General features: G+C 44.1%; 2 protein-coding genes and 1 pseudogene across 2 annotated transcripts; 2 read left to right on the forward strand and 1 right to left on the reverse strand.

Moving 5' to 3' along the window:
• Positions 1-159,477: 159,477 nt before the first annotated feature.
• On the forward strand, positions 159,478-860,979 carry TRABD2B (TraB domain containing 2B). Its single transcript, XM_054982029.1, has 7 exons — positions 159,478-159,691; positions 161,793-162,353; positions 597,583-597,729; positions 656,522-656,696; positions 778,906-778,996; positions 832,318-832,572; positions 860,763-860,979. The coding sequence occupies exons 1-7, from the start codon at positions 159,572-159,574 to the stop codon at positions 860,977-860,979; spliced, it is 1,566 nt and encodes a 521-aa protein (XP_054838004.1). The 5' UTR covers positions 159,478-159,571.
• LOC129331463 (40S ribosomal protein S11-like) lies at positions 696,492-697,005 on the reverse strand (annotated as a pseudogene).
• A 96,231-nt stretch (positions 860,980-957,210) lies between the features above and the next one.
• On the forward strand, positions 957,211-958,126 carry LOC129330891 (V-type proton ATPase subunit B-like). The gene is given in 2 exon segments (XM_054981160.1): positions 957,211-957,965; positions 957,967-958,126. Coding segments are annotated over 2 exon segments (900 nt in total). The 5' UTR covers positions 957,211-957,225.
• Positions 958,127-1,153,433: the final 195,307 nt, after the last annotated feature.

Here is a 1,153,433-nt window from a genome sequence, read left to right on the forward strand (position 1 = left end):
GCTTATCTGTGATGATAAAAGTCGTTTTCTCTGGGCATATGTGCTGACGCACAAATCAGACACGTTTCAAACAGTAGAATACTGGTGCAAAAGAGCTGAATTACAGCTGGGTGAAAAAGTATGTGCCATTCAAACTGACATGGGTGGAGAGTTCCAAACAAATGAATTCTCTAAATGGTTAAATAAAAAGGGCATTGTTCACAGAATGGCAAACCCAGGGGTCCCAAGTGAGAATGGTGTGGTGGAACGCAGTGGTGGAAAAATTCAAACAGCCATGAAAGCCATGCTGACAAATGCCAATTTGCCAGTGACTTATTGGGCTGAAGCTTTAGGGGCAGCCTGTTATGTCAGCAACAGGGTTTGGAGGAGGGCAATAAACAATATTCCCTACAAAGTGCTGTACAAGAAAGATCCAAAGCTCGGGTTTTTAAGAGTGTTTGGGGTTAAAGCATGGATAAATGTACCTCTCAAGCAAAGGAGAAAAGGATCTGCTAGAGCAGTTCAGCACATGTTTGTAGGTTATCAGTCTGGTATGAAATCCTACAGATTTGTTACGTCTGACCGGAAGGTTTGTTTTAGCAGGTCCGCTAGCTTTAATGAAAACAGCAGTTGGGCAAGACTCCATGGTTTGGAGGAGTACTCACAAGTGTTTTTGCCTCTAACAGAGCACAAAGAGGCTCAAAGTGGCACAAGTCAGCCACAGAGTGTGGTTTCTGAACAGGAGGTTAAAAAGGAGGTAAAGTCTCCTGGAACTCAGTCTCAGAGTCCTGGTGTTCAAGTTCCAAGGGTGTCAGAATGCTCCACGAAAGGAGTGCCTCCTATGAGATATGGCTTTGAGCCAAATCAGCCGCAAGTGAATTTTGTATAGGTGCCAGAGCCTGCCAACTTTCAAGAGGTTTTGCGGCTTGATGGGTCTGAGAGAGAGGCTTGGTTTGCTGCTATGCAACAGGAATATGAGTCTCTCACAAATCATAAAGTGTTTTCTCTATCTGAAATGTCAGAGGGGAAGAGCCCAGTGGGCTGCAAATGGTACAGTCCTAATGGAGAGTTTAAGCACAAGGCTCGCCTTGTGGCCAACGGATACTCTCAAATACAAGGGCAGGATTATGATCTGGTGTTTTCTCCAACCATGAGGGGGGAAACCTTTAGAGCAGCTCTTTGCAAAGCAAGTGCAGAGGGTTTGTCTGTCTTTCATTTCGACATTGAAACTGCCTTTCTGCATGCAGACTTGGAGGAAGAAGTCTACATGAAACAGATTCCAGGGTTTGAATCTAAGCAACAAAGTCTTGTATTAAAACTGCATAAGTCCATTTATGGGTTAAAACAGGCAGCATGGTGCTGGAATTTGTGTCTATCAAAAGCACTGGCTAGCCTTGGATTTAAGCAGGCAAAGGCTGATCCATGTTTATATACAAAGGAGAATGGTGGTAAACAGTGTTACCTGCTTTGCTATGTGGATGACCTCTGTTTTCTGTGTGGGTCACCTGAGGAATTGGCTGAATTCCAGCAAGCCATAACCAGAGTCTTTAAAACCAGGTTTTTGGGACCTATTTCAAACTACCTAGGTATGCAAATTACCAAAAACAGCTCAGGGTGTTTTGAGCTGAGTCAGAGCAATAAAGTGAAGCAATTGCTGAAGCAGTATGGGATGGCAGAGGCACGAGAAGTGCAAACCCCCATGTCTGCTGGATGTCTCAAGGAGCCAAGGAACACTCCTTTAGAAAACAAAACTAGGTACCAGTCTCTAGTTGGGTCACTGCTGTACTTGTCCTGCTGGAGCCGCCCTGATCTGGGCTATGTGGTGCAGTGGCTGTGTAGGCAGTGTACAGATCCCTGTGAAAGAGATTGGCAGGCAGCAAAAAGGGTGCTGCGCTATCTGAAGGGTACTTCAGACTATATGCTTGTGTTGGATACTACAAAAGGTACTGAAGTGTTAGCCTTTAGTGATGCAACCTGGGGAGATGATGAGGGGAGATCTACCTCTGGTTATCTTATTCAAGTTCTGGGAGCGCTGGTGTTCTGGAAGTCTCAGAGGCAAACGTTAGTCGCAACTAGTTCGTGTGAAGCCGAATATGCCTCTCTAAGCGACTGTGTATTACAACTGGAGTGGGTAATAAAGGTGTTGGAAGATCTTAATATGCAGTGTCCATTACCAGTGGAAATAAAATGCGACAGTTCTGCTGCAGGGCAATTGGCACAGTACCAAAGCATCCGTGCCAGGAGCAAACATATTGTGATCCGTTATCAAAATGTGCGTGATGCTATTCACAGAGGTATGATATGTTTGTCTCATTGTAAATCAAATGAGAATGTTGCAGATTTGTTAACCAAAAGACAAAGCCAGGAAATGTTGGTTAAATGCAGAGAAGTGTTGGGTATACATGCCTCTTGTTTCAAGGAGGAGTGTTGACATAGTGAGCCAAGAAGCATGTCCATGTCTTGCTGTTTGTATCTGTCATGTCACTACTGATGTAAAAGATCTATTTGACAGTTCCTTGGATGATGCAAGAGCAGAGAAACAACCTACGTCACCTCACCTGATGTGCTGTGATTGGACACTGGGGGGTGCTACTGGGGGATATAAGCCAGCAGTGTCGTATGCTGGTGTGGAGCTTGTTCCATTAGGTGCTTGGCGAAGCACTTTGACACTGAGAACAAGATTCTGTATATAAGTCACTGTAAATAAACTGTACATACCCTTGAATGCTATAAGTGTGTGGAAGCCTTATTTATAGCTCAGCTACAGTTCAAACCACGCTGCGCCAACAGAGCTGTCTTATCTCTATGTTTCCTCCTCTCAGCTGGCTCCAAATGCTCAGGTTTCGCTTTCGCCCTGGGGAAGTCTTTGTCTCTTACAGCCTCTGTGGAGGTTTCTGGCTGTTCCTCATCCCTGCCAGCCTCTGCAGAGGCTCCTGGCTGTTCTTGCTGAATTCCCTCTGGAGCAGCAGCAGTGGTTTCTGACTGCTCCTCCTCTCCAATAGCTTCTACAGGGGCTTCTGGCTCTAGAGGAGATCCTGCTGGCCCTTCCTGCTCATCTTCTGAGGAGGACTCTGGAGCAAGGGGTAAGGGGGCCAGCTGAGGTATTGTTGGTATTGTTCAGGATAACATTTCTATAAAGGGAATATAGCTATAGTAAAATGGAATTGTAGGGTTGTAGTCTATGGCAATGTTGATTGTATGTATTCTCTTCCTTTTAGTACTGTATTATTTTTTCTTCTGTAATCCAGTTGTTACATTTCTATTATGTCATGTCTTACATGTCTTTTTGTTTTCTACTTTTGTAATCCAGTATTATTACACTACTTATTTTATGTCATGTTCCTATTGCATTGTTTTAAATTTTGTAATCTGCTGAGTCACAGTGAGAAGACAGACTACAAATTTTTAAAAAAATTCTAACTTCAATAAAATTATTGTATGAATCTATTCCAATCACAGCTGTCACATCTTTCTTCCAGAGTACACAGGCACTTCTTTTAATGAAGATCTTTCATGACTTCCATATTTAAATTGCACAAATTTCTCCATTATAAGTGGGTTTAACATAATAAATCCCATGGGTTTCACCAAGAAGATATATATCATGATAATGTTTCCTCCTAAGACCTTTCAATAAACTGCTAAATCCAAATCTTTTGAATATACATGTAATAAATCTTACTACATCATATCTCTTAGCATCAGGAGGTAACAAATGTACTTTAAACGGACACTTCTAAAAATATCCCAGTATGTTTTAAAAATTTGTAATGAAATAACCTTTCATCTCTGTCCTATAAAGCATTCCAAAGATCTTTCTCCTGCTTCCTTACTTAATATTTCTTATGGGAATGAATGTAATGCTTCACTTTCTATGATAGAAAATGCTCTTTCAAAGTCCCTATGCATTTTAAAAGCAATGGATATTATATTAACTTTACAAGCAAGAAAGCCACACAAAAGTTTGATTTGGTAAAATGATTAATTTTCTTTTTAGTGTGCTTAAAAAGACCATGAGTCTGAGGAATTAATAGGGACTCAGGCAAACTTACCAATATGCTTCTATATCTGAATATGATATTTTAAGCACAGCTTTCAGAGGGCTGTCTTTAAATTTGTCTCTAATTTCTGATGTAGATGTTTATTCAATCACTGTCATTTGACTACTTTGTCATATGCTAAAATTAGAAGGACTGTTAAACTGCCTATTTTATTGTTGGATTCCAAAGTTAGATGGATTTTGTAGGGAAGTGAGTCCAGAAAGTTGAAATGTCAAGAACACTTTAAAGTAGATATATTTCCCTATGTCCAATTCTGAATATACAGCATGGCATTAAAAAAGACATAATTTGAAACCACAATTTTCAGAAAGATCTTTAGCCCTACCATGAACAAATACATTCAGGAGAAGAAAGAAAATGAAGACAACCTATGGGATGAGAATACATAAATCCATTTTGCTAACAGGGACAATTTCTTCCAGGATATGGAGCCTAAAGAGAAAAAGTGGTGTTCTTTTCTGTTGAAGAAAGATTCCTTGTACTTGAGACAAGTGCCACCATGATTATTTAGGTATATTTTATGTATGGATAAGCCGCATAGAACATGGGGGAGGGTGCTTTTCAAGAATAGAACATACAGAATTTCCCTGAAGAAAAACTTATTCCTAAATTGCATAAATGCAATAGAAAATCAAGTAATTAAGCAATGCTGAAGAAATTATATCACACACAAAAATTATTGATGTAACAGTTCTGTTGTTGATAGTACCACATTATGCTGATAATATTTGCTAATAACAAATTATTCAACAGCTCTCTGAAACAATCTGGAAGTTTATTTTCAATCTCAGCTGTTATTTTAGGTCATTGTTTATTTATTTTTGAAGATTTATGTTCTCATCTTTCTCTCAAAAACAAAGGCACACAAGCTGGCTCACAGCATAAAATCAAAACATTACTTGTTTAAAACAAGCTGAAACATTAGCCAGCAATAGAATAAGATGCAAAAATTTAAAACATTAAAAAGTAACAGAGAGAGGTGACTTCCTGTTTGGGGTGACTTCCTGTTTGGGATCCATGGAGGTCTAACACAGCTCTGGGAGCAGAGCTGACCGGGCTGCCGTTTTTAGTGACCAGCGGGGGCAAACAAGCCCGTGGTCCCCTGTTCTCAGGCGGAGAACAGGCTTTGAATGCTCAAGTACCTCAGGGCGCGTCGATCTCGGGCGAGGGGGGGTTCTGCGCAACGGATTCTCCCCCGTCCCTTGAGGTCCCACCCTAAGACAGGTCGGCCTATATCTCTGCGGCAGTTCTGGGGCCAGTGACGGCTGGCATAAGATCTACATGCCCAAGCATCAACAGGAGGAAAGAAGGTGAAAGAGAACCTGAGTTTGAAGCAGTGATTACAACCCAGAAAGACGTTTGAAAAGGTAAAGATCACTATCTCTTGAAACGGGATGAATTACTTAAAGTAAAGAAGCATTAAAGGGGACTTTTAAACTGCAACAGTTTGATTAAAAGTAGAGGAAGACTCGGCAAGAAACAGATTAGTAAAAGGACTAAGCTAAAAGAAGTAATTAGAGAAATTGGAGGATTGTTGTTCATACCTGTGGTTGTGAAGAGATAATAGACTGTGAGAAAGCTTCTACCATCGCGAGAGCTGCTGTGAGGAGACGGGAAACAGGAAGTACGTAATTGTGATAGAGCTGCTGGAGAGAGACGGCCCTAAGGCAGACAGGAAGAGGGCAATCGCCATCTTTGAAGAGGGAAGGGCACGGGCTTCAGCAGAAGAGGAAGTATGCCATATTGGATTACAAAAATATAGAAAAACCATAGAGAAAAGACGCCCGGCATTTTGGATTTTGTAAGTGCTTTTTTTTCCTTTTGAAACTGGGACATTTGAATTAAATTAAATTAAAGGGACACTTAGCCAAGCGCCACGGAGTTAAGGAAACGAGCAGATTCGTGGGAGGCAAGTCAAGCCCCACGATGTCGAAAAAAGAGTGGCAGACGGCTATGGAAAATTTAGACAAAAGATTTTCGGAAATGTTAAAGGTCCAGCAGGAGCTGGTGAAAGAGATCAAAGAAGTTAAAGAGACAGTTAAAAGTGAATTGGCAGAAATGAAAAAGGGAATGGAAGCAACACAGCAAAAAGTTAACGTGGTGGAGAAGGCGATGGAGAATCTCTCAGACACGCAACAGACAGATATGAGGACGATGAGGGGCAGAATGGCTATTGCGGAGAGCAAGTATATGGAAAAGCAGCTAAGGTTTCGCGGTTTGCCGGAGATGGAGGGAAAGACAGCTCAAGAGCAAGTTGCTGAAGTGTTAGCTGGATACCTGGGGAAGGAAGAAGAAATTGTGGCTATCCTAGATGTGGTGTATCGTATAAACTCAAGACTTGCGACCCAGAGGAAGTTACCAAGAGACGTGATTGTGCAATTTACAACCAGAAATATGAAAGAAATGATTGTGAGCAAGCAATTCCAAGACCCATTGGAGGTTGATGGCAAGACGGTGATTATTATGAAGGAGTTACCTAGATCGGTGTTGCTTGATCGGAAAAAATATAAAGCCTTAGTCCAAATTTTGAAGGACATGAAAATAAGGTATAGATGGGAATTACCGGAAGGACTGGCATTTGAGTTTGGAGGAGTGAAAAAGCGCATCAGATCTGAATCTGAAATGGAAAAGTTTATGAGGGACAATGAAAAGGACTTACCAGCAACAAGGCTATGAATATGGAATGTAAGGTTATATCTTGGAATGTAAATGGACTTAATTCACCCAATAAGAGAAAAAGTACTTTTCACTGGTTATTAAAACAGAAATGTGACATTGTTTGTTTACAAGAGACTCATATTAGAAAACAGGATGTAAAATATCTAAAATTGAGCAAATTGGGCACTTATTTTGCAGCGGCCACAAAAAAGAAAAAAAGGGGAGTGGTCTTGTATATTAGAGAGGAGCTGCAGCCAAAGTTAGTGTTTAAGGACCCAGAAGCCAGATTTTTAGCGGTGGAATGTACATGGAATTTAAAGAAAGTGCTGGTGATTGGAATCTATGCACCTAATGGAGCAAAAGAAAGCTTCTTTGAGGATTTGAGGAAGCAATTAGATGAACTTTCTTACGACCAGATAATTCTTGCAGGAGACTTCAATGGAGTTACAAATTTGGAGCAGGACAAGAAATCAGCAACTGCACAAAAGAAAAGAGGACTACTACCAAAAACTTTTTTTGCATTAATGCAGCAGGAAACTTTGGAAGATGTATGGAGAATACAGAATCCCAAGGGCAGACAATTCACATTTTTCTCCGCAAGACACTCTACTTTATCACGAATCGACATGATCTGGGCCTCAAAGGACTTAGTGTTATGGACTAAAGAGGTGGAAATAATGCCTATGGTAGGCTCAGATCACAATCCAATTATGTGGAAGTTTGGGAAAAGAACCAAGAGGAAAGGATGGAGAATAAATGAGGACATGTTGCAAGAGGGAGAAAACTTGGAGATGTTGAGAAGGGAAACTAAGTTCTTCATACAATACAACATGAATCAAGAAGTACCAACCAACAAGGTATGGGATACCTATAAGGCAGTAATTAGAGGCATACTAATGGACTTAAACGGAAGAGCCAGGAAAAAACAAGAGGAGAAGAGACAGGAGATTACAGAGAAAATAAAAGCCAAAGAAATACTACTAAAGAAAAGACCAGGGAAGAAGAAAGTTTACCAAGACATTAAAATTTTACAAGAACAGTTGACAGCAATGAATAATAAAGAACTGGAATGGAATCTGAAGAGAATGAATCAAAAGTCGTTTGAAGGAGCAAATAAACCTGGGAAATATTTGGCATGGCAATTGAAGAAGAGAAAGGAGAAGAAGACAATAAATAAAATATGTGAGGATAATAAAGTATATCTGGAACAGACTGCCATTAGTAGAGCCTTCTACAAATTTTACGCTAAATTGTATAATAAAAAAAAGGTGAATAAAGATTCAATAGCGACATATCTGGGGAAAATGAGGCTCCCAGTGATCTCGGAAGATTGGAGAAATAAATTGAATAGTGAAGTGACAGAGGAAGAGATAAGGAAGGCAGTACAGTCAACAAATCTGGGTAAGGCGCCAGGGCCTGATGGACTCACAGCTAAATTTTATAAGGTAATGGTCAATGAACTGGTGTCATTCCTAAAAGAAGTGATCAATGGTGTTATGAGAGACCAAAGAATTCCAGATACTTGGAGTGAAGCTAATATATCATTGATCCCTAAAGAAGGACAGGACTTGACTAACGTCAAAAATTACAGACCTATTTCCTTACTTAACAATGACTATAAGATCTTTGCGAAGATCTTAGCGGAAAGAGTAAAGTTATATCCGAAGTTATTGGGGAAGAACAAGCTGGTTTTTTACCGAATAGACAAATCAGAGACAATTTAAGGACAGTTATAAATGCTATTGAATATTATGATAGGCGTTGTGATAAGGCGGTTGGGTTCTTCTTTGTGGACCCTGAAAAAGCATTTGACAATTTGAACTGGGATTTTATGTTCGCCACTATGGAACAGCTACAGTTGGGAGAAAGATTTATCAGAGCAGTAAAAGAAATCTACAGAGACCAGAGTGCAGAAATTGTGGTGAATGACGAGGTGACTAAGAAATTGACTATAGGCAAAGGTACAAGACAAGGTTGCCCATTGTCTCCACTGTTGTTTATAATGGTTTTGGAAATTTTGATGATACAGATCCGAGAAGATAATGCAATCCTTGGAATAAAGATAAAAGACTTTTCCTATAAGGTCAGAGCATTTGCAGACGATATAATGTTAATTGTGGAAGATCCAATTGAAAACATGCCAAGGGTAATAGAAAAAATCACAGAATTTGGAGATTTGGCAGGTTTTTTTGTAAACAAAAAGAAGTCAAAGATACTGTGTAAAAATATGACTAAACAAAAACAACAGCAACTTATGGAAATAACAGACTGTGAAGTAACAAATAAGGTGAAATATTTGGGAATTGAACTGACTGCAAAGAATATAGATCTATTCAAGAACAATTATGAGAAATTGTGGACTCAAATAGAGCGAGACTTGATTAAATGGAATAGATTGAATTTGTCATGGTTGGGAAGAATTGCAGCAGTCAAGATGAATGTGCTGCCAAGAGTGATGTTTTTGTTACAGACAATACCAGTTATTCGGGATTCCAAGCAGTTTGAGAAATGGCAGAGAAAGATATCGGACTTTGTTTGGGCAGGCAAAAAGCCTCGAGTGAAAATGAAAGTGTTACAGGACGTGAAAGAGAGAGGCGGAATGCAACTGCCCAACCTAAGACTTTATTATGAGGCAATCTGCTTGGTTTGGCTGAAGGACTGGATGATGCTTAAAAATCGCAAATTGCTGGCCTTAGAGGGATACAAAAAAATATTTGGATGGCATGCATACTTATGGTATGATAAAGTAAAAGCGGACTCTATGTTTTTACACCATTACATTCGGAGAAGCCTCTTCACAATATAGAAAAAGTACAGAGATTACCTACAAGAAGGAATTCCCTCCTGGGTGGTTCCTTATGAAGCGATAGATCCGAGAACTGTTGATAATGAACAACAGTGTTTAACGTATAAGGAGATAACACGAATAGAATTTTCTAAATTAAGAATAAAGACGCAAGAAGAGTTGTCTCCAAACTATGACTGGTTTCAATATAGACAGCTCAGAGACCTTTATAAATCGGATTGTGCCAAGGGAGGGATAAGAATGGAGAACTCGGACTTGGAGGAAGTAATTTTACAAGAAGACAAAAAGGAAATTTCAAAGGTCTATAAAGTGTTGTTAAAATGGTATACTGAAGAAGAGGTAGTTAAGGTGCAAATGGTGAAGTGGGCTATAAATTTTAATAAAGAAATAACAATGGAGGCGTGGGAATATTTGTGGAAAAATACTTTGAAGATTACGACATGCACTAACATTAAAGAGAATGTCTATAAAATGATCTATCGTTGGTACCTGACACCAAAGAAAATTGCGCTAGGGAATGTGAACACGTCTAATAAATGCTGGAAATGTAAAAAGCATGAAGGATCTTTGTACCATATGTGGTGGACTTGTGAGGTAGTCAGGCAGTACTGGGGGGAAATAATAAGAGTAATAAGTGAGATTTTACAGTTTCAAGTTAATAAGAACCCAGAACTCCTGCTACTGAACTTGGGAATGGAAGATATTCCAGCACAACATAGGACATTGCTTTTTTACATGACAGCAGCGGCTAGACTTTTGTATGCGCAAAAGTGGAAAGTACAAGAAGTGCCAACTATCGAGGACTGGATTCACAAATTGCTGTACATGGCGGAGATGGATAAACTGACAAGAAAACTAAGAGACCTTGATCCAGGACAGTTTAACACAGATTGGGAGAAGCTGAAACAATATTTGGTGAAAAAATGGGAGGTGGGAGGAGAACTGTGGCAGTTTGAAAATTATTGAAGAAAAACAAAAGAAGAGAGAAGTGACTATACCGGGGGGAGGAGAGTTAAAGAAGAATTACTAAGCAATTATTCTATTTGATTATTCTATACAGTATTAAGTAATAGTTATTATGTGATATATAAGAATAGAAATTAATTAATTAATTATGTTGCTGGCAGATAGGGGTGTAATGGAGAATTAACAGAATTAAAATTCATGAATACAAGAAGGGGGAATGAGAAGTAGCATATAGAATATAGGTTAAATTGATTGACTTATGCTGAAGGTATTTTTGGTTATAGCGATATTTAGAAATGTGCAGAACATGGGTCAAATTGATTGACTTATGTCGAACGTATATTGTGTTTATAGGTATATTTAGAAATGTGTAGAATATGAGTCAAATTGATTGACTTTATGTTATAAAGATAAGAGATATAAGAGATATAAGAGGAAGTAAAGAGTAACATATAGAGTATAAGTTAAATTGGTTGACTTATAAATGTATTCATCACTTATGAGTACTCAAGTTATGTATAGGGAGGGATAAATTGTTTGTCCCATATTGATGACATTAGAATGAATAAGTTAGAGTACAGGATATTGAGAATATTACCAGTATTATTACTATTGAATAACATGCCAGGAATGTATTAGTTAGTTGATAAGTGAAGGGAAATTGACTTAGTACTGTGTTATAATAGACTAGCTTAGAAGAGTGTGAAAGTATATGTTTAATTGACAAAATAAGTTGAAATGCGTAGGGGAAGAATAGACAAAGGGTTGGGAAACTGTTGGAAGTCAACAAACGGGGGGGGGGGAAAGGGAGGGGGTTAGAACTGGAATATTAAAGTAATTTGATTGTTATAAATGACAAAATATTTCTAATTCCAATAAAAATTTATTATAAAAAAAAAAAGTAACAGAGAGAAAATTATTTTTTTTAAAATGGCGATCAGTCATAAAACCAGTAGTCAATAATGGTCTCTACAGAATAAAACTGCTTAGTTGAAGCAATTAAGGATTTGATGAACTTCAGGTTTGAATCCCCAATCTGTCTGCAATCCTAAAAACACTTTCTTGGGAGTAAGCCCCACTGAATAAAATGGGACTTTCTTATGAGTGTACTTGTTTAGGTTTGTTCCCTACACCTTGATAATTTAGTGGGTAACACACGCTTTCAGCCTAATATACATCATAGTTGTTATGAAGATTAAAATGGAGAAGAGACTGATGTAAGATGCTTTGGATCCCCTATTGAGGAGAAAGGCATGGTATAAATTAAATTAAATAAATAAGAATTGTGTGTATGTGTGTGTGTGTGTGGGGGGGTCTTTTCAAAAGTTTCTTGAAGGCCAAAAGGAAGGACATTTGATAGATCTCAAGGCCACATCTGATAAAGTCCTGTTCCAAATAATTCCCAGTCCCATAGGCACAAAAAACAAGAAACTAGTAGCCAATTTTAGCTCAAAGGCAGGTTTGAATGACCACAAGCAGTCCCTCAAGTATCCTAGTATTAAGCTATTTACAAAGCAATCCTACAGAATTCCACCGTTCTAAGCTCATTGATTTCAGAAACATATCCATATGTAGCATTTGGCTTCACTGTGTGATACCAGCACATTCCACTGGCATCCAAAGACATAGCAGTTTCCAATATCTTCTGACCTGTTCAGTTATAAAGTAAACCATCCCAGCATCACAGAACTTAATAGATGAACAAAGCATGCTTTGAATGCCGGGTAAATGCATATACATACCTCATCAGCAAGGAAATACACATACTTTACAAGAGAAATCTCACCTTGGATATTTTTATTTCCCTGTTCAAATCAACCAAAACCTTTAAGATAGGTTTCATAGAAACCTTGTTTGCATTTTGTTGAAGAAAAAAATCAAGATGAATATACAAACTGCTCCATTCAGTACTTGCATTGGCACAAACTCTGATACTGGAAAGCAACTGCTTAGCAACAGATGGAGATATGTTCAAGCCACAAAAATTTGGAACTTTTTCTCAGATGCCCCAAATACTTCCTGGTGTGTGTAAAGCTAGAAAGAGGCCAGTTTTATCTCTTTTGCAAGTAAAGTCCATATTTGCTAACTTACTGTTTCTAGAGTTAAGAAACTTGTTACAATAGCTTTATATTACAGACTCTGGTTTCTTGTTCTGAACCAACGTCACCATTAAATCAGTACCTTCAGAGGCAGAAGCCAAAAACCTTGTACTTTAGGTAGTTTTCTCAAGGCATGCAAAATGGCAGATTCTTTATAGTTTGCAGCTCCTTCAAGATTTGTACATAAATGTCCTGCTTCTTGGAAATAGCCACTCTGCTGACGATGTGCAAAACTTAATTCTCATCTCAATGTTGTCAGTTATAGATTTCACCCTCTGCCTTCTAACATCTTTTGTTTCAAAACAGATAGATGCTTCCAAGTGGAATTAAGAACATTCTTGGTACCATTCTGAGGTGTGTTTCCACCTCTTGGCTAGTCTCTTGTTAATATCTTTCTACAGGGCTTTTTTCTGGGAAAAGAAGTGGTGGAACTCTCTGTTACCACATGTGCACACGCAAAGCACATCACTTCCCGGAAGCGATGTCACTTTGCGTGTTGTTTCCCAGAAGTGAAGTCGCTTCATGCATCGCTTCCCGGAAACGATGTCGCTTCCCAGAAGTGACCTGGCTTCCCGGAACCCAGCACAATGCATTACAATGATATAAATGTTAGTAAGCTTGGGAAATTACACTGTTATGAGAAAGGTTTTTTTTCCTTTCTGTATCCTCTACAAAAAGTGAAATTGTCCGTTCCCTTTCCTAAACATTTCATGTCTTTGGAATCATATTTAAAATATGCAAGAAGAAGAGGCCTCTAAAAATCCAAAACCCATCTCACAAACCTACATTCTAACAGATTCCCTCTGCCAGCATAGGAAAAAAAATCATTTTTCCCCCTCAAAATTCCACAGAGTTTCTTTTTTTAATCCACTGATTTCCCATGTGACTTAGGGGTGTCTTAAATTTATTTTTGATGAAAATTGGGCTGAGATCTTAATTCTTTGCCTTACATTGTTAGCATCTGACAATGTTTTTAATTTTTTTAGACATCCTTGGCAGAAAAAAAAAAATTCCACAGAGTCTGAAATTCCTACTCTAATGAATATTGAATTTTGCTTTACTGGAGCAATTCAAAAGAAGATACTCAACATTAGCTGCATTACATTTATACTTAGTTTAAAATGGCATTTTGTTGCCTGCCAACTCTACCTTACCAATGGCTAAGCTGTTGTGACATTGTGAAATGCTCATAAATATTCCCACACAAACAATATTCATAAAAACTTCCTTAACACCCATATGTCCACTGCAATTTCAGTGATGTTAATCAGCTGAGGATGGGGAGAACCATTTGAGTTACATCTCTTAAGATAAAAACATCTATATGCTGATGAATATACTGATGAAAGCCTTCTGTGACTTGGACACAGCTATCCATTCCTAGCATAAAACTGGAATAACCATAACTGATATATTTAACTAACACAGAACCAATCTGTATTCAAAAGTTGTGGGAACCATAACAATGTCAACAAAAACAACAGTCAACAAAAGAATGAAAGCAACACACGCACACACATACATGCACAGCCCCATCCACCCCCTGAAAAAAAGCAGAATGAACTCAAAGCAGCACACATATACACAGCTCTCACCCCCCCATAAAAAGAAAGCAGAATAAATAAAGCAGCACACACATACACCTCCACTGCCATGAAAATCCGAATGATCTCAAAGCAGCACACGCACACACAGCCCCACCCCCTGAAAAGAAAGCAGAACAAACTCAAAGCAGCACACACAGACACACACACAGAGCCCCCTGAAAAGAAAGCAGAATGAACTCAAAGCAGCACACATACACACACAGCCCCACCCACCCACTCCCCCAATGAAAATAAAGCCGAATAAACTCAAAGCAGCACACGCGCACACAGCCCCACCCACCCACTCCCCAAATGAAAATAAAACAGAATGAACTTAAAGCAGCTTAACCTCCTCTGGAGAGCCAGCCCCAGCAGTTCTGCTTGCTCTCTCTCTCTCTCTCTCTCTCTCTCTCTCTCTCTCTCTCTCTCTCTCTCTCTCACTCACTCACTCATTCACTCACACACAGAGTAATGAAAGGAAAGCAGAATGAAATCAAAGCAGCTTAACCTCCTCTGCAGAGCCCGCACCAGGCCCCAGCTCCACCCCCCTCTCTCTCACTCACTCACTCACTCACAGAAGAATGAAAAGAAAACAGAATGAACACAAAGCAGCTTAACCTCCTCTGGAGAGCCAGCACAAGTAGTTCTGCTTGCGCTCTCTCTCTCTCTCTCGCTCTCTCTCTCTCACACACACACACTCACTCACTCACACACTCACTTTCCTTTCACTAATGAAAGGAAAGCAGAATGAACTCAAAGCAGCTTAACCTCCTCTGCAGAGCCCACACCAGGCCCCAGCTCCACCCCCCTCTCTCTCACTCACTCACTCACTCACTCACTCACTCACTCACTCACTCACTCACTCACTCACTCACTCACTCACTCACTCACTCACTCACAGAAGAATGAAAAGAAAACGGAATGAACACAAAGCAGCTTAACCTCCTCTGGAGAGCCAGCGCCAGTAGTTCTGCTTGCGCTCTCTCTCTCTCTCTCTCTCTCTCTCTCTCACACACACACACACACACACACACACACACACACACACACACACACACACACTCACTCACTCACTCACTCACACACACACACTCACTTTCCTTTCACTAATGAAAGGAAAGCAGAATGAACTCAAAAGCAGCTCTACAGAGCCCGCACCGGGCCCCAGCTCTCTCTCTCTCTCTCTCTCTCACTCACTCACTCACTCACTCACAGAGGAAAGAAAAGAAAGCAGAATGAACTCAAAGCAGCTTAACCTCTTCTGCAGAACCCGCATTGGGCCCCAGCTCTCTCTCTCTCTCTCTCTCTCTCTCTCTCTCTCTCTCTCTCACTCACTCATAGAAGAATGAAAAAAGAGCAGAGTGAACTCAAAGCAGCATAGGAGCTTAGCCTCCTCTGCAGAGCCCGCTCCCAAACAAAGCAGCATCTGTTTGCTCTCTCTCTCTTTATCTGTTTCTTTTAAACAACTGCCAAAACTTGTCAATGTTACTAAGGGACCTTCATTGACAAAAATCAACCAAGTATGTATGTATGTGCAACATTTGATGGAACTGTACTTTATGGTACAGTTCTGACCAAGTTTAACATTGCAGTCCTAAGCAGAGTTGCACTGTGGACACAACACTATTTTTCCGTCCATATATGGCTGTTTTCTAACAGTCCTGACTAGAGATGGGCACAAACTGCATTACGAACTTCAAAACACCACGAAAATGGCAATCATGCGATCGCAATCCAGCTGTTGGTTATCAGCCATGGCCAACGAACCAGCTTTCGGAAGAAGGTTAGTTCGGTGCATTCGGCCATGGTTTGAGAAGCCAGACATTGAGGCGCCAGCAATCAATTCCCCTGGCAACAGAGCCGGGGGAATGCCTGAACTCTGTCTGTGCTCCTTCTGTCACCCTGGAAACCCGAATGGAAGCCCAGTTTACCTTGATCAGCAGGTCTTCCTTCCAACCTCGGAGCTGCAAAGCGGTTACAAGTTGGGAGAAGACACCCAGGGGAGGGAGGGGGAAGGGGGTGTCCTGTAGCCACGGGCACTCCAATCTCATCCATGCATACCCTGATAGGCAGCTCTGACGGCCAAACATAGACCTCCTGCGTTGCTCAATGGGACCCATGCTTATAAATAGCCGTGGGCTCCCAGGCTGGGTTTCACTTTCAGTGAGCAGTGGAGTGGGACAGAGCTCTTGCTTGCCACTTGCTAGCCTTTGCGGAGAGAGACAGAGAGTACAATTCAGCTTGGCTTTGGGGGATAGGAATCTATCTCCTCTGGTTCCAGGGCTGCTTCCTGGCTCTGGGGCCAAGCTCAGTGGGTACCTCGGCTGAGGGCTCACATTGATTATTGATCAGTGCCTGATCGGGTCAGGTCTGTGGGAGTGGTGAGCTAGGGCTTTGGCCCCTCCCTCCCTCTGGTGCCTGGGCTGCTGCCAGGCCCTGTGGCCAAGCTCAGTGGGTACCTCAACTGAGGGCTCACATTAGTGCCTGATCTGTTCAGGTATGTGGGAGTGGTGAGCTAGGGCTTTGGTCCCTCCCTCCCTCTGGTGCCAGGGCTGCTGCCAGGCCCTGGGGCCAAGCTCAGTGTGCACCTCGGCTGAGGGCTCACATTATTAATCAGTGCCTGAACTGTTCAGGTCTGTGGGAGTGGTGGGCTAGGGCTTTGGTCCCTCCCTCACTCTCGTGCAAGGGCTGCTGCCAGGCCTTGGGGCCAAGCTCGGTGTGTCAGGTTCAGAATGCTGTCTTGTATGCTTTTGCTTAACCGACTCCATATTTAATCCTTTCAGTGTTTAAGTGCTCTCTCCCCAGGTGCCAAGATTCCCAGGCAGCTATCTCACAGAAGAGGATTGTTTTGGCTACCGATGTTCCACCAAGAATCGGCCTTGGGAACTTTCGCTATCCTGACTTCAAAGGGGTTGTTTTGAGAACTATGGGGGGAGGTTGGGCCTTCTGTGATCTGTTACTTTGTACCTCATGCTTTGCTAGTCATTGGTAACAATGCATATGTACCAACCTGAATATTGCATTCAGGCCAGTGGACTATAATGATCTTTTTCTTCATTAAATGCTTTTTGGAAACAATGGACTATTGTCTAATTGCAGAAGGCAGACTGGAGTAAGGATATTATCTAGCCACGGTTCTGACATTTTGTTACCAATCAACTTTTCCAATGCCTAAGCCGGATCAAACGGACTTCAAAGCTGTCCCAGTCAGGGATCCTTTGTTTGACCCGTATGCCTCTCCCGGCTCTCAAGGTTTGGAAGCCCAAGAACCTATACCGCGAGGAGACGGCTCCTCGGTTACAACGATCTATACCCTCGCTCCTAGCAACGCGGATACGCGTCCTAGAGCCACAGCCGCACCACTCTTCAACTTGCCCACCCCGACGCAGTGGGGTGCAAGGCCAAGGGAAACGAGAGAGCGGAGGGCCAGCACGATGTTTACACAGCTACAGCTGGATAGCCGGGGCAGTTTGGAATCCATACCCGAGCAAACCGGTGGTCGGCCGTGGCTGTTCTGGAACAGGACGACCGAACAAACGGAATGGGAAACGTCCCGCCGTGGCGCCCTGAGTTGGGATTATGCAGAAGTCACCCCGTGGTTGGGGCAACAAGAAGTGGAAGAACTCATACCTGGTCTACCGCGGCCACCTACTGAAAGTGTGCCCACTTCGCAAGCTACGTGTTATACGAAACAAGAGGAGGAAAATACGGATAGAGTACGGCTGTTGGAGAATAGACTCCTAAATATGGAAGAAAGTTTGGCAAATGCCGTCCACCTGCTTTCGGTGCTAGTGGCGGGAGACAGAGGTCGTGTTCTGCCAGCTGGTCATCAGCCAAAGTTTGGCTAACCTGCAAAATCAACTGTGGCCGCAACAGCCACCAGAGGCGGGAAACGAAATGGATCTGTCGTAAAGGGGCCCAAACGGCAGATCAGACCTTCGGGGGTTCCGGTTCCAATCCAACCCCATGGGTCCATACTCTTCATACCAGTAACGTTGGTGAATCCGGACCGGAAAATGCATATCCGCGTTCAAGCTCTAATTGATTCAGGCTGTTCCAGAGACATTATCGCGCCAGCCTTAGTTAATGGACTAGTGCTTCTGGTAAAAGATTTGGAAATACCGGTAATTTTCGAGCAAATGGATGGTTCCAACATGAATCCAGTCACTACTGAAACCACTCCAATCATAACCGGCATGGGACAACACTGGGAGGTAAGATCATTCGTCATTAGTGCCACAGCGAAATACCCCCTGATCCTGGGAAGCCGGTGGTTATGCGATCATAACCCCTATATCAACTGGGCGGAGGGAAGTATCACATTTACCCATGAATCCTGTAAACATCATCGTTGGGACCAAAACTGGGGCAATGACCCAACTATAAGTGAAGCTGCTCTCCTCACCCAAGAAGAAATCAACCAAATACCTAAGCAATACAGAGCATACACCCAAGCCTTCACCGAGGAAGAAGCTAATACTTTACCTCCTCACAGGAGGACGGACTGTGCCGTAGAAATAATACCGGGAGCCTCGCTGCCCAAGGGCCGTCTCTATCCCATGAGTCCCAACGAAAGAGAAGAGCTCCGCAAATTCATCGATCTCAATCTCCAAAGGGGATTCATTCGCCCTGCTAACAGTCCCCATGCCGCGCCAGTGCTTTTCGTCAAAAAGAAGGATGGGGGCTTAAGACTGTGCACCGACTTTCAGGGACTTAACGCCGTCTCCTCCAGCAACGCCTACCCCATCCCGCTCATCAGAGATCTACTCAACGTCGTGGCTCAAGGTAAGGTCTTTACAAAATTAGATTTAAAAGACGCTTACTTTCATGTCCGTATCCGAAAAGGGGATGAATGGAAAACCGCGTTCAATACACCCCTCGGCCAATATGAATATTTGGTTATGCCTTTTGGCCTGGCCGGGGCCCCATCGGTTTTCATGTCTAGGATCAATGAAGTACTGCATGAATTTTTATATAAAGGCGTTGTGGTGTACCTAAATGATGAGTTAATCTATTCGGAGACCGAAGAGGAACACGTGGACCTTGTAAAAAAGGTCTTAACCACTCTCATGAATAACAAACTGCCCATTAAGCTCTCTAAATGTGAGTTCCACAAAACAGAACTCACTTATTTAGGCTATTGTATTTCTCAAGAGGGCTTGAAAATGGATCCAGGCAAAATACAGGCCGTATTAAATTGGCAAACCCCCGCGACCCGCAAAGAACTGCAATCATTCTTAGGCTTTGCCAACTTCTATAGAGAATTCATTGCAAATTTCGCTCAAATCACACTCCCCCTAACTGAACTATTAAAAACCAAAGACAAGGGGGACCAGGCCAGAAAGCCGAGCGCAAAACTGTCGTGGACACCAGAATGCCAAACAGCGTTCAATCACCTTAAAACGCAGTTTGTCTCAGAGCCCGTTCTGCAACACCCCGATGAAAACCGCCCCTTCATAGTACAGGTCGATGCCAGTGACATGGCGATTGGGGGCGTACTGCTACAGCGGGGGGCGGATGGAAAGCTCAAACCCTGCGCCTTCCTTTCCAGAAAGTTTTCAGAGGCGGAAAGGAATTGGAATGTATGGGAAAAGGAGGCTTTTGCTGTAAAAGCAGCTCTCACTAACTGGAGACATTGGTTAGAAGGAGCCCGTCATCCGTTCGAAGTCTGGACGGACCATAAGAATCTAGAGGCCCTTCGCAGCCCTCGCAGGCTAAACGCCAAACAACTGAGATGGGTGGAATTTTTCTCCAAATTCGACTTCACATTAAACTTTCTTCCGGGCAAAACTAACTTTTTGGCCGACGCGCTATCACGCATGCCCCAACACAAAAGCAAAAGGGAGGAGACAATTGGCACAGTCTTTTCACCTACGCAATTAGGGGGCGTGGTGACCACTCGCAGCCGCACAAACCCCTCCCGTCAACCCGACCAGGGATGGAGAGAAAAGCTGAAAGCTGAAGTGGAAAAGGAGGGGGGGAATGTGCCCAAAGACAAACTGCAACAGTCCGCCCAAGGGGAATGGCTTTGGGGAGATCGCTTCTATGTACCCAAAAGTTTGCGGAAAGAAGTTTTACGCCGTTGTCATGATGCCCCCACGGCGGGGCACTACGGGTACTTAAAAACACTTCACTTAGTGCAACGCCAATTTTGGTGGCCGGGCATGCGCAAGGACATTTCCCAATATGTTGCGTCTTGCCCCATCTGCCTCAGCGCCAAATCCCGAAAGGGCAAACCCCCGGGACTCTTACAACCTTTAGAAATGCCCAATCGACCGTGGGAAATAATCTCTATGGACTTTATCACGGATTTACCCCCCTCAAAGGGGCATAATTGTATTTTAGTTGTGGTTGATTTGTTTTCCAAGCAAGCTCATTTCATACCGTGCACCACGATTCCTTCCGCTAGAAAACTGGCTGACATTTTTATCAAAAACATTGTAAAAATACATTCTTTTCCATCCAAGGTGATCTCGGATCGCGGCAGACAGTTTGTTGCCAACTTCTGGCGGGAGCTTTTACAACTACTGGGCATTGAACAAGGTCTCAGTTCAAGCCATCACCCAGAAACAGATGGACAATCGGAAAAAACTAATCAGATATTGGAGCAATTTCTACGTTGTTATATTAATTTCCAGCAAGATAATTGGTTTGACTTGCTACCCTTAGCAGAATTCTCATATAATAACAGCGTCCATGCCTCCACGGGAGAAACTCCCTTCAAAGTCGTCTATGGCTTCCACTTCAAACCATTTCCGTTTGAAGCGCTTCCCCTTCCTACTACAGCTTCCAAGGACGTCACCGAATGGTGGGGGGAAGCAGCTCAACAATGGACTCAAATCAAAAAACACCTCGACAAAGCCAAACAGGATTACAAAAAGTACGCCGACCGCCACCGTGCGGCAGAATGGGATTTACAACCAGGCGATCTTGTTTATCTTTCTACAAAGAATCTGAAAGTAACTCAAACCAGCCGCAAGCTAGCGTTAAAATTCTTAGGACCTTTTCCTGTTCGCAAAGTAATCAACAAAGTAACGGTTGCCTTAGATTTACCAAAAAATCTACGCCATGTGCATGATACTTTCCATGTTAGTCTATTGAAAAAAGCCCCCATTGATGAACAATGGCACACTCGGGCCCCTCCAATCCCCACTTTGATCGATGACCAGACCCACTATGAGGTGCAACAAATATTGGACTCTAAAATAAAAAGAAATCAGTTATTTTACCTCATTAGGTGGAAGGACTTTGACTCTGGGTTTGATGAATGGGTGAATTCTGTACATGTTCATGCTCCTAGACTTGTGAGAGCCTTTCACTCACGTTACCCACATAAACCTGGGGGAGAAGCATCTTAGAGGGGGCAGAATGTCAGGTTCAGAATGCTGTCTTGTATGCTTTTGCTTAACCGACTCCATATTTAATCCTTTCAGTGTTTAAGTGCTCTCTCCCCAGGTGCCAAGATTCCCAGGCAGCTATCTCACAGAAGAGGATTGTTTTGGCTACCGACGTTCCACCAAGAATCGGCCTTGGGAACTTTCGCTATCCTGACTTCAAAGGGGTTGTTTTGAGAACTATGGGGGGAGGTTGGGCCTTCTGTGATCTGTTACTTTGTACCTCATGCTTTGCTAGTCATTGGTAACAATGCATATGTACCAACCTGAATATTGCATTCAGGCCAGTGGACTATAATGATCTTTTTCTTCATTAAATGCTTTTTGGAAACAATGGACTATTGTCTAATTGCAGAAGGCAGACTGGAGTAAGGATATTATCTAGCCACGGTTCTGACACGGTGGGCACCTCGGCTGAGGGCTCACAGTGTCATCTCCTTTCTTCTCCGCAATTGTTCTTTGCTGGCACTATGAGGCTTCGGGTGGGGGACAAGTGTGGTCATGGTGGGAAGTGCAGAGATTGTCCTGGATGCAGCACAGGAAGCAGTGCTATGCAGGACCCTGGAGCAGCAGAGTCCCACTCCGCCAAAATCACCAGTTGCGGCTGTGGAGGAGGCCAAAGAGGTCTTGCCAGAGACAGAAGAGGAACTCTTCAAAATTTTTGTGGAGGAGGAGGCCGAGGGATCCTTGGAGGAATGGTTGGGGTTTGAGGAAACATCCAGCCCGTCCCCATCCCAAACTACCCGTGTGCTGTCCCTGCCTGCAGTCCATCCATCACTCCGTCTTCCATTGACAGCTTCATGGCACATCCAGCAGCTACCCTTCGTCCTCCCTCCCCAGGAACCGTTTGTGGGCCACAGTTCAACCTCAATGTTTGGAGGCACTTTCGGTCCCTTCCTACTGACCCCTGCATGGTGCGGTGCTGTGTGTGTGAGGGCCTGGTGTACAGGGGCAATGACCGAAAGCACTTGTCATCGACGGCCCTGAAGAGGCACCTGAAGAGGCACCACCGGAGCCTGTGGTCTCTGTCCTCGGCCAGCTTAACATCCATCGGGGGGAAACCGAGGGCTGCCAGCTCATCTGATCCAGGATCGATGGGAGGGTCTCTGGAATGCAACCTGAACAAGAAGCCTTGCCTCGAGGGTGCAGCTGGTGGGAGCAGAAGGGTCAGGCAGGCTGCCCTGGGGGAAGTTGTTCCATCGGGGTCGGGGGTGGTGCCACTGAAAAGGGTGAGGTCAAGGGCGTTCATGTGGTGGCTCAGACGATTGCCCTGCAAGGCTTCCCCCTATCGGTCATGGAGGGTGTGGGCTTCCAACTGCTGCTCCAGCACTTTGGCCCATAGTTCTCCATGCTGTGACAGCGCACTGTTGGGCATCGAGTTGTGCCCACCTTGTACGAGGCAGTGCAAGACATGGAGTGCAGAGACCTGTCGGCCACCCAAGGCAGAACAGTGCACTTCACTGCTGACCTGTGGAGCGGCTGCCATCACTGGTACCTTGCCATCACCACCCACTGGTGGCAACCAGAGGACCTCCGCCTCCCCAGGCCAAAATCTGTCAGCCATAAAAAGGTGCCCAGCTTGACACCGGGCTACAGGGCGGTTCTTCTTCAGGCTTGGGGGATGGACGAGGTCCACACCAGGTAGAACATCGCCGCCACCATCAAGGCGGATCTGAGCAAGTGGAAGTCCGAGGTGGAAGCGTCTGTCCGTGGTTTCATGGTCACGGACATGGGAGCCAACATGTTGGCAGCCCTGAAAGAGGCATCCCTCCTGGGCCTGGTGTGCATGGTGCACAAGCTGCACCTCATGATGCGGGACATGCTCGGGCTGGGGAGGAAGCTGAGTGACAGCTGGGACGAGGGAATCTTGTGGACACGCAATCTGCTTGACAGCTGCCTTTGCATCGCTTCCCACTTCTCCCGCAGCACAAACTCTTCCCACAAGCTGTTCCAGAGGCAGGGGGAGGCAGGGGACCCCGAGCACCAACTCTTCCAAGACCTGCCCACCTGCTGGAAATCAACCTATGACATGATATGTCGTCTGGTGGATCAGAAGGGCATGTTGGAAGACATCCTGTCCTCTTTGGTCGTGCTGAGGAGGGGACAGGAGTTGAGCCTCAGCTTCATGGACTGGAGAGTCCTTGCCCAGATGTCCCAGATCCTGAAACCCTTCAAGGATGTCACCAAGCTCTTGTGCTCCTACCAGGCCAGCCTGGGTCATGTCCTCCCTCTGATCCACGGCCTAGACCAGTTTTTGGCCCAGGAGCTCCAGCAAGGGCAAGAGCTGCTTCCCAGGATCCGGGATTTTGTCCGGAGTCTCCAGGCCTGCGTCGCTGAACGCCTGCATCCTCTATGCTGCGAGGCGCCGTACCAACTGGCCTCCCTCTGTGACCCCCGCATCAAGGGCAGCATTGCCACGCAGGTGGGTCAGATGCAGCACTGGAAAAAGGAGCTCCGCAGAGCGGTGCTCCATTTTCAGAGAAAGAGGGCAGGAAAGAAGGAACTTGGCAGCGGAGAGGGGCAGGCAGTGGAGGAGGAGGACGGGGAGGGGGAAGAGGTGGGAAGAGAGCCACGCCAGGGAAGAGCCACCACAATGGACACATTCGATCTCTGGGCCTCGTTGGTGGGCTGCGTGGTTGGCTGCTGCACTTCGGGCGCATCCCTCTCAGTGGAGGACTCGGCAGGGGCCATGGTGCGCGAGTACCTTTCGGAGCCCACCGAGTCCCCCCATGGCAACCTGTTGCAGTATTGGGCGAGGAAATCTGACTGATGGCCGAACCTGTCCATCGTGGCAACAAACATCCTGTCCTGCCCTCCCACCAGCATGCAGAGCGAGCGGGTGTTCTCCCACCTGGGAGACCTCCTCCATCCCTGCTGCACACGTCTGCACCTGGACCTGGGGGACATGTTGACGTTCATCATGGTGAACCTCAACCTACTGGGGCACCCTCCTGTGGACCTGGACCTACCTGGGCTCTGAGCCACCCTGGGGTTGTAGCCAGCCCAGCTCGTCCACAGAGGGCTCAAGTCTCCCTCAGTTTTCGGGGCTGGTTCCATGGTTGGTGACCCTTTGCCCTTCTCTCCCAGATAAGTTCCCATTCCCTCTTCACGCCTCTCCCTCTCTGGATCTGCTCAGATGCCTCCCAACCTCTTCTGTCTTTCCCATCCCGTCCTTTCCGCAAAGGCTGGAAGGTGTGGTGCTGCCAGCTGATGCCACTTTTCAGCACGAGGAACAGCTCTGCTGCTGTTGCCGATGTGAGAGTGGCACCATACGGTACCCCCCTTCCATGGCACATGGTGTCCCCTCTGAGCAGGGGGGAATGGGTCCCTCCCACCCTTTCCACAAAGGCAGGAAGTTGGGTGCGGTCTGTTGCCACCACTTTGGACCCCTGGGGCAGCTCAGAAGCTTTTGCTGAGCTTGACAGGTTTGAGCTGGTAGGAGCACAAGTTGCACGGTGTACCCCTATCCATGTGTACCTGTTGTCCTCTCTGTGCATGGGGGGAATGGGACCAACGACCTGTCCGGTGTCCTTTCCGCGAAGGCAGGAACGTGGTTGAGGTCTGCCGCTGCTGCTTTTGGGCACGAGGGGAAGCTCAAGAGGTGTTGCTGGTGTTAGTGTGGTGCCACATGGTACCCCCCTTTCCATGGGAACCTGCTTCCCCCTCTGAGCAGGGGGAATGGGTCCCTCGCCCTCACACCCTTTCTGTGAAGGCCGGATGGTGGGTGCTATATGATGCTTCAGCTTTGGGCCACGAGGGACAGATCAACTGCTGTTGCACATAAAATTGTACGTCACGGTGGCCCCTGCCAACAGCAGCAGCGGTCCCCTCTGGGCAGGGGTGAATGGGTAATGCCACCATGACCAGTCACGTCCTTTCTGTGAAGGCAGGAATGTGAGTGATGCTGTTGACAGCCTCCACTGTGACACAGGGGGAGCGGACAAGCCACAGCAGTCTGCGCACTCCTTCAGGGTGGATGTGGGATCCCTCCGTCCCAGTCCTGCTGTGCAATGCGGTCAGGAAGCCTTGGGCTCGGCCCTCCTCTCCCACACAAGTACACGGTCCCTCTTCTCACCTCACCCTCTGCAGAACACTGAGTCCCCTCCCAACAACCTCTCCGGTCCTGTCCTACTCCATCCTTTCCGCAAAGGCAAGAAGGTGGTTGATGCTGGCTGCCGCCGCATTGTTCCTCAGTGGGATCCTCAGAGGACGCCTTGTGGCTGTTAGGATCTTCCAACTTCACAGACCCTCTTTCGATCTATCCCTCTCTGGAGCACTCTGACCCCTCCAAACGACATCTCCTCTCCCTTCCGTCCTTCCATGGGGGGTGCCGCTGGCGAGCAGCCAGACCACCTGCTCCCTAAAGGGGAGGTGGCTCATTGATGCCTCCCCGTGGCCACCAGGCCTGGCAGCCACCATCATCACCCTTCTTCCGGCCTGCGCCGGGAATTCCAGCATGCTCCACTTTGGACTGGCGGTTGCAGGGGGATCTTCCCACTTACTCCCACATGACAGGTCCTCTCCCTCCCATCCTTTCTGGCAAGGCAGGAAGGTGGGTACTGTTGGCTGCTGCCACAGAGTAGCTCAGTGGGAGCTTTGGAGGAGGCCTCGCAGCTGTTGGTGGATCTTCCCACTTCCCCTCCAAATGACATCTCTTCTCCCTCCTGTCCTTTCTGGCAAGGCAGGAAGGTGGGTGCTGTTGGCTGCTGCCACACTGTTCCTCAGTGGGACCCTCGGGTGAGGACCCTCACTTGCTGGGGGATCAGGTCCCTGACAAATGACATGTCCTCTCCCACCCACGCTGGGAATACTTGTGTGCTCCTCTTTGGCCTGGCGGGCAGGCACATGGGGGGTGCTGCCGGCCAGCAGCCAGACCCCCCGCCCCCTGAAGTGTAGGTGTCTCGTTGCTGTGTCCCATGGCTGCCAGGCCCTGCAGCTGACATCAACACTCACCTTCTGTACACTGGGCCAACATCAACTGGTGGCTCTAATTGTGTCAAGTGGGAGTTTCCTGGGGAACTCCAAGATCCCTTTTGCAATCTTGTCCAAACTTGGGTGATGGCTGTAGGAGAGGCTGCAAAAGACTCCCCAGGAATATGGGAGCAAGGCTTTCATGAAGCTACTTTCAGGCAGGAAAAGGTAAAATTTTCATAGCTAGCAACCCAGCAACAGAGCTTAAGCAGAAACTGGACACTATATATTAAGTGCAGGTGAGCAACCTTTGCCTCAGTCTTTCTTCTGCTGTAAGAGTCTTATTGCTAAAGCCTCAGCAAGCAACTGAGTGTCTTTTTGAGGCCATGGCTTGTTTGCTGCATGTTTATCAATTATGATAAGGAATTGTTTAGGGAATCTTTGTATTGCTAAATGGGATTGAACTCACAGAGTACAGGGGAACTAGATTCTGAGTGCATTGTAATGGAAGTGTCTAGACTTCTGGCTGTAAAGGATCTAAATGGGCAGAAGTTAGAGGATGATATCTGGACACCAGGGTAGAATGGGGTTAGAAGGCATTTGAGTTCCCTGCAAAGTATTCTGAAGTTACAGACCAATCATGAGATGTTTGACATCTTGGAAACTGTCCTAAAATATATGATTTATTTTCTAAAGGGATAAGAATAATCCTCAAGACAGGAGAAAACAATCTTTACTTAACCTTATTGCCTCTTGGATACACCGCTTAATGTGGTGAGGGGGTCTGAGTGTATCAGTGAAGCTGAGAGCAACACTGTCAGGAGCACAGGCTTGGTCAAGAGTAGACATGGGCACAAACGGGGGGAAAACCTGAACACCCTGTTCATCATTCGTTGCCATCCATGAACAATGAACAACGAACATGGACGAACATGAACTGTTCCCGGACATGTTTGTTGTTCATGGGGGCCAGAACCACCCCCACCCCAACCACCTCCACTTAGCCCCCCTTCCCTCAAACCCACTTACCTGGTCCTTTAAAGATCCCTTAAAACTATCAGCTGGCAGACGGCAGGGTGGATTCCCCCCTGCCGCCTGCCAGCTGATAGTTTAAAAGGCCCTGTGCTAGCAAAAATGGCAGTGTCTGCTGGCAGCTAGTTTGAGGGGTTACAAAAGTGACCTTCCCAATGTTCAATACCAACCAAATTTGCAGTGAACATAGTCCTCACTGTCATCTGAAGACCCCCTAAGTTTCAGAGACATCACACCCTGGGGAAGGCATGATCCATAGGTCTCCCCGTTGGCTGTCATTTTCTCTTCATAGTGGCAAAAACGGGACTCTGCTGGAAATACTTTGAAGGGTTAAAGCCAGAAGGAAAGCCAGAAGGAGTTCAGAGAGAGTCCAGTCCCTCCCTGCTTCCAGTTGCCAAGGGGATTGATTGCAGGTGCCAGACTGCCTGGCTTGATGCAGGGCTGCCGAAGGCAATGAACAAGACTTGCAACGACCACCTGTTTGTTTAGGATGGGGCCTCATGAACAGCTTGTTCAAGAATAGCAGATTAGACTGTTTGTGGGTTTTTTTCTGTTCATAATGCTGTTTGTGCCCATGTCTAGTCAAGAGTCTAAATGCCTGGAAAATGGTAAAAAGTTTGGTAGCTTTAAGACTAACCAACTTTATTGGGGCATAAACTTTTCAGAACCACAGCTCTCTTCTTGGAAGCTTATGCCTCAATAAAGTTGGTTAGTCTTAAAGGTGCTACTGGACTTTTTACTATTTTGCAACTACTGACTAACATGGCTAACTCCTCTAGATCTAAACTCCTAGAAGAGTCATTCAAGAGAGAATGGTCAAAGCTGAGACACAAGACGAAGATGCAAAGATTCGCTTTGAAAGTGATTCCCTTTCAGTATTTATTTTGGGTTGCTTTGACAGGGGTTCAGTGTTCATTCACTTATAGTGAGGACAATGTTGATCCAGGAAATGTTGATCCAGAGACTTCAAATTAGCTCTTTTAGCCTTCAACAATATTGCAATGATTGTCAGAGATTGCCCATGTTTCTATGCCCAGAAAGATCCAGATAATTCAAAAAGTAGTGTTGAAACAGCAGTAGAGAATGGAAACAATGAGAATAAACAGGAATGAAAAAGGATGAACATTCAGTAAGTCTGGGTGCATTTTTAGTACTATTTTTAGTACTCCCCATATATTCCCCAGAGAACACTCCGATCAGGGGACAAACAGCTGTTGGTGGTCCCTGGCCCCAAGGAGGCCCGCCTAGCCTTGACTAGAGCCAGGGCCTTTTCGGTCCTGGCTCCCACCTGGTGGAACGCTGTGTCTGCTGAAATCAAGGCCCAGCAGGACTTACTATCTTTTTGCCGGGCCTGCAAGACAGAGTTGTTCCACCAGGCATATGGCTGAGGCTAGGCCTCCGCCGGCCTGGGGGGGGGGGGAAGGGGGGTGTATAAAACCCTCCCTGTGAAGACTGTCCACCATCTTGTTTTAAATATGTTGTTTTAATGAATATGAATTTTTAATTGTATTTTAATTGTATTTTTAATATGTTGGTATCCGCTCCAACCAGATTTGGTCCTTTTCGGCCCCAATCCTGGCCCAAAAGGCCCAAACTGGCCACTTTCACCCATTTGTGCCATTTTCTGCTGGGATTGGGGCCAGAAGTGCCTGGATCTGGTTGGTTCCAGGTGGGGAAACCCTCCCCTACCCAGTACTGATCTGGTCCAGGCTGTTTTGGCCATGATTGGGCCCAAATGGGGTTCAAACTGCCATTTTTGGCCCTTTTGGGCCATTTTTGGCCAGGATCAGGACCAAAAACTGCCAGGATTGAGTCAGTGCCTGTTGGGGGACCCCTCCCCTGCCCAACATTGACCCAATCTTGGCCATTTTGGTCCTGATCCAGGCCAAAATGTGCCCAAAATGGCCATTTTGAGCTATTTTAGGCCTGTTTTGGCCTGGATTGGGGGCAAAACAGCCCTGATTGGGCCACTGCCAGGTGGGGGAACACTCCCCCATGTGGCAGCAGCCAAATCCTGGCCATTTTGGCCTGATCAAGGGGTGTGGCATATGCTAATGAGTTATGCTAATGAGTTCCTGCAGTTCTTTTTCTACGAAATGACCCCTGGTATTTATTATCCTTTTAAAACACATTGTCATTCAGCTCATACTTTTAAACATTTGACAGACTTTTGCCATTTTTAAATCATGTTTCATGTTTTGATGAAGTAGGAAGTGCTCTGTAGACAAATCATAATAGTGAAGCATAGAAATCTTAAAACTTTAAAGACAAAATTCCCTTCTGAGCACTAGGATCCATAATTGCTGTTCAATCTTTAAACAAATCCAGGCTGAAAAGAGGGGAAGGGGAGTGCCCTTTGATAAGAAAGTCCCAAATATTAAATTTATACTTTTGTTAATGCTTCCAGTTCCTTGATTTTTTGCTCAGGAATTTATAGCTTCCCTGGCAACCCTGGGTCTCTCTCAAATTGTGACAGGCCCTACACATGAAAGAGGCCACACCTTAGACTTAATAATTTGCACTGAGCCTTTAAAGGAAAATCTTATTTCAATATTGAAGAGTAGGCCTGAACTGTGGTTTGCTGAAGGCAAAAGTGAATATAGCCGCAGCACCCCACAAAATGGGGGGGGGGTGTTCCTGTTAAAATGATTTACCCACAAAGGCTTATGGACCCTTCTAGATTCCAAAACACCTTGGGGGATTTTAGAATTCCAGACACATGCTCCACAGAAGCTGCTGTAGGAGCATGGAATGCGAAGCTCCTTGAAGCTATTGACTCCATTGCTCCTTGTTGACTGCTCTGGCCCTTGGGATGGAAGCCAGCCCCATGATTTACCACAGAGCTGGCTGACTTAAAGAGGGTTGGAAGATGTCTAGAAAGACTCTGGCGAAAAACTCACACAGAAGCAGATAGAGTATGCTAAAGAACCCACTGGAGGACCTATGAAGCGGAAATGAAAGCAGCAAAGAAGCGTTATTTTTCAGCAACCATTGCATCAGCTAGTTCACGACTATCCCAATTGCTTAAGATATCCAGACACCACCTAATCCCTAAATCTGAATCTTTACAGTACCAAGAACAGACAATTAGCTACAAGGCCTTTGCTAAGTTTTTTGCTGATAAAATAGCACGAATATGCTCTAATCTAGATGCTAACTGCAATGCAAACAAGATGGAAGAAATTATGAATACACCATCTATCTTACATTTGGACTGCCTTGAACCAATTACAACGACAGATCTTAACAGGATCCTGATGTCTATGAAAGCCACTACTTGTGCGCTCGATCCTTGCCCATCCTGGCTGTTAACATCAAGTAAGGACCAGATAAGTGAACCAGTGAGGTCTATTGTACATCAGTCACTCACTCAGGGCAGCTTTCCCTGGCAGCTCAAACAGGCTGATATCTGTCCGCTACTTAAAAAACCATCCCTAGACAAAAATGATGTGGCCAATTATCGCCCAGTCTCTAACCTGCCCTTTCTGGGAAAAGTAATTGAAAGAGCAGTAGCTGACCAACTCCAGACCTCGTTGGATAACTCTAGTGCTCTGGACTATAGATGGACACGAACAGAAAAAAAAATGAACATGATGTTCGTTGTTCTTTGCCATCCACGAACAGGGACTCACAAACAACCACGAACATGGCCCTGTTCACGAACATGTTCGTGGTTGGCTGTTTGTAGAGGCCAACAGGCTCTCCTCCAGTCATCATCCAAGTCAAGATCCCTACTGCACCACTCCCAGAAACCTGACCTGAGCAAGCACCAGGAAAGGTACCAATAATAAATAACAGCATGGCCCCAGTGCCTGGCAGCAGCCCTGGAACTTGAAGGGGTAGATCCCTACCGCACCACTCCCAGAAACCTTACCTGAGCAAGCAGCAGGAAAGGTACAATAATAAATAATAGCTTGGCCCAGAGCCTGGCAGCAGCCCTGGAACTTGAAGGGGTAGATCCCTATCTCACCACACACAAAGAAAATTCAAACTCCAATGCACTCTCTCTATCGACTGTCTCTCCCTCTCCACTGTCTGCAAAGCTAGAGCTGAGAGCCTCCCTCCCCTCTGGTCTTTGCTTCCTTGTAACAAATTTGGAGCTCCACGCTTGAAAGAAAGACATGCCTATCAAGCTAAATTGGGCTTAGATTGGGGTTTCCAGGGCAACAGCAGGAGTTCAGACAGAGTTCAGATAATCCCTGCCTAAGTTGCCAAGGGAATTGATTGCAGGTGCCAGACTGTTTGGGCCTGTTGAACAACAACGAACAGCAACGAATGAGGCTTGCAACGACCACCTGTTCATTTAGAATGGGGCCTCATGAACAGTTTCTTCACGAAAAGCAGATTGAGCTGTTTGTGGGGGTTTTTTTTTGTTCGTATTGCTGTTTGTGCCTATCTCTGTTCAGGATTCAAAACAGGGCATGGGACAGAAACAGCACTAGTAGCATTAATGCATGATCTCAGTCTGAATACAGACAAAGGGCATGCCTCCTTGTTGCTCCTCCTGGATTTATCTGCAGCCTTTGACACAGTAGACCATGCCATCCTGTTGAGGCATTTAGAAACAGAAGTGGGCATCAGAAGATGTGCCCTGGACTGGTTTAAATCGTTTCCCATGGAACGGACTCAAAAGATGGTTGTTGGAGATCAGCTATCTTGCGGGGTTCCGCAGGGTGCAATCTTATCTCCCATGTTATTCAACCTCTACATAAATCCTTTAGGACAACTCATTCACAGCTATGGAGTTGGTTGTCACCAATATGCAGATCACACCCAACTCTATATCTTGCTTTCCAGGTCCCCACAGGATGCAGTGGAAATCTTAGATCGCTGCCTGACAGCTGTGGTGAAATGGTTGAAAAACAACAAACTGAAATTGAACCCAGACTAGACTGAAGTAACGCTTGTTGAGAAGGCAGAGATCTTGAAGGATATTGTACTCTCCACTTTCGATTGAGTTTGTTTGACCCTCGCTGACTCGGTTAAGGGCCTGGGAGTTATAATGGATCCAGCACTACTACTAGAAAAACAATTTAAGGCAGCAGCAAAAAATGCTTTTTACAACCTCACTCTTGCTTAGAAGATGGCCTCTTATCTCAACACGGCCAACCTGGCCACCTGGATCCATGCTGTGGTAACATCAAAGCTTGACTATTGCAATACATTATACATAGGTCTCCCAACTAACTAGGAGGCTCCAATTAGTGCAAAATGCTACAGCTCAACTGTTATCAGGAGCGAGCAGGAGCAGGAGCATCACTCCCATCCTATAGTCACTCCATTGACTACTTATCAGTTACTTTGCTCAGTTCAAGGTATTGGTTATTACATACAAATATCTGTTACTTTAAATATGTACTCCTATGTACTACCTGTGCTTTATGTAGTCTAATGTCAATCCTAGAAGCGATTATGTTCTGTTCCAGTATTTTCTTCTACTTTGTATTGGATTCTTGCTAATGCTATGTCTTTTTAAACTTGTATCTATTTACCCTATGTCATTGTTTATGGAAATGTCCTTGACACTGTATGGAAATGTCCTTGACACTGTATGGAAATGTACTTGATACTGATTATACTAAGTCCTCCTTGAGTCTCAGTGAGAAAGGCAGACTATAAATGACATGAATAAATAAATAAATAAATAAATAAATGTAACTGTCTTCATCACAATTTGTTCTAAATTTTCCATGCAGTGATAAATCCAATATTTGTCAGTGCACATATCTGCATAAGTGATATAATTCTCTGTTTCTTATCTTCATTCCTTGTTACTTGGCCTCTAGGCCCAATTACACAATTGGACTGTTAAAAAGAATAGGATGTATGGCAGTGCTGATATCAAAATGGCAAAACGTAAAAGGAAGACCCCAGAAAAAGGTAGATTGTCCCACAAAACATATTCACTAAGTTTTGCATTTAAGTTAAGAATTTTACCCTGCTCTTATGCTTAAAAATTCCAAAACAGATTAATTAATATTACAATTATAGATGTAAAATATCTTGGAATTTGGAAGCCATGGGAAGAGAGAAGAAGGAATACTATTTTGGGGGGAAATGAAATTGTGGGGAAAATTTGAAATACATATACTTTGCTTATAAAATTGTACTCTGTGTGTGTGTGTGTGTGTGTGTGTGTGTGTGTGTGTGTGTGTGTGTGTGTGTGTGTGTGTGTGTTATGTGCCATCAAGTCACCTCTGACCTATGGCAACCCTATGAATAAAAAACCTCCAAAATGTCCTATCATTAACAGACTTGCTCAGATCCTGCAAACTGGAGGACATAGCTTCTTTTATTGAGTTAAGACTAGAGATGGGCACAAACAGCAATACAAACTAAAAAAAGCCACGAACCGCCCAATCTGATGTTTGAGAACAAGCTGTTCATGAGGCCCCATTCTAAACGAACAAGTGGTCATTGCAAGTCTCATTTGTTGCTGTTTGTTGCTGTTCATCAAGCCAGACAGTCTGGCATCTGCAATCAATTCCCTTGGCAACTTAGGCAGGGATTGTCTGAACTCTGCCTGAACTCCTGCTGTTACCCTGGAAACCCCAATCTAAGCCCAATTTAGCTTGATAGGCAGGTCTTCCTTCCAAGTGTGGACTGGAGCTCCAAATTTGATACAAGAGGAAATGACTGAGGGTGGTAGTGGCTCCCAGCTCTGGCTTTCAGGGAGAGACAGCTGCTGTTAGAGAGACAGGGTGAGTGCATTGGAGCTTGAATTTTCTTTGCATGTGGTGGGATAGGGATCTACCACTTCAGGTTCCAGGGCTGCTGCCAGGCTCTGGGGCCAAGCTATTATTTATTATTGGTACCTTTCCTGCTTCCTGCTCAGGTAAGGTTTCTGAGAGTGGTGCGGTAGGGATCTACCCCTTCAAGTTCCAGGGCTGCTGCCAGGCTCTGAAGCCAAGCTGTTATTGGTACATATCCTGCTCAGGTAGGGTTTCTGAGAGTGGTGTGGTAGGGATCTTGATGGCTGGAGGAGAGCCTGCTGGCCCCCACAAACAACAAACAATGAACATGTTCGTGAACAGGATCATGTTCGTCAATGTTCATTGTTCATTGTTTGTGGATGGCAGCAAACAACAAACACTATGTTCATTTTTTTTCCTGTTCATGCCCATGTCTAGTCAAGACATCTTATTTTGAGTATTCCTCTTGACCTATTTATGAAATTTTAAACTATAAATAGCTTAGTTTTCTACAAGCAAAATGGTAAACACACCCAGTATTAAAGAGAGAAAGAAAGCTGCAAACTTTTACATCCCATGCTGTCTTCTCACATGTGTCTTAAGAGGTAGGGAAAGCATAGAAGTTGAAACTAGAAAACACAAATGCAATGATTTTTTTTGTTTTCTTTTAAAACTTTTGCCTTTTCACCTTCAATTCAGCAGCTCCTTACATTACCTTAAAATTTTACCACAGGAAGTCTCTCGTCACAACCAACAACTTTTTTTTTCTCTGCACAGACAGAGCTTCAGGCTTTCTCTATTTTACCCAGGTTTATTTCTTGAGGATATCTGCCCTTTTTTGTTTTTATGACCTATGTATTGCTTCCTGCCTGACTCCTTCCAAAGGTTTTCACTGCCACCAAAGGCTTTTGCCTTAAACAACTTTGGTTTAACTGGTAATATAAGAAGGCTTTGTTGTAGATGGTAGTTTGACAGAATAGTCAGCACATGATGGTGGCTGTGAGGTAAAAAAAAGGTTCTTTTCTTAAACAAAAGTAGAATGTATTTTTAAGAACGTGTGACGGTTGCTGTGTTTTGATAAGTTTATTGGTTCCTAAGTATGGTAGTTTCAAAAATAATATTATCTTCTTTAAGGTATATTCACAGACTCAGCAACACAGACTAATTTTCCACACAGACCTTCACTAACAGAAAAAACTCCCTTCTCATCCATACAGACATAAAAGTTCACTCAGACCTTTCCCCACAGCTTGCCTGGCCTAGATAGAATAATCTCTGTCAGATATACACAAAGTAACCCAGGCACACACACAATTTAGCTGATTTAGTCAGAATTAGGCTGTCAGACTTCCATACAATTAGCCTGATTTAGTCTGTTTGAACACCAAATACTGACTGAAAACATCATCCCTCAGCTAAGTGATTGAAAACTGCAGTTCAACCCCTCAGGTACAGCTACAGGCCAATCTTATCACACTCCACTCACCCATCCAGCATTCTTTCCTCAGAGGCCCGCATTTAAACTCACAGTAACAATTATTTTAAAAACCCACATCAGCAAGCAGAAATAAAATCCAAATTAAATACATTACATGAAAAACATTACAATAAATTTTGTAATAAAGGAAACTGAATCTCACATTCATAATAGGACTAGTAGCATATGTAGATATTGAGTGAAACTTTCTCATTAAACTATTCAATTGAGTATTATCATAGAATATTAATTGTGAACACAGTCACAAATAAGGATCCCATTCCCCCAGTGGGGCAGGAGATTCCCCCGCTCCCACCTTTCCCCCCCCCCCACTTATGTGGCCACTTACTGGGGTGCCTTCTAGGCACGGTCCCAGAGACCAGCACAATTCGGCCAAACCTCCGTGCAGCATAGCTGTTTAGGGAGGTGGCCGTTCATTGCCCTCCTGGATGGAGGGAGAACAGACAGGCTTCCCGGGCATCCAGGGCTTAGCTGAGTGGGCGGAGCCAGCAGCCTCTTTAGATGGCTCCGCTCAGTCAGCCTCAGTTGCGGTCAACGCTCGGAGTGAAAGGACATGTTGCCTTCTCCTGAGCGTTGATTGCGCGGCGGGCCTTCGTCTGCAGCAGCGGGCCTTCTTCAGGTGGTGGCGGCGGCAGCAGTGGGCCTTTGGGAGCCATTGTCAGCAGCAGCAGGCACTTCGACGGTGGTAGTGCGGCCGTGGCAGGCGCTTCAGCGGCGGTGGCTCGGCAGCAGCAAGGCCTTTGGCGGCGGCAGCAGCAGCGGCGGGCCCTTTAGCAGTGGCAGCGACATTGGCAGGCCTCCACCGGCGGCGCAGTTGGTCACCCCCGAGTTTCGAGGCGGTGAGGCGCGGTTGTGCCGTATCCGTCCTTTGGGCCCTGTGGCACGGTTTGTGGGGCTGAGGCTCTGTGCAGCTTAGCTGAGGCGGCTGTGACAGGGCTTAGCTTTTGATGGAGGTGTTGTGGGTGGCACCTCTGCGGCTTGTTGGCGGGGCGGCTGCCTTCAGGGCCCTACATTACAGCGGGCCATTGGGAGCACCTTTTCTGCACTCCCCCCCCGGTTGCCTGCTGGTGGCTGTGGGGAGTTGGGGTGTGTGGTTTTTGTTCCTGGTGTGGGTGGTGGCTTTGTTAAATAAAGCCCCCCATTGGTTCCTTTTGAGGCCATAAGGGTCGGTTGGTGTAGTGATTAAGAGCCCAGGTCTCTTGTCTTAGGCTTGGGTTGATTCTGGTCACTCTCCCTGTGGGATATATGGTGGCCATTTTGAGTCTTCAAGTGGGTGTGGGTCACTTAACAGGACAGTGTGCAACCCTCCCCCCCATTTTTGGGTGAAAGTCCTGTGGTGGGAGCGTGGCCTGCACTATGCCCCCTAAAAAGGGTGGTGGCCCTAATAATGGCAAGCAGCCTGCTAAAAAAGCACCTGCTAAGCGTCCTGCTCCTGCACTCAGCTCTTCTGAAGAGGAGGGGGAGCTGATTAACCAGCAGGAGATTTTGGAGTGGATAGCAGCACTGGAGCGGAGTAGGGGCGTCCCTTTGGCAACTGCATCTGATAAGGGCAGGGCTCGGCCCATTAGAGGGGCCTCTAGGGACGCTACGAATAGGAAAATTCTTAGACGTCTCTCTGTTTTGGAAGATGTTGCAGGTTCCGTGCCGGGAAGTTCCAGCAGGACTCAGCCAACTGCAACATGTGCAGAGGTGGAAACGGAATTGGACCCTGAGCAAGATGTGGTTTTGGACCCTGCGCCCGTGGCAGTGGCAGTGGATCCTGTGGAGCCTGTGGTAAGGACCCTACACTTCAGCCTGGATCTTCTTGGCCATGGGGGCCTTTGAGTCATCATTCTACACAGAGCATTCCAGGGGTGGCCCTAGGGGTCCCTCAGCAGTTTCCTTCTGCTTGGCCTGCCCCTGGCCAGCACTCATGGCAGCCACAGGCTGTGGGGTTGGCTGGGGTCCAGCAGGCAGTGCCATCTCAACCTCCGTGGGTGGGTGTTGACAGTTCATGGGGACAGGGACAGGTCAGTATGTGGCCTGGCTATGTAGGTGGGCCGTGGGGTTGCTACCCCTACTCGGCCCTGGCTTATGGGCAGGTCCCCTTTAGTGCCCTCCCCTTTGGGGACACTGCGCTGCCACTTGGTGACCATTTGACTCAGGCCGCTTGTGACAAGATCCTTAAGGGCGAATATATTGATGTGTTTACCCTTCTTTTTTGTGAATTGGAAAAGAAGGATAAAGATGAACTTGATGATAGAGATAAGGAGTGTCTTAAGCGACGCCGGGTGGATAGGACCTGGGCTAATTGGTTGCCAGGTTTTTTTATATATGCAGGGGTGCTGGTCAGGGCACAGCCGCATAGGGCTGCGTCCTTGCTACAGTACCTAGACATTATTTATAAGGGTTACACTGGCTTCTTGGGTGTTGCTTGGATGCAGTACGATGAGGAGTTCAAGATGAGGGCTGCCCTTAACCCTAGTCTTCCTTGGGATCGTATTCACCAGCAGCTGTGGCTGCAGGTTATATCTCCAGCAAAGCCCAGTGTGGGTGACCGCTCCGACAGTGGTCACATTGTGCAGCGTTCTGCTCCAGCCTCTTCAACCAGCGCTACCCGCCCCGCGGCGGGGCAGCCGGTTCAACCCCGGCTGCTTTGCTGGGAGTTTGCGTTTAAGGGACAGTGCGCCCGAAAGCCCTGTAGGTTCAGGCATGAGTGCCCGTCGTGTGCCGGGTACCACACCTATAATGCCTGCCCCAAACTTAGACAGGGCAGTGGGGGCAGGAGGCCCGGAGGAGGGGGTGCCGGCAGTGTGCAACCTTCTGGTAAAGGGTCCCAGCCCGGTAAGGCTGAAGGTCCTTGAGCGGCTTCTGTGGAATTATCCGAGGAGACATGATTGCTCTCTTCCTTTTTCAAGGTTTTAGTTTGGGTTTTAGGATCCCAGTTCAGGGACCGCGTTCACCTTTTATGTCTAATAATTTGTGTTCCATCCAGGGTATGGAGGAGGTGGTTCGGTGTAAGATAACCAAGGAGTGCTCTGAGGGCCGGGTTTTGGGCTCTTTCGATTCACCCCCGGTTCCTAACCCATTGGGTGTAGTGCCCAAGAAGGCCACGGGTGAGTTCCGCCTGATTCACCATCTTTCCTTTCCCAAAGGAGAGTCGGTGAATGATGCTATTCCGGAGCATTTATGCTCGGTTAGGTATACTTCATTTGATCAGGCTGTTAAGGTGGTACGTCGCTGTGGACAGGGGGCGGAACTGGCGAAATGCAACATCAAGTCTGCGTTTCGTCTGCTCCCTGTCCATCCCGATGACTTTGAGCTCTTGGGGTTTGCATTCGAGGGGAAGTTTTATATGGACCGTGCTCTTCCCATGGGCTGCTCTATTTCTTGTGCAGCATTCGAATGTTTCAGCTCATTTTTAGAGTGGGAATTACAGCGCAGGGCGCGTGCTCACGACTCCGTGCATTATTTAGATGATTTTTGTTGTTGGGATGGCGGGGTCAGGGCAGTGTGCTCACCTACTTAATGTTTTTACCCATTTGGCTGATGAGCTGGGCGTCCCTTTGGTGCATGAGAAAACTGAGGGTCCCTCTCAGGTGTTGATGTTTCTGGGCATAGAGCTCGATATGGTCAAGCAGTGTTTTAGATTCCCCCCCCCCCCGAGAAAGTCACTGACCTTAAGAACAGGCTCTTGGAGTTCAAGTCTAAGAGGAAGGTGTCACTTCTAGGGGTGTGCGATTCGGCATTCAGAATGCCAAAAGAAAGCCGAAAGGAACCTCTTTCGGCTTCTTTCGGGGTATCCAAAATGTTTCGGGGAAAGCCAAAACGTTTCGGGTATCCGAAAGAAAACAAGCCGAAACGTTTCGGCTTTTTCGGCTTTCTTTCAGCAATCGAGAGAATCGCCATTTTCTTTTTGCTAGGCGTTTGCCTTAGCAAGCGTCTAGCAAAATCCTGCTGGAAGCTAAGGCTTCCTGCAGGCTCTAAGAAGAGGGGCGGGGGGAGAAGGAGTGAATCACTCACTCCTTCTGTCACCCCCCACCCCTCTTGCAAAGGAGGGAAGGGAATCCTCAATCCTGTGCTTTGCAAATGCAAGGTGCATTGCATTTGCTAGCATTGCACTTTGCATTTGCAAAGCAGTGGAAGCAGAGATTCCCACCAAAATTAACAGGTAGGGGAGGGGGAGCAGGAGGAGGGTGACTCTTGGAGTGTGGATGGGGAAAGGCAGGGGAGGGGGGACTTTAGGAGTCACCAATCCCACTGCTGCATTCTTATGCCAGCCAATAGATTTAAATCTTTGGCTGAGGCTGCAGCAGGGGATTTAAATTTGGAGCAAGACTGGTCTGGAACACTTCTGTTGCTTCTGCTGACCGAGAGAGGAGAAGAAGAGAGACTGCACCTGGAGGACATATGCCTGGAGGATCAACTGTGCTGGACATCCTGAGAGGACACCTGGTAGGCCTTTTTTAAATTTTTGTAAGTTTTTTGATGCTGCACTGTGCTGCTGTGGCCTGCCTCTGCAAAAGGGTGTTTCAGTTAAGTCTTGGCATGACCTGGGGGACAGGTTGGACAGACAATGTTTGGGGGTGGGGGTGGGGTTCAGCATTGGTTGTTGTGCTTGCCTTCTTTAATGTTTAATTTCTCATGCTTGAGTGTGGGGTGGGCTTGATCTACTGTTTCACAGGAATTTAAAAGGAGTGTGCCAGCTTTGGGCCTACACAGGCCAGAAGATCTGCTGGGTGTCTTTGGTGTCTGTCTTCTGGTTGGCTCTCACAGTTATGCTCCACAAATTGGGTTGGTGTGGAGTTGCTTAGCTGTGGCTGGTCCCCTTCTTCCAAGGCTTCCCACCAGGCTCTCAAACAAGTGTGCTAGCCTCTGGCCTACACACAGGCCTGATGCTCTGGCTTTGGGGCCTCTCTCTGCTAGCTGGCCTGGCTCTCACAGTTATGCTCCACAAATTGGGTTGGTGTGGGGTTTTTTTTCTGTGTTTGGTCCCCTGCTTCCAAGGCTTCCCACCAGGTTCTCAAACAAGTGTGCCAGCCTCTGGCCTACACACAGGCCTGATGCTCTGGCTTTGGGGCCGCTCTCTGCTAGCTGGCCTGGCTCTCACAGTTATGCACCACAAACTGGATTGGTGTGGGGTTTTTTTCCGATGTTTGGTCCCCTGCTTCCAAGGTTTTTTGAACTTATTGCTGCTGCTGTGGCAATCTGCTAGCATATGCTTTAGTTTGGTCTTTATGGCTTGGGCTAGGGGGGACATTTTATAGTTGGGCAAGAGGACATTGTTTGGGGGTTGGGGCACTTGGGGGGTTCAGTATTGATTGCTGTGCTTGCTTTCTTTGATGTTTCCTTTGTTATGCTTGAGTGTGGGGTGGGCTTGATCTACTGTTTCACAGGAATTTAAAAGGAGTGTGCCAGCTTTGGGCCTGCACACAGGCCCGCTCTGCAGGGTGGATGTGTTGTGTTTTACCACTGGTTGGCCCTAGCCTTTCGGGGGGGGGGGTGCCTTGACTTGACTTGTAGATCGGGGCCTTGACTTTTGGGGGTCACGTGTGCGGCGTGTGTTATTGACTCTGTTAACATTCCAACTTTCTTGACAGCATTGTGGAGGAGAGGAGGACCAGCTGCAAGACCGCCTGAACATCGCTGGACTGCAGGACTGGTGGTGGTGTGTGAGTCCAGGTTTATATTAGGGTGGGCTTAGGGGTGGGTTCTTGCTAGCTTGGGAGGGGGGAGGCTCATCTTCAGACCACCACATCCACACCCCACACCGACACACACCACAGAAACATTGTTCCCGCTAAATAGTGTCTTAGGTAGGTAGGCCAGTTGGTAGGTATTCAGTGGCTAATTGCCCTCAACTTAATCTTTAGGGAAACCAAGCCTAGTTTTTTAAAAAAAAACTAAATAGGGACTCAGCAGGAAAAGCATTAGTGAGTGAGCGTTAGGTTTGAATTCTATATATATATATAAATTTGGAATAGCTGTCAATAGGCTTCCCATTAGTGCCCCCATAACTAGGGTTCCACTGCCCATCTCTGGCACCCGTGCTGGTGCCAGGCCGGCCCGGGCATACTAGTGTGTGAGTGTCTAAGGCTGTCTGTCACCTACTGGGGTTTAGGGCCAGCTCAATTCCGGAGGAATTCAGCTGTTTGGCAGGTTCAGGTTCCCCAATATAAATAGAGTTGCTTAAAAGGACACTTGATTGTTCATCTCCAAGTCACAGAGCCACTAGAAGCACAGATTTAGAGCAGGTAAGTTAGGTCTCGAAAACAAAGTTGACCTTTGTTTTCCCAAGGTTTTCTGATTAGTTAGGGTAGATTTCGGGAGGGGAAAGCATGTCAGAGAGGAAAGAAGAGAGGGACCCTGGGGGAAAGGCTAAGGAGAAATCTAGATGGGAGGAGGGGAGGGGGAGGGGGACTGCTGCGGCAGCCCCCCCATCTGAGCGGAGGAGGCCCTCCCCTGCGCTGCTGCCGTTCACCAGCCTGGCTTCTGGTGACAGGAAGAGGGTTCGCAAGACTCTCTTTCCTGAGGCAGCTGCTGGAGGGCCACCCCCAACCCAGGTGTCTCAGGCAGGGGCTGGCACTGGGCAGGGCCTGCTGCTGAGGATCCTCCTCCTCCAGTGGTTGCGAGCCAGCTGCTGGAGGAGGGGCAGCATGTGGTGTCTCCTGGGATGGACGTGGGGCATGTGACTTTTCCATCCCTCACGATCACCCCAGGAACCCGGAGGATGTTGGAGGAACTGCCCGTGAGACCCCCCCTGGGGCGGTCCACCCCAGTTTCCTCTGAGGCCAGCAGCAGGCCTCTTGCGGCTGTGCAGGAGGGGAGGATGCAGGAGGAAGAGGCAGAGACTGTGGTGGAAGAGCCCACATCTCTGCCCCTTCAGCCTTGTCCATCCCCACCTGCCCGGCCGAGAGTGGGACACGGTGTGTCCGGCCAGAGCACCTCACAGGAGGTGCCTCAGAGTGGTCCTGAAAGCGCTTCTCCTAGGAAGCGTGGGATGCCCTTTTCCTCCGAAATCTGGAAGCACTTCCAGAGAACGGAGGATCCCCGAGCAGCCCAGTGCCTGCATTGTAGGCAGCACGTCAGCCATGGCAGAGATGTGCGGCATCTCTCCACGTCTGGGATGAGGTACCATATGAAGAGGCACCACCAGGCGGTGCTTCTTTGGGAGGAGGGTTCAAGTGGCGCTGCACGGCCGCCAGCTAGCCAGAAGGAGGCAGGCTCCTCTGGTGCTCTCCCCCTAAGGGTACCTGCAGGGACGGGACGCCAAGCCTCTCTCCCGGAGATGCTTGGTATGCAGGGCACTAGTGTGCCCAGAGAGGGGATCCGGAGGGCGAGCCGGCGCATCATGCGCCACATCGTCAACATGGTAGCGGTGGATGGGAGACCGTTCTCCGTAGTTGAAGACTTCGGCTTCTCAGGGCTGCTCTACGATTTCTTTCCCTGGTACGCCGTCCCTGCTCGCACGACGTTGAGCAGATCGGTGGTGCCCTTGTTTTACAGGGCTGCCAGGGACCATGTGAAGGCACAGCTGTCCCAGGTTGCCGGGAGAACTGTGCACTTCACATCCGACATGTGGACCTGCCCAAGTGTGCAGCAAGCATACCTCTCGCTTACTGCTCACTGGTGGGAACCTGAGGCGGTTGTGGGTGGGGGCCGGGGGGAGGTGCCTAGCACAGCTAGCCAGGGAAGGATGGGAGACCGCCGGGCCGGCTACTGCAAGGCCTTGCTTCACGCCGAGGTGCTCGACGTGTCCCACACGGCGGAGAACATCGCTGCCACCTTAAGGAGACAGTTGGAAGAGTGGGTAGGCCAGGGACCCACCACCGTGGGATGCATGGTGACGGACGGTGGCAGCAACATGAGGGCGGCAGCGCGTCTAGTGAGCCGAGAGTGTGTCTACTGTGCGGCTCACAAGCTTCACCTAGTGGTGAGAGACACGCTGGGGTTGGGCTCCTCGAAGGAACCCTTTGATACCCGGACCTGTGAACTCGAGTTACTGATCCAGAAATGTCGGAGGCTCACGGGTCACTTCTCACGCAGTGTGAAGGCCACGCACGAACTGCACCAGACACAGGTCAGGACAGGTGTGCCAGAGCACGCTCTGATCACTGACGTTAGCACTCGCTGGAACTCCACCTGCACCATGCTTGAGCGCTTGGTGGAGCAGCAGGCTGCACTCCACGTGTGGCTCTCCGAGAACCGCGGTGCGAGTCAGGTGGGTGAGTTCAGCCGGAAGGATTGGCTCACCGTCACCCAGACAGTGGAGGTCCTGAAGCCCTTCAAGGACTTCACTGTGGCGGTCTCGTCAGACACGGTGACCCTCGGTCTGGTCATTCCCCTGGTGCACACGCTCCAGAGGAATCTGGCCACCCTTGCAGACCAGGTCGCACCCCGTTCTGACCTTGTTCCAGCGGTGAGCGCATTAGTGAGAAGGCTGCAGCAGGGCATAGCTGCCAGGCTAACTCCTCTCACTAAGGAAGAGTCATACATGTTGGCGACCATGTGTGACCCGCGCATAAAGGGCACTTTCGCCGAGCGGGACGGGAACCTCACCAAAGCCAGAGATGGGCTCTGCTCTTGGGTGAGGCGCAGGCAGGCCAAGAGGGGACGCCTGTCGACAGGGGGGACGCAAGAGGGGCCCTGCCGTGCGGGTCCCTCTGACACCCCCTCTGCGCAGGCCTCCCCCCCGCGGCCACCACCGGAGTACCGATGGAGATGGAGATGCTCCGGTGGGCCCTCATCCCCTCTGGGGTCGTGAGGACCATGAGAGAGGATCCGGCGGAGGCAATGGTCAGGGACTACCTCGCAGAGCCCTGCGAGTCGCTCTCCACCGATCCGCTCAGCTACTGGGCCAGGAAGGAGTCGGTCTGGCCGGGCCTCTCCCTCGAGGCGCAGCGGCTGCTCTCATGCCCTCCGACGAGCATGGAGAGCGAGCGCGTCTTTTCACATGCGGGCGACATTGTCAGCCCACATCGCACTCGCCTTCTCCCATGGAGAGTTGAGCAGTTGACCTTCCTGAAGGTCAACTCTCGCCTCTTCGATTTCTCAGGACTGGACTTCCAGAGTGACTGAGGTGAGCCCAACTTGTGGCCTGCATCCTCTGCGAGTCCAATCCTTTGGAATCGCACTCTCCCCTGCATAAAACCCTGTAGATGCAGTTAAAACCGGCCAGTAGAGGAAGGGTGGTTAGGAACCAGTGGCAAAGGGAATCCCCCCAGCAATTTGAACCCCCCCCCCAAGGGAATTAAAAACCTCTCCCAGCACTGAGACAGACCCTGTGGGACCAAATTTATTCAGAAAAATAATGCCCCAGAAACATGGATTGCCACTGGAGGGAGAAATAGGTTAGATAGGTATTGCTTAGGTGGGGATTAGGGAGTGGGAAAAAATCAGATGTTTTTCACTGTTGAAATTTTTGTTAAAAAAAAAAAACCAAAAAAAAAATGTTGTGGTTATGTTTTTTCAAAGTTGATGAAATGTTCCTGTTTAAAAAAAAAAAAAAAAGTTGTTATTATGCTTTTTCAAAGTTGTTCATGTTTTAAAAAAAAAACCAAAAAAAATTTGTTAATGTTAATGTTTGGTTTGCTGGGGCGGGGGATGCGGGAAGAGTTGTGGATGGGCACCAGCCAATGATGATCTCTCGCAGATGTTTCCAGGTAAATGCTGAGGCTGGTGTGGGGGTGGGGGAAACCTCTGCAACACTGCTCCAGAAATACCAGTGTCCAGTGCCTTGGCAGTGCCCAGTCCAGCTTTTTGTGCCTGAACTGAAAGCATAGCCTCAGGAAATGACATAGGTTCTGCTGGACCCTGTTGCAGTGGTTTCCCCCCATCAAGTTGGGTTATGGAGGGAGAGTTGTATGAAGCTGGTAGTTATGATAATCTTGTCTAGTGTGGGCTTCTTTTTCCATGCCCAGTTGTGTCCTCCTACTATGTAACCTGAATCTGTTCTAAAATTTAGAGTTTGTCCTTTTCAAAAAAAAAAAATTTTTTTTTAAGATTCTCTGATGTGTAGTTAATTGTGTTGTCCTTTCGTGTGGGCGACAGTTATTGTGATATGTTGTGATTTGTTGACCTATATTGTACTTTGAAAGAGATAAAATAAAGTTTTTTTTAAACTTGAATCATTGTGTGTGTGTTCCCTTCTTTGATGTGAGGTTGGTTCCCATCATTGGGAACAATGGGGCAGGCTGGCCAGCCTTCTCTGTAGGTGGTGGTGGGGGGTCAGGGGGTGGTTGTCTGTGTGCCAGGTCAGGTGCTCTTTCCCAGGGACGAGTTGGCACTCAGGACAGGAGTGTGCCCACCATTGCGGCACCCCTGGGCTATGCAGATTTGCCCTGGGAACGAGAGTTAGGAACTTCCCAAAGGGGGAGGGCTGGCCAGCCTGTTCCTGGGGTTATGGGTGTGGGGGAGCTGGGGGTGGATTTGGGTCTGTGAGGGGCTACTGGGGAGATTTGGGTCTTTGTTTGGCAGATGGGGGGTGGAATTGGGTTTGTGTGGGGCTGTAAGGAGTGGACTTTGGGGGATGAGAGCACCTACTTGGGGACTTTATTCCCTGGTAGCCCTTTGTTCCCAATTAGGCCCTGGCTAATGTCTTGGTGAGGGCTTCCATGCCTCTATCAGTTGCTGGCCCTCCTTTGCCATCTTTATCAGAAATTGGCATAGGGCAGCCAAACTCCAGGTAGGGCAAAAGTTGACCATGGATTCTAGGGGAAATCCCTACTCAGATTTCCCTTTCCACAAGTCCCATCCCCAAATTGCCAGGAACTTCCAAGGCCAGAGTTTGCAACCCTACAGAGATCCCATTTCCACACTCATAGCCTTGGCACGGTAGGTGTAGCCCCCATGGAACACTTTCAGGTTCCTGATTCCAAGTTCAATGATGCCAATGTAAGTCAATCCAGACCATCATCAAAAATGGGTTTTAAACAGCAGTGGCATTGGGCTGTGTTTAACTCATTCACTTGTCTAGTTGTACCCAAACATTTTGCTTATGTTTTTAAAATCGAAGAATTTTAAGTGTGGCACTAAAGACATTTTTAAATGGTTTTTAAAATATCTTTTTATTTTGTAGTATTTAATGTGGCATTGCTCAAGGCCTATTGTCCAAATGAGCAGTTTCATTAAAGTAAAAGTTATACAAGGCTGACAGGAAGAAAATGCATTCAAACTGTAGTGTAGGAAGAAAGTTTTAATTTACATATACCATGGACTCCGAAAAAGACATGTAAGTGGCTTCCATCCAGACCAAATCAAGCCTGAATTCTCCCTTGAAGATAAAATGATTGTGCTTTGGTCACATCATGAGAAGACAAGACTCACTAGAAAAGACAATAATGCTAGGAAAAATTGAAGGCAGTAGGGAAAAGAAGAAGACCCTAAAGGTGGTGGATTGACTTCAGTTTGCAATACATGAACAAGGTTGTTGGGATATTTTGGAGCTCATTAATTCTTAAGTTCACCATAAGTGATTTGAATGCATAAAACATACACACATACACATAAAATATATATCTTAGTGCATATATAACCCCCCACCCATTTATTAGTTTATCTTATGCCCTGGTTTTCTCCCCCCTGGAAACCTATAGTGGTTTACACACTATTGTTCTCCCTTGCTTTGTTTTAACATCATCATAACAAACAGGATAACAATAGACAGCTGCTCCATGCCCCACATTGGGAGTGACTTCAGCCGCCGATGGCCTTCTTAGTAGTTGAAGGGGGTGGAGGGGAGGGGAGGGAGAAAACACACTCCAGCCTACTCTATCTGGGGCCTAGGTAACAAAATGGAAAATGGCGGCAGCAGGAGCTCCTGCCCACTCCACATAGGGCTAGGGCCACCCATTGCTTGGTCTTGGCAAGGAGCCAGTGGTGGGGCAGCACTGATTCTGGGGCCCCATCCTGAACGTTTGTCCAGGGCCCCAGAATCACTAAGACTGCCTCTGAAAAAAACAACTCTATGCGTTACATTGGCTGAGCCAAAAACATCCATCAAGCCTCCAAGGCACAGGATCAGAGTCTCCCAGATTCTAGTCCAACACTCTAGCCATTGCACTACACTGGATATCTTAAAATTGGTTATACCCCACCACCAACTTAACCATTCTTCTCCAAAAGGCACACAACTTGGCTGTGGCTCAAAAATGAGTATGATGCATGGGCCAGTCACTGCAAAATGGTTCTAAGGCTCAGGCCGGGGGGGGGGGGGAGGGGGCATTGTTCCAATGCTACCCTGGCTTTGGAAGGGTACAGCAAAATAGATGAAATAATCTAGGTTCAGTGCCTCCCTCCTTCTCTGTCTCTCTCTCTCTATAATGTGTGTGAAAACATTGTTAACATTACTACACCATCACTGGAGCCTAGAGGATACTTAGGGTCTGTTCACACATGCATGATCATTTCATGGCACTGCACTGGCATGATGATGTCTCTTCTAGGAAGTGATGTCATCATCACACAAGGCTGGGGAGCACACATACTTCACAGCAGGCTGATTTGGGCCACAAATGATCCTGCTCCGGCCTGTTTAGGGCCCAAATCAGCCTGCTGCAAAGCACAGGAATACTCTCAGGGCAGCCAGATGACATCAGTGACATTACTGCAGCAGCCCCATGAGCTTACCCCGAAGGCTCATTCCCTGACTTTCCCCCTTCAAGCCAGGTGAGCACTGACAGGGGGCGAAAGGTGGGAGTGGGGGATCCCCCACCAGGGGAAATGGATCCCTAATTGTGTCTGAGGATCAGTAGAATTCAAAGTGTGAATGGTTCATTAATTCCATAGTGCTTCAGTCTTTGAGGGACTGACATGCACGTGATAGTGGACTCCAGATTTCTTGATTGTTAAGGAATGCATGAGGTGGGGGGTGGGAGTAGAGGGAGTAGAGGTGGGAGAAGGGCCCCAGAGGGTAGGGGTGGCATTTTGCATGCAAAATGCCACCCCTGGCAAGACAAGCCTCCCCCAGCTGTAAGTAGTAGAGAGAAGAGCACCTACTTGGGGAGGCCATGAAATGCCCCCCCCAAGTTGGAGCAGGCTGAGCCTTGGTGGGAGTAGATGTGGGAGAAGGGTCCCAGAGGGTTGGGGGGCATTTTGTTGCAGTGGTTTCCCCCCATTAAGTTTGGTTGTGGAGGGAGGGTTGTGTGAAGCTGGTAGTTATGATAATCTTGTCTAGTGTGGGGTGGGCTTCTTTTTCCATGCTGTTGTGCCCTCCTACTATGTAACCTGAATATGTTCAAAAATTTAGAGTTTGTCCTTTTCAAAAAAAAAATTTTTTTTAAGATTCTCTGATGTGTAGTTAATTGTGTTGTCCTTTTGTGTGGGAGCAGTTATTGTGATATGTTGTGATTTGTTGACCTATATTGTACTTTGAAAGTGATAAAATAAAGTTTTTTTCTAACTTGAATCATTGTGTGTCTGTGTTCCATTCTTTGATGTGAGGTTGGTTCCCAGCATTGGGAACAATGGGGCAGGCTAGGCAGCCTTCTCTGTAGGTGGGGGGGGGGAGTGTCAGGGGGTGGTTGTGTGTCAGGTGCTCTTTCCCAGGGATAAGTTGGCACTCAGGAGTGTGCCCACCATTGTGGCACCCCTGGGCTGTGCGGAATTGCCCTGGGAAAGAGAGTTTAGGAGTTCCAAAAGGGGGAGGGCTGGCCAGCCTGTTCCTGGGGTTATGGTGGGTGTGGGGCAGCTGGGGGTGGATTTGGGTCTGTGAGGGGCTACTGGGGGGATTTGGGTCTGTGTTTGGCAGATGGGGGGGAATTGGGTTTGTATGGGGCAGTAGGGGGTGGACTTTGGGGGCTGAGAGCACCTACTTGGGGAGGCCATGAAATGCACCCCCCCAGGTGGGAGCAGGCTGAGCCTTGGTGGGGGGTGGGAGGAAGGGTGGGAGAAGGGCCCCAGAGGGTTGGGGGGCATTTTGCATGCAAAATGCCACCCCTGGCAAAGGAAGCCTGCCTCTTCATTTTTTCCCCATAGGAAATAATGAAGAAGAAGATGAGCAGCAGTGCTTCTTAATGAGAGGATAGGGGGACCTGGTTTGGGGGGCCATAACATGGCCCCCCAAAGTCCAATCGGTCTGAAAATTGGGGGGTTGTTAGAGAGGGGTTAGGGGAAGGTCCCCACCAATTTTGGCTTGATTCGGTGGGAAAATGCCTCCCCCAGGCTTCCGGGAAGACGCGGAGGCATTTTCCCATTGAAAAAAGCCGAAAGCCGAAAGCCGAAAGCCGAAACAAAGCCGAAAGCCGAAAGCCGAAACAGCTAGCCGTTTCGGCTTTCGGCTTTAGCCAAAAGAGAGTCTTGTTTCGGGTATCCTGAAACAAGAATAACGAAACAGGGTGCCTTTGCACACCCCTAGTCACTTCTAGAGCCACAGCAGCTAGTGGGTCACCTGAACTTTGCCTGTAAAGCAGTTGCCCTGGGTAGGGCCTTTTTACGGAGGTTTTGTGATGCCATGACATCACTTCGGGCTCCTCATCACCACCTTAAGGTTACCAGGGGGATGCGGGAGGATCTGGACGTATGGTCCGAATTCCTCAGTGATTTTAATTGAGTTACTTTTTGGAGGGATGACCTGCTGCTCGAGGCTGAGCTACAGGTTACATCTGATGCATCTGGCTCTTTGGGGTTTGGAGTCTATTTCCGAAGGCATTGGTGCGCAGATCAGTGGCTACCTGACTGGCATGCTTATGGGTTGGACAAGGATCTGACCTTTTTGGAGTTTTTTCCCATTCTCGTGGCTGTCCACCTGTGGGGAAAGGAGTTGGCTAACTATGTTGTCCACTTCTGGTGTGACAACCTGGCTGTGGTACATGTGGTCAACTCCTTGACTTCAAAATCTTGCCGGGTCATGAGGCTCGTTCGAGCCTTTACATTGTTGTGTCTCAAGTGGAACATTTTATTTAAGGCCAAGCACGTTCCTGGGGTGAGTAATGGTGTGGCAGACGCTTTGTCTCGCCAACAGATCAAGCGGTTTTGGCAGCTTGCTCCGGAGGCTGACAAGGTGCCAGCTCAGATGCCCCTGGAGTTATGGCAGCTTGGGAGGCTGAAGTATCCAGGGCCGTGAGGCTGGCGTTGGCTCCCAGTACTCAGCGCGCCTACGACAGAGCGTTAGGCCAATTTGGTGGGTTCAGGGAGGATAGGGGCCTGCATCAGCTATGGACCATTCCTGTTGAGCACTTGTTGCAATTTTGCATGCACCAGAAGGGTTGGGGGTTAGCGGTCAAGTCTATTCGGGGCCAGTTGGCGGCTTTGGCATTTATAAGCAAGGCACAGGGGGTTTTCTGAGGCCACGGGAGACTTCCGGGTTCGCAAAATGCTAGAGGGCTGGTCCTGTGAGACTGTGGTGTGTGCTGACCCTAGGGAGCCTATTTCTCCTACAGTTCTGAAGGGGCTTATCAAGACCTGGGGTGATATTTGCACCTCCGGTTTCGAGGCTAAGCTCTTTCATGCAGCAGCTTTAGTGGCATTTTTTGGTGCGCTGAGGGTTAGTGAACTGGTGGTCCAGTCGAAGATGGAGACATCCGGCCGGGCCTTGATGTCCGAGAATGTGAGGTTGGGGGATGCTGGAATTTCCCTCATGATTCGTAGATCCAAGACTGACCAGAAGCAGAAAGGGGTGGTTGTTAACCTGGGGACCTGTGCAGACCCTAGTTTTTGTCCAGTTAGGGCCCTTCATAAGTACCTTCGGGTGAGGGGTGACAATGGTGGGGTTTTGTTTCGGCACGAGGATGGTTTACCATTGACACGCTACCAGTTTTGGGCAGTGACCGAGAGGGCACTGGCCAAATTGGGATTGGCAGGTGTCAAATTCGGCCCCCATTCCTTCAGGATTGGGGCTGCCTCTACGGCAGCGGCCATGGGGTATTCGGCTCTGGCCATTCAATGTGTTGGCAGGTGGAAGTCATCTGCCTATCGATCATATGTTTGCCCTCTCAACCGGTTTTGAAGGTCTTACTAATGATGTTTTCTTAGGTGCTGTGTCCTGCATGGAGAAACATTGGATTTTGATCTGCGGGCACAGTATGGTGTTTTGGGCTGCTCATCAAGTTAGGAGGACGTGTGTCGGGTCCCAGCTTGGCTTGTCTGAATGGGCAATGGTGGAGTGGCAAGGTCGTCATGGCCTTCGGTGGCCCGGTTTGTTGCCACTCTTATTTAAGGAGCGGCGAGGCCCTGTACCCCATATAGTGGTCATTCATTTGGGTGGGAATGACCTGGGGCTTATTCATGGTAGAGCTCTCTCTCTGCAAGCAAAATGAGATTTGCAGGAGATTCTCCAACGTTGGCCTGGAGTGCTGGTCATGTGGTCTGCTATGTCGCCTCGGAGGGTTTGGCGTGAAGCAGAAAACCGCCAGGCTATTGAGCGGGCTCGCATGAAGGCCAATAGGGCCATTCAGAAATCTCTGGGATCAGGTTTGGGGGTATATCTACCACACCCCAGGATCAGGGCCAAATTTGCTGACCTCTATCGGGGTGACGGGGTGCACCTGTCGGAAACAGGCAATGAGATATTCCTCAGCGACTTGCAGCTAGGGCTTAGGTTGGTGCTAGGCCATTAGTGGGGCGCTCGGGCCTAAGCAGAGGCTTGGCTCTTGCGTTGGCGGGATGGAGTTTGGTTAGAAATAGCGGGCTGGTGAGCACCCTTGGCGTTTCCCTATTGGTAGGGAAGAGGGGTCTGCTAGGAGCGGCTGGTACTGCTTGTGACGGCTGCCAGCGCGTGTGGGCAGACTGCTTGGGGGAACCCCACGTGCAAGTCCTTACCTCACTGCTGTACGGCTGAGGCTTAGGAGCTTGAAAGGGGGGAACCCATTTGCCTGGCTGGCCGGGTCTCCTAGCCATCCACATGGAGGGCTCGCACCCGGGGCTTCAGGGCTTGCCCAGGCAGGTCAAGGCGGAGGTCTAGGTAGGACCCCGTGGCTTGGCCTGTGCTGCTTGAACCTAGCTGCAGTTTTGGTTATGTTGTCATTGAGGTTATTTAATAAAAGTGGCCCTTAGATCCAACACCTGTGTCTGTCTTTTCATTCCGACTGGGAGGGCAATTTGGCCAAGCCTCCGTGCAGCATAGCTGTTTAAGGAGGTGGCCGTTCATTGCCCTCCTGGATGGAGCGAGAACAGACAGGTTTCCCAGGTATCCGGGGCTTAGCTGAATGGGCAGAGCCAGCAGCCTCTTTAGGTGGCTCCGCTCACTCAGCCTCAGTTGCGGTCAACGCTCGGCCCACCCTCCTCACCCTGTTTTGGTGCAGGATTAGCCAGTTGCTGTTTTCAGAGCCAGGTAGGAATTTTTTCCTCTTATCCCCAATTGGACATGGGATGAGGGGTTTTTCGCCTACCTTGCACTGGGACTTGTGTGGTGGATATTGGCTGGTGGTGGTACCTGTTAGTGTTTTCACTGTCGGGATGGAGTTTGGTTAGAAATAGCGGGCCGGTGAGCACCCTTGGCGTTTCCCTATTGGTAGGGAAGAGGGGTCTGCTAGGAGCGGCTGGTACTGCTTGTGACGGCTGCCAGTGCGCATGGGCAGACTGCTTGGGGGAACCCCATGTGCAAGTCCTTACCTCACTGCTGTACGGCTGAGGCTTAGGAGCTTGAAAGGGGGGAACCCATTTGCCTGGCTGGCCGGGTCTCCTAGCCATCCACATGAAGGGCTCGCACCCGGGGATTCGGGGCTCGCCCAGGCAGGTCAAGGTGGAGGTCTAGGTAGGACCCCGTGGCTTGGCCTATACTGCTTGAACCTAGCTGCAGTTTTGGTTATGTTGTCATTGAGGTTATTTAATAAAAGTGGCCCTTAGATCCATCACCTGTGTCTGTCTCTTCATTCCGACTGGGAGGGCAATGATGTTACTGATGTCATTGCACCACCCTGAGAGTGCTCCCATGCTTTGCAGCAGGCCAATTTGGTTCCCAAAGTGAAGCATGTGCTTCCCAGAAGTAACATTATCCAGTGTGGGGCCACATGCACACTCAAAGAGCATCCAGAAGACCAGAAAGATAAGTGCTGTGGGAGGGTAAGGGACCTGGCAACCCTAGTCACATATAAACAATGAACATACCTTTTCAAGAATATTGTATATGTTCATGGTATACACAGTAATTATCTTTATCTCATACTGTATGCCAACATAAGATTATTTTGTGAACTTCATACTATATATTTTGCATAAGCAAAACCTTGTGTTGAAAAAATTTCACTCAATCCAAATGAGTAAATATTTCAAAGGAAGTTTTCACCAATATGTCCCAGAAGTTCCAACTTTTGTGCTGATGAAATTGAAAAAAACAATTGGAAAAAAATGTATTTTTCTGAACTTTTTGGTTATGGGGTTTTTTTATCCCTACAATGTGCAAAGAAATGTAGACAAACATGGTAGTCCATTTAAAAAGCTGCAAAAGGAACAGTAACATAACTTTTTTATTTAATACATTTCTAAACCACCTTTCCACCAAATTCAGGGTCCCCCAAAATCATTAAAATTATTAAGACAAACTGAAAAGCTTTCTCACTTCTTTATGGATTTCCAGTATTATAGTACTGTTGCCTTTAAGTTTTATGTAATGTATTATCTGAAGTATTTGTGATTTGGGGGGACAAGCTAGAGGCTGCCTTCTAGATTCTATCCAAATTACTTATATGTTTTTCTGCAAATTAACAAAAATAAGTTAAGTATGTGTTTAAAACACTCACAAACATAGCTTTCTTTTCTTCAGATACTGAGGAAGAACTTTGGGTTATAGTAATTGTATTTAATCTAATTTGTAGGCACTCAGAATTCAGAACACTTGAAGTTTTATAACCAAAGCTATTTCAAAATACCCAGTGGAAAAGCTATTCAGACTTGTCCTCTGATATTTTGCCAAGCTTTGTGCAATCATAGGAACTAATAGATTTGTCACAGTGAGCAAGAATGAATAATAGGCATCTGATGTTCTAATCTACCCACAAAATGAATCAGCTTCATAAAATATCTGTAAATAACTTATTTACTATCCATTGTATAACAGGCTGATTGGAAAATGAGGAATCAAATTCTGGGAAAAGTGTTGAGTAGGATGCAGATGAAACAGGCAGGGGGAAAAAAGGGAGTCCTCCTTCAGGGAGTTCTAACCAGATACCTTAACCTCAACTCTAAGCTGCTTTCCTTCTGTATTACAAAAGTCTTTGAAATAAGAAGAAAAGGAACACAAGTTGTGGAGCGAAGTGAGAAATTCCTGGGCAAAGTAATAAAACTATAAAATGAGTTACTTTTACTATGAACTGGTAAAGAGGGCAATGACCCCTTAATGATAGAGACTGTCTTTCATATAAACTATTTGATACATTTCATGGTAAATAATAGTCAAAAAGGAAAAAAATAAGCTAAAGGAAAAGGAGATACATTCATATTTGAAAAGCACAAACTTCAGGAGTGATGTCATCGTGCGGCTCCTGGGCAGGCCCATTTCCGGGCGCTGCGGAGCACTCCTGCACTCCACAGCACCGGAAATGGGCCATTCTGCCATGGATCAGGCCCATTTTTGAGGCATTGCAGAGCACAGGAGTGTTCCTGCGCTCCGCAGCATCTCAAAATTTGTGCCAAATCTGTGCCAAAATCTGTGCCAATGGGCTCGTTTTGAGCACTGTGGAGCGCAGGAGCATTCCTGTGCTCCACAGCACCTCAAAATGGGCCTGATCCATGGCAGAACGGGCCTGTTTTCAGCGCTGCAGAGTTCAGGAGCATTCCTGCACTCCGCAGCGCTTCAAAACAGGCCTGATCCTGCACTCTGCAGCTGCTGAAAATGGGCCCGGTTTGCTAGTGGATCAGGCCCATTTTGAGTGCGGCAGAGCGCCCATGCTCCACAGCAGTCCCAATCTGGGCCAAAATGGGCCTGATCCTGGCAGCTGCGGCGCACGGGGGAGTGCGCAAGGAAGGTGTGTGCCCACCGCTGCTCAGGTAAGTAGGTGTGGGGTGTGGGGAGTGGGGGCGGGGATCCCCTGACCCCACTGGGGGGTTTGGGTTCCCTAAATATCCTGCACCTGGTGAGTGAAGGGATATTGCCCCATAATGAGGATTGACTGGGATATTTATATATATCTCCCTAACACAAACTATGGGAAGAAAGATGTGAAAAAAGAATTTTGGCAGGGGAGACAATATAAGAGGAGGAAAAAAGTTGTTTCTGTCTACTGGACCAGGCATTAGGTCACCATCCAGCAGCTGTGAGCTTTTGTTTGCATTAGCAGTAGCATGACAGCTAGGAAAGCAGGAGGAGGACCAGGCCCGGCTTGTGAATGAAGGCACATCAATTTGATGAGGGAGAGGTCAGATAAGTAGAGAGCAAAGCTCACATACTGATTCTCAGGTGATCAGAGCCATTGTGGGTATCCTGTCCTCTTCTAAGAAAGTCTGTGTTTGGGGAAATTGGCAGAGGTTGTGTCCGGTAAAGCAAACACAGATCTGCCTCTCTTCTGTAAAGCTACCATATGATGGGAGTGTGTTTAACCATCTCTTGGCCTGTGCCTCCCCCCTCCCCCTGCAGCTGACATGGCAAACACATGCTTGGGAATCTTAGAAGGTGACAGGTTATAGGAGAAAGCAATGGGAAGGGTCGTGTTAGGCATGCATCCTCCACCTGCTTTTCCCACCTGCAAATCCTTACGTGCCACTGATCAAAAGCACTCACATCCCCTCAGCATAACATTTTTAGACTCCTTAATCATTATTGGTGGTGGTATTTCACTCATGGTTTAAACTCTTGAAACTACAGCTATTTATTTGTTAGACACAGAAAATGCCTACATTGAGCATTGGCATAACCAGAGCCAACTTTATTTTGTTTATTTGCCTTACGTTGGCCCTGAGACTTCAAGACCCCCCACACAGATATGTCTCAAATAGTGTGTATAAGAATACTGTGCACTCTCAACAGAAAACCCAGCAGATGCTACTATGAATGGTATAAATCCACAGATTTTTCTTGTAGTGATGTGAATCAAGAACCATTTCATTGAGATTATACTTTGTAAGTGAAATGAAATTAATCCATATAAATCCATATTGTGTGGTAGGCAAATCTGCTTACTTGAATGATTTTCCTGATAATTAATTGTAAAAAAAAGATTTTTCTTCCATGTCAATGCTGTAGTTCAGTATTGGATAGCCTTTGCATCACATATAATTTTTAAAAAAAATGTTCTTATTGTTTGCAGGGAGATCATAAAACTCCTTGGCAGGATTGAGTATTATCCTTTTAATACCTTAAGAAATCATCTGTGAGCTCAGAAAGAAACCTCTTGCAGTTGTATCTGCATGTGACGCAGGGTGCCTGTACCAGAACTTCTGCTTTCATGCCAACAGACTGACAGCAACTCATAAACTTAAAAGAAAAAAATCAGAGCACTACTTATCTCCATGGAATGAGAGAAAAGTTCTTCTGTGTGAGATATCTCTCTCAGATTAAGGGAGGCTGCTTTTTCTCTAGCTGGGTTAGAGAGCCAGATGGCTGCTCCCATTAATGGCCCTTTCCTACAGGCCGTTGTATTGGATTTCTTGTGTTAATCTAGGTGGAGCCTCCAAACTATGTTAGGATTTCTTCTATGTGACAATGAATTGGTTAGTGATAAGAAACAGGTTTATGGAAGCAGCTTACAGGTCTTGCTTGGCAGTCAGCTATTGCTTTTGCAACATGCTCTTGCTAGTTTCCCCTGTTCCAGCTCTATCTGTTATGTAATTAATAATGACTAACATATTAGGCATGTTAGAGATTGCCAGAGATTATAATAAGGAAACTTTTCTGTGTCCCAGAACAACTGCACCTTACCTGGGATTCAGTTTAGTACAAGTGGAAGAGGCTAACTAAAACTTGATTGGTGTGGCAACATTTTTCGTAGAGTTCTTCCGTCCTAGTAATGACCTTGACCATTTATAGCCATTTAGATTGTGTTTTTCCACAAAACACAATCCTAAATGCACTCTTGGAAGTAACTTGACAGATTTTGACAGAACTTGGTTCCAAGTGTGATTTGGATTTCAGATTTTAGTACAATTTTTGTTACATTACATTCACCCAAACAAAGAACATACATTCAATAGATGCCATTACAAGATTTCTCTTAAGGCTTTTAAAGAAAATCAGCTGTCTTCTTTTTTACTGAGTACTTCACTAATTTAAATTGGGATTGTGGCATGAACCACATAATATCATTGAACTTTTGAAAAACAAGCACATCAGGCTGTCAAGAAACTGGCCCCTCTTCATCTGTTCCTTGGCTTTTCAAATTTCTGGTTCAGACTTTTGAGCCTGCTTAGGCTACAGAAGGCCCATCTCTGGAAAACTGCAGTCCTGAGATGGATGAGGTATGCAGGTGCTGATGAGATCATGGGATCAGAGAGCTTCAAGGCCAGAGACCAGGAGGGATTTTTGCCCTTGTGTTCCATCTCATTAGTGCAAGGAACCCTGGGTGAGGATAAGTTGCTCTGATTGTGAATATGCTCCCGCTGCAGAGGAACATTGGTCACATGTCTTGGCAACGCCCACTTATTGGTCAAGCAGGATCAGGTCATGCTGTGGATAGCTTCTCATAAGACAAGGTTCTTCATTTTAGTTTGGGTCCTCGTCCTTGTTTTTTGTTCCTGTTGGTTCTTGTTGCTGCTAGTGGAATACTTGTTCCTTATATGCCATTCTGCAACCTGGACTTGACTACCAGGATAGTATGTCAGTCCAAGAGTCTTGTCTCTGGATTTTGGACACTGGAGTTCTACTTGGACTTTTATGCTTCTAGGTCTTTCTTGCACAGACAATTTTTACTGCTTTGGGCTCCATACCTCTTCAGGTTTTCTTCCAAATTCCAGATGTCTTCAGATTTCAATGAGATGTTTTCAAGATTTCTCTTTGGGATTTTTCTGTCTGTGCTTATTCTCTGATGTTTTTCTTGATGTAGTTTTGAGTTAGCCTTTTTGATCATGCATACTTTTCCATTTATTTTTTCCTCTTTGTCCTCTGTTTCACCCTTTCCTCTCCTCTGCAGGCTGCTTTTTGCTGATTGGTCTCTATATTCTCCTCTCAGGTCCTCCCTTCCCCCCTCTTCCTTCCCCTCATCCCCCTCCTTTCCCAAGACTTTTTTGGTAAGAAAACTTTATGATATTATAACATCGTAATGTTATTATCTCATTGTGTTGGTTTGCCCCCTTGTGCCAGCCTCTACCTCTCAGTTCTGAAAGGGGAATTTTTTTAAAAAAAACTATGCATAGTGACATTATAGTGTTGTAGCATCATGACATTATAATGTCATGATGCTTGTTTTTTTAAAAAATTCTCTGATAGAGGACAGTCATGCTCCAAATAGATATTTTTGTTTAGGATTTATGCCCCCCCCCTTCATTATCCAAACCAAAGAGCCCCACACAGGCTGACCCTGAACTGGGACACAGAGGCCGGCATCAGGGGACAAACCAACGCGATGAGATAATAATGTCCTTACGATGTTATAACATCATAAAGTTTTCTTCACACAAAAAAGAAGTACCTTATAGCAATATAATGACTGTTAGTGATTACATGGTTCTCTTTTAGGTTTCTATGCTTTTTGGTTTAAAAGTTCTATGTTGAGCTGACTGCACCAACACTGCAGCATGCCATGTTGAGTTTATTTTTGCTTTCATTTCTCTTTTGTTATTTTTTCTTACTGCTAATGTCTTAGTGCTGGGTACCTTTGGTACCCATCATAATGTACTGATATGATTGGGCATACATGAATTTTTTTTAAAAAACGGTGGTGGTGATATGTTGGCACTGTTATGCCAACAGTGACACCAATGATGACATTCACACCTTACCACATAACCTTATTTCATGGCAGTGTGGACAATTCACACCAGGATTAAAAACAGTTGCAGAAAGGCTGTTGCCAAAACAAATCTGATACTTAAGAACACTAAAAGAAAAAGAAAAAGAGGAGTAAATCATCCATGTAGAAAAGGCACTAGTCTGACAAGGTAATATCTGTGTCAAAGGACCAAATTGTATTTATTTATTTATTTAATTCGATTTTTATTCCACCCTCCCTGTACCAGCAGGCTCAGGGTGGATTCCAATTAATAGAATAATATAAAATACAATATCTTTAAAACCAATAAAACATCTTAAATATTTAAGAAAGAACACACACAACAAGCAATACAGCTTTGTGTATGGTATTGTAGAGTAGTTACTTAGTTTTATTATTTTATTTCCTGGCTTGCACAGTTTCTATATTTGCAATCTGTTGCATTTTTCTTAATAAATTTTATTAATCTTAATCCTATAATGTCATTTGGGTTTGGGGGGCTTCAGTCTAAATCCAGTACCTTTGCCTGTTTGGCTACAGCTTCCAAGTAATTATTTTGTGGAACTTGGCCTGCAGGTGTTTGCATTGCTGATGTTTTCATTAATGCCTGCTTGGGCTGCAGACTCCATTCCTCAGTCTATGCTTAGGGTTAATCAAGAGGGACTGCTGGTGGCTCCCATTACCCTGGGAGGTGAAGTCCCCCCCATCAGTGTTGAGTTTCTGCTCTTAATTTCCAGACCTTCCTTCGTGAGGATACAAGGGGCTGAAACACAAGCTGCTATTGGTCTTTCAGCCTCAGTATTGTTTGCTCTAAGTGGCAGCAGATTTTTATGGGATGGGTTCAGACAGAAAAGGTTCTTTCTCACCTCCTGCTAGGGTTAATCAAGAGGGACTGCTGGTGGCTCCCATTACCCTGGGAGGTGAAGTCCCCCCCACCAGTGTTGAGTTTATGCTCTTAACTTCCAGACCTGACTTCTTGAGGATACAAGGAACTGAAACACAAGCTGCTATTGGTCTTTCAGCCTCAGTATTGATTGCTCTGAGTGGCAGCAGTTTTTTATGGGATGGGTTCAGACAGAAAAGGCTCTTTCTCACCACCTGCTATTGGATCTTTTTTACTGGAGATGCTGGAGATTGTAGAATGTGTCTGGGACATTTCTGCAATCTATGTGATCTATCACTGAGCCTTTGCACCTTCCCAATATTCTAGGAGATGTTATGTGTGATACATATGCAAATTGCTTATAGTATTATGTTATAAAACTTTTGTAAATCTATTGGCTTGTGGCAATTTCTGCATTCAAAGAGAGAATGAGAGAGAAAGGGGTATTATATTTGTACTCTTCCCTTAATCTAAAGATCATAGAATGGATGCATGGAATTGCTGTGTGGTTTTCCATCAAGGTACCAGCCAGATCCAGAGCTGAGCTCTAGAGAGGTATCTCATCTAACTTTCAGAAAGGAAGAATCATTCTCTCACAGAAATGTGCAGAAGTATGCTCCATGAAGAAGAGCTATCTGAAAAATACTTGCGAGAAGCGATTAACACTGCTACCTACCTGCAAAACATATTGCCTACAAAAGGTGCAAGCAGCACGCCATTTGAACTATGGTACAATCACAAACTCAATATGTGTCATCTGAGAGTGTTTGGATCAAAAGTTGACACTTACATTCCAAAGGAGAAAAGGTCCAAGATGGATCTCAGAACAGAACAAGGCATATTTGTTGGATATGCACTGGGATGCAAAGGATACTGAATCCTCAACTCAGAAACAGAGATGGTGAAGATCTACAACATAGTCTTCATCGATGAAAGGGAAAAACTTTTTTTTGAACTTGTTCAGCAAGAACAGCTGGAAGATGTTTGGAGAAAAGAAAACCTGAAAAGCAGTGATTTTACATACTACTCCGGAAGGCATTTATCATTTTCACGTATCGATATGATTTGGGCGACAAAGGATTTAACTTTATTGACTAAAAAAGTGGAAATTTTACCAAGGGTGAGTGCAGACCATAATCCAATGTTATGGAAAATGATGGGGGGTCGAAGGAAATTTAGATGGAGAATAAATGAAGATTTACTACAAAATCAAGAAAATTTGAAATATTTGAAAGAAGAAACTAAGCAATTTTTTAAATAAATATTAATAATGAAGTTTCAATACAGACGGTATGGGATACCTATAAGGCAGTAATAAGAGGAAACTTAATTTCACTTAACAATAAGGACAAGAAAAAAACCCAGGAGAAATGGCAAGAAATACAAGAAAAAATATATAAAAAAGAACAACAATTAAAGAAAAGACCAGGGAAAAAGTCAATTAGACAGGAGATTAAAATACTGCAAGATCAAATAAGTGCTATTAGTAATAAAGAGCTAGAATGGAAATTAAAAACACTAAAGCAGAAGTCATTTGAAGGAGCAAACAAACCAGGGAATTACCTAGCCTTGCAGCTGAAAAAAAGAAAGGAAAAGAAAATTATTAATAAAATAATGGAGGAAGGTAAAGAATTGAAAGACCATCAATCAATTAAGAGAGTGTTCTTTAAATATTATGCCAAATTATTTCAAAAGAAACCTGTGAATTTGCAGGAGATAGATGGGTACTTAAAAATACCCATCTACCAATAATACCAGAAAGGATGAAACAGAGACTAAATGCTCCAATAACAGAAGAAGGTTAGGCAAGCAATGGATGCGGCTAAGACTGGGAAGGCACCCGGACCTGATGGGATCACAGCTAAATTTTATAAACTAATGAAGGAGGACCTAGTACCGATTTTAAAAAATATAATGAATATGTTCCAAGGAAAAGGCCTCCCAGATACGTGGAATGAAGCAAGTATTGCTCTGATCCCAAAAGAGAGTCAAGATTTGACAGATGTAAAAAATTATAGGCCTGTATCGCTTATAAACGACGATTACAAAATAATGGCAAGAATACTGGTGGATAGACTTAAAATATGGTTAATGGACTTTATAGAAGGAGATCAGACCGGATTTTTACCAAACAGACAGTTAAAAGACAATCTAAGAGTGGTCTTAAATGCTATAGAATATTATGACAAGCGACCTGATAAAGAAGTTGGCCTATTCTTTGCGGATGCAGAGAAGGCCTTCGATAATCTGAACTGGGACTTTATGTTCGCGACTATGGAGAAGATGGATCTAGGTAATGAATTTATTGAAGCAGTGAAAACAATTTATAATCTACAAAGTGCAGCAATTTGTGTCAATGATGACCTGACAGAAAAGTTTGAAATAAGGAAAGGTACTAGACAAGGATGTCCATTATCACCGCTTTTGTTTGTGATGGTCTTAGAAGTATTACTGAGGTGGATTAGAGAAGATGATCGTATAAAAAGAATAAAAATAAAAGGATCTTCATACAAGTTAAGAGCTTTTGAAGATGATGTGATGTTTATAGTGGAAGACCCTTTACAAACATTGCCAAGATTGTTGGACAAAATAAAGGAGTTTGGAGACTTGGCGGGTTTTTATATAAACAAAAAGAAGTCAAAAATAATAACCAAGAATATGGCCAAGAAGAAACAACAGGAATTAAGTGAATTAACAAATTGTGAAGTGGTACACAGGACCAAATATTTGGGGATAGAGCTAACAGCCAAGAATATAGATTTGTTTAAGAATAACTATGAAAAGCTCTGGACTCAAATTGAAAGAGATATGATAAAATGGAACAAATTAAACTTGTTGTGGTTAGGTCGGATTGCCACAATCAAAATGAATGTGTTGCCCAGAATGATGTTTTTAATGCAATCAATACCATTCGTGAAAGATAAGAAACAGTTTGAAAAATGGCAGAGGAAAATATCTGAGTTTGTCTGGGCAGGAAAGAAACCAAGAGTAAAGATGAAAGTCCTTTGTGATGCTAAGGAAAGAGGAGGAATGCAACTACCTGATTTAAGACTGTATCATGAAGCAATAAGTTTGGTCTGGTTAAAAGAATGGGTGTCTTTGACAAACCGTAAGTTATTAAAGTTGGAAGGATGAAGGTCTAACGCAGCTCTAAGAGCTGAGCTGTCCGGGCTGCTGTTTTGGAGGCTAGAGGGGCGAGGATTTGCCCGTAGCCAACTGTTCACAGGCGGAGAACAGGCGGAGAACGCTCAAGAACCTGAGGGCGCGTTGATCTCGGGCGAGGGGGGGTCCTACGCAACGGACTCTCTCCCGTCCCTTGAGGTCCCACCCGAAGAAAGGTTTTGCCAAGATCTCTACAGCAGTTTTGGAGCCAATTTGGTTGGCATAAGACCTGCATACCCAAGCTTCATACAGGGACAAGGGGACTTGAAGTGAATTGAATATAGAAACAGTGATTATAACCCGCGAAAACGACTAAGAAGGTAAAGATTACTATCTCTTGAAACGGGACAGATTGCTTTAAGAAATAAAGTACTAAAGGAAATTTAAAAACTGCCACAGATTGATTATAACGAGGGGAAGTTCCGGCAAGAATTTTTTTAAAAAAAGGACTATGTATAACGGAGTTAGTAGAGAAAGCTGATTATTGTTTACATACCTGTAGAGAGTAAGAGATAGTGGACTGTGAGAAAGTCTCAACATCGCGAGAACTGCTGTGTGTGGCAGAGGAACAGGAAATACGTCAGAACAATAGAGAAGCTGGAGAGAAGCGGCCTTTTCTATGTGACAGGAAGTAGAAGATTGCCATTTTGAAGAAGGGAAAGGTCATGGCTTCAGCGGAAGAGGAAGTAGGCCATCTTGGATTAGAAGTATAGTTGAAATAGCCATAGAGAAAGGACGCCCGACATTTTGGACTGTGTAAATGTGTTTTTTTTTTCTTAAAGGAATAGATCAAATTTGGGACTTTTAAAAGTAAAAGTATATAAAGTTAAACGCCATGGAGTTAAGAAAAAGAGCGGACTCGTGGGAGCGAGGCAAAGCTAGCCCCACGATGTCGAAAAAGGAGAGGCAAGCAGCAATTGAAAGTTTGGATAAAAAAGTTTCAGAAGGAAACAAAGAAGTTAAAGATATGATACAAGAGATGGCAAAAGAGTTTAAAGAGACCCTTAAGAAGGAATTGGCGGAACTGACGAAAGGTATGGAAAAAATACAAAACGACTTGCAAGCCACACAGCAAAGAGTTAATGTAGTAGAAAATGCAATGGACACTTTAGCAGACACGCAACGAACTGAGATCCAGAGGAGTTAGCCGTGTTAGTCTGTAGTAGCAAAATCAAAAAGAGTCCAGTAGCACCTTTAAGACTAACCAATTTTATTGTAGCATAAGCTTTCGAGAACTTGATTCTCGAAAGCTTATGCTACAATAAAATTGGTTAGTCTCAAAGGTGCTACTGGACTCTTTTTGATTTAACGAACTGAGATGAGGGCGATGAGAGGCAGAATGGCTGTAGCAGAAAGTAAACATATGGAGAAACAACTGAGATTTCGTGGTTTGCCAGAAAGTGAAGGAAAATCTGCCCAGGAACAGATTACAGAAGTTTTGGCTGGATACCTGGGGAAAGAGGAAGAAGAAATTGCGGCTTTCCTAGATGTGGTATACAGAATAAATTCAAGATTCGCGACCCAGAGGAAATTACCAAGAGACATGATTGTGCAATTCACGACTAGAAACACAAGAGAAATGATTGTGAGTAAACAATTCCAGGACCCATTGGAGGTCGACGGCAAGGTGGTGATTATTATGAAGGAATTGCCCAGATCGGTGCTGTTAGATCGCAAAAAATATAAAGATTTAGTCCAGATTTTGAAGGACATGAAGATAAGATATAGATGGGAAATACCAGAAGGACTGTCCTTCGAACTTGGAGGAGCTAAAAAGTGCATCAGATCTGAATTGGAGATGGAAAAGTTCATTAGGGACAATGAAAAGGACTTACCAACAACAAGATTATGATTATGGAGTGCAAAATAATATCTTGGAATGTAAATGGACTTAACTCGCCTAATACGAGGAAAAATATCTTCCACTGGCTATTAAAACAAAAATGTGACATTGTATGTTTGCAAGAAACCCATATTAAAAAGCAAGATATAAAGTATTTAAAGTTTGCAAAATTGGGAAGTGAATTTGTGGCTGCTTCAAAAAAAAAGAAAAAAGTGTGGTGTTGTATATAAAAGAAGAATTACAGCCGAAATTAGCAGTGAGCGATGTGGAAGCCAGATATTTAGCAGTGGAAATTATGTGGAATTTTAAAAAGGTGTTGGTGATTGGAATATATGCACCTAATGGAGCAAAAGAAAAAAATTTTGAGGACTTGGGAAAACAACTGGATGAACTATCTTATGATCAGATAATTTTAGCTGGAGACTTCAATGGAGTTACCAACTTGGATGAAGATAAGAAATCAGGAACTGCACAAAAGAAAAGAGGATTACTACCAAAGTCTTTTTTTGCAATAAAGGAACAAGAGACTTTAGAAGACGTGTGGAGGAGACAGAACCCCCAAACTAGACAATATACATTTTATTCTGCAAGACATTTTACTTTATCACGAATTGACATGATCTGGGCCTCTAAAGACTTAGCGTTATGGACTAAAGATGTGGAAATAATGCCTATGATAGGCTCAGATCACAACCCAATTATGTGGAGATTTGGGAAAAGAAATAAAAGAAAAGGATGGAGAATAAATGAAGATCTTTTGCAAGAAGAAGAAAACATTGAGTTGTTATGAAGAGAGACCAGATTCTTTATACAACATAATATGAATAAGGAAGTTTCGACTAATAAGGTATGGGACACTTATAAAGCAGTGACTAGAGGCATACTAATGGATTTAAATGCAAGAGCTAGAAGGAAAAAAGAGGAGAAGAGGTTAGAGATTATGGAGAAAATAAAAGCCAAAGAGATTCAACTTAAAAAGAGACCGGGAAAAAAGAAGATATATCAGGATATTAAAATCCTACAAGAACAATTGACGGCAATGAATAACAAGGAATTGGAATGGAATCTTAAGAGAATGAACCGGAAGTTCCTTTGAGGGTGCAAACAAGCCTGGGAAATATTTGGCGTGGCAACTGAAGAAAAGAAAAGAGAAGAGAATCATAAATAAAATTTGTGAGGAGAATAAGACATATTTGGAACAGGCAGCCATTAGTAGAGCTTTTTTTAAATTTTATGCAAAGCTGTACCAAAAAAAGGAAGTGAATAAAGACTCTATAACGAGGTATTTGGAAAAGATGAAGCTCCCTGCAATTTCTGAAAGCTGGAGAGAAAAATTGAATAGGGAAGTGACGGAGGAGGAAATAAAAGAGGCAATTCAGTCAACAAAATTAGGAAAGGCACCAGGTCCGGATGGACTAACAGCTAAATTCTATAAAGTAATGGCTAATGAACTGGCGCCTTTCCTGAAAGAAGTGATTAATGGAGTCATGAGAGATCAGAGGATCCCCGATACTTGGGGAGAAGCTAATATATCATTGATTCCTAAGGAGGGACAGGATTTGACCAATGTTAAAAATTATAGACCAATTTCGTTGCTGAACAATGATTACAAAATCTTTGCGAAGATTTTGGCTGAGAGAATAAAAGGAGAATAAAAGGATGGATGTCTGAATTTATTGCGGAGGAGCAAGCTGGATTTTTGCCAAATAGACAAATCAAAGACAACTTAAGGACAGTTGTATATGCTATTGAATACTATGACAAGCGTTGTGATAGAGAAGTTGGTTTCTTCTTTGTGGACGCTGAAAAAGCATTTGACAACTTGAACTGTGACTTTATGTTTGCCACTATGGAGAAGCTGCAAATGGGAGAAAAGTTCATACGAGCAGTGGAAAGAAATTTATAGGGACCAGAGTGCAGCAATTGTGGTGAATGATGATGTGACTAAAAAATTAACAATAGGTAAAGGTACAAGACAGGGTTGCCCTTTGTCACCATTGTTGTTTATTTTGGTTTTGGAAATATTGATGATTCAGATACGGGAAGATGATGCAATCCGAGGAATAAAAATAAAAGAGTTTTCCTACAAGGTCAGAGCATTTGCAGATAATATAATGTTAATTGTGGACGACCCAATTGAGAACATGCCAAAGGTAATGGAGAAAATAAAGGAATTTGGAGATTTGGCAGGATTTTATGTAAATAAAAGGAAGTCAAAGATACTATGTAAGAATATGACTAAACAGAAACAACAAGAACTAATGGAAATAACGGACTGTGAAGTAACAAATAAGGTGAAATATCTTGGTATTGAACTAACTGTGAAAAACATAGACTTATTTAAGAATAACTATGAGAAATTGTGGATACAAATAGAGCGAGACTTGATAAAATGGAATAAGTTGAATTTGTCATGGTTGGGAAGAATTGCAGCAGTAAAGATGAATGTATTGCCAAGAGTGATGTTCTTGTTACAAACAATTCCAATTATCCGAGACTCCAAACAATTCGAAAAATGGCAAAGGAAAATATCGGATTTTGTGTGGGCAGGCAAGAAACCTCGTGTGAAAAAATGAAAGTATTGCAGGGCGCTAAAGAGAGAGGTGGAATGCAGCTGCCCAATCTAAGACTATATCACGAAGCAATATGTTTGGCATGGATAAAAGAATGGATGACGTTGAAAAACCGCAAGTTTTTGCGGTTACAAAAAACATTTGGATGGCATGCATATTTGTGGTACGATAAAGTAAAAGCAGACTCTATGTTTATACACCACTATATCCGGAGAAGCCTCTTCACAATTTGGAAGAAGTATAAAAATTACCTACAAGATGGAATTCCTTCTTGGGTGGTTCCGTATGAAGTAATAGATCCGAGAGCTGTTTTTTTTTTTTTTTTTTTGAAAAATTTTTATTGGGTTAGAATCCATTATTTCCACATTTACATTCAATTTTCCCCAATTTTTTCATCTCTAACCCCCTCCCTTTCCCCCCCCTTTTTGTTGACTTCCAACAGCTTTCCAACCCTTTGTCCCCTTTCCCTTACTTTTATTAGCTTCCTCTATCTAAAACAAATATATATTCTCCATTATTCTAAGCAGTACATCCTTAACTATTTTTAACATTATATGCCCAAACTGTAAGTCTTTGTTTCCATCTTAGATAAACAATTTATCCCAATTTTTCAATTTCAGATATTTCTATATATCATAAACCATATAGATCATACATTCGTTTATATCAAACAATTTGACTTATTCTCTATATATATTACTCATTCTATCTTTTTATAATAGTTCTATATATCTCTCCTCACGTAGTCAATCAATTTGACCCATCTATATCTTCAGACATTCAGTTTGGTACAAAACTTATCAGAAAAAAAAGAAAATATTGTCAGTTAATCGCTCCTTATATTTAGTCCTTATAATTAATTATTTTCTCTATGTTCTGTTTGTTAACCTATATATATCTATATATATGTCAATCTATTAATCTGACTGCTTATTAATTCACATTTATCTCTTCTCCCCCCGGTAAAGTCTCCCCCCTCTACTTCAATACTTCAGTAGTTCTCAAACTGCCACAGTTTTCCTCCCACCTCCCATTTCTTCTCCAGGTATTGTTTCAGCTTCTCCCAGTCTGTGTTGAACTGCCCTGAGTCCAGATCTCTCAGTTTTCTTGTCATCTTGTCCATTTCAGCCATATACAGCAATTTGTAAGTCCAATCTTCAATAGTTGGCACTTCTTGTACTTTCCATTTTTGCGCATACAAAAGTCTAGCTGCTGCTGTCATATAAAATATCAACGTCCTGTGTTGGGCTGGAATTCCCTCCATTCCCAAGTTCAGTAGCAGGAGTTCTGGGTTCTTATTAATTTGAAATTGTAAAATTTCACTCATTTCTCTTATTATTTCCCCCCAGTACTGCCTGGCTACCTCACACGACCACCACATATGATAGAGGGAGCCCTCATGCTTCTTACATTTCCAGCATTTATTAGAAGTATTCAAATTCCCTAGCGCAATCTTCTTTGGTGTCATGTACCAACGATAGATCATTTTGTAAATGTTCTCTTTGATATTAATACATGTCGTTGTCTTCATTGTAGTTTTCCACAAGTATTCCCATGCCTCCATTGTTATTTCTTTATTAAAGTTTATAGCCCATTTCACCATTTGTGTTTTAACTATCTCATCCTTGGTATACCACTTCAACAGTACTTGGTATACCTTGGATATTCTTTTCTTATCTTCTTTAAGAAGGGTCTGCTCTAGTTCCGAATTCTCTATTCGTATACCTCCCTTTACAGAGTCCGAATTATATAAGTCTCTGATCTGTCTATACTGGAACCAATCGTAGTTAGGTGATAGTTCCTCTTGTGTCTTTATTCTAAGTTTGGATGCTTCAGTTTTAGTTATTTCTTTATACGTTAAACATTGTTGTTCATTATCAACAGCTCTCGGGTCTATCACCTCATATGGAACCACCCACAAAGGGGTTCCTTCTTGTAGATAAATTCTGTACTTCTTCCAGATTATGTATAGACTTCTCCGAACAAAGTGATGCAGGAACATCGAGTTGACCTTTACTTTGTCATGCCATAAATATGCGTGCCATCCAAATATTTTTTTATATCCCTCTAGGGCTAATAATTTCTTGTTCTTTAATGTCATCCATTCTTTCAACCAAACTAGGCAGATTGCATCATGATAAAGTCTCAGATTGGGCAGTTGCATTCCGCCTCTTTCCTTTGCATCTTGTAAAACTTTCACTTTCACTCGAGGCTTCTTGCCTGCCCAAACAAAATCTGATATTTTCCTCTGCCATTTTTCAAATTGTTTGGAGTCTCTGATGATTGGTATTGTCTGTAGCAAAAACATTACTCTTGGTAACACATTCATCTTAACTGCTGCAATCCTGCCCAACCATGACAAATTCAATCTATTCCATTTAATCAAGTCTCTCTCTATCTGAGTCCATAGTTTTTCATAATTGTTTTTGAATAGATCTATGTTCTTTGCAGTTAATTCGACTCCCAAATATTTCACTTTACTTGTTACTTCACAATCCGTTGTTTCCATTAACAATTGTTGTTTCTGCTTAGTCATATTTTTGCATAATATCTTTGACTTCTTTTTGTTAATGAAGAAACCTGCCAAGTCTCCAAACTCCTTGATCTTATCTATCACTCTTGGCATGTTCTCCAATGGGTCCTCTACAATTAACATTATGTCATCCGCAAATGCTCTGACCTTGTATGAATAGTCCTTTATTTTTATTCCACGAATTTCATCATCTTGACGTATTTGTATCATCAGAATCTCCAATACTAAAATGAACAACAATGGAGATAACGGGCAACCTTGTCTTGTTCCTTTACTTATCGTCAATTTCTTAGTCAATTCATCATTCACCACGATTGCTGCAGTCTGGTCTCTATAAATTTCCTTAATTGCTCTGATGAATCTTTCTCCCAATTGTAGCTTTTCCATAGTGGCAAACATAAAGTCCCAGTTTAAATTGTCAAACGCTTTTTCAGCGTCTACAAAGAAGAAACCAACCTCTTTGTCACAACGCTTGTCATAATATTCAATAGCATTGATCACTGTCCTTAAGTTGTCTCTTATTTGTCTGTCTGGCAAAAAGCCTGCTTGTTCCTCCTCTATGACTTCCGAGAGCCACCCCTTCAATCTCTCCGCCAATATCTTCGCAAAAATTTTATAGTCATTGTTGAGTAGCGATATAGGTCTATAATTTTTCACATTAGTCAGGTCTTGGCCCTCTTTTGGGATCAATGATATATTCGCTTCACTCCAAGTTTCTGGAATCCTTTGATCCCTTAAAACCCCATTTATCACCTCTTTTAGGAATGGTGCCAGTTCATTAGCCATTGTCTTATAGAATTTAGCCGTAAGTCCATCTGGCCCTGGCGCCTTTCCTAGATTTGCAGATTGTATTGCCTTACTTATTTCCTCGTCAGTTACTTCACTATTCAACTTATTTCTCCAAGCTTCCGAGATTTCTGGAAGTTTGGTTTTCTCCAAATATGACGCTATTGATTCTTTGTTTACTTCTTTTTTATTATACAGCTTAGCGTAAAATTTATAAAAGGCTCTACTAATGGTAGCCTGCTCCAAATACGTTTTGTTATCTTCGCAAATTTTATTTATTTTCTTTTATTTATCTTCTTTTCCCTTTTCTTCTTCAATTGCCATGCCAGGTACTTCCCAGGTTTATTAGCACCCTCAAACGCTTTTTGATTCAGTCTTTTGAAATTCCACTCCAATTCTTTATTGCTCATTGCTGTTAGCTGTTCTTGAAGTATTTTAATTTCCTGGTATACCTTCTTTTTCCTTGGTCTCTTTTTTAACTGTATTTCTTTGGCTTTTATTTTCTCCTCAATCTCTTGTCTTTTCTCCTCTTTCTTCTTTCTTGCTCTACCATTTAAGTCCATTAGTATGCCCCTTACAACCGCCTTGTAAGCATCCCAAACTTTATTGGTTGGTACTTCTTTATTCACGTTGTATTGTATAAAAAACTTTGTCTCTCTTCTCAATATTTCCATATTCTCTCTTTCCTGTAACAAGTCCTCATTTATTCTCCATGCTTTCCTTTTTCTCTTTTTTCCAAATTTCCACATAATTGGGTTGTGATCTGAGCCTACCATAGGCATTATTTCTACCTTCCTGTTTGGGATCCATGGAGGTCTAACGCAGCTCCACTTGCAGAGCTGACCGGACTGCCGTTTTAACCGGCCGGCGGGGTGAAAATAGCCCGCGGCCGACTGCTCTCAGGCGGGGAGCAGGCAAAGAACGCTCAAGACCCTAGGGTGAGCTAGATCTCGGACGAGGGGGGGCTCTACACAATGGGTCCCCTCCCGATCCTTGAGGTCCCACCTTGCGACGGGTCGGCTATAATCTCTGCGGCAGTTTTGGGGCCAATTCGGCTGGCATAAGACCTACATACCCAAGCTTCGATTGGGGGAAGAAGTTGAGAGGAGAACTTAAAATCGAAACAGCGATTACAACCCGAGAAAAGTGAAGAGAAGGTAAAGATCATTATCTTCTGAGACGGGACAGATTGATAAAAACAGAGAGGAAAAAAAGTAGATTTTTAAACTGCAACAGACTAGTGAAAAGGAGGGGAAGACTCGGCAGGAATTGAATTTAAAAAGAGACTAAGTTTAAAGAAGTTATTAAAGAAATGGGACTATTGTTTTGAATACCTGTGGCTTTGGAGCTGTGAGAAAAAGACACCATCGCGAGATCTGCTGTGGGAAGATGGGAGACAGGAAGTGCGTAATAACAATAGAGTGGCTGGAGAGAAGCGGCCCTTGCTGGAGGGCAGGAAGTAGGGAATCACCATTTTTGAAAGGGGAAGGGTCGCGGCTTCAGCGGAAGAGGAAGTAGGCCATCTTGGATTACAAAATCATAGAGAAACCATAGAGAAAAGACGCCCGACATTTTGGACTCTTTAAAATTTAATTTCTATAAGAAGACCGGGACATTTAAAATAGAAAAACGTTAAATTTTACGCCACGGAGTTAAGGAAGAGAGCGGATTCGTGGGAGCGAGCTAAAGCAAGCCCCACGATGTCAAAAAAAGAGTGGCAATCGGCAATAGAAAACCTGGATAAAAACCTGGACAAAAAACTTTTAGATATGATTAAAGAACTTAAGGACACGAAATTGGAGCTGATAAAAGAGGTTAAAGAGGTTACACAGACAGTAAAATCGGAGCTGTCAGAAGTGAAAAAAGGTATGGAAACAATACGAAGTGAATTACAAGGAACGCAGCAGAGAGTTAAAACAGTAGAAGACGCGATGGAGAATTTAGCAGACACGCAACAAACAGAGATGAGATTGGTGAAGGGGAGAATGTCAGTTGCAGAAACTAAACATATGGAGAAGCAGCTACGTTTTCGTGGCTTGCCAGAAGTGGAAGGAAAGTCAGCGCAAGAACAGATGACTGAGGTGTTGGCTGAGTACCTGGGGAAGGAGGAGGAGGAAGTTGTGGCTATCCTAGATGTGGCATACCGTGTGAATTCGAGAATAGCAACCCAGAGGAAACTACCAAGAGATGTGATTGTGCAGTTTATAACACGAAATATGAAAGAGAGGATTGTGACAAAACAGTTTCAAGATCCATTGGAGATTGATGGCAAGACGATTATTATAATGAAGGAACTGCCCAGATCAGTGTTACTGGACCGGAAAAAATATAAAGTGCTAATTCAGATTTTGAAGGACATGAAAATCAGGTACAGATGGGAGTTACCGGAAGGAGTGTCCTTTGAGTTTGGAGGGGCCAAAAAACGCATCAGATCTGAGCGAGAGATGGAGCGATTTATTAAGGACAATGAAAAAGACTTACCAACAAGATCATGAGTATGGAGTGTAAAGTATTATCTTGGAATGTAAATGGACTAAACTCACCGAATAAGAGGAAAAATACTTTTCACTGGCTACTAAAACAAAAATGTGACATTGTTTGTTTGCAAGAGACCCATATCAGAAAGCAGGATGTAAAATATTTAAAATCTGGAAAACTGGGCAAAGAATTTGTAGCGGCCTCCAAAAAGAGGAGTGGTGTTGTACATAAAAGAGGAGCTACAGCCAAAATTTGTTATGAGAGATGTGGAAGCTAGATTTGTAGCAGTGGAATGTATTTGGAATTTAAAGAGAGTGTTGGTAGTCGGACTTTATGCACCTAACGGTGCAAAAGAAAGCTTCTTTGAGGATTTAAGGAAGCATTTAGACGATCTTGCATATGACCAGATAATTCTTGCTGGAGACTTCAATGGAGTGACAGACTTGGAACTAGACAAAAAGACTACAACGGCACAAAAGAAAAGAGGACTATTACCAAAGCTTTTTTTTGAGTTGATTCAACAAGAGACTCTTGAAGATGTATGGAGGAGAGAATATCCTAAAAGCAGACAGTTTACTTTTTATTCTGCAAGGCATTCTACATTATCAAGAATTGATATGATCTGGGCCTCAAAAGACTTAGCATTATAGATCCGAGAGCTGTTGATAATGAGCAGCAATGTTTAACCTACAAGGAGATAACTCGAGTAGAATTTTCAAAATTGAGAATAAAAACAGAAGAAGAGCTGTCTCCATGTTATGGATGGTTTCAATATAGACAGATCAGAGATCTTTACAATTCGGACTGTTTGAAAGGAGGAATAAGAATGGAGAATTCAGAATTAGAAGATGTAATTTTTCAAGAAGGTAAAAAGGAAATTTCAAGGATTTATAAAGTACTTTTAAAATGGTTTACAGAGGATGAGACAGTAAAAGTTCAGATGGTGAAGTGGGCTATAAATTTTCACAAAGAAATAACAATGGAGGCGTGGGAATACCTGTGGAAAACGACTTTGAAGATTACAACATGTACAAGTATTAAAGAGAATGTCTACAAAATGATTTATCGTTGGTACTTGACACCAAAGAAAATTGTGCTAGGAAATATTAATATGTCGAATAAATGCTGGAAATGTAAAAAACATGAAGGATCATTATACCACATGTGGTGGACTTGTGAGGTAGCGAAGCAATACTGGGGAGATATAATTGAAGTAATTAATGAGGTTTTGCAAACCCAAATAAATAAGAACCCAGAATTGCTGCTACTGAACTTGGGAATGGAAGATGTTCCAATGCAGTATAGAACATTGTTATTTTACATGATTACAGCAGCAAGACTTTTATATGTGCAGAAATGGAAAGTACAAGAAATACCAACTACAGAAGATTGGATTTATAAATTGCTGTACATGGCTGAGATGGACAAAATGACAAGAAAACTTAAAGATCTTGATCCAGGACAATTTAATGCAGATTGGGAGAAATTGAAACAATATCTAGAAAAAAAATGGGACGTGAAAAGGGAACTGTGGCAGTTCAAGAATTATTGAAATGTAATAGAAGAAGAAGAGAGAAGTGACTTTACCGGGAAAGGGGGAATGTAATTATAGAAATCTAAGCTACTATTGGGGTTATGATAAAAGTAAAAATTATAGAGTATTAAATAATAGATGTTTTACTATGGATACATAAGATATATAAGATTAAGCTAGCTAGATATTATGTACAATATATAGTTTAAGTAAAGAGTATATAATAGATATTTGAGTATAACAGTTACCTTATAGACTTAAAATAAGCTCAGAACAAGAAAAAGTAAAAGATGGGTGTGTAATAGAATATTAGAGTTTAAGTTAATATTAGAATCAGGAGGATTGTGGAAAGTAAAGAGTTTAGATAATCGGAAAGTAAAATGGATGTAATGTTATATTTTTAATATCTTGATTGCTAATATATATGATTATGCTAGCATTATTTTAGGTAGAATATATGGTTTACCTGAGGTATTTAAAGGGAAACTTGTACCATAGAGATATAGAGATATTTTTAGTAGAGATTTAATAAGCTTAGAGAAAAGAGTATTAAGTGTGTGTTTAACAGGGTATATGAGATATTAAGTAATTAAGTAATAAAATAGACTAAGGGTTGGAAAACTGTTGGAAGTCAACTAAAAAGGGGGGAGGAAAGGGAGGGTGTTAGAAATAGAATTACAAGGGGGTAATGAATGTACTGAATGATATTATAATCTAATCCAATAAAAAAAAATTAAAAAAAGAAACTTAAATTAAATGAGGAGTTGCCATTCAAATATGGTTGGTTACAATATAGACAAATCAAAGACTTATATGATTCAGAGCAGAGAAAGACAGGTTTTAGAATTAAGAATTCAGAGTTTGAAGAACTATTGTTGGGAGATAATAGCAAAGCAATCTCTAAAATGTATAAATTGTTATTGAAGTGGTTCACAGAAGATGAAACAGTTAAGGTGCAAATGGTAAAGTGGGCTATAAACTGTAATAATGATATATCTATGGAAGCATGGGAGCAATTATGGAGGAATACCTTAAAAATATCAACTTGTACCAGCATTAGAGAGAACGGTTACAAAATGTTATATAGATGGTACGTAACACCTAAAAAATTAGCCATAGCTAACAAACAGTTATCGAATAAATGTTGGAAATGTAAGGAGCATGAAGGTTCTCTATTTCACATGTGGTGGACTTGTCAAAAGGCTAGAGACTTCTGGTCTAAAATATGTACTGAAATGTCTTTGATATTACAATATAATGTTGCTAAAAATCCAGGAATGCTGTTATTATCTTTACATTTAGAAAAAGCTAGTAGAAGTGATAAGATATTGTTATACTATATGTTAGCAGCAGCAAGAATTTTATATGCTCAATATTGGAAAAAAGAAGAAATACCGGAAATTGAAGAATGGACAAAGAAGCTGTTGTACATGGCCGAAATGGACAAACTGACTAGAAATTTGAAAAAGCAAGATCCAGAACATTTTTTGGAAGACTGGAAAAAGTTCAAGGAATATTTGGAAAAAAAATGGGATGTTAAAGGACAATTGTGGACTTCGGAAGGATTGTAAATTAAATTATAAGAATATAATGAAGGGAAAGACGGCCCTTACCCACCTGAAAGCACAGCGGCTAGGGTGGGGGCCGCTTTTGCCACGCGGAGGAAGGGAAGGCAGTTTCCCTCCTTTCCCCCGGCATACGGGCATTCAGGGAGGGCGGAGCTAAAGGCATATAAGCCTGCTCCGCACCCCCTCCCTTTGCAGAGGGACGCATGGAGCTCGGGAGAGTCAGACTGCTCAGCTTGCTTAGCTTGAGCTTCAGTCCGACTCCCGAGTAGCTGGGCAGCCTTCGATGCTCTCTCCGCTCAGGAGAGCAGACGTCTTTCCACGGCAGCGCAGTTTTTTCTTGCCGCGTCAGCCCAGCCCAGCGGAGCATTTTCCCCCATCACAGCTAGGCTTCTGGGGTTCTTGGGGGTGGGGGTTTCCCCTCAGTGGTGTGTTCTGCCCCTTCTGCAGCTGCGGCTGCCTTTCTGAGTCGGCGTCGGCAGCCTAATTAAAAAAAAAAACATAGATTAAAACAGCATGTCCCTCGTAGCGGCGCCGTTCTAACAGGCTCTTGGCTGGCCTGTTACTTTTGCTGCTGCCGTGGCTTTTCGCGCTGTCTGCACTGCGGCAGTGATTTCAAGCCCCTTGCAGGGCTTACAATTGTACATTGGCCTCTAGAAACATTGGTCTCTCCTGGCTGTTAAGAGCATTCAGGGCTCCATGCCAGTTCCTTAAATATTTTATTTCTTTTATCTGGGGGAGGTGTGGGATTGTTTTGACTGGCGCTTGGGTGCTTTGTGCAATTAATAATTGAATTAGTACATAACATAAAATTAAAATAATAATAATGATGATGATGATGATGATGATAGAATAAAGAAAAATTTGTAGGGAAGTAGTTTGGGGCAGCCATTTTAGGCAGCCACCCTTTCCCCTAGGAGGAGGCTGTTGGGGCAGCAGCCATTTTAAACAGCCGGACCTTTCCTTGGGAGGAGGTAATTGGAGCAGCCATTTTGTACAACCAGCCCTTTCCTTGGGAAGTGGCAGTTGGGAGCAGCCATTTTTGTTGCCGGGTTGCGGGGAGGCAGATTAGCAGCCATTTTGGTTGAGGCTTTAGGCCTACATTTCAGTGGGAATAACAACAACAACAACAACATCAACGGTAGTGATAATATAGGAGATCGCCAGGGCAGACTGAGCCCTATTTGTGTTGAGCCTCCTTATTGTACATCATGCCTAAAGGAAAGGGTAAATCTAAGGGAAAACAGCCTGCTAAGCAGGCGCCTCCTAAGAGGCCAGTGCCCGTGTTATCTTCATAGATGACGTCGATCTGGAAAGGCAGGAGATACTGGTGAGGCTTGCCACATTAGAGCAGGCGAGAGGTGACACTGCAGCGATAGGTAGTCGCTCAAAGCATGCCAGGCCCAATGCGGCACTGTCTATGGCTACTTTTCAAAGGGAAGTGCTTAACCATTTGTCTGCTTTGGAAGGTACTTCAAGGGAGCCGGTAGCAGAGCCAGTAGCAGACATACCCGGTGTGCAGGCTGGATGTGGTGCGCTTGGGCCCCAGGATGCGGCAGGACTGGGCTGGGCTGTGGAGCCAGCACCTATGGATCCACCCTCAGGGGATGGTAAGTCAGCATTGCCTACTCATACGAGCCCGTGGGCTTGGTGGCCTTGGTGTCAGCCAGCCAGTGTGTTGCCTGCAGCTACACCACATACACAAGACAATCTGGGCTATACAGGGCCACAAGCATCGGTTATTCATTCTGCCATGGGGCAGGGGCAGGGAGCATTTGGGCCGTGGACAACTTGGAATCAGCCTTCCCAGTATCTTGGGACTCCTTGGGCTGCTATGCCTTATGTTTCCCCTTATGGGTCAGTCCCATTCAGGGCACTTCCATTTGGAGACACAGCTATGCCTTTGGGAGATCACTTAACTCCCAATATGAAGGATAAAATACTGAAAAGGGAATATGTGGACGTTTTTGGTCTCATTTTTCGTGACTTGGAGAAAAAAGAAAAGGATGACCTTGATTATAGGGAAAAGGAATGTTTGAGGCGCAGGAGAGTTGATCGTACTTGGGCAAATTGGCTACCAGGTATGCTCATTTATGTAGGAGTGATCTCTAGGGTGCAGCCTTGGCGGGCTGCATCCTTAATACAGTATATTGAGATCATCTATAGGGGGTAGTTGGACTTCTCAGGTGCTGCATGGTTGCAGTATGATGAGGAGTTCCGGATGCGGGCCGCCCTCAATCCTGCCTTGCCTTGGGACCAGGTGCACCAGCAGCTTTGGCTGCAGGTCATGTCCCCGGCCAGGCCAAATATAGGAGATTGTTCTGACAGTGGCCATATAGTTCAGAGGCAGCAAGGGGGCCATATAGTCCAGCGGCAGCAAGCGCCTCAGATTCCTCCCCGCCCTCAGGCTGGGCAGTTGGTTCAACCCCACCTGCTTTGTTGGGAGGACAGTTCCAAGGGAACTTGCTCCAGAAAGGCCTGTGGTTTTAAACATCAATGCCTTATCTGTGGCGGCCCCCATCCTGTTGCCACTTGCCCACAACAACCGCGGAAATGGGGAAAGAGAGGAGGCGGGGCTGGAGGTTCTAACGTGTCTGGAAAAGGGTCCCAGCCCCATAAGGGTGAGGGTACTTAGCCATCTTTTAGCAAACTATCCAAATAGGCGAGACACTTGTTATTTGTTGGAGGGTTTTTCCCTTGGTTTTAGAATACCTTTTCAGGGCCCTAGAGCCCCCTTCATGTCGACCAATTTACATTCAGTTGTCAGCATGGAGGATGTTGTACGTTCTAAGATTGCCAAAGAGTGTAGGGAGGGGCGAGTTTTGGGGCCTTTTGCTGCCCCCCCCCGTTCCTAACCTTAGAGTTTCCCCCTTGGGTGTGGTGCTGAAGAAGGCCGCTGGGGAGTTCCGCCTTATCCACCACTTATCTTATCCCGGGGGAGGGGTCAGTGAATGACGGCATTCCCGACTATTTGTGTATGGTGCATTATACATCCTTTGACGAGGCAGTCAAAGTGGTTACAAGGTGTGGGGTGGGGGCAGAAATGGCCAAATGCGACATTAAGTCTGAGTTCCGGCTCTTGCCTGTTCATCCCGGGGATTTTGACCTCTTGGGATTTTCTTTTGAAGGCCAATATTACATGGATACGGCCCTCCCTATGGGATGTTCTATATCATGTGTGGCTTTTGAGCGTTTCAGCACCTTCCTGGAATGGGCTTTGCGGTCCCGGCTGGGGTGCCGGGACTCCGCCCATTATTTAGATGATTTTATTTTCGTGGGACCTATGGGCACCACCCAGTGTGCCCGCCTTTTATCTGGCTTCATTGACCTAGCCGAGGAACTTGGGGTTCCTTTAGCCCATGAGAAAACTGAGGGCCCCTCTATGGTACTTACCTTTTTGGGCATAGAATTGGACACCGTGCTCCAGATGTCCCAGTTGTCTCCCCAGAAACTGGAGGAGCTGCGGGCCCGGTTGGCCTATTTTTTGGGGAGAAACAAGGTTTCTCTGTTAGAACTCCAGCAATTAGTTGGTCACCTAAACTTTGCGTGTAGGGTGGTGGCACCTGGTCGGGCGTTTTTAAGACACCTTTGTGATGCAATGAGAGGCCTCAGATTATCTCATCACAGGCTGCGGATTAGCCAAGCTATGAGGCCGACCTGGTGGTCTGGCAGGAGTTTTTGACAGAATATAATGCGGTAACTTTTTGGAGGGAGTAGCTCCTGTTGGAGGCAGAGTTACAGGTGTCCTCTGACGCATCTTGGACCATCGGTTTTGGGGTGTTTTTCCGGGGCCACTGGTGTGCTGAGCAGTGGCCTGAGCAGTGGATACACCTTGGGCTCACTGCTGACCTGACCTTTTTGGAACTTGTTCCCATTTTAGTGGCGGTTTATTTGTGGGGGGACGACCTGGCAGACCATACTGTCCATTTTTGGTGTGATAACCAGGCAGTGGTTTTCGTACTGCATTCCCTCTCATCTAGATTTTCTCGGATTATGAGGCTGGTCAGAGCATTCATGCTTCAGTGTTTGAGGCTGAACATTTTGTTCTTGCCAAGACATGTTCCAGGTGTAAGTAACGGCGTGGCAGATGCTCTGTCTCGCTTGCAGATGGAACGATTTTGGCAGCTTGCCCCAGAGGCCGACTTGCAGCCGGCTCAGATGCCACAAGAGCTGTGGAGCCTTGGATGGTAGAGGCACAAAGGGCTATCCTATTGGCTATTGCACCTAGTACCCGGCGATCTTACTGCCGGACGGTGCATTAATTTTCAGGCTTTAGACGGGTGGCCAGACTGCCACAGGTATGGCCCATACCAGTGAAGCACCTTATGTGTTTTTGTGTCGAGCTGAGAGGTAAGGGGCTAGCAGTCAAGTCTATAAGAAGTCAGCTAGCTGCACTCGCTTTTGAGAGCAACGCTAGAGGTTTGGGGGACAACACTGGGGATTTCAGGTTAAGAAAGATGCTGGAGGGTTGGTTGCATGAACTGGGCTCAAGGGCCAATGTTAGGCAACATATTTCTCTTTCCATTCTCTGGGGCCTTGGTGGGGTGTGGGGGACGGTGTGACACTCAGATTTTGAGGTGGCATTGTTTCATGTGGCTGCTCTCATGGCATTTTTTGGGGCCCTGCGTGTCAGCGAATTGGTGGCACAATCCTTCAGGGATGAGTCAGGTAGTGCCCTTATGGCGCAAGACCTGGAATTCACTGTCAACACAGTGGCATTTAGGATTAGACGGTCCAAAACAGACCAGAGGGGTAAGGGGATGTTAGTTGAGCTAAGTGCCTGCTCTGAGCTGGGTTTATGTCCGGTGAGCGCACTTAAGCGCTATGTGGAGTTGAGAGGGGAAGGTGAGGGTTTACTTTTCCATCATGCGGACAGCACACCCCTCACTCGATATCAGTTTTGGGCGGTTACAGGCAAGGCTCTCGCCAAGCTAGGTTTGGCGGGTGTTAAATTTGGCACCCATTCCTTCAGAATTGGGGCTGCTTCAACAGCAGTGGCCATGGACTTTCCTGGGCCTGTTATTCAGAAGGTGGGGCGTTGGAGGTCTTCTGCGTACAAGGGTTATGTGCGACCCTTGTCATTCTTATAATTTGTTGGTTCTTCTTCTTCAGGTCCTGTGTCTCATGGCGAGAGGCTTCGGATCCTCATCTGCGGGCACAGTATGGTCTTTTGGGCAACCCACCAACCCAGAAGGACTCCGATCGGGTCTCAACTTGGCCTTAGTGAGTGGGCCACGGTCGAGTGGCAGGGACAAAGAGGCCTGCGTTGGCCAGGGTTGCTGCCACTCCTCTTTGAAGGGAGAACCGGCCCATCTCCTCACATCCTGGTCATTCATCTAGGTGGCAATGACCTAGGCTTGGTTAAGGGCAAAGCCCTGTCTTTGCAGGCCCATGAGGACTTCCTGTTGATAGGCAGGTCCTGGCCTGAGGTGCTAATCATTTGGTCAGCAATGCTTCCTCGCCGAGTTTGGAGGGAAGCGTTACATCCTGCGAGGATGGAGTGGGCTAGGCGCAAGGCCAACAGAGCCCTAGAGAAGGCACTAGCAAAAGGGCTCGGGATTTATTTGCCACACCCCTTGATTCAGTCTGATCTGGCAGATCTTTATAGGGGTGATGGGGTCCACCTCTCTGCGGTGGGGCAACAACATATTCCTGAACGATCTACGGCAAGGGCTCAGTTTGGCCATAAGTCACCTGTGGGGCGCAAAGGTCTAAGCAGAGGCTTGACCCTTGGCGTTGGCAGGATAGGATGGCAAATGAGCGGGCTGGTGACCCCCTTGGCACATCCTCATTGGTGAGGAATTGGGGTCTGTCTGGAGCAGCTGGTGGGCTGTACGGTAGCAAGGGGTGAGGGCAGACTGCCATGTGGCTCCCCTGTACAAGTAAGGCCCTCTTGCTGTACAGCGAGGTGCCGCAGACTTGGAAGGGTAACCATTTGCCTGGCCACCGGGTACAGCCATTTATAGGATGGCTCACTCCTGGGGCAGTGGGGGCTTGCCCAGACAGGTCAAGGCGGAGGTCCAAGGGACTCCAGCGCTTGACCTGTACCGCTAGTTAGCTAGATCCTTTGCCATAGTGACAAGTTATGTTGTAATCAATAAAGTGGCCCGATTTTAATCCCAAGCTTTGTGTCTGCCTTTCATTTCAACTGGGGGGGGGCAAAGACATTAAGATTTTTACCATGATTAAAGTAATAACAAGTATAGCAAATAATAACATATATAAATTAACGGGGGGTCGGAGTGTTGTTGGAAATCAACAGAGAAAAGGGGGAGGGGGGAGGGTGGGGTTCTATATTTAGAAGGATGTGATTTGGATAAGATGTATGTACTAAACAAAATACTATATTACCTCATCCAATAAAAAACTTTATAATAAAAAAGGGGAAAAACCAAAAGAGAAAATAGACATCAGAGAATCTACACCAAGAGAAACTGATGAAGCGCAGCAATTGGAAATGGTACAACTGTGTGGGATGACTGACACACAAGGGACACCTGCAGAACCTACAGAAAGAGAAGGCGAAGCAGAAGAAAAAGTTAGATACTCAGCCAGACCAAACAAAGGAATACAAAAGGCTCTCTGGTACTGATTTCTATTGGAATCTGTAGAATAATATAACATAACATATAAGTGCAGCCCTAAAAACAGTATATCAGTTCTTACAGAGTTTCAAGTCTTCTTGTTTCAAGTATCAAATTCTTACAGGTTACATTACAAGTAGTACTTTGGCTCCTGAGCATAGAAAAAGTGCAAAGCATGTAATACTGAAAAAGCATAGGTTTAGTATATAAAAATAAGTATATAAAAAACCTCCAAATCTATATCCATCACCACCAAGGAAATTTTCCTACCTGGCAACAACAGAAGCTGTACCAGAACATTCTAGCTGGGAAGACATAGAAGCAGGACTCATTTCGAGGGGGAACACACCAGAACCGCATTCCACCAGTTCCCCCAAGTCACGTGGCCCCGCCCACCAGACTTTAGGGCCGTTTAGGCCTCGATTGAGGACAAAATGGCCTGAATTCAGGCCAAAACGGAGGGGATCGGGTTGGTGCTGGGTGGGGGAACCCTCCCCCACATAGCACCAACCTGATCCCAACCATTTCGTCCCTGATCCGGGCTGAAACGGGCCCAAAATGGCCCTTTCCAGCCTTTTGGGCCTGTTTTGGCCTGGCCCAAAATGGCCCTGATTGGGGCGGAAATGGCCTGGATTGGGGTGGGGCTAGGAACCCTCTCCCATCTGGCACCAACCAGGTCCCAGACATTTTTGTAAGGATCCGTTAGTTAGGATAGTGAGGGCAGCACCTCTCTTGTCTCCTAAAGGTCATTTCCTTGTCCTGTCTCCTATTGGGTTAAACAGGGCAATGTCCTCCTTCCTCTCTCTCCTGAGCTTCTCTCTCTCTCTAAGATGTAGTTAGATAGACAGCATCTATCTCTATCTCTCCTCTTTACTCTCAGTACTGAGTGACTACAGCTGCTTTAATTGCTGCTCTGCCAACAGTGTATTGGTTGACCCTTTAAAGATTCTGAGAGGCTTGGGGACTGGGCCTGAGAGCCCCTGATGCTTCTTATCATACTTTATATCAATGCAATTTTCCTTTGTTGTAAAAAATAGATATGCATATAATATTTTAAAAACCAGAATTCAGTACAGTAGCATATTAAGATTTTGTCTCAAAACTAAATGAAAAAAAAATTGAGTGTACCAACAAAGTATAGAACCTCTTCAGCAAATGGGATTCTTTTACTTTTTATGTTTTTGGAAGTAGTGGGAGTTTTAAAAATAACAGAGGAAACACTGCCTATCAGCAACCTGAACTGAATGAGTGTTTGTTTCTGCTTTTGGCTGCCTATAATCAATGCCTACAGCAAGGCTATCAGCCAAACTCTTGTTGGGGGAAGGATAAGGAAAGGGTTAATGGGCTGTGCACTGATTAAATTTAGAGATCAGACAGAACGTTAAATAGGTATCCCTTCTATGAAGACAATGTCCCAGCAAATGAACCATGAAACAAGCTGCATCTAGTTTGAGAGAAAAGATAAATAAATACCCATGATTACTTGGGAGGAAAAGGTTTTCTTCAGTCTTCTTTTTATAGGAAATCTAGGGCAATATTCTCACTGCCATCTTTAAAAAGAAAGCCTAAGTACTGAACATCTGACGTTTTAGGAGGAACTGCTCAGGGAAGAATTGCACTAGCAAGCAGAATTGCTCATTGGTGTTGCCTCTCTTGTGAGGAACAGGTTGCTCCTGTAACTGCAAGACAATGCCTTTATGGCATAGGAGGATCATTTGGCTGAGAATTCAGCCAGTTTGCAGATGAGAGAGTTTTGGCACAGCTGATTGAATCTGGCATACCACTGTGTTGAGCCATTCATCTACATGCACCAAGGTCTGGGTCATTTGAAGTGGAATCAGATTAAGAGGATAATGTGCAATATGAAAAGCCTGTTAGATATGCCTCCGGGGCTCCTTTCCTTAAAGTCTTCAGAATCGAAACACTCCAGCTGATGTTTGTTTTAACAGCTGTTTGGGGCAATAGAACATGTGTTAGCCATGTGAAGCTAGTGACCCACTAGCAGATGAAAGGAAGATGGCGAATATTTCTAGCTGTGCATGTCTCAAATTCCACTGTAACCAACTGGATGGGGTGACAAAGCAAAAGAACGCCCTTCTTTGAAGAGATTTAGAAAATAAAATCTGCCCTCTTTCACCTTAGGAGAGCTGTTACTAAATCTTTTATAAATAAAAAGGATGCTGGAGGATTTTTTTAAAAAAGTCTATTTCATTCCATTTACGCTTATGAATGGGCAACTTTAGACATATATCTGGTTAATCCACAACACTGTAGTAAATTTTGAAAAGATAAGTGTAAAGTCAATAAGTAGTTGCTTTATTGAAAGGGGCTTTCTCTTTCCAGATCAGTTTGAGAAATGTTTATGATTTAAAGAATTAATGTGCTTTCCCCCAAATTTCTCATAATAATAGAATATTGCTTCCTTACCTCTCCTGCTAAAAAAATAATAATCTTTAAATGAGTGATGAATTGCTGTTAAAATAAGCATTCAATTGCACATTAAACTAATGTGGTTCCATTCAACTTAAAAAAAAATAATAATAAACTTTCAGTGCAATCCTAAGGGTGAGCAGGGAAAGTGAATAGGAACTGAACTAAGGCTTGCGGAACTGGTGGAACTGGCTCCAGATGGCGGAACTGACTCCTACGTGGGCGTAAACGGTCTTCCGTCAGTGGTGGCACAAGGCGCACTACCGCTGCTGGGCCAGCGCCAGTGCGAGGCGGCTGGGTGGAGGCGGAGAAGCAGCGTAGGGTGCCACATTAGTGCAGGAGGGGGTGGGTCGGAGGGCGGGGCTGGAGTTAGTTCACTCCCTAAGCCCTTCCAGAAGCGGGAACACCCACAGTGGCACAAAAGAGCTACGCCACGAAAAAACAAGGCGTAGCCCATAGGTGCCCATTGAACGGTGAAAACTTGGCCCCCTCTCCGAGCACCCAGCCCCACCCCCATGGCCCAAAGGAGCATAGGATGGGAACTATCATGGCGTGCGCTCCCGGCATGGATGAGCCCTTCTCCCTGCACCCAATCACCAGCAGATGCACTCTATAAAACATCCGGCCAGCGCTGCCCGCGCTCTCAGGTAAGTGAGCACATGGCTGGAAGCTCTGCCCATTTGCTGTGTGCCGTGGGCACTTTGAACACGAGGCAGGAGAGAGGGTGCCCACGGTGGCAGGCACTGAGTGCACTTTGGGGACTTTGTGAGAAAAGTAGGAGTACTGTGCACTCGCTGAAGGGAAGAAGGGCAAAGTCCAGAATGTCTGGCTAACTAACAACAGCCACTCCTGTTTCCTTATAGGTGTCCTGACTCTGAAGTTCCAACTCAGTAAGTAGCGAGGGAGCACTGACAGGTAAGGAGAAGATGGGGCAACAGCTAACCCATCTCGCTGATTAGTGCTAACTGCCCCATCATCTGAACTCACCTGACCACTAGCCTCTTCAGGTGAGGCTTGGCAGGGGAGGGGGCGATGGCAGCAGCCCCTGCCTGCCCCAGAGGCAGTTGCCCAGAAAACTACCCTTGACCAGGTGTTTGTAACTACCTGCCCGTTTCCTCCCTTAAAGGTAAAAGCACCCCAAGGCAGAGAGCATCCTCGCCAGACAGTCTTGCATCAGCTGGTCACTGCCGCTGCCACTGCTGCTCTCTACTATGTGCATCTTCTCAGATGTTGGAGTGTGGGCTTTGCCTCGGCTGTGGACCGAGGCAAAGCCCACATGTGTGTCTTTCTCTTGCAGGCACGTCCTGAGCATGTCCGCTTCTCCCGACCACCACCACCCGTAATCCTCTGCGAGTGACATTCAGATCCATCTCAATAAGTAAGATCTCATGGCAGTCCACATCTCAGCCTTGCCCCTGGGAGCAAGAAGGAGAGCTGTGCAAAATGCCTTGGCTCCCTTTCCAGCCTAGAAACAATGGCACTTTTCCCAGTTTAATAAAACGAGTTGAAAAACAACAAACTTCTGTGTTTGCATGCCTGACTGACTTTGTCCTTAGCCCCTCCCTCAACACCCTGTCACACATTTCCACTCACACATCCCCACAAATGTATCAAGCAGAACCCGTTCAGCCTCCCTGCCCCTCTCCCCCCCTCCAATGTAACATCAGGCAGAGGGGTGGGAATTGAACTGTGGCCCATGAATGTCTGCAGGGAGGGGAGAGACACTGAGGACTTTCATTCTCTGATAGGCTGGCTGAGTGATAAGCCAGGAAGACGGGGTGCAGGTGGAAAGCTGCTGCCAGGGGGTGGGGGTTGTGTTTGCGGAAGCAGGGATGGGCTTGGCATGGGGAGGGTCTTGTCAGTTCACTCTGGGGGGCATCTCCTCAGTACTGGGACATGGCTATCAAGGTCAGGCCCCCGCTCTCACTTTGTAGAGATGCAGTGATGTGTTTCCGTTGCTCGGCAGCAACTCTGAGCACGCTTTTCATTCCCCTCATTTCCAAATGGCCTCATGGCCTCCCATGTGGTTCCCAGTGGGCGTTCCTGTCACTCATTGCCGGCCCCGCCTCCCCCCCTGCTTCTCTGGAACCTGGGGACTAATTAGGGTTGCCAGTCTCCAGGTGGTAGCTGGAGATCTCCCAAAATTACAACTGCTTTCCAGGCAACAAAGATCAGCTCCCTACTGTCTGGCCTTACTTTTCAGGTGGGGAGGGGACCTTTTTCTTTTGGTGCTGGCAGCGGCAGCGGGTATGTGCAGGTGCACTTAGCTGCAGCCACCAGCCTGACCATCATTGGAAATGGGGGCTGGATGAGCGAGAAGGGTGTTCTATCTGGACCTTCACTGTCACCTCTGCTCCCCTCCCTGGCAGGGATGCCTGCCCTCTGACGGGGGCCTATTGCCGGCGGCGGGGATCACGGCCTCCCCATTGGCTGCGCCTCTGCTTTTCCCTTGCCTGGATGTGAGGTGAGGGGTGTGGCCATTGGCTGGTGTGAGTGGGGTTGTTGGGGGAATGGTGGGCGGGACCTCCCAGGGGGCGCTGCATTTCACCGTGCCATGCTCGGGCACCAGCGGAACTATCCTGCAAAAGTCAATAGGGTGCCGTCCAGTGCCGCCCCATTTACACTGGTGCATGAGCGATGCTGCTGCCTGGGGGGGTTAGGATTGCAGTTTATTATGTAAATAACAATAGTAAAAGGAAAGCAGAACAATAACCATAAAAACAAGAACATTGAGATACAACTAGAATGAAACATGGTGAAATCACTAAAACTATATACAAATGGTAGTAAAGGGATACAAACAAATAGAATAATAGCAAATTCAGTTAGGTTTACTTTCTCAGTTATTTATAAATCAGTAATGGCATATATATAAATAACGATAAGAGTATAACTTTGCACTCTCTCCCGTTTTAAAAAAGAATCAGGTTAAGTATCAAAAATAGATGGATACAATTGGGTAGGGGCTTGCAATTCTTTTTCTGTGCTATATTCGTAGAATGGTAGCCATTTTTCATAAAATTGCAAGCTATTGGAAGAATTGTTTATGTAAATTGCTGGTTATTTTTTCAATAATGACATAATCCGAAATTTTTAGATACCATTGCTTAATTGTTGGTAGTAATGGTTTATTCCAGTTTAATGCTATTAAGTTCTTTGCTGCGGTTAAAAATGTCAAAATTAGTTCTCTCATAAGTAGAGGAATTTCAATGTCTTGCCATTAATCTAAAAAGATTAGCTGAGGGATAAAAGAAATCTTACATTTAGTAATTAAAAGAATTTATTAAGATGTTTGGTAAGGATCGATGCAAAGATTTTATAGTCCTGGTTAAGCAGGGAAATTGGTCTATACGAGGCTGGTAAGTGTGGGGTTTTTCCCAGCTTAGGAATTATTATTGAGGCATTATTCCAAGATGGTGGTAGTATCCCTGTTTCCATAATTTTATTACACGTTTCTGTTAAAAGTTGTGTTATTTTAGTGTCAATTTTTTTATAGAATTCCGAAGGGAACCCATCCGGTCCTGTTGCTTTGTTTTTTTCAGATTATGAATGATTTCTTGGGTTTCTTCTAATGTAATTGGTGTGTCCAAAACATGACGATGTGGTTCCTCTATTCTCTTGAGATGTTCGTGGAATTTCAAAAAATCGAGTATTGTTTGTTCACTTGGGTTTTTAGAAGTGTATAATTTACTGTAAAATTGTTTAAATATATTGAGTATGTCCACTGTTTTTATGTGAACAGCCCTTTGAATCTTGTAACGTTGTAATTGTTTTAGATGTTTTCTTGGCTTTTACTCTCCATGATAGAATTTTAAGTTGTTTGGGTGAGTGATACCAATGTTTTTGCTTTAAAAATAATAGATTTTTTTGAATTTGATTTGTCTCAAAAGTATCGAGGAGTTTACGTTCAATTTGCAATTTCTGGAAAATATTTTTACTGCCCGATTTTTTGTGTTGCTGTTCTAAAGATCTTATTCTATCCAGTATTGCTTGTTTTTGTTCTTTTCTTTTTTTGTTTGTATAAGCAGATATTGAAATCAGATGCCCTCTCATTATGGCTTTGAAAGCGTCCCATTTTATTTGTGGGGAAATTTCAGGAGAGTCATTATCTTTCATATATTCCAAAATTCTTTTTTCTATATCTTGGCTTACAGATTCAGAGGATAGTAGATGTTTATTCAATGTCTAGCAGGATTCTGATGAAATTTGAGTAGGGGCTGACATTGAACAAGTAACCCACGCATGGTCTGACCAAGTTATAGTGCCAATATGAGAGTCAATAACACGATTCATTAGGTTAGTGGAAGTCAGGATAAAGTCAATTCTTGTATGAGTATTATGACGTGCTGAATAATAAGTGAAGTCTTTTTTCTGTGGATGCATTTGTCTCCATGTGTCATGGAGTTGTGCATTTTTAATTATTTTTACTAGTCTTGTGTTTTGTTTTTTTGCTGGTAATTTTGGGCAATTAAAGTGGGATTTATCCATCTTATAATTCATTATGTAATTTAGGTCAGCTCCTATAATTGTTTCCCCTTCCTGGAACTTACTGAGATCTTTTAGTGTGTCTTCGATAAATTCTGCTTGGTTTTCATTTGGTGCATAAATTGAAGCTAGTATAGTTAATTCATCTTCAATTGTTCCTTTAATGAAAATATACCTACCCTTAGGGCCCTTGCAAGTTGCTTTGTGCTAGAAGTTAGTATTTTTGGAAACAAGCATTGAAACACCCCTTGACTTAGAAGAGCCATGGATGTGGTACTGGCAACCTATTCAATTTGCTTTTAATTCCCTCGATTTGTTTGAGTGAAGGTGGGTTTCCTGGAGAAGTATAAAATTGGGTTTAAGTTGGCCTAAATTTGTTAACACTCTTTTTTGCTTGACAACATTGCCAAGTCCTTGCACATTATATGAGATTACTTTGATGTCTGTTTGCATTGTGGAGAAGTTGCAAGTGAAAATTAACAGAATCTATCTATCATCTATCTATCTATCTATCTATCTATCTATCTATCTATCTATCTATCTATCTATCTATCTATCTATCTATCTATCTATCTATCTATCTATCTATCTATCTATCTATATAATTTTTTTAAAATTATTTTTATTTATTTTGTTTTTTATTAATTTTGTATACTATTTATTTATTTGTTTGTTTGTTTTTTTAATTACTTTTGTTTTATATTACCTTTGTCCCTTTTTACCTCTACTTTCCCCTTTGCCTTCCCCTTTATTTCTATTTCTTCTTTTCTTTTCTTTTTCTTTCTTCAGTGCCCCTTTGTGGCCTCTTAAATATCAGTTTAAGGTTATAGAAAGCATAATACCCAATCAGATTAATACAAAGATAAATATCTTACTCAAAATTTAGTAGTGCTGAATACCTTTTTAGAATTATAGCATAAAAATAAAATATCAGAGTTCTCTGCTTTCTTTCCTGCTCTAAATTTTGTTCCTATTTCCCTTTATTATATAAAGTAATCGACAACCAGCAAAGTAGTAATACAAATGCCAGACAGTGATTAAATTTGACTAATTCAATATTGCAGTATTATATAAAAAAACCATTGAAAATAGCTATAAAGTAGATTTTAAATTTTTTTGTTTTTTTTAAGTGTATAACAAATGTTATAAATATCAAATGAATTATAAGCAGAATTATTTAAAACCAAATAGTAGGACATGGTTATATCTAAGCCTAAATAGGTCACTCTCACTCTCACTCTCTCACTCACACACACACACACACACACACACACACACACACACACACACACACACACAGAGGAATGAAAAGAAGGCAGAATGAACTCAAAACAGCCTATTCTCCTCTGCAGAACCCACAGGGCTGAAGGAGGAAGGAATCACATGGGTAGATTCCAGAGCTTCCAGAACGCTGTTCCAGGGCATCTCCCCCCCACCCAAAAGCTGTGAATTTGTCTCTATTGAGACTGGTAAACAAAGTCAGCCGTGGAGCTGGAGCTGAAAGGAGTAGCTTACCCAAGGCCACCTGCAGAGCTCATGTCCATAGTGGATGCTGAACCAGCAGAGTGCTGATTTGCAGTCCAACTGCTTACCCTCTATGCTACAGCAGCTCTCACTACAGTACACTAACTTTATACTATTTTAGATGTGATAAATCTGCAGGACCAGTGGGAGACCCCCAAGGACTTGCAGGTGGTCTCATTTTTCCTCCCTCCATCATGTCCTTGTTCTCTTCCCTCCCTCCCCATTGTCAGATCTGTGGCTAAATAATAGTTGTATCCAGACTACCTTCTGCAATCAGACAAGAGTCCGTTGTTTTCAAAAGATTTACTGAAAAAAGCAACCATTATAGTCCACTGGTCCAGATGCAATATCTGGACTGGTACACATGTATTGTTATGAATGAAAGGCAAAGAATACAGTACAAAGTATTAAGACTCAGTAGGCCCAGCCTCCCCCCATAGTTCTCAAAACAATCCCTTTGAAGCTGAGAAAGTGAAAGTTTCCCAGGACTGGAAAAGCTGTAGTCAAAACATTCCTCTTGAGAGAGATAGCTGCTAGGGAACATCTTGGCACCTGTGAAGAAAGCACTCAGAACACTAAAAGAATTAAAATGGAGTCTCTTTGGTTACAATATATAGGGAAGCATCCTGAACCTGACACCCATAGCCTCTTCCCCTTTTCCTATTTCCTTCTCTCCTTCCTACTCACCTTTGTCTTCCCTGTCTTTATCTTTCCCCCTCCCCTCCAGGTAGCCTCTCCCCTATGGCCCAGTTGCAAGGTGCTGGCTGAGCCAGGCCCAGTTGAATAGTGGGGAATGTACAAGGACTTGTGGGGGTAGTTTACTTTTCCTTATGTAACCCCCATGAGCTATTTTGGTCTAGCCCAGTGGGATGGAATTACTGGCTATTTTCAGATGTCTTAACCACTGTACAAAATTACACATAACTCATGGAACAATGGCGCCTTCATGGCACAATTTCCCATCATGATTCTGTTTTGTGGTGCAATTTCCAATGTCATCACACCACCAAATGGAGTCATGATGAGAAATTGCGCCATGAAGATGCCATCATTCTGTGGTTTTGCATGATTTTGTGTGGCAGTTAAGACATTTGAAAATGACCAGTATCTGAACCAGACAGTTGAAGAAGAGGCTGGTTGCTGGGAGTGTCATGGGCTGGGCTAGCCCAAGCAGGGTGGTTCAAGTCCAAACCTTAAGGCCAAAGTCAAAGGGGAGTTCCAAGATCGAAAGCCAAGTCAAACTGGTGGTCAGAGCACGAGATAAAGCCAGGAGTGAGTCCAGAGTCCAAGAGCAAGGTCAGGCACAGTCCAAAGTCAGTCACCGATAGCGTCAGGTCCAAAAGCAGGCACAGGCAAGGTTCACAGAACACGGAGTGGTTGCAGGCAATAGACACATTGCTTTTACGCCCGGCAGTTCCTCCAGACTGGCTCTTATAGCCAGGCGTGGTTTTCAGCCAGCTGCTGGGGCTCCATCCTGACACTACTCATCATCACTCTCCAGCAGCTGGCGTTGGCTCAAGAGGCGAGCACTGCGCCGTCTCTCCTGCAGTTCCAGTCTCTGGCGCTGCCTGTGGCGTTCCTTGGGCGTGGGTGAACCTGGCGGGGGGTGGAGGTTCTTGGCTGCACTGCACCTGTAGAAGTCCCTGGCTGAGCTTCCCCTGTGGTATTGGAGCTAGAGGGTGCTGGTGTCTCAGCTGCTGGCTGCAAGCTCTGATCAGCCAGCAGCTGTTGCTCCTGATTGCTGGCTTCTGCTGAATCAGGGCTATGGCTGGCTACACAGGGCTCTTCTTCTCCTGAGGAGTCCTGGCTGGCTACACGAGGCTCCTCTCCTCCAGAGGAGACCTCACTCTCAGACTGGGCCATGACAGGGAGCTTGATAACACTTTACATACTCTGATCACCTTGAATACAATAATCAGAAACATTTTATATGTGAATAGTAGTAACTAAAAGCAATGTATGTGTGTTATAAATAGTTGGTATTATTATTAGAATTATATTATTTTTGCAGGGCTGTAATTCCCAAGAAGAGCACAGAAACCTGGGTTCCAATTGCTTCAAATTGAAGGACTATGGCAAAGGACTCTATTATTTGTGGAATTTAACAAGTTGAACTGTTCACCTTGAGTAGTTTTTAAAGACATTGTTGGTTGAAAATGTCTGTATGTTTGCAGTTTTGAGTTTGTTTAAAGAAAGGAAAAATAGTTGTATTGTACTAATTGTTAATATTTTTTACTTACAGTTGTCTGAAAGTTTCTTTCCTAAGCCTCATAGAACCCATACAAAGAGAGGTAACACCTAGATCCCATTCCCCAAAATGTTTTCTCCTTCCCTCTTCCTGGTAGCCTCCATAAGCTCTCCTTTCCTGCATCCTTCTCTCAAACCCACTGAGCAATTTACCTTTTATCTGCTCCTCATCTCCATCTGTATTTATTAATTTACTTCAGTTACATACTGTCTGTAATTCCTGGTGGCAGCAATCTATAAAGATAGGGCAAGAATAAAAGGCCTAAAGACCAAATCTATGCAAGAGAAGGAAAGGGTCATAACAAGTGATAGCAGTGGAATATCAAACATCCTGAGGAGGAGAAAATATTTTAAGTGGGATAGAATATCTGGGGAGGAAGGAACATTCTGTGAGAAAAGCATTCTGAGAGGACAGACAGCCAAGGAGACAGAGTGTTCATTAAATTCTATCAGGAAAATAGAACTGGTAGAAAGGAAAGACACAGAAGAACTAGTAGGATTTATAAGAGAGAACATAATCTGGTGACATTTAGTAAAATTATAAAAGGAAATACAATTAAAAGAGAGAAAATGGCAGAGTTTCTGGGGATGAAAAAGAAAGGTCTTATCCAGAAATGCAGAGTTAAATATACCTCATGAGAGGAAAAGTGTAGAAGAACTGAGAGTTATACTGATACAAGGCAGTGTGGAGCCTAGTAGAACTGCAGAGGAGAGAAACCCTGAGGGAATGTATAACCCTAGTCCTGAATATTTAGAGTTTCTGAGGGAAAAGTTGAAAGTTGAAGTGGAACAAAAATAGTTTGGAAGGGAAACGTGGAATGAACAAAAACAGTTTGAAAGGGAAAAGTGGAAAGGGGAAGAGATGGAAAGACAAACTAGTTTGGAAGCAGAAAGATTACAATTAGAAAGAGAGAGAGAGACCCCCAAAAGATTTTATGATGTATGTGTCAGGAGAAGATCCACAAATTTTCCTGCCACTTTTGAAAGATCCACTCAGAACTGGGGAATACAGAGCCAATTCCCAGCTTAATTAGAGGGGAATTGGCTATGCTGTACAACACATTACCCTCAGATAAACCTGTTGTTTATGCTGAATACAAAGAGGCAGTATATGACAGATTTAGGCTAGGTGCTGATTACTTCAGAAAGTAGTTTAGAAGCCTAGTACCTCAGAAAGAGAAATCATTCGGATTCGGTTTCGTTTACCCGGCCATGTCGGAAGTTCCTCTCTGCAGGTCCGGGGGGAACTGTCTGAGCAGCCTGACCGGGCAGTTGACCCGCGAGGGTTAACCCCCAGGACTCCCAGTGAGGGAGCCTGGATCCGGGGCGCCGCGGGAAGAACCCCCTGGAAGTAATGCAGGGGGTAAATTGCCCGCTTGCTCCAACGGAGGCCGGCAGACTTGCGCAGCACCACGTGTGCTGCCGGGCCATGGAGAACGGCAATAAGCAGATTTAAGGTGAAGACCTGTAAGTAAGCGAATCCCTTCTGATTTTTAAGCGTATGCGAAAGATCGGTGGGAATTGAAGCTAAAAAGGCACAGACTTCTTCCCCTGCACCGAGTTTCGGAACTTAGTTGGCGCCCCCCCCCTAAGATGGCGACGAGAAAGCAGAGCCCAGCAATGAGTAAATCGGTGATGGCGACGTTACAGGGGAAGGGGGAAACTTTGGAAGAGTTGGTGAGACGAGCAGTTTTCAATGCTGTGCAGCCCTTTGTAGCGAAACTGAATGAAATGGGGCAAAAGGTTAATTCAGTGGAGAGCGAGGTGAAAGCCATTAAAGAAACAGCGACCAGAGCAGAGCAGTTGTCACGGGCTGGGCCAGCCCAAGCAGGGTGGTGCAGGTCCAAACCTTGATACCAAGTCCAGAGGGAGTTTCAGGAGCCAAAAGCCAAGTCAAAGCAGTGGTCAGAGCACAAGCTAATGCCAGAGTTGAGTCCAGAGTCCAAGAGCAAGGTCAGGCACAGTCCAAGGTCAGTTACCGGTAGTGTCAGGTCCAACAGTAGGCACGGGCAAGGTTCACGGAGCACGGAGTGGTTGCAGACAGTAGAGACGTTGCTTCCACGCCTGGCTGTTGCTCCTGACTGGCTTTTATAGCCAGGCATGGTTTTCAGCCAGCTGCTGGGGCTCCACCCTGAAGCTACTCATCATCACCCTCCAGCAGCTGGCGTTGGCTCAGGAGATGAGCACTGCGCCGTCTCTCCTGCAGCTCCAGTCTCTGGCGCTGTCTGCGGCATTCTCTGGGTGTGGGTGAACCTGGGGGGGTGGGTGCCTCTGGCTGGGCTTCCCCTGTGGTGCTGGCAGTCCCTGACTGAGCTTCCCCTGTGGAAGTCCCTGGCTGCACTTCCCCTGTGGTGCTGGGGCTGGAGAGTACTGATGGCTCTGCTTCAGCTGCTGGCTGTAGGGTCTGATTAGCCAACAGCTGTGGCTCCTGATTACCAGCCTCTGCTGAGTCAGGGCTGGCTGCATGGAGCTCCTCTTCTCCTGAGGAGTCCTGGCTGGCTACACGAAGCCCCTCTCCTCCTGAGGAGGAGTCCTCACTCTCACTGAGCCCAGGCTGGACCATGACAGCAGTCTGCGCACGAGAATGCAGTACTCATGAAAGCAACAAGTAAGGAAGTGAAGCTTTTGGAGAATCAAATAATAGGATTACAAGTGGACCGTGCCCAAACGGTATTGCGTCTTCAAAATGTAAAAGAAGAGCAAAGTGAAAATTTAAAAGATTTGGTGTCTGGACTTTTGGCGCCATTCGCAAAGGCAACTAAAGAAGAGATAAAAAACGATATTTTGGAAGTCCGGTGGACATCTTCAAAGTATGCAATGAAGCGGCAGCTGCCTCGCAAGATTATTATTGACTTTTCATCTAAGAAGACTCAGGACACCATCTTAGACAATTCGTATAATGTGGACTTGGATTATTTGGGCAATAAGGTTAAAATGTTGAAGGATGTTCCATTTTTGGCTCGTAAAAGAAGATTCAAGTATAAAGGACTTGCGGCTTTCTTGAGGAAATGTGATATAAAATATAAATGGCTGTTTCCAGAAGGCGTCTGGTTCAGATATAAAGATCAAACTTACAAGATCACATCGGACGCGCAGCTGACAGACTTTTTGTTCAACCATCAGGAGTTTCAGCAGGAAGAGAGTTCTAAGTCTGAAGGGGAAAGTGGGGGGGAGGAAAGAGCGGGCGCAGCTGCTCCAGCTGCGCAGAGAGAATTGAGACCGAGACGCAAGGGTGGGGGGAAGAAGTCCTGATCGTGAATATAATCTGTATTGTATAAGACATACCAATCTGATAGCATATTAGAAAGTTAACTTTTAAGAAAAATTGCAGCATGAAGGGAATACAAGACATGTAGTGTAGTGTTTGTTGTTTGTATGTTGATTTTCCCTTTTCCCAGTTCTCCCTTCCCTTTTTTTTCCCCCTCCCCTTTATACTTTTGTAGTCTTCTGTAGTTTTTTTTATGTTAGATATTAAAAAATAATTTAAAAACTTTTTTTAAAAAAAGAAAGAGAAATCATTCAAGTCTTTTAGCACTAAACTAACAGACTATTTTGATAAGTGGATTTCATATGCCAAAGCTAACTCTAAAGAGGGAATAAGGAATCTAATGATTTTGGATCAATTTTTATTTCAACTTCCCTCAGAGATCAGACTTCTGGTTAAAGATAAACTTCCAGAGAATATCAACCAAGCATCAGAATGGACCGATAGATTAACACTTAATAGAGGAGATTGGAATCGCCATGAAAAGAAAGACTATTCTTATAAACCAGAGTTTAAATCAAGAAGAGGACAAGAGGGAGAAAGGAAAGGAACATAGGAGAGAGCTGAGATTACAAAAAGTCAAGATAAAAATATAGAAAGAAACCAAGATGGATACTGGAAAGAGAGAAGATGTTTTGTATGTGGTTTGAAAGGACATTTAGCTTAAAAATGTCTAAAGAACCAACCCAAGCAAACAACACTTGAGCATGTATGGAGGGTCACTAGAACTAACTGAGGGCTAAGCTACAAGTGACAAATGACACTTGAACGGCAAGTGTATTTCTCCCTGTTCACTTGCGCTCCACTCGATCCACTTGCCGTTCAAGTGTCATTTGTCACTGGTAGCTTGGCCCTCAGAGAATGAGAGTGAACAGGCAAGTGACTCCAGCAGCTTGACAAATACAAATGAAAGATCCAGTAAAAATACTCCCTTACCCATAAATACTGAAGAAACAGCTTATTTGTGTAGGGTAAAGATAGATAAGGTTGTGCAGGATACTGAACTGAGAGAGGTGGTACAAATAAATGGGAGAGATACTTTAGCCATTTTAGACACAGGAGCATCAGTAACACTGGTCAGGTTAAATTTGGTTGACAAGGAAAACATGATACCAGGTAATCAAATATCCTTGTAAGGTGTGTGGGGAAATTCTAAAAGAGTGCCACTAGAACAGCTAAAAATTAACCGGAGATGAAAAGAAGAATATTCCCCTGCAGCAGTTATTAAAGAACAGAAAATACCAGTAATATTGGGAAGAAATGTAATGGGATTCAATATTCAATGGGATTCAAGAATTCAAATATGCACTGACTCAAAACAATTGCTACATGTTGAAGCCAGGGGAGCAGAAAACAGGCCCCTAGGTATTTTAGCAACAGACACAACTGATACATTGCAGGAGGGAAAAAGAGAGACACTAACTCCTGTCAGTACTGCTGAAATGTCCGAAGAAAAAGGAGGAAGCATAAATAAAAGCTCTGAGGAGTTTAAAAAAGAAATTATGACAGATCCTGAGTTAAAAGACATAAGAGAGAATGCTAGGCAGAATGAGACAAACACGGAAACTGACATTTTTGTGTGGGAAAATTAGATAATTTACAGGATTTGGAAGCCAAAGGGGACCAAGTCAGATTAGGAGCCTGAAAAATAGCTGGTTATTCCAAAAATATACAGACAATCCTTGATTGAACTGGCACATGACATTCCATGCACAGGTAATTTAGGAATTAGAAAAACCAAGAAGAGGTTAATGAAAGAATATTACTGGCCTAGAATTTCACAAAATGTGTACTACCAAAGGTTGCAGAAAGCCCTAGAAAACAGCAACAAAATGATTCAGCATTTAGAAATGGTGATTTATTTTGCCATTGTTGCCCTTTTAAATGTCTTTCTACTAATGAACAGGAGCTATCAGTAAGTTGGAAGTACACTTCGCTGGAAGAGAGAAACAACTTGCTAGTAAAGTTTCTGAACTGGTTGAAGACAAATGTAAGGTACTAGAAAAGCTCAGAGTGTGCAAAAAAGAGTATAAAGAGTTAGAAAACTCATTGAAGGATGCTAGCCTAAATGAGTCAACCAGTGCATTAAACATGAAGACAGTGTGTAAAGAACTGAGCAGCTCAAACTCTGTTCTCAAGAAGGAATTAGACAGTTTAGGAAAAGAACTGGAAGAAGAGAAGTCTAAACAATCACAACAAGATGACTTGATGGCTGAAAAGCAGAGAAGAATGGAGTCTTTAGAAAATGAAACAAAATCTATTTATCAGCAAATGGAAGCTAAAACCACATTAAAAGTATATGATATGAAATTGGAGAGGAACTACTCAGTGCAGAAAGAATGTTTAGGAATAGTATAGGTTTTAAACAAGTTGAGAAGTTACATATGGGGACGAGAATTCACTCTATAAATGGACCATCATTCTTTAACATGGCTTCAATCAATGAAAAATACCAATACACAGTTGCAAAGGTGGTTTTGGTACATTCAGGAATTTAATATTAACATCCAGTATATCAAAGGCAAAGATAACGTCATAGCCGATGCCTTATCCAGATGTGAAACCAGGCTGGAACAGAATATTGATAGAGAAATGTCCAGTAGAGGCAAACAATGTCCTAGTAAAGAAGCCCAAAGACGAGATGACCTCAGCCCAGCAGTGGAACATCCCAGAGAGGAAGATGACCTCAGCCCAGCAGTGGAACATCCCAGAGAGAAAGATGACCTCAGCCCAGCAGTGGAACATCCCAGAGAGGAAGATGACCTCAGCCCAGCAGTAGAACATCCCAGAGAGCAAGATGACACCCCAGCAGAGAAGGAACACGTTGAAGACATCAAAGACTAGAGATGGGCATGAACAGAAAAAAAAACCCAAACATGATGTTAGTTGTTCGCTGCCATCCACGAACAGGGACTCACGAACAACCACGAACATGGCCCGGTTCATGAACATGTTCATGGTTGGCTGTTCGTGGGGGCCAGCAGGCTCTCCTCTAGCCATCATCCAAGTTTGGTCAAGATTCCTACTGCACCTGTCATGGCCCAGTCTGAGAGTGAGTTCTCCTCTGGAGGAGAAGAGCCTCGTGTAGCCAGCCAGGAATCCTCAGGAGAAGAGGAGCCCTGTGTAGCCAGCCCTAGCCCTGATTCAGCAGAAGCCAGCAATCAGGAGCAACAGCTGCTGGCTGATCAGAGCTTGCAGCCAGCAGCTGAGACACCAGCACTCTCTAGCTCCTACACCACAGGGGAAGCTCAGCCAGGGACTTCTACAGGTGCAGCGCAGCCAAGAGCCTCCACCCCCCCAGGTTCACCCACGCCCAAGGAATGCCGCAGGCAGCGCCAGAGACTGGAACTGCAGGAGAGACGGCGCAGTGCTCGCCTCTTGAGCCAACGCCAGCTGCTGGAGAGTGATGATGAGTAGTGTCAGGATGGAGCTCCAGCAGCTGGCTGAAAACCACGCCTGGCTATAAGAGCCAGTCTGGAGGAACTTCCGGGCGTGGAAGCAACGTGTCTATTGCCTGCAACCACTCCGTGTTCTGTGAACCTTGCCCGTGCCTGTGCCTGCTTTTGGACCTGACACTACTGGTAAATGACCTTGGATTGTACCTGACCTTGCTCTTGGACTCTGGACTCACTCCTGGCGTTATCTCATGCTCTGACCACCAGTTTGACCTGGCTTTTGCTCTTGGAACTCCCCTCAGACTCTGCCATTAAGGTTTGGACTTGAACCACCCTGCTTGGGCTGGCCCAGCCCGTGACAGCACCACTCCCAGAAACCTGACCTGAGCAGGCACCAGGAAAGGTACCAATAATAAATAATAGCTTGGCCCAGAGCCTGGCAGCAGCCCTGGAACTTGAAGGGGAAGATCCCTGTTCCTCCACACACAAAGAAAATTCAAGCTCCAATGCACTCTATCAAAATGCCAACAGCAACTGTCTCTCCCTCTCCACTGTCTGCAAACTAAGCCAGAGCTGGAAGCCCCCCTCCCCCCTGCACTTTGCTCCCTTATAACTAATTTGGAGCTCCACACTTGAAAGGAAGACCTGCCTATCAAGTTAAATTGGACTTAGATTGGGATTTCCAGGGCAACAGCAGGAGTTCAGACAGAGTTCAGACAATCCCTGCCTAAGTTGCCAAGGAAATTGATTGGAGGTGCCAGACTGTCTGGCTTGACGAACAGCAATGAACGAGGCTTGCAACGACTACCTGTTTGTTTAGAATGGGGCCTCACGAACCACTTGTTCATGAACAGCAGATTAGGCTGTTCATGACTTTTTTTGTTCGTATTGCTGTTCATGCCCATCTCTACCAAGACTTTAAAATAAACCCACAGAAGAGAAAGAAAATGACTTAACAGGAACTGCAGAGACAATAAAACATTCCCTAGGTCAGAGGAAGCTGCACACAGCTCTTCTGAAAAAGAGATGTGTTCCACTTAAGGATGGGAGGGGGCAGGATTTGTAATGATTTTAAGTAAATGTGTGTATGTGTCTTGGTGTGGTACAGATGAAGTGTGGAGGTGAAAGAGAGGCATGAGAGAGTGATATGACTGGTTGATGACTGAGAGTGCAGGCAGTGTGAATGCAGTTCTAGACCTAGAGAGGAGAAAAAACATTCAGTCAGGGCAAGAGAGGCAAGTTGTGTGCAGCCTTAACATGTTTAAGCGTTTCTGAGAAAAGTATTGAGTCTGGTATTAGCAGGCAACCTTGTTTGTTGTCTGAGAGAAATATAACCTTTGTGGAAGCCTGAACTGTGTGTTTGTGAAAGAACATTCGGTCAGGAGAAAGCAGGCAAGCTGTGTGCAGCCTGAGCTTGTTTATGTTGTCTGAGAGAAATATAACCTTTGTGGAAGCCTGAACTGTGTGTTTGTGAAAGAACATTCAATCAGGAGAAAGCAGGCAAGCTGTGTGTGCACCTGAGAAAAGGTCTTATGTGTATTTGAGTGAGAAATTAATATCAAAAGCAGGCAAACTGTGTGTGAAGCCTGAGAGAAGATCTATGTGACTGGGTTTAAGTAAATTAACTTTAAGAATTGAGAACTACTCTTTTGAAACCATAAGTTTAAGAAATAATATGAAACCGATATGCTTCTTATAAAAATAAAAGTTTACTTTTTTAATATATATATATCCCAGAGTATCTGTCATCCCTATATCCTATTCCTATCCTCAGGGCCACATAGTACCACGAAGGAGCCTGATGCTTGGGCATGTTACTAAAAAGAGAAATTTAAGTTATTCTGGAATTTAATTCCTGGTGTCAGCAATCTACCAAGAGGGGCAAGAATAAAAGGCTTAAAGACTAAATCTACCCATAAGAAAGGAAAGGGTTGTAACTAGACATGGGCACGAACAGAAAGATGAACGAAAATAACCCACAAACAGCCCATTCATCTTTTTGGGAATGGGCTGTTCATGATTCCCCATTCCAAACGAACAAGTGGTCGTCTCAAGCCTCGTTCATTGCGTTCGGCCACTGATCAGAAAGCCAGACACTCAGGCGCCTTCAATCAGTTCCCTTGGCAACAGCAAGGACTGTCTGAACTCCTTCTGGCTTTCCTTCTGGCTTTAACCCTTCAGCTTCCAGCAGACAGTCCAGTTTTTGCCACTCAGAAGAGAAAAAGACAGCAAAGGGGGGACCCATGGATCATACCTTTCCCAGGCTTTAATCTCTCTGAAATTTGGGGGGTCTTCAGAGGACAGTGAGGACTATGTGCCCTGCAAATTTGGTGGGTATTGGACATTGGGAAGGTCAGTTTTTTAACCCGTCAAAGTAGCTTCCCACAGGCAGTACAGTTTTTGCCACTGTGAAGAGAAAATGACAGCAAAGGGGGCGGTGCTGGCAAGAGGGACGAAGAGAATCTCTCCATCCTGCTGGCACCGGGAAAGAGTAGCCCTGAGGCGCTGGTTATGCCCGCTATCAGAGGAACAAGGAGATTCTCCACGTCTCTCTGACAGCAGGCAGAAGTGGCCCCACAGCAGCACCGGCTCTGCACGCTGTTAGAGGGACCAGGGGAGTCTCTCCTTGTCCCTCTCACAGCGGGCAGAATCGGCCCCATGGCGGCACTGAATCTGCCCCCTGTCAGAGGGACCAGGGGAGTCTCTCCTTGTCCCTCTGACAGTGGGCAGAAGCCCCGCAGCAGTGCCGGCTCTGCCTGCTGTCAGAGGGACTGGGGAGTCTCTCCTAGTCCCTTTGACAGTGGGCAAAAGCGGCCCCACAGTGGTGCCAGCTCTGTCTGCTGGTGCCAGTGGTGCCAGCTCTGTCCGCTGTCAGAAGGACTGGGGAGTCTCTTCTAGTCCCTCTGACAGTTGGCAAAAGCGGCCCCGCAGCAGCAGCAGCTCTGCCCACTGTCAGAGGGATGAGGAGATTCTCCTCATCTCTCTGACAGAGGGCAGAAGCAGCCCCGCAGTGGCAACGGCTCTACCCGCTGTCAGGGGGACCAGAGGAGTCTCTCCTCGTCTCTCTGACAGCGGGCAGAAGCGGCTCCATGGCAGCACTGGCTCTGCTCGCTGTCAGAGGGATGAGGCAAGCCTCCTCATCCCTCTGACAGTGGGCAGAAGTGGCCTGTGGCACCAGCTCTGCCCGCTGTCAGAGGGATGGAGAGAATCTCTTTGTCCCTCTCGCACCCGGCAGCAGGAGCCCGGTGGTGCTGGGGTAGGGCAGGGGGTGGGGGCTGGAGTTTGTGGGGTGTTTAAAGGGCCCTGCCCCTTGCATGTGGCTGGAAAGGGCCCTTTAAACTATCAGTTGGCAGGCGGCAAGGGGGAATCCCCCCCTGCCACCTTCCAGCTCATAGTTTAAAGGGATCTTTAAAGGGCCACGAACACCGAACTTGTTCATTAAGGGGACATGTTCGGTTTGGTTCATTGTTCATTGTTCGTGGATGGAAACGAACAGGGTGTTCGGAATTTTTTTCCCATTCGTGCCCATGTCTAGTTGTAACACTCTCCTTCTGCACGATGGGGACCCAAAGCAGCTTGCATCATTCTTCTTGCCTCCATATTCTCACAACAACCCTGAGAGGTAGGTTAGGCTGAGAGTATATAACAGGATCAATGTCACCCAGTAAACTTCCACAGCAGAGTGATGATTCAAACATGAGCATCCCAGATACTACTCTAAAACTCTAACATCTACACTTCACTGTCTTTTTAGGGGGGGACATGAGTAAGCAGCAGGGCCTGGATGAGATATGCAAGTCATGTGGTATCAAGTCGCCCAGTGGTTGCTGCTAGGCCTGGCCCCAATGAGTCCTCTCTCAAAGGCCAAAACAGCCCTGGAAAGTGCCTTGCTCCCTCCCCTGCCTTTTTCTGATAGAAACTAAGCCCAGAATACTGGCTAATGGTTTCCTAGCTAATGGTTAAAGCTACAGCTACTACTTTTATCATTTGGGGTTTTCCCCCCCAGATTTTTCTGCAAACCTGAGGCATTTTTCAGTTATGTACAATGATCAGTCTTGTCCCTTCATGGCTCTGTTCTCTGAATTTAAGTATCCTCAGATCAGGGCCACTTGGTTATTAATATATAAGATTGTCCACATGAGAATGTACTTACTTAAATGACCAAATGTGTACTCTTAATTATATCTAATTGTATTTTTGAAGGTTTCTGCCCATCATGAAAGCAGCAAAACCAAGCTACGCATAAAAGAAGCAGTTTCACTGGGAGGCTCTCCAGATATGCCAAAAATATGACTGGATAAATTAACATAAAGAAAAAAAGATATTTTTAAAAGCTTGATGAGATTTGAGCATACTCCAAGAAATGCAGTATGTGAACTGAGAACAGTTAAGCAGGGGGAGGGAGCGACCACAGATGAAGATAAGGAAATTGGCCTGTTCAAGCCCCTAAGTGCTCATTGAATCCTGGAAGGGGGAAGTTGGATGTGTGGAGGATGGAAATTACTAAATCCTTTTCTTACAAGTGCACCTTTCCATTGGGACTTCAGATTCAGAAAGCACACTTGGTAATCTTGGCCCAGTTACTCCCTCTCAGTATAACTTCACAAAGAATCGTGAGGATAAAATAGAGATGGGGGAGAATAATGTATCCCACTCAGAGCTCCTTGGCGAAAGTCATCTCAAATGTAATTTATACCTTAATTCATAACCAGATTGCCTTTCCCAGACTGAAATCTTTGTCTGAAGAAAACAAATTGAAAGTTATAATTAATAATTGAATTAAAGAAATATGCATGCAAATTGTAAGTGTAAATTAATCGGTCCCTGGTGAAAATTTCATTTCATTCATGGACTCACAAAAATGATCTTTGGCTAGCTGATGTTCTTTCAGACTCATCCTGCCAATATGAGTAATAATACTAATTTTTGAAGTTTAATGATACAGGGAGCAATCCTAAACAGTTCTATTTGGAAGTAAGTCCTATATTATTCAGTGGGACTTATTCCCAGGGAAATGTCTTTATGATTGAGGGCACAATGTATTTGGAATGCTTTAAACAGTTACCATCCTAAGGAGAGTTATATGTCTTTTAATTTCCTTTGCTCCTATTTTTACCACATTATGAGGCTTCATACGTAATCCACATGTGGAAGCTATCAGATATTGACTTGAATATCTAAAGGCATAGAGTGTTTCATTATCTCCCCACCACCACTACATACACCATTTTGCACCATTCTTAGGTGCAAAAACAATGGGTATTTCAGACATTTTCATTTCAGCTTTTTTTTTCCAGTGGAAATTTCTCTGGAATTTTTTTCTAGATTGATTACATTCTTAGGTCATAAGTATAACACTTCATTTTTCTCTATGCTGCCTAGTAGACATGGGCACAGAACGGGGAAAAAATGAACCATGTGGTTCATGGTTCGTTCATTTTCACGGAACACGAACCACGAATTAGCCAAACTTGAGCCGGTTCCGAACCGAGCCCAGAACAGGCACCTTCATGCTCACAGCCAAATTAACAAGACTTTCCCAATGTCCAATACCCACCAAATTTGTAGGTGACCTAGTCCTCACTGTCCCCCTTTCCTGTCATTTTCTCCTCACCATAGTAAAAACTGGAGTGTCTTCTGGAAGCTACTTTGAGGGGCTACAAACTGACCTTCCCAATGTCCAATACCCACCAAATTTGCAGGGCACATCGTCCTCACTGTCCTCTAAAGACCCCCCCCCTCAAGTTTCAGAGAGATTGAACCCTGGGAAAAGCATGATCTATGGGTCCCCCCCTTTCCTGTCATTTTTTCTTTGCAGTAGCAAAAACTGGAGTGTCTGCTGGCAGCTACTTTGAGGGGCTGGTCCTTTTCCTGGCTGGATGGGCCAAAGTGGGAGCTCTCTAGTTTGCAGGGACAGCTGCCAATCAAGTTTGGAGGCCTCAGATTGAGGGCAACCAAAAGACTGCCACCGTTGCCTGGGTGATGGATTGAATGGTGCAAAGTGTCCGGCTTCCCGAATCAGCAACGGAATGGTAGGAAAAGTGTTCCATAAGAAACATGGGCCCACGGAATGCGTTTCTTTGAAAATGAACCAGCCGTTCCATTTGAAATTTTGTTCCATGGTTCATTTCATTCTCATCTCTACTGCCTAAGCTTCAGGGGGAAAAGTCTATTGGAACAGTTAAACATTTGGACTAACAGGACTAGTTTCATTATCTTATGTAATTAACATCATCTTCAAGGGCTGCCAAAGATGACTTTAATTTCATACTCTCTTGATTTATCTGATATTTTTTGTAAATAAATGGTCTGGTATTATTCCATATCATTATCAATCAAAATATATATTCAATTTGATACAACCAATGGAAATCCTTAGAGGAATGAGTTTGTTTCTTTCATTCCCCCTTGCCTGCATTGTTGGAAACTGGAACAGCATGGTTATTTGTTGGTTATCCAAACTGAAATACAGCGCAAATGTCTGCAGCATGAAGGGAATGGGAAACTATGAAATGTCTACTCTTAATGCATCTAGGAAAAGTAGGCCCTGGACAATTTTTCTAGAAGGATTTCAGAAACACAACAGGGTGTATATTATCCATATTATTGGCCTAATATTTCAAGCTGATTTTCTGCTTACAGTTCATGTCAGCACCTAAACTGTTATATTCAACCTCTTGAAAATGTCTCCAGGACATAAAACACTCACACAGATGCACATACGTGTGGGCATATTATAATCCTTCTAAAGTCAACTCCTTTGTGGTGATATTTATAGACAGTGATGGGTTTCAACTGTTTTGTTTAATTCAACTGGGTCGTTAGCAAGATGTTAACACAGAGAATAGACTGAACTGTTCTTAAGAGGAATTTGTGTATCTTTGGAAAATTCATTCACCATCAAGCAATTGGTATTTAGATCCTTGGAAATGTTTATCTCTAGTGTACATTAAGGAGATGGCTACCCATCTCTGCATCTTTTGGCAACTGTCCAAAGAAAGACAGATGTTATGCAACACTAATGTCTTCAATAATATCTTTCCTTTGCACGTAAAGGAATATTTTCACCCAACAATTTGCAGGCTACCAACATGTATGTATTCTTACCGATTAAAAATGTCAATTTTTCACCATAGATAAGGTCTTATTTTGTTTCTCAAGCAAGTTCTGGGGAGCATATAAATTTGGAAGTAGGCTAGGTTCATATTCAAAGTCACGATCGGTATTTTCATTCATTTCAACCCCTTTGATTCAACAGTATGAGATTTAAAATGAAAAAAAGCTTGATTCAGATTCTTGGTGTGCAGTTGAGTCACTGGGTGGTCTGCAACCATTCAAGGTTTTTTACACTTCTCTTCCCCATTTGTAAAAATGACACTGATCATCTCCTACCTCACAGGATTGTTCTGAGGATAAACACAATATATTTTACTCACAAGGTATGAGGAAAATTCACAGAGCAAGTAAAATAATACTTTCATTATGGACAATCCATGTTCACAATGTGGTGTGTTGACTTTTGAAAAACACAGAAGCTAGATCTTTTAGCTAGATTTTATTTCACCATCCTTGTAATTCCCCTACCACCACCACCCATACACCAGTATTTACCATGTTGGACTGAAAATGTTCTTTGCAGTTGGAACAATTGGTAGGAAGTCCCCACAGTGCTGTGCTGAACCAGAGTCTCTTGTCCATGAGTACACACTAGAATGAAGATCAAAAGCTCATGGCCCCCAATGCTGGAATTCTACATGCAACTCTATACCTGTAATTTTCTCTTGAAGAGCTAGTCTGGATTGAAGCCACAGTACTAATGAAGAGTTGGTTAATTTCCCACAGCATGCCATTTCCCTGACCCAAACTAGCCATTCAGGCTGATTTAAACCCCTCTAGGGTATAAAGGGCTTAACACAAGTACTGGCAAGATAAACAGCTCTTTAAGTGATGGTGAGATGATCAAATAACTCATAGATGTGTGCAGGGCTTTTTTTCTGGGAAAAGAGGTGGCGGAATTCAGTGGGTTGCCCTCGGAGAAAATGGTCACATGGCTGGTGTCCCCACCCCCTGATCTCCAGACAGAGGGGAGTTTAGAGGTTCCGGAACTCCGTTCCCCCACGTTCCCCCTGAAAAAAAGCCCTGGATGTGTGCATACTTAACATAATAGTTCCTTCAAAGAGGCAGGATCCAGTTTACAGTTCATAAATCTGACATGCAACATTTATGTACATAAATTATTTATACATTTGTGAATATATGCGGGAATAGAAATTATTCATAAAAGACTGCATACCTCTAGAAACATCCCTTCCATCTTTTCACTCAAATCCATGGATTATAATCCTGTTCAATTATTCCCAGAATCTCCCATTTGCTTCTAAATTTTGTTAAGGCTGCCAGAGAAATGGAAAAATGGTGCACTGGAAGGCAAACGATGTGCATCTCTGAAACTACTGTCATATGTTGGTTGAGCCTTTCTCTTTGCATCTTACATGACTTCAAAATATTTGCTGATAATTTGGCTGGTTTCACATTAACTTCATTTCATGAAGCAATTGATATCTCTCCAAGCCAAATTTTCCAATTTTCTTTCCCTCTGGAAAGAACTCCTGCCACAACAAACATTTCAGTAATGACACAACAACTGTCAAGACTACATGGTGATGTAAACCTAATAAAAAGCATGCATCAGTATGCAGAACATCCTCTGGAGACTTGTGAGAAACTTTCCCTTCATTATTTTTAATCAAAGGTTCTCCTTTTGCTGCTTAAGGTCACCCAGATCTTCTAATGCCATCAGGGGCCATTTCCAGACATTGTCAGTTAACTGAGCTAAAGAAGTCAACACAGCACACTGTGGCTATGAATACCAACTTCTGATGTGTCAAAAGTCTTCACATGGGAAAGGATTAGGGACTTCACAGGAAAAAAACCTAGCTGGCTGGACAGTTTTAGGATTTAGAACGATAAGTTATTTATCCCTGTGTTGCCTTAATTCCTCTCCTGGGTTGATGACAGAAAGTGTCAGTGACCCACAAATACCTTGTAAAATAAAAAAAAAATCCATGGGGAGTATAATGGAAAAAACTTAATGCCTGGAGCTTTGCTGGTAAGTTGCAAATGAAATTTGGCAGCATAAGAGAACTCACAAAAGCACCAAGTTTAAAGGTCCATTTACTTTGGAATCTCTTTCTTGCTAAGTAGACTTTCCTGGAGTTAGTAGTTTTAAAGGGATATGGTCAAAATAATAATTATACCTCAGGTTTTCAGAAGTTCCCAAAGTACTTAAGCATCACATTCCCACTGAAAGTACATGGAATGCCAAGGCTGTTTGTTTTAAAAAGTGCCTTTGTCATTACGAAGACATTAGCAAGGCACAAAGAATGAATGATGCTGCCATTCTGTTTCTCAGCGAATGTGAATTTAGTACTGAAAGCCTTCAAAATACTTGGAAGTGGCTGTTTTCAGAGCAGTTGCACTTGACAGTGCTTGCTTTTTTTGTGAAGACCTTTGGAGTACATATGGCCCAGAAACAGGTAGGCAGGAAATTGGTTTGTTAAAAACTTCATCAAATGTTGGCTATTTAACATAAATTGGAGATAGTAGTCAGACTGCTTCTTAACTATAATGCCTCAAGACTGAAAGCAGGTGGTGGGTGAGGCTGTACTACTTCAGAATGCAAGTGTCAAAGATGCAAAATCAAATATGTTAGTCTTTGCAGATAATTTGGTGTTAGTTTTGGAAGACCCTTTAAAGAGAATTGAATTATTAATGGCTAAATTGAAAGAATTTGGATCATTAGTGGATTTTAAAATTAATAAACAGAAAACAAAGATGTTAACAAAAAATATGAAAATACAAGAGCAAATAGAACTGATGAATAAAACTGGTTTTAAGGTTGAAAAGAAGGTTAAAAACTGGGTATTACATTGACAAACATGAATCGTGTGTTATTTCAAAATACTTATATTAAGACATGGAATGAAGTTTAAAAAGATACATTAAGATGGGACAAAGTACAACTATCTTTTGGGGGAGAATATATGTGATTAAAATGAATGTCTTACTTAGAATGTTATTTTTGTTTCAAACTATACCTGTTTTGACAACTGATATACCATTTAAACGATGTCAGAAAGATATATCTGAATTTGTACGGCTAGAGAAAAAACCACGAGTTGAATATAAGGTATTACAAGATGCAAAGGAAAGAGAAGGACTGGGGTTACTTGATTTGAAACTATTCTTTTCTGCTTGTTGTTTAGTTCAGATGAAAGAATGGGTGCTGCTGAGAACTTGGACCTCCTGGCTGGCAGGCAAAAGCTGCTGGGGCTGGGGACTGTATTTGCCACCCTAAAAGGAGAAAGCTTCTGCATGGGGGCAGAGCCAAGTGCCTTATAAGGTAACTCTGCCCCACAGGCCTTCAGTCGGCTCACCCAGTTTGCCGCAGCCCCCACCCATTCACATCCTGCTCCAGGAAGCTGAGAGGGGGTGGTAGGGGTGGGGTGGGGACAGTGGCTCCCAGCAGATTGCTAATAAAGGGACCCATCCCCATAAGGCCCCATAAGGCATATCCCAGGAGTCCTGACACCTTGTTTTTGTTGGAAGGTTTTCAATTTGGGTTTAGAATTCCGTTCCAGGGGCCTATATGCCAATTTGTGTTCAATCACCGGCATGGAGGGGGTGGTGAGTTAATTTGCTTGTATACTTCAGGAATTAGAATATTGCCTTGAATTTGTTCATGTGAAACAGGATCCAAGCTAGCAGCCTGTTGGGACATTTTTTGGGAGCATATTGCACCCCGTTCCATCCCTTTGGGAGTGACGATGACAGCAAAGTTAAGGAGTGGAGGCTTCACATGAACCTGGAATTAAAAAAAAAAAAATTAAAAGTATCATCATAGAAAAAATGAACTTGAATCTAGTTGCAACTAACATTGATACGTCCACCCACTTTGCAACAACGGTGTAGATCAATTACCATCCATTAACACTGTGGGAATAGATGGACTGAGGTTGCACATAACTATCTCTAAGGACCTGTCGCACAAGCCTTGTATACTAATTTTTAATGTGTATTGAATATTTTTTGGACCTTTGTTGGATATTGTTCTAGAAGTCTGTATTTATTGATAGATGTTATATTGTATTGTGATTTGAGTGATGTTACATTGTATAGTGATCTGAGAACCGGTGGCATCATTGTTATAGAGTTAACGGTAGTTGATATTAACACTGATATCATTGTGGTTTACTTTGCACTTTAAAGTTGATAAATTATATGAAATATTGATAATTTAACTGTTAATTCACAGGGACTTTGTCTAGATATTCTCTCTAGAGCATAGTAAAATAATCATAAGACCTATTTTGATGCCCTTGAAAAAGAATCTATCCAAAATGAGCTGAATATATTAGCTGGCTCTTTGTTGGGCTGGAGGCAGATGAGTCTTGTTCTCACACCCCCTAAGTCTTGATCCATTCTGAAAAAGAAAAATGCTCATTAGAACTGTGCAATCCTCGTCTGGGAATTTGTATTTGGATATTATTTACCAGTGTCCCGGACAGTGGCTGGAGTGTATCTCCATGATGGACCTGTGAAAATAGAAAGAGACATTGATATACAAACAGTATTTGAGACATCACAGCACAGGACTTACCTTCACGGCCAGCAACAATTGAATCAGGAAGCTGTTCATTTTATACACCTTTAAATGTGACTTTGTAGATCTTATACTGATGGATTTGGAATGGATTTTGTATGCATTTTATGACTGAATATTTTTATATGCACTAATCACTTTATATGCACTATATTTATTCCATATTTTAAAAATGTTTTAAAATTTTTATAATTGATTGGTTCCTTACAAAGTCTTCTCTTGAGTACTGTAGCTCTCTGTATCCCTGGTAGAGGGTTTCCCTTCTATTTATTGCATATTGGCTTATCCCAAGGTGCCTCTTAATTGTTAGCATAGGTTCACAGAGTCAGCATTGCTGTCAGATGGCCATCTAGCCTCTGCATGGCATATACACGACAACTGCGGATTGACTTATTTTTAGATTTTTAGAAACCTTTTATGGATGCTTATGAGTAGATTTCTCACTATTGTTGTCATAAGTTTATTTCTATTATGTATGAGGCTTATTTGTTATTGTTTATTTTTGAATAAAATTATTTTTTTTAAAAATAGCATGGCCCATCTAGGCCAGGGCAGATAGGAATACCAATTTAGACTTTAAAAATTCTGGTGCTAGGAGAGGATGGTGGGTGCAGCCAGAAACAGGATAACAGAGATAAGGATAAGAGAGAGACCCTGGTAGACTCCAGCAACAGTGAAACTAACTCAAACGTTTCTGTTTGTTCCTGTGACTACCACTGCCAGATATGGTATTTCTTATATTGCAGAGAGAAGGAACTGTGTAGGAAAATATAACAATATAACAACAGTTCCTATCATTGTTGCTGCTAGTGCTGCCACCAATACTATCAATGCAATCTTAAATAGAATTACTCCCATCTAAACCTATTAAAATTAGGATTATACTGTATGTCACCATTCACTGTCTCTGTCTCACTTCAAGAGCAAGGGGAGGTTATGACAGAAACACTGCAAGTGTCTTCCTCAGTCTCTCATTCATGTACATTGTGTAAGTCATGTTGTTGACTTTCCGTTAAAAAAATGTCTGGCTTTTACACAGAATGATTTGGTAACTGATCAGGCAGTTTTTCAAAAGGCCATCAATCAGGCTAGTTTTCTGTTCATTTGACAACCCTAGGCACAGTGCAAAGAAATTTTTTGTGTAATGTCATCACCTGCAATTTTTTCTCCTCACCATTATACTCTCAAAGATCTCCATGGATGTACAGTTCAGGAACAGATCTTCAGAGAATATATCATAGTGTTATACAAAATCTCTAACCTAATCAACAGTTACTTCTGCTTGTAGTTTTAGTACAGACACTCAACAGGTCCATGGTGGGAAGTGGCTCCCCAACACCCACTTTGAGGCCTCTCTGTTGACCAAACTTGAACCACAAGGTAAGTAGCTGGTTTCTTTGAATTTTTATGTGGTGATGAAGGGAAGCTGGTAGTATGTTCTCCGGCAGTTATTAATGCAGCGAGAGCAAAAAAAATATATTAGCAATGTATGAAATCTTAAAGACAAAGAGGCACATCATGATGTTCATGTAAAACTGTTAAGTAGATCATAGTTGCCAAATAAAATACTTTAGAAATAAGGAAAACTTGGTTTTGTGGTTCTTTTATTATTAAAAATAATATTATACAAAAATATAGACTTGAGATGGATTGATATTAAAAAATGAAAATAAGGAAATTGAAGGTGCAGCTCTTTTCTTAGGAGCTGCAGAATACCAAAATCTGGAATATTCATTTTCCCCCTATGGAATTAAGAAGAAAAGGCAATCCCTTTTTTAAAATAAGAGATGTTTGGTAAGATTCACCTTTGTTGTAATACAATTATTTGTTTAGATTTGAGCGTGAATTTAGGCCTGCAATTATGTTAGAAAGTAGATATATCCTAGGCCTGAGTGAGCTATATCACAAGAGCATATATTTTGTTTTTATCACTAACACGGTAATTAGCAATTACAGAGCAACACGGTAAATACTATTGGCAGAAAAGAGAAGTTTCCCGTGTATAAGTAATGTCTCCTCCCGATGATCTTACAATCAACAATATATTTATTAAAGATTTAACTTATTTCCTATTATATACCCAAGACCTATACCACATATTACAATGCAAAATAGCTTCAATTATACAGGCGTCATGTATACTCCAAACCAATCAATTAAAGTGTCCCGTGCTCCAAATCCTATAGTTATACTATTAAAGTGCAAATGCTTTCTGGCATCTCCTGACACAAATTATCATACATGGAGTCAATTTCGCCTTATATTTCAGTTCAATATGGGTACAGTCCAAAAGTAATCCCAGACACTGTGAAGGTCACAGAACACATGTAGACCTTGGTTGTATTCTTTTGGTGTACATTGATAGTTCTATGACCATAGTTTTCTCTAATGGACGGTCCAGATCCCCATAAGGTCCGATGTATTGTCGAAGGCTTTCACGGCCAGAGAACGATGGTTGTTGTGGGTTTTCCGGGCTGTATTGCCGTGGTCTTGGCATTGTAGTTCCTGACGTTTTGCCAGCAGCTGTGGCTGGCATCTTCAGAGGTGTAGCACCAAAAGACAGAGATCTCTCAGTGTCACAGTGTGGAAAAGATGTAGGTTATTTGTATCTACTCAGGAGGGGTGGGGTTGAGCTGAGTCATCCTGTAAGAGTTTCCCAGGGTGTGGAATGCTAATGGCAGGAGGCTTCACTGTATCCTGAGGAGGTTCTTTTGCATATGGATTGGTACTTGATGTGCTAATCTTCTCTGCAGGGCTATTGTCGGGGATAGAATGTTTTGTTAGCCTGGTGTTTTTCAGAACTGGAAACCATGCTCTGTTCATTCTTAAGGTTTCTTCTTTCCTGTTGAAGTTTTGCTTATGCTTGTGAATTTCAATGGCTTCCCTGTGCAGTCTGACAAAGTAGTTGGAAGTGTTGTCCCGTATTTTGGTGTCCTGGAATAAGATACTGTGCCCTGTTTGCGTTAGGCTATGTTCAGCCACTGCTGATTTTTCAGGTTGTCCAAGTCTGCAGTGTCTTTCATGTTCTTTTATTCTTGTCTGGATGCTACGCTTTGTGGTCCTGATGTAAACTTGTCCGCAGCTGCAGGGTATACGGTATACTCCTGCAGAGGTGAGGGGGTCTCTACTGTCTTTTGCTGATCGTAGCATCTGTTGTATTTTTCGGGTGGGTCTGAACACTGCTTGAAGGTTATGCTTTTTCATAAGCTTTCCCATCTGATCAGTAATTCCTTTGATATATGGCAAAAACACTTTTCCTGTAGGAGACTGTTTTTCCTTGGTTGTTTGATTCATCCTGGGTTTGATTGCTCTTCAGATTTCATTTCTGGAGCAGCCATTTGCCTGAAGTGCATGGTTTAGATGATTAATTTCCTCATTGAGAAAGTGCGGCTCACATATCCGTCTTGCACGATCCACTAATGTTTTCATTATGCCTCTTTTCTGTCATGGGGTGGTGGTTGGAGTTTTTGTGTAAGTACCGATCAGTGTGAGTTGGTTTCCTGTAGACCTTGTGACCTAACTGAAAGTTTGCTTTGCGGATGACTGGTTATTCCACCATTCCACCATTGTCTGACAACCAGTTACTTCCAATGGGACAACGAATTCTATGAACAGATGGATGGGGTGGCCATGGTGAGCCCACTCAGCCCAGTTGTAGCAAACTTCTACATGGAACATTTTGAAAAAACAGCTCTAGAATCAGCACCCCACAAACCTAGTGTATGGTTCCGGTTTGTGGATGATACATTTATCATTTGGAGCCATGGGGAGGAAGAATTGATGGGGTTTTTGAATCATCTCAACAACATCCACCTGAACATACAACTCACAATGGAGAAAGAAATCGAGGGAAAACTCCCATTCCTGGATACCTTGGTCATCTGCAAAGCAAACTTTCAGTTTGCTATAACTGGGCTGAGTGGGCTCACCATGGCCACCCCATCCATCTGTTCATAGAATTCGTTGTCCCATTGGAAGTAACTGGTTGTCAGACAATGGTGGAATGGTGGAATAACCAGTCATCCGCAAAGCAAACTTTCAGTTAGGTCACAAGGTCTACAGGAAACCAACTCACACTGATCGGTCCTTACACAAAAACTCCAACCACCACCCCCGACAGAAAAGAGGCATAATGAAAACATTAGTGGATCGTGCAAGACGAATATGTGAGCCGCACTTTCTCAATGAGGAAATTAATCATCTAAACCATGCACTTCAGGCAAATGGCTGCTCCAGAAATGAAATCTGAAGAGCAATCAAACCCAGGATGAATCAAACAACCAAGGAAAAACAGTCTCCTACAGGAAAAGTGTTTTTGCCATATATCAAAGGAATTACTGATCAGATGGGAAAGCTTATGAAAAAGCATAACCTTCAAGCAGTGTTCAGACCCACCCGAAAAATACAACAGATGCTACGATCAGCAAAAGACAGTAGAGACCCCCTCACCTCTGCAGGAGTATACCGTATACCCTGCAGCTGCGGACAAGTTTACATCAGGACCACAAAGCGTAGCATCCAGACAAGAATAAAAGAACATGAAAGACACTGCAGACTTGGACAACCTGAAAAATCAGCAGTGGCTGAACATAGCCTAACGCAAACAGGGCACAGTATCTTATTCCAGGACACCAAAATACGGGACAACACTTCCAACTACTTTGTCAGACTGCACAGGGAAGCCATTGAAATTCACAAGCATAAGCAAAACTTCAACAGGAAAGAAGAAACCTTAAGAATGAACAGAGCATGGTTTCCAGTTCTGAAAAACACCAGGCTAACAAAACATTCTATCCCCGACAATAGCCCTGCAGAGAAGATTAGCACATCAAGTACCAATCCATATGCAAAAGAACCTCCTCAGGATACAGTGAAGCCTCCTGCCATTAGCATTCCACACCCTGGGAAACTCTTACAGGATGACTCAGCTCAACCCCACCCCTCCTGAGTAGATACAAATAACCTACATCTTTTCTACACTGTGACACTGAGAGATCTCTGTCTTTTGGTGCTACACCTCTGAAGATGCCAGCCACAGCTGCTGGCAAAACGTCAGGAACTACAATGCCAAGACCACGGCAATACAGCCCGGAAAACCCACAACAACCATCGTTCTCTGGCCGTGAAAGCCTTCGACAATACATCGGACCTTATGGGGATCTGGACCGTCCATTAGAGAAAACTATGGTCATAGAACTATCAATGTACACCAAAAGAATACAGCCAAGGTCTACATGTGTTCTGTGACCTTCACAGTGTCTGGGATTACTTTTGGACTGTACCCATATTGAACTGAAATATAAGGCGAAATTGACTCCATGTATGATAATTTGTGTCAGGAGATGCCAGAAAGCATTTGCACTTTAATAGTATAACTATAGGATTTGGAGCACGGGACACTTTAATTGATTGGTTTGGAGTATACATGACGCCTGTATAATTGAAGCTATTTTGCATTGTAATATGTGGTATAGGTCTTGGGTATATAATAGGAAATAAGTTAAATCTTTAATAAATATATTGTTGATTGTAAGATCATCGGGAGGAGACATTACTTATACACGGGAAACTTCTCTTTTTTTATCACTAACACAGCAACATCAGGCAAGTAGCTAAATCTAAGGGAGCAGTCTCTTGTTTGGAATAATAAAAAAGCTGTGTTGTTCTTTCCCCCAGCCCCAGCTCCAAAGGTACACGGTGTGTATCTACTTTCCCCAAAATATTCAGATTACTACCAGACATGTATAATGTCCTTATTCTTTCCAAGCCTATTCTTATGTAGCCTGATAGGTATGGTGAATGTAAGGAAGAAAATTATTTACATCTCATCTTGTTCTTAAAAATAAATTTAGTTTCTGGTTTTGAGGTTAATTGAAACAACACAGTGTTTTGCAGATGAAACAACAACAATTGAGAGCTGTTTGGTAACAAAGGGTCCAAGAATAAACTATATATAAAATGTCCAAAAAAACCCCCAAAAGACAAAATCTAAGACCAACACAGCTATTCACCCTGAAGTTCATGATGTGATCTACCAAACATTTGGTGAAATGCTCTCAGGTTCCACTCCTCCTTAGTCCAAATGTATGTGCATAAGGGGAGAACAGGACATGATTGCTGCATGTTTAACAATTGCTTTGCGGCAACTTTGCAGCAATTAGTTATAATGTAAGTTTGCTGGGTAAGTTTCTTCAGGTTTGCATGTAAGGGAGTACCTAAGGCTGCCATACTTATGTGCATGTAAGCCTCCCTGAACATAACGGAGCTTACTTCTGAGTAAACATGTCTGAGCTCATGTTGGCCTCTTTTAATATTTTTCTCTTCTTATAGTAATAAGAAGGGAGCCAACAATGAAGGCCCACACCTCCTCAGTACTGCAGAAAAGCTATCTCTATACTCATAAAATTAAAGCTGCAATCCTGTGATTGCTTAGTTGGGACTAAATCCCACTGAAATGCTTCCAAATAAACAAGGATTAGATCAGGTTGCACAATGAGTTTGATTGCATTCATGAGCAAACTCATCTTATTATCCTCTGTGCTGTTTCCATCTAAAGTATTTATATAACCTGTTGTTTGGGAGCGGAAAAAAGCTACCATCAATAGTGCTAGAACAATAATGTTCCTTTCCTAAGTAGGTGTTAATAGTTCAACTGTACTGTATTATTACACTTCTAGACAGGAGCTGAGCAAAGCAGCAGGGGTTCATTTCATTAAAAAGTATATAGTGTTCTGGGGCTTATCACTGAGGAGGAGGAAAAGGGTGAGAAAATATTCACTTGGCTAAAATGAGAGTTCATATTTTCCTTTCTTTAAAAAGTAGAAAATGTTTCCACTGCACTTGGTTTTTGTGGATTTGTTCTTGTTCTTTTGGTATCTCTTTTGTGCCTAACCAACATATAGGGGGGGGGGTGCTGAGCACAGATGTGTTGATGTATGCATAATAGAGTTGCCAGTTGCTACATCTCCCCTAACCTCCTGCTGTACCTTTAACAGCAACCGGGCATACATAAATTTAGCCTTGATACTTTTTTCTGAAGCTGCAAGATGGGAAAGGCTTCACCAGCTAAATTTCTGTGTGTTGGATTGATCTTAAAGGCCCATATGCAGAGTTCACATAGGAGGTAGCAAGTTTAGCAAGTGAGGAAAAATGCTTTTTGATGGATGTTGGGAAGAAGCAAGCAGCTGTAATAAAAGCTGTAAGGAATAAGACAGTGAAATAGAAATCAAGTAGCACTTTAAAGACTAACACAGTATACCCCAGCATAAGTTTTCAGAGTTGGACCTGTCAGATACATATGAAGTGGATAATTATTTTACAGAGACATTTATAGCCAAGATGACAGAAGGGGGAGGAGGAGTACTAGAGATATAACCTCAATATATCTAATTCTCAGCATGTCCCTATATGTGAATGCTTAAATTAAATGATTGAGGTCATGGATAGACAAAACAGATCTTTCTACACATACACACACATGGAGGTGGGATTAAACCTTTTCTAAAATGATTAAATTAGCATCTGGAGCTTTAAGAAACAAACACTTTCATTGGCCATTGCTAATCAACCACATGGTATTGTCAGCCTTCAAACCTTAGGCTTGGAGTGAAGGGTGCAAAGATGAAAAAAGGCAGATGGCAATAAAAATATTCCTGGAAAGAGCCCTTTCACTGACTTTTACTGACAGAACCCGAATGTATGGACTGCATGTGGAACACTGTGAGCAAGCTCCAATTCTCCCAAGGCAAGGGCAGAACATGGTGGTGGGGTGGGGAGCAATTGCAGCAGTAGCAGCAACAAATTTGAAAGGAAGAAGCTTTACTCATAGCCTCCCACACCAATGATTCCTCCCCTTCCTAAAACAGCCCACAAAAGTGATATTGGGAGCAAAGGTTAGTTGGTTGGTTTGGTTAATGGGATGGAATAACCCTCTTTCTTTTCATTATTTTTTACTGGGCAGGTCACCCAGTCTCCTTTTCCAGCTAAAATGGTTAACCTAGAGTTGAAGGATGAAAGACAAGAAGTTAAACTGAAGCCAAATCCAAAGTGTCAATAAAAAACATGAAGGCAGCCCACTCTTAGCAGACTGGTGCTTCCACACGGAATACTGATCAGGATAGGAAAGACTTTGGTACAGCCCTGCTAGCTCAGCCCTCTATCTCTACTAATTTAACTCTAAGTTAATAGTTAATAGTTAATCAGAGCCCAGAAAAGACAAATCTTTTCTGGGCAAGATGAAGCATCCCCTTGTGCTCTTTGACCCATTATCATAGGTTGACTGCTGCCGTCACGAACAGCTTATGGTGGCACCTAACCAAAGGACAACAGCAGCAGAAGACCACTGAATGGGCAACTGGTCTACAGCACAAAAGCCTGGGTCCTCCTCAGCGTGGGTCTCCTTTAATAATGCTTTATTATTTCCAATTTTCATCCTAACCAACATAACATGGGCCTTTGTAGCAGCCTGGGATTGGGAGGCTAGAGGAGACTCCCTCCTTCCTCAAACCACCATGTGCATGCCCATATTGACATTGCATATCGGTTGCTGGCCAGCCTTTTCTTTCATTGTACACAGAAGCAAAGAGAAAGAGATTGGTGAGGGGGTGCCAATGGCTGCATACTACCTGCCTCTCCCCTCCCTTCTCCAGTGCAAAGCAAGAATGGATTGGATCCCATATTGAATTTCTGCTGATGAAAAAGGAGATCAACTTTCAACAGTTACCTCCTCCCACTATACACTCTATCATGCTGTTCTTGGAGGTCCTGTGTTCCCTGGAAGCAGTATTTTGGGCTGCAACAAGAGTGGGGAAGTCCTACTCTGTGGACAGAAATGCCTTGTCTTAGCAGACATCCAATTAATCTAACAAAGAGGCTTCTTAAAGGGAGAGTGTCTGAAGACTAGATAAGAACACTAGCTTTCTCAAATACAATGTACTGGAATACATCTTCAGTGTATTAAAGTGCTAAGTGCTATTTACAAATAGTCAAACAGGAATGATACAAAAATGATTACAACAAATACACTGTATCAACAATATCCCATACAAATAGTAAATGCAGTTATAATTGATTCAAACATCTGAGGTATGTCCGGAGTCCATATGTAGTACAGTCCATAAGAAATTCAATCAATCACTACTAATTGCACTTGCCCGTTAGGCTCCCATTATTTCAATGTGACTGGATAGCATTCCATAGCGTAAATAATTCAGTCGTCCAGCCAAGCAGTCTTTGTAGGGAGGTAACGGTTCTAAACTTGCCCGACAAACTGCTGGCTTGGTTTGTTTTGCACACAAGCTTTATCGGGGCAATCAGAACAATATCAGTGTCGTTGGACTTCCGGTTTGGGATCCATGAAGGTCTAATGCAGCTCTAAGTGCTGAGCTGGCCGGGCTGCTGTTTTGACGGCCGGCGGGGCAAAAAGAGCACGCGGCCAACTGTTCTCAGGCGGAGAACAGGCATAGAATGCTCAAGAACCTCAGGGCGCATTGATCTCGGGCAAGGGGGGGTCCTGCGCAATGGACTCCCTCCCGTCCCTTGAGGTCCCACCCGAAGACAGGTCAGCTAAAATCTCTGCGGCAGTTCTGGAGCCAATGCGGTTGGCATAAGACCTACATGCCCAAGCTTCAACAGGGACAAGAAGAACTGATGGGAATCCGAGATTGAAACAGCGATTACAACCCGCGAAAAGTGCTTGAGAAGGTAAAGATCACTATCTCTTGAAACAGGACAGATTACTTAAAGCAACGAAGCATTAAAGTAGACTTTTAAACTGCAACAGATTGATTGCAAGGAGGGGAGGATCCGGCAAGAACTATATTAGAAAAAGGACTAAGTTAAATGGAGTTATTAAAGAAATTGGACTATTGTTTTACATACCTGTGGTTACAAGGAGATATCAGGCTGTGAGAAAGCTTTACCATCGCGAGAACTGCTGTGGGAAGTCAGGAAACAGGAAGTACGTAATAGTGATAGAGTTGCTGGAGAGAAGCGGCCCTTTCTGGACGACAGGAAGAAGGGAATCGCCATTTTTGAAAGGGGAAGAGCTGCGGCTTCAGCGGAAGAGGAAGTAAGCCATATTGGATTACAAAAACCATAGAGGAACCATAGAGAAAAAACGCCCAATATTTTGGACTCTTTAAATGACTTTTTTGGAAAAAGACCGGGACATTTAAATTAAAAGGACACTAAGCCAAGCGCCATGGAGCTAAGGAAGCAAGCGGACTCGTGGGAGCAAGGTAAAGCAAGCCCCACGATGTCGAAAAAAGAGTGGCAAGCGGCGATAGAGAACTTGGATAAAAAACTTTCAGAAGGGATCAAGGAACTTAAGGATATGATACCTGAGCTGGCGAAAGAGTTTAAAGAGACACTTAAGAATGAACTGGCAGAAGTGAAGAAGGGCATGGAAACGATACAAAATGATCTGCAAACAACACAGCAAAGAGTCAATGTAGTAGAAAATGTGGTGGAGACCCTAGCAGACACGCAACGAACGGAGATGAGGGTGATGAGGGGAAGAATGGCAGTTGCGGAGAGCAAACATATGGAGAAGCAGCTGAGGTTTCGTGGCTTGCCGGAAGTGGAAGGAAAGACGGCCCAAGAACAGATCACGGAGGTGCTAGCTGAATACCTGGGGAAGGAGGAGGAGGAAACTGTGGCTATCCTAGATGTGGTGTACAGAATAAATTCAAGATTCGCAACCCAGAGGAAACTACCAAGAGACGTGATTGTGCAGTTCACGACCAGAAATATAAGAGAAATGATTGTGAGTAAGCAATTTCAAGATCCATTGGAGGTCGATGGCAAGATGGTTATTATCATGAAGGAGTTACCTAGATCGGTGTTGCTAGACCGGAAAAAATACAAAACTCTAGTCCAGATTCTGAAGGACATGAAAATAAGGTACAGATGGGAATTGCCTGAAGGAATGTCCTTTGAATTTGGGGGAGTGAAAAAGCGCATCAGATCTGAATTAGAAATGGAAAAGTTCATTAGGGACAATGAAAAGGACATACCAACAACAAGGCTATGAATATGGAGTGTAAACAAAAATGTGATATTGTGTGTTTACAAGAGACTCATATTAGAAAGCAGGATGTAAAATATCTTAAATTGAATAAATTGGGTAATGACTTTGTAGCGGCCTCAAAAAAGAAAAAAAGGGGAGTGTCATTGTATATAAAAGAGGAGCTACAGCCAAAACTAGTGGTGAGAGATGTGGAAGCCAGATTTTTAGCAGTGGAATGTACATGGAATTTAAAGAGAGTCTTGGTGATTGGAATTTATGCACCTAATGGAGCAAAAGAAAGATTCTTTGAGGATTTGAGGAAGCAATTAGACGAACTTTCTTATGACCAGATAATTCTTGCAGGAGATTTCAATGGAGTTACTAATTTGGAGCAGGATAAGAAATCAGCAACTGTGCAAAAGAAAAGGGGATTACTACCAAAGACTTTTTTTGCATTAATGCAACAGGAAACTTTAGAAGATGTTTGGAGAAGACAGAATCCTAAAAGCAGACAATACACGTTTTTCTCGGCGAGACATTCAATGTTGTCACGAATTGATATGATCTGGGCCTCAAAGGACTTAGTGCTTTGGACTAAGGAGGTGGAAATAATGCCTATGGTAGGCTCAGATCATAATCCAATTACGTGGAAGTTCGGGAAAAGAACTAAAAGGAGAGGATGGAGAATAAATGAGGACGTGTTACAAGAGGGAGAAAACATGGAGACGTGGAGAAGGGAGACTAAATTCTTCATACAGTACAATATGAACAGAGAAGTACCAACCAACAAGGTATGGGACACTTACAAGGCAGTAATTAGAGGCATTCTAATGGATCTAAGTGGAAGAGCCAGGAAGAAAAGAGAAGAGAAGCGAAAGGAGATTATGGAAAAAATAAAAGCCAAGGAGATACAATTAAAGAAAAGACCAGGGAAAAAGAAGATATATCAGGACATTAAAATCCTTCAAGAGCAGTTCATGGCAATGAACAATAAGGAATTGGAATGGAATCTTAAGAGAATGAATCAAAAGTCGTTTGAAGGGGCAAATAAACCTGGGAAATATTTGGCGTGGCAATTAAAGAAGAGAAAGGAGAAGCGGACAATAAATAAAATATGTGATGACAATAAAGTTTGCCTGGAACAGACCGCCATTAGCAGAGCCTTCTATAAATTTTATGCAAAGTTATATAATAAAAAAGAAGTGAACAAAGACTCAATAGCGAGTTACTTGGGTAAAATGAAGCTCCCAGTAATTTCGGAAAGATGGAGGAATAAACTGAACAGTGAAGTAACGGAAGAAGAGTTAAGGAATGCAATACAGTCAACAAATTTGGGAAAGGCGCCAGGCCCAGATGGACTTACAGCTAAATTTTACAAGGTAATGGCCAACGAACTGGTGCCATTTTTAAGGGAAGTGATCAACGGAGTATTGAAGGATCAAAGGACTCCAGATACTTGGAGCGAGGCCAACATATCATTGATCCCTAAAGAGGGACAGGACTTGACCAATGTTAAAAATTACAGACCTATTTCGTTATTAAACAATGACTATAAAAATTTTGTGACGATACTGGCGGAAAGAGTAAAAGGATGGTTGTCCGAAGTTATTGCGGAGGAACAAGCTGGTTTTTTACCAAATAGACAAATTAAAGACAATTTAAGGACAGTGATAAATGCTATTGAATATTATGACAAACGATGCGATAAGGAGGTTGGTTTCTTCTTCGTAGACGCTGAAAAAGCATTTGACAATTTGAACTAGGACTTTATGTTTGCCACCATGGAACAGCTACAAATGGGGGAAAGATTCATAAGAGCAGTGAAAGAAATTTACAAAGACCAGAGTGCAGCAATTGTGGTGAATGACGAGGTGACTAAGAAATTGAGTATAGGTAAAGGTACAAGACAAGGTTGCCCGTTGTCCCCACTGTTGTTTATTCTGGTTCTGGAAATATTGATGATACAGATTCGAGAAGACGATGCAATCCGTGGAATAAAAATAAAAGACTTTTCCTATAAGGTCAGAGCATTTGCGGATGATATAATGTTAATTGTAGAGGACCCAATTGAGAACATGCCAAAGGTAATAGAGAAAATTAAGGAATTTGGAGATTTGGCGGGATTTTATGTAAATAAAAAGAAGTCAAAGATATTATGTAAAAATATGACTAAACAAAAACAACAGCAATTAACGGAAATAACAGACTGTGAAGTAACAAATAAGGTGAAATATCTGGGAATTGAACTGACTGCAAAGAATATAGATCTGTTTAAGAATAACTATGAGAAATTGTGGACACAGATAGAGCAAGACTTGATTAAATGGAATAGATTGAATTTGTCATGGCTGGGAAGAATTGCAGTAGTTAAAATGAATGTGTTGCCGAGAGTGATGTTTCTGTTACAAACAATACCAATTATCCGGGATTCTAAGCAATTTGAAAAATGGCAGAGGAAAATATCGGATTTTGTCTGGGCAGGCAAGAAGCTTCGAGTGAAAATGAAAGTATTGCAGGACTCAAAAGAGAGAGGTGGAATGCAGCTGCCCAATTTAAGACTCTACCATGATGCAATTTGCCTGGTGTGGTTGAAAGATTGGATGATGTTGAAAAACCGCAAACTACTGGCCTTAGAAGGATACAAAAAATATTCGGATGGCACACATACTTGTGGTATGATAAAGTAAAAGCAGACTCTATGTTTTTGCACCATTACATTCGGAGAAGCCTCTTCACAATTTGGAAGAAGTACAGAAATTACCTACAGGACGGAATACCTGCCTGGGTGGTCCCATACGAAGTAATAGATCCGAGAACTGTCGATAATGAACAACAATGTTTAACGTATAAGGAGATAACAAGAATAGAATCTTCTAAATTAAGAATTAAAATGCAGGATGAGTTGTCTCCAAGTTATGATTGGTTTCAATATAGACAGAGTAGAGATCTTTATAACTCGGACTGCGTGAAGGGAGGGATAAGAATAGAGAATTTGGAATTAGAGGAGGTAATTTTGCGAGAGGATAAAAAGGAAATCTCTAAGACTTATAAAGTGTTGTTAAAATGGTGGACAGAAGATGAGATAGTTAAAGTTCAAATGGTGAAGTGGGCAATAAATTTTAACAAAGAAATAACAATGGGGGCGTGGGAGCACTTGTGGAAAAATACGATGAAGATCACGACATGCACCAATATTTAAGGAAAATGTTTATAAAATGATTTACCGTTGGTATTTGACACCAAAGAAAATTGCGCTAGGGAATTCTAATATGTCTAATAAATGCTGGAAATGTAAAAAGCATGAAGGATCGTTGTATCACATGTGGTGGACTTGTGAGGTAGCTAGGCAGTACTGGGGGGAAATAACAGAAGCAATAAGCGAGATTTTACCATTTCAAATTAATAAGAACCCAGAACTCCTGCTACTGAATTTGGGAATGGAGGATATTCCAGCACAATACAGGACATTGTTATTTTACATGACAGCAGCGGCTAGACTTTTGTATGCGCAAAAGTGGAAAGTACAAGAAGTGCCAACTATGGAGGACTGGATTTACAAATTGCTGTACATGGCGGAAATGGACAAAATGACAAGGAAACGGAGAGATCTCGATCCAGGACAGTTTAATATGGATTGGGAGAAGTTGAAGCAATATTTGGTGAAAAAATGGGAGGTGGGAGGAGAACTGTGGCAGTTTGAAAATTACTGAAATACAATAAAAGAAGAGAGAAGTGACTTTACCGGGGGGAGGGAAGTTAAAGAAGAAGTTCTAAGCAATTGTTTTATTAGATTATTATATACGGTATTAAACTATAGAGGTGTTATTTTATGACTTATAAGGGGATAAGTTAACTAAGTATGTTTCTGGCGGATAACTGTATAATAGGTAACTATATAATCAAAATAGAATGAATATAAGAAACGTGGAAGGAAGTAAATAGCAACATATAGAGTACAAGTTAAATTGATTGACTTATATTGAATGTATACAATGTTTATAGAAGTACTTAGAGTTATGCAGAACAGGGGACAAATTGATTGTCCCATATTGACGAGACTAGAATGAGTAAGACAGCGTATAGAGTACAAAAATCAGATAAAATGTTACATTATTAAAGAATATATGTCAGGAATGTAATACTTAGTTTGATAAGTTAAGTGGGAAAGGGAATAGAGATAGCACTGTGTTATAATAGATAAGCTTAGAAGAGAATGAAAGTATATGCTTAATAGAATAAAGTAAGTCTGAAATGAGTAAGGGAAAAAATGGACAAGGGGTTGGAAAACTGTTGGAAGTCAACAAAAGGGGGGGAAGGGAGGGGGTTAGAACTGGAATATTTAAAGGGAATTGATTGTAATGAGCATTATATTGATTTCTAATCCAATAAAAAATTTTATAAAAAAAAAAGAACAATATCAGTGTCCTCTCGAGCACCAGACGTACTCCTAGTCTTTTCCAACGGATGCTGTATCTGGCAAAATTCTGCTTTCTATGCAGCTCTTCATCCAATGAGCCCCCAGGACCAGCTTTTGATGGGATATTTAAGGCTGTAATGGGAAGGGAGAGGTGAGAAAGCAACTTGTACTCCTTGGGTGGAAATAGTTTCATCAGTAGAAACGCGCTAGCGGATCCAAGCCATTATTGTTGTTAAAAGAATTCTTTATTATTCTGGCATCTGGCTGCCTTACAAAGCTCAAAGAAGTGAGAAGCTGAGTTCAGGAGCACCAAAACTGACACCCAAGTTATCCTTTTCTCCCTCCTCCCTACGGTGTTACAGGAGCAGAGCTGCTGCTGGCTTAAAGAGGACTGAAAGAGGCACAAAACATCTCTCTCCCTCCCATCACTGTGTTTTCCAGCATCCTGAGCCATGCCTTCAACAGAACACCCTGAGACAACATTTCCAGCAAGCCCTGAGTTGTAGCATTTTGAGATCTTGAAAAAAATGGTCCAAGCCACAGCAGATGGGGGGAGAATCACTTCCTGTTTTGCTCAGCCAATCCCAACTTGAATCTATACACAGTGGAGAGGGGAGGAGTAGGGGTATTGAAAACACGGGCTGTATAAGTACATATAACAAAACCAAAGAGGGTGTTTTAAAAGAAAAAATAAACAAATGAACAAAAGATGCACATCTCTAAGACAGCACTGAATTAATGCAATTTATCTTAGAATAGAATTGTATAGGTATAATAAAAAGTTGGTGAGTATGTGTTAAAAAGTTGTTCAGAGAACACATTATGACATGAGATGATCAGGAAGATAGGCTGGAAATTAAGAGAGGATAGTGTATAGATGTTGATTAATTTACCACTGCAGAATGCAATGGGGAGGTAGGATTACTACTCTAGGCAAAGGGATTTCTTTCTCCTGTTGCTAGTGATTAATTGGTATCTCCGACACCATGTTTACAAGCCCCTAATTGCCTCGTTAATACCTCATCACTACTTTAGAAACAGTCCTTTCCTTCTTTCCTAAGCCCACTGATTTCCAGGAGCTCAGGTACACCTTGCTTTGCACAGGATCAAAACGCTGATAAATTTAGAGGCAGAAGGTAAACTTTGACTGTGTTGCTGCTAATTAAAGCAGATGACTTTTCCTGTAGCTCCTGGGTGACTGTAATCACTTTAGAAGTCATATATGTTTCAGTTTGAAATACTAACTCTCATGCATAACAGATAGTTTGGCGTATGTAGCAAGCCAAAGGCAAAATAATATATTATTTTCCAATGTGGAATGCCTAGATGAGTAGCAAGTTTGGGGAATATATGTGTGAAATCTGAAGACAATGTTTGAGGAAACTTGCCTGTTGACATTACTGTCTTGATATTTGGCCATCTATTCTTAGCTATGTGGTTAATCGCTGGTTTGTTTTTCAGCCTCAGCTCTGAATGATAACAATTACTGTATTTGTATGAATATATTTATACACAGAGTTTCTGCTAGGGATTTCTTCCAAGAAAGGTAGCTTGCAGTTGCGTTTGTGCGGGATGATTGAATTTTGCTTTGTTAGGGAATGTCTGGGGAGGGTGGGGGAGATCCATTGAGTACCCTAGTTGATGTAGGGAAGAAGCATGGGGGGGCTGCCTGTGTGGCTGAGTGGGAAAGTCCAGATGCTGGAACCAAATGATTCTACATAGAACCTGACTTGATCCTGTGTATTGTGCTAATTGTCACAGGTCGCTTATTTTAGAGGTCTGTCAATTCTATGAAGAAGTGGTCTTCTACACTACTATGTAGAAGAGATCTTGCCTTCTATGTAGGCAGGAAGCTTTTAAATACACAGAATTACTCACAGAATTCAACATTCATGTATGCATTGACAAGGTTTCTAGCACATTAAGATAGTTCAAGGCATACATACTGTTTAAAGCAATGTACAATAATATCCATGAAATACAAATAAAGTATTTTAGTTTTTACATTTAGGAAAGATAAAAACACAAAGGGAAGAAAAGACAGTTGTACCCCCAGTCGGAAGTAAGAGACAGACACAGGCTTGGATAAAAGGGCCGTTTATTAAATGACCATAACAATAACGTACAGCAAGGGCTAACTGAGCGGTACAGGTCAAGCCCTGGGGTCAGCACCTGACCACCGCCTTGCCTGTCTGGGTGAGCCCCCAATGCCCCGGGTGTAGGCCATCTCCTGAATGGCTGCAACCCGGCCAGCTAGGCCCTGGGATCCCACTCAAGCACCTGTTGCGCCCCAGCCGCCAAGCATGAGGTTAGGTCTTGTTCCCGGGGATCCCCTCAGGCGTCTGCCCTCCCTGACGGTAGCCGCCCATACATACCGCCCTAACAGCAGACCCTGTTCCCCAACCTTGGGGAATGCCACAGGGGCTCACCAGCCCGCACCCTATTCCCAAAAGCTCCTGCCAACGCAAGGGTCAAGCCTCTGCTTAGACCCTCGCGCCCCACAGGTGGCCTAGCGCCACCCGAAGCCCTTGCCGAAGGTCATCTAAAAATAACTCATTGCCCTCAGGTGACATATGGACACCATCTCCTCTGTAGAGGTGGGTTCGGCCCTAATCTTGGGGTGTGGCAGATAAATGCCCAAGCCTTCCCCCAATGCCTTCCTGATGTCATAGTTAGTCTTACGGCGGGCCCTCTCTATAGCCTTGGGATTCAAAGCCTCCCGCCAAACTCGACGTTGTAGCATCTCGGACCATATAACCAGCACACCAGGCCATTGGTCGTTTATGTATGCTAGGTCCACCGCTACTTGCACTGACAGGGCCTTACCCTGTACCATGCCAAGGTCATTCCCACCCAGGTGGATGACCACAATGTGTGGGGGCGGCTGCATCCGCCCCCTAAACAGGAGAGGCAAGAGGCCCGGCCACCTGAGGCCCCGCCGTCCCTGCCACTCCACTGTGGCCACAGCACTCAGCCCCAACTGGGTTCCAATCGGCGTGTTCTTGGCTTGATTGGCCGCCCAAAACACCATGCTGTGGCCACATATCAGGATCCTCCTCCTCTCATGGCCCGACACGGCACCTGGAGAAAGAGCAATTAGTTCGCCATTTAAAACTGCTGTAGGGGTCGGATATAAGACCTAAATGCTCTCGACCGCCACCTACCCACTTTCTGAATCGCCTTTGGGGGGTATCCCAAAACCGCTGCCGTGGAGGCCGCACCAATCCGAAAGGAATGAGTGCCGAATTTGACCCCCGACAAGCCTATTTTCTTAAGCGCCCTCTCAGTTACCGCCCAAAATTGATACTTAGTCAAAGGGGCATGGTCCTCATGTAAGAAAAACAACCCTTGGGCATCACCCCGAAGTGTGGTGTATTCCTTGAGGGCTTTAACAGGGCACAAGCCTGCCTCAGAACAAGGGCCCAAGTGGAAGGTGATTCCGCGCTGCTGCTGGTCCGTCTTAGACCTCCTGATGCAAATGGAGACTTTGTCTCCCACAAATTTAATATCCCTGGCCATCAAGGCCGTACCCGATAAATCAGAGCGCGATGAGGCAACCAACTCACTAACCCGCAGGGCCCCAAAAAATGCAGTTAATGCTGCTGCATGGAAGAGTTTATGCTCAAACCTGGATGAGCACACTTCAGCCCATGCCGCCCCCAGTCCCTGCAAGACCGAAGGAGAAATGGGTTGTCTAGGGTCAGGGGGCATCCTTTTTTCCCTAGACCATCCCTCCAGCACTTTCCTAATCCTAAAGGCCCCTGTAAATTCCGATAAGCCCCGTGACTTGCTGGCAAAAGCCAGAGCGGCCAGTTGGCCCCTAATAGATTTAACTGCCAGCCCCCTATCCCTCTGCACGACGCAAAAGTGCAGTAAGTGTTCCTGCGGAATGGGCCAAACATGCTGGAGGTTGGCTGACAACCTAAACTGATGAAACTGTCCTACCGCACGGTCGTAGGCCCGGCGTGTGCTAGGAGCAATGGACAGCTGGATTGCTCTATCTACTTCCGCCGTCCAAGCTCCCACAGCTCTCATGGCATCCTCGCAGGCTGCCTGTCGGCCCAAGGGGCAAGCTGCCAGAATCGTTCCATCTGTTGGCGAGACAAAGCATCTGCCACACCATTGCTAACGCCTGGAACGTGCCTGGCCCTAAAAAGTATGTTCAGCTGTAGGCATTTAAGTACAAAGGCCCTCACCAGCCGCATCACCCTGTGGGATCTGGAAGTCATGGTGTTGACCACGTGCACCACCGCCAAGTTGTCACACCAGAAGTGGACAGCATGGTTTGCCAACTGAGACCCCCACAGCCAAAGCGCCACTACCATGGGAAAAAACTCCAAAAACGTAAGGTCTTTGGACAATCCCTGGGCCACCCAATCAGAGGGCCATTGGTCAGCACACCAATGCCCCCTAAAAAAGACTCCGAAACCAGTGGAACCGGAGGCATCAGAGGTGACTTGGAGTTCAGCTTCTAGCAACAAATCCTCCCTCCAGAAAGTCACCCCGTTGAATGCGGCAAGGAACTCCCTCCAGACTAACAGGTCCTCCCGCATACCTTTATTAATTCGTAAGCGATGATGAGGTAGCCGTAAGCTCCCCATAGCATCGCACAGCCGTCTGAGAAAGGGCCTGCCGGGCGCAACAGCCTTGCAAGCAAAATTTAAATGGCCAACTAACTGCTGCAACTCAAGGAGGGACACCTTGTCCCTACCCAAGCAGTCCTCCAGTCTCGCTCTAAGGTCTACCACCTTCTCAAGTGGCAACCGCAGAGTTTGTTGCATGGTATCGAGCTCGATACCTAAAAACGTCAGGATCACCGCCGGTCCTTCAGTTTTTTCATGGGCCAAGGGGACCCCTAGCTCCTCAGCAAGCTCAATGAAGGCTGCCAATAGCCGGGCACACTGCCCTGAACCCGCAGGACCAGACACCATAAAATCATCTAAATAGTGACAGGTGTCCTTGCAGGCACAGCGGCGACGCAACTCCCATTCCAAAAAGGAACTGAAGCACTCAAATGCAGAGCAAGATATGGAGCACCCCATGGGTAGGGCCCTGTCCATATAAAACTTGCCCTCAAATGCAAAACCCAGGAGATCAAAGTCTCCCGGGTGAACGGGGAGCAGGCGAAAGGCAGACTTGATGTCGCACTTTGCCATCTCGGCTCCCACCCCGCAGCGTCGCACCACTTTGACTGCTTGGTCAAAGGAGGTGTAATGCACTGAACAGAGTTCCTCGGGTATGCCATCATTCACCGAGCCCCCTCTTGGGAAAGAGAGGTGATGAATGAGGCGGAACTCCCCCGGCGCCTTCTTCGGCACCACCCCTAAAGGAGAAACCCTGAGGGACGGGACAGGGGGGGCATCAAAAGGGCCCAATACCCTACCCTCAGCACATTCCTTTAATATCTTACCACGCACCACATCTTCCATGCCAGCCACTGATTTAAGGTTGGCTGCCATGAAAGGTGTCCTAAGGCCGTGAAACGGAATACGAAAGCCAAACTTAAAACCCGAAATTAAATATTCAGCGTCCCGACGCCGTGGGTAAACCTGAAGCCATTCCTCAAGTACCCTCAGCCTTACCGGGCTGGGACCCTTTGCCAGCACCAGGCTGCTGGCCGCCGCCGCCCCAAAATCGCTTTCCTCCCTGGCCACCCTGCCGTCCCTTGGGACAGGCAGAGTGGGCATGGGGTCCAGCACAAGTGGGGCACTCGTGCCGGAATTTACATGCTCGTTTAAAACAGACCCCTTTGGACATGAAGTCCCAGCAGAGCAGCCGTGATTGAACCAGCTGCCCCGCAGGGGTGCGGGGACCCAAACCTTGAACTGGCTTGATAATTAAATGACCGCTATCGGTCCTATCACCCACCGTGGACTTTGAAGGAGTCATAACCTGAACCCAAAGCTGGACCCAAATCTGGTCCCACGGCAAACTAGGGGTTAAGGCGGCCCGCATTCGAAATTCCTCATCGTAGCGCAGCCAGGCCCCACCCTCAAAATCAGTATAACCCCTGTAAATGATGTTCATGTATTGAAACAGGGGAAGGGCCCTATGCGGCTGCGCCCTGGCTAAAACACCAGCATATACTAAAAACCCCGGAAGCCAGTGGGCCCAGGTTCTATCGATCCGCCTCCGGCGGATCCGTTCCTTGTCCCTATCCTCAAGATCATCTTTATCCTTCTTCTCCAGTTCCCTGAAGAGAAGGGTAAAGACATCGACATATTCTCCCCACAAAATCTTCTCACGGGTGGCCTGCGTCAGGTGATCCCCCAACGGCAGTGCCGTATCCCCAGTAGGTAGGGCCCTATATGGAACCATACCGAATCCCTGTATCCCATAAGGGGGCAGGGCGGGCTGATTCCCACAACCACAGGGCCAGCCAGTGCTCGATGGATTATGCCCGTGGCCATCCCAGGCAGTGGCCCCACTCCCTGATGGCAACGGAGGCAACTGCTGGCACAAAGAACCACTGGCACAATTAGGCCAAATAGGCTGTCCCAATGGAGGCCAAATTTGTGCGTTATAACCGCCAGAGGTAGAAGGAAGCGACACCCCAGAAGGAGTGGACTGCCCTCCAGCCCCCCACGGCCAAACAGTGTTCTGGTGTGTGTGCAAGTGCGGCTGATATTCCGTACCGTCAGCCAGAGGAGATTCCACCGCCACAGCCACCTGTCCACAGTCCTCAGGCCCCGGCAGATAGCCCTCGCCCTCCGCTTCAGGCGCAGAAGGATGGCGATGACTGGAGCTGGGTTCACCTGTGTTCAGGGCTGTCATCTTCTCTAATGCCAACAGACGAGAGGCAAATTCTTTGTTAAATCCCACTTTTGCGACTCGCTTCGCAACCCTACGTGGCTGAGGTAAATCTCCACCCGCTGCCAAACCCACTGCCCTTTTTTCCAGAGCGGCCATGCGCTCCATCAACTCCTGCCTACTAGGGCCATCCTCCTCGTCCAATGAGGACAGAGTTGGAGGAGGTTTCTTGGGTGCAGGCCGTTTCACCGGCTGTTTGCCCTTAGAAGGGCCCCCTCCCTTTTTGGGTGGCATGGTTTAGCAGGCTTAAGGTACAAGAAAGAAAAGTATCACCAGAAGCCCTTGCTAGAGCAGTAACAGCTCTCTCCAATAGGCGTTGCCCAAATCTCCCCAGCAACAAGCCAAGGCTGCAGTGACCACACTCCCCCAAAGATGTCGCACAACTTTCCCCAGCAACAGGAGTACCTGCAGTGCGGCTAACACCCACCAGGTGGTATCATACACACACACACCCAGTCAAATGACCCCACCCCACAAGAAGCCAACGGCCGTCAGTAATGGGGGGGGGACAATGGGGGGAATAATAGCCCCGGGGGGGAGCCCCTAACGGGGCCGAAAAGCCCCCAACAGGCAAGGGTAGTGCCGTGGGCCAGGCCCACTAGGGCCAATTCACCAAAGCCCCTGGGCCCGCAAAGATCCGAGCCGCGCTTAGCCGCCGATACTGCGGCGGCGGCGCCCTACACCCTCCGCCGCCGTTACCACGGCGGCGGCTCGACAACTCAGGGCCGTGCGCGGCCCGCAGCAAGCCCAGCCTACATGCTCCGCCGCCGTTACCACGGCGGCGGCACGACAACTCAGGGCCGTGCGTGGCCCGCAGCAAGCCAGCCGGCCCGGCCAAGCTCCTCTGCTGTTCTGCCAAGCGCCGGAGCACGGAGCAAGTCCTCCGTCCCCTCCGAGCGCCTGGACGTTCTGACGCTGGGAAGGGGCAGAACACGCACAAAAGCGCTAAGCTCCGCCCCTTCCCAGAACCCGGATGGAGAGGGAGGGAGTCTGCCTCCTTCTCCGTCCGAGGGCTCCAACTGCCGGCTCCCAGCTTACGTGGCGAGCCGCGGCTGGGAGAGCCGAATTTCCTTTTGGGTCTCTAAGCATTTTTGCAGTCTGTCCTAAGCTTTCAGTAGTATCTCCTTCATACATCCCTACAGCCTGTAAGATGTATTGGATAGCTTGAATGAAAGAGACCTGGGCTTAAGTCCAATACAGTCATGAAACTCACTGCGTAAGAACACACAAGAGATATATGCTAAACATCTGATCTTAAGACATAAGTTCAGCTCCCAGCTGTAGTGGTTTGAGAGAAGCTTCTGCACCTCCCCAACTGAACATGTGGAGATTTCTTTAAAGGGTCATGCTGGGAGACTGGGCTCCCCACTGATCAAAGGGTGAGGAACAAGCAAACATTATGAACTTATTTCTCCCCAGTAATGCTGTTCAGAACTGCCCACCCATCCATCCCTGTATCTTGGTAAGGTGGGAATAGCTGGTTGCTTAGAGGCCAAGCAGGAACTTTTGGGACTTTTCCTGATTGGTTTTCAGCATTGTTTTGCCACTTTGTCAGGATTGTACTGTTTAGGCCCCACTACAGTTGGCTACATAGTGCAGGCTTTTGTTTACTAAGGGGGCTACTATGAGAACTGAAGCATCTTATGATGGGGGGGGGCGGCATCCTGAACTGGCCTCTCATGGTTTACTATTGGAGAGGTTGGCGAGGGGGGCCCTTTTGTGCTGGGGCTTCACTAGTTTGAACCATTGCATTCATCAGCCACTTTCAGTATATCTTGGTCTGCAGGCCAGAAAAAATTATTTGCAGGTTGAGGATGCCTCGTGCTTGGAGCTAGAGTGAGATTGCCAACTAACCCTGGGATGCCTCTGGAAGCCCAGCCCTCAGAATGCCTGCATGGAGGGTTGGATATTAATAAGGCTCAGACCATTTTATTATATAAATCCCAGCTGAACACATTTATTGTGTGGGGCATCTTTATTGGGGAGTAGTGGAGAAACTGTCATATCCTGTCATTTAATAACGGTTCTTATGTACAAGATACTTTGTTTTACTTCCAACAGCAAACTCACTACTGGTATCGTATAGAACCTTTCCCTTCTCTTTAGAAGTTACATCCTTTAACATGAATGATGCAGATAAATCTCAACAACAGCTTTTTAAAGAGAATATTAACACTAACAAATACAGCAAAGCAAATTTACTCCCAATCTAGTACAAGATCCCATGGGGATAGAAAATATGAGGACTTTATTTATATGGTCTGTGATTTATATCAGAACTAAATGCATATTAAAAGAAAATCCTTTAGATGGAGCCAACCATCCCTCTCATCAGCATCTGATGTTTGTCCGACTAGACATATTTAGCGCATCAGTTCAGATTTATTGTTCTTACGAAGTTTGAACAGCAACAGTTTGGAACTGATAAAACGCAAACAACTGAGAAGGCAGACTTTGTTAAAAAGAGGCTTCCTGGGATGGTCAAGCAAGATAGATCCACCAAAACCAAAAACATTATCTGGTGTTGGTTGATGAGGTCTGCAAGACACAACTTTGAAATTTTAGGGAAATTACAGTCAAACCTTTAATGTTTTCGTGGTCTCTCTGGAAAAAGTGTGGCTAGCTAACTTTGCTAAAGCTTTCTTAATTCTAATTTGTATTTTAATTGTTGACAACAGGGTAAATATCATTCTGGAGTTGTCAGTGGAACTTCCAAATGAGTAGGAAAAAAGCAACTAGGGAATGTCACATTTCTTGCTGGAAAACACTGTTCATGGGTATTTCTGACTATTTATAATGAGTGTTTTAGTTTCTATAAAATGAGGCTAGTCCTGTTGGGTCAAGCTGAAGTGACTTGAATTCTGCAGCATTTGTATGGTCCCCGCCTCCTCATGTTTTCTGCTGTAATGCTGGAGCCCTAGACCAGGACTTCCGCACCTTAACCAACTTTATTAATAGCTTTTCTCATTCCCCTTTTTTGTTTTGTTTTTAAATTATCTAATGACAATCTGAGCTCAATATATTTTTAGCCATTATAGTCTCCTTCTCCAATAGGGATATGCATATATGCATGAAGAAGAAGTATTTTTTTTTATTTGGGTATTAGCAATCTGATAAATATGTTTTCTGAATATTCACGTCCAAAACTACTGGTATAATATTCAGATGTAGATTTATATATTTGTCTCCATTATTTCCAAGAGGGGAATCTTTCTGAGGGGCTGGGGTCCATTTTCAGAGCAAACTCCACCAAAATTGCAGCAGACTGAAGCTTGGTTGTCCTTGCAAGATCCCTCCCCCCAAATTTCAAGAAGATTGGGTCAAGGGGTTCAATTCTGTGGGTTCCTATACAAGGTCCCCCAGCCACCCTCCATTGTTTCCTATGCGGGAATAGAGAAACCAATGCTTTATAAAGGGCAGGGCAGTCAAGCCAAACACACAAAAAACACCCAGCCTCCACAAAAGCCCCAGAGAACCAGAGAATCCCAGCAGAACCCACCTGGCAGCAGAATAAAGGCAAAGAAGCCACATACTCATTGGCAGGCATTTGCAGAACCCTTTTCCGTTTGGCTTTTTAGAGGCTTATGGAAAAAGAGGGAGGGAAGGGGAGATGACCCAATCTTGATAAATTCTTGATCAATTTCCCCTGTAAGTATTTTCTGGACTATTTTCAAACCAGGTATAAAGAACTGCACATCCCTAGTCTCCAATACCCAATTATGTACTAATGAAATCTATTTTCTTTGTTTTGGTGGTCTTTTTTCTTTGGGATTCCTCTTCTTTTACAGTTGTGTGCTATAATGATTAAAAATTAGACTGCCTCATGGGTCCCCAGTGTTGTTGAGCCTGTGAATTCTTTTGGAATGTTGTGAATGTAGAGTGGGCACCACCAAAAACTGGATGCTCTGGGGCACTGGGGCCAAAATGGTGGGAATTTGCAAGCCAATCATCTTCCTATGATGGAAGCAGTTGTTTCTGAATGGGTACTCCCTGCATGCTTTTATTGAAGCACCTCCTGCTTCACTGAGATGAAAGAAAACCAGGACCAGCCCTTTGCTTTGAGGAAAAGATGCTTTGTCAAAGAATATCAAATGAATTGTCAAATGAATATCAGCAAACCAGTTGCTGGGCAATATGGCACACATGGATGCTGTACAGTGGATTGTTGCACTATTTGTAAACAATACATTGTTTTTGTCTTCTTCTCCTTTGGCTTTTTTCAAAAAAATCCTAAGTGGGGGGAGGGCTGAAAGTGTAGTGGGAGCCAAATAGCCCCTACATCAACATATTTTGCCCTTACATTATCATAAGCCTGAGTTATGATGGTGCTCCTCCCCAGTGGCACCCTGCAAGGCTGGAGCGCTGGCAGTGGCCCATCACAGCCAGCCACTGGTAGGTCTCGGGAACAGGGCTTTTTTTCTGAGAAAAGAAGTGGCGGAACTCAGTGGTAGAACTCACGACCGCACAATGATGTCACTTTGGATCAGCTGGAACAAAGGAGGAGTTTTTAAATCACTCTTGGTGAAAACAGTCACATGGCCGGTGGCCCTGCCCCCTGATCTCCAGACAGAGGGGAGTTTAGATTGCCCTCCATGCTGAGTGGCATGGAGGGCAATCTAAACTCCCCTCTGTCTGGAGATCTGGGGGTGGGGCCACTAGCCATGTGACCGTTTTCAAGTTGGTGCCAGAACTCCGTTCCACCGCGTTCCAGCTGAAAAAAGCCCTGCTCAGGAGTAAATCCCTGTGCTAGCATGGGAATGAGCAGGCCGGGCCGGGAGTTAGTTGGCTTCTTAAGCTGCTCCAGTCTGGATAATGCTCCCAAACAATAGTGGACAGTTACACCATGAAAAAAGATTGAGTAGCCCATAGATGCTCATGCACAGGGGAAAGCCCTAACTTTATTAATTAACAATTAATTAATCTGAGTACACCTTTTTAGTATTCCCCCCTCCCACATCCTGTGAGCCATTCAACCACCCAGTCTTGCATGGCCCAGAGGAGCACAGGATGCTGACTACAGCCATATCTAATCCCCTCATGCTCCATTGGTGGCCAAGCCCCCTTCCCAGCACTGAATTTCAGCACCTTCCACCCTACATAAGCCCCATCCAGGATTCCTATGACCTCATAAAGTAGGAGGTGTGGCATGGGGCTTTGTCTCAGGGCTTTTTAACCTGCAGAAGGCACCTTGGTGGCAGGATGAGCACAAAGTGGGACCTTTGCAAAATCGGGCAAGCATATTGCACTTACATTCCTGGGGAAGAGCAAAAACAAGAATGTTTGGCTATCTTCTCTCATTGCAGACCCCTAATAGGAACCCTGTGTCCAGAGGCTTGGCTTGGGGAAAGATGGATGTAGCTCAGGGAAGGATATTTGCAAGTGGGTGGCTCTTTTGCTGCCAGTCTGGCCCTTGCCAGCAATGGGGTGGGCACCCTGTCTGCTGCTTGGGTGTGTGTTGGGGTGCCACAGTCATGGGGTCTTTCCACCCTGTCTGCTGTCTCTCTGAGGAGTGGAATTGAGAGGCAGCAGCATCAGAATGCAGCCAGAGATTGGCTCTGCCTGTAGCTGCCACTCACAGAGCTGTCAGCACAGCAGCAGCTGTGTGTGATTGGTGGATACTGTTGGAGTTTCTATGGAGTCAAGAGATCTTGCTATGCTATGCCTGTGCCTGGCTGGTTTTGTCTGTTGTGTATCTCCATGTGAAAGTTCTTTGGAAGCAGACTAACATGCAGGAGTTACAGCATCTGGCCAAAGCAGCCATGGTGCCCCTTAGGATTGTACTGTCAGTTGATTTCAGATAAAGAAGTTGTGGGGGGGAAACAAACCACACAAGCAGCATTTAACATTTCTTGTAGTTCTGATTCAATTACAACAGCTTGATTAATGTAATAGATTGATTTCTGGAGTATACTGTGATCGATGTATTGTCGAAGGCTTTCATGGCCGGAGAACAATGGTTGTTGTGGGTTTTCCGGGCTGTATTGCCATGGTCTTGGCATTGTACTTCCTGATGTTTCGCCAGCAGCTGTGGCTGGCATCTTCAGAGGTGTAGCACCAAAAGACCACACTGTGACACTGAGAGATCTCTGTCTTTTGGTGCTACACCTCTGAAGATGCCAGCCACAGCTGCTGGCAAAACGTCAGGAACTACAACGCCAAGACCATGGCAATACAACCCGGAAAACCCACAACAACCATTATACTGTGATCTTCAAGCCATTTTTCCCCAGGAAATTTCTTCAGTCACAAAGTCTCCCTAAGCTCTGAGCAGCATTTCAGTCTCAAAAAAACTTCATTGGTTAGGAAGAGAAAGTGTGATAGTCGATTTGTTTCACAGCTCTGCAGAGACTTTAATCTGATCCTACCACATCAAAATCAACTTCTGCTCACTAAAGCCTATTAACGTTAAACATTGTGTAATTTGTCCAGTTAAATTTGGATTAAAAATGTCTGCTGTGAAATCAAATTCATAGCCCCAATTTAGTAAAAAAAATGTATTTCTATGTCAATCAGCCATGTACCATATATTCATACTTTAATGTTGGAAGCAAAGGTTCCTTTTTTCTGCAATGTAAGGCCATTTTGTGTGAATGACCCAGTCCAGAGGAGTAGTCCTTGTATGAAAGACAGTTTCTCTCTCTGGATTACCCTTGCTGGACAGGACATAAGATGTGATCCTAGATGTATTTGGATTTATCTTCCATGGATATGAATGGAACTTTCCTTTGGGCACCCATCCATCACTTTTACATCAGTCAAAACTTTGTAAATAGCTAAGAAAAATGGGGAACTAATAATGAACAAACAAGGCCACCATAAAATGGAAGGTTCTGGATAGTGACTGGTAAAGCAGGAAAAGATCTATATATGGGAATATTTCTTTTAATTGGAAAAAAATTAAACTAAATTCCAAATCTTATTAACATTGGAAAAGGGGGAGAGGGGGAGAAAGAAACACACATAGATTCAATTTCTTGATTTGTATTGGCAAAATGCCCTTTTCGAGTTCTCAAAGGTTTATTATTGTTCCCTATGGATTTAATGCTTGATGTAAGTAGGAAAAATATTTTATTTTGGTTCCTTTGCAAGAGGATGAAAATGTATTTAAAACCAAGCAAAAGAATCTATCTGAGAAGGACTTGAGTCCTAATAAAGACAGATACTCAAGGTAGAATTTTTAATCTCCTGTCTGTATTACGTAGAAATGCACACATAATTCAATTTATCAAAGCACAATGTTTACACAGTGAACTAAGAATTAAACATCAACAGATTTGTTCAGTAAAACAGCTTAGGAATTTGGCGGAACAGTTTCTGAGGAGGAAAATAAACTTCACTTTAATTTTGTTATTGTAATACTTGCGTACTTGCATAGTAGTTTATCTTCAGAGGTGCTCAGCTTGATTTTATGTTGTGTCTTTGTATCAGGGGGGCACCATCATCTCTATAGGCCAAAACAGAGGAAATTGGAAACTGAGGGACAGTCAGAGTAGCTGATTTCTATGTGACAGCTACATTATCTAGTCTCCTAAACTCTGGTCATATGAATATCCTGCACTGATGATCACTTTACAAAAAATTGAATTGGTTATTTTGGTCACCTACTTTTGTGTTCTGAAACTTTGCTCACATTTCACACATTTCTCTGTGCTTACCTGAAAAGTCTTAATTCCCACACCAGAATTAACAGTTTCCACAAGCTTTCATGTACAGTGCTGCTAAGGACAGCTTTGGCCATGTATATTTACCATGGAAGAATTCAGAGTACATGGTTATCTGACTACAGACATTCACATAAATGTATTTAAATGTAACATTAAAAGCAGCTTCTTTTTAGTGGCATGTTAAATTTCAGCATGTTGCAAAGGAGTGTGCATTTGCATGTGTGGTGCCAAATACTACATATGCAAAGAGATGCAACTTTAGACTTGGTAAATGCATGTATGAAGTTGCCCTAAGAGGCAAATCATCTGATACTATGTTTTTCAGCAAACACAAACAGGACCTACATATATCAGCCACACCCCTTATATAGTACTGTGAAGACTTGTTTTCACAAGTCACTGTTCTTGTGATTATAAATGCAGATAAATTGAATGTGATTACTTTGCTCAGAATTTATTCTTACAGCCTTTCCTGAAGGACCTCATAGTCTGTCTTCATATCACTTCTGTATCGCATCTTTGTAGGGTTTTGATTAGCAGAGTAAATTACTGCACATTAGAATATAATAAGAACAGATTCCAGTGTTTAGCTCTAGTAAACACTTCACTACATATTGCAATAAAAGGTTACATTGGTGAGAAAATAAAGAATGGCTAATTAACTGGCTACTACATCTTGATGGTCAGACTAGAACAATATTAAGACAAAAAGTGACTAAGACAAAGAGGAATTAACCCTCAATTTAAGTTGCGAGTTAATTGCCCCCCCCCCCCCCCCCCCCCCACAAAAACTGGTTACCCAATAACGAATCCAAGATCTTCTTCATTAAGCATAAAGACTCTCCTTTCTATGGCAGGAAACTTAACTTGATAGCTAAGTGGTCCTATGCAAACTAGTTGACTAACTAAATAACCTAATAACAATTTAACTCGTTCGTGAGTCATGACTGAACATGAGACCCTTGCTAAAATCCCAACAACCCCTTCTTAAGCGTCAAAGCTGAAGTCATGAAGGTTCATTTTCACACGTAGATGTTCAAGCTTTGTCTTCATGAGCAGCTTGGTGAGTATTCAACAACCATTTCTTCTGAAGTGCAGTATTTGATGTCTATTATTCCTTGCTGCTGCATCTCCCTCACTTTAAGATGTTTGACAACGATATCCTTGCTTCTTCCCTTGATACTTTCACTCTTGGATAACGCTATGCAGGCTTGGTTGTCTTCAAATAGGGTTATTGGTTTAGGTTCATTTATTCCAAAGTCCTTCAGTAGACAGATGATCCACCCAAGTTCATCTCAGGCATGTGAAGCAGATATGTATTCAACTTTAGTAGTAGATAAGGCAACTAGAGTTTGTTTCTGGCTTGTTCAGTTGATCAGATGGTTTCCATAGAAAAATAGGTATCCACTGGTTGATTTGTAATCGTCCATCTGTTCAGCAAAATTAGCGTCCATGTAGCCAACCAGATTTGGGTTGTTGTCACAGGCTGAAAACTTTAGTTTTAGATCTGCTGCTCCCTTGAGATATCTGATTAGTCTTCTGACAGCATTCCAGTCATAGTTGATGGGTACACTTGTCTTTCTGCTTAGGATTCCAGTCATTGTGCATATGTCAGGTCTTTACATAATATGCAATTTTCTAGAGTTGCCAACTACCTGGAGAGAAAAAAAAGTCCTGTCCCTTTAACAGAGCCTAAATGGTATGTTAATTACGAGTTGATATTATTTACCCCCGTGCCATGAAAATATTTAGCTTTCCATTTCCATTCATAAAATATCTATTAAAAGACGGAGACATTTTTCTCCAGGCAGGCTGGCAACCCTATTCATAATTCCCCTTCTGTGTCATTAGAAGGACTGGGTCAGTACAAATACTTCTAAGGGAAAAATTATATTGGAATACTCTTATATGAGATGATTAAACATATTATTCATTAGTAAACATAATGAGTCATCCAATGCACTGATGGTTTGTAAAGTATCCTATATATTTTTACATTGCTAAACAAGAACATATCATTGTTCATCTTGAAGTTCTGTGTCACAGATCTAAGACCTATGATTTACCTATCAGTCAGATTAAGAAAAATTTAAAATTCAATACTTATTTAGAAATGTACAACTTTAGCCTTGACAATATTCCAGGGTAGAATTTTAATGTACAAGGGAAGTAATATATGTTATCTTTAACTAGAGTCTTGTTTATTTGATCAACAGCTGGAATATTTCTGATCTCACAATCCTGCAGTGGAATAGTGTTGGAAATATGGTTTATTGCTGACCAAGTATCTCAGATTGAAAGAGAGAATTTTAGTTAGTGCTTCCAAAATGCCAAGGAATCCTGACAGCTGGTGAGAGGGACTTGTCAAACATGTTAATTGTGACACTTTCCAAATGTGTTAATAAAATATTACCTATAGCCTTGGCCCAGCTAATGGACAGTTTTGACCATAGTTTGCACATGACTGTCTTTATTGTTATCAGGTTGGCTACATTATTTTACTTTCCTCTTAATTTTTTTTTTAATTTATGGATATAATTCACTAGCTACTACGGTTAGTTAGTAGGATAATAAGTAACTGGCTTAATGGATTATCAATTTTTTTAAACAAATCTTAGCTTTCCAGTAGCAAGTAGACAGTTACACATTTCTGAAAACCAGAATTATGTAGTTAAAGTGTTGGGGTTTTTTTGGGGGGGGGGGGTAAATATTAACATTAAACACTGATTATAACATTATCAAGGTTCACTCAGAGTTGCTAGGCAAAGTGCAGTGAGATATGGGACCAATCTGCATGCAGGCGGAATTAATATTACACCAAAGGAATTAATTTTCTTGCTGTTGCAGAAGAGAATTCTGTGTCAAACTCAACTATCTCAGGCCACTGCTCAAGTCCTAGATAAGATGTCATTGTGGGTGGCAGATGTACCGTGGTCTTCCATTTCCATTCTTGGGAATTTATGTGACATGTCTAGAAGCCATGATACTTGTGTGGCTCTCTCCATATATGGATTTATATTCTTCCTCCTTTTATGTTGCACAAAAATGCACCTACACAGGTACAACATAGCCATGATGAGACAAATGTAAACAACAAGGATCAAAGCTGTGATTGAATATGGATAGGTTGGTTGATTCCATCTTTCTGCTTATCTTTCTGCTGACAACTTTTCTTCCCAATCCCAGCATCCTTCATATAGTACTGTGCTGTTAGATGTGAAAATCACATCGAAAACTAAGAATATCCCATATTGAGTTGGTGTGGGACAGAATATAATGAATTACATACCCAATGTAGTTAGGTTTAATTTGAACTATGGCTCTCAGTCCTAATTTAGACATGGTATTTGAATTTAGCTCTAGAAGTACGAGAGTCCAGGCCTAGATTTATTTAAAGAAAAATATGTGAATTTATTAAAAATGTTTATACCCCATCTTATCTCCTCAGATTCACAAAGGTGACTAACAAAGCAGAAAGGGTGCAATGACATAAAGACATCATAACCACCCATCAACAAGATAAAAACAATGCCCAGTTAAAAATGTAGTCAAATTCCCAAACAGTTTACCCTTCACCAAATGTCCTCTTGATTGAAACAGTTTTGCATGCCTTCCTGAATGCTGCAAATGAAGGCACTGTCCCTGCTCACTGTAGGATAGAGGCCATTCCAGAGCCTGAACCTGTCATAGAAAAGCCTGTAACCCATGTCATATGTCACAAGAAAAAGGCTAAAGATGCAGATTTATAAGTATAGGGGCCCCAGAATACGAAGGACTTTAAAAGTGATAACCAGCACTTCAAATTGGGCCAAGAAACAAATTGGTCATCAGTACAGTTGATGCAGCACTAAAGGTACATATTCCAAGTGCTGCTGTATTTTGTGCCACACAAAGCATGTTATGTAGAGAGTAAATAAGCACATTGTTACTACTGAATAACTACAGTCTTTCCTTACACATGGGAAATTTACCATTCTCAAAGTTTCCAGGTGAATTGGCACTTTTCCTTTTTGTAAACCATTAGGTACACATAATGTACATGCAACTTATCAGTCTGAAATAGCTTTTCCTTAAGAAACTGATCGTGTCTACTTGCTCAACCCCAAAGAAGTATTCTATATTATTTTCAGAGTATTTGTTACTGCCAAAGATCAGTTGAGTGGCAACTATTTGATTTTGTATTGTTCAAATATTTGATAGTGCATAATTGTTTCTGGAATGTTATTTATTTTGCCAGATTTCTAATCATCTGAAAATATGAAGCTCAAGCTTTTAAGGACTGCCTGAAAAACTGGCATTTGTTGATGCAAAATATATGCTCATATTTGCTGCTAGTAGCCTTTCATTTAAATCTGTCACTGAGCCAAGAACATAGTGTGGCAATTGGGAGTATGCACTGAAAACATTCCCATTTCAGTTTTGGATCCAGAGATTCTGAAGTAATTATGAACGTTATTTGGCATTTTCCAGATGGGGTGTTACTAGCTCAGATCTAATCCATTTGGTTGTTTCGTTATCATAAGTTGTTGGCTCCTTTCTTTGCAATGAGGATGTCTATGCACTTTGGCACAGCTGTTTTTGAACTTAATGGCATCAAAATACAGTCTTCCCTCTAAACCATCATTTCACCAAATTTTTCCTCAGTTACACCACACACTGTCAAGAAACTCACTCTGTTTCTTGTTCAGATCAATCATTTTTTAATTAGGCCCTTTGGCCTGACTAGGATACACTTAAGGTTATGGCCTTCTTTCTTTTTGGGCCCCCTCTTTGATTTTGGATAGACACAGTTTTATTTTGAAGACTGGTGCTGCCAGACATTGCTAGGTCCCAGCCTGATACGATCCCACCTTTCTCTGGAGGTGTGACGTTTTCAAGGACAGAGCCTTGGAAGATGGACTCTGATGTTCCAGTTAACTAGTGTCCTGCACCTGTGAGGCCTGGTAATGGCAGTACAATCCTCATAGGCCTAGTCCATTTTAATTGGCTAATTTGATTTGGTTTACTTTGGGCAGCTTGCCTTCAAAAGGTATCTTTCTCAGTCTATTCTTTGTTTCTCTCTGGGTTCCTTCTTTGTTCTCTTTGGGGTCCCTTTGTCCTATTTCACTTTGGAGACCATGCTGTAAGTAGTCTCTTTCTCTTTTGTCTTTTTGGACTTGTCAGCTTGAGGTTTTAGAGACTTCTATCTACCTAAAGGTAACAACTGGAATAAGCTTAGGTATTCCTAGTGTATGCGAGTCAAGTTAATTAGTCTTTGTTGTATTCTTGTACAGATGCACTCTTCTAAAACATTTTGGTAATTGGCCTTTTACTCTTCTTTAATAAATGCTATTGGCTATATCTTGTGTGGTATCATTTCTGTTACTAATTCAATCAGAATCCAGTACCACCAATTAGCCATATGCTACCCAGTCAACTTGTTTTGGACTCAGTCTGCTGGGTGCCTACCTTGTAAGGTTGACTTCTGTTTCCTTAGAGCCCAGAGGGGTCGAGGCTTGCCCTTTGGCCTCAAGCTGTCAGCTTGTAAAAGTGGCTGGTAGTGTCTACTGCTGATAGACTTGGTAGCGCATCAACCACTAGTTGATACTGTGTAGCAGCAGTCACCCTGTGTAGCAATAGTTACAGTTAATCCTGATAGCAACCAGCTTTGCTTTGCAACATAGCTAACAGTAATATGTAGTAATAAGCAGCCTTGCTTTAGCGAATGGTTTATGATGGCAATAGACTTTGCAACAAGACATGACAAAATCCACAGGATGTACATGGGGTGGTATGCATTGCTGAAGGGGAAGTCACGAGTTTGGAGCATAATACCCAACCAAAGAGGACATGTATGCCTTGCTGTAGTAGCATTATAAAAGCTCTGAGTATTCTGACCCAAGTGAGAGCTTTTGAGAGTTCTGTTCCTCTCTTTTATTGCAATGAAGCTTTCATATTGTTCTGCCTACTCCTGTATCTATGTGGTGATTGGCAAACACACAGGGGAGCCGACTTCAGCACAACACTACTGTGGAAAATGAGGATTCACTTTCCACGTTGGTTTTCTTACTGTCGAGAATTAGGGCAGTCCTTCTGGGGAATCCCAGATGGGACAGCCCTCCTTCTCCTACACACCCACACCCACCTACAACAATGGACCCTGAAGTAGGCGGGTGTCATCAGGTGCACACTATAGCAGAAAACTGGCTGGCATAGGGGTAGTGGGGCAGGGGTGGCATTAAAAACAGTCATATTTTATGTTTACTTTTTACTTTTTCTACAGTACCAATAAATTATTACTTTTACATCCTGCTGTTGCCTGTTGGTGCCATGTTTCCTTCTGCTCTGCAGTTTTATTCCCATGATGAGGGGGCGTTCTTCCATTAATCACTGCCAATCTCCATCATCTAAGTGCAGGCAGCATGATTGTCTGAACCCCCCTCCCCGCCTAACCAGACCTGTGTTTTTTCAATAAGATTTCTTGTTTCTGTGGGCAGGCAGGATTGTTTTTGAAAGGGCAGAGTACTCAAATGGCTCGCAGGATGGAGGGGGGGGGAGAGGAATCCTAAACAGGTATACTTAGACATAATTAATTAAGTTAATTAAGAACTAAGGGCTCTCTCCTCTTGAGATATGATTGATGAATACCATTAAATAAAGCAATATGCTACTGTGTGGGCCCAGGGTCTGCCTGCTGCTGCCACCATTGCAAGACAAGAACCAAAGTGAAAAGCACAAACTTCTTGTTGGGTGAGTGTTGTTACTAGAGATGGGCACGAACCACAAAAAAACCGAACCATGAGGTTCGTGGTTTATGAGTTTTCACGAACCAGGAACCACGAACTGGGGCAAGTTTATGAACCAGTTCGTGGTTCGTGTGGTTTAAATGCCCCTCTCCGGCCACTTAGCAGTGGCAGGGAAAGGGGCATTTGACAGTTTAAAGGGCCCTTTCCTGCCTTGCAAGTGGTTATCAGCTGGCAGGCAGCAGGGGGGATTCCTCCTCACTGCCTGCCAGCTGATAGTTTATAGGGACCTGCCGCTTGCAAGTGGCAGGGTCCTTTAACTCCCCCAGCCCCAGCCCCAGCCCCAGCCCCAGCCCCACACTTAGCTTGCCCTGTGGGCCTGCGGCATCCTTCCCCTTCTCCCGTGAGGGGCGGGAAGGCCGTTTTTGGCCTCTTCCACCACAGCATGGACCCACAGGGCGGCAGAGGAAGCCAAAAACAGCCTTCCCGCCCCTCAAATGGCCGGCCGCAGCCATTTAATATGACCCAAACAAAACAGTAGGCTAGCTCATGGAAGTTCGTGAAAACGAGCTTCTACAAACCATTGGTTCGCGAACCATGAACCGGCCTGGTTCATACATTTTTTGGGTCATAATTCAATTTGTGCCCATCTCTACTTGTTACAATTTGGTTTCCCAGAGTCGGTTCACCATTCTGGAAGCTGCTTTAATGAATCAAAACAGCGATTTATGGGTGTATTTCCTATATGTTATGTTTTGCAGACCACTAGTGGCAATTGTCATAAATAATCAATTCATTTTAAAATTTAAAGAGATGTGCAAACTGCGCTTATAGATATATTTCTGTATTCAATTTTCTTTTTTTAAAAAAAACGTAACAAATAGGCCACAATAAATAGATATGATTTGAGCATTTAAAAAATGGCTAAATGGCATCTCTATCACTATGATGACCGAAACAAACAAACATTATGTTGCTGTAAATAGGATCCAGCTATGTAATTTTTATATCATTTAAGATGTCATGTTAATATGTATGCTTTGCTTCAGTTCTCTTTTCAGATTTCTGGTTGATTTCTGGTTTCCTACAATATGAATCCTGTTTCACTTTTTATTGGATGTCCAATCTTGTTGATTGTATTTACATACTCTGTGTAGTCTGCCTTCAATCCCAGTGAGAAAGGTGGACTATAAATAAAGGAGATGAATAACATTTAGGGAAATCTAGGTCCACTTCCCAGATTATCACATTCTTTTGGGCCTCTGTGATAATCATTTCCTCTGATTTAGGGATTCTGAAACACAGTTTAACTATTACAGTACTTAATGGCATCATCTGTAATGATAGAGGCTCACTTCCCACTTATCTGCCAATACAATATATAATCAACTGCTGGTAAGGTCCTTTGGTGTGTATACAATAGAACAGGTCAGTTTGTATGTGAAAGAATAGATACAAAAATGACATCAAAGATGATAAATGGAAGAATGTTCCAGTCCCCTTAGGACTAGGACTGCCAGGCAGCTGGAGGGTTGGGGCTGGGAACATGGGGTGGGGTGTTACTGGGAATGGGTCTCCTTGTGAGTAAGTGGGGGATTAGTGGCAAGGAAGATGGCTACACGAGAAGGATAACAACGGGATCTCCACAAGTAATTTACAAGGTCTGTTCCCAGGGATACAGATCAGACCGGTGATCTTAATTGAAGAGTATTTTTATTGAAAGGGAAAAATTCACACGCACACACAAGATGCCTAGGAAAAGCAGTGGTGAAAGTGGAATAAATTTGAGGGATAGCAGGGTGATAATCACCTGTCCAGAGAGGAGGGAAGTCCACAGGGAAGAACTTCAAATGCCGGCATTCTTGGCCAGGAAGAGAGAGAGACTTAGGGAAGGCACCCCTAGGGAACAGCGTTTCAAATCCAATAAGTGTGCTCAGTTTGAATGGGGCAGGGGTCCCTATTCTTATAGGGCAAACATGCCCTGAGGTGGGAGAACCCTCCCAGCCTTTGGAACAAAGATCCCAATGGTCAGTTCCTGCGAATAACAAAGACTTGATTACCTTGATTACTTGTTGCTGGGGTGTGTAAAAGAAAATGCAGTCTCTCCTGGAACTGCACAAAAGGGGCAGTTTGTTATTGGGTTCCACTGGAGCTGAGTTAATGAATTTAGTTGGGGAACGTACCTTTCCCAGGAATGAATTATAAGAACTTATGAGTGCTAACTGATTTCTTCTCAATCATGGGCTGGGGATCTTATCATGGAAGGAGGGGAAAGAAATGTGTTAAGTGAGATGACACTGCAAGACCTTTCTTGATCTGGCTCCACCTGGAGCTGAAGGACTGTAAACTAATCACTGCTGGTCACTCCACATTTACATTTGGCATTCCATTCATGCCTGGATCTCCCAGGCAGGACTCAGGATGAAATAGCTGAATCTGCATTAATTGGACCTTTATACTAACAATTGAGCTCAATTGTGACCGTATGTTCATACATTTCTGCTTTTGTGAATGATCACTGTGCTTGTTTTGTATACATTTGAGTTTCTACCTCTTGCAATTCATTACCTGTGTGTATCTCTGTGTGTGTGCCAGCTGAACACACACTTCATGTGCCTGTTGAAGGGGACTTCAGCATATGAACACTTAAACTGTAATAAATCTGTTAGTCTGTGAGGTTTAGGTGTGTTTTGTTTTACCTTGTAGACTGGCAATGCAATCCTAAGTCTCTGTTTTCCTCCATTGTGTGAATGCCCGTGAATTTCCAACACTGCTTGGTCTCTGTCAAACTACTTTTGTCAGTGCCCAATGCTGCTGTGGCAAGCCTGGCCAGCAGCGGCCAAGAGAGAATGCTCTGTAGTTGCCCAAGCAATGCTGACAGAATCCACCAATTGCAGGATGGCTGCAGTTGACAGTGCCGTGAGTAGCAGGAAGAAGTAGAGCCTCTCCACAGGCTGGAGTAACGGCCCTCAGGACCAGATAAACTGCTCTGGGGGCTGTCATCTCATCCCCAGAGGCAAGTCCACCTCTGCCTCCACAAACAGCAAAAGGGAGAGTGGTCTAGCCCTATGGGGGAGGAGTCCCAGAGATCCTGAGATGTCACTCCAACACCCCCCCCTTCACATCCCAGTATCAACCTCACCCCCCACATGCAGCAGTCTTCTGCTTCCATGGCTTGGCCGAGGAAGTCTGAATGGAGCCCTGCCATGGGCTGCAAGAAGCCTTCCCCGAAACAGCTGTGTCGAGCATGACTCCATGGGTGACTGCCTCTTTGGCGGGCATGGGCTGTGCTGGCTTGTTGGCAGGGGCCACCCCCCAGTAGAGGCCAGTGTTTGTGGGGTGGCACTGGTGAGGAGTGAGGGATGTCCAGTATGAATGATCATGCCAGGGCAGGAGGGGGTTCAGCTCTTTCTTACCTGTCGGTGCACCTCACCCCTCCGTGAGCCTGTAAGATAACTTGGGTGGTAGTTATTAGTCAGATATTCTGGACTTAGCTTTCTTCTCATGCGTGAGTGCAAGGTACACCCCAGTTTTTGCAAAGTTCCCCCTGTGCACTCTTGCCCTGCCACTGTGCGTAATCTCTCCCACCTGGCACTCTAAGTCCCCATGGCAGAGGGCTGTCATGCAGAGTCTCCGGCTGTGTTCCTACTTACAGGGTTCATGAGAACCCCAGTTAGAGATTATGTTGGATGGGTGGGGGCTGATTGGCCCCTGGGAAGGGGGCTCAGCCACCACTGGGGCATGGACAAATTGGTCACCATGGTAGTCAGCATCCTATGTTCCACTGGGCTGCTTGGGCAAGGCCAGGCACGGGGGGGGGGAGTGACTTTTCATCTATAATGGGTGTTTATGGGCTACAACGTATTTTTTTGTTGTTGTAACTTTCTGCCCCTGCAGGGGGTGTTCCCAAACCTGAAATGGCTTGGAGAGCAGACTAACATGCACCTTGCCCCGCCCCCCTGCCCCACTGGCACAAAGATTTACTCTGCAGATCCGCTTCCACCCGGCAGGCCCACAGTGAACCCAGGTGCGGTAGTGCCAGAGGGAACTACCAACATAAGCTGGCATAGTGGGTGGATACGCCAACATGAGGGAGGGGGTCATTGGCTTCTTAAACACTTTCAGGGGAATCCCATAGGATTGAGCTGTAAAAAACTATTGCTTGGGAATATTTTACAACTTAACTTTGTTCCTGCTGAGACTTTCTGGGGTTGTGCCTTGTGAACCTGAAGATATATTATCAACTATTTCCATTTAATTGTAACAAACATATTCCCTTCACCTTTTAAAAAAGAGTAACAGTCTTTAAAAAATGCTAAGTCTTCCATGACTTTATTGTGCAATATGCTGTGACTTTTTTCTACAACTTGCCATTTTAAACATCAAAAAACCCACAAAGCATAAAAATTGCAAATTACAATACAGAGTATTGCTGTCTCTTGCAAAGTAAGTGTTTAAAAAGGGGAGGGAGGGAAGAATTGCTGAACAATGTATCCAGCACCTCTGCTAGAAAAGCAAGTTAATGCAGCTGCAAAAAAATGCCTTCTATAGACTCAGGTTAGCATCAAAGATGGCCCCTTACCTTGATATGGCCAATCTAGCCTTCTGGATCCACAGCATAGTAGCATCAAGATTAGACTATGATAATTCACTCTATCAGTCTACCCTCAAAATCAGCTCAGAGATTCCAGTTGGTGCAGAATGCCACAGCTTTATTATTATCAAGAGCTATGCATATTATTCCGGCTCTGCAGTCACTCTATCTTATCAGTTACCAAGCATAATTTAACATATCTAAGGTACAAAGGGATAGGGACGATAAAATATACTACTGTATATTTTCTGTTGATGGAAGTAGGTCCTGCTGGATAGTTGCACATTATTTAATGTGTCATATCAGTCGGCTTATGGCTTTTTCAGCATTGTTTTTCAGGTCTGTATTAGATCTCTGCTTGTTTTTAAATTTCTGCTATGCTTACTTTATTGTATTGTTTACTGAATGTCCCAGCCATTGAACATATTGACTTATACGATTCGGTTTCATTTTCTCGGCCATGTCGGACGCTCCTCTCTGCAGGTCTGAGAGGAAGCGCCCGAGCAGCCTGACCGGGCGGCTGATCTGCGAAGATTAGCCCCCAGGACTCCCAGTGAGGGAGGCAGGGTCCGGGACGCGGCGGGAAGAGCCCCCTGAAATCGATGCGGGGGGTAAATTGCCCGTTTGTCCCTATGGAGGCCAGCAGACGTGCGCGGCACCTCGAGTACTGCCGGGCCATGGAAAACGGCAAAGAGCAGAACTAGGCGGAAGCCTGTAAGTAAGTGAATCCCTTCTGTTATTACAAGCGCACGCGAAGGAGTGGTGGGATCTGAAGCTAAGAAGGCTCGTTCTTCCCCCTCACTGAGTTTCAGAATTTGGTCGGCGGTCCCCCCCCCTAAAATGGCAGCGAAAAAGCAGAGTCCCGCTTTGGGCAAGTCAATCTCGGCTGCCCTGCAGGGGAAAGGAGAGTCGCTCGAGGACTTGGTGAAGAGGTCAGTGATCGAAGCCATAAAGCCCTTTGTTGACAAGCTGAATGAAACAGATCAAAGGGTGGGCTTAATTGAGAGCGAAGTGAAAACCATTAAGGAAGCAGCGGGGGGGGGGCAGAGAAGTCTGCTCGGGAAAATGCGTCACTCGTGAGGGCAACGAATAAAGAGTTAAAGCTGGTGGAGAACCAGCTGATCGGGCTACAAGTGGAACGAACACAGACAATTTTGCGCCTCCAGAATGTGAAAGAGGAGGAAAATGAGGATTTATGGGGTCTTGCCTCGGAACTATTTGCGACACCCGCGAGGGTAACTAAAGAAGAGGTAAAAAGCGCCATTTTGGAAGTCCATCGGACTTCTTCAAAATATGCAACGAAGCGTCAGCTGCCTCGCGAGATCATCATCGATTTTTCATCTAAGAGGATCCGAGACACTATCCTATACAACTCATATAATGCGGATCTGGACTTTCTGGGTAATAAAGTTAAGATACTGAAGGACGTCCCATTTTTAGTTCGGAAAAGAAGATTTAAGTATAAAAAATTCGCAGCTCTTCTGAGGGAACGTGGAATAAAGTATAAATGGTTATTTCCGGAAGGTATCTGGTTTAGTTACAAAGATCAAGCTTACAAGATAATATCAGAAGATCAACTAAGGGATTTTGAGGACAAAAATCAAGAATTTCAGCAAGACACCAAGCAAGAAGAAAAGGATTTGAAGTCTGAAGGGGGGGAGGGAACGAGCACTGCGGTTGCAGTTGCTCAGAGAGAACTGCGTCCAAGGCCCAGGGGGGGGAGGAAGACTTAATTTGGATTGTAATCTGTATTTTGCAAGGTCAACCACTCCATCAATATCTTACAAAGTTTTAATTTTTTAATAATGGCAGTATGAAGGGAAAGCATTATTTGTAGTGTAGTGTTGTTATATGTTGCTGTTTTTTTTTCTTTCCTTCCCCTGCCCCCCTTCTTTCCCTCTGTATTGTTAGTTAATGTAGGTAGGTAATAATAATAAAAAAGAACATATTGACTTATACTACGTAATCCACCTTGAGTCTCAGTGACAATGGCAGACTATAAATAAAGTAATGAATGAATGAATGAATGAATACGTATCTCCCTGCCATACTGGTAGAATAGCAGAAGGATTTATAAGTGCAGTTATTACAGTTCATCCTAAATGCGCACTGGCTGATGCGATACATCTAGCATCGCTGTATGCCTATAACATTCTTTTTAATCCTTATTTTATTCATCTGTCTGTTGCAATGGTCTGTATTGCTCTGGGAATGTAAAGGTTCCTAATGGAAGATATTACATAACTATGGAAAGATACTGTGTATGTTCTTCTCTGATCCAGTTCACACAAAAGATCTAACTAGAACCTCTACCTTGTCAGAAACCTCCAGGTGATAGTAGCTCTGACAGTTGCTATTGCCACCCATTAACCTCGTCCCCGAGCCAGCCAGTTCTTGGCCTCGGCCAAACCACTGGACCATGGCCTCATGCTCTGGCAGCACTCAGTTTGGGGATGGGACAGCCTCTTCCTGGATTACTGCAGCAGTTGATGAACTGATAGCAGAAGGCACTGTGTGTGTGTTCATGGGCTTAAACATCTTACTTCTCAAGTTTGATACTCTCTTTATACTACTGTTGATTTATTCATGTACTTGGAAACGATTTGCCTTTCAGTGCAACTTAGTCCCATGCAAATGCATGACTTGCAATCTTGTGCATGTCTGCTTAGAAATACGTCTCATTTTATTCAATGGGGTACCCTTCCAAGAAAGTGTGCATTGGATTGCAGAGCCACAGAGATTCAAATGAAAATAATATTAACACATAATATGTATTAACAGTGGCAACATTTAGATGTGATAGTAGACAGTGTTCCAGTGAGAAAGTGCTGAGTGATTATGAGCTAAAATCCAATTACTGACCTGACAGCTTCTGTGAAGATGAATAATTTATGGAGACATGCTATTAATCTTTAACCCATTACGAAAACACCTATTAATCATTAATAGAATTGTTTTAAAAACAATATAAACTCTAGTTGTGTGGCCAAATCTCCTGTGCATCATGCATGTCCTGTCCTGGAATCTGTCTGATAAGTCAATGGGTTTAATTTTTTTTCTTTATGCATTAAAACCTGATATTACGGATGCTGTTTTCATGACCAGAAGGCAGAAACAGAATCCAAGCAAAACAAATTGGATTTATTTTTAAAGCCAGCCTTTCATTCATTCATTCTGTGTAGTCACAGATGTTTAACTCTGTAACTACAGTAGCCAACACCTATTATGTAGCTTTTATTATATGCACTGGTTTTAAGGAAATCCCAGTCACTCTTTGCTCTATTTATTTTAATGGGACTACTCATCTCATATATAGCAGCTCATTGGACCCCAGGAAAAGCTCTAGTATGAACCCTGTTCCAGTTCACACATTAAACAATGGAAGTTGCATTATATTTTACTTATGAAATTACATTGACAAAGAGGATGTTTGAAAAGGGTGTCTAATTCAAAGCTAATTCAAAGCTTCAGTTTCCAATAAGAAGCCCTGCTGGGCAGAAGTCCTATTTGGCCTCACCCTCTTTCTAAAAACACTTGGCAGAAGCCAGGAAAAGTGTGTGTGGGTGCCGTGTTGGAGATCCCTGACACATAGTATTTAGGCTGTAATCCTGAAATTGCTCATTTGTAGGTAAGTCCCATTGTATTTGTTTCCAAATAAATTTATTTAGGACTGGGTTGTTAATCAAACTCAAATACCAACAACTTAGTCTGATTTTTTAAAATCAACATGCTTTTTTAGCTTATGTACCCATCTCTGTCAAGATGGGTAGCCATGTTAGTCCATCTGTAGCAGTAGAAAAGAGCAAGAAACCAGTAGCACCTATAAGATGAACAAAATTTATTGTAGGGTATGAGCTTTCATGAGACACAGTAAGCTGGGTCTCACGAAAGCTCATACCCTACAATAAATGTTGTTAGTCTTACAAGTACTACTGGTCTCTTGCTCATCTCTGTCAAGTATCTGTGAACCGGCAAGCCTCATTTTGGGATGCCGGTTGGGCAGGTGAAAAATGTCCTGCCCCTTTAATAGTGTCTTCATATATAAAAATGGATATTTGTTGAAGTGAAAGGGATATTGAAGGGGCAGCAACAGAGATAAATTAAAAAGTTGACAACCCCAGCCTCAGTTTAGATGTACTCAGCTTCTCCTGTTCTTTGAGCACCAAGACAGTAAAAGAGAATGGGGAAGAGCTGAAAACTCCCCTGTTATAGGACAGAAGGTTGTAGAAAGCTAGAGTAATAGCAGAGTTATTGCTGACATGCTAGCTTTCTCAGTGCAAGAAACATTTCTTGATGGAAAACTGTTCAAACATAGTAAAGAGTCCAGTAGCACCTTTAAGACTAACCAACTTTCTTGTAGCATAAGCTTTTGAGAACCACAGTTCTCTTTGTCAATTTCCCTTCTTTAAACATGATTTCAGTGACACATTGAGCCATAGTTTCATTAGAACTAGAGTGCCATTGGACCTTGGCTCACAAGCTTTTTTGTGGCTGTAGGTAGGGTTGGGAAAGATTTGCAGGAAGAGCCAAGGAAGGGCAGAGTCAGGAAACAGGAGAGAGCTCAGCAGGGATATGCTAGAGTCCACCCTCCAAAGCAGCCATTTTCTGCATTAGAAGGATTTAAGTCCAGTGACACCCTACAGACCAATAAATTTTTCAGGGTGTAAGCTTTCACTTATACCCTGAAAATCTTGCTGGGCATTACGTTGCCAGCATTAAGGTTGCCAACCTTCAGGTGGGGCCTGGAGATCTCCCAGAATTCTAGCTGTTCACCAAACAACAAAGATCATTTCCCCTGGAGAAAATGGCTGTTTCGGAGGAAGGACTCTATGGCATTGTACTCCGTTGAGATCCTACTTCTCTTCAAAACTCGTGCCCTCACGAGACTCCACCCTCAAATCTCCAGGAATTTACCGATCTAGAATTGGAAACAGTTACCTTCCAGAACTATTTTCTGCAGTGGAACTGATCTCTCTAGTCTACAGATTACTTTTAATTCTGGGAGAATTCCAGCCCCACCGGGAAGCTGGCAACTCTCGGTGTGAGCCGCCTCCTCGGACATAGTAAGGGCGCTGCCAATTGCTGGGCGCAGATTTCAGCCGAGTCCCAGAGTCACCACCAAGCGGTCACAAAGTGTTGCAGCAACTACTCACCACGGACAAGCTTTTTGCTATTAGGATAGAGAGAACGACACCTGATTTTCGAGATAACTTATTTCTGAGTGGTGCCCTGCCCTGGATATGCCCTATGTTCGCTGGAAGAGCATTTTTCTTCCTGCGAGCCCTCGTTTACCTTTAGCTGCTCCAAACATTGTTTATGAATCACGCGCCCTCTCGTGGTTGGAGTCGGTCGCTGCCGCGTATCCGCTGATTGAAAGTTGAAAGGCGGGATGGGAAGAAAAGTTGGGGAAAGTTTGGAAGTTGCTGTAAGTTTTTGCCTCCTGGCTTTTTCTCGCTGTGTGTGCAGCTGATATGATGACATCCACAGCAGTACCCGCCTTCATGTACTTGTTCAAATAGCATTCCCTAAAACTATCGCTATCCAAAAGCCGGGATCCACACCCCACCGCTCCCCCTTTTCAGGGGGAAAAACTTTCCCACCTCCTTCCTTAAACGCCGAAGTGTGTGTGTGTGGGTATGTGTGTGTGTAGGGGGGGCCCAACTCCTGGGCAGCGCTGAGAGCTACCGCTTTGAAGATTTCCTTTTGCTCCCGAAGCATGGCGGAGGCTCGGGATCAGAGCCGGGGGCCCGGGGATCACCCTTGCGGGGCTGTTTGAGCCCCCTTTCTCAGGCTACCAAGGGCTGCAGCTACCAACTCTTCGCTTTTCACACTTGTCAGATGCGGACCCGACTGCCCGATACTGAGGCCGGCCGGGATCGAGACACCCAAGGAGAGATCGGACGGAGAGTCACCTCCAAGCCAGCCGGCGAGGCGGGTCCCCCGGGAGGAACAGGATGCAGCCCCACCTGGCGCTGATGTGCTTTGTATTCGGGGGGGTTCTGCCGGCGTCGGCTCGCCCGGAGCCCAGGAGGCGGCAGCAGACGGACCTAGGGCGGTGTGAGCTGCCCCGAACGGTGAGCAGCAGTGGCGGCGGCGGGGGCGGGAGGCCGGTACTGAACGGAGGCTGAGCTGCTCTCGCTGAGGGGGCGATCGGCTTGGCGTTGTCCTGCTGACAAACTTCCTGGGACGCTGCCCAAAGACGGCACGTCGCCCGGAATTGCCACCGCCTGGGAATGCTGAAGCGAGGGGTGACGCTGCCGTTCCCACCTGCCCCCTGGGCTGGATCCTTCTCTAGGGATTGCTTGGGGAAAACCAGCCGGGGGTCAGTTGCATTTTTCACGCATTGCTCCTGGCGTTCCCAGACTAACATGACCCTGCCAGAAAGAGAGTCCTGCCAGGCGGAGGTTATGGGTGCGGGGGTGGGAGCTTTACCAATTGCCTCGAAAAGAACCTTATTATTTACTGTATTGCTACAACTGGCATCGTAAAGACTCGGGCCCATTGTTGGTGCTGATTATCTTTTAAACAGTAGTAATACCGCGTCTCTCTCCTTGGGTACCTCTTGGTGGGGAAAATCTTCGGAAGCCCACCTTGCCACTTTTATATATGGATGCGTCCTGTAAAAATCTTGTGTGGGAGAGTGAACAAGATCTTTTTAAACAATCACATAACTTACTCAAAGCGTATCACATGCTTCACCTATAATTCCTGCTGTTTAAAGGTCCTGATCACTTGGACAAAGTCTGTTGTACCTTTATCTCCCCTGTTTATATTAGATTTGCTTCCTCTTCCCTACACATAATTTCATATTCATGGCATTTTTTAACAGAGCCCTTGAGATAACTACTGGTTATTTCTGCCACTTCTGTAAATGTGCCTCATTTTTATTTATTTTCTGGAGGTGCATTTATTACTAGCAAGATCCACAGCCTAGTAATAATAGCCTCAATGGGATCGTGGGAGCAAGCCTAGGCAGGTCTACTCAGACATAAGTCCCATGTTGTTCTATGGGGCTTACTCCTAGGAAAATACCTTTAGGATATAACCCATGTGAAATTATTCAAGTTTCTGAAGGATGCATACTGGGTGTACCTTTTTCTGATAGATATTGTGGCTGTGGCTTGGGTGCTATTGAATCTGTAAGTCATGTTTTATTTGAATGTCCTTGGTACAACAAGGTGAGGCAGGAATTGATTGAACCCTTGATATTACAAAGGGCCGAGTCTACAGTAGACATTTTAATTCTGAAATTACCAGTAGATCCAAGAATAGAAAATTTACTTATTTTGGCTAAGTTTTTAGTCCAGGCAATGAACTGTGAGGCAACTCATAGGAAGTCAGCTTTTTTTTGTAGCTTGTGTTTTGACTCTTTCTGGCCTGAATTCTTCCTTTCTTCATATTCCCAGTTAAGACCTAAAGATCAGAGGAGTAGAGAGAGAGAAAAAAAGAATGGGGACTGTGGACTATACCACTGTGTATAATACTGTTGCCGTATATATTATCCTACTACATAATTTCTGCATCATTTTAACATGTAATGTTAATACTTATGGTATGTTTCAGCTTGGTTTCAGATTTCTGCAATCTAACACTGATTACATTGCTTATTGGATATTCCATCCTGTTAATTGTATTGATTTGCACAGTGTAGTCTGCCTTGAGTCTTACTGAGAAAGGCAGATTATAAATAATACAAAACATAAATAATTAGTAACATACAAACATTTATACTATTTTTCATTTTTTTCTAGGATGTGTGACTTCTACATTTTTTCTTACAGTCTCTGTAATACCGAGGATGCAATTCAGAAACCATTTACACAGAGGCATATTGGGGTTGTGTTTAGCAGAGTTATTCCAACATGGATGAAATTCTGGTTTCAGATTGATTGGCATACACACTTATACAATGTCCAGGGGCCCAGCCATCATAAATTGCTATCTCGACCCCACACATGCTGATGCTGATGTCAGTGGCATTTGCTTTCATTTCAGTGTAGTTAATATTTGCAGTGAAGTGAAAAACATTTTGAAAACTTACTCTGGAGTAAGTGGTTTGAGGACAGTCACACTGTGCATGAGTACATTGCTCCTTATTGTACAACAAGTTTGTCTGGGATTAATCTCACTTGTCTCACCACAATTTTAACTGACTTGATTCTTCTCCTCTCCTAGCAAGGACATCTGAATTCTTTCCTCTGGACAATCCGGAAGGATCCTCCTGCCTATCTTTTTGGCACCATTCATGTGCCTTACACACGTGTATGGGACTTCATCCCTGAGAATTCCAAGGCTGCTTTCCAGGCTAGCACCAATGTATATTTTGAACTGGACCTCACTGATCCCTACACAATCTCAGGCCTGGCCAGTTGTCAGCTGCTACCCCATGGGGAGAATTTACAAGATGTGCTTCCCCAGGATATTTACCACCGCCTTAAGCGCCACCTTGAGTATGTAAAGTTGATGTTGCCTCATTGGATGACCCCTGACCAACGGGGCAAAGGTCTCTATGCTGATTACCTCTTCAATGCCATTGCTGGAAACTGGGAACGTAAAAGACCCGTCTGGGTGATGCTGATGGTCAACTCCCTGACAGAGACGGACATTCGTTCCCGGGGAGTACCCGTACTGGACCTCTATTTGGCCCAGGAGGCTGAGAGACTAAAGAAAAGGACAGGAGCTGTGGAGAGGGTAGAAGAGCAATGTCATCCATTAAATGGGCTGAACTTCTCCCAGGTAAGAAGGAGTGGGCCCCACCCCACATCTTTTTAATTGTTCCTGTCATAAGATGAATTATTTCTCTTATTAAGAACCAGTCAAAGTCTCAAGACTACTGTGTAAACTAATGTGTATAGATCACTTGTGTTTATAAAATTGTTGGTAATAGTGTTTAAGGCAATTCTTTCCTTCAGACTGTGTTACAGTCACAGCTGCACATCAAGCATTGCACAATGTTCACCTGCAAGAAAGTAGTATGGTTTGCTTCTGATTAAATGATCAAGAACATTACAGAGACATTATGATAGGGGCAGCAAATGTAGTTTGAGTAGTATATTGTTCCATAATGTGCACATATAATATGCACACCACACTGTTTCATAAATTATATGGGTACAAAAATGCAGAGCAGACTTTTTCTGATGAAACGATGCCAGTGAAGTGGCATCTCAATCTCTCCTTCACATACACCAAGCATTGTGTATGATACTAGAGATTCAGAGGCAAGTAATATGCAATATTTGAATTTATGATGATATCTGCTGGGTCTCCCTTAAGTATATTCAAGAAACAAATTGCTGAATATTAAAATTTTTATTTTATCTTGCTTTTATCACCAAACAACACTGAAAACATTAAATGTGAAAGGACATCTCTGAATGTGAATATGACATAGCATTTTATACATACACTCTCATCTACATATATTTTCTTGGAGATTGTACCTGGGACACTTAGTCCAGGAAATCCATTGGTTCCCGACCTATTATGTGCCAGTCATAGCAATATTTTCTTTGAGCACTGTAGGATCAGCTAATTTCCTGAAATCTTGTCATTGCTTTTGTTGAAGTTCTGAAGAATGGAAATGTTTTCCTTTTCATGTATCAAACACAAAGAGAGAGTTTTTGGTATGTTGCTTGTCAAAGGAGGTAGCTTTGAACTTTCTTGGAAATCACTGCTTTCTGTAGAAATCATGTTCCAATAATAAATGAGTACTGAGTCCCACCCCCTTTTTTGTTAATGAGTGTGTTTTAGCAAGATAATCCATAATATATATTGTTTAAGGGATTCACAAGGTTTGTGGTCATGCCTTGAGTCTGCTGTCTGTAAAATTGTTTATTTTGAATTATTAGGGCCAAAAGTGCCTTGGAGTTGTTCTGATTAAATTGTTTTCTTTCAAAAAACACTTCTTAAATATGTATTTTAAAATTGGATCTGTCCCTCATCTAAGCAAAAAGGTTTCGGTGCTTGATGATAGTGCTATAAACAATCTGTGTATATCTCTTGTATTAAGTAATGGGCTTCAGATGCTCTTCAGAAGAATAAATTGTCTGTGCAATATGGACTAAGCAACTGTTTTTCATTAACAATCTTCAAAATATCACCTGTGAAAAAATGCAATTAGTTGATAGTGCTGCCAAAAATAGCTGGAATGGAATACAATGGGAAAAACATGCTAGAAGTCACAGCATTTACTGGGGTAGCAGATTCTGTTTTAAGTTTCCGTGGTTCTACAAAAGTTTTTATGCAGTCATCCAGTAAAAATGCAGACATTCTTGTATAAAACAAACAAACAAAACACTAGAAGGATCAGAGATATCTATTGGGAATTTTTATAATCACATAACACAACCTTTCCTCCTTCCAAGGGGATTTGGTCCCTACGTCATTACCACAGATGAATTCACTTCAGCGAATATCAGTGTCATCCTATTCAGGTCTACTCAAGTCTATTCTGTAGGGTTTACTTCCAGGATTGCACTGCTAATGTTCTTTATCCAGTCTGTTCAGGAGTCTTACTGTCCCTATCCCTGTCAACTAAATAGCTGTACTGTCCAATCCTAAACTTGCTGCATTGGCAGACATGATCTTAGAGATATGTTTACTAATCTGTTGCCCCAATTCATGAAGTATTATCTTAGTTTGATATTGCAAGTAGATATGTTGATTCAAAGCTTTGCAGGGGTAGAGATTCTATTCAGTCAGTAATTTTCCTTTTCTTGTAATCACTTCTATTGCTGAATGGACTGAACAATTGCAGCACAAGTGAGATTGGGGGCATTTTTTAAAGACTCCTAGTGAAGATGAAAATAAACTTTTGAAATAAACACTGAGCATAGTTCCAAAATTTTAAAATCCACTTTTAATAATAACACATAAATCCATTTATTGCACCAAAGGAATCAGTAAATATTTTCCATGCTACTTATTTACAAATGTAATTGAAGGTTTACAAATTTACTTCTCTGTAGTTTGAGCAAAATATATTGTACAGCTTCCTCTAAAAAGTTAATTTCCACTTTTCTGTATCAAGTATATTCTACTTGGAACAGAATTCAAAATAGTAGAAATGTAATGTACCTTTGGCACTGAAGTTTCATTAGGTCAAACAGTACTAAAAATAACTCCTACAAAAGCTCTTCATTACAAAATTCTGCCATGGGTAGCCTTTTAAATCTGAGTTGCGTTACATATTTTTTGGGTGACTAGAGAATTTAAAAAAAAATCTCTTGAGATGAAAACTTGTTGTTTCTTTATCTTCAAGTTTAGTGCTGAAACAGTTACTATCGTCTTATATTTATCAGCTGTTCTGCATAATGAAGAAAAAGCAATTTTATGGTGAAGATAGTCTTTGGTTCTATAATAGTAAATTGTGAACAAAATATTGTATGTATCCTACAAACATTGCATTGGTGGAAGCAGACCTTTCCTTCTGTAACTTCTTTGCCTCCCCCAGCATTGTCAGAAGCGCCTGCATACTGAAAGCAATGCAGGCCAGGAGTAGAATAAGGCGAGACTATTCTTCCTTCTGCTTATCTGTAGAACGTCCACATGATATAAGCATATGCTTTTAGGAAAACTGAATTTCCAATGATGGAAAGTTTTAGAAATCCAAAGTATGCTCTGTGTCTGTGATGATGGTACTATTGCATTGTGCATCATTAAACCAGAGATTGCTTCTGCAATACATGCACTAATTCCAGTCTGAAAACCACCCCAGTTTTTGCAAAATAAATGGAAGTCATGCAACAGAGATGAATCAAGACTAAAACTTGTAAGTTAGTTGTAAAATCATGACTAGCCAAACATCGTCTTCTAAGCCAATATGGGAAAAAATAACGTGCAGCCATTTGGTTCTTTTCTGCCTGTTTCAGAGCTGTCTCTGTCACCTGGCAAATTATTTAAAAGGAACAATTTGTTGTATGTAATATGCCTAGAAATCCCATTGCTCAGTGTATTATGACCTTAATTGAAAAGAGTGGGTTATGATGAACTACATTTCCTTTCTTAATTCTAAATCTTGGATTTTCTTTAAGAAACCTGTAATTAGTGGTATTAACAATGGAAATTAGAAATTGACTAGAGTTTGTATTCCAGTGAAAATCTAGGCTGATGGAAACATCTGTGATCATTTATAATTCTAAATCTGCTATGGGCATCAGTAGATTGCTTTTTGGCATGACTTTAATTGTAATATATAATCTGAAAAAATTGGAGTCTAAGACCTAGAAAGCACGCTGCATTGAAATCTCCAGACACAATTGTATTCAGGAAATATATCCAATCTTTAAACACTTACTAAGGAAAAGTAGTTTGCTTTCCATGAAAGCAGCTACATGCTGCTCAAAAGCATGTAAGTCAGGTTAATATGTGTTATCCATTTACCTGATGCTCATTTTCAGTGGTTTCTGGAGATGCAGTACAGAGGGGAAATTTCATCCATGGCATGCCTTTCTAAGAATCAATTACTACTTAATGTATGAGTGTAATCTATTCCTCTAAGATAGGTTGTATTGGATCATCTTTCTATATGTACATTTATTTATTTAGTTATCAGTGCATTTTTGTACAGATTCACTTGTTTGTAGCTCTTATTCATTTCAATGGAACTTGTATTTCAATGGACTTCCAGTACTGAACTGGATTTACTTCCACTTAAGGTTTTGAATGGGATGTTCTAGTATGAAAGTTTTTCCCTGGTTGCCTGTCATACATATATGAATGGCTAAACCACGCCATACCTTCTTTTCCGGGAGAGTGCATTCTTCACTTCTATAAACTGCGTTCTTTGACAAAGATCCTCCATACATTCAAAGCTCTATGCCTTTAACAGCATATGCTTAAACATGAATGGGCTTTTATATTCATGATCTATTTCTTAGCGTACCAAATAATGCATTTGGAGCGTGCACACTTTTAGGTGGATGCATATAAGCTACCCTTGCACACAGGACTCATATAACTACTACAACAACTGGTTTATATACTGCCCTTCAGGACAATTTAACACCCACTCAGAGCGGTTTGCAAAGTATGTTGTTATTATCCCTGCAACAAGTACCCTGTGAGGTGGGTGAGGCTGAGGGAGCTCTGGAAGAACTGTGGAGGTTGGGACCCAGGACCAGTAGGCTCAACCCCAGCCACGACTCCACCCTCTGCATAACTGAAGCCTTGTAGAGACACTGAATGAACGCATCCCTAGCTTGGAGCTGAGTTTGTTTGAACCTCAGATCTTATTTTAACATTAGAGAAGATACCTATTGGCTGGCTCATTCACAGACTAATATGCCTAGTGTTGGGGAATGCTTCTTCACAATTTTACTTCCTTCTCAAATTTACAGCAGGCAGCCTTAACTGTAGGAGAAAAGGGATACCTGTATGTCAAAAGTTTGGGCCAATTAACAGTATTACAACTTAGCAAATGTGTTTAAAATGTCTTCTGCTCTTCTCCGTTCTCTTACTTGATGTATTTGTTCCCTGTTTTCACTTTGCCTTTCTTTCATCTTCCATCACCAATTCTTTGTATGCATACTTAATCCGCCTGCAGTTGGAGGCTAAGCCTTTTAGCCTCTTACATTTTTTCAAAAGTTGCCTTGCTGTGGACTTGACATTAGCATCTTGATTTTTAAATCTGTCCATTGAATCTCTCTCCATAGGGAATAAGGGTTCTTTTCCTTCTATGGGAAATAATTCTGATTGACTGAATGAGAAGAAAATAGAGTCCTACCCTGATCTTTTTTTTAAATTTAGTCATGAATTTGATTATCTAGGTGGTATTATGTCAACCCATGATGCAGGAAATGTTGGCAAAATATCAAAGTTGAATTGATTAGATCAAGGGCAAAAAAAGTCTCCAAACTTTGCCACTCTTCACACTTAGCCACTCTCTCCTTCCTCTTCTTTTCTTGTGTATATAGACCAATAAACATTGTTGCTCTGCCTTTTGCTTACTTCTCTCAGCATTAAGTGGCAGAAGTGACTGTGTTAACCAAGTCAGTCTTCATTTCCAAGCTCCTGCTGGTGTATCAAGTCCTGAGACATGGCAGCTCTGATTACTCCATTGATAGAATTACAGACACTACAAGTGCTTCTTAATGAAAGGCTGATGGGTGGCCCATCAAGTTTGGCCCCTGACAGATACCTGCACTCTCTAAGCTAGTCTCTGCATAGCAGAGCAGCAGGAAACATTAATATACACACAGGACCATATTTTGATATGCCCTTTGGCTTCCTTTCCTTTCTTTGCCTTTCCTTTTCAAAAGAGTTTAGTAAGGGGGAAAAGATACATTAAATCTTTAGCTGGTGAAAAGTGACTGTTGAGTGAAACTGAGGCTGAAATACTAAGCACACTTATTTGGAAGGAATTGGTGGTCTTCATTCCAGTTAATTTAAATGTCTAGGTGTGAGGTGAAAGCCCATTTACAATTACCAGAGATTTGATGTGCAGTCCACATACCATTAAACTCAATCCATTTTAATGACCCTTGCAAGTAAATTACACTTAGTGGACTTTATTTTAATTCTTTTCCTCCAACATGTCCTTTCTGCAATATACATTATTAAATGAATTGGATCACTTTAGAGAAGAAATTAAATATATTTTAAAAGGCATTTTAAAAATTATTATTAATAGTCATACCTTTTGATCCAGCCAAAATTAAACAATTATTCCGTTATATTGATTTTAAGAGAATTTAGCATATGCATAAGCTAGTCCTGTTTTGTGGATCTTGTTTTAATTGGATTGTGTCTCTTTTTACCTTAATGTTTGATAATGTAAAGGGAAAATTGTTCCACTGAAACCTTCTATTATGATTTATGTGGAAATGAATAAAAAAAAAACAATTTACGCCATTCGTTTGATAAGTGTATCCAATAATTAGAAAACACAATTATTTCCCTCAAAATATCCCAAACACACGTACATCTCAGATTTTCATCATTGTGCCATTAAACAAACTATAAAAGTCCCAAGTCCTATTTTTGTAGCTTAAATGGAAAACATAGTTTGTTTGTATCCAAAGTTATTCATCATATATAAGTAATGCATATATTTATTTATATGACTGTCTTCAAATCAGGGGCCATTTCATAGAAAAAAACTGCAGGAACTCATTAGCATAATTCAGCATATCTCATTAGCATATGCCACACCCCTTGACATCACCAGAAGTGTGTCAGAAGGCAACACCCACCCCTCAGGCCCCTTTCCCCCCCAAATCTCCAGGTATTTCCTGAAAATAAAGTAGAATGAACTCAAAGAAGTTTACCCTCCTCTGGAGAGCCAGCCCCAGCAGCCCTGCTTGCAAGCATGCGCATGCACGCACGTGTGCAAGCACTAGTCATGAATGAAAATAAAGCAGCAGAATGAATTTAAAGCAGCTTACCCTCCTTTGGAGAGCCAGCCCCAGTAGCCCGGCTTTCACGCTTGTACGCACTCACGCACTCACTCACGAGACACGAATGAAAATAAAGCAGCAGAATGAATTTAAAGCAGCTTATACTCCTTTGGAGAGCCAGCCCCAGTAGCCCAGTTTGCAGTCCCTCCCTCCCTCATCATGAATGAAAATAAAGCAGCAGAATGAATTTAAAGCAGCTTACCCTCCTTTGGAGAGCCAGCCCCAGTAGCCTGGCTTGCACGCACTCACACACTCACTCACTCACGAGACATGAATGAAAATAAAGCAGCAGAATGAATTTAAAGGAGCTTACACTCCTTTGGAGAGCCAGACTCAGTAGCCCGAATTGCACTCACTCACTCACTCATGAGTCACGAATGAAAATAAGGCAGAATGAATTTAAAGCAGCTTACCCTCCTTTGGAGTGGAGGTAGCGGGGAGGAAAAGGAATCACATGGGTGGGGCCAAAACCCACGTGACCTCTTTTCAGATCTACAGAAATGCCTTTCCGTCATGTTCCCCCTCCAAATGAGCCCTACTTCAAATTATGTAACATTTTTAATCCTTTGGGCTGGAAGGTCGTTGCCTTCAAACCATCTTCTTTAGTACTCACTGTCATGGTATTTGAGAACTGTCACTTGTTTGAAGACCCTGCCCCCAATTGCTCCAGAGGGGTTGCAGCTGGCAACCATATGTCCTGAGTAGCTCCTGCAGCACTGGCTTGTAGTACCATGGTGTCATTCAGCTTGGCTTGCTCCAGGACCTTGCTCCCAGTCTGCTCCTGAAGAGATGGCATGCAAGGCTTTTGCTAGTCTGTATTTTGTCTATGTGCACAGTGCTACTTACTGCTCATTATGCCTGCAGTTTCCTTGCACAATAGAGACTCAACATTACTTGTGGGGCTTGGGTAGGTTTGCCAGTTCTCCTTACCATCCCAGCAGGAGGGAGGGACCCTATGCTTACCTTCTCGTTGCTCCTGGTGTGTGCTCGTCCCTGCACCTGCATAATGTCACTTCTGGAAAGTGATGTCATTGCAGAAGTGTGGGGGTGCTTGTGGGCTTCACAGCAGGCTGATTTCAGCCCCAAATGGGCCCAATTTGGCCTGTTTGGGGCCCAAATTGCCTGCAGTAAAGCATGGGAGTGCTCTCAGGGCAGCATGATGATGTCACTCCTGGGAAGTGACATCGTTGCGCTGCCCCAGGAGCATACTCAGGAGTTCCGTTCCTGACCTTCCCTCCTGCTAGCCAGGTAAGTGGTGGTGGGAGGCAGAGAATGGAAGTGGAGGATCCCATCCCCTGTCTCCACTGGGGGAATGGGATCTTTAGGCTGGGGTACACTGAACGAGCACATCAAATTCCTGATTATTGTTCTTACACATAGTGTCTATCTTGGATTGTTCATTCATGCATAAATTATTTCATCAAAATACAAAAACCCATAAATGTGACTTCAGGTGTCTGGTACTTCTTAAAAAGCCTGAGCCAAGTGGCCCTTGAGGTGCTGGCAGTCTATCTTGGTCCTGATTCTACCTGTTCATGACCACTGGTGGGTTTCTAGGGTAGTGGCCCACTTGGGAAATTTTCCCCTGTAAGTTACATGGCCATCTACTCCTGCATGCTTATTGGGAAGTTTCCCCATATTTACTGTTGTGTTCAGAAGTACCAAACCAAAGTAAAGGGATTTCCTGTGCAGATAAGTCAAAGAGCAAATTTCTTTTCTGAATTGCTTTTGATTACTGAAATGGACTTCTCTGGTTTAAAAGCTGGTCAGACCTATTTTTGGAAACCTTGCCTTTGGAAAATTGAAGCCGAGGATCAAGATTTACCAAAGGTATTACGGATACTCCCTTATCTAGGACCAACATTTTAATGCATCATTTTGGCATTATTTCTAGAATATTTTATTTCATTTTATAAATGGAAATTAATACATGTAGTTGTTTGTTTCCTGTTCTTATATCACAAAGGAGTGCTGCTGCTTCAGCATCCTCATGGTAGGAAGAGGTTTAGCTGGCCCAGTCTTTGTGCTCTGAGTAGCATGGTAACATTTACACCATAACTATCCCTCCAACCCAGAAAATATCACTCTGCTTGTTATAGTGCCACATTGTAGTTGTTATTCATGTATATGAATCATTAAGTCTTTGTCTTCTATCTGGCTGGCAGGGACAGAAAACTACCCTTCCTAGCCTCATAAGGAAGTTGTGACTAAAATGCACTGCAGCTTTTAAGGTTCTTAGATATCAAGGTAATGGAGCCTTTACAAGTGCCTATGATTGGTTTGGATCCATGGACATGATGTTAACTGTGATGAATTCCTCTTCCTTTTTCCTTTTAAGGTCTGCAAGAGAGGAGACTAGAATGACTATTATAGTTGAAAATGTTGCTTATCAGACCTTGTTAGTGTCTTCATACACTTGTCTCCATGTAGGAGAACTGAGAATTGTATCCTGGAATAAAAATGACAATAGGAACTCCTGGGGAAGTTGTTAATAACCCATAGTCTTTGATGTGAAACCATCTAAACCTCTCCTCTTTCACTGGGCTATTAAAAATACCAGTGTTGGTCTCTGTAATTAAAACTGAGCAGTGGTTGTTGCACTGAAGAGGTCAGCAATCTCATACAGAAATTGTGCCCTATTGTAAGGCTATTTCCATGACCCCATTGGTTTTATAGGTAGTATTGTGTGTGTGATCAGTAACAATATATTTAATTTATATTCCTTTGGATTTATAGGCATTAATATGAACTGTGGAATAGCACTGAAGAAGTATCATTTTAACATGTTTACTACCTGTGCTTTCCTTTTATTAATAACAGCATGTGGATCTTTTTAGTTACAAAGACTACAAAAGTAACATTTTCTAATGTATGCTAACATTTGCACCAAAATCTTCTTTTCACTGGTAGTTAACAATACTGATATACTGGCAGCACTTTAACAATTATCTGATGAGATATAGCTGAAAACTTCTATATTATAGAGATCCAATCTCCTGCAATACATAGATCATTCCTCATTAATCTTTTTTCTGCCAGTTTCTAGAAAGAATAGTAGATCTTTCAGGTCTCATTTATTTACTTTTCATATGGACACTTCTAGCAGGATGGAGTTCAGTCTCATATTTACAGCACAATCCTAACCGGAATCTATTTAAGACAGTAAGCTTATAAGGGTATAACTCTGCGTAGGCTAGCACTGTTAATCACTCTGGCCAAGAATCAAAAATTGGAAGTGTAACAGCAGTACTAATGCTAGTGGTAGGTAAAATATTTCTAAAAAGTTTTTTTTAAAGTATAACAGTGTGTGTGTGTGTGTGTGTGTGTGTTTGAGACAGAGAGGTAGACACGAGGATAGGGTCCTCCTGACTGCCTTGCTGAACAATGTTTGATCATTTTCCTGCCACTGCCTTGAAAAGCTAATATGTTGGTATTGCTTCAACAACTGCTTAATTACCAACATAGTCCTACTTAATATACTGCAAAGAAACTACTTTGTCCCTATCTTGCAAGCAAATTTAAAAACATATTATCCTCTTATCTTCAGAAGATACCAGTAGAAATGTTAACATTATGAAGATGAAGGAAGATTATTTAACACAAAACATAATTTGCTAGTAATAAAAACACCCAGCATCCCAACAGTATTTCCTGTGGAGATAGCCTGAAAGAATGCCTGTGTCTGTGTAAGCGTGTGCCTGTACAATTATACATGTATGAGAATGCAGACATATGGGTTTGGTTGCATCTCTGGTCTATACAAAAATCCAACCTCCATTCTATTATATACAAAAGACTCCCATGCATACACAAAAAAAGAAAACCTCTGTTGTGTGTTAATCTTTGTAAGGGAGTGACATTTAAAAATCCACATGCAATATTGTCACGAGTACATCATTTGTAGAATTTGTAAGGTTCCAGTTACTGGTTGAGTGCATTCAGTGATTTCATTTTGAAGCCATCAAACAAACCAACTTCTTTTTACAGCCATGAAGTCTAAACATCATTTGGAAAAATAGCACTTAATTACTGGGTGACTATTGTGGTACTCACCGAAAGCATGGTTGCCAGAGTTTGTTTTTACATTGTAGTTGTTTTCTAAGTTCATAAATACATTTTACAAACCTTGAATAAAAAGCAATTTTATTATTTTTGTTAGGCATAACCATTCAGAATTACAGACCTGGACATGATTGGGTGTGTCAGTCAGAAGGCTAGTACAGTATTTACAAAACATGAAATCAGACTGGCCTTGGGTATAGATAAGGTTAGGAAGCCAGGATATAACAGAAACAGGGGGAGGAGGAAGAGAGAAAGGTGGAATTATTTTGGGAGAAACCCTAGTATGCATTTGCTTGAGCAACCCCAATGGACATAGATAGTTCTTGGTTTGTTTTCTGCAACCAAGCACATTTTATTTGCCTTTGATTTTTTTCACAGACATTTGCCTTTATAGGTGGTAACATGAGAATAGCAACGGAATATTTATTTTACATTAGGCGCATATAATGGTCTTACTATGCAGAGAATGCAAAGTCAGCAAAGGGAATGAGGAAAGCGAGAAGGGAGAAACTGCAAATTTGCAGTTATTGAAGGGCTTTGTAGACCTGTCCTGCATTTAATGTACAATTTAACAAAATATCTGGAACAGTAATTTTAAAATTCCACCTAGGTAAGTATCAGTAGCAAGATCATCAGCATACTTAAACCATTCATATTTGACCACCTAAAAGATTCTATGCTAGTAAGTACAAATGAAAGATTTTATTCCATGACTAAAGTTTTAAAGATTAGGAATAAACACTGGAGTTACCATCTATATACTGTAAAGTTTACTTATTGTTCTCCCTCTGAGGTGGAGGACATCTTAATGGGTGATAACGAACCCTCCAATCAGGGAGGCAGGAACAAGTTCTTTCAGCTTCCCGTCTTCCTGGTGGGAATCGCCCTTCTGCTCAGTTTAGTTCCTACCTTGACAGTGAGAGCAGCTTCAGGGCTCAGCACTTGCAGGATTCTCCCCTCTCCTTCCTTTCCCACCTTTGTTTGGCCACGGTGGCCATTTTTTCTTGGAGCTCTTCTCTCTCTCCTTCTCTCTGGCACCGCTCCCCTTCTCAAATGGAGAACCAAGACAGCTTTTATGGTGAGGAGAATTAGCCACTCCACTTGATGCCGTGAAATGGCCAGCATGAACGAGGAAACTGCAATTGCACCCACTCTTATTGCCAAAAGCTGGAGGCCTCAAAGCATGCCAAGAAATGGCTCTACACCTTGCCCAGCAAAAGAAGTTTGGCAGCCATCTCTGGCCTAGCCAGGACAGCACCTGTAATGGAAACAGGTGGAGCACATGAAGTGATGCCTTCCTTATCTGGGCAGATAATCAAGAGGCCCAAGGCCAGTAAGGTCCAATTGACCCACTCTGGAGCATTCTGGGCCCACTCACTGGTGCAAACCACAGAGTCTGAAGAGGGACAAACCATGAGTAATATGTCTGAATTGGGGCCCCTGCCTGTTACACCAGAACTTCTGGATATCCTCAGGCAAATTATGAGGGAGGAAATCTCCAGCCTTTAATCCAAGATTGGAGAAGATGATGGACCCTCTCACCACCCAGCCTTCCAGGCGTCCTCCTGCTCCTCCCCACCCAGGAGAAACACAGAGGGTGCAGACCAGGGCTCCCCTCACTCCTGATGGCCTGATAAGACATATAGAGCAGAGACCACATCCAGGGCAGCAGAAAGAGATGCTTCCCCCCTGGAATTTCCTCTCCTATGCAGACAATGACTCCTGAGACAGAGAGGATGGAGAATTTTTGTTTGATGAAGAGGAGGACACCATAGAAGCCCCAGAGCAGTCCTCTAGGTTCTTTAAGGCCGAGGACTACCAGTCCCTCCTTTCTAAAACCATGTCAGTACTGGATCTGCAGGAGGAGAGGACTCAGTCTTCTCCTCTGCTGTGTCTAAATCTAGGCCCAAGGGAAATAGGGAATTCTTCCCAAGATCTGACTCACAGAAAAAGTATTCCCTTTCCCTAAGTTCTTTGATAAAGAACTAAGGGCAGAGTGGGCCAAACCTTGTCAGCCACATTTTCCCACCTACCATCCGAATCTTTTATATAGGAGATACCAAGGACTAGACTAGGGACCTTCTGCTTGTAAAACAGATGCTCTGCTACTGACTACAGAGCCATAGCATCATCCCAACAATTGTGATTGAGTGATTACGTTGATATAATTTGTTTGGCTTAAGTGGGACTATCAGTATAAAAAATTATTGAATAGGGCAGAACAGCTGAAAATTAAGCTCTTGTGCCAACAAGTTTCATCTCTCTTTATTTGCTAAATGACTAGATCAAGAATGCATTAAAGAAAATTTAAAAAAAAGTTTTCTTGAAAAAGATGTAGAACCTTCCTTTACAAAACATAGTTAGCAAAATTGTCTCCCATGTCAGATTTTTTTCCAGAATACTATGCGCCTCATACTGTGTCATGCATTTAGAGCAGTAACATTCTGCTGGCACATAGAAATGTGAGTTCCAGATATATTTTCTTCAGTAGCTTCAATTCCTCAGTAATGAAAACCACCCTTGAGTATTTTGATGCATTCCCAAGTATAGAGAGATTTGTTTGAACCTATTTATATATAAGCGACATCCTCTCTGCTCAACAAAACAGACATGGAAACAGCTGTCTGAACTTGTAACGAGAGCTGGATATTTCTTCTCCCCTCTTTTCTTGATCAAGGAAAATTGAGGTTCAATGTGAAATGATAGCAGGACCTTCTTTATTTGGTCTCCAATGTGGTGGTACCAAATGCATTCATTTACACAAGGTTTTGTTCTGGCACAACTACTTCTGGTTTGTTTAGTTCTGGGCAAAAAGATTGAAGTGAGTTGGAAGAGAGTCAACAACCCTTGGCAATATCAATAGCTGTTCACTCTCACCCATCTCCTATAACCCCCCCCCCAAGATTGTTATCTTTAGTAAACTGAGACAAGTTGAAGTCTGAGAGATAGGTAAATAACTTGAGAGTCAATATGACTGCATGGCTTGGAATGTTATGTCTTTGCAGACTGAAGTTCCCAGTTTTTGATTTAAAAAATACTTCCTGAGAAATGGGTGGAGTCAGGTGGAATCAGGTGAGTCATGGATGAGTCAGGGCAGAGCCTGAAAAGATCTTGTCATAAGCAAAGTCTGGTAGAAATAGTCAACATAGTGGTACCTAACAGTTATAGCACTGAAAACAATGTCAAAAAAATCTTTTCTGGGTGACTCTGATGCTAAATGGCTTTTCAGACCACAGTATTAGTTCCTTGCCAAAGTGTGGTTTTGCTAGCTGGACAATGTAATAATGGCTGGCTGGCAATGTTTGTTATAGATTTGAGCTGTTATTACAAGATGACAACCTCTAAATCAAAACAAGTCCTAAACTAGGTATGCAAAATTGTTTTAAGCTTCTAAATGTAGAGTGTCATAGAAATCTGTGTATTTCCTTAAGTAGTAGGGTGTATAATTAAGCAGGTTATAGGTTGAGGAATCATTGCAACTAATTCTTTTCTGAGAAAAGGATTGAAACGGTCCCAGAGAAGAGAACAGACTTGGATTTGTGATGCTGTCTGGATTTAGCATTTCATTTTTTGTGGTGGTGCTGACTGACTGTGTTGACTTTTTCCTTTTTTCCAGCTAATAGTGAGAGTCCAAAATGAGGTTTTTCTTTATTAAATCAAGTGACTTGGCTGTGAAAGGGACATATTGCATGGGATATAATTCAACCTCACTTTCAAAGGCATTCATTACGTTCTTACCAAAAGAGTTTAGCAGGGTGTCCAGAGAGACTGGAGACTTATATATGTGCAGCTGAAATTCTGCCTCAAGAAATTTAATAATTTTAATGGGCCTTCTCACCAGCTCACATCTTTGTAAAGGAACAGAACATGTTGCTTTTTCAAATGCTCTATTTATATCATAACATACAGCCCTTCTGAAAAATCAATGTACTACTTTGATTTCTTGCTAGTATACATTAATTTTGACTGGGTTTGAACATGCAGGGTCTGAAGAGAGTTATGGCCACTGAACGCATAAAAAAGAGGCTATAGGAAAACATAAAATGGGGATTCTGCAAATCTATTTCCAAAAGTTTCTAGGACATCTTTATGTGCTGCTAACTCTTTGTCCAATATTTGCACAGACTTTATACTGCTTGCAAAAATATGATTGTTCTGGAAGGGCGAAGTTTTATCTGCTTACAGCCTAAGGGCTAGTAGATTAGAAGCCACCTCTACCCATTTGCTCTGTATGGCAAAAGTGCAGCAGTCACTGTGCTGCCTGGCTGCTGAGGGGAGGGACACAATAGCCCTTTGGCATGTTTTTAAATTATGAACACTCTGAAAATACAGGACGTGGGTAGGATTGCCAGGCCACCTCGATCTCCCAGCGGGAGATTGGGGCCTGGCTCTTACCTGGAGGGGGGGGGGGTGCGCACGCACGGAGCACGCGCGCATGCTCCTGCAAGTGTGATGATGTCAGTGACGTCACCACGCAGCCTGTTTGGGCATGGATCGGGCCCGTTGTGGGCCCCTGTGGAGCACATGAGCGTTCCTGTGCTCCGCAGGGGCCCACAATGGGCCCGATCCGCGCCCATTTTGGCACAGATTGGGTCCGTTTTGGTGCGGATCGGGCCCATTGTGGGCCCCTGTGGAGCGCAGGAACGCTCCTGCGCTCTACAGGGGCCCCGATCCAGGCCAAAACAGGCCTGATCCTGGTGGTTGCTCTGCGCGGGGATGCGCAGCACTGTGGGGGGGGGGCGCATGGAAGGTGCGCATCCCCCCACCGGCCAGGTAGGGAGGGGTGGGGGTGGCAGGGTGGGGGCGGGGGATCCCCCACCCCCACCGGGGGTTTGGCAGCCCTAGACGTGGGGAAGGATTGCACCCTTTCCCTCCAGATATATCCCATTGGGGGACTGGCAAACCTATCTGAGATTATTAATGGGCACTTGTATAACAATAATCTCCATGGCCTCCTATATCTACATCTATTACACAATCCATTCCCAAACCTCCACGCTTGAAGTAACATCAATAGTGTCAGCTATCTGAGACTCATCTGCTGACAGAAGTAAGTAACATTCTGGAGTTAATATTATGTTTGCATGAGATAAAACAATGCATGCAGGAGGTAGCATAAAAACTGCACTGAGATCCAAATCTCAGACTAATGGCTCTCGGCCAAGCTACAAGTGACGAATGACACTTGAACAGCAAGTTTATTTCTCCCTGTTCACTTGCCCTCCACTCAATCCACTTGCCGTTCAAGTGTCATTCGTCACTTGTAGCTTGGCCCTCAGTTTGTTTCAGATAGATAAGACAGCAGAAAGAGAGGCAAACCTCAAACTTGGTGCCAGGATAATTTATTAGGTAATAAAGTTTAGGGCTTTCAGCTAGGGTTGCCTGGAATTCCCTCAGTATTGGCCCTACTACAGAGGCTACATACTAAAGTGATCAGTTGCCATGGAGGAAATGGCAGATTTGGAGGATGGACTGTGCGGAAATACCTCCCTCCCCAAACTCTGGCCTTTCCAGGTACCACATCCAAATCTCCAGAAATTTCCTAAGTTGGCAACCCTATGTATTGTCGAAGGCTTTCATGGCTGGAGAACGATGGTTGTTGTGGGTTTTCCGGGCTGTATTGCCGTGGTCTTGGCATTGTCATTCCTGACGTTTCACCAGCAGCTGTGGCTGGCATCTTCAGAGGTGTAGCACCAAAAGACAGAGATCTCTCAGTGTCAGTGGCAACCCTACTTCAGGCTTTCCAAATGAAGCCCTGCTGGACTCCCACATCCATAGATAGCATATATATTTTTCTTCATCTCCATACTTAGGTACTGAGCACCCTTATAAGCTCCTATAGCTAAACAAACTAGGGATATTTAATTTATTTTAAACATGTCTATGTTGCCTTTCCACCCTAATAGGGTCTCTACACAAGCAAAATGTTAAAACATTTCAACATAAATACAGATTTTTTAAAGAAAAATGTATAAAATAAACAATTCATTTAAAAACATATAAACATACCATAAGGGAAGAGGGTCAATATAAGTTACTGGTGATATCCTAACAAAACAAGACAGTCTTCACTCACTAGCAAAAGACAACAGATGAATCTCCCTGGGGAGAGAGTTACAAAGTTTTGGCACTGTGACTTAGAAGACCTGTTCTCAAGTTGCTACCTGTCTAACCTCAGATGGTGGGGGCTCCCTAAACAGGGCCTCCGAAGATGACCAGAGTAGACTAGTATGTTCCTGTGGGAGAAGGCAGGCCTTAAAGTATGCTGGCCTCAAGTCATATAGAGTTTTAAAAGTCAATGCCAGCAGCACCTTGAATTGGGGCCAGAAGCAAATTGGGAGCTAGTGGAGTGATATGGCCCCTTTGACTCCAGTCAACATTCTGGCCTCAATATTCTGTACCAACTGTAGCTTCCAGACAGTCTTCAAGGACAGCCTCTTGTAGAATGCATTGCAGCAATCTAATGTTACCAAGGCATGCACCTTACTGTCATGATCTTTCCTGAGAAACAACCTCAGCTGGCTTACCAGCTGAAGCTGATGAAAGGCACCCCGTCCACTACTTGGATTTATCCAGCAGGAGGCCTGGGTTCAACAACATCCCTAAGCTACAAACCTTCCCCTTTAGATGGAGAGCAAAGCCCCCCCCCCCCAACACAGGAGATTTCTCAGTTCCTGGGTCAAATATCATCCTCCCCCTACCCAATAGCACCTCTGTTTTGTCAGTATTAAGTTTCGGTTTCTTAGCCCTTCTCCATCCCCAAACTGCCACCTGGCACCTGTTCAGTTTCCAAAGGCTCCCTGGGATCTGCTGGAGGTGTGAGATAGAGTTGAATGTTTATTTGCATATTTTGGAAATGCTGCTCAAATCTCTGGATGACCTCTCCCAGGAACTTTACATACGTGTTGAAAAGCATGGTGAGCCTGCAGGACCCTATTGGCCACAGAACAAGGGGTGAAGTAGTGGTCCCACCCACTAGCACCATACTATGAAAACTGCATTTGAGGTAGGATTCAAATCACTCCAAAACATTGCTCCAACCTCGAAATGCAGTCCAGAAGGATACTATGATCGATGATATTAAAAGCTATGAGAATTCCAGGAAAACTGATGTGATTACACTTTCCTGTTGATCTCTCAGCTCAGGTCACCGATGAGGGCAATCAAGGCCATTTTAGTCTCATAACCAGGCCTGAAACTAGATTATGATCAAACAATCTGCTTCATTCAGGGATCCCTGAAGTTGCCCAGCTTCTGCTCATTCAATCCCCTTGCTTAAGAGTGATACATTTGGGACTGGATGGTTGTTTTTCAACTCTTCTGGTTCCACAGTAGATTTATTTAGGAGTGGATGCACCACTACCCACTTCATGAAAGGGGCAGCCATTTCCTCAAGAAGGTATTTACTGTCTCCTGGATCCAATCCACTGGTTCCATCCCCTCCCACCACCAGCAGATTTAAACAGCCAGGAAGGGCAAGGGTCATATAAGTCCTCCAAATGAACAAACTGAAAGACATCCTATATAATTGGACAAATTGGCACTCTATTTGATCCTGTCACTGCTAATATAGAATCCATGTTGGAACAGATGCATGAGATTTTATTCACAAAGTGAATTTTATTCACAAAATGATCATAGCAGGGTGCAGAGCAGTCCACCTCTTTCTGTAGGTACATGATCTTGAAAATTTTGTCACCTTTCTGGGTCTTCATTTTGTCCGATTCTCCAGAAAACTGAAAAAAGTCAAATTCTTAGAAACACAGCTTGGTCCAATAAGAAGTTGTGTGAAATATGCCTCTTTAAGGGGGATGGTATCGAATTTGCCTTCTTTAAAAAGATCTTCCTTAAAGTAGGATATATTGTAAAAACTCATTGAACACTGTACTTATAGCAATAACTGGGGACATTCCCTATACTCCTTTTGCAGTTGTCTATAGCCTCCTAATACAGCTGTAATTCCAATCAAAATTAATTTCTGTAAACTTGCCAACATTGGTTCTAGCTACAGAGTGAAAGAACTGTAGTCTACATTTCTTACTGTCATGCAATGTTTTTCTGTTGATACATGCTGCTCTGTAGCATCTGTTTGACTCCTTCCAATATCCTTGGTTTTCTAGATGTCAAAACAAATGTGTTAGCTGTCTTTCATTTGTTTATGTTGGAGTTGCTTGGCAAAAAGCATCAACATCACAGCATGAATTTTCAAAAAGGTTTAATAGGCTGTCTTGTAAACAGATTCAAATATTTGGATTAGTGACATTTATCGTCTAGCACATTGGGTTTCGTTCATTGCTTGCCTGTTATTCCTTCCCACATAAACACTAATGACGTTCATAAAGATAAATAGATTATCCTTTCCCTTCTTGCAAGTTTTAAGAGATGTGGCAACCAAAAGAGTAGACAACAGCCAATTTCAGTTATAATACTTTCCTGAATTGCTGTGATGACTTCAGGTTCAAATATGTTCATTTGAACTTATACTATTAACAGCAGAAATAAGGATGTAATTTTTGAAGTGCAGCAGATATCTTCAGTGGCTCTGGGGCTATTTTACAGTACACAGTACCATTCATAATTTTCTAATGTACAGGTAATGATCCTTCCCTTGATGTTGACAATTTTTTTAAAAAATGAAGCAGAAGAGACAAAAAGGTCTTATAAACCTTCTGTTGGTCCTGGATGTGTTTGTTGCTGGGGGGAAGGAGGAAAGCAAGGCAACTAATAGTGAAGTTTTGTTTGCTGTTTGCCCACCCTTGATAATTTGAGAAGTGGCAGGAAAAAATGGGGGGAGTATTGTTGTCAATGGTGATGCTCTAGGAATTTCTTGTTGTCTCTACGGTCTTTAGAGATTAGAGGAATTCTGATAGCGTCACCTAAAAGTACTGTCATACCCTCCTGAATTTTCACTGTCCCCAGGCACTACAACAAAAGTCTCCCTGCATTTACTAGCACAGGGCTTGGAACTCCAAATGCAGTCCTATGATTTCAGTGGGTTTATACTGGAGTAACTCTGCTTAGCGTTGCACTGTTAATTATAATATAGCTGCCACAACTGGTTCTGCACCACAAGTGGGGGGAGGTGAAGCCAAATGTTGTGTTGATTTCTTTGCAACATGTCTATTATTACCTAAAGTAAGCTTACCACATTTACCCTAAAAAAAACCCTTAAAGTTTTATCACAAGATGTCAGTTCCTGTGTGTTCTTTCCAAAGTTCAGTTCAACTACCAGATATTAATTACCAATAATTAATAATCAATTTGTACCAGCTGCTTCAAAAAATTTTAAGTCCAAAGTGATTTCACAACTGTTGTATGGTATTCTGATCTGGACCCTTTGATTGGGTCATCAAACGTGTTCAATCTAAATTTCTGCGAAAAATTCTGGGCCTACCAAAGTGTGTTTCATATGCAGTTATTTGCTTAGAAACTGGTTTAATTTTAGTGGAAATGAGGGCCTGGCTTATGATGTTTAAATACTGGCTATGGTTACATTATAATTGTGACCCTGGGAGCTTTGTATATCAAATGCTTTCAGAGTCCAATGTGTCAAATTGGTCAGCGTATATCATAGAAAAAATTAAAGGCATGGGTATATCTGTGGACTCACTGTCTATGTTAACATCAAACGCTGCATTTCAGCATATTAAGAGTAGGATGCTAGATATTGAGTGCCAGAAGTTATATAGCCTGGCTACTAAAGCCTGCTCTCCCCTGAGCTTTGAAATTCCTCTCACTGTAGGGAGGATGGCTCCATATTTATCTTCCCTGCAGGTGCCACAACTTCGTAGAGCATTTTCTTTGGCCAGGTGCAATGCTATGCCTTCGGCCATTCTATATGGCAGATTCAACAGGACAGCCTATTCAGCTAGATGCTGTTTATATGAACAAAAATGTGTTGAGTCAATTGCACATGTACTTTTGCATTGTCATTTGTACACTGGTATACGTCAAACATATTTAAAATCTGTTCTAGCTAGTATGATGGATTGCTCTGACTCGCTCGAAGTCTGTAGACTGTTGAACGATTCCTTTCCTGATGTCACCGAGAAGGTGGTTGAGTTTCTCCATTCTCCTTTGAAGCTGCATCAAAGGATATCACAGAAATAAGCTATAATTGTATTTATGTATTTGTAATATAGTATCCTTTTAACTTTGTTTTTCTTTTTTTGTAAGTGGATACCCGAATTGTTGATATATGCCAATAAAGGCTAACTTGAACTTGAACTATTAATTACCAGTTATGCAAATAGAATTTCATCATCTTCAGCTAAGTGGCACGCAGTCATACATGATGACATGTGAAGATTGGGATCCTATGGACGTTAACAAGCAAGAGGAGCTTTCCCTATTCTTAATAAACATTGGCTGAGGATGCTATATTTGGAAACTTCTCTGTGTATGTGTGTTTCCAGTACACCCTGTAACACTCATTACTGTAACATCTTGATGCACATTTGGGGAAGAAAAGCATGGACAAGTTGATCAGAAAGGTGTCTGTAATGTGTCCTTGTGAAGGTCTCAAGGTATTCCACTTACAGCTGGAGAAAATAAAGGGTCATTAAATACCTACTGTGTCAGGTAGTTTAATCAACAACATAAATTAAGATTGTTCTCACCTCTCGTTCCCAACATGATGGTGTTAATAAATATATGTTTGAAATAGTATAGTGGCTTGCAACATGAAACATATAACCTGAAATGTAATTTTTTTGATGGTTGTTGTGGATTTTCCGGGCTGTATAGCCGTGGTCTTGGCATTGTAGTTCCTGACGTTTCGTCAGCAGCTGTGACTGGCATCTTCAGAGGTGTAGCACCAAAAGACAGAGACCTCTCTGAGATAGAGCTGATGTTTCGCTGCTGGTGAAACATCAGGAACTACAATGCCAAGATCATGGCTATACAGCCCGGAAAATCCACAACAACCATCATTTTCCGGCCGTGAAAGCCTTTGACAATACATCGTAATTTTTTTGCTTTATTTATTGGATACTTATGAATGACTGAAACTGTTGCTCCTTCCTGGAAAAAAGGAAGCACATTTTTACTGCCTTTCGATGGGAACACACTGTTGGGATATGAAAGTAAATGCAGCATTATGCAAGTAGAGAGGTGGTGAAGCATGGACTGTGATTTGGCTCACCTTCCAGTAAGTGGCTGCAATAGTAATTTAAATATAGTACACCACAGTACACTCCATCAGTCTTCTGTCTTCATAACAGATTCGGTTTCGTTTTCTCAGCCATGTCGGACGCTCCTCTCGGCAGGTCCGAGAGGAAACGCCCGAGCACCCTGACCGGGCGGCTGATCTGCGAAGATTAGCCCCAAGACTCCCAGTGAGGGAGGCAGGGTCTGGGAAGCTGCGGGAAGAACCCCCCAAAATCAATGCGGGGGGTAAATTGTCCGTTTGTCCCTATGGAGGCCGGCAGACGTGCGCGGCGCCTCGAGTGCTGCCGGGCTATGGAAAACGGCAAAGAACAGAACTAGGCGGAAGCCTGCAAGTAAGCGAATCCCTTCTGTTATTACAAGCGTACGCGAAGGAGTGGTGGGATCTGAAGCTAAGAAGGCTCGTTCTTCCCCTTCGCTGAGTTTCAGAATTTGGGCTGGCGGTCCCCCCCCCTAAAATGGCAGCGAAAAAGCAAAGTCCCGCTCTGGGTAAGTCAATCTCGGCTACCCTGCAGAAGGGAGAGTCGCTTGAGGAACTGGTGCGCAGGGCGGTTGTTGAAGCCATAAAACCCTTTGTTGACAAGCTGAACGCAAAGGGTGGGCTTAATTGAAAGCGAAGTGAAAACCATTAAGGAAGAAGCGGGGGGGGGCAGAGAAGGCTGCCCGGGAAAGTGCGTCACTCGTGAAGGCTACGAAAAAAGAGTTAAAGCTGGTGGAGAACCAGCTGATCGGGCTACACGTGGAATGAACGCAGACAATTTTGCGCCTCCAGAACGTGAAAGAGGAGGAAAATGAGGATTTATGGGGTCTGGTCTCGGAACTACTGGCGACACCCGCGAGGACAACTAAAGAAGAGGTTAAAAGCGCCATTTTGGAAGTCCGCCGGGCTTCTTCAAAATATGCAACGAAGCGTCAGCTGCCTCGCGAGATCACCATCGATTTTTCATCTAAAAGGATCCGAGACACTATCCTATACAATTCATACAATGCGGATTTGGACTTTTTGGGTAACAAAGTTAAGATATTGAAGGACGTCCCATTTTTAGTTCGGAAAAGACGTTTTAAGTATAAAAAGCTCGCAGCTCTTCTGAGGGAACGTGGAATAAAGTACAAATGGTTATTTCCGGAAGGAATCTGGTTTAGCTACAAAGATCAAACCTATAAGATATTATCAGAAGATCAACTAAGGGATTTTGAGGATAAAAATCCGGAATTTCAGTGCACCAAGCAAGAAGAAAGGGAGAAGTCTGAGGAGGGGGGGGGAGGAAACGAGCACTGCGGCTGCAGTTGCTCAGAGAGAACTGCGTCCGGGACCCAGGAGGGGGAGGAAAATTTAATTTGAATTCGATTGTAATTTGTTTTCTGTATGATCAACCACTCCATCATTACCTTATTAAGCTATTTCTTTATTATGGCAGTATGAAGGGAAAGCATTGAAGTGTAGTGTTTAGTGTTTGTAGGTTACCTTCCCTTTTTTTTTTCCACCCCCCCTTCCCCTTTTCTTTTTTCTCCCTTCTTTTCCTTCCCTCGTGTTATTGTAATCTTTTGTAGTTACTGTTATTGTAGTTTGTATGTTAGGTATTGAAAAATAAAAAAACTTTCAAAAAAAAAAGTCTTCTGTCTTCATAACAGAAGGGTTAAATAACTCTCTACATATTGCTGGAGATTGTGGCTCTGAGAGTAGTTCCTGTAGGTGATCCTCAGCACAGGGCTGTGTGTAATCCACCCTCTATTTTGGCAGAAGAAATGATGTATTTACACTGTAGTGCAACTTGCCTCCCTTAAATGGCTTGCTGCTTCAGCTGCTTTAACCTCAACAATATACATTGTCTGGTCCAAGATTTCCCATATTTTGGCATGTAGTTTATGAAGAGCTGTAGAGGGAATCCCTATTTTGTATTGAAAGGCTATTCTTTTAGGGGAGTAATTCTTTTGGAGAAAAAGTGCTACTCAGAATGGCAGCTTTAGTCTCAGTCTCAAAAACAATGTTTTTCCTCTTTCCCATTTTATAGTTAAAGCAACCCTGTGAGGTAAGTTAGTCTGAGAGCTGTTAACTGACCCAAGGTCACCCAATTGAAAGAGTATTTGAACCCAGGTCTCTCCAGTCCTGAACCTGAGCCCTATAGCCATTCATTTAAGAATATCACCATCACTTTTTACACCATCTAACTCATTGTGTAATGGATCCTATCATAGGCAGTGTTACCAGATGTGTCAGTCTATGGAAGACAGGATATGTTGAAGGTGACTCCCCACCCTTGCAGCAAGAAATCCAAGCTCTCTTGAGTCAATGGGTTTTTATTGAGAGATCACAGGCTTCGCCATACACATGTCTATAGGTTACACAGAAGCAATTAAAGGCGTCTGGCTGTACACAGGTCTCTTGTTAAGAATGATGATACATTATATCAACCCTTCTCCATGTCCCCCACCCCTCCTCCCAGCCAAACATAATCAATAGCGGAATGGGAAGGAGTCGTCCCAAGGTCGCTGAGGCAAGCCATCCGAGATAAGGGCTCGACCATCCTGGAATTTGGAAAGCAGCCAGGGAACAGGTGCACGAGGCTATTGCAACATATCTTAAGCTGGGTAACAATATGGAGGGACAGTGGGCAACAATCCTGACAAGGTGCTAAACATTTAAAATCACCTATCATTCACTAATGGACTTATCCACCCCTTTGTCATCTGCCTGTGACATAATTTTTATTTAATATTTATTTACATTATTTATAATTTGCCATTCTTACTGAGACTCAAGTTAGATTACCGGGTGTAATTCAGTATGATCAACAGCTGGGACATTCAATAAACAACAATAGAGTATAGATTGCTGATAAAACATAAGCAATTTGGCATGGCATAATATATGATGTAGAAATGCATAGACATTGCTGCAGTGAATGACAATGTGAGGTGAAGAGGTTGGAAAAGTCTAACAAACTGCTCTATTTTTTATGAACTATTTTATTGAGAATAAAGAAAAAATTAAAACCCCAGAACTAGCCCAGATTGTAACTTAAAAGTTTTGGAACAACAAAACAAAAAAAGATGAAATATAATAATGACCAACATTATAAGAAAACAGAATGAAACAATTGATGTAGTGAATCCCTAAGGGATGAACCTCTTAGTGGGTCCATATAAGACTAAATATTAGTTATGGGGTGGAATTTTATTTTCAAAATATATATTCCTATTTGTCACATACCTGAAAATTCAATCAGAAGTCTTGTTTATGCATTTTGAATGGCAACCTGTTAAACCGAGTTAGACCAAACACAAAACAGTTTGATATGTGAGAAACAGAGAGGAATGTTAACTTGTCTATTAAGAATTACCTGAAGTGATTCCTTATGGGGAACTTCAGGTCTTCCTAGTCTTTGAAAGAACTGGGATGTATGTTGGTGTTAGCATGTCCGTTCCACAGGGTTTTATGGAGCATTGGCTGTCTCATAACTACTTTATCTAATACTGCCTCAAGCATTCCACATTAGCATTGATTCTCTGGTTTAAAAAGCCTCCCATTGTAAGACTATTTTTCCTAAGAATATTTGAGATTTTTGTCATCAAGATCCAGATGTTACTCATATTGTGTTGCCTTTGGCTAACTTTTATATTTTATGCTTCTTGTATTAGCTATAATATTTAATTTATAACTGTGGAAAAGAAACTATCTTTTACAATCTGGTAGCACAATTGCAGCCTAATTCTTTAAAAAGAATTAGGTACTACAATATCAGTTATTGACACACATAGGTTTAGATTTGCATACTTACAGAGAAACATCTATGAGATGTCCATGTGGCTCTAATTTAAGCAATTTTAGATGTGCTATTTCTGCTTTCAACTGTGCAGATATTCTAGCCACTGTAAGAGTGTAGGGGAAAGGATTGTGGTCATAGGGCACTGTCAGATAGTATCTAATTGATGTTTTTCTGGTGGCACAGTTGCAGACATGATAAACACAGTTTCCTGACCAGGATCTCTAACTACATAATGAAGAGAAAATGATGACATCACACCCTGCTCTTGCTACTTGTAAGAGAGATGTAACCACAAAGGGTTTGCCAACTCAAAACTAACCTACAATGAACTGTCTGTATAAGAAATTGACCTTTCCCAGAAGAATGACTATGTAACTGTGACCAGTTCTATCTTTCAAGTTGTTTTTAGGTTACTGCATGAGGTACTTCTCCAAAATTGGCAGGTCTTAGAGAGCAGTCCTAAACAGAACCACTCAAAAGCAAGCCCCATGTTATTCATTGGGGCTTACTGCCAGGAAAATGTTCTTAGGATTACAACCTCAAAGTCAATATTACTGGTGATATAAGACTTCAGCTCCAATTTGTTTATGGGCCCAATTCAAAAGAACTGGTTTTAATCTTCAAAGCCCTAAATGTTTTGGATCCCTGAAGGACTGCCTGATGTTACAAGATCATTTGACAAGAGCCTGCTCCATGTGCCTGAAGTTTGTTAGGTAGTCACACATGAAAGGGCCTTTTTGGTGGCAGCACCTGGATGGAACAGCCTTTCCAATGAGATATATTTGGCTCCAGCCCTACTTTCTTTCTGGAAGTGATGAAAAAAATAATCTTTATTTTTGAAAGCTTCTAAATCACCTTTCTCCCTGAAGGAAGTCAAGGCTATCTGATTAAACAATATATATACATAGAGATCACAGAAGCAAAATACAACCATAGCTGTCACATGAACAAACAATTCCGTTTGGCTTGTCTAACAACATTACTTACAACTCTTCCTAAACTTCAAGAGAGTATGGGGCAATGTGAACAGTCTTGAGTGCACTATTTCAGAGTGCTAGAGCTGCCAATGTAAATGTCTGAGATTGAATGGTGGCAGTCTGCACCATCCTAGTGGAGGAATGACCAGATGTTCCTATGATAGAAATGTAAAAAAGGTTATTATGCGGGGGGGGGGGAATGGGTGGGTGAGTGGAATCATGTGCAGTACTTTGGACTCCTTGTATAAAGCATGAGATAAAATGTGAATGATAGATGTTCTTTTCTTTTGGGCTTTTGGTTTATGTTAACCGTGAGTAGGATGTTGGATTGGTTTGCTGGTTCTGGATTCTTCTAGTTGTTGATGTGTTATAGAGATAAAGGCTGGTTCTTTGGTGGTAGGATAAGGATTTGTTTGTTTGAGCTTTATTTTATTCCTGTGCTCTGTTAGTTTTATTTTATTGTAGAGATAGTACAGAATTTTGTGGAAACTTTGGTTCAGTTTAAAAGTTTCATTTTCTTCCATGGCTTCTCCATATTTGGGACAAAACTGGTCATCCACCTTTCTGCTCATATTCATGAAATTCAATAGAATTATAGCTGTTAAAAGGGACCCTGTTTTTGTGTTGGTTTCATACAAATGGTATATAGCACATATAATATAAAAATGCCATAAAGGAAACAAAATGTGAAATTTGTCTAAGAAAATAGGAAATGCTAGAGTGTCTCCCTGAAGATGGATAAAAATTAAAAGGAAAAATAATTATTCTCAGAACTGTACTTTATTTTTTGCTTGTGAAATTCACATTTTCTTGCATATTGTTATTTTAATAGTTAATGCAGGTCCCTTTATGAGTACTTCAGTCAGAAAAAGATATAAATATTTTAATAAACAAGCAAAAAAAATACATGTGGACTAACTAAGTTTCATATGGCCAAGAGTATAGGAGAGTGTCTAAAATTCAGTCTTCTTCTTACAGAGTGGTTCAGTTCAAGAAAAGCAGTAATGATTGCTTCTACTTATTTATTTACTTCATTTATACCCCACATTCCTCCCCAATGGGGACATAAAATAGTTTGCATTCTTTTCCATGCATCCATTTTATCCTCACAACAACCCTGTGAGGTAGGTTAGGCTGAGACTGTGTGGTCCTCTCAGATCATGGATCTAACACTCTAACCACTGCACCACACTAGTATATTGAACATATAAGCCTGGCTTTGACCCTTTAATTCTTTTTTAAAAAATAGCTTTTTATTGGTTTTCTCATATAGGAATCGGGGGGACAGGGGGAAAGGTAGGGAGGGGATATCCAATATATATCATAGAGTCTGTTCAAGTTAGAATTCTACTTATCTATATCCTTTCATCATAACATTTCATCAAACATTTAACTGTGATTATTAATAATACATTACAGTAGTGTCTTCATATAGTTACTATATTCAAGTCACTATATTTGTTTTTTGCACCCCCATTTGGAATAAAGAGACGGACACAAGGCTTGGGTGAAAACAGGGCCATGTAATGACCGATTTATTTAAACTTAATAACCTATTAACTAATAACGGCAAGGGTGGAACTAGCGGTACAATTCGAGCGAGGGGTCAACCAGACCTGCTCCTCGACTTGCATGGGCGAGCACCCCCTGTCCCAGGTGTGAGCCATCCCTTGCATGGCTGTAACCCGGCCGACCAGGCGAGTGGTTCCCCCTTTTAAAGCACCATGCACCCCAGCCGTAAGGCCCAAGGGAAGGCCTTTTCCAGGGGGTCCCAGGGCAGCCTGCCCTCTCAGCTGGCAGCCGTACAGCCCGCCAGCCAATCCGAGACAGGCCCCCATTCCCCACCAATGGGGTTGTGCCACCGGGTGCTCACTGGCCCGCTCTGCCTACCCCAACTAACCTGCCACCGACAGGGCCAAGCCTCTGCTTAGGCCCTAACGCCCCACATCTCCTGCAGGAAAAGCCGCAACCCTTGCCATAAATCGGTCAAAAATATACCATTGCCCTTGGAGGACAAGTGAACGCCATCATCCCTGTAAAGGTCAGGAAACGTGTCACGAATTCGGGGGTGGGGCAAATAAATCCTCAGCCCTGCACCCAAAGCCTTAAACATGTCCTTATTGGCCTTACGCCTAGCACGCTCAACCGCATCATGATCCAAAGCCTCCCTCCAAACCCGCCGTGGTAGAATGGCGGACCAAATGATGAGGACACCGGGCCATTGCTCATTAATGAACTTTAGGTCAGCCTGAGCCTGCAAAGTAAGAGCCTTACCCTTGACCCATCCCAAATCATTTCCACCTAAATGGATAACTAAAAAATGAGGTGGAGGGGCGCTCCTGCCCTCAAACAGGAGTGGCAACAGGCCCGGCCAACGCAGGCCCCGGCGGCCCTGCCACTCGATCTGGGCCCATCTACTAAGGCCAAGCTGGGACCCCCACGACGTCCTCTTGGCCTGATGCGCAGCCCAAAAAACCATACTGTGTCCGCAAATGAGGATCCGACACCTCCCTCGGCGAACCACAGCACCTAAAGAAGAAAAACACAATTAACCACAGCTTATACCGGGGGCGGCAGAGGACGGACATACCCACGATAAGCCACCGATCGCCACCGCCCAACGCCTTGGATAGCTGCCTCGGGGTACCCCATTGCAGCTGCAGTCGAGGCAGCCCCAATTCTAAACGAATGAGAACAGAACTTACAACCAGACAGGCCAAGCTTTTGTAAAGCCCTTTGTGTGACGGACCAAAATTGGTACCGCGTCAAGGGAGTCCCGTCGCGGTGACAGAAAAGAACTCCCTCACAAGAGCCCCTCTTATCGATGTAATCCCGCAGCGCACGCACGGGGCACAGTTCGCCTTCAGCACATGGACCCAGGCGGACAACCACCCCTCTATGGCGCTGGTCCGTCTTGGAGCTCTGTAGGCGAATGGATACCCCTTCGCCTACAAACTGCAAATCGCCAAACTGAAGGGCTCTATCGGACCCGCCAGCCCGCGACTGCGCCACAAGCTCCCCAATCCTGAAAGCCCCAAAGAAGGCCACAAGGGAAGCTGCATGAAACAAAGTGGCTTCATACCGCGATGAGCATATTGAGCTCCAATTGTCGCTCAAACCCTTAAGGATGGAAGGGGAAATGGGTTGTCTGGAATCAAGCTGAGAACCGGCCTCCCTGGACCACCCCTCCAACATCTTCCTAATCCTAAAATCCCCCGTAACTTCCAAGAATCCCCGCGCCTTACTGACGAAGGCCAACGCAGCCAACATCCCATGTATGGACTTTACTGACAAACCAGCCTGCCTCCTGCCTACACAGAACTGGATAAGGTGTTCCGCAGGAATGGGCCAGCTCTGCTCCAATCCAGCCTCCAACCGGAAACTGGAAAAATGACGCACCGCGCGATCATACGACCTTCTGGTGCTAGGAGTGATGGCTAATCGAATAGCCCTGTTCGCTTCGACCTCCCAAGATTCCATAGCTCCACAGGGATCGGGACAGGCGAGGCGTCCGCATCTGGGGCCAATTGACGAAACCGTTCCATCTGCCGGCAAGACAAAGCGTCCGCCACCCCATTGTCAATACCCGGAACGTGCTTCGCCCTGAACAAAATGTTCAGCCGAAGGCACCGGAGCACAAATGGCCAGACCAGCTGCATGACCCTGGGCGACCGGGATGACAAAGAGTTGATGACCTGAACCACAGCCATGTCGTCACACCAAAAGTGGACAATATGGTTGGCCAGGTCATCACCCCACAGCCAAACGGCCACCACAATCGGAAAAAATTCCAAAAAGGTCAAATCCCGTACAATGTCGCCACCATGCCATGCAGCAGGCCAAGGCTCTGCACACCAGTGCCCACGGAAGTACACCCCAAACCCCACAGATCCGGAGGCATCAGAAGCTACACGCAACTCCGCTTCGAGCAAAAGCTCTTCGCGCCAAAAGGTAACCCCATTGAAGGATGACAAAAAGTCATCCCAAACTCCTAAATCGTCCTTGATCCCTTGGGACAGTCGGATCCTATGATGCGGCAACCGCAGGTCAGCCATAGCGTCGAACAATCGCCGCAAGAAGGGGCGCCCAGGTGCAATAGCCTTGCAGGCAAAGTTGAGGTGACCCACCAACTGCTGCAGTTCAAGTAAGGAGGCCTTCCGCTTGCCACGAAGCGCGGCTAGGCGCGCCCGAAGCTCCACCACTTTGGCCTCTGGGAGACGGAAGGACTGAAGCACGGTATTGATCTCAATACCCAGATACGTCAGAACTTGGGCAGGCCCCTCGGTTTTTTTGTGAGTGAGGGGCACCCCAAGTTCGTCCGCCAGCGCGATGAATCCCTCCAACAACCTTGCACATTGACCAGACCCCATAGGCCCACAAAAAATAAAGTCGTCAAGGTAGTGGGCGGAGTCACGGCACCCCTGCTGGCAACGCAAATCCCACTCCAAAAACGTACTAAATTTCTCAAATGCCGCGCATGAAACAGAACACCCCATCGGCAGTGCTCTGTCCATGTAATACTGGCCGTCAAAAGAGAAACCCAGCAGTTCGAAGTCGCATGGGTGGACAGGTAAAAGACGAAAGGCCGACTTAATGTCGCATTTCGCCATTTCCGCCCCAAACCCATTGCGCTTTACCATAGCCACTGCGTCGTCAAAAGATGTGTACCGAACAGTACACAAGTACTCAGGAATGGCGTCATTGACGGACCCACCCTTGGGAAAGGACAGATGATGTATCAGACGATACTCACCCGCCGCTTTCTTGGGGACTACTCCCAGTGGGGAGACCCTCAAGTTAGGCACCGATAGGGAAGGGAAGGGGCCCAAAACCCGCCCCTCATCACACTCCTTCCTAATTTTTGCCCTAACAACCTCCTCCATGCCAACCACGGAACGCAGGTTGGATGACATGAAGGGGGCCCGAGGGCCCTGAAAAGGTATTCTGAACCCAAAACAAAACCCCTCAAATAAAAACCGGGCCGCATCCCTGTCGGGATAACCCTGCAGTAATTTAGAGAGCACCCTCAGCTTTATGGGTGTTGGGCCCCTTTTCAGGTTGAGACCTACCCTGCCCACCCCCGGGCCGAGGACCCCCGCCACGAGGCCGGGGTCGGGGACAGGCTGAAAAAGCATGGGGACCCTTGCATCTGGGGCACTCGTGCTTAAATCCGCAACCCCTCCTGGAGCACACCCCTTGGTAAGCAAACTCCCAGCAAAGGCGCGGGAGGTGCGGAGGCGCGGAGGCGCGGGAACCAGGGGAGGCGGCAAGACGCTGTACCAAGTGACCACTATCAGACCTATCGCCCAGGTTGGGCTTGGCCGGAGCCATAAGCTGAAGCCACAGCTGTTGATGAATCCGATCCCAGGGTAGCGTTGGGTCCACGGCAGCTCGCATGCGGAATTCCTCGTCGTACTGCATCCAAGCAGCACCGGTGAACTCCGTGCGAGCCCTGTGCACTATATCAATGTACTGGAAAAGCGGGGCAGCCCTTTGGGGCTGCGCCCGAGCTATGACGCCGGCATATATCAACATGCCAGGCAGCCAATTCGCCCAGGTACGGTCAACCTTACGTCTTTTAAGGCGTTCTTTGTCGCGGTCATCCATATCCTCTTTATCCTTCTTTTCCAGGTCGCGGAAAAGGAGGGTAAAGACGTCCACAAATTCACCCCTTAAGATCTTATCCCTAGTGGTGGGAGTTAAATGATCCCCCAAGGGCAAAGCAGTGTCACCAAACGGCATAACCCGGTAAGGCATGGCCCCTAAGGCCGGATAGTAATGGCTACCGGGAAAAGGGGGCCACATGATTTGTGGGTAACCCGGTGGCTGGTAGCCAAGGGTAGAACCAGACGTGCCTGCCTGGACGATCCCCAGCGCCGGGGACCCGGGACCAGATTGCAGTGGAAGGGGCGAAGAGCCCCAACCCTGCCAGGTACTGGAGGCACTCTGCATCCCTTGGTAAGGATACCCCGGCCAGGGCTGGACGCCCCCTTGAGGGGCTACCTGGGGGCAAACCCCTTGAGCCGGCAAAACCCAGCTTGAGGTACCGGGTACCCCAACCGGGCCCCAGGGCCATTGGTGTGCAGCGTGTGTCGAGGGCAACTTACCATCAGACTCGGGCTGATCTACCACCACTGCCACAGGGGGCTCTTCCACCCCTTCCTGAGGCTCCTGAACATCCTGCTCCGCCATCACGCCAAGCCCACCGTCGCTTGACTGCCCAGCCACCACTCCAGCAACCCCCGTGGAACCTTCCAGCAAAGAAAGACGGGTTAAAACCTCCCTTTGAAAGGTTGCTACGGAGACCCTTTTGGAGACCCTATGCCCTCTGGCCCCAGCAGGCTGCCTGGGCCTGACACCTCTGCTTGTTTCCAAAGCAGTTAGCTTGGCCAAGATCTCTTCCCTGGCAGCCCCTCCCTCCTCATCATCGGAAGAGGAGACTGGCCGTGGACGGTCAGTCCTGGGTCTCTTGGCCGGCTGTTTCCCTTTGCTCGTACCCACACCTTTTCTAGGAGGCATGGCACCAGTCAAGTCAATGCCTAACCCAGCAGAAGCAAAAACAGGCCTCCCCAAGTATGCCTGTGCCCAATACAAGGGATCCCCCCTTGTTAAATGTCACCAAATGTACGTGGAATGAAGCCCCAACTGGACCCAGGGGCGGGGGGGGCAGCCAATACCCCGAGTGATAACTAACGGTCCCCCCTCCACTGGAACAACCTAAGAAAAAACCTACACCGGGTAGCACAGCCAACAGAATTCGACTCAGGGCCCCCTAATAAATGAGCAAGGCCCCGTCCCAGCCGCCTTGCTGGGGGGGGGCAGTCAAATCTGGGCTGGAAAGAACCCCGCTGGGAGCGTAGTGCAGCCAAAAGCCGCTCAGTCGCCCAGTCAATACCCCCCGAGCCCAGAGAACCTAAGTTTGTTGCGGGGGGGGTGCCGGGCTGGAGGGAAACCCCCCCACCCGGCGGGGGCTGCACCAACTAGGCCGCTCCCCCACCCGTCCTATACTCCCCCCTCCAGAAAATGCAAAAAAGGGAACGCGCTGGAGCACAGTGCCTAAATGAGCACTCGCCGCTGCGCCGACAAACACTGGGCCCCTCCGCTGCTGCCGGAGCCGCTATGAGAGAGCCGTCCAAGCCGCTGCCTCTTCCTGCGATGAAGCCCGGCTCTGCGCACGACGCAGCACCAAGAGGCCTGCCAGACCCGACCCGACTCCTGCAAGGAGCGCCGGAGGGAAGAGCTCCTACTCCCACGAGCTTGCAAGAGCAACTGCGCAAGTACCATCTATAAAACATCTTATACAGATTTTCTTTAAAAGCAATTTATTTAGTTATTTTAATATTAACTTTCCATATCTTATTCCATAGCATCAAATCCAAGTTATATCCTAAGTTTAGTGACCATTTCGTTTTATATTCTTCCATTCCCTCATTTTTTTCTCCAATTGCATTAAAAACACATACATCTTTTTATCAGTTTCTCATCAGAATTACACAGCAAAGTTCCAAGGGCATTTTGTTCTAAGTAAAAACCTCCCAGTTTTTTTATCTTTGTTGTATCTAGATTCAGTCTGAGCCCTTGCCCACCAATCTAAATTAAAACCTTGTCTTTGGAGTTCTTCTTTTGATTTTAATACTCCTTTATAGTCTAAAAGATCTCTGTATCTGATACTCTTATCTAGGGAAAACGTCTTTGGTTGCGAGAATGCTTCTAAAGGTGAAACCCATTGTGGAACCTTAGTGTAGATTTCCGGTACAATTTTTTCCCATACAGTCATAATGGATTTCCTAATCAAATGATTCTTGAAATATTTATGCCGTTTAGCTTTCCCATACCATAGAAAAGCATGCCAACGTAGTTGCAAATCATGTCCTTCTAGGGCAAGTAATCTTTGATTTTCTAGTAAAATCCAATCTCTCATCCACACCAGGCAACATGCTTTATAGTATATTTTCCAATCCGGTAGAGCAAAACCTGCATTATCTTTGAAATCTTGGAGTCTTTTCAGTTTAATCCTTGGTTTCTTCCCTTGCCATATAAATTTAGATATCTTATTTAGTTCTTCAAAGAAAGTCTTATTGATACAAATCGGGATAGTTTGATATAGGAAAATAATCCGTGGTAATATATTCATTTTAATATTTGCAATTCTTCCCAGTAACGAAAGCTGTAGTCCTTTCCATTTCTCTAAGTCATTTTTAATTTCTTGTAGCAGTTTCATATAATTATCTTTCATTAATGAACTACATTTAGCTGTTAAATAGACTCCTAAATGTTTAACCTTCATTGCAAGTTGAAATCCTGTCACTTCTGTAAATTCCATTTTTGGGGAATTGTCATGTTCTTCATTATCACATTAGTTTTCTGGTAATTAATTTTCATTCCTGCCATCTCACCATACTCTTTGAGGCAATCCTCAAAGATTGATTCTAGAGGTTGTTCTACTATAAATAGTAAATCATCTGCGAATGCCTGTACTTTATATTTATGCCCTTTGATGGATGCTCCCTTAATCGCCATATTGCTCCTTATGTTCCTCATCAGTACTTCCAGCATCAAAATAAATATTAATGGTGAAAGGGGGCAGCCTTGTCTCGTTCCTTTTTCAACCTCTATATTTTCAGTATAATTGTCATTTATAATTATTTTTGCCTTCTGCTTTTTATAAATGGCTTCAACCGCTTTTGTAAATTCCGTCCCAAATTCCATCTCCTTCATCTGTTCAATAAAAAAATTCCAATTAACGTTGTCGAAGGCTTTTTCAGCATCAAAAAATATGGCCATCTGCTTCTCTGGATGTTGTTCATATATTCCAACAGATTTAAGGCAATTCTAATGTTGTTTCTCAGTTGTCTTTCAGGAAGAAATCCCATCTGATCTTGATGTATTATATCTATTAGTACTTTTTTCAATCTTGTAGCTAAAATTGTGGCAAAGATTTTATAGTCACAATTAAGCAACTATATAGGACGATAGTTCTTAATTTCTCTCCTGTCTGTTCCTTCTTTATGTATTAATGAAATTGTTACTTCCATCCATGATTCCGGCAAGGATACCTCTTCTACCGCTGTACAGATCATATTTTTAAAGGGTAGGAGGATAGTATCTTCTAATGCTTTATAATATTCTGCTGGTACCCCATCTGGGCCTGGAATCTTCCCATTATTTTGTTTTTGTATAGCTTCCACTATTTCCATTGGCGTAATTGGATCATTCAACCACTTTCTTTTCTCTTCTGATAACTTTGGTAAATCTTGTTTTCCCAAATATTGTTTCTGCATTTCAGTTGGTATTTCCAGCTTACCATATAATTTCTTATAAAAAGTTTCCACAATTTTCCTTAACTCTTCTTTTTGTGTCTTTTCGTTTCTTTCTTCATCATATAAGGAATAAATAAATCTTTTCTCTTTTTCTTTTCTCAATTTATACGCCAACCACCTCTCTGATTTATTATCATGTTCAAAGTGGTTTTGTTTAGCAGACTTAATCTTTTGTGCCATCTCTTCAGTCAGTAATAAATTTATTTGATTTTGTAATGCCTTAATTTTACCTTTTAACATTACATTTGAGGGCTCTTTTTTTAGTTCTTTTTCGTTCTTCTCCAAGCTTTCTACAATGTCTTTGTATCGTTGTCTCTCTCTTTTCCGTTTAGCTGCGTATCTTATTGCCAGTGCTCTGAAATATGCTTTACTTGCATCCCTCACAATATTCATATGAGTTTCAGGTTTTATATTTTGTTGAAAGTAATGTTTCATTTCTTCTTTAACATCTTGTAAAAAAAATTATTCTTCCGTAACTGGACATTCAATCTCCATCTGAATTTTTTCAGCACTTCCGCAATTTTCACCATCAAAGGATTGTGATCAGCATAAGTCCTAGGCAGTATATCCACATCCTGAATCTCTTGCACAAGGGATACCGAAGTCCAACACATATCTATTCTGGACTAAGACTTGTGAGCATCTGAGTAAAACGTGTAATCCCTTGCTGATGGATTTCTTACTGTCCAAGCATCGATCAGTTTATATTCTTCTATCAATCTAAGGAAGGATCTTGGAAGCAGTCCTTTTGAGTTCTTGCTTTTCTTTGATATTTTCCTATCCAAATCATGGTCAAACACTGCATTAAAATCTCATATTAAGCACATATTCATATAATCATACTTTGCCAATATTTCATTTAAAGCCTGGTAGAATTTATCTTGGTGTTCATTTGGTGCATATATCATTACTAGCAGAAGATTCTTTTCTCCAATGGTAATCTCAATCATTAAGATTCTGCCGTCTTCCACTGAGTAAACTAATTTTGGTTTCAGGTCTTTTTTGACATATGCTATTATACCTCTTTTTTTCTTTTCCAACTCAGCAGCAGCAAACATAGTATCATTTTTTTTGCATGTCAAATAGTGTTGATCTCTTTTTCCTATATGTGTTTCCTGTAAACAAATAATATTCACATTTAATTTTTTTAGTTTTATTTCTTTTTTCTGGTGAATTTAGACCATTGATATTGGTTGAAAAGGTCCTTATGGGTTTCATCTCCATTATGGGTGTTCTTTGTTACTATCGTCTTTATTTTTTCTAGTAGTTCTCTGTGATTTAGCTTTGTAGCTTACAGTCTTGGAAACTGAGTGACCCTTTAATCCTTATGATCCTCATCATGAGGGATTGTGGCTGTTCCTTGGCTCCCTGGGGAGCCATCTGAGTTGCAGTAGGTACCATTGGACCAAAGCGAGCTACTCTAGGTTTTTAGAAGTCACTGTTTGTGGCTTACCTTCATTTAAAGATCAAGCGTGTATTTCTCCTTCAGTAGGCTTTTCAAATAGCTTCAGTAGTGCTCTTCCATTTGGCTCAGATATGCAACTAACTCAAAGGCCTGCCTTCTCCCTTTTAAAGGGCATGTTATGCAGAAACATCTTCAAGGTTCCCCAAACATTACAGGATTCAAAAAGCCACTGTGTTTATTTCTATGTTCCCATCTGAAATTGCTTTGACAGCCTGGTGCTTTTCTAGCTGGCTTTGTGAAATCTCAAGCCTGCCGTTGTGCTGGGATTGTGCTGGAAGAATGAAATGCCTGTTTCCTTTAAAATTCCACATATTGTGTTGCCTAGGCTTTTCATGTTACATAAACAAAAAGTTCTTCTTTTTCTGCACAGCTTTGATTTCTATAATTTTCTTGATGCAGAAAAACTTGGTGTTTATGTGGCCAAGTTAAGCTTCATTTTCTGCAATGAAAGTGTTACTTTCAGACACCCAATTTAAGACCATAAATAATTAATATAAACTAGATAATGTTACATTTCATTGAGAAAGATGAAGCAATTATTAGCAGTAGTCAGTGGGAAATCTTTCAAAATCAGTGAACGGGCAGGTATTTGGTCTTAACTGCTTTTTGCTTTTTATATTTCCAGTTAATGCAGACTTAATTTTTGAATAACTCCAAATATCAGTTTCCATTAAATGATCATAAGTAGACATGGGCACGAACAGAAAAAAAACGAACATGGTGTTCGTTGTTCCTTGCTATCCATGAATAACGAACAGCAAACACTGATGAACATGATCGTGTCACAAACATGTTAGTTGTTCGTGGGAGCCAGCAGGCTCTCCTCCAGCCATCAAGATCCCTACTGTGCCACTCCCCAAACCCTGACCTGAGCAGGCACCAGGAAAGGTACCAGTAATAAATAATAGCATGGCCCCAGAGCCTGGCAGCAGCCCTGGAGCTTGAAGGGATAGATCCCTACTGCACCACTACCAGAAACCTTACCTGAGCAGGCAGCAGGAAAGATACCAATAATAAATAATAGCTTGGCCTGGAGCCTGGCAGCAGCCCTGGAACTTGAAGGGGTAGATCCCCATCCCACCACACACAAAGAAAATTCAAGCTCCAATGCACTCACCCTGTCTCTCTAACAGCAGTTGTCTCTCTCTGAAAGCCAGAGCTGGGAGCTAGGAGTTCCCCTCCCCCCTAACTGAACATAGAGGGATCAGAGAATTTAGAGTGTTGGTATTAGAGGTTGTACAGGACCATCTTTCATTAGATCACACTAGGAAATTATTGCAACTAGAAGCAAAGTGGATTTTCCACCTGAACACCTTGTCTCCCTGCGGTCTCAATAATGAATTGGACCTCTCCTGTTACATTGGCTGTTAAAATTGTTGGAGGGAGTGGTCCCCTAGATCTTGATATAGGTTCCAACTCAGAACTGATGTCAATGGGGAAGGGTGCCTTTAAATTTAAAATCAGTGTTGTTAATTTAAGGACATGAGGTGGAGCCAGCCCCTATCCGTATCCTCAGGAGTGCAGTGAGTACATGGAGTAACAAGCACGCGAGTGGCCAGTGTGTGAGTACAGTGTATATTGTGTATTTAGCATTGGGAAAATGATATAAGGATTATATTTAGGCTTGTGACTATTCATCTCTTCAGTCCATCAGACAATTGCCCAGGAAGAAGACGCGAAACGGGAAGTGGAAATCTTGCCCCGCATCTACCCGTCGGCTTTGGCCCTTTGGCTTTTACACCCCATACGGGACTGGTGGTCACTTACCTGAGACATCTAGGTTCACCATAGCCATGCTTGCCTGTACTCCTTTTTCTGTGCACTTTGTTGAAATGTTGCTCATGTGAGCGTTTAAATTGTTGAATTATTATTGTGTATGGATTGCGGATCCGTCATATCTTCTGTATAAATCCTTGACGTATGGACTTTGCATATATTTATGAATTATTGTACATAAATTGACTTATTGCACTTTGCACTTTTGTATTACATAAATTATGCACTTTTTATAATGACCATTGAATTTCTGTGAATTTCTGTGACTGTACCTACCGGTTGGTGTTGTTGGTTTGGCATAGGTTTGCCGGTGTATTTCCCGTGTTTTTTGCATAGTCTCTCCCTGAAAGCCAGAGCTGGGAGCCCCCCTCCCCCCTGGTCTTTTCCTCTTGTAACAAATTAGGATCTCTAGTCCGCACTTGGAAGGAAGACCTGCCTATCAAGCTAAATTGGGCTTAGATTGGGGTTTCCAGAGCAACAGCAGGAGTTCAGACAGAGTTCAGACAATCCCTGCCTGAGTTGCCATGGGAATTGATTGCAGGTGCTGGACTGTCTGGCTTGATGAACAGTAAGGAACAGCAACGAACGAGGCATGCAATTACCACCTGTTTATTTAGAATGGGGCCTCACGAACAGCTTGTTCACGAACAGCTGAACAGGCTGTTTGTGGGCTTTTTTGCATTTGTAATGCTGTTCGTGTCCATCTCTAATCATGAGCTGGCATTTTCAAATGCTAAAATATCTTAACCAGTATATTTCATGTTTCAATCCTGAATAGTACCATTTTGTATCACAAAGTGATGAACAATCGTTCTCACCACTGTTATATCATTAGCTAGTTCCATGCTATAAATAATTCTCATGCATCATGAAGGCATTCCACGTTTTTCTTTTATCAGCAAGATCCACAGGATTCTTAATAGTGGTGTCTTAACATATTTCTTAGAAAACTGGTCCAATTGAGTCTTAAATGTTATTTATAGCACTAGCCTGAACTTATTTACTTGGAGGTAAACTATACTGAATTCAGTGCAATTAGTTTCTAATATGTTGTTTAGAATTGCAACCCAAGTTAAAGATGCAGAAACATCCAAAATATCATGTAATTAATCACAGCAAAAGTGGCTCTCTGGGTTATATGATCAAGGCACTGAAATCAGAAAGCCAGAAATGTAAAATATTTGGTTGTTTTATTACTATGCTTAATACAAACAAACACATATTAAAAACAACAAAATGGAACACTGAATTGGATTGTACCCTGTGAGAGAGATCTGAAAATGTACCATTGCTTTTTTCTTTTATTCTACAATTCCATCTTTGTATGCAGTGAACATCAACAATAACTTGCTAATTAATCATGTCTACTGATTTTTTCCAAACACTTTCAGATGGGATTTTTAAAAATCTGTTATACCTCTGCTGTTTAGAATGTAGCAACTCAGTTGGGGACTTACCATTTTTGTTCTGACCACTGTCCTTAATGTGTTCTGATACTTCTTTTGAATTAATTACATTGTTGCACTGGTAGGTGAAGTAAGCAGTGACGTCCCACAAGGATCAGTATTGGGGCCAGTCCTATTGGATTTGTTCATAAATGATCTGGAACTGCGGTTGAATAGTGTAGTTGTGAAGTTGGCAGATGACACAAAAGTATTCAGGATGGCAAAAATCAAGGCTGACTGTGAAGAGCTCCAGAAGGATCACCACAACTAGGGTAACAATGTGGCAAATGAAGTTTTTTGTAGGTAAGTGTGAGGTGATGAACAAAAAATCTCAACTTCAAATATATGTTAATATTGTCTGAACTTAGAATCATAGAATCATAGGGTTGGAAGGGACCTCTAGGGTCATCTAGTCCAATTCCCTGCATAATGCAGGAAATTCATAACAAGGGGTGTGCAAGGCCTGCCTGTTTCGTTAAACCTGATTTGGTGTTAACTGAATCAAGAAACCGTTTCGGTATTCAGGGAATACCGAAACAGCAAGCCGATTCGGTATTCGCATTTCGGCTTGATTCGGCCATTGTTTTCAATGAGAAAACGTTATCCTGGCTTTCCGGGAGTCTGGGGGGGCATTTTCTGTCCAAATCACACCACCCGTGGTGGAGACCTTCTCCTAACTCTCCTCTAACTACCCCTCAGGTTTCAGAAAGATTGGACTTTGGGGGGCCATGTTATGCCCCCCCAAACAAGGTGCCCCCATCCTCCTACACTCTCCATGGTTCTCTATGGGAAAAACAAGTCATCTTTCCAGGTGGCTTGGGGTGGCATTTTGCAAGCATATTTTGTGTAGTAGACTGCTTTCATGCCCTGTTGTGCCCTCCCACTGTGTAACCTAAAGCAGTTAAAGAAATAACACAACTCACATCACCGTTTTTGACAGCAATTGTGTTTGGGTGATTCTCTGATGTGAAGTGAGTTGTGTTATTTTTGTGTAGTAGACTGCTTTCATGCCCTGTTGTGCCCTCCTACTGTGTAACCTAAAGCAGTTAAAGAAATAAAGTGTTTTTCACAGCAATTGTTTTTTGGGTGATTCTTTAATGTGAAGTGAGTTGTGTTATTTTTGTGTAAGATACTGTTGGCACGCCCTTTGCCCCCCTGCTGCGTAACCTAAAGTTGTTCAAGAAATAAAGTGTTTTTGACAGGAATTGTGTTTTTGTGATTCTCTGATGTTAAGTGAGTTGTGTTATTTTTCTGTGTGGGGGACTGCTGGTGTAATGTGTCACAATGCTTTGCCTACTTGTACTTTGAAAGTGAGAAAATATTTTTTTTAAAAACTTTATTCAGTGTGTTTGGGTTTTATTCTTTGTTGTGCAGTTGGTTCCCATCATAGGGAACAATGGGGCTGGCCAGCCAGCCATCTCTGTAGATGGTGGGGGAATTTGGGGGAGTGTGTCTGTGGTTCAGGTGCTCTTTCACAGGGACAAGCTCGCACTCAGGAGTGTGCCCACCATTGTGGCACCCTTGGGCTGTGCATAATTGCCCTGGGAAAGAGAGTTTAAAAGTTCCCATCACAGGGAACAATGGGGGATGGCTGGCCAGCCTGCTCCTGGGGTAGTGGCCGGTGTGGGAATGTTGGGGAGGCTGTCTTTGTGTCAGTGTGGGGCTGTGGAGGGGTGGATTTTAAAGGGGGTCTGTTCCTGTGGCCATAGATGCCACATTCCGTAGGTTCCTGCTGTGGGAGATTTTCCCATAACAGGAATCAATAGAAAGTGGCTGACCACAGGACATGGGAGGTTAGGTTTTGGGGAGGGGTGTGGGGTATTTGGGAGTTTGGTTGCAGGTGGACTGTGGCTGTGGCCATTGGCAGCCCCAATCCCATGTGTTTCTGCGGTGTGGAAGTCTTCCCCACAGTAGAAAGACAAAGTGGTGTGGCAGGAGAACCACCTTTGGGGGGGGCATAAAATGGCCCCCCAAAGTGGGATCAGCTTGGGCCTTGGTAGAGGGTGGGAGGGCAGGTGGGAGATGGGCCCCTGAAGTTTGGGGGCATTTTGCATGCAAAATGCCACCCCTAGCCAGACAAGCCTTATTTCCCCCATAGGAAATAATGGAGAAAGGGGGGGGGGCTAAGAGCAGCATCTTTGGGAGGCCATAAAATGGCCCCCAAAGTGAGATCTGCTTGAGCCTTGGTGGAGGGAGGGAGGACAGGTAGGAGCAGGTCCTCTGAAGTTTGGGGACATTTTGCATGCAAAATGTCACCCCTATCCAGACAAGCCTCTCGTATTTCCCCCATAGGGAATAGTGGAGTGGAGGTGGATAGGGTCACCTTCTTTGGGAGGCTGTAAAATGGCCCCCCAAAGTGGAATCTGCCTGAAACTTGGTGGAGGGTGGGAGGACAGGTGGGAGCAGGTCCCCTGAAAGTTGGGTACATTTTGCTTGCAAAATGCCACCCCAAACCACCTGGAAAGATGACTTGTTTTTCCCCATAGAGAACCATGGAGAGTGTAGGAGGACGGGGGCACCTTATTTGGGGGGGCATAACATGGCCCACCCAAAGTCCAATCTTTCTGAAACTTGGGGGGGGGGTAGTTAGAGGAGAGTTAGGAGAAGGTTTCCACCAAGTTTGGTGTGATTTGGACAGAGAATGGCCACCCCAGACTCCAGGAAAGCCAGGAGAAGGTTTTCTCATTGAAAACAATGGCCGAATCGTTTCGGCAATCTCTGTTTCAGTATTACCGAAATTTTTCGGTATTCAGAAAAAGTTTCGGTAATACTGAAAAAAACCAAAACGACCCTGATTTGGTATTTTTAACCTGATCAGAATACCGAATTGCATACCCCTATTCATAACTACACCCCCCTGACTACCCCAGAGACCCCTGCTCCATGCCCAAAAGATGACAAAACACCTCCAAGATCCCTAATCAAACTGTCTTAAGGAAAATTGTCACCTGACCCCAAGGTGGTGATTGACATTACCCTGGACAAGTAAGAAGGCCACAAGAATTAAGCGCTGATGTAACTAATTCTGCCTTCCCTCTCATGATCTGCCCAGATTCATAGAGTCAGCATTGCTGTCAGATGGCCATCAAGCCTCTGTTTAAAAACCTCCAAAGAAGGAGAGCCCACCACCTCCCGAGGAAGCCTGTTCCACTGAAGTAAGTTCTTCCTAATGTTTAGCTGAAAACTCTCTTGATTTAATTAAAAGCTGTTGGTTCTGGTCTAACCTTCTGGGGCAGCAGAAAACAACTCTGCGCTATCCTCAATATGACAGCCCTTCAAGTACTTGAAGATGGTTATCATATCATCTCTCAGTTGTCTCCTCTCCAGGCTAAACATTCTGGGCTCCTTCAACCTTTTTTAGCTACCATATCACACTGTCTACTAAGACCCCTAGATCCTTTTTGCACATACTACTGCCAAGACAAGTCTTTCCCATCCTGTAATTATGCACTTGATTTTTTCTTCCTAAATGCAGAACTTTGCATTAATCTCTGTTGAAATTCATTTTATTTATTTTAGCCCAGTTTTCCAGCCTGTCAAGATCATCCTGTATCCTCTGTCTCTGACTGTATTTGCTACCCCTCCCAATTTAGTATCATCTGCAGATTTAATAAGCATTCCCAATATTACTTCATCCAAATCATTTATAAAAATGTTGAACAGAACAGGTCCCAGGACTGATCCCTGAGGAACTCCATTTGTCACTCTTCTCCAAGAGGATGAGGAACCATTAACTAGCACTCTTTGGGTGCGATCTGTCAACCAGTTACAGATCCACCTAATAGTAATAAGATCCAAATAGCATTTTACCAACTTGTCAACAAGGATATTATGTGGAACCTTATCAAAAGCCTTACTGAAATGTCTACAGCATTCCCCTGATCCATCAAGGTAGTAACTTTCTCAAAAAAAGAGATAAGGTTAGTCTGACATGACTTGTTCTTGAGAAACCCATGCTGGCTCTTAGTAATCACAGCCATCCTTTCTAAATGCTCAAAGACTGACTGATGATTTGTTCAAAACTTTTCCAGGTATAGATGTCAAGCTGATGGGTCAGTAGTTACCTGGATCCTCCTTTTTTCCCTTCTTGAAGATACAGACAACATTTGCCCGCATCCAGTCTTCTTCTCAAACTTGTTTAGACTGAGGAATTGAGAGACCTTGGGGTCAATGAAAGTATCAACCAAGTGTGCCACTGCAGTGAAAAAGACATGTTGGAAATAATTAGGAAAGGGTATGAAAATAAAAAGGCCAATATTATAATGTCTCTGTATGGCACAGCCTTATTTGGAATACTATGTGCAGTTCTGGTTAGGGTTAGGGATTAGGGTTAGGAAACTAAATTGTAACGGTTTCCTCCAACCAAAAAAGTTGGTGTATTTCATTTTGTTTCATACCTTCTAGCAGCAGGCACTGGGCTGACCTCGCAGGGTGGTAACTTGTTCTCCTGAACAGCATTCACCAATCAGATCCCAAGGGGAGGTCCTTACATTATTAATTAATTCTGTTGTCAGGAAGGGGAATGAAACCAATACGTGAGACTGCATCTCTCCACCCCCATCCCATTGCTACACATGGTTCTCTACTATCAGCTTAGAAAGGGTTTGGAAGGGAGACTTCAATCACAGACTGCAATTCAAAAAACACTGTCCTGGGAGTAAGCACTATTGAATAACATGGGACTTACATCTCATGGGACTTACATCTTAGTAGACCTGGTTAGCATCACTTCCATAGTCTTTCAGGGCTTTCTCTTTTTATGAGTCAAATGGCAAAAGTGTGCCTGCCTGAGTGCCTGCACTTGGGCAATGGAGAAGATTGGCAGCAAGAATACCCTGTTTTGCAGTAAAATGCTGAGCATCAAAAGGAAGGATTTGGATTCTCCCCTCGTTGTTGGAACAAAACCACAAAGCACAAGGAAACATAGCAGCAACAGGCAACTGCAGAGGTCATAAGTTATTTTGGCATTATAGAAAATGAAAAAAAAGTGAATATGAAGCAGGATTGTTTTTAATGTTGCTGCACTGCATTGGTTGGTGCTTGGAAGCACCCAGTCACTTCTGCCTGATCCCCAGACACTCAACTTCTATGGGTCCGTTGTGTGTGTGTTATAAGAAAAAAAAATCAGTAGTTCAGTGTTTTAAACTAGGAGAGGGACTAATGGTTGCTATGATTTTTCATAAAGTGTAAACACAACTGCCCCAGAGCCTTGTTTCCCCCCACCCCTTTAGAAAGAACAGCCTGCATTTGCACATGTGCAGCCAACACACATGCCATGGCCAGAAACCCATGAAAACAAAACAAACAAACTGGATCAGATTTGAGCCAGTGCCAGCCAACCCAGAACAAACTAGTAATGGAATGGAATCCCAAACTTTCAGCATTGAAACTGAAATTTTCTTGGTGCACACCCCTAGTTCTGGTCATTGTATCTTTAAAAAAGACATTGAAGAGCTGAAAAAAGTAAAGAAGAGGGCAACCAAAATGATTTAGGCGTTAGAACATCTTTCCTATGAGGAAAGCTAAAGAATCTGAGACTTCACATTTTAGAAAAGAGTTGACTAAGGGGGAGGGAGAATGATAGAGGTTTATAAAATTATGTATGGGAAGAGAGAGAGGACATATAGAACTTTTTCATCCTCTTCCAAAATACAAGAACTTTAGGGCATCCAATAAAGTTGATGGGCAGTAAATTTGGGACAGACTAAAGGAAATACTTCTTTACTCAAGGAGTGATTAAAATGTGGAATTCACTGCCAAAGAATGTAGTGATGGCCACCGGCATAGACAGCTTTAAAAGAGATGTGATAGATTCATGGAGGATAAGTCTATCAGTGGCTACTGGTCATGGTGACTAAAGGGAACCTCCACATTCAGAGGCAGTAAACCTTTAAATACCAATGACAAGAGGCAACATCAAGGGATGGCCTAGGATTCCCAGGTGCCTGCTGGTTTGCCCCATTGCTGGCCGATTGCTGGTGATTGACAGGCAGTTGCAAGCTGCCTGGCTATCACCTGTCATCAGCAGGCAACTCAGGCAAGTGCCTGGCAGGCAAGCTCCTGGCGGGGTGCAATGATGTTACTTCTGGAAGAGCTTTGTGCTGATGAGTACTGGGTCCCCCCCTGCTGGAAGCGTATGATGACCTGGCAACCCTAGGATCGATGCAGACTCTATGATCTGTTGTTGGCGCATCAGAGTAACTAAACATCCACTGTGTGAGATGGGATGCAGAACTAGATTAACCACTAGGCTGATCCAGCAGGGTGGTTCTTATGTCTGCACTGTGTAGGGTAGTGGAGCTGTTTTTGGTGGTCAAAGGCCTGTTGGGATCTGGCTTGCAGGAGGACTGCTGCATCTGGACTGCATCTGGACTGCTAGGTGGCCAGCTCTAACCATTTTCCTCAGCACTTTGCAGACTCATTCTCTCTCATCCATACCAATTTGGATTCTGCATTAGCAGAGGCAGGTGTATAGAAACTACATGGTCACAATTTTCAATAAATGATTTTGAATAATTTTTTTTGGTATTTATATTAATTCAAGATGCAACAGTGCTTAGTGCTATACAAATAATTCCTATAACATTTAATGAACAACTGTAGCCAAGTCCTCAAGCACAAAGATAGATGAGTCCATGAGAATTAATATTCAAGTATATTGCACAATGGCCCAAAGGTGGCCTCCAAATCCAGAAGACAACGTATGTGCTGGAGCCCAATAGATTCTGCAGCCTTCAGCTACGGGTTTTAGCCAGCAATTTTCAGTACCTGTTTCGTAAAGTGTTACTTCATCAGGCAATAATGTCTATCCGGACTGCAAAAGAGTATAATACATATGCAATAATAATGCATATCTAAAACCAAGTCAATTGTACAAACATTAAAACATTTCTTCAGTACATAATACTCACTGGTCACCATAATTCGTTTAAACACTCATGACTCCATCAAGCTATTCAGAGAACAATGTCATAAGGGAACCACAAGCCAATTACACACTTTATCTGTTTCAATTTAAAGTTACAGTGCATCAAAACCCTTAATTACAAATGTTAAAGACACAATCTGTAAAAATGTAACATAATGTACAAACATTGTTACAAACATACAGTGGCAGACAATGGAATTTCACTCCTCTACAGCAGCTAGTCAAGATAAATGTTTGTGGTAACAGTCAAACCAAAATATTTACAAATAACACGAGAGATCTACCTCATTATTCAAACCTTTAGGGTGTAAGCAATTAAGCCTGAAAATCCAATGCATTTCCAAACGCAAGAGCTCTTTATCATGGTCACATTGTTTAGATGTATCCACTACTCCTACTACAGATATTTTTAATTCCTTCAGGAGGCTATGTTTCTGCAAGATATGGTCTACCAAAGGGGCTTCCATTGTTTTGTTCCTTATGCGAGAGAAATGTTCTTGGACTCTTACTTTTAAGGGTCTAGTTGTAATTCCCATATAAGTCAACGGGCAACTACATTGTATAATATATACTACATATGAGGTCCTGCAAGTGGAAAAGGACTGAGAATGTAAGGGGGAGTTTAATCCAGAAAGAGTTTCTGGAAGTTTTACCATATACTGGCAAACATTACAGTCCCCACAGGGAAAGTGGCCATTAGGAGAGGATCTTAAGGGGATAGTGCTTTTAAATTTGGACTTTACTAAGAAGTCCTTTAAATTTTTTGGTCTCCGATAGCCAATAAATGGCATTGTTTCACATCCCTTAATACTGGACACTATGTGCGCAATGTTTGCGCAATGTTTGCGTTATGTTGCGCACCTAACTATAGCTGGAGCTAAGTTGGTATAATCTATTGCCCAATTCATTTTATACTCTGATGTCCGTTTCTTTGGTACCAATAATTGGCTCCGTTGGTAAGAGGCTGCTTTCTTTTTAGCCTCATCCAACAAGGACTGTGGATATCCTCTCTGGAGGAAGGACCGATCCAGAGCCCTACTCCCCAACATATAGTCCTCTGGATCCGTTGAGTTTCATTTAGTTCTTAAGTATTGACCCATAGGGATATTATTCTTTAGGTGCGTGGGGTGGAAGGAAGAAAAATGAAGGTAGGAGCAGCAGTCTGTCAATTTTTTAAAGGAGTGGACCCCTAAAGACAACTCCGTGCGTTTGTAAATGATGACATCAAGAAAGTTGACAAACCGCAAGCTACCTTGCCAAGTAAATTTAATATTATTGTCAATGCCATTGAGCCACTCAACGAGGGGTGCAGCCTGATCCCCCTTCAGAATAATTAGAGTATCGTCAATAAAACGCTTGTAAAAAATGATGGAATCTGCAAATGGGTTGACATCTATATTCAAAATGTGCTCCTCCTCCAATCGAGCCACAAAAAGGTTCGCGATACTAGGGGCAGCTGAACAACTCATCGCCACCCCTTTAACTTGATAGTAAAATTGGTTGTCAAATTTAAAGTAATTGCATTCCAAAATGATGTCCAACAGGCTCAAAAGGAAGGGGGTGGAGGGGCACTGAGAACTTCTACGATAAAGCGCTGCCTCAACCACCTCCCGGGCTCCCTGATGAGGAATGGAGGTATATAGGAAGCAAACATCTAAAGTCATCAGAAAAGATGCGCTGGGGACCGAAAGTGGTTCTATTAGATTAATCAAAGACATTGTATCTTTCAAATATGCAGGAGTGAGCTGTACAATAGGCTGCAGAAAAAAATTAAAAAAAATGGCTAAGGGCTCTAATACTGAATTCGTACCAGAGACAATCGGTCTACCCGGAGGAGGGTGACCTTCCTTGTGGATTTTTGGCAGTGTATAAAACACTGGCTTACGGGGCCATTTGTTTATAAGAGCCCGGTGGGTCTTGACATCAATTTCATGCGCTAACAATGCTTCATCTAACACAATTTTAATAATATTTTGAATCTGTGTTAGTGGATTAAAAGAAAATTGGTAAATAATCCGTACGGATATTAAGTTGTCGTACCACCTCCTGGGTGTACGAAACTGTATCCTGGACAACAATCCCCCCGCCCTTGTTGGCCGGTTTGATAACAATACTGGGGTCTCCTTTTAACCCATTGAGTGCCTGCCATTCCAACCGGGTCAGATTGTATCCCATCGGTCGAATGGATCTTTCTAATATTTCTACATCCCTATTTACAACTCTTTCCAAGGTTTCCTGGAGCCAGGCTGATTTGTCCAGCCATTTGGGATACTTTTCAGTGTATTCAATCTGAAGATGAAAAAAGATTCTTCCAGATTCAAGGCTTACCATCTTGTATGACCCCTTGCTTTTCCTGGCTACTTAAATCTGTTGGAAGAGGGTCCAATATTGATCCTTGAGAGAGGGGATGTTCACCTCAGCCTTGAAACATGCTGTTGTACAAAAAAATCTCCCTTACCTTGGACCCAGATTTCAATAACTATCAAACAGTTTCAAATGTTCCATTATTGAACAAGATGATTGAAATGGTGATGGCTGGAAAATATCAAGTATTCCTGGATGAAGCATATTGTTTGGATCCCTTCCAATCTGGTTTCAGACCTGGTTATGGAACTGAAACAACACTGGTCAATCTGGTTGATGACCTATGTCAGGAGATGGACAGAGGGACCTTGTAGTGGATATCAATACTATCTATCATGTTATCTTCAGGAACGCTTTTCTGGACTGGGACTGGGAGCATTTTGCTGGTCCTACATTGAGAGTAGGTTGCAGAAAAAGAAGAGTTGGTTTTGTGCCCCACCCTTCACTACTTGAAGGAGTCTTGAAGTGGCTTACAATCACCTTCCCTTCCTCTCCCCACAACAAACACCCTGTGAGGTAGGTGGGGCTGAGAGTGCTTTGAGAGACCTGTGACTGACCCAAGGTCACCCAGCTGGCTTCAAGTGGAGGAGTCGGGAATCAAACCTGGTTCTCCAGATGAGAGTTCTGCTGTTCTTAACCACTACATGAAACTGGTTCCCAAGGTGCTAGGAGACTATTTCTCAGCTTCTTGGCCTTTGGACTGTCAAGTCCTCCAGGGTTCCATCTTGTCCCTTATGCTTTTCAACATTTAGATAAACCCACTGGGTGAGATATCCAGAGGTTTGGGCTGGTTTGTCACTAGGGATCCCATTCCCCTGGTGCGGGCAGGGGATTCCCCACTCCCACTTTTTGCCTCCCCCCACTGCTTACATGGCAGGTATGGGGAAAGGTAGGGAAATAGACCTCCCGGGCACGCTCCTGGGGGCTGGCATGACGATATCACTGATGTCATCGTGCTGCCCCGAGAGCATTCCTATGTTTCACAGTGGGCCAATTTGGGCCCGAAACAGGCTGAATCAGGCCCAGGTCCCAGGTGCACATGCCCCAGCCTTGTGTGATGACATCACTTCCTGCACATGCATAAAGAGCACCCCAGAACATGCGTAAAGTGTACCCTAGAACACCAGGAAGGTAAGCACTGGGTCCCCACTCCCCTTCCACCAGGAGGGTAAAGGGGACCTGGCAGCCCTATTTGTCACCAATATGGAAATGACACTCAACACGTGCTTCTGGCCAATCCCAAGGAGTCTATAGAAACGCTGAACTTGTGCCTAGAAGCAGATTTGGAGTGGATGTGGGCTAATAAATTGAACCTTAATCTTGAATAATACTGGTGAGCTGAAGTTCTTACCTGGGACTTAAAGTGTCACCTATTTTGGATGAGAAGTAACAGGTCTGTAGTTTGGGGGTGATTGTGGCCCCAGGCCTACTGCTGAATAAACAAGTGGTAGCTGTGGTCAGAAATTCCTTTTACCAGCTTCAACTGGTTAGCCATTTATAGCCTTTCTTGGGAAGAAAAGGTCTGACCATGTGGTGCATGCCATGGTTACTTCTAGATTAGATTATTGCATGCCATGGTTGATTGGTTACATTTAGATTATATATCTGCTCTACATGAGGATGCACTTGATCAGTGTTTGGAAACATTAAATAGTGCAGAATGCTGTAAGCAGCATGTTGACTGGAGCTGGTCACAGGGATCATATTACTTCAGATTGGCCCAATTAGACTGGCTAAATTTGTTTCTGGGCAAAATTCAAGGTGCCGGTGTTGATCTTTAAAGCCCTATAAGGCTTGAGGCCAGTATACCTGAAGGACTCCCTTATGAACGTACCTAACCACAGTGGTCATATTTGATGGCCTTGCTTGTGGTGCTCCTTACCTTCTGAAATTAGATGGGTGGAAATTTTAGCGATCTTCTTGGTTGTGACTGCAAAACTCTGGAACTCTCTCCCAAGGAGACTCCTTTTCCCCCTTCTCTTGCTGTCTTCCACAGAAAACATAAATTTCTTTGTTTCATCTGGTGTTTACTCAGTGATCCATCCTTCCTGCCCTATTTTTTAATTGTTGTTTTTATATATTTGGATTTTAGCTCGGTTTTCTGTTTTAATCGTGCATTTTTGATTTTAATGGTTTTTAATAAAAACATATCTCATATATGTTTTTAATCTGTTAAATGCCTTGGTGACCCTCATCAAGGCAGAAAGGTGTGGTGTAAATTTTTAAATAAATTAAAATAATAACAAAACACTATTTAGCAATATTTGACAACCTCAGTTTAATACCAGTCTGAAAATCAAATGCCAGTACCAATAATGCACAGTGAGATATTAACCAGTTAACATAATAGGGAGCCATTATGACTGGATTTTAAATTTTATCTTCATAGCTGAGGCAATAAATCTTGCCCCCCTAACTGTAACAAATTTATCTCTACCTGCCAACAGAAACATTCATTTAACCTAATCTGGCTTCTTGAAGAGTTGTAATAAAATTGTCCCAAGATGTCTTTCTCATTCTAGTGCATATCTAGAAAGGCAAATTATCATGTGGGTCAAATCCTCAAGTTGTCTACAGTCACAAACACAGACACTTTTGTTATATCCAAATTGTCCTATCAAATTGGCCTTCCAATATTGCCAATACCTTGTCATTAGGCCCTTAAAAGACCCTTCCTCTTAGACCAATTAACCCTTTGAACTATGATGTATTTCTTTGCTCTATACTTATGATTTACTTTTCTCCACACTTCCACTTCCATTTGATAGGAATAACCCCTATTGAAATCAGGCTGTTTATTTCATTCGTCATACTAAAAAGATGTGTATTTAAGCAACAATGGTTGCTTAATGAATGGTTTCACAGGTTGAGCAATGCCTAGCAAATAATTTGTTGATATCCTGATTTTTTTTCATGAAAATTTATCAGGTCTAATGATTATGAGTGTGGTCCCTAGGGCTGCTAGCCACTTCCTGCAAGCCCACAAGAGAAGTTGGAGGCTGGGGACATTTTCTTTGGTTGTGCCGAGAGTAGTGCACCAGTTTGATGATGCCATTTCTGATTTTGTGCTGGAAGTGACTTGGTGAGATGCCAAAGAGTCCCACCCCATTCTTCCCACCAGCAAGTCAAGTAGGGAACAGGTAGCCTGGGTAGTCTCCCAGTGAGAGGTGGGGAACCGGGCACTTACCTCCCCACCTTTTTCCTCATGTGTGTGCTCCTAGCTCATGTGATGGATGTCACTTCTGGGAAGTGATGTCATCGCATGGGGTTCAGCCACCTCTGGAAGTGCTCCTGTGCTCTGCAGGGTGCTGAACTGAACTGGATGGGGCCTGAATCAGGCTGGATTTGGGCCGATTTAGCCCAGATCAGGCCGCTGCAGAGTGTAAAAGCACTGTAGGGCCCTGATCCAGCCTGAATCAGCCCAATTCAGGCCCAAATTGGCACGGATTGGGCTGCTGAGGAGTGCAAGAGTGCTACCGCACTCTGCAGCAGCCTGATCCAGCCCCAATCCAGCCTGATTTGGGCCCAAATCAGCCCAATTCAGGCCTGAATCTGGCAGCTGTGCAGCAGCCCAATTTGGGCTGGATTGGGCCTGCAGGAACGGATAGCACTGCCGAGGAGTGCATCCCTGGGAGGCACATTCCTCCCCCACTGGCCAGGTCAGCAGGGGCAGGGGGTGAAGAGTGGGAGTGGAGGATCCCCTGCCCCCAGTGGGGGATTGGCAACCCTAGGTCTGGGCCAGGAGGTCTCTCACTATCGCAGGAAACCTGCCCCCCCCCCATAGTCCAACTCCTTTAAAATAAATGGTTCATACCTGCAAACTTGGTTGGATGGTTCCTCATATGAATGCCATATTTGGATAAATGTCTTTAGTTAGATGACTTTGGCCCTTCAATATTTTATTACACATTAAAAATCAATCAGTTTTTAGACAAGACCTCCTGACTGCTTGCTCATCACTGGGAATAGAAAATAAACATGATGTTTTCTGTTCCTTCTTATGAAACATTTCCCAAAATTCCACACTTCTAAATTGGAAACTGCAGTATGCATTGTCGCTGAGCCATAAAAAATACAAAACACACTCCCTAAATATTTATAAATTACATATCAGCTGAATACCAATACTTATTTAATCTAAAAGTTACTGCTGTTAAACTGCTATTCTGCCCATATAAATTTGTGGGGAACCTGAGAGGTCTTGGGTTAATGTAATCTAATGCATCCTAATGGGTAGTGTAATTGTAATTGCCATTTCAACTGTCCCCAGTGTATTTAACTTATTTAAATGAAAAACACAGCATGGTAATTTACTGCTCAGTCTAAGACTGCACCATCTCCCTGTGTAATGCATTTTATTTAAGGAAACAAGTCACTGGTCATTTTCACACTCTTTATCGTTGCAGAAAACTCACAGAATGAGGGTGTCTTCGGACTTCCGGTTTGGGATCCATGGAGGTCTAACGCAGCTCTAAGTGCAGAGCTGACCGGGCTGCCGTTTCAGCGGCCGGCGGGGCACAACTAGCCCGCGGCCACCTGCTCTCAGGCGGAGAACAGGCAAAGAACGCTCAAGAACCTCAGGGCGCATCGATCTCGGGTGAGGGGGGGTTCTGCGCTAAGGACTGTCTCTCGTCCCTTGAGGTCCCACCCTAAGACAGGTCGGCTAAAATCTCTGCGGCAGAACCGGGGCCATTGCGGCTGGCATAAGACCTACATGCCCAAGCTTCAACAGGGGAAAAGAAGGTGGAAAAGAATTTGAGATCGAAGCAGTGATTACAACCCAGAAAGACGCTTGAAAAGGTAAAGATCACAATCTCTCGAATCGGGATGGATTGCTTAAAGTAACGAACTTGTAAAGTGAAATTTTAAACTGCAACAGACGGAATATAATGAGGGGAAGACTCGGCAAGAAATAGCTTAGAAAAAGGACTAAGTTAAACGAAGTTATTAAAGAAATTGGACAATTGTTTTTCATACCTGTGGTCAGAAAGTGATAGCAGGCTGTGAGAAAATTTCTATCATCGCGAGAGCTGCAGTGGAGAGACGGGAAACAGGAAGTGCGTCATAGTGATAGAGCTGCTGGAGAGAGACGGTCCTTATTGGAGGACAGGAAGAAGGGAATCGCCATTTTTGAAAAGGGAAGGACTTTGACTTCAACAGGAGAGGAAGTAGGACATCTTGGATTACAAAAAGACTATAGAAAAACCATAGAGAAAAGACACCCGACATTTTGGATTTTTTAAAATATTTTTTGCTCTTTTTAAGAATCGGGACATTTAAATTAATTTAAAGGGACATAAACTTAAACGCCACGGAGTTAAGGAAACGTGCAGACTCGTGGGAGCGAGGTAAATCAAGCCCCACGATGTCGAAAAAAGAGTGGCAAACGGCCATTGAGAACCTGGATAAAAAAATTCTGGAAATGTTAAAGGAGTTGAAGGAGACAAAACAGGAGTTGGTGAGGGAAGTTAAAGATGTCAAAGAGACAGTAAAAAATGAATTGGCAGAAGTAAAGAAGGGAATGGAAACAATACAAAATGACTTGCAAGCAGCGCAGCAAAAAGTTAATGTTGTTGAGAAGGCGGTGGAGAATTTTACAGAGACGCAACGAATGGATATGAGAGCGATGAGGGGAAGGATGGCAGTTGCGGAGAGCAAGTACATGGAGAAGCAGCTGAGGTTTCGAGGTTTGCCGGAAATAGATGGAAAGAATACCTGGGAAAGGAGGAGGAGGAGGTTGTGGCTATCCTTGATGTGGTGTATCGAATAAATTCCAGATTTGCGACCCAGAGGAAAGTACCAAGGGATGTGATTGTGCAATTTACGACAAGGAACTCAAGAGAAATGATAGTGAGTAAGCAGTTTCAAGATCCATTGATAGTTGATGGCAAGACGATTATCATCATGAAAGAGTTACCCAGATCGGTGCTGCTTGATCGGAAAAAATACAAAGTCTTAGTTCAGAATTTGAAGGACATGAAAGTAAGGTACAGATGGGAATTACCAGAAGGGATATCCTTTGAATTCGGAGGAGTGAAAAAGCGCATCAGATCTGAACTTGAGATGGAAAAGTTTATGAGGGACAATGAAAAAGACTTACCAACAACAGGGCTATGAATATGGAGTGTAAAGTATTATCTTGGAATGTAAATGGACTTAATTCACCTAATAAGAGAAAAAGTATTTTCCACTGGCTATTAAAACAAAAATGTGATATTGTGTGCTTGCAAGAGACCCATATTAGAAATCAGGATGTAAAATATCTTAAATTGGGTAAGTTGGGCAACGAGTTTGTAGCGGCCTCAAAAAAGAAAAAAAGGGGAGTGGTATTATACATAAGAGAGGAGCTACAGCCAAAGCTAATGATTAGAGATGTGGAAGCCAGATTTATAGCAGTGGAATGTACATGGAATTTAAAGAAAGTGTTGGTGATTGGAATTTATGCACCAAATGGAGCAAAAGAGAGCTTCTTTGAGGATTTAAGGAAGCAATTAGATGAACTTTCCTATGATCAGATAATCCTTGCAGGAGACTTCAATGGAGTTACAAATTTAGAACAAGATAAAAAATCAGTAACTGCACAAAAGAAAAGAGGACTATTACCAAAGACTTTTTTCGCATTAATGCAACAGGAAACTTTGGAAGATGTGTGGAGAATGCAGAATCCCACAGGTAGACAATATACATTTTTCTCCGCAAGGCATTCTACTCTATCACGAATTGACATGATCTGGGCCTCAAAGGACTTAGTGCTTTGGACTAAGGATGTAGAAATAATGCCTATGGTAGGCTCAGATCATAACCCAATAATGTGGAAGTTTGGAAAAAGAACTAAGAGGAAAGGATGGAGAATAAATGAGGACTTGTTACAAGAGGGAGAAAATATGGAGATGTTGAGAAGGGAAACCAAGTTCTTCATACAGTACAATATGAATCGAGAAGTACCAACCAATAAGGTATGGGATACATATAAAGCAGTAATCAGAGGCATACTAATGGACTTAAATGGAAGAGCTCGAAAGAAAAGAGAGGAGAAGAGACAGGAGATTATGGAAAAAATAAAAGCAAAAGAAATACAATTAAAGAAAAGACCAGGGAAAAAGAAAATCTATCAAGATATTAAAATCCTTCAAGAGCAGTTGACGGCAATGAATAATAAAGAATTGGAATGGAATCTTAAGAGAATGAATCAAAAGTCGTTTGAAGGTGCAAATAAACCTGGGAAATATTTGGCATGGCAACTGAAGAAGAGAAAGGAGAAAAAGACAATTAACAAAATATGTGAGGACAACAAAGTGCATCTGGAACAGACTGCTATTAGTAGACCTTTTTACAAATTTTATGCTAAACTGTATGATAAAAAAGAGGTGAATAAAGATTCAATAGCGACATATCTGGGGAAAATCAAGCTTCCAGTAATTTCGGATGATTGGAGAGCTAAATTAAACAGTGAAATAACAGAGGAAGAGATAAGGAAAGCAATACAGTCAACAAATTTGGGAAAAGCGCCGGGACCTGACGGACTTACAGCTAAATTTTACAAGGTAATGGTTAATGAGCTGGCATCATTTTTAAAAGAAGTGATCAATGGTGTTTTGAGAGATCAAAGAATTCCAGACACTTGGAGTGAAGCTAATATATCATTGATCCCTAAAGAAGGACAGGACTTGACTAATGTTAAAAACTATAGACCTATTTCCCTACTTAACAATGACTACAAGATCTTTGCGAAGATCTTGGCAGAGAGACTAAAGGGATGGTTATCCGAAGTTATTGGGGAAGAACAAGCAGGTTTTTTACCAAATAGACAAATCAGAGACAATCTAAGGACAGTTATAAATGCTATTGAATATTATGATAGGCGTTGTGATAAGGAGGTTGGCTTCTTCTTTGTGGATTCTGAAAAAGCATTTGACAATTTGAACTGGGACTTTATGTTTGCCACTATGGAACAGCTACAAATGGGAGAAAGATTCATAAGAGCAGTGAAAGAAATTTACAGAGACCAGAGTGCAGCAATTGTGGTGAATGACGAGTTGACCAAAAAACTGACTATTGGCAAAGGTACCAGACAAGGTTGCCCGTTGTCTCCACTGTTGTTTATTTTGGTCTTGGAAATTCTAATGATACAGATTCGAGAAGATAATGCAATCCGTGGAATAAAGATAAAAGACTTTTCCTACAAGGTCAGAGCATTTGCAGATGATATAATGTTAATTGTGGAAGATCCAATTGAAAACATGCCTAAGGTTATAGAAAAAATTAAAGAATTTGGAGATTTGGCAGGTTTTTATGTAAACAAAAAGAAATCAAAGATACTATGCAAAAATATGACTAAGTTAAAACAGCAACAATTGATGGAAGTAACAGACTGTGAAGTAACAAATAAGGTGAAATATTTGGGAATTGAACTGACTGCAAAAAATATAGATCTATTCAAGAATAACTATGAGAAACTATGGACTCAAATAGAGCATGATTTGATTAAATGGAATAGATTGAACTTGTCATGGCTGGGAAGAATTGCAGTAGTTAAGATGAATGTGTTGCCAAGAGTGATGTTTCTGTTACAGACAATACCAATTATTAGGGACTCTAAGCAGTTTGACAAATGGCAGAGGAAAATATTGGAGTTTGTGTGGGCAGGCAGGAAGCCTCGAGTGAAAATGAAAGTATTACAGGATGCAAAAGAAAGAGGTGGAATGCAGCTTCCCAACCTGAGACTTTATTATGATGCAATTTGTTTGGTATGGTTGAAAGATTGGATGACGCTGAAAAAACGCAAATTGCTGGCCTTAGAGGGATATAAAAAATTATTTGGATGGCATGCATACCTATGGTACGACAAAGTAAAAGCAGACTCTATGTTCTTGCACCACTACATTCGGAGAAGCCTCTTCACAATTTGGAAGAAGTACAAAGACTACCTACAAGAAGGAATTCCCTCCTGGGTGGTTCCATATGAAGTAATAGATCCGAGAACGGTTAACAATGAACAACAGTGCTTAACGTATAAGGAGATAACGCGAATAGAATCTTCTAAAATAAGAATAAAGACGCAGCAAGAACTGTCTCCAAATTATGACTGGTTTCAATATAGACAAGTTAGAGATCTTTACTACTCGGACTGTGTGAAGGGAGGGATAAGAATGGAGAATTCAGACTTAGAGAAAGTAATTCTACAAGAAGATAAAAAGGAAATCTCTAAGATTTACAAAGTGCTGTTAAAATGGTACACGGAAGATGAAGTAGTTAAAGTGCAAATGGTGAAGTGGGCTATAAACTTTAATAAAGAAATAACAATGGAGGCGTGGGAATATTTGTGGAAAAATACATTGAAGATTACGACATGCATCAAAGAGAATCTCTACAAAATGATTTACCGTTGGTATTTGACACCAAAGAAAATTGCTCTAGGGAATTTGAATACATCTAATAAATGCTGGAAATGTAAAAAGCATGAGGGATCTCTGTATCACATGTGGTGGACTTGTGAGGTAGCCAGGCAGTACTGGGGGGAAATAATAAGAGTAATGAGTGAGATTTTACAATTTCAAGTTAATAAGAACCCAGAACTCCTGCTACTGAACTTGGGAATGGAAGACATTCCAGCACAATACAGGACATTGTTATTTTACATGACAGCAGCAGCTAGACTTTTGTATGCGCAGAAATGGAAAGTACAAGAAGTGCCAACTATTGAGGACTGGATTTATAAGTTGCTGTACATGGCGGAGATGGATAAAATGACAAGAAAATTGAGAGACCTTGACCCAGGACAGTTTAACACGGACTGGGAGAAGCTGAAACGATATTTGGTGAAAAAATGGGAGGTGGGAGGACTGTGGCAGTTCGAAAATTACTGAAATATAACAAAAGGAGAGGGGAGTGACTATACCGGGGGGAGAGAGTTAAGCGAAAAAATTCTAAGCAATTATTTTATTTGATTAGTATGAATAGTTGGGTATTAATAGTGTTATTATCATAAGGATTACAAGGATAGAATTTAATTAATTTTTTACGCTAGTAGATAACTGTACAATGGAGAATGAATATACATTAGCATACAGAATGTGGGTCTAATTGATAGACTTATGCTGAACATGTACATGAATTGTCTATTTTTGTTGGATAGTTTTATAATGGAGAAATTAGTTAATTAAAATGGACAAGATATGTAAAAGAAAGTAAAGAGCAACATATAGAGTATAAGCCAAACCGATTGATTTATAATAAATGTATGCAATGTTTATAGAAGTATTTGAAGTTATGCATAAGGAGGGACAAATTGTTTGTCCCATTTTGAAGTAATTAGAAAGAGTATGATAGAGTACAGATTATCAAAATTATTATTATTATTATTATTATTATTATTATTATTATTAAGTTAAGAGTGTTATACTTTTACCCATTTGGGAAGGGAATTAGAGATAGCACTATGTTACAGATAGGCTTAGAAGAGTTTGAAAGTATATTATAATAAGCATAATAAGTTTGAAATGAGTAGAGGGAGAATAGATAAGGGGTTGGAAAACTGTTGGAAGTCAACAAAAGGGGGGGAAAGGGAGGGGGTTAGAATTGGAAAATTTAAGGGAATGTGATTGTAATAAATTTTATGTGTGTCTAATCCAATAACAATTTTTATAAAAAAAAAAAAGAATGAGGGTGTCTTCATGGCACGATTTCTGACATCACCCCCTCGATTCCGTTTTCGTGGTGTGATAACGTCAGAAATCATGCCATGAAGACACTCTCATTCTGTGAGTTTTGTGTGCGATGTTAAAGAGTGTGAAAATGGTCACTGTCTATGTACCAATGATATTGTTATTTAGCTCTTTCATTTGGTTATGCATTTGTCACCTCTCTGCTAGTGTAAAAAACAAACAAATGGGAGTTGTAAGTCTGCAATGCATAGAAAGTTCATTTACTTCAGGTCCTTCTGTTCAAAGCTGAAGGCCTTTGCTGTACTCTATAGATTTGGTATTATCTCCTCCCCAAACCATAGTTTACTTCAAGCAAAGCGTAGAAGTGAGCAAGTAAGAAAAGAACATAAGTATATCCTGTAGTCACACATTGGCCAACCAGTTGCCCTGGGGGGCCAAACAAACACGGGTAAAGGCCAAGGCCTTCTCTTGATGCTGACTCATAGCACGGGCATTCAGAGGTTTACTGACACTGTTTATGGAGGTTTTCTTTACACTCCACGGCTAGTAGCCATTCATGACGTCTCCTCTATATATCTGTCTAACTCCTTTTTATCTATGTTCATGGCCATTACTTCATCCACTGGCAGTGAATTCCATGGTGTATTTTTTTTTCTTTGCTGCCAAGTCACAGCCAATTTATTGTGACACTGTAGGGTTTTCAAGGCAAGAGATATTCATCCATTTGCCATTGCCTGCCTCTGCATAGCAACCCTAGACTTCCTTGGTGGTCTCCCATTCAATACTACCTGCTTAGCTTCCAAGATCTGACAAGATGAGGCTAGCCTGAGCTATCCAGGTATGGGCGATAGTGTGCCATCAAGCCACAGCCAACTCATGGCAACCCCATGAAGTTCTACCTCATGGAGTTTTCAAGGCAAGAGATGAGCAGAGGTAGCTTACCATTGCCTTCCTCTGCATAGTCTCAGTCTTCCTTGGTGGACTTCCTTCAAAGTATTGATGGTGGTCAACCCTGCTTAGCTTCCAAGCTCTGATGAGATCTGGGGTACAATGTAATTACTCACTGAGTAAGTAAGTATTTCCTTTTGGCTGGCTTGAACCTTCTCAACAACTTCTTTGAGTACCCCCCATTGTAGTATTACTGGAGATGGAGAAAAAGCTCTCTTTACATCCATTTTCTTTACCCTATGCATAATTTTATAAACTCCTATTTCATCGCTCTCTCTGTGCTGTCTTTTTTATAGACTGAAATGTTCCAGAATCTTCAGCCCTTCCATGAGATAAATGGATCAAGGTTGTGTGTGTGTGTGTGTAAGGGGGGGGGAGTACTGAATACAACCCTTTCAGATATTGTATACTGGCAGTTAATCCATGTGTAAATGGAGAGTGGCAGCAAGTTCCATCCCTGATCAATGTACATTCATTGGAGCAACTGCATGGAGTCTATGCATGAATATGTCAGTGTTTAAATTGCGGTGGGGAGGGTGGACAATTCCACTATCTCATGTCTTCCCCTGATGTGTGTTCCTTTTAACTACTTAGAAAGGCTGAAGAGCAATTCTAAGTAGGTCTACTCAGAATCCTGCTCTTATCCAATGGGAATTGCTCCAAGAAAAGTATTTTTAGGATTGCATGGTGAGTTCAACAACCGATCTCAAGACAGTTTTGGGTATTACAAAAAACAATAATAGCCTCAGATCTGTTTAAATGTTTTTCTTCCACTATAATTGTGGAGAAAAGGATGGGCTGTCCATAAGTCTGAAACTTCCTTCTCTGTGGGTAAGTGCACATGTTCCTCTGTTGGATGTTACAGGGAAGCGCACATAAGTCTTGGATTTTTTTTACTGTAGCATCCCTAGGACCAGCTGATCATCTGATTTCTCAGGGCGAGTTGCTATGAAACTAATCCTTTGATGGAAAAGTATTATAAATGTGAATGTTTTCAGAAATTGAAAAAAGTGTTGGGTTTTTTCCCAGCTCAACAAGAAGTCTGGATATTGACTGAAATTGTTAACATTTTAGACAGAAAATCATATGATCTTTGGGGTCTGGCAAAGCCTGCCAAGAAAGCATTCCTGCCCTTGCTAGTCCTGCTGACTAACTTTGCTTTAAATACAGTTGTTGGTCTGTTTCTCAGACCACTCAGCATAGGGGTCTATTCATCCTGGGCCAAATCTTAGCTCTTACACAAGTGTATTACTGTGGAAAAGCAACTTTATAAACACTTCTCTAGTCCTTTCCAGCCAGACCACAAAGCTATAGTAACAGTCTTAACATCTGCATCAGCAGGTTATTTAGTCTTTAAACCAAATAGACTCAACTGTGCCACCTAGGCATCATTGTTCTTGCAGTATCACATGGTCCCAAAGGGATTTTTCAGTGTATAAGCATTTTGTTTTCTCTCAAATCATCAATTTAGGAGCTAGTGAGTATGAAGAGGGCAGTTGTGTATATGTCTGCATTCACAGATTTAGATATTATGGTATTGTTACACTACAGCAGTTATTCACCTCCTGGATTACCTTATTCTCACAGTCAAATCCAGCTATGAATGATTGTTAATAGTGCAATGACAGCACAATATCTCAGGTTTAGATGCAACCCACATAATGTTTAACCTAAGATTGATGGCATGACACAAATATATTCTCCTTACCATTGAGATTCTGTGAAAGGGAAATTTTGCTTGTTAATCTTTTCCCTTTCCTGTTACACAGCTGGTAAAGGCATAGTGCCTGTTAAAAATAGTTGGAAGCTGTATTCACTTAAGGCATTTGTTCTTCCTCAGTATCAGTGCTAGCTCCAAGATTTGGGTGGACCTTCAGCAAAATATCCACATCAGGATCACCCCTTTATTTAGGCAGCAAAGGTCTATCTCTTGTGTGTGTGTAACATGCCATGAAGCCACATCCTCTTTATCACCAGAAGGAAGGGATGGAGGTTGAGGAAGACTTGTCCACCTCTGTTTAATTTTGTTTTCATGGGTTAAGCCATAAATTCTTACATGAAAAGAACAGGCCAGAGGGGGGCAGCTTCCTGTTGTGATTCTTGCTCCATCTGCCCATCTTCCTCCTTCAACATCCACCCTCTCTTTAAGCAGCAAGCTAAAGCAGCCACTGCTGGCTACCTACTTAACTTTCCTTTAAATTCTTTTTGTTTTCATGGATAAGTTCATGTCTTCCAGGAACTGTGATCCTTCTGTGAGAGGAAAAGTCTTAGAGAGTGGGCATTTGAGGGCAGATTACCAGCTGCTTGCTACTTGTATGCCACTCTACTGCCAAGGCATTTTTAAAGGCTCTATCCAGTCAGTGATGGGCCCCAGCAAATGCTTGCTCAAGCTAAGTATTAACACTGGGCCTGCCAAAGATGCTTTCCATATTTCTTGTATTGGAAGCATTGCAAGATCCCCTGGAGCCCAACCCAGGGGATGGGGAGGTTACGGGGAGAGGGGAGGAACTTACCCCTGTGTGTGCGCGCTCCAGAGCTCTTCCTTTTTGAGCCAGGGATAACATCATTCCTGATGTGACAAGGAAGAGCTCTGGAGTGTGCTCCCATGTGCTCCAGAGCTCCTGGGCTGATTCCCCATGCTGCCTCCCAGGCCACATTAGTAGTGGCAGGGTGGAGGCTGGAAGCAGGGGATTATCCACTCCCACTGGGGGACTGGTAACCCTGTGTAGTGGGGATACAATTCTGGGGCAGGTGTCAGTCTATGGATGACAGGCTGTGGCAGATAGACCCCTGTACCCTCACAGCAAGAAATCCACGATCTTGGTTGAATGGCTTTATTCAGGAATCAAATCAAATCCACAGATATGTCCATAGGATTGCTCAGAAGAAAAGCAAGCAGACAAGCAAGTTGACAGGAATACCTAAATATGTGAAAATCCTTCTTCTTATAGAGCACAATTACTCGTCCCCCCTCCCAACAGTAAAACATAACTTTTCACGTGAAGCAGACTTGAGTACTCCTCACATAGTTTACATATCAAGTCTAGACACAAGGAAGGCATAAGATTAAAACTGAGAGCGGGACCACAAGTGACGCCTGACACAGGTTGGACACTTGCCAGCTTCCCTCAAGTTTTGATGGGAAATGTAGGCAGCTTGGCGGAATGTTGGACAAGTGACAGTTGAAAAGTCCATTGGACAGCAGTCAGAGAGTCAAGCTGCAAGACCAGGATGCCTACATTTCCCATCAAAACTTGAGGGAAGCTGACTAGTATCCAACCTGTGTCAGGCGTCACTTGTGGTCCCGCTCTGAAACACAGTGATTCATGAGAACAAACAGTTTACAAGGTCAGAAGCCCTGGGAGCAGTTAGATAAGGCACCTGCAGTTAGATAAGGCACCTGCAGAGCAGTTAGATAAGGCACCTGCGGCTTCAGTAGGCTTGTGAAAGCAAGGCAATTTATGGCATTGGCAATATGACATAAAGGAACAGCATCAATAATGGTTCACAGTAACAGCAATGGCTCAGCTTAAAATAATGGCATGGATGAGGTGCAGACATGACAGCAGGAGTCTATTGAAGTCATTTGGGTGCCTGAGACAGAAAGTATAAATGGCTTCCCTTATAGTAGGAAAATTTATGACTGTCACCCCCTATGATCATCAGAAGCTAACTAGGGTTGGTCCCGGTCTGTATTTGAATGGGAGACTATGCAGAGGTGGGCAATGGGAAACCACCTCTGTTAATTTCTTGCCTTGAAAATGCCAGCAGAGTTCACTGTAAGTTGGCTGTGACTTTATGGCATATTACACCCCCCCAAGGTAGTGTTTTAGTAAATCTATTAATATCTTAGAAGAGGAATTCCTTCCTGTATACTAAAGGACAAGGAGTGCCTCTTTTTAGATGGTGCTTGCCTGCTATGGTATTCCTAAGTACTTTTATTAATCAATCTAACAAATTTGGTAATTAAATATGGCAACCCTAGGGGAAAAAATAACCATAAACTAAAGAATTACCCATCTTTTATGTTTAATATTTTCCCAAAATCTGCTGACTCAGCTTGCCCATCTTTTATGTTTAATGTTTTTCCAAAATCTGCTGACTCAGCTTGCCTCTGTCTTAAACATATATGTATTTACAGCATATCATACAGATTTTAATATTTTCATGAGCTGATCTATATTAGCAAAGTTGTTCTCTTGAACCATCCACTTGGCAATAATTTTGGGCTCTTGAGGAAGTCAGCATTCATGGCCATCACTAACCTTTCCCTACACAGTTACTTATCTGTGAAAGGGATGAATTGGTAAGATATTTCTTTTATTGTATCCTTTGGTGATACAGAGCCTAATATTTTGACAGAGCAGAGAATGCAATCCAGGAACAGTTACATTGGTAACTGGCATATTCCATGATAAACAAAGTAGTGACAACAAAGTAGTTTCAATAAGCATGACTGGAAGCAACAAATAATTTTTGAAAAATGTAAGCTTTTTGGAAGCTTTTGTTTGTTGCCAGTCTACAGGATACAGACAACTACTTTGCTTGGATTTAACTATAAACTAGATATATGGCCATGTTATACCTGCTTTTTAAAAAATACTCTTTTAATGATTAATATCCCTTACTTATAACCTGCCAAAGCATTTGTGTGTTTCTCCTAAAGGATCATCTCATTGTTCTGAACTTGTCAAATTCAAATTCTGCAGTCTCACATTGTAACCTGCCCTTGAAGTTTCTCTGCCTACTGATTGCGGGTGATCAGCTAGGGGAGGCAGACTGCCTGGTGCTCGCCCAACACAGGCAGACAGACCAGGCAAATGGGCATACACACTCCTGACTAGAGATGGGCACGAACAGCATTACAGACGCAAGAAAGCCCACAGCCTGTTCGGCAGTTCGTGAACAAGCTGTTCATGAGGCCCCATTCTAAATGAACAGGTGGTTGTTGCAAGCCTTGTCCATTGCTGTTTGTTGCTGTTCGTCAAGCCAGACAGTCTGGCACCTGCAATCAATTCCCATGGCAACTCAGGCAGGGATTTCTGAACTCTGTCTGAGCTCCTGCTGTTGCTCTGGAATCTAAGCCCAATTTAGCTTGATAGGCAGGTCTTCCTTCCAAGTGTGGACTGGAGCTCCAAATTTGTTACAAGAGGAAAAGACCAGGGGGAGGGGGGCTCCCAGCTCTGGCTTTCAGGGAGAGAAAGCTGCTGTTAGAGAGACAGGGTGAGTGCATTGGAGCTTGAATTTTCTTTGTGTGTGGTGGGATAGGGATCTACCCCTTCAGGTTCTAGGTTTGCTGCCAGGCTCTGGGGCCAAGCTATTATTTATTATTGGTATCTTTCCTGCTGCCTGCTCAGGTAAGGTTTCTGGGAGTGGTGCAGTAGTTCAAGTTCCTGGGCTGCTGCAAGGCTGGAGGAGAGCCTACTGGCCCCCACGAACAATGAACAACGAACATGTTCATGACAGGATCATGTTCGTCAGTGTTCGTTGTTCATGGATGGCACTGAACAACGAACACCATGTTCGTTTTTTTCTGTTCATGCTCATGTCTACTTCTGACCCCCACATAATAATTTCACTTGCAGAAGTTGAAGAATTAGCCCTTGCATGTAGCATATGCACACACCCCTGTGATGATGTCACTTTCAGAAGTGATGCTATCATGCGGATCATCTTGGTAAATCCTGACCTCCCTTGCCCTCTTGCTAGTGCTAAGGAGACCTTATGATTCTATGATCTTCAGGCATAGAATGTATACATAGACATGCATATGCATTGCAATGTTTATCCACTTTCCAAAGAAATTCATGGTTTCATCTTACATAAATGTGAATCTGTTATGTGTCATTAAGTCACTTCCAACTTATGGTGATCCTATGAATTAATGACCTCCAAAACATTCTATCATTAGCAGTCTTGCTCAGATGTTGCAAACTGAAGGCTGTGGTTTCCTTTATTAAGTCAATCAATCTCATGTTTCATCTTCCTGTTTTCCTACTGTCTCCATCTTTTCTTAGCATTATTGTCTTTTCCAGTGAGGTTTTTTTTTCATGATATGACTCAAGTATTATATCCTCAGTGTAGTCATTTTAACTTCTAGGGGAGAATTCAGGTTTCATTTGGTCTATAACCTACTTATTTGTCTTTTTGGTGGTCTGTGGTATCCATAAAACTGTCCTCCAGCACCACATTTCAAATGAATATTTTTTTTCATAAATGGGAAAATGCATTCACTTCCTAGGTAACTGACTTTGTTCCATGCAAAAAATGTGACCAACAGTGTTTCATTACAGGTATTATGCGTATGTTTGACCTTTAGCAGTATGTTCTTCACTAGTTTTTGTAATATGGACCCTCTTGTTAGCCATGCTTATAGAAGATGCTTTGTTCTTTTTTGTGAAAATACAGATGCTACTATGCCTTTATCATCAAATTTAGAACATAGTCCATTCAGGCTAGGGTTGCCAGGTCCCCCTGTCCTCCTTAACTGAGTTCTCAAGAGGCATTTTTTGCTAGGTTAGATCAGACCACAGGGTATTTCTCCTGTATATCCCCGCTCCCCCTCCATTTATGTGCTGCCTTTCCACCCAAATAGGATCCCCAAGGTGGCAAACAGCAAATTTTAGAACATTTAAAAGACTAAAACAGTAATTAAAATGTATGTGTAGTTTTATATATATATAAAATGATAAAAAACATACAGACAAACAGACACAACCAGGGAGAAGCACCAATGAGAGTTTCCAGTTGGTAGGACAAATGAAACCGAAAAGTCTCTTTACCTTTCTTTCTTCCTTCCCACTAACTGACCTACATTTTATTCCCTCCCTTTATTATTTTATTTTTATCCAATCTTTATGCATATTGAGGACCCAAAGCTGCTTATATCATTCTCCTGTTCTCCATTTTATCCTCACAACAGCTCTGTGAGATAGGTTGAGGGACAGGGCATCTGCAATGAAAAAGAATTCAGTAAGGGTTGTGCATAACCAAAAAACAAGCTGGGAATTCACCTGGAAATCACTGTTTCATTTGGTTAAAGCAGCTTCCAGAATGCTGAACCAAATCCAGGAAACGGAATTGTAATGAGTCCCACCCACCAAAAAATGTGTGTGTTTCATTTTGTACCTTGCAGCAGCAGGTAGACACTGGGCTTGCCTCACAGGGCAGCCTCTAGTTTTCCTGAACAGCATTCTTCAAGACCAAAGTCATAAACAGTGAGCCATCATCTGCTAAAAAGGAAATCAAAAGTTTACTGCCTGAGTTACAATGTGATTTTACTACAGCTGCCAAAAATTTAGCCACACACAAAGATACTTGTATATCTTTGTCTCTTAATAGTCAAGAAGATATAGCTTCAAGAGAAATATAATCCTGCTTAAATAGAGGAAGAATAAATTTAGCTCTCCAGTCTATAAATTTAGGACACTCCAAAAGAATATGAACTATAGTATCCATTTGGTTAGTACCTTGTCCACAGAGTCTGTTAGAGTATGGAATACCACAAAACTTTCCCAACAACACTGCCAATGGCAAGGTGTACAAACGTGCAAACAAAGTTCCCTTCTATACTTTGAGATTGTTAACTCAGACAAATAATTTGGTATTTTCATTGAAGGAGGGATATCAAATGAAGAGAAACTCTAACCAACATGCTATTATAATTAAGATCCCTCAAATGTCTTTTGATTAACTTTCTCAATTCACTACTACTCATAACAGCATTAACCAATTAAATCCTGTGGGGAGAGTGACCTTATTATCTTATTAATTAACTCTGTTGATGGGAAGGGAGAATGAGAGCATGCTATGACTGCATCTCTCTCCGTCAACCCCCAACCACATTGCTACATGGGAAATTGCATTGTCTCCCTTTCAATTGCGTCCTCATAAGGGGAGACTCTTCCTCTCCCTGTCATGCCTATCAGCTTTGGAAACATTGAGAAGGGAGACTTCAATCATAGGCTACAATGTGAAAAACTCTTCCCTGGGAGTAAGCATGATTGAATAACATGGGACTTACATCTGAGCAGACCTGATGGGTGCATCTTGGTTTGTTTTGCAGTGCTACCCAGGCACTCCCCCTCCCTATCAGGGATTGCTATGAGGAAAAGTGCCAGCAGGAATAAGGTCTGTTCAATCAGTCAAACTTGATAAAAGTCCTGGAAGACTCCAGTTGTAGGCTGCAATTCTAAAGACACATCCCTGAGAGTAAGCACAAGGAAACATGGCACTAAAGAAAGAAGTAAACATAAAGCAGGATTGTTTTTAATGTGGCCGCCTCTGTCCCCCTTTCCCTTAGCCAGCTAGTTTTTCACCATAGTATGCACCTGCTGACACTCACGTTCTTCAGGGCCCAGTGTTGTGTATGTGAGTGTGTAGTGTTACTGAGGGAAAATTCAGCAGGCTGATGGTTTAGAGGGAGGACTGTGTACTATGCGATTTTGGTGCTGGTCAGTGTGAAACAAGCTGTCCCAAAGAACCTGGAAGCCTGTATTGCAAAGAATGGGGCCGAAACGCAAGATCACACACACACAAACACAAACCAGATTAAATCAGAGTCGGCAACACCCCAGCTGAAAAAAGAAGGCATAGTAAACGTGTAGTTGGTTCAGAACCCCTGGATCCAAAACTGAAATGGAATTTTTTTTCAGTGCACACCCCTAATCTCAGGTACCTGATCTGAGAAATGGCCTGGAGAGGTGTTCTAGACTGCACAGGAGTGAATGATCCAGTAGTCTGATTCAATGTAAGGCAGATTCAAATGCCCTGTTTTTTTCTTTCAGTGAAGCTTCTTAATATCACTTTGCATAAGCCAGATATTCATATTACAACAATACTTCCTCTTGCTGCCCTTATTGATATAGTAGGAAATCAACATTACTTCTTCAGCTTTCTTGGCTGATGGGAACTGAAGTACTTTTGTACTTATCACTCAGAGGAAATCAGGAATGGATTTGTTGAAGACTCAAGAATCTGAATTTTTATTTTCATTAAAGGGCTGTTTCTGTTAAGAAAATAACTGATTTGGTTAACATGAGCTTACTATTTTTGTGCTTGTGCTGAAAGTCAAGATTTTGTTACATCTGGCCTTTTCTTAACAGGGGGAGGGGTTCAAAATAGCCATTTTGGATTGAGAAGATATGGCTGACTGGCAGAAAATATCACTTACTGATTTTCACAGAGGAAGTAAAGACACTTTTAAAAGTATTTTTGTTAGTTTCTGGCTAATTCTATCAGGACAAGAATTTAATCTAGTATTAGGTTGGCTAGAATAGAAGTTAGTACTGGCTACAGTAATATTATTGCAGTGGCTTAATACAAAATGCCATGGTTTTTAAAGTTTTAATGTTATTGTTTTTGTTATATTATTACAGTTATTTGGAATGTTGGAGAACAATAAAATATTCCTGCAGGGTTCAGTTGTTAGCTCTTTTTAATCACGACAAATCATTAGGGAATGTTTATATATAGGAAATATATTGTGTTTCAAGTTTTAAAGACTGGGTAGCAGAATTTCATACGCAGAAGTGGTGAACAAAATATGGACAGAAATAGCATCACTAATAAAAAGATCTCCATAGTTTTCCCATGTCAAATAAAAAGTGTGGTCATCTGGTTTCAAGGCTATTATAGCAAATAACTGATATGCTCTGGTGTCAAACCTGATGGACACATCCAGTGGTAAATCTGGGGAGCAGTACAGTGAGGGCAGGGGCGGCGCAAGGGTTTACCATGCTCGTGGCCGGCTGGCCGGGCGCCCCTGCGCACGTGCGCATGCGCGCACGCACCAGCCTGCATGATGATGTCACGCGTGACATCATCACGGGAGTGCACGCACCACCGCCGGCCCGATTGCTGCGGCAGGCAGCCTCTGAGCTCTCCCGTTCGGTTGCCTGCGCCGCCGCAGATGCCTGCCCGCGGTGGCTGCGCCTGGCCGGGGGCTTGTGCTGGTGGCGGCAGCAGCGCGGGGTGGGAGGGATAGGAGGCTGGTGCTTTGTGGCGCGCGCTCCCGCGCGCCGCACCTCCTCCGGCGCTCCCTCTGGTACCCCGCGCCTGCGGCCACCGCCTACCTGGCCTCAATAGGCCCGCCGCCCCTGAGTGAGGGCTTCAGACAACAAGAGAAAATGATAATACAGGAAGTGATAAGGGGAAACTGTGTGTTGTAATTCCAACAGCCCCAAAGAACCTTCACACTTAGACACCATGCAGCAGCAGCTTGGGTTTGAAGAGAAGTAGGCCCTCTGTCTATGCATGAGGAATATCTCTTCATGTTAAAGCAGCTGTGGTGGAGAAGAGGACCCAATTATGCAGAAGTCTGCCCATTCTTATATAAGATAGAGACCCTACAAAAGTGGAATATGCAGGCAAGGGTGAAGGTCCTGCTGCTTTAGCATTTCATCTCACTACACTGAACATTTAGCTCTTTGGAGCTTGGTAAAATAAGAATTATACTTGTCTCTAAAATGAGCATACTTTCACCTCTTGTGTCTGAAATTTGGATTGGATGATCCCTTGGACACAATCACTGAGAATTTTGTTTTTGATTTTTAAAAAATTCTTTTATTAACTTTTCAAACAATTATTTTATTAATTTTTCAAACAAAAAAAGGAGTGAAAAAACAAAAACAACCACCATCTAAATTACAAACATAGAAAACAAAATTACAGGAAAAGAACACGTTAAAAAAAAGGTCGTTCTTAAATTATTGACAGAGGGCTTAACATTCAACACGTTTTTCAAACTATCTTACAAGATACAGCTAAGAGTGGAAGTCATCAATGGCACATTAATGAGAATTTTATCCCATTTTGGTGGGAAACAAAAATAAAAGAATAGAATGTGTTCCCCACTGAAACCAATGTAAGCATCATCTCAACAAAACAAGTACTCAACACATAGCATAACAATGTTTTAAGAATCTAAAAAAAACTTTCAATGAAGAAAATTAGCTAGACATTAATAAAAATTATGTGCATATTACTAATGTAGATGGATTTAAGTAATAAAAAGTAATTAAGTTATAAATTGTGAAATATTATAGGTAGATTCCTTTCATCTAGCATCTTAACAGTGTGAAAGATCTCGGCATTGGATTACAGTATCCCCTTTTGGTATGTAGCAGCCTTTTATCAAAGGACTAGCGGCCCCTGAGGAAATAAGGACTGCTTTATGACAATAATAACTTCAGATTTTAGCAGATTAGTATTATGGTTTATTTGAAAACATTCTCTGATAAAAATCCAGTGAAAAGTTGACATCTGCTACTCGAGTCATCTCTGTGATGTCTGAATTCTTCATTTTGGGCATAATTTTGATGTGTATGTTTCAAATAAGTGCTGCCTGACATACATCAATGTGAGCAGGTATGAATGACCTGTTCTCAAAGAAAATCCTGCACCATGCTCTCTTATTAGAGCTTGGCTCTAAACATGAAGCATGAGAATTTATAGAAGGATTGACCATTATGGCCCTTCTAAATATTTCAGTCTCACAAAGAGAGATGTTGATTGCTGCCAGAGAGAGCTAAAGGGTCTTTGGCAGTCCTAGCCCTCTTCTCAGAGGGAGTCTGATGTTCAGGTCAGCCAAAATCATTGCCAGCCTTTCATATAAGTTCCAGTTGAATGTTCTGATAAAATAATGCACTCCATCTGAGTCTAGACATAGTTTTTCCTCACCAGCAGCTGGGCTGCCAGGTAGCATCTTCAGTGAGACAAGACACCTGTGTTGGTTGCTGATGAGCTCAGAGGCTGGATCGTTCTGATTTTTTTTCTTGCCAATAACAAATTAGTTTCCATACACCAGCACTTCTTCCCTGACATGGACCTGTAGCATTCGGATCACTATGCAAGATTCATTTTTAAGACTACTTTTTAAAAAATCTTTATTATAAACATTTAGAGAATGGATAACTCATATTCAATGGAGGAAAGAGGTGGGAGAACTGTGGCAGAAATTGTCAATGCAGTAAGAGTAAGCATATGACCTGTCTGCTGCTGATGAAACAGTAGGCTATGCTATCTTGTTGAGGCACTTGGAGGCAGAAGCGGGTATCAAGTGCCTTAGACTGGTTTAAATAGTTTCTCATGGAATGAACTCAAAGGGTGGCTGTTGGGGACTAGACATGGGCACGATCTGAATTACGATTTCAACCCCCCCCCCCTGATTTTGGCATTTGCACCATTGTGATTCAGCTAATCGGTTCCGTCCATGGCAACTGATCCAGCAGTCGGGGGTTTGCTTGTTCGGGACTTGATCAGATGTATCGGTTTCTGTTCGGAATTGCAGACACTCTTGCGCCAGTAATTTATTCCCGGGGTAATGGAGCCAGGGGAATGAGCTGTGTTTGCCCTCCTTCTGTCGCCCTCGAAATACGAATGAAAGCCCAGCTTTCCTTGATTAGCAGGCTTCCTTCCAACCACGGAGCAGCAACCCAGGGGAGGGAGGGGGAAGGGGGTGTTCTGAAGCCATGGGCACAAAGGAAAGGCAAAAGGCAGCGTGGGAGGCTGGGAGGCTGCCCACGCCATTCGTCTTTCCCCAGGACAAGGGGCGTGTGGGCAAGCCAGCCGCCCCTTGTCCTGGAGAAAGGCAAAAGGCAGCGTGGGAGGCTGGGAGGCCGCCTGTGCCGTTCGCCTTCCCCCAGGACAAGGGGCGTGTGGGCAAGCCAGCCGCCCCTTGTCTTGCGGGGCAGGTGAATGGCGTGGGCAGCCGCCGAGCCACTCGCGCTGCCGCCAGCTCCGCAGCGCACCAGGACAGCCAGCTTGCTGCGTGGGTGGAGGGGGTGACCCAGGAGCGCACGCGCGTGCGCATGCAAGAGCCTGACTACAGTTGCCCTGGGTGCTGGCAACCATAGATCCGGCCCAGGGAATGTCCCCTCCCTGAGGGGAGGCGGCTCGTTGCCGGGTTAAAAACTCCCCCCCCCTCTATTCTAAGTGTGTGTGTGTGTGTGAATGTTCCCTCCCTCCCTCCCCCCTGAAGCGGCCTGGCGGCTGCTGCCACCAACCACCATTCCTATATCGCTGGAAACAGCGGGGCGCCCTCCTGCTTTGGCCTTCCCGATTCCGGATTGGAAATGGGACTTGATCAGTTAGAATCGGTGGCCTGGGTTCGGCTGCGGCCCGGATCCACGAACGGCTTAATCGGTATTTTTTTTTTGGATCATGCCCATCTCTATTGGGGACCAACTTTCTGCAGAATTGGAATTATGCGGGGTTCCAGATGGTACAATATTATCCCCCATGTTATTCAACCTCTGTGTAAAGCCTTAGGAGAACTCATTCGTAGCTATGGAATTGGATGCCGTCAATATGCAGATGACACCCAGCTCTATTGGACACCACTGTACAAATTACCATGGGATGCAGTAGAGATCTTAGGTTGCTGTTTGACGGCTGTGGTCAAATGGCTGAAAGCAAACAAATTGAAAGTGAACCCCCCCCCCCGGCAAGATGGTAGTGATGCTGGTTGGGAAGGCAGAGATCTTGAAAGATATCATACTCCCCACTTTTGATGGAGATTGTCTGACCCTTGCAGACTGAGTTAAGAAGAGACTAGGGGTTATACTGGATTCAGCACTACTGCTAGAAATGAAAATTCAGGTGGCTGCAAAAAAGCTTTCCACAAACTCAGCTTAGCCTGGAAGATGGCCCCCTATCTCAATGCAGCCCACTTGGCCACCTGGATCCATGCTATGGTAACATCAAGGCTTATCTACTGTAATGCACTGTACATTGGTCTCCCTGCTAAGTTAACTTGGAGGCTCCAGTTGGTAGTAGAATGCTACAGCTCAGATATTATTAGAAGCTAGGAGAACCATGAATTTTACTCCCATTCTATAGTCACTCCATTGGCTTCCTATCAATTACCGAGCACAGTTCAAGTTATTGGCTATCACCTACAAAGCTCTTCTTGGCCTTAGTCCATCATATCTACAAGATTGCCTTTCTCCCTATATTCCATCATGGCAACTTTGCTCATCTGAACAGGGCTGTCTGAAGGTGCCATCCTGCACTTGGGCAAAATCAACAGCTGCCTGTCTACAGCATTCTCAGTGGTGTCCCCCACTTTATGGAATGCCCTACCTGAGGAGGTTAGGAAACCTCCCACTTCCCTGGACTTCCATAAACGATGCAAAACTGAATTGTTCAAGATGGCTTTTTCCTCAGATGGGAGGGCTGTACTATAAGGAAGTAGTCTCAAGAGATCCATCAGTGAAGGGATAAAGAACCCATCAGCAAAGGGATAAGGATGGACCACAGTCTTTACTATTATTGCTGTAAACAGTGAAGGACCATAGATTTCACTACTATTGCTATATGTATCATCCTACTGGGTAGTTCCTATATTGTTTAATATATCGGTAATGGGATTTGCTTATGCTGTGTTCCAAAATTGCTAAATGTTTAAATCTTTTTCTCTCTTTCTTTTTCTTTTAAATCTTATAAATTTACATGTATTTTAAAATGTCTTTGATATTGATGGTACTGACTCATACTGTGTAATCCACCTTAAGTCTCAGTGAGAAAGACAGACTATAAATGATGTAAATAAATAAATAAATAAATATTACTTCCACAACCTTGTTTTGGAACATACAGGTTTTCTTGCTTGCATAACTTATAACAAAAGTATCCATGAGTACAATTGGTATCTGAGTTCTATTCCGGTTTATGAACCATACACTCTTGAACACACTCTCTTGAATTTGAGTGTGTGATGTTGGTCCTTCCCTCCTAAAAATCAAATTCCTGACATACGGCTTTCAGAGAGCTATTTTTCTATCACCTTTCCTGGGCCACAGCAATATTAAAGAACAGGAAACCATCTAAGACTTATGGTTGTTGTGGGTTTTCCGGGCTGTATTGCCGTGGTCTCATTCTCCGGCCATGAAAGCCTTCGACAATACATCTAAGACTTGTTAGCACAGGACCACACAACACTCATGCTCACAATTTCATGTACCAGGAGGATAGGTATGATTAAACAAAAAATGGGAGGTTAACTAATTTCAGCATGTCTTCACAGACTTCCTACCTTCAAAATCATATGTACATGAGAGCTTTCTACAATCTCAGTTTTATATTTTATCATCCAATGTGAAGCAGTATCATATTAGATTATCAGTACATCTTTCAGGGAGGTTTATTTGGCCTCCATAAAGAGGACTACAGTTCTTTTTGTGGCAGTGGCTATCTTTTGTTTTTAATTATTATATTTGAATCCCCCATCAAAGACAATTCAAGATGGCTTCCAAAGCAAGAATTCACTAAAAAGGTAGGTACAGTGGGAGAAAAATTTTTGGGAGAAAAATTATCTGGGGATCATTTGTATAAGAAAAGCAGCAGGCTAAGCACTCCATGCTCTTGCCTGCCAACTCAGGTGACACCCAGCTCTATTGGACGCCACAACAAAAATGCATGGGTACTTGGGACTGTCACAGTAGAGCTCCAGAGATAACTACCAATTCTAAAAGCTACTTCTAAGAAATGGGGGTGGGAGTTCAAATACCCTTTATTGATCTCACTAAATAAGTTGAAGCTCACACAGTTGTGGTGATTCCTGTTTTTAAACTATATTCTACTTTTTCTGGCTTTGTTAGTGCCGAACTAAGATTTGTGTTAGACCCAACATCTCCCCAGTGACATATAAGACAGGAAGTGGGGGCACATAGTTTACCAATATATCATCTGGTCTCCTGAGGCAGTGCAGAGGAAGGAAATGACACTGTTGGACACTGTAGATATGAAGGAGAATCTTAGGTTCCAGGAAAGTTATGTCTCAGAGATAGAGTACACATCTTGCATGTAGATAGTCCGAGGCATCTCCAGTTAAACGTATCACGTAGTAGATGATAAGAAAAACCTCTTTCTGAGATCTTGGAGAGCTATTACCAGTCAGAGATGAGAATACCGAGCTTGATAGGTCAGTTATCTGATTCAGCATAAGGCAACTTCATTTCCTCATGTGACCATCACAGGTGTGGCTAGCTCTTTTGCTCTTTAAATTGGATCCCACACACACTTTCTTCATCATCCCACTTCTTGGTTTAAAAACATTGCTGCACTTCTATCTCAGCAAGGTCATCTTGCCATGTACAAAATTCTAGGGGCAATTGTGTTACCTGAATTGGGCTCCTTGTGAGTAAGAAATTGTGGGGGGAATTAGTAAGCAAGGAAGATGGCTAAGCGAAAGGTCGGTAACTATGGGATCTTTTCCACCAATTTTTATGGAGTCCCTTCCTAAAATAGCAAACGAGGCTGGTGTTTAAACTTCAAAGAGCAATATTTTATTGGAAGAGGAAAATGCATGCACATGCACATAGTGTTACACAGATACAGAGTCCTAGGAAGCTAGGCAGAAGTTGGAATAAAGTGAGGGAGGGCAAAGTATAGCTACCTATCCTGAAGAGTAGTCCAGTCCATAGGAGAAGAGAGTAGCTTAAAATGCCAGTTTTCTCAGCCAGGAAGGCAAGATGCTTGGGGAACAGCGCTTTGGATCCAGTAAGTGTGTACAGAGAGAGAGAGTCTTAGGGAAGAGACCCTAAGGGAACAGCCTGGAGGCATACATGATTTGAATGGGGCCAGGACACTACTCTTATAGAGTAAAACGTGCCCTGAGGTGGGAGATCCCACCTAGCTGTTGGAACGAAGTCTCCAATGGTCAGTTCCTGGGAGTAACAAAGGGCTTGATTACCTTGATTAGTAGCAGCCGTGGCGTGTGAAAGAAAATACAAAACTTGTCCTGACTCTGCACAATAGGGCGGTTTGTTAATGACATCAACCAGAGCTAAGCTGATGAATTTAGTTGGGGAATGTACCTTCCCAGGAATGAATTATAAATACTTATGAATGCTAGTTGATTTTCTCCTCAATCATGGACAGGAGATGTCATCCCAGGAGGATGAAAATGCGTTGAGTGGGAAGACACTACAAGACCTTTGTTGCTCTGGAATCCTTTAGGGGTTGGGGAGACTGCAAAACTAATCACCATTGGGGTCTCCGCATTTACATGTGGCATTCCATTCTGGGTCTCCTGGGTCTTCTGCGTCTCCTGGGCGGGACTCAGCAACTGTTAGCTGAAATTCCCCTGGCTGCAATTCAAACTGCCATTTTAAATCTGGGAGCCTGGTGACATTTAATATCACAGGCAGCCATAGTAAATGGCTATTAAAGATGGCAGAGGCCAGGCCGACTGCTTACAATTGTTGGTGTTTGGTTTTGTTTGTTTGGGAAGATCCCTGGCACAGTGGCATATGTTGAAAGAGTAATAATTTCTAGGCACAGTCTGACTATCTTCACATTTTAACTAAAGAAGTTATTAGTGTCTGTAAAATTTACATAAAATTGCCACTTTAAATCCATCTTAGACCAGGATTGATGATGGGTATCCACACTTGCTAGGATAATGAAGTTCAAAGAGACTTGCATTCCTCCCAGGAGAATCTAGCTTCTTTCATTTTAGCAGATAGAAGAGATCCAAATGAAGATGAAGTACAAATGCACTTGGTAAATCTATTATACACAGAGAAGATATACTCCATGTCTTTTTAAATTGTGTTATATTGTAGTATACAATGGGACAGTTCATCCCACATTGTTTTAGAACTTGTGAAAATATTTCCACATCCTGTTGCTTCACCTATCTGCCCAGTCTAAAGTCTTGCAAGTCTTGTTGAAATAAAGGGGCTTAAGCACTTAGATCTAATTGATGTTACTAAATAGTTAATAGATCTAATTGATGTTAATAGTTAGACTTATGTTTTGCTACTGCAGACAGCAGTTCACTCTGAGTGAGGGGGCAACAGCTAGATAGCTAAGGTAGTGCAGCAGCATGTTGGTGGCTGTTTGTGTCCCACACTTCTGCCAGGTGAGGATACAGCAGAGGGCTGTAAGTAGAGATGGGCATGATCTGCATTACGATCGAAAAGAACCCATGATAATGGCGATTGCGCGATCGTGACCCGGCAGATCGTTATCGTCCACGGCCAATGATCCAGTGATTGGGAGGGGCCTGGATCAGGGCGATTGGGCTCGGATCGGGGATCCAGATACTCAGGCACCAGCAATCAATTCCCCTGGCAACGGAGCCGGGGGAATGCCTGAACTCTGTCTGCCCTCCTTCTGTCACCCTGGAAACCCAAATGGAAGCCCAGCTTTCCTTGATCAGCAGGGCTTCCTTCCAACCACAGAGCAGCAAAGCAGTCACCAGTTGGGAGAAGACACCCAGGGGAGGGAGGGGGAAGGGGGTGTTCTGTAGCCATGGGCACTCCAATCTCATCCCTGCAAACCCTGATAGGCAGCTCTGACGGCCAAACACAGATGGCCAAACACAAACACAAACACAGATGCCGCCGGCATCACCCACTGTTCCTGTATCGCTGGGAACAGCGCGGCGCCCCTCCGCTTTTGCCTCCACGATCCACGATCCACCATCCATGATCCACGGATTGGGAACAGGAGATGCTCAGTGTGGGTCGTTAAATTGGGAGCGTCGCTGGCGCCGATCCACAATCAGCTTGATCGTTAATTTTTTTTGGATCGTGCCCATCTCTAGTTGTAAGACGGGTAAAGCTACAGGTAGGCCAGCTTTCTTAGGAGCACATGTGTAGCTACTCTCTCTATAAATGAACATGGCCCTAGGGAATGGCCTTAGTAAAAGGAGTAAGACTAGGGTCTTTCTCAACGCTGAGGATTCTGCACTGAGGATAAAAACAGCTGAATTGGTCCACAGCTGAACAACTAAACTCAAGCACAAATAAACAATTTGTGTTTGTACCTGTAGGACATGCACAGTTGTCATGACTTTGTAGGGTTGCCAACTCACTTTAGGAAATATCTGGAGATTTGGGAGTGGAGCCTTGGGGAGATTGATGAGGGACCAATGCCATAGAGCCCACCCTCCAAAGCAGCCATTTTCTTCAGGGAACCTGTTCTCTATCACCTGGATATCTGTTGTAATTTGGGAGATCTCCTGCCCCTACTTGAAGGCTGATTTGGAAAGATATCACAATTAGAGATGAGTGATATGACTGCAAATGGATTTTATATTTTCTGAAAATGGAATGTTTATGGGGCCAGAGATGGAGTTGGTTATTTTGATCTTTTATATTAAAGCTCAATAAAATAATTCCTAGGGAAAATACTAATGCTACTAGATTTTCTGAAAATGTCCTAGTTTTGCTTTTTTATTTATATTATTACACTCATAGTCACAGAGCTACAAAGCACCTTAAGAAATATCCAGTCCAGCTGCCTGCATAGAAGTAGGATTAATGAGACTTGAAACTATGTCTTCCAGATGCTTCTTAAAAATCCTCAAGGATGTGATTTTACAACTCACCTATTCCTTCTGCCAACTTCTTTTATTCCTTTCCCCTAAAACTCCATGCACTTTAAACCCATACTCTTTTTTTTTAGTTTAGTTTAGGATATATATTATCTAATGTTTTTTTTATTTATTTATCATCTTAATTGAATGTTACGTACCTACGTATGTTGAGGCTGTATGTGTTTGACTGAAATTTCATATAGGCTTTTTATTTAGGTTGAAGCATTTGAAAGCCTGAACATTTGCTTCAAAGAGATGTAGCTGAATAATCAAAAACCTAGTTTTACAAAGAAAATATTGGGGAGAGTGAGGAACTAAGCAGTAAACCATCGAGGACCTGTACTGGCATCAGACGCTATCTGAACTGTTCATAAATAGTCCAAGGGGCCTAGGGAAACAGAATTCCAGGGTCCAGGTCAGGTGCCAATTCTATCAAATGTTTTATGTGTGTTTTGAATATAAAGGTGTGGGATGGGGCAGCAAATTGAATTTTTGAGGCTCATGGAGGCTCTCAGAATTTCTGAATAAAGTCATAAATTAGCAGTGAAATAACTGTTGATGATGCTGTTGCTGATGATGATACCCGATGAAGTATATGGTGCTTTACAGAGTAACACAAATTAAAGGTCAAATTTCTGCCCTGGATGGCTCTCAATCTAATTCTTGGCAAAGTGGAAAAACAATAAAGGGGTGAAAAGAATATCAAAATGAATGTATGTAAGTAGGGATCCCAGTCTCCTGGTCAGGGCAGTAGATCCCCCACTCCCAGCCACTGCCCCACTCTGCCTTTTACTTAGCTGGTGGGGAGTGGTGGATGTACAGGGAATGGGAGCTCCAAAGCATGCTCCCATGTGCTCTGGAGCCTTCCTTGTTGCATTGGGAATGATGTAAGTTTCCCCTGTGTGCCCCCCATCCACTGGTTTGGGCTCCAGGGGATCTGGCAATCCTAAAGTATGATAAAGTGTACTTAGGCTTATGGTCAACCTTCATATAATTTGGGAAACCCATTATCTGATCTCCTGATATATTTTTAAACCTTAAAAAGAAGCTGGGGCAGAGCTACTTGCCAGAATCAGAGCCATGACAATGAAGTAGAGTTCTTAATCCTTTCCATACTATTTCCTCAGTAGATCGTTCTCTTATCTCTAAGCTGCTATTGGGTCGAGTAAGGGGAAATATCATTGTCCCTATTGTGTCTCTGTTTTCTCCTAACAATTCTAATAGCACCTTGGGTGGGGAGTTCTACTAAGAAACAGAGGAAAAGAGTTCTCTAAATCCAGTCACCTCTCCCCCCATGCCATTGCACCTATCCAATCACTCCCAATTGCTTTTTAAGTGTTAAAAATATATTGAGAGAGCTGGTCAATAATATTTCATACGAGGTGGGTTAAGACAGGGGGTGGACATTGCCATCTGCTCTGCTTCTATTACCAGCTGGGTTAAGGCGGGGGCTGGGCATTGCCACCTGCTCCACTTCTAATACCAACTGGGTGAAGGCAGGGGGCAGGCATTGTCAACTGCTCCACTCCTGGTCCCAACTGGTTCAAAGGGGGGCAGGCATTGCCATGTGCTCCACTGCTGATATCAGCTGGGTTAAGGTGGGGGTTAGACATTGCCATCTTCTCCGATCCTAATACTAGCTGGATTAAAGCAGAGAGAGGGCATCGCCACCTTCTCCACTCCTAATACCAACTGGGTTAAGACGGGGGGTGGGCATTGCCACCTGCTCTTCTCCTGATCCCAGCTGGTTGAAAGGGGGTGGGCATTGCCACCTGCTCCACTCCTAATACCGAACTGTGAACCAAAACAAGGCCAACCCCTGGAATACACAGCAAGAGAACAAGGAGGAACCACTCCCCAGGAGCACAATATTCACTTAAACCTTTTTAAACCTTTTTAAACCTGCCACCTTTTTAAACCTGCCACCTTTGGGGGAATTTAAGAACTGAGATGTTATTCTGATGGAACAAATGAATTTGACTTTGCTCCCCCTTGGCTCTCGATCCGTCCTGGCTCTTATGTACTTTTGAGGAACTAATTTTTGTATTGATCAGGTGTTACTCACATGTCCTGTATTTAAAGAATGTACTTTTGTGATTAGCTCCTCTGAATGTGATATGCGTGAATAATAATAAGCAGTTTAACACATCCTTGTAGAGTTTAATGAATACATAAGGTTTAGTATACAAAAAAAAGAAAAAAAGGTTTAAGTGAATATTGTGCTCCTGGGGAGTGGTTCCTCCTTGTTCTCTTGCCACTCCTAATACCAGCTGGGTTAAGGCAGGCAGTGGGCCTTGCCACCTGCTCTGCTCCTAATACCAGCTAGGTTAAAACAGGAGGTGGGCATTGCCATCTGCTCCACTCCTAATACCAGCTGGGTAAAGATGGGGGGCAGGCATTGCCAACTGCTCTGCTCCTGATCCTAACTTGTTCAAAGGGGGGTGGGCATTGCTATCTGCTCCGCTGCTGATACCAGCTGGGTAAAGGTGGGGGTTAGGCATTGCCCCCTGCTCCACTCCTAATACCAACTGGGTTAAGGCGGGAAGAGAGCATTACCACCTGCTCCATTCCTAATACCTACTAGGTTAAGGTGGGGGATGGGTATTGCCACCTGCTCCGCTCCTAATACCAATTGGGTTAAGGGGGGGCATTGTCACCTGCTCTGCTCCTAATACCAGCTGGGTGAAGGCAGAGGGTGAGCATTGCCACCTGCTCCACTCCTAATATCATCTGGGTTAAGTTGGGTGGTGGGCTTGCCACCTGTCTCACTCCTAATACCAGCTGGGTGAAAGTGGGAGGCGGGCATTGCCACCTGCTCCCAACCTGCTCCCGGCCTGGGCTTCCCACCATGGCACGTTTTCTGGAGGGACATGGTTCCTTGCCTAGGCTTCCGTCCATTGCAGTGCCCTCTGGTGATGCCCCAGGGTGTAAAGTGAGTTGTCTGAAATACGCTTACTCAATTATATAGTAAAGATACTCAATTATATAGTAAAGATAAAGTAACTTTGTCCTTAGTTTAAGTAGAGAACACAGACTGAGTACATATGTATGTGCTGTCAAGTTACAATGGACTTATGGCAATCCCAGCGGGGGACTTTCAAGGCCAGTGAGAAACAGAGTCTTCCTTTGTGGCCTTCCATCCAAGTACTGACTTTGCTTAGCTTCTATGATGGGCTACACCATGCTCCATTCCCTCCCAATACAGGCTAATGGACACCTCCCCCCTCCCCCCAAAAAGACTGCAACTGGCAGGTTTCCAAATGGAACCCTCCCAAAGCAAATTAGGCAGAGATCTGAAAGCATTCACTCCATCTATATAAAGCAAGTATAAAGTGATGTATATCTTTTTTAAAAATCCTCTCTTCTCATATGTAACAACGGCACCTAACTTGGTTGTTGTAATTACTCAGGAAAGAGATCTTGGGGTGCTAAAACTCACTAAAAAGTGGACAGAAAATACAACCAAAATGATCAAGTGGTTGGAGCTGAAAGTTATACAAATGACAACTGTAGGAAACATGACTTAAATACACCGTTTTATAGATCCAAAGAAGAGAAAATTCTTTTTCATGTTCAAATGAAATTGATTGGCAGATTATAGATTCTAGCACAGAAAAAGCAGCAATTCTTCACACAATGCAAGATTCATTTGTGGAGTTAATTACCACACATTTGCCAATGGCCAGCAGTTTAGATAATTTTCTAAAATAATATGATTCATGGTGAAGAAGTCAATCAGTGGACCTTAGACGTGCAGGTAGATGCAGTATACCTCTCATTACCAGATGTTGGGAGCTAGGTAAAAAGATCGCCATTTCTATCATGACATGTTTATGAATTTCCTGGTGTATTTGATTAGTCACTACTGAAATGCTGGACTAGCAAGGCATTTCTAATAGAAGAATGAAGCATGGCACAAGTCAATAGTCTCTGATAAGGGGCATTCTGGTGCATAGAATATAAAGATGCTGAGTAATGCTATCAGTATCATACACCAAAAAAATGCAAGTAGGAAATCAGCAGATGTTTCCTTCTTGACCAAGGATAGTTGTTGTTCCTTCTATTAACAATCTATTTAAGGGTCTGAAAGGGCGATGCTTTGAGAGTGTGCATACACACAAGTGTCAGTATTTGTTTTGGTTTCATATGTGTTCTTGCTGAATTTGTCTAGAATGACTAGCGGGAGGGTTGTTGAAAGGTTTTATTTTGATAGGCACAAGAAAGTGTGATGTCAATCTGCTTTTTATCCAGTTTATCTGGCGCTCTTGGCTCAAATGAATGAAACTAAATTTCATGGCAGGTTAAATTATTCTTCTGAGACTAGAAAGCTAGTTTACACAGGTGGCCTCCATGTAGACTCTCCCACTTTTCCACAACTTATAGAAGTTTGTATGGAGAAATGTATTGGATGAACCAAAAACTGTAGTACAGTTATGAAATCATAGTGGTTATGCCAGAGCACCAGTTCTTATAGAGTAAGTATACACATTTTTTCCCCTTACCCTCCCCTCCCTCCCTCCCCTCCCCTAATCTTCTTCTGTCATTGCTTCAGCCACGGGCACAAGGTCCAAAGTTTCCAGTTAATATCCTTCTTGGCTTCTTCCTCCATGATCCAGTCAAAATAAGGTGACCACTTCTTATTAATCGAACTCTTCTTTTCCTCCCAAGTCTTCTCTTCAGTAAATAAAGCCACAATATCTGATTGTACAAATTCAAAGAGATAATTGTTCCAATTCTCCATAGTCCATTTGTTCTCGTTTTTCCATCCCAATACTATCACAGCTTTCCCGGCTAATACCATAGCTTTGAGAACCTCTATTTACTCTCTATTTTCTCAGTCTTTAGGGTACCCAGTGTCATTAGATTGTTATCTATTGGTATTGATACCCGTCTTATCTTTTATCCTATCCAATACTTTCTTCCAAAATGTCTGCACTCTAGCGCATTCCCACCACATATGCGAATACTAGCCTTTAGCCTGGTTACAGTGCCAACAGTTCGAACTCATCCCCTGTACCATATTGGCTAATTGGGCTGGTGTCCTGTACCATTTCGTGAAATATTTCAGCTCAATTTCTCTAAACTTATCCATTTTAATCTTTTTCACCCCTGCCATTAATTTTTTTAAAGTTATTTCTGAGGTCAGCCCTTCTCTATGCCATTTCTCCTGAAGACTTTTAATTATTGAGTCCTCGTTGGTGGTCATTATTTTATATATCTTACCAACTAGCCCTTTACTTGTCTTCCTCTTCTCTTTATACAATACTTCTGCAATTTCCTCCAAGCACCTTCTCCCCTTTTGCTGTTGCTTTCTTATTACACTATATAATCCCGTCAGTTTCAACCAATATTGTTTTCCTATTGACTCTATTATCATTTGCAGGGGTTTACGTTGACCTCCTTCATCATACATGTCCCTTACTCTAGTAAAGCCTTTTTCTTTAAGTACTTCCCACCAATGCAGGTCATTAGCTTCCTCATATATACTTTCTATTGGTGCCCAATCGGAAGGTTTACTTAACCAAATCGGTTGCCATTTCTTCCAAACCTTCAGTACCGTTTTCGTAGTCCCCCTTGCTTTGACATATTCCTTGTTCACCTCTCTTGTAAAAATACCAAACCTCCCTACTCCCTAGTTTAGCTCATTTTCCAATCTAACCCATTTCAGGTCTACATCCTGTTCTATATCTATAAGTGCTTTAATATTGAAGGCTTCATAATAATTTATTATGTTAGGTATACCCCACCCCATTACGTTCTGCGGGTTATATATGAACTTCTGTTGAACTCTGGATTTTTTACTTCCAAAAATCCACTCTCTAATTGCCCCATTCCATTTTTCTAGCTGTTTTATATTCAATTCTATTGGGAGTGTTTGGAATAAGTACATCATTTTCAAGATTAAAAACATCTTAACCACTCTAATTTTATTTGAAATACTCAAGTTCTTATTGGCCCATCTTATCATGTCCTTACTAATCTTCTTCCAAACCTTTTTAAAGTTCCCTTCTCCTGTTTTACTCAAATTTTTCCAAATCTCGATCCCTAAATATTTTATTTTCTTTACTCCTAGCCCCATTCCTGTCATCCTTGCTATTTCTCTCCTCTCTGCCTTATCAACATTGAAGTACATAATTTCGGATTTATCCATATTCACCTTCAGTCCTGAATATGCTTCAAAGTCATCCAATATGGTTCTTATTTCTTTAATTACCTCTTTAGGGTTTGTCAGTGTTACCATTATGTCATCAGCGAACAGATTAATCTTTAGCTCCTCTTTTCCAATACAATATCCATCTATTCTACCATTGTTTCTTATTCTATCCGCTAGTATCTCCATACCCATTATAAAAAGATATGGGGAAAGGGGGCATCCCTGCCTTACTCCTCTCTGTATACTAAACTCCTTCGAATGCTCTCCATTCACTCTTACTACTGCCTTCCCTCCTTTATATACTTCTTGTATAACATACTTAAAGTTTTCACGAGTAAGTATACACATAATCGTTCTACTTATAGAAGTTAAAAGGAATCAGATAGAAACTTTTTAGTTGCATGAAAAGTGAGCATTATTTCCAGCATTATTTGCTGATGAATTGAGAATATTGGGTGATAAGAGATTCCAGCCTCCAGGTGGGGCCTGATGATCGTCTCAAAATATAACTGATCTCCAGACTGCAGAGATCAGTTCCTTATCCAAATGACTACGTGTCTGTCCTCTAGCCCTAAGAGGCATCTCTCTAAACATGTCTACAGTGCAGACTGTACCAAAAGAGTTAATTTGTAAACCAGGATCTATTCCTATGCATACCAGGATCCTGTGGGCAACACAAGCCAGCACTGAAATCTGAAGACAAGGAGAGCTGAATAAACGTTGGCGGGGGGCGGGGGGAGGAACAGGCAGGATGGACTACCTCTGGTATTCTACCATGGTTGTTGGGGAATTACAGCCTTGACATCTTAGTATGATAATACAGCCCTCCCAGCCAGCAGTTTCCACTGATAAGGCTGGGGGCTGCTCTTTGCCTCCCTGGAAGGAGGAGGAGACAGAGCATCTGCATGGTATCTGGGTCTCAGACCAGGGGGGTGGAGACAGGAGCCTTATGAGGCAGCTCCGCCCAGCTGGCTGGCAGTTGCTCTGCGTGCTTGGCCCCACCCACCTCACCCTGTAGTAGTGCAGGATTAGCCGGCTGCTGTTGACAGAGCCAGGTTGGAATTTTTTCCCTCTTTTCCCTAATTGGCATGGGGAAGAGATGGTTTTTTTGCCTACCTTGTACTGCTTGCAGAGGTTGAGGTAATTGACAAGGTGGAGCCACCTTAGGATGGTCACTGGCAGGATAGAGTTTGGGGATAGGGAGTGGGCTGGTGAGCACCCTTGGTGTTTCCCCATTGGTGGAGAAATGGGGGTCTGCCAGGAGCGGCTGGTACTGCTTGTGATGGCTGCCAGCTGCATAGGCGGACTGCCCTGGGGAATCCCGCGTGCAAGTCCTTCCCTCACTGCTGTACAGCTGAGGCATTAGGAGCTTGAAAGGGGGGACCCAGATTTGCCTGGCCAGCCAGGTCCCAGCCATACACATGGATGGCTCGCACCCAGGGCTTCGGGGCTCACCCAGACAGGTCAAGGCAGAGGTCCAGGGGTGACCCTGTGGCTTGACCTGTACTGCTAGTTGGCTCTTGCCATATTAATGGTTGATGTTATGTTTAATAAAGTGGCCCTTTAGTTCCAAGCCTTGTGTCTGTCTCATTATTCCAACTAAGGTGGCAATGGGGCTTTACTGCACCAAACAAACAAACAATGGAATCACTACAAAGGCACAAACTAAGAATACAGTGAAGAATGAATGACAAAACAAAGGGATAGTCACTTGTACATACTCCAAGGTTACAAATTATACACAGCATTAACTATAGGATGCTATAGATCTCCTGATTGATCTAGGTGTTCTAAATATGCTAGTGTATGTGTAAGTGTAGGTGCGATGATAAAGCATAACCTATCCTGAAGAGTAAAGGATCTGAGGTGGAATGGAACTCTGAAAAAAGTTGTCATGAGGGATCACTTTCCACTGCTCTCACAAACTGAAAAGGTGCCTGAGGTAAGGGCGCACAAAGTGCATAGGGCACTGTAGGAGTGTATTAAAAGTACACAAAAAGGATGCATTAAAAATACATATGGGATGATGAGCAAGAGAACAGCACCAACACCATTATACTATAGGGCAATAGTAATGTTTTGCATGTAAGGAAGTTTGGGCACTAGGAGAGAGTATTTTATTTCTGCTGGTTAATGTGGGCTTTTCATAAATGTTACTTTGGATTTAAATGCAGGCCTCTGAGGAAAGAAGGAGGGGGTTGGATGGGTGAATGGTGTGTGCTCTGATTGGATGGTAACTGTACTTAGGGGGTGGAGTTGAGTGCAGTTTTTAGTGAGTATGATGAGAGAAAGTGTTCATTCTAGTTAAGTCAGGCAAACTATGTGGAGCCTGAAAGAGGCTTAGTCTGTGTGTTTCTGAGTGAGAGTTAACCAGCAAGGTGATTCTGGCCAAATCAGGCAATATGTGTGGAGCCTGAACTGTCTGTGTGTATCTCAGAAAAAGTATTCTGTGTAAGTCAGGCAAACAGTGTGAAAGCCTGAAAGGGTCTCATTCTGTCTAGGGTCAGGCAAGCTGTGTGTAAAAGCCTGAGTGAATTTATGTCCGTGTGGATGAGAGAACTGTTTATTTTGTTAATGAAGATCTGTGAGGAAAATAACTCTTTGTTACCAGATCTGTGAATACATATAATATCTGTCTATCTATATATTCTATATAATAAGCCTTCCTGTAATACTAGTTAAACAGAGAAGGTTTAAGGTGAAAGCTTTTGGTGGCAGTGAAAACCTTTGAAGGAGTCAGTGAGGCAGCAATATATAGGTCACACAAAACACCAAAGGTGGTGTTAGTTGTGGGATCAAATCCCAAAGGGAAGGTGTTCTTGAGGTATAAGAAGAGCTCATGGCAAGAGTGAGATTCACACCAGAAAAGCACTGAACACTTGAAGTTCTGTGTGTATGGAGAAAAAAGGAGTGTTAGTTGTGACCAGAGCCCTCCTGAGATAAAAGTTCAAAGTAACATAAAGAGGAGCTGAATTAAAGGTCCAAAGGCAAGGTTTAAAAACAAAATCATTACAGGTATCTATACAAGGTGTAAATAAAGCTCACAAATATGGTACATCTTTTCATTCAGATAGGACAGTATGGTCTAATTTAGGCTACGATGGGAAGTTTCGATTCTTGAATATACAGCATGAAAACAAGGTGTGATTGACTGATTAGGTATTAGAGGTGAGAGGCGAAAGAAGTCCTCCTGATACCAGGAATTGGGGTTAGCAGAATCCCTTAATGTAGACAATTGATTGCTAGTGACAGGATTCTGCTAAACATATTATGGTTGGATATGGCATCATGAATGAGTTTTAAGAGAAGGAAGTCTATAACTTGGGAGGAGGAGAGAGTGAGACCGGTGGAATCCATTTGTTCTCAAGCCTCAGCACTTTTCCACGTGTATTTGGGGGTGAGGTGAGAGAGAAGCCCCAAGCCATGCTTCCAGAGTGCTGAATTCCTCCACAGCCCCACAATTCCAATGTCTTGGTCAGTGGACCCAGACTGCACTCAGCCCTCAGGAGGTGTGGTATCCCTAAACCCATGTTCATAAGAGACAAGGTTCCTTTGGGGGAACTTCCCTGGGGCAAATGCTTATTCCTAGCTGCAGTATACAAAGAAATGTCTTAGCATTGTATCAATATGACTGCTGTGCTATCACATCCTGTTCGAGGAAATGGCTGCTTTGGAAGGTGGACTGTATGGCTTATACCCTGCAGAGGTCCCTCCCCTCCTCAAACTCCACCCTCCCAAGGTTCTACCCTCAAATCTTCAAGAATTCCCTGAACCAGAGTTGGCAAACCTAGCCATATCTGGGCCTATGTTTTGAATCAAAGAAACAAAGTAAGAACATGTTTTACCTTCCTGACTATCTGGCTCATGCCCCCTCCCAGCCATCTACACAATGGTGTATCATTTAAAGGTTGCCAAATTTAATGCATATAAATTTACTGTACATGGTTGATTTTTGAATAAACGAGTCATTGAATCTTATAGTATTTATATGTTACAGTATTGTATGGATGTACTGGAAGTAGGGCAGGTATGCTTAGTGGTAGAGAAATAATGCATTCTCTTCTGGTGGAAAGTGCTGTCAAGTCATAGCAGTCTTATGGTGATTGCTGCTGGGGTTTTCAAGGCAAGAGACAAACAAAGCTGGTTGGCCATTGCCTGCCTTTGCAACCCTGGTCTTCGTTGGAGGTCTCTAATCCAATTACTAACCAAGGCTAACCCTGCTTAGCTTCTGAGATCTGGTCATGATGCATTCTCTTCTACTCCAATTCAATCCATAGTATACATATCCCTGTTTGATGCAGGCATTATTTGCCATATGAGAACAGAGAAATGGGCTTGGAAGAAGGACAGATTCCAGGCCCTGGAAGGAGGAGGAGGAGGAGGAGGAGAGAGAGAGAGAGAGAGAGAGAGAGAGAGAGAGAGAGAGAGAGAGAACTATATGAATTGTCTTGTGAAGCAGATTGAACACATTACTAAATACACGTCATAGTTCATAAGAAGAATACTTACTGTGAATACCTAACAAAAAGAATGATCTTATAAAGACCAATGTTCAACAGCACACCATTGTTCTCATAGATACTGGCAATAAGGCTTCAGTAGGCTCCAACATGAACAATGTTTGGCTAATCCTGAGTACTTTGGAGATTTGTGCTGTAATGTTTTTGGCCCATTTTCCAGACCAAAGAGGTACCGATACATTTGGCAAGGCATCAAAAAGATTGGTTATTCACTGCGACCAAGTGTTACTTTCAAACTATTTGAGTCTTGCCCGGCATCTTGAAGAGAAGTATTTGCCAAGCAAAACCATCTCACTGCAGATGTGAGATGTGTGATAAATTTTAGCTGTAAAGTGGTTGGCTGGATATTGTCCAGGCTTCTTCTGATTTAAGGCCAGGCCAAAACATTGTGTACAAGACCATGCACACACATATATTTTTGGTTTGGCTTAGTAAATCTGCATGACTGACAGGCTTATGGATGATAGCAAATCCAGACAGCATATTCTTTTTTTGGGGGGGGGGGGTTGTACTCAGCATACTCAAGATTGTAAGATATTAATTTTATCTTGTCCTGACTATTGAAGGAATTTTATTATACTGACAGATGCCAAAATAATAGTTATGTGCCTTTTTAAAATTGCAGATTTCAAACTTATGCATTATTTCATGGTGTGATGCTGAAAATGAGACCCCAAAGTTTTTTCCTATTGAAGTTAATGGGACTTTCAGATGTACCCTAAATTTACCACAAAGGATAAATCTGATGGAAATGCTCCATTATTGGATAAAGGGTATAATCTAGAATCTGCACTGCTGGAGGCTCAAAGAAGAAACAAGACCCCTTTGATACCATGTGACCAACAGGACCACTTCAACTTAGATTTGTCTGCTCCAGGCTGTGACATTTCTGGAGATTTAGGAAATGGACCCTAGTGAGGGTGGAGTTTGGAGGAACGGACCTCAGCAGGGTGTAATGCTCCAAAGCAGTCATTTTCTTCAAGAGAACTGATCTCTGTGGCCTGAAGATAGGGTTGCCAGATTGGTGGCAGATTGGCGGGCAAGGGGGCAACCCCCCAGGAATTTGCCCACAAGCGGCGGGCACCTAGGAACCCTACCTGAAGATCAGTTATAAAATTCCAGGAGATTTCCAGCTGCTACCTGGAGTTTGACAACCTGACTTGGATACCCTTTTGCTTGCAAGTTAGGAATGGAGTACTCACTCAGATTCCTGCTCCTACAGCAGAGACAGGAGTGTTCAAAACAGCATCCATTTATTAGCAAGGACATTCAGGGATGGGAGCAACTGGTTTCAGGAAAAGGGAGCTCATGCAGTTTACAGTTCTAACTAACAAACAAAATTAACAAGCAGAGACTCTATCTCAAGAGACTAAACCAACACACAAATATCAGAGAGGGGAACAGACTGCTCCATTTTAATGCATAGATACACCACATGTGCAAACAGGGTGAGATCAGTTACCTGAGGAGAAGATTCAGAAGATTAGAGAACAATCATGTATGCTGAAGAAATGCAGTATTTTATTTGCTTAGCACTTCTGTATAGCCAATTCATACATGCGTATCTTATTGGAATTTTTGCAACAGCACTGTAAGGTAGGACAATATTTGTATGACTTTATTGCAGATGGGAATTTGAGGCTGAGAGGGAGTGGCTTGGCTCAGGTCACCTGGTGAATTTGTGATAGAGGCAAGATTTGAACCAGACAGCTTCCAGATCACTCTCTTCTATGCTACACCAATCGTGGGTTTTTTGCACATGGCACAATGGGTTTTCCAGGTATTCAGCCCATGAGGATTGGATCGGCTTTCAGGTTCTATAATTCTGCACTTGAGAAAGTTAAGCCAGTGTCTGGTTTTTATTTCTGGATATTTTAAAAAAAATCCCCTATTTCTTCTGTGGGCTTTCTGAAGAAAAACAAATATCAGCAGTTTTGTCAGTATTGCTTTATTTATTTATTTGGACATTAAAGAGGTAAGTGGTTAACATCTACCTCACCCTGTTTGAGCTCCAAAGTTTCAAAGAAAATTCTGTGTTTTGATTGGCTGAGGTATTCTGGAGGGAAAGATTAAAATATTAAGTGGGCTTTGTTCTTTTTTTTTTAACAACAGTGTTGCAACATGGACCAAAAAACCCAAGAAACACAACACACACTCAATTTTGTGTTGGTAAAAGGGCAAATTTACTGCCTAGGTCACACAACACATAACAAACAATGACATTAATGCCAAGAGTGGGGGGGAGGGGGAGGGGTGCAGTTACCCATTGTTAATCAACCAATCAGGATGCGGGGGATAAAGGGGAGGGGAGATGAAAGGTGAAGAGCCGGGCCAAGGCTGACACTGGAAAAAATATTCTGCACTTTAATAAAAGCTATAATTTAACTTCAGTGTAAAAAAAAAATCATAGTATATGTGCAGGGAGAAAAACTGCAGGAAACCCAGGGGGAAACCAATTCTGCAACTGATGCAGCCTTTCACTGTGCAGAACACAAAAAAATTCAAGAAGGAGATTGGAAACCAAATCAGGGTATTTTGACCTTGCTGACAGAACTTGGAGGATACCTTGAAGCTGAATGAGGCCAGAATAAGAAAAAAAGTTCTGTATGGAAAAGGCCCTGGCCTAGGAGCCACTATGATTATGAAAATGATATGCGACTTCCGGTTTGGGATCCATGAAGGTCTAACGCAGCTCTAAGAGCTGAGCTGTCCGGGCTGATGTTTTGGAGGCTAGAGGGGCGAGGATTTGCCCGTAGCCAACTGTTCTCAGGCGGAGAACAGGCGTAGAATGCTCAAGAACCTGAGGGCGCATTGATCTCGGGCGACGGGGGGTCCTGCACAACGGACTCTCTCCCGTCCCTTGAGGTCCCACCCGAAGAAAGGTTTTGCCAAGATCTCTACAGCAGTTTTGGAGCCAATTTGGTTGGCATAAGACCTGCATGCCCAAGCTTCATACAGGGACAAGGGGACTTGAAGTGAATTGAATACAGAAACAGTGATTACAACCCGTGAAAATGACTAAGAAGGTAAAGATTACTATCTCTTGAAACGGGACAGATTACTTTAAGAAATAAAGTACTAATGCAAATTTAAAAACTGCCACAGATTGATTACAAGGAGGGGAAATTCCGGCAAGAATTTTTTTTAAAAAAGGACTATGCATAACGGAGTTAGTAGAGAAAGTTGATTATTGTTTACATACCTGTGGAGAGAAAGAGATAGTGGACTGTGGGAAAGTCTCAACATTGCGAGAATTGCTGTGTGTGGCAGAGGAACAGGAAGTACGTCAGAACGATAGAGAAGCTGGAGAGAAGCAGCCTTTTCTATGTGACAGGAAGTAGAAGAACGCCATTTTGAAGAAGGGAAAGGTCGTGGCTTCAGCGGAAGAGGAAGTAGGCCATCTTGGATTAGAAGTATAGTTGAAATAACCATAGAGAAAAGATGCCCGACATTTTGGACTGTGTAAACGTGTTTTTTTAAGAAATAAATTAAATTCGGGACTTTCAAAAGTAAAAGTATATAAAGTTAAATGCCACGGAGTTAAGAAAAAGAGCGGACTCATGGGAGCGAGGTAAAGCTAGCCCCACGATGTCGAAAAAGGAGTGGCAAGCAGCAATTGAAAGTTTGGATAAAAATGTTTCAGAAGGAAATAAAGAAGTTAAAGATATGATACAAGAGATGGCGAAAGAGTTTAAAGAGACACTTAAGAAGGAACTGGCGGAACTGACGAAAGGTATGGAAAAAATACAAAACGACTTGCAAGCCACACAGCAAATGGTTAATGTAGTAGAAAATGCAATGGATACCTTAGCAGACACGCAACGAACTGAGATGAGGGCGATGAGAGGCAGAATGGCTGTTGCAGAAAGTAAACATATGGAGAAACAACTGAGATTTCGTGGTTTGCCGGAAATTGAGGGAAAATCTGACCAAGAACAGATTACAGAAGTTTTGGCTGGATACCTGGGGAAAGAGGAAGATGAAATAGTGGCTTTCCTCGACGTGGTATACAGAATAAATTCAAGATTTGCGACCCAGAGGAAATTACCAAGAGATATGATTGTGCAATTCACGACTAGAAACACAAGAGAAATGATTGTGAGTAAACAATTTCAGGATCCATTAGAGGCCGACGGCAAGGCGGTGATTATTATGAAGGAATTGCCCAGATCGGTGCTGTTGGATCGCAAAAAATATAAAGATTTAGTCCAGATTTTGAAGGACATGAAGATAAGATACAGATGGGAAATACCAGAAGGACTGTCCTTTGAATTCGGAGGAGCTAAAAAGTGCATCAGATCTGAATTGGAGATGGAAAAGTTCATTAGGGACAATGAAAAGGACTTACCAACAACAAGATTATGATTATGGAGTGCAAAATAATATCTTGGAATGTAAATGGACTTAACTCGCCTAATAAGAGAAAAAATATCTTCCACTGGCTATTAAAACAAAAATGTGACATTGTATGTTTGCAAGAAACTCATATTAAAAAGCAAGATATAAAATACTTAAAGTTTGCAAAATTGGGAAGTGAATTTGTGGCTGCTTCAAAAAAAAAGAAAAAACGTGTGGTGGGTGGGAAGAATTACAGCCAAAATTAGTAGCGAGTGATGTGGAAGCTAGATATTTAGCAGTGGAAATTATGTGGAATTTAAAGAAGCTGTTGGTGATTGGAATATATGCACCTAATGGAGCAAAAGAAAATTTTTTTGAGGACTTGGGAAAACAACTGGATGACCTATCTTATGATCAGATAATTTTAGCTGGAGACTTCAATGGAATTACTAACTTGGATGAAGATAAGAAATCTGGAACTGCACAAAAGAAAAGAGGATTACTACCAAAGTCTTTTTTTGCAATAAAGGAACAAGAGACTCTAGAAGACGTGTGGAGGAGACAGAATCCCAAAACTAGACAATATACATTTTATTCTGCAAGACATTTCACTTTATCATGAATTGACATGATCTGGGCCTCCAAAGACTTAGCGTTATGGACTAAAGATGTGGAAATAATGCCTATGGTAGGCTCAGATCACAACCCAATCATGTGGAGATTTGGGAAAAGAAATAAAAGAAAAGGATGGAGAATAAATGAAGATCTTTTGCAAGAAGAAGAAAACATTGAATTGTTGCGAAGAGAGACCAGATTCTTCATACAACATAATATGAACAAGGAAGTTTTGACTAATAAGGTATGGGACACTTATAAAGCAGTGACTAGAGGCATACTAATGGATTTAAATGCAAGAGCTAGAAAGAAAAAAGAGGAGAAGAGGTTAGAGATTATGGAGAAAATAAAAGCCAAAGAGACACAACTTAAGAAGAGACCAGGAAAAAAGAAGATATATCAGGATATTAAAATCCTACAAGAACAATTGACGGCAATGAATAACAAAGAATTGGAATGGAATCTTAAGAGAATGAACCAGAAGTCATTTGAGGGTGCGAACAAGCCTGGGAAATATTTGGCATGGCAACTGAAGAAAAGAAAAGAGAAGAGAATCATAAATAAAATTTGTGAGGAGAATAAGACATATTTGGAGCAGGTAGCCATTAGTAGAGCTTTTTTTAAAATTTTATGCAAAGCTGTACCAAAAAAAGGAAGTGAATAAAGACTCTATAACGAGGTATTTGGAAAAGACGAAGCTCCCTGCAATTTCTGAAGGTTGGAGAGAAAAATTGAATAGGGAAGTGACGGAAGAGGAAATAAAAGAGGCAATTCAGTCAACAAAATTAGGAAAGGCACCAGGCCCGGATGGAGTAACAGCTAAATTTTATAAAGTAATGGCTAATGAACTGGCGCCTTTCCTGGGAGAAGTGATTAATGGAGTTATGTGAGATCAGAGGATCCCCGATACTTGGGGAGAAGCTAATATATCATTGATTCCTAAAGAGGGACAGGATTTGACTAATGTTAAAAATTATAGACCAATTTCGTTGCTGAACAATGATTACAAAATCTTTGTGAAGATTTTGGCTGAGAGAATAAAAGGATGGATGTCTGAATTTATTGCGGAGGAGCAAGCTGGATTTTTGCCAAATAGACAAATCAAAGATAACTTAAGGACAGTTATAAATGCTATTGAATACTACGACAAGCGTTGTGATAGAGAAGTTGGTTTCTTCTTCGTGGACGCTGAAAAAGCATTTGACAACTTGAACTGGGACTTTATGTTTGCCACTATGGAAAAGCTGCAAATGGGAGAAAAGTTCATACGAGCAGTGGAAAGAAATTTATAGGGACCAGAGTGCAGCAATTGTGGTGAATGACGATGTGACTAAAAAATTAACAATAGGTAAAGGTACAAGACAGGGTTGCCCTTTGTCACCATTGTTGTTCATTTTGGTTTTGGAAATACTGATGATTCAAATACGGGAAGACGATGCAATCCGAGGAATAAAAATAAAAGAGTTTTCCTACAAGGTCAGAGCGTTTGCGGATGATATAATGTTAATTGTAGATGATCCAATTGAGAATATGCCGAAGGTAATGGAGAAAATAAAGGAATTTGGAGACTTGGCTGGATTTTTTGTAAATAAGAGGAAGTCAAAGATACTATGTAAGAATATGTCCAAACAGAAACAACAAGAACTAATGGAAATAACGGACTGCAAAGTAACAAATAAGGTAAAATATCTTGGTATTGAACTGACTGTGAAAAATATAGATCTATTCAAGAATAATTATGAGAAATTGTGGATACAAATAGAGCGAGACTTGATAAAATGGAATAGGTTAAATTTGTCATGGTTGGGAAGAATTGCAGCAGTAAAGATGAATGTATTGCCGAGAGTGATGTTCCTGTTACAAACAATTCCAATTATCCGAGACTCCAAACAATTTGAAAAATGGCAAAGGAAAATATCGGATTTTGTGTGGGCAGGCAAGAAACCCCATGTGAAAATGAAAGTATTGCAGGGCGCTAAAGAGAGAGGTGGAATGCAGCTGCCCAATCTAAGACTATATCACGAAGCAATATGTTTGGCATGGATAAAAGAATGGATGACGTTGAAAAACCGCAAGTTATTGGCTTTGGAGGGTTACAAAAAAACATTTGGATGGCATGCATATTTGTGGTACGATAAAGTAAAAGCAGACTCTATGTTTATACACCACTATATCCGGAGAAGCCTCTTCACAATTTGGAAGAAGTATAAAAATTACCTACAAGACGGAATTCCTTCCTGGGTGGTTCCATATGAAGTAATAGATCCGAGAACTGTCGATAATGACCAGCAGCGTTTAACTTACAAGGAGATAACACGAGTAGAATTTTCAAAATTGAGAATAAAAACAGAGGAGGAGTTGTCTCCATGTTATGGATGGTTTCAATATAGACAGATCAGAGATCTTTACCATTCGGATTGTTTGAAAGGAGGAATAAGAATGGAGAACTCAGAATTAGAAGATGTAATTTTTCAAGAAGGTAAAAAGGAAATGTCAAGGATTTATAAAGTACTTTTAAAATGGTTTACAGAGGATGAGACAGTAAAAGTTCAGATGGTGAAGTGGGCTATAAATTTTCACAAAGAAATAACAATGGAGGCGTGGGAATACCTGTGGAAAACGACTTTGAAGATTACGACATGTACAAGTATTAAAGAGAATGTCTACAAAATGATTTATCGTTGGTACCTGACACCAAAGAAAATTGCGCTAGGAAATATTAATATGTCGAATAAATGCTGGAAATGTAAAAAACATGAAGGATCACTATACCACATGTGGTGGACTTGTGAGGTAGCGAAGCAATACTGGGGAGATATAATTGAAGTAATTAATGAGATTTTGCAAATCCAAATAAATAAGAACCCAGAATTGCTGCTACTGAACTTGGGAATGGAAGATGTTCCAATGCAGTATAGAACACTGTTATTTTACATGATTACAGCAGCAAGACTTTTATATGCGCAGAAATGGAAAGTACAAGAAATACCAACTACAGAAGATTGGATTTACAAATTGCTGTACATGGCTGAGATGGACAAAATGACAAGAAAACTTAAAGATCTTGATCCAGGACAATTTAATGCAGATTGGGAGAAATTGAAACAATATCTAGAAAAAAAATGGGACGTGAAAGGGGAACTGTGGCAGTTCGAGAATTACTGAAATGTAATAGAAGAAGAGAGAAGTGACTTTACCGGGAAAGGGGGAATTTAATTATTAAAATCTAAGCTACCATTGGAGTTATGATAAAATTAAAAATTATAGAGTATTAAATAATAGATGTTTTACTATGGATATATAAGATTAAGCTAGTTAGATATTATTTACAATATATAGTTTAAGAGTATATAATGGATATTTGAGTATAACAGTTACCTTATAGACTTAAAATAAGCTTAGAATAAGAAATAGTAAAAGATGGGTGTGTAATAGAATATCAGAGTCTAAGCCAATATCAGAATCAGGATGATTGTGGAAAGTAAAGAGTTTAAGTAAACGGAAAGTAAAATGGATATAATGTTATATTTTTAATATCTTGATTGCTAATATATATTATTATGCTAGCATTATCTTATGTAGAATATATGGTTTAACTGAGGTATTTAAAGGGAAACTTGTATTACAGAGATATTTTTAGTAGAGATTTAACAAGCTTAGAGAAAAGAGTATTAAGTGTGTGTGTAATAGAATATATGAAATACTAAGTAATTAAGTAATAAGATAGACTAAGGGTTGGAAAACTGTTGGAAGTCAACTAAAAAGGGGGGAGGAAAGGGAGGGGGTTAGAAATAGACTTACAAGGGGGTAATGTATGTGTTGAATGATATTATAATCTAATCCAATAAAAAAATTTATAAAAAAGAAAAGAAAAGAAAATGATATGCAAAAAAGCACTGTGCACAATTTTTCCAACTATTACTTTTCATTTTTCACGTTCAGGTGCTGTGATGATTTTCGCAGTCAGAGGTTTATAAGGCAGGCACTCAAGTTCCATCCTCTTCAGTATTAATCTCTCCTAGAGCCTAAGCTCTATTTTTTCCCATCCCACTTTTGTACACAAACATTCATATATGGCTTTCTGTTGTTCCTAGAGTCCTTCAAGCATATGGTAAATAGACTTTCAATGATCTGTAATGTATAACTTCAGAAAATGCTGCTGTTCTTTTATTTATTTATTTATTTTGGGCTATTTGCATATATTTTTCATGCCATCTCCATAGCAAACCCAATACTGTTGCTTCCTCATCTCCTGCAACCAACTTCTGTGTACAGTTGGACAGAAAGGACTCAAATTATCTCTAGTACTAGAGTTGCCAACTATAACCACCCAATGATAAATTGGCGATGGGTCTATAAGCAGCAACTAGGATTTGACCATCCAAAGTAGGCTTTTTCAATAGTGGTTTGATTACTGCCTGTTTCAATCACTTAGGGAAGACCCCCCTCAACTAATGAAGCATTCAGTCTTCTCCAAAGTGGGATACACACTGACTGCACACAAGATTTCTACACCAATGAGGGGAAAGGATCTAGAATACAAGTAGTAGCTTTCAGAACATGCAGAATCTGTTTGACATCATCCAGGCAGAGCAAACTCAAATTACCCACACAATTCAGACAAGACAATGCTGTACACACACACACACACCTACCACATGATCCGCTGATAAATTGTTGTTCTGGTCAAAGCAGGATCTGAGAGGTTCTGTTGGCAAAGAAACAGCAAAACATCACATCTGAAGGCCAAATCCCCTTGAGAATCACCTGAGACAACTGAGCTGGATGCAAGACAGCTAATCTAATGGCACTTCACAGGCTTTCACATGAACTCCATAATGATGTGGAAACAAATACTATAGTACAAGAATTGACATTAGGTCAGACAACACAGTGTAACAAACACACTCTTGTAGAGAAGAGCCGACTTAATTCAGACAATAATTTGCAACCAGGTAGTCATGAACTAAAATCGAAACAGCAGCAGTTCTGCATTTTGTCAAACCAAATTTTCCAGTGTGTCAGATACAACCACAGATAAGCTACAGAAAGGTTTCTTATTCAAACAGCCAAACTCAATATCCACATTTTTTTTTCTTCACCCAAACCAGCCACAATTGACCACCATTTTCTGTTTTCTCCAAATATTCCTGAAAAGATGGGCTGAAGAGATTTTGGTTATATAGCTGAAAGTACACTACCACATTCTAATCTAGCATATGCCAAGTGCTATATAATTATTTTATAAGTCATCTATCTGTGTGATGTCATGTGCAATCTGTTCTGATTAGGATTTGTTCCATGTTTAATCCAAGGGTTGCAATCTGACAGAACAGAACCCAAGAATTAAAGAAAGAGTGCTCCATTCCATTTTCCTGAGATCCATTTGGGTCACAGACAAGAAGTTTGTCTGTGTTTGGTGTGGTGGTTAAGAATGCAGTACTCTAAGCTGGAGAACCAGGTTTGATTCCCCACTCCTCAACTTGAAGCTAGCTGGGGGACCTTGGGCTAGTTACAGCTCTCTGGAGCTCTCTCAGCCCCACCCACCTCATACGGTGTTTGTTGTGGGGATAATAACGTATTGCCACCCCAGTCGGAATGAAGAGGCAGACACAGGAGTTGGAACTAAAGGGCCACTTTATTAATATAACATCAACCATTAAATACGGCAAGGGCAAACTAGCGGTACAGGTCAAGCCACGGGGTCACCCCTGGACCACCGCCTTGACCTGTCTGGGCGAGCCCCACAGCCCCAGGTAGGAGCCATCCATGTAATGGCTTTTCCCCAGCCAGCCAGGCAAAATGGTTCCCCCCTTCAAGCTCCTAAAGCCTCAGCCGTACAGCATGAGGGAAGGACTTACACATGGGGTTCACTGCAGGCAGTCTCCAGGTGGTGGTAGCCGTCACAAGCATACCATCCGCTCCTGGTAGACCCCATTTCCCCACCAATGGGGAATTGCCAAGGGGTGCTCACCAGCCCGCTCCCTATCCCCAAACTCTCTCCTGCCAGTGACTTACAACGATGCACCACCCTTGCCAATTACCTCAAACCTCTGCCTGCAGTGCAAGGTAGGCGAAAAACCACCTCTCCCACCTTGCCAATATGGGGAGAGGAGAAAAAATTCCTACCTGGCTCTGGGAACAGCAGCCAGCTAATCCTGCACTACTACAGGGTGAGGTGGGTGGGCCGAGCATGCAGAGCAACTGCCAGCAGGGAGGGCGGAGCCGTCTTCTGAAGGCTTTGTCTCCGCCCCCCCAGCTATATCCCCACATGTCTGGGAGATGTCTCTGCCTGCTTCTCCTTCCAAAGTGGCAAAGTACGGTCCCCAGCTCAAGCCACTGTGTGGCAGCCGGGAGTACCGCATTTTGTAAATAGCTCTGAGTGGGTGTTAAGTCGTCCTGATGGGCGGTATAGAAATCAAATGTTGTTGTTGGTGGTGTGTGTGTTAAGTTTAATAGATGTACATTTGTACAGTAACAAAAATCAAGGATCATGGGGAAAATGCAGTGACATGTTGCAACAAAATAACTAAAACCCCTTCAGAATTTGCCCTTTATGTTTAAAAACCTAAAAATACTTTAAAACTATGGTTTTAACACAGAGAAGGGCTCTTTCAAGTTTCCATTTTAGCCTGGTTTATATCTGTTGCTGCCCTGACTGTGTAAAGCAGTGTGGGGATGACAGTTTCAAACAGCATGTACATTCTTTTATGAAGCATATGTGAAGTGCTGTGTCCCTTTAAAGCCATGCTGCTTTTTCTGGTGCTAGAAATTGCCAAATACACACACACATACACAAAACTGGGGCCACCGGGATTTCTGCAATTTTTCTTTTTAAAAATAGACATTAGGATATCATTATAGCTATCTAGTGTTGCAATGATAGATGTAGCAGGTTCTCTCAATTCCCAGCTTTCATTTTAAAAAAGTAAGTTTCTAGCCCCTTCTATTGCCAAGATATGCTTTTTCCCTTATATATGTCCACAAGGAAAGGGACTGATTCACTTTTTAAAAAAAATGAAGGCAGGGAATTCAAAAAACCTGCAATACCTATCTTTACAACTGTATATTGGTATAGCAATGTGCTAGTGCTAATTTTTTTTTTAAAGTTGTATAAGTTGTGGTGGCCCAGGATAGGGGTGTGGCCACTTCTGGGGGATTGGGGCAAGAAAACTGGGGAAACTGGAAAAGAACACACTGTAAATGGGCAGAAAAATAAAAAGGTGGAGCTTTCAGAAGTACCACGAACATTTCAAACAGTACTCTGAAGGAAATCACAAATACACAGAACACCTGAAAAACAGGATAAAACAGGATAAAGGTGTTTTTTTTTAAATAAAGCCTGAACCCTGCACTGCAAAGAGGTCACAAACAACTTTGTGTTTTTTTTGTGAACTGTGTCCTCCTCTATATGAACAAACTTGAAACTTGAGCCTGTCCCCTCTGTCCCTCCCCCCCCTCCTGTGTATGAGAGGCAGGTTATTGCTGTTGGTGAAGACTGCCACCTTGGGACGACGCTCTGCAATTTTATGATTGTATGCCTTTAATGTTGATTTTTAACTGTATTTTATGCTTGATATAACCCACCCTGAGCCTGTCTGTGGGAAGGGTGGGATATAAATCGAATAAAACATAAACAAGGCCTACTGAGCTCCACTTGCAGCTGGGCTGCTATTCCACTATTGCCCATGCCTCTGCAAATCCACCAAGAGGCAACCAGCACACCAGGTGGACCTAAGAGATTGCTTAGTGCATCAGAGGGTGAGGTGTGCCAAAGGAACCAAAAGAGACTTGCCCTGATCAGTGCCTCTTGCCTGCTTTCCTCTGCTGCACACCCATCAAGTGGCTTGGGGAATGCCCAGCTGATGGTGGGGCAGGCCTGACTGGCTCAACAGCTTGGAGAAGCCCAGGATGCCTGGCATACCTTGGCCAGCTGTCTGTTTGAACAGGAGGTAAGCCAACTGGGTTGGGGGGCTAAGCTGCCAAAAGCCTTTGGGCCCTCTCTGAATCCACCTAGCTATTCTTAACTAGACATGGGCACAAACCGCATTACAAACCAAAAAAACCCATGAACCGCCTGATCGTCTGTTCGTGATCCGGTGGTTTGTGAGGGTCCATGGCCAATGAACCAGCGTCTGTTGGAAGCCCAGTTTGTTGCATTCACCCATGGTTCATGAAGCCAGACAGTCAGGCACCATCAATCAGTTCCCTTGGAAATGGCGCTGGTGGAATGCCTGAACTCTGTCTGCACTCCTGTCACCCTGGAAACCCAAATAGAAGCCCAGCTTACCTTGATCGGCAGGTTTTCCTTCCAACCGTGGAGCTGCAAATTGGTTACAATTGGTTACAAGGGAGAAGACACCCGGGGGGAGGGAGGGGAAGGGGGTGTTCTGTAGCCATGGGCACTCCAATCTCATCCCTGCAAACCCTGATAGGCAGTTCTGACGGCCAACCCCTTGTACACTGGGCCAACGTCAACTGGTGGCTCTAATTGTTTTGAGTGGGAGTTTCCTGGGGGCCTCAGATTGGAGAGGCTATAACTCCAAGATCCCTATTGCAATCTTGACCAAACTTGGTTGCTGGCTGGAGGAGAGCCTGCTAAACACTCCCTGTGAATATGGGCTCTCTAAGTGCAACGGGGGCCATTCCAATGCCCACAAACCACGAACCATGTTTGTTACGGTTCGTTTGTTTGGATTCGTCAGTGGCACCGAACCACGAACCACAGGTTTGTTAATTTTTTTGGGTTCATGCCCATGTCTATTCTTGACACACTGTGCACTCGTAAGCAAGTCTATCCAGAATTATATTCAAGTCAGTTCAAAGGGGCTTGCTCTCAGGAAAATGTTCTTAGGATTGCACGGTGAGAGACATATACAAATGTTACGTTCTATGGGCATGCTAGTAACAGATACTTTGAATGAATGAATTTATTTATTTTTCAGTTCACGACCAGCTTTAAACTTTGAGAAAGAGGGAAGCAATAACCAGTAGTCCCACAGTGGCTTGTGTCAGAAGCTGCCTATTGTAGATTCTCTTTTACTTTCGCTACGCTGAGGGCAGAAATATGTCTTCCCAATCTTGTGTTGCTCTTATTTATAAGGCTAACACACAAGTGAGAGGCATGTGCTGAGGAGAATTGGTAGACAACAAGGAATGCTTGTTTATTTAGAAAATTTCTATGCTGTAGAGAGAACCCACTGGTTCTGGTTCCATTACTGCCCTGAGTTCAGCAGGTGGCCTTGGGTAAGCCACATCTCTTAGCCCAAGCTCCCCAGCTGCATTGTGGATAATGGGATAATAATAACACTGACCTTTTTCACCACCCTGAGTAGAAAACTGTCTAGAAGAGTAGTATATAAGAACAGTTATTATGATGATGATAAAATCATATAGCAGCAGCATTAAAATCATAAGGAATAATAAAACATATTAAAAACTCAGCCAGAATATTTAAAAAAATAGCTGGCAGCCTCCCCCAGTCAGCTGGAGAAAGGCAGGGAGTTTAAATTGCACTGCTCTCTGCTCTCAAGAGGCACGGTGCCCAATTTAAACTTTAACCCCCCCTCCAGCTGACTGGCAGCCTCCAGCTAAGACACATGATCTCTCTGGAGAGGTGCTGGAACGCCATTCCAGGGTGTTCTGGTTGAAAAAAGCCCTGCAAGGGAGAATCAGAAATATATGCAGAGAAATATATGCAGAGAAATATAAGCACTCCTCCCTACCATCTGCTAATTCTTTACTTTTACTCTGCCTTGGCAAACCTAAATTAGGGAACATATATTTGCCAAGATAGTCCTTTATTTCACCTTAAGCAAATGTTTCTTGAAAATGTTATGTGGTGTTAAGAAGTTCCTGACCTACTGTTTTAAGAATAATAAGTTGACCATCTTGTTCCTTATCATTTGCCAAAACAACACCTTGTGGGTGATAGTCAAGACAAGATCTTTACATTGTTTTGCTTGTAGACAACACTAACAGAGGTAGGAATTGATAGTATAGTTCAGTCATCAGAAACTGTAAAACAGGTACTCAAAAATGTTCCGGAAATGAAGAGCAGGCACAATAAAACTGGAGCAGAAAGAAAGGATCCCTGGGGATAAGGCTATAATTGAATAAATAAGAATATGTCTACCTTGAATGCCTGCTAGAGACCAAATAGGAAGCAGATGGGAGATGTTTAAAAGAAAATCCAGGCCAACTGGGCTGTGTTCAGAGATAAAAGCCGTTGCTGAGAACAGTCTTTCACATAGTGTCGAAAGGAAGTCCTACAATTCAAGTGGACTGCAAGTGATGACACACGGGTTCGAGTAACCTGTTCCTCAGTGAAGAAAATGGGGCGCAGTCTTGTCATCACCACCCCCAAAAGAACATGCAGAAGGCTTACTCTGTTTAGCAAGATAAAAAGTAGAGGCAATTAATTTGATGGCTAATGATAAGATCACTTGTCAAACAAGTAAATGGCAGACAGTAGCATCTGCATAGAAAGTTGTACAAATCCTCAGAATGTTTGCCTAAAATTAACTGTCTTTCCTAAACTAAATGGGCAAGATTTCAGTTAGTATAAAACTGACAAATCATTTCAGACCTGGCTATTTAACTCAATGAGATGCAAAGGAAATACACTTGTATTGGTCCAAACACATAGTAGGCAAATTGTTATATTAAAAGCATCATGACTTCATAGGTCATTATGGATCTGTAGAGCTTCAATGATGCCAAAGTACTTGAAGGATCACCTCCTCCCATGTTGTCCAGCCATCCATTTAAGGATCGCCTTCTCCCATGTTGTCCAGACTCACAAGCCCTATTCTGGAAGCAGCTGAAATGAGATGCTGACTTCCAGGTAGTTTAACGCGTTGCCTCTTTTGACCCAGATTGTAAAGGAATCCTTACTTACAGTTGGAGCCAGTAAACAAGACATGGTTCAATCAGAAGCAAGATACATCTTTATTGGTCCAGATTCATTTGTAGCCAAGTGGTAAATTCATGATAGCTGTTGCATCCTTGCTTGAGGGGGTAAGATGCCGAACAAAGGGAGGAAGAGGACTATCAACTTTTAACACCTTCACAGGAAGCCTACAATAAACTTCTATGTTAGAGGGGGGGGGGGAAACTACAATTCCCATGAGTACCAATTGTTAAAGGGACAGCACGTAGTTCTGACTACACAGATAGCAGAAGCTTACTAAGCTGCAGTTGCAGTACACTCCCCGCCTGGGATCCTAGTGGAGTATCCTACCAAGTCTAAGCATATACGTCATACTACACTATTCTCACTACTAAGCAAATATAGACTAAGAATAAGTAACAGTATACTGCACTATATTCATAACTAGGCAAATAAGGGCTAAATATAGCATATAAGCAACAAAATGGCATGCAAAGCTTGAGCTTCAGTCTTCAAGATCAGTCTTCCGTACAAGCAGGACCACTTCGGTGACTGGTCTGTTGAAAATCTTGGGGCTGTCGTGTCTGGCTACATGAACGTCAGTCTTGCGGACCAACACGTCCGTTCTGGGCAGAACACGATCAATAAGTCCCATGGGCCATGAGTTCCTAGGAGCGTCCTTGTCTTTCAGGAGGACGACATCACCTTCTCGTAGCTTGGGCTCAGACTTCTCCCACTTGCGTCGGCATTGTAGAGTTGGGAGGTACTCTTGTTTCCATCGCTTCCAAAAGGTGTTAGCGAGGAGTTGAACTTGCCTCCATTGCTGCCTGAACATATCCTTAGAGATGAAGTCTCCTTGGGATGCGGGCCAAGCACCTGTCTTCTGTGTCAGCAAGGTGGCTGGTGTTAAGATGGTTGGGTTCTCAGGATCAGAGGATATTGGAACTAAAGGTCTGGCATTGATGATAGCGGACACTTCTGCCAGGAGGGTAGCCAAGGTCTCATGAGTGAGAGAAGGTTTTCCTGCTAGCATAGAGTCCAATATTCTGTGTGCAATGCCAATCATGCGTTCCCACACTCCTCCCATATGAGAGGCGTGGGGTGTATTGAAGATCCATTTACAATTCTGGTCACTCATGTAGCTGCTGATGGTTGGATCAAGGTCTGTGCTTCCATTGATTCCCAGCTCCTTGCAGGCGCCAACGAAGTTCGTGCCATGGTCAGACCTCAGTAGCTTGACAAGTCCCCGTATGGCAAGGAATCTTCTGAGGGCATTTATGAAGCTGGAGGCGCCCATGGACTCAATCACTTTGAGATGTATGGCTCGGATGCTCAGACATGTGAATAACACTGCCCATCTCTTTCTGTTGGCTTGTCCTCCCCTGGTCTTGCGTGTCACTACATTCCAGGGGCCAAATCCATCACATCCAACATTAGTGAAAGGGGGGTCAGTACTGAGTCGATCTGGTGGCAGGTCGGCCATCTTCTGCTGCTGATGGGGACCTTTGAGCTTCCGGCATTGTACGCAGGTCTGTAGGACTGCAGCAATGCATCTTTTCGCTCCCACAGTCCATAGACCCACTGCTTGGATGGCTCCTTCTGTGAAGTGACGTCCTTGATGATGAACCCACTCGTGGTGGTGTCGCACCAAGAGGACAGTCACGTGATGTCAGGCTGGGGGAGCACAGCAAAACAAACCAAGATGCACTCTGAGTGGGTCTACTCAGATGTAAGCCCTATGTTATTCAATAGTTACATCTAGAGAAGTGTCTTTTGAATTGCAGCCTATGATTGAATTCTCTCTTCAAAACATTTCCAAAGCTGAAAGGAGGGGAGGGTTCTCCCTTGCGAGGATCCAATTGCCAAGGAGGGAGACAAGCCATTTCCCAGGTAGCGATGGGGTAAGGGTGGGAGATGCACTTATACACATTGATCTCTTTCACCTTCCTGCCAACAGAGTTAATGAATAAAATAAAGTCTCTCTCCCCTTGGAATTTGATTGGTGAATGCTGTTCAGGAAAACAAGCTGACCTGTAAGGTGAGCCCAGTGCCTGCCTGCTGCTGCAAGGTACAAAATGAAACATAAACACTTTTGGGTAGGAGGGGCTTGTTGCAATTTATATTCCTGGATTTGGTTCAACATTCTGGAAGCTGCTTTAACAAAACAAATAACAATTTCTGAGTGTATTTTCAGCTTATTTTTCTGTTATGCATACTCCTACTCTCTACTTCCTTGAAGTTCCATATAGCGCCCAGCCTTGTAATGATGCTTGCCTTTTGGGATGGCATATATCTGTGTTTGCCTATTTCAGGAACTGACAACGTGCCATGCAAGTAAGAATTTTGCATATAAAAGTGATTGCTTTGTCCTATCTGCTTGAGCTTTTGCAGAAATGTTTCCTTGGGTAGGGAGAAGTATATGTTTGCTGAAAATTTCATTTCAGTTGGATGGAAAAACAAGAATATTACATCTTGAAACTTGGTTTAATAGCATGTAAAAATGGGATTCTTCCTCCATCTATCAGAAATTTAGCTGGCAGAGTCCATTGCCTAAGGGCTGCAGTTCCTGAAAAATGCATCTAAATTAGATAGAAAGTAAAAATGTTTCTCCCCAAAAGATGAAACAAATAGAAAAGAAACTGATGAAATGAAAATGAATGAATTGGAGGGGGGATGTTAAATGAAAACAAAAACATTTGCAATGGTAGTATGGGATCCCATGTGGTCATGTCCTCATCCTCTTCAAAGGGTGGATTGACCAATGAACTTACTGGGAAGGTTCCTGGTGGGCTGCTGCCATGGAATCTGGCCAAAGTGAACCCTGGTGGTACTGTCAGCATGGCAAGGGCTGCTCTGCTTGGACTCAGCCAGAAATGATGGTGGTGGGTGTAGGATTATTCATTGCCTCCTGTGCCACTGAGATCGAGGACTAGACATGGGCATGAAATGGAAAAAGCCCGAAACAAGAGTTTCGTGTTTCATCGTGATCTACGAATCATGAATCACAAAACTTCATGAAATTGACACATTTGCCAAAATGATTCATTAGTTTCATGATTTGTCAGAACGCAGGGCATTTAAATGACCCCCCCCTTCATACCCAGAGATGTCAAACTTGCAGGAAGACTTCAGCAGGCTCTCCTCCACCCATCCTCCCAGTCTGCAATACGTTGATCGGAATGGGTGGGAAGGGAAGTGTTGCCAGAGTGCATGACTGAAACGAGGACCAGGAGTTGCTGGATCAGAGGAGGATGAAGGACCAGCCATGGAGGAGCTGGGTGGGGAAGACAAAGTCAGGGTGGGATGGGATGGAGGAAAAAAGGCACCCTCACCCAAAGACCTTCCCACAGCAAGGCCAAGAACTGGAAATAAGAGGCTTCTTTCAGTCTCTTTAAAGCAGCAGGAGCCAAAAGCACGATCCCACATCCTTCCACACACTCTCCCATTCCAATCCCAGCAAAATGCTGACATAGCTCAGAAGAGGAGGTCTGTGGTTGGCTTACAAATCTGCCTAACAGGGTTTGGAGGGGTGAGATTGGTGTGCCCATGGCTACAGAAGGTCTGCCTCCTTGGTTGCCTAGGGGATTTACCCTCAGCTCTTGGCTGTATAGGGCAGAATGGAAGCTCTCTAGATGGCTAGGAAAGCTGCCAATCAAGGGTAAGTGGGCTATGATTAGGGTTTCCAATGGCAACAAAAGGTCTGGGCCCGTTGTAGCCTAGGGAATCAATGGAATCAATGGATTGGTGCCAGCCTGTCTGCAATTACGAATTGTTCACGAAGCTAATGAAACAGGCCAAGAAGTCATGAATTTCATGATAATTACGTGATAACTGTGGCCCCACAAAATGCTGTTTTGTGACACACGAAACAGCCTGTTTCATGATGACTAAATTTGCTTCATATTTCAATTCATGTCCATGTCTATCCAGGAGGAGGCAACAGGCAAGCTGTCATTCTTCACCACCACTACTGACTGTGCTCATCTTACCTACTTGCTCACTCCTCAGCTATATTTTCCACCCAAACTGCTTTTATTTCTCTTCTTGAACAAGAGACTGCATTTGGCACACAATTGTATGGAATTCTTCTAAGTGTGGAGAAATTTTCCCATTGTACCAAAGCATGAAAAGCCTAAGTATAGGAAGGTTGGGGGCCCTAGTCACAGTGGATGTGGAAATCATATTGCTGCAGTGATTTGCCTTAGTGATTCAGACCCTACGAAGAACATGGATCATGAATTCTGTTTTGACTCATCCAGATCTTCATGCCTTTATTCAAATCACCTTGAATTATAGAACTTTAAAGGTGACCTTTGTTAGGTAAGCAGTTTACTCTGTGCGTATCCCCATTTGAGCCCACTGGGTTAAGAATAGCTGATGTTGAGTGATGTGTCTTATAAAGGCACTGAGCAACTGTGGCATTTTGGAATTCGGCTCTGGAGAATTGCAGTCAAATAACTGCAATCTCATTTAACTCCTGGAGAACAGGAGAATCTTCACATCGATTTGACCTTTGCTTTATAAAGGGGCTGCTCGTTCTTCCTTTCCCCACAGACCTGTCAGAAATGCTAATCAGTCTCTCCTGATTTTTAAATTGGAGCAGTTTGTGTAAAAGCTTTCAATTTTCCCACTGCTGAAAAAAAAGTAGTAAGTGTTGGCGCTTATTAAAAAAAACTGTGTGTGTTACACATGTGTTTAATTCACATACTTTCTTTGAGAGTGGATGTGAAAGTGTAAGGGCAGAATTTGAAACAGAACAGTTTCCGGTTATAAAACTTTAGCTTGGCTCGGAAAAACCATGTGCAAGCGGCGGATTAATTGGCTTCTGCTGGCCATGATGGACCCCTTCCAGCCAGTCAGGCTGTATCGACAGGCTGTCACATCATCCTTCCAGGAATGGGGGCAAGAGACAGGCCAATTCCTCAGGAAATCTGCCCTTCATCACTTCAAAGGGCATCCTCTACAAATGAAAAGATCCTGTTGTGAGTCCTAGTGAGAAAGACCATCTACCTGCCTTTGGCCACCATCAATCTTGTTTAATTTGCAACTGTTGCATTATACAAGTTGTGGGGCAAACTAGATGAAATTATGAAGGTCTGTAAAACTGGGTCTTCCTTCTCATTTACTTCCTCTAAAAAGCAGCACCCCCCCCCCAGATTAGGGTGCATACTAGGCAAGTAGGTAGTTAATCCTGCTTCCTACATACATATCTTTTTAAATGTACTGTAGACTGGCATCCTTGTGGTTCTGCAGAGAAACTATAGAAAATGTATATTTTCTCCACTGGGGCAAATAGCACCAACAGCACGCTGATTAATATCGGTAAAGGAATTCAGAAAGGACTCAATCTCACCAAGTCTCACAGCCCTAATCCAAATATGGCTTCCTGTAGTTGGTATATAGAGAAGTTTAACAAGGCTGGATAGCAAATCATGGATCCTCAACAGTTCATCTCATTTGGTCCTGAGATTCATGAATCATATATTGTAATTCTCTTTTCTTCTCCTTCCCGTCAGTTGAATAAATGCTAGTACAAACTGATCGTAACCCTATGGTATATGAAAACCAATGTTGAAAATGTCATATTTATTTAAATTGCAGAGAAATGCAGCACAAAACCACATATTCCTTGATGTGCCAAACCATGCCAATTACTATAGCAGATTACTAAACAGGCAAACAGGCAAAATCAACAATTACTAAATGTTGGTTTTTCCTGTTTGAACCAAACTTATGTGTTATTTACAAGGGCAATATTTCTTAAAGTGTTAGTTTATATCCTAGCATAAACGTACATCATCCCCACTGAAGCTCCTGATCACCTTGCTCATTCATATGATGCCATCTATTGCTTATCAGTGTTCCCCTATGAAAGTGCTGGTTTGTCTATTATTGTGATAAAGCCATGCTTTTGCCTACTGTGTATCTTTTCCTATTTTACTCAGCACTGTGGACAATGAGAAAGTACAATAATTCTTCAAAAAATGTTACTAAATTTTACAAATATTTGATTTTTGATTTGGGTTTCAAAATGGTAGCATTCGACACATCTCTACCTGGTTACAGATATTTTTCTAATATTCTATGCTCCCCAACAACATTAGCAGCCTTTCTTTGGAGTTTTTAACATTCAAAAATATTGCATGGGAGCATGCAGGATGAAACAATGTTATTTCACAAACCATCGTATTTAGGCCATGTTTCTGGAGAATGTGGTTCTTGCAAAATTAATAGGAACATAATTTGACTAGTGTTCATCTACCCAGTAGGCAACCAGATTTTGAAGAGCAGGATTAGGAAGATTAGGAAAATTCATAAAAGGCATCTGGAGAATTGTGTTAGATTCCCCTTTTCCTGTTCCAAAAACCTCAGAGATTCTCATGAGAGGAAGAGAAAATAAACAGTGAAATGGTAATATGTAGGGTTACAAAATCAATGTCAGAGTCTTCTGACCTTCCTATTAATGTTTTATGGTCAGCAATGAATGACAGGCTGGTATTTTTATGACTTTAAGGGATGCTAGATATTGAATTATCAGGATATGGATAGTGGAGTCAGTGCTTTACATTTGGCAGGAGACATGGACTGTGATCCTAAAGATACCTTCATGGAAGCAGTGGCATAGCGTGGGTTGCCAATGCCTGGGGCAAGGCAAGTATTGCGCCCCCTAACTCATGGACCGTTAGCACTCCCTGGGTTCCTTTCACCAGTCCAGTATTGAACCCCTTACCCTCCCCCCCAAGCACATGTATTGTATTTTAAGAAAATAATGATGTAATTAAAATAAAATGAATTTAATGCTAGTATACTCAAATTTATTTTAAATCGCCTGGTTTTAATTTGTGCAGATTTTTCAATAACAGTATTGAAATCTACACTGAAATCTCTCTCAATTGACAGTATTGCTAGGTTACTCATTCTTTCTTGGCTCATTGGCTCTTGGCTTTCTTGGAAGTGATGATGGATAACTCAAGGAATCACCAGAAACTTTCTGAGGTTTCTTTCTGAGCAGTCACACACAGTTCCACATTAAATTATCAGTGTTGATTTTTTAAATTTCATTTACTAAAGGTCAGTGAAAATACACATCCCAGTGAAATACTGAATAATATGCAAAATGAATGATTGTATAGGGTGTAAAGGGTGTGCATGCAGAGTACACACAGGGGATTTTCCAACCCCACTGCTGCAGCCCAGAAAAACTACTCCTGAGGGTAAGAGACCCAGTGGAGGTATGCAGTGCAGTACTGGGGGGTCTAACTCTTGGGGGAAATTACATACACGTGCACACACACCTTTGCACTCATAAACGATGCAAAACTGAATTATTTTTACACAGATAGGAGGGCTGAATTGTAGGGAGATGATCTGAAACAGATGCTTCACTAATGAGTTAGAGACTAGACTTCACCACTATGTTGTCTTATGTCCTATCTGTTGCTTTAAATATGTGCTCCTATGGACTACCTGTTGCTTCAAAGTATGACACTATTCATAGTTCTATGTTGTCTAATGTCAGTCCTAGAATTGCTTATGTTCTGTTTCAACATTTTTTCACTTTTGTATTGGATCCTTGCTAATGTTACGTCATTGTAAACTTGCACTTATTTAACCTATGACATTGTTTATGGAAATGTCCTTGCTCTTGACTGTGCTAATCACACTCTATGTAATTCACCTTGGGTCTCAGTGAGAAAGGTGGACTATAGATGAAAAATTTTTTTTTTAAAAAACCCCATGCACTCTCCAGAACAGCCACAGAGGTTTGCGATAGCGGCTGATCTCTACATGAGGAAGTGACCTGCTCTTGGGTTCTGCCAACACACCAGGAAACCATTTTCCTCTTACCCTGCCCCCCCCAACACAGCTGCTTCCACTTTGTCTATTTAAGATTTATTTCCCTTTAGGGGCTGTTTTTGTGGCATCACACCTCATCTGTTTGGAGTAATTCCTAACTCTCGTGTTCTCTCCATCTCTCCTCCTCCTGATTTCCCTTACTTTGTGGCTGACACTGTAATGAATCTTTTGGGCTTGCCAGTTCTGAGCTAAGCATTTGGATTCCCATGTATATTTACATGGGAGTGAGCCCTGAGGCATATAGGCTCAAGGAAGGCCTAAGGCGGCTGGCAGGTCTGGCTGGCCTGGTCCTTCCTTTAGCTCCTGTGAGGAAGTGCGCTTCTGTGGGCACTCCCCTCAGAGGATTGAAGATGGCTTAGTTGGAAATGGCAACAGAAGTTGTGGGGCAGCCCCACTGAGAGGGACTCCATGCTCGTGAGGGGAAGGATGGCTGGAAAAAGGTTAGGCAGGTGGGGAAAAGCCTGGCACCACTGGGAAAGGGAAAGGGGAAGTGCCCCGTTTGCTTTCTGGCATGTAAGGGGAGCCCAAAGCTGGACCTGTTTGTGCCCTGGACATGCAAGGTGGTCTCAGTCTGGGGTGGGCGGCAGGAATCAGGAAGGCTGAGGTGGCTCCGGTTTCTCAGGCAGTGAATGAAGGCCAGCAGCAAAACCCAAGTGCAGCCTCCACAGCCAGAGCGCCTTCTCTCACTTTTGAAATTTTGCACCACTAAGAATTTTGCACCCAGGGAAACCTCTCCTGTGGCCCTGCCCATGCTACGCCACTGTATGGAAGTAAGCTCCAGTAACCAATGTGTAACTTTACTTTTGAATAGTCTTTCTTTGGATTGCTGACCTTGACTGGGGTGCTCAGCAAATGCTGTGTTTGATTTATTCTCTACCACTGTTAAATTTCTGCTACTATTTCCATTTAATATGCTGTCTGAAATCAAATTTAATTTAAAATGGCATGTGAATTTTGCAGAGTTCAACATATGTGTCATAACTTTTCACCTTGAGGGGAAAAGAATGCCAGTGACTGAAAAATGATGCTCACTTAACCTCCATTTGCACTACCTAGACATACCTTTTAATGCGCAAAAGAAAACACGTTTCCATTTGGGGCCACTAGTTGTTTGCAAATTGATCTGGGTGGGGACCATCATCTTTTGGTTCCTATTTATGTGTGCCATTGTTTTTCCTGTTTTAATTTCCCTAGAATCGTCTATAATAAAAAAGAAAATTTAATAAATAAAAATAAGGATCAAACTAGATGAGACACTGGAAGTTCTGTCTCTGGTGTTTGCTTTGTGATTAGTAATGTGGGCTCCTATAGACTGGGTCCACAGCATAGGGGAGGGAGGAACTTAATGCATTTTTCTGAACAAAATCTGCCCAGTAGAACTGCTGTTTACTTACTTACTTACTTACTTACAATCCCAATGATATTGCAAAGACCAACTTCAGCCACTTTGTTACCATTTTGCTTTGTTACCTGGATGCAAGTTCTCCTGTTTTTTAAATTTTATATTTTTATTAAAACAAAAGGGAAGTATAGGGGAAAAAAGAAAGGGAAGGGGACAGATAAGACAAATATAAAGCTACGTGCTACAAGAATTATTAAAATACAGAGTATAAAAATCATAGCCTTTGTTAATATCATGATAATAATAAAAATAACTATTAAGCCTTATTAGTGTATTTTTCCACATATACTACACATACAAAGTTCAAACTTATTTCTGCTCATTATTTTGATAATCAAAACTCATTATTTTGTTACTTTGACTTATTCTTTCAAGTTTTTTAATAATAACAATAACAATGTTTATTAATATAACTAATTGTCACAGCCTTTAAAAATATTGATATAAAATACTATTAAAGACTCTAACCTATTTCTAATCCTTATCTTAAAAGATGAGAAACAAAAACCTTATTTACCTTATGTTTATCATTACTTTTTACTTATACTAAGCTTAACTATAACAATATTAACTTTTCACCAAAATTTCAATATTATACAATCTATTCTACCAAATATCTTTATATAACTATTATCTTATAATCAAATTATAAAATGTGTCAATATGCAGTCATTTTCAGATTTACACGACAAAAACATGTTTTATCAATTATAAGCAAAATATTTTCCTTATTTCTCTTCAAATTCTTTAATAGGCCTTCTATTTATGTAATTCTTCAGTTTTGCCATCACCACATATTGATATTTTGTCCTCCCAAATTTCTCTGTTTGGGCTTTATCCTTCTTTACATTTGTTCGCCATTACCACTTTCTGCCGCCAACAAATACTGGAATAGTTCATGTAGTGTTCTATCAACATTATCTGGTATTATTTTCAACAACATAGTGTGAAGTTTCATAGCAAAATTAATTTTCAAAATCTTCTGAATCACCAAGTGTATGTCTTTCTATTTTTAAAAACTTTTTTTACATGTCCACCACATATGATAAAAGGAACCATCTACTTTCTTACACTTCCAATATAACTCTATGTATTTCTTATCCATTTTTCAATGTCTTTTGGTGTAATGTACCATCTAAAGAATATCTTGTACAAGTTTTCTCTTCATGTTTGACTTGCTGTAAGGTCTCCTATATTTTTATTCATTGTGTGGAAGAGGAAATGCCAATAACTGCTGCTTTTGTGTCTGTTGTATTTGGCAAGCTGTATCTGCCAAAATTCTTTTTTGCACAAACCATTGAAAGCAGGGATACATGATGACCCCCGTTGCCTCTAATCTGTGTTACTGGATGATCTGAAACAGTATATCTGATAACATATTATGGCTGAGCACATCTCCCTTATGTGATAAATTACTAATGCTTCGGAAAACAGTGCTAGTCAAGGTCCCCACGTACTGTTTGTAGTATGACATAATATTTGTTTTTTAAAAATGTATAGCCACAAAGTCTCCTGAGCAAGAGAACAAGTAATCAGATGTTGTGACAAGGAAGTATTTAATCAGCAGCATGTGTTATTAGTAAATATTTACAGGATGGGAAGTTTGCTGAATGATACATTGGATGCAGCCTTGTGTGATTCTCTTTAGCTCTGATGCGAGGTGTGTTATTAAGGTCCTGCTCATTGTTGTATAAATGGATCTCTGTGCTTTCAATTTAGTTTATTTTTAAGTATTTTTTTTCTATTTCCTGCAAAAGACATAATGAAAAACAGACTATCGGGAGCAGTTGTGATGAAAATACAATGAAACTGGCCCTAGAGAAGAGCCCTAACTGGTAATCTGTGTCTTAAACAACCACTTGAAAGCCTCCCCAAAGTCTTCTGGAGCAATTTAATTTGACCTTTCTTTAATGGTCACCTCTACTGGGCAATCAGTTTGGCAGGTCCCTTGGTGATCAAGAGTTCTGTTGTTTGTGAAATAGACCAGGCTGCCTGAAATAGTGTTCGGTTGCACTAATAAAAAGTCACATGGTCCTGATTCAGCAAATCAAGTAAACTAAGACTAAGGCTATCCCTTTTTATCAAAGCAGCTGAAAAGTTTAGATCCTATTGAAATCAGCTGTTACCCCACCACCCCTTCTGTGATTGTTTTATTGTAATGTGCTATTCCAGTTGCCTAAACAGAGCATCTTTTCACAAGGTAAAAATTAAACTGCATCAGCTTGTAACATTCCAAATCAGTCTTGTATGTTTAGTTGTCCTAATGTAGTTTTTGAGTTCAATAAATTAAAAATAGAAGAAACTGAGATCACAACAAGGATGCTAATATTTTCACATAGATGCATGCAAATATTAAAATCAGTTCAAAAATGCTAATATGTATTTACCTTGTCACGTACAGTGAATTGTTCATACTTCTCTTAGTTGTAAACAAATGATTTGTATAGTTGTATCGAGTAACAATGTTCTGAGTATTGTACTTGCTCCAATTTAAAGAAGATACTTTAGAGTCTTTTGAGTCAGCTTGGCTTGTAGAACACCTCTTTCCCAACTCTTCCTGCTTGTTTTATCCCTCTGGCTTTTGAACAGCTGCTCTTGAACAGTGGGGTATAATGCCAGAAGCCACTCTCAGAAGCTGTCATTTCCTCCAGGGGAACTGGAGACCAGTTGTGAGATCAGTTGTGATTTCAGGAGATCTCCAGGCCGCACCTGGAAGTTGACAAAAATAAGTGGACCAGTACTCTGTTTCACTATGTGAGAACTTCATATAGTAATCTCAGGAAATGATGTTTATTTTGCAAAGTTCAATATATAGTGAACATACTGTGAGCAAAATGAGTATTATGTGGAGATGGTGGATTAAACAGACAGAGCAAGGAATGAATTTCTGTAAACTTCAAGTGTATGTGTGTTTATTTAAGAATGTGTGTTTGTGTACACACACACACACACACACACACACTTATAAATTAGAAATAGTCAAGTCATTTCTATCCTTGAATAGAGGCAGAAAATTTGCACAAATTTCATTAGAGGTCTTGGAAAGCATGGGCAGCCCAATCCAAAGGCCCCATCCAGTGGCGGCGGCTGTGCATCTGTGTAAATGCAGCACCATTCGTCTACTCCCTAAGGACTTTCTTGGGAGATCTGGGCTAGCCAGCTGAACCCAACAAGGCCCATCCATGAGAGAATGTGCCATCATTGCCCAAGCAATGCTGCCAGGGTCCACCAATTGTAGGGCGGCTGCAGTTCACAGTGCTGTGAGTTGCAGGGGAAGGTGCAGCCAGTCCCAAGCTGCATTTCGCACCCCCAGATGCCACTGCCATGCCCTTGTCCTGCAGAGAGTGGGTGGACAGGGCAGAGAGGTCCCCACAATCAGGCTTTCCACACCCTAACAGAGGCACCTGCCTTGAGAGGAGCCTGACCTCGGGGGGGGGGCACTGACAGTGAGACAGGGTGCTCACCCACCCACTTGTCCAACCCCCATTCCTGATGGTAGCAGAAACATTGCTCACTTGCAAACTCCCCACCCCCCAACCCGCACTGCTCTAAGGAATATGACCTGCTCCTGGAAAAGTGAGCCCTGAAAGGCAGCAGGACTCAGAGAGGACTTGGAGCCTGCAGCACTCTGGATCAGCCCCCAGGTCCCAGAGAGGCAGCTGCTTAGAGGCAGGGGGCAGGTTCTGTAACGAGTGATAGGAATGTCCATTGGAAACCATGAGAGAAGCTGGAAGACCCATTGGATGTGATGGGAGCAACAAATGCCCACTGACTTGTGACGGCTCCACTTGAACACATCACTAAATCACAAAGATGTGATGAGAATTTGGGTTGGACCTCAAAAACCATGCTTCAGTCCTGGGATGACCCCCCTCCCCAGAGTGGAATGATGGCCTGCAGGAGCAGAGAAACTGCTCCAGGAGCTGCCGACTATCCCCTACGCCAAGTCCATCCCTAAGTCCATCCCTGTCTCCACAAACAGCAGAAGGTGTTCTGTCCTCGCAGGGGAGGAATACTGCAATAAAGTGCTAAATGCTTGTATGCAATAAATAACAATAAATAACAGTAAGAAAGTGACCAGAGCGTATAGATGTAAAGTGACAGTGCCTTGTGTTACAAAGTAGTCAAATAATCCCATTATGCCATATTCACAAAATTCATAAGGAAATGTTTATTCTATCCAAGAGGGGATATTATTCCAGATATGATGTGTAACTGCAATGGGTGTGCCAACATTCACATCCCATTTCTGATATTCTTCTTCCAGGAAATTATCAGAATGAAAGTTTACAATTCATAATGAGGGACATCCCCAGCATGTAACAGGCATACTCTTTAGGCAGCCTACTGTTGTGATCTTGTGACCTATATTGCTATTGTTTATTGATTGATTGTATGTGACGTCCTCTGAGTTCTGTATTTTTTTGGGCAGTCATTATGTATGTAAAATGAATATATGAACTTGAAGATACTGAGATGTCTTTAATTCATATTTATTAGATAGTATATTTGCTTCATTTAGTTAGTTGGTCATGGCGCATTGTGCTTTCTCCTCCTGTGACTGTGACTTTCTTCTCTTCCGTGACTCTCTCTTTTCTGCATAAATTAGACATAAACTGAAAAATCAGGGTATCAAGTTGGCTTGGACATTAAAATGAATATTCCTTACAATGATGTTTAAAATTTCTGATTATCTTTAAAAAGAGAGAGGAAAATATCTTATGTTCAAATCAAGCATGAAGGACATAAAATGTTATTCCCGAGATGTGACATCTTGATCTTGATTTGCTTTGTCCACAGTTCAAATCAGCAGAAACGGAGTTCTTGCTTGCAGACAGAGAGAAATTCTTAGCAAAAAACATGGCCTTAATTGCCCTTGTGGCAGTAAGACCAATACCGATTTATCTGAAAGCTATTTTAAGGATAGCGGAATCTATTTCTATTCATGAATTCTAGATATGTTTATTTGGTAATGAACTACAGTCAAGACTATTAATTGACAAATAATAGATCATAGTTAAGGCTGTTACTCATTTGTTGTATAGACACTTGCAAATGATACATTTGGCTCATCAGCTTACATAGGACTTTGTCCAAAACAGAATCTTTTTTAAAAATATTTTTTCTTTATCAAGTTAACTATTATTGTCACCTTATAAAAACCTTTCCAATGGGATCTTGTTTTAATGTACAAAAAACATTAATTTTGTTTCATAAATACAGTTTGTTCAGAAGGCCAAGGAAAAGTACATACAAAGGTTTGAATACTAAGAACTCTCTTCTGCTAACTGAAGAACCTTCCTCCAACTGAGCAAGTCTTCATCCAATGGAGCAAGTCTTTCTCTGCCACAGGAAGTCTGCTTCCAGTGAAGCATGAATCCTCATTTAGTGGAAGCAAGTCATTCTATCCAGCCTACATAAGGTTGCCAACTCTAAGAAATTCCTGGACATTTGAGAAGGAGTCTGGGGAGAGCAGGGTTTGGGGAGGGGAGAGACCTTAGTGAGGTATAATATCATAAAGTCCCCCCCAAGGCAGCCATTTTCTCCAGTGGAACTGTTCTTTATAGTCTGGAGAGAAACTATAATTCCAGGAGATTACCAGGCTTTACCTGGAGGTTGGCAACCCTAAGCCCACTAGGTACAGTTTCTGATAATATCTCTCAGTAAGCAAAGAGAGAAATGAGATCAAAACGACTATTTTCAGGTTGAAATTCATAGTCATTTACATATGGGGCGGGGGGGGGGGGAATTTTCACATCTTCTCATCAACCAGTACTGATGTATAAGAAAATTCAGTATTGACAGTCGCCTCATAAAATCACTTCATAGCTGGTGAAACCCACAAATCCAGAAGAGACAAGATACAAAGGCTGAATATACGATTTTTTCAATCAGCAACATACTGTGCATATAAACAGGGTTAGATAGATTCATGTAGCATAGATCCTTCATTGACGACTAGCTTTTTGAGTAAAGGAAACCTCCATATTTAGAGACAGTAAACCTCTGAAACTCAGTGCCAAGAGGCAACATCAGGGGAAGGCCTTGACTTGTTTGGTGCCCTGTTTTTTGACATTTCAGAGCAACTTGTTGGCTGCAGTGTGAAATATTATGCTGGACTATGAGGGCAGCCTCTTCTTAGTTTTTAAATACTTAAATATAAACTATACAACACACATGCACAATATCAACGAACGTTTAAAGTCAGCAGCAAAAAGCAGATAACCAGAATTATAAATAAATATAAAAAGAAATGAAACGGGGACCATTGCTCATCCATGTTGTAAAGTTTCCCAGATTCCAGACTGGGTTGTCAAGTGGCTCTGAGGTGAAGCTGTTTTCAGGAAGGCTTTAAGGATTGCTCTGCACATGCACAGCTCAGTGCAGTATCTTGGATTCCAGCAAATGTGTTTTTAATAAATATATACACATACACATACATAAATAATAAATAATATGATTCACTGTAATTACTTGGGGCACACACTGAGAAAATTTTCGTTTCAGTATCGAATCTGGGGCTTTTGAATGAAGAATTTACTGTTATTGGTGTTTTCTGGTTCAGCTCACATCTGTTTAGTTTCTTTCGTTATCATGAATTTCAGACCCATTCTTTGCAGTGAGACCTTTGATGTTTTTTGGGATAGCTGATTTTGCAATTAAAGACACCAAAATCTCACAGAACATAGTCCTCCCTCTAAACCATCGACCAAGCATGTTTGAGAGCACACACAACAAGGGGGCTTGTTGTGAGTGTTGTTATAACTTGGTTTCCTAGGTCTGGTTCACCATTCTGAAAGCTGCTTAAATGAAATTAAACAGTGATTTCTGGGTTTATTTCTGGTTCATTTGTTTCATTTTGTACACTACTAGTAATTACTAATATATATGTGCCCAACTGGATGATGACTCAGGCTCAAACACCATGGGATGCTTTGTGTGATCCTTCCAACCAGTGGTTTGGGATTTTTTAAATGCCATTGGCTGGTGGCTGTGTGAGGATGAGTATGAAACCGTATGTGTCCCTCTCTCTGTGTGAGAGAGCTGCTTAACTGTTTCCTTTGCAACTGTTTGTCTACTCAAAACCACCCTTCCTAGTTATTTTCTTCCACCCATAGGGGAAAAGATTTGAGGGGCTGTAATCTTTTCCCTCAGTTGGGAGAACAGCAACTTGAAAAGACAATCAACTGAAAGTAAAATGGTTAAGCTGTCCACGAAGTAACACATTGTATCTCCTCACCCTCATAACTTTCTGCAGTCGTTTTAAAGTTTTTTTAAGATGCGAAAGGAAAGAATCACATGAGTAAATGTTATGTTGTGCCTCAGGCCCAGTACAAATATTTCTCTCTCCATGTATGTATTAAGTGCCATCAAGTCCCTGCTGATTTATGGCAATCCTATAAATTAACAACATCCTAAACTTCCTATCATTGACCGTTAGGATTGCTGGGGGTGGGGGACCGCCCACTCCCACCCTCTGCCCCTGCCTCCACTTATGTGGCTGGGGGAACAGGCCTCCTAAGGCATGTTCCTGATGCGGTGCAACAATGTCACTTCCAGGAATGATGTCATTGTACAAGTCGCAGGAGTGCTCCTGCGCTTTTTGCCAGACCAGTTTGGACCCCAAACAGGTCCTGACTGTTTAAGAACTGTCCCGTTGTGAAGCGGGGAGCACTCCTGAAGCCTGCACAATGACATCACTCCTCATGCCATGCCAGGAATGCATGAGCACAAAGTATGCATGCAAAGACTTTCAAAAGGTGACTACCAGATTCCCTACCTCTCCTACCAGGAGGGAAATGAGACCTGGCAACCATATTGACAGGTCCTGCTCAGGAGTTGCAAACTAAAGGCTTCCTTTTTTTTGAGTTAATGCATCTCATATTGCGTCTTCCTTTTTTCCTATTGCCTTCAAATTTTCCTAGCATTATTTTATTTTCCAGTTAGTTTTTTTAATCACTATGTGACTAAAGTACAATAGACTCTATGTCACTAAGAGCAACACCATTTCTTTTGAGTCTGTCATTTCCGGAGTAAAATATCTTGTTATTCTCTGTCTGAAAATGTCCTAATCCAGTCCACTTTGGTTTATTCACATCCAGGATTGCAATATTTAAATATTCTATTTCTTGTTTTATGATGTATACTTCTCATATTCTACGTTCCTGTTGTATGGGTCATACATCTTTCCATTTCCTATTCACATCAGCAATTGAACGTAATTCAACTTTAATCTAGTTACATCATTAAAACAGCTTTATTTGTACTTGTCCTCTGTTCTTCCCAGTAGCTAATTGAGTGCCTTCCAACCTGGGGATCCTGTCTTCTAGCATACATGGTTGAAAAGATTCTTTCTCATGGTGTTGCCACATAGAAACAGCAACGTGATGAAGGCAGAGTGTGCAATATGCAGTGTAGCCAAGGCACTATTACAATAAGTTTTGCATCCGATGGGGATTGGGGTCAGAATGCTGAATCCCAGGTGAGAGAGAAGAGACATTCTGATCTGAAACCTACCCTACTCTGGAAATATCTGCTTTGTCCCAAACGGGATGCCCCAGAAGTCTCCTGGGTGGGTGGAGGTTAGAATAACCATCTCTGTTTCAACTGGGAGGGAGCTTTCTGCCCTCCTGCCTGCTATCATGAAGTGTAGCCGGGAGCTGTCAGAATCCAGGTGCCAACATGGGGCAGCCTGCTTAGTTCCGGTCAAAAGCCTTTGTTTGTTGTATATATTTTACTTCATTTATATCCTGCCTGGTTGAAAACTAATGTGCATGGACCGCAAGAATCTCTCATTAGCGACATACTCTAGCATTATTTATGTATCATCAGCTTCTTTGGGACCAATGAGTTTGCATGCAGTCTAACTAGCAAAATTGGAATCAGCTTATCAAATAAAAAACTGCTACTAGAGAGTCAATTCCTCCTGCCTTTACTGAGGATCTGTCATATGTTTAGTGAAACAGAATGGGAAACAGCCATTGTTTGGGCAGAAATTTAATTTAATTTAATTTAATTTAATTTATTATATTTATATTCGGCCCTCCCCGCTTTCGCAGGCTCAGGGTGGATAACAAATACAAACATCATTAAAAACATTTAAAAACATTAAATAATACATTTAAAAACATTTAAAAACATTAAATATTACAATTCATGCTGCATAGTGGTTCATACATGCCTCTGTGTTCGCATAGGGGTGATGGTTTAACCCCCCCTTCACGGGGGGCGGGCACTGCCCGGCGTCAGCCATATGCCTGGCGGAATAGCTCTGTCTTACAGGCCCGGCGAAATGCAAGCAAATCTTGCCGGGCCCTTGTCTCGCAAGACAGAGCATTCCACCAGGTCGGGGCCAGGACCGAAAAGGCCCTGGCACTGGTCGACACCAGGCGGGCCTCCCTAGGGCCAGGGACACTTAAAAGATGTTTTCCACCAGAGCGGAGAGTCCTCCAGGGCTCATATGGTGAGAGACGGTCCCTCAGATATGTTGGTCCCAGTCTGTGTAGGGCTTTGTAGGTTAACACCAAAACCTTGAGCCTGATTCGGTACTCCACTGGTAGCCAATGCAGCTAGCGTAGCACCGGTGTAATATGCTCCCACACCGGTGCTCCAGCAATGACCCGCACTGCTGCATTCTGTACTAGCTGTAACCGCCGGATCAGGCCCATGGGAAGCCCAGCGTAAAGCGTAGAAATAGGGAATTGCAACAATAGTAAGAAGACCACTCAGTGATCCGGGGAAGTCAGCATGGTTTTGTTCCTAACAGATCTTGCCAGACCAACCTGGTTTCCTTCTTTGATCGAGTGACCAGCTTACTGGATCGGGGGAACTCTGTTGACGTGATTTATCTGGATTTCAGTAAAGCTTTTGATAAGGTCCCCCATGACATTCTGATGGGCAAACTGGAAGACTGTGGAGTGGACTATAGGACAGTTCGGTGGATAGGGAACTGGTTGGAGGACCGCACTCAAAGAGTGGTGGTCAACTGTGTTTTATCAGATTGGAGGGAGGTGTCCAGTGGGGTGCCGCAGGGCTCTGTTTTGGGCCCAGTACTTTTCAATATTTTTATCAATGATCTGGATGAAGGAGTGGAAGGACTGCTCATTAAATTTGCTGATGATACCAAATTGGGAGCGGTAGCAAACACCCAAGAAGATAGAATTAAAATTCAACAAGACCTGAATACTCTGGAGAAGTGGGCAGCTGTGAATAGGATGCAATTCAACAAAGACAAGTGCACAGTATTACATCTGGGCCACAAAAATGGGAAGCACAAATACTGGATGGGGGATACAATTCTGGGCAGTATTATATGTGAAAGGGATCTTGGGGTAAGAGTGGACTGTAAACTGAATATGAGCAGTCAGTGTGATGCGGTGGCAAAAAAGGCTAATTCAATCCTGGGTTGTATCAAAGGGGCCATAGCGTCGAAATCGCAGGAGGTCATAGCCCCTCTCTATACTGCCTTGGTCAGGCCACACCTGGAGTATTGTGTGCAGTTCTGGAGGCCTCACTTCAAAAAGGATGTGGACAAAATCGAGAGGGTGCAGAGGAGAGCAATGAGAATCTCCTTAACACACCCTACCGATCTTCGCTTAACCATTCCCTCATTCCAGGCTATTGAGGGCTCTGATAGCCTCACCTATCCAGCCATCATGTGTCATCAATCATTATTGATCATTTTAGTTTTGCTCCGGAAGGCTTAATCAAACCTTCCCAGTTTTATTGTCTCACCCCAGAGACAGTGTCCCAGTTTATTGTCTCACTCTGGAGACAGCTTTCTAGTTCTTTGTCACACCTCAGAGATGACCCTTATTGTTTTTTAGGCAGAATATGTGATCCTGCCCCAGGTTACGTTCCACAGTATAATTGGACTGCTCCTCCACCATAGTTGTGTACATGCCCTTGAATCCAGCATCCACCCTTAGACTTCAGCCTGACCTATTCCTTCATTGAAGAGCTGGTTGCTCAACACTCTCTCTCACATATGCCCTCTTCTGGACTGGTCACTATCACCCCATCCCACAGCTCTCTTCATTTTTCCTCTCTGCTTTCTAGTTAGTTCTGTGTGTGTTTTTTGTGTGCAAATGATCTTTTGATTGAACACTGCTTCTTTATTGAAAGCGTTCTATAGAAGGGACAATCTTTGTATACATATTTATCTATCTCACAGTTACCTGCCTCTCTCTGCCTTTCCTTGCAATCTAATTCCTCCAACTCGCAAGGAGACCCCCCATTTGGGTAACAATAATGCCTGCCTGGTAGTATTTTAATTTTGCTTTCATATCAGTGGGGCTGGTTTGGGACAGTTCTACACAGTGGCTTGGATCCACTAGAGCATTTTCATAGCCAGAAGATTTTCTACAAACACCTTCTCCCCATTCCCAAGAAGCAGCATTTCAGGGGCTGCAGGACAGGGAGATACAATTATTCTTCATGGGTGAAAATTCTTCCACTCATGGAAACTATCTAGTAGATCCAAGCCAGAGTACTGGACAATGAACAATTAGCTCTTTCCATGAACATGAGCAAGTAACAGTAGTTAATTTCTTCATTACTAGAACAAGAGTTCTTGGATATTTTAAAATGATACCGTGACTCAGTCCTCAGAGAGACATGAGAATTGTTCACAGTGATGGAGATACAGCAACAACATTGTAAAAGCTCTTCTTGAATATATAAATTTTATCCAACTTTCTCAAGTATAGTGATTAGAGATGGGCACGAACCGCATTATGAACTTCAAAAATCCACGAATATGGTGATCGCGATCCGGCGGTTCGTGATTGTCCTCGTCCAGTGAACCTGCATTCGGAAGAAGGCTGGTTTGGTGCGTTTGGCCATGGTTCCGGAAGCCAGATACTCAGGCTCCAGCAATCAATTCCCCTGGCAATGGAGCCGGGGGAATGCCTGAACTCTGTCTGCGCTCCTTCTGTCACCCTGGAAACCTGAATGGAAGCCCAGCTTTCCTTGATCAGCAGGGCTTCCTTCCAACCACGGAGCTGCAAAGCAGTTACAAGTTGGGAGAAGACACCCAGGAGAGGGAGGGGGAAGGGGGTGTCCTGTAGCCATGGGCACTCCAATCTCATTCCTGCAAACCCTGATAGGCAGCTCTGACGGCCAAACAGACCTCCTGCGTTGCTCAATGGGACCTGTGCTTATAAATAGCCATGGGCTCCCAGGCTGGGTTTCACTTTCAGCAAGCAGTGGAGTGGGACAGACCTTTGGGGAGAGAGACTGAGAGTATAATTGAGCTTGGATTTTTGTGGGAGTTTCCTGGGGGCCTTGGATTGGAGAGCGTATAACTCCAAGATCCCTTTTGCAATCTTGTCCAAACTTGGGTGATGGCTGTAGGAGAGCCTGCAAAACACTCCCCAAGAATATGGGCTCTCTAAGTGCAACGGGGGCCGTTCTGAGCCCCACGAACTGCAAACTGGTTCAGCAACGGAAAATGTTCGTTGCGATTCGCGATCTTGGTATCGTCGTTGGCACCAAACCACAAACCACTGGTTCGTTAATTTTTTTGATTCGTGCCCATGTCTAATAGTGATTCACTATACTTTTCCTTTCACTCTAACAGCAGAGTTATCCCTGCTGAAAAAGAAACCTAGTTTTGTTGTTTAACTATGAAGCATTCAAACTGCACTGCCCATTTAATGTGTATTTCAGATGTCCCCTGGGTTTGACAGAGTTCATTCTCGTGTTGTGAGGTTCTAAAATGCACACTCAGAGGATCAAATAGAGGAAACTTGGCGGCTATGGCTGTCTTCTCTGGGTGGACAGAAAGCAGCTCCTTGCAAAATATCTCTTATTTTTCTTCTCCATCTTCTTCCAAAAGCCTACATTAGAGTGACCTGGAAAGAAGCTTTGAATTTTATTATATCCTGCTATCAAATTTGTTCATCTAGCTTGGTTCTCTGCTCCAAGACCACCCTGATGAATGTAGGCCACATTTTCACATTTTCTATACAATGTTCTAAAGTTTAAATATAGGAAGGAACATTTCAGAAGAACCTGGTAAAACAGCGGTATTCACTGAAATGTGTGCAAGTTGTCCAATGACTATTATTGAAATTTTAAAAAACCCAACAGCAGCATGGAATGGATATGATGCAGTGGAGGTTTAGATGACAGGAAAGACGGTGTTTGAATGAGAATCTTTTTGAAGAAAACAAAACCACACCAGTTTATCTCCAACATTATGAGAATAGCCACAGTATTGTGGGAAAGATTTAATCACAATCAAGCATTATGCTTGCTTCAATCCATTCATAAAGAAAATTTCACATGCGGTTAATGATTTCTCTGCAGCTTAAGTGCTTTCTTTAAAGGGCTTATTTACATTACTGAAGTTTTGAAGTTGGTATCTTAGAGTTATGCTATATAGAGAGTTTTGTATAAAGCATTTGTGGTTATCTACCCTACAGTTGTCGTGTATTTATTGTACGTTCACTTTCAGCCATTTGACCACAGCAATCAGGCAGTGACTCAAGATCCTCAAGATGCCCTTCATTTGATTTCAGGACTGGAGGACAAATTCACCAGAATAGCTTCTGTACACTAGTGTAGCTTCTGTGGTGGCCCTGGGGCAAAGAGCAAGCCCTTCTCAGAAGCACCACTTCATTTGAACTGCGAAACACAGCCAGCATGGGGTAGTTGTTTGAAAGTCAGACTAGGATCTGAGAGAGACCTCAGATCAAATCCTCCCTCTCTCATGAATCTTGCTGGATGATCTTGGGTCAGTCATTCTCTCTTTCTCACTCAGCCTAACCTACCTCACAAGGTTGTTGACAGGACAGAATGGAACATGAGATTCCTGAAGGAAGGGTGGGATACAAATGTACTAAACAAAATAAATCAAGCTGGAGATGAGATGGCTCAGGGGTGCTGCTGCCACACAGCTCTTCCTAAAGAATGGTGGCATGATGCTAGTTAGAATCACACAGGGGACTCAGTGAAATTGCCCCCCCCCTTCAGTGATGTCAGTGTTGATTTGTTTGTCTTTGCTAAGGCCAAGTAACACAGCAAATGCAACCTTTAGTTTACAGCGTTCTGGTCCACTCTTGCCAGACAGTCATTCTCGCAGACGTATTTGGTTGTGCTGGATACACCAGCCTTGTGGCCAAGATATTTATTGATCTAGGTTTGTGACTCAGATATAGCAAGTGTGCAGGATTATCATAGATTGATGCCTTAGAGTGTTGCCTTCTTCATATTTAGTGACAGCCTCTGATAATTGTTTTCAGATACTTCATCATCTGTCTTGCCATCATAATATGTTCTAGGACAGTGCATGAGTGAAGGGGATCATTAAAACCAGAATAAAACAGCATAGCAGTCATTCAGCATGAAGTGATGGAAATTTGTGGGTGAGGGAAGGGCTTGGTTTTTCAAGTTGGAGAAGATTTTTTCCACTGCTCATTGATGAGGATTAAAGTATGATGTGGTTCCAATAAAGCATGACATAAATAAAATGAAAAGGGATATATTTTGTCAATTTTCAGAGAGAGCCATGTATTGTAATCGGACTAATAATATAAAAGAAGCAGAGCCAAGAGAGCATTGCAGACAGTGATGTTGGTCTTGGCTCATACCTCAAGAATCAGAACTAGAAAATTGTTTAGCTGGTGGCTGAATTTGTTTTCAATCTTGTTGTCATATAGGAACAACCTCTGAAGTCCCCCTACTCGATTTTAGGAACAACCTCTGAAGTCCCCCTACTCGATTTTAACTGTTCACAGCCCAGAGCCCCTGGGGATGGGCGGTATATAAATTGAAATATACATTGAAATATAAATAAATAAAATAAAAAATACTCCTAGCTCTCACCACCTTTGCAATAATGCAGGTTGATGAGTAAAGATGGACAAGGGCTGCAATTCTGAGCACACATTAGGGAAATATTCTCATTGAAGTATGGAGTAGTCCCATATTTCTGAATATACATGTTTAAAGTTGCACTGAAGAGTCACAACATTTTATTTGTGAGGCTCAAGATATTAAAAGCTGAGCTCTCCTACTTGGGAATGCCTCACTGCTCCACATTCTAACACTCACCTGCTATGGGTTTGTGTGTGTGTTATTGTGCTTGAGGAAATGCTCAGTGGATCAGTGGTTTAAACTAGGAGGAGCCCCCATGGTTGATGCTGTTTTTGGTTAAACATGAAAACAGCTGCCCCAGAGCCTTGTTTCCCATCAACCCTTAGAAAGAACAGCGTGCATGTGCACATGTGCAGCCAATGTGTGCTCAACAAACAGAAACTCATGAAAATAAAAAACAAACAGATCAGTTCTGAACCTACACTGGCAGACCCAGAACAAACTAGTAATGGAATGGAATTATTCCAGAACCTCCCAGAACTGAAACTGAAATGGAATCTTTATTGGGGTGCAAGCCTAGTGCAGAATGCTTTCTTTGGTGTGAGGCCTGGCCTTGGCTCTGCCTTTTACTCTCCCCTTTATCCCCCTGCATCTTGATTGGTTGATCAGCAGTCATTCCATTTTTTCTTTTTAAAAAAATTAAACAACAACTTTTCAATGTTGCGATGTTGCATCGTTGGTACATTAAAAAAAAAAACCTTGCAAGTTTCCAAAGCCTATCAGTTGCTAAAAGAAATTTTAAGAAGGGACTAAAAACTGTATTGTCTGTGCACACCAACCTTGGCAATAAGAAATAAATCCCTTTTTTATTTTTTAAACAACAATGTTGAGTCTATCCTCAGCCAATCAACTGATGAAACTGACAAGAGCCAAGCCGAGCAATTGAGGAATCTGACTTGTCCTTAGCTGATTGCCATAAACCCACATCCAACTCAGGCTTAGGCTGACGTTCCCCTACCCTGAGATAAAACTTCTCCTCTTTAAGCCTATGAAGCTGTCTACTGGGCTGGGAAGCCTCTGGAAGCATAGCTGATGTTAAGCTTCAACTTTCCTTCTTGTCCCACCCTTAAGAAATATTAAAAATGGTTACCCAGCCAAGTCTTAGTAGGGGACAGATCAGGGGTTTGTGCTTCCCTTTAGCAGAAACTGGCACACAAGGCTTGGGGAGGTTCAAAACGCAACTGAAGGTTTATTTACAGTAGGGAAAGTCAGAAGGCAGGTAGGCAGGTGTTTGAACTGAAGAAACAGAAATGTTTTTGTACAGGAACTTCACTGGCATGAGGCACAAAACACTTGGTGCAACACTAGGTTCCTGGCTTCTTTCAGAGGTTGACACTGCTTCTCAGATGTTACACTTTATACACTCAAACACAAACACAGCATGACTTTCCCTCCTCTCCAGACCTTAAGGGTGCTCCACTGAGACAAACCCTTACTAGATGCTGGGCAAGCATTATAGTTATGAGCTATAACCCTGTTCCTGGCATTGAAGGGGAGACTCCTCTCTACCCACTTTCTTGGCCCTCTATAATTCCCAGATCTCTTTTGTCTAAGTAGGAGTTAGTGCTGGTTTTCCCCACTTCAGTCCAAGGACTAACAGTGCTTCACAAATATTTCTTCCTCACACAGAAGATTCTCTGGCTGACCCTCTCTGGTCAAAAGCCAGGCTCCAACTCCTTTTCACTCTCTTGTTTTCTTTCCAACTCCAACTGACAGCTTCCCCAACATTTCAGGCTAGCCCCATTGGGGCGGGTGAGGAGGAAACATGTCAATCATAGGTCACTGGAAATCTCAGCATCTGAAGCTGAGTCCATCACACTGATCAACTGACAAAACCAATGAGTGCCGACCAACTAACGAAACAGAAAGCCTGCAGCAGAAACAGGGCATTTTTCTAGCGCAGAAAAAATAGACACCACTTGGTTATACTCCCTTAAGTACAGAACTACAGAGGCCCAAAGTGGATCCGATCTTCGTGGATTGAATACCCAGAAAATTCTCTGTAAGTGTGCATGCGTAAGACACCCACATCTTCCCCCTTCTCCATCTCCCAAATTGTCAAGTATTCAACATTGTAGGCTACAACTAGGAATCCATCACCTTGTTCTAGATGTATGTCAGACTTGCTGTGTTTGGGGCTCTGCCACTGAACTTAAGTTGACATTTATGAACAAGTGAACAACCCATGTGTATGTTGGGTGCTTCTCTTCATATTTTCTGAAATCCTTTGCTCACTGGCACCCAAAAACTCCTGAAGTGCCTTTTCACACTAATGCACTTGTCAGGCTCAGGAGTGCCCCGCCCCTCACGTGTCTCTTTCTGCTGTGGTGGTGCTCACTCGCCACCTGCCTGACTTCTACTTCTTGGCCTTTGGGTCTACTCCACCACTGTTGGCCCACTATCCCGTCTTAGCTGCATGGATATTGTCTCCTGAAGGTCTCAGAAGCAGGGTGATTGGGCCCTGGGTACTTCCCAGGGGCACCTCTACAACCCTGAGTAGACTGACCTCCACTCAACAAACAAACAAACAAACAAACAAACAAACAAACAAACAAACAAGCAAGCAAGCAAGCAAGCAAGCAAGCAAGCAAGCAAGCAAGCAAGCAAGCAAACAAACAAACAAACAAACAAACAAACAAACAAACAAACAAACACAAACAAACAAACAAACAAACAAACCACCTACTCTCCACACTCCCTCCTCCACTTGTGGGTGGACCTCCCTTTTATCCCCTCACCATTCCCAGGCACCATCTCCTAGCCCCACCCCCAACAGCTTAGCTGCTGCCCTGGCTGCCTTAGGTAGCCACAGCTGTGTCTGTTTTGCCCCCAGCCTCTTCTGGCCCTTTTTCATCCCCTCTAGCCTGTTTGCTGGGTTGTTGGGCTGTAGTTCTTCCCGTGCCTGCCACTGGATTGGGGTGCGGCCCTGTGCCACCGGTGCTGCCCCTGATCTGCTGCCCGTGGTGGCATGGGCTGACTGTCTCTGCCCCCTGTGCCCTCTTCCTCCAGCTAGGCTGGGCTGCTCTAAGGGCTTGGCTGGGAAATGGGCAGTGGCTAGGACCCAGGAGCTGCCATCTAGCTTGCCTCCTGCCGATGAGAGCTTGTCAGCACCTGGGCCATCTAGCCTGCCTCCTGCTGACGAGGGCTTGTCAACACCTGGGCCCTCTTTGGCGTTCCAGTTCTCTGTTGGTGCCTTTGCTGCCTGTCTCCTCCTTGCTGCTGCTTGTTTCCTCCTTGTTGGGTGAGTGCCAAGGGTGGCAAGGCTGGACGGTGGGGCTGCCAGTCTAGGTTCTGGGTGTGGCTCTGGGAGGGTTCCCAAGTCCAGCCTGGTTGCTGGACAGCACTAAAAAAATCAGTATTGTTTGGATCCATATATCTAGAATATCATATATATTTGGCATTCCTCATATCCAGGTCTAAAAGTACTGGTATAATATATATTTGGCAGCGTTATTATTGATGGGGGAAACTATTTAGGGGGCTGGGAGGAGCATTTTTTTGTGTACACTCCACTAAAATGTCAGAGAACCTAGTCCTCCTATCCACTACAGAGTCCCCAAGTTTCAAGAAGATTGGGCCAAAGGGTCCAATTCTATGGGCCTCTGAACAAGGTGCTTCCAGCTAATCTCTGTTGTTTCCTATGGGAGAAAAAAATCCCAGGTCTTTCCAGTACAATGAAACCTTAATTAAACACACAGGGACAATCTCAAGACAAAAAGCCACTCCCAATGCAAGCTGAACCAACAAAGTCCAAAAGAACCAAAGCCAAACCAGAGAATCCCAGCAGAACCAATGTCAAACCAGAGAGTCTCAGAAGAACCAAACTGAAACAAGGGCCACTGTTGCAAGCCCAAAAGAACCAGTGTCACTCACAGAAGCTGGGCAGGGCCCATGGGCAATGTGGGTACCCAATGTAACCAAACCAAGTACCAATACCACAAACACACAACAGCAGAACTACATACCTGGCACAAGTGCAGCCAGTCAACTGGCAATGGCAAGCAGGAACACAGACTACTCCACAATTTTTTTCCAATTCCGCCTTCCCATTTTTAGGGGGGGGGGTTCAAACAGTCAACACCTAGAGCAGAACCACAAGTGACAAAAGGCACAGATTGCACACTTGTCTGCTTCCCTCAAGTTTTGATGGGAAATGTAGGCGCCCTGGTCTCGCAGCTTTGCTCTCTGACTGCTGTCCAATGGACTTTTCAACTGTCACTTGTCCAACATTCCGCCAAGCTGCCTACATTTCCCATCAAAACTTGAGGGAAGCAGACAAGTGTCCAATCTGTGCCTTTTGTCACTTGTGGTTCTGCTCCTAGACAAATACAAGATTTTTTTAAAAAGGGGGTTCTGCCTATTTACAATAAAAGCTAGCTAATAGTTGTGGGTCTAGAAGATAGAAATAGAAGTATGTTATCTTATTTAAAAGTCTTATTTAGGTTATATTATTATTCTAACTATGCTAGCAAATAAGCTTAATTCCTCATCGAGAATCAAGCAACTCACCTCTGGAAATTCAGAAACGAATACAGATCAGCCTATGGGTACAAACACTAGTTTTTAAAACCACCTGGTCTGGCTTCATTGATGCTAAAAGACTAAGAGCAAGGAGAACAATCTAAGGTGGTTTTTTTTTCTTACTATGGGCCTATTTATCTATTTGACAGCAGCATCTGCAGTCTTCTTTTTTTTAATTTTATTGAAACTGTATAACACGCAAAACATTACAAAACACAAAAAGTCAGAATTAGTAACAGATAACAATGAAGCAAATAACTTATTAAAATACAAAAAGTTATAACTAATTAATTACAGCTTATAAGGAGAGTATTCCTACAATATCTAACATAATGATAAACTCACATACTTGCATACTTATGAAAGAGTTTTAGACCAGGTAAAGAACTGTTACTTTCAAGATATTCAAAGAATGGAAACCATTTCTCTATAAAATCTGTAGTTTTTGGAAAGTGTTCTACTTGATAAATTTTATCATATATTTTTTTCTGAGATAAAGTGATCCCAAATTTTTGACCAGATGTCAATTGTAGAGCTGGATTTCAATTTCTGTAGAGTAGCTATTGCACTCTTAGCAGCTACTAGTAAAGTTGCTATCAAGTCTTTCCTTGGTATGTGCCCCATTGATCTAAGAGAAGAATTTCTGGAGACAGTGGGACTTTGTATCCTGTTATTTGTTGAATTTCTTTTAGGACAGTTTCCAAAACAGTTCTATGTGTTAGCATCTCCACCAACAATGAGCAAAATTCCCTTCCTCTCCACTGTTTTCCCAAGAGTTAGGTGAAGTTGAGGACGAGATCTGGGATAATTTGGGGGGGGGATATGTACCACCTGTTTACGAAAAGCCAGGAGAGTGGGGGCTCTTCTGACTTCCTCTGGTATGTCATTCCACAGAATAGGGGCTACCACAGAGAAAGCCCATGTACGGGCTGCTGCTGACTTCACCTGTGTGCAGCCTGGCACATGCAGCAGACCCTGTTCAGATGAGCAAAGCTGCCATGGAGGAACATAGGGAGGGAGGCAGTCCCATAAGTATGCCGGACAAAAGCCATGAAGAACTTTGTATGTAATAACTAATACCTTGAACTGAACATGGTAACTGATGGGCGACTGTAGGATGGGAGTGATGTTTATGCTCCTGCTCGCTCCTGATAACAGTCGAGCTGCAGCATTTTGCACTAATTGGAGCCTCCTAGTTAACTTAGATGGGAGACCTATGTATAGAGCATTACAATAGTCAAGCCTTAATGTTACCATAGCATGGATTCAAGTGGCCAGGTCAGCCATGTCAAGATAAGAAGCCATCTTCCAGGCTAGAGTGAGGTTGTAGTAAGCATTTTTTGCCACTGCCTTAACTTGTTTTTCTAGTAATAACACTGGATCCAGTATAACCACTAGGCTCTTAAGTGAGTCTGAAAGGGTCAGACAAACTCCATCGAAAGTGGGATTCTAATTCAGTATTAACTATTTTGATCTGGAATATCCAAATTTCACCAAATCAGCCAAAATTCAGTATTTTAATCTGAATACTGAACCAACCTGCACACCCCAGTGCCCCCCCACCCCAAAAACACCAGAGAAAAAATGTTCAAAAAAATTAAAGTTTTTTAAAAATTAAAGGGGAAAAAAGGCTACCCTAACCCTACGCAACCTAACATTAGACCACCACCAACCCAAAGCTAGGGGAAAAGCAACAATTTCTCAAAGCAGGCAGCAATTCCATAGGTGGTCCTCCCGGCAAGCAGAGTAGTCCAAAGGCAACAGAATCTGAAATGCAGATTCCCAGAGCAGCCAGAGGCTACGAGTAGTTATAACAGACCCCCCCCTTTCACTCTTCCCACTGTGAGGCAGATTTTCCCGCCAAAATTCAGTTTCCTTGCTTTGACTGAGCAGCCCCAAGTAGCATATTAATGTTTGTGGTTATCCCAACCTGACATGCAGATATAATTCTGGCTTTTATCCCAGCCCAGCAACTTGATGGGAAAAAGCAGGAGCCCTCTTCCTTTTTCTTGGAAATGGCACTAGAGACTGTATAACATTTTTTTAAAAGCTTTATTTAACAAGCAAGGACTGAGTAAGTGTAGTCAGGGGATGGAAATGTGGAGGGAAAATGATATTGGTATTACAGAATATACTTTTTGTAACAGGCAAAATAGTATCCTTGAAACTTATTTTCATGTATTCTTGGTTTTTAACAGTGAGAGGCATTTTACTTAGTAATTTAGTTACAACAATAATATTTCTTCAGAAAGTTTCCTACTACAGTTCAGGTTTTCTGGAGTTAGTCACTTTCTTTGTGCACCTAATCCACTCCTTTCTTGAAATTTCTATCTCCTGAGTAGTCTAAAACTGTTTTCCCTTCACAAAAGATTCGGGGTCCTCCTCAGAGCCAAACCCCCTTCAAAACTGGGTGGGAATCAATCTTCTCCTCAGAAGATATAACCCCTTTTTGGCTTGAAAGGGAGTCTTAACCAACTACCCAATCACTCTCACCAAAACACACTCCCAGTTCTCTGATGTCTGTGTAAAGCATACTTCAGCTTATGTTGCCACTTACAGAGCAATCCTAAACAGAGTTACATCAGTCTAAACCCACTGAAATCAGTGGGCTTAGATTGGCATAACTCTGTTTAGGATTGCACTGATAAACTTAGACTTTGACTTAGAATTTTTCCTCAGGACAGTAATACTACAGTTAAGGCAAAGGAGTCTTCATCCTTCTCTCTAAAGATGATCCATGTCAGACTCCCTGACTCCAAATCCTCAGAAACCAACTGACAGCTTTCAGTCTGGTTCTGACTGAAACTCCGGAATGGAATATAATTTAAAAACAAAACAAAACCATTCCTCAGCACTTGGTTGACCATATTGTTTGTTTGTTTTTCCAACTGGTGCTGACCAATCAGAGAAGAAAGGGCAGCCTGTCACTCAAGCTCTCCATTCTAAGGAATAGTTAACCATTCACCTCTCCGGTCTCTGATTTTGCTGCACTTTGGAAACCTGCTGTAAGTGCAGTCCATCACAGCAGTCAGCAGTACAGTTTCCAGAAATCTTACTCTAAAATGAAGTCCACTCTGAGAAAGATGTGCTTTTAAGTTTTTGACAAGAGTTAGAAAAAGCTCTCCTGTCAAAGAATCTCTATGATTATCCAGACAAGTGGAGCTTCTCCAACACCACATCCTATTGGTCATTCACTTGTTCCCCCTCCCCTTTGCTGCCTATGTGCTCTATGCAGGGCTTCCCTTGAGTCTGATCCAGCGGTTACAGCAGATTCAAAATGCAGCACTGCGTGTCATCACTGGAGTGCCTGGTAGTGCACATATAACACTAGTACTGTGCCAGCTGCATTGGTTACCAGTGGAGTACCAAATCAGATTCAAAGTAACCGATGCAGCTGGCACAGTACTAGTGTTATATGTGCACTACCAGGCACTCCAGTGATGACACGCAGTGCTGCATTTTGAATCTGCTGTAACCACTGGATCAGACTCAAGGGAAGCCCTGCATAGAGCACATTACAGTAGTCAAGTCTAGAGGTGACCATTGCCTGAATCACTGTAGTTATGTCGTGGGTTGACAGATAGGGGGCAAGCTGCCTGGCCTGTCGGAGATGGAAAAAAGACCTGGCAACCACAGCGACCTGAGCCTCCATCTTCAAGGAGGCATCTAGGATCACCCCCAGGCTCCTGACTCTTGGGGCCAGTGTAAGTGCCACCTCATCGAGGACAGGAAGCCAAGGTCCTGAATTTGTGCACCCGCAACTCAAGTACAGGATCTCCATCTTTGTGGGATTTAATTTCAGCCGACTCTTCTTCAACCATCCAGCCACAGCTTCGAAAGCGTGCTCCAGGACATCCGGGGCCGAACCAGGCCAGCTGTCCATCAACAGGTATAACTGGGTATCATCAGTGTACTGGTGACACTAAGGTTAAAAACATCGCACCAGCTGGGCAAGGAGGCGCATAGAAATTTTAAACAATAATGGGGAGAGAATTGCTCCCTGCAGCATACCACATACTAGCGGGTAGGGGTGTGCAAGGAAAAAACTTTCGGCTTTCTTGTTTCGGGATTACCCGAAACAAGATTCTCTACCGTTAAAGCCGAAAGCCGAAACAAGAATCTCTTTCGGGATTCGGGATTCGGGATTCTTTCGGCATTCTTTCGGCATTCTTTCGGGGTTTTTTTTTGGGAAAATGCCTCCGTCTTTCAGGACGCCTGGAGGAGGCATTTTCCCACCTAATAAGCCCAAAATTGGTGGGGACCTTCCTCTAACCCTTCTCTAACAACCACCCAAGTTTCAGACAGATTGGACTTTGGGGGGCCATGTTATGGCCCCCCAAAGCAGGTCCCCCCATCCTCCCCATAAGAAAGCAAAGGAGCAGCATATTGTTAGCATGCTGCTGCTAATCTTTCTTCATTATTTCCTATGGGGAAAAAATGAAGAGGCAGGCTTCCTTTGCCAGGGGTGGCATTTTGCATGCAAAATGCCCCCCTACCCTCAGGGGCCCTTCTCCCACCCCTCCTCCCACCCCCCACCAAGGCTCAGCCTGCTCCCACTTGGGGGGGGGCATTTCATGGCCTCCCCAAATAGGTGCTCTAATCTCTACCACTGACAGCTGGGGGAGGCTTGTGTTGCCAGGGGTGGCATTTTGCATGCAAAATGCCCCCCAACCCTCTGGGGCCCTTCTCTCACCCCTCCTCCCACCCCCCACCAAGGCTCAGCCTGCTCCCACTTGGGGGGGGGCATTTCATGGCCTCCCCAAGTAGGTGCTCTGCTCTCATCTCTACCACTGACAGCTGGGAGAGGCTTGTCTTGCCAGGGGTGGCATTTTGCATACAAAATGCCCCCCAGCCCTCTGGGGCCCTTCTCCCACCCTTCCTCCCACCCCCCACCAAGGCTCAGACTGCTCCCACTTGGGGGGGCCATTTCATGGCCTCCCCAAGTAGGTCCTCTCAGCCCCTAAAGTCCACCCCTTACAGCCCCACACAAACCCAATTCCCCCCCAGCTGCCACACACAGACCCAAATCCCCACATTAGCCCCTCACAGACCCAAATCCACCCCCACCTGCCCCACACCCATAACCCCAGGAACAGGCTGGCAAAGGCCAGCCCTCTCCCTTTGTTCCCTATGCTGGGAACTTCTAAACTCTCCTTCCCTGGGCAATTCTGCACAGCCCAGGGGTGCCACAATGGTGGGCACACTTCTGAGTGCCAGCTGGTCCCTGTGAAAGAGCACCTGAACCACAGACACCCTCCCTCAAATTCCCCCACCACCTACAGAGATGGCTGGCCAGCCAGCCCCATTGTTCCCTATGATGGGAACCAACTGCACAACAAAGAATAAAACAAGAACAACACAAAATAAAGTTTTAAAAAAATTATTTTCTCCCTTCCAAAGTACAAGTAGGCAAAGCATTATGACACATTACACCAGCAGTCCCCCACACAGAAAAATTAAAACAAAACTCACTTAACATCAGAGAATCACAAAACACGATTCCTGTCAAAAACACTTTATTTCTTGAACAGCTTTAGGTTACACAGCAGGGGGGAACACCAAAGGGCATGGCAGCACTATCTTACACAAAAATAACACAACTCACTTAACATCAGAGAATCACAAAACACGATTCCTGTCAAAAACACTTTATATCTTGAACAGCTTTAGGTTACACAGCAGGGGGGAACACCAAAGGGCATGGCAGCACTATCTTATACAAAAATAACACAACTCACTTAACATCAGAGAATCACAAAAGCACAATTCCTGTCAAAAACACTTTATTTCTTGAACAGCTTTAGGCTACACAGCAGGGGGGGAACACCAAAGGGCATGGAAGCAGTATCTTACACAAAAATAACACAACTCACTTCACATTAAAGAATCACCCCAAAAAATTGCTGTCAAAAGCACTTTATTTCTGTAACTGCTTTAGGTTACACAGTAGGAAGGCACCACAGAGCAGGAAAGCAGTGTACTACACAAAAATAACACAACTCACTTCACATCAGAGAATCACACAAACACAATTGCTGTCAAAAACGGTGAAGTGGGTTGTATCATTTTTTGTAGTACATTGCTATCATGCCCTGTTGTGCCCTCCTACTGTGTAACCTAAAGCTGTTCAAGAAATAAAGTGTTTTTGCCAGGAATTGTGTTTTTGTGATTCTCTGATGTTAAGTGAGTTGTGTTATTTTTGTGTAAGATAGTGCTGCCATGCCCTTTGGTGTTCCCCCCTGCTGTGTAACCTAAAGCTGTTCAAGAAATAAAGTGTTTTTGCCAGGAATTGTGTTTTTGTGATTCTCTGATGTTAAGTGAGTTGTGTTATTTTTGTGTAAGATAGTGCTGCCATGCCCTTTGGTGTTCCCCCCTGCTGTGTAACCTAAAGCTGTTCAAGAAATAAAGTGTTTTTGACAGGAATCATGCTTTGTGATTCTCTGATGTTAAGTGAGTTGTGTTATTTTTCTGTGTGGGGGACTGTTGGTGTAATGTGTCATAATGCTTTGCCTACTTGTACTTTGGAAGGGAGAAAAAAAAATTTAAAACTTTATTTTGTGTTGTTCTTGTTTTATTCTTTGTTGTGCAGTTGGTTCCCATCATAGGGAACAATGGGGCTGGCTGGCCAGCCATCTCTGTAGGTGGTGGGGGAATTTGAGGGAGGGTGTCTGTGGTTCAGGTGCTCTTTCACAGGGACCAGCTGGCACTCAGAAGTGTGCCCACCATTGTGGCACCCCTGGGCTGTGCAGAATTGCCCAGGGAAAGAGAGTTTAGAAGTTCCCAGCATAGGGAACAAAGGGAGAGGGCTGGCCTTTGCCAGCCTGTTCCTGGGGTTATGGGTGTGGGGCAGGTGGGGGTGGATTTGGGTCTGTGAGGGGCTAATGTGGGGATTTGGGTCTGTGTGTGGCAGCTGGGGGGGAATTGGGTTTGTGTGGGGCTGTAAGGGGTGGACTTTAGGGGCTGAGAGGACCTACTTGGGGAGGCCATGAAATGCCCCCCCCAAGTAGGAGCAGTCTGAGCCTTGGTGGGGGGTGGGAGGAAGGGTGAGAGAAGGGCCCCAGAGGGCTGGGGGGCATTTTGTATGCAAAATGCCACCCCTGGCAAGACAAGCCTTCCCCAGCTGTCAGTGGTAGAGAAAAGAGCACCTACTTGGGGAGGCCATGAAATGGCCCCCCCAAGTGGGAGCAGTCTGAGCCTTGGTGGGGGGTGGGGGGAAGGGTGGAAGAAGGGCCCCTGAGGGCTTGGGGGCATTTTGCATGCAAAATGCCACCCCTGGCAACACAAGCCTCCCCCAGCTGTCAGTGGTAGAGATTAGAGCACCTACTTGGGGAGGCCATGAAATGGCCCCCCCAAGTGGGAGCAGGCTGAGCCTTGGTGGGGGGTGGGAGGAGGGGTGGGAGAAGGGCCCCTGAGGGTGAGGGGGCATTTTGCATGCAAAATGCCACCCCTGGCAAAGGAAGCCTGCCTCTTCATTTTTTCCCCATAGGAAATAATGAAGAAAGATTAGCAGCAGCATGCTAACAATATGCTGCTCCTTCGCTTTCTTATGGGAGGATGGGGGGACCTGCTTTGGGGGGCCATAACATGGCCCCCCAAAGTCCAATCTGTCTGAAACTTGGGTGGTTGTTAGAGAAGGGTTAGAGGAAGGTCCCCACCAATTTTGGGCTTATTCGGTGGGAAAATGCCTCCCCCAGACGTCCGGGAAGACGGAGGCATTTTCCCATTGAAAAGCCGAAAGAAAGCCGAAAGAATCCCGAAACGTTTCGGCTTTTTTCTTTCGGCTACCCGAAACGTTTCGGCATTCCCCGAAACGTTTCGGCATTCCCCGAAAGAAGCCGAAACACTTTTATTTCGGCATTCTTTCGGCATTCTGAATGCCGAAACGCACATCCCTACTAGCGGGTGAAGGGATGGCAATTTCTCCCCAATCGCCACCCTCTGTCCCTGATCATGGAGAAAAGAGACAAGACACAGCAGTGCTGTCCCCTGTATCCTCACATCGGTGAGGCAATGGGTCAAAATATTGTAATCAACTGTATCGAATGCCGCTGAGAGATCTAATAATATCAGCAATGCCAATCCACCTCAGTCCAGGTGTCTGTGAAGATCATCTGTGAGGGCGACCAGCAGTGTCTCCACCCCGTGTCCTGGCAGAAACCCCAACTGGAAGGGATCTAGGGCTGAGGTATCCTTCAGGAAACTCTGCAGCTGTCACTCTGCCGCCCACTCAATCACCTTACCCAGAAATGGGAGGTTCAAAACTGGGCGGTAACTGACTGGGTTGGCAGGATCCAAAGATGGTTTCTTTAGGAGGGGCCTCACCACTGCCTCCTTTAATGCTCTGGGAAAAACCCTGGAGCCCAAAGACGAGTTGATGATAACCTCCAAGGAATCCCATAGCCCATCAACACTGGCTTTCACCAGCCACGATGGACACAGATCTGTTCCACACAATCTGTGGTTCGAATGTCCCTCAGCCAATCATAAGAAGAGACAGACACAGAGTTCTATGAATGAAGCAAGTCTATAATATTTATTAAACTTGGAGGAACTAAGGTTACACAGAGAGTAAAGGGTCCCTTGTGTCCAACGCTCATCAAAGCTACAATTGCTGTGCAAAGCATTTTATACCTTTTGATTAAGTATAATATTTGTTATTCTATTGGCTCAAGTACTACTGTGGTCCCCATTGGCTCAAGTGGGCTACCACCTCTAATGATACAATAGTCCAGGGGTATCCTTATTAGAAGAAATAACTTTGGTCAACAGCATAATTACAGTATTTCCCGATTGCCATTGCTTATCTTATCTACTTGTTTTATCATTATAAGGAACCTCTCTCTTCCTTTCCCACACATCTCTTTCATAGGCTTTTCATTTTGCCCCCTTCTCTAGCTTATATAACATTTTACCTAGGGCGCCCCGATGTCGCTTTTGGCAATGTTGTATGCTGGGTTCTGTGGGAGGGGAGCTCTCTCCCTTCCTGAGGAATGTGCTTGCAGTTGCATTTAGCATCCATTCCCCTTTCTCTGGGGCTTCTTCTCAGCCTTGAAAGGTCCTTCTAATATGATTGACTCACAGCTAGCTTCCTTCTTTCAGTAACACATTTTCTTTCCCCTATAGCTACAATTTGCATGAACAGTTTTGCTAAGAAGTTTCTGTATCAAGTCATAAGCAGGTGTACTGCAGGTGCAACTTCCTTATAGCAAGCTTCACAGTGGCTGGTCTTAGTCTTCACAGTGATTAACATTCATAACATATATTCTGCTTTGGTCATTTTGTTTCAAGTCACACTTTCTTGCAAGTTGCGTTACATATACATTAGCTCCTGAGAACAATAATGCATGGTAGTAATAAAGTAAAGGTAGTAATAAAGGCACATAAAGGTAAATAAAATATTCTTCATTAAATCTACTTCCCACAGGCCCAGGAGGCATGTGGTGGGCCTCACTAGGTGCAGGATCCTGTCCTCCTCGTCCCCCGAGAGTGGGCTGAAATGATTGAATATTGGCCCAGAAGATGGCCAAGAGGCCTCTAGTTCACGTACTGTATCAACTGTGGAGGGTAAATCATGGTGGAGAGACAAAATTTTATCAGCAAAAAAGCTCACAAAAGCCTCACAGCTAATGTTCGAATTCAAATTTTGGCAGTCTCCCTCCAATAGGGAGACTAGAGAACATACCACATTAAATAATTTTGCTGGGCATGAGCTAGCTGATTCAATGGAAGCTGCATAAAAATCCTTTTTACAGCCTTCACTGCCACCGCATAGGATTTCATAAGTGACCTATAAGATGTTCTAGCCTCCTCATCCCGAGATTGCTGCCACATGTGCTCAAGCCGTCTTAGCTCCCATTTCCTGTGCCTTAGCTCTTCCATATACCAAGGGTTAGGGTTAGGGTTAGGGTTTTGGGGGTGAAGAGGGCTATGGGGTGCAATTTCATCGATGGCTTCAGAGAGCTGGAGTTGCCAGTCCTCCACCAGCTCATCCAACAAACTGCCATGGAGCACTGGTTCCCACAGGGCATTTTGGAAGCCAATCAGATCCATAAGTTTCTGTGGGTGAGCATAAATTTGCTCGCTGCCCTTGCGGGGGGAAGGGGGAGGGTGGCATATCCAACCAAGCATTCAAAACCAAGTGGTCTGATCATGGTACCAGCTCATTCTTATCCAGAACCACATCCAACTCCGCCCCAAAGATCAAATCCAGCATGTGGCCTGCTTTATGTGTATGGGTCGATACAAATTGGGGGCTCAATCCATTTGGGGGACGTTCTGCTCTGTACAAGCCAGCTCAAAGGTCACAAAAAAATAATTGCACATCTTCCTGATCCAAGAATTGAGGCAGTTGCTTGAAATCCCCTTTTGCAATGCTAGCTAGACATCAGTACATTCCGCATGGTTTTCTCCTCACCCACCTGTCTGCAAAGCCAATTTATGCATGTTCTGGGCCTCATTCTCCTGCATCTGCAACTTAAGCATTTTTAGCTCCATCCTGCTAACTGGACTTCCTGACACTTGCATCTCTAAACTTAACCAATCCTGGCCAAAATATCCCTAACAAACTGTAGGCACACCTGAGGCTCGAGACCCTTCCCAATACTTGTGCTCTTACTTCCCACCACTGCCCCATACTACAATTGAGAGGGGGCTTCTCTCTCCTGGTCATTATTTTTTCTCCAATAGGCTGCCAGTAGGGATGTGTACCAAGAAAATTTCCATTTCAGTTTCGGTTCCGGGGGTTTGGAAATAATTCTGTTCCATTACTGGCTTGTTCCAGTTGAGCCAGTGCCGGCTTGATCTGATCTGTTAGGATTTTTGATCATTTTCATGAATTTGGCCTATTGTGCGCTCAAGGAAGGTACAGGCACACTGTTCTTTTTTGGGGGGTGAGATGGGGAAATGTAGATCTGTGGCAGCCATTTTTGCACATAACAGCACCAAAATCACACAGAACACAATCCTTCTGAATTTGTTCCATAGTGCTGGAAGCTGCTTTGACAAGCCAAATCAATGATTTTCAGCTTGCTTTTCCCATTATGCACACCCCTGGCTGCCATCATCAAAACTGAACAGGCTTAACCCTTCCAGTTGTTTGGGAAGCTGGTGAGCCTCTGAGCATGTACAGATTTCTAGTGAATGGCTCGAGAAGAAGGCTTGCAGGTGGGCATTGACACAACTTACGTGTAACTAATGAAAGTATTTTATTTGTTTATAGAAGAATATAAAATAAAAGACACAGAGAGAGCACAGAGTATGCAGGAAGTTACCAAAAGCTAATACAAAAAAAATAAAAGATAAGAGGCCAGCTGGCAACTTTAATTGAAAGGTTTCTAGCCTGAAGTGATCTAATTTAAATTAGAGCACTAAATGTAATAGAGGGGTGCTATGATAGCTAGATAGATAGATAGATAGATAGATAGATAGATAGATAGATAGATAGATAGATAGATAGATAGATAGATAGATAGATAGATAGATAGATAGATAGATAGATAGATAGATAGATAGATAGATAGTGGAAATGTCATGCAGATGTTGGTGACAAGTACTTAGGCCAAATGAGTTGTCTCTGGATTAGACATGGGCATGAACAGAAAAAAAAAACGGAACAGGCTGTTCGATATTCATTCCCAACGATGAACACGAACAGCTGACCGGACCCAAACATGTCCCGTTTCCGAACGTGTTTGGTGTTCAGAGTTTGTCGGTGCCAGGGTGGCCCCCTTAGCACTTAGAGAGCCCATATTCACAGGGAATATGCAGCAGGCTCTTCTCCAGCCACTACTCAAGTTTGGTCATGATTGCAGTATGGATCTCGGAGTTATACATTCCCAAATTCGATGCCCCCAGGAAACTCCCAATCAACAGAAATGGAGCCACCCTCCCCAGTTGACTTGTGCCCCATGCAGTGGTCCTGAAGGTGTGCCGCCTCCCCTCTCAGGGACAGGGGGTCTGGCCACTCGCTGTCGGCACCCCCCATGTGCCCGCCCGCCAGGCCTCCAGGTCGGAGGCAGACAACGCATCCACTCATGCAACAAGGTGGGCGAAGACTGTGGCCGCCAGGCCTGGCGGGCACAGGGAGGCAGTGGTGTGCCACCTCCCCTCAGGGGGTAGGGGGTCTGGCCACTCACCAGCAGCACCCCCATGTGCCCACCCACCAGGCCTCCATATTGGAGGTGGACAATGCATCCGCTTGTGCAGCAAGGTGGATCAAGACTGCAGCCGCTGGGCCTAGCGGGCACGGGGAGATGATGGCGTGCCACCTCCCCTCAGGGGGTGGGGGGTCTGGCCGCTCACCGGTGGCAACCCCCATGTGCCCACGCTCCAGGCCTCCAGGTTGGAGGCAGACAACACATCCACTTGTGCAGCAAGGTGGGTCAAGACTGCGGCCACTGGGCCTGGCAGGCATGGGGAGGCAGTGGCATGCTGCCTCCCCTTAGGGGGTGGGGGGTCTGGCCGATCGCCAGTGGCACCACCCATATGCCTGCCTGCCAGGCCTCTGTGTCAGAGGCAGACAATGCATCTGCTTGTGCAGCAAGGTGGGTCAAGACTGCGGCCGCTGGGTGGTCAGGGAGAGGAGCTGCATCTGGAAGATCCTGCAAGGGGGACGGGAAGACCCTGATCCATCAGTGGCTGCTGTCTTCACGCACCTCCCTGCCATCACGGAAATGAGGGGATGTGGTGCAAGTGTTGGGGAAGGGACCACCAGTGGCACCCATGTGCCCGCCCACCAGGCCTCTGGGTCAGAGGTGGACAACACATCTGCTTTTTCAGCAAGGTGGGCAAAAACTGCAGCTGCCGGGTGGTCAGGGAGAGGACGACCCAGGGGTTCTGGCCACAGTGATGAGCCATACCTGGAAGATCCTGCGAGGGGGATGGGAAGACCCCAATCCGTCAGCAGCTGCTGGCTTCACCCACCTCCCTGCCATCACGGAAATGAGACAGAGTGGTGCAAGTGTTGGGGAAGGGACTCATGGCAGTACCCGAGAGGGAGAGGAAGACAGAGGAAACATGAAGTGGTCAGGGTGGGAGAGGGGGACCCAGGGGTTCGGGCCACGGTGACAAGCCATACCTGGAAGATCCTGCGAGTGGGACAGGAAGACCCCGATCCGTCAGCGGCTGCTGGCATCACCCACCTCCCTGCCATCACAGAAATGAGGGGATGGGGCAGTGCAAGTGTTGGGGAAGGGACTTGTGGCAGTACCTGAGAGGGAGAGGAGGACAGAGGAAACATGAAGTGGTCAGGGTGGGAGAGGGGGACCCAGGGGTTCTGGCCACGGTGACAAGCCATACCTGGAAGATCCTGCGAGTGGGACGGGAAGACCCCAATCCATCAGCGGCTGCTGGCTTCACCCACCTCCCTGCCATCACAGAAATGAGGGGACGGGGCAGTGCAAGTGTTGGGGAAGGGACTTGTGGCAGTACCTGGGAGGGAGAGGTATGGATTGGGAACTGGAAAACACTCAAGCAAGAGGTAGTTGGGAGGGGATGGAGGGAGAGGAAGAGGAAGAAATAGGGCAGCAGCAGCAGCTGCCATCCCCCACCTTCCTGCCTTTGTGGAAAGGATGGGAGTCGCAGCCCGTGTCACGTTTGCCCCTGGCTCAAAGTGGTCCAGTCAGTCCTGTTGACAGGGGAGCTGGCATGCTGTGCAACTGACTGTATCCCTATATGGTACGATCAGCTGTGTGATCGCAACCTTGCCAAAAAACACAAATGAGCACTGATGCAGTGAACTAAATTCTTCACACAATGTTCACAAAAATAATTTAGTGAATTTGAGAGTAATATACAAGAGTGAATACAACATGTGAAATTCTAAAACATCATAATCACTATAATATCATCACAATCAATTACACACAGCAAGGTGTTACAACACCGAGTAGCATGTGTATCCTCAGAAAAGGGAAGAATCCCAAGAGTTCTCTTATGAGCTGTCTTCAGTCAGTACACTGAGGATTCCCGCTGAAGCCGCGGGGGCAGATGAAAAGTCCCTCCGGACAAAGTGGAAAGGAGCTGGAAGACTGGGAGGAGAATGGAATGTGCAGGTGGAGAACAGCAACCGGGAGCCCCCGAGGGGGACCTCCCCGCCCGACAAGCCTCCGGATATCTCAAGCTTGTTTCATGAGCACTTCTTCACGGAGCGTGGTTTCTCCTACCACGATGGTATTTCTCCGACTCTCCCACAAACTCTTTCACGTGCTGAAACTCTGCGCACTTCCAGGGACCGCAACCTAGCAGTCCCTCGTGACCAAGGAGGGAGCAGTAATAGGATAGTCCCTCGTGAAGTGGAGGCTGACATGACCCGCCGTACTGCCTTTGTGGAAAGAAGGGGATGGGCAGGACAGGAGAGGTCATTCGTAAGGGCTGGAGTGGTTGCACAGAGGGAGAGATAGAAAGAGGGACCAGCAGCCCTGAGAAATGATGGGGGCCAGAGCAGTTCCACACTGCTCCGAGACACCTTACCTGTGCAGGCAGTATGGGCACTATAACAGTTTGGGTGGAACCACCAGACACCAACCGCCTTCCTGCCTTCGCGGAAAGGAGGGGATGGACGGGACAGGAGACATTGCTTGGATTGGTCAGAGTGGTTCCAGAGAGGGAGAGATAGAAACAGGACAGCAGCAGCAGCAGCTGACATTGGCCACCTTCCTGCCTTTGTGGGAAGGACATGAGTCGAGGGACCCATTCCCCCCTGCTCAGAGGGCACAGCATTTGCAATGGATAGGGGCACCGTGCAGCTTAACTACATGTGCAACAGCTCCTGAGCTGTTGCGCAAGTGCCCAAAGAGGGCTGCCGCCAGCATCACCCACTTTCCTGCCTTTGCAGAAAGGAGGTGTCATGATGATCTGGCTGTGCCAGGAAGGCCTATCAAGGTCTCAGAAGACTGTTAGCAGTGGGAGTGGGCCTGGCTAAAGCTGACCCAAATGTGCCCGCCCTCATTCGAGATACCTGCAGGACTCAACGGGCAAGGGTGCACAGCGATGGCATGGAGAACCAGGAGGCGAAATATTTTAGTAGCCTGTGGAACCCCACGCACTCCAGAATGGATATGGGCAAGCCATGTAGGGCAATTGTCTCTGCCAAGACGCAAAGGCCTGCCTCTTGATCTCTCAACCTTGACGTTTTAAGCGGTGCTGTCCCAGACCCTGAGCGGACAACCTCCGTGAACGTGGCATGCCTGAGCGCTCTGCTCCCACCAGCATCACCCTCAGGGCAAGGTGACCCTCCCACTGATTCCCGCTCAGAAGAGCTGGTCTCCCCTTTCTCCCCGCAATGGATGTTTTGCTGGGCGAGGACAGAGACTGGCTCGGGTGGTGCGTCTTCAGGTGCTGAGTCAGGACCATCGAAGACAGGTGCTTCAGGTTTTTGCCGCTGCGCACCAGGACATCACAGGCACGGCACTGCACCACACGGGGGTCATTAGGAAGGGCCCGAAAGTGTCTCCATACGGAGGCGTTGAAATGTCGACCGCTAACTGTCCCAGGGGAAGGAGGACGAACGGTTACAGGCTGCGCTGCAGAGCTGGCCACGGATAATGGGGTGAGGGGTGGACTGCAGGCGGGGACACCACCGAGAGTTTTGGATGGGTATGGGAGGGATCTTTCATAAAACACAAACCATTCCTCCAGGGAACCGTCACCCACCCCCACCTGAAAATGTTGAGACAGATCCTCTCCCCCCAGTGGAAAGACCTCTTTGGCCTCTTCCACAGGTGAATTTGGGGGAGTGGGATTACTCTCTGCTGCCCCCGAGCCAAACCTAGTACTGCTTTCCACAAGTAAACCAGGAGGACTGCCTTTGCACTTCACCCCACAACCAACCTTGGTGGCCAACACAACAGGAAGACTCATTGTGCCACCAAACTAGAATTAAGGAGGACAGAAAAGGAGAGAACACTGTGAGTAGGGGTGTGCAGTCCGGGTTTTGGAAAACCCAAAAACCCGAATCACCCCGATTCTGGATGATTCGTAGAAACCCGAATCGATTTTGGAAAACCCGAATCGATTCGGGTTTTCCGAATCGCCATAACCCGAATCGATTCGGATTGATTCGGGTGATTCGGGTTAGCTTTTTCAATGGGAAAAAGCCTCCCCCAGGCTTCTCTGAAGCCTGGGGGAGGCATTTTCCCACCGAAGTGGGAGGCATTTTCCCAACTCCCTTCCCAAGTGAGTTGTGTTATTTTTGTGAGGTGGAATGCTGGAATGCCCTTTGGTGTGCCCCCCTGCTGTGTAACCTAAAGCTGTTCAAGAAATAAAGTGTTTTTGACAGGAATTGTGTTTTTGTGATTCTCTGATGTTAAGTGAGTTGTGTTATTTTTGTGAGGTGGAATGCTGGAATGCCCTTTGGTGTGCCCGCCTGCTGTGTAACCTAAAGCTGTTCAAGAAATAAAGTGTTTTTGACAGGAATTGTGCTTTTGTGATTCTTTGATGTTAAGTGAGTTGTGTTATTTTTCTGTGTGGGGGACTGCTGGTGTAATGTGTCATAATGCCTTGCCTACTTGTACTTTGAAAGGGAGAAAATAATTTTTTAAAAACTTTATTTTGTGTTGTTCGTGTTTTATTCTTTGTTGTGCAGTTGGTTTCCATCATAGGGAACAATGGGGCTGGCTGGCCATCCATCTCTGTAGGTGGTGGGGGAATTTGAGGGAGGGTGTCTGTGGTTCAGGTGCTCTTTCACAGGGACAAGCTGGCACTCAGAAGTGTGCCCACCATTGTGGCACCCCTGGGCTGTGCAGAATTGCCCAGGGAAAGAGTTTAGAAGTTCCCAGCATAGGGAACAAAGGGAGAGGGCTGGCCTTTGCCAGCCTGTTCCTGGGGTTATGGGTGTGGGGCTGCTGGGGGTGGATTTGGGTCTGTGAGGGGCTAATGTGGGGATTTGGGTCTGTGTGTGGCAGCTGGGGGGAATTGGGTTTGTGTGGGGCTGTAAGGGGTGGACTTTGGGGGCTGAGAGCACCTACTTGGGGAGGCCATGAAATGGCCCCCCCAAGTGGGAGCAGGCTGAGCCTTGGTGGGGGGTGGGAGGAAAGGTGGGAGAAGGGCCCCTGAGGGTAGGGGGGCATTTTGCATGCAAAATGCCACCCCTGGCAAAGGAAGCCTTCCTCTTCATTTTTTCCCCATAGGAAAAGCCTGGGGAGGCTTTTTCCCATTGAAAAAAACCCCGAATCATCCTGAATCAATCCGAATCGGTAAACCCGAATCGGCTGGGCGATTCGGGTTTCTGCTAAACCCAAATCGGCCTCTCGATTCGGGTTTAGCAGATTCAGAAAATACGAATCAGGGTGCCTTTGCACACCCCTAACTGTTGAGCCCTCAGCCGAGGTGCCCAGTGAGCTTGGCCCCAGGACCTGGCAGCAGCCCTGGAACCAGAGGGAGGGGGTAGATCCTTAGCCCAGCACTCCCAGAAGCCTGATCAAATCAGGCACTGATAGTAATGTGAGCCCTCAGCTGAGGTGCCCACTGAGCTTGGCCCCAGGGCCTGGCAGCAGCCCTGGAACCAGAGGGAGGGGGTAGAGCCCTAGCCCAACACTCCCAGAAACCTGACCAGACCAGGCAGTGATAATAATGTGAGCCCTCAGCCAAGGTGCCCACTGAGCTTGGCCCCAGGGCCTGGAAGCATCCCTGGAACCAAGAGGGGATAGCTCCCTAGCCCACCCACCGCACACAGAAAAAAGCCCAGCTCCAATGCACTCTCCCACTCTCTCCTCCCAAACGCTATTGAGAGCTGTCCCACTCCACTGCTTGCTGAAAGTGAAACCAGAAATGGGGATGCAGTGCCCTTTTCTAAGCTGAGGACTGATGTAGAAATGCAGGGGGGCTTTGGTTGGCAATCAGAACTGCCTAACAGGGTTTGCAGGGATGAGATTGGAGTTCCCATGGCCACAGAACAACCCCCTCCTCCCTCCCTCCCCCCTGGTGTCTGCTCCCACATTACCAATTGTTAGCAATTTGCATCTCCATGCTTGGAGGGAAGACCTGCCCATCAAGATAAGTTGGGCTTTGATTGGGGTGTCCGGGTGACAGAGGGAGTGCAGACAAAGTTCAGGCACTCCCCCTTCCATTGCCGAGGCAATTGATTGAAGGCGCCTGAGAGTCTAGCTTCCCGAAAGGCGGCCGAGCCCAACGAACAAGGCCTGCGCCCACCTCCTGTTCGGCTGGAGTGGCACGTCACAAACAGCCCGTATGTGAGCAGCCGAGTGGCCTGTTCGTGGGGTTTTTTTTCATTCGTAATGCTGTTCGTGCCCATGTCTACTCTGGATGACCTCTCCCACTGGCTTTACATTGATGCTAAAAAAGTATTGTTTTCCATTTGTTTCTCTCTTTCTTTTTATTCAAGTTTTCCTTGTGTTTTTTCAGACCAGTTTTGCAGTGGCCTGAAAAAAATGGAACCTTCCCCCACACACACACACATAAGGGAAAACAACAACCAGCAAATGATACTGCATGTAAGGGGGAAATGACTCAGTTAAAAAGCCAAGCTTCAGCAAAAACTTGTTGTAGAAAAGCCCATTATCATGACCTGAGAGTGCAGTCATGGATGGATTGGGGTGGGGAAGAAATTTTCCTGGGTAACACAGCCCCATCCCCCATTGTGCCCCAGTTCCTGCCCCCAAGGAAGGAAGGAGAACCTGCCTATCCTGCCAGAGCAAAAGTTACCCATCCAAGGTGAGTGGTCTGGCAGAGTGAGGCCGAGTGGGCCCATCCTATCCCTTGCCAGGAGAGTGCATCCCTTGCTGCAATGAGCCCTCCTTTCCTGCACCTCTGGTCATGCTTACCTTTCTCTTTGGGCTGGTGTAGCTTTAGACATGGGGTTGACTCCCGGGTTCTGGTAGCCCTGTGGGTGGGGGGTGTCCCCAGATGATCAGCCCTCCAGGACTCTTCCTGGTGGCCTTAATGGTCAATCTGTCCCTGAGTGTATTTGGTTTTATTGAGAGGAATAATCACTACACTCTGATTTACCCTGTTCAGGGTATCAGTGCTTCTTCCAAACTTGGCTTAGAACCCTTGTGTTAGGAACCTCTATCTCATAATCATTGCTTATGTTTTCCATTGTACATGCTGGATGTCCAGCTGGGTGTAAAACCTAAGCAGAATATTCTAGAAATGACAGCCAGAGGAAGAATGATTTTCTTCCTTATGCTCAGGCTATCCTAGTGTGATTAGAAAGGGGATCCCCTTCACTCAGATCCATGTCTAGATACTCCTGTCTCCTTCTGACCAGTGACCAGATATGGTAACAATCAGACAATCAAACCAAAGTGAGAGTATCTTGCAATTTGTCTTGAGTTCTGTTCTGTTGATTTAGTATAAGGGTTTATCCAGCCCTAGTCTCTTACTATGAAAATATCTGTGTCTTCCTTCAGTACAAAGCGGGGATGTAAAACCTATAAGAAAACATAAAATAAAACAGCAAATTAAAATATGCATAATATAACACCAAAACTACAGGGTATTTTCTAAGTCTATTTTATGCATTCTTTTAAAAAAAATCTTTGTTAGTATTCTACACTTCTGTGGTACTTCTGACTGACTTTTGCAGTGAGTTTACACATTGAGAAACGGAGCTCTTATACTCCTCTGCTGTATATAATATTCATATAGTAAGGCATATAAATCAAACAAGGTGTGTAGCATGGAGTGGAGGAGCTTCTGGCTACCTTCATAAATTTCAAAAAGTTTAAAAATCAGGTAGCAGCTCTTGGGGCCCAAGATTCTCGGGGCTCTCCTCCTCCTGTTTCCTCACATCAGCCTCTTATGAACTGCAAAACCAATATGATTATGACTTCCATTTCCCTGAAGTGTATTCAATTTCACTCTACTGTTGTTGTCATGCCCAATCCTGAACCACTTTTCATCTGCCCCCACCACTCATCATCTTTTCATGTACAGCCCATGATGCATTGCTTTCTTAAGAAGACTATTCCTTGGAGACTCTTATATCAAAATCTTCTTAACCTCTTGTGCCTTAGAGCTTATAAAGAAACTGGTGTGTATTAGCCGCTTTAAAGTAGCTCCATTCCAACAGAGGAATCTGCAAGAGTGAGCATGAGTACATTGCCTAGAATCTTGATTATACTTTTCATTTCAGTGGCTTTAGGTTTGTGTTTAGGCAGTGCCATTTTTCCAAGAGGAAGCATCTATTCCCGCAAGGCTCAGTTTGGAGAGTGTTTGCTCTGTGTCACTGAGGGATGTTTCTAAAATTCTCCTCATCCATATTTCTCCCAGGATTGTGAGAGTTTCAATTGTTTAGTGTTATTTCTGAAGTGGGGCTGGTGTAGTTGCCTGTATTCTGTTTTTTTTTCAGAAACAGGACTAAAATCAGCTGTAGGGGCCATTTCTAATGAAGAAAAATGGTGATAGGAAAACAACTCCCATTTCCCAAGAACTACAGCTCCCCATACATACTTCCCATCTTGTGCTTACTTGTTGTAGTTCAATTGTATATCTGGGAATCCAAACACAGATTCCCCATATACCCTGTGTAGTTTGGTGCTGTACATGAATAATTCAACACAGCTTCCATCCCTTTGGTTTGTTTATGACTTTCTCTCTCTTCTATATTACCTATGCAAATGTGTACATTGATAAAACCATGCAAAAGTAAGTTTTATTGTTATGCTACTTGTTTTTATCTTTATTATTTATTGATGTGATCCACTCTGAGCCTGTTCATGTTGAGAGCAGACTATAAATATAATTAAATAAATAAATAAATAATATCCTTTTTTGATCACACTGTGGTAATTCAATAAATTACTATACTCATGAGAGTTGCTGGACCTAACACTGCTTTATTCTCAGCAAACAAAGAAATAACTCAGAAAATAAAAGTAAATAAGAAACAGTCTAGGGGGTATAGTTTCCCTCCATCCCATAATAAGGTTCCAGTTAACTCTTTACTACCCATTTTACTACATCCCTCCCCTTTTAGGTTAGTTTTTCTCTTATTCGTTTGTTTGTTTGTTTGTTTTCCTTCTTTATAAATCCCCCAAATATAGGCCGTTTCCACACATCTTCTCCCCCTCCCAAAAAATGGTGCAAAACTTACAGAATGACGCACCTTCATGGTGCAATTTCCCAACATTGCTTCGTGGTGCGATGATGTCAGAAAATGTGCCATGAATCGAATTCATGATGGAAATTTGCGCTATGAAGGTGCGCTGTTCTGTAAGTTTTGCACCATTTTTCGGGAGGGAGGACATGTGGAAATGGCCACTATCTTTCAAATACCCAGGAAGTCTTCTTGCTTTCACTGGATAGTGATGAGGTTCTGCTACATCATTTTCCCTGAGTCTGGAAAGGTCAGTTTCTCAGGAAGCTTCCCTAATTGGTGACCTGGAAGGTGGCATCAGATTACAGAGGGAATCTGTCTCTGAAATGCCACTGGGACTCTGGTTTTCCAGGCATTTCTGTACTTTCCCTTCTTTTTCCAATTCTTTCACGTCAGTACTAGAGATAGGCACAAATAGCAATACGAACAAAAAAAAAAGCCACAAACAGCCCAATCTGCTGTTCACGAACAAGCTGTTTGTGAGGCCTCATTCTAAATGAACAGGTGGTTGTTGCAAGCCTCGTTTGTTGCTGTTCATTGCTGTTCATCAAGCCAGACAGTCTGGCACCTGTAATCGATTCCCTTGGCAACTTAGGCAGGGATTGTCTGAACTCTGTCTGAACTCCTGCCGTTTCCCTGGAAACCCCAATCTAAGCCCAATTTAGCTTGATAGGCAGGTCTTCCTTTCAAGTGTGGAGCTCCAAATTTGTTACAAGGGAGCAAAGACCAGGGGGGAGGGGAGCTCCCAGCTCTGGCTTAGTTTGCAGACAGTGGAGAGTTGCTGTTGACATTTTGATAGAGAGAGTGCATTGAAGCTTGAATTTTCTTTTGTGTGTGGTGGGATAGGGATCTACCCCTTCAAGTTCCAGGGCTGCTGCCAGGCTCTGGGCCAAGCTATTATTTATTATTGGTACCTTTCCAGCTGCCTGCTCAGGTAAGATTTCTGGGAGTGGTGTGGTAGGGATCTATCCCTTCAAGTTCCAGGTCTGCTTCCAGGCTCTGGGACCAAGCTATTATTTATTATTGGTACCTTTCCTGGTGCCTGCTCAGGTCAGGTTTTTAGGAGTGGTGCAGTAGTGATCTTGACTTGGATGATGGCTGGAGGAGAGCCTTCTGGCCCCCACGAACAGCCAACTACAAACATGTTCGTGAACAGGGCCATGTTCATGGTTTTTTGTGAGTCCCTGGTTGTGGATGGTAATGGCAAAAAGTGGCAGGGGAACAGTCCAAAAACCACAAAGGAAAAGGCAAGTCAAAAAAACGAGCCAAACAGACTGTGAAAGCTGCTACTCAAACAACTGTATTTGTACGTTCCAAATTAGGCTCATAGGGTATGAATAAATGATCGTGCCGTCAACAATTATCAAAGAAAAAGGAGCACCTATTGTATTCCAGCTGCTCCCGACGGGAGATTGGCAATGGGTCTGCCAGGCTAAAAGATCCCGTTTCACTATATTATTGCTTCTTCAAAGGCCGCTACAGTAAATCCTAGGAATATACAAAAGATTTTTTTTTTACAATAATCATATTTACACAAACCAAGGGGCATAGTAAACAATGAACACCAAGCATGCTCACATGAATAAATAAATAACATTTACCGTTTACTCAAGAATTGTTTCCTTCTTTCTAAATAAAATAAAAGTGTATTTCAGCTACAAGACAGGCTACAAGACAGGACACTGAGAGATCTCTGTCTTTTGGTGCTACACCTCTGAAGATGCCAGCCACAGCTGCTGGCGAAACGTCAGGAACTACAATGCCAAGACCACGGCAATACAGCCCGGAAAACCCACAACAACCAATGCATAAATGTATGAAACAGAAACAAAATATAGAAAAAATGTATTCAGAAAATGTATTATCCCAAATAGGGTGTAAAATCTATCTCCTGATTAAGTCCTGTTGGGGCCATAGTCCTGAGAGTAAAAATCCATTTAGCTTCCAGACGTAAAAGGACTTTACGATCAATGGAACCCCCTTTGCCACTCAATACCTGAAGAGTAGAGGTAGAGGCCCTGTCTGTGCTTGAATTCTACTTGGGATCCAGATGGGTTAGGAAGTATTAAAACTCTTCATATAGATATGATCTTGTACTTCAGTCTCTATCTTTAGCATGGTAATCATGGTTACCTTTTTGAATATGTTTCGTTTCCACTTCCTCTTTTATTTGGGGACAATTAAATCCAGGTGGATCCATACCCGCCTTCCCATTAATAACTGGGCATGATGGTCTGAGGGTGATTATATATTTCAAGAGAAATCAGCCTGGTCTCCAAGTCCCAGAAGTCATTTTTTTCATTCCTTCTTTGAAAGTTCTGATGGTTCTCTCTGCTAAGCCATTTGAAGCTGGATAATCGGGGGATGTTTGGATGTGTTTAATTCCATTCTTCCACAGGAACTGCTTAAATTCCTGGCTGGTAAAATATGGTCCATTATATGTGACCAGTACCACTGGAAGTTCATGACAAGTAAAAGTTTGTTGAAGTTTGTCATATGTCAGAGCTGAGGTTGTGGAGTTCATTGGGTGCACTTCCATCCACTGGGAATGGATGTCTACTATAATCAAGAACATCTTCCAAGAAAAGTCCTGCAAAATCTAAATGTGTCCCAAACTAATTTTTTCTGGGCTACTCTCATGGATGTAAAGGTGCTAGTGCTGGTGTCTGCTGATGTTGTTGACATTGGAAATGTTGCTTGTACTCCTGTTCTAAATCTTCATCTAGATGTGGCTACCAGATGTAGGTATGAGCTAAATCCTTCATGAGACAAATCCCAGGATGGGCTTCATGCAGTTTTTGTAGAACCTACTGTCTTTCTTTGGAGGAAAATCACAACCCTAATACCCCATAATACACACTCATTTCCCACAGTTCAGCCCTCCTACTCCAATAGGGACAAAGTGCTTCTCCTGGATTCTGTGGGGGCCAGACGTCCAGAATGAACTGCCACACAGACCCAGTCCTGCTTAGGACCAGCAGAACTGCTGTAGCACATATCTTCCCTGAGACCAAAACTTGATTGATTACCCACAACTAAGCCCTGGTACCCCACTTTTGAAGTGACCATGGATATGGTTTCATCAAGCCACCTTTTGGGTGCTATCAAGGATCACGTGTATATCAGTAAATTATCACATTAAAAAGAGTCTTGTTTTAACTTGACATGCAATCCTATCAGGTTTGCTCTTTTGTAGGTGTTTTATCAATGTGCATGAGTAACTAAAGAAGGAAAAAATGTAAAGGGATTGAAAGAACAAAAGGTGCAGCAAAATGCATGTACTCCAATTCCACAGTTAATTTTAGAAAATGTTCTTGCTGAACAAGAACTAAGGAGGATTGAATACAGCACAGAACAAACTTCTGGAACAATAAAAGAACAAAAATGGGGGAAATCTGCTAATCTCTCTTATTGGCTTCTGCAGTCCAACAGTTATTAGCTGGGTTTCACTCATGGAATGGCATTTCCCTTCCTTCGTATTCTTACTGCTAGCCTCCTGTGCCCCCTGAAGGTCTACACAGAGACTATTCTCTGGCTGTTTACACATGGATGCATTTGGAGCAGCAATATAAGTGACACAAAAAATTGCCTCCATGAGGAAGCACTTTTGTAAGGAAGCCAAGGTGGATCAAAACATCCATGCGGAAACAACCCAGACTTCAAAACAGGCTAAGTATATGCATCCTAATCTGGTTTTAAGGAAACATTAGGTAGCTGTTTGAAGCGTGGTGGAAAAGAGGAGATGTGCAGCTTAAGTCTAAGTGAATCCTGACAAAAGATAGGGGGATGGAATGGATTAGTCTTTAGATTTGTTCCAGCCTTATTATTCCATGATTTGATTTCTCTTGGAAATTCAGCCCACCCAAAGGAAGTTGCTAATAAATAGCAAGTTTAGAATTTAACTACCTTATAATATCGAGGAAAAATTGCAAATATTCTACTTTGCTCAGTGAAATTATAGATTGGCTAGTACTAGTTTTCAGTTACCTAACCTGGACCTTTCTGTTTGATCAAAGCTCTCAGGGGAAGTGAAAAAAGTTTTCTAAACTTGACTTATCTCTCCATACCACAAGCACTTCCTAAAACAAATGAGGCTCATACAGGGTTAGAACTTTGCTTGTAGATTTCCAGCCTTTTTTTTCATCCCACCTGTCAAGTTTTATAACATCCTAAAGTATTTGGTTTTACTTAAGAGTTTTTCCAGTCAGTAAAACCATTGGAAATATATTTTTTGGCATTCAGTAACTCTGAGCATTATGTTAATGTGGGATGGGCAAAGGAGCCTGGGGAAAATAACTCCACCATATATAAAGGTTTGAACTATGCACAAAGCCAATCTGATCCTCAGATGTCTGTAAAATATTGGTTAATTTCCCCCCTTTCTTTGCTCCACTCTCCCACAATCTAGTTCCTCAAGCAGTTACTTTTTATAGCTGCTTTTCTTCTGTTTTTGATTATCTGTATGTAAAAATCAAAAACAAGATCAGGGAGTACCTGTTTCTTGTGAATGGATGCACCTTATCAAGTATTATTCCCATCTGTTTATTATTAGATATTATTACTGGATTATTATGCGTGGTTACAGCTGACACATATAATTGCCCAGTTTCATGAGAATCTACCCAGATTCTTTTCTTAACATGATTATTTTTATATATTTCTATTTTTCCTCTCTGTCCCTATACCTCCCCCTTTCTCTATTCTGTTTCTTATTCCAACTACTATCACACTGAACAACTTATTATTGGCATTAAGCTACCGTTTGGTTAAATGGTGGGATATTTGATTGTTTTTATTTATGTAATTTAAAGACCACCTTTCTCACTGAGACTCAAGACAAATAAAATAATCTAAAAAATTCAATGATTGCCCTTGCATGGACTGATGCTTTTAGATAAGTGATGCTCAGTGATTTTGCAGGCAACAGGAGGGGGGTTATCTAAATGGAATTTGGTTGTATTAAGAGGTCCAGCACACACTTGAACAGTATGCGAAATCCATGATTAGATCTGTCACTTTTTAAAAAATAAAGAAAGCTTCTGGGAAAATTAGGCAAGGCTCACTGTGGGAGATTATTTTAACCCTGTCCTCCAGTGCTTTTTATAGCCCTCTCCCTTAAATTGCAATTTGCTTCGCCAGGGGAAAAAGACAAGAACAAGTGCTAATTGCAGTTTTGCCAGGACATTTCAATTGGGGAAAATCAACAGAGGGAAATTGTTTCTGCCAGATAAGAGTTACACCCTCCCCCGCAACCTTGTCTTCCTCTTAATCACAGATTCTTCTCATTATTATGATGCTGTTACCCTTTTGTTAAATTGAAAAATGCCCCCAAAAACCCAAGTTCAAGGAGCTCGGAACATAATAACTGTACTGTAGTCCATAGTCATACCACACACACACTAATCATGACCAGGTATACTAATGACACACTCCTGCTGGCCATATATGTAAACAGCCCCAAAATTAATGAGGGATGCTGACACATCTCCTTGAGGCCATCCTATTTCCACCCACTCAGATAACAGGATAAGAGAAGCAACAATAGCAACACATTTTATGGAGGACTGTTGTGTGTCCACTACAAACTGTGCCTAGCCACAATTCTTTTGAACCAAAGTAATTCACTTGTGAAGTCTACACAATCAGAGAATAGATCACACCAATATTATACAAAGTGAAATACTCAGGTATCATAAGAAGAAAGCACTTTGGCAGGAGATGTTCAAGGTATTAGAAAATGTTTTAAATTGGAAATTGTGCTAGCCTAGTATGCATGGATCAGTTTCACCAGTTCAGTTCCCATACTGCAGCATTTTTTTTCCTGACTGTCCTCACCAGATTTGCCACCATGAGTAATCTCTCTGGCCACTATGTGGCTTTCCCCCAGTTTTCCTGGGAGTGCTTATAATCCAACTTTTTTAAAAAATCTGCTTTGCAGTGGGCTGTTCCTCTGTGTATACTCTTTATTCAATTTTTGATGTTGCACGCTCTCTCTCTCTCTCCCCCCCTCCCCATGCCAGCCCACTGCATTGTGATTGGCTACTCTAATCTAACTAGCCATGCCCCCTCCCTATCATTCTTCCTTGCTCTCCTCTTTCCCCCCCTTTTTTTTTAAAGTTCAGTGAAGTATTGATAAATTGCTGGTTCCCTTTGCAGAGAGATGTACAACTGAAATTGACCCATCATCATCCATTTCACCTGCTAGCTAAGTTGAGAAGGCTGGTCAATTTCACCATTTTTCCATCCACACCTGTTCTGAATAGAAAGTTTTTTAAAAGCTACCTCTTTGTTGAGGGCAGGCAGGTTGTCATAATTGATGCCCCCTCCCCCACCACTCAGTTTTCAACCTGAGAACCAGCTGGAACAGAGCTATCTGGGCATGTGGACCAAACGTGAGAGGTGTGAACAGCCACATACAAGCTGATTCCATGCCTTTCAACTTGACTTCAGGGACAGTGAGGAGTTGTATCCCTGGTGCAGAAGGGGCTTGCTGTTTTAGGAATTCTGCTGAGGCTAGTGAAACCAAAGCAAAAAGGTTAATAAGAAATATATTAGTGGCTGCCAAAATGACATTAGCACAGTTTTAGGAACTGTATGATTACAGAAGGCCAAGTTTACCTTTTTAATGAATAAGATCCCAGATATTAAGAAGGTATGAGAGGCAGGTGGAATATGCAAGAAGAGTTTATAAAAATTAAGCAACCATTTATTAAATACTAAAATGCATATAAGCCAAAAGAAAATGTAAGAAAGGAAATTTTAGAACTTGTATGAGGTTAAGATGAGTTACCTGGAATGAACAGGCTTGTGCTGTGGTGGCTGCTTCTACCAAAACAATGTTTTTTAAAAAACCATCTGCACAGCCAGTCAAATCTCTGATGGCCAGTCAGAAGCCCTGATGAGCAAAAGCCCCACATGATCCTGCCCACTTTCTAAAAACACTTGGTGGGTGCCAGGAAAGGTGTCAGCAGGTGCCATTGTGCTCATTGGTGTTATGTATGGACCTGTTGTTTATAAGGTAAAATAAGTTATTATAAAATGAACGTAAGGAAAATGGTATACTATAGTTGCTGAAGTATGATTTTCTTTAAGTCCATTTGTATTATAATTACTATCAATAAAACAGAACAAATAAAAGATAAATTATGCTTAATGTATGCTTAGTTGGTAATTACCTTAATTATGAAATGAGAAAAAATGCTATGTGGAATGTCATTGGAATTTTCATTTTCACCTTCAATAGAGGCCATAAACTACAGCAAAACATATTTTATTGAAGTCCCATAGGGAGAGCCATTCCTTGCAATACAGATGCATCTTTTTTTGTACTAGTCAATATATGCTGAAAACTAGAAGAATGATCAGAGAGATTATTGAATATATTTGTTCAGAGAGTTGCTAAGTACTTTCAGCTTCTTCCTGCTCAAGAGCTTCTACAAGTCTAACACCCTGTTTTTGTGGAAATTGAACTAAAGAATAGATGCACAATTTTTTAAAAACTCACATAGATCAAAAGCAGATGCTCTCCAAAGACATTTTGGCAGAGATTTTAATGTCTGGGGACATTGTTATAGCAGGAGAAGACAATTTATCTTTAAAACATGAAAGCTTCTATTCAATAATAACCAGATGTATGTTGAAAATGAAGGGGGGGGGAGAATTAAGAAGAGTGTCAGTTGCTTGATTCATTTGTATTGTATTCACCTAATGTTTACTGTTATTCATACTTAGGGTGAGGTGCAGGGATTTTTTTTATGCCATTAAATAATATCACAACACAAAAATATTTCATGTTTTAAATCTTTAACGATTCTTTAAGAAAATGTTAATTATTTCTAAATCTGGGGTTCCCTCAATGAAGATAAGCATCATGATATTTGGAGGAGGGAGAATGAAGAATGGCAGTTTTCTCTTTCTATTTTGTTTCAGTTTGATGAAATCAAACTCAGTTACACTCTGTGATTATTTTGTCTAGCTACTTTTGTTTTTTTTGGATTATAGGTAAGGATGTGAAATGAAAAAAAAATCATTTCAGTTTTGAATCTGGGGCTTCCTAATCAACTAGTGATCATTATTGATGTTTTCCAGGTGTGGCATTGCCAGTTCAGATCTAATCAATTTGTTTTTTCCATTATCGAGAGTTTCAGCCCCATTCTTTGCAATGAAGCCTTTGAAGCTGTTTGGGACAGCTGTTTTTGCAGTTAACAGCACAAAGATGCAAATTCTGCTGTAGACAGATCTACTCAGACATATGTCCCATGTTATTCAATAGTGCTTACTCCCACGGGAGTGTCTTTAGGATTATGGTTGTTGTGGGTTTTCCGGGCTGTATTGCCGTGGTCTTGGCACTGTAGTTCCTGACGTTTCGCCAGCAGCTGTGGCTGGCATCTTCAGAGGTGTAGCACCAAAAGACAGAGATCTCTCAGTGACAGAGATCTCTGTCTTTTGGTGCTACACCTCTGAAGATGCCAGCCACAGCTGATGGCGAAACGTCAGGAACTACAATGCCAAGACCACGGCAATACAGCCCGGAAAACCCACAACAACCATCGTTCTCTGGCCGTGAAAGCTTTCGACAATACCTCTTTAGGATTGCTTCCTATGATTGAAGTCTTCCAGGGCTTTTAATGACCCAACCCAATGGGGTCTATCCAAGTGCTGTCATAGGGATCAGGACAACAGGTCAGAGCCTGGGTAGTTCTGCAAAAAAACTCTGAGATGCACATTCCTCCTTCCTTCCAACAGAGTTACACATTTCCAAAACCAACAGATGGAAAGGGATCTCCCCTTGCAAGGATCCAAATGCCAGGAAGAAAATGCCATCGCCTGGGTAGCACTAGAAAAAAAGATGCACATTCTCCCATTCTCACCAATGGAGTTAATTAGGGATCTGATTGGTGAATGCCTGCAAGGAAACCAAGATGCTGCTCTGCCAGCCCAGTACCTGCCTGCCTGCTGCTGCCACTACACAGTAAGAACTGAAACAAACCTATCAGTGAGAGGGTGCCACTATAACTTGTTTTCCTGGATTCCAGAAGCCACTTTAATGAAATAAAACAGGAAAATCCAGGTGTATGTTTGTTTCGTATTGCACATCCTTATTTGTAGGCATGTCTGAAATCTGCCATTATAAAATGTATGAACTGGCTCTATAAAATGTGGAGATATGGCCATTGCTCTCATTTCTCGATTCAAGGGTGTAACACTATGAACCACTATTTAAAAGTTCTCACTACTGGCATACTTTTTGATCTGTGTGATGTGCAAGAAAAGTGGCCAACCCACTTTTGATGGAGTTCATCTGACCCTTGCAGACTCAATGAAGTGTAGGGGCTATATTGGATCTAGCACTACTGCTAGAAATACAAGTTAAGGCAGATGCAAAACATGCTTTCTACAACCTCAATCTAGCCTGGAAGATGGTCCCCAACCTTAACATGGCTAATCTGGCCACTTGAATCGATGCCACGGTATCATGGAGATTGTACTACAGTAATGCACTCTAGGTAGACTCCCCCAATGTTAACTTGGAGATTCCAGTTGCTGCAGAACTCTGCAGCTTGTTTATTACTGGGAGCTAGGAGATTAATATTACTCCCATTCTGCAGTCACTGCACTGGCTACCTATCACTTACTGAGCGATCACATACTAAGTTCTTCATGGACTTGGTCTGGCATATCTGTCAGACTGCTTCTCTCCCTATATTCCACCACAGCAGTTTCCCTCATCTGAACAGGGCGTTCTGCAGATGCCACCTTGTACATGGACAAAATCAACAGCTGCCTGTACATGTACATTCTCTGTGGTAGCTGTCAGACTGTGGAATCCCAGTTATCTAGAGTTCGTCTCCCCCCTTCTGCAAGAAGCACAAGGTCTCTTGATTTCCAAAGGTTTATTGGAAGAATATGCTCAGGATACAGGGGTCCACGATCCAAGGACTTGAGGCCCTTGGCTGAACCAAAGCTTTGTTGAGAATGACACGTAAAACGAAAGTAACAACACTTCAAACACCCATTCCCAGCCTCCCCCCTTAGTCCTGTCTGGAGAGCCTGGGAAGACGAGGCCGTCAAGGTCGGCTGGAACTGGGTGATAAGAGAACTCTTTGCTCCCATGGATATAGGCGGCCTGGACAGCACCTGGGCCTGCGGGGAGAGAACTAAACAGCTACAGATTATAACATGAGAACATGGCGTAGCTATGGCTGGAGAACTGAACAGCAAACTGACACTCTGACAGTAGCCTTCACCTTATGGAATGGCCTAGCTGAAGAGGTCAGGAAAGCTTTCACTCTCCTGGCTTTCTGCAAACTATGCACAACTAAATTATTTAAGAAGAGTGCTTTTTAGGAGGGCTGTCCTGTAAGGAAGCAGTCTCAAAGAAATTTATTTATTACTATGTGTTGTCTGTTGCTCTAAGTATGATCCTACTGGGTAATTCTATGTTGCTTAATATATCAGTCTTAGAATTGCTTATTAGAGGTGTGCATAACAGAAAAAATAAGCTGAAATTATGCACAGAACATGGTGGCTCAACTTATTGAACCAAATCTGGGAAATGAGACTGTAACAAGTACAACTCCCTTTCACTGAAAAGTCTATGTATTTTGGGGGGGGGGGGTACGTATTGCACACAGGCCACACAGACAGGCCAGGCAGTCATGGCCTTCTGGAAGCATCTTGTTTTCCTTAACAGCAAGTTTGTCTGTACATGCAACCAGTTGACTTCAAAGGGGAGACAGCATTCGTGAATCGCATTAACTCTGTTGACAGGAAGAGGATCTACATAGTGTGTTTTAGTGCAGGTTTTTCCAGTGCTTCCTGGGCAATAAAAGGAGCAGTTTTGTGTACCTTGGTTCATTCAAATTTGGTGTGTTATTGTTTGAAGCAACATGTTAAGAAAGCAGCTTGGATCATGGCACTGAGAGGGGGCAAGGGATTATTTGGAGAAAAAGCAGACAATTGATCAGGTATCTGGTATTAAGCTTTGAGAACTTGATCAATAATTGACTCTACTATTTGGATTAGGACAAAAATAATATATACCACTCTTCTAGACAGATTAGTGCCCCAGTCCGAATGGTTAACAAAGTCATTGGATCTGCTGGGGAGTTGGGGCTGAGAGGAGTGGCTTATCTAAGGCCACCTACTGAACTCATGACAGTAGAGTGACTTGAACAGCAGAGTGCTGATTCACACAACCACTTAATCACTATGCTACAGCAGAGCTCTGGCACTGGTGAAAAAAGAGGTTTTCAAAAACCAAACAGACAACTTAGAATATTGGACTAATTATTCTACATATTTACTTTGCCAAATAATAAAGAGTTAATTTCTTTTCTGTGTGTGATAGAGGTGCAGAATAAACCTTGGAAACAGATTTTTAAAATCTTAAGTATTTAAAGGCAAATGGATATATTCATGAAATCCCTTATAAACATTTCTTTGATATGTTCTCACTGTTGTTTACATTAACTATAATTTGCATATATAAAATATTCAAGCGTGCCATACCTCTCCCCTGCTGAGTTCCCAACAGATTCATTATTAGATGGGCAGGACACAGCCAATAGTTTATTTTACTTTGCAAAAAAGCATGTTTGCATAGTTTTGTCATCAGCATGTCAAACAAGAATTTCAATATGGATTAGTTCTTTGACCCAATGTTTGACTTCATGAGCAAGCAGCCTGATCAAATGGGGCTACAACAGGGAAACACAGAACAGGTCCCTTCCTTTATATTTGCATGGTTAGCAAATTACTAATTCATCTAAAGGCTAAAACACTGTAAAAACAAAGAGAAAATCATATTAATTGTTATGTAGAAACAATAGTTCCTATAGTCTCTACGGGATATTTTTCTCTTATATGCTGAGCTGCTATTCATCACAACCAATACAATTTACATTGCCATGTGAGGTAATACTACAGCATTTCATTGCGCTTTCATAGGCGACAGCCAAGAGAAAGATTCCCCCCTTGTCAGATATGAGCTGGAGGACTATTAAAAACAACGGACAAATTTTGTAGAAAAGAATTGTGGAATGTTTTAGATATTGTATGTGGTGAAGCATGTCTTGTGATGAATCAATGATTAAATTTGACAGCTTTAATTTAACAAAATCTTCAATATTCAGCCAGGGATATGTCTTCAAAAGAAATTCTTCATTCTTCCAATTTACTACATGGAACTGATGGAGCGCTGGGAGATTTTATTATGGTCTTCAGGTTCATTTGCATAGGAAATATGTAACCCATCTAAATTATGTCTGAATAGTGTTGTCCAAGTTCTGGTTTTAAATAAGTTATCTTGCTGTTACCAGAGAATGTTTTGTTTGGAAGGATCACACCAAATCCTTTCCACAAACATGGAAATTATGAAGTGGCTCTGATGTCTGTTTTTTTAAATACCTCTATGCAATGTAATAAAAGAGCCATCATACAAATACACAGTTATACAATCTGGTTCAAGGATTGGGGAAAATATACTACTCCTAGTGTCCAGGCACGCTGAGTCACCTCTGTTCCAATATTATCAACTTTACTGTATACCCCAGCGGTTGCAGCAGCATTCCTTGGTCTTCCTCCTGAATAATTTATTTATTTTATTTTATTTTATTTTATTTTATTTTATTTTATTTTATTTCAAATTTGTATTCCGCCCTCCCCACGAGTGGGCTCAGGGTGGATAACAATATATTTAAAATACAATTAAAATACAATTAAAAATTCATGTTCATTAAAAACAACACATTCAAAACAGGATGGTGGACAGCCTTCACAGGGAGGGTTTTATACACCCCTTTTTTCCAGGCCGGCGGAAGCCCAGCCTCAGCCATATGCCTGGTGGAACAACTCTGTCTTGCAGGCCCGGTGAAAAGATAGTTAGTCCTGCTGGGCCCTGATTTCAGCAGACAGAGCATTCCACCAGGTGGAAGCCAGGACCGAAAAGGCCCTGGCTCTAGTTGAGTCTAGGCAGGCCTCCTTGGGGCCAGGGACCACTAACAGCTTTTTGTCCCCTGATTGGCATGTCCTCTGGGGAATATATGGAGAGAGACGGTCCCGTAGATACGCTGGTCCCAGGGCCAAGCTACACATGACAAATGACACTTGAATGGCAAGTGTATTTCTCCCTGTTCACTTGCCCTCCACTCAATCCACTTGCCGTTCAAGTGTCATTCGTCATGTGTAGCTTGGCCCCCAGTCTGCACAGGGCCTTATAGGTCAGTACCAGAACCTTGAATCATGTGCTAATTGTGCTTTGGCCCACAAGGGTGGGCCAAAGAGGACACAACTCCCCTTTTCTTTGTGCATCTGCAAGCATACCAGGCACATAGCCAGAATTTTTTTTTGCAAAGTGCACAAGTAAGTCTAGTGGAGGGATACTTGATCTTGCTACAATGTAAGGCAGGCATGTCCACACTTATAAATCAGTAAAATTATGTGATAGTCAGAAATGCTTCAGTTATTTCATAAATATGTACATATACAAATATAACTTTTCTTCCAAGGAGCATAGGACAAATTATGTGGTATTCCCCTTTTCCATTTTATCCTAACAGAAGCCTTGTGAGATGGGAGAGAGAGAAAGACTGACTCAAAGAGAACATCCAATGAACTATGATAGAGTGGGGCATCTGATCCGAAATTTTCTCAGTCCTAGGCCAGTATTACACCAAACAAACACAATGTTTTCACAGTGATAACATCCTTCTCTCATAGTTGAAAGACTAAATAATCAACAGAAATACAAAGAACCCTACTTTGATGTACCTTGCTCTCCCAAGGTAGGTGGGGCGGGGGGGGGGAGAACAAAGAATGAATACAGCCATCTCCTGGAATTAGTCAATTCGCTACTCAACTTCCCAATTCAAGTTGCTTAACATCCTATATAAATGCTAAAATCTCAGGTAACTGTGTGCAGTTCCCATAGAAAAAAATTCCCAAAGCAACAGTAGTGTATTTTATCAGGATCCTTTATTAGGTTAAATTAGGTTATACCATGCAAAATGAATTTTAGGCTGGACCTATGGCTACTGGTACAGATCAGCTAGCTATAACTTTTCTACCACTGAAAACATGACTCCCAGAAGCAATTTGGAGCTGCCTTTTATCTAGAGACTGGAGGAGGCATGTACCAAAGTCCCATCAATGGCTAGTAAAAGATTTGAATGTATTTGCTTCTACTTCTTATGCACCACCCAAAATACTATCACTATGCCATTTTTCTTTACTACTGTTTTGTTTTGCAAGAGGTTTGATATCTATTTAGCAGTATGTATATTTTTAAGGGTGAATGACCATTGCTTCTGTGTAGGGTTGCCAGGTCACCTAGAGCCCAAACCAGGGGACGAGGGAGTTGTGGGGGGCACAGGGGGAACTTACCTTGCACAAGCAATAGTTTACTTAAACAATTACCAACTGTAGGCTGAGGTTGTTCCATGTGGAGTGGCAAGAGTGTCCCCCTTTCCCTAGTTTAATATACCACTTAAGGTCCATGGACATTCATCCTTCAAACTGATACAGGACTCAAAATATTGTTTTTCATTCCCTCACCCCACCCAGCAGTCTTACGTAGGAGGATTACCAATCTTCCCATGGGACCTGAAGCGATTTTCTTCAGCAGAACCTGTGTGTGGAGTCTGGAGATCAGTTCTAATTTTGGGAAATTTCCAGGCCTCACCTGGAGGTTTGCACCCTATAGGCAAGTAAACATTGGAACCATTTCGACTCTACTGTAAAGAACTGTTAAGTTATTAATCTTGAGTGTATCAGAGTTAAATGTGTTTTTCATATTCTGTGACTATTCTATTTAAGTTAAAGCTGGTACAAGGAACAATCAAGCTGTTTTTGGAATCTGTGAGTTCTTTTCTCCTCTTAGTAGCTGAGAATCAGTGGGAATCTTTACTATTGGCAGATATAAGGAATATGACATATATTTAAAAAACCCATGTCTCCTGGAATGCTTCACTTTCATTCCAGGACATCCTACGAAATTACATTCAAGGTAGGATGTAGTCTTCTAAAATAGTCATGAGTAAAGAGTTCAGTAAGACTAACCAACTTTCCACATACCTTCCATGCATCTGACGAAAGCTTATGCTACAATAAAGTTGTTTAGTCTTAAAAGTGCTACTGGACTCTTTACTATTTTGCTTCTACAGACTAACATGGCTAACTCCTCTGGATATAAAATAGTCATGATTAGAGATGGGCATGAACAGCAATACGAACTAAAAAAACCCAAGAACAGCCCAATCTGCTGTTTGCGAACAAGCTGTTCGTGAGGCCCCATTCTAAACAAACAGGTGGTTGTTGCAACTTGTAAGCCTCATTCATTGCTGTTTATTGCTGTTTGTCAAGCCAGACAGTCTGGCACCTGCAATCAATTCTCATGGCAACTCAGGCAGGGATTGTCTGAACTCTGTCTGAACTCCTGCTGTTGCCCTGGAACTCCCATTCTAAACCCAATTTACCTTGATAGGTAGGTCTTCCTTCCAAGTGTGGACTGGAGCTCCAAATTTGTTACAAGAGGAAAAGACCAGGGGGGAGGAGGGCTCTCAGCTCTGGCTTTCAGGGAGAGACAGCTTCTGTTAGAGAGACAGGGTGAGTGCATTGGAGCTTGAATTTTCTTTGTGTGTAGTGGGATAGGGCTCTACCCCTTCAGGTTCCAGGGCTGCTGCCAGGCTCTGGGGCCAAGCTATTATTTATTATTGGCACCTTTCCTGCTGCCTGCTCAGGTAGGGTTTCTGGGAGTGGTGCAGTAGGGATCTTGATGGCTGGAGGAGAGCCTGCTGGCCCCCACAAACAACGAACAACAAACATGTTCGTGACAGGATCAGGTTCGTCAGTGTTCGTTGTTCATTGTTCATGGATAGCAATGGACAACAAACACCATGTTTGTTTGTTTTTTCTGTTGTCTAGTCATGATATGGTATATAACTGGATGCCAAAATTTTAGGCCACAATTTCATGAGTAAAGAATGAAAAGATAAAATATAATAGCATAGGAATGGCCAGGAATATCAATAGCAATCTCCTTCTTCTTTGTATATTTTTGTATAGATTTATACTGTGGTCTACTGTGCATAGTCTGGTCTCTGGAAAAGGTACTGAAAGTTGAAGATTCAGGAGAGAGAAGAGGAAATACTTCATACAACATGTGTTTAACTTACAGAATTAACAGCATGCAGCTCAGTAACAAAAGGCTTACTTTTGCAATAAATAATTTATTGGTGTGGTTTGTGCTCTTCTCCACAAACCAGGATTCCAAGATCTGGTGTAATTAGAAATAACCATTTGGTGTACTTAGAAATAATCATTTTAAATCTTAGTCACAGGAAGAAAATGATCTATGTCCCAAGTTAAGAAAATATCTTCGAAATAACCGTTTCAAAGCTTAGTCACAGGAAGATAAAGCATATTCTTGCATCTGACGAGGAGAACAGTTCTCGAAAGCTTATGCTACAGTAAAGTTGGTTAGTCTTAAAGGTGCTGCTGGACTCTTTCATATTCTAGATATGAAAGTACTACAGGCATCATTCAGAAGTAACAGCAAACCATGGTAATCAATTCTGTTTAAGTACCTAAACCATACTGAGCAAGTGATCCTGGAGAAATTTTTCAACACAAGCACTCACTTTTTGCATACAGGTGAACAATTAAAGACTTCTGCATCCAAATAATAACTTGTGATCTGTTGTCTCCAAACGGCAGAATTACATCGGTTAGACAGACCCAGGCAAAATGTATGCAAGAACTCTTCCTTTGATGCATCTATCCAAGTGTTGCACAAACACAGATCAGAAGTCCTGCACTAGACCTATGGGAAACCACAGAAGAGCACTACACCTTCTAAGTTATTTTGTTTTGTTTCCAAAAACTGTACAAAGGGTTGTACAGTAATGGGCAGGGAAGCAGCAACATTTTGTTGCCCTGATTGAAGTATACCAGTTTTGTGTAGTGGTTAAGAGTGTCAGGACTCTAATCTGGAGAACCAGATTTTGATTCTCCACTCCTCTGCTTGAAGCCAGTTGGGTGACCTTGGATCAGTCTCAGCTCTCTCAGAGCTTTCTCAGCCTCATCCACCTTACAGGGTGATTGTTGTGAGGATAATAACAACTCACTTTGTAAACTGTTCTGAGTGTGGGCAGTATATAAATCAAATGTTGTTATTACCATGTTCAGGATCCAGCAATTCCTCCCCATCCACCCCTTGTAGTAGCAATTGCAGAGGACTGAAAGAGTCATAAAAGTGATGTGGCAATCTAGAGGCAAACAGAGGGCATTTTCGACCTGGTGGGTAACAATCCTGCCATCCCGGCCAGTGGCAAAGCCAGTCAGACAGGTGGCAGCTTTTGCCTCCTCGGAAGGAGGAAGGCAGGAGGTGCACCCTGCATATAAGGCTCAGCTCTGGGGGTGGAGTTTAGTTGCCTTAGCTGGCTTCTCCGCCCCTGTGGCTTCAGTCGCACCTCGTGCTCAGCCCACCCACCTCACCCTATTTCAGTGCAGGATTAGCCGGTCACCTTTTTCGGGGCCAGGTAGGAATTTTTTTCTCTCCTTTTCCCTGATTGGCACTTGGGATTGGAGTTTTTTCGCCTACCTTGCACTGTGAGAAGATGGAGGTAATTGGCACGGTGGGTCTGAGGTAATTTCCCTTGTGGCAGGATTTCAGTTAGGGGAAATTTGAGTGGGCCGGTGAGCACCCTTGGCACCTCCCCATTGGTGGGGAATTGGGGTCTGTCAGGAGCAGCTGGCTGCTGTACAGCCCAGTTGCGAGGACAAACGCCCTGGGTGGGGAACCCCTGGAAAAGCCAGTCTCCCCCTGCTGCTGTACGGCCAGGTGGGGGATCTTTATAGGGGTGAACCACTTCGCCTGGCCAGGCCAGGTCCCAACCCTTCGATGGATGGCTTGCACCCGGGGCAGCAGGTGACTCGCCCAGACAGGTCGGGGCAGGGTCCAGGTAGTGACCCCAGGGCCCGACCTGTACCGCTAGTTAGGCCGTTGCCGTAGTTGATGTTTAACTGTTGATATGCTAATAAAGCGGCCCATTTTATAACCCAAATACTGTGTCTGCCTTTCATTCTGACTGGGGGGGCAAGGAGATGCCATTCCCCATTACTGAAGCACTGCCAGTGTCAAGATCTGAAAACATGAGCAGACTCACCCACACCACTAATCAAGATGCCCTGTCTACTGGGACTTGCAGATTTGAATCTCTCAGGCCTCCTTTTGACATTATCTTAGCATTACCTCCCATGTTGTTCCAGTGCATCCATTCTAATGCCATGAACTCCTTCCCTGATTTCTGATTCAGGCAAATGAATTTTTTTGCAATTGAGTGGTATATGGCATAAGAAATGTTGATGATTAAACATTAATTTATTTGATAATTGTATCTTCTTATCTGAGTTTATGTACTTTTTATGTTACTTAAATAGTTGCTGGAGGTTTTGCTGGAGATTTTATCATATAATTGAAAAATATAGTTATATAAAATTCAAAAATCTTGAAATCCAGTGACCAATAAATAATATTGAATTTTCCACAAATTTGTTTGAACGAGCCTTATTTATTTCCCTTTTATAAGAAGCTTGCTTTGTCACCAGTGCCATAGGCCATATGTTCTTATACCAATCCATAAACTAAGATTGGTATTTTATGGCAATCCTAAAAGGTCTGTGTAGAAGTAAAGCCTGTGGTGTTAGCTGGAGCTTACTCTCAGGAAAGTGTCATTAGAACAGGAACTTTAGAGAACAATCCTAAACAGGTTATAGTCCCCTGGTCTAAGTAGGGGCTCTCCCACCTCCATCTGACAGCAGGAGAAAAAAAAACCTCTGCAGTATCACATGCACTGTTACATAGCTTCTGGTAAAATCAGAAAATGACAGATGGTAGCTCTAGGAATTGCCAGAAGGTCTGTGGTGATTCAACATCCTATCCCTGCCCCACCCTTCCTGCTAGTTGTTTCACTTGGAAAGAAATATGTATGTTCTAGCTTTGATGGCTGCATAAGTTCCTAGCTACTGTTTCTGAGGGCCAAGCTACACATGACGAATGACACTTGAATGGCAAGTGTATTTCTCCCTGTTCACTTGCCCTCCACTCAATCCACTTGCCGTTCAAGTGTCATTCGTCATGTGTAGCTTGGCCCTCAGTTCCATTGTATACCCCCCCCCCCCCAGATCCTCCCCAGTATCCCATGAACCCACAATTCTCTTTTGTAGTAATCTAATTCCTGGTTTAAATATATGAATTCCTGAAAAAGAGGTGTGCATCCATTAATAAAATACAGTCAAATATATCTGATTTAAATGATTAATTCCAGTCACAGAATCTGATCATTTTAAACACAGAATTCTAATTTTTCGCACCTCTTTTCCTTTTTCTTTTTGCACGAAACCCCCCCACATCTGGTCTGTCTGCCCCCCATTATTCAATAACCTCAGATTTTCAGGATGAAAAAGAAGTGAAAAGAAGGAAATAGTTGTATTTGAAGAGATGGTCAGTGAATAATTCATGAATCCCCGTTCAAATCATGCCTTTTAAAATAATCCCCCTTTATAGACAGAACATATGGGCCAGCTGGCTAACAGATGACCAGAGATTTATGATATGCTACTTGGAAAAGATTTTAATTCAGATTTAATTTTTAAAATGTTCTTCTGGTTTTTAGTCTTTAAACCACACCTGGCATTCATCTGAATTATATAAAATAATAATAAATAGTAATCAGAATCATAATAGCATAGATATACTGAGCCTGATCAAAAACCAGCTGACATTGAAGACAAGGAAAATCTTTGCCTTATTGGAATTAATTAAAATTCTCCACAGTGGAACAAGATTGTCACCCAACAGGCATTCTTCTCTCATGGTGGTGTAAATGGATTTTTCACACCATAAAGTTTGAGCTTCTTCAAGTTGTTTGGGGAACATTTGTTACATTTTGTGGAAGAGAGCAAGGAAGCACATAAAATTCTAACCATTGTTTGGAATTTTAAAACTGAAAAACATCAACATGCTGAACACTTGTTTCTACATCTGTTTCATCACATCCTACAGAGGATGTGATGTGGCATTCTCACATTCATGGGATTTAGCCTGCATGTTATGGAATAGGGTTGCCTATTCCATAACCTATTGCCAGCAGGAGGGGGAGACTTGGAGGTGACTTCCTTATGCATGCACCACTAGGAGGTGCAATGACATCACTTCCAGAAATGATGTTATCATGCCTGGCAGGAACGTGCCCACTGCATGCTGGCCAGGGAGGAGTTTTGCCTCCTAGGCCTGTTCCCCAGGCCTTTCTCCCCACCAGCCAGGTGAGTGCTAGCAGAGGGCAGAGGCTAGGTGCGGGAGATCCCCTGCCTCCACTGAGGGACCTGGCAGTTCTATTATGGAATCTTATGTTATGTCTCATGATGGACAAAAAATGAGATATAAATAAAGAGTGGGTATCTCTCCTGCTTTAAGGATGCTTAATGGCTAGTTCTGGCCCAGAGATTTTTAATTTTTTTCTTTGAATGGATATCTCTGTTCTATATTACTGTTGGTAGCTTCCACATGTGAGCAGACTTGTTAGGTTTCCCTGTTGCCATTGCAGGTGCTGATACAGCACCCTGGCAACAGGACTTCTGAATGGGAGGTTTCCCTGTAGTTTCCTTGCCCCTGTCCTTCAGAAGTGGCCATCAACCTGCTACCTTTTGTATCGTTATAAATCAGAAGTTTCCCACACCTGTGGCAGCTATCCTAGCTTTACTGTGAACTTTCCCAAAACTTTCACAGCAAAGCAGGTTTGAGAAAGATCAGAGAAAAGACAGGGAAACCCCCTTCCCAGTTTCAGAAATGATTTGGTATAGGTATCCGTTGTTCAAGAAGCACATGTCTAAAGCTACCTTGGGCATGCAGAACTAGTTGCATGATTCATTGGATCCTGGCCCATATTTAGAATAACTCAGTTATTCCCCCCCCATCATTACTGGAATTATAACTAACACAATTTTTTACAGAATGCATATTCATGATTAAAGAAAATTTACCGATAGCTAGTCATCCTGCCAACCCATAGTGTCCAAAATGAATGTAATAACACAACCATGGTTTTATTTCTTTGGTAAAATGGATGGTTTCATCATTAAACTGTTTTCTGAAGAGCAAAAGGGTGTTCTGCATTTTTATTCAGCAATATGTTTTCAGCCTTGGAACAAATAAATCTAGACATGCAGAGTTTTTGCTCTAATATATTCTTCATACCCTCAAAACAGAGCATTGACTGAAAAGTGAATACTTGTATCTCCTCAGTGGGTTTTGGGTTATCCATTTAGCATCTTTTCTCAGCTCCGAAACAAGTTTGAATTCAGTTTTGGCAAAATAATTGGGAATATTAACTTGACAGGATTTTAGACTGGGGTGATATGGAGAGATTTGAAAGACAGTAAAACTTGAGGGAGCCAAGAGGCTTACAGTGCCATTGCCATACACAGAGTCACATCCTCCTAAGCCCATAAACTTCAATGAATTTAGAATGGTGTGGTGTGGATGCTCTGATGATAAGCAGGAAATTTAGGATTGTTGTCACCAAACTCTGCACATTTTACTGATGAAGAGCTGCTTATATTTGACAACCAAATTCCTAATCTGTTTATTAGAATTATACTCTACCCAGATTATTTTTATTCAGAAAATGTTCTTTTTTTTTTCTTAAAGCATTTGTTCATCTGCTTTTGCTGGGCAGAACCACATAACATCCCCAATAAATCAAAACTTAGGTTTCATGGATTGGATCCTACAACTCCCTTTCACTAAATATGGAATCATACCTCTGCTGAAGCAAGGCTCCTACCACAGTGTAAGAGAGTAACAGGATTTGCTCTATGTCTGTTTTTAATATTTGATATTTATTTGTTTTTATCATCATCATCATCATCATCCTTTTGTTCTCAGTAGTTCTGCTACCTACTCAAGAAGAGATATTTTTAAAACATTTTGTTTCATTTTATCTCTTCCTTTATCTTTTAATTTAAGATTTTTTTTACCGCTCCAAGATCTGTTGCAACATTCATCCAAAGAGCTGAGTACATTGGTCTCTCCATCTCTATTTAATCCTCACAACAACCCTGTGAGGTAGGTTAGGCTGGAAAAGTGTGAATGGCCTAAGGTCAGCCAACAAGCTTCATGACAGAGTGAGAATTTGAACCTGAGTCTCTCAGATCTTAGGCCAAGATTTACCACTATACCAAGCTGGTTTTCAGTAATCTGTTGTTTTATCTCAATACAAAGTTTAGTGATTATTCTTAAGAACTGGATCAGAAATATATGATGCTTCATGGTGTATTGTTTCTTTACTTTTTTACAGTGTCTGTGACGATAGTTCTTGTTATATATTTTTCATAGTATTTGGTAGTAGTTACAAATAATGAATAATGAAAAAACTTCAATTTTTGTCCCATCTCAGAAAACACAATTAGAGCTAGATGCAGGAAAGTTAACCAATCTGATCAAGGGTACATGTTCCCTACATGAGAGCCAGTTTGGTGTAGTGGTTAAGAGCAGTGGGATTCTAATCTGGAGAACCGGGTTTGATTCCTCATGCCTCCACTTGAAGCCAGCTGGATGACCTTGGGTCAGTCACAGCTTCTAGGAGCTCTCTCAGCCTCAGCCACCTTCACAGGGTGATGGTTGTTGTGAGGATAATAATAACATACTTTGTAAGCCGCTCAGAAGGGCAGTATATAAATCGAATGTTATTATTATTATTATTATTATTATTACAAATACTTACTTACTTACTTATGTCCTTACTTCACTTTGCTTTATTTAAACCCTCCTTTCTCCCCAATGAGGACCCAAAGTGGCTTACATCATTGTCCTCTCCTTAATTTTCCTCACAAGAACCCTGTGAGGTAGGTAACACTGAGAGAGTGTGACTGGCCCAAGGTCACCCATCAAGCTTTCATGGCAGTGTAGGGATTGAACCTGGGTCTCCCAGATCCTAGTCCAACATTTGAACCACTACTCCACACTATTGTAGGCTAAAGATTGGAAATGAATGGAGAAAGCAAATATAGATACATTTTTCTTTTGTCTCCTACAACTCTTGAACTGGAATCACCCAGATTAGCAGTACATTCGAAACATACAAAGAAAGAACTTTTTCATGCAATATTTAATTAATTTATGAAATCACAATCACAAGCTTGGATGGCTTTAAACAGGGATTATGTACATTCATAGATAGGTCTATTAGACACTGTAGCTAAACTGAACTTCTGTGTTCAAAGGTGGTAGCTGGGGACAAAGAACAAGAGAGGACTGAAAAACCTGAGTGGCCACAGTTGAAAACAGGATGTAGAAGTAAATGAAGTCTTAGTCTGATCTAGGAGGGCTCTTTTTACCTTAAGTATTAAATTGACCTATGTTTTAGCTGCTTCACAGATGAGGCTTCAACCCTTTTATTCCTGATAAGGCTTTCCTATAAAGAACTTCCTATATTTTACCAATTTCTGTTGATACCAATATGGGTTGAAATTGTTCATAATGCTTACATTTGTCAGAGAATCCTTTTTAAATCAGCCCTGATCACAGCACACCCTAGCTAGAGCTACACCTACTAAAGTAAATGGGCTTAGAAAGGTATAACGATGGCACTGGCAGTATCCCAAAGTAATTTTGTATTATTAATATTATTATTTCCATAGCCTTTTTCATTGTTCATAGTACTAATTCATTTGTAAATATTGAAGCTACTTCCCTTTGCCAGTCAGTGGATGATTCCAAGTCAAGAAAACTTGGTAGCGGCATAAAGATTTATGTGTGGATCTTGATGTAGGGGAGCAACAGGGTCAACTGTTCATCTATCTGACCTGTTGCCTTCTCAGTTGACCCACACAGGATGTGGTTATATTTTATTTATTTATTTAAAACATTTCTATGCTGCCTTTCCAAGAGAGTCCCCAAGGCAGTGAACAGCAGATATTAAGATATTTTAATCATTAATAGCATTTATATAAACAAACACACACAACCAGGGAAGAGATGAATAAGAGTTTACTGGAGATGGGTGAGGTACATCAAACAAGTATCATCATCATCATCTTTGCAGCACAAGAACAAGCATTGCAAATGAATGTTATGAAAGCCAAAATTCAGAAAATCAGTGAAAATCCAAAATGTCGACTTTGCCAGGAAAAAGATGAAACTGTATCACACTTTATCTCTGAATGCAGCAAAATTGCACAGATGGACTACAAAGCTAGACATGACAGGGTCACAAAGCTGATTCATTAGTCCTTGTGTAAAAAGTATAACTTGCCAGTATCAAAGAATTCATGGGAACATCAAATGGAAAAGGTGCTAGTAAATGAACAAGTCAAGATCTTGTGGGATTTCAGAATTCAAACTGATTGGCACCTTGAACGTAATTCACCAGACATAACAGTCATGGAAAATCGAAAAGTCTGGATAATTGACATTGCAATTCCTTGGGATGCCAGAGTCGAAGAAAAAGAACAAGAAAAAATGATTAAATATAGAGATCTGGCAATAGCAACCACCCAACTATGGAAGAAGAATGCAACATTAGTCCCCATTGTCATCAGAGCACTTGGAACCATCTCGAAAAACTTTGCAATTCATATGGAAAAACTGCAGCTTTCTGACATAACACCTACAGAACTGCAAAAGATGGTGCTACTTGGAACAGCATACATATTACACTGATATCTGGTTGATACTTAGGTTGATACTTAGGTCTCTGGCAGAAACCTGAATCAGTTTAGCAAGACCAATCAATAATAACATGTGACCTTTGCTTATTGTTGATTGTGTTTCGGATAATTCGAATCGTCATCAATTTATATACTGCCCTACAGGACAACCTAACACCCACTCAGAGCGGTTTACAAAGTATGTAATTATTATCCATACAACAATCATCCTGTGAGGTGGGTGGGGCTGAGAGAGCTCTGTAAGAGCTTTGACTGACCCAAGGTCACCCAGCTGGCTTCAAGTGGAGGAGTGGGGAATCAAAGCTGGCTCTCCAGATTAGAGTCCCGCTGCTCTAGATGTTAACAGGACATGGCCACATTGTCACGATCTTTCTTGTGCAGGAAAGACTGCAGTCGGCTCCCTAGCTAGAACTGGTAACAGGCTGGGTCCAGCAGCACCCTGGTCATCACACCACCTCTTTATCCAAAATAAAGCCTGGGTCCAGTAGCACCCGAAGTCTACAAACTTACCCCTTAGGAAGAGTGCAAACCCTTCCAAAACAGGAACTATCCCCATTCCTGGATCAAAACTTCCCCCCCACCTCTATTTTATCAGGCTTGAGCTTCAGCTAGTTAGTCCTCCTCCATCCCAAAACTACATTCAGGCACTTCTTCACAATTTCCAAAGCCTCCCTGGAATCAGCTGGAAGTGTGAGATAGAGGTGACATTCACATATTGGTGACAACTCAGCCCAGATCTCCAGATGACTTCTCTCAGCAGCTTTATATAGATGTTGAAAAGCATGGAGAAAAGATGCAACCTTGTGTAACCCCATATATGTTTCTTTCTCCAATGTGTATCATCTCAGACTTTGTATGTGTTATTGTTATATGTTTCTTTTAAAAGCTTTACAAAAAACTATTTGGGGAAGTTGGAGCAAGTACTGTGTGATCTGAGTTTACCAACATATTTGAATACTGTAAAGTGAATGGGCACCTTCAAGAATTCATTGACTCATAAGATGCTGCAGTCCTTCCTTCTATTGCAACATACATAATACTTGAGGATAGGGCTGCCAAGCCTCCTGCTATGGTGAGACAACTTCCATTGGCAGCTGTCGTTGCCTGTTACTGCTCTAAGTAGTAGCAGGAGAAAAATTAACAAGTCAGTATCCTGTATGCCACGATGTCACTTCCAGGGAAAACATGACATAGAGTAGGCTCTAGGAATTGCCAGACCCTCTAATAGAGACCTTTGAGAAATTAGTACATAAGGATTTAGAGAAACTGGAAGCGTCTAAGACAAACAGATGGAATAATTTAACACAAGCAGAATGCAAAGCCCTAGACATTCTAAGTAAAGATGACACGATTATTATAAAACCTTATTTCAGATCCTGAGACCAGTTTTTTTACCAAATCAAAGAGGTGGCTATGGGGTGCCCCGTGGCACCCAGTATAGCCAACCTTTATATGACACAATTGGAAAAAACGTCTTTTTTGAATTCCTCCTCTAACCCCTATTTTGATAATATCCTTTACTATGGGCGTTTCATTGATGACATCTTTATGATAATTGATAGGCAGGATTATGCAAATCAATTGATGAATTGGATGAATACTGTTGATATTAATATCAAATTGTCTGGAACTGCACATGAACATTGTGTCAATTTTTTGGACATGGTTGCGTACAAACGTTCTATCACACAGTTGGGAGTAAGACCTTTCCGCAAAAGTACCGATAATTCCTTTGGCACCCAACCACTTAAAGAGAACATACCCTATGGCCAATTTCTGCGCATCAAGAGAAATTCATCTAGGGAGATTGATTTCAGAAGGGAAGCAGAGAGAATGGAGGAAGCCTTCACATCCAGAGGCTACCCCAGACAGTTAAGTGAGAGGGCTAAAGCAAGATCCTTCAGCACAAAGAGGGAGGTGCTATTTGTTCAGTGCTCTAGAAATGAGGAATCGATGATCAAGTGGTCTATTGAATACACTCCCCTTGCACCACAGATAGTGCAGATTATAAAATGCAACTGGCATGTAATTCAGGGGATTCCGGAATGTGAATCTCTCCCCACAGTAGGTTATAGACGGACGTGTAGTATTAAGGACAAGCTAGTCCATTCAGATTTTAGGGAAAGGAAGAACAGAGATCCGTTGCCCAAAGGACCTTATGCTTGTGGGCACTGTAATGTGTGTTCTCTTACAGTTAACATCGATGCTATCACTAACCCAAAAACAGGAAAGCCACTATTCACAAAGTGCTTTTCCACTTGTTCCATGTCCAATGTGGTTTATATCATAGAATGCAAATGCGGACTACAATATGTAGGTAGCACAACATGTCCTGTAAAAACGCAGATCCAAGAGCATTTGTCAAAAATCAGAAACAAATCTCTTGAAGCTCCTTTGTCATTACATTTCAGTCAATTTCATGCTCACAAAAGAGAGCTCAGATTTTCAGTTTTATGTGTAGCAGACTCACCCACAAATGCAGATAAGTCAGAAATGGTTATTATGTATGGAAGCAGAATGGATCTTTAGATTGGACAGCTTGGCCCCCGCTGGTCTAAATAATGAGATCGATTTCATTGCATTTTTGTAAGTAATTTCATTATTGGCACCAGTCACTTTCAGCTATTGGGGCATATCCCTTTAAGCCATCTGTTCTTTAATTGGTATATAACCCAGTTGACCCTTGTGGTTACATGACTGTTAGGAAAAAACTAACCAATGCTGAGGTGTGAACTTATGTATTGAAGATGATGTGAGTAGACAAACATGTATTAACATTGTCCTTTTAACTTTTGTATTTATTAAAATGTAATTGATTGGTACAATGTTATCATATTAACATTACATTGTAGGCTGTAAATGAATGGCTTGATAAAGCAAGACGATGCAAAACGGGCTGTTATAATTGCTGGTGCACCCATTGCCAACTGCCCGGGAGACCTTCGTTCCCTCTGGCTCCCGTGGCGTCCATTCTGTCTTCTTCAGCCGATGGCGCTTGCCTGCAAAAAGAAGAAAAAAGATTAATTATTGGACTTTGAGATGAATATACTTGGTTATTACCTGTTCAGATGATGTAATTGTAGAAACTGAATTGTTAAGCATTGGTGTTGTATTTCTGCCTATATGTACGGAGCAGAACAAAATTTAGAATCCTTTTCTAATATATTGCACTATAGCACTTGTACTTTCATAGAAGTTTAAAAATAAAAAAAATATTTTTGCAATTGGTCTCTTTGGACCTATGGTCCTTGTTAGTTTATAGGTTGCTGAGACCTTCCCTCTATTTTGTTGGACCTCTAGGTTTCCCCTAGAAGTGACTCAGCAGTGTACGGGATATCAGGCCACTCATGTCCCCACCCCCAAACATCCTGCCAGTGGTCAGGCATGGCCTGACAACCCTACTTAGGAGGCACCAAACAGCCAAGTCCCAACACTCTGTCACCAGGCAGAGAGATGGAATCCTGAGATCAGCCCACATAATCCAAGGCACAGTACAAAACAGAAGCAATAAGATGTTCAGAAGAAGTATCTGCAGAACAAATAACTGTAGGTGGCTGAAATTAGTGATCCAAACCTGAAACTACAGTGGAATATGAAAAGGTCTCCAGATAATCAGAAGATATATTTTTCCTTAACTGAAGTTAATGAAAGGTTAGACCCTAACTGTGAACAAAATCATTCTGTTAAAACTCACAGAGGGGAGAAAAATCATCTTGGTGAAAGGCCATGCTTCCCAACATCCTGTCTAAATTGTAGCAGTCCCCATGCCAAAAAAACTTAGTCTTATCCAGACATGAATAGTTTCAATGTACACCCAGAGCTCAGCTTTTTAGCCTACTGAGTATTGTTTCATACTTTTGCTCTTTTGGCAAATCCTGTTTGCCGGTGCCATGTTGAGCCCACATAGCTACAAGTTCCAGGTCCAGTAGCACCTTAGAGACCAAATAAATTTCCAGGGTATGAGTTTTTAGACAGTCAAAGCTGCAGTTTCTCTTTTTGTTGCTTCAGTGATGAAAAATGTTTTGAAGGACAGCACAGCAAGTAGTAAATGCTGCCTATGACAGATAGAACAGGACTACTTAAAACAATGAAGTAATATTCCATATTCTTCACCTGGCGATGGGAAAAGATACAAAAATCTGTTCGCTTTATCAGCCTTGTATTATGCCCATGGCTATTTGCTTGCTAGGCTTAAATAATTTATGGCTTGTTTTGGTCCAGCACAGGAGATGGATGAGAGTAACATTTTTCATAAATCTGACCATACATTTGGAAACATCATTGCTGTATGAAAATGAGATTTCCATGAGACATTTCTGACAAAGCTGTAGCTATATGTCTTTATCATTCCCTAGGCTAGGGAAATATAGTCTGTATATGTTGCAGAAATTTACTACTATGACTATTTTTGATGGAAATCCTTGGAAATGTAATATCTCTTTTTCATCAGCTCTTTTCTTTGTGCTCATATGACATTAGGGTTGTCAGCTCTGTGTTTGGAAATTCCTGAACCCTGGAGTTTGGAGAGTGGAGTTTGGAGGGCAGCTCTCTCCAGGGTATAGTGCCAAGGAATCTATTCTCTAAAGCAGCCATTTCCCCCAGGATAACAAAAATCTGTAGTCAGGACATCAGTTGTAATTCATGGAGTTTTCTAGGCCTCATTAGGAGGCTGCAACTCTATATGACATTAATCATCTTCTAAGACTTTGAGTGGAGAGATCTGGGTTCAAATCAGTACTGAGCTTTGAAGCTTACTAGTAACCTTGGTACAGTCTTCTTTCTCAACCTAATAAACAGAGTATTAAACTTGGACCAGAGTGGCCTGGATTGAACCTTGAGCCAGCTCATGCACCTCGGTCATCAAGCCCACTGGAGTCACCTTTAACCAATTATTGTTTGTTTGTTTATATTATTTATAGTCCATGTTTCTCACTGAAACTCAAGATGGGTAACACAGTGTAAGTCAATATGACCAACAGGATGAGACATACAATAAACTAGGCAATAGGATTTGAACTGCAGAAATCTGAATTAGAGCTAAAACAATGCTGAAACAAAGCCTATATATGACACACTAAATGATGTAGAAATTACATAGTCATACTCACAGCAACAGGCAGTACACAGTAGTAGAGTCCACAGTCTTTCACTCTCTACTAAAGCATCTTTCTGAACCATTTCATTACTGTACACCTCTATTGTGTGTTATCTGCCATCAAGTCACTTCAACTTTATGGCAACCCTATGAATTAATGACCTCAAAAATGTCCTATCATTAACAGGCTTGCTCAGATCTTACAAACTGGAAGCTATGACTTCTTTTATTGAGTCAAGCCATCTCTTTTGGGGGTTTCCTTTTTTCCTATAGCCTTCCAGCTTTCCTAGAATTGTTGTCTTTTCCACTGAGTCCTGCTTTCTCAAGATGTGACCAAAGTATGATAGTCTCAGTTTTGTTATTTTAACTTTATGTAGGATTCAGGCTTGATTTGATCTAGAAGCTAGAAGTGTGCACCAAATTCTTTTTGGGAAATCCGGATTCTGTATTTGGGGGTCTCAAAATTCAGAATTCCCAGAATTTGGTACAGATTCTCTAATTCAGATTGGCTATATCAGGGAAATTTGGTTTAATTCTGCCATTATTTCCTATGGGTAAATCAATCCAGGGGATATCTGAGGGCTGGGTGGGGGTCATTTTTCAATGAAATGTCACCAAATGTACTGGTGACCTACTGTTAATTGTGCTATAAAGAACCACCAAGTTTCATGAAGATTGGACTTCAGGGGCCAATTCTATTGACCCCCAAACAAGGTGCCCCCAACTGCTCTCCATTATTTCCTATGGGGAAAGGCATCTGGGGGCTATCCGGGGGGGGGCAGGGGTGGTATTTTTCAAGGACACTCCACCAAATGTGCAGGAAACCTAATCCTGCCTGTCCAATAAATACATACCAAGCTTCAGGAAGACTGGACCACTGAGGCCAATTATATGGGCCCTTGAATAAGGTGCTCCGAGCCACTCCATTGTTTCCTATGGGGAAAAAATGTTAAGTCTGACTCTCACTGCATAAACACACTGAGGCAAAGGCTGCCCTGGCTAAGATGCACTCTGAAATGCAAGCTCATCCTAGAGAAAGCCCAACAGACGCAAACTAAAGCGTGGGAATGGAATCCCTCCCAGAACCAAACTGAAGCAAGGGGATCAACATCACACCAAAGAATCACACCCATTTCACCCAAACCAAAATGAAGCACGGGACACTGTTGTAATTTAGCCCAACAGAAGCAACCTGAAGCAAGGGAATGCCTTGTGGTTATGTCTGAGTACTGCTTGGTACTCTTCTGTGGTGTTCCCCTACTGGCTGAACCCAGTGCCTGGTTGCTGTGAATTACTCAGTGGAAGTCAGCTTTGACTTTTTTCCCTTAGGAAGCAATGGAGTGGCCAGGAGCACTTTGTTTAGAGGACAGCCAGGAGTAGGTTCCCTGCAAATCTGGTGGAGTCTCATTGAAAAATGCCACCGTCTAACCCCCTGGATAGCTCCTAGATAATTCCCCCCTCTAGGGAATAATGGAGAGTGGCTGGGGGCACCTTCTTTGGGGACCCATAGATTGGCCCGTGGTGTCCAATCTTCATGAATCTTGGAGTATATCTAGAGGATGTTCCTTGCAAATTTGGTGGAGTCTGGTTGAAAAATTCCCCCCACTCCCGCAAAAAAAGGCTGGAACTGCTTTTTCTTTACCGTTCCTTTGCAGAGAAACAGCAAAGGGACAGCTGAGTCTGGTTTCCTGAATTAAACCAAATTAATTTGGTGGCTTAAATTCAGAATACTGAATATTCTGTATTTTGATCCAAGAAAGTTAAATTTTTCTGAATCAGCAAAGATTCAGGGTGTACCCCCCCCCCCCCCAAATCCTGGACCCAGACTGCACACTACTGCTAGAAGACATTTATTTTTGCCATCCATGGTATCCATAAAACTCTTTTCCAGCATCACATTTCCAATGAATTAGCTGTCTTCCTGGTAGCTTTCTTCATTGTTCAGTTTTCACATACATACATAGTGATGGGGAATACCATAGTGTGGATTATCTTAATCTTGATATCCAGCAATACTTCCTTATCTTAAAGATTTTCTTTAATTCCTTTATGGCTTTCTTTCCAAGTCAAAATCTACTCCTGATTTCTTGGTTGCACTCTCCTTTTTGATTGATTGATCTAAGGAATAGAAGTCTTTAACAATTCATTGTTAAACCTTAAAATTGGGTAATTTTGCAGTAGTCATTCATTACTTTTGTCTTCTTGTCATTTCAAGTCTTCACTTCTGCCAGTAGTGTGGCATCATCAGCATATCTCAAATTGTTAATAGTCCTTCCACCAATTTTCATCTTCATCTAAATCTAATCCAGTTTTTCTTATGATACATTCTGCATACTGTTTGAATTGATAGGGTACATCCTTGTCTGAGACTTTGGCCAACTGGAAACCACTTTGTTTCCCCATATTCTGTCCTAAGAGTAGCCTCTCATCCATAGGATGTGCATCAAAACCATTGGATGTTGTGGCACACTTATTTCCTTTAATACTATTCAGAGCTTGAAATGTCTCTTTTAGTATCTCATCTACTCCCAGTGATTTGTTTCTCTCAATTGCTTTCAGTGCAGTTTTCACTTCACTTGCTAAAATTGTAGGTTCTTCATCAGAAGATTCTTCTTTGAAGTAATCTGCCCTCCTTTCATCTCTTTTGTATACTTCTTCAGTGTATTTTTTCATTGTTTTCTTTATTTTGTTCTGATTGGACAATTTCTATGTTGAGCTTTCAACATCCTTGACCATGTTTTGAATTTTCCTTTGATTTCCTGGATCTTGTGGAACAGATTTCTTGTTCTTTCTATCTTGTTCTCTTCTATTTCTTTACATTGATTATAATAATAGTTATCTTTGCCTCTGCAAGCAACCCACTGAAAAGTCCTATTACCTGTGTTAAAAAGCCCTCCTGAATAATTCAGGTTTCCACAGTTTGTGGAAAGACAGGAGAATGGGAACCTTCTTGAGCTCACCAGGCAGGCCATTACATAAAGTGTGTGTGTGTGGGGGGGGGGGGGCTTCTTAGCTTAACACTGACTTAGGATGAAAAAGGAAAAAATAGGATATTATATTTTCTGCCCAGACCTCTTCAGAAGCAAAGCAATATGAAATAAGAGGTATGTATGTAAGTAGTAGCTCAGCTTTATCAAACTGAAGGAAGGATGACACATTTGCGATCTTCAGTCTAGATCTGGCAGCCTCTAGAGATGCATCTTAGCACAGCTACTCACTGTAGCAATTTGCCTCTTTTGTGCTAAGGATGCCAGGTTTCTACTGAGGGTGGGGGATCTTTCATCTGCAGAGGGCCATCCCAGTACTGCTCAGCTGGTTGGTGGAATAAAAATGAGAAGGAAATGTATAGAGACGGCTTACTCTGCTGAAAACTGAATTTGTAACACATGCATTTTTAATGAATGAATCCTTCTATCTGTGCAGATTTTTGCAGAACCTATTGATTTTTACCAATAAAAAATTTTATTCACTTATTTAAGACATTTCTATGCCACCTTTCCACCCAAATAGGGTATCCAAGGTGGCAAACATCAATGTAATATTTCAACATTAAAACATCAATCAACACAAGTATGCACAAAGTTGTGAAGTTTTGTAGCATTACACTTTGACATGAAAATAATTGGTAGCAACATGCACACATTTCTTTAACTCTTTCCATTTCTACCAGTAAATAGTATTCTTCTTGGTTTATCAGCAACAGTTTTTCTTATATCTAACACCACAGCTTTCCTAAAGCCACATCTAACATAAATAACATACTAGGGGTGTACACTGAGAAAATTTCTTTTTCAGCTTGGGTTTCAGGGGTTCCAGAACAATTCAGTTCCATTACTAGTCCAGGTGGGCTGGTGCTGACGGGTCTAATCCATTTGATTTTTTTTCATTTTCTTGAGTTTTGGCCCATTGTGTATGAGCAAAGTGGGCATTGGCCACACATGAGCAGATGCATGTTGTTCTTTGCAGTGTGTGTGTGTATGTGTGTGTGTGTACATGGGATGCAGTGCCACCAAAATCACACAGAATACAGTCCACCCTCTAAATCAATAACCCACCAAGTTTGAGAGCATGCAGAAATGGGGTTCCATTTTTATAGGCCCCAAAGAATGCTTGTGGAAAGTGCATTTCAAGGTGCATGTTGGGCACACACACACGGTTCTTTTCAATGGGGGTGGGAAACGAGGCTTTATTTGAGCTTATTGAAAAAACACCTTGTCCAAAAATCCATCAATCCAATGAGTTTCTCTGCAAGCACATGAAAACACATGCAACAATGGACCTCAAAGAAGGTGGGTGTGGACAGGCACACACAATGATGGGAAACTTACTGCCAAAACAGTGGCACAGTGGGAGCTGGCTTGGTGCACAAGTGGGAAAGAACTCCATTGCCAACCAGCACAGCAGAGTGATTTTTTTAAAAAAAAATCCTGCGTTGTTATGATAGCGACAAAGCCAAGAAATTATTACACTTTAGTCCTGCTCTTATACCATGTTTCACTGTGCCATGTAGTTTTGTCTCCACAATGAGGGGTGAATTCCATTTTCACCCTGATCTGCATAGCCATGAGCCTTTGCAGCAGCCGGGGATTCAGGAGACCCCTCCCTGTAAACTCATATGGAAGATACTGCTGGTTGCTGGCCTGTCTTGCAAGGTGCACAGAAAGGGAGGTCTAGATGACAGTTTTTCCTTCATGGAGAGAGAAGTAGAGGGAGGAAGGGTGGTCAACTTTCCCTCCACTTTTTACTAGCAAAAGTCAGACACTGGACAGGTTTCCCGCTGCCAGTCTTCCTTTCCAACTAAAACCATTAACACAGAGTTGAATGAAAAAGGAAAAGACAAAGCCAAGGGCAGAGCTGAATGAGAGATCCTGTTGGTGTGGCTGAAAATGAAAAATCTGACCAGATCAGTCCTTCCACGTGGAATATTGATCTGGAAAGACTTTGGGGTGCATGCATGTGCAAGTGCACTCTACATGCCTGCTACTTCCCTGTCATTTAATGCTGGGTTAACAGTTTAATCAGAAAATCCCCATAAGCCAGAAGGCTTTCTGGACAAGATGAAATTCTTCTGGGTGTTCCTTGACTCACTATCTTTGGAGGACTTCTTAAGTCACAGTTAGTGGCCCTGGCCCCATGGCACCTTAGAGAAGGACAGCAGCAGCAGAAGGCCACTGAATGGACATGAACCAGCTCCACTTGCCTGGAACCTACTTAGTGCAACTTTGCTTTAAAATGGCCTTTTCTTTTCAATTTTCAACCTAATCTGCATAAAAGTAGCCTCTGCGGCAGCCGGGTACTCAGAGGCTGAAGGAGATCCTTCCCTCCTCAACCCCACATGTGCACACCTGCATGGTTGTTGTCAGCATTTCCTTGCATTGTGTGTATAAACATGAAGAAAGTAATGATGATGATGGTGCTTGTTTGATGGCACCGTGCCCTCTGCTGCTTCCCTGGTACAAAGCAAACCTTTTGCGATTTAATCCTATGAGCCATCCCTTTCGATTTCTCTCCTTTCCCCAAACTCCACCCTCCCCAGGGCCCATCCCCAAATCCCCAGCAACTTCATACAACCCTATGTTGAACCAATTTATTATGAAAGACCTGCCCTCTACCAATTTCAAAGTCAAGTGGGTGATACAGATGTTATTTGTATGGCCACCACAAAGTTCCCTAAATTACACATTATTGTCCAGAACTGTATTGCTAACTTAGCCAGAATAAGAGACAGACACAGGCTTGGAGATAAATGGTCGTTTATATAACAATAACATTGCATAACTATAACTACGGCAAGGGCCAACTATGCGGTACAGGTCAAGCCACAGGGTCACACCTGACCACTGTCTTGGCCTGTCTGGGCGAACATGAAGCCCCGGGTGTAGGCCATCCATAGAATGGCTGCAACCCGGCCAGCCAGGCTAACGGATCCCTCCATCAGGCTCCTAATGCCCCAGCCGTACAGCATGAGGGAAGGACTTGTTCCTGGGGATCCCCACAGGCCTCTGCCTGCGCTGTGGTAACCGTCACAAGCATACTGCACTGATGGCAGACCCTGTTCCCCCACGTATGGGGGAAATGCCAATGGGTGCTCACTGGCCCGCTCCCTATTCCCCAAGAATCTCCTGCCACCGACAGGGCCAAGCCTCTGCTTAGGCCCTGGCACCCCACAGGTGGCTTAAGGCCAACCTCAGCCCTTGCTCTAGGACATCCAGGAAAATCGAATTGCCCTCTGGCGATAAATGGGCCATCCCCCAACGGTTTCTTCAAGGCCCGGTTGGCCTTGTGTTGAGCCTCTTCTATAGCCCGCAGGTCAAAGGCCTCATGCCACACCCGGCGCTGTAATATTTTGGACCAAAATATAAGCACGCCCAGCTACCAGCTGCTTATTTCACATAGGTCCACAGTAGCCTGCAGTGACAGGGCCTTTCCCTGCACTAAACCAAGGTCATTTCCACCCAGGTGTATGACCAAGATATACGGGGGCAGACCCTTCTGCCCCCCAAACAGGAGTGGTAACAAGGCTGGCCACCGAAGGCCACACCGGCCTAGTCACTTGACCGTGGCCACAGCACTGAGCCCCAATTGGGATCCAATCAGAGTCCGTCTGGCTTGGTAGGCAGCCCAGAACACCATGCTGTGTCCACAAATCATGATCCTGTGCTTCACAGGGCCCGGCGCCGCAACTAAGAAAGAGCAGTTAGCAAGGGCTGTCGACAATGGGACAAAGGGTGGATATGAGATCGAAATGCACCCGACCGCCACCTGCCTAACCGTTGTATAGCCTGCTGGGGGTAACCCATTGCTGCGGCCGTAGCGGCTGCCCCAATCCAAAAGGAATGGGTGCCGAATTTGACCCCCAATAGCCCCAGCCTGCCAAGGGCCCTCTCTGTAACTGCCCAAAACTGATAATGGGTCAATGGAGCCCCATCAATATGTCGAAACAAGGCCCCTTGGACATCACCCCGCAGCTCAATATAATCCTTAAGGGCCTGCACTGGGCAGAGCTCCTGGTCAGAACAGGGGCTCAAAACCAAGGTGGCTCCTAGCTGCCTCTGGTCTGTTTTGGACCGCCGGATCTTAATGGACACCTTGTCCCCCACAAACGTAATGTCCTTGGCCAACAAGGCCCTGCCGGTTGTATCCTTACGAGACTGTAACACCAGCTCGCTAACACGCAATGCCCCGAAAAAGGCCACTAATGATGCTGCATGAAATAGCCTCTGCTCATAGGGCGAGGAACAGACTTCAGAACAAGTGGCCCCCAACCCCTTCAGAACAGAAGGGGAAATGGGCTGCTGCTGGTCCCTGGGTGCTCCTGCTTCCCTGGACCAGCCCTCAAGCATTTTACATACCCTAAAGTCCCCTGTGGCTTCAGTCAGGCCATGAGCCTTGCTGACAAAAGCCAGAGCTGCCAACTGACCCTTAATGGACTTGACAGAGAGGCCACATCCACACTGCACCACGCAGAAATGCATCAGGTGCTCTGGTGGAATAGGCCAAACTTCCTGGAGACCAACTGTCCTCCTAAACTCAATAAATTGCCCTACCGCATGGTCATACGCCCTCCGTGTACTAGGAGCTATGGCTGACTGGATCGCCCAGTTAGCTTCCACCTTCCAAGCCGCCAAAGCTCACTGGGCATCTGCGCTGGCAAACGATCAGCCTCTGGGGCAAGGAGCCAAAACTGTTGGTGAGACAAAGTGTCTGCCACACCGTTACTAATTCCTGGAACATGTCTGGCTCTAACCAAAATATTCATCTGTAAGCATTTGAGGGTAAAAGCCCTCATCAGCCGCATAACTCTGGGAGATTTTGAAGTCAAGGAGTTGACCACATGCACCACTGCCTGGTTATCGCACCAGAAGTGTACCGTGTGGTTTGCCAACTCCTCCCCGCAAAGCCAAACTGCCACCAGCAAGGAAAAAAATTCCAAAAACGTCAAGTCCCTGGACAATCCCTGCTCAGTCCAATCAGCCGGCCAGCGAGCCGCACACCAGTGCCCTCTAAAGTACACTCCGAAACCCAAGGCACCTGATGCATCAGAAATAACCTGAAGCTCAGCTTTGAGCAACAAATCCTCCTTCCAGAACGTTACCCCATTAAATGACCCCAAAAAATCCCTCCAAACCTGGAGGTCCTCATGCATACCCTTACGGAGGCACAACCAGTGATGGAGCAATCTCAAGGCCCCCATGACATCACATAAACGCCTCAAGAAGGCCCTACCTGGGGCAATTGCTTTGCAAGCAAAATTCAAGTGCCCCACAAGCTGCTGTAATTCAAGAAGGGAAACACTATTCTGCCCCCTAAATTCACCTAACCGCCTCCGAAGGTCCACAACCTTGTCCACAGGGAGTCTTAAGGACTGCTGAACGGTGTCCAACTCGATACCCAAAAAGGTCAACACTGTGGAGGGGCCCTCGGTCTTTTCATGAGCTAGAAGAACCCCAACCTCCTCTGCAAGGGAAATAAAGCTGGCCAACAACCTAGCACACTGCCCAGTGCCCTCAGGCCCCACAAACAAAAAGTCATCTAAATAATGACAAGTATCACGGAAGGCTGTGTGACGATGTAGCTCCCATTCCAAAAAGGAACTAGGCACTCAAAAGCTGCACATGATATGGTGCACCCCATGGGGAGGGCCCAATCCATATAAAACTTGCCCCCAATTGCAAATCCGAGGAGCTCAAAGTCCCCAGGGTGGACTGGGAGAAGGCGAAAGGCTGACTTAATGTCACACTTTGACATTTCAGCGCCCACTGCACAACGGTGCATGACTTTGACCGCCTGGTCAAAGGACGTATAACCCACCAAAGATGCTCAGGAATGGCATCATTCATGGATCCACCCCGGGGAAAGATAAGTGGTGGATAAGGCGGAATTCCCTGGCTGGCTTTTTTGGTACCACCCCGAGTGGGGAAACCCCCAGACAGGGAACAGGAGGGGCATCAAATGGGTCGAGAACACGGCCCTCAGCACACTCCTTTGCAATCTTAGCCCACACCACATCTTCCATGCCAGCCACAGACCAAAGGTTGGCTGCCATGAAAGGCGTGCGTTGGCCCTGAAAAGGAATACGAAAACCAAACTTAAACCCAGAAACTAAATAATCAGCATCAAGACAACAAGGGTAAAGAGACAACAGGTCCTCAAGTACCCTCAGATTTACTGGGCTGGGACCCTTTTCCAGGCCCTTGCTGATTACCACTGCTCCCGAACTGCTTACCCCCGCCACCCGGTTTGGCCTTGGGACAAGCTGCGTAGGGGTTGGGCCATGCGCAGGAAGGACACTCATGACGGTACTTGCAAGCCCTCCAGTTACACTGCCCCTTAGATGTGAAATCCCAGCAGAGCAGCAGGGGTTGAACCTGCTGCCCCGTGGGGGCACAGGCACCAGGTGTAGTTTGAGGACAATAAATCAAGTGGCCACTATCTGACCTATCTCCCGAATTTGGTTTGGCCGGGGACATCACCTGCAGCCATAGCTGCTGGTGAATCTGATCCCACGGGAGGTTCAGGTTCATGGCAGCACACATCCTGAACTTCTCGTCGTACTGCAGCCAGGCCGACCCAACAAAAACCATGTAGCCCTTATAAATTATATCCAAGTATTGAAAAAGAGAAATAGCCCGCCAGGGCTGTGCTCTTGTCAATACGCCCACATAGATCAAGAACCCAGCCAACCAATTTGACCAATTTCGGTCCACTTTACGCTGCCTGATTTTTTCCTTATCTCTGTCATCCAAATCGTCTTTGTTCTTCTTCTCCAGCCCCCTGAAGAGAAAGGTAAAGACGTCAACATACTCCCCCCTCACAATTTGGTCCTGTGTGGCTTGAGTCAAGTGGTCCCCAAGAGGTAAAGCAGTATCCCCAAATGGCAAGGCCCTATATGGCACAAAGCCGTAAGGAGAGGGCCCGTAAGGAGGGAACCCCCCCTGACCCCATAGCCATATGGCCAACCCGCGATTGGAAGCCCAGAAGATGAAGACAGGACCTGGGATTGTATCTGGCCTTGAGAAGTGCTAGCACCACCCTGCCAGCCGAGGGGAGCTGTCAGGGGCTACGCCAGTGCTGACTGTGGTGATGCCGGAGTGGGAGCTGGATTCCAAGCCGGAGCTGAGTGCGGCAGGGCCGGCGCAGTGTAGCTGGGAGGCGCTGAGGCAGCAGGCTGACCCCAGGGCCCCCATGGCCATGTGCATGGCTGCTGAGGCACAGCCGACTTACCCTCCTGCAGCACCAGTTCCACAGCTATGGCAACCTGCCCGCCATCAGCCGCAGCCTTCTGTTCAGCATCAGTCACAGGCAGCTCCTCAACCGGTTGTGAAGCTTCCTGGCTGACACTGGGTTCACCACACTCACAAGCTGAGGCCGCCTCCAGCACAGAAATGCGCTTCAGGATGTCCTTCTGAAAAACAGCAGGAGCAACTTTTTTAGTAGGCCGACGAACCCTAGCCCCAGTAACTTCCAGCTGGGTCCCTCCCCTTGCCTGCTCCAAAGCCGCCAAGTGGTCCAGTATCTCCCTCATACTGTCATCAGAAGAGGACAGTGTGGGAGGATGAGGCCTTTGGGTGGCCATCCTCTTCGCTGGCTGTTTGCCCTTGGATGGGCCACCCCCTTTTTCAGGAGGCATACTTAATGCTATACCAAATGTTAGGCCAAAATTGGGCAGCAAAACCTGCACACCTGCCCAGGCCCCAGCAAGGACTGAGACAATAAAATGGCCACCTCACCAAAACCCAAAATGGCAGCCAGTAAGGCTCCTATAAAATGGCTGCCCAGCTAATTTGATCCCAGCCAATGCCCCTCCAACAATCTTGCCTCTGCCAAGGGAGGGGGAATAGCCAAGCTTGTTTAGTCCAAAAATCAGGCTACAAAATTAAGCCCCCACACCCCAAGCTGAGGGGAGCCACACCACAGCACCAACGGTGTGCAGCAAACCCCCAGAGCCACCACATCCTTAATATGGGGGCAGGGCAATGCAGGCAAAACACGTGGCCGAATGGGGGGGAAGGGGCAGAAATCCTCTCCTCATGAAGCCGCCACAAGGCAAGTTGCCACAAGTGCTGCAGGGGCAAGCAGAGAGCTTCCCAGCAAGCGCTCCCCCAGCCGCCCGAAGCTGCGTCACCACCTCCAAAGCTCCACCGGGTGCAGTACACATGGCGAGCAGCCACCTCCTCAAGCGTCTCGAGGCTGCGCCGCCAAGCTGCGCCACCACGCTGCTGCTGCCTCAGCCTCCGCAGGCAAGCCGCTGCTGCCGCTCTCTCTCAGCCAGCAATGATCATCGCTGGCCCATCCTGCTCCTCACTGCCCTGCTGCTGTCCGCCGCCGTCTGCTGCCGTGGTAGGCCGCCTAAGACGCTCCGAGAGCTGGAACCTCATTCCCTCTCTGAGCAAAGGCAGCAACTGGTGGCTGGGAGAGCAGAGCCTCCTTCTAAGGCACCCCGACCAGATACTCGTATGCCTGGGAAAGGAGTCTGTCTCTCTCCCGAGCAAACTAGCAAAACATGCCCCCCCCCTCGGCTTATGCAGCGCTGCTGCAGCCGGGCATGCCAAATTATCACCACTGACCTTCAGCAGCAACACTGAGTGAAAATGGAACCTTTGTACTGTGTCATGTCATGTTGGTATCTTGTTCATACATATATATTTATATAGCTGGGCACTAGAGACAAAATCCATTTCCCACACTGAGATTTAATTGCTAGAGATTCTGGGGGTGAAGCAAAATTCTGAACAATGACCATAACTCTAATAAATCATAAATAAACTCTTAAGGTATCCTCAAGGGGAAAAACAAGAACAGACTATTATTTTAAGTAAGTACAGTTGAAAAAGCTATCAAGGTTAAACAATTCAGAATAAGCCACCCATATACTTCCTATTTTATCTGATTTATTTTTATAGCCTGAGCTTATCTTCATTTAGGATTGCCATCCTCCAGGTGGGGCCCAGAGATTACCTGGAATTACAATTGATCTGCAGGCAACAGTTCCTCTGAAGAAAATGTCTGTTTTGGAAAGTAGACTGTATGGCAAGGGTTCTCAACGTGATGCCAGTGGGCACAACTGTGCCTACTGACACCTTTTCTGATGCCCAACAAGTACTTTTAGAAAGTAAGTGTGGCCAGGTGGGACTTATACAAAGTATGGCAACTGATTGGCCATTGGAGTATTGATTTGCTGTGCAGGTTTTTAAAAAAATATTGCTTTGGCAGAAACTGCTTCCACAGCACAAGGATCTTCACTGTGTGACTGAAAGTAAGCTGTGGCAGCCATTTTGAGACTGGCTCAATCTCCTGTAGTGGCAGTTTTATGGCAGCCATATTGTTGCTGTGTCCACCACACTGTGTCAGAATTCTAAATGTGCTTGCAGGCTCAAAAAGGCTGTGGACCCCTGCTCTATGGCATTATACCTGCTGAGGTCCCTTTCTCCCCAGATTCCATCCTCTCCATGTTTCAACCCCAAATCTCTAGAGCTTTCCCAACTTGGAGTTCACAACCCTATCTTCATCCATTTGGAGTCATTTGGTGTACAACCCTTCTAAAGTGTTCATGGATTTGTAGCAGTATATTCTTTCCACTTTTTATTATTTACTTCAGCTGAACAATACTAACAGTGCAAATCTCAGTGAAGTTACACCCTTCTAATCCCATTGAAATCAACTCTCTTTAGGTGTAATATTATTTTGGATTGTACTGTAAATCTGCATCAATTTTTCACCAGGAGCAAAAATCAGTCAAATTCCCTTCTCAGACTGACTTGAAAATTACGGGTTTTCTGGAAACTATTAGACATATCAAAGAAGAATTACTTTAGAAAATCCCTGTATCAGGCTTTCTTTTTCCAATCTTTATCACCCACCTCCCTTGTTTTAGTGTCTTTCTTATGTAGACATGAAGGAGCTAGGAATCTTTTCCTAATAAAGGAAGTACTAAAAATATTAACTATGTTCCTATGTTTCAGCAATGTACACTATATTTCTTCCATCAAGGTAACTCCATTGGAGAATGTTTTGGCACCTTGAAAAAAGTTTGGATACCACAAAACAAAAGCTATAGTTTCCCCTTCCAAATGCATTATAACAACAAGTGCAAGCTGATTTGCTGTTCAGGAATTCTATGTCAAAGCTTTTTCAGAGAAAACAGATACCGGTTGGCTAAATTATTCTTAAAACATGTGAGTTATTACACATAATTCATTCCAAAATGGGGAGGAGAAACAAGGGCTTGAAGGCCAGTAACACCTTATCCAAACATGCTAAGATGTGACATTATCAATTTGAAAATTAATTGTTGAATGTTTTGCTAAAACCTACAGCAGCCTTATGCCAGGCTGAAACCCCTTGTGGCTCATGGCAGGTAGAGGGTACCTGCATCTTTGGAGGAGCTTCTTAGTAGGTACAGGTGCTGCTGTTATGGGCAGGGGGGAGGTATTGAAAAACTCAGAGAACATCTCACTCAGCACTTTGGATTCCAGCTAATCAATCTGATGCATCAGCCTTTAGCTGTTGCTGCTGCTTCAACATGAGGAAGCAAAATGATGGAAATTGAAGGAATGGATCAGAAGGAACCTATGCCAATATCTCTTCATACTTTTCCAGTCATGGCAGCAGCAATTCTTCTTTGTAGATACTACCCCAAACCCTGCTAATGCTTTAAATTCCCTGGGATGGTTGCAAAAGGATGGAAGGATCTTAAAAACAGGAAAATAAAACCTCTTATCTGGCCAACATCCACATAGTCTCCTCTTAAAACCTCCGGAGAAAAAATATCACACAACATAACTGGGCAGCTTGTTCCAATTTCCAGCAGTTTTAGTTACACATTTTGTCCAGATAATCTAAGTCTTCAGGGTAAAAATTTTTAAGCCATTATATTTTTTTCTGTTTCCCTCAATGACACTGGAAACATCATTGGAATCTTCTTTTTCTTCTTCCCTACAACTAGGCTTGCCAGCCCCCCAGTGGGACAGGGGATCCCCCATCGTGGTGTATGCTTCCTGCTGCTGCTCAGAGCAGCAATTAGAGAAAAATATTTTTTTAAATGACCATCAGGCCAATGTTTCAATGTCACTTCTAGGGAAACCATGGAAGTGATGTCCGTTCTCTCTAGGAATCACTGGAAATTCTATGGTAAAACTGGGTTTGTACGGAAGTGAAGTCACACTGTTGCTGCCAGATGCCCCCTGTGTCCTTCCCTCCTTTAGGTCTCCCACGGGTTGCCAGGCTGTGCCTGACAGCCCAACCTACAAGATCTTTGAGAGATTAGAAAACTAATATATCATCTTTCCTTTAACTTCCACCTTCCCCCAGCCAGGCAAAGCATCCCCATACCTGAGCCTTCTCTGTAGGTTTCGCTTCTGTACTTTGTTCAGAAATGACACACTACTTATGACTATGTCAGTCCATTTTCTTATTTTTAATCATTGGTGTAGAAAAACAGCTCTCTGTTTGAAGTGAACTCGCGGTTGTCTTGGACATAACAGTGCAATTATACATTTTTTCTTATTTGTCTATATTTCTGGTAGTTAACCAGCAATAACTAGAATGACATTGAAATACACAGTTTGTTGAATGGGGTGAAGGAGACTGTCTAGAAATATTATAGTAAATAAACTGACTTGAATGTCTGTATCTGTGTTTTTCAAAGATATTTAATCATTGTATGATTAAATTGGAACATGAGTACTGGTTTAAGAGACATAACAGAGGATCTTAGTTGGGATTTCAACAAGTGCCCTTTGCAGTGGTAGATGGTCACTATGAAGACATTCCATTTAATATGAGATTATACTCTTTTTTTTTTAAGCTTTTTATTAATATTAACAACAAGTCATAACAATATCAACTGTAGGAGAACATACCAGATAACAATATACAAAACTATTTTCATGGTATAACTGGGACATAAAAAACTATTTCCAGTATATATATTCTATCTAACATACATTACACAAACTGCGAAAGTACAGGAAAGGATATTAGTTGAACTACATCTCATGAGCAAGCTGACGTGACTACTCTTGTATCACAATGGCCCCCTGACCTCACACTTCTGGTTGTATGATTTCCTGAAAGGGCAGCTGCGATGCTAACAGCTCATTTCTGGCTAGATGATCTAAGAAAGGGAACCACTTGGCAGCAAAGTCAGAAGATTTCATCGGGTTTGTACTAAGTTGCACTCTGTCAGTTATTTTTTCCATTATAAGATGGTCCCACACCATCCTATACCACATATGTAGGCCCGGGGGGACAGGTGACTTCCATTTGATTGCGACTGCATTCTTGGCAGCGTTCAGGAGTGTACGTATTAAGTCTCTCCGTTGGCGTGGTATAGTGGAATCAGTCCAGATATCCAGAAAGACTAGTTCAGGGCTAGGTGGGATAACGTGGGAGGTGATAATTGCGATTTCATTGAAAACCGTGCGCCAAAATCCTTGAATGGACTGGCATCCCCACCATACGTGTATAAAGGTCCCCTGTTCACCGCAACCTTTCCAGCAAAGGGGGGACCGTCTGGGATATATTCTTGCCAGCTGATGCGGGGTAAGATACCACCTGTGGAGAATTTTGTAATTTTGCAGTTTGGTATTGATGACCGGGGTGCACAATAATTTGGAGGACCAGACCTGCTCCCAATCAGATTGTGAGATGTCCACCCCACAATCTAGTTGCCATTTATCTTTCAATGTCACATTCTGCTTAGTATGGGAGTTTATCAGCAAGTTGTAGATTTTGGACAGAAGTCCTTTGCGGGTGAGTGAGTTGGGTTCAAGAACCATCTCAAACTCCGTCCTAGATTTGGAAAAGACTTGCTTTATCTCCAGGCTTCGCACGAAGTAGGTTAGCTGAAAATAGAGGTACCACGGGACTTCCCTACCTAATTTGCAGGCTAGCTCTGCCCTGCTTAAGATGCCAGATTTAGATGCTATATCTATCAACCTTTTGTTCCTAAGGCTCTCCCAGGATGTTGAGACTGTGCTATTATCTCGGGGTGGTACCCCGTCATGCGAAGTCACTAGCGAGAATCTGGAGATTTTAGGGATCAGTTTAGATTTATGCTTGTCCCATACCTTCAAGAGCGCCTTGAGGAAGATGCCCCTGCTCGGCGAGGCGGGACGGTGGGTGGTATGAGTCCAGAACAGCTCACCAATTGTGTGGGTTTGATGTTGCGGATGCATCACATCCATCCAGTCAAAGTGTGTGTTGTGATGTAGGATTTGAGCTATATCCGTCAGCCTAGCTGCTGTGTAGTACATACCAATGTCAGGGAAGTTGAATCCCCCATTACAGCGTTTGGTCCTCAAGATCTTGAAAGCTATTCTGGGACGCTTATGATCCCAAAGAAACCTATTAAGAGCTGCTTGCCATTGTCCCAGTACATGATGGGGGATATCTATTGGGATCATTCGGAAAAGGAATATTAGTTTTGGCAGGATGAAGGATTTAATCAAATTGTACCTCTCAAACCAAGATAACGTTTGTTTGTTCCATTTGAATATTGCGCTCTTAATGTCTTTCATTATCAGTTGGTGATTCAGTCGGAGCAGGTGATCTGGGTTCTGGGGGATATTTATGCCTAAGTAATGTAGGTGAGATTGAGCCCAATGGTACGGGAAGAGCCGTCTGATCTCGCTGCTCAATAGATCTGGCAAATTTATGGGGAGTAAGCTCGACTTGTTCTTGTTAACCTTTAGCCCTGAGATTAGTTCAAATTGATCTAGTTCTGCGTGGAGGTGCTTTAGAGATTTCAAAGGATGAGAGAGAAACAGTAAGATGTCATCCGCAAAGAGACACAATTTAAGGGTGGTGTTATTGATTTTTATACCCTGGATGCGCTCATTGGCTCGTATAGCTTCAGCTAGGGGCTCGACCGCTAGAGCAAAGAGGATGGGGGATAGAGGACAGCCTTGGCGGGTGCCCCTGTAAAGGGTGAGCGAATGCGAGGAGACACCATTGGTTTTAATTTTTGCCCGGGGACAGTCGTAAATGGCTTGAATTACCTGTTGAAAGTCAGAACCAAAATTCATGTGGGATAGAAGCTCTGTTAGATAAGTGATCTCAAGAGAGTCAAATGCCTTTTCCACATCTAGGGATAGGAACAGTAGTTGTTGATTGTAATGTTTACTATGAGTCAAGATATTTAAGGCTTTATAAATGTTTTCTGAAATATCTCTATCGGGGATAAAGCCAATTTGATCTCTACTAATATATTGCCCTATAAAGGAGTTCAGCCTTTTTGCCAGAATTGAAGTAAAGATTTTGTAGTCTACGTTCAGAAGCGATATCGGTCGATATGAGCCAGGGTTTGAAAGATCTTTGCCCTCCTTGGGGATTAAGGTGATGTTTGCCTCTGACCACGTCCCGGGTAAGGTGCCTGACATAAAGATGTCATTACAAGCTAAAAGCAAGGGCTGATGCAATGTAGCCGCGAATTTCTGATAGAATTCTACTGGGAAGCCATCAGGCCCCGAGGCCTTATTACGTTTCAAGCTTTTGATGGCTGCGAGGAGCTCACCGTTGGAGACAGGACTGTCCATTATCACTTTGTGGGCTTCTGCTAATTTTTTAATGTTCTTATGTTTGGAGAGATAAAGTTTAATTTTCTCTTTGTCTGGCTTGGTTGACGCGTACAATTTGGCGTAAAAGTCTCTAAACACTTTTACAATTTCAGTAGGACTAGTGAGTACCCGATTACTAGAATCTTTGATAAGCCTGATATGCCTGTTAATCTGTTTGTCTTTTACTTTCCATGATAGGTATCTTAAAGATTTAGGAGAGTGGTACCAGTATTTTTGCTTTAAGTATAAAAGATTTTTCTGGATTTGCTGTGATTCTAGTGCCTCTAGTGATTTGCGCTCATGCAGTAGTTGTTTATAAATTCGTTTACTACCATTCTTTTTGTGTAGACATTCTAGAGTGCTAATTTTGTCCATCAGGGCTTGTTTCTGCTGTGTTTTAACCTTATAGAGAGACGCTGAAAGTGCTATCAATCTCCCTCGCAGCACAGCTTTGAGTGCATCCCATACCGTTTGAGCCGAAGTTTGTCCTGTTTGGTTCTCCTCTAGATATTGTTTAATATATTGTTCTATTGTTTCAGTGGTTTTGTTGCTAAGTAAGAGGTTTTTATTAAAGGTCCAGTACTTTTCTTTAGGATACTCTGAGGCTAGGTGCACCCTACAGTCCACCCAGGCGTGATCTGAGTACTCTATGCTACCTATCTCTGAGTGGCTCACCTTATCAATATGGTCTGTTGACATAAGAATGTAATCGATTCTCGTGTATACATCGTGTCGGGAGGAGTAATAGGTGTAATCCCTAAGCAATCCATTTTTCTCCCGCCAGACGTCAGTTAGGTGGAAGTGATTGAAGAGTGACAATAGCTTCGAGTCAGAAGACTCAGAGTAAAGCTTCTTTTCGGGCTTAGTAGTAGTGCGGTTAAAGGATGATTTATCCAATTTGTGGTTCACTATATAGTTTAGATCCCCACCTATTATCACTGGTCCCTCCTGGAAGTCCTGTAACTTCTGTAATGTGTCCGTTAAGAAATCTATCTGGGTTGCGTTAGGCGCATAAAGCGAGGCTAAGGTAACCATCCGTTCATTCAGCAAGCCTTTGATGAATATGTATCTTCCCCTTGGATCTTTTAGACTAGCCTTGTGCACAAACTGATTCTGTTTGGATAACAGTATTGCCACTCCTCGTGCCTTCGAGGAGCCCTTCGCATGAAACTGCATTTTAATCCAGGGGGCTTTGAGTTCGTCATCGTACAGCGCATGCAGATGAGTTTCTTGAATCATAACAACATCAGCATTAAGTTTTGCCAATTTTGATAGTACTCTTTTTCTTTTTACAAGATTATTGAGCCCTCTCAAATTTTGGGTGACCACATGTAGTCCGGTTTGCGCAGCCATTGCCAATTAGCTTAGGTACCCCGTCGGAGAAGTGTGAGGTTGTGTAGGCCAAAGTGATACTATCAGAGTATTGCAAGCTATTGGGTCGCGTGTATTGCCACAAGTAGCTTAATGTAGCAAAAGATGGGAAAGCTGTTAAAGCAATATGTTGCCAACACCAGTGTCGAACACCGTTGTGACAGTCAAGTTTCACTAACAAACTAAATTTAATGAGAAACTACTATATTTTAAGCTCTACCATATAGCATCATAACTTGAGAAAACAATAGTAGATCATTTCAGTTGTCAAGTAGCGCACCAAACAACTATTGTTAGACAAGCACCCTTTCAACCCTTTCACGCGATAGGAATCACAAAACAATTCGTAGTCAGCAGATTGTAAAGTAAACTTCCTCAATATAAGACAATCCCCCTCCCCCTCCCCTAAGTCAATCAGTATAATCAAAATTGATTTGAAATAAATATTGGATTAATTAATGCAACACCAAATTTCCTTTCCTGCACCTATATGGATAGCTGTATATTTCTTGTTGAATATTTAATCTGATATGGAATAGAAAGGTGATAGAAGAGCCCATGGGCGAATCCTTATTAGATTAAGTTAATACGTGTATATATGTATATAGTGCTTTCAATGATAATCAATAAGAGATGATCCCTCAGAAATTAATTAATATTAGTGCTCCTTTTCCCCCCCGAAACGTTCAAAGATAATACACAATGAGTTAACCCCGTTCAATAAAAGACACCCCTCCCCCCTCCCCTTATTCAATCAGGATAGTTAAAATTGATTGGAGATAAATACTAGAATACTTGATAAAACCCCAGCTTCCTTCCCTTTACTAATTTGAGAAGCCCTGCAAGTATCTAGAAGGCAATCAGTTACTTAATATATAATTAATCAATTGGAGATACTATTGGGTTTTTCCCTACAGGAACTATGAATACTTAACTATGTGTCTCTAGTGCCCCATATGTTCATTAATAAAAGTCAAACCCACAAAATTTAATTATTACTAAGAAGACTTCCTATGTTTCCCCCCCCTCCTCTATTGTGATATATTTTTAATAAGTCAATCAGATAGTTGATAGAAGCACAGGATTTTATATCAGAGTTAGTTAATATTGGAAGAGTGGGATTAATCAGTTAGGAAAGGGGAAATCTCAGCTAGGTTTGCAGTCACAGTGGAAGCTCCCCTCCCAGATGATCAATCACTATAAAACCAGCTGGGGTATTTATTTGATGGGGCAATTAAGGTAAAAGCTAATAGAACTTCACTAAAGAAGTAAAGGTTATCCCGTTGCTAGGCAGTCTTCAGAAGCTCAGAGCAAGTAGAGCTCTTCTGAGCCTCGGTTACAGACCAATAGAAAGGACTGCCTATATGGAGGAGCTGGAAAAAAAAAAACAAAAGGCAAAAAAACCCCTCATTCAATCCCACCCCACCCCCTTTTAGACGCGAGTGGTTATTAATCGCTTTAAACATTCCACTTCAAGCATAAATGACATTCAGAACATCTTCTTTTTCGGTCAGGCATCACGGGCAGCCATCTTGCTGGTCTTCTGTGGTGATAAGGGCATGCTACGCTTCCTCCGCTGTGTGCCCGCTTCAGTTTCCATGGCGATTTCAATTCCTAATTCCTGCATGAAGCGGCGACCCTCATCAGGTGTAGAGATGAAGCGAATCTGTCCGTTGGTACTGACTCGAAGCGTTGAGAAGCGGGTCCAGCTGTAATCAATTTGGGCAGCTCTGAAACCTTCCGTCACACTTTTGAATTGCCGTCTTTTCTCCAGTACTTCAGGGGGGAGATCTGTAAAGACATTGATCTTCGCTCCTTTGTAGGTCAGAAATCTTTTCACTCTGGCCTTTTCTAGGATTTGTTTCCTTATCTTCCAGTCAGCAAACATCGCCACCACATCCCTCGGCCCCTTCCGCCTCTCATTATTTTTGGCGCCAATTCTGTATGCTTTAGTAATGGCTATGGGTGAACCTTCCTGCAACTGAAGCTCATTTGCCAGCCAGTCAGAGAGAAAGGCAGAAAGATCCATGCCGTTTGTAAAATCCTCCTCCAGCCCCCTGAATTTCAAATTGGAGCTCCGTAGCTGAAATTCAATGTCAAGGATTTTATTTTGTACTTTGCTGTTCTCAGACTGGAGGAGCTTAACGTCGTCTTTTAAAGCTGCCGTCTGGGTCAGGGCTTGGTCCGTCCTCTGAGCTACAGTCTCCATTACCAGCTTGATTTCATTAATTTGTTTAGAGATTGGTTCCATCACAAGTGAGAGTTGATCAGCAAAGCTAGTTTCGACCTCTTTTAGCAACGCTTTCAGGGCTGGGTCATAAGATACGGTCGGTAACTTTCGCAACTCAGTGGAGCTTCCCACGGCCGCCATATTGGCCCTCACCCCCTCCGTTTCTCCCTCAGCACTCTCCGCCTGAGAGCTCGGGAAATAGTTTTGTAGGCTCTTAACTGCCTTGGTATTTTGTTTCTTGAATGTCTGGTCTTGCTTACCCTTCATGTCAATTTCAGCAGAACGAAGTAGAATGTGTTTTACTAGGGGTCTGGGGTGGAATCGATACGGAGCTTCAGCACAACGCGTCCATCCCGTTCAGAGCCAACGCCACGCCCCCCAGATTATACTCTTTTATGACAATGAAAGTTGCAGTAGCAAGTTGTATAGATTATCTATGTGTAGTCAAAAAGTGAAAGAAGAACTATGAAATGGCCTGCCTGAGGAGGTCAGTAAGGTCCCCCACTTCTGTCATTCTGTGAAAAGTGGAAATGTTCAGGAGGTCATTTTTATAAAGGAAAGAAGGCTGTAGTATGATGGAATAGTTCAGGAGAGGGCTATCATAAAGCAAACAGGACTATAATTGGAGTCTGTCTGTCTATCTATCTACGTGTTTCAGAATAACACACCAAAATAAGCTCTACTACTGCAGTGCTTGCAAAACCCCAAAATGCAGCTGAAACTGACAAAGGCTCAAAACTTGTAATCTAATCTTGGGATGCTCTAGCATGATGATTCAAACCAGCAAATGGCACTCACTTATAAGAGAAGCTGGAAGGTAACAGGACAGCTGATTTATCTATTTAAAAGTATATCCTGCTGAAAAAAATGAGCCATTCAGAGCCAAGCCACAAGTGACGCCTGACACAGGTTGGACACTTGTTAGCTTACCTCAAGTTTTGATGGGAAATGTAAGTGTCCTGGTTTTACAGCTTGGCTCTCCATTACAGCTGCAAGACCAGGATGCCTACATTTCCCATCAAAACTTGAGGGAAGCTGACAAGTGTCCAACCTGGGTCAGGCGTCACTTGTGGCTTGGCTCTAAGACACGTCACAAAAGCTAGAATAAGACAAAGCATTAAAGTACATGATTCAATACAGAGAGAGAAGCACTAATTAAACAAACTGGAGCACTAAAACCAAGATGGTTCCTAATGACACATTGTCATTGAAGAACATCAATCTAAAACTGGGAAGGTGCCATTAAGTATACCACCCAAGGAATATTTGCTGGAGAGGAAATAATATGACTTTAAAAACATAACTCATACATAAACTTCTCTCAGAGGTCCTTAAATGTTGCAAAGAGGACTCTACCTTACCTACAGAAACACAATATCCTGTCAGAAGACCATATCTCATGTCAGAAGGCAGTATGTACGTTGCATTACATATAATTTTATATGCAACTGTGTTTGTGTACACATGAATATGTAATGTAAGCCTGAGTACTTAGGACAATAGATTGAACCAGATGGTAGTATAATCCTGCAGGGAAGCATAATGCAGAACTTCTGGCATAAAATAGCTCAGCTCTAAGGGGAGGATAAATCTCTTACGTTTAAGCACAATGTCTAGGCATTAACTTTCCTTTCTGAAGTGAGTAGCCAGAGTAATATTTATTTTAGTTCAAGTTTCCATTATAAAATCTTGTCTTGATGCAATTATTAGCATTTTAGGCCCTTCATTTCCTTTCTTGGACATATCTACTACAGAGATTATCAATGAACCAGTAGTGGAATTCTCCCTGGACTCTATATTTTCACATCTCCATTCTGAAGTACTCACTTTGCAGTTAGTATTTTTTTACTACTGAACATTTATAGTTAGAAGCATGTATTGGTTACTTGTTAAACAACCCAGGGAATAGGCAGCAGTTCATTGTTATTCATAAGATGTTCCAAAACTTTAAGTGCTTGGAAGAACATAGTCTAAATCCATTAGCAGCATTCTACCAGTGCACTATGGTCAACAAATTGACAATACAATTCTAAATACACTGTTATAAATCCATGTAATTCAACTCTGTTTAGGACTGTACTTTAAAAGCTTACTTAGTAAAAAATAGGTCTTTCAAAATAAACCATCCAAGTCTTACTGGGTGACATTCATCATAACTGCCTATCTTTAGGAGACCTGTGATAAAGTTTTAGATCAAAAGAGGAAATCTGACAGATTTATTTAACAGTGAGAAAGCCTGTTTCGGCCGCAGTTCAGGACACCAGACAGACAGGCGCCAGCAATCAATTCCCCTGGCAATGGAGCCAGGGGAATGCCTGAACTCTGTCTGCACTCCTTTTGTCGCCCTGCAAACCCGAATGGAAGCCCAGCTTACCTTGATCGGCAGGTCTTCCTTCCAAAGACGGAGCTGCAAACCGGTTACAAGTTGGGAGAAGACACCCAGGGAAGGGAGGGGGAAGGGGGTGTCCTGTGGCCACGGGCACTCCAATCTCATCCCTGCAAACCCTGATAGGCAGCTCTGATGGCCAAACACGGACCTCCTGCATTGCTCAATGCGACCTGTGCTTATAAATAGCTGTGGGCTCCCAGACTGGGTTGCACTTTCAGCGAGCAGTGGAGTGGGACAGAGCTCTTGCTTGCCACTTGCTAGCCTTTGGGGAGAGAGACTGATTGAATTTGGGGGATAGGGATCTATCTCCTCTGGTTCCAGGGCTGCTGCCTGGCTCTGGGGCCAAGCTCAGTGGGCATCTCGGCTGAGGGCTCAAATTGATTATTGATCAGTGCCTGATCGGGTCAGGTCTGTGGGAGTGGTGGGCTAAGGCTCCAGTTCCTCCCTCCCTCTGGTGCCAGGGCTGCTGCCAGGCCCTGAGGCCAAGCTTGGTGGGCACCTTGGCTGAGGGCTCACATTAGTGCCTGATCTGTTCAGGTCTGTGGGAGTGGTGGGCTAGGGCTCTAGTCCCTCCCTCTCTCTGGTGCAAGAGCTGCTGCCAGGCCCTGGGGCCAAGCTCAGTGAGTACCTCATCTGAGGGCTCACATTAATGCCTGATCTGTTCAGGTCTGTGGGAGTGGTGGGCTAGGGCTCTAGTCCCTCCCTCCCTCTGGTGCCAGGGCTGCTGCCAGGCCCTAGGGCCAAGCTCTGTGGGCACCTCAGCTGAGGGTTCACAGTGTCATCTCCTTCTTCTCAATTGTTGTTTGCTGGCATAATGAGGCTTCGGGTGGGGGACAAGAGTGGTTGTTGGGGGAAGTGCAGAGACTGTCCCAGTTGCAGCACAGGAAACAGTGTTGTGCAGGACTCTGGAGCAGCAGAGACTCCCGCTCCCCCAAAATCACCAGTTGCAGCTGTGGAGGAGGCCGAAGAGGTCTTGCTGGTGGCAGAAGAGGAACTTTTGGGGGAGGAGGAGGCCGAGGGATCCTTGGAGGAATGGTTGGGGTTCGAGGAAACATCTAGCCCGTCCCCATCCCAAACTACCGATGGTGCTGTCCCTGCTTGCAGTCCACCCATCACTCCATCTTCCATTGCCAGCTCCGTGGCACATCCAGCAGCAACCCTTCGTCCTCCCTTCCCTGGAACCGTTAGTGGGCCACGGTTCAACCTCAATGTTTGGAGGCACTTTCAGTCCCTTCCTACTGACCCCAGCGTGTGCGGTGCTGTGTGTGTGAGGGCCTGGTGCACAGGGGCAGTGACCCGAAGCACCTGTCATCGACGGCCCTGACTCCGCACCTGAAGAAGCACCACCCAAGCCTGTGGTCTCCGTCCTTGGCCAGCGTAACATCTGTCGGGGGGAGACCGAGGGCCACCAGCTCGTCTGATCCGGGATCAGTGGGATGGTCTCTGGAATGCACCCCAAGCAAGAAGCTTTGCCTCGAGGGTGCAGCTGGTGGGAGTGGAAGGGTTAGGCAGGCCACCCTGTGGGAAGTTGTTCCATCGGGGTCGGGGGTGGCTCTGCTGAAAAGGGTGAGGTCAAGGGCTCGGGAGGTGGGCATTCGTGTGCTGTCTCAGATGATTGCCCTGCAAGGCTTCCTCCTATCGGTCATGGAGGGTGTGTGCTTCCAACTGCTGCTCCAGCACTTTGCCCCATGGTTCTCCATGACGTCACGGTGCATCGTTGGGATGCGAGTCGTGCCTGCCCTGTATGAGGCAGTGCAAGACATGGTGTGCAGAGACCTGTCAGCCACCCAAGGCAGAACAGTGCACTTCACGGCCAACCTGTGGAGTGGCTGCCATCATGGGTACCTTGCCATCATCACCCACTGGTGGCAACCAGAGGACCTCCGCCTCCCCAGGCAGGCTACAGGGCAGTTCTTCTTCAGGCCCGGGGGATGGATGAGGTCCACACCAGGAAGAACATCACCGCCATCGTCATGGCGGCTCTGAGGGAGTGGACATCAGAGGTGGAAGGGTTTGTTCGTGGCTTCATGGTCACAGACGTGGGAGCCAACATGTTGGCAGCCCTGAAAGTGGCATCCCTCCTGGGTCTGATGTGCATGGCGCACAAGCTGCATCTCGTGATGCGGGATGTGATCGGGCTGGGGAGCAAGCCGAGGGACAGCTGGGATGAGGGAACCTTGCGGACACGCATCTGCTGGACAGCTGCCGTTGCATCGCTTCCCACTTCTCCCGCAGCATAAACTCTTCTCACGAGCTGTTCCAGAGGCAAGAGGAGGCAGGGGACCCCAAGCACCAACTCTTCCAGGACCTGCCCACCTGCTGGAACTCCACCTACGACATGGTATGCTGTCTGGTGGAGCAGAAGGGCGCGTTGGAAGACATCCTGTCCTCTTCAGATGTGCTGAGGAGGGGAGAGGAGTTGAGCCTCAGCTCCATTGACTGGAGAGTCCTTGCCCAGATGTCCCGGATCCTGAAACCCTTCAAGGATGCCACTGAGCTCTTGTGCTCCTACCAAGCCAGCCTGGGTCAGGTCCTCTCTCTGATCCATGGCCTAGACCAGTTTCTGGCCCAGGAGCTCCAGCATGGGCAAGAGCTGCTTCCCAGGGTCTGGGACTTTGTCCAGAGGATCCAGGCCTGCGGAACTGAATGCCTGCATCCTCTATGCTGCGAGGCGCCATACCAACTGGCCTCCCTCTGTTACCCCCACATCAAGGGCAGCATTGCCACGCATGCAGGTCAGATGCAGCACTGGAAAAAGAAGCTCTGCAGAGCGGTGCTCCGTTTCCAGAGACAGAGGGCAGAAGAGAAGGAACTGGGCAGCGACAAGGGGCAGGCGGTGGAAGAGGAGGAGGGGGAGGGGGAGGAGGTGGGAAGAGAGCCACGCCAGGGAAGATCCACCCCAACAGACACATTCGATCTCTGGGCCTCGTCAGTAGGCTGCATGGTTGGCCGATGCACAGCAGGCGTGTCCCTCTCAGTGGAGGACTCGGCGGGGGCCATGGTGCACAAGTACCTTTCTGAGCCCACCGAGCCCCCCCATGCCAACCCGTTGTAGTATTGGGCAGGGAAATCAGACCGATGGCCAGACCTGTCCATCGTAGCAACAAGCATCCTGTCCTGCCCTCCCACCAGCATGCAGAGCGAGCGGGTGTTCTCCCACCTGGGCGACCTCCTCCGTCCCCGCCAGGCATGTCTGCACCTGGACCTGGTGGACATGTTGATGTTCATCAAGGTGAACCTCAACCTACTGGGGCACCCTCCCATGGACCTGGACCTACCTGGGCTCTGAGCCACCCTGGGGTTGTAGCCGGCCCAGCTCGTCCACAGCGGGCTCAAGCCTCCCTCAGTTCTTGGGGTTGCTTCCATGGCTGGTGACCCTTTCCCCTCCTCTGCCAGACAAGTTCCCATTCCCTCTTCACACGTCTCCCTCTCTGGATCTGCTCAGATGCCTCCCAACCTCTCCTGTCTTTCCCATCCCGTCCTTTCCACGAAGACTGGCTGTTGCAGGGGGATCTTCCTTCTTACCCCCATGTGACAGGTCCTCTTCCTCCCATCCTTTCTCACAAGGTAGGAAGGTGGGTACTGTCTGCTGCCACCACAGAGTAGCTCAGTGGGAGCTTCAGAGGAGGCTTTGCGGCTCTTGGTGGATCTTCCCACTTCCCCTCCAAATGACATCTCCTCTCCCTCCCATCCTTTCCGGCAAGGCAGGAAGGTGGGTGCTGTCGGCTGCTGCCGCACTGTTCCTCAGTGGGACCCTCGGGTGAGGACCCTCACTTGCTGAGGGATCAGGTCCCCATCCAAATGACATGTCCTCTCCCACCCACACTGGGAATACCAGCGTGCTCCTCTTTGGACTGGCGGGCGGGCAAATGGGGGGTGCTGCCGGCAAGCAGCCAGACCCCCCACCCCCTAAAGGGGAGGTGGCTCATTGCTGTGTCCCCCTGGCCGCCAGGCCCAGTGGCCACTGTCAACACCCACCTTCTGTACACTGGGCCAATGTCAACTGGTGGCTCTAATTGTGTTTAGTGAGAGTTTCCTGGCAGCCTTGGATTGGAGAGGGTATAACTCCAAGATCCCTTTTGCAATCTTGTCCAAACTTCGATGAAAATGGGCTCTGTAAGTGCCACGGGGGGCGTTCCGTGCCCAACGAACTGCGAACCGCGAACCGGTTTGTTAATGGGAAATTTTTGTTGCAGTTCGCGATCTCAGGTTCGTCGTCAGCACCGAACCGCGAACCGCTGGATCATTAATATTTTTTTGGTTTGGGCCATGTCTACTCACAAGTGATTGCATGCTTCTGATCCTGAACATGTGTTTACCCATTATGACCATATAGCATTTTAAAGGCTACTTGAAGACATAAAAATCCTTTTCTGTAATAACAATTACACCAGATAATATTAGATCATAATATACCTGAAAACATAAGAAGTATATTGTCTGTTAAAACTAGGAACTCCACTTCTCAGCATTAGACCCATCTCATAAAGCAAATTATGTGGTATTAAGACTGCATGAACTAGATGAATGCTTTTAGACAAGATGGAAGCTGTCCTAGTTACCCCCTAGACTTTCAGCAGCCAAAGGAACATTGAGGCTGCAGTGATTATGGAGATGTGGTTTGTCTGTGGCCTCTCCACTCCTCATTTTCTAAGTACCACAATGTTATTTTATTGTTTTTTTGTGATCTGTAGGCTTAAATTCAGCACTGATTAGATTGGACTCAATAAAAAGTTATAACCCACTAGACTTTTTAAGAATCCTGCTTGCTGTTCTCTGCAGAAAGCATTTGTGGTATATAGTGCTTAGAGGCATGGCTCCATATAGCCTTGTCTTTAAAGAGGTTAAACTTTAACTGTTAAAGCACTGGCAAAACTTCTGCAAGGTGTAGTTTATATATCTACTAGCTCAATACAGTGGATTAGATTATATAAACTTTGAGATACAGTCCAACTTTATAATTCTCTAGTGCATGATTATCCATATCCTCTCTTATTCATTAATTTTGGATCCCATGCATTTGTTGGCAAATGTTATGCATTTTCGAAGTGTTCAATATACAGTTGACACAACTGCCATTTCCAGTATGGTCTCCTTGCATTTTGTTTCATTGGCTTTGCCAGAGAGATGTCGATCTGATCTGATCCAAGCCACACAGTCACATCCGACCCTCGGCTACTCCGTAGGTCACCCCCCTCCAGGCCTTTCTGTCCTATAGCACGTTGAGAGAGATCCGCAGAGTCTCGCAGTGAAGTTTTTACATGGTAGTTCACCATTGCTTTCCCCAACCCAACACACTTAGCCGTACGACAGCCACGAATGGTAAGTCATATGTTGCCACCCCCTTGGCACTTTGAGCCGGTGTGGGATAAGGGGGCAGAGAGATGTAAATTAGCCTAAATTGTTGGGGTTTTAAAACATCAAATCCAGATTTAATACACTTCATGCCAAATTGGTTTAAATCTCATGTGACTTTTAAAAAACGTCCTCCATCATCAGTATTAACAGCCGTTGTAAACATTTAGTAACTTTTGATTTCTCCACTGAAACTTTCAAGCTAATAACTTCAAAGCAAATATTAACTATACTTTCATCCTCCAATTTAAAACGGAGATTTACTTTCTGAAAACCCACACCTTTTCCCAGTACCATATTCTAATATGTGGTTAGCAAACCAGATTTATCTAGAATTAAACCAGAGAAAGGAAAGTTTATAATATAGTCAGACTCAAAATATTTTTCTCCTCTGGTAAATATCACAGACAGTTTTCCTAGAACTGCCTGAAAAAAAATTCCAAGCACTTATTATAAACAAAGATGGAATTTATATTTTTAAATTGTTGGGAATGTTAATATATTTTCCAGTGGAGTGATTGATTTTACTATTCACATGCAAACAATTTAATGATGTGACTGCTATATACAACATATTCTCGTTCAACTACTAACACTACCCATAACGGACACAAAAAAAATCTGCATTGTTTGTCTGACCGTTGCTCTAGATTGTAGATGTAGCCACATTAGTCTGTTGTGGAAAGAAAAGAAAGAGGCTGCTCCTGTTCAAAACTGTATATAAAGAGAGAAGAGAGAGTCTCTTCTCTCTTTATATACATTAGTCTGTTGTAGCAAGTCCAGTGGCATCTTAAAGACTAACAACATTTATTTCAATATGAATTTTTGAGAGTCTCAGTTCACTTTGTCAGATACCTGTGAAAGGATTTCTTCTCATGGGGAAGATTAGAGCTTTCTTAGCAGCACTGAATAAATAAAGAAGTGTGAGTGGAAGAAGACTGATGTCAGAGTAGATGATGATGTCATACAATATAACACAGCTCAGAAGAAATGTACAAGAGTATCTGGGACCATAACAAGAATGTCACTAGATGAGTCAAAGGGTACATCTGTACCAGGATCTTGTTACCAACAGTGGCCAGTCATCTGCTTACAGGAAGTTCCAAAGTCTTCCGTGTAGATTCCCTCCCCCACAAAGCAATAGCATACTTCCTCTGAACATGGAGATTCTACTGAAAAAGCACAATTAATAGCCCTATCATCCATGAAATAGTCTAATTTCCCTTCATCACATCTTATGCCAGATTCTGTAAATTGTGATAAAATATTACCTTATAATTGTGCTGACTCTATTGCTAATCCACTTCATTATATGACCCAAGCAACTACTATGGTAGATAAATCAAATTTATTTTTGCCAAAAATATATAATTTAACAAAGAGCACAAATTCTATACAATACAGTAGAAAAGAGCGAAAGTCCAGTAGCACCTATAAGACTAACAAAATTTGTGATAGGGTATGAGTCACAGCTTGCTTCTTCATATACAGCTAAAATGAGAGTCCATCTGTACTTATCTTGAAGAGTGGAGTGATTACAGAAGCTGAATGATAATAGCCAGTGAATGACAATGGCAAGCTTGATTGAATAGTGTGGAGTATGCAGAGAGGTAGTGAGTGTGGAGAAATCAGCATTGGTAATGACTGAGACAGGAAGCCTATGTCTCAATTCAGTCCAGGTGGTTGCATTGTCTTGAGCTTTGTTATTAGTTGCAATTAAGCAGTATCTCTTTCTAATCTCCCTTTGAAATTATTCTGCCGGATAACTGCTACTTGTAGGTTAGCAACTGGAAGGTTAAAATGTACCCCCACTGGTTTTTTAATGTTTTGGTTTCTGATACCAGACTTATGTCCATTAATTCTTTGTTGAAGGGACTGGCCAGTTTCTCCAGTGTACTGTAGAGGGTGGAAGGGTATTGCTGACACGTGGTGGCATAAATTATATTAGCGGATGAGCAGGAGTAGAGATGGGCACTAAATGGAACATGAACCAAAAAGAACCACAAACCAGCCCGGTTCGTGATTCATGAACCAACAGTTTGTGGAAGCTCATTTCCACAAACTTCTGAACTGGTCTGCTGGTTCGTTTGGTTTGTTTTACCGCTGCAAAGCAGCACAGAAAGGGTCATTTAAACCCGTGGATCAGCTGCTTGTTGGGGAGATCCCTGACAAGCAGCTGATCATTTAAACAGCAGGGGGCTTGGCTGCCCAGCCAGGAGTTCCCACCCAGCCAGCCAAGCCCCACCTGCAGTTTAAATGGCCATTTCCCTGCAGCTCCGAGCGGCAGGGAAATGGCCATTTAAAGAGCAGGTGAGGCTTGGCTGGCCGGCCAGGAACTCCTGGCCAGGCAGCCAAGCCCCACTGTTTAAATGATCAGCCACTTGTCAGGGATCTCCCCAACAAGCAGCTGATCTGTGGGTTTAAATGCCCCTTTCCGTGCCACTGCGAAGCGGCACGGAAGGGCATTTAAACTCCACAAACTATGAACCACGAACCGGTTAGCCAACTTGTTGTTTGCCATCTTGAAGAACTAATTTTGGGTGGAAAGACGCATAGAAATTATTTAAATAAATGAATAAATAAGTAAATAAATAATCAATTTAATAAACAATATATATAGCAAAATGAAAGAAGATACATTTTCTAGGTGATAGAGAAGTCCTCATTTTGCAAACGTCATTAGAACCATTTGCCACCCCCAGAACCTGAGAAAAGTTTGCTCATAATGCTTTATTTTTATCCCATTATGGTATTGCCCACAGAACTTGGAATGAACTTACAAGACAAGAATATGGGTTAAACTAACTTCTATTAAAACACAGCTTAGCAGTAACATTAATAATCTAATTAAAATCTACTCCATTCCATACAATGTAAGTTAATTCTACTGGGCAGCCTATTATGATTACCTGCATATGAGCAGCCCCTCTGTGGCTCAAAGCTTGTTACAGCTAATGCTGCTGTGCCTTGCCTTTCATCTTATTTTTGTGCCCATACCTGCTAACCTAGATAGATTCTCAACAGTCCTACAACAAGGCTTATTTAATTAACCATCTCATATTGCAGGTATGTAGTAGCTTCATTCCTTCTCTCACTTGGGGACTGAAATTGTTCCTCGTTTTATCAGGGAAACGTTGGCCAAAAAAGGCCCCATATGTGCAGTGTGACTTCTGAGCTGTTCTACCCCATCTTTCTGGACAGCAGTCTTTTGCCCTAGAGGAAAAGTCACCCTTATTGGAGAGCTTCAGAGATAGTCTCAAACAGTACAATAAAGTGTTGCTTAAGGGTGGGGGAGGAAGGAAATCCTGTACTTAGAAACTGTTGTGAAATCCACTGGTTTTCTTTGGTCTGTATGTTTTGATTATTCTACTTCCAATCTATTGAACTGAATGCAATTTGCCAAAATTGTGGTTGCATCAACACTCTAGAAAATGTATTGGGATTGTGAATTAATCTAAGAAGCTCTGAAAAAAACAGCTTTTGAAAAAACAGCTTTTGAAAAAAACAGCTCTAGAATCAGCACCCCACAAACCTACAGTCTGGTTCCGGTTCGTAGATGATACATTTATCATTTGGAGCCACGGTGAGGAAGAATTGATGGAGTTTTTAAACCACCTCAACAATATCCTCCTGAACATACAATTTACCATGGAGAAAGAAATCGGGGGGAAACTTCCATTTCTAGATACCTTGGTCATCCGCAAAGCAAACTTTCAGTTAGGTCACAAGGTCTACAGGAAACCAACTCACATAGATCGGTACTTACACAAAAACTCCAATCACCACCCTCGACAGAAAAGAGGCATAATAAAAACATTAGTAGACCGCACTTTCTCAACAAGGAAACTAATCATCTAAACCATGCATTTCAAGCAAATGGCTACTCCAGAAATGAAATCAGAAGAGCAATTAAACCAAGGATAAATCAAACAACCAAGGAAAAACAGTCTCCCACAGGAAAAGTGTTTTTGCCATATATCAAAGGAATCACTGATCAGATGGGAAAGCTTATGAAAAAACAAAACCTTCAAGCAGTATTCAGACCCACCAGAAAAATACAACAGATGCTACGATCAGCAAAAGCCAGTAGAGACCCCCTCACCTCTGCAGGAGTATGCCGCATACCCTGCAGCTGTGGACAAGTTTACATCGGGACCACACAGCGTAGCATCCAGACAAGAATAAAAGAACATAAAAGACATTGCAGACTTGGCCATCCGGAAAAATCAGCAGTGGCTGAACATAGCCTAACTCAAACAGGACACAGTATCCTATTCCAGGACACTAAAATACTGGACAACACTTCCAACTACTTTGTCAGATTGCACAGGGAAGCTATTGAAATTCACAAGCATAAGCAAAACTTCAACAGGAAAGAAGAAACCTTAAGAATGAACAGAGCATGGTTTCCAGTCCTGAAAAACACCAGGCTAACAAAATACTCTATACCCAACAAGAGGCCTGCAGAGAGGATTAGCATATCAAGCACCAATCCATATGCAAAAGAACCTCCCCAGGATACAGTGAAGCCTCCCTCCATTAGCATTCCACACCCTGGGAAACTCCTACAGGATGACTCAGCCCAACCCTACCCTGAGTAGATATAAATTACCTGCCAACTTCTTTTCCACACTGTGACACTGAGAGATCTCTGTCTTTTGGTGCTACACCTCTGAAGATGCCAGCCACAGCTGCTGGCGAAACGTCAGGAACTACAGCGCCAAGACCACGGCTATACAGCCCGGAAAATCCACAACAACCTAAGAAGCTCTGAGTTCCTACAGAAGATAAAACCACTATTTGTTTATCATCTATTAAGTTTATTAAGCACTCGTGTGTGTGTGTGAATTCATTGTCTCCCATGAGAAAAGCAAAAAACATCACTGAAAAGAATTTCTCAGCTCTGTGGGTTAGAGTTTTACAAGTCAAGAAAAAAAGATAGAAAGAAGCAGCTGCTCAACGTACTGACTTTCCACTTAGAGATATCATTTAGGTGGTGGTGTACATATAAGGAGATGGGGAGATTAAAAGGTATGGGGTTTGTATAATGTTGCTTAGTAAGGTTGTCAGAAGTTTTTCTTGTCAATACTCAAACCCTGATTTCAGCAAATGGTTAACCACATCTATTCCAGTGATTTTTTAAATAACAAACCACAAGAGCCTCAACATTTTGCAGTGCAATAAATCTCTGTCATAGTAAAGGACTGCAATAATCAGAGCAGGGTGGGTGGGAGAAAAAAAAGGAATAAAATAAAACAACACACGCAAAAAAAACGCTGAGGAATTTTCACCACAATGCTGAAATAGCATGATTGTTGTCTTTGTTACAGCCCAAAACTGCTTTTGAGTTGAAACAAGGCCATCACTAACAAGATATTTGGCCAGGGAGAGAATTTCCCTAATGAGCAAAGTGAATGTAAGGCTTTTGATGCCGCATTTGATTCTGGGGAATGGTTCATGTAGCTAAAGAAACAGAAATACAACTCCCACACTGCCGCCAATGCACACAACATGCCACAGGACATGTCCAAATGCTGAAGCCTAACCACATGGCAGATATGTTTGAATAGAAACTGTATTCTTCTGTGGGCAGGAAAAAGATAAATTGGCAGATAAGAGAACTCAAACTGAGTGGCACGAACTATTTTGCACCATTTTTTTATTATTGTTGAGACATTTTTATTTGCTGAGAGATGAATTGATTACAGGTCCCCTCATTGGTTGGCACAAAGTATTTCAAATCCTAAATTAGCTCAGCATGTGGTTGATTTTAATAAAGTATGATTTAATTAACTAAGTTATCCTGTGAACATATGCAAACTTCATCAAGTTTTAAACATTCCTTTTTCTGGAGAAAGTTTTGACCTCTGTTCTTTCTTTATTTTTTTTATACCTTATGTTGGAGATAAAAAAGGCATTAAATATGTATAGGTGGAAAGCATGTAGTGGTGGTAAGATGTTACAGTTCCTGCTGGCCCTGCCCTCTGCCCTCTTGAGCACGTCATCTTAACTTTTGAAAAGAGCCTATGTGTGCAAAGTTCTTAGGTGACCATGCAACTAGGAACCTTGAATAAGGCTCTAATCATAAGATATGGAATGGCAGGACTAGCATAGACTATATACATGTAACATCAGCATAGGGTTAAGTTTCACAATTCGCCATGCTTATACAACACTGAGAGAAAGTATGGTGTAATAGTTGGAGTGTTAGACGTGGACAAGGAAGGCCTTGGTTCAAATTGCCACTTCACCCTGAAGTTCACTGACAGTGAATTCTATGGAGAGTTAATCCAGTCTACATCCAGTGACATCAGTGGGCTTAGACTGGAGTAATTTACCATAGGATTGCACTGAGTCACTTTCAGCCAGTCACACTGTCTGTGTCTAACCTACCTCACAGAATTTTTGAAAGGATAAAATGGAGGATAGCCATGAGTCCCTTAGTGGAAATATAGGAAAGCATGATACAGTTGTTGATTAAACTTCGATCAGGCATTGATGGGTGTTTGTTTCAGTTCTTAAGTTTTTTTATTAATTTAAGAAGGGATTGTTTCATTTCATGGGATTTTTTTCCAGTTACATTTTGATTATTAATTTGAAAGGAAATGTGAAAATATCGAGTCCAGTTAGGAGGCAGAGAGGAAAGAAGAGAGGAAGGCAAAAGCCCACCCAATATCCATCAAGATTGCAGTAGCTCAAACAAATGGGCCTGTTTCGGCCCTCTGTGGAGTGTAGGAGTGCTGTTGGGAGAGCCCTGGAGAGCTTCTGTGCTTCATAGCAGGCCAATTTAGGCCCCAAAGGGTCAGCATGATGCCCTGCATGATGACGTCACTTCCCAGAAGTGATGGCATCACGCAGTCCAGGAGCACATGCAGGAGCATCTAAACAAAGGTGAATCCCAGGTCTCCCAGGTCTCTTAAGAAAAATATCTTAAAATGGCATTCAAAAGTCAAGGGTCTGTGTTCCGTGTAATGTTAGTGGAAGGTGCTGGTGGAGTAGGGTTGCAGGGTCTGTGTTTGGGAAATTCCTGGTTGTTTGGGTGCAGAGCCTGAGAAGGGCAGGGTTTGGGGAGGGGATGGAGATAAGCAGAGTGCAATCCCATGGAGTCCATCTCTGAAGTAGTGGTCTACAGAGAAACTGTTCTCTATGTTGCCTGGAGCAGTGGTTCCCAACCTTTTCGATATGGTGACCTACAAGTTCAAATTTACTTTGCCCAGTAACCCATCTAGGGCTGGCCCAAGAGACTGAGGGCCAAGCTAGAAATGACGAATTACACTTGAATGGCAAGTGAATAGACTCACATGTATTCCTCCATGTTCACTTGCACTCCACTTGCGCTCCACGCAATTGCATGGAGCGCAAGTGAACAGGGAGGAATACATGTGAATCTGTTCATTTGCCATTCAAGTGTAATTTATCACTTCTAGCTTGGCCCTTTGGCTGTGCAGGAGGTGCACTGATTTGAGGAAATGCAGAAGAAGTGATGAAATGATGGGTAGCTTCAGGGTAGTATGTCTCCCATAGCAGGTAGAGGGCAATGCACCACTGCAGGGAGCTGAGCAAGAGGTTGGGCTGCTGAAGGAGCAGTGCCAAGACAGAGCCTACATTCACACATACCTCTTTCCCTCCTCCTCTCCTCCATGCACTGAAAAGCTCCCACCTACTCTTCAGTCTTCTTTCCCTTCCACCAACTATCATAAAGTTACTAGTTGCGAGACAACTTTCCTCACTCATTATTGTCACAAAAGGTGACGGCAAGGTGAGAATGTGAGAATCTGGCAAGGAAGAAGAAGAGAGAAAGAGAAGGGTGCAAAGGGCAGGAGTCACCATTAGGGATGGCTGGCCTGCAACCCACTTTCAGAAGCTTCACAACCAACTTTTGAGTTCCAGCCCACAGATTTGGAAACAGTGATCTGGAGATCAGTTGTGATTCTGGGAGATTTCCTGGCCCTACATAGAGGTTGGCGATGCAACAGTGGAGTCAGATTTTTCCTCTCTCACCTTCCAATGGCAGCCACTTGGGAGACTCAAAATAGTAATGTCAAGGGTTGGGGGAGAGGGACCCATGTGGATGAACACAGCCAGAGAGCCAGTTTGGTGTAGTGGTTAAAAGCGTGGGACTCTAATCTGGAGAACCGGGATTCTCCACTCCTCCACTTGAAGCCAGCTGGGTGACCTTGGGTCAGTCACAACTTCTAGGAGCTCTCTCAGCCCCACCCACCTCACAGGGTGATTGTCATGAGGATAATAACATACTTGTAATCCACTCTGAGTGGCCCTTAAGTTGTCCTGAAGGATGGTATATAAATCGAATGTTATTATTATTATTAACATGGGCTGCAATAGGCATGGGCATGACCCCCCCCCCCCAAAAAATAACTAACCAGCAGTTCACGGTTCGGTGCCGATGATGATTCTGAGATCACGAACTGCAACGAACATTTTCCGTTGTCGAACCAGTTCGCGGTTCACAGTTCGTTGGGCACGGAACGGCCCCCATGGCACTTAGAGAGCCCATATTCCCAGGGAGTGTTTTGCAAGCTCTCCTACAGCCATCACCCAAGTTTGCAGCAACAAAACACAATTTCCCGTGCAATAACAATGTCTTCCTATTTTATTTACAGTAGTTGCATAATTTAACAGAAAACTATACCACATGTAACCAGTCCTAGGAAAAATTATTTTGCAGGTGTCATATATGCTCCAAAGTCAATACATAAAGTGTCCAGTGCTTCAAGTGCTCTATTAATATTGCAACAGATATTAAAGTGCAAATGCTTCCTAGCACCATGTACACACTAATTCTTTCATTCAAGCTCGCCTTATGTTCCAACTGGAATTGGGTATAGTCCAAGATTTAGTTCCAATAAACTGTGTAGTTCACAGATTACAAGTAGACCTTTGCGTGTATTCTTTAGGTGTACATTGATAATTCTGTGACATCAGTATTCTCAGCCCATCCACGCTGAGAATTATGTTAAATTATGCAACTACTGTAAATAAAATAGGAAGACATTGTTATTGCACAGGAAATTGTGTTTTGTTGCTGCTATACTTACCGTGTTGCTCTATATTTTGTGCTAATCACCCAAGTTTGGACAAGATTGCAAAAGGGATCTTGGAGTTATACCCTCTCCAATCCAAGGCCCCCAGGAAACTCCCACAAAAATCCAAGCTCAATTATACTCTCAGTCTCTCTCCCCAAAGGCTAGCAAGTGGCAAGCAAGAGCTCTGTCCCACTCCACTACTCACTGAAAGTGAAACCCAGCCTGGGAGCCCACGGCTATTTATAAGCACAGGTCCCATTGAGCGACGCAGGAGGTCTGTGTTTGGCCATCAGAGTTGCCTATCAGGGTTTGCAGGGATGAGATTGGAGTGCCCGTGGCTACAGAACACCCCCTTCCCCCTCCCTCCCCTGGGTGTCTTCCCCCAACTTGTAACCGCTTTGCAGCTCCGTGGTTGGAAGGAAGACCTGCCGATCAAGGTAAGCTGACAATATAAAGGGAAACCCACGGGGGTTGTTAAGACTACTAGCACAGAATGCAAAAGCTTACTTTATACAGTAATCGTTTACTTGTAACTCAACATGCAAAATTCATAACATGAAAATTAATTTATACATATTCAATAAGAGTATACATAGAATGAACCTGCAAAGTAAATATAAGTTAACCAGTGTCCAACTCGTGTCTTCTTAAATATCACAAACTGCACCAACATAAATGATGTCTTCTCTGAACGCGAAGCAGCAAGGGGTTAAAGTGTCCATGTATATTCCACTTCACTGCAAGTCGCTCACTCGGAAGCAAGAGACACGCCCACTCTGGGGCCGGCTGAAGCTCAGATTTCGATAACGCCTCATCAGGGGCGTCAGTCTCAATATTATTTTACTCCCAGCTGTGTGCGTCTGAAAATAAAGATACCACCCAAAAATAAAGATACCAGAATCACCACCCGAAGGGAGTCTCTCTCATGATTGTGCTCTACATAGTGCTGCACCAAAGGTGCTTCCATGACCTTATTCCTAATTCGAGACAGATGCTCTAAGATACGTACTTTTAATGGTCTAATAGTGCAGCCTATATACACCAATTTGCACGGGCACTCAATCAAATAAACCACCCCTGCAGTGTAGCACGAAGCAAAATGATTAAACCTTACTCAACCTTGCCCAAGTAAGTGACAAACTGCTTTATAGTGAGTTTGATGATTTTTAGAAGACAGTTTGGTGGTTTATGGGTATCTTTATTTTGTGATATTTAAGAAGACACGAGTTGGACACTGGTTAACTTATATTTACTTTGCAGGTTCATTCTATGTATACTCTTATTGAATATGTATAAATTAATTTTCATGTTATGAATTTTGCATGTTGACTTACAAGTAAACGATTACTGTATAAAGTAAGCTTTTGCATTCTGTGCTAGTAGTCTTAACAACCCCCGTGGGTTTCCCTTTATATTGTTAGCTACAACGGGGGTGGCCCCTCCTTTTTTGTTGATCAAGGTAAGCTGAGCTTCCATTCGGGTTTCCAGGGTGACAGAAGGAGGGCAGACAGAGTTCAGGCATTCCCCCGGCTCCACTGCCAGGGGAATTGATTTCTGGCGCTTGACTGTCTGGCTTCCCGAACCGTGGCCAAACGCACTGAACCAGGCATCTCCTGAATGCTGGTTCGTTTGCCGTGGACAATCACGAACCGCTGGACCGCGATCGCCATTTTCGTGGGTTTTTGAAGTTCGTAATGCAGTTCGTGCCCATCTCTAGGCTGCAACACTAAAGAGTACAGGTGAATAAAATTGCACCCTAAGTCACTTCTGTCAGCGGACCACCCTTAAGCTGGCAAGATTGTTAATTTCTCAGTTTTTCTTCTTTATGCAGCTGCCAATACTGCATGGCTTTTCATCCATATGGATTCTCTCAGTATCACCTTTTTGAGGGAGGTTCAAGTCCAAAACATCTGTTCTCACTGAAAGTTGCATTGGATATGGCCCAGTATTAAGTCAACATTCTCAGTAGTGGTTGGACATTTATTAACTCATTCACATGAGATAATGGTTTTAACTGTTGTTTTAATATGAATTGCTGTTACCCACCTTGGGCTGATTGAAGAAAGGTAGTCTACAAATTTTATAAAATTTAGGGGGAAATCCAGTCTTCAAAACTGTCTCAATAATTAGGGTTTGGCTAAAAAGAATTTAGTTCTGATCACTCAAGTGCTGGGAAGCTAACAATAACTAAAACTATATCAACAGATGGTGCCTCTGCAGTGAATAACATAGCAGCATTTTTATATGGCCAGCACCTAGATCAAAGACTGGTTATTGCTGGCCACCAGTAGAGGTGGAGAAAAATAAGTGGAAATTGTATTCCTATAGTTATAATCACTGTTATAGATGTTTTCTGAATGTCATTTCAAGTTTAATGTATTTTACTGAATTTACCATTGACTTTTAACACCTTTCAGAAACTGCAGGGGAGTTACTACGTTACTTGAGGCTGCATTAGCAATTGCGCTTGACTGATAAAGCCACTGGGATTATCAAATCTTTTGCTCAGGATATAAACTGGTATCTATTCACCTTGATGCAGTAAAAAAAAAATCTCCCTATGTTTTTACAGGGTTTCTGTGGTATTGGCAACTTATGCAGTCCTGATCCTTATCTACTTTGAGTCCTAGAAAGACCATATTACAGGAAACATTTGTGCTGACTTGTTGTTTACCCTGACAGCAAGGCACAGAGCTACTTGAGAGGCTTTCCCACATTTTCACCAATTTTTTTGTCTTCAAAATTTCAAGCTAAACCAGAATTAAAACCAGAACTTTCAAGGTGCTCATTTGAATTTTATCTATGAGTTCTGAATGCAAACTAGAGTTCACCAAGTAAGGCATTTGAAGGCCTAAGGTAGGGAATCCAGATAGTATCCTCCTTCACTAACTGACACGAGGAAGCACTCATGTGCAAGCTGCACTGAAGTAATGGAAACTTTCAAGAGCACAGTAGCAGCAGAATATCCTGGGGGATTGTGCCTCAGGAATAAGATTGTTCTTTTTCCTCCTGTGCCATCTTAAAGAGCACACTCACACATTAGGGAGTATGCAGGTTGGGTATGGAGCCCCCATTCTGTGTTAGATGAAACCCAGACAGGTTGTCCTCAGTCCTTGCATGTGCTGTGCCCAATGTTGATTAGGACAGTGGTATGCATGGATAAGGGGCTTCATCCTCTCCCCACAAGCTATCTTTCTGTCCTGAAACATTCCAGGGAACAGTATTATTGGAAATTGTGTTCTCTGACATACACATGGCCAAATAATTTCCCCTGTAATATGTAGGACAAATAGTATCCCCAAGTATTTTTCAAGTTGGAAAAATGGCACAGGGGGAGGGGGGAAGGCTGAAGCCTATTCTCTATGCATGCTGTAGTCCTGATCCAAACTGGTCATGTAAAAGCAGTGTGATGAAGAGGTCAGAATGGCAGACTAGGATCTGGGAGAGCCAGGTTCAAATCCCTGCCCTGCCATGGATGCTTCTGGGTGACCTTATCCCAGTCACTCTCTCAGCCTAACCTACTACACAAGATTGTAGTGAGAATAAAATAGAAAAGAGGAAAATGATGTAAGCCACTTTTGGTCCCCATTGGGGAGCAAGACGGGGGGGGGGGGGGGAGAGGAAGGAGGGAGGGAGGGAGGGAGGAAGGAAGAAGGGGGAGAATTGGGGAGGACCTGCAACACATCCTCTGTATTATGTCTGACTCAGAGCCAAGCTACAAGTGACCAAGTGGAGCGTAAGTGAATGGCAAGTGAACAGGGAGGAATACACGTGAGCATAATTTGTCACTTGTAGCTTGGCTCTCATGGTGAAGACCCAAGATCCAACCTGTGTAATGTGAAATGTGTGAATTGGCTGTTTTAGGACTAAATCTGCCAGCTTGAGGCAGATGCCTCCCCTTGCCTCATGGTGAGTCTGTCCTGATTCAGATTGAAAGAAGTTTGGGATACTTTGATGCTGGCACAATACAGTATTAATATCTGAACACTAATTGCTTTAGCTTAAATACAAGGACTGTCAATGTTTAAACTAGGGGTGTGTGATTCAGATCTGGATATCGAGAATACTATAAATATTTGGTATTCCTGATATTTGGGTCAGATTCTCTATTTGAATTTGGTTTTATTAGAGAATACTGAATATATTCTGCCATTATTCCCTAGGGAATAACTCCCTAGGGAATAATTCCCTATTGGGGGAAGAGTCATTAGGGAGCATTTTTCCAGAAAAATCCACTAAATTTGCAGGAAACCTAGTCTTTCATGTCCACTAAAGACCTCCCAAGTTTCAGGAAGATTGGACCCTGGGGTCCAGTTCCGTGGGCCCCTGAAAAAGGTGCCCCCAGCCACTTTCCATTGTTTCCTATGAGAGAAAACATTTCAAGGTTTTCTAGGGCAAAGAAATCTTAAGCAAAAGCAATGTTTGGCCAAAACCCAGTCTCCCAATGCAAGTCCCAATGCAATGAATCAACAAAGTCCAACAGAACCAGACTAAAGCAAGGGAACCAACATCAAATCAAAGATAAAGCAGAACAGAGCCAAGGAGTCTATGACATTCATTTTTTCCCATTTAGATTAAATCTTAGTGTATATAGTAGGGGTGTGCAAAACAAAACAAATGAACTGGAAATATTCCCAGAAATTGGTGTTTCGTTTCATTAAAGCTGCTTTCAGAATGGGGAACCAAATCCATGAAACCAGATTATAACAACATGCACCCACCTAAAATGTCATATGTTTTGTTTTGGTTCAGTTCTTCTTCTTCTTCCTTTTCTTCCTCCTCTTCTTCTTCTTTATTTAATTTCAAGCCTGCCCTCCCCGTGAGCAGGTTCAGGGTGGGTTACAACAGTATGAATAAATATAAAAGAAGCATTTAAATACATTAAAATTAGAGTTATCAATAAACATGTATTCCAGATCCCAAGATTGAAGCCCCCTCCATTCTTTCCTGACAGCCATACACAGGGGGGAGAGGGGGGTACAAGTTGATATCAAATTGTGACTTCACATATGGGGGGCAGATGGGTATATAGCCCCCCCCCCATGGGAGACTGGTAGGGAGGCATTGCTAGATGGCTCTAAGACTGGCCTCAACCATATGCCTGGTGGAACATTTCTGTCTTGCAGGCCTGCTTAAAATGTACCCTCTGACAGAAAGTTCCACCAAGTTGAGACCAGGACCAAAAAAGCCCTGGCCCTGGTTGAGGCAAGGTGGGCCTTCCTGGGGTCAGGGACCACCAGTAGATGGTTACCTGCCGATATAAGTGTTCTCTGGGGTACATACTTTGCAGTGGTGGCAGCATTTTGTTTTCTTTAATTGCATTCATCATCTGATGAAGAGAACTGTGGTTCTCGAAAGCTTATGCTACAATTAAGTTGATTAGTCTTAAAAGTGCTACTGGACTCTACTATTTTGCTACTACAGATTAACACGGCTAACTCCTCTGGATCTATGATTCATCAACCAGATTCCTTATATTATTAATTAACTCTGTTGATGGGAAGGAGAAATGAGCACAGTGCACACAAGTGTGTCTCCCCCTCCCCCAGCACTATCTAGGAAATGGCATTGTCTTCCTGCCAATCAGGTCTTCACAAGGGAATGACCCCTCTCCACTCATTGGCTTTGGAAACATTTTGAAGGGGGAACGTGCAGACTTCAATCATAGGCTGCAATCCTAAAGACAGTTCCCTGGGAGTAAGCAGTACTGAATAACATGGTCATCTGAGTAAACCTGTTGGGTGGTGCATCTTGATTTGTTTTGCAGCACTACCTGAGCACTGGTCTGTCTCCCCCACCCCCATCAGGGCACTCGGACAGTCAGTCACTATGAGAAAATGTGCAGCTGCGGGGGGTGGGGGGATGGGGAGAAGTGGTTTGTTCAATCAGTCAAACTTGGGGCTTTTCCACATGGGACTTACATCTTAGTAGACCTACTTAGAATTGCTTCTCCACCATCCTATGAGCCATTTGAAAACTCTGTCCTTTCAAAAACAATCCTCTTTGCCCACAGTACAAAAAAAAAAGTATGGAAAAAAAACACAGATCTGTTTAGATATGTAATAGGCAGTATTCAGACAATAATTCTGCCTACTTGCCTGCCTCCCCGCACTTGGGAAATAGAGCTTATTGGCAACTAATGCAAGAACACCCCCTCATCACAGGAACAAAACTGCAAAGCACAAAGAAACATGGCACCAAGAGGAAACAACAGAATGCAAAGGAAATAATGTATTGGCACTATAGAAAAAGAAAAATGTGAACATAAAGCAGGATTGTTTCTAATGCTGCTACCATACTACCCCTTTGCCAGCCAGTTCCCTGCCATAGGGTGCACCCACCACCACATGCCTTCTTCAGGGTCTGTTGTTGTGTGTGTGTAGTGTAACACAAGAAACATTCAGTGGATCAGTGGTTTAGAGGGGGAGAAGTGTTCTGTGTGATTTTGGTGCCATTAGGAGCAAAAACAGCTGTCCCAAAGAGCCTGGAAGCCCTCAATGCAAATGATGGAGCTGAAACTCATGATAATGATAAAACTAAATGGATTAGCCAGTGACACCTCATCGGGGAAAAAACAAAAATGGTACATAGTTCCTTCAGAAACCCCAGATCCAAACCTAAAACAGAATTTTTTTAGTGCACACCTCTCATGTATACTACAGAACCAAAACGAAGCAGGGAAATCCCACCAGAGTAATGACAAACCAGAGAATTCCACCAGAACCAAAGCAAGGGAACCAACATCAAACCAGAGAATTCCACCAAAACTAAACTGAAGGAAGGGACACTGTAACAAGAAAATAATGGCAAGAACTGATTAATGACAAGAACTGCACAAGAAGCAACAAGTAAATAAGCACAACAACCCCCACCCCCACCCCACAATAACTTTTAATAATATATAAACACTAGCAAGTAGAAAAGCAAGCAACTTTTGTCTTTAAACTAGCATAACTAGAAAAAAAACATTCTTCTCAATGTACATCCATTGGCCACTCACTTCCCTGGAAAAAAAGTAACAATAACAGCTTGGATTTTATTTGGGATTCTCTAATTTGATTTCGTATACCTGAATAATGCCAATTTAACCATTATCTGTGTATATATTCGGTACATTAATACCACATCACACACCCTTAGTTTAAACATTAAACCTTGCTATCCAAAGTCTGTACACAGAAGACTAGAACAGTGTGTATTCTATAGCTCTCATTGAACACCCCCCCCCCCAATGTATGTTCTTATTTTCCCACACACACACCACCACATGTGGGATAACTAGTAACTTACATAAATATTTTTGAGTTGGAATTTAGAAACATTTTTAGGAAGAATAGTGGAAACAAGGCATCTTCAAAAACACTTTAGAGAAGGAATTTCATTCTTTTGGACACTTAATGTCACCCCTGTGTTCTTTTTCAAACTGTAGAGCCTGCACACTTTCTCTATTTAGGTTGCAATTGGAATCGCTATTACTTGGGACTAAGATGCATGGATACAAATTGAATTTATTTCTGAGTTATGAATTAGGAGAGTATTCAAAGAACTTGCATATATTCTATTCCATTAAATCCAATGAAACAGGATCAATGTAACTGGTATGTTACTTTTTTGCAATATACTCTATATTCATTGAAAAAATACATGACGTTAACATGAATTTGCCACTTGTGTTGCCTTTTCCCCTGGATGTTGTTATGAGAAATGCTTAAACAGAAAAACAAGAAAATACATTCTCCAGACCTTTTTCTTTCCCATCCACATCAGGCTTGCTTCAGGTCCAGAGGAATTATCCCCCACTGCAAAAGAAACTATTGTATGAGCCCCTTGTTAGCAGTATTGGCAGCTCACTTCATATTCCTTGCACTGCTGCCGGCAACATCTTAATGTTCTAGGGAGTTCTGCACAATGAGAAAAGGAAAAATGCAGTATAATATCTGAAATGTATTTAAAATAAGCATTCCATCTTATCCCAAAGGCTAATTGCTATACAGGCTGAATATGGAGAGTAAAATGAAAAGAAATGAAAAATCACATTGTACAACATTTAATGTCTTCAATTTAGAACGTAGATGAAGAGAAAAACTTACCCGTTCAAACCTGTTGAATGAGAGTTGTTGAAAATGCACAGAACTAGCCAGTCATTCTAACCTCCACTATTGGAGATAACAGACTTACATAATTCCAATGTTTAGACCTTTTGATCAAATGCTATTTTTAATTCCTCCCATCTTCCCAAGTATCTCCTATATTTCAGTATTTTCTTCTACTTTGTATTGGATTCTTGCTAATGCTATGTCTTTTTAAACATGTATCTATTTACCCTAGGGCATTGTTTATGGAAATGTCCTTGATTCTGTATGGAAATGTACTTGATAGGATTGTACTAATCTCATACTGTATAATCCGCCTTGAGGCTCAGTGAGAAAAGTGGACTATAAATGACATAAATACATACATAAAATAAATATTGTCCTTTATAATAATAACTACGCTATGCTCTTCTAGACAAATTAGTACCTCACCCAGAGCGGTGTACAAGTTAGTGTTATTATTATGCCTGCAATGCAGCTGGGGAGCTGGGGCTAAGAGGACTGGCTTACCCAAGGCTGCTGATTTGCAGCCGAACCACTTAACCCCTGTGCTACAGCATCAGGGGTTTTTGGAACTTTGGAAAACACTGTAACTGTTTTGTCCTATTTGCTTCTCTCTTTTGAGAATTCCTTGTTAAAATACATGCAGCATGCATTACTAGGGGTTGTCATTCTTTAGAGCATAGATCCCTTCCCATGATTTGAGTCTATAATGCACATGCATGAAAACACAACAGTGATGAGCACCCTGCCTTTTCACATCAGTAGTCTCACTTTGAACTGCTGAGAATAACAGACTGCAGTACAATCATGTTTTTCTTGTATATTTTATATGGAAAGAATACTTTCTGTACTTTTAAAACTGTGCAAGACTGGCTATTTCATACTAAAAGGATACAGCAATAGGGGTAAGCACTGAAAAAAAATTCTATTTCAGTTTTGCATCTGGAGTTTCTTAACCAACTATTTCTATTTTTATTTAATTTGATTTCTATTCTGCTCTCCCTGCAAATAGGCTCAAAGCAGATCACAACATTTTAAAATGTACAATAAATATAATAAATTTTTGCAGCAATATAAACATTAATAACACACAAATTATAAAACATCCACACACATTTTGCTCCACCACCTCAGCCTGTGGGGTGGGTGGCCAGTTACAGATGGTTACAGAACCTGAGGGGGGGGGCATATACTCCCCCCCATGGCAGGAGGCCGATACAATGCCCCACCTGCCTCAACTCCCATATGCCTGGTGGAACATCTTTGTCTTGCAGGCCCAACAGAAAGACAGTAAATCCAGCTGGGCCTGAGTTTCTACATCAGAGAGTTCCACCAGGTTGAGGCCAGGATGAAGAAAGCCCTGGCCCTGGTTGAGGCAAGGCCAACCTCCCTAAAGCCAGGGACCACCAGTAGATGTTTATCTGCTGAATAGAGCAGTCTCCAGGGAACATATACCGAGAGGTGGTCCCACAAGTATGCTGGTTCCAGTGCACTAAGGGGTTTAAAGGTTAAAACGCAAACCTTGAACCTGATCTGGAATTCCACTGGGAGCCAACGCAGCTGGCACAAAACTGGTGTTATATATGACTGTAACAGAGTCCCAGTCAGAATACGTGGTGCTGCATTCTGGACCAGTTGTAACTTCCAGAGCAGGCCCACAGGCAGGCCAGCGTAGATCCAGTTGCAGTAGTCCAACCTGGAGGTGACTGTTGCATGGATCACTGTAGCTAGGTCATGGGCTGAGAGGTAAGAAGCAAGTTCCTTAATCTGACAAAGATGGAAGAACGCAGATTTGACCACTGCCATGACCTGGGCCTCCATTGACAAGGATACATACAGGACCACACTCAAACTCCTGGTTTCCTTCTTTGATCGAGTGACCAGCTTACTGGATTGGGGGAACTCTGTTGACGTGATTTATCTGGATTTCAGTAAAGTTTTTGATAAGGTCCCCCATGACATTCTGATGGGCAAACTGGAAGACTGTGGAGTAGACTATAGGACAGTTTGGTGGATAGGGAACTGGTTGGAGGACCGCACTCAAAGAGTGGTGGTCAACGGTGCTTCATCAGATTGGAGGGAGGTGTCCAGTGGGGTGCCGCAGGGCTCGGGTTTGGGCCCGGTACTTTTCAATATTTTTATCAATGATCTGGATGAAGGAGTGGAAGGGCTGCTCATTAAATTTGCTGATGATACCAAATTGGGAGGGGTAGCAAACACCCAAGAAGATAGAATTAAAATTCAACAAGACCTGAATACTCTGGAGAAGTGGGCAGCTGTGAATAGGATGCAATTCAACAAAGACAAGTGCACAGTATTATATCTGGGCCACAAAAATGGGAAGCACAAATACTGGATGGGGGATACACTTCTGGGCAGTAGTATATGTGAAAGGGATCTTGGGGTAAGAGTGGACTGTAAACTGAATATGAGCAGTCAGTGTGATGCGGTGGCAAAAAAGGCTAATTCAATCCTGGGTTGTATCAAAGGGGCCATAGCATCGAAATCGCAGGAGGTCATAGCCCCTCTCTATACTGCCTTGGTCAGGCCATACCTGGAGTATTGTGTGCAGTTCTGGAGGCCTCACTTCAAAAAGGATGTGGACAAAATCGAGAGGGTGCAGAGGAGAGCGACGAGGATGATCAGGGGTCTGGAGACTGAGCCCTACGAGGAAAGGCTGAGGGCCTTGGGAATGTTTAGTTTGGAGAAGAGGAGGTTGAGGGGGGACATGATTGCTCTCTTTAAATATTTGAAAGGCTGTCATTTGGAGGAGGGCAAAGAGCTGTTCCAGTTGGCAGCAGAGGGTAGGACGCGAAGCAATGGGCTAAAACTACATGCACAAAGGTACCAGCTGGATATTAGGAAAAACTTTTTCACGGTCAGAGTAGTTCAAAAGTGGAATCAGCTGCCTAGGGAGGTGGTGAGCTCCCCTTCACTGGCAGTTTTCAAGAAGAGGCTGGATGAATACTTGTCAGAGATGCTTTAGGCTGATCCTGCACTGGGCAGGGGGTTGGACTAGATGGTCTGTATGGCCCCTTCCAACTCTATGATTCTATGATTCTATGATTCCTTGCCACTGGCATAAGTGTCAGCAGCATCCCAACAAGGGGTGGGACCTGGATCTCAGAACTTGTCAGCCCACAGCCCAGGTAAAGGACCTCTGTCTTCATGGGGTTCAATTTCAGTCTGCTCTGTTTCAACCAGCCAGTCACAGCCTCCAAATCCCTGAACAGATTTTCTGGCCCAGAGTTCAGCTGGCTGTCCATCAACAGCTAGAGTTGGGTGTCATCAGCATACTGATGACAGCCCAATCCAAAGCTCCACACCAACTGGCTGAGGGGATGCATGTAGATGTTAAATAACATTGGAGACAGTATCGCCCCCCTGAGGGATGCCACGCAGTAAGGGGTGGTGAGGCGATAACTGTTCCTCCAGTACAACCCTCTGTCCCCAACCATGGAGAAAAGAGATGAGCCACTGCAAGGCAGTCCTACAAATCCCCGCGTTGGCAAGGCAATGAGACAACAGATTGTAGCCAACTGCTGTGAGATCTAACAACACTAGCAGCACCAACTCACCTCGATCCAGATGTCTGCAGAGATCATCTGTGAGGGCAACCAATGCTGTCTCCATCCCATTGTCAGGGTGGAAGCTGGACTGAAATCGGTCCAGGACAGAGGAATCCTTCAGGAACACCTGCAGCTGTTTTGCTATTGCCCGTTGAATCACCTTACCCAGAAATGGGAGGTTTGAGACTGGGTGGTAACTAGATGGGTTGGCAGGGTCCAAAGATGGCTTTTTCAGAAGAGACAGCACCACTGCTTTCTTCAGTGCTCCTGGAAAAATGCCGGAGTTTAAGGACAGATTAACAATGGCCTCCAGAGGAACTTGAAACCCATTTGTGTTGGCTTTCACCAGCCATGATGGGCAAGGGTTCAAGGGGCAGGTGGTGGGCCTCACTGCCTGCAGGGTCCTGTCAACCTCATCCTGGGAGAGCAGACTAGTAACTTTGAACCTGAAAACGGCCAAGGGGCCTCCTGTTCCCTTACTGTATCGACCATGGGTGGCAGGTCACGGCAGAGAGAGAGAGGATTTTGCCTGCAAAATAGCTCCCAAAAGCCTCACAGCTAAGTTTGAATTAGCAATTTGATGGTCTCCCTGTGAGAGGGAGACCAAAGACCGAACAATTTTAAATAATTGTGCTGAGCATGAGCTCACAGACACAACGGAAGTGGTATAAAATTCCCTTTTTGTCGCCTTCACTGCCACTTCATAGGCTTTCATAAATGTTCTATAAGATGTTCTTGCCTCCTTGTCCCAACTCCGCCTCCACACTCGCTCAAGCCATCTCAGCTCCCGCTTCTTCTGTTGCAGCTCCTCGGTATGCCAAGGAGCCAACTTGGTGCAGGGGCAGAGAGGGCAATGGGGGATGATTGCATCTATGGATTTGGGAAGATGGACATGCCAACCCTCCAGCACATCTAGCAAACCACTAGGGGGCATTGGATCCAGCAAAACAGTCTGGACTCTACAGGTAAGCATCAATCAGCTTACCACCTACACAGAGGGGGAGCTGGTGCACCCAGACGAGCCTTCAGGACAAAGTGATCTGACCACGGCACTGCTTCAATCACATCCAGATCCACATATATCCCCATCCCAAATATCAGATCCGGCATGTGGCCTGCTTGATGTGTGGGAGCTGATACAAACAGAGAATCCCAGTGTTGCCATGATAGACACCAGGTGTGTAGCCTGTGTGGAGGCATAATCATCGGCATGGATGTTGAAATCCCCCCAAACCAGAAATATGGGGTACTCCAAGGCCCAGCCAGCCACTACCTCCAGCAGGCTCAACAGAGTAGCTACTGGTGCACTAGGCAGTTGGTACACTAGAAAGATAGCCAAACTCTCCTCAGCATCTCACACCAGACCTACAAACTCAATGCTGGCAATCTTTGGGGTGGGCAGTGGCCTGAAGGAGAAAGACTCTCGAATTAGCATCGCCACCCCTCCCCCTGGCCACTTGTCTGGGATGGATGAAGGACAAAGAAACCTGGGGGGGGGTCAATTCTTTCAAGGTGACGTCTCCATCCAGGTTTCAGTCATGCATACATGGTCCATATCATGCACAGTAAAATACTTATGCAGTGTTATGGTCTTATTATTAGTGGACCTAGCATTACACAACATCAGTGCTGGAGAGCGACTTACATTTCCTAACCCCACAACCAGCATACCTCAGGATGGGGTGCAGGTTGGAAGGACACCAAACAATGCCATATCTTTGTGTCCTTCCCCTTTAAGAACTTGCCCCACCACCATACCTTCCACATCCCTGGATTACTAGGATCCCCAGCTCCATACTGGCCTCCTCACTAATAACCACTAATGCCACCCTGCACCCCACAGTACAGACTCACCACAATTCCCATCAGCCACGCTATACGTTACAATGAGAGTATCCACCCTGCTTACACTTCCCTCCTCAGTCTATGTGTACATGAAAGAATTGGCCTTACTTCCTCCCAATAGGCCAATATAATCTGGCCACAACAATCACAATCAATAGTCAGTTGAGCAATTTAACAAATTAAACAGAACAACAGCAAGTTCATCCCATTCATCCATTATGTACTGGGGTTTTTTTTTCCTGGTGGGACATTGCTGCCTCAGATCTAATCCATTTGAGTTTTTTCATTATAATGAGTTTCTGCCCCATTCTTTGCTATGAGGGCTTCCAGACTCTTTTGGGCAGCTGAATCAAAGCATCCCTGTTTTCGTCTGCTAAATGATGGAAGGCAATCCCTTGGATTATTTCCTCAATTTCTTTTGGCATCAAATTTAATCAGTGGATAGCTAGTAACTAGTAGCTACCTTTGTCAGGTACTTGCTTACGGTGGGCAAGCTCCTGGCAATTCATGCCTCTGCCCACTGATTACCAGCTAATCAGCAGGAGGAGGCAGGCTGGAGAAATGGACATCCACATGATAACATCCCCAGTAGATGATCAGTGCAATCCTAAGAAGAGTTATGCCAGTCTAAGCAGATTGGAACCAATGGCCTTAGACTGGAGTAACTCTGTTTAGAATTGCACTGGATGTCTCTTTCAGCACAACCTGGAAGCAACATCAATGCACCAGGGCCATTCTTTATAGTTCCCAGCTCAAACCTATCCAATGTATCATTAAAAGCTGGTTCTCAAAAGCTTATGCTACAGTAAAGTTGGTTAGTCTTAAAGGTGCTATTGGACTCTTTTCTATTCTTTAACACACAGCTCAAAACATAGTGTTTTTGCTATGTTTGGGTCCAAATGTTAAAGAATCAGCCCTGGTGCGATGTCGTTGCTTCCAGGTCATGCCAGATCATTTATAGTATGTGGATTGGAATGTCACTCAGTTTTCTAAATGTCAGTTTTGTAAGGAATGTTTGCTTGCTATTAAGTCTGAGGATGTGGATGACTTTCATGATAATTAATTTTACTACAAGCATCTTTGTGTATCTGAAAGGTATAAGAAAACCTACTAGGCCTTTCATAGGTCCAAATCTTTCCCTCTCAGTGGTGTTTATTTCAGTACCCATTGAAGTTAATGTTTTATGAAAGATTACATCCACTCTGACTAAATATTGATGTTGCTGGACATACAAGTTAAATATTCAACAGCCAAGAAAATCTTTCTTTGAATTTTATTTAAAACTGACATTTTTGCTCATATTTTTAAAAAAGATGAAAACTTGAACCTGGTGAGGTATCCTAGAAACAGTGAACTCATTAGTAGATATTTGCACTTATTTGGACTAAAGAATTACAAACATGGCTCTTGTTCTGTTGTAAAGGTTATATAGAACATCTGGTGCTAGCGGCTGCAGAAAAGTAATTTGCCTGGTACCTCAGCACTACCACTCTTGTAAGGGAAGATTTCTCTTAAAACATAATGCACCAGATATGTACCTATGTAATCAGTGCAGAACTGGTTAGTCATTATGTACAATTTACAGACACAACTTGAATTTATCCTCAGTACCAGAGCTTCTATGCCAGCTGTGTCTGTTTGGATGGCACATGCTTTATCTCTCTCCTAGAAATGGATCTCATAACTTTGCTAACATGGTAGGCTTTTTTTAGAGGTAAAAGATAAAGGAAGTCCCCTGCGCAAGCTCTGAGTCATTGCTGACCTATGGGGGGACATCGCATCACAACATTTTCTTGGCAGATTTTTTTGTTACAGGGTTTGCCATTGCATTCCCCAGTCATCTACACTTTACCCCCAGGAAACCGGGTAGTCATTTTACCGACCTCAGAAGGATGGAAGGCTGAGTCAACCTTGAGCTGGCTACTTGAACCGAGCTTCCACCAGAACTCAGGTTGTGAGCAGAGCTTGGGCTGCAGTACTGCCACTTACCACTCTGCGCCGTGGGGCTCTTCAGGCTTTTTTAAAAAAGGCTTTAAAAAAATACTTAGCATATATCTGTCAATCAGTAAAATGAGTTTTAAATCACTCACTTTCTGGATACTTGTATCTATATTTGTCTAACCACCACCACCACCACGTCCTTTTCCATCAACACACCATTTTTAATTTAAAAGTTTCTTCCGAAATTCTTTGCAATTTAAGAACTATGGGTTAGATCCAGATTTTCCATGCCACTACCCAGGGAGCATTTTCTCAGTGAAAGGAGTCTTGTTTTGTCAAAAATGTTCCACTAGCAGAGGCTCACTGCATTGAAACAAGGCCCCACCATAAATAGAATTGAAACTTTGGATCCAACTAGGCTAACTCTACAAGAGAGTGAGATGAGGTGGTGATCTAAGGTGGCAAATTGTTGGGGGAGGGGTGCAGCTGCCACTGCTATACTGTTTGGTTTGCTAACCTCCAGGCAAGGCCTGGAGATATCCTGGATTTAAAACTGATTTCCAGACTTCAGAGATTATTATTATTACTATTCTTAATAAAAAATTTAGTCCACATTTCTGCCCACTCAGGACCAACAAGGCTGCTAACAAATTTAAAACATACAAATTAAAATACCATCTTAAAAGCCATTAAAGCCAACACATAAATGTATCAATAAAATAATTTAAAACCAGAATTTAAAATCAATACAAAAGATAAATACAACAGTTGAAAACATTGAGGATAGAGGTGGGATCCCTAAGGAAATGACAAATAAAACAAAAAAAGTCATTACTTGTTGGCAACAGAAGGGGATTGGTGAATCAAGAGAATGACAGACTTTTAGTGCCCCTACTGAGAAGGCTTTCTTCTGGGTTGTTAGCTGCCTAATCTCAGAAGGTGGGGGACCCCAAAGCAGGGCCCCCAAAGATGACCACAATGGGTCAGGTAGGTTCATAAGGGATAGACATCATCTTGCTGCAGCATTTTGCACCAATTGAAATTTCTGAACACTGTCTAAGGGCAGCCTTACTTAGAGTGCATAACAAGCCAAAGAGAGAATTGCGGTAACAAGTATGAGAAGGAAAAACCAACACCGTAATATGCTAACTGATGCAGTTAGATCAAATAAACAAAATAAACACCAATCAACAGAAATAACTCCCAAAAGAGCTTATATTAGCAATTCATTGAGATAAATAATAGTACATATATTCATATTAAACAACAATCTGACAATCCAATATATAAATAGTAATAATTAATCATGGATACAAAGTTGGTCTGTGAATGCTGAGAAAAGAACACATGGCATGCTCACTGTTTTGAGACACCTTTGACGGAGAATTGCTTTACAAACGGCACGTCCTTGAGAAAGAAGTTCCTTGAAACGAGGTGGTTATGGTGGCTCCTCGTCATATGGGGATATGGAAACTTTCATCTTCTGCAACAAGAGATAAAAAAAGCACTTGAGTCACTTTAATGTCTTATTGGACTTTTCTCATGCCATATATAATTAACTTGTAAGCTTTATGAATTGTATCTCTATGCACTTTACCTGCTTTATATTTGTATACATGACAATATATTACCAATTATATATTGAATTGCCAGATTTTTGTTTAATATGAATATATGTACTATTATTTATTTCAATGAATTGCTAATATAAGCTCTTTTGGGAGTTACTTACGTTGCAATGCATTCGTTAGCATATTACAATGCAAATTTTTCCTTCTCTTAATTGGAGTGCATTACAGTAATCTAATCTAGATATAACCAGGGCATGTACCATATAAAACACAGAAAATTTAAAACATCAAACTAGTAAAACTGCGAGTAAAAAACTTAATAAACTTTCCCAGCAGCAACCTCTAAAGACTAGATAGACTGCACATCAAAGCTCAGTGAACACAAGCCTCCATAACCTGTAGTGGCAACTAGACATGGGCACGATCTGAATTACGATTTCAAAAAAAACCCGATTTTGGCGTTTGCGCCATCGTGACTCAGCTAATCGGTTCCGTCCATGGCAACCGATCCAGCAGTTGGGGGTTTGCTTGTTCGGGACTTGATCGGATGTATTGGTTTCTGTTCGGAATTGCAGTCATTCTGGTGCCAGTAATTTATTCCCGGGGCAACGGAGCCAGGGGAATGAGCTGTGTTTGCCCTTCTTCTGTCGCCCTCAAAACATGAATGGAATCCTAGCTTTCCTTGATTAGCATGCTTCCTTCCAACCACGGAGCAGCAACCCAGGGGAGGGAGGGGGAAGGGGGTGTTCTGAAGCCATGGGCAAAAAGGAAAGGCAAAAGGCAGCGCGGGAGGCTGGGAGGCGGCCCACGCCATTCGTCTTTCCGCAGGACAAGGGGCGCACAGGCAAGCCAGCTGCCCCTCATCCTGGGGAAAGGCAAAAGGCAGCCCGGGAGGCTGGGAAGCCACCTGCGCCGTTCGCCTTTCCCCAGGACAAGGGGCGCGCGGGCAAGCCAGCCGCCACTTGTCTTGCAGGGCAGGTGAACGGCACGGGCAGCCGCCGAGCCACTCATGCTGCCGCCAGCTCCGCAGCGCACCGGGACAGCCAGCTGGCTGCGTGGGCGGGGGGGGCGACCCAGGAGCGCACGCGCACGCGCACGCGCACGCGCACACGCAAGAGCCTGACTACGGTTGCCCTGGGCGCTGGCAACCGTAGATCCGGCCCTGGGAATGTCCCCTCCCTGAGGGGAGGCAGCTCGTTGCCAGGTTACCCCCCCCTCTACTCTTAAGTGTGTGTGTGTGTGTGTGTGTGTGTGTGAATGTCCCCTCGCTCCCTGAAGGGAGGCAGCTCATCGCCACCTTTCCCTACCCACCGGGCCTGGCGGCCGCTGCCACCAACCACCAACCTATATCGCTGGAAACAGCGGGGCACCCTCCCGCTTTGGCCTTCCCAATTCCGGATCGTAAATGGGACTTGATTGGTTAGAATTGGTGGCCTGGGTTCAGCAGTGGCCCGGATCCACGAACGGCTTAATTGGTTTTTTTTTTTTGGATCATGCCCATCTCTAGTGGCAACCATCACTACGCCTTGGAAACGTGCATGGAAACGTGCATGGAAACGTGCACAATATGAATCTTACAGATTTTCCCTATCAATGACACCATATGCCATCCAGTCACTGATATTGATGTAGCAAGTAGTAATGAGTACCACCAGTTACTAATGATTGCCCCAGCTCTGTCATAATGTAAAAGTGTGGAGCAAGAATACCACAATACTGAGCAAAGCGTTTTCTCTCTGAAGAAACATCATAAATTAAATTGTATGTTAAGTCTATTTATGTTATCTCCAGCTGGTAGACATCATGCTGTTCTGTGATTTTTTAAAATTAAATTAATATTTTCATACAGTGTATCTTTCAAGTAATGTTTATTGTGTACAATCAGCCAATATATGTCTCCCTCTTAACTTCCTTGCCTCTTCAGTTTAGTATCTGTGGTTTGAATACTGCTAAATAAACACTGGACTAACTCTGGTGCTAGGTGACTTTGGTTCTGTCTTGACCTGTCAGTGTTAAGATCTATTTGGCGAAAGTCTACTGTGTGTTAACAGGTAGCTGTTCAAACACAGATGCTGCTTGTTTCAAGGAGGTTCTTTCTTTTCCCTCCTCTCTATCTGTGAGAGAACAGGCAAATATTGATCCTCTATTGAGCTTCAGGAGAAGAGTTTTACTAGCACAATGCCTTGCAGTGGAAATTAAACAGGGTCCCAGAGCTAGGAATTTAGGATACTAAAGGCCTCTTATTTGCTGATATCGCAGTGCTTGAATTGATGCTAATCCCTTTGGATGAGGTGGCCATGGAGCTTTCATTTTGGCTGATTTCTAATTAAAAGTGTTTACAGATAAAGACTTTTGTTTATCCAACATCAATTATAAAGGACTTTCTTCTCACAAGGAGCAAGACATTTTCTGTCATTCTTTCTCTTGCCTTTGCATTTTTTTTTCATGTTCAGGTATTGTTATTCCTGAGATTGACAAATTAAAGTGTCAAAAATAAGGGACACATACATGAAGACAGATGTCTGATTCCTCCCATGTATACACCCATCAAATCATGCATGCTTATGGAATCTCTGTCACACAATCACATGTGCTCATGTACTTGTATGCATTCACAAATACGTCACAACTCTTACCAACTCTCAGGCAGGCAGCTGTTACTAGACAGGAGTAATAGGAGACCTCCTGTTGCAAGCTGTTGACACCTGCTGTTGCTCAGTAGGCTGATCCATAAGCAATTGGTAAATAACTTTAAAGTTGATGTTATGATGATGGTATGACATTGTTTCCAGACTGAACCCAGAAGTGATGTCAATGCTTCTGTAGAACTCAGCAGAAACCATAGCGTCTCAACAAAAGCATTACAATATTTGTTGATTTATTCTTAATCCCTTTCCTAATAATTCCTAGCATGGGTTTTGCTTTTTTCACCACTACCATACACTGGGTTGACATTTTCATCGAGCTTTTCACTACAAATCCAAGAGCTCTTTGTCTCTCAGTCTCAGCATATTCAAACCTCATTAGCATATACTTAAAGATGAGATTTTTTTGTTCCAGTGTGCATCACCTTACGCTTACCTGTACTGAACTTCATTTGTCACATTGTTGCCCCCTTATTCAATTTAGAGAGCCTTCTGTAACTCTCCACAATCCACCTAGATTTTCACCATCCTGAATAATTTGGTATCATTTGCACACATGGGCAAATGATACTGCTAACCTCCAATTCCAAATGATTTATGAACAAATTAAATAGCATCGGTCCCAATATCAATCCAAGTGGGACCCACTGTTCACTTCCTTCCATTGCAAGAACTGTCTGTTTATATCTTCTTTTTGTTTCCTACCATTTAACCAACTTTTAATCCATAAAAGGACCCCATTCTCTTATCCCATGAGTGCTAAACTTACTCAGGAGTCTTTGGTGAGGTACCCTATCAAAAGCTGTTTGCAAATCCTAGGTATATAATCTAATCCTTGGTTTCTTCCCTTTCCATATGAAGTTATTTATTACTTTCTGCCACTTCTTGAGAACCTTTTGTTCTATATAAATTGGAATCATTTGAAATAAGAAGTTCAGTTTGGGTAAGATATTCATTTTAATAGCTGAGATTCTTCCTAGCCATGAGATACTACGTTTTTCCCATCTCTGCAAATCTTCGATAATTATTGTCCAAAGATAACTCTTTGATAATTATCTTTATAGATGGTTGTTGTGGGTTTTCCGGGCTGTATTGCCGTGGTCTTGGCATTGTAGTTCCTGACGTTTTGCCAGCAGCTGTGGCTGGCATCTTCAGAGGTGTAGCACCAAAAGACAGAGATCTTTCAGTGTCACAGTGTGGAAAAGATGTTGGCAGGTTATTTATATCTACTCAGGAGGGGTGGGGTTCACTGCAGCTGCTGGCGAAATGTCAGGAACTACAATGCCAAGACCACGGCAATACAGCCCGGAAAACCCACAACAACCATCGTTCTCTGGCCGTGAAAGCCTTCAACAATATATCTTTATAGAGATTTTCAAATTGTGATGATACATTTATCCCTAGATATTTTATCAGCTTTGTAGTGATGGCACAATCCGTTATCTTTCCGATCTTCTCTCATTCCTCTGCCATTGTCAAAAGTAACATTATCTTTGTTTTCTTTTTATTCAGCTTGTATCCAGAGTACTGTCCAAATCTTGATATTTGTTCCATTACATAAGTCAGGGAAATGGACGAATTTGTCACTGACATGACCACATCATCTGTGTAGCTTGTCATTTTGTCTCTTTCCCCTCCGTTATTCTGGCAATTCTGCTGTCTTGTCTAATTCTCACTGCCAAAATTTCCAGCACAATAATGAACAGTAATGGTGATATTGGACATCCCTGATGTGTTCCTATTGTTATTTAAATTTTCTTCATATATGAACCGCTCATTAAAATTGTGGCTTGTTGATTGGTGTAAATACTCTGAATCGAATTCAAAAACTAACAGTGCAATCCTATGGAGAGTTACTCCAGTCTAATCCCATTGACTTCAATAGGCTTAGACTGGAGTAACGGTCCATAGGATTGCACTGCTAGTCCCACAGTTAATTCTTTGCAATGGTTTCATAAGGAACTCCCAAGAAATGTTATCAAATGCTTTTTCAGCATCCAGAAACATAAATGCAGGTTTTTTGCTTTTTCTTCTTGAATATTCGATTGCATTAAGGAGATATCTGATATTATCTATATATATAAAGGCAAGTGTCCTGATTGACTCATCAATGCCCAGCCCAAACCCCTGGCCCTAGAAACGTAAAATTTGAGCAGGATGTTCGTTTTGTGATGTAGCGGCTCACTAAGAAGCGATTTTAAGAAATTCACCCCCTAAGGGGTTAAAAAGGTGTAAAATTTGTTTTCCCCTAGGGATTCAGCTTCCCTGTGTGACTGGCAAGGTCCTCCCCCCCACCAACTGCCACTCTTCCCTGAGGTCATTTGCATATGTGGCTTTGATTGGTCATCTCTCCAACATTCTAAAGAGTATATACTTGCTATTGGGAGTCACTGAATGTGTCCTGAGGTAAAAATACACCTCCCAGTCTAGGGTTGCCAATCTCCCTGTGGGGCCTGGCTTTCCTGTGTGGCTGGCAGACTGATGGCTCAGATGTGGAACTCTGTGTTCTGAGGTAAAAATTAGGCAAAGGAAATTGCAGACAGTTGAAGAAAGACAATACAAGACTCCTGAAAAGGGATTTTATATAAAAGTCAGTATGGCAACTGAGTTTTTAAATGTTCATGGGGAGATGGTGCACAACCTTTCTAGGGGCCATTTCAATGCAAACCTCTCACATGAACCTGCCGAAGTGTCCACCACACCATCCATCCTTCAGTCCAACTCCACCTCACACCTCTTGCAGCCATCATCTCTTACTGTTGTTCAAGATATACCAATACTAAAAGGAGGAAGCAACTTAGAGATGCAGCAAAGAAATATGCACATGGTACTCCTGTGGTGCACTGAGCAGCAGTGGCCAAGTACCAGCAAGTCCAGAGTCCAAGGAAAAGGTGACCATCCCTGCAGGCCTGGGCACAGTAGTGACGACCCTAGCAGACCTAACAGCCACAATATACCCTGATAACACCACTATCAGGGAGTAGTCCATGGACGGGCTGTGCAAGCATGCCATTCTGACCCCCAAGAACAACAAGGCTGCCATCATTAATGAAACACAACTTAACTCTCTCAAAGGGGCAGAAATAAAGTACAGATCTGTGGACTCAGTGGTGCAAATGGATGAGGCGGTTCTCTACCCTGTGGAGTTCCTCAACATGTTCAACCTTCCTGGCTTCTCAGCCCACAAGCTTCTCCTCAAAGTGGGGACTCCAGTGATGCTGTTCCAGAACTGCAGCTCACCCAAACTCTGCTATGGCACCAGACTATGAGTGAAAGCCCTCCACAGGAACATCATTGAGGCCACATTGTTCACTAGTAATGCTCAAGGGGGAGTTGGTATTCATACCATGCATACCATTCATACCATCAGATAACCTCTTCGAGTTCAAGAGACTGCAGTTCCCCCTCAAGGCCTGCTTTGCAGACCAAGTCCCAGGGGCAGATACTGAAGGTGGCAAGAATTGACTTGAGGGAGGACTGCTTCTCACATGGGCAGTTCCATGTGGCCTGCTCCAGAGTGTGCTCACCCAACAGCGTGGTGATCCTAGAACCTGAGGGGGAAACCACCCATGAGGTCTACAAAGAGGTCCTTCAGTTGCACTTCAATCTTTTCCTTTTAAAAATCTCTTCAATAAATGTTACATTTCGAAATTCACTTCATCAGTTTTAGGCATCAACATGCTTCACTTTATTCAAACACTTTTGTGAAGCTTGGGTACTATGCTATTATACTACAAAACCAACTCAAAAAACCAAAAAATGTTACATACTCATAAATATTATAACTGGATTTAAAGTAGTTAAATACCATAGTGAAGCACGGGCATCAAGCTAGTCTATATATATAAAGACAAGTGTCCTGACTGACTCATCAATGCCCAGCCCAAACCCCTGGACCTAGAAGCATGCAATTTGGGGAGGATGTTCCTTTTGTGGTGTAGAGGTTCACTAAGAAGGGATTTTAAGAAATTCGCCCCCTAAGGGGGTAAAAAGGAGTAAAATGTGTTTTCCCATAGGGATACAGCTTCCCTGTGTGGCTGGGAGGCTTCTCCTCCCCTGCCAACTGCCAACTCAGGCACTCTGCCCTGATTGGGCTAGCTTTCAAGGTCATTTTCATATGGGGCAACATTCTAAACAGTTGCTAAGGGAGTCAGTGAATGTGTCCTGAGGTAAAATGCACATCCCAATCTTCCTGTAAAAGTTCACGAGGGTTGCCAATCTCCCTGTGGCGTAGGGTTGCCAGCCTCCAGGTGGTGGCTGGAGATCTCCCAGAATTACAACTGATCTCCAGGTGACAGAGATCAGTTCCCCTGGCTGCTTTAGGCAGTGGAATCTATGGTATTATACCAATCTGAGGCCCCTCCCCAAACCCCACTCTATCCAACCTGGACATGGCAACCCTACTGTGAGGCCTGCCTGCTTACACCCCCCCCCCCTCTGATTGGTCAGCTGTGGAACTCTGTTCTGAAGTAAAAATAAGGTCAAGGACACTATAGACAGTTGAAGAAAGACAGTGCAAGACTCCTGAATAGAGATTTTATATAAAAGTCAGTAAGGCAACTGAGTTTGTAAATGTTCATGGGGAGATAATGCACAACCTTTCTAGGGGCCATTTCAATATGAACCTCTCACATGAACCTGCCAAAGTGCCCACCACACCACCCTTCCCTCAGTCAAACTCCAAGTCACACTTCTCATGGCCATCACCTCTTACTGCCACCAGGAAGCCTTCTGGCAGACGTCATACAAGATACACCAATGATAAAAGGAGGAAGCAACTTAGAGATGCAGCAAAGAAATATACGCATCATACTCCTGTGGTGCATTGAGCAGCAGTGGCTAACTACCAGCAAGTCTCACATCCAAGGGAAAAGTGGCCATTCCTACAGGCCTGGGCACAGTAGTGACGACCCTAGCAGACCTAACAGCCACGATATACCCTGATATCGTCACTATCATGAAGAAGTCCATGAACGGGCTGTGCAAGTGTGCCACTCTGACCCTCAAGAAAGACAAGACTGCCATCATTAATGAAACACAACTTAACTCCCTCGAAAGGGCAGAAATGGTGTACAGATCTGTGGACTCAGCAGTGCAAATGGATGGTGTGGTCCACTATCCTGTGGAGTTCCTCAACATGCTCAACCCTCCTGGCTTCCCAGCCCACAAGCTTCTCCTCAAAGTGGGGGCTCCAAAGTGGGGGGAACTACCAATGAGGTCTACAAAGAGGTCCTTCAGTAGAAAAATAAGGTTGTATGTAATTTTCATTTTATTTATTGCACTACAATCTTTTCCTTTTAAAAATCTCTTCAATAAATGTTACATTTCAAAATTCACTTCATCAGTTTTAGGCATCAACATGCTTCACTTTATTCAAACACTTTTGTGAAGCTCAGGTACTATGCTATTATACTACAAAACCAACTCAACCTGCCCCCCCCCCCCCGCCCAAATCAAAAATGTTACTTACCCATAAATATTATAACTAGATTTAAAGTAAATACCGTAGTGAAGCATGGGCATCAAGCTAGTCTTTCATATATCTCTTCGGGATGAAGTCTGTTTGATCTTCATGAATTACTTCTGAAATGCATCTTCTTAATCTTTCAGCCATAGTTGTTTTAAATATCTTATAATCCACATTCAATAAAGAGATAGGACTATATGATTGTGGTATAAATGGATCATTTCCCTCTTTATGTATTAAAGTTATGTTAGCTTCTTACCATGTCCAGGAGAAGATCTTGTTTTATATCTTGTTCATCATTTGTTGCAAAGGTATAGCCAATATATCCTTAAAAGATTTGTAACAAGTGGCCGAAAATCCATCTGGACCGCTTTTGCAGTCTTCAGCTTTTTGTTTGCAGAATTTATCTCTTGTATCATTATTGCTTGGTTTAAGATATTTCTGTGCTCAATTGTGAATTCTTTAATTGGTGTCTCTTGTAAATATTTCTCCATTTCTTCTTCTTTCATTGTTTCTTCTTTATAAAGATTGGAGAAGAAAGCTCTGATTTGATCTTTCATTTCTTGGTCTCTATAAATTATTTGATTGCCTTCCCTGATTCCTGGTATCCTTCTTTTCTCTCTCTCTTCTCTCTCTTTTCTCAGACAATACTCCAAATATCTTCCAGGTTTCTTTGCAGCTTCAAAATGTCTTTGTTTTAGATACTTTAGTTTCTTCTGAATCTTCTGCCTTTAATAAATCTAATTGGTTCTTTAGCAGCTTAATTTCTTCCCATTTCCCTTTATCCCTAAACTTGCCCTTATGCAATCTGTCATCATCTGGTTGATTGATTCTGTAATTGTCAAGCAGACCTGCAACCTGCCTGCCATACTTACGTGGTGTCTTTTACCTTCAGGAAGGAGAGGGGGGATAGATAATTTTGTAGTTCTGTTGCTATTTTCTCTGCTATTGCTATCCTGCACTCAGCTGTCTTATCTATTGGTGTGGGGGTGGATGGAGCTCGAGGCGCCTGAGAACCAGCCGAATGACCTTGGAGCCTTGGAGCTAGCATCTCTTCCCCCTTCCAGCTTTTCCCACATGCCAAGACTGCATGCCAAGAGTAGCGGACTTCTGCTCAAAAAAAGGGGAGGGGAGAGGAGGGTATAACTAGCTCACTGGGCCTTGCCCTGGTATTCCTGGCAATTGCTTTGTACGGTGCTCTAATGGTGGTAATCTCTTAATAAACACCCTTAACTCATCCAGCCTGGTCTGATGAAGTGAAATAGTCTAGGAGAATATCCTGGCAGAGCCTGGAAATAATGGAATATCATAATTCAGGTTACTGTACTTGGATATATGATTGCATATTATTGTTCAAACTGTGTAGATATATGAGCTTTTAACAATTGTGAATTTGCACACTTGATACTTGCACTTTAATAAAATATGAGTATGATGGGTAATTGTGTGTTGTTTCTGGAAGAGTTTCCTCGCATTTCTTTGCTTACGTAAGTCTGGGACTGCCTTGTTTGTTGTTTGTGGTATAACCAAAAACATCACCAACTATTAGTCCCTCTCCTAAAGTGCAATAACACACAACAACAACAACAACAACAACAATGGACCCATAGAAGGAAAGTGTTGATGGGTGGAGCAAGGGAGCATTCTCGAGTGGGAGAATGCTGCAACAAGTGCAAAAAACAATCCTGCTTCATGTTCACTTTTTTCTTTTTTTTATAGTCCCAACAACTTATTACCTTTGCATTCTGCTGTTGCCTTGTGCTTTACTCACACAATATGGAGCAAATCCCCATATTCTGCTGAAAAATGGGACATTCTCTCTGCCAACCTTCTCCATTGCTCAAGTGCAAGAAGGCAGTCAGTCAGAATGATTGACTGAGTTTTCTCCCTCCCCCCCACAACAGATCTAAGTTTTCCTTTTGCAGGGCTGTTTTTGAAAGGAAGGAATTACATGTTTTCCAACTGAAAAAGAGAGAGCCCTGAAAGACTACAGAAGCAGTACTAAACAGGTCTACTCAGATGTAAGTCCCATGTCATTCAATAGTGCTTACTCCCAGAGAAGTGTCTTTAGAATTGCGGCACATAATTAAAGTGTTCCAGGGCTTTTATCAAGTTTGTTTGATTGGCATAGACCTGCCCCCACACAGAACTTTTCCTCACTGAGATTCCAAGTGCCCTGAATGGAAGGGGTGGAGGAGACAGATTAGTGCCTGGATAATGATGCAAAACAAACCGAGGTGCACCCCAGCAGGTCTACTCAGATGTAAGTCCCATGTTATTCAATAGTGCCTACTCCCAGGGAAGTGTCTTTCAAATTACAACATATACCACAATTGTGTCAATTAATAAATAAGGTTTATATAAGTCTATTACAGAGTTCAAATTGCAGGTGAACATCTTTTACAATTTCAGCTGTAAATATTTTATACTCTGGCTGCAGATTTTATATAGTTGACTCTGTTTGGTACCATTTACTATGTCTCAAATTAAGAGTTTTTCTTTAAACATTACCTTTGCTGTGAATTTGCATTGAATTTTATTATAGCATCTTGCAGTTCTCACATGGTCCCTAGGTAGTAGCTTTGTTGTAGACCCTCTGCAATGAATATGACTCTGGAAAGCAGATCTATGCCAAATTATACATGTGGGAAATCTTTACATTAAGATTTTATATTATAAATTATTGAATGCTGCACAAAAATTGGCCATGCATTCCTTCTGAAAATACTTCTGTCATGCCCATAGGAAACATCAGATGGTTTATTTCAAGGGACCGGAGAGGTTAATTTCCATTAAAGATGTAATTTCCTTGAAAAAAATAATGCTAATAATAATTTAAATAGGGCAGTAAAAGCTTAGTTTTTTTTTTTAAAAAAAAGATATTTGCAGGAGCTAAAAGCCATGTGATATCAAAAAGTACACTTTAATATACTCTGAAGAATAACATGGGTGTTGGGGGGAGTCTGGCTCATTTGCTTCTAGGAAGCTCTTCCTATGTAATGCATGTGGCTTTTTTAATGTGTAAAAGAGGCATTTAACTATCAAGATAAAGCTGGTTTAACAGTAAGTTACTGCAATTAATGTTGGCTTGCATATTATTCTGACAGCACTTTTGTCTCTTCAAACCTTCTTGCCAACCATATTTTCTGAATAACAGTTGAATAACAATCAGAACCGATTGTTAAAATGCAGCTCTCTCTAGAGGAAGCTGAAAAATGTTTCTGGCATGTTGGTTGGCAGTTCCCTTATAATGTAACGTTGTTGCTTTTCTTTGTCCTTGTTACCCAAAGAGGGTCTCCTTGTGAGTTGGGTGAATTAGCATGCAAGGAGAAGCTGCAAGAGGAGGGGTATCTGGGATCTTCTCCACCAAAGTATACAAGCAAGATTCCTTCCCTCAGAATACTCTAAAAATGCCCAAGTGGGTGTATAAGAAAAATTATTTTTATTAAAGGGGTATCAAAAGAAATTAATCGTACAAGAACATACACCACACAGAGAGAGAGTTGCCTCAGAAAAGCAGAGAAGTGGTTGGATAGAGTTTCAGCATTGGGGGGTTATTGTTACCAGTCTAGAAGGGGAACACTTCAGCGTTCAGTGCCTTGCGGCAAGAAGGGAGACATGCAGTCTTGAGGGTGTGTGGATAGGTCCAGAACATATACACAATTATGGTGGAGGGTAGCCCAATTATACTGTGGAATGTACCCTGGGGCAGGATTGCATCTTTTGCCCCAAAGCAATCACTTAATGGCTGTCTCTGGGGTGAGACAAAGAACTGAGAAATCTTTGATTAAGATTTCCTGGGTGAAATTAAAGTTATCAGTGATGATTGATGACCCGCAATGGCTGGTTGGGTGAGGCTATCAGAGCCCTGAATAGCCCAGAATAGGAGAGCAGATAAGAAGAAGATCAGCAGGATATATTAAGGAGATTAATTCAGGAACTCTCTGCACATCTCTGGGTGTGTGGGGCTGAAAGCTAGTCTTGCCCAGTGACTCACTTGCCAGTAATTTTCTGCTCCCAGCCAGGAGTTGGAGGCCATTTCTTGCCTTGGTAAGCAGCATTTCTGTGTTTAAAACAGATTGGGAGAGGGACTTATGATATTGTCATATTCATAAGCCTACTATTAATGTCAGGGCAGGTCTGACTACTAATGTTAGCCATCAGGTATTAATTTTTATGAACAATTCACTTTTCAGGAGATATGGATGGAATGTTAGTGTTGCTATTCCTGGGTTGGGCAATTCCTGGAGCTTTGGGGGTAGAGCCTGGCTAGAGAAGAGTTTGGGGAGCAGAGGGAGCTGATCAGGGATGTGACGCCATTAAATCCATCCTCCAAAGCTGCCACTTTCTCCAGGAGAACTGATCTCTATGGCCTGGAGATCAGTTACAATTTAAGAGAACTCCAGGTCCCCCTGGAGGCTGACAACTTTTGTTTATATGAAGTAGGCTTATGAAGTTTAGTTTTATTGTTTTGAGATGTTTCACATTTTTAAAGGATATGTGTGTATTACCAGGGCCTGTACAGCTTTGTGTCTGAAAAACTGCTTTTGCTGCAGATAAACACTGCATTGTGATGTTATTTTGTCTGTAAAGTCTATGCCAAAAACTAAAAAGGAAAGGGAAAGGGGCTGTAATTACTACTTGTCCATTAGACAATGAAGTTTTTATCTCCATATTAGGTCATTCAAATGGTGTGACTAATTACTATTATATGTGTCTGTGGTAGTTGCCAGTTTCCCACCTGAGATGGGGGATTCCCCAATCTCTGTTCCCATTCTACAAACATGTCTAAAAATACAGGTAATCAAGTGTGCAGCTAGAAGAGATGGTAGTGTGACTGAGGTGAGGGGGCACAGTTTGAAAAAGATGGAACGTTAGCCCCATCCCCTAATCTGTGCTGTCCCTCTAAACTACTATTTGTTGTTGTTTTCCCTGGGTGTGGGTTACTTATGAACTGGACAAATTAGTTCTTAGAAAGTGCTTTTTTAAGGGCGGATCAACATGTATAGGGCAAATAATCTACTGTCCCAGTTCATGCACTGGGGTTGTCAGGTCCCCTTACCCACCCAGTAGGGATGGGAACCTGCCACTTACCTTTTCTTTCCTCCTTGCACATGTGCAAAGCGTGCACATCCTCCCAGGCCTGTGTGATGATGTCACTTCTGGGAGGGCCTGGGGGCACATGCGTGCTTCACAGTGGGCTGATTTGGAGCCTAAATTTGGGGCCCAAATTGGCCTGCTGCCAAGTGTGGGAGCATTCTTGGGGCAGTGTGACAATGTCACTCCCAAGAGTGACATCATTGCGCTGCCCCAAAAGTACACCCAGGTGGCCTGTTCTGCTGCCTTTCCCCCGAGCCAACCATGTGAGTGGCAGAAAATGGAGGGTGGGGGCAGGGGAATCCCTATCATCCCCACAGGATTCCAGGGGACCTGGAATCCCTATCATCTACCCATGCTATGCTTTAAAACTCTTCCTTCACACTTCATAGTGATTTGGTGGCACAGAGATAATTTTTACACTGCTGTCTTCCCATACCATGCTCTCTGTGCTCCTGCAGAGAGCACAGCAGAGCTTTCTCAGTTGCACCTCTGAAATTCCCTCCTTTAAATATCTGTTCAAATATCTTAAAATATGCTTTGTGTTAAGTAATTGTCCTTTCTGTGTTGCTACACATAGCTCTTCTGTCCATCAGAGAAAAGAAAATAATCAGTATAATAATAGAAGATGGGAAACAACTAAAAGAACAGCAACTAATCAAACAAGCCTTCTATAAATACTATGCAAAGTTGTTCCAAAGGAAGACAACAGATGTGAGGAATATTGACAACTATTTGCGGAAAGCAAATTTACCAACTATTTCAACTAATATGAAAAACAAGTTAAATGCTCCTATAACAATGGAAGGAATTAATCAAGCCATAGATGCAGCTAAGACTGGGAAGGCACCCAGTCCACATGGAATTTCAGCTAAATTCTATAAAGTAATGAAGGAAGACCTCGTGCCAATTTTACAAATAGTGATGAATGATATATTGGAAGGAAAAGGCTTACCAGACACATGGAATGAAGCTAATATTGTTTTGATACCAAAGAAGTCACAAGAATTAACGGATGTCAAAAATTACAGACCAATTTCTTTAATAAACACTGATTACAAAATATTTGCAAGAATTTTAGCAGATAGACTGAAAGTTTGGCTGATGGACTTTGTTGGAGAAGATCAGGCTGGATTTTTGCCTAATAGACAGCTAAAGGATAATGTGAGAGTAGTTTTAAATGCAATAGAGTACTATGACAAACGCCCGGACAAGGAAGTTGCTCTTTTTTTTGCGGATGCAGAAAAGGCATTTGATAATTTAAACTGGGAATTTATGTTTGCAACAATGGAAAAGATGGACTTTGGTAAAGAATTTATAGAGGCAGTAAGAACCATTTATAAAAATCAAAGAGTGGCAATATGTGTCAACGACGACCTGATGGAGAAATTTGAAATAAGAAAAGATACAAGACAAGGATGTCCACTTTCACCATTACTATTTGTTATGATAATAGAAGTACTATTAAGACAAATAAGAGAGGACGGTAATATTAAAGGAATAAAACAAAGGTTTTTCATATAAGCTGAGAGCATTTGCTGATGATGTGATGTTTATAGTGGAAGACCCAATCCAAGTTTTACCGAGATTATTAGTTAAGATTAAAGAATTTGGAGACCTGGCAGGCTTTTACATTAATAAAAATAAATCGAAAATAATAACCAAAAATATGACTAAGAAGAAGCAACAGGAGCTGATAGAAGTAACAGAATGTGAGGTGGTACAGAAAACAAAATACTTAGGAATAGAATTAACAGCCAAGAATATTGACTTGTTCAAAAGTAACTATGAAAAACTTTGGTCACAAATAGAAAAAGACATGTCGAAATGGAACAAATTGAATTTGTCATGGATGGGTCGGATTGCCACAATTAAAATGAATGTATTACCTAGAATAATGTTTTTGTTGCAAACGATACCAATAGTAAAAGACAAAAAAACAGTTTGACAAATGGCAGAGAATATCAGAATTTGTTTGGGCAGGAAAGAAACCAAGAGTAAAGATGAAAGTACTCTGTGACGCTAAAGAAAGGGGTGGTCTGCAAATACCGAACTTACAATTGTATCATGAAACAATATGTTTAGTATGGTTAAGAGATTGGGTGTCATTATCTAATCATAAATTGTTGACGTTGGAAGGCTATAACAAGCTTTTTGGATGGCATGCATATCTATGGTATGACAAACATAAAATGGATGCAATGTTCCAACACCATTATTTGAGACGAAACATATTTGCGACCTGGCTGAAATACAAGAAATTTATAAAGGAAGAAAAACCTATGTGGATAGTTCCAGCTGAGGTGGCAAATCCGGATTTGGAATATAAAGGAGATGAATGGATTACTTATAAAGACCTTTTAAAATCTGAAAAGAATGTATTTAAGATTAAAATGAATGAAGAATTTGCATTTAAATATGGATGGCTACAATACCGGCAAATTAAAGATATATTTGAATCCGACCAAAGAAAGACAGGACTAAAAATTCTGAACTAGAAGAACTTTTATTGGGGGAAGGGAACAAAATAATCTCTAGAATATATAAACTGTTGTTGAAATGGTATACAGAAGATGAGACAGTTAAGGTCCAAATGGTTAAATGGCAATAAATTGTAATAAAGAGATTACAATGGAGGCCTGGGAATATCTATGGAAGAACACTTTAAAAATTTCAACATGTACTAGTATTAGAGAAAATGGTTATAAAATGATATATAGATGGTATTTAACGCCGAAAAAACTAGCTATTGCCAATAACCAATTATCGAATAAGTGCTGGAAATGTAAAGAGCATGAAGGTTCTCTGTACCATATGTGGTGGACATGTGGAAAAGCTAGGGACTTTTGGTCTAAGATGTGTGCTGAAATGTCTTTAATACTCAAAAAGAGTCTTGTAAGAAATCCAGAAATGTTGTTGTTATCTCTGCATTTGGAGGATATAAACAGTAAAGATAGAGTGCTACTTTATTATATGATAACAGCAGCGAGAACTTTATATGCACAATATTGGAAAAAGAAGAAATTCCAGAAGTTGGAGAATGGATTCAGAAATTGTTGCATATGGTGTAAATGGACAAGTTAATGAGAAAATTGAGAGACAATGATCCAAAAGAATTTGTGGAGGACTGGGGGAAATTGAAAGATTATTTGGGAAAAAAATGGGATGTTAAAGGACACTTATGGTCTTTCGAGAATTACTAAATATAGGGTAAATCTTTACCTTTAAAATTAAAGTCAATACTAACAAATAAGAAGAAGAATTAGAATTAGAATTTTGGAAGATAAAAGGGGTTGCAGTGCTGTTGGAAGTCAATATAGAGAAAGGTGGGGGGAGGAGATGGGGAACATATGGAGAATTAAGGGGGTTATTAATGTTATGTAACAATATATATTGTATGTTAACCCATCTAATAAAAATCTTTTACACAGCATATTCCAGAGCCTTCAGTACAAGCAAACCAATTTTGGTAGGAGTCATGATCTCCAGCTCCACTGTTTTAAGGTTCATGTCTACCCTAAGAAATATTTTTATATCATTTTAGGCTGCTTTGAGAGGTGGTGATTGCTTTTTCATTTTGTAGTACTTTTTTTTTTTTAACTTTGCAAGCCATTTTACGTGGGTCCCTGGAGAGGTGGCATATACATTTCCTAAATAAACAAACTACATATGGGTCTGCTGCTGTTAGTCTAGTTTGTTCTAAAATCAGTATTCTATACTGGCTGCATTTAGCAAGAAACATTTAGCTTTTATTTGTCTGCAAAGATGTTCAGCCTTCACAAAGCTATCTCTGTGAGCCCACCTTATAAGAAGCTTCAGATGCCTGATTGTGCAATTCTAAACAGAGTTACGGGGTCACCATAAGTCAGAAATGACTTGATGGCACTCTTCACTACCAAACAGAGTTATATCCTTCTATGTCCATTGACATCAATGGGCATAGGAGGGTGTAACTCTACTTTGAATTGAATTTTAAACCCAGTATTCCTATGCAAGCTGAGACAGAACAGTGTATCGCATAGTACAGGTTATGCGGTTCACTTTTTAGTGGGTACTAGTTGCTAATGCACTACAAAACCATCTAAAAACTCTAGTGTGTGAGTTCTATTCCAAAATAAACAAAGGTTACTAGTGGGGGCAGATTATTCAATATTTACTGGGCAATAACTTCATTCTTGAAAAAGCAAATTACAGGTATGTAACTAAGTTGTAAAGTGGTTATGTAAAATGGATGTAAAATTTTTGATATAGTGGCAAAGTTGACATATGTAACAGCAAAATATGAGTGATCAAAGCAAAAGGCCTACAATGGAGAACACTTTGTTGGTGACATCCACAGGCAATTAAATCACAGTGAAGTATCTGTGATATTAATAAAGGAAAATTATGCTGTAGTATGTTAGTATGTATTTCACTTTTGACACAGTGTAATAATAACTCTTTCATATAAAGTTTTAAATGCACCATTTCCTGCATATTTTAGACAGCGGAACCAATTTATAATGTAATGATTTTTCCGTACGTAGTTTTCTTATTTTTTTATTACAACTTCCATAATGTGGCAAGTTTTTTAAAAAATAGAGTAGATCACAGCTGCATAAATCATAGAAAACAGAACTGCTTAAAGTATAACAAAAAGGGGGGGGAGGAAGAGTAGGCTCCAATCCAAAACAATTTGGTGTGTCATAAAGCTAATGAAATCAACTTTATGCTGATTGTGTCTCTAGTAGACATGGGTACGAACGGAAAAAACCCACGAACAGGCCGTTTGGCTGTTCGCGAACGGGCCATTCGTGAAGCGCCATTCCAGATGAACGGGTGGTTGTCACAAGCCTGGTTCGTTGCGTTCAGCTGCTGTTCAGGAAGCCAGACACTCAGGTGCCTTCAATCAATTGCCTCAGCATGGAGGGAGGGACTGCCTGAACTCTTGTCTGCACTCCCTCTGTTGCCCTGGACACCACAATCAAAGCCCAACTTTGCTTGATGGGCAGGTCTTCCGTCCAAGTGTGGAGCTGCAAATTGGTAACAATTGGTAACATGGGAGCAGACACCAGGGGGGAGGGAGGGAGGATGGGGTGTTCTGTGGCCATGGAAACTCCTATCTCATCCCTGCAAACCCTGTAAGGCAGTTCTGACTGCCAACAACAGATCTCCTGCTTTTCTCAATGTGACCTCAGTTTACAAAAAGGCACTGTGCTCTCAGCTCTGGTTTTCAGTTTCAGCAAACAGTGGAGTGGGACAGGTTGTTGCTAGAGACAGGGAGAGTGTATTGGAGCTGGGATTTTTTTGTGCGTGGTTAGATAGGAATCTATCTCTCCACTAGTTCCAGGGCTGCTGCCAGGCCCTGGGGCCAAGCTCAGTGGGCACCTCGGCTGAGGGCTCACATTATTATCAGTGCCTGATCTGGTCAGGTCTCTGGGAGTGCTGGGCTAGGGCTCTACCCCCTTCCTCTCATCCCAGGGCTGCTGCCAGGCCCTTCATGGAGGGTGTGGGCTTCCAAAGACTGCTTCAGCACTTTGCCCCATGGTTCTCCATGCCATCATGGTGCACCATTGAGTGTCGAGTCCTGCCTGCCCTCTACCAGTCTGTGCGAGACATTGTGCACTGTCGGCCACCAAAGGCCGCACTGTAGACTTCACAGCCAACCTCTAGAGTGGCTGCCATCACAGGTACCTTGCCATCACTGTCCACTGGTGGCAACCAGAGGACCTCCACTACCCCAGGCCAAGAACTGTTCCCCGGAAAAAGGCACCATGTTTGACACCGGGCTACAGGGTAGTTCTTCTCTAGGCCCGGGGGATGGACGAGGTCCATACTGGGAAGAACATCGCCACCACCATGAAGGTGGCTCTGAAGGAGTGGACAGCAGAGACAGAAGGGTGTGTCCGTGGCTTCATGGTGACGGACGTGGGAAGCAACATTTTGGCAGCCCTGAAAGAGGCATCCCTCCCGGGCCTGGTGTAAATGGCGCACAAGCTGCACCTAGTGATGAGGGATGTGCTCAGGCTGGGGAGCAAGCCAAGGGATAGCTGGGATGAGGGAACCTTGTGGACACGCAATCTGCTGGAGAGGTGCCGCCGCATCACTTCCCACTTCTCCTGCAGCATCAACTCTTCCCACGAGCTGTTCCAGAGGCAGGGGGAGAAGGTCCCCAAGCACCAGCTCTTTCAGGACCTGCCCACCCACTGGAACTCCACCTATGACATTATATGTTATCTGGTGGAGCAGAGGGGCCCGTTGCAGGACATCCTGTCATCCACAGACGTTCTGAGGAGGGGAGAAGAGCTGAGCCTCAGCTTCATGGAATGGAGAGTCCTTGGCCAGATGTCTCAGATGCTTGAAACCCTTTAAGGAGGCCACCAAGCTCCTGTGCTCCTATGAGGCCAGCCTGGGTCAGGTCATCCCCCTGATCCACAGGCTCAACAGTTCCTGGCCAAAGAGCTCGAGCATGAGAAAGAGCTACTCCCCAGGGTCCGGGACTTTGTGAGGAATATCCAGGCATGCGTGGCCGAGTGCTTGCATCCTCTGCGCCATGAGGTGCTGTACCAAATGGCCTCCCTCTGTGACCCCTGGATCAAGGGCAGCATCGTCATGCGGGCGGCTCAGATGCTGCACTGGAAAAAGGACCTCCGCAAAAGTGAAGGCCAGCCTGAGGGAACCAGGCAGGGGTGAGGGGTGGGCGGCAGAGAAGGAGCAGGAGGAGGAGGAGGGGGGAAGTTGGGAAGAAAGCCATGCCAGGAAAGACCTGCCCAAATGGCCCCATTTGATCTCTGGGCCTCATCAGTGGGCTGCGTGGTTGGACGCAGCACAGTGGGCGCTTCAGCAACCGCATCCACTGCAACACAGGAGGGGCGGTCAAGCCTATGCTGGAGCAGTCTGTGCAATCTGACATGGTGGATGTTGGGGTCCTCCTTGTCCTCCTCTCCTCATCAAGCTTCCCCCTGCCTCTATGAAACCGACCCAGGTGGGAGTTGCGAGCTCTCTCAGAACTGCAACTTATCTTCAGACAGAGATCAGTTCCCCTGCTGAAAATGGCTGTTTGAGGGTGAACTTTATGGCATTATACCCTACTGAGGACAATCCCCTCTCCAAATCCTACCCACCCCATGATCTACCCCCAAATCTCTAGGAATTTCCTAACCTGGAACTGGTAACCCTTGTTTTAACATGCTGAAGTGATTATGAAAAAAAAAACTCAGCAGGCTATTAGATAAACTGAGTCTTTAAGCTAGGCTGAATTGACAGAGTCTGAAGAGCTGCACCTAGTTACTATTCTAAAAATAAGCTCTCATTTTGGTGGGCCTAGCTAGCACTCCAGAACATAATGCAATACACTCATTGCTCATTAAGGAAAGCTTTGAGTTTTACTGGAAGCCTACGGCATGATCTATATAGTTGTTCTCCAGTATAAAGCAAAGAATGAGCATCAACTATAAAAACTGTGTCAAGACCAGCCATTACTTTGGGCCATTTTCTTTATTTATGGGCATCCTCTTCTGCCTTAGGAACTAAACAGAGCAATCCTAAGAACACTTTCCTGGGGAGGAGCCCCACTGAGTAGATTTCAGTAGAATTCTGATAGACCTGATTAGACTTGTAATATGTTATTTCAACACTGGCAATCTGTAGTAATCAGCAGCACTACAGAATTTAACTTCTACTTTGCCTGTTAGTAATTTCAGCTCCAAAAACTGCAGGCACAATATAGATTCCTTTTCTAACCGAAACTCTTTTCATTCATGTCATGCCTCCTGTGCATGTTTAGCTGTGCACTGAGATTTATGCACAGGAAATGGAGAATATGACATCTTGTTTGCGTGTTTATGCATATGTAATATCTTTTATATGGAACTCGTGGCCGCTTAATTCTAAAGGGCAAAGACCTTCATTCAGTGTATGTTGTGCACAATTTATGAGTCTATATTTTCCCAGACACATATCCCAGTCCTGGTGCAACACCCGGGTGACTAGCATTCCTTTTTAATTTAATTTCCTTTCCTAAATAGTTTCATTAAAGATCAGTTATTCAGGCTGAGAAAATATTAAGTGAATAGGGAATGTCGAAGAGTTTGTTCATGACTTGTGGTTTACTCTTGAGCAATGGAGTCCATCACTCAGTATTAGCTGAAGTGTGAACATGGCCACTTAGAGGCAATTGATATTTTAATCCTTAGAAATTTACACTTTAGAAATATGGCATTAAGTCATTCTTGCTACTCTACTGAGACAGGGAAGCTTGTGCTCCCTTTCTAGACCTGGGTAATAGAGATGCAAGTGGAAAGTCATTTTGTGCGTCTTGCCGAGTTCAGGGTAGACATGGGCATGATCTGAATTACGATTTCAAAAAAACCCCGATTTTGGTGTTTGCGCCATCGTGACTCAGCTAATCGGTTCCGTCCATGGCAACCGATCCAGCAGTTGGGAGTTTGCTTGTTCAGGACTTGATTGGATGTATCGGTTTCTGTTCGGAATTGCAGACACTCTTGCGCCAGTAATTTATTCCCGGGGCAACAGAGCCAGGGGACTGAGCTATGTTTGCCCTCCTTCTGTCACCCTCGAAACACAAATGGAAGTCCAGCTTTCCTTGATTAGAGGGCTTCCTTCCAGCCACGGAGCAGCAACCCAGGGGAGGGAGGGGGAAGGGGTGTTCTGAAGCCATGGGCACAAAGGAAAGGCAAAAGGCAGCATTGGAGGCTGAGAGGCTGCCCGCGCCATTCATCTTTCCCCAGGAAAAGGGGCACGCGGGCAAGACAGCCGCCCCTTGTCCTGGGGAAAGGCAAAAGGCAGCACGGGAGGCTGGGAGGCTGCATGCGCCATTCATCTTTCCCCAGGACAAGGGGCACATGGGCAAGCCAGCCGCCCCTTGTCCTGGGGAAAGGCAAAAGGCAGCGCAGGAGGCTGGGAGGCCACCTGCATCGCGTTCGCCTTTCCCCAGGACAAGGGGCGTGTGGGCAAGCCGGCCGCTCCTTGTCTTGCGGGGCAGGTGAACGGCACGGGCAGCCGCCGAGCCACTCGCACTGCCACCAGCTCTGCAGTGCATCGGGACAGCCAGCTTGCTGCGTGGGTGGGGGGGGACCCAAGAGCCTGACTACGGTTGCCCTGGGCGCTGGCAACCGTAGATCCGGCCCTGGGAATGTCCCCTCCATGAGGGGAGGTGGCTCGTTGCTGGGTTAACAACTCCCCCCCTACTCTTAAGTGTGTGTGTGTGTGTGTGAATGTCCCCTCCCTCCCTGAAGGGAGGCTGCCTCCCCCTGCCCGCCGGGCCTGGCGGCTGCTGCCACCAACCACTGTTCCTATATTGCTGGAAACAGCGGGGCGCCCTCCCGCCTTGGCCTTGCCGATTCCGGATCGGAAATGGGACTTGATCAGTTAGAATCGGTGGCCTGGGTTCGGCAGCGGCCCGGATCCACAAATGGCTTAATCCGTATTTTTTTTTTGATCGTGCCCATCTCTAGTTCAGAGCAGAAGACTGACATGGGCCTGTAGAAGTATAGATAGATTTGGACAATAGTAGTGAGTCCAAACAGTGATTAATGAGCTGGATGTAGCACAGAAAAAAATGCTGCGTTCACCTTCCCATGCCCTGTTCTGGGTGCTCACCTCTTTTGAGTTTAGGCAGATGAGTGACCAGAGACAGTGTCATCTCAGTTGTGAAATATCTTGTTCAGAAAAACTTACATAATACCAAGTTTCCTTTACTTTAGGAACTGGGTTAAATCATGTTTATTCCCCCAAGTATTTGATGTTGTAATTTTTAATGTTCCTTGATTATTTATTAGGGGTTTATATTATTATAAAGTTTAGGCTTTTGAATATTTTGTCCTCTATTAAATGTAAACTATCTTAAGGGCTTCTTAAAAGAAAAAGTTATCAGTTGTTATCATACCGTTTCAGATGGCAAGCAGAGATTACATGTTGGAATCCCCTCATGGGAGCCCCGGATAAGGGTTGGTGAATAAATGGTGGAGTAAACTGTCTAATTAGAGCACACAAAAATCTGCTCAGATGACTTTGGCTAACAACCTATACCACATTTGAAACTGTTTTTAAAGTACTTCCCTCTGCAAATGTCTTTTACATGCTAATTTTAAAAAGAATAGCAGTATACCCTCTGTGAGGAAAGAAAATATCTATAAAGATCTGAAATTAATTGTCTTTCTGGAGAGTGACATTTTTTCTTATCAGTGTTGTCCTAAACAACAGCTGCCTCCTCTCTCCAAAATGTGTATGTATTATATTTGATACTTATGGTGTGTGATGGCCTCAAGGTCTGGCTACTGTCTACTTTCAAATTGCTGCCCTCTGGAGATAGACAAGTGTTTCATTTTTTTAAAAAAAGCAAGTTATACCAAAGTTATACCAAACTCCATTGCAAACAAACTTGACAAGCAAACGTGTTTGACAGCCTAAATCATCCATGAGCTAAGCCTCAGATCTGCTTTCCTGTCTGCTGTCCACATCAAAGAGCTAGGGATGCCAGCCTCCCACTGAGGGCGGGGGATCCCCCGCTATCCCCCCTTGCTTACCTGGCCAGCAAGGGGAATTTGTTTCCGGGGGCCCGCTCCCAGGTGGCTCGGCTCTGCTATGCTCCACAGCGGCCCACTTCAACCCCCTGGGAAGTGTGGGAATGCTCCCAGGGTGGCCTGTTACCCATGCAATGGGAAGTGACATCATCACGCAAATCAGGAGTGTACCGGGCCCCAGATCTCCCACTGGGGAGATCGGGGGACCTCGACAACCCTCCAAATAGCTAATGAACAACTTTAGAGCTGTGCAATAGCTATGACTGAGTTTTCATTTATTTCTGTCTTAGAAGCTACTTTTATGCCCGTGCAGTAGGTGAAATCAATTCTTCCCCAGGATCATGGATAGTTGGATCCGGTAATTATCTGATGTGGGTGTAGGGTAGGCTTGCCAGTCCCCTAGTAGGTTGTAAAGTCCCCTGGTGGGACTAGGGGATACCCCACTTCCAGCCTCCTCTCCCTGCCACCACTCACCTGCATGGTGGGGGAAAAGGCACTGAAGCGACATCATCACGTTGCTCCGGGAGCATGCACTTTGCCCATGTAAGAGAATGTCCAAGAGATAAGGGCAAGGGGATCTGGCAACCCTAGTGTAGGGAGACCAGGTCTTTCTTGCCATTGCCTGTAGCCCTTCAGTGGGGCAGTAGAGGAAAAAATTACCAGAAAGCTGAAAGGATACTGTATTGACTTTTGTATGTATATTCATCTGATTGATTATATTTATTGATGAATTAGCACTTTGAATTTTGCCTTTGATTGAATTAAAATATTGTATTTGTAATTAACATTGAGGCACAGTGCACTTTAACAGCATAGACGATTGTAACTATTTTCTTCTGCCGAAGGTCGTTGATCTTTCTCTTTGCTTGTTTTTCCGCAGTGCCCTTTAATTAAGAGGCAAGCAAAGACAACAGGTCTCTGGGAAGAGGAGAGCTAAGTTGTGAGAACTAATGTGAATAAAACATTGATGATCTGTCTGCCCAATGAACCAGGATTAAACTGTTCATCATGAACAGCTGAACAATCTATATATATATAAAAAAAATGGATCCCCACTTATGACTGGTGTCTAGAATGTGAGCTGAACTGCTGAATGTTCAAGCATACATGCAAATCTCGTCTGTCCTGGGAAGGATGTCTAGATTTCTCCATCTAGATTTCTCCTTACCCTATAGGTATTAAATATAGAGAGATATTAATCACATACACAAACACACACTCAATAGTTGATTTGCCATCTGAAATGGTGGTAGTGCCGTTAAGTCATAACTGAGTTATGGTGACCCCTGCTGAGGTTTTCAAGGCAAAAGACTAACGAAGGTGGTTTACCATTGCCTGCCTCTGCAACCCTTGTCTTCTTTGGAGGACTCCCATTTATTTACTAACCAAGGCGAACACTGCTTAGATTCTGAGATCTGATGGGATCAGGCTTGCCTGGCCTATCCAGGTCAGGGTATCTGAAATAGTACACTGTAGCAATAGATACTTCACATTATAGTTTATGCTTTTAGAGTTGCAAATTTCCAGCACTCTGTTCTTTATTCACTTTTTAGTAACCTGACTTGAATTGACTCTGAAACAAGAAAAGCCACTTTAACTACAGTAATATGCAACTCTTATATGTACATGTGCATGAATATGTATCCAGTTGTTCTAAATTTCTGTTTCTTAATATGTCTCTTTCCTGACCTGGATAGCCCAAGCAAGCCCAGTCTCATCAGATCTCAGAAGCTAAGCAAGGTCAGCCTTGGTTAGAAATTGGTTGGGAGACCTTAGAAGACCAGGGTTATAGAAGCAGACACTGAACTACCTCTGTTAGTCTGTTACCTTGAAAGCCCCAGTAAAAAGGGGGGGGGGATCACCATAAGTGACTGGAGCCTAGTCTTTAACCAGACTGGTCAATATGAAATACTGATCTGAAAAGACTTCAGTGTTGTTATGTACTGGCCTTAGCTTGAATAAAAGTTAGGCTTCCCTGACTTGATTCTCATTGGAGAAGCAGTTGGCAAGCAGCCAATGGCCTGCCCTAAATAAAGGACAATCAACATTATTATAAATATAATATAATATGTTTATTGCTTTTCCGGCCGAAGCCATAAGCCATACAAACACCAACAAAATATGAACTGTACACTTGAACATACCCAATTCACACAGGCATAACTCGTCATTATCACTTTAAACTATCTAAGCTCATGAAGATTTTGTTTCTTTATCACCGTGGCTAAAAAGGAAGCCACTATAGCAGAGGTTTGATTGTCAGGAAAGTTATCAGACAATAACACTGAGATTGCCCAAGGAAGGAAGGGAAGCTTTTCTTTTAACATAATAGGAATAATAAATCTCTCTCTTTCCTTACTCCACTTAGGGCAAAATACTATTATATGATCCAAGGTCTCTAACTTTCCTTGTCCACAGTCACAAACTCGTTCAGAATAAGGGAGTCCAGAGAAACGACCAGAAAGCACTTTAGAGGGGAAGGAGTTAAGTCTGGCCAATGTGAAGGCTCTGCGTTGAGCTGGAATCTTTAAAGAATAGCAATAAGATGGAATAGCCTCTGGAGGTGAAAGTCCCAGGGATAAGCCCGAACATGTACGTCTGGCTCTCTGGAGAGTACTGCTGTAATCGAGATCCTTTAGTTTTATTTTTATAACTCTTAGGGCCTCATTTGTCTGTAAAGATGTTATATCAATATCCAGAATTTTTAGTTTCTGGTTAATTAAATTAGTTCGGCTACTCTTATAGGTATCCTGCGAGATCAAATGTGCAAAACCTACTTTCCCTGAATTGTCCTTGTAAATTTCCTTGTTCAAGAACAACTTAAAGGCTGTAATCCATGCTCTCTTCTCAATTGAGGGTTGGGCGAATTCCACCCTAAGTGCAGTACCTGCTACGCATCTCGGGACTGCCGCTATCTCCCTCAAAAATGTGTGTAGAGGGGTGTCAAGGTTGTCGGATACACCTTCAATCCACACTCCACACCCATAAAGTATCTGTGGGATAACCTTAGCATTAAAAATCCTAATGGCTGCTGGTATATGTTTTGCTCCTTTGGAGTAAAAGAATTTTTTAATTGCCATTGATGAAATGTTTGCGGCCTTCAGAGCAGCCTGGATATGTGGTTTCCATGATAGATTGTAGTTAAAAGTGATACCAAGATAACTAAAGGAGGGGACTCTCTCCAAAGCCCCTCCCAGTACTCTTATCGATTTGGAGCCGTTATGGAAGGACCTGGAAAATCTCAGGACTTTTGATTTAGCATAATTAACTTTAAGTTCCTCATTATTACAATATGTAATAAATGCGTTAATTAGTGATTTTAAACCTAGTTCTGTTTTGGAGATAAGGAGAGCATCGTCTGCGTATAAAAGAATCGAAATTGGAGTATTTGCTAGATAAGGGGGGTGTCTGGTATGTGATTTCACAAATGGAATCATGTCATTAATGAATAGATTAAATAAGGATGGAGCCAGCAAACAACCTTGTTTCACACCTTTATCGGTTTGAAAACTTGGAGTTAATTGACCCTGCCGGTTGTACCTAATTTGGGCGGAAGTGTCAGTATATAAGTTCGTTATTAAATATGAAAGTCTTTTATCTATTGTAGATTCTGACAATTTACGCCACAATCTACAACGATTAATAGAGTCAAATGCGGTCTTCAAATCCATGAAGGCCGCATAGAGTTTACCGCCGGGGGGTGCCAAATATTTGCTTGCTAGATGGTGTAAAACCAAACAATGATCCATAGTCGAGGCCCCTGTACGGAAGCCTGTTTGTTCAGGGTAGAGTACTGCTTCTTGATCCATCCAATCCGTTAACCTATCAAGAAGTTGTGCCGCAAAGATTTTCCCTGGAATAGAAAGTAGACTTATAGGACGATAGTTATGAGGGTCGGACCTATTACCTTTCTTATAAATTGGGATTATAATTGAACGCTTCCAGTCAGATGGCATGGAACCTGAACTATTTATTGATGAAAAGATGGGAGCTAAACAAGCCCCCCACCAATCAGGGTTCATTAGGAACAATTCAGGAGGGATAAAATCCGGTCCGGGTGCTTTGCCCCGTTTCAGACGTTTTATTATATTAGTTATTTGGTTTGGAGAGACCATTGGCCAAGTTCCAATGTTCTCATTTGAAAAGCAAGGTACTGTGATGGTGGTTTGTATAGGTTCTTTTGTACTCTGAAAAAGGGCACTAAAATGAGAAATCCACTGGTGTGTGGTAATATCTGAGTTATCATGTGAGTAAGTAGATGAATTTTTGACTAGCTTCCAGAAAAGCTTATGATCATTTTTTACTGTCGCTAGATGAAGGGATTCCCAGTCTTTCAAGGCTGCCAACTCTTTCTTCCTTTTAATGGTCTTCCTGTATTCTTGTTTAAGAAGTCTGATCTTTACAACTTCCTTCTGAAGACCTGTGATTTTAGCGACTCTAAACTGTGTTCTGATTAATCTCTTCAGCTTTCTACATTCCTCATCATACCAATTATTACCCCTTAAATTAGGTGCAACATTTCCTTGCTTAATAACCCTCTTATCTACAGAGAAGAAAGATGACAAACTCCTCATCAACGTTCTATAATATTCCAACCCTCCTTGTGTTTCATCTGAATGGCAGTGTTGTGTCCAGCATATATCAGGCTTTCCTTGATTAAGCAATTCGGCTATCTGGGACTTGATCTCATGGGACCATTTGATAGATTTCTTGAAAAGGGTCCGATCTTGGGGGGCCATAGTGATATAGGTGGACATATCCATCTGTTGAGGTGTGAATTCAAGAATCAAAGGGAGGTGATCTCCCCCAAGATATTCACCTACTTCCACATTGGTGGTTAAGGAATGTAAGCTTGGGGATGCCAATAAATGGTCAACTACGCTTAGACCATTAGAGGTAATGCAGGTGAAACAACCTGATCGCTTAGGGTTGACAGTACCATTCAAAAGCACCAGATTTAGCGTGACCGCCAGTGAGGCCAGATACTTGCCGGCTGAGTTAATTTTGCGATCTCTAGAACATCTGGAAAACCAGGGAGATGGAAGAACTAAATCAGATGAGCCCAGCACCTTTGAAAGCAAGGCCTCATCATTACCTCCTATTCGCGCGTTAAAGTCTCCTGACAATATCACCAACGCTTTAGGGTATTTGGTAAGTGAATGTCCCACTTGGTCAGTAAAATCTTCCCAGAGTGACTGGGCTTTAGAATCCCCTTCTACTGGTGGAATATACGCTGTGAGAATCAGGAGAGGCTCTACTAAGTAGTTAGTCCATATACAAACAGCTAACAACAAGGGTGAAACCATGATTATTTCGCTCTTAGTCAATTTCAGGTCCCTAGAAACAAGGCAAGCGAGGCCGGCTTTAGGTCGGCCTTTACCTCTGCTTTTTATTGCAGGGGCTGAGAAGGACCAGTAATTTGGCAAACTAATTTGATCGAGGACCCATGTCTCCTGTACAGTTATTATATGGAAATGACCTAACACTCTCAGGATGTGAGGGTCACTACACTTGCTTTTCCAACCATTTACGTTCCATGACAGGAGTCTAATAACATTAGAACTGACTAGTCAATTATGTCCAATATCCTGGGATCCCTCTGAAGTGGTATTTCTTGAAATGACTTCCTTAGCAGTCGAAGAGATGATCTCGATTTCCTCTGAGATCTGCTCCTCCAACACACATCCATTTTTCCGCATGTAGGCACTCCTTCCGGGGAGGGTTTCCACCCTTAATTGTCTATTTGGTGCAGGTTGTAAGATTGAAACTTGCTCGGCTGCATCAGCTAGTTCATCCGCTAGGGATTTTGAATCCATTAAAGACGCTGGGTTTTTATTAGAGTATATAGAATGCAGAAGTAAGGAGTCTAGCTCGTAATCAACCAGTGGTAATTCTGATGTTTCAGCTAACTCGTTCTTACTTTGACAAGTTTTTTCCAAACTGATTGGGACAGTCAAACGAGAAGCGTGTTTCTTGTTAGAATTTGCTGCCAGGGTTGGTAGCACCACTAGACTCTCTGGAGACTCTTCTACTGCCATAACACTGGAGGATTCATGAAGGGAACCGGCTGTTTGCAATTCTGTGGACTTATTCAGGCTAAGTTTAGATTGATCCTTTTCCTCCTGAGAACAGGGGGAGGTACTAGGCTGAGGGGAGCACATTAAGAGGGCATTTCCGCACCGTTCTTGCGTAATCTTGTTAGTATCGCTTCTACAGAGAGGCTTCGATCTTCCCCCTGTGTTATGCAGGGAAGCCTGTTTTATAGTCTTTAGGGGTGACAACTTAGTAGCAGATTTTATAGGTGTTTGAAGCTGAAAGCGACTGGCTAAATGTCCAGGATGTGCTGGTACAATATTTCCCGCGATTGGTAAACCATTGCTATTAGTTGAGTGGGGGTTCGTTCTTTTTTTGCACATTGAATGCAGCCTGTTATCTTTGAACACCCTTGTGACATAAATTTGAAACCTTTCGAGATGTTTACGGCTATCCAAAAGCCGAAAGTAGGTTTCTTTCTGTTTCAGCGTTACAATCACCCTCTTGTAGAATTGATTACTTGGAAGCCAGAAGCATTGACTCAAGTTCAGCTTTAAACAATCCCTTTGCAGTATCTGGTTAAGTGAGCTTTCAACTGCTCTCTTATTGCCCCAACGACCATAATTAATTCTTAGATGTCCTATGTAGAAAGCCAACTGATTGTTTTGCAGAATTCGGCTACTCATACCATGGGAAGAGAGAGGATGGGAGTCTTCTAGTTCCTTATTATCTGTGTTGTTTGTAGGGCTCACATAAGTTAACTTCGTAGAGGTGGAATGAGAACTCTCTCTCTGCGCCTGTAAGTTTTGCAGCTTCCCGGAGAAAAGTTCAACTGCTTCTTTCAGTTTGTTTACCTTAAGGTTAATCTCATCTATCTTAGTATACAGGCTTATCAGAGTATCAGCAATGAGGGCAGTTTGTTTAGAAAGAATGTTTCCCTTACTTGCCCTCTTCAGATGCTCAATTGTATTCAGCGGCTCCTGAGACGCCACGGGTGAGCTCTGTTGCTCTAAATCACTTTCCTGAGCGGAGGTGTTATGTTGCAAGGAGGCATATCTGTTTGAAGACAGTAGCTGGCTTAAATCCTTAGTTAAAATATTTTCTTCTTCTTTTTCCTTTATAAAATTGTCCATTCTCATTTGCTTACCAGCCTTGGAGGCAGAATGTTCCGGGGATGGTCGGCGTCTTCGCTTCTTAGCTGCCATGCTGAAGACTCCTTACTTTAATTAGTTTCTTAAAATACTCTCCGCTAGGGAGGTCAAGGTTAAAATACAAAGTCCACAGCTGTAAATTATAGATAAAAAGCTGCTACCAGTTAAAATAGCAATAAAATAAAGATAAAACGAGGAGCCTCCTGCGGCATGTCTTACTCCTCCGCCATCTTTTTTCAGTCCTTCCAAGGGTTAATCAGCATTGGCTCTCATCATAGATGATGTCATTTCTCCGCCACAACAAACAAACTTGTTATCTGCTATGGAAAGACTGGCAGAGGTTGTTTAAGTTATATAATTTTGATTAGAGGTTAATTAAATCTTGATGACGGATGAGTTCAGGAAATGTACAAATGAAGCTCAATGACACCATATTATAAATATGATATTTTGTATATAGTTCATGCAAACGATGGTATCCTGGAAGAGTCCTTATTATTGGTTGATGGTTAAGCCAGGGGCTGGGTTTGTATGTACATATTGAGGGGTTCTGTTCTGCTGAATGTCTGTCTGTTTTGGTTGGCAATAAAGCATGTTGTTGAGCTGGAATCATTCTGGAATCACACTTGCACTTTAATTACAAAGTATGTTAGTATACACCTGGCAGTGTATTTGGGTTTCTCAGGGTTTTTCCCTCCTTGTGCTTATGATATATTGGTTGGCAGTAAAGCATGTTGTTGAGCTGGAATCATTCTGGAATCACACTTGCACTTTAATTACAAAGTGTGTTAGTATACACCTGGCAGTGTATTTGGGTTTCTCAGGGTTTTCCCCTCCTTGTCAGAATGTCAGTTCTCAAGCCACAGCTACGCCATGTTCTCCTGTTATAATCTGTAGTTATTTAGTTCTCTCCCTCCAGGCCCAGGTGCTGCCCAGGCCGCCTATATCCATGGGAACGAAGAATTCTTATCAGCCCGGCTGACCTTGATGTCCTCGCCTTCCCAGGCCTTCTAGACAAGACTAAGGGGGGCGGCTGGGAAGGGGTGTTTGAAGTGTTGTTACTTTCATTTTATGTGTCATTCTCAACAAAGCCTTGCTTCAGCTAAGGGCCTCAAGTCCTTAGATCATGGACCCCTGTATCCTGAGCATAATCTTCCAATAAACCTTTTGAAACCAAGAGACCTTGTGCTTCTTGCAGAAGGGGGGAGATGAACTCTAGATAACTGGGATTCCATAGTCTGACATTTTGTTGAGAATCTCCTTTTTACTCCCCTGACCCCTCAACTGGGAGAGATGGATACTCGATTATCTCCAACAGACCCGTCTGATCCAGGCACAGAGGGTGAGGGGCCGTTTACACAGCCTGACGGTGGGATCAACCAGGCACGAGTGAGCAGGGAAGGAGCCAGGCCCCGGACCAGTGTGGGACGAGGTGTTACCCCTCAGACGTCCGGGCCTACACCCTTGCAGGGGGACCCATGGCCCCGGGATACCAGCGTGGGACGAGGATATACCCCTATAACATCGGTGCCTACACCCCGGCAGTGGGGCCCATGGCCCCGGAATACCAGGGAGAGAAGTGCCGGCACTATGTTTTCTCGCTCCTTGATGGACCTAGCTCCGGTGTCAGAGGACCTAGGAGCAACAGGTGGCCCAGTTTGGGAAACTGACAGGAGGTCCACTCTCTCCGCAAGAGAAACCCGGGCCAGTACTCGACCGTGGTATCGTTGGGATGAGGCAGCACAATGCCTGGTGGAAGTGAACCCGCCAGAAGCAACGACCAACCTCCCAGATTGGAGTACGCCACGCACGGAGCCTTTGAGCAGGTCTATGCGGGTGTTGGTTTGGTTGGAACTTGGGAGAGTGATGTGGAAGTTCCTGAAAGACAGGGGTGTTTGGCCGCTCTGCAAGGGCAGGCCCAAGTGCTACAGTACGGAGTACTAGCAGTGACTGGAATTGCAAAGGGTTGGGTGGCTAGCGCGACTGAGATGTTGGATCAAGTCCCTTTGGGGGCAACTGTGAAGTCTGGTCTGCAAGCCCAGTTGCAAGGAGCCCAAGCCACGGAGGAAGCGCTGGAGAGAGCCGACCGCCAGCAGAGAGCTTGGGAGGAGAGCTTGCTCCAGCAGCCCAGAGAGGAAGAGATGAGCCAGACCTCAACGTAGAGGAGGAGAACCGCTGCCAAGCCCTAGAAGCACAAATGGAGGCGATGCGAGCAGATTTAGCACAAGCCACCCATTTGATTGTGTTGCTAGTCCAAGGGGAGGAAGGTGCGGGACGCACCGGTGCCCATGCCCCAGCCGGACTACATCAGTTGCTTGAACTAGCAGCGGCCAGGGGCAACGCAAGACTGGCCACCCCGCCCGCACAAGGCCCACCACTCCCATTGCCACCGCCACCGGGAGGAGTCGCACCCAGCGCAAATGGTGCACAGGGAGGGGTAGCACCCCAGGGACCAGCAGCAGGAGTCCCTCCAGCGGGGGGCCACCCGGCTCCTACTGCCAGAGGAGTGGCTCCTACGGGATCAGGGCCTGCCATTCCTGCGGCAGCAGTACCTCAACCTCGAGGGCCGGCGCCACTGCCTCAACCGGGGCCAGCAGGGCCACCAGGGAGACTCCCTGTTCCACCTCTGCCTCAGCTGCGCCCGGTTGCTCCAGGAGCACTACCAAGACTTGCGCCGGTTCAGCTGCATCCCCAAGGTATACCTCCTGCGCCGTGACAACCACCTGCACAACCGGTTGACTTGGGAGGAGCCGGTGAGGGCGAACTACCAATGGGATGGATTAAGCTGTAAGCTACCTTCGATGGTGATCCTTGCAAATTGGGGTTCTTTGTTGTACAAGCCCTACAATTCTTCAATCAATGGGGTTACCTATTCCCCAATGAAGAAAGCCGAGTGATGCACTTCGTGGCCCGCCTGGAAGGCATAGCAGCTGAGTGGTATGTAACCCTCTACTATACGGGTGCCCCAGAGCTAGGAAGACTGCAAGCCTTTATTGCTGCGCTCAGAGCCCAATATGAAGACCCTCTAGAAGGGTAACAGGCCCACACGGAACTGCAACCCTTGCGGCAAGCGTCCCAGTCAGTGAGAGATTATACAGCCAAGTTCTGTCAGCTAGCTGCCAAGTGCCCACATCAAGAGGAAGGAACCAAAATTGTACTCTTTCGGAACGGGATGAACCCTAGGTTACTGGACAGGGCGCTAACGCAGGATGATCCACCAACGCTTCTGGGATGGATACAACTGGCTTGCAAAGTGGAGAATCGCACCCAAGTTGTTCGAATGGTGGAGCAACAACAGGCCACGGGGACCTGAAGAGCCCAGCCAAGCCAGCAGGGAGGACGGGGTGCTCCCGCTGCGAGAGGAGCCCGTGAGACAAGATGGAGACAAGGACTATGCCTCCAATGCGGAAACAGTGGGCATTTTGCAGCCCAATGCCCTCTTCGGAGGCAAGCGCTGGCACCCTCGGCGTGTCCCACTCCAGCCCCACGATCCAGCAGAGCCCGGGGTTTACCTAAGAAGGGGTGCACAGAAACCAGCTTGGAGGCAGAAGAAGCGTGCATGGAGTTGGAAGCACAGATCTCGGAGGCTGATGAGCTCAGCCCGCCGTCGGGAAACGAGATGGATCTGTCGTGAAGAGGCCCAAACGACAGATCGAGGAGAAGACCACCCCAGAGGAGGTGAGAGAAAGAGGGGTCATATTATTTGTTCCCGTTATGCTAGTAAATCCTAAGAGGGGGACCCACATTCGAGTCCAAGCTTTAATTGACTCAGGATGCTCCCAGGATATTATAACACCAGTGCTAGTAAACGGACTGGGTCTAGAAATGCATGAACTGAAAATCCCAATTGTCTTTGAACAAATGGACGGATCTAATATGAACCCAGCGGTTCTAGAAACAGAACAAGTGCCCACAGGCATGGGCAAACATTGGGAAGTGCGTCCATTTATTGTAAGCAAAGCAGCCAAATACCCACTCACCTTGGGCAGTAGGTGGTTGTGGTATCACAATCCCTACATGAACTGGGCCAAAGGAATGATAGTATTTGATCCGGAATATTGCCAAAAGCACCGTTGGAAAGCTGAATGGGGTGCAGTAGCCCCCACGAATTTAGAGGTCGTTCTGTTAACCACTGAAGAGCTAAATTTAATCCCTCCAGAGTATCAAGACCTGGCTCAAGCCTTTAGTGAGGAGGAAGCGGATAGCCTGCTGCCACACCAGAACTTGGACTGTGCTATTGAATTAACCCCAGGAGAGAAGCTCCCCAAAGGAAAGTTATATTCCATGAGTCTGGCAGAAAGACAAGAACTCAGAAAATTCATAGACAAGAATCTGGAGAGAGGCTTCATTCACCCGGCTAGCTCCCCACATACAGCTCCTGTGTTGTTCATGAAGAAAAAGGATGGGGGGCTCCGGCTATGTACAGACTTTCGAGGCATCAATGCTGTGTCTATGACCAACGTCTATCTGATACCATTGATCCGTGACCTAGTAAGTGAAGTGGCGCAGGGAAAGATCTTCTCAAAATTGGATCTCAAAGATGCATATTTTCATGTTAGAATAAGGGAGGGGGATGAATGGAAAACTGCGTTCAATACCCCCTTAGGACAATATGAATATTTGGTCATGCCATTTGGCTTATCTGGGGCCCCTTCGGTTTACATGTCAATGATAAATGAGGTCCTACATGAATTTTTGTACAAAGGAGTTGTTGTTTACCTTGATGACATGCTTATTTATTCAGAAAATAAAGAAGCACATGTAAAATTGGTCCGGAAAGTCCTTGCCACCCTGATGCGCTACAAGCTCCCAATCAAGCTGTCCAAATGTGAATTTCACAAAAAAGAATTGGACTATTTAGGCTACTGCATATCAGGACAAGGACTAAAAATGGACCCAGCAAAGGTCAAAGCAGTGCAAGAGTGGCAAGCGCCCACCACACGCAAACAATTACAATCGTTCCTGGGCTTTGCTAATTTTTACAGACAGTTCATTGAGGGCTTTGCCCAGATAGCTCTCCCCCTTACGGAATTACTCAAGACAAAAGGGAGGGGGGAGCAAACAGCCAAACCCACGGCCCGACTCCTTTGGATCCCAAGCTGTCAGCTAGTGTTTGAAATGCTGAAGGATCGGTTTACTACCAAGCCGGTTCTACAACACTCCGATGAGAATAAAACATTCATAGTAAAGGTGGATGCCAGTGACTCTGCCGTTGGAGCCGTCCTCATGCAAAAAGGGGAAAGTGGTCAGGTACAGCCCTGTGCATATTTGTCCAGAAAATTTACAGAAGCAGAAAGGAATTGGAGTGTGTGGGAAAAAGAAGCGTTTGCGGTTAAAATTGCCCTTGATTCTTGGCGCCATTGGTTGGAGGGGGCACGACATCCCTTTCAGGTCTGGACTGATCACAAAAACTTAGAAGCGCTCAGAATGCCCCAACGCCTTAATGCTAAGCAACTCCGCTGGGCGGAATTCTTTTCTAAGTTTGATTTCACTCTGAATTCCTTACCGGGAAAGTCGAACTTCCTGGCAGATGCCCTTTCACGCATGCCCCAACACCAGAGCAAGAAGGAGGAGGCTATTGACACAGTATTTTCCCCCACTCAATTAGGGGGAGTGGTTACTACTCGTAGCCAGGCAACCAAACAGTCCGACGACCAAAAGGGGTGGAGAACTAAAGTGAAAAGTGAAGTGGTGAAGGAGGGGGAACAAGCACCCACAGGAAAAATGACACAAATGGCGGCTGGAGAATGGTTTAAGGGAAATCGGCTATATATCCCTGCTAGTCTTAGAAGGCTAGTGCTACAACAATGTCATGATGCTTGGACCGCCGGCCACTTCGGATACCTAAAAATCTTACATTTAATACAAAGACAGTTTTGGTGGCCCAGTATCTGAAGGGATGTCTCTCAATATGTAGCTTCCTGCCCTACGTGTGTCATGGCAAAACCCAGAAGGGGGAAGCCCCCAGGACTACTACAATCCTTAGAGACCCCCAACAGACCCTGGGAAGTGCTTTCTATGGACTTTATTACTGATCTTCCCCCATCCAAGGGTTGCACCTGTATTCTAGTTGTGGTGGATCTGTTCTCCAAACAAGCCCACTTCATCCCATGCTCCAGTATTCCGTCAGCAAAAAAGTTGGCCAGTCTGTTTATGAAACATATTGTAAGACTGCATTCTTTTCCTTCCAAGGTAATATCGGATCGCAGAGTTCAATTTGTTGCCAACTTCTGGCGGGAGCTTTTACAAGTGGTGGGCATCGAACAAGGAATAAGCTCCGCCCACCATCCCCAGAGCAATGGGCAGTCCGAAAGAACTAATCAAGTACTAGAACAGTTCCTTTGATGCTATATTAATTTTCAATAAGATAATTGGACCCAACTCTTACATCTTGCCGAGTACGCGTATAACAATGCGGTACACAGTTCAACAGGAGAAACTCCCTTTAAAATAGTTCATGGCTACAATGGAGTAGCATTCCCCTTCAAAGAACAACCTCCCAGCAACCACTCAGGAAACTTGGGCGATTGGTGGATCACCCTGGCAAAACAATGGGCGGAAATCCAAAAAACTTTGAACAAAGCTAAAGCTGATTACAAAAAGTATGCAGATCGCCATCATGTGGCACAATGGAAATTACACCCAGGAGATAAGGTGTATGTCTCCACAAAAAACTTCAGAACAGAACAACCTAGTAAAAAGTTGGGCCTGAAATACTTGGGGACCCTTCCCAATAAAGAAAGTGATCAATGATGTGACTGTAGAACTAGATTTACCAAAAAATCTATGCCAGGTCCACCCAACTTTCCACATCAGCCTACTCAAGAAAGCACCACCTCCTGATGAATGGCATCCCAGCAAATTGGTGCCACACCCAACCATGAGAGACAACCAAGTTCACTATGAAGTTGTAGAAATCTTGGATTCCAAACGCAGATACAATAAGCTCTTTTACCTAATTAGGTGGAAAGACTTTGAGGAGGGGTATCGTGAGTGGGTGGAAGCTTCTCATGTAAATGCTCCTAGACTGGTTGCTAAGTTCCATAAAAAGTACCCAGAAAAAGCAGGGGCAGAAGGATGAGGGGAGGGGTCTTAAGGGAGGCAGAATGTCAGTTCTCTTTTTTTTTTTGAAAAAAAATTATTAGGTGCGAATATTAATACATACAACTTTCAAATAACATCTCAGTATTATTTTCTCCCACCCTTTCCCTCCCTTCTTTTTCAGGACTTCCAACAGCTTTCCAACCCTATATCTTAATCTATTCCTAATCTATCCCCTTTTTCTATAACTCATTATATCGTGTTTACATTCTGCTTTGTTAAACTAAGCTCTATCTGTTAGCTTCAGATCTATTATTATTAACTTAAAATCTGTTATCTATTACTATCTGTTAACTTCAGATATATTTAAATTTAAGCTAACAATTAAATAAAATATCTACTTTATTAATTTTACCAATACCTATTAACTCCAAATCCACTTAAATTTAAGCTAACAATTAGCTAATACTTCACTCCATATGGTAAAGATTCCATCTCTTCCAATAAAAAGAAACCCATTCTAATAATTTTCAAATTGCCATAGTTCCCCTTTCACATCCCACTTCTTTTCTAAATATGTTTTCAGTCTTCCCCAATCAGTAAAGAATTCTGCCAGATTCTGATCTCTCAGATTTCTTGTCATTTTATCCATTTCTGCCATGTACAGCAATTTATATATCCAGTCTTCAATAGTTGGTATTTCTTGCACCTTCCATTTCTGCGCATATAAAAGTCTTGCTGCCGTCGTCATGTAGAATAGTAATGTTCTGTATTGCATAGGAACATCTTCCATACTTAAATTCAGTAGCAATAGCTCTGGGTTCTTCTTTATTTGGGTCTGCAAAATCTCATTTATTACTTCTATAATATCTCCCCAGTACTGTCTAGCTACATCACATGTCCACCACATATGATACAATGATCCTTCATGCTTTTTACATTTCCAGCATTTATCTGACATATTTGCATTTCCAAGCGCAATTTTCTTAGGCGTTAAATACCATCTATAAATCATCTTATAGACATTCTCTTTAATACTGGTACAAGTTGACATCTTCAATGTAGTTTTCCATAAATATTCCCATGACTCCATTGTTATTTCTTTGTGACAGTTAATTGCCCACTTCACCATCTGTACTTTGACTGTCTCATCCTCTATATACCACTTCAAAGGTATTTTATAAATTTTAGATATCTTCTTTTTACTTTCTTGTAGTATAGTCTCTTCCAACTCTGAGTTTTTCCATTTGATTCCTCCTTTTGAACAATCCAAGTTGTAAAGGTCTCTAATCTGTCTATATTGGAACCATCCATAACAGGAGGATAACTCTTCCTCCGTTTTGATTCTTATCGTTTTTTGTTCCATAATCAATATCTCTTCTTATGGTAAACATTGTTCTTCATTATAGATAGCTCTCAGATCGATCACTTCAAACGGTACCACCCAAGAGTACCTTCACCCAGATATGTTTTATATTTTTTCCAGAATGTCAGTTCTCAAGCCACAGCTATGCCATGTTCTACTGTTATAATCTGTAGTTATTTAGTTCTCTCCCTCCAGGCCCAGGTGCTGCCCAGGCCGCCTATATCCATTGGAACGAAGAATTCTTATCAGCCCGGCCGACCTTGATGTCCTTGCCTTCCCAGGCCTTCTAGACAGGACTAAGGGGAGAGGCTGGGAAGGGGTGTTTGAAGTGTTGTTACTTTCATTTTATGTGTCATTCTCAACAAAGCCTTGCTTCAGCTAAGGGCCTCAAGTCCTTAGATCATGGACCCCTGTATCCTGAGCATAATCTTCCAATAAACCTTTTGAAACCAAGAGACCTTGTGCTTCTTGCAGAAGGGGGGAGATGAACGCTAGATAACTGGGATTCCATAGTCTGACACTTTTTGTACTTGTTAAAAAATGAGAAATACCAGTTCGGAATCCCACGTGTAGAGTTCCTCGGGTTCCTTATCAACACCGACGGCATCCACCCAACAGACAGTAAAGTGCAGGCCATCACTAAAGCACCACCTCCACGTTCAAAGAAGGAATTGCAAGCCTTCCTGGGGCTCCTCAATTTCTATCATGCTTTCCTGCCTCATAAGGCATCGATAGCTGAGCCTCTTCATTGTTTGCTGGAGAAGAACGTTCTCTGGGCTTGGGGCAAGAAGCACACTCTTGCATTCGCTGCTGTCAAGGAGCTCCTGTCCTCCAACTCTGTCCTCATGCATTTTGATGAAGGAAAGCCGCTCATCCTTGCCAGCGACACTTCGCCTTACGGAATTGGCGCTGTCCTGAATGACTGGTTGCCAGATGGGCGGGAGGCCCCCACTGCGTACTTTTCAAGGACTTTTTCCAAAGCGAGTGCAACTATGCTCAAATTGACAAGGAGGCTCTGGCCTTAGTCGCCAGAGTGAAGAAGTTTCACAATTATATCTATTATAGGTATTTCGAGATAGCTACCGACCACAAACCTCTTTTAGGCCTCTTCGTGGCCGACCGTCAAATGCCTCAAGTCATGTGTCTTTGGATGCTGCGCTGGTCAGTCTTCTTGTCAGCCTACAACTACCTGCTCTCCTACCATCCCGGCAAGGCCATCGGACATGTGAACACCTTCAGCCGCCTTCCACTGCCAGAGCCTGCCACCGACCCCTCGCCTGCTCATGGGGTCATGCAACTCAAAGATCTGCCACAGCCTCCCCTCCTCACTTTGGACGTTGCCACCTGCTCTGCCAAAGACCCCTCCGTGTCCCGGGTTCTCAACTGGGTGTGGAGGGGGTGGCCTGCCGGCAGAATGGGCTCTGAATTACAACCATACAGTTACCACCAGCATGAGTTGTCTGTGCATAAAGGATGCCTCCTATGGGGTAGTCAGGTTGTGATTCTTCCCAAGCTGTGGAAACAGGTGCTCAAGGCGCTTCATGTCGGACACCCCGGCATTGTAAAGATGAAGGCTCTGGCCAGAAGCTATGTTTGGTGGCTGGGATTGGACTCTGCTATCAAGGAATGGGTCCAAACATGCCAGCCCTGCCAGGAGTCTCACCCAGAGATGCCTCAAGCACCAGTCGAGGCATGGGAGACAACACAGACACTATGGTCACGGCTCCACATCGACTTTGCAGGACCATTTCGGGGGTGCATGTTCCTGATTGTGGTGGACTCTTACTCTAAATGGCTGGAAGTCATCCCCATTTCTGCAATGACCTCTACCAGCATCATTCTTGCAATAAGGCGCCTGATTGCTACACATGGCAGTCCCGACACTATCATGTCTGACAACAGCATGCAGTTCACTTTGAGGGAGTTCCAGCAGTTCCTTGATAGCAACACCATCCAGCATGTTAAGTTGGCACCATTCCACAACGGGGACCTGAACCTGCGGCTGACAGAACTTCTTTTGAGGCAGCATATCACTCCGCATGTCATCACCAGTCAGAGCCCAGCCAAGCTGCTTATGGGACGGCAGCTAACGACGCTACTCGACTGCCTGCACCCTGATTTTGCCCCAATGTCAAGAGGGAGTCCGGGGCCTCTGAAGAGCCTTGGAAGTTCCAGGAAGGTGACCTTGTGTATGCACAGAACTACAGAAGTGGGCCTGTGTGGTTGCCAGCAACCATCTCCCGTCCCACAGGGCCGTGGTCTTACGAAGTGGCCAACTCCTCCGGCAAGGTCTACTGCCGGCACGTAGACCAGCTTCGATGGCGATGGCTGGAGCAAGAACAGGAGCCAAGTACGGGATTTGCCCCTGCTGTTGCTGCTGACGCGGACAACGGGACTGTTCCAGCCGTGGCAACCGAGACTCAAAAGGTCGCACCGGGAAGGACCAATCCTAACCTGCCGCCTACAGAGGGCAGAGCCAAAGCTGCTGGAAGCAACGAGAGAGCCGTTGCCAAGAGAAGGGAGCCCGCAACATTCTTATAAATATATAGGTGGTATCTAACACCAAAGAAAATTGCGCTAGGAAATACTAATATGTCAGATAAATGCTGGAAATGTAAGAAGCATGAAGGATCATTATATCATATGTGGTGGACTTGTGAGGTAGCTAAGCAATACTGGGGAGATATAATTAAAGTAATTAATGAGGTTCTGCAAACCCAAATAAATAAGGACCCAGAATTGTTGCTGCTGAACTTGGGAATGGAAGATGTTCCAAAGCAATATAGAATACTGTTGTTTTATATGACTACAGTGGCGAGACTTTTATATGCGCAGAAATGGAAAGTGCAAGAAGTACCAACTATAGAAGATTGAATATATAAATTGCTGTACATGGCAGAAATGGACAAAATGACAAGAAAACTGAAAGATCTTGATCCAGGAGAATATATTGCAGACTGGGGGAAATTGAAACAATATCTAAAAAAAAAAAGGGATGTGAAAGGAGGATTGTGGCAGTTTGAGAACTATTAAATTATGATTTGAGAAATAGAAGAGAGAAGTAACTTTACCATTAATGGTAAAATTTGGCTATTAATCAACCTAAGCTAGTAATATTATTAGTTTGATTTTATTAAAAAATACTTAGTTCGGTTAATGATGTAGACAATGGATACATTAGTGGAGACGATATAGTATATATAAAAGAATTTGAACAGGCTTAGATTAAAAGATACAATATATGTATGTTTTAGAAGAATATAGTAGAAAATAAGTTAAGTAATAAGATAGGTTAAGGGTTGGAAAGCTGTTGGAAGTCTATAAGGAGGGGGGAGGGAAAGGGTGGGGGTTGAAATAAATTTAGTAGGAGGGGGAATGTATGTATTAATGATGTACTCACCAATAAATTTTTTTTAAAAAAACATTCTTATAAATATGATATTTTGTATATAGTTCATGCAAATGATGGTATCCTGGAAGGGTTGTTATTATTGGTTGATGGTTAAGCCAGGGGCAGGGTTTGTATGTATATATTGACGACGTTCTGCTGAATGTCTGTCTGTTCTGGTTGGCAATAAAGCATGTTGTTGAGCCGGAATCACTCTGGGTTGAAATCATTCTGAGCTCCAGGCTCAGTATTCAATAAGTGTCCACATGGAACTGTGCATACTGTACAGCCCTACTATCTCTGCTCATTTAACGTTGGGTTAACAGTTTTAATCAGAGTCCAGAAGAGAAGAAGTCTTTTCCAGGAAAGTTGAATCATTGCCTAGTACTCCTTGACCCATTATTTTAGGTTGACTTCTACAGTAACAGTTGGCTAGGCTGGTTGTGGTGGCACCGAAGGGAACAACAGCAGCAGAAGGGTACTGAATGGGTAATACAGTCCACGTACGACTGGGTCCTTCACAGTGTGGCTCTACTTTAATATTTTTTTATTATTTCCAGTCTTCACCCTTATTTGCATAATATGAGCTTTTGCAGCAGCAGGAACTTGGAGGCTGGAGGAGAAACCCACCCCCCATGCCTAAATGGACATTGGTTGCTTGTTTGTTGGTGTTTCCTTTCACTGTGCGTAAAAGCAGACAGAAAGGGATGGATCTTTGATTTCCTATATGGGCAAGGAAGTAGAGGGAGGATGATCCTCTCTGTTCTCTATGTTTTACTTTTATCAGTGGGAAACTGGACAGATCACCCAATCTCCCTTTCTGACTAAAATTGTTAAACCTGAGTCCAATAAAGAAGGAGAAAGAGTTGAATTAAAGCCAAAGTGAAATTTGACGGAAAACAAAACTCTAACCAGATAGATCCTCCCATGTTCAATACTGATATGGAAAGATTGCTGATACCACCCACAAACCTTCTAAGGCCCTTATTTCCTGTTTTTTAATTCAGGGTTAACAGTTTTAATCAGACGAGCCCTGAAAAGACAAACGTCTTTCTGGACCAGGTAAAGTTCCTCTTGGCACTCAATGACCCATTATCTTTGGAAAACTTCTTTAGTCATATTAGTGGCACCTAACTGAACATTAGCAGAAGAAGGCCACTATTGGGCAACCTGATCCACATGTCTGGGTCCTCCTCGGTGTGGCTCTCCTTTAATAATTATTTATTACTGATAATTTTCATCCTAATATTCATAACATGATCCTATGCTGCAGCTGGGGACTCGGATGTGGGAGGAGATCTCTCCCTCCTCAAACTCATGTGTGCACATTCACATTGCCTTTGGTTGCTTGCCAACTTTTCCTTTTATTGTGCTTAAAAGTTCACAGAAAGGGATTAGCAGTCTTTTGCTACTATCTCATCTACCTACTGCAAAATAAAATCAATACATGTCACTTCATTTCAGTCCTGGATCTGATAGTGAACAAAATTATTTCCAAATTATTTGAACAAAATATTTCCAAAATGTTTTAATTCAATGTAATTTTAATTGAATACAATTTAATTAATTTAATTTTAATGCAATTCCTGCCAAATATACAATTCAAAACATTAGTATTGGAATATTGATATTTGCTGGTGGCTTTGATATTATTAAACTTTTTTCACAAGATGCTTCATACCTATATTATAGACACTTACTATTCAAGATGGATTAGCTGTTTAGATGGATGCCATGGTAACATTAAGCAGTATAAAAATTTATAAGGGACATAAACCTTGATGTTCCCCTAGGGCTTAAACGAATGACTAAATGTCTGAAGTTAGAAGGTACTTCCCACCCTAGGGCATATTATCACGTAATTCACAGTTAAGTTTTACCACTGTGGCATGAGGGATGCATAAATAAAGATATATATGCTGGAACATATTTAAAAATAAACGTAGCATGTTATATAACATTCAGTAATTTTTTTTGACAAATAAATTTAATTATTCATTTTTGTGAAAAGGTGGAATGAGATTACCCAGTTATTTCCATATGAAAACCTGGAGAAAAATAATTTTTAGGGATATATGAATGTGCTGCTTAATTTTTTCCCCAGTTTTTGTATATATTTGTTGTGGATAGGGATATGAAGGCCCAGACAAAAATGGATAAAAATGGATTTTCTCCTGTTTCTTTTTAGAGGAACTTTTTTCAATTTTTCCAACTGAAAAAAATGAAAATTTGGGGGACCATTGCGGGGGGGGGGGACTCCTATGAAATATGGTTGTTGTGGGTTTTCCGGGCTGTATTGCCGTGGTCTTGGCATTGTAGTTCCTGACGTTTCACCAGCAGCTGTGGCTGGCATCTTCAGAGGTGTAGCACCAAAAGACAGACATCTCTCAGTGTCACAGTGTGGAAAAGATGTTGGCAGGTCATTTGTATCTACTCAGGAGGGGTGGGGTTGAGCTGAGTCATCCTGTAAGAGTTTCCCAGGGTGTGGAATGCTAATGGCGGGAGGCTTCACTGTATCCTGAGGAGGTTCTTTTGCATATGGATTGGTGCTTGATGTGCTAATCTTCTCTGCAGGGCTATTGTCGAGTATAGAGTGTTTTGTTAGCCTGGTGTTTTTCAGAACTGGAAACCATGCTCTGTTCATTCTTAAGGTTTCTTCTTTCCTGTTGAAGTTTTGCTTATGCTTGTGAATTTCAATGGCTTCCCTGTGCAGTCTGACAAAGTAGTTGGAAGTGTTGTCCAGTATTTTGGTGTCCTGGAATAAGATACTGTGCCCTGTTTGAGTTAGGCTATGTTCAGCCACTGCTGATTTTTCAGGTTGTCCAAGTCTGCAGTGTCTTTCATGTTCTTTTATTCTTGTCTGGACGCTACGCTTTGTGGTCCCGATGTAAACTTTTCCACAGCTGCAGGGTATACGGTATACTCCTGCAGAGGTGAGGGTCCTGCAGAGGTGAGGGTCTTAAAGCAAGGTTTTTTAGATTCAATGTGTATTGCACAAAAAAGTATGAGGACTTTTTTCCATTTTCCAATTGAAAAATGGGGGAAGCACTGAAACTTCCTATTTTTTTTTTCTTTTTGAGTGAGGAAAGCCTTATCTTACAAAGCATTTGATTCATTCCAAATCTATAGCTTGAAAAAATCTTAAGGACTTTCTCAGTTCTCAAGATATTTTGGAAAGCAATTTTAAAAACCTCTTATATTATAGACATATATAATAACATTTTAAAGAAATAGTTTTGGTTTAAATGTAAATAATTTTGGCAAAAGTGCATCTGGCAGCTGACCACCCTGCTTCGTGGGATTTTCTGATGTTGAATGATTTGTGCAATGTGTGTGCTACTGTATTTTATTGAATTGTATTGTAGTTTTTAATGTTACACTACCTTGTTTTTATCTTTATACGGTGTTTATTGATGTGATCTGCTCTGAGCCTCTTCTCGGGAGAAAGGAATATAAGTATAACTAGCTAAATAAATAAATAAAACAATGAAAATTCTATAATGTATTTAATCATAATATATTATTTAAAAGTTCCATTTAGCTTATCCAAACTGGTAGTCCTACCTATTGTGACTCTAAGTTTTTGTGTATATAACACACTTTCTTTTGCTTAATGCAGAATTTATTTTCTACCTTCAACTTTTTTACTTACTGCTCAGAGGGTATGTATGTATGTATGTATGTATGTATGTATGTATGTATGTATGTATGTATGTATGTATGTATGTATGTATATTAGTTAAAGACCATGTTTCACACTGAGACCTAAATTGGTTTACACAATGTAGGTTACTATGGTCAATGGATGGAATGTCCAATAAACAATATTATAGGATAAGGACTGAAGAAAAAACAAGCAGACATCTGATACAGAGCTGAAAACAGTGCTGAAACAAAACATAAGCAAATTGACACGGCATATTACAAGACGTGCTATGGCAGCACTCTGGATCTCTTTTTTAAGTATTGGAAATACTTGCAATTTTTCTTACAGAAGATAAAGAGGACCTGCAAAGCTTGCAGTGAGCATCTCATTTCACCCTCACCAACATTTGTTCACCCTCTCTGAAAACCCCCATAGTGTCTCCTCTTTTCTTGCTTCCGTCCACCCTTCCCACCCACCAGCCAATCTACTTCTTTCTGATCCTCCCATCTTCTTCCTTCTTTCCTTCCTTCTCTTGGCAGCCTTTACCCATGAAAACTATGCCCCAGTTGTGCAATGCCAGAAGCTGGGTTCAGTTGCCCAGTGGGGAAACTGCAAAGACTTGCAGATGGCACCTCACTTTCTCCTGTGAGGTGCCCACATTATTTCCTGTTTCTTTTCTCCTAGCAACCCCTATATTTCAATTTTCTTTGATTCCTTCTCTCCTTCCCACCAACAATCAATCTACATTTCAAACCCCTCATCTTTAGCTATATTATTTCACTTATAACCCACTTTCCTCTACAACGGGGGCACATACTATCTCACAGCATTATCTTCTCTTCCATTTTACCCTCGTAAGAACCCTGTGAGGTGAGAATATATAACTGGCCCATGATTACTGCATGAGCTTCCATAGCAAAATTTCCTAGATCTTAATCTGAAACTCTAACTACAAAACCACACTAGATTTTGTGAGGTAGCTGCTGTTGAACAGTAGCAAACAGCGAGTTCTCTTGAGTCTTGCAAGTTTCACGGTATCAAGTGGCTCAGTGGTTGCTGCCAGGCCTAGCCAAGATGAATCCTCCCTCAAATGCCAAAACAGCCCTGGAAAGACCTCTACCTCCTCCCCTTGCCTTTTATTGGCAGGAACCAAAGCCTGAAGGCTGGCAAAATGGTTCTACCTCTTTACCAGCCCACACAAACAGTCATACCTCCATATCATAAGACTTTCCCCCCATTTGCTTCAAGCACCAAACAAGCTGCCTGGCTAGGCAGAATGGTTCCCAACTCTGGCTGAAGATGGAAAAGTACTAGAATACTACACGAGAAAATATAGTCATGAGACAAGACTGACTATCATCCCTACACCCTGGAGATGTGCAAAGATTTAAGACAAAAGAGATCTTCCAGAACGAAGCTTCTACTTTATCTCATCCACACCCTTCCAAATCTCCCCTCATCCTCCTTTCCAATCTGGGTAATTCAGGGACCTGATAAGCCCTTCCCATCCAAATACAGTGGATCATAAGCCTTTCCCATCCACCATCCACCTCCCCTTCTCCCTCCATGCACCATCCAAAGTACTTTTATACCACCCCCCAACCCATGGTAACCTTTTCCTGGGAAAAGTCTGGCTGAGTTGCACAGTACTGGTCACCATGGCTACATGGTGTGGGGCCCAAAAGGACTTGCATAGGGCACCTCATTTCCCTATGTATCCTCCTCCTGTCAACTCCCATATCCTTTCACTGTTTCCTTCTTTTCTTCCTACCTACCAACCAACATACATTTTATCTGCCCCATGTCTTCAACTATATTATTTATTTACTTCATTCATACCCCACCTTTTTCTATAATGGGGACCCAAAGTAGTTCACATTCTCCTGTCCTCCATTTTATCCTCACAACAACCCTGTTAGGTAGATTAGGCTAAGAGTGTGTAACTGGCCCAAGGTCACCTAGTGAGCACCCATGGCAGATGGGGGACTTGAATCTGAGTCTTCCATATCCTAATCTGAAACTAACCCCACACCACTGACTTTCATAGGGTGGCCACTGTTGAACAGTAGCAAGCAGCCAAGCCCACCTGAGGGCCAAGCTACAAGTGACAAATGACACTTGAACGGCAAGTGTATTTCTCCCTATTCACTTGCGCTCCACTCGATCCACTTGCCGTTCAAGTGTCATTTGTCACTTGTAGCTTGGCCCTGAGTCCTGCAGATTATGTGGTCATCCGGTGGCTGTGCTTGATTAGGCCCCAATTAGTTCTTCCTCAAAGGCCAAAACAGCCCTAGAAAGGGCCCTGCCCCCTCCCTCTGCATTATATTGACAGAAATCAAGGCTTCAATTGACAATAATATTCTGGTTACCTAGCAACAGCCACAGAAGTCATTTTTTTCTTAAAGCTGCTGACACTACTATTATTGGGGGAAGGAGTTAACTTCCTATTTTTTTTGTTTCATTTTTTCCTGCAAACCAGGGATTAACCTGGGAATTTTCTCAGGCTTGTAGAAAAATCTGTCTTGTATTTTCACGGCTAAAGTCTCTCAGTTTAAGTATCCACTGATTTGACCATGTTGAGAATTAGGGCCGAGCTACACATGATGAATGACACTTGAACGGCAAGTGGATTGATTGGAGGGCAAGTGAACAGGGAGAAATACACTTGCTGTTCAAGTGTCATTCGTCATGTGTAGCTTGGCCCTTAGATATATTGATAGCACATTCATGGAGTGGCTGTGGTTTACTGGTAAAGTATCTCTTTGGCACTTAGAAGGTCCCAGGTTCAAGCCCCAACGTCTGCAGTTAAAAGGATCAATTAGTAGTGGTGGAAAGTGCTGTCAAGTTGCCTATGACTTATGGTGACACCGTAGGTTTTTCAAGGCAAGAGACGAACAAAGGTGGTTTGCCATTGGCTGCCTCTATGTAGCAACCCTGCACTTCCGTGGTGGTCTCCCATCCAAGTACTAACAGGAGCCAACTCAGCTTATCTTCTTTTTAATTTTTTTTTTATTGGTGAGCATAATTTCAAACAATATTTCAATTAAACCCTATCTGATTAAATCTAACCTAATCCCCACCCTTTCCCCCCTCCTTCTTGACTTCCAACAGCTTTCCAACCCTCTACCCCCTTTATTACTTAACATATCCTATATTAGACAATCAAGCATCCCTACATAGCAATCCTTACTCTAAGCCCTAATTACTCTATAATCTATACATACTATATTAGTTTTACTGATATTTCTTCCCAAAATTAATAACATACTTATCAAATTAATTTTACTAATACTTCTTCCCATAATTAACAGCATACTTCTCATATCTTATACTTAACCATAATTCAAACTTAATGATAGTTAAGTTAATATTCTAACTTAATAACATTTATTACTCTAAATAATTTCCTCTTCCCTTACTATATGTATGCTATATTACTTTTTCTAATATATCAATCCCACTTCTAAGTATCAGTTATAAATTCTACCCCTCCTATAGTTAACTATTATCCTAGCTTAGATTAATATAAACACACGTTTCTTCTATTGGTAAAGTCACTTCTCTCTTCTGTTTGTAGTATCATAGTTTAAAAGTTCTCAAACTGCCACAGTTCTCCTTTCACATCCCATTTTTTCTCCAAATATTGTTTCATTTTCGCCCAGTCTGCCATAAATTGTTCTGGGTCTTGGTCTTTAAGTTTTCTTGTCATTTTTTCCATTTCTGCCATGTACAGCAATTTGTAAATCCAGTCCTCTACAGTAGGTACTTCTTGCACTTTCCATTTTTGCACATACAATAATCTTGCTGCAGCTGTCATGTAAAATAACAATGTTCTGTGCTGCACTGGAACGTTCTCCATTCCCAAGTTCAGTAGCAACAATTCTGGGTTCTTATTTATTTGTATTTGTAAAATCTCATTTATTACTTCAATTATTTCACCCCAATACTGTTTAGCTACTTCACATGTTCACCACATATGATATAGTGATCCTTCGTGCTTTTTACATTTCCTGCACTTGTCTGACATATTAGCATTCCCCAGCGCAATTTTTTTTGGTGTTAGGTACCATCTGTATATCATCTTATACACATTCTCTTTTTAATATTCATGCACATTGTAATCTTAATTGTATTCTTCCGCAAGTGCTCCCAGGACTCCATTGTTATTTCTTTATGAAAGTTTATTGCCCACTTCACCATCTGTACTTTCACTGTTTCATCCTCAGTGTACCATTTTAGAAGTATCTTATAAATCTTTGAAATTTGTTTCTTGCCTTCTTGTAGCATTACTTCTTCCAATTCTGAGTTTTCCATTCTTATTCCTCCTCTTGAACAGTCCGATTTGTAAAGATCTCTGATCTGTCTGTATTGAAACCAATTATAACAAGGAGACAATTCTTCTTCTGATTTTATTTTTAACGTTAACTGTTGTATTTGTGTTATCTCCTTGTAAGTTAAACATTGCTGTTCGTTATCGACAGTTCTCGGGTCTATTACTTCATACGGGACCACCCAAGAGGGGATTTGATCTTCCAGATACATCTTATATTTCTTCCAGATTGTGAAGAGGCTTCTTCTGATATAATGATGCAGAAACAGAGAGTCCGCTTTTATTTTATCGTACCATAGGTATGCATGCCATCCAAATATTTTCTTATAGCCTTCCAATGCCAGAAGTTTGCGATTTTTCAACGTTATCCAATCCTTTATCCATGTCAAACAAATTGCTTCATAATACAGTCTTAGGTTGGGCAGTTGCAAGCCACCTCTTTCTTTCACATCCTGTAACACTTTCATTTTAACACGTGGTTTCTTGCCTGCCCACACAAAGTTCGAAATTTTTCTTTGCCATTTTTCAAATTGTTTAGAGTCTCGGATAATTGGAATCGTTTGTAACAGAAACATCACACGAGGTAACACATTCATTTTTATTGTCGCAATTCTGCCCAACCATGATAGATTCAGCTTGTTCCATTTTATCAAGTCTCTCTCTATTTGTATCCACAGCTTCTCATAGTTATTCTTAAATAAGTCTATATTTTTTGCAGTTAATTCAATTCCTAAATATTTTACTTTGTTTGTTACCTCGCAGTCCGTTAATTCCATCAATTCTTGTTGTTTCTGTTTGGTCATATTTTTACATAGTATCTTCGACTTCTTTTTGTTTACGAAAAAACCGGCCAAGTCTCCAAATTCCTTTATCTTCTTTATTGCCTTTGGCATATTGTCGATTGGATCCTCTACAATCAACATTATATCATCTGCAAATGCTCTGACCTTGTAGGTAAACTCTCTTATCTTTATACCTCGAATTGTATCGTCCTCTCGTATCTGGATCATCAGTATTTCCAAGATCAATATAAACAACAATGGAGACAACGGGCAGCCCTGCCTTGTACCTTTATTTATTTTTAGTTTTTTTGTCAGATCGTCATTCACTACAATCGCTGCACTTTGATCTTTATAAATTCCTTTAACTGCTTGTATGAACTTTTCTCCCATTTGCAGCTTTTCCATAGTGGCAAACATAAAGTCCCAGTTCAGATTGTCAAATGCTTTTTCTGCGTCTACGAAAAAGAAACCAACCTCTCTATCGCAATGCTTATCATAATATTCAATAGCATTTATTACTGTTCTCAGATTGTCCTTAATTTGTCTATTAGGTAAAAATCCCGCTTGTTCTTCTGCAATGAATTCCGACATCCATCCTTTAATTCTTTCCGCCAATACCTTTGCAAATATTTTATAGTCATTATTCAACAATGAAATTGGTCTATAATTTTTAACATTAGTCAAATCTTGTCCTTCTTTTGGAATCAATGATATGTTGGCCTCCTTCCAAGTGTCAGGAATCTCTTGGTCTTGCATAGCACCATTCATTACCTCCTTCAGGAGAGGCACCAGTTCTTGGCCCATTGTTTTATAAAATTTTGCCGTTAATCCGTCTGGACCTGGGGCCTTCCCCAGCTTCGTTGATTGAATAGCTTCTTTTATTTCTTCTTCTGTCACCTCCTTATTCAGTTTTTCTTTCCATCCTTCTGAGATTGTCGGAAGTTTCATCTTATCTAAATAATCCGCTATTGAATCTTTGTTCACCTCTTTTTTTTGGTATAATTTTGCGTAAAATTTAAAAAAGGCTTTACTAATGGCGACTTGATCACTTAGTAACTTATCATCTTCTCGTATCGTGCTAATAATTTTCTTCTCTTTCCTCTTTTTTAGTTGCCATGCCAAATATTTCCCAGGCTTATTTGCTCCCTCAAACGACCTCTGATTCATCCTCTTTAAATTCCACTCCAATTCTTTATTGTTCATTGCCAATAACTGTTCCTGCAATATTTTAATATCCTGATATATTTTCTTTTTGCCTGGTCTCTTTTTAAGTTGAATCTCTTTGGCTTTAATTTTTTCCATGATTTCTTGTCTTTTTTCCTCCTTTTTCCTCCTATCTCTTGCATTCAAGTCCATTAGTATCCCTCTGATCACAGCCTTATATGTATCCCAAACCTTGTTTGTTGATACTTCTTTATTCAAATTGCATTGCAAAAAGAACTTGGTCTCCCTTCGCAGTAACACAATATTCTCTTCCATTTGTAACAGGTCCTCATTTATTCTCCATCCTCTTATTTTACTATTCTTACAAAATTTCCACACAATTGGATTATGATCTGAGCCTACCTTTGGCATTATTTCCACCTCTTTAGTCCAAAGCAACAGTTCTTTGGAGGCCCAGATCACGTCAATTCTTGATAGTGTAAAATGTCTTGCAGAATAATATGTATATTGTCTACTTTTGGGGTACTGTCTCCTCCATACATCCTCTAAACTTTCCTGTTTCGTGATTGCAAAAAATGACTTTGGTAGTAGTCCTCTTTTCTTTTGTGTAGTCTTAGATTTCTTGTCCTCCTCCAAGTTTGTAACTCCATTAAAATCACCTGCCAATATTATTTGATCATAAGACAATTCATCTAACTGTTTTTGTAAGTCCATAAAAAAATTTTCTTTTGCACCATTAGGCGCATAAATTCCAATCACCAATGTCTTTTTTGAATTCCAAATTATTTCCACCGCCAAATATCGAGCTTCTGCATCACTTAACACCACTTTAGGCTGTAGTTCCTCCTTTATATACAATACAACACCCCTCTTTTTCTGTTTGGAGGCAGCTACAAACTCTTTTCCCAGCTTTGCCATTTTCAAATATTTTACATCTTGCTTTCTGATATGTGTCTCTTGTAGGCATACAATTTTACATTTCTGTTTTACAAGCCAGTGGAAAATAACCTTACGTTTACAGGGTGAGTTTAGTCCATTTACATTCCAAGATAAAACTTTACACTCCATGATCAAGCCTTTGTGGGTTTTAGTAAGTCCTTTTCATTTTTACTAATAAAATCCTCCATTTCCTGACCAGATTTGATGCTCTTTCTTGCTCCGCTAAATTCAAATGTCAGTCCCTCTGGTATTTCCCATTGGTATTTTACTTTCATTTCTTTTAACATCTGAACTAGCTCCCTGTATTTCTTTCTTTCCAACAACACCAATCTGGGCAGTTCCTTCATGATTCTTACCGCCTTTCCATCAACTTCTAGTGGATCCTGAAACTGTTTGGTCACAATTAATTCCCTTGTATTTCTTGTCATAAATTGCACAATCATGTCCCTTGGTAGCTTCCTCTGAGACGCAAATTTTGAGTTGATTCTGTACACCACATCTAGGAGAGCTGCAATTTCCTTTTCCTCCTTCCCCAGGTACTCTGCCAAAATTTCTGTAATCTGCTCTCGGGCGGTCTTTTCCTCTGTTTCCGGGATAGAACGAAATCTTAGTTGTTTTTCCATTTGTTTACTTTCCGCGATGGTCACTCTCGCTTTCAATCCTCTCATCTCTGTCTTCTGCAAATCCATCGTATTTTCTACTACCTTAACTCTCTGCTGCGTGTCTGATACGTCTTTTACCAGTTCTGCCATTTCCAATTTAAGTGTCTCTTTAAAGTCTCTAAAATCTTTTGCCATCTCCTGTATCATACCTTTGAGCTCTTTATTGCCTTCTGTAACTTCAGAAACTTTTTTATCAAGATTCTCCATCGCAGCTTGCCACTCCTTCTTCGACATCGTGGGGCTAGATTTACCACGCTCCCACAAGTCTGCCCTTTTCCTTAAATCCGTGGCGCTGATTTATTGCTTCCAATTGCTTTAAAAAGTCCCAATTTGCTCGGTTTTTGTTAAAAGTTGTTTTGCTCAGTCCAAAATATTGGGCGTTTTTTCTCTATGGTTTTAACTTGAAGCAAACGCCCTTACCTTCTTCCAAGATGTCCTACTTCCTGTTTCATTGAAGCCAAAACTTTGCCCTTCTCCAAAATGGTGAACTTCCACTTCCGGTATTAACACAGACCGCCTCTTGCCAGTCTCTTTATGGTCCTGGCGTACTTCCTGTTACTTTAATGTTTGCAGCAGTTCTCGCGATACTCAAGCTTTCCCACAGTCCAGTATCTCTTTCCACCGCAGGTATGTAAACAATATCCGATTTTCTGCCTTAACTACAGTTTAAAATGTCACTTTTTAAATTTTCCCTTGCCGGAATCTTCCCCTTCACTTAATCAATCTGTCGCAGTTTTTAAATCCAGTTTTAAACTTTATTGCTTGCTTAAATCTGTCCCGATTTGAGAGATAGCAATCTTTACCTTCTTAAACGTCTTTTCTTGGGTTGTAATCGCTGCTTCTTTTACTCAAACGTATCCATTTCCCTTACTGCTTATCGAAGCTTGGGCATGTAGGTCTTATGCCAGTAAAGTTGACTCCTGAGCCACTGCAGAGATCTTAGCAAACCTGTCTTTGGGTGGGACCTCAAGGGCGGGAGAGAGCTCGTTGCTTAGAGCCCCCCACCACCCGAGATCAACACGCCCTCAGGTACAGTGAGTACTTGCCTGTTCTCCGCCTGAGAACAGGGGGCCGCGGGCAATCTGTGCCCCTCCAGCCTCCACAAACAGCGGCATGGACAGCTCAGTTCTTAGAGCTGCTTTAGACCTCCATGGATCCCGAACCAGAAGTCTCAACTCTGCTTATCTTCTGATGAGATCAGGCTAGTCAGGGCTATCCAGATAAGGGTCATCAGGTAGCAGCCAGAGGGCTAAAGCTAAAAACAGAGGGATCCTGCCAATAAAATGGCAATGCTAACCCAAATAGTAATGATAGCATATGATTTGTTCTATAGATGTGACCATGATAAGTTGTGAGCATCTTCTCAAACTGAATGATAGTGAGCTTTTAGAGACCATTATTTAGCAAACCAAGCCTTAGGTACCAGAAAGCTTATCAGACAACTGTCTTAAAATTCCCTAAAATGTTGCCTATTATCTGAGTCTGGCCATACTCACTACTTCTTACAAATTTTAGATAAATGTGATTATATCAGATTTTTTTAAAATTTGAGAGTTGTGATTGATGATTACATAATGTGTACAGCATATATAACTGATTAGAAGAAACAATTATAACTGGGCTCTAGGATGGTTAGATGATATGGATCTGGTTGGATAACCGCACCTAAAGAGTAGGTGTCAATTACATCATGTGTAATTGGACAGAGGTGTCTAGTGGAGTGCCAAAGGTTCTGTTCTGAACCCACTGCTTTTCAATATTTTTAGAAATGATCTGGATGAGGGTGTAACAAGATTACTCATTAAATTTACAGATGACAACAAACTGTGAGGAATAGAAGGAGACCCCCCCCCCCTTTAGGGGAACACAGTAAGCACTGAGATCTCATTTCCTAAACATATAAGACTGTTTCTGTTATTGGGGTGACACAGCTTGTTAAAACAAGTGTTCAGAAAAAGCAGAGCTTTCTGAAGGGTAACTGAAGTGGCACTAGGGAGTAGAACTCTGAATATCGCAGCTCTCACTGCCTTTTTTTAGTTCAGGCCATATTCAAATGATTCTGCAGATGAAATTTCCCCATATTTACCTGGAAAAGTGTTTAAAATATTTCACAATGATACCCATCTTTGGCTTCCTGTCTTCACTTGTTATCCTAGTTATATGTCTACAGAAATCAATTATCAGTTAATGAATATATTTAACCACTAAGCAGCTCTTAGCAAACTGTCTTTCTCTCTCTGCTTCTCTTGTTTCACAATTCAGTCTCACACATTCATTAATCTTCAAAGCACAGGTCTATTGTTCCCTGTGGTTCAAAAAGGAAATGAGTGATTGACAGTGAGCATAAATGCTTATGGTGTTAAGTCTTTAATATGTCACCAGCTTTAATTTGTCACATTCAGATTGTTGGGGAATACGCCAAATACATGGACAGAATATTGGTCCATGTTTGGTGCTAACTAGAGATGGTCGTGAACCTAAATACGAACCCAAAAAAACCATGACCCAGCCCGGTTCGGGGTTCGCAAACCAGGGTTCATGGAAGCTCATTTCCATGAAATTCCACAAACAGGACTACTGGTTCGTTTGGTTCATATTAAAGGGCCAGTTTAAATGGCCATTTCCTTGGGGGAAATGGTCATTTAAACTTTTCCTGCCACTTGCAAGCAGCAGATCCCTTTAAACTATCAGCTGGCAGGCGGCAGGGGGGATCCCCCCCTCGCTGACTGCCAGCTGGTAGTTTAAAGGGAGATACCATTTGCAAGTGGCAGGGCCCTTTAAACAGCCCAACCCCCATCCCCAGCTCCAGCCCCTCACCCCCCTCCCAAGCCCCAGCCCCCCACTTACCTTCCATCTGATGTTGGGGTGGTGGAGGCCTCCTCCGCTGCCCTGCGGGTGCGCAGGGCAGCAGAGGAAGCCAAAAACGGCCTTTTCACCCCTCGAATGGCTGCCGCAGCTGTCATTTGAGGGGTGCAGGGCAGTGGAGAAGGCCGAAAAAGCCCTTTCCGCCCCTCAAATGGCAGCTGCGGCTGCCATTTGAGGGGCGGAAAGGCCGTTTTTGGCCTTCTCCTCTGCTACACAGGCCTGCAGGGCAGCAAAGGAGGCCTCCAGCACCCCAGCATAGAGGGAAGGTAAGTGGGGGGCTGGGGTTGGGGGTTGGGGTGGGCGCTGGGGTTTGGGGAGTTTAAAGGGCCCTGCTACTTGCAAGTGGCAGGTCCCTTTAAACTATCAGCTGGCAGGTGGCAGGGGAGGATTCCCCAGCCTGCCAGCCGATAGTTTAAAGGGTCCTGCCCCTTGCAAGTGGCAAGAAAGGGCCCTTTAAATGATTAAATGCCCCTTTCCCTGCTGGAAAGGGGCATTTAAACTCCACGAACCATGAACTAGTTTGTAACTGGGCCAGTCCCTTGCCAGTTCATGGTTCGTGATTCGTAGAAACCCCATGAACCAAGAACCCCATGGTTCAGTTTTTTTCTGTTTCATGCCCATGTCTAGTGCTAACCAGGCCTGTAGACACACTTCCATTATGAGGAACTAGCATAGTTCAAGGCATGGGACAAAACTTAACCTATTCTCTTATAAATAAACACAGAAGTACACAAATGTCTCTATAAAATTATGAGCATGCTTTTCTGATGGTCAAAAGGGGAGATGCCTGTTGTAGTTTTCTGTGTTGGTTACATTACAGTCTTTCCCATGCCCTCACAAGGCATTCAAGCCTTTTATACTTCTGATTTTTAAATAAAATGTACCATTATGGAAGTTTCTTAGGAAATAAAATGCAGCACAGGACTACAATGCATAGTCTATCAGTTTAACCAGTTTGGTGATTAAAAAAAATATTGGGATACAGAAATCTAAAGCTTGAATTTTATCTTAAGAATTCAATACTTGCTATATTCACTAGGACCTCAGTTAGAGGTGAGGTCTCCAGAAAACTAGCAATTGAAATTTTGCATGAAAACAAATGGGAAAGGGTGTAGTCTACAGAAGTTGTGCCAGCAAATTGCATTCATTTTTGAATAGGTATTCTCATGATCAAGAGTGAGGACATCTGCACCTCCACTGCTTGGAGGTCTGCTCTCAATATCTTTATCTTGCTTTTACCCTCCTCCTTGTCTGAACATCTTATGGAACACTTTTGTGGCATGAATTTTAAAAATTAATTTGCATACCACAGAGGGATGGTTTCTGAAAGAGAGAGAAGTAAACAAGGATGGTGGCTAAGCATAATGTGAGCTTGTATGTCCTTTAAGATCTCAAATACAAGCCATGTTCTGACAGGTGCCATCTACCTAGGGATGAGATTTGCTCAGTCAGGGAACAAGGTTTATTCACAGCTAGCCCTAGTGAAGAAGAATTCTATTTCTTATGAGACTCACTAGAGCCTTTCTTTAATGTTTTTTTTAAACAGTATAAACCTCACTACTTTCCTATAGTGATTTGAGTGATCATTTTGAAGGATATGGATGAATGTTTAAGAATACCTCTGCTGGATCAGACCAGGAGTCCATCTAGTCCAGCATCCTGTTTCCAACAAGGACTAGTTTGATGCTAGCAGGAAGCCCACAAGCAGGGTCCATTGATGGCTCGCTGGCATCTGAAAACTGGAAGCATTCTGCCTCCAACTGTAGGTTCCAATTGGCTATCTTATGTAAGCATAAAAGCTTTCTGGTGACAGAAAATGGCCTTCATGTAAAAAGCATTTTCTTTCTAGCAGAAGAGACTGGAGAACCATTGTCCAAAACCATAGATCACACCTTTGAGACTTCAGTGCACATACATAGAGCTGCTTATCGTGGGGTTGACTATTCCCTTGTTATCGGTGAGTGCTTCATACAAGCAAAGATGAGATCCTATAACCTGAGATGCACAATTCCCAACAGAGTCTACTAAACTTGCATGAGTAGTTCTCTAGTCAAACCACCTGTTTTTGTTGCCTTCCTGCAAAAGTGGAGAAAGAGGCTATCAAGTACCTGACATGCCTTATCTCCCATTACCAAAGCCGAATGCACATTTCTGTTCTGCCTAGTCCTACCCTTTAGGCAGCAAACTTACTTGTGGCAAGGGCTTTTCAAGTCTTGCTCTTTTAATGCTATGTACGCTAATGGGGCTATGTAAATTCTAAAACAAAATGTTACCGTACATGACTGGTGAGCTGAGCTTAGCTTTATCAGGCAAGATCTATGTGTCATTTGGCTATTCTTCTATAACGACTTGACTAATATCTGTTCACTGAAATATCAAGACAACCTACATTGAAAAGGTCACACGTCTATAGTTTTATGTAACAAATTGTCATTTTGATAGAATTATGATGCAGAGATTGATGTTCTGTGGCTATCAGACAGGTTTTCTGAAGTTAAGCAGGTTTGGGATCAGTTAAAGCCTGAATGGGAGATCTCTTGGAAATCCTGTGTATGGATTTCAATTCCATGAATGAAGAATCATGAGCTATAAATGTATTTTAAAAAATACTGTTCAGGGATTTCAGCATCTACAGTACTGACACTGGATTTCTGTTTTGCTTAGTAAAAATGCAGAAAGCAAAACTAAAGGCTAGAGAAATACAATGTTACTCCTTAACCAAGCCCCATAGAGTTTTGTTATGCCATCTCTTATTATGTTATGGCTTGGCTAAAGTTGGTATTGCTGTCTACACACAGTTAAAATAAACCATCATTTCATTCAGATTAGCATAAATTGTATTTAATAGATGCATGTGTTAGATACCTTCTGACCCATGTGGAATTTTATGAAATATTCATAAGCACTTTCTTATAAGTGGTCCTAATTCATCTTTTTTTCAAAACTTTTTCAATTGAAATAGTCACTAGGAGTACTTCTAGAAGAGCAGGTTACTAATACTTTCAAGCCATTTAATTGCTGAGTGACTATCTGGCTATTGTAAGGAAAACTTCTGATTTCTTCTCCAATGTGATTTCTCCCCAGAATATGCACTCCAGTTCAAGTTGTCAGTGCTGTGGAACAGAACTACATGCATTTCTTTCACTTCTTTCCATTGGTGTGCCCTGGATTGGATGTGTGTGTGTGTGTGTTAGATATACATTTCAATTATAGTTCTGAACATACAGCATAGTTTTGAATAAAACATGAGTAAAATAGTAGTCAAACGTACATAGGATTGTCAGGTCACCTGGGCATGAAAGCAGGGAATGTGTGTGTGTGTGTAGTGGGTGCCTGATCCTTATCTCTTGCATCTGTACTCCGGAGTGCTTCTGCATCGCACCAGGAATGATATCATTCCTGGCATGACACAGAAGCACTCCAGAGCACCAGGGGCTATTTCGGTAAAAATTGGCCCCTAATCTAGTGTTTGGGGCTGATTTTTATCCAATCGGACCTTAGCGTGACCCTGCTCTTCCACGTTGCACCAGGAATGATGTCATTCCCTGTGCAACATGGAAGTGCTCCAGAGTGTGTAGGAGCCTTTCCCACACCTTTCTCCCCACCAACCACTGAAATTTGCAGTGGGTCATCTAAAGGACACCGACTAAAGCTCTGGACACACCAAAAACAACAGAGCATATAGAATGAGTGACATTTGTCAACCCTAATGGTACCCTTCATTTGACTATTTTATTTCATCATGCGTCCTCCTTGAAACCCTGGTCAAAATGTCAGTATGTAAAGAGATTTTAGGAAGTTACTTTCTACATATGTTAGATGTTACCAAAGTGATTTCTTGGAATACAGGTAGTTATTGTAGGTGGTTGATTTGGAATGAATCATGTAAGCCAGTGCAAACTGATGCACATTAGGACAAAAAATATCCATGTCTTTGAAAATCAGCTCATTTGGTCTATCTATATTGCTTGCAAATTGCAAGGGAATGACATTTTGGAGTTGTAGTGCATTGCTGCACTGTTGATGTAGTATGGTGTAGTGATTAGAATATCAAAGTATGGTCTGGGAGATCCAGGTTAAATTCCAGCCATGCAACCTTCTTGGGTGACTTCGGGTCAGTTATATGTTCTGTTTAAACTACCTCACAGGATAAAACGGAGGAGCGGAGAAGATAGTGGGAAGAATGAATAGGCAAGGGTTGATTAGTGGTTAAGATAATGGACAGGGAAGTTAGTGTTTCAAATTTCACTTAATTCAGGAACAGGGACTGCCCTCAGCCATGTGCTATGCCCATATATATATATTCCCATATACAGACTCCCAGTCCCAACTATTTATTTAAATAGCCTGTGCCTGGATTATTTTAATGATTGTTTTAAGGTTATTATTGATTTTATGGTTTTATGTTTAATTCAGTGTATTTTATTAATGCTGTTCACCACCTTGAGCCTATTTGTGGGAAGGGCAGGGTATAAATCAAATCAAATCAAACAAACAAACAAATAAATAAATGTTTAGTGGCCTTAGGTAAGCAAGTATTCTTTCAATCTTACGGCGCATTCAAACTGTGTTCTGCAACTGTCCTATCTGTCAACTAAGGGATGGGATCCTGAGATCTGTCACTAGAAGGAGGTCACAGTTGGCCATCTTCCCAACTGCCTCCTTCATACAGAAGTAGGATTGCCAGGTTGCCTTACCTTCCCGGTGGGGGGAGGGACCTGGCACTTACATTGCTGGTCTTTTTGAGCATGCATATTGTCCGTGCACATTCCCTGCAGGTGCAATGATGCCACTTTTGGAAGTGACATTATCATGCCTGGCAGCAGGCATGTTCCTGTTGTAAAAAGGGTTAAAAATAGTTTAAATTCAGAGTTGCAATGGATCTTGAATCAATAGAGAGTCAGATGCTTAGTTTGCTTTTAAGAAAAGTTTACTTCTAAAGGGAAAAGGGTGCACAGGGTTGCTACAAAACAAATAAATCTATCCTTGAGTAAAAAGTACAAACTTAGACTGAGATACCACGCCTGCTATGGTGATCTTCTTCTTGACCATAGAAAAGAAATCACCTGATCAATTGACCAATAGTAGTTTACAAACACATCTTAGTTTCCTGGGCTTTGAGTTAGATTAGGCTATTGACTTTCTACCAGGTTTCCCTTCCAGGTAAATACAAACAATAGCACACTAGGTAAACACATTAACCTCATAATGACTGAATGTCAGACTTTGCAGCCAACAACTCTTACCCTTCACAGGGGCCAATTTGGGCCCCTGTGAAGCACAGGAGCATGCCTACCACCAGGTGCAATTACGTCACTTCCAGAAGTGATAACGTTGCCCCTGCAGGGAGCACCCATTGCGTGCTAGCTTGGGAAGGGGGTGGGGGGGTTGCCTCCCAGGCCCATTCTCCAGGTCCTTTCCACCCCACTGACCAGGTGAGTGGCAGCAGAGGAGAGATGGGAACAGGGGATCCCCCTGCGCCAACTGGGGGACTGGCAGCCCTACATAGCAGCCATTTCTGGCTCCGGGAAAGTTTATTTCCTAGATCATACAGTGATGCAAACTTGTTGTGACTAACAAGGGGAAAGGGGGAATTGCCCCGTCCTGGCTGCTGAGTCAGCAGAGCTGCACACAAAAATGCGGCGCAAGCGGGGGAAATATTTAAAACAAAGCAATTGTTCTCAGATCAGCTTAGCAAATAGAGTGGCAATCACTTTCAAAATTCAGTGCAGATAATTTTTAAGGGAAACTCAGATCAACTTTGGACTGACAGTATAAGGCAGGGAAGCCTACCTATTCCTCCCTAAAACACTGCATTTCCCTCTAGGTATTTTGTATTCCCTTTCAAAGAATGGAGAACCACATCACAGTTTGGAATCACTGATCTAGTTAATAAAGATTTTACATTAATATATATTTGCATTCACATTAAAAGGAAGCAAATTTCACATGTGACAGTTTTCTTATGGTTTCTTTCATAATGGGAATGGCAAATGGTATTTTCCTGTAAATATGTATCTGCCATCTGGTCTTTTGAAGCAATGCTATTAGATCCAAGGAAAAAGTCTGGCGTTCACCTTATTAAAAGGTATCCAAATATTTGCAGTTACAATTCAAGCTTTATTTCTCCATAAAATCTGGCACCAAAGTTTGTCAGTTCTGCTGGGCAGCTCAGGACAATGACACAAATAGCAAGTTAGGAAGTGAAGTCACTGGGGACATTATTTTAATGGCAGGAAACATCTGAATGCATCTTTTTAGTTTTCATTACAGCACAGAGGGTAGGTGGCAAACATGAACTGCAGCTTGGGAAACACAGCAGGATGAGGAATCAGAAGATACTTAATTTAACCATTATGTGTCAATCCTTCCATATATCCATTTTCCATGATTTTTACTGAAGTCAAATGTAGATGAAATGTTTCAATAATAATTGCTAGATGGATAACAGATCTGTTCCCAGGAATCATTTTTATTTTTCACTGCAATGTTTTAGTGATAGTATCAATGTGTTGCTGTAGTACTCTTATCAGAATAAGTTAAGGAACCTTTCAAAATACTACTTTAGGGTTGTGCTATTTGCATAAAAACTAAACAGCATAATAAAAATGACAGCTTTTCTCCTCCTCACATTCTCTTTATTACAAATTAATTTGGTTCTTTTGCTGCACAGTGCAAGGAAGTAATATGACACAAGATGCTTGAGCACTCTATTGTAACTCACCAGGACAAACACAGTCTGGAAACCATTTTTATTTATGATGATTAGAAAGTGGTGGAGGAAAACTTGAGCCAAGTCCAATCAAACAGCAATTAGAGTACATCGGAAAACCTACTCTGTGCCAGTGATGGCAATGAAAGAATAGCTCTCTGTCACCATCACATCTATAAAGAGCTGCCCAACAATGATATTAAGGGTTGTGCGAGACATTCTAGCCCCTAGAAGTGAGTAATGGAAGCCTCTGCGGCTCATTGTGACTTGTTTGATAAGCACTTAGCAAATGTCTACACTAACAACAGCTGGCCTCTATATTTCTGAGGTATCCGTAGGTCAGGATCAATGAATACCTTTTAGTTAATTCAACCTTTAGGACATGGAGATGTGAGACCTACCACTTGTCCATTGGAACCATGCATTTTGTGGCTTGTGATATCTGCCAGAGAAGAGCTAGAGTCTATTACCCTGTAAGAAGGTTGCTCGAGGAAGCTATATAATAAGCCACTATTAAATCAATCAGCATGGATATGAATAATTATAGCAATCAAAAACCAAGAGAAATATATTAGCTTGAACCACTGAGTAATCTTTGGTACCATTAACTAGGGATGTGCATATGAAAAAAAAAGAAATTTTTAATTCAGATTTTGAGAAGGTCATAGATATAGGTATTCCATGGTATACAGGTTCCGCGATACCATTTGAAGATTCAGGTTTGGGGTTTTCCAGGATTCCAAAATTAATCAAGTTCCATTATTCTCTATGGGGGATTTATTCCAGGAGGGATGGAGTGGCTGTTTTTCAACAAAATGACACCAAAATTGTAGGGGTCTAGTGCTCCCTGTCCGCTAAAGACTCTCCAAGTTTTAAGTGAATTGGACCAAGGGACCCAGTTTTATGGGCCCCTGAACAAGATGCCCTCAGCCATCCTACTTGTTGAGCTGGATAGCAATGGGCACGAACTGAAATATGAACCAAAGTTTGTGACGAATCGGGATGGTTCATGGTTCGTGAACTGGCGGTTTGTCAGAGCCCATTTCTGAAGAACTGCCACGAAATTTAGGCTGGTTCATTTGGTTCATTTTTTGGTTCATCATTGCAGACAGCCTGGCACCAATCAATCAGTTTCCTGGGCAACAGGTAATGGACTTACTGCAGACCTTCTGCTGACTCAAAAGTGGCCTTCTGCTGGCCCGGAAGTGACCTTCTGCTGACCCAGAAGTGACGATTTGTTGACCTGGATGTGACGTTTTCATGAACCAAGTGAACTGGTTCACAAACCAGGGCAGCTTCATGAAAGTTCGTGGTTCATGAAATGCGATGAACCACAAACCGCATGGTTCATTTTTTCTAATTCATGCCCATCTCTAGAGGAAGGAGTGGGGGAACAGCCTGGAAAAGGGCTGTGCCTCCAGAAAGGAGGTAGAGAAGGAGAACCACAGTCTGCCATTATTCCCTATGAGGGACTTTTTTCAGGAGAGCTGGAGTGGCTGTTTTTCAAATAATTGACCAAATAATTGCAGGGGAGCTAGTGCTGCCTGTACACCAAATACCCATCAAGTTTCAAGTGAACTGCACCAGGTCCTTGAACAAGATTTCCCAACCAATCATACTGGCAGAGGGAAAAAGGGACCCAATCCCACAAAGGAGGGAGGGAAGAAGAAGCTGCAAACCAGAGTCTCAGCTATACTGGACTGTGTTTGGCTGGTGTCAGCCGTCCCACTCCCTGAGAAATCTGAAGAATAAAAGAAAAACAAGATTTTTTTGCTGATGCTAAACACCTGAACACGAAAAACTACATGGATTATTTGGGGGAGGGCCATAATGCCTAAGAATCCTGGATTTGTGTAACCATTATAGAAAATCACAGTAATGACCTGAAACAGCAATTTTCATGAATATTTTCAGCTCAGGGATTTGGGAATACACATCCATACCATAACTCTGAACTGCCTTGCAGGGATGGTTCTGGCAGTCTGTGTGTAGAGTCTCTCTGCTTCATTGACTTGATTCCTTCCTGGAAGGTAGGTACCAAAAGAAGTTATTCAAGGTCTAGTGTTTGGCCCTGTAATACATGGAGTGCTACCTTTGCTGCAGCAGCTGGGGGCTTGGAGGCTGAAGGAGACCCCTTCTTCCCCAAACCCACTTGCTCATGCCTGTGTGGATGTTGCTGGCCTTTCCTTTCATTGTACATAAAACCACACATATTTCTTAACATTTAATTTTTAGATCTTTTGGTTCCCTATACCACTATTTTCTGTTAGTTTTTCATTATAAACCAAAACAAAGTTTTGTTACAGGGTGCCCCTTATTGCAGAAAATCACAGTATATACCTAGGAGTTTTTTTGAAGCAAACTAAAACAATTTAAACTGTTTGACAGTTGTCACATGTTTGCCTCATTATTGAATAGTATTCCATGGACCAGACAATATGTCTCTGACCAGCTCTCTATATTTATTTGACAAGCCTAATATAGGCCACCACTTTAATTATCTCTTTGGGACACAGATTGCCATGTATGACATATTTTACCAGGACCTAACACTTTGGGGACAATGGTTGTTGTTGGTTTTCCGGGCTGTATTGCCGAGGTCTTGTCATTGTAGTTCCTGACGTTTCGCCAGCAGCTGTGGCTGGCATCTTCATGAAGATGCCAGCCACAGCTGCTGGCGAAACGTCAGGAACTACAATGCCAAGACCACGGCAATACAGCCCGGAAAACCCATAACAACCATCATTCTCCGGCCGTGAAAGCCTTGGACAATACTTTGGCGACATATTAAAAATAATGGCAGACTTCTACATTTTGTACCATCCCATTCTGGACGTTCCCTGATGGCTTTTACTGGGGGATCTGACATTCAGCATCTGTGCTTTCTGAGTAAAATGAGCTTTTGGGATGGTAAATGTATTTGCATACAAGTTAATGCCAGTTTCATGTTGGCTGGAGTTTTAGAGACTGGTATTTCCTATAAAAATGTTGGCAATGCCAGCTTCTCTGTTACTGAAGCTTGAATTGTGTCAGTGTTTCCATTTAAATATGTTTTTCGGGAGCTAGCAGCTCAGTCATAAAAACTTTCTGTGGGTTGATGTTTATTAACAGGACTGGCTCCAGTTGCTGAGCAAAACGTATGTTGTTTCCTGTGGTATTTGAGTACTGAGTGATTTTCATGGGCCTGATATGTTTCTGAACTCTGACTAAAGTGAACAAGGGCAACGTATCACATTTATTGCAGAGATTTTATTGAAATTAAAATCTCTGGAAGCACAGGGTATCTCTGGAAGGGAGGGGCTTGGTAAATAATGGATATATGATACAGAAGACTAGAACAGTCAGGCAATGATGTGACTAGTCAGTTTCAAGTATTCAGAGGTATGGATTTTAAAAGGGATTTTGTGCAGTCTGCTGAGTGGTTTATTTTTACACCGTTTTCTACCAATTCTTTGTCTGTTGCTGGCATAGAAGTTCCTTTTAAAAAAACAATTAATAAACACAAAAACCGTAAGAAATAGACTACAATCATACAGTCATCTAAATCATACTTCCACAGTCCTCCACTACTGCAGTAATTTACAATCATCTGAATTCAGGGCTTTTTTGAGGGGAACAGCTCCAGAATCTGCCCTGTGGGCTCTGCGGAGGAGGCCTAGCTGCTTTGAGTTCATTCTGCTTTTTTTCAATTCCTCTGTGTGTGTGTGTGAGAGAGAGAGAGAGGGGGGGGCTTGAAGGAGCTCTGCTGAGGAGGTTTAACTGCTTTGAATTTATTCTGCTTTTTTCCATTCCTCTCTGTGTGTGTGAGAGAGAGAGAGAGCAAGCAGAGCTGCTGGGGTCAGTTCTGCAGAGGAGGGTAAGCTGCTTTGAGTTCATTCCACTTTTTTCCATTCCTCTGTGAGTGAGAGTGAGCAAGAGAGCTGGGGCCCAGCAGGAGCTCTGCAGAGGAGGGTAAGCTGCTTTGAGTTCATTCTGCTTTTTTCCATTCATCTGTGAGAGAGAGCAAAAGAGAGAAAGAGAGAGTGAGCTGGGGACTGGCACAGGCTCTGCAGAGGAGGCTTAGTTGCTTTAAGTTTGTTCTGCTTTTTTCATTCCTCTGTGAGTGTGTGTGTGTGTGTGTGAGAGAGAGAGAGAGAGAGAGAGAGAGAGAGAGAGATAGCAGAGCTGCTGGAGCTGGCTCTCCAGAGGAGGTTAAGGTGCTTTGCGTTCATTCTGCTTTCATTTCATTCAGGGGTTTCTGTGTATGTGTGTGCTGCTTTGAGTTCATTCTGTTGTATTTTCATTGGGGGAGTGGGTGGGTGGGGCTGTGTGTTTGCATGCTGCTTTGAGTTCATTCTGTTTTATTTTCAGTTGAGTGTGGGTGGGTGGGAATTGCTGGAATTGGGCCACTGCCAGGCGGGGCATTTCTTTCCCATGCAGCAGCAGCCCATTCCGGGACATTTTGGGCCTGATCCCAGCCGTTTTGGGCCCAAACTGGGCCAAAATAGGCCCAAACCAGCCAGGATCAGGCCCCAAATGGCCTGGTATGGGCCCCTGCCAGGCGAGGAGCACTCCCCTGTCTCGCAGTGGCCTGATCCTGGCTGTTTCAGGCCTATTTCAGCCCAATTTGGGCATTAAATGGCCAGGATTGGGCCCAAAATGGCCAGGATCGGGGAATGCTCTCTTGTGCAGCAGCAGCCTGTTCCAAGCCAATTTGGTCCTGATTCTGGCTGTTTAGGGCCCCTTTTGGCCCAGTTTGGGCCCTAAATGGCCAGGATTGGGCCCGAAACAGCCTGGATCAGGCTGCTGTTTGGTGGAAGAGTGCTCTCCCATGTGGCAGCAGCCCATTCCAAGCTGATTTGGGCCCAATCTGGGCCATTTAGGGCCCATTTTGGACTTGTTTGGGCCCAAAATGGCCAGAATCAGGCTGCTGCTGGGTGATGGAGTACTCCCTCATGCCACAGCAGCCTATTTAAGGCCTATTCAGGCCTGATTCAGGCTGAATTTGGCCAGATCTGGGCCAAATCGGGCCTCCCATGGAGCACGGGAGTGCTCCTGGGGCAGCCACGGCCTGCATGATGATGTCACTTCCCAGAAATGATATCAACACACAGTCCTGGGAGCGCGTGCATGCTGTGCATTTACACATGTAATGACAGGGGTACCACATCCTCCCAGGAGTTGCCCTGAGTGAGAGGTCCCCCATCTCTTTCCTCAGCAAAAAGCCCTGCATACAGACCACTATCCAAAGCTGCCTTTTTCTCCAGATAGAGTTACTAATTCAGGGTTGGACATTTCTGGATATTTAGGGATATAGCCTGGGAAGGTTATGGTTTGGAGCAGGGGAGGGGAGGGACCTCAGCAAGGTTTAATGCCATAAAGTCCACCCGCCCAAACAGCCATTTTCTCAAGGAGAACTGCTCTCTGTAGTCTGGAGATCAATTGTAATTCCTGGAGCCCCTCAAGCTCCACCTGGAGATTGGCAACCCTCAGTTGGTAGATAATACATTGTGTTACAGATGCCTCACATTTCTGTGCCACTCAGTAGTTCTACTTTCTGCTGGTACGAGCCATTCTCTGCAATTTTGAGGTTGTTGAATTATTCTCCTGGCTTTGATTTTACTAACCACTTAGATAGGCACAGCCACAGGTATTTAGGTGAAGAAAGAATCTCCACCCTCCCCAAGCTCCTGTGGACAGTTTGCCATTCATTCTTCCTGAATATTCCTGTCTGTTAAAACTGGACTTAGTGGACTAAGGGGAATGTGCCCTATGAACAGTAAGCATTACCAAACAGAATGTGAATTTCCACACTGTACAGAGAGGCCAGTACAGGGATGGTGTGCCACGTAGGTAAAATATATGTTGGCACTATATGCTTGAAATTAGTTCTACCTGGAGTGACTTGGCATGGAAAATGTTTTGCAGCCTCATGAATATGCCAGACAGCTGTTATTTCTGCAGGTTTTTCGTCAGAGTTGCTACCTTGCTGTGTGTCTGCCCAGTCTCTTCCCCACCCAATAAATAGAGTATCAGTGTTCTTACTCTTGTGCTGTGTTTCACAATGCTGTGATCCAAGTTTCCACTGCCTTAGTTCAGCCATTGAGTCTCCATTGCATGTCTGCCAGGTATCACTTAAAGTTTAAGACAGCACTGGAACTATTCTATTGCTTCCTTTTCCTGAGACATTTAGTGCTTGGCTTCTGGGTTTACGTCTTGGCTGTTCTAATTGTTCTTTGAACAGTGCAGTTAATTTGAGGGGTCAGAGGAATCCTAAAGGCAAATCTGTGTCCTGATGGAACTGCCGAAAAATAGTTTCGGGGGGAGATGTGCTAAGCCACAAATTTTACTTGGCCAAAAGGCTAAGATAGAATAAAGAGGTCCAACTGACAATTTTTCTGTCCTGGAATCTCATGAGATGGTGCAAACAACTTTATGATTCCAAATTCTTTACATTACTGCAGAGATATAATATTTTGAGCCTACAGGAACTTGGTCTTCAGAGTCTAGTCCCCCTACACTCCAGAGCTATTGTACTTTCATTGTTCCAGCTGTTAAAAATCATGTACAGGGCTGAGACAGTGTGAGTTTGGTAGCTTTAGTCTCAGTGGACCTAAAGGCTGAAGTATATTTCTTGGACTGTGGATCTGCCGATTACATTCAGGTTTTATTGATCTAAGGTCCAGTTATAGGTACCTTTATTTGTATTAATGTTTTTATTCCACCTAAGCTCTCAAAGTCTCAGAGCACAGATAATCTTTGGGACAAGCTTATCATGTTGCAGAAAACTATTTGCATCCATATGGTAAAAGGATTGCCATGAGTTTGTGGGTGCTTTTCATGGAAGTGAGTGGGAAGTGGCAGAGACTTCCTCACTAGTGACAAATGCCTAGATTGTGGTGGCAATCTAATTAGTGATTATAGATCCAGAGGAGTTAGCCATGTTAGTCTGTAGTAGCAAAATAGTAAGAGTCCAGTAGCACCTTTAAGACTAACCAACTTTATTGTAGCAAAAGCTTTCGAGAGCCACAGCTCTCTTCATCAGATGCAAATCTGACAAAGAGAGCTATGGCTCTCGAAAACTTATGCTACAATAAAGTTGGTTAGTCTTAAAGGTGCTACTGGACTCTTTACTAATTAGTGATTAGTGATTTTTTTAGTTGTTTACCTAGTGCTAAGGAGTGGGGATGGGGCGGACAAGGTGACAGAAAACACTTGACACCAGGATGGAGTGAAGAGAGGCCACAACTTTATTGATTCACAGTTTATGGACCATTGGTGTTGCATGGGGAACAGATCCAGCATCAGCTGACTCACCTGAGAGCCGATGCTGCCCCCCCCTCAGACTGCCTGCTGAGAGGGAAAACTGTGGGATAACATTTAGAAGGATGCCACCTGGGCACATACCACTGCTTGGATTCCCTGTCACCTGGGAGTGAGCTCCCTAGCTGGGCATGCACTTACCATGCCTCACTCCCAAGATCCCTTAAGGGCTCACAGGCCCTGTTTCTCTCAAAAGGACAACTGCCACAAAACAGCTCCCACCAACACTCATAAAGCTGCAACCAACCCCACAAACTGTCTGAATGTCCTGCAACCAACTGTCCCCAACTGGACAGGTTCACCCCAGCCTGAAGGAAATGTCCAGTTGGGGAATCACTGTGCACACAGCAGAGTCCACAAACTGCCCACAACTCTGGCCAACCTCCTAGAGACACTGACTCTGTCTGGGCAGGCCACCTCACACCTTTCCAGTGGAACAGACCATAGCAAATGCATCCCCGGGAAGCAGCCACAAAGGAGCCTGCAGTCCACTATGATGGAGTGTGCCAAGTCTAAGTCCTCCTGACAGGTGTCCAAATTGTTCTCCTTCAGCTGGATGATCAGGGCATCATGAGGTCTGTGATGCCTGGCCCGATGCAGAACCATTGGCACCAGTGAATCCCACAGCATTCCTCTAATACTGATCTAAGTAATGCTGCTGGCCCCCTCGAGTCCCATCCAGAAGATGATGCATAAAGACTGCCCCAGTAAACAATGCTGTGATCGCAGATCAAAACTTCCTTGTATGATCTAAAGAGACTAGCAAACAAGAGAGACATTAGTAAGGGGCCTCCTGGCCTGGGTGAATGTATCCCCTTCTAAGCTCCCAAACTCCACCTGCCGACAGATTGGATTCAAGAGGCCCAAGGCAAAAACCTGAGTAGCAGCCCCAATCTGGAATGAATGGGTCCCAAAGTCAGTGGATGGGAGTCCAGGGCTGAATCCACATTACCTCCGTGTGTCCCGGTGTTGCACTAAATGTTCACTAAACACCCGGAAGTATAGCATCTTTCAAGCGTGATTTCTGAATCGCGCTAGATAGACGCTATACTTCCGGGTGTTTAGCGAACATTTAGTGCAACACCGGGACGCGTGGAGGTAATGTGGATTCAGCCCAGCTGCTGTCAGACCAGACCAGAGAACGGATGCAAATTGGAATCTGGATAGGGGGGAGTGATCAGCATAGATAAAAAAGGGCCATAGTGTCATGAGTAAAGGGTCAGGTAGGTCCTTATGGCCTGGACTGGGCATAGCAAGGGGTTCATTGCCACTCGGAGCAGGACCTGTTCTCTCTGCCCCCACTGATCCATCTTAGAGTGTTGGATGGTGAGGTGAACCCCTGAATTGGATATAAAGACATTGCAGTGCCCCAGGGCCCATCCCAAGACATCTTGCCAGGAGTTGGCTACCAATTTCCCACCTGGAGAGCACAGAAAAAGGCGAGAGTGAAGGCCATTCCAAATAGCTGAGACGCAAAGGAAGAACTGTAGGTGCCATGGAGCTGCAGAAAGACACCCAAGAGTATGGAGGTGGTTATGGGGTGATGGGAGCTGGGGCGGGGAGGAAACTACCTCCTTCAGCCTTCTAGAGCCCAGTGAGTGGTAAAGGAATCACATGGGTCAGGTTAGCCCTGAGCCTTCCTAAAGAATGGCCACCTAGTGACAGCCCATGCCTTGGGGGGCAAGGCCCTGCTCCCTCAGATGGGCCAGATTGTGTATGACCATGGCCAAGCCACTGGAGCTACCAAAGAAAGCCAGGAAACTCAAGGCAGCTGCTGAGTATGCCCTGAGCATTGTTGGGATGACTGAATTTAGTACTCCCTGCATTATGGAGAGCTCTCAAGTTTCCAGAGGTGCTCCAGAAAATGGTCTGAGGTGCGGCAAACAGTTGGGGCTAGGCCGAAGAACCTCTCCATCTGGAATTGAGACAAAGTGTCCACGATGCCATTATCAATGCCTGCTATGTAATGATCCGAGAATGAAATGTTAGCCAAGAGACACACCAGCATAAACTTGCACACAAGGAGCATGATCCATTCAGAGGGAGAGGACTGCCTCACAACCCAAACCAGTGCCTGGTTGTCACACCAGAACTGCACCTGCTTGTTCCCAAGGAGCTCTGCCACAGGACCACCACTACCGGAATTGGGAAGAGCTCCAAGAAAGTGAGGTCCTGCAAGATGTTGGAGCCAGCCTAGGAGTCCAGCCACAACTGAGTGCACCATCGCTCCCCCCAGATACCCCAAAGTCCATGCTGCCCACTGTGCCAGACTGCACCTGCAGAGCAGACCACAGGTCCCAACAGTCTTGCAATAGGGACATCCCATTGAAGTTGCTGTGGAAAGACAGCCAGACCTGGAGACCTTCCTTGATACCCTTGTTCAGGCAAATATGGTGATGTGGAAGTGAACACCACACCTGTGGTTCTCGCAATCTGAGTGCAAAAGGCCCTCCCCAGGGAAACCACCATGCATGCAAAGTTAAAGTGGCCTATGATAGCTTTTAGTGCCTTGAGGGTGAATTTCTGCAGGAAAGAGCCTGCAAGAAGTGCTCCCACAGGCCAGTAGCTTCTTTTGGAGGAGATGGGAAAAACTCTACACTGAGTTGAGTTCAGTCCCAAGGTACACCAGCTGGGTGGCTGGGCCCTTGGTTTTCTTGTGGACCAGGGCCAGGGCCTGGAAGATACCCAAATGATATGTGCAGGCAGAGTTGCCTGGACGGACCACAAGAAAAAGTCATCCAGACAGTGGGTGATGTGTGGGCAGCCCATGCACTCTTTTGCAGCCCTTTCCAGGAATGTGCTGAAAGTCTTGAGGCCATGTAAGCCATGGAGCACCCTATGAGCATGGCTTTGTCAACATACTAACTGTCTTTGAACCAAAGCCCAGCAGGTCAGAATGGAGAACTGGTGAAAGTTGGAAATCCAACTGTATATTGCATTTAGCCATAAGGGCCCCTGGACCACACGGCCAGACAAGCTGAACCACCTCGTTGAAGGATGTGTATTTGACTGAGCAGAACTCTAAGGGGATGGCCTCATTGACGGAGGAGCCCCATGGGTATAAAGGTGGTGAATTAGGTAGTGAATTAGGCTTCCTTCAGGGCCACACCCAAAGGGGAGACTCAGATTGGGCAGGGGAGGGACAGGGAATGGGCTGGCCATGCGTCCAGCAGCCAGTTCCTTGGAAATCTTGGCACTCACAATTTCAGGCAACTCCCTGGCCAACTTGGTGTCCTCCAAGAGCATGGGAATCTGAGGACCTGTGAAAGGGATGTGGAAGCTGCAGGAAAACTCCTCCCAAAGGTAAATGGCCTTTGACTTATTGGGGTACTGCAGTAAAAGGGGGTGAAGGGCTTCAAGCCTGACAGGAGTGGTAGCTAATCCCAACCCCTGGCCTGCATCCCTATTTCCTGGGGGGGAGGACTGGGTAGAGGAGCCACTGGACCCTCCCTCCTCACGGGAGCTGCCAATGGAGGGTCGCATGGCCCAAAAGGCTGTTGAACATCTGCAGTGTGTGGGCAGGCAATCTGAGATGTGAGCTGAAGCAACCCTTGCAAGAGTGGTCAAATCTGCTGTCAGTGCTGGCAGGGTGCTGGCATCTACCCTGGTTGTATTACCAACAGAGGCCCCTGGCTCACTCGCATCGAGCTGCCCACTTCTCACCCTTGAATGCTTCGGCCTTGCCCCTGATGTGAGAGCCCACTAATAGGAGCCACATTTTGTGGTGTATGAAGTCCCATATGAACCTTGGGATATGGGAGGCCTGTTTCCTAAAGGCCTCATCTTATTCTATAGCGTCAGTGTCCCTTGCCAGGGCACAGGTCTGCAGCACATTGCCCAGATAGTTGGTTAGGTGCCAGCCCCTTTCCAGGTAGGCCACATGCACAACACCCATAAAGACAGCATAGCCCTCCATCCAATTGTTGAAGCTGCAATCCACCCCCTGCTTGGCCCCTTTTTTGTCCCTCCTGGTGGAGGGAGCACTCCTCCCATCCTCAGGCTCAGATTTTAGCAATGCAAATATGTCAATGTAATAACCCACTGTCTGACTCCTCTCTGTGACAGGAAGCTCAACAAGTCCTCTTAGGTGTGTGGCAGCCTTTCTTCTTGGCTGGCCGCAGCCTCAGTTCAGGGCAAGAGGAGCTGCTGGTACTGCTGGATGGTGATAGGGCACACCTCCATCCTTTGGAGGGCTTCCTCCCATTGGCAACTGTACTTTCTGCCATGGAGGATACCTTGATGGGTCCCAGAGTAGCAGCTGCTCACCTGGGCCTGGAGGCCCTCAACTGCTCCACACATTCCAAAAGGAGCTCCAGTGCCCTGGAGAGTGCATGCTCCCCCGGCCCCGCTCATACACTCCTGGGGAACTGGATGGCTTTGAGGGCCCAGCCTGGCTGCCCTGAGCCAGGCACCCTTGTGGGGAAGTTATCAGGCTGCCCCTGGCCCCACCGTAGAAAGGGGTTGTAGCTGCTGCTGCCCCTTTAGCCCATCCTCCCACAGCCCCCCCTTGCTGGCCACCCACCATGGTGGGTCAAATGGCCAGCTTGGTCCTAGTAGCTCTTTTGGGAGGCACCCTCTTTGCTGCTCATGCAGGTGGCATGCTCCTTGCAAGAGAGAGAAAGAGAAGTGGGAGAGAGAGAGATAAAGCTTCAGAAAGGAAAGGCACTTTCTGCCAATGCAGGGGCCTGCCACCATAGCATGATGCTGCTGCGGCCACCTGCTTGGAGCTGCTGCTGGTCTCCTCTGCTGAGGAGCTGAGGGAGAAGGGTGGCTGAACCCTGGGCCACTACCTGCTCCTGGAACTGGAAATCCCCTCTTGGGCAGGGAGAAGTGATGCGGCCGCTGGGCACTTGCTGCTGGAGCCCGCTGCTGGGTCACTGCCTTGCGCAATTATTGTCATGCCACTGCTGCTCCTACCTGAAAGCATCATCACTCAAAGCAGGCTGTGAGCGAAGTGATGCCGTGCCCAGTCAGCTCCCCTTTAAATCGCTACATGGTGGGCTTGAGTTAGAACAGCTTCCTCCATGTCCACTGCTCTCCACACCCTCTGGGCAGCCCAGCTGTCAGCTCTGATTGACTAGCTGGGATTTGAATTGCAGACAATCCACACTGCCCTGAGTGGAGGCACTGGGAGTCACTAGGCTCTGAAGATGGCGGCCACTATGCGCCACATCTCCCTCCCCACCCCGCAGGCCACAACATGAGCCACAGGTGAGTCTGTGGCTGTTGTTTTCTTTGTTGTTAATGGTTAATTTTTTTTAAAAAACGACATAGATGCATTATTTCATAGAGCATGTTCATTGTTTATTGCTCTCATAGAGAGCTGCTGTAGCATAGTGGTTAAGTGGTTGGGTTGTGGATCAGCACATTGCTAGTTCAAATCCCAATACTACCACAAGCTCAGTAGATGGCATTGGGTAAGCTACTCCTCTTAGTCCCAGCTTTATTGTGGGGATAATAAAAACTCTGACTTTGTTCACTACCCTAAGTGGGTACTGACCTGTCCAGAAGGGTAGTGTATAAGCACGCTGTTATACTGTCATACTTCAGCTTGGTTATTAGGAACTAGATGGAGCATGCATATTACTCACATTCTGCAGTTGTTCCATTGGCTACCTTTCAGTCACCAGGCCAAATTCAAGAATTTGGCTATCATGTACAAAGCCTTTCATAGCCTTGTCCCTCATATAGGCTTGCCATCCCCCACCAGGAGTAAGGGAAACCCCACCCTCCCCTGCTGCCTGCTATTCCCACTTATCTGTTCAGTGAGGGGATTGGAGGTCCCACTGAACTAGCTTCAGTGCGTTCATATTTGCTCCCTTGTGCTGGAAAATTACTTCATGTTCAGGAGGAACAAAGAGCTGTGGGGTGCATTAAAGTCAAAAACTGCCCATTTGAAGGCATGCTGAAGCCTCCAAACAGACAATTTTTGGCTTCAATGCTCTGCTCAGCTCTTTGTTCATGCTGGAAACAATGTCTTTTTCCAGCACAGGAGAGGAAACGCGAGTACACTGAAGCCAGTTCAGTGGGGCAGGGGAGGGCAGGAGCATGCACATGCACAAAACACATGCATGAAAGGTAATTACCCTGCTGTCCCCCCTCCCCAGCCCCCGCCATCCCCTCTTTGGCCCCTGGGCCCCCTGGCAACCCTACCCTCATATCTAAAGGACCACCTTTCTCCCTATGCTCTGCCATGACAGATTTATTCATCTGAACAGGGCTTTCTGCTGGTGCCACCCTGAAGTTGGACAAAATCATCAGCTGCTTGTACATGTGTGTTCTCTGTTAGTGCCCCCACCTGATGGAACAGCCTGCCTGAAGGGGTCAGGAAAGCTACCACTCACCTGGCTTTCCACAAATGGCAAAACCAAATTATTCAGGAGGACTTCCATATGCAGGTAATAGGAATGTACTGTAAGTAAATGGTTCAGTGAGATTTGTTGGTAAAGGGTTAAGTATACTACTGTATACTGCCTTTTGCTGCAAGTATGCTCCTACTGGATAGTTCCATGTTGTTTAATATGTCATATCAATCTGCTTATGCTTTGTTTCAGTATTTTTTTCCTCAGCTTTGTATTGGATTTTGCTTGTTTTCAGATTTATCTTATCCTTACCCTATGGTGTTGTTTATTGAATGCCCTAGCTGATGTTCATTTTGATTTATATTGTTTAATCCTTCTTGAGTCTCAGTGAGAAAGACAGGGTATAAATAATGTAAATAAACAAATATATAAAATGATAGCATGGGTGAAAAAGCCATCTCAGATGAAACACCGCTAATGGGGTTTTCGTAACCAAGGCCAGAAGGTGATGCTCATCTTTTTTGCCCAGCAACAAGCTAAGCAGCAGCAGGCTGAAACCACCATCCACCCAACCTCCCAATATAGAGTTGCCAATTTTGGTTTGGAAAATTTCTGGAGATGTGAGAGTGAAACCTAGGGAAGGTGGGGGTTGGGGAGGGGAGGGATCTCTGCAGGGTATAACACCACATAGTCCATCCTTCAAAACAGCCATGTTCTCCAGGGGAACTGATCAGTTGTAATTCTGGGAGATCTCCAAATTCCACCTGGAGGCTGGTAATCCTAACCCAATGCACCAGAAACCTCATAAAGCTTTCTCCATTCTCTAGCAGCTCTGGGTCAACACACCAGACACATGGTGCTGGGCAGGGAATGCTGCAATGGCAGGCATGGCTAGGGCCCTCAGAGCCTCGCTACAAGTGACATTTTACACATGAAGGACACTTGATCATTTTCGCAAGTCTTTCTGGGAACTGAAGTCCCTCTCCCCCACCCCTTTTCCTTTTGTTCCTTCCCCTCTCTGTTAGAATGGCTGCCTGAAGAGACATAGAAAGCCTATGGCAACAGCAGCTTTTGCAAATCGTCTTGCTCGGGGAGGGGGGGGGATGCTCTGGAGAAAGCTGAGAAAGTTGCAGCTGCCCACCCCCAAAGATAGTTGAGAGCAGGCTTGTGGCTGGAGGAACGATTTGCAAAAGCTGCTGTTGCCGCAGGCTTTCTCTGGCTTTTCAGGCAGCAATTCTAACAGTTCTAACAGAGAGGGGAAGGACACTAGGACTTCACTGACATGTCAGCTTTCTCCAGAGCATCCCCCACCCCCCAGAAAGACTCAGTTTGAGTCTCACATGGGGAAAGGCATGAGGCAGGCCAGTTGCACACAGCTGAAGTTTTGCCTGCTAACAGATCATCAAGGAGGATGAGCTGCCTATGCAATTAGCTGCACTGCACATCCATCATTTGCACTTCAAGCATCTTCCCTCTTAGTGGAAATTTTTTACACAAATACTTGGGTAAAGTGTCATTTCATCACAGGTAGTAGCACTTAGAATTTCCCTTTACAAGAGCCTCTATTGTCAAAACCAGTGACACAACTTTACACTGGTTCAGGAGCAGGCCTGAGGCTGCAGAAGCTTGGAGAGCCAATTAAGTCCAACTCTACCCACCACACAGGCCAGGCACCTGCTAATTGTATGCCAGTGCATCAATTAACTTGAGTAGCAGCTATGCCTTGCCAGTAGAACTAGCTGTTGGCTCATCTCTTGATATGCCAATGTAACTTGAAGATATGCCAATGTAAACCCAAGATTTACTGGCCTAGCACTTAATCATCTTCTTAAACCTATTTGGCTCAGGGCTTAGAACTGTACTGGGACTAGTCATTGAACTTTCAAATTCAAATCTAAACCAAGCCTATTTGTGTTTCATTTCAACATGGTTTATAATAATATTTGGCTATGTTTCAAACCAGATTTTTGTGTCTTGGGGGTAAATGTGGTAGCTCTGAAGAAATTAGATTGAAATAAAATTCATTGTTGCAGTGTCCCTTGCTTGTTTCCCAGCATATCTTCTGCTCACAATTTGTTCCATTTATTTCAGACAGCATGTTTTTATTACACAAGCTGAGGGAATCATGCTGCCTACAGAATACCCTAACTGGTTTCTTTTCTTATCAGTATTCTTAGGAAAGTACTCAAACCGTGTCAGTATGATAAGGAAATTAGATAACGTTAAACATTTATGTATGTGTGCATGCAGTTTTAAAAGTTATATTCCACAATCTAACCCTAACCATTAACGTATGCATGAACATTATGTACCTTACACATTTATGTATGTATGCATGCATTTAAAATTATTATATTCCACATTCTGAGTCAGCAATCTCTTATGGAGGCTTTATTTTTTTTTTGTAAGAAATGCCCATTTAATGACAGCTGCTTGCCTTTGAGAGCATTGTAATGGGCAACCAAAGAAGAATGGCTCACTGAGTAAGATAATGGAATCCAGGAGGGGCAATAAGGAGGCATGGCCTTTGTCTACATTCAGATGGGGATCATCCACTAACGCTACTAGTGCTGTTTCTGTCCCATGCCCTGGTCTGAATCCAGACTTCAAAGGGTCTAGAGCACTAGAATTTTCCAAGAAGATCTGGAGTTGGTCAGCTACTGCTTTCTCAGTCACTTTGCCTAGAAAGGGCAGATTAGAGACGGTGTGATAATTGGTCACATCATTTTTGTCTAGGGATGTTTTTTTTTAATTAGCGGATAGATAACTGCCTGTTTGAGTGGCTGGGGGAAGGTGTCCTGAGTTAGTGATTGATATACAATAGATTTCAGTAGTTCATTTATGGAATCTTTACTTGATTTCAACAGCCAAGATGGGCAAGGATTGAGTGCACAAGTAGTGGCTTTCATAGATGCCAGGAACGGCATCTCTCTGCAGTTTAAGATGGGCTGGGAGTGCTCTGTGGCTGTGCTCTTCCCTTGCAAGGGACTGAATGGAAGGGAGAACGTTCAGGAAATCAGTAGAATCAAGTTAAAAAACAAGTTCATTCTGAGTAGCTGGTAAATATCAGAACTTGAAAAAATGGATATTTTCAGGGAGGGTGTTTCATTATTCCCAAGAATTTTGGATTGACGTTACTGTTCTGGAAAATCAAGGTAATGATTCGAAACACCAATTTCAGTGTATATCTTCCACTCAGAAATTCAATTTTTAACATCCCTAATCAGAAAAACTATACTGTCCCAAAGTAGCATCATTCTGGGAGAGTTCTAAAGAAAATCAAAACAATTGCAGGCATGCATATTCCCATTTCGCCAGAGACCTTGCTCCTAAACACATGGGCATTAACAGGAGGTACACAGATTAAGACACGAACTATGTCGATCATGTTATCAGCTGCCAAAGCAGCCATTGCCACTCGCTGGAAAAATGTAAATGCTCCAGATATTTTTCTATGCCATAAAAAATTATGGGACAATTATACTATGGCTGCCGTTACAGATAATCTCTCACATATAGACCCCCAGGTGACATCAAGAGACTTTATACCTAGCTGGTACCCAATCTTAGAATACTTAATGAAACAACAATAAATCTCCAAAAGACTTAAAGATCTAGATCAGTGGTAAATTGGAAGTATATGATTCCTCTATATCTCCACTACTAGTTATACAGATCCACTTTCACATGCTCAGATACAATAGCACATAACAGGATGGATATTCAATACAGTAAGATATAATCATTGCTATATGATTGTATATGAATTGTAAATATATGTTATTTATGATTGTATGGATGTATAATAATTTAGAAAACATATACTGAATGTAATAATTGTTTATAGATACCTATTCTTGTAAAAGTTATTTTTATTGTTGGTGATTTTGAAAACAATGAACTGAATTTGGAAAAAAAAGAAAAACCATCTGTGTTTTGATCAGGTGGTATAGAAAATGTGAATTTTCCCTCCTTGAAATGCAAGATAGAATCATCCCAATTAGAAAACAAAGAGTTCTAATAAAGTCAATTCAGATTTATGGAAGTTGTTTTTCCATGAATACTCCTGCATATCTGGACTAATATTTAAATAATCCAAAAAGATAATGAAAGGATAGTTGTGCGTATCTTACTAATAGAACTGGTGCACAGATCCTCTGAACTCATACAATCAGCTCAGATAGTTGAGTCATTTTAATGTTACCCCAGCAGCTGCATGGAAGCCATTCACGGAAAATCAGGTTTCACATGGCTAGAGTAATGTTTATAGGACCCCTCAATGTAGTTTGGTTTGGAGCTAGATGAAAGAAATTGAAATCTTTCTATAGCAATTCCATATGTTAGAAATATCAATATGAGATTTCCCCCCTAGGTCATTAGGATAATCCTGATTCCTTTTTTGAATACCAGATCTATGAAATAAGATTACGAATTAATCAGAATGGAAATGTGAGCTAAGTCTTTTCTATGTTTTCTAGTGTTCTCATACTGGAGCACTATTTTTTTTTAAAAAAACTGTAGTACAAGATACCATACCCAAGCAAGTTATCTCTTTTTAATTATATTAAAACATTTGGACTGGGAAGATCCAAAGTACAATGATGGAACACATGGCCAGTATCTAGATGCATCCAAGTTCAATCTTGAAACTGGATATACCAAAAGATTTCAGGTAGTTGGTCTAGAAAAAAAACTTTACCTGAAATCCTGGAGAACTATCCATCAGCATAAAAATAATGGCCAGTATGGACTAATGGTCTGATTCAGCACTACGCAGTCTAATTCTTTCCCATGGTGCAGTCCACAAGTTTGCTAAATTGGTGATAGTACCAACTAGCAAATCTACATTAAAATGACCAAATATACCTCAGCAGGAGAATCATCCAAGGTAACGTATCAGATGAAACAGATAGCAATATAAACTGCAACCAGCCTATAAATCTAGTTGGGCGCTCTGAAAGCTGTCCTTTGAGAATGGGGATTTGACCTGCCGTGCAGTCCTCCTAAGCAGTTACACCTTCTGAAGTCCATTAAAGTCAATGAAGTGTAACTCTGCTTAGGATTGCTCTAGTAGTGTATAAATAACATTAAGGATGGAGTGAAGCAAATTTCCCTGTGAAGGGTGAGACATCACTGTTAAATTTCTCTTCCTGAGAAACAATGTAAGTTTCAGCAATATTCCTTTACAAAATTAAGACTTGTGTAGTAACTGTTCCATATCTCTGTAACTCTAGCTAAGTTAGAGCAGTTCCGTTTCTCGTAACATTTCTATTCTTCTTGTCAGTTCGGCTTCCCAGCAATCAGTGTTCTATCCCTGAGGATGACAAGCAATATTGTTATGTATCAACCCCAAAACAAATAACACATTATGTAGTATTCTGCAAACATATCTTGCCTTTTTAGAAATCAGAGTGATAGAAAAGACTTAGGGAGGTAGCCCTTTAAAAAAATATTGGCTTCTACATTTCCAATTATTGTATGTTGTAAAAGATGACCTGGTGATATAGGAAACCTTCTTTATCAATGAACCATTAGAATTCTGTTCTTTGACATGCATGTGATTAGTTTGAGGATGGTGATTGATCTTGGGTTGCTTACAAATGCATAAATTGCATCTGAAGCTTTGAGTGACTTTTACAAACTAGTTGATAACTGTGCCCAGTCTATTACAAAAAACAATGCTATTTTCACAGTGATACATGCTGGATAATGCAATGTGCAAAGGATTGCCTTTTCAGAAACTTCAGTTGATCCAGTGCCAGATTAACAGAACTTGCTACTGAAAGCATATTTCTTCAGTGTTAAAAGTTGTCCATTGTCTGCCTGTTCCCATTGTCTGGGAACAATTAGGAATCCTGCTGTGGGAAATGGATTTAATGAAAGAGATTTTATATACCTTTTCTGTGCCTTTCAGTATTATACACTTGTACTATTCTCAGGAGCTAAAGTAGAACTTGTAACGCAACTTGCAAGAAAATGAAACTTGAAACAAAAGACCAAAGCAGAATGTATGTAAATCACTGTGAAATGTGAGGTCAAAGCACTGTGAAGCTTGCTATCAGTAGCTTGCGCTCAATACGTTTGATGAGCACCTGTTTGATTCCTGACTAGAGATGGGCACGAAACCGCATTATGAACTTCAAAACCCCATGAAAATGGCAATTGCGCGATCGCGATCTGGCGGTTTGTGATTGGCCACGGCCAGTGAACCAGCTGTTGGCAAAAGCCTGGTTTGGTGCATTCGGCCGCGGTTTGGGAAGCCAGACAGTAAGGCGCCAGCAATCAATTCCCCTGGCAACGGAGCTGGAGGGAATGCCTGAACTCTGTCTGCGCTCCTTCTGTCGCCCTGGAAACCCGAAAGGAAGCCCAGCTTACCTTGATCGGCAGGTCTTCCTTCCAACCACGGAGCTGCAAAGCAGTTACAAGTTGGGAGAAGACACCCAGGGGAGGGAGGGGGAAGGGGGTGTCCTGTAGCCACAGGCACTCCAATATCATCCCTGCAAACCCTGATAGGCAGCTCTGACGGCCAAACATACACCTCCTGCATTGCTCAATGGGACCTGTGCTTATAAATAGCCGTGGGCTCCCAGGCTGGGTTTCACTTTCAGCGAGCAGTGGAGTGGGACAGAGCTCTTGCTTGCCACTTGCTAGCCTCTGGGGAGAGAGACTAATTCAGTTTGGATTTGGGGGATAGGGATCTATCTCCTCTGGTTCCAGGGCTGCTACCTGGCTCTGGGGCCAAGCTCAGTGGGCACCTCGGCTGAGGGCTCACATTGATTATTGATCAGTGCCTGATAGGGTCAGGTCTGTGGGAGTGGTGGGCTAGGGCTCTAGTCCCAACTTCCCTCTGGTGCAAGGGCTGCTGCCAGGCCCTGGGGCCAAGCTTGGTGGGTACTTCGGCTGAGGGCTCACATTAGTGGCTGATCCGTTCAGGTCTGTGGGAGTGGTGGGCTAGGGCTCTAGTCTCTCCCTCCCTCTGGTGCCAGGGCTGCTGCCAGGCCCTGGGGCCAAGCTCAGTGGGCACCTCAGCAGAGGGCTCACATTAATGCCTGATCTGTTCAGGTCTGTGGGAGTGGTGGGCTAGGGCTCTAGTCCCTCCCTCCCTCTGGTGCCAGGGCTGCTGCCAGGCCCTGGGGCCAAGCTCGGTGGGTACCTCGGCTGAGGGCTCACATTAGTGGCTGATCCATTCAGGTCTATGGGAGTGGTGGGCTAGGGCTCTAGTCCCTCCCTCCCTCTGGTCCCAAGGCTGCTGCCAGGCCCTGGGGCTAAGCTCAGTGGGCACCTTGGCTGAGGGTTCACAGTGTCATCTCTGTTCTTCTCAATTGTTGTTTGCTGGCACGATGAGGCTTCAGGTGGGGGACAAGAGTGGTCACGGGGGGAAGTGCAAAGATTATCCCGGTTGCAGCATGGGAAACAGTGCTGTGCAGGACTCTTGAGCAGCAGAGAATCCCGCTCCCCCCAAATCACCAGTTGCAGCTGTGGAGGAGGCGGAAGAGGTCTTGCTGGTGGCGGAAGAGGAACTCCTCAAAATTTTTTGGGAGGATGAGGCTGAGGGATCCTTGGAGGAATGGTGTGGGATCGAGGAAACATCCAGCCCGTCCCCATCCCAAACTACCGGTGGTGCTGTCCCAGCCTGCAGTCCACCCATCACTCCGTCTTCCATTGCCAGCTCCATGGCACATCCAGCAGCAACCCTTCATCCTCCCTCCCCTGGAACCGTTAGTGGGCCACGGTTCAACCTCAATGTTTGGAGGCACTTTCGGTCCCTTCCTTCTGATCCCTGTGTGGTGTGGTGCTGTATGTGTGAGGGCCTGGTGCGCAGGTGCAATGACCCAAAGCACCTGTCATCGACGGCCCTGACTCAGCACCTGAAGAGGCACCACCCGAGCCTGTGGTCTCTGTCCTTGGCCAGCATAACTTCCGTTGGGGGGAGACCGAGGGCCACCAGCTCGTCTTATCCAGGATCAATAGAAGGGTGTCTGGAATGCAACCCGAGCAAGAAGCCTTGCCTCGAGGGTGCAGCTGGTGGGAGTGGAAGGGTCAGGCAGGCCGCCCTGGGGGAAGTTGTTCCATTAGGGTCGGGGGTGGCTCCACTGAAAAGGGTGAGGTCAAGGGCTCAGGAGGCAGGCGTTCATGTGGTGGCTCAGACAATTGCCCTGCAAGGCTTCCCCCTATCGGTCGTGGAAGGCATGGGCCTCCAACTGCTGCTCCAGCACTTTGCCCCATGGTTCTCCATGCCATCATGGCACACTGTTGGGCATCGAGTCATTCCCGCCCTGTATGAGGCAGTGTGAGACATGGTATGCAGAGACCTGTTGGCCTCCCAAGGCAGAACAGTGCACTTCACGGCCGACCTGTGGAGAGGCTGCCATCACGGGTACCTTGCCATCACTGCCCACTGGTGGCAACCAGAGGACCTCTGCCTCCCCAGGCCAAGATCTGTCAGATGTAAAAAGGTGCCAACTTGACACCGGGCTACAGGGCAGTTCTTCTTCAGGCCCAGGGGATGGACAAGGTCCACACTGGGAAGAACATCGCTGCCACCATCAAGGCGGCTCTGAGGGAGTGGACGTCCGATGTGGAAGGGTTTGTCCGTGGCTTCATGGTCACGGATGCGGGAGCCAACATGTTGGCAGCCCTGAAAGAGGCATCCCTCCCGGGCCTGGTGTGCATAGCGCACAAGCTGCACCTCATGATGTGGGATGTGCTCAGGCTGGGGAGCAAGCCGAGGGACAGCTGGGATGAGGGAACCTTGAGGACGCACAATCTGCTAGACAGCTGTCATCGCATCGCTTCCCACTTCTCCCGCAGCATAAACTCTTCCCGTGAGCTGTTCCAGAGGCAGGGGGAGGCAGGGGACCCCAAGCACCAATCTTCCAGGACCTGCCCATCCGCTGGAACTCCACCTATGACATGATATGTCATCTGGTGGAGATTAAAGGCACATTGGAAGACATCCTGTCCTATTTGGGTGTGCTGAGGAGGGAAGAGGAGTTGAGCATCAGCTCCATGGACTGGAGAGTCCTTGCCCAGATGTCCTGGATCCTGAAACCCTTCAAGGATACCACTGAGCTCTTGTGCTCCTACCAGGCCAGCCTGGGTCAAGTCCTCCCTCTGACCCACGGCCTAGACCAGTTTCTGGCCCAGGAGCTCCAGCAAGGGCAAGAGCTGCTCCCCAGGGTCTGGAAATATGTCCATAGGATCCAGGCCTACATCGCTGAATGCTGCGAGGCACCATACCAACTGGCCTCGCTCTGTGACCCCCGCATCAAGGGCAGCATCACCACGCAGGCAGGAAAGATGCAGCACTGGAAAAAGGAGCTCCACAGAGTGGTGCTCCGTTTCCAGAGACAGAGGGCAGGACAGAAGGAACCGGGCAGCAGCGAGGGGCAGGTGGTGGAGGAGGAGGAGGGGGGGTGGGGAGGAGGTGGGAAGAGCGCCATGCCAGGGGAGAGCCACCCCAATGGACACATTCAATCTCTGGGCCTCGTCGTTGGGTTGTGTGGTTTGCCGCTGCACGGCAGGCGCGTCCCTCTCAGTGGAAGACTCAGTGGGGGCCATGGTGTGCGAGTACCTTTCTGAGCCCACCGAGCCCCCCCATGCCAACCCATTGCAGTATTGGGCAAGGAAATCAGACTGATGGCCGGACCTGTCCATCGTGGCAACAAACATCCTGTCCTGCCCTCCCACCAGCGTGCAGAGCGAGCGGGTGTTCTCCCATCTGGAAGACCTCCTCCCTCACCGCCGGGCATGTCTGCACCCGGATCTGGTGGACATGTTGACGTTCATCAAGGTGAACCTCAACCTACTGGGGCACCGTCCCGTGGACCTGGACCTACCCAGGCTCTGAGCCGCCCTGGGGTTGTAGCCGGCTCATCTCATCCACAAGCCTCCCTCAGTTGTCAGGACTGCTTCCATGGCTGGTGGTGACCCTTTGCCCTCCTCTCCCTGACAAGTTCCCCTTCCCTCTTCACACCTCTCCCTCTCTGGATCTGCTCAGATGCCTGCCAACCTCTCCTGTTGTTCCCTTCCCGTCCTTTCCACGAAGGCAGGAAGGTGTGCTGCTGCCAGCTGCTGCCACTTTGGGGCACAAGGAACAGTTCTGCTGCTGTTGCCGATGTGAGAGTGGCACCGTACGGTACCCCCCCCTTCCATGGCACCTGGTGTCCCCACTGTGCAGGGGGGAATGGGTCCCTCCCACCCTTTCCACAAAAGCAGGAAGTTGGGTGCTGTCTGCTTCCGCCGCTTTGGACCCCGAGGGGCAGCTCAGAAGCTTTTGCTGAGCTTGACAGGTTTGAGCTGCATGGAGCACCCCTATCCATGTGTACCTGCTGTCCTCTCTGTGCATGGGGGGAATGGGACTCATGACCAGTCACGTGTCCTTTCTGCGAAGGCAGGAAGGTGGTTGAGGTCTGCCGCTGCTGCTTTTCAGCATGAGGGGCAGCTCAGGAGCTGTTGCTGGTGTTAGTATGGCACCGCATGCTACCCCCCCTTTCCGTGGTCACCTGCTGCCCCCTCTGAGCAGGGGGGAATGGGTCCCTCACCCTCACACCCTTTCTGTGAAGGCTGGATGGTGGGTGCTGTATGATGCTTCGGCTATGGGCCACGAGGGAGAAATCAACTGCTGTTGCGCATAAAATTGCACAACACAGTGGCCCCTGCCAACAGCACTGGTGGTCCACTCTGGGCAGGGGTGAATTGGTAATGCCGCCATGACCAGTCATGTCCTTTCCGCGAAGGCAGGAAGGTGAATGATGCTGTCGACAGCCTCCACTGTGACACAGGGGGAGCGGACAAGCCTCTGCCATAACGGTCTGCACACTCCTTCAGGGTGGATGTGGGATCCCTCCATCCTGGTCCTGCTGCACAATGCGGCCAGGAAGCCTTGGGCTCGGCCCTCCTCTCCCACACAAGTATATGGTCTCTCTACTCACCTCACCCTCTGCGGAACACTCAGTCCCCTCCCAGTGACCTCTCCAGTCCTGTCCTATTCCATCCTTTCCACAAAGGCAAGAAGGTGGTTGATGCTAGCTGCTGCCGCAGAGTTCTTCAGTGGGATCCTCAGAGGAGGCCTCGCAGCTGTTAGGATCTTCCGACTTCACAGACCTTCTTTCGACCTGTCCCTCTTTGGAGCACTCCAACCCCTCCAAATGACATCTCCTCTCCCTCCTGTTCTTCCATGGGAGGTGCTGCCGGCGAGCGGCCAAACCCCCCACCCCCTAAAGGGGAGGTGGCTTGTTGCTGCCTCCCCATGGCCGCAAGGCCCAGTGGCCACCGTCATCACCCTTCTTCTGGCCTGCGCCGGGAATACCAGCATGCTCCACTTTGGACTGGCGGTTGCAGGGGGATCTTCCCACTTACCCCCACATGACAGGTCCTCTCCCTCCCATCCTTTCTGGCAAGGCAGGAAGGTGGGTACTGTCAGTGGCCGCCACAGAGTAGCTCAGTGGGAGCTTCGGAGGAGGCCTCGCAGCTGTTGGTGGATCTTCCCACTTCCCCTCCAAATGACATCTCCTCTCCCTCCTGTCCTTTCCAGCAAGGCAGGAAGGTGTGTGCTGTTGGCTACTGCCACACTGTTCCTCAGGGGGACCCTCGAGTGAGCACCCTCACTTGCTGGGGGATCAGGCCCCCGTCCGAATGACATGTCCTCTCCCACCCACGCTGGGAATACCAGCGCGCTTCTCTTTGGCCTGTCAGGCGAGTACATGAGGGTGCCGTGGGCAAGTGGCCAGACCCCCCTGTCCCCTAAAGGGGAGGTGGCTCTTCGCCACATCCCTATGGTCGCCAGGCCCGGCAGCCACTGTCAACACCCACCTTTTGTACACTGGGCCAACGTCAACCGGTGGCTCTAATTATGTTGAGTGGGAGTTTCCTGGGGGCCTTGGACTGTAGAGGGTATAACTCCAAGATCCCTTTTGTCCAAACTTGGGTGATGGCTGTAGGTGAGAGCCTGCAAAAGACTCTCCAGGAACATGGGCTTTGTAAGTGCCATGGGGGCCGTTCCACGCCCAACGAACTGCGAACCACGAACCAGTTCAGAAACGGGAAATGTTCATTGTGGTTCGCGATCTTGGGATTGTCGTCGGCACCGAACCGTGAACTGCTGTTTCATTAAATCTTTTTGGTTCACGCCCATGTCTATTCCTGACACCTGTTACTTACTTGATACAGAAATCCTCTTTGTAGAACTGTCTATGCAAACTGTTGCAATGAAAGCAAGCTAAGATTAGCAACATCTCTCAAGGCTAAGAGAGATAGAAACCACAAAAATGAGATGGGGACTTTATGGAACCACAAGCAGATTCCAGCAGCTTTCCACCCACGGAACCCAGCTTGCTTGAAGCCCCAAGGTTGCAAGAAGTGACACTGGGACGCCATTGTTAAAAGTTACATTGACCAAAGGAATGGACATGAATGAAGAAATCTATGAAAGAGAGAGCAACACTCTGTGTCAATGACGACCTGACAGAAAGGTTTGAAATAAGGAAAGGTACAAGACAAGGATGCCCACTATCACCGCTGTTATTTGTGATGGTCTTAGAAATATTACTAAGGCAGATCAGAGAAGATGATGACATAAAAGGAATAAAAATAAAGGGATCTTCTTACAAGCTAAGAGCGTTTGCAGACGATGTGATGTTTATAGTAGAAGATCCATTACAAGCTATGCCAATACTGCTTGAGAGAATTAAGGAATTTGGAGATCTGGCAGGTTTTTATATAAACCAAAAGAAGTCAAAAATAATAACCAAGAATATGACCAAAAAGAAGCAACATGAACTGAGTGAATTAACAGAGTGTGAAGTGGTACATAAGACTCAATATCTGGGAATAGAGCTAACAGCGAAAAATATTGATTTATTTAAGAACAACTATGAAAAGCTCTGGACACAAATAGAAAGGGATATGATAAAATGGAATAAGTTAAACCTATCGTGGATAGGTTGAATTGCCACAGTTAAGATGAATGTGTTACCTAGAGTGATGTTCCTAATGCAGACATTACCGATTATAAAAGACAAAAAACCATTTGAAAAATGGCAGAAGAAAATATTGGAATTTGTGTGGGCAGGAAAGAAACCAAGAGTAAAAATGAAAGTTCTTTGTGATGCCAAGGAAAGGGGCAGAATGCAGTTACCTGATCTTCGACTTTATCATGAAGCGATATGCCTTGTTTGGCTAAAAGAATGGGTGTCTTTAACCAATCATAAATTACTAACTTTGGAAGGCTATAATAAATCTTTTGGATGGCATGCATATATGTGGTATGAAAAGTACAAAATAGACGCAATGTTCCAGCACCACTACTTAAGAAGAAATTTATTATCGACTTGGCTAAAGTACAAAAAATTTATAGACGGATTACAGTTCAGTTGGTGCCAGGTGGGGGAAGCCTCCCTCACACAGCACTGACCCAGCCTGGGCCGTTTAGGCCCCAATCAGGGCTGAAACAGGCCCCAAATGGCCTTTTCAGCCATTTTGGGCCAGTTTTGGCCAGGATCGGCACCCAAACCCTCCAGATTGGGTCAGTGCCGAGCAGGGGAAGCCTCCCCCAGCAAGCACCAACCTGGTCTCAGCCGTTTAGGCCCCAATCCGAGCCAAAACGGACACAAAATGGTCTTGGTCGGCCATTTTGGGTCTGTTTCATCTGGTTCAGGGCCAAAACTGTCTGAATCAGGTAGGTACCAGGAGGGAAACCCTCCTCTACCCAATACCAATCCAGTCTCGGCCATTTAGGCCATGATCCAGGCTGAAACAGGGGCCAAAATAACCATTTTGGGCCATTTTGGGCCCATTTCAGCCTGGATTGGGGTGAAACCTTCCTGACTGGGTTGGTGCTGGGCGGACAAACCTCCCCTGCCTGGCACTGACCCAGTTCCACCCATTTTAGCCCCAATCTGGGCCCAAAATGGCCTTTTTTGGCCATTTTTGCCCCTTTTCCCACTTGGATCAGGGCCAGAACAGCTGGGATCAGGTCGGTGCTGGGTGGGGGGACCCTCCCCTGCATGACACTGACTTGGTCCAGGCTGTTTCAGCCCTGATCCAGGCCCAAATGGTCCACAAATGGCCATTTTTGACCATATGGGGCTCGTTTTGGCCGGGACCAGGGCTAGAACTGCCAGGATTGGGTTGGTGCCTCATGGGGAACCCCTTCCCTGCCCGGCACCAACCCAATCTGGGCCATTTTGAGCCTGATCTAGGCAAAAATGTGCCCCAAATGGCCATTTTTAGCCATTTTGGGCTCCTTTCAGCCTGGATTGGGGCCAAAACAGCCCTGTTTGGGCCACTGCCAGATGGGGGAACACTCCTCCTTCTGGCAGCTGCCAAATCCTGGCCATTTCAGTCTGATCAAGGGGCATTGCATAGGTTAATGGTTTATGCTAATGAGGTATGCTAATGAGTTCCTGCAGCTCTTTTTCTATGAAATGACCCCTGATGTTCACCATTCCTACTACAACCATTTTTAATAGTCTATAACAAATTTAAAAATGGAAAAAACATCACCATAATGCTTTGAACCTGCCTCCAGCTATGAAATATAAAGTATATAAGATATTATATGCAGTATTAATTAAAGCCAGCAACCAGTAGGGGCTGGGGCAATAGAAACTGCTGCTTTAACTAAGTTTTAAAAGGATTTAAAAATTTCATATACTTGCTTTTTGATAAATATTAAGTCTATTAAATACAGTACAGTGTACCTGGAAGCAGTACTAGGTTATATATGGCACTACTGATATGCAGAATACTGCTTTTAGAGTATAATTAATAGGGTACAGTCCTAGTAACCCTTGTCAGGGAGTGGGACTTATTATTTCTGAGTAACCTTTAGATTCTACTGCCTGTGCTGCTGTCAGCTTCCTAGTAGGCAGTTTCAATAAACTGAGTAAAAATGTATCAGTTTTCTACAGAAAGTCCCCAACTTTAAAGGAATGGAATAGCTTCATACTCATATGCAATAAAAATGTCCACAAGGCTCTGATATACACCGAGATTTTCCCGATATTAATGAAAAGGAAATCAGTTCTGCTTACGCAGAGTCATCATATGCATAATAATAGCACTAGTTGGTAAAGGTGTGCAAAACAAATGAAACAAGCTGGAAATACACCCAGAAATTTCTGCTTCATTTTGTTAAAGCAGCTTTCAGTACGATGAACCAAACCCAGGAAACCAAATTATCATGACATCCTCCCTCCAAAAAGTTTGTGTGTTTCATTTTGTTTCTGTTCTTACCTTGCAGTGGCGGCAGCAGCAGGCAGGAACTGGGCCTGAACAGCAGCTTCTTATTTTCCTTAATGACATTCACCAATCACATCCCAAGATGAGAGAACCCTTACATTTTTAATTAAACTCTGTTGGCAGAAAGGAGGAATGTGCACAATGTCCATAAGTGCATCTCCCCCACCCCCACCCATTACTGCCCAGGCAATGGCATTGTTTCCCTGCCAATTAAGTACTCACAAGAGGAGACCTCTCCTCACCTGTTGGTTTTGGAGACATTTGGAAGGGGGAATTTGAAGACTTTAATCATATGCTGCAATTCTAAAGACACTTCTCTAAAAGTAAGCATGATTGAATAACATGAGACTTACATCTGAGTAGACTTGTTTATGGGGTGCATTGTGGTTTGTTTTGTAGTGCTACCCAGACACTGGTCTTTCTCCCTTACACCTATCAGGGCACTGAACAATCAGTCACTTTGAGGAAAAAAGCAGGATTTGAGTCCAGTGGCACTTCAGAGAATAACAGAATTTTCAGTGTAAACTTTTGAGCGTCAGAGCTTCCTTCTTCAGACATGAGTAGGAATGGAGATTCCTGAGCCCAAAAGGCACAAACCCTGCTGCTCTACTGCAGACCAAAATGGCTACCCACCTAAACTGTGAGGAAAAGTGCTGTTGTGGGTGGGGAGGCAAGTGATCTGTTCAGTCAGTCAAGCTTAAGAAAATCCCTGAAAGACTTTAATCATTGGCTGCAAATGCTGAAAGACACTTCCTGGAATAAGCACTGTGGAATAACATGGAAGTACCCCTACTTAGGATTGCTTTCTCTCCACATCCTGAGAGCCATTTGACTACTTTGCCTTTTCAAAAGCAATCCTGGCTGCTCACAGCCAAAAGAAAATATAAGGAAAAAATACCAGTCTGTATAGATGTGGGGCGGGTAGGGGTAGGATCCAGACAATCCTGCTGCCTGCCTGCCTGCCTGTATGTGGACAATTGAGATTGTTGGTGATTAATGTGGGAACACCCCCTCATGGTGGTACCAAATTTGCAATGCACAATGAAACATGGCAACAGTCGAATACAAAGGAAATAATTTATTGGTGCTATAGAAAAAGGAAACGTGAACATAAATCAGGATTTTTTTTTACTTTTTATTTTTGAGGATTTTTGTTTTTAGAACAATAATAAACATAACATTTCAAACAACATTTCAACATTTAAAGCCCTTCACGGACTGGGACCTGCATACCTGCGGGACCGCCTTTTCCATTATGTCCCCTGCAGGGTGTTGCGCTCTGCAGACAAGCAACTCCTGGTGGTCCCCGGCCTGAAGGACATCCATCTGGCCTCAACCAGGGCCAGGGCTTTTTCTGCCCTGGCCCTGACCTGGTAAAATGCTTTCCTGTTGGAGACCTGGGCCCTGCGGGACCTGTTACAGTTCCACAGGGCCTGTAAAACAGAGATGTTCCACCGGGCCTTCGGCTGAGTGCCAGCGTGTGTCCCCCTTCTTCAATCAAAGACCACCACTTTTTCTGGGGCTGCCCTTGGCCATCTGCTATGCCCATATATGCACTCCCCAAAATTTATTTAAATAGCCAGCATCTGGACTATTTTAATGACTTTTAAAGATTATTATTGATTTTTGGTTTTGATTGATTCACTGTGTTTTATGAAGGTTGTTAGCCGCCCTGAGCCCATTTGTGGGGAGGGCGGGGTATAAATCAAATCAAATAAATAAATAATAAATAAATAACCTGAGAAACAAATAATCAACTACTGTATATACAAAGGCAAAGGTGCATAAGGTAATTACATTAATGAATGTCCACTGATTGACCAAAGGTTTTTGATGGTTATTCTCTATATTGATATAGGTTTTCAAATACTAAAAGGATCAGTTGGATATGGTTTGCAGGGTTTTATGTCATAGCTGGTCATATAGTCCAAGACAAGTAGCCAATTCTCCAAGAAGTTTGATTGGAGATTCTCTGCATCTGCTTGTTTTAGTTGGTAGGTGGTCTTCTCCATGAAGAAATAGTCCCAGATTTTATTATGCCATAATGCGACTGATTGAGGTTCAGGATTCTTCTACAAGGTAGTTAGCCTTAGCTGTAGCTAGTAGAGAAACTACAAGGTCTCTTGGTCCTCCTGGTAGATCATGTTCCGACCAGAGATTGAGTAAAATTAGCTCAGGTTTCAAAGGACTACCATACCCTGTAATTTGCTTAATACATGTTAGTACATTTAACCAAAAGTTTTTTATGAACTTGCAAGTCCACCAGCAATGAGAAAAGGAACCCATTTCCTCACATAATTTCCAACATTTAGGGGAAGCTGATTTGCTAATGTAATGGAGTTTTTGGGGAGTGTCAATATCTTAATTGATTGTGTTTTAATATTTATTGACCTGGTTTTGAAGATTGTTAAATTCCAATTTTTAGACCGCTGGGAATCAGAGATAGACAGGTTACAATCTAGTTCCCAAGATGTCTGCTAGGAGAAAGGTTTAGACTTTATATTAGCAGTATTTTGTATATTTTTGAAACAAAACCTTTGCTATTATTGTTTTCAAATTTTAATAAATTTTCACATTTACTTGTTGCCCAGGCCAATGCACTTTTCATGGTAGGTTGATTAAATAGGTGGTTAACTTGGAGGTATTGAAACTCTGGCTGATAAAGTGTCTTCAACTGTCTGAATTTGTCACACCTCCTCCTGTAATGTAATCCCTAGTTCTAGGGCTGTCTCAGCAGTTTGTGACACAGCAGATAAAGTATCTTTGATGTCTTTAAGTTGTTTAACTACAGGTTCCAAGCAACTATTTGCCTTATCTGTCAGCTTTTCAGAGATTGTTATTATAATACTGCTCTCAAGTGTTTGGAGAGAATCTGTTAAGTCCTACTTCATAAGCCAGTCAGGACGGGTTCCCTGAGCTGCCATTTTAGGTTCCTTACTGGGAGGAGAATTGTCTTTAAGTTTCAGATCTTCAGTTGCAAAGTAGGTCCTTACCATTGTGGCTTGTGACTGGTTTTTTTTTTTTACCTGCCCCCCACCTTTCTTATAGCTTGGAAGTATTATTTGACATTCATCAGTTCAAATCGAGTGTGAGCAAGGTATAGAGCTTCAGCAAAGAGCATCTGCCATCTTCAGCATGGTGCTCCACCCCCAATCAAGATTGTTTTCAATGCCACTGCTGCCTCACTGCCCCTTTGCCAACCAGTTTCCCACCATAGTGTGACCTGCTGACACTCACATTCTTCAGGGTCCATTTTTGTGTGTATGTTTGTTTGTATGTGTATGTAGTGTAACAGGAAAAACTCAGTGTATTGATGGTTTAGAGTGAGTACTGTGTGATTTTAGTGCTATTAAATGCAAAAACAACTGCCCCAAAGAGCCTCGAAGCCCTCATTGCAAAGAATGGGGCTGAAACTCATGATCCGAGCTAGCAATGCCCTGTCCAGAAGAAAAAAAATTATGGCACATAGTTCCTTCAAAACCCCCATATCCAAAGCTGAAATTGGAATTTTTTCAGTGCACACATTACTAGTTGGAATAAAATGTGTAACAAATGTGTGCATACTCTTAAAGATACTTCTGTCAAAAAATCAGATTCTCACTACTTGGTACCAGCAAGGTACTGTACAAAGTAGAAGCCATGATGAAATGTCAACTAGTCTGTAGTCACAGAAAGATTTATATAAAAACCCAAATGTTTGTGAACGTTTTCTTCATTCTGTTTTCCATTTCAAATTTTGTGATTTTAGCATGTTTTGATTGGCAAATAAATTATGGAATTAGCTTCAAATAAGCCCAGGGTTGGCCTGGTGTTTTCCAGAATTCATGAAAGACGGATATGGAAAACATACTTACAAACATTGTAGGGATGGGGACTCAGATGCTTCATTAATGAGTTGGGGATCATAGACTTCATCACTATTTTTGCCTTATATATTATCTGCTGCTTTAAATATTCGGCCATGCCTCCGGCAGCTTTGCTGCTTAAGGAGGGGGCCGTACATTGCTCTCCTGGAAGGAGGAGAGCAGAGCAGCGTTCCCGGGCATCCGGGGCTTTTTCGGGTGGGCGGAGTCAGCAGCCGTTGCTGGCTGCTCCGCTCACCCAGCGTCAGTCGCCTTTGTTGCTCGGGGAAGGAGGACGTGTTTCCTACCTTCCCGTGTGCTGCACGGCGGCGGCGGCAAGGGCAGCGGCGGCGATTCGGCGGCGACCGAGGGCCTCGGCGGCGGCAGCTTCAGCGGTGCGGCAGAGCCATTTTCGGCCGGGTTCCTCGCTGGCTGTTTGGAGCGGCGGGGCTCGCTGGGCGCGGCAGCAACTTCGTGGCTGTGTGCTGCGCTCCTGGTTGCCCGGCTGTATTTAGCCGCGGCCTTGTGTGTGTGTGGGTTTGTGTCTCTCTGGGCGTGGTAGGCCCAGGGATCGAGCCCCCTGCCTGCGCAGCGTGCAGCTGCAGCTTCATCCGAGTGGAAGTGTGGTTGGCCGGGGATAACGGCCTGGGTGGGGGTTTGGAGTACAGGGTGCCAGGGGGTATAGGCCTCATTGCCCACCCACCCTCCCCCCCTTCCACTCGCCTAGGTTTTCTGGGGGAATCGTGTGCGGTATTGGGGTGGGGTATTGAACACCTCCCCCCCCTTTTTTCCTCCCTTGTTACAGGCCCGGGCTAGATAGATATATATATCTGTCTTTGGGGCACTTAGCTAGTGGTTCTGCCTGAGCCATTTTGGCATAGCACTCATTGTCAGCTAAATAGGCAGTGTGGTTGTAGCTATGCCTCCCAAAAAGGGTGCTGGCAATGCCAAGGGCAAGCAGCCTATTAAGAGGGCACCGGCCAAACGGCCAGCCTCTGCTGTTAGCTCTTCAGAAGATGAGGGGGAGCACGATGTAACCCAGCATGATATTTTGCAGCAGCTGGCAGCTTTGGAGCATGGAAAAGGGGTGGGACCAGCACCTGGCAGTGGTAGAGCCAGGCCCATTCGGGGGGCCTCTAGGGATGCTATTAATAGGGATATTCTTCGGCGTCTTTCTGCCTTGGAAGGTGCTACAGGTGCAGCGGCTGGTGGCGCCAGTGGATCTCAGCAGGCAGTTCCACAACTGGAGAACGAGCCGGTGGTCGACCTGGATCCTGAGGCTGGGTTGGATGTGGCGCCTGTAGCTGTGGCAGTGGACTCCACGGAGCCTGGGGGTAAGGAGGCGGCACCTAACACTGGGTCCCCTTGGCCTTGGGGGCCATGGGGGCATCTGCTTCCCCAGGTGTCCCCTGGGGCGGCTGGGACTTCTCAGCAGTTCCCTTCTACCTGGACAGCCACGGGGCAGACGGCTTGGCAGCCACAAGGGCTTGGGTCGGCTGCGAGTGTGCCAGCACAGCCAGTGTAGGCTAGTGGCGAGTCCGCATGGGGGCAAGGGCAAATGGGAGTTTGGCACCCATATATGGGTGGGCCCTGGGGTTGTTACCCTCACTTCCCCCTGTCTTATGGGCAAGTACCATTTAACACTCTTCCTTTCGGGGATACTGCCTTGCCCCTGGGAGACCATCTGACTCAAACCACTAGGGACAAAATTTTAAAAGGCGAATATGTTGATGTTTTTACCCTTCTTTTTCGTGAATTGGAAAAGAAGGATAAGGATGAGCTAGATGATAGGGACAAGGAGCGCCTTAAGCGTCGTCGTGTGGACAGAACATGGGCCAATTGGTTGCCCGGGTTTCTGATCTATGCTGGTGTTCTCGTACGTGCCCAGCCCCACAGGGCTTTGTCCCTGCTGCAATATTTGGACATCATTTACAAGGGATACACGGGCTTCTTGGGTGCTGCTTGGATGCAGTATGACGAGGAGTTTAGGATGCGTGCTGCCCTTAATCCCAGTCTCCCCTGGGATCGCATCCACCAGCAGCTTTGGCTGCAGGTGATGTCGCCTGCAAAGCCCAACACGGGGGATCGCTCTGATAGCGGCCATATTGTGCAGCGTTCAACCATGGCCTCCTCAGCGTCTTCTACCCGCCCTACGGCGGGGCAGCAGGTTCAACCCCGGCTGCTTTGCTGGGAGTTTGCCTTTAAGGGCCAGTGTGGCCATAAGCCCTGCCGGTTCCGGCACGAGTGTCCAACTTGTGCAGGATACCACTCCTATAATGCCTGCCCCAAGTTCAAACAAGGTGGAGGGGGGAGGCGGCTTGGCGGCGGGGGAGCGGGTGGCCAACAGGCTGCTGGTAAAGGGCCCCAGCCCGGTAAATCTGAGGGTCCTTGAGCGGCTACTGGCGGCTTATCCTCGGGAGCATGATGCTCGTTTTCTGTTTCTGGGTTTTAGTTTTGGTTTTAGGATTCCTGTTCAGGGGCCACGCTCCCCATTTATGTCCAAAAACTTGCGTTCGGTTCTGGGTATGGAGGATGTGGTTCGGGCTAAAATAGCCAAGGAGTGCGCCGAGGGCCGGGTTTGGGGCCCCTTTGATAGGCCCCCCGGTACCCAACCTTAGGGTGTCTCCTTTGGGTGTGGTGCCTAAGAAGGCTGTAGGTGAGTTTCGCCTCATCCATCATCTTTCCTACCCTAGAGGGGGATCAGTAAATGATGCTATACCGGAGCAATTGTGCTCAGTCCGGTATACCTCGTTTGACCAGGCAGTTAGGGTAGTGCGCCGCTGTGGTTTGGGTGCGGAGATGGCGAAATGCGACATCAAGTCTGCATTTCGGCTTCTCCCGGTGCACCCTGATGACTTCGAGCTCCTGGGTTTTTCATTTGAGGGCAAGTTCTATATGGATCGGGCCCTTCCCATGGGATGTTCGATTTCTTGTGCGGCTTTTGAACGCTTTAGCTCATTCTTGGAGTGGGAACTGCAGCGCAGGGCGCATAGTCGCGACTCTGTGCATTATTTAGATGATTTTTTGTTTGTTGGGGCTGCGGGGTCTGGACAATGCGCCAGGCTTCTGAGCACTTTTGTTCAATTGGCTGATGAGCTGGGCGTTCCTTTGGCCCACGAGAAAATGGAGGGTCCTTCCCAGGTTTTGACGTTTTTAGGTATAGAGCTGGATACAGTGCAGCAGTGTTTTCGGCTGCCCCCTGAAAAGGTGGCTGACCTCAAGGTCCGGCTGCTTGAATTTAGAGCTAAGCGGAAGGTTACTCTGCTGGAGCTTCAGCAGTTGGTGGGTCACTTGAACTTTGCTTGCAAAGCGGTGGCCCCAGGTAGGGCCTTTTTGCGGAGGCTATGTGACGCTATGTCGTTGCTTAGGGCACCCCATCATCGCCTCAAGGTTTCCAAGGGAATTAGGGAGGACTTGGACGTTTGGTCTGCCTTCCTCAGTGAATTCAATGGGGTTACGTTTTGGCGTGAGGAACTGCTTCTCGAGGCCGAGCTGCAGGTTACCTTTGATGCTTCAGGGTCATTAGGCTTTGGGGTTTACTTCCGTAAGCACTGGTGTGCTGATCGGTGGCCTCCTGACTGGCATGCAATTGGCTTAGACAAGGACTTAACCTTTTTGGAATTTTTCCCCCTTTTGGTGGCGGTGCACCTGTGGGGGAGTGAGTTGTCCAACAAGGTGGTCCAGTTTTGGTGTGACAACCAAGCAGTTGTTCACGTGGTAAACTCCTTGTCTTCTAGATCGGGCCGGGTTATGAGGCTTGTTCGAGCCTTTACGTTGCTTTGTCTCCGGTGGAACATTTTATTTAAGGCCAAACACGTTCCTGGGGTTAGCAATGGTGTGGCAGACGCTTTGTCTTGCCAACAGATGGAGCGGTTTTGGCAACTTGCCCCGGAGGCAGACCCGGAGCGGACACCAATGCCCCTGGAGTTATGGCAGCTTGGGAGGTCGAAGCGTCCAGGGCCATAAGGCTGGCGTTGGCCCCCAGCACCCAACGTGCCTACGACAGAGCGGTAGGCCAATTTGGGGACTTCAGGAGGGGTGTGGGCCTGTTGCAGTTATGGCCCATTCCTGTTGAGCAATTGTTGCACTTTCGTGTGCATCAGAAAGGTCGCGGGCTGGCAGTCAAGACCATCAGGGGCCAGCTGGCAGCATTGGCCTTTGTTAGTAAGTCTCGGGGGTTCTCTGAGGCCACGGGGGACTTCCGCGTTCGTAAGATGTTGGAGGGATGGTCTTGCGAGTCTTTGGCTCCTCCTGACCAAAGGGAGCCTATCTCCCCATCAATTTTGAAGGGGCTTTGTCAGACTTGGGGTCTCATTTGTACCTCCAGTTTTGAAGTCAAACTGTTTCATGCCGCAGCCTTGTTAGCATTTTTTGGGGCGCTGCGAGTTAGTGAATTAGTCGTTAGGTCTAAGGGGGATGTATCCGGCAGGGCTCTGTCAGTGCAGGATCTTTCGTTTAATGAGGGTGGGGTTGCCATCCGGATCCGCAAATCTAAAACCGATCAGAAACAGAGGGGGGTCGTCATCAGCCTCGGGCCATGTGATGACCTGGGGTTGTGTCCAGTAAGGGCGCTGCGGAAGTATTTAAGGGTGCGCGGTGAGGCACCTGGGGTTTTGTTTATGCATGAGGATGGGTTACCTCTGACTCGGTACCAGTTTTGGGCGGTGACGGAAAGGGCACTGGCCAGGTTGGGATTATCAGGGGTTAAATTTGGCACCCATTCCTTTCGGATTGGGGCTGCGTCTACAGCGGCAGCCATGGGGTACCCTGTGCAGGTTATTCAGGGTGTTGGCAGATGGAAATCCACTGCCTATCGTTCCTATGTTCGTCCTCTATCCAGTTTGTAAATGTTACTAATGGTGTTTTCTTAGGTCCTGTGTCTCGCCGGGAAAGGCGTCGGATTTTGATCTGCGGCCACAGCATGGTCTTTTGGGCCACTCATCAAGCCAGACAGATGCAGATTGGGTCCCAACTGGGATTGAGTGAATGGGCAACGGTGGAGTGGCAGGGTCGGCATGGCCTTAGGTGGCCTGGTTTGTTGCCACTCCTGTTTAAAGAGCGGCGGGGCCCAGCGCCCCACATATTGGTCATTCATTTGGGTGGGAATGACCTTGGGTTTGTGCATGGTAGAGCCCTATCTCTCCAGGCCAAATGGGATATGCAAGAGATACTCCTGCGCTGGCCGGGAGTGCTTATTATTTGGTCTGCCATGTTGCCACGGCAGGTCTGGCGAGAAGCGGTTAATCGTTCCGCAATAGAGCGGGCTCTCATGAAGGCCAATAGGGCCATTCAGAAAGCTCTGGGTGATGGTTTGGGTGTATATCTACCGCACCCTAGGATCAGGGCCGAAATTGCCGGTCTCTATAGAGCTGATGGGGTTCACCTGTCAGAAGCCGGCAATGATATTTTCCTCAACGACTTGCGGCTGGGGCTTAGGTTGGCGCTAGGCCAATAGTGGGGAGCCAGGGCCTAAGCAGAGGCTTGGCCTGGCGGTGGCAGAATAGAGTTTGGTAAAAGCAGCGGGCCGGTGAGCACCCTTGGCGTTTCCCTATTGGTAGGGAGGAGGAGTCTGCTAGGAGCGGCTGGTACTGCTTGTGACGGCTGCCAGCGCACGTGGGCAGACTGCCTGGGGAACCCCACGTGCAAGTCCTTACCTCACTGCTGTACGGCTGAGGCTTAGGAGCTTGAAAGGGGGGAACCGATTTGCCAGGCCAGCCGGGTCTCCTAGCCATCCAGGTGGATGGCTCGCACCCGGGGCTTCGGGGCTCTCCCAGACAGGTCAAGGCGGAGGTCTAGGTTTGACCCCGTGGCTTGGCCTGTACCGCTTTCCCCTGCCACAGTTATATTAAGGTTGTGTTGAGGTTAATTAAATAAAGTGGCCCTTTAGATCCAATACCTGTGTCTGTCTCTTCATTCCGACTAGGGGGGCAATTCGGCCATGCCTCTGGCAGCTTTGCTGCTTAAGGAGGGGGCCGTACATTGCTCTCCTGGAAGGAGGAGAGCAGAGCAGCGTTCCCGGGCATCCGGGGCTTTTTCAGGTGGGCGGAGTCAGCAGCCGTTGCTGGCTGCTCCGCTCACCCAGCGTCAGTCGCCTTTGTTGCTCGGCCCACCCTCCTCACCCTTATTGGTACAGGATTAGCCGGTTGCCGTATTCGGAGCCAGGTAGGAATTTTTCCCCCTTACCCTGAATTGGAGTTTGGGTGAGGGGTTTTTCGCCTGCCTTGTACCAGATTTTGGGTGTTGGAAATTGGCTTCAGGTGGTGCTGTTTAGGGGTGTCATGGGCAGAATAGAGTTTGGTAAAAGCAGCGGGCCGGTGAGCACCCTTGGCGTTTCCCTATTGGTAGGGAGGAGGAGTCTGCTAGGAGCGGCTGGTACTGCTTGTGACGGCTGCCAGCGCGCGTGGGCAGACTGCCTGGGGAACCCCACGTGCAAGTCCTTACCTCACTGCTGTATGGCTGAGGCTTAGGAGCTTGAAAGGGGGGAACCAATTTGCCAGGCCGGCCGGGTCTCCTAGCCATCCAGGTGGATGGCTCGCACCCGGGGCTTCGGGGCTCTCCCAGACAGGTCAAGGCGGAGGTCTAGGTTTGACCCCGTGGCTTGGCCTGTACCGCTTTCCCCTGCCACAGTTATATTAAGGTTGTGTTGAGGTTAATTAAATAAAGTGGCCCTTTAGATCCAATACCTGTGTCTGTCTCTTCATTCCGACTAGGGGGGCAATGTACTCCTATGTACAACCAGGGTGCCATGTTGTCTAATGTTAGTCCTAGAATTGATTATGTTTTGCTCCAGTATTTCTTCTACTCTGTCTTGGATCCTTGCTAATGCTATGTCTTTTAAACTTGTATCTGTTTATCTTATGGTATTGTATTGAAATGTACTTGATACTGACTGTATTAACCTCATACTGTGTAATCCGCCTTAAGTCTCAGTGAGAAAGGCGGACTATAAATGATGTAAATAAATAAATAAATTTCAGGTCAAATTCAGCTTTCTTTCATTTACAGTGTGATCTTAAGCATAATTGGAAGAGTAGAAATCCATTAAAGTTAATGGGCTTAGAAGGGTGTCACTCTGTTTAGGATTGCATTGTTAATCAAGAAGTATTCTAGACCTATATGGTACTAATCACTATACCTAATGTTGGCTTGCCAACATCCAGATAGTAAAGAAACAAGGTCCTAGGAATGAAAATCAAGTCACTTAAAAGCACCAGTACTAGGTATAGAACCAAAACAAGATATAGTTTTTTCTAATCAGTAATCTTCATATTTACAATCAAAATGAAATACAACAAATGTGACGACATGAAATACAGTCAATATTTCCAACAATCTATATCACAAGTGGTCTATTAATTTTTGAAAGAAAAAATGAATCCTCCAATGAAAGAACGGAAAGAAACTGTCCTTTCTTGTATAAAGGTGCTTTCTGTTTTCTTCTCTTTCAGGTGGAATAACAAATTGAAGCTCCTGAGGGGCTCCCCTGCATTGCCCTCCTTCCACGAGTCTCAGGAGAGAGAGGCAGAAAAGTTCAAAATTAATTGTTCCAAAAATGCTTTAGTGTAAAGCTGGTCATTACACATTATCTGCGGCTGGTCTTCGTTTAGACAAATGGAATGAGTGCGCTGAATTTATGCACGAGAGATATTTTTTTTACTATGTGCAAGTTCATTGCTCCGGTGGAGGACTTTCTGGCCCCTGAAGAAATGAATATTGTATGAAACAAGCAGATTATTTGTTGATGGCTGCTTGTAGGGCAAGTCTTTGGAATCCCTTGGGAGCTTCCCATATTCTTCACAACCTACCTGTAAGAGAAGAAAAGAGAAAGCAGCTTTACACTAAAGCATTTTTTGAACAATTAATTTTGAACTTTTCTGCCTCTCTCTCCTGAGACTCGTGGAAGGAGGGCAATGCAGGGGAGCCCCTCAGGAGCTTCAATTTGTTATTGCACCTGAAAGAGAAGAAAACAGAAAGCACCTTTATACAAGAAAGGACAGTTTCTTTCCATTCTTTCATTGGAGGATTCATTTTTTCTTTCAAAAATTAATAGACCACTTGTGATATAGATTGTTGGAAATATTGACTGTATTTCATGTTGTCACATTTGTTGTATTTCATTTTGATTGTAAATATGAAGATTACTGATTAGAAAAACTATATCTTGTTTTGGTTCTATACCTAGTACTGGTGCTTTTAAGTGACTTGATTTTCATTCCTGGGACCTTGTTTCTTTTCTACTGTTTCCTTCCCAAGGAATACCTCTTGTTTGTTTGTTTATAACATCCCGATAGTGCCTAGAGTTCTTCCAGAATTGTAACTGATCTTCTGTCTGCAGAGATCAGTTCTCCTCTAAAAAAAATTGGTGCTACTGAACTGTTGCTCTTTTCTAAAAAAAAAAAAAAGTCACCTTCAGAAGGCAAACTCTATGGAATACCTTAGAATCAAGACAAAATCCCTCCCCAATTTCTCCCTTTCACAAGCACGACTCTTCCAGATTAAGGGGGAAGGGGGGGGATGTGATTACACTGCCCCATTAGTCCTTAAAGGTTACGCTTGAAAATTCCTCTTGCTACTTCTAGCAGAACACAAAATTTTGTTTAGATGTGATTGTTTCTAAAGAGGTGAGAACTGGAGAGAAAATTGAGCACCTGAGAGTGTATATTTTATTTAATCTTGGATTGTTAGAAGCATTTTCTTGTGTAGATTTTTTTGTTGTTGTTGAGCCCCCCACCATCCAAAATTGACTACCTGATATCCTGTGGTGAAACCTGAAAAAAGGCTTGATCTGATCCAAGGATAGAAGGGACTTAGGATAAGACTTTTGTTTGCTTGTTTGTTTGCCATTTATTTTAAAAAATGTCTCCTGTTTGCAATATTAGAGCAGGTTTCTGCAGAAACAAATGGAACAACATCACTACGAAGCAACCACCAGGACCAAAAATCTATAATAGGTTTCTGTGGACAATCCAAATATGCATGAATCTTCTTTGAAATTGAGCTAATTCAATAACATTGTTATTGTATTCCTTAGTAATCAATAGAGGTGGAAAGGAAAGGTACTAAGGAGTGCTTGTTATGTACCCCTTTACCACTTGTTGCAAAAGAGAGGATGTCAGGGAATGTGCCATGTGGTGTGATCTGAGAACAATTAGTTTTTATTGACTGTTTATGATGTGGCATAATGATAATGGTATACTATTAGTCACTCATGTGGACAACTCCAGGGCACTGTGAACAATAAAAAAGAAACCACAAGGAAACCTGTAAAATGTCCACAGTCTTGAAAGTCACCCTTCATAATTCATTTCTGCACTACCTCCTATTCTCCATTCCCTGCTTTTTTTGTTTTTGTGCATGAATTACTATTGCAGCCAGCCTGCACAAACCTCCACTAGCATCCAATATGTTTACAGTTAACCAAGGAGTGAATGTGCGGAATGAAATAACACAATGGATCTGTATCAATATAAGGGATAAAGTGGATTAGATTTTGTATCATTTCAGACAAACAAAACCCTCATGCAGATACCATAGGAATTGTACAGTCTTGGAGCTAGTGTGCAGTTCTGAAGGCCTTACTTCAAAAAGGATGTGGACAAAATCGAGAGGGTGCAGAGGAGAGCGACGAGGATGATCAGGGGTCTGGAGACTGAGCCCTACGAGGAAAGGCTGAGGGCCTTGGGAATGTTTAGTTTGGAGAAGAGGAGATTGAGAGGGGACATGATTGCTCTCTTTAAGTATTTGAAGGGCTGTCATTTGGAAGAGTACAGGGAGCTGTTCCAGTTGGCAGCAGAGGGTAGGACCCGAAACAAGGGGCTTAAATTACATGCACAAAGGTACCAGCTGGATATTAGGAAAAACTTTTTCACGGTCAGAGTAGTTCAAAAGTGGAATCAGCTGCCTAGGGAGGTGGTAAGCTCCCCTTCATTGTGACAGTTTTCAAGAAGAGGCTGGATAAATATTTGTCAGAGATGCTTTAGGCTGATCCTGCACTGGCAGGGGGTTGGACTAGATGGTCTATATGGCCCCTTCCAATTCTATGATTCTATGTAGTTATATAATTTGTGAAATAGATGCCTCCACATGGTGGCCTGACCCAATTGCCACTGTAACAAGGATTTACAGTACCCCCCTCAAAACCTGCCAAAATTATGCTAATTAGAGAGCCAACAAGAGCACAAGGAGGTGCTGATTGCCCCTACACAGCCCAAGTGAAGATGCCATACAGTAGCATGGGGCAGAGTGGAAGATAAAATACATTAATTTATAAAGAGCTGAAAAGCTTATTAGTAAAGAGAACCTAAGAGGCTACCCAGTGGGTTTGTAGGCACTTAGACAGATTCACCTAGGCTCAAAGCTCTCACTTTTCTTTGCCTGCACTGCAAGATGCACTTATATGCTATGCATTAGCATAGCATTCTGCTATGCCAGTTGGCATTGTGAGTTCAGAGGATGATGTTTAATGCTGACTGATCTCTTCCCAGACTCTTATGCTGGTTTGCTCATAGTATCTGATTTTGTTAGCATCCTCCATCCACAGATACCTCTGTGTGTTTGCAGATCTAATCAAGTTGAAGCTCCAAGCCCACACTAATTCTGCATGGTGCCTACCCCTTTACTTTAGGTATTGAATATCACCTTGAAAAAATTTGAACAAAACAGTAGTTTAACTAGCAATCTCTTCAGGACAACATATTGCACCTCGTTCCATCCCCTGAGGAAGGACAGTCAACAGTTCGGTGAAGGAGCAGTGACTCTATATATACCTGGAACAAAAATAATCATCAAACAAGGAAGGGACTTGAGTTATTGGCAACGGGCACAGAATTGTCCATTTACCTTGCATGAATGGTGTAGACTACTTTTGATTCATTTACACCATGGGAGGATTCATTTACACTGTTGGACCAAGGTTGCATATCACTGTGCTCAATGAACTAGTAGTGCAAGCTGTATTTACTATTTTCTTCCATCAACATTTATTGTACAATATTTATTGAATATTTATTGTGAATTATTTATTATGAATTAGATTGTAATTGTTGACATATGATATATTGATTTGTGTGTTGGTGGTTATTGTGATGAAGTGTTGATACAGTTATTGTTACAATTGTAGTTCACTGTAATATGCACCTTGCACTTTAAATAGATACATCATTTGAAATATTGTTATTTTGACTGTTAGTTCTGTTGCAGTATGATTATGCTACACAGGCGTCAGTGGCAGGTTCAAGAGAAGACACGACACACCAAGCTTCAGTACAAATGGTGTAATATACAATTTACAGGTGGATACATTACAGATATGTTACGCTGGCTGACAAAGTGCTTTGCCAGCAACCCGCAAAGCTGGAGCTCTTTTTAGTAAAAGACTCTGCATCTTTATATATTACTCAGTAGCCTATCCCCACACAGTGCTGACTCACTGTGCCAGCCCAGGTGTCCTTGACATTTACAGAGAAGTACATCACCTGGCTGGTATCACATCATAGCTACCTGTCATCACTTTGTTACTACTGATGACTATGATCAGTCACTGCTAGCTGCCTCATCTCAGTGTTTATTTTATTATCTTGACAAGTTCATGGGGACATTAGTCTTGTTGGTTTTTGCCTAATGCCTACCCCTTAGCTAAAACATAGCCCATCTCATTGAGGCCAGGCCTATTGATCATAACAAGTCAATTTGCACAAGCATTGTAAAGAAGAAATTAAAAAAAAATCCTGGCTGATTAGAGAACTTCCTGCTTGTTCCTAAAATGAGCAGTTAATCCTACATTGCTTTATAAAGAGAGGGATGATAAATTCTAGCCAGCAAGTTGCTGGCTCAAAAATATAGAAGGCTATAAATATCCCCTAATCTCTATTCTAACTGGCCTCCAGAAGTCCAGCGATTTGAAAACTGTGGTGAAAGCAACCTACCACCCCCCAGCTAAAATGCAAGAACCATCTTCCAGATGTACACTCTGTCCCCATGATCAGTAATACTCAGAGGCAGGGGACATAGCCAGCATGCTAATTCCTGTTTATCCATCTCTCTCGCCATCATTCGCTGTAACTTGTGAACAGGGCTGTGGAATTCTGTGAACATCTTGATTCAGTGGAACTATCAGGGCAGGATGACAATGCTTCGTGCTTATCAAGTACAATAGGAATTAGAATACTTTTGGCATGTATTATGCTACACAGCTCCTTTTTAATTCTAGTGACCTCACATTTCCAACATAAAGAAACCTACAGCAATATTTGTAGTGTATTTAGGGTCTAGTAAATGAAACTGTTCCCAATTTGTAATGTGCTACTTTTTCGGTGGTGTCCAAAAGTCATATACATTCAAATTCCAGAGCTGAAAAGAAGGAGGTGAGTTGTCCCTCACTGCTGGTTAACTTCAAAGTTACACTGGCAAAGTGGGTGCAATTAGACTTTAGTGAGCCCTATGGGGTTAAAGGCTGGCGTAGGCTTTGGTCTTTAAAAAGAGCTATAAAAATAAATACAGTAAAATTCAGGGAAGTGATGCTCTTTGTGGAGAACATGGTCATTCCAATGACATTTATGTCATTTATTCCCATGACATTCCTGCTCTTCCTTTTGGACAATGAAGCTGCCACATGCATGCATTATTAGCTTTGATTTGTTGGCATATTTAACCCCTCCTTTCATGAATCCTTACATTGTTTTTGTTAATATTGCAGGATTCATATAGGAATAGCTAACAAAGTCCTAAAGATGTATGTTTGACAACTTAATGACTATTAATTAATCTGTAGCTTACTTTAAAAACCCTTTTGTTTATGTAATCAGGGTGTTTGAAAGTAATTAAGTATTGTAAAGTGGAAAGTAGAATCCTGGTTCAGATTTAAATGAAAGGTTTTCTATTCCCCAATCCTGCTTTCCTCTGAAATTTCTCTTGGGCCTTACAATGTGTTTGACTGGGACTCAAGAAGGTTCAAAACAGTTGGGAAGGGAGGGATCGGCTGCAGAGCACAGTGCAGAGTCCGGAAGGCTTCAGACTTCCCTCTCTGTCTGCCCATGCCTCTTTTGATGGCAAAAATGGCAGCAGTCTAGGGGAGGGTTTGTTCCACAGCTGTATCCATATGTCTGCTCCACTGTCACCATTTTTTGCTGTCAAAAGTGGCGTGAATAGAAGCGAGAGAAGGCTGAGGCCCCTCCTTCCACTGTGCTATTATGAAGGTGAGTCTGGTCAGATGTAAAATGCAAGTTGGGTTGAGGGAGCCCCCAACCCAACTTGAGTTCCATATCTCATGTGAAGAGACCTAAGATACATGACCTTGATATTGCCGTTCATCCATTGTAGCTAGGTGTTCCAGCTAATACCTAGGGATCCCATTCCCCCGGGGGAGGTGGGGGGATCCCATGCTCCCGGCCTCCACCTCTCGCCACCTCTCACCCAGCTGGTGAGGGGGAAAGGCATGGGAACAGGCCTGGGAGCCACACAGAGTGCTCCAGAACACTTCCTCATTGTGCTGGAAATGATGGCATTCCTGGCACAATGCAGAAATGACTTGCCACGCGCTGGGTTGATTTGATAAAACTCACCCCCCGATCTAGTGTTTGGGACTGGTTTCTATCAAATCAGCTCTGTGCACCACCGGTCACTTCCATGTCATTCTGGGAATGATGTCATTCCCAGGGCAACAAGGAAGTGCTCCAGAGTATGTGCTCACTGTGTGTGTGTGAGGTACGTCCTCTTGGCACTCCCCTAATTCCCACCCCTCCCCCAATTTCAAGCCCTGGGGACCTGGCAACCCTGCCAATACCTGAGATTGTTTTGTGCAAAGTTTCTGTCTTCTGGATAATCATCAGTCTTTGAAAATCTTTCTAACTAGTGAAAAGCCAACTGTGATTAACTAATGTGATTTGCATAAATTAGGGGAGGCTGTTTTTTCCTACTGTTCTTTAAATTGAGTGGCAGATGGTTCCCCCACCATACTACAACTCTGCAATGAAACTGTCTGATCCATGCTGGGCTACAGAATTCCAGGAGCTGCCTTCTGTCAATTTATTGATGCCTTCATCCTTTGCTGAACTGCTGCAAAACCTACTTTTGTTAGTTTTCCTTTCAGTAAAACGTGCAGTTCAGCATGAGGCCTGGCAACCTTTGCCCTTCATGAATGGCTCATTCCCATTTACAAGGCCATTACAAAATCCATCAGATCATACCCAAAGAGCAGCCAGGAGGAAACCACTACCTGTAGGGGCTAGGGAGTGTTGCTCTTAACTTGTACTGTGTGACAGAGAGTTCTCTGTTGGGCCTGATTTGTCATTATAAGGTTGAAGAAAAAAGAAGGATGGAGAATTTTTAGCATTTTCTAGTGATACATTGTTGAAAATGGTGCTTTCTGTATCTTCCTTCTGCTTGAAATAACAAACAGTGTGGTGCATTCAGCAATGTAAATTGAAACAAAAGAGTCTGAATTATGTCTAAGAATGGGTCTAAGAAAGATAAGGGTTTTAATGAATTTGAAGCAATTATTAAAACATGGGTATTTGAAGCCCAGCTTAATAGGGACTATTTTTCATAGAACAAAACTGAGCTCATCTGAAAAAGTTCAGGGACAATTATTAATGAAGGCATTGTACACGCTGTGATTATACTCCAGTTAGGATCTAGTGTATTTGGTCCTCTCTTTATCAAGGAAAGACCCCCCTCTGTTCCCTATGGCATTCTTAATAATAGTGGTTTCCCTTTTGTGGTTATGTTTTATGTCTCCACTTAGAAGTAATAAACATCTTGGAACAAAGTTTTCTGGAATTAATTTAGGGTTGAGTCTGACCACAGGCATATGCTGGATGGTCTTTAATTTAAATGCCAGTGATCAGAGTGGTGGTAGATGGCTTCTGCTACTGCATTACTTGCAGCCTTTACACAATCTAACCATATCAGGTGGAATCTCATGAGGCAAGCTTAAGCAGCATTTCACCATCATGAAAGGAGAACTCTGAAAATAGCAAATGGGTTAACCTGAAAGTCAAATTTTTATTGTAGATGTTTAAAAGATACATGGATTTCCCACATGAATTAAAAATGAGGACAATTACTTTGCAGCTGCTTCCACATGGATATTTTGCTCCATCCTTGGCTTCCTTACAGTAGCATCCTCTGTTCATCCTGCTTCTGTGCTTTTCTTTACTTTTTTGAGATCATTTCTAATTCTGATAAAGTATGATAGTTTAGGAAAGGTTGCTGTCAAAGCCTGTCTGGACACTATGTGGAATTGGAACATCTACGTTTGAGCAGATCTGACCCCCATTGGCACCATTTTCCCTTCTCCAGCCCCTATAACTGCTGTTCCCCTATGCCAGAGGGCTTTGGGAAAATTTCAAATAAAGTATCAGGAGTTGCTAGACCACTATAGCACTATAACAAACTTCCTTTTTTTCTTTTAAGTAGGTCTGTAGGCTACTTTACTGTAGGCTACTGCACAATGAAAAGGGATTGGTGCTTATTTTTTCAATTAAAAACTAGAAACTAGTAGGACATGGCAATAGACAGTTATAATGCTATAGTGATCTCATAGTTCCTGTTGGTCTTTAGGTACTACATTGTACGGCTATAAAAGCACCTGGAGAGCATCTCTCTGCAAAGAACTTAGGGTATTAAGGTCGACTGAACCTGAATCTTACTCTTCTGTTACAGACCAGACTAGTAGTTCCTGAGTTTTATAAAAGTGCTTCAGAAAGGGGGGGGGGAAGAGTTTAAAGGGCCCTGCCACTTGCAAGCAGCAGGTCCCTTTAAACTATCAGCTGGCAGCTGGTGGGGGAGATCCCTCTGCTACCTGCCAGCTCATAGTTTAAAGGGACCTGCCGCTTGCAAGCAGCAGGAAAAGTTTGTATGGACATTTCCCTGGGGAAATGGCCATTTAAACTGCCCCTTTAATATGACCCAAACAAACCAGTTCATGGAAGTTTGTGGAAATGAGCTTCCACATGCCACTGGTTCGCGAATCATGAACCAGGCCGGTTCATGTGTTTTTTTGGGTTGTAATTCGATTTGTGCCCATCTCTAGAACTAGTGTGTTAAAATTTAACCCAAAAGAGTTTTTGGCCAGACATTAGGAAGAATTTGCTCATGGCTAGGGCAGTTCCTCAGTGGAACAGGCTTTCTCAGGAGGTGGTAGGCTCTCTTTCTTTGGAAGTTTTAAAACAGAGACTACATTACCTAGCAATGCTGATTGTAAATTTTAGTATGAATGTAGACAGATTGTGAGAGGGAGGGCAGGAAGGGATGAGCTGTTGTTTGGCTGTTGCAGTCTTCTCTTATGTGCCCAGGGTAATCCCCTTTGCCGCTTTGAGATCAGGAAGTAGGTTTCCACTGAGCCAGATTGGCTAGGGATCCTGGAGGTTTTTTGCCTTCCTATGGTCATTGAACAGGGGTTACTGGGGGAACAGCTGTGAATTTCCTGCATTGTGCAAGGGGGTGGTGTCCTTTCCAACACCATGTTTCTATCATTCTATGAATGAGGCTATGTGCTCACCACCACCACACTACCACACCACCAGCAATGGAGATCTGCATCCTTTCCAAGGCTGCCATTGAAGTACCAACACTGAATGATCACTGCTGGTACAATGAACTGAGCATTTAGTAAAAGAGGGAAGAAATTAGCCTAATACTAGGGTATGAAGGATCAGTAACTAGATATTCTGTCAGACAAATGAAGATGGACAAGGTATGGCTAGATAGGAGTGCTGAGAAAATGAAAGGTATTTGTGGACTTGTGGAGAAAATGAAATGTATTTGTGGCCAGATCAACCTGGTTTCCTTCTTTGATCGAGTGACCAGCTTACTGGATCGGGGGAACTCTGTTGACGTGATTTATCTGCATTTCAGTAAAGCTTTTGATAAGGTCCCCCATGACATTCTGATGGGCAAACTGGAAGACTGTGGAATGGACTATAGGACAGTTCAGTGGATAGGGAACTGTTTAGAGGACCGCACCCAAAGAGTGGTGGTCAACGGCGTTTCATCAGGTTGGAGGGAGGTGTCCAGTGGGGTGCCGCAGGGCTGTTTTGGGCCCGGTATTTTTCAATATTTTTTATCAATTATCTGGATGAAGGAGTGGAAGGGCTGCTCATTAAATTTGATGATACCAAATTGGGAGGAGTAGCAAACACCCAAGAAGATAGAATTAAAATTCAACAAGACCTGGATACTCTGGAGAAGTGGACAGCTGTGAATAGGATGCAATTCAACAAGTGCACAGTATTACATCTGGGCCACAAAAATGGGAAGCACAAATACTGGATGGGGGATACAATTCTGGGCAGTAGTATATGTGAAAGAGATCTTGGGGCAAGAGTGGACTATAAACTAAATATGAGCAGTCAGTGTGATGTGGTGGCAAAAAAGGCCAATTCAATCCTGGGTTGTATCAAAGGGGCCATAGCATCGAAATCCCAGGAGGTCATAAGGTGATAAAATAAAGGAAGTCATTTGAATTGCTTTTTGTCTTTCTTTTAAAAATTGAGCCCAGGGCTTTAGAAGTTCAGAGTTATAAAGAAAAAAATTAGTACAAGAAAAAGAAAAGAGTCTATTTCACGGAGGGTTGATGCTCCCTTGGGGAATTTACAGTCGCTGCTTTTGTACTGAGGGGGTCACATAGACGAATCACACACTTTGCTTCTAGTTAAGAAGTCCCCAATTCTACTTTTACACCAGCCACAAACTTATGATTCTGGCAATAAAATGGGGGGGGGGGGGGATTGTTTGAGGAGTTTCCATTAAAAAGCAATAACAAAAACTTCAAATGGCCATTGGCTCCCTTTTATGTTGCTAAAATGGAGCCCATAAATCTCCACACTTTCTCCATTGAATGGCCACTTGTTCAGTGGCATTTAATTATTTTTATAATTTTTTTTAATACTGACAACTTTTATTTTAAGTGAGTGCAATTTTTCAATTAGCTCCTTCAGATTGACTGACTCCAGCCTCCTTGCTTACTTTCCCTTCACTTTCTGCACTTCTGTTAAGAAGTGTAACCTGAGATGGGCTGTTCTGAGTGCACTCTTTTGTACTTAGGTGGAAGGGAAAAGCCACATGCCTCATAGGCTCCTTTAACCAATACATTTAAACAGCAGCATAGATAAAGGACTGCACTGCCTCTGCACTATATAAAGAAAAAAAAGGAGGGAGGTCAAAGTTAATAATGAAGCTATTTTTGGACATAATTCATTTGACTTGCTGGGAGGGATAGATTCCATCTCACATTAATGATCATCACTTTAGCAGTTTAATAGACAAGAAGGCTGATAGGGTAAAAGAGTTACTAATTGAAGGATCATGCTCTGAGACACATTCCAGCAGCCAGAACTATTGTGTATCTTCCACCTTTTTCTCTCTTAAAAGCTAGACTTCTATGAGGTCATCCTGCCTAGAGGTAATTTGTAGGCATTTAGCAGGCCCACACAAAGACCATTGCTTGTGTGGGAAAGAAGGCTAAAGTATAGAGAAATATAGACTTTTATTTTGCTTGACTTGTGCCTAAGATATGCAATAGCTTCATCCTTCTCTAGCAATTCATCTTTGTACTAGGAAAAAAATGCCTATTAAAATTGGTGCATGTCTTGCTGCTATAAAAAGCACAGATCCTCTGTGAAGGTCAAGATCTCTTCTTAAAAAGGGCAAAGAAATCAAGTAAGGAGAGACTTGTATATTGCTAAGGTTTATGAGTAGAGATGGGCACAATCCGCATTACGAACGAAAAAAACCCCATGATAATGGTGACCGTGCGATCGTGACCCGGCGGATTGTGATTGTCCACGGCCAACAATCCAGCGGAGGGAAGAGGCCTGGATTGGGGTGTTTGGGCTCGATTCGGGGATCCAGACACTCAGGCGCCAGCAACCTATTCCCCTGGCAATGGAGCCAGGGGAATGCCTGAGCTCTATTTGCCCTCCTTCTGTCACCCTGGAAACCCAAATGGAAACCCAGCTTTCCTTGATCAGCAGGGCTTCCTTCCAACCACGGAGCAGCAAAGTAGTCACCATTTGGGAGAAGACACCCAGGGGAGGGAGGGGGAAGGGGGTGTTCTGTAGCCATGGGCACTCCAATCTCATCCCTGCAAACCCTGATAGGCAGCTCTGATGGCCAAACACAGACCTCCTGTGTTGCTGAATGGGACCCATGCTTATAAATAGCTGTGGTCTCCCAGGCTGGGTTTCACTTTCGGCGAGCAGTGGAGTGGGACAGAGCTCTTGTTTCCCACATAGCTGGGAATACCAGTGTGCCCTGCTTTGGCATCCACGATCCATGGTTTGGGAACAGGAGATGATCGGTGTGGATTGTTAATTCGGAATCGTCGCCGGCGCCGAACCACAATCCGCTGGTTCGTTAATTTTTTTTGGATCGTGCCCATCTCTATTTATGACCAACTGAGAGGAACAAGCAATTTGGATTGGATGGTCTCTGGGAAGGGAGGAAGAGTGTGGTAGGTGTATCAATATGGGTGGGGAGAATAGATAATTCTTGGGAATTTATGTGGAAGAGATACTAGGAGAAACAACAAGGTTTCTAGATAAAAGTTATAATGTTTTTCATGTAAAATTTCTTTACTACCATCAGAATATGAAGAAGCCCAAGACTAGCTTAAAAGAACTGAAAACTATACCACACAACCTTTTTGTGTTGGTACTTTCATAAGAGAGTGGCAAAAAAATTTACAGGGAATAATTCTTTCTTGATTTCAGTAGGCAGTATAAGCTTTATGTCCACCCAGCTAAAATGGAGACAGTATGAACACCATGTCCACCAATTAGGCTTGCCAATTCCGGCTTGAAAAAAATTCTGGAGATTTTAAAGTAGTACCTGGGTGGGGGAGGGAGCTCAGTGGGGATGTGATACCATAGAGTTGTCCCTCCAAAGTTGCCATTTCCTCTAGGGCAACTGATCCCAGTACACTGGAGATCAGCTGTAATTAGAGGTGGGCACGAACAGGAAAAAAATGAACATGATGTTCGTTGTTCGTTGCCATCCACTAGCAGGGAATCACAAACAACCACGAACATGACCCTGTTCATGAACATGTTCGTGGTTGGTTGTTCATGGGAGGGAGGGGGGAGACTTGGAAGGGAAGAAAGTTCCCAATGCCATTTGCAAATGATGTCGGGAACCTCCTTCCCTTCAAAGTCTCCCTCCTTTCAGCTGGCTAGAGGGAGGGGGAGACTCTGAAAGTCTCCAGCGCCATTTGCAAATGGTGTGGGGAACCTCCTTCCCTTCAAAGTCTCCCTCCTTTCAGCCAGCTGGAGGGAGGGGGGAGACTTGGAAGGGAAGAAAGTTCCCTGCGCCATTTGCAAATGGCATGGCGAAACCTCTGACAAGCAGCTGAGTTGGGGGTGAAGTGCCGCTCTCCCTGCTGTTGTGCACCCCGGCAGGCTGCACTCAGCCGCTTGTCAGGGGTTTCCCTGACAAGCACCTGAGTGGGGGATTTAAATGTCCCTCTTCCTCTGCTGCACGGAGGAAGGGTTTTCCCTGACAAGCGGCTGAGTCAGGGGTGAAGTGCCCCTGGGCTTAGATTGGGGTTTCCAGGGCAACAGGGGTTCAGACAGAGTTCAGAAAGTCCATGCCTACTGTTGCCAAGGGAATTGATTGAAAGGCACCAGACGGTCTGGCTTGACGAACGACTGATGAACACCATGAACAGGGCTTGGAATGAACACATGTTCGTTGGGAACAGGGCCTCATGAGCAGCTTGATCACGAACAGCTGATTGGGCTGTTCATGGCTTTTTTTTTTTGTTCGTATTGCTGTTTGTGCCCACCTCTAGCTGTAATTTCTGGAGAACTCCAGGCCCCACCTAGAGGTTGGCATTGGTGAGCTTTATTTTTCCTGTAAATCTGTTGGATAGTATTGCTATCTTATCTTTGGATTACTGTGCCTGAACCTTGGGCATAGCTGTTCAAAAAGCCAACAATTAACATATTCTGGTGCCTGCCTGTGTGTGGTCATTGATATTTTGATTTCCTATCTTTTATGCATCTGTCAGTGACCTATTATTCAGTCATAAGGCCTAGTTCTTATGTCAACATTAGCTTATGTTTTGTGGAATGCTGAATGTGGAAAGAATGCTCAGGTCTATATTTGTCTGCAGGGGGTGGGGTAGACCTAGAGAAATGTTTTTATGTGTAATGCCACACAGATTTCACGAAGCACTCTTCTGTCATCTCTTAGAAGGCAATTAATTAAATTAAGAGCTTAACTAAACCATTGTGTAAGAAACACACACTCTCTCCTTCCTTACATTCATGTACATTGTTTCTGTTGGTTGGCTAAATGCAGTTCTTCAGAGTCTCCATTGCTGTTCAGTGAATTTATTAGTCTTATGGAGGATAACACCATGAATAAAATTGATTTCAGTCACTGCACATTTTTTCATGTTATTTTATCAAGGGTTCTTCTGTACTTAGTCTCATTAATCTGTGCGATTATATTGATAAATCATTATCTAGAATATAGAAATTAAATTGGTGTAGTCTATTGTGACATGGTGGGTCTGAATATTTAATGATTCTACTAATACATTTCACATTTTCTTCAAAATGAGTAATTAGTCTGAGTTTGGTCAAGGAAACTGTTCTCTTTTAATCTTTATACATCATTGGTTTTAGATGTTAAATTTATACATTAATTAAGTAGTAAAAATGAGTAGTTTAGAACAATACTATGATGTTTCTCTCAACTTCATTTTTTGTTAATGTTGAGGCAAGATGTCTCACTAACTTATTTTTAACTACTCAACAAAATTATGCTATCTGCCCATGTCTATTGGCAGGGTCAGTTTTGTGTATGTTCTTTTAAAAGAAGACAACACAAGCCCAACAACAAGTGACCCCTAAGTCTTGCCCTGGGTGGTCACCCAATTTATTTATTTATTTCAAATTTCTATTCCACCCTCCCTGTGAGCAGGTGCAGGGCGGATAACAACATATTAAAATACAAAATACAATAAAAACAACATATTAAAATACAATAAAATCCATACACATTTAAAACAGGATGGTGGACAGCCTTCACAGGGAGGGTTAAGATTTTATCCACCCCTTTTTTCAGGCTAGCGGATGCCTAGCCTCAGCCATATGCCTGGTGAAACAACTCTGTCTTGCAGGCCCTGTGGAAGGATAGTAAATCCTGCTGGTCCCTGATTTCAGCAGACAGAGCGTTACACCAGGTGGGAGCCAAGACCGAAAAGGCCCTGGCTCTAGTCAAGGCTAGGTGGGCCTCCTTGGGGCCAGGGACCACCAACAGCTGTTTGTCCCCTGATCGGAGTGTCCTCCAGGGAATATATGGGGAAAGACAGTCCCATAGATATGCTGGTCCCAGTCCACACAGGGCCTTATAGGTGTCCGGGGTTTGCAACCCAGCCCCCGGACTTACCTGGAGAAAAGGACGGGAGACCCCCAGGAGACATCCACCCAGCTGCTTCCACAGGCGCTTGTCCAGGGGGCTGGAACGGTCACAGTACCCCAGCAGCAGAGCCAAGGGGCTGGAGCAGCCACAGCACCCCAGCAGCAGAGGCAGGGGGCTGGAACAGGCACAGCACCCCAGCAGCAGAGCCAGGGGGCTGGAACAGGCACAGCACCCAAGCAGCAGAGTCAGGGGGCCCAGAGGCTCCAGGGAAGGCAACACAGCCAGCAGCAAGTGTGGGAGGGGAAGAGCCAGAGGGGGAAGCCTGCCAGGGAAGGGCAGCCATGCCCAGCTCCAAGGGACAGGCAGCCCAGATGCTGGCTGGAAGGGCACCTCGTGAGCAGAGGCAGAGATGGCCAAGGCGTGGCACCTGGAAAGGCCCTGCCAGCCCAGTCCTGCAGGGAAGGTTAAAGGAGAATTAGGGAGGAAGAGAAGAAGGCACACCTAGAGGAAGTCTCAGCTGGGACACCTTTACATTCAGCCCCACCCTGCTAGAGAGGCAGGGAAACCTGGGAGGAGTTAATGAAAGAGAAGGAACACCTGAGAGCAGACACAGCTGGGCAGCCACAGGAGAGAGAAGGAGCTTGGAGGGAAGGGCGGAGGCAGCCAAGGGAAACCCTATAAAAGCTGGCTCAGGAGAGCATTCAGGGTGGGTTGATTGAGTAGGAGCGGAGCGGAGCGGAGCGAGAGCAGAGGCAAGGGGGAGAGGGGGTGGCGCAGGTGGTGCAGGCCGAGCAGGCCAGCGAGTGGACTGAGAGGAAGTCTGGGTGAGGTATACCGCCCCTCCTTCCACAGAGCAGGGTCCTGCAGCATCCCTGGCACCCTTTTGACATCAGGGCTGGCCATGCCAGGGCCCTGCCCAGCAGCGGCTGCCGCAAGTCCTGACAATAGGTTAATACTAGAAGCTTGAATCTAATCCAGTAATCCACTGGCAACCAACACAGCTTGCGTAAGAATGGTGTTATATGTTCCTTATTTGGCACTCTTGTAATAACATACACCACTGCATTTTGTACCAGCTGTAATCTCCAGGTCAGGCTCAAGGGCAGCCCCACGTAGATCAATTTACAGTAATCTAGCCCAGAGATGACGGTTGCTTGGATCACTGTAGTTAAGTCACGGGTTGATAGGTAAGGGACAAGTTGTCTGGTCTGCCGCAGATGGAAAAAAGAGGACCTGACAACTGCTGTGACCTGTGTCTCCATTTTCAGGGAGGCATCCAAGATCACCCCCGGGCTCTTAACCCTCGGAGCTGGCACTAATGGTGCCCCATCGAGGGCTGGGAGCTGGACTACCAAACCTAATCCCCCGTGGCTCAAGTACAGGACCTCCATCTTTGTTGGGTTCAGTTTCAGCCAACTCTGCTTCAACCAACCAGTCACGGCTGCAAAAGGACATCTGGGGTGGAGCCAGGCCGGCCGTCCATCATGAAATACAACTGGGTGTCATCTGCATATTGATGACACCCAATCAGGTAAGGAGTTCAGTACTGTCAAAAGACAGTCCCACCCAGGGCCGGCGCCAGGGTTTCTGGCACCTGAGGTTGGGGGCAGCTTCAGGTCTGCTCCTGCCCCCTCGCGTACTTGCACCCAGACTGCAGGGCAGCAGGCAGCTGGATGGGAGGGCTGCCCACTCAGACTGTCCCACATTGCCGCCACTGGCGTGCGCACCCAACCAGGCATGGTGGATGACTGGGGAGGCACGTGTGCATCCTCCCAGCCCTCCTGCTTCATTGCTCCATGTGCCACCCTGCCCAGGGGCATATGCTGGTGGCAGTAGCAGCATAGGAGGGCTGGGAGGCTGCAGTAGCTGCGGGCCAGGTGTCGCAGGCAGCCAGGGTGCCACATGAGTGGCTTCCTATCCCTCCTGCTCAGCCACCTGCATGCTGCTGCCACCAGTTCCGCAGCATGCGCCCTTGCCCCTGGCACCCCCTCCGGTGCCTCAGCGCCTCAGCGGACCTGCCTCAATGGAGGTACTGGCCCTGGTCCCACCTCCAAACTGCAAGTGGCCACCCTCCCTCTCCCCTTTGATATAAGGCAGTGTGGGATTAGCTCGTCACCAAGGAGCTGAGCAGGTATTTTAAAAATTAAATCACCATGGTTTTGCATGTAAGGTGACATTCTTTTTCATTGTTCTACATTCTTGTAGGAGAGGGTCTAATTGGCCTGGTCATTAAGGTGGCTGGTGGAATTGCAAGACTGGTGGTCCTGATGCCTAGGCCATGCTTTCACGAGTGGCTCAAAATTTCATGGACTCCTTAACAGCCATGGGCCTGTCCCAAGTAATTACTGGGCCACACACTTAGCAGGATACACATTGGATCTGGTCTATTATACTACTTGGGTCATCTGGAAGTGGGGAGTAAAGCTTACTCCTTTGTCATGGACAGATCATTGCTTTCTAGAGTTTATTTGTTTATTTAATTAATTACATTTTTAGACCGCCCTCCCCGTCAGACGGGCTCAGGGCGGTTTGACAACAAATTAAAAACAGTAAAAACATTATAAAAACATTAAAACATTGTATAAAAAACCATTAAAATTGGCGGGTGTAGAATATTAAATATTAAAATGCAGCATTGTCCTGCATGGGTGGTGGAGGGTCTTCAGTGGTATGGCCAGTGAGAGGACAGCCTAGCCCCCACCAAATGCCCGGTGGAACATCTCCGTCTTGCAGGCCCAGCGGAAAGATAACAAATCCTGCCGGGCCTTAGTTTCCTCAGACAGAGAGTTCCACCAGGTCGGAGCCAGAACTGAGAAGGCCCTGGCTCTGGTAGAGGCCAGGCGGACCTCCCTGGGGCCAGGGACCATCAGCAAGTTCTTAGTGGCTGATCGAAGCGACCTCCGGGGAACATATGGGGAGAGGCGGTCCCGAAGGTATGCTGGGCCCAGTCCACATAGGGCTTTATAGGTCAACACCAAAACCTTGAACCGGACCCGGTACTCAACCGGTAACCAGTGCAGCTGACGGAGGATAGGTGTTACATGAGCCATAACGGGTGCTCCGGCAAGCACCCGTGCAGCTGCATTCTGAACCAGCTGCAGTTTCCGGATCAAGCCCAAGGGAAGCCCTGCGTAGAGTGAGTTGTAGTAGTCTAATCTGGAGGTGACCGTTGCCTGGATCACTGTTGTGAGGTCATGGGTTGGTAGGTAGGGGACAAGTTGTCGAGCCTGTCTTAGATAGAAGAAAGAGGATCTAACAACCACTGCAACCTGTGCCTCCATAGACAAGGAAGCATCCAGGACCACCCCCAGGCTCCTCACTCTCGACACCGGCATAAGTAGCACTCCGTCAAGAGCAGGGACTTACTTAGACTTACTTCTTCCACTTTTCCTTGCAGGGGTGATGGACCATTTAAGGTAGTCTGCCCCAGGCACCTGATAGATCCTGTCACAGCTTGGGATTTCCCCTCCTCAGTTGCTAATGGTTCTGTCAAGGCCCTGACCACTGTCTGGAATAGGGAGTTGGTCCAGGCTGTTGACTCAACCACCCCTAAGTGCCCACTCCCTGGTTTACAAGGAAATTGATGGTGATGAAGTGGGGGGGGGAATGACAGTTGAGGACTACTGATGGAAAACTCAGAGCAAGACTAGTTGAACACAGCATAGAACCCATATTAGAACCTATTCTGTGGCAGTGATGACAGAGAAGAGGCATTATTTCTCTGCCAACATTTTGTCTGTTCAAAATTGTCCAGCTGAACTGTTCTGTGTGGTTCAGGGGCTTTTGACTAGACATGGGCATGAACCAAAAAAAAATTAATGAACCAGCGGATCGTGGTTCGGTGCTGACGACGATCCCAAATTAACGAATGGCAACTAACATCTCCCGTTCCCGAACCGAACTGGATCGTGGATCGTGGAGGCCAAAGCGCGGTGCACAGGTATTCTCAGCTATGTGGGAAGGTGGGTGCTGGTGGTGGCCACTGGGCCTGGCAGGCACGGGGAGGCGGCGACGAGCCGCCTCCCCTCAGGGGGCGGGGGGTCTGGCTGCTCGCCGGCTGCACCCCCCATGCGCCCGCCCGCCAGGTCAAACTGGAGCGTGCTGGTATTCCCAGCAAGAAAGGAACGGTGGGTACTGGTGGCGTCCGCCGGGCCTGGTGAGCATGGGGAGGTGGCGGAGAGCCGCCTCCCCTCAGGGGGTGGGGTGTCTGGCTGATCACCGGCAGCAACCCCCATGTGCCCACCCGCCAGGCCGAAAAGGAGCACGCTGGTATTCCTGGCGCAGGCCGGAAGGTGGGTGCTGGCGGCGGCCGCCGGGCCTGGCAGGCATGGGGAGATGGCGATGAGCAGCCTCCCCTCAGGGAGCGGGGGGTCTGGCCACTCGCCAGCAGCACCTCCCATGTGCCCACCCACCAGGCCAAAGAAGAGCGTGCTGGTATTCCCTCTGACGTCAGGAAGGTGGTTGATGACGGAGGCCACCAGGCCTGGCAGTCACAGGGAGGTGGCATTGAGCCACATCCCCTCAGGGGGTGGGGGGTCTGGCCACTCGCCGGTGGCACCCCTCCATGTGCCCACCTGCCAGGCCACCTGCCAGGTGGGAGAGGACCTGTCATCATCAGGAGGGGGAGGGGGAATATCCCCCAGCATCCGCGGGTCCTCACCCGAGGGTCCCACCGAGGAACAGTGTGGCGGAGGCAGCCAGCAGTACACACCTTCCTGCCTTGCTGGAAAGGATGGGAGGGAGAGGACCTGTCAGGTGGGAAGTAAGTGGGAAGATCCCACCCCCAACCACCCCCAACTCTACATTAAGTTCTCCAACCATATACCATTCTCTAACTAACATTCATTCTCTAATGTTTGTGCATACATTCTAGTGTCTTTTGCATTACACTGATACATTCTGTACTGTTTGTCTCTTTCTCTGTTTTTGATTTTCAGTCCTTTTCTCCATGGATGTGGTGTGTTCTGTTTGATTCTATACCTCCTTGATGCATTCGCATTCTATTTCTACTTCTAGAACGGTTGATATCTGTGTGCCCCTTTCTATCTGTTTCTCCCTCTCACCGTCTGTTTGCAACTTTCGATCTCTCTCTGTCTCTTCCTATTTGTGTCCACCACTATTTATCTGAATCTCTCTCTTTCTATGTATATATCTGTCCTTTATTATTTCGTTCGATCTCTAGCTGTCTTTTTTTCTCTTTCAATAACTATGTTCTTTTCTATTTTCCTTTCTCTATCATCATCCATCTGTAGGCTTGTGTGTCCATCTTTTTCCAATGGTTTTGTTATTGTTTTTCAATACAACTTTCTATCTGTCTCTCTGTCTTGTTCTGTCGGACATGAGCAGGGGGTGGGGAAAGATCCCCCAGCAGCTATGGGTCCTCACCCAAGGGTCCCACTGAGGAACAGTGTGGTGGCAGCTGCCTCCTGAGTCATCAGCCTTGAGGTTGTAAACGGCACTGTCCCGGACCCCAAGGGGACAATCTCTGCCAGCACAGCCTGCTGGAGTGCTCTGCTCTCACCAGCATCACCCTTAGGGCAAAGTGATCCTCCCACCGACCCCCGCTCAGAAGAGCAGGTGGCCCCCTTTCTCACCCCAATGGATGTTTCAATGGGTGAGGAGGGAGACAGGCTTGGGTGGTGCCTCTTCAGGTGCCAAGTCAGGGCCATCGAAGACAGGTGCTTCAGGGTTTTGCCCCTGCGCACCAGGACATCACTGGCACTGCACTGCACCAAACAGGGGTCATCAGGAAGGGCCTGAAAGTGCCTCCATACGGAGGCCTTGTAATGCCAACCACTAACTGTCCCAGGGGAAGGAGAACAAACTCTTACAAGCTGCGGGAGGGGACACCACCGAAAGTTTGGGATGGGGACAGGAGGGATCTTTCATAACACACATACCATTCCTCCAGGAATCCATCACCCACCCTCCTCAAAATTTTGAGAGAGATTCTCTCCCTCCTGCGCAAAGATCTCTTGGACCTCCACAGCTCACATACGTGAATTGGGGTGAGTGGGAGGACTCCCTGTGGCCCCCGAGCCACACCCACTACTGCTTTCCACAAGTGAACTGGGAGGACTGCCATCGCACTTCATCCCACAACCACCCTTGGCAGCCAACACAGGAAGACTCATTGTGCCACCAAACTAGAATTATGGAGGACATGAAAGGAGATGACTCTGTGTGCCCTCTGCCACAGTGCCCACTGAGCTTGGCCCCAGGGCCTGGCAGCAGCCCTGGCACCAGAGGGAGGGAGGGACTAGAGCCCTAGCCGACCACTGCCACAAACCTGAACGGATCAGGCACTAATTTGAGCCCTCAGCTGAGGTACCCACCGAGCTTGGTCCCATGGCCTGGCAGCAGCCCTGGCACCAGAGGAAGGAAGGGACTAGAGCCCTAGCCCACCATGTCCACAGATCTGAACAGAAAAGGCACTAATAACACTGTGTGAGCACTCAGTTGAGGTGTCCACTGAGCTTGGCCCCAGAGCCAAGCAGCAGCCCTGGAACCAGAGGGAGGGAGGGACTAGAGCCATAGCTCACCACTCCCACAGACCTGAACAGATCAGACACTAATGTGAACCCTCAGTAGAGGTACCCACTGAGCTTTGCCCCAGGGCCTGGTAGCAGCCCTGGCACCAGAGGGAAGGAGTGACAAGAGCCCTAGCCCACCACGCCCACAGATCTGAACAGAACAGGCACTAATAACACTGTTTGAGCCCTCAGTTGAGGTGCCCACTGAGCTTGGCCCCAGGGCCTGGCAGCAGCACTGGAACCAGAGGCTGGGGCTACAGCCATAGCCCAGCACACCAAGATGCCTGGACAGAACAGGGACAGTGACTAAGAATAATAATAGTAATAATAAGAATCATAATTAAAATGATTAGGATTGTGATATTAATACGAATCATTTGGTGAGCCCTCAGCCCAGGTGTCCACCTAGCTATGCCCCAGGGCCTGGCAGCAGCCCTGGCACCAGAGGGAGGGAGGGACTAGAGCCCTAGACCACCACTCCCACAGACCTGAACAGATCAGGCACTAATGTGAGCCCTCAGCCGAGGTGCCCACTGAGCTTGGCCCCAGAGCCAGGCAGTAGCCCTGGAACCAGAAAAGATAGATCCCTATCCACCAAAGCCAAGCTCAATTGTACTCTAGTCTCAGTCTCTCTCCCCAAAGGCTAGCAAGTGGCAAGCAAGAGCTCTGTCCCACTCCACTGTTCGCAGAAAGTGAAACCCAGCCTGGGAGACCACGGCTATTTATAAGCATGGGTCCCATTCAGCAACACAGGAGGTTTGTGTTTGGCTGACAGAGCTGCCTATCAGGGTTTGCAGGGATGAGATTGGAGTGCCCATGGCTACAGAACACCCCCTTCCCCCGGGTGTCTTCTCCCAACTTGTAACCGCTTTGCAGCTCCATGGTTGGAAGGAAGCCCTGCTGATCAAGGAAAGCTGGGCTTCCATTTGGGTTTCCAGGGCCACAGAGGGAGGGCAGACGGAGCTCAGACATTCCCCCGGCTCCGTTGCCAGGGGAATTGATTGCTGGTGTCTGAGTGTCTGTCTTCCCGAACCGGGCCCAAACGCCCCGAACCGGGCCTCTCCCGACCGCTGGTTCATTGGCCGTGGCTGATCACAATCTGCCAGGTCACGATCATGCGATCGCCATTTTCGTGGGTTTTTGATGTTCGTAATGCTGTTCGTGCCCACCTCTACTTTTGACTCTCAGCCCCAGGGAACTGGAATTTGACCATGCAACAGCCCACTGTGATCAATTTGCTACCTAGTTTGCAGACAAAATCACACAGATGTGCTCTGAGTTTAGGCTTGTCCATCTATCTAAATCCAAGGATATATCTGAGATCGATTTATTAAAATTCAACAAAATCATGTCCTTAATATTCCTTGGAATCAATATTCCAAGAGAATTAATAGCATCTAGGCACCATTGAAAATGTCCCTCAGTATATACATTCAATAAAATGAAAACAAAGATAATGCTACTATCGACAATGACAGAAGAACAATGGACTGTACTATTACTATAAAGCCTGTAAAATACTTAGGAATATATGTAACGGCATGAAATGGATTATAAATCTGAGAAGAAGACACATTAAATAGGAGACAACTGATGCTAAAGAGCGTATTCATAACTACTTATGGCTTAAAAAATCACTAAAATCTATTCAAAGGCAAGATGGTATTCGTATACTAAGAGAGGGACTACATAAAATATGGTCTCAGTGCAGAAATAGGTTGAGCCCACCAATTTTGCCATTGATAGCACCAGTAAACACTCACTGTGATGCCACAGAATTGACTAATATAGCTACGAATTAATGACAGATAAGTAAGGTAATGTGAAAACTTGGCAAGAAATTCAAGTTCAAGGGAAATTCAAGTTCAAGAAATTCAAGTTCAAGTGTTCCATGGTTGATGTATCATCAAATAGTCTCTAAGGTTAAATAACAAACTCTCAAAGAAGGCAGCAGATAAAGAGAAAAAACAGAATTTGAATTACTAATAAGCAGTGACTAGAAGCATTTACTAGGAAAAATCTATAAAATTTTACTACAGCACCACACAAACAAAATACAAAATATTAAATTTAAACTACAACAGAAAAATATGTTCAAAATATGTGGCAACACAACTAATTTATGGAACGTTTCTCCTCTCCCTCTCCTTAATTACTTTCATAGCAATAATCTTTAATCAGTCATTTATTTCATATTTTATACTCAACATTTTTAAGGTCTCTATATTATTATTAATCTATTTCCATATTAGCTGCTCTTAATTTTTCTTAGCTTCAAGCTACTTAATCAAAGAAATCTTTCCATTTTTTCTGGAATTCCGATATTGGTCTGTTATGCACATAAGAAGTTAATCTAGTCATTGATGCATATTTGTACACTTTATCCTTCCACTCAGACATATCAGGGCATGATTCTGTCTTCCATTTTGCTGCATGTAGTACTCTCACAGCTGTCACTATATACTTGAAAAGTTTTCCATGTTCTTGTATAATATTGCTCAGTAGAATATTTAATAGCATATTTTTGGGATTTAACTCAGATTGAAGCTTGAAAATCGTGTGCATCTCTTCATGTATTTTTATCCAATATCATCATACCTTCTTGCACATCCACCACATGCAATAAAATGTTGTATCTGTGCATTGACATTTTTCAACACTGTCTACTGTAATCCTTATTGATTCTTGGAATGTCTTTAGGTGTGATATACCATATGAAGAACATTTTATACCACACATTCTATATGGTTTTTCAAGCTGGTTCCTGGGCCCAATAGAACAACTTGACAAGCTCCAGGTTACCTTCTACTGGAAAAGACTTGCTCTACAACCATGTATAGCCTCCATAGTCATATGACTCAAATTGGGCCTTCCAAACATCTCAGCCCTGATCTGGAAAGCTGTAGTCAACTTTAAATACACTGCAAAATGCCAAAGATCTTTCAGTTTTCACTAAATCAGCAGCCCAAGAGCATTTTTGGTTAAGGTGGAACAAAACTGCAGACGTGGAAATAAACAAATTAGGTTCATGGGACCCAATAGCTTTAACAGGGAAAAGATAAGAAGTACTTATAAAGTCTGCTTAAGCAGGACTGGGATTCCCTTTAAAAGGATGCTGCACAAAAATGCTCCCCACTCTACATGAGAATTAAATATTCTACCCAGTTTGACCCGCCTCATTACCTGAGTATGCTGGTAGTTCCAAAGCTGAGGTATTCATATATGATTGCACATCGCAACACAGTGCTGACAGCCCAGATGAAGGGCTGCTTCCTTAAGATACTCTTGGACCAGAACTTCTATGATTGCCCTTTGGCTGAAGTTGACTCACTGTTGCATACCCTCTTTTGCAGTCCAAAGCATGAACTAGCTAGAGAGAGATTCCTTAAAAAATGACTACAGAAGTATTCAAACATTCCTGACTCCCTAAAATTAAGACTATTACCGAGTAGTCTTTGCAAAAGCTGCATTGAGAATGTGGCAACCTTTTCTTTAACTGTTATTTTTAATTCTTAAACTTTGTTATAGTGTATTGCCTATGGGCTGTTAAGCAGAATAAACAAACTAACTTACACTAATTCTCTCTTAACAGTTGACAACCTGTAAATTTGATTTCTTTATTCCATAGATTTTCCTACTGATTCACAGAAATGGTTTCTCCAATTTTTTTCATCCATGTTAACATAGTTTTTAACTTACTTTGTTTCTGTATGAAATTGCAGTAAAGTTTTGTAAAGTTTTCCTAATAAATACGTCAAGTCTCCACTTATTTAAACTCAGTTTTCTCTCTTAAACTGCCCCCTTTTCTCTCTTAATCTGCCACTTTCTTTGGCAGTTTGGTCTTTAAGTTTCGATACCAAAGTCAAAGCTTTTTGTTTACTTCAGTTTCTCTTAATTATTGGTCCCATAAACAGTTGAACTGTTGCAGCCCAAACAATTTAAACACTGGCATGACAGGGGGCAAAAAAAAATCGTTTAACTGATTCAGGAAAGTGGATTATATTGTTTGTTTGTTTAAGTTTTTATAAAATAATGAAAGGGAAATATTTTATTATTATGTTTCATAATACTAGACTCTTAGGGCAGCTAGTTAAATTCAACATATTTTAACTGAATAATAGGGACCCTCCCCACATATATATACTAGGGTCTTAGGCTGAAGATTCATTACTGAGTGACAGATTGTATTCCAATGAAAAAGAATTTTGGAACGTTTATCAGTATTTCCCAAATTGTGACATTCTGCTAAAACTTGGTTTCCATTTGAAAGCATTTATGTGGCAGTTTGAATCCATACCTGCACTTCTGATCTTTAGTAATTACATAAACTTATAGCAAATGACAAGAGTTGCCCAGTTTTTGATAGTTTGTACTCTGCTGGAGAAGGTAAACAAAACTGGCTGTTAGATATGAATTTCAGCTCTTCCTTAGCTTTCTGGATATTCCAGTGCTGCCTGCCTCTCGAATATGTCATGGAACCTGTTTAGATGCTGCTATGCTGTTTCCTTAATTATATGTTGTGTGTATAGAGAACTGGCAAGGATCATGCCGTAGAAGCATCCTATTGTTATTGTGTGATGTTGGGTACCTTCCAGACATAGATCATGTGCAGAATGAATGACTTTCAGTACTCAGCGTTGTGATTGGTGAGTGGTGGTGAGATTACCATGAATACTGTAGACTAGAGATGGGCATGAACAGAAAAAAAACAAAACATGATGTTCGTTGTTCATTGCTATTCACAAACCGGGACTCACGAACAACCATGAACGTGACCCTGTTCATGAACATGTTCATGGTTGGCTGTTCGTAGGGGCCAGCAGGCTGTCCTCCAGCCATCATCCAAGTTTGGTCAAGATCCCTACTGCACCACTCCCAGAAACCTGACCTGAGCAGGCACCAGGAAAGGTACCAATAATAAATAATAGCTTGGCCCCAGAGCCTGGCAGCAACTCTGGAACCTGAGGGTAGGTAGATCCCTACTGTACCACTCCCAGAAACTCTACCTGAGCAGGCAGCTGGAAAGGTACCAAAAGTAAATAATAGCTTGGCCCCAGAGCCTGGCAGCAGCCCTGGAACATGAAGGGGGTAGATCCATATCCCACCACACAAAGAAAATTCAAGCTCCAATGCACTCTCCCTGTCTCTCTATCAAAATGCCAACAGGAGCTGTCTCTCTCCACTGTCTGCAAAGACTAGCCAGAGCTGGGAGCCCCTCCCCCTCCCCCATGGTCTTTGCTCTCTTGTAACAAATTTGGAGCTCCACATTTGGAAAGAAGACCTGCCTATCAAGCTAAATTGGGCTTAGATTGGGGTTTCCAGCAGGAGCTCAGACAGAGTTCAGGCAGTCCCTGCCTCCAGTTGCCAAGGGAATTGATTGCAGGTGCCAGATTGTCTGGCTTGATGAACAGCGAACAACAACAAATGAGGCTTGCAATGAATACCTGTTCGTTTAGAATGGGGCCTCACAAACAGCTTGTTCTTGAACAGCAGATTGGACTGTTCGTGGCTTTTTTTTGTTCGTATTGCTGCTTGTGCCCATCTGTACAGTAGACTAGCTGTAACTCTTATTCCTATAGTTATTTGTGCATGGCATAGGACTGCAATAGTATTTTTTTTAAAAAAAACCAAATCTATCTATTTGGAATTTTATTGGATTTTACAGAAATCTTAATTCTGAAAGAATATGAGTTAATTTTAGCACCATTTAAAAATTGAATTAAAGGATTTAGTAATAATAAATAATAGAGAGTAACAGAGTAATAATCTTACAAATAAGCAAGTCAATTTGTACTTATATTGTATGAGGAATTCTCAATTAATACAATTAAATTAAAGGAATGGGGTTACTGTGAAATATATATCAAACTGGGGAGCTGTGTTAGTCTGTCTGTAGCAATAGAGAAGAGCAAGAGTCCAGTAGCACCTATAAGACTAACAAAATTTGTGGTAGTATATGAGCTAGACATGGGCACGGACTGAAAAAAAATAACGAACCAGTGGATCATGGTTCGGTGCAGATGACGGTCCCGAGTTAGTGAACCGCAACGACCATCTCCCGTTGCCGAACCAGATCGTGGTTCGTGGTTTGGGGACGGCAAACTGCAGCGTGTTGCTATTCCCAGCGATACAGAAACGGTGGCTGATGCCGGTGGCCACTGGTCCTGATGGACACGAGGAGACGGCGAGAGGTCTGGCTGCTTGCCATCAGCACCCCTCATGTTCCCGCTGGCCTGGCCAAAGTGGAGCACACTGGTATTCCCAGAGAGAAAGGAACGGTGAGTACTGCCAGCGACTGCTGGGCCTGGCGGGCATGGGGAGATGGCGATGAGCCACCTCCCCTCAGGGGGCAGGGGGTCTGGCTACTCGCCGGCAGCACACCCCATGTGCCCGCCCACCAGGCCAAAGTGGAGAGCACTGGTATTCCCAGCAAGGAAGGAATGGTGGGTGCTGGCGGTAGCTGCCGAGCCTGGTGGGCACGGGGAGGCAGCGGAGAGCTGCCTCCCCTCAGGGAGTGGGGGGTCTGGCCGCTCGCCAGCAGCACCCTCCATGTGCCTGCCCGCCAGACCAAAAAGGAGCATGCTGGTATTCCCTGCGACACCAGGAAGGTGGGTAGTGACGGCGGCCACCGGGCCTGGCAGGCACGGGGAGTCTGGCTGCTCACCGCGAGGACCCCTGATGTGCCTGCCAACCAGGCCAAACTGGAGCATGCCGGTATTCCCAGCAAGGGCAGGAATGTGGGTAATGCCGGCAGCCGCAAGGCCTGGTGGGCGCATGGGGAAGTGGCGGAGAGACGCCTCCCCTCAGGGGGCTGGGGGGGCTGGCTGCTCGCCGGTGGCACCCCCCATGTGCCCGCCAGGCATGCCAAACTGGAGCACACTGGTATTCCCAGCAAGGGCAGGAATGTGGGTACTGCCGGCGGCCGCTGGGCCTGGTGGGCACGGGTAGGTGGCAGAGAGCCACCTCCCCTCAGGGGGCAGGGGATATGGCCACTCGCTGATGGAACCCCCCATGTGCCCACCCTCCAGGCCAAAAAGGAGCGCACTGGTATTCCCGGTGAGGGTGGGAGCGGACATGACATTCAGACGGAGGCCTGATCCCCCAGCCACCGCGAGTCCTCACCGGAGGGTCCCACTGAGGAACAGTGCAGCAGTGGCAGCCAACAGTACACACCTTCTTGCCTTGCCGGAAAGGACGGGAGTTGCAGGACATATTCCCACCCAGCTGAAAGAGGTCCTGTCAGTCCCGTTGACAGGGGTGTTGCCACATTGTCAACTGACTGTATCCGTACACAATACAATTGGTTGTGTGAACACCACCGAGCTGTGTAACCAAGGAGGGAGCAGTAACAGGATAATCCCTCATGAAACAGGGGCTGACCTGATCTGTCATCCTGCCTTTGCGGAAAGTAGGGGGTGGTCAGGACAGGATGCATTGTTTGGACGGGTCAGAGTGGGTCCTGAGAGGGGGAGAGGGAAATAGGGCAGCAGCAACAGCAGACATCAGCCACCTTCCTGCCTTTGTGGGAAGGACATCAGTTGAGAGACCCATTCCCCCCTGCTCAGAGGGCTCTGCGTTTGAGATGGATGGGGGCACTGTGTGGTGAACTATATGTGCAACAGTTCCTGAGCTGCTGCACAACTGCCGAAAGGAGGCTGCCATCAGCAACATCGACCACCTTCCTGCCTTGCTGGAAAGGATGGGAGGGAGAGGACCTGACATGTGGGGGGGGGAGTGGGAAGATGCCCCCGCAACCACCAGGCCAAAGAGGAGTGCGCTGGAATTCCCGGCGTGGGAGGGAGAGCACATGTCATTCAGACCAAGGGCCTGATCCCCCAGCCACCGCGGGTCCTCACCCGAGGGTCCCACTGAGGAAAAGTGTGGTGGCAGCTGCCTCCTGAGCCATCAGCCTCGAGGTTGTAAGCGGCACTCTCCCAGACCCCGAGGGGACAACCTCCACCAGCGCAGCCTGCCGGAGCACTCTGCTGTTGCCAGCATCACCCTCAGGGCAAACTGATCCTCCCACTGACCCCTACTCAGAAGAGCTGGTGGCCCTGTTTCTCCCCCCATGGATGTTTCACTGGGTGAGGAGGGAGATAGGCTCGGGTGGTGACTCTTCAGGTGCCGAGTCAGGGCCATCAAAGACAGGTGCTTCGGGTTTTTGCCCCTGTGCACCAGGACATCACAGGCACGGCTCCGCACCACACAGGGGTCATCAGGAAGGGCCCGAAAGTGCCTCCTTACGGAGGAGTTGTAACATCGACCGCCAAATGTCCCAGGGGAAGGAGGATGAACAATTACAGGCTGCACTGTAGGGCTGGACACCGACGACGGCGTGAGGGGTGGACTGCAGGAGGGGATGCCACCGAGAGTTTGGGATGGGGACGGGAGGGATCTTTCATAACACACATACCATTCCTCCAGGGATCCATCACCCACCCACCCCTCCTCAAAATGTTGAGAGAGATTCTCTCCCCCCTCCGCAAAGACCTCTTGGGCCTCCACAGCCCACACAGGTTAATTAGGGGGAGTGGGAGGACTCCCTGCGGCCCCTGAGCCACAGCCAATACTGCTTTCCACAACTGAACCAGGAGGACTGCCATCGCACTTCACCCCACAACCAGCCTTGGTGGCCAACACAAGGGAAAACTCATTGTGCCACCAAACTAGATTTAAGGAGGACAGGAAAGGAGATGACCCTGTGTGCCTCCGCTGCGGTGCCCACCGAGCTTGGCCCCAGGGCCTGGCAGCAGCCCTGGCACCAGAGGGAGGGAGGGACTAGAGCCCTAGCCCACAACTCCCACAGACCTGAATAGATCAGATACTGATTAATAATAAATGTGAGCCCTCAGCCGAGGTGCCCACCGAGCTTGGCCCCAGGGCCTGGCAGCAGCCCTTGCACCAGAGGGAAGGAGGGACTAGAGCCCTAGCCCGTCACTCCCACAGACCTGAACAGATCAGGCACTGAATAATAATAATCAATGTGAGCCCTCAGCCGAGGTGCCCACCGGGCCTGGCAGCAGCACTGGAACCAGAGGCTGGGGCTACAGTCATAGCTCAGCACACCAAGATGCCTAGGCAGAACAGGTACAGTGACCAAGAAAAATAATAGCAATAATAAGAATCATAATTAAAATGATTAGGATTGTGATAATGATACGAATCATTTGGTGAGCCCTCAGCCCAAGTGCCCACCTAGCTAGACCCCAGGGCCTTGCAGCAGCAAGGAGGGAGGGACTAGAGCCCTAGCCCACCATTCCAACAGACCTGACCAGATCAGGCACTAATGTGAGCCCTCAGCTGAGGTACCCACTGAGCTTGGCCCCAGGGCCTGGCAGCAGCCCTGGCACCAGAGGGAGGGAGGGACTAGAGCCCCAGCCCACAACTCCCACAGACCTGAATAGATCAGGTACTGATTAATAATAAATGTGAGCCCTCAGCCGAGATGCCCACCAAGCTTGGCCCCAGGGCCTGGCAGCAGCCCTGGCACCAGAGAGCCCTAGCCCACCACTCCCACAGACCTGACCCGATCAGACTGATCAGTAATCAATGTGAGCCCTCAGTCCTCACTGAGCTTGGCCCCAGAGCCAGGCAGCAGCCTTGGAACGAGAGGAGATAGATTCCTATCCACCAAAGCCAAGCTCAATTGTACTCTCTCAGTCTCTCTCCCCAAAGGCTAGCAAGTGGCAAGCAAGAGCTCTGTCCCACTCCACTGCTCGCAGAAAGTGAAACCCAGCCTGGGAGACCACGGCTATTTATAAGCATGGGTCCCATTCAGCAACGCAGGAGGTCTGTGTTTGGCCGTCAGAGCTGCCTGTCAGGGTTTGCAGGGATGAGATTGGAGTGCCCATGGCTACAGAACACCCCGTTCCCCCTCCCTCCCCTGGGTGTCTTCTCCCAACTTGTAACTGCTTTGCAGCTCCGTGGTTGGAAGGAAGCCCTGCTGATCAAGGAAAGCTGGGCTTCCATTTGGGTTTCCAGGGTGACAGAGCTCAGGCATTCCCCTGGCTCCATTGCCAGGGGAATAGATTACTGGCGCCTGAGTGTCTGGCTTCCTGAACCGTGCCCAAATGCCCCGAACCAGGCTTCTCCCGACCGCTGGTTCGTTGGCCGTGGCCGACCATGATCCGCTGGGTCACGATTGCGTGATCGCCATTTTCGTGTGTTTTTACCGTTTGTAATGCGGTTTGTGCCCATCTCTAGTATGAGCTTTCATGAGTCATAGCTCACCTCTTCAGATGAAGTAAAATATGAAATATATAAAAGGAGTAATATAGAGTTAGTGTATTAATTTTGTGGAGAGTTATGCCCACTATTTGGACTTAGATACATAGTATGAAAGGCAGCTTAAAGGGCAAGTGAAAAAGAATAGCTTTTTTTGCACCCCAGAGATACCCCTTAGTTCCATAAAACCCTCAAAACCATTTTGTTCTGAGGCTTTCTCCTACTTCTTTTCATTCTACTTTTCCAAATGCAGTTTGCAGCTGTCAGGTTTTGCTTGTGTATTTCCTGCACTACACGGCTGTAGAAGCAGCAACTTGGTTTGAATTTATGAAGTGTTTCTGAGAATGGCAGTGTGTGCCAATTTGCTGCCACATGTGTACATATTTACAGAACATTAATATCAATCAGGCAGGGAATCAGAGAGGACAGAGAATGCCCTTTTCAGCAATAGACACTGGGAACACATTTCTCTTAAGAAATGAGGTGTCTGTGAGGGTGCAGAGAATAGGAGGGGAAAGAGAAAGATGCAGCTGGCAAGCCACAAGAGTGACCAGGTTGCTCCTCAAAAGTGATCCATTTGCTTGCATACTTAGAATACTTTCACATATTACTGAACAGTCCATCTCTGAGGGATAGGCAAGGATGATTTTTTGATGAGCAACTAGCTATACAAGTAAAAAATGTAGGCTATGAATAAAGGGCCAAGTTCACAGAGTATTTTTCTTTTCTTGAACGAAGTTACTACTCAGTATCCACATTGTGGAGGCTCCATTATGACTGAATGGGAATGTTTGTATGGTGGTGGTGGTGGTGGTGGTGGTGGTGGTGGTGATGATGATGATGATGATGATGATGATGATGATGATGATGATGATGATTGAAGAGTACTGGATCAAAAGGACAGGAGGTCCAATTTACAAAACTTAATGTCTTCGGGACGGCTTAGTGATAGTGAGTAGGATAGCGGAGTATCTGGTTGGGCAATACCTATATTCTAGTCTCTCTGCTGAAAGCCAGTGTCCAGAGATTCATATTCTGGGCAACAGATTTAAGAGTATTGAAAGCCACGTGATCAAAGATAAAAGTAATACAAATTCAGAGTTTACTTACTGATATACACTGAAGCAAAGAAGCATGAACTTCAGACCAAAACCTAACTGGAATGAACAGTCTTACTAAGGCTTAGCTCTAGCACTTGTTTCATGTAAGATGACACATAAACCACTGATTAAACACATCTAACTTCCAAACATCTAGGATAAGAGAGGGTTCCCTTGAGTTGCTCTGAGATCTTTCCACACTGTTTTAAATCTAATACTGCCTAGTTGAATAACATCCTGATCCCAGGTTTTGTGATCCGTTTTGTTTCAGTGGGATATTTATATACAGTCAATTATGGTTGGTATGTAAGACCAATATTATTTTAGTGAATTTTTTAGAAGGTGTGATGAGCATGCTCGTCATTCTGTTAGAATTTCCTGTTTTCCAAAAATATATTCATGAGTTTGGGGCTATGGGAAGAAACAGGCCTTTTGTTTGTTTGTTTTTGTTTAAAGAAATGTGAGCTCCAAGGGAAAAATGTTTTCATCACAGTTTTACAGACTTAACAGCTGCTCTACAGTGGATTCCCTAGAGGATTGTGTCAGAAGTATAATGGTGTAACTTTATCTGTGCTGACTAGATTGGGGGGGCTGTGCATCAAGTTGATTTTTGTTTGAATTACTGTTGCTCTAGTTAGCTGTCTTTTTTAGGCTTGGATACTAGAAATATTGGAGCTATTAGCATCAGACGATGTAATACAGTGGCTAAGAGAATGAGCTGTGGTCCATGATACCTCTCTGCTATGGACCTCTGCAGGTAGTATTAGCTGCTACTTTGTCTCCACAGCCCAGTTGTAATATGAAGAACATGATGACTCAACTTACATGACTGTTGAAGGATTATGAGGATATAATGCTGGTGAAGCTGTAATAACTTGATGAAATCTAAGTATTATTGTATTATATTCATATATTGTAATGTATTATATTCACTAAGCAATAAGCACTAAGGCTGGATGAATGAAGAAGGCTCTTTAGAGCACAGGCAAAATACACTAAACTCAGCAGTGAGGGAGTCATTTTGAAGAAATATGTTACAAATTCAAAACTGACAATCACAATTTCTTTGTTGACCACATCCTGCCTTCCTTTAGTCCATATAAATTCACCATATGCACAGCCAGTTATTTTGCCATTGTAGAGCATATAAATTAGGTTGAGAGGGCAACCTCCATATCCTTGTAAGTTTCTAGAAAACAAACTTTCTTTTTCGTGCTTATTTATGTATTTGTAAAATGTATATACCAGCTTTCCATCCTAAAAAGTCTTCAAAGTGTCTTCTCTTTGTTTTTCAAATTTCTAAATAGCTGGCTATAAATCAGGCCTACACATTTATTTATTTACATTATTTATAGCCTGCCTTTCTCACTGAGACCAGCGTTCCCACTAACGTGTGCTTGTGCGCAATTGCGCATGAATTTTCACCACTCAGTGCACAGCTGAGAAGCGCAGCACACAGCAGGCTCACCTGGAGGGCCTGGTGTAGCGCCAGCCTTGGTGCCAAAGAATTTACTCTCCTCCATGCCCACGGAGCAGCCTGTCCGAGGGGCAGCCCCCACGACCCTCAGACCGGCTGGGCCCCCACCCCCGCCGACTCGGGACCCCAGACCGCTGGCACTTACTGCACCCAGCAGCCTGGCGATGAAGGGAGTGGGGGGACCGCTGCACCACCCCACAGCCCTGCCACAGGCCCACCAATGTGGCCAGAGCTCACCGCCGTGGCTGCCGTGGCACCATGGCAGGCCGCCAGGGTGAAGATGAGCGGCGGTGCGGTGGAACGGTGGCCACACCAGTGGCCCAGCCTGAAGCCCCGGCGACAGGGTGGCATCAGGCCGGAGGGCGGAGGCCGCGAAGTAACCCAGAAGGAGCTGCCAGAGGCACCGCACCACAACGGGACACCGGCGCAGACGCCCAGGGGCAGGAGGGACAATGCCCGGCCGAGAGCCCGCTGGAAAGGCAGGGCGGGGCAGCCCGGCCCCCTCCTTGGCCAGAGGCCACCCCACCCAGCCTCACCGAAGAGGCGGACCCACCTGCCCATCAGGCAGGGGGAGGGCGGCAGTGGGAGAAAGGGGGAAGAACCCAGGTGGGGTAGCCAACCACCTGGGGGCAAATGGGGCCAACGGGTGTGGCCACATCTGGCCCAGGTGGTGGGGGTAGCCCTCGGGGTGGGGTCATGGGAGAAGGGGTGGAGCTGGCCCTACAGTGAGGAAGTATTTAAGGAGGGCTTCAAACCCAGGCCAAGGAGGAGAAGGTCAGTCTCCCCTTGAGCTTGAAGGGGCAGCTAGCCGGGTGGAGCCTAGTGCAGAAGAGCCGAAACAGCTCGGTCACTGGCCCACCCATTCTGAGGCCTAAAGTGGGGAGCCCTTGATGGCCCGAGACCACCCCCCAGCCCAGGCCGACCAGGCAGCCCACCTAGGGCATTCAGGACGGACCCGCCACCAACGTCGCCCTTGGGTATCTGCCATTGCCGCTAGGGGGTGCCCATGTGCTCAACACAGCCTCTCAGTCCTGGTTCTGGGATCCAGAGAAGGAAGCAATGGTGGGTGGATGGCCGAGCTGTCCCTCCTCCGATTCCACCCAACAGCCTCTCTGGCGCCAGGAGCTGGAGGAGGCAAAGGTGATCACAGCTGCAGTGGTCGCAGCAGTAGGTGGGTTGGGGCGTGGATGCTTGCGCGATCTTCCATTCCTGGCGCCGGGTGCAGGAGGAGGCCGCGGTGGCGAGTGGGGCGGGCAACTGCATGATCTCCCCGTTCCAGCACCGGGTGCAGGAGGAGGCTGTGGCAGGGAGTGGCCGTGGGCAACCATGCAATCTTCCTGGCGCCGGGTGCAGGAGGAGGTTGCGGCAACGAGCAGGGCGGGCAACTGCGTGATCTCCCCATCCTGGCGCTGGGTGCAGGAGGAGGCCGCAGAGGTGAGCAGGCACCCGCATGATCTCTCCATCCTGGCGCCAATTTGCTCAACTCTTGCATGGTGGCGAGTGGGGTGGGCAACCGCGTGATCTCCCTGTCCCAGCACTGGGTGCAGGAAGAGGCCGTAGTGGCGAGCAGGGTGGGCAACCGCGCGATCTCCCCATCCCAGCATTGGGTGCAGGAGGAGGCTGCAGAGGTGAGCAGACACCCACATGATCTCTCCATCCCAGCGCCAATTTGCTCAACTCTTGCAGTGTGTCACAGCCAGAACTGAACACAAGACTCCTGGAGAGTTCTAGCTAGCATGGAGCAGAGGAAAGCAATTTAAAAGTTGGCACACAAATTTAACAGAAATTCTGTATGAAGAAAAGAAAAATGACTTTGACAATCATTATAAATCTTTTCTCAGCTGAACTTTTAAGGACCTAGCTAGCTCACACCTAAATCCTTAAGCTGATTGAAGCAATAACTATTGCCTGAAATCAGAGTTCTGAGTATGCAATGGTCAGACAAATTCCACCCGAAGTGGGGAGTATAATGTCCTTCAAGGTCTCTGCCTTCCCAGTTAGCATCATTTTTGCCTTTTCTGGATTCAATTTCAGTTTGTTTGCTTTCATTCATTTGACCAAAGCTGTCAGACAGTGACCCAAGATTTCTACCACATCGTGTGGTGATTTGGATAGCAAGATATAGATTTGAGTATTATCTGCATATTGATGGCATCCAATTCCATAGCATGAATAAGTTCTCCCAAAGGCTTTACATAGAGGTTGAATAACATGGGGGATAATATTGCACCCTGTGGAATCCACAAGATCATTTCCACTCTGCAGATACCTGGTCTCTGACACTGACTTAAGTTCATCCCATGAGAAACAATTTAAGCTAGTCTTGATACCCACTTCTACCTCCACATGCCTCAGTAGGATGGCATGGTCTACTATGTCAAATGTGCAGATAGATCCAGGAAAAGCAATAATGAAGCATATTTTGTGACTGATTTTGAATATCCCAAATGAGAATTTTGACTTTCACTTGCTGTGAAAGTTTGCCCTTCATCTCTTTGTCCCCTCAAATTCAAAATGGCACCCCTGGTGCGTAATTTAAAAAACACTGCTTAATTTTTTTTTATTATTATTTTCAGCTTGTTCGTGGAACCATGTAGTTTCAATCCATGATATTAACCATGGGATATTACACCCTTTGATATGCAGGATTATGTATAGTAATGAATATTGCTATAAATAGTAACTGGATAATGAGTAATTTATCTGATCTCTGATAGTATGGCAGGTTTTGAATCCAATGACATCTTAGAGACCAAGAAGATTTTCAGAGTATAAGCTTTCGAGAGTCAACATTCTTTTCTCAGTATCTTATTGATCTTCATCGTGTCACTGGAGTGACACAGCAACCTACCTGAAATTGATGGTATGGATATAACATGTAATGTTTAATATTTTATCAATTCTGTTTGTAAGCATAACAATTCATAGGCATGGTTGTTGTGGGTTTTCCGGGCTGTATTGCCGTGGTCTTGGCATTGTAGTTCCTGACGTGCCAAGACCACGGCAATACAGCCCGGAAAACCCACAACAACCATTGTTCTCCGGCCATGAAAGCCTTCGACAATACATCAATTCATAGGCACTTTCTTAAAAAGAGGATTGTGCATTAAGTCACTAAAATTTTATATATAACCAGTGTCTTGCTGATGTAGTTAAATGGTTATGGGTGAACATGTTGAAACAAAATCCTGACAAAACAAAAGTAGTAATAGTTGGGAAGGTAAAGTCTTGAGTAGCATTGAATACTCACTGACTCAATTAAGTTCCTAATGGGTATACTGGATCCAGCATTATTATTAGAGAAGCAAGTTAATAAGCCTTAAAAAAAATTCTATGAACTTCATTTCACTCAGAAGACAGTCCCCTACTTTGATTCAGCTGATCTGGCTACATGGATCCATGCTGTGGTTACCTGAAGAGTAGACTATTGTAATATACTAAATATGTGTCTGGTCTTATGGATAATTCAGAAACTCAAGTTGGTGCAGAACGCCACAACGTGGTTATTGTTGGGTACCAGATGAAACACATGTCATACTCATTCCACAGACATTTCTTTGGTTGTCACTCAGTTACTGATTTTAATTCAAAGCTCTGGTTATCATCTACAAAGCCCTAAATGGCCTTGGACCAACACCCTGCAGGACCACCTCTCCTGCTCCATGCATCAGCTTCATTCATAGAAACAAAGCTTTCTAAAGTTATCACCGTGCAATTAAATAAGATCAGCAGCTGCCCATTCATGTGCATTCTCATTCATGACACCCATCTTGTGGAACAGCCTGCCTGAGAAGAGCAGGAAGGTTCTCATGCTCCTGTCATTCCACAAAATGTGCAAAACAATAGTTTTCAAGAGGGCTTCTTCAGACTACAGTTCCCCTGGAGAAAATGGAGAAATTAGAATTGTAGTAGAATGGAATAGTCCTTGAGGGCACATTTATAAACAAATAGGATTTTAGTCGGGGGGGGGTGTTGGAGCTGCTGAAGATGGACGTCGATTGAGAGGGCTCTGTCCACCTCAACCCCAAATCACAGCAGCACAGTAAGCAAACCTCAAAAAACCCTCTATTTAATATGGGCAAACCTGACTCACACAAAAAGAAAAACCTGGCAAAGGCAGCAAAAAATTTACAGTTTTTTCCTCCACACAATAAAACCATGTCTCAAGAAACCTCCATACTTCCATTCACAAAATGGTGGAGATGCAATTAAATCCTGACATGACACAGATGCTATCGGCAGAGCAGCTCAATGTAAAACTAACAAAACTGGAACGGAACATATTAAATCAGTTTAACTTAACGATCAAGCCTTTAATAGATCAGATGGCTGATCTACGTTTGGATCTTCAGAATATGAGTCTGAAAACAGAAGCTGCTACAGAAGCAAGCAGTGTGTCTCAAAGTGAAGTAAAAAAGCTCCAAATGATTGAGACTCTGCAGGATAGAGTACTAAAACTGGAACTAAATGTCCGACAAAGTCATGTTAAACTGAGAGGAATAGAGGAAGAAGCTACACAAAACGTGGACAAAATGTGGACTATATAGGATCGTGGCTGGCTAGTCAACTTAAGTTGCAAGAAGGCATCGCTCCAATCCTCACCAAGGCTTATTGAATTGGATCCAGATAGAAAAAAAACAAAAGACTCTCCAAGGGACATATTAATAGACTTCTCAGACCCATGTTAGAAGAAGGATCCTAGAAGAACCCAGGAAAAATGGAGCTATTCTTCATGATGGCAAACCTGTCTACTTATTTACAGACCTCCCAAGCAAAATTCTTGAAAAGAGGAAAACTTTGAAATCAGTAACAGACGCTTTTAGATGGGCTAACATAAAATATAAGTGGTTCAATCTTACTATTCTCTCAGTTCAGTACCAAGGAAAATGATATACAGTGAAGGATGAAAAATTGGGTATGCAACTGCTACAAAAACTAAACATAGAAACTGCAATGGACTGTGAAAGACCCTCACAAAAATGGAAGTTTCTGCACTCGATATCACCATCTCCAGCAAAGGGAAGCAAAATTCCTGTGCAACCAAATTAGGTTTTGCCCAAATATATCTGTGTTATGTAGTTAGATCACACGTGTTTTAAACATCAGTTTAGGGTTTGAGGAAGGGGTTGACGTGCCTCTCTGAATGTTGCTCCCATTCTTTTTTTTTCTCTGTCTAGCGGCACCAAGATATTGGTGGAGGCCAAGACTGCTGTTGGGGTTTTTTTGTGCGGCAGTTTTAGTGTGCCCCTAGTTTAAAGGTATAAGGGTGTTTCCTGTCAATACATAGTTAAATAAGATATAACTTTATTAAGGGAGGTGGGTGAGTTATAGTTTCAAGAATTACTATAACAAATTTCTATAACTCTTTAATATTGATAGTTCAAAAAGTAGAATTTTATTATTGTTAAGGGTAAGAGGGTAGATTAGATTATTATTTTAGGAAATAGCAAGTAGTTACACGTGGGAAAGGGGGAAGGGGGAGGTTAAGATAGAATTAAGGGGGAACTGGGATAATTAGGGTAGTTATTTAGCGTTGAGGTTGTGAAAGTTAGTTCAATTCAATTAAATGTTGTTATTCTATTTGCAGTTTGCAACAGTTTTGCGTATATATACATATATATCTAATTAAACTTGGTTCTGAACTTAATTCTGTATATTGCTGTATTATTCCATTAATGTTAGCTTCAAGAAAATTATAGCTGTTCTGCTTATAGAAAAATTACAAAATAAGATTTCTTTACTTTAACGTAAGCTGAAAAAGTTCCAAGTTTCTATGATCAGTATTATAAGTAGCAATTGATTTCACAAATATCTGTGTTGTACATGAGAGGAGAGGGAGAAAAGGGGGGGAGGCTGAAAGGGGGTTAAGGGAGGGTTTTAGGACTGTTAATCTGAAGTTGCCAAACCATAATTCAATTCATTCACAATCAACAAATATTGATTGTATTACTCATAGTTAATTACAGTTACTAATCAAGCTTGACCACAGTATATTGTCATTTTTAGCTATTGATACTAGTTATAAGAATACCATAATTATACTACTAATAGAATATTTAAAAACAAGGCTTTTGCATTAGGTTAGAACAGTTACTGTATTTGTTATCATAGGTAGTATTTGAGATCAACACTATCTTTTCAGATAAGATTGATTTTGTTTATTTTAAATCATACTTATATACTACACTGTTAACATCAGTTTTAAGAAAGTTATAATCGTTCTGTGTCTGTGTATTGAAAATTAGAAAACACTTGCAATAGTTATTCAAAATTAATTTCATTTTTCTCAAAAAAAAAGATGACAGAGAGAGAGACAAGACAAACTTTTTATTGTTTAAAATAGCTTATTATAGTTCATTCAAGTTGGACTAAGCTGGTGATATTGTTTAAAGTACTCACAGTCAATATTTAAAGTTTAATTGATTAGAGGCTTACTTTAATCCTACTTATATGTTACACAGTCAACAAATCTGTTTGAGACAATTATAAGTTTATTTAATACAAACAAACTCCTTAATTATTATATAAACGGAAAAAGCAAGAAAAGACTTACTCAAAATTGATCAGACTCAAAATTTAAAGTTCTTGTTTATTTCTTATTGAACCAAAATCCACTCAATTCATTGATCTCTTTTGACCAGCCCTTTTTCATTTTTTTCATAAAGCATTATACATCATCAGGCTATGAGCTCAAGTATAAAAATCACCTCTTATAATGTAAGAGGATTAGGAAATCCAATGTATCCTGTCATATCTGGCCAAAACCAAATCTCATATCACCATGTTACAAGAAACTCACTTCCACCCAAACCACAATAACGACTTGAAAGCTAATAGGATACAAACTCAATTTCATTCCACAGGAACATCCAAATCTAGAGGTGTCACAATTTTAATTTCCAAAACTCTTCCCTTCCAAACTAAAAAAATATGAAAAGACACCAAAGGTAGATATATCTTTATTACAGGTGTGATAGAAGGCCAGACTTATACAATAGTTTCTCTTTATGTCTCAAACACAAATAATTAAACTTCATTGAGGAAACCCTGGGGAAACTACTACAATTTCAAGAAAGTGAATTAATCATCAGGGGAGATTTCAATTATACAATTAATCACAAAATTGACATATAATTTCAACAAGAAAAATAGTCAAAAGAAAAAGCACAACGAGATTGGCATCTATAATAAAAAAATAACCTTACAGATATCTGGAGACACTTACTTCACAATGAAAAAAATTACACATTTTTTTCATCACGATTCAATGACTACACTAGGATAGACTATATATTAATCTCAAACTCTCTAGTCAACAAAACAACCAGCTCTGAAATAGAGGTCCTTTTGATCTCAGATCACTCCCTGATTAACCTCACAATTCATATGGGTGAAAAAGAACAACAAACAAAATATCGATGCTTACTTAAAACCTTGCCATCTATGCATAGCATAGAAATAGAAGAGGCAATAGAAAGCAATTTCTGACAATACAACGAAAGATGTTAAACCAAACATTCTCTGGAACAGTGTCAAAACTGTTACTAGGGGCTGAATAATAGCCTTATCTGTGCAACTGAATAAACAAAAAAGCACCCAAACAATAAATTAATGTTATCAAATCTCTTGAGGACCAACATAAAAAAAGGGAGCAAAAAAATATACCAAAAATTATTAACACTACGTAAATTATTAGAAGTACTGGAAATTAACAAAATACATAAAGATTTACTGTATATCAAACAAAAACACTGATTTAACTCCCCCAAAGCACTATGTTTACTCTCACATAGAATTAAAAAGAAATGTTCAGCAACTATATTAGTATGGTTTACGACTGTAACAAGACTCCACAAGTAAGATCTTCTGAAATCATTAAAAAATTTTGAAACTTTTACAAGGAATTGTACACCTCAAAAACCCTGAACGGCAGAAGCTATCTCAATTTTGGCAGTCACTTAAAAATGTCAAAAAACTTGAAGACGAACATCATAGAATATTAGATAGCAATATAACATAAACAGATATTAGATGCCATAAAACTGCTAAAAAATAACAAATCTCCTGGTCCAGACAGATTCCCACCTGAATTCTGTAAGAAATATGCAACCTTATTATCCAAACCACTTGTGGAAACATGCAATATGACACTAGAAATAGGCTTAATCCCTCCATCATGGTCAATGGCAACAATAGTAGTAATTCTGAAACAAGAAAAAGATTCTACAAATCCAACATCATATAGACCCATTTCTCTGTTAAACCAGGATGACAAGATATTCACAGCAATTCTAACAAAACGCATCAATTCTTTCATTTCTGATTACATCCATATAGATCAATCTGGCTTCATTCCCAGTCACAACATAACAGAAAATATCTATAAAACGTTGAACCTGCTATCACATTGTACACTGAACATCAGGTCTGACCCGGAAACTACAATGGGTCCAGAATGCTGCTGCTCGTGTCCTGATGGGTGCTCCATACAGGACACATATTACACCAATCCTACAGCAGCTTCACTGGCTCCCCGTGGAATTCCAGATCTGTTTCAAGGTGTTGGTTTTAACCTTTAAAGCCTTAAACGGATTGGGACCAGCATACCTGAGGGACCGTCTCTCCCTGTATGTGCCCCGGAGAGTACCTCATTCAGTGGGTAAGAACTTACTGGTGATCACTAGCCCTGGGGAGGCTTGTTTGGCCTTGACCAGGGCCAGGGCCTTTTCGGTCCTGGCCCCAAGCTGGTGGAACTCTCTGTCTGACGACACTCAGGCCCGCCAGGATCTTGTATCATTTCGGCCGGCCTGCAAGACAGAGATGTTCCACCAGGCTTATGGTTGAGGCCAACATCAGGACCATGATTGAACCTCCCACCGGTCTCCGGTATTCAAGTACAGCTCGTGTGTCTGTCTACCTCCTCTTTGTATGCTGGGGGCAGGAATGTGTAGCCAAGTATATCATGTTTTTGTATATATATAATTTTAATTGCTGAATTTTATTGTAGAATTTGCAATGCAATGGTATTTTATGACTGTTGTACCCCGTCCTGAGCCCACTTGTGGAGAGGGCAGGCTAAACAATGAATAAACTAAACTGAACAAAATAGAGGCAACCTTCCTCTCCTTGGATATAGAAAAAGCATTTGACTCATTGGAGCCCACTTACTTACACTTGATTCTTTATTATATGGGTTTTGGTAGCAATTTTTTCAAAGCAATCAACTCAATCTATTCTCAATCTACTACAAACATCAAAATAAATCGGAACCCATACCCATCGAAAGAGAAACCAGACAAGGTTGTCCCCTTTTCCCCACACTATTTTGCAATATCCATTGAACCTCTGGCCATTGCAATTAGAGATATCACTCTTATAAAAGGTGTCAATGTTGGTACTCAATCTTTCAAAGCAAGCTTATTTGCAGATGATACGGTAATATACCTAACAGATCCATCTTTATCCCATAGACACTTGCAACAATTATTAACAGACTTTGGAATGATTTCAGGTCTAAATATCAACCAGTCAAAATCTCACATTCTTCCAATCAACATAAACAAAAATATAGAGAAACAAATTAATAAAGATCTTAAATATCAGATTGCAATTAAGCAAATATCTTACCTGGGAATCATTATCCCAACTGATATTAGTTCTCTTATCAAACAAAATCACACTAAAATAATGAAACAAATAGAGGCAAAAATAAATGATTGGAACAAGATGGGGTTCTCATGGTATGATAGGTTTTACTTAATTAAATCATTTGTTCTCCCAAAAATATTCTATCTTTTCAGAGCCGTTCCATTTATAATCCCATGCAACCAAATGCTTCAATGGCAAGGAACATTACATAAATTTCTGTGGCAAAACAGAAAACCAAGAATCGCCTTTAACATTCTACTAATGAGAAGTATAAATGGAGGTTTTAACTACCCGGACCTTGCTTTGTATCAAATAGCTGCAAGGTTAGTTAACATCTTAAAACTTCTAAAACAAACAGGTCCCTCAAATTGGGTAACTATTTTTCAACCTCTCCTTGGGCAAAACAGAATAAATGACATAATTTGGAACAGACCAAGCAACTGCCCTAAATTAATCCAAAGCAACATCTTCCTAAACTCAATACTGAAAGATTGGGATTATATTAGAAAAAATAATAATACCTGAAATATCTTGATACTCCTCTTTCACCTCACAACACAGGCTCCCACTGGGATATGATAAAACCTTCAGTGCATTCTGGAAGCAAAAAAACCTCACAAGAATAATGGATGTAACCTCTCAAAAAAGGACTATTACAGAAGACGGACATAGAAAATATAGCAAAGCAAAAAAAATCATTGGTTTATGTATTTCCAATTGAAAAGCCTTGCTGAGCAAATTAATTTCAAAAAGATTGTAAATAGCCCTAAAACAGACTTCGAATGTTTACTACACGCCTCAAAATTTATAGGCAAAGGCCTCATTTCCAAAGTTTATAACATCCTACTTTCTAGTCAAAAGGTCACAACTAGACATGGGCACAAACCAAAAAAAATTAACGAACCCGTGGTTCGTGGTTTGGTGCCACCGACGAACCCGAAGTCGCGAACCACAATGAGCTTTTCCCACTGAGGAACCGGTTTGAGGTTTGTGGGTGTCAGAACAGCCCCCATTGGACTTAGAGAGCCCATATTCGTGGGGAGTGTTTAACAAGCTCTCCTCCAGCCATTAACCAAGTTTGGTCAAGATTGCAATAGAGATCTTGGAGTTATACCCTCTCCAATCCAAGGCCCCCAGGAAACTCCCACTCAATACAATTAGAACCACCAGTTGACGCTGGCCCAGTGTACAAGGGGTGTACTCAAAGGCGGGCCATCTCCCCTCTAGGGGGCAGGGGGTCTGGCTGCTTGCCGGCGGCACCCCCCATGTGCCTGCCTGCCAGGCCTCATAGGAGCGCGCTCTTATTCCTGGCGCAGGCCGGAAGGCAGGTGTTGTCGGCAGCTGCCAGGCCTGGTGGGCACGGGGAGGCAGGGGGTCTTGGAAGTGGGAAGATCCCCCAGCAACCATGGGGCCTCATCTGAGGATCCGACTGAGGAATATTCTGGCGGCAGCCAACATTACTCACCTTCCTGCCTTGGTGGAAAGGATGGGAGGGAGAGGAGATGTCATGTGGAGGGGAAGTGGGAAGATTCCCCAGCAACTGCGGGTCCTCATCTGAGGGTCCCACTGATGAATAATCTGGCAGCAGCCAACATCACCCACCTTCCTGCCTTGGCAGAAAGGATGGGAGGGAGAAGAGATGTCATGTGGAGGGGAAGTGGGAAGATCCTCCAGCAACTGCGGGGCCTCATCTGAGGGTCCCATTGAGGGACATCCACCCTGAAAGAGTGTGCAGACTGCTGTGGCAGAGGCTTGTCTGCTCCCCTTGTGTCACAGTGGAGGCTGTCGCCAACAACACTCACCTTCCTGTCTTCGTAGAAAGGACATGACTGGTTGTGGCATTACCCATTCCCCCCTGCCCGGAGGGGACAGCCACTGCTGTTGACAGGGGATGCCGTGCTGTACAATTTTATGTGCAACAGCAGTGGAGCTGCCCCTCATGGCCAAAACCACCACTGGCAGACATCACCCACCTTCCTGCCTTCGGGGAAAGGACGTGACTGGTCGTGGCATTACCCATTCACTCCTGCCTGGAGGAGACAGGCGCTGCTGTTGACAGGGGATGCCGTGCTGTACAATTTTATGTGAAACAGCAGCGCTGCCCCTTATGGCCAAAACCACTCCTGGCAGACATCACCCTGCCTTCACAGAAAGGATGTGACTGGTTGTGGGACCCATTCCCCCCATGCACAGAGACGACAGCAGGTGCACATGGATAGGGGTGCACCGTGCAGCTCAAACCTGTCAGCTCAGCAAAAGCATCTGAGCTGCCCCTCCAGGTCCAAAGTGGTGCCAGCAGACAGCACCCACCTTCCTGCCCTCACGGAAAGGGTGGGAGGGACACATTCCCCCCCGCTCAGAGGGGACACCATGTGCCATGGAAGGGGGGGTATCGTGCGGTGCCACTCTAACATCAGCAACAGCAGCAGAGCTGTTCCTCGTGGTCAAAAGCAGCATCAGCTGGCAGCACCACATCTGCTTGCCTTCGCGGAAAGGATGGGGTGGGAAAGATTGGAGAGGTTGGGAGGCATCTGAGCAGACCCAGAGAGGGAGAGGTTGAAAGAGGGACCATCAGTAGAAATGTCAGGGAGACAGGGACAGAGGGTTACTGCCGGCTGCATAACAGAGTATGACCGGGAAGACCCCTTAGTCAGTGAGCCATGAGCCAAGAAAGCCACTGAGTTGCGGGGCAGTGGCATGCGACGACATCACCCACCTTCCTGCCCTTGCGGAAAGGACAGGAATGGACAGGACCAGGGAGGTCATTGGAGAGGTCGGAGAGATCCCAGAGAGGGTGAGGTGCGAAAAGGGACTGTGAAGTCGGATGATCCCAACACTTGTGAGGCCTCCTCTGAGGATCCCACTGAGGTACCCTGTGGCAGCAGCCAACATCACCCACCTTCCTGCTCTCATGGAAAGAACGGGAATGGACAGGACCGGGGAGGTGGTTGGGAGGGGTTGGAGCAGTCCCAGAGAGGGCAAGGTGTGAAAAGGAACTGGGAGCTTGACAGGGAGAGGAGGACCAAGAGGCCCCAAACAACCACGGTGTTGGATTGTGCAGGCTGCTGTGGCAGAGGCTTGTCTGCTCCTCTTGTGTCACAGTGGAGGGTGTTGCCAACATCACTAACCTTCCCACCTTCATGGACAGTAGATGAGTCGAGGGACTCATTCCCACCATGCTCAGAGGGGACAGCAGGAGCCTAGGATAGTGGGCTCCATGCTGTGCTGCAGCTCCGGAGCTGCCCTATGTGCCCAAAAAACAGAGCATCAGAAAATACCCACTTTCCTGCTTTCACAGAAAGGATGGAATGGACAGTACAAGTTGTGGGGAGGAGATGGTCACCAGCCATGGAAGCAGCCCCGAGAACTGAGGGAGGCTTGAGCCTGCTGTGGAGGAGCTGGGCCTACAATCCCAGGGTGGCTCAGAGCCCAGGTAGGTCCAGGTCCATGGAAGGGTGCCCCAGTAGGTTGAGGTTCACCTTTATGAAGGTCAATATGTCCACCAGATCCGGGTGCAGACATGTGCGGCGGGGACAGAGGAGGTCTCCCAGGTGGGAGAACACCTGCTCGCTCTGCACGCTGGTGGGAGGGCAGGACAGGATATTTGTTGCCATGATGGACTGGTCCGGCCATCAGTCCGATTTCCTTGCACAATACTGCAACGGGTTGGCATGGAGGGGCTCGGTGGGCTCAGCAAGGTACTCGCGCACCATGGCCTGTGCTGAGTCCTTCACTGAGAGGGACGCGCCCACCATGCAGCGGCCAACCACGCAGCCCACCGATGAGACCCAGAGAATGAATGGTGCCATTGGGGGGTGTTGAGGTAGTGAGTCAAGAAGCATGTTTGTGTCTTGCTGTTTGCATCTGTCATGTCATGTTACTAGAGATGTAAAAGATCTATTTGACAGGTCCTGGATGATGCAAGAACATCACCTGACAAAGAAGCTATGCTGAGATTGGACACTGGGAAATGCTGTTGGGGCATATAAGCCAGCAGTGTCTTATGCTGTGGTGGGCTTTGTTCCATCAGGTGCTAGGCAAAGCACTTTGAAGCTGGGAACAAAACTCTGTAAATAGTCGCTGTAAATAAACAATAATTGCACCTAAGTGCTATCTGGTGTGGGAGCCTCATTCTTAGCTCAGCCACAGTTCTGAACTCGCTTTCCAACATTCCCTGGCGTGGCTCTCTTCCCATCTCCTCCCCGTCCTCCACCTCCACCTCCTGCCCCTTGCTCCTGCCTGGTTCCTTCCGTCCTGCCTTCTCTTTCTGGTGCTTCATCTGACCCACCTGCATGGCGATGCTGCCCTTGATGCGGGGGTCACAGAGGGAGGCCAGTTGGTACGGTGCCTTGTGGCATAGGGGATGCATGCACTCAACCAAGCAGGCATGGATCCTCCAGACAAAGTCCCGGACCCTGGGGAGCAGCTCTTGCTCGTGCTTGAGCTCCTGGGCCAAAAACCGGTCAAGGCCATGGATCAGAGGGATGACCTGACCCAGGCTGGCCTCATAGGAGCCCAAGAGCTCAGAGGCATCCTTGAAGGGTTTCAGGATCCGGGACATCTGGGCAAGGACTCTCCATTCAATGGAGCTGAGGCTCAACTCCTCTCCCCTCCTCAGCACATCCCAAGATGACAGGATGTCTTGCAATGGGCCTTTCTTCTCCACCAGACGACATATCCTGTCATAGATGGAGTTCCAGCAGATGGGCAGGTCCTGGAAGAGTTGGTGCTCAGGGTCCCCTCCCTCCCCCTGCCTCTGTAACAGCTCACGGGAAGAGTTTTTGCTGCGGGAGAAGTGGAAAGTGATGCTACGGCAGCTGTCCAGCAGATTGCACGTCCACAAGGTTCCCTCATCCCAGCTGTCCCTTGGCTTGCTCTCCAGCCTGAGCATGTCCCTCATCACAAGGTGCAGCTTGTGTGCCATGCACACCAGGCCCAGGAGGGATGCCTCTTTCAGGGCTGCCAACATGTTGGCTTCCGCATCCGTCACCATGAAGCCACGGACAAACCCTTCCACCCCGGACATCCACTCCCTCAGAGCCGCCTTTACGGTGGCAGCGATGTTTTTCCCAGTGTGGACCTCGTCCATCCCCTGGGCCTGGAGAAGAACTGCCCTGTAGCTCGGTGTCAAGCCGGGCACCTTTTTACGACTGCCAGATGTTGGCCTGGGGTGGTGGAGGTCCTCTGGTTGCCACCAGTGGGTGGTAATGGCAAGGTACCTGTGATGGCAGCCACTCCACAGGTTGGCTGTGAAGTGCACTGTTCTGCTTTGGGTGGCCGACAGGTCTCTGCGCACCATGTCTCGCACTGACTCGTAGAGGGCAGGCACAACTTGACGTACAACAGTGTACCGTGATGGCATGGAGAACCACGGGGCAAAGTGCTGGAGCAGCAGTTGGAAGCCCACGCCCTCCACAACCGATAGGTGGAAGCCTTGCAGGGTAATCATCTGAGCCACCACACAAACGCCCGCCTCCTGAGCACTTGACTTCACCCTTTTCAGCAGCACCACCCCCGACCCCAATGGAACAACTTCCCCCAGGGCAGCCTGACTGACCCTTCCGCTCCCACCAGCAGCACCCTTGGGGCAAGGGTTCTTGCTCAGGGTTCATTCTGGTGACCCTCCCATCGATCCCGGATCAGACGAGCTGGTGGCCCTCTGTCTCCCCCTGATGGATGTTTTGCTGCCCGAGGACAGAGACCACAGGCTCGGGTGGTGTCTCTTCAAGTGCCTAGTCAGGGTCGTCGATGACAGGTGTTTCGGGTCATTGGACCTGCGCACCAGGCCATCACACATACATAGCACCGCACCACATGAGGGTCAGTCAAAAGGGCCCAATAGTGCCTCCATACATTGAAGTTGAACCATGGCCCGCTAATGGTTCCAGGGGAGGGAGGATGAAGGGTTACTGGCTGTGCCACAGAGCTGGCAATGGAAGTCGGAGTGATGGGTGGACTGCAGGCAGGGACAGCACCGGTAGTTTGGGATGGGGACGGGCTGGATGTTTCCTCGAACCCCAACCATTTCTCCAAGGATTCCTCGGCCTCCTCCTCCTGAAACATTTTCAAGAATTCCTCTTCTGCCAGTGGCAAGAGCTCTTTGTCCTCCTCCACAGCCGCAACAGGTGATTTTTTGGGAGCGGGTGTCTCTGCTGCTCCAGAGCCCTGCACAGAACTGCTTCCCATGGTGCAACCAGGACAATCTCTGCACTTCCCCAGGGGAGCCCAGTGCCCTTTTTGTAAGCTGAGGTCCCATAGAGCAACACAGGAGGTCTGTGGTTGGCCATCAGAGCTGCCTATCATGGTTTGCAGGGATGAGATTGGAGTGCCCATGGCTACAGAACACCTCCTTCCTACTCCCTCCCCTGGGTGTCTTCTCCCAACTTGTAACCATTTTGCAGCTCAGTTGTTGGAAGGAAGACCTGCCGATCAAGGTAAACTGGGCTTCCATTTGGGTTTCCAGGGCGACAGAAGGAGCACAGACAGAGTTCAGGCATTCCCCCGGCTCCTTTGCCAGGGGAATTGATTGCTGGTGCCTGACTGTCTGCCTTCCCGAACCGCGGCTGAACGCACCAAACCAGGCCTCTCCCGAACGCTGGTTCATTGGCTGTGGACAATCACAAACTGCCGGATCATGATCGTGCAATTACCAATTTCGTGGGTTCTTTACATTCGTAATGCAGTTTGTGCCCATGTTTAGTCACAACACTAAAATGTCAAGCTAAATGGTTTCAAGATTGTCAAATAGCACAAACAACAGAAAGATGGAAACAGATATGGTACTCCAATATATTTAACCCTAAAACAATAGTAACTAAATTACAAACATACAAGGTAGTCAACAGATGGCATTTGCTCCCCCAGAAAATGTCTCAGATTTCATCATCATCTTTGCCTCAATGCTGGAAGGGATGTGGTGAGGAAGGTAGCTTCTCTCATTGTTGGTGGAAATGCCAATTCCTAGAGAAGTTTTGGAAGGAAGTTCTTAAAGAAATTAAACTAATAACGGGTTACCCAATTCCACTATCACCAGAAATAATTTTTCTAGATCAATGATGGAAAAGTCCAGTTCACATTCCTTTAATACGAAGAGAATTTATAGCAACCCTATTAGTTGCTGCAAAAAGTGCCATTGCAACCTTATGGAAGTCTAAACATGTCCTGATGATTGAAAATTGGCTCAAAAAAATTTGAGATCACTTTATCTCAGAAAAATTGGCTGACAAAATTTATCAAGCAGAGCATTTTCCAAACAGCACAAATTTTATGGAGAAATGGTTTCCATTTTTTGAGTATCTAGAAAGCATCGGTTCTCACCCTGGTTTAAAGTGATTTCAAGTTATAGAAAATGTATAAGTTATATATAAATCTTAATATTTTATATTTTATCTTTATATTTTATCGTACTATTTATCAAACTCTCTCTCTGAATTTTTGAATTTTGGAAATTTGGAATTTCACAATTTGTAATTTGTATTTTACATTGTGCAACTTCTACTTATTCACTGTATGGAGCTAAAGGTTATAATATTTTTTTTTTCAAAATCCACAATTTTAATAAAGATTTTAAGGTGTATTTTAAGGGAAAAAATAGGATTTTAGTCCACTGTAGTGATGATTGTAATTTCAGTTGGGTAACTGTGTTGGTCTACACTAGAACAGCAAAATTTGAGTCCAGTGATAGCAGTATCCAGGTACCAGTATCTGATAAAGGGAACTTTGACTTTTGAGTGGTTATACCCTGAAAATCTTATTGGTCTTTAAGCTGCCACTGGACTCAGATCTTAATAATCACTTGCTTTCTCTGCGTTGTAATGCTTTTTCTGCATACTTTGTAATCCACGTTCTGTATTATTTATAGGATACCTGGCTTAGATAGCTTGTGTTGTTCTCATTGCTCTCTAGTTCTGTAATTCTAGTCCTATCAATAATTCATTGATTATTTTATGCTGTCTGATTTACACTATTTTATATCCTGCAAACCACCTGGAGTCTATGCATGAAAAGCAGACTATAAAGTAAAATAAAATACATTATTATAATAAAAAAATTAAAAATAATATTTTGTTTCCATGCATCTTGTATATTTGTGATAAAAATACAAAACAAAGTTGGGTAACAACTTGTGTTGTCAAAAGTTCTTATAAATAATTCTTATAAATTCTTATAAATTCTTATAAATAACTCAGTTGCTGTTTTTGAAAAAAGTTTACATTTTGCAGTGTGACAATATGCACATTTAAGATGAAGGAACTTGATCATTGGCACTGCTCTTCTTGCTCTCAGGCAGGCTGCCAAGAAGGGCTTCTTGGAGATGGATATTTCAACAACAGGCTTAACTAACTAATTGGTTTGTCTCATGGGGCTTACAGATGAAATCTGTTCTACTTAGATGAGTCAATTAGGGATTGATAAAAGTGTAAGATAGAGCATTGTACAGTTCAAAGACAATAAAATTATATATTGAGAGAAGTGATATAATTAAAATATTATTACAATCTGTGTTCATTATATATTTTAATTCTGGTTTGTACAAAATCCATTTTCTTGTCTCAGAGGCCGTTTTTATAGATTTGCAGGTAGTAATACTCTTTGTGACCCCAATAGCAACAGCTATTTTCTAAAAAGAGGCTATTTTAACTTTCAGGAAAATTACCTAGTAAACTGCTGTCTTAAGGGACAGGAGAAAGCAAAACCAAGCCTCACCAGCTCTTACTTGCATCTCAGAGGCAATTTGGCTTGAATATTTCAGTAGCAATGATGACTGATGTCAACTATGGGTTGCCAACCTCCAGATGCAGCCTAGAGCTTTTCTGGTATAATGGTATAACTGCTCTCCAAGCTTCAGAGATGAGGTCCCCTGGGGAAAATAGCAGATTTCTATGGCATGATGTCCCTGCTAAGTTCTGTCACCTCCCCAAACTCTGCCCTCCCCAGGCACCACCCCTTAGTCTCCAGGGATTTAGGAATTTCCCAATCTACAATTGGCAGCTCTAATGTCACCTCACCAATTACCTCTTCCCCTGCTGCTGCCACTTTTTGAGAGGAAGCAGTGGTGAACCAACACTCCTAATAAGTGCTCTTGGTACAGTCTGAGTGGAGTTGCCCCAGTAGTGCTGGCTTGTACTACTGCTGAGCTGCTTAACTTAATTTGCTCCTGGGCAGTTTTAACTAGCGGTGTGCACCAAGAAAAATTCCATTTCAGTTTTGGTTCCTAGGGTCCCAGAACAATTTCATTCAATTACTGGTTTGTTCTGGCTGGGGCAATGCCAGCTTGGATCTGATCTGGGGTTTTTTTTCCGTTTTCATGTGTTTCAACACATTTTGCAGGCATTGGATGCACATGCACACATGCATGCTGTTCTTTTCAAGGGTGGGTGGGTAAAGAAGGTTCTGGGGCAGCTGTTTTTGCATGCACTGGGACCCAAATAGCATGGAATACATTCTTTGTTCTAAACCACTGACCCACCGAGTTTGAAAGCCTGCAACAACTGGGTTCCTGAAGAATGCTTGGAAAAGTTGTGCATCAAGGTTAGGGTTGCCAAGTCCCTATACCCTCCCAGCAGGCCAGTGGTGAGGTCCTCTTTGTGCATGCACAAAGCACACACGCACTCACTCCAGTGCCTGTGTGATGATGTCACTTCCAGAAGTGACATCATCGCACCAGCCACAGGAGTGCTCCTATGCTCCTTGTGGGGCTGATTTGGCCCATTTGGGGCCCAAATTGGCCCCAAAAGAAGTGCAGGAATGCTTCCATGGCTGGTGCAATGATGTCATTTCCAGAAGTGACATTACCACATCTGTTGGGAGCACGCCCATGGCTCATGTTCATGAGGTGCCTGCTGATGGTGGAAAACCTCTGGGAGCTTGCCACCTCCCACTGACCACTGCTGGGTTAGCAGGCAAGCTGGCAAACCCCTGGAAGTTTGCTCACCACCAGTGGGCACCTAGGAACCTAGTCAAAGTGAGTGTTGGGCAGCTGCACACATACATATTGTTCTTTTCAGGGGAGGAGTTGAAGCTCTATTCATGCTTAACCAAAAACCACATAATCCATAACCCCATTGATCCAATGAGTTTCTCCTCAAGCACATGAAAAATCACACAACAATAGACCCCAAAGAAAAAAAGAGCTGAAGGGTGCACACAGCGACAGGAAACTTATTGCAAAGTGCTGCCAGCAGCCTGGCATTGGGTGTTGGCACAGCACACAAACATGTGAGGACTCCATTGCCAACTGGCACAGCACAGCAATTAAAAAAAAAAACTACAGCTTTAGTGACAAAGCCAATAAATTATTACTTTTGAGTCATTATGCCATGTTTCCCTTCGCCTTGTAGTTTTGTTTCCATGTTGAGGGGTGAATCCTCCTGACCTAATCTGCTTTGCAAACAGTAGAAGAAAATAACAGAAGCTAAATAGCTATCCTAAGACACTATGCAGGCTTTTGTCCTCTGACACTGTTGTTACCTTGTCAGACTAAAAGAGTGAAGTCAAGGTAGAGCTCCAAAGTAAAATTTTGGCCTGATATCTTTCTAGTAGTCCAATCCAGGGCACACCAGAACAGACAGCAACAGGAAGTCCACCAGTAGCTACACAAAGTAAGGAACAGACTAGAATGAAGAACCTCACTTTATTGTCAAGCTAGCAACATGACCTGATTTTAATTAGCCAAGCAGTGTTCTGAGGTTGATGCTATCTTCCAGCTTAGCCTTGAAACTATGATGTCATTTTGTTCTGAGGATGATGCAATCTTCTGGCTTAGCCTTGAAACTATGATGTCATTTGTATCTGTGTGAGAAAAGGGTGAGAAACTGGGGGAAGGGGAGGATAGGCAATTTCTCAGCTGATGGCACTCCCAACTGAGGACACTCAGGTATTTAAGAAAAACTCTGTGGTTAAACCAGAGACCTTTCCCAAATCCTAGAGTGCTGACATCACTTTTGACTGCATGGGAAGCAACATCAGCATATGATTGCTAACTTCATTACATTGGCAACAAGAGTGCCCACTACAAGTTAAGTCCCCCTATTTATTGCCAGGCTCAACCCTGCCAGACCCTGCCTGGCAAACCTATCTGTTAGATGGAGAGAGTGATTGGTTCAAAGTCACACAGTGAACTGCATGGCAGAGAGGAATTTGAACTTGGCCTCCCCATTTCTAGTCCAGGGTTCTAATTGACACATTGATCTACTGCTACACTATTCCTGCTATTTCCCTACCATTTATGAGCATTCACCCCAATCACAGTGGCTTCAGCATTGCACCTGTTCATTTCACACTCTGCTGCAGTTTCAGTTTGGCATCTGTGCTTCATTTCAGACCCACTTTGAAGCCTTGGTGAAGTTTCAGGCTTTTGGGGCTTTGCAATTAATGTCATGCTTTTTTAAAAAACTTTGAGCATGTGTAGTAATGTTGTAATGTTGAAACCCATCCCCCCCCCACACCACTTTTGCTGATTGGGCTGTCCCCTGCCCACTGGAGAGGCAATTGATGGCAGAGTTCTGGGGGAAAGCCAAACCACAAAAGGGTTAAAATACTGTTGTTTCTTTCCCTCTGCACTGCTTTGATTTGCAAAGGGCTGTGCAAAACACTTTTTAAAAAAAACATTGGCAGAAAACACCAGGAGGCAGGGAAAAGCAGCTATTTAACCCTTTCTTGGATGTTTAAGCCAGGAGAAATTAGGAGTAACCTTACAACACTTTCCTAGCTTTGGGAAAAAATAAAAGAATGTGCTCATACCACTGAGAGAGGAAGGGGAAAGCAGCCATTTAACCCTTTCTTGGCTTTTAAAGCCAGCAGGGCTTTAGCAGCAGGCTTAGGAATCATTCCTAGCTTTGGGGGGGAAAATGAGAGAGCACATGCATACCTGGGAGAAAGGAAGCCAATGGAGAAGCAGCCTTTTGACCTTACCTCGCTTTACTAAAAAAATAGTGGAAAAGGAGTTCAGAGAGCTGAGGAAAGTGTAAGCGGTTAATTCTGCACAGACCAATCAGCTCCTGGGGAAAAGGAGAAGGGGGAGAAGAGAAGCAGAAGGGGAGTATAAGTGTTCTCACTGGCTGATTCCGCACATGCTGGATAATGCACTTTCAATGCACTTTATCAATCATTTGAGGTGGATTTTTTGTTCCACACACAAAAAAATCTGTTCCAAATGATCTATAAAAAGGATTGGAAGTGCATTATCCAACGTGTGCGGAATCAGCCAACGACATTATTCGCACCAGACGTGACTCAGCAGCACTTCAAAATGTTGTTAGTCCATGTTTTACTGAGCAAAGACCGATTTTTTTAAAAAAAGAAAAACAGATATTAAGCGGAAAAGGCATACCAAAGAACTGAGTTGTTTAATTTGAGGCTTGAGAGTGAGAAAAAGCTAAAAAGAGCAAAGAAAGACTATTGTTTTGCATACCTGTGGTTGGGGAGATAGTGACGCAGAGGGTGGATCGTGGGAATCGGAAGAAGCGCCGCGAGACAGGAAGTGGAGGATAATAGATGGAGAGGAGACAGAGACAGAGCGGCGAGGGAGAGGTCAGGAAGAATCGGAAGAGCCGGAAGGAAAACAAAGCTGGAAGAGAGGGTGAAGCGCTCACCATTGAAAGTAAGGGAGAGGAAGCGGAAGTGAAGTGCCCACCACTGAAAGTAAGGGAAGATCATTGTGGTGACATCATTACCATAGAGAAAGATCGCCCGGCATTTTATATCATAGAAAAACATCGCCCGACATTTTAAGGGTAAGGGAAGCCTTAACCACCATTTTAACAGAGGGCAGACGCTTAAAACTTTGATAAATAAGAATAGAGACTTGAATTAAAAAGAAGACGGAGTTTAAAAAGAGAGCAGATTTGTGGGGGCCCAAAGCAAGCTCCATGGCTTCCAAAGGATTGGCAAGCGGCTATGGAGAATTTGGATAAAAAAATAACGGAGAGAAATAAAGAGATTCGGGAAATGGTACAACTACAGCAAAATTTAATGACGGAAATCAAAGAAGTGATTAAGTTGGAAATAACGGAGGTTAAAAAAGAGATGGAGGCAATAAAAACAGATCTACAGAATACCCAACAAAAAGTGCAAGAAACACAACAGATGGTGCAGGATGGGGAGAAAAAAACAGAGGCTATACAGACAGAGACTATGGGTATGGGTGAAAGAATTGTGATGATGGAATGTAAAGCAATGGACAGACATTCGTATGAGGGCTGTGCCAGAGAAAATGGGCGGATCTGCTCTGAAACAAGTAGCTGAACTATTGGCAAATTTTTTGGGACAAACAGAGGAGGAAATGATGACACATCTGGATATTGTGTACAGAGTCAACTCAAAGTATGCAGAACAAAAGAATTTACCAAGAGATATTATTGTCCAATTGACCACAAGGAGAATGAAGGAGGAAATTATTAGAAGGCACTTTGAAACTCCACTGGAAATAGCTGGGGCACGGGTTCGAATTATGAAAGAAGTACCGAGAAAAGTGCTCCAGGATCGGAAAAAATACAGAGATTTGATACAAAAGCTGAAGGCAGCTGAAATTAGATATAGATGGGAGTTGCCGGAAGGAGTGACTTTTGAATTCCAATAAGGGAGACAAGTGATTAAGTCAAAATATGCAATGGATGTCTTTCTGAAGGAGAATGGAAAAGACTTTCCTAGCTCAACCAGATTATAATTATGGAGCACAAATTAATTTCATGGAACGTTAATGGACTCAATTTACCCTCCAAACGAAAAGCTGTGTTACATTGGTTATCTAAACAAAGAAGTAATATGAATTGCCTACAAGAGACTCATATTAGAGATCAAGATGTTAAATACCTATTTAATAAGAAGATAGGGAAACAATTTGTTTCGGCAACAAAACAAAAGAAGAGGGGAAATGTTATATATATTAAGGAAGAATTGCAACCCAAATTAATAGTGTCTGATAAAAATGGAAGATACCTGGCTGTGGAATTTTTATGCAATGCTAAAAAAATGTTGATACTTGGAGTATATGCACCGAATGGCTCTAAGGATTTATTTTTTAAAGATTTAAGAGAACAAATGGAACAATGGACTTATGATCAAGTAATTATAGCTGGAGATTTGAATGGAGTGGTGGATCTACAGTTGAATAAAAGTTCATCATCAAGGAAAGTAAGGGCGGGGAAATTACCAAAGTCATTTTTTGAAATTCAGGAACAAGAAAATTTAATAATAATAATAACATTCGATTTATATACCGCCCTTCAGGACAACTTAATGCCCACTCAGAGCGGTTTACAAAGTGTTATTATTACCCCACAACAATCACCCTGTGAGGTGGGTGGGGCTAAGAGAGCTCAAGAGAACTGTGACTCGCCCAAGGTCACCCAGCTGGCTTTGTGGAGGAGTGGGGAATCAAACCCGGCTCTCCAGATTAGAGTCCCGTGCTCTTAACCACTACACCAAACTGGCTCTCTTAGAAGATATATGGAGAAAATATAATCCTAAATCGAAGCAATATACTTTTTTCTCAACTAGCCATCAATCCTTTTCTAGAATAGATATGACCTGGGCGTCTAAAGAACTGGCAGTATTTACTAAAGAGATTGACATTTTACCGAAAATTAGCTCAGATTATAATCCTGTGATGTGGATATTTGGAATGAGAAATAAGAAACGGAGATGGAGAATTAATGAGGATCTTTTGGGAGACCCAGAATGTGTGGAGGTGCTTAAAAAAGAAATGAAGTTTTTATTCAGTGTAATGTTGATAAAGGCGTGTCAACACATAAGGTCTGGGATACGTATAAAGCAGTAATTAGAGGTGTGTTGATGGACTTAAATGGTAGAGACAAAAAGAAAAAAGAAATGAATTTCAAAGAGATTCAGGAAAAAATTATTCAAGTAGAACAGCAATTTAAAAAGAGACCAGGTAAAAAGAAATTGTTATATGAAATAAAGTTATTACAAGAACAAATCAGGGTTATGGAAAATAAGGAAGTGGAGTGGGAATTGAAGAAAATGAAACAAAAATCATTTGAAGGAGCTAATAAACCAGGGAGATATTTGGCGTGGCAATTGAAGAAAAAGAGAGAAAAAAGAACAATTAGTAAAATCACGGAAGAGGGGAAGGAATTATATGATCAAGGACTGATTGAGAGAGCATTCTATAAATATTATGCAAAACTATACCAGAAAAAAACAGTGGGCTATGAAAAGATAAGAGACTACTTTGACATGATGGATCTACCTAAGGTGCCGGAGAAGCTGAAAAGGAAGCTTGGTGCTGAAATAACAACATTGGAAGTGGTGCAAGCAATACAAGCTACTACAGTTGGTAAAGCTCTGGGACTGGATGGAATTACAGCAAAATTTTATAAAGTGATGGTAGAGGATCTAAAACAACTGATGCAAAAAGTGATGAGATATTGGAGGGGGCAGAGATGCCAGATACATGGAATGAGGCTAATATTACATTGATACCGAAGGAGACATTAGATTTAAGTAATGTTAAGAATTATAGACCAATATCTCTAACTAATAATGACTATAAAATATTTGCTAAGATATTAGCGGAAAGACTTAAGGTGTGGTTAGTGGAATTTATAGAAGAAGACCAAGCTGGTTTTTTTACCAGAAAGGCAAATAAAAAATAACCTACGAGTATTGTTGAATGCCACTGAGTACTATGATAAAAATCCAGGGAAGCAGGTTGGGGTTTTTTTTGTGGATGCAGAGAAAGCGTTTGACAATTTGAACTGGGATTTTATGTTTGCAACAATGGAGAAGATGCAGTTGGGAGAGAAATTTATACAAGCAATAAAGGCAATATATAAGAACCAATCTGCAAATATAATTGTTAACTCGGATGTAACAAAAAAGCTGGAAATAAGAAAAGGAACAAGACAAGGGTGTCCGCTTTCCCCACTTCTGTTTGTAATGGTATTGGAGATTTTACTTAGGCAAATAAGAGAAGATAATTCAATAAGAGGACTGAGGACAAAAGGATTTGAATATAAAGTGAGAGCTTTTGCTGATGATATAATGGTGATAGTGGAGGATCCAATAGAGTGCATGCCTAAACTGATGAAGAAAATGAAAGACTTTGGAGATTTAGTGGGATTTGTTATAAACAAGGTGAAGTCCAAAATATTGTGCAAAAATATGACTAAACAACAACAAAAGGAGCTGATGGACAAGGTAGAATGTGAAGTAGTGAACAAAGTTAAATACTTAGGAGTGGAAGTGACAGCGAAAAATATTGATCTATATAAGAATAACTATGACAAGTTATGGCAACAAATAGACAAAGATATGATTAAATGGAATAAAATGAATTTGTCATGGTTAGGTCGTATTGCAGTAATCAAGATGAATGTTCTTCCAAGAATGATGTTTCTACTACAGACAATACCTATTGTTAAAGACAGTAAACAATTTGAAAAGTGGCAGAGAACGATACTAAATTTTGTTTGGGCTGGGAAGAAACCCAGAGTCAAAATGAAGGTACTATATGATGCAAAAGAAAGAGGAGGTCTACAACTACCAAATTTTAAATTATATCATGAAGCGGTATGTTTGGATTGGATAAAGGAATGGGTGACATTGAAACATTTGAAGTTGTTAGCATTGGAAGGATATAATAAATTATTTGGATGGCATGCATATCTATGGTATGACAAAGTAAAAGCAGGCTCTGTGTTTTTACTTCATTATGTAAGAAGAAGCTTGTTTGCTGTTTGGATCAAATACAAGAAATATATGGAAGAGACTATACCAATGTGGATTATACCTGCGGAAGTAGTTAATCCAAGAACACAATATGTAGGGGAAGAGTGGTTGACATATAAAGAAATTCTTGAGATAAAACAGAACAATTATTTCCTTAAAGACAATGATGAATTGCCATTCCAATATGGATGGTTTCAATATATGCAGATAAAAGACCTGTATGAGAAGGACAAAAGAAAAAATGGTTTTAGGCTACAAAATTCCGAGATTGAGAACTGTTTGCTTCAGGGGGGGGGAAGAAAATGATTTCTAAAATATGTAAGATATTATTGAAATGGTTTACAGAGGAGGAGGTTGTTAAAGTTCAGATGGTTAAATGGGCAAGGGAAATCTCAATGAAAGCTTGGGATAAGGTATGGAAAAATACAGTTAAAATTTCAGCATGTACCACAGTGCGTGAAAATGTTTATAAGATGATGTATAGATGGTATTTAACACCAAAGAAGCTGGCCAACGGTAATAGTCAGATGTCTGATAAATGTTGGAAATGTAAACAACATGAAGGTTCATTTTATCATATGTGGTGGTCCTGTGAAAAGGCAAAACAGTTCTGGGGGGATATAGTAAAGGTTATGTCGGATATTTTACAAAGGAATATAATTAAAACCCCGGAACTGATGTTATTATGTATGAATCTAGAAGACTTTGATAAAATGGACAGAGTTATGGTATTTTATATGATTACGGCAGCCAGAATGTGTTATGCACAGTTGTGGAAGACGCAGGAGATACCATCTATGGAAGACTGAATTTTGAAAGTTCTGAATATGGCAGAAATGGACAAACTAACGAGGAAATTGAAAGAACAAGAAGTATTGGAATACACATTAAGTTGGGAAAAAATCAAGAAATATGTGGAGAAAAAGTGGGACATGAAGGGGAAATTGTGGTCTTTGGGTAGCTGTTAAGGGGGAGATAGAAACTTACTTAAGGTTAAAAGGGGGTATATTTTACTATATTTTATTGGAGTAGTATAGGGTTATAGTATTATAAATTTAAGAGTAAGATAGCATATCTATATGGGAAGTAGTAAGGTTGAATAATAAGGTTCTATAGGTAATGATATTTTAGTGATGTAATAGAAATAGAAGAAGTCTTTTCGTTAGTATATATACCTATTATACACTTATATATTTTTATACTCTTAATTTAGATAAGTATTATATTAAGATAGTTAATACAATTATATAGATTAGATTAGTATATATTATATAGTTACATATTATATATACTATTATAGACTTTAAGAATTTATAGTATATATTCTTTAGGTTAAGTTGGGTATGGAAAACTGTTGGGAGTCACTAGAAAAGGGAGGGGGGAAATGTAATGGGATGGAAAATGATAATGATTATTATGTTTATGTTTGTAAACCCATCCAATAAAAATTCTTTAAAAAAACAAAAACAAAATGTTGTTAGTCCACAGGGGGGGAAATCAGGGATGCCGTGGACAAACATCAGTTCTGCATCCCATGACTACCTTGAAAGTATGGAAGTCCCGCAAACGTGAGAAGCAGAAAAGGTGCTGAAATACTTTAGAGTCCCAGTATGAAAAGGACCTAGATTGCTACTAACAAAAATTATGTCACTTTATATTTAGCTGCTCCAGAGGAAAAAATCTCCAAATTATGAAAATATATTAATTTCTTAACTAGATTTTTTCTTAGTCAAAGAATAATTTGATAAGAGTGAATGTTTTTCTTTACTAATAGGACAGTATAAACTGTGTGTTTATTTATATATAAATATAAATAACAAGCTCTCTCTTTAATTTTTACTGACATTAAAGGTTATGGTAAAGATCTGTAAAATGTTTTCTTGCATTACTAATGAAATACTAATTGGTATTAATGAAATATTATTCAGTCTCATTTGTTGAGAAACAAAAAGCTCTTATCCACCCTTATGAGTTGGTTCAAATATCTGCTCAATCATAAGCTGATTGATGCAAGTCACTCAGAGCCAAGCTACAAATGACAAATTACATGAGGACTGCAGGTGAAGGGAGTCGCAAAGTTAGCTGGGAAGCTGAGTTTTAAAATAGATTGGAAGGCTTTGTCAATTTCTCCTCTGCAGAACCAGAGAGATTGCTCCTCAGAGGGTTTATTAATTTCCTCTTCACATCCCAGAACAGGAGGTGAAACTGACAGAGCCTTCAGAAGGCAAAGAGGAAATTAACAAACCCTCCTCCATTTCCCGGCTCTGTAGAGAGGAGAAATTGACAAAGCTTTCTGATCTTTTTTAAAACTCAGCTTCCCAGCTAACATCACGACTCCTTTCACATGCAGTTCTTGTGTAATTTGTCATTTGTAGCTTGGCTCTCAGCCTCAAGCACTTAACAAAGATGTTGTTATGACAATGTACATAATGTTATGCTTTGATTACATCTGGAAAATGATACTGTTTAGTATATGATTATGAATCTGTGAGAAACAAAACAAAACAAACCTTGTCATCCAAGGTTATTACCTACAAAGAAATCTTGTGATTATTCTGTAGCACCAATCTACAGCCATTGAGTTTATACTTAAGAAATCAAGCAGGTTTCTTCATAGAAACTCATCAGTAGAAGGAATCTATAAACTCTTGTAATGTGTGAACCCTACAGGTTAATAGTTGTGATATTATTTGAACCATGAACTGTATTGTATGAACAAGGAGTCTGTTGTGTCATAAATAGATTGAGCCTTGTTTATTTTTGTGGTAATAGGCACTCGATGCTTCTCTGACCTACACTGCTGGGACCTGCTTATGTTGGCAAAATTCTTTGACCTATGATCTCCAGACAGTTACTTCCAGAGTTATTCTAGTGGGTTCTGTATGGCTGCTTTGGATTATTTCCCAGGGATCATTTCGTAGAACGAAAACTTGAGACATCAAAAATACTTAGAAATAGTAAATTATTCTATGACTGAATTGCATTTTACTCAGAAGGACTTGCTACTTAGTAAACGTGCACAGGATCAGGTAGCACGGCATCTTTGTTTATACTTTGCTCCATACTGCAACTGTCTTTTCCTTTCTTCTGCATGAATTGCAGCGCAAACTGACTTAGGCAAACAGTACAGAGTAAATCAATAAAGAAAATACGTTTGTTGTGGAACTGTTTTTGTTGTTGCCTACAAATTAGTAATTGTTTTGTGGTCAGAGAACCTTATTGTCTAACCTCAAAAGTATTTCTTTGAGTGCTTTAGAAATGTCATACCAATTTGGCTAATAGAAACAAGAAACACCGTGTTTAGAGTCTATTATCAGAGGAGTGTTTGAGTCTTTTTAGGATTTCTCCACAGACTTTTCCTGTCAAGGCTATGGAATGCCCAGAAATAAGGAACGTCTGTGCCTTTTGCTTTTCAATATTAGTTTTTTTTTACTGATGAAAAGGTTGGTTAGTCATTCTATTCATCTGAACTTACTTTTGTTTAGGTTATTCTTTGAGTAGTTGAAATAAGAGATTTCATTTGACAGGCCTTAAGTCTCTTAAACCAGGGTTGTTCCAACTACCTTTGGTAGAATTATTCCTAGCTTGCAATCATCTACCCTTTCTTAACAAGGCTTCTTATTCATTAGTAGCACTATAACCATTTACCATAGTTTAGAATTGGAAATCATCCTCTGAACACTTGATGGCTATTAAATTGTTTTGAAACCATTTAAAGTACTTTCCCCCAGACCTGACTGGCATATAAGCAATTGCAACCCCAACCGAAATGAAGAGGCAGACACAGGCTTGGATTAAAGGGCCTTTTATTAAAATGTCCATAACTTAACAAGGCAAGGGCCAACTAAGCGGTACAAGCCCTGGGGTCAACTCCGGACCTCCGCCTTGACCTGCCTGGGCGAGCCCCAAGTGTAGACCATCCCATGAATGGCTGCAACCTGGCCAGCCAGGCAATGGATCCCCCCATCAAGCACCTAATGCTGCAGCCATACGGCATGAGGGGAGGCCTTGTGTTTGGGGATCCCTGCAGGCTTCTGCCAGTGCTACAGTAGCCGTCAACAAGCATACCGCACTAAATGGCAAACCCTGTTCCCCACCCTTGGAGAAGCGCCACTGGGTGCTCGCCATCCCGCACCCTATTCCCAAAATCTCCTGCCAATGCCAGGGCCAATCCTCTGCTTAGACCCTCACGCCCCACAGGTGGCCTAAAGCCAACCGAAGCCCTTGCCACAGGTCATCTAGGAATAATTCATTGCCCTCAGGTGACATATGTACACCATCACCTCTGTAGAGGTGGGCAAATTTGGCCCTAATCTTGGGGTGTGGCAAATAAATGCCCAAGCCTTGCCCCAAAGACCTCTTAATGGCATGATTAGACTTACGCTGGGACCTCTCAATAGCCCTGGGATCTAAGGCCTGCCACACCCATCTCTGTAGCGTCTCTGACCATATTATAAGCACGCCCGGCCATCGGCTGCCTATAAATCTCAGGTCCTCAGCTACCTGCAGCGACAGGACTTTGCCCCGCATAAACCCGAGGTCATTACCGCCTAGGTGAATGACCAAAATGTGCGGGGAAGGACCCTTCTGTCCCTGAAACAAGAGGGGCAGCAGGCCGGGCCATCTGAGGCCACGTCGGCCCTGGCACTCCACTGTGGCCACAGCACTCAAACCCAGTTGAGATCCAATCGGCGTTCTCCTGGCCTGGTGGGCTGCCCAGAACACCATGCTGTGGCCACAAATCAGGATCCTCTTCCTTGCATGGCCTGACACGGCACCTGAGGAAAGAGCAATTAGTTCGCCATTTAAAATTGAGGCAGGGGCCGGATATAGGACCGAAATGCCCTTGACCGCCACCTGCCCACTCTCTGTATCGCCTGCTGAGGGTACCCCATGGCTGCCGCCGTAGAGGCTGCCCCAATCCAGAAGGAATGGGTGCCGAATTTGACCCCTGACAGGCCAATTTTCTTAAGCGCCTTCTCTGTCATGGCCCAAAACTGAAACTTAGTTAACGGGGCCTGATCTTCGTGGTGGAACAAGACCCCTTGGCCTTCCCCACGAAGTGTAACATACTCCTTAAGGGCCTTCACCGGGCACAGCTCCTGTTCCGCGCAGGAGCCCAGAAGCAAAGCGCTTCCCCACTGCCGCTGGTCCGTCTTGGACCGCCTAATCAAGAGGGAGACTTTATCCCCCACAAACTTAACACCCTTGGCTGCCAGGGCACAGCCAGAAGCATCCTTGCGAGATGAGGCCACAGGCTCGCTGAGTCGTAGAGCCCCAAAGAAGGCTGTCAAGGAAGCTGCATGAAACAGCTTCTTTTCAAAGGCCAAGGAACACACCTCCACCCAAGCTGTTCCCAACTCCCTCAATACAGATGGGGAAATGGGCTGCCTGGGGTCACTAGGTGCTCTCACTTCCCGAGCCCAGCCTTCAAGCATCTTTCTAATCCTGAAAGCACCCATGAATTCCAGAAAGCCATGCGCCTTACTGGCAAAGGCCAAAGCAGCAAGCTGTCCCCTGATTGACTTCACAGCAAATCCCCTCCCACACTGCACCACGCAAAAGTGCATCAAGTGTTCAGGTGGGATGGGCCATGACTGCTGAAGCCCAGCCGATGCCCTAAACTCATAGAGCTGCCCTACTGCCCGGTCGTAGGCCCTGTGAGTGCTGGGGGCAATGGACAGTTGGATCGCTCTATTTGCTTCTGCCGTCCAAGCTGCCATAGCTCCTGGGGCATCCTTGCTGGTTGCCTGTCGGCCCAAGGGGCAAGCTTCCAGAATTGTTCCATTTGTTGGCGAGACAAAGCGTCTGCCACACCGTTGTTAATACCCGGAACGTGCCTGGCCCTAAATAAAATGTTTAGTTGCAAACATTTCAAAGTAAAGGCCCTTACCAGCCGCATAACTCTGGGGGATCTAGATGCCATGGTGTTGACCACATACACTACAGCCAAGTTGTCGCACCAAAAGTGGACAGCCTGGTTAGCCAATTGAGGTCCCCAAAGCCACACAGCCACTACCAAGGGGAAGAACTCCAAAAAAGTAAGGTCTTTGGACAATCCCCGGGCCAACCAATGTGCGGGCCATTGGTCAGCACACCAATGCCCCCTGAAAAAAGACTCCAAAGCCAGTAGACCCGGAGGCATCTGAGGTGACTTGAAGTTCAGCTTCCAACAAAAGATCCTCCCTCCAAAAAGTCACCGAATTAAATGTGGTCAGGAATTCCTTCCACACCAATAAGTCATCCCGCATGCCTTTATTAATACATAATCGATGATGTGGCAACCGCAAGGTCCCCATAGCATCACACAGCCTCCTGAGGAAAGCCCTCCCAGGTGCAACTGCCTTACAGGCGAAGTTTAAATGGCCAACTAATTGCTGCAACTCCAGGAGAGATACCTTATCTCTACCCAAGCTGTCCTCTAACCTGGCTCACAGGTCTACCACCTTCTCAAGGGGCAACCTTTAGGTCTGCTGAACCATGTCAAGTTCAATTCCTAAGAACGTTAGGACAGCAGATGGTCCCTCCATTTTCTCATGAGCCAAGGGAACGCCCAGTTCCTCACAAAGTTCCATGAACCCTGCCAATAGCCTGGCACACTGACCCGTGCCAGTCGGCCCAGACACCATAAAGTCATCTAAATAATGGATGGTGTCTGGGCAGGCACAGCGGCGACGCAACTCCCATTCCAAAAAGGAACTGAAGCACTCAAAAGCAGCGCAAGATATGGAACACCCCATTGGGAGGGCCCTGTCCATATAATCCTTGCCCTCAATTGCAAATCCCGGGAGCTTGAAGTCTCCTGGGTGAACAGGGAGCAGGCGAAAGGCAGACTTGATATCGCACTTTGTCATCTCAGCTGCCACACTACACTGGTGCACAACCTTGACCGCTTGGTCAAAGGAAGTGTAGTGCACCGTGCAGAGTTCAGCAGGAATGCCATCATTCACCAAGCCCCCTTTTGGAAAGGACAGGTGGTGAATGAGGCAAAATTCCCCAGGTGCCTTTTTTCGCACCACCCCCAAAGGTGAAACCCACAGGGACGGGACAGGAGGGGCGTCAAAAGGCCCTAAAACCCTGCCCTCAGCACACTCCTTCAATATTTTTTGATGGACCACCCCTTCCATGCCAGCCACTGACCTAAGGTTGGCTTCCATGAAAGGTGTCCTGGGGCCCTGAAAAGGGATTCTAAAACCAAACCTAAAACCTAAAAGTAAATAGTCAGCGTCCCAGCGCCTTGGGTACACTTGAAGCAATCGTTCAAGTACCCTCAGCCTTACTGGACTGGGCCCCTTTTCCAGGCCCCTGCTGACTGCTGCTGCCCCCAAAGCGTTTCCCGCCTTGTCTTCCCCTGGGGCAAGCAGTATGTGCGTGGGGTCCCGCGCACACTGGGCATTCATGCCTATATCTGCATGCCCTCCTGTTGCACACCCCTTTGGACATAAAGTCCCAGCAGAGCAGCTGTAATTGAACCTGCTGCCCCGCGGAGGTGCGGGAGCCTAGACCTGAAGCGGGTCGAATAATCATGTGACCGCTGTCGGTCCTATCCCCGGGGGTGGACTTGGCAGGAGCCATAACCTGCACCCAAAGCTGAATTAGGATCTGGTCCCAGGGGAGACTCAGGGTCAAGGCCGCCCACATGCGGTCCTCATCATAGCGCAGCCAAGCGACCCCCTCAAAATCCGTATACCCCCTGTATATGATATTCATATACTGGAAGAGGGGGAGGGCCCTATGCAGCTGCGCCCTGGCTAAAACCCCCACGTAGACCAGGAAACCAGGCAACCAGTGAGCCCAGGACCTGTCAATCTGCCGCCGGCGGATCTTCTCCTTATCCCTGTCGTCAAGATCATCTTTATCCTTCTTCTCCAGTTCCCTAGAGAGAAGAGTAAAGACGTCCACGTACTCACCACGTATAATTTTTTCTCGGGTGGCCTGCGTCAAATGGTCACCCAGAGGCAATGCCATATCTCCAGGGGGCAAGGCACTATATGGAACAGTGCTATAAACCGGTAAACTCCCAGGAGCAGACCCCATCTGGGAGCCATACCCATACAGCCAACCCACAGACGCAAGAGGCAACCCGCCCCCAAAAGCAGGAGGAATCTGCACCTGAGGCTGGCTGCACTGGCCGGGTGCGCAACCCATCAATGCTGGCAAGCCCGCCCCAGGCCAGCCCATGGAGGGCTGTGTGTATAAAGGACAGCCCTGACTTAAAGAGGGATAAAAAGGCGGCTGTGCAGCAACCCCAGGGGCTTCCTTGTGACCAGTAAGACCCCATGGCTAATTGCCCTTCTGCCGGTGCATGGGGGACTTACCATCATCAAAAGGTGGCTCCACTGCAATGGCCACCTGACCGTCATTTGCCATACCCTCCGTCTTGGCTCCCCCTTCCGTCAGAGATGTCAAAAGTTGCGTGCTGCCGCCACCAGTACCTGGCATGTCCTGAGAGGAACCCTTGAGGGCAGACAGGCAAGACAAAAAATCGTTATAAAACACATCCCTAGGCACCTTCTTAGACACCTGGTATGGGCGCTCCAGAGCTGCCAATGGAGTGGCCCCCCTTTCCCTTTCTAATGCAGCTATACGCTCCAGGAGCTCCCTTCTGGTGGGACCGCTGTCCTCATCATCTGAGGACGAAATCACTGGGGGTGGCCTCTTTGGCGCAGGCCGTTTAACCGGCTGCTTACCTTTGGATGGCCTGCTACACTTTTTAGGAGGCATTCTAGTATCAATTAGCAGTGAGCAGCTATAAGTTCACAGCCAAGTCAGTTAACCAACAGGGTAAATGTATCCCCACAGTAACAAGTGCAGCCACTAGGTGGTCAGTTAACTAACAGGGGAAATTTATTCCTGCAGTATCAATGTGCAGCCACTAGGTGGCGCCACTGCAGCCCAGCAATTTTTTTTAAAAAAATTATTCCCCCCTTTCTCCCTTTGGGAGATCAGAAAATGGCCACCACAAGCTGCTTCAAAATGGCGACTCGGCAGGAACCCAAAGGCCTGTGAAGCCTGCCACTGATGGCACCCCTTGGTGGCACAATGACACTGTCGGCACCACAGCACAATGCCACTTATTAGCCACCCCCCCCCAATTATCCCCCAGGCAGCGCAATGCTGCTTATTAGCCAACCCCAATAATTATCTCCCAGGCCCTCCAATTACCCAACCCCCTCTAGCAAGGGCAGTAGGTCTCAGGTGGGTGGGGTGTGTGTGATGAGCACTAGCTCACAGTGGGGCTGGGGGGAATGATGGGCCCACTCGGTGCCCAACTCAGGCCAAAGCCTCCTGGCAAGCCCCGCAGCCGAGGCAAAGGACTTCAGGAAAACTGTCCCATCCAAAGCAGCCGCCGGAGGAGGCCGCTCCAATGGCCTGCACCGCCACAGAAAAGCGGCCATTAAACACGGCCGGTCATGGGAATTGGCCGCTCCAACGCAGAGACGCAGCCGTCAAACACGGCCGCGTAAAGTTCTCTATGTATTGAAATTATCTTCTTAGCAAAAATTGGGTCCAGTATTGCTGTCCATGTGTATCTTGATGTTGTGTGTGTTTGTTTTTCTAAAAAATACTTCTTAGGGAGCATGCATAGAATTGTGGATTCATTCTCTCCATCCATACCATTTAACCTCCTGCTTTCTGAAAAAGTAGTGCTAAAATCCCATGATTTCACATTGTTTGCATACATATTTTATTCTAAGCTTCATAACCAATAGTACTGTAAGTTGCATGGTGGTTAAATTGAGTTCTTTGGTCAGATTCAAAAGACATTTTATTAAACTGGTTAATTAGCAATTTGAAAGGGAAAAATGAAGGTCTTAAGGTCTCCTCGGGTCAATGCCAAACCACAGCCTATTAACTACTCTTGCCTTTCAGCAGCAATAATGATGAGGTTTTGAGAACATATGGAACCAACTAGACGAACGGCTTTTACGCGGGACTTTAACAGGGGGCACGATTTTGCAAACAGAAATTCTAGAAGACAATTTCATGGTTTTGCTTCCTTAACTGTTCCTTTAAAGAAACTAAACTCTTTCCTTATTGTGGGATGTCACATTCATACAGGCTTTCTCTCTAACATGAAAGCATCCTTTATGTATCTCCGTTGGATCTGTTTTTTTGTTGTTTGTTTCTCTGACACTGACCTCATCTAGGTGGCTTTTGCAGCTCATCCACCCTCAGCCATAGCATTACAATCACTTAAGGATTATAAGGGAAACCAACCTCCTTCAGGAAACTAATAGAATTATTGGATTTATGCAAACATGTAAACTGCCTTTCATTTTTCTTGGTATTTGGTGAGGTATTGTATTTGACCCAATAATGTATTTAGAATATTTTTTCTACTCATGACTAGAGGAAGCCTGAATCCCACCTGTTTTATTTGCCTGCCTCATATATCTTTAGCATGTTGTATGTATGCTCAGAATTCCTCGAGTTCAGTACTCAAGGACAAGTTCTTCAGTTTTTTTCCTTCTACCCACCCTCATCCACTAGCCATTTTCTCTTGCTGATAGTAATTTTTTAACAACTCAGTTCTACTTTATGAAGAACATATCTACAAATTTAAACTGTGTTAAGTGTCATGGCTTCTCCCCAAAGAAGGAGGCTGGAGAGTTCTAAATAGAGATGGGCACAAACTGACATACAAACCAAAATTAAGCACGAACCAGGCCGGTTCATGGTTCGCGAACCACGGTTCATCAGATACCATTTCTGATGAACCACCACGAACTTTTAGGCTGGTTCGTTTGGTTCATTTTGTGGTTTGTCATTGCAGACAGCCTGGTGCCAATCAATCAGTTTCCTAGGCAACAGGGGGTGGACTTCCTGCAGACCTTCTGCTGGCCCGCAAGTGACCTTCTGCTGGCCCGGAAGTGACCTTCTACTGACCTGGAAGTGATGATTTTCTGACCTGGATGTGACATTTTCACGAACCAAATGAACTGGTTCATGAACCAGGGGCAGGTTCGTGAAAGTCCGTGGTTTGTGGAATTTGATGAACCGTGAACCACATGGTTCGGGTTTTTTTTGGTTCGTGCCCATCTCTAGTTCTAAACATCAAGTACTTCCCTGAGCTTTAAAGCAAAAATCATAACATTTATAATAGTTTAGAATAGAATGAACTTGTGTAGATGGAGTCTCTCCCACTGTCTTCCATCTTATTATAGGGTTGTAACACCCAGGTGGAACTTGGAGATCTCCTAGAAATACAACTAGACTTGCCATTTATCCATTGTGGGTGGGAGATCTCCTGCCTGCATCTCCAGTTGTCTGCTGGTGATCAGTGGTAGGGAAAAAAAATTGCAGTCAGATATGTCACGTCTAGAAAAAAAAACCCTGGAAGTATAGTCACGTTTTTCTAGAGATTGCTGGAAACTATGGTTTTACTATAGAGGAATCACTGGAAACTCTATAGTTTTCACCACAGACTACAGAGATCAGTTCCCTTGGAGAAAAATAGCTGCTTTGGAAGGTGGACTGTGTGGTATGTATACGCTTCCCTCCCCTCTCCAAGCTCCACCCTCTCCAGGCTTCACTCTAAAATCTCCAGCAATTTCCAAAAACTCTATCCTGTCCCCATGTACATTTATTCAGAATAATGCCCCCTTAAATTTAATATAAGTGGTCTCCTGGCATGCAGAACTGCAACCCTAAGTTGAAATCTTGAGTGACTCAAACATGCACATCTATTGTATTATGGGGTGCTCTTTGAGAAGGCTTTCATGGTAGTGGGCTTACTAAAATGTCTATACAAAAAATCTAAGCAATATTATAATAGTCACAATAAAGGAAAGAGGGAGAGGAAAATCCATCTATGAAGAACTAACAATTTATCCTTTAAATTGTCCTAGAAAAATTAAAATGAAGGAAGTCTGAGTTTTTTTGAAGGTTCCTTCAAAAATGTTCCTTTCCTAGATGTAAGCATGCACCAAATCCAACCCAAAAAAAGGCTTCTAAAAAAAGTCTCAGAACAAAGTCTATCTTTTTATGTCCTCTGACTGGTAAAGGTGGTAATTCTGTCTGTGCTGTGTTCTTTGAATACATTTTGATCAAGCTCAGGACCGAAATCTCATTATAATTACAAGGCCAAACCTGCAGATTCTGCAGTTCACAATCCATTTAACTATGAAGCAGTCATGTTGGATTTACTAGAATTGTTCTAAAGTCAGTAAGTTGTGGACTGCAGCCAAAATAACTTTTCCTCCTGAGTAGATGACCTTTTATAAAAGGCCACTTCAAAAATAGTGCTGTTTTTTCCACAGGTGCCTGAACTGTTATTTCATACAAACCCTTTGACATTACTTGTCTCTTTTGAAGACACTTGGAAATACACTTTTTCTGACAATAAAAAAACCAGGTTAATATCTTTTATTAGAACCAACAAACAACACAAAACAGTGTGAAAACTTGCATGTTTTCCAGACCTCTTAATTAGGCTGGATGTTTAAAAACAATAGAAGGGGAAGGGGAAAAATCTAGTTCAAGAATTTAAGGCCTTGTCTTGAAAGCACCTTGTGTAAAATACTGCTCATGTATTCAGATTTAATGTGGTGCTGATGACAAATTGCATCCTCGGCCTTCCAGAATGAAGTAGCAAGAAATAGAAACACTTAATTGAAAACATACTGGCCAGCAGTTGACCAAATGTCTTCCAGGCCCCAAACAAAGCACATGGTACTGTAAAGGTATAAAGTAAAAATGGATGTTGGCTGACAGCATGTTGTCACTTCCAGGAAGTTTTTAAAGGGTTGCCAGGTCCCTTGACTCCCCAGGAAGGAGATTGGGAGCCTGGCACTTACCCCGGCTTGTGTGATGACATCACTTCTGGGAAGTGACATCATCATGCAGGTCAAAACTGGCTGTGTGGGGCAAAGGGTGCTCCCTGTGCTCCCCAAGCAGCATAATTTGGCCCCAAATGGGCCCATTGCAGGGCACTGTGGGGCGCGATTCAGGCCACTGTGGTCACAGGAGAACACTGCACCACCCGGGGGCATGCTGCACCACCCAGGGGTACCCTGGGGTGCGTGCCCCTGCTGGCCAAGTAAGTGGGCATGGGGGAGGGAAGGGTAGGAGCAGGGGATCCCCTGCCCTGGGCAGGGGAATGGCACCCTTAAATTTTTACCATAGAGTTTTCAGCACTTTGGATTTTCCCAGAAGTGACATTACACTGTCATTGACAGCTGCTCCCACATTCCTGCCCCCTCAGTCTCCCGAGGTTGGGCCTGGCAATCTTGCGTTTATGAAGTTTTGTTACCTAGTTCTCCATCTAAAAATAATGTTGTCCCAGTGAGCTCACAAAATTACCTACCTTTCTTTCCTCCAGTGCACTCGTAGTGTTAATTTAGCATCACCCTGAGAAGTAGACTGTTAACAGTGCATTGGGCTCACACAGGGAATTTAGTGTCTCAGCAAGGATTTCCCATATCCAAGCCAAATACTTTAGCCTCAAAAGTTGTACTGAGCTGGTACAGAGAGAGGCCAAAAATTGAGGAGGGGGAAAATGTTTGTGTTAGATCTTATCAGCCTTTTTTCTGGTGCATATGGGATGAGGAATGATGATCTTGCTTGATTCCCCCGTCCACTGTTGCCCTGTGCAACATGGCTTTTTATCCAAGCAGGTTCTAAAATCTCTTGTGGCAGTATAAAAGCTGGTAGGACCCAGTGGGATATATCTAGGTTTGAATGGAACAGTCTCAAAAATAAGGTCACCATAAGCTTTGATTCTGACATCCATAAGCTGCCAACCCCCAGATGACACCTGGAGATCTCCTATGATTACAACTGATCTCCAAACTACAGAGATCAGTTCCCCTGGAGGAAAAGGATGCTTGGAGGATGGACTCTATAGTATTATACCCCACTGAGGATCTTCCTGTCTCCAAACTCTGCCCTTCCCTGGTTTGACCCCCAAATGTTAAGGAATTTCCCAACCCGGCATTGGCAAGCCTAACATTGGTTACCGATATAGTCTTTTTTCTGCTTCCAAGATATTTATTTTTTAAATCCAACCTCAAATTCCCTTTCCCCCCTAGGTTTTCTCTCCACTTGAAATTTTATCTACCTATGTAGAAATCCAATTACCCTTTTAAAATAAGACTAGTTTAAAATTGAAGACAAATAGAGTTTCACAGTAGAAGTCCAGTGAATGTTGGCCAGAAATTGAAATGTGGCAGCTATGTAGCAAAAATTCTCCTAGGTATATTTAAGGGCAGATTGTGGAAATACTGTTTGAATTTTCCACTACAAGAAGTTCAGTGTACTGAAAAGATTGGTGTTTCAGCAGCTAAATGGATCAATTCATTTCTCTGCAAGTTCTCTTTCTCAAAAGTCCAAAACATTCCCCACATGTTCCAGCCTAGGCTTCAGCATCTTCTATGACCCATAAAATGTGAGATTAGCATCTCACTAATTTAAACAGGTTGAAAAAGGCATGGGTTTAAAGGATTCTTACCTTTTGAGGCTTATAGGCTGGGGAGGAAACAGTTCATCCATGGATTTCCTGTGGATTCTGAATATAGGACTAATAAAAATATAAGCTCAGAAAAATGTTGATTGGGAGAAAATGGTTCTAAAATGCTTACAGTAAATGTTATTTTTCTGACACTATTACTTAAACTTTCAGAGTATGTCCTAGAGGATGCTTATCCCTTTCACTCTTGATGCAAGGTAGCTGTGGAGGAAAACACATGTGGTGAGCTAGTAATGTATACCCACTATTATGTCCATTTCTTGGGAACATCCAGAAATCTCCCAGATTTTTATTTCATACTTATCTTACACATCTAGAGCAAGTAAAAGGTACTGCTTATCTCTTCTGCAATCACTGAAAGAATTGCATGTCATCTTCCTTTTATTGTTTTACATGCCATTAAACATGTGGCTCTTATTAATATGTTAATCATAATATATAAATATTAAAGTTTCTGGTCTACTTTCCATGGAATTATTTGGAGTCTGCAAGACAAGAGACTTAGCTTTAGAGGTGAGGATATCACATGACAATGTGCCCTCCCTCTCACACATGTGATTCAGAAGTTCATGGGGCTACTACACACTGAGAATGAAACTGAAAGGGAAGTGATAAGTAATGTTCCCTCTAAGCTGTGCAGTGTTGTGAGCTAAAAATATATTCCGTGAGCCGAAACAGCAACTTGCATTAAAGTTTTGAGCATGCCTCCTTTATTTTTTTAAAAAAATCTTTCAGTCTACAAATGTATTAAACAAGGAAGGAAGGGCAGGCTATAATATCTCATATACAGAAGCCCTTTACAGTGAATGCACATACATCCCCGTGCACAGCAGGTTTAAGCTTTTGAGAGTTAAGTCTTCCTTCATCAGATAAGAAGAAGAAGGAAACTCTGACTCTCAAAAGCTTATACCCTGAAAATCTTGTTGCTCTCTAAGGTCCTACTGGACTCAAATCCCACCATCCTCATAATTTCACCTACCTCACAAGAGTGTTGCAAAGTCGGGGGAAGGAGGAGTGAGTAGAGAAGAGAACTGTACAAGTCGATCTCTGGAAAAGAAAGTCAGGCTATAAGAGATATCAAAGGTTATATCCTGAACATCTTGTGGGTCTCTAGGGTGCCACTGAACTCAAATCCTTCTGTTCTGCTGCAGAACCAGAGGGCATTCACTTTACAAAATGAAATGAAGGGACAAGAAGATTGATACACAACTGAATACATTTTGCAAACAAAGAACACCATGCAAGCTATTTTTAAGTAGCATATTAGCAATGATACAATATAACTTCCTCCCCACTTGCTTGCTTGTATACCATTGTTGGGTAAAATAAGAGATAAAATATGGAATAAAAGGGTAGGTTGTAGTGTTATTTTTGGCTCTAGTAAAGCTTAGGTTCTGATCTCTGCTCTGCTATAAAACTCTCTGGATAACCTTGGCTTACTAGTCTTTCTTAATATGCTACTTCATAGATTATTGTGGTGATAAAATGAGATAACTAACTAAACTGTTGTTAGATGTTAGATGTTTATTCTTGGGAGACACAGGTTTGAATTCCCACTAATTCATCAAGTTCCCCTGAAGGGGTGTGCCTGGTGTGAGAAAGCTGAATATTCTGAGGAGGGAGAGGGGGCAGCGTCCACAGGATGCCAAGCAAAGCCCCCCCCCAGCAGCTGCCAACAGTCCTCTGCAGTGTGTGTATGTGTGTGTGTGAGTGAGGGCTGCCCTTACCCACTCACCTCAGCACTTTCTGGCACTTGCTACAGACCTGGTGGTACTCGTTGTGGTTGGTGGAGGGAAAAGGTACAGAATGAAAGATGCAGCAGCTGAGTCCAGCAGTGCAAGGCCAGCAAATGCGAGGCCGGAAGACAGCAAGCCAATCAGTAGAGCGCTCTCCCATCCCCATCTTTGGGCAGTTTCCAAAAGAGAAGTGGAGCTGAGCAGGAGAAAGGGGCAGAGCATCACAAAGGGAGGACAAAAAATGCCACACTACTCTTTTCAAATAGTTGCCCTAGAGGAAGCACCCCTATGCTTCAACTGAGAATCTGTGCGCAGAGGAGTGAGAAGCTGTGTGCATTTGTGCAGGTGCACATGTTAGTGGAAACACTGGTGATAAGCATTTCTAAATGGCTGCAAATTTCTTAATAGCACCAATTTAAGACTTAGTGCAGTGGTTCACAGTCATTTTGATTGTGAACACTGGTGATAGAGATGGGCAGAGAAAGCCGTGTCTTGCATACTCCCCATAGTGATAGAGGTCCAAATATATTTACAAAGCACCAGTTGCATAACATATGGGCCATTTCCACACGGCTTACCTTATTCTGCAAAATAGCAAAATTTCGCACGAAATCTCATGAGAAGATGCTGTTATCGCGTCTTCTTGCGCGATAACAGCATCTTGCCACCTAGCGTTGATGGGTGGCCGGATGGGAGGGGAAGCAAACATGGCAACAAAGCAAACCACAGACACAGCAAATGGAATGAAAAAAGGCCACAACTTTATTGAATTGAGTTACAGCAGCAGGAGCATTGGCACACATTGAGATCGGATCCCCACATCGGCTGACCCGCCTGTCAGGTAATAACCTCCGGCCCCCACAGACCCTGCTGTGGAGGAGAAAACCCAGGGGTGGCAGTTAAAGGGGTACACATGGGTGAACACCCCTACATGTCCCCCCTGCCACCTAGGAGCGAGTCTCCTTGGCAGCCCTCCGAGCAGGGCCTGCCCCCTCGACTCGCTCCCTAGGTTCCTTATGGGAACCCCCTAAAATGGGAGGTAGAAGGGGCAGGCAGGCCCCATCTCCCCCCCAAGAGGGATCGGATTCCAATGCCACACCGCCACAAGAGCCCTAAAGTGGCTCCCGCCAAATGCCCCTAATGCTGCAACCAAGCCAAAAGGCCGTCACAAATGTCCTGCAACCAGATGTCATGGCCCCAGCTGGACAAATGTACTCCGTCTTGTCGAAACAGTGCCTCGATCCTAAAGGAGATACCTGGATGCACAATCAGGGCACCTCCCACTGCTCAAATATACAGCCCCATGGCCCTAGCGAGTCTTTGCCATATACCGTCCACCTTCTCTGGGCATTGGGCCCATCGCCAGTGACGCCTCTGTAGAAAGTCCAACCAAAGGAAATGGGTTTCAGGAAAAAGTCCCATCAGGTGGTCAAGATCTGCTGTCATGGCACGCCTCAGCTCAGGCCCTTCCCATCTCCCCAAGTCATTCTCGCCCAGCTGAATCACCAGTGCATCTGGAGGGCCTTGATGGTGGATGTGTTGTAGCACCATTGAGACCAAGGATTCCCACATCATCCCCCGCTTGCTGATCGAGGTAACCCGGATGCGGTCCTCCAAACCGAGATGTTTGCCCCAACCAGATGATGCCACATAGGTCCCAGCCCAGTGCACGATGCTGTGCCCACAGATCCACACCTGCTTCCGAGGACCTGCCAAAGCTGAAGTAAAAGCACAATCAGTCACTATTATCGGATAAGGGGCGCACATAAGAAAGGTAAGCTCCTGACCTCCACTGCCCGATGGCCTGGATCTGCGAGGTCCCCAACCCCCATTCAGCCACCACGCTGGCCGCCTCAATCCTGAAGGAGTGGGTTCCAAAGTCCCCTGGGTTAAGGCTGCCTGATGACAGGCAAGCCCATAACACTGCCGGAAATTGAAAGCACAACAGAGGGGACCCATCAGCATGGAGGAGGAGGGGGCCCTTGCACCCCGGGCAGATGGCCAGATAATCCCTGGTGGCTTTTACTGGACAGAGAGCAGAATTGGTGGATGGGCGGAGGAGAATGCTAACCCCTCATCCCAGCTGATCAATCTTGGAACAACGGATCCTGATGCGCACTCCCTGTGGCAATAATGTGACATTGCTCCTGAGCAAAGCTCGCCCTGAGGTGTCTGAGCGGGAACTGGCAATGAGCTCCCCTGCCCGGAGAGCCCCAAAGAAGGCCAAAGAAAAAACCGTGTGGAAGAGATGAGCTTCGAAATCCGACCAGCACACGCTGCCTGCCAGGGACATTATTTCCTGCAAAATAGTTAGAGTGATGGGCCATCTGTTGTCTGGGGGTGGGGGGGGGGCAGATGCTTCTATCCCTCGATGGCACACCTGGCCACAAAACAGTCGCAAGGGTCAGGGAAGCCCTGGGCCTTGCTGAAAAAGGAAATGGCTGCCAACTCCCTCTGCATGTTTCTGGGAGCCCGGCCCTGCCCTTGCAGGTGGACTAGGTAACACAACACCATCTCCTGCGAGGTGGGCTAACTGGTAGAGCCCCCTGCACTGGCGGAGAAGGCCAGGAATCGCTCAGCCGCTGAAGAGTAAGCCCGGAGAGTTGATGGGGCAACCAAGCTAAGTACTTCCTGCATCACTGAACGCCTGCCAAGCTGCCACAGGTCCTTGGGAAAGTCCGCTAGAATGGGGTGAGCACCCGGAACCAGGCCGAAGAACCACTCCATCTGGAATTGAGATAACGCATCCGCAATGCCGTTATCTACACCTGCCACATGCCAGGCTGAAAACGTAATGTTAGCAGAGAGACAAGACAGGACAAAGTGGCGAACCAGATGCATGACCTGGTCAGAGCGAGAAGACTGCCTGTTGAGGACGCGAACCACTTCCTGGTTGTCACACCAGAAGATCACCTGCTTGTCCTTCAGGTGATCCCTCCAGATGACAATGGCCACTAAGATAGGGAATAGTTCAAGGAAGGTGAGGTCCCTGAGAATGTCGGTCCCCGCCCAAACAAGTGGCCACTGCTGGGTGCACCATTGCCCCTTAAAGTATACCCCAAAACCAAGACTGCCTGAGGGGTCTGACTGGACCTGAAGCTCCGACCCCATGTCCCAGGTGTCCTGCCAAAAGGAGACCTCATTGAAGCCCGTGAGGAAGTTAAGCCATACCCTGAGATCTCATGCCCTTCGTGATGCGAATGTGATGGTGAGGAGAAGAAGCCCCCTTTGTGGCATGTGCTAGCCGAGCACAGAAGGCCCGCCCGGGGGAGACCACCCGACAAGCGAAGTTCACGTGGCCAATGACTGACTGCAATTCCCTGAGCGTGCATTTCTGGCAAGTAAAAGCCCGAGAAAGCATACCCCGCAAGCGGTCCAACTTATCGGCTGGCAGGTGGGAAAACCCGGCCACCGAGGCCAGCTTGATGCCCAAATACACCAGCTGGGTGGAGGGGCCCTCCATCTTTTCCCATGCTAAAGGGACCCCCAAATCGCTGGCCAGGCCCTGGAAAATGTGAATCCGGTCAGCGCATGCTGACCCCCCAGGGGGCCCTGATATCAAAAAGTCATCTAAATAATGTGTGATGTGGGGGGGGCATGCGCTCCTTTGCCACCCATTCCAAAAAGGTGCTGAAAGTTTCAATTGCCGCACATGCAGTGGAACACCCCATGGGCATGGCCTTATCCACATACCACCGCTCCTGAAATTTGAAGCCCAGTAAGCAAAAATCCCGGGAGTGAACGGGCAGCAATCGGAAAGCAGACTGAACGTCGCATTTTGCCATGAGGGCCCCATGGCCGTAAGATCTTACCATCCTGAATGCATAATCAAAAGAAGCGTACTTTACAGAACATAACTCCTGAGGTAGTTCGTTAACTGACAACCCCTGGGGATAAAAGAGGTGGTGAATTAGGCGGTATTCTCCAGGGGCCTTCTTTGGGACCACCCCCAAAGGAGAGACCCTCAGGTTGGGCAGGGGCGGGGAGGAGAATGGGCCTGCTATGTGACTGGCGGAAATTTCCTTGGCCAGCTTGGAAGCAACTATGCCAGGTATTTCTCTAGCAGATTTTAAATTGCCTGCCGTGGTGGGAACCCGGGGGCCAGTAAATGGGATGGGGAAACCTGAAGTGAACCCTTCTGCCAGGTAGCGAGCAGCCCGCCTATTGGGGTAATGAAGGAGAAGAGGGAGCAGGGTCCTGATCCTGACTGGGGTGGGGGCCAGGCTCAATAACCCCGGTCTCGGGCTATTTATTGGCAGCGGAAGACTGTGCAGCATTGGCGCCTGGTCCCCCCTCCTTACAGGAGGGGCTGCTTGAGAACTGGCCAGCTCAAAAGGGCTGAGAGCCAGAGCCGCTGCGGGGGCATGACGGCCGAGGATCTGGGCCTAAACAAGAGTCCCATCTGTGATCATACCTGCACCTGGGCCGGAGGCATTTCCTTTGATTATACTCCCAGCAGATCCCCCTGCCTTTCTCCCGCCGGTTTGACACCCACCCCGCACGAAAGCCATCTCCTCTCCCCTTGATGTGAGGCCCCACCAGCCAGAGCCATAGCATCTGGCTGATAAGGTCCCACCTGGCCCTGGGATTACGGGATGCCCTCTTCCTAAAGGCCTCATCGTAATCAATGGTGGCCAATTCCCCTGCTAAAGCCTTAGCCCTAAGAACATTCCCCTGGTGATTGGACAAGTGCCAGCCCCGCTTGGGATATGCGGCCTGAACCACTCCCATATAGACCGTATATCCCTCCAGCCAATTACTGAAGGAGCGTTCTACCACCTCCCTCTTAGTGCCCTTCCTATCCCGTTTTGAATGAGGGGTGCTTCTGCTGTCCTCTGCCTCTGGCCTAATGAGGGAAAAGACGTCTACATAGTAGCCGTCTAAAATACGCTCCCTGACCTTGCGAAAAAGATGAATCCCCGGGGGATCCTCGTCATCTGTGAAGGATGATATGGTGGGAGGAGACCGAGGGGAATGGCTCATTGCCCATACCTCCCTTGGATCCCCCGCCACTCTTTCTTGCCCAGCCCTACGGCGTAGCACCCAGCTCGGTAGGCCAGGCACATGGGCAGTCGCCCCCCCAGTAATCCTCCCCTGGTGCCTCCTCCTCTGAAGAGGACGTACCTGAGGATCCTTAGCTGTCTGAGTCGTCCCTGTGCCAGCATGACCGTTGAGATCTCTTATGCGTCCTCTTTCTCTACTTGCCTCGTTGGCGCAGCTCAGGGCTGGTGGAGGCCTCCTCGCTCAGGCCAGATTCCCCCTTGGCCATGCGGCCCTTCTCCAAACGTCTGCCTCTCACCGCCACCATTTTCCTTCCCCTAGGGACCTCAACAGGCTCCTGGGAGGCTTGAGCCATCTCCTGCCTGGAGTTCCCAATCTGCTCTACCCCAGACTTACAGATAACTGAGCTGTACCTAGGGTTCTTTAATTTGCATGTTTAGCAAAGGCTCATGGGGCATGTAGGGTTGTTTAATTTGCATGTTTAGCAAAGGCCCATGGGGCATGTATATAAAAAAGAGGTCACCATGACTAAGAGGAGTGGTATTATACAGGACTAGGCTAGCTGGAAATACTAGAAAGGGAAAGCTGAAGGTGCTGCTTTTTGGAAGGCAAAGCTTGCTGAGCCTGCCTCCTGCAAGCTTCTTTAGTTTCCTGCTTTTCTTCCTCTTCTCGGATCATTCTCATCAGCTGAGAAAAATTTGGTGGGTTTTTCTGTTGATCTTGCAGACGGCGATTCACTAGGAGAAACTCATCATATAGAGTCCCCTTGAGGAGCTGAGCAACTCTCTCATGATTCATTTGCTCAAGGATCATACCACCCTTTTGCACTACTTGCTGCAATATTTTCTCCAGCCGCTGCAGATATGTAGACAGCTTCTCTCCTCTTTGCATAGTAGTCTTAAATCGCCACAGTAAGTCCTCAGCGTCCTCCACACTCCCAAAGTTGTGCTCCCAAGTGTCTAAGCATTCTTATATACTGACTTGGGGATTGTTTATTATTAGGCTGTGGATGATGTCCATGGCAGGGCACCTTAAGTTCTCAGATGATCGTCTCCTCTTTTCAGCCTCTGGTACTGGCCAGTCTTGCATCGTCACTTTAACATGCTGGGCCCAAGTGTTATATTCTTCCTCTCTTGGACCAGGGGGTATGGTACCAGAGAAGAGTCACAACTTCTGATATGGCACTGCCTCAGGATGGGGCTGCATCACCTTTCCTAGCATTTCTCCCATAGCTTGTATCATTTCCATATGGGCTATAGGCACTTGTGGTTTGGCATCTGGTTTGGGTGGTAACAGTCCCTCTATGTCAGCCATAGTTTTCCTTTCCTTTTCTAAAAATTGTGAGAGCTTCTTCATGAATGCTACATCCTGAGTAGGGGATGAAACTACACCCTTCACAAGCTCCCGTTGCCCATACTCTGTATGGAGGCTAGAAGGTATCTGTATTATACTTGTTGGGACATGCAGCTCAATCACAGCCTCATAGTTTTTTTTTTCAAATCTATAGGACATCTCCCTTACCTTGCACTGACCCAAACCCTCAATAGCCTGCAAAGTCCTCTGTATAATTTCAGCATCATATTTCTCAGCCAACCAAGGAACCAATATAGCTTTTAGAGGGTCTACATTAATACTTTGGCACATATCATTCAATTTTTGGGATTCCATCTCATAGTTTAGCAGTTTAAAATAATATACAACAACGACTATTTCACAAATACACAATAAATCCCAGACGAGCCCCCACAAATGAAACCCCCAGAGTCAAGAGGACCAGGTTCAATGTTTATTAATTCAAAATATAAATGTAATTTATTTTAAATACAACTATGAAACATTCCCAAAGTTATCAATACTGGATCAGTAACCAGTGACCCCAGTGCGAAGTCCTACTCACAATCTCTTGGTAAAGTATGCAGACAGTTCTGTGGATTTGCCAAGAGGCTATGCCTGGAACAGAGTCCAAAATATGTACTGTGTTTTAAATTGTTGTAATCCGCCCTGAGCCCACTTGGTTGGGAAGGGCAGACTATAAATCTAAGTAAGTAAGTAAGTAAGTAAGTAAGTAAGTAAGTAAATAAATAAATATCCAAAAGGTCTTGCCACAGCAAGACTCTGTAAAGATGCTGTCTGAATCCTGGAGCTTGCTTGTTGCCCTAGGAGCAGTTCCCCTTTTCTCCTAGCAAGATGAAGTGGGGCAGCTCTGTACTAGGGTGCTGGTCTCAAAGAGTCAACAAGTTCAGCTGCCAGCAATTCCTGTTCTTTGCTCTTCCTTGCTTCTTCAGCTCTTGTCAGTTACTGCAGTTTTCCCATGGAGAATGGTTCAACTCTTCCAGCTAGCAGATTCAGCTCCGTGATCTTCTTAGCTCCAAAGCTTAGAAACAAGCTTTGCCTTCCAAAAAGCAAAGCAGCACCTTCAGCTCTTTCTCTTTCTAGTATTTCCAGCTAGCCTAGTCCTGTATAACACCACTCCTCTTAGTCATGGTGATCTATTTTATATATACATGCCCCATGGGCCTTTGCTAAACATGCAAATTAAACAACCCTAGGTACAGCTCAGTTATCTGTTAGTCTGGTCTACCTATGTATCTGCAGTCTATTAATCAGGCCTAGGTCCTAGGCCCCAAACCCTTTTTCCAGTACAGGCTTACATAAACATAAGAAGTCTGGAGAGCCCTGAAGATATGATCAGGAAAACAATCAAATCAATCTAGTTACTAGAAAATAGGGCAGCAGAACAATAACAGCAGCAGCAAAATGAGAGAAATGCAACTTCTAAAAATCAACATGACTTTTTGTTTTCAGATAAAACAAGAGACAAACCTCATCCTATCAAAGATGAGAAATGACAAAACTGAGGTGCTACTGGGGAGGGGTAACCAGGAATTAAAATATCTCCTGTTCTAGATGAGACTGCAACCCTCTTAAAGGAGCAGGCTCATAGTTTGGTGGTGCTGCTGGACCCAGGCTTCCTGTTGGATAAACAGGTGGCTGCAGTGGCTGGGGTGCCTTTCAGCAGCTTCAGCTAGTGAGCCAGCTAAGTCTGTTTCTGGGAAGAAAAGATCCTGACACTGTGGTGCATGCCCTAAAACATCTAGATTAGATTACTGCAATGCTTTCTTTGTGGGGCTACCTTTGAAGACTATTCAGAAGTTACAGTTACAGAAAGTTACAAACTTTTTAGAAAAATGGCTCCCATTCCTTGACTATCTTGAAATTAACAGATCCCATCCAGGCTTAAAACAGTTTTATATGTATGCATATGTGTAAGTTATCTTCATGTTTTTTTACTGTTGTTAAATGGTTTTGTTTCTTATGTTGTGTAGCACATAGTTCACTCTCTTTCTGGTATTTACAAAGGAATTGGTTATAATTTATTGCAAGTTACTGTATTGTGTTTTATTCCAGAGTTCTCTGTAAATGACAAGTTGTAATCTTTATTTTCTGTATTCAAATTTTAATAAAATCTGTTTTTTTTAAAAGATTCAGCAAGAGTAGATTGCTAAAAAAAAGAAGAAGAAGAAGAAGTTACAGTTGATACAGAATGCTGTTGTCAGAATGTTGACTATAGTGGGTCATAGGGACTAGGGGTGTGCAAGCCAAAAATTTTCGGCTAAAGCCGAAAGCAGAAAGCCGAAAGAGGATTCTCTTTCATATAAGCCAAAAGCCGAAACGGCCAGCCGTTTCGGCTTTCGGCTTTCGGCTTACTTTCGGCTTTCGGCTTTCGGCTTTTTCAATGGGAAAATGCCTCCGGCGTCTTCCCGGACGTCTGGGGGAGGCATTTTCCCACCGAATCAGCCCAAAATTGGTGGGGACCTTCCTCTAACCCCTCTCTACAACCCCCCCAAGTTTCAGACCGATTGGACTTTGGGGGGCCACGTTATGGCCCCCCAAAGCAGGTCCCCCTATCCTCCCATAAGAAAGCGAAGGAGCAGCATATTGTTAGCATGCTGCTGCTCATCTTCTTCATTATTTCCTATGGGGAAAAATGAAGAAGCAGGCTTCCTTTGCCAGGGGTGGCATTTTGAATGCAAAATGCCCCCCAACCCTCTGGGGCCCTTCTCCCACCCCCCACCAAGGCTCAGCCTGCTCCCACTTGGGGGGGGCATTTCATGGCCTCCCCAAGTAGGTGCTCTGCTCTCATCTCTACCACTGACAGCTGGGGGAGGCTTGTCTTGCCAGGGGTGGCATTTTGCATGCAAAATGCCCCCCAGCCCTCAGGGGCCCTTCTCACACCCCTCCTCCCACCCCCACCAAGGCTCAGCCTGCTCCCACTTGGGGGGGCCATTTCATGGCCTCCCCAAGTAGGTGCTCTAATCTCTACCATTGACAGCTGGGGTAGGCTTGTCTTGCCAGGGGTGGCATTTTGCATTCAAAATGCCCCCCAGCCCTCTGGGACCCTTCTCCCACCCTTCCTCCCACCCCCCACCAAGGCTCAGACTGCTCCCACTTGGGGGGGCCATTTCATGGCTATCTTACTATCTTACACAAAAATAACACAACTCACTTAACATTAAAGAATCACCCCAAAAAATTGCTGTCAAAAGCACTTTATTTCTGTAACTGCTTTAGGTTACACAGTAGGAAGGCACAACAAAGCAGGAAAGCAGTGTACTACACAAAAATAACACAACTCACTTCACATCAGAGAATCACAAAAGCACAATTCCTGTCAAAAACACTTTATTTCTTGAACAGCTTTAGGTTACACAGCAGGGGGGGAACACCAAAGGGCATGGAAGCAGTATCTTACACAAAAATAACACAACTCACTTCACATTAAAGAATCACCCCAAAAAATTGCTGTCAAAAGCACTTTATTTCTGTAACTGCTTTAGGTTACACAGTAGGAAGGCACAACAGAGCAGGAAAGCAGTGTACTACACAAAAATAACACAACTCACTTCACATCAGAGAATCACACAAACACAATTGCTGTCAAAAACGGTGAAGTGGGTTGTATTATTTTTTGTAGTACATTGCTATCATGCCCTGTTGTGCCCTCCTACTGTATAACCTAAAGCTGTTCAAGAAATAAAGTGTTTTTGCCAGGAATTGTGTTTTTGTGATTCTCTGATGTTAAGTGAGTTGTGTTATTTTTGTGTAAGATAGTGCTGCCATGCCCTTTGGTGTTCCCCCCTGCTGTGTAACCTAAAGCTGTTCAAGAAATAAAGTGTTTTTGACAGGAATCGTGCTTTGTGATTCTCTGATGTTAAGTGAGTTGTGTTATTTTTGTGTAAGATAGTGCTGCCATGCCCTTTGGTGTTCCCCCCTGCTGTGTAACCTAAAGCTGTTCAAGAAATAAAGTGTTTTTGACAGGAATCGTGCTTTGTGATTCTCTGATGTTAAGTGAGTTGTGTTATTTTTCTGTGTGGGGGACTGCTGGTGTAATGTGTCATAATTCTTTGCCTACTTGTACTTTGGAAGGGAGAAAATAATTTTTAAAAAACTTTATTTTGTGTTGTTCTTGTTTTATTCTTTGTTGTGCAGTTGGTTCCCATCATAGGGAACAATGGGGCTGGCTGGCCAGCCATCTCTGTAGGTGGTGGGGGAATTTGAGGGAGGGTGTCTGTGGTTCAGGTGCTCTTTCACAGGGACCAGCTGGCACTCAGAAGTGTGCCCACCATTGTGGCACCCCTGGGCTGTGCAGAATTGCCCAGGGAAAGAGAGTTTAGAAGTTCCCAGCATAGGGAACAAAGGGAGAGGGCTGGCCTTTGCCAGCCTGTTCCTGGGGTTATGGGTGTGGGGCAGGTGGGGGTGGATTTGGGTCTGTGAGGGGCTAATGTGGGGATTTGGGTCTGTGTGTGGCAGCTGGGGGGGAATTGGGTTTGTGTGGGGCTGTAAGGGGCTGAGAGCACCTACTTGGGGAGGCCATGAAATGGCCCCCCCAAGTGGGAGCAGTCTGAGCCTTGGTGGGGGGTGGGAGGAAGGGTGGGAGATGGGCACCAGAGGGCTGGGGGGCATTTTGCATGCAAAATGCCACCCCTGGCAAGACAAGCCTCCCCCAGCTGTCAGTGGTAGAGATGAGAGCACCTACTTGGGGAGGCCATGAAATGCCCCCCCCAAGTGGGAGCAGTCTGAGCCTTGGTGAGGGGTGGGAGAAGGGCCCCAGAGGGTTGGGGGGCATTTTGCATGCAAAATGCCACCCCTGGCAAGACAAGCCTCCCCCAGCTGTCAGTGGTAGAGAATGAGATTAGAGCACCTACTTGGGGAGGCCATGAAATGGCCCCCCCAAGTGGGAGCAGGCTGAGCCTTGGTGGGGGGTGGGAGGAGGGGTGGGAGAAGGGCCCCTGAGGGTGAGGGGGCATTTTGCATGCAAAATGCCACCCCTGGCAAAGGAAGCCTGCTTCTTCATTTTTCCCCATAGGAAATAATGAAGAAGATGAGCAGCAGCATGCTAACAATATGCTGCTCCTTCGCTTTCTTATGGGAGGATAGGGGGACCTGCTTTGGGGGGCCATAACATGGCCCCCCAAAGTCCAATCGGTCTGAATCTTGGGGGGTTTGTAGAGAGGGGTTAGGGGAAGGTCCCCACCAATTTTGGGCTGATTCGATGGGAAAATGCCTCCTCCAGACGTCCGGGAAGACGCCGGAGGCATTTTCCCATTGAAAAAGCCGAAAGCCGAAACGTTTCGGCTTTTTTTCTTTCGGCTAGCCGAAACGTTTCAGCTTAGCCCGAAACGTTTCGGCTAACCTGAAAGAAGCCGAAACACTTTTGTTTCGGCTTTCTTTCGGCTTTCAGAAAGCCGAAATGCACATCCCTAATAGGGACCATGTCACTCCAGTTTTTTTCCATCTACACTGGCTCCGAATTTGCTTCTGGGCCCAATTCAAGGTGGTATACAACTTGGCATCAGCATAATTTAAGGACTGCTTTATCCCATATTAATATTCCCAACCAGTCATCTTCAGAGGCCCTCCTTTAGGTGATTCTGCCATCTGAGGCTAAATGGGTGACAACTCAAGAAAGGGCTTTTTCCAGACATCGTGCTCAAACTTTGGAACTCCCTCCCTTTCTTGTTCTATTATTGTCTTCTGCCAGCAGATGAAGACTTTTTTGTTTGATTTGGTGTTCATCTACTAACTCTTATTAGCCCTCCTCCATGGTTGTGTTATGTTGTGTGTGTATACACACACACTTTATTTAAATGCTGTTTTAATGTCTCAAATGTTTTAATTTTGAAATGTTTTGATGCTGGCCACCTTCGGGACCCTACTGAGTGGAAAAGCAGTTTAAAATAAATATATAAATAAATAAAGGCCAGTATAGGCCAAATAAATAGGTCAAATATATAATATGTTTGTATGCTTATTAAAATCAATTAAACTGATTCTTTCTAACCAAACCTAATCTCTGTTTATCTCTGTTTAAAAATTCATTTAGAATTGGATGGAATGCCCCTCTATAAAATCAAAGGGAAGCCACCTAATAAGACAGAAATCATTTCTGGCAAGTGAAAATGCAAATATGTTCATGTTCACCATTTAAGTTTCCTCCCACATTAGTTCATGTGGTCATTCATGAATTTTACTCCTGATTTTACAATGTATTTATTAATCCATTTTTATTTTAAATCTGTATATAGGTGCTGTTTGCTTTGAACCAAACATTACTACAGCATGAGAGTCTCCGAGCGGGCAGCTTGCAGGCACCTTACACCACTGAAGATCTTATCAAGCACTACAACTGTGGAGACCTCAATACTGTCATATTCAATCATGATACTTCACAGGTATGTTGTGGCCAAAGATTTGGCTGCTTAGGAACCTAGTTCATAGTCCTTTAGCATATAGAAAAAGGGATTAAGATCTTTGCACATCTCCAGAGGTGTGGGGCTGAAAGCCAGTCTTGACAGTGACTCACATGCCAGAAATTTTCCAACTCCCAGCCAGGAGTAGGCAGCCATTTCCTGCCTTGCCGAGTAGCATTTCTGTGTTCTCAAAACACATGAGGAGAGGGGCTTATGATATAGCCATATTCATAAGCATCCCCATTAGCATGAGGGTCATGGCTGAATGCTAACAGAGGAGAGATCTCTGCAGGGTATAATGTCATAGAGTCCTCTCTCCAACACAGCCATTCTCTCCTGGTGAACTGATCCCTGTCATATGGAGATCAGTTGTTATTCCAGAAGATCTCAAGAACCCTCTGGTTCTGTTGGGCTTGTAGAATCATAGAACCATAGAATCATAGGGTTGGAAGGGACCTCTAGGGTCATCTAGTCCAACCTCCTACACAATGCAGAGAATTCAAAAATACCTCCCCCTCCACACACACACACATACCCAGTGACCCTTACTCCATGCCCAGGAAATGGTAAAACACCATCAGGATCCCTCGCCAAACTGGCCTGGAGGAAATTGCAACTTGATCCCAAGGTGGCAATTGGCCTTACCCTGGGCATGTAAGTAGGGGCCAGGAGAACTAAGCACTGAACTAAGCACTGTATCCCTTCCCGGTCTCCCTCTCATGATCTGTCTTAATTCATGGAATCAGCATTGCTGTCAGATGGTCATCTAGCCTCACACCTCCAAAGGAGACAATGGCTGTTTCCAGATGGCTTACCTGAAGCCGCTCCATGCTGCAATGTTGTGGATCATGCCGGGGAAAATGCGAAATAACGCGTTTTCTCGTGTGAGTTTTGCGCGATGTCGCACAAAACTTGTGTGAGAAAATGTGATATTTCGCGTTTTCCCCGGCACGATCCACAACATTGCGGCATGGAGTGGCTTCAGGTAAGCCATCTGGAAACGGCCAAAGTCCCTTGCTTCAGTTTAGTTCTTCTTGGATTCTTTGTGTTTGGAGGTGTGGACCTTTCACCCCCACCCCCAGACTTACCTCAGTCCATGGTGGAGGGCCAAGCTGCCACAGAGACACTGAAAGAGGATTCTCTGGTTTGGCATTGGTTCTGCTTGGCTTTGTTGGTTCTGTTTGCATTGGGAGCCTTGGTCAGTGGTTGCTGCTGTGTGCTCGGATGAGGCTTTGTGTGTCCTGGGGAAAGCCTTGGATTCCCTCCCCAAAGGAAATGGAGAGTGACTGGGCAGACCTTGTTCAGAGCCTGTAGGATTGGATCCTTTGGTCAAATTTGCTTAAACCTGGGAATTCTTTAGCAGACAGGCAGGACTAGGTTGCCTGCAATTTTGGTGTAGTTTGCTTCAAAAATGGCTCATTCAGCCTCCTAGAAATATTTCCTCTTAGGGAAAAGTAGAACCAAATGTATTTGGAATGCTGAATAAAATTCCAAATCCAAATACTGTATCAGTAATATTTGGTAGGGGTGTGGATTCCACCTTTCTGATCTGGCTTTTATAGATGGATTTATGCTGATTTTCAGGCTTTCCAGCAGCTGAGGGGCTGGAGGAAGGTGGGAGTGAGGCAAGAGGGGGGAGTGGGGCAGGGAAGGAGAGGGAGTGGCCAATCAGTGGAGGAGCTCTCCTTGTCTGACCAATGGGGAATCTTAGAAGAAAGCCTTTTAAAAACTGTAAGGAGTTTAAAAAGGAGGCTTATTTCAGAGCAGCCTTCATATTGTGTGGATCTGAGACTGTAGAGAGACTGGCTGCTAGCTTTTCTTGCTTGCTCAGGCCTGCTTCCTTTGCCTTGTATTACCGGATTTACATGCCTGCCCTGGTCTTGCTGTTGATGTGCTGCCTGACTGTGGAGGGCCATCTGACTTCAGAGTTCTTTATGTCTTGATCCCCTCCTGTTTATAGAGGATGGAGGTTGTCTAGCCTTGGGTTGGGTTGGAGGTAGGCTAGGTAAAGGGAGGAAGGGGGCAGCTTTCTAGACTTACAATTTAGTTACCAATTGTTTTTAATTAATTGGTGTTGGGGGTACTTTGCTTTACTGCATTTTCTGTTTGTTGTTTGCTGTCTGTTCTTCCATGTAAGGTTAAATTTCTTCATTGCAAGTGTGGGAGGGAACAGGATGGCCATGGATGAAGGGCTGCTGTAGCTTGCAGCTGTCTCAAAGTACTTTCGAACCAGTGAGTGTAGCAGTATAGGCTGCAGAGCAGCAGGCTGCTGAGACTAGAGAGAGGAGAACTTTGGTTTCCCAAAATTATCTCTCCCTCTCATTTTCTGAGGCCAAGAGGAATCCATCTCATACTAAGTTATAACTGTTTGTGCTTCCCATTGACTTGTGCTTGGTGGTTCTGGTGCTGTGCGGCTGATGGTATGAGTACTTGTTTGGTTCTGTTCTGTAGTGTTCCTCGATTGGCTCTGGGTTCTGCCTGGCTTTTGTGAATGACATATTTTCCTTTGGGCTTGCAACAGTGCCCCTTGCTTCAGTTTAGGTTTGATGGAATTTGCTGGTTTGACATGATTCTACAGTTTGATATTGGTCCCTTTGCTTTACTTTGGTTCTGGGATGAATTCTATTCCCTTGCTTCAAGTTTGGTTCTGTTGGGCTTTCTCTGGGTTAAGCTTGCATTTGGAACTGTGGTTTTGGCCAGTGGCTGCCTTGTGTGTTTCTGCTTGAGAGCCAGCTTGGAAATTTTTGCACCATAAGGAACAATGGAGAGTGGCTGAATTCAGGGGGCAGTTGGGTTTGGAGGGGGGGGGTCGCCTGCTTTAGTTTGGTTCTGTTGGGCTTTCTCTTGCATTTGGGACTGTGTCTTTGGCCAGTGGCTGCCTTGCCCCTGTATGGCCATTTATTTTATTAATTATTATTTATGTATTTCAAATTTCTATTCTGCCCTCCCCATGAGCGGGCTCAGGGCGGATAACAACATACTAAAATACAATAAAAATTCATCTACATTAAAACATCATTAAAACAGCAGTGTATTTCTATTAATACACATTTAAAACAGGATGGTGGACAGACTTCACAGGGAGGGTTAAGATTTTATACTCCCCTTTTATACATTTTATTTTATACATATTATATATGTATTGTTAGTGTGTTATGTTTAGAATTGTGTTTTTTTTCTTGTTCTCTGTTGTTTATTGCATTGTTGTGTGTAGTTTATAGTTTAAATAAAGAAAATGTTAATATATAAAAAAAGATTTTATACACCCCTTTTTTCAGGCTGGCAGAGGCCCAGCCTCAGCCAAATGCCTAGCGGAACAACTCTGTCTTGCAGGCCCGGCAGAAGGATAGTAGGTCCTGCCGGGCCCTGATCTCAGCAGACAGAGCATTCCACCAGGTGAGAGCCAGGACCGAAAAGGCCCTGGTTCTAGTTGAGGCTAGGCGGGCCTCCATGGGGTCAGGGACCACCAACAGCTGTTTGTCCCCTGATCGGAGTGTCCTCCAGGGAATATATGGGGAGAGACAGTCCCATAGATACACTGGTCCCAGTCCGCACAGGGCCTTATAGTCAGTACTAGAACCTTGAATCTGATCTGGTACTCCACTGGCAACCAATGCAGCTCGTGTAAGATCGGTGTTATATGCACCTTATTTGGCACTCTTGTAATAACACGCAACGCTGCATTTTTTACCAGCTGTAATCTCCGAGTCAGGCTCAAGGGCAGCCTTGTGTAGAGTGAGTTACAATAATCTAGCCTAGAGATGACTGTTGCTTGGATCACTGTAGTTAAGTTGTGGGTTGACAGGTAAGGGGCAAGTTGCCTGGTCTGCTGCAGATGGAAAAAAAGAGGACCTGACAACTGCTGTGACCTGTGCCTCCATTTTCAGGGAGGCATCCAAGATCACCCCCAGGCTCTTAACCCTCAGAACTGGCACTAACGGTGCCCCATCGAGGGCTGGGAGCCAGACTCCTGAACCTAATCCCCTGTGGCTCAAGTACAGGACCTCCGTCTTTGTCTGGTTCAGTTTCAGCTGACTCTGGTTCAACCAACCAGTCACGGCTGTAAACTCAAGTTCCAGGACATCTGGGGCTGAGTCAGGCCAGCCGTCCATCATCAGATACAACTGGGTGTCATCTGCATATTGATGACACCCAAGTCCGAAACTTTGCACCAACTGGGCAAGGAGGCACATATAGATGTTAAACAATAATGGGGAGAGTATTGCTCCCTGTGGAACCCCGCACACCAAAGGGTGGTGGGATGACAATTTCTCCCCAAGCACCACCCTCTGTCCCCAACCGTGGAGAAAAGAGACAAGCCACTGCAAGGCAGTCTCTTGTATCCCCACATCGGCGAGGCAGTAAGTCAAAAGATCATAATTGACTGTATCAAATGCTGCCGACAGATCCAATAATATCTGCAGCGCCGAGCCGCCTCAATCCAGATGTCTATGAAGATTGTATGTGAGGGCGACCTGCAACGTCTCCCTCCCATGTCCTGGATGGAACCCGGACTAGAAGGGGTCTAGGGCCGAGACATCCTTCAGGAAGCCCTGCAGCTGTTCCACCACTGCATGCTCAATCACTTTCCCCAGAAACGGGAGGTTCGAAACCAGGCGGTAATTGACCAGGCTGGTGGGGTCCAGCAATGGTTTCTTTAAAAGAGGCCTCAGCACAGCTTCCTTTAATAGCTCAGAAAAAACCCTGGAGCCTAAGGATAGGTTAACAATGGCCTCCAGCAAGGCCTGCAGCCCCTCAGCACTGGCCTTTACCAGCCACGATGGGCATGGGTCCAAGGGACATGTGGTAGGCCTAACTGATCGCAGGGTCCTGTCAATCTCCTCCCCAAGGGTGGGCTGAAATGATCAAATATTGGCCCTGAAGATGGCCAAGGGGTCTCTAGCTCATTCACTGAATCAACTGTGGCTGGAAAGTCGCGGCGGAGAGACAAGATTTTATCAGCAAAAAAGCTCCCCAAAGCCTCACAGCTAATATCTGAATTCAAAATTTGAAGGCCTCCCTCTGGCAAGGAGACCAATGACCGAACCACATTAAACAATTTTGCTGGGCGTGAGGTAGCTGATGCGATGGAGGCTGCATGAAACTCTTCCTTCACAGCCTTCACAGCCACCTGATAGGCTTTCATAAACGTCCTATAAGATGATCTTGCCTCTTTGTCCCAAGATCGTTTCCACACTCGCTCAAGCCGTCTTAGCTCCCGTTTCTTCCATTGGAGCTCCTCTGTATACCAGGGAGCCCATCTTGCATGGGGGCAAAGAGGGCGATGGGGGGGTGATTTCATCAATGGCTACCACCTCTAGCAGGTGCGACAGGGTATCTGCTGATGCACTAGGCGGTCAGCACACCAGACAGATAGCCAAACTCTCCTCAGCACCCCACACCAGGCCTACACCTTCAATGCCAGAGATCTCAAGGGTGGGGAGCAGCCTGAAGGAGAAAGACTCTCAGGCAAAGATTGCCACCTCCCCCCTGACCTCCTATTTGGGACTGGTGGAGGGCCAAATATCCTGGGGGGGGGCAGTTCTCCCAGGGCAACTCTTTCACCCTCCCTCACCCAGGTTTCGGTCACACATACCAGGTCCACATCACTCACCACAAAGAGATCTTGCAGCGTTGCAGTCTTATTGTTTATGGACCTGGCATTGCACAATATCAGTGTCGAAGGAAGGTTCTTTTTCCTAGCTCCATCACCAGCGTTTCTCAGGATGGGATGCAGGTTAGAAGGGCACCAAGCCATTCCATATCTTTGTGCCCTTCTCAACTGAGACCAGCTCCCACCATCATACCTCCCATGTACCCAGAGGACTGGGATTGCTGACCCCATGCCGACCCTCCTCTCTATGTCCACCTTCATCCAACTTACTCTCCATTCCCCCAACAGCAACATGCTAGCACAACATTAATTCAATTAACAGCAGAGAACCGAATCAATACTGGTTCCATATAGCCTAGTAGAGCCGAGACATATAAATATCCCAGCTGTATAAAAACCCCAGCCAAATACAATTTAAGATAGGGTCAATGTACTGAGGCACTTCAAGATGTTCTTAGTACCTCAGGCACAGAGAAGGGTGTTGCTGAGAGACTGGCTTCGCTCTCACAGGCAAGGCAAGGGTTTGCTCTTCTCCCTTCCTCCTTCTCTGGCAGCACAGGCTCCTGAAGGCAATGTTGTTAAAGTACCTCAGGCACAGAGAAGGGCGGGGCTGAGAGGCTGGCTTCGCTCTCACAGGCAAGGCAGGTGTTTGCTCTTCTCCCTCCCACCTTTTCTGGCAGCACAGGCTCCTGGAGGCAATGTTGTTAAAGTACCTCAGGCACAGAGAAGCGCGGGGCTGAGAGGCTGGCTTCACTCTCACAGGCAAGGCAGGTGTTTGCTCTTCTCCCTCCCTCCTTCTCTGGCAGCCTGCATCTGCATCTTCCAGAAAGTGAAGAAAGAAGCAAGGGGGTCCACATGTCTCCCCCCTCCTGAAAAACAGTGCAAAACTTATAGAACGATGTACCTTCATGGCACCATTTTCCATCATGACTTTGCTTTGTGGCCCGTTTTCTGACATCATCATACCCCAAAGCAAAGTCATGTTGGGAAATTGTGCCATGAAGGCACATCGTTCCGTAAGTTTGCACTATTTTTCGGGAGGGGGAGAAGACATGGAAACAGCCAATGTTTTGCCTGAGAGCCAGTTTGGATTCTTTTCCCCGCCATAAGAGACAATGGAGAGTGGCTGGAGGCACCTGGTTCAGGAGCCCATAGAATTGGACCCTGGGGTCCAATCTTCCTGAAACTTTAGTGTACAGTCAGGAGTAGGTTCCCTGCAAATTTTGTGGTGTTTTCTTGTAAAATTCCCCCCTCTAGTCCCCCAGATATTTTTCACCATAGGGAATAATGGATGGATAAATTTGGAATTCTCTAATCTTTCTGAACTGGATTAGGCAATCTTACCCAGACTTCAGGGATTACATGAAGTTCCACCAAATTACAGAATCACAGATTTTGAAGGAGCCATACAGACCTTCTAGTCCAACCCCCTGCCCAATGCAGGATGAGCCTAAAGCATCTCAGACAAATATTCATCCAGCCTTTTCTTGAAAACTGCCAGTGAAGGGGAGATCGCCACCTCCCTAGGCAGCTGATTCCACCTTTGAACTTCTCTAACTGTGAAAACGTTTTTCCTAATATCCAGCCAGTACCTTTTGGACGTAATGTAAGCCCGTTGCTTCGGGTCCTATCCTCTGCTGCCAACTGATACAGCTCCTTGCCCTCCTCCAAAAGACAGCCTTTCAAATATTTAAAGAGAGCAATCATGTTCCCCCTCAATCTCCTCTTTTCAGAACTGAACATTCCCAGGGCCCTCAGCCTTTCCTCATAGGGCTCAGTCTCCAGACCCCTGATCATTCTTGTCACTCTCTTCTGCACCCTCTCTATTTTGTTCACATCCTTTTTGAAGTGAGGCCTCCAGAACTGTACACAGTACTCCAGGTACAGCCTGACCAAGGCAGTATAGAGAGGGACTATGACCTCCTGCAATTTCGATGCAATGGCCCTTTTGATACAACCCAAGACTGGGTTTGCCTTTTTTGCCACCACATCACACTGATTGCTCATATTTAGTTTATAGTCCACTCTTACCCCAAGATCTCTTTTACATACACTACTGCCCAGAAGTGTATCCCCCATCCTGTATTTGTGCTTCACATTTTTGTGGCCCAGATGTAATACTGGGCACTTATCCATGTTGAATTGCATCCTGTTCACAACCGCCCACTTCTCCAGAGTATTCAGGTCTTGTTGAATTTTAACTCTATTTTCTTGGGTGTTTCCCACTCCTCCCAATTTGGTATCATCAGCAAATTTAATGAGTAGCCGGTTTACGCCTTCATCCAGATCATTGATAAAAAATATTGAAAAGTGCCGGGCCCAAAACCGAGCCCCGCGGCACCCCACTGGAACCTCCCTTCAATCTGATGAAACACCACTGACCACCACTCTTTGGGTGCGGTCCTCTAATCCTATCCACCAAACTGTCCTATAGTCCAGTCTGCAGTCTTCCAGTTTACCTATTAGGATGTCATAGGGAACTTTTTCAAAAGCTTTACTGAAATCCAGCTAAATCACATTGACAGAGTTCCCATGATCCAGTAAGCTTGTCACTCAATCAAAGAAGAAAACCAGGTTGGTCTGACAAGATCTGTTGGGGACAAAACCATGTTGATTTCCCCAGATCACTAAGCAGTCCTTCAAATGCTTACAGATCAATCCCTTTAAAACCTACTTTAATATCTTCCCAGCAACAGAAGTCAGACTCACCCACAATCTCACATTCTTTCTCAGCTGTTGCCAGCCAAGGTCTGGGAGCTGTTGCATTTGGGGACACTCTCTCCTGTTAAAAGTATGTAAGGGCCACATAAATGAGCCTTGAAGTCTATTTTAAAGCAATCACTAACTCATGACACCTTCCCTTAGCTACTCAACCAGGCTTATCTGCCTGCTACTTTTAAAAAAGTCCTAAAATGATGTGACAATTATCACCCAGTCTCTAATTTGCCCTTTCTGGGCAAAGTGATTGAGAGAGAAAAAGCTGACCAATTCCAGGTCTTGTTGGATAATTCAGGTCTTTGGACCCTTTTCAATCTAGATTCAGACTGGGCTATGGGACGGAGATGACTCTGGTGGCTTTAGTTGATGATCTCTGAATGAATATAGACAAAGGACGTGCTTCTTTGTTGCTCCTCCTGGATCTATTAGCAGCCTTTGATACAGTAGACTGTACCATCTTCTTGAGGTGTTTGGAGGCAGAAGTAGGTATCAAGGGATGTGCCTTGTACTGGTCTAAATCGTTTCTTATGAAATGGACTCATAGGTTTTCTATGTCTCCAGAATGGGAATTATCTTGCGGACTTCCACAGGGCACAAACTTATCCCCATGTTATTCAACCTCTATGTAAGATCTTTAGGAGAACTCATTCATAGATATGGAATTGGATGCCATCAATATGCAGATGACACCTGATACTATATCTCTCTATCTAAGTCACAATGGGATGCAGTAGAGATCTTTGATTGCTGCCTGATGGTTGCGATCAAATGGCTGAAAGCAAGCAAATTGAAACTGAACCCAGAGAAGATGGAAATGATGCTCGTTGAAAAGATCTTAAAGGACATTGTACTCCCCACTTTTGAGGGAGCTTCTCTGACCCTTGCAGACTCAGTTATGAGCCTAGGGATACTGCTAGAAAAGCAAGTTAAGGAAGCTGCAAAAAATGTTTTCCACAAACACAGTCTAGCCTGGAATTTGTCACCCTACCTCAACACAGCCAGTCTGGCCACCTGGATCCATTGACGTTGAGACTTGTCACTGTAATGCACAACACAGATCTCCCCTCTATGCTAACTGGAAACTCCAGTTGGTGTAGAACGCTGCAGCTTAGTTATTAAAAATAAATAAATCTCCCAAAGTCCCAAAGAAAAACAGAATTGGCAGCCTTTGAGCAAATGGAGGGAGCTGGGAGTGGTGGCATGCGCCTGTAATCCCAGCCTAAGCACGGGAGGCTGAGGCCAGCGGATCACTCGGGAGTTCAGGACCGCAGCTGTGTAATGTCAGTGGACGACTGTTGCTCTTGCTGTGTCTGTCTGAGCAAATGGAGCGGGTGAGACTATCAACATTTTGGCTGGTGGAGCAAGGGATACTTTACAGGAGCCAGTAAAGAAGGTATATCAAAGAAATGACTGGGAAAATAAGGAAATTTAGGGTAAGCATCAATTGATTTCCTGGCTCTGATTGTTTAAGGGAGGGGTCTTCCCAAGAGCACAACAAAAGGTGATTGCACTCTAGTTGGGTTACATCCTCAGTGAACAAAAGTTCCTGGCGGTGTGAAGGCTTTAACCATTTAACCATTCCTTTTTGTGGTTATAATTTTTATTTTATTGTGGATTTTTTTTAAAAAAAAGAACAAAAAGGAAAAAGAAACACATATAACTAATAAAGGCCTACAGTGGCCTACACAAACAGACATAAAGAAAAAACTATCTCATATTATTAATCACAAAATGAATTTCAACAGAGATAAATAAATGTAAAGATCTTCATTTAGTAGGAAAAATCAAAGACATACTTATAGGAAAGGGAGACTTGTCTTGGCAGTAGGATCTAGGGGTCTTAATGAGTCAGCAGTGTGATGTAGTAGGAGTGTGATGTGGTAGCTAAAAAGGCAAATGCGATTTTAGGCTGTATAAACAGGAGTGTAGTGGCCAGATCACACAAAGTGATGGTATCACTTTACTCTGCTTTGGTTAGACCTTACTTGGATGCTGACAAGCTGGAACATGTCCAAAGGAGGGTAATAGAAATGGTGAGGGGTCTTGAGAGCAAATCCTATGAGGAAAGGTTATACTTAGCCTGGAGAGGCGGAACCTGAGAGGTGATAAGATAGCCCTCTTCAAGTATTTGAAGGACTGTCACATAGAAGATGGAGTGGAGTTGTTTTCTGTTGTCTCAGAAGGTCAGATTAGAAACGAGTTAAAATTAAAGCAAAAGAGTTTCCAACTAAACATTAGAAAGAACTTCCTGACAGTTAGAGCTATTCCTCAGTGGAACAGGCTTCCTTGGGAGTTGGTGGGATCTTCTTACTTGGAGGTATTTTAGAAGAGGCTAGATGGCCACCTCACAAGTATAATGATTCTATGATTCAGTATGAATGTATACAGATTTACATGCCCAGGGTAATGCCAATTGGCACTGAAGGGTCAGGAAGAATTTTTTCTCTAGGCCAGGTTGGCTGGGGATCCTGGAGGCTTTTTACCTGGGCATGGAGCAGGGGTCACTGGGGGAGGTGAGAGGGGGATATAGCTGTAAATTTCCTGCATTGTGTTGAGGATTGGACTAGAAGACCCTTGGAGACCCTTCCAGCTCCATGCTTCTGTGTTCCCCACATATTATTTGTTGGATGTTATACAATGGATCTGGTTATATATGTTATATATACAATGGTATAATAACATTTCTCTTTGTGTGTTTTGGCTGAGTGAATGATGTAAAAGCTTTTAAAGAGGAATGCGCATATATGAAAGTTAATTGTAATTGCTTGAGAGGCCTTTGAAAATAATTCCTCCTTATTAGGACAAAAATCTTTTATAATAATTGAGCTTGTTTTTGAAGAGGAAGTAAGCATTATGCATCTAGGCTATAAAGCCAAAATTTTCTTTAACATCAGAATTTGTGGGTTTTGCAAGTACCATTTCTCTTAGACCTTCAGTATCATGGAGAACTTCCAGACTTCTGTGGTTGTGTAAGTTTCACCTTGATCAAGTTTCTCACACACATGAACCACTTGTATATTAAATGTCTGGTGTAATCAAGATGTCAAACAGGACTGAATTCGATCCACCAATGCTGAACACTTAAGTGCCCTTTGATATCGATGGATCTTGAAAGTGTTTTAAGTTTGGCTTGATTGTCATACATATGGTTAAAAATATTGCCTTTTTGTTCTGTAGGCTACTGAAAATAATAGAGATATTACATGTAATGGACATGTTAGGGGGAAATGGAGGGTGTGTGTGAAGAGCATAAAAATATTTTTATTTGTTTGCTGCAATGGCCCAAGGAAGCATATTAGAATATCAGTGGGATAGCTGTGTTAGTTTGTTGCAGCAAAAAAAAAAGTAAGTCTGATGTCACTGTTAATGATTTACTGTTACATAAACATTAATGATCTGATGAAATGTGACCTAGTCCACAAAATTTTATGCCACAATAAATCTGTTGATCCAAGGTACCACTTTCATATCTGAAGAAGAGAGCGCTGACTCTGAAAATCATATAATCTGAAAGCTCTGAAAGCATATAACCTGAAAATCTTGAACCTCAAATCCTGTTGAAGGTGCCATTTGATTTTTTAATATCACAATGTCCTATCTGCAGAATATCTGTGCATGTGTATACGAGCTTTTCCGCACACGTTGGATAATGCACTTCCAATCCTCTTTATAGATCATTTGGAACAATTTTTTGTGTGTGTGGAACAAAAAATCCACCTCAAATGATTGATAAAGTGCATTGAAAGTGCATTATCCAATGTGTGCGGAATCAGCCTATGATCGGACAAACAGATTACATGTCTATACAACCCTTACATCCTGCACAAAACCATCTGGAGATATTCCATTATGGTTGGGGTTTTTTTTGAAATTTTTATTTTAGTTCATTTATATACCACTTTTCTCCCCAGTGTGGACCCAGAGTGGATTATGTTTCTCCTCTCATCCATTTTTTCCTTACATCAAACCCTGTGAGGTAGGTTAGGCTGAGAGTTTGGCACTGGCACAGCAGAGTTTCCTTGGGGCACAAGGATACTAGTCTTGTCTCTATAGCCACTACACTACACTGGCCTTTATTAGGGCCATTATTTGAGCTAACCCTTACTGCAAATTATATCCCATATTTGATTCCACTGGATTTGCAAACTCCCACATGGTTGTATCCCTCAGATTTAAATTTTGAGAAATACATTATTGAAACTGAGTTGTCACCTATGTGTTATGTCAGTCTGCATTCCGGCTCAAATGACTCACACGACACCTGTCTTGGGTTAGAAAATGGCCACAACTTTATTGATTACAGCTAGATGGAGCATTGGCCCGGCATCTGGGCACAGATCCCCGTTGGCATCGGAGGGCCATCCTGCCAACCGATGCATCTTCCACCAGTCCCGTGCTGGCCCAAAACAGCAAGTGTCATCCCCTGCCAGCACATGCCAGGCGGTCTTCTCCTTCCAATCTGTCGGGGTGAGCAGACCCCTGGCCCACTCACCCTATTGGGATCCGGCCCAATGCCACAAACCTGCCACTGGAGGCGATCCGGAGGCCCGACTCCCACCAAAGCTCCAACTGCTGCAACCAACAAAGTTGGAGCCACTTCTCTCCCCTAGGGTCCCCGACATAGATGACCAGAGGAAGGCAAAAACCCCAAGGGTCCCGGCCAATCTGGCCCCTTGTAGGAAAAATTCCTTCCTGGCCTCCGCAGGCGACCGGCTCAAATAGCCCTGGGGATCTCCACCGGGACGCCCGAGGGGCCCCACCACCTCCTCCTGGCTCCAAGCTCTTGCTGTGCTGCTCATCTAGATGGCACCGTCTGTCATTCGCCATCATGCCCAGGGGGATGGCACATCTGTGATTAGCATAACATGTGAATGCCTTCACTCCTGACAATGCTCAGGCCGCTACTGGCCAATCACCGCTGCAGTCTGTGGGCAACCCCGCCATGGCCACTGGTGCCATGCCTGTGCGTGGAACAAACAGCGTTAATTCATTTGCTTCTGACATGACCCCCCAAATGCTCATAAGGCCACCAGCACCCATGCTCAGGATGCCACTGGCCAATTGCCGCTGCCTTCTGCGTCAACCTCACCGCAGCCACTGATGCCATGCCTGCAAGTGGAACAAACGGTATTAATGCATATACTTCTGCCATGATCCCCCAAGTGCTCAGGAAGCCACCAGCACAATTGCTCAGGAGACCACTAGCCAACCACCGCTGCCGTCCGCAGGCAACCCCACCATGGCCACTGATGCCATGCCTGCAAGTGGAGCAAACAGCGTTAATGCATTTACTTCTGACATGACCCCCAACTGCTCAGGTGGCCACCAGCACAAGTGCTCAGGAGGCCACTGGCCAATCACTGCTGCAGTTTGCAGGCAACCCTGCTGCGACCGCTGATGTCATGCCTGCAAGTGGAGCAAACAGTGTTAATGCATTCACTTCAGATATAACACCCAAATGCTCAGGAGGCCACTGGCACAAATGCTCAGGAGGCCACAGGCCAATCGCCACTGCAGTCTGCAGGCAACCTCGTCTTGGCTGCTGATGCCATGCCTGCAACTGGAACAAAAGCATTAGTGAATTCACTTTTTTCTTGCCCATAACTGCTCAAGAGGCCGCCTGCTAATCGCAACTGCTATCTGCAGTCAATCCCGGCTTGGCTGCAGTGGCAACAGCCCTGTTGGGATGTGCTAAGGCCATGAGCGAGCCTACCCCTCGCAGGCCGGACCTGGCAATGGCCCTGTTGGGATGTGAGACCGTAGGCGAGCCCACCCGTCGCAGGCTGGACCTCAGGGGCAGCTGTGAAATGGAACCGCTCAAGCTAGCTGCCGGCAGCCTGCACCAGTGGTTGGCAGGTCAGGCCGGGCATCTGCCTGATACTCCCGGCTGCATGGACAGGGCCGGGGGCCGCATGCCCCACAAGGCGGAGCCTTGCCTCTGCTACATGCCCTGGTCCGCCCCGTCCAGGGGGGGGGGCTGGACATTTACCTGCAACTTGCCATCTGCCGGTGGTGTGTTGCTCAGTGCTGCCGCTCTGTTGGGTAGTCCCCGACCGACCCCATCCTCCCGCTGTGAGGTGCCCTGGCCTGCACCATCTTGGGGCCAGGTGCCGGGCCCCGAGCGGGTGCCCCTGGCTGACCTGCACACCGCCTGCCACGCTGGGCTGCCAAGGAACCACAGCTGGGCAGTTCCAAGCATGCCGGGCCCACCCTGGCCCGCTGTGCCCCGTAACCACTAGTGGCTTGGCCTGCTGGGACCCTGCTGTCACCTGTGCCCTGATGGTCTGGGGTGCCTGCCTGGGCTGTGCTTCCCTGTGGGAGGTTCCTGGAACCCCTCTTCTAGCATCTCCCACTCTGTTTTTTTTTTTAAAGAATTTTTATTGGATGGGTTTACAAACATAAACATAATAATCATTATCATTTTCCATCCCATTACATTTCCCCCCTCCCTTTTCTAGTGACTCCCAACAGTTTTCCATACCCAACTTAACCTAAAGAATATATACTATAAATTCTTAAAGTCTATAATAGTATATATAATATATAACTATATAATATATACTAATCTAATCTATATAATTGTATTAACTATCTTAATATAGTACTTATCTAAATTAAGAGTATAAAAATATATGTGTATAATAGGTATATATATTAACTAAAAGACTTCTGCTATTTCTATTACATCACGAAAATATCATTACCTATAGAACCTTATTATTCAACCTTACTACTTCCCATATAGATATGCTATCTTACTCTTAACTTTATAATACTATAACCCTATACTACTCCAATAAAATATAGTAAAATATACCCCCTTTTAACCTTAAGTAAGTTTCTATCTCCCCCTTAACAGCTACCCAAAGACCACAATTTCCCCTTCATGTCCCACTTTTTCTCCACATATTTCTTGAATTTTTCCCAACTTAATGTATATTCCAATACTTCTTGTTCTTTCAATTTCCTCGTTAGTTTGTCCATTTCTGCCATATTCAGAACTTTCAAAATCCAGTCTTCCATACATGGTATCTCCTGAGTCTTCCACAACTGTGCATAACACATTCTGGCTGCCGTAATCATATAAAATACCATAACTCTGTCCATTTTATCACTGTCTTCTAGATTCATACATAATAACATCAGTTCCAGGGTTTTAATTATATTCCTTTGTAAAATATCCGACATAACCTTTACTATATCCCCCCAGAACTGTTTTGCCTTTTCACAGGACCACCACATATGATAAAATGAACCTTCATGTTGTTTACATTTCCAACATTTATCAGACATCTGACTATTACCGTTGGCCAGCTTCTTTGGTGTTAAATACCATCTATACATCATCTTATAAACATTTTCACGCACTGTGGTACATGCTGAAATTTTAACTGTATTTTTCCATACCTTTTCCCAAGCTTCCATTGAGATTTCCCTATTACAGTTTATTGCCCATTTAACCATCTGAACTTTAACAACCTCCTCCTCTGTAAACCATTTCAATAATATCTTATATATTTTAGAAATCATTTTCTCCCCCCCTGAAGCAAACAGTTCTCAATCTCGGAATTTTGTAGCCTAAAACCATTTTTTCTTTTGTCCTTCTCATACAGGTCTTTTATCTGCATATATTGAACCCATCCATATTGGAATGGCAATTCATCATTGTCTTTAAGGAAATAATTGTTCTGTTTTATCTCAAGAATTTCTTTATATGTCAACCACTCTTCCCCTACGTATTGTGTTCTTGGATTAACTACTTCCGCAGGTATAATCCACATTGGTATAGTCTCTTCCATATATTTCTTGTATTTGATCCAAACAGCAAACAAGCTTCTTCTTACATAATGAAGTAAAAACATAGAGCCTGCTTTTACTTTGTCATACCATAGATATGCATGCCATCCAAATAATTTATTATATCCTTCCCATGCTAACAACTTCAAATGTTTCAATGTCACCCATTCCTTTATCCAATCCAAACATACCGCTTCATGATATAATTTAAAATTTGGTAGTTGTAGACCTCCTCTTTCTTTTGCATCATATAGTACCTTCATTTTTGACTCTGGGTTTCTTCCCAGCCCAAACAAAATTTAGTATCGTTCTCTGCCACTTTTCAAATTGTTTACTGTCTTTAACAATAGGTATTGTCTGTAGTAGAAACATCATTCTTGGAAGAACATTCATCTTGATTACTGCAATACGACCTAACCATGACAAATTCATTTTATTCCATTTAATCATATCTTTGTCTATTTGTTGCCATAACTTGTCATAGTTATTCTTATATAGATCAATATTTTTCGCTGTCACTTCCACTCCTAAGTATTTAACTTTGTTCACTACTTCACATTCTACCTTGTCCATCAGCTCCTTTTGTTGTTGTTTAGTCATATTTTTGCACAATATTTTGGACTTCACCTTGTTTATAACAAATCCCACTAAATCTCCAAAGTCTTTCATTTTCTTCATCAGTTTAGGCATGCACTCTATTGGATCCTCCACTATCACCATTATATCATCAGCAAAAGCTCTCACTTTATATTCAAATCCTTTTGTCCTCAGTCCTCTTATTGAATTATCTTCTCTTATTTGCCTAAGTAAAATCTCCAATACCATTACAAACAGAAGTGGGGAAAGCAGACACCCTTGTCCTGTTCCTTTTCTTATTTCCAGCTTTTTTGTTACATCCGAGTTAACAATTATATTTGCAGATTGGTTCTTATATATTGCCTTTATTGCTTGTATAAATTTCTCTCCCAACTGCATCTTCTCCATTGTTGCAAACATAAAATCCCAGTTCAAATTGTCAAACGCTTTCTCTGCATCCACAAAAAAAACCCCAACCTGCTTCCCTGAATTTTTATCATAATACTCAACGGCATTCAACAATACTCGTAGGTTATTTTTTATTTGCCTTTCTGGTAAAAAACCAGCTTGATCTTCTTCTATAAATTCCACTAACCACACCTTAAGTCTTTCCGCTAATATCTTAGCAAATATTTTATAGTCATTATTAGTTAGAGATATTGGTCTATAATTCTTAACATTACTTAAATCTAATGTCTCCTTCGGTATCAATGTAATATTAGCCTCATTCCATGTATCTGGCATCTCTGCCCCCTCCAATATCTCATTCATCACTTTTTGCATCAGTTGTTTTAAATCCTCTACCATCACTTGATAAAATTTTGCTGTAATTCCATCCGGTCCCAGAGTTTTACCAACTGTAGTAGCTTGTATTGCTTGCACCACTTCCAATGTTGTTATTTCAGCACCAAGCTTCCTTTTCAGCTTCTCCGGCACCTTAGGTAGATCCATCATGTCAAAATAGTCTCTTATCTTTTCATAGCCCACTGTTTTTTTCTGGTATAATCTTGCATAATATTTATAGAATGCTCTCTCAATCAGTCCTTGATCATATAATTCCTTCCCCTCTTCCGTGATTTTACTAATTGTTCTTTTTTCTCTCTTTTTCTTCAATTGCCACGCCAAATATCTCCCTGGTTTATTAGCTCCTTCAAATGATTTTTGCTTCATTTTCTTCAATTCCCACTCCACTTCCTTATTTTCCATAACCCTGATTTGCTCTTGTAATAACTTTATTTCATATAACAATTTCTTTTTATCTGGTCTCTTTTTCAATTGCTGTTCTACTTGAATAATTTTTTCCTGAATCTCTTTTGGTGCTACACCTCTGAAGATGCCAGCCACAGCTGCTGGTGAAACGTCAAGAACTACAATGCCAAGACCACGGCAATTCAGCCCGGAAAACCCACAACAACCATCGTTCTCTGGCCGTGAAAGCCTTCGACAATACAATCTCTTTTAACTTCATTTCTTTTTTCTTTTTGTCTCTACCATTTAAGTCCATCAACGCACCTCTAATTACTGCTTTATATGTATCCCAGACCTTATGTGTTGACACACCTTTATCAACATTACATTGAATAAAAAACTTTGTTTCTTTTTTAAGCACCTCCACACATTCTGGGTCTCCCAAAAGATCCTCATTAATTCTCCATCTCCGTTTCTTATTTCTCATTCCAAATCTCCACATCACAGGATTATGATCTGAGCTAATTCCACAGCCAGGTATCTTCCATTTTTATCAGACACTATTAATTTGGGTTGCAATTCTTCCTTAATATTCCCCTCTTCTTTTGTTTTGTTGCCGAAACAAATTGTTTTCCTAACTTCTTATTAAATAGGTATTTAACATCTTAATATCTAATATGAGTCTCTTGTAGGCAAATCATATTACTTCTTTGTTTAGATAACCAATGTAACACAGCTTTTCGTTTGGAGGGTGAATTGAGTCCATTAACGTTCCATGAAATTAATTTGTGCTCCATAATTATAATCTAGTTGAGCTAGGAAAGTCTTTTCCATTCTCCATCAGAAAGACATCCATTGCATATTTTGACTTAATCACTTGTCTCCCTGATTGGAATTCAAAAATCACTCCTTCTGGCAACTCCCATCTATATCTAATTTCAGCTGCCTTCAGCTTTTGTATCAAATCTCTATATTTTTTCCAATCCAGGAGCACTTTTCTCGGTACTTCTTTCATAATTCGAACCCGTGCCCCAGCTATTTCCAGTGGAGTTTCAAAGTGCCTTCTAATAATTTCCTCCTTCATTCTCCTTGTGGTCAATTGGACAATAATATCTCTTGGTAAATTCTTTTGTTCTGCATACTTTGAGTTGACTCTGTACACAATATCCAAATGTGTCATCATTTCCTCCTCTGTTTGTCCCAAAAATTTGCCAATAGTTCAGCTACTTGTTTCAGAGCAGATCCGCCCATTTTCTCTGGCACAGCCCTCATACGAATGTCTGTCCATTGCTTTACATTCCATCATCACAATTCTTTCACCCATACCCATAGTCTCTGTCTGTATAGCCTCTGTTTTTTTCTCCCCATCCTGCACCATCTGTTGTGTTTCTTGCACTTTTTGTTGAGTATTCTGTAGATCTGTTTTTATTGCCTCCATCTCTTTTTTAACCTCTGTTATTTCCGACTTAATCACTTCTTTGATTTCCGTCATTAAATTTTGCTGTAGTTGTTGTACCATTTCCCGAATCTCTTTATTTCCCTCCGTTATTTTTTTATCCAAATTCTCCATAGCCGCTTGCCAGTCCTTTTCTTTTTTGGAAGCCATCGGGCTTGCTTTGGGCCCCCACGAATCTGCTCTCTTTCTTAACTCCATCTTCTTTTTAATTCAAGTCTCTATTCTTATTTATCAAAGTTTTAAGCGTCTGCCCTCTGTTAAAATGGCGGTTAAGGCTTCCCTTACCCTTAAAATGTCGGGCGATGTTTTTCTATGGTATAAAATGTCGGGCGATCTTTCTCTATGGTAATGATGTCACCACAATGATCTTTCCTTACTTTCAATGATCTTCCCTTACTTCCGCTTCCTCTCCCTTACTTTCAATGATGAGCACTTCACCCTCTCTTCCAGCATTGTTTTCCTTCCGGCTCTTCCGACTCTTCCTGACCTCTCCCTCGCCGCTCTGTCTCTGTCTCCTCTCCGTCTATTATCCTCCACTTCCTGCCTTGTGGTGCTTCTTCCGATTCCCACAATCCACCCTCCGCATCACTATCTCCCCAACCACAGGTATGCAAAACGATATTCTTTCTTTGCTCTTTTTAGCTTTTTCTCTCTCAAGCCTCAAATTAAACAACTCAGTTCTTTGGTTTGCCTTTTCTGCTTAATATCTCAGTTTTCCATTTTTTTTTAAATCGGTCTTTGCTCAGTAAAACAGTCCGTTGGGGGATATAGTAATCTTTACTTTACACAAACTTCTTGGGTTGTACTCACTGCTTCAAATGTCCAATTCTGTCAAATTCCGTTCCCGAAGCTTGGGGAACAACGAGCCTATGTCAATTTAATGACTCCAGAAGCTGCTGCAGAGATTTTAGCCACCCTTCTCCGATGAGGATCTCAAGGCTTGGGAGGAAAGCCCTTTATTCAGAGCCTCCCACCCGCCGAGACCCTTCACTCTCGGGGCTTCAAGCATTCCAGCCTGATTTCTAGCTGAAATCAGGGGGCTGTGGGCGATTTATGCACCCCACCAGCCAAAAAACAGCACCTCGGATGATCCGGAGCTCCGGATCACAACAGTCTTTACCCCAAACCGGAAGTCCCTAGCATCTCCCACTCTCTTTGGACCGGGGGCATGGCCCCCCGTGTGGGATCCGATGTCAAGTTCCCCTGCTCCTCCAAGCAGGGCTCAGGCTGTCATGTGGCATTTTTTGGTGCCATGCCTCAAATCGAGAGGAGGGGGGTCAGCTGTTGTCCCCCCCCAGCTGTGTGAGGCACCTGCCTGCCAGCCCCCCAGCTTGCTTCGGGTGTGACAATGGCTCGTCCCCCACTCAAAACCCCATATGACACCTCCTGAGAGGCCTTCCTGCTGTGGCATTGTTCGTCCCTGGGCCTGCTGTGTCCCAATCAGGATGAGCTCCAGACTGTGGGGAAACTGCAATGCTTCCTCACTCTTCAGTGCTTCCCCACTACCCTGCCACCAGCCATACATGCAGTGCTGCCAGCTCCTTCCCTCTTGGGGGTGGTGACCCCAGGTTGCACGCATGCCTGGTGTGTCCCCAGGTCTGAGGTGATGCTCCAATGTTGCCCCTTCTGACCTCTTGCCATGGTCCCAGTCTCCACAGTCCTGGCTATTCCCATTCACTCCTCTGCTTCCAGGGTTTCTGGCTCCCGTTCTGACCATGGAGCTTTCTCTAGCGCTTGACCTGCAGGATGGTGTCCCAGGCAGACGGCCTAGTGGCCTGATCAGTAGAAGAGATCTCATGAGCTGCAAGGCTGGCTTCTGCTGTGGGTTCCCATTCTCCTGGAGCTTGGGGGATGTTATTTAACCCATTCTTGAACCACGTTGCTCACTGTGATGAATGTTGATGTTAGCTTTGCATTTTAGCCAACAGTTTACTATGCGAAAGGGGGGGATCTTTAATATATCTTCAACTGAGTCAGATTTTCCCAAATGAAGAGAGAGCAAGGATACAACACAGGCCTGGACATGAATTTCAGTAAGTTTTATTCAAATCATTTTGCATAGGTTACATAGACTTTGAGTATCGTGGCACAGCATGGTCTTAGCATTGCAGTAGCTTAATTAACAATACAACAAGAATAAGGCATAGTAAATCATCTTACCAATCCTGGAGATGTCCCAGAGATTCTCGTTGATGGAAAGAATGGGAGAGCGTTTTGCCAATCTGAAAGGGAAAGGAGAGAGATAGCAAGGAGGTATTCCTTCCTTTCTCTCCTCCTAGCTTCTTAGACTCCATGGTTTTCCTGCTCATTTTTATACAGTTTTGGCCTACATCATCCCATTCAAATTCACCAATGAGATTCCTCAGAGTCATTCCTGGCACTGGAAATGACCTAAAAATTGTAACATTTGCAGAATTTGCGCTGAGATCGTGACATCTGTAAAACGGTCAGGTCATTCTGATCCCTTAATATTTGTTATCATTACTCATATGAATATCATGTATCAGCAAAAATCCCCTAGATCTTAGCTTATTGCCACGTTTCCATTCAAAGGGTCATTTAGACTCCATTTTGTTTGGTTCAGTATATCCTTAGTTCCTTATGATTAAGGCCTATGTGATTGATATATGTATAGTGATTGCTGAGTTATTTCCTGTAGAGCTATAATGAGATTGATTGAGCTGTGAATATATGGATATATGCATGCATGTATATGTGTTTCCAGCAAAACAATCATGTGGTTAGTGTCAGCGTGATGTTATAGTCAAGGCAGTGTTTCTAAGTGACTTGAACTAGTATTTCTGTTAGAGTTTCCTCTTAAAACCAAAAGCTCTTAAAAGAATCTCTCTTGCTGTGGATCTTCCACATGAATGTTGATGACTCACGATGCTAACTTCTGTTTCACCGGGCATAGACCCTCCCAGAATTTCCCCATCCACTGATGGGATCCAGTATTTCCCTAATTCTTCCAGTCACTGTGCCCTTCTGCCTGTCTGCTGACCCGATCTCCCATGGGGGTGTCTCTTTTTCCACCAAGTGATGGCACCCTATTGTAGCCCTAGGCCGCAGTGTCTGTGTGTCAGGTCAGGTGCTCTTTCCCAGAGACCAGTTGGCACTCAGAAGTTTGCCCACCATTGTGGCACCCCTGGGCTGTGCAGAATTGCCCTGACCTGACACACAGACAACCACCCCCTGACACCCCCACCACCTACAGAGGAGGCTGGCCAGCCAGCCCCATTGTTCCCTATGATGGGAACCAACTGCACAACAAAGAATAAAACACGAACAACACAAAATAAAGTTTTTTAAAAAATTATTTTCTCCCTTTCAAAGTACAAGTAGGCAAAGCATTATGACATATTACACCAGCAGTCCCCCACACAGAAAAATAACACAACTCTCACCTAACATCAGAGAATCACAAAAGCACAATTCCTGTCAAAAACACTTTATTTCTTTAACTGCTTTAGGTTACACAGTAGGAGGGCACAACAGGGCATGATAGCAGTGTACTACACAAAATAATACAACCCACTTCACCGTTTTTGACAGCAACTGTGTTTGAGTGATTCTCTGATGTGAAGTGAGTTATGTTATTTTTGTGTAGTACACTGCTTTCATGCCCTGTTGTGCCTTCCTACTGTGTAACCTACAGCAGTTAAAGAAATAAAGTGCTTTTGACAGCAATTTTTTGGGGTGATTCTTTAATGTGAAGTGAGTTGTGTTATTTTTGTGTAAGATACTGCTGCCATGCCCTTTGGTGTGCCCCCCTGCTGTGTAACCTAAAGCTGTTCAAGAAATAAAGTGTTTTTGACAGGAATTGTGTTTTTGTGATTCTCTGATGTTAAGTGAGTTGTGTTATTTTTGTGAGGTGGAATGCTGGAATGCCCTTTGGTGTGCCCCCCCCCTGCTGTGTAACCTAAAGCTGTTAAAGAAATAAAGTGTTTTTGACAGGAATTGTGTTTATGTGATTCTCTGATGTTAAGTGAGTTGTGTTAATTTTTCTGTGTGGGGGACTGCTGGTGTAATGTGTCATAATGCTTTGCCTACTTGTACTTTGAAAGGGAGAAAATAATTTTTAAAAAACTTTATTTTGTGTTGTTCGTGTTTTATTCTTTGTTGTGCAGTTGGTTCCCATCATAGGGAACAATGGGGCTGGCTGGCCAGCCATCTCTGTAGGTGGTGGGGGAATTTGAGGGAGGGTGTCTGTGGTTCAGGTGCTCTTTCACAGGGACCAGCTGGCACTCAGAAGTGTGCCCACCATTGTGGCACCCCTGGGCTGTGCAGAATTGCCCAGGGAAAGAGTTTAGAAGTTCCCAGCATAGGGAACAAAGGGAGAGGGCTGGCCTTTGCCAGCCTGTTCCTGGGGTTATGGGTGTGGGGCTGCTGGTGGCGGATTTGGGTCTGTGAGGGGCTAATGTGGGGATTTGGGTCTGTGTGTGGCAGCTGGGGGGAATTGGGTTTGTGTGGGGCTGTAGGGGGTGGACTTTGGGGGCTGAGAACACCTACTTGGGGAGGCCATGAAATGCCCCCCCCCAAGTGGGAGCTGGATGAGCCTTGGTGGGGGGTGGGAGTAGAGGTAGAAGAAGGGCCCCTGAGGGTTGGGGGGCATTTTGCATGCAACATGCCACCCCTGGCAAGACAAGCCTCCCCCAGCTGTAAGTAATAGAGAAAAGAGCACCTACTTGGGGAGGCCATGAAATGCCCCCCCCAAGTGGGAGCAGGCTGTGCCTTGGTGGGGGGTGGGAGGAAAGGTGGGAGAAGGGCCCCTGAGGGTTGGGGGGCATTTTGCATGCAAAATGCCCCTCCTGGCACGACAAGCCTGCCTCTTCATTTTCCCCCCATAGGAAATAGTGAAGAAGATTAGCAGCAGCAAGCTAAAAATATGTTCACGTTTCCCTTTTTTAGGCGAGGATAGGGGGACCTGGTTTGGGGGGACATAACACGGCCCCCTAAAGTCCAATCGGTCTGAAACTTGGAGGGTTGTTAGAGAGGGGTTAGAGGAAGGTCCCCACCAATTTCTTCTTGATTCGGTGGGAAAATGCCTCCCCCAGGCATCCGGGAATACGGAGGCATTTTCCCATTGAAAAACCCGAAACAACCCGAAACGTTTTGGAAAATCGCTGTTTTGGATTACCCGAAACGTTTCGGGTTTTCTGAAACGTTTCAGGAAAACCCGAAACAACCCGAAACTGGTTGTTTCGGGGTTTTTTTCGGGTATCATATACCCGAATTGCACACCCCTACTGCCAACATGATCTATGTCATACAATGTACTTGTAATATGTATTATGTAGGCAGCACCACACGACAGTTAAGGACTAGGATTCAGGAGCATTTATCCCGTTTGAGGCGTAGAGTACAGGATGCCCCGTTGGTTTCACATTTTGTTACAGAACATGGAGGGATTAGAGAATTTAGAATATCAGTATTAGAAGTTGTCCAGGACCATCTTTCACTTGACCATTCTAGGACATTATTGCAATTAGAAGCAAAGTGGATCTTCCATTTGAATACCCTGTCTCTTCGGGGTCTCAATAACGAATTGGACCTCTCCTGCTATATTGGCTGTTAGAGTTCGTTGGAGGAAGTGATTTTAAAATAGGTTCCAACTCGGAATGGATCACTAGGGTGAGTGGTGCCTTTAATTTGAATGCTCAGCGTTTTATATTTAAGTAAATGAGGTGGAGTTAGCCCCAGTCCATATCCTTGGCTGTGCAGTGAGTACATGGGGTGAAAGAGTGCAGGTGACCAGTGTGTGAGTATTCGTTATATATAGTGCATGGCGTTTTTGGTTAATGTTACAAGATTTGTATTTAGGCTTCTGATCATTCACCTCTTTAGCTCACCAGATATTTGCCCAAGAAGAAGACGTGTGAAACGGGAATTGGAAATCTTGTCCCGCATCAACCCGTTGGCTTTTGGCCCCTTGGCGTTTATACCCTACATGGGACTGGTGGTCACTTACCTTGTGTCATCTAGGTTCACCATAGTTGCACCTGCCTGTACTCCTTCGATAATTGCACCTCGTTTAATTATTGCTCATGTGAGCACTAAAACTGAAGAATTATTGCTGTATATGGATTGCGGATTTGGAATACCTTCTGTATAAATACTTGTTGTATGAATTTTGTATATATTTATTGATTATTTATTGTACATTAATTGATTTATTGCACTTTGCACTTTTGCACTTGATAAATTATGCACATTTTATAACTACCATTGATTATTTGTGATTGTGCCTACCGGTTGGATAACTTGTCAACCTCCAGGACACGGCTTACCGGTGGTTGAAGCCCACCTCAGATGAGGGACGGAGGATCACGGACCAGGTGGTGCTTGAACAGCTGCTGCAGGTCATCCCTGCCCAGGCCTGGAACTGGGTGGCATACAATAAACCCGCCACCCTGAATGAGGCCAGTGCTCTGTGGGAAAATGTGATGGCAGTAGAAGGCTGGGACCCCCCGAAGCCCAAGACCTGTCCCGGCAGCGAAGGGAACCAAGGCCTTGGCGGAAAGGGGGGACGGGCACGCTCCGGCCCCTGCACACCCCCTCCAGCCCACCCAGGTTGGGTGGCCAGGGGGGCCTCCATCCGGGCCCCGGCTGGCCCTTCCTCCCCCAGTGGCCCCACCCACCAAACCGGCCGGCCCGACCTGGGGAACCGGAGACAAAGGTCTGTGCTTCACCTGCGGGCAGCGTGGGCACTGGAAAAAGGAGTGCCCCCTCATGGAATGCGACCTAGGGTGGGACACCGCCCTGCCTGCCACAGCCCGGGCCCCGTGGCCCCCTCCCATGCTAGTCCTGGTGTCGGTGGCTGGGAGGAAGTTGACGGCTCTACTCGACAGTGGGAGTTCTGTGTCCATGATCAGGTCCCACCTACTGCCGCCCGACTTACCGGTGATCCAACAGGCCACCATCGCTTGTGTACACCATCGCATGGAAGAATGCCCGGTAGTCCTGGTACCCGTGACCTACCGCAACCTGACGCATGAGACGTCCTTGGCCTGCGTGCAGGCCTTGCCCTACCCCGTTCTCCTGTGGAGGGACTCCCTCCACTTTGGCCCCGCCATGAGGGTTGCCATCCCCCCAGACCAGAGCAGGGAAGGGGAGAACCTGGCGGGGGACCTCGAGGAGGACCCAGAGGAGCTGGCCAAGGAGGGAGAGGCCGAGGCCACGCTGACACAACTCCATCAAGGCTGGAAGGCTGAGCCCCAGTTCACTGCTGCCCAGGCTGACGACCCCTTGCTGGAGGACCTGCGCCGGTTGACCGCGGTAAGTGAGGGGCAGGTCCTTGACCCCCGATGGGCGGGACGTTTACCGCGGATCATCCGGGCAGGGGGGCATTGGTACCGCCTGGTGAAGGGAGGGAGCGGAGAGCTGGCCCAGCTGTTGGTCCCGACTGCCTACCACCCGGAGATCCTCAAGGCAGCCCATGACCACCCCTGGGCAGGGGTGGTTCCGCGGGCACCAGGGTGCCCGCGGAACAACATCGCGGATCGAGGCCCATTTCTTCTGGCCGGGGCTGGCCAAAGAAGCCAAGCGATACTGCCAGGCATGCCCGCTCTGCCAACGTCTAGCCACTCGCCGACCCACCAGGGCCCTGCTGGCGCCCCTCCCCATCATTGAGGAGCCCTTCTCCCGGATCGCCATGGACTTCATCGGGCCCCTAACCAGGACTCCGTGGGGGGCACGCTGCATCCTGGTCCTGATGGACTATGCGACCCGGTACCCCAAGGCCGTGGCCCTCCGGGATATGAAAGCCCCGGGAGTTGCCTGGGTGCTGTTCTGGTTCTTCGCCCAGGTGGGACTGCCCAGAGAGCTGTTGTCAGACTGCGGGAATCTTTCACCGCCCAACTCACCCAGCATTTGTGCCGAACGTTGCGCGTCCGCCAGATCTTCACCAGCGTTTATCACCCTCAAATGGATGGGCTGGTGGAGAGGTTTAATCAGACCCTGAAGGCAATGCTCCGCAAGCTGGCCCACGACCAACCTCGGCAGTGGGACCTGTACATAGACCCCCTGCTGTGCGCCGTTCACGAGACACCTCAGGCCTTCACCGGGTATGCCCCCTTTGAACTCCTGTAAGGGCGACGGCCCCACAGGATACTGGGGCTGGTGGAGGAGCAGTGGGCCCCACCGGCCACCCCAGAAGCCCGCCCGGTTCCCACATACGCCCAGGACCTCCAGGCCCGCCTTGCGAGCTGTCGCGCAGAGGCCCGAAAATACCTGCTGGTGGTGCAGCAGGCCCAGAAGGCCTATTACGACCAAGGGACCAAAGCCCGGGAGTTCCAAGTCAGGGAGAAGGTCTTGGTCCACCATTGGGTCATGGGGCCAGTCCTGGGGGACCCCTGGAGGGGACCCTACCGGATCACCGAGGTCCAGGGGGCCCTGTCCTATGAGGTCCAGTGCGGGCCAAGCCCTCGACATTGGAAAAGGCTTCACATCAACGATTTAAAGGCGTGGCATGAAGCAACGCTGCTACAGTGTAACCTGTCCCCCAAGCCTCTCGAGCTCCTGGAGGGGAAGTTGCCCTGGGCCCCAGAAGGCCCCACCAAGGAGGAACCTGTCCTGGACCCCGACCTCAGAGAGGACCAACAGGCCCAAGCACGGGCAGTGATCCGTCAGAATTCTGGCCTTTTTTCTCAGCAACCAGGAAGGACGGTCGTGTTATCCCACCCTATCCCCACCCCTCCCGGCCAGGTAGCGCGGGCCCTCTGGCGGCCACTACCCCAAAAACATTGGGAGGTTGTGGCCCGGGAGGTGGAGGAGATGCTTTGCCTCGACGTGATAGAACCATCCCGCAGCGCATGGAGGAGTCCCATAGTGCTGGTGGGGAAGCCAGATGGCTCCGTCCGTTTCTGTGTGGACTACTGCCAGGTCAACGCCGTCGCCACCTTCGATGCCTACCCCATGCCCCGGGCCGACGTGTTAATCGACCAGCTGGGAACCGCCCGATACTTGTTGGCCCTGGACCTCACAAAGGGAAATTGGCAGATACCTCCGAAGGACAAAGAGAAGACGGCCTTCGCGACCCCCCGGGGGTTGTTTCAGTTCAAGGTCATGCCATTCGGGCTGCATGGGGCCGCAGCCACCTTCCAACGGCTCGTCAACCACGTGCTGGCCCACTGCCAAGGGTTCGCCTGGGCCTATATCGACGATATCATCATATTCAGCCCCGACTGGCCGTCGCACCTGCAGCATCTGGACGTGGTCCTGAAGGCGCTAGCCGGGGCGGGCTTACGGGCCAATCCATGCAAGAGCTGGATCAGATTCCGGGAGCTCACCTACCTCGGTTTCCAGGTGGGCCGGGGGGTGCTACGCCCAGTGCCCTCCAAGGTTACTACGCTGGAACAAAGCCTTTGGCCCCGGACTAAACGACAGATGCGGCGCTTCTTGGGGCTGGTTGGCTATTATAATAAGTTCATTCCCCATTTTGCCAGCCAGGCCAGCCCACTCTCTGACTGCCTACGGAAATACCAGCCCGCTACCATCCGCTGGGGCCCCGACCAGGTCCGAGCCTTCGAGACCCTACACACGGCTCTGTCAAGTGCTCCTGTACTCCGGAACCCGGACTTCGGGCGGCCCTTCCTGGTCCAGACCGACGCCTCCGAAGTCGGTCTAGGGGCGGTCCTGTCACAGGAGGTCGATGACCAAGAGCATCCAGTGCTATTCATCAGTCGGAAGCTGCAGCCAGCCGAAGTCAAGTATGGTGCGGTGGAGAAAGAGGCCCTGGTGGTGAAGTGGGCTGTGGGGGCCCTCCAGTTCTACCTTGCCAACAATCCCTTCACCTTGGTCACCAACCACGCCCCCCTGCTCTTGATGGCCCGCATGAAGGACCATAATCCTTGGGTTCTCAGGTGGTACCTCTCTCTGCTCCCTTTCAGCTTCAAGCTGCAGCATTGACCAGGGCGGTTCCATGTGAATGCAGACTACATGTTGCGGATCCTCGCAGAACAGCCGGACCAGGAGACGTCTGGCCCCAGGGTGTGTGTGTGTCCGGAGCAGGCCTCTCCTGCCCTGGACTGGACCTGCCCAGTCCCCCTCCCACCCCCTGCAGCCTTGCCGCCACCTGCAATGCCCTCCCCAGCGGCCAACACTTACGGGGGGACCCGGGGTGCCGCCGGGCCCGGCAGAGAAGCAAGCTGTAGGCTGGGAGCTGGCTGCTGTGCAGCCGAGGAGCCGGGAGGACCTGCCGCCACCATGACTGCCGGAGCGGGTGGGGGAGGGCCCACCACCACGGCCGCTGCCGCAAGCAAAACGGCCGAGGCCGGGGCGACCACCCGGCGCGCCGGCTGCATGGGGGCCGCGAGCCGGGAGCAGCACAGTGAAGATGTCGACACCGCCACCATGGCTGCCCAGGGCGGCGGCCCGGGGACGGGTGCAGCCCGGGGCCAGCCGGGGGATCGCCCAGGAGGACAGGCCAGGAGGGGGGGCGGAGGACAGGCCGTCCCAGCCCCGGATTGGCTGGACAGCTCCTGGGAGGGATCCCCTGTCTGAAGCGCAGGCGGAGGCCAGCCGGCCTCAAGTGGGGATTGGCTCGGGGTGGGGGAGGGGAGAACAGGACCCAGGGGGAATAGGAAGCACAAGGGGTGAGAAGGACAGGCACCAAGCCCAATGGGGACAGGGAAGCCAGGTGCCCGGGCCAAGGGTGGTGGAGGCACGAACAGGGATTGGTGATGGGTCCAGGGGTGGAGCCGGGAGGGGCTATAAAGGGGAAGCTCACAGGGACGCCAGGGAGGAGTGGCTTACTGGAACGTGGCACAGAGAGAGAGACAAGGGCTTCCAGTGCAGCGGGTAGGAGACAGGCTTTGGTGCCTTAACCACTGTCCCTACCCGGTCTGAGGTGGAGGGAGCTCCCCACACCCACTGGGTTGTGACCAAGGGGATGGCAGGACGAGGGGAGGGCGTGGCCGGTGGGGCGGGGCCTCACAAGCTCCCTGAGCACCATGTCTCATATGCACTGGTAGAGGGCAGGCAAGACTCGATGGCCAACAGTGTGCCGTGATGGTATGGAGAACCATGAGGCGAAATTCTGAAGTAGCCTGCAGAAGCCCACACCCTCCACAAAGGATACGGGGATTCCATTTAGGGCAATCGTCTCTGCCACAACACAAATGCCCACCTTCTGAGCTCTCAACCTCACCTTTTGCAGCGGCACTATCCCCGACCCCTATGGAACAACCTCCACAAGGGCGGCCTGCCTGACAATTCTGCTCCCAACAGCAGCATCCTCGGGGCAAGGCTTTTTGCTTGGGGTGGATTATGGAGACCCTCCCACTGATCCCTGGTCAGAAGAGCTGGTAGCCCTCTTTCTCCCCCCGCCGGATGTTTTGCAGGGCGAGGACAGAGACCACAGGCTCGAGTGGTGCATCTTCAGGTGTCTGATCAGGACCATCAATGACAGGTGCTTCAGAGAATTGCCCCTGCACACCACGCCATCACAGACACCACACAGGGGTCATTTGAAAGGGCCCAAAAGGGCCTCCATACGGAGAGCTTGAAACATAGTCCACTAACTTTTCCAGGGGAAGAAGGATGGTTACAGGCCGCTCTGCAGAGCTGGCACCAGAAGACAGAGTGAGGGGTGGACTACAGGCAGGGACAGCACTGAGAGTTTGGGATGGAGATGGGATGGATGTTTCATCGAACCCCAACCATTCCTCCATGGACATCTCACCCTCCTCCTCCTCCTCAAAAAGTTTAAAGAGATCCTCTTCCCCTAGTGGCAACACCTCTTTGGCCTCCTCCACAGCCCTCACAGGTGAATCTTGTGGAGCAGGAGTCTCTACTGCCCCTGAGCCCTGCCCAGTACTGCTTCCTGTGGAGCAACCAGAACAATCTTTGCACTTCCCCCCATAATCACCCTTGGCCCCTGCCCAAAGCCTCATTGTGCCAGCAAACAAGAAATAAGGAGGAAAGAAAAGGAGAGAACACTATGAGCCCTCAGCCGAGGTGCCCAATGAGCTTGGCCCCAGGGCCTGGCAGCTGCCCTGGAACCAGAGGGAGGGGCTAGAGCCCTAGCCCAGCACTCCCAGAAGCCTGACCGGATAAGACACTAATAATAATCAATGTGAGCCCTCAGCCGAGGTGCCCACTGAGCTTGGGCCAAGAGCCTGGCAGCAACCCTGGATCCAGAGGGGATAGATCCCTATCCCACCACACACACAAATAATCCTAGCTCCAATGCACTCTCCCTGTCTCTCTCCCAAAAGGCTAGCAACAGCTCTGTCCTACTGCACTGCCTGCTGAAACTGAAAACCAGAACTGGGAGCACAGTGTCCTTTTATAACTAGAGGTCTCATAGAGAAAAGCAGGAGGTCTGTGGTTGGCAGTCAGAACTGCCTAACAGTGTTTGCAGGGATGAGGTTGGAGTTCCCATGGCTACAGAACACCACCCCTACCCCTCCCTTCCCCCTGGTGTCTGCTCCCATGAAGCCAATTGTAGCCAATTTAGAGCTCCACACTTGGAAGGAAGACCTGCCCATCAAGCTAAGTTTGGCTTAGATTGGGGTTTCCAGGGTGACAGGAGTGCAGACAGAGTTCAGGCAGTCCCTGCCTCTGTTGCCAAGGGAATTGGTTGAATGTGCCTTCCTCTCTTGCTTCATGAACCATGGACGAACGCAACGAACCAGGCTTGCGACAACCACTTGTTCATCTATGGTGGGGCCTCACAAACAGCTTGTTCGCAATCAAACCCAGGATGAATCAAACAACCAAGGAAAAACAGTCTCCTACAGGAAAAGTGTTTTTGCCATATATCAAAGGAATTACTGATCAGATGGGAAAGCTTATGAAAAAGCATAACCTTCAAGCAGTATTCAGACCCACCCGAAAAATACAACAGATGCTATGATCAGCAAAAGACAGTAGAGACCCCCTCACCTCTGCAGGAGTATACCGTATACCCTGCAGCTGTGGACAAGTTTACATCGGGACCACAAAACGCAGCATCCAGACAAGAATAAAAGAACATGAAAGACACTGCAGACTTGGACAACCTGAAAAATCAGCAGTGGCTGAACATAGCCTAACGCAAACAGGGCACAGTATCTTATTCCAGGACACCAAAATACTGGACAACACTTCCAACTACTTTGTCAGACTGCACAGGGAAGCCATTGAAATTCACAAGCATAAGCAAAACTTCAACAGGAAAGAAGAAACCTTAAGAATGAACAGAGCATGGTTTCCAGTTCTGAAAAACACCAGGATAACAAAACATTCTATCCCCGACAATAGCCCTGCAGAGAAGATTAGCACATCAAGTACCAATCCACATGCAAAAGAACCTCCTCAGGACACAGTGAAGCCTCCCGCCATTAGCATTCCACACCCTGGGAAACTCTTACAGGATGACTCAGCTCAACCCCACCCCTCCTGAGTAGATACAAATGACCTACATCTTTTCCACACTGTGACACTGAGAGATCTCTGTCTTTTGGTGCTACACCTCTGAAGATGCCAGCCACAGCTGCTGGCGAAACGTCAGGAACTACAATGCCAAGACCACGGCAATACAGCCCGGAAAACCCACAACAACCATCGTTCTCCGTCCGTGAAAGCCTTCGACAATACATTAAAACATGTTTTACTTTTATTTTTTTTCAAATTTCTATATTTTAAAAATATGGTGTTCTATCAATAAACAACAACTTCCTGGGATCCATTTGTTTATTTATTTACACATTCTTTACCCCACCTTTCTGTTAGAGATTATGGTATTTTATATATTTAGTTTAGTAACTTAGTTTAGTAACTTAGCAGAGTAACATAGCAGAGTGATTTAGGGAGCAATCCTAAGCAGGTCGACTCAGAAGTAAGTTCCATCTTATTCAATGGGGCTTACTCCCAGGAAAGCGACCTTAGGATTGCACCCTTAGTCAGAAGCGTTTAAACCCTTACAAACGTGCATTAATTAATCCTCAGACAAAATTCATAGAAAGATAGAACTTACAGTTTATTGTAGCAGATTTCTCCATAGCAATATCTTCTAGTAATAACAAGGGAAAGATCCTATTCTAAAGAGTTACATTCTCTAGTCTAATACCACGGCCTGAAACTAGGCAGCGAGGTTGTAGGTGCAGGTTTGTGGTCAAAGAGAAGGGCTCCATAAGGAGCATGGTGGCTTTACATCTTTTCTCTTGGAAGAGCATGAGGGAAGGTGTGAAATCTCCCAAGAGGCACAGAGGCAAGAGAGGAGGAGTCAGTAGGCGTTCCCACCTTAGACAAGAGAGTGGCAGATTGCTAGACTTATACATTACATTCAAAGAGACATGCAGCGCCCCCCCCCACAGTGTCCAAAGGCAGGCTGAGTCACCTATTCCAACACTCCCTCTCAACTCAGAATGCAGTCAGCATTCACAATGTTCAGGTCACTTTGTCGGCCTTGGTACTTGTCTCTGGGCAGCGGCTTGGTAAAGATGTCCGCTGTCATTTCTTCAGTGGGACAGTAGTGCAGCTTCACAATTCCTTGAGCTTGAAGTTCCTTCACGAACTGCTGTCGCGTCCCAATATGTCTTGTGCGCGGAGTATTTCCTTCTAAAAGAGAAAGGGCTATACAACTCTGGTTATCTTCTAGCATGTTAACTGGTAAAGGTTCTGTAATGCCAAAATCTTTAAGTAACATTAAAAGCATTTGTAAATCTTTACATGCTTCTGAAGCTGACACAAGTTCTGCTTCAGTGGATGAAAGGGCCACAATTTCTTGTTTACTACTGGCCCAAGTTACAGGTCCATTCCCATAGAAAAACACATAACCAGTAGAGGATTTCCAGTCTGAATTATCTTTAGCCCCATCTGCATCAGCATATCCCAATAGTGTGGGATTTTTACTAGCTGGAAGCCTTAGTTTAGAATCTGCAGTACACTTTAAATATCTCATTCCGCTTTTTACTCCAGTCCAATAATTCACAGTGGGTTTACTTATCCTCCTGGATAGAATACCTACAGCTGTTGCAGTGTCAGGTCTTCTTGTCATTGCTAGGTAAAGAAGCTTGCCTATGGCAGTTCTGTACATGTTGTTCTCTGGTAGAGGCTCATTTGGTTCCTTTTCTTTCAGAAAACCTACTTCCATTGGTGTGGGCATTGGATTGGCATTTTCTAGTCCAAAACTTTCCAGTAGTTCTAGTATCTTTTGTCTTTGGCTGAGAAGGTAACTGCCATCTGGTTCTCTCTCGATCTGGATCCCCAAATAAAAATTAGCATTGCCCTAGCGTTTCACCTCAACTTCCTTGTTTAGATGAGATATAATTTCAGCACAATCACTTGAACTTTCATAACAAAGGATAAGATCATCAACATAAGCCAAAATAAAAGTCCATCTCTCATTCTTGTATCTACTATAAAGACAGAGGTCAGCTTTGCCTCGTTTAAAATCTAGATCAAGTAACATTTTGGTCAGTTTATCATTCCAAGATTTGGCAGCTTGCTTAAGACCATCTATGAACCCTGGAGGTTGACTCATATACAATTCTTCCTCAATTTCACCATGTAAAAATGCAGTCTTTATATCCAGATGTTCTGTTTGCATGTTTCTAGAAGCTGCTATGCTTAAAAGCATCCTGATTGTGGAATATTTTACAACTGGTGCAAAAGTTTGATCATAATCAGTTCCATAAATCTGAGAATATCCTTTGGCTACTAATCTAGCTTTGTATCTCTCAACTGCACCATTCTCATTTTTCTTAGCTTTAAAAACCCATTTACATCCAATAACATTCTTACCCTTAGGTAGTTTAGCAAGAGTCCATGTTTTGTTCTTGTGCAGAGCATCTATTTCTTCTTGTGCTGCTTCCTTCCATTTCTTTGCTTCTGGTTCAGGCATTTGTTGAACTTCGGCCCATGAAGTTGGTTCTTGTTGTGGCGATGACCTTGCAAGGTAGGTCAGTCTCTCGGCTGGAACTCCTCTGTTGATGCGCTGAGAGCGCCTAAGGTCCTGAGTCACCTCTGCCTCCTCAGCGGGCTCTGGCTCCTCAGGCACATCTACTGGCCTGGGAATTTCTACCTTTATTCTCTCACCTGGTCGGGCTTCTGGTTGCATCTGCTCAGTGGCTGCACCCATTGCCTCATCACCAGGTTGGATATCTGGTCGCATCTGCGTAGCGATGTCATCTGGCTGATACAGCAGCAGCTGGCTGTCATCATCCTCTCCTTCTGAAGGGTCACGTGTAGCAGCATTCTGGTTGCTCCTCTGTCGCTCATCAAATTGCACAACTCTGCTTGTAGTAACACTGTTAGTTTCTGTGTTAAAAATCCTATATCCCTTACATCCTGGAGCATATCCTACAAAGATGCCTTCTAAGGCTCTGGGTTCTAGTTTGGATCTCTTTTCCTCTGGTATGTGCGCGTATGCCTTGCATCCAAATACTCTAAGATGTTCTATGTTTGGCTTCCTATTATGCCATAACTCATAAGGAGTTTTGTTTGTAGCTTTAGTGGGCAATCTGTTTTGTAAGTAGATTGCAGTCATGGCCGCTTCTCCCCAGTGTCTGTAAGGAAGTCCTGAATCAATTAGCATACATCTGACCATATTCATGATAGAACGATTTTTACGCTCCGCTACCCCATTCTGTTCGGGGTTATAGAGAACAGTGAATCTATGTTGGATTCCATTTTCCCTGAGAAATCTCTGTGTGGCATGAGAAACGTACTCACCACCATTGTCGCTTTGAAAAGCTTGAGGTTTCCTGTTGAACTTGTTAGACACCATGGAAACATAATCATGCAGTTTCTGCTCAGTCTGCGATTTTTCTTTCAGCAAATAGCACACTGTATATCTCGAGAAGTCATCAATGAAAGACAATATATAAAGGTTATTTCCTGTTGATGCTGGTTTAATAGAACCACATAAATCAGTATGGATTAGTTCAAGAGGTTGCCTTGAGCACCTTTGGCTTTGTTTGGGAACTGAAGGTCGAGTTGCCTTTCCCTTTATACAACAAACACATAATTCATCATCATTGCCACATGCACTTATATTAATACCTGTTACCAAGTCCTTAGACTGCAGCTCCTTTATGGCTTGCATATCGCGATGTGCAAATCTTCTATGCCAGAGTTCAATTGGTCCTCCTTTTGTAGTAGCTGTTGTTGCCCTCTAGGCCTTTTCTCCTTGGCAGTCCAGTTCAAAGACTCCATTTCTGAGACTACCTGTGGAAGATCTCTCTCCTTCGCGAGAAACTGTACATTTGTTATTCTCAAAGTGTATAGAAAATCCTTTTTGTGATAGTACAGGCACGCTTAGTAGATTTGCCTTTAAATCAGGAATGTATAAAACTTCTTCTACTTTAATTATCTTTTTAGAGAGATCATTATTGCTAAGAAGCATAATAGAGCCTTTGCCATCAATATTCACACATGTCCCGTTAGCCATTGTAACCTTTTTGGATGCACTGGTATCCAATTCATCAAACAGATTAATATCTGATGTCATATGGCAGCTGGCTCCACTGTCGAGTACCCAGCACTGTGGGCTATCATTTATTCGAGCAGTATGAGACACATGATAATGACTATCAGCCCTTGTTTGAGGAAAATCTCTAAAATTACTAGCTCTTGCTTTTGAAAAATCTTCTCTGTTTCTCTCTGCCTGTGCCTTCCTGCTTGCAGCAGTATAATTGTTTCTGCCCTTGTGGCTGTAGCTTCTGTTGCTAAAACACTCCCTCTGGAGGCGACCGGGCTTATTGCATTTGTGGCAGAAGGGAGGAGTCTGCCTTTCTCTAGGATTGGCTCTTTGCCTGTAATCAATTTGCCTAGGTCCTGCCCCTCTAGGTCTGGCCTCTCTGACCATGTAACATGAGTCAGTCTTGCATTTCTTTTCCTGAGGATAAGATCTCTGTTCATTATACTGTGATCTTATCTGATCTAGCACTTCCTCCAATGTAGCCCCTTTTTCAGTAAGAGACTTTGCTAAACTGGAATAACTCTTTGGTAGTGAGCTTAAAACTACAGCAATTTTCAAATCTTCATCTAGAGTCTGACCAACAGTAGCTAGTTTATCTATTTGATTCAACTATGGGCTTTTCTTTGGCCCTGAGGAACTTATTCAAGACTGGGCTACCATTAACCCTGTTAGAGATTATGGTATTTTATATATTTAGTTTAGTAACTTAGTTTAGTAACTTAGCAGAGTAACATAGCAGAGTGATTTAGTCAGAAGCATTTAAACCCTTACAAACGTGCATTAATTAATCCTCAGACAAAATTCATAGAAAGATAGAACTTACAGTTTATTGTAGCAGATTTCTCCATAGCAATATCTTCTGGTAATAACAAGGGAAAGATCCTATTCTAAAGAGTTACATTCTCTAGTCTAATACCACGGCCTGAAACTAGGCAGCGAGGTTGTAGGTGCAGGTTTGTGGTCAAAGAGAAGGGCTCCATAAGGAGCATGGTGGCTTTACATCTTTTCTCTTGGAAGAGCATGAGGGAAGGTGTGAAATCTCCCAAGAGGCACAGAGGCAAGAGAGGAGGAGTCAGTAGGCGTTCCCACCTTAGACAAGAGAGTGGCAGATTGCTAGACTTATACATTACATTCAAAGAGACATGCAGGCCCCCCCCCCAGTGTCCAAAGGCAGGCGGAGTTGCCTATTCCAACACTTTCCACCTTCATAGACCCACTAAGTTGGTTAACAAATTAAAATAAATTAAAATCTTCCAAAACCTTAAAATCAGTACACAAATGCATCATTAAAACAATTTAAAACCAGAGCTTAAAATGAACACAAAAATAAAAACAGCAGTTAAAACAGTGGGGAAGGAGGAGGAGGGATCATTGAGGGAATACCTAGAGAAATAAAAATGCCTTTGCCTGTTGGCAGCATAGGATTGCCAGCTCCCTTTTCCCTCCCAGCAGGAGGGGGGGGGTACTCAGCACTTGCCTTATTTAACTTCTTCCATATGCACAAAGTGCTCATGTGCTCCCAGTGTGATGTGATAACATCATTTCCAGGAGTGAGGTCATTGCACAGGCCTTGGAAGCTCTCCTGTGCCTCAAGCCAGGCTGATTTGGACTATTTGGGACTTAAATTGACCTGACACAAGATGGGGGAGCACTCCTAGAGCCTGCATGCTGACAACACAGATGGGAGGTCTGTTCCTTTACCCTTTCCCCCCACCAGCCAGGTAAGTGGTGGCAGGGTGTGGAGGCTGGGAGCGGGGGATCTCCTGCCTCCAACAGGGGACTGGCAACCGTATGAGGACAACAAAAAGTGATAGGAAAATCTCTTTGGGGGAGTGTTCCAGAATCTTAGTGCCACTGCTCAGACGGTCTTCTCCCAGGTTGCCCGCTGTCCTACTAGTCTCTGAAGGCTGGGTACAATGTTAGCAATCAGACCCTTTCCTTACACTGAAAGGGCAGACTGTGACTATGGAATATCATAAACCCCTTCCTCAGTGTGTCATAAGCACAAGACACCGCCTAGCAAGGAAGAACAGATGCTAGCCCCGGTTGGAGTTGGAAAATTACCAGAAGGTGTGTCAGATTGACTAGCTGCTCCTCCATACCCAGGAGAAGAATTTAAGAGAAACAAAGAGGTCTTCCAAGAGTTCCTGAGTTAATCTCATCCATAGTTTTCCATCCTTCCTTCACCCACCTTCCTAATCAGAGCTGTTCAGGGACATGATAGCCCCTCCCATCCAGCAATCTCAGGTCAGCAAGCACTTTTCACACCAATAGTTCACCTTAGGAAGCCTTTCCCAACTCCATTGTCCACCTCTGGAGAGCAGGTCATTGTCTTTGGGAGCAAGATATCAGTTTTGCCCCAAGGTACATTTTGCTTTATAATTGGGCTGCCCTGCCATGTGCTCACTGTGTGTGTTCTGTGGATCCACTCACACACCCTCAGATGCATGTCTGCACCTTCTCCTTCCTTCTTTGATGTGCTGGTCACTCAAGCTGCTGCCCCCACAGACATCCTCTCTTCCTCCTAGACTAGTAAATGTCACCCTACCCTGAATCTCTCTCCCTCTTCCCTCTGTCCCTCTCCCTCTTCCTCACTGATTTCCTAGTTAGCTGTGTGTGTGTATTCTGTGTAATTGCTCTTTTACTGCTCCTTTAATAAAAACCATTCCTGTTGAACACCTGCCTGGTATTTTCACAGAGTTCTCTAAGAGAACACTCTTGGTATACATTGGTGGAGATCCCACATTGGCGGATGACCACAGTGGCTAGGTGTGTTCATAAATGAATAGGTATATTGGTCTCAAACCATATAGGTCTTTAAATGTCACCACCTGCACAATGAATTGTGCCCCCAAACAAATTGAAAGCCAGTGTAGATGAGCTAAGGCTGGAGTGATGTTCCCTATGACCTACATGATTTTATGTATGATTTTCCAAACTTATCTGTGTCTTGAACCTAAAAAGCAGCTGCAATGGACTAAGAAGAGTTAACTCTGTTTAGCTTATACTGTACATCTCCTCCCCTGTGACACCTCCTCCCCTGTGATATCTGGTCATCTCCAGCTACTGTAAGCCATAGTAGGGAAAAAGTCACAAGAATGGCACCTGTTTTTTTCCCCTAGATGAAAGGACAGAAGTATTAAACTCTCTCTTCCATAGCACTGTTGGCTGATACATATCACACAGATCTCCAATTTAGTGGTTTCTCTTTAGAGCCAAATTACACACTGAGGGTTCTAGTCATGGAACCACAACATCAAGTAGTTTGTTACTTAAGTCCTTAACTCAGTGCAGCTGAGCAGAACAGAACTTACACCCTGACAAAGACATGGGACAGGATGCAGATCTCTTGTACACACTTTTGCAAATACTTCTCTCTTATTACTACTCCAGCTGATAGATTTATTGTATGCTTTCTGAGCACAGAGTCAAAATGATACAATATTGAACTCCTTTGTAAAAAATTAGGAGATGAATATTTTTCATGTAAAAGGAGAAGTAAATCCTTTGCTGCCAAGGAAGATTTCTCTTTTCAGATCAAGTGAATAATCCATTATACTGTTCCTGTTTTGTTACTACAAAAGTAACCTTGAAGAAGTGACCTGAGGACTGATTTTCTCAACCATTTCAGTTCCTAGCCTCACTTATATTGATTCCCAGCTTCTTCTTAAGCTCATGCCAAAATGAACATGTGCAGGCATTGCCCCAGTGTTTTTGTGGTAGCATTCTAAAAAGCTGGGTCCTGTGTGTTGGCCTTCCACCTCTGCGCAGGCTGAAATGACAGGAAAGTAGCCTGGCTGGTTTTTTTCCTGTATCTGTGGTCAGAAGAATTGGGCATTAAAGTTTTAGTGTTTTTGCATAATTTCATTGTATATTTGTTGAGATCTGCATAATACAGATCTGTCCAAATTTCTGACAAATTAAATTGTTCACATGATGAAGATAACTTGTATACCTGACAAGTCAGCTAAAGCAGTCAATTCCCATTTAGAAAACTATCTATGCAACCCATAAACAGAGCAACAGAACCCATTTATACCCATACCCATTTATACCCATTTCAGTTCAGTTTTATTTGTTACAATCTTCAATCAAACAAACAAGTCAACAATTGCTTATTCCCATTTCTGTAAATATTTGATTACCCTGTGACAACATCAACTTGTACAAAATTCTGACAGTCTGGTCAATGAAGCAAAGTCGTATCATGATGAGATTGAGTTCCATGGAAAACTGAATATTTTTCTTCACACATAATTGATATTTGGTACATATTTGGATGGCCAACCTAAGTACACAGTGAAATGGATACATTTTCTTCCTTTCAATATGACACTCGGTTCGATGGTTTTTTAAACATAACAGGAATCCTGTCATATGCTATGCTAATAAGCTCTTACATATAATGTAGGATAGTAATATAAAGATATTACTATCTAAATATTTGGTTCAAATCCAAAGACCTGCAGGCAGTGTTTAACTTGCTAAACAGGGATTTCCTGCTCCTTCTCAACTTGCCAAATAGGGAGTCCCCCCCCCCCCCTGTTTTTATTTTCCTGCTGCTGTACATTGTGCACACCTCCAGAGCCAGATTTACAACTTACTGCAATTGAAGACCGGAAGAAATATTGAGACTTGCATGTTTACATAGATAAACATATTATACCTTCCTGACTGCCTAAGTGATTTCCACTGTCTAAGTTAACCACAACTGTATCCACACATTATTGCTATAGCAATCATTCACCTCTGGGATTGTCTTGTCCACATAGGAAAACTCAGTTGTGGATTATTACTACAGTGATCAGTTCTGTCTGAAGCAAGGCTTGCTGAACTGATTGGGGAAGACCACATTTATGTCTGCATTTGCTACCTTTGTAGTTTTGTACAGTGGGCTGAATAATCCAGGGACAGGATATGGAGGGATTTTAACAAAATATAAGTCTTCAATCTTCTAGCTACACTAAAAATAGTTACGTATGCTTCATTTTGCCTTGTTGTAGCAGTAAAAGGAAGGACAGATTGGTCATTTTAGTTTTTTCAACATTGTATGTAAAAGAAATGGAAAGGGATCTCAGCAAGGCCTAGTCTTGGTTCAATTGAAGATTAAAATTCAAACAGCAGCTGTTGTGGTTACCATCTAATATCTCATAAGAATTGCAGTAATAATATTAATATAAACCAGTCACCACTTTTTAAAGCAGAAGTATTTATATCTTTGGCATACATACCAATTATAGACTTATGTTTAATTTTTTATATCAATAGTTACTCTGTGAGTTGGCCAAATATATAGGTGCTCCTCAGAACATAAAAACACATTAGAGAGGAGTGATGCCTCTTTACCATGACTAAATAGAGTCTGTAAAAGTAAGACTACTTATTTGTTTAGAATTGTTTATTCTTCCAAATAAATTTTCCTTTTAAAGCCAAAGAACTGAAATGAAAGACTTAATTTTTCTATGCTCACTCCTGGAAAATTGACGGGCTATGAAGTTGTGGTCTGGCAATGAAACCTACCTACCTTGGTACTTCCAGAAACATTAAAATGGTAACAATTTAAAGTCCTGTTTTGTGAACAGCTCGTGTCTCTTTGCCCTCCCAGTGCACAGCATCTTTGTCAATATAGTATGTTCATTGTCTGCAAACTGCAATGCTGTTGTAACATAACCTTTTAAAATATAAGAACATCCTACTCTGAGATTTGTCCTTCAAGATTTAAAGTTCCTGATAAGCCTTAATTATATCATTAATTTACTTCCACCTCAACACTGGACTAAACATATAGCTGAATATCTGGACAGCTTCCAATTTTGGGCAATGAAAACTATCTTTGGAATGCTCTGGATACAATAAATATGAAATGTGCAGTCCAAGACCATTAGGTGAAGTGTTGAATGATAAGCAAAATTCTCACTTGTCTAGGGAGTGGTATACTTGTTTATCAAGGGGAAAAATGTAGAATCCATATTTAGTGCACTGTAGGGGTGTGTGTGTGTATATATGTATATATATATGTGTGTGTGTGTGTATACATACACACATATAACTGAGAAAACTCTTAAAATTGCTAAAGACAGATGAGAAGCTAAGGCAAAAGGTGACAGAAATAAACACAGAATTCTAAATGCAGCTTTTCAGTGACTTGCACACAGACAAAGAAATCTATTATAACAACCAGTGCAAAGAAATAGAAGAGAATAACGGAAAAAGAAGAACAAGAGATGTGTTTCACAAGATCTGAGAAATCAAAGGGAAATTCAAGCCATAGTTTGGGATGCTGAAAGATCAACACAGAAATACAATATCTGATCAGGACAAAATAATGGAAATATGGAAACAATACACTGAAGAACTATACAGACGAGATGGAAGGTTGACAGATACCTTCGAAGAAGAATCTTTTGATGAAAAACCAGAAATCTTGGAAAGTAAAGTAAAAGCTGCACTCTAAGCAATTAGGAGAAATAAAGCTCCTGGAATTGATGGGATATCAGTACAACTATTTCAAGCTACAGAAATTGAGTCCATCCAAGAATCTGTCAACAAATATGGAAAACAAAACAATGGCCCACGGACTGGAAACATTCATTCCAATTTCAAAAAAGGAGATGCTAAAGAGTACAGCAACTATTGCACTATTGCGTTAATTTCACATACAAGCAAAGTGATGCTCAAAATTCTACAACAAAGACTCTTACCCAGAGCTTTTTTTCAGCTGGAATGAGGTGGAATGGAGTTCCGGAACCTCTTGCAAATGGACACATGGCTGGTGGTCCCGCCCCTTGATCTCCAGACAAAGAATTTAGATTGCCCTCTGCGCCGCTGGAGCGGCACAGAGGGCAATCTAAACTGTCTGGAGATCAGGGGGTGGGGCCACCAGCCATGTGACCATTTTCACCGAGGGCGATTTAAACTTTTTAAAACTCCCCCCTTGTTCCAGCTGACCCAAAGTGATGTCATTGGCCCTGGGAGCGGGTGCGCACTTTGCGGGCACACATGGTACCAGGGGCACCACCTCCCGCAAAGAGTTGCCCCCTGTGCTGGCAACCCACTGAGTTCCACCACCTCTTTTCCCAGAAAAAAAGCCCTGCTCCTACCATATATGGAATGAGAAATGCCAGATGTTCAAGTTGGATTCTGAAAAGGAAGAGGAACTAGAGATCACATTGCAAATTTATGATGGCTAATGGAACATGCTAAAGAATTTCAGAAGAAAATCAGCCTTATGTTTTATAGATTTTATAGATGGGGGTTTCGCAACATCTGATTGTTCTGATGCACTGCCTGTACTCTGAACGAGGGACTACTGTTCTAACAGAATATAGGGGAACAGAATGACTTCTGATTGGCAAAGGTGTCAGACAAGTTTGCATATTATCTCTCTACCTGTTCAACCTCTGCGCAGTGCATATCATAAAGAAAGCTGGATTAGATCTAGAAGAAGGTGGAGTGAAAATCGATGGAAGGAAGTTTAACCATTTGAGATATGTTGATGACACCATGTTACTGGCAGAAAATAGTGAAGAAATAACTACTGATGAAGGTTAAAAGAAAAAGCACCAAAGCAGGATTATGGCTGAACATCAAGGAGACAACAGTAATGACTACTGCGGAATTACACATTTTTAAAGTTGATAATGAGGAAATTGAAATTGTTCAAGAGTTTCTATTCCTTGGCTCAATCATCAACCAAAAGAAAGACTGCAACCAAGAAATCAGAAGAAGACTGAGACTTGGAAGAGCAGCTGTAATAGAACTAGAAAAGATCCTTGAAGATAAAGATGTCTCTTTAGGGACCAAGATTAAGATAATCCAAACGATGGTATTCCCTATTACTATGTATGAATGTGAAAGCTGGACAATGAAGAAAGCTGACAGGAAAAAAATGTATTCATTTGAAATGAGGTGCTGGAGGAGAGTTTTGCAGATACCATGGATGAACAAAAAGACAAAGTGTGTTCTAGACCAAATGTCATGTATGCCTGCCTGCAGTTCATGCCATGTGTATGTTATATGCAACCTATTGGTCCTCTGACACTATGCAGAGTTCTGGGTACCATTCAGTGCCTGTTATTCAGAAGTTCAGTGTGTTATCTCTGCTTTGAAGTTAAACACTTTCACTTCTGTAGCCAACAGCCTTGAGACCAGATGCAGCCAGTCTGAAATGTATCTTCCCTGAGAACAAGGATGATTTCATTCCCAATTTGCTATTGTTGCTTATCGTAGTCTAAACTCTGATTCTTTTTGTCTCTGGCATTCGTGCCAGAATTCCAACGGACTACTAACCTGGGGGCGGGCCATAATCTATAACTAACCATGCTTTCCCTCAATACGTCACTTCTGCCAATTCCACTGTCTGAGCACCTTGAACCTGATAAATCTCTAATAAAAGTTACTTCAACCAATTGACCTGTATGATTGCTGTGGAGAACCTGGGGTTTTACTTGCTAAGGACTGACACCAAATCAAGCCTGAATTCTCCCAAGAAGCTAAAATGACAACACTGAGTATATTGTAGTTTGGTCACATTATAAGATAACAAGATTCTCTGGAAAAGTCAATAATGCTAGGAAAAGAGGAAGGCAGTAGGAAAAAAAGAGATGGGTTGGCTCAATAAAAGAAGCCATGTCCTCTAGTTTGCAAGATTTGAGCAAGTCTGTTAATAATAGGATGTTTTGGAGGTTTTTCATTCATAGAGTTGCCATAGGTCAGAGGCAACATCATGGCACATAACACACATAGGTAATTGCCTTATTACCTTTAAGCTTAGATATAACACAATGCTGAGGAGCTGGCATAGAGCCTTGTCCCTAAAAATAAATGTAGCCGTGTTTGTAGTGAATAGTTTGTAAAAGAATTGCAGCAGGAGGCAGATGATTGTGGATCTAGTAAATGCTGGCTTCCTAGGCCTGCACTCAAACTTGTTCTATAGTCTAGTCTTGCCCAGTTTATATTCAGGGCTTTTGGCACTGTAGGATAGCTGCTAGTGGCACTCCTCCACCCAGCTTCATACAGATGTCATGGCCTGGATGCATTCCTAGCCCCAAGATGCTGCAGAGCCAGAGGGAGGGTGAATGGTGTCCCTGGTGCCTGCCAGCTCTTCATCCCTCTTCTTTAAAGGGACAAAATGTGAAAGGAAGGCTAGGAAAGCCCCTACCCCATGAGCCTCTGTGAAACCCGAGAGAGGGTGCACAGTAGAACTCTTGACCACCTGTGCTTTGGCTCTCCTTCACAGGGGCTAAGGAGAGTGGGGACAGGCCAGATGAGCCACCAAGCTCCTTCCCTTTGGCTTCATGAAGGCCAGAGGGATTTTTCTCCCTCCCTCCTTTATGGGGGGCAGATGGGGTTGGGGAAGGCAAGTCAGGCAAACCACTACACCGGGTATCCATGAAGCCAGAGAGAGTGCTGTGAAGCTGTTTCTTGCTCGCTCTTCTTCACTCTCTCTCTCTCTCTCGCTCTCTCTCTCCTGGGAGAAGGTGGACAGGGCAAGCAGGGTGACCCAGAAAGTGACAATGGGGCCAGGGCACTGCTCAGGGCTTCGGCATGATGCAACCGGCATCTTTGGGTGCCCCTTGCAGGCACCAGTCCTCTTATGCCTAAGCAGGTGCCTAGGTCTGCCTAGTTGACTACGTTTCTCCTGCTTATACAATAAAATACTTTAGTCCTTAGACTTGACAGACACTTCATTTTCCATTTCTTGGTATAGACTATAATTGTGAGATACATATCAATGTCACTTTGGAATATTTTGTATATAAATACATTAAATTTGCCAGCAAATACATTTGCTGATACAAAAATGTGGAATATGTCAATGATGACTTAAATTACCCAGCAAGGGACCATGGCAAAGTGGGGATCTGAATGTGAGACTTCTAGATCCTAGTCTGACACTCTAACTACTATATCATGAATGGTTCTCAGATCTAGACCCCAGTACAATAAGTCTTCTACATGGTGGGTTTCTTGATTTGTGCTTTGTTGGTAGCATATATCACACTGATATTCTATAGTGTTTTTTTCTTTAAAATTTGTGTACCTTATTTGTAAAAGATCGGTGAGATTAAACAGCCACTTGGGGGAGGCTGCTGAATTGGAATTCATATGCAAATTTGACTCTGTCAAGCTGGGACTGAATAGAGACTATGAATGGTTATCACATTATCACAGGTAACAGATTCCCTTTACAGAGGCGTGGTCTGGGGGAGCCCAGTGACGCCTGGTGTGGGCTTTCGGGGATCACAGTTCTCTTTGTCAGATGCAGCTGGCAGGGAGAGCTGTGGTCATCGAAGGCTTATACTACATAGGAATTGGATACTTTCACTGCTACAAATGAATACGGCAAACTGACTGCACACCAAAAGGAGATGTTTACATTTCCAAGCAAAGGAATGTTTTGACTGCCTCCACGCTAATTGCATTCTGTCTCCTTGTGATATATGTCCCCTTCTTTCTCCCCTCTCATCCCTCCTCTTCTGTATTTGACCAGTTCGGATCATGCATCTGATGAAGAGAACTTGATTCTCGAAAGCTTATGCTGCAATAAAATTGGTTAGTCTTAAAGGTGCTACTGGACTCTTTTTGATTTTGGGAGAGACTGTTATTCAAATTAACACTGCTATGATAAGCAGAGTTGACTTCAATGGATTTGGAAGAGTGTAAGTCTTTTTAGGATTGCACTTTTGTTTTTCTTTCACATGTCATTCATTAGTGGAAGTTTGCATCAATGGATTATATTTTCTTATTTTCAGGTGTTTAAAATCCATCATGAAAAAATTATGTGAACATCCCTTATAGACATTCACATCTGAGGAGGAGAAAAAAAAGGGAAACTGGCAAACAAGCTAAGAGTTCCTCACATTTTTTGGATTAAATCAGATATTACTCCTATTGAGGAAATATCACAACCTTGGCTTGCTTTGTCCATTTAAAGCCTGTTCTCCCATTTAATAGGAAGAGGGAGAAGGTTCTATTAGCAAAATGCTTTTGGAAACAGAACTACATTTTCTCCAGGTTATATAAAAGATTGCTTCCTGGCCACAAGGTCTGCCCTTTATTGCCACATTCTCTCTTTGATCTGCATGTTATGCTCGTGATTTGGAAGCTTTGAAAGAATTGCAGCATTAGAATAGAAGGAATTTTTTTGTGTGAAAGTCAGTAAAGGTTTGGGAAGAAAAATAGAAATGTTTTTCCACATTTTGAAACTCGCAAAAGTCTCATCCAAAAGTCACAGCTATGTGGTTTCAGGAAAGATGTTTTTAAATATCAACTTTTATTTACATATTACTCAATGTAATTGGTAAACTTCTGCTGCCTTATACCAAATTAGATAGTTGATCCATCTTGCTCAATATCGCCTGCTCTGACTGGCAGCAGTTCTCTAATGTCTTAGCAGGGTCTCTCCTCACTAGGTTGATTTCAGTGGGCTTAGACTGGAATAACTCTGTTTAGAATTGACTATTTACTTGGGAGTAGAGATGGGCACAAAGAGCAATACGAACAAAAAAAAGCCAGGTACAGCCACATCTGCTGTTCACGAGCAAGCTGTTTGTGAGGCCCCTTTCCCGGCAAACATGTGTTCATTCCAAGCCCTCTTCATGGCATCCATCAGCTTTTCGTAAAGCCAGACAGTCTGGCGCCTTTCAATCAGTTCCCCAAGCAACATAGGCATGGACTGTCTGAACTCTGTCTGAACTCCTTCTGGCTTTCCTTCTGGCTTGTAACCCTTCAAAGTAGCTTCCAGCAGACAGTCCAGGATTTTCCATAATGAAAAGAAAATGACAGGAAAAGGAGGGACCAATGGATCATGGCTTTCCCAGGGTCCAATCTCTCTGAAACTTGGGGGGTCTTCAGAGGACAGTGAGGACAATGTCCCCTGTAAATATAATGGGTATTGGATATTGGGAAGGTCAGTTTGTAACCCCTCAAAGTAGCTTCCAGCAGACAGTCCGGTTTTTGCCACTGTGAAGAGAAAATGACATGAAAGGGGGAGACCCATGGACTCTCCTTTCCCTGGCTCAAATTCAGTTAAGTCCCAAGGGGGCCATTCTGGCTCCCACGAACCTCCAACTACGAACATGTTCGTGAACATGTCATGTCCGTCGATGTTCGTGAATCCCTGTTCGTGGATTGCAACGAACAATGAACATTGTGTTCTTTTTTTTCCTGTTTGTGCCCATCTCTACTTGGGAGTGCAAGGGATTAAGCCTGCATACAAAGCTTGTGCTCTACTACTGAGCTATGGCCCCTCCAGAAGAAGATAGTAAACTCTAAGGCACAATAATTTCTGGTAGTTAGTCTTGCAGTAGAACAGCAGGATTTGAGTCCAGTGGCATCTTAGAGACCGACAAAAAAATTAGGGTATAAACTTTCAAGAGTCAAAGCTCCCTTCTTCATATGCAGGGAGGAGTAGAGATTCCTGAGACTTTATGGCTGAATCATTTCCCAATTCAACAGCAGATTTAATTGTAAAGAAGGCATTTCCAGTTGCAATTTGGTAATATTTATCACTAACCAACAGTCCCACATTGCATTATCAGTTCATCAGCACAAAACAGTCAAAACAGCATTGATTTCAGTGAATCTTACAACTGAATCTTTACCTGCTATGTGGTGAAGATGCCTGGAGCTGGCAGGACTATGGTACTTTCCCACTATGAAGATAGGGTTGCCAGCTCCGGGTTGGAAAATTCCTGGAAATTTGTGGGATGGAGCCTGCAGAGGGCATGGTTTGCGGAGAGGAGGGACCTCAGCAGGGTATAATGTCATAGAGTCTACCTTTCAGAACAGCCATTTTCTTCAGGCCTGGAGATCAGTTATAATTCCAGGAGATCTCCAGCCACCACCTGGAGGCTGGCATCCCTATGTGAAGATAATATAAATAAACTAATGCAGCCAGGTTTTGGCTCTACTTCTGCGCTGTACAGAACTTCAGTTCCTAAAACTGGAATCTGCAGATATCAGGGGGTTGTTACTTCCTTAATGCTGCAGAAGAAAAAAATTCAACTCTGCATTTCTAGTTGAATGGGAAGATGGGAAATAGATAATGATTTGGAGCTGCCAGCTGCTAAATAGCAGGTCAGAAGTTGGCCAGGTTACAATTAAGATGCCTATGAGGGACTCATGTTATATGAAAGTTTACCCAAGACTGGCCATTGTCTTGTGGCTATTTGATTTATGGGTTTGTTTTTCATGGGCCCACATCACACAAAATCATATACTTCACATCCAAGTCAAATGGTAAAGATAATGAATATCTCTATATATAAAGACAAGTGTCCTGACTAACTCATCAACACCCAGCCCAAACCCCTGGACCCAGAATCATAAAATTTAGGGAGAACATTCATTTCATGATGTAAATATGCACTAAGAAGTTATTTTAAGAAATCTACTCCCTAAGGGAGTAAAAAGAGGTAAAATGTGTTTTCCCAAAGGAATACAAAGGAATTCCCTGTGTGACTGGCAGGCTGCTGCCTGCTTGCATCCCCACCCACTGCCAGCTCGGCTACTCTTCCCTGATTGGGCCAGCCTTTTAAGGTTATTTGCATATGCGGGCTGATTGAAGCTCACAACATTCCACACCTCATCCCTTCAACACGCTTCGCTTTATTCAAACATCTTTGTGAAGCTCGGGTACTATGCTACTATACTACAAAACCAACTACTGCCCCCCCCACACACACACAAACCAAAAAATGTTACATACACATAAGTATTATAACTGGATTTAAAGTAGTTAAATACCGTAGCGAAACATGGGCATCAAACTAGTCAATAAATAACCGAGAGAGTATTGTCCTTGTGCTTTTTTCTGTAACATGTAGCAAAATTTTTGAAACTACTATCACCAGGATGTGGGACAATGAGTTGTGCCAGCAAAACTTCATGATGGAAATGACATTACAGTGACGGAAATGCTAGTAACATATAGAATATAAGTTAAATTGTTTGACTTATGCCGAATGTATATCGTGTTTATAGAAGTATTTAGAAACATGCAGAGTATGGGTCAAATTGATTGATTATTACAGGCAGACAACTGTATAATGGAGAAATTATATAATCAAAATAGAATGACTATAAGACATGTAGAAGGAAGTAAAGAGTAACATACAGCGTATGAGTTAAATTGATTGACTTATATTGAATATATATAATGATTATAGAAGTACTTAAAGTTATGTAGAATGAGAGACAAATTGTTTGTCCCATATTGATGAGATTAGAATGCGTAAGATAGAATATAGAGTACAAAAACTAGATAAATGATTATTATAATAAAAGGATATATGCCAGGAATATAATACTTAGTTGATAAGTTAAGTGGGAAAGGGAACAGAGATAGCACTGTGTTATAATAGATAAGCTTAGAAGAGAGTGAAAGTATATGTTTAATAGAATAATATAAGTTTGAAATGAGTAGGGGGGAAAATAGATAAGGGGTTGGAAAACTGTTGGAAGTCAACAAAAGGGGGGAAAGGGAGGGGGTTAGAACTGGAATATCTAAAGGAAATTGATTGTAATGAGTATAATATAGATTGATTTCTAATCCAATAAAAATTTAAAAAAAAAACAGTGACGGAAATGCTGACTCTTTGAAAACCTGAGCTCTTTGGTTGCAGAGTGGATGGGTATATTCTTGAGACTCTAGAGTACAAATTGCAAAGATTCAGTGACTGGTTTCCTTTACATTGAAGAAAAGGTCTGTGTTCTGCACTTCTGGGACAATGGAATGATTGTCATTAGATGAATCCTAAATGTGGTTTGTGTTTTAGGCATCTGAGGAGCCACTTCTGAAACACCAATACCCAAGTAATTTAGAAATAGCCCGCAGGCATAATATTATGCAGTTGGTATCATTGCAGTAGCCATAAGCCGACTCTCTCTTTCTATCTCTTCTTACTTGCCAATCTGCCTTTTCTTTATATTATATATATATCACCTTTTATTTGGACCTTTAATTCAGCTCACTCTTGCATTACCTTAAACTTTTGTTTCAGGAGGGCTCTACAACCATCACTTCTTTTTTTCTCCACACAAACAAAGCTTCAGGTATTCTCTACTTTACCAAGGCTTTTACCTCAAGACCACCTTCCCTTTTTTGTTTGTATGACCTATATATTGCTGCCTCTCTGACTTCCTCAAAAGGTTTTCACAGCCACCCAAGACTTTTGTCTTAACCTCCTCTGTTTAACTGGTATTATAGAAAGGTTTTGTTATAGATGGTAGTTTGACAAATGGTCAGTGAGTGAGGGTGGTTGTCAGGGGAAAAGGGGATCCTTATTTGCTTAAACAAATGGAGAATTTATTTATAAGAACATAAGCATGATTGTTGATAAGCATATATGTTTCAGAATAGTTCTTAAGCTTGGTGGTTTCAAAAACAGTTATATATTAAACGATCCAATCACAAAAACTAATTTTCCACACAGATCTTCACTATCAGGATGAGCATTTGTCTCATGCACATAGACATAGATTAACTCAGGGTTTTCCACAGATGTTGCCTGACCTAGATAGACCTCTCTGAGATACACAAACACTGAACCCAGGCTCACACACAGTTTGTCTGCCTTAGAATTTCTCAGAACTCCACATAGACTCACTGAACTTGACAGAATGAGATTCCTTTCAGACTCCCACATAGTATACTTGACCTAGCCAGAATGAACACTTTTCTTTCAGACATGTACAGAGTCTCTCAGGCTCCATACTCGACATGGGCACGAACTGAAAAAAAATGAACCAGGATGTTTGAGGTTCCTACAATTTTACAAACCATGAACTTTCACGAACTTGCCCTGGTTCCCAAACCGGTTTGTGTGATTCATGAAAATGTCACTTCCGGGGCAGCAGAAAGTCTGCAGAATAGGCACCTGTGCTTCCGGTTTCCCCCTTTTAAAAGCCAGCTGCTTTTCAGCTGATGGGAGGGGAATCCCCATCAGCTGAAAAAAAGCTGCCAGCTGTTCTGCTTCCCATGTTTGCAGAAGTTTGCTTATTCCCTGCTGGCTTTAAAAGCCAGGAAAGAGCTAAATGGCTGGTTTTCCCTTCCTCCTTTGGGGTATGCACACACTCTTCTTTTTAAAGGCAAGAAAGTGTAGCAACATTGTAACACTGTAGCATAGCAACATTGCAAGCCAGGAAAGGATTAAATAGCTGCTTTTCCCTCCCTCCAAGGCATGTTTCAGGCTTTTCAAAGAGAAAAAAAAAACCCAAGTGTTTTGCACAGACCTTTGGAAGCTGCTACTGCTTTCCTGCCATTTTGTTTCCAAAGGGCTGCACAAAATGCTTTTAAAGCCAGCACGGAAGAAGCAAACTTCTGCAAACATGGGAAGCAGAACAGATACTGAAACACTTTAAAGTTCCAGCCGGCTTTTGAAAGCAGCAACACTTTTCTTGCAGGCAAGAGAAGTGTTACTCCTTTCAAAAGCCGGTGCTTTTTTCAGCCCATCAGCTGCCTGATCTGGCCAGAATCTCCTGGCTAGTTGACTGTCTCTCAGAAACACAAACTCACTCAGGGTCCACATAATTTGCCTGTCATAACTAGAATGAACACTTTCAGTACAATAATTAAAAACTGCAGTTCACTCTGTCCCCTAGGGCTGCTTCTTTCCAATCAGTGCACACTTCACTCACCCATCAAGCCCCCTCCTTCTTTCCTCAGAGGCTTGCATTTAAAACCACAGTAACAAATATTAAACAGCCCACATTAACCAACATAAATAAAATACTCAGATTTCTTAACATAACTTACTTTTTCTTTGCTTTTTGACTCACACATGCACTTTGCATCAAAATTGAAACATTTGCAAAGAAACTTCAAAACCTTCTTCACTTACTACTTCTTATAATACTAACTTCTATAGCATGCTTAACATTGCTAAAGACTTATATATTTCCCATTATAATAGTTATTTGAGGTAGGCTATTGATATTTATATCTTATAGGGGGAATTTATTTATTCATTTATTTATTTACAAAAATTGCATTCCATTGTTCTGCCTCATTAGGGCTATCAAGGCAGCTAACAGTTAAAACAAGCATTATAACACAAATTATAAAAACAAAAGTAAACTAAACCAAAATATATATTTTAAAACACAGGAAAACAGTAATTAAAACATAGGGCAGGAAGGAAGGGTCACTGAGGTAATGCCAGATAAAAAAATAAACAAAAGAAGCTCACAGACTCTTCCGAGAAGACAGTATGGTTGGTGCCATTCCAGAGGTGCATCAGCAGGAACAGGATGCTTTCCTGCTCACCCACCACCCATCAGGGCAGCCAGTAGGCCTGTCACAACTTTATGGGTTCAGTGGTTTTGAGGCATTTGGGCCAGATCCTTAAGGCATGAGCAGGGCATTCGGGTGGCTCACCCCTGAGGAAAAGGAAGGCAAGGGCTGGCCAGCATGGCTGGTGGTGGCACGTTACTTGCCATCCTGTGGACCCAGCATTGGGCTGGCATGATATGCATCAAACAGCATGGGACTTTTCGATGACAAAGAATCCGCTGTCTCTATGCCTAGCCAATGCTCCAATATGACTGTAACCAATAAAGTTCTGGCCATTTCAACCAAATGGAGGTGTCTATGTATCATTTTCCAGAACCCAGCTGGAACTTAGCACATAGGAAGCAAGACTTCTTTACCTTCTGGTGAAAGATGGGGACAGACGGGGGCAGGAGTTCCATAGTTCCATAGTTTTAATGCCATGACTGATATGGTCCTCTCTCAGGTTGTTACTCCTATGGTTTTACCATAGACTTTCCAGTGATTCCTAGAGAGGTATGACATCATTTCAAGGTTTTCCCCAGAAGTGATGTCAGGCCAGCACCAATGGCAACCACAATGTCCCCTCAGACTCCCCCTGGTTGCCAGGTCATGCTGGTCCCAAGCTATATAGGGTTTTAAAGCACCTTAAATGGGAGGTAGCATAGTTGGGCCAAGTCGGGAGTGTTATGGTCCTACAACTCACTCCAGTCAACATTCTGACTGCAGCATTCTGTACAAGCTGAATTTTCGGAATATTTTTCAAGGGCATCCCCACCATAGAGCACATTGCAGTAATCTAATGTAGATTTTAACAGGGCATGAGCCACAGAGGACAGATATTTCCTGAACCTCTCTTGAAGTTTAATCCACCTCCTCCTGGTTCCTGGTACACATATGCACCTCTCTTGGATAGATCCTTTTACCGTAATAGTTGGGGGTTGTGTCAGTCTGGAAGCTCTAAGACATGTGCACATTTAAGGAACTTTTTATGCTTTTAGTTAAGGAGAAATTCCTTGGTAAGTAAGTTCACAAATCTTGGGACTGGAAGAGTTGAGGAAGTGGCAGAAACTCGACAATCCCACACTGTTCATCTTTATTTTCCTTTTTACAAGCTAAACTAACCATAAATTGTTCTACCAGATGTTGAAAAGATTCATCATAAGTCATTGCAAGCAGGTATCTTCTACATCCAGATCATATATTTTAAAGCCATTTTGCTAAATAAAAATACTTTGTAGACCTTTGTTAGCACTAAAGTATCCCTATGCGATAAAGTCTGCTATGAATACACACAACACAATTTTGTGATCATTATTAGAAACGCTGATCTTTTGAAATGTCTCCTGCTTCTTTGGTCTCTCTCTATAACAAGGTATGTAGTTGCTTAATTTTTAGTTGTCCACCCCTTTTGTTATCTCTTTGTTGTCTGATATGCTTAGTCTGCCATCTGAAGACAATGAACTGGATTTACCATGCATTTTTTTTTGTTGTGAGAAAACCAGCACCTCTCAAAATACATTCTCCTTGATTGGTGGCCACCTGAAAATCCCAGTGTCAGATTTGATCCTTTGTATTTCAGTCCTTCAAGGGATGGATGGTTTAACAGCAGCTGGGTTTTCTTGCTCTGTTTGTTCAGATTGCCTATAAGAATTAAACCTAGAAATTTTTTTTTTGTGCAGTTTAGGATGGAGCTAAGTAGCAGGGTTTTTTTTAGTGAGTTTGAAAGAAGGATTACTGTTTGGATATCTACATTCATACTTTCATGTCCAGTGAACAGGTTTTTACAATTTTTCTTATTATTGCAAAATTTGAAATACCTGTTTGACATTAGATAACAGTGGGACAAAAGTACTACAAATGGGCACCAAAAGTTGTCTCTAATAACTTGAAACAACAACAAACTATTACCTGACTCCAGTCATAGAGAAATATTCCTCACTATGCAGAAGCTCAGAGATTCCAGTAGTAAATTATTCCTTAGATTTATGTGACACATACTTAGGCAAGTAGTGCTTTAAAACTTCATGAACCATGAGAGAGAAACTGTTTTTAAAGGAAATAAAAATGATCACCAAAATTTTTAAAGCAATGGCTAGATAGAGACTCAAGCTATGAATTGCACGCCTCTCCTGAAACTGTATGGTTAAAGAAACAAATCATTCCACAAATCAACAATCAACAATCTTCCCTGAGCCAAGCAATACTGTATGTCAAAATGTAGAACTTAGATACAGAGAGAAATATCTAGAATTGATTAACTAAGCAGAGGCTATCATAGTGTAGTTACAGTATTTTGCAAAGTTGTGTGTACCTATTTCAATCACTTCGTCTTGCTCTGAGACACAAAATAATTACAGTAAGTGTGCACGTCATTTAAAATGTAATAATTCACAATACTCTTAAAAATAATGCATTCTTTTTCAAAACATAGCTATAAGTGGTTGTATTTCTTATTACAGGTGAGTGCTAAGTGGAGGAGGAGAGCAGGGAGGGAGCATGGTGACAAAAACACATAGACACAGTGCTGGAAGTAAAGATACCACAACTTTATTGAGATAACAGCTCTGGAAGCAAAGGCACGCACAGGGCACTGATCCAAGCATCGGCTGACCCATCTGCCAAGCTGATAACCCACATGCCCCCTCGGACCCCTGCTGAGGGGGGGGGGAACCATGGGATGACAGTCATTGGGATACCACGTGGGTATACACCCCTGTGTGAAACATTCCCTGCCACCTGGGAGTGAGGCGGACTGACAGCCCCCGACTGGGCATGCACTGTCCATTCCTCACTCCCCAGACCCCTTATGGGGATCCCCATAACAGGGAAAGTGAGCCTGAGGGCCCTGTTTTCCCCCAAACAGATCAGTGCCCAATGCCTAATCTGCAGTCTACTCACTCCAAAGCTGTGACAAAAGGGAGGGATGGGCAGGATGCCACCATGGGCCAAGTGGTGAGGGACGGGGGCCAGCTTCCCAGACCGGGGGCCTGCCTAGGCACGCTCCCCTGGCCCCTGGTCATTCCCCACCCCTCCACATCATGGTGACCACCATGCCATCTCCCCACTCACCTCCCCTGCATTGCCCACAACCCAGGCTTCCCATTGAATCTGGGAGCTGTTGCTTACAGGCAAGTGTTAAGTGGGGGAGGAGAGCAGGGAGGGGGCATGGCGACAAAAACACACAGACTGGAAGTAAAGACTGAAAGTAGAGGCCACAACTTTATTGAGATTGCAGCTCAGGGAGCAAAGGCGTGCATAGGGCACTGATCCGAGCATTGGCTGACCCACCTGCCAAGCCGATGACCCACATACCCCCTTAGACCCCTACTGAGGGGGGGGGGACCATGGGGTGACAGTCATTGGGATGCCATGTACTCCTATTCTTTGCAGAAGCACAGAAAACTATTACAGAGGACTACAGAGCCTGTTCTTCTATCTAATCTTGTCTAGAAGAAATGCTTTTTTGACTCCTTAGAAGGATTCTTTCTCTCTCTTTGTCTATGATGATTTGTCTGTCAGAGTAATGATGGAGAGGAGTTTCTTCCCATACAGTTGCCCACTGACTGGGTGGCCTGCCTGGATGAGCAATGGGATTCATGTATTTCCATTGAAACTGTCATGATGTTCCTGTCATGTTCCCAGGAATGTTTTCTATCATTTGCATGTTTACCTGAAGTGGTGAAATTTCTTCCTCAGGGAGTAAGCATCTTCAGGATTCTTTAACTCATCCTGCCGGCATCCCTGCTCTCAGGACCAAGTGTCCTTTTAATGCCTTCTGAGGTTTTTTGTCTGTGCAAAGTTGTGAAAATCTCCAACTAGTCACTGCCAGTTGGCTAATTCTCCTTAGATTGAGACTTGAAGAACTCCTATCAGTGGCACCTTTGTCAGCTCATTAATACTTCCTGAAACAGGAACTCTTATGCACATTTCCATTTGGAGCAGGCAAAGGACTGGGTTTTGTTGGGAGTGTCTATGCTGGAAATCACGTGCTCCAGATGTATGAACTAACTTGAAGCAATTGGCTACGAACAGTTTTAGCTGGGTGCATCATGTTTTCTTGTTTATCCACATTACTTTGCAACTCTACTAATGTGTGTGTGTGTTCCTCTAATCATCCCTCCATAGTATCTGGATTCTTTGAAGCCTCCCTTTGTGTCCTCTCTCTCTCACTCCTTCTCAATAAAGCTCTAGGCTGTGAATGCCTTTATTTGCTTATTGTATTTATAAGTTGGGTATCTTGGACTGGTAATCAAGACTAAATGCATGTGTGTACATGTGAAGAAGTAGAACATGAGTCTATGCATATTCTTCCAGTTTGGCAAAGTATAATAGTTTTGTAGAGCAGTGGCCAGCTACCTGGTGCATGTTAGTATGCCATGATTTGTTTTTGCCTAGGAAGAGAAGAAAGGGAGGGAAGCAGTGAGGTCTAGAACCATGCCTTCCTTCACATCTCCTTTTGCTCCTCTGACAGAAGACAATGAAAATAAAGACAAATTAAGACTGATGAACATGCTGAACAAATGCAGTAAGGAATGCAACACAAGCAAACAAAATTGTTGAAACAAACATGAAATGAAAATGGGGAAAAAAGTTTTCACTCTTCTACACAAAAGGTTATTCCTTCTTCCAGTCTCCCAGGATGATACTATTCACAGCCTCCCCCCCTCCCCCAGTTGAATCATCATTTTCCCCATCTCTTTTGCACAGCTGCACCTGACGCTGTTTTTTTCTTCTTCTTCATTTCAGCTCCCTAACTTTATCAACACAACCCTTCCTCCACATGAGCAGGTCACAGCACAAGAGATTGACAGCTACTTCCGACAGGAACTCATCTACAAGAGGAATGAGAGAATGGGGAAAAGAGTTATGGCCCTTTTAAGAGAGAATGCTGACAAGAGTTTCTTCTTTGCCTTTGGAGCAGGTAGGATATTACCATCTTGGCTTCTGCATACACTAATCAGTGTATCATATATGCAAATTATAGAAATTAATTTTTGTGTTAGGAATGATTTTCCTGTTCTACTTCCATAGTTAGGAATATTATGCTATACAACATATGCCTTAAAATTATGGGAGAGAAACAAATCTTAGTACTTATACAATTTACTCTAATTGCCAACACATGTTCATTCGATGTTTTCCTCCTTTGCTGTAAATAGAATAATCTCTTAGAAAATGCAAGTTCAAACATTTTATTGGAAACGTTGAGAGTTACTAAAAAAAATTCTTCTGTGTGACAAAACAAGCGTTTTTGTGAATGGAAATAAAGAAGCCATTATTATAGTTCCCTGTTGACTTTACGTGGCATAAGCACTGTCTTAAGTCCTTTAGTAAGAAACAGGTTTCAGGAGCATTATTTTAATAGCTATTATATTTATACTGTACATTTATGCTAAATTGATTTATATTGTAGACACTGTGTGCAGTTGTTATCTTGTTGTTGCTGTTTCTTCTGATCTCATCTGATCCCAAAACTTTGAGATAAGCCACTAAATGCAAACATTATAAAATGTGATGATATTTAATATCATAATACTTCGACCCAGAGAGTGCAGTCTTACGGACTTAGATTCTATTCAATGATGTTCACTCCCAGGAAAGTTTCCTCAGGATCACACTGTCAATGAACTGTTTTAGATTATTTTTCATGTATTGTCAACAATGCTAAGGTAGCTCAGTATCATCATACTGTATTGGCAAATTGCCTTTGCTTTGTAGTAGAGCACATGCTTTGCATGAGAAGCGATTCCGGGGTAAGTCTGGCATCTCCAGTTTAGCTCAAACAAAAAATGACTAATCCCTCTGGCAGTAGAATTATAGAACATCTGATCTGATCATATGTCACCTTATATTTATGTTAGAGAAATGACTAGATATTAAATGTATCAGAAGTAGAGATGGGCATGATCTGCATTACGATTGAAAAAACCCCACGATAATAGCGATCGCGCGATCGTGACCTGGCGGATCGTGATCGTCCACGGCCAACGATTCAGCAATCGGGAGAGGCCTGGATCGTTGCGTTCGGGCTTGGATCGGGGATCCAGACACTCAGGTGCCAGCTATCTATTCCCCTGGCAACGAAGCCAGGGGAAAGCCTGAGCTCTGTTTGCCCTCCTTCTGTCGCCCTGGAAACCCAAATGGAAGCCCAGCTTTCCTTGATCAGCAGGGCTTGCTTCCAACCATGGAGCAGCAAAGCAGTCACAAGTTGGGAGAAGACACCCAGGGGAGGGAGGGGGGAGGGGGTGTTCTGTAGCCATGGGCACTCCAATCTCATCCCTGCAAACCCTGATAGGCAGCTCTGATGGCCAAATACAGACCTCCTGTGTTGCTGAATGGGACCTGAGGGGAGGTGGCTCGTCGCCGCCTCTGTGCCCGCCAGGCCCAGCGGCCGCTACCACCACCCACCTTCCCACATAGCTGGGAATAGCAGCGCGGCCCGCTTTGGCCTCCACGATCCACGGATTGGGAACAGGAGATGCTCGGTGTGGATAGTTAATTCGGGATCGTCGCCGGCTCCGATCCACGATCAGCTGGATCATTAATTTTTTTTGGATCGTGCCCATCTCTAATCAGAAGCAACTAAGAGAATGAAAAGATAGGAGACAGCAAGAAACAAGTTTTAATAGTTAGATAATAGCCAATGTTGATATGAACTGCTAGGGTCTTATCAGTAGCACATAACTGAGTTTGAATTCATTCAGAATTTAGCTCTCAAACTTCAGCAACCTGAAGACTCCCATTTTGATTTTTAAAAAATCAAAGATTCCTAACTGCCCCCCTTTCTCTGTGACACACACCACATGCAAAAATCCATGTCCATCAAAATTATTTGATGGAAAACATCTGTTAGTTCTGTGATCTGCCTCCCTGACTTAAATTTTCATCTCTAACATTGAAATGCTAGTGACTTACCTCACAGGGCTATAGTGTCAGTTTGAGAAATGTTAAAGATTGCCTTTGATCCTGAAAGTGTTATAGAAAAGATAGAAAATAAAATCAAGAATGTCCTCTATTAATTTCTGTGCTGCATAAAAGCTCTAAGGTGCATCTAGCAGTAATGGCAGTTTGATTGTACATTGGCCAGCTATTGACAATGCCATTACAATATCCTGGCTTGGTTTGCAATACTTGTGAAATACCCACACTCTGTTTTGGCTCAGCAGAAAACATCTCCCAGTATTTCTTTCTGGCACAAAGAAATAGTGGGTTGAGCCTTAAATCCTGTAGGGCCAGTATTCAAATTAATGTATGATGTAAAGCCCACTGCCAGTTGTGCTATTATTTGCAGCAACTGAGATTTTGCACATCAGCTGTAATGTCTCCTTTTGTATGCCAATTTTTGCCCACCTCTCTATGATATCTTTTGAGGAAAAGCAATAGGTCACTACTTGTAGTAACATTTTGCTATAGAACAGAAGTTCACCTATGCTCTAATTTGCAGCATACTTACAATATAAAACCTTGTAAAAGGTCTTCTGTTAGCTGAAAGTATATTCAAGATGAAATCTAGAGGAATATGTCTTGCCAAGGAGCGCTGTCACAAAACAGGATCCAAAATTTCACAGCTGGCAACTATATTTCCATTGAAGTGAAACAAAATAAGCAAGTTCATGTTTAGAAGATTCAGCAGATCCAGGATTCAGCAGATCAGACCTCTCATTTATGAAGACCTTAAAATGAACTCCAGCAATTATTTATTTTTTGGAGGCTGAGGCTCAAGCAAGAGAAGGAGGAGTAGGAAATATTTTGCAACAACATAGGTATTGCATGTGGGAATACACACTAGTCCCTTGTATGTATTCTGGCCTGTGTCCAGCATTGGAGTTTCCAATTTTTTATTTGCCTCCCATGGAGCCAGCATGTTTCTACAATAGGCACAAGCCTACTTCATGCATATCCACTTAGGGTGTCAGGTTTCTGCAATCTGTTCTACTCTGGGAGAATGAGATGATCCCGAACACTTGGAGTGATACACCCTCCTTCTTCCCAAACTGAAAACAGATGCTGTTTATTGAACAGCATAATTTCAATAGAGTGCGGAAAAGAAAGTTGTGCAAAATGTTTGTTCTCCTTTTGTCACAGCTAATGTAAGCCATGCCACGAAGAAAACAAATGGTAGTTCTATCATCTCTTCATTGCCAGGATATGGCATGAAAGACAAAAGGGACCCAGTGGTGTGAAACCTTTGATTTATTGGCAACTAGGACTTTGTATTCTATTCATTTGCTGTATTTCATTTTTTAGCTAATGATAGAGCAAGAATATCATCATGTCAATCCAGGGATTATTAAAATTGCTAATAATTAATAGCTGTGAAGATGATTAGTCAGTGAAGTTCACCATAAATCTTCATGTGATTTGGTCACACACAAATCATGCAATTGGAATTGCTGTTTGTGATTTCTTGGATTTAAGATAGTGGACTATATAAAATAAAAACAATTATATGAGCCAGTGGTATAATACAAGCATGGGACCCACAAGAACTTATATGGGGTGTCACATTTCCCTATCCCTCACTATTTACACTGTTCTTGCCCAAGCAGCCCCCATACTTTCTAGGTCTCCCAGACCCAAGTCTTCAAATCTAAGCACTATACTATACTGGTTTTTGTGGGGTGGCTGCTGATAAATAGTAACAAGCATCCAGACCTGAGTGAATCATGCAAGTCATGTGGTATCATCAACTGATGGTTGCTGCCAGGCCTGGCCCCACTGATTCCTCCTTCAAAGGCAAAACCGTTTGGAGAGGGCCTTGCCCCTGCCTCACTGCCTTTTACTGAAAGAAACCAAAGCCTGAAAACTGGCAAAACTGTTGTGTTTTCCTAGGAACTCCCACAATGGTCATTGACATGGCATTTGTTTCTTAAAGTACTATTTCTATTGTTTGAGGGGAAAGTTGGCCCCTCATTTTTTTTTTAAGATTACACTTTTTCTGCAAAACTAGGGCTTTTTTCAGGTTTATAGAAAAATTATCTTGTCTGTTTGTAGCTCCAGTCTTTAGATTTAAGTATCCAGAGATTTGACCATATTGAGAATTAAATATATTAATAGTTTTATAGATGAAGAAAATGAATAGATTTTAGGCTTTCCTGATTTTTTTGTGTTTTTCAAGCACCTGCTGTAGAAATCCCATTTTTTATGAAATTTCCAAGGATTTTTTTTTAAATTATCATATTATTTCATCCCAAAGCAGCATCTAAATATAATAATAAGCCATATAAAATTGTCTATAGGTTGGAATTAGGGATGTGCCGTTCGGGTTAATGAAACCCGAATAAAACCCGAATCAACCCTGATTCGGCTTGATTTGGGTTTCCTGAATTGATTCAGGTTCCCCCGAATCGATTCGGGTAATCCAAATCAGCATTATCCGGGTCGATTCGGGTCGATTCGGGGGTTCGGGTAAGCTTTTCAATGGGAAAAAGCCTCCCCAGGATTCTCTGAAGCCTGGGGGAGGCATTTCCCCACTGAATCAAGCCAAAATTGGTGAAGGCCTTCCTCTTACTCCCCTCTAACAACCCCCCAAGTTTCAGACTGATTGGACTTTGGGGGGCATGTTATGGCCCCACAAACCAGGTCCCCCTAAGAGCACCTTACCTGACACACAGACAACCACCCCCTGACACCCCCACCACCTACAGAGAAGGCTGGCCAGCCTGCCCCATCGTTCCCAATGCTGAGCTGAACCAACCTCACATCAAAGAAGGAAGGACACACACAATGACTCAAGTTTAAAAAAACTTTATTTTCTCACTTTTAAAGTACAACAGGTCAACAAATCACGTCAAATCACACTAATTGTCCCCCACACAAAAGGACTACACAATTCACTACACATCAACGAATCTGGCCAGCCTTCTCTGTAGGTGGTGGGGGTGTCAGGGGGTGGTTGTCTGACACACAGACAACCACCCCCTGACACCCCCACCACCTACAGAGAAGGCTGGCCAGATTCTTTGATGTGTAGTGAATTGTGTAGTGCTCTTTCTCAGGGACAAGTTGGCACTCAGAAGTGTGCCCACCATTGTGGCACCCCTGGGCTGTGCGGAATTGCCCTGGGAAAGAGAGTTTAGAAGTTCCCAAAGGGGGAGGGCTGGCCAGCCTGTTCCTGGGGTTATGGTGGGTGTGGGGCTGCTGGGGGCGGATTTGGGTCTGTGAGGGGCTAATGTGGGGATTTGAGTCTGTGTGTGGCAGCTGGGGGGGAATTGGGTTTGTGTGGGGCAGTAGGGGGTGGACTTTGGGGTCTGAGAGCACCTACTTGGGGAGGCCATGAAATGCCCCCCCCAAGTAGGAGCAGGCTGAGCCTTGGTGGGGGGTGGGAGTAGAGGTGGGAGAAGGGCCCCTGAGGTTTGGGGGGCATTTTGCATGCAAAATGCCACCCCTGGCAAGACAAGCCTCCCCCAGCTGTCAGTAGTAGAGAAAAGATCACCTACTTGGGGAGGCCATGAAATGCCACCCCCAAGTGGAAGCAGGCTGAGCCTTGGTAGGGGGTGGGAGGAAATGTGGGAGAAGGGCCCCTGAGGGTTGGGGGGCATTTTGCATGCAAAATGCCACCCCTGGCAAGACAAGCCTGCATGGCTGCATCTTCATTTTTTCCCCATAGGAAATAATGAAGATCAGCAGCAGCAAGCACAACTTAGGAGCTAGGAGATCAGCAGCAGCAAGCTACAGCTCTGCTCTTTTTTAGGCGAGGATAGGGTGACCTGGTTTGGGGGGCCATATCATAACATGGCCCCCCAAAGTTCAATCTGTCTGAAACTTGGAGGGTTATTAGGGGGGAGTTAGAGGAAGGCCTCCACCAATTTTGGCTTGATTTGGCTTGATTTTCCCATTGAAAAGCTTACCCGAACCCCCGAATCGACCCGAATCGATCCCCAAATCGCTATACCCGAATCAGCTTGCCGGATTCGGATATAGCTGTTCCCGAACCGGCTTCTCGATTCAGGTATACCCAAAACGGGAAAGCCGAACCACTGTGCCTTTGCACACCCCTAGTTGGAATGAAATATCTATGGGAAAGTTTGCCTTTATGCACTCTCCAAACCCTTATTTAAAAAAAAAAATAGAAGTGTTAGTCAGCTACTTATCTGAAGAAAAGCTGTTCTTTCTTGTGTGGGTCATAATTTAATGTGGATAACATAGTGGTTAAGCCAAGCCATCCATAGGTACAGCTGCCTAGATGACAAAATATATGTTCTACAGTTGTAGAAATTTTTGCTGGGATTTGCAATTGTATTTTTTAAGGGTGTGGGTTACACATTAGGTTCTCCATGTCAGTGTGTGATATCTATTGATGGTTCAGGTATTATGAACCATCATAATACCTGTACAATCCTGGGCAGAAAATAATTTTGTCAGAGGACCTCTTAAGAAGAGAAAGGAGGGTGGTATAACAGGTATCTAATCACTTGTTTTTAGAATAGCCTACAACTGAGTACTCTTAACTCTTCTGCATGCCTTTCCTTGGACTTGAAAAGTCAGATGAGGGTGGGCGGAACCAGATTTCACTTACTTAGATCTCCACATGTGGCTCAGTAGTGTCTACTTGCTGATCCTTACTGCATACTTAGCATAGGCTTTGCAGCTTGTTCATTAATACAGCACTACCCCTTTAAGAAGTAGATACCACAGAGGTCAAGGGGCAGGGGAACACTGGGAAACAGGGATAAATATATGCACCATTTTAATTAATGTTTGTGGTTCTGACTGGAAGTCTATTAAAGTCTCATCACAGCTGTTCAAGGGGCTCTTGATAAATAACCAGTATATTTAATGAACTATTTAATTTATCTTGTCAGTCTAGTGGTTAAATCCTTGAAAAATCTATTAATGAATATTACTTATGAGATTTTGAAGAATCCCTCAACTGCTTCTTCAGTGGTGAGATTTAAGACAATTTACAACTCACTATTTTATCCACTATATGCTGATGGATCAATGTGCAACATCTTGGACAATCCAGCAGCAACAACCTTTATTGGCATTACATCCACGTTAACAAAAACACTTGACGCAACCAGAACTCAGTCTACAAATACACAACTTGCCTCATAGATGCAAGATACAAAAATTTAGCTACAGTTTCGATAACTTTTTGGTTCTGAGTAGCCAATAGGAAGATAACTTTACATTTATTAGATTTTCCAATTTGCTCTCTCAACAGCGCATCAATGAGTGTGGGACGTATATCACAGTAATAAGTACAATACAAAAAAAGCATGTTCCAGGGTTTCTATGTCTCACTGAGCACAAGTGCATAACCTGTTAGCATATGGCGTTTTATAGAATCTCCCATAAAATATCGCAGAAGTTAGCACATTAAACTGAGCTAACGAATAAGCTCTGTGATAATGTGGGGCCATTAAACAAGTGAGATATTCTGCCCTATACCCATGGGGTAAAAACCCCAAACCTGGGGTGAACATCTGCCTTTTGCAAGACTCCTGAGATTCGGAATCTCGATGTGAAGGAGTCTTTGTCTGATCAGTGCATAAGCTGATTTTTCTGTGAGGGAAAACAAATCTTCAATATTAATCCCTATTTAGTTAATTTTTTTTCTATGTTGTTAAGCCACATGGATGACTGAGACTCCATCAGCATGTGAAAGATGAGGCTATCCTCATTATTCTTAAAATGTAGATGTAACCAAAACTTGATCGTATTAATCCATGCTTTAGTCTCAAGTTGTCTTTGATTGATTTCAAGACAGATGGCCGCATAAGACACACACATGGGAAGGCCCAATATTTTCCGTAGGAAGGTGGATTGTACTCTTTCTACTTCCTTGTTAAAAGCCATAATCCATATCGGTACACCATAAAACAGTCCTGCACTAATTTTGTGGTTGAATACTCTGATAGCTGCAGGCACAAATTGATTACCCTTGGTGAAAAAGAAGCGAGTGAGCGCAAGTACATTGCAGTTCACAGATTTTATCAATTCCCTCCTTTGCGGAACCCAGCTAGCTCTATAATTGAAATAGATTCCTAGGTAACAAAAACTTTTGACCTGCTCAGTCCTGTTACCTCTTATATTCCATTTTAAAGGTTTTGCGAAAACCATGATTTTCAATTTCTCAAATTCAGGGTCAGGTTGTTTATTTCGCAATAATCATGAAAGCTGGATAATAATCTTTTAAAACCGATTGGGGAGAGAGAAAGTAAAACTGCATCATCTGCGTATAAAAGCAGTGGAAAATAGATTGCCCCTAGTCTTGGGACGTGACCATCTATATCCTCCAGAAAGGGAGCCAGATCATTTATAAAGAGATTGAATAATAGTGGGGCTAAAATACAGCCTTGTTTCACCCCAATATTTATTGGAATTTGGGGGGTTAGATCTCCTTTGCGAGAGCATCTAACCTGACACGTAGTGTTTTGATGTAACTTTTTAATCTAAAATAACAATCTCTTAACAATTCCAGCACTTATAAGCTTCTTCCAAAGTAGTTCTCTTGAAACAGAATCAAAAGCACCCTTGAGATCTAGAAAGGCCATGAACAGTTTGGAGCCCCTCACTTCCTTATATTTATTCACAAGATGGCTTAGCACTACACAGTGATCTAGAGTAGATTTCCCATGACAGAATCCAACTTGTTCTCAAAATTTGCTGCTCAAGCACTTTGTTTATTCGCGAAGTGACTTTTGGACAATCCCAATGTATCTATCATTTGCAATGCATTTACGTCCCCCAATGCATCTATCATTTACAATGCATTTACTTTCGAATGCATCTATCATTTGCAATACAGGTCAGTGATGAACTTCTGTAGTTGCCTCAGAAATGCTCCTGTATCACAGATGGGTACTGTAAGATTTGTGATACCAAACCATTATTATGGCTAAGCTCATTTATTGGAAAACCAAAAAATTGCTTTCCAGACCTAAACTCCAAAGTATATATTTGATATATGCCAAACACTCATTTTCACATGAATTGGAAATGTTCCAGAAATATCAAGAATAATGACTCAGAGCCTGGAAATTGTGTTATATGGCAATAGACATATAATTGGATTCCATGAGGGAGATTAATCTAGGATATGTTACTAGTAATGGGGGCATATGTGAAATTTTTGGATTGTTCAAACCCAACTGTTCTGTAATGCTGTTAAATTGAAATATTTGTCTTTGAGATTATTTAGTCCCATTGGATTTATTCAGATTGGCAGCTTGTTTGCTTATCTAAGAGTGTGCAGTGAATATGTATGTTTGATGTAGAAGTCAGATGGGATGAAGCAAAAAAGGAATGTTGACTATTTAAAAGTAGGGATGTGCATTCAAGAATACTGAGCCAAAAATTAAACCTGCAATTAGCTGTTTTTGATTGGCTCAGGAATATCTTAAATTGCCCACAACATTCTTGAAATTCCAGGAGTAATACAAATTGATTTCCACAAATTCAGGAAGTATATTCAGTTTCCAAAGTAGGGAAGGAAATAGAGGGTGCTGGCTCCAGGGAAACAGATGTAAATTGGTGTCTCTCTTGCCTTTAGGGCCATTATGTTCAATGGCAGTAAACATGGCCTCCCTATTTAGGAGGCCACATCTACTCTCATAGAAAATAATGGCCCTTTAAAATGTATAGGGGAGAGGGATTCTGATTAAAAGCTGAGGATTGGGTTGACTTGGTCTCCCCACATGGCTGTTTAAATTTTGAAATGAAGAGGACTGAACTGGCCCAGGATTGATGTCCTCCCCAAAATATGGGTCCAAAATTAATATGAATGTTTAGGAATGCACACTCCTATTTAATACCCAGTCTAGCCCCAAGATGTTTTGATTCATTCCATTACTATAAGTATGCTTCTATCCTACCTGTTCTATATTATTCTTTATATGTCTTCACCAGATTTAATTATTTAGCAACCAACTTTTGGAAACGATGGATAATCAATTCATGGAAGGGAAGCATGGTCATGCCTGCTGTTCTTGTTGCAGTCTCTGTGCATTGATCTGAAGGTCTGAATATAATCTGTGCATATATAATGTTTAGATCTTCAAATAATACATGGAGTTTGAGAGCCAGATAGTGATCATGAGCCTGGTTTTTCCCAGCATTGATTATTCATCGTCCTCTAACACTCCTCTCTCTTATCTTTTTAACCCTGCTCTAGTACTTCCTAGGAATTTTAGCCATTCACTTTCAATCATTCACCAAAATAATTCAATACAATTTTCAAATACAGCAGGAAGAAAAATGAATAAATGTAAGAACTGTTGAGAAATGGAAATTGTGTGACACATACCGATTTGCCTCATACATGTATCTGTACTATTATTTGTATAGTTTTGAGTTTAAAAATACTGGGTATTGTGTTGCCAGTATTGGAAATATTTTTGAAACATAATTCTTGGACCATTGAATATGATACTTACTTGTAAAACACAATTATTCTTCCAAGATATAAGGCTAGATTTTCACCTATTGGAGATTAAATAAATGGGATTGCTTCACAAGCTTTTGAGTAGAGTTGGTCTTTATAAGAAAGTGTCACCTCTGGGAACCAAAGTGATTGAAACAGTTAGACTGAACAGGAAGTTTTCCAAGGGCACTTTACAGTTGAGAAACAGACAAGCTGCCAGGAGCACACGTGCCATTAAAAAGAGTTAACATTTTGGAAACAAAGAATATACACATAACATCAACTTAAAAAAAAATCCTTCTGGTTTATTTCACTTTTATGGGCAAATAATCTGAAAAATAACACATGTGATAACCAACAGAATTTATGTATGCTGTTAATTTGAATAGATCCAGAGGAGTTAGCTGTGTTAGGCTGTAGTCACAAAATAGTAAAGAGTCCAGTAGCACCTTTAAGGCTAACCAACTTTACTGTAGCATAAGCTTTCGAGAACCACAGTTCTCTTTGAAGAGAACTGTGGTTCTCAAAAACTTATGCCACAGTAAAGTTGGTTAGCCTTAAAGGTGCTACTGGACTCTTTACTATTTTGCGACTACAGACTAACATTGCTAACTCCTCTGGATTTATGGCAATTTATAATATCAATAACACTCTCCTACAGCACCACATTTCAAATGAATCAACTTTCTTCCTGTCAGCTTTCTCATTGTCAAGATTCATATTCATAACTAGTAATGGGGAGTACCATAGTGTGGATTATCTTGAGTTTGGTCCCTAGAAAGACATCCTTATCCTTAAGGACCTTTTCTAGTTCCTTCATGGCTCCCCTTCCAACTCGCAACTTCATTCTGATTTGTTAGTTGCAGTCTCCCTTTTGGATAATGATTCAGTGTCTTCATTGCAAACCTTAAAACTTTGTAATTCCTCATCAGTCATTACTGGGGTGGGCATGGACCAGGAAAATACCATGGACCACTGGTCTGTGGTCCGTCGGTTTTCACGGACCAGACTGCCCATGGACTGCCCCCAGTTCGTGGACCAGTTCATCTAGTTCCTTCATGGCTTCCCTTCCAACTCGCAACTTCATTCTGATTTTTTAGTTGCAGTCTCCCTTTTGGATAATGATTCAGTGTCTTCATTGCAAACCGTAAAACTTTGTAATTCCTCATCAGTCATTACTGGGGTGGGCATGGACCAGGAAAATACCATGGACCACTGGTCTGTGGTCCGTCGGTTTTCACGGACCAGACTGCTCATGGACTGTCCCCAGTTCGTGGACCTGTTCATCTGTCACTTCTGGTAGCCCTGGCCCCGCATCTGAAGCATTCACATATGCCAAACTCGCAGCAAGCCTTTGGCAGGCTGCCCACCATCCCAGAAGCAAATGAGAATGGAAAAAGAACTGTATGAAACTGAAGAAGAGCAAGTCCTTAACTTGCCTTGCACCCAGAGAGACTGATTGCAGCTGAAAGACTGGAATGCAGCACAGTGCAAGGTAGCCCACTGCCCCAGAAGTAAATGAGAATGGAAAGGGGAAAAAATTAAACAGAAGAGAGAACCATCAGCTGAGGAAGCTTGCCTTGCACCCAGAAACTGGAATGCAGCACAGTCCCAGGTAGTCCACCAGCCCAGAAGCAAATGAGAATGGAAAGAAAAAAATTTAAACAGAAGAAAAGTGAGCCATCAGCTGATGAGGAAGCGTGCCTTGCACCTAGAGGCTGGGATGCAGTGCAGCTCCAGGGTAGCCCAGCCAGTAGCAAATGAGAATAGAAAGAAAAAAAGCAGAAACAAGAATGAGCCGTCAGGCGAGAAACCCCAATAAGCTTGCTTCCACTCAGAGCCTTGTTGTAACACAAGCCCCTATCCTCCCTCCCTCTGGTGCTGTATGAATAAAACTTCTGACTGCAAGGAGTTCCTCGCTCGGGAACCATGGACTGGGAAGTGAAGGAGTGGCTCCGCAGCTCTGTCTTATATACTAGACGCTGACATAGAGAATAAGGGGGGCTCTTGGGTTGGCAAGCCAGAACTGCCTATCAAGGTTTTCAGGGCTACGAATGGTGTGTTTCTAGGGTGGCCGAAGGTCTGCGGGCAGCTCCTAGGGAATACATTGCTCGGCGCTGGGATGTCTGGTTTGACGGACCAACAGACCATCCAAAGTTCATTGCGTCCATGAAAAACAGCACGTCCCACAGACTGTCGGTTCGCGAACATGAACACATAGGTTGAACAGATAGGGAGATAGCTGTTGTGGGTTTTCCGGGCTGTATTGCCGTGGTCTTGGCATTGTAGTTCCTGACGTTTCGCCAGCAGCTGTGGTTGGCATCTTCAGAGGTGTAGCACCAAAAGACAGAGATCTCTCAGTGTCACGAGAGATCTCTGTCTTTTGGTGCTACACCTCTGAAGATGCCAACCACAGCTGCTGGCGAAACGTCAGGAATTACAATGCCAAGACCACGGCAATACAGCCCAGAAAACCCACAACAGCCATCGTTCTCCGGCCGTGAAAGCCTTCGACAATACATCAGATAGGGAGATAATTTACATCCTTGTCTGGCACCTTTGCCAAATGGAAGCCATTCTGTTTCCCCATATTCTGCCCTAACCATAGCCTCTTGTCCAAAGTACAGGTTGTGCATCAACACTCAGAAGTCTCAGCACACCCATTTCTTTTAATACATATTTGTCAATACATTCTTTTAAAGATTTTGATGGACTCTGTTTCTGCAGCTTGAAATAGCTCTATTGATGTGTCATCTACTCCAGGTTATTTGTTTCTCCTAATTGCTTTAAGTGAGCTATTGAATACCATTAACCCCTCTCCCTCTTAATAATAAGGCAAATAACAAACTGCATGCTCTGGAACTTCATTTTGTATTTCAAAGGTGATAAATACAACCACTAAATCACAACATGGCAAAATATTAGTTTTAAAGAAAAAATAAAAGACAGAGCAGAAGAAGAAACATGAAAGCAAGTAGTTTTTAGATGTAACATTCAAATTAACAAAATAGTAAAGAGTCCAGTAGCTCCTTTAAGATTAACCAACTTTACTGTAGCACAAGCTTTTGAGAACCACAGTTCTCTTCATCTGATGCATAAATGACCAAAAGGACAAATAAATGGGTTCTAGATCAAATCAAACCTTAGAAGCTAAAATGATGAAACTGGGGCTATTGCATATCATGAGAAGACACTAGTGCTAGGAAACCTGGAAAGTGGTAGGAAAAGACCCAAAATGAGATGTCTTTACTCAGTAAAGGAAATCATGGCCTCCAGTTGCAAGGTATGAGTTAGGCTGTTAATGGTAGGAGACTGTTAATTCATAGGATTGCCATATGCCAGAAACAATTTGATGGTACCTAACACACACACACAATGGTATTTGACTGAGCAACAAAGGGATGTTCTCCTAAAGATGATGCATGACCACATGGCAAACAAAGATGGCTCTAATTTAGGATATTATGTAAACTGTTTCAATGCTGCCTAAACTATACTCCTAAACTATAGCATGCAATTCTGTTATTGGTTGTTGTGGATTTTCCGGGCTGTATTGCTGTGGTCTTGGCATTGTAGTTCCTGACGTTTCGCCAGCAGCTGTGACTGGCATCTTCAGAGGTGTAGCACCGAAAGACAGGGATCTCTCAGTGTCAAAAATACAGCCCAGAAAATCCACAACAACCATCGTTCTCCGGCTGTGAAAGCTTTCGACAATATAATTCTGTTATTGTATTTTTCTTCATATTTTTTCAAATTTATCCAATCCATGGACTGACTAAATTAGTCTTCTTTAAGGAAGATATACCCCATATTTCATAGATATAGCATTTTCCAGACAAATTGACTCCCCCCCCCATGATGAGCTCCAGGAATTTGATTATTTGAAAATAAGGTGAGCCAGGGCAAACCTATCTGCAGCATTAATGCTATGAATAGTCATTCTGTAAGTTTTTCTGTTGGATCCCACCTGGTGCCATATTTCACTGAAAAATGCAAAATGTTTATTCTGACTTCTAAGCACTCTCAAAATGTTTATTCTGACTTCTAAGCATTCTCAAAGCAAATATTTCAATTTTCTGGCATGGTTGTATCTTAGAAGGAGGTATGTTTCAGTGGGAACCCTTTTATTAATTTTCAACAACACATATTTAGGGGTGTGTATCAAGAAAGTATCTGTATCCATTTAGGTTATGAGGGATTTTGGAATGATTCGGTTTCATTACTAGTTTGTTCCAGGTCAGCAAATGCCGGTTCAGAACTGATCCCTTTTTTTTTTCCATGGATTTCAGCCCGCTGCATGCATGTTTGCTGCACATAGGGAAATGCACGCCATTCTTTTGAAGGGGGTTGGTGGGGAATGAGGCTCTGGGGCATCTGTTTTCGGGCTTAACCAAACACAGCATCAACCATTAGCAGCGGGGCGTTTCCAAGTAGGAGAGTGCTCCAACAAGTGGAGTCCAGCAACATTAAAAATAATCCTGCTTCATGTTCACTTTTTCTTTTTTCATAGTTCCAATAATGTATTACCTTTGCATTCTGTTGTTGCCTGTTGCTGCTGTTTCCTTGGGCTTTGTAGTTTTGTTCCCAACTTCCTACAGCAAGGGGTGATTCCAAATCCTTCTTTTTGATTTTCACCAATCTGCTGCAAAATGGGCTGTTCTTGCTAACAAGCTTCTCCATTGTCCAAGTGCAGGCAGGCATGTAGGCAGAATGATGGGCTGAATTCTTCCCGCCACCCATGCAAACAGACATGTTTTCCCCATAAGTTAACCTTTTGCTGTGAGGGGAGGCAGGATTGTTTTTGAAAGGAGTTCACCATTTGAGTCAGAAAAAGAAAGAGTCCTGAAAAACTATAGAAGCAATCCAAAACAGGTCTACCCAGATGTAAGTCCCATGTTATTCAATAGTGCTTGCTCCCAGGAAAGTGTCTTTAGAATTGCAGGCTATGACTGAAGTCTCCCTTCCAAACATTTCCAAAGCTGATGGGAGGGGAGGGGTCTCCCCATGCAAGGACCTGATTGACAGGGAGGCAGAGAATGCCATTTCCCGAGTAGCTACGGGATGGGTGGGGTGGGGAGATGCACTTATGTTCAGTAGTCTCATTCTCCCTTTCTGTCAACAGAGTTAATTAATAACAAAAAAGTCTCTTTTCCCTTGGGACCTGATTGAAGCTCTTCCAGAAAACAAGCTGCTGCCCTGCAAGGCAAGCCCAGTGCCTGCCTGCTGCTGGAAGGTACAAACCAAAATGAAACACACAAACTTTTGGGAGGGGAGAAACTCATTACTGTTTAGTTTCCCAGATTTGGTTCAGCATTCAGAAAGCTACTTTAACAAACCAAACCAGCGAATTCTATGTGTATTTTCAGCTTATTTTGTCAGATATGTACATCTCTAATACATGTTTTTGTGCCATGGTTATTATGGAAATACATTTTTTTACATTTTTTCTGTTGTTGTTCTGTTACTATACAAAGCCTTTCTGAGAATGTCATCAATATTTCTGGGAAAGTGTTCCTGGCTTCCTTTGAACCATTGTGATTTAGAAAGAGAGCATTCTATTCAGATTAAGGCATTCCATTCAGATTCAGCAATGGAGGGGAGGCGTCACACCCAGCCTGGATTGTGCACTCCACCTCCTTCATGACTTTTGTAACTGATCTGCAAAGCCCTCACTCCTTGCACCCTCTCCTCACTCCCCTCACCACCTATATATCTCTGGCCAGTTTCTTCATACCCTCCATGCATCTGGCAAAGAGAGCTGTGGTTCTTGAAAGCTCATGCCTCAATAAAATTGGTTAGTCTTAAAGGCTGCTGGACTATTTACTATTTTGCAACTACAGACTCTGGATCAGTAGATAATAAGTGAGTCAAGATTCATTTAAACACCCTGGGAGGTGCACCAAATACTTGAGTAATTGGTTTACTTCAGATAAACAGTGGGGTATAGGTCTCTAGGATTACACATTCTGTGGTTCCATGGGGAACACACACAGTAAATTCAGAGAAAAAAAGATGCAGTCCCTCTCTAGCTAAACTGGAATTAATAATAATTGAGTTGGATTATACTCAAGATGTTCAAAATAATCAACATTTGGACAATCAAGTTCTACTATACTGGGATAAGTGGATAGAATCCCTTTAGATTGTGTTTAGGCTTATCCTCCCAAGATGTTCTAATGCTTACTTCATTTAACCAACTATAACAGCTGACTGGCCAGAATTTGCCATGCAGAAAAGTCTGGTGAAAAAAGAGAAGTAAAGAATAATGCAGCCAGATTGAAAGCACAGTGAAAAATTGACGTAGCTGTTTGTAATATGGAACTGGTTAGAAAAAATGTCAGATTTCTAGCTTGTCTTTCAGCAGACAGTAAAACACCATCACATGGTGTGTGTCTTAATGTGCTGGCATCCTTACAGCCATTGTGCATACAAACAACCTATTAGGTGATTAGCCTTCACAGTGGGGATGTCGATCTAAATACAAATTAGGCATGAAATTAGTCACACATTTTCACAGGAGGAACTGGACTTCAGAAATCTGGAATACGGTTTTCAGAATGCCACAATGAGGTTGAATCATCATTATCCTGCACTTAACATTTATAGGAGGAAAAGGAAAGACTCAAAATAATGTGTATGTATATGAGGAGTAGTTATGGTCAAAGATTGTCCCCAGAGACAAACTTCAATGTTCCAGCTTGTAACATAACCAGTTCAGGTTATCACAAGATTGACTGAATCAAACAGGATTCTGACTTGTGGAATTGATTTTGGTAAACCTGCAAAAGAGAAGGGTGAATTAAACATTTTATGATGCTACAATTCCATCAGTTTGTGTTTATTTGAGAAAGCAGTGAGTGTATCTCTCTGGCCTTTTGTCCCCCCAGATGGAATAAAGAGGCAGACAAGTTATTTGGGAACTAAAGGGCCATTTTATTTGGCAACAACATTAACATCCAACATTACTGCAAAAACAGCAACGGCCTAACTAGCGGTACAGGTCAGGCCCTGGGGTCACCCGTGGACCTCTGCCCTGACCTGTCTGGGTGAGCCCCACTGCCCCGGGCATGAGTCATCGATATGCATGGCTAGGACCTGACTGGCCAGGCAAAAGGGTTTTTCCCTACAAGCTCCTCTACTCCCATCCATCAAACATGAAGGGTGGACTTGTACAGGGGATCCCAACTCAGCTGGCAGCCATCAAACATGCCAGCGATCCTGACATACCCCAATTCCCCCAACAATGGTGATGTGCTGGGGGTACTCACCAGCTTGCTCACTTAACCCATATTCTATTCTGCCACTGCAGAAGCCAAGCCTCTGCTTAGGCCTTTGCATCCCACAGATGGCTTAAGGCCAACCAGAGCCCTTTTGATGTACCACCAGTTTACATGACTGTGTTAAGATTCTTTGAAGGTACATTTGGTACTTACCTGCTTGGTGTTTGATGATTTTCTGATGGTATATATTTTCAATATTGACTTATATGTTTATATGACTGACTTAGGACTCAATCAGTGTAGTTAGATAACCACAGTGTTGTTTTCTACTTAGAATTGTGTACTCCTTTGTACTTGCTACTTACTTGAATATGGGGCAGATAAATCCTTAACCCATCCCAAAGAGCTTTCTGAAAGGCTCTATTGGCCTTGCATCTAGACCTTTTGAGACCTCTAGGGTCCCAAGCTTCCCACCACACAACGCGGAAGCATTGCAGACCACATTATCAAGACTCTAGGCCACCATTGGCCAATCAAGTGCAAATTGGCCTGGGCTTGTAGTGAGAGGGTTTTGCCCTCCACCAGGTCGAGGTCATTGCCACCAAAGTGGATGACCAAAATATGAGGTGGAGGACTGCTCCTCCCCTCAAACAGAAATGGCAGCAGATCCAGCCATCTAAAGCCCCTTTGACCCTGCCACTGAATGGTGGCCCACTCACTTAAACCAATCTGGGACCCGATCAGTGTTTTCTTGGCTTGATGGGCCACCCACCCATGCTGTGTTTGCAGATGAGGATTCTCAGTCTCTCACAGCAAAACACAGTTTGTAAAATTAAAGCAGAATCAGACAAATGTTCACAACCCAGACAGGTGACAGATGTAAGACCGATAGGCAGAGGACTGCCACTGGCCCATCTTTGGAATGACCAGCCCCAGGTAATCCATGGCTGCTACCGTGGAGGCAGCCCCAGTCCTAAAGGATTGGGTGCTGAATTTAACACCAGACAGACCCAACCTGAACAGCGCATGTTCAGATAGGTTCCAGAATTGATATTTGGTGAAGGGATTGCCATCACTATGGTGAAACAGGACCCCAGCTTCACCACCTTGGGCCATCACATACCTCCACAGTGCGGCTACTGGGCATAGTTCCCTCTCAACACAGGAGCCGGGTTCTATCACTGATCCCTTCTGCCTCTGATCAGTTTTGGAATAGCTCACCTTAAGGGTGACTTTGTTCCCTGAAAAATTAACATTCTGAGTCACCAGTGCCCTCCCAGATCCATCCTTATGGGATTGGGCCACGAATTCACTTTCCCTAAGGGCTTCAAAGAATGTGATCAGTGAGGCCACATGGAAAAGTGCTGCCTCAAATCTTGAATGGTACACTTTGCTCCAGATAGAACTTAGCCCACGGAGGACAACTGGAGAAATAGGTTGCCTATCATTTTGGCAAGGTCTGGACTCCTGAGACCAACCTTCCAGCATCTTCCTAACTCTAAAATCACCTGTGGCCTCAGTTAAACAACGGGCTTTGCTGGCAAAGGCTAGGGCCACCAAATGACCCCAATAGACTTAACTGCTAAGCCCTTATCTTTCCACTCAACATGGAACTGCACTAGGTGTTCCACAGGAATTGGCTATAACTACTGCAGTTCCGCTTCCCGCCTAAACTCAGAAAACTGGCATACTACACCTCTGAGTGCTGGGTGCAGTGGCTAGCTAGTTTGCCATCTGAGTGCTGGGTGCAATTGTTAGCTAGATTGCCTCTGTCTTCCAAGATCCCACAGCTCCTGGAGCATCTGAGGTGACTGAAAGTCAGCCTTGGGGGCAAACTACTGAAAATACTCCATCTGTAGGCAAGACAGGGTATCTGCCACACCAGGGATGTGCTTGGCCATGAACAAAATGTTCAGTTGCATGTAATGGAGTTTAAACAGCCTTACAAGTCTCATAACTAAGGGGTACTTGGAGGAGAGGGAGTTAAGAACACTGCCTGGTTATCGCACAAAAAGTGAATGGTGTGGTTGGCCAGCTCCATGCCCCACAACTAAACTGCCACAAGGATCAGGAAGAATTCCAAAAAGATAAGGTCTCTATTGAGACCCCCTTCAATCCAATTGGAGGGTCATTGTTCCATACACCAATGGTCCCAGAAATACACCTCAAAACCAGTTGACTCAGAGGCATCAGTAGTAACCTGGAGTTCAGCCTCCAGGATCATGTTCTCCCTCCACAAAGTCACCCTGTTGAAGAAGTCAAGAAACTCCTCCCAGATTTCCAAGTGCTCCTGCATGCCCTTACTAATCCTAAGACAGTGATGAGGCCTGTGATGAGGGATAGGCATCCCAAGAACACCCTCCCTGATGCCACCACTCTATGGGCAAAGTTTATGTATCCCACTAGCTGCTGGAGCTCCAAAACGGAGACATCATTATTTCCTCTGAAGGAGGCCAATTGGGCCTGTAGGTCCAGCAGCTTTTTCACAAGCAAATGCGAAGTTTGCTGCTTCATGTTGAGCTCTGTGCCCAGGAATGGTAGAACTGGTGCTGAACCCTTGGTCTTTTCATGGGCCAAGAGGACTCCCCAGTTCACCTGCCAGGCGGACAGAGGCAGCCAGAAGACTAGCACATTGGCCAGAGCCTGCAGGGCCCACAAAAAGGAAGTAATCCAAATAGTGGACCGTGTCACGGCCTTGATACCAATGGTACAGAGTCCACTCGAGAAAAGAGCTGAAGCGTTCAAAGGCTGTACAAGAGATAGAGCAACCCCATCTGAAGAGCTCTATCCATGTAGAACTGCCCTTCAAAGGAAAAACCTAACAGCTCAAAATTCTTGGGATGAACTGGGAGGAGGTAAATTCAGACTTGATGTCACATTTAGCCATTTCAGTGCTGACCCCACACCATCGGACCACTTTGACCACCTGGTCAAAGGATGTATAGTTAACAGAGCACAAGTGCTCTGGAACCCCCCTGGAATAGCAAAGGTGGGGAATAATACAAAATTCACCAGCTGTCTTTTTAGGCACCACACCCAAGGGGAAGAACTGCAAATGCAGAACAAGAGGGGCAGCAAAAGGGCCCAGTACCCTGCCCTCAGTACACTTCTTTGCTATCTTGTCCCTAATCACCCCTTCCATGCTGGCAACTGAGCACAGGTTAGCTGCCATGAAAGGGATCCTAGGACCCTGAAAAGAAATCCTAAACCCAAGTGTAAACCAATCTAACAAGTAAAGGGCATCCTGGTTTCTGGGGAATGCAGCCAATAACCACCTACGTGCCCTCAGATTTACAGGACTGGGTCCCTTTGCCAGTTTGCTGTTGTTGGGGATCTCCATCCAGCTTTCTACCACACCTACCTCCTTGCCTCTGATGTTTACAGGATGTGAAGTCGTGGGCGCCACCACAGATTGGACACTCATGCCTGAATCTACAGAATTTTCTTAAACATACCCCTTGGGAGGTGAACGCCCAGCAAAGCAGCCAGGGTTGGACTGTCCCACAGGGGCACAAGTACCAGGATTAATGGCAGCCCTGTGTACCAAATGACCTCTATCAGAGCAATCTCCCATATTGGGTTTAGCCGGGGATATCACCTGCGGCCAAAGCTGCTAGTGTATCTGATTCCAGGGCAGGCCATGATTGAGGGCAGCCCTCATCCTAAATGTTTCATTGTACTGCAGCCATGCAGCACCAGCGAAGTCATTGTGCCATTTATATATTATATCCAGGTGCTGAACAAGGCCCTCCATGCTGTGCTAGCACCCTAGCATAGATCAGAAATCCTGGCAGCCAATTGGCCCAGATACGAGCCACTTTTCTGTGCCTCAGCCTTTCTTTATCCCTGTCCTCAAGGTTATCTTTGTCTATCTTCTCCAGCTCCCTGAAAAGAAAGGTAAAGACATTGGCATATTCTCCCTTGAGAATTGTATCCCTACTGGCCTGCATAAAATGGTCATCTAGAGGGAGTGCAGCACCTCCAAAAGGCTGAAAGGGACTGACCCATGGGGTGTCAGATCATACATTTGGGCAGCCCAGGAGGTGCCTGGGAAGGCCTACCGGGGGACCATTGAGCCCGTTAAGAACTGACCACAAAATTGTCACCAACTAAACTTACAACAATTACTACACTATGGGGGGAGGGCGAGGACAGGCCCAGTTAGTAGGGCTGAAAGTGGGCCTGCAACACCCCACAACTACCAAGGCAGCACTCTCATCACTCCTAATGGGCTGTGGGCCTATGAAGAACCCACCACAGTATTCTTCTCTTCACCAGTGATAGTAGGGTTTGGACAAGTGGGGGAATGGCAGGCAGCCACCAGCAGGGCACGACTGATAGCAGTTCTTGTCTGGGCACCCCCCCCCCCATCTGCATAGAGATCCTGTGCTGAAACAGAGAGGTTGGGAGCGGGAGCGGGCCACACCCTTCATGGGCATGAACCTCCTGCTGTGGCCTTGCCAGGCCTTGCTGGGCTCTACTGCCATGAAAGCGTCATGGTGTAGCTTTCCCATGAAGATCCTTAGGGAGTGGGCAAGCAGCATTATAGGTATGTAGGCACACGGGCACTGGTGGCACAGCAGGCCTCAGGATTGCACTAATACATAGGAAGCTCACACATATACAAGTATACTAGTAAATACTATCTTCATATGAACAGGACCAGAACCAGATGGGTTTCAGCCCAAGGTCCTTCCTCAGTTGTGTGTGTGTGTGTGTGTGGGCTTGTGGGCGTGTGTGCGTGTGTATCAATATCAAAAGTATCTGACCCAGCACAAAACAGACACAAAGACATTTCTAGTTGTGGCTTAGTACTCCATCTTTGATTAGTTTATTTCTGATCTGGCTTAAGGAGATCTGTGGGCAAAGGGAGAACTTTAATCTGGATATATTCCCCATATTCCATTTTAAGCTGTTATATGGGAAGGTTTGAATGTCTTATTTTGCTCTGAGGCTATTCTGTGATATCTTTTTTGGTTCTGTGCATTGTTAGATTTCACGGGTTTTTTTGTTTTTAAATTATGCAGCAAGAATAGGCATCCTTTAATTTCCAGTCTTCTTTTTGGTACAAATCAGGAGAAATTTCACAATTGTTATCTTGTGAAAAAGAAAAGAGAGGCCGCAAATATAGCACCAAATATCACAGGAGATAAGAAATAGCCCCTGTAGTATTTTTTTAAAACTTAGGCTCTTTCTAAGTGCAATAATAGATAACAGCAGAAGTTGCTGTTATCTATTGTCTATCCTCTAAGGACTGCATGCCTTTTTTCACAACAACCTTTTGTCATAGGTTAGGCTAAGAAGGAATGATTGACCCCTAAGCAGGAGTGGACTAGGAAGTGCATGTCCTGGAACAGGCTAAGCAGCCCCTGAAGCACTACCATTGCCAATGAAGAGTCTGAGGGCCAAGCTACACATGACGAATGACACTTGAACAGCAAGTGTATTTCTCCCTGTTCACTTGCCCTCCACTCAATCCACTTGCCGTTCAAGTGTCATTCGTCATGTGTAGCTTGGCCCTGAGTCAAGTGGCTCTGAGACACTGTCACTGTTGCTGGAATTTGGCTTTGCTTGGTCCGACTACCAGTGGGCCACTAGGGCAGTGCCCCACCGGGAAATTTCTCTGTTAAGTTAAATGGCCAGTCTACCTCTGTTCCTCCTAAGTCATATAATGAGGTTCATTGCAGAGTAGGAATTTGAACACAGATCTCCCTAGTCTTAGGCTGCCACTATAATCACATTTGCTTTTACTGTATGCCCAGGTATAATTTAAGAAAATGCTCCAGGCATATTATTATGAATCCAAGTAGTTTAGGTAAACTCAGTCCAGTACCTTGACACGCCAAATGTTCATGTAAATCAGCCCTCATGATATACAGTACTGGACAGTATTCTTTTAAAGCATTTTCTGAAGCACTTGCCCTGTTTTGAAAAGGCACCCAGTAAATGCAATACAAAATCAATGTGTCCCTCCACTGCCTCTTACCCTTACCCTACAGAGCTGACACGATCGAGTGAGAGCTCTTCCTTCTGGCATTTTTGTTTTTATTCAGACTTGCCAATCATGCCGTTTGCTTTTGCCCAAAGTTTGTTGTCTTTGCAGATGGTCACAGCATGAGCTACCAAAAGCTTCAGTGAGTCTGACAAGAGATTCTGTTAACCTAACTCAAGCATATGACCTAGCATCCAACCAGAGCACAAAGGGGCTTTTCATGGACTTGCTACTGCCTCAAATATTTCATTTCATGGGTTTCAATTAATCTGTATTTATTGCCACTTATCTTAAATGGCTAACAATATCAAGAGTTTAGAGAGTGCTTTTAATGTCAAACTGGGTCAATTAAAAGGCTACTTAAAATATTTGCAAAGCTTCTCATCCAAATGTTGGCCCCTCAGTCTGCCTCAAACGAATGTGATTTAAACAAACACTCTACTTATGAAGAATGACATCTAGTACATTTCTCCCCTGATATCTTTAGAGATCCCAGGATCAATTTCCTTTCCTTTTGCACTTTTACACTTACTGGATTTAGATGAAGCAATTTATAATAGATGTTTAACAAAAGATTCTTTCAAATCCGTAAGAAACAGGAGGCCAATCATAGTTTAGATTGAAAGCAAAAGTGATACAAGTCTATAAAAATAAAGATTGAAATCTGGACCATGTATTCACGAGATGCCCTATTATATTCTGTTCAAATGAAGGCATTGTACCAGCATGGGTGGTGTTATCTCTATCATGCTGATATAATGGCAATATGAACTTCTTTCAGATTGACCTGAAATCATTTTCATTCCTTGGAAATACTTTTTATGACTAACAGTGCATGGTATACCAAATTATACTAATTTTGCATAAGAATGCACACAAATGGCTTTCAAATAGGATTTCAGCCACTGGTGGTACATGGTGCATTTTTAAACAAGAGAACATGTTATATAAGAATATTTCAGGATGTGTGTGTGTGTGTCTGTCCTGGCTTTTGGTAGTTTTTATCTGAATATTTGCCATAGTTGCAAACCACTGGTGATATTCTAAAAGTGTGTAACAAATGTTTGAGTCCAATGAACTATTAACACCAGTCACACTTCTCAAAAGCTACCTTGTGATTCAGATGATTTATTCTCACTTCCTCTGAATTTGAAATTGACAGTTGTAGTAAAAGGGTGATTATCAGTAAAACTGGACTATTTATGTTTAACTGTCAAAGCTGCTAGGAGTTCATAGACTTCTGTGCACAAACAACCCTGCATAATAATTTTTCAATTCCATTTTGTTCAGAAGTCTGGTAGACATACCATCATTACTGTTTGCTAATTTCTAGATGGATCTAAGGAACATGCGTTACATTCCTCAAAACAGTGCAACCTGACAGTGCCTCACATGTTACCTAGGAGCGTCAATGGAGGGAAATCATACTTCATCTTTTCATCACAACTGCTAGTGATAAGCAGAAACTTCTACATTTAAACCATTGACATAGTTCAGAGACCTCACCATGAGGTATATCCATAAATAGACACTTCGCATGTGGTCTCAAAAGCATAGAAAGAGGATGTATGGTTCAGTCACACATTTTCCTACCATGCTTCTGTGTCATGCGCAAAGCCAAACACTATCCTGGAAAAATTCACACCTGCAAAATAAGACATTTTGGTGGATGGAAATACCTGAGCCAAAAATATACATGAAAAATGCTGTTTTGGGTAATTGCCATGATTTTCTAGAATGGTAACACAAATCCAGGATGCTTGGGAATTATGACCCCCGCAAAATCTGTGTTGTTTTTCAAGTTTGGAAACTTACCCTTAGCAATATAGTAGGCATCTTGTTTTTCTTTAATACAACTGATTTCCTCAACAGTGGCCCAGAGAAGAGAGCTCTTGGCCAGCACAAGCCAGATGCAGGGCCCGGCAAAGCTGCAGTTCTGGCTCTTCTCCTTCCCTCCCTCTTTTGTGGGGGTGGGGTCCTTTTTTCTCTGCAAGTGGTGAGGCAATGACACTAGAAGTGTGTCTGAGGGGTGGCCCGTGGTGGCCCTTGGATTGGCCCAAACCCCCACCAGCCGGCTCCAAGCCTCAGCCAGGTTGCACTTACCTGACTGAAGCTCCCGATGCTGGGGGACAAGCAGCGACCGATGCTTCCATCAGAGGGCTCCCAACACACACGGCAATGCGGCAGGGGCTCGCCGCTACCACCACCACCAAGGCCTGGGCGCAGACCTCCACGGCAGGAAAGCCTGGCAACACAGCGGGGCAGAAGCCACCCCAACAGCGTGGCATCTGGCTCCAATGATGACGCAGCCACCAGCTGAAGGGTGGAGGCCAGAGAGGAGGCTGGCGGGGGCTGCAGGAGACACCGGGGTGCAGCAAGACACTGGCGCAGGCGCCGATCAACCCAGTAGGCCCTGCATGCCCGGCAGCCGTCCCACGGGGCAGGGAAAGGAAGGCCCGCCCTCTGGGACGGCCAGGGATGCCCCAACACAGCCCCGACGAGGATGGGCTAGCCCTCCTGCCCATCAGGCAGGAGGAGGGCCAGAGGAGGAAGAAGGGGGAGGAATGAAGGAAGGGCAACCAACTGCCCGGGTGTGTGTGGGGCAAACGGGTGTGGCTGCACCTGGCCCAGGTGATGGGAATAGCTCTTGGGGCAGGTTCCTGGGGAGGAGGGTGGGGCTGGCCCTAAGGGGGGATACTTAAGGAGGGCTCCAGACCCAGGCCGGGGAGGAAGCAGAGGCGAAGTCTGTCCCTGACGCTAAGGGGCAGCTCATCTGGTGGTGCCGGACGAAGGGAGCCAAGCCAGCTCAGTCACGTGCCCACCATTTCTGAGGCCTACGGGGGAGCCCTGCAGGATAGCGGGGGGACACCTCCAGTCCAAGCCGAGCAGGCGGCCAATGTCAGGGGACCAGGACGGACCCGGTCAAAGTGTCCCTCCCGGAGTTGGACCCCCCCCGCCACCCCTAGGAGGCACCAGGGAGCATGACAAAGTGTGTGGGGAAGGAGGAATGAAACACTTGGGAGTTGCTGCTTTTGCTGAGCTGGACGTGCACAGCAGCAACAGGGAGTGGGCAAATAGAGGGGAGAGAACAGGCAAATGGGGCACACTCCTGTTCATTTCCTCTGTCACTTCAGATGTTTCTCCTCCTCAGCCCAACCAAATAATAGGGCAGGAAACTAGCATCTTTACTTTCTCCTCCATCCCCAACCACAGTGCCTCAGGACTGTCAGCAGCCAGCTTTAGATGGGGCTGATGAAGGAGAACTGTTGAGAATGGGAATGTGGGGGTGGGGGTGAACAGTGACTACACAGAGTAGCTGCAGCCTCCAAGTGGGAAGGAAGCCTGTGGCAGGAAAAAGCTTTAAATGATGAGTGCTGGCAACTTTTGTCCTGAGTTGGCAGCAGTGTGGCTAAGAGCTGGGTCCCAGCTCAAACACAGCTCTTCTTTCCCTCCTGGAGACAGTGGCAGCATAGTAGATTGTTACAGAGGAACATGAAAGAGGGGGAGTTTTACCATGAGTTTCTCACAGCTCCCCACTTGTCATTTACTATTTATTTTATTTACAACATTTATACCCTGTGCTTCTGCTCTCATCAGGGCCACCCAGGCAGCTATTTGCTTTCATTTTGTTCTTTTTAAATAATCATGCATGGTGTACAAATATTACTTTATATCTATATTTTCCACAGAAGTTCCAAGTTGATGAACATGTTTAACTGAAACAACTAATTTACAAACAATCTCTTAGATTGTTTTGTATGTATGCAAGTATACTGTCCAGGGAACTCATCTTAGATCTAAAACCAAAACAGACCACCACAGAGCAAGTTCCCTCTCTGAGCCTATTTTCAGGTCAAATGTGTAATCTCAAATATTTCGTGATCTCTGACAGTCTGGTTTTTAACTCTGTGGACTTGGAAAGTCTGAATGTTCATTGTTCACTGATGGTCTCCTGCTGGGGACAGACAAAGATCAAGTGTCCAGCGGATGCTTTTAGACCTTTCAGCTGCTTTTGATAATGTTGTAGAAGGTGCTGCTGGAATAAACACAGCTGTCTGGAATTTGCTGCTTTACTCAGCAAGCACATCTATGGCTGCATTGGAAAGGTATAAGGTTCACTTTCCTTGATTTCTTCAACCTCCTTTGTAATATCTGGAATGGAGGGTCATGGAGAGGCAGTTCCTCTCTTCTTTGTGTAATGTAGAACTTGATGGGGGAAGGCCAATGAACTGAGATTAGAGCCAAAAATCATATGTTCTTTTATTCCCAACTGCAAAATAGACCACCTGACCACTTGAGTAGCAATTTCAGAGTGTTAGTCCCTTGTCCTTACTCTCAGCCAGATCCTTACTGCAAGCTGGCATTATCTCCTTTTCCTCCTAGCCTGAGGCAGGAGGGTGACATCATAAGTCTTTCATCTGCTACCTATTTAGCTTTCTTTCCCTCAACAAGTGCTTTGGAAGCAGGGCACTGAGGCCATTGGCTGCTTATACCCCAGTTTGTCCATTGGGACCAAAGCAGATGAATACTTGGAATTCTGTGCATGGATCTCCTGGGTTTTTTTTTCCTTTTAAAATAATGAGGGGCGGGGGAGATCAAGCCTATCAATACCTGTACGTCACACTCTGGCTCTATGTGTTTGATTTTTAAAGGAGGGAAATGTTGGGAACTCTGGTCATGGAACTCATCATTTTGCCTAGTTTGGCCCCAGTGTGCTATGAATTCCATTTGATTTGCCTGCATTTTACATAATTAAAAAATAAGAAGAGCAGAAGAAACAGAGGTGATACAAGTGCAACTGGGGAGTTAGATGAGGTTTGAAATGTTGTTGAAAAGGGAAGGCATGTTTGTGTAACATCATTTTTTAAAAAAATTCTCAGTGATCAGGGGCTGGCATTCAGCCTAGGCAAAGCTTTTACCATGTGACTTGCCCTGGCCCCCAAAATGGTGATATTTAAAAGCAGTTGGGGGAGGGGAGGAGTGATATTAAGAGAAATTGGCTGCCAGATTGCATGAGCCACAAAGACTTGCTGGAAGTGGACAAGACAGACATTGATAACAGGAATAGACCGTGGAAACCTGAAAAGACACAAATCAATAGGCCTACAATACAGGCAGGCAGGATGTCTTCTGACTTATTTTTAAAGTATCTAAAAGACGAATCCTCTCATTTCTCCAGATGAATGAGTTTCATGACAGTCTATATCTCTTTTCAAGGAGGAGTAAGATGGTCTTGTTTGGAGATAATGTGCCCAAACCACAGTGCTTATTTTGACAGATAACTACTGTGTACTTGATTCAAACACCTCATTGCTTTGATGGTTTCTGTCTACCAAAATTGTTTCCACTTTAAAACTTATATAAGCTGATAGATGCCAAACTGCCAGTAAGAACCACAGCATTCACAGAGCTACCTGGAGAATGTATCCCTGCAGTTTAAACATTTATTTATATACTATGTGTCACATTCGTGTGAATATAATTTCCTATAATGAGAGTATTGCTGAAGTTGATTCACTAATAATGCTGAGCAGCAAATCTTCTGTCATTTTCACACAATTCTTTTGCTATTGTGGTTGCCAAGAGGCCTGGAGAAAAATGTCCTGCTTGTAGAAATGGGCAGCTGAAGCTTTCCATGGCAGGGAGGTAAATAACATCAACTGTTATCTGGTTGCAGATCAAATTTATATTAAAAGGGAAGCTAGAGAGGCCAGTTTAAGTTAGCAGAAGGCCTTCTCTCTTTGCATCATTTTCTTCCCCAGTCTAAATCAGCCATCTGAAACTGCTGATAGGTCCATGAGGGAAATGTGTGTAGGTCCTCCATCATCTGAGTTTGATCCTTTTTGTTGAGGGCTGATTAGAATTAGAACCTCTCTCTTACTCAGCCCTCTATCTCCTGGATCACATCCTTGCTTCAGCTACTGCCTATGAACACTCAAATAGCCCCCAACTGTGGGAAAATATGATCAGACAACCTAACTAAGCACATCTGCTTTTTCTTTGTTAATTCTCCTACACTGTACATAAAGAGGCAATGATGGATTGTCCCCTTTTTTTACCAAAAATATTGAAAAGACCTGGGCTTGCCCTGCATTTATTGCACAAAAAAGGAGTGAATTATGACCCACTTTACAGCATCTCAAGTGAAAGTGATTATTAACATTGCAGAAAACTGTTCCTTGCCAGAGATATAACCCTGTCAAAACGGCTCCCTCCCTCTCGCTGAGCTCTACTGGAAAAAAGCTCATGAATTTGCTGCCTCCTGCCAGTTAAAGCTCAGAATGAAATGCAAAACCAAAAGCTGCCAATAGTTATATATTTGATTCAGATGTTGTGGGAGATGTTTGCTGTTCCTTTACTGGCTATGGGATCAGTCAAGAAAAAGGAAAGAATGCAACAACCACTGATAGAATCAGCACATCTATGTGTGCTATTTTGCTGTTGAAGAATTGTGTTTTGTTACTACATGTGGGGGCGGGGGGCGGAACACTGGAGGTTTCTCAGCAGATTTTTAGTTTGCCCTAATTTGCTGTCAGCTTTTATATCAAAGAGTTGGCATTCTAACAACATTGATTTCTCCTGGTCTCATTTACTCCAACAATTTCCCCTTTTCTGTTTCAATTCTGTTGCACCACATAGAAGCTGATGGCTACTTTGGAAGCAGGATCAAAACGATGAAAATAGCAACTCTGGTCCAGTTTCATGAGAGATTTTTAAGAGGATTAGCATGACTGTATATATAGTACATAAAGTATGTAGTGCTCTGTCCCCCTCTTGTGGTCACCAAACCATATAGAAGTTGTGCAAGAACTCCTGTAACAAGATTGTTGTTTCACACTTAAACAAGAAGCTGGAATGTATAGAGATCATGGATTCTAAGGTGTCTAAAGCCAATCTAAAGAGAAAGAAAACTACTAGATACTACTGTGTACTGTGTAAGAATTCTTGCTATTAAAACCATCTGTGGGCCAAGCTACACATGACGAATGACACTTGAATGGCAAGTGTATTTCTCCCTGTTCACTTGCCCTCCACTCAATCCACTTGCCGTTCAAGTGTCATTCGTCATGTGTAGCTTGGCCCTCAGATAGATAGCTTGATCATAGAAAATGACAATGTTATGTGTGAGGATACTTCACAGGAGCCTTATAGACTACGTAGTCCAACCTCCTGCTCAGTTTGGCAAATCCAAAACTGATAGATTATTGTCCAACCTCTATCTGAATATTTTCAGTGAGGGAGATCTCCACCTCCAGTACTTAATTTGTTCCAGTGCTGGAAGTTTTTCCTAAAGTTCAACTAAAATCTACTTTCCAGTAACTCAAGACTATTGAATCTAGTCTTGCACTCTGTAGTAGTGGAAAACAAGGATCACTCGGCACATTACTTCTTTTACGAGTTCTCCATGGACCAATCCATGCTCTGCTCAGTCACATGACAGCTCTGAGGAATGGCTTCTATTTTAAAAAAGGAGAGTGTGAATGGCCTTGGAATGCTGCTACCAGGGAGGGAGAGCTCCTGTCTTTCTCCCAAGCTTTTCCCCCCATGCAAAAACAGTACGGGGGAGGTGTTTTCCCCTTTCTGCTGCCACATGTACACACAATACCTCCACATGGAGCAGTAGAAATGGGGAAATGTCTCTCCTCCACATTGCTTTTGCACTAGGAAAAAACCTTGGAAGAAAATCAGCTTTCTGAGCCTATTTACATTCTCCTTTTTTAACAGAAGCCATTCCCCTGAGCTGACATGTAACTGAGTGGAGCACAGGTTGGCTCTATGGAGAACTTGTAAAAGAAATAATGTGTTGAGTGACCATAAGTCTTTGTCTTTTTCTTTGTTACAACTTAAAATGTAAACGTCAAACTCCTGCATGTTTGTAGCTGATTCCTAAAAGTTATATGTGAAAGTGTTTTGTTATAAATATTTGTTTTCAGCCAGACATTACTGTTCACTTTGATTCAGTTTTTATTCCCCAAGATATGATTTTAAAATGCATGCAGCAGCTAATCCATGTTCTTAGAGTCTGAACTTGTGAAAAATGAGAGTAAAGTTCAAGTGTATGTGAGTGTGTGTGTGTGTGAGAGAGAGAGATGTACCATCAAGTAATTTCCAACTTATGGAGACCTTATGAGTGTCTTATCATTAACATCCTTGCTCAAGGGAATGGGATTATCATGGGATAGATACATTTGAATAGGACTGCAGCATAAGTATCTTTGTGACCTCAAAAACTGTAAGAGCAAAACCACATATTCAGATGGTAGAGCTCTGCCTGGAATTTAACATTTAGGAATGCAACTGGGGAAATGTGATATTTCAAATTATCCACCAAGCCCTTGTGCATAGAAACTAGCATGTTAGGAAGATTTAGCATATTATCAGTCATAAAGTACATGACATGTAGGTTCAATTTCCTCTAGACCAACATAGCTGGTTTCTGAGGAAAAGCTAGCTGCTCATTCATATTTCAACAGATGCTTTATTGCTGCTATTCCTTCACCATTTTCAACTGCTTGTTTTAAATAAAAGTCCTGAATGTTTTTGTGAATGCATTTTTCTTCCAGAGTATAATACATCATGGGATTTATGGTCTTAAATCTGTATCAACAGATATTCAACCACATATAGATTGTGTTCTAAAATGTAGTCTACTGGGATTTGTTATCTTAAAAATGTATAATGATGTCAGTAGCATATGCATATTTTGCTATGGTTGCATCTGATGCAAGATTTGTTGAGAATACAAGATTCTCTTGGGTGTGGAAGAGTTAAGGTAGCATGCAAATGCAACTTTGTTGGTGTGAAAGTGTTAAAATATCACAAAATATAATTGAAAAATTCCTTAGAGAGAAAGGATTTTAGCTAAGAATAGTGACTTCTCCAACTCCCACTTCTTACCTTAGTCCAAAGTGTCCACCAAAATGATGCTCCTGGAGAACAGGGGACCCATAGGAACAGCATGCTGAGGCCTGTAGTGTAAGAGGAAATGGGTTAAAATCACCCTCTTTATTTATGGAAATCTTCCAAGGGAATGAAGACTGTGAGAATACATGTGTTCATTGATGCAATAATGAATATCTACTCCTAAGAGATGAACACATGGCAGATTTGTTGAAAGCATGGCAGATTTGGACCTGGCTGACAGAATTTCCGAGCAGAATTCATAGTTGAGTGAACCACAACAGTCTACCCGAATTTGGGGATTTTCAGATTTCAAAAGAAAGAGTCATGGACAATCTCTACCACAGAAGCACTTCAAAGATCGCAGGCAGAAGCAGTCTTAGTCACAAGACATTCAAGGGAGCTGCCCAGGCCCATGGCCCCGTCCCCTACTTGAACCCACCCCCTCTTGTTCTCAGGAAGTCAGGTCAGCAATGGTTTGTGCATGCTTATTCCTGCTGGGGCTTGGGAAGCAGGTGGCCAGCTTAGAGACTGCCCACCTCTTCTGGGGCTCCGACAGCAACTGGACATCTTGGCAGCTGCCAAACAGTGTATGCCATACAACGTGTACTCAGGCAGCAGTCAAACAGCTTGCTGACTGCTATACAAACCTAAAACTGCACTGTATCCAAGGTACAGCTGCCATCCAGTCACAGCATGCTTCATTCACCCATCCACCTCCCCCTCTCTTTCTTGCTTTAGAGGACTGTATTTTATACCATTCAACATTCATTCACATTAACCAGCAGAAACAAAACACAATTTACATGGCAAAATGTTACAATACTAGTCTTATTTACTATAATGTTTTCTATGTGTGGCTACTTTGAAGACAACGTGGAAAATTAAGCTAGTACAGAATACAGCAGTTCTTCTATTGATTAGAATGCATAGACTTGATCATATCACACTCATTTTAAAACCACTACCTTGGTTACCTATACATTTTTGCAGACAGACTGGAAATGCTGGAGCATGAACTCACATAACTAAAAGCTAATCAGTCCCATAACAGTAGGAGCTTATATACCAACTTAGATATGCCCAGACTATTTATTTCCTTCCATGTTTTTACCATATTTGCAGTATTTGGAACAGCCAATATTGGCTGTGTTTATATTGATCAGTGTTGCATGTTCTAGAGCTACAAATAATCTACAGTATCTCAGACATAGTGTGAAAGCATTTTTCTGGAAGAAAATGGCTGCTAGGTTCCTCTAGCCACTCCTAATCTTCTGGTAAAGAATACTTGACACATGCTACTTAAGCTTAGATGTTCAAATAATAAGCACCTTTTATAGCACCCAATACAAATGCGGAAGGAATTGGATGGAAGCATTTGGCTTCATTCTGTATTATATGCTCTGAGCTAAATCAAATGATTCACAATAAGGCCATGCTTGTTGGACTTCTTGCAAGATAGTTTTCTGCTGTTTGAGTAGTTTCCTCAGAGAGTATGCTAGCTCTGGGAAAGCTGGCAAGGACATCGATGATATCACAGAATGTGGGCCTTTATCAAAATACTACAAGTTGTTGAACCCAGTTTTCTACTGTCAGTTTGATTGAGGAACAAACCTTATTTTTTAATCTAAGCCCACTTTCATCCAAAACTTGAGGGAATCCTTTTTTTTAAAAAAAAATCTGAAACAAGTATTACAGGAAGAGAGACACATATGTATCATTACACTACACCATGAAATGGGTGAAACCTAATGACAATGCATCAAACAAGTAGATGATCCAACAGCCATCTGCTTCCTTTGCAGTGACAGTTGGGTGACTGATTCTTGATGTCCATGATCAGTAACTATGGTAACTTTGTTTTCACTACCTCCAGTTACAATTCCACTTAACACACTGTTTAAGGCCAGGTCTCTTCTTTTGTCACGTAAGTGTTCTCTGGATGACAGCTGCAATAATTCTGTTTTTTGAGGAATGCCAAAAGCTATACATTTGGACAGAAAAATAGCTTTTTCCATATCATACTGCTCAGTGGTTTGACCAGTTTTTCTTCTCTCTTTTTTTATCTTTCTTCAAAGGTGGTTCTAGATAGCTGTCAAATATAAATTCTGCCTTATGTAAGGTCTAAAAGTTGGTAGCACTTGTCCAGATCCTATCATGCAGTATTCCAAAGGTTTGAATACTGTTGTATTAGATTTGACGCACTTGAAACATGATATCCATATCCTCAAGATCTGTAAATGTGCTATTTTTCAGGTGTAAATTGCTTTAGATTCTTCTCCAGTTCCCATAAGAGACCTGGCTTGGCTGCTTTAATAGTATAGCTGTGTACACCAGATAATAAAGTGAGAAGATCATACTGCAATAGGCTTCTTAATGATTCTTCCCTGTCTTTTGCTATGTACAAATGTTTTCATCAGTAGAATAAATCAGAACATGAAGTTCCAAATCACAGCATTAAGGAGGGTTTTTTCCTTTCAGCAGAAACCAAGCCTCTGTCTTTTATACTAAATATTCACCACCAACCATCATATCTGGGGATGTTAAAAGGGTTAACGGCCCTGATTTGATGGTATTTGGCAGCTAGCCTAAGCTATCTCACAGGGTTGTGCATCCTCAGCTTCTTGGAAGAAGGGCAGAATGCAAATAGTAAAAAAACCTATAAAATGTTAGAGATGTGCATAAAATATATTCAAGTTTGGTCAATTGCAGACAAAGAGAAGTGGTTCCCATCTGATAAACCATTCAAATAATCCCTTGTAGGGATTGAATTTCTGCCATCCTTTCCCACCATTGGAATAATGATACAGGATGGTGTTGGAGACCTATTTTAAAACATAAATGTCAAGTGGCACAAAACCCTGCATATGTACACTGCTCTAGGTTAGTTCATTAACATGTCTTTCAACCACTGCATAAGGAGCTTGCAGACTCAATGGAGAAAATTAAACACTTCAAACAACAGAGCACAGTGAAAAATGACATGTGGACATCGGCTTCCTACCCTTCTTCTTCTTGCTCCATTTTTGTAAAAAAAATCGTACACCTGCACTTGCATAAATGAGTGGGCTCCTGACCTAAGTCCTCCCTTCTTTCCTAAGTCAGTGAATCACCAATCTCTCTGTGCAGATGCGCACATGAAAAAAAACACTAGTCAGGGATGATGCTTTGTGGTGTGAACATTGGCCAAGTATTGTAAGTTGATGAGGTCCCTCTCAGCCACATGTCTGCTGAGTCACTCTCTTCCTTCGCTGGCATAAGAAAACAAACTTCAAGGTGATGCAAGGAAATGGAATCTGAAAGCAGAATCCAGCTATAGCCATTAACGCTCCATCATAAATATGGCCAGAACTGGTCTAATCACTTCAGGTCCAATTTCATTCAGCATGTGTGTTTTGGTACTTTCCAAATGTCTAAGCCTAAAAAATGCTGTGGGCATTTTTCACAACATCTAGAAAAAGCAAATGATTGAGGAAAAGGAATGTCAAGTGCAGTTATACAAACTCAGTGAACTGACTGTGTTCATCTTCCTAAATCCCAATTCATAATGGTGGGGTGGAGTTGGTTGCCTTATTCTGTATTTGACCTTCCAAAGAACAAAGAAAGAGGAGTTATTATGCAGGCATCAGCCTAGCAAAGCAAATACTCTGTCCTTAAAAATGAAAAGAGGGATAAGAATAATCTGTGAGAGAATAACCTTAAAGTTTTGTTCAACTATTTCATCACCAAAACTAAATTCTTCAGGCAAACACCCTGACCGTGTCATTTTGACTCTGCATGACTCTGCTTCAGATAAGGAGGCGAGGTGACGGATTCCACATTGCAAGTGTTTCAAGTACTCCCAATTGGAAAAACAAATAATGGGACAATTAAAGTGACCCACATTAAACAAAACGAGATGGAAAATAACCTGTAGTCTTTATAGAGATATGCTTTTATAACAGGGCTGAGACATTCTAATCATGTTAGGTGATTTTTCTCAACACTTGCCTGAAATCTCCAGTGTCTGATTAGCATTTGATTAATCCACTTCTAAAATGCCATCAGAGATGCTGCATCAGTGGTACTTTGCAAAAGTGTTTTCCGCTCCACATTGATTGCATCTGAATTAATTAAACTGAGTGCTGAGACAGGAACAATATTGATGTAACAGAAGTTTATGAGGTTGATATGACTGTTCAGGCAAGAGGGTTGTAGGGGCATCACACACTCTGAATTTGTCCCCCCAGTGATTAGGAAATGTCATTCACATTAATATTCATTGACCTTATTTTGGTAATTTCTTTCTACAAGAGATCCAATGATGCAAACTAATTAGCACTGCCTTGCAAAATAATTATCATCTCATAGGCACCACAGAAAAATAATTGATTCTAAGGCATCATATTTAATAATTCTTATCTGCCCTAAAAAAAACCCTGAATGTACATTCTGGATACAAGACTCAATGTATAGGATTTCCCCGTGTATTTCACTATTAGTTTTTTATATATCATAAGCCTACAATGGAGGCAAATAGCAGAATCAACTCAGAGCTAGATGCATCACCAGGCCACAACTTTATTAACAATCCTACTTCTAATAGCTTGGTATACTGGTGCAGGAGGAAATGAAGCTGTGTGGCACAGAGGGCGCCAGCACCAACCAGGTTCTCTGGCTCAACAGCACAGAGTGCAGAAATAGGACTTGCTCAAGTTCAGGAGCAGGCCCTTCCCACATGAGAAAAATATAATCCCTTTGCCAAATTTGGAGTTCCAAGAGGAGATCCTATCATCCAATTAGACATTCAGACAAATCTAATGAGGCTGTAGCACCATTGACTAGTGTCTGACACACCAGAAACCTCCTGAAATCGTTGTTCAATAGAAGAGCCAACAGAGGATGGGATCATATTGATGGCCTCATTGGTAAAGAATTGCCACAGTTAGATATTATCATTACACTTTTAATGAGGACAGAATTCACCTGGTTGAAAATAATTCTCACTATCTTAGTTGGCAAACAAGAGTGTTCTGAGACCACATCAGCCTCTTCCTTCTCCACCCTATCAACACCTAAGACTGGCCCACTTGATACTGACCTGACTCCCTAGGCCTGGTGTAATTACATCAGGAGCAATATCAGTTGAGGATGTCTTCACTTGAGGAGCTGCATCCAGAATAGAAAACCTGTTAGTTGTTGGAATAATAAACCCCTTTTGCCTGTGCTTAGACTTTCCTTCCTTCCACATCAAAGTCAACTCACTGTTTTCATGCATATATCTTTAACAGTCCTTTTCACACCACCTCACTAGGTCAAAGTACACATGTCAACAGAAGTTCGATGTCTTTAGGCTCAGGTCTACTCCACACACATGCACTATGGAACATTACTTAGGAGTGCTGAATCCTTCTCCACAAATCACTTTCCCTCTGATAGTTCCTTCCAGGAGTGCATTTTCCTTGCAGCTAGGCTTTGATACCAGAGTATCTTGTGTTAAGAAGTCAACTTGTTGGCAGGGCCATTCGTGGCATGTGAGTCAATTTATCAAAAAAAAGTAATGTACTTTATGCACTTTCACTATACCTCTCCAACTGAACTCCCGTTTTACATTTGACAACACTCATCATGTGACCATACTCACCTTCAAAATAGTTTGTGGGGAGGGACTGGGCTCAGCAGTGTGTCCACAGAGGAAGGAGAGGCTTTGTCCGTCCCTGCTTTCTACCTAGGATTCTTTTGTAGATATAAAAGAGCCAAGTGGGGTGGGATGTTTCTCTGATTGCCTTTTCTACATTTCTGCCCAGGAGGCACATATCTCCAGCAGTAAGATGAACAGTCCCCTCCCCCTCCCCATGGCTCTTTTGTATCTGCATTCCCTCTCCTCCTACAATCATTTTGAAGAACTCACACATAAAATGTGAGTTTAGTTGGGGTTTCTCCTGATTAAACATGTGTTTACCACATGTGTAATCAGGCCCTTATTCCCTCTCTCCTATCACAGTTAAATACAGATAACTGAATGGCTAGAGAATTATTTAGGAACTGGCCTAAAAGTATTTGGTAAAATTCTCTATACACAATCTGCCTGAGAAGTAAAATATACAAATGTTTAAAAGGACACTCTCACCTTCCTCAAGCATGCTGTGGAGGTCACTTCACTCTTGCCTTAGTAATTAAGATGCAATTGTCATGATCTGAAGAGGGGGCTTCCTCCTCCCTCTCAATCACTAATTCTTCCAAGTGGCCTGCCACTTCTCAAACAAAATAGGCTTGACCCTTCACCAACAGTTTGGGGATCTTGTGAGCCTCTGAGCATGTACGAACTCTAGCAATGGCCCAAGGAGAAGGCCTGGGACTGACAACATGTTGGCACAGCTTAATTTAACCAAAGAAAAGTCTTTATTGAACTACAGAGAATATAAAATACAGAAAGCACACAATATATAGGAAGTTGCCTTGCACTAGGCTTGCAACTAAGTAAAAGAAAAGAAAGCATAGAAAGTTGCTGCCTACCATGTTGCGAGTCATTTCATGCTAAAATGGGCATTCCATGCTTAGAGCTGCAGCACGGGGCTGTCCAGCTTGCTACAATGCCAGGCTGCCTGGCCCACTGCAGCCCAGCCTGCCAGCCCGCTGCAACTCGGTGCTGCCCGGCTCACTGCAGCATTGGGTGCCCTTTGCAGTGTGGCCCTGCCCATTACAGCACAGCTCAGCCCATTGTGGTGCGGCCCAGCCTGCCCCAGCAGTGCATTGCAATACGGGGCTGCCCAGCCCGTTGCAGAGCGGGGCGCCTCGACAGACACCCACTGCTAGAGCCCATTGTATTATGTTACAACATGCTCTGAAGCTAGTTGAAAATAATTGTCCCAGAACTCATGAAACCCGGGGGGGAGGACACCAATTTTAATCCAAACTAGTACTTCCCTACCTGCCATCCCCCAAAGCCTGGATCTAAAGTTATAACAAATTTTTTCTCAATGCATACCTGTAATGGCAATAGAAAAGATCTTACTGAATGTTCCCCTTGTTCAATTTTGGGTCTGAACTAATGTTTGAGGGGGAGTGGGAAATGAATAGTTCTTTATAATCATTTATATTTGAGATAATATTCACTTAAAATCTATTTACTGCCATTTCTTTCTGTACAAACTACTGCCTTTATACCACCTTTGTATATGGATCTGCCAAGCAACTCTCAAAAAGACTCCACTGTAAGCAGTAAAAGCACTTGGGGGGGGGGCGGTCTTTATAAAAGGTTTATTTGTGCATCCGAACAGAGAACAATAGACTTCAGAATTTCTGGAACTGCTTCTTGGTACCGGCAGCCTTGGTCACCTTGAGGACATTGAAGCGGACCATCTTACTGAGCGGACGGCACTCGCCCACCGTCACAATGTCCTTGATCTGCACGTCCCTGAAACGGGGACAGGTGCACCGACATGTTCTTGTGGCGCTTCTCAAAGCGGTTGTACTTGCGGATGTAATGCAAGTAGTCCCTTCGGATCACAATGGTGCGCTGCATCTTCATTTTGGTGACCATGCTTGACAAAATACTGCCCCGAATTGACACATTACCAGTAAAGGGACATTTTCTGTCAATGTAAGTGCCCTCGATAGCCTCTTTGGGGGTCTTGAAGCCCAGGCCGATGTTCTTGTAGTAACGGGGCAGCTTCTCTTCGGCAGTCTCCCCCAGAAGCGTGCACTTCTTGTTCTGGAAGGTGGTGGGCTGCTTCTGGTAAGCCCTCTCAGTCTGCGTATCTGCCATCTTGACCCGTGCGGTGCAGAAAACAGTAAAAGCACTTTATTGAAAAGCTGCCAGTATCAGGCTCTTACTCCATCTTTGCCAGGAATGACGTTCACATGCAAGCATCAAACATATATAGGTTTCCAGAGTGAGGGCAAATTCTAAGATCCTCCCCCTGCAATCTGTCAGCTAAACTCAGGGGGAAAACATCTAAACAGGGAAACAGCAGAACTGATGTATGGGATTTTCAAGGTCATGGCATCTAGGCAGGTGCCTCTTCCTAGGAGGAGAGAGGCCCTGGTGCAGTTCAGAGGATCACAGAGATAACAGCAGGAACAAATGCCTCCCTTGCATATTTTCACATTGCTAGTTTGAAAGACAAGCAACATTTGCAGGCCAATAAAAGAATAGCATTCAACTATAACCATAACTGCAGGGTGTTGCTTGGTATGACAAGTGATGCTGCTTGGTATGACAGGTGAGCACCTAACACTTTGTCCCTTCCTCTTGCTGTGTTTCTGACTGCCTTTCTGGATTAATCACATGGGCAATCCCATCCAGTTAGGAAATCATGTCATTTATAGGATGACAACATAATTGTTTACAGTGAAAACACCCAAGAAACATTTTCTCTGTACAATGCATAATTTAGTACACCCATGCAGAGTATTTAAAGGACTGGATTTTCCTCACTGTTCCTGGAGTTCTCACTGTGCAATCTAAAACTGAGGGCCAAGCTACACATGACGAATGACACTTGAATGGCAAGTGTATTTCTCCCTGTTCACTTGCCCTCCACTCAATCCACTTGCCGTTCAAGTGTCATTCGTCATGTGTAGCTTGGCCCTGAGTAACACCTTTCTAAATACATTGATTTCAGTGGAGTTAGTAGGGTGTAACTCTGCTTAGGATTCCACTGGTAGTCACACAGTTGGCTCTCCATGGGAAAATCTCAATAGAACCAATGACTGAACGATATGGGGTCCCATGGGTCACATGGATGCTATAATACCTGTGTCCGCTCATCTGGGTTGCTTAAAAGTCACTGTTTCTCAGTTTAGTCTAATAATAGTGTTCTGAGACAATAACACTGTTCTGAATGTCTTGCAAAAAGTATAAGCTAACTAATATTAGAGTTTGATCATACCAGTTTCCCTACTGGTACAACAGGAAGGTGTCCCTTTGATCACCAAAAGGCTATTATATGGAACCAGCTTGGGGGAAAAGCCATAAAGGACAGGACTATGTGAGGGAGCAGATTAGGCTTTTTTTACAAGCAGAAAAATGTATATCATTCAAGCCATGAAATGAAAAGTAATAGCATTCTAGGATGTGTACTCAGATGGCAAACCATTTCAGAAAAATAAATTGAACATCTACAGTTCTTTTCTTGCTTCACTTCTCCTTTTATAAAGTGGCCCAGTGTCAGCTATCAGGTAGAATGTATTGATATGTTATGATCATGTTTTCCTAGAAAGTGTCCCACTTGTCTTGCATTTATGGAAGGGAAATATATGTACGATACCACAAAGCACAAGAGTACCTTTAATAGACTGCTTTGTGACTGTTGGGGTGATATATGAAAATATGTTAAAATACAGCTTTTTCTAAATAATGTCACAAATATGTTTCATATTGGTAAATATTGACAATAAAATTCAATAACTCTACCATGTAATTTTCCCTGGGAAGATTAGGATTTGCTAATTATATATTCTTTTGACTAATGGGCCAGGATAATGCAACTTCAATGGCCTATCATCAAGGGAAACGTTGCAATGGTTAGTTTTAAATGAGGTATTGATAACAGAAGTTCAAGAGATCATGTTATTCCCCAAAAAATAAACTAATATTTAATGCCTCCCCAAGAACTTAAATTCCCTTCACTTCTAGCTTACCAGGAGAGAATTAGCATAATACTGTGTGCAAGCAAAGCTTCGTGTATGGATCTCTGGGCCAAAGAGTCTTGTTTCTATAAAGCCTTGCACTCTATATAGGGAAAGAGCCGATAAGAGTAATAGGTGAATAAAAATCCTTGCTGCAAGAACTGTCATGGGTACTGTGATGGATGTATACCTTTAACTAAGCCTTCAGAATAGATTCTTTTTTCCTCTCAAGCCCTGTACATGGCAGGACTCTCTTAGGGCCAAGCTACACATGACAAATGACACTTGAATGGCAAGTGTATTTCTCCCTGTTCACTTGCCCTCCACTCAATCCACTTGCCGTTCAAGTGTCATTCGTCATGTGTAGCTTGGCCCTTAGAGTGTTTTGAGTGTGTTAGTGTTCATTTGTTGTGTTAATGTTCATTTGTTGAAGCTGCCAGAGTCTCCTGTGGGCTGCATACAGAGCAGGGTGAACTAAAGCAGGATAGATAAGTGCATCCTTACCTACCATCCCTCAGACAATACTGCAATGACCACTGAGCATACTATGAGTTTTGAACTCATAGGCAGACTGGAAACAAAGTTTAGTGAGTGAATATGGGGGAAAGTATTCATTTTCCTGACCCCTTCAAACTGATCCCCTTCAAGGCTAAATGTAGCTACATAAGAGTGTGTGTTTCTTGGCAACAAAGTACACAGATTGTGAATTCAACCTTGTTATTTGAGAATCACGTTAGTGTAGTGGCCAGGAGCACCTTCCATCACCTGGTTTACCAATGCTCTTGTATCAAACTTAGCTGATCCGGTCATACTGATCACTGCTGTTGTAACCTCATAGTTGGATGACTGCAATATACTCTACATTGGGCTGCCCTTTAAGACAACCAATAAACTGCAGTGGGTCCAGAACTGGCTGCCCAATTGCTGTCAGTGGGCTAACTAATGAGAACATACCTTGCCTGGTTTGAAATAGCTACATTGACTTTAAGGTTGTTTCTGAGTTAAATTCAAGGTTCTATTTTTGACCTTTAAAACCTTTCATGGCCTGGGATCCACATATCTATTCTGAAGGATCATCTCCTCCCACATGTTCCTGTACACCACTTGTGGTCATCAGGCTGACACCTGCTGGCTGTTCCTCCACTCAGGGAGGCCCGTAGGCTTGCCAGTCCCCCAGTGAGGACAGGGGATTTCTCTCCCCCAGCCTCTACCCCTTGCTATCTCTCATCTGGCCAGAGGGGAGGGGAAAGTGTGGGAACACAGCAGTGGGAGAGGCAAAGTCCATTCTGCATGCTTTGGAGCACCCCCATGTCATGCTGGGAATGACATCATTCCCAGTGTGACACAGAAGCAACAGGTCACAAGGGGGTCCGATTGACCCCAAATACTAAATTGACCTGATTGGCCACCCCATGCTAATCACTCCCACAATCTCCCATCCCATGCTTTCACCCCCAGGGGACCTGGAAACCCTACTCTGATATTGACCAGAGCCTGAGCGTTTTCCATCATAGCTCCCCAACTGAGTAATGGTATCTCTGAAGAGGCGAAGGGAGCCTCTCCATTGGAGATCTTTAGGAGGTGCTTGTTTGCCAGGGCTTTTGAGGGTGTATGAACAGCAGGAATTTTTAAGGGGGAAGGGAAGTACTTGTGGGTTTTTATTTGGTTTTAATTATTATTTGCAAGCTACCTTTAGCAAAGATGAAAGGTAATGATATAAATATTTAATAAATAAATATCCAAAGGAATCCTTCTCTTACATCCATTGATGCTCCCTCCTGCAAACCAGAGATTGTTTAAAATCATCTAGAAACAAGGAATCACTGGTAAAGTGAAAACTAATGATAAGTTAAAACAATGCAAAGTCAAAAGAGTTAATTTTACTACCTTGCTAAAATTCCCCAACATTCTATGCTGAGGCAATGCCTACGATTTTTACTTCAACAGAAAGTATGCTTACAAGTAGACAAGCCTTGTGCTGGAGCTGTTTATCTATAACTATTTTCCTCTTGCTCTTCCTCCAACGAGCTTAGGATGGCATAACATACCACCTCCATTGCCTCCTCAAAGAAACCAAGTGAGGTAGGCTAGACTGAAAGAATGTGACTGGGCCAAGATCACACAGAGAGTGTTTAGGCTGAGAATGAAAATGTGAAAGCATTAGCAATAAGTAATGTCTTACTGTGACCTACTCAGTGTTTTCTACCTACTGCTATTTAAACTCTCTGCCAGAAGTTCATTAGAGCAGACCAGAACTGCATTGTTGTTCCTAAACTCTTACATTTTCACTCTTTACAGTATTCCCTTGGCTTTAAATGTCAGGTTAATATTTAATGGGGGATTAAGGGTTCAGCTCAGCATTCTCCATCAGTCAGCATCAATTACTTAGTTCATTAATACAATTATACTTTTCCAACTCTGGTTATGCCTGAGGCTCAAATGTACCAGCAACATCAGAAACTGAGGAAGGGAATTTATAGCAGTACAGCATTCCCCTCCCCCATGTATTGGTATGCAAGCGTTGACCCCCCCCCAGTGTAATTTTTTGCAACATTTAAGTCAGATAAAGTATCTTTAGTAGCCAATGGAAAGCTCCACGGGGCCATTATCTAAGTAGAAAGGAGATGGAGGATTGAACGTTCTTGTTAGCTCCACTTTTGGAACATAACCAGGCCACATTAATGGGTTTTTAAGCAGTCATCTATAACAGTGCCAGAGGCAGGTGGGAAAAAAGTATTGTGAAGGAAACGACTATTGATATAGACAAGTGCAAACAGTGATGAGTAACCCCTAATATCAGGTGTGGAAAGAAAAATTTTGCCAGCTGGAATGCAATAGTAGCAGGTCGGAGTCAGAACAACTGAAACCCTGATATTCAAGGACATGAGAAAGAACCTTGTTGATTTCATGCAGTGGTATTGCAAAGGAACTTGCCTTCATTGAATGAGGCTTTCAGATTTCATATAAGCAAATAGCTATGGTATTTCCAATGAGCATTCTAAGACTCATACTTGGATTTCCCATCTCATTTTCCCTTAAGGGTCTGTGGAAACTGAAGCCAAAGGAGGATAGGGGGAAAGTTATCAAAGTGCCGTGGGTGCTGTTGGCTACCACATGCCTGTGATTTAGCAATCCTTAGGGCCAAACTAAATTATACTGCATCCCTGAACCCACCACAAGGGTGCAACACCATTTTAGAATCTGATATTTAGTGTTCAAAACACTGTGGGGGCCCTGTCCTGCTCAGGACAACAACTTCTGGAGGAGACAAACAGCTTCCCCCACACTATGTTCAAGAGTTAAAATAGCACAGCTGATTTGGTTCTTGAAAATAGTGGTAGGGGAGACAGGAGCCCCTCATCCTCCCATGCCACAGTCCCCAGCAAGATGGAACATTTTGATTTTAGTTTTCTTGAGTTCTTCTCCATGAATATCCATAAAATTCTATGGAAGGTGATTGAAGCAAACCCAGAGAGCAGAGCACAGGTAGAACAGCACAGGTGAAATCTACTCAGTCCTATTTTTAACTCCTATGCTTGCATTACAAAGAAAGAGCAATACACGTGACCTGGGAAGAAACAGAAAGTTGTGAAAAGTAACATCCTTTAAAGCACCGTGGCTTAGAAGGGTGTAACTTCATTTAACAGCACACTAATAGTTTCCCATTGGCATTTTTTTTTTATTTTCAGAACAAGAGGGGGTACAAAAGAAGAAGAGGGAATAACAAGGTCAGAGGAACCTTAAGATTTTGCACTACAAGAGTTGTTAAAATACAGAGTACACAGAACATACCTTAATCAGAGTTCATTAATATTATGTCTCCTATGTGTCTTCTCAAACTAAATACGATCTTTTTTATTTTATTGTTATTTTATTTATTTTATTGCATTTATATTCTGCCCTCCCCACGAATACACAATATTCAATTTTAGATCAACTAAAGGTCAAAACAAGTGGTCTCCCTATACATTCTAACTGCTGTATCTTAGTATGGTCTAATGCTTCTATACAGATCGTTTCTATCTAACTTAACTACTTTGCCAAAGTTTCCATATCATGCCTGCCTGTCTGTCTGTCTGTCTGTCTATCTTTTCACAAACCACCAGTAGAAAACACATGCTGAAATGCTGATACAGATCTTTCCCACCTCCTCCTTCTCATAGTATCCTCTTAGACCCTTAAAAAGCAGATACAACAGTTGCTGTAAGTTGCTGGGGAAAGATGGATGACAGGAAGGATCTGTGAGCTTGTGCTTCTTGAACCCAACCCAATACTTTTACTAAAATACCTGCAAAATAAATACATATATAACAATTCACTAGGGCACCTTTTCTGTGCCAAAAAAGTTTTCACTTGTCTTTCATTAATTTTGTTTAGATGCCTACAATCTCTTCTAATTACTATGAGATTCATATGTATGTTTGTGTGTGTTTGAGAGAGAAACAAAGAGTTCATTAGGAAATGTTTTGTTCAGACAGATCAGCACATTTGTTTCCATGAGAATGGATAACTGTTTTGGGGAAAGGAATAATTTGTTAAAAAACAAGCATACTGTTTACTCTTTTATATGGCATCATCGTTGAATTAAATTCCTTCAAGCCAACATTTCACCTTTTCAAGAGCAAATGTTTTGAAAAGTTATCCAAACCCCTTAAGCCAATAAAGCAGAAGGTGGGAGGGGAGTAGCTAGCATATGTGTTCCTTGATTCCAAAGTAATTAGAAGCAGATCCTGGCATTTTTGAGGAGCAAGCTGAGTAATTGTGGATCAGCCCCATGTACAGACACTTAATCTATTGTTCTCCAGTTCAGGAAGGAGAAGCTTTTGATGGTGTGGGCCAGGCTCGTCTCATCTAACCTAGTCTCCTGTGGGTATACTTCAGTCATAAACGCTTTGGAAAATTTAGATCCCGTTTTTTTAAGGAGAGGGAAAATCTAAGTGCACAGTATATTTCGAAGACGTCTGGTTTGGGGGATAGCCCAGACTTCTTGGCTTTACATTTTTTTCTTAATCTTATGAAGCATGAATGGTTATTTCCCCTCCCCTTTATTGTTACATGTTTATGTATATATGTTGTATATGTCAGTAAACTCTTAAAAGCTAGAGAAGGATAATATAAGGTGACATAGTTAGAAAGAATGGATATGGTAAGGAGACAGTCTGTGGAATTAAAAAGAGCTTGGACTGATATTTCATGTCTCTTTAATATGCTTATATTTAGGGGTGTACACTGAAAAAAATTCTGTTTCAGTTTTGAATCCAGGGTTTCCAAACAAACTCTGTCTCATTATTGGTTTGTTCCAGGCAGGCTAGTGCTGGATCAGATCTGCTCTGTTTTGTTTTGTTTTCATTATCATGAGTTTTGGCCCATTTTGCACAAAAAGGTGCATGCAGGCACACTGTTCTTTTTGAAGGGGGGTTAAAGAAACAAGACTCTGAGGTGGTTGTTTTTCACTTACTGGTACCAAAATTGCACAGAACACAGTGCTCCCTCCAAATCATTGACCCACACACAGAGAAAAATGGGGTTTGGTCTTTACAGATCCCAAAGCATGATTAAGGAAAGATGTTAAGGCGAGTGTTGGGCGGATGTGCCTGCACACACTGTTCTTTTTAAGGGGGCAGGGGCAGGTGGGGAAATGTGCCTCTATTCATGCTTAACCAAAACAAACATAATTACCAGCCATTAATGCCCCCTCCTAGTCCAAAAACCCATTGATCCAATGAGTTTATTCTCAAGCACAAAAGACACACACACACACACACCAATGAACTCTGAAGAAGGCGAATGTCGGTTCGCTCACACAACAGCAGAAAACTAACTGGCAAAGTGGTGGTAGCAGTTCAGTGCCCAAGCAGTGCAGCACAGCAAATTTTTTTAAAAAACATCTGCTTTATGATAGCACAATAAATTACCTTTGCATCCTACTGTTGTCTGTTCATGCAGTGCTTCACTGTGCTTTGTAGTTACGTTCCCACAATACTTTGTTTTAATGCTCAGGAGAAGCAGCCTGCCAGAATCAATATGGGTGGATCTAACTGAGCTCTGTCCTCAGCCTAAGCTTTGAACTCCAGAACCAAAAGCCCAGAAAGCGCATTGTAGAGCTTTTACCAGGCTTCAAAATTAAAAGTGAAGTGTTCCCATAAAGACCTTAATCTCAGCATCAAATTTCTTATCATGGTGGATTTGTTGTCACAGTGGAGAGACCTTCTGGGAATATCACTAACACTTAACTTGATGCTTTCTGCCTCTGAGTACCTGTTGGTCTTCAAAAGTTACAATGTTTTTGATGAGTGCAGCATGCAGACCACGTTGCCATGCTCCTTTGCATTTGGTCCTTGATCTATCTTGAGTTGACACTGGACCATAATATTATTTCATGCCATACCCATAACATGATAGAGCACTGGCAAAGAAATGTTGGGAGGTGCTGTCGTGCCATCATCACAGGAGTCACTGTTATATTTCACTCATAGCCTTCTACACCAGTGATTCCTCTTCTCCCTAAAACAGTCCACCACAGTGAGACTGGGAATGGGGGGGGTGTTAATGGGAATTGAGGGAATGAGGGATGACTCTCTTTTCTGTTTTTTACCAATAAAGGTGAGAGACCAGGCAGGCTGCCCAGTCTCCATTTTCCATCTAAAACCATGAACCTAGAGTTGATCAATGAAGGACAAGAAGTTAAACTGAAGCTAAAGCCACAGCCTCAATAAGGAAAATGATGGGAGCCCAGTCTTTAACCAGTTTGTTCCATGTGAAATACTGATCTGGAAAGACTTGGGTGTCTGCATGCAATTGTGTAGGGCACAACCCTCTATCTCTGCTCATTTAACATTGGGCTAACAATTTTAATCAGAAGATCCATAAAAGACAGAAATCTTCTGTGCAAGATAAAGCATTGCCTAGTGCTCCTTGACCCATTATTTTCAGTTCACTTCTATAATCACAGTTGGTTTGTAGTGGCACCTAAGCAAAGGACAGCACCAGCAGAAGGCCACTGAATGGGCAGCAACCTGGTCCACATGCCCCAGTCCTCCTCAGTGCAGCTGTCCTTTAATGATACTGCATTATTTCCAATTTTCATTCTAACCTGCATAAAATGAGCCTTGCTGCAGCTGGGGACTTGGGAGCCCCATCTGTCTTTAAACTCATGTGAATATATGCCTTCCCTGCATAGTGGTTGCTGTCGGCCACTGGCATTTCCTTGCATTGTGCAAGGAAGGCATAACTCTGCAGTGCAACAGTTTGAGCCATGAACTCATTAGGTGGCCCTAGGACTCATACCATTACCTTCTCAATATCTCCCCCCCCCAACCCCGAATCTTCAGTATAGGAATAATAGTGTTCAGTGTTGATTTAACATTATTTATTCCTTGCATTTCTATCCTGCTTTTCATTTGTGATGGAACACAAAGCAGCTTCTGCAGGATTTTCAGGACTTTTCTTATCAAAGCACCAACCAGATCCATACCTATTAAAGTCACATTTGAAACAAGTGCTGTAAGTTACTATCATTATACAAAATAAGTGGAGCATGGTGAATGAGGGGACAATGATGCAGAAAAAAAAACTTAAGATAGAAAGGTCTGTTTTGAACTCTCTCTCTCTCTCTCTCTCTCTCTCTCTCTCTGTATACTTGTATGCACAGGTATGTATGCATACATCTATATGCTACTGAAATGTAGCTATGGTAGTGTGTGTGTGAGTTGGGAAGAGCATTTGTGAGATATTCACTGAAGCAACTATGTCTTTTGGGCTCCATACCAGTATTCTAAGACAGCAATTATTTTCTTCACTGTAGTATTGCTCCCAATGTTGAAACTGAATTTCCTTGCAGATGAGCATATGGCAACTATTCATATCTGTGGCAGAACTAAACTGGAGTGTTAAATTCGTTTGAAGTGACCCCGGTGTCTGGGTGAGGCTAAGATTTCCCCTCCCACTCTACTTTCCAAGACTGAAGCCCATTTACTTTGTGAAACAGAATACAACGAGAGAAGTTGAGAATGGAGCCAGCTCCTAAATGCATAGCCAGCTACAGCATCTGCATCTCCCCACTCTGGGTTCTTTTTCTCGGTATGATGCTAGAGTGTGATGGGACCCTGGGAACTGGCTGCTATACATACAGATATATGGAATGTGTGTGTGTTCATGCATTTGCTAGCCTTTAATGAATAGATCAAATAGCCTTCTTACAGTGCCAGTTGAAATAATATCCTTGCTTGGCGAACGCCTTTGGCAAGATTCAGAAAAGTGCTGACACTTTGCAGAAAACTTGCCCATTAGCAACATATGATATATGTAAGGTAGGTTTTCTGTGACACTGATTAAGTGATTGCAGATGGAGAAAGGATAATGTTGAGGGGTGTGCTGAATTTGGAGGAGTGAACATTTTTAGTGCAGCAAGGGTGCTTTCAAGGGGCATGAAATTTTAATTGAAAACACCTCAGAAACTAACATATTTGCACTCATTCATTGTCTCCCTAGGCTGGTGCTTTGGCACATTCTTATAAGTACTAATTCTTGCTTTCTACACAGTCCCAGCCAGTCATCAGTACAATGATAGGGCACCAGACAGCCAATCAGACTAGAATATACAGCAACATCATTGAGAGCAAAATAAGCCCTTGCCCTGCCCTCACTCTAAAGGTAGGAGTATAGCCTTTGCATTGTTGAAACAACCAAAATCTATGGCTGGTTTTGCCATGCTGCATCAGCAATTGCATTGTATGACCTTATAGCACACCACCTCAAAAAAGTGAGTATTGCTGTGCTAGACTGTGAAGATTAATAGCAACACCAGCACAACACATGGCAGCAAGACAAGGAGCATAAATTTTGTGTGATTCTCCACCTGGAGGATATATTCACTTAGCGTATAAAAGCATAAGAAATATGTTGTGGCATAATAGGTCACATCATCAAAAAATAATGAAGACTTGTTTATAATAGGTCAGCAAGAGAGCTGTAACTTAGTTATTTTATCTCTCTTTTTATTTTATTTTTTTTCTATTAATTTTTATTGGGTTAGAATCCATTATTTCCACATTTACATTCAATTTTCCCCAATTTTTTCATCTCTAACCCCCTCCCTTTCCCCCCCCTTTTTGTTGACTTCCAACAGCTTTCCAACCCTTTGTCCCCTTTCCCTTACTTTTATTAGCTTCCTCTATCTAAAACAAATATATATTCTCCATTATTCTAAGCAGTACATCCTTAACTATTTTTAACATTATATGCCCAAACTGTAAGCCTTTGTTTCCATCTTAGATAAACAATTTATCCCAATTTTTCAATTTCAGGTATTTCTATATATCATAAACCATATAGATCATACATTCGTTTATATCAAACAATTTGACTTATTCTCTATATATATTACTCATTCTATCTTTTTATAATAGTTCTATATATCTCTCCTCACGTAGTCAATCAATTTGACCCATCTATATCTTCAGACATTCAGTTTGGTACAAAACTTGTCAGAAAAAAAAAGAAAATATTGTCCGGAAAATACAGCCCGGAAAACCCCCAACAACCAAAATATTGTTAGTTAATCGCTCCTTATATTTAGTCCTTATAATTAATTATTTTCTCTATGTTCTGTTTGTTAACCTATATATATCTATATATATGTCAATCTATTAATCTGACTGCTTATTAATTCACATTTATCTCTTCTCCCCCCGGTAAAGTCTCCCCCCTCTACTTCAATACTTCAGTAGTTCTCAAACTGCCACAGTTTTCCTCCCACCTCCCATTTCTTCTCCAGGTATTGTTTCAGCTTCTCCCAGTCTGTGTTGAACTGCCCTGAGTCCAGATCTCTCAATTTTCTTGTCATCTTGTCCATTTCAGCCATATACAGCAATTTATAAGTCCAATCTTCAATAGTTGGCACTTCTTGTACTTTCCATTTTTGCGCATACAAAAGTCTAGCTGCTGCTGTCATATAAAATATCAACGTCCTGTGTTGGGCTGGAATTCCCTCCATTCCCAAGTTCAGTAGCAGGAGTTCTGGGTTCTTATTAATTTGAAATTGTAAAATTTCACTCATTTCTCTTATTATTTCCCCCCAGTACTGCCTGGCTACCTCACACGACCACCACATATGATAGAGGGAGCCCTCATGCTTCTTACATTTCCAGCATTTATTAGAAGTATTCGAATTCCCTAGCGCAATCTTCTTTGGTGTCATGTACCAACGATAGATCATTTTATAAATGTTCTCTTTGATATTAATACATGTCGTTGTCTTCATTGTAGTTTTCCACAAGTATTCCCATGCCTCCATTGTTATTTCTTTATTAAAGTTTATAGCCCATTTCACCATTTGTGTTTTAACTATCTCATCCTCGGTATACCACTTCAACAGTACTTGGTATACCTTGGATATTCTTTTCTTATCTTCTTTAAGAAGGGTCTGCTCTAGTTCCGAATTCTCTATTCGTATACCTCCCTTTACAGAGTCCGAATTATATAAGTCTCTGATCTGTCTATACTGGAACCAATCGTAGTTAGGTGATAGTTCCTCTTGTGTCTTTATTCTAAGTTTGGATGCTTCAGTTTTAGTTATTTCTTTATACGTTAAACATTGTTGTTCATTATCAACAGCTCTCGGGTCTATCACCTCATATGGAACCACCCACAAAGGGGTTCCTTCTTGTAGATAAATTCTGTACTTCTTCCAGATTATGTATAGACTTCTCCGAACAAAGTGATGCAGGAACATCGAGTTGACCTTTACTTTGTCATGCCATAAATATGCGTGCCATCCAAATATTTTTTTATATCCCTCTAGGGCTAATAGTTTCTTGTTCTTTAATGCCATCCATTCTTTCAACCAAACTAGGCAGATTGCATCATGATAAAGTCTCAGATTGGGCAGTTGCATTCCGCCTCTTTCCTTTGCATCTTGTAAAACTTTCACTTTCACTCGAGGCTTCTTGCCTGCCCAAACAAAATCTGATATTTTCCTCTGCCATTTTTCAAATTGTTTGGAGTCTCTGATGATTGGTATTGTCTGTAGCAAAAACATTACTCTTGGTAACACATTCATCTTAACTGCTGCAATCCTGCCCAACCATGACAAATTCAATCTATTCCATTTAATCAAGTCTCTCTCTATCTGAGTCCATAGTTTTTCATAATTGTTTTTGAATAGATCTATGTTCTTTGCAGTTAATTCGACTCCCAAATATTTCACTTTACTTGTTACTTCACAATCCGTTGTTTCCATTAACAATTGTTGTTTCTGCTTAGTCATATTTTTGCATAATATCTTTGACTTCTTTTTGTTAATGAAGAAACCTGCCAAGTCTCCAAACTCCTTGATCTTATCTATCACTCTTGGCATGTTCTCCAATGGGTCCTCTACAATTAACATTATGTCATCCGCAAATGCTCTGACCTTGTATGAATAGTCCTTTATTTTTATTCCACGAATTTCATCATCTTGACGTATTTGTATCATCAGAATCTCCAATACTAAAATGAACAACAATGGAGATAACGGGCAACCTTGTCTTGTTCCTTTACTTATCGTCAATTTCTTGGTCAATTCATCATTCACCACAATTGCTGCAGTCTGGTCTCTATAAATTTCCTTAATTGCTCTGATGAATCTTTCTCCCAATTGTAGCTTTTCCATAGTGGCAAACATAAAGTCCCAGTTTAAATTGTCAAACGCTTTTTCAGCGTCAACAAAGAAGAAACCAACCTCTTTGTCACAACGCTTGTCATAATATTCAATAGCATTGATCACTGTCCTTAAATTGTCTCTTATTTGTCTGTCTGGCAAAAAGCCTGCTTGTTCCTCCTCTATGACTTCCGAGAGCCACCCCTTCAATCTCTCCGCCAATATCTTCGCAAAAATTTTGTAGTCATTGTTGAGTAGCGATATAGGTCTATAATTTTTCACATTAGTCAGGTCTTGGCCCTCTTTTGGGATCAATGATATATTCGCTTCACTCCAAGTTTCTGGAATCCTTTGATCCCTTAAAACCCCATTCATCACCTCTTTTAGGAATGGTGCCAGTTCATTAGCCATTGTCTTATAGAATTTAGCCGTAAGTCCATCTGGCCCTGGCGCCTTTCCTAGATTTGCAGATTGTATTGCCTTACTTATTTCCTCGTCAGTTACTTCACTATTCAACTTATTTCTCCAAGCTTCCGAGATTTCTGGAAGTTTGGTTTTCTCCAAATATGACGCTATTGATTCTTTGTTTACTTCTTTTTTATTATACAGCTTAGCGTAAAATTTATAAAAGGCTCTACTAATGGTAGCCTGCTCCAAATACGTTTTGTTATCTTCGCAAATTTTATTTATTATCTTCTTTTCCCTTTTCTTCTTCAATTGCCATGCCAGGTACTTCCCAGGTTTATTAGCACCCTCAAACGCTTTTTGATTCAGTCTTTTGAGATTCCACTCCAATTCTTTATTGCTCATTGCTGTTAGCTGTTCTTGAAGTATTTTAATTTCCTGGTATACCTTCTTTTTCCCTGGTCTCTTTTTTAGCTGTATTTCTTTGGCTTTTATTTTCTCCTCAATCTCTTGTCTTTTCTCCTCTTTCTTCTTTCTTGCTCTACCATTTAAATCCATTAGTATGCCCCTTACAACCGCCTTGTAAGCATCCCAAACTTTATTGGTTGGTACTTCTTTATTCACGTTGTATTGTATAAAAAACTTTGTCTCTCTTCTCAGTATTTCCATATTCTCTCTTTCCTGTAACAAGTCCTCATTTATTCTCCATGCTTTCCTTTTTCTCTTTTTTCCAAATTTCCACATAATTGGGTTGTGATCTGAGCCTACCATCGGCATTATTTCTACCTCCTTAGTCCATAACGCTAAGTCTTTTGAGGCCCAGATCATATCAATTCTTGATAATGTAGAATGCCTTGCAGAATAAAAGGTAAACTGTCTGCTTTTAGGATATTCTCTCCTCCATACATCTTCAAGAGTCTCTTGTTGAATCAACTCAAAAAAAAGCTTTGTGTGTGTGAGTTGGGAAGAGCATTTGTGAGATATTCACTGAAGCAACTATGTCTTTTGGGCTCCATACCAGTATTCTAAGACAGCAATTATTTTCTTCACTGTAGTATTGCTCCCAATGTTGAAACTGAATTTCCTTGCAGATGAGCATATGGCAACTATTCATATCTGTGGCAGAACTAAACTGGAGTGTTAAATTCGTTTGAAGTGACCCCGGTGTCTGGGTGAGGCTAAGATTTCCCCTCCCACTCTACTTTCCAAGACTGAAGCCCATTTACTTTGTGAAACAGAATACAATGAGAGAAGTTGAGAATGGAGCCAGCTCCTAAATGCATAGCCAGCTACAGCATCTGCATCTCCCCACTCTGGGTTCTTTTTCTCGGTATGATGCTAGAGTGTGATGGGACCCTGGGAACTGGCTGCTATACATACAGATATATGGAATGTGTGTGTGTTCATGCATTTGCTAGCCTTTAATGAATAGATCAAATAGCCTTCTTACAGTGCCAGTTGAAATAATATCCTTGCTTGGCGAACGCCTTTGGCAAGATTCAGAAAAGTGCTGACACTTTGCAGAAAACTTGCCCATTAGCAACATATGATATATGTAAGGTAGGTTTTCTGTGACACTGATTAAGTGATTGCAGATGGAGAAAGGATAATGTTGAGGGGTGTGCTGAATTTGGAGGAGTGAACATTTTTAGTGCAGCAAGGGTGCTTTCAAGGGGCATGAAATTTTAATTGAAAACACCTCAGAAACTAACATATTTGCACTCATTCATTGTCTCCCTAGGCTGGTGCTTTGGCACATTCTTATAAGTACTAATTCTTGCTTTCTACACAGTCCCAGCCAGTCATCAGTACAATGATAGGGCACCAGACAGCCAATCAGACTAGAATATACAGCAACATCATTGAGAGCAAAATAAGCCCTTGCCCTGCCCTCACTCTAAAGGTAGGAGTATAGCCTTTGCATTGTTGAAACAACCAAAATCTATGGCTGGTTTTGCCATGCTGCATCAGCAATTGCATTGTATGACCTTATAGCACACCACCTCAAAAAAGTGAGTATTGCTGTGCTAGACTGTGAAGATTAATAGCAACACCAGCACAACACATGGCAGCAAGACAAGGAGCATAAATTTTGTGTGATTCTCCACCTGGAGGATATATTCACTTAGCGTATAAAAGCATAAGAAATATGTTGTGGCATAATAGGTCACATCATCAAAAAATAATGAAGACTTGTTTATAATAGGTCAGCAAGAGAGCTGTAACTTAGTTATTTTATCTCTCTTTTTAGATAGCGTGTGAACTATTCCAGGATTAGTGATGTGAGTGAAATTTATAAGAGATGTTACAGCTAGAGATGGGCACGAACCGCATTACGAACTTCAAAACCCCACTAAATTGGTGATCGCGTGATCGCGATCCAGCGGTTTGTGATTGTGCATGGCCAATGAACCAGCGTTCGAGAGACGCCTGGTTCAGTGCATTCGGCCACAGTTCGAGAAGCCAGACAGTCAGGTGCCAGCAATCAATTCCCCTGGCAACGGAGCCGGGGGAATGCCTGAACTCTGTCTGCGCTCCTTCTTTCACCCTGGAAACCTGAATGGAAGCCCAGCTTACCTTGATCGGCAGGTCTTCCTTCCAACCATGGAGCTGCAAAGCAGTTACAAGTTGGGAGAAGACACCCAGGGGAGGGAGGGGGAAGGGGATGTCCTGTAACCACGGGCACTCCAATCTCATCCCTGCAAACCCTGATAGGCAACTCTGATGGCCAAACACAGACCTCCTGCGTTGCTCAATGGGACCTGTGCTTATAAATAGCCATGGGCTCCCAGGCTGGGTTTCACTTTCAGCGAGCAGTGGAGTGGGACAGAGCTCTTGCTTGCCACTTGCTAGCCTTTGGGGAGAGAGACTGAGAGTATAATTGAGCTTGGATTTTTGTGGGAGTTTCCTGGGGGCCTTGGATTGGAGAGGGTATAACTCCAAGATCCCTTTTGCAATCTTGTCCAAACTTGGGTGATGGCTGTAGGAAAGCTTGCAAAACACTCCCCAAGAATATGGGCTCTCTAAGTGCCACGGGGGCTGTTCCATGCCCAATAAACCACAAACCATGAACCGGTTCAGCAACAGAAAATGTTTGTTGCGGTTCGTGATCTCGGGATCGTCGTTGGAACCGAACCGCGAACCACTGGGTCATTAAATTTTTTTGGTTCGTGCCCATGTCTAGTTACAGCTAACAGAGTTAATGCTTGGAGGAGAGACCATCTGCTTCTTGTTGATTTCTAGAAAGAAGAAACTGTTGTTGTTAAGATGGTTGCTGAAAATGTTTCATCTAGAGTCTCTAGACTCAAATTGTATTATATATAAATAAACCTGTTGAATTCCTTCACAAACATTTTGGATCAGTTATTTGGGGAACCTAAAGGATCATCCTAAGTTTCCATTATAACACTGAACTGGGGAGACCAGGCCTCCCACTTCAGCAGGAAACCTCCTGGTCTCCATTGCCATTGGGTGGAATAAGATGGTTAAGCTAACACTACAAAAGTATAATGGAATTACATATATTTATTATAAAGTGTACACAGCAAGAACAATTAAAAATTTTAAAAGGTAAAAGTCTGGATATCAGACAACATGGTAATAACATACATAGTTAAAATATTACATATACAAGGATGGATCAAATGACCAAAAACAATTATATCCAAATAGTAAATATCAAATAGACAATTGATGGACTATCTAAAACAAAAGGACCATACATGTTTCAGCTACTAAAAGGTCTTCCTCAGTGGTCAATGAAATATATCGATTTGGAAAGCATAGACAACTGGGAAATATTTTTTTAAAAAAAATATTTAAATATTTTTAAGAACTGGGATTTTTTTTTTGTTTTTTAAAAAAACTTTTAAATCAGAAGAATCTTCAACCTCCAATCTGCTCTGGGTGATATTGCCATTTTTTTCATATAATAGGTACATAATACAAAATTTAGCCCTTATTTTTATTATAAGAGTCTCTCTGCTCAGAAATTATTGTTCTCTTTGCAATTAAAAAGGAGGTCATGCCCTGCTTTGGTGCCTGTGAGGTCAGCATTCATAAGAATGGTTGGTGCAGCTCAAAAACTGATTACAGTAACCTTTGATTTCTCAATAAAACTATCCGTTTCTGAAATTGACACAAGTCTTTTAATGTTAGTAATATAATTTGCAGAACCATAATATCCAGATTCCAGCAATCAAATCATTTTTAAATCGCAAACCTCTTGAATAGCCAAGGGACAGGATTTACAAATCATACTAACTGGTGGGAGCTGTGTTGATCTGCAGTAGAACAGGATGATTTGAGTCCAGTGGCATTTTAAAGATCAACAATATTTTCAGGATATAAGCTTTCCAGAGTCAAAGTTGTATCAAAAGAAGAATGTTTTGACTCTCGAAAGTTTATGCCCTGAAAATATTGTTGGTCTCTGAGGTGCCACTGGACTCAAATCCTGCTACATCATGCTAACATGATCCTTACAAAAGCAAATACACAAGGATTTAAAAATAGATAACTTGACTACTGTTAAAAGAAAATGTCTAGTTGTCATTTTGGTTTCTGTTCTCAATCAGCAGCCAGAAAGTCTACACTTTCCACAGGCAACTGAAAAGTCTGGTGATAAACTATGTGGCAATCCTTGGACTGGACAATTTTTTGGTTCCCTGGGTTCTTTTGTGACACAACTGGATGTAGTTGGATGGTCAACAGAATATCCTGCAGCATCCATCAGGATCCAATTTTTGCTGAATGTTGCAGATAGCTCAGAACAATCTATACACAAATACTTTGGCTGTACAGAAGGATAATATGAGTGGGACAAAGGGATTTTTGTTTTGTGGTTCCAATCTGGGCCAAGTGTGGTATGAATTTTTGTTTTGTTTTGGAGGCAGGATCAGGACAAACATATGCAAACCTTACCAAACCTCCCCTATAATTGTATACACATGGACCATCTGTACCATGACCTTGGAATGTTCTGGCAAGACTTGGATTGTACCTTATCTTATTCATTCCTGAGTAGTAGAAGTAATTCATATTGGGTGAATTGCCATTATTATATAAGCTGTTTGGCAATCATAAATTATTGCCAAAATGATTTTTATCTTAAAATAAATATAATTTATATTTAAAACAGTATTTTCTCTTTTGATTCCTATAATATGGAAGCAGATTAAAAATAATGCTCTTCTGTGGTTCCCTTCTAAATATTCCATCCTCATATACTTATATGAGAGCAATGGATTGTGAGCAAAAGAAAGAAAGAAAGAAAGAAAGAAAGAAAGAAAGAAAGAAAGAAAGAAAGAAAGAAAGAAAGGCAACTCTGTCTGAGATAAATCTCTCTCTCTCTCTCTCTCTCTCACACACACACACACACACACACACAGAGAGAGAGAGAGAGAGAGAAAATCTTTATGTTTGTGGATTCAGTTCTTCTTGTCATTAGCCTAATGACTTCCACAAATTCTTGAGTTTTTCCCCCCTTCTCCCCATGGTTTAACAGGCCCCAGTGTAAAGTAGTTTATTTCTTGAAGAAATTTGGCTACAGAAAAAAAATGTGTAGAGACTGGATGAAAAATACCAAGTGGATGCCAAAGTCTTTATATAATGAAACAGAAAGGAATGGTCAGCCAAGGCATAGCAAATGGCTTTCATGCAAAGAAACTGAAAAACTAAATTTACTTTATGCAATCGCCAAAAAAAAAAAAAAGCAGGTGGTAAATATTTTCTCCATCAGATGATCTGAATCTCATCCAGAGAAGGCAGCCAGCTATTTTGGAAGCCCCAGAAAACCTATTTTTCCACATTAAAGTAGGGAAACAAATATATCTCCTTTTATTATAATTTCTCAGTTTATTGTGATGTCATGTGGAGAATTTGTCTGACTAAAGGCATGAACATATACAGCAGTTTCACTTGATCTGCTGTTCTTGATAGCATAATAAAATAAAAATGTTCACATATTATTACAAGGTCCTACTTAGAGCTACTTTTCAGAGGGATCTTGCAACATGTTATTCATGACTAAGTCAGGAATACGAAAGTACATTAAACAACACTTCAAAAGATGTACTTACTTTTGTGAAAAATCAAAATGAAGTTAGCAGCCCTACACAGCCTTCTTATTTGACCCTCTGGGAACTCCAATTATTCTCCTTTAGCAGTTTAACACTTTTGTAAACATTTTTGTTTGTTTATTTTTATTTGTAGCTTACCTTTCTTGTTGAGACTCAAGGTGGATTACAGAATAAAAATAATCCAATCATATGGCATAAGGTATCCAATGAGCAATGCAATTGGACTATGGCCGAAGCTACAAGTGATGAATGACACTTGAACGGCAAGTGTATTTCCCCCTGTTCACTTGCGCTCCACTCAATCCACTTGCTGTTCAAGTGTCATTCGTCACTTGTAGCTTGGCCCTGTGATTACAGAATTTATAAACAAGTGAAGATCATGTCCTCTTTCCCTTCCTTGCTAATCCTTAGCCCTTCCCCCTTTTCTTGCCTTCCATCCACCTTTGTCTGCCCCCTTGTCTTCACCCTTCCCCCTCCCCTGCCCAGCACCCTCTTCCCTATGCCCTAGTTGCATGGTGCCAGCTGAGCTGAGCCCCATTGCATGGTGGAGAACCTGCATGAACTTACTGAGGGTACTTCAGTTTCCCCTGTATCCCCTTCTCCACACTATTTCTTCTCCCTCCCTCATCCTGGTAGCATCCATATGCTCACCTTTCCCTACATCCTTCTTTCCTTCAAACCCACTAAACAACTTACCTTTTATCTGCCCCTCCCCCATCTTCACCTATATTTCTTAATTTACTTCATTTATAGGCAGTAGCCTTTCTTCACAATGGTTTGTGTAAATGTTAAAGAGAATAGGGGATAAAACAGAGCCTTGCAGAACCCCATACACCAAAGGCCAAGGGACTTAACAGCAGTCCCCCAGCAACATCCAGGTAGTACTGGAGCTACCACAACATGGTGCCCTCCCAATTGCAACATGGAAAGGTGATCCAGAAGGATACTATGATTGATCATATCAAAAGTTGCTGAGAAGTCCTAGAGAATCAACAGAATCACACTCAGTTTGTCTGTATCTCAGTGCACATCATCTGCCAGGGTCTCAGGCACATAACCAGACCTAAAAACAGACTAGAAAGGATCTAAATCTCCTTCATCCAGGAGAAATTGAAGTTGTCCAGCCACTACCCCATTTGCTCATCTTGCTCAAGAATGGAACATTTGAGACTGGTCAGTTATTACTGAGATCTGCTAATGCCCTTCAGCATAAACTGTGAATAGGATGAAATGAATCCTCTTAACCAAATCTGAGATTGCATAATTAAGGTTAAAGGTTATGGTTACATTGCACTAAACCAGGACCCTCCATAGTGATCCCTTTAAGGGCTGTCACTGATGCTAGAGAAAGCAAGTTTGCCCTGTGTCTAGTTAATGAGGGGGTCTTTGCTTAGCTGAGTCACCCCAGCCTCTGTGGTGCCTCAGATTAGAATGAAAGATTTAAATCACCTCAACCTCCTCTTCCTTCTCCTTTCATCCCTTCTCTTGGGTACCTTGAGCTGCATGGAACAATACTCCCCTGGCACGGACCACTCAGGTTATTATACCCTTATGGATGAAAAAAGGGGGGGAGGGTTGGGGGGAAAACCCCACAAACTCAACCCAAAACAAGCAGGGGAACAAAATACCAGTCAGGTTATTATACCCTTATAACTGATGAAAGCTGTCAAAGGGTAAGAGGAGTAATGAATGCTTCTTTGAGAGAGGGAGTTGTGCCCCAATGCTCAAGGAGAGAATAATTAGATTTTTTTTAAAACCCTCCCTCATCTTCCATTTTTGGGCACAATGCTAGAGCAGGTGGTTGCTTCTCAGCTCCAACGGCTCTTGGAAGAGGCTGATCTATTGGACCCATTTAAATCTGGCTTTAGGTTAGGATTTGGAAAAGAAATCACTTTGATCAACATGCTTGATGACTGGTACCAAGAACTAGACAAGGGGATGTGACCCAGCTGGATCTCTTAGTGACCTATGATACTAATGACCATATTATCCTACTGAGTTGTCTCTTAGCCCTGGGACTAAAATGCACCATGTTATGGTGGTTTGAATCCTATATATGGAGTCACTCTCGGAAGGTAATTCTGGGGGGATTCCTGCTCTAAACATTGGCCTGTAGAATTCTGACAGATGCAGTCTTACCCCCCATGCTGTTTAATATCTATATGAAGCTACTTGGTATGGTCATCAGGAGGTTTGGGCTGCAGATGATACCCAGTTCTACTTTTCTTTTCCACCTAATTCTGAAGTTGCTTGGCATCATTGTTTGGATGAGAGTGAATAACTGAAGCTTAACACTGACAAGACAGATGTTCTCTGGGTTAGTAGAAAGGCAGGCCAGGGAACCTGAGATCTCTCTGGTTTGGGATGGGGTTAAACTGCCCTTGAGAAGCCAGGTTTGCAGCTCGGGAGTGCTGCTTGACCCATCAATCAACTTGGAAAACCAGGTAGCTCTGGTGGTTCAGAGTGTTTTAGCCAGTCTCAGTTGGCATATCAGCTGCACTCATTTCTGGTTCAGTTAGATCTAGTCACAGTGATCCATGCCTTTTTACATCGTGATTGAACTATCGCAATGCTCTCTACTTGGGACTACCATTGACTAGTGTTTCAAAGCTGCAGCTAGTGCGGAATGCTGTGGCTAGACTGCTACTTGGGATAGAATCATAGAATCATAGAGTTGGAAGGGGCCATATAGACCATCTAGTCCAACCCCCTGCCCAGTGCAGGATCATGTGCAAAATTAAACTCCCAAGCCAAAGATACAAATGGAAATCACTACTTGAATAATTATTTTGATTCTCCGGATGCGTAACACAAATCCAAGATGTTTGGGAATAATAATAACCCCTCCCTCCAAAAAGATCTGTTGTTTTTTTCAAGTTCTGATGCTTACCAGCCATGCAGCATGAACATTTCTTTTTTTAATGGTATTGAATTCCTGGAAATTGGATCACTTCCTTGCAAGTGAGGAGGACTAAGTGCTCCCGACCAATCTACTGATTTCCTGGACAATGATACCTCTCCCTTCTGATCAGACCCTTGCAAGCCAAGCTGCAGAGATCTGCCTTTCTTCTCACCCATCCTTCTGGTGTGGAGAGACAGGTTTTTCTCCCTTTGAAAGTAGAAAGCTAGAGCTTGATCAGGGGCCTGTACAATTCAAACCCTTTGTCCAGTTTGCTTGAAACTTGAGGGTTCTTTGCTGTACAAACAGAAGAAGCTTCTCTGTAATTTTGGTGACATTTATTTGAAAAACAATGATGGCAGCTCTCCTTCCTTTGTAAAATTCCCCCATAGAGAATAATGGAAATATAGTTATGATTGCGGGGCAGGGGGCTTGTTCAGGGGCCCATAGAGTTTAAACTTCTTGTCCAATTTGCTTGAAACTTGGGCAGTCTTTGCAGGGTAGGCAGAAAAATCTCTGCTGCAATGTTGGTAACATTTGGTTGAAAAGCAATGACTCCAGGCTCCCCCCAGGCCCCCAAAGAGTATAACATTAGACTAATGTTGTAAGGAGGGTCTGTAGAGGAATCCTCCCTCACTTTGTGAAAGAAAAAAAATGGAAGACCACAACAAAAAAGGATGGCAAATGCAAAGTTTTCAGCAAAAAGTTAAAAAAAATATAATGTCAACCATTGTAAAAGTAGGTAAAGGAAATGAATTGAACAGGAGTTTTTTTGTTTTTACTCTAGTGGCTGGCTAGAGCTCTTCTGCTGGCTGCTGTTTGATGGTTATTTTAGAAATGAGTAGAGGGAACTTAGTGTGGTTGCTCAGAGACTTAATTTGGGACTCTCCTTTGTTCAATCTGCTTGAAATTTATAAGGTCTTTGAGGGAGGACTCTGTTCTGTGCAAATTTGGTGCTATTATTTGTAAAAATAGCTGCCCCATACCCTTGAATATAGTTCGTATTGAAAATAATGAGAACACAGATTTGACTCATAAATCAATAATATCCTGCCTGGAAATAGAAATCACAGCAAAAATCCCCCTTCCCCCAATCAAGAGCAGAAATTATTGCCTTTTCCACACAGCTTACCTGCTTGCGTTATGTCCCGGCAGATCGCACAAAAAACGCAATCTTCTGTGTTTTTTGTGTGATCTGCCGGGACATAACGCAAGCAGGTATGCCACTGTTTCCGGGAGTTGCCTATTTTTGTTACATACGCCATGTGGAAACGGCCTATAACATTTTTCTCAGAGCACACCCCCACCAACTACTGGGAACATGTGACCTCAAGATTACAGCAATTACACTGGCTACTGATCTGCTCCAGACCTCAATTCGAGGTGTTGGTTTTGTCTTTTAAAGTCCTATATGGCCTGGGACTGGGGTATCTGAAGGACCATCTTCTCCCATACATTCCTGCTCAGCAGTTAAGATCACAGGGAGAAGCCCTCCTGACTGTCCCATCAACCCATGAAGCTTGTCTGGTGGATAGACAAGGGAGGGCATTTTCATTGGCAGACCCACGATTATGGAACAACCTCCCCAAGGAGGTGCATCTTTTGATCTTTAGGAGACAGTTTTATTTAGAACTGCATTCAGTAAGGTTTCTATTTATTGATAGTTTTAGATTGTGATTTTAAACTGGCAACCATTTCTGCTTTTCATGTATTGGTTGAATGCAGGACTGTCTTCTCACACCAAACCTCCCACCAGTTCCTTATAGGAATACTTAACCTCTACCCTCCAGTACCACCTCCAGTTCCTCAGTGGTCTCTCTCACTGATACTCTCCTGCCTCATGCTACCACCCCTCGAGCCCATGGCAACTTGTCTCTTTGAATTTGTCATGTCTGTGTACAGTCATGCCATGATCGTCTGTATGTTGTAACCACAATGCTCATTACTAACCTGATGTATTCTCTCCATAGCCATATTCTCTCCATATTGTAAGTGTTGTTTTTTGAGACCCAGAATGGGCCTCTCCTGTTATCTTATAGAAATATGCACTTCTAGGCTACACTGACCTTGGAGCGTCCAGATGCCAGCCTTTGCTACTTTGCCCAGATGCTGGGAATGTATTATTTTGTACTGGATATCTAGCCATAACTAAAAGGGGTTCTCACAGGACCCATGTAGAATTTCATGCCAAAACCTTAACAGTTAGTTGAGCGCAAGAAAATCAAGTATAACATAGAATTGCTTGCCTTATCACTTCTACCAAGCTCCATGATGGAGGACAGACCTGAACTGTAAAATCCTAAATAAAGCTTTTCTACTGGAACCAAAGTGTGTTCACTGGAGAGGGGCTGAGGGATCTACCTGGCAGGAACTGACATGGAAAGTCAGCTGTCATGGAAAGTCAGTTGTCATGGAAAGTCAGTTTTCTGGTTGCCATCAGCTCAGCCAGAAAGGTGAGTGAGCTATCAGCACTTAGATCTGACTCACCATTCCTTGAATTTCATGATAACAGAGTGGTTCTAAGGACCAGCCTCTATTTCTGCCAAAGGTCCTTTCCCTGTTTCATGTCCTCCAGGACATCACATTATCAGTGTTTTTCCCTACTCTGCAATCCAGGGCAGAAAAAGCACTTTTCTTAGTAAATCTCAAGAGAGCATTGTCTTTTTATTTATTTAGAACAAAAGGGTTTTGCACTATTTGTATGTTTTGGAGGTCCAAATAAGGGCAAAAAAGCCTCTACTCAGACCATTTTGAGGAGGATTGTTTCAGCCATTCAATCTGCCTATCAACATGTAGGGATACAGTGCCCTCTGTTCGTCAAGGCCCATGTCTCAGGCATCCTCTTCCTCCTTTATCAGAAGTGTTCTTGTAACATACATCTGTAAAGCAGTGACTTGGTCTTCATCCGATACTTTTGTCAGGCATTATGAAGTTGATGTCAATGCCTCTCAGGATGTAGAAGTGGCAAGGGCCATATTGCAATCTCTGTGTACATAAAGAAATATGTTAGATAACTCTGCTTGAGGAATCTTTGTATTTATATATATATATATATGTATATATACACACATTTATTTAAATTTATATTTATAAATATATTTTATTTTATTTATTTTTATTTATTTTTATTTCAATTTATAAACTGCCCATCCCCAGGGGCTCTGGGCAGTGAACAAGTTAAAATCAATAAACACAAGAAAACAATAATTTTAAAATCATCATACAATAAACAATAATGAAATAAATTAACCAGATACATTAAGGTGCAATGGTGGGGAGAACCCCCCCACCCCAACAGTGGGAGGCCGACATGGCACCGCCCCTTTCAAGCACCAAATGCCTGGTGGAACAGCTCTGTCTTACAGGCCTGGTGGAACGATAATATGTCCTGCTGGGCCCAGGTCTCCAATGACAGAGCGTTCCACCAGGCTGGGGCCAGGACTGAAAAGGCCCTGGCCCTGGTTGAAGTGAGGCAGGCTTCCTTAGGGCTGGGGACCACCACTAAACATTTATCCACTGATCGAAGCAGTCTCCGGGGAACATACAGGGAGAGGAGGTCCCGAAGATATGCCAGTCCCAACCCACTCAGAGCTTTAAAGGTAAGAACCAACACCTTGAACCTGATTCAGAATTCAACCAGAAGCCAGTGCAGATGGTGAAGGACAGGTGTGATATGTGACTGGTAGGATATACCAGTCAGGACCCGCACTGCCACATTCTGGACCAGTTGTAGTTTCTGGATCAGGCCCAGGGCTAGCCCAGCATAGAGTGAGTTACAGTAATCTAGCCTGGAGGTGACCATTGCATGGGTCACTGTAGCCAGGTCCTGGGGCATCAGGTAGGGGGCAAGTTGCCTGATCTGATGAAGATGGAAAAATGCAGACTTGGCAACCGCCATGACCTGGGCCTCCATCGACAGGGAGGCATCCAGGAGCATGCCCAGACTTTCACCACTGGCAAAGTTGCCAGTGGTGTCTCATCCAGGGCAGGGAGCTGGATCCCAACATCTGGCAGCCCCCATCCCAGCTGCAGGACCTCCATCTTCACTGGGTTCAGTTTCAGCCTGCTCTGTTTCAACCATGTCGTCACAGCCTCCAGAGTTCTAGCCAGATTGTCTGGGGCCATGTCTGGCCAGCCGTCCATCAACAGAAAAAGCTGGGTGTCATCTGCGTATTGATGACAGCCCAGCCCAAACCTCCACACCAACTGGGCAAGGGGGCGAATGTAGATGTTAAATAACATCAGGGAGAGTATCGCCCCTTGTGGAAAGGGTGACGGGGCGATAGATCTCCCCCGAGCACCACCCTCTGACCCCAACCCTAGAGAAAGGAAACCAGCCACTGTAAGGCTGTCCCCCTAATCCCCACATTGGCAAGGCAGCTGGCCAACAAATCATAGTTGGCCGTGTCAAACGCTGCTGTGAGATCAAGTGACACAAGCAGCACCGACCCACCTCAATCCAGATGTCTGCGAAGGTCATCTGTGAAGGCAACCAAGGCCGTCTCCGTCCCATGGCCAGGACAGAAGCCAGACTGGAATGGGTCCAGGACTACAGCATCATTCAGGAATTCCTGCAGTTGTACCGCCACCGCCTGCTCAATCACCTTGCCCAGGAATGGGAGGTTCGACACTGGGCGGTAACTGGATGGGTCGGTGGGGTCCAAAGATGGTTTTTTCAGGAGGGGCCGCACCACCGCCTCCTTTAACACTCCGGGAAAAACCCCAGAGCTCAAGGAGAAGTTAACCATGGCCTCCAAATGGTCCTGTAGCCCCTCTGAGCTGGCCTTCACCAGCCAGGATGGGCAGGGGTCCAGAGGACAAGTGGTTGGCCTCATCCCCTGCAGGATCCTGTCAACTTCATCCCGGAAGAGCAGCCTGAAATGATCTAATACAGACCCAGAAGATGGCCAAGGGGTCTCCAGTTCCCTTACTGTATCAACAGTGGGTGGCAGGCCACGGCGAAGGGACAAGATTTTGCACGCAAAATAGCTCGCAAAAGCCTCACAGCCAATAGTCAAATTAAGAATTTGGTGGTCTTCCTGAGAGAGGGAGACCAAGGAACGAACTGTTCAAAATAATTGAGCCGGGCGTGAGCTAGTGGACCCAATGGAAGCAGCAAAGAAATCCCTCTTTGCTGCTTTCACTGCCACCTCATAGGCTTTCATAAACGTCCTATAAGATGTTCTTGCCTCTTCGTCGTGCCCCCACCTCCACACTCGCTCTAGTCATCTCAGAGACCACTTCATCTGGTGAAGCTCCTCAGTGAACCAAGGAGCTACCTGTTTGCGGGCTCAGAGAGGACAGCAGGGGGCAATAACGCCGATGGCTTTGGAAGGTCAGCCATGCCATTCATCCACCAACTCATCTAACGTATTGCCAGGGGGCATCGGATCCCACAGAGCCACCCATAAGTCTCCGTGGGTGAGCATAAATCCGCCCACCGCCCACCCAGGAAAGGAGTGGCGTACTCAAACGAGCCTTCAGAACAAAGTGATCCAACCATGGCACTGCATCATAGGCATCCAGGACCACCATCATCCCCGCCCCCAAAATCAAATCCAGCGTGTGACCTGCTTGATGCATGGGAGCCAAAACAAACTGGGAGAGTCCTAGGGCCACCATGGAGGACACCAGGTCCATGGCCTGCGTGGAGACATTGTCATCAGCATGGACCTTGAAATACCCAAGAACCAAAAGTCTTGGGAATTCCAAGTCCCAGCCGGCCACCACCTCCAACAGACCAGACAGGGAAGATGCAGGTGCAGTAGGCGGTCGGTACACCATGCATTTTGCCAACCTCTCCTCGGCGTCCAACGCTAAGCCCACACAATCAATGCCAGTAATTTTGGGGGTGGGGAGTGGTCTGAAGGAGAAAGACTCCCAAATGAGCAAAGCCACACCTCCCCCCCAACCACTTGTCCAGGACTGGCGGAGGACCGTATAACCTGGGGTGGGGGGGCTAGTTCTTTCAAAGCGACTGTCTCGCTCTCCCTCACCCAGGTCTCGGTCATGCAAGCCAGGTCCACATTCAATGCTGCAAGATAATCTTGCAGAGTTTTGGTCTTATTATTTATGGACCTGGCATTGCACTGTGCCAGTGTCAGAGAGTGGTTTAATATCCTAGCCCCACAATGAGTATATCTTGGGATGGGACACAGATTAGAAGGGCACCGAGCCCTACCATGTCTCAATGCTCTTCCCTTCCATGATCTGCTTCCACCACCGTACCTCCCACATCCCCGGATCACTGGGATCCCCGATTCTGAGCCGGCCTCCTCACTAATGATCATAGTGCTAACCCACCACCCTCGCAAAATCAAACAATCCACCAACTATCACCGACTAAGGTACCAAACATGCATAAAACCCCCAATACCCTACCAAATTAAGAACATAAACAATACATATAGACTACAATAACTAACACACTTGATATAAAAACAACGAACAGTGACAAGGCAAGCAGTGCAAGCAGTCCCCTAGCAGCAGCCTTGTAGGCTGGAGCAGCAAGGGGCGGGGCCAGGCAGATGGAAAAACCCAGTCCTTAATGGAAGAAGCTTCCTTGGCAGCAGCAACAGCAGTGCAGGCAGACCTCTGGCAACAACAGCCTTGTAGGCTGGAGCAGCAAGGGGCGGGGCCAGGCAGATGGAAAGCCCAGCCTTTGATGGAAGAAGTTCCCTTGGCGGCAGCAACAGCAGTGCAGGCAGACCTCTAGCAACAACAGCCTTGTAGGCTGGAGCAGCAAGGGGCAGGGCCAGGCAGATGGAAACCCCAGCCCTTGATGGAAGAAGCTCCCTTGGCAGCAGCAACAGCAGTGCAGGCAGACCTCTGGTAACAACAGCCTTGTAGGCTGGAACAGCAAGGGGCGGGGCGGGGCAGATGGAAAAGCCCAGCCCTTGATGGAAGAAGCTCCCTTGGCGGCAGCAACAGCAGTTATAAATATTATATATATTTATATAAATTTATATATATATAAATATATAAAGTGTATATATTTCAGCACTTTATGAAGTTCTGTTTTGATGTTTACATCTATTTATTCACGTTCTTTTTCATTACTTGTTATATTAGCACTTTATGATGTTACTATTTAAAGATCAACTTTACTTGTTGCATTTTCTGCGCTGAGGTTGATGTTGTAGAAGTTAATGTTAATAAATCTTTTTGGAGAGATTCACCCTGCCTCCTTATTGTGTGTAGCTTAATAGTCTCCCAATGTGGGACTGTACAGAAGAACGAAGATGAAAACAGGGCCATACTTGTAACTATTGTTCATTGAGTTCTTCCGGGCAGGCACATATCCTCCCTCCTGTCCCACTGTGAACTCGGTAACTATATATGGCTTGAGTTGTGGTGGCTCAGGAGAACTAAGGGAAGGGAGCCGCTTCTCCCAGGTATCATATGCCCGTTTAGGTGGAAAATGGGCATCTATGTGACCTTAGAGAAGCAGGCCCCTAATGGAGCTCTAAAGAAACAAGAGAAACTACTCCGGTTGGCAAGCCTGCATGTGCTCAGTCCCCAATGTGTGCCTAGAGGTATGTACAACCAATTTTCTGATCTGGAAGGGAGTATATCTGTGAGGAAGAGCTACTGGCTGAACAATATGATCAATATGGAGCTTTGCCACAAAGTTTACCAATTCCTTGAAATAGGTCTTCATGAACTTGGAGGCTTTGAGGGAGTTCATCAGGGTGTATTGTTGATAATTTTGATTAATTGTTTCATAGTTAATAAGTGTGTCAGTGCCTTTGACCGCTACATACACTGGACATGTAACAGATGAACCCTTAAAAGCAAAGTGTGCTTGGAACGTTCCAGATGTCAATAACAGATGTGAAGTTCCATAGGCATATATTTTTACAGCTGTGGGTTGCAGCCAAAGCTTCTGAGAGATTTCATTGTAAAGACTGTGAGACATCACACTGACTGATGCACCAGTGTCAATGACAACTTAAATTCAGTGCCCTTGTATGAAGACATGATGACTTGGGGGCGCAGTGGCCTCTGTGGAAAATACTGTATACACATATGAGTTGCTTGTTTTTGTAGGGTCAGCCTGAAGGGCATTTGGTTAGTTTGGGCCATGGTGGTATCTGTTTGAGACATATTGTGGTGATTTGAAAGCTCTTGCAAAATGATTTCATTTTCTGCTGTTGTGACAAACAGTACATTTGGCAAGGCAAGTGCCTCTATATGGATAGGATCCTCCACAATTACAGCAGAATAGCTGTTTTGTATTTAAAGTCAAAATTGTGCTTTAGGAGATTTATTTCCTCCTTGGAAACAAATTGGCTGGTTCCTCTTGGACTGTTTCTGTACTGTATGTGCAGTTTTTACTGATGTTAAGTGTTTTCCTTCCTCTGTTATCTGGACATGGAATTCAGACTTTTTGTTGCTCAACCAGTATCCAGTATTTTGCTAAGAGTCATCTAAGGTTCTCGTAAACTTTGCCTCTGGACTTTTGCTGAGGATCATCCTTGTATTATTTATGTCTTTATCTCATGGCCAGTGTTTGCAAAGTCACATGAACTGGAAACATGGTGTAACCTGGTGTGATACTCATCTGTACTTTTTTTTAAAAAAATTATATTTTATTCAATATTTTTTTTCAATTTTACAGTAAACAAACAAACATTAAACAGATTTAAAATGTTTGAATATGTAATTCTTGTCTCCCTAACATTAATGTAGCAATGTCAACGAAGTGCTATACAATATTTACAAACTACTTACAAATGTACAGATGGATGCCATTGTTATATTTCTTTTTTAAAAGAATAAAACACAAGACCGGTAATATTAGTTTAGAAAATTATATTTTCTTTAAAAGCATCTTCATTGAGGTTTTGGTAATATCCAAAATAGTTAGCTATAAAAGAAATTAATAATCAATTAAAATTCTGTACATGGTTAACAAGTTTATTAATAACACTTTCATTCCAAATTAAGTAAATTATTAGAGAGGCATCTTTTTAAAAGGTTCTAATTCAGTTCAGTATTCTGGATCAAAATATAGCATTCTGAATAGTACTTTTAGTCCCAGTAGTATGTGTTTGTTAAACCTGATGTGATACTCATCTGTACTTTTTTTTAAAAAATTATATTTTATTCAATATTTTTTTCAATTTTACAGTAAACAAATAAACAAACATTAAACAGATTTAAAATGTTTGAATATGTAATTCTTGTATCTCTAACATTAATGTCAATGAAGTACTATACAATATTTACAAACTATTTACAGATGTACAACTATACAGTATTCTCAGAAAAAATTCAAAGATATGCCAGCCTTTGATAGTATTCCATTCTTGGAGATGTTAGGTTTGTGGATTCGTTATTAGTTTTATTGGTTTGTGGATTCATTATTATTCCATGATGCCTACCAAGTCAATTTAAATACCTGTTTCTTGGAGCACCAATATATAAGGGCATTGCTTTAGAAACATTGTTGAAATTCTTTTGTTCTTAACTAAATTGTTCAGTCCCCTATAATTGAGTGACAAAAGTTTTAAGAGACAAACCCCCCAAAAGTAAAAAGTTGCTAACTTGTATATCCACATTATTGCTGCTGCTATAAGTGTATATTGAAGTGACTTTATCCAGGATCCAAATAGCACACCCACAACAATTGATCCCACTTCTAACACCAATTAATTCCCACCCACCCCAGTCGAAATAAAAGGCAGACACAAAGCTTGGGTATAAAATTGGGCCTCTTTATTAATTTCAACATAAACTGTCAATACAGCAAGGGATCTAACTAACTAGCAGTACAGGTCAAGCCCTGGGGTCACCCATGACCTCCGCCTTGACCTGTCTGGGCAAGCCCCCACTGCCGTGGGGATGAGCCATACAACACATGACTGGTACCCAACCGGCCAGGCAAATGGTTCCCCCTCCAAGCCTGCAGCACTTTGCTGTACAGCAGAAGGGCCTTACTTGTACAGGGGAGCCATGTGGCAGTCTGCCCTTGCAACTGGCTGCCATGGAGCCCACCAGTCGCTCCTGAGAGACCCCAATTCCCCACCAATGGGGATGTGCCAAGGGGGTCACCGTTACGCTCATTTTTCCATCCTAACCTGCCACCACTAGGGCCAAGCCTCTGCTTAGGCCCTTGCACTCCACAGGTGGCTTATGGCCAACCTGAGTCCTTGCTGTAAATCATCCAGGAATATGTCACAGCCAGCAACCGATAGGTAGATCCCATCACCTCTGTAGAGGCTGGTGTATTCGGTAAGATGGGGGGCAACCAATAATGCCCCACTCCTCCTCAAAAGCCATTACCATCTAGGTGAATGACCAAAACAGGAGGCGGAGGACTGCACCTCCCCTACAACCAGCAGACCACTACTTGCCTGGGCGTTGCAAGCCTGTGTGAGCCTGTAAGGAAAGGGCCATGCCCTATAATTCAAGGTCAACACCCTCCAGGCAAATGACCAGCACGTGAGGCAGAAGTCCGCACCTTCCCTCATAGCATCAGGCCACTACTTGCCTGGGCAGTGCAAGCCTGTGCGAGCCTGTAAGGAAAAGGCCATGCCCTGCAAAACAAGGTCAACACCACATGGCGAATAACCAGGATGTGAGGCAAAGGTCCGCACCTCCCCTCAAAGCATCAGGCCACTACTTACCTGGGCAGTGCAAGCCTATGTGAGCCTGTAAGGAAGGGGCCATGCTCTGTAATTCAAGGTCAACACCATCCAGGCAAATGACCAGTACATGAGGCGGAAGTCCACACCTCCCCTCAAAACATCAGGCCAGTACTTGCCTGGGCAATGCAAGCCTGTGTGAGCCTGTAAGGAAAGGGCCATGCCCTGTGAGCCAAGGTCATCACCCCCCTGGTGAATGACCAGGATGTGAGGCAAGGGCCATGCCCTGTGAGCCAAGGTCATCACTCCCCTGGTGAATTACCAGGATGTGAGGCAGAGGTCCGCACCTCCCCTTGGGGAACATCAGGCCACTATTTGCCTGGGTAGTGCAAGCCTCCGTGAGCCTGTAAGTAAAGTGAACCAAGGTCATCATCCCCCAGGTGAATAACCAGGATGTGAGGTGAAGGTCCACACCTACCCTCGAGGCATCAGGCCACTCCTTGCCTGGGTTGTATAAGCCTACATGAGCCTGTACGGAAAGGGGACATGCCCTGTGAGACGACCTGAGGTGGAGGACCACAACTTCCCTTGAGCCACTAAGCCCACTACCAGCCGGAGTACAGTAAGTCCGTGTAAACCTATAGGAAATGGGCATGCACTCTGGCAGGGTTAGGCAAGTACCCCTTCAAAACAGGATATGTCCTTGCGAATTAGCAGTCCTCAACTCATTGTCCCACATTATTCTAGAATGCCCTCTTTTTGGTCTGTTACGCAAACAATTTTTAACTGAACACCTTCAGTATAATAATTTTATTAAAGGGGGAATTTTAGTTTACCATTTAGAAGACCATAACCCTTGTGTTACTTTAAGTGTTGCAAAATTTCTAGCAGAAGTTTATAAAGTTAAATCCAAGCATATAGCTGCACTTGATTGCTGAATGTTTATTAATTTTATTATTAACTGCTACTAATTGCTTGTTTATGCTGATGCTTCTGCCTATCCCTGTCTCTGATTGTCCCTCTCTCTGATTGTAGACTATTATTATTTATAATGCCAATAAAGGTAATTGACTTGATTTGGAAATGGGCATACCATGACCCTGTGCCCCCCTCTTGCCACCTAAACTGCAGCACAGGAGCATAAATGGTCTGCATAACTCTTTTGGGGGGGTGACTTGAGAACATGGACTGCCTCTTGAATTGTGACACCAAAAGTGAACAATGCGGCAGACAAACTTCCTTACCACAAAACACTACCACTAACATCTGGAAACCAAGAAGCATCAGAGCTAACTTGAAAATTCTGCCTCTAAGAGCAGGTCCTCCTTCCAAAAGGCAAGCCTATTAAAGCAGTTAGGAAACTTAACTCATCCTATACTGCCAAATCCTCCCTGATACCCCTACAAAACTTAAGCCTGTGATGAAGAACCTATGGCCTCAGGTAGGTGTCCCAAGAAACTCTCTATCAGGGGCCATCACTCTATCGGCAAAATTAACCCTTGCAATGGCCAGAACCTGCAGAGCCCTCACTTGCAAAAAGGGCTGAAATGTTCAAAGGCCACTAAAAGACAGAGTACTCCCTTAGAAGAGCCCTGACTGTAAGATTGCCCTTATGATATTGCCCTATGAAGGGAAACCCAATGACACAAAATCCTGAGATGGTGAGTGAAAGGCAGGCTCAGTGTCACATTCTGCCATTTAATTGCAGACCCCACATCACTGAACCACCTTGACTGCTGGTCAAAGGACCTATATGCGGGGAAAGAGGGGCATCAAAAAGGTGGGGCAGCACCCTGTCCTCAGCACACTCCCTTGCTGTTTTGTACCAGGACCGTGAACAACATCCATGTGTAACCCACTAGCAAATAAAGGGGGATCCTGGCACCTGGAATATGCAGCCCGCAATCACGAAGAACCTACAGATTTATGGGTCAGGTCCCCTCTCCAGTTTGTTGTTGTTGGGACCACCGCTCAGCTTCCACCAGGCCTACCTCCATGCCCCTGATGTTTGCAAGCCATGAAGGTGTTGGGGGGCACCTCAGATTGGGCATTCATGGCCAGATCTACAGAATTTCCTAGCACTACCCCTTGTGAGGTGAACTCCCAACAAAGCATCCAGGACTGAATGGACTGCACCACCGGGGAAACAGATACTAGGATTAACAGCAGACCTGTGAACAAAGTGACTGCTGTCAAAGCGATCCCCCGTGTTGGGGGGCAGGGGATCTGGCCACTCACCAGCAGCACCCCCCATGTGCCCGCACACCAGGCCAAAGCGGAGCATGCTGATATTCCCGGCATGGGTGGGAGAGGACATGACATTCAGACGGGGGCCTGATCCCCCAGCAACTGTGGGTCCTAACCTCGGGGTCCGACTAAGGAAAATTTTGACAGCAGCCGACTGTACCCACCTTTCTGCCTTGCCAGAAAGGATGGGAGGAAGAGAACCTGTCATGTGGGGGGTAAGTGGGAAGATCCCCCTCCCCCAACCTCCAGGCCAAAGAGGAGCGTGCAGGTATTCCCGGAGTGGATGGGAGAGGACATGTCATCATGAGGAGGGGGAGTGGGAATATCCCTCAGCATCACCGGGTCCTCACCTGAGGCTCCCACTGAGGAACAGTGCCATGGAAGCAGCCAACAATACACACCTTCCTGCTTTGCCAGAAAAGATGGGAGGGAGAGGACATGTTATCATGAGGCAGGGGAGGGGGAATATCCCCCAGCATCTGAGGCTCCCACTGAGGAACAGTGCGGTGGCGGCAGCCAGCAGCTCACACCCTCCTACCTTGCCAGAAAGGATGGGAGGGAGAGGACCTGTCATGTGGGGGGTAGGTGGGAAGAGGCCTGGAGGACCAGGCCAAACCGCCAGGCCAAAGAGGACTGCACTGGTATTCCCAGTGTGGGAGGGAGAGGACGTGTCATTTGGACTGGGGGCCTGATCCCCCAGCAACCGCAGGTCCTCATCCGAGGGTCTCACTGAGGAACAGTGTGGCGGCAGCCGCCTCCTGAGCCATCAGCCTCGAAGTTGTAAGCAGCACTGTCCCAGACCCTGAGGGGACAACCTCCACCAGCGTGGCCTGCCAGAGGGCAGGAAAGGAGATGACTCTGTGTGCCCTCCACGGCTGTGCCCACTGAGCTTGGCCCCAGGGCCTGGCAGCAGCCCTGGCACCAGAGGGAGGGAGGGACTAGAGCCCTAGCCCACCACTTCCACATACCTGACCCAATCAGGCACTTATTAATAATAATCAATGTGAGCCCTCAGCCGAGGTATCCACTGCACTTGGCCCCAGGGCCTGGCAGCAGCCCTGGCACCAGAGGGAGGGAGGGACTAGAGCCCTAGCCCACCACTCCCACAGACCTGATCAGGCACTTATGTGAGCCCTCAGCCGAGGTGCCCACCGAGCTTGGCCCCAGGGCCTGGCAGCAGACCTGGCACCAGAGGGAAGGAGGAACTAGAGCCCTAGCCCAACCCTCCCACAGACCTGACCCGATCCGGCACTGATCAATAATCAATGTGAGCCCTCAGCCAAGGTGCCCACTGAGTTTGGCCCCAGAGCCAGGCAGCAGCCCTAGAACCAGAGGAGATAGATCCCTATCCCCCAAATCCTAGCTGAATTAGTCTCTCTCCCCAAAGGCTAGCAAGTGGCAAGCAAGAGCTCTGTCCCACTCCACTGCTTGCTGAAAGTGAAACCCAGCCTGTGAGCCCACGGCAATTTATAAGCACAGGTCCCATTGAGCAACGCAGGAGGTTTGTGTTTGGCCATCAGAGCTGCCTATCAGGGTTTGCAGGGATGTGATTGGAGTGCCCATGGCTACAGAACACCCCCTTCCCCCTCCCTCCCCTGGGTGTCTTCTCCCAACTTGTAACCACTTTGCAGCTCCATGGTTGGAAGGAAGACCTGCCGATCAAGGTAAGCTGGGCTTCCATTCGGGTTTCCAAGGCGATAGAAGGTGCACAGACAGAGTTCAGACATTCCCCTGGCTCCGTTGCCAGGGGAATTGATTGCTGGCACCTGAGTATCTGGCATCCACCGCACCGAACCAGGCTTTTGCCAACCGCTGGTTCATTGGCCGTGGCTGATAACGAACCACCGGATCATGATCATGCGATCGCCATTTTCGTGGGTTTTTGAAGTTCATAATGCAGTTCATGCCCATCTCTAGCTATAATCCTGATCCTGGCACTGAAGGGGAGACTCCTTTCTACCCACTTCCTTGGCCTACTATAAATTTCCAGATCTCTTAAGTCTAAGTAGGAGTTAGTGCTGGTTTTTCTCACTTTAGTCCAAGGACTAAAAGTGCTTCACAAACATTACTTCATCACACAGAGAATTCTATGGCTGACCCTCTCTGGTCAAAAGCCAGACTCCCACTCCCTTTCACTCTGCAGTTTTTTCTCCAACTCTCAACCCCCTCAACATTCCATCCCCAACTGCCATTTCAGGCTAGCCACTTGGGGGTGGGGGGTGGGGAGGGAACATGTCAATCATACTCTTACTGTCTGGCAATCTCAGCATCTGAAGCTGAGTCTGTCACAGGCACAGATAACTCTAGTTCTACAGAAGCTACGCTGGCTCCCTGTGGAGTTCTGGATCAGAGTCAAGATTCAAGAGCCAGTTTGGTGTACTGGTTAAGAGCACAGGACTCTAATCTGGAGAACTGGGTTTGATTCCCCACTCCTTCACGTGAAGCCAGCTGGGTGACCTTGGGTCAGTCACAGCTCTCTCAGAGCTCTCTCAGCCCCACCCACCTCACAGGGTGATTACAGTTGTGGGGATAATAATGACATATTTTGTAAACTGCTCTGAGTGGGCATTAAGTTGTCCTGAAGATTGGTATATAAATCAAATGTTATTTAGTAGTAGTAGTAGTAGTAGTTCTAACCTCTAAAGCCCTTAGCAGACTGGGACCAGCAAATCTGCAGGAGCGCCTTTCCTCATATGTTCTACAGAGGGTGTTTCAATCATCTGATAAAAACCTACTGGTGGTCCCTGGCCCCAGGGAGGCTCGCCTGGCCGTGACCAGAGCCAGGGCCTTTTCAGTCCTGGTACCAACCTAGTGGAACTCTCTGTCTGTTGAGGCCCGGGCTCAACAAAATTTGTTATCTTTTTACCAGTCCTGTAAGACAGAGATGTTCCACCAGGCATATGGTTGAGACTGAGTTATGGATGAGCCTTCTGGCCAGCCACCTAGAAAGGGGGACTCAAACATTCCATATAAGTAGAGTGCATAAGGATGGCAACTTACTGATCTAACTGTAGGAAAAAAATTTCATAACTGGAGATATGCAGATCTACAGACCAGGCATCAGTTAGAAACACAAGAATAGGGATGCTAAAAATATTGGCAATTGCAGCATCATGGTTAGTCACTGTTACCACCATTCAGAACTGCAATATTTAGTGCAAGTCAGAAAAAGTCAAATACGCTGTTTAAAAGCCAGATAACTTATTATCATTACAGACTCTACTTTTACCTAATTTGTAAAACCCAGAAAATGAAAAAAAACCAATATTCTTTATATTGCTTTCAGTTGTCTTATCTAAATCAACAACCTGGGCCAAAATAATGATATGTATAATCAATTGACTGATAGACAAGAGTGAACTACATTGTTGTGTGATCTGTTGGAAATTTCAGACTTTATTGGATAGACAGGACTTTGAAGTGTGCCAAACCAGACTTTAAAACAAAATCCAGCCATATGTAAATACAGTCCAAATAATTAGCCATTCTAGAATGAAATTTAGAATAGTATTTAAGATTTATCCATTTGAGCCACATTTTGGATGATTTTGTATAAAGATCTATAAACAGGAACTCTTATTCATTAACTTGAAATGTTAATAGCAGTAATATACATTAAATGTATTTGAAAGTCAGCTGAACAGAACGTTTGGCTCTTTGTGAATTTCAGTGCTACTTTACATTTAATCCCACATAACCTCAAGGTCCTTGGAAATTTGTCAAACATGTCTTGAGGTTTTTAACCTCCCACAGTAACTTGTCTTGACCACTAAACGATTAAAGATTGCCAAGTGTAGTAAAAGATAGACATTTGCTTTAAGTTCTGTTTGCTCCACAGAATGTTTTCCTTTTTGGAAGGTTGTGATAAAAAAACATTCAGAATATGTTTGAACGGAATCAGGAAAATCAAATAACAGGATAGCATTTGTTAGATAGCCCCCACTGGTATTTTTCTTGACTCTTCTTTAACCACCCTGAGAACTATACATCATATTGGACTCACAGAGAAGTGCTAGTGGTGGGGTACACTTCAGTGAATGTAAAAATTTGTAGTTGCAAAAACTAAGGCGGTGGCGGGGGCGGGGGGAATCCTGTAAAAGCATCATTCGGTTTTGAAGGATCTGGGTTGTAAGAATAAAGAAAAAACTGAAATGTCAGGTATCTCTTAAATATAGTTGAAATATCTAAAATGCTTGGAATTTTTGAAGGCAACTGAAACAAAATGTATGATTGCTATGCAATCATGAAGACTGTTGCTTTTTCTAATATAGAAGGATACAATCTACATTTGGTATTCTAGGGGGAATTTTGTGGATGACAGAAATAGGTTTTCTCATATATTTAATTATTATTTTTAATTCCTATTAACATTTTCAACTCACCAGAAAGTTCTGCAAAATCTTCCAAGGTTTCATATAGGATAAAAACACATTAAAAACAAAATAGACAATAATTCCACTCATTTTCTTAATATGATTAACAATAACTGTCGATAAAAATGATATCCCTATTTTTTTTTAAAAAGTGGGCTTAACATAACCAGTTATAAGTTCCCATCTATTTTGTTCACCCATCACACTTGTGAGGTTGAGACTAGAGCACTCTAGTAGTATGATACTATGCATATTTAAATGTAACACTTTATAGTGGATACATTGGGTTGGATCTGGTGGAGTCATTGGCAGAAGGAGTCTGGCTTTTTGCCATATTTCCTTCTCCATAGCAGACCCTTCTGACCCCAGAAAAGCTGTAAGATCTTGGGATCCATATGGACTGACTGCATGGATCAGGGGTTATTAGAGTCTCTAAAGGTTGAGATACACTTATCTAAAGGATAAGAGTACACTTATGGTTAACACCTAACTGAGTGATGTGTGCAGGTTGGAGGAAATTGGAACAATGGATAATGGAGCTTCCAGTTTCAACTTGGTGGTTATCTTTGATCTGCATAAACTCCTAATCTTAGATGAGCCCCAACTGAAGAACTGCAAGGCTCGTACATAGACCAAGAAATGTATAGACTAAAGTATTTATGAAGCTTTCCTTGACACAGTCTTTCCTCAGCAATGTTGTAGATGTGGGTGATATTGGGTTTATCATTCCATTTGTTTTTAGCAGCCTATTCATGTCACTTAAATGATTTGCCTTAGTGGGAGTTAAAGCAGACCAATGAGGTTTGGAATTTGACTTAGTTGAATAATGCCTTTTACTCCATCTAAAATAGTTTTTAAGTTCTTGGGGGATTTACAATGGGATATGAAACACTTCATTTCAAGGTTACCTGCCCAAATCCAGCTGAGGGGACAAGTTGGTGATATTTTTGAAAAATATGGTGACAGGCTTTCTCCGATACAACAAGTTTTTATAAAGCTAGCTCTAATTGCTTCCCATGGGCAGGCTTCAGATTTTGTACCTCAAAAACTCTCTCTGCAGTCATAAGTGTAATTTGTTATCAGGTAGTGGTAATATCAGGGTGGAAAATAGCATAGCAGACCGAATAACTTAGAAATATAACTCAAGTTGTCTGTCATTATAAATTGTTCTTACAAGAATCTGTAAAGTAATTAACATTGAGTTCCCAAATGCAGATCAGCATCCAACAGGAGGCTAATGGGAGATTTGAAAACCAGTGTTGTACTTTGGTTAATGTGTTGAACTAAGATGAGGAAATCATTGGATCAGACATTCTGTCTTAGCCTAACCTATCTCACAGGTAGTTTCAGGTTGGTAGCCATGTTGGTCTCTAGTAGAAGAGCAAGATTTGGTTCGAATCTTGCTCTATCTCACAGGGATTTGAGGATAATGAGGATAAAATTGAGAAAGGGAAACCCATGCAAGTAAGGAGGAGAACTGAGGCCTGGCTGAATTGTGGGCAGGCTGGACAAGCAAGTGAGCTCTGGATGGGGGCTCTAAGAAGCCCTCTGCCTCTCTCAGCATGCCTTGGGTGCAGAGCTGTGGCTCCAGACTCTGGATGCCATTCCCCAGCAGCTTGTGGTGGCTGGCTTAACATAACCAATTATAAGTCTGAATGAACCGGAGGTTTGTTTATTTTTTAAATGGTGCCCCAAACTAAAAAAGGTAGGCACCAGATGTGGAGAGGGAGTTCAAACATCAAGGTACACAAACAAGGTCCCATCTATCTTGTTCACCCATCACATTTGTTCACCCAAACTAAAAAGATGGCTCATGTGCAGCAGACAAGGCTTCACCTTGCTGCAGTGCACAGGGCAGCAGATGAAGAGGATGAAGAGGATGAAGAGGAAGTCTGGATGAGGCCAAGTGATAGAGTGATGGGGTGTGCCACAAGGCTGAAAGTCTCTCCAGGCCTCGTTCCACTGCTCCGACAACATGAAACCTCTGGGTCTAGGCCTAGGCTGGCCTCACTGAGGGGCAGAGAGGCATAGTGAGGCCTGGTGAGACTGCCTTCAGCTTCGTGGCACAGCCTCTTGCTCTGTCACTCATGTATCTGGCCTCCTGCATGCCAGGGGAGTGGCTCACCCAACATCATGAGCTGACGAGGCCCTCTGGGGCTGGGTGGGCATAGGTATTCAGGGAGGGTGAGTGCAAGGGAGCGCACTGTAGCTGGACTCTCAGAAATTGGAGCCCAGCCTCCTGAAAAAGCCACCTAGATAGCTGGAGGCGGCGGATGATGTTCCTTCCAGAAATGATATCATCATGCTAGGCCCAGTAGCTCATGAAGTAGCCCCACAGCACGTGAAGTAACCCAGCAGTGCATGAAGAGGTCTACACTGGTAAGTCCATTTTTTTAAAAGGTCCATCTGACAACCCCACCCTTCACATTATTCTGGCCCAGATGCAGCACAGTATCAGAAGCTTCAACTCCTGACAGCAAGAACAGCTGAGCCTGCTCAACTCCCAGCCTAGGCTGATGCTTGGGAAGGCTGCATTGCTGAATCAACTTGAACCTTTTCACACTGCTTACCTTCGCTTGCAATGACCCAGAACATTGCACAAAAAATGCGGTAGATCGTGTTTTCTTGCGTGAGATTTGCACGACATTGTGCAAACCTTGCGCAAGAAAATGCGATCTTCGGCATTTTTTGTGCGATGTTCTGGGTCGTTGCGAGCGAAGGTAAGCAGTGTGAAAAGGGCCCTGGTCTACTATGTGCAAGTGCTGTGCTCCAAGTCCTACTCTACATTCCCAAGTTTAGTCTGCCAAATCTGAGACCTTACTCCAGAGGAGACCACACCTGACCTGCCTACAGAGCACAGTACAAAATATAAATGTAACAGAGATTTATGAATGAACTAGCAACAGTAGCAACAATATTTCAATATTGGCTATAATAGATTGTATTCTTCCTACTTTTTATCTATTATAAGGAAAAATAATTTCCCCATTTCTTTTTAAATTCTTTAATCAGTGTTCTGTTTATATAATTCATCAATTTTGCCATTACTGTATATTTTGACATTTTATCTTTCCAATTTTCTCTGGTTGGGCCATTCTTCTTCTTTCCATTTGCTTGCCATCACTACTCTAGCTGCCATCAGCTAGGGTTCCCTGTGGTGGCTGGAGATCTCCCGAAATTACAACTGATTTCCAAGATACTTAAATCAATTCCCCTGAAGAAAATGGTTGCTTTGGAGGGTGGATTCAATGGTGGTATACCCCACTGAGGTCTCTTCTCTCCCCAAAGCCCGCTCCATCGCCCAAATATCTAGGAGTTTCCCACATTGAAGCTGGCAACTCTACTGTCAGCAGATATCTGAATAATTTGAGTAGTATTCTGTCAACATTATCTGGTATTATTCCCAACAGCATGGTCTCAGTTTTCATAACAAAATCAAGCTTTAAAATCTGAATCTCAGCATGTTAATTTTTCCAATTTGGTTGCATGTCCACCACATATGGAAAAAAGTGCCTTCTGCTTCCTTACATTTCCAGCACATCCCTATGTACTTCTTATCCATTTTTTTCAAAATCCCATGGGGTGATATACCATTGAAAAATCATCTTATACTTATTTTTTCTCAATGTCTAACTTGCTGTAAGTTGTATGCCCTTAGTCCATAAATTTTCCCATTGTTGAAATGTTATCGCTTTACCCAGATTTTGCATCCATTTCACCATACAAGTTTTAACTTGTTCTGTTTCTGTATACTATTGAAGTAAAAGTTTATAAATAGCCCAATTCTTATTGTGTTTCACAATCTAAGTCATTTTGGGGGGTATGATCAGTACTTTTGTTTTCACATTTGCATAAAAGCATCATGTCCATACCAATTTATTTATTGTCATACCATGATTACTTTTCTATTGACCATTTCCTTGCGGTTTGGAGATTCTGATCACTTTCAAATCACAATAAAGCAGCTCTGAAAGTTAACCAACAAATCAAAAAGGGAAACTCTCCTAGTATTTGCATTAACTATGGTTTCTCACATCATTTGATACAACAAGAAAAAGATTGAAAACCTCTATGATGTAGTATTTGTAGTGTTGGACTAGGATGGATGAGACCTGGATAAAAATCAAGATCACTGGATGATCTGGAGCCAGTCACTTCAACCTACTGCACAGGGAAGTTGTAAATAAAAGATGGAAGAGGGCAAAACCATGTAAATGACCTTCAGTTCCTTGGAGGAAGGAGAAGGGAAAAAACAAAAAATAAATCATAAAGAAGGAAGACTAAAATAGAAAAGTAATATTTGTATAAAACTCACAGATTTTCAAACCTTTTGGTCTTCAGAATCTGTGCCTTAACTCCAACCAGAGTTTTATCAGTTGTTATCTGTTGCCATTTCCTTTCTTGTTAGGACAGTACCAATTAGCATAACCCAAGTGTAATTTTGTTTCTCTGTTCTTTCTCTTTCCTAATACTTTTAAGTAGAAGTCATATCTTATTAGGCTGCCAATCTATCCATGTGCATACACGAATACTGTTTTATTAGGAATTTATTAGGAAATTCTTTCTAATTTTTTATAATAAAAGGAAACAGGGTTTTAAAAAATATGAATAGATTATGTATCTGTGTGTGTGTGTGTGTTATGTGCCATCAAGTTGCTTCTGATCTATGGCAACCCTATGTATTAATGACCACCAAAACATTCTATCATTAACAGTTTTTCTCAGGTCTTGCAAGATGAAGGGCATGGCTAACTTTATTGAGTCAAGCCACCTCTTATTTTGGGTCTTCCTCTTTTCCTACTGCCTTCAGTTTTCCCTGTAATTATTGTCTTTGAGCTGACCAAACTATGATAGTCTCAATTTTGTTCTTTTAGCTTCTTGGGAGAATTCAGGCTTGATTTGATCTAGAACCCACTTATTTGTCTTTTTGGCCATCCATGGCATCCATAAAACTGTCCTCCAACATCACATTTCAAATGAATATTTTTTTTCCTCTCAACTTCTTTCTTTGTCCAAATTTCACATCCATGCACAGTAATGGAGAGTACTGTAGTATAAATTATTTTGATCTTGGTCCACAGCAACTCTTCCTTAACCTTAAGGCTCATTTCTAGTTCCTTCATATCTGCTTTTCAAATCTCAAACTCATTCTAATTTTTTGGTTGCAGCCTCACCTTGGATTGATGATTGAGTCAAGGAAGAGAAAATTTTTAACAATTTCAGTTTATTCATAGTTATCCCTAAAATTGTGTAATTCCTCAGTGGTAGTGGTGGAAAGTACCATCAAGTTGCAGCTAACTTATGGCAACCCCATAGGGTTTTCAAGGCAAGAGACATTCAGGAGTGGTTTGCAATTGCCTGCTTCTGTATAGTGAACCCAGCCTTCCTTGGTGATCTCCCTTTCAAATATGAATCACAGCCAGCCCGGCTTAACTTCTAAAATCTGAAAAGATCATTACTTTTGTCTTCTTTTTTTTGAGTAAAGGTTTTATTTAAAAGGAAAAGATATAAATAACAATAGAAAGAACATAGAAACTTATACAAGCACTACATTTGAATTAGATTTAAACTAACAGAAAAAATATATTCAAAGTATATAACAGCACAACTAAATTATATGATAGCTCTCTTCCATTACTTTTGTCTTCTTGATGTTCAGCTGTATTCCTGTTTTGGCACTTTCTTCTTTAACTTTTATCAGTAATCATTTCAAGTCTTCACTATTTTCTGCCAGGAACATGGTGTCATCTGCATATCTCAAATTGTTAATGTTCCTTCTACCAATTTTCACTCCACCTTCATCTAAATCTAATCCAGCTGTCTTTATGATATGTTCTGCATATAGTTGAACAGACAGGAAGATAATATACATTCTTGTCTGCCACGTTTGCCAACTGAAATCCATTCTCTTTGCCCATATTCTGTCCTAACAGTAGCCTGTTTTCCAGAGTACAGATGTTGTGGCACATCCATTTCTTTTAAAACAGTCCATAGCTTTTCATAATCCACACAATCGAAAGCTTTGCAATAAAGCACAAACTGATTCCCCCCCCCTGAAATGTTCCATTAACCACTGTAAATTTGGAATGTGATTGTTATTTTCTCTTCCTTTCTGAATCCAGCTTGAACCCCTGGCATTTCTTGTTCCATATATGATGAGAGTCTTTGTTGTAAAATTTTGAGCATCACTTACGTAGGAAGGTAATGTGATGGTCATGTAGTTGCTGCAGTCTTTTTATATAGAAAGACTTTGTATCTAAAGAGAGAGTGTTTATCTCATTTATTTATTTAAGTAAAATATGTTCAAACTAATAATTTCCTGCAGTAGCGTTGCTCCACTTGCAGCAAAGATTGGCATAATATTTTGATCTGTGCACTGTTGTGTGCATATTAGTGCCAAGTACTGGACACAGGTTCAAATCTTCAGTCTGTCATGGAAGTTTGCTGAGTTATCTTGAGCTAATCACACACTTCCAGCCTAAGCTACCTCACAGAGTTGTTGTGAGGATAAAATGGAGGAGAGAATGTTGTAAGACACCATTAGTCCCTATTAGAAAAGTGGAGTATAAACGAAGTAAATAAATGTCACTAGCAATCACACAATACCCACTTTGGAGTAGAGATGAACATGAATTGGAAAAAAACAAACTGTGCAGTTTGTGGTTTGTCACATTTCACGAACCACGAATTTTCACAAACCTGCCCAGTTCGCAAACCGGTTCATTTGGTTCATGAAAACGTCACATCCAGGTCAGCAAATCATCACTTCTGGATCAGCAGAAAGTCACTGCCGGGTCAGCAGAAGGTCTGCAGGAAGTCTATCACCTGTTGCCTAGGAAACTGATTGATCGGAGCCAGGATGTCTGTAGTGATGAACCAAAAAAACAAAACAAACGAACTAGCCTAAAGTTCGTGGCGGTCCATTAGAAATGGGCTCTGATGAACCGCCGGTTCATGAACCACGAACCGGCCCAGTTTGTCACAAACTTTGGTTTGTATTTCAGTTCGTGCCCATCTCTACTTTGGAGTATAAGCGCTTATGCACCACACACATTCCTCTTCCCTTTGTTTCTTAGATTGTATTCAATGATTTTTTTTACCTGTTCTCTGAACTTTCAAATATGTATGACTTGAGGATAGAAATAAGTAAAATACTTCTGGGTAGATTAATATTTGCCATTGGAGAGACTTGCAAACATGATGTCAGAGAGAAAAGTGCAGTTCTGGACTGTGGACCTCCCAATAAGATGCAGAAACAGAGTCAAAGAAGAGGTCTAAGTGATGTTAAGTGGTGTCAACTGGGAAGAATAAGTGTGAAGAGGTTGGCAAAAAGGCAGCTCTAAACAAATCCAATATACATCACCAGACCGCAAGAAATAATGTGTTGGAACTCTTCCCTGAGTGTTTGGGCAGGTTTCAGAGCTTTCTCCAGTAACTGCTGAATTCCATTGCAGTTTGTAATGAGCCAAGTGGGGCCACAATTTGTTCTTAGAAATACCAGCCTTGATCTGAAGAAACCTTCATTGACTTTTTGGCCTGCAGTCTGTCTCTACCCATCTGCAGTGTGCTTCTAGTCCAGAATGTATTTTCTACACATCGGACAATTGTAGGGAGGGGCAGGGAAAGAGTGGTGATCAAATTTAGAGAAAGAACAGAGAATTAGTCTGCAAGGAGTTTGAGTTCAAAATGCTGCAATTTAGTTTTGGCCTTTTCTGTGCTTTATTACTTTCTTTCCAATGACTGTCTAAAAGCAGCTATGAGTCAGTCAGAACCTCTATACACTGTAGGAAATAAGATCAAACAGAAAAAAGAAAATGACTTCTCCATCTGTATCACCAGAATGGCAACATATAGCTAGCATTGTATGGAAAAGTCTGGTTTGCAAATACTTGGCAGGGTTTTTTTTTCCACACAAGTGCTATGTTAAGCCCACTGTCAGCCTGTTTCCATGGTTTCACTAAAACGTTGGATGCTACTGCACACACCTTTGCAGGTCAGTCTGTATCCAGAGTGCAGCAGCATCTCTCTCATGCACAGGATCACTCTGTGCAAGTATTGTAACAGTACACATAGGGTTGTATCCTTCCATGATTCTGCTAGCAGAAGTGACTCTTGCCCCATTTCTCTATTCACCTAGCTGTCTTCTGTGAACCCTTAAAAATGCATTGATGAGGGAAGAGGTATCTTCAGAGGAAAAAGCCATGAATCTACAAAGACTGCAGTGAAAAGGGCAACCAGGTGACATTGCCCTCCTCCATCTTTATTCAGTGGAAAAGCAATGGGAGGCAAATCATAGCCTATAGTCACTGCTCAGGATTTTCACTAATAATAGAAATTCACCTTGGACAACCTTCCCAGCTACTATATAGGCCAATATCAACTGGGCTGCAAGACTAAGAAGATATACCATACCCTATAGAAACAGAAAAATAACCACCTGTCTACCCACGCAGGCCAGACAAGACATGCTGACCTTCCTCCAGCTCAGCATCTACAATTCATAGATGGGAAGGAGATGCTGGACACACAAGTGCACAGATATTCCTCAGACCTATTCAGTTGCTGTCAGAGCTGTGGCTAGATAATGTCCTTATTCCAGACTACCCTCTGCAATCAGACAACAGTCCATTGTTTCCAAAAGGTTTTTACTGGAGAATTAGTTCATTATAGTCCACTGGCCTGAACACAATATTCAGGATGGTACATACGCATTGTTACCAATGACAGGCAAAGCATGAGGTACAGAGTAACAGATCACAGCAGGCCCAACCTCCCCCCATAGTTCTCAAAACAACCCCTTTGAAGCTAGGAAAGCGAAAGTCTCTCAAGGCCGGTTCTTGGTGGAACAGCGGTAGCCAAAACAATCCTTCTCTGTGAGATAGCTGCCTGGGAACCTTGGCACCTGTGAAGAAAGCACTTAAACACTGAAAGGATTAAAGATGGAGTCGGTTAGGCAAGCACATACATGAGAGCACTCTGAACCTGACATTCTGCCCCCTCTAAGATGCTCCCCCCCTAGGTTTATGTGGATAGCGAGAATGGAATGCCTTAACTAATCTAGGAGCATGAACATGTACAGAATTCACCCACTCATCAAACCCAGAGTCAAAGTCCTTCCACCTGATAAGATAAAACAGTTGGTTTCTTTTCACTTTAGAGTCCAAAATCTGTTGTACTTCGTAATGAGTTTGATCATCAATTAAAGTTGGGATTGGAGGGGCACGGGTGTCAGACTGTGGCTAAATAATATCCTTCCTACAGGTTCTCCTCTACAAGCAAACAAGAGTCCATTGTTTGAATAAGGAAACTTTACTGTAGAAATGACCCATTATAGTCCACTGTCCTGAATAAGAGATCCAGGATGGTACAAGAGCATTGTTACCAATGAAGAGCAAAGCATGAGGTACAAAGTAACAGTTCCCAGCTGAGCCAGCCTCCCCCCACAGTTCTCAAAACAACATCTTTCAGTCTTGGGAAGCTGGACTCTGTCAAGGCCAATCTGGGATGGAACGTTGTTAGACAAAACAGTCTCGTTCGGTGAGAAGTCTGCTTGGGAACTTGTGCACCTGTGGGGAAAGCACTTAAACACTAGAAGCATTAGAAAATGGAGACAGTACAGCTCATATACCCACTGAACCTGACATTCTGCCCCCCTTAAAATAAATCCCCCCTAGGTTTATATGGATAGCGAGTATGAAAAGCTTTGGTTAATCTAGGAGCATGAACATGTACAGAATTCACCCACTCATCGAACCCAGAGTCAAAGTCCTTCCACCTGATGAGGTAAAACAACTGATTGCGTTTGATTTTAGAGTCCAGAATTTGTTGTACCTCATAGTGTATTTGATCATCTATCAACGTTGGAATGGGTGGAGCTTTGACGTGCCATTTATCATCTGTTGGAGCCTTCTTCAACAGGCTGACATGGAATGTATCATGTACATGGCGTAGATTTTTGGGTAAATTTACAGCAACAGTCACTTTGTTGATCACTTTGCGCACTGTAAAAGGTCCGAGGAATTTTAAGGCTAGTTTGCGGCTGACTTGTGCTAGTTTTAGATTTTTGGTGGATATATAAACATGATCTCCAGGTTGCAAATCCCATTCGGCCGCACGGTGGCGATCGGCGTATTTTTTGTAATCCTGTTTGGCTTTCTCGAGGTGTTTTTTAATGAGAGTCCATTGTTGGGCTGCCTCCCCCCACCATGAAGACACATCTGGCGAAGTCGGGGAAAAGGAAGGGGGAGCGTCCAGCGGAAAAGGGTTAAAGTGGGTCCCATACACAACTTTGAAAGGGGCTTCTACTGTAGAGGCATGTACACTGTTGTTGTACGAAAACTCTGCTAGAGGGAGGAGATCCACCCAATTATCTTGTTGGAAGTTGATGTAGCAACGAAGGAATTGCTCTAAGATCTGATTAGTTTTTTCCGACTGCCCGTCGGCTTGTGGGTGGTGGCTTGAACTGATTCCTTGTTCAATATTTAACATCTGTAAAAGCTCCCGCCAGAAGTTGGCAACGAATTGTCCGCCGCGATCCGAAATTACCTTGGACGGAAAAGAATGTAATTTTACAACGTGTTTTAAAAATAGATCTGCCAGTTTTCGAGCGGTGGGTATAGTGGTACATGGAATGAAGTGGGCTTGCTTGGAAAACAGATCCACTACCACTAAAATGCAGTTATGTCCCTTGGATATTGGGGTCTGGGTCCCCACTCCGAAGGTGTAGGTAACGAGAACAAGGGGATGGTGGTGGCCGTCGGCTTGGAGGCCGTCGGCTTTTCCTCCCCACTGCCGAGATCGATGAGAGGCGGGGTAGTAGTTGAAGCTCCGTTCCCTGCTGGCGCAGGTGTTTGAAGTTCTTGGGGTTGCACTTGTGGATTGTCGGGAGACGCATACGGATCAAACAAAGGATCCCTGTCTGGGACTGCTTTGGATTCCGCTGGGCCCGACTGAGACATGATTGGTAACAAAATGTCAGACTGTGGCTAAATAATATCCTTCCTACAGGTTCTCCTCTACAAGCAAACAAGAGTCCATTGTTTGAATAAGGAAACTTTACTGTAGAAATGACCCATTATAGTCCACTGTCCTGAATAAGAGATCCAGGATGGTACAAGAGCATTGTTACCAATGAAGAGCAAAGCATGAGGTACAAAGTAACAGTTCCCAGCTGAGCCAGCCTCCCCCCACAGTTCTCAAAACAACATCTTTCAGTCTTGGGAAGCTGGACTCTGTCAAGGCCAATCTGGGATGGAACGTTGTTAGACAAAACAGTCTCGTTCGGTGAGAAGTCTGCTTGGGAACTTGTGCACCTGTGGGGAAAGCACTTAAACACTAGAAGCATTAGAAAATGGAGACAGTACAGCTCATATACCCACTGAACCTGACTACGGGTGTGCCAGTGGTCTGCAGGGGGAGTTCTTTGGCCAGTGGACTGCAGGGGGAGTTCTTTTTAACAGACTAATATGAAAAGTATCGTGTACGTGGCGCAAATTTTTTGGCAAATCCAAGGCAACAGTCACTTTGTTGATTACTTTACAAACAGGAAAGGGTCCAAGAAATTTCAATGCGAGCTTACGGCTGGTTTGAGTTACTTTCAGATTCTTTGTGGAAAGATAGACAAGGTCGCCTGGCTGTAAATCCCAATCAGCCGCACGGTGGCGGTCGGCGTATCGTTTGTAATCCTCCTTGGCTTTGTCGAGATGTTTTTTAATTTGAGTCCATTGTTGAGCAGCTTCCCCCCACCATTCTGTCATGTCTCTGGAAGCCGCCGTAGGAGGGGGGAGCGCTTCAAACGGGAAGGGGTTGAAGTGGAAGCCATAAACGACTTTGAAGGGAGTTTCTCCTGTGGAGGCGTGCACACTGTTATTGTAAGAGAATTCTGCCAAGGGGAGCAAATCGACCCAATTATCTTGTTGGAAGTTAATATAACAGCGAAGAAATTGCTCCAGGATTTGATTAGTTTTTTCCGACTGCCCGTCGGTTTGAGGATGATGGCTTGAACTTAAACCTTGTTCAATATTTAGCAGTTGTAAAAGCTCCCGCCAGAAGTTGGCAACGAACTGTCCGCCGCGATCCGAAATCACCTTAGACGGAAAAGAATGTAATTTTATGACGTGTTTTAAAAATATATCCGCCAGTTTTCTAGCTGAAGGTATAGTGGTGCAAGGTATAAAGTGTGCTTGCTTGGAGAATAAATCCACTACCACCAGGATACAGTTGTGCCCTTTGGAGGGGGGTAAATCAGTGATAAAGTCCATGGAAATTACTTCCCACGGTCTGCTTGGTGTCTCTAACGGTTGTAATAATCCGGGAGGTTTGCCCTTGCGTGATTTGGCACTGAGGCAAATGGGGCAGGATGCTACATATTGGGAAATGTCCTTGCGCATGCCTGGCCACCAAAATTGACGCTGTACTAAATGAAGCGTCTTTAAGTACCCATAGTGTCCTGCTGTAGGGGCATCATGACAGCGCTGCAAGACTTCTTTTCGTAAGCTGGGGGGTACATAAAAGCGGTCCCCCCAAAGCCATTCTCCTTGTGTCGATTGTTGCAGTCTGTCTTTGGGCACTTTCCCCCCCTCCTTTTCCACTTCAGCTTTCAGCTTCAACCTCCACCCCTGATCAGGTTGAGGGGGTTGTGTAGTGCGACTGCACGTTGTTACCACACCCCCTAATTGCGTAGGTGAAAAGACGGTGTCTATAGTCTCCTCCCTCCTGCTCTTGTGTTGGGGCATTCACGAGAGGGCATCAGCTAGAAAGTTAGTTTTGCCCGGCAAAAAGTTCAAAGTGAAATTGAATTTGGAAAAGTACTCTGCCCAGCGCAACTGTTTAGCATTTAGTCTCTGAGGACTGCGTAGGGCTTCCAAATTTTTATGGTCTGTCCAGACTTCGAATGGATGATGGGCCCCCTCTAACCAATGCCTCCAAGTATTGAGAGCTGCTTTCACAGCAAATGCTTCCTTCTCCCACACATTCCAATTTCTCTCTGCTTCAGAAAATTTTCGAGATAGGAAGGCACAGGGCTTGAGCTTCCCGTCCTCCCCCTTCTGCAAAAGTACGCCCCCTATTGTGGTGTTGCTGGCGTCAACTTGTACTACAAAGGGGCGATTTTTGTCGGGGTGTTGGAGGGCAGGTTCGGAAACAAACTGCATTTTGAGAAGATCGAATGCTTCCTGGCATTCCCGTGTCCAAAGCAATTTGGCACTTGGCTTTTTGGCATTATCCCCCTTGTGTTTAGTTTTTAATAGTTCAGTTAGGGGGAGTGTAAGTTGAGCAAAGTTTGCAATGAACTCTCTATAGAAGTTGGCGAAACCTAAAAAGGAGTTTGCCAACTTTGGATTGCTTGTACTTTGCTCGGATCCATTTTTAAACCATCTTTAGAGATGCAGTAGCCCAAATAAGTGAGTTCTGTTTTATGAAATTCACATTTAGATAATTTGATGGGCAGTTTGTTACACATTCGGGTGGTTAGGACTCGTTTGACAAGATCCACGTGTTCCTCCTCAGATTCTGAATAGATTAAGACATCATCTAGGTAAACTACCACTCCTTTGTACAAAAATTCATGTAAAACTTCATTGATCATCGACATGAAAACTGACGGTGCCCCAGCTAATCCAAACGGCATAACTAAATATTCATATTGGCCGAGGGGTGTGTTAAAAGCGGTTTTCCACTCATCCCCTTCTCTGATACGAACGTGGAAGTAGGCATCTTTTAAATCTAATTTTGTAAAGATCTTACCTTGAGCCATGACGTTGAGGAGGTCTCTGATGAGCGGAATGGGGTATGCGTTGCTGGATGATACAGCGTTAAGTCCCCGAAAGTCCGTGCATAGTCTTAAACCCCCATCTTTCTTTTTGACGAAAAGTACTGGTGCAGCATGCGGGCTGTTAGCAGGGCGTATGAATCCTCTTTGAAGATTCGTGTCAATGAACTTGCGAAGTTCTTCCCTTTCGTTGGGGCTCATGGGGTATAGGCGGCCCTTGGGCAGCGTGGCGCCTGGTAAGATTTCCACGGCACAGTCTGTCCTCCTATGTGGAGGCAAAGTATTGGCCTCTTCTTCTGTGAAGGCTTGGATGTAAGCTCTATATTCCTTAGGTATTTGATTAATTTCTTCCTGGCTGAGGAGGGCTGATTCTTTGCGGGTAGGATTAACACCCCAATTTTGATCCCAACAGTGATTTTTGCAGGCATCATGGCTGAACGTAATGCTTCCTTCTGCCCAGTTTATATAGGGGTTGTGATCGCACAACCATCGGCTTCCCAGGATCAAGGGGTATTTGGCAGTGGCACTAATGACGAACGATCTTACCTCCCAATGGTGCCCCATGCCGGTTACCACCGGAGTGGTTTCGGTAGTGACTGGGTTCATGTTAGTGCCGTCCATTTGCTCAAAGATAACGGGTGTTTGCAGTTCTTGTACAGGAAGCACTAATCCATTCACCAAGGCTGGGGCAATAATGTCTCTTGAGCAGCCCGAATCTATTAGAGCTTGCACGCGGATGTGCATTTTTCGATCTGGATTTACTAATATTACGGGTATGAAGAGTATGGACCCTGGAGGTCTGTTCAAAGCAGGAACGGACTGAGGTTTGATCTGCCGTTTGGGTCCTTTTACGACAGATCCATTTCATTTCCCGAGGAGGGACTCTCTGGATTCTCCCCCCCCGTTAGGGCTGTTGGATCATATTCCATAACTTCTTCCAATTCTAGTCCTCTTTCGGGAGGGTTTCTCCGAGCAGCTCCTCTACCTCTCATTGTTCTGGGAGCTGGAGTAGGGCGCAGTGGCGCCGGGTAGGCTGCGGGGGCTGGGCGTCTTAGTTGGAGCAGAGGTCTTTGCACAGGCCGATATGGGCATTGCGCCGCAAAGTGACCACTTTGGCCACACTGCAGACACAACCCTTGTTGCCATCTAGCATCTCTAGCTCCACGAGTAGCATATCCACCCCCTCGGCTTCCTCGGACGAGAACGGAGGAGCGCCTTTGGCCCGTGGGTTGTTGGTGTTGTTCCACCAAACGCACTTCTAGCATGCGATTTTCTACTTCACACGTTAATTGGATCCAACCTAACAGCGTAGGAGGATTATCTTGCATGAGAGCTCTGTCTAACAATTTAGGGTTCAAACCCTGTTTGAATAAAATGATTTTGGTGGATTCCTCACACCTTGGGCATTTGGCAGCGAGCTGTCGGAATTTTGTAACATAGTCTCTAGCCGACATACTGCCTTGCCTAATAGACTGCAATTCAGTCCGGGCCCTAGTTTCTTCTAGGGGATCTTCATATTGGGCACGGATCGTGTCCACTAGCCCTTGAAGTGTATTCAATTCGGGGGCACCAACCTCAAAAAGTCCTACATACCAGTCAGCCGCTTTGCCTTGAAGTCTCGATCCCAGGTGTTCGATTTGACTGGCCTCACTTCCAAATAGATGTCCCCAGCGATTGAAAAACTGTACTGCTTGAACAAGGAAAAATCCCATCTTGGAAGGATCTCCATCAAACGTAGCTTCTAGCTTAACCCACCCCATGGGAAGTTCTTGCCTGGGAACTGGTGCTGGCATCGGGTAGACGTCGAGCGGGGCAAGTTGTAAAGGAGGCTGTCGCGGTGTTGGCAGTAGTTGCGGCGGAGGCTGCTGAGGATAAGGTTGAGGTTGTTGTGGGGGAGGCCCTCCCGGAATCGGCTGGGGAGGCCCTCTAGGTATGGGCTGCAGCGGCGCTGGTCGTAGGGGTGCTGGCTGAACCGGCGGTGGGTCTCTGGGCGCTGGTAGCAGAGGAGCGGGAGCCAGTTGAAACGGGGATGGGTGAGGAGAGATAGGTTGGGGAGGCACCGTGGTCCCCCGCGGCCGTGGCGTTTGGTGTGGCCTGGGAGTAGTACCTCTTCCGACTCCGCTCGTCCCAGGGATGACTCACGGTGTATCTCCTCTCGAGAGGCTTGGTGGTTGATTCGCTGGGGTCATGGGTGGAGGTACTATAGGGGAAGTGGGTCTCAGAGGTTGTCCTGGTTCCCCACCTCCTCCTCCATTTCCACTGTCAGCGGGAATGATGGGATGATCGGGACGGGGGTCTTCTGGACATGGTTCTCCTCCTCCTCCGCCAGCTCCGTTGTCATCCGGTATGATCGGCTGTTCGGGACGGGGTTCTTCTGGACACGGGTCTTCAGGACACGGTCTTTCCCCAGTTTCAGATCCAGAATCTCCCGTTTCCGGTGGCTGTTGCGGCCACGGTTGGATTGGGCCCTCTGGTCGGGGCACCAGGCTTTGTAAAGTAGACAGACTTTGATGAATAACTGGCAGACCAGCTGGCAGCTTTCGTCCGCCGTCCCCCGCCACAAGTACAGAAAGTAGGTGTACGGCGTGGGCTAAACTCTCTTCCATGCTTGCTAGTCGGTTCTCCAAAACTTGCACTCTGTCTGGATCCACCTCCTCCGGTTCAGTATAACCAGTAGCTTGCGAGGTGGGCGCATATTCAGCCTGTGGTTTAGGTAGACCAGGTATGAGTTCTTCCACTCCTTGGTCCTCTTGAGATCGTGCAGCTAAGATCCCTTTCGCCAAACCAGTGATTGCTGATATTCCCGAATCAACTGCAATCGTTCTGCTTTGAAGCTGCACCCACTGGTGCTCACTTACGTCTTGTTGCCCCGACCACGGGGTGACTTCCGAATAATCCCAGCTTAGGACGCCACGGCGGGACATCTCCCACTCCATTTGTTCGGTCGTCCTGTTCCAGTAAAGCCACGGTCGGCTGCTGGCATGCTCAGGTATTGACTCCAAACTGCGCCAGCTATCCACCTGTGTTTGCGTGAACATTGTACTGGCCCTCCGTTCTCTCGTCTCCCTTGGTCTCGCGCCCCACTGCGTCGGGGTGGGCAAGGAAAATAGTGGTTCGGCTGTAGCTCTGGGCCGGGTATCGGCACTGCTGGGAGTGAGAGTGTAGAGTGTAGTAACAGAGGAGCTGTTTCCTCTCGGTACAGGTCCTTGAGGTTCCAATCCTTGGGAGCCGGGGGAGGCATACGGGTCAAACAAAGGGTCCCTGAGCGGGACAGCTTTGGAGTCCGTTTGATCCAGCTTAGGCATTGGAAAAATGATGATTGGTAACAAAATGTCAGAGCTGTGGCTAGATAATGTCCTTATTCCAGACTACCCTCTGCAATCAGACAACAGTCCATTGTTTCCAAAAGGTTTTTACTGGAGAATTAGTTCATTATAGTCCACTGGTCTGAACACAATATTCAGGATGGTACATACGCATTGTTACCAATGACAGGCAAAGCATGAGGTACAGAGTAACAGATCACAGCAGGCCCAACCTCCCCCCATAGTTCTCAAAACAACCCCTTTGAAGCTAGGAAAGCGAAAGTCTCTCAAGGCCGGTTCTTGGTGGAACAGCGGTAGCCAAAACAATCCTTCTCTGTGAGATAGCTGCCTGGGAACCTTGGCACCTGTGAAGAAAGCACTTAAACACTGAAAGGATTAAAGATGGAGTCAGTTAGGCAAGCACATACATGAGAGCACTCTGAACCTGACAGTTGCCACTATTGCCTTATCTTTCAGGTGTCAAGTAAAGACTTTTATTTAATTGTGCTTTCTTGTGAGTGATGCTGTCTTTTGCTATTACTGTTGCCAGTTTTTCATCACTTCTTTGTACTGTAGTTCTTTGATTGGATTCTATGCTTGTGCAAGCAGAGGGTGGTCATAGTGGTGGATCATTCCCTGTCTTTCCCTTTCCACAGCAGCTCTCCGCAAACTTTGTAAAGAGATTGCCAGTGTACACAAGAGCACCTTGGACAAACAACCACCAGGCATGCAGACTGCAGAGAAGAGAGGAAGTGGATGATATTGCCCCCACATACTCTTATGTAGCACTTTCTTTGCCACTCTTTCTTTGCCACACTTTCTCTACTGAGCTTTCCACTAATGCAAGCACAAGGTAGGGATGATTTCACCCAGTTCTCTCTCATTACCACAGCTCCCTGTGCCCAGTGTTATATCTTCCGTAGTTTATTTTCAACAGCATCAAGAGTTAATCAAAGCAGCCATACAAAGGAACATCATTGCAAACAGAGGCTCCTATCATAGCCTCCTCTACTGGTCCAGTATCCCACAATCTTCAGTGATCCCCTCTCAGTCAGAAATGTTAGCAGTAGCTTTCTGTGCACTTATTTATTGTGACAATGAATGCCAGAGTGCTCCATTACAAGGTCAAACCTGTACTGTGATCTCTCAACCCCCTCTCCATTAATTTCATTATGCTAGCATGATCTCTCGTTGCACACAGGACTTAAGCAGGGGAAGGAGGAATAGCATAATTCATATGCAGTTCAGCAATGTTCCAAAGTTCCCTCAGCAAAGTTGCTAGAAGAAATTGGGGGGCATGAACAGTTGTGCAAGGGTTGCACCAATGCATGATGTAACTTCCAGCATGAAACTGGAAGATATCACATTGGAGTGATGCTCTAGGATTTGCCCCTAAGTATCATTTTGGGTGAATCCTAGAGCATTGCCCCATCATAATGATATCACATCTGGTTTTGCACCAGAAGTGATGTCATACATTGGCTCAAATTCAAAGAGCCTACTGACCTGTGAAGTGGTGGCAGGGAACCAGAGGTCAAATGCTGGGAGACCTGGCATCCCTGTGTTGCACATTGTTGATCTGATGTGGCTAGCCAATCTGCATAAGTAAGTCATATGTAAATTTGACTCAGTCAGGCTGGGATTGAATAGAGACTATGAATGGTTATCTCATTATCAGAAGTAACTGACTTCCTTGACAGAAGCAAACTGATCTTCATATCAGAAGCTACTGTTTGCATCTACTCCTCCCTCCCCTCTCCACCTATATATCTGACCAGTTTCTTCTTGCCCTCCATGCATCTGACGAAGAGAACTGTGATTCTCGAAAGCTTATGCTACAATAAAGTTGGTTAGTCTTAAAGGTGCTACTGGACTCTTTGATTTTCCTCTTACCAATGGTGTACTTTTCCTCAGTTTTATATTTTTACTGTTTTTTACACACATGGGATTTACCACCCTCCACCTGGTACCATATGGTCTCCAGAAACTGTTAGAAGTGTTCAAGTAATTCATAACCCAATTTAGATCAGATTGCACCACCGTACAATGGAACAATGAGGTCAAGGGGAAGAAAGGAATGGACATATTTACCTTCACTAAATAGGTCCAATTGTTTAGACTTCAGCATGTTAACACCCAGTTCAGCATGGTCCTTCCCTCCATTCCATGCAGAATGACTAGAAACCACCAAGAAAGAAGTATCACAAACAGCCTGCTGCTATTTAGCCTCCTCACCTAAACAAAAGCTTTCTTTTCCAGCTTCTGGCTCAGTGTATATCCTTATTTGCATATCCATGCTCCTCCATTCCTCTGAGGACTTGCCTTTCCACCTCTTCTTCCCACAGGTCTGGAACAGCCTTTTTAACTAGTCCACTAACAATGCAATCCTAAAATGAGTTATATCAGTCTATTAATAAGCTTAGACTGGAGTAATTCCTTTTTGGATTGCATTGTAACTGTTACTAAATAACAGATTAAGCAACTAAACTAGCAAGCAGAGTTAGTGCATAGCAGCAAACTAGGATTGCGAGGACCCCTCAACCTCCCAGCAGGAGTTTGGAGACCTGGCACTTACTTGGTGCAATACTCTTTGCGTGTGCTCCCAGCCTGTGCAATGATGTCACTTCTGGGAAATGATGTCATCACACGGGTCACATGCCACCCTGGGAGCGCTCCCGCACTCCAATTTGGCCCAATTCAGCCCAAATCTGGCCCACTTTGGGCCAAAATGGGCCTGATTCAGGCCAAAATGGGCATGAATTGGGCCACTGCGGCACACAGGAGCATGCCGCACTGCCCAGGAGCATACCAGGGGAGGCATGTTCCCCCTGCTAGCCAGGTAAGCGGGGGTGGGGGTTTGGAGGATGGGGGCAGGGGAATGGCAACCCTACTGCAAACCTTTTTTTTTTTTAATAAAATTTTTATTGGAATTAGAATAATATAATTTCACATTACAATCAATTCCCGTTTCCCAATTTCTAACCCCCTCCCTTTCCCCCCTTTTCTTTTGACTTCCAACAGTTTTCCAACCCTTTGTCCCTTTTCTCTTACTCATTTTAAATTCATCTATCTAACAAACATATACTTTCCCTTTGATCTAAGCAATAATTCTTTAACTATTTTTTATTACTCTATACCTTATCTTAAAGTCCTTTCTTCCATATTAGACAAACAATTTGTCGCTTTTTAACATAATTTCATAATTTCCTGGTTTCAAATATTTCTATAAACCATATACCATATATACCCTATAACCCATGCATTTATATAAGTCAACCAATTTAACTTATATTCCGTATATTACTTTGTATGACTATCCTCAAAGGTTATCAATCAATTTGATCCATATATTTCTTCAGGTAGGCTCATTCAGTTTAACATATTACACGTTTATACCAGAAACGATGTTAATTAGTCGGTCCTTATAATTATTTTCTATCCATTTTCTATATATTTTTCTATATATACCACTCTAACAAAATAGCTGCTTAGAAATTTTCATTTCTCTCTCTACCCTCCGGTAAAGTCACCCCCCTCTACATTTTGTCATATTTCAGTAGTTCTCAAACTGCCACAGTTCTCTTCCCACCTCCCATTTCTTCAACACATATTGCTTCAGCTTCTCCCAGTCTGTGTTGAACTGTCCTGGGTCCAGATTTCTCAGTTTTCTTGTCATTTTGTCCATTTCGGCCATATACAGCAATTTGTAAGTCCAGTCCTCAATAGTTGGCACTTCTTGTACTTTCCATTTTTGCGCATACAAAAGTCTGGCTGCTGCTGTCATGTAAAATAGCAATGTTCTATGTTGGGCTGGAATGTTCTCCATTCCCAAGTTCAGTAGCAGGAGTTCTGGGTTCTTATTGATTTGAAATTGTAAAATCTCACTTATTACTTTTATTATTTCTCCCCAGTACTGCCTAGCTACCTCACACGTCCACCACATATGATACAGAGAGCCCTCATGTTTTTTACATTTCCAGCATTTATTAGAAGTGTTCAGATTCCCTAGCGCAATCTTCTTTGGTGTCATGTACCAACGATAGATCATTTTGTAAATGTTCTCTTTAATATTAGTACACGTTGTAATCTTCATTGTGTTTTTCCACAAGTGTTCCCATGCCTCCATTGTTATTTCTTTATTAAAGTTTATGGCCCACTTCACCATTTGTACTTTAACTATTTCATCTTCAGTATACCATTTCAACAGTACTTGGTATACCTTGGAAATTTCCTTCTTATCCTCTTTTAAAAGTGTCTGCTCTAGTTCCGAATTCTCTGTTCTTATGCCTCCCTTTGCACAGTCCGAGTTGTAAAGATCTCTGATCTGCCTATACTGGAACCAATCATAGTTGGGTGATAACTCGTCCTGTGTCTTTATTTTAAGTTTGAAAGATTCTATTTGGGTTATCTCCTTATATGTTAGACACTGTTGCTCAGTATAGACAGCTCTCGGATCTATTACTTCATACGGAACTACCCACATGGGGGTTCCTTCTTGTAGGAAATCTCTATGCTTCTTCCAGGTTGCATATAGGCTTTTCCGTATGTAATGATGTAGGAACATAGAGTTCACTTTTACTTTGTCGTACCATAGGTATGCATGCCATCCGAATATTTTTTTATATCCCTCTAGGGCCAATAATTTCTTATTCTTCAACGTCATCCAATCTTTCAGCCACACTAGGCAAATTGCGTCATAATATAGTCTTAGATTGGGCAGTTGCATTCTGCCTCTTTGCTTTGCATCTTGTAAAACTTTCATTTTCACTCGAGGCTTCTTGCCTGCCCAAACAAAATCTGATATTTTCCTCTGCCATTTTTCAAACTGCTTAGAGTCTCGGATAATTGGTATTGTCTGTAACAAAAACATTACTCTTGGTAACACATTCATCTTAACTGCTGCAATTCTTCCCAACCATGACAAATTCAATCTATTCCATTTGATCAAATCTTGCTCAATCTGAGTCCATAATTTTTCATAGTTATTTTTGAATAGATCTATATTCTTTGCAGTCAGTTCAATTCCCAAATATTTCACCTTGGTTGTTACTTCACAGTCCGTTATTTCCATTAACAGCTGTTGTTTTTGCTTAGTCATATTTTTACATAATATCTTTGACTTCTTTTTGTTAATATAGAACCCTGCCAAATCTCCGAACTCTTTAATCTTCTCTATCACTTTTGGCATATTCTCCGTTGGATCTTCCACAATTAACATTATGTCGTCCGCAAATGCTCTAACTTTATAGGAAAAGTCCTTTATTTTTATTCCGCGGAATTCTTCATCTTGTCGTATTTGTATCATCAGTATCTCCAGTACCAAAATGAATAACAGCGGAGACAACGGGCAACCTTGTCTTGTTCCTTTACTTATAGTCAGTTTCTTGGTAGTCTCATCGTTCACCACAATTGCTGCATTCTGGTCTCTGTAAATTTCTTTAACTGCTCTTATGAATTTTTCTCCCATTTGTAGCTTTTCCATAGTGGCAAACATAAAGTCCCAGTTCAAATTGTCAAACGCTTTTTCTGCATCGACAAAGAAGAAACCAACCTCTTTGTCACAACGCTTATCATAATACTCAATAGCATTGATCACTGTCCTTAAATTGTCTCTAATTTGTCTGCCAGGTAAAAAACCTGCTTGTTCCTCCTCAATAATTTCCGAAAGCCACCCCTTCACTCTCTCTGCCAGTATCTTCGCAAAGATTTTATAGTCATTGTTAAGTAAGGATATAGGCCTGTAGTTTTTCACATTAGTTAGATCTTGGCCCTCTTTGGGGATCAGTGAAATGTTAGCTTCCTTCCAGGTATCTGGAATCCACTGATCCTTTAATACTCCATTGATCACTTCTTTTAGGAATGGTACCAGTTCATTGGCCATTGTCTTATAAAATTTAGCTGTAAGTCCATCTGGCCCTGGTGCCTTTCCCAAATTTGTTGATTGTATTGCCATTTTTATTTCCTCATCCGTTACTTCATTATTCAGTCTCTCTCTCCACGCTTCCGAGATTACTGGGAGCTTCATTTTCTCCAAATATGTCGCTATTGATTCTTTATTGACCTCTTTCTTATTATACAATTTAGCATAAAATTTATAGAAGGCTCTACTAATGGATGTCTGTTCCAAATACGTTTTGTTATCTTCACATATTTTGTTTATTATTTTCTTTTCCTTTCTCTTTTTCAATTGCCATGCCAAATATTTCCCAGGTTTGTTTGCACCTTCAAATCCTTTTTGATTCAGTCTTTTGAGATTCCACTCCAATTCTTTATTATTCATTGCTGTCAACTGTTCTTGTAATATTTTAATGTCCTGGTAAATTTTCTTTTTCCCTGGTCTCTTCTTTAACTGTATTTCTTTGGCTTTTATTTTTTCCATAATCTCCTGTCTCTTCTCCTCTTTCTTTTTTCTGGCTCTTCCATTTAAATCCATTAGTATGCCCCTAATTACCGCCTTGTAGGTATCCCAAACCTTGTTGGTTGGTACTTCTTTATTCATGTTGTATTGTATGAAGAATTTTGTCTCTCTTCTCAGCATCTCCATATTCTCTCCCTCTTGAAGTAAGTCCTCATTTATTCTCCATCCTTTCCTTTTGCTCCTTCTCCCCAATTTCCACATAATTGGATTATGATCTGAGCCTACCATCGGCATTATTTCCACTTCCTTAGTCCATAACGCTAAGTCTTTTGAGGCCCAGATCATATCAATTCTCGATAGTGTAAAGTGTCTTGCGGAGTAAAACGTAAATTGTCTGCTTTTCGGGTTTTGTCTTCTCCATACATCTTCTAAGGTTTCCTGTTGTATCAGTTCAAAAAACAACTTTGGTAGCAATCCTCTTTTCTTTTGTGCAGTTGATGATTTTTTGTCTAAATCCAGATTTGTCACTCCATTGAAGTCTCCAGCAAGTATTATCTGATCATATGAAAGTTCATCTAATTGCTTCCTTAAGTCCTCAAAGAAGCTTTCTTTTGCTCCATTAGGTGCATAAATTCCAACTACCAGCACTCTCTTTAAATTCCATACACATTCCACTGCTATAAATCTGGCTTCCACATCTTTCATTACAAACTTTGGCTGCAGCTCCTCTTTAATGTAAAGCACTACTCCTCTTTTTTTCTTATTGGAGGCCGCTGCAAAATCATTGCCCAATTTTTTTGATTTTAAATACTTTACATCTTGTTTTCGAATATGGGTCTCTTGCAAACAAACAATATCACATTTTTGTTTTAATAGCCAGTGAAAGATGCTTTTTCTCTTATTCGGTGAGTTAAGTCCATTTACGTTCCAAGATATAACTTTACACTCCATACTCATAATCTTGTTGCTGGTAAGTCCTTTTCATTGTCTCTTATAAATCGCTCCATCTCTCGTTCCGATCTGATGCGTCTTTTGGCCCCTCCAAATTCAAAGGACACTCCTTCTGGTAGTTCCCATCTGTACCTGATTTTCATGTCCTTCAAAATCTGAGTTAACGCCTTATATTTTTTCCGGTCCAATAACACCGATCTGGGTATTTCCTTCATAATGATAATCGTCTTGCCGTCAATCTCCAATGGATCTTGAAACTGTTTAGTCACAATCTTCTCTTTCATATTTCGGGTCATAAATTGCACAATCACATCTCTTGGTAATTTCCTCTGGGTCGCAATTCTTGAATTTACACGATATGCCACATCCAGGATAGCCACAACTTCCTCCTCCTCCTTCCCCAGGTATTCAGCTAACACCTCCGTCATCTGTTCTTGCGCTGTTTTTCCTTCCACTTCTGGCAAACCGCGAAATCTTAGCTGCTTCTCCATGTGTTTGCTTTCCGCAACCGCCATTCTCCCCTTCATCAGCCTCATCTCTGTTTGTTGCGTGTCAGTTAGATTCTCCACCGCGCCTTCAACTGCTTTAACTCTCTGCTGTGTTCCTTGCAGTTCATTTTGCATTATTTCCATACCTTTCTTTACTTCTGACAGCTCACTTTTCACTGTCTGTTTAACCTCTTTAATCAGCTCCGGTTTAATGTCCTTAAGCTCTTTGATAACTTCTAAGAGTTTTTTATCTAGATTCTCTATTGCTGATTGCCACTCTTTTTTCGACATCGTGGGGCTTGCCTTGGCTCGCTCCCACGAGTCCGCCCTCTTCCTTAACTCCGTGGCGTGAAATTAAGCGTCTTTTTATTTTTTAATTTAAATGTCCCAGTCTTTTTTGCAAAGAAAAAACTTTTAAAGAATCCAAAATGTCGGGCGTCTTTTCTCTATGGTTCTTCTATGGTTTTTGTAATTCAAAATGGCTTACTTCCTCTTCCGCTGAAGCCGCGGCTTTTCCCCTTTCAAAGATGGCGATTCCCTTCTTCCTGCCCTCCGGCAGGGGCCGCTTCTCTCCAGCAACTCTATTGTTATTACGTACTTCCTGTTTCCCGACTTCCCGCAGTAGCTCTCGCGATGGCAGAATTTTCTCGCAGCTCCATAACCGCAAGTATTCAAAACAATAGTCCTAATTCTTTAATAACTTCTTTAAACTTAGTCTTTTTTCTATTTCGACTCTTGCCGAATCTTCTCCCCGTTATAATTAGCCTGTTGCAGTTTTAAAATCAACTTTTAATCTTCTTTACTTTTAACAATCTGTCCCGTATCAGGAGATAGTGATCTTTACCTTCCCATTCACTTTCCGTGGGTTGTAATCACTGTTTCAATCTTCGTTTCTCCTCCGCTCCTCTTTCCCCTGTTGAAGCTTGGGTACGTAGGTCTTATGCCAACCGCATTGGCCCCGAATCTGCCGCAGAGATCTTTGCCGACCTGTCACAGGGTGGGACCTCAAGGGTCGTGAGGGGGCCCGTCGCGTAGAGCCCCCCCTCGCCCGAGATCAACGCGCCCTGAGGTCTTGAGCGTTCTTTGCCTGCTCTCCGCCTGAGAGCAGTCGGCCGCGGGCTATTTTGCCCCCACCAGCCGGTTAAAACGGCAGTCCGGTCAGCTCCGCAGTTGGAGCTGCGTCAGACCTCCATAAATCCCAAACCGGAAGTCCCGCAACCCTACTGTAAACCTGTTCACAAGGTGTTTGAACCATTTACTGCTGAACTTAACAAATCTAAGGATTGGCTCACTCTGATTGCAGCTGTTGAACTGGGTACATTCCACTGTCCTACATATTCACTGAGAAGTTTATGGCATCACTACTTAGTGTGCTAGTTTTGCACAGCATACTTTCTCACAGAGGTGTCTCTGGCCCAAATACTTACTTATAACCATGTAGAAAGCTAGATGATGAATCTTTGGAGCTTGATTTAACAAGTTCACTAGTCAGATCATTGTACCAAATTGCTGTAAGAAACAAACACAAAATATGTCAAAGAAGACATGTCAAAGAAGACATGTACATAAGGCTTGAGCCATCCTAATTCTTTGATAAAAAATAAATAAAATAATAAAACAACAAAGAAATTAAAGAGTTAGAGATATTGATTAACCTCAAAAATATATACAGTCTGAAGAAGGGAACAACTTAACAAGTAAATATTTTCTACAGTAATGAACACAAAGTACTTCCATTTTGTATTTTATCCAACTGCTTTGGCATAACTACAGTAAACACTGCAGATTTTGCCAAATGCACTGAAACTGGTGACTAAAGAAAACAGGGATAGAGAGAGACTGCTGGCTCTCTGGAGAAAAGGGAACAAGAGGCTATAAATGTCTGGTTCATTTTTTGGTGTTTGTGAAGAACTGAGAAGTCTTGACCCTGTTTACTTTGGCCCTTTTAATGATTAATTGTGCAAATAACAGCTCTGCTTGCAGTGTGCATCAAAATAGTTGGGCTTCTGCTGTGTGTCAGCTAATGGCCTAGCAAGGGTGAAGGTTTTTTCTTCTTCTTTTGTACAGCTTCAAAGGCACTGTTGATGGGGGCCTTTTGTGACGGAATTATCCATTTCTCCTTTGTCCTGTTTTACCCCTCTAATTCCCCATTTCAGTGAGCACTGTAGCAAACAAGCTAAGTAATTTGGAGAGTATCTCCAGAGCCAGGCAAAGCACAAAACATTTCTTGAAAACCATCATTCTTGCCCCTGTCATACAAACAAGATAATATTTGTGTAATCCTCTGTGAATGAGAAGACATGGATTATTGAATTAATTTTCTTAAGATTCTGTCTTGACATTCCAAATAGATGTGTCCTTTCAAGTACTATGAAACTGAATCAAATTGAACCTATTTGAGGTTTTCATGACATGATACTGCCTTTTCATAATGTTGAAGTAATGGTTGTTACTGTGCTAGGTATGGGAGACAACATATTCTCCACACTTGTCACTGTAAATGGTCCTACTTCCCATTTGGCCTAAATCCACACCAGAATGTCCTGTTAAGTATAAAGAAACTACTTTCCTTCAACTGCCTCACACCTATTAGGTTAGGTTTTACACCTGGCTATGTGAACACACTCAGTCTGGCTACTGACACAGGCAAGCAATTGTTGGCAAATTGATAAGACTGCTAGTGTAAGTTTGGAAGAAGTACTGCAGTCTTGGGTATGGTAAAATCAAAGATAGTTTATTGAGGAGAATAATTAGCAAACTCAAGCACTCACAGCAATATCAAGTATACCATAATAATACTCAGCACTAAAATGCTCACATTAAGAATATTACGAATATTCCAGGTGTACACACAACATGTATCTTCAAGAATGGGAAATGAGCAGCCAAGAGAGCAGGAGGGTGAAGCAGGGAGAAATTTTCCATGCAGATTCTAGGTACCAGTCTGATTTATGATGGGTTCCAAATTAGGGATGTGCAATTTGGATACAGTATTCGGTAAAAATGACCAAATTTTACCTGATTTGGTAAAATTTAGTATTACCGAATTTAAATTTGTATTACCGAATATAAATTTGCCGAATTTATTTGGTAAAATTCAGGAAGCAAGCAGAGCTGTTCCTTGCAGTTCCATTGCTAAGGAACAGCAAAGAAACACTACTTCCTGTCTTTTTTACTAGATGGGAGGGGGGAGAAGGGTGGGGAAGTGAATCAGAGGCAGAAAGGGGAGGGGAAAGGGGGAAGGAAGGGGGAGTGTGAGTGGCCAGTCATTGCAGCCGTTCTCTTTCTCTGGCCAATGAGATTCTCAAGAAGGAAAGTGCCTTTTTAAAACTGCGGTAAGGAGTTAAATTAGGAAGCTTGCCTCAGTCAGCCTCCATTTTGATCTGGCCTGGAGATTGATAGGCACTGCCTGCTTGCTGCCGCTTGCTGCCGGTTTTCTCTCCTGGCCTGCTTTGGACTGCAACTGGATCTTGCTGCCCGGTGAGTGGAGTAGATTCCTGGTTGTTGCTTGGTTTGAGAGTCTTAGACTTACTGGGTTTTTTTTCTCTCTTTGTGGGGAGGTTGGCCTGGTTACTGAGAGGGATAGCAATGGGAAGGAAGGAAAAAGGGTTTTTTTTAGTTTGCCTTTTAAAAATTGCTTTTTTGCTGTGTGTGAGGGGGTCTTTGGTCAGGCTTTTGCGTAAGAGGAGCTTTGATTACTAATTTTTGAAGTCGGTTATATCTACTGTTTGTTTTGCTGCTTGTTCCATGGATGGTGATGGTTTTATCCTGTTGTGGGTAAATTGTTTGGAATTATATAGTACTTGTTTATTTTTTAAAATTAATTTCTTCTTCTAGGGGGGCTGTTATCCTCTGTTGTTGGACTTTCTTTACAGACATTCGGTTTGTGTTTTTTGCTGTGTTCTGTTTTCTGATGGTATAGAAATTTGATTTGGTCAGGTGTTCAATTGTTATTTGTTCTTCTTCTGGGGGATGTTGGTTGGGATGCTTGCTTGAGTTTCTTAATTTAACCTAGTGGTGTTTGGGTGTACTTTTTGGGTATCCTGAGAGATTTGTAAAGTGTGAACTTTTAAAAAGGGTTTTTAAGATAGGCTAGTTGGATGTTTTCCCTGTAGGGAATAATGGCAATTGGCAGTGGCTGGGGGAACTTTGGGGGGGCGTATAATAGCCCCCCATGGTCCAATCTTCATGAAATTTGGTGGGTCATTGATGGACAGTTAGTAGTAGGTCCACTGCAAATATGGTGGATTTCACTTACAAAATGCTACTTCTAGCCCCCTGGATATCTCCCAGACACTTTTCCCCATAGGTAATGATAGAGATTGGAGGTGGCTGGGGATACCTTCTTTGGGGAACTATAAAATCCCCCCCCCGTGGTCAGATCTTCATGAAATTGGGGGGGGGGGTAGTTAGATAACAATTAGGAGTAGCTCCTCTGCAAATTTGGTGAAATTTGGTCAAAAATGACCCCCCCCAGCCACCAGAAATTTTCTAATCAAGTTTCCAATGGGAAGCAATGGTTGAATTTTACCAAATTTGTCCTGTATTACTGAAACAAACTGGAGGTAATGGTTGTTGTGGATTTTCCAGGGTGTATAGCCATGGTCTTGGCATTGTAGTTCCTGACGTTTCGCCAGCAACTGGAGGTAAGTTTGATATTCCCCAAATTTCATTTTTTTCAAATTTAGTATTACCAAACTGAATCAAATGATTTGTTTTCCTCTGCACACCCCTAGTCCAAATATCTGGGCAGCCAACAATCCAAAATGTTATCCAAGAAAAAGTTCTACATGGTCAGGTGATGAGTGTCCAGAACTAACAAAATTGAGGTAGTCCATACAGGTGAAAGCAAATGTTAGAGACAGAACAGAATAGGTGTCACAATGTTGGGTTAGAATCTGGGAAGCCTGGATTAGATCCACACTATATCATGAAGCTCAACCACACTGACCTTATGAAGTTGTGAAGATAAAATGAGGAAAGGACAATTATATACACTACCATGAGCTCTGCAGAACAAATTAAAATATCCTAGATAGATAGTCCTTCTGATTAATCGTTGAAAGGCCTTGAATAGTGGTCTGAGGACTAGGCAAAATGAGAGGCTTGTTTTGATCTGAGGCTGCTATTTTGGCCAGTGATGCACATTAGAGATGGGCACGAACAGAAAAAAAAAATGAACATGATGTTCGTTGTTCGTTGCCATCCATGAACAAGGACTCATGAACAACCACAAACATAGCCCTGTTCATGAACATGTTTATGGTTGGCTGTTCATGGGGGCCAGCAGGCTCTCCTCCAGCCATCATCCAAGTCAGGATCCCCACTGCACCACCCCCAGAAACCATACCTGAGCAGGCACTAGGAAAGGTAGCCCTGGAACTTGAAGGGGTAGATCCCTACCGCACCACTCCCAGAAACCTTACCTGAGCAGGCAGCAGGAAAGGTTCCAATAGTAAATAATAGCTTGGCCCAGAACCTGGCAGCAGCCTTGGAACTTGAAGGGGTAGATCCCTATCCTACCACACACAAAGAAAATTCAAGCTCCAATGCACTCTCTATTAAAATGCCAACAGCGACTCTCTCCCTCTCCACTGTCTGCAAACTAAGCCAGAGCTCCCCCCTCCCCCCTTGCTCTTTGTTCCCTTGTAACAAATTTGGAGCTCCACACTTGAAAGGAAGACCTGCCTATCAAGATAAATTGGGCTTAGATTGGGGTTTCCAGGGCAACAGCAGGAGTTCAGACAGAGTTCAGACAATCCCTGCCTAAGTTGTCAAGAGAATTGATTGCAGGTGCCAGACTGTCTAGCTTGATGAACAGCAATGAACAGCAAGGAAGGAGGCTTGCAACTATCACCTGTTCATTTAGAATGGGGCCTCACGGCTTGTTCACAAACAGCAGATTGGGCTGTTTGTGGCTTTTTTTTTGTTCGTATTGCTGTTCGTGCCCATCTCTAATCCACATGACTAGCAGAAAGAAGCTGAACTCAGTTACCGAGATGGAAGGGGAAAAGAAAGGCTGACAAATCTAGGTTTTGCCTCACATGTGTCAAGAAGTAATTATATATCTACAGATAATGAAACAGATCTGGAGGGCCCAGGCTGAGCCAGAGTTTGACAGATTTTCTAACACAGGAAAGCATACTGCAGGCTGAAGTACTATGAGAAATGACAGTGTTGGGTGCATATAAAATCTCTATTCTGGCAGATAATATTGTACATCTCATGCTATGTTGCCTATTGTGCCCTCTGAGAAGGGCACAATAGTATGATACGAAATATATATAATCATTGTTCCAAATTATTGGCCTATAGGGATTCCATTCCCCAGTGGGGTGGGGGATCCCCAGCTCCCAGCCTCCCCCCATTGCTTACCTGGCCAGCATGGGAGGGAAGTGCAGAGAAAGGCCTGGGAGCACCGGAGCACACATGCAAGCATATGAAGTAAGAACCCCCATGTTTGCACTGATCCATAACCTCCCATTCCCTAGTTTGGGGCCCCGGGGGGACCTGGCTACCCTACTGGTCTACCAACATATTTAGCAACAATATTTTAAGGATTTTGGTTCTTCTATTACAGAGCATTACAGAGTAGTACATACACACATTTCCCAGCTTAAGTCAACATTTCAATTCACTGCTGAGATAAATTTTCTGGATATTTCAGTAATTAAGACTATCAATAACCATTTTCCTTTTGGGGTTGTTGGGTCTCATCTGTAGTTCTGTTCTTCTCACCTTCTGTTACATCCTAATTTCCTAAGAAGTTCAGTTCTGGAAATGACAGAACATTTGCACTATTGTATTGTTTGTATTTGCTCATGTTTAGTCAATTGCTATGATTTTACTGAAGATCTTGGAGTACTGACTACTGTTTTAAAGGGTCGTATCTTGAAATACAGACATTATAGCAAAGCAACTTTATTCATTTTTTGCTATGATTGTAAACAGAAGTCTTAAATTTTTATTTTGAAAGCCTTTAATTTTTATTTTGAATATAAAGGAATATACTAATATTTGCTCTAATCAAGCTGCATTGTACCTTTACATCCTGACATACTCTTTTGCTGCCCCACTCTAATCTAATCAACCTATATCATACCTTTGCATCCTGATGCCCATTCTGAAGGTGGATAATAATATTAATTTAAAGCTTTAAATTGTCAGTACAGGTCATTTTCTCTGATTAAAATCAAAATCTGAACATTAAGTCCACTTCAAAAAGAATGCTCCTATCTTGACAAGAAAGGATCAGCTGTCAAGTATGAGAGCAACAAGCCTTCTGAACCAAGCTAAGATACTTTCCTTAAGTTCATTTAGATGCTATCTGTTAGGAAACTGATTACTGTGGTTGAGGGCTTTCAGTGTCCGCTGTTTGCTGCCTGCCCTCCACCCAACCAGCTGCCACTGTTGTCTGTTGGTGGAATAGTGTTTGAGCCAGCCAACCATTGGCAGAATCTCCAGCAGCATCAACAGGAAATGCTGGTTAGTTTTAGGTTGGTAGCCATGTTGGTCTGCAGTAGAACAGTAAGATTTGACTCCCAGCAGCGCCTTGGAGACCAACAAGATATTCAAGGTGTAAGCTTTTGTCAGTCAGAGCTCCTTTCTTCAATGCTGCTGACAGAATATATGGGGTGGGGAAGGAAGAAAGGAATGGGGGAAAAGGAAAAAACATTGGAGTAACCAGTCTCATCAGCTAGTGTAAAAATAATAAAGTGTACTGAAAATAAATTTTAAAGGTCTTTACAATTCTAAAAAGTCATTACAATTTTTATTTAGCTATTTTATAATACGTTCAGCACTTTTATTCAAATTTATTATTTTGTATTGCCTCTCCCAACAGAAGAACATTATCTCACTCCTAAAATATAGATATGCATACAGATATATGTAAAATATATCTGCACTAATCAAGATGTATTGTACCTTTGCACCCTGATGCCCTTCCTTGTAACACCCCTCCCACCTCCTGGCTGGGATATAAGGGCTCAGTGATCTCCATTCCTATTCATATCAGAAGATTCTTGAAAGCTTACACCCTGAAAATCTTGTTGGTATCTGAGGCATCACTGGACTCAAATCCTGCCATTTTTTTCTGGGTAGCTAATCACTTTTTAATGGTATATTGAATATTGTTTACACTATACTTGTCACTTTTTCATATTGGGGTTCAAGTGGTGTCATTTTGTTGTTTACAATGCACCTCTATTTCTGGATATACCTTCTTGTGCTTATGTACTTTGGGGTTTTTTGTAAAGAACACATTCTGTCATACTAAAATAAAGAGGCTGGACCTTAAGCATAGTTGTTTAGGTCATCAGAAAGGAATGCTGCATGGAGAGATTGAAGAGTTGCTTTATTGTAAGTTTATCTATGCAATGACTGTTTTAGCCTTTCACTGACAGCAGATGGAAAAAAGATAACTTAGACTGAATTCAAATGTAGATCCAAAAGCCTCTCGAAATCACTTAGCTTTGGACCATGATACAAGAGATGGGAGAGTGCCTATAATCTTCAAACCACTGTTGTAAACCACTTTGAAGTCGGTGGGGTGACTAGATGCTAAATGATTTCAAGATTGCTTCTCATAATGTGATTCAGTCTATTTTTCGTCCAAGGATTTGTCTCATGTTTGCTTAAATAACCTGTGCATGCAAGCAATACTGGCAGTGTTCTCTTGGAACTGACCACAATCTGGGCTTGTATTTTTGGAAAGTATCAGTAATTGAAGCTAAAGGATTTGGGCCCATTGTTTGTTCCAGGTCTGCATTGGGTGGGGGGGGGATATTTCTTCAATGCTTTCAATCACATCAAGTTAATGACTCACCAGTGTCCTAGCACTCAAACCTCTGAGGTCATTTAACACATTTTTGTGATCTTGTCTCTGCTTTAGTTATAAGCCAGTTAGGAAACCAAAATCAAACAATTACTTGTTTCTCCAAATGAGTGGGAGGAAACTTGGATCAAGTTAGAACTGTAAATGCAATTTTAATTGGGGTTCATTGTATATTGTTGTTCAAAATAAATTTCATAGGGTAAATTTCATAGGGTCTCCTAAAAAGTGTCCTTTGGCTAGAAACCTCTTTATGATTCTTCCAAATTGTACTAAAATTTCTTTATGCACATCACTGTTACAATAACTGATAGTAATTATCATGTTTTCTTTGTAATATAGACAGTAAAAACAAGATTCTAAGTGGTTGGAATCTAAGTTACTCTTGAATATTTAGAGATTTTCAATATCATCCAAGGTTTGCACGCAAAGCAAGCCATTGTGTGCCAATCCCTTTGCTGGATCAAAATCTGTGTGTGTAACAATGTGATGTGCATGCAGTTCCCCTGGTTCGATCCCTGGTATAGTTCTTGGGCTTGACTGAGAACCTTGGATAATGCATGAACCCAAGTGGGAGAGTTTATATTTTGCTTCAACCATTACTACAATACTCAGTTTTTCTTAACTATCAAGATTTCTTGGATGTTGTGTATCTTCATCATCTTGTGCCTTGTCATGCAATCTGCATCTGATCTGTGACCCACCATTACTTGGGTGCATGCATACTTCTCTGTTTATATAGAGAGGTAGCAGAGAGAAAGCTAAATGTCATGCATTTAAATTTCATAAATCAGTCCATACAGACAAATCAGGTGCCAGGCAAGATGGAGGCACAGGCTACAAACATAATGATTAGTTTGGTGTAGTGGTTAAGAGCGTGGGATTCTAATCTGGAGAACTGAGCTTGATTCTCCACATGAAGCCAGCTGGATGACCTTGGGTCAGTCACAGCTTCTAGAAGCTCTCTCAGCCCACCCACCTCACAGGGTGATTGTTGTGAGGATAATAGTAACATACTTTGTAAACCGCTCTGAGTGGGCCATAAGTTGTCCTCAAGGGCAGTATATAAATTGAATGTTGTTGTCGTTGTTGTTAGTATTATTAAAGTGGTCTTGGCCTTTGGCTCTTAGTCTATGACCATATCAGCTGAGGAAAACGGGGAGTCCTAGATGCAGCTTGTGCTGTGCAGAGGCCAAGTTGGTATGGATGCAAATGAAAATGTCAACGCAGTGTGCAGCTGTGGTGAAAAGGTCAAACTCTAAAATAGGAATCCTTAGGGAAGGGATCAAGAATAAAACAGCTGATATTGTAATGTCCTGGTATAAAGATATGATCTGGCCTCATTTGGAATACTGTGTGCAGTTCTGGTCAACGAATCTCAAAAAGGATATTGCAGAGCTGGAAACAGTATAAAGAGGGAAATCCAAGAAGTCTAGGGAGTTGGATTTGATGGTTAGACAGTTTCATGGAGAATACATCCATTGATAACTTATTTGCTATGGTGACTAAAAAGGTTAGCAAGCCTCTGAATGCCAGTGCTAGGAGTTAACATCAAGGGAAGACTTGATGTTAATAAGTGCCTTTATCCCCTGCTTGATAAGTGCCTTTATCCCCTGCTTGTTGCCTCTCGTGGTTAACTAATTGGCTGCTCTGTGAAACAGGATGCTGGACTGGATGCAACATTGATATGATCCATCAGAGCTGCTGTTGTGTTCTTATGTTTAGAGAGGCTCCTGGTGAGCAGTGCCCCTGCAAAGTAATGCCACTGGGGAGCACTTGCTGCTGCTCTGCATTTGATGAGCCACTTGGGAGTGGAGATCTCTGGATTTTGGCCTAAAGGTCTGAGCTTAAGCTTCTAGATTTTTGTATTTGTTTATTTATTTGGGTACTTTTAACTAGGGATGGGCACGAACAGGGAAAAAATGAACACAATGTTTGTTGTTCGTTGCCATCCACGAACAGGGATTCATGAACATTGACGGACATGACATGTACATGAACATGTTCGTAGTTGGAGGTTCGTGGGAGCCAGAATGGCCCCCTTGGGACTTAGCTGAACTTGAGCCAGGGAAAGGAGAGTCTATGTGTCTCCCCCTTTCATGTCATTTTCTCTTCACAGTGGCAAAAACTGGACTGTTTGCTGGAAGCTACTTTGAGGGGTTACAAACTGACCTTCCCAATGTCCAATACCCACCAAATTTGCAGGGGACATAGTCCTCACTGTCCTCTGAAGACCCTCCCCCCAAGTTTCAGAGAGATTGCACCCCGAGAAAGGCATGATCCATGGGTTTCCCCCTTTCATGTCATTTTCTCGTCACAGTGACAAAAACTCGACTGTCTGCTAGAAGCTACTTTGATGGGTTACAAGCCAGAAGGAAAGCCAGAAGGAGTTCAGACAGAGTCCATGCCTATGTTGCCAGGGGAATTGATCGAAAGGCGCTAAACTGTCTGGCTTTACGAATGGCCGACAAACACCACGAAGAGGGCTTGGAACAAACACGTTCGCTGGAAACGGGGCCTCACAAACAGTTTGCTCGCGAACAGCGGATTGGGCTGTTCGTGGCTCTTTTTTGTTCGTATTGCTGTTTGTGCCCATCTCTACTTTTAACCGCCTCCCCACTAAGTGTAAACTCAAAGCAGCTTACAATATGAAAAGGCAATGGATGATAAACACAACAAATACAATAGATTTAGCAACAAACTAAACCTCAGGGGAGGGGAGCAGAGCAGTCTGTAAAATATCTGTCCCCAATGGCAGTAGCCTCTCTCCAGGCACTTCTTTCCTTCCAGGAAGCAGCTCCCTTTAAGCATCTAGGGCTGGAGAGGAGGATCAGAGCTGATGGTAAAAGCTCCGTCTTGTATGACAACAGTCTCTCTCTAGGTGCTATGGTGTCTGGTGCCATATTAGTTTTTGGGCAGGGAACAAGACAACTAAAAATATTACCATCTTATAGGGGTGTGTATCTAGAAAAAATTCATTGTGCTTTTGCATATGGGGCTGTTGAGTGAAATGTTCATGATTGGGTAGTTTTCCAGTGGGGCGTTGTTGGGTCAGACTAAAAATTTGTTAGTTTTCTTTTATTTCCATCATGTTCGTGGCTGTTCTTTTCAGTGGGGAAGGAGACAAATTGGAGCTGTTTTTTCACTTTACTGTACCAAAATTACACAGAACACAGTCCTCCCTCTAATCTAAAGAACCCAAAGTTTCAGGCAGATTGAATTGGGGAGGTGGATTTTACAGACCTCCAAAGTGGGATTCTTTCTGAGAAGCCATACTAATTTCTCTCTTCTAATTCCTTAAATGGCTGTCAAGCAGCAGTAGGGTTGCCATTCCCCCAGTGGGGGCAGGGGATCCCCCGCTCCCACCCTCCACTCTCCACCACCACTCATCTGGCCAGTGGGGGAGAAAGACAGTGAGGAAGAAAGACAAAGAAACAGACCTCCTAGGCAGTGCGACAATGTCAATCCTGGGAGTGACATCATTATGCTGCCTTGGGAGTGCTCCTGTGCTTTGCACCGGGTCAGTTTGGGGCCCAAATCAGCCCAGTACAAAGCATATGTGTGCTCATCGGCCTGTGTGATAATGTCATTTCCCGGGAATAACTTCATCGTGCGGGGAGCTTGCACACTTTTAGGGAGTATGCACACTTTGCATGGGTGCAAAGAAGAGAAAACAGGTTAGTGCTGGGTCCCCCATCACATTGGAAGGGTAAGGGGACTTGGCAGCCCTAAGCAGCCAGCATCAGGAGAGATTCACCCAGCCATCAACGTTTTTAAAAAATGAAGCTCTGTCTGCATTCATTTCATTTCCGTACTCTTACAGTGACTGACAATAAAAAAATAACCTTTCCACTGAAAACTCTGCATTTTCCTTCCTTCCTTGTGGTGGTTTGTTTGTTCCCTTTCAGAAAGTGAGGAAAACTTCCATTGCAGACCCCCACTCCACCCAACCATTGTTGCATTTTCATTATTCTCTATGGGGGACTTGGAGGTGGAGTTGTTTTTCAACCAAACGTCACTGAAATTGTAGTGGGGTGTCTTCTGCCTGTCCTTCAAAGGACCTCCAAGTTTCAAGCAAATTGAGCAGTGTTTGAATTCTATGGGATCCTAAGCAAGCCAAGGCTTTCCTATTTTTACAAGAAAAAAAAATCTCTCTAGCCCATAAAGTGGGGGGGGGGTGGAGAGTGAAGGAAGGGGGAAGGAAAATGGCAGTTCTCTGCAGTTTAAATTGGCTGAGAGTGGTCTTTCCTCCTCCCTTGCAATGATCTGGTTGGAAGGGAGAAATTCTCTAGGAAATCAGTACCATTTCAAAGTGAAATTTAAGGTCATGCTGCATTGCTGGTAAACTCCAGAATTCAAACAAACAAACAAACCATGGAGCTTTTCCTGGCAGGAAATTTTTGACTACCAAGCAGCCAGGCCCAGGACTAGCATTTCTGTTCCTGAGAGTCTCAAGTAAGATCCAAATAAACTCCCAAACTAGGCCTGAAAGACATTGGACATTTAACAAATCACTATTACAAAAAGAACTCACCTTCAAGGAAATTGAAAAGTCTATTGCAGACTACCTACAAATTAACAACTCACCGGAAATACTCCCCCACATTAGATGGGACGCTCTCAAAGCAGTCCTAAGAGGGCAATTGATATCAATTTCAGCCCATGTAAACAAAGCAAAACAACTTCAAAAAAAGTCAATATTGGACAATATCTCTTCTCTGGAAAAACAACACAAAAAAACAGGAAGCAATAAGATTTACCGCAAACTATTAAACGAACGCAAACTTCTAGAGACCGTAGAAACTAACCAAATCCAAAAAAACTTATTGTACCTAAAACAAAAATTTTGGTTTCATTCACCTAAACAGCTAAAACTACTAGCATGGAAAGTAAAAGATAAAAAGGCATCTAACATTATTAAAGCAATTCAAGACAAAAAAGGAAACATATTTCACAAATCAACAGACATTACATGTTGCTTTAAGGATTTCTACGCTAAACTGTATACCTCATCTAACCCCTCTATTAATGAAATACAAAAATTCTTAGCTAACTCAAAGCACATCAAACAACTAAAAGAAGAACACCGTCACCTGTTAAATAACCCAATTTCTCACATGGAATTACAATCAACCATTAAGGGTTTAAAAAACAACAAATCAGCAGGTCCCGATGGTTTCCCCCCAGAATTTTATAAAAAATTTTGCACAACCATAATCCAACCGCTAACTGAAGCATGCAATTATCTATTAAATACCAACAATCAATCCCCCTCATGGAAAGAAGCAAATATAATCGTTATTCCGAAACCAGGTAGGAACCACCTTAATCCAGCTTCATACCGTCCCATTTCACTTCTCAATCAAGATTATAAAATTTTTACAGCTGTTATGACCCAACGACTCAACTCAATAATAAAAGATTATGTTCATCCGGATCAGTCTGGTTTTATCACCGGGAGAGACATAACGGACAATATCCACAAAACCCTAAACATAATTTCCATTTATAAACAAAAAAAACCAGATTTAATACTAGCATCATCGGACATAGAAAAAGCCTTTGATACCCTGGAAACAACATACCTACACTACTTGCTGCAACATATGAACTTCGGTCCCAGATTCTGCCAAGCCCTTCAAGTCATTTATTCACAAACTACAGCTAAAGTACAGGTAAATAATACATCATCGTTGGAAATAAATCTTACAAGGGGAACTAGACAAGGGTGCCCACTGTCGCCACTTTTATTTGCGATAGCACTAGAGCCTTTGGCTAACGAAATACGAAATGATCCACTAATTCATGGTGTCAAAATTGCATCTAAATCATACAAACTAAGCATGTTTGCGGATGATATGCTTCTCTACATCACAAAACCAGATACTTCATTACCACAGTTACAAAAAACTCTTGATGCATTTTCACATATCTCAGGCCTGAGGGTCAACATACAAAAATCAATGCTTATGCCAATCAATCTCTTGCAAGCAAATAAAATCAAGCTCTCTTCAAACTTCAAATTCCAATGAAACACTAAATTTCTTCCTTATTTGGGAACTAACATCCCAGCTAATTTGGACCACCTACTGAAATATAACCATATGCAAACAATTCAAGAAATAAAGAAACGAATACAGACATGGAGTAAACAACAGCATAATTGGTACACCAGATATCACTTGATCAAATCTTTTTTACATCCCAAAATGATTTTTCTCTTTTGCACCATCCCTGTATCGATACCACAAAAAACACTGAGACAATGGCAAACAATCTTTAATAACTTTTTATGGAATCACAAGCGACCCAGAATTGCTTTCCATATACTGCGACAATGCCCTCATAATGGGGTTTTTAAATACCCAGACATTGAATTGTATGCACACTCAATTCACCTTTCCATCATACTACAAATTCTAAGATCTAAGGAGGAAACAATCTGGTCACAAGTATTAGAAACAGTACACTCCCCTTTGTCGATCCATGAAATATTATGGTGCAAAAAGCGCCTCAGACCTATTCAAACTGACAATAACACATTTTGGACAGGCCTCTTAAAATTATGGGATCATTACAAAGACAAACTGTTCCCACCAGTGTCACGGTACTCGACTATTCTCTTCCAAGAATGGTTTCCACCAGGATGCAACTTTCTAAATAGTAAGCAATGGGCATTCTTAAGAAATATACGCCTTTTAGACATAACATCAACCATGGGCCTTGTAACAAAAACTGACCTAGAAAAGAAACTGAACTCTTCCATCCCCTGGTTTACATACCTACAACTAACCAACATGAAAAACAAAATACACCTAAAAGACATAATACTGGCTCCAAAAATGCATTTTGAAGAACTTTTAGACACGAATACTCACCGTAAAAGAGGGCTGATCTCAAAAATATATAAAATCATTATACAGCTTCACAAGCCAAAACAATATGCATATCAAAAAAACTGGCAACAAGATTGTGATTTGCAAATCTCTCAAGATCAGTGGAAAGAAATCTGGTCATCTCCCACTCTAAACTCAAAAGCAATAAATATAAAATTACAATCATTTAAAATTTTAACACGTTGGTACCTAACCCCTAAAAAGCTATCTGTCATCACATCAAAATACTCACCCTTGTGTTGGAAAAAATGCGGAAGTATAGGCACATTTGCCCACCTTTGGTGGCAGTGCCCCAAAATCAAAACATTCTGGGAGGAGATACTAAAGCAAATAAAATTAATAACAAACTACGCCATACCCCTGGAGCCCCAATTAATTTTTTTGAATTTATGGCAAGGGGTAAACGTGCCACCACCTCAACGAGATTTAATTACTAATCTACTTGCCATAGCAAAATCATCAATAGCATATTTTTGGAAAAACCAGTCTCCACCTTCCTTGAACCATTGGTACTCCAGAGTGTGGAATCAGCTCATTATAGATAAAATAACAGACAATTTATCGGCTAATTCCTCGACATCTAACTATTATGAAAAATGGTGGTCTTTTTAAAATTTCATTGACGAAACTGAAACACTTCCTCCCAACCATCTATACCAAGATATATTGAAAGTCTAGCGCTATGAACTAAACCAACTATACCAATATACTGTGACTTATTCTTGTGGTATATGAACTACAAATTATAGTAAGCAAGTGTTTAAAATGTTTTTCTTCGAAACCTGCAAGCTTGTATAACCAATATATTACTCCGTGTATTTGCAATTTAATGTTTATTGTTATTGTTTCTGTTTATAATTAATAAAAGTTTATTTAAAAAAAAAAGAAAAAAGTAAGATCCAAAAACAGTTATTTTCATGATTTTTACAGATCACGATATTCATTACTCACACCCCTATTGTCTTGTGTAAAACAAGACAATGACTAATGTAGACACTAAGCTGTTTTTTTTCAATTAATTGCCCACAATCTACATTATTGTTATGGTATAAATCAATAATTAACAGCAAAGCAATAAATAAAATAAACAGATTGATAAAATAATAAAATAATGTTTTCATCATTGAGGACATTCAGTCAGACTAGAATATTCCAGATGTTTCTCTTTATCCTCATTCTCAGTAACTTTTTGATCTGTCCATTTTTAGGTCATTTCCTGGGCAACAACACTGTTATTGATGTGCTGAGGCAAGCTGGATTTGAAGTTGAACACATACCTGCAGGACAGCCAATTGAAAAGTAGGCCTTTCCCCCTTTACTCCTTCTTTTCCTGTGAACAAGGGAATATATTTCACTAGAGTCAGAAGATTCATGTCAAATAAGTTTTGCAATGCATGGTGCATTACTGTTCATTTATATGTGTTTACATGCATTTGTATTAGGTATAAATTGAATGCTATTGGGTTGTTTGTTTTTTTTACTTTGGAGTCCTCATGTCAGGAGACTTTGAGCTTCAACCCAGTATTGGTTGATCTTGAGATTCTGCACTAAGAAATAAGTGTAGTGTAACGGGTGCTATTTAAATCATGTGTGACTAAAACACTAATATTACGGTTTGCCACTATCAACGTTTAAGATTTCAGTATGCTATTAAAACAACAGGATTTGAACTCAGTGGCATCTTAGATACCAACACCATATTCAGGGTATGGTCAAAGCTCCCTTCTTCAGATACTTCCTGAGAATAGTTCTTTCTACTTCAAAGTAGTTTGACATGATCCATAGTCAGGCAGGTTTTGCATGTGCATACTGGAGCAGCAGAATCATGATGGATATTAGTCATTTGGGGACTCTTATCCAACCAAAGTAAGGATTTACAAAAGAAAAAGTCACAGACTTATTAATTCTATTTGTTCTGTTAGTGTATCTGTTTCACCCCTTCTTCTCCTCTTCCTCCTCTTCTACAATCCCACTCAGAAACCCTTTTCACAATTTACAGTGAACACATGTTGAAGCCATGTACAGTGTATATTTGATTGTTTTTATTACATATGATGGTTAATTTTTCCTATTATATTCAATACATGTACAGTGAATGTGTAATGCAAACCACATGTCTGTCCAGGTACTGGTCCCTGGTTTCAGTTGCAAAGTGAACATGCATTGTCTCTTTCTTACAGAGATATGCCCGCTCACTGTAACATGTGAACAGGTACCTTCATGTGTTCGTGAATGTACACCAGTTATCTGCTCTCATTGTACATGTTAGCATTAGTTATTCTGTCTGGAGCAGGCCTCTCCTGCCCTGGACTGGGCCCGCCCGGCCCCTCCCCAACCCCCCTGAGGCCCCGTGGCTGCCCGCGGTGCCCTCCCCAGCAACCACCACTTACGGGAGGGCCCGGGGCGCCACCGGGCCTGGCGGGGAAGCAAGCCGTGGCCAGAGAGCCGGCCGGCACACTGCCGAGGAGGCGGGAGGACCCGGCACCGCCGTGGCTGCCGGAGCAAGCGCCGGAGTGCCCGCCACCGCTGCCGCCAGTGGCGGCAAGGTGGCAGAGGCCGGGGCGAATGCCCAGCGCGCCGGCAGCAGCGGAACCGCAAGTGGAGGGCAGCGCGGAGGGGAGGATGTCACTGCTGCTGCCACGGCCACACCGGGCAGTGGCCCGGGGGCGGGTGAGGCCGGGGGCTGGCCGGGGGAGGGCCCAGGTGGGGAGGCCAGGAGGCGGGGTGGAGAGCAAGCCATCCCGGCCCCAGAGTGTCTGGTGTCAGATCTGTGGCTAAATAATAATTGTAATCCAGACTACCTTCTGCAATCAGACAAGAGTCCGTTGTTTCCAAAAAGATTTACTGAAAAAGCAATCATTATAGTCCACTGGCCCAGATGCAATATCTGGGTTGGTACACGTGTATTGTTACGAATGACAGGCAAAGCATAAGGTACAAAGTATCAGATCCCAGCAGACCCAACCTCCCCCCATAGTTCTCAAAACAATCTCTTTGAAGCTGAGAAAGCGAAAGTTTCCCAAGGCTGGAAAAGCGATAGCCAAAACAATCCTCTTCTGTGAGATAGCTGCTCGGAACATCTTGGCACCTGTGAATAAAGCACTTAGAATACTGAAAGAATTAAAATGGAGTCCCTTTGGTTACACACACAGGAAGAACATTCTAACCCTGACATTTCTGCTCCCCCTAAGATGCCCCTCCCCCAGGTTTATGCGGATAACGATTATGAAATGCCTTGACTAATCTAGGAGCATGAACATGTACAGAGTGACCCATTCATCAAACCCAGAGTCAAAGTCTTTCCATCTGATAAGATAAAACAGTTGATTTCTTTTAAGTTTAGAGTCCAAAATTTGTTGTACTTCATAATGGGTTTGATCATCGATCAAGGTTGGGATAGGAGGGGCTCGAGCGTGCCATTGGTCTGCTGGTGGAGCCCTTTTTAAAAGGCTGACATGGAAGGTGTCATGAACATGGCGCAAGTTCTTTGGCAAATCTAAGGCAACAGTCACTTTATTACTTTACGAACAGGAAAGGGTGCCAGAAATTTCAAAGCTAGTTTGCGACTGGTTTGTGTTACTTTCAAGTTTTTTGTTGAAAGGTAAACAAGATCTCCTGGTTGTAACTCCCATTCGGCCACACGATGGCGATCGGCGTATTTTTTATAATCCTGTTTGGCTTTGTCTAGATGCTTTTTAATTAGAGTCCATTGTTGAGCAGCTTCCCCCCACCAGTCTGAAACGTCCTTGGCTGCTGAAGTAGGAGGGGGGAGCGCTTCAAACGGGAAGGGTTTGAAGTGGAAGCCATAAACGACTTTGAAGGGAGTTTCTCCAGTGGAGGCATGCACACTGTTATTATATGAGAATTCTGCTAGGGGAAGCAAATCAACCCAGTTGTCTTGTTGAAAATTAATATAACAGCGGAGGAATTGTTCTAATATTTGATTAGTTTTTTCGGACTGTCCATCGGTTTGAGGATGATGGCTTGAACTTAAACCTTGCTCAATTCCCATAATTTGATCCGAAATCACCTTTGACGGAAAAGAATGCAGTTTTACAATGTGTTTTAGAAAGATATCCGCTAGTTTTCGAGCCGAAGGTATAGTGGTGCAAGGTATAAAATGAGCTTGTTTGGAGAATAAATCCACTACGACTAAAATGCAATTGTGACCCTTGGAGGGGGGAAGGTCGGTAATAAAATCCATGGATATTGTTTCCCATGGTCTGCTTGGCGTTTCTAAAGGTTGTAACAGTCCCGGGGGTTTGCCCTTGCGGGACTTGGCACTAAGACAAATGGGGCATGACGCTACATACTGAGAAATGTCTTTGCGCATGCCCGGCCACCAAAATTGCCGTTGCACTAAATGGAGTGTTTTTAAGTACCCATAGTGTCCAGCCGTAGGGGCGTCGTGACAGCGTTGTAATACTTCTTTCCTTAGACTGCTGGGTACATAGAAGCAGTCTCCCCAAAGCCATTCTCCTTGTTCAGATTGTTGCAATTTTTCTTTGGGTACGTTCCCCCCCTCCTTTTCCACTTCAGCTTTCAGTTTTAGTCTCCACCCTTGATCGGGTTGAGGAGGTTGGGTTGCGCGGCTGTGCGTTGTCACCACTCCCCCTAATTGCGTAGGCGAAAAGACGGTGTCTATCGTCTCCTCCCTCTTGCTCTTGTGTTGGGGCATGCACGATAGAGCATCGGCAAGAAAGTTAGTTTTGCCAGGCAAAAAATTTAAAGTGAAATTGAATTTAGAGAAATATTCCGCCCAACGCAGTTGTTTGGCATTTAGTCTTCTGGGACTGCGTAAGGCTTCTAAATTTTTGTGGTCCGTCCACACTTCAAAAGGATGACGGGCTCCTTCTAGCCAATGTCTCCAGGCGGCGAGTGCCGCTTTTACAGCGAACGCCTCCTTCTCCCAAACATTCCAATTTCTTTCAGTTTCAGAAATTTTTTGGGATAGGAAGGCACAGGGTTTAAGTATACCATCCTCCCCCCTCTGCAAGAGGATGCCTCCAATCGCAGTGTCACTGGCATCAACCTGTACTATGAAGGGGCAATTTTCATCAGGGTGTTGTAGAACAGGCTCAGAAACGAACTGGGTTTTAAGGTGATTGAACGCCGCCTGGCATTCCGGCGTCCAGGACAATTTGGCACTTGGTTTTTTGGCTTGGTCCCCCTTGTCTTTGGTTTTTAACAGTTCGGTTAGGGGGAGTGTTATTTGAGCAAAGTTCGCTATAAATTCCCTATAGAAGTTGGCAAAGCCCAAGAAGGATTGTAGTTCTTTGCGGGTAGTGGGTGTTTGCCAGTTTTGTACGGCTTGTACTTTGCCCGGGTCCATCTTTAGACCATCCTTAGAGATGCAATATCCCAGATAGGTGAGTTCCGTTTTGTGGAATTCACATTTGGACAGTTTAATGGGCAATTTGTTACACATTAGAGTAGTCAAAACTTTCTTCACGAGCTCTACATGTTCTTCTTCTGATTCTGAATAAATTAAGACATCATCTAGGTACACTACTACTCCTTTGTATAAGAATTCATGCAATACTTCATTGATCATGGACATGAAAACCAAAGGGGCTCCGGCCAGGCCAAAAGGCATAACCAAGTATTCATACTGACCGAGGAGCGTATTAAAAGCGGTTTTCCATTCATCGCCTTCTCTGATACGAACGTGGAAGTAAGCATCTTTTAAATCCAATTTTGTAAAGATCTTACCTTGCGCCACGACGTTGAGTAAATCTCGGATGAGTGGGATGGGGTAGGCGTTGCTGGAGGATACTGCATTTAGTCCTCTAAAGTCTGTGCAAAGTCTTAGTCCCCCATCTTTCTTCTTAACAAAAAGTACTGGAGCAGCATGCGGGCTATTAGCGGGTCGGATGAATCCTCTTTGAAGATTTGTGTCAATGAATTTGCGGAGCTCTTCACGTTCGTTAGGACTCATGGGATACAGTTTGCCTTTGGGTAAAGATGCACCCGGTAATATCTCCACGGCACAATCCGTCCTCCTATGGGGAGGTAAAGAGTTGGCTTCTTCTTCAGTGAAAGCTTGGATATAAGCCCTGTACTGTTTAGGTATTTGGTTGATTTCTTCTTGAGTTAGAAGGGCTTGCTCAATGAGGGTAGGGTTGTTACCCCAATTTTGGTCCCAGCGGTGATTTTTACATGTATCATGGGAAAAAGTGATACTTCCAACTGCCCAGTCTATATAGGGGTTGTGATCCCACAACCACCTGCTTCCCAGAATCAACGGATATTTGGCGGTGGCACTGATTACGAATGATCTTGTCTCCCAATGCTGTCCCATGCCTGTGATGACTGGCACGGTTTCGGTAGTGACAGGATTCATATTAGTGCCATCCATTTGTTCAAAGATGACCGGAGTTTCCAGCTCTTTAATGGGAAGTACTAATCCATTTACTAGGGCCGGTGAAATAATGTCTCTAGAGCAGCCCGAGTCTATGAGAGCTTGAACGCGGACATGCGTTTTTCTTTCTGGATTAACCAATGTTACTGGTATGAAGAGTATGGACCCATGAGGTCTGTTCAGAGTAGGAACTGACTGTTCTTTGATCTGCTGTTTGGGTCCTTTTACGACAGATCCATTTCGTTTCCCGAGGCAGGACTCTCTGGATTTTCCTCCCCGATTAGAGCTGTTGAATCATAGTCCATAATTTCTTCTAACTCTAACCCTCTCTCGGGAGGATTTCTACGAAATGCCCCTCTGCCTCTTGTTGCTCTGGGAGCTGGCGTTGAGCGGGTTGGTGCAGGTAGAGCGGCGGGGGCTGGACGTCTTGGCGGGAACGGAGTTCTTTACACAGGCCGGTACGGACATTGCGCCGCAAAGTGACCGCTTTGTCCACACTGCAGACACAATCCTTGTTGCCATCTAGCATCTCTCGCTCCTCTGGTAGCATACCCAGCACCCCTACTTCCTCTCACCAGTACTGAAGAGTGCCTTTGTCCAGTGTTTTGTTGTTGCTCGACTAAGTGTACTTCTTGCATGCGATTTTCTACTTCACAAGTTAACTGAATCCACCCCAAGAGGGTGGGGGGATTATCTTGCATGAGGGCTCTATCCAACAATTTGGGAATCATGCCTTGTTTGAAAAGAATTATTTTGGTGGACTCCTCACACCTTGGGCATTTTGCAGCCAGCTGTCGGAATTTTGTAACATAGTTTCTCGCCGACATGCTGCCTTGCCTAATAGACTGTAATTCTGTTCTGGCTCTACTCTCTTCCTAGGGGTCTTCATATTGGGCGCGAAGCGCATCGACAAGACCCTGCAGAGTATTCAATTCGGGGGGCCCTAAGACATAAAGGGCTACATACCATTCTGCCGCCTTTCCTTGCAGACGAGACCCCAAGTGTTCAATTTGGCTGGCTTCGTCTCCGAATAAATGTCCCCAACGGTTAAAAAATTGTAAGGCTTGCACTAGGAAGAACCCTAGTTTGGAGGGATCTCCATCAAACGTGGCTTCCAGTTTCACCCACCCCATTAGCAATTCCGGGGCTCAGGCAACCGGCTCCGGTAGAGGGTAATATTCGATTGGTACCTGTTGGGGCTGAGGCGGAGGGTACTGGGGCCCCGGTTGAGGTTGCAACGGGGGAGGACCCCTTGGCACTCGTCGAACTGGTGGAGGGGGTCCTCTAGGCACTGGCTGTAGTGGTGGAGGAGGCCCTTTGGGCACCGGCTGTCGCAGCGGCGGCGGACCCCTCGGAGCTGGAAGTCGATGTGGAGGAGGTAGTTGAGGAGTTCCTCCCGGTATTGGCTGTATGGGCAAGGGAGTTATTCTCGGCCCTGGCGTCGGGGTTCGCCGAGGAGTGGTGCCTCTTGGTATCGGAGCCACAAGTCTCGGCAAAAACGGTTGGCCTCCCGTCTGGGTTATAGGTATCGGAACTATCTGTAGCTGAACTGTTGTCGGCGTGACAAGTGGTGGCCCCTGAGGCTGACTCGTAGTCGGTGTGAGTGTCGGGGTCCCTCTTGGTGGATGCTGAGGAGTACCCCCAGATTGAGACGAGGTTGTCGGAGGCTCCTCCGGTGGTTGTCCCCCTCCTCTTTCCTCCTCACACTCTCCTCCTCCTTCTCCTTCTCCTTCTCCTTCTCCTTCTCCTTCTCCTTCTCCTTCTCCTTCTCCTTCTCCTTCTCCTTCTCCTTCTCCTTCTCCTTCTCCTTCTCCTTCTCCGTCGTCCGTCATCGTTGTCCCGGGACAGGAGTTGACGGTTGTTCATTTGGATCCTCAGAAATCGGGGGCGGTTTGTTAGGGTCCGGGGGCGGTTGGTTAGGGTCTGGGGAACGATTTTCTGCAGAGTTGCCAGACTTTGACTGATAGTCTGCATCCCTACAGGGACTGATTGATTCCCTTCTGTTCCCCCGACCACTATTACGGAGAGTAAATGGACTGCAAGGGCCAAACTTCCCTCCATGCTCGTCAGTCTCTCTTCTAAGACTTGTACCTGACTCGAGTCCCCTGCGGCGGCCTCAGTTCCTGTATCCTGATAGGGTGGTTCGCCGGGACCTTGCGGGGCCTCTCCGTATTCTGTATAAGATTCCGCACAGGTTGCTCCAGGCCAAGGTCTTATTTCCCCCATGCCTTGGACCCCCGCACCTTGCTCTTCTTGCGATCTCCCCGCCAGGATTCCTTTTGCCAATCCTGTGACCGCCGAGATTCCAGCATCCACGGCTATGGTCTGGCTTTGTAATTGTATCCACGAATGTTCATTCGGATCTTGGAGTCCCGTCCACGGGACGACCTCCGCATAGTCCCAACTCATCACGTCGTGGCGCAACGTTTCCCAAGTGTGGGTACTCTCCGAGGCTCTTCGATCCCATTCCAACTGGTCAGACTCTTGATTCCAATAATACCAAGGTTGGCTACTGGAGTGCTCTGCAATCACCTTGAGACTCCGTCGGCCTTCCATCGGGGCTTGCACGAACACCGTACTTGCTCTCCTCTCCCTCATGTCCCTTGGTCTCGATCCCCACTGTGTTGGCGTCGGCAAGGAAATCAGCAGGTTAGCGGCGGCTGTAGGCCGGGTATCTGTCCTACTGGGTGCAAGGGTGTAGATTGTAGTAACAGAGGACCCTATCCCTCTTTGAACGGGTCCTTGAGGTTCCAGTCCTTGAGAGCCGGGAGAGGCATATGGATCAAACAAACGGTCCCTGTCGGGTGCAGCTTTGGAATCCGTCTTCTCCGGCTTAGGCATTGGAAAAATGTGATTCGTAACAAAAATGTCAGATCTGTGGCTAAATAATAATTGTAATCCAGACTACCTTCTGCAATCAGACAACAGTCCGTTGTTTCCAAAAAGATTTACTGAAAAAGCAATCATTATAGTCCACTGGCCCAGATGCAATATCTGGGTTGGTACACGTGTATTGTTACGAATGACAGGCAAAGCATAAGGTACAAAGTATCAGATCCCAGCAGACCCAACCTCCCCCCATAGTTCTCAAAACAATCTCTTTGAAGCTGAGAAAGCAAAAGTTTCCCAAGGCTGGAAAAGCGATAGCCAAAACAATCCTCTTCTGTGAGATAGCTGCTCGGAACATCTTGGCACCTGTGAATAAAGCACTTAGAATACTGAAAGAATTAAAATGGAGTCCCTTTGGTTACACACACAGGAAGAACATTCTAACCCTGACATCTGGATGGCTCCTGGGAAGGCTCCCCCGTCTAAGGCTCAGATGGAGGCTTGCCAGCCGCAGCCGGGGATTGGCTCGGGACGGGGGAGGGAAGAACAGGACTCGGGAGGAATAGGAAGCATGGAGGGTGGGAAGGATAGGCACCAGGCCCAATGGGGACAGGGAAGCCAGGGACTGGGGCAGTGGGCGGTGGAACTACGGACGGGGATTGGTGATGGGTTTAGGGGTGGAGCAAGGAGGGGCTATAAAAGGGAAGCTCCCAGTGACGCCAGGGAGGAGTGGCTGACTAGAACGTGGTATAGAGAGAGAGAGGAAAAGGCTTCCAGTCCAGCCGGTAGGAGACAGGCTCTGGTGCCTTAACCACTGTCCCTACCTAGTCTGAGTCAGAGGAAGCTCCCCACCTCCCCCCTGGTGACGACCAAGAGGATGGCAGAACAAGGGGAAGGTGCGGTCAGCGGTGCGGGGCCTCACAAACTCATTATTCATTATTTCCTGCCCCCAGTTCCCATTGCCAGCTGCTACTCTGGCAAGAGGAAAATAAAGTAAAACATTACCATCAGCACAGCAGCATTGCATCACTTCTGGGGAAAAGCTGGAAGTGACGTCATGCCTCTCTAAGAATCACCAGAAACTGTTTTCCAGTTTTCATGGAATGTGCTTTTAAATGAAAGGTTTATTAAGTGCAGCACCCAGAGAGTGGAAAGGAAAGGGATAAAAAACTGCCTGAAGGGAGAACAATTGACAGACTGCTCTCTCCCCTCTGTGATTGGCTACTGAGAAGGGAACAATTGACACTGACAGAATTGTTGGAAGAACCTAATGCTTGTGAAGTATTCTGTTCTACAATCAAAATTTACCTCAGCTTTATTTTCCCTGCCTACCTATATACCAACCCTGCCTGTTTAATAAACCTACTGTTTCTCTTTTGAACTTTACTCGGCCTCTAATGCTATTTCATTTGAAGAAGAAATGGGCTCTTGCTTCTCCTCTACCAAAGATTTGGGCTAGGATATAAGCCATAAATACTTAAGCTTAAAGTGTGGGACAAAAAGACCTTTAAATAACACCCAAAGACTTGCCACCACCAGAGGCTTCCCAGCCACACCAAGCAACATGGTCAGTTTTGGAGGGGAACATTGACAGTTTTGCCTCACAGTGGGGGAGTGAGTGGGACTTACATCATACCAGTTATTCCTACAAAGGCCTGACACACATGTATGCTTTGAACACTAAATATGGTGGAAAGGTAGTATATAAGTTAAATAAAAATGTTGACAGCATCCTCCTATGTCCCTATCCCCCAAACTACCACCAGTTGCTAACAATTGGCTGAAAACTCTAGTTAATATTCTAATTGGAAGATTCATTGTCCATTCTATGGTCAGGATCTAACATCTTAAAGTGTGGAATTCTTATCATTAAGAGGTTTTTTTTAATGTGAATGAATTATTCACTTTGAATAGCAAGTGAATTGGAGGACTGTGGGCTGTAGAAACAAACCTACATATTGTGGTAAAAAATGCCTATGCCTGGAAGCAAGCCTAATTGACTTTAAAAAAAAATCACAATCACATCACACAGAGATTGCTTTGTTAGAAAAAACATATATAGCTGGCAGTAGAGAGACTTTAAAGCACCAGTCGTGGGACAGCCCCAATCAGTGCAGCTACCTGTGTTGTCTGGCTTTTTATCCACATAGGCAAATCTTCAGTTTTGCCTTTTTTGACTACTGGCAGAAAATCCACTTCTGCTTGTGCCTTCCATTGATACCACATATCATCCTGTCACTGTCTTGATCCAAATTTACAGTATAGTTCTACCAACAAATCTGTTTTTCCCATTAATATTCATATTTATCCAACATACCTATTATGGCTTGTTTTCTCTTGTGATTATGGGCATCACTACAATTCCCCAAATAGTCAGCTTTTGCTGATAGTCCCATAGATTTCAAGTATAGAAATGAAAGCATTCCCTCAATTCTTCAATTCACCAAGAAAATATTATTAACTGTATAATTCAGCAGAGAGGCAATCCAACTAGCAATACATCTTGTCAGTAGATGAAGCTATGAAGAGCAAACAATGTTGATGTATAGTTGAAGGACAGGGCAGCTTCTGAGAATTCTGCAACAATACAGTCATCACTAGTCACAGGTGCTTCCTGGATTGCTCTTTTTGATCCAGTCTTCCAAATTAAATGGGTAGCAGCTGCAGTATTTGATAAACTCAATGGAATTTGTTCAGAGCACAACTTCTTTTTTTAACTCATCTCATTTTTTTAAAAGAGTGGGAAGAGAAAAAAAATATTTGCTGTTAACTTAAATCAAGTCTCACAAAGATGTATATAGCACAATGTATGCTTTTTTTCTTACTTTGTATATAAGGAACCAAACACATAAAAAGCCAATGATTGCTTGAGCTTACTGAGTAAGCACCCTTGGGAAATGTATTTATTTTGAAAATAATCTGCTGATCCAATAACTTATTCAAGAATATTTTTTATCAAGTGCATTTTTGGAAGGCGAAAAGTGCAACTGACTTTGATTAACTCACATTTATTATACTTTGATAAATAATCAACATTGTGTTCCAGATGTAACTTAATTATCATCTATTTAAAATAGGCATCTATTTTGCCTAGTTCTAATCACATTTTTTACTATGTATGGATGTGAAAGTTGGACAATGAAGAAAGTTGATGGGAAGAAAATTGATTTGTGCTGGAGGAGAGTTTTGTTGATACCATGGACAGTAAAAACAAACAAACAAATAAGTGAGTTCTAGATTAAATCAAGACCAAATTTTCCCTAGAAACTAAAATAACAAAACTAAGGCTATCGTACTTTAGTCACATTATGAAAAGACAAGATTCTCTGGAAAAGTCAATAATGCAAGAAAAAGTAGAAGGCAGTAGGAAAGGAGGAAGACCTAAAACAAGAATCCACATCACATCAATAAAAGAAGCCACATCTCCATTTTGCAAGATGTGAGCAAGTCTGTTAATGACAGGGTGTTTTGGAGGTCTTTCATTCATAGGGTCACCACTAGAGATGGGTACAAACAGAAAAAATACCAAACATGATGTTCATTGTTCATTGCCATCCACAAACAATGAACATTGACAAACATGACCTGTTCACGAATATGTTCGTTGTTTGTTGTTTGTGGGGGGCAGCAGGCTCTCCTCCAGCCATCAAGATCCCTGCCGCACCACTCCCAGAAACCTTACCTGAGCAGGCAGCAGGAAAGGTACTAATAATAAATAATAGCTTGGCCCAGAGCCTGGCAGCAGCCCTGGAACTTGAAGGGGTAGATCCCTATCCTACCACACACAAAGAAAATTGAAGCTTCAATGCACTCTCTCTCTCAAAATGCCAACAGCAACTGTCTCTCCCTCTCCAAAGCCAGAGCTGGGAGCCCCCCCCCTTCCCCCCTGGTCTTTGTTCCCTTGTAACAAATTTGGAGCTCCACACTTGAAAGGAAGACCTGCCTATCAAGCTAAATTGGGCTTAGATTGGGGTTTCCAAGGCAACAGCAGGAGTTCAGACTGAGTTCAGACAACCCCTGCCTAAGTTGCCAAGGGAATTGATTGCAGGTGCCAGACTGTCTGGCATTGACAAATAGCAACGAACGAGGCTTGCAACGACCACCTGTTCATTTAGAATTGGGACTCACAAACAGCTTGTTCACAAACAGCAGATTGGGCGGTTCGTGGCTTTTTTTGTTAGTTTGTATTGCTCTTCGTGCCCATCTCTAGTCACCACAGGTCGGAGATGATTTGATGGAACATAACACACACACAATCACGTTTTAAAATGATTTACTAATGACAATCATAGGATAATAATAAAAAAGTTTTAGGATAAGTAAACAGTTTTTGAGGTTCATCAGAAAAAAATTAAACCTTACTTCACTGAACAACCCCAACAATTCAAATCGTATCTAAACTAAGTCTGAAAAAATTATGACTTTCCTGGATCTGCCAAGATCATGTGCATTAATCTAACTTCAGTAATATTTGTGTTCTTATTCATTTGGACAGTGAGATCTTTTGTTTTAGCTTGAAAAACAGAGACAAACTCACGCAAATTTGCAAGGCCAGTTGCCCTGATGATATGCTGTGTACATGTTCTCAGTTCTCACTCCACTCCTCCTTTCTCTCCTATTTTTATATGACACTATGACTGTCAGTAGTTCCAACCTGGGATCTACAGTGAAGAATCAGAAATCATGCATGGATGAGTGTGAATTCTTAATCTAATTGGAACACGGGTGAAGCATGAATACTTAATATTTTTTAATTAACCTTTGGAAATATGCACACCAGATTTGCAAGGAATTCCCATCTGCTCATAAAATAGTTTCCCTTGTGATCCTATTACTTTTAAAATCACCAGTTCTCTTTCTGTCATGAAATTTAAACAATCCAACTGTCCTGGAATTCATGGAGGATAAGTCTATCACTTGCTACTAACCGTAGTGCCTGTAGGATGTCAGGCCTAGCTAGGGGATTCTCTCAGACTCCCCACTTCATCAACCACAGTTGTATGAGTTAATGTCTTTATTCAACAATGATCCCTAGTAGTGCATGAGTTCAGAGTAATTGCCTGGAATGCCAAAGCCAAGTCTTCCTCAAGAGGTCATACCTCCAGTCCCCTCCCCCAAGTCCAAACAAGAGTCAGTTGAAGTTGGCATGAAAGTCCTGAAAGAGATGCAGAGCTGAAGTTCCGAAGGTCTCTTCCCAGACATGCTGCTCCAGTTGCACTGATAACACCACTTGGCCCAAGCAATGCATAGCCAAGATACAGTGAAGGAGGAAAGCTACCCTACTACCCATCCCCCCAGTAGAAATACATTCACAGGTATCGCAGGCAGGTTGGCTTGCCTGCCTGACGTAGGGAATGTCCACATCCAGAATATCAGTGCCAGGAAGCAACATGATGGAAGGCCTCAGCCCTGTTGTTGACCCTTCCTCCATAATAGCTGGATGGTAAGAGGAGTGCACTGAAAAAAATCCATTTCAGTTTCAGATCTGGGTGTTTCAAAGGAACTGTGTACCATTTTTTTTCTGGGTGGAGCAATGTCAGCTCAGATCTAATCTGTTTAATTTTTCAATTATCATACATTTCAGCCCCGTTCGTTGCAATGAGAGCTTCCAGGCTCTTCAGGGCAGCTGTTTTAGCACATAACAGCACCAAAAGCACACAGAACACAATCCTCCCTCTAAACCGTCGACCCACCAAGTTTTTCCTCAGTTACACTACACACAGACACAACAACAGGGCCTGAAGAAGGTGAGTGTCAGCAGGTGCACACTATGGCAGGAAACTGGCTGGGAAAGAGATAGTGAATTGGTGGCAGCTTTAAAACAATCCAGCTTTATGGTCACTTTTTTCTTTTTCAATATTGCCAATAAATTGCATCCTGTTGTCACCATGTTTCCTTGTGCTTTGCCATTTTGTTTCCACTATGAAGAGGTGTTCTTGCATTAATCACCACCAGACTCTATCACTCAAGAGCAGGTAGGCAGGCAGGCAGCATGATTGTCTGAACTCCCCCGCCTAAACAGGTCTACTCTAAATTTCAATAGGCTAACTCCCAGGGAATTGTATTTAGAATTCCAGACTATGATTGAGGTCTTCCAGGACTTTTATCAGTTTCACTGATTGAACAGACCACTTGCACCCTGCCCAGTGGCACTTTTCCTCACAGTGACCAACTGTCCAAGTGCCCTGAGGAGACAAACCAGTGTCCGGGTAGCAATGCAAAACAAACCAAGATGCACCCTTAAACAAGTCTACTCAAGTCCCATATTATTGAATAGTGCTTGCCCCCAAAGAAGTGTCTTTCAGATTGCATCCTATGATTTAATTCTACACATTTGCATTCATTCCCCCTTCCCATCAACAGAGTTAATTAATAACGTAAGGGTTCTCTCCCCTTGGATCTGATTGGTGAATGCTATTAAGAAAAATAAGATGTTGCCGTGCAGGCCCAGTACCTGCCTACTGCTGCCACTGCTGTGAAATAAAACCTGAAACAAAATTAAACACACAAAGTTTTGGGTGGGAGGGTGTCGTTAGAATTTTGTTTTCCAGATTTGATTCACCATTCCAGAAGCTGCTTTAACAAAACAAAACAGCAATTTCCAGGTGTATTTCTGGTTTGCTTGTTTTGCTTTGCACACCCCTAGCCATTGTGTGAGACAGGATGCTGGACTAGAAGGACTGCTGGTCCAATTCAGCAGAGCTCTTCTCATGAATTAGGTGAAATTCTTTTTAAAAGATTAGTGAAAGTTATCTTACAGAATTTTCATTATGAAAAATGTCCTTTTGATTTCAGGTTTATAAGAATTTGATTTTCTTTCAGATGTCACAGATATCCAATGGCAAAATGATTTCTGAGTAGCCAGTAACATTTTTTTATTTGCAGACTGTTAAGAAATTCTGTCATTAATATCATGGTGGTTTACCATTAAGGATATATCCAACCACACAAGAATTTTTAAATGATATCCTGTGATGCATTCTGGACTTTCTAGGAATCAGAGGAAGATGTGAGTAGTAACAAATCAGTAGTACAGCCAGGATTTGGGGGAATTGAACCAAGCATGTGTGCACTATCCCCACCTACCTGTTGCACATGTACAAATCTAGTACCAGTGTAATCCAGAGCAGGGTTACACCCTTCTACATTCATTGAAGGGTGTAATCCCACACTGCATATTAATAACCATTAAGTAGTGCCAGATAGTGGCACTTTTTTAAAAAAAGAATAAAAATCTATATTGCAAAACTGCCTTTGCTACATAATTTACTAGAGTATATAACTGAAAAATAAACTGGACTTTACAGAATAAAATAGCTAAATGCTTCCACAGTATGTTTAATAACTATACACAAAATATAACAAACCTTCTCTTTTGGTGAGTAGCTGTCCTCATGCCGCTTAGGTTACTTTGCCATAGCCTTAGTGAAACTACAGTATAGATGGATGGAACACAAAACAGTTTTGCCATCAGCTGCCTGAATCAGTTCTTTCTGTTCAGAGTCTCAGCTAGGATTGCCAGTCAATGGCAACTGGTGGGAAGTCTGGGGAGGGGGACATGGAGAGATGACTTCCTGGGTGCGACTATGTCACTTGCAGAAAAAAAACCCATAATGATAAAACCATAATATTTCTAATGAATCACAGAGCTCCCCTATGGTACTTCGGGGTTTTCCCCAGACATGACATAGCAGCAGACAGGACACCAATGTTTTTCTTTCTCCCACTGCTGCTCCTATAATCTTCCTCCTCGGACAGCAGATTGCAGTGCATTTTGTTTATGAGGCTGCCTCAACTCTCAGTGAAGAATTTTGGGGGTGTTCAGGTTGTTGCTGGGAGAAAGGAAAGATCCAATCCACTATTTCCTGTTTTCATATGATCCAATGCCTATATGAAATAAGAATAGTACCTTACTTAAATGTCACTGAACTTGGCAGATTTGTAAGATTAATCCGTAGTTTGGTTCCTTTTGTTAACATCTGTTGTATATTTCCTTATTAAACTTTAATTTATTTATATCCCATGCAATATTAATTAAACAAAATCTTTTTGGGGGGGGCTCTTTGTTTAAACAAGATATTCAGCTTTACTTCTTGTACATTAACATAGTAAGGAATCTTAGTGTCTAAGAATGGATTCAACTAGCTAAGCTAATCTTGTTTTCTTTCATGTGGCACTTGTGTCTTTTGGATGGAACTGTTTAGTCTCCTCCAATGCTATCCCTCTGGAATAAAGTGCTACTTCATTTTGTACCAACTAAAGTGGTTTCAGAAGTATCAAGTGGTAGCAATGCATCTGGAGAGACTGCTCATTTATCTGTTGATGTCTGTAGTGTGTTTGCAGTCACTTAGACCCACAGTGATATTCCCTCTCAGAAGGTCATACCATTGAGCTAAGAAGCTCCACAGATTTGACTGAATGATTTCCAAAGTTTATCTCTCAATACTGGACAACATGTGTTCAGAGGGGGTTAAAGTTATTACACTGACTCACAAAGGTGACTACAACCTAAAGCATACTTATTCCAGGTGGAAGTGCATCAGCAATTTGTTTCTTTTACTCACAGCAGCTTGCGTTGCATCCTTATGGCAATGGTGAGTTGGTGCCCTGGGCAAAGAATACATGACACACAACACTGTTGGATGTAATGGGCCACAACTTTATTGATTACAGCCTTTGGAGCACTGGCAAGGCATAGGCCAATGGATCCACTGCATCAAATAGCCTGCTGTAGTTCAATGGTTGCTTCCCCAGCATACCTGCTGGGTACCGTGGGATAGCAAGTGTTGTGTTATGCTACTATGCTGGCATAGCTAGATGGCTCCTGCCATCCAGGGCGAAGTCTGCAAAGGCCAGCCTAGGCACATATCCTCCGGTTTCACCCCAGATACCTTAAAGAGACCCCTACAAAGGCAAGGGGAGTTGCCTGTCCACACCACTCACCCGGTGGATCTGGCCCAATGACACAAAACCGGTGAGCCACCGTGGTGCTGCAGCAGAGGAGAAGGCTGTCCTAGCACAGCCTGGACAAGGCAAGATACCTCCACCTCAGCTCCACACTGGCGGGGGGTGGGGAAGGATGGTGGATGGATGTACATCCCCTAAACACCGAGCAAAATCATTCCTTCTCCTCCACTGCCACCCGACGAATGACAGTGACCACACGAGCTGCTGAAGTGGAGCCTGGCCACGCCTGTCCTCTTCCCCTTGCACCCTCCACCATGGCTCTTTGCCTCCTCCCCCAGCCTTCCCTCGGCTGCAACATTACCTACTGGTAAGTCAGTGAACACTTTTTATGATGTCTGCTTGCAATACACTGCCACTTTTGGATGGTTAAAAGGAGTTGAGGGTAATTTAATAATTTAATGAACTAATGAGCTAAATCTGAACAAATGGTTCATGAAATGAAGCTTCAGCACTCAGTTTTTAAAAAGTCAATGTGGTGAACTGATTAGAGTCCCATGGACTGGTGGAGACCCAGATTCATGAAGTTCACTGGATGACCTTGGGCCAAGCAACCAATCTTAGATTAACCTACAGTATCTCAAAGGATTGCTGTGATGATAACATGATCGGGGCAAGAACTATTAATTTCATCCTGAACTACTTGGAGAATAGGGTAAATGTGTGATAGATAGAATTCCAGGTGGGACATATATAAACTTTATATCAGGAAAATACATATTTTTTTTTAAAAAACCAGCATTTAAGAAAGCAAACTTTTGTTCTGAGATAGTTTTGTTTTAAAGTATACTCACACATTGATCATTCCCCCCAAATTAAAGTAATGCCTCCCTGTTTACCAACTTACCCCATTTAAGACTTTCTTGTATGAGTCTTGGTGGCCGTGGAGTTAAAGTTATGGGCTGGATTCAGTGTTTCCATTAAATTAATGGTAGAACTTGCCTCCAACACAAGAAGCATTCCTCAAGCAGAATATGTGTGTCCCATGAAAAGACACTGCTGGTTGTAGAAATATCTGTGTTCAGACAGCATCTTGGCTTATTTAGAAACTACAGACTTGGCTCTAAAGTCTTTTGTCATCAAAGTGAATGCTCTCAAAGATAAGCACCATCACTTTTGAAATACAACAACTCTTTAAAGCAGAGGGAAACCAACATGAGGTCAGTAGAACAGATTCTGTACTTTGCATCAAACTATATTGGAAAGGCATTGTTTAGTTCTGGTGCAGTCACAGAGGAACAGCTTTGGGGTTGTGTATTTATAAAAATAGAAACAGTTCCTCATTGTTATTGATGTAAATTCCTTCTCAGATAAATAATATTATTTCTACCAAAGGAAAAATATGTCTGTATATTCTGGGTTGTTGCCACTAGGATACATGGCAGCAGGCCAATTAGACTCTGTGGAAGATGCTGGCTTCTTGGCTGTGATGTGTATTTAGGTCTCTAGTATACTATGAAAATTTATCACAAGTTTGGGTTGAAATGTGACTCTAAGGCTATATGTTTCTTTCATATGAACCAGAGTTTGAGTTCCTCTTACCATACTCTGGCTTGCTAAAGAGACACTGTGCTAAGATCTTAGTTGTTGTCATCTTGACAAGTTATCTTGTTATCATTTGGCTTGAACAATGGTTCTAGATGCATTATTGTCTAATATGAGCATCACTATCTTGTGTGTGATATGGCCACTGTACATGTCTAGAATATTTTGCTGATGATAAGCTCCCAGCAATTTTCATTCCCACGCCAAAAAGTTATCTGAGAAATGTGAATGTCATCTGAATTCATAATGTCATAGTGATAAATGGGGAAATCAGGGATTTTATCAGAAGAACTAGTTAGTCACCATCACAGTCTAACAACAATGATCTCTGGCTAGGTCGTTTCTGTATTCTGAAATGTTATGAGTTCTGGCTTCACTAGTTTTCCACATTAAGTGGAACCAACACAAATGTGCAGTTAATTAATAAAGACTTATCCTGCTTTAATTTTCAGTTTCTCTTATGTAGAGACAGCAAAAGAATGCATAATAATAGAGGTTTTCTCAAATCTTCCAACAATAAATACTAAGTAGCTCAGATAATAGTATAAAGGGCTTGACTTCTACTGAACATTTGGTAATAAGTGCAGAATGACGTAGTTACTGCAGTGTTGTTAGGAGAAATCGATTATCAGTTTTGGTATCTGAACGGAACAGCATTTTATAAGAAACTTAAAGCTGCACTTAAAAGCCACAGATCCATGTTGAGTTCCCTCATACCAATGTCATGTGTAGTGCGACCTGCCTTGTATTATGCCATAAGTAGTGCTCCCCTGCCCCTGTTCAATATCATTGTAAAACTCAGGAAAAAAATGTATTGTGATGATGTCATGACATGACATAAGATGAAATAAAGTTACAGAGGGAGAGGGGAAATGCAAGACTGCTGTTTGTAATGACAGCATTGTGTTTTTTATTATATGAAGTTCTGTCCTGAAATAGCAGTAGGAGTTGCCACATATATTGAACATTTAGGACAAATGTGAAGATTCCTACTCAGGAGAAACCACTGAGAAATTTCAAGGGAACTAAAAATAGATACAACTAGTGAAATTTTATATGGAAAGGGAGTCAGAACATTTGGGATTATGTTCTATATAATGTACCACACATATTAATGTTAAATGTTAACATTTGACTGGAAAGGCAAAGCTGAACACAATCAAAATGTCTAGTCATTAAACAAAAATGTTTGTGGAGTATAAGCAGGGTAGCAAAGGCAGGATAGCATATTGCTGGAGGAAACATTCCAAAATATTCTGGCATGCAACAGTGTGTAAATACAAGCAACATGTCTGCTAGAATCCGGGCCAAATGCCATCCATAGTTTTAGTCATAGTTGGTAGTAATTGCCAGACCTTCTGGAAGGGAGGGAGTGGGTTTTCTACAGAGCTTTTCCAGCCATCGTTTGAATGAATAGCTGAGGTACCACCTCAGGCAGCTGGCATGGGGATAAAGTATTTCTAGTCAAACAAGAAAAAATCTGATGAAGACGCCGGCACACTAAAGAAAATGTTTCCTCAGTGACATAATATGTTCTGGGGAAGGATACCACAAGTGGCTTTCATTTCCCCAGTGTTTTATTTTGTTACATAATAGGGGTTTTCTTGACAGTAAGAGAACTGAATTTGTTTTCTTTTGGAAGTCAGAGATTATGAAACGTTCCTATTCAAATACACAGGGAAGGGTATTTCTCCTTTGCTTATAGAAAATCATGACAACCTTTGAGAGATCCATGGTCTTCTGGCTCATGCATTACAGTAAATGAGTCTCACTAAAAATATTCAGACATATGGTATGAACTATCTTAAGCTGTTCTTATGCCAGTAAAGAAAACAGTGGCATAGAATCAGTGGGGTACTATTCAGGCATTATGCATGGGGGCATCCTGGCCTTGCATGAGAGCAGAAGACTTCCTCTTAATTCACAGGCCATTTTATGATCTTTAAAAGAAAGTTCAGGGTTTTTTGATAGCCAATGGGGATTAGACAAATACTGTCAAGCTGTGCATTACTGTCACATATTTCAAGAGTCAGCTCTATCCATGTGAGTGAAATGAGGCTGCCTGTAGACAGCTTGAAGTGCTGACTTCTTACACTAGAGGTTGGTTTGTGACAACTAACTCTTTCATTTTGGACAGTGATTTGGGCCCTGAGATAAAATGAAACAAATCACGCATTGCACCAGTCTTGTTTGCGAATACTTTATCCCCTCAGGATTGTCACCTCCCTCTTAATTTAGCTCAACTGATATCACTAGGACACCAGATCTGAAGTCTTGCCATTGAACTATTTTTCCCCTACCCCTCCTCCCCAACCAAAACAGAAGTTAACTATTAACTTAGATATCAGGATTTTCTTTCAGGTTTCAGATTCTTGGTCAGTATACATGTAATTCATGTCATGGCTGTGCTATGGTTGTCTGTTGTTATAATGCTTGTGCCACAATATGCTGAAACTTCAGCTATACTACTTTGTTACTGAATTGTTGTGTTACTTTCTATGATCCTCTGTAACCATATTGCAGACGATACTTCCTAAGGTTCCAGAAAGGGCCTCTCTGGTTATCTTAGAGAAATATGCGAGTCTGAGCTAGCCGTGGCCTTGATGTGTCTAGATTCTAGTTTTCTTTCCTGTTTCCAGGTTCTAGTTTTCTATTATCTGTTTCCAGATAATAATAATAACAACAACAACATTCGATTTATATTTGACTAAACACTTGACTCAGAGTATTTGACTAAATATTTGACTCAGAGCAGTTTACAAAGTATGTCATTATTATCCCCACAACAAAACACTCTGTGAGGTGGGTGGAGCTGAGAGAGCTCCAGAGAGCTGTGACTAGCTCAAGGTCACCCAGCTGGCTTCAAGTGGAAGAGTGGGGAATCAAACCTGGCTCTCTAGATTAGAGTCCCGTGCTCTTAACCACTATACCAAACTGGGAAGTAGGCATTGCCCCCTCAGTTGGAAGAAAGAGACAGACACAGCTTTTGGTATAAATGGCCGCTTTATTAAACATAACATCAACACTAAACTGCGGCAAGGGCAAACTATGCAGTACAGGTCAAGCCATGGGGTCACCTCTGACCGCTGCCTTGACCTGCCTGGGCGAGCCCCGCTGCCCCGGGCGTAATCCATTCGTGGAATGGCCTCAGCCTGGCCGGCCAGGCAAAGGGTTCCCCCTCAAGCTCCTAAAGCCTCAGCCATACAGCATGAGGGAAGGACTTGCACCTGGGGTTCCCTGGAGGCAGTCTGCACAGGTGGAGGTAGCCATGAAGCATACCATCCCTCCTGAGAGACCCCATTTCCCCACCGATGGGGAATTGCCAAAGGGGTGCTCACCAGCCCGCTCCCTATTTCCCAACTTTCTCCTGCCAGGGGAAGCCTACAAGGCACCACCCCTAAAACACCTCAAACCTCTGCATCAGTACAAGGTAGGCGAAAAACCTGCCCCCCACATAAGCCAATCAGGGGGAGCAGGAAAAAATTCCTACCTGGCTCTAAACAAGCAACCGGCTAATCCTGAACTGAAACAGGGAGAGGAGGGTGGGCCGATCGCTCGGAGAAACTGCGCAGTGAAGGGGGCAGAGATGCCTAATGGCTCTTTCTCTGCCCACCCCCAAAAGGACCCGGATGGCCGGGAAAACAGTCTCCTCCTCCATCCGAGGAGGCAAACTCCGGCCCCACAGCCAAAGCCACACATGGCTGCCGTGGGTGGCAGCATTGCCCCCTCAGTCGGAAGAAAGAGACAGACACAGCTTTTGGTATAAATGGCTGCTTTATTAAACATAGCATCAACTCTAAACTGTGGCAAGGGCAAACTATGCGGAACAGGTCAAGCCACGGGGTCACCTCTGACCGCCGCCTTGACCTGCCTGGGTGAGCCCCGCTGCCCCGGGCATAATCCATTTGTGGAATGGCCTCAGCCCGGCTGGCCAGGCAAAGGGTTCCCCCTCAAGCTCCTAAAGCCTCAGCTATACAGCATGACGGAAGGACTTGCACCTGGGGTTCCCTGGAGGCAGTCTGCACAGGTGGTGGTAGCCATGAAGCATACCATCCCTCCTGAGAGACCCCATTTCCCCACCGATGGGGAATTGCCAAAGGGCTGCTCACCAGCCCGCTCCCTATTTCCCAACTTTCTCCTGCCAACGTGATAGGCCAAGCCTCAGCTTAGGCCCTCGCACCCCACAGGTGGCCTAGTGCCAACCTGAGCCCAAGCTGCAGATCATCTAAGAAGATGTCATTGCCGGATGGAGACAAATGAACCCCATCATCCCTGTAAAGGGTGGCATTAGCGGGCTTAATACGGGGGTGAGGGAGGTAGATGCCTAATCCCGTAGCTAAAGCTTTCTGAATGGCCCTGTTGGCTCTGCGCCAAGCACAAGCCATACCCCAAGGGTCCAGAGACTCCCTCCATTTGTGTCGGGGGAGCATGTCTGACCAAAATATATAAACACCAGGCCACCGGCTCTTGATAACCCTCAGATCGGCAATAACTTGCAAGGACAGGGCTCTGCCTTTCAACAAACCTAGGTCATTACCACCCATGTGTAAGACCAGAATATGTGGAGGAGGACCGTTCCTTCCTCCAAACAAGAGAGGCAGCAACCCAGCCCACCGAAGGCCACGCAGGCCCAACCATTCAATTGAGGCATCTTTGCTCAGCCCGAGCTGAGCTCCAATTGGTGTCCATCTGGCTTGCACTGCAGCCCAGAACACCATACTGTGGCCAGCTATAAGGATCCGCTTCATCTCAAAGTTGCCCACAGCACCTGGAAAAAATCAAACTGCGTGAGACTTAAACAACGGGAGAGGTTGGATGTAAGACCGAAAAGCAGACGATTTCCATCTGCCCACCTTCTGAATGGTTTTATCAGCATACCCCATGGCTGCCGCAGTAGATGCAGCTCCAATTCAAAATGAATGAGTGCCAAATTGGACACCCACCAATCCCAGCTGGCGTAACACTCTATCCGTTACCGCCCAAAATTGGTTGCAAGTTAAGGGAGAGCAATCACCATGGCGAAACAACATTCCCTCATCCTCACCCCTGACCTTCAAATAAGCACAAAGAGCCCTGACTGGGCACAATGCCTCATCCTCGCAAGGACCCAAAGTTAACACGGACCCAGCTCGCCTCTGGTCAGTTTTAGACCTCTTAATCCAAATCAAAACATTATCTCCCTGAAACTGAATATCATGAACCGATAAAGCCTGTCCTGAAACATCCCGTTGTGACTGAACAACAAGTTCACTCACCCTCAGGGCACCAAAGAACGCTGTATGGGAGGCAGCATGAAACAGCTGACATTCAAAGCTGGAACCACATATTTCCCCCCATAGTGCCCCTAGGCCTCTAAGAATAGCAGGGGAAATCGGCTGCCTTGATTCCTTAACTACCCCAGACTCCCTGGACCAACCCTCAAACATCTTCTGGAGTCTAAAATCACCCGTAGATTCCGGTAAGCCACACACCTTGCTGGCAAAGGCCAACGCAGCCATCTGGCCTTTGATAGTCTTAATGGCCAAACCCCGAGCTCTCTGAGCCATGCAGAACTGTAAAAGATGCTCAGTGGGGGTGGGTCACACCTGACTAAGCCCAACCCCCTCCCTGAAGTCCTGAAACAGTCCTACCGCACGCTCATACGCTCAATGAGTGCTGGGAGCAATGGTCATCTGAATAGCTCTGTTCACTTCCACTTGCCAAGCCACCACAGCTCTGGTGGCATTCTGGAGGGAAGGCTGTCGGCCCCGGGAGCAAGACGCCGGAAGCGAACCATCTGTTGGCGAGACAAAGCGTCTGCCACCCCATTGTCGACTCCCGGCACATGCCTGGCCCTAAACAATATATTAAGCTGGAGGCATTGCAAAGTGAAAGCCCGAACCAGCGACATGACCCTGCCTGACTTAGAAGTAAGGGAATTAACTACCTGCACTACTGCCATGTTGTCGCACCAAAAGTGCACTACATGGTTAGCAAGTTCATGGCTCCAGAGAGAAACTGCCACCAGAATGGGGAAGAACTCCAAGAAGGTTAAATCCCTAACCATCTCACTCTCCGCCCATTCTGTAGGCCACTGCTCAGCGCACCAGTGCCCACGGAAGAACACTCCGAAACCTGTAGACCCAGGTGTGTCGGAAGCTACCTGTAATTGGGCACCAACCAATAATTCCTCGCACCAGAAGGTAACCCCATTAAAGGAACCTAAAAACTCCTCCCAAACCCCAATGTCAGCACGCATACCTTTATCGACACAGATCTTATGATGAGGGGCCCGAAGAGCTGACATTGCGTCACACAGCTGGCGCAAAAATGGCCTGCCGGGAGCAACCGCCTTGCATGCAAAATTCAGGGAACCCACTAACTGCTGCAATTCGAGGAGAGATACTTTCTGCTTACCTCTGAATGAAGCCAACAGCTCCTTAAGCTTATTTACCTTATCGGCCGGTAGGCGCAAAGACTGGTGCACTGTGTCTAGCTCGATGCCCAAAAAGGTCATAACCTGAGATGGGCCCTTGGTTTTCTCATGTGCCAGGGGGACCCCCAGATCCCTCGCTAAGGACACGAAGCCAGCAAGCAGGCTGGCGCATCGCGCCATGCCCACAGGCCCAACGAACATAAAATCATCAAGGTAATGACAGGTGTCCTGGCACTTGAACCTACGCCGCAGCTCCCACTCTAAAAAGGAGCTAAAACACTCAAATGCAGCACATGATATTGAGCACCCCATAGGGAGGGCCCTATCAATGTAGTATTGCCCCTCAAAAAAGAAGCCCAAAAGATCAATATCGTCTGGGTGTACCGGGAGCAGGCAAAAGGCAGACTTAATGTCGCACTTAGCCATCAAGGCCCCGATCCCACATCTGCACACAACCTTGACCGCCTGGTCAAAGGAATTATAGCGCACTGAACAAAGCTCATCGGGGATGGCCTCATTCACTGATGCCCCCTTCGGAAAGGAAAGATGGTGAATCAAACGATATTCACCAGGGGCCTTCTTAGGAACCACTCCTAAGGGGGACACACGCAGGTGTGGAACTGCAGGCGTAGGAAACGGCCCCAACACCCTGCCCTCAGCACACTCCTTCGAGATCTTGTCCCGCACAACAGCTTCCATGCCCACAACAGAACGTAAATTTTTGGACATGAAAGAAACCCGCAGGCCCTGAAATGGAATCCGAAAACCATACTTAAAACCGTTCAACAGGAATAACGCATCCCAACGGTTGGGATAGTAAGGCAATAAGCGCTCAAGCGCTCTCAGACTTACCAGGCTGGGGCTCTTTTCCAGCTGATTGCTGACCCCCGCCCCCACCAGAACGCCTGCCACCCCCACCGGACTTGGCTCTGGGGCAGGATGTGTAAGCATGCGGTCCGGAACAAGCCGGACATTTGTGCTTATATTTACAAGCCCTTCTGTTGCAGACACCCTTTGAAGTGAAGTCCCAACAGAGCAGCCGGGGTTGAACCTGCTGCCCCGCCTGGGAGCGGGTGGAGCCAGCTGCCTGCGGGGTGAATCAGATGACCACTATCTGCCCTATCACCAGAATTAGGTTTCAAAGGGGACATCACGTGCAGCCACAGCTGCTGGTGAATCTGGTCCCAGGGAATCTGGGGGTTCAATGCCGTCCTCATTCTAAACTCTTCGTTGTACTGCAGCCATGCAGCACCAACGAAGTCAGTATATCCCCTATAAATTATATTGAGGTACTGAAATAGGGACACAGCCCATAAAGGCTGTGCCCTTGCCAGCACTCCTGCATATATCAAGAACCCTGGGAGCCAGTTATGCCACGTGCGATCCACCTTACGATGCTTAATTTTTTCTTTATCACGCTGTTCCAAATCCTCCTTGTCCTTCTTTTCCAGCTTGCGGAAAAGAAGGGTGAACACATCCACATATTCCCCCCTCACTATCTTATCCCTCGTAGCCTGGGTAAGATGATCACCAAGGGGAAGTGCTGTGTCCCCAAACGGGAGTGCCCTATAAGGTACCTGGCCATAAACACCATAAGGCATGAAACCCCAGGGCGGATAGCCGCCATATTGCCATCCCAAGGGAGGCATACCTGGAGCCGGGCTATCAGAACCCGCCCAAGGAATTGAAGTAGACCCTATGGCTGTAGAAGCACTGGTTACCCCCTGAGCCATACCAGCTACTCCCAGGTGCCCTGGAAACTGCCATGGTGTATTAAATGATGTAGATGGAGTGGTGGGGCCTGAGGACCCGGAGGCAGCGGCCTGACCCCAGGGTCCCCATGGCCAGGTGCAAGCCTGCTGAGGCAGGGCAGACTTACCATCAGGCCCACTAGGCTCCACAGCCACCGCCACTTGACCAGACTCTGCCTGTCCTTCTGGCACAGTATCGCCAGCAATGACTTCGTCCTCCTCAGGGGGGTTCCCTCCAGCCAAAGGTCCTGCTTCCGGTACGCCTGCAGCAGACTCAAGAGCAGAAAGTCTTGTTAAAATCTCCTTCCTAAAGGAAGGCCTTGAAGCCACTCTAAGTGGCCTACCATGCTCGCTAACTGCACCTGCTGTACCAGATGATCCCCTGCCCCTTTCCAAAGCCTCCAAACGCTTCAAAATTGCAAGATTAAAGCTGCTATCACCCTCATCCTCCGAGGAGAAAATTGTTGGAGGAGGCCTTTTAGAGGGCTGTTTCTTAGCAGGCTGTTTGCCCTTGGACATACCTTTACCCTTCCTAGAAGACATCCTGCCCAGCAACAAGCAACCAAAGAACAGGGTTAAATGAACAATACCCAAGGGCAGAAGAATAAAAGGTACAGCACCCAGCACGTGAACCTTAATAATCAGTAGGAAGGCCCAGCAGGGAACCTTAAGCCCAAAACGTTCAAATCTGCGAATATGCAGCAGGCATAAAAATGGTGGCCAAGCAAACACACCAAAATGGCGGCCAAAAAGAAAAAAGGGGGGGCTGAGGCTGAGAGCAGCCGGCCGTAGAGCTTGGACACCCCGATACAGAACCCCCCCTTATGAACCCTTCCCCCAAGAAGGAAATGGGGGAGGGAGACTGTCTATCACCCCCACAAGGGGGGAATGAAGCTACTCTCCCACAAACCCCAACCAAGTGCCCTAAACGTCCCAGCCACCCGTTGGAGCGACTGGCTCCCAATGAAAACCACCCGGAGGGGAGGGGGGGAGAAGGCTATTCCCCGCAAGAGCGGCTGGCTCCCCAACAAGACCCCCTCAGAGGGGGGAATGCTATCCCCCCCGCAGCCAAACCGCCCATAAGGCCCTTGATGCGAAAGTGCCCCAAACCATTCGAGAAAAAGCGGCTTGCCGCCACAAACACAAGCTGCCGCCGAAACGCCGCCGTGGACGGACGCCAAAGGAAAGCTGAGGAGACTCCGAATGCGGCGACTCGTGCATCGCCGAAGAGACCAGCAGGGGCCGAAAGACACAGTGCACAGAGCACCAGCTGTCTCAAAAAGCCCCTGCAGACCCACTCCGAACACTCCGAGCGTTGGCGGAATGGGAGCCGTCCTGCTCCGACTGATTGCTTGGAGCAACTGCGCAGTGAAGGGGGCGGAGATGCCTAACGGCTCTTTCTCCGCCCACCCCCAAATGGACCCAGATAGCTGGGAAAACAGTCTCCTTCTCCATCCGAGGAGGCAAACTCCGGCCCCATGGCTAAAGCCACACATGGCTGCCATGGGTGGCCGTATTGTATACCTAATCTAAAGTCATAACAGAGTAGATTCCCACAGAACACTTGTAAGCTTGTGCACCAAAATGTATCATTTGGACTGTAGGAAAAATCAACTATGACATAGATTGCTTGATTTGAATTGTCACTTCTGTCAAGCTCCATGATAGAGAACAGACCTGAACTGCATAGATCCTAATAAAGCTGATTCTGCTGGAACTATTGTGTGTTCACTGTGGAAGGGCTTGATGGGTTTACCTGCCAGGGACTGACATTTTGACAGAAGTCCCCTTTCTATTCTTTTCAACTCTGGACCTGGATTCTGGGACTAACTACTGACATCATGTTGTTTGAGACAGACCTGGAATCAATGGAGCTAGAGAGACTTTTGATTCTATATGGGGTACACCCCATACTAAACCTAGGAGATGAGTTAGATGTAGACTTACTGCTGGCCCCTGAACATCAACAGACTTCTAATCCATAGAATGGATTAGGGGCCCAGGCAGCACCACCTATTAGGCTGGCACATGAACTCAAGACCCCAATCACCACCTGGACCCCCGTGGAGCTTCGAGTGACAGACTGGATACAGGACCACCAGAATATGTCCTGGGGACATGAGCAGGAGCCTGGCATGACCCCCAGAGACGTCAAAGTCCCATCATGGGAATGATGGAGAGTTGTGTTGATGAAATGTTCCTCAGGACCGAATCCCCTCATTGGAAATTTGTTGCCAGAATGAGGGGAGGAAGGTACCAAGAATCGAGCCATCTCACATATCTCAGCCATCCCCCAGTGGCATCAGGGGGAAGTGGAATGGAATTATGGTGGGACCCCACTGTGGAACAGTATTTCAATTTCCCCCTGAGGAGAGAAAGCTATCTGCCTTGGAAAACTGATACCCCACCAGAAGTTTGCTGGGGGTCTCAGGAGGCTGAAGAGGATGCCAACCTCTGCTGCCTAAACGATATCTGAGGAGAGTTGCAGCAGGTGACTTCCGGTTCGGGGTAATGGAGAGACCGACGTGATTCAGAGCTCCGGATCATCCGAGGTGCTGTTTTTTGGGCTGGTGGGGCCTTCAGATCACCAGCAGCCCCTGGGTTTTAGTCAGAAATCCGGCAAGAACATTTCTAGCCCTGAGAGTGAAGGGTCTCGGTGGGTGGGAGGCTCTGAATTAAGGGCTTCTCCCCTAAGCCTTGAGATCCTCCTCAGAGAAGGGCGGCCAAAATCTCTGCAGCATCTTCGGGAATCATTAAATTGACATAGGCTCTTTGTTTCCCGAGCCTCGGGAACGGATTTGAACAGATTTGGACATTTGAAGCAGTGAGTACATCCCAAGAAGTTTGTATTAAGTTAAGATTACTATCTCCCCCAATGGACCGTTTTACTGAATAAAGACTTAAATTTTAAAAGAACTAAAGACTGAGTTACCAAGCTGAAAAAGTATATTAAAAGACTGAGCAATTTAATTGGAGTTTTGAGAATGAGAAAAAGTTAAAAAGAGCTAAGAAGAATATTGTTTTGCATACCTGTGGTTGGGGAGATAGCGACACGGTGGGCGGATCATGGGAATTGGAAGGCGTGCCACGAAACAGGAAGTGGAGAACAATAGACAGAGAGGAGACAGAGAGAAAGAGCGGCAAGGGAGGTCAGGAAGAGCAGGAGGACCCGGAAGAAAAACAAAGCTGGAAGAGGAAGTGAAGTACCCACCATTGAAACTAAGGGAAAGGAAACGGATGTAGAGGATTCACCATTGAAAGTAAGAGAAGATCATTGGTGTGACTGTATTGCCATAGAGAAAGATCGCCCGACATTTTGAACCATAGAAAAACATCGCCCGACATTTTAAGGGTAAGGGAAGCCTCAATTGCCATTTTAACTGAGGGCAAACGTCAAAAATTTTTGATATATAAAAATAGAGATTTGAATTAAAAAGAAGACGGAGCTAAGAAAGAGAGCTGATTCGTGGGGACCTAAGGCAAGTCCGATGGCCTCCAAAAAAGAAAAGGACTGGCAGGCTGCCATTGAAAATTTGGATAAGAAAATAACAGATGGAAATAAAGAGATTCGGGAGATGATACAAAAATTACAGCAAAATTTAATGACGGAAATGAAAGAAGCAATCAAATTGGAAATTATGGAAGTTAAAAAGGAGATGGAGGCAATAAAAACAGATTTACAGAATACCCAACAAAAGGTGCAAGAAACGCAGCAGTTGGTGCAGGATGGGGAGAAAAAAACAGAGGCTATACAGAATGAGACTATGGGTATGGGCGAAAGAATAGTTATGATGGAATGCAAAGCAATGGACAGACAGATTCGCATGAGGGCAGTTCCGGAAAACATGGATGGATCTGCCCTTAAACAAGTAGTAAATATTGGCAAAATTTTGGGGGCAAACAGAGGAGGAAATGATGACCCATTTGGATATCGCGTAGAGTTAACTCAAAATATGCGGAACAAAAGAACTTACCAAGAGATATTATTGTCCAATTGACCACAAGGAGAATGAAGGAGGAAATTATTAGAAGACATTTTGAAACTCCACTGGAGGTAGCCGGGACACGGATTCGAATTATGAATGAAGTACCACGTAAAGTACTCCAGGATTGGAAAAAGTACAGAGATTTAACACAAAAGCTAAGAGCAGCGGAAATTAGATATAGATGGGAGCTACCAGAAGGAGTGACTTTTGAATTTCAATCAGGGAGACAAGTGATCAAATCGAAATATGCAATGGATTTTTTTTGATGGAAAATGGAAAAGACTTTCCTAGCTCATCCAGATTATAACTATGGAGTACAAATTAATTTCATGGAATGTTAATGGACTTAATTCACCCTGTAAACGTAAAGCTGTGTTACATTGGTTAGCTAAACAAAGAAGTAATTTGATTTGTCTACAAGAAACTCATATTAGGGATCAAGATGTCAAATATCTGATTAACAAAAAGTTAGGAAAACAATTTGTTTTGGCAACAAAGCAAAAAAAGAGGGGAATTGTTATATATATAAAAGAAGAATTGCAACCTAAATTAATTGTGTCTGATAAAAATGGAAGATACCTGGCTGTGGAATGTTTATGTAATGCAAAGAAAACTATGGTACTTGGACTATATGCGCCAAATGGCTCCAAAGATATATTTTTCAAGGATCTACGAGAACAAATGGAGCAGTGGACTTATGACCAGGTAATTATAGCTGGAGACTTTAACGGAGTGGTAGATTTGCAATTGGATAAAAGTCTATCAACAAGTAAAGTAAGGACGGGGAAATTACCGAAGTCTTTTTTTGAAATACAGGAACAAGAAAATTTAGAAGATGTTTGGAGAAAATATAATTCTAAATTGAAGCAGTATACTTTTTTTTCATCTAGTCACCAATCTTTTTCAAGAATAGATATGATCTGGGCGTCTAAAGAACTGGTAGTGTTTACAAAAGAGACTGATATACTACCAAAAGTTAGCTCAGATCATAATCCAGTGATGTGGAGATTTGAAATGAAAGACAAGAAATGGAGATAGAGAATTAATGAGGATCTTCTGAGTGACCCAGAATATGTTGAGGTGTTGAGAAGAGAAACAAAGTTTTTTATTCTGTCTAAAGTGGATAAAGAGGTGCCAACGCACATGGTCTGGGACACATATAAAGCTGTAATTAGAGGTGTTTTGGTGGACTTAAATGGCAGAGAGAGGAGGAAAAAAGAAGCAAAATTAAAAGAGATTCAGGAAAAAATTATTCAAGTTGAACAGCAGTTGAAAAAGAGACCAGGTAAAAAGAAATTGCTGTATGAAATAAAGTTACTGCAAGATCAGATTAGAGCCATGGAAAATAAAGAACTGGAGTGGGAGTTGAAGAAAATGAAGCAAAGATCATTTGAAGGAGCTAATAAATCAGGGAGATATTTGGTGTGGCAATTAAAGAAAAAGAGAGAGAAAAGAGTAATAAGTAAGATTACAGAAGAGGGAAAGGAATTATATGATCAAGGACTGATTGAGAGAGCATTCTACAAATATTATGCCAAGTTATATCAGAAAAAAATAGTGGGTTATGAAAAGATAAGAGATTATTTTGACAAGATTGACTTACCAAAGGTACCGGAGAAGTTGAAAGAGAAGCTTAGTGCTGAGATATCAATAATGGAAGTGTTACAAGCAATACAAGCTACTACAGTTGGTAAAGCTCCGGGACCAGATGGAATTACTGCAAAATTTTACAAAGTGATGGCAGAGGACTTGAAACAACTGATGCAAAAAATGATGAATGGAATATTGGAAGGGGTTGAGATGCCAGATACATGGAATGAGGCTAATATTACATTGATACCGAAGGAGACATTAGACTTAAGTAACGTTAAGCATTATAGACCAATATCTCTAACTAATAAAGACTATAAAATGTTTGCAAAGATACTAGCGGAAAGACTTAAGGTTTGGCTAGTGGAATTTATTGATGGAGATCAAGCCGGCTTTTTACCGGAAAGACAAATAAAAGATAACTTACGAGTGTTGTTGAATGCTATTGAGTACTATGATAAAAATCCAGGGAAGCAGGTTGCTTTTTTCTTTGTGGATGTGGAGAAAGCGTTTGACAATTTGAACTGGGATTTTATGTTTGCAACAATGGAGAAGATGCAGTTGGGAGAGAAATTTATACAAGCAATAAAGGCAATATATAAAAACCAATCTGCAAATATAATTGTTAACTTGGATGTAACCAAAAAGTTGGAAATAAGAAAAGGGACAAGACAAGGGTGCCCGCTTTCCCCACTTCTGTTTGTAATGGTACTGGAGATTTTACTTAGACAAATAAGAGAAGACAATTCAATAAGAGAATTGAGGACTAAAGGATTTGAATACAAAGTAAGAGCTTTTGCTGATGACATAATGGTGATAGTGGAAGATCCAATAGAGTGCATGCCAAAATTGATGAAGAAAATGAAGGATTTTGGAGACGTAGCGGGTTTTGTAATTAGTAAGGTGAAGTCCAAAATATTGTGCAAAAATATGACTAAACAACAACAAAAGGAGTTGATGGATAAGGTGGAATGTGAAGTAGTGAACAAGGTTAAGTATTTGGGAGTGGAAGTGACAGTGAAGAATATTGACTTATATAAGAATAACTATGACAAGTTATGGCAACAAATAGATAAAGATATGATTAGATGGAATAAAATGAACTTGTCATGGTTAGGTTGTATTGCAGTAATTAAGATGAATGTTCTTCCAAGAATGATGTTTTTACTACAGACAATACCTATTGCTAAAGACAGTAAACAATTTGAGAAGTGGCAGAGAACGATGTTAAACTTTGTTTGGGCTGGAAAGAAACCCAGAGTTAAAATGAAAGTACTTTACGATGCAAAAGATAGAGGAGGACTACAATTACCGAATTTTAAATTATACCATGAAGCGATATGTCTGGACTGGGTAAAGGAATGGATAACATTAAAGAATTTGAAGTTGTTAGCACTGGAAGGATATAATAAACTCTTTGGATGGCATGCATATCTATGGTATGACAAAGTAAAAGCAGACTCTATGTTTTTACATCATTATGTAAGAAGAAGCTTGTTTGCTGTATGGACTAAATATAAGAAATATATAGAAGAGAATATACCAATGTGGATTATCCCTGCGGAAGTAGTAAATCCAAGAACAGAATATGCAGGGGAAGACTGGTTGACATATAAAGAAATTCTTGAGATACAACAGAATAACTATATGCTTAAAGGGAATGAAGAATTGCCATTCCAATATGGATGGTTTCAATATATGCAGATAAAAGACCTATATGAGAAAGATAAAAGGAAAAATGGTTTTAGACAACAAAACTCTGAGATGGAGAATTGTTTGCTTCAGGGGGGGAAGAAAATAATTTCTAAAATATATAAGATATTACTGAAATGGTTTACAGAGGAGGAAGTTGTTAAAGTTCAGATGGTCAAATGGGCAATAAGCTGTAATAAGGAAATTTCAATGGAAGCTTGGGAAAAGGTATGGGAAAATGTAGTTAAGATTTCAGCATGTACCACTGTGCGTGAAAATGTATATAAAATGTTGTATAGATGGTATTTAACACCGAAGAAGATTCGGTTTCGTTTTCCCGGCCATGTCGGATGCTCCTCTCAGCAGGTCTGGGAGGAAACGTCCGAGCAGCCTGACCGGGCAGTTGACCCGCGAGGGTTAACCCCCAGGACTCCCAGTGAGGGAGCGACGGGTCCGGAGCGCTGCGGGAAGAGCTCCCTGAATGCAATGCAGGGAGTAAATTGCCCGTTTGCTCCAACGGAGGCCGGCAGACGGGCGCAGCGCCTCGCGTGCTGCCGGGCCATGGAGAACGGCAATAAGCAGACTTCCGGTTTGGGATCCATGGAGGTCTAACGCAGCTCTAACTGTGGAGCTGACCGGGCTGCCGTTTAAGTGGCCGGTGGGGCAAAACAAAGCCCGCGGCCAACTGTTCTCAGGCGGAGAACAGGCATAGAACGCTCAAGAACCTCAGGGCGCGTTGATCTCGGGCGAGGGGGGGTCCTATGCAACGGATCCTCTCCCGACCCTTGAGGTCCCACCCTAAGACAGGTCGGCTATAATCTCTGCGGCAGTCCTGGTGCCAATGCGGTTGGCATAAGACCCCCATGCCCAAGCTTCAACAGGGGGAAGAAGAGCGGATGGGAATTTAAGATTGAAACAGCGATTACAACCCACGGAAAGTGAATGAGAAGGTAAAGATCACTATCTCTTGAAACGGGACAGATTACTTAAAGTAAAGAAGAATTAAAGTAGACTTTTAAACTGCAACAGACTCAGTATAAGGAGGGGAGGACCCGGCAAGAATTATATTAGAAAAAGGACTAAGTTAAACGAAGTTATTAAAGAAATTGGACTATTGTTTTGAATACCTGTGGCTAGAAGGAGATATCAGGCTGTGAGAAAGTTTTACCATCGCGAGAGCTGCTGTGGGAAGTCGGGAAACAGGAAGTACGTAACAACGGTAGAGTTGCTGGAGAGAAGTGGCCCTTGCCGGAGGGCAGGAAGAAGGGAATCGCCATCTTTGAAAGGGGAAGAGCCGCAGCTTCAGCGAAAGAAGAAGTAAGCCATATTGGATTACAAAAATCATAGAGGAACCATAGAGAAAAGACGCCCGACATTTTGGACTATTTAAAAGTTTTTTCTGAAAAGACCGGGACATTTAAACTAAAAGGATATTAAATCAAACGCAACGGAGCTAAGGAAGAGAGCGGACTCGTGGGAGCGAGCCAAAGCAAGCCCCACGATGTCGAAAAAAGAGTGGCAATCGGCGATAGAGAATTTGGATAAAAAACTTTTAGAAGTGATTAAGGAGCTTAAGGACATGAAACCGGAGTTGGTGAAAGAGGTTAAAGAGGTTAAAGAGACAGTAAAAAATGAGCTGGCAGAAGTGAAGAAAGGTATGGAAACAATGCAAAACGATTTGCAGGGAACACAGCAAAGAGTCAAGGTAGTGGAAAGTGCGGTGGAGAATTTAGCAGACACGCAACGAACAGAGATGAAGGTGATGAGGGGGAGAATGGCGGTTGCGGAGAGTAAACATATGGAGAAGCAGCTGAGGTTTCGCGGTTTGCCGGAAGTGGAAGGAAAGACAGCTCAAGAACAGATTGCTGAGGTGTTAGCTGAATACCTGGGGAAGGAGGAGGAGGAAGTGATGGCTATCCTAGATGTGGTATACCGTGTAAATTCAAGATTTGTGACCCAGAGGAAACTACCAAGAGATGTGATTTTGCAATTCACAACCAGAAACATAAAAGAGAAGATTGTGACTAAACAATTTCAAGATCCATTGGAGATTGATGGCAAGACGATTATTATCATGAAGGAACTACCCAGATCGGTGTTGTTAGATCGGAAAAAATATAAAGCTCTAATTCAGATTCTGAAGGACATGAAAATAAGGTACAGATGGGAATTACCAGAAGGAGTGTCCTTTGAATTTGGAGGAGTGAAAAAGCGCATTAGATCTGAATCAGAGATGGAACAGTTTATAAGAGACAATGAAAAGGACTTACCAGCAACAAGATAGTGAATATGGAGTGCAAAGTTTTATCTTGGAATGTAAATGGACTTAATTCACCGAATAAGAGAAAAAGTATTTTCCACTGGTTATTAAAACAAAAATGTGATATTGTGTGCCTGCAAGAGACTCATATTAGAAAGCAGGATGTAAAGTATTTAAAATTGAATAAATTGGGTAGTGACTTTGTAGCGGCCTCCAATAAGAAAAAAAGGGGAGTGGCATTGTATATAAAAGAGGAGCTACAGCCAAAGTTAGTGATGAGAGATGCGGAAGCCAGATTTATAGCAGTGGAATGTATATGGAATTTAAAGAGAGTATTGGTGATTGGAATTTATGCACCTAATGGAGCAAAAGAAAGCTTCTTTGAGGACTTGAGGAAGCAATTAGATGAACTTTCCTATGACCAGATAATTCTTGCAGGAGACTTCAATGGAGTGACAAATTTGGAATTGGATAAAAAGTCAGCAACTGCACAAAAGAAAAGAGGACTATTACCAAAGACGTTTTTCGTATTGACACAACAGGAAACTTTAGAAGATGTATGGAGAAGACAAAATCCCAAAGGCAGACAATATACGTTTTTCTCCGCGAGACATTCTACGCTATCAAGAATTGATATGATCTGGGCCTCAAAAGACTTAGCGCTTTGGACTAAGGACATGGAAATAATGCCTATGGTAGGCTCAGATCATAATCCAATTATGTGGAAGCTGGGGGAAAGGAGCAAAAGGAGAGGATGGAGAATAAATGAGGATTTGCTGCAAGAGGGAGAAAATATGGAGATGTTGAGAAGAGAAACAAAGTTTTTCATACAATATAACATGAACAGAGAAGTACCAACCAATAAGGTATGGGATACCTACAAGGCAGTAATTAGAGGCATATTAATGGACTTAAATGGAAGAGCCAGGGGAAAAAAAGGGGAGAAGAGACAGGAGATCATGGAGAAAATAAAAGCCAAAGAAATACAGTTAAAGAAAAGACCAGGGAAAAAGAAAATTTACCAGGATATTAAAATTCTTCAAGAACAGTTGACAGCAATGAATAATAAAGAATTGGAATGGAACCTTAAGAGAATGAATCAAAAGGCGTTTGAAGGCGCGAATAAACCTGGGAAATATTTGGCATGGCAATTGAAGAAGAGAAAGGAGAAGAAGATAATAAATAAAATCTGTGAGGACAATAAAGTATACCTGGAGCAGACAGCTATCAGCAGAGCCTTTTATAAATTTTATGCCAAATTGTATAATAAAAAAGAGGTGAACAAAGACTCAATAGCGACATATTTGGGGAAAATGAAGCTCCCAGTAATTTCGGAAGCTTGGAGAGACAAACTGAATAATGAAGTAACGGAGGAAGAAATAAGAAAGGCAATACAGTCAACAAATTTGGGAAAGGCGCCAGGACCAGATGGACTTACAGCCAAATTTTATAAGGTAATGGCTAATGAACTGGCACCATTCCTAAAAGAAGTGATCAATGGTGTTTTAAAGGATCAGCGGATCCCAGATACTTGGAATGAAGCTAATATATCATTGATCCCCAAAGAAGGGCAAGATTTGACCAATGTGAAAAATTACAGACCTATATCGTTACTTAATAATGATTACAAAATTTTTGCGAAAATACTGGCGGAAAGAGTGAAGGGATGGCTTTCTGAAGTTATTGAGGAGGAGCAAGCTGGTTTTTTGCCAAACAGACAAATCAAAGACAATTTAAGGACAGTTATAAATGCTATTGAATACTATGACAAACGTTGTGACAAGGTGGTCGGTTTCTTCTTTGTGGATGCTGAAAAAGCGTTTGACAATTTGAACTGGGACTTTATGTTTGCCACCATGGAAAAGCTACAAATGGGAGAAAGATTCATAAGAGCAGTAAAGGAAATTTACAGAGACCAGAGTGCAGCAATTGTGGTGAATGATGAGGTAACCAAGAAATTGACTATAGGTAAAGGTACAAGACAAGGTTGCCCGTTGTCGCCATTGTTGTTTATTTTGGTTTTGGAAATATTGATGATACAGATACGAGAAGATAATGCAATCCGTGGAATAAAAATAAAGGACTTTTCCTATAAGGTCAGAGCTTTTGCGGATGATATAATGTTAATTGTGGAAGATCCAATGGAAAATATGCCAAAGGTAATAGAGAAAATAAAGGAATTTGGAGACTTGGCAGGATTTTATGTAAACAAAAAGAAGTCAAAGATATTATGTAAGAACATGACTAAACAAAAACAACTATTAACGGAAATAACAGACTGTGAAGTAACAAGTAAGGTGAAATATCTCGGAATTGAATTGACTGCAAAGAATATAGACTTATTTAAAAACAACTATGAGAAATTGTGGACTCAGATAGAGCAAGACTTGATTAAATGGAACAGATTGAACTTGTCATGGTTAGGAAGAATTGCAGTAATTAAGATGAATGTGTTGCCAAGAGTGATGTTTCTGTTACAGACAATACCAATTATTCGAGATTCTAAGCAGTTTGAAAAATGGCAGAAGAAAATATCAGACTTTGTTTGGGCAGGCAAAAAGCCTCGAGTGAAAATGAAAGTGTTACAGGACGCGAAAGAGAGAGGCAGAATGCAACTGCCCAACCTAAGACTTTATTATGATGCTATTTGTTTAGTGTGGTTGAAAGATTGGATGACGTTGAAAAACCGGAAATTACTGGCCTTAGAAGGATATAAAAAATTTTTCGGATGGCATGCATACTTATGGTATGAGAAAGTAAAAGCGGACTCTATGTTCTTACATCATTATATTCGGAGATCCGAGAACTGTCGATAATGAACAACAGTGTTTAACATACAAGGAGATAACCCGAATGGAATTTTCTAAACCTAAAATAAAGACGCAAGATGAGTTATCTCTAAGTTACGATTGGTTTCAGTATAGACAGATCAGAGATCTTTATAACTCGGACTGTGTGAAGGGAGGGATAAGAATGGAGAATTCGGAACTAGAACAGGCACTCCTACAAGAGGACAAAAAGGAAATTTCTAAGGTATATAAAGTGTTGCTGAAATGGTATACTGAAGATGACAGTTAAAGTGCAAATGGTGAAGTGGGCTATTAATTTTAACAAAGAAATAACAATGGAGGCGTGGGAATACTTGTGGAAAAATACGCTGAAAATTACGACATGTACCAATATTAAAGAGAATGTTTATAAAATGATTTACTGTTGGTACTTGCGCTAGGGAACTTGAATATGTCTAATAAATGCTGGAAATGCAAGAAACATGAAGGATCTTTGTATCACATGTGGTGGACTTGTGAGGTAGCTAGGAAGTACTGGGGGGAAATAATAAAAGAGATAAGCGAGATTTTACAATTTCAAATAAATAAGAACCCAGAACTCCTGCTGCTGAACTTGGGAATGGAGAGCATTCCAGCACAATATAGGACATTGTTATTTTATATGACAGCAGCGGCTAGACTTTTGTATGCGCAAAAATGGAAAGTGCAAGAAGTGCCAACTATTGAGGACTGGATTTACAAATTGCTGTACATGGCGGAAATGGACAAAATGACAAGGAAACTGAGAGACCTTGATCCAGGACAGTTTAACACGGATTGGGAGAAGCTGAAACAATATTTGGTGAAAAAATGGGAGGTGGGAGGGGAACTGTGGCAGTTTGAAAATTACTGAAATACAATAAAAGTAGAGGGAGGTGACTTTACCAGGGGGTGGAGAGTTAAATGAGAATTTCTAAGCAACTATTTTATTTGACTATTATATATAGTATTAAGTATCATAGGTGTTATTATAAGAATTATAATGATAGAAATTAACTAATTATAAGGATAGAAACTAATTAATTTCATTTCTGGCAATAATTGTATAATGGAGATATTTTATAATCGCAATGAAGAAACCTAAGCAAGGTGGGAAAAATACATAGTAATGTATAGACTATATGTTAGATTGATCGACTGAGGTATATATGGGTCAAATTGGTTGACTACTTTTGGTGGATAGCTGCATAATGGAGGAATTATATAATTAAAACAGTACGAAGACAAGATATGCAGGAAAAGTAATATATAGAATATAAGTCAAATTGGTTGACTTATATTGAATGTATTGTTTATAGAAGTACCTAAAATTATGCTAAATGAGGGATAAATTGTTTGTCCCATATTGAAGATGAGATTATAAGACAGAGTATAGAGTACCAAAATTAGTTAAATGATTATTATTAAAAGAATATATGCCAAGAATGTATTATTTAGTTATGCATTATTTAGTTGTTAAAGTAAGAAGACAGAGGAAGCACTGTGTTATATAGATAAGCTTAGAAGAAAGTGAAAGTTAATGTTTGACAGATAGAACAAATTTGAAATGAGTAAGGGAAAAGGGACAAGGGGTTGGAAAACTGTTGGAAGTCAACAAAAGGGGGGGAAAGGGAGGGGGTTAGAACTGGGGAAATTAAAGGAAATTGACTGTAATGTACAATTTAATGATTTCTAATCCAATAAAAAATTTAAAAAAAAATAAAAAAAAGAGAACGGCAATAAGCAGATTTAAGGTGAAAGCCTGTAAGTAAGCGAATCCCTTCTGATTCTTAAGCGTATGCGAAGGATTGGTGGGAGCTGAAGCTAAGAAGGCGCGGATTTCTTCCCCCTTTACCGAGTTTCGGAATTCAGTTGGCGTCCCCCCCCCCCTAAGATGGCGACGAGAAAGCAGAGCCCAGCAATGAGTAAATCAGTGATGGCGACGTTACAGGGGAAGGGGGAAACTTTGGAAGAGTTGGTGAGACGAGCAGTTTTCGATGCTGTGCAGCCCTTTGTAGCGAAACTGAATGAAATGGGGCAAAAGGCTGATTCAGTGGAGAGCGAAGTGAAAGCCATTAAAGAAACAGCGACCGGAGCAGAGCAGTCTGCGCACGAGAACACAGTACTCATGAAAGCAACAAGTAAGGAAGTGAAGCTTTTGGAGAATCAAATAATAGGATTGCAAGTGGACCGTGCGTCTTCAGAATGTAAAAGAGGAGGAAAATGAAAATTTAAAAGATGTGGTGTCTGGACTTTTGGCGACATTCGCAGAGGCAACTAAAGAAGAGTTAAAAAGCGACATCTTGGAGGTCCGGCGGACATCTTCAAAGTATGTAATGAAGCGGCAGCTGCCTCGCGAGATTATTATTGACTTTTCATCCAGGAAGACTCGGGACACCATTTTATATAATTCGTACAATGTGGACTTGGACTATTTGGGCAACAAGGTTAAAATTTTGAAGGATGTTCCATTTTTGGCTCGTAAAAGAAGATCCAAGTATAAAGGACTTGCGGCTTTCTTGAGAAAATGTGATGTGAAATATAAATGGTTGTTTCCAGAAGGCGTTTTGTTTAGTTATAAGGATCAAACTTATAAGATTACATCGGAAGCCCAGCTGACAGACTTTTTGTTCAACCATCAGGAGTTCCATCAAGACGAACGTCCAAAGTCTGAAGGGGAAGGTGGGGGGGAGGAGAGAGCGGGCACAGCTGCTCCAGCTGCGCAGAGAATTGAGACCGAGACGCAAGTGGGGGGGAAAGAAGATCTGATCCTGAATATGGCAGGTATTGTATAAGATCTACTAATCTGATCGCATGTTAGAAAGTTAACTTTTAAGAAAAATTGCAGCATGAAGGGAATACAAGAGATGTAGTGTAGTGTTTATTGTTTGTATGTTGCTTTTCCCCCTTTTCCAGCCCCCTCCCCTTTCCCCCCTTTTTCTTTCCTTTGTATTTTTGTAGTTTTTTGTAGTTTTCTATGTTAGATATTAAAAAAACACCGAAGAAGCTGGCCAATGGTTAATAGCCAGATGTCTGATAAATGTTGGAAATGTAAACAACATGAAGGTTCATTCTATCATATGTGGTGGACTTGTGATAAGGCTAAGCAGTTCTGGGGGGATATAGTTAAAGTTATGTCAGATATTTTACAAAGGAACATAAATAAAACCCCGGAATTGCTATTATTATGTATGAACCTAGAAGATTTTGATAAAATGGACAGAGTTATGGTGTTTTTTATGATTACGGCGGCCAGAATGTGTTATGCGCAGATGTGGAAGACTCAGGAGATACCATCTATGGAAGATTGGATCTTGAAAGTTCTGAACATGGCAAAAATGAACAAACTAACAAGGAAATTGAAAGAACAAGAAGAATTGGACTATACATTAAGTTGGGAAAAATTTAAGAAATATGTGGAGAAAAAGTGGGACATGAAGGGGAAACTGTGGTCTTTGGAGAAGTAGGGGAGATAGAAACTTACTTAAGGCTAAAAAGGGGTATATTTTATTGTATTTTATTGGATTAGTATAGTATATTTACAGGGGAGTATAATTATGAGTAATAAGGTTATAGGGAGTATATGTGAAATATAGATAATATAGTTAATTGGTATGTAAGAAATAGTATGTTACATATACATATATAGTTTGTTTTTTTTAGTTAGTATATGTACCTATCATTACTTATATAATTTTTATATTTTTAACTAAGATAAGCAATATAGTAAGTGTAGATTGTTAAGACAATTAAAGAGATTTGATAGGTATAATATAGATATATATTACATTATTACATTATTATTATAGACTTTAAGAATTTATATGATATACCTTTTAGATTAAGTTGGGTATGGAAAACTGCTGGGAGTCACCAGAAAAGGGGAGGGGGAATGATGGGGAAAATGCAATGGGGTGAACCATGATAATGATTTTTATATGTGTGTTTGTAAACCCATCCAATAATTTTTTTTATTTTTTTTTAAAAAAGAGAGTTGCAGCAGGTGAAAAGTGAACTGCTTGCACTAAAGGGACTCACCCAGGACGGGAGGCAAGGAACAAGATTAACTCCCTCCCTTCAGGACCACCATTAAGCAGCAGCCCAAACCAAAGGGGTAATGAGCACAGCCGATATTGCAGACAATCTGTACCGAACTGGACTATTCAAGGAATCTCAAGAGGGCTTGGGAACTTTGTGCCCAGTCGGATTCCTGTTAGCAGAGGACAGGGGAACCCACATCACAGCCCTACAACATGGGAGCATTGAACCTTCCTTGCCAATTGGGTTGACCTCAAGATGTCCCCTACCATGGGCCTCCGGGCCATAAATTGGATTACAAATGGGTCCTGCTACAACACAGCAGACGGAATTACAAATGAGCCTTGCAATCACCCAGCAGAGTGGATTACTAATGCCTTCATTGGAGAGGATCTCTGAGGTCATTCGCCACCAAGGAGACCGGGGAGTCCCATTGATGGCTCAACCAGCCAACTCAACTCTCGGGGCCGCAGCTGCAGTGCCACTGTGACAACCACCATTGCTCCCAAGATGTGATCAAGAATCACTGGGAGGTGCCCCCAGGTGGGGTGCACTGCAAGATTCACTGGCCTTGGGGGAATCTGGAAGGCCCCAGAATCAAGGAATGGATACAAGGCTACTCCAACCCTGGTGTTTTGGAACCCCATAGGGCCAACGCCTTCATCACCCATCACTTTAAGTTCTAATGCCTGAGAGACCAAGACTGCAACCGGGGCCTCAACCGCCATGAGACATCCCTCCCTAACAACTTCTTGGGAGGACACCTCTGTACCAACCCTGATTACAGCCACAACTGGGGGGGGGGACCTGTGCTACCACCACCCAATGGGTGGATGGTTCCTCCTCAGCCGGGGCCCCAAGAAGTACAAGCGCTAGGACCACCAGTGCAATTTGCACAAGGAGTGAATCCTGGGTGGCCAAAGCTTGATGCAAATTTTAGTGGAGCCCCAGAGAAATTGAGATTTTTCATGGTACAGACTTTGGAGTTCTTCCAAAACTGGGGCCACCTATTCCCCAATGAACACAGTCGGGTAAGTCATTTGGGATCGTGTTTGAGCGGACCTGCGGATTGGTATGTAACCCTATATGAGGTCAATGTGCTGGAATTATGGACTCTGGATGCATTTGTGCAGACGCTGAAAGCCCAATTCGAAGATTCTGTGGAAGAGGAAAGGGCAAGAACCAAACTTAAAACACTCTGGCAAGGCCACAGGACGGTGTGTGAATATGCCACTGAATTCAGGCAATATGCAGGTGATATGCAGCCAAAATACATGACTAGACCAAAAGAATGAAAATAGAATTCTTCCGAGACGGACTAAACACAGATCTAGTAGCAAAAGCTCTAATACAGGACAACTCAGGAACCCTGCTGGGATGATGGATCCAGCTGGCGTGTCAGGTCGAGAACCAAGAACAAATAGTGAGACTCATGAAATCGCATCAACAAGGGGATCCAAGGTGCCGCAACCGAGCATGGGGAGCCAAAGAACAGCAACGACTTAGATCTCAACCCCCAGAGATGGAGAGGTCTCTGCGCTGGCAGTGAGGCCAATGTATCCAATGTGGGGGGTTGGACATTTCGCAGTGGAGTGCCCAAGTAAAAAAGAACCCACAGAAAAACTCCAACCCCCAAAGAAACCGGCACCATTCACTAAAGCGGTACCCAAAAGAAGCTTCCCGAAGTGGACTAAGCCTGAGCCAGGGCTGCAAGCCACTGAAGCTATGGAAGTGGCAACCGAAACACCCTCTGAAGGGAAGGATGACCAAATTCCCCACCACCACAGGAAATGCCAACAGCCTGCCATAAAAGGTCCCGATGGCAGGTCCGGTCTGATCCAATGCCAAAGGTGAGGAAAAAAGGGGCCTTACTTTTTATGCCAGTGACTCTTGTTTTTTTTTTAATTTTTTAAATTAATTTTTCATTTTTTAAATATAACAATAAAAACATATAACAAATAGCAAGTAACAATAAAGAATCTACAATTACAACTTGTAACATTTAAAGCTTTGATAAAACTCCATACATTGGCATTTTAATAAACTACAACTTGCATTATGTTGTTTGGCTTCTTAATGAGTTACCGATGCCAGTGACTCTTGTTAACCCAAAAAAGGGAACTCATATGTGAGTACAAGTGTTAGTAGACTTGGGCTCTCTCGAGACCTAATAGCTCTTGCTCTAGTGATGGGACTCGGGCTAGACATCACAAAATTAGAGCAGCCCATTGTATTTGAACAAATGGATGGGTCCCACATGAAAGAGGAACCCACTGGCTATCAGTCAGAACCTACCCTGCTGGGTATGGGAAATCACTGGGAATCCAGGACTTTTATAGTAATCATAGCCACCAAATACCCATTGGTGCTCGGGATCAGATAGCTGTAGGAGCATGACCTCCAAATCAATTGGAAGATGGGGTTGTTGGTCTTTGAGAAAGGGGAATGCTGAGCACATAAATGGACCCCAGAATGGGGCCAAAATGCTCCCCTGATATTAGAATCCGTGTTGCTAACACAAGAGCAAATGGAACAGATCCCTCTGGAGTACCAAGACCTGAAACAAGTGTATGAGGAGGAAGAAGCTAATGAGCTCCCCCCCCACCCCCCATGCCACTATCCAGGTACAGGGGTCCAAGGGGGTACCTCCCGCCTGCCGTTTCAAGTGCTGCTTACAGCCACTCAAACCCCTAGCAGGCCTCCTGGAAGAATAGCCCTTACCCCTCCTGTTGAGACTCACCAGTCTCTGGGTTCTTTTCCAACCTGGGGGACTCTGCACACACTTGGTCAGACACTCACAGACACAAGGCTTACATAAAGGGTGTTTATTACCTCAAAAAGAATGTATGCAAGTAGCAGGAAACACTCTACTCAGGCACAAGCAAAGGGCATTTAAAACAAATAAAGCTTGTCTATATTAACTATAGCTGACTAACATTTCTCTGAGGAAAACTTGAGGCTTACTGTCATTAACAAACTCCTTAAACTATACCAGGCAGGTCTGGTCGTCAGGCCTGGCACAGAGCAAAAATATCTCCCTCCTCTGCTGGAAAAATAGTCTCGAGCAATCTCTCGGCTGAGAGGAGCCAACCTCCCCCTCTCAGATTCCTAGCCAATCAGAGGTGCGTGCAATCCGCGTTGCTAGGCGGGAACTGGGATAAGACTCCCTTGTTTCTCAAGGCCCCCTCTCTCGGCAACAGCTTGCAGGTGCAGTTAATTAGCTGAGCCAGACATTCTGCTCCCAGGATGCTAAGCTAGAAGTGGGCCTGTGGAAACTTAGAAGCCTGAACCAATACAGGCAATGGACTTAAAGGGGCTCTGCTAGACAGCCACAGACTGCACTTATGAACTCATCCCCGTAAAAAAACTTCTGAAAGGGACGCTGTACTCAATGAACAGAGAAGAGCGGGAGGAGCTTAGAGTCTTCACCGACAAAAACCTGGTGCAAGGTTTCATCTGCCCAGCCAGCTCCTTCCATGCCACTCCGCTGTTGTTCCACAAGAAAAAAGATGGCAGACTAAGACTTTGCACTGACTACAGAGGAATAAATGCTGTTTCAATGTCAAATGCATACCCCTTCCCTCTCATCAAAGATTTGTTGAGCGTGGTCGTTCAGGGGAAAATCTTCTCGAAATTAGACTTCTCGAAATTATTCTCGAAAATCTTCTCAAAATTAGGACGCATACTTCAGGGTAAGAATTCAGGAGGGAGATGAATGGAAAACTGTATTCAACACCCCTTTGGGCATTTTGAGTATTGGGTGATGTCGTTCGGTCTTCAAGGGACCCCTGGTGTTTTTATGAATTTAATTAATAAAGAATTACACGATCACCTGTACAAAGGTGTGGTGGTTTATCTAGATGATGTGTTGATTTTTTCTCCGGATAAAAAGTCACACATAGAACTGGTCAGAAAAGTGTTAAAAGCCCTAAAAGACAACTGTTCGCCTGTAAAGCTATCGAAGTGTGAATTCCACAAAGAAGAATTAGATTTCTTGGGCTATAGAGTCTCAGGGCATGGATTGAAAATGGATCCAAACAAAATCCAAGCAGTAGTGGGATGGGAGCCCCCCAAAACCAGGAGACAGTTACAATCCTTCCTAGGATTCTCTACCTTCTACCACCCCTTCATAAAAAATTTTGCCCAACTTTCCTTACCTTTAACTGATTTACTCAAAACCAAAGAGAAAGGGCTACAAGGGGCCAAACCGAGTGCAAAATTGAATTGGTCGCAAAAATGCCAGGATGCATTTGACCAACTAAAACAAGCATTCATTTCCAAACCTGCTCTGCAGCACCCCAATGAAAATCGTAAGTTCATCGTGCAGGTGGACGTTAGTGATGTAACTATGGGAGGAGTCTTGCTCCAAGCAGATGATAATGGAAAGTTACACCCCTGTGCTTACGTGTCCAAAAGATTCTCTGAAACTGAATGCCATTGGGCGGTCTGGGATAAAGAGGCAGGGCTATCAAATTAGCGCTGTCTATGTGGAGGCACTGGCTGGAAGGAGCAAAGGTGCCTTTTGAAGTGTGAACTGATCATAAAAACTTAGAAGCTTTATGTAACCCCCGCAGACTTGGTGCTAAGCAACTGTGGTGGGCGGAGTTCTTCTCTAAATTCAACTTCACATTGAAGCTCCTGGCAAAACAAATTTCCTAGCAGATGTGCTTTAGTGCATGCCCCAACATGAAAACCAGAGGGAGGAAGTGATAGACATGTTTTCACCCACTCAGCTGGGAGGAGCCATAACCACTCGCAGCCAAGTGAAAAGCAAAACCGCTCCACCCAAGCTCCCCTCTTGGGAGGACAATGTTAAACAAGAAACAGAAAAGGAGGGGGACACAGTGCCCAAAGCAGAGCTGCAACAGGGGGAAAACGGTAACTGGTACAAAACAATAAACTCTATATTCCAGCCAGTATGAGAGATGAAGTACTAAAACAACGTCATTATTCCAAACTGGCTGGGCATTTTGAATATTTGAAAATGCTGCACCTGGCACAAAGGCAATTCTGATGGCCAAATATGAAGAAGGACATTTCTCAGTACATATCTTCTTGCCAAACATGGATCATGGGAAAATCCAGGAAAGGGAAACCCCCAGGACTACTACAGCCACTAGAAACCCCTGCCAGACCCTGGTCGATCATTTCAATGGACTTTATCACCGACCTCCCCCTTTCCAAGGGGAACACAGTAATCTTGGTGATTGTGGATTTGTTTTCCAAGCAGGCTCACTTCATACCCTGCATGGCCATCTCCACTGCCAAGAAACTAGCTACTTTGTTTATGCAACACATCACCAGACTCCACTCCTTTCCAAATAAAGTCATCTCCGACCACAGAGTACAATTCGTTGCCAACTTCTGGTGGGAGCTACTCAAAATCGCAGGGATCAAACAAGGGCTTAGTTCTGCTCATCATCCTTGGACTGATGGACAAACAGAAAGGACTAATCAATTGTTAGAACAGTTCTTAAGATGTTACATCAATTGTCTCCACTGTTGTTTATAATGGTTTTGGAAATTTTGATGATACAGATCCGAGAAGATAATGCAATCCGTGGAATAAAGATAAAAGACTTTTCCTATAAGGTTAGAGCATTTGCAGACGATATAATGTTAATTGTGGAAGATCCAATTGAAAACATGCCAAGGGTAATAGAAAAAATCACAGAATTTGGAGATTTGGCAGGTTTTTTTGTAAACAAAAAGAAGTCAAAGATACTGTGTAAAAATATGACTAAACAAAAACAACAGCAACTTATGGAAATAACAGACTGTGAAGTAACAAATAAGGTGAAATATTTGGGAATTGAGCTGACTGCAAAGAATATAGATCTATTCAAGAACAATTATGAGAAATTGTGGACTCAAATAGAGCGAGACTTGATTAAATGGAATAGATTGAATTTGTCATGGTTGGGAAGAATTGCAGCAGTCAAGATGAATGTGCTGCAAAGAGTGATGTTTTTGTTACAGACAATACCAGTTATTCGGGATTCCAAGCAGTTTGAGAAATGGCAGAGAAAGATATCGGACTTTGTTTGGGCAGGCAAAAAGCCTCGAGTGAAAATGAAAGTGTTACAGGACGCGAAAGAGAGAGGCGGAATGCAACTGCCCAACCTAAGACTTTACTATGAAGCAATCTGCTTGGTTTGGCTGAAGGACTGGATGATGCTTAAAAATCGCAAATTGCTGGCCTTAGAGGGATACAAAAAAATATTTGGATGGCATGCATACTTATGGTATGATAAAGTAAAAGCGGACTCTATGTTTGTACACCATTACATTCGGAGAAGCCTCTTCACAATATGGAAAAAGTACAGAGATTACCTACAAGAAGGAATTCCCTCCTGGGTGGTTCCTTATGAAGCGATAGATCCGAGAACTGTTGATAATGAACAACAGTGTTTAACGTATAAGGAGATAACACGAATAGAATTTTCTAAATTAAGAATAAAGACGCAAGAAGAGTTGTCTCCAAACTATGACTGGTTTCAATATAGACAGCTTAGAGACCTTTATAAATCGGATTGTGCCAAGGGAGGGATAAGAATGGAGAATTCGGACTTGGAGGAAGTAATTTTACAAGAAGACAAAAAGGAAATTTCAAAGGTCTATAAAGTGTTGTTAAAATGGTATACTGAAGAAGAGGTAGTTAAGGTGCAAATGGTGAAGTGGGCTATAAATTTTAATAAAGAAATAACAATGGAGGCGTGGGAATACTTGTGGAAAAATACTTTGAAAATTACGACATGCACTAACATTAAAGAGAATGTCTATAAAATGATCTATCGTTGGTACCTGACACCAAAGAAAATTGCGCTAGGGAATGTGAACATGTCTAATAAATGCTGGAAATGTAAAAAGCATGAAGGATCTTTGTACCATATGTGGTGGACTTGTGAGGTAGTCAGGCAGTACTGGGGGGAAATAATAAGAGTAATAAGTGAGATTTTACAGTTTCAAGTTAATAAGAACCCAGAACTCCTGCTACTGAACTTGGGAATGGAAGATATTCCAGCACAACATAGGACATTGCTTTTTTACATGACAGCAGCGGCTAGACTTTTGTACGTGCAAAAGTGGAAAGTACAAGAAGTGCCAACTATTGAGGACTGGATTCACAAATTGCTGTACATGGCGGAGATGGATAAACTGACAAGAAAACTAAGAGACCTTGATCCAGGACAGTTTAACACAGATTGGGAGAAGCTGAAACAATATTTGGTGAAAAAATGGGAGGTGGGAGGAGAACTGTGGCAGTTTGAAAATTATTGAAGAAAAACAAAAGAAGAGAGAAGTGACTATACCGGGGGGAGGAGAGTTAAAGAAGAATTACTAAGCAATTATTCTATTTGATTATTCTATACAGTATTAAGTAATAGTTATTATGTGATATATAAGAATAGAAATTAATTAATTAATTATGTTGCTGGCAGATAGGGGTGTAATTGAGAATTAACAGAATTAAAATTCATGAATACAAGAAGGGGGGGAATGAGAAGTAGCATATAGAATATAGGTTAAATTGATTGACTTATGCTGAAGGTATTTTTGGTTATAGCGATTTAGAAATGTGCAGAACATGGGTCAAATTGATTGACTTTATGTTATAAAGATAAGAGATATAAGAGGAAGTAAAGAGTAACATATAGAGTATAAGTTAAATTGGTTGACTTATAAATGTATTCATCACTTATGAGTACTCAACTTATGTATAGGGAGGGATAAATTGTTTGTCCCATATTGATGACATTAGAATGAATAAGTTAGAGTACAGGATATTGAGAATATTACCAGTATTATTACTATTGAATAACATGCCAGGAATGTATTAGTTAGTTGATAAGTGAAGGGAAATTGACTTAGCACTGTGTTATAATAGACTAGCTTAGAAGAGTGTGAAAGTATATGTTTAATTGACAAAATAAGTTGAAATGAGTAGGGGAAGAATAGACAAAGGGTTGGAAAACTGTTGGAAGTCAATAAACGGGGGGGGAGGGAGGGGGTTAGAACTGGAATATTAAAGTAATTTGATTGTTATAAATGACAAAATATTTCTAATTCCAATAAAAATTTTTAAAAAAAAGATGTTACATCAATTATCAACAAGGTAATTGGACTGATTATCTGGCTTTCGCTGAGTACGCATACAACAACTCAGTACACAGTCCCACAGTTGCCTCTCCCTTCATGATTACACATGGCTAGGAAGGGACCGCAAAGTACCATTTACACAAACCCCTACTTCCTAGCAGCCCGGGGATCTGGGGGAATGGTGGTCTAACCTAACAGCGCAATGGGAGATAATTTAAAAAGATTTGAACAAAGCCAAGGAGGACTATAAAAAGTTTGCTGACAAGAAACAGTCTCCACAATGGAAATTGCAAAAAGGAAACTATGTGTATATCTCTACTCAACACCTTCGAGGAGAACAACCCAGTAAAAAACTCAGGTGGAAATTCTTAGGACCGTTTCTTGTTCAAAAAGTAATCAATGAAGTGACCATAGAACTACCAAGGAACTTACATCAAACCCACCCGGTCTTTCACTTCAGCCTTCTCAAAAAAGCTCCCCCTTCAGACAAATGCATCCTGAATGGGGAGCCCCCCACCCCATCACGAGATAGAAAGCATTCTAGACTCAAAGCTTAAATACAATAAACTTTATTACCTTGTACACTGGAAGTACTTTGACCCCAGCTACCAAGAATGGATCCATTCTTCTGACATGGATGCTCCTGAACTTATCAAAAAATTTCATGATTTGTATCCTGACAAACCTAGACCCCTTTAAAGAGGGAAGAAGCTCTTTGAGGGGGCAGAATGTCATGGCTGTGTATAGCCATGCCATGATTATCTGTTGTTATAATGCTTGTGCCACAATATGCTGAAACTTTAGCTATACTACTTTATTACTGAATGGTTGTATTACTTTATATGATCCTCTGTAACAATATTGCAGACGTTAATTCCTTAGGTTCAGAAAGGGCCTCTCTGGTTATCTTAGAGAAATATGCGAGTCTCGGCTAGCCGTGACCTTGATGTGTCTAGATTCCAGTTTTCTCTCCTGTTCCCAGATGCTGGGAAGTAGGAATTGTATACCTAATCTAAAGTCATAACTGAGTAGATTCCCACAGAACTCTTGTAAGCTTGCACACCAAAACCTAACTGTTATTTGGAGCACGGGAAAAATCAACTATAACATAGATTGCTTGATTTGAATTGTCACTTCTGTCAGGGTTTGTGATGGAAAACAGACCTGAACTGCATAGATCCTAATAAAGCTGATTCTACTGCAACCATCGTGTGTTCACTGTGGAGGGGCTTGATGGGTTTACCTGCCAGGGACTGACATTTCATGGGGAAGTGTAAAGAAACCTGCTCATGCAGTACTGAGATTTTCAGAGTTTTATTTTAAAAATAAGTTTCCAATCTTCATGTACATTAGTGTCTGTTAAAGGCAAGCTAGAAGATCTCTGATATATTAGTGTATCTGTTCCTTTTTACATTGCTGAAATGGGAGCTATTCTAGGAAATGAGAAGCATTTGTCACATATATTTGTCTCCAAGCTTTAACAATTGAGTTCAAAGGAAGAAACCATAATATGGCAAGCAAGCATACTTCAGGATGCTTACATAGTTTGCACACAGCAAGGCAGATACCTCTGTGGTCTGTGGGTAGAGAATAAAAGGCATATGCAAAGAAGTGTTGAGTTTTTGAGGTGACAAATAATACCAATGTGGAATTTAGGAAAATCCATAAAACAATATTAGCTCACGTTTGGCAGTGTTCCTGCAGTAGCAGAATGATGGCACACTATCTTCCTTGCATATCATCAAAAGTCCTATTATAATGAAACAAAAATATTTTCCTTGAAACAAAGACAAAGTGTTATAGTGTAGGAAGGTACCAGATGCTTTATCTAATTGACCTCATTTTTCCAGATACATATAGCAACCTTGTTGAATATTTATTCTCCTTATTTTTCCAAAAATGTCCAAGGAAAGAGATTTTCTTGGAGTGCCCCCAAGCAACTTGTTCATTTCTTTTAACAAAGCAGCATTTCTTTGTTAATATTACAGCTGAAAACTGTGTCTGTGTCTTTGAGTACTGGCCTCTCAATCACATTTCTTGAGGACAAGATTTTACATATTCATGGGAGAAGAAGAGATGGAGTCACCACTTGACCTTCCATCCCATCTCTTTAATAGAGCTACATAATGTGCATCACTGCATCAGAGGTCAAAATGCATATTGTGTGTTGTTCTTTTATAGCTACCAAGAGCAGAATGTAAATCTATGCAGGGCTTCATGTCCTAAATTTGCCAAGATATCTAGCTATTCATGCATTACTTATTGATAAATATGTTTTGCAGCTCCAAGACAAATATCAGCCCATCTCCCAGGGGCTCCTCAAGAACAGCTGCACCTGCCACCAATTTTTATGACCATGTGCCACCATCAATGCCTCCTCAAGACAGTGAAGAAGACAGCCTCCCTCCACACCTTTTACTTCCTGACAGCATCAGTCAGCTGGAAGAGTTTGGGCGGCAGAAAAAGTGGCATAAGAAGCACCATAAAAACCACCGCCAAAGACAATTCAATGACCTCTGGGTTCGATTAGAGGATGGGTAAGTTAAGATCAAGTGCTGTCGTTCACTAATTTTCAATTTTTGTAACATTTTTCAAAAGATACTTTCAGTTACAGATGACAACTTCCTGTGCTTATGGTATGGTGCTTGAGTGCACAACTGGGAGTTTAGTAAGTGTCTCACAAAGATGCAGGTAGTCTTTTCTTTTTAGAATAATCCGATGCTTGGTGTGGAAATCCAGCTGCATAGATTGCCTGTGTTTATCCATCTTTTCAGCTGTGTGGACCAGCAGCAAATCTTTAAATACTAGCCCATATGGACCACAGAGACTATTACTATCAAAATTACTATCTAAAAACTATACTTTGCTTCATTTTGAAATCAAATGCAAGAAAGAATTCTTCCGTGTCTTTCTCATATCCATTTAGCAGTGGTGGTGGCAGCACCCTGCCCATGCAGAACCTTGAAAGCTGTTCTAACAGTGTCTCAGTTAATGGATCCAAAGAAATTTAGTTCCCATGAACTAAAGCCTGGGCTTGAAGCTTGGGCTGCTGCTGGAACTGTATGAAGCCCTGAGAGTGGAACTGTGAACACAGAGAGCCAAACTACATGAGACAAATTACACTTGTATGACACATGAACACATTTACACGTGTTTCCCCATTGCTTTCCTATTCACTCCGCACACCACAGCCACACTGTACTCAATCTGCACTCAATCCCGTGCTCAAACTGGCATGTTTCTTCCCTATTCCTCCCAGACAAGAGATGGTATCCCATGATGCACCTTCTCCTTGCACATGCTCAAACCTTCCTCTGTACTTTTCTGAGAGGAAGACTTGTTTACTCAATTGGATGTATCAGCAGAAAAACCCTCTGGGTTTCCTGGGGGGAGGCTAAAAATGGAGGTTCCACACCTCTGCTGGAATCTTGCAGCTCGGCCCACCTGGAAGGGGGAGGCATCTATGCAAAGGGAGGTGGGCAATCCCCACTTCAGGAGCTGTGGCAGCATTTCTTGCTGTCAGCCAGAAGCAATTGTTCCCTGCCTGTTTGTCCCCAGCCATATCCGATCTCCATTATTACCTACTAGCAACAAAGCCCGTTGTGGGGGGAAAATTCAACAGGCTGTAGAAAGGGGAGGCAGGCATGCAAGCTGGCATTCGCTCCCCCCCTGTCACTGATTCCAGCTGTTGAAGGAGGGGGGTGGGAATTGTCATCTGCTCCATGCCTGATCTGGGCCATGTGAAGTGGTGGTGGCCTTTGCTACCTGCTGTATATGATACATGCCAGATAAAGTGGGGGACATTGCCTCCTGTTCTGCACCTGACTACATCTGGGTGAAGGGGGGCAGGAATTGCTGCCCGCTCAGAGCCTGATCCCAGATGGGCGAAGGAGGGTGGGCATTGCCACCTGCTTCCCACTGGGTGAAGGGAGGAACAGACATTGCCTCCTGCTTGGCGCCTGATCCTGACAGAGGAAAGTGGGCAGCGCGGTTTACTACCTGCTCTGCTCCTGATCCCAGGTGAAAGGAATGTGGGCATTGCTCCCTGCTCTGCTCCTGATTCCGGCAGGTTGAAGGGGGGGCAGGAATTCCTGCATGCTTGGCTCCTGACTCTGGCATGGTGAAGACTGGGTGGGCATTGCTGCCTGCTCAGTGGCTTATTCCAGTAAGTTGAAAAGGACAGACATTGCCACCTGCTCTGCTCCTTATCCCAGCTGCGTGAAGGGAAGAAGGGCATTGCCTCCTGCTCTGCACCTGACCCCAGCCAGGTGAAGGCACAAAGTGAGTACTGCCACCTGCTCCACTCCTGACCCGAATGAGTGATGGTGGGGGTGGGCGTTGCCATCTGCTCAACTCCTAATACCAGCTGGGTTAAGGTGGGGGGCATTGTCACCTGCTCCACTCCTGATCCCAGTTGGCGGGCATTGCCATCTGATCAGCTCCTGATCCCAGCTGGGTTAAGGTGGAGGTGGGCCTTTCCACCTGCTCCGCTCCTAATACCTGCTGGGTTAAAGCAGTGGGTGGGCAAAGTGACCTGCTCTGCTTCTGATCCCAGCTTGGTGAAAGGGGGATGGGCATTGCCAAGTGCTCAGTTCCTAATACCAGCTGGGTTAAGGTTGGAGGTGGCATTGCCACCTGCTCTGCTCCTAATAACAGCTGTGTTAAGGTGGGAGGGGAAATTCCATGTGCTCCACTCCTAACACCAGCTAGGTTAAGGCGGGCAGTGGGCATTGCCACCTGCTCCGCTCCTTATACCAGCTGGGTTAAGGCGGGCAGTGGGCATTGCCATCTGTTTCGCTCCTAATACCAGCTGGGTTAAGGTAGGGGATGGGCATTGCCCCCTGTTCCGCTTTTAATAACTGCTGGGTTAAAGCAGGGGGTGGGCATTGCCACCTGTTCCACTCCTAATACCTGTAACAATAGAATGGCACCCCCAATACAGAACTATGCAAAAAAGGTTGAGGGAAAGCCTCACGGCAGTGGGCATTGTCACCTGCTCCACTCCTAATACCAGTTGTGTAAAGATAGGGGTGGGCATTGCCACCTGCTCCACTCCTAATGTCTGCTGGGTTAAGTTGGGTGGTGGACATTGCCACCTGTCTCACTCCTAATGCCAGCTGGGTGAAAGCAGGAGGCGGGCATTGCCACCTGTTCCCATCCTGCTCCTGGCCTGGGTTTCCCACCATGGCATGTTTTCTAGAGGGACATGGTGCCTTACATAGGCTTCCCTCCATGGCAGCGCCCTCTGGTGGTGCATCAGGATATAAAGTGAGTTTTCTGAAATACACTTAATTATAAAGAAAGATAGGGAAAACTATGAAGGCTATCCAGGAGGATGGGGGTGGCATTTTGCAAAATAAATCTACAACATTTAAAGGGGACTTACGTCTAACTGTCCTCTAAAGACCGCCCCCCCCCAAATTTCATGGAGATTGGACCTTGGTGAGCCATTTTTGGCCCCTCAAAGGAAGTGCCACCCCATTTGCTCCTATTGCAAGGAAAAATTTGACAGGAGCTGGGGAAACCCATGGATCATGCCTTTCCCGGGGTTGATTCTTCCTAAATCATGGGGAGTCTTTAGGGGACAGATAGGCCTAGCTCCCTTGCAAATTTGGTGGATCTTGGACCTTGGGAAGGTCATTTTAGAGCCCCCCAAAGAAGGTGCCATCAGCCATCCCATTTTTTCCTTTTATGAAGAAACACTGACAGGAAGTGGGGAAACCCATAGATCATGCCTTTCCCAGGGTTGATTCTCCTTGAAACTTGGGAAGGCTTTAGGGGACAGATAGAACTAGCTCCCTTGCAAATTTGGTGGATTTTGTTTGCAAAATTCCACCCGTATCTCCCTAGATAGCTCCCCTAGTTTTCCCCACGGGAAATAATGGAAATTGAAGGTGGCTGGAGGCATCTTCTTTTGGAGGCCGTAAAATGGCCCCCAAAGTCCAAACTTGGTCCAAAACAAGGTCCAAATATGTAAAATCAGGAATCAGAGAAAGGACATAAGAAAATTATGGACTTTGAACAGAAAACATATAGTGGTATGACAACTTTCATCGCCAGCTTGCACTGCAAAAGTAGCTTTGGTTTGGTTTTGTAGACAAGCCCTAAGTTATGCAGCTAACCTTAGGCTACTTTTCCTAATTTACAAATAGTTTTTGTATCCATGTTCCAAGCAGGGGCTATGATTCAGTGGTAGACCAAATCCCAGGTTCAGTCTCTGGTGCCTCCCTCTTGGGCAGCAGGTGTTGAGTAGACATGGGCACGAACAGAAAATAAACAAACATGGTGTTCATTGTTCATTGCCATCCACAAACAATGAACAACAAACACTGACAAACATGATCCTGTCACAAACATGTTCGTTGTTCATGGGGGCCAGCAGGCTCTCCTCCTGCCATCAAGATCCCTACTGCACCGCTCCCAGAAACCCTACCTGAGCAGGCATCAGAAATTGTACCAATAATAAATAATAGCTTGGCCCCAGAGCCTGGCAGCAGCCCTGAAACCTGAAGAGGTAGATCCCTATCCCACCACACAGAAAATTCACGCTCCAATGCACTCACCCTGTCTCTAACAGCAGCGTTTCTCCCTGAAAGCCAGAGCTGGGAGCCCCCCTTCCCCCTGGTCTTTTCCTCTTGTAACAAATTTGGAGCTCCACTCCACACTTGGAAGGAAGACCTGCCTATCAAGCTAAATTGGGCTTAGATTGGGGTTTCCAGGGCAACAGCAGGAGTTCAGACAGAGTTCAGACAATGCCTGCCTGAGTTGCCATGGGAATTGATTGCAGGTGCCAGACTGTCTGGCTTGACGAACAGCAATGAACAGCAATGAACGAGGCTTGCAACGACCACCTGTTCGTTTAGAATGGGGCCTCATGAACATCTTGTTCGCAAACAGCAGATTGGGCTGTTCATGGGTTTTTTTTAGTTCGTATTGCTATTCGTGCCCATCTCTAGTGTTGAGTCCTTTCTTTTCATAAGAGCCTGAAGAGCTGCTACAAGTCCAGATAGAATAATGGTCAGGCTCAGTAGAAGATAACTTCATAAGTTCCAGGAAAGACATCTATCACGTGGAAGCACTTTCTCAGAGTACGTACTTTTTACATGTGTTGACAGCAAGCACATGTATTCAGAGGGATATGACATCAGCAATGACTGGCACTGGAGTTTCCCAACATTGGATACTCAACCTCGGAGTACAGCAAAAACAGTGGGCAGCATGTCACCTTTCATATACAAGAGGCACATGGAATTTTCCCACATTTGATGCAGCTCTCTAAGCCCCCTAGAAAGATCACTCATGGGATTTCAGGGTCCACACAGAAGAGCAGGTCAGTGGACTGGAGTGAGGAGGAACTAAGGGATGCAACTTCCTTCTCCCCTCAATGTAGCTGCTTTTGTTTAATCAACTTTCATTGCCTTCCTGACCTGACCTGGCCTGTCTCTTCTGTATTTTTCTCATAAGGACATAAAGCTGTGTTCCTTAGGGGGAGGGAAGAGAGAGCCACTGGGTCTTCTTGATTGATTGCCAATTGTGGCCACTAAGATTACATATATGTGTGATGTAGTCCAACTTGAAGCATATGGGATGGGACTTTGAATTAGATAAGACTTTGTTTCACATTCTGGAGTATGCCTGTTTGTAGGGAAACAACTCAGAGAGAGAGAGAGAGAGAGAGAGATCATTTTCAAGTTTTCTTGTGCCAAAGTACAGTGCAGTATTCTAAAATATATTATTCCTTACTTACTTACTTACTTAGCTTTCTTCTTGAATATAATTGTTCCATTTTGTATGTGCTGTGTCATTGTCTTTTTTCTGAAGTATATTACTGTTTGTACTTGAGGGTTGCTCCCCCCCACACACACACTTTATTATTTGTATTGACTTCTATCTTGCTTTCTCCTGCCACTTCTGAGTTTTTGGAGGCCATTTTTTATTTAATCTCCCCCTCAGTCTTATTTGCTTCATTAGTTCTTTATTAGAATATGTTGCTCAAGTATTCTTGAGCTTGGGTTTCCAGGTATCTTGCCCTCAAGGACCAGACTGCCACTTTTTGGGTAGACACTCATGTGCCTAGCATGCAAGAATATTCTCAGCCTGACCATGATGACATCGTTTGGGGAGTGACATTATCTCTGGTACACAAGAGGCTGGGACAGCTGGCCAGCCCGCTGCTCCCTGGGCACACAGGAGCCTAGTGAGGTGAGTGGGTCGACCCTTCCCCAAGCATGCAGGATACTCGAGGGTTGGGCAAGCAGGCTGGCCTTTTTTTTTTACTCCAGTTTTTTTTTACTCTGTTTCCATCAGACAGTCCAACCAAAAAAAAAAAAACAGATTGTCCAGTGGAAAACCAGACACCCAGCAACCCTAGCCTGAGCATGTTCTGAACTCCTTTGATTTTCCATTGTGCCCACCTTCACTGAAGCTGCTGTAGTTCTTTGGGGATTACAATTAATTTGAGATTTGTCTGTCTTCTTTAACTCAGTCTGTGCTGTACATCTGGGCTTCTCAGTTTCAACACAACCACATCACTTTAATTTATTTATCACACACAGTCCAGTAATAAAATTGGATGTATTTCATATACACATACAGTATCTTGTCTGACATGAGTGCACAAACAACACATCATGCCTAGCAAGTAATCTTCTAGCTCTGGTGGGAGAAATTTGCAGCATGATGGGGGCAGATCTGGCAGTGGGAATGGAAGGGGTGATTTTGAAAAAGCAGCAGCAGCCGCCAACAGTAGTAGCAGTCTACCTGGCACTGAAAGTCCCCCCTTGAAGCTCAAGCTACTGTTTCTACAAGCTAAATGGTTGTGGTGCCAGTTCCTCAAGCTGCTTTATGTACTGCTTTATGTGTTTCCTACCAATTCTCCTATACACTTTAATGTTAAAACACAGGGACTTTTCATTGCCTCAGAAGGGGTCTGATACTTGGCTGTGTCTGTCTAATATTTGGAGTACTGCAGTACAGCTAAGCTTTGTCCACTTCAATTAGAAAACCAGAAAGGTACAGACCCAAGGAAACAGTAGGGGGACTTCCATTGAAACCAATGAGAAAGAATTAAAAAATAGAATTATGAAAATGAAACAATAATAACAAGTGGAACAGAAAACAAAACAAAACCATACAAACTCAATAACAAAACAGTCTCTTTGAGAATTAATAATAAAAACAAAAGAAATAAAACAATTTTTTATATGTCACCTTTCTTCCCTCAAACCATAAGCAGTTTACAAAACAACTGTCAAGAATAAACATACTACACCAGATGGGGGAAGAAGGAGGCAAATAAAAACAAGCAAAATTGATTATAAACATTTAGGTAATTTATTAAGCTGTTCCACAATGACCAGATGGAATGGCTGCTGATGGAAGCAGTTTGGGAGAAGAGGAGCCAAATGGTAGTTTTCAAGGAAAATATAGGACTATTAGAAAGTATTAGTTTATTTTAGATGCAGCAGCTCTTTCAACCAAAAAATTTAAAAGTAGAATAAAACTCCAATGCCAGCAATGGAAGCAAGCAAGGTGCTATAAATGACACTTGTAACAAGAAATAGCAACCTTATCAATTTGCTGGAATTTCAGCCAGCCAGACAATGCAATGACACAAAACAGAATGCTGTCAATCACAACAGTCTTTTAATTTAATTTAACTGATCCTGAAATGAAAATTTTACTAATTAAACTCAGAGTGTTTACTTTTGACAGCACATGGTGACAAAATATGGTGCTTATCTTCATTAAGGAAGATACTGCATTTCTTTGGATGTTTTTGATATTTAACAAGTAAAATGATGGTCAGAGGTTACTTTTGAGACTGAAATATCAATTATGGTTTTATTTAAAATCTGCCTTTTGCTACTCTCTCTTTCATCAACTCAGATCTAATTCAGAAGCCTTGCATTGAGGAGGAAGTGAATAAGAGAAATTATTAAAGTCATACATAGAAAGTCAAGACAGTACATAGGAGAGGCCTTGGCGTTAAGACTAAGAATCATGTGTGTTCTGATTATTTGAGGGCTTAATTGTCTTGTGTCATAGGACAAGCCCTGCTGAACTAGCCTAATGGTCCATTTAGTATAGCATCCTGTTTCTCTACTGGCCCAACAGTTGTCCTGAATGAGCAATAAATTTGGTATACAGATCAAGGCCTTCCCCTGACATTGTCTCCAGAGGCAACTGGTACATTGCTATTCAGAGCTTTACTGCCTTTGGATGTGAACATTCAGTTTAGTCATCATAGCTCAGAGGCATTGATGAACCTATCCTCCATTAACCCGTCGAATCCCTATGTAAAACCATCTATGTCTGCTGGTCCTGACCTGGATGGCCCAGGCTAGCCCATTCTCTTCAGATCTTGGAAGCTGGTTAGTAATTGGATGGGAGGCCACCAAGGAAGAGCAGGGTCACTATCTATGAGCCTGCAATGGGAAAGCACCTCTGAAGTCTCTTGCCTTGAAAACTCTACAGGGTTGCCATACATTGGCTGCAACTTGAAGGCACAGAAAAAATGTCCACTGGCACATGATTCCACAATTAATTACTAGCCAAGTTTTAGAAAAAATATTAACATATGGTATAACCTATGAATCATAACAACCACATGGAAACTCAATTGCACATAGTTTCTGTTTGCACAACTTCCCTCTCTCTTACTTAAGGGAGCTAAGCCAAAGAGTTATTCCATGCAGTTAGCCATCGGTATAGTTGCACTTGCTTATTCATTATTTACCTGGTAGAGAACAGTGGACTGCTCTTTCCACCCATGAATGCCCCAAATAACATATGAACTGGAACTCAGTCTCTAATTTGAATGCATCAGTCATCATAAAAATGAAAGTCAACAGAGCATGTGAAAGGCTGTGCATCTGTTTTAGAAACAAGGTGATACATCCCCATTTCATAACCAACTTGTCTCTTCCAGAAATAATGGAATTAGAAAGATTCATGGTAGATAAGTCTGTCAACTGTTCACCAGAATAGCTGGATGGAACCTCCATGTTCATAGGAATGGTACTTCTGAATACGAGTTCCTGGGAGACAATGGCAGAGAGAAGCTTTGGTCATTGAACCATGTTGTAGGTTTTCTGAAAGCATGTGACTGGCCTCTGTGAAAAACAGCCCAATCCAGCAGAGTTCTTTTTATATTTCCTACCAAAGCAGATTGCTCCACTTCTCATATTTTGGAGTCCTCAGGTTTTCCATCAATAGGGGCCTGAAATAAACTTCAGACATGAATAGCTAATCATTATTTTCCAGTTTCCTTTCTCATAAATATGATATCAGCAACATTCAGCATCAATCTGAATAGCATCTCCAACCCTAAAGTATATGTGCTTATCATAGCATGATATGGAGGCACATTGCCAGAGACTGAACTAATCCCAAAGAGCACAGATTCGTAATACAATGTGGCTGTACTTCCTTAAGCATCACCAACTGTCCTTCATTTATTGCTGTACAAAAATTCTGGCTGTATTTTATCCCAGAATAAGATGTCTGTGGGATTTCTTCTTAAAGTTTATAGAGGCTTTAGTAGCCTATGTAACTGGTTAGCCAGTCTGCAATTAAAACAATAGCTTAATTCAGGGGTACCCAACCACCAGGATGCAGACTGGTACCAGTCTGTGGCCTGTTAGCAACCAGGCTGCACAGGAGGTGAGTGGTGGGCGAGCGCAGAGCCAGCTCCAGGGAGCAGGCAAGGTAGGTAGTCACCGTCTTGGGAGGGGCAGCCGTGCCTTGCCTGCGCCTCGCCTGGCCGGCCCTGCACTTTTCATTAGAAATATTACCTCGGCTGGCTGGCTGACTCCCATCATGCCTCTGGGTCTCTCCTCCCGCTCCCAGCCGGCACACGCACAGTTGCTGCCTTGTGCTGTAGTCAGTGTGGCTGCGCTTGCTGGAGCTGCTGCTGCTGCCCTGCCCTGCCCTGCCCTCACACCTTTGTGTGCTGGGTCACTGCCAGGCCTGCTAGGCAGCCAGCCACCCTGAGCACTTCCTGCCGCTTGCCCCAGTCTGCCTCTGTCTCCTCCAGTCTCCACCAGGCCCACTGGGGAGCCAGCCACCCTGAGCATTGCCTGCCGTCTGTCCCAGTCTGCCTCTGCCTGCCTCTCCTCCGGTGGCGTGGCCGCTGCTGGAGAGTGGAGAAACGCCACTGGCCTCCTGCCTGCACAGTTGCACTAAAAAATATAGACCTCGTGACAATGCAGCTGCTGGGCAGCTCTGTGCTGCAGCTGCCTGCTGGTGGCTGCTGCTGCTGCCCTCTCCAATGACCGGTCCGTGAGTACTGGCCTTATACTGTGTCTGCTGTTGCCCGCTGCTGCTGCCAGCCTGTGCCACTGCCTGCCTGCGCCTGCTGCTAACCCTAGCCAAAATGAGTAAAAAACAAATGTCGCTGAAGAGCTTCTTTGAAAAGCGGGAAATACCCAATAATGAGACAGCAGAAGACTCTAAGACTGCCAACAGAAAGAAAGCTGCATTTAATAGAAGCATCCTACTTTAATTATGGGTCCATTGCAACAGGTGATTCACATTCTCCAAGCCCGTTTTGTATGATATGTGGCGACCGGCTATCCAACAAAGCCATGAAACCTTCAAAACCGCTTCGCCACATGGAGACCAAGCACCCTGCATTAAAAGATAAGCCTTTGGAGTTTTTCCAAAGATAAAAATGTAAACACGAAGAACAGAAGCAATTATTGAAGGCCACCACTTCATCAAATGTGTCTGCACTGAAAGCATCATTCTTAGTGGCTAACCGCATTGCTAAAGCTAAGTAGCCCTTTACTTTTGGTGAAGATCCTGCCTGCTGCTAAGGACATTTGTCATGAACTTTTAGGAGAGGCTGCAGTTCAAAAGGTGGCACGTGTTCCTCTTTCGGCTAGCACCATAACTAGACCAATTAATGAAATAGTAGAGGATAGTAGAGGCACAATTGTTAGAGAGAATTAATGAGTCACCGTGGTACACAATCCAGATTGATGAGTCTACCGATGTTGACAACAAGGCAACAATGCTTGTTTTTGTGCAATATATTTTTCAGGAGAATGGGCATGAGGATATGTTATGTGCACTATTTTTTGCCAACCAACACCAGAGGTGCAGAACTAATCAAGTCTTTGAATGGAAAACTGAATTGGTCATTTTGTGTCGGTATCTGCACGGACGGAGCAGCTGCCATGACTGGTCGGCTTTCTGGTTTCACTACTCAGGTCAAAGAGGTCATTTCTGAATGTGAGACTACGCACTGTTGCATCCATACAGAAATGCTGGCTAGCCGAAAAATGTCACCTGACCTTAACAGCATTTTGCAGGATGTGATTAAAATTATCAACCACATTAAAGTACATGCCTTTAACTCACATCTGTTCGCGCAGCTTTGTGAGAAGATGGACACAGAGCACACACATCTTCTGTTATATACAGAAGTGAGATGGCTTTCTAAAGGTAGATCACTGGCCAGAGTTTTTGAGTTACAAGAACCGCTCCAGAGATTTCTTTTAGAAAAACAGTCACCACTGGCAGCACATTTCAGTGACACAGAATGAGTCGCAAAACTTGCTTACTTGTGTAACATACTCAACTTGCTCAAGGAACTCAATCTGTCACTTCAAGGGAGAATGACAACTGTGTTCAAGTTGGCAGATAAAGTGGCTGCATTCAAAGCCAAACTGGAATTATGGGGGCGACAAGTGAACATTGTGATTTTTAACGTGTTTCAAATATCAGCAGAGATTTTGAAAGAGACTGAGCCAGGGCCTTCTTTCTCCCAGCTAGTGCAAGATCATCTATCTCAGCTTTCAAAATAGTTTGAGTATTACTTCCAAACCACAAAAGACCCCTGAACTGGGAAGGAATGGATCCACAACCCATTTGTAGCCAGGTGAATCGACTTTGTCTATGCTAGAAGAGGATCAACTGCTTGTGATCGCAAATGGTGGTGGCCTTAAAAGTATGTTTGAGACAACTTCAAATCTCCATATGTTCTGGATTAAAGTCAAGGCGGAATACCCTGAGATTGCCACAAAAGCATTGAAAAGCCTACTTTCATTTCCAGCATCCTATCTTTGTGAAGCAGGGTTTTCTGCAGTGACAGCAACCAAAACGAGATCACGGAGTAGACTGGACATAAGCAACACACTTTGGGTGTCACTGTCTCCTATCACCCCCAGATGGGACTGTCTAGTTGCAGGAAAACAAGCTCAGGGTTCCCACTGATTCTGCATTATGGTGAGTTGTATAATTATTTCATTATATAATGTAATAATAGAAATAAAGTGCACAATTGTATCATCCCAAAACCACCACCACCACCCCCGGTCCGTGGAAAAATTGTCTTCCTTGAAACCGGTCCTGAGTGCCAAAAAGGTTGGGGACCACTGGCTTAATTTCATTCTCACACACATGAAGATGGTACTTAAAGAAGGGGAAATTCTGTTCCTTTATTGCTGCTTTAAAAGGGGTGTTGAGGTGCTCAAGATAGCCAAGCTATATTAGGTAATCTTATGAATAGTCTCTAAATTATATTCACATGTATTTATTCCTCCTCATACGGCATAAATCACCTGATAGAAGAGGATCATATTCACCTCTCAGCTGGATCAGCATAGCCTTGCCCAAACCCAGGGGGCTGCACCTGCACAACTGGTCAAACATCTGCTCTTGGCAGCCCTGGTTTCCTGATAAATAGGATGAATGTAGACAAGATGTGCACATAAAATAATGGCACAATATAACTCAACAGTGTCTGCGAGGAAGAAGTAAATCTCCTTGCTCATTGTCTCTGCTGACATACTCTTTTTCCCTGGATGGCTTTTACTAGAACTATCTGGATTAGTTGTCTGGTCAGAGTGTGCAGGATATATTAATTAAGTTCTCTCATCATGTGTTCTTTCTGAATTTTCATATGCTAAGCAGGCCAGGGGTACAAGCTCCTTTTTTGTATCACAGGGTCTCAAGTTCCCATTAATTTGTTTTTGTGTTGTTCAATGTGAGCTTGGAATTACAGTACTCCCTTCCATAATCTTGCTTTATTATACAAGTCTATACAAGTATCATCTCTATCTATGTTACTATCAAATGGAGAAGGCAGAACTGAGCACACTTTCTTCTCTTTGAACTTATACTTCAACAACGTGAGACAATACAGGACACGGCTGTCCCAGTTCATTCCAACTTATTTTTTGTATTATTGGAACTTATGAATCTCAAAGTGTATTATCCCCCAGTTTCTGTTCTTTTTCTAGGCTTATTTCTGTGGCATTTATGGCCTCATTAAATGGGCTGTACCTACCCACCAAGTGAATTCATCATAGTCATCACCTCCCATAGGAAAGCATGTCCTGTGATAATCCATTCAAAAACTTTTACATTTGTGGCTCTTGAGCTTTGGGACTCCTGGTGGAGGTCTGAACAGCTTCCTCTCAATCCATTTTTCACAAACTTAAAAAGACCTTTTAATTTAGCTTAATTTGGTTACCTGTGTTTTACTGTTGGTAGGTTTACTGATTTTAGGCTGTTGAACAGAGTTTTAATTGGGCTGTCTCAAGATCTGTTGGATATTTGTTTCTGTAAACTGCTTTACATTGTCCAAAGTAAAGAAAGATGGTATGGAAATATCTTAATTAATAAATATAAATAAATATTTTGTTCTTACTTGAATAGATATCTTGCAATGTCCTTTATAATTTATTTATTTAGAATATTTACATACCACCTTTCATTATAATAGATAATACTCAAAGACAGTTTACAAGGAATAAAAATTACAGTATTGTAAAATAAACAATAATATTAATTATGAAATAATTAACAAAACAGCTAAACAGCATCAGATATCAATAAAACAGCACAATGTTAAAAATAAAATTGTCATTTCAGACTACATTTAAAAAACACTGGGCCCAGACTCACTTGAAGGCCCGAGTTGCAGGTGGTGGGGGGAGGTGAGGGGCGAGGAGCATGGTGACTGTGATGTTTTTTCAGCCGCAAGGATCCCAGCCGCCATTGCAGCACCCACGTGGCCACAGTTCAAACAGCTGACTGACCAGTCATGGCTGGCCGGCTGGGAGCGGCTGTAGGGTGGGGAGAGCTTAGTGTACTGGGAGGCAAGGTTTCCTCCCAGGTCAGGGCGTGGGGCTTTAAAGGAGACTGCCCCACCCCTCCCTGGCCTTTGGGACTCAGTGGATGAATTAATATCACAGGTAGCTTATAAATTGGGTATAGACTATCCTTGCCATTTAGCAATTGCCATCAGCACTTCAGTTATGCCTGGATCCAAAATGGAGGCCATGAATTTTGTATGAATCTTGTTTGACCATCAAAATTACCATGTTTGAATGTGATTACAAGATGTGAGACAATCACACGGTCTATTCACTTCACAGGAAATGACTTGAATGCCTGTCAAATAGATTCACATTGTTTTTTCCCAAAACTGATCATGCCTCAAAACACTGGTGTTTTCCACACAGTCACTTTACAGTGTTTCAGAATCTATTCTGCTTCCCATGTTCTCCAGAGTTCCACACATGCAAAGGAGTCATGGGAAGCTCAAACGGTTTTTGTCTGTCTTTTCCCCATTTTTTCTTCCTGCTGACATTCTATGTTTTTTTTTAAGTTGCTGCCCAGATGCTGCTGGCGTGTATTATGTCCATGCAGAATCAAAAATTCCCATTCTGCTTCTTGTGTCCCCTCTTCCTTTCCCCCAGGAGCTGATTGATCTGTCTACTAATAACCACTCCCACCCTCCTCAGCTCTCTGAACAACTTTTCCACCATTTTTATTAGTAAAGTGAGGTAAGGGTCATAAGGCTGCTTCTCCATTTGCTTCCTTCCTCCCAGGTATGCATACATCTCTTTTTTCCCCAAAAGGAATGAGTCCTATCATTGCTGCTTATTCTGTGCTGGCTTTAAAAGCCAGGAAAGGGTTAAATGGCTGCTTTTCCCTTCCTCCCTCAGGGGTATGCACACATTCTCATTTAAAACAAGCATTTTGCACAGCCATTTGCAAAACAAAGTGGCAGGGAAGCTGCAGGGAGGGAATGAAGCAACAGCTTTCCTGGCTTGGCTTTTAAAAAAATGAGAGTGGAACAAGCAAGAAATGTATATGTCCGCCGCCCCCCCCCCCCCGGAACTCTGCCACCAGTTGCCTCTTCAGTGGGCATGGGACAGCCCAATCAGCAAATACAGGGAGAGGGGAGGGTTCCAACATTACCATGCATGAGACATTTTAAAAAAAAATTACATCAGCTCCAGCCCCCACAAAATGCAGCTCCAAACAGATATGTCTCAACTTGTCAGCAGACACCAAATTGCCTTAAGGTCATGCAGTGCAGAATAATGGGTCCCCAAGCTGTTTCAGCACTGATCGGCATGAATGCTCAGCATCACTGGCTTGAAGTGTGCCGTGCGGAATCGGCCACTGTCAATCCCAACAGATCAGCAGTAATGAAGTTTGCTAAGGACTACTTAATTAAATTCCAGATGGTATGATTTTTTTGAAACACATTCAGTCTTTTCCTGGAAAGTACTGACTTCTGTCGTATTATTACTAATTACAGATTAAGTGAATCAGGTGGTTGGATCCAACCAGCTTTTCTACTGTTGAAAAATGGAAGGCATGATCCTATGTGACCTCCAAAAAGATTGTGCTAGGGATCAACATGAACAAAAGCCATGTGTAACAAGCAACATAAGTAGGGGAATTAGAGGAGATTGAGAGGGAAAGCGGGCTGAACCCATCCCTATATAATGCTTTTCTGTGAGCATTTGGGATTCTGTTAGCCTTTGGAAATACCCTAAGGAGCACAAGCTTTGCAACCACATGTAGATTTCTATAGGGTGAACAGCATGTTTCCACTGTACTTGACCACATGTTCATTGAGCAGCTCAAAGGAAGGGCAGAAACTGCCTATGATCCATGCACTTGTTTATTAATACTGATGAGCAACTATATGTATGTGGCATATGAGTTCCAGGAGGCCACTAGTTAGCAGATGCTCTAATAGGTCTCTTCCCTTTTAAAAGGAGCATCTCCATTTATATTTTCCACATCCACAGTTTTCATTCACCAGGTGTTCTTTATGACTAGATCTGAAGCCTCTTAGGACTTTTCTTTACAGTTTAGCATCTCCTTGGTGTATAGAGGAGGATGGAGAGTAGGGTAATAATGGTCTGCTATCAAATATACAAAGTGTTCTAACCCATTTAACAAAAGTTAATATTCGATTAATGCAAGGACAAGAAACTTGAATTAAGAAGGCAAATCCTACCTAGGAATTTTCATGTTATCTGTAATGGATAGACAGTAGAATGTGATCTGAGCTTGAACTCTGTACTGTGTAATGGTTCTTTCTGCCCAATAATTTTTTAATATAATTAATTGAATGAATTGTTTGAGTCTTTCAGAGGAATGAACTCAGACCTTGAAGTGGACTGTGATACAGAGAGTTAAAATAGTTTTGAATCATTGACATGACAAAGTTTTCAGTTTCTACCTTAGCTCCTTGCAGAGGCAAAATTTCTTTTCTGAAAATAGCTTTCCACATTACTTCCTGAGAATATCAGTGAATATGAAACTGGAACACCTGTCATCTTAACTCCCTCACATATGTGTTTGGCCAATTAGCTTCCATTCTGATGCTATAGCTGCTGAAGGTAGTAAAATGTCTTGAGTCATCCCTGCCAGATACCTAACTAGAAAAGGTGAGGCAAGGATGTTGAGATTATTTATTTATGTATGTATTTACTTTATTTATACCCCATATTTCATTTTGGGGATCCAAAACAGCTTACATCATTCTCTACTCTCTTATTTTATCCTTACAATAACTGTGTTAGGTTAAGCTGAGAAGGTGTGACTGGTCCAAGGTCACCCAAGCACTCTTTCATGGCAGAGTGGAGTTTTGAAGCTGGATTTCAAAGATCATAGTCTGGCACTGTAACCACTACACCATGCTGGCTGACATATAGTTGAGCTCATACAGTTGAGAGGAAGAAGTTAAACCAACCAATACAGTGCACCTCTTGCTCCACACCAAAGCAATTTTGTATTATACACTCGGTTTTATCCCTTCAGATCTAGAATCAACATGTACCATCAAAGTACTTCTGATTAATGGGCAAAATGGGAAAGAATCAGAGTGTGAAACCAGACAATAAACTTAATGGCGAGACTCATGAAACAATCAAATCCTTTACAAGCCAGGGGAGCAAGCTAGTATCTTGCATAACAAATTTCTGACAATGCAGGCCACAGTAACAAAAGCCCAGTGTGTTACAGTGAGTAGAGTGTTGGACTAGAACAGGGAGATGAGTTCAAATCCCTACTCCACCAAAAAGCTCACATGATGACCTTGGACCTATCTAAACACTCTGTCTCTCAGATTAACCTACCTCACAAGGTTGCTATGAAAATAAAATGAAAGAAGGAAGAATTATGTGAGACATGAGCTCCTCAGAGAAAGGATGGGATAAAAATGTGATAAACAATTTTGGTCCTGTAAGGAGCAAAAGATGATCCTATGCAAGGGAAATGTATGAAAGTTACCATAGACTATAACAGGCAAGGGTTGAGCCTAAATAGTATATTTAAGTCAATTTTTGTTTGAATTTCCAGCCATCCATTTAGTTGAGTAATCAATTGACTAATATATTTCACATTTATTTGTCAAATTCTTATTAATATTGAACAAATCCACAAGTTAATGTCATATTCCAGTAGCATTGTACTTTTTACAAGTCTAAATAATAGTCTAGATATAAGAGCCCCAAATACTGTGTGAATCTTTGAGATGACATAATGATCCAAGCTCTGTGTCTATTATTGAATTCATTCTGCTTTGAGTGTCTGTGAAGAGCTGGCAAAATAAATTGCACACACAGAAGGGCTTGTCTCAGCAAAGAGACTTGGATGAAAAAAAAATATTCTTCAGGGGAGGTAGTGTTGACTGTGGTAGTGAGTCATAGTATGGAATTAGGAAGAGATGTTTCCAAAGTGTCAGAAAAGCATCAAAGCATTTCTGAGGTAGTGGGAAGGAGGGTAAAAGGAAGAGTTAGTGGTGTCATCTCCTGCCTACGGACCACACAGGCACTTCATGAGAATTCATGCCATTTTTCAGTTAAATAACCTTGCATCATTGTGGCAATTTTAAAGTTAGGCTCTTTTTTAAAAGGATGATACATAGTTTCCTGACAGACTGGTTTTAATAAGGATGAAATTCTTGTTGTTGCCAAATGAGAAATAACTTTCACATCTTTAAATCATTAGTTTGGGGAATGGGGTAAACATTCTGAGGGTGCGCTTCAAAGGTTATTGATTTTACAAGGCATTCAACCCTCTGCAGTAGTTTGAGAATCAGCCTAGGCACCATTTCTTCTTTTCAGTGGATACTGTCTTTCAAATAGAAGGCATTTCTGGGGGTTATGTCTTCCTCTACATGCTATAATTGATGGAGAAAGTGGTGGAAATAATTTCAAGCAGGGCTTTTTTTGTGACAGTACTCACCTGTACATAGTACTGGCACCATTTGGGGGGGGTCCCCCCCATGTCCTGAGTGTGGAATTGCTGGAAATCAGGGCAACTTTATATATAAGTATGGGCATCCTTCCTTTCAACAAAATAAACACTGATTTTAAGAAAGAGTTTTTCAACAAGGACACAATTTGGAATATTGTGATAATGTTGCAGATATATGCTTTCTGTCTATTTCTCTGTTTTAAACTGTTCATTTTCAAATTCTTGAATGTAAATAGGCAAAAAAAAAAAACCTCGCTCAGGCACTTTGACAGTTTTAGGCATCAATACAAAGTTTAGAAAAGATTAAAGAGAGACCCAAGCCATCTTTTTAAACAGATGAACTTACTTCACAGAGAATTCTGGGCCGAATCCACATTACTCCTTTTTTAACGCATTTTCCCCACCTTTTCCCCGCATTCCCGAGTGCCGGTCACATTACCTGATAAATCACACGCATCTCTTCCGCATTCCTCTCGGATCTTCAGTCACTGTTTTCTTGCGGGAATTTCACGGTGGACGTGAACGCCTACAAGCGCAATTTACGCACCTTTTTTTTAAACCACCCCCATTCAAGTATTTCTGGCCGTGCCCTGCGTTCCCATTGGCCGATTCTATTATCAAGTGCTCCATAGTCTGTTAATGCCTGTTTTTCATTTTTTCTTTCATTGTCTGGGAATTATAACTCAGATGTCTTCGAAATCATTTCTGGTTGAGTGTAAAACTTTTTTTGGCAATGTAGCCTAATACCGGCCTCGCGCAACTCCCTGTTTTTTTTCTATTTTTTATTTTTCTCTAGATCAATGTAATAGCAAAATTACGGCGTATATTCCTGCGCAATAAAGATCACATAGCAGCACAGATATCAGGCTTCCCGGCTTTCCCCACGTATACTCAGTCCCCTATGACACTTCACATTAGCTCAAATATTGCCTGGGATGATATTCTAACATTTGGCACGTCTTTTTAAAAAGATTAATTTATTCTTATCAAAGCATCCCTTTTACGCAGTACTGATGAATAAAAAAAAATAATTTTTTATTTATTTCTTGCAAGATTCTTCCTATCGATATAGCAAAATTAAATATCCTAAATTATTGATGGTGCTTGAGTTGATTGGTGGTTGCAACAACAATGGGGTAACACACGTCTGGGAATATTGGATCGCCGTCAATGCCCCAACGAAATAAGGCATTGGTTTCTATTTAGCATAGTATCGTTATGCCAAAGATTCGATCAAAAAAAATTTGCAGCTTAAATGAGCCTCCACCAGCTCGATGAACGTGCTTTTGGACATTCGGAAGCGGCGCATCCAGCGACGGTCATCCCAGTGCACCATCACAATGTTTTCCCACCAGTCTGTGCTGTGTGGGTACACCCAGTGCTGCCTTGGCTCCTCCATCTCAGCAAGCAGGAACCACTGCAGAAACCGCTGGTGCCGCCGTCTTCTTGAACGCGCCCAGGCAACAGTAGTTCCAGAACTCTGGAAAAAAATCCTGGCGGTGGCCCACTGCCTTTGAACAGAGTACCGCTGGTAGGCCAGCAGCATCTGCGTCTGCCACTCCATTAAGATCCACATAACATGAGCAATGATAGCAATTATGGGATCCATGACCATCACACAAAGCACCGACACCTACCAAACCGACCATTCACTAACACCCACAAAGAGTTTTTTCCTAAACCCTTCCCTTTCTATCGATTTTTTAAATCCCCCGCCCGAAAATGAGCACCAATTGCTTTCCAAGTGTTCATGTGATATATCGCTTTGATGATGTTTCCTTATATGGTAAAATCAAAATAATGGAAAAGTGCGTTCAAAAAATAAAAAATAATGGGCGGGAAAATGAGGTCCCGCCCACAAAAGCGGTTTTTCCAATGGCTGTGTGACCGGAGGAACATGCGAGAAAGACGCATTGGAAGCATGAATGTGAACGGAGAGGAGAAATTTGTGGATTGGAGACAAACGGAAGATTTCCGTTAAAAATGCAGGTAATAGGTGAATGTGGATTCGACCCTGGATGTAGAATTGGAGGGGAAAACAGAAAATCTGTAGAGAAACTAATAGAGTACATTGGATAAAAAAATCTTAATTTTAATTCATGGTTTTATCGAAGTCCTGAAAATTAAAGTGACTTGAAGGCACACAACACACACCACCACCACCACCACTTTTATGAAAACTTTATGTATTTTTATTATTTGTTCCATTTTAATACTTCCATATTTTGTACAAAACACTGTGGATATGGCATTTGCTACAGCTTTCAGTTCATACACTTCTCTTCCACGGTACAGTGTTACTGATGTGCAAGAGTGTATTTATGAAATAATGTGGATAGATCTGCTGGGATTGTTCAGTTGTATCAGTTTTTTATTTTGTACTGTTCTACCAATGATGCATTCAAATGCACTTCAATAAATCATTGCACAAAAAGGCATCTTGATGCAATTGTACATACAAGCATATCAAGGAGACCTATTTGCACAGTTTTAACAATATATATGTGAAAACTGGTAACTCAAATTGAAAAAGAGGCAAATCAGATGAAGGAAACCAATCAAATTCTGGAATGAGACATTCTTCCAATGAAATCAAAATTAAAGATGAATGGAATGCCCTACAGAGAGAAATTCTAGAGGGGTGGGAGGACAGAATGGGATATTATCCCTAAGATTCATTTGTTTGGTGCTTTCTAGACAGGGCATTCATTCTCATCTCTCTTCCCCCATCTAATGAAATATGTTTTAAACACACAATTCTGCTTTGTAGTTTGCATGTAAGGAAAATCCTGCATTTCAAAAATTCAAGAAATATGTGGAGAAAAAGTGGGACATGAAGGGGAAATTGTGGTCTTTGGAAAATTAAAGGGGAGATAGAAACTTACTTAAGGTCAAAAGGGGGTATAGTTTACTGTATCCTATTGGATTAGCATAGAGTTATAGTACTATAGTATTAAAAGGGTAAGAGCAAGATAGTATATTCATAGGGGAAAGTATAAGATTGAATAATAAGGTTGAATAGGTTATAGGGAGTATATATGATATTTTAGTGATGTAATAGAAAGATTAGATCTATAATATAGATAATAGGTATCTAAGGAATAGTATATTACACATATATATGTATTTTTTTAGTTAGTATATGTACTTACTATATACTTATATAATTTTTATACTTTTAATTAAGATAAGTAGTATATTAAGCGTAGATAGTTAAGATAAGTAAAGAGATTAGATTAGTATGTATAACATAGATATATATTATAGACTTTAAGAATTTATATGATATATTCTTTAGCTTAAGTTGGGTATGGAAAACTGCTGGGAGTCACCAGAAAAGGGGGGTGGGAAGGATGGGGGAAATGCAATGGGGTGGAAAATGATAACGATTTTTATGTTTATGTTTGTAAACCCATCCAATATTTTTTTTAAAGGAAAATCCTACATTCCTCACAATGGGCAAAATCATTTGCTTGAAGCCAGCTGGGTGACCTTGGGTCAGTCACAGCTTCTTGGAGCTCTCTCAGCCCCACCCACCTCATAGGGTGATTGTCATGAGGATAATGATAACACACTTTGTAAACCACTCTGAGTGGGCATTGTTGTCCTGAAGGGTAGTATATAAACTTAATGTTCATAGAATCATAGGATTGAAAGGTACCTCTAGGGTCATATAGTCCAACCCCCTGCACAATGCAGGAAATTCACAGTTACATACCCCCCCCCCTGACTACCCCAGTGACCCCTGCTCCATGCCCAGAAGATGGCAAAACACCTCCAGGATCACTAGGCAAACTGGCCTGTGATCAGCATTACTCTGGGCATGTAAGAAGGCCACGAGAACGAAGTACTGATGTAACCCTTCCTGCCCTCCCTTTCATGAATTGCCTAGGTTCACAGAATCAGCATAGCTATCAGATGGCCATCTAGCCTCTGCTTAAAAACCTCCAAAGAAGGAGAACCCACCACCTTCCAAGGAAGCCTGTTCCACTGAGGGACAGTTCTAACTGTCAGGAAGTTCTTCCTAATGTTTAGCCGAAAACTCTTTGACTTAATTTCAAGCCATTGGTTCTGGTCCGACCTTCTGGGGCAGCAGAAAACAACTCCATGCCATCCTCTATATGACAGCCCTTCAAGTACTTGAAGATTGTTATCATATCACCTCCCAGTCATCTCCTCTCCAGGCTAAACATACCAAACTTCTTCAACCTTTCCTTATAGAACGAGGTCTCTAGATCCCTCACCATCTTTGCTGGCCTCTTCTGTACACATTCCAGCTTGTCTATATCCTTCTGAAATTGTGGTGCCCCAAACTGAACACAATACTCTTGGTGAAGTCTAACCAGAGCAGTGTAGAGCAATACCAGCACTTCTCATGATCAGGACACTATGCTTCTGTTTATACAGCTCAAAACTGCATTTGCCTATTTAGCTACCATATCACACTGCTGATTCATGTTCAGTGTATGGTCTACTAAGACCCATGGATCCTTTTCGCACACACTACTGCCAAGACAAGTCTCCCCCATCCTATAATTATGCATTTGATTTTTTTATCCCTAAATGCAGAACTCTGCATTTATCTCTGTTGAAATTCATTTTATTTGTTTTAGCCCAGTTTTCCAGCCTGTCAAGATCATTTTGTATCATCTTTGACCATATTTGCTACCCGTCCCAATTTAGTATCATCTGCAAATTTAATAAGCATTTCCTCTATTCCTTCATCCAAATAATTTATAAAAATATTGAACATAACAGGCCCCAGGACTGATCCGTGAGGAACTCCATTTTTCACTCTTCTCCAAGAGGACGATGAACCATTTACTAGCACTCTTTGGGTGCGATCTGTCAACCAGTTACAGATCCACCTAATAGTAATAGGATCCAAACCACATTTTACCAACTTGTTGTTGGGGGAAAAAAGGTTAAAAAATAGCTTTTCTTCAGAGGTGCAATGGATCTTGAATCAATAGAGAGTCAGCACACGAGTTTAGCTTTTTAAAAACTTTTACTACTAAAGGAAAGGAGTCACAGGTTGCCTACAAAATAACAAATGTCTGGAGCTACATTTTCTTGCTACTTGTTACAACAAAGAGCTGGGATAACAGAATGGAGAATCTTCTTCTTCCTCCTTCTTCTTGACCCTGAAAGAAAGTCACCTGACCTGTTGACCAATAACAGTTTACAAACTCTCAAGTTTCCCAGGCTTGCAGATTATTGGCTTTGAGCCAGGTTCCCTTTCCAGGTCAATCTAAACAATAGCATGGTAGGTAAACACATTAACCCCATAATGACTGAATCTCAGACCTTGCAACACACATATATTCCAACACTTGTTGACAAGGATATTTTATTTGTTTTAGCCCAGTTTTCCAACCTGTCAAGATCATCTTGTATCGTCTTCGACCGTATTTGCTACCACTCCCAATTTAGTATCATCTGCAAATTTAATAAGCATTTCCTCTATTCCTTCATCCAAATAATTTATAAAAATGTTGAACAGAACAGGCCCCAGGACTGATCCCTGAGGAACTCTATTTGTCACTCTTCTCCAAGAGGACAATGAACCATTTACTAGCACTCTTTGGGTGCGATCTGTCAACCAGTTACAGATCCACCTAATAGTAATAGGATCCAAACCACATTTTACCAACTTGTCGACAAGGATATTATGTGGAACTTTATCAAAAGCCTTACAGAAATCAAGATAAACTTGTATACAGACCTGGTCAATTGCTGCCATTTTTAGTAGCAAAACTGATGGTCAGTATTAGGGGTGTGCATAATGAAAAAAATGAGCTGACAGTACACACAGAAATCACTGGTTCAGCTTGTTAAAGCAACTTCCAGAATGGGGGGACATAATAGAGAAATGAGGCTGTAATGACTCCCCCTGCCCCAGCTGAAAAGTTTGTGTGTTTCATTTTGGTTCTTACCATGCTGAGGCTGCTCAGGCAGGCCAGGCCATGGGTTAGGCTAACCGGCAATATCTTGTTTTCCTTAATTGCAAGTCTGTCTGCACTCTCTAATGATGCAATCTTCAGGGGAGAGACTGAGCACTTAGCATTAACTCTGTAGATGGGAAAGGGATGTGTGCTGCACGCATGAGCACATTTTTTCTACAGCGCTTTCTGGGCATTGGCATTGAGTAGCTCATGGGGATCAAGATATGCTTTGCACTGGGGAGGGGAACAGCAGAAAGCATAGTGCCATCAGCATCACCACCCCTTTCTGTGTGTTCTCACAGTACAAGGAAACACTGGCAACATCTACAAGGGTATGCACACATGGGTTTGAGGGGGAAGGGTTCTCCTTCAGCCTCTGAGCTCCCAGCTGCCACAAAGGCTCAATCTATTCAGATTAGAGTAAAAATTAGAAAGAAAAGCAATTATTAAAGAAGAGCCAGGAGGTCCCAGGCACGGGGAGCTGGTTTATGCCCACTCAGTGGCCTTCTGCTGCTGCTGTCCTTCACTTAGATGCAATGTACGAGGGCCACCACTGAGACTAAAGAAGTCCTCCAAAGACAGCAAGTCAAGGAGCACAAGGAGGAATTTTATCGTGCCCAGAAAGCCTCCCAGCAGACTTTGGGGGCTTCTCTGATTAAAACTGTTAAACCAGTGTCAATTGACTGGGATGTGGAAGGTGTGTACTTTGCACATTTGCACATGCATGCACACTCTAGTTCTTCCAGTTCAATATTCCATGTGGAAGGACCAATTTGGTGAGATTTTTTACTTCTGAGCACAGCAACAGCACTTGTTTAGTTCTGCCCACCGTTTCATCTTCTTCATTCAATTCTGGGTTAACTTTTTTAGTCAGAAAGGGAGACTGGCAGTCCCCTGTCCAGTCTCCTACTTTTATTAGTAAAAATAGAAAAAAAGAGGGCCATCCTTCCTCTACTTCCCTTCCTGGGAAGAAAAAATCCAACCTCCAGCCCTCCCTTTCTGGGAGTTTTAATACATAGTGCAAGGACAGGCTAGCAGCCAGCAGGTTTAAACAGGGAGTCTTGGGCTGCTGCAAAGCAGATTAGGGTGAGGAGGATTCATCCACCCCCTCATCATGGATATGAAGCTATAAGGCATGGGGATACATAGCATAACAGCAGGACTTAAAGGTAATAATTTATTGGCTTTGTGATTATAAAAAAGCATTTTTAAAAAATTTTGCTCACTGTGCTGGTTGGCAATTGAGTGCCTTCCTGGTTATGCACAGTAAGTTTATTGCCCATATTGCCAATAAGTTTCCTGCTTCTGTCTGTGCCAGCCAACACTCAACTTACATTTGGGTCCACTGTTGTGTGAGTTTTCATGTGCTTGATGAGAAACTCATTGGATTGGTGGGTTTTTAGATAATGCAGGTTTTGGTTAAGCATAAATAGAGCATCATTTTCTGAACTCCCCTCCCTGAAAAAAACAGTGTGTGAGTGTGTGTGTGTGTGTGCACAGCTGCCCAACATTGATCTTGGTGCATGCTTTCCCCAAGCATTTCTTGGGGTCCATAAACATAGAATCCTGTTGTTGTGTGCTCTCAAACTTGGTGGATTGATGGCTTAAAGTGAGGACTGTGTTCTGTGCAATTTTGGAGGTATTGCATGCCAAAACAGCTGGCCCAGGACCTCATTTTCCCACCACCACCCCTTGAAAAGAACAATGTATGTTTGCATGTGTGGCGAACACATGCACAATGGGCCAAAACTCACAAAAAGGGAAAAAACAGGAAAAAAACAAATGGGACAGATCTGAGCTGGCACTGCATCAGCTGGAATAAACAGTAATGGAATGGAATTATTCTGGAACCCATCTGGAACCAAAACTGAAATGGAAATTTTCTCAGTGCACACCCTTAGCAGAATATCAGCTTCTGTGACAAACAATGCAGCCGCTCTTAAATTCAAAACCAACAAAATAAAGTACTTCATTTAATGAATTTATGTAATTCACTGCTACTGGGTGCAATGATAGCCACTAGATGTCTTCCAAAAATGATTAGACAAATTTACTGGGGTGGAGAAGGAATAGGGTTTTCAAAGGATATTAACCATGATAGTTATATGGATCCTATACATCCAGAGGCCGCTGAAGCCAATTTCTGGGACACAAGAGTTTGTTGTTCTTTCAAAATATTCTAGAGCAAAAGCAACATTTTATGAGCTGTGTGGCTGAAATTCAGTTATTAACCATAGCTACTACAATGCATGATAGCGGTATATTCTAAAGACAAGAAAATATCCACAATACATACACCAAAATAACAATGGTGTAATACTGCTTCTGCTGTTGAAAGGAGGAGCTCCATTACTCTGATTATCACCAGCCATATCATAGTTATTGGTGGATGCAGAGCTAATATATCACACAAAGAGATGCAAAATTTCAGATTGCAGAAAGATCATTCATGAAAGGAAGGCCTGAATGTCATGTCCCTATGTGCAATGGTACCAATGCAAAACATGCCTCTGTGCACCTGAAAATGAAATTCTGAGCATGGAACTCCTAAGGCATGTCTGAGACAAGCTCAGAAACAATCTGTCATGTAATTAAGCTATGAGATAATCAGTTTTAAGAATGGAATGTTAAAGAACCAGTGTTGTGTGTCATGTCTCTTATTATTTTTGATTCATTTAATTTGATAAAATAACTCCACAATAACCTTTCACAATTAGTTACTTGCTGATTTTAAACTGCAAAAAAAAAACCCTTCAGGTAGAAGAATCTGATAGAATTTTCTACACATCTGTTCAGATCTTTTAAAATGACTATTGCTTTGAAAATAAATAAGAAACGTGCAGAAAATCATATGAATGGCAGCTCAAATTCAAGTCAGGTGTATTTACAGTGCAGTACATGAAAATTGAATCATTGCAAATTTTTAGTCATTTACCCTTTTAGTTGTCAGATTTATTTCTCCAGGAAAACTTAGGGTTTTGTGTCCTCCAGGGGGTGGGGGAGGGGATCTCCTGCTCCCAGCCTCTGCCCCCTGCCACCATTCACCTGGCTGATGGGGGGAGGGGAAAGGCCCAGGGAACAGGCCCAGGAGGCAAAATACCTCCTGGGCCAGTGTGCAGTAGGCACGCTCCCACTGGGAGTGACAATGTCACTTCCTTAAGTGACATCATCATGCAGAGCAGTGGGCATACTCCCACCCTTCACAGGGGGCAATTTGAAACTATATCTGTGCAAGAAACAAAGTGATGCCATTGTGCCTGCTGGAAGTGATGTCATTGTGCCTGATAGGAGCATGTATGCATGCAAGGAAGATGCCCCCAGGTAAGGGCAGGATCCCCCCCTCCCGCTGGGAAGGTAAGGGGACCTGGCAACCCTAGTTCAGGAGGATTCTCAGAAGGAAGGAGGATCTGTTGGTAAATTGCTAAATCTGCTCCAGTGCACAACTGCAGCAAGCAGTCCAGTGCGCAAGCGCAGCAAGCAGACTTGGCTTGACAAGTCTAGGTGAAGGTGCTTTGGCACCTGTGTCATTTTTGCAAACTGAAATACCTTGTGGAGTCTCTATTTGTTCGGTTAGGGAAAGTTATGTATAATCTTTGGAACACATGTTTCCCAGCACAGCAAATACAGTCCCTTGGAACTGTTCCAGTTCAGGCGTATAGCATAAGGAGATGGTTGAAGTCTTTTCTCCAAATGATCTGTTGTTGCAACAAAAATACCAACCCTGTGCACCTGGGAGGCACAGAACTTCCAGTGCAATTGTAATGCAAAGTACTTGTGGCAGCAGTACATGAGCACTTCACAGAGCATATTTGTATCTCTCCAGAATGCATATATAGGAGTTTGTTGGCAGTCATGCTGGAGAATAAAGAGTATCACTGAGAAAGGGGAATCCTTGTACACTTTGTTCCTGCACATAAATGACATATAAGATTTGTATGTTTTTCTTGTTGCTGGGGGAGGGACATGGCAAAGCACAATGTAAATTGCATCTGCATTGCAGCAACTGGTGATATTCTTGCAAACAGCCATAATTTGAAAAACTATGGGTTCCCCACCCCCAACTGTAGGATCTCATTGGAAAAGGTGATTTCTGTTAACTTTCACCCTAGTTAGGAGACTTTGTTCTCTTTGTGTAAACATCTATTGATGAAATTCACTCTCAAAGGTATCATGCAAATATGTGACCATATAGCTACTTCTCGTAAATCTTATGAATTGGACAGAGAATATACTTTAATTTTATCCTCTTTGTTTTCTTCTAGCACAACAACAATGCCGTCTCATATCAGGATTACAAATGGTTACATCTCAATCAACCCATCCATCTGGTTTTCAAACCAGCTGGACCAGCAGCCAAACCCAGACCTCACGTTCCACCATCATCTCAAAAGTTCTGCCCTAGCCATCATCTTAGCATCACCTTTAACTGCTTCTGTCTATGTGGCATTGGCTTTTTTTCTCTTGAATCTACTTTCATGACACAGGAAGAATTCTCATGCAAAATCTGGAAGACAGAAGAATGACAAGCTTCCATCTATTAACATCCATTCTCAATGAATGGTTTCAGCTGGGCCTTCAACAATGGAATACTAGGATCTGTAACTGGTATATTTGTTTTTTGCCCAGATGTTAGTTTCAAAACTCTAAAGCTTTATTTTGTACACTGACTTACATCTTCTTTTTGTAGAAGGATCCTTATTTCCCATTTTGCTATGGGGTTTTGTAAAATATATGATTTATATATGTATATATATATAAAAGAAAAAAATAGTGTATTTATTCAACTGATAAACCTATATTTGTTGTCACAAAATGTTAAATCCCTTGTTCAAAAGTAGTAACAAGGGATAAATTAATATTTTCTATATTACTTCTCAATCTACATTAATAATAGTTGAATTCATATTCTGGTAAAATGGCACAATATTGTGAAGTTTCCAACTCAAAATTTTCTCCCAATTTTAAGAACTTTTAAAAATCAACTGATACTGAATAAGTCTTTCCCCTTCACATTTCTACTTCTTATGATAGCACGGGAAAAGAAAAAGCTAACATGACTTTCTAACATGACTTTCACATGGCTCCAGAGTAAGAACCTTGGTTTTAAAATGAGGGCTCTTTTGAAACATCTTATTTACTAGAGGACAGTAGTTAATTGTCTAGAAATGGGGTGGGTTCCAAAACACCACTGATGGACATGTTGGCTTCTTTTGCAGTAAGTTTTTCCTTATCCTTAAATGTGAAAGACCTTGCATCTGCCTTGAAATGGGCTCAGAAACAATGATATGAAAACCATAATTATTTTTGTTTTATTTTCTGAATTTGAAGACTTTAGCATATGTTAGCATATGTTACTTCTTGATTTCAAGCTTACCTGTGCAGCCATGAATGCTAGAAAGAGATTACCTTTGAAAGTAAAATGACAGTTGGGATTATTGAGAGTAGGAAGTGACATTCTATACAAGAGCACCTTCATGGTAAAAGTCCCTATCCTGCCTCAGAAGGCTTATCAAAAGTTCTCATAATTATTTTTTCAGTTCCAATTCCCTCATGAGTCAAAATCCGTTAGGGGTGGGGCTGAATGCATCCTATCCCTTGCTTGCAATAGGTAATTAATTGCCATTGTCAGAGCTAATAGTAAGGACCATTGGCTCATCAACTGTGTACAGCCATTCTTCATTTCTGTTAATTTTTTGTTTCCTGGTGTGCTAGATTTTTATCATCAACAATTGCAAATCCATTGCTTTCAAAAGCAATTAACTATATCTGTCACCACAGAAGCAAACTGTGCAAGATATTATACATAAGTAAATGCACTAGTCTCATTAAAACTCATTAAAAACCTACAGTCTATTCAGGAGTCATTTCGTAGAAAAAGAGCTGGAGGAACTCATTAGCATAACTCATTAGCATATGCCACGCCCCTTGATATCACCGGAAATGTGTCATTGGCATGACTGATTTGTATATGCTACATCCCTTGACATCACCTATCCTGGCTGTTTTGGACCCAATCCTGGCCATTCAGGACTGAAATTGGGCCTAAAATGGAAAAAAAGGGCTGAAAATGGCCGAAAAGGGGCCCCAAATGGTCAGGATCGAGCCACGACTGAGCAGGAGAGTGATCTACCACCCTCAGAGGCCCGATCCAGGCCATTTTGGCCCCAATCCAGGATGAAATGGGCCCCAAATGGCCAAGAGTCAGGTGGGTGGGGCTACCTGACAGGTGACCTCTTTGGGGAACTGCCAGAACTGCGTTCCAGTGCGTTCCCCCTCGAAATGAGCCCTGAGTTTATTCCTGCATGTGGGATACTATCTAGAACAAATGCATGTGGTGAACTATTTTCACCCTGCAGAATTAAGCTAACGATATTCCTTTAAGTTCCAGGCCACTGGCAAATCTTGATTTTTACAGAGGAAAATAAGGGCCCATACTTATTTTTACTTCTGTATTACTGCCTGAACTCTCTAGCCCCATAATGCTATGTGGAAGTCTCTGCTCCTTCTGCTGAATGCTGTGTTCCTTTATTTTGCAATAGCCTATCCTGATCTATTTTAGACATTTATTAGGTCAAAATTATATGAGAAAAAACTAATTGTCCTATAATCTATTATTCTCAACATTTAAAATGAGCCTTATTAGCTCATGAAATGGCAGGTTGTGCACTGTACATTGTATTCATGATCATGTGTGTGCATTTACATACATGTGTAGTAGAGAACATATGTGTGCACTTCTAGAGACACTGGAAAGTTGAACCATTAAAAATTATCAAGTAATTTATACTAACTGGACTTGGAACATTTCTGCTAAGCGAAAGTGTGTGATTGTTACCAATTTCCCCTCTGTCCTGGCACCCAAGAGCAGCATTTCAAGGCACATTGATTAGACTGCAGCAAAAGGGGGGAGATGCAGAAATTTTGCTCCACTGATGAAAGTCCTTTCTATCAACAGAGATTTTGCACAGGCTCCAAATCAAAATTTTAGCATGGCATTCAGCAAAAGCAAGGTTAGTTCAAAACAGGAGCAACTATTTAGCAGTAGTAGGTTCCAAAAAACCCAGGAATGCCCTTGACAAAGTAAATCAATTTACTCAATTTACTCAAGCAAAGGGGACTTTGGAATGAGAATCATCTGAGGCATGCCTGGTCTGTTACATTTGGATTGGTTCACACATTCACAGTTGTTGCTAATATTTCTTAATACGATTTTGTGTGGCTACATATGTGCCCATGATCAGATGAAGTACCATAGAAACTCCTATATCTGGACACACTAGAGTTACAATTTTTTACAATCACAAGCAGTACTTTTGAGTGGTATCTCAGTTGTGCACTAGGTATCTGCTTCACAAAGTGCTTTCTCCCTACAACCCTTTTATATTGGGGAATGATTTGCATGGAGAGATTCTGGCCAAAAATCACCATATGAATCCAGATACAAGAGACTTCGTTGAATTTTCCATCACTCTATCAGAATAAAGATTGTAAGGATCAGCCCCCCAATATAGAGCTGAAAGCTCTATATTTCTATCCAAAATTTAGTTGAAGCTACCTGGAACTCAGTTATCATTAAACCAGCTAAAATCATATTTATGTAAATTCCATTTAGCAGTAAGACAACCTATAATCTAAGGCAAAGAGCTAATACCAACACAGTTTATTGTACACTTTTCCATGAGTGTTATTTCAATTTTTCCACTAAAATTCCATTCTATGGCTGCAATCCTGAGGACAATTTGCTCGGAGTAAGCCCCACTGAATAACATAGGACTTATTGCTGAGTAGATCTGCTTAGGACCTCTATATCACTAAATGCACAAACCACACAGTGGAAGGAGTTCTGTTTTCTATGGACTCCTTCACTTTCATTCTGAATACACACAGTCCAACAAGACCTGAAACATGCTTCTAAATGTGTAGTTAGACCCTTGTGAGTTTGTTATAATAAAACAAATTGTTGCCTTAAGCATTTTCTTGAGTACGAATGACTTCAACTCTTCACCTTCTTTCCAGTAACAATGAAGATAATAAATTATTGTTTAACATTCTTTAATTCATCTTTGACTTTTACCTGTTTTCAAAAAAAAAAAAAGAGTAGGTTGCACTTTCTTGGGACATTCACTTACCAGGCAAGCAGCTGTAGTTCACCCATCCCTACCCACAGCAAATAACAAGGGAAGAATTAAGAACATGTAATGCTATCCCAATGAATGTCTACATTATATATGTTGGCCAGAAGTGATTTGATATGTTTGTTTGGGCAAGGAGTCATTCACTTTACATAATACTTGTTGTTATGGGTCACATATTGTGAACATATCCAGGAAACTTTCATATAAGTTTTGTTCAGGGTTTTACAGATTAACAGTGCAATCCTAAAGAGAGTTACTCCAGTCTAAGCCCATTGAAATCAAAGAAGGGCTTAGACTGGCGTAACTCTCCTTAGGATTGCACTGAGTGATTTCAGTATAACAGGGAAGAAGGCCTTGACTAGGTGTGTACAAAATGAAACTCCTGTGCCAAAGATATAAATGGAAATCACTGTTTCAAATCATTACCTTGATTCTGTAGAATGTTAAGACAAATCCAAGATGCTCACAATACTGAAACCCCCTCCCCCAAACAATCCATTTTTTTTCAAGTTCTGATGCTTACCAGCAGGGCTTTTTTTCAGCAGGAACACGGGGGATCAGAGTTCCGGAACCTCTTGAAAATGGTCACATGGCTGGTGGCCCCGCCCCCTGATCTCCAGGCAGAGGGGAGTTTAGATTGCCCTCTGCGCCACTGGCGTGGAGGGCAATCTAAACTCTCCTCTGTCTGGAGATCAGGGGGCGGGGCCACCAGCCATGTGACCATTTTCTCTGAGGGCAACCCACTGAGTTCCACCACCTCTTTTCCCAGAAAAAAAGCCCTGCTTACCAGCCATGCGGCATGAACACGTTTTTCTTGGATTGTATATTTCCTGGACAATGACATCTCTCCCTTCCAGTATGATGCATTCAAAGGAGGAGCACAGAGCACTCCCAATCAATACAAAGCAGCACAACTGCCACTCTCCCCCCTCCTCCTTGTGTCAGAGAGAATTTTCTTTCCCTCTAAATGTAGAAAGCCTGGGCTTATTCAGGGGCCTGTAGAAGTCAAACCATTTGTCCAATTTGCTTGAAACTTGGAGGTTTGTTGAAGGGCAAGCAGAAGACGCTCCCTCACAATTTTGGTGATATTTGATTGAAAAACAACTACTCCACTCCACCCACTAGACATGGGCATGATCGGAATTACGGACTGAAAATTGCCCCAATTTTGGCATTTGCGCCATCGGGACCGGGCTGATCGGTTCCATCCATGGCTCCCGGTTCAGCATTCAGGTGGGGCGCTCTATCGGGTCTTGATCGGATCGATTGGTTTACGTTCGGGATTGCAGTCTGCAGACAGTCTGGCAGCAGCCATCTGTTCCCGAGGGAATGGAGCCCCATGGAAACGGAGCCTGGGGAATGCCGGAGCTGTTTGCCCTCCTTCTGTCACCCTGGAAATGTGAATGGAAGCCCAGCTTTCCTTGATCAGCAGGGCTTCCTTCCAACCACGGAGCAGCCAGAAAAGTGCACCCCCATCTCGTCCATTTGGGAGAAGAGAGGGGAGGGCGGGGGAAGGGGGTGTTCTTCTGTAGCCATGGGCACTCGAATCTCATCCCTGCAAAGCCTGCGAGGCAGCTCTTACGGCCAAACACAGCCCTCCTGTGTAGCAGACCCAGGCTTTATAAATAGCCATGTGCTGCACAACAAAGTTTCACTTTCCGCTCGCGGGTGGAGTGGGACAGAGGCGAGCTCTCGCTTGCCACTTTTGGAGAGAGAAAGCGCAAGAGAGAGAGGGGGGGAGCTTTAGCTTTGGGCTTCAGTGGATAGGGAATTAGGGAATAGGGAGCTATCTCCTCTGGTTCCCCCCCCCCCGTGACAGTACCAGCACACTCCCGTGGGGACAGACCCCCCCCACCCCCTGAGGGGAGGCAGCTCGCTGCTGCCTACATGGGCTTGCTGGGCCTGGCGGCCGCCATCCTCCTCACCCACCATTCCTTTAGCGCTGGAAACCGCGGGGCGCCCTCACGCATCGGCCTTCCCGATTCCCGATTCCCGATTCTGTATCGGAAACGGGACTTGATCGGTAAGGTTCGGGTACCTAGGTTTGGCGCTGCCGCGGAATCATGATCAGCTAAATTGGGATTATTTTTTGGATCGTGCCCATGTCTACCACCCACCCCAATTCCCCATATGAATGATGGAAAAACTGGTGATCTCATTCCTTACTTTGTTAAATAAGCCACCACAAGGATGGCAAATTGAGAGTTTTCAGCAGAAAGGTAAAAGTTTTTTCATTGTCAGTCAGTCACTGTAAGAGTAGGAAAAGGAAATGAATGCAGATATGGGTATATGCATTTGTCTGATCTGCAGCTAGTCTGTCGCTATTTTAGAAATCAGTAAAGATGTGTGGCTCTACAGAGTGGGAACTTGTCATATATGTCTGTCTACATATCTGCCATGAGCATTTCTATATGCTATGCTATGTACTGATTCTCTGAGAGTATGTGAAGTTGCATATCAGTGGCCTGTTTGGCTGGGAGTTGCTTATCTTACAAGTGCCTACTTTCATTTTCACTGCCGCTTGAGAATGTGTCCTTGAGTGCCGGCTTGAGCCTGGGAACTGAAAATGACTTCATTTTTTGCTTCAGTTCTTCTCTCCTCCTGTCTCAAACCCCCTTCCTCCCTTCTTGGCTCCTTCACGCCAGAATTCTAACCGCCCATATCCAGGGCCAGCACCGGCATTTCTGGCACCTGAGGCAGCTTCAGGGGTGTTGATGTGTGCATGCTTGTGCTCCTGGACTGCATGATGACATCATTGAATGTGACGTCATCACACAAGGCAGGGACAGTGCATGGGTGGCCTCCCAGCCCTCCCATTCAGTTTCCCCATGATGCCCTGGCCACCTGCTGCACCTGGCCTGCAGCTGTGTGCTGGTGGCAGCAGCAGCAGGAGGCTGCCCACTCAGCTGTTCCATGCTGCCACCTCCAGCACGTGCTCCTGGCCAGGTGCAGCAGCTGCGGGCCAGGCGTGGCAGGTGGCTGGGGTGGTACGTGTGCATTCTCCCTTTGGCTCAGTTGCTCCATGCGCCACCCTGGCTGCCTGCCATGCCTGGCCCACAGCTGTGTGCTGGCAGCAGCAGCAGCAGCACAGAGCTCCTGGCCGGGCACAGCAACACAGGGCAATTGAGCTCTGTGGCACGCACCCCCGCCCCTGGCACCCCCTCCAGTGCCTTAGTGCTCAAGGCGGCTGCTGGCCCAGCCTCAATGGGTGTGCCAGCCCTGTCTATATCCTAAAGGCGGGAACTTTCCCTGTAACTAACCCCTCCAAACCTCTACACGTCACTTCTGCCAATACCCTTGTCTGTGTACACTGATACTGATGGATCTCGAGTAAAGTAATTTTAACTCATACACTGAAGTGTGTGCAGTGGAGTACTATGGAGATCTAACTGCCAGAACCTGACAGAACTACAGGGTCTGAAAAGCTGACTCCCGTTATTCAATTTCCTTGACATTTAAGAGGTCTTTAGGAAGGATTATGTTCTGTGCCATTATCGCTATAAACAGCTGCTCCAGACCCGTGAATAGATTTTCCATTGAAAATAAGGGAAAAGCCACATATTTGATTCCTGAACCAGTAATTCCTGAAAGCCAGTTTGGTGTAGTGGTTAAGAGCATGGGACTCTAATCTGGAGAGCTGGATTTGATTCCCCACTCCTCCACTTGAAGCCAGCTGAGTGACCTTGGGCTAGTCACAGTTCTCTGGAGCTCTCTCAGCCCGACCCACCTCACAGGGTGTTTTGTTGTGGGGATAATAATGGCATACTTTGTAAACCACTCTGAGTGAGCATTAAGTTGTCCTGAAGGGCAGTATATAAATTGAATATTATTATTAATATCATAGAATCATGGAGTTGGAAGGGTCCTTACAGACCATCTAGTCCAACCCCCTGCCCAATGCAGAAACAGCCTAAAGCATCCCCAACAAGTATTCATCCAATCACTTTTTTAAGACTGCCAATTAGGAGGAACCCACATCCCTAGGCAGCCAATTCCACAGCTGAACTCTTAATGTGAAGAAATTTTTCCTAATGTCCAGTTGCTAACTTCCCTCCTGTAGTTTAAACCCATCCTTTCAAGTCCTGTCCTCTGCTGCCAATAGGAACAGTGCCCTTCCCTCCTCTAAATGACAGCCTTTTAAATACTTAAAGCGATAATCATGTGTAGACGTGGGCACGAACGGGGAAAAAAACCTGAACACCCTGTTCGTCGTTCAGTGCCATCCATGAACAATGAACAACTAACATAGATGGATGGACATGAACTGTTCCCGGATATGTTCATTGTCCATTGTTCGTGGGGGCCAGAACCCCCCATCCCAAACCCTCCCACTGAGCCACCCTCCCCTCAAACCCATTCACCTGGCCCTTTAAAGATCCCTTTAAGCTATCAGGTGGCAGGTGGCAGGGGGGATTCCGCCCTGCCGCTTGCCAGCTGATAGTTTAAAGGGCCCTTTCCTGCCACGTGCAAGGGGCAGGGTCCTTTAAACACCCCACAAACTGACCTTCCCAATGTCCAATACCCACCAAATTTGCAGGGGACATAGTCCTCACTGTCCTCTGAAGACCCTTCCCCCAAGATTTAGAGAGATTGCGCCCCGGGAAAGGCATGATCCACAGGTCTCCCCGTTGGCTGTCATTTTCTCTTCACAGTAGCAAAAACGGGACTCTCTGCTGGAAGTACTTTGAAGGGTTAAAGCCAGAAGGAAAGCCAGAAGGAGTTCAGATACAATTCAGTCCCTCCCTGCCTCTGGTTGCCAAGGGGATTGGTTGCAGCAGGTGCCAGATTGTCTGGCTTGCCAAATGGCTGCCAACAAACGAGGCAACAAACGAGGCTTGCAACAACCACCTGTTCGTTTAGGATGGGGCCTCACAAACAGCTTGTTCGAGAACAACAGGTTAGGCTGTTCATTGTTTTTTTCTGATCATAATGCTGTTCGTGTCCATGTCTAATCATGTGTCCCCTGGACCTCCTCTTCTCCAAACTAAACATTCCCAACTCTCTCAGTCTTTCCTTATAGGGCTTGGTCTCCAGGCCCCTGATCATCCTGGTTGCTCTCCTCTGTACCTGTTCCAGTTTGTCTACATCCTTTTTTGAACTGAGGCCCCCAGAACTGCACACAATACTCCAGGTGGGGCCTGATCAATGCAATATATAGTGGGACAATTACATCCAAACAGACCAAGTTAATAGAGAACTTACAAAGTCTGTTTCACAATGCTCTGATTATAAAAACTAGCAAAACAGAGGTCAACAGAGAGGTCATAATGACAGCTGAAAGGAGATGCTAGGTGTTCCTTATACAAAAATGGTTCAAGAATAGACACACTCTGATACTAGGCTAGATATAATCACTGTTTACAGGCCTCAGATTTGACCAGCAAAACCTCATTGAAACTTCTGTGTTAATTGTATTTCATAGCAAATACAAAGTGTGGGCTGCTAATAGTGCAAACCTAAACAGAGTAATATTGAAGTCAGTAGGCTCAGAAAGTTGTATTTCTGCTTCGAATGACACTGTAATGTCACTGTAAACAATCATGTTAATATCAATGAAATAAACATATTTAAAATATTGATATTTTACAAAATAATGTATACTTAACTATTATTCAAAAACACACAGAAAGACACACATATCAGTAAGTGTTGGGGATGGGCTTCAGGACTGTAGTGAGGATCGCCAGAACCCAGGGGCAGCTCCAAGGCTGTTGCTGCCCCAGTGAGCACTCGTGCACGTTCGCGCACCTGGACTGTGCGATGACATCACTACACATGATGTCATCATGCAGGGCACACCGCTGCGAGCCAGTCACCTGATTGGCACAGCAGGCAGCTGGGGCGGCACGTAGTTGACCTCTCATCCCTCCTGCTCTGTTTCCCCATGAGCCGCCCCCACCACCTGCTGCACCTGGCCCACAGCTGCTGCGGCTGGCCAGGAGTGTGCAGGCAGCAGTGGCAGCATGGAGCAACTGAGTGGGAGGGCTGGGAGGCTGCTCGCTCAGTTGCCCCATGCTGCCACTGCCATCATACACTCCCGGCTGGGTGCAGGAGCTGTGGGTCAGGCGCAGCCATTGGTGGGCAGGTGGCCAGGGTGGCGTGCAGGTGGCCTCCCAGCCCCCCCGCTCTGCCACCAGCTCTGCCACCACCAGCTCTGCGGGGCATACTCCCGGCCAGAAGCCATGCCCAGCGCCCCATCTTCATCGGCACTGGGGCAGGTGACCCCCCTCCCCCTCCATAGATCCGGCCCTGACAGGTTTGGTTATCTTTCAAGTGGTCCAAGAGATTATCATCTGCCCTTTCCAAAGAGCTTTGTAAATTACCTCTCCTCAGCATAATTCCCTGCATAATTCCTCTAGCTATTTATGTAGAATAAGAGCCAATAGAAGAACAAGAGAGAGAATGTGTCATGTTTGTTCTTTTTCAACACAGGCTCAGATTAAAACTAGATTTAATCCATTTCTTAGAAAACTTATATTGAACAATGAGACTGGAACTAACATGTCAACTATTACCATTCAGAAATGATCCTACAGTTAAAAGAAATCTGGCTACCTCTGCGCTAATCTTGCCAATGTTTAGCTAGACATGATAACCTCAGCTGCATTGGTGGTTAAAGGACCTCTTTGGCACAATGAGAAAGGTTAGTTAAGTTTTGGAGATGGCACATTTTCAATGTGGGTCATACAGTTTTTGGAATAAAATGCTGTTACCTTTAAAACGTTTCAGGTAATAACTCATGGATATGTTAACCACTATGGTTTATAATGGTGTTGTTGAATAGACATGGGCACGAACCAGAAAAAAAACAAACCATGGGGTTCGTGGTTCGTGGGGTTTCCATGAACCACGAACTGGCATGGAACTGGCTCAGTTATGAACCAGTTCATGGTTCGTAGTTTGTGGGGTTTAGATGCTCCTTTCCAGCAGGGAAAGGCAGGACCCTTTAAACTATCAGCTGGCGGGCACGGGAATCCCCCTCTGCTGCCTGCCAGCTGATAGTCTAACGGGACTTGGCACTTGCAAAGCAGGGCCCTGGCTGCCATTTGAGGGGCAGGAGGGCCCTTTTCTGCCTCCTCCGCTGCTGTGCGGGCCCGCAGGGCAGCAGAGGAGGCCTCCACCACCCCAGCATCAGATGGAAGGTAAGTAGGGGGCTGAGGCTTGGGAGGGGGTGAGGGGGTGGGGGTGGGGTGGGGGATCCCCTGCCACCTGCCAGCTGATAGTTTAAGCGACCTACCACTTGCAAGTGGCAGGAAAAGTTTAAATGGCCATTTCCCCTGAGGAATTGGCCATTTAAACTGGCCCTTTAATACGAACCAAACGAATGTGTAGTCCAGTTCGTGGAAGTTCATGGAAACGAGCTTCTACAAACCCTGGTTCGCGAACTCCGAACTGGGCTGGTTCGTGGGTTTTTTTGGTTCGTATTTAGGTTTCTGCCCATCTCTACTGTTGAACAGTTGTTTATCAAGCTCAGATAAAAAAGAAATAAAGAATTTAATGTGTGTGAGACAGAGAATATGTTAGAAAGTTCACTTATCCATGTGGCCTTTCTTAAGCAACAGGGTGCATTATCAGAAGCCATCCTTATGATGTGGAGTGCCCTCTATAATAAGCCATTTCTCAGTTGGTTTTTTTTCAGAGCTGTTTCCCTGACATATCAGGAAAAACAAGTAAGAAGATCAGATTATTTTAAAGTCTTTAGTAATTCTCTTGTGTCTTTTTCCTAACTTGACTTGTAATTTTTTTAAACAAAATTACTACCATGTGCCTCCAAGTACTCCTCATATAGACTGTGTTATACATAAATGTGCAGTTTTATCAAGTCTGATTATCATACTAAACTTCAAAGACTGGATTTAATTCTCCCAAAATTCTTCTTAACTTTACCATAATCATTGTCAGTGGTGCAAATTAACTTCTAATTTCTTAAACTAATATGAAAATTATATTATTCAGCTCTTATGCTCCCAACTACTTATATGATCCCTAGGAAAACCAAAGTGCCTGTTTTATCAATTCTCAGTTGAAGTCTGTTTTAATAAAATATGAGGGATTTTTCTTTCGCCATGTTTTATGAATTCCATCATCAGATTAATAAATGAGGAAATATGTTTTCTAACAATATTTGTTCAGAATATTTTTGTAATGTAATATATGAATAAAATTGTTATGGATTTACAGCATAATAATGTTGTATATTGTGTTTTTCTTCTTAGTATTCTTTTTATTCAAACATATATGCTTTCTTTCAGTTATCAACCACTGAACAGTTAAGGCTAGCCAGAGGGTCAAAGTCTATGTTCCACTGCAGCCCCTCACAGAGGAAAGGGCACATTGAATTCTCCCTCCATTGCCTCACAGACCACTCACTAGTCTGCAGACTTCACTTATTACCCTTTATTGGAAGCAAGGTGAAACACATTGGTCACTTCCACATGTTCCTTTCTTTTCGGGCTTTCTCTGTCCTGAAGCCGAGTCTTCCCTACCCGCTTTCATAACTCACCTTCCATATGCAGCATCCTCATGCGTTTCTTGTGTGTGTTCGTAGCAGAAGGAGAAAAAGTCCCAAAACAGAAAGTGTGTTCTTTCTGCATCTCGTCACAAATGACGTTGGTGCAGTCCTGCCCAACTTTCCTTTTTTTTTTTTGAGCGCATGTGGGATTGCACTATATCATTGTCCTGTCTTTCAGTTCCTGTAGAAACTGGGCATGCATAGTACTCCATTCTCTGCCATTGATTTTCCAAAGTTTTAAATGCAAAAGTATTTCATAAATATACGAACAGTAGAGTAGCGCAGTTGCATAATTTCACCATCTTCCTACTATATAAAAGACATCAAAAGTTTCACAAAAAGCGCTCAAAACCCGGGATCACGATGACCTGCTCGTGCATGGGAGACAATAACGTATGTAATGAGTGAGATAACCCACCAAAGTTCTGTTAGCAGGCTGTCTCATTAAGGACATATGGAAGCGACCATTGACTCATAGTTAACTGAACCTGGGTGCCCTATCTGATACTCTTGTTCCTGCCCAAGCTGTCACCTGCTCTGGAAAGCATAATTTCACCTCTGTCTATTTTCTTCTATGGGTGTCTGTGTCACACTACTGTCCTCCTATTTCTTATTCTCCCACTACTTCCTGAATTCCTTTTATTAAAAGAGGACAAGTACTGACCCCGGAAATCTATTTAAGGGAATTCATAGTTGGGCCTTTAGTAGAGGTATATTGATTGCAGAGTAAGTGTGATGGGTGGTTAGAGCTGGATCACACACCCTTATTTCCCATCATTAAACAGAGCTGAAAATACCTCTGTTGAGGTCCTATGAAATGCTGCTAGTAAGAGAAGGCAATGGCCTGATTTTATATTGCAGCTTCATTTGTTATTGAACCAGTACTAGGTCTCCTTCTTCTTTTACTGTGATTCTTGTATGCAAGCACAGAAACATTTCATATATCAGTCTTAGATAAGGTAAAGGTAGTCCCCTGTGCAAGCACCAAGTCATTACTGACCCATGGGGGGCATCAATCTTACATCATATCAATCATATCAATCTTACTCCCAAAAATCATGATTTAATTCCTAAAGCCATTTTGAAGCCCAAGAACTTTGTTTTGGCAGCCAGTGAAACTTACAGCTTTCAGAGTTTTAATTTTGCTGTTTCTCAGACTATCTCGTTGGTAATTCAAATTTGTGTTAACACTCAGATTGCTTGTGGGAGGAAAACACCTGGATAATATTAGCAACTTCCTTTTCAAAAATCCAAGAGGTAAAATTACTGCTTTTCTGTTTGTTTACTTACCTCATTTATGGTCTATCTTCTCGGTAAGACATGACAGATTACAAAGGTAAACAGTGCAATAAAACAATATAATACAGACAATTAAGGGTACAATGAATTTTTCATATACGTTAAAATTAGAACCCTATTCCATTTATTATTTATTTTATTTTATTTATTTTATCACATTTCTAGACCGCCCTCCCCATCAGACAGGCTCAGGGCGGTTTAACAACAGTTTAAAACAGTAAAGACATTATAAAAACATTAAAACATTATATCAAAACAATTAAAATTGGCAGGTATAAAATATTAAAATACAGCATTTTCCTGCATGGGTGGTGGAAGGTCTTCAGTGGTATGGCTGGCGAGAGGACAGCCTAGCCCCCACCAAATGCCTGGTGGAACATCTCCGTCTTTCTCCCTGCCCAACTGATCTGCAAGCGAGGGGGCAGCAGTGGAGTGCGTGCCCACCTGCCACTCAGCTCAGCAAGGTTGCTTGTCCTTCCTCCCCCCAGCAGCACTCCCACCACGCAAGCTGCCTGGTTCAGCCCTACAGGTCAAACTGGGTGGCTGCCAGTCCCAGAAATGTGCCAGGCTGCCTGTCTCTCCTCCCCCTGACAGCACTCTTCACCTGATTCCAGCTCCTCAAAGTTGAAGAAATGCTGAAACAGAGTATAAGCAATTCTAGGACAACACAGAACTACCCTGTAGGGTCAATTGTGGGAAAATCCAGAACAATTCAATTGTGGGGAAATTCAGAACAGAGAAGCCAGTGCAGTTCTTTACAATTGTCATGTTTTCATTCACTTTGCAAAGACGGGAGGAGCAGATGCAAGAAACAAATGGATAAAGCATAGCTTGCAAAAAATGCAGCCCTCCAGCCCCTCCGCCAAATCACAGGGTTTCCAGCACAAGGCAAGGTACACATGCTCAGGTGAAGGCAGAGGGAGTGGGGCCAGCGTCATCTCCCAGTAAGGTCACCTCAGGGCGTTGTTGGCAAAATATTCATTTTGTGGTCAGCAGTTGGAAGGGGAGAAGGTGAAGAAGAGAGGAAAACTGGTCTTCAGAAACTGTCAGAAGTGCTTGGGAATGAGAGGCAGAGGTTGAGAAAGAGTGCTAAAAAGGGGACAAAAGAATCCTCTTTTTAAAAGCCTGTTGTAATTTAGCAACGGTCCCTTAAAGCTCTTCCCGCTCTACCTCCTTCAAACACAAAACTATGCCTGCTTCAGCAGCTGTGGCTTCTGTAGTATAGTGGGTAGCCATGGAAAGCACAAGCTAAGCTTTCCATCCGGTTGATAGGAGACATCAGAGACTGGTAAAGAGTGGCGGGTAGGGGTGTGCAAAGGCACCTTGATTCGGCTTTCCCGAATCGGCCATACCTGAATCGAGAAGCCGATTCGGGATTAGCCGAATCCCGAATCGCCGAGCCGATTCGGGAATGGCGATTCAGGATGATTCGGGATGATTCGGGTTGATTCGGGAAAGCTTTTTCAATGGGAAAAAGCCTCCCCAGGCTTCTCTGAAGCAATTCAGAGTGCCAAGGTGGGTGCCTTCCTCTAACTCCCCTCTAACAACCTCCCAAGATTCAGACATGCCCCCCCAAACCAGGTCCCCCTATCCTCGCCTAAAAAAGGGCATAGCTTTAGGTTGCTGCTGCTGATCTTCATTCATTTTTTCCTATGGGGAAAAATCAAGAGGCAGGCTTCCTTTGCCAGGTGTGGCATTTTGCATGCAAAATGCCCCCCAACCCTCAGGGGCCCTTCTCCCACCTTTCCTCCCACCTCCCACCAAGGCTCAGCCTGCTCCCACTTGGGGGGGGCATCTCATGGCCTCCCCAAGTAGGTGCTCTGTTCTCTACTACTTACAGCTGGGGGAGGCTTGTCTTGCCAGGGGTGGCATTTTGCATGCAAAATGCCACCCAACCCTCAGGGGCCCTTCTCCAACCTTTCCTCCCACCCCCCACCGAGGCTCAGCCTGCTCCCACTTGGGGGGGGCATCTCATGGCCTCCCCAAGTAGGTGCTCTGTTCTCTACCACTTACAGCTGGGGAGGCTTGTCTTGCCAGGGGTGGCATTTTGCATGCAAAATGCCCCCCAACCCTCAGGGGCCCTTCTCCCACCTTTCCTCCCACCCCCCACCAAGGCTCAGCCTGCTCCCACTTGGGGGGGCCATCTCATAGCCTCCACAAGTAGGTGCTCTCAGCCCCCAAAGCCCACCCCCACTGCCCCACACAAACCCAATTCCCCCCCAGCTGCCATACACAGACCCAAATCCCCACATTAGCCCCTCACTGACCCAAATCCACCCCCAGCTCCCCACACCCATAACCCCAGGAACAGGCTGACCAGCCCTCCCCCTTTGTTCCCTATGCTGGGAACTTCTAAACTCTCTTTCCCAGGGCAATTCCACACAGCCCAGGGGTGCCACAATGGTGGGCACACTCCTGAGTGCCAACTTGTCCCTGGAAAAGAGCACCTGACACATAGACAACCCCCCTGACCCCCACCACCACCTACAGAGAAGGCTGGCCAGCCTCCCCCATTGTTCCCTATGCTGGGAACCAACCTCACATCAAAGAACGAAGCACACACACACACAATGATTCAAGTTTAAAAAACTTTATTTTCTCACTTTCAAAGTACAATAGGTAAACACATCACGGCAAATCATCACACTAACCGTCCCCCACACAAAAGGACAACACAATTCACTACACATCAGAGAATCTTAAAAAAAAAATTATTTTAACAAACTAAATTTTTGAGCAGATTCAGGTTACATAGTAGGAGGGCACAACAGGGCATGGAAAAAGAAGTCCACTAGACAAGATTAGCGTAACTACTAGCTTCATGCAACCATCTCTCCATAACCAAACTTAATGGGGGGAAACCACTGCAACAAGGTCCAGCAGAACCAATGTCATTTCCTGCGGCTATGCTTCCAGTTCAGCCACTAAAAGCTGGACTGGGCACTGCCAAGGCACTGGACAGCGGTATTTCTGGAGCAGTGTTGCAGAGGTTTCCACCCACCACCACACCAGCCTCAGCATTTACCTGGAAACATCTGCAAGAGATCATCATTGGCTGGTGCCCAGCCCCAACTCTTCCTGCATCCCCCCCCCCTTTTTTTTTTTTTATAAATGAACATTTCAACTTTGAAAAAACATTATTACAACTTTTTTGGTTTTTTTTTTTAACAAAGATTTCAACTGTGAAAAACATTTTAAACATTCCAAACAGCAGGATGTGAGATTTTCCCATTCCCTAATCCCCACCTAAGCAATCCCTATCTAACCTATTTCTCCCTCCAGTGGCAATCCATGTTTCTGGGGCATTGTTTTTCAGACTAAATTTGGTCCCACAGGGTCTGTCTCAGTGCTGGGAGATGTTTTGAATTCCCTTGGGGGGGGGAATCAAATTGCTGGGTGGATTACCTTTGCCACTAGTTCCTAACCACCCTCCCTCTACTGGCCGGTTTTAACTGTGTCTACAGGGTTTTATGCAGGGGAGAGCGTGATTCCAAAGTATTGGACTCGCAGAGGATGCAGGCCACAAGTTGGGCTCACCTCAGTCACTCTGGAAGTCCAGTCCTGAGAAATCGAAGAGGCGAGAGTTGACCTTCAGGAAGGTCAACTGCTCGACTCTCCATGGGAGAAGGCAAGTGCAATGTGGGCCGACAATGTCACCCGCATGAGAAAAGACATGCTCGCTCTCCACGCTCATCGGAGGGCATGAGAGCAGCCGCTGCGCCTCGAGGGAGAGGTCCGGCCAGACCGACTCCTTCTTGGCCCAGTAGCTGAGCGGATTGGTGGAGAGCGACTCGCAGGGCTCCGCAAGGTAGTCCCTGACCATTGCCTCCACCGGATCCTCTCTCATGGTCCTCATGACCCCAGAGGGGACGAGGGCCCACCAGAGCATCTCCATCTCCATCGGCACTCTGGTGGTGGCCGCGGGGGGGGGGCTGCACAGAGGGGGCGTCAGAGGGACCCGCACGGCAGGGCCCCTCTCGCATCCCCCCTGTTGACAGGTGTCCCCTCTTGGCCTTCCTGTGCCTCACCCAAGAGCAGAGAGCGTTTCTGGCTTGGGTGAGGTTCCCGTCCCGCTCGGCGAAATTGCCCTTTATGTGCGGGTCACACATGGCCGCCAACATGTATGACTCGATCTGCATGAGAGGAGTTAGCCTGGCAGCTATGCCATGCTGCAGCCTTCTCACCAGTGCGCGCACCACTGGAACAAGGTCAGCACGGGGCGCGACGTGGTCTGCAAGGGTGGCCAGATTCCTCTGGAGCATGTGTACCAGGGGAATGACCAGACCGAGGGTCGCCGTGTCTGACAAGACCGCCACAGTGAAGTCCTTGAAGGGCTTCAGGACCTCCACTGTCTGGGTGACGGTGAGCCAATCCTCCCAGCTGAACTCACCCACCTGAATCGCACCGCGGTTCTTGGAGAGCCACGAGTGGAGTGCGGCCTGCTGCTCCACCAAGCGCTCAAGAATGGCGCAGGTGGAGTTCCAGCGAGTGCTGACGTCAGTGATCAGAGCGTGCTCTGGCACACCTGTCCTGACCTGTGTCTGGCGCAGTTCGTGCGTGGCTTTCACGCTGCGCGAGAAGTGACCCGTGAGCCTCTGACATTTCTGGATCAGTAACTGGAGTACATGAGTCCGGGTATCAAGGGGTTCCTTCGAGGAGCCCATCCCCAGCGCATCTCTCACCACTAGGTGAAGTTTGTGAGCCGCACAGTAGACGCACTCTCGGCTCACTAGATGCGCCGCTGCCCTCATGTTCTTGCCACCGTCCGTCACCATGCATCCCACGGTGGTGGGTCCCTGGCCTATCCACTCTTCCAACTGTCTCCTCAAGGTGGCAGCGATGTTCTCCACCGTGTGGGACACGTCGAGCACCTCGGCGTGAAGCAAGGCCTTGCAGTAGCCAGCCCGGCGGTCTCCCATCCTTCCCTGGCTAGCTGTGCTAGGCACCTCCCCCCGGCCCCCACCCAGAACTGCCTCAGGTTCCCACCAGTGAGCAGTAAGCGAGAGGTACACTTGCTGCACACTTGGGCAGGTCCAGATGTCGGATGTGAAGAGCACAGTTCTCCCGGCAACACGGGACAGCTGTGCCTTCACATGGTCCCTGGCAGCCCTGTAAAATGAGGGCACCACCAATCTGCTCAACGTCGTGCAAACAGGGACGGCGTACCAGGGAAAGAAATCGTGGAGCAGCCCTGAGAAGCCGAAGTCTTCTACTATGGAGAACGGTCTCCCATCCACCGCTACCATGTTGACGATGTGGCACGTGAGGCGCCGGCTCGCCCTCCGGATCCCCTCTCTGGGCACACTAGGGCCCTGTGTACCAAGCATCTCTGGGAGAGAGGCTTGGTGTCCCTTCCCTGCAGGAACCCTTGGGGGGAGAGCACCAGAGGAGCCTGCCTCCTTCTGGCTAGCTGGAGGCCATGTGGCGCCACTTGAACTCTCCTCCCGAAGAAGCACTGCCTGGTGGTGCCTCTTCATGTGGTTCCTCATCCCAGTCGTGGTGAGATGTGCAGCATCTCTGCCACGGTTGACGCGCTGCCCACAATGCAGGCACTGGGCTGATCGGGAATCCTCCACTGTCTGGAAGTGCTTCCAGAATTCGGAGGTGAAGGGCATCCCACGCTTCACAGGAGAAGCGCTTTTGGGACCACCCCTAGGCACCTCCTGTGAGGTGCTCTGGCTGGCCAGACCGTGTCCCACTCTCGGCCGGGCAGGTGGGGATGGACGAGGCTGAAGGGGCAGAGATGTGGGCTCTTCCACCACAGTCTCTGCCTCTTCCTCCTGCATCCTCTCCTCCTGCACAGCCACGAAAGGCCTGCTGCTGGCCTCAGAGGAAACTGGGGTGGACCGCCCCAGGGGGGTCTCACGGGCAGTTCCTCCAACATCCTCCGGGATCCTGGGGTGATCGTGAGGGTTGGAAAAGTCACATGACCCACGTCCATCCCAGGAGACACCACATGCTGCCCCTCCTCCAGCAGCTGGCTCGCAACCACTGGAGGAGGAGGAGCCTCAGCAGCAGGCCCCCGCCCAGTGCCAGCCCCTGCCTCACGCACCCGGGTTGGGGGTGGCCCTCCAGCAGCTGCCTCAGGAAAGAGAGTCTTGCGAACCCTCTTCCTGTCACCAGAAGCCAGGCTGGTGAACGGCAGCAGCGCAGGGGAGGGCCTCCTCTGCTCAGATGGGGGGGCTGCCGCAGCAGTCACCCTCTCCCTCCCCTCCTCCCATTTAGATTTCTCCCTAGCCTTTCCCCCGGGGCCCCTCTCTGCTTTCCTCTCTGACATACTTTCCCCTCCCGAAATCTACCCTAACTAATCAGAAAAGATTTGGAAAACAAAGGTCAACTTTGTTTTCGAGACCTAACTAACCTGCTCTAAATCTGTGCTTCTAGTGGCTCTGTGACTTGGAGATGAACAATCAAGTGCCTTTTTAAGCAACCCTATTTATGTCAGGGAACCTGAGTCTGCCAATCAGCTGAATTCCTCTGGAATTGAGCTGGCCCTAAACCCCAATAACAGAGGTGACTAAGCCTTAAACACTCACACACTAGTATGCCCGGGCCGGCCTGGCACCACCACGGGTGCCAGAGATGGGCAGTGGAACCCTAGTTATGGGGGCACTAATGGGAAGCCTATTGACAGCTATTACAAATTTTTATATATATATATATATATATATATATATATATATATAATTCAAACCTAACACTCACTCACTAATGCTTTCCCTGCTGAGTCCCTATTTAGTTTTTTAAAAAAAAACTAGGCTTGGTTTCCCTAATAATTATGTTGAGGGCAATTATCCACTGATCACCTACCAACTGGCCTACCTACCTAAGAGACACTATTTAGCGGGACCAATGTATCTGTGGTATGTCGGTGTGGGGTGTGGATGTGGTGTTTTGAAGATGAGCCTCCCCCCTCCCAAGCTAGCAAGAACCCACCCCCAAGCCCACCCAAATATGAACCCGGACTCGCTCACTAACACCAGTCCTGCAGTCCAGCGATGTTCAGGCGGTCTTGCAGCTGGTCCTCCTCTCCTCCGCGATGCTGTCAAGAAAATTGGAAATGTTAACAGAGTCAACACCACACGCCGCACACGCAACCCCCAAAATTCAAGGCCCCGTTGCACAAGCCAAGTCAGCCCCCCCCCCCCTGAAAGGCTAGGGCCAACCAGCAGCAAAACAAAACACATCCACCCAGCAGAGCTTCTGGCCTGTGCAGGCCAAAAGCTGGCACACTCATTTTTAAGTCCTGTGAAACAGTAGTTCAAGCCCACCCCACACTCAAACTTGACAAATGAAACATGAAAGAAAGCAGGCACTGCAATCAATGCTGGCTCCCCCTAACCCCCAAACAATGTCCTCTTGCCCAACCAGAAAATGCCCCCCCTAGCCCAAGCCATAAAGACCGAGCCAAAGCATATGCTCGCAGGTAGGCACAGCAGCAGACATAAGCTCAAAAAACAAATTTTACAACAACCCTACCAGTCCACCACTACAGATGTCCAGCAATGTTGATCCTCCACGCAGAGATCTGCAGGCCAATGTCCACCAAGTGCAGTCCAGTCCAGAAGAGGTCCACCAACGATAAACAACCTGATTGTGAAGCAAAACAGTGAGTGCCAGGCCAGCAAACGGGAAGGGTTACCAAAGCCGGAGCAGCAGGCCTGTAAGTGGGCCGCAGGCTGGCACAGTTGTTCAGGACGGAGCCTGTTGGGAAGCCTTGCAAGCAGGGGACCAGACACAGGAAAAAAGCCCACACCATTCCAGTTTGTGAAGCAAAACAGTGAGTGCCAGGCCAGCAACCAAAAAGGGTTACCAAAGCCGGAGCAACAGACCTGTGTGTGGGCCACAGGCTGGCACAGTTGATCAGGACGGAGCCTGTTGGGAAGCCTTGCAAGCAGGGGGCCAGACACAGGAAAAAAGCCCACACCATTCCAGTTTGTGAAGCAAAACAGTGAGTGCCAGGCCAGCAAACGGGAAGGGTTACCAAAGCCGGAGCAGCAGGCCTGTGTGTGGGCCGCAGGCTGGCACAGTTGTTCAGGACGGAGCCTGTTGGAAAGCCTTGGAAGCAGGGGACCAGACACAGGAAAAAAGCCCACACCATTCCAGTTTGTGAAGCACAACTGTGAGTGCCAGGCCAGCAACCAAAAAGGGTTACCAAAGCCGGAGCAGCAGACCTGTGTGTGGGCCACAGGCTGGCACAGTTGTTCAGGAGCCTGTTGGGAAGCCTTGGAAGCAGGGGACCAGACACAGGAAAAAAGCCCACACCATTCCAGTTTGTGAAGCAAAACTGTGAGTGCCAGGCCAGCAACCAAAAAGGGTTACCAAAGCCAGAGCAACAGACCTGTGTGTGGGCCACAGGCTGGCACAGTTGTTCAGGACGGAGCCTGTTGGGAATCCTTGCAAGCAGGGGGCCAGACACAGGAAAAAAGCCCACACCATTCCAGTTTGTGAAGCAAAACTGTGAGTGCCAGGCCAGCAACCAAAAAGGGTTACCAAAGCCAGAGCAACAGACCTGTGTGTGGGCCACAGGCTGGCACAGTTGTTCAGGACGGAGCCTGTTGGGAATCCTTGCAAGCAGGGGGCCAGACACAGGAAAAAAGCCCACACCATTCCAGTTTGTGAAGCAAAACTGTGAGTGCTAGGCCAGCAACCAAAAAGGGTTACCAAAGCCAGAGCAACAGACCTGTGTGTGGGCCACAGGCTGGCACAGTTGTTCAGGACGGAGCCTGTTGGGAATCCTTGCAAGCAGGGGGCCAGACACAGGAAAAAAGCCCACACCATTCCAGTTTGTGAAGCAAAACTGTGAGTGCCAGGCCAGCAACCAAAAAGGGTTACCAAAGCCAGAGCAACAGACCTGTGTGTGGGCCACAGGCTGGCACAGTTGTTCAGGACGGAGCCTGTTGGGAAGCCTTGCAAGCAGGGGACCAGACACAGGAAAAAAGCCCACACCATTCCAGTTTGTGAAGCAAAACAGTGAGTGCCAGGCCAGCAACCAAAAAGGGTTACCAAAGCCGGAGCAACAGACCTGTGTGTGGGCCACAGGCTGGCACAGTTGATCAGGACGGAGCCTGTTGGGAAGCCTTGCAAGCAGGGGGCCAGACACAGGAAAAAAGCCCACACCATTCCAGTTTGTGAAGCAAAACAGTGAGTGCCAGGCCAGCAAACGGGAAGGGTTACCAAAGCCGGAGCAGCAGGCCTGTGTGTGGGCCGCAGGCTGGCACAGTTGTTCAGGACGGAGCCTGTTGGAAAGCCTTGGAAGCAGGGGACCAGACACAGGAAAAAAGCCCACACCATTCCAGTTTGTGAAGCACAACTGTGAGTGCCAGGCCAGCAACCAAAAAGGGTTACCAAAGCCGGAGCAGCAGACCTGTGTGTGGGCCACAGGCTGGCACAGTTGTTCAGGAGCCTGTTGGGAAGCCTTGGAAGCAGGGGACCAGACACAGGAAAAAAGCCCACACCATTCCAGTTTGTGAAGCAAAACTGTGAGTGCCAGGCCAGCAACCAAAAAGGGTTACCAAAGCCAGAGCAACAGACCTGTGTGTGGGCCACAGGCTGGCACAGTTGTTCAGGACGGAGCCTGTTGGGAATCCTTGCAAGCAGGGGGCCAGACACAGGAAAAAAGCCCACACCATTCCAGTTTGTGAAGCAAAACTGTGAGTGCCAGGCCAGCAACCAAAAAGGGTTACCAAAGCCAGAGCAACAGACCTGTGTGTGGGCCACAGGCTGGCACAGTTGTTCAGGACGGAGCCTGTTGGGAATCCTTGCAAGCAGGGGGCCAGACACAGGAAAAAAGCCCACACCATTCCAGTTTGTGAAGCAAAACTGTGAGTGCTAGGCCAGCAACCAAAAAGGGTTACCAAAGCCAGAGCAACAGACCTGTGTGTGGGCCACAGGCTGGCACAGTTGTTCAGGACGGAGCCTGTTGGGAATCCTTGCAAGCAGGGGGCCAGACACAGGAAAAAAGCCCACACCATTCCAGTTCGTGAAGCAAAACTGTGAGTGCCAGGCCAGCAACCAAAAAGGGTTACCAAAGCCAGAGCAACAGACCTGTGTGTGGGCCACAGGCTGGCACAGTTGTTCAGGACGGAGCCTGTTGGGAATCCTTGCAAGCAGGGGGCCAGACACAGGAAAAAAGCCCACACCATTCCAGTTTGTGAAGCAAAACTGTGAGTGCCAGGCCAGCAACCAAAAAGGGTTACCAAAGCCAGAGCAACAGACCTGTGTGTGGGCCACAGGCTGGCACAGTTGTTCAGGATGGAGCCTGTTGGGAATCCTTGCAAGCAGGGGGCCAGACACAGGAAAAAAGCCCACACCATTCCAGTTTGTGAAGCAAAACTGTGATTGCCAGGCCAGCAACCAAAAAGGGTTACCTTAGCCAAAGCAGCATACCTGTGTGTGGGCCACAGGCTGGCACAGTTGATCAGGATGGAGCCTGTTGGGAATCCTTGCAAGCAGGGGACCAGACACAGAAAAACAAGCCACACCATTCCAGATTGTGAAGCATAACTGTGAGAGCCAGCCAGAAGAAAGGCACCAAATACACCCAGCAGAGCTTCTGGCCTGTGTAGGCCCAAAGCTGGCACACTCTTGTTTTAATCTTAAAACAGTAGATCAAGCTTAAAGAAGGCAAGCGCAACAACCAATGCTGAACCCCCCCCCACCATCAAACATTGTCTGCCCAACCTGTCCCCCAGGCCATGCCAAGAATAAACTGCAACACCTTTTTGCAGAGGCAGGCCACAGCAGCACATTGCCCAGCATCAAAAAAAATTTCAAAAATTTTAAAAAGGCCTACCAGGTGTCCTCTCAGGATGTCCAGCAGCACAGTTGATCCTCCAGGCAGATGTCCTCCAGGCTCCAGGTGCAGTGCAGTCTCTCTTCTTCTTCTCTCTCGGTCAGCAGCAGCAGCAACAGAGGTGCTCCAGACAGTCTAGCTCCAAATTTAAACCCCCTGCTGCAGCCTCAGCCAAAGATTTAAATCTATTGGCTGGCATAAAAATACAGCAGAGGGATTGGTGACTCCTAAAGTCCCCCCTCCCCTGCCTTTCCCCACCCACACTCCAAGAGTCACCCTCCTCCTGCTCCCCCTCCCCTACCTGTTAGTTTTGGCGGGAATCTCTGCTGCTTTGCAAATGCAAAGTGCAATGCAATGCTTGCACCTTGCATTTGCAAGGCAAAGCAGGATTCCCTATCCTCCTTTGCAAGAGGGGTGGGGGGTGACATAAGGAGTGAGTGATTCACTCCTTCTCCCCCCCTCCCCTCTTCTAAGAGCCTGCAGGAAGCCTTTGCTTCCAGCAGGATTTTGCTAGCCGCTTGCTAAGGCAAACGGCTAGCAAAAACAAAATGGCGATTCTCGAATGCCGAAAGAAAGCCGAAAGAAGCCGAAACGTTTCGGCTTTTTTTCTTTCGGCTAAGCCGAAACGTTTCGGCTTCCTCCGAAACGTTTTGGCTTATCCGAAAGAAGCCGAAACACTTTTGTTTCGGCTTTCTTTCGGCATTCGGAAAGCCGAAACGCACATCCCTATTCATAACTACTTGAGCACCTGCTGGCACATTATGAACCATATACACATTATTGTTTAACTTCCCAGTCACTAACACTTTATCCCCCTTTGATGTGGTGCATGATGTTAGTGAGAAGGACACAGTAAACCCTGCTTGTGTTAAACAAGCTACACTAAGCAGATTTGACTCTAGTTTGGGTACATACAATACATTATGGAACACATGTCCCAATGCTGCGAAGTCAAGGCTTCCTTCTTCTGCAACTTGCACTGCACTGCCGTCAGCCAGTTTCACATGAGTAAGTTCAGAAGGATGAATGTCATGGAGCAAGGTTCTATCACAACAAAATAGCTGTGATGCACCAGAATCAAGCAACCAATCATTATGAGACACTTGGCTCGAGATCACAAGCCTGCTCTTGGGTACGTTGTTAGATTCATCTGGAACCCTCTTCTTCTTGCTCTTTGCCTTTAACACCGGGCAAAACTTACGAAGGTGGTTTAATGAGCCACAACCAAAGCAATGCCGACGAATAGTTAAAGCAAACTGCTTCTCCTCTTCACTTGCACTCGGCTTGGAAACGTTGCTTGAGCTGCTCCAGCTGTGCTGAGTTTCCTTATCAGGTCTCTTGGAACCATTCCCAGACTTGGCCCCGTTCCCAGCCTTAAGCAAGGACGATTCACTGGTTGCCAATCGCTCTGCAAACTCAAATATACATCCTGTAATATGCTGTAAGGACAATGTAGCCATGTCTTGAGACTCAAGGGCGGCAATTAATGGAAGGTAAGTGTCAGGAAGCGATGAGAGTAAGATTAAGACTTTGTCCTGCTCAGTAACAGTCTTCCCTCTCAAAAGTAGCTTCTGAAAACACTCTGCCATGGAGTTTATGTGAGTCTTTACACAACCTCCCCGGGCCAACTACATCCGGTACAGCTTCCTAGTAAGAGATATAACAGACCCAGCAGTCTGCTGCAGATATATCTCTTTCAAAGTGTCCCAGGCTGCTTTTGCACTGGTTTTATTAGCCACATTTACAAGCTGATCATCTCCCAAGCACAACACAATGGTGGCAAGAGCCTTCCTGTCTCTCACCTGCTCTGCAGGACTTGGCTGATCAGGAGGTGCATCCACACTTTCCCACAGCGACTCCCTGACAAGGTAGTGCTGCATCTTCAGTGCCCAGATGCTGTAATTACTGGAGGTGAGCTTGTCCACCGGCAGCCCCATCTGGATCTGTGCCATGCTGTCGTCTAGGACAGGAACCAGGGCTGGAACCAAAACAGGAACCTGGAGCTCTTCCTCCTCCTCCTCAGGCACACCTTCGTGAGTAGACAGGTTTCTTTCCGTCTCCTCCTTCCCTGCTGAAGGTAGCCACTCCTGGCCTCTCTGTTCTCTTGCCTCTTGAATGCAGCTCACAGTTCACTGCCCTTGAACCCAGCACCACAGCCGCATTCTGGGCCCATAACCCTGTCAAGGACATCTTCCTTGGTGTGGACAGCAATGCCGGGTTGCAGGAAACTGCCGCTATAGAAGCACACACACACACACTATGAAAAGTGTATGAAATTTATTTACAGTGACTATAATACAAGCACTCACAAGACTGACTGACATAAGGCTCTGCCAGACTCGTGTAACCAACAGGGGGCGCCACATAACAGTATTGCACCCATTAAGTACACATTGCTTAATTACAGGAGATTATACCAATTAAACAATCAAGGAATAGTTGCTGACTCACCATGACTGAGTCTAATTATCCCTGTGTATCACATGACATGCAGTCATGTGACTCACTACCTGTCAGGCTAGATCATTCTGATCTAGCCAGCTGTCACTGCCAGTAAACAGTCTCAACACTGGTGGGCGGGGGGGCCTCGGCGTGGCCTGACCCCGGGCTGGGGAAGGGCTTGGTCGGGTCCAGTCTGGGGCAGGAGGGTCCTGTTCTGGACACACACCCTCCCTGGGCCCAGCCTTCTGGTCTTCCGGGGCCTCTTCGGGGATTCACGACATGTAGTCCACATTCGCATGCAGCCGGCCCGGTCAATGGCTCAAGGTGAAGCTGAAAGGGAGCAGAGTGAGGTACCACCTAAGGATGCGGGCGTTGTGGTCCTTCATCCGGGCCATCCAGAGTAGAGGGGCGTGGTCCGTGACAAATGTGAAGGGGTTGTTGGAGAGGTAGAACTGCAGGGCACCCACGGCCCACTTGACGGCGAGGGCTTCTTTCTCCACCGCGGCATACTTGGTCTCGGCCGGCTGCAGCTTCCTGCTGATAAACAGGACGGGCTGCTCCTGCCCCTCTACTTCCTGGGACAACACTGCACCGAGCCCCACGTCCAAGGCGTCGGTCTGGACGATGAAGGGACGTCCGAAATCTGGGTTGTGAAGGAAGGGGGTGGTGGACAGGGCCCACCAGAGAGCCTCAAAGGCCCGCTCCCGGGTCAGGTTCCACCAAACGGCGGTTGGCTGTTCTTTGCGGAGACAGTTGGAGAGGGGGCTGGCCAGGCTCACGAAGCGTGGTATAAACTTGCTGTAATAGCTGACCAACCCCAGGAACTGCCTCATCTGCTGCTTCGTCCGCGGGCAGGTGCTCTGTTCCAAGGTGACCACCTTGTCGGGGACTGGACGCAGCACCTCGCGGCCCACCCGGTACCCGAGATAGGTCAGCTCACGGAACCCGATGCGGCTCTTGTGGGGGTTGGCCCATAGGCCGGCTTCCTGGAGGGCATCCAGCACAAGGCATAGGTGCCGCAGGTGCGAGGGCCAGTCTGGGCTGAAGATGATTATATCGTCAATGTAGGCCCAGGCAAATTCTTGGCAGTGGACGAGGACGTGGTCAATGAGCCTCTGGAAGGTGGCTGTGGCCCCGTGGAGCCCAAAGGGCATCACCTTAAATTGGAAGAGGCCCTGAGGCATCGCGAAGGCTGTCTTTCCGCAGTCCTCGGGCACCATGGGGATCTGCCAGTACCCCTTGGTGAGATCCAGGGCCGAGAGGTACTGGGCCGCCCCTAGCTGGCCTATGAGGACGTCGGCCTGGGGCATGGTGTAGGTGTCGAAAGTGGTGATAGCATCCGCCTGCCGGTAATCCACGCAGAAGCGCACCGAGCCGTCGGGCTTCCCCACCAGCACTATGGGGCTCCTCCAAGCGCTGCGGAACAGCTCGATCACGTCCAGGCGTAGCATCTCTTCTACCTTCTGGACCACGACCTCCCACTTCTTCCATGGCAGAGGCCACCACGGAGCCCGGGCCACCTGCCCCGGCGGGGTGGGGATGGAATGAGAGATGACTGCTGTCCTTCCCGAGCGGCGCGAGAAGACTCGCGAGGCCTGGCGGAACACAGTTCGCACCTGCTCTCGATGTTCCACCTGGAAGTCGGGGTCCAGGTCAGGCTCTTCCACCCCTGATGCGTCGGCAGTCCAGGGCAGGTCTCCTTCCGAGAGCTCCAGGGGCTCCGGGGCCAGGTTGCACTGCAGGGCCGTGGGGTTGTGCCAGGCCTTCAAGTCGTTCACGTGGAGCCTCTTCCGATGTCGGGGTTCGGGGCCGCACTGGACCTCGTAAGACAAGGGCCCCTTGACCTTGGTGACCGGGTAAGGGACCCTCCAAGGGTCCCCCGGTCCCAGCCCCATGACCCGGTGATGGACGAGGACCTTATTGCCTACCCGGAAATCTCGGGCCCGGGCGCCTTGGTCGTAGTAGGCCTTCTGGGCTATCTGGGCGGCCTGGAGATGCTTCCGTGCCTCAGCTCGACAGGTCGCTAGACGGGCCTGTAGTTCCTGGACGTAGGTGGGGATGGGCCGAGCTTTCGCCACCGGTGCTGGTCCCCATTGCTCCTCCACCAGCTCCAGTATGACCCGGGGGCAGCGCCCGTAGAGGAGCTCGAATGGGGCGAACCCCGTCGAAGCCTGGGGAGTCTCCCGGACTGCGAAGAGCAGGGGGTCCAGGTACAAGTCCTATTGCTGAGGGCGGTCGTGGGCCAGCTTGCGCAGCATGGCTTTCAGGGTCTGATTAAATCTTTCCATGAGCCCGTCCATCTGGGGGTGGTAGACGATGGTGAAAATCTGGCGGACCTGCAGGGTCCGGCACAGGTGTCACGTGAGCTGAGCTGTAAAAGGCTTCCCACAATCTGAAAGGAGCTCCCGCGGCAAGCCCACCTGGGAAAGAAATGCAGTAGCACGCAAGCTACCCCGGGGTCCTTCATGTCTCTTATCGGGAGGTCCTCAGGGTACCGAGTGGTGTAATCCATAAGGACGAGGATGTATCGGGCCCCCCGTGGCGTCCGGGGCAGTGGTCCCATGAAGTCCATGGCCACTCTGGCGAAGATGACCGGCAACGGGGCAAGCAGTGCCTTGGCCGGGCGACGGTGGCACAGCCGCTGGCAGAAGGGGCAGGCCTGGCAGTACCGCCGCACGTCCCTGACCAGGCTGGGCCAGTAGAAGTGGGCTTCGATCCAGGCCCTTGTGCTCTTGGCGCCTTGGTGCCCCACCCAGGGGTGATCGTGAGTGGCCTTCAGGACCTCGGGTCGGTAGGCCATGGGTGCCAGCAGTTGGGAGACCTCCCCGCGGGCCCCCTTCACCTTCCGGTACCAACGCCCCCCTTCCTGGATGTCTCGGGGTCATCTTCCCGCCCGCCGGGGGTCAAGGATAGTCCCCTCGCTTACCACCGCCATCCGGTGCAAGTCTTCCAGGGTGGGGTCATCGGCTTGGTCTGCAGTGAACCGAGGCTCCCACCTCCACTCTTGGCAGAACTGTTCAGGGGCGCCCCCAGCCTCTGCCTCTTCGGGGTCCGCTCCCAGCTTGTCCTCCTCTTCCCCAGCCAGGACTTCTTTGCCCTCCTCCCCGTCCTCAGCCGGGAGCGCCTCTCGCATGGCCGGAAGAGAGGGCCGTCCCTTCCGAGCAGGACCGGGTATGGGAGAGCCCGTACCCGCGCCAAGGGGGTCTCAAGGGTGCGCCCCCGGCAGGTGACGGGCACCAGGATGACGGGGCACTCCTCCACATGGTTGTGGAAGCAGGCAATGGTGGCCTGGCGGATCACGGGGAGGTCGGGGGCAGGAGATGGGACAGTATCATGGACAACGCGCTCCCGCTGTCGAGCAGGGCCATCAGCAGCCACCCCGCCATCCAGACTCGTACCAGCATGGGCGGGGGTTGCAGGGCTCTGAGCGTGACTGGCATGGCGGTGTCCCAGCTGAAGTCGCATTCCATGAGGGGGCATTCGCACTTCCAGTGTCCCCACTGCCCGCAGGTGAAGCAGGGGCCCTTCTTGCCGCCTTCCTTTCCGGCCCCCACTCCGGGGCGGGCCGCGGGTCCCAGGTTTGGCGGCGGTTGCGCAGGCCAGGGCGCCCGAGGCCCCACTGGGACCCCTGGTGGGGTCCGACCCTTGGCGGCGGGTGGGGGGCCTTGTGTCCTGGGTCGTGCCCAGCCGCCCCGAGTCCCAGCAGCGGAGCCGCCTTCCCCACCGGACCGAATCTCGCTTCGTGGGAGCTCCTGGGTCTCAGCTGCCATCACGTCCTCCCACAATACGGTGGCCTCCTTCAGGGTGCCCAGCTTATTGTAGGCGACCCAGTTCCTAGCCCAGGTTGGGATCACTTGGAGGAATTGCTCCAGAACCACCTGGTCGGCGATTCGCCGCCCCTCATCCGTGGTTGGCTTGAGCCAGCGGTAGGCGGCGTCCTGCAGGTTGGCCACGAGGGTGCGGAGGCGGTCCGCCTTTTGCAGGATCAGGGCCCGGAACTTTTGGCGGTACTTTTCTGGCGTGATCTCGTACCGGTCCAAGATTGCCTCCTTCAACTTGGTATAGTTGGCACTCTCAGCCTTAGGTAGGGCCTTCAAAGCTGCCTGAGCCTCCACCGTCAGGTAAGGACCCAGTATGAAGGCCCATTGGGCCGGGGCCCATCCGGCGGCTTCGGCCGTGCGCTCAAAGGCCACTAGGAAGGCGTCAACGCCATCTTCCAGGCCCAGCTTAGCCAGTTGGAACAGCGGGTGGTGGGCCAGGGCTCCGCCTCCTGCTCTGGCCGCTCCCGCTCCCGCCCTGGCCTGGGTAAGGACTTGCTGCAGGTCTCGCACCAGGGTCACTTGGGCATCCTGTTGTTGTCGGGCGAGAGCGGCTTGGGCATCCAACTGCTGCTGGGCCACCTCGCGTAGCAGCTGCCCTTGGTGTTCCGTCAGCCATTGCCCGAACTGGGTAAGGTCCATGCTGGGGTTGGCGCCTCTGGGTGTCACGGTTGTCCCTGGCGCGCTTAGGGTGGCAGGCTTCAACAGCGAGTGGGGGGCTGCGCCAACCCGCGGGGGTGGGCAGGTAAGGGCGGGGTCCTCACGGGGCTGCCACTGCCTGCATTCTCCACCAGTTTGTGAGGCCCCATCCTACCCGCCGCCGCCCTCCCCTGCTCTGCCGTGCCCTCGGGCCTCGCTGGGGTGGTTGCAAAGGAGCTCCCTCGGCGTCAGACTGGGCAGGGGCAGCAGTTTCACCACTGGCTTCTGCCTCCTACGAGCTGCCTGGAGAGCCTATGGCCGTTCCCTCTCTCTCGCTTCCTTACTCTCGCTGTGCTCACTCTCCCCGCCAACTTCTCCTCCTCGGCATCCTCGGGTTCCTCCCTTTTATGCCACCACCTTAACCAGCTTCCCGCCTCCCTACCAATCCATCACCGTGCTCTCCCTCCTTCTCGCCTCATGCTCTGCCGTCAGCCTTGTCACTGGTGCTTTCCCCTGTCCGTTCCCCCATTCTTCCTCCCATCCGCCTGCCTCCTCCAGCCTCCTCCCTTTCCAGTTTCCTGCCAATCCCCTTCCCCCCTCCCCAGCCCGGGCCCATCTCGTCACACTGGGGAGCCCTCCCAGCCATCCTCCCCCCAATCAGGCCCGGCGCTGCTCGGAGCTCCCGCCTCCCTTCTGCTGCCCGCGTCTGCGCCCTCCCCCTTCCACGCATAGGCCTCGCCCGCCCGGTCGCCATGCTCCCGGTCGGCCACCCACCTGGCGATGGCCTCCCCGCGTCCTCCCGGCCTGCCGCCACCGCCACTGCCGGGCGTGCCAGCCCCGGGCTCGTCAGCATGGGCCATGGTGGCGGCGGCCACGGTGGTGCGGCATTCTCTGGCTCCGCTGCTTCCCCCGGCCAGCGCCGCGCCCTAGAGCCGCTCCGCCGCCGCGCTTGTCAGCCCTCCTTCGGCCTGGCCCTCCCCGGGCCTTGAGGTGAGCGGGGGGGTCTTGCGGGCAGGGGGGGCTTGGCGCGGCCCGATCCCGGGCTGGGGAAGGGCTTGGTCGGGTCCAGTCCGGGACAGGAGGGTCCTGTTCCGGACAAGTGTTTTTCATACTGAACATTTTTAGAGTTTCCACCAATCAAGGCTCCTCGAAGTGGCTTCCAAGGTTACTGGTGAAGTTGCTGCTGCAGGCAAAAGCCTTCTTCAACAAGAGCTGATAGCTCTGACTTTTTGCCTTGCTTGCTTCTCCCTCTCCTCCCCCACCCACTCCAGCTAGGAGTCTTCTCATACATCTGTGATTGCAGGAGCTAGTGAGTGGCCCCTTGGGTTGAATAGGAAGGAGTACTCCCTTAGCAGGGAAGCTTCTCGGATCCCCCTTCCCACATCTTCTTCCAGCCACGTTCCCCTCCACCCAGCTGCCATTTTGCTTCTCATGACTGAGGCTTGGCTGGCAGGCAGTGATGTGTATGTGCACCCCATATATCATTTGAAGCCTTAATGGCTTATCTTCTGCTCCAGGTGGTAGGTTGCCCTTTCATTCACTCTTTCTCTCTATCTGCCCTTTTTTCGAGGACCCTCCAAAGTATTAGCATGTGTAGATTTAAACCTCAAATCAGTGTGTTTATTAAGAAATAGTTCTCATAGTATTCAATGTACTTAGGATTGCAACTCTGCCATCTGGTAGGTCAGATGCATAATCCATTTTTAAAAAATTCTTCCTGGCCTGTGCATATAGCCCAATGCTCCTGAGAACTGTGGAAGCATGGGTCTCTTCTTTTCTTTACCATGGTCAAAATGAAAACCCCCAGCTAATAGCAGTTAGAGTGTGGTGAGTTTGATGGGAAAGGGAAGAGTTAGACCCTCAAAACTATACTTTTCATATTTTTATTTATTCGAGGATAATATTGAAACTCTGCAACTGCTGCTCTGCTAAAAATTCTGTAAGATGTCTGCAAAAGAAAGTGTTGGTTCAAAGAAACAAAAGATTACAGATGAGCACTGTGTCTTTAATGACTACTGAGTATGTCTTTGTTTTAAAGAAAGATAAAGCAGTTTGCCTGATATGTCTTGAAACTTTCTCAGTATTAAAGTACACTATTAGAAGGCACTTTGAATCCTGTCACTAGAGCTACTCAATATATTAAGGAGAGGTGTGAGTGAACAAGATAAATTCTCTTAAAAAATCAACATTTTTGCAGCAAAATTGTTTTAGAAAGCACACTGAGGAGAACCTATCTACTGTGAGGGCCAGCTTTCATTTTGCTAAATGTATTGAGAGTAGTAGGCCATTCACTAGTGGTGAGTTTGTTAAAAAGTGAATGGTGCAACTTTTCATGCTACAATGAACTAAAATTTGAGAAAGATGTGAATTTACAATTCCATGTTGAAGGACATGTCAAAGCACTGAACCTATTGTAGGTGGAATTCCAATTCACAGATTACCAAAAGTACGGAAAGGAAATAAGAATGTTTCAAAATCCATTTGAAATAGCACCAGAAGATGCAAGTAACTTTTTTTCAAATGGAACTAATTGATTTGCCAGCCAGTTATCATCTCAGAGACAATTACAAAGAAAATAGTTGGTTCAATTTCTATTGTGGTCCACTAGATAGATTTATCAACCTAAAGATATTTGCTGAAGGTATGTTTACACTCTTTGCCATCCCATACATCTGTGAACAAACTTTTTCCAAGATGAAAATTGTGAAATCCAAGTGTAGCTCAAAACTTACAGATGAACATTTACATGACATTTTAAGGGTGCCTGTCACAAACCTTAACTTGGACATTAATGCCTTGGCTACCAGGAAACAGCCACAAAAATTACACTGACTCCTAGGTAAGCTAGATAAAAGTATTTGACAGTAAAATATTGTTCCCAAATGGATTGCATTCAAGTTAACATTTCTTCATTGACCTCTGAATGTTTACTGTTGATCTAAATAGGCAGGTTAATGATTTTGTTACATTTTGATTTAAGCTGTGGCCCTCTTTAGGCATTGAACACTCTAATATGGCTCCCAGGTGCCAAAAGGTTGGGGACCCCTGTTTTATAAAATAAAAATTAAAAAAATTAAACTGAGCTAGAGAACACCATAAAATTCAGTTTGTGTTTCTAAAAAAATGAACCTTCTTGTATAACAAAACATCAAGAGTGATAGGACTCTCTTTTCTTTGCTACCACATCACCCATTGCCATAAATGTGCCCACATATCTGGCCATATATTTAACATGCAGTTATAATCATTTTGAAGTCTGCATACAACATAAATTATTTGGAAAAATCCATCCCTGAAATTTAAATCTCGAATTTCAATGCTACATTTTTGTAAAAGTGAATGTTTAAATAAATTCATATTTATGCTGCAATCTAGCCTTTAGATTGAGATTTCTTTACAAAATATTTCCATCTGATTTAAGTAACAGTGGATAAAATGGAATGATGGTGACAGATTGGAAAGGAAGATGAAAAGAACTCTGCTTCGGACTCATGATAAATAAGAATATTCCAGATTGCCAAAACCACAAGGAAGTGGCAGTGGTGTGGAAATTAAGTCTGGTGGTTGCATAACTGTTTTTAAGGAAGGAACACACATACTGCAGCAGCATCCTTGTCCCACTTGGAAGAGAGAGCAATAAAAGGGAGTACAGGATTTTGAAGAACATAAAACTAGCATATGATCCTGCAACAATATACAGAGGAAAAAACAGATAAATACAGAAATAATGATTAACCAGAAATTAAGCATATATCATTAGTATTTAAGATGTTTATACCTTGACCACAATAGTGTAACATAAAATATATAATTATAGTGGATATTTTAGCATCTAGCTAGATCAGGTGTTAGAGGCCACTCTTTCAAGTAACATAGCTAGCATCTGTGTATGACAGAGAGGGTCGCCAGTGCTGCAACAGTGGCTACTGGTTAACCTTGAGGCTTCATTCAAATTAAACTTATAAATCATTTGCAATACAATTCAACTGTAGTCAATGAGCTTAGAAGAGTACCCTTCCATACACTGGATTTTTAATTAAAGTGTAAACCTTTCTTCTTTTTTTGGCAATGTTTTAAGGATTTGAAGCTGGTGGGTAGAATAACACTGGATCTTAATAGACTCAATTTAACATTGTGTATTTGAGCAAATTGCCATTTTGATTGCATTTGTATTGATTTATTATATGAATAGGTGTCTTTAGAAAGACACCAAATTAGGTGACAGATGCAGAAACTATGGTGGAAGACTACAGACTAGCAAGCAAACATGAAAGCCGTGGTGGCATAGATTTGCTCATCTAGCTGGGTATTCCAATGGTGACGGGCAGTGCAATCCTAAGGGGTGCAGGGAAAGTGAATAGGAACCAAACTAAGGCTTGCGATGGCGGAAATGGCTCCTATGTGAGTGTAAATGCCTTTCCATCAGCGGTGGCATGAGGCGCAGCACCGCTGGCGGGCTAATGCCGCTGCAAGTGAGAGGCAGCCGGGTGAAGGTGGAGAAGCAGCGTAGAGCCCCGCATCAGCGCAGAAGGGGGCGGGGAGGAGGGCGGGGCCAGAGTTAGTTCGCTCCCTAAGCCCTTCCAGAAGCGGGAATTCCCACAGCGGCGCAAAAGAGCTACATCACGAAAGAAGAAGGCGTAGCCCATAGGTGCCCAATGAAAACACGGATCCCTCTCTGAGTGCCCAGCCCCGCCCCCATGGCCCGAAGGAGCATAGGATGTGAACTATCATGGCGACCAATCAGCGTGCATTCCCGGCGTGGACAAGCCCTCCTCCCTGCACCCAATCACCCGCAAATGCACCCTATAAAACATCCAGCCAGCCCTGCCCGCGCTCTCAGGTAAGTGAGCACATGGCTGGAAGCTCTGCCTGTTTGTTGTGTGCTGTGAGCACTTTGAACGTGAGGCGGGAGAGAGGGAGCCCAAAGAGGCAGGCACTGGGTGCACTTTGGGGACTTTGCTAGAAAAGTGGGAGAACTGTGCACTTGCTGAAGGGAAGAAGGACAAAGTTCAGAATGTCTGGCTAACTAACAACAGCCACTCCTGTTTCTTTGCAGGTTATCTGACTCTGAAGTTCCAGCTCAGTAAGGGGCGAGGTAGCACTTACTGGTAAGAAGGAGATGGAGCTGTGGCTAAGCCAGCTGGCTGATTTGCGTTGGCCACCCCATCACCTGAACTTGCCTGACCACTAGCCGTGGCGGGGGAGAGGATGGTGGCGGCAGCCCCTGCCTGCCCCAGAGGCAGTTGCCCAGAAAACTACCCTTGACCAGGTGTTTGTAACTACCTGCCTGTTTCCTCCCTTAAAGGTAAAAGCACCGAAAGGCAGAGGGCATCCTCACCAGAGGGTCTCGCATCAGCCAGTTCCTGCCGCTGCCGCTCTCTACTATGTGCATCATCTCAGATGTTGGAGTGTGGGCTTTGCCTAGGCCATGGATGGGGCAAAGCCCATGTGTGTCTTTCTCTCGCAGGCACGTTGTGACCCGTCTGGGAGATGACCGACCAAGCATGTCTGCTTCCTCCTCCCCCACCCCATAATCCTCTGTGAGTGACATTCGGATCCAGCCCAGGAAGCATCTCAGCCTCGCCCCTGGGAGCACAGAAGGAAGGCTGCGCGAAATGTCTTGGCTCCCTTTCCAGCCTAGAAACAATGGCACTTTTTCCAGTTTAATAAAACGAGTTGAAAAACAACAAACTTCTGTGTTTGCATGCCTGACTTTGTCCTTAGCCCCTCCCTTGACACCTTGTCACACATTTGCACTCGCACATCCCCACAAATGTATCAAGCAGACCCTGTTCAGCCTCCCTGCCCCCTTCCTCCCCCCAATGTAACATCAGGCAGAGGGGTGGGAATTGAACTGTGGCCTATGAATGTCTGCGGGGAGGGGGGAGGCACTGAGGACTTTCATTCTCTGGTAGGCTGAGCAGCTGGCATCTGATAAGCAAGCAAGACGGGGTGCAGGTGGTAAGCTGCTGCCAGGGGGTGGGGGTTATGCTTGTGGAAGCAGGGACTGGCTCGGCATGGGGAGGGTCTCTCAGTTCACTCTGGGGGGCATCTCCCCAGTACTGGGACATGGCTGTCAAGGTCCGGCCCCCGCTCTCACTTTGTAGCGATGCAGTGATGTGTTCATGTTGCACAGCAGCAAATCTGAGCGCACTTTTCATTCCCCTCATTTCCAAACAGCCTCCCGGCCTCCCACATGGTTCCCAACGGGCATTCCTGTCACTCATTGCCAGCCCCGCCTGCCCCCCCACCTGCTTCTCCAGAACCTGGGGACTAACTAGGGTTACCAGTCTCTGGGTGGTAGCTGGAGATCTCCCGAAAGTACAACTGCTCTACAGGCAACAGAGATCAGCTCCCTTCTGTCTGGCCCTACTTTTCAGGGGGGGACCTTTTGGGGGGGTGGCAGTGGAAGCAGGTATGTGCTGGTGCACCAAGCGCCTCATCAGAAATAGGGGCTGGACGGGCGAGGGGGGGTGTTCGATCTGGACATTCACTGTCACCTCTGCCCCTCTCCCTGGCAGGGATGCCTGCCCTCTGACACAGGCCTATTGGAGGAGGTGGAGGTGGAGGTGGCGGCGGCAGCAGCGGCAGGGATTGTGGCCTCCCCATTGGCTGTGCTGCTGCTGTTCCCTCGCCTGGATGTGAGGGGAGGGGTGTGGCCATTGGCTGGTGTGTGCGGGGTTGTCAGGGGAATGGTGGGTGGGACCTCCCAGGGGCCGCTGCATTTCACCTTGCCACGCTTAAGCGCCAGTGGGACTATCCTGCAAAATTCAATAGGGTGTCATCCAGCGCTGCCCCATTTACAGGAATTTATTTAACGGATTCAAAATGTTACAGGAATTTTGATTCCATATTCATATGTCAGTTGAGAATTTAGGTAATCTTCAGAATGACTTTAAGGTAAACCAGTTTTAAAAGTACATAGACCCATCTCTCTTTATGGCAGTACTAGCTTGATTGCAATATAAATGTCATTAATTTTCAGGGAACTTTTGCAGTGGTTTTCTTCCAGGCTCAAATAACTATTCTTCAACTGTTGTTTCACACACAGTTTTTCTGGCCCTCTGACCATTGCATGATTCTATGTAGATCTCTTGTAGAGGGATGTAATGCAGTATTCCCAAATAGAAAATACACCATAACAATACCTCAGCATTATTATTTGGGTATATTCAGCATACCCAGATCATTCTGGATAAATATGGCTATACCAAATACTGGATCCCCAAAGAGAATTATTCATGTTTATCCGGGAATCACCATGCCAAGCATTTTAAAGCCTGCTGGTCTCCTTTCTGTTCTTCTCGGACTTTCCCCACCTCTAGGCAACAGGAGGAAGGGAGAGTGAGGCAGGAGGGAAGTGGAGTGAGTGACCAATGGGTGCAGGAGCTCTACAGGTTTGGCTAATTGCAGGGATTCTTTGATGGGAGAGTCTTTTTCAAATTCTTGCAAGAACATAAAAACATCTGACTCAGTGCATAATCAATTTTGAGTGAGAATTCTGGAGAATGGCTATGAGAGCTCTTAGCCTCTGGCTGCTCTGGGAGTCTTTCTGTCTTGGACTTACCACTGCCTTTTGGATCTGTGCTTTGGATTACTGCTGCTGCCTGCCTGGAGGATGACAAGACCTGAGGAACTGCTGCCTGCTTGCCTGCTGCCTGAAGAACAGGTAGCTGAGAAAGGGAGCTCTGACTCTCAAAAGCTTACACTCTAAAAATGGTGTTGCAAATGGACTCAAATCCCACCGGGGGATATTCTGAAGAACTTCTGCCTGGTTTGAGAGTTGTAGACTTGGAGGGGTTTTTTGCCTTTGAGGAGATGGGGTTGGCCTGGTCCCTTTTCACACTACTTACTTGCTACCGAAACATCGCGAAATGTAGTGCAAAAAACGTGGAAGATAGCGTCTTCTCGCGAGAGTTTTGCACGATGTCGCGCAAAACTCTTGTGAGAAGACGCTATCTTCCGCGTTTTTTGCGCTACATTTTGTGATGTTTTGGAAGCAAGTAAGTAGTGTGAAAAGGGCCCTGGTGTTTAGTTGGAGAGGGGTAGGACAAGGTTGAAGAAAGTATTGAAGGACAAGGTTGAAGAAACTATTTCTTTCCTTTTAAACTTTTCTTTTAAAAAAACTTTATTTAACTACTTATGCTGTTGTGGGGAATGTTTTTGCTTCTTTTCTGGTTGTTGTGTAATACTTATTTTTTGTTTTTTTGTGTGTGGTTTAATATAATATTTAAAGAGTTGCTGTTAATTGTTATATATTAAAAGTTACTGTTGTTGTGGGAATTGCTTTTTGCCTGTTCTGTACTGCAGTTGTTTATTATTTTTACCCATAGTGTACTTTTGGGGTGTTCTTGTTGGGTTATTCTAAGTTATTCTTGTTGTTAGGTTTTAACAAGTTTTTAACCTTGGTAAAGTGTTAAAAATACAAATTAATTTTCAGTTTAGGAAACAACATAATTTTCTCCTAAAGAGACTTGTGTAGGCATTGAGAAGGTATCAGTTATTGTAGTAAAAAAAATTAACTAGGTTGCTCACCTTGCTGTTGGTCTTTTGTCTCCAGTGATGGCAGACCAGGTGGTTTAGAAAAATAGTGTTTGTAGCTATAGGCTGACCTGTACTAGTCTCTGGGTTTCAAGAAGGGAGTTGTTTGATTCTCAAAGAGGATTTAAGATTGTTGTTAGTGTAGTTAAAATAATAACACAACCTAAATAAGGCTTTTAAATAAGATAACATATTCTCATATGTGGGTTAGACCCACAACAATTAAACAGCTTTTAGAATGAGTTGTCAGAGTTGTTTTTTAAAAAATCTAATGTTTTGGTAGGTGTTGAAAAACAATTTGGTGGGGTTGGAAAAATTTTCTGGGTTAGTGCTGTGCTAGTGAGTGTGCCGCAGCTCAGCTAGGCCTATTCTGAAAGTACCAATAGTACTAGTGGGGAAAGAATGAGCAATGGGAAAGGAGACTAGTGGGGCCCTATGGGAATGGCAAAGCAAAAGAGTAGCAGGATGGAGGGAAAGGAGAAGGCTGTAGCTTCCCCCCCTCCTCTGGTGCCAAGGCCTGCCCTGTAGCTGACTTCTTAGCTAACACAAAAGGCAAACCCCAGTACACTGGCTATATTGGCAAGTAGAAAACCCCATCTGGGCAACAGTTATATCATACATTTTATATAACTGTTGCCCAAGTGGGGTTTTCCACTTGTCAATATAGCCTGTAGCTGACTTCTAGCAGCCCAGCCCTTGTGTCTGCATCCTCTCTCAGTCTGTGTTGGGAACATGGGAAAAAACTCTTTTCCCAAACTTAAAACTTAGGTAGAAAACCAGCAGGACAGTTTATCCAGTTGGCACACTGTATAAATTCCATATTTTGAACTTGGAATATCCCCATCCCCACCCCACAACAACAACAGCAAGAAAAAAATTATCAGCAGCCCAGCTAGAACTCTAATTGGCACAATTCTGTGCAGAAAATTGAGAAAAGCTGCACCAAAAATGTTACTCTCTTGCCACCGGAACTGGAAGATTCAGAGAGAGATTAGGGAAATTAAAGACCATACTGTTAATGTTTTAAAACAAGCAGAAGCCAATCCCACCAAGGCACCCGAAATGAAGCTAGTGAATGCTGTTGTGTTGTTCTTGTGTTAACTTCCTTCTTTACAGGGGTGGTAAGGAGCAGGAGGGTCATTGATGAAGAGTACCTGCTGCAGCTGTGTCTCAAGGCTTCTCTGGGCCAGTAACAGTGTAGGCTGCGCAGACTGCAAAGAGAGGAGAACTTGGGTCACCCAAAATTACTTCTCCCTCTCACTTTCTGAGGCCTTTGTTGGGAGAGGGATCTTATACCAACTTACTGTGGGCATTTCTGCTTGCGATTGCCAGGTGGCTGGCTGTGCTTCTGCCATGCTGGTGATTCTGCTGCTATGTGGCTTGTTTATGTTCTGTGGCTCTTCCTGGGTTCTATGAGTGATATTGGTTCTCTTGGGCTTGCAATGGTGTCTCTTGCCTCACTTTGTTTCACTATTGAGATTCTTTAGTTTGCCATTTGTTCTTCTGGGATTCTTTGTTTTGGCATTGGTTCTGTTGGGCTTTCTTGTTTCAGCTTGCATTGGGACTGGTTTTTGACTAAAGGTTGCCCCTGTGTGTTTTGTTAAGGTTTCATTGCCCTGGAATTTCTCCTCCCCATAGGAAATAATGAAAAGTGTCTGGGGGCACCTTGTTCAGGAGCCCATAGAATTGGATCCCTTGATCCAATCTTCTTGAAACTTGGAGGAATATGTATTTGACAAAATGGAGTGAGATTTCTGCTATTTTGGTGTAGTTTGCACTAAAAACAACCCCCTCACACACACACACACCCCTGGATATATTCTCTCCTAGGGAATAATGGAAGAGAATATGTTTGGATTCCTTAAATAAAACCAGAGGAGTTAGCCGTGTTAGTCTGTAGTAGCAAAATAGAAAAGAGTCCAGTAGCACCTTTAAGACTAACCAACTGATGAAGAGAACTGTGATTCTTGAAAGCTTATGCTACAGTAAAGTTGGTTAGTCTTAAAGGTGCTACTGGACTCTTGTAAAGTGCAGTAAAGGTGCTACTGCACTGATGGCACCATGCCATCTGCTACTCCCCTCCCAGGTGCAAAGCAAACATTTGATCCTGATGAGCCACTCCATGCCAATGCCATAACCCCATTGCCCAGGAAGTGCTGAAAAAATGCACACATGCTCCACTCACATCCCCTTCTCACCAACAGAATTAATGGTAAGGGCTTGGTCTCTTCCCTTTGGAGCCAATTGGTTGTATGTGCAAACAGATTAAGGACTGAGGAAAGAAAATAAAAAGCAAGACTCTTCTGAGGTAGTCTTTATTGCTCAGTCTAAATTCTAAAGAAACATATGATCATTGATTGGTTAATTAAATCAAAGTGGTTAGCTCTTCTCTGTAGCATCAGGTTTTGTTCGTTTGGAGCTCTGTTGAGTTTTATTGTTGTTTGCCTTAACTGTTGGTTTTCTTTTTTAATGTTGGGTGGATTTATTTTTATGTAAGATGCTTTGTATGACCTAATGGGTGGAAAAAAAAGAGATTATGAATTCTGCAAATAGGTCCTACTATATAAAAGGCTAAGCATATTCAAGACCACTCACTTCCTACCCTGGTGTGCCACCAGAGGATGCTGCTGTGGAGAGAAGCCCAGATGAGGCAACCAGACCTCGAGAGAGCACGCCACAGCGGAAAGCCCAGGCCAGGATCAGGCGTGGAGCAGGCAGCAATGTGTGCCCCCCACCTTCACCCAGCTAGAATCAGGAGCAGAGCAGGTGGCAGTGCCTATCCTCTACCTTCACCCAGCTGGAATCAGGAGCAAAGCAGGAGCAAAGCACCTGCCCTTCACTCAGCTGAGATCAGGAGGGGAGCAGGTGGCAATGCCCACTCTCAGTCTTCACCCAGCTGGGATCAGGAGCGGAGCAGGTGGCAATGCCCATCCCCCACCTTCACACAGCTGGGATCTGGAGCAGAGCAGGTGGCAATGCCCATCCCCCACCTTCACCCAGCTGGGATCTGGAGCAGAGCAGGTGGCAATGTATTACTACCGATATTGTATATATAATATTATGTATTTGTGGGTTATTGTATTTCGGCAGTACATGTAGACCTCTAAATGTTAGAATCCAATAACACAGATCAAGAATTAAAAATAAGGTCTTGGATGCCCCATTACCTTCCCACTTCATAGCATGTCATCCTAACACCAGTGACTTTCAATTTACTGTGGTAGATGTGATTAAATCCACCCATGAAACAGATATACAATGTAAATTAGTACAAAGAGAAGCAGAATGGATTTTTAGATTAAATTCACTAATATCAAATGGTCTGAACAATGAGACTGAATATTCTTGTTCCTTATAACTGGTTGCAGCATCTTAGAAAAGAAGCATTGTCTCTTTAAATTCAGTATGCACTTCATTTGCTTGTAAGTTTATAATGAGTTCAACAAAGCATGCTCCCCACAGATATGATCCATATGAAGCTTTGCCAGTTTGGTGACATGAGACTGTATGTTTGAAGCCCTGTACTTGAGTAAATGGTATATATTGTAGGAAAATACAAATACTTATTTATTACGCAGATATCTTTTATTATGTACATACCATATTTTATTACAGTTTACATAAGGAATAACAAGTCTTTGAAAAACTTTGGATTCCAAAATGGTATAGTGTTATGCTGACAATACCCGTTAGGCTCTGCCTACAGCAAAAGGACAGTAGTCTGCAATAGGATTATCATTCCTCTCAAAGAATTCACTCTTAACTGTTGAACTATTACCTGGAATAAGAAGGAACTACTATCAGAATAATGAAGAACAGAATAAATATCAGTTACCTCAGTGATTATCTTTAAGGACATTTTCACCAATTGGATCTTTGGACTTTGTGCCAAATAGGAATAGCATACTCTGACGTATTAAATTATGTATTATATTTATTGTTATAACAGGAAGGGTTTATATATTGTTTAAATGTTTATTGTATATTTATTCATATTTATGTATCACTGTAGCACTGTGCACTTCAAGAAAAAGAAAAATACTAAGAAAAATTATAATACTATTAGAGAATCTATACTTATGTTTCCTCTGAATAGGGGTTTTCCTTGCATTTATAGGGGTTACAGCTCCTGAGGAGCCCTTGTGTTGTTTGTTTTGAGATCAGAAGCCCACCTGCCCTTTACCCAGGTGGGATCAGGAGCAGAGCAGGTGGCAATGCCTGCTTGCCCTTCACCCAGCTGGGATCAGGGGAGCAGGTGGCAATGCCTCCCCTCCCCCATTCATACAGCTGGGATGAGGAACAAAGCAGGTGGCAATGTCTGTCCCTTGCCTTCACCCAGCTGAGGTCAGGAGCCTGCCTGCCCTTTACCCAGCTGGGATCAGGCATGGAGCAGGGGGCAATACCCGGCCTCTGCCTTCATCCAGCTGGGATCAGGAGTGAAGTAGGTGGCAATGTCCACCACCCACCCTCACCCAGCTGGGATCAGAAACAGAGTAGGTGGCAATGCCCACCCCCTTCACCCAGCTGGGATCATGTGAAAATGCCCACCCCCTTCATTCAGCTGGGATTAGATGCAGAGCATGAGGAAATGCCCACCCTCCTTCAGCCAGCCTGGATCAGGCACGGAGCAGGACATAATGCTCACCCCCCATTCAGCCTGCCGGAATCAGGCACAGAGCAGGTGGCAATGTCCCCCCCCTCCTGCTGCACTTCATCCAACTGGAATCAGGCACAGAGTAGGAGGCAATGCCCATCCCTTCTTCACCCAGGTGGAATCAGGAGGTGAGCAGGTAGCAATGGCCACCCCCACTTCACCCAGCAGAGGTCCAGTGCAGGGCAGGTGGCAAGGCCTGCACCCAGCCAGGATCAGGAGTGGAAGAGGTGGTAATGCTTGCTCCCTTCACCCAGACAGGATCAGGTGCAGAGCAGGAAGCAGTGCCCACCCCACATTCACCCAGCTGGGGTCAGGTGCAGAGCAGGTGGCAATGCCCGCCCCACCTTCACTCGGCCAGAATCAGGTGCAGAGGAGGTGACCATGCCTGCCCCCACCCCGGCCTTCATCTGGCTGGGATGAATGATGAAGAGGGAATGCCTGTCTGCCTGCTCTCCTTTTTCTACAGCCCATTGTATTTTTTCCCAGAATGGGCTTTGTTGCTAGTAATAAATAAATCTTTTCCCATTTGAGTTGTCAATTGCTTGAAGAAAAAGATCCCTAAAGGCTTAATAGGACATTGTTTTTCTGGTGCCCAGTGCCCATTTCCACACATCAAAGCTCTATTAAATGAGTAGGACATTTTCCTCCAGGTGCGTAAACAGGGCTGCCAAGAAAGAGCAACTGTGGGGACAAGATTTCCAAAACCCAGAGTCAGCTTGAGGGCCCTGAGCTGGGAATCTTTGACAACCAATACAGTAAAATTGAGTTCCCCTGGATTGCCTCTGCTCACCTCTGCCCTGTCATCTGATCACAGGCTTATTCTCCCTCAGACGATGATCAGCAGCAGCCAGCCACTTTTTGTCACCATCCTCCTCCTCCTCCTCCTCTTCCTTGCATCTGCCTTGCAAAATGCCTACCATTTACAGCTCGTTCCCGGACTCATTTCCTCAGCTGTGTGCAGAGGCTTTCTGCCCCCCAAACAAGATTGTCATTTCGTAAATGAGCCCCTAGCTGGAGGGGGGGGAGGGGGAGTTCTCAATTTATCTCATGTCCCGGAGAAAAACAGGATGGAAGGGGCAAGGCTGTGAAACCTCACACTGTAATGCTGAAAAGGTTAAAAAGTTCCCAAGCAGTTGCTCAGAATGACAGGTGTCTCAAAATCAGTGGGAGTTCCAGTAGGGTTGCCAGCTGACCAAGAGGCTTGATTGCTCCTCTGTCTTTAATGTAAGTCTGGTCTACTCAAATCAGCAAGTGGAACTTTCACAAGATGAGCAAATGCTTATTACTGGCTCATCCTTGCAGCTGAAACTGCAGTAAATGTAAAGGGCACAGTAGGAGCCAGTAAGAAAGAAGTTGGCAACCCTTGAATCTAGGTCAGGGCAGGGAGATATCCTAACCACTGCTGGAGGATTGGGGCAGGGGAACCTGCAATATGGAAGCCCCATTGCTGCTGTGTATCACCTGCAGCTGTATCAGCAATGAGGAAACCATAAAATCCCATCCCTGTGTGGAAAACACCTATATGAAGACTAAGTATTACATTTAAAATGTGTGTATAGCTCTCCTACTGGATTCAGTGGAATTTATACATGTTTAATTCTGAGTGGTTTATGTTCCAAGCTTGTTAATGGAAATTATGTGTTTTGCCTCCAATTTATTGTATCTAATTTTATTTATCTAATCATTTATATACAATTTTTGATATTTGGTTTTGATTTCACTACCCTAACAAAAGAAAGACTGTACAATAATACCTTTTCTGTATATAGGTTGAAAAGATAGAAAGATAAAACAAAGCATTGCCTGACACCTTCGTCAATTGGGAACTATTCTGTTTTCTTCATGTTCTTTCCTAATAGTAACCTCTTGCTTATGAATCTAGCTTGAACTTCTGGTATTTCTTGTTCCATGTATTGTGATAGTTTTTGTTATAAAAGATTTATAAAAGTCTTAACAGACTTGCCTATGCAAGGGGAGGAAATCTTTCTTTTAATGGGGGAAAAGGGAAGGGTCGGAGCATATCAAAAGAGCCAAGTACTAAGGCAAAAAATGAAGGCTGAGTGGCCAGAAAGAGCAAGTGCTCCTGTACCTTCTGAAAATGCAAGGAAGGAAATTGACACTGTAAAATTTTTTTTTAAAAAAGGCTGAGAGAAAGAACAAGGTACTAATTGCAGAAAGCATGAAGGAAGAACAATGATCTGTGCTTCCTGATCATAATATAGAGATATATCACTATCAGGCAAGTGTAAATTTGCTGACATAAAGGTTAAAAATTCCTCATTATTGAGGTTGGGGAAAGAGTTCACAAGGTGAGGTTGTCCCACAATCACTGTCCATCTGTGGAAAGTGGATGGGAAATGGGAGGAACCAACAAAACTGCAAGAAACATTTCACTCATGAACAGATGCAACTCAGATTTTATGCTAGAAAAGATCAGGGTAAAAGTGGTCCCAAAAGAACCAGAAAACTGGGGGAAATGTCCAGTGAAAACTATTGGCTCTATAGAATACGTGGAAGACAGAATAAACTGAAGGGGCTGAACTGACATAATAATACTGTCAAGAAAAGCTCTGAAAGATTTTAACTAGATAGGTTGATATGGCTGCATAAAATTCAGCCTCAACAAGGCTGAATCCAAACTCAAGTCACTGTGGCATAAGTATTATTCTATCCAGTTTTTGTTTTGTGGTTCTTTCTGCTTGGCTGAAGAACTTCCTAATACTGGCTAATGGCTAAATGGATTTATAGTACAGAGAGTAATTTTCTACTTTCCTTTCAATCATCATTTAATGGAAATGTTTCCTAATTTCTTGATCTCCATAGTAGTTTTTCCACTTTAAATAGGAGCTTTTCTCATGAAGGTGAAGAGCAAATTGTCTTATAAAGCTACAGTTATCCAATAATAATATAAAAGCATTTCTTTGATAGCCTAATACTTGGAGTCATTCAATTCTCACAGCATGTTATTAACTTCAAAAGGGCCTGGACCCAGTGTCTGTTCATGGACAACCAGCATTTTGATGAGATGCTGCTGCTTTGTCTACTCCACTTCACACACATATGCACGCTCCCGTCCTTTTAGGACTCAGAGGCTATTGCCATGTTCATTGTGGCATTTTAAAACTGTCTTTGAGTTGTTCTTACTGAAAAGCCTTTAGGAAAGCTATTTACTATTCTCCAGTAAAAGCTGTTAAGGCCGAGGCCAACCGAGGCACCTGGAATACAAAGATAACAAAGAGTAAAGTTTTCATAGGCAACAATGTATGTGTGTACGTGTGTATGTAAGTTAAGAGGCAACTGCATATGCAAGAGTATGGAAAGAATTAGACTTAGAAGCCAGCAGCCAGCTCTTAACAGTGCTTCAGTTACAGTGAGTCTGGACTAAGTTTCATTAAAACAAATGACACTTTAGCAAATCTTATGCAGGTTTACACAAAAATAAATGGGACTTCCTCCCTAGTAAGCATGCATGTGATTTAACATGCTAAATAGATTTATAATAAAAAATCTACTGCCTGTTTCCAGAAAACCCATTGAAGTCAATGGGCCTAAAAAAAGAGGTGGAACTCTTCTTAGGATGGCATGGTAAAGTGCTTAACTGTAGCAAGCTTGTGACACTCAAAATATCTGGAGAATGACTTGGGATTTGGCAGCTCTGAAATCTGCATAGTCAAATGCAATGGTGGTGGTGTATTTAAACAGCTGAACTTGAACCAGAGAGACCTGAATCTGCCAAGAATTGTGATGCAAAAGTCTCATTTATTTCAACAGAAAAATTCAGCATCTGTTTAACTTTTTTTTTCATTGAAATCAATGAGACTTAGAAGTGCCCATTTTTATTAGATTTGTTTTCTTAATTTTAAATGCGAATTACGTTGCAATGATGACAGTGTAAATCCGTGAACTCTTTAACAAAACATTTTTAATTCTATTATTTTATTACATGTTTATTTCACCCTTCTTCCAATGAGTTCAAGGCAGCACACACCCCTACATCCATACTAACTCCATAAAGTAGGTCAGGCTGTGAGATAGCAGCAACTAGCTAAAGGTTATAAGTTTCATGGTTGAACCCTGTTCCTAGTCTGACATAACATTCTAATTGCTTTATCCACTGGATCACTAACAGACTCTGCACTGTTTTAAGTTGTAGTCCTAGTGCTGCTATGCTGATGAAGAATACACAATCTGCTGAAAGAAGCAATTCATTTCCTAATGCCAGCACAGAGAATCAACCCTAGCTCAAGTGGTGGCTCAGAAGCAAAGTGATGATAGCAAAAAGGAACTAGGCTACATGGCTAAAATAAACCAATAGAATGAAGTTTCACAAAAAATTAAATGAATTTAAGAGGCCAAAGCAGATGTGCTGCAGTGATAGCAAACATATATTCCATTTAAACACATCTAAAAATGTGCTAAGTCCTGAACAGCAAGGGTCCATGATGAAATAATAAAAATGCTTTCTGCACTGCACCAACAATTTCTACTTTATATACTGGTAAATCTTTGTTCTACTATGAATCCAGTGTCTCCTTGATAGAAGCACTCACTAGACAATGACAATAAAAGGCTACACAAGGCATGAGTCCTATTTCCCATTTCAAAATAGTCTTAAAGACAAGTACAATAATTCAGGCAGAGATATGTGACAATCAGTGAATACATGCCAGTTCAAAGATACCCTGTCATACCATTGAAATGACTATAATCTTAGAAGATCGTAATCAACACTAGAGATGGGTCTCTGGGACTTCTGTTTGGGGATCATGGAGGTCTGAAGCAGCTCAGGGAGCTGGGCTGTCCAAGTTGCTGTTTGTCTGGGCTGGTGGGGTGCAAGACTGCCCGCAGCCCCCTGCTTTCAGGTGGAGAGCAGGCTAGAACGCTTGAGACCCCGAGAGTGAGTAGATCTCGGCTGAGGGGGGGTTCTGAATAAAGGACTCCCACCCAGCCTTGAGGTCCCGCTCTAAGAAGGGTGGCTGGAACCTCTGCAGCAGCTTTGGAGTCATTAAATTGGCATAGGACCTCCATACCCAAGCTTCAGTAACATAAATGGACTAATTTGAACAGCAGAAACAGCTATTACAACCCAGAAAAAAGCGGAAAAGGTAAAGATCGATATCTCTTCGATGACGCTAGATTTGGACTGGAAAAATAAAGTAAAAGCAGAAATTGGACTTTGAAATTGAGTAAAGAACTAATTAAGCGCACTCCGGAAAGAAATTTATGTGAAAATAAAATTTTTTAAAGCTGTTAGAGAAGAAAAGAGACTATTGTTTATATACTTGCGGTTTGGAGAGATAATGAACTGTGGTGAAGGAGGAAGCATCGCAAGAAGGTAGCTGTGGGACGGGAGAAGGAACAGGAAGTGCATCAGAAACCATCGAGTGGAGGCGACAGTGGGACCACTGAGGGAAGAAGGAAGTAGAAGAGTGCCATTTTGGAAGAGGGAAAGGGCATGACTTCAGTGTAAAATGAAGTGCTCCATTTTGAAGAAGGGAAAGGGCAAGACTTCAACTTTAAAACCATAGAGAAAAGACTCCCGACATTTTGGATGACATAAAGTGCCAATTACAGAAAAAACAATTTGACTTTAACAGATTAAGATAGTGGAAATAAAACGTTTAAATCACGGATTTGAGGAAGAGAGCAGACTTGTGGGAGTGGACTAAATCAAGCCCCATGATGTTGAAAAAGGACTGGCAATCGGCATTTGATAATTTGAACAAAAAGATGGTGGAAGGTAATAAAGACTTAAAAGACACCATGCAAGAGATGCTGAAAGATCTTAAGGAAACAATTAAATCTGAAGTGGCTGAACTGGCGAAGAATATGGAGGATGTTAAGAAGGAACTGCAAATGACGCAGCAAAAAGTTAAAGAAGTTGAAGAAAAGACAGAAAAATTAGCTACCTCTCTCAAAGTGGAAACCTCAGTGTTAAGTGACAGAATAGCTGTGATGGAGTGCAAATACATGGATAAGCAACTCAGATTTAGGGGCGTCGCGGAGGAGGAAGGAAAAACTGCCCAAGAACAGGTTTTGGAGATTTTAACAGGATTTCTGAATAAAACATTGGAGAAGATTACAAGTAACTTGGATGTGGCATATAGAATTAATTCAAGATACGCAGCTCAAAAAAATTTGCCTAGAGATATGATTGTACAGTTTATTACAAAAAGAATGAAAGAAGAAATTGTTAGCAGACATTTCCAAAATCCACTGGTAATCGAGGGGGGAAAAGTGAGAATAATGAAAGAGCTACCCAAGAGAATTTTGATGGAAAGGAAAAAATATAGAGAACTTACCCAGATCCTGAAAGAGCTAAATATAAGATACAGATGGGAGATACCAGAGGGTTTGAGCTTTGAATTCAAATCAACTAGAAGAACCATCAGATCACGACATGAGATGGAGATGTTCTTTCTTGACAATGAAAAAGACTTACCCAAAAGACCGAGATTATAATCATGGAGTGTAAAGTAATACCATGGAATGTAAATGGACTAAATTCACCTTCCAAACACAAGGCTATTTTTCATTGGTTAGTTAAGCAACAGTGTGGTATAATTTGCTTTCAAGAGACCCACGTAAAAAAACAAGATCTAAAGTACTTAAAGAATAGCAAATTGGGTAGAGAATTTGTGACTGCAACAAATCAAAAGAAAAGAGGAGTTGTTTTATATATTAAAGATGAACTGCAACCCAAGATGATATTTAACGATTTGGAAGGCAGATATGTAGCGGTGGAATTTATTTGGAACTCCCAAAAGACATTGATAGTGGGGATTTAAGCGGCAAATGGCGCTAAGGACAATTTCTTTAAGGAAATATTGAAACAACTAGACCAAGTGACATATTCACAAATAATTTTGGTGGGTGGTTTCAATGGAGTGGTTAATTTGCAGGAAGACAAAAAAACGAAGGGAAAACAAAAGAAAAGGGGATTATTGCCAAAATCGTTTTTTGAAATACAAAGTCAGGAGAATTTAGAAGATGTGTGGAGAAGAACTAATCCTAAGACTAAGCAATATACTTTTTATTCTGCGAGGCACTCATCTTTATCGAGAATCGACATGATCTGGGCTTCAAAGGACTTAACAATATGGACTAAGAATGTTGAAATAATGCCTAAAGTGAGCTCAGATCACAACCCAATCATGTGGAAATTTGGAAAATGTGTGAAAAAGTATAGATGGAGAATTAATGAAGACCTATTACAACACCAAAGCAACCTAGATATGTTACAGAAAGAAACCAGATTTTTTATACAATACAACTTAGACAAATCGGTGCCAACGCATAAGGTATGGGACACTTATAAAGCTGTTATAAGAGGCATCTTAATGGACTTAAATGCAAGAGACAAGAAAAGAAAAGAGGAAAAACGGAAAGAAATTCAGGAAAAAATTAAAGCTAAAGAGATGCAATTAAAGAAAAGACCAGAGAAAAAGAAATTACATCAAGAGATATGGATGTTACAAGAACAAATAAGAGTTATGGAGAATAAGGCATTGGAGTGGGAATTGAAAAAGTTAAAACAAAAGACATTTGAAGGGGCCAACAAACCGGGGAAATATTTAGCTTGGCAACTGAAAAAAAGAAGAGAAAAGAGAATGATAACTAAGATCGTGGAGAATGACAAAATGTTAACAGACCAATCAGCTATAAGTAGAGCGTTTTACAAGTTTTATGCTACATTATATCAGAGTAAAAGGGTGGATGTGAACGCTATTGACCAATATTTGGATAAAATTAATTTACCGGTAATATCAGAAAAATTGAGAGAAAAACTAAATGCATAAATAACTGAGAATGAGATTTCAGAGGCAATACAATCGACAAAGCTGGGGAAGGCACCAAGACCTGATGGGATAACGGCTAAATTTTATAAGGTAATGGCTAAAGAAGTGGGGCCTTTCCTGAAAAAAGTGATGGATGGAATATTAAAGGGACAGGACATACCAGAAACGTGGAACGAGGCAAATATAACACTGATTCCGAAAGAGGAGCCGGACTTGGCTAACGTGAGGAACTATCGACCTATATCTTTACTCAACAATGACTACAAAATTTTTGCTAAAATATTGGCAGGAAGACTGAAAGAGTGGTTGATCGAATTTATAGCAGAAGAACAAGCAGGATTTTTGCCAAACAGACAGATTAAAGACAACTTAAGGACAGTGTTAAATGCAATAGAATATTATGACAGACATTGTGAAAAAGAAGTTGGTTTCTTTTTTGTGGATGCTGAGAAAGTATTTGACAATTTAAATTGGGATTTTATGCTCGCCACAATGGAGAAATTACAGATGGGGAAAGGATTTTTCAAGCAGTAAGAACAATATACAAAGTCCAATGTGCAGCAATTGTGATAAATGATGAATTAACTAAGAGATTAGAAATACAGAAAGGTACAAGACAAGGGTGCCCATTGTCTGCATTGTTGTTTGTCATGGTTTTGGAAATTTTGTTAATGCAGATACGAGAGGATGACGAAATAAAAGGCATGAAGTTCAAAGGATTTACATACAAAGTAAGAGCTTTTGCAGACGACGTAATGGTCATAGTAGAAGATCTGATTCAAAATATACCTAAATTGTTGTCTAAGATAAAAGAGTTTGGAGATTTAGCAGGATTTTATGTCAATAAAAGAAAATCAAAGATTTTGTGTAAGAACATGACCAAGCAAAAACAACAAGAATTAATGGACATTACCAGTTGTGAGGTAACACATAAAGTGAAATATCTGGGGATAGAATTAACTGCAAAGAATATTGATTTATTCAAGAACAATTACGAGAAGCTGTGGCAGCAAATAGACAGAGATATGATTAAATGGAATAAGTTAAGTCTGTCATGGTTAGGAAGAATAGCAGTAATTAAAATGAATGTGTTACCAAGAATTATGTTTTTATTGCAAATGGTACCAATAATAAGAGACAACAAACAATTTGACAAATGGCAAAGAAAAATATCGGACTTTGTAAGGGCTGGGAAGAAACCCCAAGTGAAAATGAAAGTGTTATGCGACGCTAAAGAAAGAGGGGGACTACAACTACCAAATATACGATTATATCATGAAGCAATATGTCTTGTCTGGATTAGAGAATGAATGTTATTAAAAAACCCTAAGCTCTTAACACTTGAAGGTTATAAAAAGCTCTTTGGTTGGCATGCCTATTTGTGGTACAATAAAATTAAAGCTGACTCTATGTTTTTGCATCATTATGTAAGGAGAAGCCTCTTCACTGTTTGGTTAAAATATAAAAAATATTTGGATGAAGGTATTCCGATGTGGGTGGTGCCACTGGAAGCTATTGACCCGAGAATAATTTATAAAAGAAAGGAATGCTTGACTTACAAGGAAGTGTTGAAAGTGGAACAAAATATGATTAAGATTAAAACAAATGAGGAGTTATCCTCCCACTATGGATGGTTTAAGTATAGACAGATTAAAGACTTGTATGACTCAGATTGTCAGAAATCTGGATTTAAATTGAAAAACTCTGAATTGGAGGAATGTATATTGCAAGATGGCAAAAAATTGATATCTAAAGTTTATAAGATTTTGTTAAAATGGCACACAGAGGATGAGACTGTTAAAGTACAGATGGTGAAGTGGGCTATAAACTGTAACAGAGATATAACAATGGAGGCATGGGAATACTTGTGGAAAAATACTTTGAAGATATCTACGTGTACCAATCTTAAAGAAAATATCTATAAGATGGTGTACAGCTGGTATTTAACTCCAAAGAAGATAGCAAATGGGAATAATCAAATGTCAGATAAATGCTGGAAATGTAAGAAACATGAAGGGTTTTATCATATGTGGTGGACTTGTGAAATGGCAAAGCAGTTCTGGGGGAATATTATAGAAGCTATGTCAGAAATTTTACAAAGGCAAATAAGTAAAAACCCAGAATTGCTATTGCTAAATTTGGATTTAGACAGGGTTCCCGTACAAGACAGAACACTAGTATTTTATATGACAACGGTGGCAAGGATTTTATATGCTCAGCTCTGGAAGATGCAAGAAATACCATCCATAGAAAATTGGATACAAAAATTGCTGTACATGGCAGAAATGGACAAACTAACGAGGAAGATAAGAGAACAGAATTCAGAAGAATTTTTTAATGACTGGGGAAAATTGAAACAGTATTTAGAGAAGAAATGAGACGTGAAGGGGGAGTTATGGGGGCTAGATAATTATTAACTGAATAACTAGAGAGGAGATGTTGATCTTTACAAGAAATATAGATAAGTTAGAAATGTAATTTATGGTTTAGAAATGTATTTTAATATGGAAAGCATTTAAAGAAGGTAATTAAGGGTATAAGAATTAATTATAGAAGTTAAATAGAGATATTAGATGTAGAGGTGGACAGCGGGTTGGAAAACTGTTGGAAGTCTAAGATAAGGGGGGGAGAAAGGGTGGGGGAATAAGACAACAAGGGGATTAATGGAAAACCTGTATTTTTTTTCCCTGTCTTGTATTACTCACCTAATAAATTAAAAAACACACACACTAGAAATGGGTCTCATTCACAACTTTGATGTTCACAAATACTCAGTGTATCTTGATGGCTCAATGTCTTCATGTCTTCATGTCTCGATGTTGCACCTCGCCCTGAGCCCACTTGCGGGGAAGGTGGGTTAAAAATATAATACATACATACATACATACATAAATAAGAGGGATTCAATACAGCATGAAAAATATCCAGATTGAGTAGCTGCAACTAGACATGGGCGCGAACCAAAAAAATTTAACCAACCAGCGGTTCGCAGTTCAGTGCCGACGACAATCCCAAGATTGCGAACCGCAACGAACATTTCCCATTGCCGAACCGGTTCACGGATCATTGGATGTGGAACGGCCCCAGGGCACTTACAGAGCCCATATTCCCGGGGAGTCATTTGCAGGCTCTCCTACAGCCATCACCCAAGTTTGGACAAGATTGCAAAAGGGATCTTGGAGTTATAAGCTCTCCAATCCAAGGCCCCAGGAAACTCCCACTCGATCCAATTAGAGCCACTGGTTGACGTTGGCCCAGTGTTCAATAGGTGGTTGATGACGGCGGCCACCAGGCATGGCGGCCATGGGGAAGCACCAACAAGCCACTTCCCCTGAGGGGGCAGGGGCTCTGGCAGCTCGCCAGCGGCACCCCCCATGTGCCCGCCCACCAGGCCAAAAAGATGCGCACTGGTATTCCCTGCAACGGCAGGAATATGGGTGATGACGGTGGCCGCCGGACCTGGCAGGCATGGGGAGGCGGCATTGAGCCACCTCCCCTCAGGGGGCAGGGGGTCTGACTGCTTGCTGGTGGCACTCCCATGTGCCCACCTGCCAGGCCAAAAAAGAGCATGCTGGTATTCCCAGCACAGGCCGGAAGGTGTGTACTGGAGGCTGACGCTGGGCTTGGCAGGCACGGGGAGGGGGGTCTGGCCCCTCGCCAGCGGCACCCCCCATGTGCCCGCCCACCAAGCCAAAAAGGAGTGCACTGGTATTCCCGGCGCAGGCCGGAAGGTGTGTACTAGGGGCGGTTGCCGGGCCTGGCGGGCATGGGGAGGCGGCAACGAGCCGCCTCTCCTCAGGGGGCGGGGGTATGGCCTCTCACCAGCGGCACCCCCCATGTGCCCGCCTGCCTGGCCAAAAAGGAGTGCTCTGGTATTCCCGGCGTGGGTGGGAGAGGCCCTGTCATCATGAGGAGGGGGAGAGGGACTATCCCTCAGCATCCACAGGTCCTCACCCAAGGGTCCCACTGAGGAACAGTGCGGTGGCGGCAGCCAACAGTACACACCTTCCTGCCTTGCCGGAAAATATGGGAGGGAGGGGATCTGTCATTATGAGGAGGGGGAGGGGGACTATCCCTCAGCATCCGCGGGTCCTCACCCGAGGGTCCCACTGAGGAATAGTGCAGCAGCGGCAGCAAACAGTACACACCTTTCTGCCTTGCCAGAAAAGATGGGAGGTAGAGGACCTGTCATCATGAGGAGGAGGAGGGGGAATATCCTTCAGCATCCACGGGTCCTCACCCGAGGGTCCCACTCAGGAATAGTGCGGCGGCGGCAGCCAACAGTACACACCTTCCTGCCTTGCCGTAAAAGATGGGAGGGAGAGGACATGTCATCATGAGGAGGGGGAGGGGGAATATCCCTCAGCATCTGTGGGTCCTCATCCAAGGGTCCCATAGAGGGACAGTGCAGCAGCGGCAGCCAGCAGCTCACGCCTTCCTGCCTTGCCAGAAAAGATGGGAAGGAGAGGACCTGTCATGTGGGGTGTAAGTGGGAAGATCCCCCCCACAACCTCCAGGCCAAAGAGGAGCGCACTGGTATTCCCAGAGTTGATGGGAGAGGACCTGTCATCATGAGGAGGGGAGGGGGAAGATCCCCCAGCATCCGCGGGTCCTCACCCGAGGGTCCCACTGAGGAACAGTGCGGCGGTGGCAGCCAACAGTACACACCTTCCTGCCTTGCCGGAAAGGATGGGAGGGAGAGGACCTGTCATGTGGGGGGTAAGTGGGAAGATTCCCCCCCCCAACCTCCAGGCCAAAGAAGAGCACACTGGTATTCCCAGCGCAGAGGGGCCGGAAATCTCTATCTGTCTCTACATACAGTTCTTCAACCATATACCGTTCTCTAACTGTAACATTAATTCTCTAATGTTTGTGCATACATTCTAGTGTCTTTTGCGTTATACTGATACATTCTGGACTGTTTGTCTCTTTCTCTGTTTTTGATTTTCAATCCTTTTCTCCATGCATGTGGCGTGTTCTGTTTGATTCTATATCTCCTTGATGCATTTGCATTCCATTTCTACTTCTAGAAAGGTTGATATCTGTGTGCCCCTTTCTATCTGTTTCTCCCTCTCACTGTCTATTTGAACTTTCTATCTCTCTGTGTCTCGTCCTATGTGATTCCACCACTATTTATCTGAATCTATCTCTTTCTACATATATATCGGTCCTTTATTATTGCTTTTCTTCTCTAGCTATCTTTTTTTTTCTTTCAATAACTATGTTCTTTTCTATTTTCCTTTCTCTATCATCATCCATATGTAGGCTTGTGTGTCCATCTTTTCCCAATGGTTTTGTTGTTGTTTTTCAATACATCTTTCTATCTGTCTCTCTGTCTTGTTCTGTTCAAAATGAGGAGGGGGAGGGGGAAGATCCCCCAGCAGCCACAGGTTCTCACCCGAGGGTCCCACTGAGGAGTAATACGGTGGCAGCCAACAGTACACAACTTCCTGCCTTGATGGAAAGGACGGGAGTTGCGGGACACATTCCCTCCCAGCTGAAAGAGGTCCCATCAGTCCCATTGACAGGGGTGCCACCACATTGTCAACTGACTATATCCAAACACAATACAATCGGCTGCGCAAGCTCAACCGAGCTGTGTAACCAAGGAGGGAGCAGTAACAGGATAATCCCTCATGAAGCAGGGGCTGACCTGATCTGCCATCCTGCCTTTGCAGAAAGTAGGGGATGGGCAGGACAGGACGCATTGTTTAGATGGGTCAGAGTGGTTCCTGAGAGGGGGAGACAGAAACATGACATCAGCAGCAGCAGCAGCTGACATCGGCCACCTTCCCACCTTTGCGGGAAGGACATGAGTCGAGCGACCCATTCGCCCCTGCTCAGAGGGCTCTGCGTTTGCAATGGATGGGGGCACCATGCAGCTGAACTATAAGTGAAACAGTTCCCGAGCTGCTGTGCAAGTGCCCAAAGGAGGCTGCCATCAGCAGCTACACCAACCTTCCTGCCTTGCTGGGAAGGATGGAAGGGAGAGGACCTGTCATGTGGGGGGTAAGTGGGAAGATCCCCCCAGAACTGTCAGGCCAAGGAGGAGTGCGCTGGTATTCCTGGCGTGTGAGGGAGAGGACGTGTCATTCAGATCAGAGGCCTGATCCCCCAGCCACTGCAGGTCCTCACCTGAGGGTCCCACTGAGGAACAGTGCAGCGGCAGCCACCTCCTGAGCCATCAGCCTCGAAGTTGTAAGCGGTGCTGTCCCAGACCCCCAGGGGACAACCTCTGCCAGCACGGCCTGCCAGAGCGCTCTGCTCTCACCACCATCACCCTCAGGGCAAAGTGATCCTCCCACTGACCCCCACTCAGAAGGGCAGGTGGCCCCCTTTCTCCCCCCAATGGATGTTTCACTGGGTGAGGAGGGAGACAGGCTCAGGTGGTGCCTCTTCAGGTGCCTCTTCAGGGCCATCGAAGACAGGTAATTTGGGTTTTTTCCCCTCCGCACCAGGACATCACAGGCACAGCACCGCACCAGACGGGGGTCATCAGGAAGGGCCCGAAAGTGCCTCCATATGGGGGCATTGTAACATTGACCGCTAACTGTCCCAGGGGAAGGAGGACAGTTACAAGCTGCACTGCGGGGCTGGACATGGACGACGGGGTGAGGGGTGGACTGCAGCAGGGGACACCACCGAGAGTTTGAGATGGGAATGGGAGGGATCTTTCATAATACACATACCATTTCTCCAGGGATCCATTGCCCTCTCACCCCTCCTCAAAATGTTTAGAGAGATTATCTCCCCCCTGCACAAAGACCTCTTGGGCCTCCACAGCCCACATAGTTGAATTGGGGGGAGCAGGAGGACTCCCTGTGGCCCCCGAGCCACACCCAATACTGCTTTCCACAACTGAACCAGGAGGACTGCCATCGCACTTCACCCCACAACCTCCCTTGGCAGCCAACACAAGAGTAAGACTCATTGTGCCACCAAACTAGAATTATGGAGGACAGGAAAGGAGATGACTCTGTGTGCCCTCCGCCTTGGCCCTGAGCTTGGCCCCAGGGCCAGGCAGCAGTCCTGGAACCAGAGGGAGGGAGGGACTAGAACCCTAGCCTACCACTCCCACAGATCTGAACAGAACAGGCATTAATAACACTGTGTGAGCCCTCAGTTGAGGTGCTCACTGAGCTTGGCCCCAGGGCCTGGCAGCAGCCCTGGAACCAGAGGCTGGGGCTACGGCCATAGCCCAGCACACCAAGATGCCTGGGCAGAACAAGCACAGAGACTAAGAATAATAATAGTAATAATAAGAATCATAATTAAAATGATTAGGATTGTGATAATAATAAGAATCATTTGGTCAGTCCTCAGCCGAGGTGCCCACCGAGCTTGGACCCAGGGCCTGGCAGCAGCGCTGGCACCAGAGGGAAGGAGGGACTAGAGCCCTAGTCCACCACTCCCACAGACCTGAACAGATCAGGCACTAATGTGAGCCCTCAGCCGAGGTACCCACCGAGCTTGGCCCCAGGGCCTGGCAGCAGCCCTGGCACCAGAGGGAAGGAGGGACTAGAGCCCTAGCCCACCGTCAGAGCTGCCTATCAGGGTTTGCACGGATGAGATTGGAGTGCCCATGGCTACAGGACACCCCTTCCCCCTCCCTCCCCTGGGTGTCTTTTCCCAACTTGTAACCGCTTTGCAGCTCTGTGGTTGGAAGGAAGACCTGCCGTTCAAGGTAAGCTGGGCTTCCATTTGGGTTTCCAGGGCGACAGAAAGAGCGCAGACAAAGTTCAGGCATTCCGCCGGCTCCATTGCTAGGGGAATTGATTGCTGGCGCCTGAGTGTCTGGCTTCTCGAACTGCGGCCGAATGCACCGAACCAGGCTTTTACCGACCGCTGGTTTGTTGGCCATGGCCGATAATGGACCGCCGGATCGCGATTGCGCGATCGCCATTTTTGTGGGTTTTTGAAGTTTGTCATGCGGTTCGTACCCATCTCTAGCTGAAACACAAGCAATACATATGCACCAAACCACTTGTCTTCATTTGTTGAATGATCAAGAGGAGTTAGCTGTGTTAGTCTGTACTAGCAAATTAGAAAAGAGTCCAGTAGCTCGTTTAAGACTAACTAACTTTACTCTAGCATAAGCTTTCGAGAACCACAGTTCTATTCATCAGGAGCAGATTCATCTGATGCAGGTGCATCTGACGAAGAGAACTGTGATTCTTGAAAGCTTATGCTACAATAATGTTGGTTAGTCTTAAAGGAGCTACTGGACTCTTTTCTAATTTGTTGAATTGTTACTTTCTATGTCATAAAGTATTACCAATCTTCAATGGCAGCTCCATGTAGAACAAATCATAAAAAATTAACCAGTAGGATCCAAAGTGGGAGCAGGCTGAGCCTTGGTGGGGGGTGGGAGGAAAGGTGGGAGAAGGGCCCCTGAGGGTTGGGGGCATTTGGCATGCAAAATGCCACCCCTGGCAAGTCAAGCCTGCCTCTTCATTTTTTCCCCATAGGAAATAATGAAGATCAGCAGCAGCAAGCACAAAATAAGATATTAGCAGCAGCAAGCGAAAACCTTTCCCTTTTAGGCGAGGATAGGGGGACCTGGTTTGGGGGGCCATAACATGGCCCCCCAAAGTCCAATCTGTATGAAACTTGGGAGATTATTAGAGAGGAGTTAGAGGAAGTTCCCCACCAAGTTTTTTCCCATTGAAATGCGTTACCAAAACAAGCCGAAATACCAAAACGATTACCGAATCGTGAATACCGAAATGGCTTGCCATTTCGATATTAGCGATTACCGAAATGGTTTTTTGTTTTGGTAATAACTGAAACAAGAATACCGAAACGGTGTGCCTTTGCACACCCCTAGTTAAGAATCTAATTTAGAATCTGTATAACTTTTATACTATGCACTTACTTTATTTTCTTTTCTTTAATAAAATTCTTTATATTAAAAAAATAGAGAAAATCTGAAGCTCTGTGGGTATGGAAATATAAGAACTGTTGATTGGGACTAGTCTTACTCAAATGGGGGATATCGTGAGTTGGGGGGAATAGCATAAAAAGAGACACAGTGAGAGGGGGTAACTACAAGATCTCCACCAAAGTATACATGATTGTTCCCTTAGAGGATCTCCCATGTTCCTTTAGGGAGTCTCTCATGTTTCCTTAGGGGGTTTCCCACATTCCAGACAGTTACGTAACTAAACCAAGCTTTCAATGATGGTGTACTTCCTCTGCTGGCAAGGCCCCAGTAGGGATGTCTGCTACTTATCTGAGGAATGGCTTGCTATGAACTGGAACATCTGAAGTGCAGATGTTGTGAACTGTGAAAATATTTAAGCCAAACGCCTCCCTCCTGGATAAACTGTAGAGCTAACTTTTCTAGTGATAGAACTGGGGCCTTGTCATTTGGCCTTAAGGGCATGTTCTTTTCCAGAAAATTTTCTGTACATGATGAATTAACCATCTTCCCATTGATGGAGGTTCCTGACTCAACCTAGCCATTTATCTATGGAGTGCTGAAGGGCAACTCTTTGATGAATGGAGGAGACCTCAGTGATGAGACAGTGCACCCACTCATCACTAACAACTAAAGCTTCAAGGTCTGAGGGAAGGCTAGTGTCATACTGGAACATTTCAGGGAGGAGCATTTTATGCCCTGTCATGACCAAATGAGAAGAGAAACCATAAACGGCTTTAGTGCTGTGAAGGGCCATAAGAATAATAGGCAATTTCTCATCCCAGTCTCTTCCAGAGGAACAAACCATTTTGCTCAGGGCCTCTTTAAGTGTGCAGTTTGTGTGCTCAATGTGGCCAGAGGACTGAGGGTGCCCAGCAATATGAAAGTGTTGCTGAATGGCAAGGGCTTTACAGAGTTCTTGAGTGACTTCTCTGATGAAATGAGGGCCCATATCTGAATCTAAGTACCATGTGATGCCCCACCTTCTCCAAACTTTATTAAAGAGAAGGTGGGCCATTGTGGCAGCTGTGTTATTGCAGCAGGGAAACGTTACTACAAATTTATTGAAGAGATAAATGATTGTGAGGCAGTATTTATTGCCTTAAGCAATGGGCAGAAGAGGACCTATGAAATCTGTTTGAATGTGGGACCAAGGACCTTCTATTCTCTGGTGCTGGAGGTGCACTTTAGTACCAGTTTGGTCACCAGTTCACCATGGCACTGGGGAGGCAGTTGTCTACCCATTGCTCTATGTCCTGACACATGCCTGGCCACAAACCAGTGTCATTGACTTTATCTAAAGTTAACTCTTTCCCTCTGTGACCCTGGTCATGTACAAATTATATTAAATCACTTCTGACCTCAAGGGACAAAATCCAGTGTGGGCTCTGAGCTTGATCTACAGCCCAGAAAATGTCATCCTGTCCCTATATTTTATATTGACCTGTTGTATCTCTGCCTGCTGCAGCTAATTAGGCAATTTGGGTGTTGCACACAGGGCTGAACACAACAGGCAGGAGGCTCACTGATACTGCCAGGAGGTCAGTAGTCCAGAAGGCAGCAAACCAGGATCCAGAAGTCAGGCCAAGTGTCAGGACCAAGATGTCAGTCAGAGAGAGGAGCAGGCAGAAGGGAAGTCAGAAGGCAGGTCGAGGTCAGAGTCCAATCAAGAAGCAGAGCAGGGCACAAGGCAAGGCAAGGCAAGGCAAGGCAAGGCAAGGCAAGGCAAGGCAAGGCAAGGCAAGGCAAGGCAAGGCAAGGCAAGGCAAGGCAAGGCAAGGCAAGGCGTAGAGCTCTGGTATCAGGTAGTGGCGAGCTGAGTTGCTTCCATGCTTGGTTTCCTCGGCATCTCCCTTTTATGCTGTCCTAAAGAAGAACAGCTGTTGCCTCTTTATCTAATAGCCCCAGTCGATGCTGTGCCTGTAAACGAGCACTCTTCCTTCTCTCCAGCAGAGTTGTCTTATCTCTATGTTTCCTCCTCTCAGCTGGCTCCAAATGCTCAGGTTTCACTTTCGCCCTGGGGGATTCTTTTTCACAGCCTCTGTGGAGGTTTCTGGCTGTTCCTCATCCCCGACAGCCTCTGCAGAGGCTCCTGGCTGTTCTTGCTGAATTCCCTCTGGAGCAGCAGCAGTGGTTTCTGACTGCTCCTCCTCTCCAATAGCTTCTGCAGCGGCTTCTGGCTCTAGAGGAGATCGTGCTGGCCCTTCCTGCTCATCTTCTGAGGAGGACTCTGGGGCAAGGGGTAAGGTGGACAGCTGAGGCTGAGGCTGACTCATGACATTGGGTGTCTTCCTTTTGCAATTGGCAATATCTAGGCAGGGTGCAGAGAGGAAGCGCTGTTGCCTAGTGACTACAGGGTTAATTCGCTGGGAGAGGGATGGAGTGGTGTCTGTTCAACTGTCCTCTAGGGCAGCTTCGGTGGCAAAGGCATCTGTGGAATTTTTCTGGTGTCCTTTGACATGAGTAACCTAGGTGGGGGCTGTTCTAGCCTGAAGGAGGGTGGCTATACAGAGCCATTTATCCATGTAGGATGTTGGCTTGCTGTCTGAGCTTTTACAGTCATTGGCTAGCCATACAGGAAGCCAAACAGTGGCAGCTTTGACAGTCCCATCTGAATCAGTGTAAACGGCAAGGGGGCAGTCAGGTGGCTCAAATTTCAGAATGGCATGGAGGGCTTCAGCAGCCTGACTGGACTGAGGGCAGGCTACACCTTCAAGGGCTTAGAAGTCAATCATCTGGATCACTCCATAGCTGGTCTTGGGGATCCAGCAACATGGAAGAAAGATCCATTGCAGAATCAGCAAACAATATTGTAGCTCTGCTTCCGCTAGTGACACTTCTCATACTGCATGCCACTGAAAGTGTTGTACTGGGGGAAGAGGACATTCATGCTGCTCTCCCATGACTATGAGACCATGGGGAGCAAGAGACTCTGTTCTTTTTTGAAATCTACCCCACTATTAACAAGGGCTAGGGTCCACTGCACAATGAGTGCATTGGAGACTTGCCCATTCTCAGCATCAGAGACTTGTGTTGTGACTCACGATACTTAGAGTTGCAAGATGATGCCTGCTGGATCCACCATCAATCTATTATCCAAATAGAAGGGTTTCTTCTTGTGAGTTGGAGGAGTTAGCATTAAAGGAGATGCAGCAAGAGGGGGGAACTATGAGATCTCCACCAATGTATATCAGGATTATTCCCTTAGAGAACTCTTTGAATGAACCAGGCAGATGTTGAACAGGAACAGTTTTTATTAAAGGAGCATTAAAAGATGATTGCACAGAATACATATAACTCACAGACAAGTCTAACTAGGAAATCAGTGAGGAGGAGGGAGAGAAATTCAGGGTAGGATAATATTTACCAGTCAAGGAGAGGGAGGACATCCATAAAAGCAGCAGTGTGAGTGCCCCATGTTTCATGGCAAGAAGAAGGCTCAGACATGCTTCTGAGTGTGTACATATGGATCCAAAGAACACACCCACTGACTACATGGCTGAGCAATCCAGTTATCATGCAAAACATATTCTGGGGAAGAATTACATCTTCTGCTCTCAAAAATAATAGTTGAATGGCTTGTCTGGAGGTGAAACAATGAATTGGGAAAGGCTTGATTGTAGATATCTGGGGGAAACTACAGGTGAGAAGGGTGATTGATGTAATTACCTAATGGGAAGAGTTATCAGGTTCCTGAATAGCTCTGATTATGAAGGTGGGTGAGGGAAGGAAGAGTGTGGATGAGATAAACTCAGGTACTCCTGGAAGACATCTTTGTTTTACTTAAGTGCTTCTCTGGGGCATGGAGGGGCAGTTAGTCAATTTGACATACCTTCTGGCAATTTTCCAACTCCATTTGGGGCTGGCATTTGTTTTGCTTTTCCAGGCAGTATTTTGGGCTTAAGGCACATGGGGGGAAGGGATATATAATACTCCATATTCATAATCTGTCCTTTCAGTGTGGAGAAAGGGTCTGACTGCCAGCACCAGGGCCTCCCTGAAATAAAAGTTTAAGGTAACATAAGGAAGAGCTGAGCTAAAGGTCCAAAGGCAAAGGTTTAAGATGATAAAAACTAACTATCATTACATAATGGTTTTCACACAGTATCCTATAGCACAAATTATAACTTAATTTTTTTCTCTTTGATCAATTCACAATAGCTATTATAATTAAATAAAGCAACATACAAATCAATAATAAAAGCAAAAATGCAATTCATTATCTGCACTATATCATCTAAGAGAATTAACACTCAGGGTGTGTACCAAGAACATTTCCATTTCAATTTTGTTTCCGGGTTTCTGGAATAATTCTGTTCCCTTACTAGTTTCTTCTGGATAGACTGGTGCCAGCTTGGATCTGATCTTTTTTTTTTCATTTTCATGAGTTTTGCCCCATTGTGCACATGCAAGGCGGGTGTTGGCCACACATGCGCAAACACATGCTAGTTTTTTCAAGATGGTTGGGAAAATGAGTCTCTGTGGCAGCTGTTTTCATGCTTAACCAAAACCCATATCAACTATTAGTACCCCTCCTAGTCTAAAACCACTGATCTACTTGAGTTTTTCTCAAGCACAATAACACACACACACAACAGACCCATAGAAGGTGTCAGTTGGCAGGGCAGCAGCAGTGGGGTGCTCCCAAGTAAGAGAGTGCTCCAACAAGGCCAGTGCAGCAACATTAAAAACAATCCTGTTTAATGTTCGCTTTGTTCTTTTTCTATGATGCCAATCAGGGCTTTTTTTCAGCAGGAATGCGGTGGAACGGAGTTCTGGCACCTCTTGAAAATGGTTACATGGCTGGTGGCCCCAACCCCTGATCTCCAGACAGAGGGAAGTTTAGATTGCTCTCCACGCCACTTGGCGCGGAGGCAATTTAAACTCCCCTCTGCCTGGAGATCAGGGGGCAGGGCCACTGGCCATGTAACCATTTTCACTGAGGGCGAGTTAAACATTAAAAAAATTCCTTTGTTCCAGCTGACCCAAAGTGATGTCATTGTGCAGTCCTGAGCTCTACCACTGAGTTCCACCACCTCTTTTCCCAGAAAAAAAGCCCTGGTGCCAATAGTACCTTTGCATTCTACTGTTGCCTGTTGCTGCTGCGTTTCCTTGTGCTTTGTGGTTTGGCTCCCACAATGAGCAGCAAATTCAAGTCCTTCCTTTTGATGCTCAGCATTCCACTGCAAAATGGGGCATTCTCACTGCCAATCTTCTCCATCACCCAAGTGCAGGCAGAATGATTGGCTGAATTCCTCCCCCTATCCCAAACAGATCTAAGTTTTCCCCATTATTTTTCCTTTTACTGTGGGGGCAGGAAAGATGGTTTTTGGAAGGGGGTAGTAGGTACACATTTGACAATTGACTCAGAAAAAAAGAGAGCCCTAAGATGTGGAAGAATCCTAAACAGGTCTACTCAGATGTAAGTCCCATGTTATTCAATAGTGCTTACTCCCAAGATAGTGTCTTTTGAATTGCAGCCCATAATTGTAGTCTCCCTTCCAAATGTTTCCAAAGCTAATAGGAGGGGAAGAACCTACCGTTGTGAGGATCAGATTAGCAGGAAGGGAGAAAATGCCATTTCCTCAGTTGTGACGGGGGTGAGGGGATACACTTATGTACACTGATCTCATTTCCCCTTCCTGCCAACAGAATTATTTAATAACATTAAGTTTCTTTCCCTTTGGGATCTGATTGATGAATGCTGTTCAGGAAAACAAGCTGTTGCCCTGTGAGACAAGCCTAGTGTGTGCCTGCTCCTGGAAGGTACAAAATGAAACACACACATTTTTTGGGTGGGAAGGAATCATTACAATTTAGTTTCCTGGATTTGGTTCACCATTCCAGAAGCCATTTTAAGGACCTGAACCAATGATTTCTGTGTGTATTTTCAGCTTTGGGGGGGTGGTTATGTACACCCCTAATTAACACTGCCATAAAACAGCCTGATCTACCCTGTTAAGTCAGTGTATTTAGGCTTGAACTAATCATCTAAAAACATAAATGTGGTGGCCAATGATGTGGCCAAATCTGTGCTACATCTTGTTGGATAAGATGCAGCCTTCCTGCCAATAGTCTATATCTGCAGTGCTGGAGGTATAGAATAGTGCAATTATTCATTTCTTGCTGTTCATTCAGGGATTTCAGTACTTAAGGGTTTAGGGACAACTTAAAAATAATATACATACCAGCCATTTAAGTTACCATTTAAATGTTTCCATATATTCATTATCATTTCGTATAATACATTTCAAGACTCAGAAATTGCCAGGAACCTCACTCAAACAATGATGAGATGCATATAGCTGGCCCTTGTCCAATAACTCATCACTGACAACCACCAAGATGTACTAGAGTTGATCCCTACTCCTATCCTACCCGTAGCAAAGTTTGAAGCCTTCATCCAGCCTAAGGAACCTTCCTCCAACTCACGTGGTCTTCCTCCAACAGAACAACAAGTTAAGTTGGAATAAAGCTCCTTATGCTGGAGGAAAGTAACTTGGAGAATGGTTGGATTCACGCCACCATGTATATGTTTGTATATCTTCTTTACATCCTTAACTGAATCTGCTTCTGCCATCCCAGCTCATCCTGAGCAAGCAGCTTTACATGTCTGCATATTTTGTTATCAGTTGTGAACTGCTGCTTTTTGATTATAGGAAAATATCAGTTACAGATAACAGATAAGCATAATCTAATACAATTGTCACACACACACACACAACAAAATAATGCATAAATCTGCTGAAAACCAGAAGTACAAAATCCAATATATATAACAGACTGTCAGAGTAAAATTGACATGCATCTGAGAAACTGGTCTTTAGTCCATAATCATTTAAACTAGAATTTTAAAAATTGTCAATCTTTAAACTACCACAAGACTCCTGTTTGTTTTTGCTACATCAGACTAGCACAAGTAATCTGCCAGGAAAAAAAAAACAGAAAATTGAAATTAACTTAAACTTGCGAGAAACAAAGTAAGTATTCAGCTGAACCAGATAACTTTTAGTTAACATCTCCTTAACAATTTCACTCTGAGTTGCTGAAAAGACCCACAGTGGATTCTTTACTGTTATACTGCCATCTAGAGGCAGCTAAAACTATTAAATAGGTATCGAACTGTTAATATATACTGACTGTGCAGTGTTTTTCTCTGCATCATATGTACATTGGTTAATCTTCCTAGGACCAGTTCTGTAATATATGAATTCTGAAAACAGAGACAGAGAGGGCTGCTGACCAATAGTAAAGCTGCCATTTTACAAGTGGTTGCTTGTTTTGTTTCTTCCTAACAGTCAAAAGTCATTAATTTGATACTCTTGAGTTATAAATATCTTGTAGATAACTATATTAACTAGGGTTAGTTAGTGGTTGTCATATCAGAGTAATTGTATGAACCAGTGTAACTGAGAATATACAGATATAAGGCTTGATTTTTGAATGGTGGCCAAGGAGGTCCCGCATATGAGTCAAGAGATTTAGTTTCATATGTCCATAATAGAATGACTAAAAAATAGAGACTTGATGTGAAAAAAACTAATTACATGTGCTCTTCTCGCAAGGAAAATTTTCAATTTTCTGGTTTAGGACCCTAATTTGCTATGTGGGAAAATATTGGCAATTTATTTTTTAAATGGTAGCTAGCATACAGTAGAATGCACTAGCTCAGGTTACATCCTTCCCTAACTGCCTGTCTGCATAGCAAACAACGTGGAATGTGCATTGAGCTGCAGCTCTTCTATGGTCATAACTTAGCATAAACTTTAAAAAAGTAAAGGTAGTCCCCTGTGCAAGCACCAAGTCATTACAGACCCATGGGGGGATGTCGCATCACGATGTTTTCTTGGCAGACTTTTTGTTAGGGGGTGGTTTGCCATTGCCTTCCCCAGTCGGCATGTTTAAACTTGTTAATTTCAAAGGGATTGAGCTAGGGTTGCCAAGAATCTGGAGGAAAAAATGTGCTGTTTCTTTATTACAGGCTTAGTGTGTGGAAATGGACAGGTGAAGCTCTTTGTGGTATAGAAGTAAGTAACACCATCTGCTAAATACACCTCTGTTTGATGGTGGCCCATAGGCTATTGGTCATAACCAGATCCATTGCACTGATGAATATTTTAAAGTATTTTTAAAGCAGTTACAGTGAACTTCAAAATCAATGTAGGGCAGTTTCAGAGTATGTAAATACAATATGAAAAGGCAATAAAGGGCGTTCAGCAACATATAAAAAGGATGCTCCAGCAGTGATTCTTGATGTGAAATGGGGGAGTTATCAGTAGACAAAATTTTACTTTTGTCTGTGAAATGGAAGATATGCTTATGAGACTCTAATTCCATGTGAATTAATTCAAAACTTGAACACAAAATGATTGGATAAATAAAAGCTCACAAAAAGCTTAAAAATTACATTCTGGTGCATTATAGGCAAATTGGCCACTCACCTGATCTGTCCACCCCCAAGCATGACTAGCAGCAGATTTCATTTCAGGAGGACAGGTTCTATCTGCTTTTATGTGCAACTGAACTATGTACCATACTGCTGTAGCACAGTGTTAAGTAGTCGGGGTGTGAATCAGCACTCTGGTGGTTATAATCCCATTACTGACATGCACTTAGCACATGCTCTTGGGCAAGCCCCAGCTGTAATGTGAGGAATGATAACATTGACTTTGTTCACTCCTCTGAATGGGGAACTGATCTGCCTAGAAGAGTGGTATATAAGTGTGTTGTTGTTATAAATCAGAAAGCAAAAGAAAGTATCAGATATATGATTTTCAAGTCTTCAAAATAAAGACAATTGTTTAGCTTTGTGCAAGTATCAATGTGGCTCTGATTATGTTGTCACAGAATTGATTTTGTGTTATTTGTGCTGTTTGTGTGGGAAGCAGCCATCTGTCAGTCCTCCTGAATATTCAAACCTTAAATTCAACCTATTGTATTCCTAGCCCTTGGAGCTTTTCCAATAGTTGTAACTAGACATGGGCACGAACCAACAAAAATTAATGAACCAGCAGATCGTGGTTTGGTGCAGACCACAATCCTGAATTAGCAAACTGCAACTAACATCTCCCGTTGCAGACCCGGATCGTGGTTCGTGGTTCATGGAGGCCAAAGCGGGGCACGCCGGAGTTCCCAGCGATACAGGAATGGTGGCTGATGCCAGCGGCTGCCAGGCCTGGTGGGCACAGGGAGGAGGCAGGGGGTCTGGCCGCTCGCTGGTGGCACCGCCCATGTGCCTGCCCACCAGGCCAAAGTGGAGTGCCTTGGTATTCCCAGTGAGGGCAGGAACGTGGTTGAGGCTGGCGGCCACCGAGCCTGGCGGACATGGGGAGGCAGCGATGAGCCACCTCACCTTTAGGGGGTGGGGGGGTCTGGCCGCTCGCCAGCAGCACCCCCCAAGTGCCTGCCCGACAGGCCAAAGAGGAGCGCGCTGGTATTCCCGGCGTGGGTGGGAGAGGACATGTCATTCAGACGGGGGCCTGATCCCCCAGCAAGTGAGGGTCCTCACCCAAGGGTCCCACTGAGGAACAGTGCGGCAGCAGCCAACAGCACCCACCTTCCTGCCTTGACGGAAAGGACGGGAGGGAGAGGAGATGTCATTTGGAGGGGAAGTGGGAAGATCCACCAACAGCCGCGAAGCCTCCTCCGAAGCTCCCACTGAGCTACTCTGTGGCAGCAGATGACAGTACTCACCTTCCTGCCTTGCCAGAAAGGACGAGAGGGAGAGATGTCATTTTGAGGGGTCAGAGTGCTCCAGAGAGGGACAGGTCGAAAGAGGGTCTGTGAAGTCGGAAGATCCTAACAGCCATGAGGCCTCCTCCGAGGATCCCACTGAGGAATTCTGTGGCAGCAGCCAGCATCAACCACCTTCTTGCCTTTGCGGAAAGGATGGAATAGGACAGGACCAGAGAGGTCGTTGGGAGGGGACTCAGTGTTCCGCAGAGGGCGAGGTGAGAAGAAGGACTGTGTACTTGTGTGGGAGAGGAGGGCTGAGCCCGAGGCTTCCTGGTCGCATTGCGCAGCAGGACCGGGACGGAGGGATCCCACATCCACTCTGAAGGAGTGCGCAGACTGCTGTGGCAGAGGCTTGCCTGCTCCCCCTGTGTCACAGTGGAGGCTGTCACCAGCATCACTCACCTTCCTGCCTTTGCGGAAAGGACATGACTGGTTGTGGTGACATTACCCATTCACCCCTGCCCAGAGGGGACTACTGCTGCTGTTGGCATGGGCCACCGTGACGTACAATCTTATGTGCAACAGTAGTTGATCTGTCCCTCGTGGCCCAAAGCCGAAGCATCATACAGCACCCACCGTCCGGCCTTCATGGAAAGGGTGTGAGGGGGAGGGACCCATTCCCCCCTGCTCAGAGGGGGCAGCAGGTGCCCATGGAAAGGGGGGGTACCGTGTGATGCCACACTAACACCAGCAACAGCTCCTGAGCTGCCCCTCATGCCCAAAAGTAGCAGTGGCAGACCTCAACCACCTTCCTGCCTTCATGGAAAGAACACGTGACTGGTCATGAGTTCCATTCCCCCCATGCACAGAGAGGACAGCAGGTACACATGGATAGGGGAGCACTGTGCAGCTCAAACCTGTCAAGCTCAGCGCGAGCTGCTGAGCCACCCCTGGTGATTCAAAGCGGCGGCAGCAGACAACACCCACATTGTTGCCCTCATGGAAAGGGTGGGAGAGACACACTCCTCCCTGCTCAGAGGGGACACTGGGTGCACAAGGAAAGGGGGGGTTCTGCACAGTGCCACTCTCCCATTGGCAACAGCGGTCAAGCTGTTCCTCTTGGCCAGAAGCAGCATCAGCTGGCAGCATGGCACCTTCCTGCCCTTGAGGAAAAGATGGGATGGAAAGAAAGGAGAGGTTGGGAGGTATTCTGAGAAGATCTAGAGAGGGAGAGGTGTGAAGAGGGAAGGGGAACTTGACAGGGAGAGGAGGGCAAAGGGTCACCACCAGCCATGGAAGCAACCCCGAGAACTGAGGGAGGCTTGAGCCCGCTGTGGACGAGTTGGGCCGGCTACCACCCCAGTGTGGCTCAGACCCCGGGTAGGTCCAGGTCCACGGGAGGGTGCCCCAGTAGGTTGAGGTTCACCTTGATGAACGTCAACATGTCCACCAGGTCTGGGTGCAGACAGAGGAGGTCTCCCAGGTTGGAGAACACCCGCTTGCTCTGCACACTGATGGGAGGGCAGGAAAGGATGTTGGTGGTGATGATTGACAGTCCAATTTCAGTCCCATTTCCTCACCCAATACTGCAACGGGTTGGCATGGGGGGGCTAGGTGGGCTCTGAAAGGTACTTGCGCACCATGGCCCCCACAAAGTCCTCCACTGGGAGGGACATGCCTGCCGTGCAGCGGCCAACCATTCTGCCCACCAACGAGACCCAGAGATTGGATGTGTCCATTGGGGTGGCTCTTTCCTGGCGTGGCTCTCTTCCCACCTCCTGCCCCTCACCCTCCTCCTCCACCGCCTGCCCCTCGCTGCTGCCTGGTTCCTTCTCTCCTGCCCTCTGTCTCTGGAAATGGAGCACCGCTCTGCGGAGCTCCTTTTTCCAGTGCTGCATCTGACCTGCCTGCGTGGTGACGCTGCCCTTGATGTGGGGGTCACAGAGGGAGGCAAGTTGGTAGGGCGCCTTGCAGCGGAAAGGATGCAGGCATTTGGCAATGCAGGCCTGGATCCTCCAGACAAAGTCCTGGACCCTGGGGAGCAGCTCTTGCCCTTGCTGGAGCTCCTGGGCCAGAAACTGGTCAAGGCCGTGGGTCAGAGGGAGGACCTGACCCAGCCTGGCCTTGTAGGAGCACAAGAGCTCAGTGGCATCCTTGAACGGTTTCAGGATCTGGGACATCTGTGCAAGGACTCTCCAGTCCACGGAGCTGAGGCTCAACTCCTCTCCCCTCCTCAGCACATCCGAAGAGGACAGGATGTCTTGCATGATGCACCACTGCTCCACCAGATGACATTTCATGTCGTAGGTGGAGTTCCAGCAGGTGGGCAGGTCCTGGAACAGTTGGTGCTCGGGGTCTCCTTCCTCCCCCTGCCTCTGGAGCAGCTCGCGGGATGAGTTGATGCTGCGGGAGAAGTGGGAAGTGATGCGATGGCAGCTCTCCAGCAGACTCTGCGTCCACAAGGTTCCCTCGTCCCAGCTGTCCCTCGGCTTGCTCCCCAGCCCAAGCACATCCCACATCACGAGGTGCAGCTTGTGCGCCATGCACACCAGGCCCAGGAGGGATGCCTCTTTCAGGGCTGCCAACATGTTGGCTCCTGTGTCCGTGACCATGAAGCCATGGACAAACCCTTCCACCCTGGACATCCACTCCCTCAGAGCCGCCTTGACAGTGGTGGCGATGTTCTTCCCTGTGTGGACCTCGTCCATCCCCTGGGACTGAAAGAGAACTGCCCTGTAGCCTGGGCTCAAGCTGGGCACCTTTTTACGGCTGCCAGATCTTGGCCTGGGGAGGCGGAGGTCCTCTGGTTGCCACCAGTGGGCAGTGATGGCAAGGTACCCATGATGGCAGCCACTCCACAGGTCGGCCGTACAATGCACAGTTCTGCCTTGGGCGGCTGACAGGTCTCTGCAAACCATGTCTTGCACTGCCTCGTACAGGTTGGGCATGACTCGACGCCCACCTGTGCGCCGTGACGGCATGGAGAACCATGGGGCAAAGTCCTGGAGCAGCAGTTGGAAGCCCACGCCCTCCACGACTGATAGGGGGAAGCCTTGCAGGGCGATCGCTTGCACCACCACATGAACACCTGCCTCCTGAGCCCTTGACCTCACCCTAATCAGCACCACCACCCCCAACCCTGATGGAACAACTTCCCCCAGGGAGGCCTGCCTGACCCTTCCACTCCCACCAGCCGCAGCTTCGGGGCAAGGCTTCTTGCTCGGGGTGCATTCCGGAGACCCTCCCACTGATCCTGGATCAGACGAGCTGGCGGCCCTCGGTCTCCCCCCAACTGATGTTTCGCTGCCTGAGGACGGAGAACAAAGGCTCAGGTGGTGCTTCTTCAGGTGCCAAGTCAGGGCTGAAGATGACAGGTGCTGCAGGTTGTTGCCCCTGCACACCAGACCCTCACACACACAGCACCGCACCACGCAGGGGTCATTAGGAAGGGCCCAAAAGTCAAACTGGAAGTGACTTCCAGTTTGGTTTCATGGTGGTCTGACGCAGCTCAGGGAGCTGAGCTGTCCGAGCTGTTGTTTTTTGGGGGGCTGGTGGGGTGCTAGATTGCCCGTGGCCCCCTGTTTTCAGGTGGAGAGCAGGCAGGAACGCTTGAGACCCTGAGAGTGAGTTGATCTCGGTTGAGGGGGGGTTCTGAATCAAGGACTCCCCTCCAGCCTTGAGGTCCTGCTCAAAGAAGGGTGGCTGAAATCTCTGCAGCAGCTTTGGAGTCATCGAATTGGCTTAGGACCACCGTACCCAAACCTCAGTAACAAATCTGGACTAATTTGAACATCTGAAACACTGATTACAACCCAGAAAAGAACCAGAAGGTAAAGATCAATACCTCTTCTGTAAGCTTCAATTTGGATTGGAAGAATAAAGTTGAATTGGAAATTAGACTTTGAAATTAAGCAAAAACGAATTAAGTTCACTCCGGAAGGAAAACTATATGAAAACAAGACTTTTTAAAAGAGCTAGACGCGAAAAAGGATTATTGTTTACGTACTTGTGGTTTGGAGAGATAGCGAACTGTGGGAATGGAGGAAACATCGTGAGAGGGTAGCTGTGTGAAGAGAAAGAAGGAACAGGAAGTGCGTCAGGAACCATCGAGCTGTGACAATAGAGGGATTGTTGATGGGGAAGGAAGTGCAAGAGCGCCATTTTGGAAAAAGGAAAGGGCATAGCTTCATAGAAAACGGAAGTGCTCCATTTTGAAGTAGGGAAAGGGCAAAATTTCAGTTTAAAAACCATAGAGAAAAGATGCCTGACATTTTGGACGATATAAAGTGCAAATTTTAAGAAAGCGTTTGGATTTTAACACATAGAACAGCGGAGATAAAGTGTTTAAACCATGGAGTTGCGGAAGAGGGTGGACTCGTGGGAGCAGAGTAAATCAAGCCCCACAATGTCGAAAAAAGACTGGGGGGCGTGGCATCGACGCTGATAGGAATGGACGCCTAAAGAGAGAGCTCCATCCCAACCCCACCACGAAGCCTTTAAGCTCACCTTCCAAAACGTTTCGATTCATCTATTATGAAGGGTAAGCAGGATCAGAATAGCAAGAAACATTCTCAAAAAACGGCAAAGTGTTTACAGAAGTATTTTACAGCCTCGCAGCAAGAGCCTGCTCTAGAAGCTGAAGCAGACGTGGGAGCAAACATGGTGACCACGGGAAATAGCGATGACGCACAGATTGCTCCCGTATCAAATTCAATGCTTAAGCTAATGCTGAAAGAGCTTGAATCAAATATCTTAATTCAAATGTCTACCCTGATGAAGCCTATAACAGAACAAGTTACTGGTCTTAAAGTGGCTATAGATAATGTAGCTAAAAAAACAGATCGTGCTTTGGAACTCAACACAGTAATGCAGGACGACATTAAATCGTTGCAAGCTGAAAATGATCGGGTGCAAAACAGAATTACGAGTTTGGAGCTCCAAGTACGCAGTAATAATTTGAAATTTAGGGGGATAGAAGAGGAGATGACGGACAATGTAGATCTCCCTAACTTCTTATCTGCTTGGTTGTCTGAGCTATTACAACTCGATAATATAGCTTTAATAGTATCGAAGGCATACAGAGTTGGCCCCCCTAATTTGGATAAACGGAGAGGTCCAAGAGATATCAAAGCAACTTTCTCGGACTGGAGAATGCGAAAGAAAGTCCTTGAACTGGCCCGAAAGCAGAAATCTCTTATGCTCGAGAACACTCAAATCGCCGTATTTACTGACATCCCGAAGGAGATCCTGGAGAAGCGGAGACAATATAAGCAAGTAACTGAGGAACTACGAAGAGCGCAGATAGAATACCGTTGGATAAATCTTAGCACCTTAAAAATTCATTTTAATGGCAAATTCTACTATGCATCAGATTTGGACACCGGACTTAAAATTCTCCAAACATTGGGTATATCAGCTCAAATGGAAACAGACCCTGCCTCACAAAGCAGGAAACGAAGTCTACCATTCTCTCCACAGATAAACAGTAAAATCCCCATCAGAAATTGAAGAAAAACGTATGGAAAGTACTTGCAAAGAAACAAAAATAATTACTGCCTGTCTTTCAAGCATGTTTTTGGAATGTGACTAAGCTTTTATGTCTTTCAGGAATTAAGGCAGGAGGGTGGGGTTGGAACGATAAGGTTCTCCATTAGCCCTATAAGTTTAGACAGTCCTTTCTAGTGTATATTCACGGTGGTCCCAAGATCAAGATCTATTGGGGCTACTGAGGACTGTTTAGCAATTATATTCAAGTTGATCACTAATATATATAATAGTAGATAGTTGAGTATAGAAATAGTAAAATTTATTAAGAATCAGACAATATATAACTTAGTAAGTGTATTAGATTTGAATTGTAGTGTTTTAAGTTTATTTGTAAATTTTAATATATAAGCAAAAATAAATAAATAAAAAATCAGTTCATTATAAGGTAAAGTAGGACTCTAGATAAATAAAAGTTGCTTAGGACAATCTATTTGTAAGTTTAGAATTTATTGTACTAAATCTTAGAAATATTGATAAGTAGTTGTGTTAGGAATTTGACTCAGTCAGCTGCAATAATAAGTAGGTTAGACATTGATGTAGGGTTATCACGTAAGTTTGCTTGTTACTATAGTATTGATATATTAGGCTAAGCAAAAAAGTTGATAATACTTCCAAAGATTGTTATCTTATGATCTAATACTCAATAATTCTATATACAAGTTATTAAGTGATAGTTGATTAATATATATATACTGTTGTAAGGTTAGTATTACTCATCGACAGACATAACAGAAGAGAGTTACAAGTTTGTTTGATTATACATACTGGAGTATTGATCCATATATAATTAAGTATATCTGTGCCAAGTTACAATGACTTTACAAGATGGAGTGAACATACTCTCCCAAAATGTGCGTGGTCTTAATAATATAATCAAACGAAAAAGAATTTTGTCTAAATTAGCAAAACTTAATATAGATATTGCAATACTGCAGGAAACACATCTTCATGCAGTACAAGAGGCAGAACTTAAAGCTTCATGGATGTTATACCAATTTCATGCAAAAGGGTCTTCTAAATCTAGAGGGGTGGCAATCTTATTGTCAAAAAAGGTGCAGTTCTCACTGAAGGCTGTAATGAGAGATCCAAGGGGAAGATACCTATTTGTTAAAGGGCATCTTAACAGTAATATGTATACCTTAGCTTCATTATATGCTCCCAACTCTGATCAGTTGGGTTTTATAGAAGAAGTGATGCAAAAACTTAAAAAATTCCAGGAGGGTTCAGTGGTAATTGGAGGAGATTTGAATTACATAGCTAATTACAATTTGGACAAATCTCATTTTTGCAGCAATAAAAAAGCTAAAAAATCTAAATGTGATACCAAATTGCCAACAATATTTGAACAATTTCACCTAATAGATATCTGGAGAGAGAAAAATGGAAACACCAAAGATTATACATATTTTTCATCACGACATCACACATACACAAGAATTGATTACACCTTAGTATCCAACAATTTAATTGATCACATACAACAAGCCACAATTGGAAATATAGAATATTCAGATCATGCCTGGGTTAAATGTGCTTTAACAGTAGATTCAGAGGGCTTAAAGGAAAGACACTGGACACTTAATAAGAATCTGTTATTTAATGAAAACAACGTTAAGACTATAGAGCAACATATCAATCAATATCTCACAGAAAATCAAATAGAGTCAACCTCCACCTTGATGATTTGGGATGCATTAAAAGCAGTCTTAAGGGGCCAGTTAATAGCTTTGTCAGCTTTTTTAGTTAAGCAGAAAAATACTCAGAAACAGAGTATTCAGGATAAAATTAAAGCCTTAGAACGTCAACATAAAGAAAATGGAGGTAAAAAAATCTATCGGCAACTTATTAATGAACGTAAATTATTAGAGTCTCTAGAAACCCATAAAATCCAAAAAAATCTTCTTTTTATAAAATAAAAATATTGGAATCACTCTCCCAGGACATTGCGCAACATCTCCTGGAAAGTAAAAGAAAAGAAAATCAATAAACATATCAGAATCATACAAGATACAAATGGGAAAACTCACACTAAAACAGCTGAAATCTTACAAGCATTTAAAACCTTTTATTCTAAACTATATTCCTCCAACAATCCTGACAAGCAGAAAATTTTGGAATATATTCAAAATCACAAAGAGATTAAAACACTTACAGTTGTACATCGCCAATTAATGGACAGCCCAATTACGACCTCTGAAATTTTAGCTTCTATTAAAAATCTTAAAAATAATAAGGCATCAGGCCCAGATGGGTATCCAGCGGAATTCTATAAGAAATTTGCCACCACTGTAACCCCGCCTCTTTTGGATGCATGTAACAATATCTCAGAGTCAGGGACTCTCCCACCATCCTGGGTGGAAGTGACAATAACCGTAATCCCAAAGCCAGGGAAAAACACATCTAACCCAGGCTCTTACAGGCCGATCTCTCTACTGAATGTAGATTACAAAATCTTCACATCAATTTTGGCCAAACACCTTAGTTCATTTATAGGTAGCTACATCCACTCGGACCAAGTAGGTTTCATACCTAATAGAGACCTGTCGGATAATATATATAAGGCTTTAAATATAATAGCTCTTGGCAATAGCCACCACTCACAAACAGTGTTTTTATCACTGGACATCGAAAAAGCCTTTGATTCGTTAGAAATTTCTTTCTTGCAAACGCTTCTCAGTAGGATGAATTTTGGCAACAATTTTATGCAGGTCATGAGGGCATTATATGCGGGGCCAATAGCCAAAATTAAAATCAACAACATGCTATCAGGCTCTATAGATCTCAAGCGGGGCACGCGTCAAGGCTGTCCCCTCTCCCCGATTCTTTTCGCAATCGCCATAGAGCCACTAGCTGAAGCTATATGAAATAATGCCCAAATTCAAGGTATAGTAGTTAACAAAAAAGTATTTAAGTTAAGTCTATTTGCAGACGACATTTTGTTATATGTCACACACCCAGAAACATCTTTACAACCCCTTCAAGAAGAACTCACAAAATTTGGCCAAGTGTCAGGGTTACGGATTAATCAAAGCAAATCGAAATTACTACCTATTAATGTGTCAAATATGACATCCAAAATCATAAAGCAGAAACACAAGTATCACTGGGTCTCAGACTTACTTTATTTAGGTATAACATTATCACCCAAATTAACTGAGTTACTTCAGCTTAATCATTTACAAAAAATGAAAGAGATTAAAAATATGCTCTACAAATGGAATAAACTGCAATTGTCTTGGTATGAAAGATATAACTTAATTAAAGCGTTTATTCTCCCTAAATTAATCTTTTTATTTAGGACAATTCCGATCAACGTCCCTTCAAAAATCTTAAGACAGTGGCAATCGCTTTTTAACAAGTTCCTATGGCAATACAAACGACCCAGAATTGCCTTTAAGATACTGAGGAAACAACCACAATATGGAGGTTTTAAATATCCTGATTTGGAACTTTACAACACTGCTTCTAGGTTGTCAAATGTCATCCAAATATTATGCAATAAAAACCAAACAGACTGGATTGAGTTATTTAGCCCATTTCAGTCTTCAAAAACAACTAAAGAAATATTTTGGTCCCCACGGGAACTGCGCCCGCATTTAATGGCTCAAAACTTATTTTTAAAGACCCTGCTTAAGATGTGGGATAGATATAAGATTTTATTACTTCCTGAAGTATCCAGATATTCAGTGATCTCAGCCCATAAAAACTTCCCACATCACTATAATATGATGGACCCTAAAGCATGGGAACAAATAAAAGACCTAAGGTTATTAGACATTGCATCACAGAAAGGCATACTAGAAAAAGCTATTATAGAACAAAGAATAGATCAGGAAATACCTTGGTTTTTCTATTTCCAACTGACATATCTCTTAAATAGGCTAAAAATTAAGGAAATAATGAATAATTCTAGAACAGAATTTGAACTGATATTGGACTCACCTACCTATGTCCGTAAAGGCCTAATAGCGAAAATCTACAACATCATTTTGAGCACTAAGGATCTACGGAATACCAAAGTACAAAACAAGTGGCAACAAGATTGTGAAATTGATTTAACTGATAAGGACTGGGAACATGTATGGTTATCCAAAATGATCAAATCTCCTGTAATTAACATAAGACTGCAATCTTATAAGATAATCCAACGATGGTATCTCACACCCCAAAGACTAGCACAGATTTACCCTACCAGAACACCCCTCTGCTGGAAAAAATGTGGGGAGCAAGCTTCTTACTCACATTGTTGGTGGAAGTGCGAACATATAGTAAAGTTTTGGCAAACAATTCTGCGTCAAATTTATGCAATCACAACATATATTATACCTTTAAAACCCGAAATAATTTTTCTCGATATCTGGAAAGATCAAAATATACCTTGCCATAGTAAAGAGTTGATAGTGTCACTCCTAGCAGCTGCAAAAAATGCTATAGCCTCAAAGTGGAAGTCACACCTTCCCCCAAATCTAGATATGTGGTATTCTAAAGTATGGGAACAACTTATCATGGAAAAGATCACAGAAAGGATACAATTGACACCAGATTCCAGTAAAGCAAATAACTTTTATGAGAAATGGCACCCTTTCCTAGAATTTCTTACAAAAAATGATTTCCTAACTACAAAACTACTGCACTATATGATCATTAACCCAGAAATCTGAATCTTTGTATTTAAATATTTAGCTATAAAGAAATTTCTAGTAGTTGTACTTAATGAGTAACTTTAATCTCATGATATTGCATGACTATATTATTTACTCAGCTGTAGACATCTATTGGCAATATTATACCTTACTTGATGTTATTGCTCTGTTAACGGTTGAATGTTATGTTATTTTTTTTTGAAAAGTTTAATAAAAAAAAGAAAGAAAAAAGACTGGCAATCAGCTTTTGACAATTTGGATAAAAAAATGGCAGAAGGCAATAAAGAGTTAAAAGATACTATGCAAGAGATGCTAAAAGATCTTAAGGAAACAATCAAATCTGAAGTGGCGGAACTGGTGAAGAACATGGAAGAGGTCAAGAAGGAGCTACAAACGACGCAGCAAAATGTTAAAGAAGTTGAAGAAAAGACAGAGAAACTAGCTACTTCCCTCAAAGTGGAAACTTCAGTCTTAAGTGACAGAATGGCTGTGATGGAGTGCAAACATATGGATAAGCAACTTAGATTTCATGGCATCCCAGAAGAGGAGGGGGAAATGGCCCAAGAGCAGATACTGGAGATATTAACAGGATTTTTGAATAAAACAATGGAGGAGATTGTAAGTAATGTGGATTTGGCGTACAGAATTAATTCAAGATATGCAGCCCAAAAGAATCTGCCCAGAGACATAATTGTACAGTTCATTACAAAAAGAATGAAAGAAGAAATTGTCAGCAGGCAATTCCAAATTCCATTGGTAATGGAGGGGAAAAAGGTGAAAATAATGAAAGAATTACCCAATAGAATTTTGATGGAAAGGAAGAAATACAGAGATTTAACTCAGACACTGAAGGAGTTAGATATAAGATACAGGTTGGAGATTCCAGAGGGTTTGAGCTTTGAATTTAAAACAATCAGAAGGACCATTAGATCACAACATGAGATGGAGATGTTCTTCTTGGACAATGAAAAAGACTTACCCAAAAGACCGAGATTATAATCATGGAGTGTAAAGTAATACCATGGAATGTAAATGGACTAAATTCACCTTCCAAACACAAGGCTATTTTTCATTGGTTAGTTAAGCAACAGTGTGGTATAATTTGCTTACAAGAGACCCACGTAAAAAAACAAGATCTAAAGTACTTAAAGAATAGCAAATTGGGTAGAGAATTTGTGACTGCAACAAATCAAAAGAAAAGAGGAGTTGTTTTATATATTAAAGATGAACTGCAACCCAAGATGATATTTAACGATTTGGAAGGCAGATATGTAGCGGTGGAATTTATTTGGAACTCCCAAAAGACATTGATAGTGGGGATTTAAGCGCCAAATGGCACTAAGGACAATTTCTTTAAGGAAATATTGAAACAACTAGACCAAGTGACATATTCACAAATAATTTTGGTGGATGATTTCAATGGAGTGGTTAATTTGCAGGAAGACAAAAAAACGAAGGGAAAACAAAAGAAAAGGGGATTATTGCCAAAACTGTTTTTTGAAATACAAAGTCAGGAGAATTTAGAAGATGTGTGGAGAAGAACTAATCCTAAGACTAGACAATATACTTTCTACTCTGCAAGACATTTATCCCTAACAAGAATAGATATGATCTGGGCTTCAAAGGATTTAACAATATGGACTAAAGAAGTTGAAATAATGCCTAAAGTGAGCTCAGATCATAATCCAATTATGTGGAAATTTGGAAAATGTGTGAAAAAGTTCAGATGGAGGCTTAACAAAGATTTACTACAGCATCAAAGCAATTTGGATTTGATACAGAAAGAAACCAGATTTTTTATACAATATAATTTAGACAAATCTGTACCAACCCATAAGGTATGGGATACTTATAAGGCTGTTATGAGAGGTATCTTAACAGATTTAAATGCAAGAGACAAGAAAAGAAAGGAGGGAAAACGGAAAGAAATCCAAGAAAAAGTAAAAGTAAAAGAGATGCAATTAAAGAAAAGGCTGGGCAAAAAGAAACTACATCAGGAGATATGGATGCTACAAGAGAAACACAGAAAGTGAAATATTTAGGAATAGAATTGACTGCAAAGAACATTGACTTATTTAAGAACAATTATGAGGAGGTATGGCAGCAAATAGACAGAGACTTGATTAAATGGAATAAGTTGAATCTGTCATGGCTAGGAAGAATAGCAGTAATCAAAATGAATGTGTTACCAAGAATTATGTTTTTACTGCAGACGATACCAATAATAAGGGACAATAAACAATTTGATAATTGGCAAAGAAAAATATCGGATTTTGTATGGGCGGGGAAGAAACCCCGAGTGAAAATGAAAGTGTTATGTGATGCTAAGGAAAGAGGGGGACTACAATTACCAAATATTCGACTGTACCATGAAGCAGTATGTCTGGTGTGGATTAAAGAATGGATGTTACTAAAGGATTTAAAGCACCTAACACTGGAAGGTTACAAAAAGCTTTTTGGTTGGCATGCTTATCTATGGCATGATAGAGTTAAAGCTGACTCTATGTTTTTGCATCACTACATAAGGAGAAGCCTCTTCACTGTTTGGATAAAATATAAAAAATACCTAGATGAAGGTATGCCGATTTGGGTGGTGCCATGGGAAGTTACCGATCCGAGAACAATTTACAACAGAGAAGAATGTTTGACTTACATGGAATTGTTGAAAGTGGAACAAAATAAGATTAACCTCAAAACGAATGAGGAGTTATCCTTTCAATATGGATGGTTTCAATATAGACAGATTAAGGATTTGTATGATTCGGATTGCCGGAGAAATGGATTTAAATTGAAAGACTCTGAATTAGAAGAATGTATATTACAGAACACAAAAAAAAATGATATCTAAAGTCTATAAGATTCTGTTAAAATGGCACACAGAGGAGGAAACTGTTAAAGTACAAATGGTGAAGTGGGCTATAAATTGTAATAGAGATATAACAATGGAGGCATGGGAATACCTGTGGAAAAATACACTGAAGATATCTACGTGTACCAACCTTAAAGAAAATGTTTATAAGATGAGGTATAGATGGTACTTGACGCCAAAGAAAATAGCAAATGGGAGGTGTCCGGAACAGGACCATCCTGCCCCGGACTGGACCCGACCAAGCCCTTCCCCAGCCCGGGGTCAGGCCACACTGAGGCCCCCCCGCCCGCCAGACCCCCCCCACTCACCTCAAGGCCCGGGGAGGGCCGGGCCAAAGGAGCACCGACAAGCGCAGCGGCGGAGCGGCTCCCGGGTGCGGCGCTGGCCGGGGGAAGCAGTGGAGCCAGAGAATGCTGCGCCACCGCGGCCGCCGCCGCCATGGCCCGCGCTGACAAGCCCGGGGCCGGCAAGACCAGCAGCGCCGGCGGCGGTGGGCCGGGAGGACACGGGAAGGCCATCGCCAGGCAGGCGGCTGACTGGGAGCATGGCCACCAGGTGGGCGAGGCCTACGCGGGGAAGGGGGAGGGCGCAGATGCGGGCAGCAGAAGGGAGGCGGGAGCTCCGAGCAGCGCCAGGCCTGATTGAGGGGAGGATGGCTGGGAGGGCTTCCCAGTGTGACAAGACTGGCCCAGGCCAGGGAGGGGGGAAGGGGATTGGCAGGAAACTGGAAAGGGAGGAGGCTGGAGGAGGCAGGCGGACAGGAGGAAGAATGGGGGAACGGACAGGGGAAAGCACCAGTGACAAGGCTGACGGCAGAGCACGAGGCAGGAAGGAAGGAGAGCAGGTTACGGATTGGTAGGGAGGCGGGAAGCTGGTTAAGGTGGTGACATAAAAGGGAGGAACCCAAGGATGCCGAGGAGGAGAAGTTGGCGGGGAGAGTGAGCATGGCGAGAATAAGGAAGCGAGAGAGAGGGAATGGCCATAGGCTCTCCAGGCAGCTGGTAGGAGGCAGAAGCCAGTGGTGAAACTGCTGCCCCTGCCCAGTCTGAGGCCGAGGGGGCTCCTTTGCCACCACCCCAGCAAGGCCTGAGGGCACGGCAGAGCAGGGGAGGGCAGCGGCGGGAAGGGCGGGGCCTCACAAACTGGTGGAGAACACAGGCAGTGGCAGTCCCATGAGGCCCCCCACCCTTACCTGCCCACCCCCACCGGTTGGCGCAGCCCCCGCTCGCTGTTGAAGCCTGCCACCCTAAGCGCGCCAGGGACAAACGTGACACCCGGAGGCGCCAACCCCAGCATGGACCTTACCCAGTTCAGGCAATGGCTGACGGAACACCAAGGGCAGCTGCTACGTGAGGTGGCCCAGCAGCAGTTGGATGCCCAAGCCGCTCTCGCCCGACAACAACAGGACGCCCAAGCGACCCTGGTGCAAGACCTGCAGCAAGTCCTTACCCAGGCCAGGGCGGGAGCGGGAGCGGCCGGAGCAGGAGGCGGAGCCCTGGCCCACCACCCGCTGTTCCAACTGGCTAAGCTGGGCCTGGAAGATGGCGTTAACGCCTTCCTAGAGGCCTTTGAGCGCACGGCCGAAGCCGCCGGATGGGCCCCGGCCCAGTGGGCCTTCATACTGGGTCCTTACCTGACGGGGGAGGCTCAGGCAGCTTTGAAGGCCCTGCCTAAGGCCGAGAGTGCCGACTATACCAAGTTGAAGGAGGCAATCTTGGACCGGTACGAGATAACGCCGGAAATGTACCGCCAAAAGTTCCGGGCCCTGACCCTGCAAAAGGTGGACCGCCCCCGCACCCTCGTGGCCAACCTGCAGGACGCTGCCTACCGCTGGCTCAAGCCAACCACGGACGAGGGGCGGCGAATCGCCGACCAGGTGGTCCTGGAGCAACTCCTCCAAGTGATCCCAACCCGGGCTAGGAACTGGGTCGCCTACCATAAGACGGGCACCCTGAAGGAGGCCACCGTATTGTGGGAGAACATGATGGCCGCTGAGACCCGGGAGCTCCCACGAAGCAAGACTCGGCCTGGCGGGGAAGGCGGCTCCACCGCTGGGACTCGGGGCGGCCGGGCACGACCCAGGTTCGAGGCCCCCCACCCGCCGCCAAGGGATGGACCCCACCAGGGGTCCCGGTGGGACCTCGGGCACCCTGGCCCGTGCTGCCGCCGCCAACCCCAGGCCCCGCGGCCCGCCCCGGAGAGGGAGCTGGAAAGGAAGCTGGCGAGAAGGGCCCCTGCTTCACCTGCGGGCAGTGGGGACACTGGAAGCACGAATGCCCCCTCATGGAATGCGACCTCGGCTGGGACACCTCCATGCCAGTCACACTCAGAGCCCCGCGGCCCCCGCCCATGCTGGTACGAGTCTGGGTGGTGGGGCGGCGGCTGACGGCCCTGCTCGACAGCGGCCGCTCGGTGTCCATGATCCGGTCTCATCTCCTGTCCCCCGATCTCGCCGTGATCTGCCAGGCCACCATTGCCTGCTTCCACAACCATGTGGAGGAGTGCCCCGTCATCCTGGTGCCCGTCACCTGCCGGGGGCGGACCCTTGAGACCCCTTGGCGCGGGTATGGGCTCTCCCATACTCGGTCCTGCTCGGAAGGGATGGCCCTCACTTCTGGCCCACCATGTGAGAGGCGCTCCCGGCTGAGGACGGGGAGAAGGGCAAAGAAGCCCTAGCTGGGGAAGAAGAGGACGAGGTGGGAGCCGACCCCGAAGAGGCTGGGGGCGCCCCTGAACAGCTCCTCCAAGAGTGGGGGAGCCTCGGTTCACTGCAGACCAAGCCTATGACCCCACCCTGGAAGACCTGCACCGGATGGCGGCGGTGAGTGAGGGGACTATCCTAGACCCCTGGCGGGTGGGAAGATGGCCCCGAGTCATCCGGGAAGGGGTGCATTGGTACTGGAAGGTGAAGGGGGCCCACGGGGAGGTCTCCCAACTGCTGGCGCCCGCGGCCAACCAACCCAAGGTCCTGAAGGCTGCTCACGATCACCCCTGGGCGGGGCACCAAGGCGCCAAGAGCACAATGGCCCGGATCGAAGCTCACTTCTAGTGGCCCAGCCTGGCCAGGGACATGCGGCAGTACTGCCAGGCCTGCCCCCTCTGCCAGCGGCTGTCCCACCATTGCCCGGCCAAGGCACTGCTCTCCCCATTGCCGGTCATCGAAGAGCCCTTCGCCAGAGTGGCCATGGACTTCGTGGGACCCCTGCCCCGGACACCGCAGGGGCCCCGATACATCCTCGTCCTTATGGATTACATCACTCGGTACCCTGAGGCCCTCCCGATGAGAGACATGAAGGCCCCCGGGGTAGCTCGCTCACTACTGCATTTCTTTGCCCAGGTGGGCTTCCCGCGGGAGCTCCTTTCAGATTGTGGGAAGCCTTTTACAGCTCAGCTCACGCGACACCTGTGCCGGACCCTGCAGGTCCGCCAGATTTTCACCATCGTCTACCACCCCCAGATGGACGGGCTCATGGAAAGATTTAATCAGACCCTGAAAGCCATGCTGCACAAGCTGGCCTACGACCGCCCTCAGCAATAGGACTTGTACCTGGACCCCCTGCTCTTCGCAGTCCGGGAGACTCCCCAGGCTTCGACGGGGTTCGCCCCATTCGAGCTCCTCTACGGGCGCTGCCCCGGGTCATACTGGGGCTGGTGGAGGAGCAATGGGGACCAGCGCCGGCGGCGGAAGCTTGGCCCATCCCCACCTACATCCAGGAACTACAGGCCCGTCCAGCGACCTGTCGAGCTGAGGCACGGAAGCATCTCCAGGCCGCCCAGATAGCCCAGAAGGCCTACTACGACCAAGGCGCCCGGGCCTGAGAGTTCCAGGTAGGCGATAAGGTCCTCGTCCATCACCGGGTCATGGGGCCGGGACCGGGGGACCCTTGGAGGGTCCCTTACCCGGTCACCAAGGTCAAGGGGCCCTTGTCTTATGAGGTCCAGTGCGGCCCCGAACCCCGACAATGGAAGAGGCTCCACGTGAACAACCTGAAGGCCTGCCACAACCCCACAGCCCTGCAGTGCAACCTGGCCCTGGAGCCCCTGGAGTTCTCGGAAGGAGACCTGCCCTGGACTGCCGATGCGTCAGGGGTGTAAGAGCCTGACCTGGACCCCGACCTCCAGGCGGAACAGCGAGAGCAGGTGCGAACTGTGTTCCGCCAGGCCTCGGGAGTCTTCTCGCGCCGCCCGGGGAGGACAGCAGTCATCTCTCATTCCATCCCCACCCCGCCGGGGCGGGTGGCCCGGGCTCTGCCATGGAAGAAGTGGGAGGTCTTGGCCTGGGAGGTAGAAGAGATGCTACGCCTGGATGTGATCAAGCTGTCCCGCAGCGCGTGGAGGAGCCCCATAGTGCTGGTGGGGAAGCCCGACGGCTCGGTGTGCTTCTGCGTGGATTACTGGCAGGTGAATGCTATCGCCACTTTCGATGCCTACCCCATGCCCCGGGCTGATGTCCTCATAGGCCAGCTAGGGGCGGCCCAGTACCTCTCGGCCCTGGATCTCACCAAGGGGTACTGGCAGATCCCCATGGTGCCCGAGGACTGCGGAAAGACAGCCTTCGCGATGCCTCAGGGCCTCTTCCAATTTAAGGTGATGCCCTTTGGGCTCCACAGGGCCGCAGCCACCTTCCAGAGGCTCATCGACCACGTCCTCGTCCACTGCCAAGAATTTGCCCGGGCCTACATTGACGATATAATCATTTTCAGCCCAGACAGGCCCTCGCACATGCGGCACCTACGCCTGGTGCTGGACGCCCTCCAGCAAGCTGGCCTATGGGCCAACCCCCGCAAGAGCCGCATCGGGTTCTGTGAGCTGACCTATCTCGGGTACCGGGTGGGCCGTGACACCCGTGTTCTATGGTGACAAGGTGGTCACCATAGAACAGAGCGCCTGCCCGCGGACGAAGTGGCAGATGCGGCAGTTCCTGGGGTTGGTCAGCTATTACAGCAAGTTTATACCACGCTGTGCGAGCCTGGCCAGCCCCCTCTCCGACTGTCTCCGCAAAGACCAGCCAACCGCCGTTCCTGGGACCTGACCCGGGAGTGGGCCTTCGAGGCTCTCCAGGGGGCCCTGTCCACCGCCCCGTCCTCCACAACCCAGATTTCAGACGTCCCTTCATCGTCCAGACTGACGCCTTGGACGTGGGGCTCGGTGCGGTGTTGTCCCAGGAAGTAGAGGGGGAGGAGCGGCCCGTCCTGTTTATCAGCAGGAACCTGCAGCCGGCCAAGACCAAGTACGCCACGGTGGAGAAGGAAGCCCTCGCCGTCAAGTGGGCCATGGGCGCCCTGCAGTTCTACCTCTCCAACAACCCCTTCACCTTGGTCACAGACCACGCCCCTCTACTCTGGATGGCCCAGATGAAGGACCACAAAACCCGCATCCTTAGGTGGTACCTCTCTCTGCTCCCTTTCAGATTCACCTTGAGACATCGACCGGGCCGGCTGCATGCGAATGCGGACTACATGTCGCGAATTCCCGAAGAGGCCCCGGAAGACCAGAAGGCTGGGCACAGGGAGGGTGTGTGTCTGGAACAGGACCCTCCTGCCCTGGACTGGACCCGACCAACCCCTTCCCCAGCCCGGGGTCGGGCCGCGCCAAGGCCCTCCTGCCCTTCAGACCCCCCCACTCACCTCAAGGCCCGGGGAGGGCTGGGCCAATGGAGTGCCAACAAGCGTGGCGGCGGAGCAGCTCCTGGGTGCGGCTCTGGCCGGGGGAAGCAGCAGAGCCAGAAAACGCCGTGCCACCGTGGCCACCGCCGCCATGGCCCATGCTGACGAGCCCAGGGCTGGCACGCCCGGCGGCGCCGGCAGCGGCAGGCCGGGAGGACCCGGGGAGGCCATCGCCAGGCAGGCGGCTGACTGGGAGCATGGCCACCGGGTGGGCGAGGCCTACGTGGGGAAGGGGGAGGGTGCAGACGCGGGCAGCAGAAGGGAGGCGGGAGCTCTGAGCAGTGCCGGGCCTGATTGGGGGGACGATGGCTGGGAGGGCTCCCCAGTGTGACAAGACTGGCTCGGGCTGGGGAGGGGGGAAGGGGATTGGCAGGAAACTGGAAAGGGAGGAGGCTGGAGGAGGCAGGCAGACGGGAGGAAGAATGGGGGAACGGACAAGGGAAAGCACCAGTGACAGGGCTGACGGCAGAGCATGAGGCAGAAAGGAGGGAGAGCACGGTTATGGATTGGTAGGGAGGCAGGAAGCTGGTTAAGGTGGTGGCATAAAAGGGAGGAACCCGAGGACGCTGAGGAGGAGAAGTTGGCAGGGAGAGTGAGTACGGCGAGAGTAAGGAAGCGAGAGAGAGGGAATGGCCATAGGCTCTCCAGGCAGCTGGTAGGAGGCAGAAGCCAGTGGTGAAACTGCTGCCCCTGCCCAGTCTGAGGCCGAGGGGGCTCTTTTGCCACCACCCCAGCGAGGCCCGAGGGCACGGCAGAGCAGGGGAGGGTGGCGTCGGGTAGGGCGGGGCCTCACAGGAGGACATTAATATTTTATATGACAACGGCGGCAAGGATTTTATACGCTCAGGCTTGGAAGACGCAAGAAGTACCATCTATAGAAAATTGGATACAAAAGTTGCTGTACATGGTAGAAATGGATAAACTAACGAGGAAGTTAAGAGAACAGAACTCAGAAGAATTTTTTAATGACTGGGGGAAATTGAAACACTATATAGAGAAGAAATGGGACGTGAAAGGAGAGCTATGGCTGTTTGATAATTATTAATTGGGCAATAAGAGAAGAGATGCTGATCTTTAAGAGAAATATAGATAAGTTAGAAATGTAATGTATAGTTGAGAAATATATATTATTAAAAAAGAGAGAGAAAAGAAGAAGTACTTAAAGTAGGTAATTTAGGGTATAAGTTTTAATTAAGAGAATATAAAAAGTGGAAGTAGACAGCGGGTTGGAAAACTGTTGGAAGTCTAAGAAAATAAGGGGGGAGGGGAAAGGGTGGGGGAATAAGAAAATAAGGGAATTAATTGAAAATTTGTAATACTATGTTTTATTACTCACCCAATAAAAAATTTTATAAAAAGAAAAGAAAAAGGAAGGGCCCGAAAGTGCCTCCAAATATTGAGGTTGAACCGTGGCCCACTTATGGTTCCAAGGGAGGGAGGATGAAGGGTTGCTGCTGGCTGGGCCACGGTGCTGTCAATGGAAGACGGAGTGGTGGGTGGACTGCAGGCAGGGATAGCACCACCGGGAGTTTGGGATGGGGACGGGCTGGAGGTTTCCTCGAACCCAAATCATTCCTCCAAGGATCCCTCAGCCTCCTCCTCCCCAAAAAATTTTAGGAGTTCCTCTTCTGCCACCAGCAAGACCTCTTTGGCTTCCTCCATAGCCACAACTGGTGATTTTGGGGGAGCAGGAGTCTCTGCTGCTCCAGAGCCCTGCACAACACTGCTTCCCATGCTACAACCAGGAAAATCTCTGCACTTCCCTCCACGATCACTCGTGGCCCCCACCCAGAGCCTCATACTGCCAGCAAACAACAACTGAGAAGAAGGAGATGACACTGAGAGCCCTCAGCCAAGGTGCCCACAAAGCTTGGCCCCAGGGCCTGACAGCAGCCCTGGCACCAGAGGGAGGGAGGGACTAGAACCCTAGTCCACCGCTCCCACAGACCTGAACAGATCAGGCACTAATGTGAGCCCTCAGCCGAGGTACCCACTGAGCTTGGCCCCAGGGCTGGGCAGCAGCCCTGGCACCAGAGGGAGAGAGGGACTAGAGCCCTAGCCCACCACTCCCACAGACCTGAACAGATCAGGCACTGATCAATAATGATCAATGTGAGCCCTCAGCCGATGTACCCACCGAGCTTGGCCCCAGGGCCTGGCAGCAGCCCTGGCATCAGAGGGAGGGAGGGACTAGAGCCCTAGCCCACCACTCCCACAGACCTGAACAGATCAGGCACTGATTAATAATAATCTATGTGAGCCCTCAGCCGAGGTCCCCACCGAGCTTGGCCCCAGGGCCTGGCAGCAGCCCTGGCACCAGAGGGAGGGAGGGACTAGGGCCCTAGCCCACCACTCCCACAGGCCTGAACAGATCAGGCACTAATGTGAGCCCTCAGCCAAGGTACCCACCAAGCTTGGCCCCAGGGCCTGGCAGCAGCCCTGGCACCAGAGGGAGGGAGGGACTAGAGCCCTAGCCCACCACTCCCACAGACCTGAACAGATCAGGCACTAATGTGAGCCCTCAGCCGATGTACCCACCGAGCTTGGCCCCAGGGCCTGGCAGCAGCCCTGGCACAAGAGGGAAGGAGGGACTAGAGCCCTAGCCCACCACTCCCACAGACCTGAAGAGATCAGGCACTAATGTGAGCCTTCAGCCGAGGTGCCTACTGAGCTTGGCCCCAGAGCCAGGCAGCAGCCCTGGAACCAGAGGTGATAGATCCCTGTCCACCAAAGCCAAGCTCAATTGTACTCTCTCAGTCTCTCTCCCCAAAGGCTAGCAAGTGGCAAGCAAGAGCTCTGTCCCACTCCACTGCTCGCAGAAAGTGAAACTCAGCCTGGGAGACCACAGCTATTTATAAGCATGGGTCCCATTCAGCAATACAGGAGGTCTGTGTTTGGCCGTCAGAGCTGCCTATCAGGTTTTGCAGGGATGAGATTGGAGTGCCCATGGCTACAGAACACCCCCTTCCCCCTCCCTCCCCTGGGTGTCTTCTCCCAACTTCTAACCGCTTTGCAGCTCCGTGGTTGGAAGGAAGGCCTGCTGATCAAGGAAAGCTAGGCTTCCATTTGGGTTTCCAGGGCAACAGAAGGAGGGCAAACAGAGCTCAGGCATTCCCCTGGCTCTGTTGCCAGGGGAATAGATTGCGGTGCCTGAGTGTCTGGCTTCCCGAACCGCGCCCGAATGCCCCGAACCAGGCCTCTCCCAAACGCTGGTTCGTTGGCCGTGGACAAGCATGAACCACCGGGTCACGATTGCGTGATCGCCATTTTCGTGGGTTTTTGAGGTTTGTAATGCAGTTCATGCCCATCTCTATTTGTAACCGTCTATCTGGCTCTGGAAATCCCCCTTTCAAGCTCAAGCTACTGTTCTTCAAGCTAAGTGGCTGTGGTTCCAATTTCTTAAGCCACTTTATGAGCTACTGTTTCCTATCAGTTCTCCTTTAGACTTCAATGTTAAACATGGGCACCTTTAATTGCCTCAAAAAGGGGGCAAAAAACATCTGATATTTGGCACTGTAGATGTCCTAGTAAAATACTGCAGTCACCTTGAATTTTATCCAGTTCAGACAGAAAACCGGGAAGGTACAGATCCAAGAAGGAGGAAGGTGTCTTCCATTCTATTTCATTATTATCTCAAATGGGAAATAACAGAATAGAATTATGAAAATTAAACAACAGTAACAAAAAACTAACGCTGTATGAAATAAACAACAAAGCAGTCCCTTTAGGAATCAATAATAAAAAAGAATCAATAATAAAAAAGAAACAAACAAAACGAACTTCCATGCACAAGTCTACTAAAAGCACTCTTCAGACTACAAACTGGAGTATTTAGAAGGAATGAAACAGCTTCCAAAATGGGCTGGGTCTGCCTTCCTCAATCAACCTTACTGTTGACTAACAGCACTTTAAATTTATCTAAACTGAACTTCAGGCAACTGGTCCTCGTCAAGCCCATCATCATCTACAGTCATGTTAACATGACTCACCTGACTTTGATGAAGCAACAGGCTTAAATTACATGCAGAAAGGTACCAGCTGGATATTAGGAAAAACTTTTTCGCAGCCAGAGTAGTTCAAAGGTGGAATCAGCTGCCTAGGGGGTGGTGACTGATGAGCTTCCCTTCACTGGCAGTTTTCAAGAAGAAGCTGGATGACTATTTGTCAGGGATGCTTTAGGCTCATCCTGCATTGGGCAGGGGGTTGGATTCTAACTTTGTGATTCTGTGAAAACGAAAAATAGAATTGGTCATCATGAATATTTTAATGTCTCCTCTCTAAAAAGCCACTGGATGCTCTTACCAGCGATTTCATGTAGATATTAAACAGCATGGGTGACAAAATGGAATCATGTGGGACTCAGGAACACATACCACATGGTCAAATAACAATCTCCCAGCACCACCTTCTAGTCCCAATAGGCCAGACAGCAATGGAACTACTAGAGGCCCCTAATACCTATCTTAGCCGGTTGGTATAGAATGGATTCTATAGCTGATGGAATCAAGCCTCTGAGAGATTCAGAAAAACCAACAGGGAAATACTCCCCCTTTCCCAGGACAATCAAAAACCAGACCAGAAAACAGACTGAAATAGTTATTCATATTTTTAGGACACGAGAAAGGCTTCTTCTTCGGTTTTTCACAAGAAAAACCCCTCCTTCAATGCTGACAGCGTTACCTTTCAAGGAAATATTAATAATCTCTTGGAGTCAACCAGACAATATAACCTGTCTAGAATTTAAAAGCTAGGATAAAGAAGTGATAGTCAACAACACTCTTCCACTCAATATATTAACCTATAAAGCCCTATGAGGACTGGGACCTGCATATCTGCGGGACTGCCTCTCCCCATATGAACCTCAGAGGACTCTTCGTTCCAGTGAGAAACATCTGCTAAAGGTCCCTGGCCCCAGGGAGGCCTGCCTGTCATCGATCAGGGCCAAGGCCTTTTCAGTCCTGGCCCCAGCCTGGTGGAACGCTCTGTCTGATGAGACCAAGGCCCGGCAAGACTTGCTATCCTTTTGCTGGGCCTGCAAGACAGAGCTGTTCCACCAGGCATATGAGCGGTGCTAGGTGGAGCCCCCCTGGCCGATTGATGGTAAATATGTTACAGCAAGTGTATGCAAAATGAATCAGATTTATTCATCCCAGAATCTTTTCTCCTCTCCAACAGAGCTATTTAAGATCAGCTTGACCACATCTTCTTTATCTGCAGTTTTAAAAAGTAATGTTGTTGGGTTCAACTCACTACTCAGTCTCTTATTAACACCATAGGTAATTTTGATAGCAAGATTCATTGTCAAACTAGCTTATAAAGCCAATCCATAAAACTGTGTAAATCTTGTGTTGATCTTAGTTTTTACAAGGAGACTTAGGACTGAATATTCCAGGTTCATTTACAAGGCCATTGCAGGTGTGGGAGCGGCTTTAGCAAAACAGCTACTACTTAAAGGGCACATTTTATGAGCCTGGGGAAACATCCGTTTGGGTTGTAAAATAAGCCTCGCAGCCTGTGTGAGTCTTCACTTTCAGAATATGCCATTCTGTTTTACATATGAGTACCCCTTGAAATGCAGCCAAATTAAATAGTGACAAAATTCTCTTAACAATAATACTTAGCATTTTCCATTACAGTGAACTTTGGTTGAAACAGGAGGTATATTCTATAAACAAGCGATGAATATTGTCCACAGGGGCACTAAAACAGTTAAAAAAGTAATTTACAAATTCATGTCTATGTTAGAGTTGCCAGCTTCAGGTTGGGAAATTCCTGGAGATTTTGCGGATTCAGCCTTGAGGGCATGGTTTGGGGAGGGGATGACCTCAGCAGCCATACATAATGCCATACAGTCCACCGTCCAAAGCAGTCATTTTCTCTAGGGCAACCAATCTCTATGGTCTGCAGTTGCAATTCTGGGAGACCTACAGCTGCCACCTGGAGGTTGGCAACTCTAGCTTACATTAAGAGTCTCAAGCCATTATCCTTGGAGGAGTAGCATATAGCACTTGTTCAATATCTGTTATTCATTTGGGCAGTCGAAGGGACAAAGAGTAAAGAAAGGAAGAACCCATCATGACCCACAGTGAAACACAAATTAATGATTAGGAGTGTGCCAAAATTTTACTTGTATTTATTTATTCGTTAATAATATAATTTATTTATTTAGGATATTTACATATCCAGCCTTTGTCCCAAGGCAATCAGGATCCATGGCAGGTAACAATACATACAGTACAAAAATAATCTTATATTCAAATTATTAAAATACTTCATTGAAATGGATAAGGCAGAGCCTGCATCTTAAACCTTCAAGCTGCCCCATAAACTCTCTTACATATTTCCCTTTTTACAGCCTCCTCAGAAGGCCCTGAGGGTAAGTACCTGCCTCACCCCTTCCAGGAGAATGTTCCAGGGTAGTAACAGAACAGGTCTGAACATGAGCAGTAACAGATCATATTCCTGAGAGTGAGGGATCTACTTGGGGAACCTGTTGTGAGGAGCTCAATTGACACATTTTTTTTATATTGGAAGTAGGGGTGTGCAGTTTGTTTTGGAATTCGGATTAAAATACCGAATTTTGGCTGATTTGGTAAAATCTGGGTATTCTGAATCAAAAACTAGGTATTCTGAAACCAAATTATCGGTAAAAATATGGTTACATTCAGTCATTGTTTTAGCATTGCCAGAGGACAGAAAATCCCTATTTTCTCAGCTGCTGGCTTGCCCCATAATGAGATAACAGCTCAGATCTGTCACCAGGCAGGCTTGATGAAGAAATCCAAAGATGTGATGGACTACAGTGAACAGAATTTTGCCATTGTGTTTGCTGCTATGGGAGTGAAATTGGAGACTGCTTGGTTCTTCAAATTGGACTTTGAAAAGAATGGCTCCATGGACAACATGTGCCTGTTTTTGAACTTGGCAAACGATCCAACCATCAAACACATTGTCACACCTCACCTTGCTTTGACCACAGCAGAGTTCTTGGCTTATCAGCGTGAGAAGCATGTCTTAGTTATTCTGACAAATATGAGTTCTTATGTTGAAGCTCTGAGAGAGGTCTCAGCAGCCAGGGAAGAAGTGCCAGGCCAGCGGGGCTTTCCTGGTTACACGTACACAGATCTAGCCACTATCTATGAACTGGCTGGGAGAGTGGAAGGCAGGAATGGGTCCATTACTCAGATTCCTATTCTTACAATGCCCAATGATGATATTATTTACCCAATTCCTGACTTGACGGGATACATTATTGAAGGACAGATCTACGTGGACAGGCAGCTGCACAACAGACAGATTTACCCACCTATCAATGTACTTCCCTCTTTGTCTCGATTGATGAAGTCAGCTATTGGAGAGGGGATGACAAGGAAGGATCATGCTGAGGTTTCAAACCAGTTGTATGCTTGCTATGCTATTGGGAAGCATGTCCAAGCCATGAAAGCTGTTGTAGGGGAGGAAGCCCTTACTTCAGATGATCTTCTCTATCTTGAATTCCTGCAGAAATTTGAAGAACTTCATTGCTCAGGGGCCCTATGAAAACCACACTGTTTATGAGACACTGGACATTGGCTGGCAGCTGTTGTGTATCTTCCCCAAGGAGATGCTGAAGAGAATTCCTCAGAGCACTTGGGCAAAATTCTATCCTCGAGATTCCACTGCAAAGCACTAGCTACACCTTTGAGCTTTGTGAAAATGCTGGGGTTTTTTTCTTCCCTTGTGGTGCTGTTCACTTGTCCTTCCTGTAATTAAACCAAGAATAAGTGTCAGTCATTGTTTTCTATGAGAAAATCACTCGGGGGGGGGGGTCTGGTGGGATGGTGGTGGGGGGTAATTTTTTAAGTAAACTTCACAAAATTTGGAGGCAACCTACCCCAGACTGTTCTCTAAACACCCCTTCAATTTCATGAAGATTGGACCCTGGGAGCCAATTTTATGGGTACCCAAAGAAGGTGCTCCCCTACTCTCCATTATTGCCTATGGGGAAAATATCTGGGGCCTATCTGGGGGAGGGACAACATTTTTCAAGAAAACCCCACCAAATTTGCAGGGGTCCTACTCCTGACTGTCTTCTAAAAACCCTCTCCCCCAAGTTTCAGGAAGATTGGACCTCAGAGGCCAGTTCTATGGGCTTCTGAACAAGGTACCCCCAGCCACTCCATTGTTTCCTATGGGGAAAATGTCAAAGCCGACTCCCATTGCAGAAACACACTGGGGCAAGGCTGTAATGGCCAAGGCACACTCCCAAAAGCAAGCTGAATTCATCCCAGAGAAAGTGCAACAGAACCAAAGTGAAGCAAGGGGAGCAACATCACACCAGAGAACCTGCAAGAACAACTGTTAATCATTCTCTCATTAAAAGAGCAAACAAAACAGTATCTGTTGTGTTTTGTATGTTTACATGTTTATTAAATTGTGTAAATATGTTAAATGCCGCTTGAATGTTTTAATGTTTGGATATTCACCATTTTGGGGACCCAATTTGTGTGGAAAGGCAGCACAGAAATATTTTAAATAAATATATTATACTGACAAAAAATCAGCAAATGTAGCTGGTCAAGGAGGGGTGACATTCTTTCTCCCATTGAAATTCCTTCCCTGCAACTGTTAAGCTGCACTGCTCAGCATCTGAGCATCCTATATCACTAACATACTCATATGTCCACTGTCAGTCTTTATCTCTGTTTGTAAACTTTGATTTTTTTATTTTATTATTGTTATTTTATTTATATTAGAAAAGAGTAGAATTCAGTAGCACTTTTAAGACTAATCAACTTTATTGTTGCATCAGCTTTTGAGAACCACAGTTCTAGTCAGATGCAAGAGAACTGTGGTTCTTGAAAGCTTATGCTACAATAAAGTTGGTTAGTCTTAAAGGTGCTCCTGGACTCTACTCTTTTCTATTTTGCGACTACAGATTAACACAGCCAACTCCTCTGAATTTATTTGTATTGTAAGCTGCCTTGAGCTCCTGCAAGGTAGAAAGGCAGTTAATAAATATTTAAATAAATAATATACCTACAGTGAAGTTTTTCTCCTACTCAGTCTTTTCTTCTCATGAAAGACTCCTTCATCCAGCCCTAAAGTATCCCCATCCACCAGCCTTGGGTCCTGAGATGCTCAAAAGAAAGCCAGGTATATCAACATTTTAAATAAAACACATACTAGATATATAGATGATAAAGCAGCCTTCATCTAGCTCATCTAGCCCATTCTATTTACTCTCATTTCAGCAGCTCTCCAAGTTGTCAGAGACCTTTTGCAGCTCTGTCACTGAGATCATATTTCTGCCAAGAACTGGACCTGGAACTTTTTGTATGCAAAGCACTGACCCCCTACCACTAACCTATAGACCTTCTCCACATTAGCTATTTAATCATATGCTTTCCTGAATACAAACAAAGGAATTATATCTAAAAGCACAAACGAGTATGAAAAAATAAAATTTTGACATGCAGCATGGGTAGTCATTTCTTTTGGAAATCATAGTAATATATTTATAGCGTTAACTTCTTTTTATTTTTTTTAAAGACTGGTGAAAGTGGGTATAACAGCATCATCCACTAGATGGCAAAATCCAATTACCTTCCAGCCTAAAATTGCCTAAGTGATTGGAACTCATAGAAGAAAATAAGTTTGTTCCCAGTTCAAAAAATATGTTTCAGTAAGAGGAATAAATGATCTGCTTTATGAAGAAAACACTGAGAGGAAAAAATGTAGTGGGTAGAAGGCCAAAACACTTGCAAGAAGGAATGAAACTGAAGTACCAGAAGTCAATTCTATGCATTTAAAGTATTGGGTGACTAGCTATTTTTTCTCAACATTTATAGAAGTCTTCAAAATTCTATGAAATTATTCATTTTAGGAGTCACTTGAACTTCCAGTGATTCAGAAACACAAAACTACCATCACAGATTCCTTGTGCTTTTAGCAAAATCTGGAATTTTGGTGGAAAATAAATATCATAGCCTAAAGGAGATTATACACTCACTATAGATAAACATAGAATGGGGTGAATAGCATAGCTCACACACTGGGTATAAACAGATGATCTGCAGTGAACATCTCCTGTGTTCGTTCTAATAGTCAGAAGTGGAAGGATTATTAGCTGTGGCCATTCCAAGTATACATGGGCATGAATTGAAATACGAATCAAATTTTGTGTTGAATCAGGCCGATTCGTGTTTCGCAAAATGCGTTTTGTGGGGCCGCAGTTTTCACGAAATTCATGACTTTTTGGCCCAATTCCTTCAATTCATGAACAATTTGTGATGCTAGACAGGCTGGCGCCAATCCATTGATTTCCTAGGCAACATAGGCCCGGAATGTCTGCAGACCTTTTGTTGCCACTGGAAACTCCAATCTTAGCCTACATAACCTTGATAGGCAGCTCTCCTTGCCAACTGGAGAGCTTCCATTCTGCCCTATACAGTGAGGAGCAAGAGGGTTAATCCCTAGGCAAGGGTGCCTTTTTTCCTCCACCCCACCCTACTCTCAGGCTTTTGCCTGGCTCTGGGGCCTAGCTTGACTGAGGACTCCCTTATTTTTCCTTTGCTTGTCTTTGTTTCTTAATTCTTTCTCTGTTCTCTGCTGCTTTGGCACCTTGCTGCCTCTGCCTCAGGTGCTGCTGGGTGCTTCTGCCTCTGGGGAGGTCTGCTGCCCAGTATGGGAACTGCCACTGCTTGAGACAGACACTGCAGACACCACTACCAAAGGGGAGTGTCAGACTATGGAATCCCAGTTATCTAGAGTTCGTCTCCCCCCTTCTGCAAGAAGCACAAGGTCTCTTGGTTTCAAAAGGTTTATTGGAAGATTATGCTCAGGATACAGGGGTCCATGATCTAAGGACTTGAGGCCCTTAGCTGAACCAAAGCTTTGTTGAGAATGACACACAAAATGAAAGTAACAACACTTCAAACACCCCTTCCCAGCCTCCCCCCTTAGTCCTGTCTAGAAGGCCTGGGAAGGCGAGGACATCAAGGTCGGCCGGGCTGATAAGAGTTCTTCATTTCCATGGATATAGGCAGCCTGGGCAGCACCTGGGCCTGGAGGGAGAGAACTAAATAACTACAGATTATAACAGGAGAACATGGCGTAGCTGTGGCTTGAGAACTGACATTCTGACAGGGGAGAGCTACCACTGCTGAAATGAACAGCTGCCAGATAGGGGAAAGCTGCTGAAAGAAGGAGCCACCATTGCTGTGATGGAGTGCCACAAAGGGAACTACAGTTAAGCCTTGGAATGCATGCAATGCCAGATGTGCACAAGGCCCGGCTGGCTCCTCTATTTAAGCCTCACCTGTGGACCTGACCGAAGCCTGCCCAGACGAGGTCTGCGGGCAAAGGGGGCCCTCCCACTGCCCAATCAGGCAGCCACCGATTGGCCAGCTGAGCAGTTTGAAGCCATTGGTTCCTGTGCCTCGAGAGAAGGCTGCTGGGAGCCACTCAGGCTGGGAAAGCATGATGGTTGCATTACCCCGGCCCCTGTATCCCACAGCCCACAATATACACCATAGGTAAGTCTGGGGCTTTGGTCTTTTCAGGGTCTATATCTACTAATTCTACCTGTACTCAGTCACATATATCAATAGGACTTAAGTACAGGAAACTAATCATAGAGTTGCAGCTCTGAAGCATAGCTGACATTCTAATGTATTCAAGTGCTAATATAGACTTGGGAATTCACATTCAAATTCTACATTGTGTGGGACTTCTATAGATGCACAGCATAAGCATCTCTTCCTTTATAATATTAAAGACTGTGAAACTGTGTGTTGCTGCATCACTGGTTACCATTAGTAACCACGTTGTGTGTTAGAAAGTTCTTGCAGGGTTAAGATAGTCTCTTTGTATAAGAAACCTTGGCCTTAGCACTTTTGCTATCACTCTCAGCACATTACAAAATGCCTAATGACTTTTTTTCTTGGAGATCTTTCCCGTTTAACTGAAGCTGAGCTCAGTTGCTGAGAGACTCCTTAGTAACAGGAAACAGTTGTCTGGTTTAAAGAACAAGCTCTAAAATAAACAGCTTTCCCTCCCCTTTTAATGCCCCCTCAGGACAATATTTGCTTTTCTAAAATATCATTTTGCCATGGCTTTGGGACCTTGCTCGACAAACTTGGGGGTCTCTAAGCAGTTCAAAGTAAGCTTGACCTATGGCTGAGCTCAGAAAAGAGGAGCTGCATATAAATAGCAAAATTACAAAAGGATCAATTCTCAGTCAACTCATTAGCAATGCTCTGTCTCTGTAAGTGATAACTCCTCTTCGAAGATTCTTTCATAATTACTTGCACAAGCAGCATTTGGTTCACAAGTTTCATAAATGAAGGTTAAGTTGACTTAACCGCTTAGGATTTACCAGCCATGTTAAAGCATAAAATGTGTATGCTTTTGAGTGCCTCTCTAGATACAGGCTGTTGACTTAAAGACTCCAAGGTTAAATGATGCCGGCTCTAGAGTCCAAGTTAGTTTCCCTGTTGGGTAGGCATTGAAGCTTCAACACAATATCACAAAGCTGTTCAGGAAATACACCAGATTGACACAAGTATGGAGTTAAGATAGCAGTGTTTGCAAAAGCCCAAATGTTAATCTGGGATTTTGCAATGCCTTTTTTTCATATAGGAGACTCAGCCACTCTACACATTACACAAAATGAGTTAGTAATGACAGAATTCTGGACTCTCCTGTTTCAGACTACAGATGACAGATATTATTTTGGAGCTTCATTAAACCTTTCTCCTGGATATCCTAGTTTGCAACAACATCTTGCTGCTGTTGTTTTTGAATCAGAGAGAACGTTCAAATCAGGCAATTTTCAAAGTTTTATAGCAGGTGAAAAAACACCACATTCGAGCCTCCTGAGGGACCCCATGAGTCTCCAAGATTCCTGATGGGCCACCATGCACCACCTAGACCCAAGCATTTCATAAAACCCAAGCATTTCATAAAAACAAATCACACAAATTGTTTCATTCCATGGATCTCTAGGGAGATCAGGGCCCTCTGGACTCCTAATCCCCTCAACTCATGGCCTTCACTGTATTAGCCAAACTCAGGTGAAGTTCCTCAAAGAAAGCACAATCCACACCTCCATTATATGACTGTAGAAGCAGGCTGCTTATAAAAGTCCTGGGAATGGGGGCTGGAGGAAGAACAGATCCAGGTCAGATACTGCAAAGAAAATTGCCTTAGGAAATATTAATATGTCAAATAAATGCTGGAAATGTAAAAAACATGAAGGATCACTATATCACATGTGGTGGACTTGTGAGGTAGCGAAGCAATACTGGGGAGATATAATTGAAGTAATTAATGAGGTTTTGCAAACCCAAATAAATAAGAACCCAGAATTGTTGCTACTGAACTTGGGAATGGAAGATGTTCCAACAAGGTATAGAACATTGTTATTTTACATGACTACAGCAGCGAGACTCTTGTATGCGCAGAAGTGGAAAGTACAAGAAATACCAACTATAGAAGATTGGATGTACAAATTGCTGTACATGGCTGAGATGGATAAAATGACTAGAAAACTTAAAGACCTTGATCCAGGACAGTATAACGCAGACTGGGAGAAATTGAAACAATATTTAGAAAAAAAATGGGACGTGAAAGGAGAACTGTGGCAGTTCGAGAATTACTGAAATGTAACAGAGGAAGAGAGAAGTGACTTTACCGGGAAGGGGGGAATTTAATTATAAAAATCTAAGCTATTAATGGAGTTATGATAAAATCAAAAATTATAGAGTGCTAAATATTGGATGTTTCATTATGGATATATAAGAATAAGATAGTTAGATATTATTTACAATATATAGCTTAAGTAAAAAGTATATATGGGATATTTGAATATAACAATTACCTTACAGATTTAAAAGAAGCTTAGTATAAGAAATAGTAAAAGATGGATGAGTAATAGAATATTAGAGTCTAAGCAAATATTAGAGCTAGGATGATTGTGGAAAGTAAAGAACATAGGTGATTGGAAAGTAAAATGAATATAATGCTATATTTTGTAATATCTTGATTGCTAATATATATTATTATGTTAGTATTATTTTATGTAGAACATGTGGTCTAATGGAGGCATCCAAAGGGAGATTTATATTATAGAGTATTTTTAGTAGAGATTAAACAAGCTTAGAGAAAAGAGTATTAAATGTGTGTATAATAGGATATATGAGATATTAAGTAATTAAATAATAAGATAGACTTAGGGTTAGAAAACTGTTGGAAGTCAACAAAAAAGGGGGGAGGAAAGGGAGGGGGTTAGAATTAGATCTATAAGGGGGCAATGTATGTTTTGAATAATATTATAATCTAATCCAATAAAAAAAAAATTTCAAAAAAAAAGAAAACACAATTCACATCCTTTTCATTGAAACCTGCAGCCTTAAGAAATATAATAAAGAATTCTAAAACATCATTCTGCATAATGAATAGAATTGCGCTCAGAAATCACATAGGATAACTCCTTTTGATGAAAAGCCCACTAAAAATATCAACTCAGTGCTGCAGAAATGGAAAGGGGATATGCAGTGTGATGAACTATTATTAGATAAAATACTGAAAATAAAATGGTTTTGTGACACCATCATCATATATCTAATTCTCAATCTGGCCACCCATGCTGATCAAAAAAACAGAGAATGGGGTCAGGTACAGACAGGGGATTTTCCATAGACTCCCCCCTCCCCCTCATTTTGCAGAAAAATGAAAAAGAAAACAAATTAAAAATGACATGTTTGCAAGAAAAGACCAATATCTTGTGACATGACACTAAGTTGAAAGATCTCTGTCACCATTTTGAGGAAGGCAGGCAAGAGAAGAGAGTGGAAGCTGCTACCACTTGAGTCAGGCAGGTGAAGGTGGTGGCACAGCAGAAAGGCAGGAAGAAGAGCAGGAGCCTCTGCTGCCATATGAGCCAAGCAGAAGGAGGTAGTGGGCAAAGGAGGGGGAATAGAAGCCCCGTTGGACAGGGGCAGAGGGAGATTGGATTCCTTTCCCAGGAGTCCCTGGTTCTCTCCAATTGTATACGTTTATTTATTATATTCATATCCTGCCCACCATACCTTTTGTATTACGTGACCATGTTGATAATGCATATGCAATGCTGGTCAACTTTTCTCAAAAACGATATCCTGGAACTTGGAAAGAAAGAAAAAAGTTCAAATGAAATGATAAAGGTTTGGAGAAAAGGCATGATTGTAAAATTTTTAGAAATATTACAAGGAAAGGAACACATAATAAGAGGTATATACAATTATGAAAAGCGTGGTAAAAGAAATATTTCCCCTCCATTTTCCCTAATACTAGTGCTGGCGGGGGGGGGGGGGTATCCGATGAAGTTGAAGAAAGGAATGTTCAGTAAGAACTGGTGAAAGGATGCAGCAAATGTATACCCAATCATGAGATGACAGTCATGTCTAAATATTAATTCTTTATTACAGGATTAAACATATTCATTGAAGATCAATAGATATTTGCAGGGCCTTGGCATTATTTTCTCTGGTCTCAGTACAAAATTGTAACATCGCTCTGCCCGCTCCTCCAATTTCATGCCATACGTACATTTTAGTCCACAAATTCTATAAACAGACCGTATCATAGTGATGGGCTTGCAGCCCAGGCAAAGCTTCTTGAGACGTACAAACACCCATCTACAGAGGCATGCACGTAACAGAAAAATATAGGTAACATTTTTTTCACATTCTGGTGAGTAAAAGCCTATTCTTCTGCACATATGAGATGATGACTGTCAGAGTCATTTCAGTTAGCTTGTCCTAACTTCAAGCTGGGTATTTATAGGCAGACCAGATTGCATTGTCTGCTTTTTTGCACCTGGTGTGGCATCTATTCAAAAAGTGATTGCAATAACTGATTGCAGGATTAAGTGGCTTTATTGGCAGATACTGAAGGCACACAGAGACACTAAGCATTAAGTTTCTAATCAAAAATCTCAAACCAATCCCCCTCCCCTCATTTTTCCATCTGCCCCTTTAAAAAACAGGTTGTAGCAGTCAAGTGGCGCCGGTGAGAAGACAATGTAATCAGGCAAATGGGCATATCCACATTCTGAAAGCATCTAAATTAGTGAGCATGTATTAGGGAACGTGCACTGGGAAATACAAGAACTTCACATTCTTCTATTATAGATATCACCTGGTGAATAAAGCATATAAGTCTATTATGGACTTATACTGTTAGTGTGCTCTTTTTCCAACTACATAATTATAACACTATATTATTTATCTTGATATTTTACTATGGATTTTTAAAAAAATGTACTACCTTGCTGCATACTGCGTGATTTTGGATGAACTATATAGTTAAAGTTGTACTAATTAAACTGACAGTTTAGCTCTTAGCTGTTTTTCTTTGACTGTTTCTACAATCAATGAGCTTTTGCATCAGAATCTAAAGCTACAAAAACCATTTGTAAAAGGGGGATGTTGTAGGTATAATATAGAAGTGAAATAATTAGAGTTGCTGTGTAAATTATTGCTAATAAGATTTACTCATGGTTCATATAAAGGTTTACATACAGTGTGAATTGAAACTTGCTTGTCTTTTAGATCTTTGCTAGCACTGGCAAAGATTTAAAAGGCATCTTATGCCTAAACAAGGGTATTTATTTGTGTATGTCCAGTTCCAAGATTAGCATGAGGAGAATCCAAATACACTTTAGCAGCCTGAGACCAGACTGAGATTAACACTAGACTGTAAATTGCACAAGGTAACTATTATGCTTGAAAAATAGGTCAACCTTTGATCTGACTTTTTATCAGCAATAGCTGGAATCTGATGGATCCAGCTTCTAAATTAGACTCCTAAAATCTTATCAAAAGAAAATGGTGCTTTTTGAAATCATTAGCATCTCTAGAATAGGTCGATCACATTTCCCTTAGTGCAGGCCTGAGCTGGTGCTGCTCTTTAACCTTCCATTTCAAATATAATTTCCCTCTGAACAACAGCAGCAACAAAACATAAAGGGCAATCACTAGCTCACCATCAAGAGAAGGTGAAAGCTGAAATTTTACTCCTACTTGGTCTGGTTATCCATGCATCAATGGAAGGCTGGTTCTGTATGTTTATTTATTTGACTGGGGCATATCTCTGAACCTCAGGGATTATAGAATTTCCCTGAATGTAAGCATTCTTCCTTCATATTCCTTTTATCTTTGTATTATGTTTGTGCACTGTCTCATACACAAACATACCCAGTACAGTAGCACTATTCTCCACCATGACATGGGGAAAAAATCCTCACATGTTATAAATCAGCAATGTTTCCTTAATGTATAAGAAGCTATGGTGAAAGAAGGAAGCTAGATAATGCAGAGGGAAGCTTTCTGTGTTCCTGGCAGATCACTGTGGCTGCTTTCACAGATGTTGGATAATGCGCTTCCAGTGCACTTTCAATACGCTTTAGCAATCATTTGCAACTGGATTTTCCTGTGTGAAACTTGCAAACAATTACTAATGTGCATCGAATGTGCACTGGAAGTACATTACCCAACATGTATGAAAGCAGCCTGTATTGCACATGTGGAAGTACAGTAGAAATATTCTGGAAGAGGCAGAACAAAACAAATCAAGGATTCTTAAAACAAACCTAGGTTCATCTTGATGAAACTCCATCAATGCAAACCTGTCTTTGAACTAAATGAGGTAGAAACTCCGGGTACTCATTTGTGCAGTTGAATGTTCCTTCTTGTAAAAAGGAATATCCCTGCACATAGAAAACTAGATTTCACGGATGAAGTCTCTAGCTGTGCCCTCTTTCAATATTAAATGTCTAAGTGCAAGATATTCTTTTAAAGGGGGGGCACTTTTATATATATAAGTAGTTATCCTACAGGGCAGTACTTTTAAGGTAGGGAATTTATAATACTGAAGGTGACAAAGAAGTACTGCAAGAATTAAGCAACGATGCAATTAAGATTGTAACTTACCAACAAAACCAGAAACAGAAGTATAAATTCAATGTTCATACTTGGAATTTAGCAGTGGAAGATGCATCTTAATATTGAGCTTTTTTCAGCCTTCCTAAGGGTATTTTAAAAAGCAAACACAAAGAGTGTGAATACTTGTGTGAATAAGAGACATCATATTTACTTGAAAGGAAGACAACTATGAATGTATGTAAGAACTTCCTACATGGACAAATCTAATAAAAGATCTAGAAGTTATAACAAAGTTATAAAAATATTATTGCTGGATATGTGTAATTTGTATGCGAATGTAAGATGACTCCCTCTGTTTTTGTATAATAGAAAAAAAACTAGTCTTGCATTTCAATAAATATAGTATTGAACCTCTGGCTCAAAGGAAACACTCTAAGGCCATAAGCCTATGCACATGTACCTGAGTAAGCCTTACTGAATAAAAATGGAACTTATTTCTGAATAACATCCCTAGATTTGTGTTGTAAATTAAACTTTTCATGATCAGATTTCAGCAAATTACCTATAGAAGTAAACTGTTTCTCATCCCCTCCTTCCTTGTGGGAAGGAAGCACATCTTACAGTACAATTCTAAGCAGAGCTACACCCTTATAAATCCCAGGAGATCAATGGGTTTGAAAGTGTGTAACTCTGCACTTGTGAACTGCACAGTTACATACAAACAGGGAACCTAGGAAGGCCCATAGGTTCTTAATACCTATGGGCCTTCCTACCAATTACCTAGGTATTTCCTGATGTTCAGGAGGATGGAATGTGGGTGTGTATCAAAGGAAGTTGTAAGTTACTGTCTTGTGCTTATGTATGAACAGAAATGACTGGAGTGCATCATAGAGCCAAGAAGATTGAAAAAATCCTGGGTGAACCAACAATGGTGCTAGGTGTTAAGGCTCCATCGTCTAGATAGCAGGGAGGGGGCAGGTAGATCAAGTGCTAGAAGGACTTTCCGTTTTCCATAGTGTTCAGTGCCTCCAAATCACTGCTTTGATTGTTTCTCTTTAAACTCTCCCCTAAACACACACAGGAGATCCCCAGGTACCAAGTTCATTAACAGAACAGAGGGGTATGTTTATCCCATTGCTTTGTAGAATATGTTCCAGAGCAGTATGGCATTCCTCAGTCACAATGTTATCCATTTAGCATTGTTATTCCTGAAATTGTGTAGACGTCAATCAGAATCAAAGACTAAGCAATGTATTTAAGTTTTCCATGATAAGTTTTCACAGCAGATTTTTTCAGATGTCCTGAATTAATTCTAGTAATGTGTTTTTAACTGCACAATTTGTTCTGCAGACACGGTTGTTGGGTGGGTATCATGGCAGAAAAAAAATCAGAGGAAAGACTATGGAAAGTAGTTTAGTGGGGATGATAAATTTGTTTAGTCACACAAGTGCAGAAATATAGAGACATCTAAAGATGGAGAAAAAATGTGTTTAATGATCTGCATTGTTCATTTGCCATTATTTGCACTATAATTCACAACTCTGCTATGCCAACATTTTGAGATTTAAGTCTGATCCTGTCTAAAATTTCCTCTGCTATGGCACAGTCCATGAACTCCTGTGCCACTTGCATTTAACAACTCTATTAAATAACTCACATTGGTTTACCCTGAGCCTCCTTGACAGCTCCAGTCAGCATGGGAGTTCAAAATAGTTTCAGTTTTTCCTCCCAGTGATTCAAGCTTGCCTATTTTTCAAAACTTTCTGCCACCCAGGAATCTATAACTCATAGCTGAATTTGAATTTGATTCTCCAAAAAGCTTAAATGAATAAGGAGGATATCCTTTTAAACACCTTCCTTAGAATCCGCTTTTAAAAAATATTACTATGGTCTTTAGTAACTCTGAAAATGCTAATCAGTTGACTCAATTGTTCCCCATGAAAGTCTCTTGTTATTCAGTCAAGGCCTTTACCATTATTTCCTAAGATATTTTCAGAGGGAGTGCTCTTGTCTTCTTCTCAATGCACAGGATGTACAATTTTATTTTTACTTTTGCTCTTCTGTCACTAGTAAACATTTTCCCCACACAGCACCTTGGGAACAGCACCTTGGGAGTCACTTGCTAAAACGCAAAACCACTCACACAGAAATGCAGCCAGCAATCATATCCTAGATATGTGAAAATCTCTCACAATGACTTCAACTAGATAGAGTTTATGATGTCATTGGTCGTAAGATACTCCCCCACAATTTAAAAATATATAGTTCCAAAAATGGGAAGCCTTTAATGAAGAAACAAAAATACTACAATATATACTCATTTCTCTGAAACAATGTCATGCACTTTAAGATTGTTTCCTATTAATAATTTATTCTCTTTGAACAATACACAAAGGGTCAGCTGTCGTCAATTAAAAATATCTGGTTTTCATTTTTAGAATGCTAAATTCCCAGCCTCATATCATATGCCTATGTTCTATTAATTATCATGTCTCTTTCTAAACTATACTAAATAATTTATAAATATATGCTGAAGAATAAATATTTATAAATTATAGATATATTGCAATTTAATAGGTTATAATTGTTTTAAAAATGTTAGTCCTATTGTTTATCTTGGAGTACAGCTGTAATTTAACTTGTAAATTACTTGAAATATAATGCAATTATAAGAGGTGGGAATGATGCTTGTTTTCTCTTTCCCAGCACTACAGCATACATTCTTTTATATTTGCAGCAAGCCTGCCCTTCTCACACATGCATGTACACACGCTGCAAAACTGTTACTGCTGTAAAAGGGGCCCCTATTCCAAATCTATTACATTTGTACAATAATCAAAATATGCTATTCTAGAACTGGGAAACCAAAAACCAAACCAATGGGGTAAAGAGTTTGGTTCTATTGCCCTGGAGCCACATTTATCTGCATAAACCCTCAACAGGAATGGGGGCGGGGGGCGGGGATGAACAATATAAGCAAATTAAAGATTTACATCAAGAGAAGAGATTGTGTAAAGTAGCAAAAAAGTAGCAAAAGTAAAGTAGCAAAAAATTAAGGTCTATTTCATATGGGCTTTTTACTTCAACTTCTGAAGGCAGATGGATTTTTTAAAAGGTTTCATGCATATCAAGGAGAAAACACTGGCCTCCTGCAGTTAATTAAGCCTTAATATGTTTTTTTCAAAACGTGTTTTGATCTGTTTTGTTTTGTTGTTGTTGCATTTTATCCTTAAGGTATGTGAAATGTTTTTTTAAAAAAACTTTTTGCCTTCAGAAGCCAAAACAGGTTTAGAGACCTGTATGAAAGGGGCCTTAACGGAAGAAAATATTGCATCTTTTCTATTTATTCTTGGCAAAATGGTCTCAATTTATTGACTATTTTAAGCATAAAGTTCTCTGTGATTCTGTTCCCTGTGGAGAGAAAAAAACACAATTCTGACAGAACCTTAAACACCTTGGCGTCTCCTGCTCCTTCATTTTCCTTGAAGATTTTACAGCAGTGATGGCCATCCCGTTGGGCAGAGAGCACAAATGACTGCAACGAGTTAGTTTCTGTTTATTGCCTAGTTCAGGTGTATCTAATAAGTAACTTCAAGGTCAACCCCCATCATTAAAAACACCAGTCAAGGAAATGATAGTGGGATTGTAAACCCATATTGACACAAGTAATTGTGCCATTGGTTCCTGCCATAGGAAGTTCATATGTTTGCAAACAACTCTCCCCTCTTAAAATAATTCTCTTTTTTGTCAGAGCCTGCTTGACGTTAGCTGCTTCCATGTGTTGCCCAGATAATGAAGGACAGAAAGAGGAGACAAATTTACCTTTTTCCTTATGTTTTCTAAAGGGAGCAAAATGGTTGAAGGGTAGGGTGTGGAAGTGTCGGCAGTGTTTTTTGTGCAATGTCATAAAATGGCAGTCTTCACCTGGCGTTTGAGGTACTGACAATGGAAGCATACATGCCTGCTTCCAGTGGCAAAAGATAACTTCCACATCATTTAAATGCTATCAGTGTAAATGCAAATACATTTAAATATACTTGGGCAAAAGGCATATTTGTGTATCTCAAATAGTGAAAAATTGAAAGGGACGAAGGGAGATTTGTTTTGTTTCTATATCACTTTCAACTTGTAAACTCCCAGATGGTTTGCAATGTCCTGGTGAAAAGTGCCCAATTCATATAGTGAGTTGCTGTTGGTGAAATATTCAGTGTGCTATAATGTCTGCCATGTGGAAAAATGCTGCTGATACTTAGTTTCAAACAATTTTCAGCAGTGGATACAGGATTCTACCATGGCATTTAGTAGAACCCTTTGTCAGTCCAGCAGATTCCATATGTCCTTGAGTTATGCTAGTCCTCACTGAACACATGTGGAGACCATCAGCATGTTAATAACATCATAAGTCTGTGTGAGCTACCATATGAACACATATACATGAATTGCCTTATACTGTGTCTGACCATTGCTTTATCCAACTTAGCACTATGCTGGCTAGCAGCAGCTCTCCAGGGTATTTCACATCTCCTGCTACTTCAGCTGGAGATGCTAGGGGCAGAACCCTGGACTTTCTGCATGCAAATCTGGTGTTTTTCTGCTGAGCCACAGCCCCACCCCAACTTCATGGGTTATACCATCTTAGGTCATGCCATTTTATCTGACTCCAGAACAGCAGTCATTAGAACACATCATAGGCCTCGCCTATTCTGGAATCTAGTAGATCTTGAAATCCACCCTGGAATTCTGGCAGTGATGACATACAAACATTTGTTTCCTCTGAAACACATCAAGATGGGACTCAAGAAGCTGCATGCATTTCTCCATAAACTGCCCTTTTAATGTGCACATTGAAAGACATCAAACATCTGCTCAGGACTACTGAAAATCAACTATTCTGTAAAGCATTCCTTTTTTGTCCTGGACTAACTTTTGTTGCCTAGAACTCTGCAAATTTCATGGGTGGCCTAAGCCCTTCCACATAGAGGCTGGCTGAAAGATGACAAATATTATCCTAATGTGTAATATATAAAATCTACTCACAGCACCTGGATTTCCTGAAACATGTGAGAAGTGCTCATGGCACTGCCAGAATTGCCCACTGAGAACATGGAAATTCTGCAGTGAATTACTCAGCATAATGGCCACGGTTCCAACATGTAAATCTCCACAAAGACTCTTCAGAAGAAAATACTGTGTGGAGGGGAATGCTGATTGCCAAGTTTTCTTTGCTTATCAGTTACTGTCAGATACTACTATCAGATAATACATTTCCTCAGGTAAAACTAAGTGGATAGCTCATTCCCCTTCGAGGCTTCCTAGTCATATGCTATACTCAGTTATGCACGTTCCTGCATCACACCTGGATCCAATTTTAGCTGAGACCCCTTTTCTCCCGCCTGCCATTGCTGACTGAGGAAGAGGCAGCCAGGAGGCCTCCTCCATTGTGCCTGGGAGGAATACCTTGGTGGCATCCCCCTGCCTACCTTTTACAATTATACATGGCATTTGTGGTATTTTAAAAAAATCACGTTGGTTTGTAGTCATCTGTTTTGGCTAAAAAGTGTGGTAAAATACAATAAATGAATGAATATTTTTTCCCAATACAAGAATGTTTATACCTGTTTATTCACATTCCCCACCACCACCAACTTGAGAAAGGTGCTGGGAAGCATTTAACAATTTTGATGGATCTATTATATAAATTCAAACCAGTATGCTTGTCATTGTACTTACTCTTCTGTTAAAAGAAAACAGGAACAGATAGACTTGTTCTGACAACACATTGCATTCGTCTCCTTCACTAAATAGTTAATCTTGCACAGTATTATAGGAGCATGCCCTCGTTACCTCTTTCCCTTAAAATCAGGGCAGCTTGTTCTATGTGGGGCCGGAAATAATATTCCTCCTATCATAAAAACGCCCCTGCTTCCAGTGGAAACGTTAGCATCTCTCGTGGTTAAGAAATAACATTAGCAGTGTCTTTTCCTGTCTCACTCTAGGGGGCGCAGTAGGATTACAGCAGCGCTCTGAAGTGGTGGTGAGCGACTCGCGCGGTTTGCAAACGTTTTGAGATTTCGGAGGAAGCGTGGAGTTTTCGAAGGAGAGGGATTTAAAAAAGGAACATTTGAAGAGGTCAAATGATTGGTGTTGTGCGGATTGAGCTTTCATGGAGCAACCCTCCTTTGGAAACAGGTAAAAAGTAACGTGTCTCTTCCACGTCCCTATTAGCTTTGCTGGTAGAGCCCGAGATCACCGTTCGCATTTTCTGTTGAGTCCCATTAACAGTTAGAGACGGAGTTCTTTCAGTTTTATCTGTACGCTGATCAGATGTCCTCCTAAACAACTTAATAAAATATCTCAGGGGTTAAAAAAAAGTCTTACTGCAAATACGTCATGAACATTTGGTTCAAACCCCTTCACGTTTGCACATTCAGGCCGTCAGTTCAGATTCATTCACGTAGGTTAAAGTTTATGGTTGTTGTTGTTTTTAACACCAAACAAACTTTAGTAAAAACCTGCCTTGCTATTTTAGAATTGTATAACATATCGAGGCAATTTAATATTGCATAAAATACAGGAGATACTGGGTAAAGAAAACTGTAGTAAATTATTACAGACAAGTGTGCTGTTAGGGAAATTGCTTGATTAGTATAGAAAGTATACATTGCACGTGTCTTTTCTATAATAAGTTATAATGATTATGGATTTTGGTGTATGGCATGTTTAGTAAATTAAATTAATACTTTAAGTAGACATCGACTGCTTAAAACAAATATTGCAAATACTGCAATAATACTGATGATGAATTTTCACGACCTAACAGTGTCTGTTATAAATAAAAAGGGCTTGTTTGAAATGGCTTGTTTTAATACTGTTTACGCCGTTGTTATGGTTTTATTGTGCTGTATTGTCTTTACTTCTAAGAAATAATCCTAAACAGATCAACTCAGAATTTTATGCAGATCTATACAATGGGACTGACTCCCAGGAAACTGTTTTTAGTATTGCACTGTGAGATGTCTCAATCTAGTCTCTAGTGAGGCAGCATATAAATCCCTTATTAGTAAATGAATAAAAGAGCAATCTATTTTCCTATTATTTGGGGGGGGGGAGTCATTTTACTTGCCTTAATCACAAGATATACACAGATCACCTACTACAAAAACCGTTTTGAAACTCAAACCAAAAATCATTTCACGGGATAGATCTGATTAAAACATGATTAAAAGGCATATTTTAAAATGGTAAATTAAGGAATTCAATAATTGCACCTTTCAGGGCTTCATCTCTTTAAGTCTGATTATCCTTCATTTGGGGAAAGGCAATCTAATATGAAAACACTGTTCGCTGTCAACTTTGTCAGTTTTATATGTACAAGTCAGCTTTTGAAGGGATTACATCTGTGTTTTCTTGAACTGACTCCATTAGTTTGGATCATAGTTCTTAGAACTTCATAGGCTTTAAGAATTCCTAACCATGCCCTGGACTTTACTGTTTTAGCCTAATTAAATGGTCTGCATTTTTATTAACAAATCAATAATTACAAAAATGGCTCTGGCTCTGGCGCTGAGGATGCAGCTAGTACTCTTGGCACAATTCAGTTCACTTTTGTCCCTCGCTACCTTGAAGTAAATCCCAACATGTTTATCTGCACAGGAATATGCAGTTCTTCCTGGGATTGTGGTTTAGGGTCCCCCCCTTCTCTCTAGTAAACACTGGATTTGTCTTTCCCTATAAATACTTATAGGAAGAAACAAGTCAAGGCTATGGCAGTTTAAATATTTTTTCCTCTTCTGGTTTCTAAATGTGAGTGTGGATTTTTCTGCAGATTTATAGTTTTAGCACAAACAAGATCATATCAGTCAATCCCTGTTTTAAGCTTGATGTACACTGCATGAACAGGATATGGCATTTGGTCTGCTGCCCACTAAATAATCTTAGTGAACAGTAGATGCAACAAGGCTCTTCTGGTTTATGGACTACTGCTATAATACGTTATATGACATTTATACTGTATGCTGGACTTGCAACTGAGGAGTTCAACTTTTCACCAAAATGTCAGTAAAATAAGACTGATACATAATTAGAAGATATGTCATGAATGAACCAACCCCAATCCATGACTATTTAAAGATAACTGCAAATGTGAATTACTCAAAGAACACAATCCAATCATTATTGTTTTTCTACACTTCCCTCTTACTAAAGCATTATTGTCACTCCGGAACTTGGATTCACACCCACTCACCTCCTGGTTAAAATGCTTTTTAAATGGTCTGAGTTAATTTTAAGCCAATAACCTTCCTCATGGTCCTATGAAATGACAGGATGAAAAGGACAGATTTATTGTCCCTAATCAACAGATCGTTTAGGTCATTACAATCTCATTACAGAGAGGCAAGCTGGGCAGCGAGGAACCTTCACTCAAGCTGATCATATGAACCAATGAGTTGCAAAGGCAGCCTACAAGGTTTTCTGAAGCAGGGCCATTCTCCAAGTTGCTCTATTCATTTGCTGAACAGAATTGTCTGGTTTACAAGACAGATCTTAACCCCACAAAATCAGAAGGAGGTGCTTATCTTTTCCCTACTTTTGCATGGATTTTCCCCTTAGAAGAAGCTGTTTTTTTAATTCAATGTCTTTTAGAAAGGTTCTAGTAGACTATTTAAAAACAAACACTCAAGAGTGGAAGTAGACTAATAATGAACTAAGGAATCTCTTCCCTAGATACTAAGCTTTAAGGAAAACATAATTAAAACTTTTGCACCACCAGCAGATATTGCAGATATTTTAAGCGTATCCGTGAATTAGCAGTCCTCTTCTTGTGCTCCCCCCGCTCCTTTTTGTCTGTCTCCTTCTTTTTGTCTTGGTTATGTGTAAAATCAAAACTTGGACTGGCTCATTCTACCTCTTCACATGCTGTTTAACTATTATCCCCCAACTGCCCAAGAACAAATATAATCGTGAAAGCTTTAAAAATTAATTAGACTTTGCAGAATGCTGTTTGGAGACGTTTTCAGGCCCTTAGGATTTAGCAATAGGGCGTGTATGTGTCTGTGGAAGTAGAAGGATAATATTTTTAGGTATACTTTCTTCTTTAAACACTGGGTGATTTAATTAAAAATCCCTTAAAATCAAATGTATTCATTTGCTCTCCAGTTGCCCTGCATTCAGCTGGGGGTGGTGATTCACCACCTCTATTGAAGTCAGGACTGGGGGCTTTCATTGAGATCTTAATGATTCCGCCAAACATGGAGTTAATGAGAGTGAATGCCCATCCCATCAGCCCCCAGACAGCCCGCCACATGCATAGAGCTAACTCCAAGGTGGTGGTGAAGTACCCTCCACTGTTCCCACTCCCTTACCCTTTACCCTGGTAATTATTCAACCTCTTGTGACCCTTCTTTCTGTTCCTTTTATCCTGGCCTCCGTGCCTATTCTCCTTGGCAGACACAGCTGAGCCGACTGAGAGTGCAAAGGGGTCCCTCCATCTGCCACTTTCTATGTGTCCCCCCACTCTAAATAAAATAAGGGTCACTTTTCTGGATCACACACCAAGGCCCACGACAAATGAGTCCCAAAGGCTTTGATGCCTGTGTTTGGACACAAGCAATTATCTCTAATTATTGTTTTTCTTTTCAGTTTGCCCAACATTAAAGAGTCCTGCAAAGAAGCTTTAAAGAGAGGGCTCAGGAGAGTGAATAATGTACTTCTGTAGGCAACTCCCTCCCTTCCTCTCCCTCTTTTCGAATGTTGCTCTCCCTTGCTCTTTCCACACTGAGGAAGACAAAATCTTCACAAATGTTTAAGGCACATTATGGATTGGGCTAGCACGGGATAGGGTTTTTTATTATTATTTGAAGATGATTTCTAAAGACACAGAAACCGTTCTACAAATAAGGTGCAGATGGAAGAAAAGATACAAATGGAATGTCTATTAGGGAAGGTGAAATGGTTTTCAGCTGGGAAGAAAGTAGAGAAGCAGGAAAAAAAAGTTTAAAACTTTTAATTTTTCCCACTACTCATAAATAAAACATTGAAATGCACTTAATGTTTTCTATAAGCAAAGAAACAGACACTTTAACCATGCGTTTCTTTGCTTATAGAAAACATTAAGTGCATTAAGAACCCACATTCAAGTTACAATGTGCGATAGACACTGCACACAGGTTATATTTGTGGTAACGTTTTCCAGCACCTCTCTCATTAACTGCACTGATAAAGCTGCAATTAATACTGAAGTGTTGAGCTATACAAAAAATATACATGCAAATGCATATACTTCCACTCACTTGCTGACATTACTCTCTCTCACACACCCCAAAACCCAATCTGCAAATATGTGTCTGCATTTTAAACTGATTTAAATCCTACTCACTATAGTAAGAATACAATCCCAGTCCTATTTATACTTGCTTGGGAGTAACTCCTGTGGAACTCAGGAAGACTTGATTTATAATACACATTTATAGGAACAGGCTGTAAATCAGATTAAAGGTGAGTAATAATGTTTATTTAGGTTTTAGGGTTGACATACATATACCCCATTTCATCATTTCTTTTCATGCTATTAAGTCCTAGGATATGGTTGAAAGGTGCACAATAATAGCATCCTTGCTAAAGCTAAGCAAGTCCAATATACACTGCCTTGACCTCTTTGATAGAATAAAGAAATGTAATTAAATAAAGATTTGGTTGGCAAAAGCATCTTGAGCATAAAAAGTCTGTCTTTTCTGTTCACCTGTTTGTGCATACAGACATATGAATTAGCATGTATCAGTATTAACCGCTGGCTTTTGCCAATATTGTAGGAACTCTTCCCATCCACTCTTGCTTTTCTCTTATAATTTTTGTTTAATTTCAGTTTTCTGGGGGGGGGGGGGACCACCCTGTTGTTGGATGGATTGAGCACCCCATTTTGGTTTTAGTTTCATATGCCTGAAAGCATTCAAATTGGCAGGAGCCACATGTCCTGTTTTATGGAAGGGTAATGATTCAGGGTGGCATTACACTAGAATATCCTGCTGGCAGGTAAGAGGTAAGATTTGGCACATTTTGACCTGTTGATTCTTGTGATATCTTAATTACATATTAAAACAAAATAGTCATATATAGGGGTGGGTAAAACAAAGACAAATGATATATCTCCACAAAATGTCATGCAGTGCTCTATACAGATTATAGCTGATTACTATGATTAGACTAGAGAAAAATGACAAAAGATAATTTTGGATTCCTTTGAAGATAGCTGAGCATTGCTTTTAACCAGGGTTACCAGGTCTCCCCTTATGGGAGAAGACCTTGTGCTGGCCACCCTCTCTTCCAGTTGCCACTTCTTTGGGCAGCGGGAGGATTTAAAAAAAAAATTACTGGTATCATGTGCAACATGCCACCACTTCCAGGGAAAACCTGGACATGATGTCCTATCACTCTAAGAATTTCTGGAAAACCCTATGGTTTTCCCCAGAAGTGACAGCATGCCACATGTAATGCCATTTCCCCCCCCACCACCCCTCTCCTGTTGGATGCCAGCTATTGGATGGCAATTTTTTTCTAACTGATTGACAAGAATCAGTGCCCTCAGGCATAAACAGTTGATCATGCTAGAGGGGGTATTATTATTATTAATAATAACAACAACAACAACAACATTCGATTTATAGACCGACCTTCAGGACAACTTAATGCCCATGCAGAGTGGTTTACAAAGTATGTTATTATTATCCCCACAACAAACACCCTGTGAGGTGGGTGGGGCTGAGAGAGCTCCAGAGAATTGTGACTAGCCCAAGGTTACCCAGCTGGCTAAAAGTGGAGGAGTGGGGAATCAAACTTGGCTCTCCAGATTAGAGTCCCGTGCTCTTAACCACTACACCAAATTGGCTCTGAAGAAACAGACAGCCTGCTCTCACCATATAGATACATTTGTACAGTACTTTCATACAGGTGCAGAGGGCAATGGTATAGTGCTCTGAATCAACATTTTGGTCCCAGGTTAATGCCTCATAAGCCTCCACTCAGGATTACAGTTAGAGAATACAGGCTTTCACCAAGGCCTGACAATGGTTTAATACTTTTAACATTTAATTGCTAAAAGATTTAATTAGTAGATTGATCAACTTAAGCTATCCAATGCTATCCTAAGCAGCTACCCACTTGCTGCAATGGTATTAAGAGTGTAACTGTATTTAAGATTGCACTGTTAGCTCTTAGCTGCACTGATTAATCAACTAACGCTGCAATCCTAAGCAGAGTTTTGCCAGTCTAAGCCCATTGACATCAGTGGGCTTAGACCTGCATAAAACTGCTTAGGATTGCACTGTGAAGGTATGATTTAACAACTTCCCAGGTTGTTAAGATTCTGGTGTCTACCTATAAAAGGAATGGAACTTTTTTCTCCTTTAGTTGTGAATGGTCACACTTGTTTATTATATTCAAAAAAATGTACACTGCCTTGGATATCTCAAAAGGTGCCTACTTTTTGATAACACATATATTTAAGCATAATTGATTAATACATCATCAATTAATTAATTGGATGATTAATCAACTAAAAGTTCTTCATTGGGTGACAGACTTGATACAAAAGTTCTCAGTCCAATGTTAGGAGTGAACCATTGACAAACCCAGCATGTGGAAAGGCACATTTTTCTGAGGTGACAGAATAAATCGTATACTATATGCCATCCCCCTTGTAGGACACACACAATATGGATAATTCATAATAACTTATCCAGGCCATTTCTGCATATGTAAATACTTTGAAGGGAGGAATTATTTCACTGTCAGCTGGATCAGTGTTCTTTTTGTGTGGCTGTAAGTCAATAAATGAGACCATAACTGTATAAATCATAATAATTTGTTATCCTGGGTAGATTTTCACAATGTTCTTTGAAAATTTTCCTCATGAAAGAATTTTCTTATTTTATTGTGGCTACTAGTCATTTCCTTCCTCAAATAAGCACAGATTTATTCCATCACATCCTCCAATCCCTAGACTCCTAGTTCATAATGAATTGAATACAGGAAGCATGTACTTGCACAGGGGGCAGGGGGAATAAGATGCACATGTTTTGTGCATCCAATCTATAGAAGCAACATGAGCCCAAACCTAAGCCCAGGGAACCCATCACCATCTCCTCATGACAGAGAACTGCGAAAATAGACCTGCCCAAAGAGTCCAAGGTTTTGACTGAGGTGTTTTCTTTGTGTTCATGCGTCTTCCCTACTACTGGAGCATCAGAAAAGCAGTGGAAGAAGTTCCTTTATAACTGCTCTTTGGAGGAGAAAAAAAGTTGTTTTTTCAGTTAAATATTATTTGGACAGTATTCAATGCAATTAAGTACTAGATATTTTGCTGTAATTGGCTGTTGATGAGGAAGTTTCTTCATGGGAGGTTCAAAATATTTGTCCCTTCACTGTCAGCTTTTGTGAAGGGACATGAGAGGAGAAGAATTTGTCATGGTCTATTTGGATTAGGATGTAGACTTTACCTTCTATTTGCAATGATGTTTTCTGCAGTACAGGAAACAAGAGTAAGAAAAACTCAACCCACAATTAAGAAATGAAACTGGGAAATGCAGTGAATTAAAATGTCGCAGCTTAAAGGCAATCCATATGTTAGCAAATGCTTTCCAAATGATCCAGCTTCGCCCCCCCCCCCGAGTTGTAGAAGGGAGAGCGATTGAATGGGGCTACAGATTGTAACTCTGATATGTGGATTTTCCTGAGCTACAGCTCTGTCTGCGGCGTGGCATGACCCTTATGCCAGGGGTCGGCGCACTCACCCTGGGGGAGTGAGGATGGAAGAATGGCAGTTCCCCCTTCCTCCCCCAGGCCCAGTGTGTGGGGTCTCAGCTCTGAACTGCTAATTGAACTTGTTTGCAGTTCCAGCATTGCAACCCCCACAGTCAGAAATCAGCTTGCTATCGCTCCAGCACCCCTTGAGACCACACATACGCAGGCAACATCCCAAACTTTTGTATAGAGGCAACATATATATAAAATAGTGGGTTAAGTATCTGAAAACAAGAAGGTTTGTACAACTAGTTATCAAAATGAGAAGATCCACCAGAAAACACTCTCTGGTCAGGTCCTTGTCATACACAGTGAGGCGGATGCAACAAATAGTGGCACTGGATTCACAACCACATCTAAGAGGCATTTCAGAGTGGGGTCAGAAAGATCTCATGTGGAAACAGCAAAAGGAGTACTAATACCCAAAGTATTTTCTCTTGTTTTCTCTCCACTGTAACATCTCATAGCAGTTAATGGTGACTTGCTTTAGCAAATTAATGGTATTACTGAAAAAAGTCATCATTAACTGATGTGAGATAACAGTACACACATTCGTTGAAGGGATGCCCTTATCCTGGCAACTTCCTGAGTATTCTCTAAGAAGTATTTTGAAGCTTGAGGGGGTGTTTATTGATTGGGGGCACTGATGGGGTGATGGTGAAGTTTATTTTCATGGGGTGTTTTTACTTTTTAATAAAACTAAGTATATTCCAATTCTGCATGGGGAGTGTGCATCCACTCAAAGAATTCCAATAGGCTCAATAAGGGACTTTACCTACCTACAAAGAACTATACAGTCAGCATAAAAGGATATCTGCTTGAATGAGAGATCTGTGCGCACCTTCCATATTCCCATCCAGGAATCTCGCTCAGTTTTATTCACGTTTTTTCATGTTCTTTTTTTTTTTTAAAAGAATTTTTATTGGATTAGAAACATATAATAACAATTATAATCACATTCTTTAATTTTTTCTAATTCTAACCCCCTCCCTTCCCCCCCCCTTTTTATTGACTTCCAACAGTTTTCCAACCCCCTATCCACTTTCGCTCTACTCCTTCATATTTATTTTATTTGTTTATTATAATATACTTTCAGATTCTTCTAAGCACTATTTCCACTTCCTTTCACATATAAATTGTCATATAAATTGTCATATAAATAAAATCCTCTTAATCTATCTTCTTCATTAAAACTACTAATAATATTCATTTTGATAACCTGTGTTTTATCTTACTCCTTCTATTCTCTTCAATATGGGACAAACAATTTGCCCCCCTTTATACATCAATTCCAATACTTCTATACACATACTTATTATACACACTTATTGTCATTTGCTTAGGCTTCTGTTCTATATGTTGTTCTTTATCTATACATATACCATAAGTCTAACAATTAGACCTATCTTTGAATTTACGAATGTATGTATATATTCACTCTATGTTATACGGTTATCTTTCCAAAAAATATAGATTAGTTAATTTCTATCCCATTAATTCACATAGTATCAACGCTATTGCTACTTAATATAATACTTAAAAATCATATAAAGTTGCTTAGAATTTTTCCATTAACTCTCCACCCCCTCCGTATAGTCACTTCTCTCCTCCTGTGTACCTCAATAATTTTCAAACTGCCACAGTTCTCCTCCCACCTCCCATTTTTTCACCAAATATTGTTTCAGCTTTCCCCAGTCCGTGTTAAACTGCCCTGGATCAAGGTCTCTCAGTTTTCTTGTCATTTTGTCCATCTCCGCCATGTACAGCAATTTGTAAATCCAGTCCTCAGTAGTTGGCACTTCTTGTACTTTCCACTTCTGCACATACAAAAGTCTGGCTGCTGCCGTCATATAGAATATCAATGTCCTATGTTGTGCTGGGATGTCTTCCATTCCCAAGTTCAGTAGCAGGAATTCTGGGTTCTTGTTAACTTGAAATTGTAAAATCTCACTCATTACTCTTATTATTTCCCCCCAGTACTGCCTAGCTACCTCGCAAGTCCACCACATATGATACATTGATCCCTCATGTTTTTTACATTTCCAGCATTTATTAGACATATTCGAGTTCCCTAGCGCAATCTTCTTTGGCGTCAGATACCAACGGTAAATCATTTTGTAAATATTCTCTTTAATATTGGTACATGTCGTGATTTTCAATGTATGTTTCCACAAGTATTCCCACGCCTCCATTGTTATTTCTTTGTTAAAGTTTATAGCCCACTTCACCATTTGCACTTTGACTGTCTCATCTTCAGTATACCATTTTAACAACACTTTGTAGACCTTAGGAATTTCCTTTTGGTCTTCTTGTAAAATTACTTTCTCTAATTCTGAGTCTTCCATCCTTATCCCTCCCTTCGCACAGTCTGAGTAATAAAGATCTCTAACTTGTCTATATTGAAACCAGTCGTAGTTTGGAGACATCTCTTGTTGCGTTCTTATTCTTATTTTAAAGGATTCTATTTGAGTTATCTCCTTATACGTTAAACACTGTTGTTCATTATCGACCGTTCTTGGATCTATTACTTCATATGGAACCACCCAGGAGGGAATTCCTTCTTGTAGGTATTCTTTGTACTTCTTCCAAATTGTGAAGAGGCTTCTCCGAATATAGTGATGCAGGAACATAGAATCTGCTTTTACTTTATCATACCATAGGTATGCATGCCATCCAAATAATTTTTTGTATCCCTCTAAGGCCAGCAGTTTGCGATTTTTCAATGTGATCCAATCCTTCAACCATACCAGACAGATTGCATCATAATAAAGTCTCAAGTTTGGCAGTTGCATTCCCCCTCTTTCTTTTGCATCCTGTAACACTTTCATTTTCACTCGAGGCTTCCTGCCTGCCCACACAAACTCTGATATTTTCCTCTGCCATTTATCAAATTGCTTGGAGTCCCTAATGATTGGTATCGTCTGTAACAGAAACATAACTCTTGGTAACACGTTCATCTTGATTACTGCAATTCTTCCCAACCATGACAAGTTCAGCCTATTCCATTTGATCAAATCATGCTCTATTTGAGTCCATAATTTCTCATAGTTATTCTTAAATAGATCTATATTTTTTGCAGTCAATTCAATTCCCAAGTACTTCACCTTACTTGTTACCTCACAGTCTGTTATTTCCGTTAATAACTGTTGCTTTTGTTTAATCATATTCTTACATAAAATCTTTGATTTCTTTTTGTTTACATAGAAACCTGCCAAGTCTCCAAACTCTTTTATTTTTTCTGTTACCTTAGGCATGTTTTCAATTGGATCTTCCACAATTAACATACGTTTTTTCATGTTCTGAAGCACTAAAAGCTTAAACGTAGAGGAGGGCAAGAGATGGATGGGGATACGGGATGTTTGCACTGATCTCCTACTCACCTTAATCTCCTCTAGGGCTGCACATGACACCAGCAGGGATGGAGAGCAGAGTATCCAAAGGCTGTATTGAGCCTATGAGAATCATTTTCATTGGGTACTTTTTAATAAAACTAAGTATATTCCAATTCTGCATGGGGCTATTTGGCTAGATCATGGCCTGTGTGATTGATGAACCACATTTTACAGAAGATAACAATAAAAACTGGATGGACTAAACACTTAAAATTAGTAAGGATAACTATTATTACAAGGTTTTACATGTAAGCAACTGTTTTCAAATTTAATTTTTTTAAAATCTGAAGTTTTGAAATTTAAATATTGGCTAAATCAGTAGAGCTTGTATGTGAAATAATCCCATTTTAAAAGGTTGCACTGAAACTGGAAATGTTGCGCCCCAAAATATCAAATCAATTCCAACAAAAACATTCTCATTAATTCAATATTCATTTTTTCTCTGTTTCTTGAATTGTCTCTTGAGTACAAATAACTCAGTATCTCTTTTTCAGGCAGGTGGCTTTAAAGAATAGCACATTATTTGTGAATGGTGAAAGAGTATTGTTAAAACAGTGGTTTCCAAATTACTCATTAATGGAATTTCGATTTAGTTTGGGGGATGGCCGATTCTAATTCACGAACTGAAAAAGAAACATCTCATGCTGGGCTGCATTTTATATCAGGCTCACATATGAGGCTCTAGCAACTCATTTGTCAGTCTCCACATGCCTTTGGAGTGATTTGTCTATGTTAATATCTGCATGACAGTAATTGGACTTGAGCCCACATCAGAATACCTTCAAATGTGTTCAAATATGCTGAGCCCCAGAACTTAACATGTCCCATTAATTCTGCCACTTCTTTTCCAAGGAATACCACAACATTTACTGTGAAAGATTCTCTTAAAGATTGCTTCTACGTCTGTCAAAATATTAGCATTCCGCTGAAAAGAATCCGAAAAGCTAAACACATTCAGAGGAAAAACAATGAAAAAATAAATGCGCAACCATATTTCATGCAGGCTATTCTATGGTTCAAGACCTTCATGCAACAAACACCATTAGAGGTATGATGGACGAATACATTTTTGGTTGTTGCAGATTTTCTGGGCTGTATAGCCATGGTCTTGGCATTGTAGTTCCTGACGTTTCGCCAACAGCAACAACCAGTTACTTCCAATGGGATAACAGATTCTATGAACAGATAGATGGGGTGCCCATGGGAAGCCCTTTCAGCCCAGTTATAGCAAACTTCTACATGGAACATTTTGAAAAAACAGCTCTAGAATCAGCACCCCACAAACCTACAGTCTGGTTCCGGTTCGTGGATGATACCTTTATCATTTGGAGCCATGGTGAGGAAGAATTGATGGAGTTTCTAAACCACCTCAACAATATCCACCTGAACATACAATTCACCATGGAGAAAGAAACCAAGGGTAAACTTCCATTTCTAGATACCTTGGTCATCCGCAATTCGTTTAAGGCTGGGGGGCTGTCTGTAGGCAAGGAGAGGTCTTCCACCCATGGCTTGTGAGAGAGAGGCATCGTTTTCCAGAATGGGTTGTAGATCACTGATGATACGTTGGATGAGTTTGAGCTGGGAACTATAGGTGACAACTAGTGATGTTCTGTTGTTAGTTCCTTTAGGTTTGTCCTGGAGCAGGCTGTTTCTGGGTACTAGTCGATTTCTTTCCTCACTTCTGTAGCCCCAAAAATGCTTGTTGTAAATCTCTTAAGTGGGAGTCCCGATCAAGAGCATTGGAGCAGATACGATTGTAACATAAGGCTTGGCTGTAGACCATCAACCGAGTGGAATGTTTAGGGTGGTAGCTGGAGGCCTGTAGATATGAGTATCGGTCTGTGGGTTTCCAGTATAAGGTGGTATTTATCTTTCCATTATGTTCATCTGTCCATTATGTACAGTGGTGTCCAGGAAGTGTACCTGTTGTGTAGAGTGGTCCAGGCTCAGGTTGATAGTAGGGTGAAAGTTGTTGAAGTACTGATGAAATCTCTCAAGGGCTTCCTTACCATGGGTCCAAATGATGATGTCACCCAAGAATCTTATGTACAGGAGTGGTTTCAGTGGATGGGAGCTGAGGAAGTGTTGCTCCAAGTCTGCCATGAATATGTTAGCATATTGTGGTGCCATGCATGTGCCCATGGCTGTGCTGTTAACCTGTAGATATAAGCTGTCACCAAATGTGAAGTAATTGTGAGTGAGTACAAAGGGGCAAAGTTCAGTGGCGAGGTGTGCTGTGGTTTTGTCTGGAATGTGGTTTTGTCCATATGCCTCTCTCTCACAAGACCCGGGTATAATACCTCTCCTTGCCTACAAACAGCCCCCCAACCTTAAACAAATTCTCACTAACAGCCATGAATCAGCTAGCAGAGTCACCAACACGGGTACCAGACTCTGCAACAGACCCAGATGCCAACTTTGCCCTCATACCTACCCAGGAAATTCAATTACAGGACCCAATAGCATCAACTACACTATCTCTGGTTCTTACAGCTGCTCATCCTCCAATGTGATATATGCCCTCATGTGCCAACAATGTCCATTTGCTCTGTACATTGGACAAACCAGCCAACCTCTGCGCAAAATATTAAAGGTAAAGGTAGTCCCCCTGTTCAAGCACCGAGTCATTCCATGGGGGGATGTTGCATCATGACGTTTTCTTGGCAGACTTTTGTTATGGGGTGGTTTGCCATTGCCTTCCCCAGTCATCTACAATTTACTCCCAGGAAACTGGGTACTCATTTTACTGACCTCGAAAGGGTGGAAGACTGAGTCAACCTGAACCTGGCTTCCACCAGAATCGAACTCAGGTTGTGAGCAGAGCTTAGACTGCAGTACTGCAGCTTACCACTCTGTGCCATGGGTCACAAATCTGACATTAAAAACGGTTTCACTAAAGTTAGAAAATAAAAACGTTTCAACTGCTTAATATGAAGAGAAATTGCTATATATCATTTGCTGTTTCCCTGCAAAAGGCAGGGGAGATTTCAACACAAAGTGCACTCTCAGCTCCATGTCCTCATGGAATTCTCAGCATAAATAGTGTCACCACATCTCCTAATTAATTCCAATGCCATATATATTTTTTGCCAACAAGATACTTGAGTGTTAGAAATGGACTACTTGTTTCCATGAAACTGTGATAGCCTGTGAAATCCAGATTGTTTTTCCCTTAGTGCTACTGCCATTCAGTAAATAATGATGAAAGTTGTGGGATATTTTTGGCCTAGGTCAAGTGCTCTTCAATTAAAAAAATGGTAATGGGAAGAAATATAAGTACACTGTCAAATGTCAATGACTGTAAAGGAGCTGCTGATTCTGAATATATATTTACTGATTCTCTGTTAGGAAGGGGTAACGTAATGGCATGCTCTTAGCAAAAAAAAAAACTCTGTTGGTTGGTTCACTAGTTGCCGTTTCAAAGTAAAGTAGAAAGAACACAGTGGAAATAGACGCATAGTAAATACATGGAAAATACTGTTAGAATATTGGAAAATATGCATGTTGACTAGATTCTATGCAATACAAATGGCAATAATTCTTTGAAGAGTAGCCATATGAGCTGGCCACAATAAAAATAAATGTGTCTCCTCTCCAGTCATCTTTGGGTCTCTTTATTTGTGAACCAAACTCAAGTTTGATTGGGGGAAATCCAAACTCAACTCTTTTTTAAATATTTTTTTATTTGAAAAGGAGTGATGGGATAGGGTCAAAAAGAGATGAGGAGGGGCTATGGGGAACAGATGAGTTTTCCCTCCCCTATGAATCTCACAAGTACCCACTTGTCAGACATTTTAACAATAGTGAGAAATCTGTACATAAGGATCCATAAAAGGTTTCCAAACATCTAAAAAATAAGTACAGTCACAGCTGCCATCTATATGCCATATGTTTGAATATAGATGTAAGGTCCTCCATCCATTGAATTATGGGAGGTGGGCATTTGTCTCTCCAGTGTTGCAATATAAGTCTTACAGCTGCGGTAAGGGTTCGGAGGGTCCATTTTTGTTGTTCATTGGCTAGATTCCAGGTTCCAGGCAGGTAGTTTAAAATACGTAAAACACCTAAAAAATCAATGGATACTCTAATATGAAAATAATATGAGCAATAACTTCCTCCCCAAAATATTGAATAACTGGACATGCCCAAAGCATATGCTTAAGAGATGCATCTTTTAAGCTACTGTGCCAGCAATTAGACACTGTACTTAGTTCTTTACTTAAAAAGTGCTGTGGTGTCACATATATACCCTAAACATAATTCTTTACTTAAAAAGCACTGTAGTGTCATACCCTCAACATTTTTTTTGCTGTTGACTAAGTTGCAGCTTAAGATCCATAGAACAGGTATAGTATTTAAGGCCTTATCCCATTATTTTGGCAAAATTGGGTGATCTAACTCCTTATTCCATTCATTCCTCAGACTTTGCACATTATATTTATTACCAACATCAAATATATAAAAACTATTGTTGTAGGTTTCTTTTCTTTTTTTTGTATAAATTCAATAAGGATTTCCAAACGGGGAGGGGGGGGGCTCTGATTCAATTCTTCAGGACTATATTTGGTTACCAACAAATGTTGAAGTTGTACATTTTGCCATTCAACAAAAGTTGACAAGTCATATCTAGCCTTATTGTTGCCAGCCTCCAGGTAGTAGCTGGAGATCTCCCAGAATTACCACTGGTCTCCAGTCCACAGAGATTAGTTCACCTGGAGAAAACGGCTACTTTGGGGGTGGACTCTATGGAATTATGCCATGCCAAGCTCCTTTCGCTCCCCAAAACCCACTTTCTCCAGGTTTTTCCAGGTTTCACCCCCTAGATCTCCAGGAATTTCCCAACTTGGAACTGGTAACCCTATCTAGACCTGAGCTGAGAAAATGACAAAAACTCATCATCATAACCTATCAATTGATCCAAATTGATCTATCTGTCCAAGGATTCCATAAAAAAAGTTTTCCTTCCAATTTTTAAATCTGGATTTGCTCATAATATTAATTTAGGTTGTTCAAATGAATCAGATTGATAGTGTTGTTGTGACATGTATCATATGTATCATATTTCTCCAAGTGCAGAAACTGCAGGAGGAACAGCATCCATTTTAGCATGAGTAGACCCTAAGGAATTCCATTTTAAAAGGGGGACCAGACAAGAAGCCTCCGAAGGAGCCCAAGCTGGACTCAACTATGTTAACATGAGATCCAGAGCTTATCTTTAAAACAGTGCAGAGAGGGAACTCAGTTCCTGTCCGTACAGTTACAGAAGGAGAGTCTTCATTCTAAGACTGCCAGTACTCCTGATGGCGGTGGGGGATCCCCTGCTCCAAGCCTCCAGCCCCTACCCGCTACCACTCACCTGGCTAGCAGGGGGGAAAGGTATGGGGAACTAGCCTGGGAGGCAAAATACCACCTAGGCAAGCCTGCAGTGGGCATGTTCCTGCGGGGCACGATAGCATCACTTCCAAGAGTGACGTCATTGCACCATCTTCAGGAGTGCTCCTGCTCTTTGTTTGGGCCCAAGTGGGCTGATTATTAAAGAAGATTTCCAAGCCAGTAAGTAAGGGGGAGGGTAAGGGGACCTGGCAACCCTACTTCATTCCCTTCACTGCACTGTGTGTTGTTTCACTAGCAAAGACGACAGTGAGTGGATGGTTAATTGTGTTACAGCCAGTTCCATGCATCTGCCCAGGATCTGCCCATATCATCTAATCATGCCACGGCAGATAGAAGTGGTTCTGAGCCATGCAGTGGTTCTGAAAGATGCTTGGTTAAAGGGCTAAGGACTGTGGACTGTACTACTGTGTATAGCTCGTTTATTTATTTATTTGAAACCTTTCTATACTACCTTAAACATTAAACATTTTAAAACAATGTTTTAAGTAATTTTCATTAAAACATTTAAAATAGTATAAAATGATTCAATAAAACACATATACATAAACACACAATTTTTGGCATTGTTTAATGTGTCATGTTAGTACTTATGGTTTGCTTAAGCTTTGTTTTCAGATTTTGTTTTCAGATTTCTAGAATCCAAATCCTATTGCACTGTTTGTTAGATATCCCATCCTACTGAATGTACTGACTTACTCTTACCTAATTTGCCTTGAGTCTCAGTGAGAAAAATCTGCTATAAATAATATTTTTTTTAAAAAAAATGGTACAATGAAAGTCCATTTACATTTATTATAGAATAAAAAAGACTTAACATTTAAGCTGCCGGAAAACTAGGGTTGCCAATTACCTCACTATGGTGGGAGATTCCTCCTCCCAGCCACCACCTCCTGCCATTGCTTACCTAGACAGTGGGGGGAAAGGTGTCAGGAAAGAGGGGAGGCTCACTAGCAGGCAGGCATGCTTGTATCCCACAGTAATTACATCATTTCTGGCACAATCCATAAGTGACAAGTAAAAATCAGCCCCAAACATAGCATTTTTGCTATGGCCCCTGATATGACCCATTGCTTTCGAGTTGCACTAGAATGATGAAATACCTGGGGATAGGTGAGGAGTAATCCCCTGCATCTCCACAGCCCATCTCTCCTGTTTTTTTACTTAAGGGGAGATGGCAACCCTGCAGAAGACTCTCATTTAAAGTAGGAGGGAGTCCTAAAATAGTTTTGAGTAAATGATGGTATTCGTCACAGTAGAAGCCAGGCATTATTTCTAAGTCTGAGATAGCTAATCTTAGGACCAATTGTTATGAGCAAAAAGTAGTGCACATATACTTTAAGTGAAGCCAAATGCTAACAGCACTACATTGCAAACCATTTGGGTAGGGCAGCTACTCCCTTGGTGAGCATAACTGAAACAATAGCAGAGTTGTTCTGATTTGATTGAAGCTGCCAAAATAATCAAGAACTGCTTCATGAAAACATCTAGCACTTATATAGTGAACTAAGTGTTCAAAATACTCCACACCCATTATCCTTACAATACCCCTATAAGACATTATTATCCTTATATGGGGGTGGGGCGATGCGACTGTTCAGTTTGTCTAAGGCCACCTACTGAGTTTATAGAAGAGGTGAGGTTTGAACTAGGAACCACCATTGTGCTACACCAGCTTTCCATATCATTTAAATGTTTTGCCGTGTTGTTTTCATGTGGTTTTATTTCACTGCAAGTAAGAAGTAAGCAGTAGAGAAACTTGCACACAAAGAGCAGTGAAAATGAGGTAATGATGTAATCTTAGGAAATTATAACTGATCAATTGTATCAAAATAATGGAATAATGAAGACCAATTAAGTTTCTTTACTTAACAAAATTTATATCCTGTCTTTTTGCCCTCAGAAGGGCCAAAGCAGCTAACAAATTAAAATATACATACTAAAACCACATTATAAAACTATTAAAATCAACCAAAATACATGATTAAAATGGTTAAAATCATAGCTTTAAAAATGTAGAAAGACATAAAAAATAATTAAAACATTGGACACGAAGGAGGAATCACTGTGGACATGCCAAATAAAACAAAGAAGTCTGCTTCACTCACTGATGGAAGATAACAAGAGAAGGGGGCAGATGACTATCCCTGGGGAGAGGGTTCCAGAATTTTGGTGGTGCAACCAAGAAGGCCCTCTCTCAGGTTGCAACTCATCTAAATTCAGAAGGCAGAAGCATCAAAACGGCCTTTGTAGATGACTGCTGTGATTGGTTATGCTTATAAGGGAGTAGACAGTCCTTCAGATATGTTGGTCCCAAATCATATAAGGCTTTAAAGGTCAGCACCAGCATCTTAAATTGTGTCTGGAAATAAATTAGGAGCTGCTGTAGATGGGCCAAGACTAGAGTGCTAAAGCCCCTACAACTCACTCAGGTCAACACCCTGGTAGCACCCTTGTACAGTTAAACAGTTGAACTGAAAAGTATCTCAAACAATTGGACAAGTCAGCAGTGTATCTTGGCACCACTTGAAATTGTCACTGCTAATGTAGTGTCCAAGTCAGAACAGATGCAAGAGATTTTATCTGCAATGCTGAGCACAACAGTCACAGAGGTCCACTGAGCTAGGGTTGCTGGTTCTCCTGTGGTGGCAGGAGATTCCCCATTCCTAGCCTCCACTGCCTGCTACCACTCAACTGGCCAGCAGGGAGGGAAGGCATGAGAATGGGCATTCTGGGGAACACTCCTGGTGTGGCATGACAATGTCACTTCCAGGACTGATATCGTCATGTGGGTCATGAGAGTGCTCCCGCACTTCATGCTAGGCTGATTTGGGCCCCAAACAGGCTGATTCCTTAAGAATCGGCCATCAGGGCAAAACGAAGTATGGGAGCACTCCCATGGCCTGCATGATAATATCGCTCTTGGAAGTGACATGGTTGCAATGATGTCACTTGTGGAAGCCTTTCAAAAGGTGAGTGCCAGGTCCCCCTCCCTCTCATCAGGAGGGTAAGGGGACCTGGCAATCCTAAACTGAGCAGACTACTTCTTCCTGTGGGACAGATCCCAATAAGCCTCTGACCACCTGGAACAACTCCTCTGACCTACACTATGCATATGCAATAGTGGCAGAAAAGTGTTATTTCTTATCTAGAAGCAAAAACCAGTACTTCTTATCTGGAAGTTTCTGGAAACAAAAAGAAGGAAATGTGAATAACATCATGAATCACTCATAATTCATCAAGATTGTTGGAGTTTTGGTGTCATATCTTACACTGTTGAAATCCAAAGATCTTTAAGTATAGTCCACAAGTTATCTGTATGAGTCGAATAAGCAACTGGTTCTAAGGCCACCATGCTTTTGGGAAGTCAAATTTTCAAACCTGACAAAACTATAATTACCTCAGAAACTAAGTTCAAACACTGTAGAGAAACAGATTCCTTGTGAAATCCACAATGCAGCAGGAGCTGACTTGTTACACAGGTTTTTTTCCGGTGGAAAGTTACAGCCTTCGTATACACACTAAACAGCAATCCATACATTTTGGAATCCTTAAGCCTATTATACAAGGACAAGCTTTATACTGTATTTCCCAGAAATTGTGACAGCCATGAGACATTTAGATAATACATTTCTATTTAGAAAATAAAGGTCAGAGTAAAAAAAGAGAGACAAAGGGCAAATTTGATAAGTCATCTTCACCTGGACCGATGCTTTGGGGGTACTTTCAAGAGAAGGATGCCGCCTAAGATCTGCTTAGTGGCCAACAGTTGAATGGTGGTGGCAGCAGCAGATTCCTGTAATTAACCAAGACACTGAGTGAAGATGAGGCAATTCCCCTCATCCAGTTTACTCCCCTGGGATACTCAATTCTCCATCAGCATAGAACAGAGGATTGAGGGATTTGAGGGGGAGTGGCAGTCCTTATCTAAGATTATTTTCACTTTTGGAGGATCCCGGCACTGAACATCATCAGCCTTGAATGTGTAGAGCTGACCAGGGGTGTCAAGGAGAGGATGGGAATCCAGCTGGTTTACCGTTCATCCAGTTCACCAGCAGACTTCCTGCTGAGGCTGTCAGAGGTGGTGGCTGAGTGGACCCTGGATTTCCTGAAACTCAGGGGAATTTATCATCCATGCAGAAACTTCCTTATGTGGTGCAGCCTCAGATGTCATGGCACCTATGGCATGCCTCTAGAGAACTTTGGAGGTATTGGGAACTTTGGAGCCCTGAGGGGCTGTGGGAGGCTGCCAGAGGCCACCAGGTATCCTGTGGACTTTCAGATTAGCTATCTATGCTGAAGGCTGAAGGCTGGAGGCTGTTGGAGGTTGCTGGCATTCACTGGAGACTGTCAGAGAGTCTAGAAACAACTTGAACCTGTCAATCCCCTATACAGCATCTCAGCCCGATGCGGCTGAACATCATGAGGGGTGAACTCTAGATGTTTTGTTACACTGGGTTGCTGGAGATGGGAAGCCTTACCATCTGTCTAAGGTTTATTGCTTGCTGTATATAGTGGCTGATGAAGACTCTGCCTATTGTTATCAGTCTGGCAAATTGCAGATGTCATATGTTGTGTTGGTACTATTATGTTATGCTATGTATATAGTAGCTGATGAAGACTCTGCCTATTGTTATTAATTTGGCAAATTGCAGATGTCATAGGTTATGTTTGGTGTAGTGGTTGAAAACGATGGGACTCTAATCTGGAAAACCGGGTTTGATTCCCCACTGCTGCACCTGAAACCAGCTGGGTGACCTAGAATCAGTCACAGCCTTTCCAGAGCTCTCTCAGCCCCGCCCACCTCACAGGGTGTTTGTCACGGGGATAATAATAACATACTTTAAAAACTACTCTGAGTGAGTGTTAAGTTGTTCTGAAGGGTAACATTATTATGTTATTATGTCGGTATTCTTATGTGTATGCTAAATTGGGCAGGATTGTTGTGACCTGGTTTGCCAGGCTAGTGGGGAAGTTAAGGTTGGTTGTTGTATACACATAGTTGGTGGATGACTGTGATTAAGGTAGATTGTGTTGTTATATTGTGTGACATGATTGGCTGGAACTGTTGTGATCTTGTACTGTGGGTTGCAGGATGGCATCAGTGGTTATTGGTGAGGAGGCCGGCATGGAGTGAGAGATCCCAGTAATCCAAGGACGTGGAAGATATGACAAGGTCTTTAAATGGAAGGGCACAGAGATATGGTACTGCTTGGTGTTCTTCCAACCTGTGTCCCATCCTGAGGTATGCTGGTTGTGGGGCTAGGCATTTAAACCCTTTTCTGACACTGATGTTGTGTAATGTCAAGTCCATTAATAATAAGAACAGAACATTACACAAGTACTTTGCCATGCGTAATATGGATCTGGTATGTGTGACTGAGACCTGGGTGGGGGAAGGTGAGATGGTTGCTTTGCTGGCCCACTCAGGTTTTCAATCCTTCATCAGTCCTGGACAAATGGTCATGGGTGAGGGGTGGTGATGCTCATTCGAGAGTCTTTCTCGTTCAGGCTGCTCCCCACCCCAAAGATTGCCAGCATTCATTGTGTGGGATGCTTAGGAGAGTTTGGTGATCTGTTTGGTATACTGATCGCCTAGCACACTAACAGCTACCCTGTCAAGTCTTCTGGAGGTGGTGGCTGGGTGGGCCTTGGAGTACCCCAAGCTTTTAGTTTTGAGGAACTTTAACGTCCATGTTGATGCTGCTGCCTCCTTTACAGGCTATGGGCCTGGTATCTTCCATGGTAGCACTGGGACTCTCTCAGTTTGTAGCGGGCCACGCACTGGACTTGATCTTTAGGATGGGGATATATGTGGACCTTGACGTGATTGAAGCGGTGCCCTGGTCAGACCACTTCATCCTGAAGGCTCGTTTGGGCATACCAGCCTTCCACCCACCCCCACATAGGCGGCAAACTGATTTATGATTGCCCATAGAGAATGATGGATCTATTTGACTTCCAGACTGCTCTGTAGGATCCGATGCCCCCTGGTGGTTCATTGGATGTGCTGGTGGAGGATTGGTATGACCATCTCTCTGAAGCCATCAACAAAACTGCTCCCCGTTGCCCTCATCACTCCCATACCAAGATGGCACCGTGGTATGCCAAGGAGTTATGCTTGAGGAAACAGGAGCTAAGATGGTTTGAGTGAGTGTGGAGGCAGGGTCAGGACAAAGATGCAAGAACATCTTATAAGATGCTTCTGGAAGCCTTTGAGATGGCAGTGAAGGCAACAAAAAGAAAATTCTGTGCCGCTTTCATTACGTCTGTGAGGTCACACCTGGCATAATTGTTTAAAATTGTTCGGACTTTGGTCTTCCTGTCGCAGGGAGACTGACAAATTGATTCAAACATTAGCTGTGAGGCCTTTAGGAGCTATTTTGTGGGCAAAATCTTGTCTCTCTACCATGACTTGCCAGTCTCGATTGAATAGTAAGGGAACTGGAGACCCCTTGGCTGTTTTCTGGACCTGTGTTAGATCAATTCAGTCTGCTCTCTCAGGTTGAGGTTGACAGGAACTTTCAGGCAGTGATGCCTACCACCTTCCCCTTGGACCCTTGCCCGTTGTAGCTGGTGAAGGCCAGCACTGACAGGCTTTGAGTTCCTCTGGAGGCCATTGTTAATCTTTCTTTAAGATCTGGAGTCTTCCTTGGAGCATTGAAGGAAGCAGTGCTGTGGCCTCTCCTGAAAAAAACAGTTACCACCCAGTTTTGAACCTCCCATTTCTAGACAAGGTGATTGAGTGGGCAGTGATGGAACAACTGTTAGGTGTTCCTAAAGGATTCCTCTGTCCTAGATCCATTCCAGTCTGGTTTCCACCCTGGCCATGGAACAGAAACAGCACTGGTCACCCTCACAGATAATCTCCGCAGACACCTGGATCAAGGTGAATCAGCACTGCTGATGTTGTTAGATCTTGCAGCAGAGTTCAATACAGTTGATTACCATCTACTGACTCACTGCCTCACCAACATGGGGATTCGTGGGACAGCCTTGAAGTGGCTGGTCTCTTTTCTCCATGGTTGGGGACAGAGGGTCGCGTTAGGGGAGCAGTTATTGCCTTGCCACCCCTTAGGGTGTGGTGTTCCTCAGGGGGTGATAATGTCCTCGATGTTATTTAACATCTATATGCATCCCCTTGCCCAGTTGGTGTGGAGTTTTGAGTTGAGCTGTCATCAATATACTGATGACACCCAACTTTATCTGTTGATGGATGGCTGACCGGACTTCACCCCGGATACCTTGGCAAGGGCTTTGGAGGCTGTGACTGGCTGGTTAAAACAGAGATGACTGAAATTGAATCCCACAGAGACAGAGGTCCTGTGATCCTCCTCCCAGGCCAGGCAACTTGCTCCCTACCTCTTGACTGATCACCTAGGTGCAGTGATCTATGTATTGGTCACTTCCAGGTTGGACTACTGCAACTCGCTCTATGCTGGGCTGTCCTTGGGTCTGGCCTGGAAGCTTCAACTGATCCAGAATGCAGAGGCACGTATCCTGACTGGGACTCTGTTCTGGTCACATATTACACCAGTTTTGCATCAGTTGCACTGGCTCCCAGTCGAATTCCAGATCAGGTTCAAGGTTTTGGTTCTAACCTTTAACGCCCTTAGCGGACTGGGACCAGCATACCAGCTGGGACCACCTCTCACCACATGTTCCCCAGAAGTTGCTTCCTTTGGACAAACACCTACTGATGGAGCAGCCCCAAGGAGGTTCATCTTGCCTCAACAAGAGCCAGTGCTTTCTTGGCCCTTGCATCAACCTAATGGAACTCTGTCTGTGGCAACTCAGGCTCATTCTGATTTGCTATCTTTCTGCTGGGCCTGCAAGACAGAGATGTTCCACCAGGCATATTTGTGGTTGAGATAGGCAAGCTGTCTAAATTGTTCACTTTGGCCTCCTGCCATGGGGGAGCGGGTCCTCCCCCCCCCCCCGATTCAGTATCCATCTATAACCAGCCACCCTGCCCATGGATTTATTTAGCAAACCTGAAAGAGAGGGTCACGGAGCAACGAATCCCCTAAACAAGAAAACCGTGACCTACTGACTAAAGATACATTCAACACTGATATTAAACAGTTATTTATATCAAGTATACAAATTAAACATGAACTCTAAATGGTTATGAATGACAGATTTGCAGCTCATAGGAAAAACGGTACAAACATGAGAACACAGCATCATACAGTAAACAAATCATAAAATACAAATGCTGAGTTCTGTGTTTATAAAGGCGCGAAGGTTCACTACATTCGACTGTATCAAATTCACAGCAGGAAAAAGTTTGCAAATATAATATGAACTTAATAGGTGACAACCCAAAATATTATTATTGCAGCTCTGAAGCTTGCAAGAAATTCAGAGAAGTAACTGCAACGGGTTTGCATGCGAGGAATCCCGTTTCCGATGTCCCCTTCTTCCTGGCAGTTACAAAAAACCCAATTCAAGGTGAGTCACACAAAGTTTCTCAGCATGTTGGCCGCTCGCTTGGCATGTTGGCCGCTCGCTCAATGGGTTTATTTAGGCTGAGTATTGCAATATGTGTATGACTATCTTATACATTGTATTCTTAATCGCTGATTTCTTATTTATGCTGCCAAGTTTCATTACTGTATATTTTTATTGCATATTTTTCACAGTTGTGATCTGCTCTGAGCCTGCCTGTGGGGAGAGCGGAATACAAATTTAAATAAATAAACAGTGGGACTCTCCCAGGTGGTATCAAGCCCCACACATTAAGCAGGTCACACTCTGTATCTGCACAGGGCTTGATCTAAATGGGGCAGTTGTTTGTGAACTGGTGACATGGTTAGACCATTTCCTTGTAAGTGTTAGTTTGGGAGTGGCCACCCTCCCCATATGGATGATGAGCATATTTATGCTCACCTGTGGAGATTGATGGATTGCTATAGTTTCCAAAATGCACTGTTGGATTTATCTGGACCTGCTTACAATTCTCTTGATGAGCTGACTGAGATCTGAAATAGAGGTCTTCAGGATGCTGCCTATCGGATTGTTTCCCGTTGCCCACCACTCCCCTGTGTCTCTATGGCTCCTTGGTAAAGGAGCTTAAGAGATTGCTCATATGGCTAGAGTGATCTTTGCAATGAACCTGGGACAAAGTCGTAAGAACGCACTATAGAACCCACTCCACTTGATCAAATGGAGAGCAAAAAAATGGCAAGTGAACAGGGAGGAATACATGTGAGTCTGTTCACTTGCCAGGCAAGTGTAATTCGTCACTTGTAGCTTGACTCTCAGCAAGTAGTCCTTCCAAGCAGGTGTGGGTGTGTGCTTCAAAATCCAGGCACTCTTCCAGGCAGCCATGCTAGTCCTTCCAAGAAGCCAGGTCAGTCGGCAGCTGGGCTAATCTTGTGAAAAGCCAGTGCATTTCTCTCAGAAGTTTTTCTCTCTTATCTAGCCACCCTTCCCATCACCAGGTGCTTGCAACTTTAAGTGCTGTGTAGAGGTTAACTCCTTGCTGCCCTGAGGCTGCTATTCACATGGAGAAGGGCTGAGGGGCTCACCACCTATCTCCTTATTATCACAATGGTCTTCTGGTATTTTCCACTACAATCATCCAGTTCTTTTTTGGATTCCTTTGGCCTGCTCATCCTTGCAGATGTTGACAGGATCCTGATAGCTGTGAAGCTGACTACTTGCTCCTTGGATCCCTGAACTTCATGACCAATAAAATAATGCATTGAAGTGGTAAGAGGTCCTCTTTGACAGATTGTTAATATGTATGTAACCGGGCTGTATCCCTAACTCCTTTAAGGAAGCCATTATTAGACCTTTATTGAAGAAACCCACCTTGGATAAAAAGAAGCTGGCTAATTACCACCCAATGTCTAACTGAATAAGTAATAGCTGAGCAGCTCCAGGTTTTTCTGGATGAGGCATCTGCCCTTGGCCCTTTTCAGTTGGGCTTCAGGCCTGGTTTGGGAACCAAGACAGCTCTAGTCACCTTGCTTGATGATCTCTATTTTCATCTAGATAAAGGCATGCTAGTGCTGTTGATTCTTAGGATCTGTCGGTGGCTTTTGATACAGTTGATCATTTGGTCCTGATCAGCCAACTTGCCTCCCTAGGTTTAGGGGCACTGCTCTTGGATGGTTCTTGTCATTCCTCCAGGGATGCTCTAAGAGATTTGCGATTGGAGAGGAAGTTTCCTGAGTGTCACTGGTGTCGCTGGTGACACTCAGTTTTTCCTTGAATAAGATGCCAGCAGCAAGGCTCTTGGCCCTATCTCAGCACCTAGGTGTAGTGGTCACCTGGTTAAGGGGGAGCTGGCTGAAGCTGAATCCAACTATGATGGAGGTCATGTTGCTGGGAAAGGCTGAGATGCTAGCTGGAGAGGCACTCCTCATATTCAATGGTGTTCAGCTGACAGTTGTTGACTCAGTAAAGAGCCTAGGGTATGGTTGGATTTTGTGCTATCTTTAGATAAACAAGAGTCCATGGTAGCGTGGTCAACATTATTTTTTTGTAAATCAAAATAAAATCCCCCATCTATGATTCCTTGTGAATCTTAACTTTTTTTTTACAGTAATGCTGAAAACTCAAGTCACCACTTTCTTTTCTTTTTTAAAGAAGTGTTTAGTGCATTTGATAGTTCCAGTTCACTAGCAACTAGTCTTGCCAGGTTTCTGCCAATGGTGGGCACTGGGCAATCTCCTAGTAATTTCTGCCTCTGACTGCCCATCACCAGCTGATTGGTGGGAGGTGGCAGGCCCAGGAAATGGCCCTCCTAGGATGAGGCAGGCTAGGGAAATGTGTGTGCATACCACCACCACCACCCAGCTCCAGTCAATTATGTCACTTTTGGTGTTGCCCAGAACGAACAGCATTGCACCAGGGCTGGTTCTTTAACAATCAATACAAAACATTTGGGCCAATTGTTAAGAATCAGCCCAGGCATGCTGCTGTCACTTCCAGGTCATTCTGGAAGTGATGTTATGGACCAGGGCTGCAGGCACATTCACATAGAAAAGATAAGTAAGTACCCACTGCCCCCCAACTCCCACTAGTTACCAGGGGGGACCTAGCAACTCTACTAGCAGCTGTATCTGCCCCACAAAATTAACATTTAAAGCAAGTCTAACACTATCTATAGTTCTTTTAACATATCATATGTTATACAGACTGCTCCCTGTCGATATGTACAACCTTTCTTAAGTGCACCTAAAGCAGTCTTTTTCTGTGGAGAACTTTAAGCCTCTGCATGTACAATTCAAACTTTGTTACCATATTTTCAGAAATGGAAGGAGGCAAAGAACATTTAAATAATGCACCTTTATTTTGAATAAAAGGGACAGCATAAAGAGAAGTGGAGAAACTGAGCCAATTCAAAACTAAGCAGTTGGTCCAGAAGAATATCAGGGCCAAACTAAACATGACAGAGTCCTTGTGACTGCCATGAGGACCCCATCACCATTTTAAAGTAATTTTAAAATGTCACAAGGGCCCAATTTTGATCTGGCCCATGGTACAAAGCTCTTACCTGCACCTCACAAACACATACACACAACCTGTGCCTTTTCAAGTGCAAAAACAGCTGCCAGGAGGGCACCACCAACCAAGAGCCCCTTTTCTTCCTGCAGAATTTACTTAAAAAGTAATGATAATGAGAATTGCTTCCTTTATTAACACTGATTTGTTGGGCTATCAATGCAAAGAAAGGACGTTCCTCAGTCTAAAAATTGAAACAAGGAAGTAATCAAAGGGAAGGGAAGGAGGGAGAGAAACAGAAAGAGTTTATTTCCATTACATGTGCTTTGACTTTGTTTCAGTAGACGAAGGGAATTGCTGTGGCAAAGACTTCATAGGAAAGGTAAATTTTTGAGGAGAAGTTGGAAGGAAGTGAGGTGTATACTAATTAACTAGGTATTCTGGGAGTCATGTCTAGGAATAAGGGGGCAGCAGTGTAGCAAAACACTGAGGGAGAGTATTTAATTGGCAAAAAAGGAAAGACTTCTCATGTAGCAAGAACTATTTGATGTGCATATTTACCTGCAAGCTGGTCCAAGTGGATTAAATTGAGACTTCTCAGTAAATGTGCATAGAATATATGCAGAGGAGTTGGCCATGCTAGTTTGCAGTAACAAAATAGCAAAGAGTCCAGTAGCACCTTTAAGACTAACCAACTTTATTGTAGCATAAGCTTTTGAGAGCCACAGCTCTCTTCGTCAGATGCATGGAGGGTGTGAAGAAACTGGCCAGAGATATATAGGTGGTGAGGGGAGGGGGGAGAGAGTGCAGGGAGTAAGGGTCATGTAAATGTAAATAAGTTCATGAAAGAATGACATTTCTTGACCTTTGTTGTCCCCATTCTCAATACAATTTTTTAAAAAAAATATTTACATTCCTTGAAGGGAAAGGGCACAGCCATTTCAGAGACATACTAATGGTTTTTATTCCATTTGGTTTTAGGATACAATTTAGACTTCTTGTCTGCTTTACCAGAAGAATACGAATGCACAAGGAAGTACACAGTGACCAAGACTGTTCAAAGATTTCAGCTTCTAATTATGAATTGTTATTATGATCTTGCTGTTTTATGATCTTGCCATTTTCAGTAGTATTTTATAGTCCATCTCACCATCTAGCTACTGGATAATAAGGGGGAGATTCACAGTGATCCTTGGATTAATGTTTTGCTAAAGTAAATCCACTTCTCAATGCTAAGATGTCTCTGCCTACCTCCGTAAATTTTCAACCAGTTTTAATCACTCAGAGACCGATAACCATCAAACACTGTTAATTTCCAACAAATTATCTAATCCAGATGGTTGAACAATCTGGATAAACACTGGACCCAATAGGATCATAAAATAAATAAGCATGAAACGGTTTAAAGTTTCAGCTCTCAGCTCCCCTAACCTAGGACCTCTGCAAGCTTCCCATCTTTCCAAACAGGAAAATGTAAATATGGTAATATGTAGCACGTGTTTGCAATGGGATCAACTTTCTGCTAGTTTGCATGGTGAAAGCCCACACACGTAACTGCCTTAAGGGAGATAAACTTCATTTTGACTAATATGTTAATCATGAATGAGGCTTAGTCTATTTTTCCTACTCTCCATTTCAGCTACTCCAAAAATATGAATAAAGCAACAGGATATATGGTTGTGATTCAATAGAATTCTATAGACATCACATTCAGTGTATTTCAAACAACATGAAAATAATATTGCCAATAATTTTAGAGTATGGAAAGCAACAAAGCAAAAACTGGAAATTATTGCAGTTCAAAATGTCAAGATATGAAGTGTAGAATTTCAAATTGATTTTGTGCAAGATTTCAACTTCAGTATTATGTATTTATAATGTATTTCTCCACATCTAATGTAATAAAAATTTGAATCACTAGAATATGCACCTTGTTGATAATTGTGCCTCAGGACAGCAATGTGAAAATAATTTCTTTGCTTATGTAAAACCAAAATAAAATAGTGTTATTTTACTTCCATTCATTAGTCAAAGATTGAAATCCTGTTCATTCTGATATGAGAATAAGACTCACTGCAAAAAATGAGATTTACTTCTGAGTAAACATACATAGGATCAAGCTACGTAACATTCTATGTGCTGAATTTTGAATGTATTACCATTTACAAACATCTGTCAAGTACTTTGTGCCCTGATGGTTGTCCTTTAAAGAATCTAGTATCCTTTTATCTTATGGGATCACATGGCAGTTATTTTGAGCAGCTAATGGTTTTCAGATGGGCAACTAACATCTTAAAAATGCAATTTTCTGGATAACTATGTTAATAAAAATGCTGTATTGCCATAAAAAGAATACCCGACAAACCAAAGTGGGAGTGGGAGCAATCACAGTAATGTCTTCAACAAGTCTCACATGGTGTGGACTTTTAAATAGCTTTTATGAACATGGAAGCAAAGTAAAGATCAGGTTGTTTCTTGATCAGTGCAATTAACAAATGTGAGTGGCTGAAAAAAATCTTAAAGTGAGGATTGTTAATGATGTTTGAATATCTCCTTTTGTGTCATGAATTTTTTTTTTTTAGGAGAGCTACAAAGATCTATGGATAATAAAGCAAAAATACTTATTTTCCCTTTAAAATTATATAAGCTCTGGTAACTGTGGTAAGAATGAGATTTTGTTCAGCACTCAGTCCAGTACCAAGAATTTGGCCCTCCCAGCCAAGCATGCATCGGACGCTGAAGACCAGGGGCTGCCTTTGCTGCCTTATATAGGCAGCTATGCTCCTCAAGCGGTAGTCGTTCGCAAGCTCAGCCCACCCGCCTGCCTTGTGGCAGTGCAGGATTAGCCAGTCACTATTTGTTGGGGCCTGGTAGGTATTTTTTCCTCTCCCCTATTTGGCTAATGGGGAGAGGTGGCTTTTGCCTACCTTGCACTGCAGGCAGAGGTTGTGGTAATTGGAATGGTAGATCTGTAAATAGGTTGGTGGCTGGCAGGGTAGAGTTCAGACAAGAACAGCAGGTTGGTGTGCACCCTTGGCACCTTCCCTTTGTTAGGGGAATTGGAGTCTGTCTGGATCAGCTGGTAGGCTCTATGGCAGCCAGCTGTGAAGGCAGACTGCCAGTGGGATTCCCTATACAAGTCTTTCTCTTAGGCTGCACAGCTTGGGGTGGTTGGAGCTTGAAGGGGTGAGTATCCAGTTTGCCTGGCTGACTGGGTCCCAGCCATGTGTACGGATGGCTCACACCTGGGGCAGAGAGACTCACCCAAGGAAGGCCAAGGAAGGGTCCGGGGTGACCCCTGGCTTGGCCTGTTCCACTACTATTGCTCTTGTCATTTATCAATTTAGTTGTTGTTTAATAGAGTGGCCCTTTCGTACCCAAACCTTGGCTGCTTCCACACATTCCAATTTTTTGGGATTTCCCCTGTCCTAAAGCCACATCTTCCCGATCCACTTTGAGAACTCACCTTTCACATGCATTGTCCTCATGAGTGTTTTGTGTTTGTTGTGTTTTTTAAAAAGGTCCCCAAACAGAAAATGTGTTCTTTTTCTGTACCTCGTCACAAACAACGTTGGCGCATTCCTGCCCAACTTTCCTTTTTTTTTTTTTTTTTGGAGCACATGCAGAATTGTGCTGTACTGTTGTCCTGTCTTCCAGCTTTTATAGAAACTGAGCTTGCATGGTACTTCATTCTCTACCACTGATTTCCCGCTCAAAGTTTTAAATGCAAAAGTATTTAATAAATATGCGAACAATGGAGTAGCATGATTGTGCGATTCCATATCTTACTATATAAAAGGCAAACCATGTTCCCCACCATTCACTCATCCTCACAGAGGTGCAGTGTGCAGGGATAAGAAGCGAGTGGGGGGCAAAATGTTTTGCTTCCCCACTGCCTCCTTGAGGCCTCCAGAGGCCCAGAAGAGCCCAGCACGGCTGTGGGAAGGCTCAGCATGGTGGTGAGGCCCCCCAAGTTCCCACAGCAGCAAGAGCAGGGCTCCCCACCACCTCCACGGGGCCTTGGGAGGACTGTGCACAAGCTATGCAGCACCTGAGGGGTCAGAGGAGGAGGGAGCCCTCGCTCTCTTCCCTGATCCCCCCCCTTGACTGATGCCAAGGGGGGAGGCATGGGGGAAAGTGCTGCTAGGGCCTGTTGCATTTTCCCAAACAACGGGCCTTATTGCTAGTTTGAAATAAAATCAGAAATGGCATTCTGTCCTCAATGTTGTTCCTAGACTGATAGTCTGATTGCTGAGTGATCCAATGTAGCAAGCACTGCAGTATGATTTCCTTTACATATGTAGATACTGTAATAGTGCAAGGACCATTAAAAAAAGTTTAAAATGGGGGGATTATACAATCACACATGTGAGCCAGACCTATGTGTGATGTTTAAAGGAGGGGTAATGCCATCATGAAACTCTAAGATGGTGAACGTAAGATTCCCAAGTGGAGTACAATCTGTATACTGAAATATAAACACAGACACATTCTTAATTATGTTGTTGCATTATATACATTTTTTCTGCCCCAAAGAAAGTACATGGACTATGGGTTATTATAAAAAAGGTCATAGACTTACAAAAATAACTCAGCTTGCAAGAAATAAACCCTGCTTTCAAATGGCCTTTTTGCCCCAGGAAACCAGTTAAGGAAATGCTGTAGTGTCAGTTGAGAGATAAGAAAGAAAGAGGATGGAAGGGGGGGTTAAGAGAGATGGAGCTAGGATAGGGAGAGGAAGGAAGGAGTGCTGTGGGGGAGTAGGGAAGATAAGTGAATGATAGGAAAGTATGTGAATATAAAGGAGAAGGGCAGAAGGGGATGAAAAGCTCTTCCTGAACCTAATAGCAGTGAATTCTCCTTGCATAAGCTTGTCCTGGTGCAGTCAGCTAAGGATGCCTGGAGAGCCTGAATATGGAACTTGTGGCTCCTGCTTGCCTTAGTAGATGTGTCAGGATCAAAAAACGATCTACTTGAAAATGAAACAAACATCAGAAATCCATGTGAGGTGTATGCTTAACAATGAACAAAATGTTAACTAACAGAAAGTACACAACAAACACCCTGACCAACCTCTTTACTCTTGGGTTATTAGATGATGGAGATCATGACAATAAATTGTTTGTCACACAAGAAAGAACTGTAGCTACTGATCCATCCTAATATAGACTAAACTCTGATATTAGGAAGAATTTGAAGAACATGGGCTCCTTTGTCACCTTATTCTGCTCCCACTTCATTGGCCAGTTGTCTGTAATTGTTAGACCCTGAGATAAATTCCAAACTTGATTCTATCAGTAGTGAACTCGAAGCTTGGCCTCCACTGAAGCTTCATTCCACCAAACGGACATGACATTGTACCGTCTAAGGGGTTCCAAACACCTATAATCTACTTGTTGCAAATGTAACCCTGTGAGTGGAATTGGGGGCGGGGGAGTGTTTTTCTCCCGGTATAAAGTGTCTAGGAAAGGTGGAGAAGGGGGGACAGATTTATGAGAAAGAGGAGATAAGTCCTGTGGAGAAAGCTTTCTTCTCCCTTTCTGAGGAAAAGGAAGTATGTTCTGTGAACAGTGTAGCTGAGTGAGTAGTCTAAAAGAAAGTGGATGTCCGGGGTCTAAGGCTCAGCTCCCGGACTTACCATGAGAAGGGAATGGGAGGCAGTTGGGGGACAGCCACCCAGCCACCCCAACGGGCACCCAGGATCAGAGCAGACCAACAAGAGAAGGGGGGAAGGAGGCATCCCTGCCACAGGAGGGCAAAGAAGCACCCAAGCCTCAGAGAATCAGGTGAGGCAGGTGGAAGCCAGCTAGCCTCACCCTCTGGAGGGAAGGCAAGGGGCCAGGCAGGGAGAGTGAGGACCCCCAGGAGGGGAGTAGACCCGAAGGAGGAGGTGCAGGAAGCAAAGGCAGTCAGCCAGCAGCCATACCAGACAGGGAGAAGAGACAGCCAGAGCAGCACAGAGCCACATCCCAGCCTGCTGGCCAGCTAGAAGACAGTAGCCTGGTCCAGGAGAAGCCAGGAGCAAAACAATCCCAGGTGAAGCCGCCTGAGGCAATCTGCAGGAAAAGCTTGGAAGCCAGCCAAGGAGGCACAGGTGTACCTGCCCCAATCAGCCAGCAGAGCAAGCCCAGGTGCAACTGCCTGAGTCGGCCAGAGTCATGGATAGAGTGCAGGAGGGTGTGTGGCTGACAGGTGGAGCAGGGAAGAGAGGAAGTCCATCCACATGGGGGGTGGGTTGTGTAGGAGTGTGGGGAAGTTTGGAGAGAGTGAGAGAAGCTGGAAGAAGTAGGAGTGAGAGAGATGAAGAACAGGAGGAAGAGCAAGCCCAGATGAGGAGAGGAGGGCAAAGGATTTGAAAGGGGAGGAGAAAGGGGAGGCAGCCAGGAATCTGTCAGGTTAAGCAGGCCTGCAAGTGGACTGAGAGGGAACAAGGGTGATGTATACACCCCTCCTTCCACAGAGCAAGAACCTGCACTGTCCCTGACGGCTTCCCAGAATCAAGGTCAGGTGTGCCGGTGCCACACATAGTAGCGCTCATGGCAGAAGCTGACAAAGTGGTGGCCCATATGGGGAATTGCAAACACTGCCATTGCACCCCGGTGATGCTTTACCAGGAGAAATTGACCTCGCCACCTCAGGCGTTGGCTGGAGGAGCAGCAAGAGGAGCTCTGGCAGAAGCTTGTAGCCCAGCAGCAGGCCGCCCTGGCGGAGCTGGTCCAGGAACTAGGGAAGCTATTGGGGCCTCAAGGGAGCATGGGGACCAGCGGGGTCAGGGCCCAGCCCATGGCCTCTGTCCCCACACCAAATGACCTGCTGCTAAGGGGCCCCGGGCAGAGGCAGGACTACACCCAACAGGAGTGTAATGCAGCGTGGGAGGTCTGTCGTATCCCTGGCACTTATTGCGAAGGGGCACCAGACTTATACCTGCCAGTGGGGTTGTATGGACAGAAGTTCCAAGCCCTCTTGGACTCAGGCAGCTCACTTTCATTGGTGAGGGCACGCGTCCTACCTCCAGGCCTTCCAGTCCAGACATGGACCCAGGTCTCCTGTGTGTCTGGCCACGCCTAGAGCTGGTCCTTCATCCAGATAACCTTGGAGTATCTGGGGATGCCCTACCACATGGAAGTGGCCAAGGTACCAGATCTGCTGTACCCCATGATGTTAGGCCGGGACGCCCCAGGGTTCCCGCATCTCCTACAAGGGGCCTTAGAGTCGGCAGTGGCCCTGCTAGAGGAGGGAAAGGGTGGATAGAAGGCCAAGCCCAGCACTGCTCTGAGGGCCAGCCCTGGAGGGGAACCCCCAGAGGTGTCACCAATGAACCCAGCCTTCTACATGGCCCAGGAGACAGACAAGTCCTTGCAGCAGCTACGAGAGGCCATGGTGGTGGAGGAAGGGCAAGTGAAGGATGACTGGAGGGCAGGCCATGTACCACGGATTGAGAAGTAGAAAGGGGGTATGTATTCGCATTGCCCATGCTCCAAATGGTCGAGGCGAGATCCGACAATTGCTGGTACTGAACCCCTACCACACAGAAGTCCTGCGTCTTGTGCATGAGCATGCTGGGGCAGGCCACTTGGGGCACCATAAAACCCTTACCAAGATTCTTGAGAGATTCTTTTAGCCTTGGCCAACGCAGACGTGAAGGCCCACTGTCACTCGTGCCCTACATGCCAGCAGGTGGCAGTGCAGCAACCGTTCAGGGCCCCCTTCACCCCAGTTACTCAGGTTACACTACTGCCCAGCAATGGCCCCATGGTCCTATGGGGCAATGACGAGGGTGCCGGACCCAGTACATCCCAAGATCCAGGTCCAGTCCCTCGGCAGGGGCAGGCAGCCACAGAAGATAGCTGGACAGCTGACCCAACCTTTCGCACTGCACAGGAGTCAGATGAATCGCTTCAATCGTTGCGAGAGTCCATGGCCATAGAAGAGGGACACACCCGGGACCCAACCGTTTGTGGTGCAAGTAAAAACATATATTAAAGACACAACTGCCCTTATTAATTATGTTGAAAGCTTAGACTTACCTTCGGATGCCTATTTGCTTACCATGGACGTGCAGTCTCTTTACACCTCCATTCCACACCTTGAAGCTAGACAAGTCATTGGGGAGGTCCTGGAGCGCAGACCCTTAAAGTCTCCACTGACCCATTTTTTGCTAGATATATTTGATTTGATCACGGAACATAATTATTTCCGCTTTGAGTCCCAGTTCTTCTACCAGGTCAAAGGGGTGGCCATGGGCTGCTCCGCGGCCCCTAGTATAGCGATTCTGTATATGGCCAGTCTGGAGAATAAATGCATACGCAATGCAACGTCCAATCCCTTCTCTGACCAAATAATTTGCATAAGGAGGTACATTGATGACATTCTGGTCATTATGAAGAATGCAGAACATATTGAGGACTTTATGAATTGGCTTAACAACCTAGACCCTAACATCAAATTTACTTATCAAGGAAGTTCACACTGTGTTACTTTCCTGGATGTCGTTATCTACAAGAAGACAATTACCTCCCTCAGAGTGAGACCTTACCGTAAAACAACGGACAGAGCTGCATACCTTGACTATACATCTTACCATCGCTCTGTCCTTAAGTGTAACATACCATACGGCCAATTCCTGAGGATTAGAAGGAATGCTACGAAATATACTGATTATCTTACAGAGGCGACTAACATGAGTGTAGCATTTAGATCACGTGGCTACCCGTGACAAGTCATTGAACGGGCAAAATATAGAGCTGAATCAATTCCACGACGAGAGCTATTAACATACAGGGATCGCCATACTTCCTCAGAAAGCAGGATCACTTGGGCTCTCGACTTCTCCCCTCTTTCGGGGAGGATTTCAGCCATTGTACGGAAAAATTGGCATGTATTACGGGATATCCCAGGATGTGAGGCCCCCCCGCAGACTGGATTCAGGAGGAGTAGGAGTCTGAAAGATGTTCTAGTTCATTTGGATCTAAAAGAGCGAAATGTAGTATCCAATATGCCACGGGGTCATTTTCCCTGTGGCCACTGTAACATATGTTCCCTTAGTGTTGATCTGAAACATATTACACATCCTATTTCAGGCTATTCTTTGTTTTCGAAACAGTTCTCCACCTGTGCTACATCCAACATCGTATATCTCATCCAGTGTCCATGTTCCCTATTATATATAGGTTGTACCTCCCGCCCAGTTCGCCTTAGGATCCAGGAACATCTCTCAAAAATAAGGACACATAGTTTAGAGGCTCCTCTCGTTCAGCATTTCCGAGTCCATCATCAGAATGAAAGGGAACTAGTATTTTCAGTGTTAGAGGTCTTACCCAAACCCGGGCATGCCAATAGACTTCTGTTACAAGCTGAGGCGTGCTGGATATTCCGTCTCCAAACTGTGTCCCCCAGTGGACTTAACAACGAATTAGACTATTCCCCTTTTCTATGAACTTGGTCAAATATGTCTTAAGTTATATATGCCCTGTAGGACTTAATTGAGTCAATCCACAACACCCCTGCTAGGTAGGTTAACGTCTCATATGCGTGAACCTGAAATCACTGGGAGAGACTTTTTTACTAAAGGCATATTCAGCCATATTAATTGTAATATACTTCTTTATACCTGATTTTAAATTATATTTATTGCCCCAATGTAATTTTAATTATTTACAATATTTACTATATTATATTACGGAACATCTAGTGTATAGCTGGAATTTTGTATAATTATAAATTTGGAATGTTGTTTATAAGTATTTATTAGATCTATACATCTGTTCTTTAATATTTATTGCCTCAATGTAACCTCATTTACCCTTAAAGATCTAATGAAATGAAAAGGTATCCGCGGGGGTACCTATGTTTGTAAGATTGTAATGCTGGTCTTTAATATTTATTGCCTTAATGTAACCTCATTCACCCTTAAAGATCTAGTGAAATGAAAAGCTATCCGCGGGGGGACCTATGTTTGTAAGATTGCAATGCTGTGTGTAAGTGTTTGTGATTTGATAGGCGGTGCCGTGCCGCAGCGGCACCATTAATTGATTAACGATCTCCACCTGGCAGTATAAAATTGAGCCCGGGAGGTTACAACCCATCCCGATGCAACAGATATTGCTTCTCTACAGATTATGAAATTCTGTTTAATATTACAGGCGATAATTGTGAGTATGTAATCTTGGTCTGTAAGTTTTAATATATTTTTGGTGTTGGTTTTGATATGTGGGTTTATGGCACTGCGGTTTATCATAGGTGTAATGGCCTGAGGAAAGAGACAAGTCTGAAACGAGTGCAGAAAAGAAGCTGGCAAGGCTCGTCACCTTCTCCCTACGGGTTTGCAGCCTTCCACACGGAGTTTTGCAACCTTTAGTGATCAAGCAACTCAGAACATGACAGCTTACTCGCAGATGCCAGCCTGAATACAAGGCGGCTTTCTGTCTACACCAAATTGATTCTGAACTGTTCTTGAACTTTTGAAACTGTATTTTGTTGGGACCATTTAAGTCCAAGAATTGTTATTATTACTGCATCATTTGTGGTTTGATTGGTAATATACCTTATGGTGATACATTACGCCCAGTAGCGGTTTTTGGTGTGCTTCCTTGAGCCTTGGGCTCCCCTATCTTCTCTATGCTTGGCCTACCCTCAGAGATCCTCACGGAGAGAGGAACCCCATTCTGGGTGGCACTCATGCGGCACCTCTGCTAGAACTTAGGCATCTGGCAGATATTTACCTCAGCTTATCACCCTCAAACCGACGGGATCATGGAGCATTTTAATCAGACAGTAAAGGAGGCCTTGCGTAAGCTCCCTGCTTCCACAGAGCAAGAACCTGCACTGTCCCTGACGGCTTCCCAGAATCAAGGTCAGGTATGCTGGCACCCCGCATAGTAGCGCTCATGGCGGAAGTTGACAGTGGTAACATTTATAGATCTACAGCAGTACCAAGAGCTCCAAGAACAGCCAACATCAAAGAGAGCCAGCCAACTTACAAGAAAATCAGTAAGAGACTTTCAGAAGTCAGAGAGACTTTTTGTTATCTTCCATTTCTCTGGTTCTCTTTAATTGTATTGCCCATGTTTGGGTTATTATGAAATGTTTTCCATTTAAGTTCTTTTGGGGAAGGCTAGAAGTTTACTGAATTGCAACTGATAACGAAGCTCAAGACAATGCATCCATCTGGACTGAATCAAGACATTGGCTTCCTGACTCATTACCAATGCTAATTTCTCCACATCCACTCTGTATACCCCACCCTATTCAATCACGCCTGCCATTGTCATTCACCAGCTATTATCATTTGACTTCTGCAGTCAGTCCACTCTTCAAGATATAAGGACAGATGAATCTGAAGAAGTGAGCTGTGGCTCACGAAAACTCATACCCTACCACAAATTTTGTTTGTCGTATAGGTGCTACTGGACTCTTGCTCTTTTCTACTACTAGAGGGTCTGTGGGCTTGTTTTAAAATTGTATCCCTTCTCTTTCTTTTACCAATTGGTAATTTCCCTCTGGCTAGAAAAAGTGGAAGCCAGTGGGCTGATGGTACTATTATTTTCGCGCCTTCACTCCACCCATTCCATTAACCAATTCAGGTCCCAACATTTCTTCCCTCAGCTGGAGTTGCTGAGAGGAAGTAGAGTTACACAAGTAAACCATGACACCCTTCCTCATATTACAATGGTGCCTAAAAGAAACCTGATTAGAGGCAATGGTGCTCACTGAGCCTTTGCAGTTTCTTTAATGTACATGCCTTGGCTCCCAAGGCCATGTAATTCTCTTAGATCAGTAACATCTGCCATCGCTGTTGCTGTACCTGTAAATTTAGTTCAATATTTGTTCAATCCATAGTAAGTGAATGGGGGTGGGTAGGGCTCTCCATCTTTGCATTAACTGGCAATATTCCAAGTCCTCCATAAGAATCTGAAATTTTTTTGTGGGCTGTGCACAATGTTCAATGCCTACTTGTCCAGTGAAGAAGACTGTGACATGGCTTCCCATTTGCCCACCCAAGGCCCATTCCATCCAAGACTGAGCTGAATCTCTCAAATACAGACCTTATTGACAAAATGCTTGCTTTCAAAGGAGAAGCCAGTGGATTGGAAAACAAAAGGAAGTTGCCTCAAGTGGGTCTTTTGTAAGGCAGCATACAAATTCCCTAAATAAACAAATAATTGCATTTCTTTATTATCCTCCAACACAGTGTCAATACATCCAGGTAACCTAATTAAGAGGTAAAAGACTTCAACAAGATGACTCCAACAAGCTGATTCATTCTTTCAGTGACTCACATGCATCATATGTTAGGGAACTGGTACAGAAAAGGGATTCCAAGTTGTCCACCGTTGTACTTCCTTTCCAGTATTTCCTCCTTATTCTGTTGATACCCCATAATTTTCATCACATTTCATATGATCCAACTATAGACTTGTTTTTCAGAGCTCTGTCCTAAGGAAAATTCTACCCTCCAAACATTTTAATATTAGAACATTCTCTCCTAATTAGAGATGGGCACGAAATGAACCACGGAACAAAATTCCGAACAGAATGGCTGGTTCATTTTCAAAGAAACGCGTTCTGTGGATCTGCGTTTTTACGGAACAAACAAATTTTCCTACCATTCCGTTCCATTGCCTGTTCGGGAATCCAAACACTTTGATGCCATTCACTCCATCGGCCAGGCAACGGTGGCAGTCTTTAGGTTGCCCCCAATCTGAGGCCTCCACACTTGATTGGCAGCCGTCCCTGCCAACTCAAGAGCTCCCACTCTGACCCATCCAGCCAGAAAAAGGGGAGGGAGGGTTAGAATCTCTAAGGCAAATGAGGAGTTGGGCCTCTAGCAGCCATGGTAACACCAATTTCTTCCTCCCAAACCATGTCTTTCTGCCAACCAGAGTGCTCCTGTGTTGTTCAATCTTGGCTTTTCCCATAAATAGGGGGAGCCGTGTGACTCCTGGTTTCAGTTTCTCCAGAGCGGGAGAGGGAGGAGAGCTTGCTGCCTGTAGTGTTGGGAACTTGGGAGGGAACTTGGGAGGGCCTGCATTTCTGGCTGCTGGAAAAGGGGATGAAAAGCCTCTTTTCTTTTGCTGCCTTTTCTAGTGGGTACTGGGGAGGTGTTTGGGAAAAGTTTTTTTTTCCTCCCCCCCCCATCCTAGTCTTAGCTTTTCACCTTCTCCCCCCACCTCCACCCCAGCCTAGTGTTAGGCCTTAGGCCTTTGAGTAGAACTGTGGTCTTGCTTGACTAGGATTTATATTTGCTTTTATTTTTCTCCTCTGCTTTTTGGAGGCTTTTTCTTCTGGTTTGGTTTCTGGGGGTTTGTGCCCTCCCCCCGCAGGGAGCTTCACTTTTATTTCCTTTTATTTCTCTCTTTCTCTGCTTACTGGAGGGTCTTAATTCTGGTTTGTTTTGTGGGTCCTCCCCCTGGAGCCTCTTCTGTTAGCTCTCTGTGTGCACTTGTGTGGTAAAGTGCAGTTTGACCTTTTTCTGCACAGTGTCCACCCCTTCAGTGCCCTTTAGTTTTCTTTTGAGCAACTCTACAGCCAGTGCCAGTGACTGGGTGGAGGTTTTTGGGGCTCGTGCCTCTCTGACTCACATCTGCACAGGGCTGTTTGCTCTCTGTGTGCACTTGTGTGGTGCAGTGCTTTCTGTTCTGCATTCCTTTACTTTTATTTTGAGTGCCTCTACAGCCAGTGCCAGTGATTGGGTGGTGGTGGTTCGGAGAGGGCTCGGGACTCTCTGACTCACACCCACACGGGGCTGTTTGCTCTACCGTGTGCAGGCCCACTAGCACACTTCTCTGGTGCAGCTTGCTTTTACTTTGTGCACACCATCAGCACCCACTCTGATTTTATTTTAAGCACCAGTCCAGCTGGAGCAAGTGACTGAGTGGAGGTGGTTGTGGGGCTCAACACACCCAATCCCAGTGTCGGGGTCGCTTTTTGCCATCTCACACCCTCACTCTCGAATTTGTCCCATTATCCCGACTCTTGTTTTGGATCCCCTCTGTTTTGTTATTTGCTTCACTGCACCACTATTTCTTGTCAGGCAAGAGTAGTTGTAATAATAATAACATTCGATTTATATACCGCCCTTCAGGATGACTTAACACCCACTCAGAGTGGTTTACAAAGTATGTTATCATTATCCCCACAACAAAACACCCTGTAAGGTGAGTGGGGCTGAGAGAGCTAAGAGCTGTGACTTACCCAGGGTCACCCAGCTGGCTTCAAGTGGAGGAGTGAGGAATCAAACCCAGTTCTCCAGATTAGAGTCCTGCGCTCTTAACCACTACACCAAACTAGCACTACTAGGGGGCGGGGGGAAGGGCAGAGAATGTGGCCCATCGGAGGCTGGCAGCAGCAGTTCTGGGGGGAGGTCTGTCTGACAGCAGAGACTCCCACTTCTGATCTGCCTAAGGAGCCTGTGGAGGAGGCAGAAGCGGTCTACCCTCCGCTGCCGGAGTGAACTTTATGAAGCTGTTTGTGGAGGAGGAGGGATCTGAGGGGGAATGAGCGGGGTTTGATTCATCTCAGCCCTCTACATCAGAAACACCAGGGACTCTCCCTGTCTCCAGTACACCCCCCACTCCTTCACTGTCTAGCTCCATGCTGCAGCACTCAGTCCTTCAGTCTCCTCCTGAAACACCAAGTGCCGCCGCCTGTTTTGACAATTCAATTTGGAGGCACTTTCAAGTCCTCCTCCATGACCCTTGCTCGGTGTGGTGCCATCACTGTGAGGTGCTGGTGCGTGCAGGCACTGACCCCAAGCACCTGTCATCCTCCGCTCTCCACAAGCATATGTAGAGGCACCACCCGAGCATCTCGCTTCTGCCGCTACTCAAAACACCTACTCAGTGGGTGAGGAGTCCAGAGCAGAGAGAAGGGGGAGGTACATGGGAGTCGATGGCCAGCAAGAAGACTTGCCCTGACGGTGCTGTGGTTGGGAGTGGTACGCCCAGGCAGGCTCCCCTCCAGGAGGTCGTCCCCTCTGCATCTCTGACACTGCCCAACATGAGTGTCAGGGGGAGGGCTCAGGTGGCAGGTGCTAGAATGGTGGTGGAGATGATTGCTCTGGACAGACTCCCGTTATCTGTCATGGAGGGTGTGGACTTTCAGAGGTTGGTGCGTTGATCCACTCCCTGGTTCTCAATGCCATCACAGAGGATCATTGGCCGGCGAGTCTTGCTCGCCCTCTACCAGGCTGTGAAATGAGGGTCTTGGAGGAACTGAAGGGTGCCAAAGGATGGAACATCCAGTTCATGGCAGACCTCTGGAGCAGCCATCATCACAGCTACCTCACCATCACAGCCCACTGGTGGCAACCAGAGGATCTCTGCTGCCTCAGGGAGAGGTTGGATCCCCAGGAGGAGGTGGGCCCCTTGACACCAGGCTATAGAGTGGTCCTGCTGCAGGCAAGGGGGATGGATGAGGATCATACGGGCAAGAACATCGCCACCATGATCAGAGCTGCACTGAGGAATGGGATCCCATGGGGGAGGTTTCCTGCAGCTTCATGGTCACCGACGCAGGAAGAAACATGTTGGCGGCCCTGAGAGAGGCATCCCTAGATGGCCTGGTCTGCCTGGCACATAAACTGCACCTATTCATGACAGATGCTCTGGTGCTACAAAGCAACATCAAGTCCAGCTGGGACCAATCAACGTTGTCCATGCGCGCATTGCTGGACAGCTGTCAGTGCCTGTCAGTCCATTTCTCACGCAGCGTCAAGTCTTCGTGCAAGCTGTTCCAGAGGCAGGGGGAGGCGGGGGATCCTGAGCAGCACCTCTTCCAGGACACGGCCATTTGCTGGAACTCCACCTACGACTTGGTGAGTCATCCGGTGGAGCAAAAGAACCCTGTACAGGTATACTGTCTTCATTACCAGTTTTGCAGGGGAGAGAAGAGCTCAGCCTCAGTTCTATGGATTGGCTTGCCCTCTCTCAGATGGTCCGTGTCCTGAGGCCATTCAAGGAGACCACCAAGCTCCTATGTGGCTACCAGGCTACTCTGGGGCAGGTCATGCCCCTGATCCGTGGCCTGGACCAGGTCCTGGCCAAAGAGATAGAACAACAAGACCAGCTTCTCCACAGGGTCAGGGACTTGGTTGAGAGGTTGCAGGCAGGCTTGGCCAACCGCTTGCATCCTCTGTACAGGGAGGAGCCATACAAACTGCCCTGCATATCTGACTCTCACATCAAGGGCATCATAGCCATGCGGCAGGGAGAGATCCACCAGTGGGCGAGGTTCCTGCACCAAGTGGTGCACAAGCTCCGATCCCAGTGAGCGGAAGGGAGGGAAGAGTGTATGGGCGAGGGGATGGAGGGGGAGGAGAGGGTGGTAGCAGTGCCCAGTGTCCCCAGGAGGCAGGAGAGCCCTCCCCACAAAGACCCACAACTATTCTGGTCCTTGGTGGTGGGCTGGGCAGTCGGCAGCAGTGGGGTCAGGACATCAGTCATGTCGGAGAACTCGGGGGAGGCTATGGTCAGAGAGTCAAGCCCCCCGAGCCCTCCCACTGCAACCCCTTGGAGTATTGGGTGAGAAAATCTGCCATCTGGCCGGAACTCTCGATGGAGGCCACCAACATCCTATCCTCCCCCCACCCAGTGTCCAGAGCGAGAGGGTGTTCTCACACCTGGGAGACCTCCTCTGTCCATGATGCTCATGTCTAGACCTGGACCTGGTGGACATGCTCTCTTTCCTCAAGTTCCTTTCAAGCATGACCTCCCAATTTTTCAATCTTTTGAATATACCCATACCAGACAATATGATATATAATTCCTTATATCTGATTCAGTCAATCTAGTGCCAATAAATCCAAGGAATCTACGAAACCAATACTAAGTAAATACCGATCCAATGTATCTATACAAGATAGATACATTATAAATACCTATCCAATGTATCTATCCCAGATACCTGTATATCCAACACCCACTGATTCAATACATCCATCTATCAGGTGTGTGGGACCGTGGGAGGTTCCCCTATCATGGTACTTGGTGTACCCCTCACTGCCCCAACTACAAGGAATGTGTTCCTTTGTTGCTGCCACAGCCGGAAGGTGGGTGAACGATGTCTGTCCACCGCTCCTTGGCACGAGGCAGGTGAGTGATGCTGGCGACAGCCTCCACTTCTCCATGCGAGGGGTGGGCCCCACTTTCTATCCTCGCCAGTTCCCTTCCAACAGGTGATATGTTCCTGTATCTGTGTCTACAAATCTCCAATACCCACCCAATTGATGTATCCAAGGAACAAATCCAATAAAAGCACCGATCCAATATGTCAATCGGTCCAACATATCATTCCATTCTGCCTATCTAATATATGTGTCAAACACTATGCAATGTATCTATCCCATGAATTTATCTATATCCAATATACCAATCCAATGGAACCATTCAATTTATCTATCCCTTCTACCGATTCAGTATATAATGTATCCAATATATCTATCCATCCATGACATCTTTCAAACATGACCTCCCAACACTTCTGTACTTCAAATATACCCATACCAGTTTATCTGATATACCCATTTATCCAAAATAACTATCCCTTACATCCGGTCAAGTCAGACTAACACCGATAGATCCATTGAATCTACCAAACCCATACAAACTATCGATCCAATGTGTCTATCTATCCTATCAATTTATTTATATCCAATATACCAATCCAATGTACCTATGTGATTTATCTATCCCTTATACCAATCCAATATATTATATATCCAACATATCTATCCATCCAACACATCTATCCATGACACCTTTCAAACATTACCTCCCGAGTCCCAACACTTCTTTCCTACGAATATACTCATACCAGTCTATCTGAGACATCCATCTATCCGATATAAATATCTACTCACCCTATCACCCCCTGGCTGACTGGGACTTGCTGCCATGTCCAGTGGATGGGACATGCCGGTGGCCACCACTCCTCAGCACAAGGGACAGTGTTGCACATAAAATTGTATGACATAGTTTCAGGGCCCCCAATCCATGGGACTGACTGTCTCCTCTGCACCAGGGGAAGGGGTCCCTTCCTTGCTGCCATAGCCGTCATTGTAACGTGTGCGAATTGAGCGTACCTGTGTCAGCGTTCACGCACCCAACTACCAAACGACCACTTTATTCCAATATGTATTCCACTTGCTCTTCTGTTAATGTGATTTACATCATTAAGTGCACTTGTGACTTAATCTACATAGGGAGCACCACTCGACCGATCCGCACACGGATACAAGAGCATTTGTCCAGAATTCGGACAAGGAATATGTCAGCTCCACTGGTCGAGCATTTTTGTTCTTGCCATGCTGGTGAGAGGGAATTGGTATACTCAGTGGTAGAGACAATGAAATCTAAACACTGTAACAAGACAGAATTGTTGAGGGCAGAAGCCCGTTGGATTTACCGAATGAATAGCTTAGTTCCGTATGGTCTTAACAGCGATATCAATTGGGTAGTGTTCCTTTAAGGTGAAATGAAAAGATCTAGCGTTAATTGGATAGTACAGCATTTAAACAAGCTATCTTCCACTAGCGAGCACCTACATTGAGATCAATTGCAGTCAACGGTTGAAAGATTTGTGGCATCCTATTATGGTTATGATATGTGGGTATGTATTTTTTACACATTGGTCTTGCAATACATTATGTATGGGGGAAAGTGGCTATGTAATACGTTTGTATTTTCAGCATTGATTTTGGCACTGTTGGTAATTGGCTGTGAAGAAGGAATTCCGAAACGAGTAGAGGAATAAGCTGGCAGGCTCGTTGCCAATCTCCTGGTCAACCACCAATCTCCCGGCCAACCCTCGGGGGATTATCCAGCCACCATTCAAATTCTGAACGGAAACATCGATATTTGCTCAAGGATTGCTTATGAGGAGTGGATACTGTATTGTTATTGAACAAATGGACGATTAATGGGTATTTGATATATATTTATTGGATATATTGTGATTTATTGTATATATTGATTCATTGTACATACAGGCTTTATTGAAACAAAAAGTGGATGTATATGGACACCGTGTAGTGTTGTTTTGGGTTCTGAGGCTGGTTGCCTCTGGTTGATGTTCGGTTGGTTCTGGAACCCTACTGATTGCTTTTGTTTTATAGCCGTCATGTGGGTCATCCTGGCAACAGCCACCACTTCTTGACTCCACTGGTCTCCACTCCACTTCTCCACAGCCAGCTGGTGGGTGGGTCATGCCGGTGACCGCCTCCACATTTCCACACCGGCATTATGCTATGCGCTGCTTTCCTGGGCCAGCCGCGTCTGAGCCGCTTATTTTGTGCTGCCTGTACAGCCAGGCCATCACCCCCTTCCCTAACCGTGACCCACCATGTCTGGCGGGTGGATCATGCTGCTGTCTGCCCCCATTATTCCACACCTGCATCACACCATACGCTGTTCTTCCTGGGCCAGCAGTGTCCGAGCTGCTTATTTTATGCTGCCTGTACAGGTGGGCCATCACCCCTCCATGTGAGGGAGGGGAGCGCACAATGTTGCCGTGTTTCTCTGCTCTCCTGCATGGGGAGGGCCAGGTCACCCCCTCCCCGAGTGGGACCCGCCTCCACATCCAGTGGGTGGGACATTCCAGTGACCGACTGCCTCCACATTGCTCTGCTTTTCCATTCTTGGACGGCCAAGTCTCCGACCATGTCTGGTGGGTGGGACATTTCGGTGACTGCCTCCAGTGTTCCACGATGCTGCTCTTCTAGGTCTGGCCTCATCTGGGCCAATTATTTTGTGCAGCCTGTCCAGCTGGCAGGCACCTCTCCAAGCGAGGGAGGGGAGTGCACGATGTTGCTTCACTGCTCTGCTCTCCTGTGGGAGGAGGGCCAGATCATCCCCTCCCCAAGCAGGACCCACCTCTATGTCTGATGGGTGGGACATTCTGGTGACTGCCTCCAGTGTTCCATGATGCTGCTCTTCCAGGTCCGGCCTCATCTTGGCCAATTATTTTGTGCAGCCTGTCCAGCTGGCAGTCACCCCTCCAAGCAAGGGAGGGGAGTGCATGATGTCGCTTTGCTGCTCTGCTCTCCCATGGGGGGAGGGCCAGGTCACCCCCTCCTCTGGTGGGACCCGCCTCCATGTCCAGCAGGTGGGACATGCTGATGACTGACTCCACTATTCCACAATGGCATGATGCCATACACTGTTGTTCCTGGACCAGCCGTGTCCAAGCCACTTGCTGCCTGTACAGTCAGGATGTTTTCCCTCCATGCGAGGGAGTGGAGCACACAATGTCACTGCATCACTCAGCTTTCCTGTTGGTGGAAGACCAGGTCTCCCCCTTCCCTGACTGCGACCCACCACATCTGGTGGGTGGGTCAGGAACTTGCCACCATGCCTGGTGGGTGGGACATGGTCTCCCCACACCCTGACCATGACCTGCCACATCTGGCGGGTGGGTCATGGACTATCCACCATGTCTGGTGGGTGGGACATGTCGATGATAGCCCCAACTCTTCCACGCCAGCGTGATGTCATATGCTGTTGTTCCTGGGCCGGCCGTGTCCGAGCCACTTATTTTGTGCTGCCTGTACAGCCGGTATGTTTCCCCTCCATGTGAGGGAGGAGAGTGCACAATGTCACTGCGTTGCTCAGCTTTCTTGTTGGGGGAAAGCCAGGTCTCCCTGTCCACAACTCACCAAGTATGGCATGTGGGGCATGCTGGTGAGTGCATCCTTCAAAGAACAAAACATGGGCCTGTGGTCTCCTCCACGCCAGGGGGAAGGAGTTCCATTAATCCTTGCTAGCACGTCCAGCGGGTGAGTGATGCTGGCGACAACCTCCACCGCTTTCATGCATGCATTCAGAGACATGCTGCTCTCATGGTCCAGCCTCTTCCAGGCCACTTATTTTGTGCTTCCTGTGCAGTCAGGCCATCTCCCCTCCATGCGAATGAGAGGAGCACATGATGTCGCTGCGTTGCTCTGATCGCTGCTCTCCTCAGTTGGTCCTGTCCAGGCCACTTATTTTGTGCACCCTGTCCAGAGCCCCTCCATGCAAGGGAGGGGCATGGACGATGTCACTGTGTTGCTTTGCCATCTCGCTGGGGGAGGGCCAGGTGTCCCCCTCCCTGACCAGTATCTGCCACACCCAGCGGGTGGGTCACGCCGGCAACAGCCGCCACTTCTCCACATAGCCGTTCAGCTGCATGTTGCTTTCCTGGGCAGACCTTGCCTGGGGAAATTGTGTTGAGCACCTGTCTCATATGCTCTCACTCACTGATGGGAGGAAAGGGTCCCATAGTTGCTGCCACGGCTGGCCAGTGGAGTCTGCAGCTGCCACATCCTATCCCCTGGAAACTTAGAATGGCCTCACCCCAAGGTGGGGAAGGCATTTGTGACTAACGCCTCATTTCAGAGGTATCTTAGAATCTAATTCTCGTACTTAGAAAGTGTTCTAATGTGTAATTAGGTGAGAATATGCAGCAATGTGATATCAAATACTGTGATAAAGTGCGAATATTCAACAAAATATATGAAATGCTATGATGAACATGTGATGCAGACGTGGGTTGGTTTGGTCAGCAGCCACATCTTCTAGGGAAGAGGGGTCTCAGACTGTGGGATGATAATAGGACCCCCCAAACCCCACCAGCATGACTTAGAATACCTCATCCCAAGGAGGGGGAGGTCTCTGTCAGTGCCACCATGTCCAGAAGGTGGATTTTGTCAGCAGCCAGAGATGGGTTTCAATCAGTCTGTTTCCCATCCATGGAGGGTACCCTGCACACCATCCATGGGACTTGGATGCCTTTTGGGGAAGTAACTCTCACCTCCCCAACTACGGGGAGGAGGGGGTGGCCACCAACATGTCCCACACACCAGCCGAGCGGTTGTCCATAGGGCCGTGTGAGTGGGCACAGGAGAGTGCTGCTAGGCAGTGGCCAGGCCCCGGCCACTGAGTTCAGAGGTGGACAGATGCCTCCCTGAGCCCACGAGGAGGGGGTGGCCACCGACATATTCCACACGCCATCCATGCAGTCACCTGTAGGGCTGTGTGGGCAGGTACAGGGGGTGCCGCTGGGCGATGGCCAGCCCCCCAGCCACCAAGTTGGGAGGTGACCAGATACCTCCCCAAGCCTGCCTGTGAAGAGGGGGTGGCCACCGACATGTCCCACATGCCAGCCGTGCAGTCACCCTTAGGGCCGTGCAGGTGGGCACAGGGAGGTGCCACCGGGCGGCAGCCAGCCCCCTGGCCACCAAGTTGGGAGGCAGCTGGACACCTTCCCGAGCCCACCTGTGAGGAGGGGGCAGCCGCCAACATATCCCACACATGAGCCGTGCAGTCGCCCATAGGGCCACGCGTGTGGGCCCAGGGGGTTGTTGCTGGGCGGTGGCCAGCCCCCTGGCCACCAAGTTGGGAGGTGGCCAGACACCTCTCCGAGCCCGCCCGTGAGGAGGGGGTGGCCACTGACATGACCCATGTCTGGGGGTCATCACTTCAAATGGAGGTATAAGGCAATTGCCATTGATGGCTCCAATTCTATTCAATGGGACTTTCCTAGGAGCACCTATAACTTGGACTTTCCTAGGGTCTCTATAACTTGGAGATCTGTATTGCAATCTTCACAAAACTTGGAGGGTGGCTGGAGGACAGCCTGCTGAAAACTCCCTGTGAGTTTGGGCTCTCTGAGCATGAAGGGGGCCATCCTGGACTCAGACAAACCCTGAACCTCAAACCAGTTCGGGATCCGGTTGAGGTTTGTAAGTTCATGGCTCGTTTTCCATGAAAATGTACGAACCACGAACTAAGCAGTTCGTTTTTTTCCTGGTCTATGCCCATCTCTACTTCTAATCCATTTATCCCCACAATAATCCTATGAGGTTGACTAAATCAGTGAGTTGAGTGGGAATAAAGGAGATGTATGGGAGACATCCTTAACATTTTCCCAGTTCTCTGGAATTGCTGAACTGCCCCTGTTTGGCATGGGATCTACCTGCTAGTATTGGTGTGACATGAAGTGCATGCAGCAGTGGTGGCACTTTGTAGCCTGCCTCTTTCTCTGCCTTCTACTTAATAAAGCACCTTGCCAAACCATGTGGCTCCCACATGTCCTGTATTTATGTTGAAACCATCTGGAAATTCTGCCACCCCTACACCTGCAATCTGAAGTGGTCCAGTCACTCTTTTCTACTCTCTCTTCCATCTCATTCACCTGCTTGTTATATTGTAAGTAAGAAGTGCCTGTCACATGTAAGCCAACTGGGCTGGAAGCTTTTTCTTCACCCTGTTGCCTCCGTGACCACCTCCTCCCTACACCTGCAATGTTTTCAAGATTCAGTGATTTCAGTAGGATTAAAAGCCTTTAATTCATGTTGGGTTGTAGTCGGAGTCCATATTTTGACTATATAAATAGACAGTGATTTCTATACACTGCTTTATAGATTTGTTAAAGGGTTAAAGTAAGGATTCTATTTAAAATTGTGACAAAACATTAACTAACTGCATATAAACCTGCTACTATTATAAGTGAGCCTAATTTGTCACCATGGCCATATAGATTCAACTAATTTATTAAACTAGAATGCTAGTTTTTATTCATGTGTATTGTAAGCATATTGGTAGACCATATATTAATATATACAAAGAACATATTTCTTTCTACATTGCAGGGAAATGCCATATATGAATGAATTTGGTAAAATTCTTAATTATTATATGTTATCCATAACTGGAACCCATGGAAATCAGTGGGTACAGTTCTTATATATGTATATATTTCAAAAAGGTATTGATTATCATTCCATAATTTAGTACAGAAAGTACAATGGCATAAAAGAATAAAGAAAAACTCCACAGTTCTATCTTTACACATTCTATTTACTTTTCTCAAGACCGCAACCTTGGCTGCCTCCACACTAGTTGTTTAGACTGGAATAAATATCATTCATCCCTTTGCTAAGAACTGAGAATACAGATAATATTATCAATCCACTGTATCCCAGCATTCTTGTGTTTTTTAAAAAAAATTAAAACGCAATTAGAGCCACAGACTGACAAAGTGCTATTGAGGAGTTCCAGTGTAACTGTCCCTTTAAAATTTTCTCTATGCCTCTGTTATTTCAAGACAGCTTACTTAATTACATCCTTTTCATTCCAATAGATCCTAAATTAGTTCTTTGCTTTTAGGATGAGTGTTTTAATTAAAGTTTTTTTGTAGAAAAGTGATTGTTCATTGTGTATGTGTGTGTTATGTGCCGTCAAGTTGTTTTCAACTTATGATGACCTCCAAAATAACCTATTGTTAACAGCCCTTTATTGCAAACTGAAGGATGTGGCCTCCTTTATTGAGTTAAGCCATCTCATTTTGGGTCTTCCTCTTTTCCTATGACCTCCTTTTCCTAGCATTATTTTCTTTCCCAGCAAGTCTTGTCTTCTCAGAATGTGATCAAAGTATGATAGTCTTGTCATTTTAGCTTCTAGAGAGAATTCAGGCTTGATTTGATCTAGAACCCACTTATTTAACTCTTTGGCCATCCATGGTATCTGTAAAATTCTTCTCAAGCACCACATTTTGATTTGCTTTCTGTTAGCTTTTTTCAATGTACAACTCTCATGTCCATACATAGTCATGAGAATGCTATAGTGTGGATTATCTTGATCTTTAAGAATTCATTATTAAACCTTAAAATTGTGTAATTCCTCAGTAGTCATTACTAGAGGTGGGCATGAACTGAAATACTAACCAAAGTTCATCATGAACTGGGCCGGTTTGTGGCAGTTCATTTCTCATGAACCGTGATGAAATTTAGCCTGGTTCGTTTGGTTCGTATTTTGGTTTGTCATTGTAGACAGCTTTGTGCTGATCAATCAGTTTCCTAGGCAATGGAGGGGGGCTCTCTGCAGACTTTCTGCTGACCCAGAGGTGATATTTTCACAAACCGGGGCAAGTTCATGAAAGTTCGTGGTTTGTGAAATGTGGCGAACCATGAACTGCACGGTTTGGAATTATCCCAGTTCATGCCCAGCTCTAGTCATTACTTTAGTCTTCTTGATGTTCAGCTTAGTAGTTGTTTCAAGTCTTCACTGTTTTCTGCCAGTAACATGATGTTATCTGCATATTTCAAATTGTTAATGTCCCCTCCACCAATTTTCAGCTTCTTCTAAATTTAATCAAGCTTTTCTCTGTGTATAGCTTGAACAGACAGGGAGATAATATATGTTATGTATTGGCATAGCTTCAGGCTGAGCTAAGGCTCCTGAAGCCTTCATTACTATTGGTTGTTTCATGCTGGCAGCGGCCAATCAGATCTGTGTAATAAAGACCAATCACCATACTGGAAATAAGTTACTATGTATATGGTTTATGCAAATGAAGGATTCTAACTACTTACTTTGTACTGGTTGTTGCTAAAAAGGGGTGCGGTTTTCTTCTGTATAAATTAGTTCCTGTTGAGCCTGGTTTCTGTCTGTGTGTTTCCAGTCTTCAATAAAGTTGCTGTTATGCGCTGTTAATCACAATACTTAATAATATACATCCTTTTCTGACACCTTTGTCAATTGGGAACCATTCTGTTTTCCCATATTTTGTCCTAACAATTGCTTCTTGTCCAGAGCACAGGTTGTACATCAAAACAATCAGATGGTGTAGCACATCAATTTATTTTATCACCATCCTTAGCTTTTCATGATCAACACAGTGTCTCTACATGAGACATCTTACATGGGGGTGCTCAAATGTAAGGAGATGCAATGTTAGCCAAGAAGCATAGTTTTAAAAGGCAGGGCCAAAGGCTCTGTCAATTTCACCTCTCTACACTACACAAGGGTAGTTTTAAAAGACAGAGCTGGCAGAGGTAGCTTCTCAGAGGGTTTGTTAATTTCATCTTCGCCTCCTTGAAAGTTCTGTCAATTTCACTTCCCCTTTGAGGAGGCAAAGAAGAAATTAACAAACCCTCTGAGGAGTGATCTCCGCTGGCTCTGTCTTTTTAAACTATCCTCATGTGAAATTGACAGTGTCTTCGGCTCTGTCTTTTTAAACTATGCTTCCTGGCTAACATTGCATCTCCTTACACTTGAGCATCCCCATGTAAGATGTCACATGTAGAGAGACTCACAGTCAAAAGCTTTGCTGTAGTCTATAAAACATAGGCTGATTTTCTTCTGAAATTATCTCTTATGCTCCATCAGCCACTAAATTTGCAATGTGATCTCTAGGGCCTTTTCTTTTTCTAAATGCAACTTGAATGTCTGGCATATCTTGTTCCAAATAAGGCAAGAGTCTTTGTTGTAGAATTTCGAGCATCACTTTGCTTGTATGGAAAATTAATGTGATAATCAAGTAGTTGCCACACTCTTTGGCATCCCCTTTTTTTGAAAGTGAAATGTAGATTGAGTGTTTCCAGTCTGTTCATTAATTTTCTTTCTTTTTTTAATTAACACAATCACACCATTATGAAATGATAATCATAACAAATAAAAGACAATTAATGAAGTACCAGTCTGGCAGCAATTAACCCCCCCACACACACACACACTAGAAAAGGAAGTGCTTAAAGATTCCAGTGGTAGGAACAGGAAGTAATTAATTATGGACAAGCAGAAGTGGTCACTGCCCTGCTGTGCAACAAAAAAGGAAGTAACTAACAAAATGTAAAGGGTCAATTGACCATCAAAGCACAGCCTCTGCTGAACAGGATTTACATTCCAAGTAAACTTAATAGCATGCTCAATTTATTGCTACATGGAACAATTTTCAATTGTTTTAGTTTTCAGTTCTAGTTGTATCTGATTGGAGAAAAGGGTAATACAAAAAGGGCACAACCCCTGATACAATTAAAGACATACCAAACAAAATAATACACACTGCACATGTATTAGTTCTTTCGTGTGTGTGTGTGTGTGTGTGTGTGTGTGAGAGAGAGAGAGAGAGAGAGAGAGAGAGAGAGAGAGAAATATTATTGCATTGTAAGAATAGCATATCAAACAGATACTTCTATGCTGATCTGTAAAGTATTGAGCCATTCCCCAATACTAAACAGAGTTACTCCAGTCTAGGCCCATTGATGACTTAGACTGGAGTGACTCTGTTGATGGTTGCACTGCAAATCTGTAAGATTTAGGGCAAAACACAGTACATGTAAAACAGTAAAAAACATTTATCTATTTCTATTTTGTGTTCAAGTCTTACAGTGTAATCCTAAAAAGAGTTATTTCAGTCTAAGCCTATTGAAATCCTAACCCTGTTTAGGATTGTATTGGCAGTCTCTCTGATGATTGCAACAAATAGGCTGAAACAGAAACACTTAGCCTTTGCTGACTAACACTGTTCCAAAGTGCTGCAAATCTGCCATAGTGCAAACTTCTCTGCTGCAATGCATCTCCCTTGTGAAAATGATTTAAAAAATTGTCCTTCTATGAGGCCACTTATTTCCTTCTTCCAAAATGTCCTGATTTTGACACATTTGTGATTTTAAGATAAAGAAAGCACAGGCCCTTGCTAAAATCTGGAGGTTTTTTCTCAGCTGATTTAGTTTTACAGAAATGATTCCACACAGTTAGAGCCAAGTCCTTACGGTAGGTTTGGGTGATGGTGAGCCTTTTCTCTTAATGTCCTGCACTTGGAAAATTTGCCTTGCAGCTAGCCACATGCTTATTCTCCAAAGGAAAAAAGGAGCCCCACAGAGGCCCTCAGGCGAAAAGAATAAAGAAGAGAGGAAACAACATTCTCTTAACAATGCATGTTGCCTATTTCCTTCTAGATAGGTCAGCAACACAAATGTTTTCCTTGTCCCATAAACAGCCTGAATCCTTCTTTCAGCAATTCCTGGTGGTCTCAAACCATCAACATGCATAAAAACATTTCTCCCAAATATTTGCCTTCCCCAGTTTCTTAGCAGTGTGAAGAAATAAACCAGCTCCCCCTCTCCTTGCCTGATTCTCCAGAATACGTTTTTCCCTTCCCTACACACATGCACTTGCAATTAGGGCTATTCTCATGTAACTTTCCTCCTTCTTTCCCCCCTTGTATAATCTCCATTTCCCTTCGACGTGCATTATTTGGTTTGGGAATTATGTATATTTACTCTGAGTGGAAGTTGTACAAAGGTTGTGTTTATGGGAGAAAATTATATCACTGACAAATGTTGATTGGCATGTGGACCTTGCTAGGGAAAACGGCGGAGGGTGTTTTCATCAACTTGGAATAACACAATGATTGTGTTTTCAGCAGAACTAAGTGTTCACATACTCCAGTGCTTTCTGATAGTTGTTTATAAAAAGGACAGCTTCTCAGATCGAAAGAAAAAAAAGAGAGTAAGAGCACAGCAAAGAAACAAGGACAACATCGACCATAGCATAGGAATCCTCTTTTTGGGGGGTGGGGGGGATCAAGGTTTCATTTCTATAGAAATAATGAAAGGGAGTGTTTTGTTTTTTGAAGTACTTGGTCTATTGGAAATGGCCTTGCCAGGACTCTACACTCAGCTTTCATGTTCTCCTCAGAACCATTTATAGTGCCCAAGATGTGTCAAGAAGGTATATTCAAAATAAGAGTAAGGGCTTTATTTAATACTTCTCCAGAAAATAGATAAGCTGATCTAAAGCAAGGAAGAAAGGTAGAAAGAAACTTGCATAGAAACTTGCTGATCTAAAGCAAGCAAGCAAGAAGCTTGCATGATACAGTTGTATTTATTTTTTCAAACATTAGTGTACTCGGGTAAGACAAGAAACATGAGACTGGACCAGTCATAAATGCTGTTTCAGCGAAATCAGAAGCAAAGCCACAGTATATGGACCATCGAAGCAAAGACTGTGGCCATATACAGTAATACTTTATGCTGATGTAAGGGAGTTCAATTGCAATTGTCAATCCACGTATTCCAGAGCAAGCTATTATAGAGCTATTTTGGGAAAGTAAATTGAAGAAAGGCAGTCTGATCTTAAAAATAACCAGGTGCTTGGATTTAAGTGGTTTAGCAGTAATTGACTTCAGTAGGGATAAAATCCTCTAAACCTAAGTATTAAAACTAACAATGGATGCTGAGCATATTTCAGATTTAAATCATACACACACACATAATTGAAGAGGTAGGTGGTTGGTTTTAGTATAAAGCATAAAGGATATGAGAGTAACATACTGTCCCCAATGTTTATGAAAAGATTTGTCATCAGCATCAGCTGTACCATATAGTGGACTTTTGATGTGTTTAAATATGAAGGAAATAGGATGCACAAATAACTTGAGCTTGCTGTTCTCTTCTTTCTAATGTCTTTAGTGGAACTTGCACATCACCCAACCACCCTCTTTCCAGAAGAATGTGGAAAGAAATCTTAAACTTAAAATAGTAAAGAGTCCAGTAGCGTCTTTAAGACCAACTAATTGTAGCATAAGCTTTTGAAAACCACAGTTCTCTTTGTCAGATGTATGTGACAAAGAGAACTGTGGTTCTCGAAAGCTTATACTACAACAGAGTTGGTTGGTTTTAAAGGTGCTACTGGACTCTACTATTTTGCAGCTACAGACTAACACTGCTAACTCCTCTGAATCTTAAACTTGTGAACCTCTCTTCATGGAGTAATCCAGTAATTCTGCTTTTAATTCTGCCATATCTTTCTGCTTATGATGTGCAAATATATTTATTTATTACATTTCTGTGCATCCTTTCCAGTGAAATAGGGTTCCTCAGGCAGTGAACATCAAAACATTAAAACATTTTAAACTCTAAAGCAACATTAAAATAAGGTATATATATAAAATATTTAAACAATTGAATAAAATCATATGAGCATTTAAATTTGTTTATAAAAACATATAGACATAGAAAAACACACATAACAACACAACCAAGTAGGCAGGCCAATAAGCATTTACTGAGGGTATCCCAAACGAAATGAAAAAAGTCTTCACCAAGCTGACGGAAGATAACAACAGAGGAAGACAGATGAATCTCCTTGGGGAAAGAGTTCCAGAGTTTCAGTGCCAAAACTGAGAAGGCCCTTTCTTTGGTTTCCTCAGATGGTGGGAGCACCTGAAGCAAGGCCTTTTGAGTAGAGATGGACATGAACTGGAAAAAAACGAACCATGTGGTTCATGGTTTGTCAAATTTCATGAACCACAAACTTTCACAAACCTGCTCCTGGTTTGCAAACCAGTTCATTTGGTTTGTGAAAATGTCACATCCAGGTCAGAAAATCATCACTTTCAGGTCAGCAGAAGTTCACTTCTGGGTCAGCAGAAGATCTGCAGGAAGTCCACCCCCTGTTGCCTAGGAAACTGATTGATTGGCACCAGGCTGTCTGCAGTGATGAACCAAAAAATGAACCAAACGAACCAGCCTAAAGTTTGTGGCAGTTCATCAGAAATGGGATCTGACAAACCACTGGTGTGCGAACCATGAACCAGCCTGGTTCGTGCTTAATTTTGGTTCATATTTCGATTCGTGCACATCTCTACTCTTGAGATGACTGGAGTGAACAAATAGTTTCTATGGTAAACATACGTGAAAAATGCAGCATGTGAGATTTCAGGTGATTGATTTATATCTTTTCAATCCCTCCTCTTATCCTGCCTTATAGAAAGTACCATGGCAAACCCTTGACAAACATACGTGAAAAGGCCTTGTCTGCATTTCTTCTTTGTTGTATGTCAATGAGCTGGAAGAAGGCCTATTTAAAAAATCAGTTACTCATACGTAGATTATAAATCAAAAGTGGCCTATTATTATAGACTCTTCTGTGCCACATCAAAAAGAGTCCAGTAGCACCTTTAAGACTAACCAATTTTATTTTATTGTAGCATAAGCTTTCGAGAATCAAGTTCTCTTCATCAGATGCCTGATCCGAACTGGTCATCAGGCATCTGATGAAGAGAACTTGATTCTCGAAAGCTTATGCTACAATAAAATAAAATTGGTTAGTCTTAAAGGTGCTACTGGACTCTTTTTGATTTTGCTACTACAGACTAACACGGCTAACTCCTCTGGTTCTGTGCCACAGAGGCTTTCTGTGAAGTGTGTGTGTGTGTGTCTGTGTGTCTATGTGTTTGCGTGTGTCTGTGGTATGTGTGTGTGATATATATATAGACAGACAGCCTCTGCAACTCAGCAGAATCTATAACAGGCCAATGTTGATTCGTAACCTAAATGTGAGTAACTGACTTTTTAAATCCCTTTTCCCCAGCTCATTGACATACTACAAAGAGCAAATATGTGTGTTTTTAATATCTATTCTCCTCCCCTTTTGCCCTTCATACATTTTTTTAAAAAAAACCAGCCCCTTAAATGGAAAATTGAAAAGGAGAGGACACTTATTAATGTAGAACTTTCTGAATTGTTTTACAGTTAGAAACATTTTTCCCAAGAAAAGGCTATGAATAAAACCCAACTCCAAATCAAACTTCTTGCTCTCTGTTATTTTTAACTCTCCAGTCAAATGCTTTTACTAGATTGAAAACTTTCACTGTTCTTTTTTATCTCAAGCAGTGTAATGCTCTACAATTATAAAACTGTCCCAGTGATTTTGAAGTCTGGCAAAATAATATACTTTGGGGGGGGGGGGGAGGTCTGTGTATGTTGCCAATTAGTTTTGCTGTAAATACAGACCTCCATCCATCATCAGTCTCTGGGTGGCTATAACAGATCTAATTTGTTTCAGATGCCCTGTGCTTTCTAAGCTGTTCCCCAACTCCACTGACCTGCTGAGAAGACCAAAAGCTACAGGAGAATGACTGACAAGGGAAACAGAGAGAGAAAGAGAGAGAGCGGTATCTGCACAGGGTCTGGACCTGCCACATCAAATGAGGCTTATTCCCCTCCTCTCTCCTTGTCAGAAACTCACTGCTTCAGAAAGGATTTGATAGGTGTAAGTCTCCCATTAGGGAGGCTGGGACATGGTAATGGAAAACTCTCCTCCCAACCCATTCACCCACCTCCCTTTCCCTCTTTTTACAAGCCTTGCTTAAAACCTCCAGTTCCCTAGGAATTTTATGAATGCTTGGGAGCAGCCAAAATAAACTCATAAAGAAAAAGTTTCGAAAAAAAGGTCATAGACCTGTAGAGCAAGTGCTAACCAGGAACTTTTTGAATACAGAAGGGCAGCAAATGATTTTGAGAAAAGCAAAGAACTACAAAGCATATTGATGACACATCAGTTGTGTGACCAAATGTCTATGAATTTGCATTTACAAAAGTGGTCCTCCTTCTTGCCTACACATATACATGTCACATGGCTTGCAGCTTCTTGTAATGAAGCTTCACCACCAACTTGAAATAAAGCCATTTTTGTTTTATAGCTCCTCCAGAGCAGCAAGTGGTACAAAGATTACAGCCCCAGAAGATAGTTTCAGGTGAGTAGCCGATGGATTGTTTGTTGTCTACAGCTAGGCTCTACGCTATGGCCTCATATGCTCTAGTCCTTCTGACAGAGATTCTCACCTGCATGATATACAACAAAGATTTCTAGAATTACAATACCTACCAGATATAATAAGAAAACAGAAAACAGATTAACAGAGCCATAATGATACTGAGAGATGACCTGCTACAAGATAAGCCCAAACAAAACAACAACAGATCACCACTGGTAGTCACATATGGTTCCCAGCTCAAACCAGTTCAAAACATCATTAATGACCTGAAATGTATGCTGGACTATGATTCACTTCTCTCACAACAAGCATTGGGAGACAAACCTTTCCTTGCCCACAAACAGCACCCCTATCTTAAATAACTCCTCACTCATAACAATGCACTTCCCAGCTCTGGGACCAGGGCCTGCAATAAACCAAGACGCCAACTCTGCCCCCATATTCACTCCAACAATACAATTACTGGACCTAAATACACCAGCTATACCATCTCAGGCTCATTCACTTGTTCATCTTCTAAAGTTATATATGCCATCAAGGGTCCGCAATCCCCTTCAACTCTCTATATTGGACAAACAGGTCAGTCCTTTCGCAAAAAAATGAGTGGACATAAATCTGATTACAAAAATCACAACATTCAAAAACCAATGGGAGAATATTTTAGTCTCTGATGGAATTCCATTGCTGACTTAAGAGTAGAAGTTCTCAAGCAGAGAAACTTCAAAGGAAAATTACAACATGAGATTGCTGAAAGTGAGTTTATTTGCAAATTTGGAACAATGGATCCTCCAGGGTTGAATTGGCACAAAAGATTTTTCTCCCATTATAGATGCTAATTTTCTGCACTTGCACCCCTTCTCTATCAAGCTAATAACAACATTATTATAGTTTGCTTTCTAACACTCTAATTTACAATACTCTTCCCACCCTCTGCCTGGACTATAAGGACTCCTTTCTTTTTCCACTCCTCATATCTGACAAAGGGAGCTTTGACTCTCAAAAACTCATACCTTGGAAATCTAGTTGATCTTTAAAGCCCCAGAAGCTAAATGCACAAAGCTAAGAATCTGACATACCTCATATAAAACTATTCAGAGGATAATATTTCTTCAGATGTGCCAACAGCTAGTCATAGGTATGAGGAAAGTTCTGTTGCCTTCAAATGTGTACTTTCTGTCTTAAAATATGTTTAAGAAAAAAAATATTCTTCAGTTCAAAGGAGAAGTACGAAAGATAACAAAATAAGATTTCAAATACATTATTAAACCAAAAAGATAGTTTGGAAGGTACTTCCATAGCTCATGTTATTGCTGAGTGTACATTTTGTGACAGATCAAGGTTTACGTTTTTCTAATGTGTAAATGTGCCCTGCTGAGGATCAATACATAGTCTCAAAGATTGTTATTGGGAATAGGTTGATTTGGGAGTCACAGTTGTTGTGAATAACCCTTTCTGTTGAGTTTTGCCTAGTGAGTATGGGTGATTACTGAAGATCAGTTCATAGATCTGCGTCTCCCCATGATCTCTTCTCTTCCCTGCCAGGTTCCAGCAGCTAGGATAGGGTCCAAATCATGGCTGACCCTGGACTTCCAGAATGCAAAAATGTGGGCCCTCCCCAAATATAGAATTTGTATCAGGAACCACACAAATGTATATGTCATCCAAGTGTATTCATTTATTATTTGTTTAATTAGATTTATAATCCATTCACCCCACAAGCAGGCTCAGAGCGGATTACAGCCATATATATCATATAAATAAAAACATGGTAGCATAAAACAGTATAAAAATCAATATACAATTCATTAAAAATGCACACACATATTGCACAACCCAGGTATCTTTAAATAGTCTTTGAAAGGCTAGGGATGGAGATACCTTTGTGCCACTAATAGCCAATGTAATGTCTGAACAGCTAATGCTTTCCCACTTCCTCAAGTGTATTTCAAAATACCTCTTGCAGATTAGCATTTATTGTGGAAGGAAGCATAAAAATATGAGCTTGAGCTATGATCCTGCATGTTTAGTTTGCATTATTCTTGGGAGGGAATGACATACACTCTAAGCCATATGTAGAGCTTCAAAATATGTGCATCCTCGCCTTCTGCAAATGGGAATACATCCAAAGCAATTTATAGCAGTCATGTAAGTAGCCCCTCTTCTTCCACACATTATTCTGTCAACATTATATTTTTGTTGGAAAAACATCTACAGTAGTTGTAATCTTTTTACTGAAAAGAAATCCACTGCAGGTGCTTCAGAGTTCATCCATGGGATATGAGAAGTTTGAACGTCCCCAAGAAAGGGAAATTTATGTCAGTAATGACTAATTGACTTGCTTGGCTTTTAATCCCCAACATAGTTTTTTTGTCCCTGGTCTTTTTTAACAGACCTAGTAAGAGAAGCAACATCAACCGGTTGTGTTCTCCATGGGTTTATTTTAGAAATGTTTGTCTTTTTTCATTTCTTTATTTTTTAAAAAGTGTCCTCCCTCCAAATAAACATCCAGTCAATACAGCTAAAAAAGAACAGGTCTGGGAGAAATGTGTTTTAAAAATAAATGCTGAAATGAAATGTAAAACCTGTAAGACTGTAATTCTGTACAGCATTACTTTAGTCTAAGACCACTGAAATCAAAAGACAAGTAACTCTGCATAGAATTGCACTGTAAATTATAGATTTATTCCTTTAAAATTAACGGATATATATATTAGAATGCTAGCCTAAAGGCAAATTTAATGACATGCACTCATTTCGTGAATCAAGTGCTGTCCCTATCAATTTGATGCAAAGTTATTCTAGAATGCACAGCCACACTAGCTTGAGGCAATTTTTGCAAAAAACTCTCAAAACACATTTTTCAAAGGAATAAAAGGGAAGAAGAGATGCAAAAAGCACTTAGCATTTTTTCCCAGATGCTTTTTAAAAATTAGCAGATCAGACAAGATCATGTTGAATTTTCTGAGGACACACTTCAGGAAAGGCTTGCCTCCCAAGTTAAGAGGCTGTGGTGAGTAGAGGTGGGCATGGACCAAGAAAAAGACCGAGGGCCAAGCTACACATGACGAATGACACTTGAATGGCAAGTGTATTTCTCCCTGTTCACTTGCCCTCCACTCAATCCACTTGCCGTTCAAGTGTCATTCGTCATGTGTAGCTTGGCCCTGAGTGAACCCTTGGTCCCAAGAGTCAGACTGTTTGGGGGCAGAGCCCTAGGCTAGCCCACCACCCCACAATCAAATAAGAATTGGGAAAAAATGAGACAGACGAGTGAACCCTTGGTCCCAAGAGCCAGACTGTTTTGAGGCAGAGCCCACCATCCCATAATACAATAAGAATAGAAAGGAAAATTTGAGACAGAAGAGTGAACTCTTGGTCCCAAGAGCCAGACTGTTTGGGGGAAGAGCCCACCAGCCCACAATCCAATAAGAACTGGAACAAATATGAGACAGAAGAGTGAGCCCTTGGTCCCAAGAGCCAGAACGTTTGGGGGCAGAGGCCTAGGCTAGCCCATCACCCCATAATCCAATAAGAATTGGCAAAAATATGAGATAGAAGAGTGAGCCCACCTCCAAGAGCCAGGCTGTTTGGGGGCAGAGCCCTAGGCTAGCCCACCAGCCCACAATCCAATAAGAATTGAGAACAAAAATTAGACAGAAGAATGAGCCCATCCCCAAAAGCCAGACTGTTTGGGGGCAGAGCCCTAGGCTAACCCACCAGCCCACAATCCAATAAGAATTGAAAACAAAAATGAGACAGAAGAATGAGCCCATCCCCAAAAGCCAGACTGTTTGGGGGCAGAGCCCACCAGCCCACAATCCAATAAGAATTGGTAAAAATATGAGACAGAAGAGTGAGCCCACCTCCAAGAGCCAGGCTGTTTGGGGGCAGAGCCCTAGGCTAGCCCACCTGCCCACAATCCAGTGAGAACTGAAAACAAAAATGAGACAGAAGAATGAGCTCATCCCCAAAAGCCAGACTGTTTCGGGGCAGATCCCACCAGCCCACAATCTAATAAGAATAGAAAGGAAAATATGAGACAGAAGACTGAGCCTATCCCCCAAAGCCAGACTGTTTTGGGACAGAGCCCACCACTTACAATCCAATAAGAATAGAAAGAAAAAAGGGAAAGAGAACAGTGAGCCATCAGCTGAGGAAACCCAATATAAGCTTCCTCCCATATAGTTGCTATACCACAAGCCCAAGCCTCCCTCTCAAGATGTGCAATGCAAAAAAAAAAAAAAAACCCTACCGCAGCAAGCAGCTCCTCGCTTGGTAACTGCTGGCTGGAAAAGAGAAGGCACTGCTCAGTGCTGTGTCATACAAAACGCTGACATAGAGAATAATGGGAACAGCCAGAACTGCCTATCAAGGTTTTCAGGGTTTAGATTGGCGTGTTCCACAAGGTCTGCATGCAGCTCCTATGCTGTCTAGGGTATTGATTGCTTGGTGCTGGGATGTCTGTGTTCACAAAGTAATGGACACACAGCCCAAAAGTTGAAGCGTCCATGAAAAACACCTCTCCCATGGGCCGCCAGATCGTGAATGCCAAACGGGGCAAGTCTGTTTGAAATTTAGGTCTATTTTCCGGTCCATGCCCACCTCTAGTGGAAAGTGAGGATTTGGGGAAGTTCCACTTTGGGTGTTGCATGCATTGCCTCACTGAGCACACATGGAGACCTCTAATGGCCAGTGCTAGCTGATGACATTGGGTATTTTATCCATATCTACCACCTGGTGGAAGTTTTCCTATTTTTATTGCTCAGGCCCTTTCTAACTCTTGGCCATGGTGGTAAAAAACAACAGCATGCACTGCAGTGGTACAATGTGGCAGTAGATTATGTCAGTGAGATTTTTTCCCAAGCAGTAGGCAAAATTCAGAGAAATTTAGGTATCTGTAGAGCCTTTAAAGAGCTGCTGTAGCAGAATGGTTGGTTTGGCTACAAGTCAGCAGCACTATACTGATTTGAATCCAACTGCTGCCATGAGCTTATCAGGTGGCCTCTGGTAAACTGTTCCTCTCAGGCACAGCTCCCCAGTTGTATTGTGGGCATATTAACACTGACCTTCTCACCACTGAGTGAGCACTAATCTGACCAGAAGAGCAGTAGACAAATGAATTTTAGCAGTTGTTGTTTTTATTGTAAGTAGTAGGTCTCACAGTGATTCCATTGGTGCTCTAGGTTGCTCTAAATGGTACCCATCCAGGATATCTTTTGTTGTTCTCATGCTGCTGCTCACCTCTCAGTCCCCTGCAATTTGAACAAGATTCCCACTGACAACTTGCACCTCAGTTTATACCGAGCAGAAGACAGCAGTGGCAGCCCTGAAACCTGTGAATACATGAAAGTGCCTTGAATAAGTACAGTGTTTCCTTCAATTCTGATTGACTACAGTAGCTTCACACTTAGAAGGATTGGGGGAAGATGGTCCAAATCAGAGAATGCAGCTTGCAAATGTCAGAACTGTGGCTAGATAATGTCCTTACTCCAGACTACCCTCTTGCAATCAGACAACAGTCCATTGTTTCCAAAAGGCTTTTACTGGATAAAAGTTCATTATAGTCCACTAGCCTGAATGCAATATTCAGGATGGTACATATGCATTGTTACCAATGACCAGCAAAGCATGAGGTACAAAGTAACAGATCACAGTAGGCCCAACCTCCCCCCGTAGTTCTCAAAACAACCCCTTTGAAGTCAGGAAAGCGAAAGTTCCCAAGGCCGGTTCTTGGTGGAACGTCGGTAGCCAAAACAATCCTCTTCTGTGAGATAGCTGCCTGGGAACCTTGGCACTTGTGGAGACAGAGCACTAAAACACTGAAAGGATTAAAAATGGAGTCGGTTAAGCGAAGCAGTACAATACAGTATTCTGAACCTGACATTCTGCCCCCTCTAAGATGCTTCCCCCCCAGGTTTATGTGGGTAGCGAGAGTGAAATGCTTTAACTAATCTAGGAGCATGTACATGCACAGAATTCACCCACTCATCAAACCCAGAGTCAAAGTCCTTCCATCTGATGAGATAAAACAACTGATTCCGTTTTATTTTAGAGTCCAGTATTTGTTGAACTTCATAGTGGGTTTGATCATCAATTAACGTAGGGATGGGAGGAGCACGGGTGTGCCATTGGTCTGCAGAAGGGGCTTTTTTCAATAAACTGACATGGAAGGTATCATGTACGTGGCGCAAATTCTTTGGTAAATCTAAGGCAACAGTCACTTTGTTGATTACCTTGCGAACAGGAAAAGGTCCCAGGTACTTTAACGCTAGCTTGCGGCTGGTCTGGGTTACTTTCAGATTCTTTGTAGAAAGGTAAACGAGATCACCAGGTTGCAATTCCCATTCCGCCGCACGGTGGCGGTCGGCGTACTTTTTGTAATCCTGTTTGGCTTTGATGAGGTGTTTTCTAATTTCAGTCCATTGTTGGGCTGCCTCCCCCCACCATTCGGAGACGTCTTTGGAAACTGCAATAGAAGGGGGGAGCGCTTCAAACGGGAACGGCTTGAAGTGGAAGCCATAGACGACTTTGAAGGGAGTTTCCCCCATGGAAGCGTGCACGCTGTTATTATATGAAAACTCGGCCAAGGGAAGCAAGTCACACCAATTATCTTGTTGGAAATTAATGTAACAGCGTAGAAATTGTTCTAATATCTGATTAGTTTTTTCCGATTGTCCGTCTGTTTCTGGGTGATGGCTTGAACTCAAACCTTGTTCAATGCCCAGCAGTTGCAAAAGCTCCCGCCAGAAGTTGGCAACAAATTGCCCGCCGCGATCCGAGATCACCTTGGATGGAAAAGAATGTATTTTTACAATGTTTTTCAGGAAAATGTCGGCTAATTTTCTAGCTGAGGGAATGGTGGTGCAAGGTATGAAATGAGCTTGCTTGGAGAACAAATCAACCACGACCAATATACAGTTGTGCCCCTTTGAGGGGGGCAAGTCAGTGATAAAGTCCATAGAGATTATTTCCCACGGTCTACTTGGCGTTTCTAATGGCTGTAAGAGTCCCGGAGGTTTGCCTTTACGGGACTTGGCGCTGAGACAAATGGGGCAAGACGCTACATATTGGGAGATGTCTTTGCGCATGCCCAGCCACCAAAACTGGCGTTGGACTAGGTGAAGCGTCTTTAAGTACCCATAGTGCCCCGCAGTGGGAGCATCATGACAGCGTTGTAAAACTTCTTTTCTTAAACTCTTGGGTACATAGAAGCGATCTCCCCACAGCCATTCCCCTTGGTCGGAACATTGCAGCTTGTCTTTGGGCACATTTCCCCCCTCCTTCTCCACTTCAGCTTTCAATTTTTGTCTCCACCCTTGATCGGGTTGAGGGGGTAGAGTTGTGCGGCTGCGTGTGGTTACCACGCCCCCTAATTGCGTAGGCGAAAACACTGTGTCAATTGTCTCCTCCCTTTTGCTTTTATGTTGGGGCATGCGTGATAGAGCGTCGGCCAAGAAGTTGGTTTTGCCTGGGAGAAAATTCAAAGTGAAATCGAATTTGGAGAAGTATTCTGCCCACCGCAGTTGTTTGGCGTTTAGCCTGCGAGGGCTGCGGAGGGCCTCTAAATTTTTATGGTCCGTCCAAACTTCGAACGGATGTCGAGCGCCTTCTAACCAATGTCTCCAGTTAGTGAGGGCCGCTTTTACAGCAAAGGCCTCCTTTTCCCAAACATTCCAGTTTCTTTCCGCCTCTGAAAATTTCCTGGAGAGGAAAGCGCAGGGCCTGAGTTTATCATCTGCCCCCCGCTGAAGCAACACTCCCCCAATTGCAGCATCGCTGGCGTCGACCTGCACTATGAAGGGGCGATTTTCATCAGGATGTTGCAGGACGGGCTCTGATACAAACTGCGTTTTGAGTTGATGGAACGCCGTTTGGCATTCAGGCGTCCAAGACAATTTTGCACTTGGTTTTTTGGCTTGGTCCCCCTTGTCTTTGGTTTTTAACAGTTCAGTTAGGGGGAGTGTGATTTGAGCGAAGTTCGCTATGAATTCTCTATAGAAGTTGGCAAAGCCCAAGAAGGATTGCAATTCTTTGCGGGTCGTGGGGGTTTGCCAATTTAAGACTGCTTGTATTTTGCCTGGATCCATTTTCAAGCCCTCCTGGGAAATACAGTAGCCTAAATAAGTGAGTTCAGTTTTGTGGAACTCACACTTCGAGAGCTTTATGGGCAGTTTGTTATCCATAAGAGTGGTTAAGACCCTTTTTACAAGGTCCACGTGTTCCTCTTCAGTTTCCAAATAGATTAACACATCATCAAGGTACACAACAACACCTTTGTATAAAAATTCATGCAGTACTTCATTGATCATGGACATGAAAACCGAGGGTGCCCCGGCCAGACCGAATGGCATGACCAAGTATTCATATTGTCCGAGGGGCGTGTTAAAAGCGGTTTTCCATTCATCCCCCTCTCGGATACGGACATGGAAGTAAGCGTCTTTTAAATCTAATTTCGTAAAGACCTTACCTTGTGCCACGACGTTGAGTAGATCCCTGATGAGGGGGATGGGGTAGGCGTTGCTGGAGGAGACCGCATTGAGTCCTCGAAAGTCCGTACACAGTCTTAAGCCCCCATCCTTCTTTTTGACGAAAAGCACTGGCGCTGCGTGGGGGCTATTAGCTGGGCGAATAAATCCTCTTTGAAGGTTCTGGTCTATGAACTTGCGGAGCTCCTCTCTTTCATTAGGGCTCATGGGATATAGACGGCCTTTGGGCAACGAGGCGCCCGGTAAAATCTCCACAGCACAGTCCGTCCTCCTGTGAGGAGGTAAGGTGTTAGCTTCTTCCTCTGTGAAGGCTTGGGTGTACGCTCTGTATTGTTTAGGTATTTGGTTAATTTCTTCCTGGGTGAGGAGAGCAGGCTCAGTTATTGTAGGGTTATTACCCCAATTTTGATTCCAACGATGGTCTTTGCATGATTCGTGGGAGAAGGTGATGCTTCCCTCTGCCCAATTGATATATGGGTTATGATCGCATAACCACCGGCTTCCTAGGATCAAAGGGTACTTCGCTGTGGCACTAATGACGAATGACCTTACTTCCCAATGTTGCCCCATGCCTGTTATGATCGGAGTGGTTTCGGTAGTGACTGGATTCATATTAGTGCCATCCATTTGCTCAAAAATTACCGGTATTTCCAAATCTTTTACAGGAAGTACTAGTCCATTTACTAGCGCTGGTGCAATAATGTCTCTGGAGCAGCCCGAATCAATTAGGGCTTGTATGCGAATGTGCATTTTCTTGTCAGGATTCACCAACGTTACAAGTACGAAGAGTATGGACCCACGGGGTCGGTTCGACACCAGAACCGGCGGGGGTTTGATCTGCCGTTTGGGTCCTTTTACGACAGATCCATTTCGTTTCCCGAAGAGGGGCTATCTGGATTCTCTCCCCCCGTTAGGGCTGTTGGATCGTGTTCCATAATTTCTTCCAATTCTAGTCCTCTTTCGGGGAGGTTCCTCCTTGATGCTCCCCTACCTCTTGGAGCGGTTCTTGGAGCTGGAGTGGGGCGCGATGGCGCCGGGTAGGTTGCGGGGGCTGGACGTCTTAGTTGGAGCAGAGGTCTTTGCACAGGCCGATAAGGGCATTGCGCCGCAAAATGACCACTTTGGCCACATTGCAAACATAGTCCTTGTTGCCATCTAGCATCTCTTGCTCCACGAGTGGCATATCCAGCCCCCCGGCTCCCCCTGAGAGGGGTGGAGGAGTGTCTTTGGCCCGGAGGTTGTTGGTGTTGTTCCACCAGGCGTACTTCTAGCAAACGATTCTCAACTTCGCAGGTCAATTGTATCCACCCTAACAGCGTAGGAGGGTTATCCTGCATGAGAGCTCGGTCCAACAATTTAGGATTTAAGCCTTGTTTGTACAAAATAATCTTGGTGGACTCTTCACACCTTGGGCATTTGGCAGCGAGTTGTCGGAATTTAGTGGCATAGTCTCTAGCCGACATGCTGCCTTGCCTAATAGCTTGTAATTCCGTTCGGGCCCTGGTTTCTTCTAGGGGGTCTTCATATTGGGCTCGAATCGCATCCACTAACCCTTGGAGTGTATCTAACTCAGGGGCCCCCACGTTATAAAGTCCCACATACCAGTCGGCAGCTTTACCTTGGAGACGTGATCCCAGATGCTCTATTTGACTGGCCTCACTCCCGAAGAGATGTCCCCATCGATTGAAAAATTGTACTACTTGTACCAGAAAGAATCCCAATTTGGAAGGGTCTCCATCAAACGTAGCGTCCAGTTTGACCCATCCCATGGGAAGATCTTGTCTAGGGGCTGGTGCTGGCATTGGGTAGGCATCCAGCGGAGCGAGTTGTAAGGGAGGCTGTCGCGGCGTTGGCGGTAGCTGTGGTGGAGGATGCTGAGGATAGGGTTGAGGTTGGTGCGGCCAAGGCGCTCCCGGGATCGGCTGGGGGATCCCCGGCGCCCCCGGAGTCGGCTGGGGGATAGGCTGGGGTCCTCTTGGTGCCGGATGCACTGGTGCTGGCCGAAAAGGTGTCGGACGCCCTCTCAGTAGGCCCCCAGGCACGGGTTGATGGGGAGTGGGAGCTGGCCGCAACGGCTGCGGGTGAGGAGAGATGGGTTGGAGAGGAACCGTTTCCCCCCGCGGCCCCGGTGTCGGAAGAGACCTGTCCACTCCTGGGATGACCGGGGGTGTGGTTCCTCCCGGAAGGTTTGGGGGCTGGCTCGCTTGAGTTATGGGTGGTGGGACTATCGTGGAAGTTGGCTCTAGCGGTTTTCGCGGATCTCCCCCTCCTCCTCCAGTCCCACTACCAGCTGGAGTTATAGGGTGATCGGGACGAGGGTCTTCCGGATATGGTTCTCCAGCTCCCCCGTCGGCACCGACGTCTCCTGGTATGATCGGTTGATCAGGGTGGGGCTCATCTGGACAAGGATCTTCTGGGCAGGGTCTTTCCCCGGTAACAGAGTCCTCGTCTCCCGTCTCTGGTGGTTGTTGCGGCCACAGTTGATTTTGCAAGTTAGCCAAACTCTGGCTGATGTCAGGTAGACCAGCTGGCGGAACGCGGCCTCTGTCCCCCGCCACTAGCACTGATAGTAGGTGGACAGCATTGGCCAAACTTTCTTCCATATTTAGGAGTCTGTTCTCCAACAGCTGTACTCTATCTGTAGTTTCCTCCTCCCGTAGTTCAGAGGACCCCACATCTCCCATCGTCTGTGAGGTCGGTATAGTTTCGGGCAGCGGTCCCGTGGTTAGCGTCTGCTGCCACGGTAAGGGTGTTTCTATCCCTTGTTCCTCTTGAGATCTCGCGGCTAAAACTCCTTTTGTCAGGCCAGTGATCGCTGATATTCCTGAATCAATGGCAATCGTCTGGCTCTGGAGCTGCACCCGTTGGTGCTCACTTACATCTGACTGCCCCGACCACGGGGTGACTTCCGCATAATCCCAACTCAGGGCGCCACGGCGGGACGTTTCCCATTCCGTTTGTTCGGTCGTCTTGTTCCAGAACAGCCACGGTCGGCCAGTGGTTTGTTCGGGTATGGATTCCAAACTGCGCCGACTATCCAGCTGTAGCTGCGTAAACATCGCGCTAGCTCTTCGGTCCCTCGTTTCCCTTGGTCTTGCACCCCACTGCGTCGGGGTGGGCAAGTTGAAGAGTGGCACGGCTGTGGCTCTAGGCCGAGTATCAATGTTACTGGGAGCGAGGGTATAAATCGTTGTAACCGAGGAGCCGTCTCCTCGCGGTACCGAATCTTGGGCTTCCAAACCTTGAGAGCCGGGAGAGGCATACGGGTCAAACAAAGGATCCCTGTCTGGGACAGCTTTGGAGTCCGTTTGATCCGGCTTAGGCATTGGAAAGGTTGATTGGTAACAAAATGTCAGAACTGTGGCTAGATAATGTCCTTACTCCAGACTACCCTCTTGCAATCAGACAACAGTCCATTGTTTCCAAAAGGCTTTTACTGGATAAAAAGTTCATTATAGTCCACTAGCCTGAATGCAATATTCAGGATGGTACATATGCATTGTTACCAATGACTAGCAAAGCATGAGGTACAAAGTAACAGATCACAGTAGGCCCAACCTCCCCCCGTAGTTCTCAAAACAACCCCTTTGAAGTCAGGAAAGCGAAAGTTCCCAAGGCCGGTTCTTGGTGGAACGTCGGTAGTCAAAACAATCCTCTTCTGTGAGATAGCTGCCTGGGAACCTTGGCACCTGTGGAGACAGAGCACTAAAACACTGAAAGGATTAAAAATGGAGTCGGTTAAGCGAAGCAGTACAATACAGTATTCTGAACCTGACAGCAAACAGGTTTGACTGTCTTTTTCTAGACCAACTAGCCTCCAGTCACCTGTCTGATGAGTTGAGGGAAGGATCTGAAAGTCTAAGGTCTACCTTCTTCCACATCTAACAATGGATTTGTGTTGTCAGAAGCTGACTGTATGGAATATATTTTCAGTGTTCTTCTACCAGACCCAAGTGTATATCGCCATGCCACCTGATTAAACACATCATATGAATTTTAAATGGCTACTCATTCATTTGTACACATTTAGGCAATAGTTCATATGTAAAAAAATACTGTTGCATATACAAATTTCCTTTTTAAGATGGCACTTGTTACCTACCATTTTTATTTTACATTTGTGGTCTGATTGGTCAGCAGCATCTTGTTAAACATTTCAAAAACTGATTAATCTAACCAATAATGGAGTAAATGTATCTCTCTCCAATGTTCCTACAAGCTATTCCATGCCTCTGTAGATGAAATAGTAGGTGAACTGTGATATGCTCACTCACTTTTTCCTTTTTAAAGTTGAAAACAGCCACAGAGGAGCTCAATTCATTTTGGGACATGGTTTGGGGAGAGGTATTTTAACCATTTTCTGATGTCATTTTCTTGATTTAAATCTGGCACACCTCTGAAGCTACTATTTGCTCCATTGAGAAAAATATACAAACACCACTCTGGTACCTATATATTTTTCCTCTTGGCAAACTGTAGCAGTGGAAGATTTGTAGTTCACTCCTAAGAATGCTTTCCTGGCAATAGATCCCATTGACTAGACGTAAATTCAATTCTGCACAGATTAAAGGATTAAATGTTCTCCCAGCAATGTTTCCTTGATCCAGTCATCCAACTGGATTTTTAAAAGCCTAGGCTTATATCTCCCACCATCAGAATCATCTGCCACATTTCATTTATCAATGTGACAAGATTATTTTACATTGTTCTACAACAGACTAATTTTTGTTCAGTCACAGAACTGACTCCTGTTTGATGCTGAGAGCAGTGATGCTCTAGAATTCTCAAACCTCTTTCATAGTGTGAGAGCAATGTGCATACTCCAGATGCTGGATGTGGGGCTTTTTCGCTTTTTAAAAAATCTATGATAGAGCTGATTAACTTGGGGAAACTTTTCCTGCACCTGGATTGGTACCTTCACTGGATTGTTTTTTATGATTAAGGTGTTAAACTCTTTAAAGTGACCTCCCTTCAGTCAGTCTCTCAAATGAGCATCACAGTTCTTACCAAAAGGCTTCCAAAAGGCTTGTATTCAAACTGCATAATAAATAAATCAAAATAATACTCACTCTGGTAATTTAATGGCCAGACAAGAGTCAAGGCAGCAACAAGGGAATCACTGTAAATTACAAGGGGGAAGGGAAGAGAGTGATTCAGGAACACAAGGTCTCCATATGTCTCCATACACGTCCTCACAGACTCCTGTGTATAATTTATAGATACCCCCATGGAACAAGGAACCTGTCTCTAAAGATGAACACATGCTGCAAAGGTTACAGAATGGGTGGCTCCCTGTTTCCTCATGTAGCTCTTTTCTCACGGTCTTCTGGGAAACAGTTTGTTTCCAAAAAAGAATCAATTAACATTTACAAGACCTCTTTCCACTGAACCCTGAAATATTAATCCTCATTCCCCATCTACAAAGTGATTTTATTCCAGCCTCAAGAGCTTTGAGGAGCTACAATTTTTATAGTTGTAGTCCTGGAAACTATTTTGTCAAGAGGCTTCAGGTTCAGCAAAAGTAGAATGGAGAATATGAACATCCATTTTTAGGGATGATTCATTTTCAAATGCATTGCCACTCAACAATTCCTAAATACATTTTCTTGGGGAAAGAGTTGTATGAGTTTCAATGAAACTTAATTCCAGATGCATTGCACTTTTAGCTGGGAAACAAAGCCTCACTGGATTCCTCTCAAGGGAATTTTACCATATTTTCCAATATGTACTGTGGGATTCTTTCTTGCTTGCAGTGCAATTAATAAACCAATATTCAGTCAAAATATATGGATTTAAGGTGATTTTCTTTATGATTCAAATATATGAACTACTCATCACAATATTAATAGGACAATTGTACTTAAGACTGAAATACCCTTTCCATGACTACAGTGACATTATATAATGTCAACTATTCTGGAATTCTTAGAACATATTTGATTGGAACCTGCAATTCTGTTTCACTAATAACAAAACATTTTGCTAGAAGAAATCCTTTGCTAATGTAAGATACTTTTGTCAGTCATAAAGCTCTAATGACTCCAATCCAGATAATCTCCTTTACTGGCTCCCTATCATTTTTTGGCAGTCAGTATTTCTTCTGGTTGATTCAGTTATATTTCACATATAGTGGAGACTTACCTGATGAAGTTAGGCAGGTACCAGCATTTTGTTATTTCACAGTTTGTGTTAAGACAGAATTATTTAAAAAGGAAATTCTATGAAGATGGGATGCTATTGTATCTCAGTAAAATGCTTTATTTTTAACAGCACAAACTGTGTCTACAGTAGAGGATTATCACTCTCTTTCGCCTTTCTAATGTCATGCACTGTTAAAAATTATATTTCCACTAGTTTTTAATCTATTTTGTAATACAGAGAGAAAGGTTTCATCTGATGATCAAAAAGTATCATTTGAGATGAAGAGACAGGAGAATCTGTGAGGCATGCAGATGGGCATGCTAGAAGGATTCATCACCATCAAAATGTTATAGGAACAAACAAAGACATTTTTTAAAGGAGACAAGCAGGTATGAAAAGTTATAATGGTGGTAGTGAAAATACCACTTGGAATTAATTAAGAAGGAACAGCTATAGATAAAGCAATTTTTGTTTAAAAATAAATTTTCTGACTATTTCTGAGTTCACAAAGCTGTCATCAATTGCTGCATTGTGCAATAAGAATCTTAACAAAATTACACTATTAATCGATTTTGCCTTCAATAAAACCTTAACAAAATATTCTCTCTTCCAAGAAATAAAAAAGTAATCTCCATTCTAGATCTGAAAGGAAGATCTAGTTTCTATGTATACTAATATACTTTCTCCATCTAGCTGAAACATTACATAGCATTTCAGGCTCTTACTGCAGGATTCTTGCAAGAAAATACCTTATCACATAGGATTTTTTTTTACCACAAATGATACATTTTTGAATGGAATTCATTGCTATATGATTATTTTTCTCACTCTTTTCCCAAAATACAAATGTGTAAGCAGCTGAAAAGTGAAATATCAGTCTTTCTAATGTCAATTTGTAAGGGAAGATACATCTCAAATACATTTCTTGAGATTCAATCCAATAATTGGATGTGTATGTTAATAATTCATGGATTGTACCAGTCCTCTGCAAAGCAATCTACAATTTCATATTTGATTATTTTCTTCCTTTAAAGATATCATTTTCAGAGTAGAAAAAGGTTATGGTTATCAAATGCAAAACCATGTCATATTAGAAAGCAGTTTGACTAGCAGATATTTATCTAGAATCTGGAGACCAAAATTTAAAGTTTATTTCAAATATATAAACACTTAGAAGACGTTTCTCAAAAAAAATTGTAATAAAAGCCACTATTGTCTCTTCCCAAGTTATAAAATCAATGAAGACTCTCTAAAAAGGATGAGAGAAGAAGCTGTTATGGTGTAGTTGCTAGTAGGGGTTACACCTGGAAAAAATTCCATTTCAGTTTTGGATTTGGGGTTTCCAAAGGATCTATGTACCATCATTGTTTTTCTCTGGATGCATACCTGTCAGTTTGGATCTAATCCACTTGTGGGTTGTTGTTGTTTTGTTTTCATGAGTTTTGGCCCCATTATTTGCAATAAGGGCTTCCAGGCTCTTTGGGGTAGCTGTTTTTGCACTTAATGGCACCAAAATTGCACAGAACAGAGTACTCCCTCTAAACCATTGGTCCACCGAATTTTTCCTCTGTTACACTACACTACACACACACACACAAAACAAATCTTGAAGAAGGAAAGTGTTGACTGCCGCACACTATGGCAGGAAACTGGCTGGCAAAGGGGTAGTGGGGCAGAGGTGGCATTAAAAACAATCCTGTTTCATATATTGTTGAAGGCTTTCAGGGCCGGAGAACGATGGTTGTTGTGGATTTTCCCGGCTGTATCGCCGTGGTCTTGGCATTGTAGTTCTTGACGTTTCGCCAGGAGCTGTGACTGGCATCTTCAGAGGTGTAGCACTCTGAACTACAATGCCAAGACCATGGCGATACAGCCTGGAAAATCCACAACAACCATAATCCTGTTTCACGTTCATTTTTTTCTTTTTCTATAATGCCAATAAATTATTACCTTTACATCCTGGTGTTGCCTGTTGGTGCCATGTTTCCTTGAGCTTTGCAGTTTTGTTCCCATGATGAGAGGGCGTTCTTGCATTAATCGCTGCCAATTTGCATCATCAAAGTACAGGCAGGCAAGCAGGCAGGCAGGCAGAAGGATTGTCTGAATCCACCCCTATGCCTCTATCACCTACAGAGATCTGTGTTTTTTCCATAAGTTTTCATTTTGCTGTGGGCTGGCAGGATTGTCTTTGAAAAGGCAGAATAGCTGAAGGGCTCACAGGATTGGGGGGGGGGGGCATTCCTAAACAGATCTACTAAGATGTAAGTCCCATTTTATTCAATACTGCTTACTCCAAGGGAAATATTTTTAGAATTGCAGCGTATGACTGAAATTTTCTGGGGCTTTTATCAAGTTTGATTGATTAAATAGTCCATTTGTAACACACACACTGTGGTACTTTTCCTCACAGTAACCAACCATCCAAGTGCCCTGAGGGAGACAGACCAGTTTTGGGCTAGTGCTGTAAACCAAACCAAGATTGACATTCACCTAAACAGGTCTATTATTATGTAAATTCCATGTTATTTAATAGTTTAATCTCAGGGAAGGATCTTTACAATTGTTGTAACCTATTATTGAAGTCTGCACAGTCCCCCTTCCAAACGTTTCCAAAACTGATAGGCGGGGAGGGGGTCTCCCCTTGAAAGGATCCAATCAGAAGGGAGAAAATGCCATTGTCTGAGTAATGATGGGGGAAAAGATACACTCATATGCATTGAACCTATTCATCCTTCCCTACTATGGAATTAATTAATAATGTAATGGCTCTCTACCTTTGGGATCCAATTGGTGAATGCTGTAAAGGAAAACAATATATTATCATGCAGGCCCAATGCTTGTCCACTGCTGCCATTGCAGTGACACAAGACCTGAAACAAAATGAAATACACAAACCTTTTGGTGGGAGGGTGTCATTAGAATTTGGTTTTGAACAGGGCTTTTTTTGTGAGAAAAGAGGTGGTGTAACTCAGTGGTACCATATGTGCGTGCAAAGAACGTATGCGCTCCTGGGACTATGTGTTGACATCACTTCTGGGAAGTGACATCATTGTGCAGGGCATAGCCACCCCTGGGAGCACTCATGCAATTTGAGTCTGCTCGCCACCCTGCCCCATGCCGATCCAGGCCCGATCCTGGCTGGTTTGGATCCGTTTCAGCCATTTGGGGCCCATTTTGGTCCAATTCAGGCCTGAAGCTGACAAGACTGGGCTGCTGCCTGGTGGAGGAGTGTTCCTGCACCCGGCAGTGGCCTAGTCCTCACAGTTTTGGGCCCAATTCTGGCCATTTGGGGCCCATTTTGGCTATTTGGGGGCATTTTGGCCCAATTCAGGCTGAATCAGCCAGGATTGGGCCGCTGCCTGGCAGAGGAGTGTTCCCCCACCCAGCAGGGGCTCATTCCAGGCTGATTTGGGCCTGATGCTCAGTGTTTTGGGCCCAAAATAGCCAGGAGGGGGGTTGAGAACTGCCGGAACACCGTTCCACAGCATCCCAGCAGAAAAAAAAGCCCTGGTTTCGAATTTGGTTCAGTGTTCTGGAGGCTGCTTTATCAAAACAAAACAGCGATTTCTGGATGTATTTCCAGTTTGTTTCATTTTGCACACCTCTAGTGGTTAGCATGTTGGACAGGAAAGGAGATCAACGTTCAAATACTGCTATGATGGACTGCACTTTTTAAAAGCTTGAAAGTGCTATACAAACACCAAAAGGACTGTGAAGGATTAATTCTTCACAGAAACAAAGATCCTTAAGTGACAAGCTACTCCATGGAATCTGATTGGGTAGCATGAGCTGAACAGAGAAAGACTTCTGAACTGGTTGCTGGGGAGAGGGGAGTCAGATTTCAGCCCTAGCTGTGAAGAGTTGAGTACTACTGACAGCTTTGGAAATGAGTCCTGTCTGAGAGTAGTTTAACACAGACAGGAGGGCTGGGGGGAAGTTTGCAAGGAAGTTTGGGAAGTATGTGAAGACTCCCATGAAGGCCAAAGAAAGGTGATAGATCTCTAGTGAGAGGAGAATTTCCCTACCCAGATAAACAAGGAGTTAGTTCTGGTGTGGAGTGGTTATAAACTACCTTGGAGACTTTAATAGTCAGTTAGAAACTCAAGATGAGTACTGGTGTTTCAAGAGAAGGGGTTTGGGTACTGGAAAGAGGGGACCAGCGTTCTGGAAGCCAAAAGTGTCAGAGAATAATAAAAGATAATATACTAGGGTGTTTGGGGGAAATACTGGAACAAAAACCTCTTGATATAAAAAGATTCAAGTAGCTGTAAATAGCTTAAGACATTTTCAGTAGCTTGAAACACAATAATTAAAGTCTATGCATGTACTGTTTTTACCTCAGAATAATATATATTGAGTTACCTTAGAAATTTTCAACCCCTGATTTCACCTGACCTTTCCCCTCTATATTAAATAAAATATTTTATTAGTTAATTTCAAAAAGCCATGAGTGCCATTTAAGTTGGTTAAAATGAAAGAGGAAAGGAAGGGAGGGCATATTACCTGCTTTTCTTGAAACTCATGGGGGGACCTTGGGACAATTATTCTCTCTCAGGTAACCTACCTCACATAGTTGTTGTGAAGATAAAATCGAGGGGGAAGTGAGAATCACGTACATTGGAGAACAATGACTGAACAACAATTAAGATGGACATGCCTTAAATAGGTGAATATTTCCTGAAATATTATTTCCAGTTTCATTTAAATTGTTTTTCCTTTTTATTCTAAATGTATGGTTTTTATATTGAGTAACAAAGGTCTCCTATATCCCACATCAAAAAGCAATTTGTTACATAACTTATATTTAAGTACCAACATATTCTCTCTTGAACACAGTGTGTGATATGTGTTCATGTGAATGTGTAAGGTATCATCCCAGCTGTAACTGGAGATACGTTACAGAAACCACAACAGGAAATGTTCATTTTTTTCAATCCTTATAAACCTTTCAGTACCAATTACCTTTGACTTGAAAGAAAATTGTATTTATCTCCAATTAATTTTCACAGAGAGATATTATATGTCAACATATAGTTACCTCTTCGCCTTAAAGAGCATTCTTTTTCATGTGGTTTTGCTATGCAAATATGATAAAGACTACTCTGCATTTTTCTTGACGACTGTTTCTTGCTTTCTGCACTCCATTCCTCCCCATTGCTTGCTTAGTTGAATTGCCATCTTTGAATCGTCATGAGTACACCATGAGATTTTTATAGCATCATTATGCAATGATCTAAATAACAATCATTAAAACAAAGCTAGGGCCTATCAAATCATTAGAATTTTTTATTCTTAAACATATTTCGGGCTATGTCCTAGGAAAGCCCTGGAAGTCATGGTGGCCAAAATTCTCTGATTAACAACTTGTAAGGGAAGACCTAAGGGAAGACCTGTAGGAGAACAGAGGAAATGTTTGAGATCATGTTCTCTATTCACTTGTCTGAAACTAAGCATGAGCATGTGATCCTTGTATGCCTCTTAAATAATCTTCCAGAATTCTTTGCCAAGTGCATAGGTTCCATGACAGATATTCATGTATTCCTCAGCAAACAAATCAATAATGAAATTGTATTGTCGAAGGCTTTCACGGCCGGAGAACCATGGTTGTGGATTTTCCGGGCTGTATAGCCGTGGTCTTGGCATTGTAGTTCCTGACGTTTCTCCAGTAGCTGTGACTGGCATCTTCAGAGGTGTAGCACCAAAAGACAGAGATCTCTCTGTCTTTTGGTGCTACACCTCTGAAGATGCCAGTGTTCATTTATTTAGTGCCATCAACATTCATGGCACTTTACAGCATCTTGGAATACAGATCCTCTTAGAATCTGTTAATAAAAAAATAAACAGGGCTAATTCATTGATGTTATGTTGAGCATAAAAGATTTGTCAAAACTCAATATATGTCAGGATTTGGCATATTCATTGGAAAATCACTGATCTATTTAGCTTGTCCCCAACCTTAGTTTATTTTAGAGCAGTTTTGTCCCTTCAGAAATTATTACTAATTTACTATGTGTTTTAAGATAATTTCATTTTTAGGCACCAAAATTAGCCTGGACTCAAAAGTCACAGTAGAGTCATCAATCCTTTGCACTGGGAATGGAAACAAAGCATTGCTGAAGGGTTCATTGCTGAAGGGTACAGCTGAGGGTTCATCTCAGCTCTTCAGAATTCATGCTGCTGGAAAGAAATGAGCTATTACGGTTTATGAAAAATTCATACCGATTAAAATTTCTCATCTAATCAGTGAATACTCTACTAATAAAAACTGTACTTATATACCGCTCTTTTAGCTAGATTAGTGCCTACTAGGGGTGTGCAAGGAAAAAACTTTCGGCTTTCTTGTTTCGGGATTACCCGAAACAAGATTCTCTACCGTTAAAGCCGAAAGCCGAAACAAGAATCTCTTTCGGCTTTCGGGATTCGGGATTCTTTCGGCATTCTTTCGGCATTCTTTCGGCTTTTTTCTATGGGAAAATGCCTCCGTCTTTCAGGACGCCTGGAGGAGGCATTTTCCCACCGAATAAGCCCAAAATTGGTGGGAACCTTCCTATAACCCTTCTCTAACAACCACCCAAGTTTCAGACCGATTGGACTTTGGGGGGCCATGTTATGGCACCCCAAAGCAGGTCCCCCCATCCTCCCATAAGAAAGCAAAGGAGCAGCATATTGTTAGCATGCTGCTGCTAATCTTTCTTCATTATTTCCTATGGGGAAAAAATGAAGAGGCAGGCTTCCTTTGCCAGGGGTGGCATTTTGCATGCAAAATGCCCCCCTACCCTCAGGGGCCCTTCTCCCACCCCTCCTCCCACCCCCCACCAAGGCTCAGCCTGCTCCCACTTGGGGGGGCCATTTCATGGCCTCCCCAATTAGGTGCTCTAATCTCTACCACTGACAGCTGGGGGAGGCTTGTCTTGCCAGGGGTGGCATTTTGCATGCAAAATGCCCCCCAGCCCTCAGGGGCCCTTCTCCCACCCCTCCTCCCACCCCCCACCAAGGCTCAGCCTGCTCCCACTTGGGGGGGCCATTTCATGGCCTCCCCAAGTAGGTCCCCTCAGCCCCCAAAGTCCACCCCTCACAGCCCCACACAAACCCAATTCCCCCCCAGCTGCCACACACAGACCCAAATCCCCCCAGTAGCCCCTCACAGACCCAAATCAACCCCCACCTGCCCCACACCCACCATAACCCCAGGAACAGGCTGGCCTGCCCTCCCCTTTTGGGAACCCCTAAACTCTCTTTCCCAGGGCAGTTCCGCACAGACCAGGGGTGCCACAATGGTGGCAGTGCCAAATCGTCCCTGGGAAAGAGCACCTGCCCTGGCACACAGACAACCACCCCCCTGACCCCCCCACCACCTGCAGAGAAGGCTGGCCAGCCTGCCCCATTGTTCCCTATGCTGGGAACCAACCTCCCATCAAAGAAGGGAACACAGACACACAATGATTAAGTTTAAAAAACCTTTATTTTATCATTTTCAAATTACAAGTGGTCAACAAATCACAACATATTACACTTATTGTCCCTCACAGCACAACACAACACAATTAACTACACATCAGAGAATCTTTACAACAATTTTTCTTTTGAAATGGACAATCTGTAAAGTTTTGAACATTACAACAGGTTACATAGTAAGCGGGCACAACAGGGCATGGAAACAGAAGCCCACACTAGACAAGATGATCATAATAACTACCAGCCTAATACAACTCTCCCTCCATAACATGACTTAATGGGGGGGAACCACTGCAACAAAATCCCCCCCAACCCTCTGGGGCCCTTCTCCCACCCTTCCTCCCACCCCCCCACCAAGGCTCAGCCTGCTCCCACTTGGGGGGGGGCATTTCATGGCCTCCCCAAGTAGGTGCTCTGCTCTCATCTCTACCACTGACAGCTGGGGGAGGCTTGTCTTGCCAGGGGTGGCATTTTGCATGCCAAATGCCACCCTTACCCTCAGGGGCCCTTCTCCCACCCTTCCTACCACCCCCCACCACATGCATTCCTTGACAATCAAGAAATCTGGAGTTAAATATAATGTGCATGTAAGTCCCTCAAAGACAGAAGCAATATGGAGGTAATGACCCATTTGATTTCCACAACCTCAGACACAATTAGGGATCCGTTTCCCCTTGGTGGGGGATCCCCCACTCTCACCTATCACCCCCTGTCACTGCTTACCTGGCTGGAAGGGGGAAAGTCAGGGAATGAGCCTTCAAGGTACGCTCCAGGGGCTGCTGCCGTGATGTCACTGATGTCATCTGGCTGCCCTGAGAGTATTCCTGTGCTTTGCAGTGGGCTGATTTGGGCCCTACAGGCCAAAGCAGGATCCCTTGTGGCCCAAATCTGCCTGCTGTGAATTGTGCGTGCTCCCCAGCCTTGTGTGATGATCACATCACTTCCTAGAACAGACATCATCATGCCAGAGCATTGCCATGAAATGATCATGCGTGTGTGAACAGACCCTAAGTATCCTGTAGGCTTCAGTGATGGTATAGTAATGTTTTCACTCACATTATAGAGAGAGAGAGAGACAGAGAAGGGGGGGAGGCACTGAACCTAGATTATTTCTTCTATTTTACTGTCCCCTTCCAAAGCCAGGGTGGCATTGGCACAATGCCCCCCTCCCCCCGGCCAGAGCCTTAGTAACAGTATGCATTGACAGGCCCATGCATCATAGTCCTTTTTGAGACCCAGCCAAGTTGTGTGCCTTTTGGAGAAAAATGTTCAAGTTGCTGGTGGGGGTATGAACAATTTTTAGATATCCACTGTAGTGCAATGGCTAGAGAGTTGGTCTAGAATCTGGCAGACTCTGATTCTGTGCCTTGTAGGCTTGATGGATGTTCTTGGCTCAGCCTAAGTAAACAATTGTGTTGTGTTTTCCAGAGGCAGTCTAGGTGATTTTGGGGCCCTGGACAAATGTTCTGGACGGGGCCCCAGAACCAGTGCCACCCCACCACTGGCTCCTTGCCAAGGCCAAGCAATTTGGTCACCTAGGCCCCAGATAGAGTGGGCAGGAGTGCGTTGTTTCCTTCCTCCCCCCCCCCTCCACCCCCTCATACAACTAAGAAGGCCATCGGTGGATGTAGTCACTCCAATGTGAGGCATGGAGCAGCTGTCTATTGTTAGCCTGGTTGTGATGAGGGTGAAACAAATCAAGGGAGAACAGCAATGTGTAAACCACTCTAGGTTCCCATGGGGGAGAAAACCGGGGCATAAGATAAACCTTTAATTTGGTGGGGAGGGGGTATATACATTTTATGTGTATGTGTCTGTATGTTTTATGCATTCAAATCACTTATGTTGTACTTTAGAATTATATTGAGCTCCAAAATATCCCAAAAGCCTTGTCCATGTATTGCAAACCGAAGTCAATCTACCACATCTAGGGTATTCTTCTTTTCCCTACTGCCTTCAATTTTTCCTAGCATTATTGTCTTTTCTAGTGAACCTTGTCTTCTCATGATGTGACATAAGCACTATCATCAATTGATATCTTCAAGGGAGAAAGCAGGCCTGATTTGGTCTGGATGCCACTTACATGTCTTTTTCGGAGTCCATGGTACATGTAAATTAAAACTTTCTTCCCACTTCACAGTATGAATGCGTTTTCTTCCTATGAGCTTTGTCTAAATTTTACTGTACTGATACTGCTCATTTGGCCAAAAGGCCTGCCCTTGAGCAATGCCACATTAAATACTTCATAATAAAAATATGTTTTTAGAACCATTTAAAAGTGTCTTTAAGTGCCATACGCTGACTTAAAAAAACATAAGCTAAATGTTTGGGAACACAACCAGATATGTGAATGACTGAAATGCAGCCCAATCCCACTGCTACTTAAAATCCATTTTTGATGGAGGTCTGGATTGTCTTACATTGGTGTAATTGGGCTTGGAATCAGGAACCTGGAAGTGTTCCATGGGGGCTACAACTTTCATGCCAAGGCTAAGAGGGTGGGAACGGGATCTCTCTGGGGTGGCAAACTCTGGCCTTGGAAGTTACTGGCAATTTGGGGGTGGGACTTGTGGAAAGGGAAATCTGAGTAGGGATCTCCCCCAGAATCCATGGTCCACATTTGCCCTCTAAAGAGATTGCCCTTGGAAGCAGCCAGTTTCTCTGTAGGGAACTACTCTCTCTAACCTGAACTCAAGCCCAACCAGGAGTTTGGCAGCCCTAGGAAAATTTCTGAAAAAGATGGCAAAGGAGGGCCAGCAACTGATAGAGGCATGGAAGCCCACACCAGGACAGTAGCAGGGGCCTACTTGGGCACAAAGGACGACCAGTGCTCTCATCCCCCATAGTCCACTCCTTACAGCCCCACACAAACCCAGTTCCCCCACCCCAGCTGCCACACACAGACCCAAATCCTCCACTCAGCCCCTCTCAGAACCAAAACCACCCTCAGCTGCCCCACACCCAGTACCCCAGGAACAGGCTGGCCAGCCTGCCCCATTGTTCCCTATGCTGGGAACCAACCTCCCATCAAAGAAGGGAACACAGACACACAATCATTAAGTTTAAAAAAAATTTTATTTTATCATTTTCAAATTACAAGTGGTCAACAAATCACACAACATATTACACTTATTGTCCCTCACAGCACAACACAACACAATTAACTACACATCAGAGAATCTTTACAACAATTTTTCTTTTGAAATGGACAAACTGTAAAGTTTTGAACATTTCCACAGGTTACATAGTGAGTGGGCACAACAGGGCATGGAAACAGAAGATGATCATAACTACCAGCCTAATACAACTCTCCCTCCATAAAACGACTTAATGGGGGGGAACCACTGCAACAGGGTCCAGCAGAACTTATGTCATTTCCTGTGGCTGTGCTTTCAGTTCAGACACACAAAGCTGAACTGGGCACTTCCAAGGCACTGGACAATGGTATTTCTGGAGCAGTTCTGCAGAGGTCTCCCCCCACCCCCACACCAGCCTCAGAATTTACCTGGGAACATCTGCGAGAGATCATCATTGGCCGGTGCCCATCCACCACTCTTCCCGCATCCCCCAACCATGCAAACCCAACATTAACATCAACAATTTTTTTTTGGTTTTTTTTTTTTAAAACATTAACATTCAATCAACTTTTAAAAAACATAATCACAACATTTTTGGGTTTTTTTTTCTTTTTTTTACATGAACAGAACATCAACTTTCAAAAAACAGTACAACAATTCTTCAATTTTTTTTTACAAGGATTTCATCTGATAAAAACACCTAAGCAATCCCTATCTAACCTGTTTCTCCCTCCAGTAGCAATCCATGTTTCTGGGGCATTATTTTTCATAATAAATTTGGTCCCACAGGGTCTGTCTCAGTGATGGGAGATGTTTTGAATACCCTGGGGGGGGGGCTTTCAAATTGCTGGGTGTTTTCCCTTTGCCACTGGTTCCTAACCACCCTCCCTCTACTGGCCGGTTTTAACTGTATATACAGGGTTTTATACAGGGGAGAGCGCGATTCCAAAGGATTGGACTCATAGAGGATGCAGGCCACAAGTTGGGCTCACCTCAGTCACTCTGGAAGTCCAGTCCTGAGAAATTGAAGAGGCGAGAGTTGACCTTCAGGAAGGTCAACTGCTCGACTCTCCATGGGAGAAGGCGAGTGCGATGTGGGCCGACAATTACGCCCGCATGTGAAAAGACGCGCTCGCTCTCCACGCTCGTCGGAGGGCATGAGAGCAGCCGCTGCGCCTCGAGGGAGAGGTCCGGCCAGACCGACTCCTTCCTGGCCCAGTAGCTGAGCGGATCGGTGGAGAGCGACTCGCAGGGCTCCGCGAGGTAGTCCCTGACCATCGCCTCCGCCGGATCCTCTCTCACGGTCCTCACGACCCCAGAGGGGACGAGGGCCCACCGGAGCATCTCCATCTCCATCGGCACTCCGGTGGTGGCCTCGGGGGGGGCTGCGCAGAGGGGGCGTCAGAGGGACCCGCACGGCAGGGCCCCTCTTGCGTCCCCCCTGTCGACAGGCGTCCCCTCTTGGCCTGCCTGCGCCTCACCCAAGAGCAGAGCCCGTCTCTGGCTTGGGTGAGGTTCCCGTCCCGCTCGGCGAAAGTGCCCTTTATGCGCGGGTCACACATGGTCGCCAACATGTATGACTCTTCCTTAGTGAGAGGAGTTAGCCTGGCAGCTATGCCCTGCTGCAGCCTTCTCACTAATGCGCGCACCGCTGGAACAAGGTCAGCACGGGGCGCGACCCGGTCTGCAAGGGTGGCCAGATTCCTCTGGAGCGTGTGCACCAGGGGAATGACCAGACCGAGGGTCGCCGTGTCTGACGAGACCGCCACGGTGAAGTCCTTGAAGGGCTTCAGGACCTCCACTGTCTGGGTGATGGTGAGCCAATCCTCCCGGCTGAACTCACCCACCTGACTCGCACTGCGGTTCTCGGAGAGCCACGCGTGGAGTGCGGCCTTCTGCTCCACCAAGCGCTCAAGCATGGCGCAGGTGGAGTTCCAGCGAGTGCTGACGTCAGTGATCAGAGCGTGCTCTGGCACACCTGTCCTGACCTGTGTCTGGCGCAGTTCGTGCGTGGCCTTCACGCTGCGCGAGAAGTGACCCGTGAGCCTCCGACATTTCTGGACAAGTAACTGGAGTTCACGGGTCCGGGTATCCACGGGTTCCTTCGAGGAGCCCAACCCCAGCGCATCTCTCACCACTAGGTGAAGCTTGTGAGCGGCACAGTAGACGCTCTCTCGGCTCACTAGATGCGCCGCTGCCCTCATGTTCTTGCCACCGTCCGTCACCATGCATCCCACGGTGGCGGGTCCCTGGCCTATCCACTCGTCCAACTGTCTCCTTAAGGTGGCAGCGATGTTCTCCGCCGTGTGGGACACATCGAGCACCTCAGCGTGAAGCAAGGCCTTGCAGTAGCCGGCCTGGCGGTCTCGCATCCTTCCCTGTCTAGCTGTGCTAGGCACCTCCCCCCGGCCCCCACCCAGAACCGACTCGGGTTCCCACCAGTGAGCAGTAAGCGAGAGGTACGCTTGCTGCACACATGGGCAGGTCCAGATGTCCGATGTGAAGTGCACAGTTCTCCCGGCAACCCGGGACAGCTGTGCCTTCACATGATCCCTGGCAGCCCTGTAAAACGAGGGCACCACCGATCTGCTCAACGACGTGCGAGCAGGGACGGCATACCAGGGAAAGCAATCTTGGAGCAGCCCTGAGAAGCCGAAGTCTTCAACTATGGAATACGGTTGCCCATCCACTGCTATCATGTTGACGATGTGGCGCGTGATGCGCCTGCTCGCCCTCCGGATCCCCTCTCTGGGCACACTAGCGCCCTGTATACCAAGCATCTCCGGGAGAGAGGCTTGGCGTCCCTTTCCTGCAGGTACCCTTAGGGGGAGAGCACCAGAGGAGCCTGCCTCCTTCTGGCTAGCTGGCAGCCGTGCGGCGCCACTCGAACCCTCCTCCCGAAGAAGCACTGCCTGGTGGTGCCTCTTCATATGGTACCTCATCCCAGACGTGGAGAGATGCCACACATCTTTGCCACGGCTGACGCGCTGCCTACAATGCAGGCACAGGGCTGCTCGGGGATCCTCCGCTGTCTGGAAGTGCTTCCAGAATTCGGAGGAAAAGGGCAACCCACGCTTCCCAGGAGAAGCGCTTTCCGGTTCACCCTGAGGCACCTCCTGTGAGGTGCTCTGGCCGGACACACCGTGTCCCACTCTCGGCCGGGCAGGTGGGGATGGACGAGGCTGAAGGGGCAGAGATGTGGGCTCTTCCACCACAGTCTCTGCCTCTTCCTCCCGCATCCTCTCCTCCTGCACAGCCGCGAGAGGCCTGCTGCTGGCCTCAGAGGAAACTGGGGTGGACCGCCCCAGGGGGGGTCTCACGGGCAGTTCCTCCAACATCCTCTGGGTTCCTGGGGTGAGCGGGAGCGCAGGGAAAGTCATGTGCTCCGCGCCCATCCCAGGAGACACCACATGCTGCCCCTCCTCCAGCAGCTGGCTCGCAACCACTGGAGGAGGAGGAGCCTCAGCAGCAGGCCCCCGCCCAGTGCCAGCCCCTGCCTCACGCACCCGGGTTGGGGGTGGCCCTCCAGCAGCTGCCTCAGGAAAGAGAGTCTTGCAAACCCTCTTCCTGTCACCAGAAGCCAGGCTGGTGAACGGCAGCAGCGTAGGGGAGGGCCTCCTCCGCTCAGATGGGGGGGCTGCCGCAGCAGTCCCCCTCCCCCTCCCCTCCTCCCCTCTAGATTTCTCCCTAGCCTTTCCCCCGGGGCCCCTCTCTGCTTTCCTCTCTGACATACTTTCCCCTCCCAAATTCTACCCTAACTAATCAGAAAAGATTTGGAAAACAAAGGTCAACTTTGTTTTCAAGACCTAACTAACCTGCTCTAAATCTGTGCTTCTAGTGGCTCTGTGACTTGGAGATGAACAATCAAGTGCCTTTTTAAGCAACCCTATTTATGTCAGGGAACCTGAGCCTGCCAATCAGCTGAATTCCTCTGGAATTGAGCTGGCCCTAAACCCCAATAACAGAGGTGACTAAGCCTTAAACACTCACACACTAGTATGCCCGGGCCGGCCTGGCACCACCACGGGTGCCAGAGATGGGCAGTGGAACCCTAGTTATGGGGGCACTAATGGGAAGCCTATTGACAGCTATCACAAATTTTATATATATATATATATATATATATATATATATAGAATTCAAACCTAACACTCACTCACTAATGCTTTCCCTGCTGAGTCCCTATTTAGTTTTTTAAAAAAAACTAGGCTTGGTTTCCCTAATAATTATGTTGAGGGCAATTATCCACTGATCACCTACCAACTGGCCTACCTACCTAAGAGACACTATTTAGCGGGACCAATGTATCTGTGGTATGTCGGTGTGGGGTGTGGATGTGGTGTTTTGAAGATGAGCCTCCCCCCTCCCAAGCTAGCAAGAACCCACCCCCAAGCCCACCCAAATGTGAACCCGGACTCGCTCACACTAACACCAGTCCTGCAGTCCAGCGATGTTCAGGCGGTCTTGCAGCTGGTCCTCCTCTCCTCCGCGATGCTGTCAAGAAAATTGGAAATGTTAACAGAGTCAACACCACACGCCGCACACGCAACCCCCAAAAGTCAAGGCCCCGTTGCACAAGCCAAGTCAGCCCCCCCCTGAAAGGCTAGGGCCAACCAGCAGCAAAACAAAACACATCCACCCAGCAGAGCTTCTGGCCTTTGCAGGCCAAAAGCTGGCACACTCATTTTTTAGTCCTGTGAAACAGTAGTTCAAGCCCACCCCACACTCAAACTTGACAAATGAAACATGAAAGAAAGCAGGCACTGCAATCAATGCTGGCCCCCCCTAACCCCCAAACAATATCCTCTTGCCCAACCAGAAAATGCCCCCCCCCAGCCCAAGCCATAAAGACCGAGCCAAAGCATATGCTCGCAGGTAGGCACAGCAGCAGACATAAGCTCAAAAAACAAATTTTACAACAACCCTACCAGTCCACCACTGCAGATGTCCAGCAATGTTGATCCTCCACGCAGAGATCTGCAGGCCGATGTCCACCAAGTGCAGTCCAGTCCAGAAGAGGTCCACCAACGATAAACAACCTGAATGTGAAGCAAAACAGTGAGTGCCAGGCCAGCAACCAAAAAGGGTTACCTTAGCCAAAGCAGCATACCTGTGTGTGGGCCGCAGGCTGGCACAGTTGTTCAGGATGGAGCCTGTTGGAAAGCCTTGCAAGCAGGGGGCCAGACACAGGAAAAAAAGCCCACACCATTCCAGTTTGTGAAGCAAAACTGTGAGTGCCAGGCCAGCAACCAAAAAGGGTTACCTTAGCCAAAGCAGCATACCTGTGTGTGGGCCGCAGGCTGGCACAGTTGTTCAGGACGGAGCCTGTTGGAAAGCCTTGCAAGCAGGGGGCCAGACACAGGAAAAAAAGCCCACACCATTCCAGTTTGTGAAGCAAAACTGTGAGTGCCAGGCCAGCAAACGGGAAGGGTTACCAAAGCCAAAGCAGCATACCTGTGTGTGGGCCGCAGGCTGGCACAGTTGATCAGGACGGAGCCTGTTGGAAAGCCTTGGAAGCAGGGGGCCAGACACAGGAAAAAAAGCCCACACCATTCCAGTTTGTGAAGCACAACTGTGAGTGCCAGGCCAGCAACCAAAAAGGGTTACCAAAGCCGGAGCAGCAGGCCTTTGTGTGTGGGCCGCAGGCTGGCACAGTTGTTCAGGACGGAGCCTGTTGGAAAGCCTTGGAAGCAGGGGGCCAGACACAGGAAAAAAGCCCACACCATTCCAGTTTGTGAAGCACAACTGTGAGTGCCAGGCCAGCAACCAAAAAGGGTTACCAAAGCCGGAGCAGCAGGCCTTTGTGTGTGGGCCGCAGGCTGGCACAGTTGTTCAGGACGGAGCCTGTTGGAAAGCCTTGCAAGCAGGGGGCCAGACACAGGAAAAAAAGCCCACACCATTCCAGTTTGTGAAGCAAAACTGTGAGTGCCAGGCCAGCAAACGGGAAGGGTTACCAAAGCCAAAGCAGCATACCTGTGTGTGGGCCGCAGGCTGGCACAGTTGATCAGGACGGAGCCTGTTGGAAAGCCTTGCAAGCAGGGGGCCAGACACAGGAAAAAAAGCCCACACCATTCCAGTTTGTGAAGCACAACTGTGAGTGCCAGGCCAGCAACCAAAAAGGGTTACCAAAGCCGGAGCAGCAAGCCTTTGTGTGTGGGCCGCAGGCTGGCACAGTTGTTCAGGACGGAGCCTGTTGGAAAGCCTTGGAAGCAGGGGGCCAGACACAGGAAAAAAGCCCACACCATTCCAGTTTGTGAAGCACAACTGTGAGTGCCAGGCCAGCAACCAAAAAGGGTTACCAAAGCCGGAGCAGCAGGCCTTTGTGTGTGGGCCACAGGCTGGCACAGTTGTTCAGGACGGAGCCTGTTGGAAAGCCTTGGAAGCAGGGGGCCAGACACAGAAAAACAAGCCACACCATTCCAGATTGTGAAGCATAACTGTGAGAGCCAGCCAGAAGAAAGGCACCAAAGACACCCAGCAGAGCTTCTGGCCTGTGTAGGCCCAAAGCTGGCACACTCTTGTTTTAATCTTAAAACAGTAGATCAAGCTTAAAGAAGGCAAGCACAACAACCAATGCTGAACCCCCCCCCCCACCATCAAACATTGTCTGCCCAACCTGTCCCCCAGGCCATGCCAAGAATAAACTGCAACACCTTTTTGCAGAGGCAGGCCACAGCAGCACATTGCCCAGCATCAAAAAAATATTCAAAAATTTTAAAAAGGCCTACCAGTTGTCCTCTCAGGATGTCCAGCAGCACAGTTGATCCTCCAGGCAGATGTCCTCCAGGCTTCAGGTGCAGTGCAGTCTCTCTTCTTCTCCTCTCTCGGTCAGCAGCAGCAGCAACAGAGGTGCTCAGACAGTCTTGCTCCAAATTTAAACCCCCTGCTGCAGCCTCAGCCAAAGATTTAAATCTATTGGCTGGCATGAAAATACAGCAGAGGGATTGGTGACTCCTAAAGTCCCCCCTCCCCTGCCTTTCCCCACCCACACTCCAAGAGCCACCCTCCTCCTGCTCCCCCTCCCCTACCTGTTAGTTTTGGCGGGAATCTCTGCTGCTTTGCAAATGCAAAGTGCAATGCAATGCTTGCACCTTGCATTTGCAAGGCAAAGCAGGATTCCCTATCCTCCTTTGCAAGAGGGGTGGGGGGTGACAGAAGGAGTGAGTGATTCACTCCTTCTCCCCCCCTCCCCTCTTCTAAGAGCCTGCAGGAAGCCTTTGCTTCCAGCAGGATTTTGCTAGCCGCTTGCTAAGGCAAACGGCTAGCAAAATCAAAATGGCGATTCTCGAATGCCGAAAGAATGCCGAAAGAATCCCGAAACGTTTCGGCTTTTTCTTTCGGCTATCCCGAAACGTTTCGGCATTCCCCGAAACGTTTTGGGATAGCAGAAGAATGCCGAAACACTTTTGTTTCGGCATTCTTTCGGCATTCTGAATGCCGAAACGCACATCCCTAGTGCCTACTCATAGCGGTGGACAAAGCCAATGTTATTATCCCCACAATACAGCTGGGGAGCTGGGGCTGAGAGGAATGGCTTACTCAAGGCCATCTGCTGAGCTTATAGAAGTAGTACCTTTAAGACTAATCAACTTTACTGTAGCATAAGCTTTTGAGAACCACAGTTCTCTTCATCTTTCTATTTTGCTACTGCAGACTAACACTGCTAGCTCCTCTGGATCTGTGACCATAGAAGTAGTGGGATTCATATCACCAGAGTGCTGACTTCCATCCCAACCACTTAACCACTATGCTAAGATACCATTAGGATACCAAGCAGGAAAATAGTAGAGGAAATGGTTCATGTTCTTCAACCCTTCCTAGCATTCTCTGTGTTTGTCAAAGGGCTAGTTAAAGAAAAGTAGAACCTTTTGCCCATTGTCTAGTGTCAAATTCAAAGCCAAGAGGATGGTTTATAGAATTACCAAATAGAATTACCAATTATAGAATTACTACAGTTTATAGAATTACCAAAGTAGGTGCCACCTGTGTGACAATTAAGATTTTTTGAATGCACAATAATGTTCATATTTTTCAACAGTCTGTCAAATTATTTCATTTAAATCAGTTTTCTTTGGAACATTGTCTGCACTTTAGGTTGTCTCTTATGTTATTCTTTGGTTCTTGAGACAGTATTGCACATTATATGAGATTAGAACTGAATTAACTCTTAGGCTAAAGATGCTACAGAGCAGCGACTCATACTGGTGTAATTTTTTTCTCATATAATTGTCAGAGACCATGTCTTCTTCTAATATTCTATACTGGTTCCAATGCTGGTTTCTTCTAAAATGTCAGCAGATAGGGTTACTAATGTCAAGGTGGGACCTGGAATTCCCATGAAAGACATGGCAGCTAAGTCCTCTCCAGGGCTGGCGCCAGAGGTTCTGGTGCCCGCAGTGGCCACGCAAGCATGCCACGAACTGCGTGATGATGTCATCGCAGACGTCATCACGCGCCGCAGGGGGGCTGGGGCGTGCAGAGGAGCGTCGAGCGCAGAAGCTGTGAGCTGCTGCTGGGGTGGCGCATGGAGGCTGCTCCGTGCGCTGTCCCAGCAGCGGCTCACGGCTTCTGTGCTCGGCTGGGGCGGAGGAGTGCGCAGCGGAGCTGGCGTGGCTGGCTGCAGCAGCAGCTGCAGCCAGCCAGCCCCGTGCCGCTGCCGCCACATGCCCCAGCCGAGTGCAGAAGCTGTGAGCCGCTGCTGGGGCGGCGTGCGGAAGCTGCTCTGTGCACCACCCCAGCAGCAGCTCACGGCTTCTGCACCCAGCTGGGCCAGCCCCGTGCCACTGCCGCCACATGCCCCAGCCGAGCGCAGAAGCTGCGAGCCACTGCTGGGGCGGTGCGTGGAGGCTGCGCCCAGCTTGAGCGTGTGGCGGAAGCCAGCTCCACTGCATGCTCCTCCACCCCAACACCCCCTCCTGTGCCGCCCCCCCAGTGCCCTCGCGCCCGAGACCAGTGCCTACCTGGCCTCAATGGGCGTACCGGCCCTGGTCCTCTCCTCTTTCCATATACTGCCCTTCCCAGACACCACTTTCAAATCTCCATGAGTTTTCCAAGCTGAATTTAGCAACCCGACCTACAATCTAAGGACACATATAATGAGAGGGATAGGCCATGCACTAGCTATTGGGAAACAGGAGTAGCTTGTTCAACATAGTGATAACTTGCACAAAAGATGAAGGAAAAGGTTTATAATATCAGGAGAAATGGTTTGGAATGCAACTGAAGGGTGTTGATTGTTTTGGGGGATTGCATATGGCCATAAGATAAGGCATGACACATGGGTCAGAGTAGTGTCTCAGAACATGATTAAAATACTTTGAAAGAAGGACTTCCATAAAGTCTCTCATGTCTTAAATTCACTGCTGCAATTCCAATACTAATGTGATATTACCAAACAGTTTTGTAGTCAATCTGTCTATCTGCTTATCACCAGCAGCTCATAGGGTGAGGAGCAGAGAATACCCATCCTTCACTACTTTGTACCACTGAAGGAGGGGAAGGCAATACCCTTGCTGGAAGACAATGGAAGGTGGCACCAGAGTTGCTGGAGCCATGACCAAAGTACTGTACAAACATGCATCTACAGAAGGGCTTTGGGTGATTGCTTCACTTGCTGGCACTGGATTCTACTATCCAGTAACTAGTTGTCTGCCTGCATAGTGCAGCAATAGTCTCAGTAGCTCCACTGCCATTTTCCATTACCCACCAGGAAGAGTGCTGCCTTCCTCTCCCCTTTCATTAGCACACAGTGGTGGGCTCTGGGATATTCTCTGCACCCTATCTTTTAAGCCACCACTGCTATCTGTCTGTAGCTCATTTTTATTGTGCCCTTCCCCAGAGAGCTCAGCTCATTTACATTGTTCATCCTGTTGTCTTAGTGCCATCATGTAAACAATTTATTTAATATAAACTTGCATACATTTTCTTGTGAAGAAGATCGTTGTGTTGTTGCCATGGTGCAGTCACACTTTCCCATAAATATATCTAATTCTCAACATGGTCAAATCTGTGGATACTTGCATCCAAAAACTGGGGCCATATAAGATACATCTGTCTACAACCTGAAAAACACTGCAGGATGGTTGACTCCCCCTCCCCCCACATACCCAATAATAGAAACAGCTCACATAGCTTTAAGAAATGAATGTTCTCAGTGGCTATTGCTAGGCAAACACAACAGTATTGCCAGCCTTTAAATCTTATTTTCTGTCAGGAAAGGGCAGTGGAGTGGACAGAGCCCTTTCTGAGTCTGCTTTGCCTTTTGAGGGGAACATATTGGGGCTAGGTCCAGCAACAACAACTGGGCAACTTGTCACATGACAGGAATGACATTCCCAGCCTGGCTGCTTGCTTCTGTTCTGCAGCAACCATTCTACAAAAGCCAATGTGGTGTAGTGGTCAGAGTTTCAGACTAGGATCTAGGAGACCCAGGTTCAAACCACCAGTCTATCATGGATGTTCACCGGGTGACCTTGGGCCAGTTACACATTCTCAGCCTAACTTACCTTACAGGGTTGTTGGAAAGATACAATGATGGAGAGAAGAACAATATAAGCAGCTTTGGATCCTCATGGAGAAAGGTGGATAAATGAAGTAAATAAATAAAAAATATGACTGAAGATGGGAGGCAGATAAAAAGTAGGTTGGTTGGTGGGCAGGAAGGCAAGAGGGAATCAGGGAAAGGTGAGGATTGATGGAGAAGTGACAGCCTACTAAGAGTCTAGTTACTGTAAATATGGCTGGAAAAGTAGTTTAGTCCACTTGTACCCTAGGGGGAGCTGTGGAGCATTCTCTAGTGTTTAGGGGTTATTGAATGTTTTCTCTTGCAGTTAAACCTACATCTTCTTGTTTTTCTCTCTCTGCTGTGTGTTAGTATATGTTAGTGCTTGTGCCCTGAAGGCCTCTCTGTTGCATTAATGACCTGCAGTGCCCTCTGCAAGTCCTTGCATGTCCCCCACTTATCATACTCTACATCAGGGGTGGGCAATTGTTTTGGCTTGGGGGCCACTTTGTGGGAGCAGAGGTTAGCGGAGGGCCGCACCTTTTAAAATGATTGCATTCATTAGTTAACTTTGCATTTCAGAAAAGGTATAAATTGTATCATAAAAATCAATAAATATAAATTAAATAAAATAGTGGTAGTTTTATTCAATTTATTTATTGTGCTAATTTCATATCATCTATAGCTGCAAGCACATTTAATTTTAGAATCAGTTTAATGAGACAAATGTACCCTATCACACTTTTCTACTGTCTTGGCAGGCCACAAAAAACTCTGTAGCGGGCCGCAATTTGCCCACCCCTGCTCTACATCATCACAAAAGTGTTGTGAGGATAAAAACTGTCATCTTCAGCTTCACTAAGGATGAGTGAGATACAAGCAATAGCAAAAAATAAATACACCTGAGAAAACTTTATACCCATATCTAGGCTGTTAGAACTGGATGAATATTAGATTAAATATTAAGATGAGTGTGCAGTTCAGTTTTGGACTGTTGTTTATCACATGTGTCCAAACTTCATCAATATCAGTTGTATCAAAGATCTTTGAATGAGGGAAACCAATTCCTGATCTATGTAGTTCCTGAAGGGGTCATATCTTTGTCCCTTGTGGTAAGCACACTGTTCCTGCCCACCCACCAACCACCCTCTGCAACATATGTTCTCTTAAATTTTTACTGCAAAGGTTTAAATATCTTTAAAATAACTCAGTAAAAAGAAACCTCTCTAAATGTGTAACAGATGCACAAACAGACCGCAGGCAGAGAACTGTCATCACGCCTCCCAAGCTGCATTTTCACCTGCTCATGTGGTGTACACCTGTAATGTGTTAGCTGGCAGATCATCAGCTTGCTGTCTCTCCTCAATTCCAGGGTGGGCACATGTTAATGATCTGTCATATGTGACTTTATAAAGAAACAACCCTTAGTTATTTTAAATCAGTTGGGCAATTCCTGACTAAAGCTCATATTAGATGAATCTGTGGTTGCATTTACCACACTCTATGATGCCACAGGGACATTCATAATAAAACCACCTTTCTTTCTTTCTTTCTTGCTTGTGATAGGGAAGTAAGTTCCATTTCTTAATCGTGACAGGCAGAAAAAAATGAGGCCACACTAGTAGTAAGGAGAAAAGAGGAGCAAGATGAAAACAGAGAGTTGGAGAAGGTGGGAGTTGGAGAAGTTTCTGGCTAAGAACCCCAATGAAGCTTATTGCGAAACATGTTGGGATCTAAAGGAATAAATAAACAACTCTCCATTTGCATCTTGTTCCTCTTTTCTCCTTCCAGAATTGTTACAGGGTCACATACAGAGTATCTATCAATTACAGTATAGAAGGCATAAACCTCTTGTCACATGAACAATATGTATGAAACTGTTGAGGCAACTTTACCTCTTTGGTTCTTTAGACAGAATATACTAAATAAATATAAATAATTAGAATTTTAGGTAATTCAGTGTATAATGTTTGAACTCTTACTTTCTAGAGGCAGGCTCATGTCCACTGGTTGTGGTCCTGAAAGAAGCCTATGTGCCTACACAACCGAACATACTTAGGATCCTGTATGCACAACCTAGAACTCTCCATGTCTTGCACAAATAGATTCCACGCAGGATTCCTGCACACAGGACCTTTGAACATGTGGAAGTCAAGGGCAACGCCAGAAGATATTAACCTGATCACCTCCCTACATGCATTAACAATGCTTGAATACCACCATATCTCTCTTTTAGTAGCTGAGAGTGGAAAAAATAGCAGCTGTGTTGTTCTCTCACCCCAAAATAAAGTCATGATACACCAAGTTATAGGTTAAAAATAGGTATATTAAATATATAATCTGTATTAATATAGTTTTACTTTTCAGCATTTCTGGCCAACACTTCCCTTGCCCCAAATTCAGCCAGCATTGCTTCAGACTTTTTTTTATCCCCGCCTGAACAGAAAACTGTACTGAGAGGTGTGAGGCCTCATTTCCTCTGCCCACATGATGTAAAGTGAATAAAGATTTGGTTGATGCTGTTCAGTACCAAGGAAATCCCCTCCCAGCTGTGCAGCAAATGATAGGCAAGTTCAGGAAAAAGTCTCTTCATCTGGCTACCTTGCACACTTGAACTTTGGTAATTCAACCTTTTTTTTTACTACCTGAAAAGGTAGTTTTAGTTCAGCCTCTGATCATTCACATAGTGCAAATTCAATGTTCAGCTTATTTATTTATTTGTTTGTTTGTTTACAACATTTCTATGTTGCCTTCTACCAAAACTGGGTCCTCAAGGCAGCAAATAGCAAATATTTTAAAACTTTAAAAACATTTATATAAATGTTTGGTGTAGTGGTTAAGAGCGCGGGACTCTGATCTGGAGAGCCGGGTTTGATTCCCTGCTCCTCCACTTGAAGCCAGCTGGGTGACCTTGGGCTAGTCACAGTTCTCTGGAGCTCTCTCAGCCCCACCCACCTCACAGGGTGTTTTGTTGTGGGGATAATAATGGCATACTTTGTAAACTGCTCTGAGTGGGCATTGAGTTATCTTGAAGGGCGGTATACAAATCGAATGTTATTAATGTTATATATATACACATTGTAAAATAAGTAAAGCAAGACAAAGCAACTATTAAAAATGAAAGTCTGCTTTGAAAGCAATTGTCATGAGCAGTAATCTGATCTTCAAGGTTTTGGATTCTTGCAGGAGACCAGGAGGAGAGGTTTTGCTCTGCTACTAGTTTTTCCCTGGCTGATGTGGAGTTAGGAGACAAGCAGTCCACATTCATACTCTTACTAACCATCAAACAGAAATTAAAAAAAAGAAATTTGCCACTTACATAGTGACATTCTGCAAGAATATTTTAGCATAATCAAATAATGGGGTGTGGTGTCAACTGACTGTCAACTCACTGGTCAACAGACAATATTTGACTGAACATTTTCTGGCATACTAATCCTAGCTCAAGTCTCTCAGATGGATGCACCTAACTCTGAGCAAAGTCTTCTGTATGTCTCCTTTCCTTTTGAGCTAAAATCAGTGTTGCTCCTCAAGGCACTTAAGACCTCAGGGGCCACAGATCCAATAACCTAGCAGGGATCTAAGCACCTCCCTTTTTGGAGGGAGGCCTTACATTATCACCAGTCAGTTCTTTATCATAGCCCCTTAGTTTGAGAGTCTCTAAGGCTAGAGGTTGTCTTCCTCACACTTCCTATGTTCCCCTGGAGCTTTCTCTGTAACTACTTCTTCCACAGCTTGGTTTGGTCACTATTTCCCCAGTTGATCTTGATAGAGTACTGGGGTAAGGAACCTATTCCATGACGTTCTTCCCACTGACCAGTTTATGGCTGCCCCTTGAGCTGGTCTTTTGTGCACTATATATATAGTGCCTTGTTATAACTGCCTCTGCACTTTTTGGGGAGCTATGCTATTAACAACATTTTTACCATGGGCCAAGGCATTTCTGATTTGTCTGGTCCATTGTCTACACCCTGGCATGCAGTCTCAGCATGTCATAGTCCCATTTCCACAAAATGAATTTCACACAAAGTCCATTTCCACGTATATTACAGATAGTTCATGACATTCATGTCTACTCCATCATGTGTATACCTAACAGTTCCCTGAGCCGTATACATGGAGCAAAATAAATGCATGTGCATTTAAAACATGTGTTGATGTCTGTGAAGTGCACATCTGTTTAGTGCTGAATTAGATCCAAACAGGCCTATAGGAAGTGACCCCTCTTTTGGAGTTCAGGCTGTACAAGGGGCCATAAACATTAAGCCACTTTAATACTAATTTACATTTGTAATGCAGATGTGGCCTTTGAGATCCTCAAGATCTCTGAATCATAGCTTGCATGTGCCAAAGAGTTAACAGTGTCGTTGATTAAGGCACTAAATACAAATCCAGAAATAGATCAAAATGCTGTTGTTTATATTCTGTTGTAAAAAGCATTTTTTCAAAAGAAAATGTGTACAACCACAGAGCAGTGTTGGAAATTTACACGTGGATTTCATTGCATCCAGCCACCCTAAGCCTTTTGTCTCTTTGTCAGTTCTGCTTAGCGTAAGATAAAAGAAGGCAAGAACTTACTATGCAGGCTTGTTGGTAGGGGTGAAATCTGACAGTTGCCAACAATTGTTTTTGGAAACATTGCAAACCCTTATGCCTTGTCGGCATGCAAGACAGCCTTTGCTTTTTACTATGAGGCCCAAAACTAACATTTTCATAATAATTTTCCAGTATCAAAGTGATAGGGGTTTTTTTCCACCCAAGACAGCTGAATACTGCAGAACTGTATAACAATCATCCTGTGCCAAACATGTGCTATGTATATATTTTAACACCTTTGATAATAATAAAAAATGCATGTTCCTAGCCACTTTCATTCAATAACAACATCCTTGAGTTGATGTGTTTTGTTTTCCTTTCATATTATTATGAACCTGTGTTTAATTCTCAGTGCCAGGTTGGCTTTTTAACCTTTCTTTCTACATTCCACTAGTAATGTCTGATTAAGAAATTTAGCCTTTCAAGTGCTATTTAAAAAATCCAAGAAATACAGTAACACAATACGATGGAAAACTGATATAATCTTTTCAAAACTATAAAAAGTGGTCACCCAGAGGAACATCTGCATGGTAAAAATTTTAAACAAACTGCAGGGAAATCAGATAGCCTATAAAGAACCAAGCTCCTAGGAAGCCCATTGGTTAGCTCACATTTTTGCTGTCATCCTGATTCAGACAGGACTATCTCTCTAAAGCCTATAGCTCCAGTGTTAGTTACCAGCATCTGGAACAAATTCCAGGATGAAACTCTGACGTTTTTAAAAGGAAATTCAACCTTACAATAATCATTCCTTAAATCATTAATATGGCGAAGGAGCCAGATGTAAAAGCATGAAAATAAAATAAAAACAAATAAAAAAACACACTCCCAGATATCCGTCAAATCCCTAATGGGCATCTGTCTGTGTTGTCAGATCATTGGTGTGGGTTGTAATCACCAATATTTTCATTTCAGTGTAAAGCTTCCACTCAGTTATTAAGTTGAGGCTTGTTAGACTCCTCAAAATAAACGCTAGCTCAGCAACTTTTTGAGTTTTCAAACTATTGAAAAGTAGGCATCTCCTTAGCAGAAGACGACAGGGCATTTTAAAAGCCAATTCAGTAAGAACTGTTGAACTTACAGCTTATACAGAAAGTCCATACCTCCCCTGCTCCTTGCCACTAAAGATAAGCCCAAGACACTCGAGCTCTGTTCAGAAAAGAGGTTTTAACAAGTCTTGCTAAAATACCAATATTTGGATGCCCTAGAATATTATGAATATGCTGGTTGGTTGGTTGTTAGGTGATATATATAAAAGACTACTTCATACTTATATGACAGGACATGCTCAGTTCAAACCTCCCTTACAAAGAAGCAAATTGATTCCATGCATAATATGAAAAACCCTTAGATATTTTCATTCTTGAGGGGAGCAAAAAGCCCTCCCCCCTGCTCAAATCATGATTCTTCTTCCACAGATATCCATCCAGCATCATATTTTGAAGGTTGGAATGGTGTTGAATTTAGTGAATACAGATCAGGGGAAATATTTTGAATGGGTTGAAGCCAGCAGAAGAGTTTATGGAAGGAGTTGGTGGAACAGATCTTTCCTCATCGTACTCTTTCCCAAGCAGCCTGCTACTGCCCAGAAACCCCTTTCTGACTATTGGACTAGCCTTGCAGACAAAATGTGCCAAGGATGAAGGAGGCTGCAGGAATTATGGGAAATCAGGTAAAATGGCCTCTTTCCCCCTTTGCATAGAGAAAAATCTGCTCTGCTAAAATCTGTGAACTCTTCCATTGGATCCAACCCACTGTCTCCAGAACTCTGGGAACATACTCTTCTCTTTCTTGCCCCCAATTAAGAGAAATTGCTTTTCATTCATTTTCGCCAACAGTTACAATGAACACTTTTTGTAGTATTGCATAAGGAGCAGCAAAAGGTATTTTGATTAGCAGAAACTTGAGGTATGGCTGCACACTGGAAATGTTCCCTAAATGGTTTAGGAAAATCTTAAAGACCACCTGTTGTCAAGCATCATATCAACCCAGGAATACTAGACTAGGATGCGAATGATAGCAAACAGATTTTGACAGCCAGGGGACAAAGAAAGGCCCATTGCAAGTACACCTAAGTTCAGGAACACTGTATGACTTACAAACCTGGCCTGTTCTTTGGTGGGGGGAGGGAAGGGGGGATAGGCATTGAATTGGGTTGAGATTGTCTATAGAGTTTTACTTTGACCAAATTTTACTCTTATTTTCACTTTTGTTTTGCATTTCATCCTGCTCCTACTCAGGCTTTGTACATGTAAAGGGATATTAAATCTGCATCAAACTGAGATTTCCTGAGTACAAAAGCTTCTACACTTAGTACAGCTTCCTACCACCTACAGCTCCACATATCCCCAGTTCCTTGTATTAAATCTTGAAACTTTCAGTTCCTTGAAATAAGGCACAAAATATTCCAAATTCAGCAAAAATGTATGCCTAGTAGAACAAGGTGAAAACAATGGTGACTGTAAAAATTAATCCTTGTAACTGGAAATTATTGCTTTCCTTGCAGATTTGTTTTTGAGAATTTTTGTTGGAAAACTGCTTTTAACTGGAACCGTGGAATAGAATAGTGAACGTTTAGTTATTAGCAAATAACAAGGATTAGGTTGGGTTAGAAAGTCTCTCTCTGATGTGCTCAGTTTTTAGTTGCAGAGATTTTTTGAAACAAGAAGAAATTCACAAATAGCATTTTTCATCTTCAGCCTGAGTGGTACAGTTCCACTCTGACACCCCAGCTTTTTCTACCTCTTTCTATTTGCTTGTGTGTGTGAGTAATCTCATCTCTACATCCAGGGCTTTTTTCCTGGGAAAAGAGGTGGTGGAACTCAGTGGGTTGCCTTCAGAGAAAATAGTCACATGGCTGGTGGCCCCGCCCCCGATCTCCAGACAGAGGGGGTTAGATTGCCCTCCGCACTGCCAAGTGGCACGGAGGGCAATCTAAACTCCCCTCTGTCTGGAGATCAGGGGGCAGAGCCACCAGCCATGTGACCATTTTCAAGAGGTTCCGGAACTCCATTCCACTGCATTCCAGCTGAAAAAAAGCCCTCTCTACATACAAGAAAATACTGTTAGAACATTGAACTCACGGTATATAGTAATAATTAGCAATCATTTATAAAACATTTGTATCACTTTAATTTTGATTCTTACTTTTTAATATAATTTCAAGAGTATTTTGGTGAAAACTATCAATAAAGATTGATCAATATACACTAATTTAAATGTTAGTGTTTTGTACAATCTTCCTACACTGTTTATTCTCCTAAGAAACCTGAGGCAAGTACCACATATCCATGTTTATACCAATAGGGAAAACTGAGGCTAAGGACATTCCAAAGTTGCATAATGATCCTATTGCATGTGTGACAGTCAAGGCCAACTCTTTATTCACCGGGTCTTATTTTCCAGTCATGAAAATATTGTACCATTGTTCATTTCTCGTTATCAAGATGTAGGGGAACTTTATTCCATGTGCAGAATTTAGTCTGCATGATGGTAGAACCTACCTGACAAGGGAGCTTAAGCAAAATTGTGCTTCTGCATATATGAAGGTCCACAAAGAAGCTGTGCACTTATGGAGAGCTTTGTTTGATTGTGAACTTGTTTACAGCACAGTGTTCTGCGGGCTCAGAAATTAGAACATATCAAAGAAATGAATGAATGGAGATTGTACACTCACACACTATGATTCATGTATAATGGGAGTGGAGGAAGAGAAAGTATTTGATAGCTTGCCAAGTAATTCAAAGGTGCCTCAAATAAGGGCCCTGAAATGCTTATGTACAAATGTGAGATGTATGAGAAACAGACAAAGTTAACTATATATGCATAAACGTGGGATGCTGGATGGCCTTCATATAATTGTAAAGCAGTAGGGAAAGGAAGAAAAAAAATGGAAGCAGAATGTGAGGGAACATACTGTTTAGATCTTATAAAAGAGCAACAACAAAGGATCCCAGCACTCTATGTAACCTAAGATTCATGAATGTTAAAATTCAGGTACAGCTGTTAGGTGATGAGCTTCATGTGCAATCCTGAAGCACTACTAAAATATTTCCATGAGCATTGACTTTCAAAAGATCTGTATCATATAGCTGCAATACAGCAGCTCCAGCATTCAGCATGGGACTTCTGATGTGAATCCAAGGCTCAAAGCAATAACATTCCCCTTATTGACTTTTTTTCCTGTTCCACACCTGCTCTAGGATGCAGATAAAGGGAATTATCTGGCTGTGAAACGAATGGGGAAATACCTCTTCATGTGCGTTCTCATGAAGTTTTGAGTCATATCATGGGCATTCAGGTTTGCTCTTATCTAAATCTGCACATACTGTGTGTTCATTTTGTAACCATCTATTCTGTTAAACCCTGAATAATGTTAACATGCTGCATCTTCCATTCATTGTTTTTGAATATACGTTGAAATTATGTTCACCTTTTATTATTCGTCCTCTTGAACATAATCTGGAGTCTTTATGTTGCACAACCCTGTAATATGACTCAATGATACAAATGAGATTTCTGCAATTCACCATTGTTCGATTGCATCTTCAAATGAAATCTGTCCCTAGATAAAGGGAAGCTGTGGTGTGATCTGGGCATGCCACTTCATCTTGGCTAACCATACAGCTACTGCCCTACAGGCCAATTTTCACGTGATGGATTGTGGAAGTTTCTCCAGCTGTAGCTTCCACTGTGAATCACCATATGGCTAAATCTAAGCCTAGAATGATCAAGATTAGAAGTTGGAGTGTTTATGCTTGAGCTGAAAGTCAATTTCTAAGCAAGGTGAAGACAGCAACTAGGATTAATCTGGAACTAGTAATGTCAAGAATAAGCCAAGGTTATTATTTATTTTTGTTTTTATTTAACTTCATTTATACACTGCCTTTGTCCCCAATGATGGTTTACATCATTCTTCTCTCCTCTTATTTTTCCTCACAACAACCCAGTGAGATATGTTAGGCTGAGATTCTGTGACTGGTGTTGTATTCCTGTATAGTGAAGCCAGCCTATTTCTATGATCCTGGAACTCCATTTTTAAGTATGGAAAGTACCAGAATATTATTTTTCACTGTCTCACTGGAACCATTCCAAATGACATGTTCTCTGAACAGGGAAGAACAAGTAATGTTTGCTTTTGCTGATGTTTGCATTAGCTTCTGTGGACAGAGATGAAAATCAATAATTGGAAGAGAGCCAAATTCGGTCAAACATGTCACAGAACCTAGGAGAAGAGAAGGGGGGCTGACGAATAACAAACGCAGAGGCTTATTTCAAACGGACAATCTTTTTTCTTCCTTTTTCTGACTCTTAAGATTCAAAGACGTTAAAACAGTAACTTTCACATCTACTCTTATGTCTGAAGAAGGAAAACACTGTGCACACACTAGCAATCATGAGAACACAATTAGAGAGAGGAAAAAGAGCAAAATCCACAGCAAGAAAGATTCTTTTAAGAGCTTCTTTTGGTTTTAAGAGGAAACTCTAACAGTCCAACTGACAGAAATGCTAGTTCAAGTCACTTAGAAACACTGCCTTCACTATAACATCACGCTGACACTAACCACATGATTGTTTTGCTGGAAACACATTGATTGAGCTGTGAATATATGGATATATGTATGCATGTATATATGTCTCATTATAGCTTTACATGAAATAGTTCAGCAATCACTATACATATATCAATCACATAGGCCTTAATCATAAGGAACTAAGGATATACTGAACCAAACAAAATGGAGTCTAAATGACCCTTTGAATGGAAACGTGGCAATAAGCTAAGATCTAGGGGATTTTTGCTGATACATGATATTCATATGAGTAATGATAACAAATATTGAGGGATCAGAATGACCTGACCGTTTTACAGATGTCACGATCTCAGCGCAAATTCTGCAAATGTTACAATTTTTAGGTGATTTCCAGTGCCAGGAATGACTCTGAGGAATCTCATTGGTGAATTTGAATGGGATGATGTAGGCCAAAATCGTATAAAAATGAGCAGAAAAACCATGGAGTCTAAGAAGCTAGGAGGAGAGAAAGGAAGGAATACCTCCTTGCTATCTCTCTCCTTTCCCTTTCAGATTGGCAAAGCGCTCTCCCATTCTTTCCATCAATGAGAATCTCTGGGACATCTCCAGGATTGGTAAGATAATTTACTATGCCTTATCCTTGTTGTATTGTTAATTAAGCTATTGTATTGCTAAGACCATGCTGTACCATGATTCTCAAAGTTTCTGTAATCTATGCAAAATGATTTGAATAAAACTTACTGAAATTCATGTCCAGGCCTGTGTTGTATCCTTGCTCTCTCTTCATTTGGGAAAATCTGGCTCAGTTGAAGATATGTTAAAGATCCCCCCCTTTCGCATAGTAAACTGTTGGCTAAAGGCAAAGCTAACTGTGACTGGTCCAAGGTCACCCAGTAAGCTTCCATGGAAGAGTGGACGCTCAATTCTGGGTCACCCAGATCCTAGTCTGTCATTCTAGCCCCTGGAGTAGCCATGCAGATTCAGGTAGAAAATTAGGCAGGTCAGAAAACAGAAGAGATGGGAAGCATGTGCAGTTCCTAAGCAGGAGGCCAACAGTGATGGAGAAGCATGCCAGACTCCACATAACCAGTTCCTTAGTAGGGGTGTGCAAAATGAAACAGCTGAGCTGAAAATATGCACTAAAATTGCTGTTTCATATCAATACTTTGATTAACTAGAACTGTAACACAAATTCAAGATGCTTGCAATAAAGAAAATCTCTTCCCACCCCCACCCCAAAATCCATTGTTTATTCTCCAAATTCCAATGCTTACCAGCCATGCAACATGAGGACATTTTTTCTCTGAATTGAATTTTTTTTTCTGAATAGCATTTCTCCTTTCCAATCAAACCCTTGCGAGGGAAGAGCAAAGAGCACTCCCAGCCAATTCAAACTGCAGAGAGCTGCCACTCTCCCTCCCCCTTCCTCCCTCCTTTGCCTAAGCAAGCATAGAGATGCTGTCTGTCCTGAAAGTGTGTTGTTCCATCAGAGCTGATTGCATATTGAGGAAGTCACTAAAAGTCACTTAATTGGAATGTTCATCATCTAGAAAAAAACATACTGCCTTCTGGATAAGGACCAAAGAAAAATATTTGAATGATTTCTCTGTGCCTGACTCAGAGTTTACTGATGCAGATTTATGGCTTGCTACAACTTTCCATATTTTTTTCTTTTTCTTTCCATTCATTCTTGTAAAGAAAGGTCATTTGGCTATTAGATTAATGTGTGAGATCTTTAATCATCTTTCCAAAGGAACATCAGGAGCAGCTAGCACTGAAAGAAGTGGTGAAGTCCCAATGGCCGATGACAGGGCAGCAGAGGTCACTGGAACAATGGCAGAGCAAGGGTGAACAGCTGAGTCCAGGCTGATGGTGTTGACTGTGGAGCTCCCTGAGGTCAAGGGTAAATCTGCCTTACCATGGGGACAGGTTCCTGCCCATGTGCCCCCAGGTCCAGGTCTCCCACCCTATACTATGGCTAGCCCATCTCATGTTCACAGCACGCCCACAGTGTGGTCTCCCTGGAGTTAACCATCATGGCATACACAGGATGGGGACTCAGACAGTGCCCTGCCTGCACAGACAGTGGAAGAACCACTTTTTTTTTTGGAGTGGATAGCCAGAACATGATGGGCTGGGCAACTCCATGAGGTTGTTACTCTAGTACCCCATGGAACTCTACCCTACCTGGACTGTTTGCCTATGGGGTGGTTCCTTTCAGGGCCTTGCCATTTGGGGAAACAGCAATTGTTGAAAATACAATGTCTTGTGTACAGAGAAGGCAGAAGATACAGAATATCTGCAGGAGGCAGCAAATCTGACAGTTAGTTAGATATCAAAATAAGATCCTTCTTTCTGCCAGTCTTCTGTCCTTCTTGCATGTCCCCAGATTGGTATTTTTTGGCTACTTCATGCTTCTTCCCGGAAGTCCCTCTCTCCCAGTTTAGTAAGGTAGTTAGTGCCTATTCTATTTCTCTGTTTTCTATCCAAGTTGTAGTTCCTGAATAAATTCTCTTCATTCACTCATTCACCAGATTCAACATCATTCCTAAGAGCTTGAGCCTACAGTAATGCCTCTGGGTGACCACCTGACTCCTGCTACTAGGGACAAAATTCTACATAGTGAGTACGTTGATGTCTTTACTCTCCTCTTCAGGGAGCTGGGGGGAAAGGAGAAGGAAGACCTTGATGACTGCAAAAAAGAGAGGTTAAAACAGAGAAAAGTAGATTGCTCCTGGGCCAATTGGTTCCCACGTATGCTGGTTTACGCCGGAGTGATTGCCAGAGCTCAGCTATGACATGCTTCCCCTTTTATTTCAGTACATCAATATCATTTATAGGGGCTATATGGACTTTGATGATGATGCTTGGTTGCAGTACAATGAGAAATTCGGTATGAGGTCCACTGTGAACCTGAGCCTACCCTGGGTCTAGATCCACCGGCCGCTTTGGCTGCAGGCAATGTCACCTGCTAAATCCAAACTGGGTGACCACTTTGACAGCAGTCACTTGATGCAGAGGCCTCAGTTTCCTCGAGTACCCGCACCCCCACAGGACAGATGGTTCAACTCCACCTGCTCTGCTGGGAGTATAGCTCCCAGGGAGTCTGCTCCAGAAGGGCATGCAGGTTCAAGCACAGATGCCCAATCTGTGGTGGCCCCCACCCATTCACAGTCTGCCCTAGGCAGCCAAGGCAAGGTGGAATGTGTGTGTGGGGGGGTGGAGGTTCCCAGACTTCTGCTAGTAAAGGTGCCCAGTCCCATAAAGCTGAAGGTACTTCAGTGACTATTGTCAGCTTACTCCAAGCATCCGGAAGTGCTCTTTTCATTGGATGGTTTTACATTTGGATTTAGGATTCTGTTCCAGGTCTCCAGGGCCCTCTTCATCTTGCGTTCTGTTGTTCTGGTGCAGAGTAAGCTTGCCAAGGAATGTGTGGAGGGCTGTGTTTTATACCCCTTCTGTGGCCCCTTGCATGCCCTGTTTGCGGGTCTCCCCTTTGGGTGTGGTACCCAAAAAGACAGTGGGGGAGTTCTGGCTTATCCACCACCTTCCGTACCCTGGGGGAGGGCAGCCAATGATGTCATCCCCAAGTACTAATGGTCTGTGTACCACACATCTTCTGATCAGGTGGTCAAGGTTGTGTGGCACTGTGGGGTCGGCACTGAAATGGCCAAATCTGATATTAAGTTGGCATTTCATCCTTTACCATTTCATCCCAAGGATTTTGAGCTGCTGGGTTTCTCCTTTGAGGGCCAATATTATATAGATAGGGTGCTCCCAATTGGGTGCTCAATTTCTTTTGTGGCCTTCAAGCTCTTTAGCTCTTTCCTCATGTGGGCTTTGCAGTAGTGGCTACTAGGGATGTGCGCTTTGGGTTTCAGCCCGAAGCAAACACAGATCACCCCAGATTTGGGTTGATCTGTGTTTCCTGAATGGACCCCAGCAGAGCTGCCCCAATTCGGAAAACCCAAAGCAGAGCAACCCAAAGTGATTCGGGTTGCTTTGGTTTGCTCTGTGTAGACTTTTTCCCTTGCTGCGGCGAGGGAAAAGGCTTTAAACAGATCTTCCGTTCCCTCTTCCCTCCCCTGTGGTCAGGAGAGGGAGGGGGAGAGGGGGAGAAGGGGGGAATCAGGGAAGGGAGTTGAGATTGGCTGACATAATGAGCCAATCACCGCAGCAGCCAGCAGCTCTTCAGTTCCCAATTGGTGTTTCTCCGGGAGTACATTGTGATTCTCTGGGAGGACAATGTTATTTTATTTTATTTTATTTTAAACGCTGCTGCAGTGAGTGGCTGGTTTGAATTGGGGGCTTGTGCAACTTAAGCTATAAATTGGCAAGCCTGCTCTGCTTAAGCCATGTGCTTGCTTCTCTGGGCTAGCTGTGCTGCTGCTGCTGCTGCTGCTGCTGCTGCTGCTGCTGCTGCTGCTGCTGCTGCTGCTGCTGCTGCTGCTGCTGCTGCTGGACCAACTGGATTTTACTGGGCTACCCTGGTGCACCTAGACTGGATTGTCTGCAACAGGTTTGAGAGCCACTGACTCATATGTTTTTTCTATTTGGGGGGAGAGGGTAGTGGTTGATTCTCTAGTCATGGTGGCTTGAAGGAGGGGGAAATTGTGGGTAAATCTTCTGCTTGATTATTGCTTCTTAAATATTGCTTCTGTTTAATCATTGGGGTGTGTGTGCTGAAGAGGGAGCACTGAGTTTGGGCCTTGTTCTGTGCCTTGATTCTCCTGTTGCTGCATTTTAATCCAACTTTGCTGGGCAACTGGGAGGGAAGCGCACTTCTTTTACTGCAGCTGTGAGGAATCTGGTGCTGCCTTTGCTGTGAGTGGGCTTCTTTGGTGCAGTTTTGCTTCTGGGGGTCCACTGATTCATTTGCTTCCTGTTTACTGAATTGCTTTGCTGGATGCTGTTGACTGGAGAGGGTTTTTTGCATATTTGGGGCGGTTTCTGAGAGTGTTCTAAAAAGAAGCTTTTAAAAGGTTTTTGGTAGTTGTAGGTCTCTTTATACTTTTGCCCTTTGAATTAAATTGTTAGCTAGGGATCCAAGGCCTCTTCTTCTTGATTAATAGGCTTGTGTAGGAATGAGCAAGAGTTCAGGTTCTCAAGTAGTCTTGATGAATAGGCCATCCATTTGTGCTTTTAACTAGGGAATTCCTGCCCATCTCTGGCTCCCTTGGAACCAGAGCTGGCACATTTAGAAGAAGGCTTCCCATTATAGGCTTCCCTATAGATCTTTGGAGTTCAGGGCCAGCTTGATTCCTGAAGAGGAATTCAGCTGTTTACTAGTGTAGTGCCACAAAACTAAATAGGGCCTTGAAAAGACATTTCTGTATCCATCTCCAGGAACAGAGCCACAAAAAGTTTTCATAGTAGGCAGGCAGTTCTTAAGAATAAACTCCATTTGTAAATAGGTGTTTTGCTCAGTGGGCCTGCTTAATAAGGTTAGTTAATGCAGTTAATAAGGAACTGCACTATGGTGCAGTTCCTGTTGAGCCATTTCAGTTAGGTGAGGGTGTAATGAATGTTGTACTGATGCTGTTGTTGTATGCTGTAACCCACCCTCATCCCACTTGTGGGGAGGGTGGGGCAGAAAGCTAAGAAATGAAATCTTTGAAAATTATTTTTGGTGTGTTTTTGGTTGTTTTTTGATTTTCTGGTGTGATGGTGGGGGTTGACTTAATATAGGACTGTAGATTGTGATTAAACATTGATGTGATGTTTTAAATGAAACTTGGGAGGCCATGGGAGGAGGGTTGGGAGAGGGTCTCCTGAAGGTTTGGTGATTTTTGCATCCAAAATGCCACCCCCAGCCACCCAGAAGTGCCCATTTGGTTTGTGCTGAATTCAATGGATGATTCTCTGGAGTGAAGTTGATCCCCTTTCATCAGTTTGACTGTACTGAGGTAGGCTGATCATTTGTTCACTTTTAGTTGCTCACTCACTTGCTTCATATGGTTTTGTGTATTTTTAATCAATTTTTTCTTATTTTGATTCTCTGGTGTGAAATTAGTCCTCTTAGGGAATCATACGGCTGGGGGGGCCTTCTTTGGGGGGCCATAACTTGGCCCCTCCTAAGTCCAATCTCCCTAAAACTTGGGAGGCCATGGCAGGAGGGTTGGGAGAGGGCTCCCTGAAGGTTAGGTGCATTTTGCTACCAAAATGCCACCCCCAGCCTCCTGGGAACCTTTCCCACAGTTTTTCCCATAAGAAACAATGGAGATAGGCGGTGGCTGGGGGGACCTTCTTTGGGGTGCCATAACTTGCCCCCCAATCTCCCTGAAACTTGGGTGGCCATGAGAGGAGGGTTGGGAGATGGTCCCCTGAAAATTTGGTGCAATTAGGGAAGAAAATGGCCCCCTAGGCCCCCAGATAGCCGGGAACAGTGTTTCCCATTGGAAACTGTCAGAACTGTGGCTAGATAATGTCCTTACTCCAGACTACCTTCTGCAATCAGACAAAAGCCCATTGTTTTCAAAAGTTTACTGAAGAAAGAGTCCATTATAGTCCACGGGCCCAGATAAAATATCCAGGCTGGTACACGTGTATTGTTACGAATGACAGGCAAAGCATGAGGTACAAAGTATCAGAACCCAGCAGGCCCAACCTCCCCCCATAGTTCTCAAAACAATCCCTTTGAAGCTGAGAAAGTGAAAGTTTCCCAAGGCTGGAGAAGCGATAGCCAAAACAATCCTCTTCCGTGAGATAGCTGCTGGGAACATCTTGGCACCTGTGAACAAAGCACTTAGAATACTGAAAGAATTAATACGGAGTCTCTTTGGTTACATACATACACTTCAACCCTGACATTCTGCCTCCTCTAAGATGCCCCTCCCCCAGGCTTGTGCGGATAACGAGTGTGAAATGTTCTGATAAGTCTGGGAGCATGTACATGTGAAGAGTGCACCCATTCATCAAACCCAGAGTCAAAATCCTTCCACCTGATGAGGTAAAATAGTTGGTTCCGCTTAAGTTTAGAGTCCAAAATTTGTTGTACTTCGTAATGGGTTTGATCATCAATTAAGGTTGGTATAGGAGGGGCTCGAGCATGCCAGTGGTCTGCTGCTGGTGCTTTTTTCAAAAGACTGACGTGAAAGGTATCATGAACGTGGCGCAAATTCTTTGGCAAATCTAAGGCAACAGTCACTTTATTGATTACTTTGCGAACAGGAAAGGGTCCTAAAAATTTCAAAGCTAGTTTGCGGCTGGTTTGCGTTACTTTCAAGTTCTTTGTGGATAAGTAAACAAGGTCTCCTGGTTGTAAGTCCCATTTGGCCAGACGATGGCGGTCGGCGTATTTTTTGTAATCCTGTTTGGCTTTGTCTAGATGCTGTTTAATTAGAGTCCATTGTTGAGCAGCTTCCCCCCACCAATCCGAAACATCATTGGCTGTAGAAGTAGGAGGGGGGAGCGCTTCAAACGGGAAGGGTTTGAAGTGGAAACCATAAACGACTTTAAAAGGAGTCTCCCCGGTAGATGCATGTACACTGTTATTATACGAGAATTCCGCGAGGGGAAGTAAATCGACCCAGTTGTCCTGTTGGAAGTTAATATAACAGCGGAGGAACTGTTCCAGTATTTGGTTAGTTTTTTCTGACTGCCCGTCGGTTTGTGGATGATGACTTGAACTTAAACCTTGCTCAATACCCAGAATTTGCAAAAGCTCCCACCAGAAGTTGGCAACGAATTGTCCGCCGCGATCTGAAATCACCTTTGATGGAAAAGAATGCAGTTTTACAATGTGCTTTAGAAAGATATCTGCTAGTTTCCTAGCTGAAGATATAGTGGTGAAAGGTATAAAATGAGCTTGCTTGGAGAATAAATCCACTACAACTAAAATACAGTTGTGACCTTTGGAGGGGGGCAGGTCAGTGATAAAGTCCATGGATATTATATCCCATGGTCTGCTTGGTGTTTCCAAAGGTTGCAATAGTCCTGGTGGCTTGCCTTCACGGGATTTGGCACTGAGGCAAATGGGGCAGGATGCTACATATTGAGAAATGTCTTTGCGCATGCCCGGCCACCAAAATTGGCGTTGTACTAAATGGAGCGTTTTTAAGTACCCGTAGTGTCCCGCCGTGGGGGCATCATGACAGCGTTGTAAAACTTCCTTTCTTAGACTTTTGGGTACATAGAAGCGGTCTCCCCAAAGCCATTCTCCTTGTTCAGATTGCTGCAGTTTGTCTTTGGGTATGTTTCCCCCCTCCTTTTCCACTTCAGCTTTTAGTTTTAGTCTCCACCCCTGATCGGGTTGAGGGGGTTGGGTTGTGCGGCTGCGCGTTGTCACCACTCCCCCTAATTGCGTAGGCGAAAAGACGGTGTCTATTGTCTCCTCCCTTTTGCTTTTGTGCTGGGGCATGCGTGATAGAGCATCGGCGAGAAAGTTAGTTTTGCCCGGCAAAAAGTTTAAAGTGAAATTGAATTTAGAAAAGTATTCCGCCCACTGCAGTTGTTTAGCATTTAGTCTTCGGGGGCTGCGTAAGGCTTCTAAATTTTTGTGGTCTGTCCATACCTCAAAGGGATGACGGGCTCCCTCTAACCAGTGTCTCCAGGCAGCAAGTGCTGCTTTTACAGCGAAAGCTTCCTTCTCCCAAACATTCCAATTTCTTTCGGCTTCAGAAAATTTTCGGGACAGAAAGGCACATGGCTTAAGTTTCCCGTCCTCCCCCCTCTGTAAAAGTACACCTCCAATTGCGGTGTCGCTGGCATCGACCTGTACCACGAAGGGGCGATTCTCATCGGGGTGCTGTAGGACGGGTTCAGAAACAAACTGCGTTTTAAGGTGGTTGAACGCTGTTTGGCACTCTGGCGTCCAGCGTAATTTGGCACCCGGTCTTTTGGCTTGGTCTCCCTTGTGTTTGGTTTTCAACAGTTCAGTTAGGGGAAGTGAGATTTGGGCAAAGTTCGCAATGAAGTCTCTGTAGAAGTTGGCAAAGCCCAAAAAGGATTGTAATTCCTTGCGGGTAGAGGGTGTTTGCCAGTTCTGTACTGCTTGTACTTTGCCCGGGTCCATTTTCAAACCATCTTTGGAGATGCAACACCCCAGATAAGTGAGTTCTGTTTTGTGAAACTCACATTTAGATAATTTGATGGGCAATTTGTTACACATGAGAGTGGTTAGAACCTTCTTCACAAGCTCTACATGTTCTTCTTCCGATTCTGAATAAATTAACACATCATCTAAGTACACCACTACTCCTTGGTATAAGAATTCATGTAGTACTTCATTAATCATGGACATGAAAACCGAAGGGGCCCCGGCCAGGCCGAACGGCATAACTAGATACTCAAACTGGCCGAGGGGCGTGTTAAAAGTGGTTTTCCATTCATCCCCTGCTTTAATACGAACGTGGAAGTAAGCATCTTTTAGATCCAATTTTGTAAAGATCTTACCTTGTGCCATGACGCTGAGTAGATCTCTGATGAGTGGGATGGGGTAGGCGTTGCTGGAGGATACTGCGTTAAGTCCCCGAAAGTCCGTACAAAGTCTTAATCCCCCATCCTTCTTCTTAACGAGAAGTACTGGAGCCGCATGCGGACTATTAGCGGGTCTAATAAATCCTCTTTGAAGATTGGTGTCAATAAATTTACGAAGTTCTTCCCTCTCGTTAGGGCTCATGGGATATAGTCTGCCTTTGGGCAAAGAGGCGCCTGGTAATATCTCTACGGCACAGTCCATCCTTCAATGGGGAGGTAAGGAATTGGCTTCTTCTTCAGTGAAAGCTTGAGTGTAAGCTCTGTATTGTTTGGGTATTTGGTTGATTTCTTCTTGAGTGAGAAGAGCGTGTTCAGTGTGGGTAGGATTGGTACCCCAATTTTGATTCCAATGGTGATTTTTACAAGTATCATGGGTGAACGTAATACTCCCAGCTTCCCAGTCTATGTAGGGGTTGTGATCCCACAACCATCTGCTCCCCAGAATCTTTTTTTTTTTAATTTTTATTGGATTAGATGTCATTAAATTATACATTACAATCAGTTTCCTTTAATTTTTCCAATTCTAACCCCCTCCCTTTCCCCCACTTTTGTTGACTTCCAACAGTTTTCCAACCCCTTGTCCATTTTCCCTTACTCATTTCAAATTTATTCTATCTATCAAACGTAAACTTTCACTTTCTTCTAAGCTTATCTATATAACACAGTGCTCCTTCTGTCTTCCTACTTACTTTAACAACTAAATAATACATAACTAAATAATACATTCTTGGCATATTTTCTTTTAATAATAATCATTTAGCTAATTTTGGTACTCTATACTCTATCTTATAATCTCATCTTCAATATGGGACAAACAATTTATCCCTCATTTAGCATAATTTTAGATACTTCTATAAACAGTACATTCAATATAAGTCAACCAATTTAACTTATACTCTATATATTACTTTTTCTACATATCTTATCTTCGTACTGTTTTAATTATATAATTATATAATTCTTCCATTATGCAACTATCCACCAAAAATAGTCAACCAATTTGACCCATATATACCTCCAAACTAAGTCAATCAATTTAATGCATGATCTATACATTAATATATATTTTCCCACCTTACTTAAATTTCTTCATTGCAATTATAAAATTATCTCCATTATACGATTATTGCCAGAAATGAAATTAATTAGTTTCTATCCTTATAGTTAGTTAATTTCTATCATTATAATTCTTATAATAACACCTATAATACTTAATGCTATATATAATAGTCTAATAAAATAGTTGCTTAGAAATTCTCATTTAACTCTCCGCCCCCGGTAAAGTCACCTCCCTCTACTTTTATTGTATTTCAGTAATTTTCAAACTGCCACAGTTCTCCTCCCACCTCCCATTTCTTCACTAAATATTGTTTCAGCTTCTCCCAATCCGTGTTAAACTGTCCTGGATCAAGGTCTCTCAGTTTCCTTGTCATTTTGTCCATTTCCGCCATGTACAGCAATTTATAAGTCCAGTCCTCAATAGTTGGCACTTCTTGCACTTTCCACTTTTGCGCATACAAAAGTCTAGCCGCTGCTGTCATGTAAAATAGCAATGTCCTATATTGTGCTGGAATGTCCTCCATTCCCAAGTTCAGTAGCAGGAGTTCTGGGTTCTTATTAATTTGAAATTGTAAAATCTCGCTTATTACTCTTATTATTTCCCCCCAGTACTGCCTAGCTACCTCACAAGTCCACCACATATGATACAAAGATCCCTCATGCTTTTTACATTTCCAGCATTTATTAGACGTGTTCAGATTCCCTAGCGCAATTTTCTTTGGTGTCATATACCAACGATAAATCATTTTGTAGACATTCTCTTTGATATTGGTGCATGTCGTGATCTTCAATGTATTTTTCCACAAGTATTCCCACGCCACCATTGTTATTTCCTTATTAAAGTTTATAGCCCACTTCACCATTTGCACTTTAACTGTTTCATCTTCAGTATACCATTTCAGCAGCACTTTATATACCTTAGAGATTTCCTTTTGGTCCTCTTGTAAAAGTGCCTGTTCTAATTCCGAATTCTCCATTCTTATCCCTCCCTTCACACAGTCCGAATTATAAAGATCTCTGATCTGTCTATACTGAAACCAATCGTAACTTGGAGACAACTCGTCCTGCGTCTTTATTTTGGGTTTAGAAAATTCCATTTGGGTTATCTCCTTGTATGTTAAACACTGTTGTTCATTATCGACAGTTCTCGGATCTATTACTTCATATGGAACCACCGATGAGGGGAATCCATCTTGTAGGTAATTTCTGTACTTCTTCCAAGTTGTGAATAGGCTTCTCTGAATATAATGATGTAAGAACATAGAGTCCGCTTTTACTTTATCATACCATAAGTATGCATGCCATCCGAATATTTTTTTATATCCTCCTAAGTCCAGTAATTTCCGGTTTTTCAGCATCATCCAATCTTTCAACCACACTAAACAAATTGCGTCATAATAAAGTCTTAGGTTGGGCAGTTGCATTCCGCCTCTTTCTTTTGCATCTTGTAACACTTTCATTTTCACTCGAGGCTTTTTGCCTGCCCAAACAAAATCTGATATTTTCCTCTGCCATTTTTCAAACTGCTTGGAGTCTCGGATAATTGGTATTGTCTGTAACAGAAACATCACTCTTGGCAGCACATTCATCTTAATTACTGCAATTCTTCCCAACCATGACAAGTTCAGTCTATTCCATTTAATCAAGTCTTGTTCTATCTTAGTCCACAATTTCTCATAGTTGTTTTTAAATAAATCTATATTCTTTGCAGTCAGTTCAATTCCCAGATATTTCACCTTACTTGTTACTTCGCAGTCTGTTATTTCCATTAATAGTTGTTGTTTTTGTTTAGTCATATTTTTACATAGTATCTTTGACTTCTTTTTGTTTACATAAAATCCTGCCAAATCTCCAAATTCCTTAATCTTCTCTATTACTTTTGGCATATTCTCCATTGGATCTTCCACAATTAGCATTATATCGTCCGCAAATGCTCTGACCTTATAGGAAAAGTCTTTTATTTTTATTCCACGGATTGCATTATCTTCTCGTATCTGTATCATCAGTATTTCCAAAACCAAAATAAACAACAGTGGAGACAACGGGCAACCTTGTCTCGTTCCTTTACCTATAGTCAATTTCTTGGTCACCTCGTCATTCACCACAATTGCTGCACTCTGGTCTCTGTAAATTTCCTTTACTGCTCTTATGAATCTTTCTCCCATTTGTAGCTTTTCCATGGTGGCAAACATAAAGTCCCAGTTCAAATTGTCAAACACTTTTTCAGCGTCCACAAAGAAGAAACCAACCTCCTTGTCACAACGTTTGTCATAGTATTCAATAGCATTTATAACTGTACTTAAATTGTATTTGATTTGTCTGTTTGGCAAAAAACCAGCTTGCTCCTCCTCAATAACTTCAGAAAGCCATCCCTTCACTCTTTCCGCCAGTATCTTCGCAAAAATTTTGTAATCATTATTAAGTAACGATATAGGTCTATAATTTTTCACATTAGTCAAATCTTGCCCCTCTTTGGGGATCAGTGATATATTGGCTTCACTCCAAGTGTCCGGGATCCGTTGATCCTTTAAAACACCATTAATCACATCTTTTAGGAATGGTGCCAGTTCATTAGCCATTACCTTGTAAAATTTGGCTGTAAGTCCATCCGGTCCTGGCGCCTTTCCCAAGTTTGTTGACTGTATTGCCTTTCTTATTTCTTCCTCCGTTACTTCATTGTTCAATTTGTCTCTCCAAGCTTCCGAAATTACTGGGAGCTTCATTTTCTCCAAATATTTAGCTATTGAGTCTTTATTCACCTCTTTTTTATTATACAATTTGGCATAAAATTTATAAAAGGCTCTGCTAATAGCTGTCTGTTCCAGGTACACTTTATTGTCCTCACAGATTTTATTTATTATTTTCTTCTCCTTTCTCTTCTTCAATTGCCATGCCAAATATTTCCCAGGTTTATTTGCGCCTTCGAACGCCTTTTGATTCATTCTCTTAAGATTCCATTCCAATTCTTTGTTATTCATTGCTGTCAACTGTTCTTGAAGAATTTTAATGTCCTGGTATATTTTCTTTTTCCCTGGTCTTTTCTTTAACTGTATTTCTTTGGCTTTTATTTTCTCCGTGATCTCCTGTCTTTTCTCCTCTTTTTTTTTCCTGGCTCTTCCATTTAAGTCCATTAATATGCCTCTAATTACTGCCTTATAAGTGTCCCATACCTTGTTGGTTGGTACTTCTCTATTCATGTTATATTGATGAAAAACTTTGTTTCTCTTCTCAACATCTCCATATTTTCTCCCTCTTGCAGCAAATCCTCATTTATTCTCCATCCTCTCCTTTTACTCCTTTTCCCCAACTTCCACATAATTGGATTATGATCTGAGCCTACCATAGGCATTATTTCCATGTCCTTAGTCCAAAGCGCTAAGTCTTTTGAGACCCAGATCATATCAATTCTTGATAACGTAGAGTGTCTCGCGGAGAAAAACGTATATTGTCTGCCTTTGGGATTTTGTCTTCTCCATACGTCTTCTAAAGTTTCCTGTTGCATCAATACAAAAAACGTCTTTGGTAATAGTCCTCTTTTCTTTTGTGCAGTTCCTGACTTTTTATCTAGTTCCAAGTTTGTCAATCCATTGAAGTCTCCTGCAAGAATTATCTGGTCATAAGAAAGTTCATCTAATTGCTTCCTCAAGTCCTCAAAGAAGCTTTCTTTTGCTCCATTAGGTGCATAAATTCCAATCACCAATACTCTCTTTAAATTCCATATACATTCCACTGCTAAAAATCTGGCTTCCGCATCTCTCATCACTAACTTTGGCTGTAGCTCCTCTTTTATATACAATACCACTCCCCTTTTTTTCTTATTAGAGGCCGCTACAAAATCACTGCCCAATTTATTCAATTTTAGATACTTTGCATCCTGCTTTCTAATATGAGTCTCTTGCAAACATACAATATCACATTTTTGTTTTAATAGCCAGTGGAAAATGCTTTTTCTCTTATTTGGTGAATTAAGTCCATTTACATTCCAAGATAAAACTTTGCACTCCATATTCATAATCTTGTTGCTGGTGAGTCCTTTTCATTGTCCCTTATAAACTGTTCCATCTCTGATTCAGATCTAATGCGCTTTTTCGCTCCTCCAAATTCAAAGGACACTCCTTCTGGTAGTTCCCATCTGTACCTTATTTTCATGTCCTTCAGAATCTGAATTAGAGCTTTATATTTTTTTCGATCTAACAACACCGATCTGGGTAATTCCTTCATGATAATAATCGTCTTGCCATCAATCTCCAATGGATCTTGAAACTGTTTAGTCACAATCTTCTCTTTTATATTTCTGGTCGTGAATTGCACAATCACATCTCTTGGTAGTTTCCTCTGGGTCACGATTCTTGAATTTACACGGTATACCACATCTAGGATAGCCACAACTTTCTCCTCCTCCTTCCCCAGGTATTCAGCTAACACCTCAGCGATCTGTTCTTGAGCTGTCTTTCCTTCCACTTCCGGCAAGCCGCGAAACCTCAGCTGCTTCTCCATATGTTTACTTTCCGCAACCGCCATTCTCCCCCCCCCATCACCCTCATCTCTGTTCGTTGCGTATCTGCTAAGTTCTCCACCGCACTTTCCACTACCTTGACTCTTTGCTGTGTTCCCTGCAGGTCATTTTGCATTGTTTCCATACCCTTCTTCACTTCTGCCAGCTCATTTTTTACTGTCTCTTTAACCTCTTTAACCTCTTTCACCAACTCTGGTTTCATGTCCTTGAGCTCCTTAATCACTTCTAAAAGTTTTTTATCCAAATTCTCTATCGCCGATTGCCACTCTTTTTTCGACATCGTGGGGCTTGCTTTGGCTCGCTCCCACGAGTCCGCTCTCTTCCTTAGCTCCGTGGCGTTTAATTTAATGTCCTTTTAGTTTAAATGTCCCGGTCTTTCAAAAAAAAAACTTTTAAAGAGTCCAAAATGTCAGGCGTCTTTTCTCTATGTTTCCTCTATGATTTTTGTAATCCAATATGGCTTACTTCCTCTTTCGCTGAAGCCGCGGCTCCTCCCCTTTCAAAAATGGCGATTCCCTACTTTCTGCCCTCCGGCAAGGGCCGCTTCTCTCCAGCAACTCTATTGTTGTTACGTACTTCCTGTTTCCCGACTTCCCACAGCAGTTCTCGCGATGGTGAAACTTTCTCACAGCCTGATATCTCCTTATAGCCACAGGTATTCAAAACAATAGTCCAATTTCTTTAAAAACTTCGTTTAACTTAGTCCTTTTTCTAATATAATTCTTGCCGGGTCCTCCCCTCCTTATACTTATTCTGTTGCAGTTTAAAAGTCTACTTTAATTCTTCTTTACTTTAAGTAATCTGTCCCGTTTCAAGAGATAGTGATCTTTACCTTCTCATTCACTTTCCTTGGGTTGTAATCGCTGTTTCAATCTTAGATTCCCATCCACTCTTCTTTACCCTGTTGAAGCTTGGGCATGTAGGTCTTATGCCAACCGCATTGGCACCAGGACTGCCGCAGAGATTATAGCTGACCTGTCTTAGGGTGGGACCTCAAGGGTCGGGACAGGAACCGTTGCGTAGGACCCCCCCCTCGCCTGAGATCAACGCGCCCTGAGGTGCTTGAGCGTTCTATGCCTGTTCTCCGCCTGAGAACAGTTGGCCGCGGGCTTGGTTTTGCCCCGCCGGCCACTTAAATGGCAGCCCGGTCAGCTCCACGATTAGAGCTGCGTTAGACCTCCATGGATCCCAAACCGGAAGTCATCTGCTCCCCAGAATCAATGGATATTTGGCAGTGGCACTAATTACAAACGATCTTACTTCCCAATGTTGCCCCATGCCTGTTATGACTGGCGCGGTTTCGGTAGTGACCGGATTCATGTTAGTGCCATCCATTTGTTCAAAAATAACTGGGGTTTCCAATTCTTTAATGGGAAGTACTAATCCATTCACTAGGGCCAGTGCAATAATGTCTCTAGAGCAGCCCGAGTCTATAAGAGCTTGAACCCGGATGTGCATTTTTCTATCTGGATTCACCAACGTTACTGGAATGAAGAGTATGGACCCTTGAGGTCTGTTCAAAGTAGGAACTGACTGAGGTTTGATCTGCCGTTTGGGTCCTTTTACAACAGATCCATTTCATTTCCCGAGGTAGGACTCTCTGGATTCTCCTCCCCGGTTAGAGCTGTTGAATCATAGTCCATAACTTCTTCTAGCTCTAACCCTCTTTTGGGAGGATTTCTACGAGAAGCTCCTCTGCCTCTTGCTGTTCTAGGAGCTGGTGTTGGGCACAGTGGCGCCGGGTAGGCTGTGGGGGTTGGACGTCTTAGTTGGAGCGGAGTTCTTTGCACAGGCCGGTACGGACATTGCACCGCAAAGTGACTGCTTTGGCCACACTGCAGGCACAGACCTTGTTGCCATCTAGCATCTCTCGCTCCTCGGGTAGCATATCCAGCACCTCTGCCTCCTCTAACGAGAACTGAGGAGCGCCTTTGTCCCGCATGTTGTTGTTGTTCCACTAAACGGACTTCTAACATGTGGTTTTCTACTTCACAAGTCAATTGAATCCACCCCAATAAGGTGGGAGGATTATCTTGCATGAGTGCTCTATCCAACAACTTGGGATTCATGCCTTGCTTGAACAGAATTATTTTGGTCGATTCCTCACACCTTGGGCATATGGCGGCAAGTTGTCGGAATTTTGTAACATAGTCTCTAGCCAACATGTTGCCTTGCCTAATGGACTGCAATTCTGTTCGAGCTCTCGTCTCCTCTAAAGAGTCTTCATATTGAGCTCGCAGTGCATCCACTAACCTTTGAAGCGTATTTAACTCAGGGGCCCCTATATCATAAAGGCCTACATACCAGTCTGTGGCTTTTCCTTGGAGACAGGATCCCAAGTGTTCGATTTGACTGGCTTCATCTCCGAATAGATGTCCCCATATATTGAAAAATTGCAGGGCTTGCATGAGGAAGAATCCTAATTTGGAAGGATCCCCATCAAATGTGGCTTCTAACTTTACCCAGCCCATGGGTAATTCTTGCGGCCTGGCCGCGGGCGCCGGTACCGGGTAGTAATCAAGTGGTACGGGTTGCGGCTGAGGTTGAAACGGAGGTTGTTGGGGCCTTGGCTGAGGTAGCCGTGGAGGAGGCCCCCCCGGAATTGGATGTAGTGGTGGTTGGGGTCCTCTTGGTGCAGGCAACATCGGCGCTGGCTGTAACGGTACCGGCTGCACCGGTACTGGTTGGGCGGGGGGCGTACCTTGCGGTGCGGGCAATAACGGAGCTGGCTGCAGCGGTGCCGGGAGCGTCCCTCGTGGTGCAGGCAACCGCGGCGCTGGTTGTAATGGTGCTGGAGGCGTCTCTCGTGGTGCTGGAAGCAGCGGGGCTGGTTGTAGCGGCACCGGTTGTATTGGGTGAGGAGTGTCTCTTGGGATCAGTTGTCTTGGGGCTGGAGTTCCTCTCGGCCCAGGCGTCAATAGCGGTCGAGGAGTGGTCCCCCTTCCAATTGGTCCTGGAAGCGGTGAGAGACGCGGAGTGGTACCTCTTTGTAAAGGCGCCAATAGTCTCGGCAGAAAAGGTTGCCCGCCTCCCTGAGGTGTTGTTGATGGAATAAATGACAGTGTGGTGGCGGGATCTTCTCCCGGAGGATGTTCCGGTGTATCTCTCGGGGTTGTCGGAGGTTCTTCTATAGGTACTCCCCCACCGTCTCCGTTCTCTTCCACTTCTTCCTCTGTATCTGGATCCGGACAGGGATCCTATGGTCCAGGACAGGGATCCTCTGGTTCAGGGCACGGATCCTCTGGTTCAGGACAAGGATCCTCACCTGGGGTGGGATCTGGTGGTTCATCTGGTTGTTGCAGTATACCCTCTACCGGAAGCGGTTGGGCTGGTCCCCCCACCTCAGTCCTGGGGATATACTTTTGTAAATTAGACAGGCTCTGCTGCAGGCCTGCTGGCAGTTCCCGATTTTCTTCCGAACTCCCAACCACGAGTACAGACAGTAGGTGAACTGCATGGGCCAGGCTCTCTTCCATGCTGGTTAGCCTTTCCTCTAAGATTTGTACGCGATTCATATTTCTTTAAGCTGTTTCAGTATCGGGATACTGAGGTGGTTCCTCGGTGGCTTGCAAGGTATCCACATATTCAGCGTATGATTCCGCACAGGCTGCCCCGGGCCAAGGCCTTATTTCTCCCATGCCTTGGGTCCCTGCACCTTGTTCTTCTTGGGACCTCCCTGCCAAGATCCCTTTCGCTAGTCCCGTAACCGCTGAGATTCCAGCATCAATTGCTACGGTTCTGCTTTGCAATTGTATCCACGAGTGTTCACTTAAGTCTTGTTGCCCCGACCACGGGGTAACTTCTGCATAGTCCCAACTTAATACATCGCGACGGGACGTTTCCCACTCTGACTGGTCGGCTTCTCTGTTCCAGTAGTACCATGGTTGGCTACTGGGATGCTCGGTAATTACTCCTAAACTCTGCTGGCCGTCCATCGGGGGTTGCATGAACACTGTACTTGCCCTTCTTTCTCTCGCATCCCGCGGCCTCGCGCCCCACTGCATCGGAGTCAGCAAGGATATCAACGGATCTGCTGCGGCAATGGGCCGGGTATCCGTTCTGCTAGGAGCGACCGTATAAATCGTAGTAACAGAGGATCCTGTCCCCCTGGGAACAGGTCCTGGAGGTTCCAGTCCTTGAGAGCCAGGGGAGGCATATGGGTCAAACAAAGGGTCCCTGTCGGGAGTGGCTTTGGTATCCGTCTTCTCCAGCTTAGGCATTGGAAAATTGTGATTCGTAACAAAATGTCAGAACTGTGGCTAGATAATGTCCTTACTCCAGACTACCTTCTGCAATCAGACAAAAGCCCGTTGTTTTCAAAAGTTTACTGAAGAAAGAGTCCATTATAGTCCATGGGCCCAGATACAATATCCAGGCTGGTACACGTGTATTGTTACGAATGACAGGCAAAGCATGAGGTACAAAGTATCAGAACCCAGCAGGCCCAACCTCCCCCCATAGTTCTCAAAACAATCCCTTTGAAGCTGAGAAAGCGAAAGTTTCCCAAGGCTGGAGAAGCGATAGCCAAAACAATCCTCTTCCGTGAGATAGCTGCTGGGAACATCTTGGCACCTGTGAACAAAGCACTTAGAATACTGAAAGAATTAATATGGAGTCTCTTTGGTTACATACATACACTTCAACCCTGACAGGAAACAATGGCTGAATGTTCCCTAATAAACCCAAATCAGTTTAAATACCTGGGTTTACCTGAATTTTTTTCTTGCTCTGGGTAAACCAGAAGCAGGAAACCCAAATCTTTTGGGGGTGCACACCCCTAGTGGCTACACTACCACAACACAGTCCACTATTTGAATGACTTCCTTTTTATGGGGCCTGCATGTTTGGGTCAATGCAACCGTCTCCTGGCTGGCTTTATCAGCCTGAATTAGGGGTCCTGCTATCCCACGAAAAGACTGATGGCCTGATGCTGGTGCTGACCTTCCTGGGCATAGAGCTCAACAGGGTATGGCAGACCTCACTTTTGCTGGCCCAGAAGTTGAGGGATCTCCCTGCCTGGCTGGCCTCCTTCAGGGAAAAGAATGAGATCTCCCTCTTGGAGCTCCAACAGCTGATGAGGCAATTAAATTTTGCCTACAGAGTGGTCATGCCAGGGAGGGCATTTCTTCGATGCCTCTGTGATGCCATAGGCCCTTTACATTTATCACACTACAGGCTTCAAATCAATAAGAGCACACAGGTGGATCTGACGGTCTGGAAGGAATGTCTGGTCTCCTACAATGAGGTCACCTTTTGGAGAGAGGACCTGTTGTTGGAGGTAGAGCTGCAGGTGACCTCCAATGCTTCTGGGTCCACCAGTTTGGGGTATATATACAGAGGCACTGGTGCGCTGAATAATGGCTGGTCCAGTGGTCTGAAAGGTGTCTCAATACAGATCTCACCTTTTTAAAATTGTTCCCTATTCTTGTGGCTGTTTGTTTCTGCAGGAGGAAATTGGCCAATCACACTGTCCACCTTTGATGTGATTAACCTGGCAGTGATGCATGTCCTTAATTCCCTTTCATCCAGGTTGACCAGGATCATATGATTGGTTAGTGCCTTCATGCTTCAGTATCTACGGCTGAACATTTTGTTCCTGGCAAAACACATTCTGGGTGAAGATAATTGTGTGGTAGATGCTCTGTCTCATTTGCAAATGGACTGGTTTAATCAGCTTGCCCTTGAGGCCAACTTACAGCCAGCCTGAATGCCCCAGGAGTTATGAAGACTTGGATGGTAGAGGCAAACAGGGCTATCCAATTAGCGATTGCCTCCATCACCCAGAGGTCCTATGATTTGGCAGTGCACCAGTTTGCTGACTTTAGGTGGAATGCAGGACTTCAACAGGTATGGCCTATCCCAGTGGAGCACCTTATGCAGTTCTGCATGAAACAGAAATTTAAAGGACCGGCAATGAAGTCTGTTACAAGCCAACTGGTGGCCCTAGACTTTGCCAGTAAAACCCAGGGAATGAATGAAGCCACAGGTAACTTCAGGTTGAGGAAAATGCTAGTGGGTTGGTCCCAGGAAGTGGGTGCACACAGGAACAAAGGCAACCCATTTCCCCTTCCGTTCTCTGAGGCCTTGGCTCAGTTTGGGGCAAAGTGTGTCACTTGGACTTTGAGACAGCCCTCTTTCAAACAGCTGTTCTCACCACCTTTTTTGGAGCCTTGAGGGTCAGTATAATGGTGGCCCAATCCCTTAAGGATGGGTCTGGATGTGCACTTATGCCCCAGCACATTAAATTAACTGGCGACAGGGTTACCTTCAAGGTTTACTGTCAGGCTATGGATGACAGGATATGGTAGACAGGTCCCTGCACCATTGCAACAAGAAGTCCAAGCTCTTGGTTAAATGGTTTCATTCAGAAATCCAATCTTTTCCATATATATTTCCATATATATTTCCATAGAGTTACTCAGAGGCAAGAAAGCTTCTCAGCAGTACATACTTCCTTGATAGGAATAGAGACTTGAGGAAAGTACAACTCTAAATACCCACTCATTTCCGCCCCTCCCAGCTACACCACAGATTTGTGCAGGAAAGGGTCTGGGAATGCATGAGAGTAAACTGTAACATTTCAGACATTGCAAGGTTACTTCTGTGAGCTTCAAAGAAAGAACAGATAATAAAGAAAGAAGAGCTGTGTTCTCAGACTGTGTGAGAGAGAAACGAAAGTGATGGTTAGAACATTTGCAAAATGAACCCAGGGTACAGCATTAGCAATGGTTCAGCACATAGAACAATGGCATGGATGTAGGGAGTACAGACATGATAGTTCACAGTACAAAATGGACAGAAGCGAAAGGAAATGGAAATACAATTGGGGCCATGTACTGAGCTGAGTTTATGCCCCATGAGTGCCCTCAGGCACTATGTAGCAGTTCATGGCGAAGGGGAGGGTTTGCTGTTTTGTCATAGAAATGGCACACCATTGATAAAATAGCAGTTCTGGGCAATCACTGGTAAGGCATTGGCCAGATTAGGTTTGGCTGGCATCAAATTCAGCACCCATTATTTTAGGATGGGGGCCACCTCCACAGTGGCAGCCATGGGATATCCAGGGCCAGTTATCCAGAAGGTGAGTAGGTGGCAGTCATAGAATCATAGAATCATAGAATCATAGAGTTGGAAGGGGCCATACAGACCATCTAGTCCAACCCCCTGCCCAGTGCAGGATCAGCCTAAAGCATCTCTGACAAGTATTCATCCAGCCTCTTCTTAAAAACTGCCAGTGAGGGGGAGCTCACCACCTCCCTAGGCAGCTGATTCCACTTTTGAACTACTCTGACGGTGAAAAAGTTTTTCCTAATATCCAGCCGGTACCTTTGTGCATGTAATTTAAGCCCATTACTTTGTGTCCTACCCGCTGCTGCCAACTGAAACAGCTCCTTGCCCTCCTCCAAATGACAGCCTTTCAAATATTTAAAGAGAGGAATCATGTCCCCCCTCAACCTCCTCTTCTCCAAACTAAACATTCCCAAGGCCATGGTTGTTGGGGGTTTTCCGGGCTGTATTGCCGTGGTCTTGGCATTGTAGTTCCTGACGTTTCGCCAGCAGCTGTGGCTGGCATCTTCAGAGGTGTAGCACCAAAAGACAGAGATCTCTCAGTGTCACAGTGTGGAAAAGATGTAGGTCATTTGTATCTACTCAGGAGGGGTGGGGTTGAGCTGAGTCATTCTGTAAGAGTTTCCCAGGGTGTGGAATGCTAATGGCGGGAGGCTTCACTGTATCCTGAGGAGGTTCTTTTGCATATGGATTGGTGCTTGATGTGCTAATCTTCTCTGCAGGGCTATTGTCGGGTGTGGAGTGTTTTGCTGGCCTGGTGTTTTTCAGAACTGGAGCCCATGCTCTGTTCATTCTTAAGGTTTCTTCTTTCCTGTTGAAGTTTTGCTTATGCTTGTGAATTTCAATGGCTTCCCTGTGCAGTCTGACAAAGTAGTTGGAAGTGTTGTCCAGTATTTTGGTGTCCTGGAATAAGATACTGTGCCCTGTTTGAGTTAGGCTATGTTCAGCCACTGCTGATTTTTCAGGCTGTCCAAGTCTGCAGTGTCTTTCATGTTCTTTTATTCTTGTCTGGATGCTACGCTTTGTGGTCCCGATGTAAACTTGTCCACAGCTGCAGGGTATACGGTATACTCCTGCAGAGGTGAGGGGGTCTCTGCTGTCTTTTGCTGATCGTAGCATCTGTTGTATACCCTGCAGCTGTGGACAAGTTTACATCGGGACCACAAAGCGTAGCATCCAGACAAGAATAAAAGAACATGAAAGACACTGCAGACTTGGACAGCCTGAAAAATCAGCAGTGGCTGAACATAGCCTAACTCAAACAGGGCACAGTATCTTATTCCAGGACACCAAAATACTGGACAACACTTCCAACTACTTTGTCAGACTGCACAGGGAAGCCATTGAAATTCACAAGCATAAGCAAAACTTCAACAGGAAAGAAGAAACCTTAAGAATGAACAGAGCATGGGCTCCAGTTCTGAAAAACACCAGGCCAGCAAAACACTCCACACCCGACAATAGCCCTGCAGAGAAGATTAGCACATCAAGCACCAATCCATATGCAAAAGAACCTCCTCAGGATACAGTGAAGCCTCCCGCCATTAGCATTCCACACCCTGGGAAACTCTTACAGAATGACTCAGCTCAACCCCACCCCTCCTGAGTAGATACAAATGACCTACATCTTTTCCACACTGTGACACTGAGAGATCTCTGTCTTTTGGTGCTACACCTCTGAAGATGCCAGCCACAGCTGCTGGCGAAACGTCAGGAACTACAATGCCAAGACCACGGCAATACAGCCCGGAAAACCCCCAACAACCATCGTTCTCCGGCCGTGAAAGCCTTCGACAATACATTCCCAAGGCCCTTAGCCTTTCATCGTAGGGCTTAGTCTCCAGACCCCTGATCATCCTCGTCGCTCTCCTCTGCACCCTCTCGATTTTGTCCACATCCTTTTTGAAGTGAGGCCTCCAGAACTGCACACAATACTCCAGGTGTGGCCTGACCAAGGCAGTATAGAGAGGGGCTATGACCTCCTGCAATTTCGATGCTATGGCCCCTTTGATACAACCCAAGATTGAATTAGCCTTTTTTGCCACTGCATCACACTGACTGCTCATATTTAGTTTACAGTCCACTCTTACCCCAAGATCCCTTTCGCATATACTACTGCCCAGAAGTGTATCCCCCATCCAGTATTTGTGCTTCTCATTTTTGTGGCCCAGATGTAATATTGTGCACTTGTCTTTGTTGAATTGCATCCTATTCACAGCTGCCCACTTCTCCAGAGTAAGGGGGGGGGAATCCCGCGAGGGGTTGAAACGAGCAATGCTCCAAGACAACAAAGCTTATGAAATTAACTCACATGGAATGAACCCAAGCTCTTGAACCAATATCAATAAAGTCTACAACTTTCAATGCTCCAAAAATTTTTAAAGTAAGCAAAATAAACTTACAATAGGCAACGCCTTACTTTTCAATGCTCCAAAAAATTTTTAAATAAGCAAAATAAACTTACAATAGGCAACGCCTTACAGCATATTCTTCATAGGGGAATACAAACGCAAGTACCAATAGGCGATGCCTCACAGCATACAGGCTAAATGGTTTAGCACCGTTATAACAAACAGGCAACCCTATTATGCAGTATGTAATACAGGCTAACTATATACAGTTGTAATCCATATAAACTACGTGACAGTCCATTGAGTGACAATAATAACGCGTTGGAGAGAGGAGGGGGGCTAGGCCACCCTAGCGTCGTTGAACATCTAGACACGCCCAATCTGGGGCCGGCTGAAGCACAGATTTCGTCCCACGCCTCGTCAGGAGCGTGTGCGTTGTGTTGTCTTGTCCTCCACGTTCGCGACTGTGTAGTTCTTGCATCTACAAAATAGATACACCTTGACAAAAACAAACTGAATAGACTGCTCCATAGTGGGTACCCATACAAATTTTATAACACTAACCTGTTCACTCAAACAGTATTCGTAGCCTGCATATTTTCCCTGTGCTAATAGCAACCGGCGGCAGTGAATTCCTTAGCGCGCCGTGGGTTGATTGGGACGCTCATCTTTAAAGCAAAATCAGCTACCAACATTTCTTAAAAGGGCAATACTTCTTAAAAGGGCAATGCCCCCACCGGAGAATCTAGAACTATAGGAACCAATTCACTATTTAAGCCCTGTGGCTTTACAAATTTTAGTCTCAAAGTCCAATAAGCTTCTCTCCACACAAAAACGCAATCTTAAAAGGGCAATGCCCACACCGGAGAATCTGAAACTATAAGAAACAATTTAAAGCCAATTCACTATTTAGGCCCTGTGGCTTTACAGATTTTAATCTCAAAATCCAATAGGCTTCTTTACGCAAAAGCGCAGTCTGGTTAAAACTTCCCCTCGGCATCACTTCTAGTATCAAGACCCGAAACACACTCTCATGCTCATTCTCCACGTAATGTTGCACCAAAGGCGCTTCTGCCACCTTATTGCGAATACGAGAGAGGTGTTCTAAAATCCGGGTTTTCAACGGTCTGGAAGTACAGCCCACGTAGATGGACTTACATGGACATTCTATTAGATAAATCACCCCTGTAGTGTAGCAGGAGGCAAAGTGATGAATGGTTAATTTATCATCCCTGATCCTAAACTCTCTGCCTTCCCACATCAGACTACACATAGCGCACCTCCCACTTTTGTAATTACCCTGGGGTAGGTGTGCCCTCTCTGTTGGCGTGTCAAGGCGGGCATGGACCAAGCTATCACGGAGGCTAGTCATCCTCCTAAGCCCGCATAGTGGTCGCTGTTCACAGCCTTTAATGTCCTGTATAATGGTCCAATGCCGGTTCACAACTTTCTTAATCAAATTAGCGATGGGGGTATAGTCCAATGCCAACCTAATCCTATCCTCATTCCTTCTGGTCTTAGCTTGGAACAATGTTCTCCTGTCTACCATCCTGGCACGAGAGAAGGCTGTATTGATAAGTCCTAGAGGGTAGTTCCTATTTAAAAAATCTATACACAGAGACCTCCCGTCTGTCAAAAAATCCTTAGTGGTGGATGAATTGCGCAAGAGGCGCAACAGCTGTCCATATGGGATATTCTCCTTTAGATGTCTGGGGTGAAAAGAATGAAAATCCAAGTATGAATTACGGTCAGTGACCTTTTTGAACGTCTTTAACTTGACCGTACCTGAAGAATGTCTATATGTACTGACATCCAGAAAATCAATTTGGTCTTTGGCATAACGCCAGGAAAAGCGCACATTCTGGTCCCGGTCATTGAGCCAGTTGCAAAATAGTTCTATCTGGTGCGCGCCAGAAAACAAAAAGTAAATATCATCAATGTATCGCCGATAAAAGTAAATATTACTTCTAAAGGGGTTAACCTCATTCATAATGTAAGTTATTTCCCAGCGTGCCATGAAGAGATTGGCCACGCCCCGTTGTTGAAAATAAAATTGATCCTGGAATTTAAAATAGTTTTTCTCTAGCATCAGATCTAACAGTTGCAGCAAAAGCGGTATCGGTAAGGGAGAACCAACCCCCATATTCTGCCTAAGTGATTCCTCAACAACTTGCCTGGCGGCCTCGTGGGGAATAATCATATAGAGGAAGTTCACATCCATTGTTAAGAACCAAACGTCCTGTACCAATGGAAGGTCCTCCACCTGGCTAATAAAATCCTTCGTATCCCGCAATAGATAGTCTATCCTAGTCACAGCTGGTTGAAGAACCGAATATAAAAGTATAGCTAAAGGTTCTAAAACAGAACCACAGCCTGCCACAATCAGTCTGCCTGAAGGGGGGAAAGCTTGTTTATGCACCTTCGGCAATATATAAAATAATGGAACCCTAGGAGATTTCTCCTGTAAGGCGTGATAAAGATTATCTTCAATTTCCCCCATCTCCCTCGCCTCATCCAATACTAACTTAATAAGGCTTTGGATATGGCTCGTCGGATCTGATGGAATCTTTAAATAGCTGGAGGAATCTTGTAGTTGTCTGAGAACCTCCTGAATGTACAATCCCTTGTCCATAACGACCACCCCACCCCCTTTGTCAGCCGGTTTAATCACCAAAGAGGAATCTGAACGCAGATTCTTTATGGCCTGTCTCTCCTCGCGGTTCAGGTTGTACCGAACTCGATTGCATTTATCCTCTACCGCGGTAATGTCCCTCAAAACCATAAATTCAAATGTATCAATGCGATGGTCACTAACAGGGGGAACAAAAGTCGATGTGCTAAAGCCACAGGGCCTAAATAGTGAATTGGCTTTAAATTGTTTCTTATAGTTTCAGATTCTCCGGTGTGGGCATTGCCCTTTTAAGATTGCGCTTTTGTGTGGAGAGAAGCTTATTGGACTTTGAGACTAAAATTTGTAAAGCCACAGGGCTTAAATAGTGAATTGGTTCCTATAGCTCTAGATTCTCCGGTGGGGGCATTGCCCTTTTAAGAAGTATTGTCCTTTTAAGAAATGTTGGTAGCTGATTTTGCTTTAAAGATGAGCGTCGAATACGAATACTACGCTACGAATACTGTTTGAGTGAACAGGTTAGTGTTATAAAATTTGTATGGGTACCCACTATGGAGCAGTCTATTCAGTTTGTTTTTGTCAAGGTGTATCTATTTTGTAGATGCAAGAACTACACAGTCGCGAACGTGGAGGACAAGACAACACAACGCACACGCTCCTGACGAGGCGTGGGACGAAATCTGTGCTTCAGCCGGCCCCAGATTGGGCGTGTCTAGATGTTCAACGATGCTAGGATGGCCTAGCCCCCCTCCTCTCTCCAACGCGTTATTATTGTCACTCAATGGACTGTCACGTAGTTTATATGGATTACAATTGTATATAGTTAGCCTGTATTACATACTGCATAATAGGGTTGCCTGTTTGTTATAACGGTGCTAAACCATTTAGCCTGTATGCTGTGAGGCGTCGCCTATTGGTACTTGCGTTTGTATTCCCCTATGAAGAATATGCTGTAAGGCGTTGCCTATTGTAAGATTATTTTGCTTATTTAAAATTTTTTTGGAGCATTGAAAAGTAAGGCGTTGCCTATTGTAAGTTTATTTTGCTTACTTTAAAAATTTTTGGAGCATTGAAAGTTGTAGACTTTATTGATATTGGTTCAAGAGCTTGAGGTTCATTCCATGTGAGTTAATTTCATAAGCTTTGTTGTCTTGGAGCATTGCTCATTTCAACCCCTCGCGGGATTCCCCCCCCCTTATTTTATTGGCTTTTGGCAAGGGTAGCCCTCTCTTTTCGATTCATTTCTCCAGAGTATTCAGGTCTTGTTGCATTTTAATTCTATCTCCTTGGTTGTTTGCTACTCCTCCCAATTTGGTATCATCAGCAAATTTAATGAGCAGCCCTTCCACTCCTTCATCCAGATCATTGATAAAAATTTTGAAAAGTACCGGGCCCAAAACCGAGCCCTGCAGCACCCCACTGGACACCAATCTGATGAAATGCTGTTGACCAACACTCTTTGAGTGCGGTCCTCTAACCAGTTCCCTATCCACCGAACTGTCCTATAGTCCAGTCCACAGTCTTCCAGTTTGCCCATCAGAATGTCATGGGGGACCTTATCAAAAGCTTTACTGAAATCCAGATAAATCACGTCAACAGAGTTCCCCCGATCCAGTAAGCTCGTCACTCGATCAAAGAAGGAAACCAGGTTGGTCTGGCAAGATCTGTTAGGGACAAAACCATGCTGACTTCCCCGGATCACTGAGTGGTCCTTCAGATGCTTGCAGATTGATTCCTTTAAAATCTGTTCTAATATCTTCCCAGCAACAGAAGTCAGACTGACCGGCCTGTAGTTTCCTGGGTCATCTTTCTTCCCTTTCTTAAATATTGGGATAACATTTGCTCTTCTCCAATCTTGTGGCACATCCCCAGTCCTCCAGGAGGCCTTGAAGATGATGGACAGGGGTTCTGCAAGTTCTCTAGAAAGTTCTTTCAGCACTCTTGGGTGCACCCCATCCAGCCCAGGGGATTTGTATTCATCCAATGCAGCCAGATGCCTCTCCACAACCTCTCTGTCAATGTATTGTCGAAGGCTTTCACGGCCGGAGAACGATGGTTGTTGGGGGTTTTCCGGGCTGTATTGCCGTGGTCTTGGCATTGTAGTTCCTGACGTTTCACCAGCAGCTGTGGCTGGCATCTTCAGAGGTGTAGCACCAAAAAACTCCAATCACCACCCCCGACAGAAAAGAGGCATAATGAAAACATTAGTGGATCGTGCAAGACGGATATGTGAGCCGCGCTTTCTCAATGAGGAAATTAATCATCTAAACCACGCACTTCAGGCAAATGGCTACTCCAGAAATGAAATCCGAAGAGCAATCAAACCCAGGATGAATCAAACAACCAAGGAAAAACAGTCACCTACAGGAAAAGTGTTTTTGCCATATATCAAAGGAATTACTGATCAGATGGGAAAGCTTATGAAAAAGCATAACCTTCAAGCAGTATTCAGACCCACCCGAAAAATACAACAGATGCTACGATCAGCAAAAGGCAGCAGAGACCCCCTCACCTCTGCAGGAGTATACCGTATACCCTGCAGCTGTGGACAAGTTTACATCGGGACCACAAAGCGTAGCATCCAGACAAGAATAAAAGAACATGAAAGACACTGCAGACTTGGACAGCCTGAAAAATCAGCAGTGGCTGAACATAGCCTAACTCAAACAGGGCACAGTATCTTATTCCAGGACACCAAAATACTGGACAACACTTCCAACTACTTTGTCAGACTGCACAGGGAAGCCATTGAAATTCACAAGCATAAGCAAAACTTCAACAGGAAAGAAGAAACCTTAAGAATGAACAGAGCATGGGCTCCAGTTCTGAAAAACACCAGGCCAACAAAACACTCCACACCCGACAATAGCCCTGCAGAGAAGATTAGCACATCAAACACCAATCCATATGCAAAAGAACCTCCTCAGGATACAGTGAAGCCTCCCGCCATTAGCATTCCACACCCTGGAAAACTCTTACAGAATGACTCAGCTCAACCCCACCCCTCCTGAGTAGATACAAATGACCTACATCTTTTCCACACTGTGACACTGAGAGATCTCTGTCTTTTGGTGCTACACCTCTGAAGATGCCAGCCACAGCTGCTGGCGAAACGTCAGGAACTACAATGCCAAGACCACGGCAATACAGCCCGGAAAACCCCCAACAACCATCTCTCTGTCAATGTCAATTAGCCACTCAGGTGTCCTGCCACATTTTCTAATATCTCTAGATGTGCCTGAGTTCTTCAGAGAGAAAACAGAGGCAAAAAAGTCATTAAGCCTGTCTGCTTTTTCTCTGTCCTGCATCAGAGTTTCCCCATCTACTCCCAACAGTGGTCCAATTGCCTCTTTTACCTTGTGTTTGCATCTCACATATCTGTAGAAGTTTTTCTTATTTTAGCGAGCCCTCCTGGCCAGACACAGCTCGTACTGAGCTTTGGCCTCCCTGATGGCTGATCTGCAGTGCCTAGTAACCCTCATATACTCCTCTTTAGAGGTCTGTCCTTCTCTCCATTTCCTGAACATTTCCTTTTTCTCTCTTAGCTTATTCTGGAGCTCTCTGTACATCCACATTGGTTTCTTGGAGGCCTTACCATGTTTTCGTCTTGCTGGGATAGTGAGGGCTTGAGCTTGCAAAAGCTCGTGTTTGAGAAGGGCCCACCCTTCACTCGCTCCTTTCCCTTCCAGCACACTCCCCCATGGAATGACTCTCATCAAGCCTCTGAGTTCATTGAAGTTGGCCCTACGAAAATCTAACCTACGAGTCTGGCTACAAACTTCCTTGGCTCCCCACAGCAACTGGAATTCAAGGAGGACATGGTCACTTCCCCCTAAGGTCCCCACCACCTTCATCTCATCTACCAATTCTTCCCTGTTGGTTAATATCAAGTCTAGTATGGCCGAGCCCCTTGTAGCTTCCTCCACCTTTTGAAAAAGGAAGTTATCGGCCAGGCAGGTCAGGAAATTGTGTGATTCATGACGCTTTGCTGAGCCTGTCTCCCAGCACACATCAGGGAAGTTGAAGTCACCCATAATTACAAGGTTCTGATGTCTGGATACTCTACCAATCTGTTCAAAGAGGGCAGCATCCGTTTCTTCTCGCTGGTCAGGTGGTCTGTAGCAGACACCAACAATAATACCCTTTGTCCTTCCTCCCCTTATTTCTACCCATATGCTTTCCACTGGGCTGTCTGCCTCATTCTCCATAACTTCTTGACAATCAAGCCCTCTCCTCACATACAACGCCACTCCACCTCCTCTTCTACCCTTCCGGTTTTTCTTGAACAACTCATACCCATCCACTAGCACATTCCAGTCATGGGAATCATCCCACCAAGTCTCAGTAATTCCTACTATATCATAGTCCTCTGTTTGCAATAGAAGCTCAAGCTCTTCTTTCTTATTGCCCATACTTTGGGCATTGGTATATAGACACTTGTAGCCTTGTACCTTTGTTTGATCTTTCTTACCCAGGTGGGTCCCCACTGTTTTCACTTCGTCATTGAAATCACCATTTTGATCGTCCCCTTCCTCTTGCGGCATCAGTTTAAAGCTCTCCTGATGAAGTTCTCCAGGTTCGTTCCAAACATTTTCTTCCCTGCCCTTGAGAGGTGAAGCCCATCATGTGCTAGAAGGCCTTCTCTAAGAAAACCTATCCCATGGTTCCAGAACCCAAAGTGCTCCTGCCGGCACCACCAACTCAGCCAACGATTCACCTCAAGTATGGTCCGCTCCCTGCGTGTTCCTCTTCCTGTGACTGGAAGGATAGAAGAGAATACCACTTGAGCTCCCAATGTCTTCAACTGCCTTCCAGGAGCTTTATAATCCTCTTTAATTCTTGCAACAGTATTCGCAGCCGTGTCGTTCGTTCCCACATGAATCAGCACAAACGGGTACTTGTCAGCAGGCTTGATGAGTTTCGGCAGCCGGTCGGTAATATCCTGAATTCTGGCCCCTGGCAAGCAACACATCTCTCGGAATAGGGGATCTGGCCCAGAGACATGGCGTTCCATACCCCTGAGCAAAGAGTCCCCGACGACTACCACCTTCCGTTTTTTTTCCACTTCCATGTGGCCTCATGTCTTCTGCACACCCTCTTCCAGCACTTTGCGGTTCTCCTTCCACTCTCATCTCCGTCACCATCTCTAGCACTTCAAAACGATTCTTGAGCTCAAGTGGACCAGAGCATCTTCTTCGTTGACGTCTTTGGGTTTGTACCGTAGATCTGAGAGGAGGCTCAGAAGGGAGATCGACTCTTTCTTCTCCTCCTTGATTTCCCTCTTCTTGGCTGTGCAGAGCCCCCAGGCTGTTGTCAATAAAATCCTCTCCCTCCTTGATCTCCTGAAGGGTGGTGATCCTGTCCTTCAGGCTCTGAACCTTTTCTTCCAAAACTCTGACCAGCTTACACTTCTGGCAAGTTAACTCTGTCTTCTCTTCTGGGAGGAAAACAAACATGGCACACTCCATGCAGGTGACTATGAAGGGGGCTTCAGTAGACATGATTGCCTTCCAGATATATACCTAGAGTACCAGCAGAACCAGTATACCAGCAGAGTTTTAGGTCCCCCGGCAGATCCCCAGGCGAAGAGCCACAGGTGCTTCTGCTATGCCTCTGGCGAGGAGGAGCCTTTTGTTTCAAAAGGTCACTCCCTGCCTAGCCCAGCAGGGCCCCAGAACACTAGGGCTGTAACCAAGAGCAACAGCAACCAGCAGCAAACAACAGCAATTCACTCAGCCCCCAACAGCCCCACAAAGAACTTAACCAGAACCACTCTCTAGCAAGCTACACAGAACCCACTCACCCTCAGCTTCTCACACAGTAGCTAGGAAAGGCAAAGGGCAAAAGGCAGAAAGACAACAACCCCTTACCTTCTAGCAGCAGCTCTCCACCATGGGCTCTTGCCTCAGCCCAGGTGCTTCTTACCCAGGTGGGTCTCCACTGTTTTCATTTCGTCATTGAAATCAGTCCCCCGGCAGATCCCCAGGCAAAGAGCCACAGGTGTTTCAGTCCTCCGCATATCAATACTATATTTGCCCCTTGACAATTTTGTGAACCCCTACTGAATCTATTCCCTTTTCAGATGCTGTGTTTCGCCGTGAGAGGCTGAGGATCCTTGTCTGCGGGCACAGCATGGTCTTCTGGGCAGCCCACCAAGCCAAGAGGATGCCGAACAGGTCACAATTTGGCCTTAGTGAGTGGGCCATAGTTGAGTGGTAGGGCCATCTGGACCTGAGATGGCTGGGGCTGCTGCCTGTGCTATTCAAGGGGAGGAGCAGTTCTCTGCCTCACATCTTGGTCATCCACCTTGGTGAGAATGACCTTGGCTTGATGAAGCTCAAAGCCCTATCTTTGCAGGCACAAGCAGACCTGCAGTTTATAGGCAAGCAGTAGCCTGGAGTGCTGATCATGTGGTCTGCAATGCTTCTGCATCATGTGTGATGGGAAGCTTGGGACCCAGCTGAGATTGAAAGAATGAGGCACAAGGCCAACAAAGACCTAGAGAAAGCATTGGGGGAAGGTCTGGGTATCTATTTGCCATACCCTAGCATAAAGGGCCGAGTTTACCCACCTCTATAGAGGTGATGGGGACCACCTATCGGTGGCCGACAACAACATATTCCTGGATGATTTATGGCAAGAACTCAGGTTTGCCGTAAGCCACCCGTGGGGCACAAGGGCCTAAGTAGAGGCTTGGCCCTGGCAGTAGCAGGATAGGATGGAAAAATGAGTGGGCCGGTGACCCCCTTGGCACATCCCCATTGGTGGGGAATTGGGGTCTGTCAGGAGTGACTGGTAGGCTGCATGGCTGCAAGTTGCAAGGGCAGACCGCCTGGTGGGACCCCTGTACAAGTCCTCCCCCAGGCACCACAGCTGTGGGATGTTGGAGCTTTAAAGAAGAACCATTGGCCTGACCAGCTGGGTCCCAGCCATGCATTTCGATGGGTTGCACCTGGAGCAGTGGGAGCTCACCCAGACAGATCAAGGTGGAGGTCCTGGATGACCCAGGGCTTGACCTATACCGCTAGTTAGGCCCTTGCAATATTATGTTTTAATTAATAAGGTGGCCACACTTTAATACTTTAATACTCATGTCTTATGTCTGCCTTTTTATTCCAACTGGGTGGGCAATAACATGCAGACTGCAAAATGTCAAACAAAATGTATGGAAAACATGCAATGCTGAGAGTAGAGATGCTAAGCAGACATTAATTACAGTCTATAAGTCTCTGGCATTTGGGATATTTTAATAACTTCATGAATATTCCACTATTTCAGTGACATGAAATTAATTTAGGGTAATTAATTTAAGTGACTCTTGGGTGCCGGGTTTCAAAAGAAAACACTGACTACATTGCCATATCCACATTGTCCTGCCCTGGGGTGATAATGTTGCACCCAAGGTCTTTTAAATTTGTTTAGAATTAAATTATGACATGATCATTCTCTATAACAGAATAACTGAGTGTCTCAAGCTCTACTGGAAAACACCTTGCTTTTTGATTTTTCTTCCTCAGATGTCCTTAGGGACATCATAAGAATTTAATAAAACATAGGAAATGGAATTAAAGACTATGGCCTAGATTAAAGTGCTCTTAAACCCACTGATGTGAATAGGATTAAATATACATAATTTGTAGTGCAAGCCTAAGCAAAGTTACTTCAGACTAAGCCCATTGATTTCAATGGATTTCTATGTACATGAAGTTATATTTGCTAGCAATAAAAGACCTACATATGTAGGGCACTGGTCATTGCCAATGTGAGTAAAATTGTAAGTCGTCAAAACAAATGGGGATCTGCAAGGACTTGCGGGGGGCATTTCATTACCCCCTCTCCCTGCCCCTCCCCCCACAATAGCCTTTCAGTCTTTTGTCTGTCTTGTCTTTTTATGGATCCAAACTCTGTAATTGCCACTTGGTTATTAGTATATAAGATTTATTTACACATCTTACCAAGTCTGTAATCTGATACAAAATCTAACAGTGCAGTTCTAAACAATTAATTAAAGTCAATGGACTTAGAAGGGGTAACTGGTTAGGATAGCACTATAAATTGCTTCGAATCGAATCGAAATGAATGTGTTTCAAAAAATTTCTTGTAACATTCGGTTTTTTTAAAAAAAATGATGGTGAATATTGAGTTATGGTGTTATGAGATGCAACCAACCAATTGCTCAATTACCTACTTACTTACTTACTTCATTTAAAAGATTTCTAATCTACACTGCCTTTCAGCCAAAGGCTTCTGAAACAATTTCCAAATAAAATACACATAAAGTCACACATGCTGCTGGATTCCAGTGGAGTTCCGGATCCAGTTGAAGGTGTTAACCTTGGTGTTTAAAGCCATTCACATACTGGGACCAGCATAGCTGTGGGACCACCTCTCCCATTACATTCCCTGCAGGGCGTTACATGTGGCAGACAAGCAACTCCTGGTGGTCCCTGACCCAAGGGACATCTGGCTGGCCTTGACCAGAGCTAGGGCTTTTTCTGCCCTGGCCCTGGCCTGGTGGAATGCTCTCCTGCTGGAGATTTGGGCCCTGTGGGACCTACTACAGTTCCTTAGGGCCTGTAAAACAGAGATGTTGCCCCGGGTCTTTGACTGAGGACCAGCAGGTGCCCCCCTCACTCCATCTAAGACCACCACCTCTTCTGTGAATGCCCTCAGCCATTTGTTTTGCCCATCTGCTGTGGCCTATATGGTTATTTATCTAAAGTAGCTCATGTATCAGGCACCTGGACTATTTTAATGAGTGTTTTAAGATTGCTCTTAATTTTATAGTCGATTACTAATTTATTGTATTTCATGGATGATGTGAGCTGCCCTAAGCCCATTCATGGAGAGGGTGAGGTATAGATCAAATGAAATAAATAAGTAAATAAAAAAAACTTCAAACAACTCCATAAAAATAGCAAACTTTAAAATATCTAGCAAAATAAAACAATCAAAATGACCACACTGACTAAAACCAGAATACATTGAAGGAGAGACAGAGATCTCAATGAAACTACCCAGAATCCAGGGGATCAGAATCCTGATATATTGTGAAATGTAAGATATCAGCATTTTAGGATTATTTATCCATTTCTTAATTTCTATCCCACCCTTGCTTTTAAGATTCTGGAATTTATTTTACAATAAGTATAATGAATCTGGGGACCAGGAGACATGTAAATCATGCTGATTATAGTTATAGGTGCTATTTACACATAGATTTATAAACCTGAGAGCTATTGCAAAAACATAAATCCACATTTAGCTTCAGAAGGTTTTTACTTCTACAATTTTCAACAGGTATATCCAATATGACCCAAACACGAATAAACAAGAGTGAGCAAAATTCATATTTCATTTTGTCCCGCCTCCATTTCTCCAGTGGAAATTCAGGACACCAAGAGGACATCAGACCATTAGATTTTCAGGTATTTTGATATTTAAAATAAGGTCAGGAGTTGGCTTAGTCTGCATTGCTTACCATAACCTGTTCCCTTGTTACTGTTAAGCCCCTCATTTTCTAGTTTTCCCATGCAAAACTTGTATCTCATTAGAAAAGTACAAAACTTCCCACAGTCATTCTGGAGGTGCTATTTTTATTTCATTAGCTGAATCCTGTCTGCCCACTCCCCCAGCATATTTGTACCATTATATGCACTTTAACATTCCAGATTTCACCTTCTAATTAATTTGTGGAGCACAGAGATCTACTACTGTATCAAAACTTTCCTCCTCATGCTGTCTATGTGTATGTATATATTTTTTCTATTTAACAAAATTAATATCCTATCTTTCTACCCTTATAAGGGGCATCAAGGCAACAAATTAAAACATACTTAATAAAGTCACATTTTAAAACCATTAAATCCAATCAAAATAACAATAGCAACACAGCATTAAAACAATTAAAACCATACAAAGGCATAAAAACAATAATTAAAATGTTTAAACAATTAAAATGTTGGACACAAAGAAGGGATTGAAGGAATGCCAAATGAAACAAAAAAAAATCTTCACCAACTGGAGGAAGATGGAGAAGGGTACAGACGAATCTCCCTGCGGAGAGGGTTTCAGAGTTTTGGTGCCATGAAAAAGAAGGCTCCCTCCTGAGTTACCACCCACCTATCTCAGGGTGTGGGGGTACCTTAATCAGGGTCTTTGAAGATAAGTGCATTAATTTGGCAGGTTCATAAGGGAGTACAACTTCAGGTATGCTGGTCCCAAACCATGTAGGGTTTTAAAGATCATCAGTAGCACCTTGAATTGTGCCCAGAAGCAAATTGGGAACTAGTATAGATGGGCCAAGACTGGGGTGATATAGTCCCTACGGCCCATTCCAGTCAACACTGGATGCAGCATGCTGCACTAATGAAAGTTTGCAAATACTTCTTAAGGGCGGCCCCACATAAAGTTCATTGCAGTAATCTCAACTAGATGTATCCAGGGCATGCATCACAGTGGCCAGATCTTTTCTGCCTAAGAAAAGCTGCAGTTGGCTAACCAGACAAAGGTGATAAAAGTCAGTCCTGGCCACAGCTGTCACTAGTTGCCACCTGATTATCCAACAATAGGCCTGGATCTGCTGTATGCATGTGTGTATGTACATCCATCTAACAATCCATACTTTGGGATTGCCAGTCCCTCACTGCGGGCAGAGCACACCCCACCCCATCATAGAATCAAAGAATCACAGAGTTGGAGGGGGCTCAGTCTTGGGTTGTAAAGTGGCCTGCAAAGATAAGATGGAGCATAAATATTGTAAACAAACAAACAAAAACAAATACACATACAGGGTTTTCATGCATGCATATTCTACACAGCCTGATGAAGTTCTCCCCCTCACTTTGTCATCATTGAACCTTATATTTTGCTGAAATCCCCACCACCTAATTGGTGGTTTCCACAGGTGACATGCGGATTGTTTCAAAATAATTGATTCATTTTCCCTTGAACCAATTCGTCAGTGATTATGTAGGTTCACACTTAAATTGTGCAGATGCCAAATAAGGCAAATCATCATAAAGAAACCAAGTAAGGTATGTGTGACCACACCCAGGATGCCCCACGGCTGCCAGCCGTACAGCAGCTCGAACGGGGCATAGCCCGTGGATGCCTGGGGCGTCTCCCGGAGGGCGAAGAGGAGGGGGTCGATCAGGAGGTCCCATTGGGTCGGTTTGTCTCGGGCCAGTTTCTTCAACATGGCCTTGATGGTCTGGTTGAGGCGTTCCACCAAGCCATCCGTCTGGGGGTGGTAAATAGACGTAAAGACCTGGCAGATGCCCAGGGTCGAGCAAAGCTGCCGGGTCAGGGAGGCGGTGAAGGGCGTCCCACAGTTGGTGATGATCTCCCGAGGCAATCCCACGTGGGCGAAGAATCGCAGAAGCGCCCTGGCGACGGCGGCAGCTTGCATGGACCGCAAGGGAATCGCCTCGGGATAGCGGGTGGCGTAGTCTATCAACACCAACAGAAAGCGGCAGCCTCGGGCCGTGCGTGGCAGGGGTCCCACAAAATCCATCGCCAGGCAGTCGAAGGGTGTCTGTATGAGTGGTAAGGGCATCAGGGGGACCTTGGACGCTGGCCGAGTGGTGGCAAGCTGGCACACCGGGCAGGATCGACAGAAGGCCTTGACGTCGGCGGCCATGGACGGACAGAAGAAGTGCGCCAAGACCCGGGCCAACGTGTTATTAGCTCCTTGATGGCTGGCCCAGGCATGGTCATGGGCGAAAGCTAGGACGGTGGCGTGGAAGGCCTGGGGAACCAGCAGCTGCCTGGTCTCTAGTCCGTGACTGGCCGTCAGCCGGTACCAGAGGCCATCTTCCTTGATAACCCGGGGGTAACGGCCAGCCCTCCTCCCATCCTGGACATCCCCCTCACTTACCGCCACTGCATCCCGGCGGTGTTCGAGGGTAGTGTCAGTCGCTTGAGCCTCCCTGAAGGCGATGTCGGTACCCCAGGATGGCGGCTGAGTGTAGCCTGTGGACGTCGATGGCCCGGCACAGGGCTTGGGGTCGGCAGTAACGGGCAGTGCTTCTGCCGGGGAGGCCTTGGTCTGCAACCACACTTCCAACCCTGGGGCATCCCGTCCCAGCAGCATGGGGTAAGGGAGTGCGGGCACCCTGGCGAGCTCCAGCTCCCATTCTTGTCCCTGGTACCACACTGGCAGCCGCACGACAGGATACGCCTCTGAGTGCCCGTGGAAACACGCGACGCATGTCTGCCTCACAACAGGCAAGCTCTCTGGCAGTAGGCGGGTCCGAATCATAGAGACAGAACTGCCGCTATCCAGGAGAGCCGACAGTCACAGGCCGGCAATTTCAACAATGACCAGCAGGGGCAGGGGCTGGGCCACGCGAGTCATCAGGGACAAGGATTCCTCTCACCCCGCGTCGCACTCCATCAGGGGACAGTCTCTCATCAGGTGGCCTCGTTGACCGCAGCGGAAACAGCCCATGGTTGGCTGAGTTGCCAGGAGTCGGGCCGGCAGGAGTCTTCAAGCCGGGCAGCAGAGGCCGCAGCCAGTGGGGTGCACCCCCGCTGCTGGTGGGTTTAGCTCCAGTAGTGAGCATTGCGGTTGGGTCCGCCCCCTGGGGTCCATGGGGCCCTACTCCGGATCACCCCATAGGGCTGCTGTCACGCCCAGTCACGGCCCCGTCCTTGCTGGGTTTGCGGGGCTCTGCGGACATAAAGTTCTCCAGCAAGGCCGTGGCTTCCTTGAGGTCTGCCAGCTTGCACAGGCCACCCAGTATCGAGCCTTAGAGGGTAGAACATTCAAAAGCTGCTCCAATACTACTTGGTCCATGATGGTCTTCTCGCCCTCGGTCACTGGCTTGAGCCACCGGTAGGCCAGGTCACGGAGGGTTGTCACAAACCCCCACGGGCAGTCGCCCTTATTGTAGCGCAGGGCCCGAAACCTCTGCCGGTACATGTCGGGGGTGATGGTGTAGCGGTCCAGGATAGCCTCTTTTAGCCTCGCATAGTCGGCCTCCTCCTCCTTGGGGAGGGCTTTGAGTGCGGCCTGAGCTTCACCAGTAAGGTAGGGGCCCAGGATGAAGGTCCACTGAGCGGGGGGCCACTGGGCCGCCTCTGCAGTCACTCAAAGGTCTCCAGGAATGCATCGACGTCATCCTCAGGCCTGAGCTTGGTGAGCTGGAAGGGAGCAGACCTGTGGGGGACCCCCGGGCCGGGCAGACCCCCTGAGGTGCCTTGGGCATCCCTCATGGTGCGGCAGACGTCACGGAGGAGGGCCGCCTGGGCGTCGCGCTGCTGAGCCGCGATGTCCTGCAGGATCCGACCCTGTTGCTCTGCTGGTTGGGTGGTTATATCGCGTAGCAAACGGCCCTGTTGTTCTGCCATCCACTGTCCGAACTGGGTGAAATCGAAGGTGCCGGCTGGGGTGGTGGCCCCAGCACTGCCGCCCCTGCCTTGGTCCATGGCTGCCACGGGAGTGGTCGTGGGGACTGTTGGGTTGGTAACAGGCCCCAGGAAAGTTGGCGGGTGGAGGACCATCTGGCCGCTGGACCACCCCGTGGGCGTTGGCAAATGGGGAGGTGCTTCACTAGCGGTCACGTGCCTGCATTCTCCACCACGTTGTGACATTTTCCGTCAGCAGGGGGCGTAGTGCCGGGTGGGTCCATTGCGGCGAGACCGACTCCTTCGCGGGCGATGGGTCTGGGGCAGGTATGGTCCCTCCAAGGCCGTGCAGGCAGCCGGTGTGCTGGCCAGAGGGGTCCAGGCTTCCCTTGATTGGCCTCAGACCACCCAAGGCTGTTGAGCCGTGCAGGCGGCTTGAGGACACATCACCTGGGTCCAGGGACAATCCTTCCCTCAGGAACTGACTCCCTGCTTCTCCTCCCTGGCCGGGAAGCTGAGGACCCTTTTATCCCCTCCCACTCTAGGGACAGCACCACCCCGCTCCCCAATTGCCAGCGCCCCAGGTGAGCCCAATTACCTGGGCTAATGCTGGCAGCAACACCTGGCCCCAACCCTTCCCAGGTGGGAAGCTTTGCGCCTCCCGGCACCAGGAGGCTGCCTCCTTCTCCTGCCCTCGGGTTGCCATTGGGCCTGAGCCTCTGGCCCCTCTGGCCGGCAGGCCAGCCGGCCTATTGCCAGCTGACGGGCATCACCTACCCCCGGGCATCGCCTACCCCCGGGCATCGGGCGGAGCCGGGCTCCGCGAGGGTCGGCCTTGTGGCTGCTCCGCCCCACCTCCACCGCAGCCGCCGTGACCGAGTTGGAGCCATCTGCTGTGGCAGCGGCCGCCTCGCCGTCCCTTCGGCCTGCTCCCTCGCTCCTTCCAGGTCGTGGCTGCCTGCTTGGCCCGCCGGCGCCACGGCCTCTGCCGCCCCAGTGCTGCGCTCTCCTCTGCGGCTGCCGTCTTTGCTGCCACCGTTGCGCCAATCCTCCCCCGCCGCCAGGTAAGCTCTGGGGGTCTTGGAGCTGTGGGGGGAGTGGGCGAAGAGGGAGGGGAGGCCCGTCCCTGGACACGCCCTCCCCCTTTGGCTCTCTGATGCCGGTGGGTCTTCCTCGTGCATTCGAGACAGGAAGTCGGCATTCTGATGCAGGCGCCTCGGCCGGTGTCTCGTCACAAAACTGAAAGGCAAGAGTGACAGTTACCACCTAAGTATGCGGGCATTGTGGTTTTTCATACGCAACATCCACAGGAGGGGAGCGTGGTCTGTCACGAGCGTGAAGGGGTTATTGGTGAGGTAGTATTGGAGGGCCCCCACTGCCCACTTGACGGCCAGGGCCTCCTTCTCCACCATGGCATACCTGTCGTGGTTCTGCCTTTTGTAACTTCCAGCTGAGGAAGAGGATGGGACGATCTACCCCGTCGACCTCTTGGGAGAGTACGGCCCCGATCCCGGTGTCTGAGGCATCGGTATGGACAACGAAGGGTTTGTCAAAATCGGGGTTGTGTAGTACTGGGGCGCCGGACAGGGAAGTATGGAGCATCCGGAAGGCCTCGTCGGCTGTCGCTGACCAGGCAAGCTTGGCCGGCAGTCCTTTCGACGATCTACCCCGTTGACCTCTTGGGAGAGTATGGCCCCGATCCCGGTGTCTGACACATCGGTATGGACAACGAAGGGTTTGTCGAAATTGGGGTTGTGTAGTACTGGGGCGCCGGACAGGGAAGTACGGAGCATCCGGAAGGCCTCGTCGGCTGTCGCTGACCAGGCGAGCTTGGCCGGCAGTCCTTTCCGCAGGAGGTCTGTTAGGGGACTAGGCAGCGTGGCAAAGTTTGGGACGAACTTGCTATAGTATCCGAACAATCCAAGGAAGCACCCGAGCTGCCTCTTGGTGGTCGGGCGAGGGCAGTCTTCCAGCATGGCTACCTTCTCTGGTACTGGCCTCAGCACGCCACGGCCGACTATGAACCCCAGGTATTTCACCTCCTGGAAGCCACCCGGCTCTTCTGCAGATTCACCTGGAGGCCGGCTTCATCCAGGGCCTGCAGGACCTGGCAGAGGTGCCGCTGGTGGGAGGGCCAGTTGGGGCTGAAGACGAGGATGTTGTCGATGTAGGTGGTGGTAAACCCTTGGCACTGGGCCAACGCCGTGTCCACCAGACGCTGGAAGGTGGCGGCCACTCCGTGAAACCCAAAGGGTATCATACGAAACTGTAACAGCCCCTGGGGTGTGGCGAAGGCCGTCTTCTCCTTGTCCCCCTCCTCCATGGGCACCTGCCAATAGCCCTTCGTTAGGTCGAGGGCCGTTAGATATTGGGCGGTCACCAGCTGGTCAATGAGGGTCTCCACCCACGGCATGGGGTAGGTGTCAAACTGCGTGATGCAGTTGACCTCCCAGAAATCAATACAGAAGCGGACGGACCCATCTGGTTTCGGCACCAGCACCACTGGGCTCCTCCACGGGCTGCGCGAGGGTTCGATAACCCCCAGCTGGAGCATGTCGGCCACCTCTTTGGCCACTGTGTCCCACTGCTTCCGGGGCAGTGGACACCAGGGGGTTCTTACAACTTGACCCGCCGGGGTGGGTATGGCGTGTGTCATGGCCAAGGTGCATCCCGGGATTCGGAAGAAGCTGTGAGGAAAGTCTCTCAGCAGCTGCTTCGCCTGTTCCTGTTATTCCGGGAGTAGCGCAGGGTCCAGCATGTGAGCTTTGGGCATACCCCCCCAGGGAGTCCAGGGCAGGTGTCCATCTGCGGGCTTTAAAGGGTCAGCTGCCAGCTGACACGTCTGTGGCTCCCGCTCCTGCCAAGCCTTGATGTCGTTGACATGTAGCCTCTTGGCCTGTTGGCGCGAAGGTCCCCACTGGACCAGATACGATAGAGGACCTAGTACTCGGATGACCGTGAACGGTCCCCTCCAGGGGTCCCTGCTCTGCTGAGCCCTGAAGACTCACCGGTTGACCAGAACTTTGTCGCCCTTCTGGGCCTTGGCTGGGGCGGCAGACGCGGAATCGTCCCGGGGGTAGCCCACTGCTCCTCGACCACACCCAGGATGCCCCGCGCCCCGCCTCTGCCGCGGCCACCATGACTGAGTTGGAGCCATCTGCCGTGGCGGCCGCCGCCTTGCCGTCCCTTTGGCCTGCTCCCTCGCTCCTTCCAGGTTGTGGCTGCCCGCTCGGCCCGCCAGCGCTGTGGCCTCTGCTGCCCCGGTGCTGCGCTCTCCTCTGCGGCCGCCATCTTTGCTGCCGCCGTTGCGCCGATCCTCCCCCGCCGCAGGGGTCTCTTTCAGTTCTGCCGCATGCCCTTTGGCCTCCATGGGGCAGCGGCCACCTTTCAATGCTTGGTGGACCAGGTCCTAGGGGACTGCAGGTAGTTTGTGAGGTCCTACATAGATCACATTATCATCTTTAGCTCGGACTGGGAAACCCACTTCCAGCACTTAGAGGCATGTCATGGACCAACCTGGCCCAGCAGAGCTGAGAGACTCAGAGGACTCTTCTGAGGAAGTGGCAGCTGGTGAACCTGACCTAGATCCACAGCCACTGGCAGAGGCAATGCAGGAGGAGGCAGTCCCTGAAGGCTCAGATAAAGATCTACAGCCAAGTACCAGTACATTGGTTCCTCAGCTTCCCAGGCCTAGGCCAGCAGCAGAGAGCCAGGCACGAGCCAGCTCTCCCCCTCAGCTTCTGAGCCCTGGGCTGGCAACAGAAAGCCAGTTGCAGGCCAGCTCTCCCTCTTCATCACCAGAGCCTTGGGAGCATCATCAGAGGAGGGCTAGGAGAGCCCTCCAAGCCAGAAGGCGCAGTGCCAGGCTAGCAGCACAGCACCAGCCCAGCATCATTAATGATGATGAGTGCTCGCAGGAGCAGGACTGAGACAGCTGGCAGGTGCATGCTGTAGCACAAGCAGCTGAGCACTGTGAGGGTTAAAAGCTGCTGAGAAAGGGAGTGGCTGTGTGGAAGCAATGTGTCCGTTTACTACTGACCTTGCTGCTGTGTTTGGAACTGATTCTCTTGTCTCTGACCTTGGCCTGTTCATGTGGACTTGTTTCTGGAATACCCCTTTGGACTCGAAGCTGTGAGTGTTGCCCAGTTGGTGCCTGAATTTTGGAACTGTGCTTTGACCTGCTCAGACAACCTGGGAGTTTTCCCTTGCCTGCTGCCTGTGTAAGTCCGCAATCGGGACAGTTTGCTTCCACCTCTCAATTAACATTCTTTCAGCTGTGGGATGGACGAGGCTGCCGGCCCTGTTGCTATAGCTGCACAAAGCCAGGTGCTACAGGATCAGATAACACAGCTCACCCAAGCTCTGGCTGCAATTCAGCAGCAACTAACAGTCCACTCCACACCCCCACAGGGAAAATGCCCTGTGAGTTTGCCAGAGAAGTTTGCTGGAGACGTAGAAGAATTTCCTGCTTTCCTTCCTCAGTGTAAACTATATATAGAACTGCGTGATCAGGACTTTCCCAATGAGAGAACGAAGGTGTGCTTCATTTTGAGCCTCTTAAAGGGACAGGCAGCCAGATGGGCTACTCCGCTACTGATTGATGACTCACCTCTTTGGAGCAGCACTGCTGTTGCTGCTGCCAAGGGAGCTTCTTCCATCAAGGGCTGGCCTTTTCCATCTGCCTGGCCCCGCCCCTTGCCTGCTCCAGCCTACAAGGCTATTGTTGCCAGAGGTCTGCCTGTACGGCTGTTGCTGCCGCCAAGGGAGCTTCTTACATCAAGGGTTGGGCTTTTCCATCTGCTCGGCCCTGCCCCTTGCTGCTCCAGCCTACAAGGCTGTTGTTGCCAGAGGTATGCCTGTACTGTTGTTGCTGATGCCAAGGGAGCTTCTTCCATCAAGGGCTGGGCTTTCCATCTGCCCGGCCCCACCCCTTGCTGCTCTAGCCTACAAGGCTGTTGTTGCCAGAGGTCAGCCTGCACTGCTGTTGCTGCTGCTAAGGGAGCTTCTTTCATCAAGGGCTGGACTTTTCCATCTGCCTGGCCCCGCCCCTTGCTGCTCCAGCCTACAAGGCTGTTGTTGCCAGAGGTCTGCTTGCACTGCTGTTGCTGCTGCCAAGGGAGCTTCTTCCATTAAGGGCTGGGCTTTTCCATCTGCCCGGCCCCGCCCCTTGCTGCTCCAGCCTACAAGGCTGCTGCTAGGGGACTGCTTGCCTTGCTTCTGTTCATTGTTTTTATACCATGTGTGTTAGTTATTGTAGTCTATATGTATTATGTTGTTAATTTGTTAGGGTATTGGGGGTTTTATGCATGTTTGGTAGCTTAGTCAGTGATAGTTGGTGGATTGTTTGATTTTGGGAGGGTGGTGGGATAGCGCTATGATCGTTGGTGAGGAGGCTGGCTCAGAGTCGGGGATCCCAGTGATCCGGGGATGTGGGAGGTACGGTGGTGGGAGCAGATTATGGAAGGGAAGGGCATTGAGACATGGTAGGGCTTGGTGCCCTTCCAATCTGCTTCCCATCCCAAGATATACTTGTTGTGGGGCTAGGATATTAAACCACTCTCCGACACTGGTGCTGTGCAATGCCAGGTCCATAAATAATAAGACCAAAACTCTGCAAGATTATCTTGCAGCATTGAATGTGGACCTGGCTTGCGTGACCGAGACCTGGGTGAGGGAGGGTGAAAGAACTAGCCCCCCCCCCAGGTTATACGGTCCTCCACCAGTCCCGGACAAGTGGTCGGGGGGAGGTGTGGCTTTGCTCATTCGGGAGTCTTTCTCCTTCAGACCACTCCCCACCCCAAAAATTGCTGGCATTGATTGTGTGGGCCTAGCATTGGACGTCGAGGAGAGGTTGGCAATATATGTGGTGTACCAACCGCGTACTGCACCTGCATCTTCCCTGTCTGGTCTGTTGGAGGTGGTTGTCAGCTGGGCTTTGGAATTCCCGAGACTTTTGGTTCTCGGGGATTTCAACGTCCATCCTAACAATGATGCCTCCATGCAGGCCATGGACCTGGTGTCCTCCATGGTGGCCCTAGGACTCTCCCCGTTTGTTTCGGCTCCCACGCATCAAGCAGGTTACACGCTGGATTTGATTTTGGGGGTGGGGATGATGGTGGTCCTGGATGCCTATGATGCAGTGCCATGGTTGGATCACTTTGTTCTGTAGGCTCATCTGAGCATGCCACTCCTTTCCTGGGTGGGTGGTAAGTGGATTTACGCTTGCCTGTGGAGACTTATGGATCCAATTGGTTTCCAGGCAGCTCTGCGGGATCTGATGCCCCCTGGCAATATGTTAGATGAGCTGGTGAATGATTGGCATGGCTGACTTTCCGAAGACATCGACGTTATTGCCCCCTGCCATCCTCTCCAAGCCTGCAAATGGGTAGCTCCTTGGTTCACCGAGGAGCTTCGCCAGATGAAGCAGTCTCTGAGACAATTAGAGCGAGTGTGGAGGCACATTGAAGAGGCAAGAACATCTTATAGGATGTTTATGAAAGCCTATGAGGTGGCAGTGAAACCAGCAAAGAGGGATTTCTTTGCTGCTTCCATTTCGTCAGCTAGCTGACGCCAGGCTCAATTATTTCGAACAGTTCAGTCCTTGGTCTCCCTCTCTCTAAGGAAGACCACCAAATTCTTAATTTGACTATTGGCTGCGAGGCTTTTGAGAGCTATTTTGCGGGCAAAATCTTGTCCCTTCGCCATGGCCTTGCTGCCCACTGTTGATACAGTAAGGGAACTGGAGACCCCTTGGCCGTCTTCTGGGTCTGTATTAGATCATTTCAGGCTGCTCTCCCGGGATGAAGTTGACAGGATCCTGCAGGGGATGAGGCCAACCACCTGTCCTCTGGACCCCTGCCCATCCTGGCTGGTGAAGGCCAGCTCGGATGGGCTACGGGTCCATTTGGAGGCCATTGTTAACATTTCCCAAGCTCTGGGTTTTTCCCTGGAGTGTTAAAGGAGGCAGTGGTGCAGCCCCTCCTGAAAAAAAAAATCTTTGGACCCCACCGACCTATCCAGTTACCGCCCAGTGTCGAACCTCCCGTTCCTGGGCAAGGTGATTGAGCGCGTGGTGGTGGTACAACTGCAGGAATTCCTGAATGATGCTGTAGTCCTGGACCCATTCCAGTCTGGCTTCCATCCTGGCCATGGAATGGAGACAGCCTTGGTTGCCCTCACAGATGACCTTCGCAGGCATCTGGATCAAGGCAGGTCAGCACTGCTTGTGTTACTCGATCTCACAGCAGCGTTTGACACGGTCGAGTATGATTTGTTGGCCAGCTGCCTCGCTGATATGGGGATTAGGGGGACAGCCTTACAGTGGCTGGTCTCCTTTCTCCTGGGTCGGGGACAGAGGGTGGTACTTGGGGGAGATCTATCGCCCCGTCACCCTTTGGTGTGCGGGGTTCCGCAAGGGGCGATACTCTCCCCGATGTTTTTTAACGTCTACATGCGCCCCCTCGCCCAGTTGGTGTGGAGGTTTGGGCTGGGCTGTCATCAATATGCAGATGACACCCAGCCTTTTCTGTTGATGGATGGCCAGCCAGACACGGCCCCAGACAATCTAGCCAGAGCCCTGGAGGCTGTGACAGCATGGTTGAAACAGAGCAGTCTGAAACTGAACCCGGTGAAGACGGAGGTCCTGGAGCTGGGATGACGGCTGCCGGATGTTCGGATCCAGCTCCCTGCCCTGGATGGGACACCACTGGCAACTCTGCCAGTAGTGAAGAGTCTGGGCGTGCTCCTGTCGATGGAGGTCCAGGCCACAGCAATTGCCAAGTCTGCATTTTTCCATCTTCGTCAGATCAGGCAACTTGCCCCCTACCTGACACCCCAGGACCTGGCTACAGTGATCCATGCAATGGTCACCTCCAGGCTAGATTACTGTAACTCACTCTATGCTGGGCTACCCCTGGGCCTGATCTGGAAACTACAACTGATCCAGAATGCGGCGGCGCGGGTCCTGACTGGTTTATCCTACCAGTCACATATCACACCTGTCCTGCGCCAGCTGCACTGGCTTCCGGTTGAATTCCGAATCAGGTTCAACGTATTAGTTCTTACCTTTAAAGCCCTGAGCGGGTTGGGACCAGCATCTCTTAGGGATGGCCTCTCCCTTTATGTTCCCCGGAGACCACTTCGATCAGCTGATAAATGTTTACTGGTGGTCCCCAGCCCTAAGGAAGCCCACCTCACTTCAACCAAGGCCAGGGCCTTTTCAGTCCTCACCCCAGCCTGGTGGAACACTCTGTCAATGGAGAGCCGGGCCCAGAATGACATATTATCATTCCGCCAGGCCTGTAAGACAGAGCTGTTCCACCAGGCGTTTGGTGGTTGAAGGGGGCAGTGCCATGTTGGCCTTCCACCTTTGGGATGTGGGGTGGTTCTCCCTACCATTGCACCTGGTTAATTTATTTCATTATTGTTTATTGCATGTTGATTTTAGAATTGTTGTTTTCTTGTTTTTATTGATTTTAACTTTTTCACCACCCAGAGCCCCTAAGGATGGGCAGTTTATAAATTGAAATATAAATAAAAAATAATAATTTTGCTGACTTTTTGACTCACTTGAGCATGATATTTGTCAACCCTTTGAAGGCTGAAAAGGCTAACGAATGTATTAGGAGCCTCATACAGGGGAAGGGAACAGTGGCCATCTATACAACAGAGTTTTAGCTGATAGCTCTGGACCTGGGTTGGAATGAAGCTGCCCTAATAGACCAGTACCTTGAGGGGTTGTCTGAAGAGGTACTAGATGAGTGGCCAGGGTGGAGCGGCCTGTGACTCTCCAAGCATTAATCTTACTGAGGATTGATGGATGGTTGGAGAGTCAGAGACAGGCACAGGAAGCAGTCAGGCCACGGCAGAAACCATGTTGGTTTCCCCCTGCTCCAGTGGGGGTTGGTGCTCCTGGTAGGCAGGTGAGGGTAGAAGGAGGGTCCCCATGGATGGGGACCATTCACCCTCACTTATCAGAAGAAGAGAGAAGCAGACACCGTGCACTGAATTTCTGCCTGTACTGTGGAGGTGTGGGGCATTATGCCGGTTGCTGCCCAGAGAAAGAAAACCATCGTACCACCAGCAACCAACTCCAATCCTCAACCCAACACAGGTCATCAGAGGTATGGTGGGTTGCAGGAACAGATGGCCTACCTAGTGGTCCTCGACACCTTCTGATGCCAGTAAAGCTGCAGTTGCCAGATGCACGTTGGCTCTTGGTGTACACAATGATAGATTCTGGTGCCTCCCAGTGTTATATGGATGCCCAGTTTGCTACCCAGCATCGAGTCCCCTTGAAACCTAAAGGAACACCCATCTTAGTGGAGGCCATTGATGGCTGACTACTATGTTCTGGACCCATGCCACAGGAAACTGAACCACTGTTCCTACAGCTGCAACATCACCAGGAACAACTCTGTTTTGATATAGTTACAATGCCTCATTTTCCCATCATGTTGGGGTTGTCTTGGTTGGAACTCCACAATCCAATCATCAATTGGACTAAACAGGAATTGTGGTTTGAAGACCCATGCCCACATAAGTTTCACCCAGCTGTCCTGGGGGCAGCTACCTACCCAGCTTTGCCTGGCCTCCCAGAAAAATACGTGGATCTCCGAGATGTATTTGAGGGAAAAGGAGCTGATCAGTTACCACCATATGATTGTTCTATTAATCTGATCAGTTACTGATCAGTTACCACCATATGATTGTTCTATTAATCTGTTGCCTGGAGCTTCTTTACCAGCTTGTTGGCTATATTCCTTATCAGAGCCTGAACTCGTGGCCCTCCTAGATTTCCTGACAAAATCTACAGCAGGGATTCATCCATCCTTCTACCTCACCCACTTCTGCTCCTGTCCTGTTTGTGAAAAAGAAAAGCGGGGAGTTACGGTTATATAATGATTATCGGGTACTAAACAAGATCACCATCAGGGACTGTTACCCCCTTCCCCTTATTCTGGAGCTGCTAGAGCATCTGAGGGGAGCCAAGGTGTATACAAAGCTGGACCTCCATGGTGCCTACAATCTGGTGCGCATATGTCCTGGTGACGAGTGGAAAACAGCTTTTGCCACCAGATATGGCCAGTTTGAGTACCTGGTGATGCCATTTGGTTTGTGTAATGCACCCGCTATCTTCCAGTGTTTTATGAATGTTATATTCTGGGATCTCCTTGACAAGTTCCTCATTATTGATTTAGATGACATCCTAATCTATTCTCAGGATGCAGCAAACCACAGTAAGCATATGTGTGTGGTTCTGCATTGACTCCGGCAACATTGCCTTTATGCCAAATTTGAAAAATGTGCCTTTGACCTCCCAACTGTAGAATTTCTGGGACACTAGATTTCTCCTCAGGGGATTGCTATGGACCTCCAAAAGGTCAAAGCTGTGCTATCCTGGCAAGCGCCATGCAATCATAAAGAAGTTCAACATTTCCTTGGGTTCGCAAACTATTACAGTCAATTTATTCCTGAGTTTGCCTCTCTAGCAGTACCTCTGACAAGGCTGTTATGCCCCTGGGAGCCATTTCACTGGACACCAGAAGCTCAACAGGCCTTTCAAAACTTGAAGACCCGCTTCACCACCAAACCACTGCTGTGGTACCCAGATCCTAGCCTGCCCTTTATGGTTGAGACAGATGCCTCAAGCACAGCTATTGGAGCAGTATTATTGCAGCAGGGGCTGACCACCAAGACCTTGCAACTGTGTGCCTTCTATGCAAGGCAGCTCACACCAGCCGAGCAAAATTACACCATCTGGGAGTGGTAGCTATTAGACATTTGAAGTGTGGCATCACCACCTGGAGGGCGCTCGTCACCCTGTGCAGGTTCATACAGACCATCACAATCTGGAGCACCTACAGACAGCATGGTGGCTGAATCAAAGACAGATTCAGTGGTCTCTGTTCTTTTCCAGATTTAATTTCACTATCTCTTATATTCCAAGCTCTCAAAATAAGCGAGCAGACACCCTCTCCCGGAAACCTGAGTATGTTGCCCTGCCGACAGAGGAATGACCGCTAGCTACCATCTTGCCACCAGATACCTTCACAGCAGTGCAACCCATGGCCCCTCTCAGAGAGAGGATAAAGACACAGCAACAACGAGATCACTTTGTGATGAAACAATTTCAGGCACTCCAGGACCCCCCAGGAACAGTACATACAGACTTTGCAGAGCAGATGGGGCTGCTCACCCACTGTGGCAGGATCTATGTACCATCAGGACCCTTACAGTCAGAAGTTCTACATCTGATGCATGATGCCAAACCAGCTGGACACTTTGGGTGTCACAAGATCCTACACCTGTTGACTCAAGAGTTTTGGTGGCCTCGGATCCAAGTCGACATCAGTCGATATGTGGCGTCATGTGAGACCTGCCAATGGGCCAAAGACCAGCCTGGCAAACCTCCTGGCCTGCTACAACCATTGCCGACTCCTACAAGACCCTGGCAAGCTCTGTCTATGGATTTCATCACTGATCTCCCCAGATCTAATGGCCACACAAGCATCCTGGTGGTAGTGGATCTACTCACAAAGATGGCACATTTTATTCCCTGTACAGGCCTTTCCTCTGCTCATGAAGCTGCCCAGCTGTATTTGCATAACAAATTTTCTGACTCCATGGACTGCCTGCTCACCTGATTTCTGATAGAGGAGTCCAGTTCACCTCTTGGTTTTGGCATGCCCTACACTCCCTCCTAGGAACCCAAGTACACCTCTCCTCAGCATACCACCCACAGTCGGATGGCCAAACCGAACGTACGAATGCTACGCTCAATGTTACACTTACGGTGTTATGTCAACCATCAACAGGACAACTGGAGGGCAGAATATGCCTACAATAATGCCGTACACTCCTTCTCCCACCAAACACCGTTCATGGCCAACTATGGCTACGACCCCCGGTTCTTCCCTCCAGTTGCACCCAGTTCAATGGTCCTGTCTGCTAATGATCTTGTCCAGGAGCTTCAAGCCCTCCATAAAGTCCTCCAAGAACAATTACAGCAGGCCAAACAGGCATATAAAGCAGCTGCTGACTGGAAACATCGACCGGGGGAGATCCTGAAGGTTGGGGATCAGGTTTGGCTCTCAAACCAGCATCTTAAGACTCTGAGACCACCCCAGAAACTGGACGCCAGATTCATAGGCCCATATTCCCCATCATAGACCAAATCAATCCAATGGCCTACCGCTTACAACTCCCATCTGCACTTTGGATCCGCCCTGTATTTCATCATTCCCTGCTAGTCCCGGTTTCCCCTCCAGATCTTGCATGCCCCTCAGCAGCCCTGCCACCACCGGTCATGGTGCAGGGACATGAGGAATTTGAGGTCACACAGATCCTGGACTCCTTCTCTGGGAGTATCATTAAATGATGCTCCAAAGAGGTCCCCTGTAAAAACTGAAGAGATTTAATCTCTCATTAGCAGATTGAAAATAGCCAAAGCTCCAGGAATTGATGGCATCCCAACAGAATTTCTGAAAGAGAATAAAGTCTGGTGGGCCTCCTTTCTAGCTCCCCTTTTTACATATATTGATAATACAGGCCGTGTCCCCAAGTCTTGGGGTACAGCCATAGTAGCTCCACTATATAAGAAGGGTATGAAGGAGGATCCCTCCAATTACAGACCAATCAGCCTGTTAAAAATTATAAGCAAGCTTTATGCAGGTCATCTGTTAGAAAAATTCCGGGATTGGTTAGAACAAGAAAATATACTGGCTGATGAACAGGTGGGCTTTAGGTCAGGCAGGTCCACGCTTGACCATTGTCTGACTTTACAGCATCTTATTGAAAAATTCTTGGCCAGGGGAACAATCTCATTATACACTGCTTTTGTTGACCTTAAGTCAGCGTTCGATTCAATATCTAGACCTTGTCTTGGGAATAAGCTCCTATGTGCCAATATAGACTAAAGACTTCTGTTCTTATTGTGGGCCTTGCATGAACATACATTCCTAAGAGTTAGATGTAGTAGACTTGGTCACCTAACAGACTCCATTAGAACTCTAAGAGATGTTAGGCAGGGTTGCCTGCTAGACCCAGTCTTATTTAGTTTCTACATCAATAATATGGTTAGCTGGCTCAATACTCCGGATCTTCAGCCCCCAAAACTTGCAAACCAGCACGTACCTGTGTTACTGTATGCTGATGATGCAGTGCTCTTATCCAGAACCCCATTTGGCTTAAGGAGAGCCCTTGGGAAAATGGCTATGTTTTGCGAAACTGAGCTCCTGGATATCAATTATCAGAAGACCAAAATCATAGCATTTGGGAGTAGATCGAACCAAAGACACTGGGCTATCAATGGCCATCAGATTGAACAAGTAGATAGCTTTAAATACTTGGTTGTGATTGTACAGGCAAATGGCTCAAGGGTTAAGTGCAGCCAATATGTCGCTGAACAAGGGGAAAGATCGGAAAATGCCATATTAAATTTTTTCCGTACCCAGGGCAGCTATTTTGTTCCAGCAGCGTTAAAGCTGTATAAGAACAAATCTTTAGCCCATATGCTATATGGAACATTTTTAGGTCCTCCCCCCTCTTGTTTCAATCCACAAGGAAGAGCACAGTCCAAATTTTTGAGAGCTGTGCTACAGGTTCCTAAGGGTGTATCTAACGCCTGGATTCCGCTGGAGTCTGAAAACCTGAGGTTTGAAGCTAGGGTGGGTATCCAATCCATTCATATGTGGCTGAAAGCTTTTTTCTGTCCTCAAGGTTTGCTTCCCCTGATTCTCCATGTCGAATTTAAATCCAGCTGGCTTAAGGCGGTGTATAGGTATATTACAAAAATAGGTCTCTCTCCTCAGGTGCTCCTAACTCAGGGGGCTGAACGAGCCAAAGGATTAATTAAACAAAGAATAGAAGATATAGAGCACCAATCTGACATCTCTAGTGCATCTAAAATGGGGGTACTGATAAATGATAAGGGTACTATTGAGCCAGCCCAAGTATCTGGCTTCTGTGGAAGTAAATAATTTAAGAAGGGTATTTTCTTTGGCCAGGTGTTCTGCTTTTCCATCAGCGGTTGTTGAGGGGAGGTACAACAAAGTCCCCTATGCAGAAAAGCTATGTCTATGCCCTTTGGGAGAGGTAGAGTCTGCAGAGCACATGTTCTTCAGTTGCCCATTTTATGGAGAGGTTTGTTTAAAAATTATTACCCCACTATTAGATAGGATTCCCAGTTGTATAATTACAAATAAAGCAAAACTCTGCTGGCTCTTAGCTGATAATAAACACATGATCACATGGCAAGTAGCCAGATTCTGTACCTTAATTTTTAAACAGCGTGAAATGTATTTTAAAAGTTTTTAAAAAACTGATGGTTTTTCTTTTTTATTGATAGGTGGTTTGGTAACATAATTTTTGTACATTGGTCTTGGTACGGTATTAAAAAAATGATGATCCTGGACTCCAGGTGGTGACGGGGACACTTCCAATAGCTAGTAGACTGGAAAAAGTATGGACCTGAAGATCGGTCATGGGAACCTGCCTGTAATATCCATGCCCCAGCCCTGCTCAGTCAGTTTCACCAGGCATACCCGCAATAGCCTGGTCCTCACTCAGATGGAGGGGGTCCCATGGGGAGGGGGATGATGTCATGGACCAACCTGGCCCAGCAGAGCAGAGAGACTCAGAGGACTCTTCTGAGGAAGAGGCAGCTGGCGAACCTGACTCAGATCCACAGCCAGTGGCAGAGGCAATGCAGGAGGAGGCAGTCCCTAAAGGCTCAGATATAGATCCACAGCCAGGTACCAGTGCATTGGTTCCTCAGCTTCCCAGCCCTGGGCCAGCAGCAGAGAGCCAGGTACCAGCCAGCTCTCCCCCTCAGCTTCTGAGCCCTGGGCTGGCAACAGTAAGCCAGGTGCAGGCCAGCTCTCCCTCTTCATCACTATAGCCTCGGGAGCATCCTCAGAGGAGGGCTAGGAGAGCCCTCCAAGCCAGAAGGCGCAGTGCCAGGCTAGCAGCGCAGCACCAGCCCAGTATCATTAGTGATGATGAGTGCTTGCAGGAGCAGGACTGAGACAGCTGACAGGTGCATGCTGTAGCACAAGCAGCTGAGCACTGTGAGGGTTAAAAGCTGCTGAGAAAGGGAGTGGCTGTGCGGAAGCAACGTGCCCGCTTACTACTGACCTTGCCGCTGTGTTTGGAACTGATTCTCTTGTCTCTAACCTTGGCCTGTTCATGTGGACTTGTTTCTGGAATACCCCTTTGGACTCGAAGCTGTGAGTGTTGCCCAGTTGGTGCCTGAATTTTGGAACTGTGCTTTGACCTGCTCAGACAACCTGGGAGTTTTTCCTTGCCTGCTGCCTGTGTGAGTCTGCAATTGGGACAAGGTGGTCCTATCAGCACTCACACGGCCGGGCCTCAGGGCCAACCCGAAGAAGAGTCATCTTGGCTTCCAGGAGCTACAATACCTGGGCTTCATGGTGGAAGGTGGTTGAGTCAGGCCACCCCCCGGATAAGGTGGCCTCGATCGTGGATGTTCCCTGACCCCACTCCAAGAAGCAAGTGTGGCAGTTCCTGGGCCTCTTCGGGTACTATGGAAGATTCATCCCCCACTTCGCCACCCGGGCAGCCCCCTTAACAGACTGCCTAATAAAAGGAGCCCCTAACAGTGTGTTGGACCCTCGAATGGGAGGTGGCATTTGACGACCTGTGGACTGCCCTGGCTCAAACCATGGCCCTGTGGAACCCTGACTTTGAATGACCCTTTACTTTGGCCACAGATGCGTCGGACATGGGGCTTGGAGCTATCCTGACGCAAGAGCATGGAGGACTGGATGTCCTGATAAGTCACAAATTACAGCCGGCTGAACACTGGTATGCAACGGTCGAGAGAGAAGCTTTGGCAGTTAAATGGGCCGTGAGAGCCCTCCAATATTATCTGGCCAACAACCCCTTTGTGCTGGTGAACAATCATGTGCTTCTCCAGTGGATGCACTGCATGAAGGAGCATAACCCGTGGATACTCCACTGTTACCTCTCCCTCTTCTGGACCAGTTTTCAATTAGGTACCGCTGGGGAGCCAGCCACACTGATGCAGACTTCATGTCCCGGATGTTTGAAGCTGACCCCAACCCCTGCAAGCCAGAGCCAAGTGGAGAGGTGTGTCTGGGGTCTGAGGCCCCGCCCCTGGACTTACCAAGAGGAAGGGACAGGAGACAGCTGGGAGACAGCTGTCCAGCTGCCCCAACTGACACCCCAGTCCAAAACCTGACAGCAACAGATGGAGGGAGAGAAGCACCAAAGCCTCAGAGGGTCAGACGGAGCAGGTAGAAGCCAGCTAGCCCCACCATCCGGTGGGAAGCTAAGAGCCCAGACAGGGAGAGTGGGGACAGCCAAGAGGGGAGAGGGCACAGGAGACCAGGACAGCCAAACAGCAGCCAGACAGCCAGACAGCAATCTTACTTGCAGGGGAAGAAAGACAGCAGAAGCAGCACAGGGCCACACCCCAACCTGCAAGCAGGGTGGAAGGGAATAGCAAGGGCCAGGTGAGGCTGGGATCAAGGCAGCCTCAGGTGGGACTGCCAGAGGCGATCAGCAAAGAGAGCCCGGCAGCCAGCATAGGAGGTGCAGGTGTGGCTGGCCTAAGCAGCCAGCAGAGCGATGCCAGGTGTGGCTGCCTAGCACAGCCTGGGCCTTGGCTAGAGTGCTGGGGGACGTGGTTGGGAGGTGGAGCTAGGAATGGGTGAAGTTCTCTCCCAAGGTGGGGTGGTGAGTTAGAAGCATGGAGGAGGAGAGAGAGCGATGGAAGGAGGAAGAGCAAGAGAGAGGAAGGAGGGAAAGAACAACAAGCAAGGAGGAGGCGATGAAGGCGAAGGCTTTGGGAAGCTGGAGGCAGGAGGAAGCAGCTGGGAGTCAGCCAGGTTGAGCAGGCCTGCGAGTGGGTTGAGAGGGAGTGAGGGTGAGGTATATCCCCCTCCTTCCACAGAGCGAGGCCCTGCACTGTCCCTGACGGCTTTCTGGAGTCAAAGTCAGGTGTGTTAGTGTACAGCACCACTGTGTCTGCAGAGGAACCCAACCATTTAAATAACTTGCAAACTATCTTTGGAGTTCCTCTGATTTTGTAGCAGGTTGTAAAATAGCATCACAAGGATTATTATGGTGGGCGAATATAAGCCCCACTGAATTTACTGAGTCAGGGTTTGTTTTGGATCATAGTTTATCGCTGTGATACAGAGTGTGCATACAGGAATATAAGTAAATGCATTCCCTGAGACTTAATACATGCATAATTACAAGTTGAACTGCAGCTTAGTTCACCCAGGTAAGAGCTAGAATTTTTAAAAGAAACATAAGAAATTACTAAGTAGTCCAACTTCCTGTCATTACCATAATCCCAATAAGGGTTTCCTGCTTTTTTAAAGAGTCTTCTTGATAATGTGGTAATACATGGAAGAAAGAAAAAACAACAACAAATCTCCTTTTATTTTTAATCAAACTTTAATATATGGAGGCCACCAAGGAAGTACTCCAAGTTCAGAACATGTGACCACAGAACAATTTCAAGTAAAATAAAAAATGAAGCCTTGCAAGCTACAGCATTCTTCTGGTTTCCATTCTGCTCTGTACATGTACATTTGTTATTAATCATCAGTTTGCACATTAAATGCAGTGAATTTTAACAGTTATGCAAGATATTCCATCCTAGCAACTTATATTAATATTTGTTTGAATAATCTATTTAAGATGATGTCTGGCCAGCAGTGTGGTCTTGCTGGCAGTACTCCAGACTCCCAGCTGATGGTTTTAATATGGTTTGTCCTTTGCTACTTTGTTCCAAATCAACTTTCTTTAGATTGGTTCACTCATTTCTTCCAATAGATCTTCCTGGTTAATCACTGCACATTTTCCATTCATTTCTAACTATAGCCTTAGTCAATGGACTCAGTCAGGGCTGTCTTATGCACTTATTTTCATGTAGTTCAATGCATATTTTGCACTTTACAACTGATTCTGGGTCAGAATATATAAATTCTATGATTAAAATATTTGCTTCACATAAAAATTCTTACATCATTGGCCTAAACTGTTTTTATGATAATGTTTTTGCAGAACTGTAATATCTATGTATCATTTTACACAATCTTAACTACAGTGTTTCATAAACAGGATGCACCATAGAACGTGCTTACAGAACTTCAAGAATGGGTAGCTGGACCATTAGCCTATAAATTAATCCAACTTTTAGACAGGCAGATTCAAGAGACAGTGCTCTCTCTCCATGAACACCAAATCAGTTCTTTCACCATTCTCATATCATTCCCATAATACCAATATTAGATAGGACTGTTATTCAGGGCTCAATTTGACTCCAGAATGTCCAGACCTCTGATTTGAAAGTCATTGCAAGTCCAGATCATGTTGAAGGCTATTAGTGTATTGTCATAGTCCCAGATCTGCTTTGAAATCACTGCTTAAACTCTTAGTAGAAACTACATTTCATTCCTTCTCTACTGCATCTAAAGAAGAGGAGGCCTCTGAGAAGAAGCAGAATGCTGCGTTTAGTCAACTGTCAGTCTTTCAGGATCAGAAGTCAAAGTATGGTGTCTTGGTCAGAATGTGTGGCTTTTTGGCTGTCACACCTTCCACAGTTAAAAAAAAAAAAGCATTGACATTATTGTTATGGCTATCCCTTATAATAACACTCCTTTCTAAATTGTCAATTACTTCATGACTGGAACTGAAATCTACTATGCAGTACAAAGAATACACTGCCTGTGTTAATTTCCTTGGACTTTGTAATAACAGTTATGGAAAAGGATGCTGGTAGGGAAGGCAGAGTATTTGGCTGTCAATCTACCAGCCTTAGGTGGAATTAAACTCTAGTAGCTCAAGTGAAGAGCTTGGGTGAAGAGCTTGGATGCAGCCTTGTTGATGAATAAACAGATCAGCACTGTTGCTAGGAGCTCCTTTCAATTACATCTTGCTCATCAGCTGGCACCTTATTTAGACTTTGGAGACCCAGCCACACTGATCCATGCTATCATTATATCTATATTGGATTAAAGATAAGTGGGCATCAGGTTGGTTTGTTTCTTTGCATCGTTTATTTTCCTCCAAAAATCTCCAATTCCTGAAGCACCGACAGTGTTTGCAACATTCTTTCTGGTACATTGGAAGCCTTGGCTCTCCAATATCCCAATTCCCACATCCTCCTTTGTGGTGATCTTAATGCTAGAATAGGTGGAGGTTTGCGTGGCCCCCAAGATAGCCCCACTAATAAGACTATCCTACAGGCAAGCCTCCTTGGTCGGAGGATTTAACCACTAATTATGCTGGAACTAAACTTTCAGAATTGCTTTCAACTCATCATCTTCATAGTCTTTTTTTCCCCCAAAATTTTATTAGGTGAGAATATTAATACATACAATTTTCAAATAACATCTCAATATCATTTTCCCCCACCCTTTCCCTCCCCCCTTTTCCAGGACTTCCAACAGCTTTCCAACCCTATATCTTAATCTATTCCCAATCTATCCCCTTTTTCTGTAGCTCATTATATCATGTTTACATTCTACTTTGTTCAACTAAGCCCTATCTGTTAACTTCAAAACTATTATTATTAACTTAAAATCTATTATCTATTACTTTCTGTTGACTTCAAATATATTTAAGTTTAAGCTAACAATTAAATAAAATATCTACTTTATTAATTCTACCAATATCTATTAACTCCAAATCCACTTAAATTTAGGCTAACAATTAGCTAGTATTTCACTTCATATGGTAAAGATTCTGTCTCTTCCAATAAAAAAAAAACCATTCTAATAATTTTCAAATTGCCATAATTCCCCTTTCACGTCCCCTTCTTTTCTAAATATGTTTTCAATCTTCCCCAATCAGTAAAAAATTCTACTAAATTCTGATCTCTCAGCGTTCTTGTCATTTTATCCATTTCCGCCATGTACAGCAATTTATGCATCCAATCTTCAATAGTTGGTATTTCTTGCACCTTCCATTTTTGCGCATATAAAAGTCTTGCTGCCGTCATCATGTAGAATAGTAATGTTCTGTATTGCATAGGAACATCTTCCATACTTAAATTCAGTAGCAATAGCTCTGGGTTCTTCTTTATTTGGGTCTGCAAAATCTCATTTATTACTTCTATAATATCTCCCCAGAACTGTCTGGCTATTTCACACGTCCACCACATATGATACAATGATCCTTCATGCTTTTTACATTTCCAGCATTTATCTGACATGTTTGCATTTCCAAGCGCAATTTTCTTAGGTGTTAAATACCATCTATAGATCATCTTATAAATGTTCTCTTTGATACTGGTACAAGTTGAAATCTTCAATGTAGTTTTCCATAAATATTCCCATGACTCCATTGTTATTTCTTTGTGACAATTAATTGCCCACTTCACCATCTGTACTTTGACCGTCTCGTCCTCTGTATACCACTTCAAAAGTATTTTATAAATTTTAGATATCTTCTTTTTACTTTCTTGTAGTATAGTCTCTTCCAACTCTGAGTTTTTCCATTTAATTCCTTCTTTTGAACAATCCGAGTTATAAAGGTCTCTAATCTGTCTATACTGGAACCATCCATAACAAGAAGATAACTCTTCCTCCGTTTTGATTCTTATCATTTTTTGTTCCATAATCAATATCTCTTTATATGGTAGACATTGTTCTTCATTATAAATAGCTCTTGGATCGATCACTTCAAACGGTACCACCCAAGAGGGGATACCTTCACCCAAATATTTTTTATATTTTTTCCAGATTGTGAAGAGGCTCCTTCTGATATAGTGATCATCTTCATGGCACCAGATTCGACTCCTCACGTGGGACATACACTTATATCTCTTCCCGCGGTGCCAGTACAATTGACTATATCCTAGTTTCATCATCTCTTCTATCACATATCCTCCACTTCAGTGTGGAGGACAGACCAGAGAGCGAGCATAGACTGTTAAGTATAACTTTAAACTTCACAGAAATTTTTTCATCTGGCAACCCGAAGAATGCAATCTATGGCACATGCCTAGGAGAAAGAAGAATTAGATGGTCCTTGCAGCTAAACTTTAACGTAGCTGAGCTTATGGAAAGTGAAGCCCTCTGGTCTTTATGGCAACAAATGTTGATGAATGATTCCAGCCAGATTAAACACTACGAAGAGTTAATAAAACTCTTTAGGCATCATCTAGTCTAGAATAAGCCCCAAACTCCCAGTACAATGTTTTCAAGGGGATGGTTCAATCAGAAATGTAGACAATTCAGAAATAAACTAACTAGACATCTCCAACGGGCACACTCCAGAATAGGGGGGCCATCTACTGAACAGTTAACTTCCATGCGATCAGAATATAAAGAGTTGCTAAAACAAAAGAAGCAAGCCTTTGCCAGATCCTTATGGAATGAACTTGATCTTGCAGTTCAAGGCAAAAATGAATCAAGGTTCTGGAATCTCGTATCTTTTGGCATGGGCAATACATCACCCCTGATTGATGCCCAAATCAGCACCGAAGACTGGTTTTCTCATTTTAGTCAGATCTTTGGCAGTCACACCAGCGAGCTTTATACTGACAAGGCATCTGCTCAACAATCCAGCTTCCAAGATGCTCCCCAATGACCCCCAGTTACAACCAAAGAGGCCAGAAATCTTATAAACTCCCTTAAACATGGAAAGGCCCCAGGCAAAGATATGTTTCCTCCGGAGCTCTTTAAGCAATTCCCTGATTGGTGGGCACCTTTACTGGCAAAGGCATTTACTCAAATTAATTCAACTGGACTCCTTCATGCTGGATGGAAACAAAGCATCGTGGTGCCCATATTCAAAAAGGGCAACAAACTGGATCTCCACAACTATCGACCCATCAGCTTGTTGGACATGGTCTCTAAACTTTACAGCAAATTTTTATTGAGAAAACTGGAAGACTGGGAAGCAGACAACCAGGTCATTCTCCCAGAACAAGCCAGCTTTAGGAAAGGCCAAGGTATCATTAACCACTGCCAGATCTTATACCAGTTAGCCACCATTTGCATAAAGGGTCCTACCAAACACCTATACGCAGCCTTTTTGATTTAGTAGCAGCCTTTGACTCAATCGATAGAGCAAGGCTGTGGACTAAACTGGAAAGAACCAACATTGATAGACATCTCTTGCATCTAATAAGGGAACGCCACACCAGCACATCATCAAAAATAAGAGTGGGCATCTCAGGCTCAGTGACTGATGGTATCCCTGTAACCAGAGGCGTGAAACAGGGCTGCTTTCTCGCCCCTCTTCTCTTTATATCAATGACATCATCAAAAGGCTTTCAGTTCCCGAAGTTCTTCCTCCTCACCTCGGTACATGGAAGATTTCTGTTCTTCTTTATGCTGACGACATGGTCCTACTGTCCATGACCCGAACTGGCCTTAGAAGATCTTTGTCGAGACTTGGAGATTTCTACAAAGAAAAGCGCCTAAAAATAAACTACTCAAAGACCAAGGCGATGGTCTTCGGAAATCGGAGACTCACTTTCCTTTGGTCAATAGATGGCGTCCCAATTTCTCAAACTCAAATCTTTAAATACCTGGGAATTACATTTAGTGATACTCTTTCTTGGAAGGCACATACAGAAATCATAAAATCATCAGCTCTCCGTTCAACAGGGGCAATTTTAAAATTCTACCGTACCAAAGAGGGCTTTCAGATCGATCCAGTTTTAAAGCTTTATCAGAGCAAGAAAATCGCCCAACTTCTCTATGGTGTAGAGGTGTGGGGCTGGAATGACACTACCATTGCCAGCCTGTAGAGAATTCAAAATCTCTTTATGAAAAGGCTCCTTGTATTACCTACAAATACCCCAGCTGCGTTGTTAAGAGCTGAACTGGGCCTTCCTTCTCTCTGGGCACGTGCACATAAAGCCTTCCTCAACTATTGGCACAAACTGAAGAGAGCCCCTGCAGAGCATCTTTCAAGCATCTGTTTCTTAGCCAGCCGGAAAGACCCTAAATGGCAACTGAATTATAACAGTATTCTTCAAATATACAACCTCCCAGATGTAATCTTCGGGCCTTCCCAGGCTGATTTCAACAGTAGGGAGCAAATATATACACAAGATGCTGCCCTTGACAGGCGAGTTATACAAGAAAATAAATCCTCTCCTTGGTTCAAACTAATCAAACCAGACCATACAAGGGCACAATACCTAGTTAAGATTTCAGTTGGCAAACTATGTGTAGCCCTTACCTCATTTCGTTTTCAGTCAATGCAAACTGCTATGCTTGAAGGCCGTTATACCAAGATCCCAATTGCTCAGTGCCTCTGCTTGTGTGGAGGCTCCGAGCCAGAAGACTTGTGTCACTATCTCCTACACTGCCCACTCTATACATCCCCTAGAAAGAAATTGCTAAGCCCAATCCTAGTCAGTTTAGGCTCCAGACAAGATAATGAAATCATTGTATTGTCAAAGGCTTTCACGGCCGGAGAACGATGGTTGTTGTGGGTTTTCCGGACCACGGCAATACAGCCCGGAAAACCCACAACAACCATCTAATGAAATCATTGTTGCTGTATTAGCAGATGTGGACCCAGAGACCTTGTATAAGGTTGCCCTTTTTGCCCTTGTAGCAGGGAAAATTTGAGAGAAGGTTGTGACAGCACAGGGCTGTCAATAGGCTGCAAGCACAATAGTGTAACTCTTATAGTGCTTTATTCAGCTTGTATTGTATATTTTATCTGTATTGTCGCTTATATTTTTGGTACTGTTTTATCATTTGCAAATGGCCTTTGGCCCAATGCTATAAATGTTGAACTGAACTATACTGGACTATTATAACACTCTCTGTGAGGGGCTGCCTTTGAAGACATCTAGAATGGTACAAAACATGGCAGCAAGACTCCTATCTGGAATCAGCTGCTTGGGACATATAGCTCCAATGCTGTGACAATTGTACTGGTTACCTATTTGCTTTCTGGTTATAGTAGTTGCAAAATAGTAAAGAGTCCAGTAGCACCTTTAAGACTAACCAACTTTATTGTAGCATAAGCTTTCCAGAACCACGGCTCTCTTCATCAGATGCATGGAGGGTATGAAGAAACTGACCAGAGACATATAGGTGGTGAGGGGAGGGGGGAGCGAGTGCAGGGAGTGAGGGCCATGCAAATGTAAATCAGTTCCAAAAGTCATGAAGGAGGTAGAGTGTGCAATCCAGGCTAGGTGTGACCCCCTTCCCTCCATTGCTGAATCTGAATGGAATGCCTGAAGGCAGTTACTTCTGGTAATGAAATAACCATCCAGAGTCTCTATTCAGTCCAAGTCTGACTGAGTAAAATTTACATATGCATTCCAATTCAGTAGCTTCCCATTGGATTTTGTTTTTAAAATGTTTTCTGTTGAACTATGGTGACCTTTAAGTCCTTGATAGAATTTCTTGGTAGATTGAAGTGTTCTCCTACTGGTTTCTGGATATTGCCATTTTTTTAATGTCAGATTTGTGTCCATTTATTCTTTTGCGCAGAGGTTGGCTGGTTTGTCCTATGTACAGAGCAGATGGGCCTTGTTGACACATGAGGGCATATATCAAGTTGGAGGATGAGCAGCTGTAAGAGCCAGAGCTTGTGTAGTTGATGCCATTGGGTACTTACTTTATCTTTAGAGTCCTTTAAAATAAATAAAGCCTTTCATGACCTAGGACATTTATTGAACTGTATCTACCATAGGGTTGCCAACCTCCAGATGGGGCCTGGGATCTTCCAGGATCACAACTGATCTCCAGACTACAGAGGTTAGTTACACTGAGGAAAATAATAGATTTGGAGAGTGAACTCTGTGGCATTGTACTCCACTTAGGTCCCTCACCTCCCCAAACTCCACCCTTCCCAGGATCCACTTCCCAAGATCTCAAGGAATTTCCCATCTTTGAGTTGGCAACCCTAATCCCCTAGTATACTGCCAGGCACCAGCAACATTCCACAGACAACTTCTCTTTATGGTGCCCTCTCTAATTTTGGCAACAATGAGGTCACACAGGTACTTTTTTTCAGTGGTAGGCCAAGTCCTTTGGAATGGCTTTCCAGAGTGTGTCGATCTTAATTTGTTGCATTTAGGAAGGAATGTAAAACAGTTTTATTTCAAAGGGTATTTGGTGGAGGGTCATTTATATTGACAAATTTGGCTGCATTTTTACTTTGTATGTTTTTTAATTAGATTTTTTAAATTTGTGCCCTGTTTTTAATTTGATAATGGATTGTTGCCCTGACCTGGATAGCCCAGGCAAGCCTGATTTCATCAGATCTCGGACGCTAACCAGTGTTGGCTTTGGCTAGCAATTGGATGGGAGACCTCCAATGAAGATCAGGGTTGCAGAAGCAGGCAATGGGAAACCATCTCTGTTAGTCTCTTGCCTTGAAAACCTCAGCAGGGGGTCGCTATTAGCCAGCTATGACTTGACGACACTTTCCACCACCAATGAATTGTTGTGTTGTCTTGTGCCCTTGCAACCTGTCGTTGCATTGTTAGCTGCCTTCAGTCTAAGGAAATAAGGAAGTATAAAGATAAATTAATAAATATGCATATTTTGTTAAAATGGAGTTTTTTTAATCATCTGAATATTGAAATAGATCTAATGAAATATGTCTAAGTTAACTAAAGACCAAACCCTGCTCAGGCTATACTTTCATTTAATGAATGAATATGGAGTGCATCCACGTTCAGCACAGTCAAGACAACTACTATGAAGCACAGGTTCTGACCAATAGGATCTTAAACTTGTGATGTTCCCACAACAAAATCTATTGAGACATATTGTGCTTTGTACATTCAGTTCCTTTTTGATGGCTTATAACACAGCTGCTATACATTATCTTATACACTGGGCCACAATAGTGTATTCTATAGGTACGATTGATCCATTACTGGCATCCTTTTCCCTCTCATTCACTGCCTTTCAGTCTAATGTTTGGGGACCCTGTTCTCAGCCACTTGTACATTTCAGCACTTGAAACATACCAAGCGGGACAATCAGCTAACTAATATCTCTACCCTTCCTCTATGTTTCTCTAGCTTTCTCTCCAATCCATTGTGCCAGCCAATTGTGCTATCATAAAGCCGAGAGTTGGGGCCTGTTTTGTGGTGATGGAGGACTGTGCAATCACAAGCTTTATTGCATACCATCCCATATAGTGACCCTCGTCCCTCCTCCCTGTTCTTGTCATGAGAGCCCATTCAAGGGAAAATTACACCAGACTTCAATGGGGAGGGGGAAGAGATGTGTCCCTCTGTTTCTGAGCCTATTCAGTGCCGCAGCCACAAAAGGTGAGAACTACAGGAGAAGCCTCTTCTGCTTTAATTGTGAAATGTTTTGAACAAGTAGCAAAAAAACCCTATTGAGATCGGGTGGTCCCATTTCCCAGGGACAAGCAAGTTCAATAATACACTGGTCAACAGAGTTACCCTATCCTGAACAAGCCTTTGTTTTTCCCCAAAAGGACTAAAATAACCACTTGGAGATGTTAAACCAAGGCATGGCATTTTAATACGAAAATGTAAGTCTAGCATATTTTGCTTCTCCGTCACAATGACTGCCCTCAATTAGATCGCTTAGACTTGGCAAATTGGTTTCTGCAGGGGCTCCTAATCATAAAACATCATCCATCCATATTTATGGCAAGCTGCTTTTTCAGGGTTGTTTTTGCTCATTCCCATAGTAACAAGTGCCTGTTTTGGCTTTCTGCCACAATATAATATTCAAGAATGTTCTTTTCATCTGTTTTTGAAAGAGAGACAGGTATGAATATTTATATTACACTTTACATTTTGATAAGTTGAAGTATGTGCTGAAAATGTGATTTATTTTTTTTTACACCAAGGACACCTAATGTAGCACTTTTTAGTGCTGTTTATAATAATCTCTAATTTTGAGATAATTTGTAATGGTTCAGGTCTCCCAGGGGGACTCATTGACAAGTTCAACCACACAACATTCTGGCTTCAAATATGGAAATTGAGTAATTAGAGGAGTCAGGTCATCCATTGTACCTATTAAAGTTGTAGCATCTTATGTTGGCCACAGACTAGTTGTCAATCATAAATACTTCATTTTAAAAAAACAGATAACACATTTTGCCTCATACGAGTGTAGCTGAATCAGAAGAATCTACACACACACTTTTGAATCACCAAAATGCAGAGGCTAGAAAGGGATGCTGAATGTCCACTATTCCAACACTGAAGCATGATCCTCTGTACCCAATGTCCTTGCTAGAGTACTCTAGAAAAAGCTTTGAAGAAGGGTTCATGCAGAGGATATTGGGTTGGCTTAACAGATAGAAAGGGAGAAGCAATTCTAGGCACTTGGGACCAGTAGAGCAAAAGATACAATAAAAGGAAAGGAAGAAGGAAAAAGGAGACCAATAGCAGTCATAGTGCAAATAACATCAAATCAGTACTCCCAACTTCTACAAACCAAAAGAAAAAGGCATGGTCATGACTAAGCTTCAGAGGGCATGTTCTCTTTCTCATTTTTAAAATAAAGATTGGATATGTGGTTTTTTTCCAGAAAGATACACTCTGGGCTGAACTAAGAATTGGAAGGCACGAGGAAAGCATTACTTTCTATGGTCTGTGCACTACAGGAAGTCTTACTGGCTTTACAATTTATGATTCTATAAAATATTTTATGCATTCCCTTAATGAAAAAGCATCTCTCCACATATGGAGTAAAAAGAATCTTTCAGTTCTGAATGATCTTTCAGGAAGCCTGATCATTCTTTTGTACTGCAGTCGACCTTTCCCCCTAAGCATCAGGTGCTATAAAGGAGTTACTTCAAGCTCCAGTATCATCCCCTTCAGTAGATCTGTGCTTTTGCCAGCATGGTAGCTGCAAAAGCATGCAAATTGCTCTCTGATAAGCAGAGAGCAATAAAGACTTCAGGAGAACTGGACTTGAAGTCTCTCTCTGAAGGCTTTCTGCCCTCAGATATCACCTGATGTTGGGATTTCTCTCCAGCACATCTTAAGTCCGTGGGAGTTTGTGCCTTTGCTGTGCTGCAAGTCCTATAGTGTGAACTTCAGTTTCAACGTAATCACCTTTTCCTGTTGTAATCATGATTGATTTGGGGGTGATTTGGGGAAGCAACTGTTCATTTATTTTCCATTATTTTTCCTTCCCTTTCCTATCCCACTTCTAAAAAATGTTTTGATGACTTTTTCATATTTTAATGTGCTCTAAGCAACAGCTGACAGGGAGACTATATATGAAGTGCTATTTAGCTTTGTTGGGGGAAAATATATTCAAACAAATACTGTACTGTAATGCTTTATTTTTTAGGACTGTATAGTTTCATGTCTTAAATGTTCCAGCAGCACCACTGTAATCAGTGAATTATAGAAACATCCATTGCTCTAAACATAGTGCAATCTGTGCAGCATAACTTTCACCATTATAATTTTCTCTTTTTATTTTAACTACTTGCATTTCTGGATCTTGTTGAAAAAGCTGATGTTTGCTGAAGAATTTATTCCATCTTCACTGCATTATCTCAATGTCTGATAAAAGTCTGGAAGTGTTGAAACTTAAATAATGTTTCAAATAATATAAATGTACGCAAATATTAGGCTAACACATTATAGAAACTGAAGAAACTTCATTTTGCCCCCCTCCCCCAGTCAGAATGAAAAGGCAGACACAAAGGGCCACTTTATTAATTTATAACAACGTATTTGTCAACACGGCAAGGGCCTAACTAGCGGTATAGGTCAGGCCCTGGGGTCACTCCTGGACCTCCACACTGATCTGTTTGGGCGATCCACCGACTGCCCCAGGGGTGAGCCATCCATCGTATGGCTGTGACCTGGCCAGCCTGGCAAAGTGTTTCACCCCGTTAAAGCTCCCCCCTGGCCATAAAGCCCCAGGGGAGACCAGCTTGTCCAGGGGTTCCCCACAAGGGCGTCTGACCTCACAACTGTGCCATACAGCCACCAGCCGCTCCTGACAGACCCCAATTCCCCACCAATGGGGATATGCCAAGGGTGGTCACTGGCCCGTTCATATTCCCCAACTCCTAACCTGCCACTGCTAAGGTCAAGCCTCTGCTTAGGCCCTAGCACCCCACAGGATGCCTAAAGCTGCCTGAACCCTTGCTGCGCCTCCTCCAAATAGTTGTTCCACCATCCCCTCTATAGAGGTAAGTAAATACAGCTCTGATTTGCGGATGGGATCCCCATGCCAAACGCACAATCCCCCTTCCAAGCTCTATGTGCACACAGATGGGGAGTCTTGAACTAATGCAACCCAGGGCCCAAGTTTCTTGCACACACCTGGTGGGGAAGCCTTGGGCCCAAACAACAACAGAACTTCCTACACCACAGGCAAGGAATTATGTGCACCCAGGCCATGGGCCCCAAACAAAACAACTCCAAGCTTGTTGTGGGTTTTCCGGGCTGTATTGCCGTGGTCTTGGCATTGTAGTTCCTGACGTTTCACCAGCAGCTGTGGCTGGCATCTTCAGAGGTGTAGCACCAAAAGACAGAGATCTCTCAGTGTCACAGTGTGGAAAAGATGTTGGCAGGTCATTTATATCTACTCAGGAGGGGTGGGGTTGAGCTGAGTCATCCTGTAAGAGTTTCCCAGGGTGTGGAATGCTAATGGCGGGAGGCTTCACTGTATCCTGAGGAGGTGCTTTTGCATATGGATTGGTGCTTGATGTGCTAATCTTCTCTGCAGGGCTATTGTCAAGTATAGAGTGTTTTGTTAGCCTGGTGTTTTTCAGAACTGGAAACCATGCTCTGTTCATTCTTAAGGTTTCTTCTTTCCTGTTGAAGTTTTGCTTATGCTTGTGAATTTCAATGGCTTCCCTGTGCAGTCTGACAAAGTAGTTGGAAGTGTTGTCCAGTATTTTGGTGTCCTGGAATAAGATACTGTGCCCTGTTTGAGTTAGGCTATGTTCAGCCACTGCTGATTTTTCAGGTTGTCCAAGTCTGCAGTGTCTTTCATGTTCTTTTATTCTTGTCTGGATGCTTCGCTTTGTGGTCCCGATGTAAACTTGTCCACAGCTGCAGGGTATACGGTATACTCCTGCAGAGGTGAGGGGGTCTCTACTGTCTTTTGCTGATCGTAGCATCTGTTGTATTTTTCGGGTGGGTCTGAATACTGCTTGAAAGTTATGCTTTTTCATAAGCTTTCCCATCTGATCAGTAATTCCTTTGATATATGGCAAAAACACTTTTCCTGTAGGAGACTGTTTTTCCTTGGTTGTTTGATTCATCCTGGGTTTGATTGCTCTTCCGATTTCATTTCTGGAGTAGCCATTTGCCTGAAGTGCGTGGTTTAGATAATTAATTTCCTCATTGAGAAAGTGCGGCTCACATATCCGTCTTGCGCGATCCACTAATGTTTTCATTATGCCTCTTTTCTGTCGGGGGTGGTGATTGGAGTTTTTGTGTAAGTACCGATCCGTGTGAGTTGGTTTCCTGTAGACCTTGTGACCTAACTGAAAGTTTGCTTTGTGGATGACCAAGGTATCCAGAAATGGGAGTTTTCCCTCGATTTCTTTCTCCATTGTGAATTGTATGTTCCGGTGGATGTTGTTGAGATGATTCAAAAACCCCATCAATTCTTCCTCCCCATGGCTCCAAATGATAAATGTATCATCCACAAACCAGAACCGTACACTAGGTTTGTGGGGTGCTGATTCTAGAGCTGTTTTTTCAAAATGTTCCATGTAGAAGTTTGCTATAACTGGGCTGAGAGGGCTCCCCATGGCCACCCCATCCATCTGTTCATAGAATTCGTTATCCCATTGGAAGTAACTGGTTGTCAGACAATGATGGAATAAGGCATCAATGATGGGATCAATGATCAATGATCAATGATGGAATATTCCATCATTGTCTGACAACCATTTTATAGTTCAAATTGGAAAAAATAAATGCAGTCAATGGACAAAATTACCAAGAACATGCATTACCTCATATTACACAGCTCACAATAACTTTCAGATTGGCATGAGGTTGTGTTCACTAACATCTTCCCAATTCCTCTGCTTGCTTTTGGTGTCCGTTGCCAGATGTCATCCTTTCAAAATCCATGAATTTACATACACTGAAGGCTTAAACAAACTCAAAGGAGGGCCTACCAAGGAAATGACATCAGAAGACTGTCGGTGATGAGAATTATGAGTATCAGTATTGCCAACCAAGCCCCTCTATAGTGACATGTGTGCACAACCAAATAGTTTCAGTATAGACAAACTCTTTGCATTCTTTGCACAAAACGTACACAAATACACAAATTGGTCGCCACCATCGGGGGTAGCAACAAGACTGACCGATCACTGTACTAGATTCCAACTACCAGAGCTCCAAGTGGCTTAGAGAAGACTTGTTTGTATTTGTCTGCACCCGAACAATCACCGATTATGCCAGTGATCTTGGTGACATGTACGATGCTCAAAGACGTTACATTTTTGTAAGACGAAGAGCGCTCCTAGTGACTTTAAATATAACTAAACATCTTTGTTGCCAACATACGCTACATAAAACTTAACAAATCACATAAATTTCCATAATAATACATTTGGAGTGTGAATTCCAACACCTGTGCCACAGGGCACAGAGGCAGCGGCCTGACCACAGGGCCCCAATGGCCATGCATACCCCTGCTGGGGCAGTAATGACTTAGCATCTGCTTCCAATGCTTGTATGGCTATCACCACCTGTCCAGCATCCCTTGACCAGCTGATGCCATCCGCAGTCACAGCCCCATCAGCTGCCGTCTGGTCAACTGCCTCCAAGGGACCTCCCAGGCTGGATGAACCCTCCAGGGTAGAAATACAAGACAATACATCACTAAGGAATGTGGTGGTAGAGTCTGCCCTCACTGGCCTCCCGTGTTTGGCCCCGGGGTTAACATTAGAGACCCCCCGGGCCTGCTCCAATGCAGCAATTTTATCAAGCAGCTCCTGCTGGGTGGGACCCCAGTCCTTCTCATCAGAAGTTGACGGGGCCATCGGGGGCTGCCAGGGTGGCAGGCCTTTTGGCAAGCTGCTTGCCCTTAGAGGGGCCTGAACCCTTTTTGGGGCCTAATCCCCTTTTGGGAGGCATCACTGCCCTACCACTCATAGCCCCACTGTTCCTAACCACCAACCTAATCAAAATGGCTACCACACCCAGCACAACAAAATGTCTGCCTTATCAACTCCCAAGATGGCTTCCAGTTAACTGCCCAGGTCACCATATACAGCCTAAGCTGGCACAGGGATCACTGAGAGTAGGGAGGTAGGCCACACTCCCCTTGCCCAGGGGATGATGGAGTGACAAAGGCAAAGGCCGCATCCTCCTAACAGTACCCCACCTGATGGCCAGACTGATAAAAAACAAAAATGGGAAGGAGAGGTTCACCATCGCCGCATCAACCTGTTAAGGCACCCGATAGAGATGCTGCAAAGGTAGCACTGGCCCCTGTGAACTCCCCACAGCAAATATGATGCCTGAACAGAAATGGGGAGGGGAATCTATGCTCAAAGGCAACCTA

This window comes from Eublepharis macularius, chromosome 5 (genome assembly GCF_028583425.1).
Source record: "Eublepharis macularius isolate TG4126 chromosome 5, MPM_Emac_v1.0, whole genome shotgun sequence".
NCBI lineage: Eukaryota > Metazoa > Chordata > Lepidosauria > Squamata > Eublepharidae > Eublepharis > Eublepharis macularius.

What these genes read in the sequence shown, in the direction of transcription:
- TRABD2B (XM_054982029.1), top strand. Translation starts at nt 159,572, where the DNA reads ATGCAGCCCCACCTGGCGCTGATGTGCTTTGTATTCGGGGGGGTTCTG. An exon ending in GGTGTGAGCTGCCCCGAACG is followed by an intron (nt 159,692 to 161,792) that starts GTGAGCAGCAGT and finishes CTCCTCTCCTAG; the next exon opens with CAAGGACATCTGAATTCTTT. An exon ending in GCAGGACAGCCAATTGAAAA is followed by an intron (nt 778,997 to 832,317) that starts GTAGGCCTTTCC and finishes TATGTTTTGCAG; the next exon opens with CTCCAAGACAAATATCAGCC.